The sequence below is a fragment of the Plecotus auritus genome (genome assembly GCF_963455305.1).
Source record: "Plecotus auritus genome assembly, chromosome: 2".
Classification (NCBI taxonomy): Eukaryota; Metazoa; Chordata; class Mammalia; order Chiroptera; family Vespertilionidae; genus Plecotus; species Plecotus auritus.
The window spans coordinates 193,714,689-194,788,172 of NC_137771.1; the positions used below are offsets into that span (position 1 = coordinate 193,714,689).

Sequence of the window (1,073,484 nt, forward strand, 5' to 3'; positions counted from 1 at the left end):
TATATCAACTTAAATATTGATCAAATGTAAAAATTCTCTATGTCCTACCAATAGTACTTAGCATAGACTTCACTAATCTCCATTTATTTTTTGGAGCATTTAGTTAGTATTTTAGCATGACCTCTAAGCAGTCACTTAGGAACAACTTTAATTGGGTTTGTTATATTTCTACTCAATTCTTTTATTACTAAATATTATTTTTCTTTAGTGAAGTGCATTTTTGCATTTATAAAGAACTAATGGTGCCATAATAATATCCTTAAAAACACTGAAATATAAGTGCCCAGATTTTCTACTCAGAAGTTTACTTTTCACACTGAAATCTGAGAAAAGAAAAGAAAGAGGTGAACTTAAATGCCGCAGACTTATATTTGTTCTAAGCTTTTGGAGAAGATATAAACTGCTAAGGAAGAACTATAAAGAACAAACCGAAAAACACTCTATTGTACTGTAGCATGCTTCATTTCATGCTTTTTAAAACTCAACCGAGGTGATATGTACTCACGGGGGCAGAGGCGTTTCAGGAGTGTTTGCACATTTCCACTCAGGCAAACTGGGTTAGCTAAGGCTCCATGAGTGAAATGACAAATTATTCCAGTTCTTCCTCCTCTCTATCTAGTTATCTCCACCCTGTCAACCAAGACCAACTCAAATCCTGTTTCCTTTATACAAATTGCCTTCTGCTTATTTCAAACCTGTTTGGTTTTACTGTTGGTGCCTACAATTAACACTTACATGGTGGGAAATTTTATCACTTTTTTTCTTATTGCACTAACACATTTTTTTCCTTTCGATATCACATCCTTTAAATTGGGAAAAAAAAATTTAGGAGAACAGGCATGTTTAAAAAAACTCAAATAACACCAAATAGTTATATAGTCATAATGGTAAGTCTTTCTATTATTCTTCCCCTGGGTCATTTCCCTCCCAGCTCAACACTTTTTCACATGTGCTCCTTCATGCTTTCGTGCCTTTGCCCATCATGTTTCTCAGAATATGTTCTCACATTCTCTGCCCATCTTTCAAAACTCTTACAAGGGACGTGCTCTGTAACTCTTTCTTGATACTCTCAGCCAGCATTCAGCATTTTGTTCTCTGTACTCTCTGATGTGCTACTTGTACTATTTGACACTCATTTCATTCTGTCCTATTTTGTAAAAAGCTCTTTACCTATCAATTTCACTAGAGCATGTTACACTTGCCTTGAGGGAAGGGACCTATCTTATTCACCTATGTATCTGTTACAAAATTCAACCTAGCCACTCTTACTACAAATTTAAGTGATTGAATTCAATGTATATAATATAGTATATTCATTATACATTTTTTAAAAATATATTTTTTATTGATTTCAGGGAGGAAGGGAGAGGGAGAGCGAGATAGAAACATTAATGATGAGAAAGAATCACTGATCGGCTGCCTTCTGCATGCCCCATACTGGGGATCAAGCCTGCAACCTGGGCATGTATCAAACCATGACCCCCTGGTTCATACGTTGACGCTCAACCATGGAGCCATGCCAACCAGGTTTATTATACCTTTTTTGAGGCTTTGTTACGACCAGTCTGTCAACCTCTTTAGGGTAAGGACTACGATATTTTGTTTTTGTAATGCAATAAAAATGGCAGTAAATTAAAATACTACACCCTGGACTGGAATCTAGGCTTTCTAAATCTATGTGTATGCACATGCCTGTGCCCTTGTGCCTAAACTCTAAGCTTATACTGAGCATTCCTGCAGGAAGCTGAAAATAACTCGCTTTTGCTATCATCCCACTATCATTCACACTCCACTGGGGACTCCTTTACCCTGGTGATAAGAGTAAACTGATACTTAGAGAAGTTAGATGACTTGGCCAAGGTCAAATAGCTATCTAGATGCCATATCGACCTTGTTGCCCTCACTCTTGCCCCATATGACTGAGACAGCTACATCAACAGGCCTGACTTCAGATATCATGGAGAAAGACAATGCATCATTTGGCAAGACAGCCTCAGAGCAATATGATAACACAAAGGAGGAGGGTTAAGACAAGGAATATGGTGAAAACTCAGGATGATGAGGACATGGAGGCCATGGATGAGATGAATGATTACAGTGAGGAGCCTGATGATGGGGCAGTCATTGAGGTGGACATGGAAGACAATGAGCAGGTTTGGAAACAGTGGATAATGTAGTGTAAGCCCTGACATTTGTCCTTTTTTTTCTTTATATAATGCAAGTGCCTGACTTAAGTTAGATTGCAAAGGCATCTATTTCAAAGAGGCATCCACTTCAAAGATAGCTATCTACAATAAACACATTGTCTAGATTAAGAGCCATAGCCACCACCTGAACTGATGCTTCTTTGTTTTAGAAATATTGGTTGAGTTTGATAACTGACCATTTGGGCTACTGGTTTGGTTTTTCTTCATTTTCTTTAAATTCCCACTTTTATGTTTTAAATTCACTAGAAAAAGTGAGCCCATGAAACCTTAGGCCTCCATGCTTGATTCCAATAAAAGCAGAACCCAGGCCCATAAGCATACCTACTCTTTCTCTACCGTCAATCAGGTGTGCTGTGTAATTTATAGTCTTGTAAGTAATAAATTTTTCAAAGTTTCCTGATGATTATTGCTTAAGGGTGTGTTGCAATCATAATAACCTCAAGGGGTGGTTCAGACACCACAGACTAAGACCAATACAAAACAGCTTGTGTAGGTAGATAGGGCAGGGTAGCCTCAGGAAGATTCCAGGCCAGCCCAACCTGCTTTATACCATCCACAGAACCAGCTTACAGTTATATAAGAAAATAAAAACAAAGCACAGCAAGAAAGACTTCTGCTCACTTGGTCTACTCTTAAGAAAATGTCACATCCAAGCCATCAAAGTAAGGAAATACATATAGTAAAAATGTCAGTAATTTATTAAACTGCAGAGGTTTATCTGTTTCCCATGAGAGAGTACCTAGTTAACATAAATTGGTTAAAATGATACATCCAGTAATTGAAATTATTATCCATGAAGTGGAACCAGGGAGAAATAGATACTGAGCTGTAATGCATCCCACTCACATTCCCAAAACATTCTCCCTACCAACTGTGCTCTCTTTTCTTCTCTATTAAGATTTATACAAATTAAGTTGGAAAAAGGGAAATGTGGCATATGAATAGTCAAGCAAAAAGTGTGTTTAATGAAAAGAATAAGTTCTCAAGTACATTGGACCACAGTGCTTCAGTATAAGGAGCTTGAAAACCCTTTAGCTGATTGATTATTTATGATGTCATGGAAATTGATCAGAAGAAGTAAAAGGGTTTGAGCTCCTGTGATGTCATATAAATGTTTGCTCGAAGGATTTTAGGAAATAAAATTAAAAGCAATTCCTAAAATTTTTGAGCTTTAGATCAGAGCTTCTCAAGTTTGTAATGTGTAAATGAATTACTTGTGAATCTTTTGAAAATGCAGATTCTGATTCAGTAGGTCCCTGGGAGGTATCAAGGTTTTTCTTCTCTAATAAGCTCCCATGTATACTGATGGGGCACACTTTTGTAAGGTCTCTTAGACCATGTTGAGCATTTCTGGGTTGCTGAAACACTGATATTTCCCTAAATAATTGTTAATATTACATTTTGAAGAAAAAAAATGCACTGGAGGCAGTAAATATGTCTCCCCAAATAGTGTCTTTATCTGGAGTAAAGATGTAGAAAACCAAATCATGGGTCAATGGCCAGCTTGAGTCAGTGAAATCAGCCTTAGAAAATGAATCTATTTGAAGATAGACCAGACCCATTGGTGTGGCTCAGTGGTTGAGTGTCGACCTATGAACCAGGAGGTCATGATTCAATTCCTGATCAGGGCATATGCTGGGTTGCGAGCTCCATCCCCAGTGTGGGGTGTGCAGGAGGCAGCAAATCAATGATTCTGTCTCATCATTGATGTTTCTATCTCTCTCTCCCTTTCTCTGAAATCAATAAAAATATATTTTTTTAAAAAAGATAGACCTACATTGTTTCTCATGTCTGTTAGTAGTGAATTACTCACATGAATGCTTCAGAGCAGCCTTCTATACATCAAAAGAAGAAAATTGGATTGGGAATTGTACTGGTGAGGAATTTTGCGCTCCTAACTGGATTTACCTGGGCTCTCTTTCAGTTATCTTTCTTTTGTTCTGACCAGATCATTCCTGATGATTTAATAGTACCTAAATATAGCCACAGAGACTCTTTCATTGCAGTATGTGATCTTTCAGCTCTGTGATTTTAAAGCCTTATCAGATGGATATGAGTGTCAATATTGAAATCTCAAAGTGCCGCATGAGAGATCTTCTAGAGAAATTTTGCAGTGGTTTATCCCAAAGCTTTTTCTTGATTAACAACCTTGGACTAATATGACTCCATTAATAGTTAATTGTGATAAAAGCACCTGATTCAACTCAGTTATAGGAATATTTTGTTATTCCATCTAATAATCATACAATGTTTTTGTCTGTGTCCTGCAGGATAATTTGGTTATTGTAAGAATTAAAATATTTTATACAGAAGAATGCCATTCATTTATGTCATTTATCTATTGATGATTAGTCCCTAAATTAGGGGCTGGTAATACACAGATTAGAGTAGTAGGAAATTGAGTATATTTCAAATTATATGTAAAGATTTTGAAAAAGATTGAAACAATTATCAATGTGATACAAGTGGCTTTATGGTATTGTTTTGTTTTGTTTTGTTTTAAGTTAGCCTTTAATAACACTTTGTCTTACCTGCTTTGAAAGATTGACTTGATCCAGGACCTGGCCCGGGGGAAGATAAGCAAAAGTTCCAAGGCACCCGAAACTGTGTCTGACATTGGCCTGCTCCAGAGTCTCAACCAAGAATCCCCAGAACCAACACACCCAGTGGCCAGCTTCAGACAACATCAGAGCAGGGTCCAATTAGCTTTACAAACCTCATATCTCAAGGGAGATCAGGGCAGGCACAGACGCAGCTGAGGCGAATTTTGCTTCTTGTAGTCAGCACCTGCGCAGCAGCTCATACACTGTGGCCGGGGTTGATCCTCACTGTTAGTCAGCCTGAGGGTCGGCCCCATGCATAAACAGGCCAATACCAATCAAGACTCAATTAGAACAAGAGGTCCCACATAAACCACACAAAGGACATTCCTGGAGCTCAAGGTGATCAAGGAGACTGAGCCACTGGGTCCCACAGTACACCTACTACAGAGGCCATCCTATCAGGAGCACAGTGAGGAACTTCTTAGGCTATATAGAAAGAGGACGAGGAAGCCTATCAATGTAAATAGCAACTGGGTCAGATAGGATTTTGGACACTAAATACAGATCAAAATGGTTAAAGCTCAAAACTTGGCGAGATGTTCTTTTTGCCAATATTGACAAAATTAGGTAGAAGGTAGCTTTTGTAATGAAATACCTTAGCCTGGTAAAGGGAACTTGATGGGACTTTTTATTTAATGTGCAGAAGAGTGGTTAGATGATTTGGCCAAGATATTTAAGATATTTAAGGCTGAATCTATCTATCTGTCTATCTATCTATCTATCTATCTATCTATCTATCTATCTATCTATCTAATTGATTTCAGAGAGGAAGGGAGAGGGAGAGAGAGATAGAAACATCAATGATGAGAGAGAATCATTGATTGGCTGCCCCTTGCATGCCTTCTACTGGGGATTGAGCCCACAACCCAGGCATGTGCCCTGACCAGGAATGGAACTATGACCTCCTGGTTCTCAAATCATCTCTCCACTTTACTGTGTATGGGTTGTTGTTTTTGTTTTTTTTTGTTGTTGTTGTTTGTATACATAGCTAAAAGGGGGCATAATATTTCCTGGTAGCTGAACATAGTTACTTTCATGACAATTGTATATAAATCTATAGTTTTACATTTTTTTTTCTTTTGTTTAAAAGAATCTTCTAATTTAGGACAGGAAAAGAAAATATTCAACACAGGATTTAGCCTGGAAAATTCAAGGGGAAATTGACAAAACTAATTCCTACTAATGAATATTATTTTGATAACTGCTTCTTTCCTTTTAAGATTTTTCTTTATAAATAATGATTCCTTCAACTTCAGCTCTAATTATTTGGGAACGTTAATCAATACCAATAATTTTGCAGCCCTTGAAACAAACATATGTGCTTGCTATTCAAAGAAACTTTTGCTTGCCAGAGAAAAATAGTTCTGTCTTTTAACACTTCTTTTTATGTCTGTTGAATAACCCAATTCTTTTTTCTTCCCTCTCTCACCTAACTCTCCAAAAATGTTTTATTTGAAACTGTGCACATATTGCTAAGCTCTTTTGTTTTATCTCCCAAACTTTGTGCACACATGTGTAGCATGACAACCTAATGTAGACATAAGATCCATTAATGGTAAGTGTACTAAGACTATCAACTAAAGGGTTTCTTTACAGTTTTGCTCACACACCACCAATTAACCGTTTTTTCCCCCTACAGCTTTTTAAAGCATATACAGCTTTATGGCATGAACTAATTTATCTTTGCTAAAAGCCTTCATGGGAATTAGAACACAAGTAGTTTTCATTAAATATTCTTCAAATCTAATGGAGATTTTTATTACTTCCTTTTCTTTCTTTTTTAATAGCTATTCTTAGAATCTTTAAGGTTTAGGGTAAAAAAAGTATAGAAATAAGTCATGTAGCAAAGTGTGGGCCTCAAGAATCAACCTCAAAAAATAATGTCTGGAGAGTCAGAGATGCAATAGTGCAACAGATGTCTTGGTCAGTGGAGGAAGTTAAGCAAACAGCTAATTAGATCTTTCTCAGCAGCAGGAGAAAAAGTAATCAGAAGACTGTACATCCTATTGAACAAACCCAAGATCACCAAGTAGAGTATTTTCCAGACATCAAGACAACTGCTGTTTCTTTAAAAATACTCTACTTGATCCCTGGAAATCCTCTGGCAGCATCTGTCAGGCATTTTGTTTAGATCTGTAAGTCCAGGGGCAGAGAAAGGAATACTTCTGTTTCTGATGCTCTTTCCTGTCTCTAACCGAGCTCCAAATACTTATCCATCATAGTTCTTGTTTTGCTATTGATTTTCTCCTGATTATAAGGCTGAGCAAACTTGTTATTCTTAAGCTATTTTAATATTGAGTGGCAATTACAATTAGAAATTATGGTTTGTAGATGTCAATACACTTCATAATCCAAAGCCCTGTGACAGCACCTATGTACAGACTGGGTTCATAAGCCAGGGGATTTTCCCTTCCCTGGATGGAACTCATTGGGGATTTCCTTTTTGAAAATCAGATGTCACACACTGAGGGACCAGGCAGGTTTCTGTCGTAGGCATGTAAGGAGTCAGAGGTAGTCACAATTCACATATGCTTTAACTAGAATCTTACTCTTCTACAGTCTTGTAGATTTCAGTGGCTGAAAATAAAAGTTCTCAGCTTTACAATAAAACACAATTCATTTTACTCAAATCTGAAAAGTATTCAATCTTGACTTATCTGGGGGGGAGGGGGGAATGAAAACTAAATTCCTCCTTACCTATTATGTCAACATAAATTTCAGATGGATCAAAAGTTTAACTATAAACAATGAGACTATAAATACAGAAGAAAATATGAGCAAATTTTTAAAAATCTTGGAATGGAGAGCACCTTTCTAAGCAAGACACAAATCCAGGAAACATAAAAGAAGCTGACACATTTAAATAATAAATTCAAGCATTTCTTCCCAGCACAAAATAACATAAAATTAAATAACAAATTGTGCAAAATTATTTACAACACACATGACAAAAAGTACTGATTTTATTTATCTAGAGAGCTCTTATAATTCATCAGAAGATATTAATAAACAAATAGAAAAATATACAAAGTAAAGGAAGGCATTTAATATAAAAAGAAATACAATAGCTTATAAGCATGAGAAAAGATGCTTTACCTCCATTTAAAAATGCAAATTAATACCATAATGACATTTCATTTACATTAAACTGAAAAATATTTAAAAAAATTGTTAGTTACATTTTTGGGCAGAGTGTAGGGAAACAGGTACTCTAATATACTGCTGGTGGGAGTGTAAATTTGTGTTAACATCTTTGAAAAGCAATCAGAAAATAGTCAAAAGAAGAGAAAATATCCTTTGATCCACCTTTCTATTTGTAAGAATTATCCCTTTAGTGTACTTTCTTTGATGTGCACAAATATATGTTCAAGGATTACATTCCATGTCTTATAGTACTTTTTGGGTTTTTTTTTTCTTCTATATTTACAATGATCATTTCATTTGTTACTTAATTTTCTACACCCTCCCCAAAGTCAGCAAAATAATTAGAAAATCTTACAAATAACACTTTATTTTTAACATAATGATACTTTATCAGTTTCAATTGTATTCTAGCAACATCTCTACCTGGGTCCCTAGTGTCACACTCTGAGTGAGACCAGTTGGTCTTTGGTCTCTTGAGCAGGCATCCTGGTTGTTCCCTCCATTTCTCTCGTGGATCCATGCCTTCTTGGGCTGATACACTGGACTAATATTTAGTTTACATATAAAATTCTAGGTTGATCATAATTTCCCCTAAAAATTTGAAGGCATTTACTCAATCTCTTGTAGCTTCAGGAGCTGATGTTAAGATGAGAACCCATTTCTTCCTTTTTGGAATCTTTAGGAACCATTTTTTCTTCAGATGTTCTGACAGTTCATGACCCTATATCTTGATGGGTGCTTTCCCCATCCATTATACTAGGCAACTGGTAGGTCCTTCCAATTAATAAACTCATGTCCTTTAAGTCTGAAAACTTTTTATGTACTAACTCTTTTTTTTTCCAATCGTTTTTATTCATTTTTGTGAACTATAACACAGGTACAGAAAAACCTCATGAAATAAATGTTTGGTTTAATACATCATTGTTAGAGATATACTCTGGGAACAAAAACACACAAGCAGATTAAGAAATGCAACTTTGCAAACCACCACCAAAGTCTTCCATATTGCATATGCCTCCTCTCAATACAACTTTTCTCTCCTATAAATAATCATCATTTTGGGGGTTCTTTTTTTTAACTTTTGCAAGTTTTATTTATTGGTAAGTTTCATGTAATCTACATGTTATCTTGCCATATTTTTTCTTGCATTTGTTCATTGAAGAAACCAGGAAACAATTGATAAATTTTTCTGTGGTATGAATTTTGCTGATTTCATCCCCATCGTGTATTTTAACCTGCTCCTTTGTCCTATATATTTCCTGATAATTGGACTTAGAGACTTTGTAAGATGCAGGTTCATTTTTAGGTGCAATTCCTCTTCAGAGGTGGTGTTGTATAAAAACAAGCCTACATGGCTAGGAGGTATGCAAAGACTGCTTGTCTTTATTTTTATGATGTTACCAGCCATTGATACTCAATAGTTATATCCATTAATTCATTTGGAGTGAAAAAAGGGTGAAATTCTAATACAATGGTTCCTTCTTTTATTAGCTGAAATATTTCTATAAAGAATAAATTCCCTTCATCTACTATTTGTCTATCTATATAATTCATAGAGGAATGGTAGGGCAAATTACTCAATGCTTCATTATATTAATTAATTTTCAAAACAATGAGTTGAATTCCAGTTACCTTCCGTGACAGAAGTGTTTTTTTAACCATTAATAACTTATGGATTTCCACTTGATTTGTTTCAATAAATTGAAGTTACCCTTATTGATTTTCAAATTGTCTCATCTTCAAATAGTGAAATATTTCTCAAGTTGGTTCCTTTTGATATAATGTAGAAGTCTCTCTGACAAGATATTCTAGGTTTATCTTGTACATCTGGGCCTTGGAGATGCTCATTGCTACTGGCTTGATTATTATTTGCATAACTATTTTAGTGTTTATTCTGATACTTAGACATTAATATACAAACCACAGGATTTTTCCTTAACCTCTTCTATCTTGCATCAGAATGTCTTTTCTTCCACATTTAAACTGCTGGTTTTCAAAGACAGAAGACAGTGAAGATGATAGATCTAGCATATTTCAACATCCTCATTTGTTGTATCTCTCATTAGATTAACAGACTCAGGATAGCAATGGCAATGCTTTCAACAATATCATTACTGAATGCAATTAACATTTTTGCATGATTTTCCTACTCTCCTCACATTGTAAATGTTTGTACTATATCTACATTGTCAAAGTATATAGCCATTATATAATGTACTGTCCACCTTATAACCCTCATTTAGTCATACATCTTTGAATAAATATGTATTGAGTGACCATCATTAGCTCTTACATCAATGTCACCTTTCTGTTTGAAGGTCATTTTCTGGTAAATTTATCAGGAAGTGTTCAGGAGAACAGTAGTCTCTGAGCTCTTGCATATGGATAGCACTTTGTCTGTAGCCTCATAGTTGTGTCCTAAGTAAAGATAGTTTATCATTGAGTATAAAAATTGAGTATACATATGCTACTCAATTTTTTTCTGGTATAAAGCATCACTTTTAAAAAAATCTGATGATAATCTAATTATGAGAGTCTCCATTATAAGACACTTGGTCTTTTTATTTGGATATAAATGCCTAAAGACATTTTTTCTTTGATATTTAATAACCTTACTGGAATATGTCTTAATGTTGGTCATTTTTAAATCAGTTTTCTTAAATACTCAGTCCATCCTTTCAAAATATAATTTCAATATCTTTTTTTATTACACTGAGAAAGTTTTATTGAATTATAGTTTTTTTTCAAAAGATATTTTTATTCATTTCATATAGGAAGGAAAAGGGAGCAAAAAATAGAAACATCAATGATGAGAGAGAATCATTGATCGGCTACCTCCCGCATGCCCCCTAATGGAGATCGAGCCTGAAACCTGGGCAGGATCCCTTGACGGAATTGGACCTGGGACCTTTCAGTCTGCAGGTTGACATTCTATACACTGAGCCAAAACAGCGAGGGCTTGAATTATTGTTTTTATTTTATTTATCCTGTTTCCTGTTTTGGTATTTTATTTCATTTTATCTTTTTGAGGATTCAATATAAACATATGTTAAGTCTTTATCTTCTTAGTCATTTACACTTGAATCATTTTTCTTCTTCCTTCATTTTTATTTTTGGACTTTTCTTCCTTTTTAACTTCTTTTTATCTTTAGGCACTTATTTTTTTAACATTTCTTAAAGCATTCTTTGTTCCTGTGTTTCTTTGATTATAATATTCACTTTCAAATCATTCTCTCTTTTATGTGTATTCTTTCTTGAATTCCAGTAAAGTATCTCTTAATTTTTTAAATTAAGATTTATGTTATTAGTTTTAGGTTATATTATTTCCTAAATATCATTTAGTTTTTCTAATTTTTATCTTCCAAAAACTTTTTAGAACTCCTCACCTATTATTATTATTATTATTTAATTTTCTTCTATTCTTCTTGTTCTGATGACTTATGTATTTTTTATCCCCTTTATATTTTTGTATTATGGAGAGGGAAGAAACAGATGTTTTCAGTCCACAGTATTTAATTAGCCCCATTTTTCTTGTGGGTTGTCTTTTCCCTATTGACTTATGGGAGTTTCTATTTGACTCCTTAATTAATCTTTCATTGCTTATGTGTTTTTTAAATATTTACTTTCAGTATGTGATTGTCATTATTTTAAAAATCTCATTATCTATGCATTAAGATTTAATTTTAATCTCATATCCTTTTCTTTCTGGTTAATATTATTAATGTTTTAATTAATAAATTCTTCCCAACTTCAAGTACATTATAATATTTTCCTATCTGTTCTTCTAAAACATTTAAAATTTGCTTTTCACATTTATATCTTTAATTTATGGATTAATTTTTATGTGTAGTGTAATACAGAGGTGATTTTCTCCCATGTAGACAACTATTTTTACCTGAAAACTTTATCCTTTCCTCTAATGTTACTCTAACATACACCAAATCCCTTCTTTTTAATAAATCTGTTTATGAGTTCACTGTTATTCTCCATTTCTCTCTCTGAATTAATACTACATTGTTTTAATCACTATCTTAATACTAACTCTTGAAATATATTAGGTGAAATAATTGCTCCTTACTGTTTTGCTTCAAAATAATCTTGGATATTCTTGATGTTCACCCATGTAAGGTCTGGAAACAAACAAATAAACATACTCTGTTGCAATTTTGATTGGAACAGCTTTAGAGTATAATTCATTTTGGGACTCATTTTTATTTACTTTGATTTTCTCTAAAGCAGACATAGAGTATATTCCCATGGATCATTTCCAGATGACTTAAAGAAAGAATATATACATATAATGTGCTCCCACATACATATATCAACAATAAATATTTGCACATATTTGTACATGAATGGAATATTTATAGAAATATATATATACATATATATATACAAGTTAGTAATTGTAAAATATTTTTTTTATTTTTCTTTTACCTTGAACATGCATCACTGTTTCTATTAAGCAATCCCCTTTGAAGACTACATTTGACTGGCCTAAATCAACATCTTAATTGTAACAGGTGTTAGCTGTGAGAGTTGGGGATAATATCATAGTGGCAGAATGAAACTATTTTTCTATGATTTATTTTATCTTTTGACATAGAGCACCAGTAATTTAGAAATCACCACATAGAAAGCTTAGAGTAATTATCCACTCCTACTCTACACCCCTGCCCCCCCCTTTTTTTTTTTTACTGTGGATGACTATGCCGCCATTCAAATATTTTAAATGGAAGAAAATAGATTCTTCAAATATATATAATAATTTACCGTGCTATCTGTATAGACAAAATGAAGAATTAATCAGTTGGTTGCTAGTAATGGGAGAACAAAAGCTACATTTTATTCACTTTTCTATCACTAGTAGCTCAGTGACTCATATATAGAGTAGGTCATTAATATGTATCTGTAAAAGAATGAATAAGTACATCTAAAAGTATTGGTATTTTGAGAGTTGTATGTGGTGTTATATTTTAAGATGTGATATAGAACTTAGAATATAGTAAGTGCTCAGTAAATGGCAGCTATTGCTTTTTTTCAGTATTGTAATACTATCTCTATTAATATTCCACAGCTTTGTTTCTACCTGATTCTGAACAGTATCCCATATAATAAAGAGGTAATATGTAAATTGACCATCACTCTAACACACAAGATGGCCACCACAAGATGGCCAGCCAGGGAGGGCAGTTGTGGGCAATCAGGCCAGCAGGGGAGGGCAGTTGGGAGGAACGAGGCCTGCAGTGAAGGGCAGTTGGGAGGAATAAGGCCTGCAGGGGAGGGCAGTTGGGGGGGGACCAGGCCAGCAGGGGAGAGCAGTTAGGGGTGACCAGGCATGCTGGGGAGGGCAGTTGGGGGGGACCAGGCCTGCAGGGGAGGGCAGTTAGGGGTGACCAGGCTGGCAAGGGAGGGCAGTTAGGGGCAATCAGGCCGTCAAGGGAGCAGTTAGGTGTCGATCAGGCTGGCAGAGGAGTGGTTAGGGGGTGATCAGGCTGGCAGGCAGGCGAGTAGTTGGGAGCCAGCAGACCTGGATTGTTCCCAGATTGGAGAGGGTACAGGCTGGGCTGAGGGACAACCCCAACCCCGTGCACGAATTTCATGTACTGGGCCTCTAGTTTTTTTTTTTTTAAGTAACCCAAGTGAAGATAGAGGATATGTTTACCACTTTATGGAATTTCATGGCTGTGGGATGGATAAAAAGATATTCATAGGCTAAAACAATGTGCTGAATCGAATGAAGTGGAATTTAATAGTGTTTAATATCCTGAAGAAGAAGTAAAACTCAAATGATCAAGAACTGCATGAAGGCAGAATTTGCTTAATGTAACAGCAGTACATGTAGAAATTTTAAGGCATTTTAATAGGGAATAGATTTCAATCTGAACTGCCAATTTGATGTAGCCACTAAAGAAGGTAATACTACCATAAGTTATATTAAAAGAAGATATTCTATGAGGGAGTGAATAGTAGTCTCTATTAACTAAGGATCTAGTCTTTATTAAGTAAATATACCTATGCTTGAAGCAATTATATATTTAATCCTAGACTTCACACTTCCTAAGAAATTTAGGCTTGTGAAAATATTTTAAAAAGCAATGATTAGAATGGTAAAAAGACTAAATTATTTTGTAATGAAAATTTTTGTTCTGAGAAGAAAAATGACTCATGCAAGATATAATAATTGTTTTCAATTTTTGAAAAAAAAGTCAGGTGATGGAGACTTTAGGACCTTTAGAAGAAAAAAAATAGAACAATTGATCAATATAATGAAAACATTTCAAATGGTCTCAACTGCAGCCACCTGCTTTAGAATTCCAGAACCATGGTGTTGTGCAATGCTAGAGTTCATAACCACATATTTGGGTAGAGGACTAAGCTGAATATTTCATATTCTGTGGCATAGCCCAGTGTTGCTTCAGACATGGCCATAATTATTATTGGGAATGATGGATACACACCTGCCTTTGTTTATGGACTTGCTCAATAAGATTCAAATAATATTTTGTGTTTACCATTTAAGACATACAAAGTATTTTAAAATATCTCAACTGTGAACTTACTTATACCCACCCCTATAGATAAAGCACGGTATTGTGTAACAATCTGGTACAGTGGAGAGCACAAAAGATGGTCTGAATAGTTTGTATTTACAGTTATTCCATGCTTGGCCATACTTGTATGTTAATAGGTAAGGCAGAGATTTGTCCTGTTGTCTAACAACATGCTGTTTGGCAATGGCCAGCACCATTTGTTGAGTGAATGACTAATTCCTCTCAGTGCTTGATTGATGTTCACTAGCTTCTAAACAGCCTGAAGTGCCATTTATTTACATCATCTTGAGCCTTTCCCCACACATGCCACACCCTTGGAGAAGAAGGCATAAATAATAATGGGAGAGGGCATGAAAATTGAAGCCGCCATAATTGGTGGGAAGATTTCCTCTAGTGCAGAAGAAGTCAGCTCTGAGAGTGAAATTTATTATTTTCAAGAGACAGATAGAAAGCTTCTAAGGGGATGTTCAAAGTCAATTCTCCATGTCTGGGGCTGTAAGAAGTGCATCAAATTATAGCACTCCATTGGAAATGCTGCTTTCATATGAACATTTACAGACTAGGTTGGGATTTCTTTTTCTTTTCTGAACTCAGGAATAATATTATGTAATCTGTAAGGAAATATAAAAATGTAGTGAAAATGAAATCATATGAAATGTTAATCATCAAATTCTACAAAACATCAAAACCTTTTATGGGAAGAGACATCCTTGTAATGTGTTTTTGAATTATTTATTTGATATTGATGGCCATATGCAGCCACAGAGACCTGCAAAGCAATGCCAATTATTTTATTTAGTGATTTGGAAATATTGATCCTTAGGCCATGTGTGGGAAAATTCTCTCATGTCTTATTTGTTTGCTATATTCCTATCTTTGGGCTATATTCAGGTAAGAGATGCCAATACTTCATTTAATCTTCTCTACCAAGATTAGTATTAAGTAGATAGTACAAGGCTGGAAATATATCACTCTAGATTTTTGTTCTTTTGTTTGTTTCCAGTGACACAATTTAACCAAGACTCGGATCATGGATTAAATTTCTTGTTTCTTTCTAAATGTTATTAATTTTGCTCTTTAAGGACAATAGATTATAGTTTAAAGGGGTTTATTTAAATCTCTTTGCTCTCTTTTTTAATATCCTGTCATATATATCTATTACAAAACTATGTGAAGGCAGAAAGTCATTAAATTAAAACAGAATTTTTTCTTTTTTTTTCTCATTTCCTTAATCCATTTTTTTCTTTTTTACCTTACATTTTTCTCTTGCTTTTCTGACAAGCTGTGTAACAATTGTATCATAGATACCAAACTTTATTCTTCAACTTCTCTCCCTGCATTCATCAAGAGGTGAACAGACCATAAAATATTGTTCCCATCAAATCAGAACTGTCAGCACATGTGTGGACAGTTCAAAGAAGTTGCAAGAGAACATTTATCTTGGAAATGTTTTTCTGTGTGTCAAACAGAGAAGAAATTATTTCTGAGTTTAAAAATAGTCAATACAAATTGGAAAACACAGTAATATTTATTTATGATAATAAATGTGTTTTTAGTAAAAGCCATGGATGTCCAAACACAAATGGAATCATGACAACCCAAGGGCCTCTTTTACAAAAAACATGACATATGTCCCATTAATTTGTTAAATAATATGAGTGCAAAGGACAAATTAAAAATACTAAATCCTTTTAAATACACCATCTAATAAAGGTATCACCCTGGACATGGCATTCAAAAATAGTCCCTTTGCTTTAACTTTATCTGCTGAATTTTTGTTACTGTGACTTGACAATTTTCTTTAAAGCTTTAATTATCATTCACTTAAACACAAAACTACTTGCATTTTGGTTTGACTTTTCATAGAGGACTAAATTCTATGACATTAGTACATGTGTAAGAAGGTATACAAAGTAAAAAAACAAAAACAAGAAGGTATACAAAGTCATTTGTAAATATATGAATTTGAAAGGTTCATAAGTATCCTGTAAGCATTTAGTATGGACTGCATTATGGTTGGCTAGACAAAAAATTATGTGTCTATCTAATTTATGTTTGTCCCTGACAACTTTAAACTTCTTTTAAATTAAACTTACCTAGTATTTGGGAGAAGTTTGTTAGAGATTTAAGTTTCCACACTTATGAATCATTAAATCAGGTGCATAAATAACTTGCTTTCCAAAAATGCACTTTGCTCTTTTCCAGAAATCATTTGGCAACATTCGATATCATACAAAAATATAATTAAATTCAAGAAAAGACCCTCTTAAATAAAATTTTCTTTTTGAAAACTTATAACATGGTCATTCTGTTGTACCTTTTAAATAGATTTATCAAGCTCTGTAAATTAAAAACAAAGGAAGACAGTAAGGTTTATAAATACCAGGAAAAAAGGCACTTATGCCCTGCACATGGTGATTTCAATTTGTACAATCCACAACCCTATCAAATGGAATTGATTTCTGGCCTGAAAACAAATACAGAAAAGTGCTAGAATAGAATCAAATCAGAATGCTTATGAAAAAGAATCAAGTTGTCTACCAAATATTTCACGTCAGTAGTAAATTTCTTTAGAAACTTCTGATGGAAATTTGCAGTGTGTGTTGTTGTATCAAGTGCAGGAGAGGTATAAGGCTACTGGAGGAATTCCCTTACTTTATAGACTAAAGAGCCAAAACAATTGTTGTTAACAGTAAAGCTTGACAAGATAATTAAATGAATGATAACAAAATCTCAGTGGGGAAGTGCCCACTAATTGGATTTATTTGGGATCATGTTTTCACAAGTATAACCAAATTATCTAATTTTCACTCACATTAAAAAGTGATAGTATATAACAACTAATTACTAGACTTGAAGGAAAAGGCCAGTCTTTTGAACCAATCAAACGGAAGAAAATAAACACCAAAGAACTGCCTATGATGTTTGACAGCTTCCTGAAAATCCCATTCATCATTCTGTCCTGTGAAATATTTCTGTGAAACTCGCCAAATAAAGGAATCCCAGTAATTTCTATGTAGTAGTGTCTTTAAAGCTGGAACACATTTAACCACATTCTTTGTATCCTTTCAAGATATTAATATGTGTTTTAGTAAAAGAACGCCAATAGGTGAAATGACTGAAAAGGAAGAATTTGTTACAGATACAGCAAATGAGTTTTGGCATTTTTAGAAAAGAAAATAAGCACCATTCTGGTTTCCTGTTTAATATTACATATGTTTTTTTAATTGTTGCTGTTTTCATGCTGTACAGATAAAAAAATCTAAATTATAGCATCATTATAATCAACGTTTAAATTTGACATGAATGAAATACTCCATACATTACTGAGATTTTTTTTGCTTTGAGCTGCTAGCATGATCTCTCCAAATTAAAATGGGATACATTTAATGCTTTAGCAAATGACTTTCTAATTTCCATGAAGTTAATGATGAACCTCATGATACATTTGTAGTACTCAACTAGATCTTTTTCAGTCAATATATTAAATAGAAATTTAAACTATGAAATGTGTCACTTTTATTTCCACTCTCATCCTATGAAACAACATTAATCTGTTGATAATGTTTGTATAAATTCTAGCAGCCTTGGCTTTGCAATTTAATCTGAAGCAGGGAAATCTAAATTAATAGATAATGCTAAATATATTCTTTTAATTTTGTGACTTACATTTTTTTCCTAAAGAAAATTATCACCTAAATAAACACATTTTTTACATATTGGTTAAAAATTAATAACAATATCCAAAATACTTCTTGCATTTAAAATTATGTTTCACCTTTAAAAACAGTGCTTAATGTTCTGTTTATTCTGGGACATCATTTTGCACTCGGAAAACTAGCTGCTGTAACTATAAAACTAGGAGCTAACACTCATTCACAATGACTTTATCACGACTTGGGAACAGTTATACAACCTAGAACTGCTTTATCTTCCACAAAGTTGTTACTACATTAATTTAGAAAAAGGAATAGGGCTATGCTTTGTTTCCTTAACCATTTTGGTAAATACAAAATAGATGTCAGTTATGGTATAGATAGGTAGATTGATTGACAGATAAATTTAGAGCAACAGATAGGTAGGTGGATATAAATATGGCCATCATTAAAGTAGAATGTTTTGTTTTGCCGGGTGAAATACTGCATATGAAAGATTCCATTCATACCTTATTTTGTTATCATTTCTATTTCTGTTTTTATCTTTTGTTTAATCAATATAGTAAAAGTTAGTTTTCTGATTAAACAATATTGCAAATGCTAAACAATTGTTTTTATTGGTTTACATTGGCATTTCACAATCTAAAAGTATAACCACCCCAGGCAAAAACTGCATGTGGATTATTCTGGATTTTGCAGAATTTTTGTTTTTAAGATAGATTTTTATTTCAAGTTATGGATCAATATTTACATTTTACTGACAGTTAACAATTAAAAGGAATTATAAGCAAAGAAATTCCTTGAAATAGAAGATTTTATCTATTAGTGTCAGCTTAATGTCTTGCTCAGCACTTTTAAATTCTCTTAGAAGGATAACTTTCTGTCCATTATGTTTTGATAATTCAATCACCCTTAAAAGTGAGCCTATCTATTCTTATTCTATGAAATGTCACCCATTTATTTCCAATAGACCTTTTCCTCAATGATCAGAATTGGAACCTGGGATTTTAACTAAAAACAACTGGCACATTTTATTTCCCATAAGAGGTATTTAAAAATACAAAGCTGATTTGTCCACAAACTCCTGGGCTTATAAATTCATAATGTTAAAGTTTCATCAGTTTCATCTGAGATGAGACTTGCCTGGAAATCCATGGTGCGTTTTCTGAAGAAGTTACCTAAATGTCTTCAAAAATTCGATTGGTCTAGAAAAATGACTCTGAGACAGTCATGTTTCTTTTCATTTTTTTTAAAAAAAGACAAAACAGCAATAAACATTTTAGCTCTTTAATGAGCAAAGATCATGTCTCTTATCATTGGACTAATAGTCATTATCCAGTTTATCTTTATTTCACACAATGACCAATGACATGGCCAAGATGTACAAAGTTGTTTCCATCAAGTAGTATACAATTTTTTTTTTGTAATAAGCTTTCATTCTTGAAAAAGAGTAACTGAAAAGAAAGGTTTCTGTTACTGCAGTTAGTTTGTCAGAGAAAGTTCTTTGCATTATCTTACAAACTATCAAAATTGCTAGTCATCTGAAAAAATGTAAAAAAAAATCACATAACTTTAGTCTAATAGAAATATAGTACAGGTAAGAGAGAAAGTATTTATCAGGATGTGCTCTTTAAGTCCATCTCATTTTTTAATATAAATGTACATCTGATTACATATACAAACATTTGGATAGGTCTGTGATATACTGTTACCGGTAAACAACAGTGGATGAAGAGTTTCCTGTGGTCTTAGAATATTCATTTAAAATCACATGTATGTGTAAGACTAAAATCCCCCAGATGTTGTCTCTCTTAAGTTCTGCATCTACGTTGTACTCTACTGAGATTGCAAGAGTAAATTCCAGTGACAGGACCTCAGTAAGAAAGATAAGTGGTGTGAGGAGGGACATAACTTTATATTGAATTATTATTAGTAAACATTTTGTCATGCAACATGAGTAAATCAATTAACTGAGAGCTATAACCAGAGTGGTATTTTGGGCATCCTCATTTCATAAAAGACTGTTGCAAGTAACTCTTTGGACACACTTCACCTTACCAAGAGGAACAAAATACAGAGTAACAAAAACCACAGCAAATTATGGATCCTGTAACACATGTTCAATTAGGATTACATTTTTGTAAATAATTTAGATGGGAATGAAAAGAACATTAAGAACACAGGAAATTGTTTGTTCTGGGATTCATATCAGCGAGTATTCACCACTATACCTACAGTTTCTTCAAATACCTTTAAGAACTAATTCCTTCTATTATCAAAACTACTGTGAATTATTTTATTGTAATTACTTTTGCCCCTTAAAATCTTCTTTCGGTTCGGCCAATTGATGGAGGAAGCTTCTATTAAAGACTCCAATGGGATGAGAAGAATTTTAATTACAGCTTAATCAGCAGCACAGCCACCAAGCATATAGATTATCATGCACATCGTGCTAAAAATATCCAGTTTCCTGTATTCCCACAACTTTATACTGACAGCACTTATGTGATAATGTACCTGCCAGTCTTTAAACTTCTCTGTTTTACTGGCAAATTTCAGCATGAGCCTCCGCTAAGGCCATTAACAGCATTGGTGTTTTGTGTACTTATCCAAATATGTAAATATGATCTACACAATAAAACGGCTCCAAATAAAAACTGGTGAAAATTATCTGACATTCCATTGGTGTGTCCCTTGTGCATATTCATGGTTGTTTTTTATTTTTATTTTTTTATATTTCAGACATAGTTCTTTCCTGTTTGGTGTTCCACATGCCTAATTCCATTATGTAACATAAATCTTCAAAAAATTAATTCTTGAATGTGAATGAAAAAGTATCATTCAGAACAATTGCTTCAAGCAATTGAAATTCATTTTTAGAGTTGATTTGTGTATATATATATACAATTCATTTTTTCAAAACCCCCAAAGTCCTTGATATGTATATTCACATAATATTCCTCCTTATTTAAATAGTAAGAGTTTTGTAGGTTGAAAGCCAAGGAATCTTCAGTAATCTTTTACTGCAATCCATCAAAAAAAATAGAGTTTGTTTCTGTTATCTGGCTATACCCTGGTTGTTGAATGTGAATGGGGGTGTGGATGGGGATGGGGCAGCGTATTGTTCTGTCCTCCGGTAAATGTATTGAATGTGTGTAAGGGTTGAATTCCTGGTATAGTGTTGGGAATCATTGTAATAGTGTTGGGTGTCATTAAGGGAACATCATCAGGTGACCTCCTCATAGCTAATGTGTAATCTGGGGGGCAGGCGGTCCGAAGAACCACCTCATGTGGATGGATGGACTCACATTCATGATCCAGATCAGTGTGCTTCATTTGGAGGGACATGATCTCCTCTTCTTGTGCATGTGTCAGATCGTTGGTGGTAGTACGCTGAGGGCTGCATCTCCTGTGAACATCATGTCTCCTCTTATCCTTTTTGTAGTACAGGGCTGCAAATGCCAAGATGTTCAGAAATAGCAGTGATGCTCCAACTGCTATAGTAACGCTCAGCTCTGTTGAGTAGTCCCTCTGATCCACTGAAAATGGACTTGGTTGTTGTTTGGGATCATCCTGCTTGGCAGTGGGAAAGGCTGATGTGACAGGTACAGAATTTTTTCTCGTAGGTCTGAAAGTGATGTCCGTTGATGGCACTTTAGTTGTTGTAGAGGTATACTGAGAAATGTCATTGAGATTATGCAGATGAGGTACCAGCTCCAACCAGAGGTTCACCTTATTGGCTCTATAATGTTCTTTAACTCTTGGTTTTAATCCAATATGGAGATAAAGTTGATCTTTCTGGGAATACCTGGTCCATGCTACTTCTTCAAAGCGGTTGGGTTTGGTATGGATGAATTTTGTGTCTTGAGGAACTGGTTGATTTGGGTCACTAAGAAAGAAAAAAGCAATTATGAGAACAAAATTATTTTATTCATTTTCTTAATAGAAATAGTACTAGGTTGACATCAAATTGAAGAGGTAATTCAGCCAGGCTTTAGAGTGTTTTAACAACAATTTGGGTCAATTTAGAAGTATAAATCCCATTGCAGGCAGATTGCTTGATGGATGATAATGCAATTCGAGTAAGCCTCACATTCTTTTACAAATGGGCTACTATCTACTCAAAGATTTTAAAATTTATGTACCTATTCATTGCCTCATAGGCAAACTAGCAGAGACAGCATGGAGTAGCAGAAAAGATAAGAATCAGCAGGTGAGGATTTGAGTCCTAGTACTGCTACATATTAGACATAATTAATATCTAGAAGAGGCTCTGATAGCCTCATGTCCCTTCTCTGTAAAATGGGATTAATCTTACTTGTCATGCCAACCTAACAATGTAGTTGGCAGAACCAAAGTCATATAGTATTGCATATTGGAGAGCACTTTAAAAGAATATTTGTCACTATTGAATAACAATAATAATGTCTTACTCAAGTAAAACACCAAAATAAATTTAATTATTGAGGAGTGCAATATATATGTAAGCCTATTTAATAAACTTCTAAAAGGTAAGAACTAATAAAGCACTAATTTTTGAAGCACCACAGTAAGAATTTTGAAAAAAAGGAACAATAGCCTGCTGTTTAATCTATTAAATAAAAATGTATATTATTTTTACTAGTAAATGCTTAAAGGGGTTTTTGTATTAAATTATAGAAAATTTGATTCCTTAGGTACATACCCAGTTTTAGCAAAATTTGTCCAGTATGTCATTACAACTGCACTCAGCATCACGTCATTTTTTGAGAAATTGCAAGGAAATAACTCTGTAGGTCCAATCATGGGGATTCCTAGTACATAGGGAACCTCATCTCCATGAGCTGCATCAGCCCAAGCAGGAACCTGATCTGTTTGGCAATGATGGTAAAAGGCATAGAAATATGTAGGTGAACCAAAGTTTGAGTGAAGATCTGCTGTAGCAACAGCTGGTGCCACCCACTGATGGTCCGTAAACAAGGCCAATAATGTCTTCCTTCTGGTTTCAGGGTTATGACGGTCAGCCCAGTCAGTATACATGAATTTAATGGTTTCTCTCAAAACATCTTTGCCTTCCGGATATCCATATAAATTATCAACAAAATTGGAAACAGCAAAGTCAAAATCACTAGCTGATATACCATCATCACTATCTACTATATTTTCAACAAATTTTAATCCTTCTCCTTGGTTAACTCCTAACATTATATCATAGTTGAGAAACTCTCCTTGCTCCATCAATATCTGAGGGTCATCTGGTATTACATCACCATCAATCACAGGTCCAAAGGCTATGTGGTATCGTGCTGGTTGAATATCTTGGTCAACAAGTTCTTTGTAAGGCTTCTTCTGTAGGCATTCCACCAATTCTACTGTATCTGAAACATTGCAGCCAACTTTTGTGGCCAACATTCTAGCATATTTTGCAGGTTGGAAACTAACAGCCCAGCTGGAAAGGGCTGTTCCACTTTGAGCTATTGCTCGTTGAAAAAGTCCTATGGGAAAAACAACAAAGAATTTCAGATGACCTTTGAATAATGTTGTGGTAAAACAATAACATTAGATATTTCAGACGTGTATATAAAAACCCAGATACAACTCAAGAACAAAAGATAAAGACATTTTTGTTTAAGAGAAGTTACATAAGGGCATCCCCAGGGTATAATGAATTAGAGAGGAGGACTAAGTCTTCTGCTCTGAGTTACAACCACTTTAGGGATCAAAAAGTATAAATTGTATCTGTCTCAAAGAGGCAGTAAGCAAGGAGAGGAGAAGATGTAACTACTAATGGTAAAAAGGCCCACATTTGTCTGTGCTCATCATGTAAACACCTATGTTGTTATCAAAGCCAACCAGATGGGACCAAGTCTCTCCCCACTATCTTTTCATCAGACTTTCTGTTGTCTTTTGAGGCTATTTCCTCCAATTTGGCTTCCTTCAAAATGGCTTTGTATGCTTGTTTTAATCAGATTTTATTTGAAAAAGAATTGTTCAGAGCTCACATTGGGGCTGGGGATTTGCTAATACCCTGGGGATAGCCCTGAGGCACACAAAACAGAATATCACTTTAGACATACTCTTTCCAGCTCTTCCTGTCAGACATAGTATGCTGAATATTCATCTTTCAAACATAACATTTTCACTAGGTTAAAGAAAAAAACATCAGCAGAGGATTTTGTGGGGTGTGATTTAACTTCTTTCAGTTTTGAATGTGCACTGCTATGTTTTATCATAAAAAAAATGCAAAGTACATGGTCCGCTGCTTTTCACTTAATTGCATTGAAAAATTACAAATCACAGTCCCATATGCAGTTTGATTAGAACTGCATGCCATTCAAATTTGCAAATGCACTTTATCTAATCATTATGATATTTTCAAATAAAATCCTTGTGTTAAATGTATCTATTTTCTTTTTAAAAAGTACATTTGTTACCATTTTCCAAATGCAGCTTTGTAGACTGGTTATTTAAACACATGCTCAGTTATTCATATGTGTTAACGAGATAAGAACAGTTTTCACAAAGGTGCTAAAACAGTGTCTGAATTAGAAACAGAATTTTAGATTTTTCTCCAAATGCATATATGTATTCAAAATGCAGTCTATAATATGTTCCTAGATAATTCTAAAACAATACTAATTTAAATTTGTTTTGGTTTCTGACATCTTTAAGAACATATTTTTAGTTTGCTAGAGCAAAGTATGCTACAGTAAATGATATGAATACAGATAATTTCAAAAAATTGTATAGGCTATGTGTCAATATTAGCTCAGAGAAATATTTTACTAATTAAAAACTTGACAACTAATATAAATCTTGTGATTTCTATAATATCTTTTCCCCTTTAAGGGACTTAATGACATTAACTATATATACCAAAAATGATGTGGTGGAAAATACCTATCATTAAATATAATCTGAAAGATACCACCTAGATGGTACTGGGAAAACCGTATTGTTTATCATTAGTGAGAGTGCTTGTTGTGTGTACACAAGCTGTGGTTGACTTCTGGTTGATATAGGCCTGAGCATTGCTACAGCTCTGGAGAGTTTACAGACTTTAAAGTCTGTCTGCACTGGAGACAGAATTAGCCCGATGATTTCCAGACATATCCCAAACATCCCCTGGTCCAATCAGGCAGCTTTGTGGAGATAGGCTTAGGACTGGACCAAACATAAGTCCACTTGTGTGGCCAGATATGAACAGATTCCCTTGAAGAGGCTGATGGAATGCTGTATTGTTGACTGTTTGCATGGCCATTTGCCACTGTTTACCACATCATCCATTGATAAATAGCGACGCTAGCCAATGAGCTAACTGCTTCATCTCTTTATATGGGATGATAGTTTTATACTGGCTGGAACTGGTTTGGGTGCCCATGTTTGCTTTACATTTACAAAACGTTTTAGAAAACCTAGGAGGAAAGAACATTTGCAATCAAATGACCCTCAGAAGTCTAAACAGAATTATCTAATGTTAACCTAGATAAATATTGGCTTACTGTAGTCCCTAGCTAGAACTATATAACCTGTTCTATTAAAGAAAACAACTCTGTTATTTCATAATAAGCCATTTCATTACCAACCAAATCTCTATACAATTGGCAATGTTCTCATATGTGCCATTTTGTCATCTTGAGTCAGAACTCTACTACTACATATGAGATGTTACAGAAATTGTGTCTATAAGTTAGGTCCATATTAATATCTGATATAATAATAACAATATGTAATATATGATTCTCCAAATACATATACTCATTTAATTACTCACTGATTTTTTTGAAATTCCACATAAATGTATCTTTGATACCAAAAACAAATATCCTATATTTGGTGCTTATATCATAAAACTCAGTCTTACAAAATAAGATGTTTTATGAACACTTGACAATGTATATTTTATACATATAAAATGACAAAAAGTACAAAATATAAGATGGCCTATGCTGATGTCTATTTTTCATCTTTCCATCTCTTATGTGTGTGAAATGGAAAGAAACTATTTGTTTTTGCAAACTTCTCCAATAAAACACTTTCTGTTCTTGAGGATACAAGTTAATGATGTAAGGTGAATGAATGACTAAACTCACAGTGAGATGGGAGTCAATAAAAAAAACAAACACCCAACAACATAAGGAGCTTTGGGCAGGCACTTAAAAACAGTGTCAAGGCCAGAAAATGGAAACAAGAAAAACGTTTTGTGGGTTTAAGCAGCCTTAGTGCTCCATGCTGCTTTGCCAAGCTTTTGGAGGGAAAAACATTTTTGGAGTTGAAAATAGAAAAAAATCATAAATTCAGACCTATTTTTTTTTTAATCAAAAGCTCTACTAGTGACCTCGATGCTTTGACAATTTTGGATCATGCATGCAAAATAATCAGACATCTATTCTCCATTCAGACAACAAGTAAAAATCTCATTTCTAGACAAACTAGCTTATAGCTCCTTCTTTCTTACTAGCAAAGGGTTTTAAATGTCTATTGTCTTAAAAGTAGATTATACACAATCCTTAAATAAAAACACACCTTGTCTTTTATTTTGATTACTGAATAAACAGAGATGATAGAACTGTGAACATCCTTGATATTCCCTAAAAATCACCCTTTGGAGAAAGGAAAAGTAACTGTGATGTGAACCATTCTGAAGTGTCCTTGAAAGGGCTTCCTTACCAAGCTCCACAGGAGACAGAAAGTTTGACAAAAATCTGAACATGCATAAAAGCTGAAGAAACAAAATTTTAAACAGTTATTGAATTCAACCTGACACTCAGTTTGAACAGAGAAATATATACAGAGCATCACATACTACTGATGGTGGTGGCATGCAAACACCAAAATTGTCAAAATTTGCAACCTGCATAATACCTTTGGTTGAATTGCTCCAACGGTTACCTTCAGAATAATGGGATAAAGTCAGCAGATTGACACACGAACCCCCAGCACCAGATCCAAAAACAGTGATTCTTAAGGGGTCACCACCAAAGAATCCAATGTTCTCACTAGTCCATCTTAAAGCCTGTATGAGGTCAAGGAGTCCATAGTTTCCTTTTGCAGCCTGATCTCCTGTGCTCAAGAAACCTGGAAAATAAAAATAAAAAGACACCTTAGAAACATCCTTTTGATTCGACATAAATCAAATAAGTGTTAAATTTAAATATAACTGAACCCTATGTTCATCAAGGTGAGTACATGTTCTTTAGTAAAAAAAAGAAAGAAAGAAAAAATAATTTCCCACCAGAATAAAAAAAAAATTACTTTAGGAAGAACAATAGAGACTAAAATTTGAAAATTGACATTTATCTTCCCCAAGTCATCCAGGTAATAGGCAAAAAGGGGCAGATAAAGGGAATGAAAACATTCTGAGAGACCTCAGGGAGAGATTCTAGAGGCCAAGTTACTTGGTGGGGATATTTGTGATAGTATCATGGGGCACATGAGAATGTGTTTTCACATAAAACACTGTGTCAGTACTCAGGTTGCTCATGGTCTAACATGGTTGGAATTTAAAGTATGTGTAGCAGAGTGGCAGGATGTGAGGGTGGAGAACATGTGTTTTCTAAAACTTGTTCATAAAATCATATGCAACTCTTTGCATATAAGTGTATGTACATTTTCATCAATTATGGTCCATGGTTATGAAATAATCACTGTTAGAGGTAATTTGAGACCACCTTTTGGAATACTTTAAATGCCAAACTGAGGAGATTTGCACAATTAGAAAACAGTGTAGAAAGAAGGAGAAGGGATTAGTTAAAGAACATGTATGCATAACCTATAGACACAGACAACAGTGGTGATGGCCAGAGGAAAGGGGGGCAAAGGCTGAGTGGAGGTGGGAAAAGGAGGGAAAAATGGGGGCATCTATAATAGTGTCAACAATAAAAAAAAGTTTAAAAAAAGTGTAGAATAATTGAAGATTTTTGAAAAGTTCTGATTCATATTTCTGGAACGTTTAAAGGTTTGCTTTATAGTGAATCCGATAATGAGAAGAAGTGTATGTTGCACAACAAAAAGAATGGTGTAAGGGAGAGGTTGTAGGGGTCTGAATTGACAAGGTGGAAAAGGCAATTGAAAAAAAGGATATAGGGTCCCACTTGTTTTTTCTTTCATTTGTTTCCCTTGCCCAAGGTGATATATCAGAAAAAATATTGCTACAAGAAATGTCCAAGATTTTACTGCCTGTGTTTTCCTCTAAGATTTTTACGGTTTCAAGTCTAACATTTAACTAAAAATTTTTGCACAGCAAAGAAAAATATCAACCAAGTGAAAAAACAACCCACTGAATGGGAGAACATATTTGCCAATGATACATTTCAGCTATAAAAAAGAAGGAAATCTTATCCTTTTAGGACAGCATGGATGGAGCTGGAGAGCATTATGCTAAGTGAAATAAGCCAATCTGAGAAACACAAGTACCACTCATATGTAGAATTTAATGAACAAAATAAACTAATAAACAAAACAGAAACAGACTTATAGATAGAGAACAGACTGACAGCTATCAGAGGAGAGGTGGAGGTTGGGGGAAGCTGGGTGAGAAAGGTGAAGGGATTAAAAACACACACAATATATTCATAGACACAGACAACTGTATGGTTATTACCAGAGGGAAAAGGAGGTAGGGGGAGATAGGAGAAGGTAAAAGGAGGATAAATAGTGATGGAAGATTTAATCCGGAGTGGTGGGACACACAATACAATGAATAGATGATGTACTATAGAATTATACAGCTGAAATCTATATCATTTTATGAACCAACTAGAGGCCTGGTGCACAAAATTTGTGCACTTGGGGGGTCCCTCAGCCTGGCCTGTGCCCTCTCACAGTCCAGGAGCCCTCAGGGGATGTCTGACTGATGGATTAGGCCTGCTACCCACAGGGAGCAGGCCTAAGCCGGCGGTTAGACATCCTTAGCGCTGCTGCAGAGGTAGGAGAGGCTCCCGCCACTGCTGCTGCATTCGCCAGCCATGAGCCCAGCTCAGGGGTTCTGGCTGAGCAGCGCTCCTCCTATAGGAGTGCACTGAACACCAGGGGATAGCTTCTGCGTTGAGTGTCTGCCCCCTGGTGGTAAGTGCAATTCATAGCGACCAGTCGGTCTGCCTTTAGGTCAATTTGCATATTAGCCTTTTATTATATAGGATGTCACCCCAATAAATTCAATAAAAAGTAAATAAATAAATAAAAAGTTTTAAAAGAAACAAAAGGAGATAGAGAAAATATGGTGGCAGTAAACAGCTGAATGACTTTTTTTTTAAATATATATTATTGATTTTTTACAGAGAGGAAGGGAGAGGGGTAGAGAGTTGGAAACATCAATGAGAGAGAAACATCGATCAGTTGCCTCCTGCCCACCTCCTACTGGGGATGTGCCCACAACCAAGATACATGCCCTTGACTGGAATCGAACCTGGGACCTTTCAGTCTGCAGGCTGATGCCCTATCCACTGAGCCAAACCGGTTAGGGCTGAATGACTTTCTTATGTAGTAGGTCCTAGAATAACATTATTTCATGCTATGTCATGATAATAGTGACATGCCATAATAGGAACTTAACTCTTGTTTATATCAGTTAGCCTGTGGTAAAATTGGTTTTGTTATAGGTCATTTCCCTTAAAGTCACAGAACCTATGGATGACATTAAGTGAGGACTTATCATATATTAAAGTTATAGAGAAAAGAATAAAAAATATTACTTTTATAACACTTTAAGCATATTCATTCATTTTTCTGACAATAGTTTTTATACTATATTTGTTATAACTTTTAAAATAAACATCTACTCTAATATACTTCTGCATTTGGTATAAATTTGGTAGGAAATATAAAAAGTATTTCATAAAATATTCAATTTTATAGACTATTTGTATATTATGTAGAAAATATTTAGAGATAATTACATGTAAATTGGTTAATTATATTCATTTAATTAATTTCCAAACTCAACAAATTTATAGAATTAATTTTTAAAAATTGAATTTATTCATTTATTACAGAGCCATTATAGAAACTCAACATAATGGGTCAATTTAATGGTAAAAATTATTTTATACAAATTGTAAAAATGTACTTCACAATTACATTTGTGAAAACTAGGCTGTGATAAAAATACCTATTAAATGAGTAAAATCCATCTATACCCACAATGAATCTATGGACAAGAAGTGCTTTAGGATCATTATAGCAAGGAACAGATTTTGATAAATATGAAGAAATGCAGACAATTAGTTCTTCTTTTCTTACAAGAATTAAAATTCTAAGGAAAAAAACCCACCATAATCTCTACTCTATAGTGTACATACAGTATACATGTGCATGTATGTATGTGTGTGTGTGTGTGTGTGTGTAATACTGAAATATTAAATCATCCTTGAGATGGAGATTGACTTTTAAAAAATAGGTTCCAAGTAAAGATAGCTTTCTGGTTATACTCATTATTTTTTATTGAATTTGCATAACAATGTAAGGAAATTTTCATGGGATCTTTTTATATAAAAGCACTTTCAAATACTCAATGGTCATATAAATGAGCATATTAAAATGCAATACAAAAACATGACAGGGAACTCTTTTAACTTTATTTGCTATTAACTGAATTTTGGTGTAAAACCTGTTAGCTTAAGGTCCTGAAGGAACTTATGGCATGACTGATAGAACAAACCCTGAAAACAACATTATGAAAAGAATATGAATAACTATGTTTATGGTATTTAACATAAGGCTTTTGAAGGATAAAGGAGGCATGAGTGAGTGAGTGTGTGTGTGTTACAGAGAGCAGTTAGGGCGATCAGCCTGGCAGGGGAGAACAGTTAGGAGGACCAGGCAGGCAGGGGAGAGTAGTTAGGGGGATCAGGCTAGCAGAGGAGAGCAGTTAGGTGATCTTGCAGGTAGGGGAAAGCAGTTAGGGGGATCAGGCCAGCAGGGGAGAACAGTTAGGGCAATCAGGTCGTCAGGGGAGAGCAGTTAGGGGGATCAGGCTGGCAGGGAGAGCAGTTAGGGCGATGAGGCAGGCAGGTAGAGTGGTTAGGGGCAATCAGGCAGGCAGGCAGGTGAGCGGTTAGGAGCCAGCAGTCCCGGATTGTGAGAGGGATTTCGACTGCCGGTGTAGGCCCGATCCCAAAGGTGGTCCCCTGAGTGGTCCCCGATTGGAGAGGGTGCACCTAATGATGTGCATTGGCAGCATTCTTTATACCTTGTCATCCAATGAAGTACTTTACTCATTTAAAGTTCTGCTTTAAAATTGTTAGCTTTGGTTTCCTTAACAGCAGAAAAATTTCAGATCATTCTAGTCGGAACTTTACATTGCACTGCTCAACTATAGTCCAACCATGGCAAAGTTCAACTTTGCAAAAGATCTGAAAGTGTTGCTTATTTTCATAATGACTTTGGAAAAGGTTGTTTCTTTAGTGTCACTGAAATTATTCTTAACAGATCGTCATTCACATTCTCTGTCCTTTCCTGACCTTCAATTGTAAGCTCCTAGAGTGTGTGACTAATTGATATCCTAACATACCAGCACATTATTTTTTTTAAGATAGAACAATTATGATTATAAAACAAACACCAAGCTCTTCTCCGTTTTTAGGGTATATGTGTGTGTATGTCGGAGGAAAGCAGCAGAATTTTTCAGAAAAAAAAATCAACTATTTAATTTACTTAAATATAAAACCTTGACAAATATTACTTTAGAAATTAAAACAAACTTTAAAAATTCATAATTACTATAATGCCAAGAGTTATTTTACCAGCTCATTGTATCCACTACAATTGTCATTCAACTATGCGTTCAACCAGAATTTCTTTAATACAATTGTTTTCACTTAAGAATTCATTCTATTAAAAAACATCCTCAGTTATTGTTCTGCATGGAACTCCTAGTTCTACTGACCTAATTAAATTTACTGAGCAGGTTTAGCCTCAATTTGATATTTACTAGACCTAGAAACTAGGATTACTTCAAGGTGTTAGAAAAAACATTAGGAAGGAATTGAGTAAGGGGAAAATAAATAAAGACATAAATATTGTGATCAAAGTACTGGCTTGAACTACCGATGTCCACAGACAGAACCCAGATGGCTCTCTGATAGGAAGACTTGAAGGCATATGGGGGGAGCTACGTTATCAGGCAGCAGCCCTGCAGTTTATTGGTTGATCCAATTTATATTTAAGTCTCTTACTCACAAACTTATAGGCAATGTCTTTGAATGTAAAACAAAAAGAAAGCAGAGTGCGTCTCCGTAGAAAAATGATCTGAATGTATTCAGTGAAGAAACTGAGAGTAGGAACAACACAGACAATTTACATTTGAAGTGACATCTAGAGTGTCAGAAACTTAAAACATCATTGATTCTATTCTCTAGTTGTGCTTTCTTTTTGGTGGGAAGGGGAAATATGAATAACTATGTTTATGGTGTTTAACTTCTGGAAGTTTTAAATAGAATATAAAGGGTGTCCCTAAAAATGTATACACACCTTTTTTTCTGATAACTCAATTGATATTCCTTTCTTTTCAGATTTAACCTGTTATAATTAATAATTACTCAAAGTGTGTATACATTTTTGGGACACACTATATATACACATACACACACACACACACACATATATATACATATTAGTATATGTATATATATACATATTAGTATATGTATATATATACATATTAGTATATGTATATATATGTGAGTGTGTGTGTGTATACATCTATCTATCTATACACATATATACATACAGATCTATATATTATATTATTATATTATATATATATGTTGTGTGTGTATGTGGGGGAAAGCAGCAGAATATCTATATATTCCACACCATGTAGTTCATTCTATACATAAAGAAGTAGGAAAGAAGTCTTCTGTGTTCATCAATGCCATCATATGAATACAGATAAGTGTAGTCAAATTGATAAAAAGTTTAACATAGAGACCATACTAAGCATTAAAAAGCCAGCCTTATAGACATGACATTTCAAATAAATGGTAATGAGGCATCCTTCTGGGAACTTGGGAATACAGATCAGAAAATAACTCATGAAGGATTTTGCATCTTAAACATAAAAGGATTTAAAACTGTGTGATTAATACTTAAATTCCTCCCGACTGAAAATGCAACTGGAAATCCCATGTGCTAACTCTGTCTTCTTAGTTGCTATGTCCAATTGTTTTTTCCTTGTATTCTGTCTCTGTCTCTTGCTTTCCACTCATGTCACTGACTCATTCTAGATCCTTCTCTTTTATACTCATGAAATCCTTCTACTAGTCACTCAACCTCCAATCTTCCAGCAAACAAGTACTACCTTCTAGTCTGTTACCAGACTTGCTTTTGAAAAATATTCTGTTCTAATGGGGAGACTTTGCTGTATCAAAGTAAAATCCTCATGTAAGACATACTTGGATACTTTCCCCGTTTTTTCCCTTTAAGTCAAGATTATTTAAAATATAATGTTTTAAGATTCCCCAAATTGGAAATTTGGATTCTACATAAGGAAAACTCACACACACACACACACACACACACACACACACACACACAATACTGTTTAATTATCTATCACCTCTAGCTAGTTTCCTTGCTGTTATGTTCTCTTGAAAGTTAGTGTCTACTTCTTTATGTGCATCGTCTGGCAGAAACTTTCTCTGAAATGAGGCTGATATCTTAATATCATATAATTTCGTGATATTTTAAAAATTTTATATTTTGGTACAGTTATTTATTTATTACTTATTTATTTGGAGATAATTTGCTTTTTAATGGCTCATCTTTGGAAAGATCAAACTTGAGTTACTGGCCAAGGCTTCTGGCTTCTGACAGCTGGACATGAAGGCATATAAGAAAGATGCCTGGAAATAATATACCTGTAGCGTTTTCCTACAGTAATTAGTTATAGAGTATGTGGCAGTAGCTTTAAAGGGAGAAAAATAGGACAGTACTGGGTAGGGCCTACCTGAAGAAGAGGACTATGGACCAGCAAGCAAGCTCAGATTATTGGCCAAAGAACATAAAGTTTAAGAGGCATTTGAGATTCTCTCACTTGTGTTGTGAAAAGAGCACCAGATTTAGTAAGACAGCTTGGGTGTGTAAGCAAGTTACCATGTGTGAACCAGTTAATTAGCACCTCTGAGTCTCAGATTCCTAATAGACAAGATTAATAGTAGTACGTACCCTACCAAGTTGTCATTATTAAAAGACTAGAGGCCCAGTGCGTGGAATTCATGCACAGGGGTGGGGTGGAGGTGTCCCTCAGCCCAGCCTGCAACCTCTCGCAATCCAGGACCCCTCAGGGGATGTCTGCCTATTTTTAAATTGGGTTGTTTGTATGTTTTTTGTTTGTTTGTTTTTAGTGTTGAGTTGTATAAGTTCTTTATAGATATTAACCCTTATCAGATGTATCATTGGCAAATATGTTCTCTCATTCAGTGGGTTGTTTTTCATTTTGTTGGTGGTTCCCTTTGCTATGTAAAAATTTTTAGTTTGTTTATTTATTTTGTTTCCCTTGCCAAAGGAGATATAGCAGAAAAACTATTACTAAGAAAAATGTCATAGATTTTACTCATAGTAGGGGACTTTAATACCCCATTGACAACACTGGATAAATCTTCTAGAGAAAAAATCAACAAAGAAATAGCAATCCTAAATGACTCACTAGATCAGATGGAACTAATTGACATCTTCAGAACATTTCACCTGAAAGTATTCTTCTAGAGTGCACATGGGACATTTTCAAAGATAGACCACATATTAGGACACAGGCTAAATCTCTTCAAATTCAAGAAGACAAAATCATATCAAGTATCTTCTCAGATAACAATGGCATAAAATTAGAAATCAACTACAATAAAAAAAAAAATCAAACACTTGGAGGCTAAATAGCATGCTATTAAACAATGATTGGTTTACCAAAGAGATCAAAGAAGAAATAAAAAGCAACCTGGAAACAAATGACAATGAAAACATAACAATCCAAAATCTATGGGACACAGTGAAAGCAGTCCTGAAAGGGAAGTTCATAGCTCTACAGGCCTACCTCAAAAAACAAGAAAAACTGGTAATAAATTATCTAACCCTACAATTGCCTATGTTTCCCTTGGGAGCTTTATGGTTTGGAGTCTTATATTTAAGTACTTAATTTAGTTTGAGTTATTCATGCGTATAGTGTAAGCAGTGATCTAGTTTCTTTTTATGCATGTATCAGTCCAATTTTCCCTACACCATTTATGGCATAAATTATATTTACACCATTGTGTGTTCTTGTCTCCTTTGTCAAATATGAATTGAAAAGGAAACTAATAAAACAATCATAATTTACAATTGCATAAACAATACAAAACAAAATAAAAGCCTAGGAATGAATTTCACTAAGGAGGTAAAAGACCTGTACTTGGAATATTATAAGATACTGAAGAAAGAAATTGAATAAGATGTTAACAAATGGAAACAGATACCATAGTCATGGATAGGAAAGATTAACATTGTTAAAATATCTACTATACAAAGCAATCTATATGTTCAACACAATTCCTATCAAAATACCAATGACTTACTTCACAGAACTAGAACAAATAATTCAAAAATTTATATGGAACCACAAAAGACCATGAATAACCACAGTAATCTTGAGAAAGAAGAACAAAGTTGGAAGAATCACACTACATGATATCAAACTGTACTACAAGGTCATAGTAATTAAAACAGCCTGGTACTGGCATAAAAACAAACATATAGGTCAGTGGAACAGAATAGCAAGGCCTGAAATAAAATGTTTTATTTTTGAATACTTTCAGTACTACAGAAACGTTCCAAGGATGGTCTAGAAATTACCATATGCCCTTCACCCAGATTTCCCACATTTCAACATTTACCCTTCCTTGCTCCCTTCCTCTCTCCTTCCTTCTTTCCCTCCCTCCCTTATTTCATCCTTTCTTCCTTTCTCTCTCTCTCTCCCCTTCTCTTTCTCTCACCTCCCTATCAATTTTGGAATTACATGTTAAATTTACTTTTCTATTTAATCTCCTAAATATTGAACAGTTTGCTGATCTTTCTTTGTTTTTCTTCATCTTCACTTTTTTTTGAGGAATATAAGTCAGTTATTGTGTAGAATGTCCCTCAATTGGGGTTTGTTTAATATTTCTCATAATTATATTTCCTCAGGTTATGAGTTTTGGGCAGAAAGGTCATAGAAATAATGTTGTGTTCAACTCAATGCAATATAATAGGAGGCACCCCATGTTGATTTGTCCCATTTAGTTAAGATGATAATTTCCAGGTTTCTCCAATATTAAGTTACTATGTTTCATTTTTACATTTAATAAATATAGACAGATTATGTTAAGACTATGTAAATGTCCTGCTTCTCATCACACTTTCTTCCACTAATTTAAGCATCTGTTCATGCTTCTTATGTGAAGCAAATATTAATTTTATCATTTATTTTATTATTAGTTGAAATTGGTAGTAAGTAAAAGATTTCCATTACCCCCAGTTTGCATTCATTATTCATTCATTCATTCATTCATTTATTCATTTATATTGTTATGAATTCATGCATTCTTATTTATTCTAGAGGTTATAATCTTTTACTATCCTTTAATTTGATACTCAAATTGTACCTTATTTGGCCAGTGGGATTCTCTCCAAGTTGCCTTTTATGTCATTTTGACATGTTCTCATCTTTCAACACATCCTTACTTCTCTTTGGTAAAATAAAAAAACATCATTTTTGCAAGAAACAGCTAATTAGTATTGGGGTCTTGGTCTTTGCTCTGGTTAAAATATTTGACTAGTTAAAATTTTTGAATTGTTTTTCATGTATAAAGCAATTTGATGTTTAATTAAATTTATAAATTAATTTAATAAAATAAATTAATTAAGCTGATAAGAAGTAATTACAAAAATTACCAAAAAAATAATAATTTCAGAAAGCAGAAAAGAAGCTTATTTCTGAATTTTGGAATATAAGGATATACTTTTTCATTTGTGAAAAAGTAGCATACAATGAGGTAAAAACACTCATCTGGAACAACACTAAATAATCTCACAAACACCACATATACAAGTACCAACACACGAATATACACACACAAACACATGCACACAAACAAATACCTACAATAATAACAAAACTGTAACCCAGCCTAGCTAAACATTTTTTAATGGCTTCAAGTTTTTGAATTACGGAAAGAACATGCCAATGTGAGTAGCCTAGATGATGCCACTAGAATAAAATAAAGTCAATGGTTAGGGCAGGGGAAAGGATTCTCCCTCTAACACTTCAAATCCATTTTGGAAACTGTAACAGACAGGAAAGATGTACAAAGGTGATTCAGCACCCAATCCTTCGGTTACCTCCATCTGAGCTCTGCCGCATTGAATTGTCACTTGAGTATTGGTCTATCTTCCTACATAGAGAACATCTTTGTGTTCTTCACACTTAATTACCATTGAATAATATTCCATATAATATTTAATAAATATATAACAAATGAATAAACTTCCTAGTAGGGTTTCTATCCCTATGCTCTCTTGCTTGATGATACATGTAACTAAATAAACTGGCCTTTCACTTAATTGTCAAAATATCCTGGGAATAGGAGAATATTAATATACACAATTCTCAATATATTTAGAACCTCTTCTGTAATTTAAGAATAAAATATATATAAAGATAATTAGTAACTGATTTCTTTTTATGCACAGCCTAAATACAGATATAGTTGGACTACTCTATGTTTACAAATACCAGAAAAATCTGGCACCTTTCATGACATTATGTAGACACAATTACTCAGGAGAAACTACCCAGAAGATGGACCTACTAAAAATAATATGTTTATTTTTGTTTAATGTAATTATCCACAATTATGGGCATAATAAATACAAAAGTATAAACAAGAGTGGTGTAAGTATTCTACAACAAATGGTCTAGAAACATATGTAGATTGAGAAAAGTCTCAGATTAGAAGTAGTGAAATCTAAATTACACTAAGCTATTTCCCAATAATCTGATCTCAAATAAAACTGGAATGATAATCCTAACTTCTCAGGCTCTCAAAATTTTAAATTCGAAATATCTTTTTTAAAAACCCAACTTTTCCTGGGGAGTTTCAATTAGTGGTTCTTAAGAGACAAGCTTGTGAACCCTAGATTAGGGCCATATGGTATGCATTATGGAGCAGCTGCTGGGTACTGAAAGGCATTAGGACAGGGAGGTGGAATATCCTGAGGCAAGCCACTTACACCAGCTACCAACATAGCAGCACCAGCAGTTAGCCTCGGGTCATCTTATTTACTAATGCAAAAGGGATATATGATAGGTCTTAATTGGATGTGAACAATAAATCCACCTAATAATGAAAATTCGAATTTTTGTTTTTTGCTTTTGTGCTCTGCTCAAGCCTATGTAACATGGCATGATTGCCCCTGCAATCCATAAGAAGTATTGCCTGAAGCCCCAGTCTATTGCTGTGTTTGTTAACCAGTGGAGGTAATTATTCATGTAACTTGGCCTTCAGTTAGAGGAATTGTCCAAAAGTTTTCCTAGCCTAGCAATTCCTGCAAGTAGCTAATATGGATCTTCAGCTCAGAGGGTCATAGAATGCTGTTCAATAGCGAGGAAATATTGAAACACGTACAAGGTCAATTTAGAAGAAGCAGTGATCTGAATCTCTCCCCCTCCCCCCAGGGTGCCCTCACATTAAGCTTGGAATTGTAATTGAAAATAAATCTTTCATGTCTGGGTGACAAGTCTGAGGTCCTGTCCCGGGTGCAGTTTTCACTAAGCATTCTATTTTCCAGCTTGAAGTCACTGTCCTTTTCAGCAGATTTGACCTGCAATGCCACAGTAGGATGTTGGCTGCCAAATGATTAGCTATTCAAGAAAAAAGTGAAACAAATCTCTGTATTAATAGACATGAAGGGAAATGAGAGAGAATCTGAGACTGGAAGGCACAGAGACTGATGTTACAAGCTGTGCAGTAAGGCATACTCCCCCAGATCCAGTAGCGGGATCAAACCCCAGAGAGGAAGGGTGACATTTGGCAGAGGTGGGGCAAGAGACAGCTGCCATGGGTTGAAGTGACAGCTTGATTTTGTAGTACTTAATGTAAAGAGTTAGTCTTTTTTTTTCAGAATGAAAAGAACACCTTGTTATTATGCCACTGAGCAAAAGGCATATGCGTGCAGAATTCAATCTTTTTTTTTTTTTCTTTCACTTTGAGGATTGGAGTGAAGCTAAGGAAGGCATGATTTTTTATTTTAATTTGCTAACTTACAAAGCACTTTACAGCAATTAGTAGCTAGTGAGGAACCTGTATATAGCCTATCTTCCTTCTGTTAGAAATCTCCCTTCTTTCTCTTAGAGAATCAGATAATCAGGAAGATCAATTAATATTACAAATATAAATCCTTTAAAGATAATAGTTCTTTGAATCAGCATTTGTTGGGCACCTACTCTTTGCCTGGAACTCTGCTAGTTACTCAATATACAAAGTTTAATAAGGCTTGTTCCCTGTTCTTCAGAAAGTTAGGTTTCACTTGAATGTTTCCTTGAATGTATTCCTTGACCTTCCTGCTATCTCACCATGAAAAAAGTGTGTGAAAGAGTTTTTGGATTCTACCTTCTGAGTCAGAATATCTAGGGGAAGAGCCTAGAGTGGTGGTGGAATCTGCACTTTTTGCAAGTTCCCAGGTGCTTTTGCTGTACACTAAAATTTGAGAACTCTGATGTCTTAAAGGTAAAGAATTCTTACCAAAAAATTAAGACTGGAAAGAACTTTAATAGCTAGTGCAATCAAATTATTTTACAGATGAGAAACTGAGGATCAGAGTATGTATAAATTGCCTGATGTCACTTGGCTGGTCAGCAACCCAGTTTTCAGTGCTTTTATAGGGTAAAAACTAGATTGTGGGTTTCTTTTTAAAAAAACTAATTAATTAATTAACTAATTAATTTTAGAGAAAGAGGAAGAGAGAGAGAAAAACATCGATGTGAGAGAAAAATATCTATTGGATGCCTCCTGCCCACCCCCTACCTGGCTGGGACTGAGTAGCAATTAGGGCATGTGCCCTGACCAGGAATGGAACTGGCAATCCTTCCGTGCATGGGAGATGCCCAACCAACAGAGCCACAGTGGCTAGGGAGGCTGTGGATTTCTATACTCAAACAATTCACTATATTATATATGTTCCTGCCTTTTTTTTTTGCTTTACTAATTAACTATTTCTATGTAATAGTGTTTTGTGTTATAGGACTAAAATGGTAAAAGTTTGGGATATGAAAATATCTAATCTGTTGACCTCTTATCCACCATTAACTATTCTAGACAAGCAGGGGTGTTTTCCCATGGGGAAAAAAATCAATTCTCCCACAACAACAAAAAAATGAATGTGTGAGGCCTATTCTATATACTTTTATTAATTTTTCTTACAGTTAACAATGCTAATTTTATCTACAAATTATCCTATTTTCCGATGGAAAGGAGAACTGAATTTTAAAATGTAGGACAAGAAAATCTTTAATCTTACTTTTAAGATTCTGTCTACCTTGGGGAAAAGAGTTCACTTATAAACTAATTTTATTATTCTCTTTGCAAGGACATTATTTTCAGAGCTGAAATATCTATGTGGTGTAAATCAGTTGGTTTGTTTTTTGTGTTCTGTGCTCAGAGAAGATGGAAAACATCTGACAGTTTTCTCTGGCAATATATTCAACGCAAATCTTTACTCCTCAGGCAAAATTATCTGATTTCTTTCTGTCTACATTGTACGGAGTTATTCTCCAACTCTTATATAAATGGATAAACTCTTATATAAATGGATAAGTATACAATGTAGATGGATATTTGTTGAACAGAGCCAAGTTGTAGTAGTTTAATTTGCAATTTGTTTGAATAATGTTAATTATAATAAAAGCAATGGTATAAATTCTACAGAAAATAATTTGCTCTTTAGGTTTTTCACCTGTTGCCAATGCCAAAAAAAAAAAATAATAATAAATGCAGCATGCTAAGAATTTTTTGAGCTTATCTAAGAGGAAGACCTACGGGTATATTGCACTTGATCAGGTGCCATAATATTGCCCACAAACAGGGCCACCTCATGAAGAAATCGTCATGGCACAAGGGAATGAGCCTTCAGGGAACACTTTTTTTCTAACTCACACAAAGGTGCCTATGAGTTAGTGGCAGCTGGCCCAAGAGGTCCACAAGCTTCCACCAATTGTTCAGCATTGTTGTGTGTAAATAGGCTTAGACGCTTCCTAGATGTTGAGAGAAGGATATCCCACCATTCTTACAAAGAAAAAAAATACTAATAATAAATACTACACTGCAAATTAGTCCAATTTTAAGTAAACTTTATTTGAAAAGTTTTCATTTCTTAGTGACCATTTCTTTGAATATTTTAGTTATAAAACTATCAGTTTCCTATTTTGTAAGTAGTTTCCTTCTCTTTTTATTTTTATTACATTTGGTTGATATTGTTATCATTGAGGATGAAGAATTAATTATACCAAAGCACACACGGTGGGCTGACTCATCAGAATGGGCAGCACCAGGTAAAGGTACAAGTTTGGCAAGAAAGCAAACTGTAATTTCCCACTAATCTGAGCTGATAGTCATACTGTGCTAAATGGTAAAACAAAACAAAAGAAGAACACTTTTCCTTATTAAAAGCAGTGTGTCATGCCCTAACCGGTTTGGCTCAGTGGATAGAGCATCGGCCTGCAGACTGAAGGGTCCCAGGTTCGATTCAGGTCAAGGGCATGTACGTTGGTTGTGGGCACTTCCCCAGTAGGGGGTGTGCAGGAGGCAGCTGATAGATGTTTCTAACTCTCTATCCCTCTACTTTCCTCTCTGTAAAAAATAGATAAAAATATAAGCAGCATGTCAGATTCTGCCCAGAGAAACCTAGCTCTTAGGAACAAGTGTAGCTCTGAGGGTAGAGGGGTGATCAATATTTAATTATCTATATATCCTAGGTCAGAGCTGCTGTTTTTCCCGACCTGGGCCATAGATTCTCTTAAATTATTTATGATCAGAAGCAAAGAATGTTAACTTCTCAAACTCAGCTTTGAGGTCCAGCACCATCTGCTCCGTGTGTATGACCTCCCTCTCCCTCTCTTTTCCTGGGCCTCTTTGATTCAGCCACGGCTGACTTTCATTCCTTCCCTCTCGGGAGTCTCCCTCCAGGCGTTAGCTAGGCTAGTGTCCTTCGACTTGTGTTTCCTTTGTCATCTTAAAGTTTCTCTGTATCCAATTACCATTCCTCAAGCAATCTTTTTTTAATTTTTTTTTTATTTTACAGCCTTTTCTCTGAAACAAATAAAAACCTTAATTTAAACCAAATAAATAAAATTCAAATAAAAGCACATCTTTAAAGGCAGGGGAGGGTGGGCTAAAGAACTTGTATGCATATATGCATGACCTGTGGACACAGACAATGGGGTGGTGAGGGCCTGGGGAGGGGATGGGAGCAGACTGGAAGAGGTTAATGGGGGGGGAACAGGGGGCCTTATTTAATATTTTCAACAATAAAGATAAAAAAAACACAAAAACGCATTTTTAATATATATCTTTGGTCTTTCCAGAATATGAGCTAGTTGCATGATATAGCAGTTAATAATGGTGATTAGTCCCATGTAATATAGCTAGAATTTTTTAAGAACCTTACACTATGCTAGGTTAAGTATTTTGCATACCATGTTTCATTCAGTCTATATAATAACCTTCAAGAGTAGATAAGACTTTGAGGTTACCTAATGAGTTAATGGCAGTCAGATGTAAACCCTTTGTCCTGAAAAAAAGTATGCTTTTAATATTTTGATAATAAAGTGTGCCTTTTCACATGTTCTTTTAAGCAAAATGTCCGTCTGCTGTCACAACCTAAAAGATGACTTTTCCTGGGCTTCTAAGCATCTCTCTTCTAAACACTTAACTTTTTTCTCCCTTAACAAATCATCCAGCCTACATAACCTCTTTCTCTTCCTTGATAATATAATCTTCTCCTTTCCATAGGTCACACACTGGAACAAATGTATGATCCATTTGTGACAATGAAACACAGCAGCCTCCGTCTTATAATACAAAGGCGCAATCAGAGAGGAGAAAAATAACTAAGCGAAAAAGGAAAGTGAGAGAAAACTCCTCTGGTTTTAAACATAACTCAAGAGAAAATGTGTCTTTCATCAAAAGTATTTCGAGGCTAATGACTTGTGGTTTCTTCAGCCTTCATTTAAGTAGAATAGGACTCACTTTTCATAAAGTGGGTAAGTGGATAAAGTACTCATTCAATTCCACATTAGTTTTAAAAGGAATGTGAACTACTTTCACTTGATGTGATCACTCCTCTCCAAGAAAGCTGGCTGTCAGGTAAAGCTCCTGGGGACCGAACTGTCGTTTAATTTCAAGAAAGAACCTTGTTCCCAGTCATGAAACTTAAAGAGAACAGCAGTGGACCTTTGCCCTGATTGCTCTATTCTTTATATCTTCTGTCTAGATGACATGGTTCTAAGAAGTGGGTAAAAACTCTCTTAATTGTATTGAGAGCATATCTTACAGTTAAGCTCAAAGGCATATTTATTGGACCATGTGACAGAAACTGAGTTTAGAGAAGCGAGGATATAAGCAGTACATGAATTGGAACTATCACATTATAAAAGAAAGGCAGTTCTCAACTTATTGCTGAATGTACATGGAACAGTGACATAAAGGTGGGGAAAGGCAATATCTACAATAGGTATGGTTTCACCTCTAAAAATAGGACTTCGGGTCTGTATCATTTTATTTAGAGTCTAACGCTGTACCGTGAAGAGACAAATATATGGGCACTAATGTGATTATCATATTCTCTTTAGAGTTCCTTGCAACTCTCATTTGAAGCTGTTCATTGTATGAAGGGCCAGCACAAGTTTCCTGGACATGGAGAAGCCACAGAGTAGGGTGAGAAGGAGCAAGATTGGGAAAATGATTGTCTGCTCTAATGATAAAGAGCTCTAATATAAAGATTTCAAATTGCTTATAGTGTGCATTTTTATTTTAATCTCCCTCCTATAATCTGACACACAAATGTTATAGTAGAGTTCTTTATTATGCAATACATCCCTAGAATACTTCCTAACCGATAGTAAGTACTCAATAAGTGTTTGCTAAAACGGTGACTATGCATTTTTATCTTGGATAATCTTTATAAATAGTTTTATGTGCACGAATGACTCTTTTCCATATTGGAAGAGCTTAAGGGAAGAGAAAAAGAATTCTCCTTTGTATCCCCTGCCAGCCTTCAGCACATAGTAAGCCAGATGTACAAATTTATAGAATAGAAGAATGTATAAACAAATGTAAGTATAATTTTCCTAAACCAAAATGGGGTCTTGGCTCTGCTGTCCCTTTTGCATATCCCTCACTTGCTAATGATCAAGCTGAGCTCCACTGGCAAATCTGAAGGTGTAGCTAGAAGTCTGGCGCCCACGATTCCAAGCTGAACTGATTGTGCAGCGATCCACATCACTCGCTAACACAGCCAGTAGGAGTGAACGAGTCAGGCCTGGTCGGCTTGTTACAGTCACATGTGAAAAACATGACCTGTGGATTAGTTTTCTGTTGTTTTTTAAGAATCTGCAATTTACATACATCACACATCTGCAAATTTTCAGGCAGATTTACAGACACTCAGTCTTTATTCAGATGGCCTCAGATATCAGAGCAAAGCAGAGCAGCAGCCATCACAATGAAGCTGAAAACGTCTAGTCTTTCACAGCCAGGGAGGTTTCCAGCTGAGAAGGCTGCGAGTGGCTTCCTGAGATAGCTGTAATGGACCGTTGGCTCAGGTTCTCTATCTCGCCTCCGAGCTGGGCTGCTTGATCGGTGAATGATGAATACAAGTTGGTTTAGCTGACAGCTGTCCACTACCGAGGGGGTATAGATAACTGCAAGTAAAGTTAAAGATTGGACAGACTTCTTGGCTGCACTGATAAAATCATTCAGATGAGAAGTCTGAATAAGAGGTAGAGTTATAAGAGAGCCAGGACAAGAAGCACCTGTCACAAGGCCCTCCCTGAGGGTTTTGAGAGGCAGACGCTTAAAAGAAAAATGGAGGTGGCTTTTCTTTCAAAGACGAGAAACATACCTTGTGCCAGTTACGGATAGAGAACCAATGTTAAGAAGCAGCTCATTGAATAGTGAGCCTGTAGAGCTAAAGGATTATTTTAACAGTTTCTAAGTGATGTGTAATCCTACGGCTTGACACATATTACACACTCAATAAATGTGCATGGTCTTGAACTGAAAATGGACACAGTTCCGTCAAGACTAGAAAATCACATTTGATGTTGGCCTCTAATTTCCAAAAAACAATGATGACTCATGAATTTCATTGACATTATAAAGAGGCATATGCAACCTTCCTTAATATATGATTGATTTACAGTAATTTAGAGAATGCTTAAGACGTATCAGTCTTCATATTTGGAAATACCACAATTAAACAGGCTTTTGTGCTATTGGCTCTTAAGAATTAGTCTATTCTGAATGCCTAGATGGCCCATAACACGACAAAGTTAAGGATTAATGGGCATTTCAGTTGGAATAGCTCAATATATGAGTCACTGTCCTATAGTAGACTAACTGTGCTTGCCTTTGGTTCCTACTGATCTCATTCATCAAAATGTGACCATCTGTTGATTATCAAGAGGTAATTTCTCCCTCACTGCAAAGGACTTCTCCACCCATTCATTCATAGCCTCTACAATCCAGAAAATGGCCTTATTAAAAATGGAACTAGGCTTATCCCAGTGAGTTTTGTTCTAAAGAACAGCCTTGCCTATTCTTCCCACAAACTCTTGTCTATGTGTGGAAAGCCAGCTTTGCAATAATAACCAGTTGGATTTTGAGATAATATCATATACAGAATAGCCAATAAACTTGACTTGCAAAATAGGTAAGAGTATGGTAGGAATCTTACCATTTTTGCATTTCTTTTAGATCTGTTTGTGGTTTTTTTTTTTCTAGCCTCAGTGAGAATGCAGTTCTATCCAGGGCCAGCAGAGCCATTCTCATTCTTAAGATACTTGTTTGGGGACTACCTAAATAATCTGATGGATGACTATTAAAGTATTAGAGTCACTTAGTATGTATTCCTAGGGCTTGATACATAATAAGCACTCAATAAATACACACTGATTTGAACTTAACAATGGGTATAATTCTGTCAAGGACAGAGAATCACCTTTGATGTTAGTCTCCAAGTAATGCCAGTCAGGATCTACATTAGGTAACATTTTAACATATTCATGTAATAGGAGACTTTTGGAGACAACATTCAGAGCTGGTTATAAGTCTTAAGAATGTGAAAAGTAATTGGACAGAATATTTGAATCAAAACATAAATTGATCAACTTGTTCATGGCAGGGGTGGGGAAGCTTTTTCCTGCCAAGGGCCATTTGGATATTTATAATATCATTCTCGGGCCATAAAAATTATCAACTTAAAAATTAGACTGTTATAGTTAGTCAAACATTTAATTAACTCACCCCTAATGCCTTGGCAGGGCAGACCAAATGATTCCGTGGGCTTTATACAGCCCACAGGCCAGATGTTCCTCATCCCTGATATAGAGGAATTATAAAACTTACTTTTAGAAGATACCTCGAGGTATAATCCTTGATATTAATATTTACTCATTATCAAGAATTGGCAAACAATTTCATCATCACTTTTAGTCTTTGTAGAGATAATTGTATCTATATCTATTTAGTCAGTATGGTTAGAGATCAGATTTATTTTCCTCATAGTTTTTAATTCCAGGTAAAAACTAATAAACCAAGAATATTTTTTCCAAGTGATAACTAATTAGGAAAAAAACAAAGCCTATATTTTAAAATCAGTTACTTATTATTCATTATCAGCTATTGGCAATGTGTTCTTTCAACAGTTTTTAGAATTGGTAGACTGAAAGGCTTAGAATTAAGTACATTCATGTTGACCTTCCCCACATTCTAGACAGAAAGCTCAAGTCATGTTTTATATATTAAACAACAGAAGCTTTGTAAGAGAATTAGTTTACAAAATAATAGAGTTAGTTGCCTTTTGAATTAAAAATCACAGAGACTCTAAATGCCACTTTGAAAAAAATGAGTGCTATTAATCTATTCTTCCCAAATGGAATCTGGGGAGATTAAGCTACTGCTGGCTGCACAACTGTTACACAAAACAGCTGCATCAGAGAGTATAGATTAAAATAGAAATAGGTTGTTCAGATGCCTTTTGGCTCCAGAATATCCTTATAAAACACCTAGTCACACACAGTCTCCCTCTAATTTTCTAGAAACAATTTAAATAAATATAAGATGTCAGACAATAGTCCTAGTTCAGGGAAAAAAAGGACTTCAATTCTACCCAAGTTAATTGAGGCTAGAATCATTCCTGCAACATCTATGGCAATTTCACATTGGTGCACTTCAATTAAGGAATAATAAGAGTGCAAAGTAATTTATACTCATAGATTAGATGTCGTCTGTGAAAAATTACCGATTAACTCAAAGGCAGCCTCTTGAGTGCTCACCAAGCATTTTAATGGGGGTCCCTCTGTCACCTCTTGTACTAATATCTGGTCAGAAATGAGCAACACTCTACATTTTCCTTTTAAAAGATTCAATATACCTGTTTTAACACATCTATGACTTCCCTTTTTAAAATTCTCTAAGCTACAATTGTTTTGCAGTATTAATAAATGTTAATCATCTCCTATTTTTCTATTACTTTACCTATACTTTTTAAAATTTCAATTCTTGTAGTTTAGTTAGCATTAAACTACATTTTCTTCAATATGTAACAATAAAAAGACATTGTTTCTGATAACATTGTTATTTAAATGTTCTGCATTGTATTTCCACCTCAATGAGAGTATATAACTACTCTTAACAATGAGAAAATATAGTGTTTGTAGTAGAGAGAGACCAGACTCTTAATTACTGTTTTCCCCAAACTAAAAATTTGTCTTAGTAGATGATCACTAGGGAGAAAATTTTGTGGATGATATTTGACCTTCTAAAACTCTTCACAAATTAAGCAGGAAGATTAACACTTGGTTATCTGTTCTCAAATCAACACTTTCTTCAAGTGTCTAAAAACATGGCAAAGAAATATTAAATTAATATAAAAATACTAAAAATAGCTCTATTGAAACCATTACTCCCCCTCTCTTCTTTGATTATTATTTGAAGAAAACCAAACTGAAATTTAAAGAAAACCAAGTTATTTTATTAGTGAAGAAAACAGTCTGCTTTCGGTTATTAGTAATTTATTCTTAGAGGTAAAAGGCCAAAATTAAACACAAGTCTAGCGAGTTGGCTGTTTCCCTTTTCTTGTGATGATGGAAGTGTCAGAGACCTGGATGCAATAAAGTCTGAAAATCTGGGTCCTAAGGTGAGTTCTGCCACTTACCATTGGTATGAATTTTGAATGACTATTTTGACTTCCGTGAAAGTGTTCTCTGAAAAATGAGACTATATACCTCAATAACTTGAGATAGAAATATGTTTACATGTGTTTGCTATCTGTACTAAGGGCAATTGTCATTTTTATAGGCTACCTTTTGAAAAGGACACCAGAAGAACTTCTGAAATGTTGATCTCCATCTGTAATGATCATTCTGTGGTCCTTTTTCTAAGAGTAAGGGATTACATAAACTGATATTAGTGACAAACTGCAATATCACCAACTAAATATGACTGCCGGAGAATATATTAGGAAAATTTAAAAAAGAACTTGGCATAGAAAATGGGTTACAGAGCCCTAGCTGGTTTGGCTCAGTAGAAAGAGCATCATCCTGTGAACTGAAGGGTCCCAGGTTTGATTCCAGGCAAGGGCACATGCTTGGGTGCAGGCTCACTTCCCCAGTAAGGGGCATGCAGAAGGTAGCCAATCAATGATTCTCTCTCATCATTTATGTTTCTATCTCTCTCTCTCCCTCTTCCTTCCTCTCTGAAATCAATAAAAATATATTAAAAAGAAAAGAAAAAGGGTTACAGAGGGAGATTTTAAAGAGATTTCAAGAAAAAAAAAGGCCCGCAATAGGGAACTAGCTAACAAAATATCAGGTAAAATTTTCTGAGTCATTAAAATGTATTTCTGTGTTTGTTTTTGAAGTCTTGCTTTGTGGCATCAGCTTATTTATATTTCTGACACTGTTTATTTAAACCTGTGATTGCCATAGTGACTAAGTCTCTAGGCTGCCCACCCACAAACCTGAAAAGCTACATTAAGTAATTCAGTGAGCTCTAGATCTGGGAAGACAGACATATTTGAAAGGAGGAATTTAAATATGATCTTATTCTGTGAAGCAAAGGGTTATTAAAGCAAGAGGCAAAGGGCATACATTTTATTTTGGATATGAGAAATGTCTATAAATTAACATTTAAATACACTACTGACTTGGGCCTGTTTAGATATTCTATTCAGCTTTGCAAGATTTGGTATTAAAAATGGTATGTGATTGAACAACCCCAATATACCCTTTCTCAATTTCCCCTTAGATAATGAAAGACATCGAGAAATAAAAGTCTTGAAATGACAGTCAAAATGAAAGCTGGAAGTTTAAACTATGGTAAGCATCTTGGATGACTGGAACTGGTCATGAAGTTGATCAAGGTAGATTTTATTTAATTAACACCCAAGTTCATGTACGGTATACTAAACAGTTTAAGCAATTTACAATGTTTACTCATTCCATCTTGATAAACCAGTGTTATTACCATCAGCTCAAAATTTGAACTTAGATGCTCTCTCTGACTCCAAAGTCCACACTCAAAACCAGTATTCTCGGCTGCCATGAGAAACTAGGTTAAGGACTACTTTATAGAACAGAGCTGCTGTGCTGTTAGCACACATCCAAATTGATAGTGGGTGGGTTGATTGATTTACTACCTGTCTCCCCAAAAGACTGTACACTCCTCAAGGACAAGGACTATACTGATTTTGCTCTTTTATGTATGTTGAGTACCAGGAACATGTTAAATTCCCCCCCTACCCCCATAACTGTAAATAACTGTATGATTGAACAATGACAAGAAAACTGTATTTAAGAGTTATGGCTCAGAAGTCCAAGGTCAACACTTGGTTGGGCATCCATATCTGTACTGTGTGAAAACTGCTTTTAAAATTTAAATCCTCTATTTCTTTTTTTTTTTTTAATATATTTTTATTGATTTTTTTTTTTACAGAGAGGAAGAGAGTGGAATAGAGAGTTAAAAACATTGATGAGAGAGAAACATTGATCAGCTGCTTCCTGCACACATCCTACTGGGGATGTGCCCACAACCAAGGTGCATGCCCTTGACTAGAATCAAACCTGGGACCTTTCAGTCCACAGGCCAACGCTCTATCCACTGAGCCAAAATGGTTAGGACTCCTCTATTTCTTTTATGATAAAAGCAATATACTAAAGAAAACTTGAAAACTGAAAAAAAAAAGAAAAATTAAAATATGAAACAGAGAAAAAAATAAATACCTAGTTCACATTAGAGAGAGAGAAAAATAGTGATTTAGGTTATGAAATAAGACTTTTTAAAGATATAGAGAATTGTGTTCAAATTTCCTAGTAATTGAAGTGATTATAGTAGAATTTCACCTCTGCTTTTCTAGGAGTGAAATAATAAAGATGAAAATTATTAGTGTTCAAAGTAGTATACAACTCTTGAAACCATGTGTTGTCATTGTTAGCAAATGTTAGCCTAGGACAGCACCTGTATTTTAAGTGGTTATCTTAGTTGCAAAATGGAAGATGTAGCACAAAGAACACATTTGGAAACTGGTGGAAATGGATGTGTGGAAGCAAAAGAGAAACACTGAGGGGAAAAGGTAGAGCCAGGGCCTTCCCTGGACTGCAGAATTCCCACGACAAGCACGATGGAAAGAACTGTAAATCCTCCTACATGTACCTTGTGCTTGAATCCTTGCTTTTGTTTCAAGATAAATACAGGCGTGGTATTCATCACAAGCCCTTGAATATCTGAGAATAGGGATTCTGTTGCCTGTAATATTCTTGGGTCACAATGTTTTTGTCTAAAACTCTATGGATGCTGCTGTGTCCCCTTCTGGAATGAGGTTGGGGAGAAGACAAGGGCCAGGGTGGTCTTCGTTCCTTTTGTTCCTTTCTAAAGTATCCAACTGTTTGTTGGTCTTGTTGTTTTCTTTAGGGACTTTTATAGGGGGGGGGGGGGGTAGAAGGGAGGAGAGGGAGCCAGATAATGAGAGCATGCATCTTTCATTCTTGTAATTCAAAACAATGTTTCGGGATTTACCTAAATGTGGGTGTCTCTTTTTTGTCTTTGCTAATAAGAAAAGCTCTTTTAATTTGGATACTGTGAACATTTTCTTTTAGATGCCAGAAAATCCATCCATAATATATTTTATTATGCTTTTATTCCAATTTTTATATCTTTTAAAAGAAAACTATATTATTCTAAAGTTAGTTTTACATATTTTAATACCATACATCTATTATTTTCTCTCTTATCATTTCAATTCTATTTTTCTTTTTTTCAAATATTGTAAGTAAGCATTTAAAGAATGTCCTCCATATCAATGACAGTTTTCTACTGTATTTTCTACTCTTTACTAACATCAATCATTGTGGATTTCAAATCTGCTTTACTATTTAATTTTCTTGATATCCTGCCTTATCTCACCACCTATTTTTTAATATCAGCCTGATGTCTTTTGTTTCAATCTACTTTTTCCAAGCTGATTTATACCTCTGTTTCAGAGGTAATATATTATACATTCTAGAAAAAGTGTCAAATTTTTAACTTATATGTTGGTTTCTGTATAATTTCCAGAGGTTGGCTTTTCTTTGAGTATGCTGATACTTCTCCCTTGCTTGATAATATTTTGAATTAGAAAAAATAATTATTTTTATTTTTGATGTTTTCTTTTTCTTGAGCATAATATCCGGACCCGGAGTTTGTGAAATTATGAGTTTTGACTTGTTCTTAGTCCTTTCCACTGGCAAAATTCCCTCCTTGGATCTAAGAATGGATAACATGTAGATGTACATTCTCCTTGACCTAGTTTTTAGCATCTACAATTTCATGAACTACCCAAAATGCTAAAGCACATAACAAAATAATAACAATTGTATTAGTAAAGATCCTTTTAATTTATAAAAGGAGAAAAATTCAAGAGGAATCAAGCAAAAAGAACAACAATAAAATGAATGTATTGGGTCATATATTATAATAACTAAAAAGTAACTGGTATCAGTCATGGCTGAATCCAACAGTTTAACCCTCTCTTGAATAGATTCTAGATACAAGGGGCCAAGAGAACATCAGTACAGTACAAATGTGCTAGATGCAAATATGCAAGTTCTCCATATGTATGTGGCACACCCATTCTGCCTTTTAGCTCTAGGTATGAAATAGGTATCTAACCAGCTTCCAGACAGGTTTTCAATAATCAAAGCCAAAAAATTCCAACCCCTCTACTGAGTAGTCAATGACATTTCATTTGAAGATAAGAAAATTAAAGCTAGATAAGAGAAATCATCTGCATGAATGAGAGTGAGTACTTGGTTCTAAAAATTACTTATTAGAGAAATATAAAGATACATACAGATAATAGCATTTTTTATTTTTCCTGTAAAGTACAAAAATATATTGTATATGAAATTGGATTAGAAAGTCATAAGGATAAAAGCTTGAATTAAAAATAGCATCTGTAAGAAGAAAGAAAATCTTAATAAGCTCCCCTATAATAAAGAATAAAAAGACAGAGATAAAAAAAAAACACACACACACACAAAGAATAGAAATTAAAGACCAAGAAAATGGTTATGTGAATTCAGAGTTACAGATGCATATTCCAGAGGAGGACATCATCAGGGCAGCTGCAAAGTAGGCAATTATCAAGTACAAATTAGCAAAGCAAAAATCAAGTATAGGGATGATACTTTCCTGAATTTAAAAACAAAATGAAATAAAATAACTGAGTATTCCAATTGAAAATATTAAAAAAGATGCAAATATATAGACACCTACTATATCAAAATTTTTGAACAACAATGGTAATTAATACATCCTACTGTCAACTACACAATTTAAAAAAATAAAGTTGGTCACAAAGAAATTAGAATCTGACTATCAACTGATTCCTCTGAGTTATGAAATACCTGGAAATAATAGAAAAGCTGCTACAGGGTTTTCAGGAAAAGATAGCAAATTATGACTTTAAAATTTAATTCTAAGTAAATATGTATTCAAACATGAAAACAATTGAATAACAGTTCTGATAAGCTTGGCTCAAAAAGTTATGTCCATTTTGCCAATATTACTTCAAACTGCATTCCAGCTGACTCAATGATGAATGAAAACTCAGAATTTAAAAATAGAAAAGTTGTATCATTAAAACTGGTGTGATGTAAAATTGTTAAAAACAGTTAATAACATAAGTAATTAAAGCTTTTGATAGACAAACATAAGTGAATAAACAGACAAATAAACATAAACAAAATGTAAAACAACACTTTAATAGAAGTTGTATAAATTATAAATAAAAATGAATGTATATTTGCAGGTGTAAACATGTAGATTATATTAACAAGGCCTTTATTTGGGAGAGCAGCAGATAAAAGCAAAATATTTAAAACTTGGGGGAATCCAAGATGGCTGCCGACAGGACAGCAGGCTGCAAGATAGTGTGTGAGTGAGAGAATGAAAGGAGAGTGTGTGGATGTGCAGGGAGTGTTTGTATTTGTGCATGAAGGACAGCTATTTTCCAAGGGACTATTGGGGACTGGTGGACCGGGATCCCATGGCCAGGCAGCCTCTAATGCTGCTGAAATCTCTCCCAGAGCAGCCGGTTTTGTCACGGAGACCACATTATCTTGAAGGGGAGAATGGCTGTGATCAGGAGACTGGCTGTGATCAGAAGCCCAGCCTTACCTTCAACCTGGGAGACATTGGACAACTCCTGGAACCCTACAACCAGAATCCCCAGGGACCAGCTGCCTCAGCTGCGAACCCACAAATACCAGGACACTAGCCTCTCCAACCACGGGCACCTAAAATGTCTCCTGGGGGAGACAAAGCAGCACCGGATACGCGGATGGGCCCTGCGCCTTCTCACAGAGAAGATAGAAGGAACAGCTGAACTGAACAACACCCACCCAGAATTGGCAAATTAAACACAGCTGGTGAGGCAATCTGCAGATGGAAAGGTCAGATATCACCTAGAGAAAGTCAATGCAGAAGAGAGAGAGCTACATAACCAGACACCCTGAGAGGAGCGATCATGAGGAGACAAAGAAACAGCCTGTATACAAAAGAAAAGGAGGAATCACCAGAAAAGGAAGTATATGAAAGAGAGGCGAGCAATATGACAGAGAAAGAATTCAGAGCAATAGTCATAAGGTCACTGGAAAGGATGGAAGAAAAATTCAACAATATGGGTAAGAACCAAGAAGAAAAGAAGAAGAACCAAGAAGAAATGAAAAATGACATCGCTGCAATAAAGAACACAATAGAAAGCATCAACAGTAGACTAGAAGAAGCAGGGGACTGCATCAGTGAGCTAGAAGACAAGGTAGGAAAAAATACCCAAGCAGAGCAGCATCTAGAAAAAAAACTTAAAAAAAAACAGGAGGAGAGCCTAAGAGAACTTTGAGACAACACAAAACAAAACAACATTTGCATAATAAGGGAGCCAGAAGGGCAGGAAACAGAGCAAGGAATAGAAAACCTGTTTGAAGAAATAATGACAGAAAACTTCCTTGATATCAGGAAGAAAAAATTCACACAAATCCAAAAAGCTCACAGAGTCCCAGACAAGATGAACCCCAAAAGACCAACACCAAGACACGTTATAATTAAAATGGCAAACACCAACGACAAAGTAAGAATCATAAAGGCTGCCAGAGAGAGACAGAAAGTTACCTACAAAGAATCTCCCACCAGACTAGCAACTAATTTCTCAAAAGAAAAACATCAGGTCAGAAGGGAATGGAATGAAATATACAAAGTCATGCAAAGCAAGGGTCTGAATCCAAGAATACTGTACGCAGCAAGGTTATCAATCAAAGTTGAGGGTGAAATCTGGAGCTTCACAGACAAAAAAAGGACTAAGGGAGTTTATTATCACCAAACCAGCAATGCAAGAAATGCTAAAGGGTCTGAAGTAAAAAGAAGAAATAGGAAGGGAAGAAGGAACAGAGGCATAAAGAATGAAAATGGCTGACAAACAAGTACCTAACAATAATGACATTAAATGTAAATGAATTAAATGCCCCAATCAAAAGACATAGGGTAGCTGAATGGATAAGAAACATGACCCATATATCTGCTGTCTATAGGAAACCCAACTCAAAACAAGGGACTCACACACACTGATGGTGAAGGGATGGAAAAAGGTTTTTCAGGTGAATGGAAATGAAAAAAAGGCTGGGGTAGCAATACTTATATCTGACAAATTAGACCTCACAGTGAAGGCCATAACAAGAGATAAGGAAGGCCACTTCATAATACTAAAGGGAGCAATTCAACAAGAAGATATAACTCTGGTAAACATATATGCACCCAATACAGAATACCCAAATACAGAAAAAAAACTTCTGGAGCATATCAAGGGAGATATTGACAGCAATACAGTCATAGTAGGGGACTTTAACAGCCCACTAACACCACTGGACAAGTCCTCTAAATAAAAAATCAGCAAAGAAACATCAATCCTAAATGACTCAATAGATTAGATGGAATTAATTGACATCTTCAAAACATTTTACCCCAAAGCCACAGAATATACATTCTTCTCAAGTGCACATGGATCATTTTCAAAGACAGACCACATATTGGGACACAGGCAAAGTCTCCTCAAATTCAGGAAGATAGAAATCATAACAAGCATCTTCTCAGATCACAATGGCAGAGAACTGGAAGTCAACTACAATAAAAACAATAAAAAAATCAAACACCTGGAGGCTAAATAGCATGTTATTAAACAATGATTGGGTTACCAAATAGATCAAAGAAGAAATAAAAAAGCATCATGGTAACAAATGACAATGAAAACACAACAATACAAAATTTATGGGACACAGTGAAAGCAGTCTTGATACGGAAGGTCATAGCTCTACAGGCCTATCTCAAAAAAACAAGAAAAAATGGCAATAAGTTATCTAACCCTACGACTCAAAGAGTTACAAAGAGAGCAACAAGCAAAGCACAGTGTAAGCAGAAAAAAAGGAAATAATAAAAGATCAGAGTGGAGATAAACGACATAGAGGCAAAAAAAAAAAAAAAAAAAACACAAAAAAACACACACACACACACACACAAAAAAAAAACGAAAAGCAAAAAAAACCCGAAAGATCAACAAAACCAAGAGTTGGTTCTTTGAAAGGATAAACAACATTGATGAACCTCTAGCCAGGCTCACCAAGTAGCAAAGAGAGAGGACCCAAATAAACAAAATATGAAATGAAGAGGTGAAGTAACAACTGATGCCACAGAAATAGAAATGATTATGAAAAAATACTATGAACAATTCTATTTCAACAAAATGGACACCCTAGATGAAATGGACATATTTTTAGAAAAATACAAGCTCCCAAAACTCAATCAAGAAGAATCAAAAAACCTGAATAGGCCGAAAACTACCAAAGGAATTGAAGCAGCGATAAAAAAATCTTCCAGCAAACAAAAGCCCTGGTCTGGATGGCTTTACAGGAGAGTTCTACCAAGCATTCAAAGAAGAACTAAAACCTATCCTCCCCAGACTATTCCAAAAAATTCAAGAGGAGGGCACACTCCCAAGCTCTTTCTATGAAGCCAGAATTACCCTAACCCCAAAACCAGATAAAGACACCACAGAAAAAGGGAACTATAGGCCAATATCCTTGATGAACATAAATGCTAAAATCCTCAACAGAATTCTAGCAAATCTAATTCAGCATTACATTAGAAAGATGATACACCATGACCAAGTGGGATTTATTCTGGGGATGCAAGGATGGTACAATACCCGTAAATCAATAAATGTGATACATCACATAAAGAAACTGAGAGACAAAAATCACATAATCATATCAATCGATGCAGAAAAGGCATTTGACAAAATCCAACACCCTTTCTTGATAAAAACTCTCAGCAAAGTGGGAATAGAGGGATCATACCTCAACATAATAAAAGCCTTATATGACAAACCTACAACCAACATCATACTCAATAGGCAAAAACTAAACTCATTTCCCCTAAGAACAGGAACAAGACAGGGATGCCCACTTTCAATACTCAAGTTCAATATAGTACTGGAAGTGCTAGCCATAGCAATCAGATAAGAAGAAGAAATAAAAAGCATCCAAATTGGAAAGAAGAAATAAAACTGTCTTTATTCACAGATGACATGATACTACACATAGAAAACCCCAAAGACTTCATCAAAAAACTACTAGACCTAATAAATTAATTTGGCAATGTATCAGGATACAAAATTAACACCCAGAAATCTATGGCCTTTTTATACACCAATAATGAACTCACAGAAAGAGAAGCTAAAAAACAATCCCATTTACCATTGCACCAATAAATTAAGATACCTAGGAATAAACTTAACTAAGGATGTAAAAGACCTGTACTCAGAAAACTTTAGGGCATTGAAAAAAGAGATACAGGAAGAAATAAATGGAAGAACATGCCATGTTCATGGATTGGTAGAATCAACATCATTAAAATGTCCATACTACCCAAAGCAATCTACAGATTTAATGCAATCCCCATTAAAATACCAATAGTATATTTCAAAGATCTAAAACAAACTCTCCAAAAATTCATCTGGAATAAAAAAGGACCCTGAATAGCCACAGCAATTCTGAGAAAGAAGAACAAAGTTGGAGGGATCACAATACCAGATATCAAGCAATATTCCCAAGCCACGGTTTTCAAAACTGCCTTGTACTGGCACAAGAACAGACATATAGAACAATGGAACAGAACAGACAACCCAGAGTTCAACCCAAGCCATTACGCTCAATTAATATTTGACAAAGGAGGCAAGAGCATACAATGGAGTCAAGACAGTCTTTTCAATAAATGGTGCTGGGAAATTTGGTCAGATACATGAAAAAAAATGAAACTAGATCACCAACTTACACCATACACAAAAACAAACTCAAAATGGATAAAGGACTTGAATGTAAGATGGGAAACCATAAAAATCATACAAGACTCCATAGGCAGCAAAATAGCAGACATATGTCACAGCAACATCTTTACAGACACAACTCCTAGGGCAATGGAGACTAAGGAGAAAACAAATAAATGAGACTTCATCAAAATAAAAAGCTTTTGCACAGCAAAAGAAACCATCAACAAAACAATAAGAAAGTCTACTGAATGGGAGCACATATTTGCCAATGATATTTTCGATAAGGGTTTAATCTCCAAAATTTACAGAGAACTCATACAACTTAACAAAAGGAAAATAAGTGATCCAATCAAAAAAGGCGCAAAGGATCTAAATAGACACTTTTTGAAAGAGGACATACAGAAGGCCCAGAAACATTTGAAAACATGCTCAAAGTCACTAATCATCCGAGAGATGCAAATAAAAACAACAATGAGATACCATCTCACACCTGTCAGAATGGTTATCATCAACAAATCAACAAACGACAAGTGCTGGTGAGGATGCAGAGAAAAAGGAACCCTCTTGTACTGCTGGTGGGAATGCAGAGTGGTGGAGCCACTGTGGAAGACAGTATGGAGTTTCCTCAAAAAGTTAAAAATGGAACTCCCATTTGACCCAGTAATCCCACTTCTAGGACTATATCCAAGAAACCAGAATTGCCAATCAGAAAGGACATATGCACCCCTATGTTCATAGCATCACAATTTACAATAGCTAAGATTTGGAAACAGCCTAAGGGCCCATCAGCAGATGACTGGAATAAAAAAATTGTGGTACATCTACACAATGGAATACTATGCTGCTATAAAAAAGAGTGAACTTTTACCATTTGCAACAGCATGGATGGAAATGGAGAGCATTATGCTAAGTGAAATAAGCCAGTCAGAGAAAGATAAATATCACATGATCTCACTCATATGTGGGATATCATGATCAACATAATTTGATGAACAAGAATAGATTCAAAGACAAATGGCAGGGGAGGCGGGGGCTAGAGTAACCAAAGGACTTGTATTCATGCATATTAGCATAATCAATGGACACAGACACTGGGGCGGTGTGTGCTTTCTGGGGGTGGGAATGCCTGGGGGTGGTGCGGGTGAGTGTCAATTGGCAAAAAAGAAGACATATGTAAAACTTTACACAATAATAAAAAGAATATTTAAAACTCTTCACATTTAATTTGAAAAGGATGAAGTAATTTAATTTTTTGACTTTACCAATAAATTAACAATTGTTTTTAATTTCTTAAAATTAAAATTGTCTAGAACATTCCCTTGCACATAGTAATGCTCAATAAATATTGACTAAATTAATGAATTTACTCTTAGAGTTAGAAATACAGTGTGAATATATACTAGTATGTGTATTTATTTTTATAGATTTGGTAATAGCTGTGTACACTGGGAAATTAAAAGTAAACTCACAGAGTCCATATAATAAAAACTAGAAAATAAAGTCAACTGCCAGGAATTGCAACCAAAATAAAAATAAACAAAAAACTAAAGCAAAATTAAGTAAGACAATGCAAAATAGTGATGAGAATAAATATAAATGATACAAATTCTACATTTAAAAGACGAGGAATTTCTGATAGTTTAAGAAACAAAATTCAAATATGTGTTGATTGTAAGCAACACATAAAAATAGAAAAATTTAATGGATGGACAAGCTTTACAAGGTAAATGCAAACTAAAAGCAAGCATTGAGGGGAGTATTAAATTTAGACAGAGTAAAAGTCACAAAAAAATATTAAGCAACTTACTATTTTTTAAAATTTGGATTAGAGTTACAATAAAAATAGTTATTATGAATTTTACACGACAAAGAGAATGGCATTAAAATATATAAAACAAATCTTTTAGATATATAACAATTTAAAAAGTATTAAAAAAGTTGGTAGAAGCACAATTATTCTAGAAGACTTCTATGTAACTCTTTGAGCATTTGAGAGATTACTCAGAAAACATATATGGGAACATAGGATTTGAATGACATGATTTTAATTCCATGTTGCTTGGGTTATATAGGTTGAATTAATATGCCTGTTTTGGAACCACAAGCTTCCTGTAGAGAACACAACTTCTTTTCAAGCATCTATGTAGTATTTTTTTTCCAAAATTCATTATATATCAGTCCTCAAATCTTTATAGATTATGAAAAAAATTAGTCACATTCATTTAATCATTTACTTATTACTATTTATTAAGGAACCATTATAAGCCAGCACTCTTTTTGAGCATTGGAGATACATCAATGAGTAACACAAACTCTCTGTCTCCTTGGAGTTTAGGGACACAGGAATAAACAAATGATCCAGTAAATATATTGTATATCAGAAGGTGAAAAGTGCTATCCTATCTAATAAAGAGGGAATATGCTAATTGACCATCACTCTGTCACAAAGATGGCTGCACCCACAGCTGAGGCCAAGTTCCCATAAGGAGCCTTAACGAGCAATCAGCAGGGACCTGAGGCTATGCCCTCACCTGCACCCATGGGGCTTGACAGGGGACTTCAGGCAGCGCCCCCCACCCAGCGGGGCTTGATGGGGGACCTCAAGGTGTGCTTTCCATCCCGATGCTGGGCTAGGGCCTCAGGCTGCTCCCCCTGCCCCAGCGCCAGGCTGGGGGACCTCAGGCCACGCCCCTCACCCAGCAGGGCTTGATAGGGGACCTCAGGCCACACCCCCCCACCAGGTGGGGCTTGACAGGGGACCTCAAGGCATGCTTCCCATCCTGGTCTGGGCTGGGGGACCTCAGGCCACGCCCCCTGTCCTGGCACCAGGCCAGGGGACCTGAGGCTACCCTCCCTCCCTGGCAGGGCTTGATAAGGATGGGACTGGCTGGGTCTGGATCTAGCCCAATGGTGTGTGTGGGGGGGGGGGGCGCGGCTGGGTCTGAGTCTCACATGATTTTGAGGTGCATGTGGGTGGGCGGGGACTTGACTCTGGGTCCCGTGGTGAGCCCCAGACTCTGACAGGAGGAAGGTTTTCATATACATTTTACTAATTTTCTTTCATCTCTGACACTTCTATTATAGAAAAAGGGCAAATAGCAATATTAAATTATTTCCTCTAATTAATCCCCTTTTAATGTACATGAATTTCATGCACTGGGTCACTAGTCTATAATAATAAAAGGGCAATATGCTAATTAGACCTGACGAAGCTGGGGCTGTGAGGGAACCCCGGGCTGGAGGGAAGCCTACATCCCAGGTGCCTGCTGGTGGGGCTGTGAGAGAACCCCGGGCTGAAGGGAAGCCTACATCCCAGGTGCCTGCTGGTGGGGCTATGAGAGAACCCCGGGCTGAAGGGAAGCCTACATCCCAGGTCCTGGGTGTCTGTTGGCAGCCAGAGGGAACCCCAGGTCCCGGGGGCCAGAGGGAAGCCAGTGCCAGCAGCTGGGGGGAAGAAAGGCCTACTCTTGCAAGAATTTCATGCATCAGGCCTCTAGTCTCTATATATAAAAGCCTAAGCGACCATCTGACTGGTAGCTATGATGCGCACTGACTACCAGGGGTTGCCGAGCTGTGGTGACTTGGCAGCTGCAGTTCTCAGGTGATGCACATGGAACCAGAGAGAAGGGAGCCCGATTCTGGGGTGCGTCACCTGAGAACTGCCCTCTCACAATCTGGGACCCCTCGGGGGATGTTGGAGAGCTGGTTTTGGCCTGATCCTTGCAGGCCAGGCTGAGGAACCCCACCGGTGCATGAATCCGTGCACCGAGCCTCTTGTAGATAAATAATGAAGCATAAAGGGGAACTGGGGACGATGACTTTGGAAGAGTTCACTTTATTTCTTGCTTTTTCCGGGTCATTTTCTCAAATCTACTGGGAATTTGGGCTATTCTTAGTTCTGGTCTTTAAGAAAACACTGCTAAATTTAGAATTAAGCCTTTTATAATTTCATATAAGACATTTGACCATAACACAGAGAGTCAGTTAACAAATCCATGCTTTAATGTGAAAGTAACCACTATAAATCCTATTTGTAACCACAAAGAGCATAAATTGATAAAATATCAAGCTTATTAAGGAGGATTTTCCATTTTTAATTAAACTAGATACCCTAGTTTCACTTTTTCTGGTTCTCTAGAATCTGAACTTATAGTGCACCTGACTAGAATATTATAAGAAAATAATTGGGTAACATGTACTAAAAAGCTTTGTTCAACCACTGAGCAAGAAGCACATTATCTCACACGGGTACAGAAAAGTACTGGAGTGTGAACAAGTAACTGTTTCCTCATGCTAGCCTTGCTGAAGTTAATTATCATCACTCCCTAGGACTGAGGTCTCAGCCCAGAGAAAAGTTCAGGGGAAGAGAGATGAAAAGAGTCAGATACTTTGTCTATAACAAAGAGGGGTAAGCAGGTGGACAATTCTTATTTAATTCCCTGTTTCACTGGGTTAAATGTTCTGAAGAGTAGATTGCTAAATGGATTTGGGAGAGACATCCTTAAACTTCGGGACATATGAAATCTGAGTTCTCAAGCCCAAATCAGTGACAAGGTTGAGAAAATTCAGGTCAAATGCTCTACATGTTGGTTTGATGTATTACTACTAAAAAAAAAAAAAAAAAAAAAAAAAAAAAAAAAAAAAATCTAGCCATTATTAGAACAGTGAAAGCAATGGTTTCCTTTTTGTACAAAGCCCAAAGGATGGAAATAGAAATATTCATCAAAGGGAAGAAATGTGAAGAGAAATTATTAAAAAAATTCAAGACATAAAAGATTTTCTTATATATCTTTTAAATTGATGTTAGAAGCTGCACACTTTTATTTTACATTAATTTGGTGCTAAAAGCATAGCTGAGTGATTAAGTGTAAAATGACTAAGTTTAATATTCTTTTATTCACATGGAAGTAAAAGTAGGTTACAGAAAAGAACTACAGACTATTAAAGCTTAACTTCCCACATAAAGAAGAAAAAGAAACTATATGTCAACATGTAATAGCCACAATAAAAATTATCTAGGAATCAGCATATAATATTGAATGTAATAAACACTGAATTTATTTGCATTATTACTGAAGAATTAAATGGCTAAGGAGGTAATGGTGACCACTCTTCAGAGGTTTGATATTCACTAAATACCATTTTTGGTGTGCAACTATCTCTGTTGAAATTTTCACATTTGCAAATTATTCCTTTGGCTCAAGAGGGTAGTCATCTAATTAGTCTACACATCTATCACTATCCCATAAAGCCAAAAAATGTGCAACTTCATGATTTTATAGAGGATTAACCCAGATTTAGAAGGGCAAAGGCATTTCCCCACATGACCACCTGGTAGAGGAATCTTTTTTTTTTTTTTTTAGAAATTATTATTATTTTTCATTGTTTAAACTATTACATATAGTAGTACATATATCTCCTTTTTTTTCCCCATTGACCTTCCCCCAGCCTCCCCTACCCGCTGTCACATGCCCTCATTCCCCGCCCCCCCCCCCCCCCAGTGTCTTGTGTCCATTGATTGTGCTTATATGCATGCATACAAGTCCTTCGTAGAGGAATCTTGATGGGTGGAGCCAAGAAGATAAAAGAGCATGGGTGAGCATATCAGCAGTGGCCAGGCCCACTTGACTTAGAAGTGGCATCCACATTTGGGGTTCTGGAATGACAGGAAGGCATGAGAGCCCTGGAAATCAGGAATCATGAGTCTGGAGACATCTGGATTGGGGAGAATGCTCCTGGGCAGAGAAATGAGAACTCCAAAAGACAGAGCTCACCAATTTTACTACTCCTCCACCAGGCCACTGGCAGCCTGCAATCTTGAATACTGCAGACACACTACTTTGGAAAATTGCACCGTGGAAATGCAGAGACAAATAAGATCCACTCTTTGCAGGTCAATAAGAAACCCAGACCTATAATATATAGCATGGAACCTATAATAATAGGGTGTGTAGAAACAGAAGCAGCACAGAGAAAACCTAGGGAAGGTTTGCGGGAGGAAATGATAGAGCTGGTTTTTCAGGATAATAACAACAAAAGCTAGCATTTACTGAGTATTTATCATGTTGTTGGTAGGAGTCATATGATGAAGGATCATATTTGCCATGATAAAAAGCTTACCTTCTAAATTTACACCATGGGATTTAACATGTGGGGGAAATAGGAGATTATAAGGATCTTCCATCAATTTGGCAGCAATCATGGAAGGTATACTGGAAATGTGTGAGTTGGGAAGGAGAAAGGGAATTTATTTTAAAAGCCATGGGATTATTCTCAGTATGGAATGATGTCACCTAAAATTAAAGCCTTAATAATGAGAAGGGGAAATAGATAGCTTGCTGCAAATAACCGTTTAATTTGCTACTTTTTGAGGTATATTTATTTGCATAGTGCCAGGGCTTACACCTTCACCAAACCATGCCATCTTTGAGAGTTAAAGGGGAACCCTTAACAATATCTAGAAAGGATGTGTAAACCAGGACTATTCAAGATAACCTGTTTAAATTACTTTTAAGAAACGAATGGTAGACTGACAGACAGGACATCTGTAGGTGGAAAGGAGAGAGACATTTCAGAAGGGCACAGTGATCAACTCTTAAGAACTGCCCTGGTGAATCCTAACTCAACTTATTGCTTGGAAAGCACAGGGCAGATGTCATTCCAGCCACGACTGTAAGATATAAAGCAATGCAGCCTTTAGAAGCTTCCAGACTTATCATGACAACTAATTTTTCACGGAGGAGAATTCTCAATACCATGAGCCTCTCATGGCCGTAGTTTGCTCTTTCTTTGGACATCTCCCAGTTTTATCTGAGTTCTTCCAAGGGAAAGAACTAACGGGGCAGGATATTCCATTAACCCATCCGTGCTGATTGAGATGGCGGAGGGTTTCACAATCCTCCTTAGAGTCTGAGCATATAAACTTAACAACCGGTCCGATGTGTTTTGGGCTGTGACAGCAAGTTTTCACTTAGCTAGAAGAGAATATCAGGAGCCATGCTATATCAAGGGATAACATTTATTCCCTGGAGAAATCATTAGCAAACTTCCTGATGTGTGGACTACGGGTTAAGTTAATGTCTATAAACCAATCATATGCTAACGTTTTAGAATACTTTCGTTATTTCAAGTCATTTGTAATCATATTTCCATAGTTTTCAAAGGTAATTAAGGGTCTGTAATAACAGTACATGCTATTGTTGAATAGGTAGAAAAAATAAAACTATACAAAGGAAAATTATTATCACCCATATATTCTTCACCTGTTAAATAATAAGAGAATTTCTTACATTTCTTACACAACATGTACAACTTTGATTTGGCTTTTTCACATAACAGAAATAATTCCCTATACCACTAAAGTCACTCTAAAATATAATCTATACTAATAAAAGGGTAATATGCTAATTAGACCGGACGTCTTCCAGATGTCCTTCTGGACAAAGCCGCAGCAGCTGTGAGGGCCAAGGGCTGGGGGTGCAAGAGAGGCGGGGTGGTGCCAGTGGGCCTGGGCCAATCCCACCCAAGCTGTGTGGCCCCTCCGTCCACAGAGGTGGTGCTAGGAGAGGCAGGGTGGCCTGCAGTCCCGGAGCCTCTGCAGAGGCTGGATGGGGTGCAACGGCGGTGCCTCAATCTCCCCCAGCCCCTCCCCCAGCCGGCCTGGCCCCAGATTGCCCACTCCCACACCAGTGGGCAGGAGGCGGGTCCAGCGCTAAGAAGCGAGGGCTGAGGGTTGGCAGCCCTGGCAGCTGGCTTTGGCAGCAGCAGCAGGGTGATGGGGGTGGCACCTTCCCCTGATCCTTCTGTTTGCCTCCTCCCATGGGGAGCGGGCCTAAGCCATCAGTAGGACATCCCTTGAGGGCTCTCAGACTGTGAGAGGGGGCAGGTTGGCCTGAGGGAAACCCCCCAGTGCACGAATTTTCTTGCACTTGGCCTCTAATATGTAATAAGAGGATAATGTTTCACTTATAAATAAACTATGATTTATTAATCACCTCTATATTTGAACATTTAGAAAAATGGGACTATTTTACTAAACAAATAATCCTGAAGTAAACACCTTTGTGCACAAATCATTTTTTTCTATTTCCTTATCAAATTTAGAATTTTAGTAATGAAAACACTGGGGAAAACTCTATTCATATTTTAAGGTAGATATATAGGATGAAATATCTTTTAAGAAAGTTACATCACTTTACCCACCAATAATAGTGAATGTTGGATCCATGTCATGTATTATTTTTAGCACTGGGTATTATAAGTTTTGTAATCATCTATGATAATTTCATGAGGGAAATGGCATCTCATTTTATTTTAATTTGTATTTATTTGATTTATTATTATTTTATTATTATTATTTTATTTTATTATTATTTTTTTTTTGGTGAGGCTGCAAATGTTCTCATATATATTTAAGCTTTCTTGATTGAAATTCGCCCAGGAAAATACTCATCTCAATACTCAGTCATTTTTTTTAAGTTGAATGTAGTCCCCTTTCAGTTTTATACTTCCTCTCCAACGACAGGGTCTCATAAAGCCCCTACTAAGGCACTGTGCATATAGTAGGTATTCAATATGTATGAAGGTGGAACCTTCCTTGCTGGAGGAAATGATGCAGTTGGTTTGGACATTTGAGGCCTTCCCTTGTTGGAAAATTTTCTAGAAAAGTGTATCTGAAGACTGTAGTGAAATGGAGAAAAAATATTTTCATAAAAAGGCTTTTAAGGACTTTTCTAAAATTCTTTTAATTTCTCACTTTGAGATGAGTGTGTTCCTTGTCTAATTAATATCACAAGAATTGGAGGCTCAAGTAAGTGTATGTTGCGCAGAAAGGACTGGATAGATAGGTTCCCAACGAAGGCAAAAAATAATGACAATAATAGGCGTTTGTAAAGGAGGCCTCAGAAATTGTATTGACCTTCCTACCAAAAGAAATCCTATGAAAGTGATATCACATAATTACAATTATAATAAAATGGAACTTTTTAATATTCTTTTGCTCTCTCCTTATTGAAAACTTCCTTAAATCAATTTACCAAAATTCCAATCATATTTTAAAGGTATACAGCAAATTCCTGCATATATATAGATATATGTATATGAATATATATTCATTAAGCAGGAGACCTTTTCCTAAGACAAAGACTTCACAACTTTAAAAGCTACTGAAATAAGCTAAGCATTTCAATTTCATTTCTTTTGAGACTAGAGGCCCGGTGCACAAAATTCGTGCATGGGGGTGTGTGTCTCTCAGCCCAACCTGCACCCTCTCCAATCTGGGACCCTCGAGGGATGTCCGACTGCCCATTTAGGCCCGATCCCAGTTGAATCGGGCCTAAATGGGCAGTCGGACATCCCTCTCACAATCCAGCACTGCTGACTCCCAACTGCTCGCCTGCCTGCCTTCTTGATTGCCCCTAACTGCTTCTGCCTGCCAGCCTGATCACCCCTAACCACTCCCCTGCCAGCCTGATTGATGCCTAACTGCTCCCCTGCAGACCTGGTCACCCCTAACTGCCCTTCCCTGCAGGCCCGGTCACCCCCAACTTCCCTCCTCTGCTGGCCTGATCCCCCCCAACTGCCCTCCCCTGAAGGCTTGATTGCTCCCAACTGCCCTCCCCTGCTGGGCTGATCACCCCTAACTGCCTTCCCTTGCAGACCTGGTCCCTCCCAACTGCCCTCCCTTGCTGGCCATCTTGTGGTGGCCATCTTGTGTCCACATGGGGGCAGCCATCTTTGACCACATGGGGTTAGCCATCTTGTGCATTGGAGTGATGGTCAATCTGCATATTACTCTTTTATTAGATAGGATAGAGGCCTGGTGCATGGGTGGGAGACAGCTAGTTTGCCCTGAAGGGTGTCCCAGATCAGGGTGGGGTTCCCTTGGGGCATGGGGTGGCCTGGGCAAGGGTCCTATGGTGACTTGCAGGCTGGCCATGCCCCCCGGTGACCCAAGCAGAGGCCCTGGTATCTGCGATTTATATATCTTCTATAATTGAAACTTTGTAGCCTAGAGCGGAGCCAAGCCTCCTGCTTGCTCTGTGGCTGCAGCCATTTTTGTTGGGATATGTTTACCTTCTATAATTGAAACTTTGTAGCCTTGGGTGGAGACCAAGGCAGGCCAGGGCTGCAGAAGCTTGGCTTTCTCCATAGCCAGGGGTAACTCAAGCCTCCTGCTCTCTCCAGCTTCGTGGCTGCCGCCATTTTTGTTGGGATTTATTTATCTTCTATAATTGAAACTTTGTAGCCTTAAGTGGAGGCCTGGGCCAGCCAGGGTGTGCAGAAAGCTTGGCTTCCTCCATTGCCAGGGAAACCCAAGCCTCCTGCTGGCTCCGTGGCTGCAGCCATCTTGGTATATGCATACTCACTCCTGATTGGCTGGTAGGCGTGGCTTGTGGGTGTAGTGGAGTGATAGTTAATTCGCATATTACTATTTTCTTAGATAGGATGATCTTATTTGATTTTGTTACAAGATTGTAAACTGAGAGTTAGAGAAGAAAGGGAAAGAGAATAGGTGGGTCTGTATTATTAACTGTGCTTGATGTATAATCTCTGTCCTCTTTTAGATGAGGAAATTGAGACTCACATATTTTCAAAAACTTTTCCTAGATCTCACAGTTAATAAATGACAGACTCATAATTATTATCCACTTCTGCCTGGCACTTTCTGTCTCCAAGGTCCTGTTATAGGTGCTATAGAAATAGTAGCTCATTTAATTTTATTAATAATTTTACATGATGGGGACTATAATTAACCTCTTTTACTGTGGGAAAATTTAAACACAGAGAGCTAACGAATTTGCCTGAGGTCCACAACTAGTAAGCAGCAGAGCTAGAAGTCAAATCCAGGCACTCTGAGACTAGAGTCTGTTCATTGAACCACACACCACAGTTCCTCTTGACATGCTATAGAAACAGATGGAATCACTGATCTCCAGTGACAATGTGACACTACAGCCAAATGTCTACAAGGTAACACCCTCCAGGAAATTATCAATGTCTGCTTTATAATCCACATAATACAATAGTCAACTTACATGATGAATATTTGTACTATTTCTTTGTTCCTACAGAAACTTGCTAGACTAGAAACACCATGTTATTATCTCATCACTAAGATTTGTATAAAAATGCTTATTAGTGGGGTAGGCATACTCTGAAGAAGAGCTGTGGAAAGGAAGGAAACATTTCATGCTGTAGTTTGAAATAGGATGTTTTTTCACCTGATGTAGGTTGAGGACAAATGAAATTTTATTTGCAGGAACATACTATTGTGGGGTTAAAATGGCAAATATAGACCTGGCCAGTGTGGCTCAGTTAGTTGAGCATCATCCCATGCACTGAGAGGTCATGGGTTCAGTTCCCTGTCAGGGCACACACCCAGGTTTCATGCTCAATCCCCAGTAGGAGGCATGCAGGAGATAGCTAATCGATGATGTTTTTCTCATGTTCCCTCACCCCTTGTATGTATGGTGAAGAAAATGCATTGATATCTCTAGTGTTATTTCCTTAGCCCCTACCACATAGTAGGTATCCTAAAAATATGTGCTTTGGGGATGAAAGTAAATGATTTATGCTAACAGAACCAGGATGAGACTCATAATTGTGCCAAATTTCTGTTATGTAGAACTACATGCCATTTGATTTGCAAAAGTTGTTCCATCTGACTTTACAGGAAGGTACACTGATGATGTATCATTTTAATTTCTTTCATGAGCACTCACTGGAAAAAAATAGCAAATGACAAACTTGTTTATTTGTTACAGTAGTGCTCCTTCAAAATCTAATGAACAAAGGTAATCTTGATATCATGAATCAATTATCTTAATAAATACCTATATAATTAACCGAGGAATTCCCTTTGGAAAAACCAATTGAGAAATGATTTCAATATAAGGAAGAAGTAGCAAGATAAAACTAATAATTCTGAGCTAATAACAAACTTTCTCACCACCATCAAATATGGTATAGAAGCTTAATTAAGGACATGTAAATATTCAGGGTGTCCCCCCAAACATATATACACACTTTAACAGCTGATAGCTCAATTTTGAAAATTAAAAAATGTATTTTAATAAGTATTGCCTTTATAATTATTAAAAATCTGTGTGTATATTTTTGGGACATCCTATATATAAAAGACCACTTAAGTATTTATAATGTGGAAATTATGTCAGTCAGATCTGTTTCTGTTATTTGTGCTCATACAATGGCCAAAGTTAAAGGCAACTAGCCAAATTATATCCATTTCTGCACTTCATATACAATTCCACTTGAATTAATGTTATTTAATAAATATTTTTGAGATCCTGTTGGAGATTTAGGTCCTAACAACTGACACATTTGCCAGAGACATCGATTGGTCTTTAGAAAATTTTCTTTGCCTTTTTTCATCATAATTTTCTCATCTGTAAAAGAAACAGTTTGAACTAGATAAATTCTGAGACATTTTTGGTATAAGAATTATACTCTCTTGCCTGGCCAGAGTAGTTCAGTGGTTGAGAGTTGACCTATGAACCAGAAGGTTACAGTTCCATTCCTGGTCAGAGCACATGCCCGGGTTGAGGGTTTGATCCCCAGTGTGGGGAGTGCGGGAGGCAGCCTATCAATGATTCTCTCTCATCATTGATATTTCTATCTCTCACTCCCTCTCCCTTCCTCTCTGAAATAAATAAAACTGTATAAAAATTATACTCTCAAAAATATGACTGCACTGATAATTATGAAATAATTGCAAGTAAAAACAAAATAATTTTATTAAGGACATGACTACATTGTACTATAGGAAAATGAAGAAGATATTAAGGAATTGAAGAGAATTGTGTTTGAATATCTGCTGTAACTCTGATGAGCTTTTTAATTTTCTATTCTTTTTGAGCTTTAGATTCTGCATCTGTAAAATGAAGTTGGTAATAAAAATCTTAATTTTTTTCTTAATAAGTAGAAAGAGTAGGTATTCCCTTAGGTGGCTATGTTTTAGTCATACTATTTCACAGGAATTTTTTTAATGTAATAAATCCATAGTTTTAAAAATTACCTAAGTATTCAATTAGCTAATTGCACAGGTAATAAATATGGCTTTATGATTTTCACATGAAGTCTACGTGTACCTGGCAGGTAAGTACAATGATTGCTTGTTCCAATTTATAAATTCAAGTAAAGACTATAAAATCAATCATCATTACTCTTATCAACTTGCCTATTATTTTTATATTTTAATCACTAAAAGTCAAGAATTCACCCTAGCTGGTTTTGCTCAGTGGATAGAGTGCTGGCCTACGGACTGAAGGGTCCTGGGTTTGATTCCAGTCAAGGGAACATGCCTGGGTTTCAGGCTTGATTACCAGTAGGGGGCATGCAGGAGGCAGCCAATCAATGTTTCTCTCTCATCATTGATGTTTCTATCTCTCTCTCCCTCTCCCTTCCTCTCTGAAATCAATATGTATGTACCGAGTGGCCAGATTATTATGATCTCTGAACACATAATAATCTGGCTACTCAGTGTGTGTGTGTGTATATATATATATATATATATATATATATATACACACACACACACACACACACACACACACATATATATATATAGATAGATCTATCTATCTATCTATATATATATATATATATATATTTTTTTTAGAGGCCCAGTGCATGAATTCGTGCATGGGTGGGGTTCAGCCAGCCTGGCCAGGGGGAGGGAACATGGGCGGTTGGCCGGCCTGCCTGCTGGTCGAACTCCTGGTCGAGGGGACAATTTGCATATTAGCCTTTTATTGTATAGGATATACACTGAGTGACCAGATTATTATGCGTTCAGAGATCATAATAATTTGGCCACTCAGTGTGTGTGTGTGTGTGTGTATGTGTATATATATATATATATATATACACATACACACACACACACGCATATTTTAAGTCAAGGATTGTATCTTTTTTGTTGTCGTTGTTGTTAATTCCCATCCAAGGACATCTTTCCTATTTATTCCCAGAGAAAGTGGAAGGAAGGGAGGGAGGGAGGGAGGGAGGGAGGGAGGAAGGGAGAGAGGGAGGGAGGGAGGGAGGGAGTGAGGGAGGGAGGGAGGGAGGGAGGAGAGACAGAGAGAGAAACATGGATTAGAGAGAGAAACATTAATTGGTTGCCTCCCACAGGCACCCCAACCGGGAACAAGGATGGAACCTACAACCTAGGTACATTCCCTTTGGCCAGGGGCCAACATTCTAACCATTGAGCGACACTGGCCAGGGCAAGGATTGTATCTTTAATTGCTTCCATTTCTTGTATACCCATAATAAATAACCAGGTCTTTAAGATACAACTTTATTAAAATACATATGCTCCAATGCAGCTGGGACAAATGGAAATAACCATCACCTCTAGAAGTGAATAATTCCCTGAAACTGCCTATTTGAATAGAATGATCATAATCAGGCAGTCTGAGAAATGGGGGAATACTCACAAAGGAACATTTTAGCAAATCACTTCTTCCTTTTAGTGTTGTTTTAAATTTTAGTAGATGATATATCTATTTTTTATTGAGAAATACACATATAGCACCAGGTTCTTAAGTTGTAAGATACTTAAAAAGTAGAGGAAGTAATAATAAATTTTCATTCATCATGAGTCTAGAAAGTGTCTTATATAAGGTCTTTAATAGCACCCTAATGTTACAGCAATATATAAAGTCACATACAAACTAGAACTTAAAGTGACTATTTCTGTGCCATGCTAATTAACAAGAAAAAAATATCTTGCTAAACCCTGACCTGTTTAGTTCTTAACACTGAGCTAGGCCAGGCTCTTACATTGTATGAGGGATGGATGGTCACAGATACAATCTAGATAACCAGGGCAGGGAGGGGGAAACAGATAATAGCCCATTTCTTTCCTCTATGCAGTATGTGCCTTTAATTAGAAACAATATACTTTCTTGGTATCCATAATTATTTCCTAGCTGCACTCATAAAGAACGTTCAGGTTTTCTTCATAGCTAAGACAATTCCCATCATCTGCCTCTTGATCATCAATCATCTGATGATCCAGGGATAAAAGTATTGGTGGTCATTAATGAGTTTCAATTTGGTTTCATATAAGAAAGATTCAGTAAAAAGAAAAAAATATACGGAAATTTGTGATCATGTCTACACAACTTCAATAAAACAAATTCTTCTGCTCTTTGCAATACTTCTTATAGGTATTTTTGTTCTAGAAATCTATTGCTTGACTTGATTAATATGACTTACTTAACTCTAGAGTTTTAATTTTAATGATACAAAATAAAACAATCCAAAATATCCCCAAAGTGAAAATATTTCACAGCCCTAATTATAAACCTTGTTTTTCTCCACCCTTACATTTCTGACTTGCAAGAACAATTGAAAAGTACAGCGATAAACCAACAGGACAAGGTATATTGTGTCGGATCAGATGCTGGGTGTTGAACTTTCTCCTCTTTTGCTTACCATGTAAAATGGATGCTCTAGGGCATGGATTTTTTATATGGAATCCCTGGACATGTTTAGTGAGATCCAAAAACCCTTAAAAGCCCAGGTGTATCTTAATCTGGTAGAAAAGAGCGTATTTTTCACAAAAAAATTTAAACAAGATTCAAAACTCCTGTCTGGGTATTCTTTGAGGATACCATATTGTAACTAACATCTCAGATGACACAGACAGCCCTTCCCAACCCAGGCATGGAATCGAGATACTTAGGACAGTTGTCTTTTTGTGTTTGGGAGAGGGGAAAAGAGCAGGAGATACATGGGAAGAGCTCATATCAAACCCCAAATAAAAACATGGGCTAAAACTTGGAAGCTTTGGGTTTTCCTTTTGAGATAACCCATGAGAGGCTCTCTGAATTTGGATTTATCAAATTTCTCCTCTTGGCCTCAGATTTCTTCTTTCTACTAATCTCTAAACAGAGAGTGGTAAGCTACATCAGAGATGTTCAAAGCATGTGCCTTGATGTCCTAGGGATTATGGAAAGGGATTTTAATGATCATCCTAAGATGGAAGAAGTTCAGTTAGCTTTATGCACCTCCTAAAGGGAAAAATAGAGGCTGTAGATGCCAGGTAAGGCATTGAATGACTTCTTTAAGATAGCAACTTTCAGTTATGTTAGGTTGTTCCTTTGGATTCCCATATCATTCATTTTTTGAGATGTTGAAATTGCTCAAACTTGGAGAAGAACATTTTACATATGGTATGGCCATTATTAGTTTATAATTTTATTTCCTACATTGGGTTGTAAGTAACTCAGGAGAGGCATTATTTCTTGTCCGTCTTTAGAACCTCAAAAGTAGTTGCTATATGGAAGGAGAAAGATAAGCAAATAGGAGGTGAAGAGAAACAATTTATGGAGCCAAATGGAAGATGGATTAACTATTCATGAGACAGTAGGAGATAAGCAGTATTATCAGGATTGCTACACAATTATAGTCTATGTAGTGGGGTTGGGACTTGGGGTTAAATAAGAGGTATTTAAGAAGTGGAATGCTTATTTCATGGGCCAACTTGGTAAGGCATATGGGGGAGAAGGGTCCAAAATAACTTTCAGATTTCTTTGTATTGGGGTCTCATTAACCAGGAGAGAAAATACAGAAGGGGGAGCAATTTGGGAGGTAACAATGATTTTAAAAAAAATTATGGTCATGTCTCTTGGGGCACCAAGTCATGTGGCCTTTTTGTGTCTTTGGGTCTACTTGGTGATGTAAATGCAAACTGCATTTATTTCTGTGGGCTGCAGTCAACAAAGTTTATAAAATTTATAAATAAGTATACATGAGATATTCATTATCAACAAAGTACTTGTTCTGGATCTAGGATACATATTTAGAAGCCAGCAAAGAGCCAACTGCACACAATGATTTGAGAGTTGCCAGTGGGCAGCTTAGTTGAAGGCGGGTGAGTGGGTGAGATTAGGTAAAGGAAAAGTGAGAAGGAATAAATCCCGGAGAAGACCAATATTCAGGGATATTAGAGGAAAAGGAGACAGGAAAAGAGATGAAGAAAAGTGTCCTGAAATATAAGGGAGAAGACGACACTTGTTAGAAATTTAATTGTGTGTGATTCTTTGTTTGGTTTCGTGCCAAGAAAATAACACAGATTTGAACTCTTCCTATAGGAACATATCCTCAAGGACCAAAATGACTTTGACCAGACTAACAATGAATATAAAGAGCAGAACTGAAACACTGATTTGGCACAAAGGAAGCGTAAGTTAGATCAAGCACATATTTAGTTAAGAAGGCAAGGGTAGGAGGAGAGGTGGGAGGTGCCACCAGGGATAAGAACAATGGGAAGTTGTCAGCTCTCCTATGATCGATTTGAGAACCCTGTTAGGAGAAGGCGAACTACTCTCAGTGATTTACAGAAGAGATATATAAAGTCCCTGAAGTAATCAAGATGGGCTACTCCCTCTCTGGTGGCACAAAACATGTAAGAATCTGGGCATATATATTAGATGAAATATGAGAATTGATTTTGAAAAATTGAAAAAAAAATTCATGGTACACTTTAAAAAGCATAGTAGAACCTTAGAATAGTCAAGTATGAGAGAGAAAGTTACATTTTCAAATAAACACTTCCATTTACATCAATGCAACAACTCTGTTTGTTAAAATAGGTACATACAGCAACTGGGATGATCTAATCAACACCCGGGAAGAAATGGATGAAAGGAATGAACCAGTGGTGTGTGGAAGGGAGATTACATTTACATGTGCCTTGTGAACCCGAAAAATGAAAGAAAATTGCAAGCTCAGAGAAAAGAAAACTTTGCTTGCCCAAACAGGAATCTTATTTGGCCAGATATATTTTCTGAGCTGAATCTAATGAGTTCTTGTGCCCATGCAAAATGGACCTGAACCTAACCTAGGAACCTTTTATTATAAAATGATTAAGTGAGGGAGAACCATATTGATGGTAAAATAATAAATTATTTGCTTTGCAAGCCACATATTACATCTGTTTACTGTGGGAAATAATGTGTACATTGAATCCGGGCAGGGAGAAGGCTCGGATTGAACAGTTTTCTAAACTTTAAATCAGATTTTCTTTTGTCTACCATGCCTCCATATAGAGTAAAAGAATGAACTCTTAACCTCTGAAGTCTTTTATTAGTTGAAGTATTTGCAAAATAAAATACAAGAATTATACAATCTGCTTCTATTATAGCTAACTATCTAAGAAGTTTCAAATAAAATAAATGTTTGCTGCATAAACTAACACACCATAAAATCAAGCAGACTGTGTCTGTATATTATACAAATATGCAATAACCCATTAATGAAAAGACTTCTGATTTAAATTATTTGAATACTCATATCAACTCATCTCAAAATATTAAAGGATGCAGGGCTATATATTCAATACTTCTACTGAATAGTGTCTTCCCTAAATTTATGTTCACTCAGAACCTCAGAAAATGAACTTATTTAGAAATATGATCTTTGCAGATATGATTAGTTAGGTTAAAATAAGGTCATACAGGATTTAGATGGGTCCTAAATTCAATGGCTGGTGCCTTTATAAAAGAAAAGAGAGGGTCAGGCACACACAGGCACACAGGGGTGAAGGCCCTGTGACAATGGAGGCAGAGACTGAAATGATGCCACTACAAGCCCAGGAACCCCAAATATTGTTGGGAACCACAGAAGAGGCGAGGAAGGTTCTTCCCTGGCTTTTTTGTTTGTTTGTTTAATCCTCACCCAAGGATATTTTCCCCATTCATTGTTTTAGAGAGAGTGGAAGGGAGGGGGAGAGACAGAGAGAGAGAAACATAGATGTGAAATAGACACATCAATTGATTGCCTCCTGCATGCACCCCGATTTGGCCGGGGATCGAGCCTGCAACTGAGGTACGTGCCCTTGACTGGGAATGGAACCTATGATCCTTCCATACACGGACCAAAGCTCTAACTACTGAGCAAGACCAGCAAGAAAGTGCATGGCCCTGCGGAAAACCTGAATTTGGATTTCTAGCCTCCAGGACTTAGAGAGAATGCATTTCTCTTATTTTAAGTCAACCAGTTTGAGGTCATTTGTTGCGGCAGCCTGAGGAAACGAATACACCATCTTTTCAGAAATGAAACTGTTCATGTATGCTTATGTCAGTACTGCTTATCCGGGAAGCTGGCTTTTGATGACCTTCCAGGATTGTTCATGACACCAAGAAGTTGAGTGACTTGCCCAAGGTCATTTGGTAAATCTGTGTCTTCGTTGTAATTGGAACCCAAGACTGCCACCTATTTGGAGTCTTTGCTGTAATCACCATCTGTTGCTGCCTCTGACTTTATGTGGATAATTCCATGGAAAAATGACTCCTGTAAATTCTGTTGTCAGTCAGTGGGAGCTGGCAAAGTGCTGGTGCTGATGGCTTTCGTGATTAGAATGCAAGGCTAACAGCCCCACACTCTGGCTTATAAAACAAGCTTAAGTGTCACCTGCTTCCTCACCTCATAGTTCCTAGAATGGTACTTATCTTTCAAGCCACAAAACAGTGCTGACGCCAAGGCCATAAAAAGTATTATATGGTTCTGCCTGCCATCTTTTCAAGGTGGGCTGGCAAAGCAGAGGACCACAGACAGAAAAATGGACTAATAAAGTTTAAATAGTAGGCAATAATATTAATCTGCTGTGCTGCAGTGCCGATTAAGAGATTGAACCAACTCCCCACAGTTCTAATTGGATTTTCTTGTGTTTTCTACAACCCTTAGGGCTCTGCACTGATAAATCCTATTTTTGCTTGCCATTTATTCCCCACGAATGACTCTATGTAATGGACTTCTCTCTAAAAGCACACAAATGCTTATGTGGCCATAGTCTTTCTTTTGTGGTTTTCTTTGAAGATCGCTGGCATGCTACTCTCTAAAAAGCAAGCAATTCATACACTAAATCACTGGGCTAATTGCTATCTAAATATTTCATTTGCATAATAAGATATCAGGCTATAACTCTGGTAGTGGGAAAGCACACTCAGGTGTAACATGATGCCCTAGAAAAATGTGTTATGCTAAGACTAGGAAGAAAGATCCATACATTGTTATGAATAATATCTGAGGTATTCAAACGTAAAATGAAAGAGGAATAAAGCTTTATGTACACATATGTCAGGTGTATTTTTCAAATCTGTAAGGTCATTTTCACACGGTCAATTCACTATTAATTTTTAAATATACTCTTTGTCTAAATGCATCTTCTAGTGCAGGGGTCCTCAAACTACGGCCCGCGGGCCACATGCGGCCCGCCGAGGACATTTATCCGGCCCGCTGGGTGCTGCTGCCTGTCCTGCTTAGCAGCCGACTTGTCCCGGGCCTGCAGTGCGCATAGGAATTTGTTCATAGTTTGTTTTTTTTTAACTATAGTTCAGCCCTCCAACGGTCTGAGGGACAATGAACTGGCCCCCTGTTTAAAAAGTTTGAGGACCCCTGTTAGTGTGTGTGTGTGTGTGTAACCAAAGAGCTCCTTTGTCAAGATATTTTGTACATAAGGATCTAATCACTGCTTGGTTATGATTCAAATAACAACCAGGTTAGCTCCAAGTATAAAACATTAATTATATATTTCTAGATCAGAGATGGAGAGTGTCCCATAAGTGTTCCAATAGGTGTACCTCTGCAGGAGATGTCTTTAGCGATCTAGAACCAACATTTTGATTGAGTAGATCTGCTCTATTTGTCTGATTTGATCATAGAACTAGCGATGCTGCTATTTGCCCTCAGTATGGTTTTAGCTTTGGTTTCATTTGGTATAACCCCTGAAACTATCTACCTCTTTGTGATTTGTTTATTAGAATCCTGCCCCCCCTGCAAATTGCCAGACTCAGCTAGGTTCCCAAATTGTTTGCTTTAGATTCTCAGGGCAAAATCTCTGTCTTCCAGCTTCTGGTATCTTGCCCTTCAGACTTGGTGGACTCCTTAGTCCCAATTGCCAATAAGTTTGCATCATCTTTCTGCTTGGTCCTTTTCTGCTGTAGTATCCATTGTATTTCTTTTTCTTTTTAATTAAATTTTACTGGGGTGATATTGTGTTTCTAATTCCTCCCTTCCACTACCTTCCTGATGCCTTCTACCTGTCTGAAACCCGGTGGCTCCCTTCTGTCCTAATGCTGACATTTGGAAAAAAATTGAACTGCAGTTGGCAACCCTGCTTATTTTCTGGTGGTATGTCTTGCTTCCATGCTGTTTCACCTGAACCAAAAATTCCCTGATTCTGCTGGTCTTTGTTTTGAACTCTGACAAGTGATTTATAACCATCCACATCAATAAAAGTTTACTGAACAGCTGCCATGTGCCAAAATATTGGAATATTGGGGGATACGAGGGTGAAAAGACAGCATTCCTGTTTTGGAGGAGCTGATGGTTTGTCTGGGGGATAGTTCTGTTTTGTTGTACGCCTACTACATACCAGGTGGTTTACATTTAAACCTTACAGCTGTGGTTCTCTAGGCTTGGCAGGGTTGATAGTCATCTGGGAGGTTTGCTAAAATGTCAGAGATCTGGACTGAATTCCAGATTTATTGAATCAGAATCTTCAGGGATGGGGTCTAATTATCTGCCTAAACAAGCAACTCCTCTGATTATGTGATTATGTCATGGATGATCTGAGGACCCTGCCTTGAAATATGCTCCCATATCAACCCTATGGAATATGTTTAATAATCCCCTTTTCCAGGTAAAGATACTGAGTGGAAAGTTATATAACTTTCCCAAAGAAAAGTGGAAGAGGCAGGATGCAAACCCAATCCATATGACTTGAGAATTCCTGGCATTTATTCTACTTTTTTTTTTTTTTTTACCTTAGAGAGAGAGAAAAGGAGAGGGCAAGAGAGAAACATCAATGATGAGAGAGAATCATTGATTGGTTGCCTCCTGCTCACACCCTCGTGGGGGATGAAGCCCACAACCCAGGCATGTGCCCAGACTGGGAATTGAACCATGACCTCCTGGTTCATAGGTCAATGCTCAACTACTGAGCCACACCAGCCAGCCTACCTTTACATTTCACAAAGCCGCTTACCTATGTTTTTCATGAGTCTCTGGTTTGCATTCCAGAGTGGTTCCCCAGACAATCTTTATAATTATGACACTAGCTGATACTAATGACAGCTGTGATGGTTAATTTAATGTGTCAAATTGACTGGGCTATGGCATGCACAAATATTTGGCCAAACATTATTTTGTATGTGTATGTGAGGGTGTTTCTGATGAGACTAACACCTGAATTGTTAGACTGAGTAAAGCAGATTGTCCTCCTCAGTGTGCATGGGCCTCATCCAATGAACTGAGGTCTGAATAGAACAAAAAGGCCAAGGAAGAAGGCCTAACTGTTGAGCTAGAATGTTGATCTTTTCTGATCTTTGGACTTGGACTGAAATGTCAGTTCTTCTTGGGTCTTGAGCCTGCAGGCATTTGGACTGGAATTATATGTCAGCTTTCCTGTGTCTCCAATTTGTGACTAAAGATCTTGGAACTGCTCAGCCTCCATTACTGCATGAGCTAATTCCTTATCTATATATATAAAAGCCTAAGCGACCATTATAAAAGTGTTCGGTTGACCAGTCGCTATGATGCACACTGACCACCAGGAGGCAGATGCTCAACACAGGAGTTGTCCCTTGGTGGTCAGTGTGCTCCCACAGCCAATCTCCTGTGGCCGGCCAACCTCCCGCAGTTCCTTCCCCTGGACTGGGCTAGACAACCCTGATGGGCCCCCATTGCCGGCCATGTCAAGGGAACCCACCCAAGCATAAATTCGTGCACTGGGCCTCTAGTATATACATATCCATCCTAATAGTTCTGTTTCTCTGGAGAACCCTGACTAATACAATAGCACTTGCTAGAATTTTAGAAAATATCTTGACAAGTTGCCTGAAATAAACTTGGATATTTTATACTTCTTTTAAAAAAGGAAGATTGCAAATGAACAAATATGGCAGAAAATGATCTAGGTCAGAATGAATCATCAGCTGAACACAAACCAGAATTGTCTGTCAGAACTAGAGCATCATCCCAATTTTGATAAATGGCAATAACACCCCAGAGGCAATCCTTCCACTTTTAGGGAGTTGATGAAATGCTTCCAAACAATAGAAAATGGGCTACTGTCAGCTAGATCCATGTACAGAGCGGGAAACTTAGAGAATGTCAAGAATCAAGAAACTACAATTACAATGATGCCTATGAAGGAAAATAAAGGTTACATATCTGATACAAAGCTCAACAAGAAAAACCTCAATTATGCTGTTTTGATGTACTTCTCTTCAGAGTGGTCTTATTTTTGAAGGGTCATGCTAGCCACCATTAAAGAGTTTTCCAAAGATGAGGTTGCTCATTTTGAAGGCAGTCCATGGTATGGGCCTTGGCTGCAATACTATTATGAGGTGAGGTTCTTAAGCACATAAGCATTGTTTATTGAAAAAAGCAATTGTCTCTTTGTGCTGAGAGGCAAAGAAAAAGAGTATTTGTGTTAAGAAAAATTTTGGTTAAACCAAAAAAAATGTATAAGACTGAGTGAAGTAAGGCAGCATTGTACTTAAACCATTTCTGATCATCTCTGTCTTATTCCATAATCTCATTCAAGGAATGATGATGCAGCAATATTGCAAAAAACTACGGGGAGCATTTTTATTATCTGTCTTAAATCCTCCCTACTGAAGTTTTACCTTATTACTCTTGGGAAGGTAAGTGTTGGTCAATGAATGGCATTAGTCTTAGTTTTCTTGGTAAGTTGCATTCCTCTGGTGGCAGGTTCTATTACCATTCTCATTTTAACCTCACTTGATTAATTAAATAAACGTAAGTGGTATGGATTCCACTTGTCTAAAGCATTAATTTTTTTCCCAGAAAAAAAAAATGGTTGTAAGCCATAAAAGAGCTGTGAGAGGGCCAAATACAATTTTCTGAGGAAATTATTCATTGACTTAATTTACTTTAAGTTGCAAAACTCTGCTTCTAAAGTTTATTTATCTTTTAGCTCAGGAAAACTTAGGAAGTCAGTAAAGTTTGCCTTCCTCATCCCTCTTATTTCTTTAGTTGGCATAGCCTTGTGGTGTCCTCATTTGATACCTGATATATAATCTCCTGGTTGGCCAAGGACTGTCCACCATTACACCTCATTTGGGATGCCATACTGGCTTCATTCTGTGCTCCTTTTTATTTCTTCCATGCTCTCTCCCCTTCTCCCTTCACTTCGTACAAACTATCCATCTTTTTTTTATCATGTTTCCAAAGTTCTCGCTTCCTGCTAGGTGAAGCCTAACTAACCTGGTAAACAACTCTGTGTGTTAATGAAAACTGTTATAATTTGAATTGTGTCTCCACCAAACTATATGTTAAGGTCTTAACCCCCATCATCTCATAATATGAAAATAAGGTCATTGGCCATGTAATTAGTTAACATGAGGTCACACTGGATTAGGGCGGGACCTAAATTCAATATGAATGAGTCCTTACAAGAAGCAGACACGGGAGAAGACACCATGAGATGTCAGAGGCAGAGAGAGATTGGAGTAATGCTGCCACAAGCTGAGGAATACCTAAGGCTACCAGAAGCTGGAAAACGCAAGGAAGTCCTCATTTGGAGGCTCTGGAAGGAGCTTGACCTTAAGAACACCTTGAATTCAGATTTCTAATCTCCAAAACTGTGATAAAACCAATTTTATTTTTGAATAACTTACCTATGTCTATTATAATAAGGCCATCAGCAGACAATGACACAGCAGAAGCGATACTACTAATGATGTGACTCAGGTACCTGACAGGTCAATGAGAAAGGGATTTTGAAATGGAAAGGGATGGCTGGCATCCACCAACTACATATGACAGATCCTCATTTCAGGGTTCTCTGAGCTGACTCAGCATCATAACCTGACATCTAAAGTATCCTGTGAAGTTTTAGTTCTTAAATAATGTAAATGCAGAGAGGGACATGGTAAGGGAGACAATTATCATTGGTTGAGAGCTTACAGTAGCAGGCTCTTTGGTACATCCTTGTTCTTCTCCTGCAATTTTGCTCCTCATACAGTTTTCTCCCTATTAGGAAGGGATACTTCCATCTACCTAGTTGCTCAAGGCCAACATAACTGAAAGATAGAACAGAGGCATTTTCCCCCTTGAGTCCCCAGCATCTTGCATAGTGCATGGTGCATAGCATGTGGTCAAAAACTATATGAAAGAATGAATGCAATAATGATCAGTCTAGAAAGCCTAAAATGGCGTATCTTCATGACGGGGAGTCACTATTTGTTGTTGTGGTTTTGTGGGTGCTTTGCTGGGTGAGCCCTATGCCCCTCTGTTTATCTGTCACTGGTTCCATGAAACCTTGTCTAATCTATGAATGCAAATCTATTTACTGATGATGACAAGGTGAACAGAAGGAAATTTTAGGGTATCAGTGGAAGGAGTACAGGTTCTGGCCTCAGCTCAGTTACTAACCATATACCCAAACCTGGACAGGGCACAATTTAACAGGAATTATTAAGGAACAGAGTAGTGCAATTGAAACTGGATTGGAAATCCAGTAAAATTGGGTTTCTAATCTCTGTACTGCCAAGAACTCACTTGTGGGGTTGTCAGGAATCTCCTCTGGGTCATATTTTTCTCCTCTGAATATTAAAGAGGTTTGGTTATTTAAAAGGAAGTATGCATGAAACTGTTTGACTTTGTGGGGTGAGGGAGTTTGGAAGAGTGAAAGGAATGGAAGGAGGAAGGTTTTTACACTGGGAGGCTGCAGCGGAAAAGATAAAATATACCATTTTATTTGAAGCAAGTGATTAGCGTTTTCTTTTACCATCCTTAAGTATATTCATTGGCAACAAACTGACCTTCTGTAAAATTTTCATGGTTTTCTGTGACCTACATTTGCTGTGATGTTTTACTGACTCCTTCATTTGAATTAGTTGCTTTTTTTTTCACATGCCTCCAAATACCATTATGAATCACTGAAGCTCAAGACCATCTATCACAGTTATAAGGCATATAAAAGATGACAATCATCAGTCAAACATTTTCACTCCGCCTGAAACAAAATGTTCTCAGTCCAAAATAAATACTTTCCCTCCTGCTGGATTAACTAAGATTTATACTCCTAATATGCAAATAGTCCTCAAAGTTTTAGATAAAGGAAAGCACTCAGTGTCTTGGCTCAACCATAGGCAGGAGATATAATTTTAAATAGGTATTTCAGCTTTGAGGCTTAGCCACAGGCTTCTGCAAAGAGTCACGTTTTTATTAGTGGGACAGCAAATGGCACTCTGTATGCTTAAAAGAAGTTCTGAGTGTATGTCTTGAGCATACATGATAATAGTTAAATCCAAGCATAATTCACTTCTTGGGCCATGAAAGACATGTTATTTAAAAATATATATGTGAGTTGGAATAGGTTATTAAATCTTTGAAATGTTGAACTAGAAGAAACCCAGAATATGCTCACTGTTAAGTCAGATGATGATTTGAGATTCATAGTTCAAGTAATTTAATAATAGTTGGACCTGAAATTCAGAAGTCTTGACTTCAATTTGAGCTCTCTGTCAATTCCATCAGATTCTGATGGCTTAAATAATAAATTAAGAAACTAATTCATTACCATTGAATTTTCATTTGCCCCTTCTTTGACTGATTTTATTGTGGGCATCAATGCACCCAACCAAAAAACTACATTTCCCAAGTAAGTTTTAAATAAGTTAAATGTAAGGATTTGATGCAGTTTCTAAGAAGCTGCCACATTGGACTGTAAGATGACCTTCAAGAGGGAACCTAGGTGAGGATTATAGTATCCTGAGTCCCTGATTGCCATAGATTCACCCTATTGATCATCTGGTAACTTCTTTTATTCGAGAAACAAGTAATCACCTATATCATAAGCCGCTATTTTTTTTTCTCTACTATATGTAGCCAAGATTGATTCTAACTAGACACTAGGTTATTGCTATACTTAAAAAAGTATAAGTTAAAAAAAAACTTTCTAAAAACTCAGTAACTATAGGCTTTGGAATCTGCCATCTTATATAATCAAACAGTGCATGTGAGTATGGGTCCATTCTTGAAGATATAATAATTATTATCTCAGAAGATAACACTAAAAAGTGTATCCATAAATATGTTAAATACTTAACATTTTAAATAGTAACCACTGTTGTTGCATAGCAAAAAGAGGCTAAGAATTCACTAAATGCTATCTTTTTTCTTTAAGCTAGTTTTACAGTAATTTACTAAATATTTCAGAATAGCTCATGCAAATCCAGGTTGTGAGAAGCTGACATAAGTAGAACCATTTTAAATTACAGTTTAGACAATCATTCCAGCCGGTCTTACTTCATAAACCTTTGGAATGTTTGAACTGGGCAAAATGACATTAGGATTGGGCCAAACCAACATTGCCTTCCAAACAACTGAATAGCAGGAAAGCAACCATCCTAACTACAAAGACTAAAAGTTAAGGACATTCTTTAGAATGAGTCAACAGCCTTATAAAGCTAAAGAATAACTTAGCTTATTAGTACCAATAGAAATTCATTCCTTCTATTCATGTAATTGTTTCCCTTCCCTGTCTCATAAAAATCCCTTGCATCCATTCCATAACTGGGACATAAATTGAGTTTTTACCTGAATATATGTTCCTAGATAATACAGGGGTGGGCAAAAGTAGATTTACAGTTGTGAACACTTGAAATACACAGTTTATTCTTGAATTATTATTTATTAATTACTGTATTATTTTCCATAAGAACAATTGCAAACCACTTTGCTTACCCCTATATACTAGTAGATATATTTTATCTCAAATAAATGCTTGTTGCTTCTCATAAATGCTTGTTTGGCTTTTTATTTTTAGGTTAACAATATAAATAATTACATAATTCAGAAACTCAATATATGGTAAACAATTATTCTGAAGAAACAATAAAACTAGTGAAAATATTTAGGAAATAACAAGAATTACTTAATTTTACTTCTGATATTCTGGATTTTGGTTTGTTTTTATTAAAACAAATTGCAAATATTCTAAAAAGCACAAAATTATAGCTACCAAACTTAGAGTAACATCAATAACAATATTATTAAAATAGTGTTTAACATATATTATCTTGTTAATCCTTAAAAAAAGCTCTTTAAGGCAAATAATTATAAATTATGTATGGTAAAATAGCATTGTAAAGTCAGCATTTCATGCTTAATATTACATACAAGGGAGACAAACTTTATTACTCTACACCTACAAATGTAATAATTTTCAAAAGTAAATAGTAATCTTAAAATTATGTATAATTTTTAATTCAATAACTTTTTAAGAATTTGATTCTAAACTATTAAAGAAAAATTTATCCCCAAAACTTAGAAGTTATGAAGGAGAATAACTGCAGTTCTTTTCAGGGTCATTATTTTGTCAGGGGCATACAAGGATTGAAAAATTACCTGTAAAATACCCTATATAATAAAGAGGTAATATGCAAATTGACCATCACTCCAACACACAAGATGGCTGCCCCCATGTGGTCAAAGATGGCTGCCATCATGTGGACACAATATGGCCACCACAAGATGGCCAGCAGGGGAGGGCAGTTGCGGGGGACCAGGCTGGCAGGGGAGGGCAGTTAGGGACAATCGGGCCAGCAGGGGAGCAGTTAGGCATTGATCAGGCTGGCAGGGGAGTGGTTAGGGACAATCAGGCAGGCAGGCAGGCAAGCAGTTGGGAACAAGCAGTCCTGGATTGTGAGAGAGATGTCCGACTGCCAGTTTAGGCCCAATCCCAGTGGGTCCTTGAGGGGTCCCATATTGGAGAGGGTACAGGCTGGGCTGTAAACACCCCCTCCCCCAGTGCATGATTTTCATGCACCGGGCCTCTAGTATGTAGACATTTGAAGACCATGTTGACATTATGAAGTTACATCTTGACTAGTAGATTTCTGTCTAATCAAAAAGAATAACCCCAAAGGTTATAATCTTGTGGTCATATAGGACATTGAACAGTTTTGTTTCTTAAAATTAATAAAGTCATTCAGAATTTCATTAATTATATCTGTGTCCTCATATATGGTATCTTTGAACCAGTTTTACAATCATGGTTTCTTTATTAGTTAACAAATTCATGCACCAGTGGGGTCCCTTGGCCTGGCCTGCGGGATGAAGCTGAAACCAGTTCTCTGACATCCCCGAGGGGTCCTGGATTGCAAGAGGGCACAGGCCAGGCTGAGGGACCCCACCGGTGCATGATCAGGGCTGGGGAAGGATACAGGAGGTTGGCCAGCCGAGGGCTGCAGGTGGGCTCCAGGGTGTGTCCAGCCTGTTTAGTTCAGTCCCAATTGGCCAGACCCCAGCAGCAAGCTAACCTACCAGTCAGAGCATCTGCCTCCTTGTAGTCAGTGCACATCATAGCGACTGGTTGACCAATCAACTGTCTGCCCCCTGGTGGTGGGTGCACATCATAGTGAGCAGCTGAGTGGCCTTAGCATATCATTAACATATTATGCTTTGCCGAAACCGGTTTGGCTCCGTGGATAGAGCGTTGGCCTGGGGACTCAAGGGTCCCAGGTTCGATTCCGGTCAAGGGCATGTACCTTGGTTGCAGGCACATCCCCAGTAGGGGGTGTGCAGGAGGCAGCTGATCGATGTTTCTCTCTCATCGATGTTTCTAGGTCTCTATCCCTCTCCCTTCCTCTCTGTGAAATATCAATAAAATATATTTAAAAAAAAAACATATTATGCTTTGATTGGTTGAATGGCCAACCAGATGACCAGACACTTAGCATATTAGGCTTTTATTATGTAGGATAAGGTAAATAAAATATTTGACATGTTTTTATTTTAAACTTATGTGAGAGTCCTACTTGAAACTTTTGGAAAATTATACTTTAACAGAAAAATGAAATATGAATGTGAGCCACTGTATCAGCAGAATTTATTAACACCAAAAGTTGTCTACAACTCAAATGGTTCTACATATTCCAAAATGTAAACCATAATTATTTTGGAAGAGGAAGGCATCATTTTTTTTCATATTTCTTTTTTAAAGAATGAATAATGCCCCTCATAGATGTCTACAACCTATTCTCCAGAATTTGTAAATATGCTACCTCAGGAATGAGCTGACCTTAAAATAAGGACATTGTCCTGGATAATACAAGGTGGCTCAAAGTAAACTCGAGGGTTCTTAAATGTGGAGGAGGAAGGAAGAAGAGAAAGTCAGTGCGACACAATGTAAGGCCCAGCCATTGGTGCCTTGAAAGATGGTGCAAACACACACACACACACACACACACACACACACACACACACACACACACACAAATTGACTCCTCACTAGAGCCTCCAGAAAGAGCTTCTAGAAAGGAATGCTGTCCAACTACTACTTTAATTTTAGCCCAGGAGACCTGTGTCAGACTTCTGACATTCACAGCTGTAAGATAATTACTTTGTGTTGCTCTAACACACTGCATTTGAGGTAACTTGTTATAGCAGCCATGCAAAACTAATAAACTTTTCTATATTGAAAAATGCCATTTGTAATAAAGCTAGTAGGACAGGACTGTTTAGAGCCTCATGGTGTGAAGATGGGGGTTGGCAGGGAGAGGGAAAGCAGCATAAAGATAATGGACTTGGTGTCAGTTCTGGCAGTTATTAGCTGAGGGACTGAGCACCTTGTTTTTTTGGGGGGGCCTCAAGCTCTTTCCAGCTTCTAAATGTTATGGCACTTCAGGGCATCAATCAGTTTAGTCATTAGGAAAAATAAACAATGGTTCCCCCCTACTTTTGCATACCAGTCACCTTTATCAATCCTGTCTACAGTACTCTTTGAAGAGCACAATGATTTGTCTAACAAATATTTATTGTATACCTACTGTGTGTTAAGCATTCCTCAAAGTGGTTGGGGATAAAGCAGTGGATAATATAAGCAAGGCCCTTAATTTCATGGATCTTTCAAGGGGGAGAAGAAAGACATTCATAGGGAACAAATAAGAAAATAAATCTGGTAAATTTAGATAGTGGTAAGTGAAAAGAAAAATACGGAACAAGGGAATGTGACAGATAAAAATTGCTGCTAGTGTGTGAGGAAGGAATTGGGGAATATACATGATATGAATTTTACGGAAGTGATATATGAGCTGAGATATAAATGTTAAGGAGGAGCTGGCCATGTGACAATCTGGGGAAAGAACATTCCAGCAAGAGGCAACAGAAAGTCCCTAAATCAGGAATGACCTTGTTGAGTGTAAAAAAAGAGATAATGTGAGGGTGCCCACAGCATGGTGATCTGGGTGAAGGTAGTAAGAGGTAAAGGTAGAAAGGTAGACAGATACCAGAGTAGCCAGTGGGGAGTCCCGTACCAGTGTGGTGAGCACGCCCCTTCCTCCAGAGTAACAATATGATTTCTCAAATAAACTCATACTCACTCTCATCTGATCTAACCGCTTAATTAAGCATTTACCTGCAGGAGTATGTCTGCCACTGTGTGGTGGAGACACCCACGGGAAAATACAGGATCAATACTATTTTTATGGTGACAAGTATTGAGAAACAGCAAACTTCGTGATTTCTTCAATACCCTGATCTGAACTATGTATAACGCACAATACTAAAGATAGTAATAAGAAAGAAGTAGAAGAATGGTGCAGTCACAGAGGAGGATGGAGAAAGGATTTAACAAACCATTAAAACAAAAATAGCATAAAGTAACATAAAATTACTAGCTGCCTACATCACTAGGCTAAGACACATGCATAGCTCCCTGCCACGAGATATACTAAAGACCCTCACAAACATAGCAACTGAAAAAAAAAAAAAGCTCAGTATTCAGTTCTTTTAGGTCTGCTGCTGATTTCCTTTGGGCCTTTGCTGATTGAATTGAAGTTCTAGGCACTGCCTATTTTCTTGGCTCTCATCATTGATAAAGTATTCTTTCTTTCCCCTGTAACAGCATTATCTTGCAGTAATGGTACACCTTTGAAGACAACATACGAATAGGCTGTCAGATTTATAAATGCAAGCTACTTAAGGCCAACTGTGTGCCAGCAATATTAGAGAAGGTTGGGGAGCTTTCAGGGAGGGCTCGGACTATACCTGATCCTGGACTGAGCGCTCAGAAGTAATACTAATCAGGTTTAAATTAGGTTTTGGAAATGGGGGTCATATCAGCTACAATAACAGTGGATCATCTGCCTCGACCTGCCATTTGTTTCCTCTTCTTGTCTGAATAAACTTACTGTTAACGCTGTGGTAGCAAATCAGATCACCCCCACCCAGCTCTTTGCCTCCCAGATTCAATACAAGCTTTGCTAAGGAAAATAAAGCCTGACCTGATGGAATTCAACCATGTCCCCACTCCCACGAACTCCTCTCCCTCCGAAATGAGGATGCAACCTCAGACTGCAGCTTTCCTTTGATTGGTCAGGCAGACATCATAGAATCAGAAATGACTGATATTTCCATGATGTGGAAGTATTGGGGAAAGGACACCCTTTTATGCCATTCATTCATGTCCCCAAAAGACATCTTAAGGAATGTCTGTTGGAATAAATTGATTTGCCTTTTGCTAAAGCTTTGCTTTATAAGGTGTCAAGGAGTTTGAAAAATATAGGCAGTTTTCAAAGAAAGCAGAGCAAACACAAGCAGTGTTTGCTTTATTTACCTATTAGAATTTGGCAAGCAGTTCTGGTTTGCATATATTTGAATTAAGAGACATTCATTTGTATGTCTCTGACAAGAATATTAATTCAATTTTTACTGAAATCCTAGGATGTGCAAATTTCTATGTTTGGCATGAGGGGTTCATAAAGAAAAATGAGATTATAGTTTTGTGAGGCAGCAAGACACACAAAAAATATTGATAGTTATAAAAATGTACAAGCAAATGTCTGGGGACAGTTATTTCTGACTTTCTTACTTAAAGAATGGGATAAGAAAAGTATCATAGAATACAAAATATCCTTATAATGGAAATTTCTCATAGTCCGTGGCATCCACGTATCAGAGCCACATACGTTTGAACTAGAATAAAATCCATTCAGTTCACACACTTAGCTGGGCAAGAGAACATGCATCAGTTTCTTTGTAATAGAAAAAATATTAATTTTATTTCTAATTGAGCTGAGAACAGAGATGCATGATGGCTGTATCCTTGTACTGGTCTTACTGTGAGACAGATATGTCCTATGCCTACGCCTTGCCAGGCCCTGTGCCTAGGTTAAATAACCTTTTTGGGTCTCACTCTTTGTGGGGTCAGGGCAGGTCCATTACACCACGAGATATAATAGTGGTGGGTAAGTAGCCAAGTAGGTTTCTTCATTTATTATTAGCAATTTTTTTTGTTTCCAAATCTTGCCTTCTTCATTGTGAACTAAACAAAAGAATGCAGAGTCCTCATGTTCTCCCTTTATCTCTCAAGTCTAAACACCAACCTACTAGCCCCAAGCATCCAAATATTTTTTTTATTAACTATTCTTTCAACCCTTTCTAGATACCACTTAGCCCTCCAGAGGTATAAACCCTCAAAGCAAAGCACCTTTCAGTTTCAAAATCTCATCATTCTGGAGGAAAAGAAAAGAGAACACATTTTTGAGATACTTTTACTTTTCCACAAAAGGCTATACTGGCAGCTCTTGGGACTGAGCAGGATTATTTTACCCATTGTGAATCTTTGGTGTGTGTGTTTCCATTGTGACACTGAGAGTAGTCAGGGTCTGGGGAAAGGGAGGATAAGGCAAGTATGCAGGAGATCACACTTCACACTCCCAAGAGAAAAAAGTTTTCTTGGATAATCTCAGATGCTCATGTCAATTGATCAACATATATACTAGGTCTTCCTGGGTAAATAAAGATAATACACTGTATTCTGAAGCCTATCAGTTCTACAAGGACAGGAACCTATGGTGCTGCCTGGCTTCTAATGCTCTTTCCCCATTCCACACAGGTCTTCAAAACACCAATTAAGATGAGAAGTACAGCAAGCAGTTCTCAGCAAAGATTATAGCATGCATTATTTCACCAGGAGCTATAAAGAAAGCCTGGGAAACCCCAGGAGATAACTTCTGTAGAGTACCAACAGGTTTCCAACACAGTTTGGAATGAAGAGCAGAGAGAAGGTGAGTCTAGAACACAACCCACTCCTTCCTTGTCTGGGAGTGGGGGACGTTGGAGAAAAACAGTGAGTAGAGGTCTTGAGCAAATAAAGGGTTTGAGGGGGAAGTCAATGAGTTAAGGAAAATGGTATGACCTAAAAGATGGTGTTGTAGCTAAAACACAATTCATAATTTTGCCAAAAATTTGCTCTGCTCCCGTGATGCCTGATACTGCCTTCCTGACCTGGACGTTACTGCTTGACCTTGATAACTGAAAGCTGATATGAGTCCTGGGCACACTCTCTGATTCTCTCTTCTCACCAAAACCACAGAGGAAACCAAATGAAGAAAGGAACACAATGCCGCCTCAAGACCTTTGGAGGTCCCTACTCAAGAGATGATCTTTGATTATTTTGAGAGAACATATGCTGCATTTTCTTGATTTGAAATCAAATAATATGTCCTTACTTTTGGTTTAAAACAAGTATGCTCATCATATCTGAAGAGGTTTGGTAACTCATTTGGGTTTTAGCTGTTGAGGAGTTTGTTCAGTTGCTCCATTTGGTTTGGGTTCTAGAATGACCAAATTAACTACATCACTTCCATGTCTACTTTATCTATGTTGATTAAAATATTTAATAAAATAATCATGGCCACTGACTATTGGACACTGGATGCCAGGTAGTGCAGTGAAGCAGTTTAGATGTAGGAACCTCAGTAACCCTTACAAGAACCCTCTAAGGTTGAACTTGGAAGTTCTGGGACACAGTGTTTAAAACAGTCCTCTGGAATATATTGTGTAAACATATTAAAATTAAAAGAGCACACATTTTCTCATCAGAATTTAAGTGCTACCCTATTTCTTATTTAAATAAATATAATCATCCATAGTGTTATTCTTTTAAAAATGCAATATCATAGAAATTAGCAAGATAGACATTTCTTCAGGTGATTTAGTTCATTATTTTGTTATTATAAAACTTAATTTCAAAATGCCTGTTCATACAATTTAAAAAGAAATACAAAAGAACTGCATATAGACAGATATAATTACTGTAAAAAATATATAAAAGTCCTGAAAAGTTGAAAGGTTAAAAAATGACAACCATAATTATCATTAAAATATTATTTTCAGTAACAAAAGTGCAGTTACTTTGATTTTTCAATATTAACTAAAGACAAAATTTTCATTTATATTAAATTTGGAGAGTTGTACAGACTAATCACAAAATAAGTACTAAAGTAATAGTGAGCACTGGAATTCTAAACATTCCCATTTTCTTTTTAAAAATTGTAATAAGGCAAGTATGGATAATCTCAGATGCTCAAGTCAATTGATCAATCTGCATTCTTATATAATATTTAGCTTTAACCTCAGGCTAATTATAGTTTGAAAAAGGAACATGACAGAATCAATGTTAAGTCTTTAAGTGCTTTGTTTTGAATATCTTATTTTCTTAAGAGGGAAATTCAGTGGATTCCTAAGGGTAAAATTACCATAATGATATTTTCATGTCATTTAAGATACTTATTAAACCTATAAAATGTTTTTATTTTATTTTGAATTATATTGAAATTGATAAAAGTGCCACAATAACTTGCTAAATATTTGTGTTAAGCACAATTATGTAATTTTGGATCAAGAGACTTGGCAACCACATGATCACATGAGTAGTTATCTAAGTTCCCTTACTACCAACTCATTACTGCCTGTCACATTTAAATCCTTCTTTAATAAACCCCTGAAGACTAAGATATGATATCTAGAGGTGGCTAATCCAGAAGGATTTTCAGGTGGCATTATATTTTTTAAAAAAACCTGTTTGAAGTTTAGTGAATAGTCATTTTAAGATTCTACCTGCCTAGAAATACAAAAGTTGGAAAGTTGTGGTGGATGATATACCAAGCTGTCTTAGAAATGAAACATTACCCACGTAACAACTAACTTCTTCATCTCTGAAGCTTTTCTAAGGTGTTAGTCATGTAAACACCATAATCTTCTGTAATTTACCATGCATAGATACAAATCCTATTAATCAGATTACATTTTTGCTTCTTCAGGAGCTTATGTTGTCTCAGAATTTTCACCACAAATTTCATTTTTTTTAGGGAAAAAAACACACACAAAACCAATGTTTAGTGGAGCATATGCCAACAGAATCTGACACACTCCACTAACACCACAGGAGTTCAGCTACCATTCATGGATGAGTTTATCTTATGAACTAATCCAATGTCTGATCAGCTGGAATGTTCAATAAAGATTGTTTTACATCAGTGGACACATAATTAATCCAAGTGTCTAGTTAATTAAGTTTTAAGTTTAAAAGTATTATATTTCCCTCTGGAAACAAGTCTAGAGCAGCGATCTTCAGCCAGTTTGCTGCAGCAGGTACCCCGGTGTGCCACAAGAATTTTTAAAACACGCAGTACCTGACGATTTAGTCAGAGGCACTGACCTCTTTTCCCTTAGATTGTCAAATAAATAAATGACAACAGCCAACACAATAGCCGTCCAGTGTGAAAGAACAGCAAAAAAATAAGTTTTGTGTCACAGAATTTTATTTAGTAATTAGTGGCCCAGTGCATGAAATTCATGCATTTGGGAGTTGGGGTCTCCTCAGCCTAGCATGCACCCTCTCCAATCCAGGACCCCTTGGGAGATGTTCGACATCCCTCTCATAATCCTAGACTGCTGGCTCCTAATCACTCACCTGCCTGCCTGCCTGTTCACTCCTAAATGCCCCACCCTGCTGGCTTGATTGGCCCTCACTGCCCCCCTTGCCAGCCTGGTTGCCCCTAATTGCCCCCCTGCCAAGCTGGTTGCCTCTTACTGCCCCCCTGCCAGCCTGGTTGCCCCACGCAGCCTGCTATTCAGTCCTTTGGTCATCCCTCACTAACACCCCTGCCAGCCTGGTCGTAGGCAGCCATCTTGTGAGGGTGTAAGGGTCAATTTGCATATTACCTCTTTATTATATAGGATTAGCTTATGTGTGCCATGAGAGGAAAACAATTGAAAATTGCTGGTCCATTGTGTTGTGGAATGATAAAATATAGACTGATTCATTATCCTTAAAGAAAAACAAACCTACTCTGGCATTTGGGGTTATTAAAGACTTGATCTAATGATATGCTAATTTTATAAATTTCAAAAGGCAAACTAAAAACCACTGCTGTACAAAAAATTAGAGATTTGGAAAAATAACCCATATTTAATTAATAATAAAAATTACCATCTGATTTCATTTTACTTATGTAGATACAAGTCTGTTGTCTCATATTTAATAGAAACATATAAGAAATGTACTTTTGGCATCAGTTCTTTTTTCTAAAAATGTTAATGCATTGAGAAAAATATCTGCACAACCATTATAATTTTAAAATAACACTCCAATGGAAGTTCTATATTATCTCAATCAAATTATGATATCTACCCAGGATATGTGTTCTGTGTCTGTGTTGCTATGGAAATGTTTGGTTCTTAATAAAGCATGATTGGATTAAGCCTCTAATAGCAACAGAATAGCCACAGCTTTATCATTCACATCTAGAAATTCTGTAGAAATATACTTAATAAAAAATCTGCCTCTTTCAAGATCGAGCTTCATGAGCTACAACTTCACAACTAGTTTATATTCATGTAGATAGCATCCTGTGTTGGTGATGCTGGAGGAGAGACGATGGAAGGCTGTTCTCTGTCTTTCATCCATTTCCTTCAGGTATCTGGGTACCCTGGATAAACCAGATTTATATCTGCCTTCTGCAGCTGAAATGACATGGTTGCTGATGGGATAGCTCTTCCCAGGGCAAGAGAAGAAAGTCCTGAGACTAAACACCAGAGGAAAGCATATTCATGATGCTTTCCCTTTCTCCTAAGCTCCATCCGCCTCCAGCTGCACAGGAACAAAAGTGCAACCAACTAATCTATAGGCATGAATGCCTGCATACTCCTTTCACCCCCTGTCCACCCAGGACCTTCCAAAAATAATTCTAAACATCGCTCAATGTAGGAAATCCTTAGTAGCAAGTGGAATAGTAACCTTTGGCAGACTGCACAGGGACTGAAAATTACTCCTCTTGTCTAGGTCACTGCAGCATCAGAGAATTGCTGCTAGTCAGGGATGTGAGATGGTGGGTAAACATGGCTAAGGACTCTAATAAGCATAGAAAAGATCTTAAGTGTGTGCTTCAGTAAACAAGCACTTCATACACACATAGCTGTTCAGTGACACGTTCAAATCTGTAAAAAAAAAAACAAAACACAACCTTGTAAAGGAAGTGTTTTCTTTTTTTTTAAGATAAAGAAAAAAGAATCCAGAACTTCTAACAAAAAAATAAGGGCAATTTACTTGACTGACATGTCTCAGCACTCACTGAGGGCTAAAATCCACTCGTGTGCACCTCACTGGCTTCGTGAGTGCTGACCTCTATTATTACTGCTGCAGCTATTTATTCCTGAATAACAGATTTTTGGATGAGTCACACTCAGGTTCTCCTCTGCTTCCCCACAGTAATGACAGAAATCTTCATTTGCATCTCTGTTGCCATGGAAAACTGAACATTCTGAAAAGTAGGCAGGATTATGAGTTTCAGGCAAAGTCTAGTAGTAGGGAACAGAGAGAACCCAGGTTGAAACCATACATGCACCATAGCTGATATTACAGGAAAAAAAATGGCAACTTAAATAGTAAGGAAAAGAAAATAGAATTTCATGGAATCTCTGATCTTTTAGATAAAATACTTTGAGTTTCAAAATATATTTGTTTGTTTTTTTTTGTCTTTTTTTTTTTTTTTTTTTGGTCGAAAAACACCCTGAAGCTTAGGAATAAAGGAGTAATGCAATTTTCACCACCTGGTGCAGGCTGGCTGACACAAAGGCTTTTGTGCACCAAAACAGCAGATCATTGAATTCCATTTACACTGTGAGCCTGCTGGATCATGATCATTAGCAGTCTTTTCATTTGGAAATAGATGTGACAATTTAAGAGGAACAGGGGGACAGGAGCAAAACATCACACCCTGCCCTCTGTGTTTAGTTTAATAGGGCAACAGGGTTTGTGTTTGTATCCCGGTCATTTTATCCCAAATTCTTCAAGTACCATAAGTATCCTGCACAGAAGACATGTTTCAAGGGACAGAGATAAGAAAAAAGGAAGAAAGACATGGAGAGACAGGGACATATCAAAATAGTAGAATAAGAAAGTAGATTGAGGCTATAAGAAGAGAAACGAAGAAAGGGAGAATGCAAAGAGAAGCATAAGAAAAAGGATGATCAAAGATTAAGAAGCCGAGAGAGAAAATGAATAGAAAGAAATCTGAATGAAAAAGAGAACTCAAAGAGGAAAAAAAAAAATGCCTGCAATCAGAAACTTCACCTAAAAGGTCTGGGCAAAGTAGGTAAAAGAGAACCTTGGGAAGAAGTTAAGAGCAATGGAACAGCACCAACCTCCTTATCTTGTTCATCTAAGTGAAGTTTCTTCCACTCACACTCTAGGCATAAGCTTTAGTTGGCAGCCCTGGTGGGAGACATTTATATATGAGAAATCTCTTTCAATGTTGCCCTCTCCTTTCATTTTAGCTCTAAGAAGAATTTGAGGATTTTTTGACATTTTGATTCCTACTTTTGTTTGGACCTAATCCATTCAAACTTGCAATCCCTGACTCTCCAGGTTGCAATTGTTAATTCCCCCATCCATTGGGTAAGCAAGGTGCCAGTGACCTGCCTTTACTGAGGGGAGGCGATGTGGTGCGGTACCGAGAAGACAGAACTGAGCAGCAGGAGACCCGGAAAAAGAGACTTTAGCAGAGGCAAGAACAAACTGGAGACAATTTCTACTCTCAGGACATACACATTTGTAGTTATTGAGAAGACTATTTCTCTGGGATGAGAGAAAAAAGTTATCAGTGCTTTATACCCTGTACGATTGGAATATGCATGCCTACTGGAGAAGGAGAATAACTAGTGAGAGGAGACCTAACTGGTCTGTTTAGGGTCCAGTAAGATAAAGGTGCTCAATTTAATGGCTGAGAGGGAGCTTGGAATGAGATTTTAGTTCCAGATAAAAGCCCATTTAAAAGGAAAGGGTGGTTAATATTACTACCTTGGGACCTTATTAGTTGAAAGCAATCTTTCTTCAACATGTATAGCACTTTCTCTGAACTCTGTCCTATGGAAGCATTTGCCACTTTCTACTCTGTGTACTGATTATTGATGTTCATGCCTCACCTTCCCTGCTAGACTGTAAGGACTCCCTGGGCAGAATCTGGGTCTGAATAATCCTAACGCCTTCCACAGCACCTCAATGGAGCCTGAGCACAGTGAGTACTTGGTTTACATTTGGTGCTTAAGTGACAGAAGCAGTGACGGAGGTCTCTTTCTGGGTCAGGATGTGAAGAGTTAAGATTTGATGTTAATTTTGAAGCAGTTGACTTGAGAACACAGTATTCAAGCCTTAGAAGTTGAGTGGCCAGTGTCTGAGTTATTATTAGAAATAATTATAAATTATTATTATGTGCTAGGAGATTTAAAGCAGTCACCTTTCTCCTTGCATTACCACGGCAAGGTGGCTGTTATTATCTTCATTTTACAGTTGAGGAAAAAGGGAATTGAGTTATTTGTCCAAGGAGATACAATGAGTAAAGGGCGGAGGTAGAGCAGGGGGGGGGGTGGGGGGGGCGGTGGGCGCTGAATTCAAATTCAGGGCTACTGATGCATTCATGTTAGACCAGAGGCCTCTCTGCTGGGCAGACTAGAACTCTACAATTTCACCTGTTAAATCTGGTCTCCTGAGAGAGCTCTCCATATGCCTAGATGTCCAGAAAAGGCCACTAGCAAGGGAAAAATGCCAGGTTTAACATATTGATAACTGTAGGCTTTGGGCAAACATCAAATTCCTATGGCATTTGCTTCCTCCTGTTTAAATAATGCTACTCTATAAATAATAGTACCTCCTTCACAGCTGTTGAGTACATTTTTATGTAACATTGAAACGGGAAGTTCAAAAAACTAGAACAAGTGCTTTAACATACGGTGGGCACCTCAATAAATGTTTGAATCTAAATTTCTGCAGAAGAGGTAAACTGGTGAAATTTGTGGTGCCATAATGATAATGTGGACAGTTTCTTTCCATGAGCCTTTCATAGCACATTTTTGAGAGTTGTGCGTGGCAAATCTCATCTAACTGTTGTATGCATACATTGATGAGGCATTTGCCCAGTGAAAGGATCAGACTGAAAGGAAGTCTCCTAGATTTTGAACTCTAGGACAACCTTTCTACACTACCCAGGCTTGCTTCCTTCTGTATGTTAGTTTAGATCTCCCAGAATTAGAATATTGTGCTTTTAAGAAAAGATGGCCTTGACCACACATCCACCCTCACTCTTTATACTATTACCACTACTACTACTGAGAATTCCTATTGTTTATAAATACTTAGAATGAGTCACACATTGTCTTAAGCCCTTTATGTCTTCCTTTACTTAATCCTCACAATTAGTGGAAATATAGGCCGTCTCATTATTAATAAAAAATACAAAGGAGAATAAGATCCCATTTGTTTACATTTGAAAGTTTAAATAATAATGCCCAATGTTGGGAATAGTGTTAATGAAATGATCATTTTAATATTCTGCCAGGAGGATAAAATTAGTATATTTGTAGAGGCAAAACATATCAAGGGTTTTGCAAATTTTCACATTCTTTGATTCAGGGATTCCCCAGCTAGGAATTTATCTCAAATAAGCTTTACAAAATATTTATATGTAAGGATGTACATCATAATATACTTAAAATAATACAAAGTTATAGCTAACAACTAAGAACACAAGCTCAAAATTTCAACTCTAGTCACCAAAGGTCAAAGAACTAGTCACTAGAGTTGGGACTTAGCAGAATCTCTGACATGCTGTGCGTGCTTAACTATTAGCTATTTTAAAAATTTTCTCTATTATCATTATTAGTTATTAACCTAAATATACAATTGCTGATAAATAATAAATGCTTAGTAAATGTTTTTCAAAAACATGGAACGATGACTATGTGTGTCTCACCAATCATTTTTTTAATACCCCTTAAGCATTAGGCATTCTACTGGGCACTACAGATACAAAGATGGGGAAAAAATGATACCAAACTTTTAGTAGCTTAGTGAGAGTAAAGATAATTATATACCAATGAGATAGTACCTTTCATTGGCAAACACTTTTTTTAAAGTTTATTACCTGTGTTCTTTGTGGGAAGCATTTTGGGGAACACATAAAGCTATATAGCTTTCCCTAAGAACTTACAGCCAGTGAAGAAGACAAGATAAAACACATAAAACAATGTAGTCTTATGGCAGAAACTACATTGTCTACATTATATATGTACCTCTGTGGAAGTTTAGTTCAAAACTAAGCCCAAAGCATGAACTTGATGAACAGATATCCCGTGCATACACAAATAAACATATCTGTAACTTTTTGAGAACAAAATTCATGAGTTATAATATCCACACAGTATCACTGATTTCAATAAAAATTTAATCTTACCTCAAATTGCATCTTAGATAGAACACCAAAGCAACTAGTTGAAAAGGTAGTATTCCCTGAAGAAATTATTAGGCATCAATCATGTAAGAAACTCTGGTTTACTTGATTGAACTCAATAATTTTTCAAAAAACTAAAAATAGAGTAAACAGGTTTTCTGTTTAAGATTTTGAATATTTTAAGATAAAATTCCTCAAATGTTTTTTAAAAACCCTATTACAGTAATTGTTTTATGATCTTTTCAAATAAAACAGCATTTTATTTTCACTCTCTGCACTGTCAAACATACATCTGCTCTGAGTATCTTGCTATAATGGTCAACACATGGGATTATAGGGTTTAGGCTCAACAGACTGAAGTCTATGTATTATTGGCTTTAAATAAGCCACAGTCATGTTTGTCTGTTTTAATAAACTTCTGTCAAAAGGCATAAACAAGCCCAGCCAGCATGACTCAGTGGTTGAGTGTCCACCTTTGAACTAGGAGATCACAGTTCAATTCCCTGTCAGGGCACATGCCTGGGGTTGCGGGCTCAATCTCCAGTGAGGGGCCTGCAAGAGGCAGCTGATCAATGAATCTCTCTCATCATTGATGTTTCTGTCTTTTCCTATCTGAAATCAATAAAAATTTATTTTTAAAAAGGCATAAACAAGAAGTTATAATAAACCTCATTGCAGAATTGAATTGAAAATGTACTTGAGGTAAATTTCATAGATAGGTACGATGCTCAAACACTCATATTATTTTATTTGAAAATTGACCTTTGAAACTGAAAAAACACCCACCAAAAAACAAAAAAAAGAAACAAAATCTGAAATAGTATGCTTAAGCTCCAAAGTCTGGGATACAGCATCTAAGTACTCTTAATGACTCCAGTTCTTGTGCTTCATTGCAATTTTAGTTTTTCTAAGTAGACAACACCTGTCAGCACTTTCTTCATTGCTTGGTCGAGGCGGCCTGTTCAAACAAGTATATGAACACTATCAAACAAAATGTGATTTGTAGTTTCATTTTTGGCAAGTGACACCGTTTTCATATAATGAGAGGTCACAGAGTTGCAAGCCAGCCTCACTCTTTGATCTCTGTCAAGAGCAAACTGTGGAGCAAAAATAGCTTTGTTTCTTTGTCTTTTGCTTTCTAGCTGTATAATTTGACTCAGGACTTGAAAAGAAGCATAGCTGTTCACTTCACTATTTACTAATAAATATATACTTTACTTTGATTACTTCTTTTCACATGCATAACACAGCAGTGGTTGTGACACCAAATACTATTTCCTAAAAGCTGATGGAATTTTGATAAAGCAAAAATGTGTTAGGGAGATCACTATACAGGTCTGCTTACTTGGATTAAAAAATATCCTTACAGCCAGGTTTGCATGGCTCAGTGGTTGAGCGTTGATCTATAAACCAGGAGGTCACGGTTCAATTCCTGGTCAGGGCTCATGCCCAGGTTGCAGGCTTGATCCCCAGTAGGGGACATGCAAGAGGCAGCCAATCAATGATTCTCACTCATCATTGATATTTGTATCTCTCCCTTTCTCTCCCTTCCTCTCTGAAATCAATAAAAATATATTTTTGAAAATATCCTTACAATAAACTTGTAGAGACCAGGAAGTGGATTTCTAAAGTAGACTTGAACCATGAATGGGCAAAACAAGCCTGATAACTTTGGTTTCCTTTCACAATGCATGCAGTCTTTACCACATGCAAAGGCTTCTGTTAGCTGGGGGAACAATGTAATATAGTGGGTATAGACATTCTCTATTCTACCACTGACTAGCTTTGTAAATATGGGCAAGGAGCTAAGATTCTTTAAGGGCCAGTTTACTCTTCTGGAAAACAAGATAACCAACCCTACAGGATAAATGATACAATGAAGACCCAATATGTAGAACATATGATGGGTGAATAAATAGTATTAGCTGTTGTGGTTCTTATTGTTGTTATTTAGGACGAAGGAGGCAGTTTAGTGGGGTACTTAGCATGGACTTTGGGGGCAGACAGACTTGGGTTCCAAGCCTAGTCTTGGTTTTCCCTGCTCTATGATCTTCGACATTCTTTCTAAGATTTCTAACTTCATGTTTCCTCCACTGTAGCATTGTGCAGATAAAATACGATGGCATGTGAAAATACTATTTGTACTGGCTGGCATTTAGCAACTACTCAATAAATGTAGCTCATGTTTTTGTCATTATTGTTATTATTATACTAGAGGCCTGGTGGCATAAAATTCATGCATGGGGGGGGTCCCTCAGCCGGGCCTGCACCCTCTCTGATCTGGGACCCCTTGGTGGATGTTCAACTGCTTGTTTGAGCCTGATCCCTAAACCAGCAGTCGGACATCCCTCTCGCAATCTGGGACTGCTGGCTTCTAATCACTTGCCTGCCTGCCTGTCTGCTGGATCTCCCCTAACCCCTCTGCCTGCCTACCTGATCACCCATACCTTGCCCCCCTGCTAGCCTGATCAACCCTAACTTGCCCCCTCGCCGGCCTGATTGAGCCTAACTTGCTCCCCTGCCGGCCTGATCGCCCTTAACTTGTCCCCCTGCTGGCCTGATTGCCACTAAATGCCTCTGCCTTGGTCCCCGGCCTAAGCCGCAGTCTGGCTTCCCTCTGCAGGAAGCAACCTGGCAGATCAGGGGAAGGCGCTGCCCCCATTACCCCACTGCTCCTGCCACTGCTGGCCTGAGCCTGGGCCCTTCACAGCCCCCCGCAGCTGCCTGAGCCTCGGCCCTTCACAGCTGCTGCGGCTTTGTCCAGAAGGACATCAGGAAGACATCCACTCTAATTAGCATATTACCCTTTTATTAGTATAGATTAGCTATTATTGGATACTAGAGGCCCTGTGCACGAGTTCATGCACCAGTGGGGTCCCTCAGCCTGGCCTGTAGGATCGGATGGAAACCAGCTCTCCGACAACCCCCAGGGGTCCTGGATTGTAAGAGGGCACAGGCCAGGCTGAGGGACCCCATTGGTGCATGATTGGGGCCAGGGAGAGATGTGGGAGAGCTACAGGGCATGTCCAGCCTATCTTGCTCAGTCCTGACCAGCTGGACCCCAGCAGAAGCTAACCTACCAGTCAGAGTGTCTGCCCCCTGGTGGTCAGTGCACGTCATAGTGACTGGTTGACCAGTTGACTGTCTGCCCCCTGGTGGTTAGTGCACATCATAGTGAGCAGTTGAGCAGCCTTAGTATTCATTAGCATATTACACTTGGATTGGTTGAACGGACTACCGGATGACTGGACACTTAGCACATTAGGCTTTTATTATATAGGATTACTTTATACTGTTCCATTTCTCCAAACATTCTGGGTGAACATACACTTATTTTACAAAAAATTAAACATACCATATTTTATAACTACAAAATACCAAACTAAAAACCAGAACAAAATATCCAAAAAGCATGAAGTGCTACACAAACATATAGTGATGTCATGAACATGATTTTAATGATCAAAATCATTCAGCAGCTATTAGTTCTGCCTTCAAAACTTTATTCTTTTGATAAATGTCATTTAGATATTAACATGATACCAATCAAATAACTTATTAATTTAATTTAATTTATTTGTTTTACATTGATTAATAAATTATATATGTTTTAGGGGTATAATTGTATAATACATCAGCTGCATATTGTATTGTATGCTCCTCCTCCTCCAAGTCACATCTCCTTCCATCCCCATTTATCCCTCTCCTACCTCCCCCCACCTCCCTTTCCTCTGGTAATCACCATACTGTTGTCTGTCTATGAGTTATTTTATTTATTTTTGCTTAATCCCTTCACCTTTTCTACCCAGCTCCTGTCCCTCCTCCCATCTATCAGTTGTCAGTCTATTCTTTGAATCATTGAGTCTGTTTCTATTTTGTTTGTTAGTTTATTTTATTATATTCCACATATAAGTTAAATTATATATTATTTGTCTTTCTCTAACTGGCTTATTTCACTTATCATAACACTCTCCAGGTTTTAAAAATATTATTTTACAAGTCTTTTTTTATTCATTCAATAACATGTTGACTGGTTCATTCATTCAATAAATATGTAATGAGCATCTACTGTGTGCTGAGAGCTGTGCTTACTGTGGAGGACACAAAGGTTACTGAAGCACAGGCCCTGGCATCTAGGAGCCCATCCTCCCAGCAAACCCACAATATTACTTCTACCAAGGAGAAAATCATGGTGGGGGTTACAGATAGATAGTGATTTTTCCATGGGCCCATCAAGTCAAGGTGGATCTACAATAGTTATAATGTCATCATTCCTAACTTCTAAGAAGCTCTCATGTTAGGCCCTACCTTAAAGTCTGAAGGCTTTTTTGAGATTCTTATTGGATTTGATTCACTTCCTATTATGGTTGCCAAATTTTCTAAACAACTTTGTGCTTACAAATCCCCATTGTTTTGATCTGAGGTAGTAAGCATGTTACTGGAATGAGATGAAAAGTTCTCTCTGGCTCTTATGACTACTAGCTGAGGAGAAAATAATCAACTATTAACCACACTGCAGTGTTTAAGAGGGGACACATCATGAAGAAACGGACCCAATCTGGGATGTCAAGGAGGGCTGCTTCTGCACTGAGCTCTCACTGAGCCCTTGTCCTATAGCCTGCTTTCTCTTTACCCTATACCATGATCTGTTTGTCCATATTTTCCTCTACTAGTTCAGTTACTCCTGTGAGGGTAGAGACCATTCATTTGTGTCATCCCTTCCCAAGACACCTAGCATGGTGCTTCATACACTGTAGGCACTCAATATTTAGACAAATGTAATTATTAGGAAAATTAATAGTCTGCAACAAATCTCCTGGCCTTTTGAGTTATTGTGTATAGTCTGTGCCCTTTTCTTCACATCTTGACTTTACATTTTCTACATCTAAATCCTACCAATCTTTTAGTCTCAGATAAAATTCAAGTCATCATAGAGCCAAAATCATTATTTCTCTAAAGTCTGCAAACATTTTGCTTTGTGCCAGCTACTGGCTAAGTGTCATATATGTATGTCAGGCACAGGACAATGCAAAGGTATGTGCATCTTGGCTTCTGTCATCCACCCCTAGAGAAGAGACCTTGGTTTTATTCAGATTATAGCTCAATAATTCAGAGACAAAAAAATCAGTATTTCTTATTTTTCAGATGAGGAAAGTAAAGCTCAGAGAGGTTATGTACCTTGTCTAATGTCACACAGCTCATAATATGGGAGCTAAGATGCAAACCTAAGGCTGTTTTCCCAGGTCTGTGCTCTAAACAATTGTGCTGAACTTATCAGCTTCTACTTTGTAACTATTCTACACATACCTTATATGCCAGGAGACACTGTATTGTTTGAGGTCAGGTTTATGCATGATTTATCTCTATATCTCTCAAAACACTTACAACAGAGTTTATATAATAAGTGATTAACAAATATCTTTGGGCCCTAACCGGTTTGGCTCAGTGGATAGCGCGTTGGCCTGCGGACTGAAGGGTCCCAGGTTCGATTCCGGTCAAAGGCATGTACCTTGGTTGTGGGCACATCCCCAGTAGGGGGCGTGCAGGAGGCAGCTGATCGATGTTTCTCTCTCATGGATGTTTCTAACTCTCTATTCCTCTCCCTTCCTCCTGTAAAAAATCAATAAAATATATTTAAAAAAACAAAACAAACAAAAAAACAAATATCTTTGGAATTACCATGTCTGATTTATTCATCAGCATAAAGATCTGCTTTCTTAATGATTTTTAAGCTACCTGGAGAAAGAAAAAAAAAAAAAAAAGGAAAGACGGGAGCCAAACTTGGCATTTACCAAGGGTGAAGTGAAAACAATCCCTTCTGACTTTACAGGGTAATTATGCTCTGAGGAACAGCCCTGGCTGGCAAATATAATCGGATTTCAATCTATCAGGAATGATGAATTGGATATGCTAGTCAACATGTTAGGTTAGAAGCAGAAGCATTAGGCAAAACTTCTGCAATTAAGTTCTGATTAGTCATTGGTGACATTTTTATCCTTGCATACTCTTAACCACCTACTATGAGAAAGTAAAAGGAACTTAATTCGTTTTGTCATTCATTTTACATATTCAATACACAGTATTGAGTGCCTACTATGCACTGCCCTTATGTTAGGAACTGGAGTTACAATAAGATCAAAAGTCTGTGTTTTCAAACAGTTTAGTGTTTGAAGACTTAGATATAATGAACACAGTACAATTATAAGGGGACAAGTTCCGTATAAAACATAAACGTACAGCCGAAACCGGTTTGGCTCAGTGGATAGAGCGTCAGCCTGTGGACTGAAGGGTCCCAGGTTCGATTCCGGTCAGGGGCATGTACCTTGGTTGCGGGCACAACCCCAGTGGGGGGTGTGCAGGAGGCAGCTGATCGATGTTTCTCTCTCATCGATGTTTCTAGCTCTCTATCCCTCTTCCTTCCTCTCTGTAAAATATCAATAAAATATATTTTAAAAAAAAAAACACAAAAACATAAATGTACAAATAATTTAGAGCATCAGTGTCTTAGCAGGTTTTTGGAGTTTATTTCTATTCTATGCCAACAGTACCAATAATTTTTAAAAAGTAAACTTCACTCATGCCACATTATTTTCTCTACTAATCTTTCAATATTTATCTTCAAGCGCCATTAAAATTTGTAACATTTTCATGGTTCTAATATTTATATTCATCAATTTGTCATATATACACTAGGATCCACTCAGATTTGACCATTAATTAATTAATTAATTAAACATAGCTTTATTGAATACCTACCACAATTAAATATGCTGATGTCTATGGGTGATAATATACCATTGTTTCCCTAAGATGCTCAGTCTAGAATTGCACTTTATGATGCAGCAGTCACTAGCCACATGTGGTTAATTAAATTTTAATTTAAATCTATTAAAATTCAAGAAAATAAAAAATTCAGTTCCTCTGTAACAGTAGCCATATTTCAAATGCTCAGTAGCCAATGTGGATCATGTACTGGACAGTGCAGATGTATTTTTGTCATCACAGAAAATTCTACTGGATAGCAGAAAGGGAAGTAGTAGAAGCTGGTAGGATGATTATATGTAATTATGGCCAATGTAGAGAATTATTACTGGATATATACAGAATGTGATGGAAGAGTGAGGATCTAGGAAGGCTTGAAAGAGGCAGTAATATTTGTGTCTGAAAGTATGGACTCAAGTTAGTTCAAGGAGGCTTAAAACAGCATAACATCATCAGAGAGCTGTACAGCAGGGCTTTTGAAAACAATTGGGCAGGTTGTGCATATTGTAAATCTAAAGGGTCCCCTTCATATCTTAATTGTTTGTGTGATATCCTCACTCCTGCCTCTGGATCTATGATCATATCCTTTCCTGAGTCTGGAGACCTTTACATCTTCTCACATCTCTTCACTCTGAATTTCTCTTCTTTTAGTGCCTCCTGAGGTTTTTTTGATCTTTCCACCCCTGAATCCATAAGACATCCCTGAAGTGTAAAGTTACTCAACACTGAAACCCAACAGCAATTTCATCCTGAGCTACCTGATAGAACTTACATACTGGCACCCACAGTTCCTCACTGTTCCCATTGGTAGTACTGTCTTCTGAATGCACTTCAAGGTTCTCTGTTTCTTCTGTTTCCCTCAGTGCAGTGCTCAGCATATAGGTAGGCGTTCTGATTGATTGACATGATAGCTAGTTATAACTCAGTTTTATTCAACTTCAGTACATATTGAACTTACAACCTGGTGGGCACTCTAAAGTTCTAGGGCTAAAACGATGAAAATGAAGGGTGATATAGGAAAGTACTATTTTATAATTTGGGGGTGTGTAATTAAAATACATATATTTAATTACTATAGAAAAGTATTTGAAGTAACCCTGAGATTAATCCTCATGGAATGTGGCACTATTCTTTATAATATGAATAACTGCCCATTGATATTTCTACTTACATTATTTTTTGGCTTAGTGTCTTTTGTTTGGAGTGAGTTATACTGAATACTTTTAAATTATTTTGCTCATTGCCAAGTTCCTTTTATATTAATGATCTAAGATTTCTGGGTAACAATAATTCTGGGAATATAATCTATTCAGTGTAAATGACAGGTAATCTTTTAAACTATTCATCTGTTTGACTGCTTATCACTTTGTCTAACGTTTTTGACTTTTATACTTTTCTATTGAGCAATGGTCTAGAAAAGATGCTAAAGATATCCTTCCCTTTTACCAATATAATCATTTATGTAGCTTTCTCATGAGTTACTATGGGGCATGATTTATTTTTATTCAGGATCATCTTTGAATTGCTCTTTGACATTCGAGGTTGAGCTTTGCTTTCAACTGAAAAATAATAATTCACCTATGTTGTCTATAAGCACAGCCATGCCGTCTATAAATAGGAGGAACATCGACTGCTCTCACCATGAGACCTTTCATTTCTGTTCAAGCCAGTATCTGAGACACAACTTCCAGGACCTAGACAAATAATGAAGTCACTTGAAAAGAAGTATTCACACACTTTTTGCCTTTCTGTTGCTATCTGGAGATGGGCTAAATTTGGTAGAATTTTAGTGCAGCTTACATTATGAATTTATGTGTGTATGTGTGTGTGTGTGTGGGGGGGAGGGCATGCAGGGGAACAGAGACCTAACATGTAATAAATGTCCATTTCCCACCTCTTCATTGCAGTGTTTCTTAGCATTTTCCTTCTCTATCTTCTCTTTCTCCTGTGCTTTCATGCCAACATTTACTTCCTCGGTATATTGAAATCTCATCACAACATGCACCGGTTTTGTTTTAGTGCCATCTTAAATTACTTTCTAGTTAATAGAAATATTAGAGGAAGTAACCAGTTAGGATTCATTCATTCATTCTTTTAACTGATAGTTATTGAAATATCTTCTCTATTTTTTAAACATAGCCTTATAGGTAGAAAATGCAAAGACAGATGAAATTCAGATCTTTCCAAAGAGAAGCTCATATAGGAATGGTGGCATTAATAAAAATAAATAGAAGAATGCAATGATGTGTTATGTGTTATGGAACTTAAAAGGGCACTGAAATACCTAACTCTTCCTGGCTGGTTAAGACTAGCGTTGGGAGAAGGGGAGTTTCCTCTGAATGAGGGGTACACTGTGCCTCATAAACAATGGGGCCAGGGCTTTCCAGGCAAAGGCAGCAGTCTGTGAAAAGCAGGAGTAAGAAAGAATGTGGTGGAGGCCAGGAAAATTAGATTATATATGGTGAGAATAGTAGAAATTGAGACTGGAGATCTGGGAAGGCCGGGTGGGATGGCCCTCCAAATCCGGAATCTCTGTAGCAGTTGAGGGAAAGACACTAATGGTTTTCAAGCCCAGAGATGAAACAGTAGGATTTGTATTTCAGAAAGATCTTTCTGAGTGTACTTTAGAAGGTGGATAAGTGGTTGAGAGAAAGAGCAGTAGTGTGATTGTGCCAGAAAGATTCAGGAAGGCTTTAGAGAGGATATGAGAAGCGCGCCATAGAGAGTTTTTCTTTATATCTCCTACTGCCTCCTTGAAGCCTGACTACCCCTAGAATCTTCAGTATGAGGTGCCTCTAAGGCACTTAATGGGTTTTAATATCTCTATTCAAAGGATGGTTTATAGTCTAGCAGAATCTCCATCACCCGGGAACTTCTTAGAAATGCAAAATCTCAGGCATCACCCAAGACCTACTGAATCTGTATTTTAGCAAAATCTCCAGTGATTTCTATGCATTTTGAGGAGCACTTTCTCACAGTTCTGCATGTCCACATTATAGTGTTTGGAGGGGAGAGTGGTCATATTTATGCTCTGCTTCTTCTGACTCCCCCAAAGCACATAATGGTGCATATTGTAGGTGGGCAGCAGGTACTTGCAAGTTGATTTATTTTAAAAATAAGAGTGTTACTTCAAACAAGTCAACCATTTCAATTTAATAGACATTTATTGCAACTGGGAGACCAGTTAGGGGATTATTGCAATATTGTCTCCGTGAAAAATGAGGTACTGCATTAAGGCGATGATAGTAGAGATAAAAAAAAAGTGGCAATGGAAAAGAAATATTTAGAAGGCAAGATTGGTAGATTCTGCTAATTACAGGTATAAAAAGTGAAGGTGAGAGAAAGCACAGGATATATAAGTGGGATAAGTATAATCACCTACTGATTTTACTGGCCAACTAAAGGTTGGATGAGATTCCAAGTTTATTCAGAGACATTCTTTCCATATTTTTCTGTTTTTGTTTTTCCCAGTCAACAGTATTTATTGAGTCAGTGCCTTCGATAGGTCAGGCTTTGTTCCACGAGCTGTAGATAAAAAGGCTCATCTGATATTATTTGGTCTTTGCCCTTAAGGAATTTACGGTCTAACGGAGAAGATACAAAAGCAAAAGGGCAACTGAAATAGGGTGAAATGTTGTGGGAAAGGTAGCAGCATGGCCCCGAAAAGGAGTACTTCGTCTAGATTTGGCAAGGGTGGCTTCAGGGAATGCTTCTCAGGAGAGGGCATTCCCCCACAAAGAGCCCTCAAGGCCCAATAAGGAGCCAGATATATGTATATATAAGCAGTAGATAAGAAAGGGAGGACAGGGGTGGATTTCCAGGCACCAAGGAAACCATATAGAGAAGGTCTGGGAGGATGAGCCTAAATGGTTTATTTTTTATAAATTTTTTTAAATTCATGTTGTGCCATGTGGCAGCAGTATGCTGTACCAAGACGTGATTTGCTATATTGAAAAATACAGGTTAATAATGTTATAAAGTACCACCTATCTGGTTATTGAAGACAAGGTATACAGTAATTGCAAACCATGTCTCTCACGTGGAAAATACGGCAACTTAGTGTTATCCTTGCTACTTGTTTGTAATGAAAGAATCAAATTTAAATCTTTTTTTTTCTCTGGACTCCAATAATCTCTTAAAATCCTGATGATCTTTCAGAACCCATTTAAATACCTCTTTTATTTTTTAAAGAAGCTAAGCCATGTCTTTTTATTTTCTGTAATTCCAAAGTTTTTGTGCCTCATTATTCATGGGCTGTTCTTTATTAAAGTATTTTAGTCTTATACTTGCTTGTGATTTCCAGGAAGTAAAGAATATTATCTTATTTATTTTTCTATACATCTCAGCCATCGAGATCATCCTTGGTATAGAATAGTCATTCACAGAAAAAAATTTTTTTTCAAACAAATTAACTGACTTATTAATTATTGAAGTAGGTAGATAATTAATGATGCAGCTGAGAATTACCATCGTTATAAGAATAAAATCAAAAGTGGGCTTTTCCCCAAACTTGCCTCATATGTATCAATCATTAGGCTTAAATACTAGGCTTTAAAGGAGAAAGTTTTAGCAACCTTTATCCCCTCCTTAAAGCCATTTGTACCCTGTAAAATATTTCTGGACTCCACATCTGCTTTTGCTCTAATTGCATAACATTTCTCTCTAAACAATTCAGAAATAAATTTGCATTTGTTAATTTTTTTTGCTAAATTCAGTTGTTCATCTAGGTCATTTTCACACTAAAATTGGACAACACCTTGATTCCTACAGGAAAGAGAAAGTAATAAAGCTACAAACTTTCCCTCAGTCACTGGCAGTTTCTTTTAGTGAGAGACCACTTGTCAATAATATTGGTGTAACATGTTTTTATTGATTTTAGAGAGAGAGAAGGGGACAGTGAGAGAGAGAGAGAGAGAGATAGAAACATCGATGAGAGTGACACATAGATCTGATACCTTCTGCATGCCCTATACTGGAGATCGAGACTGCAACTCAGGAATGTGCCCTGACCAGGAACTGATCCAGTGACCTCTTGATGCACTAAGATGACACTCAATCCACTGAGCCATACCAGCTGGGCAAGGCATTCTTTTGCATTGTATTTTTTTTCTTTTATCTTTAACTCCTCTGCCTCCTCACTAAATTGAAAGAAGGGGCTGAATTCTTTTCATATAGAAATGGCAGCAGGGGTCATAAATTGTGTTTGAGAGCTCTTTTATTTTATTTTATTTTATTAAAGAAAAACTGATGGTCTCACTGAATCAGCTTGCGATTATATTGCTATAATTCTGTCATTGTTTTGAAAGTCCAACCCAGGCCACCATAAGTGATTAACTATGAGCACAGATCAAAGACTGTGGATTATGGGAGGAGGTCACAAGTTAAAAAATTGTATCACAGAGTGACCTGTGCATATGACTCCTTAGAAATGGATTTCAAGTTAAAACTCTGTTCTTAAACTGCCAAGGACCTTGTTAGAAAGCTGAAATCACATTTGGAGAGCAGACTTCAGGGTAAACTGCTCCCTCCCCTAGAAATATTCAATTTATCTAGAATTCAAATGTACCCATTTGTCTAAAGCAGTGTATCCTACTCTGGTTTTACAATGGATTGTGCATTGACCTTTTCCTCAAAAGGGTTGACATATATTCTTTAAAAGTCTACAAAATAAATGTTTTAAGCTAAAAATACATTTATGCAATACTAAACTCTTTTCTTACCAACATCTAACAAATACTGTTAAGGTGGTATGGTGTCAGCCTAAGAGACTAAAATACTCTGTTTAATATTTGACCCTGGCTATGTACACATCAGAAACAGTCTGAATACTGATGTTTTTCATTATTCTATTACAAAACTCCAATATATTTCTTCTCCCAGTGCACCCATCACTTTCTAAAATACACATATTCAATTTTACCTAAAAAAAGTCTCTCTCTTTTGCAGCTTCTCATGTTTCTAAATATTCTTGCACGTATACGTGGATCTTGGAATCTTATTTTTTTTCCATATAATCAAGGCAACAAAGTAACCTGCTATGTAGCCAAGAACTCAATTTAATTCTATTTAAACTTAACTTCAATAGTTTAAAATGCTGTTCTCTTGTGAGGTAAGTGATTTGTTTTAAAATACAAAATTTCTAGTGTCTTTAATCTTGGCCCTTCAATTGTTGGATTTTTGAGGAATCTAATGACAACCTTTGGTTTATCTCTATGATCATCATAATATCCACTGGTAATAATAACCTACTGACTGAAAAAATAATCTGAAAAATTATGATGTGGTAGTTAAAATGAGTTTGAATCACGTATTCTTTATCCTCCACCCCAATCTATCACAGAATGGTTTTATAACCTTGAGAAAGTCACGGAACATCTCTATACTTTCATTCTCATTTATTTAAAATAAAGATAATAACTTCACCATATTATCTACTTCAGTGATGAAAGTGTGAAGACTAATAACCATAAAAATCACATCAGGCTTTCTGGAAGCCAGACTCAGTATAAGTATAAACTATTTATGAAAAACTGCACACGAACAATTTGTAAATACAGAGTTTTCATAAAGTGTCTTGGAAAAAGAAAATACATAGAACAAATATTCTTGAAGTTATACATAGATCTTGGAATCTTATTTTTTATTTTACTTTGATATTAATTTTCTGAGGTACTCTTGTGTCCACCATATCCTCTGCATTGCTAGTCCAAATGAAAGGCGTGAGGGAATTTTTATGTCATTGTGTGTAACATTCAGCTATGGCTTCCCATTGTTAGACCATGAAATACTTATCTTCTGCTTTACATATCAGATTTACTGCTCCTAATGGGAGATTTGCATTTGTTCTAAGATTACAAATAACAATTATGCCAAAGCAATTACTCTTAACCTCAATTTGTACTTCTTGCTTGCAATAGGGAACTTTCATCTGTTCCATTTATTTTCCTTCTCATTTTGGCCTGGAGGTATTTCTGAATAAATCAATCACAGTAGATGTTGGAACAGGTCTAATGAATAACACCTAGGCTGACTACACACACTATGTGGAGAACGGAGAAAATTATAACTATAATTCAAGTTAAAAAAAGAAAACATACTTCTGGGGTTACTTATCTAAGTAAATCAAGGGAAAAAGCTTTTTCCCTAGATTAGCTAGACCCTTTGCTCTCCTTTCCATGTATTCTTGTGAGTACATAGACAGCATTTTGTTTGGCAAATAGAAAGCAAATTATTCACTGCATGCTTTCTAAATAATTTGTCAGTATCCCATACAGTATGCATGACTTCCCTTTATTAACAACCATAATTGGTAGAAATCACTAATTATCCTACCTAATAAGGAGGGAATATGCAAATTGACCATCACGTCATGACCAAGATGGCGGTGCCCACAGCCACAAGATGATGGTGCCCAGTCTCCTCAGCCCCACCGGAGTCCCACAGTCCTTTCAGCTCAGCCGGCGGTGGCAGAAGCATGGTGCGGCCAGGCCTGCCCTCAGCCCCCCAGATTCCCAGGACCTCGGATGTCGGCTGCCCAGCCACCTGGGGCCGGCCCGAGGCTCAGGTAACCAGGGCTGGCTGAGGCTTGCGCTGCCGGCAGTGGCAGCAGCAGAGGTGTGATGGGGGCGTCGCCTTCTCCTTTTCACCTGGTGGCCTCCTGCCCCTGAGGGCTCCCGGACGGTGAGAGGGGGCAGGCCAGGCTGAGGGATGCCCCCTCCAGTGCATGAATTTTCATGCACTGGGCCTCTAGTCACTATCAAAATTGTTAATTCTTATCATAAATTTTCTACCACGTCAGACACTATTAAGCACCTTACCATATTTTGCCCCTATTTTATAGATGATAAAACAGGTACAGATAAAAGAATTTGTCCAAATTCACAAAGCTAATGAGTGGCAGAGCTAAGAATCCATCTTGGGCCTGACTCTGGTGACTTTGCTCTCATCACTTCGCTCTTCTACTTTCCCACAATGAGCCAAATGCATCACAGAGCAGTATTGTTATCCAAATGGTCATTACATCGTGGCTGAAGACTGATTCCACCATGAAGAACACATTGAATGTTTTTTAATTGTGACTATACTTTTACTCCCATTATCAAGACTAGTCATATTTCTTGAGAATATAACACAATGAAAGATCACGAGTAAATGATTATATTTTCATTGTACACGAGTATAATTGAATAGAAAAGTCTTGCATTTTCCTTCTTATTGAGACTTGGCTAATCAAGAAACAATGTATTATTTGGTGTCCTTACCTGGTGTCAAATAATTATTACTCTTAACTATAAAACTGAAATGAATCTTGTTCCATAAAATCCATTATATTCTGCCTCGTTGAAGATACTGACTTATAATTTGTTATCTCCTTATATTTATCATACACAATATATATGTAAAACCAATAATGCAGTTTATACACAAAAGATTCAAAAATAATTTATCACCAATCTCTATTGTAATTGTTTCTAATCAGTTTGCTAATTAATGTTTTTTCTATATAATCAGTACTCTACTTACTGATTTTCTGAAGTAGCTTTTTAAAACCAAATACTATAAACTATGCACTTATATTGAGTTTCCTATATTGGAAATTGGGGAGAAAAAATGTGAAAAGAAGGAAAAATATTTTTAGAGAAAATAATGGATTGGTATCTTTTCTTCCAAAAATTTCCCATGAATATTTTAATTAAAAAATTGTGTTTGAAATAGAAATTCTATACATCCAAAAGTTGAAATAATTTCCAAAATTTCAGTATAATGCATAGATAGGAGCACAGTTAAATTGTAAAAGTATTCTTTTAAAATGAACTTCATGTTTTATAGTAGCATCATTTTAAATTAAATATTTATAGCTTGTGAGATTATTCACATATTCTATTCTAGGCCTGACCAGATAACTCTTTATTTGATGTGTCCCATAAAATTTAGGAACACAGTAAGGAGCCTGCATGGATTAGACTTGATAACTCACAGAGGCAGATTTCAGTTGAGACAAGTTATACACATCAACATATATTTTCTGTCCATATATGATGTGAATGCATTGTGGCCAAATGATATTAACTGTGAGTGTGTGTGAGTACATGCACACACCTGCATCTAAAAATGTGTTTTTTTACATAGGTCCAAATAAAGTGATGTTACGGGCCTCTGTTTGCTTTCCTTTGGACAGCAATCTACATCATAAAGTTATTATTCACTGTTCTGGACTTGAACACACAAAATAATTTACAATTCTTTGCAATTTTTTTTAAATCAGAGTACTGAGCTGTAATGGCTGTCCTTCCCAAGGAATCAGTCTGCTGAGGAGGGAAAGGGAATCTTACATCTGATGGTCTGCAGAAAAGCTGTTCACTGTAAATGTGAAGTCTTTTTGTTCCATATATCATGGCTGGAAGTTTTAAAATGCCACTGGCAATTTATTTTACTTAGATCTATATACAACTAGAGTAAAGTGAAGACAGTAAAGTCTTAGACATTGTTAAAAGACTTTTATTGTAAAAATTTTGAATGTTTGGTGTTGATAATAGAAGTAGGTAACAGAATTAGAGAGATTCTTAACTGACTGATTCCTATATTTAATTGACTCAAATATATTTAATGAAGCTCCAATTGTATATTCTAAAGTAAAAACTGAACAGTATTTTGCACTAAAAATAAGAACAATCTTATCAATTTTATGTTCCCATTTCCCAACATGACTTGTAAACTATATAGAAAAATATAATATTCAACAAACCTAATTTCAAAGTAAGAAATCTGACCTGAAAACAAAACTCATGGGTATGTGTTAAGTACAAAATGCCCTTAATAATATATGCCTTGACCTTTTTGTAGATGTGGATTTAATATTTAAAAAACACATGCTCAGTGTGGTTAATGGGAAGGATAAATCTAATATTTTCACCATAGGTGGGAAAAGAGAAACATCCCCAAAACATTCTTAACAGCAATCAAACCAGAGGCAAGTGTGGCAGTTGTAAGAAGGCATTCTGGTATCTCTAGCATGGAGCTACCAGGATTAGTGTGGCTTCTACCTATGCCAGAATTACATTATGTTGGGAAAGTCTATTAGCCTCCACTAAGTCAAATTTTCCTCACTCTGAAAATGCTGAAAGAGATCTGGTATATCACAAATATTTTATTATTTTACTAGAGGCCCGATGCATGAAATTCGTGCAAGAGTAGGCCTTCCTTTTCCTGGCTGCCAGCACTGGCACTGGGGACCCAGGCTTCCCTCACAGCCCCAGCTTTGTTCAGAAGGTTGTCCAGAAGGACATCCAGAAGGACGTCCAGTCTAATTAGCATATTACACTTTTATTATTATAGATTATTTTTTAAATATATTTTTATTGATTTTAGAGAGGAAGGGAGAGGGCTAGAGAGATAGAAATATCAATGATGAGAGAGAATCATTGATTGCCTGCCTCCTGCACACCTCACACTGGGGATCAAGCCCACAATCGGGCATGTGCCCCCAACCAGAATAGAACTGTGACCTCCTGGCTCATAGGTTGACATTTAACCACTGAGCCATGGCAGCTGGGCCATCACAAATATTTTAAAATAATTAAATATTGAGACAAAAATGCTCATGTGTGGTGTAGGGGTCAATAGATGCCATAAGGTTCTTGGAGTGGCATTTTAATGATGACTTTTCATGCAATATCCATGCCACTAAAGTAGTAGGTGGATATTTTAAAGGTCAGGAGAACTTCATAAAAGATATCTGGCATGCTAAAAAAAAGTCTTAGAAAAAACTCTTGGCATCCAAAGATCTAAGTTCAATTTCTATCTGAGGATTACATTAAAATTTGGGGCTTAGCAAATAAATTGGGAAAAAGGTATTATATTAACCAAAATGATGAATAATTTGGTAGAGATAGAAAAATTGGGGAGAATAATGAAAAAAACTGAGTCACTATCATCCAAGCTGGTGACCTTGACATGTGGAATGGGAGCTTCTCAAGGGCACAAAACTTGGAATGAAAGGTTAAAAAAAAATGGTGACAAGGAGAAAGTCCTAGGACTGTTAAAGAAGTCAGTTGATATAGCTAAATCTTTCACAGTTTGGGAGTGATGCAATACCTAAAAATTAAAAATCCCTAAGTATCATATGATTTGCTCCGCTGGTATTGTATGAGTTCTGTAAAAATGCTAATAAACTCATTTTACCCACTTTTATTAGTGGCCTCAGAAGAAAATTAAAGATTTCTACATTTAATTTTTTTAACAGAAACTATCTGAAAAATTTCAGACACTAAATATATTATCAGAAAAGGGTAGGAACTGGTTCACAAGAGTATATTATGGATCAGGTTGTTTCTCTTCTCCCATTGCATGGTATGCTAATATTTGTGTTTAACAAGCAAATTCTACCATTAGAAAATGATGCAGAGGAGGCATATTCAGGATAAAAAATACAACAGGCTTTGTTTTAAAATTCATTTTGTCCATAGTGTTATGTAATTTAGGAAGAAAGAAGAACAATGTAGGCAAATTCAAATCCATATTGTCTGACAAAGCCCATGTGTTTCATACAACTTTAATACCAACCAATGAATACACCTGCTTTTAAATTATTTTTCATAGGGTTGTATTAATATATTTATTTAATTTGTTTGCAAAAATATTTGACTTTTTTTAATTTAATAAATCTTTATTGTTCAGATTATTACAATTGTTTCTCTTTTTTCCCCCCATAGCTCCCCTCCACCCGGTTCCCACCCCACCCTTTGCCCTTACCTCCCCCAACACTGTCCTCATCCATAAGTGTACGATTTTTGTCCAGTCTCTTCCTGCACCCCCCCTTTCCTCTTTCCCCCCGAGAATTATCAGTCCACTCCCTTTCTATGCCCCTGATTCTATTATATTCACCAGTTTATTCTGTTCCTCAGATTTTTAATTCACTTGATTTTTAGGTTCACTTGTTGATAGATATGTATTTGTTGTTCTAAATTTTTCTCTTTATTTTTTTCTTCTTCCTCTTCTTAAAGAATACCTTTCAGCATTTCATATAATACTGGTTTGGTGGTGATGAACTTCTGTAGGTTTTTCTTACCTGTGAAGCTCTTTATCTGACCTTCCATTCTGAATAATAGCTTTGCTGGGTAGAGTAGTCTTGGTTGTAGGTTCTTGCTATTCATCACTTTGAATATTCCTTGCCACTCCCATCTGGCCTGCATAGTTTCTGTTGAGAAATCAGCTGACAATCGTATGGGTGCTCCCTTGTAGGTAATTAACTGTTTTTCTCTTGCTGCTTTTAATATTCTCTCTTTGTCTTTTGCTCTTGGCATTTTAATTATGATGTGTCTTGGTGTAGTCCTCTTTGGATTCCTTTTGTTTGGGGTTCTGTGCAGTTCCTGGACTTGTAAGTCTATTTCTTTCACCAGGTCAAGGAAGTTTTCTGTCATTATTTCTTCCAATAGGTTTTCAGTATCTTTCTCTCTCTCTTCTTCTGGCACCCCCATAATTCTGATGTTGGTGTGCTTGAAGTTGTCCCAGAGGCTTCTTACACTATCTTCAACTTTTTGGATTCTTTTTTCTTTTTTTTGCTTTTCCGGTTGAGTGTTTTTTTTTTTTGCTTCTTTGTATTTCAAATCTTTGACTTGATTCTTGCGTTCCTCTGGTCTGCTCTTGGGTCTCTGTATAATATTTTTTATTTCAGTCAGTGTACATTTAATTTCTAGTTGGTCCTTTTTCATATCTTCGAGGATCTTGTTATATTTATCGGCCTTTTCTAGGATATTCTTGAAAAGTCTTATAACCATGGTTTTGAATTCTATATCCAGTCGTTTGTTTTCCTCCATTTCTTTCGTTTGTGATCTGTTTCTTTGTCTCCCCATTTTTCACTGCTTCCCTGAGTTGGTAGGGTAACTTTGTGTGCTAGGTTTCCTATATGGCCCAGTGGGTCGGCCTCCCCAGTTAACCTGAGGTGGACACTCTTGGTGCACCCCTCTGTGGACTGTGTGTACAGCCTTGTTGTAGTTAAGTCTTGATTGTTGTTGGTATCACTGGGAGGAATTGACCTGCAAGCCAGTTGGCTGTGAGGATCAGCTGTGTCTACACTGGGAGATTTTCGGTGCTGGAGATAGCCTTATAGGATTAGCCTTGCCAGCTTGCAAAAGCCTCTGTGCTCAGCTTGGAAGGGGTGGAGACTCAGGGCATAGCAGACAGTCTTGGCTTCCCTTCAGCCCTGCCCTTGCGCGCGAGTCTCCAGATCTCTGCCTTCCGTGGTTCCTGAGTTTCCACCTTACAGTCCAGATTTCCCCCATAAGAGCGTGGGTCCCCAGGGGCTCGCCCGGAACTGCGGTTCAGTGTAGTCGGAACTGGGGTTCAGTGCAGTCAGGACCTTCCGACTCCCTTCCGCTAGGGAAAGCCTGTGGTAACCTCCGCAGTCAGTCTTTGTGTGCACTCGTGCCTCCAGACCCCTGCCGCCGCGGCTCTCCTGAGTTTCCAAGTCTCCGTGTGCCTTTCTCTCTACCTGACAGTCCAAACTCCCCCTATATGAGCCTGGGTCCACAGGGTTTCACCCAGAACTGAGGTTCAGTGCAGTCGGAATTGGCGTTCAGTGTAGTCGGGGGCTTCCTTCCCCCTCCTGCCAGAGAAAGCCAGCCAGGCACTCAGCTGCCCTTCCTCTCTGCATGCGCGTGTCTCCGTACCTCAGCTCTGTGATGCTCCTCTGTGAGATTTCCTCTTTCCTTCTAGTTGTAGAATTTCCACTCAGCCAGCTTTCCTGTGGTTCTGGATGGTGTCCGTTCTGTATTTTAGCTGTAGTTTTGAAACTGTTGTGCGGGGCAGCAGTTTGGGTGCTTACTTATGCCGCCATCTTGGTTTCTCTTTGACTTGTTTTATTACTCTCAAAAACATGATATTATTGCATATCTCAAATTGATTATTTTTAAGAAAATATTAACTTAAAGATCTAATCATATATTTGTCTATCATTTCAACAAACCTATTAATACCAAACTAAAAGCCATGTGTTAAGTAAATGAATTATAAGTTCATGATTAGTTTTCTTTAATAAGAATACAAAATTTTGCTTCACATTTTTCATGTATAAATATGTAAACAGGTACATTCAGTTTCAGTGATAATGCTGTTTCCAACTAGGATACAAAATGTAGCAAGCAGTTAATTAAGCACTTGGGTTAATAAAGCAATGTGTAATACTTATTAAATAATCAAAGTGCACATATTAGAAAACCTATACTGATACAACTAAAATCTTTCCTTTAATTCAGGTGTTCCCAAGTCCCTTTAGGATGTTGCTGAATACTGCAGTCACCATTAAGGACAATAAGTAGAATCATACTTTTAAAATTAAAAAAAAAATAATCTATCTTGTGAACCAAGAAAATTTGGTGGTTGCTCTTACATGTATCTAATTGAACACAGAGCTGAAAGGTATAATGAGTTTTCCTACTCATCCATACCCTTTCAAACCATTTTTTTCCCTTTCATTAGGACTAAAACAATTTATGAAAGAGGCCTGTTTGAAGCACTTTCTCTCCTGTCAGCCTTTGGAATGATGATGTAATACAAGAATCCATCACAGAGTCAGGGAGCCCTGCTGATGGATTACGGCAATGGATCATCTGTGTGCCACTGTGCTCTGTAATACACCATTGTCAGGGCACAAAAACAACATAGCCTTGGAAGAACTAAAAATTCCAGGAAATCTGGATTTTTTTTTTTCAAATTTTAAAGATGTTGTCAAAGGTTAGGAGAAGAGAAATGATTGATTAATTGAACAAAATGTAAAGGTATCACCAAAGAGAAAACAAAAAGTTTTCTAGGTTCTGATTCATATGGAAATTTACATTGTATATTAAAGAAACAACATAAATTGATTAGGGGAATTAGGCTTAGAAATGTCCATAGGTAGTGTGTGATGATCTCACGAAAGGAGGAAAGAAAAAATGTAACTTCCTATCATACAGAGGAAGGTTGATGCTTTTCCTCTCCATCTTACCTAGAAAATATTCTGGTCTAGCAGATAGCAGTGTCCTGTAGTTAGCGACAACCTTAATATAGACAGCACTTATTAATGAACATTTATTTTGTAAAGTTTAATTTCATCTGTGCTCCATTTTATGATGAAGATTCAAAGAACATGCATGCTTAGTAAACAGTGGATAAAAGGTGTGAGCCTAAGTCTCTGGACTTTAAATTCAATATGGTAACATACAAAGAGGACAGATCTGTGTGTATCTTCTGCTTAGGATTGGGTGTCAATAAAAAGTGGTAATTCATATACCTAATCCTGTGCCTGACAAGAGAACAGCCACAGAATTAAAGTGATTTTTTACTTTCTCTCACCCTCATTTAACCAGATGCCTTTTTCTGGAATTATAGGCTATCCTAACATTCTAGATATGAACCCATAGAGGGTTCACAAATTTACAAGATGGCTGAATAGCCAGAAGAATACTTTCAATTTGCCCCATTTCTTGGTGCAAATCCATAGTTAGGATCCATAGTCACTCTCTTATTGAAGTCAATACAATAGATTTTTTAGAAAATAACAAAGTAAAATTTACAAGAATGAATACAAAATCTTGAATAAATTCAAGAAGTCAATTATACCATACAGAAATGGACATAATTCAGTTCATAGCAGTTTGTATTAAAAGTAGAACAAAAATAATGGTTTTATTGATCATTTTCTTAACAAATGAAAAACTATGAAGCAACAGCTCTAGAAGTTAAGCAAATAGCAAAAAAGTTTTGATGAGTGTTTATAATCCCATCAAGTTCAATCTATACATGGATTACTTTATGTGTTTCTATAAGTTTCATTTTGACAAACTAAAGAATGATGTTAGAGTCTGGAAACTATTTCATGTTTGTAAGGCACACAAAAAATTGACTAAATAGAGCCCGGGAAAGGGGAAAAAATAACAACCCAGGAGGAACAAAATTGTTCTTATTTCTATTCGTGCATGAAGGGTATAATGTTTTTATTGTCATGCCTATGTTGCTAAAAAAAAAAAAAAGTCCTAACTAGGACATCTGGGTACAAGATGCTCAGGGGCCAGACTGTTCTTCAGTATGGACATTAAATTATCCAGAAGTAGGTTGGATACTTTTTTCTATGACTACTGAGGGGACAACTGTGATTTATGCTAGAAGATTCCTGTTTTAGATGCAGATTCGGACCAGCCATTTAAGATCCTTTCAAACCTAGAATTCTTGCTTTTGTGGGAGCAGATGGAAGTTAAGGCTCACAATATTGAAAATCTTGAGTCACACTGAAATGATTTGTTTTAATACAAGCACGTAAAAACACACATATTTATTGAGCACATAGTAGGTACCCAGGAAATGTCTTCCTTCCTTGATTTCCCTCAGAAGTTTCATGTAGATACTACATAATTCCAAATGAAATAATATCTTCCTTCCTAAATAAATATTGCACCTCTGCATGTGAATGAATCTCTGACAGTGAGTAATGTTTTTCAGGTCAGTTTTTTGGTTGTTATTTTAATTCTAAGCTGTGATCCATTAACCTGAATATTATTCATATAATTTTTCATCAAAGATTTAGAGTTGATTTCACAATGCTTTACTCAATTTAGTAGATTAAAAAAAAGGTTAAGAAAATACAAATCTGCATTATCATGTTGTTTTAAAAATTGGTCATTATTTTTTCATGAAAATGAAAGTGAGTATAATATTCATATATATATATATATATATATATATATATATAGTGTATTTAGTATATTATAATTTAAATTTAGTTATCTCCTAAGCACACTAATTTTCCGTGTCATCACATTGATTTAAGAATTAATTACAGGTAACATTAAATAGAATTTCCCCCTACCAACTGATTAAAAACCAGAAATGTTACAGTTAAAATATAACAATAACATGCCACATAGGACTTTATCCTCTACAGAGAACATTCACAAATATTCTCATTAATGAATAGATAAAAAGAGAAATACATCACAGTCAGAAGGAGTACTGTGGTGTGAAAAGACTAAGACCACATGCTGTGTTTTCATACAGTGTTTAGAGAGAGCAATCTGGTGATAACTGAATGGAAGGAGGAGCTGGAACTGGGGTACTATTGCTACAGTAGAGACATGATGTGGTGAGTCCTGGCCCTGGCTGGTGGGAGTAACAGTGGGAACAAATACAATTACAAAGGGACAAATAATCAGATATATTTGCCTACAGATAGAAATAGGAATAAGGTAGTAGGGGACAGAAGGGGAAGTTGATAGTCACTCTAACAAATTGAACCCATGCAGCTAACAATAGGCTATAACCATGGAGAGCAGTAGGAAAATAACAGGAAGGAAAGATGGTTTTGAATAAAAAAATTAGCAGCTCTCATACAACATTTATTACCTGCCAAACATTCTTCTTAAGTGCTTTCCATTTACTGACATGTAGAATACTCACAAAAACCTCATGTGGTAGACATCCAAGTTGGTATGACTTCAATGACACTAAAAATTCAAAGTTGTTGTTCTAGAATTTGACATTGGCTGACAAAAATAAACTGCTTTCAGTTCTTCAGATGCCATTGTTAAAGATGCATATTACTAGAATATTGGTCTGTTTGAAAGTAAGGTAGCATCACACTATTTGTAGGGTCAATGTGGAGTGTAGAGAGGAGATGGGAATACATACTTAGAGGAAAAAGGAAGTGTTCACTCAAAGTTTTACACTTTGCAGTTGTCTCCTCCAAAATACTTCAAAAAATGTAAGAATAAATATGAAGAAAGATGCCAGCAACTAAAAAATGCTGTTTCTGAATGAGCAGTACTAAATAAAAAAGGTGTTCTTGAACCTCTGATTTTATTGTAAATAAGATATTCAGTGGTAGAGGATGCAAAACAATTTCAATAGCAGAAAAATGTTTAAATAACTGATTACTATGGTTAAATGTAAAACAATGTCCTATAATTTTTTTGTTTTGGAGGGAAATACTTCAGGTATTTAGGAGAAAGGGACCATTAGGATCTACAGGCCTACAACTTCCCCACAGATGGCTTAGCAAAAAAATAAGAGCAAGAAAATTTAAATGTGGTAAAATATTAACATTTGCAACATCTTGGTCAATTTGTGGTATAATTTTTTAAACTCCTCTGCATGTTTGAAATTATTTTAAAGTACAAGTTAAAGAGAAAAAAACACACAACATGATGGGTACTCTTTGTAGAGTGTGTGTGTGTGTGTGTGTGTGTGTGTGTATTTTGGGTTCTGCGCTGGGTGAAACAAACAAACAAAAATCATGCTGAAAATCAGGAAACAAGCTGAGTATGTGTTTTGCATGAAAAAGAGAATCCCATAATAAATTCATTTCATCTGGCCCATCCTATGTACTTATAAAATGGTATTGTTGTGGCTCTAACCCTGCTTCTAAGAGAATAAAATCATTCCCCATTGAGGCCTTCATGACATCTTGTTAAATGCTTATCAAAGGTTAAGCATAATAAGAATAGTTGAAGAGCAGTGGCTAGTGGGTAATTGCCCAGAAGCCCATTGGAATTTCAAAGGATAGGGATAAGAGGTGATAACTTACTTTGATGACTATAGTACAAATAAATTGTGGAATTGGACCAGCTGCCCAACTTGATTGACACATCAACCTCATTGGCTAAGGAATTTGTCTCTTACTGCCTCTCTCAATTTTTTTTATCTTCTGTGCAATCTCCTTTTTATAGGTTATTTCTTACCTCCTCACCTCTTTTAGAAAATTTTTTTTTTTATTGGGATTTTTTCTCTTTTCTCCCTTCCCACTTTTTACTAGATCCTGTTTCTCTTACTTATCCATTCCAGTCTTATATAATCAGAACAAGCTGGACTTTATGAGATCGAGTTATTGCATTTAGTGAATAAATGGGAGCTTAGCTATATTATATTTAGAGATAAATTTTAAAAATGTTTCTGTCAATTAAAAACTGACCTCAAATTGCTATTTCCTTGAATTTGGTCCTTTATTGATTTTTTTTTTGTTGTTTTGCTGTTTGTTTTTTTGTTTGGTGGTGGTTAAGTGACACCACTTTTAAAATGGATCACAATTTAACTGTAGTGAAAAGCTCTCAAATATGTTATTTCATACTTAGCTTTCAGAGTGCATGGATTTAGAGAACTGTGGATAAAGAATAAGAAGTCTTACTTCTATAGTAGCAGAATTCCTTAGGAATATTTTATAACAGATACAATGGTATCCAGTGCATACTAGGTAAATATTGGCCTGGTTATTCCTGAGTTGACTCAGTAGTTAGTAAAGAATTCTTCTCTACCCAGTGAAAAGGAAATTTTTATATCTTTCATATGCAACATAAAGATTTCCAAAACAAGATTTTAGAAAGGGAAACTGAAAAAAAGGTGAAGATCCCCAGTAGTTGTGAGCAATTGGTGCCATGGCCTGGACTGGCATAGAAGGTGATGGGAGAGGCCTGAAGGAGGAAGGTTAGTTTATAAGGTGAAGTTCAGGAGCCTGGTGACTGTATGAAGTGAGCACTGACAGTTGGATTAATGGGGTTTGCAAACCATAGAATGTATATCCTGCCCTGGCTTCTCTCATTCCCATTGCTGACTTTACAAAATACATATACACCCACATAAAACACACTGTTCTACACTGTGTTGCTCAAACATTAATGAGCACACAAATCACTTGGGAATTTTACAGAAATTCAAATTCTGACTCAGTAGATGTGACAGAATCTGAGATTTTACATTATAGGAAGCATGTAAGTATGCCTTGGGCTTATGATCCATAGACCAGAATTTAACTAACAAGGCTTCATAGCACAGTGACTTTCTGGTGACTGTCAATGACATTCCATCTTAAATTATCTTAGTGGTTATACAGTTATAAATGTTATATTCCCTCCTCCTCAGATTTACAAACTATTTGGAATTTTGTTTCCACTTATATTTTGTCCCCACATAATATACAAAAGCTCCAGATACACAGAGGACATTCAAGGAAGACATGCTCAAATAAATTCTACTTTATATCCTGCCACTGTACATAATCTTTGGATAAAAATTTCATATTCACACAAGAGAAACTTACCTGTGAAATTATGTTGGTTAGCACCTCAAAATAGAAGCAGAATAATGATTTGATTTGAGGAGAGAAAACACACTTAACAAGATAAGTAAACACAAACCAAGCTGCTGTTCTTTTGTCCAATCTTAATGTCATTTACACGTAATATTTTATTTATCACAGATATTCTCCCCCACTTATGACCTTCCGGAAGCCCCACAATAGATGGACCAATGGACTGGAAAATGTGATTTCTACTTACGGCAATGGCAAAGAAACACTTCTAGTGAGTGGTCTTACAATCTTAGATTGTGGTTTAAGGCTAAAAAGTATTGAAGAAAAATTATGTAGAAGTAAGAGTGATCCAAAGGGAAGAAAAGAAAAAATGAACTGGATTTGATCTAGGAAAATATCTTGCTAACATTTGTTACGTTTCTTCTAAAACATTTATTTCTTCCCTGTCCCTGTTCTGTTTTTAATCTCACAGGACTTTTTCCTCGTTTCCGCCCTGTGCTTGGAGAAGAAAGACTGGAAATCACAATCAGGACACTCCATTTCCAGAAAGTAGAGTGGTTTGCATAGCAAGTAAGGGTTCTCAGGATTACTTAGAGGTAAAAGAGATTTGCAATGATCTCACCCAAACGTGCAAGCAAAAATGTGTATAAACATTCAAATAGAAATGTCATGTTACTTTTAAAGAGTTTATTCTACTTTCACAATAAATATATAATATATATTGAGCACCACCAATATAGCAGGCATTTTCTGTCTTTTTATTTATTTCTTTTGGAGGAAATGGGGTTATGTTAACTAATGTAGGGGAAAAATCCAAAGCACGTATTTTTAAAAGAATATAGGATGAGGCAAGTGTAAGTTTATACTTGTTTGTATGGAAAATAATACAGTAATTAATAAATAATAATAAATGAATAAACTGTTCCTTGTATTCACAACTGTAAACCTAAGTTTGCATCACCCTGTATGTAAATTATCTAAATCTATTAAGGATAGGGAAAAAAATTGGTGTTCATCAGTCATATTTAGTAATATGTCTTACAATGCTTTTTAATAAGCAAAAGTGTGTACATTACATAAAAATATACTCAAGTACTTATTTTACTTAATATGCAAATGCACAATAACCTGACAGGGAGAAAGTGCTTTAAAGTTACCAATTCCACTGATCCCTTTTGACTTAAATAAGCATCTTGTTAGGCACCCCTGAATACAAATGATCTAAAAATCCTGTTCACAGGAAAAAAACACACCAAGATGGCGGCATAGGTAAGCACCTAAACTGATGCCCCGCACAACAATTTCAAAACTACAACTAAAAGACAGAATGGACACCATCCAGAACCACAAGAAGGCTGGCTGAGTGGAAATTCTAGAACTAGAAGGAAAGAGGAAAGCTGACAGAGAAGGAGCGGCAAAGAGCTGAGGTACGGAGACACATGCACGCAGAGAGGAAGGGCAGCTGAGTGCCTGGCTGGCTTTCTCTGGCAGGAGGGGAAAGGAAGCCCCTGACTGCACTGAACCCCAGTTTCGACTGCACTGAACCTCAGTTCCGGGCTAAACCCTGTGGACCCAGGCTCATACAGGGGGAGTTTGGACTGTCAGGTAGAGAGAAAGGCACACGAAGACTCGGGAACTCTGGGGAGCCGTGGCGGCAGGGGTCTGGAGGCACGAGTGTGCACAAAGACTGACTGCGGAGGTTACCACAAGCTATCCCTAGTGGAAGAGAGTCGGAAGCTCCTGACTGCACTGAGCTGCAGTTCCAGGTGAGCCCCTGGGGACCCACGCTCTTATGGGGGAAATCTGGACAGTAAGGCGGAAACTCAGAAACTGCGGAAGGCAGAGGTCTAGAGACTCGTGTGCAAGGGCAGGGCTGAAGGGAAGCCAAGACTGTCTGCTCTGCCCCGAGACCCCACCCCTTCCAAGCTGAGCACAGAGGCTTTTGCAATCTGGCAAGGCTAATCCTATAAGGCTATCTCCAGCACCGAAAATCTCCCAGTGTAGACACAGCTGACCTTCACAGCCAACTGGCCTACAGGTCAATTCCTCCCAGTGATACCAACAACAATCAAGACTTAACTATAACAAGGCTGTACACACAGTCCACAGAGGGGTGCACCAAGAGTGTCCACCTCAGGTTAACTGGGGAGGCCGACCCACTGGGCCATATAGGAAACCTAGCACACAAAGCTACCCTACCAACTCAGGGAAGCAGTGAAAAATGGGGAGACAAAGAAACAGATCACAAACGAAAGAAATGGAGGAAAACAAACGACTGGATATAGAATTCAAAACCATGGTTATAAGGCTTTTCAAGAATATCCTAGAAAAGGCCGATAAATATAACAAGATTCTCAAAGATATGAAAAAGGACCAACTAGAAATTAAATGTACACTGACTGAAATAAAAAATATTATACAGAGACCCAACAACAGACTAAAGGAATGCAAGAATCAAGTCAAAGATTTGAAATACAAAGAAGCAAAAAAACACTCAACCAGAAAAGCAAAAAAAAGAAAAAAGAATCCAAAAAGTTGAAGATAGTGTAAGAAGCCTCTGGGACAACTTCAAGCGCACCAACATCAGAATTATGGGGGTGTCAGAAGAAGAGAGAGAGAAAGATACTGAAAACCTATTGGAAGAAATAATGACAGAAAACTTACCCCACCTGGTGAAAGAAATAGACGTACAAGTCCAGGAACTGCACAGAACCCCAAACAAAAGGAATCCAAAGAGGACCACACCAAGACACATCATAATTAAAATGCTAAGAGCAAAAGACAAAGAGAGAATATTAAAAGCAGCAAGAGAAAAACAGTTAATTACCTACAAGGGAGCACCCATATGATTGTCAGCTGATTTCTCAACAGAAACTATGCAGGCCAGACGGGAGTGGCAAGAAATATTCAAAGTGATGAATAGCAAGAACCTACAACCAGGGCTACTCTATCCAGCAAAGCTATTATTCAGAATGGAGGGTCAGATAAAGAGCTTCACAGATAAGAAAAAACTAAAGGAGTTCATCACCACCAAACCAGTATTATATGAAATGCTGAAAGGTATTCTTTAAGAAGAGGAAGAAGAAAAAAGTAAAGAGAAAAATTATGAACAACAAATACATATCTATCAACAAGTGAACCTAAAAATCAAGTGAATTAAAAATCTGAGGAACAGAATAAACTGGTGAATATAATAGAATCAGGGGCATAGAAAGGGAGTGGACTGATAATTCTCAGGGGGAAAGAGGTATGGGGGGTGCAGGAAGAGACTGGACAAAAATCGTACACCTATGGATGAGGACAGTGTTGGGGGAGGTAAGGGCAAAGGGTGGGGTGGGAACCGGGTGGAGGGGAACTATGGGGGGGAAAAGGAGAAACAATTGTAATAATCTGAACAATAAAGATTTATTAAATTAAAAAAAAATCCTATTCACAGCATGTTGATCAAGTTGGCTTTGGAATAAAACATCCATTTTATCTCCAACACATCTCCAGCTCTATCTCCCACCAATTGCTTTTTAAGTTCTTGTGTTAATGTAATGCATAATGAAAATGTAGGACATTTCTACCTTGGCTGGATAGCTCAGTTGTTTAGAGCATCATCCAGATATGCCAAGATTTCAGGCTTTATCCCTGGTTAGGGCACATACAAGAATCCACCAATGAATGCATAAATTATTCTCTCTCTCTCTCTCTCTCTCTCTCTCTCTCTCTCTCTCTCTCTCTCTCTCTCTCTCCCCTCCTCTCTCTCCCTCCCTCCCTCCCATTCTACTCCACTCTCCACCCCAAAATCGTGTGAGCATATGAGGAAACAGTGAGAAGGTGTTCAGCTGCAAATCAGCAAGAGGGCCTTCACCGGAAAAATAAATTATTCTGAGAATAGCTGCTAATTAAAAAGATCTACTATAATATTAAGGCAGTTGCTTGGCTTAAATGATATTCCTAAAGTCACTATCCAATAGATAATGAGTTTCAGATACCTTTTCCCCATATAGACCTTAGCAGAAAAGAATCAGAGCATGAAATGATTTATTAAAGAAAAACAACTTGTTTCACCAAAGCTTCTATCACTGCTGTTTATACCTTGACTAGTAAAAGCCGGTACGTTTTCTTCCCACAGCCTAAGTACCATGCTACTTAAAACAATCAATGTGTGACTTAAATTTGGCTTCCTGCTGTTTATGTCATCATGGAAATGTATTTCAAAATATTGTAGCTAGCTTTCAAATGAAGATAAAAACACTTATAAGAAAAAAATAGTGAAAGGAATAACTTTTTCCCCCCTATAAGAGCATTATGCTAAGCAAAATAAAGCAGTCAGAGAAAGAAATATCACATGATCTCACTCATTTGTGGAATATAATGAACAATATAAACTGATGAACAAAAACAGATCCAGAGACAGAGAGGCATCAATCAGACAGTCAAACCTCAGAGGGAAGGTAGGGGAGGGTGGGGGTAAGGGGGGGAAGATCAACCAAAGGACTTGTATGCATGCATATAAGCCAAACCAATGGACACAGACACCAGGGGTGTGAGGGCATGAACGGAGAGGTGGGGGGGGGGGAGCAAAAGGGGGATAAGGACACATATGTAATACCTTAATCAATAAAGAAAATAAAAATAACAAAAAAGGCTTATAAAAGGGATTTCATTAAGATTTGCTTTGCTCTCTGTAAACACTGTAAGCCTTCCTCTATATTATAAAAAATATTTGAACACACACACACACACCCTCCATTTCTTGTCACCCTTAAATTATTTTTAAAGATATGTACACATATAATACCTTAATAAAAATTTGAAAAAAAAATAAAATAAAAAATAGACTTTTATTGATTTCAGAGAGTCAGGGAGAGTGAGAGAGAGATCGAAACATCAATGATGACAGGGAATCATTGATTGGCTGCCTCTGCACACCCACCACTGGAGATCAAGCCTGCAACATGGGCACGTGCCCTGACCAGAAATTGAACCATGACCTCCTGGTTCATAGGTTGACACACAACCACTGAGCTACACTGACCAGGCACTATTTATTCCTTTTGACACTTCTTTATTTACTTTGCATACTCTTGCTTATTTTCATAGCAATCTATGCTATATACTACTGTAATATGCAGCAACTCTAGCTAGGGAGACATTTCTTTTGTCTGAAAATGAGAACTAAAAAAAAAATCCATTACACCCTTAGTAACTGTGTTATTTGACATCATTGAAACTCGAACAACACACCAGTCAGATTTCCCTATATTGTGTAATGAAAAGTTTGCAAGCATATTTTTACTATATATTCTTCGCAAATGCTTCATTGTCTCCTGACAAATGGTCTGTAGCAAATCTCTAAAATCTTCTCTCCCAGTACTACAGCTTAAAAGATTCATACCATCAAACAGCGTACCTCAAAGGCTAATGTCTACTCTCCAAATTTCAAATACCATAGCCTAATAAAAATTTAAAGTCTGAGCTCCTCTCCAGGGAGCAGCTGTCAAGCATCTCTTGAAAGAAAGAAACATAAACAGCCTCCACCTAGAGTACCAATATCTTGTCTCTGAGAAAAGACATAGTAAGGGCAAGTTTTTTAAAAATAAAAAATATCCAAGTTATGCTATTTGATGTTAAAATGATGGGCTTTTGATTTCTCAATAACTGAGGAACAAAATTGTTCCAAATATATCAGATCTATTTAGGAAGGGAAAATAGAAATCTCTCTCTATATATGAAGATTTATACACACATACACTTATACACAGACATATACATATATGTTCTATTTGGGGGACATTGTGTTTTTTTTAAACTGCTTTCATCATCAATTTTCTGTGCAAAATCAGATTTATTCTGCTCCAAGCTGTATTTCATTAAATCATGGCTGCCCTGGAGACAAAACAGAGCTCATTTTGTTCAGGAGAGCTCCACATTTTGCTCTCTTCTCAACACGTTTCCTCAATAGTCCTTCATTTACACTTTCTGGTTCAGTAAAATTCCTTGCAGTAATACTTCTTCATAAAAACTTGATCTGAAAAACCCTGTGTAGAAAGAACCAAACTACTTTATGTTATCTATAGAACAATTTGTTTGAGTACAGAGAGCTCTAATTAAATTGGAAGATTGCCACTTGCCTCCACAGAAATGCCACCTCATTTTTCAATTAGAGCATCTTAAATGAATGTGTACTATCATCCTAATAAAGAAACTTATTTAAAGTCAGTTTAATAGTAAATTTCTTTATAAGATGAAGCATAAACTATGTCTTTTGTGATTCATTTTCTACCCAGAATGCTTTCTGCTGACTTTGGGATTGAGGAGAAAAATATGCCCATCTTAAAGAATCATGATCCTTATAAACTCCTCCCTGATACTCTAATAACCTATATAATTCAGGGAAGATAGGTTGCCATGGACATTAACCACATTTGGAAATGAATCAGTTATATTTTATTTTGGTTACATTGTGGTTTACTCTTTTGTAAATACCAAAGAAAATAGAGAACACAAATAGGGAAAACCATAAAGAGCCATTTTGAATTGGCAATTGGCAAGTTTTTGGAAAAATACTTGCTGCTTTAAAGGGAAAAATTCACTTAAATCATCTGCATTTATAAATTCAGTAGTTAAATACATATTCATGGATAATTTGTTATCCAAATTGATAGTTTTATTATATCCAAACATTATAATCTTGCTATAATTTATTTTAAGGCAAATCTTGTTACTATTTAAGGCAAAACTTTCAAATTAACCATTTGGTAATTAAAATTTGGTAATTAGGAAGAGATCAACCAAAAAACTTATATGCATAACTCATGGACACAGACAATAGAGTGGTGAAGACCTGGGGTAGGGGGGCAGAGCACTAGAAGAGGTCAATGGGGGGAAAAGGGACATATGTAATACTTTCAACAATAAAATTTTTAAAATTTTGATAATTAAATATGACAATAGAATATAAAACAATATTTAATTTATAATTTTAAAACCTTGGGATTCAAAATGCTGTTGATTATTTAAAAAAAATATATATATATAGCATGTTGTGGTTTTATTCTGTGATGATGAGCCAAATCTAACCCAATTTAAATTTAATAGAATCATAAGCATATCACATATATTTGCTATTTAAAGATCATGAAAAATTAAGTATAAGCATGTACATTATTAAGTATTAGAATTGGCATTGGATCAAGAAAAAAGTTAAGATTTCTAGCCATACTATATGCTATTTTCAGTACTGTTTACTCTGTAAGAAAAATGCTATATATATATATATGTGTGTATATATGTGTATATATATATATATATATATATATCCTATTGTAGTTTTAAATGTGTGTAGGAATGAGAATATCATCCTGTTATCTTCACATTTTTTTTCAAAACTGAGGGAAATTCAGGTTAAAATTATTCTTAACATGTAACCTTGATTACATTAAGTATACTCATCACACTGACCATTATCTTATAAAAGACAACTATCACAATGTGTCAAAATTATGAATTGTGTTAAGTTTATGCAGTCCTGAGAAAGAGACTAGTAAGGAAATAAGTGGCACGTTATAGGTAGATTTCTTTAAGGAGTGCTATTTAAGACTTGAAGATGAACAAGTCAGCTAACAGAAAACCCTAGTTGCCCAAGTAGAGGACCTGTGCTGGTGTTGTAAGGCTGCCTGAGAGAGGGGAATGAGAGAAATGGGGTAAAGTTGGAAAGGTGGTAAGGGCTAGATCATACAAAAGTTAGTAGAGACTGGCAAGGAATTTTCATTTTATTCTAAATGCTCGAAAAGCTATTAGACACATAAGCAAAAAAGCAAAATGATTTGATAAACGTTTAAAAATGATTGTACTGGCTGGTGCATGGATAATAGAGGGCAGTGGTTGTAGGTGGTACTCGGAAGTAGAAGGTTTAAGGTCTTTATGTTATGTTAATTATCTGGATTTCTTAGTTGAGTATGAAATAAAAAAGTTTTCCTGTAACATGACAGAACTCACTGGACGCTCAATAAATTTTATGTGCAAGCCTAATGGTATGCACTTTAAAACTAATATATCTGATAAGCAAAGCACCATTCATCTTTAAATTATTTTATTGTTCATTGAAATTGAGAACATCTGTTCTCTCCTTTAGCTGAATAATCTTAAATTTACTAAATATGGCTCAGATGGTACATTTATGCATATAGATGGGCAGACAGAGACAGATATGTAGGTTGATAGATATAAACATATATACATATTATATATAATTTTTGCTATATGAGTAGTATATAATGCATTTGGGACAATCCTAGATGAAAAGTTTATTCTACTTTTCATTAAATATATTAGAGTTTTAGTTCATAGTTTTTATTTCCCACCATTGTAGTTTGCAATTCAGAAGAATACAAAATCACACCTGTTCCAGTCGGCTGCTTTACCATGTGATTTGTGCTTAAAGCCTTTTTATAATGTTTGATGTAAGAACTGATATACAGAGGTGTTTTTGTACTTGCATTTTTTCCCTCAAAGCCATTTTCTTTTCTATTCACTTTTGAGGTCCCCAAAATGCTAATATATGTTCACAAGATATTTTTTCTCAGCTAACTTTTAACTTGGAAATGGGTTTTTTAAATCATCTTTTGTCCATCTGTAGTGTGGGACTCAATTAAAGAACAGAAGAGAAACTCTAACAGCTCCAAAGACTTTAAGGATATCTGAATCTCATGTAATACACAAATGGTCCAGGCAGCATATTTAGTCTAAATCAGTCCTTAATGCAAAAACCTTTATAGAACTGGGTTGCACCAAGAAAATCCATCAGCATAACACAATGATTGGAACAAATCTGTACCAAGCTGTGCTTGTTTTCGGAAGGCTATGCAAAGGTTTACAAAGTACAACTATTCTGGAGATTCCTAGGAACTTAATCTGTCTGTGATAAGTTCTTATGAGAAATTGATTTGGGAACATAAATATGTCCTAACTTAGAAGCCTGAGGACATTTGAACATTCCAGAGAAATCAAACAAACACATAGTAGTGCAAAGATGTCAGAAGAATGTTTTAAAGATTGTGTGCATGACCAACATGTTCAATGTGACAGCAACTATTTCAAATACCTGGGGAGGGTCTCAGAAGGTAATGTAGGTAACACGTAGAATTTTAAAATAGTAACAAGCATAGGTGGATTGATCAATCAATTGATAGCAACCTATCCGCTAATACACAGCATTTTGTAAGTTATGCAAAACACATTTTTCAAACTTGGATAAGTCAAAGTAAGTGAGGAATTAACTTTTAAAAAAAATATAACTCAATGTTTCCAAATGAAAATTGTTTCTGTTGCTTTTTTATGTGTAAAGACCACCACTTGTCAATATATGATGTTGCAGCCCTGCTCTGTTAGATAGGAAAGAAAGAGGGAATTATGGGAGCATTAGATATATTTACAGGCTTGAGGGAAAAATAACGATGGCCCAGGGAATTCAAAGGCAGAAGATGCCATATAATACACAAATGGTTCCCTGCATTAGGGAAAACGCTGTTAGAGATCAATGACCTGCTGGATCAGTGTGGGAGGACTAGATATGTTGGCATAAGTAATGTGATACAATAGCCAGCATTGTACAGAATTAAGTTTTCTTCTGGAATTTTTATTAACAAGAATTTGCTCCTTGATTATTTAATCTTTTTTTCTCTCATTATGTTCTCCAATATTAGAACTTTCTACTCTTTCCATTCCTATACCTTCCACTCCAAATTAAGTTCGTGACTTACCATCTTTTCTAATATATACCTCCTGAATCTCTCCTAGATTCTGGCCATGTCCCTTATAGTTTCAACAGCAATTATATAAAAGGATTCACTATTCAAATAGTGTCACATTAGGTTATGTTGTGTGACTTTCCTACTTCTGGTTTACCCGCAGCCTCTGCTCCTAATATAACCCTGGGAACCCAGGATGGGCTTTAGGAGAGTGATTTTTAATCAGGAGTATTTTTACCCTAGGGGGGACACTTGGCAATGTCTGGAGACATTTTTGGTTGTCACAACTGAGGATGCAGAGGTCATAAATGCTATTAAACCATGTACAACATGCAATGTACAACACAGCCCTCACAACAAATACTTTAAGATGTCAATAGTGCTGAGACTGAGGAGAAACTCAGCTCTGAAGCCATTTGTTTTATAATTGATTCTGCCAAACACAATCCTGATATAAAATACAGAAGGGGGATGAATTTAGTTTTTAGGTGTTAGTAAATAGTTATGCTTAAAATATTAACAATATCTACTGTATGGTCTCATTTCTGATATTTTAGAGAAATAATTAAGTTTCTGTGAGATGGATTTTTCTGTCTCCATATAGTTTATAGAACACCAATTGTGTTCTACAATGTTAACTGCATTGTGACTATTTTTCTAATCTTTAATTACAGAGTATAAGAAGAGAGGGAAAAATAATGCTTTCAAGTTTTTCTGGACAAAATGGGTAAAGGAGTAGAGATTATCTATCAATAAGTGTTGGAAGTTACCCACGTATTGAATAGCCATGTCTTGAGTTTATTTATAGGAAAACATGAGTTTGTAAATCACACTTGACAGAATAAAACATCTGTGAATTCCCTAGATCTTGGGTAACAAATTTATTACCTAACTTTAGTGATCTGCTTATCTAGGTTTCTTATAATACCCTGTTTTGTGTTTTGTTGTTGTTGTTTTGTGTTTATTTTTATCTTAGTCTCTATTCTGTTTTACTATTATCTACCTTATGGTATTCTAGTTTTGACTTGTAAATCACTTGAAATAATTTTAGAGATCTTTGGGTTAAAATTTTTTAATGGTATTCAGTTTACCAAATATTTGTTCAGTGTCTATGTCATTTTAAAAAAGTAACGAAAATTTATATATGGATATATATATATATATATATGTATCTATATATCTATCTATATATATATATATATCCATATATAAACTTTCATTACTTTCAATAAGATATATAGATACATATATATATAGATACATATATATGTATATATGTATATATACATATATATATCTATATATCCATATATAAACTTTCATTACTTTCAATAAGATATATAGATACATATATATGTATACATATATATGTATCTATATATCTTATTGATTTCAGAGAAAAAGGGAGAGAGAGATAGAAACATCAATGATAAGAGAGAATTATTGATTGGCTGCCTCCTGCATGCCCCAAACTGGGTATTGAGCCCACAACCCAGGCATGTGCCCTTGACTGGCATCAAACCTAGGTCCCTTCAGTCCACAGGCCAATGCTTTATCCACTGAGCCAAACTAGCTAGGGTAATTTTGAAGGCCATAAAAATTAGAAGCTCAAGGATGTTTATAATTTGATATGAAAATAAAGAGAAGCATGTTAATAACTATTATACAAAGAAAAATTAGAGAAGTAGATCAGACTGACTAAATGTTCAAAATACAGAATTCACTCCTTTTTATGAAGGAGAGAAGTATGAAGTCTTCAGGATAAAGTTAGCTACTGAAATCTAAGCTCTTAATAGGTGGAGATGTCAGAGAAAGAAAATATTTCAAAGGACTAGTATAAAGAAAAATAAAGCTTTTTAAAAGAATTGTTATGTTTAGGGTACAGTAAGGGACACAATTGGTGTATAGTCAGTAAGGGACACAATTGGTGTATAGTCAGTAAGGGACACAATTGGTGTATAGTCAGTAGTTCTTGTTAAGGCAAGACTGTGATCCAATTCTAGCCAGTGGAACAAAGGGGGACATCAATGGTGGGCTTAATGCTACTGAAAGTTTTTCCTCCTTATTAATGTATGAGAACTAGATGAGGTCATGACTCCTAGATGAAGTCACACCTTCAGAACTTCCTTGTTCACCAGTTCCTTCCAAATAAAAATATTCTGATTGATAATATGACCAGATGTTACTGGAACATTAGTACCCATAGAAGAGTAGGGACTAATGTCAGGAAAAGATTGTGCACTAGTGTTACAGGTTTTGAATGGCATACTGTGACAACTTACACTTCATTTTGTAGATCTGTGGAAAGTCTTTCATAGCAGAATAATATAATTGTGAAAATGTGAAGTAATAAATGCTTTACTGTTGTATCACTCACACTTATACTATGCTCAGGCACGTAGTAGGTGCTAAGTAAATATTTGAGGAACAAATCAAGGAATGAAACCATATAGTTACTATAGAGGCTTTAATAATTCATAATAGCTTAATATTTAATTCTATTTAATAAAACTATTTGGATTTATAACAAGTAAAATTTCTCATAATATGTATATAAATGTGTTATCTGTATCAAACATATCTATATATTTAAGTGGGAGGACACAAGTGCTAGTAAATTTAGTTATGCTGCTGAGTAATAATTATATGTTACTGAATATGGATTTAAAGAAAAATAGGCAAGTGAGTAGGGAAAGAGCTGTGGTCGGCAAACTGCGGCTTGCGAGCCACAAGCGGCTCTTTGGCCCCTTGAGTGTGGCTCTTCCACAAAATACCACGGCCTGGGCGAGTCTATTTTGCAGAAGTGGCATTAGAAGAAGTTTAAGTTTAAAAAAATTTGGCTCTCAAAAGAAATTTCAATCGTCGTATTGTTGATATTTGGCTCTGTTGACTAAAGAGTTTGCCGACCACTGGGAGAAAAAAAATGAAGTGTAGCTTAGAGATTTGGCATATTATTTTCAAATTAGTAAGGGGGAAATGTTGCATATTTGTATTTATATATAAACCTGTAAACAGAAAACTGGTACATTCATAAACGATATATGTTTCTAAGGCCTTCCTTTTTTTTTTTTAACCAGAAAAAGTTTTCAACATCTACAAGTGAAAAAACACCCATGCTTCTTAATCAAATAGGAGAATAGCTGATGTTTGTAACTGACAAAATTAAAAATTCATTGTTCAGTTTAGTAGCTTGAAACACTGTTATGTCACGTTCCTCTCTGAATGACACACATTCTTTTGTAGAGGGTTCTTCTGCTAAATGCACACCAGAATGTTGGTAATTGGGGCATGCAAATTTGTTCTGCAACTAAGAACAAGAGGAGGATTTAGAAGCTATTTTAATGTGGTGGTACAGTTATGTTTAAAGTACAATAATATTCATGTCATTATCATGTATTATTCATATGCAGTGTTTGAAGTTGAGGTCTTTCCAAATATATTAAGAAACTCTTACTCACAATCATCTAATTAATTCCCAGACCCTCCCTTTCTCTGATTTCAGCAAATGTGAATCTTCAGGATGAATTCTGTCAGGTGCTATAAACTGGCACCTCATGGGCCAGATCCAACTGGTAAAGTGTTTTGTTTGCTCCATGAAGTGTTTAATTTTTTTTAAGTATTTGCCAGAATCTAAAAATAGGAAACTATTACATAAAAATCCTAATTTTCAGTTTCTTTTATAAAAAAACAAAAATAAAAAGAGCTGGCAACAGGAAGCCTACATTTCTTCATGGCAGCAATTTGCTGTCTGGTTAGACCTGTAGGTGGGGCCTTACGCTCTGATTCCACGCAGGTCCCACCAAGCTTGACTAGTCTTTCTGTGGTCTATGGAGGACTTCTGCAGGCTCTGAGAACATTTATGACACTTCCCCTGACATTCTTACACCCAGCCCAGTTCAATTTGATAGTCTATGGCCCTAGCTGTGGTTTGGCTTGAATAAGAAATATTGGTTACAGCTAGAATGCGGTTTCTATAACTGGGGATGCATGACAAAGCCAATCTCAACTATTGGGGGATTCGCTGGGTGTCTACAGTTATAAACCATCTGGAAGAAAAAGTTTTTGATTTTGCTTAAAAAGGTGTTTTCACCCTTGTTAAAGCACTTTCCATGAACTGAATTTTCTTTTCCACACAAACCTGTTTAATGTAAACCTACTAAGAAAAGGGGTATACTGTAGATTAGGGATTACTTTTTAATTTAATTTAATTTAATTTTAGCAATTTTTTTAATTGACAGTATGTCTAGGTATAAATATGGTCTATAAGTATTACAATTATATTTTTTATTTTTTATTTTCATTGATTTTTTTTACAGAGAGGAAGGGAGAGAGATAGAGAGTTAGAAACATTGATTAGAGAGAAACATCGATCAACCGCCTCCTGCACACCTCCCACTGGGGATGTGCCTGCAACCAAGGTACATGCCCTTGACTGGAATCAAACTTGAGACCTTTCAGTCCGCAGGCCAACTCTCTATCCACTGAGCCAAACCGGTTAAGGCACAATTATTTTTCTAAAACCTCTATGCAACTCTTTCCCCCCAGAATCAGGCTGGTATTTATACATGAAACTTTAAATCTTGACAGTATGTGGATCTTTAATCATTGTTTTGATATAACTTTCCTTGGTGGTTTATCTTTAAAATTGTAGCTCAAGGGGAATAAAGAATATATGAGGGATTACTTTTTTAAAGGTCAACTTTTTAATTCTGTTTCACATCAGCTATTTTATAATGAATTTTATTTGAATCATCTATAAATATTCAAAAGTATTTGATTTAAAATTAAAACTACTAACATTTTTACTAATACCTCACAATTATTGAACAATTACTATTGGTTATAAAATCATGTTGATTACTTTATATGCATGATTTCATTTAATCTAAAAAAATCCATATAAAATATGTTATTGTTATCCCAACTGATTTTACCATTAGAGATTAAGTAACTCCCCTAAGGTGCTATCTATATATTATAAAATATTGTGTTGTATATTAGAGAGTATATAACATTATATATTAACTAGAGGCCTGGTGCATGAGATTCGTGCACTTGGGGGCGGTCCCTCAGCCTGGCCTGTGCCCTCTTGCAGTCCGGGAGCCCTTGGGGGATGTCTGACTGATGGCTTAGGCCCGGGCCTAAGCCATGGGGAGTGGGCCTAAGCCATTAGCCAGACATCCTTAGCACTGCCGCAGAGGTGGGAGAGGCTCCTATCACTGCCACTGTGCTTGCCAGCCGTCAGCCCAGCTTCTGGCTGAGCAGTGCTCCCCCTGTGGGAGTGCACTGACCACCAGGGGGAAGCTCCTGCATTCAGCATCTGCCCCCAGGTGGTCAGTGCGCATCATAGCAACTGGTCATTCCGCCATTCAGTCGATTTTCATATTAGCCTTTTATTATATAGGCTATATCATACTCATATATTATTAATATAAAATAAATATATTTGAAGGGTATCAAAAATCTGATATAGTGCATATAATCATGTGCTCCTCATTCTGATCACTATTTAAAATGTTCTACAATGCTCTTTCCTAACTTTTAGACTTTTGCTATATTTTAGCTTCTCAGCCCTTCTTTCTCTTCTTAGAACAAACAAACTCATCCCATCTTAGGGCCTTTGCTTGTATTTCTCTTTGTGTAGAACATTCCATGTCCAAATAGTTACATTTATAATGTTTATAGGCATCACTACTAGAAAAAAAAAAAAAACAGAAAATTTGCACATTGACATACCCCATGACTCAAAAATTCACCTAGGCACATATCCATAGAGAAACACATATGCATTGGATTAAAAGTATGATTAAAAATGATTAGATTTATGTTAGCTATAACAGCAAACAAATAGAAAATAAACAACCCGGAAATAATCCAACTGTCAATAGAGAGTAGGATGGATAAATGCACTGTGATGAATATTATACATAGCACTGAAAATGCATGAATATGTATCAACATGGATGAATATCAGAAACATAATGTATACCCAAAAAAAGCCAGTTACAAGAAATAAAAGCCATGATTTCATTTTTTACAATGTTTTAAACATGCAAAACTAAATAATATATTTTCAGGTATCTATGTGTGTGATAAAATCATTAGGTAAGCTAAGCAAATGATAAACACAAAATTAAAAATGGTGGCAAATTCTGGAGGAGGGGATAAGGAAGAAGTTGAGATCAGAAGGGTACATAAAAGCTTCGAATGTCTTATTTCTTAAGCTAGATTTGGAGAACCTGTATATTTTGGTTCATATATGTGGCATACCCATGGAATAATATTATAAATAATAGTATTAATAATAACATTTTGTGTTTTTAATATTTTAAAATTAAAACAATAAGACATCGGTCCCTCTAAGTTCATCCTGTTACATTTTTTTATGACATCACTATCTACAATTACCGTATTCATTTATTGCTGATCTGTTTATGGTTCATCTCTTTCCCTCTCCCCCAATGACTACAAGCTTCACAAAAGCTGTTACCTGGTCTCTCTGATTCAATGCTCAAAATAGGAGAGTATCTTGTACTTACTAGGCACTAAATATACATATCTATTGATTTACTAAATATGTGTTATCCTATACTAAGTGCAGCGTATTGTGAGGAGGACATTTTTAGGTATATGTGTTGTTTCCATAAAGCCCCTTTATTTTAGTTGCATTTGTACAACATTATATATATTCAGGGAGGCAAACCATGTTCTTATCAAACTGAGTTTCCTCTTTATGTACCCATTGTTCTTCCTTGTATAGCTGACCTTCAACACAAATGATTTTATTTTCTTTAGAGGAGGCATTTCACATTTTGGCATTTAATGAATCCTCATGTGACAAGATGAGAGATTAGGGAACACTTCAGCAACCCTTTTCTCATCTATCCTCTCACTGGATAAGAAAATTACTTGTACATTTCCTGATGGAAGTAATCCTATTCCTATTAACTGCCTGAAACGTAATTTGCTTATATTAAAGAAATGCCTTTTTCTTGCTAATTTCTTAAAGAAAAACTGTGTAGAAACTATTACTTAAATAGCATGGAAAAGCTCAAAGTACTTAATTATAAAGAAAAACCAGAGAAATGCTAAGTGAAGTGTAACAACAACTATAAGATGAGCTAAGAAGCCATTAAACAACATTTAACATATGTATTTTAAAATTTTGCTTTTACTCAAAATGTACTATTTGGCTGTTTAATTATTTTAGAAATAATAAATGACAATACTTTAATGTAGAGATTAAAAATAGATTCCTAACATCATTCCCAAGAATTGAGTCATTAGCTAATATAATTTTTTCTCAATCACAGAGTTATAAAAAAATCATTCAACTTTTGGCTATATGCTTCTGGTTATTATCATTTATAGTAAAAACAATCTAAATGAAGTGATCCCTTCCTTCTCAGCAATTTCCTCAAATATATAGACTGAAAAAAAAACACACGCTGATTTTCTCTTAATAGAAAACTTAAGGATATACTACCAATCAAGAGATAGCATGAATTTTAATGTTCCAGAGAAGAGGGACATGACCCACAGTAGCAGGATATAATAAATAATCCCAGGCTACTGATATATATTGCTTGGGTTTGAACACTATTTCAGCACTCATGCAAGAGTTGTATGATCTTTAGAAAGTTACTTTCTCTTTGCCTCATTTCCTCATCCATAAAATGGGGATAATATAATAATAGTTCCTCTCTCATAGAGTTTTGAAGGGTGAAGAAGGTAATACATACAAAAAACTTGGAATACTCCCAGCATATAGTATATTTTACCACTGCTGATCTGAAATATGAAACTTTAAAGTTTCTTAAAGTTTAAGAGGAAAGATTAATTTACTTGACTCTTAAATTCTATGTTAAAGAAATAATAGGTATTTTATAAAATATCTATTAAAACCTAGCTCTAGTCAATGAACATGTCTAAAATAAACTTAGAAAACATATTAGAAATAGTTGTTAGCATATAAATTAATTTATTTGGCAAAAAATAACAACAACAATTGTATGTTTAAAGACATATAGTAAAGTTTTGCTCACCTAAAATCATAAATCTCTTTAAAGTTGAGGTAAAATAAATAATGTATGACAAATCATCATAAAGGTAGAGCTAATATTTTTACAGAAAAAAGTATCTGGTCAACAGAAGAAGACAAGCCATAGACTTGCAAAATCACATTTGATAAAGGACTACTATCCAAAATCTAAAATTACTCTTAAAACTCAACAATAAGAAACACAATTAAAAATGAGCAAAAGTACTGAATAGCCACTTCACTAGAGAAGATATACAGATAAAAAGTAATCATATGAAAAGACTAGAGAATTGCAAATTGAACAACGAGATGCCACTACACAACTATTAGAATGGCCCAAATCTCAGACATTGACAGTACCTAATGCTGGCAATGATGTTGAGAAACAGGACCTCTCATTCATTGCTGAAACAAAATTGTTCAGCCACTTTTATAGTTTGACAGTTTCTTGCAAAACTAAAATACTCTCATCATATAATCCAGCAATTGTGCTCCTTGATATTTATCAAAATGAATTGAAAACTTTATGTCCACACAAAAAAACCTGCACATGGATGTTTACAGCAGCTTCTTTTAAAATTGCCAAAATCTGTAAACAAACGAGATGTCCTTCTGGAGTTAGATGAATAAATAAACTATGGTACATAGAAACAACGAAATATTATTAAATGCTAAAAAGAAATGAGCTATCAAGCCATGAAAAGACATGGGGGAAACAAATGCATATTACTAAGCTGAAAAAATCAAATTCTGTAGGATTCTGTCAGGGCTCAGGGCAGGCTGCCCCAAATATCCCACAATGGCATATTGATTACTCTGAATTAAAGTTACTTGACAAGCAGCCAATGCAAGAAGGGCACATTGACCCTCCCTGGTCTCCTTCAATGCAAGAAATAAATCTCCCCTGTGACAGGTGGCCTCCTTGCCTCAGACTGTAAGAAACACACCCTGATTGCTAGAGTTAATAAATCCAGAGCTGGAAAACTTGCATAAACAAACCTTGTTACTCTTTTATTAATTACTACCCAAGACCAAACCTTGTTTAGAGTCCTCACTAATGACCCCAGCCTAAAGTGCTTTGTTCTGACATTTCTTCATAGATTTATCATTCCTTTGTCTAAAAAGTATATATAAAAAAAACTGGCTGGTTCATCATTTCTGGGACCATCATCATTTATGATCCCTTGTGCATGTAATTGATTGATTTTGTTCCTGTTAATCTGGTTTTGTGTCAATTTTATTATTAGTCTAGTCATAAGAACTCAAGAAAGGTACAAAGGGTGAATTTCTCCCCCTCCCTAACAGTTTCAACTATGTGACTATGAAAATGCCAAAATAACGGGCATGGTGAAAAGATTAGTGATTGCCAAGAGGTAGGGGGGCAGAACACAAAGTATATTTTTGGGCAGTGAAAATCTGTATGATACTTCAATGGTGGATACATGTCATTATACGTTTATCAAAACCCATAGACTATACAGCACCAGCAGTGAACCCTAGACTTTGAGTGATAATGATGTCAATGTAGGTTCATCAATTGTAACAAATTTACCACTCTGGTACAGGATGTCAATAGTAGAGGAGGTTGTACATGTGTAAGGAGAAGGTTAATAGGAACTCTGAACTTTCCCTTTAATTTTGATGTAATTTAAAACTTGTCTAAACAATAAAGTTTATTAATTAAAATGTTTCTGGTATACAGATATTGACTAATCAACATACAGCAATGTTAGTAGAATATGAAAATCTAATTTTTCTTCAAAAGTATTTGAAATTAGGTATTAAAATGTACTTGGCCTATATACTTTTTAGCCATGATAAAGCAACTAGATAAAGTAGAATTACACACACTCTCTGATGTAACCACAGACACACACACACATTTTTTTAAGATAAACTCAAAGGATAACAGTGTGGAGGCAATGCATTGATTGAAGAATACTTTCATGGTAGAAAGTGAGTGGACCTTCAAACATTGAGTATAATGCTCTTAACATCTTTAGCAGGATTCTGTGACTGAACTCTAACCCTATGAATGTGGGGACTGTATTTCCTTCACTACGCAGTACCTGAAACATAGCTGAGAGTGGACATATGGTAGGCATTTGCTGAATGAATGGATAAATGAATACGTGTACAACTGATCCTGCCCTTTTCAGTATAATTTCGTTAGTTTTCTCATTGGGCCAGACAGCTAAGAGCATCTTCAGCTGAAAACTCCTATTATTTCCTTACCATAGTTTATTTTTACTGAATAAATTTGCAGGAAAAATAGCCTCCAACCAAGATTTGAAAAGCAGTGACTTAATACACAAAGAACATGAATACAATTAAATCCTCAGGCATGAAGTTGCACAGAAAGATAATTGCAAAATTAGATCACTACCTGCTATGCTAGTGGTGAGTCTGGGCTAGGGCCCAGATGGCCTTTAGGTGCTATTACAATTATGAACAATCACCCTTCTGGTAATATCGGGCTCTAGAGATAGCTTAGAAGCCTAGAGGGCTTAGCCTAATACAGGAGCCCAACACCCTGTCCTAAAGTCGCATGCAAAGCTGCTATGGACAGACCTGCAGGGGGCAGACATATTTTAAATGGAAGGGAGCTAGTTTATTTATGGAAAACTGAGTTGTTTCCTTGGAACCTAATGAAAAATGTCAAGAAAACAGTATTTCTCCAATGCCTCTGGCAGAACCCTCTCCCCACCTTCTTCTTACTAATCAGATGGTCCATACAAGGTATGTTTTTCCCTAAAAAATTATAGTTAGGTGATTCTCACTGTCAGAGCAATGTTGCTTGTCCACCCCAATAAGTATAAGCCTTTTCCCGTATCCAGTCTGGCTTTGTGGCCTCACAATTCAATGACCTAAGTCCAAATTTGATAATACCAAGACACATATGTTTAAAGTTAGGGTTCATGAAAACAGGCTTGAGTATAACATTTGACTTGGTACTTTTTTACAGTTTGTATCTGAGAAGTAGAGGCAACAAACACCAATAATATGATATGTATTACTATGTGCCTTTTACATCACTATTCTGAATATTAATGTGAACATCTCACCAATACATCAGATATATATTTTTGGAACTTGCAGACATCTGCTGTATCCTGTCAATTACAAAATATTCAGCAACTGAGAACTGTTCCAATGTTGCACTTTTGGGAGCAAAGATCAAAGCCTTCTACTATTGTGTGTGTAGCTTTGAACATATTAGAATAGAAACTAAGCCATGTTTGGCAAGAAACAGAAGAATCAAGATCTATAAACAACTAGAGGCCCAGTGCACGAAAATTCACGCACTTGGGGGGGTCCCTCAGCCAGGCCTGCGCCCTCTCACAGCCAGGGACCCCTAAGGGGATGTCCACCTGCCAGCTTAGGCCTGCTCACTGGGGGATTGGGCCTAAGCTGGCAGTCAGACATCCCTCTGGCAGCCTGGGAGCCCTCAGGGGATGTCCACCTGATGGCTTAGGCCTGCTCCCCGTGGAGAGCAGGCCTAAGCTGCAGTTGGACATCCTTAGTGCTACGGAGGAGGCGGGAGAGGCTCCCGCCACTGCCACTGTGCTCACAGCTGTCAGCCTGGCTTGAGGCTGAGTGGAGCTCCCCCTGTGGGAATGCACTGACCACCAGGGGGCAGCTCCTAGGTTGAGCGTCTGCCCCCTGGTGGTCCGTGCGTGTCATAGCTACCTAGCTACCTGTCGTCCCTGGTAGTTCCACCTTTAGGGTCAATTTGGATAGTACCCTTTTATTAGATAGGATGGTTTGTAAATAATAGTCACTTTTCACATGTTGAATTTTATTTCTTTATTTCAGCAGATTTGATCTAGGTCTGAAGCTTAGTGATGGCTTTTTCAGAAACTACAAGTTTGAAATAATTAAGAATTACTTAGTCAAGGTAGCTTTTGATCTGTAAATTTGATGCTACTTACCTAGCAATAGATACACTTCAATTTTTATTTTAAATGAAGCTAAAGGGTCAAATGACCACAATAATGGTTGCAACACTGAATCCTGTATTCTCTGGTACCCATCAGCCACATTTTGAACCCTGTAGGTGTATATATTCTATTCTGTGGAAGATCTGTAAATGACAGAATGAACAGATGCTTAAAAGTCAAACCTGTAAGGACTTTCAACTCACTTTACCTAGAACAAGAGTGAATGATCCAGCTTGCTATTTTAAAAATATCTTTGGATTATTAATAAGAATCATTAAAACCTTCTGAGGGTTAGAAACATCACCCTCTCTGAAGATATTTAACATTGTTTACCTTGAAACATATTATGCCTTTCATGTCATCTGCCTGTCACTAGAATGTGAGCAAAAACTGTTCTACTACACATTCTAGCTAACTACTCACAACTTTATTTGTCAAAAAATAAAAATTTACCACATTCATTTACTCAGTATTTTCAGACAATAATCTAATACATGATTTGAAATGAAGAATCTGGGAAACCTCATCTTCATGAAGCTGCCTCCAAAATGGTTAACTTAGGAAACCAAATGTCTGATTAAGATGCATTAGACATCTTAAGAAACAATAATATTACATGTGGGGTAATCAGAATGGTGGGGTAATCAGAATGATAGCTATTGTAATAAAGACATTAGGGAAAGTGTTTTAATAATCTCAGAACTTTGGCAGAACATTAAATTGCCTTTTTCTATATGAGAAGTAGCTACAATTATTTCTGAAAAGAAAGCAGAAATAGCAGGCTCTCACAGGGGGTGCTTAGCCCTTCCAGGAACACAGGAGAAAGGTGTAGACCTGGATTTCTCTGGCACACCCTTCTGAGAATTTGCCTGGTGTCTGCGAAGGCAGGATTAGACTCTGGCCTCTGAATTCAGGGGAGCACCCAGCTGTACCTCCACTGGTCAGGTAGCATTTCATTGATAAATTGACCCAGTCTTCACTCCCCTGGTGACTTAAGAAAGCTTCCTCAGATTTGCTGGGGCACACACCATCCAGCTTCAAGTCATTTACTTAGAAGCTGCAGGCTCCTTTGAGGCCATGAGACATATCAAAGATAAATCAGGCTTCTCTGACTGCTTCACACGCCTCCGTCTCTTTAGGTAATACGATATGCGGCACCCACCACAAGGCTGCTTTCTTAACCTCTCACTCAAGTCAGGAAGGGAACCTGTCATTCCGTTTCACAGACATAGATTGTCTATCCTCAAAGCTTTAAATGACGGTATAATTTAAATTATAAAGCTTTCCAAAATGATTTATTTAATTTTCTGGCTAAGTAAATTGTTTTAAGTACATGAAAGTGTTTAATTAAGAACAAACAAGATAAGCCACATCATTTTCCCATTTCTTTCCGTTTTACCCTTAGACTTTATAAAAGTGTTGTTGGTTTTCACCTCACCAATTCCTCAATTCCTTCGCAATGTTTTGCAAACTGGCTTTGCCCTCCACCATTTTCTAAAATGGTCCTTTTGATTTTTCTTCTTAGTTGTTGACTGCTTAGCCTGTCACCATCCTATTTCTGTTCTTTAATCACAACCATTCCTTAATGACTTATGGCTGCAATAAAATATAATTTGCCCTCTCCCTTTACCTTCAAGATCAAAACTGAGGAGGAGCAAGGCCTTGTCCAAGAAGCTATTAATTTTCCACGATCTTATTAGTAATGGCTTTAAAGCTTGTTCTGGGTATTGAAAAAATCATGAAAGTTACCCAGGTCTGTTTCCAATTTTTAAAAAGTCTCAAATAAAATGTGTGTGTCTAACAAATGACATTTTCTCAGAGAGGCTCAACCTGAGGCTAAAGAAACAGGTTAAGATCCAGAATCTTTTGTTCTAACTTCTTGGCTGCTTTTTCTTTGGTTTTAAATCTCTCTCCTTCCTAAATATAACTAATGTTATGACCACATGAGTGCTCAGAATAGTCTAATAAATACCAAAAAGTATGTTTTTCATATGAAAATCAAGGAGTCCAGCTGAGCTGACCTGGATGGAGCAATAACTGAATCAACTCACTGGAAGTAGAGAGTGGAGTGTGAGGTGACCACCAGAACCTAGGGCACCAGGAATTCACAGCAGCTTTGGGAAAGGAAATGCTGCACTTTCCATAAATCACAGATTCAGAGTTGAGCTTAATTTATCTGTGGGCAAAGCACAGAACGATCCTAGCAGATTCTTGGATTCTGTACTTGGTAAACATTCCCTATGAATGTTAAGTCCATTCCCTTTAAGAAAGCTCATCCACTCCTTTGGCAGAGAGCACTCTTATACCTGGGACACATTCAATCCTTTGTTATACTGAATTTCCTTGTTGAGATCATTTAAAATAATCTCATTACTGGGTAAGGAACATAATTATTTTTGCTGACACTTAAGGGAGTGACTGAGTCTACTCTGAACACTGTTAAGGCCACAGTGACTAGTATAGAGCCTTGAACTCTGGGAAGTGCTTAGTAAATGTTTATTTGATATTAATCCAAAAGGTTCCAGAAGCTTTTCAGGAGGTTATAAACAGGCTGGAAGAAAAAAAAAATCCATAAATTCCTCCAGACAGGGCCAGCCTTTCAAGTATATTGAAGCTGTTTCCTCTGAAGCAGTTTTAAAGAAAAGATTCATGAAAGAAAAAGTCTAAATAGTCCATCTTTATGACACAGATGTTCAATTGAAATCAGAAGGCCCAATCCTATATAATAAAAGAGTAATATGTAAATTAACCCTCACTCTGCTACACCCACAAGCCATGCCCACCAGCCAATCAGGAGTGAATATGCAAATAAACCCAACCAAGATGGCTACAGCCACAGAGAGCAGGAGGGAGGCTTGGGTTTCCCCAGCGATGGAGGAAGCCAAGCTTTCCACATACCCTGGCCGGCCCAGACCTCCGCTTAAGGCTACAAAGTTTCAATTATAGAAGATAAATAAACCCCAGATACCAGGGCCTCCGCTTGGGTCACCAGGGGGCGTGGCCGGCCTGAAAACCACCACAGGCCCCTCGCCCAGGCCACCTCACGCCCCAAGGGAACCCCCACTCTGATCTGGGACACCCTTCAGGGCAAACCAGCTGGCCCCCACCCATGCACCAGGCCTCTATCCTATCTAATAAAAGAGTAATATGCAGATTGACCATCACTCCAACACACAAGATGGCTGCCCCCATGTGGTCAAAGATCCTGCCCCCATGTGGACACAAGATGGCCACCACAAGATGGCCAGCAAGGGAGGGCAGTTTGGAGGGACCAGGCCTGCAAGGGAGGGCAGTTGGGGGCGATCAAGCCTGCAGGGGAGGGCAGTTAGGGGTGACCAAGCCGGCAGAGGAGGGAAGTTGGGGGCGACCAGGCCTGCAGGGAAAGGCAGTTGGGGGGGACCAGGCCTGCAGGGGAGGGCAGTTGGGGGGGACCCAGGCCTACAGGGAAGAGCAGTTGGGGGGGACCAGGCCTGCAGGGGAGGGCAGTTAGGGGTGACCAGGCCTGCAGGGGAGGGCAGTTGGGGGGGACCCAGGCCTACAGGGAAGAGCAGTTGGGGGGGACCAGGCCTGCAGGGGAGGGCAGTTAGGGGTGACCAGGCCTGCAGGGGAGGGCAGTTAGGGGCAAACAGGCTGTCAGGGGAGCAGTTAGGCATCAATCAGGCTGGCAGGGGAATGGTTAGGGGGTGATCAGGCTGGCAGGCAGAAGTGGTTAGGGGCAATCAGGAAGGCAGGCAGGTGAGCGGTTGGGAGCCAGCAGTCCTGGATTGTGAGAGGGATGTCCGACTGCCCATTTAGGCCCGATCCCAACCAGGATCAGGCCTAAATGGGCAGTCAGACATCCCTTGAGGGGTCCCAGATTGGAGAGGGTGCAGGCTGGGCTGAGGGACACCCCCCTCCCCCGTGCACGAATTTCGTGCACCAGGCCTCTAGTATTCATATAAAGGGCGTGGCTTTTTCCAGGTAATTTTCCTTCCTCCAGATCCCTCAAAGCACAGGTACTACTCTGCAGAGATCACAAATCCCCTCATTGTTATTGAGTTAATTGTTGAGTTAACTCTCCTGCATCCACCTAAGAAAGAGAAGTATGTATCTGGTGAAGGCCTGGGGTGGGGGGGCAGGGACAGGCTAGAATAGGAGGAAAAAAGTGACATATATAATACTTTCAACAATAAAATTTCTTTTTTAAAGTATGAGTCTAACATTTTACTTTTAATCCAATCCCAGAGGTTTTTCTGCTTTGCTTTCCCCTGCTTCCCTAATCTATCACCGATGGATTTCATGTAACCCACTTATGTCTCCTCTTTTGATTGTAATGTATAAAACGAGGTGCAAAATTGCCATTCTCTGGAGCATTATCTCAATCCTTTGAGATTTTGCTTCCTGGCAATTTTCGACAGTTTGACTCAAACTCACAAAAATTCTTCAGTTTTGAATGTTTCTTACATTGAGATTACAGATATACTTCAATTTATTAAACAATAGTCTGTTGTGAGAGAGAAGGCATTACCAGTTTCACTGTTGTGAACAATATAGCCGTGGCTTTTTCTATATTCCAATTTTTGTGCATTGTCTTATGATTTCCTCATACAGAATTCCTAGAAGTAAAATTGCTAAGTCAAAAGATACATATTGAAAAACAACTACTTGTAATACATTTTAATCTGCTTACTGCTGCATGTTTAGTTGCTTGTTTAATTTAGTTTTACCTAAATTGGACTATTTTATTATGCCTAAATCTAGTTTTAGAAACCTTCTTACATATATTTATAAGAAAAATAGAGGCCCTGTGCACAAAATTCATGCATGGAGGTGGGGGGTGGTCCCTCAGCCCGGCCTGCACCCTTTCACAATCTGGAACCCCTCGGGGGATGTCTGATTGCTGGTTTAGGCCCGATCCCACAGGGATCTCTATGAGATCGGGCCTAAACCGGCAGTCAGATATCCCTTTCGCAATCTGGGACTGCTGGCTCCTAACCGCTCATCTGCCTGCCTGCCTGATCACCCCTAACCACTATGCCTGCCTGCCTGCCTGATCACCCCTAACCGCCTCTGCCTGTCTGCCTGATCACCTCTAACCACTCGCATGCCTGCCTGATCACCCCTAACCACTCTGCCTGCCTGCCTGATCACCCCTAACCGCCTCTCCCTGCTTGCCTGATCGTCCCTAACTACTCGTCTGCCTGCCTGATCACCCCTTCCTGCTTCTGCCTGCCTGCCTGATCATCCCTAACTGCTCGCCTGCTTGCCTGATAACCCCTAACCACCTCTGCCTCAGCCCCCGCCACTGTGGCTTCATCAGGAAGGATGTCCGGAATGACATCCAGAAGGTCATTCAGCTGTCCGGTCTAATTAGCACATTACTATTTTATTGTTATAGATAATATATATATTTAAGATTCTACAAACTTACCAGAAAGGTATATATAACATGACCGTTAATGGTCTGCTTGTCTTGTGTCTTTAGCTTCTAGAATCAGAGTTGTGTGGAGTCCTAGATCTCTGGGCTGCCAGGTGGTATGTGGCAATGAAAGCAAGTCTTACACCATTCCTTAGCAAAGGTTGATTGACAAGCAAACATCATCATACATCCTTTCCTTATAAGTTCAAGGGAGGCCACACTCTGTACTGAAGAACTCTGGAAAAAAGCTATGAATGACAAGTTCTTTTCTTTTGCATCCATCCTAGGCAGATGCAACACAGGCCAGGGCCTGCCGAATTTTGATCAGGGTCAGGCAACAAAGTACTCCACAGTACCAAATGGAAGTCCAGACCTGGATCACATTTCTGAAGGCATAGAGCTATTGAGCTTTTTATATCCTAATACCTTGTTTAGGAGACGGCACAGATGTCCTTACCACCTTTCCAGGCAATGACACATTTTAAACATCTATCATTTCACTATATAGCTTTCTAAAATCCCTTGTTCTAATTGGCAAACTCTCCCATATAGTTTTATTAATAATATTTAAAGTATTTACATAGCCACCTTGGAATGTGGATTCCAGATTAATGTCCTTCAAATGCTTAGGAATAGATTATAATTTATTTAAACAGACACACATGCACACAGATTATACTATTTATACCAGAGTTTTTAAAAAAATTAAGTATCCTCAGATAACATAGCAGGTATTATTATTTAATATTATTGCTATTAATATTATCGCTATTATTTCCATTTTCCAAATGAGAGAACTGAAGCTCAGAGAGTTTAAGTAATTTGCTCCAAATTATACAACTAATATGAAGAAAATGTTATGGCTATGTAAATCAGAAACTCTGGGCTTTCATCATCTATACTAATAAAAGGGTAATATGCTAATTAGAAAAGACTTTTCCAGATGACCATCCAGATGTCCTTCCAGACAAAGCCACTGTGAGGGCCAGGCCAAGGCTCAGGCAAGCCATGGCAGCTGCTGTGAGGGCCAGGCCCAGGCTCACGCAGCCGTGGGAGGCTGCGAAGGGCCAGGCTCAGGCCAGCAATGGCAACAGCAGCGGGGTAATGGGGGCGGTGCCTTCCCCTGATCTACCAGGTAGCCTCCTGCAGAGGGAGGCCACACTGCGGCTTAGGCCAGGGGGCCAAGGCAGAGGTGGTTAGGGTTGATCAGGCCAGCAGGGGAGGAAGTTAGGGGTGATCAGGCTGGCAGGGGGGGTAAGGTAGGGGTGATCAGGCTGGCATGGGGGCAAGGTAGGGGCGATCAAGCCAGCAGGGGGGCAAGATAGGGGAAATCAGGCAGGCAGGCGAGCAGTTAGGAGCCAGCAGTCCCGGATTGATAGAGGGATGTCCGGCTGCCAGGCTGAGGGACACATATACACACACACACACACACACACACACACACACACACACACAAATTTCGTGTACCAGGCCTCTAGTCTACTATAAAGAGGTTAGTAACTTACATATCTTTCTCAAAGCTAACAGGAATATGTTTGGGATATTTATGAAAAAATTTTTGGACAATGTAATGGACAATATGTTTGTTATTAATAGTTTGATCAATGTAGACATATGTCCATGTTTGATTATTTCCTACATTATCTTTGGAGAAAGGCAAAGATATCATGTTATCTACATGATGAGTTAAAGTTATGATGTTGAAAAGCTTCCTGTATACCTGATTTAATCCACAGATAAAGCTTAACAAGTTAATGATGAAAACATCCCTTATACTATTTTTTTCTCTTCTTATGAAGGAGGTATGATGAATAAGCATCACATGATGACCTTTCACAATATATACCTACATCTTCATGATGATTTCTTAAAAATCTTGCATCTCAGTGAGCATTTGCCAGGGATGAATGCCAAACACTACAGAAACACAATTTCTAGCAAGTAGTTTCTGAATAGGTATTCTCTGCTATTGACTGAAGGACATTCTGCATGCTTTTAATATTCAGTATAACAGTCAAATTTCTAAACCCAGTTTTTATCATATTTTCTCATTTCTCTTCCACTACTTTTCTGCCTTCATGAATAACAGCAGCTCTGCTAATGTACTGTCCTGTCCTTTGCCCATGTTCTTTTTTTAAAATGTATTTTTTATTTATTTCAGAGAGGAAGGAGAGGGAGAAACATCAATGATGAGAGAGAAACATTGACTGGCTGCCTCCTGCAGACCCCTATGGGGGATCGAGGAATCAAACTGTGACTTCCTGGTTCATAGATGGATGCTCAACCACTGACCACCATCTCCCAACATTTCTTTTCTCTTTGTTTTTTCTCCTGCATACCATACCACCTAACATATCACAGATCCTCAAGACTGTGTGGAGTAAATATAGACATTATTATATTATATTATATTATATTATATTATATTATATTATATTATATTTATTATATTTATTATATTTATTATATTTATTATATTTATTATATTTATTATATTTATTATATTATATTATATTATATTATATTATATTATATTATATTTATTATATTATATTATACTATACTATACTAGGGGCTGAGTGAACGAATTCGTGCACCTTGAAAGAGACTGTGGGCTGTGAGGCTGCAGTGGACACAGGGGCGGGTCTTGGCCCATCCTCTGCGCCACCACCCAGCCCCTCCCACTGCGGCCCCCGGTCCCCTGTCTGCCAGCAGGCCTGCTCCCGCTGCCGCCACTCCTACACGCTGACCGCGCTGGTCCAGCTCGCACCCGCTGACAACATGGAGCGATTGGGGCCGGTGCAAGCAAGGCCAGTGCCATCAGCAGGTGCGAGTGGCAGCTGCTGCCCCTACCAACCCTCAGGAGCAGGGGGAGGTGGAGAAGCCATCAGGGGCAATCAGGGCTGGCAGCTGCTGCTCGCACCCACTGATGGCACTGAGTGATTGGGACTGGCACAGGGCACTGGAGGTGGGTGACTCTAGCGCCGGCTGTGGGTGCGAGCGGGTCCGGCATCGACAGCAGGTGCAAGTGCTGGGCGGGACCGTGGCACAAGGGAGCAAAGAATTTTCAGTAACCACCAGAGACTCACCCTGATGACAGCAACCAGTGCCCCGCCTTAGTCTGGTGCCCCCGCTCACCTGCTCCAGCATCCCACCACGGCCAAGGCCCACTATGTTCTGCATATGCCCCCTGGTGGTCAATGCACGTCACAGCAACCGGTTGTTCGGTTGTTCCAGTTGTTCCACCATTTGGCCTATTTGCATATTAGCCTTTTATTATATAGGATTATATTATACTAGAGGCCCGGTGCACGAAATTTGTGCACGGGGTGTGTCCCTCAGCCCGGCTTGCACCCTCTTCAATCTGGGACTCCTTAGGGCCATAGGGATCCCATAGGGATCGGGCCTAAACCAGCAGTCATACATCCCTCTCATAATCCAGGACTACTGCTTCCTAACCACTCACCTGCCTGCTTGCCTAATGCCGCCAACTGCACTCCCCTGACAGCCTGGTTGCCCCCAATGGCCCTCCCCTGCCAGCCTGGTCTTCCCCAACTGCCCTCCCCTGCTAGGCTGATTGCCCCCAAGTGCCCTCCCCCGCTGGCCTGATTGCCTCTAACCCCCTGCCAGCCTTATCTTGCCCCTAACTACTCTCCCCTGCTGGCTTGATCGCCCCTAACTGCCTCTGCCTTGGCCCCCACCACCATGGCTTTGTCTGGAAGGAAGTCGGACATCCAGAAGATGGCTGGTCGACCTGGCCTAACTAGCATATTACCCTTTTATTAGTATAGATAGATTATATAGGATAGGATTGCTTAAATGGGGGGGGGGGGGAAGCCTTTTTCAGCAGGAGGAGATGCTCTTGGCAGACAAAAATTCATAACCCCTATACCTGGACTGATAGCCAGCCATATGCACTATACTGTCAAACCAGTTATTAAAAAATTGAACCACTTTCTTACATCTTACACCAAACAGCTGTTGCCCTTAAAACCCCTTCTCAGCCCGCACCTTAGGTTCTGCCTTCGCAGTTCACCCAGATTAAGTTCAGATTGGTCGGTCTCTATACCAGTCAGCGTCACAAGCTCTGCCTCCTAGGCAGCCAATGGCCCCTCTGGGAAATCCAGAATGGCCCTGCCTTCACGTTGGTGCCAGCCCTTCAGTCACGCCCCCAGTCCACTACCGGGTTTATCTCTGGCTGCTCTGAGAAACGGCATCTCAGGTCTGTGCTGGTGGCAATTTTGAATTCTCATCCCTGATCTAACCTTCTTACAGTGTGAGCTCCATGAAGACAAGCATTTGTCTTGTTCATTCTTAGTTCACTCATAGACTTTACCTGTGTCTATGCATCTATGCTAGCACCACCTGGTGACCGATCAAACGCTCGTTTCGGTCATCATGGACACTGACTTTTTATATATATAGATTATATTATATTATATTATATTATATTATATTATATTATATTATATTATTATTATATTATATTATCTACTTTGATTCCCCAGCATTTAGAGCTGCCAGACAAGGAACAGATTTTGGCCTGGAAACTGGGAAAAGATTTAGGGGAATATGGGGGGGTCTGCAACACAGTGGTCTGATCTCAGGGTAGTATTATTTGCTGGCTGCTCTGATGTTGTTTCTCTTTTCTTGTGTGCACTGAAGCTATATTCTGTAGGCTAGCAACAGGCAGGCCCCCTAAAGATGCTGATGGTAACCAGAGAAATGTGGGTTCAATGACCAACATAGTGTGATCAGTACTATATCTAAAGATGCCGTTTATTTGAAAATTACACATGAACTTTGAATGGCAAATGTGTTGAAGCAGAGAGTAAAAAGTGACACTTAGGACCATTTAACTTATATTTTGGTATCTTATTCTATAAAGCACATTAGCCATTTTATCTTTGCATGCTTTTCAAAAATTATTAATTACAAATATTTCTTCACATACATAGTGGTATGGACTGAGGTAGTTCCCAGCACTAGGCTTAAAGAGAGAGCCTATTTCATTGGCTAGGAGACCTGCCCAACCGGCAGAATAGCTGAAGTCTGACCAGCACAAATTTTAAAAATTGCAAAGTACTCAAAGAAGCTGTCAAGCCCATCTTAGCCCAAGTATTATATGCACCTTGACCGCTAAACCTTTGAGAACTTAGGAAAAATGCTCATTTCCTAAAAGTATACACAAGTTGAGGTCTGTGGATATTTTCATCCCCACTTCACATTTTTTAGTAGATACAGGGGAATGACTGTGCATTTGTAGGTGTATGTTGTGTAACAGGTGGGGGGAGCAGGAGGAATGGGGAGCTGGGATGGTGAGGAAGCACATTTATTCATCTGTTTCACACCAGCTGTCCGAGATTCTCACCTCTTCAAATTCTGAGCCAAAAAAAAGTAATTGTTTGAGCCCTAACATTTCTAAGTCTTGAAGGTACAGGTCAGAAAAATTCTCTGAAAGTCTGAGACTTCTGAAACCAAAGGAGGGACTTCAAAAAATACTTATCTGCTGGTATTAGGTTTCTCATCTCCAGATTTGACAACAGGATAACCATACTTGTTTTGACAAGTTTGAATTGATGACTGTTACCTATTCTCTAGGTAATAACCTCAAACAGATGCAGACTTCTTTTGCTATTCAGAATACAAGGACACACTCTGAAAATAAATATGTTTTTAATTTCCTTTGTTTCCCATTTCTATTTTGATTTTCTGAGCCTGCTGTATTTGGCAGGCAGACACATTTTCCAGATGAAGCCGTGAGGAAAGCAACAATCAGGACATGCTTTATGATGCTCTTTTCAGGTTGCTTTATGTGGCACCATATCTAAAGAAGCCAGCCTTTCTGAATGTCCAGGCAGGTGGCTCCTTTATGAAGCCCACGGAAATAGCTCATCCCAAAATGGACAAGTTGCAAGCTACCAACTGAGCAAGTAAAAGCACTGTACTCTGGGTTCTCTAAGGTCAGTCAGTTTGACTAAATGTACAAAGACAAGAACTACACGGACTATGGGGCTGCTTTTAAAATGGGTCAATAAATAATCACCATTCAATCAGAACAGCAGTGAAGAGACCAGATGTATTCAGGGGCAGTAAAATGGAGGAGAAAGCTACTTTCTTTCCATTTAACCAAGCTGTTGTACGGATCAAGAGAGAAGCCAAAGGAAATGCTTCAGAAAATGTTAAATGTAATTCCAATCTCTCCTTTTCTCTTATTAGTTCACAAATTTTCATGACTCCAGCTACAGAGAAACTAAAAGTAACATTTGAATTATTAACTTTTATAAAATTAGTAAGAATTGATTCCCTCTAAAAAATAAATAAAGACTGGGTAGCATATTTCTGTGTCTCAGTTCTAGCTTGGTCTATACATGTATTTGGTCAGAACCAACTTTTCATTTAGTGGATCAGTCATCAAATTTAAAAATTCAGGATGTTTCCAGCAAAAAATTTGTGGATTTCTCTTTATTCTTGAGAAATTAAGAGATTTATAAGCAATGGTGTCTCATTTAGCATTCATTTATTCAGTTACTCATTCAATAATATTTATTGAGGTTCTATGTGCCAGGCACACTTCTAGGCATTGAGAAAATGACTGAACAAAATCCGGCAAAAATCAGGTAAAAATCGTAGGAGCTGCTTCTATACACAAGCATGTGCTTTCTGGTTTTATCACAGCCATCGCCATTTCAATGGCCCGGTCCTTGTAAACATTTGTGTTTTTGTTGCTTGCAATACACTCGCAGTTTACACATATTCACTCAAGTTCTAGAAAGAGACATTTAATGGACCCTCATTCTCCAGGCATCACCTGTAAAAGGATGATTGGAGTTATATATCCCTGACACCTTTTCTGGATTTACTAGTCTATGAATTTAGAGCTGAATTTGAGGTTTAAAAAGTCTATATTTTAGGTTTAGGTTTTACATGTAAAAAAAAATCAGAATAAGGTGACCATCTGCTCATGCCCAGCTTTCCATCCTGCATCTCTGGGACCTCCTCTCTGCTTGCAAGGACATCTCAGATGTACAGAGTAGGAAAGGCTGCATGAGTGTGAGGGTCTTTCAGCCCACAAAGAAGTTCAAGAACATCGGGGATAGACTTCCTGATGGCCACCAACTTGTTTGGTGGAGACACTGCAAGCAGTGGGGAGGACCTTCTCAGAGCAGGTCTGCCGAGGTATGTACGTGCATGGATTTGAGCGTGTGCACATACCTGTGCATGAGTATCTTCCACACACAGACACCACCAGGGAGGTGACTGAGGACCAGGTCCAGCCCTGGTCATTTGGCCACTGAGGACACACTCTGGCTCCTGGCTGGGAAGGTGGTGCCTAGAGAAGCCTACCCAGGTCACAGGTTGTCATAGCTTAGGGATTCTGGGGAAGCCATGGGGCCCAAATGAGACAGATTGAAGTCCCTTCCACCAGGCACCGGCCCCTTCATGTCCCTGGGCCCAGGCATGGGGGACAGGAGGTCCTGAGCAGAGTAGCTACTGTCTCTGGAGACAGAGTAGGTTCTTCCCACCAAACACACTCAGGTGTGCCAAGTTTCTTTAGCCTCAGAAGGCTGCGGCTCACTGCTGACTGATGTTCTTCCTCCCCAGAAGAGGAGGGACACCTGTGGTATAGCATCAGGTCAACAGAAGGAGCTGACAAAGCAGCTTTTCCTTCCAAACAGGACATGTGGCTGAGAGGAACCCGTGGGTTGGAATCTGTAACAATCCCCAGCTCCATCTGACAAGCAGGAAGGTTCCTGTGCCAGCGGTCAGGCTGTGGGGAGGCAAGACCCGGTCAGTGGGAGCCGAGAAGGGAACTAACCCTTAGCCGCCTCCAGAAAGGACAAATGGTTCTTCACCTAGTGTCCTGCATGGGCTCTCCTTAGAGTCAGCCACCTCGGCCAGGCCCAGGAAGGAAGGCTATGCAGGGACAGCCAGAGGCACCAGCTCTCCAAAGTGGCTGACAAATCCCACGTTTACCAAAGGGGTCACTCTGCAGTGAGCCGGGTGGTTGGTGGTGGACCACTGGTCACCCACTGTAGAGTGGGTAAGGACACCACCAGCGCTGACCCACCTTTAATATTACCACTGCTGACACTTCGGTGCATTTCCTGGCAAACTGTTTGCTATGCATTTATACAGTATCTTATATAATAAAAGTCTAATACACAAATTGACTGAACGGATGAACGACCGGTCACTATGATGTGCACTGACCACCAGGGGACAGATGCTCAACTTAGGAGCTCCCACAGGGGGAGCGCTGCTCAGCCAGAAGCCAGGCTCACGGCTGGCGAGCACAGCGGCAGTGATGGGAGCCTCTCCCACCTCTGCGGCAGCACTAAGGATGTCTGACTGACGGCTACCAGACTGTGAGAGGGCACAGGCTGAGGGACCCCCCCAAGTGCATGGTTTTCATGCACTGGGCATCTAAAATATAACATAAATACATATTGGGTTAAAAACCAATCAGGCTCATTAGGACATGGCCATGGAGCTGCGTGTTGTGATATGGCCATGTCCATAGCTGCCTGTCCCAACACTGATGGTCCCATAACTGCCTGTAGCAATATTGGGCCACACCTAATTGCCTCTTGCAATATTGGGAGGCCTATAGCAGACATTGCCCAGCTTTTCCCGGTAGTGGCCATCCCTAGTTGCCTGTGGCAACATTGTCAGTCCCCATAGCTGTTTGTTGCTATATTTCTAAGTTTTACTTCTTGGTTCATGAATAGACAAGACCAAGTCTAAATATATTGTTAGGTACAGATTATATGAGAAGGGACTGTCAAAATTGAATTTCATGTATAGCTTGTTCAACATCTCACTGCTTTACATTTTGAACTTTGCACACAATCACATGCACACATGCTCACTTTTGCCAATAAAGACCACTTTCAACTGAACCTTGGGGTGGCTTTTCCAAAAGTAGTTTGAAGTTTACACTCTCATTCCTTCTCATGTGGTTGCCTTTGTGACCCGGTGCACATTTCCAAAATTTCTGGCTGAGGTTATATTTTGTAGCTGAGTAACTGTTTTTCTCAGTGAAAAGCTTACTGGTTTGGTAATAACAATTATAAATTTTATTGAACACTCACTATATAAACTATTATTTCAATGGGCTCATTTAATCTTGATAACCCTGTTATATAGACCCTATTATTGATGTCATTATTATTATCCTAACATATGGACAGCACTGAGACAGAGAGGTTGAACAACTCACCCAGGAGCGCACAGCAAGTAAAAAGAGCCAAATTAACTGGCCAGTAAGCTCAGTGGTTGAGCATCCACCTATGAACCCAGGAGGTTATGGTTCGATTCCTGGTCAGGGTACATGCCCGGGTTGCAGGCTCGATCTCTAGTGTGGGGCCTGCAGGAGGCAGCTGATCAATGATTCTCTCTAATCACTGATGTTTATATCTCTGTCTCCCTCTTCCTTCCTCTCTAAGATCAATAAAAATATATTTTTTTAAAATAAAATGAGCCAAAATACAAACTCAGGAAGTCTGGTTCTAAGGCCTGTGCTCTTATTCACTAAATTGTTATCATTGTGTTGTTTTCTACATTTTTTAAAAGGAAAACCTTTAACAACTTATATTTTAAAACATTGAAGAAAAGGTAGCTGTCTAACAAAAAGACTAGCTAGACCCAAAAGAAATTAGGGTATAATGAACAGAATCTCAATTTTATAGCCAGAAGAATCTGGGATTATCTTTGTAGTAATGACAATTGCTGCTCACTTGATATCCAAGTGCTTTCCTACATTTTCTAGGCTCTTGGTAATCCTATATAATAAAAGGCTAATATGCAAATTGTCCCCTCAGGAGTTTGACTGACCGGGAGTTCGACCTCTCACTATGACGTGTGCTGACCACCAGGAAGTGGCACGGAATGAAGGAAGGCCCTGGCTGGCAGCCGGCAGCTGGGGAAAGGAAGGCCCTGGCCGACAGCTAGAAGGCCCCAATCAGCCCCAATCGCCAGCCAGGTCTAGGAACCCTACCCATGCACAAATTTCGTGCACCAGGCCTCTAGTAGTTAATAGTTTAGACCTTGTAACTAGTTCTGACCATGGGCTGTGAGTGGAAGTAATGCGGGCCATTTCAGGACTGACTCTCCAGGTCCCTGTTCATCTTCCATGGTGCTGAAGAAGGCCACTTGGCCCAGGTGCTGCATCTATATAATGCTAAAGCCTCAGTCAGCCTGGATCCTGAGTAATGGTATGAAACAGAGTACCTCATAAGCCCATTTGGATGTCAACAATGAGTAACAAATAACTTTAACTCTCAGAGGCTTTTTTGTGTTAAGCCACTGAGAGTTAAAGACTTCTTTGCTTCTGATATTTTATGGCTAATATAGCCCCAGATTTTTACCAGGTGTTTGACCTTCCTGAGCCTCATTTTCTTATTTTTAAAGTATGAACACTAATGCTTTCTTGGTTGACAAGAGGGTGAAATGAGCATTCTTGGGGTGCTTGGCAAATAGGAGGTGCTCAATAAATGGTAACTATTATAATTATTCAGTATTATACTACATGAAAATAACATGAAAGCTCTAATGACATAGTGTATAGAGAACATGAAGGACAATTTTATTAACGAAGCTTATTATTGGATTTTTGTGCATGGCTTTTAGAATGAAACAGCTAGAGAATGTTCCAATACAATGCATAAAAAGGGTAATAATTTGTACCCATTTTATAAATATCTCTTATTTTGTCACCCAGCATCTATATGCCTATCTCTTGTTAACTGTAACTCAGTTTTCCATGGGAATCTTTCTCTACTCTCATTCTCAACTAACATGCTTCAGGTGGGGCTCCAGAATCAAGTTCCAGAATGGAACATGTGACTTAAGGATTTGTCAATTATCACAGTTCTGGAAAAAACTTGATGGTATGTATTAAATAGTCTAAAATTTTTCGTGGTTTTAAACCAATAATCCACTTACAGAAATGTATCCATAGAAAATACTTATGGATGTATGAAAGGATGTATCCTCTCCCCAAAATCCTTAAACTACAATAATAGGGAATTAAATACATTATGATGTAGAAATAGTTTACATACAGTGAAATACCATACATACAGCAATTTTAAAGGCTATTTAGTAGGGAATGACTTTGTTGACATTGTGTTGAATGGAAAAAAAAAGTACAAGGTGTTCAAGATTTTATTAAAAGTTTGTACTGAAAAATGACATTCATAATTACCATAATTCCAATTATGTGTGAAAGTGTTCATGATGTATCATGTGATTAAGAAAAATGGATTACAATTGTAATTTTATATAAAATTATACTTCTAGGTGATATTGGAACTCTACACATTACATGTGAATAATGATTATTTCTGGAAGCTTGGATTATGAATGATTTTAATTTACCACTTATATTTTCCTATATTTACTGATTTTTTCCCTTAAAATTTAAAATTGAATTTTAAATACACAAGTAATAACACATATTCATTGCAATAAAATATTCAAACAACATGGAAGTATAGAAATTAAAAAATGAAAGTCTGCTTTTTATAGCATTTTCCTTAAGCACCCAAATGTTGATGCTCGCTAGTTATAGTTAATTTTGAGGTATCTTTCCAGAACTCTTTCCGCTGATTCAGGAACCTTACCCTGCATTCTCTGCACTATCCTACATTTTGCAGCCCACAGAGGGGCTATGATGTGTGTTGACCCTGGCGCGGGGGGGAGGGGGGCTGCTTTCAGACATTTCTCTTGGGCTCCCTGGATGCCGTGCTCTGGTGAATGTGGGCCTGCTGAAGGGCTTTCAATGTCCCCTGACTATGACTATGCCAAGGGAACATCCCTCCTGGGAGATCCTCTGACCCTCTCCTTCAATTTACTGACCCTAATACTGTGTCCTTTGCTTCTTTCCTCCTATTCCTCTTTCAGTCAGAAATGTTTCCACCTCCACCTTGGTGAGGGTGGTACCTCCTAAATTTTTATACCTTTGGATTTTGAAAAATTTAGGCTCAGTTGGCCAAGACTTGGTTTATAAAGGAATTCTTAGAATAATGGAATTCATTCTCAGTAAATCTTGGCTTTCAAGACTTTATTTCTCTTCTCCCTTACAGTGGAGTGTATACCAGAGAGCCCATGTTGAGTGACTTGAATTAAGCATCTTTTGTTCCACTTGCTGACCACTTAAATGTGTAATTGGTAGCATTGGCATCTTCATCCTTGCTGGTTCCAAGATGTGCTTAAATATCAGAGGATGTCTAAATGTATGCTTAGTATCTTAAAAAGTTTTCTCCTTATCTCAGTTGAAGGATGGGGTCTTTATTTGTTTATTTATTTATCTATTCTCTTTATTATACTTTTATTTTCTTTTTTTAAAATAATATGCTGCTGAAACACATTTTCTATGGATGTCTCTGAATACAAGGCTACCAAGTTATGTATATATGGCAGTTCCAGCTATTAAAAAAAAAAAAGGAAAGAAATCACTTCTCTCAGTTATTTAAAAACCATAAAATAAGCAAGGATAGGAATGATTTTCTATGTGTGGAAGAAGCCAGAACAGGCAATCTTTGCTTTAGGAAATATAGCTCTAGGTTTTGACATAAAAACAATGCCCTTGTAAATCTCAAGGGCAAATTCGCCACACGATAGTCATGGGGATATCGTAATTTGCATTCGTTCCTTCTCCCTGAAGAGGTTATTATAGAACAAGAATTATTTTGCAAATGTCATCAGAAAGGTGTAAAAAAAATAATCTCCCCCTCTGGGTAGAAGATAATAAAAGACTAAGGGATCCTGGTGGATTTTCAGCTAACAAAGGGTACAACCCTTCTCTCAGAGCAAGAAAGAGTACAGCAAGGTTATGCTTCCTTTGTATGAACATGCTGTTTTTATTTTATAGTTATTAAGCCTTTCTTTCATTCTCAAGCTCTTGTAGAACATGCAAAAGAAGCAATTTTCAAAATGGGTTAAATTTTAGGTGAAAAAAATTTGCTTTCAAGTAGCTTACCCCTTAAAAGAGAAAAACATAACTAGATGCAGGTGGCATAGAACAACTTACAATGTGTTTGTGGAGACTGGAAATGGGCGGTATGACTGGCCTTAGGAAATATGTTTACTCACTTTTTCTTTCATTTATTTCCTTAATCCCACAGGACATTTCAAGGCAGCATGACTAAGAACCAGTCTAGAGGTAAAGAGATTTCCAAGAGGGGAAAGAGAAGTCTTTACTTTTGAGAGATGGGAAGTTTTTTTTTTTTTTTTTTTTTCACATATATGAAATAGGGTAGAAGAATAGATAGAGGAGAACGTGGGTGTAAATTAGAAGCAGAAATGTCTGCTTGATTTAAAGAAGCAAATGACAAGTGCAAGAATAGTGAGTGCGGTTTCTCATATTTATATACTCATGTAGGTTCAGCTCTACAAAGTAAAGAAATTAGAAACATATGCTCTGGTAGTACATTTTAGTTTATGATTTTGTCCCCATAAAATCCCTTATACCTTAAATGATGTGTGCTTTATTATAGGGTCATATAGTTTTCATTGTGTAAGATCCTGGAGGCATAGGAGTTTGAAAGTGAAAACTAGCTGTTTATATTTGATGAAAAATTCAGTGGTGAGAAATGGAGATTTAAACATCCAGAAATGAATCTGTTCAGAACTAAATTTTATTCTCATATCTATGAAGCAATGATTTTTTTCTTCTTCCCTGTGCTGAAAGCCTACCTTAGAACTAATTTCTAGGGACACTTGAAGCTCAAGCCCCAATCCCTGATTGCATTGGTGAATTTCATACACTTGCCCACTTGTCTAGAATACAAATGCAGACTCATGTGGCAGTGTTGCCCTATGCTTTATACATAGCTTTTTCACACAAAGCACAGGTCACCCTACTGGTTGGAAATGTGTGTGGTCAGTGATCTCAAAATAAACTGCTGTTGTACACAATAGCCCTCTCAAGCACACTCATTCTAGTTAGGACCTCTGGACAGAGTGGAGGTCAAGTAGAGTTGAAAGGTCAAGGGGCTCCTAGTCAGAATTCACTGCTTTTGTTCTTTCACATGCTGTCACTAGTCCCTGCTCCAAAACAGCAGAAATAATGAGCATATGTGCTTGCTCTGAACCCTTGATGTTTTACTGACTGTAGGGCACATGCAAGGCTACTCAGTTGACTCTAAAGGTATCATTAAAGTGAACTTGAATTTCCATGGCTCTAAGGTACTTCCTAGTACACAAGTTACAGGAATTTGAAAGTCAAAGACAGTTAGGATACTGAAATGAATGGCTAACATAACAAGGCCCATTGCTCTACAGATTCAGATATATTACAGGTCACACAATGACTGCTGGGCCTTATTTTACCAAGAATCAAGAACATAGCCAGCATAGTGATGTTGACAGAAGGCTAGATTCAGAGTTAAGTAGATCTTATTTCTAGTCTTGGTTCTAGCACTTTTAAGTTATGATGCCTGAGCCAAGAAACTTTGTATTTTTGATACTTAAAACTTTACCTTTGGGGGAGGGGTAACTTTTTTTTTCTGTCAATTTAACCACTTTTCAGAGAGAGTGTGTGTGAGAGAGAGAGAAATATTTTTCTAAAATTCAAATATGACCATGTCATATACTGCTTTTAGCATATTGAGATGTTATTTAATGGTGAACGATGACATTTAAATTCCTAAGAAAGGCAAAGTGAGGCACTGGTAAATATTTATTGAAGAGTCAAGTTAATAAATGATTCAATGAGATGACCAGATAAGTGGAACCAATAATGATAGGACATTATTTTTGAACATTTGACATGTGCTTGATGTTCTGCTGTTCATATCACCATCTCAATGAAGCCTCACAATAACATCACACTTATTTCTAATGATATTCTTAGCTCTACTATTTTGTGATGCCTGGCATTTAGTTCACCAATGTTTCTTATTATTAATATTAAAGAGTGGGAGCTGACACCATCTTGTAGAGAGGAGCAGTGGAGACCAGAAGCACAGCCACACCACTACATTGACTGATCTCGGACACCTCTCTCAGACCTGTACAAGAAGCCACTTGCCAGCCACAACTGAGTGGAACCACCATCATGCCCCAGCAATGAGAAGCATGGATCTGGTGGGCTCCCACCAGAGAGCACACACCAGAGAGACCTTGCCAGTGTGCCGTGCCTCCTTGCCAGTGACAAGACCCAGTATTCCTGGAGCCCATGCTTCAGGACCCTGTGTTGTGAGTGTAAGCTAGGAATACCCCACTCCCTGCTCTCATCCCCAACCCCAGAACAGAGTCACCACCCAGTGCGGTGTGCACTCCATCCACAGCCCCAGGACAGAGCTGCCGTCAGGAGCACGCTCCATCCTTGACACCAGTACAGAGCTTCCCCCCAGTGCATGTTCCATCCCCGGCCCCAGAATAGATCTGTTACCTGACAAGCTCCATGCCCAGCGAGGACAGAGCTGCTGGTGCAACCTGGTGCTCCCAGCCACAGGTCACAAGACTATGCTGCAAGTGCACTGCCAGAGGGAACTAGGTTGCCATCCTACCTTGGGTGCCAGGGCCACACAGTGAATTGCATGCCAGAGGGCTCTGGGCCCCCATAGGGAGTCACACACCAGAGAAACTGCCTCTGCCTCCCAGTATCTTAAATGGACAACTGAGTGACAAGAGCCATGAGAAAAGGGGGTAAAACTCAGAGAAGAGACAATAAAGGGGTGAAACTCAAGGCAGACCCAGCCTCTGGACTAACGAGTCCTGGACCATTGGACCGCTAGGGACTTCAACCTCTCTGACCACAAGCAGGGTTCCCAGGGCCAGAAAGAGACACAAAAAAATGGGGAGACAAAGAATCAATCCCCAAAGGAAAGAAAAAGAGGAATTGCCAGAAAGGGAACTAAATGAAATGGAGGTAAGAAGTACATCAGAGAAAGAATTCAGAATAATGGTTATAAAGATGCTCAACCATCTGGATGTAAAATTCACCAACATAGGTAAGAATCAAGTGGAAATGAAGAATGATATAGCTGCAATAAAGAACATAATGGAAGGTTTCAACAGTAGACAAGAAGAAGCTGAACCGAATCAGCGAGTTAGAACACAGGGTAGAAAAAACCCAATCTGAACAGCAATTGGAGAAAAAATTAAAAAGCAGAAGGAGAGTTTAAGGGAGCTTTGGGACAACATGAAACAAAGCAACATCTGCAAAATATGGGTTCCAGAAGACAAGAAAAGGAGCAAAAATTAGAAAATCTATTTGAAGAAATAATGACAGAAACTTCTCTGACTTGGGGAATAAAAAAAAAAAATCACACAGTCACCAATAGTCCCAAACAAGATGAATCCAAAAAGACCCACACCAAAGCATGTCATAATTACAATGGAAAACATTAACAACAAAGAAAGAATTTTAAGGGCTGCAAGACAGAGACATAAATTTGCCTACAAGGGATCGCCCATTAGACTATTAAATGATTTCTCAACAGAAACACATAGGCCAGTAGGGAATGAAAGGAAGTATACAAAGTGATGCAAAGCAAGGGACTGAATCCAAGAATACTATACCCAGCAAGGCTCTCATTCAAAATTGAAGGGGAAATCAGAAGCTTTGTAAAAAAAAAAAAAGGCTAAAGGAGTTTATTACCACCAAGCCAGGAATGCAATAAATGCTAAAGAGACTGTTGTAAAAAGAAGAAATAGGAAGGGAAGAAGGAACACAGGCATAAAGAAAAAAAATGGCAACAAACAAGTACTTAACCTTAAAGGTAATAACCTTAAACATAAATGGATTAAATGCTACAATCAAAAGAAAAAGGGTGGCTGAGTGGAAAAGAAAACATGACCCATATATATGCTGTCTACAAGAGACCCATTTCAGAACAAGGACTCAATACAGACTGAAAGTGAAGGGATGGAAAATTTTTTTTTCAAGCAAAAGGAAATGAAAAAAAAAAAAAAAAAGAAGAAGAAGCTGGGGTAGCAATATTTATATCTGACAAAATAGACCTCAAAGTTAAGGCCATAGCAAGAGATAAGGAAGGCCACTTCATAATACTAAAGGGATTAATACAACAAAAAGATATAATTTTGGTAAACTTATATGCACCCAAATACATAAAAAAAATTCTGGAAGATATCAAGGGTGAGATTGATAACAATACAATCATATTAGAGGACTTTAATACCCCATTGACATCACTGGATAAATCTTCTAGACAAAAAATAAACAAAGGAAAAAAATCCCAAGCAACTCATCAGATTAGATTGAACTAATTGACATCTTCATAACATTTCACCCCAAAGTTATGGAATATATATTTTTCTCAAGTGTATACAGGACATTTTCAAATATAGACCACATATTAGAACATAGGCTAAGTCTCTTCAAATTCAATAATATTGAAATCATATCAAGCATCTTCTCAAATCACAATGGCATAAAATTAGAAATCAACTACAATAAAAACAGTAAAAAAATCAAACACTTGGAGGCTAAATAGCATATTATTAAACTATGATTGGGTTATTAAAGAGATGAAAGAAGAAATAAAAAACATCCTGGAAACAAATGAAAATAAAACTCAACAATCCAAAATCTATAAGACACAGTAAAAACAGTCCTGAGAGGGAAGTTCATAGCCCTACAGGCCTGCCTACCTTATAAAAACAAGAAAAAATGGTAATAAATTATCTAACCCTACATCTCAAAGAATTAGAAAGAGAGCAACAAGAAAAGCCCAGAGTAAGTTGAAGGAAGGAAATAATAAAGACCAGAGCAGAAATAAATGACATGGAAACAAAATAAATAAATAAATAAATAAATAAATAAATAAATAAATAGATACATAGATCGATAAATAAATAAATAAATAAATAAATAAATAAACAAACAAACAAACAAAAAAGATCAATAGAACCAAGAGCTGGTTCTTTGAAAGGATAAACTAGACTGATGAACCTCTAGCCAGGCTCACCAAGAAGCAAAGAGAGAGGATCCAAATAAACAAAATCAGAAATGAAAGAGGTGAAATAACAGACCCCACAGAAATACAAAGGATTGTTTAAAAAAATACTATAAACAACTCTATTCCAAAAAAACAGGACAACCTAGAAGAAATGGACATATTCCTAGAAAAATACGACCTTCCAAAACTCAATCAGGAAGAATCAAAAAATCTGAATAGGCTGATAACTATAGAGGAAATTGAAACAGTAATCAAAAAACTTCTAGCAAACAAAAGCCCTGGGCCAGATGGCTTCACCGAAGAGTTTTACCAAACATTCAAAGAAGAACTAAAACCTGCTTTCCTCAGACTAGTCCAAAAAATTAAAGAGGAAGGAGCACTGCCAAGCTCTTTCTATGAGGCCAGTATTACCCTAATCCAAAAACCAGATAAAAACAATACCAAGAACAAGAATTACAGGCCAATATCCCTGATGTACATAGATGCTAAAATCCTCAACAAAATATTAACAAATCACATCCAACAATACATTAAAAAGATCATACTCCATGACTAAGTGGGATTTATTTTGGGGATGCAAGGCTGATACAATATCTGCAAATCAATAAAAATGATACATCACATAAAGTAAGAAATAAAAATCACATGATACAGACAAAACATTGGTCAAAATACAACACCCCTTTTTTTTTATAAAAGCTTTCAGCAAAGTGGGAATAGAGGGATCATACCTCAACATAATAAAAGCTTTATATGACAAACTACAACCAACATCATACTCAATAGGCAAATAATAAAACCATTTCCCCTAAGAACAAGAAGAAGAGAGGGATGCCCACTTTCACCACTCCTGTTCGACATAGTATTGAAAGTGCTAGCCATAAAGATCAGACAAGAAGAAATAAAAGGCATCCAAATTGGAAAAGAAGAAGTAAAACTGTAATTATTTGCAGATGACATGATATTATACAAAAAAAACAACAAACAAAAAACTTAAACACTCCATCAAAAAACTACTAGATTTAATAAATGAATTTGGCAATGTAGCAGAATACATAATTAACACCCAGAAATATATGTCATTTTTATATACCAATAATGACCTCACAGAAAGAGAAACTAAAAGAATAATCCCATTTACCATTGCAACAAAAAAATTAAGATACTTAGGAATAAACTTAACTAAGGAGGTAAAAGACCCATACTGGGAAAACTACAAGATGTTGAAAAAAGAGATAGAGGAAGATATAAACAGTGAAAGAATACACCATTTTCATGGATTGGTAGAATCAACATCATTAAAATGTCCATACTACCCAAAGCAATCTATAGATTCAATGCACTCCCCATTAAAACACCAACGGCATATTTCACAGACCTAGAACAAACTCTCCAAAAATTTATATGGAATAAAAAAAGACCTTGAATAGTCACATCAATCATGAGAAAAAAGAACAAAGTTGGAGGGATCACAATATCAGACATCGAGTTATATTACAAATCCACTCTTCTCAAAACTGCCTGGTACTAGCACAAGAACAGAATACAGACTGATGGAACAGAACAGAGAACGCAGAAATTGACCCAAGCCATTATACTCAATTAATATTTGACAAAGGAGGCAGGAGCATGCAATGAATTCAAGACAGTCTCTTCAATAAATGGTGTTGGGAAAATTGAAAAAAAAAAAAAGAAACTTGACCACCAACTTAAACCCTACACAAAAGTAAACAAAATGGATAAAAGAATTATATGTAAGACTAGAGGCTCGGTTCATGAATTTTTGCACCAGTGGGGTCCCTTGGCCTGGCCTGCGGAATTGGGCTGAAACCAGCTCTCTGACATCTCCCGAGGCATCCCAGATTGTGAGAGAGTTCAGGCCAGGACGAGGGACCACACTGGTGCATGATCGGGCCAGGGAGGGACGCTGAAGGTTGGCCAGCCAGGGATAGACCACGGAAGGGCCCTAGGGCGTGTCCAGCCTGTCTTGCTCAGTACCCCAGCAGCAAACTAACATACTTGTCAGAGTGTCTGGCCCCTGGTGGTCAGTGCACGTCATAGTGAGTGGTTGAGCGGCCTTAGCATGTCATTAGCATATTATGCTTTGATTGGTTGATCAGCCAACTGGCCGATCAGACACTTAGCATATTAGGCTTTTATTATATAGGATGGGAAAACATAAAAATCTTAGAAGAATCCATAGGCAGCAAAATATTAGATATATCTCATAGTAAATGTTTACAGACACATCTCCTAGAACAATATAAACTAAGGAGAAAATAAACAAATGGGATTACAACAAAATAAAAAGCTTCTACACAGCAAAAGAAACCATCAACAAAATAAATAACAAGAAAGCCCACTGCAAGGGAGAACATATTTGCCAATGTGACATCTAATGTTATAATCTCATATAACAAAAGGAAGATAAACAATCCAATCTAAAAATGGGCAAAGGACCTAAATAGACACTTCTCAAAAGCAGACATACGGTAGGCCAAGAGGGATATGAAAAAAATGCTTGAAAACACTAATCAATGGAGAGATGCAAATCAAAACAACAATGAGGTACCACCTTACACAGTGAGAAAGGCTATCATCACCAAATCAACAAATGACAAGTGTTGGCAAGGATTTGGAGAAAAGGGAACCCTAGTACACTGCTGGTGGGAATGCAGATTGGTACAGCCTCTATGGAAAACAGTATTCAGTTTCCTCAAAAAATTAAAAATAGACCTGCCATTTGACCCAGTAATTCTACTTCTAGGAATATACCCCAAGAAATCAGAAACATCAATCAGAAATAACATTATATATACACATATATACTAGTAAATCCAAGCTATGGAGTACTTTGAAGGTAAACTTATGTGTACCACAGGGAAATTTGTCTATGGCCTTTATATTAAGTGAAAAAAAAAAGAAGAAAGCACATTATGTAATGACTAGAGGCCCGGTGCACAAAATTCGTGCACGGGTGTGTCCCCTAGGCCTGGCCGGCTATCGAAACGCGAGCATCTGGTGTTGAAGGGAAGGTCCCAGCTGACTTTTGGGCACTGGACAGAACCTGGGCATCTACAGGGCAATCAGTGGGGCAATCGGGCCCCGCTCGCATCTGCCTTGCCTGGTGCCGCTCGCTTACTTGCTCGACCATCCTACCACAGTTCTGCTCTTGTTGGGGCCCATTGGGGCTGGCAGCACCTCCACTGCCGCCCACTACCAGTGAGGCGTTGCCGACACCTGCCATGTTCCACGCTGCCCCTGGTGGTCAGTGCATGTCATAGCAAGTGGTCAAACTCCCAGTCAAACTCTGGATCCAGGGGACAATTTTCATATTAGGCTTTTATTATATAGGATTGCATTTATATTGTTAAGAAACATGTACATTTAGAAATGCATAGAATTGAGTCTGGAAATACACATACAAAACTCAACGGTGTTTTCTGAAAAGAACAATCGAGTGGTAATAAGTTGTGAGTGAGAAAGGTATTTAATTTTTACTTTAATAACCTTAGCATTATATGACATTTCAATAACAAATATGTATTTTGAAAAACATTTATTTTCATTGAATCATACATATTCTAAGCATGAGGGAAAAGACATACTACAGTGATTATTTTATTACCAGAGGCTCAGTATACAAAATTCGTGCACTCGGGGAGGTGGGCATCCCTCAGCCTGGCCTGCACTCTCTTGCAGTCTGGGAGCCCTTGAGGGCTGTCCGATTGATGGCTTAGACCAGTGGTCAGCAAACTCATTAGTCAACAGAGCCAAATATCAACAGTACGATTGAAATTTCTTTTGAGCCAAATTTTTTAAACTTAAACTTCTTCTAACGCCACTTCTTCAAAATAGACTTGCCCAGGCCATGGTATTTTGTGGAAGAGCCACACTCAAGGGGCCAAAGAGCCGCATGTGGCTCATGAGCCGCAGTTTACCGACCATGGGCTTAGACCAGCCTAAGCCATCAGAGGGACATCCTTAGTGCTACCACGAAGGTGGAAGAGGCTCCCACCCACCACTGCGCTTGCCAGCCATGAGCCTGGCTTCTGGCTGAGTGGTGCTCCCCCTATGGGAGCACACTGACCACCAGGGGGCAGCTCCTGAGTTGAGCGTCTGCCCCCTGGTGGTCAGTGTGTGTCATAGCGACCAGTCGTTCTGCTGTTCAGTCAATTTGCATATTAGCCTTTTATTATATAGGACTAGAGGCCTGGTGCACAAAATTCATGCATGTGAGGGTGTCCCTCAGCCCAGCCTGCATCCTCTCCAATCTGGGACATCCCTTTCATAATTGGGAATGCTGGTTCCTAACCGCTTGCCTGCCTGCCTGCCTGCCTGATTGCCCCTAATTGCTTCTGCCTGCCAGCCTGATCACCCCCTAACTGCTCCCCTGCTGGCCTGATTGCTCCCAACTGCCCTCCCCTGCTGGCCTGATCACCGCCCACAACTGCCCTCCCCTGCTGGCCTGATCGCCCCCAACTGCCTTCCCCTGCCGTGACCCACCTCCTCCTCCAGGACCCACCTCCTCCATGCCACACAGAGCCACGGGATCCCCAGGCCTCACCATGCGGAGTGGCCGTCAGGCCCTGCCTCCACTGTATGCGTGGCCATCTTGTGATGACGTGAGGGCGTGCCACCACCTAGGCTATTATTAGTATAGTTGTCCTCTGCCTTAGCTAGAGATGAGATGTGAATATTTCCTTGAAAAAAGATTATAGAGAAAAATATTGAAAATACATAGGCTTCATTTATTATAGTCTAGAAAACATCAGGTATTGCTCACATTTTGGTATGTAACCTATGAAAGCCAGGTGTGTAAACAGGGAAAACCATATGATTGTCTTCACTATGGAATACAAAGCCACCGGCACCTTACTTGGCACTCCATGTGTACATAAATTATTTCCAGATTCCTCTAAATGCTTAGACTTTCTTATGTTTCTTTTAAATCATGTAGAAAGGCAAATGCTAGAAACAACTATCTTTCTACTCTCCATCTCAGCCCCATGTTTTTGTTGAACATGTACTAGTAAGAGTCCTTCTGCAATAACTTCAAGATTTTACTCTGCCATGAATTATCTTCTGACTCAGCTTCTTCTCCACTACAAATTAATAAATGATATTTCTAAAAATATGGACCTTAGCACTTACTACAATGTATTAAATCTTTTGTATAACTTGAGCTTTTATCACTAAGTTATGTGCACTTTAAAACACATCTGTATTTACTTATTTTCTAATTCCCAGAACCTGCATACAACAGGGCTTAGTCAGTACCCAATTAGGTGTTTAGAAAATATAGATAGCTTTGGTTATGGAGTTAGCATGCCACATGCAAGATGTTACAGTATGCTCTCTGAGGGCTCTGATGCTGAAGCAGGCATGGATGCTCCCGCTAGGAAAATATGTGAAACACATACAAATAAGAATAATGCTAAGAAGAAAGTGTTTAAGATCATGAGAGGAATTTAGAGAAAATGCTAGCTGTTCCCTCCCCCTAAAAGATTAAACAAAACAAAAAACAAAACAAAACTGAGCAGTGGTAAATGATGTAGGCTCAATTTATGAAGTTTAAAAATAAGAATAAATTAAAACAAAGAAAAATTAAAATTAGCAGTTTTAAAAATAGATAAAAATCAACAAAAAATAAGTATTAATGAAATGACCTTAGTTAGCAGAGAAAATACATAACTCCTTGTGAAGCAAATTATTTTCTGTATATAGGATTTCTTTGTTTCTCTTTGAAGCCAGATTAGACTCAGATCCTGAAATAGAGTACTGAATTTGAGTGTCTATATGTTAAATAAAGAACACTTATAATGGGTAATAACAACAACAAAAAAAGAGCTATGTAAATGAAAGTAATAGAGTTTCCTTCTAATCTTTGGTTAAATCAATCATATGTATCCTGGGTTTCAGAGCTTCCCAGCTGGTGGGCAGAGCACATTGGTGAGTTGCAGAGAGACTACAGGTGTATGGAAATTGACCTCGGGCAACCCTCAGGGCCCATTCCTTACAAGCTATAACCAGGTTAGCTAATTCATCCCAGAGATTTTCTTAGTGCGCTATGATATAAAAAACATTGATCTACTGTTATTTAAAATCTTCATTCTTTCACATAAGCCAACTTTTTGATAAATGCCTCCTACAGATGGTATCGTAATTGAAGGGAATGGCAGCAAAACAAAATAGGATATAATGTTTATAAATTAATAATTTTAACAATTTAAAATTATCTGTACCCTTAAAGAAGTGACTTAATCTCTTTTATCCTTGGTTTGCTTGTCCATAAAATAGATAAAATAATATCTGCCAAGACTACTTTCACATGATTGTTACAAATATAAAACAAAATAAGGATCTAAAAGTGCTTGAACACTATGTTAATAAATTATATGATTGTCAATGCAAGTTTATACTTTCCCCCCTCTCTGGAATAGAAATCACTTTACATCCTGTTAATTCTGAGAAATGAGAAAATATTATAAGTGAAAGTTATGCAGGACTAAAATGAAATTTAACTGGAATATGGCTCATATGCCTTCTATTTCAATTGACATTATCTGACACTATTTGAATTATATACTTGCACCAATATTCAAGTTCAACATTAATATCCAATTTTTTGGGTATGTGACCATATAGTTTCCAAATACTATTTTTGCCTGTGTGTTACAATATTACATGTTTCAGTTTTTGGTGCAGTATATAGAACTGGTGTTCATAAATGTAAGATGATATTAATGTTGATGTTGATGATGATGATGGTGGTGCTGGTGGTGATGATGGTGAGTGGGATGGTGACAATAAAAGTCTTTTACATTTGACTAAAATTGTATAGCTTTAAAACTCTTATATTTTCTAGTGCAACATTTATAAAAGTGATTATACAACTTCCATGTAGCCTATGAAGTTTGGGAACTGAGGAGTTAATAATTTTTCATTTGTACTGGACTTTCTAGTGATTTAATATCCCTAGAGGTTTTTATTGTACATTTTCAGAAGGTAGATGTCATATACAGAATTTCCTATAGGAACATTTCATCTCTTACCCCAAAACATCAAATGGACTATTAAGTATTCAGTGGAATATATTTTCTGATACTCTCATCTACTGTATAGATACATAGAACCTAATCCTGGAGGTGACCTTGATCACATGTCATCTAATTCAATGAGCAGATAGGAATTTGAAGATCAGAGAAGTTAAATAACATCTTTAAGGCTGTATAGTAAATTAGTTGTAGAGAAAAAATTATAGTCTACACTTCTCAACCTAAGGTTTTATGTTTTTCATTACATCATCTAAGATGTAAGAATAGCCCCAGGCTTCCTTTATCTCTGCTCAGTCTCTAAGTGAACCAGGCCATACTTTTCCCTTATCACATGCTCATAGACTCACACCTTTCATTTGTTGTGTCAGGGATTCAAAAGTTATCTCTATGACCTCCAGGCTCTCTGGCTTCAAGGACCTCTCCAAGAATCATTTATCTTTATATGCATCCTGTAATATGGTTTTATATATCTGTTTAACAAATGAGGAAACCAATATTCAGACAGATTTTCTCAAGGTCACACAGCAGTTTGTGACGTGGAGAAGCAGGGTTAGAGCCTAAACAATGCCTGATATCCAATTCTATTTTCCCACATTTTTGTAGTTACCAAAGTGTAGCTATTATTTATTGAACGTCGGTGTCAGGAGTTGTGCTTAACCAAATACTTCAGTTATCTCATTTAATCTTTGCATTGGCAAATGAGTAAACTCTGTGTGATTAAAACACTTTCCAAGAAAGATTTCAGAACTAGCAAGCAACCTTATAGGATTTGAATGCAAGTCTAAATTCAATATACTGCTCCACTGACCGTCCTCTGCCAACTGTGATTTTTAATTAGCAAATAGGAAAAAAAATCGTAATTTGTAATTTTGAGCAAGTCACTCTGAACCTCAGTTTCCTTGCCTTTAATATATGACTATTGATGCCTACTATTTTGTAGGCCACTTCTGAGACTTAGGAATCTGGAGAGTCAGACATGACTGAGACTTGGGAGAATCTACTCTCTGAGAGAGGTGATCTATAAGCATTGCTAGGAACCTAAGAGCTGGGGTAAAAATGAGCATTAGGTAGAGAGATTTGTTTGCTCAGTACATCTGTGAGGTAGACAGTGCTAACCAATAATGCAGAAGTGCATATAAACTACGCAGCATGATATAAATATGACAAACATAACTAGAAGCAATGTGAGCAAAATCACGTTCACCAAATTTGCAATTTAAGAGGAAACATATTTTTTAGAAAACATGTTTATTTATTTTTTGTTGTTGTTGACAGATTAATTATTTTTGTGACTTGGTCTAGTTGAAACTGAAAGCCTCATTGAGTTAGGCATCAGATAAACTGGTATGAAGCATCCACTTTACAATATTTAGAGCACTCCTGGGAGTTTTTAAATTGTTTATATGCCATTTTTAAATGGAGGATTATGCAAAATGAGAGAAGAGATCATTTTTACAACTTCAGTCCTATTACTGGGGGCTTTATGTTGATATTCATAGATTGGTATTTTAATGAGTTATATAAAACTCTCCCTGTTAATGTTTATGACATATGTTTGTTACTGCAAGCTGTGTTTCTAGGAACTTAAATGCCTAAATGCTTCTAATACCCTAAAAGCCACGTGGGTGAAAACAGCCTGGAATACAAACAGGTAGGATCATGGGGCATAAAAACCAAAACTTGTTCATGCACAGCACTGAAGAAGGAAAACCAGTACCCCAGCCTCAATAAATGAGATGCAGAAATATATTTCTGTTACACAAGAGTAGTTTCCATTTAAAATATGTTGAATATTTCTAGCTAATCTTTGTACCACTTAATCTAAAAATAGAGAAGTTGGGGGAGATAACGTTAGAGAAGAAAGCTTCTGGCAAAATAAAAAATTATCTTTATTATAAGTCACACCTACTGTTTCTGTGTTGTAGTTAAGTTCTGTTTGAGCTGATGTTATAAATCCTGATCTCCAAGGATTTATAATCCTATCTAATAAAAGGGTAATATGCAAATTAACCTTCACTCCGCGACAAAATGGTGGCGCCCATAGCCACAAATATGGCAGCGCCCATAGCCACAAAGATGGCAGCATCCGCCGGAGCCACGGAGCTCCACACAAGGGATATGGAATGTTCAGGACCAGCCTCCCACCCTGAGGTCCAGGAGGCAGGTCATTCCCGGCTGGCTGCCCTAATCCCTCCACGCGGCCCCGCCCCCCAAGCTCTCTTCAGTGATGACAAGTACTTATTGGAAACAAGCAAATGGTTTTAGTTTTGGTACAAAAAAACAACAAAACAGAATGTACAGTATTATGGAAAGCAAACGTTGAAAACTAGGAAAATGAAGCTCCCTTTTGGACATGCAGATCAGCTGTGCCCGGAACCGGGTCACGGGTGACACAAAAGGTCTCAGGGTCCAATGCAAAGGGCTTCCCCAGGTGGTCTGACTCCAATCCCCGACTCCAGTTTCTAGGACAGAGAGGATCCTGCACCATAGAACAGAATGGCGGATACCAGCCCCAAGTCCCGTGACCTAAGGCAATGCTTGCAGTGCTTCCATAGAAAGAAACACTCCTGAAACACTGGGACAGGGCAATCAGCATCCAGATCAATGCCTCTAACTCCCACCCTGGATCTGCAGTGCTCCCAGCTTTGTCCCTCCCTCCCCTCCCACGCCCCTCCCAGGTGAACCAGAGATGGCCCTTCCCATCCCTCACCCTCTTCAGCTCTGATGGGAGGTAGGGAGGGTGGGGGGTCATGCGAGAAATCTGAGGGCCTCAAAGAAGTGCTGCTTAAAGAGCCAGAAACAGTGTCTCATGAGTGTGTGTTTAGAACTGGTCCTCCTCCCTCCCTCCGACTCTGTCACTGCAAAACTTGGCTGTTTTGGGCAAGTCGACCTCTGGAATGTTCATTCTCTCTCCTTTAAAATAAGAACAAGAGCCCAGTGGGCGTGGCTAAGTAGTTGAAAATAGACCTATGACTCAGGAGGTCAAGGTTTGACTCCCTGTCAGGGCATATGCCCAGGTTGTGGTCTTGATCCCCAGTGTGGGGCGTGTAGGAGGCAGCCAATCCATGATTCTCTCTCATCATTGATGTTTCTCTCTCTCTCTCTCTCTCCCTCTCCTTTCCTCTCTGAAATCAATAGAAGATATCCTATATAATAAAAGACTAATATGCATATTGTCCCCTCGACCAGGAGTTCGACCGCTTGCTATGACGTGCACTGACCACCAGGGGGTGGCACAGAACATGGTGGGTGTTGGCGATGAGGCATTGGCAGCGGATGGCAGTGGAGGTGCCGCTGGCCCTAATGGGCTTCTGAGACCGCAGGGGTTGGTTGGGCTCACCATGGGTTCGCGCAGCAGCTGGTCTGCCAAGGCTGGCTGGGAGAGAGCATGCTGTCTGCCTGGCTTCCGTGCAGTGCAGCTGGGCAACCCAGAGGCCCATGCTGCACCCCCGCCCACGGTGTCTAGCCGCACTTACCACATCTCAGCGTAGGGACTTGGGCACTGTGACTGAGGCAGAGGGGGAAAAGAGGGTGGGGAGGGCCCAGGTACTGCCCAGGGCCCAGAGGTCAGCTGGGACCTGCCCCTCCATGCCATACACTCAGGATTCAATAGCCAGCCAGGCCTAGGGACCGTACCTGTGCACGAATTTTGTGCACCGGGCCTCTAGTCCTATATAATAAAAGGCTAATATGCAAATCGGCCAAACGGTGGAATGACTGGTCGCTATGATGCGCACTCACCACCAGGGGGTAGATGTTCAATACAGGAGCTGCCCCCTGGTGGTCAGTGTGCTTCCACAGGGGGAGCAGCGCTCAGCCAGAAGCTGGGTTCATGGCTGGCAAGCGCATGGTGGTGGCGGGAGCCTCTCCTGCCTCCAAGGATGTCTGATTGCTGGCTTAGGCACACTCCCTGTGGGGAGTGGGCCTAAACAGTCAGTCAGACATCCCCCGAGGGCTCCCAGACTGCAAGAGGGAGCAGGCTGGGCTGAGGGACCCCCCCCAAGTGCATGATTTTCGTGCACTGGGCCTCTGGTTGGACTATAAAGGGGGCTGATAGAAACCCTTCAAATTTTCAGCCCTTGTGATTTAAGTTGAATCATTCAAGTACAGTTACGGGTATATAAGAAATTAACAGTAAGTTTATTGAAATATCAGACATATTTTAAAGTGTTATTATATTTCTAAATATTAGGTACATAAGACCTATAAGAATCATTTCACTAAATCTGTACAAGAGCTTTATGACGTGTTATTTGTATCCACATTTTAAATAATTAAATTGAGGCTCAGAGTAGTTAAGTGATTATTCCAATGTCATGCAGCTAATAATTGACAAAGCCAGAATATAAACCTAGGGATGTTGACTCTTAGCTGCAATATTTAACTATGTAGACGTTAAGCTCATTAGTTCCTATTACCAGATCTCAAACAAGACAGAGCATCTCCAGTTGTTGTCCTTCTGAGAATGATTGTTCCAAAGTCATCAGGACAAAAGAGGATTTAAATTCATTTTAGCTAGAGGATGCAGGGATGATGAGAAAGTTATAGTACCACAAAGTTTACATTACTTCTTACTGACACTCTCCCCTAATAAATACTAGAGTAAAACATACTTAAATTGAATAGTAAAAGATGGGTCTCATAAACCCTGATCTCATTTCACTTGATCATTTTTGTTTAGAAATATTTGGAGCTCAACAATTACTCTAGTTATTGTTTGATTCTTTGAAGATTATTTTAAAAATTTATTTATTTTATTTTATATTTTTCTTTACTTTTACTGTTGACACTATTACAGATGTCCCCATTTCCTCCCCACCCCCTCTCCCCTTTCCTCTGGCTATCACCATACTGTTATCTGTATGTCCTTTGGCTAATCCCCCCTTCTTTCGTCCTGTTTGTCCCACCCACCTTCCCTCTGACATCTGTCACTCTGTTCCATGTATCCATGTCTCTGTTTCTGTTTTGTTTGTCAGTTTATTTTGTTCATTAGACTCCACATATAAGTGAGATTATATGGTGTTTGTTTTTTTCTGACTGGCTTACTTTACTTAGCATAATAATCTCCAGGCCTATTCATGCTATTGAAAAAGGTAAGATTTTTGTTCTTTTTGATGGTTTCATAGTGTTCCAAAGGGTGAATGTACCATAGCTTTTTTATTCACTCATCTACTGGTGGGCATTTGGGCTGTTTCCAAATCTTGCCTAATACAAATAATATGGCTATGAACACAGGGGTGCATATATTCTTTCTGATTGGTGATTTTGATTTCTTGGGATATATTCCAAGAAATGGGATCACTGGGTCAAAAGGTAGTTCCATTTTTAATGTCTTGAGGAACCTCCATACTTTTTTCCACAGTGGCTACAGCAATCTGCATTCCCACCAACAATACACAGGGTTCCTTTTTCTCTACATCCTCACCAGCACCGTTGTTTGTTGATTTATCGATGGTAACCATTCTAGCAGGTGTAAGATATCTCATTGTGGTTTTAATATGTATCTCTCTGATGATTAGTGACATTGAGCATTTTTTCATGTTTATTGGCCATCTGTATGTCCTCTTTCAAGAATATTCTTTGCCCATTTTTAAATTGGATTGTCTTCCTGGTGTTGAATTGTATATGTTCTTTATATATTTTGGAAATTAACCCCTTATCCAATTTATTATTGATAAATATGTTCTCCCATACAATGGGTTCCCTTTTAATTTTGTTGAAGGCTTCTCTTGCTCTGCAAAAGCTTTTTGGTTTGATGTAGTCCTATTTCTTTTTTTCCTTTAATTCCCTTGCTCTAGAAGACACGTTTGCAAATATAGTTATGAGAGATGTCTGAGATTTTACTGCTGATGTTTTCTCCTAAGATTTTTTATGGTTTTGTGACTTACATTTAAGCTTTTAATCCATTTTGAATTTATTCTTGTGTATGGTGTATGTTGGTGGTCTAGTTTCATTTTTTGCATGTACATGTCCAATTTTGCTGACACCATTTATTGAATACACTGTCTTTACTCCATTGTATTCTCTTGCTTCCTTTGTCAAATACTAATTGACCATATAGGCGTGGTTTGAAATCTGGACTCCCTGTTCTGTTCCATTGGTCTATATGCTTGTTCTTATGCTAGTACCAGCTGTTTTTATTACAATGGCTTCATAGTATAGTTTGATATCAAGTATTATGATACCTCCAACTGTGTTCTTCTTTCTCAAGATTTCTGAGGCTATTCAGGGTATGCTTTGGTTTTATATAAAGTTTTGGAACATTTATTCTAGATCTGTGAAAGATGCCAGTGGTATTTTAATAAGAATTTCATTTAATCTATAAATTGCTTTGGGTAGTATGGACATTTTAATTATATTAATTTTTCCCATCTATGAACATGTATATACTTTCACTGATTTGTATGTTCCTCAATTTCTTTCTTCAATGTCTTATAGTTTTATGAGTACAGGTCTTTTACCTCCTTGGTTAAATGTATTCCTAGGTACCTTATTTTTTGTTGTTGCAGTAGTAAATGGCATTTTCTTCTTAATTTCTCTAATAGTTCATTATTGGCATGTAGAAATGTCATTGATTTCTGAATATTACTTTTGTATCCTACTGTTTTGTCAGTTTTACTTATTAGATATGGTAGCCTTTTGGTGGAATCTTTAGGGTTTTCTATGTACAATATCATCTCATCTGCAATTAATGACAGTTTTACTTCCTCCTTTTTAATTTGGATGTCTTTTATTTTTTCTTGTCTAATTGCTGTGGCTAGGACTTCCAGTATTGTGTTGAATAAGAGTGGTGAAAGTGGACAGCCTATCTTTTTCCTGATCTTAAGGGAAGCACTTTTAGGTTTTGCCCATCTTACCTAATAATAGACAAACATGTAAATTGACCGTACCTCTGCTATGCCCACAGCCAATCAGAGTGAGTATGCAAATTAGAAGGCCAAAGATGGCGGCCACCCAGCTGCTCCAGGCACACAGTGGCCAGGCGGGGCAGGATGCCTGCTATGAGAGGGAGGGCGGGAGGCGAAGGAATCTACAGTAGCGGAGTGCTGCAAGGAAGACAAGATTGCAGACTCTGGAGTCTGCAGCGAAGACGAAGATGGCAGACTACAGCCAGAGTCTGCAGCGAAGACGAAGAAGGCAGACTCTGGCCGGAATGAAGGCCTGGGTCCCGGGTGCTGGAGGAAAACCGGTGCTGGAAGTCAAGGGAAGGAAGGCCTATTGCACGAATCTCTTCGTGCAACGGGCCTCTAGTTGAGTATAATATTGGCTGTGGATTTGTCATATTTGGCCTTTATTACACTGAGGTATATTCCTTAAATTCCCACTTTGCTAAGAGATTTTATCATAAATTAGTGCTGGATTTTATCAAATGCTTTTTCTGCATCTACTGATATGGTCATGCAGTTTTTATCCTTCATTTTGTTTATGTAGTGTACCATGTTATTAATTTGCAGATATTGTACCAACCTTGCTTCCCCAGAATAAATCCCATTTGATTTGTATGATCTATTTAATTATTGCTGGATCCCATATGCTAATACTTTGTTGAGGATTTTAGCATGCAGATTATTTTTTGAAAGTACAAAAAATTAATATCAGAATCTACTAGCAACTAAAAATGTGTCTTTTGGAGTTTATATACTATTGATAAGCAAATTCTCTTGGGAATGATTCATTCCAGTGAAGAAAAATGTTAAAGCACTTACTTATGGTATAGAATATAAAAAGTAAACATTAGAAATCTAGTGTGAGTGGTGGGATTATCTTCCTTTCCTTTCTAATTCTTCTATCCTGTGATAACATTAATATTTCATGAAAATGTGAATGCATAAATTATAGAGGATACTATGTGCATGTAGACCTATTTGTTTATATACATATTCTATAAAAATAATAGGTATATGCATGCTTATATTTTAGCCATAAATAATTATAGTTTGTATCAAGTTGTTTTGAGGATCAATTAAAGGAGTAAAAGGCCAAGCTGTTAATTCATTAGTTCACTATTTAATGAGTGCCTATTGTATACTAATCACTGTGCCAGATTCAAGATTAATCAATAACAGCCCCCCCAAAAAATAACATTTGTATTTTAATTTAATGTATCATTTAAAAATATGTTATGATTGGCTTAAATCAATTTACTTTGTTTTTTACTGTTGAATTCATCATTTTAATAGAGATGCAGGAGTAATGAGTGACATTTGAGAATGTCTTTTAATACAACTGAAGATATAAAGTACATCTTGCATCCAACCTAGGCAGTTAATCTATGTCATTGATCTATGGTACAGTGAGCCAAACAGAGTGGTATTAACAAATATCACCAAAACAAGATTGAATGAAGAAAAGAAAAGTAGGAATTGTAATGATCAATTCAGAATAATAATAATAATACTGACTTTTCCCACATCTCACATTTATTTTAATGACTGTATTTATGAAGTTCAAATTTATTTTGTGAATTAGTTCTTATATGCACAGCAACCTTCTAAAGCATAGGGAAGCTTTTTTAAAAAAATTACAAATGTGGTAATGAAGTAAGAGAAAGTTTAAATATATATCTATCCATCTATTTCAATATCCAGGTGACTATTTTTCAACTGGATACTGTGACCTTGTAATGTTTCTATGTATAAACAACCTGAACAGCAAGACTTGGTTCTTATATGTCTTATAGAGTCTTTCTAAGCCATTTGAGAATTCCCTAATTTATGATATAGTGCCAATAGCTTTTATAATAATTTGGCAATTATTCAGATATTACTTTGTGACATTTCTTCAATCATTTTATTAAACTGTTATTTGTCTTATGTGTGAACCTCTCACCTACATAATAATCTTGCTAGCTATGCCCTTCTCTTAGAACTGAGGTTGAAAATTGGTGGTTCCAGGCTCTAACCTGGATCTAACAATACATGTGTTTAGTTTGGTCTAATATATTTTCTAATTAGACTTAATACGCACAGAATTTGACCTTTGTTTTGTGACATACTTCCCTTGTAATTTTACGTGTGGCTCTCATGTATTTAGTTCTCATTTAAAAATGTAATAGCATTCAGACCTTCACTCAAACCATAAGAGAGGGCCTTAATAATAACCTGGATCTAATAATTCATTCCTTTTCTTCCTCCACCAAATGTGATTCCCATTCTGAATCCTTTGTGTTCATCATTCCATTGCTTTTCTTTGTCTAAAGTGTTATTGCATATGCACATATTCATTAAAGGTAGATTTTATAAGTTTAAACTTTACAGAAAGGTAAAAGGTGAAGTAAAATATGTGGTAACATATCTTCCATTTGACACATTGTTAAGCTTCATTTGTATGTTGCATATTCCTGTAATTCATTTGTTGTGATCACAGTGGACTTAAAAGCACTTGAAATAATTGCCACCATTTAAAGGTTGGGAGAGTAGAGCTCACATAAAAGCCAAAGTCTCAGGTTCTCTTAAATAATTGTAAGATCTGGAGACATTTGGTCTGCATTCTGACATATGATCAACCAGGGGTAAGAAGCAGCTACTGTTTTCCCTGGGGACTGTGCTTGTTGTTCCACATCACTTCCTACAGCCCCAGCCCCTGCCAACTCCACTACCACACCTGGCATGATATGGAATATTAGTGGGTACCCCTTCTCTTAGACTGGTTGACTAGAGATTAACAAAAGGAATACTTAGTAATTAAAAAAACCACGCAATCTCAACTCTTTAAAATGCCTTTAAAGATTTAAAAATTATCTGCTTTGGCTAATCCATCAGGACAAAGTTCCAGCTGTTCAGTGCCAAGTGGTACCTAAGTGTGATAAGAAAGACTGACAAATCTTTCCCAAAACTTGCCTTGGGTGTTTCTGAATGTGACCTTTAAAAAGCAGCAGTAACTATTTACCAAAAGCCAAAAAGGATTGTCCTCTGGGATAACAGATTTCTTTTTCAGTGCTTTAAATTTGTTTAATCCATCTACATTTTACCCTGAGTCTCCTTGGATTAAAGGAAACTACTCTAAGGCCCTATGTTTACCTAGTCAAAATAGATTGAAAAATTGAGGCATTTATATAGATAATTTAAGCAAAGAACCATGATATCAAGAAAATAATTTATTGGTCAAAATAACTTATTTTGACTGCCTACATCAAGCAACCATTCTTTTTATCCCTTATAATTATTCATTGGTTTATACACTGGAATGTTTTTGAGTACTTGGGGGTTGTGTTGTAATAGTTAACTCTCAAAAATATTCATTCATTTTTACAATATACATAAACCCAACAAAAATACTCAATTAATAAGGGATAAACACATTTGTTTTCCGTTGGTTTCAGGTTTCTATGCTCTTTCCCTGGATGTCTGATCCAGGCAATAAGATTAGTATGTAACCTCACCTGAAACACAATACAAGGAAATAAACATCCCTTTAAAAACAACTAGATAAAAATACAACCCAGATATAATACAACAGAAATAATGCAAGGAACCAAGTTGAATGCTGTGATTAGTTCATTTAGAAGGTAGAGATGTGGAAAGAAAGTACAAATCTACAGGGAAATGGAACACAGTACCTGGTGGATAGAGAAATAAATCAAGGAAATGCTCACTATGAAGAAGCCACCCAAGTGAACATCTGTAGTTTCAAGCTTTAACAAGTCTGGGAAAGTCTGTACTGGCAGAATGTTCACATCTAAAAATGACAATTCAAATGTATACCACTCTGAAAACAAAAAAATGAGGAACATTCGAGATAATTAAACGAAGGCAGTGTTAAAGTTTTGGTGGTTCTTTGTCATATCTTTAATTCACAAAAGGCTTTTGCATTGGCCCTCTTTTCACTTGACCAAGAGAGAAATGGTTTAGGAGCGTGGTCGGCAAACTGCAGCTCACGAGCCACATGTGGCTCTTTGGCCCCTTGAGTGTGGCTCTTCCACAAAATACCATGGCCTGGGCGAGTCTATTTTGAATAAGTGGCGTTAGAAGAAGTTTAAGTTTAAAAAATTTGGCTCTCAAAAGAAATTTCAATCGTTGTACTTTTGATATTTGGCTCTGTTGACTAATGAGTTTGCCGACCACTGGTTTAGGAAATTATGGACTGTTTCTGTTTTTACTTCAGACGTGAATGCTACATCATCATAAGACATACATCCACATTGAAGTATCAAGGTATTTGTTTCTAGATAGTAACATCAAATGTAACCCTGGAAGAAATATTTAGATGCTTAAAATATCTCACATCTTTGCTTATCATAAATAGTCTATTCAGGTACAACACATTAATGGCTAATATTTTTTTCCGCTTTGGATAAAAATTCAATTGATCCAAAGTAAAGAAAGATAAAGAAATATTTTAATACCTTAGTTTCTTTATGGAGTCATATGGCCAGCAATGGAAAAAATGCTATCAATAGAAAAAAGAGAGAACCTTTTGACAGTACAGAAGAGTCTCTTTTTAGATAATATCATACTATTAGTTGTTTTTCATTTATTTTTTCCCAAATAAGCCTGTTAATTTTAAAAGCTTAGCAAAATAAAAAAATACAGTAAGACTGTCCAATATAAAGGTTATTGAAATATTCAGTATGCAACAGTACAAACGGTTTTATTAAAACTTACAGAGCATTGTTTTGCTGTAAATATATTGAATATTCACATTTATAAAATATATAAATTCACTCAATATCAATGATGCATACATTTTATTATGCAAAATCATAGATACATGTAGATATAGATATAGACATAGACATAGACATAGACATAGATATAGATATAGATATAGTAGATATAGATAGATATAGATAGATATAGATGTAGCTATAGGTATAGATATAGATACAGATACAGATGCAATCAATTGCATGAATCTCCAGAGAATTAGGCTGAGTGAAAAATGCCAATCCCAAATTTTTCTTACTACATGATTTCATTTATATACCATTCTTAAAGTGACAAAATTATAGAAATGAAGAACAAATTAGTGGTTGCCAAAGTGTTAAGGAGGGAGTAGAGATGGGGAGAAATGGGTGTGACTATAGTGGGTGTAGCTATAAAAGAGAACCTAATGATTGAATTGTTCTTCACATCAACGGTATCAACGTCCATATCCAGATTGTGATATTGTATTATAATTTTGCAATAATTACCAATGTGAGAAACTGTGTAAAGGTAACAAGGGATCACTCTGTATTATTTCTTATCTATATATATATATATATAAAACCCTAATATGCAAATAGACCGAATGGCGGAACAACCAAACAATCGATCGCTATGACATGCGCTGACCACCAGGGGGCGGACACAGAACATGGCACATGTCGCCAGCCACAGCAGCATGGTGGAGCAGGTGAGCAGGGGCGCTAGACCAAGGCAGGGCACCAGTTGTTGTCATTGGGGTGAGCCTCTTGTGGTTACTGAAAAGTCTTTGCTCCTGCACGCAACGGTCCCACCCAGTGCTCACACCTGCTGCCAGCGTTGGAGCTGCTGCTAGCTGCACCTGCTGCCAGTGCCCAGAACTGGCCCCAATCACTCGGCACTGTCAGTGAGTGCAAGCGTTGGCTGCCAGCCCTGATTGCCCCTCAGGGCTTCTCTACCTCCCACTGCTCCTGAGGGTCAATCAGGGCTGGCAGCTGCTTCTTGCACCTGCTGATGGCACCAGCCCAAATTGTTCCGTGCCGTCAGTGGGTGCAAGCGGGGCCAGTGCCATTAGCATGTGGGATCAGCGGCAGTGGGAGTGGGGCTGCCTGCAGACAGGGGAATGGGGGCCATGGTGGGAGGGGCCAAGCAGGTGCACGGAGGATGGGCTGAGACCTACCCCTGTGCCCACCGCAGCCTCATGACACACAGTTCCTTTCAAGGTGCACAAATTCATGCACTGGGCCCCTAGTAACTACATATTTACATCTACAAATACTCAAAACATATTTAATTAAAAAATATGGTATTATTGAAATTAATGGCTATTAGATGCTTTATAAAAGTAAAATGCAATGAAATAATTATCAAAATCATTATGAAAGAAAAGAGAAAATATTTTGTTGAGGAAGCCGGAAGGAATATGGATGACTGTGAGAATAAACAAGTATTCTTTTCTGTCAAAGAAGGGGGTTTAGGCAACCACCATTTTGGCCTGCATGACTTGCATCTCCCCTTTCCAGCCTAGAAGATTTGTGTACATTTGCTTCTAGATCAAGGAATATTGAGAGAAATTATCAGATAGAAAAGTTCTTGCTTCAGCTTATAATGGAAAAATGTAACCAATCTTGAATTTTTGAGACAGTATTACAAATAATGATGGTAAATTCTTGGAGATAAAAGCATATATGAGAGAGCTCCTTAATCTCAAAAGTTAACAATGTCATTTATGAACTTTAAACTTGGACTAGATTCTAACATCAGTTAAAATTGTTCCTTCATGACTCTAGTTGTGATATTTTGGTCAAATCTTTTAAAATGTGTTTTTATATGAACCTTTAATATGTCTAGATTGTATTATGTATTATATTACATGTTAAATTCTTAAAAGAAATATTATAAAGTACTCATAGGCAGAATCTATGACTAGTAAGATTAATTTTGAATTCCCAGTTTGTTCAGTGGTGTTAGGTGCACACAGAACACTCAGTTCTAAACATCCAATAGATATTTTTTATTAAATGAACAAAACTGCACACCTCTGTATTCTGTACGAATATACAACAGTGCATTATCTATAATAATAAAAGAATAATAAAAGCGTAATATGCTAATTATACTAGACATCCTTCAGGATGAAGCCGAGGTGGTGGGGGGCCAACAAGGCGGAGGAGGCAGAGGCCCCCAGCCACCGTGGCGTGGGGGGCCCTGAGGCCGAGGCAGAGGCAGCCAAGGCAGACATGATGGCGGCGGGGGCCAAGCCCCTTACATAAATTTCATGCATCAGGCCTCTAGTATCTAATAAATGCTTAGTAAAAGCTATTTGAGTAAAATAGCTTTAGTAAAATATTATTATAATATTTCTAAAGCTCATATGGTCAATTTGAGTGAAGCATGACTATAATGTTTTTGAAGCTCAAATAGCCAAGCCATAACACATGGATAGAAGGACAATAAACTAAACAACTGCAGAAGAAAGAAAGAAATAACAGAGACTAAAAGAAGAAGAATTTGTAATACTGAAAAAATAAATGAAAAGCCATTGTGAAAGACTAGGAAATGAAATATTGTATTTAATATATGAGTAAACAAAGATAAAGTGAAATATTATTTGATGAGATAGAAGAAACAGACAGATTTTTTTCTGCCTTGTAGAAAATATAAACTAGAAAATGTTACAAATAACCTATATCAATAGGAAAAGAAAAATAATAAATATCAGTTGTGTGAAATACATAATGTTAGGTGTCATGGAGAAGTGAAGAAAAGTAAGAAAAGATATCATGCTCTAGCCATATCCCCTCAAAATCTTAAAATAGATTCATATAAATTCAACAGGCAAATGTACTGCTATGTCATAACATACAAACTATATTCAAGAATATTGATAGTGAGAGATCTAGGTGTGATTCTAATATGTAATAACTAGAGGCCTGGTGCGCAAAATTCATGCATGGGGAGGGGGGCCCTCAGCCCGGCCTGCACCTTCTCCAATTCAGGACTCCTCGGAGGATGTCCAACTGCCGTTTTAGGCCTGATCCCACAGGAATCAGGCCTAAACCAGCAGTCGGATATCCCTCTCACAATCCAGGACCACTGGTTCCTAACTGCTCACATGCCTGCCTGTCTGATCGTCCCTAACCACTCTGCCTGCCTGCCTGATCACCCCTAACCCCTCTGCCTGCCTGCCTGATCGACCCTAATTGCCTCTGCCTGCCTGCCTGATTGCCCCTAATTGCTCTCCCCTGCTGGCCTGATCATCCCTAACCACTCTGCCTGCCTGCCTGATTGCCTCTAACCACCTCTGCCGCAGCCCCAACCACCATGACTTTGTCTGGAAAGACATCCAGAAAATGTCTGTTCTATTTGGTCTAATTAGCATATTACCCTTTTATTAGTATAGATATTTTTAAGTTATGTTATGTACAACAGTTCACTATACTGCTAATACACTGCAACATAGAAATAAAGTTTTGTTTCAAAGGCCTATTTTCTTATAAAATACAGATGGGTTATGTTATTTTACTGTATGGTAAGAGCATATTTAATAATTGTCCATTTATCAGAAAATTTAACTGCCAATAAAAACCCATTCTCCCACCACTGTGTTTAAAGTAAAATCTGAAAATTCAGATGAGACTATTCTCTGGCTATTTGTTAGGGTCTTTCCCAACAGAAAATTTTTAACTTGAGGGAAAGGTGATATTTGTGGAAGCAAGAATTAGCCTTTATCTAGAAAATTAACTTTACTGAAGTACTTTTCATAGGATTTTTGAAATGTGAACAGCAATGATTACTCTTTAGAATATTCCCTCTTTCCAGTCCAAAATTTTTTGAGGAAATTGCTTTTTATCTCTAACCAGTTTTATGCTTAATCAAAACCTTTCATGAAAGATTTCAACAAATGTGACACACCAGAAACTTCTATGTAGGAAAATGAAATGCTATTCACTATGACTAACTTCCAATGCAAATAAACCCAAATGTCAAAACAATGCGGAAGTTATAAGTACAACCGCAAGCTGAGAAAAAGATTTATAGTTCCTCGCAGTCCCCTGTGTATTTTATAGCAGCCATGTGAGATTTTATTTCTGGATGAAAGCTGCATTGATAAAGAGGTTTAATTGTCTTTCAGTGTGCCTTATGGTAAAGTTGCTTCATTTACTTCAAGCCTGAATCTCATTACCAGTTCAATTCTCCAGGCTCCTTTCCATCTTAAGGAGGTGCTTAATTAGTGTAACCCTGGCGATGAAGGCAAACACAACATACTTTCCCCTCCCATCTTCTGACAAATCTAATAGACTACTGATTTTCCATCCTCAAGCAGATTGAGCACCATTCAATCATGATATTAGCTGTCCATTAACAGAGTGAATCCCCCACTCTGACGGGCTGTCAATACCACCAAGGCCATCCAACCAACCAACACCTAGTAGCACTTACAAGGGGCAATTTCTTTGAAAATCAAGCCTAAAATTCTGTTCTTTGTTATTTTTTTCTCCAGAGGAGTTTCTGTTCCCATCCTCATTTTTCGTGTTTAGCATTTGAATAAGGCTTTCATTTCCTAACAACTATACTTGGAAAGAGGTGTTTGCTTTTGAAAGGTTGATTGTGTTATCTGCAGACAAGCCATAATTTTACTCAAAATTAATTCTACCCCTTTTCCACATCTGTAATATTTTGAAAATAATCTGACATTATAAACAGTTAGAACTTGTCAAATGCAATAGATCCTTCTAATTTTAGAAAAAAAAATCTCTTTATTAATTTTAACTGTAGTTTTAGAGATGATTATCATATTAAAAATCAAAGGAGAAAACATGAACATCTCACTTCCCCCACCACACATTCACATAAACTTTCAACAGTTAAACCAAGAGGAAATGGAGTGCCTGACTGTAATTACTTTTAAAATTCTGTATCAGCATAAGAGGGATCACATTTAGCAATACCTCATAAAAAAAATAGCAGTGACAAAGGCCTCTTAAGAGGATAGAACATAGGAACTTTTACACTCAATTTTAGAAATACTCTTTGTAATATTTTAAAGTTATAGTACATATCATTTACTAAGATAATCATTGTACAATGATAATATAGTGATCATGGTCTTTCTCTGGAATGGCATTTCTTTTTACATCTTTCTACATCTTGAAGTTCAAGTGCCACTTACTCTCTGAATACTTCCTAATCTCCCCAGTGGAAGCAAGTGCAATTTTGTCACTACTCCCACTGTCTTTTATGTATTAGGACACTTTGACATATAGGATAGCTTATATTAAAAGCTGTTTTCTTAACCTTGAGGCCAGGTAATATGTCTTCATTCATTCATTCACTCAATCATTCATTCCGTCAATCATTCCAGTTATTTATCCATTGGATAAACACTTATTACACATCTACAATGTGGCAACTACTGTCCTAGGTCTCAAGGAAAAATAGATAAAAGACACACACAAATCTGTCTTTAAGAGGCTAAAGGTCCAGTGAAGGAGGTAATATGGAATTACAATACAGTGTCATTAAGTTAAAACAAAACAAAACACTATTTTATTTACAGCCTGCAATGTACCAGGCAGTAAGCTATGTGCTTTGCATGCACCATTTAATTTAAAATCACAAACCACCAGAAGTTATATATCATTTATGGATGAGGAAATTGAGGCCAAAAAAAGTTAGTAACTGCCCATGTTATTAAATAGGCATAAATTGAGACTGACTTTAGCAAACCAGGAAAAATGGTCACTCTACTCAGAAGAGGCATACAACCTTTACAGGCATTTTAGAAAGCTTCTAGCTGGAGGTGACTTCTGAAGTGCAATTGAGAAATTTCAAAGAAAGAACACACAGTGGCATTTTAGATACAAACCATAGCATGTGTAAAGTGGCTTGAGAGAGGATGACCAGTTGGGGGAACCGCTCTCAGAAGTCATCATGGCTGGAAGTTAGGATGTGTGAGTGAAGAAATTGGATTGTAAGTCGGGGTAGCCAAGGCCAGATCATAAGGAAAAGAGTTTTGACTTTATTAAAAACTTTGGGCAGCAAAGCCATTGCAGGACTCCAAGCCCAGAGATAAGGTTAGACATGTCCTTTTGGAAGATGATGCCCACAATGGGGCAGAGCTTAATAAAAGAATGTTCAATTAAATTGATGAAAATAGTATAGTTTATGGTAAATAATATAGAACTGCCGTTAAAACAAACTCTTTTAATATAAGAATTTGTTGATTCATGGGAAATGTGAAACCACATTGAAAGCTTCCCAAGTTGTCTAGACTCTGGCATGACAAACAGAAACAATAAGAGCACGAGATTACATTGTGGGTTTTCATTTCAAGTAAAACCCTAAAAAACTCATGGAAGAATTTACCTCAGATTTTTTTTTTTCTCAATAAGGAACACAAACCCCCATACTCAATGCAAACGCTGAATAAACTAAATTATATACACCTCCTATAGCTCACAGAAAGGTCCAAGATTCGCCTTGGGTCATAGCACAGTTATAAGACACATCTTTAAAGATGATACATCAACCTTGACAGTTGCCTTGAGGAATCCCTGACTCAGCAAAACACATCAGAACTGCATCCCATCCTTAGGTGAACATCTAGAAACACTGAAACTTTTGGAACAAAAGTTCATTGCCTGAGAGAATTGCCTCCTCCGACGTCCTCACAGCTTATCTCTCTTTGATATATGTGTTGATTAACAGTGGATTTTCTTTTCATAAGTGTGCCTATTTTATGCTAGTAAATTCTCTTGAACTTTTTACTTGAGAGATTAATTAAGCCCTCCTTTTTAATTTCTTTGTCATGTTGCAGCAAATGGTTAAAATAATAACACACATATTACAAGTTAAAATAATCACTGACACCTATCACTAAATAAATTTTAATCACTTTCTGTAATTGCTTATCCACATATGGAACTAAATTCTCTCCTTTAATCCCAGAACTCCAGGGGCAGCCTTCAATAAGAATGATTATGTTGCTACAGATTTAAATGGAATTTGTGCCAAAAGAATCTGTAAGCACATTTTCAGGTAAAACCAGGGCATTTAAAAAAGTGCACTACCAAGTAAAATTGACCACTCCCTCTCTCTCACATATATTAAAACCTAGAGATCACAGACAAACTTAAACACTACACATTAGCATATGTACCAACATGGACTATATAGCATCATAGCCTGTTATCTACAGAAGAAAATAGTATTTAAAATTTTAAAATATTTTAGATATAAGTTATACATAATTTAAAAATACATACATGTGGATTATCATAATCAGATCTCACTACATATATTATGAGATTTGGGCAGGTGTTTATGATCTTCAATTTTAGATAAAGAAAGCTGGTTCCATGGCAGGGCTGGGACTAAAATGTCTGCTTTGTAACTCCTACTGTTTTCCCCTGCACTTTTGCCTTTTGATTTATATAGTTGTTTCTAAGGAATGTTTTTGGTTTTAATAGAAATGTCCAGTTTTAATAAAGCTATTTATCTTTAATATGACTATCAGAATTTCATAGCAGAGACCATGACTTAGTTGATATCTTCATTATGTGGCATTTTTATTCATTTAATGAGATCTTATTTAACAAATCTAAAATTTCTGATAAATGTATGACAGGCTCCTATGTAATACATTTTCTAATGGCTTATATATCTTAAAAACACTATTTATTTGGTTTTTGTTTGTAACACTCATTTGCTTTATATTTGGTTCTTTAAACTAGAATTGATTCTGTTAGTAGTTTATCAAACTAACTTCTTGCCAATCAAAGTGTGATTGACTTGTTGACCAGTAGCCTTTGTTGGATTTTGTTTGAAATGCAGGGACAGTAAACTGATTGATCAAAATCAGAATTTTAACAAGATATGCAGGGAATTAAGATGCACATTCAAAGTCCAAGAAATAATATCTGATATCCTATTTTGTGTATCATTCCTGAATAAGACTGTAGAAAGCTGAGACTACCAGATCTCCAACCTTTATTTATTTTTATTCTCTTCCACATTTAAAAAAGCATTTGGGAAAGCAGATTCCCTGAATTTGGTAAAAATGTTCTCCAGCACCCCTCTTTTGACCTTCACCAAGTAATTTGCTAAGTAGGTAGTGAGGCAAATGGACATACAGAGATGTATATCATACAAAGAAAACTTTTATCATGCACATAATTACTCTGAATTTTCACCTTTTGTTGTAAGAAAAATTTTTACAAATTTGCAAAAAAATGTGAATTACCAGATATGAAATATAATCAAATATACTAAGTGCATAGGCATAAATGAAGGAAACATGTTTGGGAGTTTAATGAAACTCTCAAGGGAAACTGGCCCAATCCCAGATAATCTCATTAAGAGCTTTACTGCAAGCAGTAACAAATTAGCAACATTATGAAGGTGATTTGTATTTAGTTTTCCTTTTGATTTTTCTTGTGATGTGTTTGCTTTGGTCCAACATTTACAGAAAAATGCTTTTATTTTATCATATGAATGTTAATAGAACCTCAGTGATATGATGCAGAGAAAGTGCTTAGAAGAAAAACAGATAAAACAGCTAATCCGAACACATACTTAGATCTACACTAGTTAAAGGGTGGCACTTTCACTGGCAACTCTGCACCACTCACCCACTGACAATAAATCAACGCCTTATTAGGGGAACTGGTGTGGAGTGATAATGAGCGCGTTTTCTTGTAATTAGAGGTTGTACCATACCTCTGACCACTTGTGGCAGGACTTGATCTCTCTATTAAACTCCACAAGCCATTTCAGCTACTCTCTCCAACTGCTTTCTTTGTAAATTCAAAGCAGAGATTTTTTTTCACTAGACACTGTGCTTTTATTCACAACTGGATACACTTTAAAACACTACGTAATTGTGCCATATATTCATATCAATTGAAATAATTATTTATTTGATGATTGACTATTCAAAAAGTTGAGTGAGTGACTGGCAGAATTGTCTAGTGCAGTGGTCGGCAAACTACGGCTCCCGAGGCACATGCGGCTCTTTGGCCCCTTGAGTGTAGCTCTTCCACAAAATACCACGTACAGTGCAATTGAAACTTCGTGGCCAATGCGCAGAAGTCGGTTTTCGGCTCTCAAAAAGAAATTTCAATCGTTGTACTGTTGATATTTGGCTCTGTTGACTAATGAGTTTGCTGATCACTGGTCTAGAGCCAAACAATTTTAAAGGTTCTGCTTCGGGTTTGAATAATTCCATTTGACAATCTACTCTGATCAAATAAATTGAACAACTGCCAAGTTTTCGCTGCTATTTGGTGTGTAGATTATCCAAAGTTATTCACACCCATTCACTAATTTTTCCCCCCTGAGAGATAAATATGAATGATTTCTAGAAGTGATTTGAGTTTTAAGCAGAGCTATGCTTGAAATTTTGAATAGTGACAAAAATGAAATGTTTAAGCCTTTGAAATTCCTTGCCATGAATGGAAATTTCCCATCTGCTTATTAAGAAAACATTCAGAAAATTGGATAATTATACTCATTTATATGAAGCTACCATCTTTCTACAGTAGCACTCACAGATCCATTGTCTCATTAACCCTCAAATCATTCCCAGAATAGAGAAATGGAAGGCCTTCAAAAAGTATTCATTGGTAGCTGAAGCCACAAGTCAGTGGTTAAAAAAATCACACACACATTTGTTTGTTAGTTTGTTTTTATTTACTTAACTCACTCCAGGATGTTACTTCCAAAAAGATGTTGTTTTATCTTTAGAGGTCACTTATGAAAGTCTCAGAAAGTTTCTAAATACCACTATCATTGTTTCTCAAAATTCAATGACATTAAAAAAAATTTGAATATTTTTGATTCAGAAGAACAATATTGAGAGTGCCCACTAAAATAATATATTTCATAAGGTTTCTAAAAAATTTTCAATTCTAACAAAAATTTAAATAATATAAAAGAAGGTTTTCCATTACTATAAGTTTATTCCAAAAAAAAAATCACAAAATATTACTAGAAACCACATCTTTGTCAAATGTTCATTTTTAATTATCTAAGTATTTATTTGGGGGTTTCCACATCTAAAACTTATCCATTTTATTTTGGTAAAATTTCCAAAAAACTGAACATTTGGGTATTTACAAAGTACTTTAATATACCTAAATATATTGAGTACCTTGAGAAAAATAGCGTTCGTTCCCTGGTATGATTGGGACTTTTCTGGTCTCCTAATTCCAGACTATTCTGATCTAAGGTCCTTGTGAATGTACTAAACTCTGTCACAACACCTGTGATATTTGTTTTGACTCTCATGATGAGAAGCACAGAGATAAGTATGTTCACCATTCAAACTCCTGGAAATGGAATTCTAATGCCAAATACTCCTAGGAAAATTTATGTGAATAAAGTCACAATGAACCTCATTTTTTTTTCCAAATTCATTTACCAAATTTTCCTCAAAGCCTTTCTGAATTCAATAACTCTTGTGAGAACATTTATTCATTTTCTGATTCGTTCCTGCAAAAATAAGGTAAGAAATACAACTTCATACAGGTAATAAGTGCTCTGTTAAATATTTATATGATTATATTTTAACTGTGTTTTAGAAATTTTTACACTATTAAATGATAAAGGTTTTATTTGTCTTTGATTAAATCAACCCAAGTTGTGTGGAGGACTTTTGAGGGCCACAATGGGAGACATGGGAAAGGCCAAGTGTGGGGTTTCTGATTCTTTCCCATAAGTGTTTTAATCACAGTACATTTTTATCTGTTTTTATGGATTCAGTGTCACTAAAATGATCTTATGAAAAAATATTCTATTGCTAAAAATGCTTGAAAATTTACTCCTTTTATGAAGTGCTTACAATCCTATATAATAAAAGCCTAATATGCAAATTATCCCCTTGACCGGGAGTTTGATTGCTTGCTATGATGTGCACTGACCACCAGGGGGCAGTGCGGAACATGGTGGGGGTTGGCGATGCAGCGCTGGCAGTGGGTGGCAGTGTAGGCGCTGCTGGCCCCAATAGGCCCCAACAACAGCGGGACTGCGGAGGGATGGTGGAGCAGGTGAGCAGGCGACACCAGGCGAAGGCAGGTGCAAGCGGAGCCCAATAACCCCACCAATTGCCCCACAGACTGCGACCAGCAGCTGCGGCGGGGGGGCGGAGCCACTGCCCAGCTCCAGGCACTGAGGGAGCTGGGTGGGAGCCCAATTACTCAGGCGGAGGGACCCCCCTGGGGGTCTGGGGGCCCAAGTGCTGCCCGGGGCCCAGAGGTCAGCCCTTCCATGCCAGATGCTCACACTTTGATCACCAGCCAGGCCTAAGGACCGCACCCGTTCATAAATTTCATGCACTGGGCCTCTAGTAGTATCTATAAAATGTTATACATACAATATATATGTATATAGGCTCTTGCACAAAAAGTGACTCCTTTATCACATTGATACAATCAGATGCAGCATATGTCATTGCGATTGCTAGTACCTTTCCAGGAAGGTAATCTACAAGATGTGTGAGGACCATCCTTAATTTGATTGTCATTGGCTTCCCATTTGTTACTAAAATTAGATTTTCCTTCTTGAACTAAATCCAGCTCCATACCCAGGTAATTTATTTTTGACCAAGCACCTATATGACTTACTTTTGAAATTTCTTCAGAAGGTTTGAGGTCTATTTTTCAGACCCAGTCAAGTGACCCTTATACATTATCTTAGTCATGGTGACTGTATAAAAAACAAACAAACAAACAAAAAAAACAACACATGACAACAATGCTGAGAAAGGAAAAGGCTTGTCCAGTTATAAATTCCCTTCTCCCCCACCACAAATGGCCCAAAGAAGGTGCCCAGACCATTTGTTATAATGGCTTCATGCCTGATTCACTATTTTTGCCCCTTCCTGAGGCAGAGAGGAAGGTAGGTATTACAGGCAAGTCTTCTCTGATCAACTTGACCACTCTGCCTCTTCTCATTCTGATATACCTGTTACTTTTCCAAAGGAGGGACCACTGCTCACCACGTCCAAAAGCTGCTGATATGCAAAAAGTTACAATCTTCGTAACTGGCTCACCGTGTTTCCCTCTTCTAGCAGAAAGTATAGGCTCAACACTTTTTATGTATGTATGTATGTATGTATGTATGTATGTATGTATGAATGTATGTATGTATGTATTGTGTGGGGCCAAGGCATGTTGAGCAGAAAGGCAATTTATTATCCTTAGAAACACACAGAGAGAATAATTATCAAGATTTAATAGGGTATATCAAGGGAATCCTAATGAATAAATAATAGATACTATTGTTTATACTTGTAGGGCACACTACTTGAAAGATGGGGAAGAATGAGGCTTTGGAAGCTTTATAGTGATAATGTTTGCATGATTACCAAATTAGAGAGCTAAGTTATGAGGAAAGGGATTTGAAGATATTTTGAAAAGCATCTTTACAAATATGTCATTATTATTACAAATTATAAGTTGGCTCTACAAAGATATATACACTACTGAATCTTAAGTCAATAAGGACTAGGCAGGAATTGACCATGTGTACATGTAACTATGATGACTAAGAGAATCCCTGCCCTTAAGATTTTTATAATTTTTTAAGAGATATAAGCATATAAGGAAGAATGGAGAAACTGGAGACATGGAGACTAGTCAGGAGTTAATGCAGATTTTCAGATAAGACACAAATGAACACAAAATAATAATGAATAAAGAGTCTTTTAGATGAGGAAATCTATTTGGATACATAGAGTGAAGAAGATAAAGGACCTAAATATATATGGTCCCCAAGTTTACTCTTAGACTGGGAAGTGGATGGAGCCATTATAAGAGCTAGGATGTATATAAGGATAAGCAGGCTTAAAAAGGAGTACAAGAATGAGAAAAATAATAATGAGTTGAGCTTAAGGCATGTTGAGCTGGAATGTTAGCAAGAGAGCCATAAGGTGATATTCAGCAACAACTAAAACCAACCAATCCAATCTTCTAAGATAGTGTCTCTAGACAAATTCCACTTTCACAAAGACACTCAAATTCTATTTTCTCTGTTCCTTGTATCAATTTATTAGTTTAGTCAGTAACTATTCATTGGGTGCCTTCTATGTATTGGTCATTGAGATTCATGGAGAGGAATGAAACAGGCATAGTAACCCTCCGTCGTGGAGTTCACAGTAAACTGGAGGAGGCAAACAACAAATAAGTTGAGGAACAGAGATATAATTACACAACGAGACCAGTGCTGCAAATGAAAATAAGGGTAAATTAGATGGGACGTATTTTTGATTCAGTAGTGAAAGACATCTTCTTGAATGAGGTGACATCTAACCTGAGACCCAAAAGATCAGAAGGAACTGGACATCTAAAGATTTTTTTTTTAGGTTAAAAGAAAAGCATGTACATAGTATATAGATCCTGAGGCTCCTAAGAACTTGCCAATTTTAGAAATTTGAGAACAATATAATGTAAGATGAAATTGGTGGACATGTTAAGTTAGCAATGACAGAGACCTCTAAAATGGAGAGAGATGCAAAGTAGGCATCAGATAAAAAGAGCGGTTTTGTCCAGTGACCAGAAAGGGGAGGTTTGTTTAATAAGAACAAAGGACTCCTTTAAAATATAAATATTTTTTTCTGATTTCCATGTAACCGGCATCACTCCTTCCATTTAGAAGCATCTCAGTGAAATAAAGCAGATCAGGAGTTCACTGAAGAACATGCAGGAGTGATCCTTCATCAAAGTAGGTCTGAGCTATGAGACAGGAACATGAAATCCACATGAGTTTTTGCAGTGCTTGAAAAGAGGGAAGTCCAGGTGTTTAAAACACTATCTAACAAGGAATGCACATTTTTAAGAAGGACTATTTCAAATGTGAATGCAAAATTATGTTTTCTATTTATAAAACAAACCAAAACTGGAAATAGCATTTTTGAAGTGATATTATTGATTAACATTGCACAACTTTGCAATTTACAAAGAGCTCTTTATTCCTCCCTTTACTTCTTACAACAATCTAGAGAGATAGATATTATTATTATTATTATTATTATTAATTTTATTGTATCAAAGAAACTGAGATGCAGAGAGAAGAAAAAGTTTAGGACATTTACTAGCAAATGGGTAAAGCCCAGATATCCCTAAAATCTCACATTTATTCAATGAGACTAGTATATTCACAATGAAAGTTTCAAATAGAATTTCTCTGAGATTTATTGTGGATTAATAGAAACTGTAACCTTCAAATGTGAGTCCAACCAAGATGAAAACCAATGAACACTTAGTAAATCTTAATAGCCAATGGTATAAATGATAAGCTTCATTTTGCACATGGGGAAACTAAGGTAAAGTGATATGAAAGGACTTAAGCTACAATCTATGTAAGCTTTGATGGAACCTTGTAACTACAGGTTCCCATAAAAAAATTATACCTTTTGTGGAAAACAAAAGGTAGAAATAATCTTTTTAAAAAATATATGTTTTTGTTTATTATTTTTTTGAGAGAGAGAAGGGATAGGGCATGATAGAAACATTGGTAAGCTGCTGCCTCCTGCATAAGGGCTGCTGCTTCCTGCAGGTCCCCAACAGGGGATTGAGCTGCAATAAGACCAGTGCCCTTACCAGGAATTAGACTGGTGATCTCTTGGGGCATAGGATGATGCCAACCAACTGAGCCACATGGGACAGGCTAGAAATGATCTTTGTATTTATGTTTACACACTATGCTATTTGAGGATATCCTATCAAATAAAAGAGTAATATGCAAATTAACCATCACTCCACTACACCCTCAAGCCATGCCCACCAGCCAATCAGGAGCAAGTATGCAAATTAACCCAACCAAGGTGGCTGCGGACACAGAGAGAGCAGGAGGCTTGGGTTTCCCCTGCAATGGAGGAAGCCAAGCTTTCCGCACACCCTGGCCCGCCCAGGCCTCCACTCAAGGCTACAAAGTTTCAATTATAGAAGAAAAATAAATCCTAGATACCAGAACCTCCACTTGGGTTGCTGGGGGGCGTGGCAGGCCTGCAAACCACCACAGGCCCCTCGCCCAGGCCACCCCATGCCCAAGGGCACCCCCACCCTGATCCAGGACACCCTTCAGAGCAAACCAGCTGGCCCCCACCCATGCACCAGGCGTCTATACTATCTAATAAAAGAGTAATATGCAAATTGACCATCACTCCAACATACAAGATGGCTGCCCCATGTGGTCAAAGATGGCTACCCCCATGTGGACACAAGATGGCCACCACAAGATGGCCAGCAGGGGAGGGCTGTTGGGAGGGACCAGGCCTGCAAGGGAGGGCAGTTGGGGGTGACTGGGCCTGCAGGGAAGGGCAGTTGGGGGGGACCCAGGCCTGCAGGGGAGAGCAGCTGGGGGGACCAGGCCTGCAGGGGAGGGCAGTTAGGGGCAAACAGGCTGGCAGGGGAGCAGTTAGGCATCAATCAGGCTGGCAGGTGAGTGGTTAGTGGGTGATCAGGCTGGCAGACAGAAGCAGTTATGGGCAATCAGAAAGGCAGGCAGGCAAGTAGTTGGGAGTCAACAGTCCTGGATTGTGAGAGGGATGTCCGACTGCCTATTTAGGCCTGATCCTGGTAGGATCGGGCCTAAACGGGCAGTCGGACATCCCTCAAGGGTTCCCAGATTGGAGACAGTGCAGGCTGGGCTGAGGGACACCCCCCATGCATGAATTTCGTGCACTGGGCCTCTAGTAATTTATAAATTGCTTATTAGTAATCAAATTGTGTATCAATGAAATAAAAGTAATAAAACAGTTTAAGAAAATATATAAAATCACCTTGTTACCTAGTTTTGAATTGGGGGCCCTAATTCTTTGAATCTAGTATATACTATACAGAAAACTAGGGTATAGATTTTTTACATTTTTTGTTAATGTTCAGATTTGTATATTCATATAATAAGGAAAATTTTCTCACTTAATTTCAAAGGAAAACAGAATTTGCTTATTTAAATTCCAAAACCATAATACTAAATTTATTATATTTTTCTCCTTAGATATATGAGAATTTAGAGAAGAAAGTCCATTAGAGAGAAAGGACATGTATGAAAAACTTTAGAATGGGTATTTGTTGGGGGTAAGAAAAAGCAAAGAGGCTCAATCATTATATTTATAACTAGAGGCCCATTTCATGAAATTCGTACACTGGGGAGGGTGTCCCTCAGCCCAGCCTGCACCCTCTCCAACCTGGGACCCCTCGGGGGATGTCTGACTTCAGTTGGACATCCCTCTCACAATCTGGGACAGCTGGCTCCTAACCGCTCACCTGCCTGCCTGATTGCCCCCTAACTGCTCCTCTGCCAGCCTGATTGCCTGCAACTACCCTCCCCTGCTGGCCTGATCACCCCCAAGGCTTTTATTAGTATAGATATGACCCTTCACAGAAAATTTTACTAACCCTGCTTTACAATAAGGGCTTAATGATTGAATCATTGGGTCCAGACACCAAGATTTCCTTTCTTTGAATAGTGGAGGGAATAATTATCTTGTCTTTAAGTTGCCCTGAAATTAAAATGAGATAATGACTTAGAAAAGTATAAAAGCACCATATAAAGACAACTGTCTTTTTCATGTACTGAAAAGACAATAAAGTGGTAAAATGAAAAACACTATTTTTATTCTCCTCCTTCCTTCCTTTACAGCCTTTATTTAAACTTTGAAATTTATAAAAATTTCACTCCAATTTTCATTTCTTTACATTCAATATTATTTTGTATTGGTTTTAGGTTTTATATTAGTTACAGAATAGTGGTTAGACAATCATATACTTTACAAAGTGTTCCCCGATATTTCCAGTACCCACCTGGCATCATACCATCATTACAACACTATAGACTATATTCCCTATTTAAGTGACAATGGGTTTACAGGTTCCTTCCAGTCTTTCTTCTGTGTTGTTCGCCTTTCCTTTTCTTTCTGACTTCTTCCCTCATTTTCCTTATATCGTATCTCAACTGGCCATCAAAGCTCAGTGAAGGCACTGGGACATTCCGGTTAGCACTGGGAGCTTCTCTGAATCACGTCAGTCAGTCCGGTACCCTGCAGTGCGGCTCCCCTCCACTGAGGTGGCACCGCCCCTCAACCCCTGCCTCAGGGCTGCGGGTCCTTGCCCCTCTGCCCCGGTGTCCTTCCATGCCCCTTGATCCCTGGCCGGGCCCACCTGCATCTTGGGACCACTGCAGAACCTCTCTCTCTTCAGGCGAGGCAGATCCCTGCCCGCGGGTCCCCTGTCCCAGCCCGAGCCCCCTCTGGTGCACCCCACCTCGTCAGGTTTTTGCCTTTGATCTATGGCATTGGTGACAGCACACTCCTAGCAAGCCTGGTACCCAGAGGGGCACAGGGTCAGTTCTTTGCCCAGAATGCTAGAGGTTGCAGTAGCATTTGCAGATGTCGCCCAGAGCCTGCTGGCAAAGGCAGCGCCTGTGTGGGGTGTCCTCATAGAGGGATGGTGAGGCACTGCTCGGCGCCCCTTGGAACACCCGCCCCCTGGCCAGCTGCTTTGCCAAAGCTGTGGCACTCGCCCTGGAGCCGCCCCTCAGGCAGCCCCCCCATCGGGCCTTGTGCTCCTTCTTCCACATTCGGCCTTCATCCATCCTTCTCTCCTGCAGTGCTGGGGCTCCAGGCCCGAAAGAAAAGAACCAAGACCAAGAAGGACAAAGCCCAAAGGAAGTGAGTCTTGAACCCCCACATCCCATTCTCTGGATTTCCTCCTGCACCTCCTCTCTGTGTCACATCTTGAATGGGCACCCTGTGGCCCAGCCACATGGCCACCGGGCGGCCTGGTAGAGTCCGTCTCCATGAAGCTGTGAATCTGTGGCCAGAGGTCCTGTCTGGGTCTCAGCAACCCCATGCCTGCGATGTTCCCGGCATCCCACGGGAGTGGCTAAGCAGGCCCAGCCCCTCTTCCCCGGGGCAACGATGTTCCCAGAGCCCCACGGGAGTGGCTAGGCAGGCTGCTGCCCCTCCCAGGGCCTGCGATGGACCCAGACCCATGGTGGCATCTGGCGCTGCCCACCCGGCCTCCCAGGGCCCCGATGGACTGGTACCTTGCCAGCAATGTCTGGCGCTGCCCACCAGGCCTCCCCCAGCCCTGATGGACCTGGACCCCCAGGGGCGGGCCATGGTGCTGCCCGCCCCGCCTGCGTATGCAAATTTACTCACCATCTTTGATGGGTTAATTTGCATACTCACTCTGATTGGCTGGTAGGCGTGGCTTGGCATAGTGGAGTGATGGTTAATTTGCATGTTTCTCTTTTATTAGTGTAGATAGGTAGTGGAGATTAACTAAATTATTCTGACATTGGGCTAAACAGATTGCCTATATATTAAAGGTATACCAACTAGTAGAAAAAACTATATTTGAGAAATAATTACATTTATTATAATAAAATAGATTATATGATCTGAAAAATATATTATTATTTATAATTAAAATTATATATGGCCGAAACCGGTTTGGCTCAGTGGATAGAGCGTCGGCCTGCGGACTGAAGGGTCCCGGGTTCGATTCCGGTCAAGGCATGTACCTTGGTTGCGGGCACGTCCCCAGTGGGGGGTGTGCAGGAGGCAGCTGATCGATGTTTCTCTCTCATCGATGTTTCTAGCTCTCTATCCCTCTCCCTTCCTCTCTGTAAAATATCAATAAAATATATTTTAAAAAAATTCTATAAAATTACATATGTATATATTACATATATTAAATTATAAGATCAAACTTGGAAAAGAGGCAATTACAATCAAATCCACACCTTAAATAAATGTTTCCCATGGTTTCATTTATATTAAACAGGCTAATGTGCAGCATTAACCTATTGCTCTGCATTAGCATTATTGATGAGTTTGTGTGTAACTATTAATCACTTTGCTTCAGAGAGACAAACTACTGTTTTAATTTGTTTTCTTAACTCTACTGAGATCTCCCTTTATTTCCTTCCTCAAACCAATATCTCATGCATTAGCTGGGTATGTACTGTAGCTGCTTAGCTCGAAGCTGTGCCTCTAAAATACCATCACCTTCTAACTGGCTGTGTGGGATCATACTTATTAAAGAAAGCAGTATTCTTAAAACATGTATCTTTATTGCTTGCACTTATTTAGCCATAACTGGATCCTTGTATCTGGTTAAATTTACCTCAGATAGATATCTCAGTTCTTCCTTTCTCTCTCTCCCACAAAATTATTTGCTGAAAATAAGGCTCCATGTTGGCACAGTGCCTTTCTGGTTAATGCATACAAATGGGAGACTGCAATCCTTTACATTCCCGAGATGCTAGGCAAGGTTAAAGCTTCATTCTCATAAGAAAACTAAGCTTTTTAAAGCCATCCTAGAGTTTGATATATTTTTTGCACTCCCTGCTGTAAGGTATGGCCCGTGGGACTGCCTAGCTCGGGGGGATAATGGTGAGCTAGGGAGCTGCTCCCTTCTAGAATCCTGGTACAGATCCAGTTTGTTCAGATAATGGCTAGACAATTTACAGACCTGATGAATTAAAGATTGGGGGAGGGAGACAGATTTGATGTTAGAATCCATGGGCCACATTTGAATTGGCAAATGTCCATAACTTTTGAATAATCATAAAGCTGAACATTCATATTCTTAGTCTTTAGGGACACTGTAACTGGGCTAACTATATATTTCCATGAAATGACCAGCATTGTGCTTATGTGGCAATGGACCTGGGCTCCAGAGAACCACTTTCCCCTCTAATGGAGAGAGAGAGAGAGAGAGAGAGAGAGAGAGAGAGAGAGAGAGAGAGAGAGAGAATGATTAATGTCACTCTTTTGGTTTGTTTCCAAGATGTGAAACACAGGATCCTGTCATTGGAATCACTTTCATTTAGTTTCTCTAAATTACTAAATGTCAACTTATTTTTTAAATATATTTTTACTGATTTCAGAGAGGAAGGGGCAGGGAGAGAGAGATGGAAACATCAATGATGGGAGAGAATCATTGATCGGCTGCCTCCTGCACACCGCACACTGGGGACTGAGCCCTAACTGGGGCATGTGCCCTGACCAGGAATCAAATGGTGACTTCCTGGTTCATAGATCAACACTCAACCACTGAGCTGCCCTGGCTGAGCTAAATGGCAACTTATTTTGAGAAGAGGTTTAAATAAGAAATAAACACAGCAATTAGAGTACATATGTATGAATAAAATCTTTTGATGTACCCAAATCCTCATTTTACCTTCCACAAAAGATTTATCTTATAATTGCTGAAAAGACAATAAATCTCATATGTTGTACCGTGGTACTTGTCCTCCGTATTATGTGTGTGTGAAATTACTGTCTCTCTCTTTTTCCTATCATACTTGTATGTTTTTCTTGAATGCTCTGCTCCCTTTGGTTTTCTATGTATGTTTCCCATCTCATGATTTTCTCCTTTCATTTGCCAGTCCACTACTGTCTTATGAGCTCGAATGAGTCACCTGTTTTTGGTCTGTTCTTAGAACAACTCCACTTTATAATACATGTTCATGTGGCTATTGGTATCTGAGGAATGCTTTGCAAAAACATATTAGTTTTGTTAGTCTCCCCATATTTATATTGAATGTACTTATAATGATAATCTAGATATAGTTGTCTGTCCACTATATGTTGAGAGATTTAAAAGCTCAGAGATAGTCAGTCAGAGGTGTATCTTTCAACTCATTTACTTCAGGACTTCCTCAGTACAGTATTCTTAGAATAGATTCAATTAATTTGTGTGCTCTTCACTTTGGCACTTGGCCGTACTTGAGGAGGCTTATAAGAGTAGTGTTATTATCAAAGTCTAGATGGCAGAAAGAGGAAGAAGAATGACTGGTTAGTAATTAATAAATTAGAAAGTGGCTTTTAAACAGGCATAAATTTAACTGGAATTAGGCAAACTTCGTAAGGTTTTATAATATTTTAACTGCAAAAGAAAAATCCCCCAAACAAAATAAATGTATTACATTTAGAAAACCAAATTTTAACACTGTCATAAATATGTATTTTAGTTCCCAAGGGGAAAAAAAATGACTCATCGAGCTATGTTAAAGAATGATATTTATGGATTAAAAATGATAATAATCACAGCAATAATCTTAGTTATTTCTAAAGAAGAAAGCACTTGAAAGATCAAATAATAATTTTGTATCAGTAACAAGCATGATCTCTGGCTAAATACTATACCATACTAACTAAAGAAAATGCTTCTGCAGCAGGCAACATTTGAAGACAAACTAATTATTAATTAGTTCTTTTTTAAAAGTAATTGAAAAGTATTTTCTATCATCAGATATAGTTTGGCATAAATAACCTAAAGAAATTTTTAAAAATTACAGGGGAAATAACATTTCACAATTGTTGAATAAATATAGAGACCACATGAAATAATGGTGATCAAAATAGAGAGTTATAAAAACAAAGAGCTGTTTTAAAAGGTTTCACTAGAGATGGCTAGCATCAAAGCCCTTGACTTTTGCATTTACCAGAATGATTAGAGATCACCACAAATTTCATCTGGGCTTCCCAAGTCCAGGTTAATTTCCTTCAAGCACCAGGTCATCAAAGATCCATTACTGCTCTGGGCAGGTCAGAGCTGTCTGGGAAGGAGAAATTCTACCACATAGCTTCAGCACTGTACTTCCTCAGGCTACACCAACTTACGGTCTAGCAGTTTCCATGTTATTTACAATTGCGACAATCTGGAGGGGTGACAAATCTTCTTAAAGGCTACACGTTAGTACTCTAAAGTGATTAAGAATCCCCTGGATGGGTGAGAATAGGGCCTGAGATTGGCATTTCTAACCATCTCCCCAAGATGTCTATGCTGCTAGTCTAGCACCATACTTTGAAAAGAGTTAAAGATCTCTGGCTTTCTAAGATACTGTTAGGATAGTCTGGGGGAAAAATCCTCCTTTCCTTAAATATCACTGTGGATCATGTCCACATATCACCAGTCCTCTACAGGTTTGGTTACAGAGAATTCCTTTAGTTTGGTTCTGAAAAGACCAACTACCACACTCTGTATGAACTGGTCCAAGTGCTCTTTCCCCCTGGAACATCTTTGTGAGTCTATTTAGAGCATTAAACAATTCCTTTCTTAACTCATTCTCTATTTTCTTTCTATTTAAAATTCTAACAGAAAATAATTTGCATTATGTATAGAGAACATGTTGATTGTGACACAGAAACCACATGATTACACATAGGAAGGCATGTTCGTTATAACAGGCAGGTTCATTTCTCTCTACTCGTACAGCTCTGGTCTGTATTGTATGCATGAAATCTTTTGTTCTTTGCTACTTTAGAAATTCATGCACTGAGTAGATATCTATGTTCTGAGAAAAATAGTGGCAGATCCTTAATGAAGAGCAAATCTTTACTTATTAAACTGCTTTTGGGCTGATAGAGTTAATGGTTTAAAGAAAAATAATGATAAATCTAGATATAATGAATCTACCACCACAAAAAAACCTGGGTCCTCTAAATATTATCTTGAAACAAAAAATAAAAAAGGTCAGTGTATACTGTCTCTAAGGCAAATATTGCAAAGTAAGTTTTACCTTCTTGATGCATTTGTGAATTTGCTGTAGAAGTTCCGGATGCCTATCAGTGAGAGAATTACATCTTGAGCTTAATTGGATTAAGTGGGTCTGCTGCACACTCCACATAAATACTGCATAACTCTTTTGAATGATTTATTGGTGGCCTCACCCTTTATAATAAGAATAAAAGTGCTGCTGAAAGATTTTTAGATTAATATATATTAATTACTTTTTAAAAAAAAAAAATAGAGGTCGCTTTTACCCTGAGGACGCATAAACACAAAGGGTAAGAAATATTTTCAGGTACTTGGGAAAAATTATGTGCTTATAAAACTATGCATTCCTTTAAGCTTTCAAAATTATGAATGTAAATTTTCTTTATATCCTCTCTTATTTTTTAACAAGGCTGCTATTTTTGTAGACTTGGGACTATATCCACTCAAACCTGAGGCAGAAACCACAATTTCATGATATTCTGTTCAAGTACTAGCAAAAAGAAAAAACAAACAAAAAACCCCAAAACCCAGTAATAAAGAGCAGGCTAGAGGAAGAACCACATATTGAGAATGGCTAGATAAGTTTCCAGGGAAAATATTTTAAGAAAATGGTACCCAAGACAGGTTATATGTTTATTTATGGGACAAACTTCTACATCTTCCATTATGCTCTGAAGCAAATAAATGATGATCATGCTCCAGTCCCTGGAACTATATGCATTTAAATTAAAAATATAGAAAGCACAGCATACACTGAGGTGGGATCTATCGACTGTGTCAGTAATAGCAGCATTTTCATTTTTCCTTTTGTAATAGAAGTCATTGTGTGTGTTCAGGATGGATTCCTGGTCTTTATTAATCTCAGCAGTGAGAGCATTGGGGATTTTAAAAGCTATTGATTTTAAAAAAGAGATCGTAGTCTATCCTATTCTACGGTATTCTTAACTTCTATCTCAAACCTGTCATAAAATGGGTGATCGGTACCGAGGGTCCAGCACTTGGTGCTGCCTTTTAGATACCTGCTGTAATGTGTCTTGAAAGATTTGGATCCTTTTTAATTTTGAGGCATAAAAAGTAATCTTGTTTTGATTGATTTTTCTTTGTTCTTTTCTTCCACCCCCTTCCTTTTTGCAATTTGATAAACAAGGCCCTCCATTGTGACAACCAGGCTGCAAAATGGGCACTTTTAATGTGTCTTTCATTTGCCTGTTATATGCAGGCCTCCTAAGTAATCTATTTCCTTCTAGTCACCTTTACATTTTCACTTGCCTCTGAATCTTACTGCTGTCTTTCCTGAAGTATCTGAACCTTTGTTGGCCCCCCAAATGAGTTACTTTTCTTCAAGTTAACCATTAACTCACGTTATTGATGTCAATAAAAATGAAACTTGAAACATAATGGATTTTTTTCTGTTACTCAATATTACTTTATTTAACATCCTGACATATAGGGAAAAACACAAAAATGAATTAATGCTAACTAGACATCATGTAGTAAAACCTATTAAAACTTTGCTTGTATTCATAATGATTTAAATGTCTCTGCCCCCCACACTGCAGGAATACAAAGTAAAAGATGACAATAAAAAATCTTTCCTGAGATGGAAAACCCATTTGTTTTCTTCCTCTGTTAAGTAGTTTGGGATGAAGAGAATTCCATACCTCACCACAATTCTCACTCAAGTATTCAAATGAGAAAAGAATGGGGCAACCGATCCTTACACTCAGTCATGAAGAAATTTCTAAGAACATGAGCAAATATGACACGTTAACATTAATTTTATAGTAGCCATCAGAGCTGTGGCATAGAGCTTCATATTCCATTTAAAGGCCAGGATGTACAGTCATGAAAAATCCCAGAGAATGAGTGTATGCAAAGGTCTGAAACTCCTATTTGGGTTTGGAATTTGAGAATGGGAGAATGGGGGCATCTTTGGTAGTTACAGCACTTAAAACTTGGCAACAGTATACGTGTTTTTGTTTTTTATGCTGTCTTTGTGATTCAAGAAAATTAAGGCATTTTATACCTTTAGCATTATATTCAGCATTTAGCATTAAATATTCATTGGCAGCTTTGAAATTTTACATTTAACTACTTTAGAAAGGTCGATCAGCTTGTTTTTACTATGCTAGATATAAAACAAAGTGGCTATAAGGAGGTAGTGCTTCAAACAAACTCCTGCTTGCTTGTTTAAAAACAACTAATGCATTGCCTACAAGAAGATAACAGCATCCTTCAGAAAATTTTCACATCAGACTCCAGATTAATTACATTTTGGATGCTAACAGATTTTGAATGTTGTCTTTGGGAATGTATAACTAGAAAAATAAAAAAACAACATTACAAAATACAAACTTAATTTCATAGAGATTCTGCTATAATCTTTTTATTTATAAAAAGAAAAAAAATGGATTTCTAAATATATAATATTTAAGGTTGGATTTTTCAAATATTTATTTCAAATAAAATAATACTTTAAATATTTTAGAAAGTGTTGAGATTGTTTTGGGAGATTAAGAATGAAAAAAACTCACTCCATGAATTTTACCACAAAAGTACAAAGACTATTAAAATTTTTGAGTTTTTCTTTCTACTCATTTTAAGTAGGTATATGATTTATGTAGTTGTTTATATCGAGTTATAAAATTTGTATTGTTTTCTGATACTATATTCACTTCTTTATATTTCTACTGAGGCTTTTATCCTATAACTTTAAAAGCTTTCATGAATACTTTTACATACATGACTTTGTCATTTTAAGAGTACATAATAAAGTTATTAATTGTTGAATTAATATTCTGAGATCAGAAAAAAATAAAAATTACTTGTTTAACAATAACATACATCCAAAATTGTATGTATACATAACATAGGTATACATATTTCACCACATATTTATAAAAGAAAAAATGTAATTGTGGTGAAGTAGAAAGTTGGTGAGGTATTTGGAACATTTAGTCAGAAAAGAATAATTTCCCACTGTATGTATATTTTAGTATTATTTGCTATTTAAATGAATACCAATGATTTTATCCCCAATTACATTCATTTCATTAACAATCTATTGATACTCATTATTGTAATGGAAATAAGAACAGTGTTAGGCAAAATAGTCGCTAGTGTTTGATGAGACCAATGCCTTCTTTAAGAAGCAAGTTGTTCTAGGTAATCCCTAGTTCACTTCTGGAAGGTGAGCCTGAAAGGAGTGTTCTTACATCGATAGGTAAGCTCAGTAAATTGTTTACTGCCCTGGAATATACAACTCTTAATAAACACTGTGCCACTAGGCTACAGGCCACCTATGCTCCTGGAGGCTATATATATATCAAGATCCCCACCCCTGTCAAGTTCCACCCTTTTGCTACTGACCAAGATTCTGCTTCTGTGCATAAATGTCCTTAGTAAACTCTTTGCTTAATTCTGGAGTTATCAGCCTCTTTTTTGGTCTCTTGGACCCGTCTGCCTTTAGAGGTTGGTGCCAGTACACCTCGGCAAAATTTCCCAACATTGTCCTATCTGAGGACATTTCTATAGGAACTCAAATAATGTATGTTAAAAATTATAGAATAAACAATTTTATTTTAAAAGTTGAACTTATATCCAGATATATTTTCAAATCTATTTGCTGCCAACAAATTGGGTATATGTGTTATTTTACTTTTCAATAAGTTGTTTAGCAATAAATAAAAAATTTAAATTTTCCCTTATAAATCTCTGGTGTGGAGGAAATACAAATGTTAAAAACCAGACACAATGACTACAATACAATTAGAATGCAGGTGATACCTTACAGGGAAAGAGCTATGTGTTATGAAAATTATTCAGCATAATGTTTTGAGTACTGGTTTAGAAGGAAATTTGAACAAGACCCAATGCCTAAGACTGAAATCACTTATAGGGACTATAATGCCCAAGAAATGACTGATTCACAATCAATTTATGAGGATACAACTTCATGGAAATAGAGTTATCAATAAATGATTATAGAAAATAATTTAATGAAGCAAGTGAAAGGCCAATATATGCTATCTTTCTTAATTTGAATCAGGAGTTTTTAATTGTTCCATTCTAAGAAACATATTTTCCCCAACATTTTATTTGAAAGTTATTCAAATATACAGTCAAAAGAATATAGTAAGCATTCATATACCAACTATACCTAATATTTTATTTTGTTTGCTCTATTACACATATATCCATCTGTCCATTCCTATGATGCAAATTTTAGGAAATAATTTTTATATTTTTGTAATTGTAACTTTTATTAAATTGAATTGCATTTCACAACCAATGTATTTGCAAATATGAGTGTGTGTTTTGTTTTTTTTCTTTCAAGGATTTCTCTAACTTGGTTATAATTCTTACAAAAAAAGATATTTTGTAATTGGGAAATATAGTCTTAGTTTTGACAAAAAAAAGATAAATTCCTACTAAGTTTTAAATAAAGATATATGTCACATTGTTTAAATATTTGGAGTTAACTTTAGCAAGCTATCAAGACTGGAGCTCATCATTCCAGTATAAAAACATGAATTATGCTTGAATTACAGAGGAATAGACTTTTATAGCATATAAAAGAATGAAACAAAGATTACAGGAAGAATTTAGAGCATTAAATGTCAGGAACAGTATTTTCTCAGGGAAGTTATTAACAAGTTGAAATCTCTGCCTCTTACTTAGACCAGATAATCTTTTACATCTTTTTATTTTTTATTTTTACTTGAATACTGATAAATGCAACCATAATCTCTCCCTTATTTTGTTTATCTGGGTTATTTTGCATTCTGTATTCTTACAGAGTAAAGGATATAGGAACATAATTTATATGTTAAATCTTTGTTGAATATTTTCTTCCCATTTTTCATTTTGCACAATCTTTTCAAGGAGTAGAAAGGAACATGTTCTTTATTTTCTTTTCTTGTTTGTTTTAAGTAAAATCTGGAGAAAGGGCTAAGAGAAGATATTTGGATTTTTATTGTAATATACTCATTAAATATTTTTTAATTACTGTTAAATTAATTGACTAGATTTAATGTAAAAGCTGTACAATCTTAGAAAAATATATGAGAAACAGAAAAGAAAAACTACAACTGTGGTTTGCAATTTCTGAAATTGTTAAGAAATCAGCTATTTCATTTAATTACTTCTTCTCACATCCCACACAAAAGTACTAAATTAAAAACATAACCCTTCTAAGTGTAAGAAAAAAAGTTCCCGCTTTATGAAATAGTGAATTCTAATTGTAACTTAATGATAACAATTTAGCAGAAACATCACCTTTTTGTATTCTTTGTACTGCAAAATACAAAACTGTATTTCTCTGCCAGAGCTGTTTGTTCCTTCACAGAATGAATGGTTCTTGGGCTTTTTGTTGTTGTCTTGCTATTTTTTTTTTATAACACACAGCTATTATGTCTCTGTTTTCACTACCTGTCCACCTCTTTTTCTCCTCATTCCTGTCAGAGAGCCTGTTATTAATGCCATCATCTTTGTATCTGTGCCTTATTTATTACAGTTATAGGGGGAAAATTGTGACCAGAGTATTAACATTGAGTGCAAGATCAGAACAATTTCTCTGAGAGCTGGAGAGTTTAAAAAATGGATAATGTGAACATCAATATTGAACTTTCTGACATTCATATTTTAAATATTCAAAGACTTAAAAACCCATATTTTAATATGGTTCAAGTAGTTAAAGATTTTAAGTAAGTACCTTAGAATATAAGGTGTTACTAAAGGTGTTGTAAATCAAATTTTAAATTGTCACTATGAGTTTTTTAGAAACATCGAATGCCAGTCTGTTCTCAATTTGTAAAGTGTTTTTAATTATAAATTTAATCATAATAACCAAAACATATGAACTGTCTTCTATGTATGAGGCATATTTTAAATTGCTCTATATGCATTACACATCTGTTACTCACAACAGACCTATGAGTTCAAACCTATGAGTGTGTACAATTTATAGATGTAGAAATGGAGGAAGAGAGATTTGAGTCAAATTGCTGACAGGAAGTCACCATTTAAGCTCAACAAGTCTGGGTCAAGAATCAACATGCTTAACCACTTTGAGTAGTTTGTAACTTTATATTAATATATGTTCATCTAATATATCATATGTTCTTTTAAGGACATAATCTAGGTCCATTAAAGTAAACTATAAATAGCAAAGAAATGTTAAAAAATGACAAGAAATTCTGCCACACACATAAAAACAAACTTAATATTTTGGTATATTTCTTATTTTTAAAAAGTTTCACAGATTTTTAAAACAAAGCTCCAATCATATTCGTGTATATAATGCAATATATAATATCTATATAATATCTATATTATATATATTATATATAATATATATACATATACATAATATGCTTTATTCAATTTATTTTCTATTTTAAATTCTTCTTCAAGCTGCTATGTGGTTCTTTTGATCATTCTTTTTAATGAATGAAGAACATGCCATCACTGCTTACTAACTTATTTTAAGCCAAAAATCATTGGAAAATGATTGCTAAATCTAAAATCAATAAGCCTGATAAACTATCTACCCCCCCCCTTTAAAATGTTATTTGTTGTCTTTTTTAAATTAATTTTTCACTGGCCCAGTGACCTAAATAAAGTCTTAAATTAATAAAATATTAGAATGTATATAAAAGGGAGGGATGGGTAGTCATATCAAGAAAGTATTGATGCCCCGGCTGGTGTTTTTAAGTGGTTAGAGCATCAGTCCACGCCCAAAGGGTTGTGGGTTTGATTCCCAGTCAAGGGCACATACCTGGGTTGCTGATCTGATCCCTGGCCCTGATCAGCAAGAAATTGATGTGCCTCTTTCACATTGATGTTTTTGTCTCTCTCTCCCCTCCCTCCCTTCCACTCTTTTTAGGAAATCAGTGGGAAAAAAATATCCTCTGGTGAGGATTAATAACAAAAAAGGAAGAAAAGGGGGGAAAAAAGTATTGCAAATATATGCATACATCATATATAAATTATGGTTTGCTTCATCAGAAAATCTCTAAATTAAAGACTATAAAGCTGCTTGATATTTTCACTTTAAATAGAAAGGCAGGTACAAAAGTATAATTTGAATAATGAAATCCATTTCTTAGACTTCATTTTAACTTACATCACCATTCAAGTAATAATAAGAAGAATATAGTAGCCATTATACGTTCAATATTAGTCTTGCAGCCTAAGTAGCTCATATTAGAACCTCCAATTGCTCTCTGATAGGAGCTAAGCTGCATAATAGAAATATCCTTATATTTGATTGAATAATTCAAGGTAAGCTTCTACAATTTAGCTAACCTCCTATCCCCAAGTCATAAATGTGATGCGGGCCTTTCTTCCTCTGGTGTAAATTAGCATGGAGCAATACAGATTTTTTTCTTGTCCAGTTTGCAACTCACAGCTAAGTACACAGCAAAGTAGGGGGTAGGCAGTACAAATGCAGCCTATCTACTGATGAATGTGGTCTTCAGGTTCAACAGTCCAAACAACGTAGCAATCAGATTTCTGACATTTAATTTCTACCAGAACTATAGGAAAAGGTTAATTTATTCTGTCTATTAGGATTGAGCAACTCTGTCCCACCAGTTATACATTTGGGATGTAGGCACTAGACAATGGTTTGTTTGGAAAGAAATTAACACAGCAGAGTAGAAGAATCAGATGTATGTAATATATAAAGACTATGGACGTTCTTTAGCCAAATGCACTAACCTTGCAATCTGACATTTAGAAAGTAGGAGAAAAATATATTTACATTTACACACACACATGCATACACCTAAGTTATATTATGGTACTAGAGGCCCAGTGCATGGATTTGTGCATGGGTGGGGTCCCTTGGGGAGGCTGTGGAGGAGATTGGGCCCCAGCTCACACCCCCAGCCTCGCAGCCCCAGCTCGCGCCTCAGCTCGCAGCCCCGCAGCCCTACCTGGTATGCTGCCTTGGCCTGGCACCGCCCCCACACCTACCACCATCCCGCCTGCAGAGTGATGTGTCAGGGCCAGGCCGCCCCACCCGGCTCCCTCAGTTGCTGCTGCTGGTCGCCATCTGCAGGGTGATTAGTGGGGCAATTGGCCCCCTGCTCGTACCCACCTTGACCTGGCGCCGCCCGCTCACCTGCTCCACCATCCCGCCACAGTCCCTCTCTCATCAGGGCCCATCAAGGCTGGCAGCACCTCCACTACTACCTACTGCCAGCACTGCGTCACCGATACCGGCTATGTTCTGCACTGCCCCCTGGTGGTCAGCGCATGTCATAGAGAGCGGTTGAACTCCTGGTGGAACTCCTGGTTGAACAACTGCCCAAAGGGACAATTTGCATATTAGGCTTTTATTATATATAGGATTTCTTTTCACTGAGATAAAATATAATCTGAGTTTATAGCAATCCAGCTAATATGAAAAGAAATGTTCTTTAGATTTGTAGGTGGGGAACGGTTGTTGTGCAATATAGCCGCAAAGTAGGAAATGCAAAGCATAACTGAAATACACTTCCTCTTAAAATAACACATCCGATGTTACTTCTAATGTAAAACAGCAATAAACAAATTGCCAGCCCTTTTATTTTTTTCAGAGATTATGACGAAAGATAGGGAAAGTAATTCCCATCCTTAAGATCATTTTATAAAAAAAGAACCAAAGTCTCAAAGATTGAATAATACCCCTAAAATTACATAGATTGGAAATATCTAAGGATTTAAGCTTTGGTCTTTCTTCAAAGCCCAAAGAGTAAGCTATTACCACTTTTGTTAGTTTCTTTTTTAATATTCATACACTTTCTTATGAGAAAATCCTGTATGTACATAAATAGGGAAGCAAAATTAAGAATTTTAGAGTTATTAAAACCTTCAGAACCATGTAGTCTAAATTTCTGCCCAGAGCCCTTAGATGGATAATTGATCACTATTAATACTTTTAATAATGCTATTGAACTCTTCTATGTTTTCCTCAACAAAAAACTGCCAATTCAAGACATAGTGAAAATAGAGTGTTTTCAAACTTTTCTCTAAAAGGGATAAATCTAACACATATGCTGGTTATCTCCATGCAAGATTACATGCTATAAATCAATTAGCAAAATGACCTGTATTACATATATTGCTCTCCTTGAAAACCTCACTATAAATAGTAGCTCTTTTCTAAAAATAAAGTCAACAGCCAAAACCGGTTTGGCTCAGTGGATAGAGCGTCGGCCTGCGGACTGAAGGGTCCCAGGTTCGATTCTGGTCAAGGGCACGTGACTTGGTTGTGGGCACATCCCCAGTGGGAGGTGTGCAGGAGGCAGCTGATCGATGTTTCTCTCTCATCGATGTTTCTAAATCTCTATCCCTCTTCCTTCCTCTCTGTAAAAAATCAATAAAATATAAAAAAAAAGATTGTTTTAAAAATAAAGTCAACATATATAAATTAGATTTCTGAAATATTCCATTTCCAGAAGATCTTTTACCAATATTAAGTATTTATTTTTCTTCTGTTGGCAAAAAGCTATATAGTATATACAGATAAATGTTTACCTATTTGGTTTTGGTCCCCCATTCCCTTCCCCAGTGAAACAGCCTTACACTTCATTACAGAGTAACTGCACATCTGTGAGATTTATTTCTTTCTGGCTTTCATTCTCTCTAAAGCCCAAATTTTGGATATTTGGAGCTGTACAAAAATGTGCCTTCCTTGTCTGATTATCATTAACAAAGAAATTGAGCTATAAAGATTAAGTTCTAAACATACCAACTTCCTTCATGTTATCTGAATATTTTCTGAGCATTTGCTACTGTCTATACAATTAGTCTCACATTACCTACTTTATTATTGCAACTTACAAAATAAACTGCTTCCCTTGAATAAGACAAGTTTCACTTAAAAACCAACTTAGTGAAGTTATTTTACAGATTTCAATGTTGTAGCAGTGCATTAAACCCCTCTAAAATTAGAGTATCTCCGTTGACACATTCTCATCTTAATGGAGCAACACATTAAAAGTAGTGTAATGCTTCATTTCCTCCCACAATATATTCTGCATAGTCTCATTTTAAAAGTGGAAATAGATGCCTTTTTCTTGGAGAAAAATCTAGTTTTCTCTGAAACTTGCCACTTGATGTACCTTTTGTGATTTATCAGCAAAATATTCATACAACATACATGAAGTAAATCATCTCTTGGGAATCAGTTTAAAATGTCCAGTGTTTTGAACAAATAAGCTTTTACAAATTGCTGCAGAAAATTATGTAAGCTAATTGTTCATAAGGTGGCATGCCTCGACTTCTTTTAAATAGGAGACATTTGAATTAGCTCAGTCCCTTGTCAGTGAATTCTATGAGCTCCAAACCACCTCACGATCTCCTTACTCAAGTGGCAGTGCTCTGTGGAAGCAACAGACGGTACAGATAGAAAACATTAGCTTTCTTCTGTATCCAAAATATACAGTCATCCAGACAGAGGGAATGTTACCAAACAAGAAATCTTCTTGACTCGCATGTTTGATAGTTTTGGTTTAAACTATTCTGTACCCTCTGCCAGCCTTCGCCCTGGTATTTTCTCAGTGGCTTAAGTTTCTTAAGCTAAGAAAGGCCATGCCTTTCTTATCAAAATGGAACTTAGTGGTCCTTTGTTGTTGGAAAAGATCAGAAGCTATTCACTATTAAAAAGAGCTGTTAAATTCATGGTATGTTAGCACTAAATTGAGACATTTTTAATTGTTACTAGAGGCCCCGTGCACGAAATTCGTGCATGGGGCGTGGGGGTGTCCCTCAGCCCAGCCTGCACTCTCTCCAATCTGGGACTCCTTGAGGGATGTCCGACTGCCCGTTTAGGCCCGATCCTACTAGGATCGGGCCTAAACGGGCAGTCGGACATCCCTCTCACAATCCAGGACTACTGGCTCCCAACTACTCACCTGCCTGCCTTCCTGATTGCCCCTAACTGTTTCTGCCTGCCAGCCTGATCACCTCCTAACCACTCCCCTGCCAGTCTGATTGATGCCTAACTGCTCCCCTGCCAGCCTGTTTGCCCCTAACTTCCCTCCCCTGCAGGCCTGGTCACCCCTAACTGCCCTCCCCTGCAGGCCTGGTCACCCCTAACTGCCCTCCCCTGCAGGCCTGTCCCTGCCAACTGCTCTCCCCTGCAGGCCTGGGTCCCTCCCATCTGCCCTTCCCTGCAGGCCCAGTCGCCCCCAACTTCCCTCTTCTGCCGGCCTGATCACCCCTAACTGCTCTCCCTGCAGGCCTGGTCACACCTAACTTCCCTCCCTTGCAGGCCTGGTCCCTCCCAACAGCCCTCCCCTGCTGGCCATCTTGTGGCGGCCATCTTGTGTCCACATGGGGGCAGCCATCTTTGACCACGTAGGGGCAGCCATCTTTTGTTGGAGTGATGGTCAATTTGCATATTACTCTTTTATTAGATAGGATAGAGGCCTGGTGCACGGTTGGGGCTGGCTGGTTTGCCCTGAAGGGTGTACCGGATCAGGGTGGGGGTTCCCTTGGGGCATGGGGTGGCCTGGGGAAGGGGCCTGTGGTGGTTTGCATGCCAGCCACGCCCCCCGGTGACCCAAGTGGAGGCCCTGGTATCTGGGATTTATTTGTCTTCTATAATTGAAACTTTGTAGCCTTGAGCAGAGCCAAGCCTCCTGCTTGCTCCATGGCTGCAGCCATTTTTGTTGGGATTTATTTATCTTCTATAATTGAAACTTTGTAGCCTTGAGCAGTGTCCAGGAAGCTTGGCTTCCTCCATTACTGGGGGCAACTCAAGCCTCCTGCTCTCTCCAGCTCCATGGCTGCCGCCATTTTTGTTGGGATTTATTTATCTTCTATCATTGAAACTTTGTAGTCTTGAGTGGAGGCCTGGGCTGGCCAGGATCTGTGGAAAGCTTGGCTTCCTCCATTGCCAGGGAAACCCAAGCCTCCTGCTCACTCCTTGGCCACAGCCATCTTGGTTGGGTTAATTTGCATACTCGCTCCTGATTGGCTGGTGGGTGTGGCTTGTGGGTGTAGTGGAGTGATGGTTAATTTGCATATTACTCTTTTATTAGATAGGATATGTAGAATTATAAAAGAGAAATGGGCAGAAGCCATTTACCAAAATATACTTTGCTGAGAAGGTAAATAATCCTAATGACAGTTACATATCTGTGACATAGAAAATATTTTTTTGGAGATCTCTTTACCAGAAATACTTAGAAGCAAATGGCTTATGAACCCGACTATCCCTCTTACCAGGAACATTATAGCTGCCAGTACTCACAAGGGCCTATGCAAATAAAAGGTCCAAAATATTGAGCTTCTTTGGCATCATGCAAATCGTTTTGAGTGTAGATGACTCAGATGATCTTCAATAATATTATGGTAATGAATATTTGGGTTGTGCACCTTAAATCCATAATCACCAATAGTACTATTTTATTTTTTAAATATACTTTTATTGATTTCAGAGAGGAAGGGAGAGGGATAGAAAGTCAATGATGAGGAAGATTCATTGATTGGGTGCCTTGTGCATGCCCCTTACTGAGGATTGAGCCCACAACCTGGGCATATGCCCTGACCAGGAACTGAACTGTCACCACCTAATTCATAGGTTGATGCTCAACCATTGAGCCACACTGGCTGGGTAACCACCAATAGTTTTAGAACACACACACGTATACACACACTGACATATCTTATGGTCCAAGAGGAGAGTGAAACCAACACTTACCTCTCCCTGGCAGCTTCAAGAAAGGTTTCATAGAAGATATGATCATTTAATTGTATTGGAAAAGATGTATAAGAATCCGGTAGGCAAAGAGAACATACAGAAGCATTTCCAGTTGAGATGGAAGTTTTGGCTGAACACAGTGGAACACTGTCTGGTCTTCTCTGACAATCCCCAATCCCTGTAATCTGGTGCAGAGGCAAACCCACTGTGAATACTCAGGAAATCTCACTGAAGTTTCAATAGAGTAATCAGAAGAAAACTAAGGCTTTAATCTCTGTGTGCCCACAAAGCAGCTAAACTCATAAAGGAAAATTGGGTCTAATTATTAAAGATCAGGTCTTAATATATTCTAAAATATTTAGAATTATAACATTGCCTATATCACTTAAAAAGGACACAATTCACTTGTAAATAGATTATTTTTAAAATTACAAAACATCTTAATTTAAAATCATTGGTCAAATTTTAGATACAAAATACAATATATTGGACAAGTTATATATTATATTATGTTATATAAACTGTAATATAAATTATAATTTGTTTTGCATTTACGAGTTAATTGAATGATATGGTGTGGGCAGAGAGATATGTAAAATAAAGTGCTGTTGCTTAGCCTAATTACCATCTCAGATGTTATTACACCCACAGTGATTCTTCATACAACAATATAAAGTGTATATTTTTAATATTAAATTAGCTATTTCCATGCATGATTTGATATTGATAAAGTTAATTAAAGCAATAAAATTATGATATTAATAGCTTATATTAATAAGCTATTATTAAATCTTTCAGTGGCATGCGGATTTGTATCTAAATACTGATATCCACAAGAATCAGTATCCACATATGGATTATTTCTATGTCTTCTTTATTTTTCTTTTTAGCTCTAATGATAAAAAATAAATATCTTCAATACATTTTATTCTCCCTAAATATTTTAATACATAAATTATTGCAAGGCTTAGTGCTAAAAACTGAAGGAAGAGCCATATTAATTTTCAGAAATGTCCACTCCTAAGTGACTAAATTCTGCCCTCAATTAGAATGTGTAATTCCTGGGCACGTTACACTGCCAACAGGAGTATCAGAAATAAATCTTGATTTATTTTGTGACATTTTCAATCATGTCTGGCATTTATTTTAAAGGACCACTTAATCAAAATTCTAATTTACAGGCTCTGATTATCATTTAAATTGATTTGTTATTTATTGATTGATTAAAAACCACAATCAACCAATATTATTTGGTTTAAATTTTTCATACAATAATTTGCCTTGACAATTTGCTTCTTTAAAATAAATTACTGATTATATCCTAAAATTCCCCTAATCCTAGAAAAATGGAAATTTATCTATTTCTCAAATATTAATGGAATTGTGGTTTGTTTCTTTTTCAGATGAGTTAAAAATGAAGTTAGAGTGTTATAATAACCTTTAAATGGCACTCAAATTCGGGATGAAAATTTATGGTAGAGTCTATACTTATTTGTCACATAGTTCTGATAACTCATCTAAGTGTGTGTTAGCATACTCCAAGAGATATCTGAGTAACTAAACCTTTCTGTGGTTTCATAACACTAAATTCAGGAATGTACTTGATTCAAGTGGGATAGTCATAGATGGACAAAAGTAGAAAAAGGAAGTTTGTTCAGAATTAAGTGAACATGAAACCTACTATGCACTAGCAATCATATGTGCATTGTACAACCCTAAGGTTGCTTAGAAGCTCCTGGCTCAGGTGTGGGGGTCACCAACATACATCTGGGCAAGCCTATGCCCCAGCCTGCATAACCTTCATGTTCTCAAGGCTGGACTAATGGAGGCAGCAGAGCTTTCAGAATGTAAGATGTGACCCTTACTCATTGAGGATCATCCCCAACTGTTCTCACAGTGAGGCCTCATGGAGGAAGCCCAGAAGCTTACGTCAAAGTTTGTCAGAAGGTAATATTGCTCATTTCTCGGCTGTCAACCATGTGCTGACTTCACATTCTATCCTTTAGAAAAGTAAACTTTGTACAATTTGCTAAAGTTAAATCCATAACTGATCCTAAATATTATCACTTGCAATTTGTCCAGATTTTCAATAAGTTTTGACAAGTAAATAATACCCCCAAAATTAAACTCTTTTCATCTTTTAATTGGTTATAACTATAAAAAATTAAATATTTCATTTTTCATGTCAGTATTTCTACTAAAATAAACATCATTTAAATTAGTGTAAAATTATGTTCACGAGCAACACCTGAATTACACAGTGTTAACCACAAATATTAGAACATAGCTTTGCCAATAGGAAATGGGCAATCATTGTGACTTATAAGGTCTGTTGGGTAGTCTTTATTTTCCTAGGTATTTAAACAGAGCCAGTCTTAGGCAAAAACATATGAGAGTTATCATTTATACCCCAATCCTCCATTTGGAAACAAGCCTCTCATTCTGAGATGTTCCTTTCTACACTGGACTCCAAATAAGCTTACACTACAACCATTCCCATTAGAGACCTCTTCCTGACTTTTTCACTGATTTCAATTTGATTGAGATTGACACCTTTCCTGCACTGGTTTCCATTTTCCTCTATGTATTTGAAAAGCTGACATGTGCTTTCATATTAAGTGGGAGCTAAGATTTTATTTATTACCCTGTTTCAGGTAATTAATTACATTTTAAGTCAGGATATTTTTAGTACTTTAAAAATAGTGGTTTAAAAATAATGGTTCTCATTTTTTTTTGATCTACAAAACACCACTTTAATCTTTCCCCTCTAGATCTTACGTTTAGCAATATTTTGACTATCATCTTGTATTTTTGTGGAAATAAGTGATCAAAATGGACACTGTGATGACAAGACATGGGATTCAGATGTTTCTGCTCCATCAATCACATTCCAGAAGTTTCGTAGTGTCACTAACAGTTATACTGAGATTCTGATTAGCGTTAAATTAGGATTGCTATACTTTCAACCAAATTAAGGTTTTCATGAGGATTTCCAAGATAATCTTTTAGGCTTCACTACTATCCATGTGGACTTCTACAAGGAGGAGAACTGAAGCAGAGAATCAGTGTCTTAATCCAAAAAATTGATTTCATGTTTAGTTTTCTACCAGCAGAGGAAATGATTTTAGGTAAATCTCACCAGCTCTATGCTCAAAAGATACTCTCTTAAATATTCTTCCTGAAACTACTCAGATATTCTAAGGTGGCCTCTCCCTGTTAAGAATTCTGAAATTTCTAACTTTTTTTTATTGCTTAAAGTCTTACATATGTCTCCTTTTTCCCTGATTGACCCCCCAACTCCACTCCCACCCCCCCAGGACAAGACCATACTGACCCAGTATGAAATTCTAACTTTTAATAGTTATTGATTAACTGAGTAATATTTTAATATTACTCATTTATCATAAAATAAAATATTAAAATATATAAAAGTTGTGTATAAACTTTATAATTAATTAAAATGTCATTTTATATTAAAGGAATGACCTCTGTATCCCTAATCCTATATAATAAAGATGTAATATGCAAATGTCATTATGCTGTGAAGTGTAACAACCAGATCACGGATCAGCAGGAGGGTGGGGCAGCAGGCGGTGCAGAGCTACAGGAGGGCTCAGGGCAGCAAACTATGAGGGGGGACAGGGGGTGGAAGGAGGTACAGGAGGGCGGGACAGCAGGCAGAGAGCTACTGGAGGGTGGCAGCGAGCTACTGGTGAGCTACTGGCGCACAGATTCATGCGCAGGGCTACTAGTATAACTCTATTATGCTTCTTCATTTGAAAAAAAAAAACAAAGCGTTGCATTAAATATTTTTTAGCTCCAGCTCTGAAAGTCTAGGCTCTTTAACTTGTTAAATGTAAATTTTTCTTTTTTATTGATTCATTATTCTCTTGAGAATCTGATTAAATAATTGAGTTATATATTCTATATTAATACCATACAAACATAACTTAAGGTATATTTAGGTAATGAAGTCATTTGATACTTAGAGAAAATTTCACATGAGAAGGAATGTTTTATTCAGTCATTCATTTTATTAATAAAGGAATATGATACCCTTTATATTGGTAGCAGCAATGTATCATAATGTCTTCAATTTGAGTCATTTATGTTTCAAATATACTTCATGGGTATGAACACTTAATACCGGTAATGATTCACTCATTTATTCCCCAGTCACTCACTTATCATTCGCTTCCTCATAGCTACTCTGACCATGAAATCATTTTGGACTCAATGGTCAATTCCTTCTGTGGGGCTCCCAAACCAACCTTGGCCTTTGCTTATGCTAAAACAGCCACCCCAATACCCTTCTTCTGTCACCCGCAGTGGCTGTTTTGTCTGTTCCTTCCCTGGACTGCAAACAGTGTGGCAGATCCAGTTTTACAGATCCAGCCGACCTCACATTCATGTTGCCCAGTTTCAACTCTGACCTCACCATTGTACCACAATCCTTGGTTTTGCCATCAGTGCCCTTGATGTGCCCACCACTGTCATAGTTTTATTATTTTAAGTTGTCAACTTATAACTCCTGCGTCTACATTTTCTCATCTTGATATGGTATTCTACTGGCATCAATTACATAACAATCGCGGAAAAAATTCTTCATCATCAGGCTGGATTTAGTTTTCTGCTGCCTTTCTCTGGTCCCTATGTGACAATACCATCTTCCAGTTCACTAAAGATCAAAACTACTTTCTCCTCCTTTGCTCCTTCCTCTAAGGTCATAAAGTCTCTCAGTGGGTTGAAAAGTCCTCATGTCACACTTCATTCCAATATTATCACTTGTCCAACTTGTCTGCCTTATCTGGTCTATTGCCCTCAAATCTGGCCTGTGCACAACTATCAGAGTTCCATTTCTAAAACACCACTGTGATCCTAGTGCACCCATGCTTACTAACTGTAAGACACATTTCAATGATGTAGCCTAGATCCTGGCATGCTGTAGGTGCAAATATATGTCTAGTATTACATTTTCATATGTGCATATACCTTAATGTGTAATATACTCGCTATTTAACAAAATTATTTCAGTTTGATTTATTACATTAACAAGTATTAAATGTATCTTACTACATCTATTATCTTAGAAATATGCCATGTTAAGAATTTAAAATGAAGCAGAACTAAAGTCAATTAAAGGGGACTTGTGGCTCAGATCATTTCTATATCAAATATAACTTTAGTAGTATCAATATTTTCTAAATAGATTATAAATACTTTTTAAATCGATTATATTTTAAAAGTAACGAAAAGGCTAGCAAATAAAATCAGTCTAAGGTGAACATTTCTGTTAAGCAAGTGATGTTTTGCTAATTCTAAGTGCAAAATGGACTTATTAGGTTTAAATCCAGTATGCACATGGTTTAGGAGAAACATGGAGGTCAAAATATCTACCACACCTGGTTCATGATAGCAGGTTGGGCCAGATTTGAAGCATTCCAATAGCTGCCTCTGTATTTATACAATATTTGCATTTTATGCAACATTTTTGCTGTGCTACCTAACTTATCCTCAAATAGGGCCCTAGATGCTTAGACAGAGCAGGTATCTGCTGCACAGTGATTTTAGAGAAGCTGTAAAAGGCCACCCTGCACAGAAACTCTTTCCCTTTCAGCTATTTTCACAGTGCCTGAAAAGCCAATTTCCAGTAGTTAAAGTAAGTAAGGCCAGTTAAAATGCAAATGCACATACATTTCTAGCAGGAATGACACAAGGAGGGGAAAAAGTACTCAAACCTCACCCACTTCGCAGTTCTGCCTCAGGCCAGCCTGCTGAGAGGAAACCCTATATTACTTCAGAGTAGAGAACTTGGGTGTGCTATTCAGGACGTTTGTGTCCTGATTCTCAAGACAATTCTCTGTACTTGAACATTCCACATTGACTTTCTTTAATATTTATGTCCTTTTGAATTTTTTTTTCCAAATGCCTCAAATTACTTTCTTCAAATAGACAAATTTGATTATCCCATTTCTTAAAGGGTGTTTAAGTTTAGACATCTGGGGATCCCTGGCACAGGGTGAGACAGATAAGTAGGCAACAGAGCTGGTCTGCACAGATTTATAACAACTTTGCCAAATGAAATTCCTCTGGTAGAACATTGTGCCCTCATTAGAATAGAGGAAATCTGAGAACAATTATTTTCAGAGAAATCTATTCAGATCTGCCTGCCTTAACCCAATGAAAACTTCATCTAACTTAAGAATAGCACTGAGAAGAGAAGTAACACTGACCCTCCATGTGGACCTTTAAGACCCATTTTCTAATCAAATGTTATTATAAATCTCTTCCCTAATTTAAAACAGAAGAAAATCAATTCTATGTATTTAATTTTCAATTATTGATCCACAATTTCTAAATACTCAGTAGAAGTATTAGACTTTACACAGCCTCTATAGTCAGTAATAAGACACCCAAATATATCCTAGCTTTACTAAATTCCTAGTTGTATTATGATTAACTTAAGGGGGTTTGGGAGTAAAAAGGTAAATTCATCAAGTTTTTTTCAGTCTGTTAACAGAAAAACAAAAATAAGAGGAAGATTTGCCAACGCCACAACTTTAAGCATAGTATTATTATTTACTTATTTTATTTTGTGACAGTGCTTTTGATTTTTTTTTCTTTATCTGAGGGAGTTAAGACAACTTGTTTCAGTGAAACAGTGAAATAGCTATAATTTTTATTAAGCAAATAAATCAGAAATACCAGGAAGGAAAGAGATTTTTGATTACCTGTGTCAAATAAGTTCCTTTGTGTTATTATTCTTATCATCAAGAGCATCACAGTCTGAGAAAAACACATTAGTTTCAGTGAGAATATGTGAAAAACTTACTTTCCATCCATTCTCCCTTCTATCAAATACCAGGCCAGTTATTTGAACAGACTGTGATTCTAATCCTTTGTGTATAGGTCATGATTACCAACACAACAGGTCATTCAGATATGAAGTCCTGCGAAAGCACACCTTGCCCTAAGCAAGGACCAGTGTGAATTTAGCACTTAAAGGAAAAGAATGTCACAGAGACATGATTTTACCTCCAGATCACATACTAAATCCTTGTTGACTAGTCATACTGCTACAGTAGAACCTTCCATAACCTAAAAACAACCAAAAGTATGAGATACATATGCATATACACAGATTTGTTCCATAATCCATCTAAAAACTGTATTTAGATGGAATTCACATCTAGGCCAACAGCAAATTTTAAGAAAATAAACTTTTTATTTTCTTAGTATCTTTTTATTGATTTCAGAGAAAGAGGGAGAGGGAGAGAGAGAAACATAAATGATGAGAGAGAATCATTGATAGGCTGCCTCCTGCACACCCCATACTGGGATGGAGCCTGCAACCTGGGCATGTGCCTTGACCAGGAATCTAACAGTGACTTTCTGGTTCATAGATCAATGCTCAAACACTGAGCCACATGAGCTGGGCTAAACTTTTTATTTTTAAAGCATACTCAAATTTGAAATAAGTTGACAGGTTACTTAGCCATATTTGAAATAAATTAACTGAATATCAATACCCTATCTTGATATAACTTTAATTTTTTCTTTGAGCCATATAATTCTGGAATCTGTAAAAACACCTCTATTTATTTCCAAATTACATTAGTTATTTAATTATCTGTTCCAAATGAGAGGAACAGAAGATAGAAAGATAGAGAATAAACTACCTCTGTAAATTTGTATTAGTGAGACCATAAATAATTACTCTAAGAATTATTTACATAGCAGTGAAGTTGGAATTAAGTCTGTTTTAACAGGCCTTTTATGATTTCAGACAACTTTGATGGATCTTGAGAATAACATACTAAGTGACATAAGTCAGACAGAAAAAGTCAAGAACCATATGATTTCACTCACGTGTGGGAAATAAACAAGCAAAACAAACAAACAAAAAAAAATTCTTAGTCACAGACAACAGTATGGTGATTACCAGAAGAAAGGGACATGGATAGGCAGTAAAGGGTAAAGGAATCAAATACATGGTGATGGAATGTGATTTGACTTTGGGTGGTGAGCACACAGTGCTATATACAGATGATATATCATAGAATTGTATACTTAAAACCTAATGTCACCCCAATAAATTTAAAAAAAGTCATTTGCTATCTTGCTATTCAAATTTGCTTTAAAAATATACTTTTGCAAACCCAAGTGTATTAATTATCTAATGCTGTGCAACAAATTAGCCCAAAGCTTCATGGCTTAAAACAATAATATTTATCATCTCACAGTTTCTATGTGTCCAAATTTAGGTACCGCTTAGCAGAGTCCTCTGGCTCAGGGTGCCTAACCAGACTGCAGTCAATCTGTGGGCCAGGGCTGCAGTAATCTGAAGGCTCAAATAGGGGGTGGGTATGTTTCCAAGCTCATTCATGTGGTTGTTGGCAGGATTCAGTTCCTCCAGCTGTGTTGAACCTGAGGTCCTCATTTCTCTCTGGCCTTAGGTCAGATGCTGCCTTCAGTTCCTTGCCTCACAGTCCTCTCCATAGGGAAGGTCACAGCATGGCAGCTGGATCCTCAGAGCAAGGATGTGAGAAGAGCCACAGACACAGAAGTCCCATTGTTTTATGACCTAATCACATTACACATAGTCCATTGACCTAAAGCAAGTCAGTAGGGACCTTGGCCACCCTCGAGGAGAGGGGATTACCCAAGGAAGTATAAATGCCAGGGAGCAAGATCACTGTGAGCCATTTTAGAGGTAGCCTACCACCCTCCACAAGGCGTTCAAATTAATGTCTCGACAAGTTTAAATCATCTGTGAATTATTCTTCTACCCCAAGGAAATCTCTTTCAGAAGTTGTTAGGTTATGTATTTTAAGAATATTTTTCAAACATATTTCAGAAATGATTACATAAATGGCAAAGCATGAAGAATTTATCATAAAATATAAAAATATTTTTGTTTCAGGGGTATATATAATGTACTTATTTATAATTTAATTAGATATCATTAAAACACAGATGTTTTTGGAAAATATTTTAAAATATTTTATTACATAATATAATAAGAGCTAACATTTCTATAGTACTTAAAATGTGCTCATTACTGTTTTAAGTATTATATATATATATGTGTGTATATATATAACCTCACAACAACTATACAGATAGGTATTATAATTAAACTAGTTCAAAACCAAAACCCAAAGAGTTAAGTAATATGTCTGAGACTATATAGCTAGTAAGTACTGGAATCAAGATTCAAATTCAAATTATAAATCTGACTCCAAAATTTATCTTCTTAATTACTATACTATATGTTCAGTGAACTAATACTCAAAATTATTTTCCTTTTCTTCTTTCTACTCTCCCATCTCTCAAGTTCCTATTCATTAACTAATTCATCCAACAATTATTTTATACCTACCAAATTCCAGCACTCTGTTAGAAATGAAATGTTGTCTTTATGCAGTTTCCAATATGTTTTTCTCAGTATATTGTCTTGTTTATCCTTAAAATTTATCCAGTTATTGGTACTTCAGCATCTGCTGTGTCTTTTACTCTCTTTTTATTATTAAAATTTTTCTGTCTGAATTTATAACACTAGAGGCCCGGTGCACGAAATTCATGCATTTGGAGGAGGGGGGCATCCCTCAGCCTGGATTGTGAGAGAGCGCAGGCCAGGCTGAGGGAACCCACCGGTGCATGATCGGGGCCAGGGAGGGATGCAGGGGGTTGACCAGCCAGGGAGGAACCAAGGGAAGGCTCCAGGACGTGTCTAGCCCATCTCGCTCAGTCCTGATGGGCCGGACCCCAGCAGCATGCTTAACCTATCAGTTGGAGCATCTGTCCCCTGGTTGTCAGTGCACATCATAGCAACTGGTCAACCCGTCGACTGTCTGCCCCCTGGTGGTCAGTGCACGTCATAGCGACTGGTTGACAGGTCGACTGTCTGCCTCCTGGTGGTCAGTGCATGTCATAGCATAGCGAGTGGTTGAGTGGCCTTAGCATATCATTAGCATATTACATTTTGATTGGTTAAATGGCTCACCAGACAACTGGACACTTAGCATATTAGGCTTTTATTACATAGGATATATATTTTTTCTCCCCTTTTTTCTTTTTTTTTCTTTTTTTTTAAATATATTTTATTGATTTTTCACAGAGATGAAGGAAGAAGGATAGATAGTCAGAAACATCGATGAGAGAGGAACATCGATCAGCTGCCTCTTGCACACCTCCCACTGGGGATGTGCCCGCAACCAAGTTACATGCCCTTGACCGGAATCGAACCCGGGACCCTTCAGTCCGCAGGCCGACGCTCCATCCACTGAGCCAAACCGGTTTTGGCCCCTTTTTTCTTAATCAAAACAGATAGTAATTTATCTAATTTATTAATGTTTCACAATGTCAACCTTTTACTTTGTTTATGATTTTTACTGTTTCTCCCTTTTCTACTTAACTACAATTTCTTTCTTCATTATTTACTTTTTGTGGTGTGTGTGTGCACACACTAATATTTACCTTTCTTTAGGTGAGAAAGAAATTCATTTATATCATCCTTTCATAATATTGATGTAAATATTTAAGGTTATGATTTTCTCTGATAACTGATTTATTTTTACTACAAAAGTTTGAATATGTTGTGCTTTCGTATTAATTTTTTAAAATTCTGAAATTAGGGCTTATATTTTCTTTTTTTCTCCAGGGTTGTTTGATATAGGATTATAGTATTTCCAGGTAGGAAAGTCTTTTAATTAATTTCTAGTTTTGTTGTGTTTTAATAAGAAAATTTTGGTAATACTGAAACTTTATATAAGATTTTTTTTGTAACCTCACAATTGTTCAATTTCTATTAATGTTCCAAGTGTACCTGAGAAGAATGTATATGCTTTATTTTCATGATGCAAATGTCAATATATATTTATAATATGTATCTTATTATGTTATTTAGTTCTTCTATATCTATTACATTTTGTCCTATCTCAGAGAGAGACTGTTATATTAAATTCTTATTTTACTTTGCCATGCCATTTTACATCTGCAACATTATAAACTAAAGTGGAAGATATGTGTCCTTCAGAGGAGTTTGCATGCTCAGAGGTTAATAAATTTCATGGCATTATCCACCTTTCCTATCTCTTATCTCGAGATATCTCCCTGAAATTCATCCCAAACATCAGACTCCCTTTCCATGCTTTCCAGGCCATAAACTGGTATATTTATTTTGCTCTCATTCCTTGGATTGACTTTGTTTGCCCAGCAAGTGTCAATTCACATGCTTAGGCTACTGTTTCTTCTTCCTCCACTTTCTCCCTTTAGTAAAGTCTTCCCAATCCACTTAGGAAGCTAATTAGTTCCTCCTCTCCAGGTTGCCACAAGCATCATGCATCGTTTTGTTGAAGCCTTTATCATACTGGATGATAATGATTTTATTTCCTCTACTCTGCCACTGCCTCCTTCTCTTGGCAGTCATTTCTTTGAAGGCAAGAAGCTTCCTTTTTTATTTTTACACTTGAACAGTCTCATACAGTGGGGGACACATAAGAATCTCAATAAATACTTGGTAGATTGTGAACAATTAACTCTAATAGCACTGAGTTATCTACCCTTAAGTTATCTCACTTATTCCCGACAATCACCCTGTTTTCTTATATATACCAAAGTATCATTTTGATAACTACTCTACTTGCTATATATACTTATAGATTTCCATTATATATATATTGCCATGTTGAATAGCAATTATTTTCCTATATACTAGTATCTGGTTCTCTGCTAGACAATAGGCACTTGTCTCAGAGGACATTTTTTTAAAAAATATATTTTATTAATTTTTTATAGAGAGAAAGGGAGAGGGATAGAGAGTTAGAAACATCGACGAGAGAGAAACATCGATCAGCTGCCTCCTGCACACTCCCCACTGGGTATGTGGCCGCAACCAAGGTACATGCCCTTGACCGGAATCAAACCTGGGACCCTTGAGTCTGCAGGCCAATGCTCTATCCCCTGAGCCAAACCGGTCAGGGCATAGAGGAAATTTTTTATAGCCTGGTATAGAGCAGTCGCTAAGGAACTGCTGGGTGAATGAGTGAATGAATGAATGAAATAGATACCATTGCCAAGTCAAAGATTGGTTGCTATTATCAGTTTTAATATAATGTCATACTTAATAGAGAACATAATAAATGTAGTATTTATTATACATAATTATAAAATGTAAATCATCATTGAATTAAGTAAGTCAGAGGGTTTTTAAAATATATTCCTACTGATTCCAGAGAGTAATGGAGAGAGAGAGAGACATAGAAACATCAATGATGAGAGAAAATCATTGATCTGCTGCCTCCTTTACTGCCCCACATTTGGGATCAAGGCCATAACCCTGGGCAACCCTGGCATATGCTCTGACCTGGAATCGAACAGTGACCTCCTGGTTCATAGGTCGATGCTCAACCACTGAGCCATTCTGGCCTGGGCTGTCAGAGTGTTTTGAATATTGTATACATCATTTTAATAGAAAAGTAGTTTCTGCCTGGCTGGCGTGGCTCAGTGGTTGAGCATCGACCTAAGAACCAGGAGGTCACAGTTCGATTCCAGGTCAGGGCATATGCCTGGGTTGTGGGCTCAATCCTCAGTGTGGGGTGTGCAGGAGGCAGCCGATCAATGATTCTCTCTCATCATTGATGTTTCTATCTCCCTGTCCCTCTCCCTTCCTCTCAGAAATCAATAAAAATATATTAAAAAAAAGAAAGGTGGTTTCTAAAATGATAAAAATCAACATATTAATAAGTGATTAGTTTCAGTTATCAAAAAGGGAGTGATTACAATGATACTTATATTTTAGAGAAAAAAATTCAGATAGAAAAATAGTTTTCTCCTCTGAACAATGAGACTATATGAGTAAGTGATATATATGATATATAGAGATCAATCTAGTTTTAAAGGACCATGATATAACATTTAAGCTCATATAATTATTGTTTTCCTTTCAAGAAATACTTAAGCCATTAAACTATATTGTCTTCTTTTTTTTTATTTCTTTATTGATTAAGGTATCACATATTTGTCCTCATCCCCCCATTCCCATCCCAAACCCCTCCCCACATATGCCCCCAACCCCCTGTTGTCTGTGACTACTGGTTAGGCTTATATGCATGCATACAAATCCTTTGGTTGATCTTCTTCCCTTACCCCCACCCTCCCCTACCTTCCCTCTGAGGTTTGACAGTCTGATCGATGCTTCCCTGTCTCTGGGTCTGTTTTTGTTCATCAGTTTATGTTGCTCATTATTTCCCCTAGATGAGTGAGATCATGTGATACTAAAAATACACTTATAAGAACCGAAAATGAGACAAGCAATAATGGTTATGCTGAGAGGCAAATGAATCAGTATATTGTCTTCTTTATTGATATTTAGTCAATTAGAATTCTTAAAAACAAAGCTTTAAGAAATGTTGGGGTTGTTATATGTGAACAACAGTAAGAGATACTCAAACTCCACTTGGCCTAAGGAGGTCCTTTAACAGGCATTAATAAGGAAAAAAAATCAATTTCTATATAAAATAAAGTGCCACATATGAAAATAGAACTATAGGAAGTTCTTCTTAGAGTATAAGCCTTGATACCTTGACACTTGATAATTACTAAGCAAGCTTTTGAATAAAATTTCCAGTAATTTTCCATTGTCCCTCACTCCCAAATTTCAAAAGCTTTCTAAAAAGTCATTTTTACTTTTCTAAAAAATTTATTACTCAATTTAGATCAGTGGGCCTGAATGAAGTTCAAACTCCTAACATTAGTCTTAATATTATAAAACATATCTTATTATTCCTTATTTCTCTTAGAAAAAAGCTTTCTTACTCCATCCCTCTCTCACTTACACACCTAAAGAAACACATCGATTAAGTCTATTGAAAATCTAGGCTTCAATTACTTCCAACTACAACTCAGAGAGTTGTCTTAAGTCAACAGATGACTTGGGAATTGTTTAAATAAGACATTCTTTCACCCCAAATGTAAGCTGGTAAGATGTGCAATCAACTGCTGCACTTCTGCACATAATTTCTAAAATTCCATTTTAGGAAAATGCATCCAAAGAATATTCAATGAAGAACTAGTAACTTTTGAGTTTCATCCCCTTTTGGAGTATCCCAAACCTCATTTGCTTACCTTGGTGGTCCTTACTAAGTAAATTGATTTGAAGCTATTTGGATGTTATTTTTATCTCATGTCCTTTTAATTAATACTGTGATAGCTATTTTAAAGATTTTAATTAGCTATCCTTGTACCTCTAAACTATTAAAGTTAAAGACAATTATGTATGTCCTTTTAAGAATTAAAGGAATCATTTATGCAAAGTTCTAAGACTATTATCTCATACTAGAGGCCCGATGCACGAAATTCATGCAAGAGTAGGTCTTCCTTCCCCTGGCTGCCGGCACCGGCTTCCCTCTGGCACCCGGGACCCAGGCTTCCCTCGCAGCCCCAGCTTCGTCTGAAAGGATGTCCAGAAGGACATCCGGTCTAATTAGTATATTATGCTTTTATTATTATAGATTATTATAGATGGATTGACAACACTGCTGATACTCTTTATTCCTCTAGTTCTGCTCTTCTTTTTGGCTGGCCCATCCACAGTGCATTTACCAGTTCCACTGGCTTTCCTCTGAGTGTAATGACTTTCCTTGTACTCTGTTAAAAATATATCCCCACAAATCAAGAAGAAGCAGATTCAGACTAAGTGGCTGAGAAGATTTACATTCTATTGCTAACCCAGTTATTACTCTGCTGAAAACCCCATAGCATCAATATAATGAATCCCTCAACTTCTGCAGCAAGCGCAATTTTTCTTCCCAACCTTATTGGCTCCCAACTTTCTGCTTGACCTTTTATAATCTGCGTGCAGCAGAACTTCATTACAACCTTTTAAAGATGCACAAATGGCGCACAACACCAAGGTCACAGAAGATCCCAAGTGAAAACTTTTAAAACACCATTAGAATAGATATTGAGATCTCATTTAAGAGGCAGAATAACCTTATGGAGAAATCAAACCTCAGGCTTCAGTATGTCTCCCAAGGGCTGATAATACAAAATATTGACAATATGGTAAGTTGAATACACACAACAAACATTTTTTTAAGTGAAAAAGAATCTGATTTCTCAAGCTAAAAATGGCTGAGGGATCCTAAATGGCCCCTTTGGTGTTCTAGCTCAGTGCTGGAAGGATAATAGCATTAGAATTGCAACGCAAACAGGTTTCATTACATAATTCACAACATTGATGTGACCTCAAGAAGTCAACACTCGTATAGTTTTTCTTATCAGCTTGAGCCAGCTAAAAACACCTTAAAATCCCATTGTAAAATAAGTTAAGAATGTGAAATGCACAAAATTACAGCTTGGCTCTTCACATGATTGACCATACGTGGAAGAATCTTGAAGGTATAAGAGTAAGTAAGTTGAACTGTAGGACAGGTTAGTTTGTGGCTAGAAAGAGGAAGGAAGAGTTTAATTCTGATCGGCAATCTCCTTCAAGAAAAATGAATATTTGCTTGGAGAGGGAGAGAGTAGCAGGAAAGAGCTCCAAGGAAAAGTTTTGTTCCACTCGCTTTAAAGCTTATTGCTCAAGGAGAATAAAAGAGAACCCATGTCTGGCTCCTTCTGCAGTTTTGATAGGTCCCATTTTCTCTTTTCCTGCCCTACCTCTGCTTCCTCTTCCTCTGTTTTTCACAACTCATAAAGTCCAAGATATGCATGGTTGAGGCTGTATGATCTGCTAACATATGAGATGGAGCAGCCTGTTCAGGTTTATTTGGAATAGGGGAAACATTCTAATTCACTGCTCTCCCTATCATCTTCAACCCCAACCCAAATTTTTATTATAGAATGTATACTGAGTAGCATGTGAAAACACAGATGAAATATAAAAATGTCTCTGAATCGAAGACCTCCAGTCCAACAGTTGTGGCTCCATGATGACCACTCTCAATGCCCTCTGAAAATCTAATTAATTTTTATAGATGCCTCCACTCCAATTCACCAGCAGTTTTAAGGATGACAAAAGTCAGAATTCAGAAGCTACAGATATTAGTTATGAATCCATGAGGGCCTTTGGCCCTTGGATGCAGTGTGTACAGTGGAATAAGAATGTGAGTTATGTTACCATAGCACAGCCAGGTTCCAGTGTCCAGCTCAGACGCTTGCTATGTTTATTCAGCAAAGTTACTTAACTTCTCCGTGCCTCAGTTCTTTCCCATCAATTTGTAATAGCATCAACTTATGGAGTTATTTTTTTAAAATTAGAAATAATGTCTTGGCTGGCGTGGCTTAATTTGTTGGGCATCACCCTGTGCACTGAAGAGTTGCCAGTTCAATTCCTGGTCAGGGCACATGCCCAGGTTGTGGGATCCATCCCTGGTAGGGGGAGTGCAGGAGGCAGCCAATCGATGTTTCGCTCTCACATCAATGTTTTTCTCTCTCCTCTCCCTTTGTCTCTTTAAACAGCAATTTGTTTTTAAAATTAAAAATAATAGAGGGGAGGATCCAAGATGGAGGCGTAGGTAAACACCTAAACTGTTGCCTCACACAACAATTTCAAAACTACAACTGAAAGACAAAACGTCTATCACCCAGAACCATGGGAAAGCTGGCTGAGTGGAAGTTCTACAACTAGAAGGAAAGAGAAAAGAGCATTGAGACGTGTACAAGCGCTGAAAAGCTGAGGTATGGAGGCACGCGTATCGGACTGGCAGCGGGCGACTGGGAGCACTGCTTTTTTCAACCCAAAGGGAGATAAGCTCCCAATTACTCCGAACTCCAGTTTCTGGGGAGACGCGGGGGACCCAAATTCCTACAGGGAGAAGCTGGACTGTCTGCCATCGGGTTGGAAAGTGAGGGTGGCTTGCTTGCAGGGCTGAGCGCAGGAATAATTGTTTACTGCACTGGGGCGCAGGACACGGGGACATGGTCGGAGACACAGAGCTGGCTTACTGACAGCCATCGCTGTTTGCCACGCCCTAGCCTAGTGACGCCCTGAGATCCCGCCCCGCACAACCTACAAACCCACCCAAGCTCCAAGCAGCAGCTTTAGCATATGAATGGCCTGCCCTATTGCAGCTTAACAGCAAACTTGCAGCCCGGGTCAGACAGCTCCAAAACCTCCAAACCCCAAGCAAAGAGGAGAAAAACTGTAGTTCTTGCTGTAGTGCCTGCTGGGTAGCCTCAGACAGTAGCTGACCTGCACCCTATTGGAGATCCAGAAGCCAGTGTACCTAGTGGCCAGTGTGAGACACCAGATTTCAACTCCTCCCATCCATAAGTGACACATTCAAGAGGCAGACTCAGTGAGCACCCCCCACTGAAACAAGTCCTGCACCATAAGCGTGTCTCCAGCGCAGCAATTCTTCCATTATAGACACAGCGGGTCCTCACAGCCAATTGGCCTGGAGGTCAATTCCTCCCAGTGTACCAACAGCAATCAAGGCTTAACTACACCAAGACTTTGCATTCAGCCCACAAAGGGGTGTACCAAGAGCGTCCACCTCAGGTGATTGGGGAGGCTGATCTACTGGCCCCTATAGGTCACCTACCACACAAAGCCACTCCATCAACACAGGGAAGCAGCCAAAATGCGGAGACAAAGAAACATGTCACGAATGAAAGAAATGGAGGAAAGCAAACTACTGCACGGCATAAAGTTCAGAACCACATTTATAAGGTTACTCAAGAATCTTCTAAAAACTGCCAAGAAACTTGATGAGACCTCTGAGGAGCTTAGCGAGACCTTCAAGGACCTTAATGAGAATGCCAAAAAAATGGAAAAGGACCAGTCAGAAATTAAGCATACACTGTCTGAAATAAAGAATATACAGAAACTCAACTGTAGATCAACATACCCCAAGAATCAAACCAAAGATCTGAAATATGAGGAAACAAAAAACACCCAACCAGAAAAACAAAAAGAAAAAAGAATCCAAAAATATGAAGATAGTGTAAGGAGCCTCTGGGACAACTTTAAGCGTACCAACATCCGAATTATGGGGGTACCAGAAGAAGAGAGAGAGCAAAATATTGAAAACTTATTAGAAGAAATAATGACAGAAAACTTTCCCTACCTGGTGAAAGAAATAGACTTACAAGTCCAGGAAGTGCACAGAACCCCATACAAGAGGAATCCAAAGAGGACCACACCAAGACACATCATAATTAAAATGCCAAGGGCAAAAGACAAAGAGAGAATCTTGAAAGCAACAAGAGAAAAATGGTTAGTTACCTACAAGGGAGTACCCATATGACTGTCAGCTGATTTCTCAACAGAAACTATGCAGGCCAGAAGGGAGTGGCAAGAAATATTCAAAGTGATGAACAGCAAGAACCTACAACCAAGATTACTCTACCCAGCAAAGCTATCATTCAGAGTTGAAGGTCAGATAAAGAGCTTCACAGACAAGAAAAAGCTAAAGGAGTTCATCACCACCAAACCAGGATTACATGAAATGCTGAAGGGTATTCTTTAAGAAGAGGAAGAAGAAGAAAAAGGTAAAGATAAAAATTATGAACAACAAAATGACATCAAATACATACCTACCAACAAGTGAATCTAAAAATCAAGTGAATAAAAAATCTGAAGAACAGAATGGACTGGTGAATATAATAGAATCAGGGACATAAAAAGGGAGTGGACTGACAATTCTCAGGGGGAAGGGGGTGTGAGGGGTGCAGGAAGAGATTGGACAAAAATCTTACACCTATGGATGAAGACAGGGGGTGTGAGGGGTGCAGGAAGAGATTGGACAAAAATCTTACACCTATGGATGAAGACAGTGGCGGAGGGTAAGGGCATGGGGTGGGGAATCAGGTGGAGGGGAGCTATGGAGGAAAAAAAAGAGGAACACCTGTAATAATCTGAACAATAAAGATTTATTTAAAAAAATAAAAAAATAAAATTAAAAATAATAATCCATATAGAGCTTCTTGCACAGAGCTTGCACTTAAGGATTCTCATTAGGTGGTGATGCTACATGCCTTAATTCTAATATTTAAAGAAGTCATGGATGTTCATTTTCACCAAGAAGAGTATTAATAACTGTAATAAATGCCTATCAGCTTAAAGAGGAGGTATGGTTTTCTCAAGATTTTTTCAGAAAGGTTTATTTCATTTAGTTTAATACACTATTTAACAAAGAGTAAATATTTTATATCATGCCCACAAATTTGATTATGTAATCCCCCCAATCCCTTTATTTATAGTAGTTCCACTCTTAAACAATTCCATCTCATTGACACTGAGAATACTGTTATATGGAATTCTAATATACCATCTATTCCATGCAAATTTGCCTTTGGGCCGTGATAACCCATGGCTCTATTTCATAGCCTAAATCAATGCTGGGGACAGTGATCCCTTTACTATAGTTAAGTTGCCCAGGAAGAAATACTGGATTGAACCATTTAAAACCCTGTCAGGCTCTCAGCCATAGGCTCCGGGGCCCAAGCAGTACAATGGCTGGCAGCTTTGACAGTGGGCACAGATGGAGAATAATGGAGGTGCCCAATTAGCAGCAGGCACATCATGGAAGCTCAGGAAAGTATTAAACAGCAACAGGAAGCCGTTCATACTCTCTGTACATACAGATGTTATACACATTTGTGAATATATTTGTAGATCAGATTACTCACATTTCATGCCCAAACCCACAGGGTTGAAGGTGAAAGACCTGGCATTTGCTTTAGAAGTTCTCAATATCTTGCATAAGGACATGTGTAACCTTTGGCAATATAAGTTATCTTTAGATAAGGAGGTATCAGAAAAATTATTACTTTATATATTTCTGCTTTAAAATTTCCTGCTTTAAAAATATTAGAAAAATGGTACAGATTACTGTAAGAAATAAAGTATTTTCAAAGTAACCATATAAAGCACATGACTAATTCTAAACCATCCTTTCATGTGTTGGCAGAGATAAGGCAGGTGAAATTAAAGGATATATTAATATTTTTATTAGTATTTAAAATATATGCAAGTGATTTATAATGCAAATTCCTCCAGTAATATATATATATATATATATATATATATATATATATATATATTTTTTTTTTTTTTTTTTTTTTTTTAAATTTCAGAGAGGAAGGGAGAGTGAGAGACAGAAACATCAATCATGAGAGAGAATCATTGATCGGCTGCCTCCTGCATGCCCCCTACTGGGGATCGAGCCCACAATCCAGGCATGTGCCCTGACTGGGAATCAAACTGTGATCTCCTGGTTCATAGTTGACGCTCAACCACTGAGTCACACTGACTGGGCCCTCAAGTAGTTTTTGATTCATTTTCATTTATTTATTTATGAATTCTTCAACAAATATATACCTACCAATTGTGTTTCAGGCATTTTGATGATCCCTGGGAAATGGCAAGAAAGAAGCAAGATGAAATACATAAAATCTCTCTATTTAGTGCTGCAACATGGCACTCCGAATGCTCTTTTCCCAAATCTGTAAAAGTGAGATTCATTTGCAATGGGATGGGAACTGTGTCCAATTCATGCACTTTTATCTAATTTAACTGAAACAGGTACTCTCCAGTAAAAATGCTTTACTTTGCCATAAAATTTCATTACAGAATGTGTCAAAACGATGTACAAGCATATGGAGTTAAAGAAGTTAAGTTTTCATAATTCTAAAAAGTCAAATGTGAAAATAAAAACTGCCTCTCTGGCTTATTCCCCATGTACAGATTGCTTATTCATGAATAATGATATAAAAAGCTCTGAACTCATTCCCTTGATAAAGGAAGCATAAAAAATACTGGTACATATATTCTTACCTGCCTTGTTACCACTTGCCATCTGTATTGTTACTGCGTTCTACAGTCACTTAAATGAAAATGCAAAGAAATCATCTTAGCTGTAACTCTCTCTTCCCTCAAAATCACCACCAATGCCCAGGGATAATGCCAATCTGAACCTTTTACTCTTCCTTCTATATCTGACTTCACAATATCTAGGACATCTCTTCAATATCTAAGACTATTTCATTTTATTGAGAGAAAAGTAGAAGGATGGATATAGCAAATTAAAGGAAATCATTTACCCTTCCGCCTGCCAGCAAGCAGAACTAGTTTTGTAATTATAACCAGGGAATGTAGCAGCTTCAGTTCCCTGGATTGCAGATGACTTCTCCATAAGGGAAAGTCATCCTTTTTGACTGAGCTTCGGGGGAGATGCTAATGGAGAACCGAGGGGGTAAAAAGGATCCCACCTAGCAAGTCAGATGAGCAGAATGAACTCTGGAAAGCAATAGTTGATAGATGTGGAAGCCAAATCCACACCATGACCATTGTAGGATCAATGCTACTTTCAGCCAGAGATGGCTTCTGGTGGCAACAATAATGTATATTGATTAGACAACTTTATGGAGGGTGATTCTTCAAATCCACTTGCCAAGCAACTCATTTCTATGCCCTGTGTCTTGGTGGAAGGCTATCTATATAATAAAAGCCTAAGCGACCATTACAGTGGAACGACCAGAACCACCAGTCGCTGATGTGCATTGACCACTAGGGGGCAGATGCTCAATGCAGGAGCTGCCCCCTGGTGGTCAGTGCACTCCCACAGGGGGAGCACCACTTAGCCAGAAGCCGGGCTCTTGGCTGGCGAGCACAGCAGTAGAGGTGGGAGCTTCTCCCGCCTCCACGGCAGTGCTACGGAGCAGCAAGCTGAGTGGTAAGGAGCAGTGAGCCGGCGGGCAGTAAGGAGCGAGGGGTCCTGGACTGCGAGAAGGATGTCCAACTGCCGGCTTAGGCCTGCTCCCTGCCTAAGCCAGGAATCGGACATCCCCTGAGGGCTCCTGAACTGTGAGAGGGCACAGGTTGGGCTGAGGGCCCCCCCCCCCCGTCCAGTGCACGAATTTCGTGCACTGAACCTTAAGTATTTAGTATTTGTGATATATATATATATATATATCTGTGTATATATATATATATATATATATATATGTCTGTATATATATATATATATATATATATATATATATATATATATCTTTTATCTATCTATCTAAAAGCCTAAGTGACCGAACAACCTGTTGACCGGTCACTATGATGTGCACTGACCACCAGGGGGCAGATACTCAATGCAGGAGCTGCACCCTGGTGGTCAGTGAGCTCCCACAGCCAACTTCCCATGGCCGGCCAACCTCCCGCAGTCCATCCACCTGGTTGGCCAGTCCTGATCAGCCCTGATCATTGGGCCTGCTGAAGGATCCGACCTGTGCACAAATTCATGCACCTGGCCTCTAGATGTATATCCAATATAATAAAAGCCTAATATGCAAACTGTCCCCTCGACTAGGAGTTCGACCAGGAGTTCAACCACTCACTATGACGTGTGCTGACCACCAGGAGGTGGCGGGGAACATGGTGGACATTGGCGACACAGCACTGGCAGCAGGAGGCAGTGGTAGTGCTGCTGGCCCCAATGGGCCCCAATGAGAGCGGGACTGCAGAGGGATGGTGGAGCAGGTGAGCGGGCAGCACCAGGCCAAGACAGATGCGAGCGGGGGCCCAATCACCCCGCCAATCGCCCCGCAGACAGCGATAAGCTGAGGCGGTGGAGGGCGGGGCTGCCATCCGACTCTCAGGCGCTGAGGGAGAAAGGGCAAATAGCAATATTAAAATATTTCTTCAAATTACTTTCCTTTCAATGTGCACAAATCTGTGCACCAGGCCACTAGTGTGTGTGTGTGTATATCTATATCTATATCTATCTATCTATCTATCTATCTATCTATTAGCGGCCCAGTGCATAAAATTTATGCACTTGAAGGGTCCCTCAGCTCGCATTGCGAAAGGGCTCAGGCCAGGCCAAGGGACCCCACAAGTGCACGATCGGGGCTGGGGAGGGACACGAGAGGTTGGCCAGCCAGGGAAGGATGTGGGAAGGCTCCAGGGTGTGTCCAGCCCATCATGCTCAGTTCCAATCGGCTGGACCCCAGCAGCAAGCTAACCTACCGGTCAGAGCATCTGCCCCCTGGTGGTCAGTGCACATCATAGCGAGCAGTTGAGTGGCCTTAGCATATCATTAGCATATTATACTTTGATTGGTTGAATGGCCAACTGGATGACCGGACACTTAGCATATTAAGCTTATATATATCTGACCAGTAGGTTAGCTTGCTGCTGGGGTCCGGCTGATCAGGACTGAGCAAGATGGGCCAGACACATCCTGGAGCCCTCCTGTGGTCCCTATCCAGATGACCAACCTCCCACATTCCTCCCTGGCCCCAATCCTGCACCAGTGGGGTCCCTCGGCCTAGCCTGCACCCTCTCGCAATCCAGGCTGAGGGACCGTCCCCCCCCACGAGTGCACGAATTTAGTGCACCGGGCCCTTCACACTAGAGGGGCCCAGTGCACTAAATTCATGCACTCGGGGGGAGGGGAGGCGGTCCCTCAGCCTGGATTATACTAAGTATATATAATTAGACTTTCAAACCCCCAGACCTAGGGCTCTGGGATGCCAAAGAGTCCTGCTGCCAAATTAAAGCTCATCAGCAAGTCCACAGGTGCTGACTTCTGTTTCTGCTAAGCATTGCAGCATAATATCTAATTACCAGGAATTGTCCCCTTCCCCCACAAAAAACAGTGCTCTGACAGATCAATGCCTCTAAATTTTGTTGTGATACAAAACACCTAAATTATGACTTATTTCTCTTCTCCTCTAATTACAATTTATAGCCAATTTGAAACCAATTAAGTTTTTGGTTGTTTTTTTTTCCCCCAGTCTGCCACTAATAGGCCCTAAATTACAAGAATATACGAAGCTGTGGCACATCAAACTACAGTCACAATACTTGTAGTAGAGTTGTCATAAAATTACAGAAGGATAACGAAATGATTGGATGTAATTAGGTGAGAGGAAAATAGGACCCAACTCAAAACGTCAGTCAGCAAGTAATTAATCCTAATATAGAAAAATGTAAAAAAATATATATATGTGACTTAAAAGTTTTTTAATATTTAAAAAACTGTATTCCCCAAGGCAATGAAAGCATCAAAAAATAAATTAGAAGTCCTTTATTATTAATTTTATCAAGTTGATGTTTATCATAATAAATGACAAATCTTCTCAATTTATTAAAATTGCCTGAAAGGAGAATGGTTTTCTTAAGTCTGAAATACAACATTTGAGCTTTTTTGCAAATGACATACAGAAATGTAATATTTAATTAAATGCTTTATTACTGGAAAATAAAAACAAATGACCATTCTTTCTGTGATGAGTGACTATAAAAAAGGTTTTCAAGCCCTAGCCGGTTTGGCTCAGTGGATAGCGTGTCAGCCTGTGGACTGAAGGGTCTGGGGTTTGATTCCAGTCAAGGGCACATGCCCGGGTTGTGGGCTCGATCCGCAGTGGGGGCCATGCAGTAAGCAGCCAATCAATGATTCTCTCCCATCATTGATGTTTCTCTCTCTCTCTCCCTTTCCCTTCCTCTCTAAAATCAATAAAAAACATATTTAAAAAATAAAAATGGTCTTCAAGAATTATGTGGTGAGAACTTTGAATTCTTCTCTGTGCTGATAGTAAAACCTGGTCCAATAAAAGATGTTACATTTATTACTTTTAAGAAAATTATAACACTGAGTTAGTAAAAAGAAAGAAATCATACTGTTTATTCAAACAACAGGTGAATGATAATTTTATATTACATATAATTCAATAAAAAGAAAAAAGTAATTATTTTCCAAGATGAAAAATATTAAAACCATTCTTCCAGTCTATCTTTGTTTTCAGTATAAACTACTTTCAGAACCCCAAGAACCTGATTTCAAAAAAGAAAAAGAAAAGAAAAATAAATTAACTGCCATTATTAAGAAAACACATTTGAAAGAATGAAGCATAAAGTATGGGAGAAATAGAGACATGCGGAATCACCCAATACAGTTACTACAACACTGCAAAATATCTAAAATGTATTTCTGGTTAGATAGGCTGTAAAATATGGTTAAAAGCTTGATTTCTGGGGATAGAGCTGTGCTCAAATTTCCTTAGGTAAATTACTTAATCCCTTTAAGCCTTAGCTTTCTCATCTTTAAAAAAGGATAATAATAGTATCTGCCTCATAGAGTTGTGAGGATTAAATACTAGAGGTAATGCATGTAAAACTGGAGCACACTGCTTGATATAATCTGCTCTCAATACATGTTAGCACTTATTGAAAACACAATTTATACTTAGATCCTGTTCAGACAGATAGATGGGCTGCAAACTACTGCTAAAAGACACAAACAAAACAAATTCAATGTCCTGTTTTATTGGATACACATACGTGACATTAAGAATGTTCTGACTTTATTGATAAGATTAAGGGGAAAAATCAAGTATGGCAGGGATTATTGCTAACATTTACAGGGTGCTCCCAATGTGCCAACCATTGTTTTACCTGTTTTATATATGTTAAACCATTTTATTCTTCAAATCTGAAGACAGGTTCCATTGTTGCTTGCCCGGCCTCTCCACTAGCTGTTTGAGGGTGAGGATTATGTTTTAGGGGCAAGACAGAAGGTAGCACATGGCTTTCAGTTGTTGCTTAGGAGTGCTGAACTTTCCAAAATGCCCCAAATCTTTCATGATTTCACAAATGCCCTGCTTTCCAGATTTCTCTCCACCTTTGTCTGCCAGATGCCTAGCCACAAAAGACAAGTCAGTTTCTTTCTTAAAAAAAAAAAAAAAAAAAAATATATATATATATATATATATATATATATATATATATATATATATATATATTGATTTCAGAGAGGAAGGGAGAGGGAGAGAGAGAAACATCAATGATGAGAGAGAATCTATGATCGTCCACCTCCTACACGCCCTCTACAGGGGAATTGCTCTGTTTGCAGCTGTAAATTCAATGTGTTCACCGGAAGAGGTGAGTTCAGGATTTTTGTCCACTGCCATCTCAAACCGGGAGCCTGTGTTGCTCCTTCCTAAGCCAGCCAACATCCTCTTCTTCCCAAGCCTAGTTCAAATGCTGCTTCTTCAGTGAAATATTCTCCAGGTCCTTCAACCAGAATGAATACAGTACCACCCTACTTAATGCATTGAAATATATGCTATTATAAGAAATACGGCTATTTGCTAAAACATGTTTAAGCTAATATGTTAACAGGTCCCAATAAACTTTGCCTCCTGGCTTTTTTAAGTGTTGGTGCTTATTTATGATAAGTTATGCATTTCAAGTACATCCCTTGCTAAATTAAAAAAAAAAAAAATAATCAATTCTCTTAACTCTTTAATAAAGCCTCCAGAGGAAAAAAATTAATATACTTATGAGGAAAGCAGAAAAGTAGAACATGCTATCAACCCAGAATCATGTCAGAGTATGTCTTAAACACATATATCTTTACAGATTGATGCACTGAGTAATTTGGTCCCTCCCTAAGACATGCCCTACCTTTGCCCCAGATTGCAATGACAAATCTCATTTGTCACTTCCCACCTGGCACCTTCATAAACTAGTTCATACAGGAGAAAGGCCAGGGACACCTCAAAATGAGTGTGAGGCTGCAAGTAAAAGGAGAAATTAACATCTTACTGAAGAATTGCTTGGAGTGTGTGAGCCTTGAGCTAAGTGGGAAAACAGATTATGTTACATGAATAACTAAATTTCTCCACAGAGAGGTAGGGGGCCTTTATGGGCACTGGAAAATCAGGCACCACACATGTCCAGAGCTATCACTAGAGCATAAATCTACATTTCTTTTTAATAGTATTGCACTGCATCCTTCCTCAGACAAACAGAAATCAGATAGAGCAAAAGCATATGAGGCTTGTCTATGTGCCAGTGACATACTTGTCACTCCTGGTTGGGTGGGATAAATATATTAATGACACAAAGTCTAATTCCACAGTCTTTTTCGGGCTTTCACACAAGCTAATGTCACTTGCTCTCAAGAAACACCTCCTTTTATTCGTTTGATCCCATTCGTTTTCCCCACACCCCTGAGTCCCATAATTACCCCTTTCCCTTAGTTTTCCTGAGATGCCCTGGGTTATAAGCTTTTCAATCTCATTCACATCCGGAAAGCATCCTCCAGGCATCCATGTAGAGTTGATTATCATACATGGGGTAAGAGAAAGTCAGAGCCATTCCACATTGGTTCTAAGAAGTCTGCCTCACAGCAGATTGCAAGAAACCTGCTACAGCAAACGCCAATTCACAAAACACACACACACACACACACACACACACACACACACAGAAAACAAACAAACAAACAAATAAAACGCAATGGGAGGCCTCCTGGGTGTGTGGCAGCTGCCAGCACACAGAGGTGAAATTGGAACGGCCCCATCAGTGAAACGTGGGGCGTGGCAACATATCAGGGGTGATGCACCAAATCTTCACGGAGCCTGTCTCTTAAACTTGGGCTAAGAGAGCCCACCTGGGACTCCTCACAAATGAGCATGACGGCATTGCGGGCGACACCCTGGAACGGGAGACCCATGGGAACTTAGGTGACCCACTCTGACTCCCTGAATCTCACGTTTAGCATTTTTTTAAAGTAAAATCTTATCTCTTAATGTGATAATTCCTGCAACTCTGGTACATAAAGCAAGTAAAAGCAGATTGGGTGTGGTAGAACCGGAGTAGGGGACTAGACCTCCTGCTTGGTCTCTTACCTCCTGCATTTGGCCAAGAGGGAAGTCTAAAGAACATCAGAATCTCAGAAAATTCTTCGCAAACCATGGACGTGGTGATTTCACACACTCACCAAGTCCTAATCTCCAGTAAAATGCCCTTGCACTTTCAAATATTTATACTGACATCCTTAGGAGCACTGTTGATGGCATCCCTTGACAATTCTTCGCTGATTGTGGCCAAAACTTTTTTTCCCATTATCTCACCTCGCAACCTAGTGCACTCTTCTCTCTGTTGCTGGAGTCATCAGACTCAACTGGCTAAAGAGACCGAAGTGACACTTCTTGCCCACAGAGCAAAAGCTCTAGGACCCATTGCAGCACGATAGCTTCCCTCCTGTGATTTTCAAATGTTCTTCAACATTCATGAGTTCAACCTAAAGATATTATCAGCTGAGAAAAGAAAAAGCTTTAAAGAAACCCTTGGTGAGAACAAGTCCAAGTGGTTGGTGCAGCATAGTTCCGAGAGAGGGAAGGCCTAAAGCACAATGTAATTAATTTCTGTAGACAGCGCCTGGGAAGGCACATGGGCATTTCTTTAATTATTGTCAGCTGAACTCAGGGCGATAGGCAGAGCCACGCCCTGGGAACATGCTTCCCCAAAAAGGCTGGACATGTTATCAGCTTGGCCTTCATTTCAGCCCAGGTGTCCGCCTAGCGGGCTTTGATATGTAAATCCAGGCAAGCACCAGGAATGCTTGGGCCTACTCAAGAATGCAAATAAGCTCCTTTGATCCTAAGTTTTGGTGTTACTTCCTGGTATTTGGGGGTATAAAATAAATGCGCTGCTTGGGCTCCGGGTCCCTGCCTCTCCATCAGAGGTGGCAGCGGTTCTACCCAGCTCCCAGCTTTTTAAATCTATCTCTGCATCTTCTTTCTTTCAGTCTTTCTTTTATTTCTCAATCCCTGGCCACCTCCACTTAGAACCGGTTCGTTCATCTCTCTTTCCGTGCTGGATGTGCTGGACGTGGAAAAGGGAGATCCCTGCCATATCTGGCCCCCACCTCATCTGGCCCCCGCAAATTTCATTTTTTAATCCAAAGCCTAGCTTACCTTTTAAGATAAATAATGCACTATTTTCTATCAGTTTATCATAGACTTTTTATCTGTAAAAAATACTTGTTCAATCTGGACCACCATGATGCTAGGAATAAGAAAAATAAAAAAGTAGAAGTTTCAGTGTACAAATTTTGCTGAATCGAATCTCTTTATTTCCATGGTTATCACTAGAAGCATCAGCTAAAAACATAACCCCAAAATGTTTTTTCTGGGCACTCCAAGTGTTTAACTCCCTAATACTAGCACCCGAGCAGTCTATAAAAATGCCCATTCTTTTGCACTCTAGTCAGTTGAATTCTAGAATTCCAGTGATGGTCTTTGAAATAAAATGCTATTCTGTCATGCAGCAGCACATGGAAGTATTGGTCATATTTAGTATAAAATTCAGAACGTACACGTATCTGCATAACTCTTCCTGTCCCTTTTCATAGATACTACAAATGACCTATAGTTTTTATTTTAAACTTATTTCTTCTTATTTCTTCATATTGAACAGTAAACCTAAAATGCTCACTTTTTCTCTTGCAAATATTTAACAGAGCACAGCTTTCTTTCATCCGTCTTAACTCCCAAACGTTGTATCCTCCTCTATTTCCCTTTATTCAGGATTCTTCTATCGGTATCTTTAGCCCTCAACATTAAACACCATATTGATTATCTGGCTTCTTTCTCTCAGTATTCTTAAACAGTTCTCTTGTGTTGGCCCGGCACATCCATCATTCTGTATTCCTCTTTTATACATAATGAATAATTTTATTTACATAGTGTCCAGTTCCAAAGAATTAAAGCATTTAGATTACTTTGGGGAAATGTGTGTAATCAATTCTGACAGCATCTCTGAGACAGGTGGAAGCAAAACACCATAATCCATTTTTACTTAAGTAAGAAAGATGGCACTGGAGATAAGGGATTAGCCTTAGGCCGAACTGTCATTTTCCAATAGTTACAAATGACATTTGATCGCTGGCCAAGTTTGCTAGCCCTCTTTATATTCTTTCTTCTATTCCCATTGCTACCTCCCTAGTTCAGGCCACCTATACTCTTGTCATAACACTGAGACCTCCCATCCCAGAATTCTGCTCTACTTTGTTCTATCGTTACTGCCAGATGTGTCTTCCTGAAGAACTTCCCTGATCATCCCACATATTAGCACATAAACCTTCAATAGCTTCCTATCATCCAACAAATTAAATATAACTTTTCACATACCAGCATTTCGGGTCTCAATCTCACTTTCAAATACAATAACAACTGTCTATGTATACTTCAGTACTCGACATGACTAACATAGTTATTAACTGTTCCCAAAATCTCACTTTCTCTCTTCCAAATCTTTGCCCATACTGTTTCAGATACTCTGAAGTACTTGTCTCCTCTCTGCTTTAATCCTGAGTGATTATTTTGAATTTTTCTACTTCCATGAATCTCACCATGGATCTGCTTCTAGTGAGATGTAACTTCTCTTTTGCAAAGGAGCAGAATGCTGTGCTTGTCTTTTAACATTTGTGATAATCTAACCTATTGTTTGACTTTTTACTTATTTCACCACGTTTTATAGAATACCAAAAATTTTTAGAACAATAACTGTTTTTCTAGCATTAAAAACAAATCTTGTAACCTAGCATCTGTAATCCTATATAATAAAAAGCTAATATGCAAATAGACTGAATGGCGGAACGACCAGTTGCTATGATGTGCACTGACCATCGAGGGGGGGGAGACGCTCAATGCAGGAGCTGCCCCCTGGTGGTGAGGGCTCTCCTAAGGGGGCAGGCCTAAGTCGTCAGTCAAACATCCCCCAAGGGCTCCCAGACTGCAAGAGGACGCAGGCTGGGCTGAGGGACTCCCCCGACCCAAGTGCACGAATTGTGTGCACTAGGCCTCTAGTTACTTATATTATAAAAATTCATATGTATTTAATTTATATCCATTAATTATATTTTATCATATTTATTAATGTCTCTTATTCTCAAGTACTTTTTATTATGATTCATAAATAATCATTTATCATTATCCTCTTTAAATTCTTGAACTCTGTTTTTTCTATCACTTCTGTTGGTTCCTATTTAATCTCTTATTTTTGGCATTACTTATAGATTGGCACATCCATCTTTATGAATTGGTTCTTGCCTCTTCTACAGTCCCTCCAGAAGAAATGTTTTTCCTCATAACTCTAATTGGTGACACATGACACTAATCTGCAAATTTTATTTCAGCCCTGATTGGTTGCCTTTCCAACTATCTCCTTGAGTTTGTACCAGGATGTCAATTTACATATGACCAAACTCAGTATTTCCACCTGCTTTGCCAGCATTCACACCAGTGATTTTACCTCTCCTCTCTTCCACACTAAGCTAAAATGTCTTTTCTAAACAATCCATTCTATCTAATCCTCTCAGTGTACAGATAAGGAAACTAAAGCTTTGAAAGCAGGGAGTGGGGAAAGGGAATCAACCAAAGACCTTGTATGCCTATATGTATAACCCATGGACAAAGACAATAGGGTGTTGAAGGCCTCGGGGAGGGGGGGGGGCAGAAGGGGGGTCAATGGGAGAAAAAGGGGGACATATGTAGTACTTTCAACAATAAAGAATTATTAAAAAAACTAGAGGCCCAGTGCACAAATTCATGCATGGGGTGGGGGGAGAGGGGGCTGCAAGAGGTTGGCTTCAGGCCCCAATCTAGTTGTGTAGATGTGTTGAAGTAGTGGCAAGCAAAGACAACAGACAGAGCACCCCAAAACAGCCTGAACACCAGTATGCTCGGAGGTGGAAATACAGCTCTACTTCACTGCCCATGCTCGGGCCACCTCACTCTCCCTGGGGCAGAGTTGCTGACAGACAGACAGGTCATCTCTCCTACCTCAGCCACACATTTTCTTGGGGCTCCACCCCCAAGCATGATAGGTAGCTGACTTTGACCAATGGTGGCACACCGCTGTAGGAGGGCTAGCCAATCAGTGGTTGGGAGCCCAAAAAGGTGCAGGGCTGAGCTAGAAGTGGCTGATGGGGGCAGAAAGGCAAGCAACATAGCACGGTGCAGTGGCAGAGGTAAGATGGCAGTGGTGCTTACTTTACAACTTTGCAGTTAGGCTGATGCCTTGCCCCTTCTGTCTCCTCTGAGCTGCTACTCTCTCTCTCGATCAGTGTTGGGGCTGCTTTCCTCCTACAGGCTTCCTGGACCCAGATTCTCCAGTGCCTGGAGCCTTACCTGCATGGGAGGTTGACTGGCTGCTGGAGGTTGGCTGTGGGAGCACACTGACCACCAGGGGAAAGCTCCTGCATTGAGCGTCTTCTCCCTGGTGGTCAGTGCATGTCATAGAGACTGGTCGACCAGTCATTCTGTTGTAACGGTTGCTTAGGCTTTTATATATATAGATATTGAAAGAACTGGTCTGAAATTATACAACACAACTGAACTCGAAATCAAATTAGTATTAAACCAGCAGTCCATCTGAAGGGATTACTTTAAGATATAATCCTCTGATGTCTGTTGTGTTTATAGAAATGTCCCTGAGAATGTTGACTCTCTCTCATGTTCTCTTCTTGAGAATATATTTAAAACTCTAGAAATCTCACCTATTAATCATTAATAACTTCTCTTAACAATTTCAAGATATATTTGTTTGTAATTCATCAAAACAAAACAAATTAAATATACTGTACAATTTTCATAGATATTTACTATTGGCTCCTGTACAACTTGCTGGGTGGATGATACACCACTCAATAAAATTAAGGAATGAGAGAGCAATTCCTTGCTTAGCAGTGGAATCCACCCTCTGATACTTCACAAACATGTAATTATACAACAGCTGTTTGATATTCACCTCAATTTTATAAAATAGGCAGCATGGGCATGGAGAGTTCCCTCATGGAATAGAGGTATAAAACTGTATTTCCTAAGGTTTAATCCATAGAAAACAGATACTTACAAAATTGCATTAAGATTATTTTTATTCTGCCCTGCCTGTGTTGCTCAGTGGTTGAGCACCAAACTATGAACCAGGAGTTCAATTCCAGGTCAGGGCAGTTGCGGACTGGATCCCCAGTGCGAGGTGGGCATGCAGGAGGCAGCCAATCAATGATTCTCTCTCATCATTGATCTCTCTCTCTCTCTCTCTCTCTCTCTCTCTCTCTCTCTCTCTCTCTCTCTCCTTCCTCTCTGAAATCAATAAAAGAATATTATTTTTATTCCATGTAAGCACAGAAAAAAGTATGTGTTGGTTTGAACATAGTAATGTGGCCTCAAACACGGAAACAAGAGGTAACTGGAGTCCAGTCAATGTCACATTGAGGGGATTGCGCCTGAAAAATCATGAGGAGATCCCCCCAGAAATTCTGCACAACCCCATTTACCATGCACTGATATAGAGCTGCAAGAGGCATAAACACACAAAGGAAAGCAATGAATAAAGTCCGTTTGCTTCTATTAGAGGCAGTAGCGCTGCTCTTAATAAAGTAGAGATGAATGTTATTCCGTCAATGTTCAATTTTCCATTATTATTTAAAGAACAAAACTCTTGTATTAGAGTCCATTTGAGGAAATACTATTGTCATCTTTTTATATATAAAAGCAATTTCAAGTCACTGCTAAATTATATATAAGAAAATATACTACGGAGTTTCAATTTTTCACATGCTCTTGCAAAGGAATAGGAACAGTTCTTACCAATATGCTTGCAATAAATCTCTGTATATTGAGATAGCACCTTTTTCTTTAGGTCATTGTTAAAACACTAAGAGTATAATGACCTAAGCAAATAGTTTTACCCTAATATCCTCTTATCAAGTTTCCTGAAACTAAGCAAATCTGATTAACTCTTTTGTTGTTGTTGTTGTTGTTAATCCTCACCTGAGGTTATTTTTCCATTTGCTTTATAAAGAGTGGAAGGGAGAGGGAGAGACGGAAAGAGAAACAGGGACTTGAGAGCTGCCTCCCTCACACGCCCTGGCCCTAGCGCAGATGGAGCCTGCAACTGAGACACACTGAGGTAAGTGCCCTTGACCAGAATGGAACCCAGGACCCTTCAGTTCAGGGGAAGACGCTCTATCCACTAAGCCAAACTGGCTGAGTGGAATTATTATAGAAATTATTATAGAAATTATTTCAAAAGATGGAAAAGACTTGTTTCAGCTGACAAGAAAAAATAATTTTAAAACCTGGCTTTCCAGGGATAGTTCGGGTAATATGTCCATAAATCCAGAGATGATTCTTGATCTGTATTTTGTTTTGTTTTTTCCCCTGGAAATTTAGATCCCGGAACCCTGCTAGAAAACAAAAGAGGGAGATGTCTCTATGCTGTGGGGTAGTCGTCCGCACCATGAGACCCCAAGTATTTGGAACATATTTATGCAGTCGAGTCAGAGCGGTAAATTCCTTGCCAGATTAAAAAAAAAAGGAATTTTTACAGACTGGACCAGACCTTTGAGATTTTATATCTGGTGATCTTGCAGACAAGAGCACCTGGGATGAATATAAAGGAAACTTAAAACGCCAGAAAGGAGAAAGGTTAAGACAACCTCCATGGCTAAAGACAAAGATTCCCATGGGGAAAAATTACAATAAATTGAAAAATACTTTGCGGAATTTAAGTCTCTATACAGTGTGTGAGGAAGCTCGATGCCCCAATATTGGAGAGTGCTGGGGAGGTGGAAAATACGCCACTGCCACAGCCACGATCATGTTGATGGGCGACACGTGTACAAGAGGTCGCAGATTTTGTTCCGTTAAGACTGCAAGAAACCCGCCTCCAATAGACGCCAACGAGCCCTGCAATATTGCCAAGGCAATTGCAGAGTGGGGTCTGGATTATGTTGTCCTGAGATCTGTGGATAGAGATGATATGCCTGATGGAGGAGCTGAGCACTTTGCAAAGACTGTATCATACCTAAAGGAAAGGAATCCACAAATTCTTGTGGAATGTCTCACTCCTGATTTCCAAAGGGATCTTAAAGCAATAGAAAAAGTCACTCTGTCGGGATAAGATGTATTTGCACATAACATAGAAACAGTTCAAGAATTACAGAGTAAAGTTTGTGATCCCAGGGCCAATTTCAACCAGTCTCTGCGTGTCCTGAAACATGCCAAGGAGATTCAGCCTGATGTTATTTCTAAAATGTCTATAATGTTGGGTTTAGGTGAGGATGATAAGCAAGTATATGCCACAATGAAATTACTCCGTGAGGCCTATGTGGATTGTTTGACTTTAGGACAGTATATGCAGCCGACAAAGCAGAGTCTCAAGGTTGAAGAATACATTACTCCTGAAAAGTTCAAATACTGGGAAAAGGTAGGAAACGAACTTGGATTTCATTATACTGCAAGTGGCCCTCTGGTGCGTTCTTCATATAAAGCAGGTGAATTTTTCCTGAAAAATTTAGTGGCTAAAAGAAAATCAAAAGCCTTCTAACACTTAACAAGACATTCAAGATCACAGGAATTTTTAGACCTTGATACCATTTGCTAACAGAGGTGGAGGCAGAATGCCTATGCTTCACTGGGTGAACCCTCATTTTTTTGTTTTGAGAAAAATGTCAGTAAGCTGTGTATATTTAATTATAGAAATATATTTGCCTTTTAGCATACCTTTTTTTTTTTTTTTTTTTGGTCCCAATAGACAATTGCTTGTTGTGATGTAATCATAAAACATCTTTGTAAGAGTTTACTGTTTTACAGAATAATTAAAAATACATTGAAAAGTTCTAGAAAACCTTAAGCCTCTATTACTTGTGCATCATTGACAAGTTGCATTCTAATAAATGACATACTATGATGAAACAGTCAATATAGCTTGAGACTCTGAACAGATTACTTATAATTAGATATGTTCTTTACATAACAGTATAACATCATTGGAATGATTTAGAAAGGCTTAAGAGTTTGAGTGTTGATTTTTACATTGGTTATATTGTAAAATCTGTAATGTAGATAGCCAATTCTGTTTGAATTTTAAAATATGTGAACTATTATTTTTCACAAAAATAATGCATAACTTTGAAAAAAAAACTTGGCTTTCCATACTTACTCTCTGCTACACTATTTCTAATCACATTACTAAGTAGACTTATTCAAATACTGCCAGTACAATGGAAAGGCTAAAAACATAGTCATTAAAGACATCAAGATACCATTTAAAGAAATATTGTTTTGAAATTTATATTTTTTATTGGTTAGAGAGAGAAACATTGATTTGTTGGTCCACTTATTTATATATTTATTGGTTGATTCTGACTTGTGGGATCAAACTCACAACTGTAGCATATTGGGAGGGTGCTCTAACCAACTGAGCTACCTGGCCAAGGCAGAAATGTATATTTTTCTCAGGTATCTTGTAGGTTCTAAGCTATGCCTACTTTTAAGCTAATGTTAAATCACTTTTTACCAGGTAAAATGTAAGATCTCCATTATGGAGCAATATATCACACTGGTTAAGAGAACAGTTTGAAGACTCAGACCTGTGGTCAAGTTTTAATTTGTCACTTACAAGCTGTGTGACTTAGGCAAATTATTTCAATCACTGGAAGTTTGTTTCCTTATCTCTAAGTGGGCATAATAAGATGTTTATTTAATAGAGTTGATTTGAAAGTTAAATGCAATAATCAATGCTAAAAAAACTTAGTACAGTGACTATTAATTTTTGGCTCTTTTTATTAGTACTATTTTTAATTAGCCATAGATTTTGGGGGAACGAACATGAATGGCCTTTTTTAGTCAAGTGTGAGTTTGGAATTTTGTTCCATGGCCTACTAGATCTGAAATCTTGGGTAAATTGTTTAAAAGTTGCTGAGAAGAACCAAAGCAACCAATAAAGAAGAGTCTTTCAGCGAAGTGTTCTAAAAAATTGGACATCCATATTAAAAAATAAACACCTACCTTACATCATGCACGATAATTAATTTAAACATTGACCCATCTGTAAAGTCTAAAACACTAAAGATTTTAGATAAAAATACAAAATATCTATGTGACTTGGAACTAGACAAAGGTTTCTTAGATCATATAAAAATAATTAAAAAAGAAATTGATAAATTATAATTAAAATATTAACTCGTCAAAAGATACCAGTAAGAAAATACATGGAGCCCTGGCCAGTGTGACTCATGGTTAGATCATTGGTTTGCTCACTGAAGGGTTCCAGGTTCCATTCCCAGCCAAGGGCATAGATCTGGGTTGCAGATTTAATCCCTGGCCCCGGTCAGGGTGCATGCAGGAGGCAACCAATTGATGTGTCTCTCTTACATCTATGTTTCACTCTCTCCTCCCTCACTCCTTTCCACTCTTTCTGAAAATCAATGGAGGATTAAAAATGTTGGTGGAGTAAGTGGATGCTATACTGACACACTCCCAGGACAAAACTGTAATTACAACTAAAATACAAAAAACAACAACATCCCCACCCTGAATAATCAGCTAAAGACTGGCTAGAGAGAACCCTGATAACCAAAGACAGAAAGTGGAGACCACATAGAGACCGGTAGGAAGGGCAGAGGTGCAAAAGGGATGGCTGGGGTCCCACAGCAGCTAAAGTTCCCTTGAGATATCTCAGCTGTGGAGGATTACCACTGAGAACCCTGGGGTCTAATCCCCAAGCTGGCCACCACCCAGCAGAGAGCACCAGAACTGAGAAAGTTACCCCACATAACATCTGGCTGTGAAAAGCAGCAGGGTTGCTCTCTGTCAGGGAGAGATGGCTGGAAATGCAGGCTACTTCTTAAGAGGTCAATGCACAAAATTTCATGTGCAGCCACTCACCTTGGGTTCAGGAAGAAGGAGGGCAGAGTGGACTGGAGCTGAGTGAGCAAAAGCCAGGGTTGGGGGCTCTGGAGTTAGAGCTTGGAAGGCAGTCACCCCAGTTTTCCTGTGCTGAGTCATTCCCTTAAGATTTGGAGGTAAGACTTTTGCTATCCAGGTGGTTTTTGCCTAGGGGAAGACAGTTGACCCACCCTATTGAAAAATCTTTTGCCCCAGGCAGTGGAGTTTCTGAGGCAGACTGAGAACAATTAGCCTCCAGGCAGAAGCCATGGCACCACCCTGTTAGAAAACCTCTTGCCACACCTGTGGACAATTGCCTGAATCCAAACAGTCTGCAAACAGAGGCAGGTCTCTAGTGGCTTTAAATCTTTGCCTGATCTAATTAGTCAGAAACAACATTTGACACTGTCGTGCACTAGAGTTTGGGAAGCATAACAGATCTTACCTAATACATAGTCAAAGACCTAAACAGGCAGCCAAAATGAGGAGACAAAAAAAGGCTAATGAAGTTTATCACCACCAAGCCAGCATTGCAAGAAATTCTAAAGGGACTGCTATAATGAGAAGAAAACAGAGAGAGAGAGAAACTTAGGCATACAGAATTATAAATAAGCACCTACAATAATAACCTTAAATGTTATCTCTGATAAAGGTTTAATCTCCAAAATTTATAGAGAACTCATACAACTGAACAAAAGGAAGATACACACCCCAATCAAAAAATGGGCAAAGGACCTAAATAGACACTTTCAAAAGAAGACATACAGAAAGCTGAGAGACATATGAAAACATGCTCAAAGTCATTAATCATCCGAGAGATGCAAATCAAAACAACAATGAGGTACCACCTCACACCTGTCAGAATGGCTATCATCAACAAATCAACAAACGACAAGTGCTGGAGAGGATTTGGAGAAAAAGGAACCCTCTTGCACTGCTGGTGGGAATACAGACTGGTGCAGCCACTATGGAAAACAGTATGGCATTTCCTCAAAAAATTAAAAATGAACTTCCATTTGGCCCAGTAATCCCACTTCTAGGAACATGTCGCAAGAAAACAGAAACACCAATCAGAAAGGATATATGCACCCCCATGTTCATAGCAGCACAATTTACCATAGCTAAGATTTGGAAACAGCCTACGTGCCCATCAGCAGATGAGTGGATTAGAAAACTGTAGTACATCTACACAATGGAATACTATGCTGCTGTAAAAAAGAAGAAATTCTTACCATTTGCAACAGCATGGATGGAACTGAGGAGCATGGGAAGGCAGGGGGTGAGGGGGTAAGAGATCAACCAAATGACTTGTATATATGCATATGAGCAAAACCAATGGACAAAGATGGGGCGGGGGGGGAGAGGGGGCAGCCTGGCAGAGGTCAATGAGCAGGGGGAAGGAGACTTATGTAACACTTTAAATAATAAAGAATTTAAATTAAAAAGATCCTAAGAGAAACTTTAGGCAGCAAAATATCAGATATCTCTCATAGCAATATGTTTATAGATACATCTCCTAGGGCAAAGGAAACTAAGAAGGAAATAAATGGGACTACATGAAAATTAAAATCATCTGCACAGCAAAAGAAACCATCAACAAAACAGAGAGCCCACTGTATGGGAGAACATGTTTGGCAATGATACATCTGATAAAGGGTTACTATCCAAAATATATAAGGAACTCAACAACTTAACCAAAAGAAGAGAAACAATCCAATTAAAAAATGAGCAAAGGACTTAAATTGACACTTCTCCAAAGTGGATATATATGGACAAGAGATATATGAAAAAAATGATCAAAGTTACTGATCATCAGAGAGATGCAGATTAAAACTACCATGAGGTATCACATCATACCTGTCAGAATGGCTACCATCAACAAATCAACAAATGATCAGTGCTGGTAAGGATGTAGAGAAAAGGGAACCCTAGTATGCTGTTGGTGGGAATGCAGACTGGTGAAGCCATTATGGAAAACAGTATGGAGTTTCTTCAAGAATTAAATATGGAAATTCCATTTGACCTAGTTATCCCACTTCTAGGAATATAGCCTAAGAAACCAGAAATACCAATCAGAAAGAAAGTATGCACCCCTATTTTCATAGCAGCACAATTTACAATAGCTAAGATCTGGGAACCGTCCAAGTGCCCATCAGCAGATGAGTGGATAAAAAAAGCTATGGTACATTTATATCATGGAATACTATGCAGCAGTAAAAAAGAAAGATCTCTTACCCTTTGAGATAGCATGAAGGACCTGGAGAGTATTATGTTAAGTGAAATAAGCCAGTTAAAGAAAGACAAGTATCACATGATCTCACTCAGATGTGGAATCTAATGAACAAAATAAACTGATTATCAGAGTGGATCCAGAGATATGGAAGCATGGAACAGACTGAGTAATCTCAGAGGGAAGGCATGGAGGATGGGTGGGTGGGAATTGATCAAACAAAGATCTTGTGTGGATATATGCATAATTCATGGACACACACAATAGGGTGGTGAAGGACTGGGGTGGGAGGTGGGGTGTGCTAGAAGAGGTTAATGGGGGAAAAAGGGGGACATATGTAAAACTTTCATCAATAATGATTAAAAAATAAATAATAAAATAAAATCGAGTCTCCCCAAACAATTAAAAAATTCGATGGAATAAATATTCTTGAGTGAGGATTACAACAACAAAAAAGATAAAGAAAATACATAGAAAAGTCGCAGAATGGGAGAAAGTATCTGTGAAACAAATATCTGATAATGAACAGGTATCAAGAATATACATGATTCTATAATTTAATAATAAGATATTTAATAACCTGATTTCAAAATGACCCCAAATAGTTGCACATACCTTTCATAAAAGAAAATATATGAATGGCCAATTAAGGACATAAAAATTGCTCAAACTCATCAGTCACCAGGAAATGAAAATTAAAACCAAAATGAGATACAACTATAAATCCTACAAGAGTGACTAATATTAAAAGACCAACAACAGCTATTTTGGTAAGTATGTGGAGCAATTGCAACTCACAAATATTTTTTGTAGGCATACAAACTGATAAAAGTCACTTTGGAGAAATATAGCAATTTCATTCCTAGGTATTTAAACAAGAATATATTTTCGTAGAAAATATTTCTACAATGATGTTCATAGAAGTTTCATTCATAATAATCTGAAACTGCAAACAGTCTAGGTGTCCATTAACAGGCAGATGAATGGACTACTCAACAATGAAAAGAAAAAAAATACTAATATACTAACAAGATAGATAGATCTCAAAAAAAAACACAAAAAAACACACACAAAACATTGCTGAGTAGAAGAAGCCTTCAAGGAAAAACCCTGATTCTATTTATAAAAACATATAAACAAGCAAAATTAAACTAATCTGAAAAAATATCAGAACAGTGGCTGTTTTTGGAGGACAGGTGGGGAATAACTCTGATGGACATGATAGTGATGCCAGTGTTCTGGACCTCAATCACAGTTGGGTTACACAGAAGTGTTTGCATTTGTCAAAACTCAGTGAATAAACACTTAATATTTGTGCAATTCACTTCACTGTATGTGTGTATGTCTTATGTCAAAGGGAAAAGAAATGTAAGCACATATTGAATTCGAGTTATTAATATGCATGCTGAGGTATTTGGGGAGAAATATACTGACATATTTAGTTTGAACTACATAAAACGAAGATATATTAATGGGTAGATAGAGAAATGAATCGATGGGTAAATACATAGTAAAATAAGTGTAATAAAATGTTAATGATGAAATTCATATTGTTAAAAAATTAAAGCTTTCTGATGTTCTTTCTTCTTCTGGGAAAGGGGAAATTATAATTTCTACCTGAAGGAGTTTTCTAAAAATAAAAAGAGACAATGATGGCTCATGTATATGTTTTGAAAATATTTTTTTCCCACTCTGTGGATTGCCTCTTTATTTTCTCAATGGTGTCCTTTAATAAGTAGAAGTTTTATATTTTGATGTAGTTTATCAATTTTTCCATTTATAATGAATGAATGAGGTGGCCAGCACAAAGTTGATCTTCAATAGGTCTTTATCCTTTACTTCAACTGCAATACCCTAGGGGTCTGGAATCCACTCAGATTTCCCTGCCTAGCTTTTACTACCGTGTTTCCCCGAAAATAAGACATCTTCTGAAAATAAGACCTACTTACAGGTTTCCTTCTGAGTGAAACATAAGGCATCCCCCGAAAATAAGGCCCCCAGGCTCTGTCTCAGAATGAAAATTAATTTACCATAAACTGGTCGCTAGGGCTGCCCCGACTGGCGTCTAGCAACCAGTGACATTACGCGGAGTCCTGACGTCACTGCTGTGTGGAGGCAGAGCGGAGGTCGGAGTGAGCAGTGAGCACGGGGCGGGAGAGAGGAGGAGACTTTCGCAGATGCATGTAGAAGAACAGGAGGATTAGAGCGGACGGGACGCGGCGAAGGTGGTGAGTGCTGGTCTGTCTCTGGTGACACTACCTGATGCTTGCGGCCGCCTTCATGATGACTGAAGGTTCTCAGTCAGTGGCAGACCCTGCTCCAGCCCAGATCCAGGCCCCAGCAAGCCCAGTGACAGTCCCCAGGCAGGCCCCAGGGGGTAAATGTCTGATAAAGGGGTAGGGGGGATGTCTGGTGAAGGTGTTCAGTGGCACAGGGGTGGGGGGAGGGGGATCACTTAAAATGACACAGGAGGATCAGAGGGGGAAATCAAAATGACACACAGGAGGATCAGAGGGGACAATCAAAATGACACAGGAGGGTCAGAGGGGACAATCAAAATGACACAGGAGGATCAAAAGGGGTTACTAAAATGGTAATCCCCCCTCTGATTCTCCTGTGCCATTTTGATCCCCCCCTCTGATCCCCCCTGTGTCATTTTGAGTGATCCCCCTCTCCCCACCTTGATACCCCAATTCCTTTTTTTTTACCCCTAGAAATGAGTGCAAAAAGAAAAAGCTACTCTGTGGAGTACAAGAAAGGAATCGTGGAAGACTCTTGGGGCCAAAATCTTACTGCTTTCTGAAAAGAGAAGATGTTGAGTATACGATTGGTCCGAAAATGGCGAGCAGAGTATGGTAACCTCATTGAACAAGTGGACAAGGGAAATGCTAAAAAGCACAAGTGTGGATCAGGTTGGCAACCATTATTTTCCGAGCTGGAAGACCTGATCTGTGAATGGGTTGTTGACAGGAGAGCAAAGGCTTTGGTTGTGAATAGGGCTCAGATTCAAGAATTTGCCCTTGCAATGGCACCACAGTTTGACATAGCCCCTGAAGACTTCAAAGCATCACAACACTGGCTGGATAATTTCCTTCAGCGAAGTGAACTGTCTTTAAGAAGATCTACAACATTGTTTAGGTTGGAAGATACTCAAGTTATTAAGCGAGCACTTGCATTCAAGTCCTTTATTGATGATGCTGACTTCTCTAAATACAATCTTTCCAACATGATTGCTATGGATGAAACTGCAGTGTTTATGGGCCAATCATCTCAAACAACAATTGAACAGCGGGGTGCCTCCTTGGCGTACATTCCCTCCACTGCTTATGAAAGTGCACGTGTTGCCTGTATTTTGGCAATTTGTCTGGATGGCACTAAAATCCCACATTTAATCATTTCTAAGGGCAAGAAGGAAAAGATTGAACGTGTTTTGGGCGTTTTATTCTTGAAACTGAAAAAACCTGGGCCACACAAGCAGTTATAAGGAAGTGGGTCGATTTAATGCTGCCGCTTGTTATGCGAGGGAGCCAAAGAGGTCTGCTAGTCTGGGATGCAGCCAGCACTCACCGTGCTAAAGACATGAAGACATTTCTTCACGAAAGAAAAATAGATCAGATAATGATTCCCGCAGGAATGATGGCCTATCTCCAGACTCTTGATATTGCAATAAACAAGCCATTCAAAGACAATTTGCACATGGAAATTAATGACTACATTGAAAATAGAATGGAGAGAAATCAGCATGGAAACTTTGTGAAACCTAAACTGCAAGAAGTTGTGACTTGGGTGAAGAATTCATGGGAGAAAATCACTGACAGTTGCATTGCAAATGCACTGCGAGCAGGCTACCTTGACAAGAAGTACTCATTTAAAGACAGTGCTATTGCTAAACATGAGAGATTTGGTCCACTGATTCTGAAAGAAATGGAGTCACAAGAAATTCACCAGGAAATTCAGGAATTGGATTGTTATGATGATGTTCCAGAAGATGATGACATGATTGTCATTGAATAAATGAGTAAATTCTTGATACTGTAGGATTCACAGTTTGTCTGGTTTGTGTTGACAACTACCGTACTACCGTACTGTATACAGGTAATAAATTTCCTTTATTTTCATTTAACAATAAATGTGTACCGTATTCTTCTTCATGGAAAAATAAGACATCCCCTGAAAATAAGGCCTAGCGTGTCTTTGGGGGCAAAAATTAATATAAGACACTGTCTTATTTTCGGGGAAACACGGTACTCATCTCTCCTGTGCAAAGATGGCAATCACTTGCTCAGAGTTTCTTCTAAAAGGTGTTCTTGACCTCTCCTAGTAACAGACTTATTTTTCCCTCACTCCCCTCACAACACACAGAGCTAATCAGAAGTAGATTCATGGTGGACATTTAGCCTTCCTCATCCCTGGCCCCTTTTCCCTGAAAAGGAGAAGGAGTAAGCAAAAAGAAAGAGAACAGAAGAATCGCATCAGCCTGAGTGTCATGTATAGTATGTCAAATGCTATGAAAAGTCAGAGAGAAGAAACCGCCTTTGAATTGTGAGAGTTAACCAAAATTGATCTCAGAGAGATCATTTTTCAGGAAAGTGGTTGGTACATCAGAGGATTGGCCTTATTTCTATTCTGGGCTCATCAGCAGCTCGACTTCTACAAACTTTCCAGCTACCGTTGATGCAACATGAAGGTCCTACCTTTATTACTTTAGTTTCTCACATTCTTAAGCAGAAAATTGTTACCTCTCAATGTTTCTTATCTTCCTAAGCACAGGCAGTCACAGGCCTACGAAGGCACAGTGAACACAAACGATTCCAAACACACTATCCTTTGTACCCTCACTGCCAGAAACCCCGACTGCCTTTGTTGGCCTTGGGAATCACTCTATGCTGTTTTCATTTTTCAGGTGTATATATTTTGTCCTTTGCAAGGAGTGAGCTCCAATAGCTTCAATAACTTACTGCGTCTTATCTTTCTTGCCTGATGCCTTTGAATGCTTCATCCTCAAGACAAGGTGGGGGTGGGGGAGTCACTTGGAGCCAAAGAAAAGGCTTTGGAAATACAAAAATTAACCTAGGGATATTGAACAGCCCTTCCATAAAATCACCTTTTTTTTTGAGGTAAAAATGATGTTCTGGATCTGAAGGTAAAAGTATGATGTGCCAGGGACTGGATGCTTGCTTCCTAAATGACTAGCTTCTAAGACAGCTTCTCTTGTTTTGAATGCCCTAGGGCAGTGGTCAGCAAACTCATTAGTCAACAGAGCCAAACATCAACAGTACAACGATTGAAATTTCTTTTGAGAGCCAAATTTTTTAAACTTAAACTTCCTCTAACGCCACTTCTTCAAAATAGACTTGCCCAGGCCGTGGTATTTTGTGGAAGAGCCACACTCAAGGGGCCAAAGAGCCGCATGTGGCTCGTGAGCCATGGTTTGCCGACCACTGCCCTAGGGAGTCTCATATTCTGTGAAAGAACTTCAGTTGAAATTGGAGCTAGCTAAGTGAATAATGTGTATACGCAATGAGCAATTTTTGATGCTCAAGATTATGGTAGGTTGTGTGGAGCATATAAAAGGAAAATGTTGCGTGTTCTTTTCCTCAAGTGGTATGTACATGAAGCAATTTTGGAATATTTCAAAACACAAAATAAACAAGCATCACTGACTATTGTGGGTCTGGAAGGAAAGGGATTGAGGGGGCTGGAATATGTTTTCTTAGTTCCTCAAGCTTCCTAGAAAAGGGAAAGGACCACTTTAAGAATGGTTCATGGCCGAAACCGGTTTGGCTCAGCGGATAGAGCGTCGGGCTGTGGACTGAAGGGTCCCGGGTTCAATTCCGGTCAAGGGCATATACCTTGGTTGCGGGCACATCCCCAGTTGGGGGTGTGCAGGAGGCAGCTGATTGATGTTTCTAGCTCTCTATCCCTCTCACTTCCTCTCTGTAAAATATCAATAAAATATATTTTTTAAAAAATTGTTAAAAAAAAAAGAATTGTTAAAAAAAAAAAGAATGGTTTATGAAAGGTCACTTAGATAATCAGAAAATGAAACAAAAGAGATTTAGAACCCAGAACATAAGTTGTTTTTTTTTCTTTTGTTTTTTTTTTCCCCCAAATCAAAAGACTTTAACTCTTTGTAATTGCTGTTTTTAGTTTGTTGGTTTTTGTTGTTGTTTTTTTTTTTTGTTTTTTTTTTGGGGGGGGGGGGTAAAGGGGGCGGTGGTTGGGAGGTTTCCTTAACTTTACCAGTGATGAATTCAGTGGGTGATTTTAGAGGAAATATCCATAAGACAAAGCACATGCATAGACATTCTGAATAGTACTTGGAGATGGGAGATGAAAAAGGTGGCATTAAACTTTATTTTTGGTATTATTAGATTAAAACTTTACTACACTTTATCACTAATTGTTACATGATGCAAAGGCTATCCTTAGGATAAGCCACAGATGTGGCTTACTGCTGAGAATCTTTTTCCAAAAAAGTATTTCACATCACACAAAGGGCACAGGATACAGTTAAATTCCATGTTGATATTGTGAATGAGTTGAGAACCAAGCAAAAGATGAAATGGCTGGCATCTCAATGGACCAACTTAGCTCATTGAGTAAAAAGGGCTGTCCTCTAGCCACAGAACAATTAGACATTGCTGCAAAAATTTTTTATTTTTTACCAAAACCTAACAATTCAGTGGGGCAGTAAAATTCAATGGCTTGCTCATAGAGGCCAACTGAGATTTACAGAGTTAAACCTGTAAATGAGAATTGTATTATATTCAATTAAGTATATTATATTCACACTAACTGCCACATTCTCTCTTATTACCTTGTTTTGGTTGATATTCTGTAGGAGGTTCATGCCTCATAACATTCTTTGAACAAGAAACATAATTTTTCATATTTGAAATTGTATTTACATCATAAAATTCATTCAATATATTTTTATCATTACTGGAGGCATTAATATTAGCCATCATATCTGCCCTTATTTTTACATCAACACCTTCTCCTTCAAACTATAAAAACCATAGTCCTCGCAACAGCCTTCTTCAATAATATTTCACCACATTGTACTTCATTATTGTTTAAATTACCACTTAATTAATGTCTTCAAAACCACTCTCTTACTCTTCATCTATAGCTCTTAATTACTCTTTTCATGTGTTTACTTCAGAGGAAGCAAAATGTGCTAAAACCTACAAAATACCATGAGTAACATGTTTAACCTTTAAAAAAATACTTATCCTAAATTAACACACTACAAATTCAAGTTCATCCTTAACTGTCAATCTTATTTAATATCTGAATTGTTTGGCTTCCTATTTCCTCACCTTTGCTTATTAGTAGACAGTATTTTGTGCCATGGCACTGTCTAAATGTAACCTGCCCATGAAACTCAATGTCATTTAGCATTTGCCTTGAGGGACATTACATCACCAGTGCTTCCATCAACACTGTGGCCTCTAACACCAAGAGATGTTTTCAGGAGCTCAGTTACACTGGTAAGCATCAGCCCGCTTTGCAGGAAGGTGGAAGACCTGCTTCTGAATCTAGTGTATGAAGAAAATATCCCTAACAATACCCAATTTTGAAACATAAACAGAGGTGACTGAAAGGCTGCCTGTACAGTGTGACTTAGTGCTTAAAACCTCTTTCCATAAGCATGAAGTGTCACCAGAGAGAATTTGTTTTGGTTTTGCTCCCTAATTTTTCTTTGAGCCTTTAATAATCTTGACCCATCTGTACCTCAGCACACTTCAACATCTATCTTTCCCACTAAACCCAGCTTTTTGAAGTCAGGAACTTAGTTTCTGTATTCGCTTTGTGTTCCTAGAACATAGCCTCGTAGCTAGTTACAAAGCTAGTACCTTAGTATGCAGAATTTCATGGCTGCCAAGTTAGATAAATACACTTCTAAGTAAGGTCTGCTCTGTCTAGCTGGATGCTGTCAGTCAATAATAATAATAATAATAATAATAATAATAATAATAAGTGGAAAACATGTCTGCTTTGAAGGAAATAAGTAAGGAGCTATGCATGGACCCCCCAAAGATAAGACTCACAGGGAGGAAATGAATAACCCAGATTGGAGACTAAGTTTGTCTGACTACAGAAACTCTAAGATTATACTCTGACTCCCCCAAAATAAACAATTGTTCCAGGATATGAGAAAGATTAGAACTTTTCACTTGTGATCCCCAGCCTGCTGTCTTTTGCCTTCCTCAGGCTGCCTCATTCATTTGACACTTGTTGGTTTAAATTTATCTCAAGGGTCCATATTGGACCCTGGGTAATATAATTCTCATCAGATTTTTCCTGTTAATGATGTAAATCTCATTTGGCTTCTGTGAGCAAGTCACTAAACTTCGCTGTGCACTTAATTCTTAGTCTTGGGTAAAAACTGAACTCCTTTGTTCCTTGTCTAGTTCCTCTGCAATCAATGAGCATCTATTTCCTTATCATGATTTGTTAGAGCAGTGGTTCCCAACATGGGGCACACACCCCACAGGGGGGCAATTTGAGAATGAGTTTTAACAGTCTATTTTTTGCATTTCTTATGGTTCTAGGGGCCTCATATACAGCATATAAATATATATTGTGACATATTTATGCATTTCAGTTCTCTGTTATATGTTTTGAAACTTTATTTGCTATTTTTTCATATCACTTCATATTATTTTTTTTTTGGTAACAGTTTCTTAGTGATTTCTTCCTCAGTACTTCAACTGTCCTTTTGTTCTTTTATTTTTCTCTCTCATGTATGCCATGTTCTTTGGAAGCTTGTTTAGACCAAGTTAATGGTCTTTTAGGAATTCATGTGAATTATGTGAATAGGAGTTTACTTTTTAAATAAGAATTATATGTCACGGGGGTGGGGGGGGGGCAATGGGATTTTAGAGATACGTAAGTGGGGCATGGCCAAAAAAAAGGTTGGGAACCACTGTGTTAGAGGAATGACATGCTTCCATAAGAAGTGGAGATAGCTTGAGGTAATAGTGAAATTTTACAACACAGAAGTGGTTGTAGTCTCAGATTATGCAGCACCTCTGCCTGGTTGGACACTCAGCTCCACCACTTTCTAACTGTGATTTTTGGAATGTTACTCAAGCTTTTTGTACCTCAGTTTCTTAATAAAATGGGGATAATAACCTAATTCATACAGTTGTTAGAGCATTAAATGATTTCATATTTATAAAATGCTTAAAGGATTACCTGGCATATGATACTCACGATATATGAGTGTGTTATATAAAAGCAATAGTTATAAGATAAACCCCCAAAGCTAGGAAGTGTGAAGGAAGCCTGTGGCATTAATATCAAGGTTAAATTATTTGCTTGTTTGTTTTATTTTACTTTTTAAATTATAATCTGGGCTCTACTTGCTAATGTCCTCTAGTTGATTGACAATATTTTTAAAGAATAATATTTATATTATAGCATTAATATTTTGGTTTTTTGTATAAGGTCATGAATTGCTATGTACATTTCATAATAAGAAGACACTATCTCATTATTGTGAAGATATCCAAAACTATGTCATTTCCCAAATAATAAATATATTATCTATTTTGTAAGTGCAGTTTATAAGGTTAGTGGCCCAGAGGGTCATGTAACCATGAATGAGGTTAGTGGTCTGAAATACTGACGTACAGGGCATTGATAATTGGATGTAGACCTGTCAGCATGTGAATTTCTCAGGCAGTTTCACCAGCAACACCATCAGCCCTTTGCATTTTTAAGTGGAATTGCAGACCATTGGCAACAAGACCCTGGATCCCAGCCAGCCCAGCGACACTGAAGTCCCACTCCTTTCAGCCCTGCTCTGTAGGGTGAGATGCTTCTGGATGATAAATGGTAGCAGGACACCAAGGCAGAAGCTGCATTAAGTGGAGCAAACTCAAACTTGGCAGGGAGATGAATAGTACTAAGCACATACCTAACTCAATATTAAGCCACATTGGGGAACAGTGGAGATTGACACCAGGATTACATGTGACAGAGACTATATGACATCAGTAACCTATGAGACAAGATGGCCACACACCTCATATGACAAAATACTGGCATGAAAGGTTCTGCTGACCACATGCGTTCCTGGGTCTCTTGCCTACCTGGGCACAGTAACAGTGTGTACAGTTTAGAATAGGCTTATATGACAATAATCAATGTAATACAAGATTAACAAATATAATGGTGTGTTGAGTCTTTGTTTGCAGTTTCAAATGCCAATTTTCTGTTTGATGTTTCAATGGAACTTATTTAGCTAAAGGAAGCCAATGCAATGCCATTTTCCCACATTTTATCAATCTCTTTATATTCAAACATAGAGTAAATGCTACCCACCAACTGGATTTTCATGAGGAATGAATGAGATAATGAAAAGAATAACATCTGTTATGATGTTAGACACATGTAATCTACTCTTAATCCTTGAAGATCTCCCTTGTCCTGAAATTGGTTACCTCTAAAATTAACATTGCTCCTACAGCATTGTTTTGATTAGGGTTAGCATGGCATACATTTCTGCATCCCTTAATTTTTTACCTATCTGAGTCTTCATATTTAAAGTAGATTTTTCATAGACATATATATTAGACTTTTGGTTTTTTATCCACTCTCAGAATCTGTCTTTTAATTGGTCTATTTAGGCTATTCACAATTGAAGAAATTATTATAATCAGATTTATATCTACCTAGTTTGTAATTCTTTTCTGTTTGTTACATTTGCTCTTTTTATCTCTTTGATCCTCTCCCCCAACCCTCCGTTTTATGCCTTCTCTGATGTTGAGCAAGTATTTTATATGAGTCTATTTATCTCCACTTTTAGTGTATCGATTATAATTTTTTATAATTTTAGTGGTTGCATTACAGTTTATAATACACATTTTAAAAATATATTTTTATTGATTTCAGAGAGGAAGGAAGAGGGAGAGAGAGATAGAAACATCAATGATGAGAGAGAATCATTGATTGGGTGTCTCCTGCAAGCCCCTGACTGGGAATTGAACCAGTGACTTCCTGGTTCACAGGTTGACATTCAACCAGTGAACAACACTGGCCGGGCTATAATACACATTTTAAACTAACCTAAATCCACCTTCAAATAATATTTTACAGGTCCATCCATGCTGTTGCAGATGGTTAAGAGTTCTTTCTTTTTTTACAGCTGCATAGTATTTCATTGTGTAGATGTACCACTGGTTTTTAATCCAGTTATTTGCTGATGGGCAGGACCTGCAGAGCCTTATGTTAATCGAAATAAGCCAGTCAGAGAAAGATAAGTATCACACAATTTCACTCATATGTGGTATCTAATGAACAACATAAGCTGATGAACAAAAATAGATTTAGAGACATAGAGAAGTATTGAACAACTGTCAAACCTCAGAGGGAAGGCAGGGGCGAGTGGGTAGGTGGAAAGAGATGAACCTGTATGCATATATGTATACCCCATAGACACAGACCATAAGGTAGGGAAGGTGTGGGGTGGTGGGCAGGGGTGGGCTGGAAGAGGTCAGTGGGGGAAAAGTGGACATATGTAATACTTTCAGCAATAAAGATTAAAAAAACATTTTACACTTCACATGTGGTGCAGGTGATTTATAACAGAGGAATCGAAATTCTTCTTTTCATCTCTTGTAGCATTAATGTCACTCACTTTATTTATCTATAAGCTATAATCACCCAATCCATTGTCACTATCACTACTTTAAATGGTTACATTGTAGATCAATTAAGAATAGAAAAATGAAAAGATTCAATTTTGCCTTATCTATTCCTCCTCTAGTGCTTTAGTTCTATATGTAGATTCAAATTTCTCATGTACAACATTTTCCTCCTGCATGAAGAAATTTTTTAAATATCTATATATATTTTATCAATATATATATTATTGATTTCAGAGAGGAAGGGAGAGGGAGAGATAGAAATATCAATAATGAGAGAGAATCATTGATCAGCTGCCTCCTGCTCGACCCCTACTGGGCATTGAGCATGCAACCTGGGCATGTGCCCTTGTCCATAATTGAACCCAGGACCCTTCAGTCTGAAGGCCAACACTCTATCCACTGAGCCAAACTGACTAGGGCATGATGAACTTCTTTTAACATTTCTTGCAAATTAAATCTGTTGAAAATGAATTCCCTCAGGTTTTTTTTTTGGTTTTTTGTTTTTTGTTTTTTTGTTTTTTTTTTGTGTGTGTGTGTGTAAGAAATCTTTAATTCTTTCACTTTGAACAGTACTTTTACTGGCTATATAATTCTAGATGGATGGATTTCATTTCCCTTTTGAGCACTTTATAAATATTCCACTCCACTCTATTCCTGCTTGCATGGTTTTGATGAGAAGTCCTGTACAATGTTTACCCTTGTTCCTTTCTTTATAGGCAAGTTGTGTTCCTCCGGTTTCTCTCAGGACTGTCCTTTGTCTTTGATTTTCTGCAATTTAAATATGATATGCCTATTTGGTTGTAGTTTTTTGTTATTATTTTTTGTGTTTTTTGTTTGTTTGTTTGGTATTTATTGTGCTTGGTGTTCTCTGGATTTCCAGGATATTTAGTTTTGGTGCCTGTCACTAATTTTGTAAAGTTCCCTACCATTATTACTTAGAGACATTCTCCTGCTCCATTCTTTTTCTCTTCTGATAGTACTGCATATATGTTGCACCTTCTGAAATTGTTCCACAGCTCTTGGCTATTCCATTCTGCCTTTTTACTTCTTTTGTTCAAGAGAATATGCTTTTCAGTTTGGGAAGTTTCTATTGACCTGTCTTCAGGCTCATTGATTCTTTCTTTGGCTGTGTCAGGTCTATTAAGGAGACCATCAAAGGTATGCATTTATCTTCAGTGGTTGGGATTTCTAGCATTCCTTATTTTAAAATATGTTGTGTGTTTATTTTAATAGGGAGAACGATAGAGAGATAGAAACATTGATGAGAGTGAGACATCTATCGGCCACTTCCTGCACTCCCCTTACTGGGGATCAAGCCTGCAACCCAAGCATGTGCTGTGACCAGAAATTGAACTGGGGACCTCTTGGTTCATGAGTCAAAGCACAATGACTTAGCCACATCGTCCAGGCTTTGTGGGGTTTTTTTATTATTTTTTTTTATTTTAGATGTTCTGTTTCTCTGCTTCTAGAAGGTTTTAACCCTTTCTAATTCTAATTTTATCCTCATTTCCAGAGTTACTTAATTTGTTAACTTCCTGAACTTTCTGGGGATTCTGTATTATAGATTGAATTGCTTCTTGATTGAGAATTCAGTTTCTTTTTTTTAAAATTTCTTTATTGATTAAGGTATCACATATTTGTCCTCATGCCCCCATTCCCATCCCAAACCCCTCCCCATTCATGCCCTCACCCCCCTGTTGTCTGTCCATTGGTTAGGCTTATATGCATGCATACAAGTCCTTTGGTTGATCTCTCCCACTTACCCCCACCCTCCCCTACCTTCCCTCTGAGGTTTGACAGTCTGATCGATGCTTCCCCCGTCTCCGGGTCTGTTTTTGTTCATCAGTTTATGTTGTTCATTATTTCCCCTAGATGAGTGAGATCATGTGATACTAGAAATACACTTATAAGGACCAAAAATGAGACAAGCAATAATGGTTCTGCTGAGAGGCAAATGAATCAGTCTGTAATGAGTTTCTTTCTGGGCCAACAGGTCTTTTGAGTCCCAATGTCAATGTGAAACAGTTCCTTATGTGTACATGTCAGCAATGATATTTCAGTTCTGGATGGTAGACAAATGGTGGTAATGCAGGTCCGACCCTCTCTGGTTTGGTCCTGGGCAACCTGCAGCGATGCACAACTGCTGACTGCTAGTATGGCAAGGCGTCGTCAGCGTCTTCCATCTCTGGACTGTTTCTCTTCTGTCTTCATGGCTGGAGCAGTCCTGTCAATTCCTCTCTGTTGCAGGAATCCACATGGTCTTGTAGTTGTTTTCTGAAAATATACAAACATATTCTCGACCAAAAGTTAATAAAGGAATCCTTTCTATAAATTTGACTTGGGATCCTTTTTCATTTTTTGCCCAAACGATTTTCCTTTGGCTTGTTTTGACACCATGTGTGTTTTTCATGGGTATCTTGCTGTTAACATTTCAAATGAAAGTTAATTTTCTAAACTAAAAATTTTCTAGATGTAATTTACTTACAGGATATTTTTCCTTACATGATATTCTTCTACTATCCCCCCTTTTTTGATTTAAATATTAGGAGGCTTTTGGAAATTTTATAATGTAGTCTTGATAGCTTTTAAATTTTAATTTTTTGCACTAAAATATGACTGCTTTAGGTTCATTACATGTTACGCAATTTTACCATGAGATGAACTACCAATAAAAATTTTAGTTAATGCTTTAGGAACAGCTTTTTGTCCAGAACCATTAATTTTTCTAGAATATTTGCTTATTTCAAATAGCCAATTTAAATTAGTCTGAGAAGTTAACTACTATTTTACTGTCAAATTTAATACTATAACAGCAATCTTATTTTACCCTGTAAATATTAGTGGAAAGGATTATTTGCCTTCTTGAGTAGGCCCTGAGCATTCCTGGTGCTAGGCAGGATTTAGATATCGAAAACCCACTTCCCCACACCATGGGTTTCTTAATACTATTTATTTATTTAATAACTTATTTTTCTTAATTGATTAAGGTATTACATATGTGTCCTTATCCCCCATTGTCCCCTTACCCCCCCACTCATGCCCTCACCCCCTAGTGTCTGTGTCTATTGGTTAGGCTTATATGCATGCATACAAGTCCTTTGGTTGATCTCTCTCCCTTACCCCCATCCTCCCCTACCATCCCTCTGAGGTTTGATGGTCTGATTGATGCTTCTCTGTCTCTGGATCTGTTTTTGTTCATCAGTTTATGTTGTTCATTATATTCTACAAATGAGTGAGATCATGGGATATTTATCTTTCTCTGACTGGCTTATTTCACTTAGCATAATGCTCTTCAGTTCCATCCATGCTGCTGCAAATAGTAAGAATTCCTTCTTTTTTAGAGCAGCGTAGTATTCCATTGTGTGGATGTACCACAGTTTTTTAATCCACTCACCTGCTGATGGGCACTTAGGCTGTTTCCAAATCTTAGCTATGGTAAATTGAGCTGCTATGAACATGGGGGTGCATATATCCTTTCTGATTGGTGTTTCTAGTTTCTTGGGATATATTCCTAGAAGTGAGATTACTGGGTCAAATGGGAGTTCCCTTTTTAGTTTTTTGAGGAAACTCCATACTGTTCTCCACAGTGGCTGCACCAGTCTGCATTCCCACCAGCAGTGCACGAGGGTTCCTTTTTCTCTGCATCCTCGCCAGAACTTGTTATTTGTTGATTTGTTGATGATAGCCATTCTGACAGGTGTGAGATGGTACCGCATTGTCATTTTGATTTGTACCTCTCGGATGATTAGTGACTTTGAGCATGTTTTTACATGTCTCTTGGCCTTCCTTATGTCCTCTTTCAAAAAGTATCCATTTAGGTCTGTTGCCCATTTTTTTCATTGGGTTGTTTATCTTTCTTTTGTTAAGTTGTATGAGTTTTCTGTAAATGTTGGAGATTAAACCTTTATTGGTGATAACATTGGCAAATATGTTCTCCTATGCAGTGGGCTTTCTTGTTGTTTTGTTGATAGTTTCTTTTGGTGTACAAAAGCTTTTTATTTTGATGTAGTCCCATTTGTTTATTTTCTCTTTAGTTTCCATTGCCCTAGGATCTGTATCGGTGAAGAAATTGCTTCGGCATATGTTTGAGATTTTGCTGCCTGTGGATTCCTCTAATATTTTTATGGTTTCCCGCCTTATGTTTAAGTCCTTTATCCATTTTGAGTAATACTATTTAACCATTTAATATTTGTCCACTGTTTTTGAGATTCCAAAATTTTGTTTATCCATCTTCCCTCTCCTCCCCTCATCCATGCATTAAGTATGTCTAAATATGCCTTTACTATTATTTTAGTGAGGTTGCAGGAGGGAGAATAGGTAAATATATGTGTTCAATATGTCACCTTTGATCAGAGAAAAATTCTTTGAGGTTAGGAATCACAGTATGGTGTATAATTAAAAACACATGTCTCATAGTACTTTTAATCACATACCTTACATAGAAATTCAACTTGACATCAAACTATCCAGATGTTTCTGGGAAAGGTACTAAGTATCCCTGTCATCTAAACAATTGATGGAATAAAAACCTAACTAAAGAGTGGTTGTAAAGATTAAATGCAGTAATGCATGTGTCCTCCAAGGTCATATAAGTATATACTATTATTAAGAATGATCAGAGCCAACAACCACTATGTATTTATTATGTCATACAATGACCTATGAATTTTATGCAAATTATCTCATGATTGTGATCCTTTAGACCGATGTACAATATCACATTCCTCTATTTTTAACTTCATAATTCAAAAAGCAATAAAAATGGTTTTCTTCAAACTCATTTTACATCAAAACTTGACCTGATCTGAATTTATTTGGGGACAAAACTTGACCTGAAGTGACATGAATCTCTATGACATATAGTGTGACATGAGTCTCTATGCCATATAACTCTTGTGTCACAACAAATAATGTAATTTTTATTATATTAGTGCAGCCCAATCTCCTTAGTGGTGATTTTTATGCAACATATTTATTCCAAAATCCTGAAATGGAATTCTGAAATACATCTGGCTTCAAAGCAATGTGGCTCTGTGTGAGTATTTATTACTTTTCCCTCTGAACTTTATCCACTAGCTTTATGCTTTGCTGATTAAGGTATTGAGTAGATTTGCAGAGCTCAAAATGAGAAATAGATGTATCTATATTAGGAAATGACAAACTAAACAAATTCAAGAGTTGGAGAAGAGGGTTTGAGAGAAAAAGGTTGGAGTTGTTGAGAGAAGATTAATTTTGGAGGGAGCAGTTGTAGCATAAATAGGAGTTTGGTCAGACAGCCATGTAAATGACATTTTTGGAACTCCTTCTGGGTGTTACACTATGCAGAAACTTCAGTATTGGCTTATGCTGTTTGAAAGCTTTGGTGAAGATCAATTTCTGCTGTTAGTTCTTTTTCTTTCTTTCATTTTTTAAATGGAACTGCACCTAACTTAGCCAAGTTTTATTTGGCTTACTCTCCAGGATATAATCTTCTTGAACACCTAGGACAATCAATCTCACACACAACTGAAGCTTAATAAATGTCTTTGAATTGAATTATAATAATTCTTTTAGCATGAATGTTTTGTGGAAATATTTAGTAAAAAATCAGTACATGAAATACAAAGAGAGTAACATTAGGAGCAGAAAGTTTTGTAACTTTGTTTCAAGCTCTTCATTTGCTGTTAATAACTATATAATAGAAGGGAATTTTGTTTGCTTACTGGATCTCAAATGCAGAGAATTGGGTTAGCCATTCCTAACAGTTGATGGCACATAATCATGACAAATATTCTAAAATTATTTATTTCCCCCTTTTATTCCTGACCCCCTATTTCATCAAACTTCCCCCTGCCTCACACTCTATTATGCTTAAAATGTGTTTGGAGTTATGCTTGTAATATCTGTAGTAGTGTTGTGTATTTACCTGTGTGTTTTTTTAAATTTATATGAGTAGTATTGTGACAAAGGCTACATTTTAGCTGTGTTTTTTTTTTCTTTTCTTTATCATATTATTTTTAAGATTAACTATGTGGCTGTATGTAGGTGTTGGACATTAGGATTTTTAGAAAAGTCTACATTAGTTTTTATTCATTTATTCATCCAAAACTATGCATTAGTATCAAGGCAAAATAATGACATAGTTTTTGGCCTCTGGAAATAGAGGACTAAATAATTATATATGAGAAAATAATTTTTTAAAAATATATTTTATTGATTTCAGAGATGGAAGGGAGAGGGAGAGAGAGATAGAAACATCCATGATGAGAAACAGTCATTGATGTCTCCTATATGCCCCATACTGGGGATCGAGCCTACAACCTGGGCACGTACCCCGACCTGGAATTGAACTGTGACTTCCTGGTTCATAGGTTGACGCTCAACCACTGAGCCACGCCAACCTGGCATTTTTTAATTTTTTTTTACTAATTTCAATTTCACTAAAGAGTTAGAAGCTGTTGATAAAATGGCTTTTTTCCCCCCTCTTATGATATAAGAAAATATTCCTCACAAAATACAAGTTGCTGTTTCTTCATGACTTTTTAAATATAGGATTTTTTTATAGCTATGTTCTGTTGTATACCTAACGCCATATAGTAGTTATATAAATGCTTTTTCACAGTGATAACCTTTGCCTAATAAAGACTAATTCAGTTTATACTCCTGTCAACAGCGTACTAGTGTTCCCAGCTTCCCACATCCTCAACAATCTTGAAGGTTCCTAACCTGTTTAGTTTTTGCCAGTCCATCTATATATATAAAAGCCTAAGTGACTGTCCAACCATCCAACCAGTAGCTTTGATGCACACTGACCACCAGGGGGCAGATGCTTAATGCAGGAGCTGCCAAGCTGCCATGACTTGGCAGCTGCGGTTCTTGGGTGACGCACCTGGAACCAGAGGGGAGGGAGCCTGATTCTGGGGTGCATCACCCAAGTACTGACCTCTCACAATCCGGGACCCCTTGGGGGATGTCAGAGAGCCAGTTTTGGCCCGATCCCTGCAGGCCAGGCCGAGGGACCCCAACGGTGCACGAAGGGCCTCTAGTTTGATATAAAATGCTATCTTTTTTTTTAAATTTGCATTTTTTTCCTAGTTGTCAGTGAGTTTAAACATCTTTTTACAATAAGCTCATTATCAATTTGGGTTTCTCTTTCTGCATCTTTTCTTTCCTAAATACTTGGTCCATTTATTCTTGGAGTCCTTAACATTGTTGTGGATTTGAAGACATCCCTAGTATATTATAGATAACAATCTCCTTCATCAACTTCAGATGCTAATTATATCTTCTCTTGAGCTGTCATCTTTCTTTTTAGCTTTGTGTATTATGTTCTTCACTGAACACAATATATTAATTTCCTTGTTAATGCCTTGCATTTTTTGGTTTGTGTTTTTTAAGTCATGTTTAAATCATACTTTTGAAACCTCAAATCAAAAAGATTATTGGCTAGTTACTTAAGGATTCTAGTTGCTCTCTCGTTTGGAAAATCTAAATTCAGCCTATGTGTTTGGCTTTTTTCAAAGTTGGATTTCTAGAAAAAAATCTACATAATTTATAATTAATTAGAACTGAGAATGTAGTTAAATAAAATAATGTATGTAAAGTATTTCTAATCCTTGTCCCCCAGAAGGCAAAATAATAGTTGTTATTATTACTATGAGAAGATGTATTAGCAAGAAAGAGCTAAAAAAAAGAAGGGTCAATGTGGGCTCATAAAAATTTATGGGTATGATTTAGAGGTGGACATTTAATTTTTGTTTATCTTGTATAATTAAACATGGAGTGTAATTATTTTCTCTTTTAAAGACATCTAAGTAAAATACAAATGGCACAAAATACAAATGGCATCACTACAGAGCCAACTATTTAACAATAACTAGATTGACGGTGCAGTGGTGATTTTACATTCTCAATAAGCAGATAAAAATATTCAAGGAGTTTGGTGTTTATAAAAGAGTTGATTCACAGTGCCTCTTTGGTGGGCAATCTGACTTTTACCAGCCATTTCAATTTATTGGATAGAAGACTTTGGAATCTTCAAAGGCTTTGAATGATGATGATTTTTTAATATTTTATTTTATTTTTTGCCAGAAATGTCCTGGGGAAGTGTAAGGAGGGCCACATATAAATGAATGTCTTATGTATAAGAAGAACATTTTTCTCAATGGAATATAGAAAGTATAAGTCTTGAGTTGTTACACACAGGCCACAAACCTAAAGTATTCTCAATCCTAGCCTCTTCGTTATTCCTTAAAATATAATTGATTCTACCTAGCAGATAACCTACTTTCCTGAAGAGAGACACATACTCCTTTAGTCTGCTTTGCCTGTATTACTTATTTAACAAGCTAGTATTTACTGGCAGGGATCATGGGCTCTCACTTATTCTATTCGCCAAAATACCTAATATTTCACCTTATACCCAATAGGTATTCAAAAATATTTGCTGATTTTTGGATGATCTAAGCTCTACTGTGGTAGTCTAACTATGGTCAAGGTCATGTTATTACAGGGATGCTAGTAACACCAGGGTTCCCAGATCTAGGGGACAGAACCCTGGTGCCCTGTTTGGATTCTTGCAATGAAAACGAAGCCTTGTTTTATGTGTTTTTTTTCTTTTCTCTACACTACTATCCACAGGTACCTGCCTGCACCTTGTGATGCTGCAAGTGTGTTTTATCTCCTAAGCTTCTACATGTGATGGGTGGTTTACAAGGACTGGGGAGATGCACTGAACAAAACTCCCTGAAGTGTTATTGGCAGTCAGCTCTTCCCATTTCCCAGATCAGTCTGCCCTTCCCATAAAATCTGCAGCTGCTGACTGCAGGGCCTGTCACCAGTACCAGTTCTGCCTCTTCATCACACAGTCAGCGTGACTTTTCTGCTCAATCAAACTTACTCCGATTCGCAAATGTTCCATTGGAGTGGTCTGGCTGCCGCCGCTGCTATTTCCCAGCTATTAACATAGACATTACAGCGCTCCAACCACTCAAGGACTGTAGCAACACAGCCATCCTGGACAGCAGCCACTTCAGGGAGATCTCAGACAGATGGCTATTTGCAGAGGGCAGGGAATTTAACAGCAGTGCCTCTCCACACTGTGATGATGAATTTCCACCTCAAAGGAAGTAATGGGCATGAATCCCCTTGAGATTTCACTATACTCATGCTATGTCTTTCTACCCATATCCCATTTCTCACTCTTGCAAACAGCTGCAGATGCCAGCATTTTAGATGCCTGAGAAGAGGGAGCTCCTATGATTACCAAAAAAGTATTGTGTATATCTTGGGAGGACGTTTCCAAGGAGACCCCCAGCTCCTGCAGATAGCAGGTTTGTGAGTCTACAACTCTTAGTTTTGTCATCTGTAAAATGGAGATGATAATATTTAAGCTACCAAGTTTTTGGGAGGACTAAATGAGGTGTATCTGTGTAGAGTATCCCTGGCCCGCAATAGGTGCTTGATAAATGTGAGCTGCAGCAGGGAGCCACAATGTGACAAGGCATATTGCCTCTCTCTCCTTTCTTTCCTTCTTCCTTCCTTTCTTTCTTCCTGGTATAAGGAAATATCCAAATGTTTTTCCAATATAATTACTGAAAAAAAATCCAAATATTAAGTGGACCCACACAGTTCAAACCCAGGCTATACAATGGTCAACTGTATGTAAAAATAATCTGTTGAAAATAATAAAAGTCCCCAATGTCCTCATTTGGTTAACAGTGAAATGACACCAGATATTAGACGTTGGTCCTTGAGTTTGGCTAAGAAAATAATTCAGAGCCAAGGAACTCAAATACAGCAGAATTTTATTTAGAAAGTCACAGGAGTAGAAGAAATAAGCCATGGAAGAATTGAGCCAGCTAGGCTGCATGGACCCAGGAAATAAGTTATAGAGGTAAAAGAAGGGCCCCTGGGGCTTAGGAGAAAGAAAGGCAAAGAAAATGCCCCTGGAGGAAGGATAGGGGAATGGCATGGCCGGGGCATGCTGAAGAGAGAGACCAAGGGTGCCCGAGGGAAGAAGGAGCTGGGGAAAGGTCTGCTTGTGCTCTAGAGCTAGTGCACACTGGGTCCTTCATTTTAAGGGCTTTTATCGCGTTTCCAGAGGTGAGGATTTCATGGGAGGTCTTGGGGGATGGTCTCAATAGAATACTCATCAGCTTTCCAGGTTTGTCCTTGTAGTCTCCACTGAGGGGAGGAGGTCATTAATTATTGCATCTGGTCCTGATGTCAGCTGTGGCACTGCTTTGCCTTGTGTTGCTGCTTCCCTGGGCCAGGGGCTGAAACACAACTTAGTCTTAGATGTTATCTTTAGTTTGACCAAAACTCTGTCTCTGTGGTCAACTTTGTTCGTAAGATTATTTGATGCAGTCCAGAACCTCATTGTCCCGAGGGCTTAATGTTCAAGGGAGTGGTTGTGCAAGAGCTTGTATGGGAGTAATATGAGGCTATTCTCTGGCTCCCTGTAAGGGGTCTACCACATAACTAGCTATATGAAAGATCAGGAGGTCTAAATCTCATGATGAGATAGGTGAAGGAAGGTCAACCTGAGGGTGAAATCCCACCTTATAATACTCGTGTTTTCAATTTTGTAAGTTGCTAGACACCTAGGGCTTTCCACCCTGGTGACCCTGTGAGTCTATAATTCTCAGTTTTGTCATCTGTAAAATGGAGATGATAATATTTAAGCCACCAAGTTTTTGGGAGAACTAAATGGCCTATTGCTCCTATTCTGCTTATGTCTCTCTGACTGCCTACTATATTAGTTTCTGTACTTCAGCTTTTAAAATTTAAATGCACCTGTATTCCTTCTCATTTTGCAATTCTAGGATTTTTTGGATTTCTTTTATGTCACAATAACAAACATGTTAACTTTCAAATAAGTCCCAAAGCAAACTGAATATACAAAAGGAGCTAGCTGCTTTATTAGGGTTGAGAAGAGACCTCAGGGTTCCCCACCAGGGGAACCTGGCCACCAGGGAGTACTTGACTCGAAATGGAGAGGTACTCGAAATGGAAATCAATGAAGCATGCATCAAGAAACCTAGAGAGATAATGGAGCATCAGAAATTCCCCAAAGGTAGCAGAGATCCCCACCTGCTACTGGTCATGTGCGTAACACCATGCACCAGAGCCTAGAGCGGGGAGAGGGAGCAGCCTGAAAGCCTCCTCTCAGACTTGAACCACCAAACCCACGTCAAGATTCTCACTCTCACATCTGACGTCAGGCATTGCTCCTGAAACAAAATGTTCAAGGGCCTCTCACAGGAAGCTGGGCATTGCCCTTTCCAGAAACTCCTTCACCTGGACACATGTGTTTGCCAGTGACTGAAACACAACTCAAACTCTCTTCTGCAAAAAGGGTAATGCATTATTTCTTGTAACTAAAGTCAAGATCAGAGTTGGACTGTAAGGTAATGAGCCATACATGTGATGCCCTCTGAATCTCTCTCTTCCCCATACTTTTCTTTCTCTTTCTTTCCGTCTCCATTTCTCTTGATTCACTTTTCCCCCTGCATTCAGAGTTATTCTCTCAGATCTGCTTATCTGCTTTTTTTTTTTCCCCAAGGCGAGAACCATGGGGGCTGGCAGTTCCCAGGTGTGCATCTTCACCTGAATGCTGAGCAGACTGCCTTTCTTCTCTTAGTCTATTACACTGCCTTCAAGATTATTGTGTTTTGTAGAATAAAAATTTAAAATACAGATAAATATTTTGGAAATAAAACAATTTCCGTCTTATTGCTTTCTCAGAAGAGATATGAAAAACAAAATAAACAATCTTTTACTAATACCATCATTTCATTAAACAGAGGGATGTTTTAAATTGAAAAAGGGAGAGTTATATAATCTCAAAATAAAGGAAAATTCTTTAAATTGAAAGTATTTAGTTTTATGAAAACTTTATTACATTGCTCTTATGTTTTCTATTTCAGCCATGAATTCATTATCATTAACCAGGACCAAACTTTGGAAATTATTTTTCAAAGATACAGAGAGATACAAGACAACTGTTGCAGGGACCTGGAGTGTGAATATATTTCTCTCTCCACACAATCTTGTTTTTAGTTTCTCAGCTTTCCCACTGCCCACTCTTCTCAACTCAATTATTTTACCAGAGACCAAAGCAAAAAGGTTCATTGAATGTAAGAAATCAAGGGGAAAGGTGAGAAAGGAAAAACTATTGAGTAACTTTACTCTTTGGTAAAGTTATTTATGGGAAAGGTGTGAAGCTTGAAAGGGATCAAGATATGACACCTCAAAATAAGCCACATTGGCATCAGACTTATTTTGAGCTGAAAACATTTGAGTCCCCGAAACGCTTTATCTGTCTAAAAGCAGAGCCTCAAAAGTGCTCAATTGTCATAAGTCCCCTGTTCTAAAGCAGATCATAGAAATAGCAGGTGCTGGAAGGACTCTCTGTCCTCCCCTCTTCCCTGAAGCAGGTCAGAAGACCCTGATGGGAGAGATGATCTCCCAATACCCACAGGAAAGGAGTGTCCTTTCCCCAGAGGAATCAGAAAGAACAGGCCTTGCAGTTTACCCTTCACTTATACTCTTTGTCCTGTAATGGTTTTCCACTCTTCAATAAATCTAGAATAAAAATGCTCAGGCTTAACTGTTTCATTGGGTCTTAATTTCCATATGAAGGCTCCTGTGTCAGATAAAACTTGCATTTAATAAATTTGTATGCTTTTCTCCTGTTAATCTGTTTTTGTCATCCCCTCTGGACTATACCTTTAAATCTCTTCCTCTCTGAATCTGCTACAAACCATAAAAACACAGACTACACCACCAAATGTTTGCTTTTAGCACCCATTCAAGGATACAATATTACTTTTGAGTTTCAAATATTCATGTAAGAATGAGCATGCTAATTTGCTGGTATTGTTTTCTAATGGCATGTTACCCATCCCTTCCCAATATTCATAATAATGAAGTCTTGAAACTAAACATTTTTCTCTACCACTAAAGAGCAAACTGCTACACTGAAATAAATATTCAGTCATTCATCAACAAGCCAAACTTTCAAATTAGCATTGCATTAGTGAATGACTCCGATATAATATAAAATTAATCCTTTAAACATTTATACAGGCTACCTCAAACTCTTATTGTAATAGAGTTCTTTATGAAAATACACTTAATTACATCTTTGAGGGAGAGTGGCACATCATGACCTAGACATCAATTTTTTAAAAATTAGGTAAAATTGTATTTTCTAACAGGAAAAAGAAATTAAAATTAAAAAACCCACAAAACAACACTAAAATGATATATACATAATTTCAATCTTCAAAAATATCTGATACAAATTTCCATCAATCTCTTGAAGTCATTTTGGGCAGAAAAAAAAGTATTTTCCAAGGCAATGCAACCTTGACTCAAACGTGGAGTTAAAATTTTTCTCTTTAAAAAAAATCCCATCATATTCATTTGACTTCCTCAAGTATTTATTACAGAGAGACTCAATTAACAGTAAAGTTAATTACAAACTATAAAATTGCTAATTGAGACAAATTACACATGATGGCTTTGTAATTTGGGCAAATGACAGGTTGAAATGGATGTGTGACCTACAAACTTATGTTATCCACGGTATTTGTCTTTTTAACAAAAATTTCAAAAAGACGTGTGTTAAAATACATGAGCAGAAGCTACTATATTACAGCACAAAATTTAGTAACAAGTCTCCAATCTAGACTTTATTACTTTAAATTTTAGAAGTCATTGAACTTTGTTAAACTCATCATGCAATCTTGTGATATATAAAGAGAGTCAAGATATATTGTTCAAATGGTTTCTATCATGTTTGCTATTGACCACTTATTATTATAGTAACAGTCAGTCATTTGTTCTAGTGCAGGCCTATCTATGCGAGCAGTTTAAATTAAACGCTAAGAGAAGATAAAATTCTTTGGAGTCTTTTTCTTGGTGAAAACTAACTTCTCTCATTCTCCTAGTATGAAGTGACACAAATTTATTGCAGAAAGTCTAATGGATAATAATAAGAAAAACAAAAATCACTGGTAATTCTACCATCCAGAGATACTCACTTTGAAGAGATTGGTGCCTTTCTGTCTACCTTTTTTTTTAAGCTCTGATAACCCATTATCGTGGGAACAGCCACTATCTACCTTTTTTATTTGTATATTTGGCAAGGGGGGGTGTGTGAGAGAACATCTGCAATAATGTCAACATTGAAAATTTTTAATAAAGATAAATCTATACTAAGAAAAGAGCTGTGGCCGTGATGCCGTAACGCAGTCATGACCAAACGAGCAGTGGCTCTCGTGGCAGGCGGGGCGGGGCGCAAGCTACTAGCGGTGGAGAGCTATGAGCGGCAGAGGGCAGGGCTGAGCAGCAATGGGCGGGGTGGCCAGCTGAGGCTAGTGGAAAGGAGCTACTTGTGCACGATTTCGTGCATGCTGGGCCTTTAGTAAATAAGTAAAAATAAAGTGTTTACTTGCAACAAAATCCTATCATACCATACACAGAATTTAAAAATTACTTCCATAATATTTAGACATATTGGGAACACAATTCTTTGCCTAAATTCAACATTATATTTTTTTATTACTGCTCATATTTGGTGTTTTTGAATACATGTAAAACATTAAATTTGTATGCATTTCCTTTATTAATCATTTAAATATATGTGTGTGTGTGTATATATATATATATATATATATATATATATATATACACACACACACACACACACACACATATATATGTATATCTATATGTATAAAGAGGTAATATACAAATTAGGCCAGGACTCTGTAACGGGTCACAACCAGACAGGAGGAGGTTGCACACGCAGGTGAGGCCTGGAGCAGAGACAGAGACAGAGGCAGGGGGGGCCTGTCCGAGCCTGCGCAGCGGCTCGGGCGACCCTGGAGCAGACAAAGGCAGGGGAGCCAGGGGATGCTGTGAGTCAGGCGTGGGTCCCAGCCCCCTATGGGGTGCCCCCTCATGCAATTTCAATTGTGCGCTGGGCCTCTAGTATGTGTGTGTGTGTGTGTGTGTGTGTGTGTGTGTGTGTGTGTATTTCAGAGAGGAAGAAAGGGGAAGAGAGAGATAGAAACATCAGTGAAAGAGAATAATTGATCAGCTACCTCCTACATGCCCCCTACTAGGAATCAAGCCCACAACCTGGACATGTGCTCTGACTGGAAATTGAACTATGATCTCATGGTTCATAGGTTGAAGCTCAACTACTGAGCCATTCCAGCTGGGCTTTTAATTATATATTTTGCTACAGGAATCCCAGTCAAAAACTTAGATGGGTGGAGGAAGATGGTACTTTTCTTTTCTGTACAGTCTTCTAAGAGATAGTTGCTGATTGGATTTTGTTTCATGTACATAGTCTTCTTTCTCTACATGTTAGCACACTCTTGTCAAGAGCTCCATATTTTGTTCCCCAGATCATGACACCCATTTTCTGTGTCCCTCCTAATAACATAAGAAATGTAATAATATTTTTTTCTGGCGCTGTCCTCCCTTATCTTTCCATTTTCTGTTCCCTTCTGGACCCAATCCAATGTCCCTGGCAAAATAAGACTTCAGCGATATTCTTTCCTAGCAGTTTAGCAATTTCTACTGTTCTTTGTGGGGAAGTCTTCTTGGCTGCCATATGATTTCAGGTATTTCCTGCTCTCTTGCTGAAGCCTGCAATTCGGGATATTTTTGTAGTTTCCAATGCCAAAACCAGCAGCTCAATTATAGGTTTCCACAGAGAGTGCTGCCATTTCCTCTGGCATGTCTCCTGTCTGCTGGTGCCCAATACTGAGGGTGCTCTGTCTATGCCAAGAGAACCAGCTCTAGTCACGGATCCAGCCCCAGTCCTGCTACTGTCTTGTACCCTCAACGTCCCATGCCCAATTTAATGAAACTACTCTTTTTGGGACTTACTCTTTCAGTATAGTTCTCAAGTAAGACATGATTCCATAGCGAACCAGTCATAACACTATCTGAGATGTATTTGTACTTGTACCTTTGACGCTGTCCAGTAACTTCCCAGCTATATTCTAAAGCTCTATATTCTTAGAATAAGTTATAATCCAAAAGTCTCTCTGACTTTCACTCTAAAGGTTCTCTGGCAAACTTACATTTCTAGGTTAGTTTCCAACTGCATCTCAGTCTTAGGTAAACACAGTTCAGGCTCAGATTGGAGCATCTGCTAGCTATACAGCCATTAGTCATTATTCAAAACTCGTGGGGACATGCAATTATTGCAGTTCAATACTATACACTCAAATACCTGGAAGGTATGCTGCTGCTTTATATGAAATGCTATCTCACGGAAACATCTTCTATTCCTTCAAGCTGCTTTAGCCTTCCAGACACTATTCTCTCCTGTTTTTCAGTTCCCTGCCAGGCCTTTGATGATCATTCTCAGTCACGCTTTCTCTCTTCCTCTTCCCAACTTGTGTTCTCTTTTTTTTTTCTTTCTTTATTCTCATTTTGCATGTGCATTTGTAGTGGTTTGTGGACATGTGCTATTTATATGCTGAAAACCCTGGGTGAACACTCACAGAACCTGAATTCTACTTCCTCTTTTTCTGTTAATTGGTGTAATGACTTGGACAAGCCATCTACACTCTCCTGTCTTCTGTTTTCTCACTGATACAATGAGGGGCTTTGGAAAAATAAAAACTAAGTCCACTGTAAATATGTAGTTATATTGAATTTATGATGAAATAGTCAAATATTTTATATGCAACATATAATTTGATAATAGAGTCTGTAGTAATATAAAGTTCTGTTTTGTTTTTTTTAGCTGATGGCTATAAAATTAAAATAATGCCTTACATATTTTCATCTTAAAATCCATATATAGGAATAACCCTGGATGGTGTAACACAGTTGGTTGAGTGTCAATCCAAGCACCAAAAGGTCTCTGGTTAGATTCCTGGTGAGGGCACATATCCAGGTTGCAGGTTTGATCCCTGGTCAGGGTGCTGCAGGAGGCATCTGATTGATGTTTCTCTCTCACATTGATATTTCTCTCTCTCTCTCTCTCTCTCTCTCTCTCTCTAAAAATCAATAAAAAATAAATATATTTTAAAAAATCCATAGGAATAAATAGAGCCAAAATATAGTTTATAAACATAAAAATACTACTTTGAGACACAGATTAAACAAGGCTATGCTTTTATCCACATTAGAATCTTCAGCTACTCAGTTTGTTCACTAGCCTGCCTCTATTAGACCATTTCCACTTTCATGTGGCTCAGATAGACTTGGGAATGATCTTCCTTCTACTATCCTTCCTTCAAGAACAGTGATGCCTATTTATGGAACCTATACTCAGGGTTAGAAGCTTTCAAATTTTTTTTTTATTGCTTTCAGAGAGGAAGGAAGAAGAAGATAGAGAGAAACATCAATGATGAGAGAGAACCATTATTGGCTGCCTCCTGCACACCCCCTACTGGGGATCAAGCCTGCAACTCAGGAAATGTGCCCTTGACTGGAATCGAAAAGTCAACAAGATAGTTAACAGAGTTTCTCAAAGTTGAGAACAACCTAAGTCCCAGGAAAAATGTAAAGATAAAGAAGACAAAATAACCAAGAAGCTTCTGAATATCTTAGAATCGATATACCACATTATTCTATGCAAATGAGTTAACATTTGATTTATCTTTTTTTCCCCTACATAATTAACATCAAACTTGTTAGCATATCACTTTAAACTTTTTACTGTATTATACCAATCTATCTTTTCAGAATTACCTCATGTTTTGCTTAAATTTAAACCACATCTGGCAATCGCTTATCCTGGAACCCATCTTTTTTTTCTTTCCCTTTTTGCCATCGGTCAACAGTCTACATATTCTTCAAGGTCCTATTTAAATATTACTACTTCAGGAAGAAATGATCACCTCACTCTCACCTGGTACACCTGCTGCATACTTCTGTTAAATATTTACACCATTTCTTTGTTCGATTGCATTTTGCTGTTTACCTGTATCTCACTCATTAAATTGTTAGTTTTGAGAGGAAAGAGACCATACTTTATCCTTACTCTCTAATGGCATATCTTAAAAGGTAGAGGTTTTTGGAGCCAGAAAAAACAAGGTAGGATTTTGATCCTAGTTCACAAGTGTTACTCCTAGAGAAAGACATTCGATCTTTCTGACCTATAGTTGTTCTTCTGTAAAACAATGGTAACAACCATGTTCTAGTAAGATATTGCATAAAGTTTTAATTCATTTAAAACATGTAGCAGTATCAACTATACCTTTGTACAAATAGGATCTTTAGAAAACACCAGTTCAAGATAAGAAATTTTTTAAAAAATGGCACTTTCTCTCATGTTTTCTCTAGTGTAAGTAGTGTATTTGAGGCATCACACATGCTTGGATTCTCTTTTAGTCTGGAATTTTAAGTTCTACTCAATCACCAATAATTTAAATAATTACTAGATCACCTTGTAGATAATTTAAGGTTGATACCATTGTATTGAATTTGATCTTCCTGAAGATAAATTCTCTCTCACTACTGTAATTGGACTAAAATACTATTATTTTAGCATTTTAACTTTTTATTATTTCAGCCAATTGTGAGCATATTGGTCTTAAATTCAATTGTGTTGTTATTTTAAGGGAAAATAACAATTATATGCAAATAATACCACATTTGAAAGCTCTCCAGTTCTTTATAATAAAATATTAATAGTGTGAGGACAGTTAGAAATAAAGCCTTTATTCAAGAACACTCAAAATCCCAAGTATCTATTATCATTTCAAGAAAATACCCTTAACCAATAATTGGACTCATTCAAAATGCTCTTCTTTGTGAAAAAATATGGAGGAGCTAGCTATTTGAAAGACTTCATCTGTCATGTCATCATAATTTAAAGCTATTCTCATTTCTGAATTTGATATGCCCTCACATTTTTGTAGAAGCTGCTCTTTATATTTGAAGACAACAATTTTGATACATTTATTGCCTGTGTATAAATAGCAGTATAGCATCTGCTTTCCCTCTTCACTTTCTGCTCTAAGCTTGTCTCTGCTTTGGTAACTTAGCTTAGAAGGATAGCAGATTATGTCAGCCCAAATATGCCACTTTGGCACAAGAATTATTTTGAGTTGAAAGCACTTGAGAAGAAGCAGACAAAAGAAAACTTGTCTTCCCTTTCTCATTTGCCTGAAAGCAGGACAAAAATTTATAAAGGTGTCTCTCCTATGCTTTCTACCACTGAGGACAACAGTTAATTCCCAGACAACTTGAGACCCTTCTAACCTGTAGAAGGCACCAGAGGAGTGGACATAACAAGCTTTACTAACTAGCTTTATCGCTGCCATTGGAAGCCTAAAACTGCTTTCCTCTCTCTTGTCATTTTTCTTTAAATGTACAGCTCTTTGTTGACAATGCTATGTATACTGAATTTCTAAGCCACCTCAAGGAGTTACTCATTTTTCCCTGGGTATCTCCCATGTATACTTATTAACCAAGTTGTTTGTTTTTCTCTTGTTAATCTGCCTTTTATTATAGGAGTCTCACCTAAGAACTCAGAAGGGCGGAGGAAAAATTATTTTCCTCCTTTACATCAAAATATGCAACGAAATAAAAGAGAATTCTCGGTTAATTGTTATATCCTAATCTAGCATCTCTACTACTGGTATCTCTTAAAACTGATATCTATAATCTTAACCTTATTACACACACCCCTCCCCCCCTCAGTAAAGTGTTGTACTAGACAAAGAGAATGCTGTCCTCCCTGGAGCTCAATCTGTGAAAGAGTGGAACACCTGTGGCTGCCATCTAAGGGCTGAGCTATGACCACAATTTGACCCAAGTTGTGAAAGGATGATGGTAAAGACAAAATTGTGAATCTTCAAGCAGCTGGCTTCAATACCAGGTAGCTGAGGTGAGGACAGGAAGAATGTATAGAACTCTTGCCCTGGGGGAGAAATGGTAAAGAGGACGTGGACCGGACAATAGGTACCTGGCAGTGTTGGTCAAGAATGAGTGACAGAGGATGCACTGTTATGTTTTAATAATTGTTCTGTCAGAGGTTAAGGGTAAGGACATGCACCCTTTGTGTAATAAATGATATTTCCTTCCAAAATCAGTGATAGTTCCCAGTCATTCACACTGGAAAAAATCAAATTAAGGGATAGAAAATAAAAACTAGAGGAATAGGCCTAATCAAGAATGGAGTTAGGCTAAATTCTTATTCTGTCTACCAGGGCAATAGGGCAATGTGGACTTAGCATTCCCTCAGGCTGGGTGTAGGTATGAAGGGAGATGGTATGGGACACCTTGGAGGCACAGGCTATGTCAAGCACAAGTTCAGCAGCACAGACCAACCGTCACAGTGGCCTGAGGAGAGGGACATGGGGAGGAGTGGGGGGAACTTGAGCAAGTTCTCTGAGCTTACATTGGATGGCTTCTTGGGGTCTGAGGAACACTGAATGATGCTTTCTTGAGAAGTTCTGATCTTACAGCTATCAACATTTGGCATTTAAAAGAAATGTCTTCTCATCTTATAGACTGGAAAGGTCTGGAAAGAGTGAGCACCTGCTCTAAATGATAAAATTGCAATTTTTTTATGATAAAATATAAGTTCTAAGGGAGAACACATTTTTCTAGGTTTTGTTTACTGATATAATTTGTGTTTAGACCAATGTCTGGCACAATATGAGTCTCAGTGAATAGTGAAAAATATATGTTATTTTATTTCGCCCTTACAATAACTTTGAAAGGAGCTTTTCCAAGCTCCATTTCACAGATGACGAAAAAAGACTTGGAGAAGTTACTAGAACTGCCAGGCCCTACAGTTTCAGAGAGAGAAAAAAGCAAGTCTAGACTTGAACCTGGGTCTCTTCATTACTCTTACACAGCTACCACCATTTCAGCATAGTAAGGATTCATGAAACTTAAGCAAAAACTTTGACAATCCATAGAAGCTCTTAGCCCCAAAGCTAGTTTGGATTTTGTGTTTATAGCCACTGTTCTGAATTGAAACATTGAATGTATCTTTTTTTCTCTTAGAAGTACCAAGGAAGTTAAAACAAATGAGCAACATTCACTAATGTGAAATTAGAACCATTTTCCTTCTAGTAAGTAAAAACAAAACAAAACAAAAAAATACACAACAAAAACAAAGGCACAATATGCAATACAGCAAGACAGGATGGTTGACAGGAGGGGGAAAGCCAACAAATACTAAAGCCAATTTATTACTCCAATAAATGTCAGGGCAGTAATTGTGTGGGACATGGATTAATACTTAAAAGAATAGATTTGTGTAATTTTAAAAATATAAATATGACTGCTTTTGACCACAGAGTTAATAAGAGTATGTTGTCCACAGTGACTAGTAATTGATGTGAAACAGTTACCTTTATGTTACCCTGTAAATGGTAGAAACAAAACTTCCACTGAGGAGTCTATTCACACGTAAATTATGTTTAATGGTTTCCTGTTACTGTGTTCCATTTTTATAATAAAAATCTAGCCAAATTATAGAAAAGATGCTCTTAACTCCTTTACTGCTATCAAATTGAACAGTAATTGAATTGGGCAAGAAATCCTCTGACCTTGAATGTTGCGATTTAGTTTTTACCATCTTGTCCCATTATCAGATTTGAGAGAGACATGCTATTAATTTTTGTAGCCTTTTATGTTTCAGTGGTAACCTAATGGCACTAAATAAAATGTTTGGAATTGAAAACGCAACAAACCATCAACAAACTCATCAATTTTCATACAGAAACAAGAAATTTTGATGAAGCTCAACTTTAATTCCCCAATTCAAGTTTCTCATTCAACATTTCACCTGCTATAAAACATTGAACTAATAAGCAATTCAGATGTTATGTACAATCTGTCATAAGAAAAATTGTGACTACATGTAGAACAATCAAATCAGAAAGAAATGTAGTGTAAGGAATAGACAATATTCTGCTTAGATGCCTTAACAGAATTATTCCTAAAGCATTTAAATAATATTTAATTCAATTGGAAAGAGTTTTATGGCTTTATATTATTATGTTGTGGATTTTAAAAATCAAATAATATTTTGAAAAATCATATCAATATTTGGGTTCAACATGTTGAAAAGGCTGCCTCTTTATATAACTTCAGTGATTTTCAGGAGAACATGATTTACAAGCAATTGGCAAATTACAAGCTACATTAGATAGATCCATACTCATTTAAAGGGAGCAAATGGCTAATTGCATTCATGCTCATTTGAACTTCAGAGACTGAATTGGTCTTAAGCATTACAGAATGTGTGTTCAGAGATATTATGTTTTGATTAAAAATATTTTTGAATTCCTGTTTTTAAATCATCCTTAATGCTGTCATATCATATTCCCTAGAATATCAATAAAAAGTTGATACCGATTTAGAGGGGGAATAGCTCCCCATTGTCTTCCATAAAAGTGTCCAAATCCCACTAGTACAGCCACTAAGGTCCTCTGTAATCCCAACCTTCTCTAACCTTGCTAGGTATCTTCTTGTAGCAGCACACAGATCTGTGCCCTGTTCTCTCCCTGTAGCCACATCTCTCTGATATTGCTCAAGCCACAGATGCCCTCTACCTATGAAACTCCTACTCATCCTTTATGTTCAGCTGAGCCATTGCCCTCTTGAAAAATTCTCATGGACCCCTTCTGTTACCTGTTAGAATGAATCACTCCTATTTTTCTCTAGTCTCCTATGGAACTCAGCTAACTATATTTTCTTTTCTTTTTTATATAACCTAGATATTTTGTTTTCTTTTTTTTTTAAAATATATTTTATTGATTTTTTACAGAGAGGAAGGGAGAGGGATAGAGAGTTAGAAACATCGATGAGAGAGAAACATCGATCAGCTGCCTCCTGCACACCCCCTACTGGGGATGTGCCCGCAACCAAGGTACATGTCCTTGACTGGAATCGAACCTGGGAACCTTCAGTCCACAGGCCGACGCTCTATCCACTGAGCCAAACCAGCTAGGGCTGTTTTCTTTTTTATATAACCTAGATATTTACACATTACAACTTCCACTCATTAACAACCAGGTAATAAATTTCATGAGGAAAAACTATGTATACTCAATGGTTCAGAATGTGGGCTCAGAACTCAGAGACCATTATTCATGTTCCAATTCTACAAATTTCTGGCTGAGCAAATTTATGTAGCCTTTCTAAGTGTTTTTTCTTCTACTATAAAATTATACTATCTCATAAGGATTTGTAAAGATTTAAAGAAATAATGTCTCTTGTGATATACTTGTCATGGTGACTGACACATAATAAACACTCAATAGATGTTAGATATTTTAATTAATACCTATTTAGTATCTTTCATAGTGGAGTACATAGCATAACATAGGACAAAGACTCAATACTATTAAATAATGACTGAATAAATGAATGGAATGAAGTCAATAAAAAACAACAACAAGACTTTAACATGAAAAGGGGTTTTCAGTCTTTTCCAAGAAACACTGCACATCCAAGACCATGAAAGACCCTAAGTTCTCTGAAGAAATTTGCTTCTGCATTAAGTAGGTGACTATATAAGGAATTTATGTCCCTGGTCCTCTTGTCTACATTCATCTGTGTTTCTCCCTAACTCTATAAAGCATGATCTGTACTGTAGAATGAAGGTAAGTATTTTGAACACATTCAGAACATGCTCTCCTCCTCTAGTGATGGGCCTGTCTGTACAAGCAAACCTTAGCGGCTGCCTCAAGAGCCAAGAGTGAATCTCTTGTGCTATGAGGTTAGGGCAAGAGCACAGCTGAGGATAAAACTGAAGAGAACATGAGGAGGGAAAAGTTTAGATGGGAAACAATGGGAGCTTGGAGATTTTCTCCACCTGCCTTAGTTTTCTTCAAAATTAAGCAGTGATATAGCCCTATTGAGAAAGAGCTCCTCTCTATGGGAGACATCAGGCTTGGCCATGTGACATGCTTTGTCCAATGAATGTGAGCAGTCCACATATGCCACATCTAAGCAAAAGCTTTAAAACATGTTGTGTGATCCTTTTATGATCTTTCCCTCTACCTGACATTTGCCTGGAAGAAATAAAGAGAAAATGGAATTGAAATACAGCTAAAACCACAACATTTATGGTTGCAAGAATGGAAATTTGGGAAATAATCTCCACAGTGTAAAAGAAGAGTAAGTGATAACTTATTTTGGTTAAATTATGGGGACTGTCAAGAAAATAAGAGATGTGTATTAGGTTTTTAGGGCTGCCATAATAAAACATCGCAGACTATGTGGTTTAAATAACAGAAATGTATTTTCTCACAGTTCTGAGGTCTAGTCCAAAATCAAGGTGTTAGCAAGCTTGGTTTCTCCTAAGGCCTTTCTCCTTGGCTTGTCCATGGCCACCTTCTCGTGGTGTCCTCATATGGTCTTTCTTCGGTGCAAACATATCCATGGTATCTCTTTGTGTGTCCTAGTCTCCTTTTTGTAATATGACCACCACTTCTATCAAATTAGGCCCCCACCTTAATTACCTAATTTTGACTTCATTACCACTTTAACACAACCATATTCTGAGATACTGGGGATTAGGTCTTCCACATATAAATTCGAGAGAACAATTGTTTATTGTTCAACATATAAACAATTCAGTTCATAACAAGGTGAGCAGAGGCAAGAATGTAGGAGCTGATTGGCAACTGGAAAGAACTGAAATTTTGAGATCAACAGAGAAACACACATTTGGAATTGTGATTTAGATAGGTCATGTTTGTGTGTAAGATATGTAGAATTAGGGGAGAGATTGGACAAAACTTTTCAAATATAGGTAACTGATGACCTCATTAAAGAGAATATCAGTGGGGATGGAGGCAAGGGGATATATATGGGAGAAAATGTGAGACAGAATAAATAAGGAAAGTGAAAATATAACTGATTTTATTTTTGTGACTGGATGACTATATCGTGATGACCAGAAAAGGTAAAGCTCTTGATGAAAATTAAAATAGAAGTCTTGAAAATAGTCTAGAGAACTAGAAAGAGATCCTGGAGTGAACTATGAAGTTAGAGGAGGGAGCTTTTAATAAGTCAGTGGAGCCCTGACTGGTTTGGCTCAGTTGATAGAGTGTCAGCCTGCGGACTGAAGGGTCCCAGGTTCGATTCCGGTCAAGGGCATGTACCTTGGTTGCAGTTGCGGGCACATCCCCATTAGGGGGTGTGGGGGAGGCGGCTGATTAATGTTTCTCTCTCATCAATGTTTCTCACTCTCTATATTTCTCCCTTCCTCTCTGTAAAAAGTCAATAAAATATTAAAAAAAATAAGTCAGTGGAGTCTTTACAACTGTTTATGGGGAAAACAAGAACAAATCTTGAGAAAGGTCATTAGATTTGGAAATACTGATGATCTTATCTAATAGTCCAGAAGAGAACAGGTTATGGAGGAGATGAAGATGGAGGCTAAGGAAGGAAGCTTGATTCTATAATCTTGGGGATTATAAAAACAAGGTCTTAAATACAGTAATAAAATAAAGCTAACTTTGTTAACTACTTGGTCATTTGATTTAAAAAAAAAATATATTATATATATATATATATATATATATATATATATATATATATATGATGTAGAAACGATGGTAATCCTTATTATATAGATAAGGAAAATCAAACACAGGTAAGTGACATATTGTATTTAATGTTAAAAGCTAATACATCAAAGAACTAGATTTGATCTCTGGCATCTCACTCCAGAATACACATATTTTATTGTTATTCATTTGTTTCTCTATATAAATTTAGCTTTATTGTAAAATGAAATTTATTTAAGTTGGCAAGAAAAGCATGAGCAATTTCATATGGGCAAGGCATATGTTTGTGTGTGTAAGGGATTGGGGGGCTGAGTACAATGAGATCAGCACAAATACTGCAGAGGGCTTATGCTTAGTCATCATAAGAAATAATAAAACAGGTGCAATCTGATGGAATAAGTAAAGCTATGTGCAATTGGAGTTATTTCCTAAGTTCATTGATACTGTCATTCAACAAATATTTATTGAACACCTACTGCATTTTAGGCACTTATACTAGAATCTAAAGATACGATGGGACAAAATACAGACATGGTCTCAGAACTTATCGATTTTCGCAGCTAGTAACATTTAAAGGGGTTGTCAGCAATTTTATAAAGAATTGAATTAGCTATTTAATATCAGAGGTCATAGATTATAATAAAACTACCTTAATCATTAATGGAACATACAATTCAAGAAAAGTCATTACACCTTTGATATCCCAGTTTGTCCATCAATGAAATAGAGATCAAATTATAACAGACTATTATGTCCTTGAATAAAAGGTACATGGGAGATGTTAAGAATATTAATAAATGGGGATAACGTATAATACTATTTAATAAGAATAAATCTTCACTTTATTTTCATTAGGGAAATATTAATTATTGGAGTTGACCCAGAAAGACTTGTTATTTTAAATACATTGAATAATCTTTAGACGCTTTCATCATTTTTCTTAAGAAGTAATAAAGCTATAATTTGTAAAATCAGAAGTTAATTAAATAAAAATTCTTACAGTAAAATAATGTTATGATTGAGATTTAACATGAACATAATTTAAGACATTGTTATGACTCCCACAGTAACCATACCTGACCATACTTCACCCTCTTTCTATATAGCCTTTTACTCTGTTTAAATAATAGATGTTAATTCTTAGACTTCAATCGTGCTCTGACCAAATTGCTGTATATTGAAATCTTGATGACTATTATCCCATATTAAATATAAAGTATAATTTTTCCTATTGCTTATAAATTAGCATATTTGCATTCAGAAGGTAATGAATAGAACAGGAGCCAGCATAGATTCAGATAAAACCTTCTTCCAAGCTCAACTAATTTTATTCAATACAGTAACTATGTTTGTAAATCAGAAAGCAAGAATATCTTCATTTTAGCAGAGCAATCTCTCAGGTTTGAACATTTTGGTCAGTTACTTAAATAAAGTTATAAAAAAGGTATATAAATTTGCTGATAACACAAAACATGGAGGGATAGCTGATATAACAAGTGACAGAATCAAGATTCAAATTTATCTTGACAAACACTAATAAGCTAGTCCTAAACCCAAACAACTGATAATGCAACAGTTATATATTTACTTTCAAAAAATTCAACTGTACAAGCCTAGCACGGTCGAGAAACTTCGTGGTAAGAATTCATGGGAAAGTACTCTGATAGTTTTGGTTAAATATAATTTTAAACAAGTAGTTCTAAAAAATGTTGATGGAGATATAGTAAAAACAAAGCTTATCTTTAAGTTACACAAATCAAGCAGTGTTTCCAGATCATAGGAAGTGATCATTGCTTGTGGATCTGATACTTGATTTACTTCTGAGAAACATATTTAAAGTGACACTGATAATCAATCCTCATCCATAGATAGACACAGAGGAAGGAATTGCAGATTTAAATGTGAATTACTTTAGGTCATTTATAAGGTCTATTCCAACCTTAAAATTCTATAATTTCATGCAAAGTATGAATTATTACAGAGCATGCTTGTATCAAACAAATCCCATTAAATACTGAACATATACATAATATTGATTATATACTGCAAGTATTTCTAAATTCTGAATTTGCATCAAAATTATTATTATCTTGGTAAGTTCAACTGTGAAACAATCTCAGTTCTTATCATATTAACTCGTGAAAGGCATCTAATCCTTTAAGCTTTACAGGTAAAATAGACAAATATGGTTTTTTTTTTCTAGAACTTTATTTTCCATCCAGTTTTTTTTAACAAACCCTATTTTACATTGAAATCTACATAAAAAGATATGTTAGAGTTAAAAACATAATCTTTTTGCATTATTGTAGGAAAAGTATCTTTTATATAAAATTTTTTAAAAATTATTTTTAGATTAGCAGGTTTTAGAATATGAAAGAACGAGTTTCAAGTCATTTTGGTTTAATATAAACCTACTCATCTAAACACAATTCCATAATTTAGAGCAGTACTTCTCAAATTTTAATGTGCATACAATACACCTGCAGATCTGGGGTAGAATTTTAAATTATGCATTTCTAGCAAGCTCTTGGGTGATATTGATGCTGCTGGTCCTCGAACCACTCATTCACTTGCAAGGATTTAAAGAATTCTGCTTCACTGTGCTATCAGTTATTCTAAAGCAATTCCCACTAAATACATCATGTAAAAATAAAATAAGTTACTTCAAAAAAAAGGAAAATACCTTTGCAATTTTCTCTTCCTTGAAAGTTCTTAGGACTTCTGATGCTATTCTTCTGAATGAAGTCACTATTACTCCTTTGAAACATTAAGGGTGTTACACTTCCCCCACTTCAGATGGTAAGTCATTTTCTCTGCACATGGGCTCACAAACTTGTCTCTCATTCAGTCCTTCCTACTCCAGCCTCACTCCTACTCAATTCCTTGCTACTTCCTTTTGTCTTTATGTTATACTCTTTTTCATAGACTTTTGAAATTGTTAGGGACTGAATGTTAGTATGTTCCAAAAATTTATACATTGAAACTTTACCCCCCAATGTGATGATATTAGGAAGTGGGGCCTTTGGGAGGTCATAAAGATGAAGCCCTCATGAATGGGATTAGTGCCATTATAAAAGTCACCAGAAAGCTTGCTCCCTCTGTTCCACTTGCCACTACGTGGGTCTGCAACCAGGTAGAGGGTCTTCACCACGACTTCACCTTGCTGGCTCTCTGATTTTGGACTTTCAACTTCCAAAAAATAAATTTCTGTTGTTTATGTATTTTGTAATAACAAGCTGAACTATAACAGTGTTTGTTGAGATGTTTGTTCAGGCCTTTGGCCCATCTCTATTTTCTTAATGCTGAGTTTTAAGTGTTCTTTGTATATTTTGGATAATAGCCCTTTATCAGATATATGTTTTGCAAATACTTTCTTCCAATTTGTAGCTTGTCTTCTCACTCCATTGACATTGCATTTTGCAGTGCAGAAAATTTAATTTTAATGAAGTCTGGCTTATCAATTATTTCTTTATAACATGCCTTTGGTATTGTATCTAAAAAGTTATTGCCATACTCAAGTTTATCTAGGTTTACTTCCATGTTATATTGCAGTAGTTTCATAATTTTGTGTTTTATATTTATGTCTATGATACATTTGGATTAGTTTTTCAAAGGTGGGATGTTTGTCCAGATTATTTTTTATTTTTTATTTTTGCTTGTGGATGTCCAGTTGCTTTAGCACCATTTGTTGAAAGACATCTTTACTCCATTGTATTGCTTATCCTTCTTTGGTCAAGATTAGTTGATTATATTTATGTGGGTCTATTACTGGGCTTTCTATTCTAGTTCATTGACCAATTTGTCTATTGTTTCACCATAGCACACTGTCTTGACTATTAAAGTCTTATAATAATTCTTGAAGTTTGATATGTCAATCTCCAATTTTGTCCTCTTTCAAAATCAAGTTGACTATTTTGGGTCTTTTGCCCCTCCATATAAACTTAGAATCAATTAGTCAATATTTACAAAATAATTTTCTGGAGTTTTAATTTAGATTATATTGAATCTATAGATCTAGTTGGAAATAGATGACATCTGGACAATATTGAATCTTCCTATCCATGAACATGGAATATCTTTCCATTTATTTAATTCTTCTTTGAGATTTTTTTCATCAGAGTTTTGTAGTTGTCCTCATTTAGATCTTATGCATATCTTGTTAGATTTATACCTATTTTATTTTGGGAGTACTTCTGTAAATAATAATGTAATTTTAATTTCAAATTTGCTTGTTCATTGCTGCTTATATAGAAAAGTTACTGACTTTTGTATGTTAACTTTGTGTCCTGCAACCTTGCTATAATCGCTTACTAGTCCAGGGGGTTTTTGTCAGTTATTTCAGATTTTCTACATAGAGATCATGTCATCTGCAAATAAATAAATACAGTTTTATTTCTTTCTTCACAATTGTATGCCTTTCTTTTTCTTTTCCTTTTTCTTTTAGGTGTTATTTCATCACCTAGGAGTTCCAGTACTATGATGAATATCAGTAATGACAAAGAACATCCCTGCCTTGTTCTTGCTATAAGGGAAAGCTTCTAGCTTCTTCCCATTAAGTATGATGTTAGCTGTAGGTTTTTGTAGATGTTCTTTGTCAAGTTGAAGAAGTTCCCCTTTATGCATTGTTAGCTGAAATAAGTGGGTGTTGGATTTTGTCAGTTTTTACTGCATCTACTGATATGATCGTAAGTTTTTCCTTTTATTAGCTTATTGATGTGATGGATTACATTAATTGATTTTCAGATGTTGAACCAGCCTTGCATATGTGAGATACATGCCACTTGGTTGTGGTGCATAATTATTTTATACAATACTAGAAGCTCCATGCAGGGGATTTATGCACTGGTGGGGGGGCGTGGCCTGTGGGGATCAGCCCACTGTGGGAGCACCGCTCATCCTGATCAGCCAAATGGCTGTGGACTCGCCCTCTGAGCGGTTGCTCCCACTGTGGGAACACACTGACCACCAGGGGGCAGCTCCTGCATTGAGCGTCGGCCCCCTGGTGGTCAATGCACGTCATAGCTACTGGTAGACCGGTCATTCTGCCGTTAGGTCACTGAGCTTTTATTATATAGTATTTCATTTGATTTGCTTATATTTTGATGAAGACTTTTGCATGTATATTCATGAAAGATTGGTCTGTGGTTTTCTTGTAACGTTACTGTTTAGTTTTAGTATTAGTATTAGGGTAATGCTGGCCTCATAGAATGAGTTAGGAAGTCTTCTTTCAGGTTCTGGATTCTGAAAGAGATTACAGAAAATAGGAAAAATGTCTTCCGTAAGTGTTTTATAGAATTCACCAGTCAGCCCATCTGCATCTGGTGCTTTCTGCTTTGAGAGATTATTAATTACTGATTCAATTTCTTTAATATATATATAGAACTCTTCAGATGATCTGTTCTAATGTCCTTTTAACAGTTTTCTCTAGTTTCTGAATTTTCCCATTTAGACACACATTGCACTCTAAATTAAAAGAAATATTTTTAAAAACTGGATTTTTAATTCCTTAAATATCTAATTCAAATAATTCTATTGTGATCTTTAAGGATAAACATGAACATTTTAGGCTGGCAGGTTGAAAGCCTGATTTAATTTTGCCCCAACTGCTTTTCAAATGTATCTTCTATGGAAGATATTGGATTAGGTGTTTTACAAATGTGTTTTGCTGATGAATCCTTGGTACAATTAAATCTTACATTTAAGCCTGACAAAGTAGAATTGAACTTTGGGGGAGGGGTGGTTAAGGGTTAGTGTTCATTAAGCTGGAGTACCACAATGCAATCATTACAGAGGCAGTCCTTGACTGGGTTTCCTAGATACCTGGAGTTTAGAAGAACTCAAGGGAAGATTAACTACCACCCTAGACTTCCACTCAAAATACTTCAATTCTGGCCAACTACTGAACACACCTGACACATATCTGAAGTAGTACATGTTGCCACATTTCTCCTCTGAGGTCAATTTTACACCTTCCTTCCTTCCTTCACCTCAAGTATTTAAATCTACCTGTCATTTAACTTCCACTAACCTCATAAATTCTTCTCTCTCCATATCATCCAATGGGATCTCTGTCTTCTTTGCATTCCTGCCCTTATGGGTACCTACCACTATCACATTGGGAGTTTAACATAATTTACCTTAAAAAAGATGCACATGAAATTTCTTAATAAATATAGTCAAATTTTCTTAACTAACCTTAATTTATTCAACTCCGTTGATTAACCAAGGCTCTTTGTTGCCTTTTTAAACCAATTGACTGCTTTCCAACACATAAAGAATTTGGGAGACAGTAAAATTCTCTCTGATTCACCCACTTGCTTTTGTTTCCATGAGTGGAATTATATGCTTACCAAAATTGTTTCCCACATTGTTTCCCCTAGTTGAATTTGCTTATGTATATAAACTAGTTATTTCTTAAAATGATGAGAAGGAATGTGAATAGAAGTAGTCATTGCTATGAAAACTAACTTAAATGCTTTGAAAAACTCAAGTTGTAAATTAGGTATGGAGGCACAACCACCTAATGGGAAACTCAATAAAAATTTAGAAGTATTTTTTCTTATATTAATGAATAATTTTTTTAAGGTTTTACTCCACTTTAAATAAATAAAATCTGGAAATCTATAGTCAGGTATTACATCTGAGCAAGAATAAAAGGAATTCCCATCAGTGGACCAGTACACAAAGGAAAGTCTTTGATCCTACATCAAAAGATTGGCACAGTAATGTGTATTTACGTGTTTAGAAACAAGAAAGGTAAGGTATTCATGAAATTCTTTATTATGATTTTCTGATTTAATGGGCTTTTCAAACCTAGTCATATTAGAAAACTATGGTAGATGTTAAGGGAAAATGTTACTTAAAACTTTCTTCAAAACTCCTGAAAATCCCTTTTAGGGCAGAGTTGTTCTTCCTTGGGAAAATACCAGACATTCTATTGTGAGAATACCAAGCAGCCATCCTCTTCTGAAATGAATTGACTAGTAAACTGTATCTCTAAGGAGTTCAACTGTTCCACCAAGTAACAAAAGTTATTATATGGGGCATCTAAAGTTGCATTGAATCTCTGAAGATAAGGGTGCCTACAGGTACAGGTATTTAAGTACAGAGAAAGCATGTTCTAGGTCTGAGGACTCTTGCTGGCCCTTACAGAAGTAAGCATGTTTCCTTTTATCAGTGTTTACAACTACTAATGTGTAGGAGCTGAAGACCAGAGGCAGAAGGATTGATTACAAGGGGCCTGTCATAGATTATTATAGGTAATAATGTTTTCAGACCCAGGTGATAACATTCAGCGTGGAGTTGGAGGGCACATATGAGTGAATAGTGTTCCCTTCACCTTTGTCCAGAATCAGATTGACATCTCAGGTGTTGGAAGCTTTGAAAGAACTGGAGTCAGTACAACCATGGGTGATCTCACTCAAGGAGGCAATTGTAAGACAGACAGGGACTCCCTGATAAGAATAAAACAGTGTAAATTGATTTAATTTTGAACTCATGTCATTGTTCTGGGGACTCTGTGAAATAACTAGGCTGTAGGTGGCTAACTACTAGTGAGCTGGGAAAAGATGAAATTATCACAATTTGGGCTGTAAAAAAGTGATACTTTGTATTTGATACACATAATCAAGTGAAGTCTGACTTTGAGACTACACTTTATCATTTCTTTTTAATATATTTGAGCCACCGGCTAAATCAAGTAATATTATTGTCTACTTAAACACTCAAGGCACATCGAAGTTTTCTTCTAAAGATGCAATAGTGTTCCTTATGCTTGAATAAATTGCATATGAATGGAAAAGCTGCCTCTAAAGTGGGCATATTTCAAATTCAAAAGTAATATGACAATGGAGTACCTGGCAAGTGAAATATCAATGGGTGAGGTAAAAGGAATAAATGCATTAGAGGAAGGTTGTCCAGAGACTAAAGCAAGTCTGTGCTTCTTAACAAATAGGTAACACAGGACAAGCTTTATATTCTATTGGGACTTCACTTTCTTCCTCTGTAAAGTGCATATAATAAGAGTATCTCCTAGGAGGTTTTACAGAATGTGAAAGCTAGCCATAGCCAACCCCTCAGCTTAACTCAAGTGTGACTCAATTCATGGAGAAGTTTGTACTGATGGTATTATGTTGCCCATCAGGACATGAGTTGTCAAAGTGTACTGACAATGGGCAAGATCTTGTTTGAATCCCTATTTAATGGGAATGCATTGAATAAACCGAGGATCTCAATTCTAGCCCCAGATCTTCTGAAATCATAAAGCCTGATTCTAGTATTTCACTTTGCTGAGCTATAAAACTCTCCTTCTAAAATTAAGTGGTTGGATTAGATCAGGGTCTTATAAAATTAGGTTTATTCCTTTCTTTGTTTTGAAGTCTTGTGTAGTTGTACGGAGAGGTATAATAGCTAGGAACACAATTGGGGAACTTAAACTCACAGTGCCTTAGTTTTCTCAATTGAAAAATGTGGATGATAATAATATCACCATCTTCATAGTATAGTTATGAAGAAGTACAGTGCTAAGAATAGTGCTAGGAGCATAGTAAGAATTTAATAAACAATACTAACCTCAGAATCCATTTGATAAGGGCTTCACCTGAAGTTGGATTAGGGACCAAGAGCTCTACTCTCTTGGCCTCTATTTCAAAATTCTGAGCAACCACTGAAACCTTCATGCACTTTTAGGATTCTATAAGAATTGTTCAAAAGTCACTATAATAGATGATTCTGGATGCTTCATCCAGCTCAAAAGTGCTATGACTTTTGAAACATTTGAAAGATGCAGAATCCTAAACAATTAATATGGCCCTCCTGAGCCTCTGTTGGAAAACTATAAGATGGGAATATTGCTTCTTTACTGTCATCATTTTGCACAGAAGTGCCCTGAAGCCTAATTTAAAGATAAGTTTTCTTATCATTTATATCTCATCTATTTCTAAAATTGATTTAATTCAGTTTATTGTGAAATTGTATGACCATGACCTGTACTATGAAATAAAGTTTCACAGTGTAACAATTACCTTGAGTATAAGATGCCATCAGATATTTTCCATCCTGTTCCATAAAAAAAAAGATGGATATAATCCACTAAATTGATTTCATCCACCAATAACATGTCACAACCCACTATTTGAAAAATATTTTTTTCTTGTCCAGATTTAGGGATTATATTATAATTTGTTAGGGTGTTTTCCCTGCACAAATTCATAGAGGGAGTTTTTGGGGCTACTCTGGATTTAGTGAATCAGAAACTCTGGGTGTGAGGCTGAGGAATCTGTGTTTCAAAAAACCCTCAAGGTTATTCTAATGCACTGGAAAGTTTGAGAAACACACATTAAAGAAAATGGCATTTCTTTGCTGCTACATCCTATATAATAAAAGCCCAGGAACCAAATGGTGGAATGACCAGAACAACCGGTAGATGTGCACTGACCACCAGGGGGCAGACGCTCAATGAAGAGCTGCCCCCTGGTGGTCAATGGGCTACCATAATGGGAGTGCTGCTCAGCTGACCTAGATGAGCAGCTGCTCCTGCTGTGAACTCCAGGCCAACTGCCAGGAACCTGGGTTGTGATGGTCGTCTCCTCGCCCAAGGCTTCTCCTCCTCTCTCCCTGTCACCTCCTCTGGACACCTGTAGGCCACACAGTGCTGCCACCAGGTTCACAGAGCTGACCCTAGAGGCTGGGAGGCGGGTTCATGGCCGCCACAGGACTGAGGCCTACTCCACCACCTCTCAGTGCTATGGTCTCTAGGCCCAGCCCTGACTGGATCACCTGGAGAGGCGAGTGCTCCGGATCCACGGAAGATGCTGGACCAGGGAGCAGATACTCAGAGGGCGGGTCCACAGCTCCTTGGCTGACTGGGATGAGCAGTGCTCCCAAAGCAAGCCGATCCCTGCAGGCCACGACCCCCACCAGTGCATGAATCCTGTGCACCGGGCCTCTAGTATGCAATAAAGATCTTAAAGTAAAAATAATTTAAAATGCGTGGAAGGGAAAGAAAGTGCTATGTAACTTGTCAATGCTAAGACACAACCATTAGATAGAAGCAAGAATGAGAAGTCTTTTTGTTTTTTAAAAACATCACCCAAGGATATGTTTATTGATTTTAGAGAGAAAGGAAGGTGGGGAGAGAGAGACTGAGAGAGGGAGAGAGAGAAACATCAATCAGTTGCCTTCCATATACACCCAACCAGGGATTGAACCTGCAAGCTAGGCACGTGCCCTGACCTGGAATTGAACCTGGGACCTTTTTGGAATATAGGAGGATGGTCCAAATAACTGAGCCACTCAGCATGGCAAGAAGTTTTTTATTTGACACCATTTATAATTTTGAGCTTTGCTTTCAATTCTTAAAAAAAAATGATAACACAAATACAGGAGTGCTTAGACTGGTTCTCTATTTCTCTCGAGCATTTCATACATATTTGTTAATATTTTGGAACTAATTATAGTCATTGTTATGATTGAAAGGAACACACAAAACAGTCTACCATTAATTGGGTGTATTTTGGAGCATCTTATCAATTTACAGTAAGTTTTCCTTAATTTCCACTTCATTCATGGCAGAAGGTCTTCTGCAGCCATTTTGTACAAAGAGATGACATCGGGACACATTTGATCAGGCCAGAGTTAGCACCTGACCTCATCCATCTTAGAGTCTCCCTTTTAGGAATTTGGGGTTGGGATTCATAGACATCTATTCATTCTCCCTTTCTGTAGCTGGACTTGAAATGTATATTTAGGAGCATGAACCTTTGAAAGGAAAAAGGCTGGTCTACAGAAAGAATGGGATAGGTGCACAGATAGAAGAAGAAAGTTCCACCAGGCTTTAAGTCAGTGGCTGCAATTCCTTCCTTGGGAACAATGGCATTCTTGTCTTTGGGTTTGATGCCACCTGACTAATCTTCCAATAAAAAATTCCTTTTAGCTTAAGCCACCCACCTCTAGTTATTTTCTCTCATATGCAACCAAACATCGAAAACCATAAGCTGGTTGCTCGATCATTTTTAAGAAACTGGGAGTAGGAAAGATGAAATCTTTAGTCCAAGAAAGTCCTCAAAAGTGATATAAGCAAATAATGAATGGGAGAGAAAAGAGTAACTTTGTTTTCCAATTTTTTCTATCCAATATTGTTTGAAGTTTTAGTGCCCTACTCTTTTATCTTTCATCCCTCTTTCTGTTCCACTTTTGAAGGGTAAAGTTTCAGATAGTTCATCTGGAAAGCTGTTGTTGATGTTGTTCTAGCCTTCTGCTTTATTTTATTTTAATTATTTGACATTTGTAAAGTGCTCATGGTGTTCCAAAAACTTTTCAGAATTAAAAAAAAATAATAATAATCAGTCCCCTTCAGGCAAAGCACATGTCCCCACTTCTAACCTAAAGCCAAGGAATTAGATGCTGGTAGAGATAAATAAAGGATTAATGCTGTCACCTATTTTGCCTGGGTCTTTGCTAAACAAAATGTTTAACTATAAAGGAGGCATGAATCACACATGAGCTTAAAATTTTGCCACCAGAAGTAAGATAAAGAACTGGATTTTAATGGATTTTAAAATAGAGTTAATGCATTACTAAGTAGGCTTTTGTGCTTGTTCTCAAGGTTAAATACAGAATTTTCACACAAAAGAAAACCTCACTAAGTAAAATCTACAAATATATTGGCTATGTATTTCACAAGGTTTTAATTGAAATATGAAACTCATTTATTTTCTTCTAATTTATTTTTTCTATAAAATTTAAATGTAAAAAATCCTTTATAGCAACTCATTTATATTGATTGACATAAACTATCCTATATAATAAAAGCCCAATATGCTAAGTGTCCAGTCCTCCAGTCATCTGTTCAACCAATCAAAGTGTAATATGCTAATGATATGCTAAGGCCACTCAACTGCTCGCTATAAAGTGCACTGACCACCAGGGGGCAGGCATTCTGACCAGTAGGTTAGCTTGCTGTTGGGGTTTGGCTAATTGGGACTGAGCAAGAAGGGCTGGATATGCCTTGGAGCCCTCCCATAGCTCCTCCCCCTGGCCGGCCGCTGCACCTCCCGTGCACAAATTTGTGCACCAGGCCTCTAGTCCTATCTAATAAAAGAGTAATATGCAAATTAACCATCACTCCGCCACAAAATGGCGGTGCCCATAGCCACAAGATGGAAGCACCCAGTCCTCTTAGCCCTGCTGGAGTCCCCCAGTCCGCCCCAGCAGCGGCAGCCTGGGGTGTCCAGCTGGGAGGCACCAGCGCCCGGCACGATCCTCGGCCACAGCCTGGGCTGGGGTTTCAGGCCTGCAGGGCTGCACACCCCCACCACACAGTCTTTTGCCACAGCCTGGGCTGGGGTCTCAGGCCAGCAGGGCCGTGCACCCCTGCCACGCGATCTTCTGGCCAGCTCTGGCAGCCTGGGCTGGGGTCTCAGCCTGGCTGGGGTGCACCCCCTGTGGCACGATCCCTGCCCAGCAGCGGTAGCCCGGGTGTCCGGCTGGGAGGCGCCAGCGCCCAGCGTGATCACCAGCCACAGCCTGGGCTGGGGTCTCAGGCCGGCAAGGCCTTGCACCCAAACTGCACGATCCCCCGGCCGCAGCGGCAGCCTAGGCTGGGGTCTCAGGCTGGCAGGGCCTCGCACCCAAGCCACGCGATCTTCTGACCAGCACCGGCAGCCTGGGCTGGGGTCTCAGCCTGACCGGGGTGCACCCCCTGTGGCATGATCCCCACCCAGCAGCGGTAGCCCGGGGTGTCTGGCTGGGAGGCGCCAGTGCCCAGCGCAATCCCCGGCCACAGCCTGGGCTGGGGTCTCAGCCTGGTCGGGGTGCGCACCCCCACAGTGCCATCCCTGGCCAGGTGTGGCAGCCTGGGCTGGGGTCTCAGCCTGGCCGAGGTGCGATCCCCTTCCAGCGGTGGCAGCCTGGGGTCTCAACCACTGAGTCACACCAGCCAGGCAGATCTGGAGGAATCTTAAATGTTTCTTTTTTAAAAATATATATTTTATTGATTTTTTACAGAGAGGAAGGGAAAGGGATAGAGAGCTAGAAACATCAATGAGAGAGAAACATCGATCAGCTGCCTCCTGCACACTCCCCACTGGGTATGTGCCCCCAACCAAGGTACATGCCCTTGACCAGAATTGAACCTGGGACCCTAGAGTCTGCAGGCCGATGCTCCATCCACTGAGCCATACCAGTTAGGGTTGTCCAATATGCTAAAGAAAAACCCTATATAATAAAGAGGGAATATGCAGGGGAGGGCATTTAGGGGTGACCGGGTTGACAGGGGAGGGCAGTTTGGGGATGATCAGGCTGGTAGGGGAGCAGTTAAGAATCGATCAGCCTGTCAGGGGAGTGGTTAGGGGGTGATCAGGCAGGCAGGTAGAAGTGGTTAGGGGCAATCAGGCAGGCAGGCGAGCAGTTGGGAGCCAGCAGTCCTAGATTGTGAAAGGGATGTCCGACTGCCTGGATTGGGCCTAAACAGGCAGTCGGACATCCCCTGAGGGATCCCAGATTGGAGAGGGTGCAGGTTGGGCTGAGGGACACCCCCCCAGTGCACAAATTTTGTGCACCGGGCCTCTAGTCCTATCTAATATAAGGTTAATATGCAAATTGACCATCACTCCAACACACAAGATGGCCGCCCCCATGTGGTCAAAGATGGCCGCACCCATGTGATCACAAAATGGCTGCCACAAGATGGCTGGCAGGGGATGGCAGTTGTGGGTGATCAGGCCGATAGGGCTGGTTGGCCGGACACAGTGTCCGTCATAGTGGCCAGTCATTCCGGTTTTACAGTCGTTCTGGTCTCTAGGCTTTTATATATAGAGATGAGACAAAAATGTGTTTGCCTTAAATTGAGTGAATACATGTGTGTACGTACACACATACACATTTTTATTATTAAACTACTAAATGGAAAAGGTGAGTTATTTTTAGTTGGCTCCTATATACCATCTATATATATTGTTTTGAATAAATCTAAAGTACAAAAAAGAAAATAAACTCTCTGTGTTGTGCAACTCCATCTATTGACCCAAAGTTTCCATACTATTTTTAAGTACACACACACACACACACACACAATTTAACATTTGACCTAATGCATGTAGTGACATTCATTTCATTTTATGATAACTTGAGTCTGCTCTGCAACAAGGAGAGTGACTCAGATGTCCAAGTTTGATCTGACATTATGCTACAAATACAATTAGCATAACATGGACCATTTAGAGCACACATGGTATATTTTACAAACCACAAGTAGCAACATGAGTAACTAAATGGCTGAATTGCCTTGACCACATATAAGTGAGTCCATGAAGAAGAGATCTTTACAGTGGATTAGGTGCTCTCTTAACACATTTAAGACATTTCTATAAAATACTGTATCACTGAATAGGAAACCTAACTGCATAGACCACTCATTATGAGAGTAAACTGTGACATCAAATAATGAAAATACTTGTAAGGTGATCCTCTTCTATTTATTTACATATTTTAATAAGAAGCAGGAGGAATAATAAATGATAATGAAGGACCATTTTGCCCCAGGGATTGAATAGCCTCTTGTCCTATTATACCACACAAAATTTCATTTTAATTGCTTCAGATTTATAACCCACATGGATAAAATTAAGATCCATTTCAATAGGAGAAAAAATTAGACTAAGAATTCTGTAAACACAAATATCTTCCAGGTTAATTTTTAGCAAGTAAGCACAAATGTGACTGTGTTATCTGGCTTAAGGGTATATGATAAATATTATAATGAACAGAACTTTAAATTATGTGTGTGCTATTAATATATTCTTGTCTTTTCTGGGTCTGTAAAAATGAAAAAATACATTAAAAATAAGAGTATTAAAACTACTCCTTTACTCTTCAGCATAAAAAGTCATGACAATATCTATTTTGGGACATATTCATCATCATATTCAAAAAGATATAAGCCTATCTTACTTATAAAAATAATTCTTACATGGGACGTTTATGTTTGATTTTTATGGCAGTTAGACAACAAAAAATATGCAGTTTATTTCTTAATCAGTTAAAAGGGAAAATAAACCACTGCTGCATCTATCGAATGAGAAATGTCTTAGTCATGTGGAGGGTGTTCAGGGGTTAACACAGGTGGAACATAAAAGCTTTCTCTACTTGCCTTCTCTATGCCCCTGCCCTGAGGTTATATATGCAGCTTCAAGGTCTAAATCATGACTAACACAATTTTGTCATTTGGATTCTGACACATTGTTGAGTCATAAGTCATTTTTATGGGTCACCCACTAGATTTTTTAAAAAATTAAATAAAGGCAGAATATAATTTAAAGATCAGAGTTCATTTCACTAATAAAGGTATTTATGGTTTTTATAAGATGTGTGTATTTTGCATGTGTGTATATACATCCATTTATATGTATATTTCTATATGTTAATATATGTTTATTTATATGTAATTATTTAGGAGTTGTATATGAACATATACATGCATACATATACATACAAGCATATATGTATATTTTTAGTTTATATATGTGTGTATGTGTGTGTGTCCTGGGTAATAATAGATTAATTTCTTACTATGAATTGTGGTAAAGAAGATAGAAATATTTTAGTCATATTCAAGTGACAGCAGCAGCTAATGCTGCTTCTTCTGGACAAGCTGGGGGAAGGATACAGGCAGACTTTAGAACAGTGTCTTCCAACGTGTGGCTCTCTGACCACTTATATCTGTCACTTAATTCTAAGCTCCACTCAAAACCTGCTGATCAAGCATCTCCAGTGTTGAGGACATTCATGTAAAACTGATTCTCTTCTGTGTCCTGTTATTTGGGATTCATTGTGCTAGAGACCATCTCCATATCTAGAGCTTTCAAAAATGTACACAAGAAGTAATCTTCATCCACTTTTTACTTCCTTCTGAATCTGTGATGTCCAATACAGTCATCACTAGCCCCATGTGGCTATATAAATTAATTAAATTTAATAAGATTAAGAAGTCAATTCCCCAGTTATAGTAACCATGAATCAAGTGCTCATAGACATAGGTGCTAGTGACTTTTGGAGAGTGCAGATATAGAACAGCTGTATCTTCACAAAGGTTGTGATTGAGCAGTCCTGCTCTAGAGGTTTCCAGTGAATTAGAGGACTTGGCACTCTACGTTTTGACATTGAGTATATTCATATCAAATTTAGGATACTGAATCACATACGATTTCTAAAATGCATAGAAGTCATACAGATGATCTATTTTATTGATTTTAAAAGTATATTCTATTAGATTATGTCAATTATTGAGGTTTTTTAAAAATGTTAAAATCAATAGGAGAGGAGAAAAGGGATGAATAGGTAGAGCATAGATAATTTTTAGGGTAATTAAACCACTTTGTATGATACTATAATGTCATTATACATTTGTCCAAACTTATAGAATGAGTCAACCTTAATATAAACTATGGACTCTGGGTGATAATGATGTGCCAGTGTAGGCTCATCAATTATAAAAAATGTACCCCTTTGATGAGGGATGTAGATAATTGGGGAGGCTATATATGTGTGGGAGCTGGGAGTTTATGAAAAATCTCTGTACCTTCTGATCCATTTTTAAAAAATAGAGTTTTATTGATTTCAGAGAGGAAAGGAGAGAGAGGGAGAGATTGAAACATCTATGATGAGAGAGAATCATTGATTGGCTGCCTCCTGCACCCCCCAACACTAGGGATTGAGCCTGCAACCTGAACATGTGTCCTTGATTGGAATCGAACCAAGGACCTTTCAGTCCACAGGCCAACACTATCCACTGAGCCAAACGAGCTAGGGCGCCTTCTGATCCATTTTGTTGTGAAGCTAAAACTGCTCTAAAAAATAAGGTCTGATAAAAAAATCAACATATGCTTTTAAAAATCCTATATAATGAAGATGTAATGTGCAAATTAACTATCACACCGTCACAACATGGCTGCACCCACAGCGGAGGCAGGGTTCCCATAACACAAGAGAGCTGCGCCCACAGTGGAGGCAGGGTTCTCATAATGAGCGATTGGCAGGGACCTGAGGCTGCGTGAAGCTGGGCCGGGTCAGGGGACCTGAGGCTGTGTCCCCCCTGCCCAATGGGACTTGACTGGGGACCTCAGGCCATGCCCCTTGCCTGGCAGGGCTTGCTGGGGGACCTCAGGTGTGCCCCCTGCCCCAGTGCCAGAACAGGGTACCTGAGGCCGTGCCCCCTGCACCTGCATCCAGCCGGAGGACCTCAGGCCATGCCTCCTGCCTGGCGGGGCTTGACAGTTAACCTCAGGCCGCACCGCCCACCCAGCAGGGCTTGATGGGGGACTTCAGGCTGGGCCCCCCGCCCAGCGGGGCTTGGTGGGGTGGGGCCAGCCGGGTCTGGGTCTCGTGTGATTTTGAGGCACGTGCGTGTGGGTGGGGACTTGACTCTGGGTCCAGCGGCACACCCCAGACTCTGACAGGAGGAAGATTTTCATATACATTTTACTAATTTTCTTTCATCTCTGACACGTCTATTATAGAGAAAGGGCAAATAGCAATATCAAAATATTTCCTCTAATTAATTCCCTTTTAATATGCACAAATTTCGTGCACCAGGCCACTAGTATTTTAATAAAAAATAACATTCAAAAAACATTATTTAGATTCTAATATTCTGTACCATTTTTCTTAAAAATTAAATTAGTATATTTTCTTAGGATAAAATGTTTATGAATATTCATAGCTATACATGCACATTTCATACCAAACAGCTGTGAGTTGTTTACTAATTTTTTTAAAAATTATAATGACATTATCTCAAGAAGGCACATATTGCTTGAACTGCCATTATAATCAAGTTGCCAATAGTGCAAACAACTTCCACGAAGCTTCATCAAGTAATTCAAAATAGACTTTGACCCTCTGAAAAATAAAACTTTAATAAGATGGAACAATGTTAACTGAAATTTTTATGTGAATCATGTAAAAATGTGCATGCTCACTTGCCAAAAATTTTAAAATTAGTTGAAATCTTAAGTATGTTTGCATCAAACAAAATGTATCTTTCTTTTTCTTTAATTTTCTTTATTGATTAAGGTATTACATATGTGTCCTTTTCCCCCTTACCCCCCCACACTCTCCTGCTCATGTCCTTAACCCCCAGGTGTCTGTGTCCATTGGTTATGCTTATATGCATGCATACAAATCCTTTGGTTGATCTCTCCTCCTTACCCCCACCATCCCCTACCTCAGTGGTCGGCAAACCATGGCTCCCGAGCCACATGCGGCTCTTTGGCCCCTTGAGTGTGGCTCTTCCACAAAATACCACGGCCTGGGTGAGTCTATTTTGAAGAAGTGGCGTTAGAAGAAGTTTAAGTTTAAAAAACTTGTCTCTCAAAAGAAATTTCAATCATTGCACTGTTGATATTTGGCTCTGTTGACTAATGAGTTTGCCGATCACTGCCCTACTTTATTCCCTCTGAGGTTTGAGGGAGAGGGAGTGAAACATCAATGTGAGAGAGACACATCGATTGGTTGCCTTCAGCACCCACCTCGACAGGGGCCAAGGGCTCAATTTTGCAACCCAAGTAGGTGCCTTTGACTGGAATGTCTGGTACACAGGCCAATTCTCTAACCATTGAACATGCTGGCCAGGGTCCCCCACTCCCATCTTGAGCAAAATACCAAGCTTCCCAGGGTGGATCTTGATTATTTTAAACCAGTTATGCCAATACTATTCTTCTATGACAGTTTGTCTAGAGATGAGCTGGTAATCCAAGTCTGCTCAAAGAGAAGTAAAGTGAAAAGAGAGCTCGGATAAGCTGGGGCAGAGGAATAGTTCTGCTAAAAGTGTGCTCCAAAATGAGAGAGCCTTTTTGACCCTCCCCTCCCGTTTTTGTTTGTGTGCTGTTCTATGCGGAATTGAAGCTGTGAGAGTGATGAGATGCAAAACCAAAACAGTGAGCATGGTAAAAGTGTGGGAAACTCATTATGTTACCATAATTAAGAAAGGCATGGAAGTATAGGAAAAGAAACACCAGAGGAAAAAAAAATAACTCCTGACTTCCCATTCAAGTGCTGAAGAGGGGATTTTGGCAATAGACTTGAAATATTATGACCTTGTTGTCAGTTATCTTAGTAGTGAACAAGAGTTTTTCAAACTCTCTTAGCTGGGGATCATTTCTTAAGAAAAATGGACTCAGGTTGTTTTGGGTACAGCATTTGCCTAAAGGTAAGAAATGTCTAAGTCACAGGGACACTGTTATAGCAAATGAGGTGCCTGTTGGGTTTCTCATTCTAAGATAACAGAGGCTTACCCTGCAGGGCTTGGTTAAGAAGTGACAACCCGTGAAAGATGTGACAGAATCAAGTTAACTGAGCAAAGCCTGGTGAAGCCACCAATTTTAGTGCTGCCTCATGAAGACTTCTTGCAACTGGCTGGTCTCTTCTGCCTGATATTTCCTTCAGCATTCTAAGTGAGGAAAACAAAAATGGATTGGGCAACAGAGATGGAGAAAGAGAGAACAAAGTTGAGAGGTGACCAACCAAGATGTCAGGGATAGTAGGTTAAAATGGTAAGGAGATTAATAATATGCTTATGAGAGAGCAGTGGTACTAAATAAAGAATAAGAAAAAAAACAGGTGTGTTGTTAATAGGAGAATTAAAGTATGATTGAATGAGTTCAAATGAAGACAGAACTAGATAAAAATTATTTAACCATTAAAATTTTAAAACAGAACTATTGGCATATGGAATTTGGAAATGCTGATCAGGGAACAAAGAAGGTAGAAGAGAGCAGGTTAACTTCTGCCTGGACAGGTGTGCTTCAGGAATCAGTTTATATTTATTGCAACAAATATTATTCCTTTGAAGTTGTGATAGGTAGCCTGTGTTAACAAGGTCAAGCCCTTCCATCGAGGTACTTCCAGTTAACGTCACAGCAACTTGCTCTTTCGCTTCATTCATCCTAGAACTGGCTAAAAATAGTGGCTATGGGAAGCACTAAGGAAACTCAGCAGACTATTGTTAAGATGGACAAATATGGTAGAAGAGGGAATAAAAAAAGCTCTGCACCTTTTAGACTCTAAAATTTAGAGAATGAGCTTGTCCCTAACTCACACAGACCTTTATTCTACACAAATAAAGAACATTTAAACTAGCATCTGCCATTTGTTGTACCTTTTCCCACAGAGAAGCAAACTGGATAGCTCTGGGCTCAGCCCCATGACAGAGCTATCACACTAGACAGACTATAATTTATGAACTTGTTTCTGCTTACTCCAAAGTCCGTGTCCCCAAATCTCTTACATATTTGGAAACAAAATAAGAAATGTACTCATGAGTATAGGAAGCTTACTTCAAAAGTGGGCATATTCAGTAATTGGGTAGATTTTTTACTGTAGGTGGTAGAAAAAAAGTGAGCTTTTCCACAATGTAGCTGTATATCTTTATTATTGCTCTAGTCACATGAGCAGAGTAGAAACTACTAGCTTTAAGAGAATGAAAATACACTTTGAAATGTTGGCATTGATAATCAAAGACATTTGGAATATTTGACAATAAAGCCATGACTAATTAACAATCTCATTAATTCTCAAAGCATGTGAGAATTAGGAAGTAAGGCCTCCCTTGCTGATAAAACCAAAAGAACGATGAAGTCATTTGCTAAGTCCAACTGAATCACAGTATGGCATAGTCTCAGTGTAACAATGTAACTATAAATAACTACAGGGCAAAGCTGGGCCTGCGCAATGCTCTTTGCACAGCTTCAAGAGGATAAAGCACTGAATGATTGTTTTATTGGGGAAATGAAGTTAATGGTGATGATGGCAATATTGTAGATGATATTATTCTACTAATGCAAGCTGGATTAACAGATTTAGAAAGAAACTGTAAACAGATAAGCAAAAAAGATCATACTAATTTTCACAAACTTTTGGATTCAAACCTTATATTTTTCATATTATAATTATTTCCAGATTTATGTCAAGCCTCTTATATTGAGATTAGTGCTAAATCAAAGTTAAAAATGGGCACTAAGTTCCTTTCCTAATTGCAAAATATACACAGTGATCTGATTTTCCCAGCTGGTCGCATTCTCACAGTTGATTCTCTCAAATTTGAATTTCTTGATTCAATAACAAGGCGAAAGTCAATTTTAAGTAACATCTGAACTAATTAGCGACAAGAGCAATTTGACTCTTCCCTTTGTTACAAGTGCCATTTTAAAGCTCTGTCTGTATTACGCTGAAGAGGTAGGAACTACATTAGGCCAATCCTCAAAGGACAGTGGTGATGGTAGTAGTAATTTCAGGGAAGATTCACTTAAACTTTCTGTATCACCTGCTTTTAACATCCACTTAAAAAACCCAGGCAGTTTTTTGCCCTGGCCAGTGTAGCTCAGTGGTTGAACATCAATCTATGAACCAGGAGGTCACAGTACAATTCCCAGTCAGGACACATGCAGAGGTTGAAGGCTCAATTCCTGGTAGGGGGCATGCAAGAGGCAGCCAATCAAAGACTCTCTATTATCACTGATGTTACTATCTATCTCTCCTGCTCTCTTCCTCTCTGAAATCAATAAAAATATTTTAATAATAATAATAATTTTAAAAAGCAGAAAGTTTTTTCCCCAAATGATTTTTGGTCAACCTTATGGAGCTGTACAAAGGGGGTTTCAAAGTAATTTCATTGCCTTTTGTCTTTGCCACTATTTGTAATTGTTTTCCAATTTTTGTTTATTACAGCTGAAGCAAAATATGGAGTGGAGGAAGGTTCACCAAAATGTTATCAAGGGATCTACTCCAAGACTTGAGTTAAACCAGCCATTCTAGCACACAGAAACCAAAGAAGTGGTCTGAAGTTGATTGCTCACTGACCTGTTTGATTGTGCCCCAGGACTACTCAGACATTTGGTAATCTGGAGGAAGAAATTCACCCAGTGTTAAATATAGAGACTGGATTCCAACATTCTGACCCTGTATTAGTTTGCTCGGGCTGCTGAAACAACATACCACAGAAATAAAGGTGTAGCCCTGGCCTGTGAGGTTCACTTGGTCTGGCATTGTCTTAGGCACCGAAAGGTCATCGGTTCGATTTGCAGGCAGGCCATATGCCAGGGTTGCAGGCCCAATCCCCAGTAGAGGATATGCAGGAAACAGCTGATAGATGTTTCTCTGTCATCAATGTTTCTCTCTCTCTCTCTCCCTTTCCTTCCCTCTCATTCTAAAATCAATATATTTGTTTAAGAAATAAATAAAGGTGTAGGCAGGGTTGGTTACTTCTGAGGGCAGTGAGGGAAAGATCTACTGCAGGACTCTCTCCCTGACTTGTTGATGACTATCTTGTCCTTGTATGTCTTCACATCACCTTTCCTCGGTCAATGTTTGCCTTGGTGTCCAAATTTCTCCTTTTTATAAGGATGGCAGTCATATTGGATTAGAAGTTCATCTTATCCTAGTATGACCTTATCTTAACTTATTAACTTAACTTTCAACCAGTTACATCTGTGATGAACCTATTTCCAAATAAGGTCACATTCTGAGATACTGGAGGTTTGGAATTTAATATATACAATTTGGGGGGACATGATTCAACCCATAACACTCTAATAGTTTCTTTTAAAAATCACTTTATTGCCAAATGCATGACTTCAGAGCTACATAAATTTCCTTGAGCAGAATCATTAGCGTCATCTAAAGTATGCAATATGGTGTGAAAGACCATCAAAGGGAAACCTTTTAAGCTCCTTTTTTTCCCCCCAATGCATATTGCCTACAGAAAAAGACAAAAGGTTATCTGATAATCCATTATCTGATGCAAAAATGGGTTCCTGCTATCAAGATAAAGGTTCTCCTGGCCTGAACTCTTTAATCTTTGTACAGCTTCTGAGACGCAGATTTGCCAGGGTGGAGAAGGCTGCCTACACAAGCTCTAATAGAAGGGGCCTGCTTCTCTTCCAGGACTGCAGAAGCCTTCTAGAAGGTTTCAGCATGGAGAGAAGAAAGTTTTCAATCACCATAGATCTTTCTTTTTTCTTTAAAATGTATATTTTTATTGATTCAGAGAGGAAGGGAGACAGAGGGAGAAATAGAAACATCAATAATGAGAGAGAATCATTGATCGGCTGCCTCCTGCAGCCCCCCCACAGGGGATTGAGTCTGCAAAACAGGAATATGCCCTGATCAGAATCGAACCAGGGACCCTTCAGTCCATAGGCCAACACTCTATCCACTAAGCCAAACTGGCCAGGGCCACCAAAGTTCTTTCTTACTGTAGATGTGTAGCCAGTTGCAGGAGGATTGCAGAGCTTCTAGAGTGAATGGTGAGCATGCTCAAAATGTGGCACCAGACAATTTTGGACCATTTGAACCAGATCAGTTTGCTATCATCTAGTTCAGCATTTCTCATGCTGAATTTTTTGAAATGTTAGTTCTTAGTTGTTGCAGGAGAATATGAATGCTGTGGTAAGTTTGATGAATGCTGGGTTAAATCAATATAAACAGATTTATTTCCTGGAGGATTTTCAGTATTTTAAAACTGCAAATGTGTATTGTGAATCTCTAAAACAGAAAGATAGTATTTTAAATTTCCTATATTTTTTGACTATACAAGTTTTTTAAATTTCTTGCATAATTTTTAGTGAGTCAAGAACAATTTTTATTTAGGTCTTGTTCTAGCTGGTTTGGCTCAGTGGATAGAGCATCAACCTGTGGACCAAAGGGTCCTGGGTTTGATTCCAGTCAAGGGAATGTATCTTGGTTGCAGGTTCCTCCCCGCCCAGGCCTTGGTCAGGGCATGTGCAAGAGGCAACCAATCAATGTATTCCTCTCACATCGATGTTTCTCTCTGTCTTTCCTTCTCTCTTCTGCTCTCTCTCTAAAAGATCAATGGAAAAATATCCTCGAGTTAGGATTAACAACAACAACAAAAATATTTAGGTCTTAATGAATTTGCATTTTGTAGAATCTGGAAGGGGCTACTAATCTAGTCTCATTCCTTCATTTTGCATATGCAGTAATTTAAGCCCTGAGAAATAAAGCATCTCAAGGAAATTCCTGAAGTCAACACTCTTCAGTTGCTTGGTCTAATGAAAATAGTAGAGTTTAAATATTAGCAAAGACAGACACTAAATGTTAGAAATAAAAAAATAAACAATATTTGACATTATTAAATACTTTGACAAATCTAAAATATATTAATGATAAAGAAAACCTTGTGAAGATGGAGGCTTACTTTGGATAGTCAGTGCACTCTACTCTATGGGAGTGACAATCGATATGAGACCTGAATGAGTAAAAGAAACCATTCATGAGAAGGTTTGGAAATGAGAGATCCAGGCAGGGGGAAAGCTATACCTTGTCTTTATTGGAGACATACTTGGCATGAGTGAGAAATTAAACAATTCTGAGCATAGGAACCAAGAGATAGGTAGAGAGAGATGGGCACTGAGGTCAGATTCCTAGAATCTAGTCTCAGAGATTTTGATTCGATAGGTCTGGGGTAGAGTTAGGGATCTACCTTTCCAACAAAGATCAGGTGCTTCGAATTCAGGAGGTCCATGAAGAACATTTAAAGAAAGTCTGCACTAATCCTTTGGGCATACACTAGACTCAAACCAGAAACATTTCCTGAGTTGAGTGGGACCTATACTTTCCACTCAAAGTCTATATATCTGGGACAACTTGGAAATCACTCAACAATTGATTAGAGGAAATTTAAGAAAAGGGTACCTTGTAGTCAACCTATATAATAAAAGGGTAGTATGCAAAGTGTCCCCTCAACTAGGAGTCCATCCAGGAGTTTGACCAGGGGTTGGGGCTGGCCGGTGGAAAGGAGGGAGGCCCCAGCTGGCAGCCAGCAGCTGCTAGGGACCCTACCAGTGCACAAATTTCATGCACTGGGCCTCTAGTACTATACGTAAAGTAACTTACTAGTTAATTCTTTAGTACATGCCAATTGACAATGACTCCTGACATGTCCATGTAAGACCAAATGAAGGTGAAATTTTAAAAATTGACAATTTATGAAACACACGTTAAGGAGCTTATACAAAATAATAAAGAAAAGAAAAACCAGAAGAAATAGGTAGCTTGCCATTTTAGGTTAAATTATTCTGTATTTAGTTCCTTTTACTAATTTAGAGAGAAAGAATCCTATATAATAAAGAGGTAATATGCAAATTGACCCTCACACCCTCACAAGATGGCTGCCTACAACCAGGCTGGCAGGGGGGTTAGTGAGGGACAACCAAATGACTGAACAGCAGGCTGTGTGGGGCGACCAGGCTGGCAGGGAGGGGGAAGTTGGGGGCGACCTGGCCAGCAGCAGGGGGAAGTTAGGGGTGACCAGGCCGGCAGAGGGGGCTGTTAGGGCAATCAGGCTGGCACGCAGAGGCAGTGAGGGGCGATCAGGCTGGCAGGGGCGGGGCACTTAGGGACAACCAGGCAACCAGGCAGATGAATGATTAGGAGCCAGTGGTCTAGGATTGTGAGAGGGATGTCTGACTGCCGGTTTAGGCCCGATCCCGGGGATCGGGCCTAAACTGGCAGTCGGATATCCTCCAAGGGGTCCCAGATTGGAGTGGGTACAGTCTGGGCTGAGGGGACCCCCCCATGCACAAATTTCACTCACTGGGCCTCTAATAAGTGTAATAAGAAGCAAAAATATTTTTATGAGGAAAACTAGAACTCCAGTAGGTCTATCATTCTCTCTCTACCCAGTATCGTTAGATGACCATCTACATTTTGCTTATTTGTCTAGTGACAATGCCTCCTTTAAGATGAGTTCCTGGGTATGGAGTTGCATTATGTTGCCATGCAGCAAAGAAATGTTTGCTGGTGCCGAAACCGGTTTGGCTCAGTGGATAGAGCGTCGGCCTGCGGACTGAAGGGTCCCGGGTTCGATTCCGGTCAAGGGCATGTACCTTGGTTGCGGGCACATCCCCAGTGGGAGGTGTGCAGGAGGCAGCTGATCGATGTTTCTCTCTCATCGATGTTTCTAGCTCTCTATCCCTCTCCCTTCCTCTCTGTAAAATATCAATAAAATATATTTAAAAAAAAAATTGAAATGTTTGCTGGTGACAGGGAATGTAATGCATGCCCCACAATTTGGAATATATTTTAAAAAGCAAACTTCAATCAAAACTTAACTGCAAACAGAGTCTGATTATTTACAAGGTTCTTAAATGTTCCAGGTACATATCAGAGGTGCCTTCACTAAAACTCACAGCAGCAATAGAAATGAAAACTGGATCAAACTTACTGATATGACAGCTAGCAGTTTGACTCTGAAATTGATACAGGATATGTCTGGCAGAGACTATCCATCAATTCATTTATGGTTTATCATTTCTAAACTTTCTTATTTTCTAGATCATCAATAACCCTTCACTCATAGACTTAACTGCCCTTACTCTAAAGTTACTATCCATGACATCCTAGCTCCTTAGCTGTGGGCTCTGTAGTTCTAAGGACCAAGCATTGAGGATATGTGGTGGAGTTAGAATGAGATAATCTACTGGAGTTCTATTTTTATCCTAAAGCATTTTCTTTTTCCCCTCCAGCCTTATTCTTTCAAGGAAAAAAAAAAGTGTACATAGAATAATTAAATATTAAAAAAATATATTATTCAATTTCTTATTTTTTCCTTATAGTTTTAGATAAAGATCTTTGGAATGTTTCTCAGCGAAGTTATTGATTTTCCTTTAATCTTCAAAAAGAATGGCACGTTTTTATCGTTAGAATAGAGCAAGTAGGTCAAATTCAAAGGCTAACAGGGGCCAAATAAACGGTGTAAGTTTATGTGGGCCGCAAAAAATGAAAGCTTCAATTTTCATAGAAACGTAGATTTATTTCGATAGAGACACGCTGAATACAAAGGGCTAAAATAAATGACTAATATTTAACATAAAATAATAGAACATTTTAATAAAAATTAATGTTTTTTTCTTGAACATTAATTTATCAAACACTGAATAACTGCACAAATTAATAAGCATAACGCAAATAAACCTATTTTTCTTGTTCTCTGAAAGTGAAATATTTCCTGTTGTGCACACCAAACAAGTCAGTACAAGACTAATGATGTGGCAATTGGCTGCTAAAATATTCACTGCTAGTATTAGTGGAGAGAAATGGTACGCCTGTGCGTAAGGCGCGTAAGGGAAATGAATGCAACACAATTATAATAATCAGTCATTAGCAAACATTGTAGTTCCTTATTAATAATTATGTATAACAGGATATTGTAAAAATTAAGTAATGAAATTTTTATTAAAGTGTTTCTTACATACTGTTATATTGGCTGGGCTGCAAAAATATTCATTGTGGGCCACATGCGGCCTGTGGGCCACGAGTTTGACATGCTTGGAATAGAGCTATTGGTTAGAGACCTGGGTTCTAGTTCTGGCTATTTCACCTTATATTTATGTGACCATACAAAATGTCATTTAATCTTTAGAGTCTTCATTTTCTCATTAGTAAATCAAATGCACTCATATCTGTTCTCTATTCCTCACATGTTTGGGGTGAATATAAAAACCAATTTTTTAAAAACATGAGAGAGGCTGTTTTGGAAAGCATAAATATGGTACAAAAATGTCAGCTATTAAAATAATTTTACTTGAAGCAAAAAGGTAGCAGCATGGCATCTGATCTCTTTATTATGACACTCATGTGTCGGACTTAACTAAAGCGACATTTATTAATCAAAGAGAAAATTAATGCTTGTAAAATGCTTTGAAAATTATAAAGTGCTATAATAATATGTATGTTATTGTTAGAGTATTATATGTAGGAAGATATGCTTGGTACTTTTATGAATATGAAGAAGTATACAATGCAAAGGGTAGACACACTTACATAAATATAAGTTAATTTTAAATTAAACAAAAACAAACCTAATAACATTAAAATGAACAACACATCAAAACTTGACTTTACATAGCCATATAAGAAACAGAAGACATAACTACTCAATACCATTGAACAGTAGATGTACTCCATTGAATGAAATGAGGTCCCTGTTTTAATATAATATAGAAATAGTTGGAGTTATGTGGTGTATCAGTGATACCTATGAGCAATGACCTAGACTGTATAGATCTTTGATGTAGAAAAACTTCATATGGAAATATATTTGGTCAATATTCCCACCAAAGATTTTACCATTCTGTACATTTATTCCTACTATAAAACTACATAAATATTATCAACTCAAAGTCTTGGTGACTCTACAAGGGGGTGATAAATATAGAATAAAATAAAATTAGTTAACTTGCTTGGCCGATAATCTAAGTCAGCAAATAGCCAAACTTTGTTATCAGAATACTTAAGTACTTTATATTTTATCCTCACTCAACTGTTATTATTATCCCCAGATGAGGGAACATAGAGGCAAGGGTCACCAACAGGACAATGAGAGAGGCAGAGCTGGGCTTCAAATCAAGTTTCAAGTGACCACAGTGTCCAGAGCCTCGGCTGCTAATAGACACTGAAATATAGGCTGCAATAGAGGTTTGATATAACTTTATTTAATGAAATATGCTATATAAGATTTGAATATAATAAACATAACTATAACAATTGGAAAATTCTGGACTGGGAAGAATATATGGATCAAATTATAAAGAAATTTAATAAATACATTGATATGAAATAATTGATATTCCTCAAAATATAAATGGGCTGACCTTAGTGTTCACATATTGAAGAAATAGTCACATATATTTGAAGTAACTCCTACCCCTGCCCAAACAAATTAAAGCAAAGATACCACTTTATATATACAAAGCTAACAAACATCTATCTTTATACCTGATGCTGGCAAAGATGAGATGAGTCTGGAACTCAATGTGGCATTATAGAACCTTTTTCTGAAAGCATATCAACATTCACACGATTGTATTTATCTTTTGATCTAGTAATCATAATATACTGTATATCCTAAGTAAACAATCCAATAAGAAAGAAAACTATATTCCCAAAGATGTTCATTAAAGTATTATAATGAGGAAAAAATATAAATAAATGTCAAACAAAAGGGGAATGGCTGAGTAAATTATAAAGCATCAACTCAGTGGCATTTTGTGCAATCATTAAAATTATAAATATAAAGACTACATAGCAACATGGAATACTTTTATGAAATAATGAAATGTAAAATGAGCTATAATATTTTATGATACCATGATTAAATAATAGAAAATAATGATAAAATGTAAAAATAACATAAAGGAAACTTAAAAAGAATAATACATTTTTCGGGATAATGTTATCTTTGTTCATTCCTTAACATACTACTTGTTTAGTAGATAATATTTTAAATGAGGGGTTCATATGTTAATGTGATAGAATAATTTTTTAAATCCATTCTCCAATGATTTAAATTTGGCCAAGAGGCATAACCAACAGGTACAACCTACTGTATTTCTATTGAGTAGATGGGTTTGGATAGGGGGCTACTACTTCTAAATGGTTTTATCCTGAAGACATCATGTCTCAACCCAGAAGATGGGGTAGAAGTTTTTTTTTATTGCTATTACCTGGGAGCTAAAGAACAACCTCAAAGGTACAAATATAATGGTCATTAAGATGGTAAGTGGGAGATCTCATCTGACACATTTGTTGAATGTTCTCATATTAAAAAACCTTTGGTGTGCCTCAAGAGAGGATAGAAAGGAATACTTTAGGGGCTCATCTCTAGACTCATCTGGACAGATGCAGAAGCAATCAATAAAATATGGTGATAGGACTAGAATAGGAATATAACAAAGTACCATGATCATATCAGAATACAATGTGTCCCTCCATTGTGTACAAGGCTTAGCATAAACTGTGTTACAATATAACTCTCTTTAGATATCGATGCTCACTTATACTAACCCGGGGTCTTCATGTCATTGGCACTTCTTTTTACTTCTTACCCATTAATCCTATCTTACCCTCACACTTTCCCTATTTAACTTAGATAGTTTGAGCTATTAATTAAAGCACTCCTGTTTTTAATAATCTTCTGATCTTATAGCTTGTACCCACCTTGTAAACTCTATGTTCTGAATTTCAACCTTCCCCATTTACTGATATTTCTTTTATTTTATATATTTTTAATTTCTCCCTCTCTATTGGGTTACTCCTATCTACATTTAACATGGCCAAATAAAAGTACTTCTTTGTTTTACTTTTTCCTCCAGTTACTGCTTTGTCTCTTTGTCTTTACAATTAATTTGGAATAGTTATCTATATTCACAGTCTACCATACTTCTTCAGTTATTGCCTGTCCATTCACTCCTTAATTCACTGCAATTTGACTTAATCTAGTCCTAGTTTATCAGTAAAACAGCTGCGGATGATGTCATCAACGTCCTTAGTTACTAATTAAAAGTGATGTTTTGGGTGGTCATTTCACTCATTCTCATTTTACTTGAAAGTCCCTCTTCCATTTCCTTCAATGACAACATATTTAAAATAGTTTTCTTCTTCCTCTACTTTTTGCTTTTATTTATTGGCTATTCCAACTGCACCTATTCTTAAATGCTGGATTCTCTCAATATTAGGTGATCAGCCCTCTTCAGTTTCTTTATATGTCTTTTATGGGCAATTTCATGCATTTCTAAGCTTCACTTACCAATTTCTTCTAATGTTATTTGCCTAGCTAACAGCTGTACTTGGATGCCTCACTCTCTCTAACTCAACATGCCCATAACTAAACTAAACTAAACTAAAAACTTTGTTCCATGCTGCTTTTTATCTATGTTATACATCTCAGTGGATAACACAAATATATAAACAGTTGCACAGGCCAGAGTCTGGGATCCATGTTTAATATTTCCTTATCACTCATCCTTCCATCCAGTCAATCACAGAAGATAGGGCCAATGCCACAGAAGGCAGAAAGAGGAGACATATGGTTATCAGTAGTATTGCATGATCAAGATCTGCATGAAGCCACACCCATGCCAGACATTAATTACAATTAGTGTAGTCAATAAATATAATGTGTTGGTTACTTGTAAAACAATAGAATCATGACCTGTTATCCCCTATTATCCCATCACGGTTGATGCTTTCTCTTCCTTTTTCTCCTTGTTTTCCTCCTATTTCTTTGCCTCACCTTTCTATTCCATTGGCATTTTCATCTTCCTTCAAGCTACAAAATGTTAACATTCCTCTAATATTCTTAGCTCTCTCTCATTTTTTCACTTGATACTTTCTCCTTGTGTGATCTCATCCATGCTCACAGATTCAATTATCATCTAGTCACAACTGATTCATACAATTATATCTCTAGGCCATAATATTCCTATGAGTTTCAAATTTGTATAACCAACTGCCTATTTTACATCTCCTCCTGGGTATTTCAAGGACATCTCAAATTCAACATGGCCAAAATTGAATGCATAATTTTCCTTTTCTCACTTTCCCCGAATCTGCGCTCTGTCCTTTGTTCCCAATCTCAATAAATATCACCAAGAGATTTTCAGGAGCACAAACCAGATCATTAAAGTCATCCATGGCACCCTCATTTTCTAATCTAGAAAATGTAAATTATAGTTAAAAATCTTCAATGGCTGCCTATTTCTTTTAGGGTTAACCAGCTTCCTTTTTTATCCTTGCCTGAGGATATTTTTATTGACTTGAGAGAGAGAGCAAGGGAGAGAGATAGAAAGAAACATTGATGTGAGAGAGAAACATCGATCAATTGCCTCCCATATATTCCCTGACTGGATATTGAACCTGTGACCTAGATATGTATGGGACAACACTCCAACAAACTGAGCCACCCAGCCAGGGCAGGGTTAACCAACTTCTTAATATGCTGTATATGATCCTATATGATTCAAACTCTACCTACTTTGTCAACTCAGATAGAGTACCTCCCTCACTCTTTGCACTCTGGTTACACTATTGCACTGTTCTTTTGCCTATACTTTACCATATCCCTCCCATCACAGAATCTTTGCACATGCACCCCTTCCCCAGCATCCCTGTCTGAAACATGGTTGTTTTCCCCGATTTGCCTAATTACCATCTGGTCATGTTTCAGATTTCACCTTAAGTGTTATTTTATCAGAAAAACTTTCCCTAATCTCTTTGGCAACATATCTATTCACACTGTATGAATATCTTTCTACTACAGCATTTGTCACAGATATACAACATATATAGCTCTCTGTGTGCATGTGTGTCGCTCCTCCACCCTACTAGTCTGGAAACTCTAAAGGAGGAACTTTGACTATATCTGCTTACTATTTTTTAGATATATACTAGAGGCCTGTGGCACAAATTTGTGCACAGGTGGGATCCTTAGGGGTAGCCTGTGGGGATCAGGCCGAAACCCACAGCCAATGCCACCTACAGTTCCTACCTGCTGCTCCTGCTTATCCCAGCCCCACTGCTCCTTGCCCCAAGCTTGCGCCCAATCAGTCCATATTGGGAGAGGCTCACCAGCTGTGAGCCCTGTGTCTGGCACCCTCCCGAGGGGAGTGGCCTGTGGGATTGGGCCAAAACCAGCTCTCCGACATCTCCTGAGGGGTGCTGGATTGAGAGGGCACAGGCCAGGTTGAGGGACCTGGGAGGAACTGTGGAAGGGCTCCAGGGTGTGTCCAGCCCTGTCTTGCCCAGTCCAGATTGTGGCCAAGGAGGGACATGGAAGGTTGGCCAGCCAGGGAGGGACATGAGAGGGCTCCGGGGTGTGTCTGGCCCATCTTGTTCAGTCCCGATCAGCCGGACTCCAGCAACAAGCTAACCTACAGGTCATAGTGTCTTCCCCCTGGTGGTCAGTACATGTCATAGCGACTGGTCGAATGGTCAACTGCCTGCCCTGGGGTGATCAGTGCACGTCATAGTGAGCAGTTGAGTGGCCTTAGCATTTCATTAGCATATTACGATTTGATTGGTTGAACAGTCGACCAGTCACCAGACGACCGGACACTTAGCGTATTAGGCTTTTATTATATAGGATAGTACCTGGCTTTAGTGCTTGGCACATGGTAGATACTCAATATATATTTTTTAAATGAAGGGATGAATGAGTGAGTGAATTTCTTTGCTGTCATACTCAGAGACTGTTTCAAATACTGTTTGAACCTGGACACAATCAATTCAATAAAGTGACTATATTTATCTAATTTGACAAGTAGCTAATTTTTAAGAGGTTGAAGAAGTATTAATAAGGAAAATGAAAACAACTGCCAATATTTACTTGAGAAAAGAACAGTTAAGAAATATAAAAGGTTATAGATTCCTAAGGGCTTATTTTGGGGGAAAGTCATTGGCTGGTAAAATCATGCTTGTTAGTGCAGCCCAGAAAAATTAACTGGCGGGGGGGAAAAGAAAACTAGAGCAACTGGCTCACAGTAAGGCATATGCATATGCATCATATGAATCCATGGCAGAATAGCAGTACAAGAATAACTAGAGTTTATAGTCATTTATACTAGAAAATGTAATCAGAACCAGAAAATCTGTGCTCCCTTTCTAGCTGTACTATTATCTCATGGCTTGGCTGGTTCAGTTACTTTAATATGCTGAGCATGCCTTCATCAGTAAGCTGTCTGTATTAGTCCCACAATTCTGATTCTGTAATTCCAGAAGAGTTTTACATGCAATGAGACTATGAGTTACTCAAAGGAAGGGGCCACAATTATTCACTGGTACACTCCCCAGGATCCAGCATGCAACATAGTTACGAGTAGACTGTGTTGTTAATCCTGTTGAATCATTTATCCTATAGCAAACATTTAAGAACATCTTGAGTTGCCCTGGCCAGTGTGGTCCGTGGACAGAATGTAGCCTGTGGACTAAGGGTCCCAGATTCAATTCCAGTCGAAAGCACATACCTGCATTAGAGGCTCAATCCTGGACCCTGGTTGGGAAAGTGCTGGAGGCAACCAATCAATGAGTTTATCTCACATAGATGTTTCTCTTTCTGTGTCTCTCCCTCTTCCTTCTACTCTCTCTGAAAATCAATGGGAAAATATCCTCATGTGAGGATTAACAACCAAAAAGAATATCATGAATTAATAAGTCTCTCATAAAAGCATATGCAAAATTTTATGTGTATGCTGGATATGCATTTTTGGGGAAGCAATAGCTTTCATAGTATAGTCAAATAAAAATAATAAGGCCCCAAATGTGGAGTTCTTTGAATATTTAGGTTACCTCCATAACTCCTGTTGTATTCATTGTACACAACTCGGTTAGGAATACCTTGATTTATCACCACCTAACCCACTTTGTAAGTTGTTAAGAAGTGAGTCTTGTGGATTTACCAATAGTTTACTAGGTGCCGGGGGAGACTGCAGTGATAAACAGATTTAGAAACAGTAGTAAACAAGGAATATTATTGTCCTCAGGAGACATAGCTTCTAGGGAGGGAAACTAAATAAACACACAAACATGTGAAAATAAATCACAATGACATGAATACAAAATAAGTCATGAAAAAGAAGATAAAGGGTAATGTGATAGACAGTCACTGGGTGGGAATGAGTTGATAGGAGGTCAGGGAAGGCCCAGGCATTCAGGTTCAGAGGGAAAAGGTCACTCACTGGAAGAGGAGTCATAAGACACTAACTCCTGATAATAGCTCATACTGTCTATGCAACCTTGGGTATCGGGTACCCTGTCTAAATTTCCATTTTCTTATCTTTTCAAATATATCCTATACTTATTTTGCATACTTCAAAAAACTATTAAACTTCTAAATTTCAGTATTCGGGTGATTTACCTTCTTTGAAATTCAACAAGAAAGCCCACTGCATGGGAGAACATATTTGCCAATGATATTTCAGATAAGGGTTTAATCTCCAGAATTTACAGAGTACTCATACAACTTAATACAGGAAAGATAAACGATCCAATCAAAAAAATGGGCTAAGAACCTCAATAGACACTTTTTGAAAGAGAACATAAGGAAGGCCGAGAGACATATGAAAACATGCTCAAAATCACTAATCATCCGAGAGATGCAAATCAAAACTATAATGTGGTACCATCTCACACCTGTCAGAATGGCTATCATCAACAAATCAACAAACAAGTGCTGGCGAGGATGCGGAGAAAAAGGAACCCTCATGCACTGCTGGTGGGAATGCAGACTGGTGCAGCCACTGTGGAAAACAGTATGGAATGTCCTCAAAAAGTTAAAAATGGAACTTCCATTTGACCCAGTGATCCCACTTCTAGGAATATATCCTAAGAAACTAGAAATACCAATCAGAAAGGATAAATGCACCCCTATGTTCATAGCAGCACTATTTACTATAGCTAAGATATGGAAACAACCTAAGTGCCCATCAGTAGATGAGTGGATTAAAAAACTGTGGTACATCTACACAATGGAATACTACACCACTATAAAAAAGGAACTCTTACCATTTGCAACAGCATGGATGGAACTGGAAAGCATTATGCTAAGCAAAATAAGCCAGTTGGAGAAAGATAAATATCACATGATCTCACTCATATGTGGGATATAATGATCAACATAAATTGATAAACAAGAATAGATCCAGAGACAAATGGCAGGGGAGGGAAGGGGGCTTAGGGAGCAATCAAGGGACTCATATGCATGCATATTAGCATAACCAATGGACACAGACATGGGAGGTGGGGGCTTGCACGGGTGGGAATGGCTGGGGAGGAGGGGGTCAGTCGGGGAGAAAGGAGACATATGTAAAACTTTAGACAATAAGCAAATAAACGAAAGAAGCAAATATACTACTAACATTACTTTGTTTTTAAATGTTTTCATAATTTAGTTTATGAATTTCATGTATTTTGTATTTCAATTATTATTGTGTTTTGTGCATTAAAATGTTATCTGGGAGAAGATGTTCAAAGACTTCAACAGACTGACAAAGGGGTCCATGACACACACAAAAAAAGTGGAGAACCATTAGGGAGGAAGGAGGAAGGAAGAGGCAGAGCACAGAAAATTTCTAAGGCAATGAAACTACTCTGCATGATTCTGTCGTGGTGGATACATGTCATTACACCTTTGCCAAACCCATAGCATGCACACCACTGGGAATGACCCTGATGGACTTTGGATGATAATATGTTTCATCGATTGTAACAAATGTACCACTCTGGTGGGGGATGCTGGCAGTGGGGGAAGCTTTGCCTGTGTTGGGGTAGGAGGTTAATGAGACTCTCTGTACCTTCCCCCTTAATTTTGTTCTGAACCTAAAACTACCCTAAAAAATAAAGTCTATTTTTTTAAAGGTGAAAAAAAAGAAAAGAAATTCAATTGCATTTTTGTTCTGTAATCGGTATTATCCCATGACTTATATAGCACTAAACTGTTCCCTTCTTGTGATACAATAATTCTTGTGTTGTCATTTTCTTCCTCCCAGTCTCTTTCTCCAGTCAACTACTCCTCACTGATTGGAGAAGGAGGTGGCAGAAATGAGTGGAGGGGCACAGAGAAAGGGGTTTGGAAGAGATCCCCAATGTTGTGCCCCAAATGTCCATGTGAACTCACACTCTGCTTTCAATGAATGACCACATTTGTGAGTCAAAAACTAGATTATTTTTTAGCCCACAACACAGAGGAAGAAACTATGGATGTATCTAAAGATAGCTGAAGATGTAACATTCTCATCTTCTGAAGTGGGTACAGTCCATTTCCATGATGCTGGCACCACATTAAATCACAGTCCTGGAAATGTGATCCATTGGCCACTGGTTTTTAATTTTTCTGGAGAGGTGTCCCCTGAGTTACCAGTACATTTTGATCTCACTCAACCTGATATTAAATATTCAGGGTCCACGTGAGAAGAGTGTTACTGGTTCTTGAATCAAAATAAGAGTGGATAGCAGAATATTTATGATTTATGACCCATGGCTTTACTTCTAGTTTCACTCATTTAGGCAATAAGACAATGAGACTGTAAAGTCAAATATTTAGTTTTAATTAGCATAAAAAATATACACAAACTGACAAAACATAAAATAGGGCCCATCATATAGAGTATTGTGTAGCAGATCACTCAAACTTTTGAGACTTAGGAAGCAATCCTAAAGCTTTCTCTGAAGTCCCTGTAAAAGTAATCACTTCTTTTTAACTTTGCAAGTACTTTATTCGCACCTCTCTTAATTGGCTTTCTACTTCTCTCCATCTTGTATCATAGGTTTTTATAAATATATTTTACTTCTCCATCAAATTATAATCTCAAAGGTCAGGATTTGTGACTATTTTACTTCTTCTCAGGTAAGAGGTAGTGTTTCAACACAGTGTTTTATTTAGAGCCTGGCATTTAGTAAGTGCTTGATAATTATTTGTGAAATGAATGAATGAGTCAAAGTTTGAGGACTCATTTAAGTAAAAGTACATGTGTTTTATAAAAAATACCAATGCACTATGAAAAGTCTTAAATGTTTCTTACGCAATGTTAAAAAATGTATGTAATAATTCTCTATTTTTAAAAAAGTTTAATGGCTAAGAATACCAAAACCTTTTTAAAAATGAACTAAATCTCTCACAAAACACCCTCCTACAATTTTTTCTTTCAGCCTCTCTTAATCCTAATCGCACAATAAGACTTTTATTAACTCTAATTGCTCTTTGATCAGACATTTGATTATTTAGCCAGAGGCTACATTGTAGATTCTAAATTGTTCTGCACAGTTGTAATTACCATATGTTTTCATTTATCTAATTCTGTTAGCTGGCTGTTTACTGAGTGGTCTTAGTGTCAATCAATTATCCTGCTAGCCCATGCATCAAAAACAATTAGAATGGAGCTTTGTTCTCTAGGTGTAGTCATTAGGTTATTTTATTACACACTTCCAGCTTATTAGAGGGCAACCAGAAAAAGACAAATAGGAGATTTTCAAATGTAGTTTTATCACTGATACCAAGCACAGATCTTCTGCGGACTCATCTGTGTGTCTAACATTAAGATCCAAGGATATAGGTCTTTGAAAACATCATTAAACACTTAAAAAGTGAAGTTATGTAGATCTAAGTAAATAAAAAAATAATCAATGTGAATTGACATTTTCTTTCAAATGCCTGGAAACCAGGCTTCTCTAGTTAACACAAAAATTGTCCTTTGTCAGACCAATATATTTGATATGGTCTGCTAGTAATATTTTTTCAAAGAAATACTTAGTGTTTCCAAAAATTTCAAAACATAATTTTATTTCTCAAAAATTTATCACATATTTGTTAGAAATTCCTACAGAGTTTGAGTAATTCTATATGCATTACTCTGCACACATTATTTAGCTCCTTTCTCAATTTCTTTTTTTTACATAATAGTAAATTCTTATTGATTTCAGAGAGGAAGGGAGTGGGAGAGAGAGATAGAAACATCAATGATGAGAGAGAATCGTTGATTGGCTGCCTTCTGTATGCCCCACACTGGGGATCAAGCACGCAAAGGGGCATGCGCCCTTGACTGGAATCAAACCTGGGACCCTTCGGTCTGCAGGCTGAGGCTCTATCCACTGAGCCAAAACAGTGAGGGCTCCTTTCTCTATTTATTTAGTCAAACAGTCCCTGAGCCCATACCTCTTGCTGCTAAACGGAAAATACAACACAGCTCCAGGGCTCAGAGTCTTATGGCAAAGGATAAAACCAGTGAGTCTATGCCACTAAGGGTGCAAATGTCACAAAGTACAGCAAGCACATTAGACTAATCATAACTACCAAGTTTTACAGGGGTACTTGGCATTTTATTTCATTTTCCCACAATAAGAATAATTAGCTTTTTCTTTTTCTTTTTTTTTTTTGGATTCTAAGCTTTATCTTAGAATCCAGGGATCTCAATCAATGGCATGGAGGTTGAAGAGCCAGAAGTGAGCCAGAAGGATTGAAGAACATACCTGATCATGGTAATCTCTAAGTTTATATTTTATTTTATTTATTTTTTATTTCTTATATTTTTATTGTTTAAAGTATTACAAATAGTAGTACATATGTTTCCTTTTCCCCCCACTGACCTCCCCCAGACCTCCCCTATGCCCCAGCACATGGCCTCACACCCCCCTCCCCCCAGTGTCTGTGTCCATTGGTTATGCTTATATGCAGGCATACAAGTCCTTTGGTTGATCTCTTACCACCCCCCAAACCCTCCCCTGCCTTCCCGCTGTAGTTTGACAGTCTGTTCAATGCTTCTTTGTCTCTGTATCTATTTTTGTTCATCAGTTTATGATGTTCATTATATTCTACAAATGAGTGAGATCATATGGTATTTATTTTTCTCTGACTGGCTTATTTCGCTTAGCATAATGCTCTCCAGTTCCATCCATGGTGTTGCAAATGGCAGAGAAAAAGGAACCCTCTTGCACTGCTGGTGGGAATGCAGACTGGTGCAGCCGCTGTAGAAAACACTATGGCATTTCATCAAAATATTAAAAATGGAACTGCCATTTGACCCAGTAAAACCCCTTCTAGGAATATATCCCAAGAAAATAGAAACACCAATCAGAAAGGATATATGCAACCCTATGTTCATGGCAGCACAATTTACAATAGCTAAGATTTGGAAACAACCTAAATGCCCATCAGCCGATGAGTGGATTAGAAAATGGTGGTACATCTACACAATGGAATACTACACTGCTAAAAAAAGAATAATTAACATTTGTTGAGCACTTTAAATATACCAGAGACTGTTCTAAAGACTGAAGATGTGTTGAGTCATACAGATTTTACAAGAATACTATGAGTTGGCTGTGATTAGATATCTTTATATTACAGATGAAGAAAATGAGGCACAAGAGGCTGAATAATTTGCAAAAAGCACTCAGTAAGTGACAGTGCTATGGTGTAAACATAGAACCATTATGCTTTTAAACCATTCTACTCTAAGAGTGGTTCTCAAACTCTATAGTGTGCATGAGAATCACCAGGTAGGCTTGTTAAAACACAGATTGTTGGACTCCACTCATAGAGTTTCTGATTCAGTAGGTCTGGCTAGAGCCTGATAAATTGCACTTTTAACAAGTTCCTGGGAGATGTTGACATTCTTAGTCCAGAGATCACTCTTTGAGAACCATTGCTCTACTATATTCCCAGCCTCTAACAGTCTCTTCAGTATTCTGATTTACCAACAACCTCATCTTACTCTTAACTCTCACCAAAGAAGCTCATCACTTCCCAGAAAAAAAAGGACCCTGCAGGTCACATTTTTCCCAACCTATTTCTGTTCTCTCATATCTCTAGTCTCCAACTAAATCTTATTATTTCCCTCATCTTTTTCTCTTCAACATTTGTAAAAGTTTGCTATTCAAGGTCAGTTTCCCTAAATGTGGACTCTATCACTCACACCCTCTTGAGATCTTATTTAACAACATGGAATAGTATGCCGAATTAGCATGACTTGTTGTCTATTATTAAAATACAACTTTGTTTTTGTGTTCTCTTGTCCCTTTACATTTATTCAGTAGAGGAGTCCCTCCCCTCCACCACCACTAGTATAAAAATCCAAACAGTCCATGACTTTTCTGGTCATTTGTAGGTAGCAGAGAGCTAATCACTTTAATTCACAAATAGAGTATCTACCTAATCACAATCCAGTCCACAATAATCATCATAACTCTGAACTCTTATCAAACTGAAGATTCTCCTCCTGCAGGCAGGCCTCCTATCGTCAAGGAAAAGAATGTGGTCCTCTGTGTTTTTTATTCTCTCCTCTTCTGCTAAGAAAGGGAAGGTAGACTATTCTTATTTGATTAATGTCGTAAAATGGTTTATGCTCTCTAATCCTGTTATACATTTAAAGCTGACTGTTCATGGAGGTGTTTGTGGGTTCTTCAGAAGTTCCTCAGCTGACCACTTTTCACTGTAGCTGTTGTGATTGCCAATGGATTTAGGCCCCCCACCATTCCCCTAGTATCCTTTATGGTTCCATCTCTCTCATTTGCAGGCTTCATTTTTTTTCCATACTACTCCTCAAATATTAGAGAGTGTACCCAGGTTTTCACCGTTGACATCTTATCTATATCCTCTTTGTAGACAATTTCACCATTCAACACATCATTGCCAATTACAAACAGATTTTCACTAGATCTCCACTTTTTACCTCAAATTTAGAAGTTTAAAACACCAAACTCCAAAACCACTCCTCTTTGTATCTCCAGTAGCACTCAATTTCTCCATTTCCTCTAGTATTCAGTCTTCAATTTCACCTTTTAAGAAGTAGAAGTAGCAACTAGCATCAAAAGCAAACACATAGTAACTATGAAATAGGTAGGTATTTGTAGATAAAGACACTTAAGTTTAGAGATGAAATAACTTGCACAAGTCATAGAACTCATAGTTGGCTAGGATTTTATCTAGGCAGGTTCTTTTGATCACATATGCTATGCTGTGTTCTTCGAATAACTCTAAAGTCTATTAATCCCCAAGCTTTAATTCATGCCTTATAACTTTGGGTAAAATCCAATGTTCTTTCTGCTGCAAGCAAAGCCCTTCATTATCTGGCTCCTGCATCCCTTTCTACTTAATCTCTTTCTACCTACCCATGAAACATCTGAACTGCAGACACACTGAACTTCCTGCATTCAGATTCAACTCTCATTAAAATGCCATTCTTTCTAGCTAGAATGCCTGGCATCTAACAATCAAATGGCCTTCAGGGCTCCGGCTGGTGAGATGCCTTTCCTCTGTTTTCACAAAGCACCTTGGACATCTTCTCTCACAGTACTTACCACAGAACACTCACTACAGAATATTACAAGTCTTTACTTATATTTTCTCATTTCATCCTAAACTAAACACAACTATTCTGTAGGTCTTTAGCAGAAAGGATTGTGTTACAATAGACTAGAGTACAGTTTTACTGATCTGTATTTTAAAAAATACCAATCTTAATTACTCCTATTGCTTTATCAAAATCTATGAAAAGTGTTGAAAAAGAAACTCTACTTTCAGATGCAACACATAATATGGATCTATGTATTTCATCAAAGTAAGTGTATATAGTTCACTTAAAAATACTACTTTGGTATAATAAAAATAGACCATTAAACAGTTTTTTAAATATATATATTTTTATTGATTTCAGCAGGGAAGGGAGAGGGAGAGAGAGATAGAAACATCAATGCTGAGAATCATTGATCGGTTACCTCCTGCATACTACTTACTGGGGATCAAGCCCACAACCCAGGCATGTGCCCTGGCTGGGAATTGAACCATGACCTCCTGGTTCATAGGTTAACAATTAACCACTGAGCCACACCAATCAGGCTAACTAGGTTTATTTTATGGTTAAAATTTTTAAAGCACAAATATCCTCTTCATTTTTTGTGTGAAACAGAACTCAGATTTCAAATAAATTACTGGGCAATTACTTGGGATGAATCAAACTCATTTTTGATAACAATTTCAATTCTATCCATAGGCACCCTGCTGTACAAAAGTGGTGAAAACACAAATCAAGTGCTTAAATTTTCATAACAAATGTTAGTTCTCAACAGACTTATGTCATGGTTAAAGAATATGATTGCTATTGAATCAACTGCACAGAATATTGGCACTTGAGAAACTCATCACAGAATCCAGCCCTGAACTGACTATTGCTTAATCCTAAAAAAGCTCATTTAAACCAAAGATATTTGAGACAGGCTGCTCAAGGGACAGGCTACTTTTTGCATTAGTTTTCTATATGTTGTCCATGTATTAATTTAGAATTTAAATTATCTAAATTTCCAATGATCTCCAATATATTTATTAATGATATTTCATTCTTGACTTTTATAAACCTGTGATATAAGAATATATAAAGACATTTTCTGTTCTTTTGAAAAATATATTGCCCTTATGTTATTTTGAAAGCCTTTAAAAATGTCATGTAAAATTGAGTCTAGGAAATAATCTGTCTCTCCAAATGAACTGTTATATATTCATTTATCAAATAATTAAAATCATATCACATGGCAAATTGACCTTGTGGCTTTGACTTCAGGCAACACAAAATTTCTTCTAGTTTATATCTTGTTCCCTTGGTTGCATTTTGATGTTGAAATCGTCTAATATTTTTTGTTTAGACAATAGGATAATATAAAAATAAATAAAATGACAAATACATATCAACAAGTTGACAATAATAAGCAAATTTTCTTCCTTGCATATTCTTCTTTTTTCCAATCTGGTCATCTTAAAGATGATTTTTCAGTAACTATAGAGTATTAGAGAAAGTAAATGCATTAAAGTCTAATAACTTCCAAGAAGACTAGGATTCAATAAAACATTTATTGTGTATCTTCTGGCTATATAGTATTTTTGTTCTGGTTAACACATTACAATCCTTAGGCAGTATTGTGTCAAAGAAATAAAAATCATCATTGACTCATATTTCAGAACTAGTGGAATTGTCTATAGTTATACTTGTTTCATATGAATATCCATACATACAGATATAGGTATATACATACCACAAAATCAATTGTTAAAATATTAAATTTAATTATATTTGAAAAGCAAAAGTCCAATAACTGTATAGATCATGTGTCATGTAAAATAGCAATTCAAAATTTAGTCATTATTTAAAAGATTCATTTTCTATAGGAAGAAAATATAATTTTGAAAATAACTAAACCAGATTAGATATTGTGAACTTGGGCAATACATGCTATAAATTATATGACCTATTCTAAAATTATATAATTGGAAGACTAAGATTTTTTCAAGGATTGTGAAATTTTAAAAATGTAATTATATACTTTATTATATTTGGGGGGAAATAAACACAAGTGTGAAGCAATCCATTTTTAAGAGACTAAGGTAAGTTTAAAACCCCATCAAGTTTCATATTGTGATATTTGAACTGCATATTACACTGGCACAATTAACCTACCATCAAAGCTTTACAAGGTCCTGAGCCCAGGCTTCTTAAATGTAGAAACTTGAACCTGAATATGTTTCAACCAATGTTAGTTTGATAAGACTCCATGCTGAGGCTTAGACTTTATGTCAAATTTCTAAAGAAGAAAAATGAAGTGTTTCAAGAAATGGCAACAAGCATGAAATAAGATGATGTGTATTTACTGGAATTCTTTATTTTTTCTTAGCTCCTATGAAAGTAAGGGTTCATGGGAATAATAAATTCTAAGATAAGATGAGGCAGATGGAAGTGGGATGAAATGTTTTTCAAAAGGATTGAGAATAATTGTAGACCTCAAAAAACAAGAAGTAAAAGTCATACAGAGCATGCTGAAGGAAACAGACGTTAAATAAACATTTCTGAGAAACTGAACTATGTAGTAATATGAAAACCTAAACGAAGGTTACGAGGGACGTTTGGGGTGACTTAAGAGTGAAAAAGGCACCTGTGAGGGTGCCAAAGGATAGATTTTGACAAGAACTCTTTTTAAGTGAAAATATTAGGTGTGTTCATATCAACACAATAAAGATCTATCTGTATTTAAATTACAGTTATTTCAAAGAGAAACACATCATTATACATCTGTTTGGGGTCACCTTATTACAGTTCAGGAAAGAGTCCTAGAGTTTGCATTAACACCACTAGAAGGGAACCACACAGGTCTGATCGCTGTGCATCAGCATGGTCTGTTTGCTGCTATCACTGGCCAGCAGTTGGGAGTTATGCCACATTGCTTCAAGGCCTTAGAGTACTTTTCCTGCCTACTGTGCTTACAATCACTCCATTTCAGCTAGTCTATCAGCTGCTTCGACACCATGCTGTTATCCATCTCCCTCATATATCCGGACCAGTAAATCTGAATTTTAGTGAGCATGACTTTCTTGCTGATGTCCCAGGATCCTGCTGTTGTTGACCTTGTGCCATTAAATGTTAAATGTAACTTGTAGGCAAAGTTGAAGAAATTGTCCCAGAAACTATTTTTTTAATTTTTTAGATTTTATTCTTCAATTCATCTACTGAAAAAAGTTTGACATTGTAATCATGAAATCTTAGACTTTTCTCTTTGGATGAGCCTAAATGCTTGGTCCTTGCCATAGTTCTATATACTTACCTTGAAAAATGTATTCTAGTCCATTTAAATCACTTTCAATTTGGAGGTTTACCAAGGTCTACTACCAAGATTGCAATGCATGACTGTGACACAATTTTAGGATTATTTCATTTATTTTTGTGATTGTGTTCTGTTCAACTTTTGTCTTTTTAAATATATCAAAGTGGATTCTGCTGAGCAAGCATCACAATTCATAAATTCTGCTTATCACTAAGTCTGATATTGCATGGCAGATAGTCAGCATATAAATGTATATGTAATTTTAGCTATCAGCTGAACATTCTTAAATTAATATCTACAGCTACTATTATTATTATTATTATTAGAGAGAGAAGGAGAGAGAGAGAGAGAAACATCAATCAGTTGTCTCCTGGACGTGCCCCGACTAGGGACTGAACCCACAATTTGGTATGTGACTGAACCAGAAATCCAAACAGTCATCTTCTGCACCAACCAACTGAGCTACATCAGGTAGGACCAAATTTCCATATTATTTTATGTAGTGAAAAAATTGGTTGGTATAAGTAACTTACATATTTTTTTAGTTTATTATTTTATTATCTTTATGTACTTTTATAACATAATATCTGTTTCTGATGCTAGCTTCCTGGCATCTTCAAATTAACCACATGTCACATACTTTTGGATTTAGGAAAATATGTTATCATCTATAAGGGAAATGAACTAAAATGAGCTTTGAAAGGCAGAGCTGTGGGCTTTTTACTGGGTCAGATATTAAGTATAGGAAGGAGGAATTCTAGGCAAGCGGTTATTGGCCCTATGGTTACAGAAAGGGACAAGAAATCAAATTGTGATGGAAATGATATTTATCTTAAATATCAGTTGATGCTATCAAAAATTAAACTCTTTCTTTCTCATAAAGAAGACAAGATAAATACTACTGAACTATACAAAATTGAAACATTCCCAAGATAAGTATAAGCCTAGCTAAAGATAGATAATCCTCTCCCCACAAAATCTAATACATATATGCATGTACATAATATAAAAATATGTACTACTAGAGACCAGTGCATGAATTTGTGCATGGGTGGGGTCTGGCCAGCCTGCCCTGCTGGGGGCCGATCAGGAATGGGGTTGGCCAGCCAACTGCCTATGGCACCTCCACCCAGTTGGCCCCACTCCTGATCGGGGTGTTGGGGGCCGATCAGGGACCAGGCTGGCTAGGGAGTGGGGGCAGGCCAATCGGGGCCCAGGTTAGGCCAGTTGGCTACCACAGTGCACATCATAGCCAACGGTCGTTCTGGTAGTTCTGGTTGTTCCACTGTTCAGGTCGCTGGGCTTTTATATCCTATCTAATAAAAGAGTAATATTCAAATTAACCATCACTCCGCTACACCCACAAGCCATGCCCACCAGCCAATCAGGAGCGAATATGCAAATAAACCCAACCAAGATGGCTACAGCCACAGAGAGCAGGTGGGAGGCTTGGGTTTCCCCAGCAATGGAGGAAGCCAAGCTTTCCGCCTGCCCTTGCCAGCCTAGGCCTCCACTCAAGGCTACAAAGTTTCATGATAGAAGATACATAAACCCAAACAGAAATGGCGGCAGCCACAGAGCTGGAAAGAGCAGGAGGCTAGGGTTGCCCACGGTGATGGAGGAAGCCAAGCTTTCCACACACCCTGGCTGGCCCAGGCCTCACTTAAGGCTACAAAGTTTCAATTATAGAAGATACATAAATCCCAATAGAAATGGCTGCTGCCACGAAGCAAGCAGAAGGCTTGGCTCCGCTCCAGGCTACAAAGTTTCAATTGTAGAAGATAAATATACCCCTGATACCAGGGCCTCCGCTTGGGTCACCAGGGGGCGTGGCCGGCCTGCAAACCACCACAGGCCCCTCGCCCAGGCTGCCCCACGTCCCAAGGGAACCCCCACCCTGATCCGGGACACCCTTCAGGGCAAACCAACTGGCCCCCACCCATGCACCAGGCCTCTATCCTATCTAATAAAAGAGTAATATGCAGATTGACCATCACTCCAACACACAAGATGGCTGCCCCCATGTGGTCAAAGATCCTGCCCCCATGTGAACACAAGATGGCCAGCAGAGGAGGACAGTTGGGAGGTACCAGGCCTGCAGGGAGGGCAGTTGTGGGCAACCAGGCCTGCAGGGAAAGGTAGTTGGGAGGGACCCAGGCCAGCAGGGGAGAGCAGTTAGGGGAAAACAGGCTGGCAGGGGGGCAGTTAGGCATCAATCAGGCTGGCAGGGGAGTGGTTAGGGGGTGATCAGGCTGGCAGGCAGAAGCGGTTAGGGGCAATCAGGAAGGCAGGCAGGTGAGCAGTTGGGAGCCAGCAGTCCTGGATTGTGAGAGGGATGTCCGACTGCCCGTTTAGGCCCAATCCCACCAGGATCGGGCTTAAACGGGTAGTCGAACATCACTCGAGGGGTCCCAGGTTGGAGAGGGTGCAGGCTGGGCTGAGGGACACACACCCCCATGCATGAATTTCGTGCACAGGGCTTCTAGTATATATATAGATACTTATATATTTTAATTGTTTTACAACTTTAATAGTATTTAAATGTACTATTGCAATGTGTGTCATGTTTTCTCTTTAGCTGTTTAGCTTAGCAGCTCCTTTAGAGTAGCAAATGTACCTTTACTCAGGGAAAGAAAGGCATTTGTGCTAAAAAGATGTTTTTAAAAGTTGATTCCACAAATAAAAGATACTGAAGAAGAAAAACTCAAGAAAAATTTCTCCCAACTGTGGACCACTTTTATCTTTGAGATGGTAATAGGTATTCCAGAATACAAAATGAAACAAAAACCTGCTTTGTGTTCAAACAAATTTGGAAAACATGGACCAACAAAGCTGACGGGGTTCTTTACTGTAAGACTGTTTAGACTTTTAACTCTGCCTTCTACATTTTCACATAGAAAGGCTAGATATAGTAAAGTATGGCAATATTTGCCACAGACTTATTTATTCAAAGCATTCCTATGAATAACTCAAGAAATACAATTTGGGTAACAATGGGTAAAAATATAAACCAAGATACTAGTATACCACTCTTCAGAGTTTTCCTGCATAGCTCTTTTGTAATTGTGTATGTTACTAAGAAAGGCCACGCAGATTTCATATCTAAGCAGCTACCACCAAATCCAAAGTATTCTTTACATTTGATCCATGTGATTGCCAATCCCATCCTCATGTAGTACCTGAAAATGTTACCATAGCTCAAACAACATTCCTTTTTTTTTTTTTTTTTTAAAGAATGCTGGCATAAAATTCCAAAGTGGTTATTTGGATTCAAGGACATAAATGGGTTCAAGGATATAAATATCTATCATGAAAAACTATCATTAAAAATCACACTGCCATATTTTTATCATGCCATTTTTTTAAATCCATTTAAGAACCATCACTAAAAATAAAAGATAGAATTATAGCTGATTCACACAGCTTTTGTGAGTAGGTCAAGTCTAGAAAGCAAGAGGAATGTATTTCTAACCTCTCTACCTACATCCTGAATGCAATGCCCAGGCTGATATGAATAAGTTCTTTGTCTTTCTAACATCAAAAGCATAAGCTCCAGTCTTTGTTTCCTGGTGGCATAGTGGGAAGAACACTGAATTGGGAGTCAGAAGTGAACCCTGGACTTGGCTTTGTCCCTAGCCAGCTCTGTGACCCTAAGCAGGTCTCAGTTGCAGTCGAGAACCTGGGGTCCTTTCAATCGTGGACACTCTGTAAGGTCAGATGAACTGCAGGACATTGTGTTGTCAGTCACTATTCAGAAGTACATAAAACAATGCCTGCCTAATGCTAGAGTTCAGGCTGCTACTAGCAAATGCTTGTGCAAATTAGAAGAAAGCCATCACTTCTGGGAGGATGATTATAAAAGCTGTCCTTTCTGAGAAGACCAAAAAGAAAAAAAAAGAGCCCCAGCTGGTGGGACAACTAACAAAACAAAAAAAAGCACCTTCTTCAGCTGACATGGCTCAGCAAGCAGAGCTCAGGCTAGATTTCCACATCCAGTCTCCCCTCCACTCAGAGCCTCCCACTACCATCTGTGGCAGCTCTCTTAGGACATCCTGTTGAGATTTTATGTGCTGGACTTCCTACAATACTCATTTTGGTATCACCTACCTGTTCTATGTCTCAATTTTCTCCCTCCACAGACAAATGTGTTTAAGTCTTCCTAATAATGCTCTTCTCTTGTTTTCTAGCTACTGAGCTCTTAATCTTCTTCTCTGCACATCCTGGCTTGCATGAAGTTTCCATTCTCTTCCTCACCTAGGCACCTACAGTTCGTTCCTGAATACAGAGAGCACTGAGTTCGCAAGCCTGCCACCTCCTTTTGCTCACTTGCTAATTATTGGGCTAACCCACAAGACACCTTTCAAGCCTTTTACTTGATCCCATTTTTGTCTATTCTCTGTATCATAAAATCATCATCCCATTAACTTTGGTGATAACCCTTTTTGAATGAATAATTCTCTTAATAGCTCTAATTTTAACTGCTTTTTAAAATACCAATGCCCTCCCAAACCCCTATCTTTTGTCCTCTTTTCAGCCTAGAAAGCTCTTTTAAAATATCTTCTCCATACCTGAAACTTCAACTTCTATTATAAACTGATGATTTACAAAGCTATAACCCTGACCCCTTTCCTGAACTCCAGACACCTACAGCTAACTATTAGACAGTCCTTTCTGAAATCTTAGGAGCATATTAAATATGAAACATTGGTGACATCAAATAGGTCATTTTTGTTTTATTCTGTGATTTCCTTTATCTTCCCACATTACCTAAGCCACACCCACACTACTAAGGCAATTTATATAACTACAAAAATGCCACATAAGATTTTAAAAGTTCTTTAATAAACTGCCTTTTCTAAGTGCCCCTTTTACCCCACCACTCAATTCCCTGACTCCTTACCTCTGTCTTAGTTCAAACCATCCTTTTCTCTACCTTCAGCTGCTTTAACTATAGAACTGAAATGATAACTCACACAGCTGTGGCATGAGTCAGATGAGATAATGCATAAAAGGCCTGGGACACGGCAGCAGTGCAGTAAATGGTAGAATATTATTATTGTTGGAATTATTATTTTTATTACTAGTAGGATTATGAGGTTCCATAAATTGCAACTCGACCATTACTACCACTAACTTTATTTGCTGTAATAATAGTTTAGGGTTGAGCTTGATCTGATTTACTCAATTAGCATTTTTTAAACTACGGAGCACTGAAAGGAAAGATTATAGACTCACTCAACATGAGAGATCCCAGCTTAATTTAGAATTGCAGACAGATACGGTATACTGAGCATCCGTTTTCAAAATTTTAATTAGAAAGCGCCCTTCGGCTATTCTGTATCAGACGAATAACTTGGTACTTACTGAGTCAAATCCAAGAATGTGTTTGTTAGTTAATGAAACTATCATATGCCTTCATATTAATGGAGAATTTCCGAGTTTATTGAATAGTAAATACTTTATCCTTTCAGAGTTTAATCTCTGGGATTAAATTTATCATTGGAAATATGAAATGACTATTTTGAAATTATCTGAGCCATTTGAGCGTTTGTTTTAGAATTCTATACTACGTTTAAGTGAGTTTAGGTAAAGGGAGGAAATAAAATGTCCATGCTGAAAGCTTGGATTAAATGTGACCATCCATGGTAGAGATTTCACAAGCATGCATTTGGGGTGAGTAAGCTCAGACTGGAAAGAATTTTTGACTAGACACATTGTGTTATATAGGACAGGGTGAATACTCTCTTCACTGGGCTTTCAATTTAAGATGGCATTTGACTAAGAAACTTCAGTTTGATCCCTCCCTACAATGTCTTCCAAATGCCTGCAAACACACAGAAAATTAAACTCACCTAACAGTCAAACAAAGCCTGACCAGCCATTTGCCTGACTATGAAAGGAAATCTTACCAGCTTTTGATTGAGGCAAACAGAAAAAGAAAGAAACAACTATATCTTTATCTTTATCTGTATCTCTATCTCTTTCTCTGTCTGTCACCATCTCCACCTCCACCTTCACCTCCGTCTCTATCTCTACTCTGTCTCTATATACCACATACATTCTGATGTTTATCCTGTTGTAAACCTAGTATCTCATATTTGGTTTTCAAAGCACAACTTCATTTTTAAAAACATCCTTCCCAGTTAAAACTGTTTATAAACTGAATACAAGTGTTCAAGTCTTTTAAAAACAGTTTACTGCTTATCTGCCTCCCTGTACTCAGACCAGCAGGAGGCAGAAGCAGGAGACGGAAAAGACAGCTCGAGCAGATTTCCATGGGTCACAGAGAAGCTGAAAATCACTTTTGGGGATCAGGAGGGAAATCACATTGTAGTATACGGTAATTAGTAAAGTTGGGAGTAGCTTAAAGATGTCCTCAAAGATGAGGTCAGCTACGTATCTTTGGTGTATGTTTTGAATACTATAATTTTAAATTACCTTCAATTATTTCCCCCATATTATATTTACATCTTCATATGGAGCCAATGAATCTCAGAAAAAAAGGAAGAAGAAAGCAGAGAGCGATTTATAGGAAATTGGCTAGAAAAATATAGATAGATAGGTATAATGTATATTTTAGTTCATCCAGCTAAAACATTTAAGTACATGTAGAAAACAAAGAATTACAAAAATAAACTGTAGGTTATCAAATTGGTTTAAAAAACTAAAGCCAAATGCTTAAAGAATGTGCCATGCCTAAAGAACATGTCAAGGAAAATTAAAAATAAAAAAACAGCTAAGGATTAATATCCCAATTCAATGCTTAGATAAACACATAGTTTAAAGTCATATTTCAGACACCGATTTGCAACATTGATAATATGTACAGTATAAATTAAAGATACATCAGGCATAAATATTTATAATATGAGTAATATTGTATTTAAACATATAAAGAAAAATATTTTGTAACTTCAAGGGCAAATGGACAGAAATTTTAGAATAGAGAGAAAAAATAACTTGCCTCACTGTCTATTTTAACTTGAGTATACCAAACTTCTAAAACATAACATTAATACTTATATGTAAAGATAAATATATGTAAATATAAATATACTCCATATAAGGTATCATGTAAAAGTAGATTGGACCTAAACTGGCAGTCGAACATCCCTCTTGCAATCTGGGACCACTGGCTCCTAACCGCTCAACTGCCTGCCTGCCTGATCGCCCCTAACCCCTCTGCCTGATGGCCTGGTAGCCCCTCACTGCCCCCTCTGCCAACCTGGTCACCCCTTACTGCCCCTCTGCTTGCCTGGTCACCCCTCACTGCCCCCCCCCCCCCCGCCATCCTGGTCACTCCATGCAGCCTGCTGTTCAGTCATTTGGTTGTCCCTCACTAACCTCCCTGCCAGCCTTGTCGCCCCACGCAGCCTGCTGTTCAGTTGTTACTGTGAGAGCATCCAGACCAATTTGCATATTACCCTTTTATTAGTATAGTTAGTACATCTGAAACTTCTATAATATTATATACCAATTTCACCTCAGTTGAAGCAATTTTTCTCTGTAAACTCTTTATTAAGCAAAAATTTTAAATAAATTAACTAATAAACCAATTCAATAAAAGGAAAAATACAAGAAAAGCAGGAAGAGATATGTATTATAGTAAATAAATTGATGAATTGTCAAGCAGAAAAATATCTGAATATTTTATTTGACTAAAGCAATAAAGTACACATTTATGCCTTATATAATATTAAGAAACATTAAAAAAATATATGAATACCATTTAGGAATGAGAAAGAAGATCCAAAATCTGAAAAAATTTTGAGAATGCGATATACAAACCTGTGTAATCTAATATACAAATCTCAGTGAAATGATGATTTTGTAGATATATGTGTTTAACCAAAATTGATCGAGAGAGAGAGAGAGAAAGAGAGAGAGAGAAAGTGGGGAGAGAATGAAAGACTTGGAATATAAATAATTATAGAAGGAACTGGAAAAGATGGAAAAATGTTGAGGCTCAAAGTAGTTCAAAGCAACTTCTTTCAAGCTTTAAAGAAACCAGTATTCGTCTGACATGTAAACAACACAGGAGCACAGAAATCATGAGAGATTCTGAAAATCATTGTATGAACTTAGCACTACTGTGATATCAAAACATTAAGAAAAGAAAAAAAATTGTTGATCTCTTCCCCCCCTCCACTTATCAAGTAATATCACATTGGTTATGCTTATATGCATATGGTCATCTTAATAAATAACAAAACTTTACATGTTAGGTTATAAAAAGCAAAAGTTTATTTCTTTCTCACGTGTCAATGTAAGCATCACCAGTCCAGGCTTGCTCAATAGCACCAAGTTTGGGGAACTCAGATTCCTTTTCTCTGAGTGTTTCCTGCTTCTGACTGGACAAAGATGGCTCACTACTACATCTATATTTAGGTCCACAGGAAGGAGGAAAAAAGGAACTTCTCTTTATGTCCTAGTAAATAGAAAGTATCCACATGCCCCATTTAAATGAGATTATTGATTGTCTAGGAATCTGAATAAAACAGCCATTATTCAGGGGTTCTCCAAGAAGACAAGAATGGATGTTCTTGCCATCTATATTTGCTTTAGATCACGTTTCTTTTATTTGTTAGTATTTGATTCTGACCCATGAAAACAGAGGAACAATATTTCAAGAGTTCTCGATACATTACAGCCACCTAAAAGATAATGAGCTCTGATATTTATATATGTTTTATGACCTACAGGGTTTGAACATCTGTTTTGGAGGAGAAAAATTCTCATAATATTGCCTTTTTTGCCTTAATGTAGACAATGATTAATTAGTGCTGGTTTAACCTAAACAACTTATCCATACAAATAAATATCACATTTTTTTTTCTCTGAGAAAGGCATATACTTTAATGCTAAGATATTTAAAATTTATCTTATACAGTATTTGATTCTCATTAAATCACTTTACCCTCCAAATGGTTAATTCTTCTGTAATGTTATAACACATATCATAGTTCTGTAGCTATATCTCTATTATAATTTGGCTATTGATGGCCTTTCACAAAGATTCCTAAAATCACCATTTCATGATGCTCACCATATTATCACTCATTGAAAAAAATCCAGCTCCATAGGATACAAGTTCTCTGAAGAAGAAAAAATAATTCTCCATGAGCTGAAATCAGTGGGGAAAATGAATTTTCCAGTCCCATAGAATTCTGTAAAGTTTTTACTATGCAGTATTTTACTAATCTTCCATAGGATTCATGTCACTTAATATCTCTACAAGCTCTAGGAAAGCTTTTTCTATGTATTTTTATATTAAAAATAATTCACTTCACTAGTAAAAATATTAATCAATTATATTTTTGCTAATAATTGGCATCAGATTATAATTTATACTTTCATAAGATAAACTATATTTATTCTGGAGTATTCTGTATGATCTCTAATTGTATTAATACTACTGATATATGTAATAAAATGTTTTCAAAATGAATTATTTGACTAAACAAGAAATTAAATATTAAACATTGCCAAGGTTCTTTTTCTCATCATTAGATCATACATTGAGAGTTATAGAAGAAAAAAATTTTAGAAAAATTTCTAAACATTCATATGCTACTAATATTCTCCTTCAACTATTTTTACCTAAAGTTTTAGTCAAGCAATTACTGGTTTCCTGTTTATGTTCCATAATCCAACCTATCAGTCAAACTGTAATTATGCCCAGACATGATGTCACACCTATCTATAGCATTATTTGATTGGCAAGAAAGCTGGTTATACATGAAACTGACATCATATCTTTGCATAAGAAAGCATTCTTTTGACAGTATATTTGTCATAAACTCTTTATGTAAAAAACAATGAGAAGTGGTTATTTTTATAGAATTTCCCTAGTGCTATAATAGTCTGTATTTTCTAAGAGAATAAAAAATATATAAAACCTCTTTTTAGACATATTACATGCACCTTGAAGCACATGTGGGAAAGTTTGTTGAATGCCACACACAATTCTTTTTTTTGTTTTTTCCCCTTCTTGATAGGGCACAGCATAATGCTCTATGACAGAGGTCAGCAAACTATGCCTCATAGGCCAAGTTCAGCCCATCACCTGTTTTTCTGTGGACTATAAGTTAAAATCAGGTTTTGTATTTTAAACAGTTAAAACAATTAAAAAAATTCATTTCATTACTTATGACAATTTCACAAATATCAAATCTCAGTGTCCATGAATCAAGTTTTATTAGAACACAACCATACTCATTGTTAATGTTTTATCTATGGTTGTTTTTTGTTTGTTTGTTTTTACTACAATGTTAATTCAAATATTTGCAGCCAAGATCATATAGCCTTTAAAGCCCCAAACATTTACACATCTGGCCTTTTACTCAAAAGTTTGCCAATCTCTTCTTTATGATCTGTTGATACCTAAAGAAGTGTTCATAGATCCTGCAAACGCTCAGTATCATTATTTCCAGACTCCACTGGTAATTGCCATGTGTGTGAGCTAGCCTCCTTTTCCTGTATTGTGTGTATGTGCACATGTAGCTATGTAAGGTAATATACATAAAATTATGAAAATATACTTAAAAGAAGAGTCCAGAAATGGAAGCTTTAATTTTAACTGCTCCTCTGTGTCTAAACCCTAGTTTAGTATGGCTTAATATGAATAATAAGTTATGAGTGAGTTCTAAATAATCAGCTATTACTTCTCTTATTGTTTCAAAAGTAGATTTGTTTCTGCTCAAAGAATATACATGAAGACCACGGGACATAACAGAAGAAACAAATTAAGAATTGACATGTGGAATAGTTGGCAGATGGAGTGAAATGCTGATTCCAGTTTAACCTAATAGCTCATTTATCTTACAAAGCAAATTTCCTATACATTTTAAATGCACGTTTCCAAATGACAACAGATACACTTCTCTGCACTTCAATGATAATAAAAATAGTAATACTTTACATTTATCTCAATATTTAAAAATATATATATATATTTTATTGATTTTTTAAAAAATATATTTTATTGATTTTTTACAGAGAGGAAGGGAGCGGGATAGAGAGTCAGAAACATCAATGAAAGAGAAACATCGATCAGCTGCCTCCTGCACACCCCCTATTGGGGATGTGCCCGCAACCAAGGTACATGCCCTTGACTGGAATCGAACCTGGGACCCTTCAGTCCGCAGACAGATGCTCTATCCACTGAGCCAAACCGGTTAGGGCTATCTCAAGATTTACAATTTAAAAAGACCATCTTAGTGGTGACTACTGATGCGGATGATTAGTAAAGGATGCTTCATTTCACAGAGTCCTGTTATAGAATGCACAGATGAACCAGTTACTATCTGTGGGTCAGACTTGATTCTTGTTTCTTAAGAATAGTTTGTTGAAGGGTAGTGAGTAACGCAAAATTCAGCAATAAGCATATACTACATTCATTTCAGTCTTCTTTTTAATAAGCTATGGTAGTATAATGATGATAATATTTTAGATTTTATAAATTGTTTCCATATACACCCTTTGTAATTATAAAATGTCTCTCATACACCTCATTTATTGTCAAAGGGCTACAAGTCCATCACCAAGACTTTTATCCTTACTGTTTGGTTTTAGAACCTTTGGTGGCCATATAATTTCCCCCACATTGGTATACTTTTGATAGTTAAACAAGAGATTATTAATAATTAGATCAATAAAATAGATATAAATTAAAACAGACACAGCCAATCCAGGACTGTCCACCATTAACCAGGATATCACCCTAGTTCTGCATCCATTTGGAGAACAATAAATTCTAAAATTTAACAGAATGTATTTCAGAAAATGATAGTGTCTTTTTTATGAAGCTCTTTCTGCAAGATAATTAATAAGTGGTATTTTTTGTTTACAGAGAATTTTGTATTGTGGTAAAACAACCTAAATCATGATAATAAGATTTGGGTATATATTAGGTAAGAAAACCTAGTACAGTAACCTGATTTATAAATTGTTTTCTTTCACAGTCTATTATATGATTAAATACAATTAATTACCCTTTACTAATTTTTAAAAATAATTCTAAGCAACTCAGAATTCTAATAAATAGCAGAGTTGATAATCACTCACTGACAGAGAGGATTAAAAAGAATTTTAAGTACTTTAAAAAAATTAGTGTCAAACAAAAAAATAAAATAAAGAAAAGCAATAAATACTTATGGTTTATTTTGATGTAATAAACATATGTTCTCTCTATAATGAAGTCCATGTGGCTATGGTTATAAATATAGACTTTGACTTGTGAAGGGGATATTATTGAATATCCAATTCTGTCCCTTGCTTTATAGATGAAATAGCCACAGTACTGATCATTATATCTATCAGTTATTACTATATCTATCCTCTTGCAGTTGCAAGAAACATAAATATAACTCAGACAGGCTTAAGCAAAAATAAGGTCATTTTTTAGCTGATGTGATTGAAAAATGCAAGATGCAGATTAAAATTAGAACTCAGGAATAAAAGGGTGTCACATGGCATCTTCCTTGAGTGAGCTCTGCTCTCATGGGCTATATGGCTGCCAGCAGCTCCAGGCTTACATTTCCCTCCCCGGTGACTTGGTGGAAAGGGTGGCACCAAATCTGGGATTTGAGACTCATTGGCTCTGATTGGGGCTTGTGCCCATCCTTAAAGCTGTCTCTACGGGGTAGAATACACTGTCTAGGCCTCGGCCACATGCCCATCTATGGGTCTGTAGAAAGGAAGTTGCCATGCCTAAATGTATGGACTGATGAAGTGGGAGAGAGGAGTTTTTCCTAGAGTGGCTCTACCCAATGTCCCCCTGTCCCCAAATAGTGTCATTACAAAAAGAAAGAGAAATCTGGCCAGGTACAATATCAGGTGTGATATTAGATGTTCACTAAGTGTGCCTTTGATCACAGACACTGCACTATGCTTCAATTATCTTGTGAAAGAAATGCAGGAAATGGCTTAACATTAAACCATGGTGAAATAATGTGACTACATATAGACATACATTCAAATTTACAAAAATGTTATGGTATAGGTACAAAGTACAAAGGCAAGAATGAATGGTACTTGCTCTTAAAGAAGTTACATCTATCAGGAAGATGATGAGAAAGGATCAACTGTGTGTGGCTTTAGTATTATTAACATACTAATCTATTCGTACTGTTAAAAATAAAAAGTCTTAGCCAAAGTCTGATATTATCAGGTAATATATGCATTAAGTAGACTAATCTTAATAACTGAAAAACTAGCACTAATTTTCCAAAGAAAAAATTTTTAGTATTTTTTCCAGTTAGAGACACATTTTCTTGTAAAATCTAGTTACATAAATACAAACATTTTCATTTTCTATTAAGACCTTTTAATAATAAGTCTTAATGTAACTATATTTGCTTAAGCTCTCCTTTGCATAAAAGCATATCTATTTAATAATATTATATTTACAGCATATATTCTAATTTTGTAACCTGTGTAACTAAAACAATATTTTTAGCTCCTGGTAATTATGCTTTTTGTCAGTGAATGCTTACCTAATATTTATAAATGAGACAAAAAACTTGAATAAATAAAAGTACTACCTTCACAAAGCCAAATTTTCAAGGTATATCCCCAATTTTTTCTATTTGTTCAATACAATTTATTAAACAAATTCAATTGAATTACTGTATTAATTATTATTTGGAACATTTTAGAGATAAATAAAAACAAGAATTTTACCAAATTCCCTTCATTTTCAAAATTAAAAAAGGATACTAATTCTCAATATAAAATGGTAAGAGGGTACCAATGTTTGTCTACTAGTAAGTCATAGCAACCACACAACAACTATTTGTATCTTTCAATTGCTAACACTTAAGAAGCACTCGTCGAAGCAATTTCCAGGTCTATAAATGGAAATCTCTCCAGAAACAGATGGTTAAACATCCATCAAAATCAGAAGACACAATTTATTAGAAGCCACAAAGGTAATTGATCCGGCAATGCAAGACGTAATGATTTCCTCCTGACACCTCAGAGTCTAGCATCACTCTGGTTAATCTACCATAATAAATCCTTATGAATTCTAGTTTTATTTAATTTTCATTTTAGGATTATTGCAATGTCGTGCTTCACTTTCTGACATAATATTATATAGATATTCTTTAGTGTTTTTTAAGCTGAATGTTTATAGGATGCCTTCATATTTTAGGACTTGGTTTTACCAACTGAAGTATATTTAACAATTCATCATCTTTAGTGTCAAAGTAGTAAAGGCAAGGTTTTAAAAGCACAATTCAGATGCCTCTTTTATCTCAGTCTATAAATTGACATTTATAGCATTGGTTATTAGGGGAATTTTTTCTGAAAATATAAATAAGTAGAAGTAGAACTTACAAAATGCCCCAAGTCATATAGGAAGATAAATCTTTCTAATTATGTTTTGTTTACAATTTACTCTTTCCCATGTTGTAGATTAAGAAGTCTAGTATTTCTTAAATGCATCATTTCTACTAGAAGAGAAGAATGACTAAAGGCTGCATCATAGATATAGCTCCCTTTTGGGCAACTAATTATTGAAATAATTAAGAATATATTCAGAAAGGGTATTTATTTATACCTTGAGGATCTGCAACTATAAAAGACATCTAAAAACAGGTTATTCTTATAGAAGGGATATTCTATGTCTGGAGAGAATGTGCGAGGAGCTATTTTTCCAAATGTTAATTTATACTGATTACCTAATTGTTTAGCTGTTTCTCTTTATATGTATCATTTTTTTACACGGGTTGACTACAGTTATAAAACAGAGTAAAAAGAGGTGTCTACACATAGGGCAAATATTTTCTGGAGTATAAAATCATGATTTAAAAAAATCTAACAAGTTATCTTCCACTTAAAAAATATATTTTAAAATGCATAATTATGTTTCCTCAAATTCCTTTATTTCAGCTAGAGTCTTTCTGAATTGCCACTAAATTTGAGTTATTTGCAACAAATTAAAATTCCCAGACCTAGAATCACTTTAAAATAAAACTTCAGGAAGAATGAGGGTAGAAAGCATTAATTCATTAAATAGTTCATAAGCACAGCTACTGGAGTTTCAGAACAGTTTGACAAAATCAACATACTGGCTGCACCCATTTTTCGCCTTCCCTCCTGTTGCTATGGCAGAGACAACTTCCTTTCTATGAAAGATTTTCCCTTCTTAGGTCCTATTCCAATACCCCCACTTTTTCAGGGACCATCTTTCTCCTGAAACTTTTATAACTGTCCATTTCCTCACTCATATAAAATTGATTTTTCAAACTCAGATCTTTCTTCTGAGTTTCAGGCAAACACACCTGCTTGTCTTCTAGTCACCTTCCCATTTATGTTCTGCAGGCAACTCAAAGGCAACCTTGGGACATCCACTGAACACATGTCAAATAATCCAGCATGTGCATAATCCATATAGTAATTATAAAATCAGCAACCAACATTTAGTTAGGTGCCTTGGATTCCAGGCCTTATGCTACAGGCTTGAAATTCCATATTTCATTTAATTCTGACATTAACCCCTGAGGTAAATATCCTTGTTTTGTCAATGAAGAAATTAGAACGTGGAGACTTTAAGTTAAATGGGTAGTGCCAACTCTAAATGGCAGACCTGAGGTTGGAAGATAGGTTTTCCTGATGACATGTGTGCTCATAGCTGACCTTTGTGCTGACTTCCCGTTGTCTCACAGCTCTATGTCTGTTGATGGTAACTTTAAAACACTGTCACCCATCTCTATTTGAAGCCAAATGTCAGGCCATTGAGTAGCAAATGAACATAATTAACCATATGACCTTTCAGTGGCTTGATTTCTTATAGTAGTAGATATTATAATTGAGTAAAATGGAGAAATCACTGCCTTTTTTTTTTTTTTTTTTACTATCCAGATAGATTGCCTCCATTGTGCCAAGTCACTGGATATCTGCTTGATTCTACTTCATTAATCTGTATATGCCAATTGTAGCAATGAGTATGAACACTGAATGTTGGCACTTGGTTTGTCAATAATAATATTACTAACCTATTTTTGAACATTCATTATTTATGTAATTTTTATCATACATCAAGCTAAAAACAAATTTTAAATTGCCATTAACAATACTTAACATTTATGTTGGATATTTTAAAGCAATTCTATGTGAATGATTTGAAGATATTGTGATATTTTTCATCCATAACATTAGTCTGTCTATGTGTAACACATGCTGTGGATAAAGCATATAAAATAACAGGATATTTATTGAGGGTTTACTATGCAACAAGCATTGTATTCAATGCTTTATATATAGCTTCATAATATAGTAAAAGAATTAACATATTAAAATGCTATATAGATAGTGCTTGATACATAAAAAGTACTAATAATGTTCTTACTATTATCATATATTGGGAATATATTATATAACATATAAAATGGGAATATATTAATCCTAACAACTAATCTGTGAGATAGATACCACTATTGCCCACATTATATACATAAGTTAAGACAATGGCCCCAGGTCATATGACTTGGGTGAAACGTTTTGGAGGACCATGCCATCTGACTCTCAAACATGACACTACACTGCTACCTGAGTTGGGTTTTCATGACTAAATGAAATGACCATTAAACATATGATAACCAGTGAACCTCACCAATGTAAATTTTTAAAAATGATTCCATATTTCACCTGTATTATTGGTAATAATTAGAGATAATGAGAATCTCAGTGCACAGAGGCCACTGCAGAGGAAGTCTTTTTTTCCCCCACCAGTGGAAGTGTAAGAACAGTTCATCTTTCTGTAGGGAAATTTGTGATAAATATACAAGATCCAAAATATGCATAGCCTTTGATCCAGTAATTCCATGTCTAGGAATAGGTCCTAAAGACATGATCCAGGAAATGCACAAAAACAATTTTTGTGTAGCACAAACTGAGAAATGAGCTAAATGTCCATAAATAGGGAGAGAGGTTAAGTAAATTATTGCATTGCCATGTAAGAGGTTACTAAAAATCATACTGTAAACAACACTTACTGACATGGAAATGTTCATGAACTACCTATTGCTTAATAAAAATGCACACTACACAAATATGTAAAAGTTATTTTCTGTAAAGAAAACAATAAATATCTGTATGTAGATACACACATAAACACACACATAAGCACACACAAACCCTTACAGAATCCTCAAAAGGAATGCACTACAACATTAAATTGGTTATCTGTATGGTGAATTAACAGGTTATTTTGGTTTATTCACTATACTTTTAGGAATTGCTTATGTCTCTTCCAATTGAATGGATATTAATTCTATTAGGGAAAAAAACAGTTATTTTTAAAAATCTAATTTCACAAAGAAAAACACTGAGTGAGCTTTTTCGTATTATGTGAAAGTGGGTCTGTGTGGAAGAAGCTGACGACGACTCTAAGGAAGGACGGATGGCACAGACACAAATATGTACTCAGCATCGGTTTATAGCACCAGGCAAAAATCACATTGTATTTGACTCAATGTTGTGGTGCCAAACCTACCCTGACAGCCCAGATATGCTTCCCTTAAAAAGCAGTCTACATTCACAGGGAGACTGCAACACATCCTTGTCCTTCCCTTACAAATGCAACATATAGAGTGTAAGATTGACAGCTTGTTAAAAGCTAATTAGGAAGAGTAGGCAAGAAGCAAGCCTTGTGCAACCAAGTGGGTACATTTTTCTCCCTGGGTTATGCTGAAAACTAAACCTCTCATAAACGCAAGTGGGAAAAAGTACATTTATATGCCGAATGTATCATGTTAATATGTGTTAAGAGTAGAAATCCTGGATTCAAAAAATACTATATGTGTAAAATAAACAACTTCCGATTGGCATTAAAAATATGTGCATATTTCTTACAGGGGAAAATGGCATTCCAGCTCATTAAATTATGTCCAGAATCATAGCTAAAACTCAACACAGACTGTCACCTAGCATCACACAAATAATATGGCACGGGTTGGCAGCTGGATACTACAGACTGTGCAAATAATGATAAGGAAAGCTTTTTATTCCCAAACCACTTAGTGCAGATTTCAGCCAGCTCTGTAAACTTCAGAGGCACTAACATTATGCACAAGAAAATTAGGTTTACACCCACATAAAAAAAAAAGTATATGTTAGGATAGAGGTGTAGGATAAAACACTGATCACTGCACAGATGCAACTGCTGTCACCATAGAGCGATTTCTGGTTGCTTTTCCCACCACCCCCTCTAAGGAAAGCAGAGGCAGGATGGAAAACACCCTTCTTTTCAGAAGTTCCAAAAGACTCCTGAAATCAAGCAGATGAGGCATAGATTAGAGTCCTTCTATCAGATGATGCTATTGACTTTCAAATCAGGTCAAATGAAGCCCAGATTGGATGAAAGCAATCCAATCAAATTTCCATTTAAGTCCAGGTAAAGTGGCTTAAGGATCTAAATTATTCAAAAATTGGCCTCCATCTCATTTTCTCCTCACCATCAAAGTTTGTCAATTATTAAGTTACCCAGAAAACTCTCAGACAGAACAAATAGAAAACTTTGTTTAAAACTGTTCTCTTTATTTTATGTCCACGGATACAAGTAATAATTACTGAATTCCAACTCTGGACAATCAATATGACTCTGGACAACCAAAATGAATTTGGCATGGCTATTTCCTTCAATGAGCTAACAATCTAAGAAGGTGAATAAAGATAAAAACCAGATGGTTAACACACATCAAAATGTCAGGCTAGAAAGCCCTGGAAAGGAGCAAAGGTAGAGATAGTCAAAAGCCTGGGAATGCTAAAGCAAGATGAAAGCAGGGGAGTTTCACAACTTTTCAGCTGAATTTAAATTGATCATAGAACAGTCAATTAGATTGGATTCGGGCACCCTCCTTGCTAACTCTAATCTCATCCCCCTTCCCTCATAGTCTTGCCAGTCAAACTTCACCCTTGATAGTGAACACCCCGTGTGTAGGAGAGAGATAACTGACTGCTAAGGTTTCATCCCAATCAACCTCTGCAGGACCAGAGAAGGCTGCCCGCCCAGTTCCCCTCTTCAGTCCAGCATAGAGCCTCAGAGAGATACTGCTGGGAGGGTTTCCCCCAACTTCACGTTGCCTATGTAAACAACTACAGAGAGAAGTTCAGTTTTTGTCCTTTGTTAATATGATATTTTTATTCCATATGATCACTCATTATTTTTTCAATTCAGAATAAAAATAAAATATGAACATATATTATCTTATAAGGACTGATTTCTTCTGAGGAGTAGGTGTAATGATTTCTTCCTGGAATATTCATTTTAATTCTCCTTGTACAGGGACCAAACATTTTTTATAATATTAACAGGATATTGAAAATTTGATTTGATTATAAGAAATGATAAATATGTTTCAGGTCCTTATTTTTTATTTTGCTTTGTCTAATATTAACAGGTACATTTATATGTGTCTGTCAAATTGTTGCTCATTATCTGCGTTTCCTGTCACTCCTCTTGGAAAATATAAGCAATCATATTTATTACTAATGATGTGAAGAAGAGATTATTTCCCCCCTGTTTTACTATGTAGTGAGTAATTCTTTAGCAGCAGAAAAACATTAACTGTTAAGTGGAAATCGAGCATTGCTTCCTGAAAGTAGTTCTGGGATAACAGGATGCCACTGCTTCACACTTGGGAAGCCTTGTTTGGCTCCCTGACTGCTGTTCTCACTTTCACAGGCAATAATAGCAGGAGATGTGAAAAATCAGATGGCAGGGAAGGACATTTGCCTGTAAAACACAAAAGCTCAAACTTTCCAAAGTAAAGTATTTGAACTCCTCTGAAAGCTTCAATCATTGGTTCGTTTTCAATTATTAGAGTACCCAAAGCAGATGACACAAAAGGTTACTCAACTCAAGGAGGAGCAGATACTCCAAGGACCCCAGGAAGAGAAAAGAGCTTGAACGTAATTGATTGTGATGTCCTTTCACTGAAATTTACTTCCAGCCTTAGGTGCTCTCCTGAGCTGGGGTGTTTTCCTGGTGAGAGCTCCTGGGGGCTGCATTAAAAGCCTAAAGAACTGAAGTCTGGTTCTGAAAATCCAAGAAAGAATGCAATGGCCCACAAGGTTGCACTGTGGTTACAAGAGCAGAGGAATATGTAAGGTCCATTTAAAAAGGTGATTTATAGGAAGTCCTCCCAGAGAAAACCAGGTTTGAGTATTTTATGTTCTTTATTACTTTCAGGGACACCAATATGCTACACTGTCAGTCCAAAAAGAGAATTGAGTAAGGAAACCGGTAATCATAATTAAATCATATATGAAAATTTAGTTTTAACACTAACTCCAAGGTCTATATCTTTTAGGGTTGTCACGAATATTACTATTTCTATGGAAGATTAAGTGAATCATGCAAGGAAATATTGGGTGCTGTAATAAACTATTATATAAAAGGGAAACTAACACAACTTTGTTCTTATAGGCACGCGAGTTTCACATCTCTTTGGATTGCATTTTGCTCTTAATGGATGAAAACAATTTTTTCTCCAAATTAAAATAAAAACAAAAATCCTTGATATTGAACCTTAAACTATAAAGCCCATGCCACTTTCAATAATAGTTAGTGCTATTCTGAGACCAGTATATGCTGAAAATACAGTAAATCCAAACCGCATCATAATCGTACGAACTAACTTGAGGCAACTCACCCTCAGCTTATAATGGCTACTAGGCTAGTTCCAATCAGTCTTACACTTTGTGTTTACATTTTATTTTAAATATATTTTTTTATTGATTTTTTACAGAGAGGAAGGGAGAGGGATAGAGAGTCAGAAACATCGATGAGAGAGAAACATCAGTCAGCTGCCTCCTGCACACCTCCTACTGGGGATGTGCCTGCAACCAAGGTACGTGCCCTTGACTGGAATCGAACCTGGGACCTTTCAGTCCGCAGGCCGACACTCTATCCACTGAGCCAAACCAGTTAGGGCTGTGTTTACATTTTTAATACTTCCTCAAACCAACACTATTAGAGTGAGTTTCTCTTTCTGGCATTACTTTTATGAGTTAATTAAGCAGATGTGACTCTAAACTTGATTGACCATAACTCTTGGCTCTAAAATAGTAGAGCAGTCATTATAAGCTGCCAAAACTACAGAGTTAAAATTTAATATATATTTAAATATATATATATTCCCCCTAATATTATTAACCATGATGTTTCCCTGGAAAAATGTTCCCAAATCTAAGAACCCTCTTAGTAGTGGATAAAGAAGGAACATCAAAGTTTTGCTGGAGGAGGAGTGGGCAGCTCTCTTCATCCCTGTCAGTGTCGGACTGGGAACAAACAGCCAGGGTCCCATAACATCTGTGGGTATTTGTTGTTCATAAGTTAGGATGCTTTTAAGATGGATAACACACGTGCCTTGATGGTATGGTATCAATTAGAAGCTGATGATAGCATATAATGGAGAGTAAAATGCTCAAAATGGGAGAATCTAAGCCTAAATAATACATCAAATGCATAGCTAGCTCCTGAATAACCCAAAGGTTACTGCAGAAGGACAGTCAATTATAACTCCATGTTGTTTTCCCTTGAACACAAACTAAAGAAAACCCATTTGAGAGTCAAGGACACACAAGCCCATACTGATTTTTTAAAAATCTGTCTATCTCTATCCATCAATTTATCTTAAAAATAAGCCCTTAAGAGCCTTGGCTTTATTTATTTGAACATCCAGCATAATAGTACATTTTGATGTGCTTAATGTAGTGCATGAAGTGAAAGTCATATCCAGTCAACTTTTTAAGCCACTTGTTTTGTTTTAGGCTTCAAACCATGGGAGGGGTGTTTCAATAGGATAATCTGAGCTGTCACTCTAAAACATTTAAAGATGCCTGATTCTAATTAAGCATATCAATTCTGATGCCTGACTTCAGTAAGACAAAGGGTGCCATCAATTTGATAAGACTCTGCTAAGCAGGGTTTAAAATTAATTCATAATTTCTTTTATGTGTGTCATGTGTTGTGAAAATGAACTGCCATTCAATTTTTCATATGCCATGCACACACAGAAGATTTAATTTCAGGCAGTGTTCTGGAAGGCCTGGGTAGTTTGGGGAGCAAATTATGATTCCATACTGTGATCTTCCTATAATTGGAGCAGAAAGCAAAACTATCTGGCATGCAGATATTGACATTCACTCTCAAAGTCAATATGAATTTATACAATTAGAGAGCTCCCCCCATTTCTCCCTATAATTAACCCCTGATGGCTCCTTAAGAGATCCTTTATCAAACTGAACCAAGTATAAATTTAAAACTCCTAAAATTTTCTATAATTAAAAAAAATGGGATAAGAATTGTGAAGTTTCAGAATCAGTGAAAGTAGATGGTGACTATTAAAGCAATTTATAGTCAGTATTCATATATATATATATTTGTATACATATAAGTTGATTTTTTTATTATACATGTATAATGATAAATAGGTTTAAAGAATAATTGGTTGACAAATGCACATAGAGATACAATAACATTACACTGTTTATGGGAATTATGTCACTATAAAATGCTATCTTGGGAGAAATTACAAGGCTACTTATGAAATAAGAAAATAAAAGAATATGATTATTGGCCTATCTCAAGGAATTTTAGGTCAGATATTCTTTCGCCTCTGCACAAGTGTTCTCAGATGGCCAGTCTCCTTCCTTCTTCTTGTTGGGAGTTGGAGTAAAAGCTTTATTTTGGAATTTAGTTTCTTCATATTGACTTTTCAGAGTGGAGCAATATAAATGCTAAAAATTTTTAGGACAAAACACAGGAAAAATAAATTCATGCTGATCAAGTTAATGGGTTCCATTATTTCCTCCAAGGAGATCTAGGCATAACATATACTACAGACCAGAATCTACAAGATGTAACTACTGGAGTGTGAAATGTTTAAAGGTGAATTTTAATGTATTCATGACTATTTTCTGTTCCTAGACCAGTGGTTGAAAAATATGTTTAATATATTTTAGTTGATTATACAAAATGTGTTTTATGGTTAAGGCCAAATAATAAGTTGGTTTTTTTTAATTGAAGATGCACTGAACCACTTTTAAGAACTCTAAGATAAATGCCATCCAACTTCTTTTAGGTAATAAAAATAGGACTTGACTGATGTTTTAGGCATTCACAAGGCAAAAACAAAAGCAAAAACAACCCAATAATATTCTAACAGTGACAAAAGGCATGTTTTATGATTATTTGGGTGAAAATGCAAAGCAAGAATTAAATCCTCTATTAAAATAATTTTAATGTTTTATTTTTAATATCATTCTAGTGAGCGAAGAAAAGTAGATATGAAAGCCAAATGTTAAAAAACACTTTTCTGCCAGCTGGAAACCCTTCTGTCTGTTTTGACAAACCTATCACACATACACAGACTGTCACAAAGGGAAAATCTTGCAGTTTCCTCTCAGGAAGATCATTATGAGCCTTTTCTATTGATTGTTTCCTGTGGTATGCATAATCCTCTTTGTGGTTTTGTGCTATCCAGGGAACCTGTTGTGTGCAAACAACCACAGGTGATTAGCAATCAATGAATGATTTTAACCTACGAGATAAATGCAGTAGGACATGGACCTTCACGTTAAGGGCTGTTTAGTTTTCATTCCCTACAGATTGAACTTGATTCCTTTCAGCTGAAGGGAGAAGAACATGGAAAATCAATGTTGCCGGTTGAATCCAACATAGTTGAACTCTGCTCAAAAGAAATGTTGGATGAGCATTTCCAGCTGAAGTTTTAATCTGCATTGTAGGCAGTCATTTTTCTAGTGTATGCTTTTACAAAACAATTCATTTATATAAGCCCATTTGGTATAACCCACGCAACGCTTCTCTAATATAGAGAAAAGTAAAATAAGGCACAGAGAAGATCCAAGGTCAAAGTTATTTAATTGTCAAGATTAAACAGATGGTAGTTATGAAAAACCAATGACAATGTCACAATTTTATAATTTTGTGGCGATATCTTAGAATCTAAAACACATGTGCTGAAAGAAATCTCATTACCTATTGCAGGAATTTCCAATAAAACTGATCATTGAAATTACTTGAACAGTTTTCAAATATAAATATTCCTGAGGCTTTTTTCCAGATTTACTTGATCAGAGCCTGTATAGGTCTGGTAATATGGATTTATAGAGGTCCTCAGATAGAGGTATTTTAGAAAAAAACATACAGTATAACTATCATAAGTAAACCTATTTTAGTAAAAGTAAAAGATTAAAAACATATACTATATATATTTTTTTCTGTGTAGTACACAAATACATGTATATATTGACTATTTCTGAAAGCATACAAAAACTATTTACATTGGTCCTTTCTTATAGAATTATAGTCTAAGGGAGGGACGATATTTATGCTTTTTATCTTGTAACTTTTGTTTTTGCCTGCATTTTCTTTGTGTGTGATGTCACTTTTTAAAAATGAACTTTTAAAACAGGTTTCTTAGGTCATTGTGCTGACTACATTGTTTGGGGAAACACTGATTTATTTGTTTCACCCCTCCCCAAATTTTATCCCTGACTCAGTTGAGAGGTAGAAAATTGTGAGGGGTATAGATTGCCATCCCTAAACTTTGCTCTTGCCACTAAGGACATCTGTCATAAATCAATGAGCTGGAAGCATCTGCGGTGAAATGTTTTTCTCAGAACCTATTTCTGTAGTTGATAGGATGGGATGCAATACAGAGAAGGAGCGCTAGAAGGCTCCCCAATCTGGGAAGTGTTTGCTACAGTCCTTCTATGAAGTGATAGCATTGGAGCAACCAAGATAATGATTAATTATTCATTTGATCCTATTTATTACAAGCTGGAATAGTATGCTCAGAACTTCCTCCTCTGTGCCTCCTTGACATTTTATGCATAATCGCAGCATTATAGGTTATGCTATACTGCAGTAGCAAAGAATTCTAAAGTCTCAGTGACTTAAAACAACAAATAAGTATTTCTTGGCCATTTTGCATATTCAACACAAATCACCCAAAGGCCTGTTCATTCTGGTAAATGCTATAGTAAACTGCAGTGATAATGCCTATGAGTTGCCATCTGCCATTGTAATCGCAGTCATCCACATAGAGTCACAAGGGTTTCACCACGCTTAGATGTAATTACACTTCTAGTCCTAGAATAAATGAGAGAGATAATTTTTATAGTGTTTATTAACCTGAAATTTCTAAATTCATTGTGTAGGGACCTGAAATAATGCAAATTAAACACACTGCAATAAACATGAAATGCATGGTACTTAAGAGGACGAGTAGGAGGTAGATACCTCTAGGGTCATGCTTAGGATGAAAAACGGTGCCATCAAGGAGAAAGCAGATATAAAGACTGGATTTATGAACTACGAAACAAGAATAAGTGTTTGAAACATATAAAACTGATATAAAATCTGACCACTCATGCCTAGATTATTTTGTGACAGCTATTACAAAGGATTCTAAGTCTAATTTTTGCCTTAAAACTTCAGAGAGCCCACCCAGAATTTGAGTAGAGACAGAGAAGGAGGATGAGTATTTTCAAAACCTGATTCATTATTACATTTTTACTTCACAACAAACCCATGAAGTTGATAAAATTACCCCACTCACTGTACTGTATAAAGTGGATTAAATATTCTACACAGGAATTGAGTCAAAGTTCATATTTTTTATATTATAGTTTATAATCTGAGGAAGAACAGCTTTTTTTTTTCTTTAAAAATTAGATTTCCAGACCTTCCTTTCAACCGATGCCTCTGTTTAGAAAATTTACTCTTAAGAAAATATTTCTTGGGAAGTGGTGGGCACTAAAGGGCAAAGGGGATCAAATATGTGGTAACAGAGGACTGGACTTTGGGAAGTAGGCACGCAATACAATATATAGATGATGTATCATAGAATTGTACACTTGAAACCTACATAATTTTATTAACCAATGTCATCCCAAAATATTTTATTTTTTTAAAAAAGGAAGTAATTCTATTTATGCCTTAAATAATCTTGATTTATTGGTTGATGTTACCAACTTTACAGACAGTAAATATGCTAGACTTTGAGAGACACCCAATAAAAGTAAATCAAAGAAGAGTTCACATTGTGGAAAAAAGAGAAACAGATGCCTTCCACACTGGAAGTAGTTTCAGAAGACTTAAAAATCACTGTCTTAGGTCAGGGTTTGGTAAAATTTCACTATAATGGTCCAGATACTAAACATTACTGACTTTGAGGGCCACAGGGTCTCCTTTCAACTACTCAATGCTGCCATTATAGCACAAACGCAGCTGTAAGCAATAATTAAATAAATGAGCAGGGCTGCATTCCAATGAAAGTTTATTTACGGACACTGAAATTTGGAATTCATGCAATATTTATATATCTTGAACTATTCTCCTTTTTGTTGCCGGAGGAATTAACGGGCCAGATCTCCTGGACACGAGTGTACGTGAGGTTCTTGGGGTACCACTAAAATGAGCACTTTCAGAAGCCGCATGAGAGAATGAGATGTGGTAGAAGGCTTTATTGGTGTGGAGTTACATTCCTTAGTTTCCAAAGTCCCGTTTCCCTTAAGCCAGTCCTGAAAGAAGGGCAGCAGTAGTTCTAGTAGAGCCAAAAGCAAGGCTGGTGTCCAGAGCTTCATTCCATGTTGTAGCCAGGGGTGGTTCTACATCCAAGCTAATTAAAGACCATTAGTTCATTGTGTGAACAGGAGTCAGGAGCCCAGCTCATGAGAGAGTAAAAACCAAGAGAGGGTGCTTTAGAAGCTTAAATATTTTTTTTAATATATTTTATTGATTTTTTACAGAGAGGAAGGGAGAGGGAGAGAGAGTTAGAAACATTGATGAGAGAGAAACATTGATCAGCTGCCTCCTGCACACCCCCAACTGGGGATATGCCCGCAACCAAGGTACATGCCCTTGACCGGAATGGAACCCAGGACCCTTCAGTCCGCAGACAGATGCTCTATCCACTGAACCAAACCGGTCAGGGCTAGAAGCTTAAATATTCAGATTTTGAACCTTTGCAGTGGTCATGCCTCTTTTGGCCACTGACTTGCTCCCAAGTGTGATTGACAGACAGGTAAGCACTTTCCCATGTCTCTCAGACTTTTCCAGGCATGATTCTAAACTGCCTTAGTCCAGCCTGGCCAGCGTGGCTCTGTAGTTGAACATCAACCTATGAACCAGGAGTTCACAATTCAATTCCAAGTCAGGGCACATGCCTGGGCTTTGGGCTTGATCCCCAGAGGGGAGCATGCAGGAGGCAGCCAAACGAAGATTCTCTTTCATCACTGATGTTTCTATCTCTCTCTCTCTCCCTCTTACTTCCTCTCTTAAATCAATAAAATGTAATAAAATAAAATAAACTGCTGTTGTTCAGTCCCTTCCCACTTCGGTCAGTGGGGAACAGACTTGGAGAGTGTTAACTTACAGCTTTGTAGCCAAGTTGTTTAAATGGCATGCCTATATTATCTAGTCTCCTAACCAGATTATTATAATGGTATGATTTTTATTTTTTTTTCAAACAAATAAAAATCATTCTTAGCCATGTGGGCTGTACAAAAACAGGCAGCATGCTGTATTTAACCCGTGGGATGTAGTTTGCTGACCTCTGTCTTGGATAATTCTACTCTTAAAAAACATCTTGTGATAGTTGCAAGTAAAAATCATAAATGTTGAAAAAAAAATAAAATTAGCATAAAAAAAGAAAAACATTCATTTTAAAGGGTTAATATTAATGTGGAAATTCAGTAATCTTTATGAAGTAAATGATGATTTTTGTATAACAGAATCCATGTCTATGAAACACTTTGGCAACTGGTTCAATATTTTCCATGAGATATTGAAAACTGCTTAACACTTTTTAAGTGACTCAGAATAGCATTTGCTGAAGGCTTTATACTGTCAATGGGGATTGATATGTCTTGGGATTCTAAGAATTTCTACATATTAGTTATTATTTTTCCTCATGGTATAATTAAATATTTTATTTTATTTGTAAATTCTAATACTTTTTGTGTCCTGGTTACTAAAAAAAAACCTGGTATTTAAAAAAATACACAAAAAACAAACAAAAACATTTTTTTTTCTAATGCCAATAATTGATTTAAAAGATTCAAAAACACAACACTTGTACAAAAAATAAAACAAAATCTCAGACAAGCTAGTTAGCCTATCCAAAATCTTATTCCTGACTTTAGTGGATTTTTGTTGTTGTTGTTCAAATCAATTTAATAGAAAGTGTGTGTGTGTGTGTGTGTGTGTGTGTGTGTGTGTGTGTGTGTGTGCACGCACGTGCACGTGAGAGTGTATGTGCTATGTAGACTCTATATTCTCATAACATATGGAATTGGTCACTTTGAACTTCAGGGGACTAGAACTTGGCTGACTTTGTGGAGGAGTGGCATTGAATTTTTTGTTTGTTTGTTTCTCCTGGGTTCCAATAAAACTAGCATCTATTGACCTTCAGGGCAGATACAAAAAATCTATATTTTCATGCTGGTCTGCATGGAAGAAAAGTTTTAGTTTAGAGTTTTACTATTGATTCTTGTCCCAGATTTTAACTAAGAATTGTATCTCTTATTCACTAAACTGCAACTTAATCCCATCTCTAATATTTTGAAATTGTGTGCCCTTAGGCAAGTGTCTTAGCTTATATAAACCTCATATAGTTTTACTATAAACTGGCAGGCACGGGTAAGATCATGTGAAGCCTTGTCTGCTAGAGAACTGAGGCAGTGGTATTAAAAAGAAAGAGAACGACTCTAGAACTCTTAAAAGGAGGGCATTTAGTACAGCATTTCAGAGCAATGGCTAGTCTGAGAACCTAGCTTTGCTTGTGAATAGGGGCCAGGATATAAAAGATAAAGGGAAACTCTTGATTACTAGGAATAAAGATAAACTGAAAAGTGATCTCAATTGCAGGAAAGGGCCAGAAACCCCAGTAAGAAGTGGATAGTTACTCAAGTAATTCTTATTCCTCATTAAAAAAAAAAAAATAAAAATCTCCACTTGAGTTGTGTCATAATATTAATGCAACTGTGGTTGGAATGTAATCAATGAAAGTATATGCTTATAATTCAAATGCAAATCTTTACTATTCACATTGTTCTTGACTTTTACTTGCAATCTCTTCATGAAACAAGTAAATGTGAGGAACAATTTAGATAGTCATTGTTATAATTACCTGGCACAGAATGTAAACCATCCCAACTTTTTTCGTGATTCTGGTAAATTGTTAGATGTTATTTAAAAATTGTTCATTTATATAGAGTTGCTTTACTTGCACATATGGTTTTGCTCTAATGGTAAATTAAAGTCTTAGAAAGTGATTCAGTGTCTTTTGCACCTTGTTTAATACTGAGAATTACAGTTGTGCATCATTCAGGTATCAAACATTTGTCCTCTAATGAATGAAATCCTTGTTCATTACATTGTTATGTAGTAAAACAACCTTACTCAATTACAATATATATTGATAAAAAGCTCTGTGATATGACTAATATCTCAAGAAAAAGAAATCTATCAAAATCAAATTGAGCCTTTGAGATTTGCCAAAATATATGGGATTGATATTTATGGAGTGCTCTGAGTGTTGCCTTGATGTTCTTCAGGACACAGACATAATCTAGTCACTGTCTAATGGGGTTTGTGTCTCCATTAAGGAAAAGTAAATAAAATATCACTAGAAAGTTCAGTTGATTTATCTGATAGTCATTATCATTTCATCATATGTTTCTGAAAGAACAGAAAATGCCAGAAGGAGAAAGTGTTCAGGGTCCTCTTAAGTACCAGTGGATCTGAGTCACTTGTAATTGTGAGGCTGACTAAACAAACTGTCTCAAATGCCTGCTATCTTTAATTGCCAGCCAAAATAGTCATTTTCCACCTATTCTCATCACTTCCTTTCAATGCACTCTCTTTAGAATCTCCAGCTATAGTCACCAAACTACCTTAATCTAAAGGTCCTTTCAACTTCTGGCCTTTACCTGAAATGTGGTTTATTGTGAATTGTTCTCCCAGTGAAGGCTCAGCTTTATCTAACTTATGAGTCCAGTGGTGGGAAGCACGTCCCTTCTCTGTACAAGGAGGCTTCCAAACATTGCTTTGCTATGCTCCTTTCTCCTGCTATTGGCTAAACTTCTAGCATCTCACATACAGAAGCATTAGTTACTAATGAGTCTGCCGTCTGATTTATGGTCCTTTCTGATCCAAGTTCTATAATGGCCCTGGATGACTCCAGTGTCCCTCTGAATGTTAATTTGTTTATTTCCTCATCTCTTTGACCTTTGATCCTTACTTTTCCCATTCAATCATTCAATGACGCCCAAGATATATTTTTTTTGTTCATCACTGGTATATCTCCTACTTGTTCCTACCACCTCCTGAACTTCCTTGCTGCCTGTCCTTCTCAAAATTTGGTTGTTTAGGAATTCCTGTGATTCTCTGAACATCCTTCAAATAAATCCCATCATCACCTATCACTCCAGCTACCTTTGTGTTTAAGTTAATCTCCCTTGATCTCAGGTGGCTTCTACCAAAAGAACCTTAGCAGATACTCCCATACTTACACATGAGCTAAGCTGTAACACAGCAGCTCCCTGAGGCAGCCAGTGTCTGGGATGAGTCACATTTACCTGACTTGTCATGTCATTCATGTACATCAGTCATTCTCTGGTCCTCAGCCAGTCGCCCAGCCAGACAGCTTCAGGAGTGTTAAACTCATTCATTCTCGTTAGCCTATATGACATTGGATGAAATCATCACTCTAATCAAGATTAACAAAGAACAGCTGTTTTAGTAATTCCATCACTTTAGCAATTGGGTCCCTCAATCCCTGCCACCACATCCCCAAGATTGTGTTCACACATCCAAACCTCAGTCACCATTGGAATGTCACTGTTTCAACAGTTCTCCTGAGCAATAATATTGGAAATAGTATTTTTCTGTCTACTCTTCTCCCAGATTTAATTTGTAGAAAATCCTATCACATCCTTTTTAAAAGAATACGCACTTCTCTTTTCTCTCACAGACAAATTTCCTAGTTGAGGATGGGTTCATTTTTCTGACTGGATACAACACATTGCTCTTCAGAATACTGGAATTAATTACAATATGCTCATGTATTTCCCCTCTATATCTATTATTTAGCAATAAATAACAAAAAAAGATACAGAAGAAGGAGCTATAGCCCAATTTATTTTTATGCAGCATTTTTTAAAAATAAACTATTGCCAAAATAACAAAAATCAATTCAAAATAATAACACTTTTGGTTGACATAGGTAGGAATAGGAAAACTAAAAATATAACTTGATATATAAGTGAGTAAATTGTCTATTATTGACTCCATGTCCCCATAAGCCAACCCAGATCCATACACACTAAAACAAAACAGAAAACAAAACAAAAGAGAACTCTGCCCTCAGTTAACAGAAACTTAATCCTTTCACCTGCCCAGGCAAAAACCTTGGAGTTATCCTTACTAGGTTTTTTTCTGTCACATCTCTCATCCAAACTGTGAACAAATTATTTTGGCAGTACCTTAAAAGCCATCTAGAATCTTGGCACTTCTCACTACTACCCTTTCCCAATCTACCATCTCCTCTCACTTGAATTATTGTAATAAATCTCTTATCCGGTCACCTAACTTCTCCACAAAGAAGCCACAATGATCTAATTAAAATATATATTGGAACACATGTCATATCAAAACCTTAATGATTGTGTGTGTGTGTGTTACTCATGCACAATAGAAGGTACAATTCTTCAGTGACCTATAAGTCCCTTGATATCTGTCCTCCTATTCTCTGACCCTATTCTACCCACTCTTTCCCTCACTCACACATTTCCAATCCCTGAGGAGTTACTGATGTTTTTTGAACACTAGGAATACACTTCTACCACAGGGCCTTTGCATTTGCTGTTTCCTCTTGCTGGAATGCTCTTCCCTAGTTAACCACAGGACTTGCTTTCTTACTTTCAAAGTGTGTCTTTAAGTATTTCCATGTTGAAGGTTCCCATGACCAATCCATTTGAAAACACTGCATCTAGCCCCCATATCCCTGCCAGCCTCCATACTCCTTATCTCACTTTCATGTTTCATTTTCCTCCCAAGTACTTACCTATAACAAACTTAATTTTTATGTAGTTATGTTTGCTTTTTATTGACTTCCCCTATATAGAACATAAAGTTCCATGGAAGTGGTACATTTTATTTGTATTGTTTATTGATTTATTCAGAGCCCCTAGAATGGTGTTTGAAGTATAACAAATTCTCATGTAATATTTATTAATCTAATATCTGAATTCTTTTATTAATTTATTATAAGAGAAGAGAATAGAGGCAATAAATATGAAAATGTTAATATAACTAAGTAATCATAGTGGTTGGAACTAGGCTCCACAAGTATACTAAAATAAATATGAAGAAATAATAACAATGGATAGTTTCATGTTGTTTTATCATATATAAAACACGTTTACATCCACAGGCTCTCCCTCTCCTAAACAAGACCACGTGAGTGATGAGGTAATGTTACCTTTTTTACAGGTAGGAAACAGTATCTGGGATCTTAGTGACTAACCAGAGGCCCCACAGATTTTGAGAAGCAGGCCACCTTGAGTGCTTGAATAATGCTGTCTCCAGGAGACAGTCTCTTACTTCTTCTGAGAGAACTTTCTAGACCTTCCAACCACCTCCCAAATTTGGATAGTGATAGGATGTTAAAAAGCCCTGTGTTCTCTTTTGTTATGAAGATTGGGCACCAGAAGCATCAGGATAAATATGACAATTGAATTAACTCTCCGTTTTCTTAATGCATAGTTTAAGGTACAAAAGACATGCTTTAAACTCTATCCGACTCTCTTAGATTATCTCATTCTATCCTGTTTCCTTAGTGGAGGTGGAAAAGCTTTTCATCTACTTGTATTGCATTACCTTAAGTACTTAAATTTCATTTTCAATGAAGCCATGCTTAATGAATATTTATGAGTATGTCCCTGCAGTGTTCATTCCATGTGTAGACTTTACTTCACAGCAGGCTAGAGTTTTACATTTTGCTTTTTATTACTAAAATGTTCGCCACACAAATCGATGTCGCTTAGGAAATATGAAAATAACAGTTCCTCCTCTAACTGGAATATTTCCACCAAAGTCACCTGGAGCAACACTGATGGTGCTAAAAAATAATAAATAATAATAATTAGAATAATGGGCCCCAACCCATTGTAATATGTAATTTACATTTTTGACAGATGACATTATAAAGTATAATTCCCTAGTAGATGCAGAGTTCCCTAGCTAAAACATTCATCATTTCTACAAGCATCAAGTGCAGATGCTGGGATAGATACTCCCTTCTCCCCATGAATAGCATCTACTACTTCTTTTGCTATGAGCTGTCATCAGAGGGAGTTCTAAGGTGAAATTGTGTTGAATGTGCTTATGGATAGACATACACTTAACGAGATTTTCTCCTCACAGAAAAGATCTGAGGAACTTTAAGTTGCTCTTTTTTTTTCTTCCCTTTTTTGTGAATGACCGAAGTAGAAGTCACACTATTCCCAATTCAGCCAAAGGAAACTCCAATTAAAACTGTCATTGGGTGGTCTGACATCTGATATTGTGTGGGCAAATCAGACAGCCTGCCATATACTTTGTATTCTTTTAAGTTGAACATACAATTTAGCTGATAATTTGCAAGAAAAAAAAAAGGAATATGCAGGAATGCACAATAAATTACACCAACCGGATGGTGCTCAGATTGTAAACCCTTGATGACAAGAAGAAAGTTGATCACACTGCAATTGTTACATTTATTATTTTCCATCTATAGTCACTGTGAACCACTGAATTATGCAAGGAGCATTTTGCTCCTTTCAAACCAAGGAAAAGTAAGAACAACATGTAACCTTTGTGCATGAGACATGGATGAAATAAAATGTATCTAATTTGCCAAGTTGACATAAGAACTCAGGATTGGGTATATAGAACCTGATATTCACAAGATAATTTATAAGTTCTTTAATATAGAATTCTATAAGAATGGGATTTATCATAATAATCGACTCTTTCTTTTAAAACTTTATTCCTCTCAAAAGTTAACCATACATTGTCTATTTCAGAGCACGTTTAATTGCCACTGCATTGATGGTAAAGAAAGAGGAAAAAATGAAAATGAAAAAATTAAGGCAGAAGCCTGAAAGCGTTGTAATTATCAAGTGATTAATAACAGGAAAGGAGCAAAGGGGAGGCCAGATAGTGTAGGCATGTCACCTGGGCAGCTTCACCAGGCAGCTGCAAATTCTCTCACTCAGCCCATTCCCTGCAGATCGCTGGAGAAAGGAGTCCAACACAGGGGAGATGGACACCTGTGCAGTGGAGTCAGGGTGCCTAGGGAAGCGAAGTCACACCTGGGAACAGAGATCATTGGGCAGAACACTGCAAGCTCTCAGAAATTTGGGGATAATAATCCCCTCAACAAAGGAGTTCGCTCCCTTGGCTCTTGTTGCTCTTGATTCAGGGGCTCTCTCATTCCTGCTTCCTTGCATTTGCCGTGTTTTCTCCATAGCCATGTGGCCCTGTGAATCCCACACGCAATGCACTGCTGGACTGCAGCAGGAAACACAAATTAAGCCAGCCCGATGCTGTATTGGATTGTGCAGACATGGAATGGAAACTGCACACTGGCTCTGATTCTAGCCCGGTTAAAGCCACTGCTACCCTTCTATGACTGGAGTATGGGAAATGGGATCTTGGAAACTCAGGGATTTATATCCAAGCAAATAAAAATCACTTGTTCTCCAGTGTGAGTCTCATAAAATTATTTTTTCTCAGGCTATTGCAAGAATTCTACTCCCACTAGCAACAGGTGGGGGTAAGGACTTCTCCCCACCAGTAGCAAGCCTTCTTATCTGTGAGATTTAATTTGATTTAATTAAATATTAAGTGTCTTTTATGTGTCATGAACTATGTGACAGTTCCTGTCTTCAGGTATTATAGACTTTAATTATTACAATAAGTCTGTGAGATAAGTATTATGAAGATTATTTTAACAGATATGATTGAGATTCAGAACCTTCAAGTGGTTAGTAAAGTACCATTCAGTTGGGGTACATAAAACTTTTCACAAGGCAAAATAAAAAGTTACCAAAGTTTAACTGGCTTACTGAATGAGGCTACGTGGTGATACCTAAGACCAGAGGATCAGAAGTCTCTGTCACAGTGTGTGGCTCTGGGAAAACGTATTAACCTTTCTGAGTCTCAGTTTCCACTTATAAGAAAACAACAGCACTAAGCAATTCCTATGATTGCCAATAGGTAACTCAAAACTCAGGATGTAAAGTCTGAAGTTCTATCTTAAAGTCCTTAGTAACTTCTTCCTGGTCATGCTTAATAAAAATAAATAATGGAGAGGTCAATGGGGGAAAAGGGAAACTTATGTAATACTTTAAACAATAAAGAATTTACATTTAAAAAAAGAAATGTAATTCTAATAATAAGAAAATAAACATTAAATGTCTTCATTTATGTAATTCACCAATTACCATATATTCTCTGTTATTGTAAACTAGAGGCCCAGTGCACGAAATTTGTGCAAGAGTAGCCTTCCTTCCCCCGGCTGCTGCTACCAGCTTCCCTCTGGCACCCAGGACCTGGGCTTCCCTCACAGCCCTTGGCTTCTTCCAGAAGGTCATCCAGAAGGACATCTGGTCTAACTAGCATATTATGCTTTTATTATTATAGATTTGCACTTAAAATTTGATCCTATACAATCTGAAAAGCAAGTTGCCTCTTAAAATAAAAACAAAATTTAATAATAAATAAATAAATAAATACACACATACATAAATAATGGTACTCTATCTGCACTTACATTTCATGAAATCTGTGTGTGACCTTGAATGTTGGGGAATTTCAATGACTCAGGGGAGGGTTATTCAGTTCCTATATACAAGGCACAATGCTGGACATGAGAAGGTCCCCAGAAAAGTCCAAGACTCTTGGAGTGTCTCTATCATTTGTGATAGCATGGATGGACCTGGGGAGTGTAATGCTAAATGTGATGACATTTTGAAGGTGGTACTGCATTGCCTTAAGGTTTGTTAACACTGAGTTAAGGCTTATATTAAAATCAAAAATGATAATGCATCCTGTACTACCTCCACTCCCTCCCCCACCCCCAACATAGTTTCTTAAGATTTCTAACATGGATATGTTTCCTGCCTTCATTGCGTACATAGCCACATATACATATGGAATGTACTAGTAAAAGGACATTATAAAACATGGCAATAATAGGATCTAAAGATAATCCAAGTAATAAAAATGCCATGAGATCAAAAAAATGAAATTCACTGTACTATGCTAGAGAACGAACTGTTTTAATGTGGATAGAACCTGGAAGGGTCATGGAGAATGGCCAACGTGACTATGTAACACAGGTAGGTTTGTTTGAAGCAGATTATTCTTAGTATTTAGTGGGAGATAAAGTTGGAATCACACTATAGGTACCTTACCAAGCAGATTCAGGTGAACTTTACTCTCTAGGGGAAGCTATAAATTGCTATTGAGTTTTATGGTTAGAAAGGAAAAAATGATGAAATAAAACAGTATTATCTAAGCAAACTAGAGTTGGGGGACATTGATTTTGTTTTTGAGGTTTTGCAATATACTCAAATTATAATTGTAAAACTAAATTATCTTTTCCAGAATTCAAACAGGTAACTTTTGTAGTTATAATGGTGTCTTTTATGACACAGTTCTTTTTTTTTTTATAGATAACATGAAAACAATGCAAACAAATGAACAAAAACCACACCATAAAAAAATAAAGTTATACTTTAAGAAATACCTTTAGATTTGAAGATTTAGAAGTATATCATTGAATAGTTACTTTAAACATTTTTAAAATGGAATTATAGTAAGATCTTCGAATTTTTAGTATACCAAACGTTAGAGTTTTTAGCATGATTCCAATAAAAATGACAGTGAAAGAAATTATGAATGACACATAATTTTTGGATTCTAATTGGAGTGGGAGAAATTGGAACAATAACATAGATGTTATTTTTAAAAGATAAGCTTTTAAAAATTACTGCAATGTTCTAATTTTGGGTTTTGATTAATTACTATGTAAACTATGAACATATATTTTCACACTTTTATATCTATTATATATTTTAAAATAAAAATAATAAGATAGAAACATTTAAAATTAGTTTTTAAAGATTGTAACCCTAAATGTTTTTAAAAAATCCTGGGTAAGATTACAAGTAAAATTTTATTAAATATACCAAGTAAATATTAGTTTATTTCCAAAATACATAATCATGCAGTCTTAAAACCAAATGTTTCCTTAAAAGTTTTCACCAATATGCCCTGACTGGTTTGGCTCAGTGGATAGAGCGTTGGCCTGCGGACTGAAAGGTCCCAGGTTCAATTCCAGTCAAGGGCATGTACTTTGGTTGCGGGCACATCCCCAGTAGGGAGTGTGCAGGAGGCAGCTGATCGATGTTTCTAACTCTCTATCCCTCTCCCTTCCTCTCTGTAAAAAATCAATAAAATATAAAAAAAAGTTTTTTAAATTTTTAAAGTATTTTTACTCATATACCTTCTAAAGAAATATTTTAAAAACTATATACTTTCATACATTTAACATCTGAAAATGTTTCCTCAAAAACTTAACATTTGAAAATATGTAATTCCCAATATGCCATAAATATTGAGAGATTAAAATAATTGGTCCATACTCCTTTATTTGTATTTAGTTGATTCTAAATGTCACATCAACTTAATAACCCTCATACATTACAAAATAAAATACATCAACAAGCTTTACTTAAACAGTGAAAATATTTTGCATCATTTCTTTTTCTCTTTGAATTTTTATTTCACCTGTCCCACAATATTGTATTTTGATGTAATAAAGTTTGCATTTGAAAGCTCTCTATTGATCATTCTCTATTGATCATACTCATAATTTTCTGCCACAAAAATATGTATACAAATAGAAACAAACAAAAAAATCTTATGCTTAATGTTAATTTAATTGTTTATATTTTTCTTCCAGATTTACCTTTTATTATAATAAATTAGTATATACTTGAACAAAACAAATAATATATATATATATATGTATTTCAGAGAGGAAGGGAGAGGGAGAGATAAAAACATCGATGATGAGTGAGAATCACCCATCTGCTGCCACCTGCATGTTCCCATATGGGGATAGAGCCCACAAACTGGGCATATGACCGGACCAGGAATTGAACCAAGACCTCCTGGTTCATGGGTCGACACTCAACCACTGAGCCATGCCAGCTGGGCAATAATATAACTTAATAATTACTTAACATAAAAATAAAAAGGTTGGGAAATTAATTTCTCAGTGAGATAGATGGTCCTTGTGTCTCCCATCTGTTCATATATTAATGGCTGAATATTTTTATCGTTTTAATAAAATAGTATTCAACATACATTTTATGGTTAGTTTTTATTTTTATATGTCAGTCTGGAGAAAAATTAATTCACGTAAATAACAAAATGAGAATAGAAGGAGTTTTGTTATAGAAATGTCATTCAATTCTTTGAACTCCTTCCAAATTATGTGCCAGAAATCATACAGTAATCTATAATATAAAATTACTGTTAATGATCTCTCAGCTGACAGCTCAATTAACACTGCCTTCAATTTTGTTGAAAAGAAAGACTGAAAATTAACTGACTTGTAAAAGGATTTTTTACTCAGCCATTCTCTTTGTCAATACAATCACCAATATTTTCTCTGTTTAGTGCTTTGAAGATTTTTTTTAATTCATTCATCATAAAAAAATTCATTCATCAGATGTATAGTGAAGATTTAATGAGCTAAGAGAGTGAAATTGTATCATACATCACTCAGAAAACTTTAAAAATATTTCCTCAAGATTGCTTCATATTGGAAGATGTTTAACCCACCCCTGAGATTTTCAAACCATAGGATCAGTAAAGTTTAAGTGAAAGAGGGGTTCCATTCTTTATGAAATGCACCTCTGAAAGGAGAAGAAGAAAACGAACACAATATAATATCTCCATACTAGGCATGTTGTCAGGCCAGATTACAGTGGACTATGCATGATCATTTGGGATGCAGATGTACATTGCTTCCTTCAGAAGTACTGATTCAGAAAACTTTGAAAATGTTGACATTCCAGAGGTTTGCCAGTTTAGTTGGAAGAACACAGTTACCATCATGCAGGCCTCTCTACTAAAGAGTGCAACCTCTACCCTTGTTCTTTGCCCTCTCATAACCACAGATATTAATTGAAAATTTCCACCTTCCCACTCATTTTCTTACCTCTTCTAAGCTCTATATGGTTAAAACTTTAAAATGTAGTCAAATGAAGATTGCAAATATTGGATTAGAACATCTATCTCATCTTTTAGCTTTTTAGGCAAAACTCTGATTTTTAAAAATAACAAGGCAAGACTATGGTTTTTAAAAATAACGAGGTGTATCTGAAACAATAATAATGACAATGATGAAGATAGCAAAAAATTATATAACACTGATTATATGCTAGTCATTGCAATGAAAGCTTTTCACAAAGTTATTCAAATCTCAGAACAGCCTTATGAAATGGGCACTGTGACTCTTTCCAATTGGCAGATGGGGAAACTGAAGAATAAGAGGTTAAGGGACTTGCTTATGGTATCCAACCCCAAGTGTGCTGCGACTGTACACCTATAATTATCTCATTAAAATCTCATTATATTAGTCAAAGAAATTGCCTTCCAGAGAAGATACAGAGCATTAGAAAAAAAAGGCTATGCAGTTATTTTTCAATAAAAACCTCCCAGTTTCTTTTTTTCCAATTACTTTTTACCTAAAATCTGCCATCTGCCCTGTTCTGAGAAGAAAAAACTCTGCAGTACTTGAAGAAGTGTGCAAAATTAATTTAAATAAACTAGCTTGGAAAATTTCAGCCAATGCTCACTTGGAATAAAATTTTAATAATTCTATGAAAGTATAATAGGTTTTATAAAACATCATATTTAAGGTATTTATCTGTTTCCTTAGAATAACTTCTCAATTCAGAATGTGCACAAATATGTTTAGATGCATGAAGAGAAATAGTCTTTTTAAATTAAAAGTATATTTCCTAATGAAGTTAACATTATATATGAAAATTTGTTGAGACTCAATTAGTCATAGCCATTAAATTGTGAGTTGACTGGTTTTAAAGTAAATTATGTGGTATTTGTATGTAGAACATTTAATTTTCTTACATATTTTAATGGATTAGATTTTTACTTTTGATATTCATGTGGGAATTATAATTAGTCAATAATTATGAAAGGAAGGTATAATTTCATAGTTTTTAAATGATCAAAGAAATATATAGAAATCCTTATAACTTATACATCACTTTAATTTTGAAGTTACTATTAAAAATATGGAAAATATGTAGTGAATATAACTACTTATGCAATAATTATATGAAATCTTTGTAAATCTCTATTAGCATTAATATTATTTTATCATAGAAATATTAGCTTTCATAGACCCAAATCTTGGTTTCTTTAAATTATCTTACACATCACATAGCTCTGAAAATCTGTAAAATATGGTTTGTAATATGTTCATTGGTCAAAACTGTTTTTCTTGCTCATTTGCTCTTCCCCCCCCCCCCCACTAAGTTGTTTTGGACTAACAAGAGCAACCATAATTAAAATAATTAGATAATAATCTATGCCATCATGGTAAAATTTATTATGTGAAAGAAGCTATGAATGACCCCCTGTTAGAAAACACAAGCTTTGTAATTTATTTACATTTTGTCAAAGTAAATCATATTGTATTTTTACTGAATCAAATCCATAGTTATCTTACAAGGAAAACAGTGAAATCAAAGGGGGAACAACAGATGCATACCACCACATTTTAAAGTATATTAACATTTAGAATAGTACATATATAATTTATATTTACATCATTAAAAAAAATCACTTTTTCTCTAATAACCCAACAAAGGTTTCAAAGCCAAATGCCTGCAGTGTCCAGAAAGACAACATAAGTATGAAGTGGACCAGGTACAGATTGTGGGAAATGGAGCTTTCACACTGTGTCTAAAAGAGGTAGCCATTAGTCAGCTACAGGTAACTCTTGCCAGAGATTCCCATTGTTAAGGGAAGGCAGAAATGTGGTTCTTCTTAAATTAAACATTTCCAATTTTTAATATTAAACATTAACTCTGTTTCTTTTTTAAGATAGCTGGCCCTAAATATGACTTGTAATCTCAGCTTCCTGACTCTTGCTAAGAAGTGCAGGCTGCTCTGCTGCTAAGCAAGTCTTCATAGAGAAACACCAAGGCATCTGACCGGTGAGTGAAGAAGTAACTTTAAAAGTTAAGCCACTCAAGTCTTCAGATGACTAGAACCACAGGGGCCATGTAACTGAAAGACCCAAATGAAAACCATCCAGTTAAGTCCAGTCAATCACAGAACCATGAGACAGCTAAAAAAATATATTTTTTAATTATTTTCTTTTAAAAATATATTTTTATTGATTTCAGAAAGAAGAAGAAAGAGGGAGAGATAGACACATCAATGATGAGAATCATTGATCAGCTGCCTCCTGCACGCCCCCTACTGGGGACCGAGCCAGTAACCCAGGCATGTGCCCTGATCTCTTGGCTCCTGGATCAACACTCAACCACTGAGCGATACCAGCGGGACAAAAATATACTGTTTTTTAAACAACTGCATTTTGGGTTGATTTGTTATGCAGCAGTCAATAATTGGAGCAGGAACTGTGTTGTCTATACTAACATGTGCCTGTGAGCCTCAAGTTTGTGACCTCTGGTCCACTGGCCTATGGGATATATTAGCCCATTGACTACAGAGTTGATAGGCTATCTAGAAATTTTCATCAGATTATCATCTTATTTGGGTGTTTTAAATGGTTTTATGATCTTGATATTATTGTTTAAAGGAAGAGTTCAGATAACAGATTTTCTTTTTCTATTTTCTCATATTGAGCTGTTTTATCACTTGAGCTGCTGGAAAATTAAAATAGTGATGGAAAGATATATAACTTGGGGTGATGAATACACAATACAATATACAGATGAGGTATTATAGAATTAACCTATGTTACCACAATAAATTCAAATAAAAAGTAAAATATGTCTTAAATTATGTTAAAAGGTTGCTATAAGTTGCTAGTCACTTGATATATATTTGATTAGCATATGTTGCAATTCAATATTTTTGTTTTTGTGTGAAGACAACTTGAATTGAAATAATTGCCTCATTCCTGAGTCATTCCAGATACCTTTCACAAACATATGTTTAATAAGCCATCAAGTCCTCCCCAGAGTGCCCAGTTTCCTCCCACTCCATCCAAAATCTAAAATGATTGCCTTCTTCCATGACATGGTTCCCTTAGGGCATATACTTTAAAGCATTCATTTTAAGGTGCCATACAAACAAATGATTAAATAATTCTCTCTGAATTTATTTTAGTAAACATGCAGCTAGAGGCATATCGCCTAAACTATATTTATATTTTTCTTCTTTCATGTTTGGCAAATAACCTATGCTTGCCTGTTTCTTTCTATTTGAAGTCTAAGGATAGTTTATTCACTAAAATTTGTCAAACGTATAAAATTTTTTTTCTTTAAACTTGGTGGTTTTTACACCAAGTCAGGAAGAAAATCTATTCCTATATTCTTCTCTAAAGATTTTAGTGGCAATAGCCTGGATCAATGTGGCTGTTTCCTTAAAACCTTATTTTGTAAGTGATAAATTTAGCTAATAATCATTAGAAAGACTTAGGAAGTATGTAGCTGCTGTATATGTATTGCCAAAGTTTTTATATATAGAAGAAGGAACATCATGTTGAGAATACATATTAGTTTTTAAAAGTCTCCAGTTTCTTTTCTCATTTTGATTATAATTTACTGTATGATTTGAGACAGGTCATAGGATTCATACATACTTGTTTCCTTCAATGAGAAGAGTACAGTCCAATTGGGAATATACCTTAATAATCTCTTAAGTGAAATGGAAATTCATTAAATTCAAGTTGCTATAAAATCATTATTTTTCTAGAGTAAAATAAATGAAATTTTCTCATACTCAAAACATTAAAAAACAGTCATCAGACTGATGAAGAAAAAACACATGAATATTTCCAAATATATTCCAGTGACCTTGAACACAGAAAAAATAAATAATTACAACAAAAACAACAGATTACCAAAACCAACTGCATTATTTTCTACTCTATTAAATTAAGCATCACATTGGAATGAAATCTGTTGCTATGAGCTCCAGGTGAATTCCAAGTTGCTTTAGTGGATTTTTAAGGTTTACCTCATTTAGATTCTCAAAATTTGAAGAAAGCATCTTAGTTGAAAAATAAGTCAACAATAGAACTTGACATTGAACCACATAAGTGGGGTTCCAATCACTTTCATGTTATGTTACTTGAATTTATAATTCAATATGTGAAACTATCAACTTCTAATTTTAAACCTGTTATATACTTGTCAACCAGGTACGAAGTGCTCGAGCAATGATTTTCAAACATTCTCCCCCTTCATCTCTCTCTCTCTCTCTCTCTCTCTCTCTCTCTCTCTCTCTCTCTCTCTCTCTCTCTCATCATCATCATCATTTTCTCTCTTAACAGAACTGAAAAGCTGTTGGAGGCCTGGAGAACTTAAGTTCCTTTCCTCAATAGTCCTTCCTCTTTCATTGAGGTGCCTTCTAAATGACTTTGTGAAGCACAGTTTAAGACCCATAGATTAGCCTAGAGACTGGCAAATCTTTTTAAAAAGGGAGATGAACTAATGGTTCCTATTTCGAGGTTGGGAGAGCGTTACAGGAAATGAGATGGCACATACATCTTTTTACAAGTTTAAAGATGGCTGAGGATGAAAACGAATTAGGGGGTTGGTGGATGTTGCAGTAACTTTTCAACCAGGAACAATCCACACCTGTTATGTTGGTAGATTTCTTTAGACTGCGCCTTCTATTTTTCTTGTATAATAAGATATAATATTTAGTCCAAATCTGAATTGAACAAAAGGTTAGAGTTTTCAACTCTAACTTAAATTAATCATACTTTCCTTTATTATATGAGCACTCTCAATGGTGAAATAACATTTCCACTATCTTTCTAACACACCTGCTTTGAAAGAATGAATCGGTTTAATGAATCATTTAACCCAAAGGGTCATTCATCTGATTTTTTAAAAAAAATATCAATAGACTAGGTTATACACAGGTAGAGTACAACACCTGAAAACCATCCTATCTAGTAAGGAGGGAATATGCTAATTGACTGTCCTGCCCTCAAAGATGGTGGTGCCCACAGCCAATAAGGAGGGAATATGCTAATTGACTCCCTGCCCTCAAAGATGGTGGCACCAACAGCCACAAGATGGCGGTGCCCAGTCCCCTCAGCCCTGCCAAGGCAGCAAGCCTTGCTGCATGTCTGCCTCTGGAGTCCCCAGTCCCCTCAGTCCCCCAGCAGCCCAGGGCCAGCTCAAGGCGCAGGCAAGCCTTGGATGGCCACTGCCCACCCGCCCAGGGCTGCCCGAGAGTCATGTAACCAAGGCTGGCCGAAGCTTGCACTGCCAGTAGTGGCAGCAGCAGAGGTGTGATGGTGGCGTCACCTTTCCCTGATCGCCAGGTCGCCTCCCACTCCTGAGGGCTCCCAGACTGTGAGAGGGGGCAGGGAGGGCTGAGGGACACCCCCTCCAGTGCATGAATTTTCATGCACTGGGCCTCTAGTAAGTGATAAATCATATTTTATTTTACTTCCATTTCTCCTTAGTGTCTTGAAGTATTTGTGACTGGAAAAACAGTATTGGAACTAAAAATTGATATATTTCTCAATACCTCATCCTTACTCAGGACAGTTTGCAATCTACTAAAGTTTAAATATTAACTAATATCTCAATGTGCTTGTGTGATTAAATAAAGTTACAAAGCTCTTCAGCATACATATTAACATTTTTCATATTGATTGCATATCTTCTAAGATTTATACAAATCTTAAAACAGTATTATCTGTTAAAATATTACTCATCTTTTTAGCAAAACTGCTCATATTTAATAGCTGCACATGTAATAGAATAATATTTTCAGTTTGCAAATTTTCCAGTTTTAATTGAGAAGATAAACTCACTTAAAGTAATATAGGAATCTTTAAATATATTATTTATATTTGAGGAATCATTTTAAACTGTTTTAGTTAAGATACAATCCACAACCTTGCTAAGAGTGTGAAATTTGGCCCTGGCTGGGTAGCTCAATTGGTTAGAGCACCGTCCCAATACATCAAGGTCACAGGTTTGATCCCCAGTTAGGGCACATACAAGAATCAACCAGTGAATGCATAAATAAGTAGACAACAAATCCATTTCTCTATCTATCTATCTATCTATCTATCTATCTATCTATCTATCATCTATCTATCTGTCATCTATCTATCTATCTATCTATCTATCAAATCAATATTGAAAAAATAGAGTATGAAATTTGGAATTATTTAGCCTTGTTTCAAATTCTGGATTCTACCACTAGCTGGATGACTTTAAACAACAGTCCTAGGAGTCCTGTTTCTTCTTCTGTGAAATAGGGGAAAGCAATCTACCTAATAAGTAATAATTTAAAAAAGCTATGTAATTCGGCCTAGCCGGTTTGGCTCAGTGGATAAAGCAGCCTGCAGACTGAAAGGTCCCGGGTTTGATTCTGGTCAAGCGCATATACCCAGGTTGCGAGCTCAGTCTCCAGTAGGGGGCATGCAGGAAGGAACCGATCAATGATTCTCTCTCATCATTGATGTTTCTATCTCTCTCTCCCTCCCTTTACACTCTAAAATCAATAATAATTTAAAAAAATATGTAACTTACCTTGCACAGATTTTATTACACTATAAAAAACCAATAAAAACTTTTTCTGCTATATCGCCTTTGATCTTTATTTATAAAGTGAAATACGAACAACATTGAACTTGAATCTTTCCCTTAATATGATGTCTATGGCCTCAAGGGGAGAAATAGCTTTTCCTTAAATTTGCTGTGATAAACAAAATAATGACTTCCCAAAATTGACCATGCCTTAATCTACAGAACATTGAATATATAATCTTACCAGACTACTAGACAAAGGGGATCTGGCAGATGTGACTAAATTAAGGGTCTTGCAATGGGGAGATTGTCCTGGATTATCTGGGTGGACTCAGTAAATCACAGGAGTCCTTAATAAGGGAAAGAAGACAGCTGGAGGGTGAGAAGCAGAGAAGGATGTGTGATAATGGAAGTAAAGGTCAGAGAGAGATAATGAGATTTGAAGACGCTGGTTTGGAAGATGAAGGAAAAGGCCATGAGCCAAGGGATACAGCCAGCCTCTAGAACAGTGGTTCTCAACCTTTCTAATGCCGCGACCCTTTAATACAGTTCCTCATTTGTGGTGACACCCAACCATAAAATTGTTTTCGTTGCTACTTCATAACTGTAATTTTGTTACTGTTAATGAATCGTAATGTAAATATCTGTATTTTCCGATGCTCTTAGGCTCTACAGCGACCCACAGGTTGAGAACTGCTAGCAGGGTCGCCTAAGACCATCGGAAAACACAGATATTTACATTATGATTCATAACAGTAGCAAAATTACAGTTATGAAGTAGCAACAAAAATAATTTTATGGTTGGGGGTCACCACAACATGAGGAACTGTATTAAAGGGTCGCGGCATTAGAAAGGTTGAGAACCACTGCTAGAAGATAGAAAAGACAAGGAAATCTATTTCCTACTGGAGCCTCCAAAAGGAATTGCAACCCTGCTGACAACACGATTGGTTTTAGGACTTCTGACCTCTAGAACTTTAAGATAATAAACTTTCGTTGTTTTAAGGCTCTGCATTCCAGGTAATTAGTTACAGAAGCAATAGGAAATTAATACCATCAGTGGAGACAATGGATTAGAAGAGGCTACTACCCTATGCATTTTAAAATATTAGTGTCTAACACCCTTTGGAGATCTGTAGCAAGAAATAGAGAATAATGATGATACTTGATAACTAAGTCATTTCTTGTTGCAACATCAAAAGCATTAAATAAGCATACTTAAGATTCCATATAAGATGTATTACAAAGATTATGAATCCCATGCTTTGGAAGATATTAATACGTAATAATAAATAATCAAAGTTACTAGCATTATCTGAATATTTACTTTGTGCCACTGAGATAAGCATCTTATATATATATTATCTCATTTAACTTTGGAAACAAACTTAGAGATGAGTGTTCATACTCCAATTTTATAGATAAAACACTACATTTATATTTAATTTGCAAAAGGACAAACAAAAAGGAAGTAAAAGGATTTGAACCATAGTCTGTTGATTTAAAAAATCTCATGTCATTCACCAAAGATATATTGAGATGAAGGACCAAGGAAAAAAAAAATTTGAATAACAACAGGCTGCTCTGAAAGAATTTCAGAGTGCCTCGTTCCTAATTTCAGATGATGCTATCTCATCCTGTTATAGATATAAGGCTTCTCAAACAGAGTGGAGGACCAGTGGGTACCCCAGAACTTCTGCCTTACTTTTGGTCTGAACACCTTGCTTAATAGGGAGCAACTGATTTACCCATTATTCAGGACTCTGACTAGATGTTTTAGGTCAGGGATTGGAAAAATCTAGAGGTAAGAAAAGATATGTTTACCTTTTTTGATTTTATAAAATCTGCTTTTGTATTCAACTGATGTTCTCGGTTCTACTATTTTCTAGGGAGGTGAAGCACCAGTATCTTTATTAGAAATTGAAGCTAATTTAACTAATATTTAATGACTTGATTTAGTGCCTGCTCTTATGTCAGCCATCATCACATAGTTTATACGTATTAGTGTTCCCACTTTTACAAAAGAACCTAAGCCTCACATACTTTGTCTAAAATTAGTCAATTTAATTCCAGATGTGACTGACCCCAATAGCTATTATAATGTATATAACTCCAATAGTTATTGTAAAGTATCAATCCAGAGAAATAGAAAATAATCCAAAAGGTTATTATCTCCTAACCTTCCATTATAAAATCCATGAACTCCCTCTGCATACAGTTAAATAATATCAGATTCTATAAAACTGGTCTTTTATCTCCAAATTTGGCCCTAGTGTCTGTTATGTAGATTTTCAAATGTCCTTTGGATTGCACTTATTCAGATTTTCTTGTTAGAACCAGTTATTAAGCAATGCGCATCTCTTTCCCTTTGTCCCTTTCTAAGGCATTCTCACTCAGTTAAGTAGTGTGCTGGAAATCCACTTACTCTGCATTATAGTCTGAAGTTGGGAACAAAACAAAAACAAACACCCAACTCACACAAAACAAGTCTGCTTTCTGGCTCTCTGATTCCTTTGACAGTTTGGTCCAGTCATGGGAAACTATGCAGAACCTTTCCTTTCCTTTTACCTTCAAAACAGTGTACTGATGAAAGCACTTTAGATTTGTTCTCAGCATTCTGCAGGAGGTACTGAACCCTCAGACTCACAACACTAGGATATCCTATTAATAAACTAGAACATTCATCCAAATTTCCAGTCTGGTCCAATTCAAACCCTTTTATGAAAAGATTGGCTCATATCAATTCTCCATACATATTGTATAATCTTCACTAAAATATATATCTCTTTAGTCTTTGCAGTGATTAAAAATAGCATTAAATGAGCCATTCTGCTGAAGATGCTGTCTTAAAGGTCACCAGTGATGAACTGGTCACCATATCTAATGGTTTTCGTGCAATCCTTTAATGTCACTACTAGAGGCCCAGTGCACGAAATTTGTGCATGGGTGCAGTCCCCAGGCCTGGCCAGCCATCGAAGCATGAGCGTCTGGCGTGGAAGGGAAGGTCCCAGCTGACCTCAGGGCCCTGGACAGCACCTGTGCCTCTGGGTCCCCACACACCCCCCTTCACCTGAGTCAGGGGTCCTGAGTCCCCATGTGGAGATGCGGTGAGCGCAGCTGGACACCACAGGCCAGGGCACAGCGTGGACCTCTGGGCCACCCAGTGGCCCCGCATGGAAGCCGGGTGGGCATCGCGCTCTTTCCCGGCTGGCCTCGCAGACCAGCTCCTGCACAAACCCATGGCAAACCCGACCAGCTCCTGTGGTCCCAGTGGCTACAGTCCGGCCGGTTTGGAAGACGCTGTGTGGATACGGGGCAGGTTCCTGCCATGTGAGCCCTGGCGTCCTGGGGGAGGGTAGCAGGGGGAGTGAGAACGAGCTTGACAGCCCGCATTCTCACTGCACCTCTGCCCTTGTCACCCCTGCCTCCAGGTAGCTGGCGAGAGGTCGCGGTGCCTCACCGATGCCTGCCATATTCAGTGCCGCCCCCTGTGGTCAGCACATGTCATAGTGGGCAGTTGAACTCCTGGTTGAGGGGTCAGTTTGCATATTAGGCTTTTATTAAATAGGATTATGACAACATTTACAAAGAATTTTTACATGTATCCAATTACTTGATACTAAAGATTATAATTAGACTGTATTGTAATTATATGCTTTCTTATATAGCTTTTCCTTCAGTTCAAAGTTATTATTTCCTTGTTCCCAATGCCTCTCCACTTACGGTGATCAATAAACAAATGAGTCAATGATTGAATAAAATATTTCTAGCATGACACAGGGTGTTTTACCAATTGTGATTGGCGTTCTATACTACAATAGATATAATGTCTTCAATATAATATTCATATATTCCAAAGCATGGCATTTATATATTTTAATATATTTTACATGGAATCTTAAATGTATTTATTTAATGCTTCATGATGTGTTCCAACATGGAATGGCCTAGTTATCAGGTGTCATCACAGGTCTCTATTGCTTACTCATTAACCTCAGAAAGAGTGTAGCTGAAAGGAAATTAGACTCAGGTTTTCAATGTCTGATGATCATAAGCAATCATAATCACACTATATGCCACATGTTTACACTGTGCTAGTTTATTTAATGTGCTTATCTGATCTCATTTACACAAGAAACCTAAGATAGGGGGAATCAACACCTACATTTTACGGATATGAAAACAGGCTTAGAGGAGTCAAAATGTGCTCATGACATCCAGGTCCTAAACTCTGTTGCCTTTTTCACATGATCTGGATTCAGCCTAAAATAATATTATAACTCAGAAAGACATAGAAAATAATAAGAAATACTAGGATAAGCTTCAAATATGAGCATCAGTCTAAAAAAATGCTAGATGAATATTGTAAATAAAAGACAAAAATGTACCATTATGGTTCTTGAAAAAAAATAAAAGTTTAGCCAAGGCCTGAATAGGGGGCAGCAGATGACAAGTTACAGGACTTGAGCCTCTAACTGCAGTTCCCTATTACTATTTCTGACACATTTACTAGAATGGTTTTATTATTTTAATAGAGTGCATTATTAATGGTGAAAATAATTCAAGAAGTTTCCTGGTTAGTTCTAAGGTAAAGAATCATTAGTAGGAGAGTATAATTTTTTTTTCCTTCTTGAAAGATCTTAGAAAATGTTGAAAAGCTGATTTGGATATTATTCAAGAGCAATAAATTTCCAGCCCTCAGATACAGACGTACGTCTACTGATCTGTCAAGTGTAAACAATGTTTTTAATGTAAATTTGTTTTATCCTGACATCATGTAGACAGCTACACTTGAAAATAAATGAATTAATTATGTCTGCCATATGCAAAGATGCTAGTTACTCTTGAGATGTAGGTCATAAAATTTGAGTTTTTTTCCAATAGGAAATCGATTTTCATTGATTTGCTCACATGCTCTTACAGAATACCCCTTGAGACTGGAAGAATACATTTAAAACTGGCAGGCTGGGGTTAGAAGTATAATCTATAATTATGGAATGAAGTCAGGTTAGCCAGCCTCTAAGAAATACATGCCTGTATTTTTGACCCTATTAGTATGCTACTCAAACTAGCTAATCGAGAAGGCTAAAGTCAAACTGAAGGTACAAATGATTTTTTAAAAGTCACAAATAATGCTAATAATAATTTAATCTGTTATTTTAAATGCACAATAAAAATTATGTCATTCAAAATAAAATCTCATTCCACATTCAAATATAGACATATCATCTAATGAACATACCCACAAAGTATGACACTCTTTTAGCTTAAATCAAAGTCAAAACAATAAACTTGAAACAGTTATTGATTTGTGAAACTAACCTAGAGCTGACCTAGCATTAGTGTGAAAGTCCTATCTCAAGGAACTCAAATCCTTACACCTCTCAACTTGATCATCCTGCCATATCGATTCATGCTTGCCTTAGTCTCTCTGGCTCAATGTCCACACTCTGCTGCTTTCACCTTTGCATAACAACAAACAACAACAACAACAACAACAACAACAACAACACACACACACACACACACACACACACACACACACACACACACCTATACACCTTCTCTACCAGGTACTTTGTCCAGCACCATGAAGGTATACATTTTAATAGATAATTATTTTTTTCTCTCCCTCTATTTTCTCATTTCCTTTTCTGCAATCAAGTAGCCTCTACGCTTCTTCATTGACTCGGGAGATAAATTAGGCTGATCCCAAATCAGGCAGAGTCTGTACGTCTTGTTGGCTTTTGTCGAACAAAAGCCTAAACCTTCGGAAGAGGCCAACGGAATGAAAGGTACAGGGGGTTAAAGTGAAGCAGATATTGCCCTCTGATTAAAAAGTGATTTTTCCAGGGATATGGGGAAGGGGAGATGTCTATAGCTAACATATCAATGGGAACTTTGCCACATGCCAGAGAGTGATGAGATCTCAGAGAGAGATGGCTCTGGGAGTGATTAGGTATGACCCAGGCATCGTAAGCAAGGACAGGGCCACCAAATTTCAAGAGGCCACATTGGCTTGTCAATGAGAATGCTAGTACTTGATTGGAGTTTAATACCCTTTTCTGGTTGCGTATACCATGTATGCCTACTGTGTGATTCTGGTCTAAGGAGGGGACCCTAATGATGAATGAGACAGAACTTTCACTAAACCAGTAGGATGGAGTTTCAGAGTATATTTTTAATCTTTTTTAGTATATATTCTGTTTTAAAAGAGCAACCATAAAATTTAACGGAGACTTCTCAGGTAAATTAAGTATTACCTCCTGGTTAAAAGCAGCACAGTCTAGATAAGAACACTGTACAGAAACATCAAGGACTTTTTTTTTGTTGTTGTTCTTACTGAGTTCTTCTGCTTGACATACTTTTTGCATGAAGTAAAATGTGGCCCATCCTTGCCAGAGCAGATAATGGTACCTGGACACCAGCCAGTGTAGCTAGAATGTTGAGAGTGGAGAGCATGTCAGCAGCATTCACTGCGAGACTTACCCAGCTGCCTCTGTCAATGTCTTCTTATCTGGCTCCCTCACTCCTTCCTGAGCTGTCAGCACCGAACCTGGCACTCAATGAACTGCTCCACTGCCACTTAAAAAAACAGCTAGAAAATCACTTGTCTCTCAGTTCCTGTGATTATTAGTTTGAGGTTATAATGAACTTCTAGCCCTATGTCAAACACTAGAACGTGGCCTTACTGCCACTTCCTACGTGCCTGCGTATCTAAGATCTAAATGCTAAATTTGGAAGAAAATGCATTCCAAATGCAAACCACACCTTTTAATCAACCTTGCAAATTGCTTTCACTCTTTCTCTTCTCCTCCACTTATACTGTCTCTTTGGTGCATAAGCTGAAATGCTTTCACACTTGGAGTCTTCCTTGTAAATTCTTTTCTGGTTCTCACTTGAAGCAGCATTGCTCTGGGGACATACGGGAAATGTTCAAAAGTGTTGGCAGAACCACATTTCCGCGCCTGTCATTAATACCCTTGGATGAATGGGTGTTCTTAAGTGAAAGAGAAAGAGGGATGTACGACTGCTTTCTAGTTGCTGTAGGTCACCGAGATGCTCTCCTCTCCACTCCAACCCTCCACATTTTTGTTTCACAATATTTTTTTAATTGAAAGGTAATAAAGTGCCTTCAAGTAGCTGTCCTACATTAATACAGTAATCACTTATAACCATACTACCTGTGCTGTTTTCATGTGGCCACTTACCTTCTTCATATACATATAATTTATAGAATGACAGTGTAGTATAAAGCCCATAATACTATTTCTGGTTTTTGTAAGTACTATTATTTTATATTATATCATAAAAGTTTCTCCAAAGTCATATTTAACAGAAAGAATTATTTTAAATGATTACATCATATTTAATTATGTTAATATACCTAATTTAGTAATATAGAATTTACTAACTCATACTTCTAATGTGGGACACATGGATTGTTTCCAAGCTTTTGCTTTATAGATGCTGCTGCATCGAGAAGTATACATACTGAGAGCTCTGATAGGTACATGGGCATAGACCAGGCACTTACGTGTGATTTATAAGGCTCCCAATCCCCACTGCGGGGGGGGCGAGGAGGGGCAGTAATCTCAAGTCTATTTTGCAAATGAGGGAACTTGAAGCTCATGGGCACTCTGTGAACAAGTGGCAGCACCTGGATTTGAAATGCATCTCTATCTGACTCCCAATCTCATGCCTTCTCCCCTACGTCACAGAACTCTTTCTTTAGTGGAATTTCCCCAAGATAAATATCCCAAGAGTGGAATTGTTGAATCAAAGAGTGTGACTATCTCTACAGCTCGTGTTACTTACCCATCAATGAAAATAACAGTGAAAAGTAGACAAGCAAAACCATGTGCAAACCTATTATCTACCTTCCCTAAAGATCACTGGTTCTTTCAGGTCAGAAGAGAGCACCGTCAGCCTCCATTTTTTATGTATGAAAACAATAATAATATGCAGATAAATTTAGTTATTTTCTCCTATGTCACACAACTAGATTTCTTGTGCATTTATAAAAATATATTAGAAAAAAATGTTGTTCAAAATTTAGCACGTTAAAAACAAAATATTATTATCAAAAAGATTAAAATGCTTGTTTGCAACTCCATTGGCACAGACGGAACTCTTAGTAAACAGAGAAACACATATTTAATCTGTGAATAAATAAGGGGCCTTTGTGTAACAAAAATTAGAAGGGTCCCTTGAGCCAGAATAAAAATAACTGTCAAGGAGACAAAGGGAGGCTTTCATCAATTGAGATACACTATTATTATAAGGCCCTTTCAACAAGTATCAATGCTCTCTCTTCCCTTTCACTGGAAACAGTGGAACCTTTGCTGAACTGACAGTCAGTTAGAGCCAGTCAACAGAAACTGCTTTGGGTCACATGGCACCAAGAACTGTTGTTGCCATCGCAACTGCACTATGATAAATTAGCCTGTCTCCACTAAGGATTTGGTTTGCCTACATGCCCTGGAAGGTGCCGTTTTGATATTCTCCTGGACAGTTTGGAGCTAATCTCTGACTCAACCTTTTCAGCAGGCTTGCTAACATTTACATACATTGGGGGAGAGTAAAAGGAAGTTTGTATTTTTCACTTATTACATAGACTCATCAGTGTTTTTGAATGATAATCATATTTAAGGAGTATTTTTGCATTCTCTTGAAGTTTGATCATTGTTTTACAAGCCATTCTATTCAAGATTAATGTGGATTTATTTCACCTCGTAGATACTTACATATTAGTGTCACTTAATTGAGATGAAATACTAGATTTAGCAAAGCTAAAGAAAAAATATGTTAGCTATAAAAGCACTAGAGCTTGTAATTGCTTAAATAATGATTTCTCAAAAGTTAGCACATTTTTATTGCTTGGGATATTATTTTCCTAATAAATTCTGTATAGGTTTATAAAAAACTCTTTTCTTTAGGTAAAGTAAGTTCAGGAGATATTTTTCATTTTTTAAAATTCATCCTATCTCTTGTATTTTAATGAAATTCATAGATAGTGGTGATAAAACATATTGTGATTTCAGACAAGGTATATGAAAACAATTAATAATAGATATTTAGCAACCAGGTAAAATACTTCCTGTTTGCAGAATGTTTCACATAAAATTTCTCTTTTAATCTTAAACACTTCATACCCATGTTACAGATGAGGTTTTTAAAGTCTAGGATGCCAGGAACTAGACCTGGCATAGAAAACACACACACACACACACACACACACATTTACAAAACAATTGGAGAAGATAAGAAAATTGCCAAAGTTACAGTGAAGTTAAAGCAAGTATCTGACTCCAAGTATAAATTCTTAATGCTACAGCACCACCAAAATAATTGTTTCTCTTTTCCCCAAGGAAACACATAAGTATTTATTTACATAATATACACATTAGCTGAGAGCATAGTATTTTCACTTTTTCCCCTGTGTGGAATAAGGAAAGAAGAAAGGAAAAGGGCATCTCTATACAGCAGAATAAATTGGTAGCAAATTTCAAATTTTAGACTAAAAATGATAATTTGAATTACTGGCAAGGAGAATGAAGGCTGATATTCAGTTTGTTGTAGGAAAAGATTGTTCTTTTTCCTCAGGATTTGGCTCATTCCCAAGCCCCAGATACTCAAAGTACAGTCTACGGTCTTAAGCAACACAACCTGTACCCCTGTGGCGTGTTAGAACTGAAGAATCAGAAGTGCTCCCAGTTTTACTGAACCTGAATCAGCATTTTAGCAGAACCCAGGTGATTCATTGACACTGATGTTTGAGAAGTACTGCATCCACGGGAACTACTAATGATCAGGAAGGAGAAGAAAGAAACTGAACCTCAACCCCAGTGGTCTCGGTCTCAAGTGCCTGGATCAAGACTGCAATGACTTTAGGTTTTAGAACTAGGAAGCCCATGGGTTAATAAATCACCACTCACCCATTGACCTAACATGTCTTCACTACAAGATATTTTTTTTTTATAATGGGTGGGGGCATGGGTGTTCTACTAGAGGAGTCCAGTTTTAAATGTAAATACCAGTAAGTGAGACAAAAACATAAACCACCAGCAATAATTCAGGTGAATTGGTTGCTCAATAGTGCAGACTGAACAAATGAGTCTTGAGATGAGGTTTTTAAGGTTTAGGATGCCAGGGACTACACCTGGCAGAGAACGCACAGAACACACACACACACACACACACACACACACACACATCTTTTGAATTAAACTTTAGGAAAAGGCCCAAGGCATGCAATGCTTATGTTTGGGAAAGTCTTATAATAAAGGATGTTCTGAAATGTAGCCCCCTGTGAGCAATTTTTCCGTAAGGGCAGTCAAAAGGGAAAGAAGACCAACAGCTTTGGTGACTAGTGAAGCCCAGGGTTAATGTGAAGCTTGCATTGCTTTTCTTTTTCAGGTGCCATATAATAGGTCTGTGCTCTTAACTAAGTCTTCCCACTCCCTGCAATCAAATCTTCCTGGCCTGAAATAAACCTACAAGGACTCCCTGACTTAGTGACCAGCTTACACAATAAAATACATATGCAGGTCATTTCCTACAAATGAATAATATTAATATTGGGAGAAAATGTCCCAGTTCAAATGTGTGCCAGTAGTGAAATGTGTCCCATTGGTAGAAAAATATATTCTTTGAAAGTTGAGAAAACTGGTGACTCAAGGCACTGTGTTTAAGCTACTTGAATCTGGCCAGTTGAAGTTATTACATTTTAATCTTTAGATAAATTAATAAAGCTAAAAAGTACTTTTAGCTTGCCAATATTTCCCATTAAAATGTTTGTATAGACATTAAAATCCTGTTAATAGAATTCAAAATGAAAGAATAATAATTATTGTACAATTCCGCATTTCAACAAGCCAAATCATTTTCATTTTTCTCTATTTCCTTGTGGTCATTTACAAGCAGTGTATGTTCTTAAAAATATATAATTTCAGCAGTGTCATCGATATTAATTGCACCTGTCTCTGCCAGCCTTACTGAGTCCACAGATATCTGCCACCAGTAGGCTGCGTCCTCCCTGGTTCCTGAGCCAGCTCTGCACTAGAAAGGCTTCCAACTCAGCCCAGCAGGTGGCGTTGTGTTGTTTGGTGTGTGGTGACAAGAAGAAAAATCAGTATCTCCATTAAATATTAGTTTATTTAAATTTTATCTGTAATAAATAACTCTTTTTATGTGGCTTTTTTTCTTATTTTGAATTATTTCTTTAGGATAATTTATCACAAGTGAGATCATAAGGTTTGGAAATGTACACTATTTTTGTAGCTCTTTAAATATTATGAAAATTACTTTCAAAAAGCATTTGGAGAGTTGACCTTAATAAGTTGCAAAAGGTCCCTACAGGGTTCTAATGCACAGCCCTGAGTTGAAAAAAAAACACGAGATGAGTGCGGTATTTTCCTCGCACTCAAATCAGCTTAAGTATTTTCAATTAAGTACTTTTTTTCCCCCAATTTAGTAGATATAAATAGTTTCTTATTCCCTGATATTTATCTCTTTAACTGACATATATTTATCAATATTTCTATAGACGGTTGCCTTGTTTTCTCCCATTTGCTATACAGTAGGGTGAAAGATGAAATGCAAGGGAGGTAACTATAAATTACACCTTCTCTAGGATTCTCTTTGCTTTTAGAGTCATCTCAGTTCTTTTTATGGGATAAAAAGAGAAATGACTCAGCTTGAGGACAGAAATATAGGGACATGGGGAAGAAGAATGTTTGTCCTTGACTCTAAAGAAATCCTCTGTGGAATTCTGAACTCTGGAAATTTGGCGAATGGGCCATTCTCCACCAACAGGAAGGAACCATAAGCATTTTAAATAGTGCCTCACAGTCACAGGGTACCACCTGATATAATATTTTCATCTGAATAACAAGAACTTGCTGGGGAAAAAACTCGTACACTTAAATATCCTTTCAGAAAGGGCTATGAGAAATGCTGGTGGCGGCATTTTTTAAAATAATGAAGCAGAGCTAGAGGCCTGCCTGCTGATTCTGACTAGTTATAAGTAGATATTTCATGTCACCAATTCTACTTCTTTAGGTTTTAATGATGACTAGACCCAGATGATGCAAAGACCTTCAACTGTTCCTAGGGGAGAAAAATGTAAAAAACTATAGGAGAAAATAGTTTACAATTTGCTTAGTATTTGAAGTTTTCAAAGACCTTTTCAAGCTGTTATTAATTAATCAAAGATAGCCTTAGTAAGGAAGGCATTCTTAATATTTCATAAAAAGAAAGAGAAAAAAGGGAAAAATGTAGTGTTGCAGAAGAAACAGATTTGAAATGGTTCAAGAAATCAGCCACCATTTTGGTTCTGTGTTGGGAATGATGTAAAATCTATATATATAAAAGCCAAGCGACAGGAACAATGGAATGACTGGAACGACAGGAACGACTGGTCACTATGACGCACACTGCGGCAGCCAACCAGCCCGATCGGGGCCCCAATTGTCCCCCCACAATCTCTCATGGATGTACCCTCCCCCTTTCCGGCGCCACCCCCAATTGGCCCCCTGGCCCTGTTTGGGGGAGGAGTCGGCAGTCAACCTCCCATGTCCCCTCCTCCACGCTGGCCCGGCCCCAATCGGCCCCCATTGGGGCAGGCCAGCCGGACCCCACCCGTGCATGAATTTGTGCACTGGGCCTCTAGAGTTGTTATAATTTTATCACAAATTTGCTTACAAAAAGTGATAGGTTGCCTAGATAGATGGCATTATGGCAATACATTGGAATTTTTCAGGGCAGTGGTGGTATCACTTTTATATCCCTGGATACTCTCACATAGTAGGCATACCGTAAGTGTTAGAGGCATTGAAGTCTTATCATCTATTAACACAAGTCATAAATTTGTTTATCAAATGCTTACTAAGTGGAAAGCTCCAGAGATAGGACTTCAGTAGAGTAATATATACAGTAGGTAAACTGGATAGGGAGAAGAATAGTTGGTAAGTACAGTAATAAAATGGAGAGCAAGATGATCTCCTGCAAAGAGCATATAGGCTTAGTGGCCAAAGTTGGATTCAAATTCTTGCTATGCTACCAACTTACTTGTGTGATCTTAAACATGTTCATTACTTAAACTCTCTACTCTCAAGTACCCGAATCTATCACACAGTTGATAATAACTAGTGAGTAAATTCCAGTTTTCTTTCCCCCTCAAAATTAGAGATCTAATCAGTTAAGATACCTCCATTTCCTCAACTAGAAAACAATAGTAGGGGAATCATGACCCTATTGTCCCTTCTCACTCCAAGAGCTTTTTAATTCTACAATCTATTTACATAACCAAGTTCAATTTCCGTAGTCTTCCACATAGATAGAGTCCCTGTGATTAAATTCCAGGGGCCACCCACAAATTGATGATCCAGAGACTTTTATTTCTGTTAGGACAAGAGTTTTCAGAACCTCACAAATTCTATCAGGTCAGTGACATCCATTTTTGCCTCAAGGAAAGATTATGCACTGAGACTTCCCTGCAATCATAGAGGCAAATCTGCTAGAGAAAGTGTTGCTGGATCCATGTCCTCTGTTATGTTTAGCAAAGATTTCTGTGCTTGCTCCAAATGTCTCTGTGATGTATTTCTTATCACATCTTCACTGGCAGACCTGGTATATAACTCACAGATAGCACCCAACTGGTCTATCGATGCCCCCAGGAGAACCACACAGGAGGTCTGTCTTCCCCACTCCTAAAATATTTAGCATATTGCTAGACCATGAGTGAGAAATGTTAGGAATGCACACTGTTATCCCCCTCCCTGGCCTATGGAATATATTCCTGATGTTCTAGAATTCCCTCTCACTGAACCAGGGAATCGTCCTTAAAATAATGCTCTAAGCATGCAGTACACATTAGAGTTGGAAGTTAATATAAAATCTCCGGCTCTCGCAGTGGTTCTCAACCTTTCTAATGCCGTGACCCTTTAATACCGTTCCTCATGTTGTGGTGACCCCCAACCATAAAATTATTTTCGTTGCTACTTCATAACTGTAATTTTGCTACTGTTATGAAGTGTAATGTAGATATCTGTGTTTTCCAATGGTCTTAGGTGATTCTGCTAGCGGTTCTCAACCTGTGGGTTGCGACCCACAGGTTGAGAACCACTGCTGTAGAGCCTAAGAGCATCGGAAAACACAGATATTTACATTACAATTCATTAACAGTAGCAAAATAACAGTTATGAAGTAGCAACGAAAATAATTTTATGGTTGGGGGTCACCACAACATGAGGAATGGTATTAAAGGGTCGCAGCATTAAAAAGGTTGAGAACTACTGCTCTAGAGTCATCGTAAAAACTGAGCTGATATTGCAAATTCAAACTGAGTAAAGCAAGAATAAAGAAATGTGCCGTGTCATTCACCTGTAAAAAATGAAGAGAAAATCAAACTATAAGAATAGATCTCAGGAGACTGAGGTCTCATCCTGCTATGGAGATGCTCCTCTGGGGAAAGCAAGTTTGGGCAAGTGCAGAGGGAAGTTCTGGAATCGTTAGCAATTACTTGCATCAGGCAGGTTGCCACAATGTGCCTTTATTCTCAGAAGGAGTCTATGGGGCTCAAAATTCCAAGAGACTAATAAATGTTGCTTTCCCAGAATTCTTATAGAATCCTCATCTCAGGAAGATGCTGAAGCAGCTGTAGAGGGCCTTCACGGGGCCTGGAAGCCAGGGCAGCTTGGCCTTCCAGTGGGACCACCACAGTACCTCCAGCTTTGTGTACTTTTGTTAGGCAGCCTACCCTTCATCTACCTGTGATGAATACTCATGTTCTGCATCTGTTGGCATTTTTCTGTCAAATCTTATCACCATCACTTTGTTGACTGTCAAGCAGAGCCATTAACGCAAATATGCTGTATATGGTCATATCGAGTACAGTGCTTTCCCTCCCAGAAGCAGATGTGATCTGGAAGAAGACATGAAAACATGTGCCATGCACATCCTCTACCAGCCACCACGGTGAGGATGAAAACATTCAGTATGCCTATATGTCACATATTTGTGCTTGCCGACCTTGAAATTGAAATGGAAGAAATAAATGCTATATACTCACCTATATACAAAAGTATAATCCATTTATAAGAAAAAAAATAAGCAAGATACAAAAAGGGGGGTATAGGTTATCAAAACAGAAGCAGGTAAGAAAAAATTCTAACTACGTAACAGGAGAGATAGCCTCTTATTCTTTTTTGTGTTTCCAGGGCTAGCACAATGCCTTAAATATATTATTCCATGAATAAACATTTGCTGGATGAAAGAAAAATACAGGAAAGAGATAAGAGAAATAAGAAAAGGAAACAGAAGAAAAAGAGAGAGATTTTTACATCGTACCTCTTTTATTTAAAAAAAAAAAAAGGTCATGCAATAATGAAATAGCACGTGGTGCCTACAGGAACTCACAAGCACTTGTATGTGAACTAGAAACCTTTAGTTTGTTTGACTTTTCAAAAAAATAAAATAAATTTGAGAACCAAAAGTCACATAAGTTGAATATATTACAAAGTTCTTAAAATCCCAATTGTTCTGTCATATACAAGACCTTCAAAATTTCTTGTAAAAATATATCTCTACTTCAAAAGTAAACTTAGTAATGACTTGAAAATGGAAAGAAAAGAAAAAAGAAGAAAAAAAAAGAGCCTCAGTGCCTGTGCAGGAGAAAAAGACTACAAAGACTACAAGTATTTTAAAACCAACTTCTAGAGGGCACATCGGGGTTTGAAAGGATGTAATAAAAGATCCCCTTGCAGCTCCCTGAAATATGTGACAGCATTTCAAGGAATTTGGTTGAGACTGACACTGACTCGTACTTGAGACTTTAAAATAGAAGACAAACCGTCCCAGCTTTCAGCAACCGCTTAATTGTTTCTGAAGGTATATACCCTCCGGTACAGTTCCTACCTTCTCTTCTTTATCCTGTACCTCGCATACAACTGCCTTGATGATGTAGGCCTGGTCTCACCAATAGATAATTCTCACTTTTTAATCACCTTTTCCCAATCTGCAGCTGCCACCTGTCCCTTCTAGTAAGAAAGAATGAAAATACAGTAGTAGAGAGCTCTACTTGTTAAAGAATATAACAGAACTAGAGACCTGGTACACAAAATTCGTACACGGAAGGGGGGTCCCTCAGCCTGGCCTGCACTCTCCCACAATCCGGGACCCCTCAGGGGATGTCCAACTGCAGTTTTAGGCAGGATCAGGTCTAAACCTGCAGTCGAACATCCCTCTCTCAATCCGGGATTGCTGGCTCCTAACCACTCTCTTGCCTGCCTGCCTGCCTGATCGCCCCTAACTGCCTCTGCCTTGGCCCCCGCCACAGCAGCTTCATCTGGAGGACATCTTAAGGTCGTTCGGCTGTCTGGTCTAATTAGCATATTATGCTTTAATATTATAGATATGCTAACAGTTCATATAAATATCTTATATATTTCTATAAATAATCAAATCACAAAGATGAAATCATCTTTATCATGCAGACATTTTGTGTGTGTGTGTGTTTTTAACATAAGCATAGCCATGTCCTAAGATAAAAGATTCCTCATCACTCGAGGCCATGATTAACCTTTATTACTCCATTTCTCACTCTCGTTCTGTCAGAAGTCACATCTGATTCAGTCTCTTATCTCCCAAAACCATCCTCTCCTCCCCATTCAAATCTATTTTCCTTAGATCTAATCACTAGGCTCTATCTGGTTGGCTGCAGGTCTGATATGACAAGGGCATAGCCCATCAGTGGTGTCTCTTTGTCCCCGGAACACACTCTTTAATAGAACAGGTAACTCCCTTCCTAATCTGAGTGCTGGATACCCCACAAGTCTCTTGTCTGTGCTAAGGTTTGTGCTAAACTTTTCTAGACCTTTACAGTGTCATTTGAGATACAGAGAATGACCTGATTCACTAAAGCTAATTTAGGTACAAACCTAAGGGTTCTTATAGCATATTTATTACAGTACTAATTACATTGTACTTTATTTGTGTTTATCTATCTTTGTAGGGAAGCATAGGACTTGTTTGGAAAGTCTGTAAGGAGGGATCTGAAAGGTTGGAGGCCTCTAGGGCAGCGGTCGCCAACTGGTGATCCGCGGACCACTGGTGATCCAGAGGTCTGAAAGGTTGGTGACTGCTGCTCTAGGAGACCTTGCCAAGGTGGCAGCCCTTGCCTTGACTTTTCCAAACAAGTCTGACCCCTCCTCCCCCGGGTGTTTTACTAGAATCTTTATGTTTAGACTTCAAAGCCTCCTTGCTTAAAGGATGCATGTATTTTCTCAAGGATGCTTACCCTGCTGATAGTATCTAATAGTTAATTTTAGTTCAAGTTGTGGTTACAATAAAAGCCAAAGGAGGCAGGCGAACAAGGCTACTTGGTGGCAATAGCCAAGGAGTCCCTTAGCCCTCTCTTTCACAGAAACATGTGTCAGAGTAATCATTCGTCGTTCAGGGTCTGCTGGTCATCTTACCCTATGAAACCCTTTAATACAAGCTGAGTCTCACTTCCGTTTTGTTTCCAATACCCGAACAGTGTCTGGCACACAATAGTCACAAAATATCATTTTTAGACTTGATATTGTGAGTTTAAAATAGTTATGGACTAATACAATTACGATAGTGTTCTGAGGTGGCCCAGATACAAGTCAAAAGCTACTATTCCATCTCTACTCTATGCTTATATTAATGGAGAGAGGGGGGAGGGGGGAGACTAGCTAGTCTGTTGAAAGAACCAATGATCAGATATTAAAATATAGCTTCCAGAGGCTTGCCAGCTTAAAAACGTAGTTAAGTAGCCACTGGTCACTCAAAGGTCCTTGTAAGAATAAATACAGTCAAAGTATGTCATCTTGTGGAAAGCAAGTCTAGATAAGATTAACTAGTAGGAAACATTGCTATATGAAATCAAGTTGACCTGTAAGTTTCGGGATATCACATTTTTCTTTATTCTTACACAAACTCTCTTAAAGATAACATTTTTAGTGCCAAGAGCTAGATATTTCTATGTCAGTCCTAAAATCCTCACCAGTCAAGAAGAGAGGTGAAACCTGGCAGGTGTGACTCAGTTGGTTGAGCTTTGTCCTGTGTACAAGGAGGTCACCAGTTTTATTCCTGGTCACAGCACATGTTGAGGTTGTAGGCTCGATCCCCAGAAGGGGGCATGCAAGAGGCAGCAGATCGATGTTTCTCTCTCATCAATGTTTCTATCTTTCTCTCCCTCTCTCTTCCTCTCTCTTTAAAATCAATAAGAACCTATTTTTTAAAAAATAGGTGAAGACATGGGCCAGTTATGAATCCATCCCAGTGGAAAGGCCAACACCACAGACAGAAACTGAGATCCCTAAGTGGACTATTCATGAGTCCTATCCACAAGGAAAAGGAAAACTGTGAGGTTTGAAAAAATTATAGAAAACTTATTTAAGCTAAAAGAAGCTGGCACATGGGATATGGTAGAATGAGGGAAATCAGGAGGTTTCTTGAAAAAATATGAACACTGATTAGGATAATCCAAGCTATCTTTATGAGGAACCAAACTTTGGATGCCAAGCAAAATGCAAACCTGTCATAATAAAAATCTATGTGAGAAGATCTGACCATTAGATCTTATACAAGCTTGTCATTAAAATGACTTAAATATAAAAGTTTAGGCAAGTGGAATGTATCTGAAGTTTCCATACATACTGTGTAATGTTGTGAGACAGATGGCTCCATCTCTGACACAGCAACCGCAATGCGTCCTTTCAGTTCAGCTCAGATCTCTTGTACGGCAGTGTAGTGATTCACAAAGTAAATCAATAGCATTTCATGGCATTTTAGGGCCTCTTCTTAAAAAAGAAAGTGAGCCCCTCTTGTAAATTCACATCATTTCCCAATATAGTTTCCAAAATATTCTGAGTGCCATGAATAGGGATACCACTATCTCATACTGCAGTTTTGCAAAATAGAATCCTTTCTCAATTTGTAGGGAATCTTAGAAATGAAGATCTCATTTACCTAAGTTTTATATACCGAATGTGCAACTCTTGAATAAGCAAAATAAGGAATATTCTTTAGGGGGCAGCTAACAAATGGAATAAGCTCCAAATGAGATTGCAAACCAATTTAAGTGCAATTTTGATTATTCAAATCTAACAGGCAATAGAAATGCCAAGCTGCTGAAAGAAAACAAACAACAACAAAAAATCATACTATCTTCCACATATTCTGTTTCTATTTTTTTAGTTACTGGTTTCCAAAGCAAATCTACATCTTCCTTTCCCCTATCCTACACCATGGTGGGCCATTCATACTACATAAACATCTTAAAGAGAGTGTACACATGTGAATTCAGTCTCAGTCACAACTCCATGTTAAACACTGGAAAACATTTTCTTAGAAGATGAGAGAAAATAAATTTATATGCTAAATTTTAATTACTCAAATGACATTAACTGAACATTTTTTTAAAAATTAGATGGTCCAAAAACTCCTAACACGGCTTTTTTTTAGTGGCTTTTCTTGAACTGTACACTATTTTCCTTGAAGAATAGTTGCAAAAGATATGGGTTTGGAGTCAGAAGACTTAACTTCAAAATGGGGCTGTGTCAGTTATTGCTTTTGTGACCTTGAAATGGTCACTTCACAATTACTTAGTTTTCTCTGCTGCAATATGGGAAATATGTCACATGCTCCATTATCAGGGTAAAATGCTAAGCAAATGATAACTAAGCCTGAATTGTTTCATCAATATACTAGGATTACTTTATTGGTTAAAATGAATGTTGCCCTATCTAGATGTCAGTTTAATCTCTTGATCGTTGTACTTTGCATATTCGCCTACATCTAAAACTCTGAAGACCTCAGGATGGTTTGGGATTTGTCTAGATAATCCAAAGTACTAGTAAATCTTGCCTCCTAAAAATGGGAAGTGAGATTCTGTCTACTCCTCCCCCATAGGTATGAAAACCTACACAGGACAGGGAAGGAGACAGGGTTATTCAAAATCACAGTTAGTGATATAAAGAAAGTAATAAAAAGGGATTCATGGGGAGAAATCTATGATTTTACAAAATCTATTTTTGTCTATATTTGGCCACCCTTAATTTATAGATAATGTTTTTCCTGCTTTGCATATAAGAAAGATAAATGACATTAAAGTATATTTACATCTACAATGTCACATATGCATCCAAAGCTATGGTCAAACTCCGAGAAGGTTCAGATTATTCCCATCATTAGAGGCTCTTAGTATTGAAAGTTCAAGTAATGCCAGAAGAGTTTATAAAACTTGGGCACATTTAAAAAGAATGTTTGACAAATTAATGCTTTTAGCATTCAGTAAAATAAAATATAATTAAGAGATCACCTATTTTTTATCTTAAGCATTATTTTTACTGACTTCTTTTTAAGATTTTTAAAAAGCATTGCCCTTTTATCCTCTGTGTTTTGGTGAGGAGAGAACATGAGGAGTAGAAGATCCACCAACTGCTCAAGAGCTTTTGACTGGAGATGATTGATGGAAAAGGGAAAATACGAACACACATTCTGTTATGAACTTAGTTGATTGCATGTGAATTATTTTGTTGTTTACATGGTTCATAATTAACTTAATGTAGCTTTGATGTCCTTAAAAATGTTGATCTTGTTAATTTGATTCTAATCAAAGGGATGGACTAAAAATATGAAAAAAAGTCCATGCTAAAACATTTTTTTTTCGTAAAGGAACATATTATAAGATTTTTGGCTTTGCAGGCCACATAATCTTTGTTGCAGCTACTCAAATCTGTCATTATGGCCTGAAAGCATCTATAAGAACATATAAAAGAAGAGGCATGACTGTATCCCAATGAAAATTTATTTAGAGAAATTTGAATTTTCTTATTCTTTTTACATTAAAAATATTCTTCTTTTGATTTTTCTCAAGCATTTAAAAATATAAAAATCATATTTAGCTCAATGGTTATAAAAATCAGGTGGTAGGCCACAGTGGGCCTAACAGCCGTATTTGGCCAAGCCCTGGTTTAATCTAGCTAGTTTCCTTTAACCAGGAGTTGTAACGCAGTGGCCAAAGTTTACTTATATTCTTAACTAAAGAGTTTCACAGAGGTGACCACTTTTGGCATTCAAAATGTTTTTGGAAAAACAAACAAACATTAAATCAATGTAGTGTACTAAGGCAAGTCAATCTAATTTTTTTAGCAGTTAGTTTTAAAAAATTGTCAGTGTGTTAAGTTCAATGGCAAAACTCATTAGTACAGAGTCTATTCTGACTCTATTCAAGTTCAGGAAATTTTTGTTATCTGAGGCCATCCTTTAGGTTATTTAATCATATGTGTCCCTAAATCTCTAAGCTTTTTGCTTCTTCTAAACTAATCAAAACCCATGGTTTAATGGAGATTGAAATGGGGTCCTGGAGGTTAATAGAAGAAATAGAATTAGCTTTCTGTCTATATTATTTTGCTAAAAAATTCAGAGATGTATATTCTTTTTAAAAATATATTTTTTATTGATTTTATTTTTAAAAATACATTTTTATTGATTTCAGAGAGGAAGGGATAGGGAGAGAGAGATAGAAACATCAATGATGAGAGAGAATCATTAATTGGCTGCCTCCTGCATGCCCCACACTGGGGATGGAGCCCACAACCCAGGCATGTGCCCTGACTGGGAATAGAACTGTGACCTCTTGATTCATAGGTTGATGCTCAATCACTGAGCCATGACAGTCGGACTGTTTTTATTGATTTTAGAGAGAGAGGGAGGGGGATAGAGAGAGACAGAAACATTGATGAAATAAACATCCATCAGCTACCTCCTGCACGCCCCTTACTGGGGATGGAGCCTGAAACACAGGCCTGTGCCCTGACTAGGAATTGAATCAGGGACCATGTGGTTCATAGGTCAACCACTGAGCAGGGCAGAGATGTATATTCTCTATCATTCTCTCTGTAAACTGAATTATTCACACTTAATATTTCCAAATAATTATATTCTTTTTGGAAACAACTTACTCCTTACCCCACTAATCAAATGTGTTTTTTTATTACTACTATCATTTTAAAAGTTCTCTCCAAGCTCTATCTGAAAGGCCCACAGGACAATTTCATTTTTCCTTTAAATTTCAGTCTCTTAAAGTCCTTGGATCTCTAGGAAAGTGTGTTGATTCTGTGGCTGACACTAACACAGTGACTATTTGGGGTTGGTGTACAACCCGACTACTAAAAAAGAATTCACAGTTCATAGTAACAGTTTTATTGCAAAAAAGGATAAGTTGCTGGTTAACTGTAAAAAAAAACCCCAAACTAAACCAAAACCGACAACAATAACTATACACAGGACATTAACAACAACAAAACAACCAGTCCACTTGGTTCCCCAGATCTCACAACTAACTATATTGTTATAGAAGATGGATATACATATATATATATATATATATATATATATATATATATATATATATACACACTAGAGGCCCAGAGCACGAAATTCATGCACGGGTGTGGGGGGGTGTCCCTCAGCCCAGCCTGCAATTGGTCCCTCTCCAATCTGAGACCCCTCTCACAATCCAGGACTGCTGGCTCCCAACTGTTCGACTGCCTGCCTTCCTGATTGCCCCTAACTGCTTCTGCCTGCCAGCCTGATCACCTCCTAACTACTCCCCTGCCAGCCTGATTGATGCCTAACTGCTCCCCTGACAGCCTGTTTGCCCCTAACTGCCCTCCCCCGCAGGCCTGGTCCCCCGCAACTGCGCTTCCCTGCAGCCTGGGTCTCCCCCAACTGCCCTTCCCTGTAGGCCCTGTTGCCCCCAACTTCCCTCCTCTACTGGTCTGGTCACCCCTAACTGCCCTCCCCTGCAGGCTTGATTGCCCTCAACTGCCCTCCCTTGCAGGCATGGTCCCTCCCAACTGCCCTCCCCTGCTGGCCATCTTGAGGTGGCCATCTTATGTCCACATGGGGTCAGCCATATTTGACCACATGGGGACGGCCATCTTGTGTGTTGGAGTGACGGTCAATTTGCATATTACTTTTTAATTAGATAGGGTATCCTATCTAAAAGTTATATGCAAATTGACCGTCACTCCAACACACAAGATGGCCACCACAAGATGGCCTGCAGGGGAGGGTAGTTGTGGGTGACCAGGCCTGCAAGGGAGGGCAGTTGGGGGAGACCAGGCCGGCATAGGAGGGCAGTTGGGGGCGACCAGGCTGGCAGGGGGGGGCAGTTAGGGATGACCAGGCCAGCAGGGGAGGGCAGTTAGGGGCAATCAGGCTGGCAGTGGAGCAGTTAGGCATCAATCAGGCTGTCAGGGCAGTGGTTAGGGGGTGACCAGGCTGGCAGGCAGAAGCGGTTAGGGCAATCAGGAAGGCAAGCAGGCTAGCAGTTGGGAGCCAGCAATCCTGGATTGTGAGAGGGATGTCCAACTGCCCATTTAGGCCCGATCCCACCATGATCGGGCCTAAACGGGCAGTCGGACATCCATCAAGGTGTCCCAGATTGGAGAGGGTGCAGGCTGAGCTGAGGGACACACACACACACACACACACACACACACACACACACCTCCGTGCACGAATTTCGTGCACCGGGCCTCTAGTATATATATGTTAATATCAATGGTCTGCCTATTAATGCTTAAAACCAGCTTTCTGGGGGAGAAAAGCCCTGCTCTGTTGCATTTGCTGATTTTCATGGTGTGAATATTCCTACTGTGGCCCACTGTAAGTTTCCAATGTGACATCTCTGAATGTAGAATTGGGAAGAGATGGATGCTATTGGTTCTTAAAGCCAGTGTGAGCTAGCTTCAGCACATCACTGCCTGGTATTGTACTGAGAAATCATAGTCATTTTTCTTCTCATGACTGAAAGAAAAAATAAAAAGCAAAATTCTTCCTTATGTTTACTTAAGAAAAAATGTAAAGAAAAAATGCACAAGGACATATAATACAAAATGTACAATAAAAATAAAAATCCTCTAAGTGATGAAAATATGTCAAAATATTGAAGTTAAAACACATCTTCAGAAAAACTTACACATAAAGGCCTTAACACGTTACATCTCTTACACTTAACATATTTTACTACAGTTTAAAACTGGTATATATAATAAAGAAGAGATCTAGTGGGGGGGAAAAGATGATTTATAAATGTCAGTGGAAGATAATTTTAAGACATAACCTTTTATTAGATTTTTTCTTTCTTGAATTATAGCAATTCAAACATAATCTCAAAATGCATTCTTTTATATGTGGATTTTAAAGTCTTTTTCTTCCCTCACTATTAACATTTACAATACACCATGGCTTTTACAGATGCAAATCTGATTGATTGCAATGACTCATGGGGGCAAGAACACCATGCTATTCTATTATTATTGATTTGTAACATGAGTGGTAGATGTTCATGGCAAGGAGAGAAGAAATCTATGTATATTGAGTCCCTAAAGCTGATCCAGTTCAGTGAACAAGACTTCCCTCTTGTAAGATATCTATTGTTTAGCTTGCTTTCACTGGTTAGAACAAGAATGTTTTACTTGTTTGACATTCAAATGAGGGTATCAGTATGACATTATACCTAACCTAGACATGATGAGATAAAAATGTAAACAGTCACTGGATTTTGAGGGCACACTCTAAGTAAAATCTCTTCTATTAATATGAGCCATGCTTGTTGGTGACAAAGACTATAATTAGTAGCTCAAGAATTCATCCAATCTTAGCTGTTCATATTTGGGTCCAAATTTCTAGGTTCTAAAACTCTGCCATGGGCATCGGCCAGTGCATTTGTTTAACGATGGATTTGTAAGAACTAAAGAAAGCACGATGGAATATATTTAGAAGTAGGTTTGGGAATCAGAGCAGTTTGAGAGTACCAGCTGATGGTCCAGTTCAAGGAAGGGGAAGAAAGAGTGTAACAAGAAAGGAAATATTTGTTTGAGTGAAATAAGAATTGAGAGTAAAGGTTCTTGGTTGAGGAGGAAAAGGATTAAGTGAGAAGACAGGTTGGGAGTGATGCTATTTTAAAAGGCTCCATTGAGAGAGTTGGAGGCTCAAGGCTGGACAGCACATTATGATGAAGCAGGCCAATGAGGGGGAACTGTAATGAGAGGTTGGAATGAAAGGAGGATGAAAAAGCAGAGGTTATGTCAGAGAATTCCTAGGAAGGCATATCCTAACTTTGCTCCAGATGCCTATATTTTGTAAATCAAACCTAACACATACCAAATTAGATCCTAAATACTAGGGAAGTAGAAAACCTTGGCAAACTCACCCACACAGTCCCAATTCGTTGCCATGCTAGAGATGCAAGCCTCCTGCTAGTTCTTTCAGATACTTCACAACAGGGAATTTAAAAGACTAAATCTAACGGAGAAAAACAAAAACTTTATTTCCCAGAACCAAGGAGGCTTTAATTCTACATACATTTTATCTTCTAGCTCTCAGGAGGACCAGGCTGATAGTCACTATTGGTTTTAATGTATGGTAGGAAGAATGCTACTCCCCAAAGATGACCAGGCCCTAGTCCCAAGAACCTGTGAATATGTTCCCTTCCATGGCAAAAGGAACTTTGCAGATGTACTATCCAGATAGGCTTAACCTCATCACATTAGTTCTTAAAAGGGCTGCGGTCAGCGAGGTACAAGATGAAAGCATAGGCAGGGGTGATTCATGGTAAATTCAGTAGGCCTCTAGGAGCTGGGAATGGCTCTCTGATGACAGTTCACTGGAGAATTGGTCCCAAGACATTCAACTGCAAGAAATAACTGTCAACAATCAGAAAAAGAAAACACAAGAAAATAGATTTTACCCTGGAGCCTGCAATAAGAAATGCAGTCCTACCAAAACATAATTTCCGCCCTGTGAGACCAGTGTCAGACTTTCTAATCCTATATAATAAAAGCATAGTATGCAAATTGTCCCCTCAACCAGAGTTCTTCCAGGAGTTTGACCCAGAGGCAGGGGGAAGGGAGGGAGGCCCTGGCACTGGCAGGTGGCTAAGGGAAGGGAGGGAGTACCCAGCCAGCATCTAACAGGCAGCTGCTAGGGACCCTAACAGTGCACGAATTTTGTGCACTGGGCCTCTAGTATCTTAAATATAAGATAATAAATGTGTGCTATTTTAAGCCACTAAGGTTGTAGTAATTTGTACAGCAGTAGTAAAAAACTAATAGAGCATATCTCTGAAGTATCTATGAGAGTGTATCTTTAATGAACTTCAAAAAAGAATAAAAGTCAAATAATATAATTTTCCAGAATGAATGAATCACTTGGAGAATCCTTCTCCCAATTCAGGTGGTTAGAAAACTCGCCATCTACCAAAGACTATTCCATTCCTATAAACTTGAGTCTCTGGGGATGACTTACTTTGGCAACTAGCTTGAATGCCTTTCTTTTACTGCTTGGTTAGCCACTACTCACCACTGGTTTCCCAGGGCTTCCACTCAGGTTTCTGCTGGGTGGTGTGCTTGATCTTGAAATCCAGTAGGATTAGACTAGTTATTTAATTATCATAATCACCATCATCATCATAATGATTATTATTATTGCTACATTATTATTTTGTTATTATTACACCCTGTGATAGTGTTGTAATGGAAGTCTATATCAAAAACAGCATGTCATAAAGGAGAAAGCAACCAGCTTACTCCAAGGGATTGGAAGAGGTAGAAAAGAAGGTTTTAAACAGTTTGTAGAAAATATTTTAAATAGCTTATAATTTGAAAGTTGGATAAATTGGCAGGACATTTCAGGCAGAAGTAAGGGCACAGGTACAGGTATGGAGTGGTGAAATGACCTTGGCTTCTTCCCATTCCTGCATGGATGGGAATAAAGGGTGTAAGTGGCAGATGGCCAAGGATGTAGTTATATAAATAGTTAGGGTGCATATCATGCAAGATATAATATAAAAAGAATTTGGGATTTATAAACATTAGTTCAACTACTATAGCATTTTAAGCAGAGGAAAACAAAATTGTGTTTAAGCTTCTGGGTCAACATAAAGGACAAATAGAGGTGGGCACAGCAAGAAGTAAAGAAACAGGCTTTGAGCCCGTTCAATCATGATTATACAAGAAATAATTAGGGCCTAAGGCAAAGTGATAGACATAAGGTAACGATCTGGAAGTACTTGGAATATGCAGTTTGGTAACCTTTTGTGAAGGATGATTGAGGAAAAAGTGAAGGATCATCATGAATCATGATGGTCATCACCACAGTTAATTTTTGCTGGGTCCTAATAAATGCCTGTCACTATGGTAAGCACTTTATTTGGATTATATCATATAATCTGCACAATAATACTAAGAGAAAGATATGATTATTACATCCATTTTATTGATGGAAAAATTGAGACTTAAAGAGGTAAAATAAGTAACATTTTCAATGTCATACTATCAGTATCAGAGCCAGTTTCTAAATCCTGACAATTGGCTTCAGAATCCATTAACTACAAAAGATATGCTCTTAACCATATGGCTTATACCCAGGTGACCAGCTTGAGTGACTGGGTGGATGGGGTTCTTTAATCAAGAAAGTAAGAAGAGCCCAACAGGCGTGGCTCAGTGGTTGAGCGTTGACCTATGAACCAGGATGTCATGGTTTGGTTCCTGGTCAAGGGCACGTGCCTGGGTTGTGGGCTTGATGTTTCTCTCTCCCTCTCCCATCCTCTCTAAAATCAATAAAAGTATATTTAGGAAAAAAAAAAAGAAAGTTAGAAGGGAGACTGGCATGAGATTGGAAATATATTCACTTTAGGACATGGGTTTGAGATGCTAAGAGACATCTAGCTGAAGACCCACACACAGGGCTTTTGGACTTATGGGTCTAACTTTTCAGGGAGGTATGGACAGGAGATACATATTTGCTGTCTGTTTCTCAGGCTGCATCAAAATTTAATGTAACTATCAGGCATACCAGAGACAGGAACCCAGGGATTATATAACTGAGTACAGATTAATGTCAGAGATTTTAAAAAAGTAAGAAAAAAATGATTCCCCAAATTTCCAAGCTAGTACAACATCGCCACCTACTGCAATGGCTGTCAAGGACAATCTATCTAATACATCAGCTTAAACCATAACTGCTAGGTTGTGGCAGCACCTCTTGTTACTCCTCACTTCCTCCTCCCCTCTACCTGGTGGCCTCACCTTCCTCTCTTTCCTCATATGTTCCTGCTCTGTGGCTCCTGAACCATAATTAGGGTACAGATCTGGGAAGGAGCCCCACAAGTGTCTAGCAATTTGAAATCATAGCAAGTGTGCCAAGCTACAAATGTTACAATAGAACCTCTTCTTTCTCATTTCTTAGCTGTCATTTTCTTTGCTTGCTTTGTCTTTTCCTGGTGCTGACACTTTTCAGCCTGTGGGGAGTTTTATACCTTTTCATACTCAGTTTTCTCATCTGTAAACTAGGGCTACTACTATTTACCTAACAGTGCTATTCTACAGGTCAAAAGAAAAAATGATGTATAACAAACATGTATAGGAAAATCTTAATAATGTTCTGTTCCTCCCACCCTTCATCTTATCAACCTCCACTTAGAAAGGATGCAGCATAACTTTAAAAATCAGCTACATAAAATGAAAACAGAGAACAGAGATGGCAGGATCAGCATAGCCACAAACAGAAAAAGAGATCTAACATGACAATACATCTAACTAAGGAAATTGCATAAAATGCACTTTAACATTTGCAACAAACTCTGAATGCCTTAATGATGTAAAATATCCTTACATAAATATAGATACTTTCTCTCAAGTATCAAGCTTCTATTATAAACAAAACCATTTCATTACTGTGCTTAAGTAAAACAGTGACTCAGGTGACTATCCTTCCCCCATGAAGCCTGCTTCCAAAAAATGTAATTGCTCTGACCTTGGCTGTAGAATATGCCTTCTGCCATTTAGTGCACTTTGCTTTATATTCATTCATCAAGTATTTATTACTCACTGCAAGGTGTGAGGCAGTGTGCTAGAAGCAATTTTGTCTTTTCTGCATGATGGGCATTATTGTGACTTGATTAGGACAGAGCTGAAGGGTTTATTTAGAAACACTATAATTAGATATCATCTGAGCACTGGCTATTAGAAAGGCCCAAGCTTTCTAAATTTGAATACGTTGTATTTGAGAAGAGTCCCTAGGATCCCTCAGTGGGGGCCACTCAAACCCACTGTCCTGGCAAGTTTTGGAATTGTGATGGAAAGGTTGGCGAATGGCCCTGGACATTGGCCATAAGCAAACCATTCCCACTCTTCAAGGTCTATAGATGTTTCATGTAGAAAATACTAGATTTGAGCATTTTAGAGCCAAAAATAAAGGTCAAACTACATATTTAGGGGAAGAGAGATGTACTGGGCAAAGACCATAACACACATGAAAAAGAAAAACTACTTTAAGGTTGACCAAATGAAATGCTCATTTGAAAACTCTATGCTCTATAAATATTTTTAAAAAATATTTTTATTGATTTCAGAGAGGAAGGGAGAGGGGGAGAAAGATAGAAACATCAATGATGAGATAGAATTATTGATTGGCTGCTTCCTGCATGCCCCCTACTGGGGATCGAGCCCACAACCCGGGCATGTGTCCTTGACCAGAATCGAACCTGGGACCCTTCAGTCCGCAGGCCAACGCTTTATCCACTGAGCCAAACCAGCTAGGGTTTTGCTCTATAAATATCTTAAATGATTTTCTGATTATTCAAATAACTTGAGAATACAACAAAATACTACATCAAGTTAAAGAGAATCTGGGGAGATATTACTAGAGCACAATGATCCCAGCTGGGAACTGAGACATGGGGATGTGTATTTGCTATTTTCTATTATTTAGGACATTGCACCTGATCAACCATTCAAAGAATAAACTGTGTACACCATTAGCATTGTATCCAGAGAGTTCCTGATTCTTTGCTGGCATTACTTGTCAACCTTACTAACACCTCTGTGCTGTGTGGAACAAGTGGTCTTGTATCATCCTATTTCATCACAGAACTAAACAAGGAGAAATGTTTTGATTGGAAAACAGCTACTTATCACTAAAGAATAAACAGGGGAGAGGCCAGGTCTGCTGATCTCCACTCTTCCCCAGTCCATACATCATGCCTTCAAGATAAAGACTCAAAAATGAAGGATTCAATATTTAATATCTTTCTCATTGTCCCAAGATCATTTAATTGAACTCTCATTACAGGTGCAACCAATGCTTTCTCAATCTGTAGCTGAAAATTGCCATAGCACACAGATTCCGACCATATTTTAATGAAGTCTTTTTTTAGCGCAGTGGCTTCTGTTGCCATGTGTGAAGGACCTCTCAGATTTTCCATTAGAGGCCAAGCTTTGGATGAGTTTATCACTTGGAAGTAAACCTTTTCCACCGGGTTGAAGTAGGGCAAAAAAGGTTTTAGCCTTAAGAGTACTTTGTTATTTCATAATAATAAATCAATTTTCCTTCAAGATCAGAGTGCAATAACAATTTGGTTCCAATGCTATCTCCTTGTATTTCTCAAGCTTATATACATGACGGCCTATCACACATTTTTACAACCGGAAGGCATTAGCTTGGGGTCAGGGAAAAGAATTCAAGAGTAAAGCAGTTGAACAGTTTGGGCACGTTGCTAATGCAATATCCATAAAGGCCACTTAGGTATTGCACTAAAGAGAATCTCTGTACCAAAGGCACAGGCTGCATCGCCAATGTGGGCAGCCTTTTTACAAATGCATTCTGTTGATCACCCAGGAATCAGACAAGCAGGTGCAGGTAGTTCTGACCAAACCTCTCACCATTGTCTGAAAAACACCAAGGGCAGAGGTAGGTCTCAGGAATGAGGGTCATTATGATAGTCTGAATACATGACAGATGCCCCCTGTGTAAATGATAATACTATCACTATTATAAAGGGATTTCCTCTCCCAGTCCAGGTTAATACATATAGAATCTTAAGCAGAATGGCTTATAAGCAAAAAGAGATTTGCATGTAGGCAGCATGACAAGACAGTTACTGGAGGAAGGCGGACTGTGAATTCCTGGCAGGTGGATTATCCATTTTTGCAGCCATTTTGCCTCTCTGCCCTTCCTGCATAACTGTAGTCTTTAGCCAGCTACCTGCCACTGCTTTACTGGAGACTGTGACAAGGAGAGCAAAATAGAGGTCAGTGTAGGAATCCCAAGGGGTTAATGCCTTTTATTATAAGGCTCAGTGGCATAACCATTTAGCTTCCTACTCTGTTCCCTAGGGTATCTGAAAATAATCTTTGGGTCACCAGAAAATGCTCCAGAGCCCAAATGAACTCATGTAATTTTACTGAACCAAGCACATACATCACCCATACATGCATATGCATAACCAGTAAGCCCTTTATTTTTGGAAAAATCTCTACTGATTTTCACAATTTGACATATTCTTTTCTATGCCTATGAGCCTGAAGAATTTAAATGATTTTTAAGTCATTCAGGACTGGAGTTAGAGATGGTGCTACTCAAAATAAAAATTTATTCACCATATCTCTTTTGAAGGGTGTGCATTTTATTGGATGCATCTGAATTAAACAGCTTTCTCAACCAGCACAACTAGTCCTTATTACTGCTGTTGGCAGCCAAACAACTATCACAGTCGTTGCCAGACCTTATGTTTGCCATGTTCTTTTATTCCTTTTCATGTATCACTGTCTTTCACTCTCAACCATCCTAGCTACCTTCTTTAACATATATTGGACAGAATTTTAAAACATCATTTAACAACAACAAAAATCCTTTTTACTTCTTGACAACCCAGAGAAATGGATTCTTCTAAAAGGAAACAAATTGCTTTAAAAACGACATGTCACAACTAAATGGTTATGCCACTGAGCTTTATAATAAAAGGCATTAACCCCTTGGGATTCCTACACTGACCTCTATTTTGCTCTCTTTGTCACAGTCTCCAGTAAAGCAGTGGCAGGTAGCTGGCTAAAGACTACAGTTATGCAGGAAGGGCAGAGAGGCAAAATGGCTGCAAAAATGGATAATCCACCTGCCAGGAATTCACAGTCCGCCTTCCTCCAGTAACTGTCTTGTCATGCTGCCTACATGCAAATCTCTTTTTGCTTATATGCAACTCTGAAAATTATGCTTATTATTGCTATGATCTCAAAAAGGCAAATTATTATTATTATTATTCATTCCCCTGGCCTACTTTCACGCTGAACAATTATGACTTCAGATGAGAATTAACAGCTTCATATCAAAATGCTCATACATTTATGGAAATATGTAGCTGTCATTCTGTATAAAATTAGAAACCTTCAATTTTAGTTTCAAAATCAGTCTGCATGCAAATAGTGAATACACACACAAATTTTCTAGAGCTAGTTTGAAATGTGGTATTCTACCCTAACAACAGAAAGTTTCCTGCTAAAGCAGTTAATTGCCAACTAAATCATGAGAACCCTGTCTTTGTGCATGTCTTGTACATGGTGAGCTGTCCATATGTAAATGACAAAAAGGGTAACAGAATGAGGACCTCTCAGCTTTGGTTTTAATTGGGACACTGAAGAGTTGAAATACTCCTAAAATTCTAATACCTTCTGAACACCTAGAAACAACAATCATGTATGTACATAAGGTAGGAAGAAAACATACTTCACAATAAACTTTTCTCTGATCTATTATTTTAGGTAGGAATTCTGGGGGAATCAAAGATTTATATTAATACAATTTCATCATATAGTATGCATTCATTATATATTTAAAAGCTAGCATATATGAAATAAGCATAACACAAGATAAGTCCAGTGCTATTTAGTTTATCTACTATGTTTACAAATACTCCAGTAACTTATTTTGCTTTAGGATATCTGTTATTAAATCAATTATTGTTGTGATAGGAGACTCAGATATGATTATAATTAAGAGTTCTGGGAATAGAATAAAAAGTGTATTGCATGTACAAAGATTTTATTCCCTGACTCATATATATGGATGACATACAATACACCAACATGTTCACTGTCACTTGCAATAAGCATTTCCTACTGTTGCTAAATATCTGCATTATTTTAAGGAAATACAAAGTCCAGTTGGCATACCAGTTAAAGGTCACTTGGAAAGTTTTAATTAAAGCTCATAAATAATTTCCTTGAAAAGAACCCGTATTTTATTGATAGTGGTAGGGATGAAAGTAGTTTTTTAAATGTTGCTTTTGTTTTAAATCTGTGTGAAATTTTTTATAAAGACAGATTGGTAAATTTAAAAACCAGTTATTAAAATAATGACAAAGCTTGAAAAGATCCCTTTCATAGCTGCTTATTTTTAGAAAGCAAAAATATACATTTCACTAGCATATATATTTAGAAAAATGATTATGTTTTTAAAACAAACCATTGGAAATTAGAATTAAAATGATCCTAAGTAGCAACATAAGGTATTGGATAGAACAGTGAGCAGGAGTCGAGAGACTTGGGTTTTCTGTCAGCTGTCTCTGATTAGCTGCTGCCCTTCAGCAAGTCACTTAGTTTTCAAAAGAAACAGTGTTCCAAGATTATAAAGAAATGCATCTTGTCTCAGATGAGACAAGCGCACCATGCCTTAAAAATAATGGCAGCCCAGGTTGGGGTTTCGATCCTGGTCAGGGCACGTGTAAGAATCAACCAATGAATGTACATAAATGGAGCAACAAATCTGTCTCTCTCTTCCGCTTTCTCTCTAAAATCAATAAAATTTTGAAAAAAAATGTCAGTGATGAATTTTGACTTCCAATTTTGATTTACATGGTGGAAGCTGAACACCTCAAGACTGATTCTGGTGACAAAACTTTCCTAGTTAGCCTATTTTATGGTCTGAGGGGAACTGTGGTGTGGTGATTGAAAAGCATGTGGATTGATGACTATTTCTACTGGTTTTAGTGGTCTCTGGTTATGAACATATTATACTTCCAGTGGAGTTGTATGCCTACTCTTTTTCCAGGAATTTCCTATGTGGGTGATATTTATATAACTAAAGAATTTCATCAGTCATTTTGAGTTTTACACTCATCATATTTTCAACTTTATTGGTAAAAGCATTATTAAAATTATTTTTGCTTTTAACACATTTTGCCTAATATACAGAACTAGAGGGCCAGTGCATGAAATTTGTGCATGGTGAGGGGTCCTCTCAGCCCAGCCTGCTCCCTTTCCAATCCGGGACCCCTCGGGGGATGTCTGACTGCCGGATCACGCCACAGCTGCGTTCGCCAGCCTGGTCACCCATGCATCCTGCTGCTCAGTCATTTGGTCGTCCCTCACTAACCCCCCTGCCGGCCTAGTTTCCCACATAGCCTGTTTGGTTGTCCGTTTGGTTGCAATGGTCGCTTAGGCTTTTATATATAGATAAGGGCTCAGTTTATAATTTAAGAGCTATAAAAATTCTGAGAACCAGACAGATGCTTGGATGTGCCCCCTGTTGAATATTCTCTGTCTTCGTAAAAAAAGTAAAATAATAATTGGTAAAATTGACAAGACAATTAAAAATGTAGAATACACATTAGAGCATTTCTAGGCTTAAAGATGCAATTTTATTTGCATTTTTAATTTTTAACCTTAACATGTATATTTTCATTTAAAAGTAATATTTTTTCCAGCAGTACATTTGACAACTAGACAAAGGAGGACAAAAATTACTCATGGTTTCTCTTGCATAATGTATATAATCTTACGATTTTGAAGTATTTATTTTCATATTCTTTTCATAAATGTCCTTCTTTTACATAGCTATAATCATACTGTTTTTACCATTTTATATGATGATGTTTCACTTAGATGAATACAATAAACATGTTGCCATGACCTTACAAGGTCCAAGTGACCATTATTTATAATGGCTGCATAACAGTCTATGGATGTACCATGATCTTATATATATAAAAGCCTAAGTGACCGGACGACTGGATAACTGGACGACTGGATGACCGGCTGGTGGCTATGACATACACTGACCACCAGCGGCAAGACGCTCAGTGCAGGAGCTGACCCTTGGTGGTCAGTGCGCTCCCACAGCAGGAGCACTGCTCAGTGGACAGATGGGTGCCAGACGCCGGGCTCGCAGCTGGTGAGCGCAGCTGTGGTGTGAGCCTCTCCCATGGACACTCCCCCGCGGCAGGCGCAGTGGGGCCGGATGAGCGGGAGAGGCACAGCACCCAGGCTGGGCTCGGCTCCTTCCCTGTGCGGGATCAACACGGACAGCGGGCTGGAGCCCAACGAGCTGGCAGGTAAGGCTGGGCTGTGGCGGCATGGAGATCCACTGATACCCGCAGGCCAGGCCAAGGGACCCTACCAGTGCATGGACCCATGCACCGGGCCTCTAGTTTATAATAATTTGCTGGTTACTTCTTTACTGGTGGACATTTATGTGGTCTAGAATACTTATGTCTTGAATAACATTAAAGCAAATATCCCTATAATGTTTTACAATAATATGTCTTAACATGTTCCCCTTGCCTTTAAATTCTAATAGAGACAATAAATGACTTAGCCATTCTTTTCACTTCTCAGTCATCTACGGTATCTAGCATAAACACTTTCAATTTCATTTATTTAAAGTGTTTCAGATGAGATAGATATAATGTATTTGTGAAAAATAACAGAGTATTGTATCTGAGTAGTATTGTTCTAAATTGTATGGGGAATTGTTTACAAGAACATGATTAAATATTAAAATTGAGGGAAGTAGAAAATGTATAATGTGATTTCACAGTAAAACATTAATATCTGGTAGATCCTTCAGGAAAGATCTTCAAAACCCATAAACATTGTTATAGTTTAGCTGAAACTTATTGTATTGGTAAATTATATATATGTTCTTCTGTTTTAATTCATATATATATATATATATATATATGGCTAATATGCAAAGTGTCCCCTCTGGAGTTCTACCAGGAGACCAGGAGTTCAATTGCTCGCTATGATGTGTGCTGACCACCAGGGGGTGGTGTGTAATGAAGGAAGGCCAGCAGCGGCAAACAGCAGCCAGGGAAGGGAGGCCCTGGCCGGCAGCTGGAAGGCCCCAATAGGCCATGATTGCCGGCCAGGCCTAGGGACCGTACCCATGCAAGAATTTCATGCATTGGGCCTCTAGTTTGAGATAAAAATAAGTATATAAATAGAGTCTAGTTTCCTATGTATGCACATATGTAGGAGACTTCCTTTCAGTTTCCTCTCCATATTATGGGTATGTGTGGTGTAAAATTTTCAACTCATTCCAAAGTATGTATGTCCTTTGGAAAGTAACCTAAATCAGTACTTCTCATCACTCACTGTTAACAATGTATAAGAAAGTGTTATATTTATTCTTCTTACTTGAAGATCACTATGAACAGATGTAGGGCACGCCATAAATCTGAAACCATCTATATTCCACTGTGCCTCATTAAAATAGCATAGAAGGACAAAACTTTAAGGCTAAGACAGGTGGTTTGAGCCTGTCCAGAAATAGGAATTAGGCTCTAAAAAACAAAGTTGTAAATTGCAGGTGATCCCTCTTATCTGTTTTTTTTCTACCTTATTTTTTTTATTTTTTAAAGTATCTATTTATAGTTAGTCCCCTCTCTTCCTGAGAATGCTTGTCAAATACATAGAAGAGAATTCCTTGCAAAAGCAATGTAAATTTATAATTTTTTAAAATGTTGATCTAATTTCATGTGAAAGGAAACCATTTTGGATTATCAAACATATTCTTTGGCTTTAAAATAAGAAAGAAATAGTATATCTATATCTATATCTATATCTATATCTATATCTATCATATATATATATGTGTATATATATATATATATATATATATATATATGATCTAGTTACAAAGTAATTATTTTTAAACAAATTCCAAAGAATTTGTATGCACAGCAATGGTTTGTCTTCAAAATATACTCTGAAACTGAAAGCACTTCAAAAAAAAATACACTTGAGAAATCCTTTCAAGAATCAGTTTACAAAGAATTAGGTTTCTGATCATGGTCAGGTGGCTCCTATTTGAACAACTATTCCAAAATGACAACTATAAGTTCTGGAAAATATACTAAATATTTAAAGTCACTGGACAACAACCACAAACAGGCAGATTTTAGAGGGAGATATGTATACCTTTGGAAGAATATAACAGAATCCAGTCTTTACACTATCATTCATGATGTCCATTATCTAGTCCAAATAACATTAAAAATAGAAAAACATGATCCATAGTCAATAAAGAGATAACTAATGAAGACTGATTCTGAAGTGACCCAGGTGCTGGAATGAGTAGGCAAGGATTTTAAAAAGTTATTATAGCTACCAGTATGCTCAAGGATGTATGGAAACTATGATCAGCCTTACTACAACAATAGGCATGTCAGCTGAAAAATAGAAAATATAAAAAAATAAACTTTAAAACTGAAAAATACAATGTCTGAAATAAAATTTTTACTAGATATGGTTAATATTAGACTGGAACTAGCAGAAGGTTCAGTGAACTTAAAGATAGATAAATAAAAATTATCCAATCTAAAGATCAGAGAAAAAATTAAAAATCAGTTAACCAGGACTTTGTCAAACATCACTGATGGTCATGTAAACTGCCACAAATTGTTTAGGCAACAATATGGCCAGTCAGTCAAAACATATAAACATGCATATAATTACTGACTTAGCAATTCTACTTCCAAGAATTTATCCGAAAGATTATAAGAGCCTTAGGGGTGAGGGATAACTTGTTTTGTCTTCTGCTGTATTTCTAGCACCTTGAACAGTACGTGGTACCTGGTAGGCAAAAATAAATAAATATATTTGAATGAGTGAATGAATGAGAAAAAGGATGGGTGAATGCCTAAGTGAATAAATTAAAAACATGATGTAAAATGCATATACAAGGATCTTCATAAAAGAATTGTTTCTAAAAATGTAAAACCAAATATCTAAATACAGATAGCTGATTACATGAAGTCTAATATATTCATAGAATTAAATATTAAAAGTGATGCAGATGAGTAATTATAGCTAAGGAAAATATTCATGATAGAAATTTTAATAATCAAAACTGTGTACACATATCATGTATTTTAATAGAGTAAGGTAATGAAAACCTTTTCTTTGAAATTTAAAAATAAAATCCATCCTAAGACAAAAGATTGCAGGAGTCATTACTATATGACCACACCTATTTCTTTCCTTACACCTTATGTTTTATTTCAAACTACCTATCTTGCTTGGCCCTAAATAATTTTTAAAGACCAAGCACATTCTCAAAGGTCAAATGTTTGCTAACATTCAGGAGATTCAAAAGGATGTGCTACAAACTCTCAAGTAATTCCCAAGGTGTTTAAAGCAAAGGTAATATCATTATGGAAACAATATATCTCATAGGTAAGTCACTTATCTTGGAGACCATTGCACAGGGGTTAAGAGAACATATTTTAGAGTTAATATTCTGGGTTAAAGTCCTACCTTCACCATTAACAAGAAGTGTGACCTCAGGAAAAAACTTTCCTCTCTTTGCTTCAGTTTTCTCATCTTTAATATAGTGATGCTAATAGCATCTCTGTAATGCTGTAAACATTATATGAGTTAATATGTGTAAAGCATTGCAACAGTGCCTGGTATATACTGTTATATAAGTGTCTGACATTACCCTAATGTATATGTAAGTTTTATTATAATAGCTTTTTTTTAAAAAATTTACATTGAGATAATTTTAGACTTAATAGAAAAGTTGCAAGAATAGTACAGTTCCCACATATCCTTCACCCAGGTTCTCCTTATGTTAACATCTTACATAATAACCATAGACTATTTTTCAAAACTAAGAAATCAACCTCAGTGCCATACTATTACCTAAAGTACAAAACTTACAGTTCTCCATTTGTTTCTGTCTCAATATCCAGTCCAGAAACCTGTATTGAATTTAGCTGTCACAGAGCTTTGATCGCCTACAATCTCTGACTCTTCCTGTTTCTCCAAATCTTTTATGACTTGACAGTTTTGAAAAGGAATGCTTTACTGCATGCACTATCCAATGATATGGGTCTGTGTAATGTTTTCTCATGATCCATGAGTTTATATGTTATTGGGGAAGATGCCAGAGAGATGATGAGCCATTCTCTGTGCATCACACTGGGGTATATCAGATGGCTGGCTGGTGATGTTAACCTTGATCATTTGGTTAATGTAGTCTCTGTCAGGATTCTCCATTGTAATGTTATCATTTTTCTCTTTTTAATTACACATTTAGGGAGGTGGATACTGTGGAACTATGCAAATATCCAGTTTCTGTTTAAACTTTTACTCAACAATTTTAGCATCTACCAGTGGATGACTAAAGTAATTCTTACTTTGGTTTTCCAATGGTGCTTTTCTTATTTCCCTCATTCTTTCCACACTTATTCACTAGAATTCTTTTGTAATAAGAGTTGTCACTTCAATCACATTCATGTATATATCCACTTATGTATTTGTGTCAGTATAGATTCATAAATATTTAAATTTAGGGTATAACCTAAAATTTTATTTATTTTATGCATTTATTTATGCTATATATTTTGTTGCTTAAGTTTTTCTGATTGTGTTGTTTGGGAGCTCTTTCGGGTTAACTACTATGCCTCCTAGATATGCTATATTATTTTTTTTAGCACTTTTTATATTTCCTGGCAACACAAGTTGCCCCAGGCATATCTTCTGTTTTCCTATCTCAGCTCTGGAATCATATAATAGCTTTAAAAATTACACTATTTTTAGCAAAAATCACACTCCACATTTCCTTCACAGCAATGTAAACCAACAATATCCCTCTAAAAAAATCTCCAACTGTTGTTTAACATTAGTCTACTCGTTAATTATTCTAAATTAAAGGTGTTGCTTCCATTTGATACATGCAAACAAACAAACCCCTGAACATTATTTTAATTACTTAGAATCAACTAATTCATTTAAAAACAAAATGAAAGTCCCCAAATGTTTTAAATTATGGGATATAAATACCCAGTGGTTGAGATATGAAGAGGAAAAAGTATTTGGAAAAAGTGATTTAAGTTGTTTTGATGAACAGCCACCACAAATGCGCTGTCAAAATTATCTACTTCCATGGCCGTTATAACCTACTGTTCAAAAATTATACATCCTGCTTCCTTTAAGAACCCCTACCAACTTGACATTTCTGAATATGTTACTACCTTCCAGGGGAATCAATTTGATTTTTCAGCTCTTTATCACTGTTACTATACTTAGAGTGTTATCACCTTCATCAATCACTATCTTCAAAATTTTTCTCAGGGATATTTTTTGAGAGGTTTTAAGACATGTATTAGCTTTAAAGACTCTTATCTACCACAGCCTGGCTGCACTAAACGCTTTGTAAGCATCTTCTAAGTTCCTACTATATAGTTAGATTTTATTTACAACGTCATATCTGTGTGTCTGCTAATCATATGCAAATAAAAATTTGTCATTAGATTAGATAAGATGTTCAATTGAAATGCTGACATCTTGATACAATGTTAGAGTCAGAGGTTTTCTTACATCTAAGGACTCTATCCTTTTAATATAATAAAACATACTGAAAGCATAATTATATAAAACTGTATGACATTATTAGGAATATTCTTGGATGAAAGGTTTAAAATCAAAATGCTTTCTCATTTAAAAAAATACTGGTGCCTTTTAAAATTTTTGAATAAATAAAAATTCTCGCCACATTAATTTTTATTTGGTTGTACAACATTCAATAACATATTATTATCTACATATGCATTGCATTTCACAATTTCCAATAAATGGCTTTTGTGGGTATTATTTCATCTGATGCTTCAAACAAACCTTTTTAGAAGGCACAACAGGTATTTTTTGTTATACATATTTTATAAGTGATTAGACTAAGCAAGAAAGAAATTCATGCATAGAGTCCAGAGGCAGAACTTGAGTATAGATCTTATGAATTAAAGCTCCAGACACAGATTCTGCTGCCAAGTTTGGACGGAAGTGGGAGCTGAAAGTTCCTATCATGTATAGAACTAACAATTGCTGTGGGTTTGAGAATTTTCATACTGCCTGTCTTAGTCTGTTTGGGCTGCTATAACATAATACTATAGACTGGGTAGCTTATAAAATCACAGAAGTTTATTTCTCACAGTTCTGGAGGCTGGAAGTTTGAGGATGGCAGCATGTTCAGTTGATGGTCCTCTTCCAGGTCGGGGACCTTTTTATCCTCACATGGTTAGGGAGTTCTATGGCCTCTCTCTCTCTCTCTTTTGTTCTCTCTCTCTCTCTCTCTCTCTCTCTCTCTCTCTCTCTCTCTCTCTCTCTTTATTGATTTCAGAGAGGAAGAAACAGGGAGAGAGAGATAGAAAAATCAATAAATCAATGATGAGAGAGAATCATTGATTGATTGCCTCCTGCTGCACTCCCCACACTGGGGATCGAGCTCACAACCCAGGCATGCACCCTTGACCAGAATTGAACCTGGGCCCTATAGTCCACAGGCCAAGGCTCTATGCACTGAGCCAAATCAGCTAGGGTGGGGGTCTCTTTTATAAGAGCACCAATCCCACTCATGAGGGCCTCACCTCACCTAATAACTTCTCAAAAGCCCCACCTACTAATATCAACTTTGGGGATTAGGATTCCAACCTATAAGTTTTGAGGGCCATACAAACATTCAGACCAGAACACTGCCCCACCAAAGCACATATTTATGTCAGCAGTTACTGAGCGCCTTCTGTGCTACTCCTTACACTGGGCATATACTAGATGGCAGAGTCTAACAGGAAGTGAGGGAGCTTGTGGAGTAACCAATGGGACACAGTTTAGAACCCAAATACTGCATTGCCTTTGAAAAACAAAAGCTAAATGACCTGCTAAAATTACCTAACATGACTAGTTGCATTGCCTTAGTGTACATACCCTCTAAACACTTAAAAACCCATTAATTAAAAAGGGCAACTGTCTTAGGCCTCTGGCTAGGTTTTCTCTAGCTGTAATCAGATTGTCCCTCCTTTCCCTTATCTTTTGAAAACACACTACTACTCACAAAAAGGAATGAGCAAAAGATGGGACAGATCTGTGTAAATTTATTACTCAAAATGCACATTCTGTTAGTCTCAAATCTTTACCTTTTCTTACAGTAGAGGTGTTATTATTGCTGCTCTATGATAGCGGTTCATAACTTCAATCTTTGAACTTGGATAAGGAAAAATATTACATGCCTATCATCACTGTCCTTTAACTACAACTTTGCGTGTGTTCCACTTTGAATGCAGGCAATAAACCATAGTAGTATTAGCAATACTGTGACTTTGCCATGAATAGAAGCACAGATACTTTCACATCACATTCTAACTGTTACACATATGCCAAAATATTATTTATGCTCATTACCACTTGGAAATGGTGGTTGCTATCAGACCCATTTGCTATTGTTTTCACTGTGTCAATAAGGATGCTCATATGATCTTAAACCTTATATTTAAAATTATTTTGTATTTCCACATAATTAGTTTCTTTTACAATTTTACACATTTTATTTTATGCATTTAGAACATTATTCTGAGAAGGGGTCCACAGAGTTCATCAGCTTGCCAAAGGGGTCGATGGCACAAAAAAGTGTTAAGACTCGCTTCTAAAAGAGAAAGGCCGACAGTCATGGAATGATTAACAACTTTGTTGCAGAAACCAGAGTTGCCAGCCCTTTGAAGACCCCCAACCCTTTGCATGCTCACAGGCCTTTGCAGATCTCTAGCTTACATTACCTGTAAACTGCCCATTTGGCATACCCTTTTGCCTACTTCCCATGTAATCTTGGTCCTATCCAATATAGGCAGCTGGCTTATGGTGGGGTGCAGAGCAGATTTTTGTGGATGACCTACTGCTCTCCCATACTGCCGGCAGTATTGGAATAAACGCTCATATAGGATTCAACCCTGTCTCTGCTGAAATGGCTCAGGTAGTGACAGGCAGCCCGGACCCTTTGGTTGTCAGTTGTACTAATATGGTATGGGTGACATCATGTCATCAAACTCTGAGTTCTGGCTCACTTCCTCGTTCACCTACTTTTCCTGTATTCTCTCTGTCTCGTTGTGTAATAAAGAGCAAAAGACAAAGCTGCCAAAGAATAAGAGACATTATTCAAATAAAAGCCCTTGTGCAGAGAAATAAACTACAGATACTTAGCGAGATGAGAAGGTTTAAAACCAAGATCAAAACTTTACATTGAGAAACACCAAATAGAAACCACACACTAAAATGCTTGAAGCAAGCTGCAGGGCCTCAGTGGGAGAGAAAAGCAGTCATTCTGATGACCCTGAAGCCACTTGGGCTCACCCCAAACACTAATGAATCCTATGTGGTGGGGCCTCTGCTGAGCCTCAGGGCCCCAAGGAGCCTCAGGGCACGGGCACACACACACACACACACACACACACACACACACACACACACCCCAGCTGGAAAGACTTTTCTACAGTAATAGCAGCAGAAAAAAAAATATTCTCAAAATAAAAGAATCCTTTGTTTTGTCAAGACATCAGTGGACAAATCCAGTGGTCATTTAGTCATGTTCCCAGGCCCCTGTCTGCCCACAGAAATAAAGGGAAGATGGCAGAGACAGTACAGAAGCCATTGTAAGTCTAGCTTTTTTTTTTTTTTTTTTGATTTGTTTCAGTTCAGACTACATAGCATCCAAATCGCAGTTACTCAATCACTTGCACAGGCCCACACCAGTGGCACATTAAAGACTCTTCCATTGTCCACATGCTCAATTTAGACTAAATGGCTAGTCAGTCCATCAGTCAAACCAAATTGTCCTCCTGCCTATTTAGCATAGCCCAGGGGCTACCCCAGCCTCTCTCAGTCCATGAGAGGGAGGCAATTTCCAATGCCCTAGCCCATGCGATCACACACTCCAATCTCATTAACCAGTGGCTCTCACGGCAGCAAGCACTGCCTCACTGCCCCATGGTGGCTCATCCAACCAGTCCTAATTTATTTACTTTATAAACCAGAGAAGCCATTCAGTGGTTTATTTCTCACAAATTCCAGTTAACTACCATGAGTGTTTGAAAATGAAAGGTCCTGTGAATAACAAATATTTCACATTTTATTTGAATGTCACCCAAGTTTTAAAATGTTTATATCCTAAACAATGTCTCCAGTGTTCCTGGCTGAATAAAGACAATGATTGGGCATATCACTCATTACCTAAAGGCATACATGTTCCCAGGGCCTCTATCTAGACAGTTCTTCAACCAGATGAAAAATAACACAGGCTTGACCCACGGGGAGCTTGTCCTGATACACTATCAAGACTGTAGTCCAGACATCTACACTAATAAAAGAGAAACATGCAAATTGACCATCACTCCGCTATGCCCACTAGCCAATCAGAGCAAGTATGCAAATTAACCCAACTAAGATGGCAGCCGCCAGAGAGCTGGAGCAAGCAGAAGGCTTGGTTGCCCCTGGCAATGAAATAAGCCAAGCTTCCTGCCCGCCCTGGCCGGCCCTGGCCTCCACTCAAGGCTACAAATTTTCAATTATAGAAGATAAATAAATCCCAACAAATATGGCGGTGGCCATGGAGCTGGAGCCAGCCTGAGGCTTGGGTTGCCCCCAGCGATGGAGGAAGCCAAGCTTCCTGTCTGCCCTGGCCGGCCCTGGTCTGGCTCAAGGCTACAAAGTTTCTATTATAGAAGATAAATAAATCCCAGATACCCAGATACCTGCTTCCAGCTGGTCCTGGCCTATGTTTGGGTCGCCGGGGAGCATGGCCAGCCTGCAAACCACCACAGGCCCCTCACCCAGGCTGCCCCATGCCCCAAGGGAACCCCTACCCTAATCGGGGACACCCTTCAGGGCAAACCAGCTGGCCCCCACCAGTGCACCAGGCCTCTATCCTATCTAATCTTCCTAGCTAATAAAAGAGTAATATGCAAATTGACTGTCACTCCAACACACAAGATGGCTGCCCCCATGTGGTCAAAGATGGCTGTCCCCATGTGGACACAAGATGGCTGCCACAAGATGGCCAGCAGGGGAGGGCAGTTGGGAGGGACCAGGCCTGCAAGGGAGGGCAGTTGTGGGTGATCAGGCCAGCAGGGGAGGGACCAGGCCTGCAAGGGAGGGCAGTTGGAGGGGATCAAGCTGGCAGGGGAGGGCAGTTAGGGGTGACCAGGCCTACAGGGAAGGGCAGTTGAGGGGGACCAGGCCTGCAGGAGAGAGAAGTTGGGGGTGACCAGGCATGCAGGGGAGGGAAGTTGGGGGCGACTGGGCCTGCAGGGGAGGGCAGTTGGGGAGGGACCAGGCCTGCAGGGGAGAGCCATTGTGGGGGACCAGGCCTGCAGGGGAGGGCAGTTGGGCACAATCAAACCTGCAGGGGAGGGCAGTTAGGGGTGAGCAGGCTGGCAGAGGAGGGAAGTTGGGGGCAACTGGGCCTACAGGGAAGGGCAGTTGAGGGGGACCCAGGCCTGCAGGGGAGAGCAGTTGGGGGAAACCAGGCCTGCAGGGGCAGGCAGTTGGGGGGACCATGCCTGCAGGGGAGGGCATTTGGGGGAGACCCAGGCCTGCAGAAGAGAGCTGTTGGGGCAACCAGGCCTGCAGGGGAGGGCAGTTGGGGGGACCAGGCCTGCAGGGGAAGGTAGTTGGGGGGGGACCAGACCAGCAGGGGAGAGCAGTTAAGGGCAATGAGGCTAGCAGTGGTGGGAAGTTAGAGGTGACCGGGTCGGCAGGGAAGGGTAGTTGAGGGCAACCAGGCTGGCAGGGGAGGGCAGTTAGGGGTGACCAGGCTGTCAGGGGAGCAGTTAGGCATCAATCAGGCTGGCAGGGTAGTGATTAGGGGGTGATCAGGCTGGCAGGCAGAAGCAGTTAGGGGTAATCAGGAAGGCAGGCATGTGAGCAGTTGGGAGCCAGCAGTCCTGGATTGTGTGGGGGATGTCTGACTGCCCGTTTAGGCCCGATCCTACCGGGATCCGGCCTAAACGGGCAGTCGGACATCCTTCGAGGAGTCCCAGATTGGAGAGGGTGCAGGCTGGGCTGAGGGACACACCCCTCTCATGCATGAATTTCATGCACTGGGCCTCTAGTATGTATATATATATATATATATATATATATATATACACACACACACTCATACATATATATATATATACTAGTAGTGGGGCTACACAATCTTTTGGAGAAATAAAACCAGTGCTCTATCTCTAACTTGCCTTTTAACTGGAATTGAGATCTTTCAATGAGATCTTTTTGCTATATTCTAGGGAAACAAAGATGGAGATCTTTTTGCAGCTGATGGTCCCTCAATGCCAAGTCCTCACTGAGTAAACCTTTAATTCCACACTCTCCCTTTTAATTGGTTGCTTATAGAAGAAAGATAAAGAATACAAAAATCCCTTACAAAAAAACTATACATATTATTAATTACATTCCAGCTTGATACATTTTTAAAATTCAAAACCTGGTAAGTCTCTCATCCCAAGCACTGCTTTTATTGGATAATCAGAGCAAAAACAAACCAGTTCTCATTTTTTGTAGTTGTTGGGACTATCAGAAACCTCCGAGCTAAGACAAAGACAAATACCTATGACATCACTTATATGTGGAGTCTAAACACAAACAAACAAACAACAAGAAAAAACTCAAGCTCATAGATAGAATAGATTGGTAGCTGCCAGAGGCGGGGAGTTGGAGGTGGTCCAGCAGTGCGAAGGGAGTCAAAAGGTACAAACTTCTAGTTAACCATACATTAGCCTTGCAATACACACAAATATCGGACATAATGGTATACACCTGAAACTAATATACCTCAACAAAAAATGTACATCTGTAATACTATCAATAATATATGTATATTAAAAAATAGAAACTTATAAAATGTCAATTATACCTTAATAAAAATATAAACTTAAAAAAATGAAAACCTTGAGCTAAAGTAAGCACCAAATTTTATCTCAAACCAGCTTCCAGATCTCCTTTGTTTTTCTAGTTGTCTTTAACTTCCCAAGCTGCTTCAAACTAAGCAAGTATTCAGTCCTCCCATAAATAGTCACTAACTAGGTAAGATGTACTTTATTAGGTTTTTGTAAAGATGTGATTCCTAGTTTCATGGTATGTATAGTTTGGGGTTTTGAAATCAGGAGCAGATATGCATAAGTATGTATGTTTAAAAGCTTGGATTTTAAAGAAGATAAAAATAGTGGCAGGATATAATTATGCCACTTCATAATATCCCTGAAGAGGCACCTACTAATGGGTATATTAGTTTATGAAATACTACAGTTTCTGTATTTGATACAAAAGTAAGGATCTCCACTAAAATTAGGCAGTCTTGTTCTAGACAGACTTTCTCATCATCTTCATGCTGCACACCCTCAAATGCATTTGCACTGGTCAGCACTTCCTCTCTCCCAGCCTCCGGATCTATTGCTGAACATCACAGCTCGCAGGGAAGTCAGCCGTGTCTAGAAAGAAAGACTTTCTTTCAAACGTGTGCTCAGTTTATCTGAATCAGGTGCCTCTGCCTGCTGGAATTCTCGATACAGACTCAAACTGCCATTTGTCCTCTGTCAAGCATCGGATGTAAAGAGCAACAAAAATACCAAAGACAATGAATAAAAGCCTAGTTTGCATTATATTTATATATATATATTTCCAGAGAGGCTAGTAAAAAATGGGAAGTGGGGGGAAGTGGAAGGAAATGCTCTTTTGTGCTAATGAGAGGGTTCCTTTTCCCACACCCAGAGTCTGTTTCCATTGGGGTCAGGTTAGGTCGCTGACCAGCAGCAGCAAAGGTGGCTTCCTACTGACAGATATTTTCATCCATTTCCTATTTAAAAAATAAAGAGAGTCTTCTTAAGTGAGATTCTGGATAAGATCTAAAGAGAACCTTCATTTTCCCCTACAATAGAAGATGGCATTAGTTAGTATATATATATATGCAATCTTAAATATGATCATCTCATAAAGTGAAAGATTATTTGTCATGTTTATTAAATTTACAGCTTTTCTTTAATAGCATTTTTATATGAAGAGCTAGTTTTAAAGGCATATATTCATTTCTATGTTAAGAAAATATCACATTTCTGTCACCTATGAGCATTTACTATTTGAAAGAAATTACTTTTTTTCTAACTCTGATAGCAATTACAATAGCAGTGTATGATTCTGCCATTTATACTATGAAGACTAGATTTAACTTTATTCACCATTTATCAGCACTTAAAAAAATAACGGTGTAACCAAATGATATCCTATGAAGTTGGAATTAACTTTTTCTGATCTATTGCTATGTTCTTTAAAAGTTTGGAATACACCCAGGAAAAATATTTGCAGAAATATAAAAAAAAATATCCTATATAATAAAAGGCTAATATGCAAATCGACCAAACTGCAGAACAACTGGTCGCTATGATGTGCACTGACCACCAGGGGGCAGACACTCAATGCAAGAGCTGCCCCCTGGTGGTCAATGCGCTCCCACAGGGGGAGCGTGGCTCAGTCAGAAGCCGGGCTCACAGCTAGTGAGTGCAGCGGCAGTGGTGGGAACCTCTTCCGCCTCCACAGCAGCAGGGGAGCGGGCCCAAGCCATCAGTTGGACATCCCCCAAGGGCTCCTGGACTGTGAGAGGGAGCAGGCTGGACTGAGGGACTACCCCACCTGAGTGCATGAATTTTGTGTACCGGGTCTCTAGTATTTAAATAAAAAAGAGACAGTATCTTGGCCTCTTTGAGAATCTAATAACTTTGCCTTTCCTTCCAATTAAGGATGTTTCCAATTTTTTTCTCTTTCTTTGCTTGCTTCATTCTCTCTCTCTCTCTCTCTCTCTCTCTCTCTCTGTCTCTCTCTCTCTCGTCTTTCTCTCTATATCTGTCTTTCTCCTTTCTCCTCACTCTTCTCTCTCTCTCTCCATTCATCCCTCCCTCTCTTCCCATTTTCCAAACACTTTATTCAAATAACGTGAGTTTAAGACCAACCTGGGACTAGGGAATTTCAAAATATGGTCAATGCCTTAGATCACTTGTGCTTGTTAAAATGCAAGAGTTGCATCCCACTAGAACTACTGAATCAGTTTCTTTGGTGATGGGACCCTGGTAAGTTTACCTTTTTAGCAATGTTTGATATGCTTGGAGAAGCTTGAGAGCCATTGCTCTAGACTTCTTTATGTAAAACTTCTAAGCTTTTGATCTGGTTGAATCCTTCCTTTAGCCGTAACTGGAGACATTTTGCTCTCTCTAAAAGATGTGGAAATCACTACTAAGAAGGATACAAAATGCCCAAGTCTGTTTTATTCACTAATAAGTAAATAGATTTCATTGTAACTTTACTTTGTGATTTGCTGTATTCTGATTATTTGCAAACAATAATTCAAGTAAACTCTATGATGCTCTATATACCAGAATCTCTGGGTAGCTAAACCAAGGTATTTTTCAGCCTCTGAATAATCTCAATAGACATAGTTGTTGGTTAAACATGTACAGATAAAACAATTTAAATATCACTGCCTTCAATATCTTCCCTTAACCTCTCCAGTATCCAATCCCCATACCATCTCATAGTCATTCACCTTCTCTGCTGCCCATAGTCACCCGCTTCACTCAGTTCTCCCTCCAGTCAGTAATGAGACCAGTAGGATCATGTAACTGCTGAAACATTCAGGACTCTCCCATGGTTGCACTTTTTTAAAAAAATACATATTTTATTGCTTTTTTTACAGAGAGGAAGGGAGAGGGATAGAGAGTTAGAAACATCGATGAGAGAGAAACATTGATCAGCTGCCTCCTGCACACCTCCTACTGGGGATGTGCCCACAATCAAGGTACATGCCCTTGACCGGAATCGAACCCGGGACCCTTCAGTCCGCAGGCTGATGCTCTATCCACTGATCCAAACCAGCTAGGGCCATGGTTGCACTTTTACTAACCATTTGCTAGGCACTGATGTGAATAGAAAGCCATAGATATGAATTGGATGGCATTTCCACATGTAATTGAGAAATATTAGAAAGTTATAGCTGTACAACCCACCTTAAAATGCTAAAATATACAGAAGATCTGGACTACTGTCCATGTGGGGGACTAAGGATTTGAACAGCAATAAGCCACATGAGAACAGTCTCCTGGGCTACAGTTGGTATGGCTAAGGAAGGTCCACTCCCAGTTCAAACAAGGAATCAGTGGCCCACCTCACTTCAAAAATATATACAGTATATACATTCATTAGTAAATGAATTTGAAATTTAACCTATCACATGTCCCATCACTCAGCCTCTTCAGATGATTTTTGTGTCAAATATGCCTACATTATTACAACTGAAAGATTAATTGAAGTATCCTCCCAACCATCATCACATAATAATGATAAACCACCTTTGTTCACAATGTTCATTACCAGTAGTTGTCTGATAATTAATATTAATGAATATTTTAATTCGTTAACAAGCCTGAGGCAAAATAATATACCTAGGTTGCATGCTTCTTTAAAAATTATTATAGTTTAGGTATTAGTTTCTGGAAACTAGATGTATATTATTTATATTTGAAAAAGAATCATTCATAAATTACAATAAAAATCAATTTGCCTATCAAAGATAGACAAAATAAAAAATATCCTATAAGTGACAAAAATTGATAGTGTCAGCAACCTTGTGCAAAGAATTCTAAATTAAAAAATACATGTTTCTTTCATCTAACACAGCCTGTTCACTAGATATATGAACTCGAGCTTTCAGACAAGATTACCTTTACTTTCTGGTTTAATACAGAAATCACATTTGTTCCTAGGTTGAAACAAAATTTAGGAGAGACAACTAACTGATTGATGTTCTGGAGATTTGATATCATCTCTGTAGATTTGCATCAGGAGAAAATTGCATTTTAAATTTTACTTGACAGTTTGTGTATAAGCCAGTTTTAAGGGTGCTTAATTGTTCACAAAATGATTTTTAATGTGCTGCTCAGATCTTCCTGGTAGTACAAATTGACTGTACTGTTGGAAGATAGTGCTGTGCCTAAAATGGCCATAAACATTCAAAACTTACAGTTGGAAACTTAGTTATGAGTAGTATAATTTTCCAAGTTTTCTTCATTTTTACCACGCTCTCCCCATAGAGACATTTATAATGTTGCATATATTCCTGGAATAATTTAAGCCTTATTACTTTTAAGTGCAGGAGAATGACTATTCCCAAATGTTGCTATATAACATATAAATCTCTACTGCCAACCTATTAATTCTTAACTCAGAAAACATGGCTTTATTTAAAAAGTGGTCTATTCAATGTCTATGTGTTATCAAAGGCAGAGCGTCTTCATTGAGATTTCTTTCTATCTAAACCAACAAATCAATTGCATGCTGCTGAGATTTCAAATTTGATATTGATTAAAACTTAATTGAGAATATAAAATCAACTCTATGTAAGTCAATTGTCAAAAATTCAATTTCTAAAATAGTTTCACTCATAATAGATAATAGTAAACACATGACCAATTCCTAGGCAAAACATCATTATTCTCTCCCTCTCTCAATCTATTCATTCATTCATTCATTTACAGAGAAACATACACTAGCTCCTGTCAGTAATACGATGTAGAAAAAGAATTGCTATCTAATAACTATTATTACTGTTTTCAAATTCCTTCCCCCATCCATTAGAAAATTTTTTTTATTGAATTCATTGGGGGTGACATTGGTTAATAAAATTATATAGGTTTAAGCTATACAACTCCACAATATGATCTGTCTTACGACTTGCATGCAGAGCATTCCACAAAACTATTCTGCAACCATATTCTGCCAAACTACAAATTTACCCTGAGGAAGTCACAGATGTCAGGCCCAAGGGAAAGAAGCAGATGTGGTCAAAGGCATCTGGTTCCTTTAGGGGTCTCTTTCAACTGTGCAAGCCTAATGCTGTTGAACTAGGCAGGTGAAGAGAGAGCCTACCACACCTTACTTCTCAGACTTCAGATCCACATGGCTAATAGCACAGGACAGTCTCACATATTTTTCTAATCAAAATTGTGATGTAAGGATCTTGTGTTTCTAAGATTCTAGCATCTTAGTTCCCTCCTCCCCAAAGAGCCATCTCTCTTCTAATGTCAAATGTATGCCCATCAGTTTCTTTTGTGTCATTCATTTTGAAGAAGAAATAATGTCTAATAACCACATTTAGGATCATCCTTTCAAGAAACATCTGCATTTCAAAATACCAAATCATCATGTTTAAGATTCAAGGCAAAGTCTCCGGAGTCAAACTAACTAAATTTAAACATCACCTTTCCACTTCCCAGTTGGGTTACCTTGATCAAGTTTCTTCCTCTTTCTGTGACTCAGGTTTTTATCTGTAAGCTTGCAAATGTAACAGGACCTTTCTCATAGAGATGTACTCAGGAGTAAATGACTTAGTACGTGTGAATAACTTTGGCTCTGGCACATAACATGTCCAATAAATGTTTGTTATTATGATGTAGCACAAGAACTAAGCAGTCATGTAGATTAAAGCATTTTGTAGATGAGGAGCTGTCTTTCTTAAAGACACTGAAATAATAGTCTATATGTGATTTTAAGATCTCAGGAGATTAAAGGTATAATGGTGAGTTCAAAATTGAGATTGTAAAAAAGTAACCCAACTGAGGTTATATTTACTTCATGCTAAGTTTCTAAAATAAAGCTGAAGGTGTCACTTAATATGGAGTGGCATTTACTTTGGACAAATACTGTATTATGCTAAACTCAAAATCTTACTCTGGAGTTAATAGCAGCTAATTATACCATCCACTTGACAGTCCAGTCCAAATATTTAAAACTAAATTTCATTAGTAAACATTATCTATATGTTTATACTTCTAATAGAAGCTGATAGAAAAGTATCACATATCCAGTCAAAACCATGTGATTTTCTCCCCAAAAGACAGTCAGAATCTCTTACTCTACTTTTTCCATCCTCCTCCTCCACAACCCACATTTGCAGAATTCTTCTACAAATAACCTCTTCTTATCAGTAGGACTGTTTACTTTAACAGTCCCTTTATGAGTTAGAGATGTATGTGCCAGTGTTAAAACCATGGAGGTGATTCCTACATTCAGAGCTGACTAGAAATATTTACCATTCTTTGTACTTAAGTTTTATTTATATATATGACATATATGTCTTAAGTCTACTCAAATTTTCATGGCACAGTTACAAAATTAATGGTAAAATAATTACATGTTTAAGTAAACAGACAAAATATAAATGTTTTGGGGAAGGCAAATTTGCAAATATTAGTGAAAATAAAATATTTTCATTATTTTGTTCAAGATGTCAAGTAGTCTGAAAATTCAAAAGTTAAATAATTCCTAGTTTGTCTTCTTCTTTCATATAACAGTTTTGGTAAAATTGCCTTATGATAAATAAAGATTTTGCTTAAGCCTTAAGGGAAATAAATTTGTTATCTATTATGTAAATAGATTAAAGACAAAGGACTATCACATTCTAATTAAAAATATGACAGTAAGTGATAATCTACTAAGCAAATTGCCAATATGTACATCTATTAGCTGTCACTTTCACAAACTAGGACAAATTTATAATATGTTTCTTATATCTCATTTCTACAATGGAGACAAGGAGTTATTTTTCCTAGCATATTATATGTGTGAAACTAAGACATATAATATCGTATTTCATGAACATTATATTAAATTCTTGCATTTAAACAAGTCATTCAACAATCTATTAGTGGATTGATAACTTTATTTATACCAAAACAAAATGGTTGAATTTTTCCTTCTGATCTTAATGTTTCCATTTGAGACTGATCGTTACTCTTCTAACTTTCCTCTCACTTTGATCATCCATTTCATAATCGTATCAGATTTGAAGGAAGAATTAACTCTGTGTGTTGCAATGGACTGATCACTTTCCCTTTATTCATATAAAATAGATGCTCAATGACAGCTGACCAAGTTCCCTTCTGCCTGAAGACTTCCAGACCTCGTCTTCTAAGTTTCTGCATTATGATCACCGTCATTCTGTGGAGTGCCAATCTTACCAGCAGCACACTGATTTATACAGAGCAAGGCAGAGCAGGGAAATACCTCCAGCATCTTAAATTTTACTTTTCTTTTCAACTTTAGTTCAAAGCCTAAAGGGAAATGGATACTCATCAGAAGTCATAGCCACCAAATTAGTCATATTCATATGCTTCCTTTTTCTCACTTTGGTCATGACTGAAGCTTATTGCCTATGGAAGATATTCAGAGCGACTTCATTGACATGAGTTCTAGCACATTCACAATGAAATTAACTGAGGAAGTACATGTCATAATATACTCTTGTACTCAATATAATTTTATTGTAGATAGGACCTACAACAAAAACCATCGCTCTGTTTAATAGAATTCTAAAACCTAAAAGTAAGATAAGATTTCTGCTGTTGGTTTGCTGATGTGAAGGATGATAATAAAGAAACTTTAGAAAATATGTTATTCATTTTAGAGAAATCTAGATTAAACATAAACCACAAAAAATGCATGTATATGCCACTGAAAAAAATATAAAGGCACAAATGAAAATATTCTGCTGTTAATCTTGAACCAAAGTAATCTGAAGTTAACTGTTAGTGTTTTTTTAATTTAAATTTGGGATTTGTGTACAAATAGATAATTTTGAAACTACATATAGGAAAATAGTAGAAAAATAAGTTTTCCATCAGCCATCACTCACATTGCTATTGAAGTAATTTTTAATTTTAATTACCAAAAGCTATTAATTCTTAATGGTTTATATAGATTATTTTATAAAAGAAAAGCTTTCACCAATTGTGTAAGTACTATATGTTACATATTATATTAAATATTCTGCTTACATTTAGTGATTCATTTCAGAAATATTTAAAGCATTTTATTATGGGTTTAGGGATCATCCAGGATTAGAATAGTGGGCAAGGACAGAGTATTCCTGTACCCACAGAGTTGAAAACCTGAACATTGGAGGCTCAAAGTAAATTAGTTGGTTATCTATCTTGCCAACTCAGTTATGTAGGATCTCATTTTTTTTCTATAAAAACTTGTATTGTATAATCTGCATTGTACTAGTAAAAATTTTATATAAACAATAAAATAAAATATGAAATAAAATACTGCCCAAATAGTCACTATTAGTTTGGTGTGTTTCTTTCTGGATATTTTTCACAAATAGATTAATACATACATATATACACCTTGACCATTTTTAAATACTCAGAATATATAATATGTATTATGTTTTTATTTTAATTTAATTATTGACAAAATGTTTCATATCAATATATACACATGTAGGTAATTATCTGAACAGGGTTTCTTTGCCTAAATACAGAATATTAAATAAATCATTATAATTCATGCCTCTGATTAAATATTTTAATTATACAGAGGGGTATAAAATTAAAAGTTCAGAAACACACACATATATACCACAGTACCTCATCTGCACTATTCAGAAGTTTTTACTTTCAATTGTTCTATTGGTAATCATTTTTATTTTTATTACTAATAGCTAAATATTATCATTATTAAAGTTGTCTTGTTAAACTATTAAAATTCGTGCATGGGGGGGTCCCCTCAGCCTGGCCTGCACCCTCTCACAATCTGAGAACCCTCAGGGAATGTCTGACTGCCTTTATGGGATCGAGCCTAAACCAGCAGTCAGACATCCCTCTCGCAATCCAGGACCACTGGGTCCTAACTGCTTGCCTGCCTGCCTGCCTGATCACCCCTAACCATTCTGCCTGCCTGATTGCCCCTAACCACTTGCCTGCCTGCCTGATAACCAACTAACCACTCCAACTGCCTGCCTGATTGCCCCTAAGCACTTGCCTACCTGCCCAGTCACTCCTAACCACCTCTGCCTCGGCCCCTGCTTTGGTAGCTTTGTCCAGAAGGACGTCCAGAATGATGTCCAGAAGGTCATTTGGCTGTCCAGTCTAATAAGCATATTACACTTTTATTATTATAGATATGTACATCTACAAACACACATACATGCCAATTACTGGAATTACCAACTTTTAATAATATTTATTAAGTTACTAGTATACAAAATAAGAAATTTAGGAGAGTCAACACACTGTCTTTTCTCCTTACATTTCCCAACTTTATTCAAAATTATGTTAATTTTTTTTGTTTTATCATTAAAAAAAATGTCTAGTGGTTGCAATAAGAATTTTAAGGTCTTTATTTTTCTTGATTCACTAAAATACTATATTACTGATTGACTTTACAGTATGAAAAATAAGAGGAAAATACTCACTTTTCCTTTAAACTCTCATATTTTTTCACCATGTACTTTATGCTACTTTATAATATTATAATTTTATGTTGTCAAGGTTTATGGCATTTAAATTATGAGATAGAATGAAGCCTTATCTAACTTTACAATGGGCTAATTAAGAAAAACTAAAAGGAGATAAATGGCATTGAATATTAATCGTGTACTGTGATTGAACTATAGAAAAGGAAATATAAACCTAGATTATGAAAACCTTGCCCACTCAAAGGAGATGTCTAATACTCTTTGGCTACCCTTTTATGTTTATACTGACTAGTACAGGCTACAGGCCTGGAGTTCTTTGACAGCCTTTTAAGCCTTTACTCCACAGGCCTATCCATTGAATGTGCCTCCTTTCTGAAGTATGTGTACATTCAGATCATGTCAACAGGTAACCTGTCCCTAATTATTTAACACAGAGCATCTTCTTGTGGAATATTTTTCTTTAAGCACAAGGTTATAATAAATTTTAATTACATATATTTCATCTCTCTAAAGAGAAGAGAATGGATGCAAATTTCCTGGGCAATTTTGTTATTCTTTTTACTGTATTTGAATTAATCTACTGATGACACTCATTTTTCCTCCTGCTAAAATTTTTATATCTATATCTTAATCTATTAACTTTGAAAGTATTTTTGATGCTCTAGAATAAAATAGACAACCTTTATACAACTAAAATGGGCTTAAAAAGAAATTTGAATAAATTAAAAATAACTAGTAGCCTACAAACTGCAATCACACAATTAAATTAATATAATTAAAAATTTAAAAGAAGCCAAAAATTCACAGAAATTCAGAAACTCAAAAAAAAAACCACACAAAAAAACCACCCACACATCTAAATAATGCATGTGTCAAAGAATATACTGTAATAGAGATTTTTAAATATTTAGAGTGAACAACAATAAATATTACCTCTAGAATATTTAGGATACATTTAAATGTTAATGTTAAAAATCAATAAAATATTTATTAATGTTACATACTTAATAAAAAGTAAAACTAAAATTAATGAATTAACTGTTCTAATAAAAAATTACAAAACATAACAAAGTAAACCTCAAACAACAAAAAAGAAGAAAAAAAAGCATAAAATATAATTAATAATAAGGAAATCAAAGAAACAAAGAGTGTGGATTAACAATACCAAACATTGACTCTTTGAAAGATTTATCAAGTAAACATACCTCTGGCAGGATTGATTAGGAAAATAAGCAAGAAGCAAGGTGTAGGAGTGATATAACTATTGATGCAATTGAGATTTAGACATATCAGGAGAATAGTGTGAACAACGTGACAAAATATTTTCACATTTGGATCATAGACAATGTTTAGTGTATGTGCTCTATATAACATCTTGAACAAAATTTTCAAATATGTAAAATAAGAGACCATATCTATACATTATTGGGCTCAAGTCTCTAAATATACAAATGAGAAAACAGGCTGAGAGAAGAAAATTCAACTTTTCAATGGGGGATAAATCTGTTTTAGTTCAGTGATTTTATTTATCATATTAATGGATTCAAAGAATATTATCAAATGCCTTTTTCATTGTTGACTCCTTCCTTCATATCTCATAAATGTGTAACATGCTGAAGAGTAAAATAAGAACCCTTTCTAAGACTCCTGCATGGGGGTCTCTCTGAACAGGTGTGGCTTGCTATTGGCCCAAAGATACAGATGAACAAACTTCGATGGGTCACAGTTATAGAGAGGCAGAAAAATGAAACAGGCAAACTTTTAGAATATAAACAGTACTTTTGAAAAGTACAACTCTTTATAAGCTCTTTGAGAGTATGGTATAGTTTTCATAGTATTTGTTATTGGGAAGTGGCTCAAAATACTTTCTTTACTGTCAAACTAGATAAAATACCAAAAATCCCTTGAATTAGGAAAATGTCCTTTCTTTCCCTTCTTTCTTTTCTATAAGATTAATTTCTGTGCAAAGCAAGGCTACAATAAAAAAACAAAGTGAAATTAAACCATACTGAAATAGAATATTAAATATACATCTTTGTAATAAACAGAAACAACTTTAGTTTAATTATTTTCTCCAATCCAGAAGCGTAGGTTTCATTATAGACAAAAGACCTTTTCAAATTAAGACATAGTCCATGAGTTCAAATAACCACTGACATTAAGAGTTGGTTTCTAAGGTTGTGAATATATTAATAAATAATTTGAAGATCATTTTTAGACCATTCTGCATTTTGCAGAAATATTGTAGTAATGAAAAATCCAGCACTACCTGCATGAACTATACTTGCAATTTAGTTCTAATGATGAATAAGAAGTCTCATATAAAATTTTCATTTGAGCTCAGTACTAAAAGGTTTAAAACCGACATTCCAAATGACATCAATAATGTATGAGTTAGGAATTATCGTGGAAACCATGGTGTCGATTCCTTTTTGATATTAAAGTTGTGTGTTTACAATGGGATAACCAATGATAAAAACCATGGCCCATTTCAATCAACAACAGTGATGAATAGGAGAATTCATAACTTGAAAACCTAGCCAAATGGCAATGCTCCTTGAAATAAAACAAGCCATTGCATTTTACTCAGGCCCTACAAAGGCTTGATTACTACATTATAATTTTAAAACAAAAGGCAATTGTTTCTTCAGACAGTAAAAAGGTGTCTGAAATTAAACATACCATAACAGAAAATGACAAATCATTCTATCCTTCTGTTTTACCTGGTGTATGGCTACAGGGAAAATATATGACTCAGTTCAAAGCAGAGAAATCTGACAGAGTTCATTTTTCTTCACTGGTGCATCTTCTATAATCCAGCACAATATTGTCCTCTGAGAATTCAGAATGGAAGAGAAGAGGCTGGAAATCTCTTTACAGGCTCACTGTGCATGTGAAGATGGTAACAAACTGGTATTTGCAAAATGATGCCAGTGATATAGCAAAGTAAAAACACAAACAAAACAAAAAAAAATAACTATTTTTTACAAAGGGAAATGTTTTTACCCATAGTGCAATACTAAGATTTAAACATTCCTTTTTTAAATACAGTATTCTTTCTATTATTAGCTCTTGGTCATTTTGAATCAAAATTTTGTTAATATGCTGGATAAAGGGAATAAATAGATACTTGTTTTCAGATAGTAAAATAAGAAAATAGTAACATCCTGAAGATGCCCAATATAGTCCAACAAATGTAGAACTTTAATATTTTACCCCTTTTTTACTTCCAAAGTGGCAACATAATTTTCAGTCTTTCTTTCTTTCTTTCTTTCTTTCTTTCTTTCTTTCTTTCTTTTTTTTTTTTTTTTTTTTTTTTTTTTTTTTTTTTTTTTTTTTTTTTTTTTTTTTTACTTCTGGGTTGATTTTTAAAGCTAGTACAACAGTGTCATTGCTAAATCCAAAAGTATTTATTTTGTGTCACTTCGTAACATGAAGAGGTGAAAGAGACAGCAAATCAGTTGGATCAGTCAGGTTTAAAATTATAAGTTGACTTGGGTTTTGAAAAATAGATTCTAGATCTTGGCCAGGTAGCTCAGTTGGTTAGAGCATCATCCTGATATGCCAAGTTTCCTGGTTCAATCCCAGGTCAGAGCACATATAGGAATCAACGAATGAATGCATAAAGAAGTCAAACAACAAATCTCTCTCTCTCTCTCTTTCTCTCTGTCTCTCTTTCATTTTCTCTCTCTCCTTCCATCATTTCCTCTCTCAAATCAGTAAATAAAAATAGAAAACAAAAATAGATTCTCAAATTTGAAAGACTGTCATGAGAGGGAGTTTCAGGTGTAAAGATGTGTACAAATCATAAAACTGTTAGAGCAAACAGGGGCATCTAGTCTTTTAGGATTTTGATCACAAACAGTGCAGGAGTTCCAATATGCCAGGCATCAGCAGTCCTTGGGTTCAAAATGGCTCAACAGTAAAATATGTGCCCAAATTACCAGGGCTCTCAGCTTTCAGCTTCTTGACTTAAGGACCCGCCAACCAAGGCCCACACCCTTCAAAGCTGTTGACAGTTATTCTTACATGTTTCTAAAATGTTTGCCAGTAATTCCCTTTTTTATATATATTTTTATTGATTTTTTTTTTACAGAGAGGAAGGGAGAGGGAGAGTTAGAACATTGATGAGACGGAAACATTGATCAGCTGCCTCCTGCAAGACCCCCTACTGCGGATGTGCCCACAACTAAGGTACATGCCCTTGACTGGAATTGAACCTGGGACCCTTCAGTCCGCAGGCCGACGCTCTATCCACTGAGCCAAACCGGTTAGGGCTAATTCTCATATGAATTTCCTCCTATACTTAAAAATGACTTCTAAATCAGACCCTGGGCCAATGAGGAATCTTATTTCTCAAGATGTTTTCCCCTAAATGCCCAAAGAACCTTTCTAGGTTCCCAAGTCTGCCATGGTCCAGGACTCAGGACACTGTTGGGTTCTGTGTAGAATGGTGACTCAACCCTAGAAATTGGTACTTCCCTGTGACCCTGGGCCCTGATGTGCATCCTATTGCGAGTCTCACAAAGCCTATCATGAAACTGCGTCTGTCAACTTGTGGCTTTCAGGTGATATGTTGGACCTCATGCTATTCTCTCCACCCTGCAATCTTCTATTATTTCCTGGACCTCCATGTACAAAAAAACTCTTATTTTCTTCAGACTCCTCATGAAACAGTCTCTATGTATATGAATTTATGCAAATGGACTCCAGGAAAGATCACCAACCACTCCACTTTTGCAGAGCTGATTTCGAGTCCCAGCTTGGGTCCAGCTGTCATGCCTGCAGTACATAATATCCATTTTGCTTTTGTTGGACAATACCTCCTATGAGGAGGGAAGTTCTTGCTGGCAAACAAGGTTATTAACCTAAAGCAGTCATATCTTAGTGCAAAAAATTAAAATTTAAAAGCTACCGTGTTTCCCCGAAAATAAGACATCCTCCGAAAATAAGACCTACTCACAGGTTTCCTTCTGAGTGAAATATAAGGCATCCCCCGAAAATAAGGGCCCCCAGGCTCTGTCTCAGAATGAAATTTAATTTACCGTAAACTGGTCGCTAGGGCCGCCCCGACTGGCGTCTAGCAACCAGTGACGTTATGTGGAGTCCTGACGTCACTGCTGTGTGGAGGTGGAGCGGAGGTCAGAGTGAGCGGTGAGCGCGGGGTGGGAGAGAGGAGGAGTCTTTCGCAGATGCGTGTAGAAGAACAGGAGGATTAGAGCGGACGGGACGCGGCGAAGGTAGTGAGTGCTGGTCTGTCTCTGGTGACACTACCTGATGCTCGCGGCCGCCTTCATGATGACTGAAGGTTCTCAGTCAGTGGCAGACCCTGCTCCAGCCCAGATCCAGGCCCCAGCAAGCCCAGTGACAGTGCCCAGGCAGGCCCCAGGGGGTAAATGTCTGATAAAGGGGTAGGGGGGATGTCTGGTGAAGGTGTTCAGTGGCACAGGGGTGGGGGGAGGGGAATCACTTAAAATGACACAGGAGGATCAGAGGGGGCAATCAAAATGACACAGGAGGATCAGAGGGGACAATCAAAATGACACAGGAGGATCAGAGGGGACAATCAAAATGACACAGGAGGATCAAAAGGGGTTACTAAAATGGTAATCCCCCCTCTCATTCTCCTGTGCCATTTTGATCCCCCCCTCTGAACCCCCGTGTCATTTTGAGTGATCCCCCTCCCCCCACCTTGATACCCCAATTCCTTTTTTTTTACCCCTAGAAATGAGTGCAAATGAAAAAGCTACTCCGTGGAGTACAAGAAAGGAATCATGGAAGACTCTTGGGGCCAAAATCTTACTGCTTTTCTGCAAAGAGAAGATGTTGAGCATACAATTGGTCCAAAAATGGCGAGCTGAGTATGGTAACCTCATTGAACAAGTGGACAAGCGAAATGCTAAAAAGCGCAAGTGTGGATCAGGTTGGCAACCATTATTTTCCGAGCTGGAAGACCTGATCTGTGAATGGGTTGTTGACAGGAGAGCAAAGGCTTTGGTTGTGACTAGGGCTCAGATTCAAGAATTTGCCCTTGCAATGGCACCACAGTTTGACATAGCCCCCGAAGACTTCAAAGCATCACAACACTGGCTGGATAATTTCCTTCAGCGAAGTGAACTGTCTTTAAGAAGATCTACAACATTGTTTAGGTTGGAAGTTACTCAAGTTATTAAGCAAGCACTTGCATTCAAGTCCTTTATTGATGATGCTGACTTCTCTAAATACAATCTTTCCAACATGATTGCTATGGATGAAACTGCAGTGTTTATGGGCCAATCATCTCAAACAACAATTGAACAGCGGGGTGCCTCCTTGGCATACATTCCCTCCACTGCTTACGAAAGTGCACGTGTTTCCTGTATTTTGGCAATTCGTCTGGATGGCACTAAAATCCCACCTTTAATCATTTCTAAGAGCAAGAAGGAAAAGATTGAACATGTTTTGGGCGTTTTTATTCCTGAAACTGAAAAAGCCTGGGCCACACAAGCAGTTATAAGGAAGTGGGTCGATTTAATGCTGCCGCTTGTTATGCGAGGGAGCCAAAGAGGTCTGCTAGTCTGGGATGCAGCCAGCACTCACCACGCTAAAGACATGAAGACATTTCTTCACGAAAGAAAAATAGATCAGATAGTGATTCCCGCAGGAATGATGGCCTATCTCCAGAATCTTGATATTGCAATAAACAAGCTATTCAAAGACAATTTGCGCATGTAAATTAATGACTACATTGAAAATAGAATGGAGAGAAATCAGCGTGGAAACTTTGTGAAACCTAAACTGCAAGAAGTTGTGACTTGGGTGAAGAATTCATGGGAGAAAATCACTGACAGTTGCATTGCAAATGCACTGCGAGCAGGCTACCTTGACAAGAAGTACTCATTTAAAGACAGTGCTATTGCTAAACATGAGAGATTTGGTCCACTGATTCTGAAAGAAATGGAGTCACAAGAAATTCACCAGAAAATTCAGGAATTGGATTGTTATGATGATGTTCCAGAAGATGATGACATGATTGTCATTGAATAAATGAGTAAATTTTTGATACTGTAGGATTCACAGTTTGTCTGGTTTGTGTTGACAACTACTGTACTACCGTACCATATACAGGTAATAAATTTCCTTTATTTTCATTTAACAATAAATGTGTACCGTATTCTTCTTCATGGAAAAATAAGACATCCCCTGAAAATAAGACCTAGCACGTCTTTGGGAGCAAAAATTAATATAAGACACTGTCTTATTTTCGGGGAAACAGGGTATCAAAACTACATTATAAAATTTCCAAAAGCCTCCTAATATTTAAATCAAAAAAGGGGGAATAGCAGAAAAATATCATGTAAGGAAAAGTATCCTGTAAGTAAATTACATCTAGAAAATTTTTACTTTAGAAAATTAACTTTCATTAGTAATGCTAACAGCAAGACACCCATGAAAAACACACATGGTGTCAAAACAAACCAAAGGAAAATCATTTAGGCAAAAAATGAAAAAGTCAAATTTATAAAAAAGATTCCTTTATTAACTTTTGGTTGAGAATATGTTTGTATATTTTCAGAAAACACCTCCAAGTCCATGTAGATTCCTGCAACAGAGAGGAATTGACAGGACTGCTCCAGCCATGAAGACAGAAGAGAAACAGTCCAGAGATGGACGACGCTGATGACGCCTTGCCATACTAGCAGTCAGCAGCTGTGCATCGCTGCAGGTTGCCCAGGACCAAACCAGAGAGGGTTGGACCTACATTACCACCATTTGTCCACCATCCAGAACTGAAATATCATTGCTGACATGTACACATAAGGAACTGTTTGACCTTGAAATTGGGACTCAAAAGAACTGTTGGCCCAGAAAGAAACTTACTACAGACTGATTCATTTGCCTCTCAGCATAACCATTATTGCTTGTCTCATTTTTGGTTCTTATAAGTGTATTTCTAGTATCACATGATCTCACTCATCTAGGGGAAATAATGAACAACATAAACTGATGAACAAAAACAGACCCGGAGACAGGGAAGCATCGATCAGACTGTCAAACCTCAGTGGGAAGGTAGGGGAGGGTGGGGGTCAGGGGGAGAGATCAACCAAAGGACTTGTATGCATGCATATAAGCCTAACCAGTGGTCACGGACAACAGGGGGGGTGGGGGCATGCATGGGGAGGGGTTTGGGATGGGAATGGGGGGATGAGGACATATATGTGATAACTTAATCAATAAAAAAAATAATAAAAATTAAAAAAAGATACCATCACTAAAAAAAAAAAAAAAGAAAGAAAGAAAAGGCCTAGATACAGTTCATCTACTGGAAGGTTTTAACTCTAAATACCAAACAAATAAAGCAAAATAAATATAGCAGGACTCCCCCCAAAAAAAGTATCAAGCTTCTGATCTTTATATAGTCCGGTAGTTTCTACCTGAGAGAGATCTGCTTTATATTCCTATTTTTGACTATGCGATTTACAGAAAGTTTTTTTTAAAATATATTTTTATTGATTTGAGAGAGGGAGAGAGAGATAGAAACATCAATGATGAGAGAGCATCATTGATTGGCAGCCTCCTGCACTCTCCACATTGGGAATCAAGCCCACAACCCAGGCATTGAACTGTGGCCTCCTGATTCATAGGTCGATGCTCAACCAGTGAGCCACATGGGCCAGAAAGATTTAAGTTCAGTTAAGCTCAGCTGCAAAATAGGAATAACACCACCTATATTACAGATTTTTTTTAAGGATCAAGTGAAATTGCCTCAGCAAAGTGGACAGCACAGTAGATAATGTGATTTTAGAATGCTACTAATTCCTTATTAGTAATGTTACTATAACTACTACTACAGCAGCCTGAACATGTGGTAATGACACTCTAAGAGAGGAAATCTCTGTAACATTCAGAGAGCAGCTTTTGTATTCTATGTACACTCAAATAAAAGGTGTACACTTGACTTCATACCACAACCGGAGTGCCTCAAGATCCTGATACTAGATACAACTGAGGAAAAAGAACGGAAATAACATGTTTGCTTTTTGTTCTTGGAGGGAAAATAAGTCTTGGTAATGAGCATTCAGGAAGAGAAAGTATTCTGAATACTATTATTCTTTCATCACAAGTACCTAATGTGATGGAGACATCTGAAATTAAGTAATTTTTAAAAAGATGACAGTGATGTAGCAGTGTATAGTCACAAATAGCCAGGGCACCATAATGATATAAATTATTAAAGGTTTGGTACATTTATTTACAGAGCTGAATGGGAATGTTGTCATGCCTCTACTGGCATTGATTGGCAATATTTAGAATTATTTAGAAAATCAGGTTAAAATTGGTTACAGTATTGCTTGACTTTCAAATCATGTATGTTGAATAATAGAAATTTGTTAGAAGTGTTAATATTGGCAATTCTCTTCAAATAGTCATAGTGATCCATTACTTTATGACATGTCTCTTAGTTTGTAACTCTTAGGGAAGATTCCAGATGTGGCACATCTTGGAAGACTATAAAAATATATCATGCTGCCATAGAGACAATCCAACTGGAATGGGCGTTTCTATCTCTTTTTTATTTTGTACTAAATTCAGATAGCACAAAAAATTACATATTATCAAAGGCAGGGAGAAAACACAAATGAAGTACTAGAAGAAGCTAAATGTAAACATGTTTCTAATTGTATAGTGAAGATTAAGCATAGCCCAGAAATCACAACATGGTGATTATTAAAAAGGGTGAGAACTTGCCACACTGGACCTGTCAGAATCACCTTGAGTAGTTATTATATGTTTTTGCAGGGCATCAATAATAAGTATAGTCATTATCAAGGAGAGATGTTCTGGAAAAAAGTATATGTATATACACACATATATACATATACACATATACATTTATATCTAGGTGCATATAGATCTACGTGTATATATATATTCACCTTAGTATGTATTAATGCAGTGCTTGATGTTTGAAAAAATGTGCACCAAACTGTTTTTAGTGTGTTTATGAGTGGTGAGACTTCAGTACTTTTTATACTATCCATTGTATTATTTTCTGTATAATTTGAGTTTCTATAGTATTACATAAAAAAGTATGTAAACATGTAACTAAAGCAAATTCTAATATAGGAAAAATATTAACCTCAGATAAATATATTTCATTTTAGTATAATGACTTACTTTGAGCTCAAATATACCTGGATATATGGATAAAGTATGAGTCACTTACACTTCTGAAAAAAACACATCTATTTATTAAGTGGAGATTTTTCATAGTCACCTAATCTAAGAATTGTCTGATAGTAAAAGAACATAGCAACTAGTCATAATTTTATGTATGAAGAAAGAGCCTCAGACAGGTGTTATGATTTACCCCAATCCATATGAGAGGCCAAAACCACAACAGGGATAATTTCCAGATCAGTGCCCTTTACTACATCGTGGTGTTTTCTTCCCATGTTCCCATCATTGCCCTAGAGTAGTTGTCTAGGGAAAAGTCAGTATTTTAAGACAGCATAGAACTCAGAACTAAATGATGCTGAATTTCTAATCCAAAAAACTACTTAACATTTGCATGCCACAGAGATGGTATTACTAAAATAGTATGAATTTTCAAACAAACTTCTAGTAATATGTGAAATTTATGTTTGTAGGTTGTTCAAACTTATTTAGTGAAGATCCAATGTTACTCTGCGGTCTCTTGCTTTGTGTAATTTTTCTTATGATCTTTCAATGACTGAACAGCACATAGAAGCCTTGGTTTCCTGGTGAATCCATTAAGAATTGAATTTGTTGAAAAGTGGATGTTATCAGAAGCCTGAAAATCTACAACTACGGCACCCACCGAACAGCTGCGAACCTGAGAACATCGGTCTCCAATAGGCGCAAACATGCGGATTCAGAGGAACTCTACACTCCACCACGGAAAGGTCAGATTTTGCCTAAGATAAGGAGAGAGTAAACTACATAACCAGACACCCAGAGAAGAGAGACCATGGGGAGACAAAGAAACAGCCCGCATATGAAAGAAAAGGAGGCATCACCAGAAAAGGAAGTAAACGAAGTGGAGGCAAGCAACCTGTCAGAGAAAGAATTCAGAGAAATGGTCATAAGGTAGCTGAAAAGAATGGAAGACATATTCGACAATAGGTGTAAGAACCAAGAGGAAATGAAGAAGAACCAAGTAGAAATGAAAAATGACATCACTGTTGTAAAGAACACAATAGAAATCATCAAGAGTAGACTAGAAGAAGCAGAGGACCACATCAGTGAGCTAGAAGACAAGGTAGGAAAAAATACCCAAGTAGAGCAGCTTCTAGAAAAAAAAAATTAAAAAGCAGGAGGAGAGCCTAAGGGAACTTTGGGACAACACACAACAAAAATAATCCTCATAATAGGGGTTCCAGAAGAAGAGGAAACTGAGCAAGGAATAGAAAACCTGTTTTAAGAAATAATGACAGAAAACTTCCCTGATATAGGGAAAAAAAAAACCCACACAAATCTAAGAAGCTCACAGAGTCCCAAGCAAAATGAACCCCAAAAGACTGATGCCAAGGCACATTATAATTAAAATGGCAAACACCAACGACAAAGTAAGAATCTTAAAAGCGGCCAGAGAGAGACAGAAAGTTACCTACAAAGGAACCCCCATAAGACTAGCGACTGATTTCTCAACAGAAACTCATCAGGCCAGAAGGGAATGGAATGAAATATACAAAGTCATGCAAAGGAAGGGTCTGAATCCAAGAATACTGCACCCAGCAAGGCTATCAATCAAAATTGAAGGTGAAATCAGGAGCCTCACAGACAAAAAAGGACTAAGGGAGTTTATTACCACCAAACCAGCAATGCAAGAAATGCTAAAGAGTCTGCTGTAAGAAAAAAAAAAAGAAGCGAAGAAGGAACACAGGGGTAAAGAATAAAAATGGAGACAAATAAGTACCTATCAATAATAACTTTAAATGTAAATGTATTAAATGCCCCAATCAAAAGACATAAGTAACAGATTTAATAAGAAAACACTACCCATATATCTGCTGTCTACAAGAAACCCACCTCAGGAAAAAAATGCACACAGACTGAGGGTGAAGGGATGGAAAAATGTTTTTCAGGCGAATGGAAATGAAAAGAAAGCTGGGGTAGCAATACTTACACCTGACAAATTAGATCTCAAAGTGAAGGACATAACAAGAGATAAGGAAGGCCACTTCATAACACTAAAGGGAGCAATCCAACAAGAAGAAATAACTTTGGTAAACATATACGCACCCAATACAGGAGCACCCAAATACATAAAAAAAAAAAAAAAAAAAAAAAAAAAAAACTCCTGGAGGATATCAAGGGAGAGATTGACAGCAATACAATCATAGTAGGAGATTTTAATATCCCACTAACACCATTGGACAAATGCTCTAAACAAAAAATCAGCAAAGAAACATCAATCCTAAATGACTCATTAGACCAGATGGAATTAATTGACATCTTCAGAACATTGCACCCCAAAGCCACAGAATATACATTCTTCTCAAGTGCACATGGGTCATTTTCAAAGATAGAACATATATTGGGTCATAGGCAAAGTCTCTTAAAATTCAAGAAGATAAAAATCATATCAAGCATCTTCTCTGATTACACTGGCATAAAACTGGAAATCAACTACAATTGTAACAATCCAAAAAAATCAAACACATGGAGACTAAACAGCATGCTATTGAACAATAAATGTGTTACCAGAGAGATCAAAGAAGAAATAAAAAACATCATGGCAACAAACGACAATGAAAACACAACAATCCAAAATCTATGGGACACAGCAAAAGCAGTCTTGAGAGGGAAGTTCATAGCTCTACAAGCCTACTGCAAAAAAATAAGAAATAATGGTAATAAATTACCTAACCCTACAACTCAAAAAGTTAGAAAGAGAGCAACAAGAAAAGCCCAGTGTAAGCAGAAGGAAGGAAATAATAGAGATCAGAGTGGAGATAAACGACATAGAGACCAAAAAAAAACAATACAAAAGATCAACAAAACCAAGAGCTGGTTCTTTGAAAGGATAAACAAGATTGATGAACCTCTAGCCAGGCTCACCAAGAAGCAAAGAGAGAGGCCCCAAATAAGCAAAATCAGAAATAAAAGAGAAGAAATATCAACAGACCCAACAGAAATACAAAGCATTGTTAAAAAATACTATGAACAACTCTATTCCAACAAACTGGACAACCTGGAGGAAATGAACATATTCCTAGAAAAATACAACTTTCCAAAACTCAATCAGGAAGAATCTAAACATCTCAATAGGCCAATAACTATGGAAGAAATTGAAACAGTCATCAAAAAGTTTCCAGCAAACAAAAGCCCAGGGCCAGGCGGCTTCACAGGGGTGTTTTACCAAACATTCAAGGAAGAACTAAAAGCTATCCTCCTCAGACTATTCCAAATAATTCAAGAGCAAGGACCACTTCCAAGCTCCTTCTATGAAGCCAGCATCACCCTAATACCAAAACCAGATAAAGACAACACAATGAAAGAGAATTACAGGCCAATATCCCTCATGAACATAGATGCCAAAATCCTCAACAAAATTCTAGCAAATCGGATCCAGCAGTACATCAGAAAGATCATACACCATGATCAAGTAGGATTTAACCCAGGAATGCAAGGATGGTACAAGATCCGCAAATCAATAAACATGATACATCACATAAACAAAATGAGAGATAAAAATCATATAGTCATATCAATTGATGCAGAAAAAGCATTTGACAAAATCCAACCCTTTCTTGATAAAAACTCTCAACAAGGTGGGAATAGAAGGAAGATACCTCAACATAATAAAAGCCATATATGATAAACCCACAGGCAACATCATACTCAATGGGCAAAAACTAAAACCATTTCCCCTAAAAACAGGAACAAGACAGGGATGCCCACTCTCACCACTCCTGTTCAACATAGTACTGGAAGTATTAGCCATTGCAATTAGACAAGAAGAAGAAATAAAAGGCACCCAAATTGGAAAAGAAGAAGTAAAGCTGCCCTTATTTGCAGATGACATGATATTGTACATAAAAAACCCAAAAGACTCCATCAAAAAACTAATAGACTTAATAAATGAATTCGGCAATGTAGCAGGATACAAAATTAACACCAAGAAATCTATGGCATTTCTGTACACCAATACTGAACTTACAGAAAAAGAGACTAAAAAAGCAATCCAATTTACCATCACACCAAAAAAATTAAAATACCTAGGAATAAACTTAACTAAGGAGGCAAAAGACCTATACATGGAAAACAACAGGACACTGAAAAAAGAGATAGAGGAAGACATAAACAGATGGAAGAACATACCATGTTCATGGATTGGTAGAATCAACATCATTAATATGTCCATACTACCCAAAGCAATCTATAGATTCAATGCAATCCCCATTAAAATACCAATGGCATATTTCACAGACCTAGAAAGAACTCTCCAAAAATTCATCTGGAATAAAAAAAGACCCCGAATAGCCACAGCAATCCTGAGAAAGAAGAACAAAGTAGGTGGGATCTCAATACCAGATTTCAAGCTGTATTACAAAGCCACTGTTCTCAAAACAGCCAAGTACTGGCACAAGAACAAACATATAGACCAATGGAATAGAATAGAGAACCCAGATATCGACCCAAACCACTATGCTCAATTAATATTTGACAAAGGAGACATGAACATACAATGGAATCAAGACAGTTTCTTCAATAAATGATGTTGGGAAAATTGGACAGATACATGCAAAAAAATGAAAGTAGACCACCAACTTATACCATACACAAAAATTAACTCAAAATGGATACAGGACTTAAACATAAGACGGGAAACCATAAAAATACTAGAGAATCCACAGGCAGAGAAATCTCAGACATATGCCGAAGCAATTTCTTCACCGATACTGCTCCTAGGGCAATGGAAGCTAAAGAGAAAATAAACAAATGGGACTACATCAACATAAAAAGCTTTTGTACAGCAAAAGAAACCATCAACAAAACAAGAAAGCCCACTGTTGGGAGAACATATTTGCAAATGTTATCACTGATAAAGGTTTAATCTCCAACATCTACAGGGAACTTATACAACTTAATAAAAGGAAGATAAATGATCCAATAAAAAAGTGGGCAATGGACCTAAATAGAATCTTTTTGAAAGAAGACAGAAGGAAGGCCAAGAGATTTATGAAAACATGCTCAAAGTCACTAATTATCCAAGAGATGAAAATCAAAACGACAATGCGATACCATCTCACACCTGTCAGAATGGCAATCATCAACAAATCAACAAATGACAAGTGCTGGCGAGGATGCGGAGAAAAAAACCCTTGTGCACTGATGGTGGGAATGTAGACTGGTGCAGCCACTGTGGAGAACAGTATTGGGTTTCCTCAAAAAACTGAAAATGGAACTCCCATTTGACCCAGTAATCCCACTTCTGGGAATATATCCCAAGAAACTAGAAACACCAATCAGAAAGGATATATGCACCCCTATGTTCATAGCAGCACAATTCACCATAGCTAAGATTTGGAAACAGCCCAAATGCTCATAAGCAGATGAGTGGATTAGAAAACTATGGTACATCTACACAATGGAATACTACGCTGCTATAAAAAAGAAGGACTTCTTACCATTTGCAGCAGCGTGGATGGACCTGGAGAGCATTATATATAAAAATATTGGTTGCGAAGATCAACAAAGTATTCTGAATTGTAAGGTCTATGCTTCAATAAAGGCAGGCCAATATTCTAGAAAACCCATTGCTTATTTTAAACCTCTCTTTTTTTAGCAATCCAGAGGAAAATGGAATTATATGGTTGTTGTTTAAATGTTAGAATCAAAGAGTAAGACATGTTAACATCAAAGATGGCATTTGCAGTAAAAAAAAATCATTACAGTTTCATATTGTTATACCTTGTAAGATAAAGAACTTGAAGATTTCTAAACGTTAAAATTAATTTGAAAACCAGTGTGAAGGCCAGTGGAACTGGGTGTCCGGTGAGCTGTTGTGGGGACTGCATTACACCTGTGCCCTCTCTAGGTTACAACCTTGGGAGAGTGACTTGACTTCCCTGATTCTCTGTCTGTTGGAGATTATGATATATACTTCATCGCTGTGGAATGAGAACTTGAGTTATTAATAGTCAATACTGACCTCATGTTTACTGTGTGCCAAACACACTTCTAGAATATTTACCTTTATCAACTTATTAAATTATCATAACTACATTAGATACCACAATTATTATTTTACAGAAAAAGATAGAGGCATTACATAACATGCTCAAGATCTTACAGCTGGTCAATGAAGAATCTATAATCTAAATCCAGGTAATATTGCCCGAGAAATCACGCGCTGCCACCACTGAGCTGAAGCTGGCACAGAACAAAGGCTCAGAGTCGGGAAACACTTGTGCTTGCTTCTTACTAACTCCCTTCATTAGACTGCAACCTTCTTGTTAGCAGAAAACTTGTTTATAGAATGACTTTTATTCATTGCTTTGAGATTATATTCACCTATCCGGTTTTAAATCCTCAATAAATGTTTGAATTATACAAGTAAATAGCATTAACTGTAACTTTTTCTCCTATTGACCTATTGGTTGAATAAAAATAACATTTATTCTTAAGCGTAGTAATTGATATGGTTAACTATTGTTATTTTAAAAAAATGTGTCCATGTAGCCAAGGTTGAATTATAGAGAGATATAAGTAGAAAAAAGTGAACTGTAAGTGAATTTTATAATATAATAAAGTTTTATATTTTCTCCACATACTTATAATACAATTTTTAATAAAAACATACATTTTGAGTGCCTAAAATAATACAATAATATAATAATACAACTTTTTAAAAATTCTCATTGAAATAAACCAATCTCTTTAAAAGCAAACATTTCTGATACAACTGATAAGCGGTCATTGTGAGAAACATTTATTTGAAAAATTGAGGACTTGATCAAAATGTCTATTTCCCTTTTGTGTTTAATTTGCATTTGATAAGTAATTTAAAGAAATTTTAAATCCTTAAGATGTAAGAAAAATGCATTTAGAGATCTAAGTAATGTCTAAACAGTCTTTCTGGCCAAAAAAAGAGAGAGAGAGTGAGAGAGAGAGAGCAAAAACAAAGCTATTCATCAATTGTCATCTCAGAATGCAAACCCAAGATATCTTTTAAACAACCTCTCATAGCAGTGTTTTTTAAAACAAGAACACATTTAAATGTCATTTGCAAGTTCATCATAGGAAGCAGTTGTTCTTTAAACATTTAATCAAATAAAGAATGTAAGATAGATGCCCTTTCTATACTTTCAAAGACAACTACTTTGCAATATTATTAAGCACAATAGGCAATTTAACATTTTACTTTCTTATGCACTCACGGAACAGTAGAAAAATATTAACTATGGAAGGCTTTAAATTTTTTTAAACTATTGATACTTCACGGAGATATTTACTAGAGTGGGTCCTTGATTCATTTAGACATAAGGAAAATGTCCACTATTCACGTGGCTATTAAAGGAAAAGCTTCCATTTAATTTAGTAACTCAGAGTAGATAGATGTGAGTTCAGTGATACTGATATGTGGAAGGCAGTGTTTCAGATTGGTGTAGTACTGTGATCGCACAATTCGTTTCACTCTTGACCAAATGATTTCATCTTCCTATTTCCAATGTTCTCCTCAGCAAACTAAAATATCATCTCTGGATGCTCTATGGTTCAATTCAAGACATTTACGGAAATAGGAGGGGATGGCACAGTGAAGTCTGATCTCTCCAGGCCAGAGTCCTGGTTGCAGCACTGAGAGAATTTAAAACTTGCCATTTGGGTGGGATCTTAAGGAGTATTCCTAAGCTCAGGCCCACCTTGTCTTTCTTTCATCTTCCCTGACCCCAAGCACTCCAGGTAATCTTCAGGTATATTAATAACTTCCATTCTAAATACTTGGGAATGTGCCCCCTCAGTAATGTCCCTGAAATACCAGGACCAATTCACCTTACACTAAAGCACTGAGCACTGGGTGACCTGGTGTCTGCTGAGAGAGCACCCAGAGAATCTAACAGAGAGTGGGGAGAGGTTTTTCAGTTCAAGGAGGCTTCATTTGGCCACAGTGAGTCGAGCTTTAATGGAAGAATTTAGGAAAGATGGCTCATTCATTCATTCATGTTATTTTTTTCAAACTATTATGTTCTAGGAGTTGTACTAGGGACACAAACAAACAAAACATAGCCCACCAAGAAAATTATCATCCTATAAGTGACAAATAGACGACTGAGATGGTTACAGGACCAAATGTTGAGTACTATGACACCAAGAAATTTTAAATTAAAATGTAAAATATAAAGCTCCTTTTTAAAAACTAAGGACAAAATATTAATGAAAAAAATAGAGAACAAATAGAACTGAAGTTTAGTCCTATTTTTTCTTTGCAATGTTCCTCAATTTTTCACCCGTAAAGAAGGAACTGGACTAGATCATTTATATTTAAGTCCCTACCAACTCTAATAATCTATGGTTCCTATTATGTTGCTGCTGGAATAATTCATCTGTCTATCATTTATCTCTATTTTATCTCAGAAATTTTTAACCTTTTTCAGCTCATGGTGCACCTAAACTAATTACTAAAATTCTGCAGCACACCAAAAATTATATTTTTGAAGACCTGACAAAAATAATAGGTATAATTTTGATTCATCCACTGGATGGCTATTGTTGTTTTGGCTGTTGTCACTTTTTGACAATCTAAGGAGAAAGAGGTCAGTGCCCCTGAGTAAATAGTGAGTTACTGCATGTTTTAAAAAGTCCTGTGGCTACAAGAACAGTTGAAACTTGCTTATCTATCTGCCTTACAGTACACAGCAGTCAGACATAGAAGTTCCAATTAAGCATTCTGTATTATTTATTGATGCTGTAATAATATTGTAGCGTTAGATCATTGAGGCACAGACTCATTTTATACATTATGAGATGACCTCAGAAATGTATTTGTTTCAACATAAAGAGCTATATAAGCCTGCTGCTGTATTAGAGTTTGTTCCACTAATATCAGTAGGAATGGTGGAAACATGGAACTAGTAAAATGAAGAGTGAGATACCATTTTATGGAAATCACTGTTTTTTACAATCACTGAGAAACTCCTTTTCACATAATCAAAACACTTTTCCTCCCTAGAAATACCATCTTAAATGCATGGTTTGCCAGTACAAAGAATTTCCAAAGATTATAAAATAAAATCTTCATTACTATGTCAGAATCTTCTCTGCCATTGGTCATTTTAAACTACTAGACCGTGAATTACTCAATTCAGCAATTGTGTACCTCTTTTTTTTTTTTTTTTTTTTTGAAAAGTGGGTCAATCATACTAGAGCAGCGGTGGGCAAACTACGGCCAGCAGGCCGGATCCGGCCCGATCGGCTGTTCTATCCAGCCCGCGGAGCCGAAAGAGCAGAGGGTTCTCTTGCTCTCCCCTCCGCTCCTTCACCAGCAGCAGTGTTAACATGGCAACGTCAGGAAACACGGCCACAGCTCCTTCTTCTGAGTGGGCGGATATAAATCCGCCCATTCAGTAGAAGGAACAACCTCTCAGTCTTCCAGAGGCTACTTGTAATGCCCGCGGACGTGTCTCCCGACATCACCCTGGGAATGCGTAGACACGTTATCGTGGTGATATAGGGAGACACGCCCCTGGAGAGCACAGTATCAGAGCATTAGCTAAAAAGGAGACCAACAACACTGCGCCCACTGAAGTTGATGTTTTAAAGACCAAAAACCTTTCAACCCAGTCTACATTGCCATCTACATCTACGTCCCGGGCATAATTTGGAAGTTGCACTAAAGAAAATGTTTAATTTACTGTTTACACATTTTGTTCTTTTCTATTTGTTTTAGTTTTAAATTATTTTATTATATTTAAGTTTAATTTGAAAGGCTTTTGTACCTTTCCTTTGTTAGGCAATTTTATTTTGCCTTTGCCGTCTTCAATATAAGGTATGTTATTGTGCTATGATTCCTCCATTTTTTGAAGTTTCAAATTATAATAATTATTGTTTACATTCTTCTTGTTAAAATGTTTGAAATGAATAAAACTATTGAAATAAAAAAAAGACCGTACCCTTTTATGTAATGATGTTTATTTTGAATTTATATTAGTTCACACAAACACTCCATCCATGCTTTTGTTCCGGCCCTCCAGTCCAGTTTAAGAACCCATTGTGGCCCTTGAGTCAAAAAGTTTGCCCACCCCTGTACTAGAGGATTAATAAAATTTGTCAAGTGAATGAGAATATTAATGGGTAATCATGTAAAATAACTCTAGAATTATACTTACCCTGCTAAGGAAAAGTCTATAATGAAACAATGAAAAGCATTATTATTCATTGTTCTTTCCTTCTAATACTTACAGTCTAATTCACAAAATCTAAATGTAAAGGCAGATTTTTTTCAAGCAAAATGAAAATTTTTCTAACTCTGCTGTTAAGTTTAAAGAAAGAAAAGGTATTCTGAATCCAGGCTTGAGTATCTCAGTTTCTCATGTTTCAGGACTTGTTACATCAATTCTGAATTCCCTTATTAAACTCTCATTCTTTACTGTTTTGTTTTTTTTTAATTTATCTTAAAGGTGTACAGGATCACCCTTCCAAATATACACACCCATATGCAAACTCAGTCACCCTCACACTCCACCAGTATAAAAATATAAATCAATACAGCACTTTTCCTCCACTCTGCTTTTTTCCTCACCTCTGTCTTATTCCCCTTCACTACCAAACTTCTTGATAAAGCAACCTATGAGGGCTGTTCCCCCTGCCTCTAAAAATAATGGTCCTTAATCTTTTGAATTCTGGCTTTATAATTCTATAAAAACTATGTCCCAAATGTCATCCATGACCTCCAAAGTCACCAGCATTGTTCCATTGCCTCCTTGGAGGACTGACCACTCCTTTTCATCATATTCCATCCTTTGGCTCTCCATTCATTCCTCTGTTTCTTCTTACTTATGCTGATCCACCTTCTATGCCGTGGTTTTTTTTCCTACTCTTATACAGGATTTTCCAAAGTTTCTCCCTTCAATGCATTTTGATCTCCAGAATTTCACCTTTAGTAATTTTATTTGCACCCATGACTTCAGCTATGCCCTGTAAAGGTTCCATCTGAATGTACCTCTCCAACTAACAGTGCCCTCCTGAACTGTAGATCAGCACTTGTCATTGCTCATTGGGCCTGTCTTCCTCACTATCTCATAAACATAAATCAACAAATAGGTAAATGACTGAACTCATGCTCCAATACCCCTGAACAACCCGCTCCTATCCTTTATAGTTTGTGAATGTCAAGTCATCTACTTCTGGTGTTAGATTCAACATTTTCCAAAGCTGCCTTAATGGACAAATACACTCCCATTCAAGCGGGATGGGACAAAGTCATATCAGGTGATATATATTTGGGGGAAATGTATAAACTAGAAATAATGATCTACTTACAATATTATAATAGCAATTTTATGGACTACCATGAAAGTGTCACATTTGGCTGATATTTGGTGTGGGATATATAGATGTAGAAATAAATGTAGATATAGATGTGGATGTAGATATAAAGATAATCAATTGGTATAATTTTAAAATATTTCCAAAACCTTTAGAATTTCCTCAACACTGTAAAAATGTGGGGAATTATCACTATAAAGCTAGTAGCTTCTATTTTCACCATGTAAACTCATGTGTTTATAATTCTTCAAATGGGGTAACATCTACATTTTCACAGGCTGCTAGACGAAATGAGGTACAGGTAAAGTGAAGTCAGGTTATGCAAGTATTAATACCTGGGTTGAGAATGTAAAAAACTTAGTTTTGTCTTTGATTCCTCCTTCTTTCAACCATTTATAAGGTGTCCTATAATGGCTCTCACAAACAACAACACCCCAACCCCTCCTTTTCATGCTCACATGCTCAGTGCAACCCTCCTTCCTTCCTTCCTGTGTACATAATGTGCATCCTTTTTATAGTATCCCACCAATATGTACCTAATTATTCTCTGCCATATTTTCTTAATCACAATCCAGGCCTACCTTTAGCCTCAAAAATTGTCACTAGATTTGTGATCTTAAATTGTCTATAAGACATATCCTAACCCAAGTTTTAATTTGTAAAACAGCACAGAAGATAAACTGAAATCTCTGCCTCATGTTGTCTCTGGGTTCAAATGTCACATCTGCCATTTGTAGTAGTGTGTGCTATTTCAAGTAGCGTATTTTTTTTTCTGTGCCTCAGTTGCTTTTCCAGTAGAGTGGGGAAAATAATGGTAGGGTTATTAGCTATAGCCATAATAACACATTTCCAGCAGTGGTTTTAGTCAGTTCACATGAATTTTCTCCTCCCTGATTGTTGCTAATTTTGGAGTGATTTTAGCATTATCCACAGACCTTAAACACTTGTAAAGAGAATTGACCTCGTGTTCTTAAAACAAAAAAAAAAAAGCACACACTAATTTTTAAAGCATCTCAGAGGGGTCTCATCATGCTGATAACTTGACCTAGCTCATAACTGGTGAAAACTCATTGTTTAAGAACATGACAAATTTATCTACATGTAAACATTCTAAATTAACTTGAAACTAAAAAAAAAAAAAGTAACAAAATGACAGACAAGGCAACAGTTATTGACTTACATGATTTAAGTTTAATGAATTAAGAAAATATTGATGGATATTTTTTTCTATTCACATTAACTAGAGGTGACATACTTACTTACTGGTTTGTATCCTAAAATGTATTTTTTAAAAATCATTCAATTCAAGGAGGTAAAAAAAGAATTTTGTGATGGTTCTATTTTTCTCTTCAAAGTTTAGTTTAATGTAAAATTAAACTAATAAAGGTAGTTTGCTTAATAAAAAATAATTCATACACTCTAACATCTTGAACTGGATGAATATATACAGAAGAAAAAATATAGTTCAATAACAGCAAGACTTTTCGTGTTAAGCATCAGTCAAACTAGACTGCTTGCACATCATATTTTTATTCACACACTCTCAGGATTCCAAACTTAGAGACAATTTCACACTATGAGTATAGAATTCATTGCATCAGCAATCATAAGTTCCATTTTTTTTCGCTCTCTCTAAGCAATTCAGAAGTTCTTGGAAATATTCTGAAACTCTATCAACATCATTATCCACTTTTTTTCTTACAAATTTTATACAAAAGCAGCAGTGAGTCATTCATTCATTCAACAAATATTTCTTGAAAGTTTCATCTATGACAGGCAGGAAATTAGGGCTAGAAATCTAGCATTAAATCAGGCAAACAAATCCCAGTTCATATTAAACATTCATTGTAGTGCAATTGACTTTAAGACTAGGGTTGGTCAAAGTTATTTATTGTACTAAACAAGGAATTTACATTTTCAAGGGTATAAAAATTACTAGGCCAACTTTCACTTGATAAATGTGATAACTCAAATCAGTAAGTGAATAAAATACTACAAAAAGGCTAAAAGTTAACTTTCAAGAAAAAAAATAATTCTTGAATCTGCAGTTGATCAAATAAAAATGATAAATTACCCAAAATATGATAAATGTGAACTACCCCAAATTTCTTAGGTCATTCATCTTTTACAGGGTTGTATCCTTGGCCAAATCTGTGTTAAACAGATAAAAAATAAAATTTTGTTTTCATACAATTGATTATCAGAGATGTCTTTCCATTTTTGCTGGTCAAAATATGAAGGTAACCAGGTAGTATGCAATTTCACCTGTTCACACTAAGAAAAATGCTCAGGTTAACCAGGCACTGTGTGAAGGAACAAGCCTTGATTTGGAAATCCAAGAAATCTGGTTCCAGACTCAATTCTGTCATTGTTCTCTATCATTTACCTGAGTAGCCCTGTTTTCCATTCTGCAAATCAAAATCAGACTAGTTAGTTTTTCCCAGCTGTGTATGTGCCATTTGTAAAATTTCAAATATATGCGTTTTTGTTAAAGCACTATTCACCATAGCCAAGTTAATGGAAACAACTTAAATGTCAATCAAGAGACAAATTGACATGAAAAATACATATCATGGAATACATATAATGAAATACCTATAGTGGATTATTGTTGAGCTTTAAAATAGAAGAAAATCTGACCATTTGTGACAACAAGTATGAACTTGGAGGACATTATGCTCAGTGAAATAAGCCAAGCACAGAAAAACAAATACTGTATGATTCCACTTCTACGCAGTACCTAAAATAGTCAAATTCATAGAAGCAGAAAATAGAATAGTGGTTACCAGAGGCTAGTGGAAGAGGGGAATGGGTAGTTTTCAACTGCTATAAAGTTTCAGTTATGTAAGATGAATTAGTTCTAGAAATTTATGGTACAACATAAAACCTAATTTCAATAATGTTGTTATTATATGCACTTATACATTTGTTAAGAAGTTAGATCTCATATTAAATGTTCTTACCACAAACAAAACAAAGCAAAACAAAACAAAAGAAAAACAAAGATACTAATACAGAAAGAAACTTTTGGAGCTGATGAATATGTCTTTTAAATTGTGTTGATAATTTCATGGGTATATGCATATTTCCTAACTCATCAAATTGTATACATCAAATATGTATATATTTTAGTATAACTATTATACCTCAAAAATAATATTTTAAAAATACAAGTTGACTTAAAATTTTGAAATAATATAAAAAAACTCAGATTAGGACTACTATGTATTGGCCAGAATTGTATATAATCAATCTTCAGCCCCTTTCCCACCTCCCTCCTCTATACAGAAACTCACCATAGTCACAGTTTTGGTTAGTTATTATTTCATTTTTCTGATTTGCCACAGTCAAAAAATAAATGTATACAAAAATATGCTGGGAAAAGTCTCTGCAGTAGAAAAATTTATTAGCACTTTAATATATGGATACAAATGCCGAACATCTTATACAATGAAATTTGAATTAATGTTCAAAAAGTCACTGAGCTTCTTTTTCCACGCTAAAACTCTGACAGTCTACCTAAGCTGATAGCCATTTCTCTTACTCACCGTTCAGACTGCTTCATCAAGAATACAGACTTGCCTATGTTTACTGTCCTAAACATTATTCTATAATTTCTATGATGAATATATTTAGGCATAAGCACTTTCTAAATTAATAGAAATGTTTTTCTAAGGTATATGTATAATTTTACTTAATCTTATATGCATTTAGAACTTTTAAAAACCTCTTTTTTGTCTTTAAAATAAAATAGCTATAATATGAGGCAGCAAGGAAGTGAATTAAGAATGAAAATGGAGTACTCTTAATTTCCTATTTCTTATTTTTATGTATAGTTTGGGGAAAACAGAAGAAAATTATTTCCTCAACATGCAATTTTAAATTTATTTAGCCCATTATGTTAATACATGGAGAGGATTCAAAAGTTCCAAAGGAGATACTAACATCTATTATGTAAATATATTTTAGATGATTTTCATAACATAAATTATACTGTTTTTTTTAAAAAATGAAAAACATGTTACCCAGTAGATCAATACAGGGCTTTTAGATCAATTCAGCAAGCAATTATATATTCAAAATCCCTTTACACATGTGAACATTATCAATTTGTTGACAGCCTTGGAAAAAATCCAAACCAGAAGTACTCATTTTAACTTGAAGTTATATGAAATGCTATAGTGTTCTAACTTTTGATGACACCAATGAGATTGCACCACACTGTCTGAATGTAGAAAAATTATGATATAGAGATAGTGATAGGAGTCTAAATTTTTCTTTTTCAGTAATGGAGGGGATGGAAGTTGAGTCTCAAAAGTCCAGGAAATTCTTTAATAAATAATAATTCCACTTTAAAGTATAAAATTAACAAGGTCAATTGAATTTAAATTGTCTGGAAGAAGTTGCCAAAAAAAATCCATCCACCATAGTTTTTCCCAAGTTTATATTGTTTTACTTCTAAGAACACAGGGTCAGGACATTATGCATTTTTCTTTAAAATTAAATTTATAAACTCCTCCAACTTGCATGTACAGTCTATAAATCAATAAACCATTATTATCATTGTCATTAGTTTTATGATTTTTACTACCATACTATTAGTTGTAGTAATAATAGAAATAGAAATAGTAATGTGCTGCTAACCACAAAAAATAATCAACTTCACAGTATGAATAACACTTTCAAATGACAATATAAGTTTTACTTATAATAAGACTCTTAAGTCATTATAGAATTGCAATGGTTGAGATGATATATCAGGCATCATAAAGTTAGGGCTCTGCTTCAAATCATTATAGTGTCCTCAATATCCCCTATAGTTATAATGCATAGATTTGTGTTGTACATTTTTCTTAACCATTTTTATTGTTGACACTATTACAGATGTCCCCATTCTCCCCCCACCATTTGCCCACTTCCACCCAGCCTTCACTCCCTTCTCCCTCTGACCCCTCCCCACACTGTTGTTGTGTCATGGGCTATGCATATATGTTCTTTGGCTAATCTCTTCAGCTTCTCTTATCCAATCCCTCCTATACCCCTCTCCTCTGACCCCTATCAGTCTGTTCCATGTATCCATACACCTTTGCTAATGTGAAACTCACAGGATTTTTCCTTTGTTAACTTCCCTTCTCAGTTTGTAGATACACTTTATTTACCTTTTTCTCCTTGATAAGTGAGAATGACTAAATAGAGAAAAATATAGTTTACCAAGGTAAGAGAGAGCATGAGCTTTAAATTCATGTATAGCTGGGTTTGATAATCAGTACTGCCTCTGAATAACTGTGAACAAATGTAAGCTGCTTAACTTCTCTGATGCTCAATATCCTCCCTTACTTAATCCCATGGTGTAAGAATTAAATGAGATAACATGTGTGAAGTTTGTAACATAGTGTTTGGAAAAGACAGTGCTCCCTAAATGGAAGTGGCATTATTATTATTATTATTATTATTATTATAGAATTTATAAATTTTAGATCATTTGTAAATATGAAATTTAAATAAACAAACTTTTCTTGAATAAATATAAGATGGCATGATTTCTATAGACTAACTCAACAATGTGTTCTTCCTTAAGGATTATTTAACAAAATTCCAATAAAAATATAATAAAACTTCATATTATATGGGTTGATTAAAAAATGCATGTAATAAAAATGATACATGAAGAAGGTCAGAAGTTTTCTAAAAGTAAAGAGTAATAGGGGCAGAAATTAGCCAGCCCCAACTACAAAATATATTATAAAGCTACATTAAGTAAGTTTGATAGGGGCATATGAATACAGGCAGCTAACCTAAAAGACAGAACAGAAAGTCCATAATATGAATGTATGTGTATGTAAGTATAATACAGATCTGGAATATGAAAAGTTAGCATTTTAAATTGATTGAAAATATATATATATATTAATAAAAAATGACATTGGGTCCCCCATTTAAAGAAAACATGGTTTTGAGGATAAAAGTTTGATCTTTATTTTCCATATACAAAAGCAAAATTTTTTTCTACATACCAAAATAAATACTAGAACAATTATGTTTAATTGAAAATAAGCCATAAAAGTAATAAAATTATTTTTAAAAATCTTAGACTGACTTGAAAAGCCCATATAATCATGGTTTATGAAGCAATACATATAAATTAAAGCCATGAAGGAAAAAATATGTAAATTTGACTATGTAAAAGTACATAAACTTGACTATATAAAAACGTTTAAAGTCTTATATGAGATTTTAAAGACTCTGAGGGTTATGAATCTGGGATAAAAGAAAACACTTTGCTTTCTTTTTCTAATCTTTATTTATTTACTTTTATATGCACATGTATTATTTTTAAAGTAAAAACTAGTTATAATATGTTTTAATGTGGTTTTTTAATACCTGCCCAACTTAAAATTTAATAACTAAAGAAAATATTAGCTTTGATAGCTTAACAACAGTCTTTATAAATTAATAATCTTTCTGTTCTTTAAATGGAGCTATTTTATACATCTTTAATGTTTATATAAACTTTTATAGCAAACAGAGATTTCTTTTTGCAGGGATAAAAATATAAGACTTGGCATAACTAAAGAATAGTATATAATAAAAAATAATAACCCTATTATGTGGTAGAAAATTGAGGAGTAATGATGTAGTGAAATGTGAAAGAAACAAAATAGGCAATGTGAGAAAGCTTTCTAATGTTAATAGAATACTATGTGTTGGAAGAAACATGTGAACTTTAATTTCAGGGGTCAGCAGAAATCACTTTCTTTTAATAGTAAGATAAAATATAGACCAAGCTATATGAAAATATTAATAGCCAATGATGGTTTGATCATTCGACTTCTGAGGTAAATGAGAAAAACAAAGAGAAAAGAGAATACAAATATTTCTGTCTAGATCACGTATGCATCACTCTTTCATTACAATACATAACATATGGCTGTGACATCCAGAAAGTACTCTCCCATGAGTCCCCAATAGTTCTAGAGTAAGAGATCTCAATGAAAAGGTTTAACAAATTTGCAGGTATATTTTTAACGGATATAAAATGGTATTCACTATACTGACAAATGTTTGTAGCCAATACATGCATATGGTAATTAATTCATCATCAGTATTATATCCATGTATGATGTAAATAATATATGAGTAATACTGGCATAGATAATTTTGTATTCTGGAGAATAATGCTTTTTCCTAAATAATAAAAAATGCAAAATATCACACAGATTTAAAAGAATTAGTTATCTGTTCCATTTGTGGCATGAATTAGATTTTTTCAATATTTACTAGCTATGTGGTGTCATCACATTTAAAAAAAATAATAAAGCAACCATATGTTCTGAATAGACAGATAACAACATTTTTTTTTGTTGGAAAGGACATAGAAATGAGATTCATATTATTAGAACTATACATTTTCAAGAGGTTCATTTCATAAATAACTTGCCTGTTGTATATGGCAACCGATATTGTAGGCACATCAAGCACTAACCTGTTGTTTATTATTGACCCCTTTTGTTATATTGATGGCATAGATTCAAGTATGGCGATCTTCTTTCCTTTCTCTGCTTCCCTGGCATCATGGCTTCCTTTGGCTAAAACCATACTGAAACATACACTTGAATGTCATAAATTATGACAGCCTGGGAGCTGAATGGAATCCTATTAACTGAACTATGAAATTGGAGAATTAGAAACTCAGTGAGTTAGCCCAGGTTGAGCTGTATGCATTCATTACTGTATTAAATAGATATCTCTTTAACATACCCATACTAGTAAGTCCAAGTAACAATTTAAATACATGAAAACCTTGATACATTGATTGAAAATAAAGACTTTTTTTAGCATGTATATATACAGGGATAGGCAAAAGTAGGTTTTCAGTTCTTATATTATTATTTATTAATTATTGTATTATTTTCTATATGAACGACTGTAAACCCCACCCTTGAATACTCCATCTCCAGTAATTCTATAATGTGCTAAAACTCATCTGGAAAGCATTACATCTACTCTGTGGAGCATCTTGGGATCAATTAGCTATCTAATGTAGGTAAGAATAAAACATCACAAATAATTTTTTAATTTATTTTTTAAAATACATTTTTTATTGATTTCAGAGAGGTAGGAATAGGGAGAGAGGGATAGAAACAGCAATGATGGGAGAGAATCATTGGTTGACTGCCTCCTGCATGCCCCACACTGGGGATCGAGCCCACAACCCAGGCATGTGCCCCTACCAGGAATCAAACTGTGACCTCCAGTTCATAGGTTGATGCTCAACCACCAAGCCATGCCGGCCGGGCAGTTTTTAAAACCATTAGGTATATGACTATGCTCAAGGCCAAAAATTAAATAAGATAGGGTGAATGTTGACTTTTATAATACAAGAGGGCAAAAGTAAACGGGAAATCTAAATGCAAGGGATTTGAGAAAACAAATCAACTCTACCAAGGAATCTTAACCCTGAAAGTCATTCTTACCTGGATTAGAGAAACCCCATAATTTCCCAAAAAGTTATCTGTAGCCTGGACTTCTTCCCTGAACTTTAGACATGGATATCCAATGACGAAGTAGAAACCTCCATTTTGATACCTAATAGGCATTTCAAACTCAATATGCAAAATTGAACCGCCTTGCTACCACAAAGCTGTCCCTTCTGCCACCCTCTTCTCGGGATATGGAAGCTCCCCCTTGGAGTGGCTAAGGACAAAAACCTTGTAACCATCCTTGATTCTTCTAATTCATCCCTCTAGTCCTATCAGCTCTACCTCCAAAACACAGAATCCAGCAACTTCTCACCACCTCTACACTTACAACGCTGGTCTAAGCCACCATCGTATTTTGCCTGGATTATTGAAGTTGCCTCCCAGCTGGTCTTTCTGCTTACTCTTCCCCCACCCCTCCATTCTACACTCATCACAAATGCCAAAGAATAGCTTTATTATTAAAAAATTATTCAATGCTTTTCCAAATTACTCAGAAATTTTAAAAAAATCCTATTTCCTTCCGATGGCAGAATTATTGACCCTATCCCACTCTCCAGAAGATACCTGACTCATTTGCAGGCCGCCAAGTTGCAGTTTCTTGAACACATGAGTCCCTCTCTCAGCTAAATTCTTTTGCTTTTGCTTTTCCCTCTGCCCAGAACACCATTCTCCCTGATATCTATTGGTGTGGTCTCAATCAGGTCTTTATCCAAAGGCTTCTCTGGCCACTGTATCAAAATTCACTGCTTCTTCAAATGTCCCATCCACCTTCTACAATGTATAGGGTGTTCCAGAGAAATGTATACAGACTTTGAATACCATTATTAATTCCAATGGGTTAAATCTGGACAGAAAGAAGCATCAGTGGAGCTATTAGCTGTTAAAGTGTATATACCTTTTTTGGGGACACCTTATATTTTCTCCTCAGCGCCTATCACTATTTACCATACTCTATATCTTACCTATTTATCTTGTTTATTGTTTTTCTCTTCTTATTAGAATATGAGGCGAAATAGGGAAGAGAATTGTATCTCTTTTGTTGGCTGCTGTGTCCCCAGTACCTTAAACAGTATCTAGCATGGTATTCCGTGAATATTGGGTAGATGAATGTTGAGAACGGTTCTTACTACTTGGGAATCCCCTGCCTTGATCATGCAGAAGGGGATTCCCTGTCACCCTATCTGGATATATACTCTCAGTCTAGTTTTTTTTTATTAAAAAAATTAATATATTTTTATTGATTTCAGAGAGGAAGGGAGAAGGAGAGAGAGATAGGAGCATCAATGATGAGAGAGAATCATTGACCAGCTGCCTCCTGCACACTCCACACTGGGGACTGAGCTAGCAACCTGGGCATGTGCCCTGACAGGGAATCGAACAATGACCTCCTGCTTCATAGGTCGATACTCAACCACTGAGCTACACAGGCCAGGCTTGGCCTAGTTTTTTAAATTTCATAAGCTTTTAAAGGGCCTACAAAACTCTTTAACTTCTAAAATAAAAATGACAGGATTCACACTATAAAGAGAAATCTGCAATGTCAAATTAATGTATTTAAGTGTGTCTATATGATATGACAGTAACTCAAAAGTTACGGCACTGTATATACATATAATGAAGTTTAAATCAGAAGAATAAAGTATATAATTTTACCAAACTCAAGATTATGAAAACATCTTTTAATTTCTTTAGGCAAGCCCGATATTAATGAGGAGATTGGCACAATTGTGTTTATTTTTTGTGGGGCTCCTAAAAGTTAAGACTGGGGATCTTTTAAGATGCTGTCCCTTTGCTATTTATGCCTCCAAATTCTTGGCCCGGTGAGATATTAGTTTACTAGTCCCTTCCTCACGTTTTCAGCTCTAATAATAATGCACATCTTAATGTTCCCTGCACGTGCTGACCCTCAGTGCTGCTGGGCCAGCTGACTCGTATCCATTCTTTAGCATGTCGCTCAGGCACCCTTTCTCCCAAGTTGTTTTCCTCACTGACTCTCTGCCCAGTTCTAAGATAATAGAACCAATTTGGTGCTCATAAATAGCATATGCTCATTTACATCACTGTACTAATTCTTATTTCAGCCTAGAAACCCTATATAACCTGGAAAAACAATATATATATATATATAATTGACTTCAGAAAGGAAGGAAGAGAGAGAAAGAGAGAGAAATGTCTATGATGAGAATCATTGATCTGCTGCCTCCTTTACGGCCCCTACTGGGGATCAGGCCCACCACCTGGGCATGTGTCCTGACCGAGAATAGAACCGTGGCCTCCGATTTATAGGTCCATGCTCAACCACTGAGCCACCAGGCTATAACCTGGATTTTTACTCCATCCCCAAATTTATCCCTGATCATGCTCACCTAATGTGCTCCATTGTCCCTGGTCTGCCTTCTGCAGTCTACCTAATTATAATTTAAGAAACTTGGTCCTTTCTGCTCTTTTCCCCCTAGGATGCTGCATCCCTGGATCTTTGAATGTTAACATGAAAGGCCCCATTTAGAACAGTCTTTTCTGATCCCCTAATCTAAAGTCACTTTCCACTTATAATTGCTGAGCCTCATAATGTTTTATTTTCCCCAAAGTACTTATTACTCTCTGGTGTGACTTTGTTTGATTTGTTTATTTTCTGTACACTTTTTCTTACTTCAGGCTATAATCACTATGAACCAGAAACTTTGTCCTGCTTTCTAGTCCAGGGCCTGGCACCTAATCGGTGATGAAATTTGTTGAATTGATGATATAATTCATATACCAGCATAATTTATAAGTTTACATAGCTTTTACATAAATCAGTCAGCGTCTGGAAAATAGAAAGACCATGTTTCACTCCTCTTCGTATCCTCAATATCTAATATAGGATAAATTAACTGGTAACTGTTTTTCAAATGAATGAATCATCATTAACACCTCACTAGAAGCCCTTATTTTAAAAATACTGCAACTGCCGAAATTGGTGTGGCTCAGTGGATAGAGCGTCAGCCTGCGGACTGAAGGGTCCTGGGTTCGATTCCAGTCAAGGACATGTACCTTGGTTGCGGGCACATCCCCAGTAGGAGGTGTGCAAGAGGCAGCTGAATAATGTTTCTCTCTCATCGATGTTTCTAGCTCTCTATCCCTCTCCCTTCCTCTCTGTAAAATATCAATAAAATATGTTTAAAAAAAATACTGCAACTAAAAATTTCAAGAAAAAAAAATGTAGATGGAACCTCAGAATGAATCTCTGAGGAATCAGACACAGGAAGTTTAAGTGTTGTCTTAAATGACTAAGGCATCATGGCTGGAGCAGTAATGCTCATGACATATTCTCATGCCTCTTACATTGACCAGCCTTGACCCATTTCCGTGGAGACGTATCACTAGTGCTGGCCAATGCCATCACTTACTTTGAACTGAAACAATGGAAGGGCTGTGTGCAAGCCTGTGATCTTTCTATGTCTCAGGCATACTCACTCCAGCAATACTATTACTATCAGAGCCCTAGCTCAAATGCATTGTACTTTGCTCTACTGTAAGACCTATTTAAAATCCAAAATTTCAATTTAGGATAGGTTCTATTAGCTATTAGAGAGAACATAGAGTAGATTTCTAATCTTTCATCTGAGAAAACTTAAGCATTTTAGAATCTGAAATAAAAGCTCAAAATGAGGAGGTCGGTGATTTCAATTTTACCATGCTTTAGATCTAATGTTCTTAGTTCTACTTCTCATTAGTGGAATAGTGCACATCAAGCAATGTGTAAATAAAGTTTGCAGTAAGCAGAGGTGAGCATCCAACTAATTAGGCTGGGAAGTTCTTGAGCTTCAGAGAGCAGGGTATCAGCATCAATTATTATTTTTTACTAATAAATGTCTTATATTTTAGGGGAAAATAGAACAAAAAGAAAAACTTTAAATAACAAAATGTATTTTACTGATATTAACTACTACATATAACAAGGCTGAGCAAAGGATATAAGAACTACAATCAAGTTGAAATAGGAAAAAAATGACATGTTTTTTTTTACACCATAAAATATGAAAACATCTTTTCAATTGCTCATTATCATCATGGTATTGACAAGTACATGGTTAGAGATCCAATGTATTTTTAAAAATAAATAATAATTAATCATACTGTCAGCATTTAAAAAATGCTTTTGTGAAAGAAAAAGTTCTCAATCCCTTTCAATAGAGTACATTAGTCTGAAATGTAATAAAGCATAATGTGAATTCTTATGAAGTGAATGAAAATGAGGAATATTTTTAAAATAGAGATATTTATTCCTCTCCTCATTTGCATTGGCTGTTTGGCTGGCACCATTTTCTGTGTTCCTCTCTTGGGCATAGTTTGAGGAGGTCTAAGTAGCGATTTGGCCCACTTTAAGGCTGCCAGATTGTTGGATGGAGTTTTTATATACTCACAAAGATTATAGAACCCATATCAAGTCTCTAGTCTACTTTACGAGTATCATGGTGCTCTGTGTTAGTTAATGAAAGATATTTCTAGTTACTTATATTTGATATATTGAAACTGCTATGAATGGTCAATACACCAACAATTCTCAAGACACAATGTCAATATATAATGTCTGCAAATCATACTCTTGATGATAATAAACATTTTAATTCGAATCAGTAGTCTTCATAATAGCACATGCTCAACCAAGGAAATCATAATATGAGTGAAAAGAGTATGGGAAGAAAATAGCAAAACATATATTTATCATTATAAAAGAAAAAAAATAAATCTAACTTTTGCAATATACAGAATGACACTGAAGCTCTCCCTGGATATGTAAATTAATCATGCCATTTAAATACACATGTCATATTCACATGTCATATGCAGTGCATGAGGACTCCCGAGGGCAGGGAGGACGTTGCCTAGAAACCTGTCATGCCCTTGTTAATCTCATTGTTGTAAGGCATACTGCAGATTACATGATCCCAGTTAGGTGGATTTATCATTTATGTCATCTAATTTTAGTAAAACTGACATTCATACGGAACAAGTGGCTCAAAGGATTCCTGCATGCAAATCACAGATTGAAGATGTTACCAGTACCAATAATGGCAAAGCTGATACTTCACATTGCTCTTAAAAGAAAGCTTGTAGCCAACTAGATTCCAAGAAACCACAACAATTTAACCTATCTGACAAAAATCCAGCCATCAGAATTATCATAAAGACTAGTATATGAATTTAAATATACTATGATTAACAATGAATTGCTTCTTAAATGTGGCTTTTGTGTCTTTGCGAATCATCTTTTTCATCTCTAATAGCCATTAAAACTAAACATTACACTGATCTTAGAAATAGTCATCCAAATCTCTGGCTGATAAAATGTAACACTAATATCTTAATAATGAAGCTTTTCTAAACATATGGCTTTAAAAAAAGAGAGAGAGATGTGCTTAAAAATGACTAAGATAAAATATTATTTTAAAATACTATTTCAACTTCAAAATTTGTCTCCTATGTATTTTTATAAAATAGATTAGTACCATGGTGTATATATATATAATTACAAAAACATCCATGAGTTGAAGATTCTTGCTTTAAAATTTTCTCCTAACAGATGAGCGTAATAAAATAAAAAAATAAAAAGTAAAGTAACAAGAGTTTAGAGCTTCACTGCCCAATATGGTGGCCCCTATCCACCTGGGACTATTGAGCACTTAAAATGTGGCACTTTTATGTTTTAAGCACTTAAAACTTGTATTACCTAAGAACTACATTTTTTATCTTATATAATTTTAGTTAACAAATTTTAAACATGCAGCAGTGTCAAATACTGTTTTCTTTAAAACATAACTGCCTTTTTGTGGGGTAAGGCTATATTTTACTTTAGCTGTTAAAAATATAGCATCTGAATTGAGATGCTCTAAGAGTATAAAATATAACACCATGTTTCAATATGTAAAAGATTCAAGATTTCCCAATAATTAGTTAATGATGATTTTGTCTAGAGATGATAATATTTTGGTTAAATAAAATATTAGGTTGAATAAAATAAAAATTTTAGAATAATTGTGGCTATTTCTTTTTACTTTAATGTGGCTGCAATAAAATTTAAAATTATATATGTGGATTTCATTATCATTCTATTGGACATCTGGTCCAGAAGGAGTACGTGGTGGATAGGGAGATCTCTAAAAGGAACATTTAAGAGAATAGATCCATAACTTTTTCAAGATTCAAGACTAGAATATTAGATCAATTTTTCCAACATATGAAATGTGTACTTGAGCATACAATTTTAAAATAATGTGAATATATTTTTATTGGGATTTACTGAACTTAATGCCCCTGAGAATTTCCACTGAAATCTGTATATCACTTGAGTTATAAGAAAGCATATAGAGGGAGGTAAGAGATCAACCAAAGGACTTGTATGCATGCATATAAGCATAACCAATGGAAGCAAGACACTGGGGGGTAAGGGCATGTAGGGGAGGTGGGTGGGGGGCAATAGGGGGATATGGACACATGTAATACCTTAATCAATAAAAAAATTGAAAAGAAAAGTCATATAACATGACATTAAATTGAAATAAGTTTAATTCTATTTCAGAGAAAATAGCAGCCTTTTTTTTTTAACTTTATGTAAAGACTGGACCAAAAGCAAAGTACAAGAAAATAAAAAAGGATAATATCACATTGATCTTTTTAAGAGAATAATGGAAAACAACAAATTTGGGTTCTTTATCATAGGATACCATTGTTAAAAAGAAAACTTAAGTAAATCTCCCCTTCCTCTTAAGGACAGCAGATGAACTGTGCCAGCCAAAGAGAAGCTCTTTATTCAAATCCACTGACTCAGTCTACCTGTACTAGTGGGTCAGCAAAGTAAAATAATTGGTAGTTTTCTCATACAAAACTAATCCAATTAGAAAATTTAAATATAGAATACTTACACAGTATAAAAATCTCTCTCTCCATTGATTTATTTTCAATCTCCTCTGCCCACCTGCTCTGTGTCAGGAAGATCCCTCTGACTGGATTCCAGTAACACAGAAAAGGTCACCCACGGGCTAGAGGACTGCAGGTAAACAGGGCACAGCAAAGTGCTATACATGAGTAAGTTTGAACAACAGGGCTTAACCGGTTTCTGTTTTTCAGCATTTCAACTTAGAATACTATTTTTATAACTGTCCCCAGAACATGCAATCCCACAGGAAACTTCTTTTGAAAAAATTAGTGCCTACAATACCTTTGATTTCTCTGAAAAACTGACATGTTTCACAGCCCTTCTGATATTAAAAATAAACAAAAGTTGGTTGAGTTTCCAGCTCAGAGCCCGTCAGCAACTCTGGAAATGTTTTAAAACTGTGTGTGTGGCCTTTCCAGGGGTGGGCAAACTTTTTGACTCGAGGGCCACAATGGGTTCTTAAACTGGACCAGAGGGCCGGAACAAAAGCATGGATGGAGTGTTTGTGTGAACTAATATAAATTCAAAGTAAAGGAGCGGAGGGGAGAGCAAGAGAACCGGATATAACAGCCGGATCCGGCCCGCGGGCCGTAGTTTGCCCACGGCTGCTTTGGCTCAGTGGATAGAGTGTCAGCCTGTGGACCAAAGGGTCCTGGGTTCGATTCTGGTCAAGATCATGTACCTTGGGTGTAGGCTTTTCCCTGGCCCAGGCCCTGGTTCTGGGCTTGTGCAGAAAGCAACCAATCGATGTGTTTCTCTCAGATCAATATTTCTCTCCGTCTTTCCCTCTCTCTTCCACTCTCCCTAAAAATCAATGGAAAAATATCCTTGGGAGAGATTAACAACAACAACAAAAAAAGGTGTGTGTGTGCGTGTGTGTGTGTGTGTAAGTTTGTTTTTGCCTTTCTAGGTCTTCTATTTTCTCTAGACCTCATTCTTTCTCATTCTTTATTTGTATGTTAATATAATTATATTGTAAATACATAAGCTGTCAGAAATACTTTCTAGAAAATGGGAGGGTAAAAAGATGTAAGTTTTTAAAAAATGTAGCTAATAACTTTTTAAATATAAAGATTTTATAAATCATGAAAAAATAGTATTAAAATAATATGTAGCTAGTACTCATTTGCATACAGAGTAAGCTAGAATTAGGGAAAAGTTACATGCCTACTGTGGTCTCTCTTAAACACATTCTCCTAGAAAATAAAACAAAGTATTAACAATAGATATAAATTATCTCCTTTAATATAGTGTACAGTTGGCTCTAAAACAAAATATCAAATATACACTCTGAAAAACAAATTTCTTGTTGACTTTAAACAGATAAAATTGAGTACACTTCAAGGAAAAACATCATCTAGTAAAGCAATCTTTCTATTTAGGTTACAAAGGAGGAATGGATACTTCCTATTGTTTATTTTCATACAAAGTCAAGAAAACTTAATCAAATTACATTAAAATCATTACATGTTCTTTCCTTTTTCCAGAGAGTTGGTGCTAATTCTAATGCTATTACCACAAGAATCCTTTTTAACAATTTATTTCTGTTTGAGTATGTTACAAGTGTCTAAGTCTCTAAGAGAACTGACTTTTCTACTTTTCAGAGCTCAAATGCAAGCAAGCAACTAGCAAATACCAGAACAGAGGTTAATATTTCTCTTGGGTGTGTTGCATCACAGGGATTTGTCTCAGCTCTTTAGAAAGGTTTCTAAATGGGGACTTTATCAATATATAAACCAGTTGAGAAATGCAACTTGTCTCATATTTGGAAAATGTTTGTAAGAATAATAGTTATATCTATGGTCCTATCTGTACTGTTAGAGAAAATAGATAGGCATGTGAATAATCAATAATCAATTTAAGATCTCTCACTTCAACCTATTTGTGGCAATAGTTAAGCATCTGTAATTGAATCCAAGATAGATAAAGCATAAAAAGGCAAAGTTAAAGAAGTTATAAATATTTTTTTTCTTTTTCCCCTTGTCTTTACAAAAAAACCCCACAAACACAGTTTTAAGCTAAGCTCGAAAAACTTACAGATTTCATAGTCTGTTACATATATAAAAGCATTGTTATCCATTCTTCAAAACTGTATATATTTCAATTCAAAGAGTGGTATTTCACGCATATTTTCATGTTTACCTTATGCTCATGAGCACCAATATTTTCACTCACCACATGCTAAGCAGGAAACAGAATAAAGCAAAATATTAAATGCATGGTAAATGCAGAAATCCCTAATGAGTTTAAAATAAATTACAGCTTTCATGCTTGACAGTTTCAGTAAATGGGGCAGTTCTCCAGAGGATCCAGGGGCTTGTCTTGACTGCTACTGGGGACAGAGTGTTGCTATCATCCAAAAGACCTAAAGTCATGCTTGTGGGTGTAGACATGAGACCTGGCATGCACATGGGTACTACTCTTTAGTAAGCACATCCTTCACTACCAGCCACTCTTTCTATTTGCTCTGTATCCTAAAACACGTATATTATATCCTGAGAAGGAGAAAAATTTGCAAGCTTAGTGATGACTTTTGAATTTTGTATGTAGAGCATTCAGCCTGTCTTGAGGAAATTGAAAAACCAGATAAGACAGTGTTTATTTTCTGGTTTGGGTAGCAAGGCATCAACTAAATTGTGCAGTCAATGCATTCAACAATAAGAAATGGAGTTGGCTTTATGCCAAAGTGAAGGCTAGGCTGCCTCAGCTATGGAAGCCTAGGGAAGAGATAGACTGAGCTGGCTTGAGGGAATTTTATAGACAAGTTGGGTGGCAGCTGGGTAATGTAGACTGGGCAAGATGGTTATATGTGGCAAGTAAGCAGTTAGAAATGATCCTAGCAGGAAGTGAGGAGGTTAGCCTGGCTTGAGTGGAAAGGGCTTTCCAAAAACTAACAGAAGACAGCTTTTGCTAAGAGAAGCAGCATACTTCAGCAGACCTGAAATGGCAGGAAACATGTGGAATGGACCCCAGTGATGCTTAAGAACATTTAGGGTGTAGAGAAAAAAAAAACTAAAGAAAAAGGCATTCTGTTGTATTTTTAAGGTATGTTTAAGGTAATCTAGGCTGTAAATTTGGGTCTAGAAGGTCAGGGGTCAAAAAATCTGGCAACCCAAAGTGAGTAGGTAGGGGCCATAGGAATAGAAAGGAGACACATATAAGGTAATTTTAAGAAAATTGAACTGTGCCAATTAACAATAGAAAGGCAAAGGGAAAGGAACAATATTCAAATATTTATGGGGTAAGTAGTTTGAGGAAGGACATTAGAAAGAGAAAGATAATACAAGATGTTCTAGTAGGCGAAATTGCAATACATTTCTAAGGTGAAGCAGTGAGAGTGGGTGGAACATGGCATGAGGTCATGGGAAGGTGTGGGAGTACTGCCTTGTTTTCTTATTGAGGAATCAGCAGAAGGAGCAAGGATCATTGAAAGTAAACCAACCTAAAAAGCAAAATCCAAGCCTCCGTTGTTTGTTTAGAACTAAAAGGAAAACTGGTCGAGGTGAAAAAGAGATCCATATCTCCATTTAAAAAAAATCAGTAATGTGACTACCTGACTATGCAGCATGGCTATTCTCAGAGATACAGGGCAGGTGAGGGAGAAAACCTTCAATTGTCTCTGAAAAGCCCTAAGGTAATACCCTCACCCCATAGATCCAATAGCTAAAGGCTAGGCACTCCCTTGGGATCCTTTCCCTGTGTATTTGTATTTCATAAACCAGTTTTAATCATTTTAATTCAAATAGAGAACACTGCCTGGTTGTTTGTGGGTGGTCTGTTTGTTTGTTTAGATTTTTGCATTTTTACCACAGCTGCTCCTTTAAATGACTTATTTTGTGTCTAATTACTTGACATATTCTACAATTATTTCAAAATATTTTGATCATCATTTAACTTTGTAAATTACATAGGGGAAAAAACTAACCCCTCCCCCCCCCCCCAGATGACAGCTATGCTAGCATGATAGGCACCAGGAGGCCTGTCCTGAAACCCTCAATTTAGGTATCACTTCCACAGATATTCTTTTTCTTAACAGCCTGGTTTCTTTGAAAACACGTTTAGCAAAAATTGTGCTATAGTTTTGTTTCTTTGTTTAATGGCAATCATCCTCACTCACTGTGAGGTCCAGAGAGAAAGGAATGAGGTTGATTTTTGCAACAGTGTGAACACAGACTCCGAACTACCAGGAGCCTCTAGTGGGCAATTAGCAAATGCTTGTGCAATTAATAAATGAATAAATGAATTCCTAAGTTAAGATGCTAACTTCTGCTCTGAAAAGAAAACTAAATATCTTCTTTAGGGTTTATTTAGTTGTGATCCTTCGAGTACCTGGAAATAACTGGTCAGTTCGGGAACCAGAAGAAGACCTGGATTAAGCATTGAGTGAAATGTAGGCTCTATGTTCTGAGGTATTATTCCAAATCATTGATCTTAATGTCTCAAGAAAATAAACCACATACTCCCAACTTCCTCCCAGAACTAATACAAAATAACAATATCTCCTTTTTAGAAAAACTAAGAGATTAAGTGAAGCCAAATTAATAACCTAGCAAGACAAGTAAGGTAGTGACATAATACAGTAATTTATTATAATCTCTTGTATTGGACAAACTAGAGTAATACTGACTTACACTCCTTAAAGACAGAAATTCAAAAGATCTCTTTATAATTCTAGTTTTATCCTTTTCATTATAAAAATTAAAAAGAAGGACAATTTGGCAAAATCTCTGGTGCTCTTTATTTACAAGGGAGATAGATATTTATACTCATCTGAGTCAGCCAGGGCTTAGCTAGCCCCACAGTCCTCTATGAGCAAAATATCAGTCTCATTCACAAACTTACCAAGCATTTCACTTTAATGAGGCACAAGTCATGCTTTGTTTTGTTTTGTTTTTAATTTTTGTGTTTTTTTTTTATTCATAGCAGAATATCCGCATTTTTTGTTTAAAAAAATTTAATGTTGACATTATTGTAGGAATCACCCCCCCACCCCGACCAAGGTCTACTCAACAAACCTTTCAAAATGCAAATCTAATCATGTCACTTGTCTGCTTAATGTCCTATCATTGTTCTTAGAAGTCCCAAATCTTAAACAAGATGCTACATGACCCACTGCCTGTTTTCATCCTAATTTGACACTGCTCACTCTTATTCAAAGCGTCCAGCTGGGTTTGCTCAGTTCCTGTAACATGTCAAGCTTTGCTCTTCCACTTGGTTTCACCCAGACTTTCAAATTTAGCCTTGCTTTCCTCTCAATGACCACATCTGATCATAAGCTATTGACTCTTCGCTTTCACTTTAAATTCATTTAACATATATTTTCTAAGCAAATAGCTCTGGAGATGCTAGACAACAATAAACCAAATTAACCAAATATAAATAGGAAATATTCAATGTAATACAAATAATTTTTAAAAGTAGATGACTTATGATGTGGTGCCTCTTTTTAGATTTGATAAACATCCATGGTCTCTCTAGTAAGAGAACATTTAAGCCAAGATAAGAAAAATAAGAACTAGCCCCACAAAGATTTGGGGTAGAGGTAACAGAAAATATAAAGTATCTAAAGTAGGAATGAGTTTGGTATCAATGGAGAACCAAAGATGGCTGGAACAGAGAACATTTTAAGATGAACTAAGAGACACAGATATAAGAGGTATAGGTACAGATTGATGCAGGGTTTTGTCAAACGGGGCAGGGAAGGAGTTTGGATTTTGCTCTAAGTGAGTAATGGGAAGCAACTGGAGGGCATTAGGCAGAAAAGTGAGCTGTTATAATTCATCTTTAAAAGGATAATCTGATTTTTCTGTGTGGAGAATGGATCATGTATATGTAGGGAGCAAACATAAAACGGAAAAATAACACAAGAGGCTCAAGGAGACTTGGCATAGGTTGGTAAAGGGGAGAGTGGAAAGAAGGAGACAGAGCCAGGATATTTCTTGGGTGTGGGTGGAGCTGATGAATTGGATGTTGAGCATAAAAGAGAGACAAGTCAGTGAGAATCTGTAGTTTTTGCTTGATCACCAGATGAATGGCAGGGCCAATGCCCTGAGTACAGTGTTCTGTTGAAGAGCAGACCACCTAGGTTTGATCCTGGTTCTACCACTTAATGTTGCTTGGCCTGTGTGACTAATATGTTACTTAGCTTCTCTACTCATTTGTCTCTGCATTTATGAAATAACAACCCTACCTCAAAGGTTTATGGTGAGAATTTAATAATGTAATTATTATAAATTGCTTAAAATAGCTTTTGGCATCTAAGTCCTCAATGTACATGGCTGTTACTATTGCTATTGTTGCAATTATTATTATAATCTAGATGTGGAAGACAATGAAACATGCAGACCAAGAAAATCTATGTATTTTAGCAATGAAGTTTGAGATATTCATTAGACAACTACATGGAGATGTCAGTAGGTAGGCCCATGAGTCTGGAGGTCTGAGGAATAGTCAGTTCTGATGATACAGTTGTGGAAGTCACTTCCATAGAGCTGGTATATAGAGCCATGCATGAAGACCCCTAAGGAGACATTGTAGAGAAAGAAGGGAAGTGAGGCAAAAATTGTGAGGATGTGCACTTCAGTGCTCAGAGATCAGGGTGAGACAGGGAGCCAGCAAAGGAGGCTGAGAAGGAGCAGACAGTGAGGTAAGAGAAAATGCTGGGGCGATGCCAAGAAACAAACATTATACGACAAGACCAGTTATCTGTGTCCTGTGCTATGGAGAGATCATGTAAGATAAGAACAAAGAAGTACCATGCTTCTATGTCTTTGGATCTATTTTGTTGATCAGTTTATTTAGTTCATTAGATTCCACATATGCTTGAGATCACATGATACTTATCTTTCTTGGACTGGCTTATTTCACTTCTTATGATACTTTCCAGGTCCACCCATGCTGTTGCAAATGGTAAGAGTTCCAGAGACACAGAAGCATAGAACAGCCTATTGAACCTCAGAGGGAAGGTGGGGGAGTGTGGGTGGGTAGGAAAAGATCAACCAAAGAACTTGTATGCATATATGCAAAACCCGTGGACACAGACAATAGGGTAGTGAGGCCTGGGTGGGGGGCAGGGACAGGCTAGAAGAGGTCAAAGTGGGAAAAGGGGACATATGTAATACTTTCAACAATCAAGATTTTTTTTTAATTTAAAATAGTTTTAAAAAAATAACAGAGAAGTAACCAAAGGAATCTACAATCTGGAGGTCCTTGGGAATCTTGATTAGGGCTTTCTCGGTAAAGTATAAGAAATGGAAATTTGAATGTCATTCCTGGGGGAAGCTTTCTCTCAGTTTCTAGAATAGATTAGTTCTTTTCTCATTGCACTTGCCATTTCTCTAGCACTTATCATACAGATGACTCTAAAGAAAGCCAACTTTGAACTAAATCGTTATCTATGTAAAAGATCTAATTTGTGTAATCATTCATTTATTTTCTGTCTCCTAATTGCCAGTAATTACTGAATAGTAGAAACCACATTTATCTTATTTTTCACAATATCCTCAGTAACTAGCAGAATGCCTGATACATAATACTGCTCAATTTATATTGAATGAATGGCTGTATAAATAAATCAATGAATGACCCAATATGACCGTATTTAAAACACATTAAAAAAACTGACTTCTTTTAACTAACACTCACAGTAATTGACATGCTTACTTTCAAGTTATTTTTAAGTTTTTGGCATGAATAATAATTACTTTTATTGTAGGCCACCTAAAATCATTTTGGAAGAAGTAGGTAGAATAAAATTAGTAAACAGTTTATTTTTCAAAAGAATAAACAATATCTCTACTCCAGAAGGTCATTTTAGCACTCAATATAAATTTGATTGCCATCCAGCCCTTATTAAAACCCAGTAGATACAACTGATATTTGAGAAAAGAAATCCATGAATCAAGTTAAATGTCCATTGCTCTAAATTGATTTTTAACTTTATCCTATTATAAGTGAAATGACCAAATATCTTATTTGAATTGCATTTGCTGAAATTACATTATAGAAGTAGTGGGCATCTATTATTATGTCTTTGGCCTTTATAGAGGGTTAATAAAAAATCATATACTGAGAATATTTCTGAATCTTCTAATGAAGAAAATCAGACATTTCTTATTTAGCATTCAAAATAAAAACAACTTACATGGTAAATTTCTTTGTAGTGCAATACAGTGTGAGAAAAAACTTCATTTGTATATTCTTTCTGATTAATATATATTTTTACTTTATCTGAGAATAACAATTATGAAAATCAAACCATTGTCCTTTTGACCTTGCTTCTAGGAAATTGGGTTGTACATTTCTGTTTAATTCAGTAAATATCCATTGCCTGCTTCTGTATCTTTTCTCTACAATATATTATTCTATTTCAATATGATTTTAGCAACCTATATGCATGTAGTTGTCACTAATTATCTTCACTTTTTTGAAATACAAAGAACATGAATAAATAAATGGAAAAAAATGTCCTTCTTTCTTCCCTTTTGTTAATAGCAGGGATAATCCACTCTCTTGGTCTTGCTCCAATAAAACCATTTCTATGAAGATATTTTTGACTTTTCAAACACAAACTGACTCCCTCTCCTGTATTCCAAGAACACAGTTGAATCATCTTATAGAATTTAAGTATATATTACTCTCAAATATAAGATAACATTGGGAGTTTTTTAATGTGTTTATTTGTTTTAGGATTTAGAGACAGACAGAAATAAAAATCATGCCAAGAAAGACCTAAAACCAAGAATAATAATGACAAAATGTTGCTCCACTTCAGGAATTAATATTCTTTTCCTTTTAAGTCATGAACATTCCGAGACTTTACTGAATCTCCATGCTGCTAGGTTGCTGGGATTCAAATATGGATCACAATCCCTCCTCCATATTGATCCATTTGATATTCCATACCTCTACTTTCATTTTTTGGTTTTTCTTTTAATATGTCAAGTGACTATATATGTACAAATCAATTAATAAATTCATATTACCATATGAAGAAGAATAGCAATTATTATTCTTTACTGGGTGTTTATTTCTCCCTCAATTAGATTAAAATCTCTCTAAAGAGAAGGATTATATTGTTCTTACTTTTTATCCCTCATAAGAGATATTGCTGGAAACAAGTGTTATATATACTATGATTTACCACACCAAAGTTACATTTTTTCTCATCTGATAATACTGGAAGCATTTTTATTGCATAGACAATACCATTATAAGAATTAACAAGTCTCATTAACTATTTCTAATAAACTAAAAATAAATTTAGGTGTTCATTGAAACTGATATGCGGTAAAGTTAACAGAAGCTTGTTTTAAATGATTTTACATACATGGCATTATATAGTAAATTTAGTCTTATTCTTCAAATACAAATAGATGGGCTAGCACTTAAAATGACATGACTTTTTCATAGATGGATGATACAGACAGATATTAGAAGACTAAGTCAAACATTTAATTAGACTCCAAAAATTTGCCAAATTTTCAAATAGTTATCAGTAGTACTTCTAAAATCTTTAAAACATTTTTTTCCTAAAATAAATCATAGGCTTGAATTATGAACACATAATTGCATCTAAGATTTATATATCAAGATAAAAGTAACAGTAAATTTCCATCTGACAAAAATCTTATGTTTTCCTAAATTAGATCCCAGCAGTGGTATACAACTTTCATTTTTTCTCTAAAAATAACTTATCAGTTTATTCTAACTTAAGAGACGTGTTTGAAACACATTTTAACATTCAATTAGTTCATGTATTCTTTTCATTTTTGAGATTTGAAAATATATCATTTGGATTGTTTCTCTTTTCAAAGATTTTTATTGCACAATATCTCATCCTAAAGTGAAAAAACTTATCACACATTCTCTCCCAATTCTTATCTATAAGTACACATGCTTTTCCTATTTACAATCCTAACATTTATTATTATGCTTCTCTTTTAAGAACACATAATGAAACCATTTTTCCCTAACTTTCCAATATGATACTTTTCATTAATTATGTATTATAATAGTAAAAATAACTATTAATAATTATTCTGAGTATGTTTTAAAGACTATGCAACAATATATAATATGACAAAGGATGAAGAGTTAATACTGGCAAAGAATGTATGTAATCAAATGTGAAAAGAAGACTAAATGTTCTCTAGAACTGTGAGACTGAATGAAAGAAGGTTACAGAAGGAGCTCTAAGATAAACCTGAGACAGTGAAGTTAGCAGGCAGAGCCCTGTAGCCCCTTAACTTTTTACTCAGTTTTATGAGTAGTTTTTCTAATCACTACCAACAGCATTTCCCATGCATTAATAGTGATAGTCCATGTTTCCACTCCAAAGGAAAGCCCAAAATGCTTTTAGTTGAGGAACTGATTCCACACTATTCCCAGCTTCTTCAGAGCAATGATGTCATAGGAGCTATTTTTATTTGCAAACTATTTCTACTTTGTAATAAACAAAATATTTTCTTAACACAACATGTTTTAAACTGGAACCATGCTGTTGGATAGCTGTCTGAATTTTATGACGTAAAGCATTATCACATTTTTACTTATTGCTAACACAAACAAAAAAAACCTGTAAATGCATCTCCTCTTGGAAGAAAGATTCAAATCACTAATTACATTGCCTTTTTCAGACAGCCTGAGTTTTTTCTGTCAATCATCTGAGAGCAATAGTACCATAATTAGCCAATTTGTACATTGGACCCCAAAACTCATTTCCTTCACACCAAAACATTCAAATCAAAACAGAGCTCAGGATCTTCTCTGATGTGAGATCAATTCTTATTTTTTACTTGATTTCTAGGACTCTCCCAAGTGCAAACAAAGAGCAACATTTTTGGGTCCTAGAACCCTTGGCTTACCTTGTACTGTTAGACACATTGTGAAGGACAACAACAAAAACCCTACAGTCTTTATTGTACTCTGCCAGCTGAGCTGTTGATCTGGCTGTGGTATACCACCCAGGCAAATTGTGCTTACATAAATGTTCTGAAAATTTATTTCTCATGAATCAATTCACTTAAATACATTTTCATAAAGCCAAACACATATTTTAGGAAGAAAGTGACCAGAATATATCAATTCTAGAACAAATGTTTCCAGATGCATCTAAACGTGTTGACTAAGAGTTTTGCATGCTTTCATGTTGAGAGGAAGTCTATAAAGGACAACTGATCTATAGTGGTGATTATTAGGAGCCAACTGATATTAAATCCTAAACAAATACTCAACTCTGGGAAAATTATCCATCATCAACACCAATACCGCTTGCCATTTTACAGACCAAACAAGTGATTAAGTGCTTCATGGTTTAGCTGGATAATCTGTTGTCCTTCCACACAATCATTCTAAGTGTGGCATTTAGAGACAGGATATGGGCATGAATATAGGATTCAAATCCAGTCAAAATCAGGCCCTCATCAGTTCTAATATATAAAACACTGGCAAAATGTACATTAACACGATAACATAGTTCATTTGATGAAATCTTACTTTATGTTTATGTGATATCATAATAAGGCAACATAAGGTTTGGTCAAAAGATTTTTTAAACATCATTACACACACACACACAAACACAGCTAAGTGGATGTTTAAGTCCTTAAGAACACTCTTTGTAACTTCAAATTTCCAATTAGCAAACTGATCACTGCATCAAAATTTAGAAATTGAGAAATTCTGAAAAAATATGAGAATAATAATAAAAACTGAAATATAAACAGCACTATAATTAAAATTAAATATATTCAAATTATTGATGATTCTCACATTGAAATGTTCCATAAGAAATAAATGACAACACCAAACTATTTAAGAATTATTATGACCATCTCTATAAATCTTCTAATATACAGAGTTTTCACAGATAGGAAGACATTTAACCCTATGCACTGAAATTATAAGAACATCTGAAGCAACACATAATTAGATACTATGGAGGAAGTAATGCATACTGAACAAAGCTACAGAAATAATTTATGTCTACATTGATACAATGCATCTATTATATCATCCATGATGCTCCAAATTTAAAATAGAAAACTAGAAAAGGATCAAGATTTCAACTTTGCATTGCTAAAATATCTTGTTCCCCCAAACATACAAAAATGATTTACAAAAATTATTCTCTTTTTTATATTTTGAGAGTAGCATAAATACAGGATTATGATTACATAGGAGTTAGAATAATAATAACTAATACTAATGAGGAAAACAATTGGTTTCTCAATGGCTTAAATATATAATATTAATTATTATAAGAGGCAATATAATTGAAATTCCTTTTTCAAAATATTTTAGAATAAAAAATGAAAAAGGAAGGTGCCTCTTTGTGTCAAATAACATTATAAATTATACCTACTTAAGTGTACAGTATGGAATAAGACTTTGAGAACAACAAAAATTTAAAAAATAAAATCATTTTTGATAAATTGTACCATTTCAGCAAATACTAAAATACTACAGATAAAGGGGTTTTATTAAATTATATAGTAATTTTACTCCTCAGATTATGATAATACTAAAATATATTAAATTTATACAAGTAGAATAGCATAGAAAGTTTATGTTTGGTAAGTTGGCTTGCTTCAGAGTACTTAATGTTATTTTGCAAATAATATTTCTCTACAGATAACTTCAAACCAATAATGTCCACTCTGATTTTGCTCTATATATACACAATTATTTAATTGAACACTTTGTCACTTGATAAACTCAATGCATGTTTTTCAAATAAAATAATTTAAACAAATACATTTAGACAAAATATTTCTAATTATTATGACAAATTATAAACAAAACAAATCTACACCACATTGGCAAATAATTCTGTCACAAAGCCAGTCTATACATACATTCTTGAAGATGATATAAACATGTTTCTAAGCTCATAGAAAACTTCTGGGAATTTTTTAGCATTGTAAAAGAGAAGAGGAAAGGAAAGAAAAAATTTGCCCAGGCACTAATTCTTCTCCAGAAAAGTCCCGCCATTGTTACCTTACACAGTTCTACAATGCCAAACCTACAAGGCCAAGAACATCCTCACCAAGGGAAAGACTTCCATTGCCTTTTACTTTTAAATCTTAGAATCGACCCTACCTGTCTTTCACCTAGTAACTTATGGACATGTATAGACTGTATTAAAAATATCAGAAATTTTGGTTCAAACAAGTCAATAAGCATAGAATAATGAAGGAAACAAAGCGAAGCATAACAAAAGCCAAAACAAAACTATCACATATTTCATGGATTAATGGTATAAAAAAAAAAGAGATTTCTTACCAAGTACCCCAAGTCGGTAGTTGACTGTGATGACGATCACATTGCCATAACTTGCCAAGACACTCCCATCATATAAATTTCCAGTACCTTCCATATATGAGCCACCATGGATATACACCATCACTGGTTTAGGACCCCCACTGTCCCGAATATCTGAAAGAACAAATGTTTGGCAATTGTTCTTATCCTCACAAAAACAAATATACGAAGCAGAGAATACATTTTCCATTTTAGGGACAAGAGGTCATGATTTTTATTTAGTTATTTAAATTGCTGTTTTTGTTAAAGTGTTTCTTAAGCAACTCTTATTTAGAGCTGTTGCAGAAAAGAGCAATATCCATTTTTTTCTATCTAAAATTTTGTTTAAAGCTATAAACTGAATTACAAAACTTAAACAAAAGGAAAGTAGGTGTGAATTTTAGTGTTGTTTGATGAATTCCTAATGTGAAAATAGAACCAAAAAAGATATAAGAACTACTTTTTAAAAATGATATAGACCTCATATGAAATGTGTGAACCATAAACTAAGGCCAAAAGTATCACTTCTATTGTGAATAAAACACTGTTTCCATTTTTGATAACTGTAAATATTTATATTGAATGCATCATAATTACACTGAATAACTTATGCTCCATTTGTGAAGATAATTACAACACTATATTATATGTTGTAAAAAGCTTCATTTCGCTACTCAAGGACTAACTGTCAGATGCATGTGTAGGCAGCAAAGGCATGTACTTCTGTACTTCTGTTGTTGTTGCATTTATGGGACTGTCATTTAAATAATATATTTCAGTTAACTCCAGGTTATCTGCTCATTATACCTATCCTTACTCTTTGGAAAAAGAAAACAGATTAAAATATATTTTTCATCTTGTTAACTATTGTATTATTCTTATCTCTACTTTGGCTCTATGATTTTGTCATGCATACATGAGGAGGATACAGCTTAGTCTAAGTGTACAATGCCAATATTTAAGGTGATGAAGTGATTTCTGCATCTCTGAACTTTAATCAAATGTATTTTATTTTCTAAGATACTTTCCCAATTATGTAATTTTCAACAAAGACCAAGAAATAATAAACAGGGTGGGGCAAAAGTAGGTTCACTGTAGCAAATATACAAAACACAGAGTTTATTCTTGTGTTCTTATTATTTATTAATTATTGTAATATTTTCCATACAACCAACTGTAAACCTACTTTTGCCATACCCTACAAAAGAAAAACCTAAGAAAATTTAACTAGTATGAAAAATAGACTAATTTCTATAGAAAACATGCTAAATTGTATATTGGCCTACATGGTTTTAACTATTGTATAGATTGAAACATTACATATGTATATATGAATATGAACATATACAGACATAAAATATTAATATTACATAATAGCTCATGATCTCTTTTACCCACAATGGAAACAAAATTATACTAAATGTGCTATTTTTTTAAATTTCAATATTAAAAGTGTCATTTAAAAGTATGGTTTTATTCCTTTATTTTTGACACTGTTTATCAAACTTAAATCTCCTACATATTTATAATTGAGGTTTCAGCTTTCGTAGTGGGATATGATACAAGCTCATTGAAAAACTAGTGATTATTTAGAAGCTGCTTTATATTTCCTGTAAAAATATTTAAAATATATATAAAGCCTGATTTGTCTATTGTGACAATATTTTTATCCTAGGATCAGGAATTGCAGCTCAACTTGTTTGTTCACAATCTCAAGTGAAGGAACTAGCTCATTGCAGAATTTAGAAACTTTTTAAAAGGACTATTTTCAATTTGACTGAATACCAGTGTGTAAACTTGCACCAAGGGTGCACTTGTGAAGAATGTCTTATTTTTAAGTGGTGAGAGGAGGATACTTTGACATAAAAACTGTCCACTAGACACAGCTGCATTTAGGAAGAAAAACTAATTTACTTTCTTCTTAAGTCCTTGGGAAGGAAATTAATATTCACTCATTTGCAAAGATTTGGGGGCTTATGGAGATGTTAAGTTTACACAGAGAAAATAACCCTTTTGAAAATTTTAAACTACCCTCCTTAAATGCCCAATTGCTGCATATCGTTTTAGCTTATTTTCCTACTATGGCTGGTGCTGAAGAAGCAATAATAAATTATTAAACTGAAATCATTAACTGACTGCTCACAGCAGACACTGTACTATGCTAATTGTGTGCTGGGAGGTAGCACAGAAGGTGGCTGTTTCAGAATTCTTCTTTAATTAAAATTACATAGACTTACAAAACACCAACTGTGAACAGTAATGAGACCTTGGTAGATCCATTCTGTTCACCTGGAAAACAATACAGGCACACATTGAAATACCTGCCACATTTTATACCTAATAACAGGATGGAATGGACATTGCCAAGGAAGACTGAAAATATGACTATAGATTCCAGGAGCTATTTTGAGTGGTATTTCTCTCTCACTTTTTAATTAGATCTGAAAATGTTACTGCAAGTTTGGACTGATTCTAAGTGTTTTCAAATTTCTCAAAGATTTCAGCCTTGCCTAAGAATATATTGAACAATTCTTTTCCAGAAAGTGCCATAACATTTGAATGCAGTATTCTGAACAATATTTCTTTTTGCTTAAAGTAACCCTGAAATTAATGCTGTATAGGGTATTAATGACCAAAGTAGGTAAAATTCTTGTGCATAAAAAACCCTTAATATTGCCAATAAATTTTGGGGAAATGCTGACAATTAGAATTCTTTGATAGTATTTAATCAGAGCGGTCTTAGATTTGCATCAATAGCATTTTATCACAGAGACCTATCTTAGATTTTACTTTTCTCTATAGTTTACATGTTTTTTATTGTAAAAATAAATATAAATAGTTTAAATGACATCTGTATTTAATTTTGAAAAGAATCAGAATCTTTATAAATGAAACTGATATATCAGATAGCCTACTATTAAGTATCATCTGCTAATGCCATCATTTTATTTATTTATTTTAAAAAATATATTTTTATTGATTTCAGAGAGAAAGGGAGAGGGAGAGATAGAAAGATCAAAGATGGAGAATCATTGATTGGCTGCCTCCTGCACACCCCACACTGGGGATGGAGTCCACAACCAGGGCATGTGCCCTGACAGGGAATCGAACTGTGACCTCCTTGTTCATAGATCGATGCTCAAACACTGAGCCATGCAGCAGGCAATGCCATCATTCTAATAATGAAATTTTGACATTTTACTATGTCATAGCAAATATACTAGATATACTTTAGTTATTTATACTTTATTAAAGTCAATTTGTCCTTCCAAACCTTGTTTCATATTTTTCCCTAGAAATAAGGTAGATTTCACCTAAGATTTCTAAATGTGCCTAAAAAGCTGCTCCTGACTTTATTAAAATCAAATGAGCACACTTAGGCATGAAAACACTAATTCAGGTCCACTAAAGCTACAAATGTTCTTAAAGCATGTTCATATTTAATCTCTAATTTTTTACAGCTTTGCTAGGCATCTAGGTCCCTGAAAATAGTTAGATATTAAGAGGAAAATACTACCCTGATAATTATTTTGGAATTTCAGTAACACTTTGGCTGTAAATTTTAGTATTTTACCTTTCCGATTAATCAAAATTTTAAAGACAATTTAATAAGTTATCAATAGATCTAGAAGACAATGAGGATATATTTGTGCCTGATAACCAGTGTTTGGAATCACAATTCCTTTTAATGATCCTAGTGAATAATTATTAGTCACACAACTTCTTCAATATGCTTACTGGTTGCCTTCTGCTTAATGAACTCATGAAGTTTTTAATTGCCCATGTTTTAGAATTTTTGGCATTTACTAGTTTTAAATATTGGGGTATCACTTCAATTAAATCTTTCTCTGGCCCTGGCCAGTGCTGCTAGGTGGTTAGAGCATCAGCCTTTAGCACCAAAGGGTTTGAGTCCTGGTCAAGGGCATGTACCTGGGTTGCAGGTTTGATCCCTGGCAACCAATTGATGTCTCTCTCTCACATTGATGTTTCTCTCTCACATTGATGTTTCCCTCTCCCTCCCTCTCTCTCCCTCAAAAACAATTCTTCCTCTGATATATTTAAAGATACTTCAAGATATTTTTGTGTCTCCTACTTATTTTGTGTATCTCAGTTATCACTTAGAACTAGCAAAATAATATAGAAATGTTGGCAGAATGTGTGCTTGTATAATTGTACTTAATCAAAGATATAATTTTTCATTTAAAAATACTGAAAAAATGACAATAGCAACTTTTAAAAAGCTCCATGTAGTATATAAAAGTATCTTTGAATATTAAAATATTAATATTAAGGTATTAGCACAATTTAAAAAGACTATTAAATTCCAAAAATAAATTGATAGACATATAGAGTGTTGCTTTGACCCATTTTTATCATTTCAGATTTGTCTTTTTGAAACCATAGAAATAGACTATAAATTATGCAGTTCTCTTGGTTATTATAAAACACAAATGAAAAATGACACAATTGTTTGGCCTAGCAATGGCAAAATAATAATGGCAAATATGCAAAGGAGAATTGGAAATAAAGAATAGTGCTCCACGGAAGGCCTTGGGTTATTTTAAATGAATGAGGGGCAGGCCCACTCAGTATGTCATAGATAGCCTCTGAATGCAGTGGCTGAGATAGGGACCTGGAAATCAGGTAAAGGAGTCAAGTTGTTATGAAATAATTGAGAATTCCATATAAACGACCAGGTAAACAAACTTCTCACTAAAGTGAAAGAAGTAGATTATCAAACAATTTATATTTATTGCTTTATGTCCAGTAATGTTGATTCAATAATTAGAACAAAATAAAGGTAAAAATTGGCCTTGGTTTTCGTTAACACTCATGTCTACAAAATAATTATAAAAGAACCTAAATAGAAGATGCTCATATTTTCAACAAAGGTCTGTACCCTAAAGGACATTATAATTTGTTTTCTTGTCTTCTAAACAATTATCCAAAACAACAACTGAGAAGAATAGACTGAACTTGAATTGATTACTTCCACATTCTACACTTCTGAGCATTTAAAATATTTATTGATTTGATAACTCTTGTGACTGACTGGTTTAGTGCTCAACATGAATACTGACAGCCAAATTAAATGGGGCTTAAGATATTTTTAATGATTATTTTAAAATGTTAAATGTGCTTCAGAATAAGTCTATAAAATAGACTCACATTTAGAGGGCTTAGCTCAATTATAGCCACTTAGAGTATCTTTTATAAACATGTGAATGTCCTACTTGATGCTGATTTTTATCAAAAGAAAAAAACCCACACATTAAATCAGCAGTCAAAAATATTTTTAATAGGAAAATAATGTATATTAACTTTGTGAGTACTTTGGGAAAATTTGGTACAAAGCTACACACTAAAAGTCCCTTATACAGAGGTATTATTTAGATAACAAATGTCTAGGAGTTAAGGATTTTTAGAGGGTCCAACAAGGTCCAAAGCCCCCAACTGAAAGTCATCTTTAGAGTACTGGCAACAACAATACATATCCTGAAAGTCAATAAAATTCCTGAGTGTTTGAATACTTCTAATTTCCAACGGCATGTTAAAAAAAATCACAATTTGAATTTTGATAAGTTTATTTTTAGCTATTTAACATTCAAAATGATAATGCTTGGTCAGCCACAATTATTTATTTTAAATATTAATGATTGCTTTGTATTTAATGTTTGATTCAATGTTGGGGTTTGTACCAAATCAATTTTTTTAAAAATGCCATAAATTCCATGACAAAATAAGTATTAAATATTATAAAAATATTAATACCCAATTTAATTTTTATGCTTCCAATACTTCACCTCTATAATTTAATTTACTACTGTGAGTAGCTTATCAAATACATATCTCAGTGAAAATAATTCAAATTGTTTAGTAAGGATTCATTTAATCATAGTTGTAATTCATGGAACTAGCACTTCTGCTGGCCTGCTTGTGGGTTTTTATTTTGGAAAAACTTTCTTATCATATTATTAATTTCTCTATGAGATTTAATTGCTAGCATTCTGGGAATTTTTTTAAATCCTAGCATTATTCTAGTTACTTCTATATAAGTCACAGCTAGGGCTGCATTAAAAAAACAAACAAAAACACATAAGCCCTAATTAGAACCAAGATGAACTGAAAGAATCAATGGGCCTTTCTAGATGCTCCACTTAATACCATGTAAAAGTCCACAATGGGATGAGAAATGTCAAGTCAACATGGTATATAGTTAGACTTATGGAGTAAATCAGAATTCTATGTCATAAGAAAATTGGAAAGAGGGAAAAAAGATATTAATAAAATTAGAAGTGTTTTATTGCTTATAGGTGGCAATACTTTGAAAAGCAGAATATTTTCATTTATCCTTTGAAAATAAAGAATACCCATATAATCTTGTTTAAGTAAACTCTATATCCTCGACCAGTGTGGGTCAGTGGTTGAGCACTGACCTAAGAACCAGGAGATCATGGTTTGATTCCCAGTCAGGGTACATAACCGGCTTACAGGCTCAATATCCAATAGGGGGCCTGCAGGAGATAGCCAATCAATGATTCTCTCTCATCATTGATGTTTCTCTCCTTCACCCTCTACCTTGCTCTTTGAAATCAGTAAAAATACATTTTAAACAAAAACCTCTATAATTTCTACCAAAAAAATATTCACTCTGATGAGACCAGAGTACTTCAGTTGTTCTACAATGTTTACTACAGTTATCTGAATAGGTGTAATTCCTTATCTATAAAATTTCAATTATTTATGTGATATTTAAGCAAATCAACAGAAAATATTATTTTATAAATCTAAACTATATTGCTCAAGAAACACTTTATATCAGCTTTTAGTTTTGTCCTTCCTTTTACTGGGTGTGGGGTTCTTTTTAAACAAATATCAAATGTAAAAATGAAACACATTTTGAAATTGGGTAAGATATTGACATATATTAGAAAACATGCAAAATGGGCACAGAGAGACTACAGGGGGAAAGATTGTTAGTTCAAAGAATATGAACAAATTTGCCAAAACGCGGAATGAAACATATCAAAAGTCAGTTCAAGAAAACAAAAATAAAAAGCTTCTCTTTTAAAACATTGTAATGGTTGATATCAAAATGTAAAACAACATCCATCTTTTAAAAAAAAATTAAAAATGTATATTTATATGCAACAACAAGCAAGAAGACAAAACACATCAAAAACGAGAATTAAAAACAACTCTTCAAAAAAAGACAAGAAGTAAAAAAATAGGAAGGGGTGGAAAAAGTGATTGAGGCCCTTGTCATGCAAGTAAATTTGGTGGGAAAAAATACCTTCATCTTCAGCACCGTCATTATCACCTAAATCATCTGTCTGTTTCTTTGTAAGGGGACCTAGGATTGAGAATGGAGAAATGGAAGGAAAAAAAAAGACAATTCAAGAATAAACAAGATTGAGGGGGGAAAAAAATAAATGTAAATACTAAAATTCTCAAGGATATTTCCAAAAATAGTGGGGAAGTGGTTACATTAAAGTTATCTATTTTGTTTAAGAAAAAAACCCAAAAAACCCTTTCCCCAAAATATCTTGTAGAAGATTTGATTTGTGAATATATCCAGTTTTAAAAAATACAGTATGGTTTGAAACTCAAATCATAAGCAAAGAAGATGATTTTTTAATACCCATTGCATATAAAAAAGTAAACAGTTTTATTAGCTGAAAGAACTTAATTTATTCAGTGTCTTTTCTAAATAAAATTGGTGACAACAATAAAAAAAGTAGGCTAAAATCATTCTTTAATTTAGGAATATATAATAACATTAGGAAAAACAGAGATATGAACATTTTTAGTGTTTTTTCCTTTTTCTTCTGTTTTTTTTTTTTTTTTTTTTTGTAAGAGCATTAACACTTGGGTTTTACAAATTTTTATATCAAACATTATTCAAAACTGTGACTTTATAAAATTACTTTTCATTAAACAAATATTTCCCCATGTGTTTTAATTAAATATTAGATATGGATTTAAGACATTTGCAAACTGCACAAATGTAGAAAAGATAATCTCATCACTCAGTAGGGCAAAGGTGCCATCAATGGAAGTCAGTGGTTAGCTACTAAGGTAACTTTCAGAGTCAGGACTTACATTTCATAATCAATTCAGGAATATAATGGAATTATGCCCTAGTGCAGTTTCATGCCCAGCATAGTCATTTATAATGAGATCATATCTTAGGACAATAATTGTATTAAAACACTGTTAATGTTCAATAAACGTTTTATTGTACTTAACAATACTAATTTGCTAGAATGAAGGAGCACACCAAAGGGGAAGTTGAAGGCCATATAAAAGTAATTTTAAATGTCACATAATTGACATATTCAGCACACAAAAAGCAAGTGAAGCCCCACATTTCTTTTTGTTTCTGCAACCATTTAATTTGTATGACATTTCATAATCCTCATGCAAAAAGCAATCATTACAAACACAAGACAATCAAGTTAAAGACAGCCAACCACATAGCAGTAAGCAAGAGAATTTTGTCATGCATAAAATAAGTCATAGAAAAGGGAGGGAAAAGATTGATAGGCATATGTTGATTTCAATAATGTAAACAGTAAAGAAGCAGGCATTAATTCTAAGCACACTTCATAGGAAAGGATTATTAAACATTTTGAGAAAGATTTCTAGTCTATACAGCGATTACTACACATTATGCTTATAATTTAAAACTACATCTAATATCACAACCTTCAAAAAATGAAAAACACCATCACAGAAAACAGAGGAAAAATATGAGATCTAATTCAGTTATTTTCCATCAGCTCAGCCAAACAGTCTTGAAAAATATTAATAATTGACAAAGATCAAAAGATTGGAAATGGAGAGATTGATAATGTAATTGAAATGACCTCAGTTGTAAGGTCATGGTTTCAAGGTCATTCCAACTACACTAAGAGTAGCTGTACACAATAATTTATGTGATATACTTTTATAGTCACTCCTGCAAGCAATCGTTCCATTAAGAGAAAACCAAGATGAAAGCAAAAGTTTGTTAACAGACAGTTGCAAATTCACAGAAATCTACATTTTAATCTGATCCTGTTTAAATGCAAAAAGAGCCCTCAGTATTATTTGATGTTCATGTAACACTGTTGCTACATTTCTGAAAAACAGAAATATTTTAAATTTAAAATTGGCCGTTATCAGAACTATATTTGAAATTTTCCAATTTTAGAACATGCAAAATATCAGACTTAATGAATTATATTCTCAAGTGTTTTTTTTTTTTTACTTTTTTATCATTACATAAAGCAGTGAATGAATAGACTTCAACAAATAATTTTATTGCATTTCTAATTTCAAGCATTCTAAGAGTTATGATGTTATTCATTGATTAACAACACAGATTAAGTATAGTGGTAATTATTTATTGCTTTCAAAACCACTATCTATTTTATTCATTTAAATTACTTCATTTTCTTAGTTCTTGGCTATATTAAGAAACTACTAATGTGAGTTGAATTTTTTTTTTTTTTCTGAATCTCGTGTAAATACTATCACAATTAAATTAAGTTGCTTTCTTCATTTTGCGTGGGGTTTTATAAGATATATCTTTTGGACAGTTTGGAAGGATCTTTCTTTCCTTTTCTAGGGTACCCAATATAATTTACATGACTTCTTTGCTAAATCCTTTAGGTTTATAACCATGAACCAGTAACCCACATATAGAATTACTAGTTCATTGTCTAAATAAGAAGTGATAGTAAGATAATTTTTATTAAACCACTGGAGGCCCGGAGCATGAAATTCATGCACTGGAGGAGGGGAAAGGAGGTTCCTTAGCCTGGCCTGACCCTCTCGCAGTCCAGGACCCTTGCTCCTTACTGCCCGCCTGCTCACTGTTCCTTACCACTCAGCTCGCTGTTCCTTAGCTCCCGCCACCACCGATGCGCTCGCCAGCTGTGAGCCTGGCTTCTGGCTGAGCGGCACTCCCCCTGTGGGAGCGCACTGACCAGGAGGGGACAGCTCATGCGTTGAGCATCTGGCCCTGGTGGTCAGTGTGCATCATAGCGACTGGTCGTTCTGGTCATTCCACCGTTAAGGTCGCTTAGGCTTGTATTTTATAGATGATCTCCCACTTGTCTGAATACGGAATAGTTCTCAGTTGCTTTCTGTCTTGGTCTGCCTAAGCAGAGAAGCCACGGAAATGATACTGTATATACAAAGAGGACTTTTCCATGGCTAGAATGGTCGAAGCAGCTTTTTGCTACATACTTATCACCACCTTCCCTACTCAGGAAGCTGCATGCCTCTTAACTATTCTGGGATAATCATCACAGGGGCAAGCTGCATAGGACACCTTTTACTGTAAGAAACCTGAAAAGCTAGAAACAGATGCCGATGTTGCTTCAGCATCACAAAGAGATGGGACATGATTGTCTTAGAAACGAATTAAGTTCTCTCAACTAAAGAATTTCATTTACTGAGTACTAAATAAAGCCTTATTATTAGGTGATGTTAAATCGTTCCCATAGTACGGGTCCTAGCAATCTTTGTGATTTCAGCATAACTGGCTTTTCTTAATATCAATAATTTTTTACATATTTGAATTGTTAAGGTTCCCTAAAAAAAACAACAGGGCTAATTATAAAAAAAGAAAACATTTCTTTTATCTTCTATACTTAAAGGCACTGAGCATCAATATCTTAGAGGGTCCATGTTGCAAGTTGAAAAACGACATTGGATTCTCTGAAGAAGCCTCAATAGAGGCGACACCTGCCAGTGAATTACAGAAACAGATCCCGACATGGTCTCGATTTTCCTCATTCCCAGGGTGGAAAGAAAACAACCCATTGCTTTGAATGCCCTTCTCTCTAGCTCATTTTTCCTTTATTCTAAATGGTTACAAGTTACATAATTACTGATGTTAAAATGTTTAAATAGAAAGAAAATATTGAAAGAGGTAACTGTCATTAATTTTCTTAAGAATACTAGGCAACCACGTTTTAAGGACCACTCTTTCCTGCAAGTCGATCAGCCTGATTTTCCCAAAGGGTAAAACATTTATCCTCCCACAGAAATAACAATCGTTAACAACACTCCAACCCCAGCACATGTTTCCTTTAAACTACAAATAGTGCATTTTCAATACCAGCGGAGTAAATGAGTAACTTAAAGCACCAAGGTACAAAGCAAGCAAGTCCTCTAAAGCCCTCGTGTAGAAGTGATTTATTCTACCTTGAAACTCTGCAGGGTCTGTGCTCCTTGAGGAATGCACACATAACTCTCATTAGAGGTAATGGGAAAGTAGACCTCACGTCAGTTTAAACAGGAGTGAGAGTAATTACTATATTTTATCTCTTCGCCAGGCAATAAATAGAATCAGTGGTGAAACAACAGGGCCAAGGAAAGGAAAGGGAACTCCTGTGAACTTTGAACTCATTTAAATAAAAAAAGTTATTTTTCCATTAACATAAGCATGATTCAAAGTATCGGCCATTCTAAAGGACATTCTTATATTTCAGAATCTGACCATGCACCTTTTATTTTTTTTAAAAAAGAATAAAAATATCTGCATTTCTCTATAGTTAACTGCAAAATAATTATGAGCTCCAAAATAATTACTATCGACCCATATTAATGCTGCTTTTTATCATTCCCTTTGATGAAGGGCTAATATACTTTAGATCTCAAATACATTAGAACTGATTATAAATCCCTTCATTATGGGTTCAATTCAGAAGAAATCATCTGTACTTTGTGCCACACATATCTGCAAAAGGCAAGTAGGTTGGGGATATTATTAGATCTTGACTTAGAAAACTGGCCATGAGAAATGTGTCCTTCTTAAGAGAACAAGTCTTTGAAATTTGGGGGATTATTTAGAGCTCCGGGCTCCAGTGAGCCCCATCTTGATAGATGGAGAGCCCTGGTTAATGACCTTGCTTTCCTCTTTCTCCACTCTCTTTACCCAGCAGCAACCTTTGAGATCAACTGACACTAAAGAATTCCTAAGGCCATTTCCACAGAATGGAAGAATTTAAGGATGTTGCCATTGTTATTCTGGAACAATTGAAAGCAGGCAAAATCTTCTTTTTTTTAATTTTATCTTTTATTTTTTTCTTTATATTGAGTAAGGTATTACATTATGTATCCTTATTCCCCCATTGCCCCTCCCATCCCCCACTCATGCCCTCACACCCCTGATGTCTGTGGCCATTGGTTAGGCTTATATGCATGCATACAAGTCCTTTGGTTGATCTCTCCCCCTTACTCCCACCCTCCCCTACCAGGCGAAATTTTTTCATGAATGTTCTTAGTACAAAATTTAGTTTATAAAATTAAGATCATGGATACAAAAAAAAAACAACAACACAAAAACACCTAATTATGTTTGCTCTATATGGTGGACAATGCCACAATTCAATACATTTTTTAATTAAAATTGCAGTATATTATCATGTTTTATTTTTTTTCAAATTGACAAATATTTAAAAATGACTTTAAAAAATTAGATATCACAGCAGTTGGTATCATTGCAAAACTATTGAATTTTACCCATTGAAATTTAGTCAATTTTATATAACACACCTCTGAGAAAACAGAAATAAGTGAATAAACTGATTTGGAATAAAACTCATTACTTTTTATATTACTATATTGAATTAACTAAAAGTAATCATAATTCTTACATTATGAATTTTATAAACAGATAGAAAGTAAATCAAAGCTGAAAAATATTTTTTCTTAAAATGTTTTCAATTAAAAAGAAAACATTTTTGAGTAATGTCATAAATCTGCATTAGAATAGAATAAAGATACTCTGTCTCAAACTGCTGTGGATGAGATATTGAAAATAAACTTTGGAACAGTTAATAGTTTTCAGAAGAACCCATATCTGTGCAATTATTACTGCACTGCTGTGTGGTTCATGATATTTGAGTATCTTTTGGTGAGCTGCCTGTTTAAGCTCATGCTTCAGATGTATACATGCTGTGAAGAAACCAGGTACCAAGACTATGAACGTAGCAGGCATGGTCTATGTTTTTTTGTGTTGGAAGAAACTGCCTGCATAAACACAAACCATATTCCCTCAGAAGCAGAGCACAGCTTAAAACATGACTTTTGTGAAAAAGAGAATCTGATATTAAAATAGAAAAAAGATAGAACAAGAAATCCTTTTGGGCAAAGTACATGGAAAAGAGCTCATTTATACTTATGAGAAAGGCACTTTTTTTTCTTCATTAACTTACCTTGATTAACAAAACTTTGAATTCAAAAGCAATCCTGCTATAATAAAGTGATAACATCTAGAGAGAAAAAAATTAGGTAGATGAAAAGTAAGTCTAAAAAGCTAACCCCTAATCTGAGCATCACCAAATTTGCACAAGCTTATTACTTTTTTAACACTATGTTTGATTTTTAATGCAGATGAAGTTAATGCTGATGCAGTATTTTTTTTAGCATGAAGATTGTCAGAATATCATCCCTTTTCATCTGGAGCAATGTGCTGTGCGTTGTACAAACCCTTTAGTACTTTGTGAAGGCATATCATCCACTGCTCTCCACACATTACCCAGAGATGCACCTGCAATGTGGTGAGGACACAAGTGCCACCAGATTCTCAGAGATACCTCAGCAAGATTGAATAGTCCAACCTCTTTGTCATGGCTGCAATATTCAGTCATCCAGCCATTATATATACTAGAGGCCCAGTGCATGAAATTTGTGCACTAGGGTGGGGTGTCCCTCAGCCCAGCCTGTACCCTCTCCAATCTGGGATCCCTCAGGGGATGTCCGACTGCCAGTAGTCAGACCTCCCTCTCACAATCTAGGACTGCAGGCTCCCAACTGCTCGCCTGCCTGCTAGCCTGATCACCCCCTAACCACTCCCCTGCCAGCCTGATCGATACCTAACTACTCCCCTGCTGGCAAGATTGCCCCCAACTCGCTCCCCTGCCAGCCTGGTAACCCCCAACTGTCTTCCCCTGCTGGCCCGATCACCACTAACTGCCCTCCCTCCCCTGCAGGCCTGGTCGCCCCCAACTGCCCTCCCCTGGTGGCCTGATCGCCCACAACTACCCTTCCCTGCTGGCCATCTTGTGGTGGTCATCTTTGACCACATGGGGGCAACCATCTTTGACCACATGGGGTGGCCATCTTGTGCGAAGGCGTGAGGGTCAATTTGCATATTACCTCTTTATTATATAGGAGACATATATATATATGTGTGCATGTGTGCGTGTGTGTGTGTATGTATATGTGTGTGTGTGTGTGAGTGTGTGTATATATATGTATATATATATATATATATATGTATAATGCAAGGTGCTCAGGATATATGATGAGCAAAACAGGTAAGACCCTTGTCCACATGTAAATTAATGTTGTCAGAGAAAGTGGCATCCTATCTAATAAAAGAGTAATATGAAAATTGACCATTTCACCAAGACAGAAGATGGCCTCCCCGATGTGGTCAAAGATGGATGCCCCCATGTGAACACAAGATGACCACCACAAGATGGCCTGCAGAGGAGGGCAGTTGTGGGAAGTTAGGGGTGACCAGGTCAGCAGAGAAAGGCAGTTGGGGGAGACCAGGCCAGCAAGGGAAGGCAGTTGGGAGGGACCAGGCCTGCAGGAGAGGGCAGTTGGGGGGGATCAGGCCAGCAGGGGAGGGCAATTGGGGGGGACCTGACATGCAGGGGAGGGTAGTTGCGGGGGGGACAAGGCCTGCAGCAGAGGACAGTTGGGGGGACCCAGGCCTGCAGAGGAGTGCAGTTGGAGGAGATCAGGCCAGTAGGGGAGGGCAATTGGAGGGGACCAGGCCTGCAGGGGAGGGCAGTTGGGAGCCAGCAGTCCTGGATTGTGAGAGGGATGTCCGACCACCTGTTTAGACCCAATCCCACTGGGATCGGGTCTAAACAGGTGTTCGGACATCCCTCAAGGGGTCTCAGATTGGAGAGGATGCAGGCTGGGGTGAGGGACACCCCCCCTCCCCCGTGCATGAATTTCATGCACCGGGCCTCTAGTTAAATAAATAATCACACACATAAACACAGACTTACAAATTCCGTTAAGGAAAAGAGTCTTGATTTTCTGAGAGGCTATACAAGGAGACCTTGCTAAGCTTAGGAAGTCCTCATGGAGTAAGTACAATGTGGCCTGAAGACTGAAGAGTAAGTCAGTTCTAAGCAGGCAAAGAGGCTGAGGGTGGTAGGTTGAGTGAGAAGATTCTACCCTGAAAAGAATAGCATGTGGAAGGTTCTAAAATGAGAATGAGCTGGAAGTGAGTGTGCTGCCTCACAGGGAGCACAATAGAGACCAGTGGGAAATGCAGATAGAGAACTAGACAGGTATCCATCAGAACCTGAAGATCCTCTAGCCTGGAGATTTTGTTTTAATCCTAAAGCAATCAGAAGCCATTTAGAGGGTTTAAGCACACATTGGCAAACTGCCCTATCTGAATCTTAAACAGAAAATCAGAAATAGGCAAAGTCATTAACAAGTATAGCTGAGAATATTTTGTACAGAGGCCTGCATTATATTCTCATCAGAGGAAAATAGCCTTCTTCGAATAAATTAAATGATGTAAAAGAAGTCTATAATGTTTCATTCTATTTGTTTACAAATAAATTTAATATCACCATAAAGTAAAATCTAAGACTTCAGTACAACAAAATTTGCTAAATATTTAAAAAGTTTTCTATTAATTTTGTATTTAATGTTAAATTAACTTTGCCTAAGAATTAACATACTTATATTTAACATATCCTAACTATTCTTATCCTATCTAATAAAAGAATAATATGCAAATTAACCATCACTCTGCTATACCCACAGCCATGCCCACCAGCCAATCAGGAGCAAGTATGCAAATTAACCCAACCAAGATGGCTGCGGCCACAGAGCATGCAGGAGGCTTGGGTTTCCCAGGCAATGGAGGAAGCCAAGCTTTCCGCACACCCTGGCGGGCCCAGGTCTCCACTCAAGGCTACAAATTTTCAATTATAGAAGATAAATAAACCCCAACAAAAATGGTGGCAGCCATGGAGCTGGAAAGAGCAGGAGGCTTGACTTGCCCCCAGAAATGGAGCAAGCCAACCTTTCTGCACACCCTGGCGGGCCCAGGCCTCCACTCCAGGCTACAAAGTTTCAATTGTAGAAGATAAATAAATCTCAGATATCAGGGCCTCTGCTTGGGTTGCCTGGGGACGTGGCCAGCCTGCAAACCACCACCGGCCCCTCGCCCAGGCCACCCCACGCCCCAAGGGAACCCCCACCCTGATCCAGGACACCCTTCAGGGCAAACCGGCTGGCCCCCACCGGTGCACCAGGCCTCTATCCTATATAATAAAAGGGCAATATGCAAATTGACTGTCACTCCAACACACAAGATGGCTGCCCCATGTGGTCAAAGATCCTGCCCCCATGTGGACACAAGAAGGCCACAACACAATGGCCAGCAGGGGAGGGCATTTGGGAGGGACCAGGCCTGCAAGGGAGGGCAGTTGGGGGCGATCAAGCCTGCAGGGTAGGGCAGTTAGGGGTGACCAGGCTGGCAGAGGAGGGAAGTTGGGGGCGACCAAGGCCTGCAGGGGAGGGCAGTTGGGGGGGCCAGGCCTGCAGGGGAGGGCAGTAAGGGGCAAACAGTCTGGCAGGGGAGCAGTTAGGCATCAATCAGGCTGCAGGGGAGTAGTTAGGGGGTGATCAAACTGGCAGGCAGAAGCTGTTAGGGGCAATCAGGAAGGCAGGTAGGTGAGCAGTTGGGAGCCAGCAGTCCTGGATTGGAGAGAGTGCAGGCTGGGCTGAGGGACACCCCCCACCCCGTGCACAAATTTCATGCACCGGGCCTCTAGTATTCATACAAAGATAGAAATTCTGCAAGCTATTTATAGTTGAACTAGAGGCCCAGTGTACGAAATTCATGCATTTGGGGGAGAGGTCCCATCAGCCCAGCCTGCACCCTCTAACCAGGACCTCTTGGGGGATGTCAGACTGCCGGGCGGCAGTCTGACATCCTTCTCATAATCCTGGACTGCTGGCTCCTAATCGCTCACTTGCTTGCCTGCCTAGTCACCCCTCACTTCCTCTGCATGCCAGCCTAATCACCCTTAACTTCCCCCCACTCCAGCCAGGTGGCCCCCAACTGCCTCCCCTGCTGGCCTGGTCACCCCCAACTGACACCCTGCCAGCCTAGTTGCCCCTAACTGCCCCCCTGCCAACCTGGTTGCTCCCAACTGCCCCTCCCCTGCCAGCCTTGTTGCCTCAAGCATCCTGCTGTTCAGTTGTTTGGTCGTCCCTCACTAACCCCCCTGCCAGCCTGGTCAGCCCACACTGCCTGCTTGTTCAGTCATTTGGTCATCGCTCACTAACCTTCTGCCAGTATGGTTGCCCCACACAGCCTGCTTGTTCAGTCATTTGGTCCTTCCTCACTAACCACCCTGCTGGCCTGGTCATAGGCAGCCATCTTGGGAGGGTGTGAGAGTCAATTTGCATATTACCTCTTTATTATATAGGATATCTTACCCCCATTTTATTACAACAAGAATGCCTGTCATGTCTACCTCAAAGCCAATTTTACTTTCCAAACAGGCTTTGCTCTCAGAGGTATAATCCCTCCCTCTGTTTCCAAACTCCAAATCTGGAAATAATCTTTAACCATTCCCTCTTCCTCCCTCCGGCCTCAGAATATTTCATCAATTTGTAAGAAAAGTGTGTTGCTGTCACACTCTTCAATTCTTATTAGCCTGTTATTAGTCTAGTCTGTGGCCACCATCACCACATACCTGCATTATTACAGTAGCTTCATGGTTGCTTCTAAGAGAGTAGAGTGTAAATGTTCTAACCAAAAACAACAAAAATGTGTGAGGGAAAAAAACACCTAATAAACTAAATACTTTTTGCATGTGAGCCTTGTCACTGTTGCACAAAAAAAGTGACCTTACAGTCATACCTTGTATGTTTTATCCCATAGAATTTATTACTTAAGCGTCTGCTTATAATCGGCTCACCTTGGAGGGGAGGAAAGAAGGTGAATGAGCATAGGGAATCTCCTCTACAATAATGTGTAAATTTTTTCACAGTGAAAGAAAGCAGAACCAGTGTGTGTTTTGGCATAAACTGGTGTCTTAAGTATATGAACGAGAGGTAGTTCTATATTGTTCAGAAAAAAGCTGACAGTGAAAATATCTTAAATCTTAGCTATTACTATATTTTACCTCCATGAGATAAATGAATTGAACCAATAATTATTAAGATCTTATTTTTTGAGTGTGTCTCACTGGGAAATAAGCCAGTGAAGGACCCTCTGATGCTAAAGTCGTAGAGCTGCTAGACCAGTGATGAGTGTGTGTTCCTCAGAGGTGATTTTTTGACAGTTCCCAGTCTCACATGTGCCCTTCCTTGCTAAATGGCGCTGGTCCTCAGTGAAGCAGTTTCACTTCTCTTTCTGCTGCATGAGCTACTCCACCTGGGCTGATGCTCTCTTACCACAAACGCAGGAGTCTGTTGGAGACACCATTCTGTATTCTCTCTCACCTGATACAATATTAAGGTTACACTAGACACTAAAGAAACACTTGTGAAGTCAGTTATTTTGTGACCTGATTCATAGGGAACAAGAGTTGGAAGGAACCCCAAGGAATAACTGCCAAACCCTGCCATTGCATAGGTCCTCAAAACAAAAGTAGAGTGTTAACTAATTTTGCCCAGGCCCCAAAACTAGTTAAATGCAGACCTAGGTCTAGATCTCAGGTTTTTTATCACTCAGTCTAGTTAGTTCCCTTTTAATAAGTCACATGACAATAAAAGACAAGCAGAGAAAAAAATTAAATAAACCACAAACTAATAAGTCTACCATAAGTATATTATAACTATAAAGCCTTTCATACTCCCTTAACCAACATTTCACTTAGATGTCATGGAGGTTAAAATTTAAATTAAAAAAAATATATATTTATAGAAATATCTTTAAAAAGAAAAACAAAACAATTTTACAAACAAGCCAACAGATCCGGGAGAACTAAACTCTGAGAGTTTAAACTAAATAAGTAATATCAGATAAGAGAAACACTTTGTCAGTAGTGCATAGCCTCAAACTGAGTGGTATGTGAAATATTTAGGTGGAGAAAAATGAAATAATCAACCTGATTTAAAAGAAGAACAAGAATAGGTAGGGCTAATGTATGAGCATATATGGAATAGTGAAATGCTCTGTACAGGTTAGTAAGTAACTCTTGCCCAGAACCCTTGGAATCCCTTTATTCTAGCACCTAAGATACTTTGGCCCTTCCCCAGGATGCCCTTAACTACGGCATAATCAAGAAATGAAAGGGTTAATGTTTGGCTTAGTAGGGGGTTCCCAACATCCAGCAACAGCGTATGGGCAAGTATCCTTTCTAACTAGACAATTTATATTTTTAATATTACCTCTGGATTAATCTCAAAGACATTTCAAAACCTTAAAGTCTATGGCTCTAAAATGTATTTTCAAAAACATATATTCATACTACTTAATATTGTGATTGTTTTGTAATGAGTTTGAAAATAGAACATATAGGTTTGGATATTGGCTCTTTCATGTGCTAGTTGTATGATCTTCAACACACTTTTTAACTCCATAGAATCTCAGGAGCACAATGCCACCCCCCAAAAAATAAATATTGCTATAATAATTAAAAGTGTCTAGTAAAGGGCTTGCTTAACATATAGAGAAGCTGAGTTAATTTTTTGTTTATGTTTAACCTCTCCTCTAAGCATTGTTTCCAATCAAATCTCAATGCCCTCCTACCTAGCATAATCTCTCTGTATATAAAAGCCTAAGCGACCGAACGACCAAAGGACCGAATGAACAGTCGAATGGTTGCTATGACATTCACTGACCACCAGGGGGAAGACGCTCAATGCAGGAGCTACCCCCTGGTGGTCAGTGCGCTCCCACAGCAGGAGCACCACTCAGCTGACCACTGAGTGCCACACGCAGGGCTCACGGCTGGCTGGAGACCGCAGTGGAGACCGCAGTGGAGCAGCAGCAGCAAGCCTACCGAGCGGTGGCAGCAGGCACAGTGGGGCCAGGATGAGCAGGAGTGGCAGGCAGGAGTGGCAGGCGGCATTGGACTGCCAGTTTCTGCTCAGTTCCCACAGGCTATGCCGAGGGACCCAACCTGTGCACGAATCCGTGCACTGGGCCTCTAGTATATAATAAAAGAAAAAGAACTTTAGAATTAGGTCATCCCCACTCAGCCATCTACTAGCTATGTGACCCTCAGAATTACTCAATTGTTTGAAATGTACATTTGGACAATGCTCACTTAACAGAAGGATTCAAGATCATGGATGTAAAATGTCTAGTACAGTGCCCATTACATAAAGAGAGTAAAATAATAATGATGATCATTATCATTGAATTTGAGTCCCTTAATATATACTAATGTCTAACACATAGATATTATCATTGTGTCCACTGAGTTTATATATTTGATCTAGGCCCCATTGCTTAATTAGTAGAACCATTTAATTAGACACTAATATGTCCACATTCTTGCCAAATAGTCTATCACCAACATGTACTGGCAAAAGGTAATTATGGTATCTCGCACTCACCTTGAAAAGTGTTAAGGTGGATTTACCAGAGCATTGTCAGAAGGAAAGAGTATGCAAGCTTTATGACTTCTACCAAGAACCAAGCAACCTAGAAGGCATGCAGCAGTAGTTCACTAGGTAAACATTATTTTCCACCAATGATTTTTCAGGAAGATTATGTTAAAATACTTCATCACCCAACAAAAACTTTCCTGCTAGCTACACATAGCTTCATATTTTGACAATCTGGCAGAAAGAGCTTTTCTATTTTTTTTAAATATAATTTTTATTGATTTCAGAGAGGGAAGGAAAGGGAAAGAGAGAGAGAAACATCAATGATGAGAATCATTGATTGGCTACCTCCTTCATGCCCCACACTGGAGATCGAGCCCACAACCCAGGCATATGCCCTAACCGGGAATCGAACCGTGACCTCCTGGTTTATAGGTCGATGCTCAACCACTGAGCCATGCCGGCCAGGCAGAAAGAGCTTTTTTAAATGCATCATTAATTGAGCTTCTGTTTTATGTGTCTAACACAGTGGTTCTCAACCTTTCTAATGCCACAACCCTTTAATACAGTTCTTCATGTTGTGGTGACCCCCAACCATAAAATTATTTTCGTTGCTACTTCATAACTGTAATTTTGCTACTGTTATGAATTGTAATGTAAATATCTGTGTTTTCCGATGGTCTTAGGTGACCATGCTAGCGGTCATGGTGACCCACAGGTTGAGAACCGCTAGCAGGGTCACCTAAGACCATCGGAAAACACAGATATTTACATTATGATTCATAACAGTAGCAAAATTACAGTTATGAAGTAGCAACAAAAATAATTTTATGGTCGGGGGTCACCACAACATGAGGAACTGTATTAAAGGGTCGTGGCATTAGAAAGGTTGAGAACCACTGGTAACACATAATAGATTTTCATATATTTTTAACTGTTAAGCTAAGCCAAGCAATACAGCATAGTGATTAAAAGTATAGGTTCTAAAACTATGCTACCTGCTTTCAAATCCTGCCCTGCTACTTAGAAGCTCTATGATCTTAATTTCTCTTAGCTTCCATTTTCTTGTTTGTAAAATAAAGATATTAATAATGGCACCTACTTACAAAGTCATTGTTAGAACTAAACTAGTCAGTTTATCATATAGTATATTTGATACAATGTAAATGTTCAAGCAAAGTATTGTAATGATGTAGGTTGTATTATTTTCATTTAATAGTTTGGGAATAGAGGTAAATAAACTTGTTAAAAAAAAAACAACCTGATGCTATGCTAACCACTCCACATGGATTACCTCATTGACTCCTCACAACTGTTCCAAATCCAAGGATTATTATTATTGCACACAAGGTGAGTTGGGAGGAGAGTCTGGGCCTTAGAAAACTGATAAATTTTTCCAATATCTTCTTTCTAATAAGAAGGGAGGCCAGGGAGTGGACCCAGTACTGTATTATTCTAAAATTCATACCATCGAGACTATTCTGGCCCTGGCCAGTTTGGCTCAGCAGATAGAACACTGATCTGTGGACTAAAGGGTCCCAGGTTCGATTCCAGCCAAGGGCACATGCCTGGGTTGAGGGCTCGATCCTCCTCAGTAGGGGGCGTGCAGGAGGCAGCCAATCAATGATTCTCTGTCATCATTGATGTTTCTATCTCTCTACCTCTCTCCCTTCCTCTCTGAAATCAATAAAATAAAGATATTTTTTTAAAAATACTATTCTGTGTGCCCACAGGAAATAAAAAATATATATCACAAAATTGCTTTCATGAAGATCAATAGAATAGCAGTAACGACCCAAGAGGATCTCAATGGGATATATACAAATATATATTTTGGGTTCCATAACTACTCAGAGCAAACTGCTGCTCATTTATTATATGACCTTAGGTGCATTAAAATTATAAAAAAATAAATGTAACAATTACTAATGTAGGGAATTAGAGACAAGATGTGCTGGTAACTTCTGTGGTATGAGGAAAGAGAAACAGTTTTGTGTACAGAAGATGTAAAAAAAGAGTGTGGGGGTGTGAGCGTTGTGAGTATTGTGCTCTGTGAAAGGAAAGACTCATAGACTCTTATAGAGTCCTGTCTACTCAGAAACGCTGAGTAAGCGGGACAGGATTAGCTTCTGGGGATGAGGCAGTCTGGAAGAAGGCAGAAAACATGATCTATTCAAATGGAGATAGCCAGATTTGAACCTGAGATTGTTACTTATCCTCAGGGGCATAAGCCATGGTAGGGCCCAGATGGTGAAGGTGTGCTGCAGTTGCTCCCACAAGAAGCTTCAGAGGAGTGAGATGGCTCATCTCCAAATGACAGCTGTCAAGTTCTCTGGTGAAAGAGACCCAAGTAGCAACCGAAGGCCTGGGCTCTAGCTTGAACTTTGCCATTTAACTAGGTGATGATCTGCATGGCATTGCTCAAGCCACTTCCTTCTCTGCCTCTTTCTTCTCTCTCTCTCTCTGTCTCTGTCTCTCTCTCTCTCTCTCTCTCTCTCTCTCTCTCTCTCTCTCGACAGATCCTGCTGCAGGTTTATTTGTACAAACAGCACAAAAGGACACCAGCGCCCTGCAGACAGCAGTCCAGGGGTCCCACCAGTCCTTCCATCCTCACGTTGGCAGACAGAGGCCTCTACAGTGGAGCCTTCATGGGGGCATGGGCACCTTTGGGAGCAGGAGCCTGAGCTCCAAAGGGAAGAGACAATGTCTTCTAGTTACCTTGGAAGATTGTTGTAGAATCAAATAATTGAGTGTGAGCACACTGAAAAAGGTTTTTCACATGGAATGTGGAAGCTTTATCTTATTAAAGCATTAATAAGTGAGGTAAAGAAAGTGAGGACTACTAATTGCAAAGGTCATGGCTATGACATAAAGAAGAGTATTTGTATTATCTTAAAGAGAAAAATCCACATAATAAATTAAAATCCTCTTACTTCCACATGTGCCAATCAAGAATACAGATTCTGGAATCAGATATCTGATGTTTCAGCCTGGGTCTACTATCCTACCTGCTGTCAGCTTTTTGTCAAATTACTTAACAATCCTGACCCTCAATTTATCCATCTGTAAATTGGGGAGAGAATTAATATCAAGCTCATAGCATTATTTATGAGATTAAAGGTGATAGCTAATATATGCAGAGCTCTTAAAACAGTGTCTGGCATATTTTAAGAAAACGATACAGATCATTGTTCATAGAAATATATTTTGAAACCTATATGATCCTGTTAACTAATGCTACCCCAACTAACTTAATAAAAAAGAAAGAACACAATAAATATTAAGTATTACTGAAACAGTAAATGACATATTAAAAAACTATATTAATTGATATTAGAACAAGTGCAGGAGAAAAAAGGTATTTTATAGTATCTTTTACAGAGTGCAGGTTTTGAATGTATTTAATAAAACCTTTGCTTATTTAATATTTAGTCATTATAGATTTTAAATGGATTACAAGCAAATGAGATTAAAATCACTTTTTATTCTTTGGCAAAATGTCAAGTCTGAGTTTTTTGCATTAGAAAAAAATGCAGAAAATTCAAAAGCAAAATGTCACAGCAATTCTTTGCTTCCATTACAATAATACTCATTAAAGAGAGAGTTGACAGGTTTGGGACAAGCTAGCATTCATTTCTAATACTTTATCCAGTTAAAATAACAAACTTTTTAATGGAAAGGTAAAAATGATACTCTGGATTAAAATTATACTTTTTGAGGAAGGGAGAGGGAGAGAGAGATAGAAATATCACTGATGAGAGAGAATCATTGATCAGCTGCCTCCTGCACACACCCCACTGGGGATCATGCATGCCACCCAGGCATGTGCCAGGCACATGCCCTTGACCAAAATCTAACCCTGGACCTTTCAGTCTTCAGGCCAACGCTCTAGCCATTGAGCCAAACTGGCTAGGGCTAAAGTTATACTTTTAAATTATTTGAATATTAAAGAATTTTCGCTATTTCCATGGCTACCAACTTTGATGTTCTAGCTTTATTTTCACAAATTTGGTGCTGTTTAACAAGTGTCTATGTTCACCAGCACTGCAAGAAGCAACCCTACTCATAATGTGCTTTTCAGATGCTCAGTTTAAAAACATCTGCAATGGAAACAGGGCCATGGAAAGCTTACATTCTATATTGTGCATGAATGTGTTTTGGGAAACCCATGAGCAAAATTAAGGGATTTGATCTTCAAAATATAAACATGGCATCGTAAAGAGGCTTATCTCTCAAGTATTTAATGGTTGCTGGATTACAAGAATCAATATGGGATAAAAGTCCCCATGCTTTATTGATTTTCTCCTTCCCTGCATTTTCATTCTTCCCTTTAAGCTATTAAAATGCCCCGAATCAAGCTACTTTTTGTAACGTAGTCCAGAATAATAATATTTATCAAAGATAACATATTCAATGCTAACATTTTGCTGTTGGCTTTGAGGAAAAAAAATCTTTATCAATATAAACCAAAATGCTTTAACTTTTAGTCTCCTGTATTTTTTACAAAAGCAGTTTGTTTTCAGAATAGATGGTAATCACAGTTGATTTTGTGAAATATTTCACATTTAGATAAACAGACGTGTCCTGAATATTACAGAATTTTTATTACAATATAGCAAGCTAGAAACAGCTATATTAAAATGTAAGGCAATAAAAATATGCAATTGACTTTAGGCAAAATATGTGTTCAAAAATTTGCTCATGAATCAATGTTTGTACATTTTAAATACACTAAAAGAGGCTGCAATGTTGGCATCCTGTGATGAGTTACTTGGATAAATTCCTCTTGTAAGAGACTAAATACCCCAATATGTGTGTTCTAAGTTACTATTCCTATGTATTTTTTCTTTGAATATGAATGCATTTGTATTTATTCAGTATTAAAATTAACCTTTTCTGATACATGTCTTAAAATAGAATCTAATGTTTTAATTGCATTAAATTAGGATGCTTTTATCTTTTGTGATTCACCTAAAGATAACTTTTCACTGAGAATGAATGATTTTCAACATTTTTTATTTAAGTAGAGTATAAATTTGTTTCTGCATGCAGCTTAATTATTCTAGATATTGCTTATTAAGAAGGGCAGCAAGAAAATTCACACTAGAACAGGAACATAAAGACTAAAATGGTTCAGCATTTAAAAAAATAAGGAAGAAAGAAAACTGAATAGATAGGAATATTCAGGACAATTTCAATGTACAAAATCCATAGCTAGAATAATTTCTTGACATCTCCCTGCCTCTGTGTTTGAACATATTTTCAGAATTAATCCCTGTGAGAAAATCAATAAAATTTTGTTCTCTAGACAGGGCTTCTTCAACATGACTGTGCATATAAAAATACCTAAAGAGCCTATTTAAAATGGCAATTTCTACCTCCTTTTCTTCTAAGATTGCTCAAGGTCAGCCCAGAATTTAGTAATTTAATGATGAATAAGGTCTTTTGAGCACACTTGTGGGAAAACTTGGAATCTAGACTATTTTCCTACTTGGGGGCTCTTGACTCTTTTCCTACTTTAACTCTCACTGGGCAGTAAAATGCAAAGTTGTACATAAATACATAAAATTGACCACGTTGAGTACAGGCTTGGCTATGACACACATCAGCTAGAAATGTTTGTGTGGCTGCATGTTCAACTTGAATGGTTCTTTCTTCCTGAAAGACAATGCTGAGCACCTTATTCTCAAATAATGCTTATTTTGTGAGAGTACTTTAAATAGATGATAGATAAATAAGTAAATAGATAAGTACATATGTATACATATATACACATATGTACAAACATGTATCATATATAAAACCCATGCATACTCATATAACAAACATATATGTGCCATTAAAAGTATTAATTGGCTGGAGTTTTTTGCTTTCATATTCAGAAATATAGTCAATAAATCATTTCTATCTCAAAATACTTCACACCATATTGGTTTAATATGTATTTAATACTTAAAATATATTTTAGATTCTTCGAGGTTCATATATTACCAAGAATATTTACCTTACTAGCTTTATATATTTGTCATACCAGGCTTTAGTCAAACTAAGGCTGGCAGGAATAAATCATGTTTAGATAAAGCAATGAGCCCAACCTGATACATTTCAGGCCATATTTCTAAGAAAATTAAGAAATACAATGTAAGAAAGATGCACAATTTATCAAAATATATCCAAGGGGGATAAAAGTCCAAGAATGAGAGAAATATTTTCCCTAGAACACAAATATAAGTATAAAACTGCAATAAGAACATAGAACATTGATCCAAGGTTAGTGGCACCATCGGTGGCTTGGGAAACAGGAATTCTTGGTCCCCTGCCTAGTGCAAGAGCCAGGAAAGCAAGGAAGCTTTGAACTTTCAGTAAGGACTGAAGTCTTATTCTTTTTGTCTTGAGGCTATGGGGAATCTATGTCTCTCTCCTTGTTTGTGTGTGTGGCTGTCAAATCTGCCTCGGAGTGTGTAGTTCTTTGTGTGTGAATTTTTCTGTCTAGTTAAGCATAGGTTTTATTCTTGTGGAGTTACATGACATTCATTTTGTTTTGTGTATAAGTGGCTCTAAATGTACAAGACTCTACCCAATTATGTCTCGCTGCTTGCTTGCATGCTTCTGTCTTGTGCATCTCTCTGACCAGGCGTGTATATATTTCTGTGTCTCCATTCACGAGTCTCTCTTTTTCTGCCTCTGAGTGTCTCTGACACCATGTCCGTTCTATCTGTATCTGTGTGTATTTCCCTGTATGTGCCTCTCTGGTCATCGCTGTAGCAGAATCTTCACAATGGACGTCTCTGGGTTTGTGTTTCTGACGGCATGTGTTTCTGTTTCAGCATATACCCCTGTGTGTATCTCCCTCCTTCACTCTTGTTTTCTGCCTCTGGGTACGGCCTGTGTCTGTGCCTTTCTTTCTTGCTTGCTCCCATTTATGTGGGTATCACTAAGTGTGCATGTCTCAGTGTGTCTACTTTTCTCTTTATGTCTCTCTGTTGAGCATGCCTGTGGGAGAGTAGGCAGACAAGAGAAGCTCCCATGATATACACTCTCTCTCAGACACAGTATGTCAGTGAAAAGACTCAAGGAAATGATCTAGTCCTTTATTGCCTCCAAACAGGGCTACAGCTAACATATCCCATGGAGAGACATTAATATACATTTTCCCAACCTTTCCTAATGCAGTCTGTTGACACTCAAGTTTTACACTTAGAATATATCTTCCATGATCTAAATGTCTCTAAGTGAAAATGAGGATAAAGTCACCTTTTGTTGGGTTGATGAGAAAATTATAGACATAATATTCCTAGCACATTTCCAAAGCATATAATTGGTGCTCCATAAATTATATAGATTACTCTTACCAGGGCCTATTTCTAGGCTTAAAATTTTGCTGCAAAGTTAAAGTCTTGCTAAATAGTCAAACGTTTTTTAAGAGAGATTATTTCACACAATGTCCCTACCTTTAAAAAAATAATGCTAGAGGAACATTATAAAACAGACCTCTTCAAAGAAGTATTATGACAACTTCTTGGATGGAAAATATATTAGAACATATGTTCCCATATTTTCAGTGGCCTGTGGAACTAATGCAATAGCTCCATATTAAATGCAACCTTAGATCAATGAAATATAGTTCAAAATGACATGTGGGGAATGATCAGATCTACTGCAACCTCTTCATCTGGAAGTAAATAGTAAAACAACTGTAGGTTAAATAACTGTTTACCCACAGGTGAAGACACTGAGGCCAGGGAGGCTGAATCTGATCACTTGTCCTAAATTACAGGCAATGGTGGCAAATGTACAACAGAAACCCACATCCCTCAAGCTTATGGTTTATGCTGTTTCCAATGCATTTTGCTACCTCAATTATGAATTTAAACCATTATTAATTTAACCATATGTTTTGAATTTATCCACAAAGTTGAAAATCAGATCAATAAATATTCAGATTCACTGAAAAGTCACAGTTCTCTCCCATTCACCCTTGGCTCCCTGGTTCCTGCCTCTTCCCCACAATCCCATACAGGTAACAACCCTTTGGGTTTGTATATGTCCTTTGCATATTATCTATTAAATTCATGAAAATTATTTATATGGACACAATCCATTGTAAATTATATGTATTTCTATTTCTTCTATTTTTTTCACATAAAATATAGCATTCTAAATTCACTGTTTTCCCCCTTGTTTTTTCTGCCTATCTGGGAGATCGTTCTTTATAAATATATGAAAATGTTCCTTATTTTTTATAGCTGCACAGTAATATCAAATTTAAAAAAGTAGAAATGTAGTTAATTTTGAATACTTAAAAAGAGGGTGGAAAACTGAAGTAACAAAATAAAAGGCTATTTTTAAAAATTCACATAGCAATTTTAATTCATGGGTGTGAGGAACAGTGCAAAGGAAAGGATTAGGAAAGCTTGGAGTACACAATAAAAACTGCCTGGCCACACCTATTCCCTCTCCACTTCCCTCAGGGGCTGACTGAGGGATGAAACAAATAGATAAAGTACCTACAATTAATTTATTATTTATACCAAGGAACAAAAGTCCATAAAATTGAAATGTTCATAAAATTGGAACTTTTAAGAAAAAGTGAACTTTTTGAAAATATGAAGTGTTCAGATCTACCATCTTATCAGTTTACCAACACAAACGCATGCACACACATACATAAGTGCACATGCATAAACTCATTTTTTTCTTTCAATAAATATTTGTGGTTTTATAGTAAAACAAAGTACCATGCTGGCAACTTGTTTTTACCATAATTACTTTACCTGGTGCCTTTACTATATTGTAATTAATTTACTTATATATATGATTCTAGGTAAATAACATAGGAGTGCCTATGAGGAATGTTGTTGCTGTATACACTTGATCCTATTTAGGTCTTTCACACCCTGTCTTCCCTAATTGCCCCATGACAACACAACTTGATTCTGTGTCTCATTTGCCTTACTCCTCCGTATGCACAAGACACATTAGAGTAGACAAAGGTAACTTAAAACCTCAGAAGCCTCTCTGACAGTAGGACTGGTTCTGTGGGGCTCACAAGGCCAGTTGTAATAACAGTAACTAAAGGAGCAAGAAGGCAGATTTATCTACTCTGTCTTGCCAGGTGCCCAGTGAGATCTCAAACTTTCCTTAAATCTCAGATTAAGTAAAGTCTGATAAAATAAAGTTACCAAGATCTTTTTCCATTTAACATTGCCCAGGTTTAAGCTAATGGTTTATGATTCTACCAAGAGCATGGGTGCTGAAACTATTTTACATCCTATATAATAAAAGGGTAATATGCAAATAGACTGAGTGGCAGAATGACCAGAATGCCCACCCACGGCCCCACCCCCTGGCCTGCCCCACCCCCGAGCGGGCTCCCTCACCACAATCAGGAGCAGGGCTGGCCAGCAAACCACCTGAGACCCCTCGCCCCAGCCAGCCCCGCCCACAGCCCCTAGCCCCAGTCGGCCCACCCCACGATGGCCCCCACCAGGGAGGGCTGGTTGGACCCCACCAGTGCACAAATCCATGCACTGGGCCTCTAGTTTAAAATAATATTTCAAAAGACTTCAACCTATACTGCTTCACTATATTCTCCCAACCACCAGTTAAGTCAAGGCCTGATATTTCTATTTTATGAATATAATCTATGTTGTAAATATAATCACAGAAACATTGGAAGGTAACCCCTCCTATCCAAAGTACATCTCTAACTAGTTGTGGCAACTCTATTGCTCATGTTTGATCCAATATTCTTCATGGAGAACAACATAATCTACCCTCAGACCCAGAAATGAACCAGTGGCTTTGATAAAAAAGTAGTCATTAAGTCAATCCCAAAACTGGGAATGATAAAAAACCAAAATGGCAACCAAAATATCCATTAAAGTTTATCCCCATCCATAACATTGAACCAATTTAGCCTCATGCATTTTTTAACATGAATTAGATAGATCCCTATGTTCTGATATTAAAGTTATCTAATACTGTATATTATTAAATAAAAAAGGCAAATTTCAGAACAATATAAAAAGCATCATCCCATCCTATATAATAAAAGGCTAATATGCAAATTGACCGAATGTCAGAACAACTGGTCGCTATGACACGCACTGATAACCAGGGGGCAGATGCTCAATGCAGGAGCTGACCCCTGGTGGTCAGTGCACTCCCACAATGCACTCCCAGAAGCCAGGCTCATGGCTGGCGAGTGCAGTGGTGGTGGCGGGAGCCTCTCCTGCCTCCAAGGCAGCACTAAGGAGCAGTGAGCCTAGCTTCTGACTGAGCGGCACTCCCCCTGTGGGAGCACCGCTCAGCCAGAAGCCGGGCTCATGGCTGGCAAGAGCAGCGGCGGTGGTGGGAGCCTCTCTCACCTCTGCAGCAGTGCTAAGGACCCCTCAGGGGGTGTCCGACTGCGGGCTTAGGCCCACTGGGGAGTGAGCCTAAGCTGGCAGTCAGACATCCCCAGAGGGGTCCCGGACTGCGAGAAGGCACAGGCTGGGCTGAGGGACACCCACTCCCAGTGCACGAATATCATGTACCAGGCCTTTAGTATGTACATAAAAGGATTAAACACACATGTTTAAATATAATAGTACATAGACATTTCCTAAATAGATATCTAATAAGCTATTTTAAATTGTTTTCTCTAGGAAGTATAGTATGTGATATGGAGAAACAGGCTGAATTTTTACTTTTTCACTTATACTCTACTCAATGTTTTAATTTTTTAAATCATGAAAACATATTATTTTTATCACTTAAAATATAATATGGTCAGAAATTTTAACTTGCTGCTACACCTGGGACAAATCAAGTAAATACTCTAGATACATCTTTATATATCTGCTTCTTTTAGGTGGCTTCTTGCTCTATGGTGCTTTGAGCTTACATGTGCCAAAACCTCTACTGACCTTTTGAATAAATGTTTGATTTTTCCAATCAACTATAATGCTATTGGGGAGCTTAAATTGTACAAGGATAAATGTATTAAATGTTACCTCATTAATAAAATGGCCATTTAGAATGACATTCTGGTTGGATTAGAAAGACACAGGCTATTGTCTTGATTACCAGTGCACTTGACATTGAAGATGCTGATGGGTAATTCCAAAGTGTGTATAGTTCATGAAATGTTCTCTGAACCATTGAAATCTTCTAACTATTTGAATTTACCATAGTAATTATTTCAGTTGGTAAAAGATTGAGCCTGTTTTTAAATTCTTATTTTGGACATACGTATGACATTTTAACCCATTTATGATTCCAATAACTATATGCATACACGTGTAAGAGTCATCCTTGAATATATGAACCAAGTGACAGCAATAGCAAGTGTAGATTAATACATTCTTTAACTCACATTATGATGTAGGAAAGTTAGAAGCATTGTAGCATGAATTAAGGACAAAGTGTCAACTTTAAGTTTAAATATGGACTTTTCAAAGAACAAATGATATATTCCATGAACAGCTGTCTAGAAAATGTGTAGCATTTTTATACACGCGATTTTGAAATTCTATTCATGTATTTTAATTCCCTGACTCACAGACCTTGTAGGTCAATGAGTAGAAATTTTTGGCAAAAAATAAATAAAAATAAAGAGCTGAAAGAAATTAAAAAAAAGTGGTTAAAGGAAGTTGTAAAATCAAGTCAATTTATGAACATTTTATATAACCTTACAAAAATAGAAGCTGATGAAGGAAAACTAGTAAAATATTTTTCGTTATTTTGTTATTTCAGTCCACATTGTGCTACTCATCTTTAACTTTTGTTACCCACTACATCGGATCTATATAGCTGACAACTCTTTTCAAAATCTACTTAATGGAAATGCAATCAGCTTAATTTGATCATTTTTGTAATATGCAGATTTATCTTATGCTCCATAACAGTTAGTTCAAACCACATTAATCATATCTGTCACACGGCTTTCAGTTGTCTTGGTGCTCCTCTACTTTCTCCAATAGATTTTGAGCATCCGCAGGAGAAATACCATGCACAATTAATCTTTATACCTGTAGTTACTGTCCAGGGTTTGGCACATTTTGGAACTCAGTAAAGGTTTGTTAAATAAATGAGAATGGAGTAACAAATATTAAGAGAATTTACTTGAATCAAAAAATTATATTTTACCTAAACTGGTTGCCTTCTAAAGATTCACCTAAATCTTCTACCTATATAGTTATAGGTACCATATGGCATATTAGTAATTGATATTCAGAATGTTAATCCTAAGGCTTTTTAGAAATCATATATAAAGTAAAAATATAAAACCAAAAATATATAGTCTGTGTTAAATACAGTATATTCACTATAATAGAAAAAAATCAAGTAATATATTCTAGGAGACTATAAAAATGCTTAAAATGAATTTTTGAACTAATATCTATTTAACTGGAAAAGCTACACTCAAAGTTTTTCAGTTTATCAAAATCCTGTTTCTACAATCCTACTACTTATTTCCACAGAATATTGATGTAGAATTCATCAAGTATGATTAACTCTTATTTAAGAAATATTCTTATTATCAAAAATATTTGATATTATAATGAATAAAACATTAAATATGATGCTAACCCACTCATCTTAATTGTTTATTATACCAGAGGTATATTAGGAATGCAAATTAAATTGCATAATCTCATGTTTACTTCTAGTCCTTAAGAATAATTGTTACCATTGTAAGTTATTAAATTATATCATAATCTTTGATCACATCAATTACTTACTCATATTATTCTTTGTAATGTATAATCCTAAATTCTACTGTTGCTTCTATACTGAACAGGCATGAAGTGATTTAAGTTGCTTATTGATAAAAACATCAAATGCTAGTTAAAATTGATTTCTGTCATCCATTTTTGGAACATTCACTTTATTGTTAAGAAAAGAAAGACAGAAACAAAATCCACTCAATAGCAATGTATTATTTTTTCTACAAGAAATACAGAGGTCAAATATTGTCTTTATATAACAACCCCAAGGCATATAAACAAAAGGAAACATATTAGTGGAGAATGATAGCAAAAGTTTATTTGCAAGAGCAATATGCTATACTATTCACATACTTTTAGGGGAAAGATAGCAAGTTTATTGGCTTCCTTCTACCCTTATCTTCTGCCGGCAAGAGCCATCTATACTTAGATAGATACACTGGCACACACAAAAATTTACTTCTGTTTCCTAAAACCATGCCTAATAAAGTCTACTGCATATTTTCCAAGACTGCATCTTTTCCATTTTTCTTATTTTTCAATAATAATAGGGATATTTGTGGTGTGTGTGTGTGTGGGGGGGTGCAATTTAGTTTAATTTCAACTAAATAAGAGATTCCTAAAACTAGAAGAGATAAAGGACCCAAATGGGCAAGAGATTAATAAGTGTAAATATAAATGTATAATCACAGATCAAAAAAAGATAAATAATGGACACTAAACAAATGTCATGCTATTTTAAAATACATGTTAACAACCCCAGCCTCTATATCAAGAATGCCCTTTCAGAAACCAAGGATAACATTTAACCCCTCGATAAAAAAGTAAATTTTACTAATACTTCATAGGATTATACTCCTTAGGAATATTATACCCACCGGAGCATTGGTTGTTTATAAAATAATTATTCTCATTATCAGTCACAAATGTGCTAGATTTTTATGTATGATAGATACCTGGAATAGTTGGATTAACCATTTCAGACCAGCATGGAATTTGGAAAAGAGTAGTAAATGCTCTTCCAAAGCTGTCATTTCAGTATTTAGGCGGGGAGCCTACCACTTATTTATGAAGATTCACTCACAGAATCCACAAGACAACTACTTTAGATATTCAAAGTCCTGTCTTCCAGCTGTAATGAAATCTAATAAAGACAAAATTTATTATCTACTATATTCTGGGTACTGGGAAAACACCCTTGGGTGAATAGACACACTTATTATATTCAATAAATCTATGAGGTAGGTATTATTATCACCTCTATTTCATTGATGAGTAAACTGTTACCCATAGAAAGATTAAGTAATTTGCCCCAGCCAATGAATGGAGAACTTAAAGCTGTGTTACAAAGCTTATTGTTTTAATTACTTCTATTGTTTTCCAAGTTATATAAATATTCTATTTTGACCAAGTTTAATTTTTTTAAATTAGATTAATCAGCACCTACATAGTCTACACAATATTGTTGCTTGGAAGGTAAAAATGGCAGTAATAAAGTTAGGGCCAAAAATTTGCTTAGTGTTCACTTGATGTTGTCCTATAAATATCTATTCCACTGCTATCAATATCCATCTACCCATCCTCTGTACAAGAGTTATTTTTCAATGAATCATAAAAACAAAAGAGGATCACAGAGGTGTCTGCATCTAACTTGGCAAAATCAGTCACTCTTATTTAGGAATCACTCTAGAGCCACCCTTATTATTTTTGCACATAGAGGAAAATAAACACATAACAATGGCTTCCATAGGAATGTGACTTCCCATCAGGAGTGATAAAATATGAGGAAATGCCTTTTAATCATTTAATTGTTTTCCATATCTCACATTTAAAATACTGAAAATGTGATACTCAAAGAATATTGATGAGGGACAGTCAACTAAGTAGATTCCTTCCCATTGCTGGAGTAATCACAGCTGTATTAGGTTGTCAACACTAGAGAAGACTGAACATCAATTTCAATTGACTATATTTATTAACAGTAAGAAGACTAAATCTTTTCAAATAACTAATAATGTTAAATATTAAAAATAAGAGAGGAACAAAGCCACAGTTATCATTTAAACAAGCTATGGTGACTGTATCCTATCACTCTTCATATAATCCATATTAATTAAATTCTGTTTATTGTGATATTGTTTATATTTAGCTTAGGGGTTCCCTAAAACCAGTTGATATAGTTTGCAAACCACAGATTGCAGTAAAACATGACAATTTCTAAGCAAGTATTCTTGTTTGCTATCTAAATATTGCAAGAATTTGTAATTATTTAGAACTGTACTCATTTGGGACATATGGTCAAAGAAGAACTTAAAGAAAAATACAAATGAGACCTTTTCATGTGGGCATTTTTGTAAGGAAGCGAAGAAGAGAGAACCCATGGAAACAATATTGGTTGAAGAGACAAGTTGATGCTGCTAGAAAGTGACTATAATGCACAAGAAAAAACTCCAGCAAAAAAATCTGAAGTAGATAGACAAGGGTTGATATTTTCATATCTGGATAGTGTCTATAATTATTGTCCACTTTTGTGCTCAGTGCTGTGTAGTCTTGCTTCATTATTGCTGCCTCTCTCTTTTATCTTTCCCTTTGTTCTGTAACTATGGCATTGTGGTGTATTTTTTGAAGTCCTAATTAATAAAAAGTGTCATTCCAGTTCTGTTTTTCACACTTTGCAGTTATAAAATGCTTTATTGTTTGCATGGTACTTCAGTGTGCACTCTCATAGGTAATTAACACCAAAATTCTATGCTGTCAGAAATATTAAGTTGCTCATCCAACATTACACTACTAATAAGTGCTGATGCCTAAATGGAAACCCAACATAGAATCAGTGGGGGAACAATGGTAATGGGTGTTTATTGAAAACAGGAACTCTGAAAGAAGCTTTGAATATGTTCCATTGTAAATTTATACAACTCCATGTTGAAGGCATAATCGCAATTACATGATGGAAAAAAATAAATATCAGAGAGATTAGTACTTTACTCCACATCACAGAGTGGCGGAGCTAGGATTTAAATCCAGTTCTGTTTAAATCCAAAGACCAAAATTTTAAGGAATAGCAGGACATCCCATTGACAGATTAAAAGCACACAAGAAGAAACATATATATTTTAAAACTGGTAATATCAGAGTAATGAAGAATGTCATCATAAAATAATCTAAATATTTAATTTGAATATATATAATAGTGAATCATATTTTAAAGAGTTATGTCCTTGCAATTTTACTTTTTATGTGTTGCAAGTTCAATACAGATATAGTAAACACATTATTTCTTATAATAGGAAATACAAGCATATTAAGTTATATTAATTTTAATTTTGATGAAAGAAAATGGGAAATTTAGGAAGGAAAAAACTATTTTACTGACTTAAGAATGTCTACATTAAATTGATACACTGATGAAAGTTTAAACAACATGTTCCATACCTGAGGAAGACTCAACTAAATGTTGAGCACCAAATGTTATCAGAAGTATGAAAAGTATGTTAATATCTGAAAAATATTCAAAATTAACAGATAATACATTAAAAGAACAGATAAAAGATTTGAATGTGTTTAAATATTGTAGCAATAAGGACAAGCACTATAGGACAAGCACTATATATTAAATTAAAATAAGATAAGCCATTTTCAGTGTGTGTGTGTGGGTGTGGGTGTGTGTGTGTGTATTGGGAGTTAGTGTCAGAGGAGTCCATGATATAGAGTTGATCTGAAAAAAACTAGTCTCTCTCACTCACCACATATCTAAAAATTCCAGTTAAAAATATAAATAAGACTCCTGAAGTACTCAGTAACATCAAGGAATCCCAGAAAGCTGGAGAACAAATGAGATTGAATTGAACAGATAAACCACCATCAAAATGCTCACAAAAAACTACCACCATAGGTGGATTCAGGAGAGGGCCAGAAGTCAAAGAGTAGAAAGAAGACCAGAGAGGTCCAAGAGAGGATCAGAAGCAGAAAGGAGTCCAGAGAATCCACGGTATAGATACGTGAGGTATCAAAGTTGGAGCAGTTATGTAAACCTATACATATCCTCCTACCTTCCTCTTGTGTCATACCAGAAACATGGGTCACTATCTCTTAAGAAATTTTTGAATAACAAGTTTGTATTGAAAAATAGAATGAGTAGGTAGTCAAAATTCAGAGAAAGGCTAGGGAATGCCCACATGTAAAAGATTTGCTATTGAAGCATCCTATTTGGCAGGATATCTTCTCCCCATCCCCCAAATTACATATTAATTTTCTCCATCTCCACTACCAGTAGCTCTGTTTGAGCCACTAACACATCTTGCTTTAACTATTTCAATAGTTGTATTTTTTTTTGTATTTTTTGTATTTTTTAAAATATGTTTTTATTGCCCAGTGTGGCTCAGTGGTTGAGCATCATCCTGTGAACCAGGAGGTCATGGTTTGATTCCAGGTCAGGGTACATACCTGGGTTGTGGGCTCAATCCCCAGCAGGAAGCAGCCGGTCAATGATTCTCTGTCACCATTGATGTTTCTATCTCTCTCTCCCTCTCCCTTCCTCTCTGAAATCAATAAGAATATATTGAAATTAATAAATAAATGTTTTCATTGATTTAGAGAGAGAGAGAGTGTAAGGGAGAGGGAGAGGGAGAGAGAGATAGAGATATTGATGACTGCCTAGCTGTTTTATAATCCACCTTAAATACCATTTCTATAGAGAAGCCTTTTCTACCCCAACTCATATAATTTCAAATCCTAGTCACCATGTGTTATTATTGCATAGAACTTTTCAACTTTTGAAATCATAAAACTTATCAACTGTATTTATTTTAAAATTATGACCACCTGCAACTGCAATGTCAGAGACCTTTACTTTTTATCATTATATCTCCAGCATCAAAAAGAGTGCATAGCACAGATAGGTACTAGTACTTAATTTAATTCAACAAATTTTAATTAATTATTAAAGTTATCTATCTAAAATACATAACTAACATCACATTTGGTAACATACTACAAACAAATCAGTTAAAATGAAAAAAAAAATGGTACAGGATTTTTTTTAAATAAGATATTTATATGGATTTGTCTTTTGTACATAAGACCAAGAACAAAACAATTCCAAGAGGAGCTTGTAAAACTTGCCAAGAAAACAACCAAAAAGTTGGTTTGTGATTCCTATCTATATACTGACCACATAGAAAAAGAAATTGATTTGTGTAAAATGTACTTTGAGAAGAATTTCTATGAAAAATGCTATTAGTTGATGCATTTTTCCTCCTGTCCCCATGGAGGAGAGAAGTTGGATGCTTTGCCTCACTGCCAGTCCATCCGAGGAGCTTCAAAGAGTGAACTTGAAGAGCTTGATATGCCTACTTTGGAGCTCCCTCTGAACTGCAGGAAAAAGGCACAGGCAACCACCAACCGATGCCAGCAGAGCGGCATGATGTTGTCTTGGACAGTAACTGAACTTCTACTGATAGAGGAACATAGGTGAGGAGTCCCAGGAGAGTGGATATGGAATTTATGGTAGGGATGTTGATCTGGGTCAGTTGAAAAGAAAGTTTACCCAAGCAGGCTTGTGCCAGAGTACGATAACTTTTTCAAAAGGAGGCCAAAGTGAAACCCCTGTATGCAAAAATGAGAAGTATAACCTGCTGGCTGAAGAAGCTGAAGCTGCAGTTAGAGGAGTCAGGCAGCCCACAAAGAACAGAAGAACACACTTAGCAAGTGGGGAAGGAGGATCAGAGTCATCAAGAAGCAGGAATAGAGAGGAAGACACACCCCATTCTCTGCTTCAGGCTTCTGACCTAAAGCAGTAGCAAGTGGAGGCAACAGAGACTCTTAACTCAGAATAAAATGTGGGGTTTTCATACATACCATGGCTTAGGCATATCTTTTTTATTTTTATTTTACATACTTATTTGTAAACTCAGTGTAACCTGCCATAGATTTTATCCAAGGAGCAGAAAATACTCCACTAAATAGGTTAAAAGGCACAGGTAGAAAAAAAAAGTGGCTTTATGATTGTAATGTGATAGCCATTTCTCCATCACTGGTTCAATTCAAAGTACAGTGAAATTTTATGTTCCAGCCCCCAAGAATATAGGCCTCATAACCACCCCCACTAAAAAAGAAGCATAGATGGTATATATACACTGAGTGGTCAGATTATTATGATCTCTGAACGCATAATAATCTTGCCACTCAGTGTATATCCTATATAATAAAAGGCTAATATGCAAATTGTTCCCTCCACCAGGAGTATGACCAGTAGGCAGGCCGGCCAACCACTCATGTCTCCTCCCCCTGGCCAGGCTGGCCAGACCCCACCCATGCATGAATTCAAGCACCGGGCCTCTAATATATGTATACTGAGTGGCCAGATTATTATGCGTTCAGAGATCATAATAATCTGGCCACTCAGTGTATAGGAATATAAGAAACAACAATTTCAAAATCTGCAGAAAATATGCACATTTCCACAGAAGACTTAGTAGAATTAAAATGTTTCTTTAATAAGTATCAAAATTTATTTTTAATTAAAATCAAGATTAAACATTCTAATCAATAAGCCTAATGTGTTTACCATATTTTAACAATTTTGAGACATTGGAGGGTATAGTATTAATCATCTTTCAAATTCTAGAGTCTTGCTAAAGGTTCAATAAATATTTGAAAATAATGGACGAATGAATGAAGCTCCAATTTTCTGTACTTACTACTAGCTATTATTTTTTTTAAATATAGAGTCACATACAAATGTTGTATAATTCAAGTTCTTCGTTTCCCCCTTGAGTACTTACTCATTCAAGTATTTCTTTAGCCCTACCAATTAAATCTGAGTGAATTTATCATTGCTCTCCAGTCAAGAAAATTACTTCCTCTACAGTTTTCTCGAATTATGATATTCCTCAATGTGCTCAAATACCTTAATCACCACATCTGCTGATTTCAGTTTATAGATTTTACTTTACTTGATGGCATATGATTTCAAAATTAAGATGAGTCACAATGATAGTGAAGCTCCTCATTTTTCTATTCAGCTTAGTTCAACAGACTTCTTGTTAAGAACCTACTATGTACAAAATTGTGCTAACCATTCCCCATATGATCTCATCATATTATGGGAAGACAGACAAGTATTCACTTGAAAATCAGGATGATTAAATAAGTGATCCAAACATGATAAGAACAAACTACTATGGAAAGAAAGGGGAGATTAGATATGTCAATGAAGTCTCAGTGAATGCTTCTTAATGAAAGTGAATTTGAGAAGAAAACTGAAAAATCATAAGGATTCTGAGAGGGAAAAGACAGATGAAAGACGACTGCAAGTTGAGGAAACAACTTGAACATAGAGTGAAGGATTTTTATTTTATAAGCTGAATGAACTCCAGGGTCATTTGTGAGGGGCTAAGTCATTGGCAATGCTCTCTGGATCACAAGCTATACTACAAAGGTAGAAGGGCTTTTCATAAGAAAATGACAAAAATAGACATTTTAAAAATTGTATTATGTTAGTTGCATCACATTCAGTATCTTATTTAATCCCTTCAAAAGCCTTACACAGGAGAACCCTGCCATGCCCATCTCACAGATAAGGAAACAGAGCCTTAGAAAAGTCAGTTACTTTATTTGAAATTGTATTTCTTGTAAGTGGTGGGCTGCAGTTGTGATTCAAGTTGTCTTTCTCTTGAAAACCTGTTTTCTTTATCATTGTACCATCCTTTCTGCCAAAGGAATTATGAGTGTATGAAAAATAAACTGAACTAAAATTTTAGATATAGTGTAGTAAATATTGATTTAATATTCTACCAACTAAAAAGCAAAAATCAGAGGGTAACAATGATATAATTAAAATATTCATGTATCATTCTAAAGTTTATAAGACTTTTAAACTATTAATTTTAGAAAGAGCAAAGGACAGAAGTTAGGATAGCTCATTTCTACCCTAAATTGTAGGTCAACCACAAATTATCTGTGCATGCAACTTTAACTTAACTCACCTCTTTGGGCCCAAATTTCATTTTACTTGTGTAATTATCATATTAACATTATTATTTCTAACTGGACTGTCCACCCCACAATGAAGAGCATGTTTACTGAGTTTTGTCATAGCACCAGGCATTTTCCTGGCATATTCAACCATGAAATGGATGGTAGATAAATAAGCATTTCTTTATCTGTAAAATAAAGAGTTGCTCTAGACCAGCTTGAGAATTCTCTGGTTTAGGGTATCCATATTCTAGTACTCCAGGAAGAGAGCATAACTTCCAAACATCACTGCATGTTTGGAACACAGTAAAAACCAGGGGCCTCCATTAATTGCCTTGAGCTTTGAAACTTGTAAATTTTGTATGTGGAAAATACAAACAACAAGGATACTGGATATTTTTCTGGTATTCTGTAGGAAAAAATGCCACCTTTCCCAGTGGATGAGGTGAGGTAAGAGTGTATGCCAGTTGACTTTGAACTCTTCTTTTATGTAGCTCAAATCATAACCAGTATTCACTGGCATATGAATAAAGAAAGCTAAGTAGATGAACTCTACTTTCTATTCTTTTATCTTTCCCAACAGTGCCTTTCCGGCTAGCCTAGAGTTCATCTCCAATCCTGCCCTTTACTATCTGTGCATAGCACTGGATGGATCTCAATAGATGCAAGATTCTTTGAACATAGACCCACTACTCAAAGAGTTAAATACCTAGAGAGGCAGACATGCATGGAATATATTAACACAGACATGTGAGTTGCCAAAGACTTGTTGAAAAGTTCAAAAGAGGTTTCTAAGCTGAATGTTGGGTTATAAGAAAGAATTTGACTGACTGGCAGGAAACACACATACATCAATGGTATGTATGTTTGTGGAGAATGTTGGAAAGTGAAGTATGGATTGGGAAACCAAATATTTAGATTCACTGGAACATCCTAATGAAGAGGGAATATGCAAATTGATCATCACACAGTCACAAAGATGGCAGTGCCCATAGCCACAAGATAGCAGCGCCCAGTCCTTTCAGCCCCGCGGGGCGTGGGGGGGTGGCAGGCGCGTGGTGTGGTCGGACTCGCCCTCAGCCCCCCAGCCTCCCAGGGCTGGCCTGAGGTACAGGCAAGCCTCGGATGATGGCTGCCCAGCTGCCCAGGGCCGCCCGAGGCTCAGGTAACCAGGGCCGGCCGAGGTTTGCACTGCTGGCAGTGGCAGCAGCAGAGGTGTGATGGGGGCATCGTCTTCCCCTGATTGCTGGGTTGCCTCCCACTCCTGAGGGCTCCCAAACTGTGAGAGGGGGCAGGCCGGGCTGAGGGACCCCCCTCCAGTGCATGAATTTTCATGCACTGGGTCTCTAATATATTATAACTCAAGCGATGGTGAAAGATGAGGTATGGGCCAGGATATGGGTGCTCTTAAAATCATGTTAATTAGTGTGGTCTTTCTCCTGGAAGAAATAGAGACCCACTGAAGGATTTTTGCAGAGAAATTTCATGGTAAATATGATATTCTGGCAGTTATGGAGAAGGTAGATCAAAGGGAAGAAAAGTTCACTATACTAATTATACTAATTAGTATGTTCTATGTCTTAAAGAGTCTCAAATACTCTAATGGAGACCTACCTAAGTCAATTAAAATGTTGGTTTTGGCTTCTTGGGTTGTTTTTTTGCTTTTGACTGGAATAATAATTTACTATTTTTTTTGATTGGCCATATGTGTTTGATAAGTAAAAGGAAGGAAATTAATTAAAACACAAATGTAGCTTGATGGAATACCTTTTTTAAAATGCAAGGTCCTAGAGGGAGATAATTAAAAGGTGACCTTGAGAAAATATTTGCATCTGTAATATGTAACATGTAAGCTGATGAATGATTATCATTCATGGTTTGATCGTTTTTTAAAGGAATATACTTCAGATGAAAATGTCTTTTAAGATCCTAAAAAGCAAATATGCACAAGGGTTATTTATTGGGATTGGCGAGGGGGGGCGGGAGGATACTCATTCATTAATAAACTACTTAGTGTATACATTGTCTCAGCAATTTTTACCTCACTTCCTTTTAAATTATGTAAAGGAATTGACCACTAGTGAGCAAATTAATTCTGGATCAGAGAAGAGCTTCACAATGAGTGTCTCTGCTCTCATAAAGCAGGAATTGAATATTTTCTAAAAACTCAGTGAAGTACAGTTCTTTGAACAATAATCCTAACCTTTTTTTTTTTTTTTTGCCAAACTCAGGAATTGAAAATATCAAATTATTTTATGATATATTCAGCTACCTAATTTCCAATTCCTAATGCAAACAAATTTTATAAGTATTTCATGAATAGGTATGAATTTGAGAAAGAATTTCAGGTAAGAAAAAAGATACAAGTCAATGTCAGGAACTTATTTCTGTATTTAGCTAATATTGAAGCAAGAAATTTAAATAAAATTATTTTTAAATATTTAAACAAACTGTTAAAAATGTCAACTCAAGTTACAAAAATTTATTTATTCAAAGGCAGAAAGTAAAATGATTATGAATGCAATTGCAGCAAATAAGCTTTTGGATTGTTGAATTTTGACAAATGACTAGGTTTGTCTAGACAAGTTCCCAAATCTTGAAACTCACTTAATTAAAAAATAAATAAATAAACTTTAAAGTATATAAAATTAGAATATCACGTAATGTGTACCTTACTAAGACTCCTTCAATTTGAATGGATCACCATTATTTATTCTGGGTTCATTCTTCCAATTTAGTAAACAATGTAGCTATATGTACAAAACAAATTGCATGATTTAATAAATTAGCTGGATATTTTAAAGCAAATAATGTATTTCTCATAGAGAGATCTTAGAGTCAATTATCTCAAACTGTCTATATAATTCTCTAGTACTATTATTTTTCTTTTAGAAAGTGAAAATACCTGTCACTTGTAAATGTCTTTGTATCCTTCAAGATTTTGGGCATTATTCCCTACATACAAGAAAATGCTTTGTATGTTAAGTACAAGCCAACCAGTAGTCTATGTTGTTCATCACTAATTCACCAATATATGTTGAATATCAATTACATCAATTATGTATCAAGTATGTGCTATATTCTCCTTATTGGAAGAAGCTATAAATATAATTTGGTCATCAAGTACAAGAAATCCCTTTAGGCTCAATGCATTGCTTTGAGTACCAATTTCACATTTCTGGTTCAGTGTCTATTAGAAGACAAATAATAAATATTGAAGGAAAACATGCCAGTCAGCACTTTTATTTTTCTGGGTTATTAATTTATTCTCACATTATAATTACACATTAAACATTTACAATCACTTACACTTGAAGTTTTAAAGTACACTGTCAAGATAGACTGTAATTACTAATTATCATTTTTGATCTAGAGAATAGAACACCAATGAAGAAGATAATTTGAGGAAGAGATGCAGCAGATAACTTCTAATAAAAATTTTAAAATCATTATTTATCAAGGCAAAAATTTGGTAATAATAATTTTTAAATTAACTCATGAATTAATGATATTGTCTATATAAGATGATAGCCATAAACTCTTGGCTCATACTCTGACTTGATTTAATGTAATTATCCCTAAGTTACACAAATGGGAAATGTTTATTATTATTTGCATATGGAAAATATTCTGGGTTCATTCTTCCAATTTAGTATACAACAAACAAAAGTTTCTTTTGTTTCTCTTCATATCCATTGAGGCCAGTTCTCCTAACTTTACAAATTGCAAATTTTAGCTTTGATTCTACGCTGACTCCTGGAATAACTCAATGCAGGGAGGCCTCTGATTTTAATTTTGTGACAACCATTCTTTGCTCTGTTCACACCATATAATAGGAAGAATAACATTGTAGAGACCATTTTTAGGATCATACATAATGTATGGACTGTGGTAAGTACACACCACCTAACATGTAGTCATCATTTCAATAAGTAGAATGCACCACTGTTGCTACTGCTATGGTACCATTTCTAATACTACTGTTACTAATGAAAACAGAAGAAAAATAAGGCAAATGAGAAAAAGTATGACAAAAGAGGAAGTAAAGATAGTGTGAATACAATGTGTTGTGATAAAATATTACATGCAATACATGATATGCATATAGTGCTTTAGACAATAGGAAATTTTCTCCTCCACCATACCACAAAAACTGCCAAAGAGCAAAAGGGATGAAGCACACAGATGGCAGAAGAAGGCCTCTAATCAAATAAGTTTATACTGAAATAAAGTGTGCTGGAAGTAAATGGAAATAATTTCATTTTTCTTTTCTCATTGAAGCAAATATTGAACGTGTGTTCAACAACTTCTCTTGGTATTCTTACTGCATAATAATGTAAGCTTATGGCTCTGCATGGTATCAGTGGTCATTCTAAAACCCCAGACATTAAAGGAAACTGTACAAAGATATACATATAGATTGGACCAGTGGAATACATGGTTTGAAAATAGCATTCAAAATTCTCTGAAAAAAGGATGCCATTCCTCCCAAGATGCTTGCTGACTCTTTTGGGTTCTAGAAAAAAAGGAGAGAGTTGTAGGAAAAAAGATTCCAATTTCAAAACAGGAAGAAAATATATTTCATGTCCTTTTTTCCTCTGGTCCTACTGGTAGAATTTCTCTCTGTGTCCCTGTGTATCACTTCGCCAGCTCTCCAGAGATAGTATTACTGGTTCCGTGCCATCTGCCAACGCCACGATGCAGGAACAGCTCTTGTCTCTCTGATCAATTACCTTTTATTTTCAAGCCCGTGGAGCTTCTCCTTCACATTGGGTAAGATTTTAACACTGTTCTGTGTATCTCCCTTCACTAAATTAAACTTTCTCTGCTGCCCCAGATTTTTTGGTGTGTTTTTTTTTTCTTTTTGGTTCCCATAAACTAGAAGGGATTCTGTGAGCCAGAAGGAATTCTATCCCTAAATAAACAACCTCTCCCATACAAATGTATGAGTATACCCACATCTACACGTGCAGTTTCTGGCACATGTCTTCACTTCAATTATTCATCTTCAAGCCCTAATTGATGAACATAAAGTATTTTTTTAATGAATAAGGAAAAAATTATTCAACAAAAATTTTTAGATGACATCACATTATTTTATAAAAACAATACAAATGAGTGATGGATTCATTAACATAGGTAATAAAAATGATTTATTTATTCCAGGAAAACTGTGCAAAGATATTTATTAATAAAAATATATTTTATAGACAAAAGAACTCTATATTTTTGTGTTCTATTCCTATTCAGATAATTGTGTTTTCAGTATAAAGAGACAAAGAAATCCTTTCATTCAACTATCCACCTAATGACTGAATCCTTTCAACAACATTCTTACCAAGTTATCTAGATTATACTAATTATGACTAATGGTAATTTGGAGTAGCACAATCTATTTCTGGCATCTGTAAGTGTAATAATAAGTTCTGAAAGGTGATATAGAATATACTTCTTACAGTCTTCCCACCTAACTCCTTGGATCCACAGGAACAAACATACCTTCAGATAAGTGAAGGCAGTCAAGGCCTCCCCTCTGGTTCTGCTCTCATCTTGCTTAATCAGCAGTCATATCTCATAGAAGGCAGTTACTCTCCTGGCCAACCCCCCTAAAGATAGTACAGTTTGTCCACAGCCCTCTGTGGTGAATGTAGAACCTATGGTAGCTCTGATCAGGTAGAATGTAGTTATCACCTCCTTGCTGCACATTATACTTTCATAATGATGCTTCAGATCCTAATACCTTTTTTCATAGCCACATGCCACCTTGAATCCATTTTTAAGACCCCTCTCTACTGCAGTCCCAAGTGCTTTCCATCATGAGCCCTTGTTAAACTCCCTCCATCCTAAACTGTAAAGGGTTTTATTGTTGTTTGTTTGTTTTGTGTTATTTGTTTGAAACTCACCTGTGAGAACACAAAAAATTTCACAGGCAATTTCAAAGGTGACCATGTCCAATAAAAAAAGGTTTAAAAACAATAGATGAATAGTGTTTTGTAATTTCTTAAATGAGATTGCTCAGATATTTGTTAGATTATTGAACACCATAAAAATTTTTTGATAGATGTTTGTATATAAATGGTGATTTACTTCACAGGAAAGAGTGAGTTGCTGTGCTTGAGGTATGAAAGGATGAATGAGTGTGAGTTTGCCTTTGTCTTTAACATAATTTATTGCTTCCTCACTTCTGAACGTCTTTGTCTTCCTATTACATACTCTTCTTCTCTCTATCTCACTTCCATTTTTGTGTTCCCTATTTAATTGTTTTTTTTCTCATATCTCTTCTTTTTTTTTGAGTCTGAAGGATACAACTCATGAGAGTCCACCAGGAAGAAGGTTAGGAAGAACAGAGTTGAAGGCCTGAGGTTGTTCTAGTCTCTATAGCCAGTTTTAAACACTGTTAGCTGTTACCATTTATGCAAATTAAGTGATGAACGTCATCATATAAAAAAAAAGATTCACTGGTCTAAGGGAAAATTCATAATGAATGAGAAAAAGAATAAGGTAAACTAAAAATCTGTAAAAGTTCTATCAAACAACAATTATATTTCTAATACAAAAAATAAACCAAAACCATGAATTTTACTTGTGTTTTCCATTTTTGTGAAAAGAATATGGATGTTTATTTTATTTTTCCCTACAGTTTGCCTATTTTCTGGCACATAGTAGGTACATGAATAAATATCTGTTGAGTAAAAAAATAAATTCAATCAGACAATGAAATAGGTATTCATACATTCATAGATTCTAGTGGAATTTGGAACAAAAATGGGAGGAGCTTCCCATACATATGTATTGGTATAACTTACCTTAAATAATTAACAGTTAATTATTTCTGTCCTTAGCATTATATGAGGTATACAGATAACTTTTCTGACTAAGTAAGATTAAGAGGTTGGGGGAGGAGAAAGAAGTAAGTTCTTCAAACCTTGTCCATTTCTTTATTTACTTATTAGCAAAAGGCAGCAGTCTGGAAAAACCTGAAACCTTATGCTGCATGCCTGTCAAAGGTGTGAAAGGTGTGTGTGTGTGTGTGTGTGTGTGTGTGTGTGTGTGTGTGTGTGTGTGTGAGATATCAGAGACATACCCTATTGTTTGGACAACTTCAGGATAATTATTGAAATGTATAACCTCGTTGCCCTAGAGCAGTGGTCGGCAAACTCATTAGTCAACAAAGCGGCAAACCGTGGCTAGCGAGCCGCATGTGGCTCGCAAGCCGCAGTTTGCTGACCACTGCCCTAGAGTATCATAAAAATCGGTATTTACACTTTATGTTTCAATGAATTTAACCCTTTCTCATCTTTATTTTTTTAAAGGTATTTTTATTGATTTTTTTTTTCTTTTTTTAGGGAGTGAGGAAGGGAAAGGAAGAGAGAGATAGAAACATCAATAAGAGAGAATATCGACTGGCTGCCTCTTCATCTCCCTGGGGATGGAGCCCACATCCCAGGCATGTGCCCCAATCAGGAACCAGACAACCTCTGGATGCATAGGATCACACTCAACCACTGAGCCACACTGGCAGGCTCATCTTCTTTCTTTCATATTTCCTGACACGCTCCAACCCTACCCCAAACTCCATCCTAATCTTGGCAGAATCAAAGTCAATGAACAAGCAGTCACTTACCAATGTCTAAGTTACTCTCTTTAGTGAACTAGGCACTTAAAGAGATACATTAACTTTCCGGCCACTTGGGTACTATTCAGAGTAATGGTTTATAGCAGTTAATAATGTATAACATAACCAGAGCATGCCTTAGGCAGGCTCATTGTGTAGTAAACATAATAAAACAGCTTCTTTTTAGAATCAATTGGAAGTACATTAATTCCCCCACCATTAAGACATAGTGAATGAAGAAAAATATCCCATCATTTGCATATTTTATGTAGCTCTCGTATAATTTATCTCATTTAGGTTTTAATCACTCAAATACTTTCTCATTCACTTTTGTTGTCTTATCATTTTTAAAAGGTACAAATATTTGTTTGCATTATGATTTTTATGATGGATCCCATGTTTAGCCACCCACTGTTACAATAAACTGCTTTTGTTTTTATTAAAAAACAGAATAGTGCTTCATTACCAGAGATGGCAAGTTAGATCCAGCATGTATGTGTGCCAATCAGAGAATGTGATTCCTGGGGTCTACTTGAACACTGTCCTATGGTTTTTCCCTTCTTAACTCTCTGCTCTAAGCTCAGGACCATATAAGCCATGCTTGCTTTATTTCTTGTCCTGGAGAAGTAAATAAAATAATCAGGATTGAATCAGAATAATGCCTCAATATAGTTGGACCTTTGTATCCACAAGTTCCACATCCAGTAGTCAACCAACCTCAGATCAAAAATATTTTTAAAATATGTTACACTGTTGCTGATGTGTACTATGCAGTCATTATTTCTTAAATAATACAGTGTAACAACTATTTACACAGCACTTAATGGTGTTAGGTATTATAAATAATCTAAAGTAATCAGGTGTTATAAGTAATTTAAAGTATATGGGGAGACATGCATAGGTTATATGGAAATACACCATTTTATACAAGGAACTTGAGCATCTATAGATTTTGGAATCTGGGGGAAGAGGGGTTCCTGGAACCAATCTCTCATGGATACTGAGGGAAGACTGCATTACTAAATAGTGCTACAATCATTAGCAGGTCCATGCTAAGATTCTTACCCATGTAACCTCTTCTAACCCTTTATAACTGTTTTCTTAAAGTGTTGTTTTTTTTTTGCTTTGAACTCTGAGAAGTAGGTGTCTCTCTTGGCCTATTCTAAGAATTTAATTGAAGTCTTTGATATTAGACTGGTAAGTCTTGGCTCATTTTTATTAGGTTGCCCTGATTTGTTCCTGGTAAAAAGTCTACATATTCCATCTCAATTGAAAAGCTTAAATCAGAGACAAAAAATAACAGGGACAAAATAGCATCCAATACATACAGTGGTGGCCAAGGATGCATTGCTTGCTCATTTTGCTGATTTTGGAGGCACAGGAATAGAAGAAATATTTCTGTAGGACATGAAGGCCATAACTAAAACCAAGTCTATTAAACATTAATGAAGGGCCCCTGATCTCATATACGTTATGATCCATATAATAAGTAATTTCAGAAAGAGCTGCCTAAAATGAACTAAATAACCATATTTAAAAGGTGGCCATATTCCACAAAATGTACCAATTAACCTTTTGCCCCAATGCTACTGCTCTTTTGATTCACATTTGATTGTTGACACTGGCTCCCAGACAACTCACCTAATACCCCCTATCTCTCTGTTAGGGCCCCTAAGTGCAACTTATCTGACCAACCTCCTTCCTTGTTTGGAACCTCTCCCAGCCTCTAGGGGCCAGCTTTTTTTCTCTTCAATAGAAGAGAAAACAATGGGTAACCCCAGTGAGCTTTGAGCACCCCAGAAGAAAAAGCAAATTAGATTGTTTTTTTACACAAGGACTGTTATTGCACACTGGCTTATATTCATTTAAAATGCTGAATATAAAGAGAAAAAAACAGTATGTTAAAAGGGCAAGACTGAGTCAATTTTCAGCATTTCTTAGTACACAGCAGCTGGGATTGAAGCAGAATTTCCTATTTTATTTTACCCAGAGGCCACCACAAACAGTTTCTCTAAAATTGTTATAGACCCAGAGTTAAAGCTGCATGATTTTAGGTAGCTCTAGGTAAATGCCTGTTAGTTGCTCTGTTTTGCTGACTTGAATATCATGATCTGTATTATGCCAACACATTGAGTTCACAATCTTGGTTGCTGTGATTTTTCTAACTGTTATAAAGCAAATTTGGTATCTCAAAAGCTATGGTTAAGAAAAAAAAGTGATGCCCGGCCACTGTGGCTCAGTGTTTGAGCATCAACCTGACCTATGAACCAGGAGGTCACAGTTCAATTCCTGGTCAGGACCCATGCCTGGGTTTTAGCTCCATCCCCAGTAGGGGGTGTGCAGGAGGCAGCCAATCAATGATTATCTCTCATCATTGATGTTTCTGTCTCTCTCTCCCTCTCTGAAATAATACATATATATCCCATCTAATCCTATCTAATAAAAGAGAAACATGCAAATTGACTGTACCTCTGCTACACCCACAAGCCACGCCCACCAGCCAATCAGGAGTGAGTATGCAAATTTACCCAACAAAGATGGCGGTTAATTTGTATACGCAGGCACCGAGCGACCCAGGCCACTCCTAGCCTGTAGGCTAGCACTTAGGCCCTGAGTGGCAGGGGTCCCAGAACACCCCCTGGCCATGCTGGGTCTATGGGTGCAGCCGCCAAGCGGCTGGAGATGGAGCAGGAACTCATGCTCCATGCCAAGCGCAGTCTGGGTCCACGCCCCCAGCCTAGAGCCCAGGACAGGGCTGGCTTCTGGCCTGGGGGTATTCAGAGATGGGGATGTTCCCGCCCTGCCCCCAGCCACTTGCGCATGCTCCAGCCCCAATCTGTGGTTCAGGTCCACGCCCCAGCCCAGAGCCCAGGACAGAGCTGGCTCCTGGCCTAGGGGGCATTTGGAGATGGGGATGTTCCCGCCCCACCCCCAGCTGCGTGCACATGCTCCCGTGCCAAGTGGCGGTTCAGGTCCAAGCCCCCAGCTTGGCGCCCATGATGGGGAGGATGGCTGCCGGTCTCTGGGGTGTGCGGAGACCCCGGCAGCCACCACTGGGTGGCAGGGGCACCCCCCTAGTCCAGTGGATACAACGCAGGGCCGCATGAGCTGCAGAGGAAACACCATTTTTAAAAATATATATATTTTATTGATTTTTTTACAGAGAAGAGGGGAGAGGGATAGACAGTTGGAAACGTCAATGAGAGAGAAACATCGATCAGCTGCCTCCTGCACACTCCCCACTGGGGATGTGCCTCCAACCAAGGTACATGCCCTTAACAGGAATCAAACCTGGGACCCTTCAGTCTGCAGGCCCAGGGTCTATCCACTGAGCCAAACCAGTTCCAGCGTAAACACCTTTTCTGACCATTCATTTGCTAAGCTCCTGTATGCCGGCACTTGCAGTGTTCTTGGTAACTTAGGTTATAAGAATCCAAGAAGGTGATCTAGGGTTTTTCCACCACACTCCTGGAGGAAAAAATTAAGGTCTGCTGCTGGAGGGGCTAAGAAATGTCATATCCTGCCCTAGCCAGTTTGGCTCAGTGGATAGAGCCTTGGCCTGCTGACTACAGGGTCCAGGTTCAATTCTGATCAAGGGCATGTACCTAGGTTACAGGCTCCTCCCTGGCCGGGGCCCAGGTCAGGGCTCATGCAGGAGGCAACGAATCAAAATGTCCCTCTCACATTGATGTTTCTCTCTGTCTCTCCCTCTCTCTTCCACACTCTCTAAAAATCAATGGAAACATATCCTCAGGTGAGGATAAAAAAAAAAGAAAGAAATGTCATATCCTATGAAAGACACATCTTGAAAATGCCTAAAGAAAGTTGTCATTTTTTCACAGTGAAGGGACTAGGGTCCGTGTTGATGAAAAGACCTTGGTGGCTGCAGTGGCTGGCAGTGGCTGCAGCAGCAGGGTAACGGGGCTGGCGCCTTCCCTTGATCAGCCCGGTCATCTCCCACAGAGGGTGGCCAGACTGTGGCTGAGGCCTGCTCCCCATGGGGAGCAGGCCTAAGCTATCAGTAGGACATATCCTGAGGGCTCCCAGTGAGAGGGGGCAGGCTGGGCTGAGGGAACCCCCCACCATGCACAAATTTTGTGCACCGGGTCACTAGTCTCTATATATAAAACCCTAAAATGCAAATAGACCGAATGGCAGACAACCAAACAACCAAACAACAGAACAACTGGTCGCTCTGACACGCGCTGACCACCAGGGGGTGCACGAAACATGGCGGGTATTAGCAGCAGGTGGCAGAGCGCGGAACATGGTGGGCATCGGCCACAGCGGGGTGGTGGAGCAGCTGAGCTGGGGTGCCAGGCCAAGGTGGGGAGCTGGTTGCTATCATCGGGGGAGCCTCTGGTGGTTAGTGAACATTCTTTGCTCCCACGTGCCGTGGTCTGGCCGGGCGCTTGCACCTGCTGCTGGCGCCCAGCGCTGGCCCTGATCGCTCAGTGCCATCAGCAGGTGTAAGTGGCACCTGCCAGCCCCAATCGCCCCTCAGGGCTTCTCCACCCCACCCTGCTCCTGAGGGGTGATATGGGCAACAGCTGCCACTCACACCTGCTGCTGGCACCAGCCGCAATCGCTCGGCGCCAGCCCCAATCACTCCGTGCTGTCAGTGGATGCAAGTGGGGCCGGTGCCATCAGCGCGTGGGAGCAGCGATGACAGGAGTGGGGCTGCCAGCAGACAGGACCAGGGGCTGTGGCAGGATGGGCTGGGCAGGGGCGCAGAGGATGGGCTGAGACCCACCCCTGTGCCTACTGCAGTCTCACGGCCCACAGTTCCTTTCAAGGTGCATGAATTCGTGCACTGGGCCCCTAGTGTGTGTGTGTGTGTGTGTATGTATGTGTATATATATATATATATATATATATATATATATATATATATATTAAGGGAATAAATCACTTTTCTCTGGTTTGGTTTATATTAACAAAGTTTCTTGAGTTTTGTGGACCTATGAACTCAGATATGTCATTCATGGCTTTAATAAGGTGAAAAAAGTACTAAATGAAACTAAATTAAATTGAAACACCTAATAAATGTTACTAGGCTGCAGTGAACTTTGCATGAAGGGGAGGTCTGGAGTTATGTACCAATGAATAAAACACTGAAAGATTACATAAGTAAAATTTATTGGTTTAACTCTTTACTGTAGCAAGAACTTTGGAAGGAAAATAAGAACAAAAATCTGCCTTATCTTGACTAGGATCACCACCATCACATTAAGTTTCTAAAACTGTATGATACTATTATGATTTTCACAATTTATGTTTAATCCATATTATACCCATTCAATACTAAATGAGAAGTTTCTAAATTGCTCAAGAAACTGTGGAGTGTGCAAAAATAAATTACATGGGGGATTTTTCCCTTCAAAGATTATACAGTGAGATCAAGGAAAGATGTATATAAACAAGGATAACTTGAGGTAGGAAGTGGTAATTGCCTTAAGTAAAAATAAAGTCCTATGAGAACCCAGAGCAAGAAGCAGAACTTGCAACTAGTGGGAAAGAAGATTTTATATGAATGTAGAATTTTAAATCCACCAGCAGAGAAGCACACATGCTCAAAAAGAGATCACAATATATTGTGGCATATAATGGATCACTAAGGAGGTATTTCAATTCATTTAAAAAGGATGGTCTAATTTAGCAAACGGATGTTATAACTGCCTATCCATTAGAAGAACATACATTGGATACCTGTTTCACCCAATGCCTGTTGATTAAAGATGTAATTATAAAACAATAAAAAAATCTTAGAAGACAATTTAGGAGGTTATATATACAAGCTAGATATTTGAGAGTTCATTAAAAGCAAAACAGAAAGCTTAAAAGCTATGAAACAAAATATGAAAGTATTTACTATATAAACATTTAAAATGTGTATATGAAAAAATATATTTTAAGCAGTAGATAAGTAATAGATTGGCAAACAAACACTTTTAATACAATTAGTAAAAAAGGGTTGTTATATTTAATATAGTAAAAGCTTTAGTAACTGATAATACAAATATTGACATTTCAGTAGAAAAATGAGCCAAAGAATAAGAATAGACAACTTACAGAGCAATTTGACCAATAGATGTGTGAAAGTGTGAGGAACTATGCCATTGAGAAAGAGATGTGTAAATGAAAATAATCCTGAGATCTGACTACTTCCCCTGTTGATGGCTTATAGTCAAAAGTGTCATAATGCCTAACGTCCCTATATGCAATAGGGCACTTTCATATATTTCTTAAGGAAATGTAACTTCTCACATACTTTTTGGCAAGCAATGTGAAACCATGTGTTGGAATAAAGCACACCAGTGATTCCACTCCCATAGAAGTAAAACTACAACTATTATATACAAGTCTATTCATTGATGTTGGTGGCGAAACCAGAAAATAAAAATTAAATACTTATCTGTAGGGAATGGTTAAATAAATTTATCTCTGCTGTGAAATATTATGTAATTATTATTTTTTTAATGAGCTAAATCTTTCTCAGCTGTTATGGAGGCATTTCTGTTAGAAAAAAAAATAAGAGCAAGATACTGAGAAGCATAGATAAAATATTATTATTTTATAAACCAAAGACTTGAAACTTATGTATATGTACCTGTGCATAGTTATATGAGTTGAAAGAATATGGAAGAATGCATAGAAGCAAGTTACAATTGAAATTCTGGGATGCACATGAAAATGGTAGGGAAGGGGAGAAAATGTAGAAAGTTAAAGAAAAATAACACTTAATATGTATGGGTTGAACATTCTGAAAGTACTTAAGTGCAAAACTAAGAATGCATCAATAAAGGTATTGAAGATAGGAGACATCCCTGCACCAACGGGGCTCCCTGAATGGGAAAAGTAGGAGAGGATCTACAATTCTATTAGAAGTAATCCTATAGGCAAGCTAATTAACGTTTATTACCAGTTCCCTGGGAAGAAAAAATGGAGGGCTGACATCAGAAACTACACAACCTTCATTTATTAGTGGCATATAACTGGGTATAGTAACTGCTTAGTTATCTTTTTTATTCTAATGTAGAAATTGAGCTGAACTTGAAGAATCATTACAAATATAAATGGAAAGAGGGTATTTTTGATGATGTAAAGTTAGTTTCTTTTAGTTGAAGGATATGTTATAGAGAGCAGAGGGAGACATTTCTGGAAAGATTCATTTAGACCATAATTAGGGGGGGGGGGAACACAGCAGACTAAGAGCTTAGACTTTCTCTCCTAGGCTGCAAAGTACTGTAAATAATATCTTAGCAGGAAAACTACAAGGTCAGATGAATTGGGGTTAGGAAGCTAAGTAGCAAAGTGAAAATTTTAATTTCAAATAACATTTTATCTCTATTAACATGGGTCAAAACTTTCAAAGAACAATTTTTTTTCTTTTCAAAATACATAAAATTAGAGAGCCTAATATCATACATTTCCATATATCCATTGTGTTAGTCAGCTTGGGCTGTTATAACAAAATACCATAGACTGGATATCTTCAAAAACAGAAATGTATTTCTCCTAGTCCTGGAGGCTAGTAATCTAAGATCAAGGTGTCAGCTGAATTAGTTCCTGGTGAAGACTATTCCTGGCTTGTAGACAGCCTCCTTCTTGCTGTGTCCTTGTATGGCCTTTCCTTGGTGCCTGCCTGCATGTGGAGAAAGACCCGGAGATCTCTCTCCTCCTCTTTTTGTAAGGCCACCAGTCATATCAGATTGTGATCTCACCCTTAGGAACTCATGCAACCTTCCTTACTTCCTAAAAGCCCCATTTCCAAATGTAATCTTAAGCGGGGGGGGGGGGGGGGGGGGGGGGGGGTTAGGGCTTTAAATATAGATTTGAGGGAGACACAAAGCACCCATCATTCAAATTTGATAAATATCTAGATTTTGCCACTCTTATATGATATATCCTACTTATTTTGCTATAAAATCTTTTATTTTTTAAATATTTTATTTTTAATCTTTATTGTTGAAAGTATTTTAAAGCAAGTTTCAGATTTCATTTCATACCTATAAACTTTAGTACAGAATTTTGAAATATATGAACTTTTATTTACACAAATATTTGGTTATTCCATACTGAATAAAATTAACTATAATTCCTTGGTATAATCTAACAACCATACCATTTTTAAATTATGAGGATTGTCTCCATGATATTCACACAATGTCATTGGGTGTTATAAATCTTAAATATATTTTAATATAACTATCTTCTCTCACCTACTTTTCCCAATCACTAGCTTAATTAAGAAACCGAGTCAGAATTTTTTTGGTAGAATGTCCTATATTTTAAATGTATGTTTTCTTATGATGTCTTTTAATTATTTCCCACAATCATCTGTATTTCTTATAAACTATCAGTTAACTCTAAAGACTTCATTAGATTTAGGGATAACTTTTTTTCCCAAGAATATTTCATAAGTGAGTCTATGTATCTAATTTCCCAAAATATCATGATGAAAATGTCACATAATATTGATTTGTCATGCCTTTAGTGATTTTAAGATTGAAAGTGGGTCAAGATGGTGACATCTGATTTCCCACTGACCTTTTATTCAATTGTTTACTCAGTTGTTATTTTTACCTGAATCAGTCAGTGAGCATTGCAAAAATGTTGGTTTTTATTAGTTATATTGTGTTCCACAATTTATATACAGAATTCTTTGTAAAAAAACTTTTTTTCCTAAACTCTTAAATGTTTTAAGAAAATTCAGTAGTGTCTTGGGTTGAGTTGAACAATGTGTTTGAATATTTATTTTCCTGCATTAATGACAGAACTATTATTCATTTTCCTACAGATTTGTTCATTCATTCATCAACTATTTTTTGCATGCCTGCTATATGCTAGGCATTGTACTGAGTCAAAGGGATACATGAGTGAACAAATAGTAAAAAATTCCTACACTAATGAAATCATTAATGAGGACACTAGTAATAAACCATGTATGTAAGTAAATTATATAATATTTTAGATGGTGATGAGTTCTCTTGAGAAAAGAACATGACATAAAAATGACAATAGAAAGTGTTAGAAGAAAGGGTCATTGCAATTTCATATTTCATAGTTAGAAAAAGCCTTAAAATATGCTGGCATTTTAGTGAAGACTTAAAATTCTTGAGGACCACCTGATGCAAATATTGGAGGGGAAGCATTCTTTGCAGAGAGCACTTAAGGTCTTGGAATCAGAACACGCAGCATGCCTGCCTTTGAGGAAGAACATGGACGCTAGTGTGGCTGGAGCACAGTGAGAGAATAGAAAGTAGTTGACTCAGAAAAGTAACAGGAGCTAGACTTTGTAAAGTCTGCTAGGCCCCTTAGTAGACTGTGGTTTCTATTCTGGATAGAAAAGGAGCCACTGAAGGATTTTGAGGCAAAGAATAATATGCTACTCTTTATGTCAGAATATAAACACTGTGGCTGTTGTGTTGAGAATAGACTTAGAGGGGTGAGGATAGTAGAAAGGAAACTATAATACAGATTGGTCCAGGGTGAACACAGTAAGAAAAGATTAGGTTTCAGATATATAGGGTGTGTCAAAAGTAGGCTTACAGTTGGCCATATGAAAAATAATATAATGATTAATAAATAATATAAGAATAAACTCTGGCTTACCCACAACTGTAATCCTACTTTTGCCCCACCTGTATTTTGAAAGTAGATATGCCCCATCTCTAATCTTCCAACACAATTTGCTGGCAAATTAGATATGGGGCATGAGAGAAAATTGAAAGTCAAAGATAACCTGAAGATTTTTAACCTGAGCCACTGGAAGTTTAAAGTTGTTTTTCACTAAAATAGGGAAGACCATTAAGCAAGTAAGGAAAGAAAAATATTTGGACAAGTTCAAGATGAATATTGGATACCCAAATAGAGATGAAGAATAGACAGTGAAATATTCAATGCTGAATTGAGAGAGAGTCCTGGAACAGAAATTTAAATTTGAGCATATAAGATTATAGATAGTATTTAACACCAGGAGTCTAGATGAAATGAATAAGGGAGTAAGTATAACTTCAAAGAGAAGACATTCAAGAACTGAGCCCTGCAGTATGTACACATGCTGATGGAAATGATGTGATAGAGAAAAGTAATTGGTACTACAAAGGGGTGAGATTTTCTGGAACAATGCTTAGGGGTTGGCAAATGTGAAGGTGTGTAGTATACAAGTTGAGGGTTTGGCCTTTTTTGGAGTATAAGACTAGAGATGGGGATAGGCAGTGGGTAGATGAAGCATTAGACATTCTTTACTCATTGTTTCTATGTTTTCACTGAAATAGAAAGCAAGGTAATCAGCTGAGAGTGAAGATGAGAGGAAGTGTTAAAAATTTCAAGGGAGAAACCAACTAGGGAAGGAAGAAGGAGAATGAACAGGAGAACTGTAATGTAGTTACTGGGCAGCTGGAGAGCCACTTGATGTTGACCATGCATTTAAAGTGGAGGGCCACTTAATATGGTTGTGGCTTTTTCCCTGTCATGCTTAGCAGAATGAGTGGAGAAGTAAACAATCAAGGTTTAGGAAGACAGAGGTGTAAGGGAATTAAGTATAGTGGTAGATAAGAGATGATAAAGATGGGCTGCAAGCTGTCTAAACAGAAAGAAGATATCAATGGGGTGAGAAACAAAGAAGAGCTGGTTGAATCAAGTGCATTGCTGGTAGATTGAAAAATGTATAATCTTTGGCATATTGAGAAGAAAATGTAGTTGGTGGTTGGAGAGTGGAATGCTGGGAAGTAAGATTGTGGAGACTTCTGCTTATGACAAGGTATAGAGTGTGCCTGTGGAAATGAATGGTTTAGAAGGGTGGAGGGCAAGAAGAAAGGAGAAGAATTCGGAAGGTCAACAGTATACATATTAAATATTGGGTAAGTGTTCCATGTTAAAATAAGCCCAAGTCAAGAATACAAATCTAGCCCTGGCCAGTTTTGCTCAATGGGTGGAGCATCAGCCTGTGGACCAAAGGGTTGCAGGTTTGATTCCAAGTCAAGGGTATGTACCTAGGTTGCAGGTTTGATCCCTGCTCAAGGTACGTAGGGAAGGCAATCAATTGATGTTTCTCCCTCACACTGAGGTTTTTCTCTCTTTCCATTCCTTACTCTCTCAAAATCAATTTAAAAAAACATATCTTTGGGTGAGGATTTACAAAAAAAGAATACAAATCTTTAAGACATTAGGATCATTAGTTAATTTGTTCCCCAGGAGAGATATTTGATAACACCATAATCCTAGAAATAATGTACATTCATGAATGAAATTTTGAGTATCAGAAAAATACAAATATAGTGTTTATCATCACCAATGCCTTCACCAGCCTGGAAGAGATTGTGATTCTGCAACTTTTCCCAGAACCCTTTTCTCCAGCTGTGCCAAACCACTCACACTAAAACACAGTGTTCTAAAAGCACAGGAGTTAGAGTCAGAATAGGACTCACATCTCAGCTCCATGATTTACTAGATGTGTCAATTTGGTCAAGTTATTTAACACCTGAATCTACAGCTTCTTATCTGCAAAATAGAAAGAGTAAAACTGACTTGAAGTATGGTTGTGAGACTCATCCTATCTAATAAGAGTAATATGCAAATTGACTGTACCTCCACTACACCCACAAGCCACACCCACCAGCCAATCAGGAGCAAGTATGCAAATTAACCCAACCAAGATGGCTGCAGCCACGGAGAGACCAGGAGGTTTGGGTTTCCCCGGCAATGGAGGAAGCTAAGCTTTCCGCCAGCCCAGGCCTGCCTTGGCCTCCAATTAAGGCTACAAAGTTTCAATTATAGAAGATAAATAAATCCCAACAAAAATGGCTGCGGCCACAGAGCAAGCAGGAGGCTTGGCTCCGCTCCAGGCTACAAAGTTTCAATTATAGAAGATAAATAAATCCCAGATACCAGGGCCTCCGCTTGGGTCACCAGGAGGCATGGCCGGCCTGCAAACCACCACAGGCCCCTCGCCTAGGTCGCCCCACACCCCAAGGGAACCCCCACCCTGATCTGGGACACCCTTAAGGGCAAACCAGATGGCCCCCACCCATGCACTAGGCCTCTATCCTATCTAATAAAAGAGTAATATGCAGATTGACCATCACTCCAACACACAAGATGGCTGCCCCCATGTGGTCAAAGATGACTGCCCCCATGTGGACACAAGATGGCCAGCAGGGGAGGGCAGTTTGGAGGGGCCAGACCTGCAGGGGAGGGTAGTTGTGGGTGATCAGTCCAGCAGAGGAGGGAAGTTGGGACGACCAGGCCTGCAAGGAAGGGCAGTTTGGGGTGACCAGGCCTGCAGGGGAGGGTAGCTAGGGGCAAAGAGGCTGGCAGGGGAGCAGTTAGGCATCAATCAGGCTGGAAAGGGAGTGGTTAGCGGGTGATCAGGCTGGCAGCCAGAAGCACTTAGGGGCAATCAGGAAGACAGGCAGGTGAGCAGTTGGGAGCCAGCAGTTCTGGATTGTGAGAGGGATGTCCGAATGCCCGTTGAGGCCTGATCCAGGAAGGATCAGGCATTCGGACATTCCTCAAGAGGTCCCAGATTGGAGAGGGTGCAGGCTGGGCTGAGGGACACAACCCCTTGTGCATGAATATCGTGCACCGGGCCTCTAGTATTATATAATACTAGTATTATTATATAATACTAGAGGCCCAGTGTACGATTAACTCATGAGCATGTAGGATCCCCTAGGCCTAGCCTGCCATCAGGGCCATGTCTGCCGCCCCCATGTGGCCTCGTATGCTCCACTGACACTGCTGATGCTGCTGCCTGCACCCTGCCCCACGACACCTCGTACGCTGCATGGATGCTGCCAGCACCTCACCCTGCCTGCCAGGAGAGCTGCTGCTCGTTTGGTCATTACACTGTTACGGCGTCACGACCACAAGCCTTTTATGATATAGATACGTAATGCTCTTACACAGTGTCTGGAATGGTGCTTAGTAACTGTTCTATTTTATTCCCAAATCTCATTCAACGTTTACACCCCCATGACTTTCCTTCTGTTGTTCCCTTTAAATGATATGCTCTTCCTTTCCTGAATACAACAGAACTTCTAGACTGTCTATGCTTTGGCAGAAGGCTTTGTCTTATCAGTGTCTAATTCTTACTACATCAGACTCTCACTCACAGAGGCAACTTAAGGCCTATTCAACTGAATCTGATAAATGAATACAACATGGCTGAATTTGTGGAAAAGTGGTAGCTATGCTTACATGCGTTTACTTTTACAAAAACATGTAGCAAATAAAGGATTAAAGTGAAGCTACCTTGTTAAGAACTAGAAAAATTAATAAATGTTAGATTAAATCAAATCATGACCACCATGTCTTAAATTATGTATATTGAATAAGTGGTAAACAGACTCTCTGCTTTTATGATCCTCCTTAGCAAGCAGCAAAGGGAAATGCAGCATATTAAGGCCATTTGAAACTGGATCATGGAAGTTTTCTTCTTTTTCAAAAAGCAAATGGTCTCTCCTCACACAAAACATCATTATAGCTAGTGTTGTCCTAATACAGTTATGGTCCTAATCTGCTCACCCTGGAATCATATTTTGAAATTCAAATCTATACCTGCTATAGTTTGTAACCAGAATTCACAGTTTCAAGAAACATATTTGTCACATGGTCAAACACCTGGCCTCCTCGTTGTTTTTTGAAACAGTTCTTCTGAAACTATTACGTTTAATGTGATATTTGCTCCAAAGACAATAGCTAAAATACTTCTAAAGCACTGTTCTTTCTCCAGTCAGCCAACTTGTTCTCATTCTAGTGATCCTAGGGTCAAGTACATTACAAAGAACTTTTTTGTCTTTGAATTTTCTCCCTGGCATCATGACTCTGTTGGAGTTTAGACCTTAATGTAAATTGCAGGAAGACCTGCATTTGCATAAAGGATTATGCACAATCTAAAGAATTAACTACAGGGAAGTTGATTTATCTTCCCTTCTACCTAAAGACACCTCTACTAACTGCTATTTCTGCAGTGTACAACAATAATTAGTGTGTCTAATGATTCCTTTGAGGTACAAAAGTGCATTTTGAATTCTCAATAGACAGAAAATTAATTTGGTACATATCCACCGCTACTTGTACCAAAATGTGTTCTAGTTCTTAGAAAATTGATAAATCCCACTCAATCTGTAAGCTAATGTTTTGTTAAGTTTTGTCAAGTACAAAATATAATACTCTGACTATGCCAAAGAAATGAGTTTTCTATCTTAGTTCAGTATCCTCCAATTTGCAGAGGCAACACAATCCAGTGACACACTCACCAGAAACATCATTACCTGAATTTAAAACAAATACAGGAAGCATAGGGGCATGGTCTAAGGTATGAAAAAAAGTGATGTTGTGGTGATAAAAAAAAAAAAAATAATTCAATATGGAGTGAAATAAAGTCGCAAGGCCTGGACACTGTGAAATAGACTTGATCAGATAATTCAAAATAATGAGCAGGGTTACAAGGGGTGGAGGGTGAGGAGAGGTATGCTTAGGTGAAGGACAATGGGTAAGGAGGGCTGCTTTGGAACTGGGCAAATAAGGGCAGGGCAGGTTCCACATTCTGGAAGAAGCCTCTGACGGAATGACAGAACCCACTCCAGAGTTCCAGCTGGACAAATTTCTGACCAGAGTTAAAGGAAAAGCATAGGGCAGTAGACTGGGGACAGACTTCATTAAATTTACTTAGTCCAAGCACTGCTATCTGCAACAAAGATACACCAAATTTACCAGAAACACTTCTTTGTAGATAATCATATAGGATATGGAAATTTTGTTGTAATATAGTTACCCTGTTACAAGGGGAGTTATTTCCAGAAAATCAGATAACGAAGGAACACTTCATTCTGTTGCTAGTTAATATGCACTGGTCATCATGGCACAATGGTATAATGCATAATGGTTTATATAATATTTTATTGGAAGATAAATGTTTTCAATGTACATGTTACTATCAATTAAGTTTTAGAGTAGAAGTACTACTTAAGGGAGGGGTGTCTTACTTGTGGAATAAGGATCACTGGTATTGTTTCAAACTGGGAAGTTGAGCTTCTATTTTGGAGACAAGGTCTGTCTAACTAATTAAATCAGAAGTTATGGTTTGATTATTGACATTCAAGTTATGTCTACATTAATTAAATTTGTCCACAACATGCCAAATTCTCAAGTAATGTAACTCAATATAAACTGTATGTTACAATTAGAAGGGATCCTTAGAGATCACCACCTGGTTCAATCTTCTTACTTTACAGATGAAGAAACTGAGGGCAAACTGACCTATCCAGGGCCAACAGGGCTCCTAACACTTAGATTTTTAATAATATTTTAAATAAACTATTAGATCATGAGGAAAAATTACTTTGTAAGTCGAACAGGCCATAAACCACCTTATTTTGCACTGTGACTTTATGGCAAATTTGTTTTCTAAATTATAGCAAAAAACAAAAGTGTAGGTTAAAAAAAAGTGAAAGAACCATTTTTTAAGATAATTGGCGTATTTAAGTCAATAGAGGGTTCTTCACCTCATATTTTCAGTTTTTAGTCGTTGATTAACTAGAGCAAAGTAGGCATAAAATAAAAATAGTCTCCCTAAGGGATTTCTTTCTGTGGTATAGCATTTTTAGTTCCCTAGAGAAAGAAATCAAAAAGAAAAGAAATAGATAAATAAATAAATAAGAAAAAAGTGAAGAAAGCATTCCCTAGAGTATGACCAAGAAAAGATAACCATACATCCAATTAGGTGTTAAAACAGGGAATGCAGCCAGAGGAAATAAATCTGCATACCAGAACTTTTGAGTGTGCCAGAGAGATGACCAAGTATTCTAACTGCATATATACGATGGCATCAAGCACACAGAAGATGCCACAGATATGCAAACAAGAGATATGCATGCATTTGAACATATCTGCTTTTTTTTTGTTTTTCATTCACAACAACCGATCGTGCTAGATGCATATCATGACTTCACAAGTTTTGCAAACACAGGCCATAAACAACCTAGATTCTCTATACTCAGGGACAGCACCAAGGAATAGCCCCTGTATTGTCTCAAGTAACCTTTCTTTGATCCTATCCATACTTCTCCAAATACATAAGCAATATTACTCAACAGTAGCCTTGATCTACAAATGTAGTGTTCAGAGGTAAACACAAATCTACCACTTTTCCAACTGTATTGCTACCAAAGCCTTTCCTGTATAGAAACATTAGAGTTTCTTCTGACCCTTTATTTATGAGAACTGTAGTTAGGTTGTATCACATTCATAGAGAGTAATATTTAGAGAAAGGATCTAGGCCTTTGGGCTAATTTGTAATAGACTAAATTTAACTTAGTCTTTGTGAGAAGTCAGGCCCAATAAACCATTTAGCAATTCATCCTATTTAATAAAAGTGTAATATGCAAATCGATCAAACGGCAGAACAACCAGTCGCTATGACACACACTGACCACCAGGGGGCAGACGCTCAATGCAGGAGCTGCCCCCTGGTGGTCAGTGCACTCTCACACGGGGAGCGCTGCTCAGCCAGAAGCTGGGCTCACAGCTGGCGAGCACAGTGGTGGTGGCAGAAGCCTCTCCCGCCTCCACTGTAGGTGGGCGGTAAGGATCGAGAGGTCCTGGACTTTGAGGGCTCCCAGACTGGGAGAGGGTGCAGACCGGGCTGAGGGACCCCTCCGAGTGCATGAATCTCATGCACTAGGCTTCTAGTGTATCATAATAAAATGCAGACTGTTTTAAAGAATGGAATTATCACATATGTGTACTAAAGAACATGACCACACTTCAGGAGGGGTCTGGTCTTTGCCCTGGCTCCTTTAAACCTTTGGAATTCCCTGAGTAATAGAAATGTATTTGTATTTATATTCCCTCTTCCCTCAGACCTTAGAGTTTTTCCTAACTAGGTGACTGATAGTTCATGTTAACAAGGAGATTTAGCATTGGGGACTGACCATACTAGAAAGACCAAACCCAAGTTTTTGAGCCACATATCTCTACCTATCTGCAAGGAGAAGAGGGAAGTTGAAGAATGAGTTCAATGTTGTTGGTGAGAATTAAATCAATAATGACCAGGTGATAAAGCCCAATAAAATGCTGGACACAAAAGGCTCATCTGAGTTTTCTGGTTGAGTAGCTCATCTACTCAACTGATGATGAAAGTTTGAGAATGATGGAAGTTTCTCATTTAGAACTCTCCCAGACTTCACCCTATGTGTCTCTTCTCTCAGCTGGTATATGTAATATAGTATAGTATAATGAGATGAGGTACTACTGTGGCTGCTGTGGTAGCTTTGCCAAAATTCCCTTATCAGGTGAGAAAGCTCCTCTAATTTGCAATGAGTGTTGGCTTCTAATGGTCACAACTTCACCTTTCTTTGGAGAATTGCCTTTGGGCAGTCAGATGCCACCTTACCCAGGAGATTATATATTACACCACTGGCATGCCCCTCCCCCATGAAGAACATGTTGGACAAAAGGACAACCACCCCCACCTCAAGGTGGGACCAGCTCTTTGGGGTAATTTGTGTTCCAGGGCTATCTATGGGATCTAGTTGAAGCTCCCACTAGGACCACTTTGCTTATGAGCTTTATCTCCTCGCCTATCCTGCTTCCCTAGTGCCATTTCTTGCATGAGCAATTTCTCAGTACTCAGCTGCTCAAGAATTTTACACCTTAGGCTCTGCTCTCCTGGGTAACTTGAATTATAATAGATAAATTAGCCAATATGAGAAGGATTGTATTATAAATAATTTTTATATCTTCAAGTTTTATAGTTCATATCTTATAATGTGAAGAGATCCTCCAATTTGCTACTGCTACAAGAATGCTAGCTTCTTCCTTGCCTTTTATCTAAACACAAATGACTGCATTTTTATACATTTTAAGTACCGGGTATGGGACATATACTTTGCTGGGCACCACAGACAGTGTGTGAGCATATGCAAAAAATAATGTCATCTCCTCCATTATTCCAGGAAACCAATTAGACTTATTTTACAGAATGGGTGAAAAGCTCCTTAAAATCTCACAGATAATGAACGAGGAGCTAGGGATCAGAGACAGGTCTGAGGCCAGTTTGTCATTTTTCAGTGGCTGTGTCACTCCCTCAGAAGATGCTTAAATGTACTACAAGTGTATCTACAGTACTTTGTGAAAAAATATCAAAGCATGTGAAAAGCTGGAATTCTGACATTTTTGCACTGCCACTACTACTTTGCATGCATTGGTATCTATCTATCATTATCTATCTATTTACTTGCTATTTACTAACTGTACCTTGTTCCACAAACTTTTTGCCCCCTATATATAGGTAAATTAACATATTTCTCTTCATCTATGTGAAAGGAGTATGTTTCAGCTAAGTTAACTCTCCACTCTTAGACATCCTATCTAATAAAAGAATTATATGCAAATTAACCCTCACTCCACTACACCCACCAGCCACGCCCACCAGCCACGCCCACCAGCCAATCAGGAGCAAATATGCAAATAAACCCAACCAAGATGGCTACGGCCACCGAGAGCAGGTGGGAGGCTTGGGTTTCCCCGGCAATGAAGGAAGCCAAGCTTTCCGCCTGCCCTTGCGGGCCGAGGCCTCCACTCAAGGCTACAAAGTTTCAATGATAGAAGATACATAAACCCAAACAGAAATGGCAGCAGCCACGGAGCTGGAAAGAGCAGGAGGCTAGGGTTGCCCCCGGCGATGGAGGAAGCCAAGCTTTCCGCACACCCTGGTCGGTCCAGGCCTCGCTTAAGGCTACAAAGTTTCAATTATAGAAGATACATAAATCCCCCCAAAAATGGCTGCCAGCATGGAGCAAGCAGAGGCTTGGCTCTGCTCCAGGCTACAAAGTTTCAATTGTAGAAGATACATAAATCCCCCCAAAAATGGCTGCAAGCATGGAGCAAGCAGAGGCTTGGCTCTGCTCCAGGCTACAAAGTTTCAATTGTAGAAGATAAATAAGCCCCAGATACCAGGGCCTCTGCTTGGGTCACCAGGGGGCGTGGCCGGCCTGCAAACCACCACAGGCCCCTCGCCCAGGCCGCCTCACGCCCCAAGGGAACCCCCACCTTGATCCGGGACACCCTTCAGGGCAAACCAGCTGGCCCCTACCCATGCACCAGGCCTCTATCCTATCTAATAAAAGAGTAATATGCAGATTGACCACCACTCCAACACACAAGATGGCTGCCCCCATGTGGTCAAAGATCCTGCCCCCATGTGGACACAAGATGGCCACCACAAGATGGCCAGCAGGGGAAGGCAGTTGGGAGGGACCAGGCCTGCAAGGAAGGGCAGTTGGGGGTGATCAATCCTGCAGGGAAGGGCAGTTGGGGGGGACCAGGCCTTCATGGGAGGGCAGTTGGGGGGGACCAGACCTGCAGGGGAGGGCAGTTGGGGGGGACCAGGCCTGCAGGGGAGGGCAGTTAGGAAAAATCAGGCCGGCAATGGAGCAGTTTGGTGTCGATCAGGCTGACAGGGGAGTGGTTAGGCGGTGATCAGGCTGGCAGGCAGAAGTGGTTAGGGGCAATCAGGCAGGCAGGCAAGTGAGAGGTTGGGAGCCAGCAGTCATGGATTGTGAGAAGGTTTTCCGACTGTGGTTTAGTTGGACATCCCTCAAGGGGTCCCAGATTGGAGAGGGTACAGGCTGGGATGAAGGATAACCCCCCCCCTCGCCCCCTGTGCATGAATTCCATGCAATGGGCCTCTAGTTCACATATAATAATGTAGAAATAGGTAACCCATGTATAGTCATGTAAAATTCATTTTATGAGTAGGTTTCAACTTATAAGTAATTAAAAGCTGAGCATGAAATGCTAATAAAATTATTTTAAATTAAGTGAACAAAAATATTATTACCTACATAGAAAAACACTAGATTATCACGTCACCTGTAACTTTCAAAGTATTTTTAAAGACCAGCAGATACTAATTGATACCAATAATGTCAATTACTAGTGGGCACGGCATACTTATATTTATGTTTATACTAGAGGCCCGATGCACGAAATTCTGCAAGGGGCTCGGCCCTTGCAGCCTCAGTCGGCCCACACAGCCCCTCACAGCCTTGGCCAGCCCTCGCAGCCCCGGCTTCATCCAGAAGGTCATCCGGTCATTCTGCTGTTCGGTCTAGTTAGCATATTAGCTCTTTATTGTATAGGATGGATGGATGGATGGATAGATAGATGATAGATAGATGATAGATAGATAGATAGATAGATAGATAGATAGATAGATGATAGAGTACCTTGAATACCAAGAAGAATGGCACCAAATTAAATTTATACACAAAATAAATATTTATTATCCATGTTCTGAAGCCTTCATTGCTAGTACATTATTTCCAGCTGGACAGATACTAGTGTGAATTAGGGGCAATGTTAGCAACAGCAGAATTTGAATGCAAGTATACCATAAGAGTTTATATACTATGTTTCTGAAACTAACCTCTATTTGAATATATAGTTAATGGACGTGACTAAATTTATTATACTCAGGGAATAAGACTTTGAATCTGCAAATATGAATGTGAGTTCCTACTTTAATGTGTATTAATTTTTGTCACATCAATCAAGATAGCATTTTGAAATTTCGTTTTATATCCTTTGGAGAATTCACTGAGAAAACATCTTTTAAAACTTATTTAAATACATATTTAGTAAACTTTCAAAGGTAATTCAAATATTGGATAATATTGCTATTAGTAAATAATAGAAATTGATCTAGCTATGATACATTCAAACAGAAAAAGTCTTTAAGACATGCACTGAGAAGAATTTGGATTACTTCTCAGAGTCTATGTTGATATTCCAACGTCGTGTTACTACTGTTTTAAACACGCTTTCTAGAGTTATGATATTATGGCCGCAATTATAAATAAGTAGATGTTTACATAGCCAAACACTCCAAATTAAAAGTAAAAAGCATTAAGGCCATGGTTAAACTGTTTTCAGTTAATGGGTGATTTTATGGAAAAAGGTGGGTTTTTTTAAATATTACATCTGGATATTTTGCTAATATGTAGACAGTCACCATGAGACCAATTCCTCGCATTTATCCTTTTCTCATTCTCCTCCCTCATTTAGATAATGAGAAGACAAATAGCCAATGTTTATATAGAGATGATATATCCAACCCATTTCTTCTCACATGAGGATAACTTGCATTTTTGTCCCAGAAACAGTCATCAAGAGTCAAAAATTGATCTGTACATACTAGCTAGATACCATTTTCTCCATTAGAATTTCTACTTTTCCTATGTGACCAGATAGAATACTTGCCTATGAAAATAGAAAAGTCAGCAGCAACGGTAAATCTAAGGCATAAACAGTTTTCTTCTGTGCTTGAAATTTCCTATTATTTGCTTCCTTCTAGGTGGAATGTTTCCTGATTCTTAAAGGAAAACAATGCAGTTATTTCCAGATCAGTGATATATCAACAAATAATTTGTTTTTAGGCTCTTAAATATATGTTTTCAAGAAAGATTTTGTTTTGTTTTATAGACTTCACATCATACCCTAATACTTGCTCATATCCTAAGAATATTCCTTAAATAACGAGACTGAATTGTTTTGGAACAAATGGTGCATTATTTGTTTTTTGGATACACAGCCTTATGCAGCAGGTAACAAGTACATGTGTGTCAATGAATGAGTGCATGAAAAAATACCTCTGAAAGGATTTGGAAGGGGTTATAAGAAAACCTTCTTTGGGATTAGGTTGGTACTCTCCCTTGCCAACCAAGCAGAGCAGGGACAAGTCATTCTTAGAAAAATTCATTCACTTATTCAGACATTTACCAACTAATTGTTGAGGGTCTACTATGTACACCAGGCTTTGTTCTATGTACTCAGGTGATATATTGAATAAAAAGAAATGGTCCCTGCTTCATGGAAATTAATTATCTTCCAGAGATGAAGACAGATCTTGAGTAAATGTTTATATATATAAATATATTATTGTATCTGTGACTATAAATAACTCATTAAAAGATGCTATAAAAGCATGTGATAAATCAGACTTACTGTAGAGTATTTACATTAAGTACATTAGTGTAGAGGCAACAGCGTGTGAGATCTGACAGGAGCTAGAGAGAAAGGTAAGATTTGCCAGGAAGGGAGCACCAGCTGTAGAAGTCTAGGTAGAATCTAGATTGAGGATTTTAAAGTTGATCTTGAGAAAAATGAGAAAAAAAATTGAAGGAATTTAAGAGGGTCCCCTTAATCTGAGATCAGCTTGTAATGAATGGATGGGTATAAAACTTCCTTCATTCCTTCTGCTGGCTGGGAATTAGAAAAACAAGACGTCAATCACCAGAAAGCAAATCCTTATAATTATCTTCATAACCTACTGCCTAACACAATGCCTCTCTTAGATGGGCATTTGGTAAATACCTGGTGAGCTTTGATTAAAGTCAATGCCCTGGTTGCAGATCAAGTACACACTCTTGGGTCTCAATTTCCCCATCTATGAAGTGAATGTGTCTACGATTGCTCTGTCAAAAGTTCCTTTGGCAAAAGTAAATGAAGAAACAGAAATCTGACCTGTTGGGGTTTTTTGTTGTTGTTTGTTTGTTTGTTTTCTTTTCTGCAGTAGCTGTTTCCTGGAACTACGTAATAGGCCACCAATACCCATGTCACATTACATCCAAACATCTAACCTGATGCTTGGATATTTCCATAAATGCCTGCCATGTGATCTGTGGCAAGTCATATACTCTTATCTGTAAGACAAGAGATGTAGACTTGATGGTCTTTAAAATTCTTTTTGTCCTAAACACATTCTATTCTCATCACTGATGCAACTTAGAGGCAATTCTAGGTTCCTTTGAACTTATATCAGTGTAAAATATATAATCAATTTTCTGGTGAAAAAGCATTAGATATAATTACATAGAAAATAAGATCGTCAATTAATGTAACTAAATCAGCAAATCACTAAATGCTAATCCAATTAAGCATAAACTAGGTAGGATCTCAAAGGATCTACTACTTAAAGAAGAATGTTTGGGAACATATTTAGATGATTACAAGGAGAAAAAAAAAGGAGAAAGAATATTATTTCAGTGCATGGAAAAAGCTGTCATCTGCTCCCAGGTTCCCTTTTTTTCTTCATTCAAACTGTAATGAGGACATTCGTCACAAGCAAAGTATCTCTGAGCATAGAAAACATGGTAAGGGCTGAATTATCAAGTCACTAAGTTCTACAGACATTTCACGGTAGATGAACAACTGCCATTGTACGTGCTTGTCACAGTCTGCCCATATGCAGGGCTCATCCGCCCTGGTTAGAAGGAGCCATTAAGAATACACACCGCTGATCCAACCATGCCTCCCACTTTCAGTTTAGTGCAAGGAAAGACAGGTGGCCTGATAACAATGATAGGAACATCTGGAGTTGGTGATGTGGACAAAGAGTGATTGATGTGGCTCTGCTGAAGGATAGGGAGACTTTTAATTGGTTGGACAGTGTGTGCAATAGTGAATGAACATCTATCAACCTCATTCCAACAGAGTAATGCAGAAGCCAAAGATGAGTAACAGCCTCATCAGTACCACTGCTGATCAATGGCTTCAGAAGTGACCAAAGGCAGGACTGTGCAATGGGAAAGGCAGAAGGAGCCAAGGATGTGATGCACAGCAACATTCAATTAATTACAGTTTTGGGGGTGGCTTTTACTTCTCTAGACAAATAATTAAAAGAGATTAATGTTTTATAATGGTAATGGTAGTGATGCTGCTGCTGCTGCTGATAATGGCTCTTCACTCCCCACTTTGCCTAGTTAACTCCCACTTATCTTTCAGATCTTAGTTCAATTTTTACCTTTTCACAGTAGTATTCCCAGACCTTTGTGACAGGTTCAGTCCTCCTAAAATATGCTCTCACCTGCCTCTTCCTCCTGCAGCACCTGTTACAGTGAGATTGTGCCTCTATTTGTGTAACTGTTTCTTTGCTGTGTTCTCTCCAGTCAGTAATCTTTTCCCTGTGAGCAGATAGCACATCTGCTTTTGCTTATCAGTATCTTCTTGGACCTAAGCATAGTGTCTGGGGGTTCAATACATATCTGCTTAAAGGAAGAAGAAAAAGGAAGGATGGGAAAAACCACTTTTGTACCTCTATTATATAGCATCCATTGTCCTGATGTGCTACATATGTCTCATGACAACCCTTCAAGGCAAGTCCTATTATTTCCATTTCACTGATCTCAGAGAATGAAGTCAATGGTATTAGCTTCCACATCTAAAATTGATAACCTCAGCTATAAAGCTTGATCAGTTTGACCCCAAATCCATGCATTTTCACCTGCCTTACTATATCATGCTGTCTTTTTATGTTATAGAAATTTGACTTCCTAACTAGCTTATTTATTTTTTAATGGTGATGTTCCAGTATTCAGAAATTGGAAATAGTTGGCAAATGTCTCTTCTGACAGGTTTTACTATGTTAAATATTAAACTTACAACAAATGAAATCTGAGTGTCTATCTCTGAACATTGGATTCTGCAGGCAAAGAAACTATAGAGCTGTAGTTAACCCTGAAGGGCACACAGAGAACCTGTCCAGATAATGAGTCAGCTCCTGTACAATTCCCACTATCTCCCCACCAAACTGCCCAATGAGTGGCCAGCAGCTTTCTGCTTCTGTTATTTCATTCTTGTAGCCCCAGAAAGGATAAAACATTCCCCGCTAAGACAGAAAAGAGAATGTTGGCAGTACTGTTTCAGAGCTGAAAAATAAGTGAAGAAATACTGAAGAAAAAATAAATCCTGTTATTCTCCTCGAATTCTATGTGAAGGAGGCAAAGATGGGAATACCTGCTCTGATATATTTGATAGTACAAAGCACTGACATGAAGCAATATGAATAATAAGTAGCAGCTGTTCGAAAAAGGAAATATAACATGATAGAATAAATGGTGTATTAGTCCCTCGAGCTGTTGAATCCTTAGTCACTATGAAATTATTCGCACAGAGAACATAATTTAGACTACACTCCAGGACAAGCTAGTTAAGATTCTATAGATGTCACCACTCCTTGTTAGATATTTGCGTGACTTTAAATATTAAAGCCATTATCAAATATTAATGATAAAAATAAATTAAATTTACACTGCAGAACTCCACTGTTCCCGTATATTGCTGAAGTATGAGTTTATTATGAGTCTTTACGGGTTAACTCGAGAACATTTCTATCTAGAGAGATGTCACAATGATCCTTCCAAATAAGTTTTGGTAAACATAGTATATTAATAAAATCAAAGGATGCCCTGAATTAATCTACTGTAGCAAAGCTGTATTATTAACACATAGGCCTAAAGAGGCAATATTTTCATTGAAGTTTTTTTGGAAAATGTTTTTAAACAAATAATTTTATTGGTATAATCAAACAACCCAACCCAAAATCTACATTTTTTTTCTACATCAGGGAGGACCAGTGGAAACAGGTTCCTAAAACCTCAACTAAAATGAGGAAGCCAGAAGCCAATTTCACAAGAACAAAGTCTCAGCTTCTTCACTCTTACAGAAGAATATACCACAAATTAAACATGAAGAAGAAATATATGCCTGAACTCAGAAAGAGTTAATGTTATATAAAAAAAATGAAGTTTTGATTTCTCACATGGTTAATCTATAATAATAAAAGCATAATATGCTATTTAGACCAGACAGCCAAACGACCTTCTGGACCTTCTTCCAGACGACCTTCTGGACCAGCGGTTCTCAACCTGTGGATCGCGACCCCTTTGGGGGTCCAATGACCCTTTCACAGGGGTCGCCTAAGACCATCGGAAAACACATATTTCCGATGGTCTTAGGAACCGAGACACCGCTCCTCTATTTGTCTCCAGATGGGTCCACCCACATGCAGATACACCCACATACGATTACCTGGCGTGATGACATCATCGCTCCAACCCCATCGCATACACCCTGTACAAATACAGGTGTATGTGACAGGGTTGGCGCCATAATGTACTTATGCGGACCAGCCACACATGTGTAGAGAGCAGCTACTGTGTAGAGAGCAGCTACTGTGTTGAAAGCAGCTGCTGTGTTGAAAGCAGCTACTCTGATAAAAGCAGCTACTGTGTTGAAAGCAGCAGTATTGGAGGTAAAATGACACTTCGTGAATTATAATTCTGGTTAAATGTAAAATCATGTACTGTAAAATCATCAACTACTGCAAAAAAAATATCTGTACCATGGAACTTAATCTGGATGCTGATCGGTCTTTTTATATTCAGCTGTGGTTGATGTGAATACTGCCCCCTTGCGATAGTAACAGGTATGCAAAAAAACAACACAGAGAATGGTAAATCATAGGAAACTTTAATGAACTGTATTGACTGAACTATGTCATGTATCATCTTTTGTATTATTAAAGCTATTGTTATATATTATTTTCATTAGCAAACCATCCCATGACAATGGATCGTGTAGAGAACTTTAAGAAAAGAAAATATAGTGAGGATTTTTTACAGTATGGTTTTACCTCAATAATTACAGCAGGAATTGAGAAACCGCAATGTGTTATTTGTTGTGAAGTTCTATCAGTTGAATCAATAAAGCCGAACAAACTAAAATGCCATTTTGATAGCAAGCATCCGAGCTTTGCCAGCAAGGAAACCAACTATTTTAGAAGCAAAGCTGATGGACTCAAGAAAGCCAGACTTGACACTGGTGGCAAGTACCACAAACAAAACGTAGCAGCCGTTGAAGCTTCATATTTGGTGGCACTCAGAATCGCCTGAGCTATGAAACCTCACACCATTGCTGAGGATTTACTGTTGCCAGCAGCCAAAGACATTGTTCGAGTTATGATCGGAGACGAATTTGTGACGAAATTGAGTCCAATTTCCTTATCTAATGACACTGTCCACAGAAGAATAGATGACATGTCTGCTGATATTCTTGATCAGGTAATCCAGGAAATTAAATCTGCTCCACTTCCAATATTTAGTATCCAGCTTGATGAATCTACAGACGTTGCAAACTGTTCACAGTTACTGGTTTACGTGAGGTATATTAATGATGGCGACTTTAAAGATGAGTTTCGTTTTTGCAAACCTCTTGAAACGACAACTACTGCACGTGATGTATTTGACACAGTTGGTTCATTTCTGAAAGAGCATAAGATCTCTTGGGAAAAGGTTTGTGGTGTTTGCACAGATGGTGCTCTAGCTATGCTAAGATGTCGATCTGGATTTCAATGTTTGGTACTGAGTGAGTCACCAAAAGTCATCGGAACTCACTGTATGATTCATCGGCAAATGTTAGCAACGAAGACGCTGCCACAAGAATTACAAGAAGCAATGAAAAGCTTTATAAGTTCTGTCAATTTTGTAAAGGTGAGCACTTTAAACAGTCGACTGTTTTCACAACTGTGCAACGAGTTGGATGCACTGAACAGTGCTCTGCTATTTCACACTGAAGTGAGATGGTTGTCGAGAGGAAAAGTTTTAAAACGTGTTTTTGAGCTTCGTGATGAACTCAAAAAGTTTTTTAATCAGAAAGCAAGACCGCAGTTTGAAGCACTTTTCAGCGATAAAAGTGAACTGCAGAAAATAGTTTACTTGGTTGCCATCTTTGCCATCTTGAATGAGTTAAATTTATCAGTGCAAGGACCAAATGCAACATGCCTCGATTTGTCTGAAAAGATCTGATCATTGCAAATGAAACTTCAGCTTTGGCAAAAAAAAATTGGATGAAAATAAAATTTACATGTTGCATACCTTATCTGCTTTCTTTGAGGAACATGACATTGAACTAGACAAAAGGATTACGATGATAATTTCTGTGAAAGAACACTTGCACATGCTTGCAGATGAAATTTCATCATACTTTCCAAATCTACCTGACACCCCATTTACACTTGCCAGAAGCCCATTCACAGTCAAAGTTGAAGATGTTCCTGAGACAGCACGAGGATTTCATTGAACTTATTAACAGCAATGCAGCGAGAACTGATTTCTCAACAATGCCAGTTACAAAATTCTGGATCAAGTGTTTGCAGTCATATCCTGTTCTGTCTGAGACTGTGTTGCGCCTTCTTCTTCCATTTCCAACAACATATCTTTGTGAAACAGGGTTTTCCAGCTTGTTGGTTATCAAGTCTAAATACAGAAGTAGACTTGTTGTGGAAGATGATCTTCATTGTGCTCTTGCAAAGACTGCCCTGAGAATTTCTGATCTGGTGAGAAAGAAGCAATCTCAACCTTCACACTGACGTTGGCTTTTTACGCATACTGTCGCAAAATGTAGCAATGTAGTTTACTGTTGTCATATTAAAACTGTTACCCATGCTACACCATGCTTCAAGACAAAATTTCATTTATTTGTAATTAGAAATAAATATTTCACAATATATAATTACATATTGTTTTGTGATTGTTTTTATGCTTTAATTATGTTCAATTTGTAACAATGAAAATACATCCTGCATATCAGGCATTTACATTACAATTCATAACAGTAGCAAAATTACAGTTATGAAGTAGCAACGAAAATAATTTTATGGTTGGGGTCACCACAACATGAGGAACTGTATTAAAGGGTTGCAGGTTGTTCTGGACGAAGCTGGGGCTGCGAAGGCCAAGTCCTTGCACAAATTTCATGCATTGGGCCTCTAGTGTTTTAATAAAAGAAAATATAAAGGTTTAGAGCTATATCCATAATAAATCTAGTTTTCTCACCTGTAAAATAGTAATGCAATAGCTCCTTAAAAGCATCATTGTAAAGGTTAAAACCACATTGCAGATACCACCCCATACCTATTAGAATGGCTATTATCAATAAGACAAGTAATAACAAGTGTTGGAGAAGTTCTGGAGAAAAGGAACCCTCATTCACTGCTGGTGTAAATGTAAACTGGTACAGACACTACTGAAAATGGTATGGAGGTTTTTATAAAATGAAGAATAGAACAGTCATATGACCCAGCAACCCCTCTTCTGGGTAGCTCCCAAAACTTTTTTTAAAATATTATTTGTGACAATGCATGTCCCCAGTGTTCGTTGCAGCATTACCACAGTGGCCAAGACATGAAAAGAACCAAAGTGCCCTTGAATGTATAATTGAAGAAAGGAGATGTGGTACATATATACAATGGAATATTACTTAGCCATAAAAAAGATGAGATACTGCCAGTTGTCACTGGCAGTGGATAAACCTTGAGAGTATCATGTTAAGCCAAATAATCAAAAGGAAAAAGTAAATAACCTTATGATTTCACTTCATATGTGGTATATAAAAATAAAAGTAATAAATGAACAAATATGACAAACAAAAACTCATAGACACAGACAACAGTATGGTGGTTACCAGAAGTAAAAGAGGATGGGAGGGAAGATGTAAAGGGTAAAGGGTGTCAAATATATGGTGATGAAAGGAGATTTGACTTTGGGTAATGAACACACAATGTAACATCCAGATGATGTATTATAGAATCATACATTTGAGACCTATATCATTTTATTAAGCAACCAGAGGCTTGGTGCATGAAATTTGTGCACGCGGGGTCCCCTCAGCTCATCCTGCACCCTCTCCAATCCAGGACCCGTCGGGGGATGTCTGATTGACGGGTTAGGCCTGATCCCAGGGATCAAGTCCAAATTGGAAGTCGGACATCCCTCTCACAATCCTGGACCGCTGGCTCCTAATCGCTCACCTGCCTGCCTGCCTGGTTGCCCCTAACTGCCTCCTCTGCTGACCTGATCACCCCTCACTGCCTCTGCATGCTGGCCTGATCACCCCTAACTGCCCCCCCTGCCATTTGGTTGCCCCTAACTGCCCCCCACTGCTGGCCAGGCCACCCCCAACTGCCCCCTTCCTGCCGGCCTGGTCACCCTTTACTGCCACTCCTGCCAGCCTGGTCGCTCCCAACTGCCCCCCTCTGCCGGCCTGGTCTCCCCTAACTGGCCCCCCTGCCTGCCTGGTTGCCTCCACCTGCCCTCCCCCCCCCCACTGGCCTGGTCACCTCAACTGCCCCCCCCCCCCACTGTCATGGTTACCTGCTGTTCAGTCATTTAGTCATCCCTCACTAACCACCCTGCCGGCCTGGTCACCCTACGCAGACTGTTTGTTCAGTCATTTGGTCGTCCCTCACTAACCCCTCTGCCAGCCTGGTCGCCCCACACAGCCTGCTTGTTCAATCATTTGGTCGTCCCTCACTAAACCCCCCTGCCAGCCTGGTCGCCCCACACAGCCTGCTTGTTCAGTCATTTGATTGTCCCTCACTAACCCTCCTGCCAGTCCAGTCATAAGCAGCCATCCTGTGAGGATGTGAGGGTTAATTTGCATATTACTTCTTTATTATATAGGATGTGACCCAATAAACTTAATTAAAATAAAGGTATATAGCATGTATTAGTACATATATAGCATGTAGTAAAAGCTTAAAAAATATCTTTCTTACTCTTTCATGAAGGAAAACAAAGTACTTTGGAAAAGACACTAATTAGATCTAATCAATTGGGACAAATAGAAAACTTCTACACTTATTACTTGGCACAGTGATAACAATCCTAATATGAAAAAAAAAAAAAAGAATATCAGTTCTTCTATTCCCTCCCTGGTCTTCCCCAGTCCATGTTTATGACTGCTTGAGTGTTTAGTTTCAGTAAAACTGTCTGCATTCTTTAAATGGAAAATAGATATACTGTGTATCCCTAGGAACAGATAACATAGTTATTCTTGGAGAGAAGGAAGTGGAATTGAGTTTTGGAAAAGAAGGAAGAAGTATGAAACAAATATAACAGAAAGGATGCAAAGCATCACAGAAGGAATTAAGACATCTCTGTGACTTGGTTGATGTAAGAAGTGAAGTGAGACCTGCTCTACTTGCCTGCTTGCTCACCGGAGGGCTTAGAAGGAGTGAGAAAGCTGGCTTCCATGAGAGAGTATGAATTAGAGGGATGCAGTATATGCATACATACCCAACTTCCTCAGGGATAGAAGCTTTCTTACTTTTCTCAGTCTTGCTATCTTGATTGTGACTATGTGTCCAAGCGTTGGATGTTATTATAAAAGACCACAGTAAAAAGAGTAGCTACTAATGAGTCCATTTATGCCATTTCAAACACTACCAACCCCTGGGAACATCAGGGTAGCCATGTAAGAAATATTTGCTGGATGAAGGCCAATAATATCATCTACTCTATGAAGGCATAAGCTAGAACTTATTTATATGTTAACTTAAGAAATAGCTACTGATTGTATGCTATGTGCCAGACATTGTACTGGGAACAAGAATGCAATTGGTACCACTTAATGAAACTGAAGCAGAAAGTTAATGAATTATCACTGTATTGATTCATATGACATTTAAGATTGTAATATGTGCTCTAATAACAATCTTAATTAGACTCTATTCATTTGTAAAATATTGACTCAATCAAATTTCTGTGCATTGAGTCTTTCTTGTAACTAACTTCATATCTATATGCAAAGAGTTTTCATAAATCGACTAGCTTGCTTTCGGATGCTAATAATAACACTGTATAGTTTGTAAGGTCAAACTGTTTTTCTGCATGCCTTGGAAATGCCACAGAAGATAATGTGACTCCTTGCTTTCACATCTCATCTACTTTAATTTAGTTCTTCTTTGTCAGTACTGAACCTTAGCCCTTACCTCTTCCACCTTATGCACAGCTTTTCTAGTTTTTGAGAACAATTTATTCTTTCCTTTTCTACTTCAATTCTAAAATCTGTCATTATTCAAGAATTTAACATATGGGTGCTTCCTCACCTATGAACTGTGATATAAAGAAAGACAAGCACACTTTCATTTTAGACGTCATTGCCTATCAGATAACTTTTGTTTTCCATAGTCTCAATTTCATAAACCTCACTATATTTTTTCCCCTTACTTCTAACCCTGAGATTTTTCTTTCTTTTTGTCTATAACCCACTTTCTTCTCTTTCCAATCAGCACTTCCTGGATGTTAGGGAGAAGCTGCGGACAAGAGACTCTCGACCAGGATGCTGGTTTTATATTGGCAGGTCCTGACTTTATCAACAAAAGCTTATTCATTTTTGTGCAATGTGCAAAAGATAGTCCATTGTTTAACTGTTAAACTCACAAGAAGGTGGTGAGGTGGTAAAAGTGGGAATCCAGTGTAAAATAACAGTCATAATTTTTCAATTACCTCTGCTGTATGATTAAACCATTACAATACAAAAGCACTGAACTCTTTCCTACTACCTACTTCAGTGGATGCCTAGCACTTTCAATTGTTTGGCTTCTGTGGCAGCCCCAGGGGTAGTACTGAATGTTAATTTACCTACCTACATATTTTATGTTTATCACAGTGAGCTGGACCCAGCTAGAGGAAGTTACTGCTTTTGAGTCACAAATCTCTCTCACCAGACTACACAACCAAAAGCCAAACTAGGGTATGTTTTTCTTTCTTTTTTTCATGAAAGGTATTGGGGTGACATTGATTACTAAAATTATATAGGTTTCAAGTGTACAAGCAGCTACAATCATTTCATCCCCAGTATAATTTAAACTGCCTGTTAGGAAACAAATTGCTGTTGCATCACTCTGTTCAATTTTCTCCTGACCATCAATCCAGAATGCAAGGAACACACCCAGAATTCAGGAATTTCCACCACCATTATCAGGACAAGCAGTGCTGAAGAGTATTTGCTACCTTTGCTCTGTGAACAAATAGTTTATTCACTGAGGCTGCTTGATTGGAAGTCCTGAGCTACAATTTAGAGAGTCAGCCTTTTTTATAAGGTATAAAAATATTTTGACCAGGCAGTCATATTTTACCATTTTCCAAGTAGAGTCATTTTTTCTCTCTGCCCTTGCCATGATGTGACATTTAATTATGGATTCCCCAGAAACCTTTCCCTGAGGTCTTTTACATCAGAAGTACCTTTTCTGGGAGGACTCCAGGGGTGTTTTTCATCATGACAGCAGCTCCCTGTGGCTTAGCTTGCTATTAAATCCTGAGTTAATATAAGCAAACTCCTTCCATTGACAAGATAAACAATGTTTCCCTTTGTTTTCCAGAAGATCTACTAGGCTGGTTGTCAGAGCGGGGACCTTTAGTAGGTAGCCTTTTGTGGAGGGTAAAATCTTCACAGATACATGTGCTTTCCATCTGACCAGATTTTACAGCCTCAATCACAGCACATCCTCAAAGTTTGCAGTGTCTCTTCATTGCCTACCAAGTACAGGCTAAACCCTAGAAAATGGCCTTGTTCATCAAATGTGATTTCATTTTGTGGGAAGAAGATTTAAGACTAGATAGACAGATGATGATACATAGATAGATATAGATAGATAGATAAATAGATAGATAATAGGTAGAGAGATGATAGATAAATAGATAATAGATAGATGATAGATGATAAATGATAGATGATAAATAGATAGATGATAGATAACAGTAGATGATAGGTACAACTAACTCTATAAAAATGTTTTCTTGCCGAAACCGGTTTGGCTCAGTGGTAGAGCGTCAGCCTGCGGACTGAAAGGTCCTGGGTTCGATTCCGGTCAAGGGCATGTACCTTGGTTGCGGGCATGTCCCCAGTAGGGGGTGTGCAGGAGGCAGCTGATCGATGTTTCTCTCTCATCGATGTTTCTAACTCTCTATCCCTCTCCTTTCCTCTCTGTAAAAAATCAATAAAAAAATATTTAAAAAAAAATGTTTTCTTACCTCAAAATGGGGGCAGAGAGACCTTCTTTCTGGGACACCTAGACCCAGACTAAAAATGTTTTCTTCTAATTATAACCTGGTAGGATTGGCATGATTTTTGGTGTTTTATGTATTTCTTTAGCCATGCCACTACTGCACAGGCATGTTAAAAACACCAAATACTTTTAATTTGTAACTCCTCATTTTTCCTCATGTTTTTGTCATTCAGCCTGGTTTTATCAATGTTTTGCACTGTAAAAGTGAGGATACTCCTAAACAAAACATCAGAAAACTATATCTAGGAACATATAAAGAGGATCATTCACCATGGCCAAGTAGGATTTATCTCAAGAATTTGAGGTTGGTTTTATAGTCAATTAATGAAATACACCACACCAATAGCATAACGGACAAAAATCACATGATTACTTTAATATATGTAGGACAAATATTTGAAAAATCCTTCTATGCCTCTTCATGATAAAAAAACAAACAAACAACAACAACAATAAAAACTAAATAAACTAGAAACAGAAAGGAGCTTCCTTAACCTGACACAGGGCATCTACAAAACACCCAGAGCTCATGTCACCATTTTAATTGTTAAATATTGAATGCTTTCCTCATAAGACCAAGCGTGTCTACTCTTGATACTTCTATCCAACCCTGGAATGGAGGTTTTTGCCATGGTAATTAGGCAAGATATTAAAATAAAATATACCATTTTAGAAAAGAAATAAAACTATATCTAAATTCAGATGCTATCAATTTATCTGAAATTCTAAGGAATATATTAAAAAACTATTAGTACTAATAATGAGTTTTGAAATATTGAGGTTTAAAACATAAATATAAAAAATAAATTGTATTTCTGTATACTAACTGAATAATCACAAAATGATTAAGAAAACAATTCCTTAGTAATAGCATCAAAATAATTATAAAATATTTAAAATAAATTTAAACAAAATAAGTATAAAATGAATAATCTGAAAAATATAAAGCAGTGTTGAAATAACTTAAAGAAGACTTAAGTAAAGAAAAGGCCTTCCACATTCATGGGTCAAAATACTTAATATTGGTAGGTTGGCAGTAATCTCCAAATTTATCTATAGATTCAATATAGTTCCTCTCAAAATTCCAGGTGAATGTTTAGTATAAATTGACAAACTGGTTTTAAAATTCATATGGGAATTAAACTGATCCAAAAAGACCAAAATAATATTGAAAAAAACAAAACAAACAAAGTTGGAGGACTCACAAATCACAGTTTCAAACTAACTGCCAAGCAAGATTGTATGATACTGGCATAAAAATAGAAATATAGTTCAATCCAAAGTATATGTACAAATGGCCAAAGGTTGTTCAACATCATTAGTCATCAATGAATGGCAGATCAAAACCACAATGACATACTATTTCACATATATTAAAATTGCTATAATCAAAATGACAGATTAAATAATAAAGGTGGTGAGGATGAAGAGTAATTGCAACCCTCACACACTCCTGATGGGAATGTAAAAATGGTACATCCACATTGGAAAACAATTTGACAGTATCTGAAAAGGTTATAATGAAGAGTTTTCATATAACTGAGCAAGTTCACTCTTAGGTATATACCTAAGGGAAATGAAAACATATATTTATGCAAAGTGTAATATTTTCTGTCAATAAAAAAATAATTAAACACTAATACACACTACAATATGGATGAATTCTGAAAAGATTATGCTAAATGAAAGCCAGGTGATTACATATTCTTTCTTCTCATTTAAGTGAAATGTTCAGAATAGGCAAATCGATAGACAAAAAGGAGATTAGTGATTGCCTAGGGCTGGGAAGATTGGGAAAAAAATGGGTTAGGTTTCTTTCTGTGGCAATAAAAGAGTTCTAAATTATGATAGCGATGATTATACAACTCTGTGAACATATTAAAAATCACTGATTTATACACTTTAAGTAGATAAATTGTGTGCTATGTGAATTATCCTATCTAATAAAAGAGTAATGTGCAAATTGACCGTACCTCCACTACACCCACAAGCCACACCCACCAGCCAATTAGGAGCAAGTATGCAAATTAAACCAACCAAGATGGCTGCAGCCACAGAGAGACCAGGAGGCTTGGGTTTCCCTGGCAATGGAGGAAGCCAAGCTTTCTGCCTGCCCAGGCCTGCCTTGGCCTCCACTTAAGGCTACAAATTTTCAATTATAGAAGATAAATAAATCCCAACAAAAATGGCTGCGGCCACAGAACAAGCAGGAGGCTTGGCTCTGCTGAAGGCTACAAAGTTTCAATTATAGAAGATAAATAAATCCCAGATACCAGGGCCTCTGCTTGGGTCGCTGGGGGCGTGGCCAGCCTGCAAACCACCATAGGCCCCTCGCCCAGGTCGCCCCACACCCCAAGGGAACCCCCACCCTGATCTGGAACACCCTTCAGGGCAAACCAGCCAGCCCCCACCCATGCACCAGGCCTCTATCCTATCTAATCCTCCTATCTAATAAAATAATAATATGCAAATTGACCTTCACTCCAACACACAAGATGGCTGCCCCACGTGGGCAAAGATGACTGCCCCCATGTGGACACAAGATGGCCACCACAAGATGGCCAGCAGGGGAGGGCAGTTGGGAGGGACAAGGCCTGCAAGGGAGGGCAGTTGTGGACGATCAGGCCTGCAGGGGAGGGCAGTTAGGGGTGACCAGGCCGGCAGAGGAGGGAAGTTGAGGGAAACCGGGCCTGCAGGGAAGGGCAGTTGGGGAGACGCAGGCTTGCAGGGGAGAGCAGTTGGGGGGAACCAGGCCTGCAGGGGAGGGCAGTTGGGGGGTACCAGGCCTGCAGGGGAGGACAGTTAGGGGTGACCAGGACTGCAGGGGAGAGCAGTTAAGGGTGACCAGGCCGGCAGGGGAGGGCAGTTAGGGGCCATCAGACTGGCAGGGGAGCAGTTAGGCATCAATCAGACTGTAAGGGGAGTGGTTAGGGGGTGATCAGGCTGGCAGGCAGAAGCGGTTAGGGGCAATCAGGAAGGCAGGCACGCAAGCAGTTGGGAGCCAGCAGTCCTGGATTGTGAGAGGGATCCCAGATTGGAGATGGTGCAGGCTGGGCTGAGGGACATACACCCCACACCCCGCGTGCACGAATTTCATGCACCAGGCCTCTAGTTTACCAATAATTAGCATTTCCAGACATGTACATAAAACATGTCAAACTCGTGGCCCACAGGCCACATGCAGCCTACAATGAATATTTTTGCTGCCCAGCCAATATAATGGCATGTAAGAAACATTTTAATAAAAATTTTGTAACTTAATTTTTACAATATCCTGTTATACGTAATCTATAATAATAAAAGTGTAATATGCTAATTAGACTAGACATATTCCAGACATCCTTCCTGACAAAGCTGGGTCCCGGGTGCCTGCCAGTGGCTGGAGGACAGAAGCATGGGTCCCGGGTGCCATAGGGAAGCCAGCACTGGCAGCTGGGGGAAGGAAGGCCTACTCTTGCAAGAATTTTTGTGCATCAGGCCTCCAGTCTATATATTTAAAAGACTAAGTGACCATTTGAACATTTGTTCAACCATTCGACCGTTCGACCATATTGGTCAAACAGTCGAATGGTTGAACAAATGGTCAAATGGTGCACTAACCACCAGGGGGCAGAAGCTCAATGCACAGGCATGCAAACATGGAACAGACTGATGAATCTCAGAAGGAAGTGGGGAGAGGGGTGGGCGGGAAGAGATTAATCAAAGATTTTATATGCATACTAGAGGCCCAGTGCACAGATTCATGGGTTCTCTTGTCCTGGCCTGCGGGGATCAGGCTGAAACCAGCCTGGTGCACAGATTCGTGCACCGGTGGGGTCCCTCAGCCTGGCCTGTGGGGATCAGGCTAAATCTGTGCACTGGGCCTCCAACATCCCCTGAGGGGTCCCAGATTACGAGAGGGCACAGGTCAGGTTGAGGGTCCCCACTGGTGCACGAATCCATGCACCGGGCCTCTAGTTAATAATAACAAACTACAACATTTGCTAATGACTGATTACTATAATCATGCAGCATTCATTTTCCTTACACACCTTACATGCAGGTGTACCATTTCTCTCCACTAATACTAGCAGCGAACATTTTAGCAGCCGATTGCCACATCATTAGTCTTGGACTGACTTGTTTGGTGTGCGCAACAGGAAATATTTTGCTTTTGGAGAACAAGAAAAATAGGTTTATTTGCTTTATGCTTATTAATTTGTACAGTTATTCAGTGTCTGATAAGTTAATATTCAAGAAAAAATAATAATTTTTATTAAAGTGTTCTATTATTTCATGTTAATGATTACTCATTTATTTCAGCCCTTTGTATTCAGCATATCTCTATCAAAATAAGCCTACGTTTCTATGAAAATTGAAGCTTTTGCTTTTTTGTGTGGCCCACAACAACTTAAACCTTGTGTATTTGGCCTGTGTTAGCCTTTACGTTTGACATGCTTGATGAATATGGAATATACACAAGTGTATTTCTACTTTGAATTCACAATTTTATTGATGAATTAGGTTGAGATTGTAAAGTTATTTTATAGTTTACTAGCCTCTTTAAATATTTTATAGGTATGTGGATTTCCATGTGAAGATTCATTTTGGTAACTCTATTAGTTTCTTTCTCACATTGTAATCCTCCTCAAGCTCCCAAGCCTCTTTCCTCCAAAGGAGAAGTCTCCATGAGATGTGACCAAGAAAACATTTTTGTTAGGAAATAAAAACAAAAGTGAGAAGGCTTCATCACATCTTGTAATCATGTTCTGGTCCCTATCTGTGTTTGTATTTCTCCTCCATTCCTTTGATATTGGATCTGCATACTTATATGTAAATCATGTTCCCTGTACATTACACTTCCCAGCACATCATATATAAATATATGCTTTGTCCAAGCTCAGAGATCCCAGTTGCAGGGCTTTGCAGGGAAGGAGGGTGGGGTACAGGACAAATTTCCTCCTTCAACCATAGATATCAATGAGCAATTTCACCTCCTCAGATGAGAAGGAGGAAAAAAAGAAGACAAAAACAAAAAGAATTGAACATAGGTAGAAAGCATTCCCATTTTCATGTATTATGTTAAGTAGCCAATATAAAGCCTACAAATGAACTAAGCTGAATTCGTTTTTATTTCATTCCCACAATTCCATTGTCTCTAATGTAGAGCATCCACTTCCTTCAGCCTGTGTTTATCTTCCAAACATGAAATCTTCTATCTTTTCTGTGCTACCATCTGCTTGTGTTTGCCTGGGGAAGAAGTTTCTAAGAGCTACTCCAAAGACCAAAATCACCCTAAGGGAGATATGGGTCTAGAAAAATAAAGAATATTTTTATAATGTGTTTGAATGACACACAATATGGGAAAGAATTTTGAAATGCCACCTGTAATTGGAAAAAAATATTTATATGTAAAAGGTATTTTTAAAAAATCATGTGGACGTCACCAATCCCATGCGCAGTATGAGTCAACTTTGGCCCCAAGAGTGACAAGCCTAACTGAATTGTCAATCTTTAATGTTATTTCAAGACCCTAGAGCAGAAAATTATTATACAGCCTCCTGTGTAAAAGGAATAACAAAAATAGCAAAAGCAAATTTCAACCCCAAAGGGACTCTACTCCTCTCAAAACTGATCTCTATGCAGATTGGAGACAAAAAGAGTTGGCCTGGTGTGCAAGGAATCAGCTAGCTGACAAGCTTTCTATGCTGCTGAAGAATGAAAAGTGAAATGTAATTTATGAACTGGTAAAAAAAAAAACCTTTAGTCCTTCTTATAAACTGATATAAGTGGCCTTTTTCCTAATCCTTTCAGCTTGATTTGCTGCCATCTAGGGCGTAAGATGGATTGGCTTCCTTAGCATTTTACCTCCCTTGTCTGCAGTTCTGCAATAAGTTCAAGTAGCCATTGAGGAACTGGAAAAGGAGAAATTTGTTTCACCACTTCTGATGTGCAAGAGCCATAGAGAGAAAGGACATGAAAATAAGCCCCCATGTATAAAAACAATAATAAAATATTCACTCCCTGGACTCAAGAGTGTTAGAGTGTTGGCTTTCATTTATTTAATTTTTTCAAAGCAGTTGGAGTTCAAATGAATCATCTTTATATTTTTAATGTTATGTTCCCTTATAATCATTAAAAACATAAAAACTGAAATAGTAATATGCGATGCAAACCAATGGAGCTCACACAGGCAAAGTGAAATCCATTCCCTTCATCAGAGACCTTTCAGACTCTTATCTGTCTGGTCTGATTTATAACTGATAAATATTGTCAGAAAAGGATGTGATGGCATGTTAATTGTACATAAGAAGGTCTGTACATAATCTAAGGAAAGTTCCACTGTTTTTGTGTTTTTTTTTTCACTTCCCTCCACCATTGCTGATATCAATTGTCCTCACCATTTTAAATCAGAGTTCAGCAGGAAACCATTACAATAATTGGTTGAAGATAATAACTCTGGCAGGAAAAATTCCTTCTGATGAAAAAAGGGAGAAAAGGGGCTTTCTTTTTTCTTTCTTTCTTTCTTTTTTTTTTTTTTTTTTTTTTTTACAGGGGAGGGAGGTGATTTATTCAGATTGCTTACTAAAATGAACTAGCTATTCTCATAATTTAATTATCAATGTGTTTCACAATGATTGGAGAATCAGCACATCTATTATTTTATAAATATAGGGTAATTATCATCCTGAACTAAAACATCTGAAAATTTGTTAGTTCAAATAAATTAGATACAAAGATCTTAAAATTATCAATACTACTAAACAAAATATTGTTTAATAAAAATAATCATTAACATTCTCTGACATTAAGAAATACAATATGAACTGTTCTCTGATTATTTCTGGAGAAAGAGTAGACATCTAAAATATCTTTTAGATTTACAATTTAATATTTTAAATGTAATAGTAAAATACACATGATATACTCATGGAAAGAAGTAACACTAGGCAACCAGCCATATAGGACTCTTTGTTACTTGGGTTCTATGTTCATTCACTAGTTAGTACACCTAAATAAATACACAATCTATCCAAACCCAATGATTTTTTTTTATTTCTGTCAAATTTGGCTGAGTGGCAACTCTTTTCTGGGGAATTCAGTACATAAACACCATCCCTCAGTGTGACAAATGCCAAAAGACATAACTTTGTTATCTTTCAGACTGCATGTATTTTAAGAACTTAAGAAGTGAAGTCATTGAGAAGAGCTCCACATGCTAACAACCACAGGCAAAAAGAGAGATCAAGCACAGAAGGGTGAACTTGAAAAGTGGAGGCATAAACAAACACCAAGATTTCAAGGTGAAGTTAGGATCTTTCTTGAATCTCTCCCGGGTGATACCACGTCCCTGTACGCCTGACTTAGACACAATGTATTACCATTCCTACCACCCAGGTGTTCTGCTTTGGAGAAAAGATTTCATCCGTCCTCCCTGACAGTACACCTGCTGAAAGCCACAGTGAACAGGAAACAATGATTAGAGGAAGGGGGCAGGGAAGGAGAGAATGGAGAGGAGCTAAGACCATCAGTTCCAGTGAAGAGTCAAAACCCTAATTAAGAATTTCCTCTCTAATGACTCCTTCAAAATAAAAACAAGAGCAACCATTCCTAAAGATTGTGCAAGATTTTTTTTTAAAATCTCTGTTCTAAATGCACTTATAACTCAAGCACCACCTACTGGTTCAGCACTGGATCTTCCTATTCACTCAACAACTATTCTGATTTGATTTGCTTTCAAATCAGCCAAGAAGACAATTCAATATTTCCGAGGCAAAGACAGGCTATCTATTCATTTAAAAATAACAGACAACCTAAAATTGTGCTAATATTTAAAACAAGGTGCTGAACAACCAACTTTTGGTGAAATATTAAAGTGTACTATTACAGGAATTGAAAGATAACTTGTTAATATGATGGATATAACCTAGACACATGATGTTGAAAATTGGTGTATATTTTTGTGTTACTCTCATTAGTCACTAGGTTACAAACATTACTTTGCTAATTATTTTTATCATAAAACTACTTTTATGATAATATATGGACCTTTCAGCATCTTAATACAAATAAACTGTGATATGTTTTTACTACACAGACAAAATGAAAATCTAACAACAAAAGACACTATTAAATGAAGAAACTTATAAAAATGACTCCCTCTGATTTAGCTGGTTGCCTTTTCCAGTACATCAAGAATCAGAATATTATATTCTTGGAAAATGTGTCTTAGAATTAGGTCACTGGAATCAATTTTGCATTTGTTTTTAAAAACGGTAACTTTTAGCCTCTTTCATTTCACAGAAAACTAAAGTAAAATAAAAATAATTGTTTTCACATAACTACTCAAAAAATACAGTTGGTTACTTCATCAATCAAAATGCACCTCCCCAGAGTGTCTCTGTTAAATTTTTTCTAATTTGTTAAAAAGCAGCACTTCCAGGCATGGCCTCAAAGCCTAACTGGTAGCAGCATCTTAGGGCTACATTAACTGTGTATCCTAGGCAACCAAGTAATGGCTAAAGCACCACAGTGTTTGTTTAAAACGTGATGTGGAAAGCAATCAGAGGAGCTTCAATTCCGGGCAAATTCCTTCTCAATGTAAGCCTCACACTGTATTAGAGTGGTACTATTGGCACCGTTATAATTAAGATTGTGTCACCATATTTATTATTCTCAAGGATTTGTGACTGAGCTGTAAAAAATTAGTCATAGTAATTAAAAGATGGAAAACATCTAGTTAAGCTAAGATGTCCTACTGGGGCTTTTAGGGTCCTAGAGAAGTGGATTAAGCAATTTAAATTATAGAAAATATGCTACCTTAACTAGCGTAAAATACTATCCCAAGCACTGATAAATTGAAGGTGTCTATAAGAATAAATGTAAACATAAATTTAGTCTATACTTCTTTTAATAAAAATATATACCAGCTATTCTAAAACTATAATGATTATTCTTTATGATTTTTATTAAGCTAATTGCTCCGTGATTTTATCTTTTGATGAGTCTTGGCAAAGAGCAGCATGTTCATTTTAAAAAATTATTTTTCACTTTTTGATTACTTCAAGTAATGTCATGAGGCCAAAATCTAAATACATGTAATGTTCATATTGATATGCTCACATAAATTATAGAAGCAATATTTTGTTCTTGATGTATTTTTTAAAACAAGTTTATGTTGTTCTTCTATTAATTTCCTTAAGTAGGAAATTTTTTTTCATCTGCTGTTTTTCAGATTGAAGAACTTGATTTTTTTTAACAGAAAAATAAGCCATAATAAAAGTAAGAGAGAAAGGGTAGCTAACTTTTACTAAGAGCCTGCTATAATACTTACACAATGCTATATATAACATATTTACTTCTTTTAATCTTCTCAAAATAAGTGGAGATATTATTGCTCACATCTCACAGTGAAAAATGCATAATTCTAATAGGATCCAGAATACAAAGTCCATGAATTCTTTTATTCCTCTTGTGCATCTTAGAAGTAAAAATGTTATATCAAACATAGTCCAGCCTACATTTAAATGATTTTAAAGTATTAGAAACAAACTTAGAAAGTAACTCTATTTTTCTTTTGATTCTCCATCATTCATTGCCAACTTTCATTGTCATAATTAATTAACAAATGTATAAAACTCATCAGAACTATAAACTCATCCTATCTAATAAAAGAGTAATATGCAAATTGACCATCACTACAACACACAAGATGGCTGCCCCATGTGGTCAAAGATGGCTGCCCCCATGTGGACACAAGATGGTTGCCACAAGATGGCCAGCAGGGGAGGGCAGTTGGGAGGGACCAGGCCTGCAAGGGAGGGCAGTTGTGAGCGATCAGGCCAGCAGGAGAGGGCAGTTGGGAGGGACCAGGCCAGCAGGGAAGGGCAGTTTGGGGGGACCCAGGCCTACAAGGGAGGGCAGTTGTGGGTGATCAGGCCAGCAAGGGAGGGCAGTTGGGAGGGACCAGGCCTGCAGGGGAGGGCAGTTGTGGGTGATCAAGCCTGCAGGGGAGGGCAGTTAGGGGCAAACAGGCTGGCAGGGGAGCAGTTAGGCATCAATCAGGCTGGCAGGGAGTGGTTAGGGGGTGATCTGGCTGGCAGGCAGAAGTAGTTAGGGGCAACCAGGATGGCAGGCAGGCGAGCAGTTGGGAGCCAGCAGTCGGACATCCCTCGAAGGGTCCCAGATTGGAGAGGGTGCAGGCTGGGCTGAGGGATACTCCCCCACCCTGTGCACAAATTTCATGCACCGGGCTTCTACTCAAGAATAAAATGAAACTAAGAATTGAAAAAATAAACCCATTTCTCCTTAAAGCTGTCTAATATTAACACAATTGAAATAATGCATAAAACATCACTGAATCCTTACAGAGAAAAAGAGAAATCATCATTGTCTTCTTTTTTTTGTGTCCTATTTTTTTTCTTTATTAAGGTATTACATGTGTCCTTATCCTCCTATTGCCCCTCCACCCCACTTCCATTCATGCCCTCAACCACCTGTGTTTGCGTCCATTGGTTATGCTTATATGCATGCATACAAGTCCTTTAGTTGATCTCTCCCCCATACCCCCACCCTCCTCTACCTTCCCTCTGAGGTTTGAGCATCTGAATAATGTCTCTCTGTCTCAGGATCTGTTTTGGTTCATCAGTTTATGTTGTTCATTATAATCCACAAATGAGTGAGATCATGTGATATTTATCTTACTCTGACTGACTTATTTCGCTTAGCATAATGCTCTCCATGTCTATCCATGCTGTAGCAAATGGTAGAAGTGCCTTCCTTTTCACAGCAGCATAGTATTTCATTGTGTAGATGTACCACAGTTTTTTAATCCACTCATCTGCTAATGGGCACTTGGGCTGTTTCCAAATCTTAGCTATTGTAAATTGTCTTCTGAAACTCAATGTGGTAAATACTGAAATGGAAACAGTCACAGGTTATATGGTAAAATTACTCTGCAGAGTTGCTCCAAAAGAAAGAACTTACTGGCCAAGGATCTCTCAAGGTAGCTATCACAGCTTCTTAGAAGGCTTTTCCAAATGTATACATGTTTGGAAAAGGCTTCTAAGAAGCTATGATATGTTAAAATTCTTAAATTTAAAACACAATTGTTTGGTTATTTTCAAAGATAATATATTACAGATTTTATTATCTACTCTTCATACCCAAATTTGATATTAGTGTAAAGTAAGCTATAAACATATATATATATATATATATATATATATATATATATATATATATATATACCGTGTTTCCCCACAAATAATACATCCTTCGAAAATAAGACCTATTACAGGTTTCCTTCTGAGTGAAATATAAGGCATCCCCCGAAAATAAGGCCCCCAGGCTCTGTCTCAGAATGAAAATTAATTTACCATAAACTGGTCGCTAGGGCCGCCCCGAATAGCGTCTAGCAACCAGTGACGTTATGCGGAGTCCTGAAGTCACTGCTGTATGGAGGCGGAGCGGAGGTCAGAGTGAGCGGTGAGCACGGGGCGGGAGAGAGGAGGAGATTATCGCAGATGCGTGTAGAAGAACAGGAGGATTAGAGCGGACGGGACGCGGCGAAGGTGGTGAGTGCTGGTCTGTCTCTGGTGACACTACCTGATGCTCGCGGCCGCCTTCATGATGACTGAAGGTTCTCAGTCAGTGGCAGACCCTGCTCCAGCCCAGATCCAGGCCCCAGCAAGCCCAGTGACAGTCCCCAGGCAGGCCCCAGGGGGTAAATGTCTGATAAAGGGGTAAGGGGGGATGTCTGGTGAAGGTGTTCAGTGGCACAGGGGTGGGGGGAGGGGGATCACTTAAAATGACACAGGAGGATCAGAGGAGGCAATCAAAATGACATAGGAGGATCAAAAGGGGTTACTAAAATGGTAATCCCCCCTCTGATTCTCCTGTGCCATTTTGATTCCCCCCTCTGATCCCCCCTGTGTCATTTTGAGTGTTCCCCCTCCCCCCACCTTGATACCCCAATTCCTTTTTTTTTTACCCCTAGAAATGAGCACAAAAACAAAAAGCTACTCCGTGGAGTACAAGAAAGGAATCATGGAAGACTCTTGGGGCCAAAATCTTACTGCTTTCTGCAAAGAGAAGATGTTGAGTATCCGAAAATGACGAGCAGAGTATGGTAACCTCATTGAACAAGTGGACAAGGGAAATGCTAAAAAGCGCAAGTGTGGATCAGGTCGGCAACCATTATTTTCCGAGCTGGAAGACCTGATCTGTGAATGGGTTGTTGACAGGAGAGCAAAGGCTTTGGTTGTGAATAGGGCTCAGATTCAAGAATTTGCCCTTGCAATGGCACCACAGTTTGACATAGCCCCCGAAGACTTCAAACCATCACAACACTGGCTGGATAATTTCCTTCAGCGAAGTGAACTGTCTTTAAGAAGATCTACAACATTGTTTAGGTTGGAAGATACTCAAGTTATTAAGCGAGCACTTGCATTCAAGTCCTTTATTGATGATGCTGACTTCTCTAAATACAATCTTTCCAACATGATTGCTATGGATGAAACTGCAGTGTTTATGGGCCAATCATCTCAAACAACAATTGAACAGCGGGGTGCCTCCTTGGCATACATTCCCTCCACTGCTTACAAAAGTGCACGTGTTTCCTGTATTTTGGCAATTCGTCTGGATGGCACTAAAATCACACCTTTAATCATTTCTAAGGGTAAGAAGGAAAAGATTGAACGTGTTTTGGGCGTTTTATTCTTGAAACTGAAAAAGCCTGGGCCACACAAGCAGTTATAAGGAAGTGGGTCAATTTAATGCTGCCGCTTGTTATGCGAGGGAGCCAAAGAGGTCTGCTAGTCTGGGATGCAGCCAGCACTCACCGCGCTAAAGACATGAAGACATTTCTTCACGAAAGAAAAATAGATCAGATAATGATTCCCGCAGGAATGACGGCCTATCTCCAGACTCTTGATATTGCAATAAACAAGCCATTCAAAGACAATTTGCACATGGAAATTAATGACTACATTGAAAATAGAATGGAGAGAAATCAGTGTGGAAACTTTGTGAAACCTAAACTGCAAGAAGTTGTGACTTGGGTGAAGAATTCATGGGAGAAAATCACTGACAGTTGCATTGCAAATGCACTGCGAGCAGGCTACCTTGACAAGAAGTACTCATTTAAAGACAGTGCTATTGCTAAACATGAGAGATTTGGTCCACTGATTCTGAAAGAAATGGAGTCACAAGAAATTCACCAGGAAATTCAGGAATTGGATTGTTATGATGATGTTCCAGAAGATGATGACATGATTGTCATTGAATAAATGAGTACATTCTTGATACTGTAGGATTCACAGTTTGTCTGGTTTGTGTTGACAACTACCGTACTACCATACCGTATACAGGTAATAAATTTCCTTTATTTTCATTTAACAATAAATGTGTACTGTATTCTTCTTCATGGAAAAATAAGACATCTTCTGAAAATAAGACCTAGCATGTCTTTGGGGGCAAACATTAATATAAGACACTGTCTTATTTTCAGGGAAACACGATGTGTGTGTGTGTGTGTGTGTGTGTGTATTTTTTAATTTATTTCAGTGAAGAAGGGATTGGGAGAGAGAGATAGAAACATCAATGATGAGAGAGTGTCATTGATTGGCTGCCTCCTGCATACCCCCTACTGGGGATAGAGCCTGCAACCTGGGCATATTCCCTGACCATGAATGGAACATGATCTCTGTTCATAGGTCTATGCTCAACCATTGAGCAACACTGGCTAGGCTACCTTTATATTTTTAAAAATCCATCAAATAAATCATGTATTTTGTTTTTATATTGAAATATTTGAGAAACAATTGAGTATAAATATTTGAGAAACAATTGAGTATAAATATTTGGTTTCTCCCATCTTTTCCACTTGCAGAATGTTGAGCAAAGAAAAAGTAAGAAAGATATGAGTAAGCCAATGCCTCCATTTTAAAAGGAGAAGGCAAGGGAAAAAATCAAGGTATTAGACAGGTGCTGTCTGATAAATGGCCATTAGTCACATGTGGCTATTGAATACATGATATGTAGTTAGTCCAAATGAGATATATTGTATGTGTAAAATACCCATCGAATTTCAATGCTTAATACACACACACCATACAAATTTAAAAATGTCATTAATAATTTTGATGTTACTTAGTGTAATAATAATATTTGGAAATACTGGGTTAAATAAAATTTACTTTTAACATTTACTTCACCTATTTTTTTATTTTACAATGTTTTCACATGGTTGCTAGAAAATTTTAAATTACATATGTGGCTTAAATTTCTAGCTCACATTTTATTTTTTTTGGAACAGTGAGTGCTGTGTTAGACAATCAAAGTATGTCACATTACAGTTTAAATCTGAAGTCATTGATATTATCTACCAAGTGCTTTATAAAACAAATTTCTTGTCCTGTTTTATTTATATCCTATCTAGTGGCCTAGTGCATGGATTTGTGCACATTGAAAGGAATTTAATTAGCAGAAATATTGTAATATTGCTATTTGCCCTTTCTCTGTAATGGAAGTGTCAACCAAATTCATGATCAATAATGACAGATTGAAACACATGCATGCGATTAGCGCCAGTGAGAGCTTTATGTGTAACGTGCATGCGCGAGTCAATGTTTATTTTTAAATTGCCAGTGCGTGCCATATGTACCACCCAGTCGTTCAGAGGGTCATATGTACGTATGGTTGGTCACTTAGCCTTTTATATATATAGACTAGAGGCCCGGTGCACAAAATTCATGCATGGGAGGGGGTGGGTCCCTCAGACCAGCCTGAACTCTCTTGCAATCTGGGACCCTTCGGGGGATGTCCGACTGCCAGTTTAGGCCCGATCCCACAGACATCCCTCTCGCAATCTGGGACTGCTGGCTCCTAACCACTTGCCTGCCTGCCTGATTTTGCCCGTAAAACTCAAGCTTCTTCTTTTTTAATTTTTTATTTTTATATCTCTTCTTTATTTTTTATGTTAAAATTCAAGCTTCTTGAGAACATGAGGCATTTAATATTATTTCATATTCCTTACAGAGAGCTAAGCATGGTAAACACAGCAAATACTTAATACTTACGGGCTTCTATACAAACACTTTCCAACCAGTAATGTTTTAATAGGCAGTCTCCAAAAACTTGAACTGGAAAACCTATAAGTAGAGTGCTCAGATTTCAGGCATCAGGTGCTATTAGCAGGATTTCTATCCCAATTAAACTCTAATTCTGAGCTCTCAACAGTCTGGACAAACTGCCCTTCACTATCTCCAAAGGTGGTTTTTTGTTTTGTTTTGTTTTGTTTTTTGTTTGTTTGGGTTTTTTTGTGTGATTCCAAATAGAGATTTATTTATTAAGAATTATTTAATGTTCGCATAAAAATCACCAATTGTTCCTCATTGGGTTTTTAACACACATGAACTCTTTGGGGGTCCCTCTATTCACCCCAACATTTTCAAAATACAGCTCTTGTCAGTGCCAGTTAACGCAACGAGGTGTTTCCTTGGGTCTCAGCATTGGGAGGGCTTGTGGTCTCCCCTCTGAGAGAACACACATGTTACGTAGTTTCTTAGGTGGGGTTGGCTATCCCTGGAGAAAATACTTATGCAGAAGAATGCAAATTCAGTCATCTGTGGTCAGTTACTCATACCTAATAGCTTTAAAATAAAGTCCCCTTGGTCAAGGTCATGAAAGGCTTGCTGGTTGTTTTCAACTATAAAAAATCTGTCTGGAAAAAGACAGTAGGAAAGAGCGGGGTCTATACTGACGTACTGTGACACTGGGCTGTGCAACCACAGGAGAGCACACAGCAGTCTGCTTAAAAAAAAAAAAAATCCTGTATAATTTCAAATCAGACTCCTCGTCGTCCTTACACAACCCGAAACATCACTGCACCAGATCCTCATTTTTAAAATGAGGTGTATGACAGAGCTCCCCCAGGGACATGCACCACATGGAGGGATGGGGCCAGAAAACCCTAGGACTTGACTTATTAGCAACATTAAGTTATTTTTATCACACTGAAATGAAGGCAGTCGGTCTGTGCCGCCATGAAAGTAAAGGTGATTCAGAAGTAGGTTGGTCATTTATTGCTCTGTTAGGATAGACTCCAAAAATGATTTTTCAGAAACCATCACTGTCCCCTGCAACCCAGCCAGACTCTGGGCCACTCTGGGGGACACAGGCCAAGGCAGCCTGCCAGCTTGCCTCACAGTGATCCTGGCTTGTCTGTTCCTGGGAGTGCCAGCCACTGGGCATGCCTACACCTTCTAGGTGAGCTCTGCGTTCATTTTGGTGTACATCTCGTAGATTATGTCAGTGGTGGTCGTTGGTGAACAAGAACAGGCGGACCTTCTCCAGGCACTCCTCCTCCATCATGTTTTGGCCCTTGGAAAGCGCTTTCAGGAAGTTGGACTTGTAGGGCATGGCATACAGCGCTGCCTGGAAGATCTTCTGTATGATCCAGCCATGGTACTTCTTGAGTGCCATCTTGTAGACCTTGGTGGCATTGACACCAATGAGGTTGGGGTGGCTCTTGTCCAGTTCCCTGGAACAGATTCTCTGCAAGAAGACCTAGGTGAAGCAGAGGCCCCTTTTCAGCCACATCAGCACCAGCGTGGCCCCCACTTTGGGTCACTCTACTCCATACATTTCCTTCTCCACCTCCAGGATGTTCTGCAGGGTCTTGAACTTGGCCAGGTCAGTGTTGTACATAGCTTTGATTTTCGTGATGTTACCACTTATGTCTGCCTTGATGGGCATAAACACTGGGGACCCAAGGCAATCAAAGAAGGTGGCAGGTGGGACCCTGCCTCCAGGAAGGGCCCGGTCTTGATCTGCTTATCTGTGGGCAGCACCTTCAGCAGGTGCTTGGCCAGCAGAGCCATTCGGATGAGTGGTGATGCCGTTTTCTAATTGGATCTTTCTCTTCCTTTCCCAGCACACTCCAAACCTACTCTGGACTGACCACCTAGCCTGCCATCAGGACCATGTTCTGCCCATTCGCCAGTCCCCATTTCCGCCCTACCGCCGCTACCAATCATTGGAGCCTGAGGGCCGGGAGGAGGGACCAAGAGGTCTGCCTTCCACCTGCCCACTAGTCTCTGCTGAGCCACTCACCGCAGTTCCTCTGTTAGCCATCCCCTAATCAATCAGAGCCTGAGGTCTGGGGGGGTGGGGGGAATGGACCAAGAGGTGCTCAATGCACCTCTTGGTGATTGGTCGTTTGGTCGTCACAGTTGTCACAGACACTGGCTTTTGATATATATAGATAGTTCACATAGAACTGATAAAGTTATCTCCTATGCATACATAAGCATATATACATATTTTACCCTCCTATTCAATGTTATATTATTAATATCCAGAATAGCATCTTGCTAATAACAGGTGCTCAGTCTATAACTGTTGACTGTATTTTGAAGCAATGTGTTTTTCCAGCACTAAACACAATTCCGAGTAGGAGAATCTGCTTCCCAGCCCTTTCAGAAATTCTAAGTCCCATAAATGAAATATTTGAAACAAAGTGGCATGTAAATGAAAAATAGAAGTTATGAAGCTTTTATAATAATATGAAAATTGGCAAATTTATGAATTCAACAGTGTATTAACTTATAATGTGAGCAACTTTGAAAATTTAAAATGCATTCAACCTTTAATATAAACAAGCATGGCTATAAAAATATTTTTGGAGCTTTCTATTCACTGTTGGTGATACCTCTCCTTCAAAAAAAAAAGTTCACTTGCCAGTGAGCATCTTCTATAAACAACAATAACTCAGATTTGCATTCCATCAAAAGCATTACGATAAATTAAGAAAATCATTAGAAAAGCTTAAATATTTTACATATTGCTTCACGGTGACTTCAAGTTTATGGGGTGTGTATATTTAAAACCACCCGCACAGTTTATGTCATGGGCAAAATAAAATTTTAAAGGTTATAAAAATCTTTAGATGCAAAGCTTAAAGAATTAAAAGAGGTGGAAATAAAATGAAGTTCTTGCAAGCCCCACCAGCTCAGAGGTCCACAGAAGGCCCAAGAAGTCTAAATGCAGGAGTCAGAGGTCTTGTCTGAGGCAGGAACTCTTGACTCACTGATGAATCTAATTGTCAACAACAACAAAAAATGTTTTTCAGAGGCCCTTAAAGCTTAAGATGCATTTGCTAGGAGTTTCTGAGAAATAGATAGAGGAAAAGACTTAATTTGCTCGGTGGGTCTGGAACCCCACTCCTTTTTTTTTATATGTATATATAAATATATTTTTACTGATTTCAGAGAGGAAGGGAGAGAGAGAGAGAAACATCTATATATAAAAACCCTTAATATGCAAAAAGACCAAATGGCAGAACAACTGAACAGAACAACTGGTTGCTATGATGTGTGCTGACCACCAGGGGGCATGCGCGGAACATGGCAGGCATCTGCTGCAGCAGGATGGTGGAGCAAGTGAGTGGGGGCACCAGACCAAGGTGGGTTGCCTGTCGCTGTCATTGGGGCGAGCCTCTTTTTTGCTCCTGCATGCCATGGTCCCACCCGGCACTCGCACCTGTTGCCGGTGCTGGCCCCACTCACACCCACTGCTGGAGCCTGGCCCAAGCCCCAATCACTCAGCACCCTCAGTGGGTGCAAGTGGCAGCTGCTGGCCCCAAACACCCCTCAGGGCTTCTTCCACCTCCCCCTGCTCCTGAGAGGCAATCAGGGCTGGTAGCTGCCTCTCACACCCACTGCCGGCAACAGCACCACTCACACCCACTGCCAGCGCCTGACATTGGTCCCAATTTCTCAGCGCCATCAGCGGGTACGAGCAGCAGCTGCTGGCCCTGATTGCCCCTGAGGATTTCTCCACCTCACCCTGCTCCTGAGGGGTGAGCGGGGCAGCAGCTGATGGTGCCGGCCCTGCTTGCACCCGCTGCTGGCGCCAGCCCCGATTGCTCTGCACCGCCAGTGGGTGTGAGCAGGACCAGCACTGTCAGCATGTGGGAATGGCCACAGCAGGAACAGGGCTGCCAGCAGACAGGGGATCAGGGGCCATGGAGGGAGGGGGCGAGCGGGGGCATGGAGGATGGGCCAAGACCTGCCCCTGTGCCCACCGCAGCTTCGCGGCCCACAGTTCCTTTCAAGGTGCACAAATTTGTGCACTGGGCCCCTAAGCATAATATGCAAATTGTCCCCTCGACCGGGAGTTTGACCACTCACTATGATGTGCGCTGACCATCAGGGGGCAGTGCAGAACATGGTGGGCGTTGGCAATGCTCTGCAACCTCTCTCCGGCTACCTGGGGTGGGAGTGACAGGGATGGAGGTGTGGTGAGAATGCGGGGTGCCCGCCAAGCTCACTATCACTCCCCCTGCTACCCTCCCCCGGGACGCCACGACTCACCATGGGCTCACGCCGGAGCTGGTCTGCCAAGCTTGTCAGGAGAGAGCGCGCTGCCCACCTAGCTTCCATGTGGTGCTGCTGGGCATCCCAGAGGCCATGCTGTGCCCTGGCCCACGGCATTCGGCTGCGCTCACCGCATCTCCCCGTGAGGACTCAGGCGCTGTGACTCAGGCAGAGACAGGGTGTGTGGAGGCCCAGGAGCCCAGGTGCTGCCCAGGGCCCAGATGTCAGCTGGGACCTGCCCTTCCACACCAGACACTCACACTTCGATCTCCGGCCAGACCTAGGGACCACACTCGTGCACAATTTCGTGCACCGGGCCTCTAGTCAATGATAAGAGTGAATCATTGATCGACCACCTCCTGCACGCCTCCTACTGGGGATGGAGCCTGCAACCTGCACTTGTGCCCTGACCTGGAATCAAACTGTGATCTCCTGGTTCATAGGTTGATGAACCTGCTCCATAATTACTACCAGGGTGTACTCAGGCAAACATCCTTCAAAGCCTGGGTTTCCTTATCTAAAAAGTATATTATAATTTTCCCTCTAACATAGATTTCTGTGAGCTCATTTGAATGAAGCTCTAAATACAGTGTCTGTAACAAATACCACAGACTTGATGTCTTGACTCAAGAGCATTTAGTGCTGGAGACCTAAGGTCTGAAATTCAGCTGCTGCAGGGCCATGCTCAATTTGAAGGGTCTAGCAAAGAATCCTCCCTTGCCTCTCCCTGGCTTCTGGTGGCTCTCTCAACACATAGTGTTGCTTCACTTGTAGCTGCCTCACTGCAAAGTCTGTCTTCACATGGCATTCTTTCCCACATGTTATCTCTGTCCTTCAAGGACACCAGTCACTGGATATAGGGCCCACTCTAATGCAGCCTAACTCATCTTTTCTAAATACATCTACAAAGACCCTATTTTCAAATAAGACCATATTTTGATGTTTTTGGTGGACATAAATTTTGGATGGGCACTATTTAACCCACTACATATATTTAACTAATTCTAAGGTTCACGTAGCTTTAAGTAAAATAAGAAAAAGGTCAAAAAACAATAGAGTATAAAAGAGATAGCCACTCTTATATACTGTCTTCTTGTACATTCATGCAATGTCTAATTTGAACTGTAGCGCAAAAATATTCCTTTTTAATTTCCCAAATTAGACTTTAAGAGATTTTTCTACTAAAGATTTCTGTTGGTTTGTGTGTTTTTTAGGTTTTACATAGACTAGCCATATCTCATCAATCTGTCACTTACCTCCTGTCACTAAGTCTTAGCCTTTTTTCTCTACATCTCTCATATCCATTTTTCTTTCTTCTAATTCTACCAAAACTTAACACCTCACACAAACATGAATATAATCACTGTCAAAGCAATACCTGCCTCAAGACTTCTGAATCATGGTATAAACCACTAGAGATTAATTTCTCAACTTTTTATTCACCTTTTCACATATTCACTAAACCATCAGTGATGGTTCCCCATTTCTTTGAGGTAGAATCTAAGCTCCACAAACCAGATGCAAACACTTTTATGATCTGACCTGACTCACCCAAATATACTTTCTTTTACAACTAAATGGAAAAATATCATCTCCAGGAAGTCTGAGTTTATTGTGTCTGATGTCCGCCTTCACTTCTTGATTGCAAGGGAAAGTAATTACAGAAATACCTTCTCGGCCACATCAAAAAATGTCCAGAAATATTCTGCCTTCATCTCCAAAGGAACTTTTAACCAATATTCTAAAGTTGAAAGGATTTGTAAATGTACCAGAATGCATTATCTGAGTGAAAGATAAAGATGTTGAATACATATTTGTTGTGGATTGGGCCCCACAGCACATGCACAGTATTGATGCTCTTGTGGAGACAAAGAAGTGAAAGTGAGTCAGGCAAAATCTCTCAGATGAAAGGTTAGAAATTAGCTTTTGCCAAAGTGAATTTCAATTAAAAGAAGAATATTCATTTGGAAATATCCTGCAGATGGTGAAAGGAAAGCCCGGACTGTGTCAATATCATTTCTAGGAAATCGGTTAGGATGCTAAAGGGGAAAAATACTCTAGCATTTAAATAGATCAGTCACAAGCATACATGGAAGATATAGGTGGGATTTAATTATTTTAATGAGTAGTATTACAAGATGTGTTTGATGAAAGTTCTTCTATTTTTTTTTTTTTAATATTTGGGGAAAAGGTATTGGTCTGCAAAGAAAAATATGTCTGTCCTGGGAGGTCAGCTCTGTGCAATACATAAGATTTCTGGGGATGGGCATTTAAGCTTGCCATTTGACCACTGACATGATCCCATGATACACTTATGGTACTCAGATTTTTCTATGCCCTAATCAGCACTCCTGCTGTTTTCACTGTTGCTTTCTCTTTTCAGACATAGATATGTGTTTCCTGGGAGTTAAGGAACCATAAAAAATCAAACAGCCCTGACCATTGCAGCTTGGTTGTTTGGAGCATCATACTATACACCAGGAGGTAGCAGATTCAATTCCTGATCAGGGTGCATAACCCGGTTCTGGATTTGATCCCCCGTAGGCTGTGTGCAGGAGGCAACAAATTGATGTTCTCTCTCACATTGCTGTTTCTCTTTCTCTCTCTCTGTTTCCCTTTCTCTCTCTCTGTTTCCCTTTCTCTCTCTAAAAATCAATATGAAATATTAAAAATCAAACAAATCCTAATTCTGTTTTCAACTAAGAGATACTGAGTAGAAAAGTTATGCTTAAAGTTTCTTTGTCTTTCTCTCCCTCTCTTTCTCACCTTCTTTTTCTCCCCTGATAAACCACCAGTAACTTCTGATCTTCTTATTTTTTTTTAATAAGAAAATATAAAGTGAGCTGCTTCTGAAGCAAAGAACATAACTTTTATTATCCCTATTCCCTGTTACTTACTGTTATTAATTTTAAACTTTTGTTGCATTTTTCAGGTAATAAAAAAAGCAATAAAGTAGTCCTTTAGTACAAACTGTACAACACTTGTGGTTTGCTTTAAAAATCAAACATACTTTGTAAAGGAAGGTAAAACTATCTATAGCTCCCAAGGTAAACTAAATTAGTTATGAACCAAAATGGAGAAAAACATTCTTTATTTATTGAACAAATATTTGAGAGCTTGCTATGAACAAGGTATAGAGCAAGATGAAAGCCACAAGCCATTTATACCATTGCTGTATCCTCCCAAACTGCAAATGAAGCTCAGAATCTACATATATATATATATATATATGCATATATATATATGGCTAATATGCAAAGTGTCCCCTTGGGAGTTCGACTAGGAGACCAGGAGTTCGATCACTTGCTATGATGTGGGCTGGCCACCAGGGGGCAGACACTCAACGCAGGAGCTGCCCCCTGGAGGTCAGTGCGCTCCTACAGACAACCTCCTATGGCCAACCAACCTCCCATGGTCCCTACCCCAGGCCAGCCGCAATAACCCTCATTGGGACTGGGCGAGATGGCCCCTATCAGCCCTGATCACCAGCCAGGCCAAGGGACAAATTCGTGCACCGGGCCTCTAGTATTATATAAGACTCCATCTTAGCAGACTGGAGGATAAAAGATTCTCCTGCTGTACTTGAAGAAATTAAAGGGCATACTCTAAACTGTCTGTGGATAAGGTCACATGGCAAGGAATGGGAGGCAGCTTCTAGGAAATGAAAATGATCCTTATCCAAAAGCCAGCAAATAAGTGGGGACCTCAGTCTCACAACTGAATGCTGCCCATAATCAGAGGAGCTCCAAGTTGGATCTTTCCCCAGTGGAACCTACATTTCCATCTAACACCTGGACTGTAACCCAATGGAATCCTGAAAAAGAGAGCTTAGCTCATCTGAACCCAGACTTCTACAGCATTGAACCTGACATCGGGAATGCCTGTTGTTTTATGTTGCTGAATTTCACAGGATTAACTATGAGCCATAGGAAACTAACACAGTACCTATTTATTGTCTGTATATTGAGGCCTTTAACCCTTAAACTGATCAAATAAATTAAGGAGTATTTGGGGGAGGGAGTCTACTTTTAATAATAGAAACTAACATTTTTTAGCTATGCATTGTTGAAGACCTTTGTATGTATTACAGTAATTAGACTTCTAAACTTTGGAGAACTTCAAGCTTCAGTCCTTGGCACTTTCTTTCCTATTCTAGACCAGTATTTTTCAATCTGAGGAACGTGTAGAAACTTCGGGTTTTTGAACAACAACAAAAAGAAAAGCAGAGACAAAAAAAAATGTAGTAAGATAAAATTACATGAAGTAGTACATCCTTTCCAGTGTGTAGGTTGTGTATATTTGTGATGTAAAATATTATTTTAAGTGTGGATAGTGGCCAAAAACATTGAGAAAAACAGCCCTAGGTGATGTTATCTTGTTTCATAGTATTAAAAAGTATCTATACTAGGATGGAGTCATTTTAGGTCAATTCTCTATCTCTAGACTGTACCATTTCTCAGAACCACATGTATATGGGCAAATTTAACAAAAGAGCCAAAAACACACATTCGAGAAAAGAAAGCCTCCTTAATAAATGGTGCTGGGGAAATTGGAAAGCTACATGCAAAAGGATGAATATAGATTACAGTTTTCCCCATGTACAAAAATTAATTAAAAGTGGATCAAAGACCTAAATATAAGATCTGAAGTGATAAATTACATAGAAGAAAACATAAGTACAAGACTTATGGATCTTTGCCGAACAGGACATTTTATGAATTTGACTCCAAAGGCAAGGGAAGCAAAGGTAACAATAAATGAATGGGACTATATCAAACTAAAACGCTTCTGCAGAGCAAAAGAAGCAATCAACAAAACAGAAAGGCAACCAAACCAATGGGGGATGATATTTGCATACAGCTCCGACAAGGAGTTCATATCCAAAATATATAGAGTTCATACAACTCAAGACCAAATAAATCAATTAAAAAATAGGTAGAGGATCTGAACAAACACGTCTCCCAAGAATACATACAAATGATACATGAAAAGATGCTCAACTCCACTAGCTATTAGGAAAATACAAATTAAAACTGCAATGAGATACCACCTCACACCTGTTATAATGGCTATTATTAATAAGACAGGTAATAACAAGTGTTGGAGAGGATGTCAAGAAAAGGAACCCTCATTCACTACTGGTGGGAATATAAACTGGTACAGACACTATGGAAAACTACATAATGGTTCCTCAACAAATTAAGAATAGAGTTACCATGTAACCCTCTATTGGGTACCTACCCAAAAAACTTGAAAACGTTTATTTGCAAAGATATATATACCCCTATGTTCATTATTCATGGTGGCCAAGACATGGAGATAATCAGTGTCCTTCAATAGAGAATGATGGATAAAGCAGATGAAGTACATACATACTATGGAATACTGCTCAGCCATAAGAAAATATGAAATACTGCTATTTGCCACAACATAAATGGACCTTAAGAATATTATGCTAAGCAAAACAACTTAGAATCATATGATTTCACCCATATGTGGGATATAACAGCTAATAGCTTTATGATTTCACTCATATGTGGGATATAAAACTGAGACTCCTAGACACAGACAATAGTATAGTGGTTACCAGAGAAAAAGAAGGGGTAGTAAGGGTAAAGGGGGTCAAATATAAGATGAAGATGATTTGACTTTGGGTGATAGGCACAGAATGCAATATGCAGATGATTTATCATAGAAATATACACTTAAAACCTATATGATCTGATTAAGTATTGCTATTGCAACTAATTTAATTTTAAAAGTTTCAAGTATACTTCTCAGCGTATTTTGGTGCTTATTAAAATTTTTACTTAATTATTTTACATCTTACCTCCTATTTTAGAAACAATTTTGCATTATGGAATTATAACTGAGTGGGATCATATAAGCAGGCAATGAATCTATTACTCAGGATCGTCATTGACTTAAATCTGGCATGCAAGGATCATATCTACATGCAACTTCTAGCCAGAGTCATTGATTTCTACAGTTGAGAACTTTTTTTTAAAAAATATATATTTTATTGATTTTTTACAGAGAGGAAGGGAGAGGGATAGAGAGCTAGAAACATCGATGAGAGAGAAACATCGATCAGCTGCCTCCTGCACACTCCCTACTGGGGATGTGCCCGCAACCAAGGTACATGCCCTTGACCAGAATCGAACCTGGGACCCTTCAGTCCGCAGGCCGACGCTCAATCCCCTGAGCCAAACCGGTCAGGGCTGTTTGTTTCTTTTTAATGTACTAAATAATTATATAGGTTGAGAACTTTTAGGAATTTATGTATCATGCAGTCTAAAGCAGTGTTTTACAAACTGAGACCCATTCATGGATTGTGAAATCAACTTAATTATTTATGACCAGCATATCTTTTTCATGAAATAGTAAAGAATGGAAAATAGAGTCCATTGTTTGTATGAAGAGCATTATTCTGTAAAACATTTTTTCCCTGTTTTTAACATACATTGTGTATACTGTGTCACCATGTAAAATAGGTTACATACTATGGATCATAGTCTAAAGAGTTAGGAAGCCACTGGTCAAAAGCTGTTACAGCAAGCTGCAACCAAGACCTCTGGTTTCCTACCTCTCATGTCCTACCCATACAGTCTGGCTTTATATACATTTTTTGTTGTTGTTGTTGTTGTTGTAAAAATGGAAATGAGAAACTATTAAGTCAATGAACTTCCTTTAAAATACCATACTATCTCAAAAAATAAAAACTATTGATCTTTATTCTTTTTCATAACATTTTCAAGTCCGGCAGAAGGCAAAATAATAATTACAATTTTACTGTAGACCAGATTATATAAAATTCTATTAAAGAGCAAAGTTCACTCTCCAAGGCCACTAAATCTAAGGATTGCATCATCATACCGAATTGTGTGACTGAAATTTCTCTTTTTAGATGTTTCTTTAATGAACTTCTTATGAAACTGCAGTAAAAGGATGAACTTAGAAGCAGTTAAAAGCCATATACTAAAGCTGGAGTCACTTAAATGTAACTTGTAATGATTGCTGTAGGCAAAATCAAATAGTAGAAATGAATTCAGGTGCTGGGATAAAGGCATAGTTTCATTGATTAATGTGTCAGAATAGACAGTCCGAGGCAGTCCCCTACTTTCCGTGCATTCAATGTGTTGCTATGATATCTTCATAAAGCTACATGAAAATCATTCACCTTGGACAGTAGGCAATAAATGAGTACAGAAGAATGGAAAAATCCTAATTAAAAGGGCAACTTATCAAATAATAATCTAAGCTACATTGTACTTCAATTCACCCTGATTGCAGCGTTCTCACTTGGATTTAAGGATACATTTGGCTCCCAGCAACAGTAAAGCTCATTACAATCATCATTAAAATAGCACTTTTCTCAAGCCAGCAGCAGTTGGGTGTCTTGTTGAAGCTGTGCATTCAGCTGCCCTAGGAGTATCAGGCAGGGAGTCAAGTGATCCCTTGGGATAAACCTGAATGGGCTCTGATGAGCTCCAAAGGGGTATGATCCTAGGGCATTCTGGAGGCAAAGGCACTGCTGCCTCTTACTTGCTATATATTAACAGCACTAAGGCTGCTATAAGAGAGGAATTGAAGTTTTAATAGCCATTTTCTTCCAGATAATATATATATATTAGAGGCCTGGTGCACAAATTCGTACACCAGTGGAGGCCCTTGGCCTGGCCTGTGGGATTGGGCTGAAACTGGCTCTTCAACATCCCCTGAGGGGTCCTGGATTGCGAGAAAGCATAGGCCAGGCTGAGGGACCCCACCGGTGTACGATTAAGGTCAGGGAGGGGCCATGGGAGGGCTCCAGTGCATGTCCGGCCTGTCTAGCTCAGACCAGATCGGCTGAACCCCAGCAGCAAGCTAACCCTACTGGTCAGAATGCCTGCCCCCTAGTGGTCAGTGCACGTCACAGCGAACGGTTGAGCGGCCTTAGCATATCATTAACATAATACGCTTTGATTGGTTGAACAGATGACTGGACGACCAGACACTTAGCATATTATGTTTTTATTATATAGGATGGTGCTTCAAATTGAAATGCTGACATTATGTATATATGGTATATATAACACATAAATAAAAAAATCAACCTATTGACAAGCACTCATGTATGTAGGTAAAATGAATTTGTGACCAATATTTCCAGAAAATGAAAAATGTTCTAGTTAAATTCAGAAATTAGAAATGTCTATAAAGATTAATTTCTTTAAATCCCTTATTGTCTCGACCAGCTCTTATTTATAGCCAATTTTGACAGAAAACCAATAAAGTTGTCAGCTCACTCAATTTGTTTTGTGAAATAACTCAAAGCTTTTTATATTAATGATAGAATTGTTTTATAAATATCTTTGGCTATTGCAAATATGCCTATTAGACACTATTAAAATCATCCAAATACTTTTTAAAAACAACTTACTACTCTTTTATTTAAATGTGTTATTTGTTTTTTTTTGTTCAGCAAAAGTTGAAAAATATTCATCAAAATCTAAATAAATGACTAAATTTTTAAAAATAAATCTGAAACCTTGTTTTTCAAATATGTGACATAAAATTGTAAACAGAACAAGAAATTTGTTTTTCATTTAAACTACCAACCAAAGCAATATGTTGAATAATTTATATATTCTTAACTAATAAAGTTTCTATGTAAGCAATTTAATTTTTTCTCAGCAATGTAATACCAGGAAGTATAATTGAATTTCTCTTTCTGTTCAATGGGCAGAAAATGCAGAGAAAACTGAAGTCAAATTTGTATTAAAAGAAAAACTTTTTTCCTGACACAGAGGAATAGCTCACCTAGTCCCTTTCTGCTGCCTTTATTCTGAAATAGGGCTAAACAAGACCCTTACATGATAAAGCTCTTTAATAAGTGAGATGAGTCACTAAGAAAACAATTCATTGCATATATTATTCCACTTAAGGAACAAGGAAAAAAAGAAGAGGCATGTTTTTGTTTATTCTCTTAATTTTGGAACCATGGACTTAACAACAAATTTCAAGTAGAAATATTCTTTTTGATAATTCTGGAACTGGATAGGAACAATGCTTACATCAAGATTATCAAACATGAGTAGCATAAGTTCTTATTAGGGAAAAATACGTCACAGTGTCCAGGTTTATACTCAGGAAGTCAAGTTAAAATGGGTATGAAATAATCATTTTAAGATGTGAGGCAACATCAAGTCCTCTTGATTCCTCCTGAATAGAATCCATCCACTTCTTTCTACCTCTGTTGCCATGGCCTTTGAGAGTGATGGGACTACTGTGAACTCCTGGCTGAATTTTAGGCAGGGCCTCCAAAGTGGTTGCCTTTCCAGAAAATGGCTTTCTTTCATCTGTTCACTCTGTTATACCAAAAGGAAGAAAAGAGTAATTTTTTAAAGCTTTAAGTCTCATCATGTGAATACTCTAAGTAATCTCTAGCAGTCTAACCTTCCTAACACTCAGGACAAAAATCCTTCTATCTTACCCCTACTCACCTTCCTCCTCATTTTCTACCAAATTGTTCCACTCCCCTCAGCCTACTCCCACATTTTTCTCCATCAATACTAGACTATTTGAACTTTCCCAAAAGTATTCTGAGTACATGCAGTTCCCTCAACTTTTGATAATCTTCCGTTTCTTCTCAGCTTAAATATCATTTTTCTCAGGATCCAGTTCACAGATCTTTTTCTCCAGAAGGACATCCATCATTCCCGGAAATGAATGGGTTCATTACTCTTTGTCTAACAGGGACCTATCACTACTACTACCCACTGCAAAACAAGTATCATACTGTACTGTAAGAACCTGTTTACTCTTTAGTCTCCTCCAATTGACTTGCCATCTGCTGGAGACCAAGAACAGCATCTTTCTTACCACCTCTATGAGCCTAAGTATGAACATAATATAATCTATATATGTAAAAGGCCAATATGCAGTGTATCCTCAGGAGTTCAACCAGGAGACCAGGAGTTCAACTGCTCACTATGACATGCGCTGACGACCAGGTGGGCAGTGCAGAATGAAGGAAGGACCCAGCTGGCAGCCAGAAGGCCCCAATTGGTGCTGATCACCGGCCAGGCCTACAGACCCTACCCATTCATGAATTTCGTGCACTGGGCCTCTAGTAAGAGTTATAATTATGACATGCAAACATGATGTCAAGCACAATTCTAAGCCCTTTACCTGTATTAGTCCAAATAATCTCATGACTATTTTATAGACACTATCATTGGCCTTTTTTTTTTTCAGACCAGAAAAATCAAGAAATGATAAACCTGAAGGGGCTCTGATGAGCTCCAAAGGGGTGCAATCCTATGGTGTTCTAGGGTTGTAGCTCTCAGAGATGGAAATAAATCCTGAATACTAAGTAATATGACCCCAGAGCCCATTTTCTTTCTTTGTTTTTTTTTAATTTTATTTTTCAATTCTAGTTTACATTTAATATTATTTGATATTAGTTTCAGATGTACAGTATACAGAGCCCATTTTCTTAAATGCCACTCTTTCAAAGTTCTTAACAAAGATTTTATAAATGAGTGAATGAAAGTTTATATACTTAGAGTTATCAACTCTTGCATTTCCACTTCTAAGACAGTCTCAGCTGAGCTGTCAATATAACATGAAAAACACAAATGTTTTCAAAAGATATCGTTATAACCAATCATTATAACCAATGTAATGCTGTAATCTGAATCTTAATGTTAATAGCTCCAAAGACATTATTATCTAATAATGTTGAATAGCAACTATATTTCCATTATCTTTGTATTCAAACATTCAACCCTCCTTTCCTTAGTTTAGCTGTCGCTTCATTTTTCTCCTTTAACTTTGTATTCTTGACCATTTTGAACTTGGTAGAAGAGAGCAAACAATAAAAAGCATAACTCTTTAGGAATAAAGCCATATATAAAGTATCACTTATTCATTTTTATAATAGCTAACAGGTCCATATGCTTTATGGAAAATAAGCTAAATAATAAAATAATTTACATAATAGCTACTGCTGGTAGTTAACATCTATTGAGTACAGATAGGTACAAAGCACTAATCTAAATACTTTGCATATATTATCCCACTTAATTCCCAGTAGAATCCTGTTTCATCAATAATCCCAACTTAAAGATGTCAAGTACAGAAAGGTCAAGTAACTGTTCAAAGTCAGCCATATAGCAGCAGGTGGTGAAGTTGAGATTCAATGCTAGAAAATCTGACTGCAGTCTACAGGATTATTATAACTTTAAAAATGAAAGTAAGTCACAATATTTTTTCAAAATTAAAGGAGGGCAAGCCCCAAACCTGCAGATATAAAGCTAACATTCATGCCGTCCTTTTCCTTAACTGTTCTCCTCTTCAATTGCAGGAACTCATTAGCACTTTGCTCCCCTCGGATAAAATATAAACTTGGTTTTAAAACAAATAAAAACTAAGTTATAAAGTCATTTGTCTCTGTTATTTGTAAACCCAACCAGAGGGAACATTTTATTGAGTTAAGAGAACACTAATAATGTATCTATTTTCTTATTTTTTGCTTCTTGGGGACCTATCCCTATTCTCTATTCTGATTCCACATTATCACAGAGTGCTCAATGATGTTGGGACAGCTATTTTTTGGAAAGCTTCATTTCAGCCTCTGAGTAATACAAAGAAAGATATTTTGGTGTCAGCCTAGAATTATAAAAGTGCAACCTTGTTTAAAGTAATAGTTCATTTGAAATCAAAAACTAATTGTATTACATGATGAATGGTCTCTTGGAATTCTATTTGCCTCTTTGTCTTTAAGTTTATTTGTCTCGAACCTGGCTGTTACCAGGTATCTTGCTGTCTCTTCCTCCAAGTCAGACTTTCTCTTTCCATATGACTTTTTTCTTGCTATTTTATATGTCTCTCCACCCTTGCCAGCCTATTCTAAATTGTTAAAATTAATTATTTAACATACAGTATATTCCTCATCTTAACTTTAAAAATTTGAATTTTAATACCTCATGTTTAAAAAAATACACAATTCATTCATTTATTTAAAAAGATATTGCTTCATCCTTACTTGTAGGATTGGTGGTATTCAATAATTAGTAATAGTAGTAATAATAACAGCGCTAATGGCTACTATTCTAAGAGTAGCCATTAGCGCTGTTATGGGCTAGGCACAATTTGATGTGAGTACTTTCCATGTATTAACTTATTTAATATTAGTGTTACATACTCCTAGGAATTAAATTCAATTATTATCCTTATTTTACAGTGAGAACCTAAGGTTCAAAAGAGTAAAACAACTTGTTCAAGGTCACATAAGTAGTAGAGTGTCTAGCTTAGGCTTTGAAATTCAACAGACATGGGTTTGAATATCTCTTTCTCCGTACTGGCAAGCATATCACCTTCTCTAAATGTCAGTTTCTTCATCTGGAAATCCAAATATAATACCTACATCACTGTTAGAAGTGAAATAACAAACAAAAATCACTCAACACAGTGGCTACCATGCCTTATGTATTATTATTAAGACAGCTATAGAAGTATACACTTCCTGATCTGTATTCAATTTGCTTTTCAAAGCTTCCTGAAAGCAGGAACCAAAAAACACACTGTGGTTCTGACCAGATACCAGATTTGAAAATAGTGTGATGTGTATTTCTCTGTGCCTTCAGTTTTCTATTGCTCACTCTCTGGCCCGTTCAGAGATTAGCCTTGGTCTCGGTGACACTCTAAACCTGGAATAAGTACTGTCCCTCCTTCAGGGAAATGTAAAGGACTATTGCTCAGTATGTTGGGTAGCATCCAGACAGCCTCGTTGCCAGTCAGATTCTAGGCTCTAGCCTTACCTCCTTGGGTAGCTAGGCTGCCATTGCATGGAATTCAATGTCACCCTGCTAGATCATTTCTATTAACAATAACAAGTATACATAGCCACCATACTAGTGGGTGCCCCTAAGAGCAGGTAAAGGTTAAAAGAGATTGGGAGAACCCCTCTCCCCTGCAGCCAAAAGACAAGTCCTTAAGCCTTCGTTTTTCTTTTAGCCTTTTGGCGGACCTGAACCTAGAAATATTAAAAGAACGAGCTTTGCTGCCTTCATGGATTAGCAAAGGAAATAGAGATAACCTGCAGTGAGGGGTAGCTTTAGCAGCTTGTGTTTCACTGGGGGACTTCTTTTCTTCATGCTCCATGTTTCAACTTGGGAGATTGCCCTTTGCATCCCTGACCTGAAAAGGAAGTTACACTCTGATTTTTCTCACCGGAAACAAACTAGCTAGCCTACTGTTGGCTCTTAGCCAGAAAGCATCTACATTATTATATTTGTGACATATGATCCCAAATCATTTAAATCCAAAAACATGGCCATAATGAAGTCAAGAAAGCTAGGTAGGTACCTATCATAAAATTAGTACTATTATCCCTCCTAAGAATGTTTGTATCTCTTGATTTTATGTTTTTCTTGTTTCCCCAATTTAAAATATGGCAATCAATGGAACTCTTTGTCTGTTTGGATAAATAGTGAAATATAAATTATAATATGGGTTCTAGAGGCTCAAACTCATACCAGATACTCAAATCTTGCCCATGAAAGTGTTTCATTTCACTGGCACAGAACTTAAAAAATAGTTCTGACTTGAAGCACTTTAAGAGATGCATGCAATGCATTCCCAGGCCTCTGCATGAACCACAGTCTTTGTTTTCTTACAGAACAAACAATTTACTCTCTCATGGTACTTAGCTGGTTCTTGTTATGCTTTTGAGTTTGCTAAGCCTCTATTAGAAGATTCCAAGAGTCTGACTCCAAAGTATGTCAGGTAAAACCTGATTGTTAAAATATCCTAAGCTAACAAAAAAATTTATAGATGCAATTAAAATTTTAATTATTAATGTTTCTTTAATTTAACACAAACATTGCATTTGTGTGCAGTAGGGCATGCTAAATCATTGCAGGCAGACTTAGACAATCTTCATAAACCAAGTTATAGAAAATGAAATTATTTTCGAGCAATATGACATTTTATTATGTAAAATTTGTAAAAAACTCAGAAACACTGCATTTAAAACTTAGTTTAGTTATTTAAATGCTGAAAAATTAGACTTCCTAGACAATTAAGTAAGAAACAAATGCATGAATCTTGGGAAATCCATGCAAGGTTTTGTTTGTTTGTTTGTTTTTAATAGTAGAAATACAGCTAACACTAGATTGTTAAATGAAATATTAAGCTTGGTAGTGAGAGATTCTAGAATCTACAGTTTCAAAGACATCAAGAAAGGAAAGCTGGGAATCTTGTTTGTTCTTTCCTATTTTATGTAAGGCTAATATTTTCTACTATATCTTTTGGTATGTTTATTTTAATTTTCTTACAGTATCAGTTTAAATATATATTCATTCATTAAATATTTAAAAAATGTATAGTTGCGTCTATGAACTTCATATTTAGAGATATGTCCATCACGAGTTTGGCATGGCATGAAAGCAAAATTAATGTAAGATGGACAAATATTTTAAAATTAACACCTAAGTATGGCATTTAGTATTTATACCTTTAGAGTCTACCATATGGTCTGAGATTTAAAAATATTACAAAAGTAGTGAAAACACACAAAGTTTCTACCCCAGAGAAACCAATTTAGTGCATATGCTTCTAATGTTTCTTATAATTTTCTACATATGCACATGTGCACATTATACAGGATTAGTATTGGTTTTTTTAGAAAAATACCTAGACTTGTGCATACACTATGGCTGTAGTTTGTTTTTTTTTTAATTTCTTTATTGATTAAGGTATTACATATGTGTCCCTATCTCCCCATTACCCTCCCAACCTCCCGACTCATGCCCTCACCCCCCTGTTGTATGTGTCCATTGGTTAGGCTTATATGCATGCATACAAGTCCTTTGGTGGATCTCCCCCCCTTACCCCCACCCTCCCCTACTTTCCCTCTGAGGTTTGACATTCTGATAGCTGTAGATTTGCTTGTGCTTAAATTATATCTGATACATGGAAACTAGATTTCTCAGGAACCACATGCTCTATAAATACATTAAAAAGAAACAATACCACAACACAACAGGACTCACATTATTGAGAACCTTATTTTAAAAACAAAATTAATACACTGAATAATGCATTGGTTTAAATATAAAATTTTATTTTTTTTCTTAAAGTGTATATAATTTAAAGTCAGTGTATTAGACATTATTATCATTGAGATATTTATGCTCTTACCTAATTGACATCTCTGAAATATCTTCAATGCTCATATATGATAATTAACAGCCCTGGACCCAGGTGAGGAGGACCCTTGGGTCCTGTACTGTACATGGTTTTACTATATGGCTTGCTGCCTTCCTGCACTCCATGGGGGTGGGGGGGAGGGGCAAGGAATCTGCAGAGCCAAATGGATGGGTCCACGTGCAGTTCACAGTAACTTTCCTAGACCATTCTCCAGGTACATAAGACTCTGACTTCCTGCCCTATGGTTCTGAGCCCAATCCAGGGTCTGTGCAGGCCTCCTTCCTAGTCCATCCCCCTGAAAGAAGAATACTGTTTATCCCTAAACCTAGACCAAAAAGTTGGCAAGATATAGTTTTTTGGGGGATGGGAAGTGGTATTGAGGGACTCAGTAGTATGACTCACTAGAGGCAGAGTACAAAATCCTTTGTGCTGCAGGTCTGAGCAGGAAAAGAAAGGCAATGGATCAGGTAATAAATGAAGCCAAACTTGGATGTGAAAGTCCAAGAGTTGAAGAATTCTCTACTCAAACCTTGGCTTCTAGGCCATTATAAAAGTCTATTTATCAAGGTATGAGAAAAGAACATATTGAAGAGTTTAACTTTCACATTTTATAATTTTTACTAGAATCCTGATGCATGAAATTTGTTCAAGAGTAGGCCTTCCTTCCCCTCTCTGCAGGCACCAGCTTCCCTTTGGCACATGGGACCCGGGCTTCCCCCTGGCTGCTAGCAGGCACCCGGGACCCAGGCTTCCCTCGCAGCCCCAGCTTCGTCCCAAAGGTCATCCAGAAGGACGTCCAATCTAATTAGCATATTACGCTTTTATTATTATAGGTTATATATTTGCCAACACCCCACAAAGCCTCAGGGGCAGGACTGTATGTATATGATCAGTACTCTTAACCTCAGTGTAAAACTGTGACAATCAAAATATAATTTCTTATATAATTGCTAATATAAATTCAATCTGACTGTAAGGAGCTTCACCTGTCACTGTTAATTAAAACTGCGCTTTGTCACCTGTGATGATCCATTTATTGCAGTAAAAGGAGTTAATTTTTGGACCAGAAACAAATTACAAGTAATTGCCAGGGCTGTTTTATTTCTAAGGATAGGTAGCAAAATCGCCTTAATACTCAACAACAGTGAGGTGATTTCTCAGTGTCACCACATCCCGATCTCACAGTCCACTGGGTTTAGCATTGGCAGCAGGCATGCTCTAATTTTTCAGTTTCTTAATTAGATTTAGCCATTAATTTAACTATTCTATCATACAGGAAAGTGAGTATAACCCTATTTGTGAGTTTATTTTTCTTCCTGCTTTTACTAAACAACCTCTGATGGATGCATATGGTCATAACATTTACATCTGGAATTCTATTATCCCTTCATGTACTTAACATTCAGACCATTGGTTACACATTAGGAGAGGGAGAGTAGGTCTTTTAATTTACTTTCTACTCACATAAAAATTCACATCTTCACTGTAATAATATTTATGTTTACAGAAAAACATGTAAAAGACACTTGTCAAATTCTCTTGCTTATTTTTCGTTACTGCTTTGTGATGTATACTGTTATAACCTTCATTTCACAGATGAATTCAACTGAGGATCATCCTATCTAATAAAAGAGTAATATGCAAATTGACCATCACTCCAACACACAAGATGGCTGTCCCCATGTGGTCAAAGATCCTGCCCCCATGTGGACACAAGATGGCTGCGACAAGACGGCCAGCAGGGGAGGGCAGTTGGGGGTGATCAAGCCTGCAGAGGAGGGCAGTTAGGGGTGACCAGGCCAGCAGAGGAGGGAAGTTGGGGATGACCAGGTCTGCAGGAAAGGGTAGTTGGGGGGGGAGCCAGGACTGCAGGGGAGAGCAGTTGGGGGGCACCAGGCCTGCAGAGGGAAGTTGAGGGTGACCAGGCCTGTAGGGGAGGAAAGTTGTGGGGGACCCAGGCATGCAGGGGAGATCCATTTGGGGGGACCAGGTCTGCAGGGGAGGGCAGTTAGGGGTGACCAGGCTGGCAGAGGAGGGAAGTTGGGGGCAACCAGGCTTGCAGGGAAGGGCATTTGGGGAGGACGCAGGTCTGCAGGGGAGGGCAGTTGGGGGGCACTAGGCCTGAAGGAGAGGGAAGTTGGGGGCGACCAGGCCTGCAGGGGAGGGCAGTTGGGGGGGACCCAGGCCTGCAAGGGAGGGCAGTTGGGGGGAACCAGGCCAGCAGGGGAGGGCAGTTAGGGGTGACCAGGCTGGCAGGGGAGCAGTTAGGCATCAATCAGCCTGGCAGGGGAGTGGTTAGGGGTGATCAGGCTGGCATGCAGAAGTGGTTAGGGGCAATAAGGAAGGCAGACAGGCAAGCAGTTGGTAGCCAACAGTCCTGGATTGTGAGAGGGATGTCCGACTGTCCGTTTAGGCCCAATACTATCAGGATTAGCAGCTGGACATCCCTTGAGGGGTCCCAGATTGGAGAGGGTTTGGGCTGGGCTGAGGGACACACACCCCCTTGCACGAATTTCATGCACTGGGCCTCTAGTCTATATATATATATATATATAAAAGCCTTAGCCAGGGGTCCTCAAACTTTTTAAACAGGGGGCCAGTTCACTGTCCCTCAGACGGTTGGAGGGCCGCACTATAATTTAAAAAAAAAAAACTATGAACAAATTCCTATGCGCACTGCGGGCCCGGGACGAGTCAGCCGCTAAACAGGACAGGCAGCAGCACCCACCGGGCCGGATAAATGTCCTCGGCGGGCTGCATGTGGCCCACGGGCCGTAGTTTGAGGACGCCTGGCCTAAGCGACCAAACGAGCGAATGACCGGTTGCTATGATGCACAGTGACCACCAGGGGGCAGACATTCAAAGCAGGAGCTGCCCCCTGGTGGTCAGTGCACTCCCACAGCCAACCTCCCGTGGCCCCTCCCCCCAGCCAGCCAACCTCCCATGGCCCCTCCTCCCGGTCAGCCAGCCAACCTTCCAAAACCCCTCCCCCTGGCTGGCCAACGTCCTGTGGCCCCTCCCCCTGGCTAACCACCCAGGGCCCCAATCAGCCACGATCGCTGGCCAGGCTGAGGGATCCCATGTGTGCACGAATTCATGCACCGGGCCTCCAGTAGAAGATAAGGAACATCCCAAATTCATACAGCAATTAAGTGGCAAATTCTCTGACTGACTCCAAATCCCATGTTCTTTTCCAGAACACTATACTTCCCAAAAATCTTGTCTTCTGTGGCAGACAATGGAAATTCAGAAGTACACAACATTGCTTATTACCTTCTCCGAATCAAGAAATATTGCCAGATCATAAGATATCTGTGAAGGATAAAAGATGAGTAAGACATAGTCCCTGCAACCAGGGAGCTTACCTACTAATTCAGAAGTTGAGATATGCATAAGTTAAATTAAAGAGAATAGGATAAGTATCCCAGAGGAGTATAGTCACCATAGATGTTCTAGGGAGGAAAATAAAATTTCTGACAGAAACAATAAAAAACAACTATGGTGCAGTAGGGATAGCGGAATAGGAGCTCAGCTTCCCAGGATGAATCAAGGTAAATAGAGAGATATCAGAGTTTCCATATAGATGAAACCGCATAAAAAAAGCTTGCAGTGGCAGGGTAGCGGGGGGAGTGTATATGTATATATGGTGTGTGCATGTGCACACACATGCTTTGTATATGTGTACATCTATGTTTATAACTATATGTGTACTTATATCTATAAGTGTGTCTGCATCTACATCTATAGCTATATGATCAATAATTGTATCTATAGGTAGATATCTATATTTACAGATTTGGTAATAACCTGCGAAATCTGACAGCTGAAAAGCAGGCCAACCTCCTAGTAACAAAGGGCAGCAGATTTAAAAACCAATCAGATATAGTTTAATCTATCACAGTAACACAGGTCAAACAAAGATAGTTAAGAACAATGTTTCTAAGGAATGTGAAAACCCAAATGTGTATGCACTGATGCTGGAAGTGTACACAGTATCAGCTGATTGAATACCTTTGAGCCAGCAAATATAATAAGCAAGTATGCAAAGATATATGACTAAGAACATTTATGGTGGTAGTGTTTCTGATAAAGAAAATTTGAAAAACAGTCCAAATCTTAACCATATGGAATTGTTTAAATAAATTAGAGTAGATCTATTTCTAAAATGTGGTAGATTTATATGTAATAACAAATCCTCATTACATTGTTAAATGAATACAGCAAAGGATGGACAGTAAATACAGTATGCCTGCATCTAAATTGATAAAATATATGCATAAAGAGTATGGATATTAAGTAAATCATAAACCAAATCATAAACATAGAGTAATGATAATATTTACTTCTGAAAATTGGATTCAAAGGAACTTTCATGTTCTATTTAACACTAAAACTGTTTGAATGTTTGCTATGTATATGCAAATTACTTCAAGTTTAATTATTTTAAGTTTAATTACCATAAGTTATCATAACGCATAACACAAAATTCAGCTCAAACCCTATTGCATAGAAGGGGTAAATTACTCAAGTAATCCCAATCTTATTTAGAATGTTTCCTTGGTTAGTTTATCTTCAGGATAACACAAAAGAGCACTACAACTGATTTTTATAAGGCCTAATACCTTGAATTCAAAGGACATATTTTTCTGGCCAAAATGTTGAAACAGCATGAACAGGTTTAAAGGATCACGCTCTCAATGGAAAATACTCTCACCTAAAAGGGGGGAAAGGACATGCAGGCTAGGTTTTCTACATGACAGAATAATCATTCCATTCATTTTTATCACTAAAAAAAAAAGGGGGGGCAGATTATTTCAATTAAAACTTTCTATGTGGTAAGGTTATTCTAGGATTTTCTATTTTCTTCATGCCATTTCAATAAAAAGAAATACTCCCTCAAATAATCTTTCAACAATATTTTAATTAGCCAATTTCTTATACAACTGTAAGGCCCTGTTAGGGTTTAAAAAATCTCAGGTACACTACAAAGCAACAATATGCATTTTGCCTATCTAAAATCCATTACCCAAAATGGAATCTACCAGGTACTATAAAGGTATTTTTCTGTTACTTCCTTTATCCAATGGAAGAATTTTAAAAAGAGAGAGATTTAAAAAGTAAACATCTTTCCCAGATAGTGTGGCTCAGTGGTTGAGCATCGACCCAGGAATCAAGTGTCACTGGTTCGATTCCAGGTCAGGGAACATTCCTGGGTTGCTTGCTCAATCCCCACTAGGGGCTGTGCAGCAGGCAGTCAATCAATGATGTTTCTCTCGTATCCTCTCTATCCCTCTCGCTTCTTCTCTCTTTAAAAATCAATAAAAACATATTTTTTAAAAAAAGAAAAGAAAAATCTTAGTACCACTTGTTCCTATGAAAACACTTTCTCAATGACCTATTTCTTCATATCAAAAAATGGCAGGCCCACCCCACTTCCCACCAATATATTTCACTGTGGATCCTGCAACTTCATATAACACTTTTCAAATTTAGATTCAGGTTTGTCACTAGATTTAGGTCACACATTCATTTGCTTTATTATTTCAGTAAAAAAAAAAATGTTTTCAAACGATATTAGTTGAAAAATAATATTGATTTATGCACACACAAGTCTAAGGCCTTTTGGGGGTTGATAATTCCTGACATTGTAGATTTGAGTGAAGATGGCTTGTCAAATGGAATGGTAAAAAGCCTAAGCAAAGTAATTTTTCACTAAAGATGATCAAGATTGAAAGTCCCCAGGCTGTTATTGATTATATGGTAGTAGAAGTAGAGTAGCCTGAGAAAATGGTAACTGCCTAACCTGTTGAAGATACAGAGAAGACAAACAGTGTTAAGTTCAAGTCAAATGCAACAGTATATACACAGAGTTTATTGCTACTTGATAAAAGAGTTTTGGAAAAGTGAACACCAACCCATCAATACTATTGAACAAATAATTCCACAGTATTCTGCACTTTATAGGGGCCTTTTAATATACAAATAAAAGTTATTCCCACCTTCATTAAATCATTAGTAGTAATCTCATTGAGTCCTTCTGTGTCATGAGAAGTAGGCAAAATGACCAAAGTAATTGAGCAACATTTTTCACCATACTATGAACTTCTCTTGAAAACTATTAAAACTTGCATTATATTATATAATACTATCAGATCTCACCAGTGGAGTCTCTGACTCATCATATAAACTGAAGTCTCCCACAAAGAAAATGATTGTTACAACTGTTATAAGCACTTTGGGTGAAAAATGTCCCTATTATTTACCTCACTGACAAAAATAATTTCCAATGGACTATACACAGCAAATAATTATTCTGGTTTACCAAATCCATATGTACTAAAAGACTACAGCTTGGCCAGTTCTGACCACCCTTTTAAACAATTAAATCACTGTGTCATTTTAGAGAATGAATAAAGACTTGTTCCCCTACACTTGAGAACATAATTATTTTGGGGACAATGTCAGACATCAGGACACACTGCCATGTGTCAGACTTATATAACATGTTTCTCTCCCCAGCTTATGACTCCCATACCAAGTCTTGCATTGGCTAACAGTTACTCTGTGTACTCATAAGTAACTGAAGCTTCTACATCTGCTACTGCAGGTAAAAAATAAAAGCAGGCCATAGCACAATATGCGTGTGATTTAAGGAACAGTTCCGCCACAGCCTCTAATTGCTCTCAGGATCTGAATTGGCAAAACCATAACACATCCAACAAAAGGCTCTACGCAGGTAGGCCTATAAAACCTAATTATTTCTCACAAAGCAGACCATTCCATTTAAAATAAAAGAAAGCTATGAGCAATAAAGTGCATGCCATTAACAATTAGTCTTCTGCACACATGATTAGACTCAGAGAGATAAAGGGGCCTCTAAACTTAATGACGAATCCCATATTTCTGGTGGGATTCAATATTCTGTGCTAATTATGTTGAAAGGGCCGGTGCTTCTTAAAAGTACTTAGACTGCAAAGTATAACACAAGGTCCATGGATTCAATGTTAGCACAACATTTAACTTTGATGAACTACACTTAAACATTTGAATTTAGGAGTGATTTTTTTTGCCTTCTTACAACCATTTTTAGAAATGGTTTTAAGTTTTGCAAAGTGTAATATTTCCTGGTTTGTATGTAATTCAGCATTTTATAGAACTTAAAAAACAGCAACAACCTTAGTGTGAGGTAAAGAATCCTATTTGAATGAGGAATTAAAAATGAATTAAAAGGTCCAACTGGTAAATCAATCCAGAGTAAAAAGGGATTCATACCAGGGAGTCCTATCTGCTGTTTACCAAATATTAAAAAATATATTTAACGTCAATGATGCAAAAGAAGGCAGAATGGAACCACCAGAATGCAGGAAGCAACCACTAATGTAGCATTTCTCTATTAAACAGAATTGCCATGCCTCTTCTAAGTAGAAAAGATTTGTTCTTTCATATAGCTTTGTACTAATTTGGTTCTAAAAAGGGTACTTTCCTACGAGCATGCAAATGTGACTCCAGTTAATAAAAATGGAAGTTATCTACGCACCACAGCTGTGCAAAAGACCAAAGTTGAAGTCATTGGTAGTGTTTCATGTATAAGTTATTTTAAAAACTTAAGTAATATAATGCCAAAAATTTTTTTAATATAATTTATAAACCACACAGAGGAAATGCTATCATTGTCATTAGAATGGGATGGTTAGGGGAGATCTCATTTTCTGTTGGACTGTATTTAATTTCTTTTATAGTCTTTGTGAAATAAAAAAGAATCCTATTGGCATTCAAATGATATTGCTTGAAAAGAAAACCATTTTAATTTTATTTCTGAATGTGTGGAATAGGAAAACAAGTAAAAACAGTTTTAAAGCTGCAGGGAAGCGGAGGAGTCTTTTTCCCCTTAACTGCACAATAGTTAGTGTCTCCATAGAAACCGATGGCATCGCAGTGAAGTGTCATCAACAAACCTGGGCTTCAAAACATATGCAAGTATGTTTCCAAAGACATAGAAAAACACATGTATGCATCCTTGCCAAAGAGTGATCATTAAATGTTTGCAGAACAAGGATAACAGCTCAAAATCATATGACGGTCTCTTGATAAAACTAAATTCTTTTTTGGTGTTCAAAGGCCATGCCATAAGGCCATCTGATTCAAAGGCCATAAGATGGCCAAAGGCCAACAGGAAATTTCCTTGCATGTTGGAATTGAAAACTTTTTTTGTAGAATCTTGCTCCTAACAAGTTTTTAAATAGTTACATTTATATTTGTTTATGTTTGCCTTCCTAACTAACAGATACCAAGAAGGCAGTGGCCTTGGCTAATCAGTTTCTGACTATTTGCCTCCTCTGGAACTTAGCAGGACATATACGAATTCTTACTCTGAAGTGACCTCTTCCCAGCCTTCTCTCCTCCCTCCCACTTATCACAACATTGGAAAATACTTCTTAAACTCTGACCTTTTGTAAGAAATGTTTTCATACCATGAAACAGAAGCAGTGTGGTAAAAATTATGTACCAGGGGACTAAGAGCTGTATGCAGCCCCAAATTTAGTCTCATCTCTGTCACTAACTAGCTGTGTTACCTTGAGCAGGTCACTTATCTCCTCCGGCTTTCATTACTCGTGTGCAATAGGCTTAACTCACTAAAGATATTTTATTCTAGTTCTATGATTTGAAAAGGATGAAATGGCTCAGGGTTGTGTCTGAATCGCTGTGCTCTTATTTAAAGCTCAGAATTCTGTATTCTAAAGTTAAAAAGACAGGTTAACAACTGTATATTAGTTTCCTGTTAAGAAATGACTACACATTTTAGTGGTTAAAAATGCCAGAAACGTATTAACTGACAGTGGTGGAGGTCAGAAGTCTAAAATCAGTTTCCCTGGGCTGAATTAAGTATCGGCAGGGCTACGTTTTTTTCTGGAGACTCTAGGAAAATAAAGCTTCCTTGTCCTTCCCAACTCTGAGAGGCTACCTTGTCCCCCGGCTCAAGGCTGCATCCTGCCATCTGCTTCCTTGTCACATTGCCTCCAGACTCTAGCTCTCCTGTCTCCCTTTTAGAGAACCCTGTGATTTCACAGGTCCACCAGATGATCCAGCATCATCTCCCCACCTCAAGACACTTACCTCACATCTGCAAAGGATTTTTTGCCATATAAAGTAACATATTCACATATTTCAGGGGGACCATTATTCTGTCTATATACTTCAGAAAAAAAAAATGTTAGATAAACTTTAATGATATTTTCTGGCACCTTTTTGAGGTCTGGATTTTAAGACTTCTATTAGCCATTCCCAAGTACAAATGTTAGCATTCTACTCTGGCTTCTCCATAATTGGCTTGCCTTGCCATATGTCAGTTATAGCTTTTATAGAAAAACCTTTTGCATGCAAAATATAAATGTGAGAGAAATCTTTGGAGACTAGGTTAGATTCAGGTAATATCTAGACACCAAATACACAAATGCAGGTTGCTGTCTATAGATTATGCATTAGAGAGGAGAAAACAGTCATTTCATTACATACAGATGCTATGAAAACTCCATGAAAATAGGACAGAAGTTCTGCCTTCAGCACAAGAAACTCATTATGAAAATAGAAATTACTACTGTTCAACTTTCCTCAAACAGTCTTAATGATGGTGGAATTTATTTGTACCTACCTGTAGAGTACAAAGTAAATTACAGTAATACAGAGGTCTGGGTATGTCTTTCCTCACCTTGGAAAGTCACTAACCAGGGTTCACATCTATAACAAGGCAATTTTCTGTAACATTTAATTAAAATGAACTAATCCGGCTCTTTTGATTGCTTTTAAAATTATCTTGTATTTTTCCAAGAAATGGGACATTATAAAAAGTAAGGAAATACAGCACTCCTGCAGTAGTGATTAGCATGAGTACATTTACAAGAATTTTTGTAGATATACAATTAACAATAATATTTTAGTATATTTCCCAGGAGCCTGTGGTTTTTGGCAGTTAGGGAATACATTCCATTTTGCTGATTTACTCCATTGCCCATATCTTACCCAGTTATTTCCCAAAAGATGAATAAATAGCTATGCAGAATTTCATCCTTTGGATGGGAAAAATGTAAATTTGCTGAGTTTGGTAGGCGAATTAGCTCTTTTTACCAAAAAAGCCCACTTAATAAATTATGCTCCAGTGCACTAAATAGTACCTCTGTGACCTGCAAAATTCCTTTTTCTTTTTCTTTCCTTATCGTCCTCTAACCTTCCGATGGTGGGCAATTTTCTCCCCACTGCTGGAGAGGAGAACTCATTATTATTGGTGAGGCACTTTGCAGTGTCTCTATTAACCAGTCCTCAAAAAATCACCTGCTGCTACTCTGATATCTTTCTACATTACTCTTCTCCCAAAACCTTAGGACATAAAACACAATCTATCATATTATAAATTCTCATTTTTCGAGAATGAAGACCAGTAAGTCGAGGCCACGGAGGCTGCATGGTAACTCAGTCCTAGAGATAAGGAGTTGGATCTTTGACTTTAAACCTCCCATTCTGTTGCTTAGCTCACGGAGATAGGAAGTTATATTTACATTCACTGCAAGAGCAACATATTTCAAATAATCCATGAGAAAACAGAACAGTTTTTACTGCTGCTCTGAAAAAATAATCAGGCCATCTGGCTGCCCTCATGACACATTTGAATAAGAATATCAGGTTAGAAATTTAGGTCAAAGCAAACCAAGAGAAAAGAGCTTGACAAGAGTAAGCTAATATATTTAATGTCAGGATGATTTTGGATTTGCTCTAAAATTTATGGATGTACATTTTTCCACTGAATCGGTGACATTTAGTTTGGATTCGTTTATCTTATGTTCATGCTTGGTAAATCACCATGAAATTTGGGTTTTGAAATGGAAAAATAGGTAAGGTAGATAGAATACAGAATAAAATGAAGATGGAAGTGATACCTACTTTTAAAGCACTCCTTTCTCTTAGATAAATATTTGTTTATTTTTAGAAAAATTAAAAATAATAATCAAGTTACTGCAAATATAGCTGTACATGCAAATAGCTATACATGTAAACCTATATCATGCATGAATTACCATTAAGTTTCAAATTACAGTTATAAAAATGTCTGCTGAGGTAAGGCTTTGTAGGTTTTTTTGTTTGTTTGTTTGCTTGTTTCTTTGTGTTTTAAAAAAAATAGCACATACTATTAAGACGAATTCTGTTTGGGGGAGAAAAATGTATTTTAGTATCCAAATCATTATAAGTTTTGATTACAACTACAAATATAAGTAGAATTTCTAGAAGGGTGCATATAAAACAAAAAATAAAAACAGATATATTACAGGTTATAAAATCGAGGTTGCAAGTGTTTTACAAATTACCTGATGTTGTCAATACAAATACAAGAGCATTTAGATTAATTTCAGATTAATCCCTTTCCACTGATTATAAGAAGCATTGTGACTTGATATCATTTCCACTATTATTAAGCTAAGTATACATAGGACAGCTGCAATAATTCTACCATCCAAGTCAAACATATAGTTGTTGGACTCACTGTATAATTAATTCATCAAAAATTATTATTTAGAACTAGATTAAAGAGACAATTGCCTTAATTTTGTCATTTTTACCCAATAGGATGATGAATTGATGGTCCTATGATTGGCTATTCCAAGGATTTGATTATGATTTAAGGATATGGCTGAATACATTAGCAATCTATTAATTGGTTTTGCCATGATTTAGGGGGTAAAGGGTCCTGGTTTTTGTTTTTAACAATGCATTGTTTTCTAATTACACAATGTCCAATACTTATCCCCATTTCATCACTGGCATTGACCTAATTACATAGAGGCAAATAATACCAAGCGAGAAGAAAGTGAAGTCTTTTTTAAACTAATCATTTATTTGGGAAAACTTACTTTGTGTATGTGTAGACAATAGAGCCAGAATTTCAGATTTTCCCCCATAATACAGAAAAATATATATCTGGCATAAAGCTTGTTTTTTTGAGGACATATTTCTTTTCTATGTTCCACAGGTCATGACATAGAGCACTGTATATACGGAAAACTGAATAAATTTGGTGGCCAATTGAATCTGAGAAGCAATGACCAGTTTTAAGCATTTTGCCATCTGTGGCTGAAATCTTAAACATTAACAAGGAATATGGTTGTTCTTCCATAAGACAGTGCGTGAATCTGTTAGGTGAGCAATATCTATTTAACTGCAAAGTTTGGGAGGTCTCTTATTTCTCATCAGCGGAAGAATAAGCATTTGAAAGAACACCAGAGCCCTGATTTTGTTTTTACTTGCAAACAGGAAAAATAATCTTCCTTTTGATAATTCAGTAATGCAATGTGATGATTTCCTCTCCTGGATTTCCTTTTCTTAGAAAAAAATAAAACATCATTATCATCAAGCAGCATTTATTCAGTGCCTAGTAGTTCAGAATAGACTACAAAGCTCCACAAATCAGCAATCTTCTGCAACAAAGCAATGATTCTCCTAAGGACTTATGGGCCTGATAAACTAAAACTTGAGAATGCAGATAGTTTTTATCTTGAAAATACTGTAAAGTATATAGAAAAAAATTTCCTCACTTTTAAAGCCTTATCTTAATGCTTTTAGGCCACTGGTTACCATTCAATGCACTATAACACTATTTACAAAATGGCCCCAGTATTCTGAAAATAAAAAATTAATGTAGCTCCAAAAGGTAAGTAATTTACTCTCTAATCACAGAGAGGGTCCAACCTACAAAAGAGAATGGCCATGAAAATTTGATTGAACATCATTCTTCCTCTCCATATCTCTCTAACAAACAATATAAATATGTGCATGTTGCTCTAATTCTTATTTAAAATTTTTTAAAAACCAGACAACAGAAGATAAAAAGGCCATTAATTCATTTATAATTGTCTCTTTCATCATCAACCTATATCAAAACATTGTATTTTAAATATTTTGCATGCTTTATTTCTCACAAAGGATCTTATAAGGTAAGCAGTATTTATCATCTCCATTTCCCTTTTAAACAGATGCAGAAATTAAGGCTTAGAAAGGTAAAATAATTTGCTTGAAGGCATACAGACCTGAAAAAACGAAAAGCGCTTCCCCCAAAATCCCAAATACTGAGCCCTGCTTTGGCCCACTCCCAAACCTGTGCTTCTAACACAGTGCCATGTTAACTCTCATCAGGTTTTTCTATGGATATCTATGAAAAGTTACTGTAATTAAAATATGTGACTATATGTTAGTAAATAGAATAAAGCAAACAAACAAACAAAAAAACTGGAGAGAAACATTTAACTTTCTCCAGGATCAAAACTAATATGGTAATATTTCTGATCATATTTTTAAATTATATGAAAAGAGTAGCATTGGTCATTATAGTCAGGTACTCATTTAGGCTAATTCTACAGCTTTAGCACACTATCCATTTTCATGAGAGACTAATCTTTTCTCTTCACAAAATAACTATTCTTATCTGAAAAAAAAAAAAATTCTATCAAATTCACAACTCTGTTCAGATGTTTACCCCATAATATCTACAGAACTCCTTTTAGGTGAATAACGATTGTAACATAATCATGGAATTATTTTTAATTTACAGAAATAATTTTTTTGTAGGTAGAGCAACATTTCTTTGTGGCTAAAAGTCATAGCGAACAAGGAAACAAGTCTACCTGGGGTTCTTTCAATTGTCAATGGGCCATATTCTTCTTAGGTAAAGGAAAGGAAAGAGAAGTGAAGGAAAGAAAAGAACTAACAAGTGGAATAAACAGGGTTTTTTCCCCTCCTTCTCTTCCAAATTCCAGAAATGTCAGTGTGTTTCCTCCTCTCAGATAGATGTCATATGAATGTTCAACTTAGTTCAGAATAACTCCTTTCTTGGGTCACAGATGACTGGTTCTGCAGGGGGCGGCCCACCTGAATTAACAGGGTCACTCAAAATCCCTTCCTCAGGTTTCAAAACCAGAAGGTGGGAAAGTCTTGTGAGATAAAATATCCATTTTTCTCACTATGTCATGGAAAAAGTCAGAATTCAAGATGCAAAGAGAAGCAGAAACAAAAGATTAGGAGGATGTTGTCAGCATTTAAACCTTTGGTCGTGGTCATTTCTGAGGGCCGGGTGCCACTGGTCTATGATTCAACCTTTTTTTGAAATATCTAATATATTTCCATTTTTTGGTCAAGTTATCTGAAGCTAGTTTCTCAAAAACAGCATAAAGAAGCACTTCTTATTGAGTATCTCAATATGTGTTGGGCACTGTGCCAGGCACTTCACAAAATTTCTAATAGTCATAGATATGCTAAGATCAAGGTATTGCTCTTTGCATTTTACACATAGAGAAACTGAGTGAGAGAGATTAAATTGCAAGAAGTGATGAAGACAAGGTTGAATTATGTTTGTAGATATGCTTCCTATAATACTGGTTTGGAAAAAACCTATGGACTATTAACAAGTATCAGATTTAAAAAAACACACAAAATCAAACCTTTTAGAGGTAGCATAGTAGCAGAAATGGAGCTGGAAAATAATAGGATCAAAAGCTTCAAATATGAGGCTCCATTTTGCAACTAAAACTTTCATCAGTAACTCAAGAACAATAAATAGGTGGTAATAAAATCCCAAGTATGAATGTATCCCTGTGGGTGGCACTGTATTGAGGAGGATTTTGTGGGTCTGGGAACCTAACCACCATTTCTACATAAAAATGTATTTTTTATTTCCAGGCTATTGACTAGCAAGTGAATGTCAGAACACAATGCCTTTGAAACTTGGGGACTGACCATATTAATAAAGTTCAGCTTGATAGAATATTAAAAATTACAGCAACATATTTTCAAAATGCCTTTAGGTAATGAAGGTAGATATTCGCTTTTTCTCCTGAACAAGTAATTTTCCTTGAAATACCTTTCTTTGGCAACTTTATTTAATCTGTACAGTGTATGACTTTTAAAAAATTGACTAATTAAAAACTCAGAAGTATTTGACTATATGAAGGCTTGACATATAAGCAAAAAGTCTCTCAGAAGTCTCAAATAGCAAAGCCAAAAGTCTCAATATCCTTACTAAAAAATCAAAGACAAATAAAAGTAAATGTAGAATTTGTAGGTACATTCTGATTAATCTGGAAGTTTCAATATCTCAATTATCTGGCAACACTTCAGTGGAGTGCTGGCGGTGAGACATGTTTTGAATCTTCAACTTTGGAATTAATTTATGGTTAATATTCTTTGGAGCAATTGGTTGCATGGATACTGCATGGGTGTTGTGTCATAGTCAAAAAAGTCAACACAAATTTCACATGTGAATAATCTTCTAATCAGGAGCATTCCATAGATATGCTGTGGGCCTCAGGTTAATAAACTTACTTTCAACTTACAGCAAAGAATGGAATCTATTAGACAAGTAAGATTTTCAATGGTGTCTATACAACAATGGCAGGTTTTGACTCTGGATACCAGAAACTATGCACAAAAGCATGTCTTATTTACCCAACCATTCACTCTAACAGATAAACAGAAAGAAACTTGTGCAATTTTTATGCTTCTTTCTGTAACATAAGACAATATAATAGCAAAATGTGTCCTGTTGAATTCATACCTTGATTTAATTGAAGCCCTCTGTGATGTACCCATCAATGTGTTCAATAAATCCTACACACTTTAAGTGGGACCTTATCATTATTGTTCACAAGCTCTCAGCACTTCACTTAGTCCTGAAGTGTCAAAACCATTTTCACTAAGTAATGTTTTATTTAGTGGTTCATCTTGTCATATTTTATCATACCCTGTCCACAATGGATCACCGACTTAAATATAGAGAAGAGTAAATATCTATACTAATAAAAGGGTAATATGCTAATTAGACTGGACATCTTCTGGACAAAACCATGGTGGTGGGGTGCGAGGCAGAGGAAGTTAGGAGCGATTAGGCTGGCAGGGGAGAGCAGTCAGGGGCGATCAGGCTGGCAGGGCAGAGAGGTCAGGGGCAATCAGGTGGCAGGGGAGAGCGGTCAGTTCCTCCTTGAATTTCACCATTAAAACCTATCCCCAGTCCTGGATAGACTGACCCACAGGTGGTCCACTGGCCATTCAAAAAACTGCCTCCCTTAGTGCAAGATCTACAGCCTTTCATCTCATTCTGCTTCAAGATATGGAAATGACTGCCTCTGTTAATTTATTATAAAGTCACCTTACAAAGATTCCTTAGCCAACTTCTCATAACCCAAGTTCCTACTTTCACTTGCAGTGCATTTCAAGGAAATCATTTAACAAAACTCTCTAGGCCACAAACTGGTACCACACGAAACAACAAGTATACTTGATTCATTGAACTGTAGAACTAGTGGAAAGACACTTGTGTAAGTGGCTCTTTCTGAAATCAGGTACATACAATTTTACTATACTGTAGCTGTTAACAGGGAAGTGACCTCTCCTTATTTCTATCAGCATTATTTCCAGTCTATCTAACCCTGTTCACAGAGACCTTCTTCACTGGTTAGAGGTAATGCAGCTGAAGATTTCTGAGTTCTTGCAAAAAAAAAGTTAGTTTTTAAGTATAAGGTATTATCATTTTAGTTCATATTAAATTCAAGCAGCTCATCTATGCCTTCAGGGCACTGTAACTTTCTGTGCATTTCCAAATCTCAGCTATCAAACACATTTCTAAGATATTCAATATAAACATTAAACTAGTATGTTACCAAGGGTTTTTGACACCAACTGTAGATATTTGAAAAATCCAATCTTACTGCTCTACTACAAAGCAACGTGGTTGGGAAAAGCCATAATTTGCATTTGTATCCCATTTGACATTTTCAAAGATATAATTGATCACTTGTTTTATTATAAAGCAGTCACATGGTATTTGAGGGTGATCAAGATATTCATCCTATCTAACAAAAGAGTAATATGCAAATTAACCATCACTCCACTATACCACAAGCTACGCCAACCAGCCAATCAGAAGAGAGTATGCAAATTAACCCAACCAAGATAGCCGCAGCCACGGAGCGAGCAGGAGGCTTGGGTTGCCCCCGGCAATGGAGGAAGCCAAGCTTTCTGCACACCCTGGCAGGCCCAGGCCTCCACTCAAGGCTACAAAGTTTCAATTATAGAAGATAAATAAATCCCAGATACCAGGGCCTCCGCTTGGGTTGCCAGGGGGCATGGCTGGCCTGAAAACCACCAAGGGCCCCTCGCTTAGGCTGCCCCATGCCCCAAGGGAACCCCCACCCTGATCTGGGACACCCTTCAGGGCAAACCAGCTGGCCCCCACCCATGTACCAGGCCTCTATCCTATCTAATAAAAGAGTAATATGCAAATTGACCATCACTCTAACACACAAGATGGCTGCACCCATGTGGTCAAAGATGGCTGCCCCCATGTGGACAGAAGATGGCCACCACAAGATGACCAGCAGGGGAGGGCAGTTGGGAGGTACCAGGCCTGCAAGGGAGGGCAGTTGGAGGTGATCAAGCCTTCAGAGGAGAGCAGTTGGGGGTGACCAGGCTGGCAGAGGAGGGAAGTTGGGGGCGACCGGGCCTACAGGGAAGGGCAGTTGGGGGGGACCCAGGCCTGCAGGGGAGAGCAGTTGGATTGGACCAGGCCTGCAAGGGAGGGCAGTTAGGAGTGACCAGGCCTACAGGAGAGGGCAGTTAGGGGCAAACAGGCTGGCAGGGGAGCAGTTAGGCATCAATCAGGCTGGCAGGGGAGTGATTAGGGGGTGATGAGATTGGCAGGCAGAAGTGGTTAGGGGCAATCAGGAAGGCAGGCAGAAGAGCAGTTGGGAGCCAGCAGTCCTGGATTGTAAGAGGGATGTCCAACTGCCCGTTTAGGCCGGATCCTAATGGGATCGGGCCTAAACAGGCAGTTGGACATCCCTTGAGGAGTCCCATATTTCATGCACCGGGCCCCTAGTTAGTTTATATTTATGTCACAAATGTGAGTATATCATTGCTTTTAAAAAACAATTTAAGTAAAAATGTATTTCTACCATGTTCAGAGAAGTGGTAGCTGCTAAACAAGATGTATAACTTACTTCTGTGTACCTGAAAAGACAGTGACTATTTAAAGTAAATGATGTAATGATGTCTACCATGTTAATATCAAAACAATCTCTTTCTTTAAATACTAATGGTATTAACAAAATATTGATTTCAAATGAAAATTTCCTCTCCCTAGCAATTAATATAAGGTAAATCCTATGCTGCCACACTGCTACATCATAAGTGATACATTGAATTTTATTTATTATTGCTACCAGAAAACTAAATGTTCTACTAATTTCTGATATAGTAAATACACAGTTTGCAATAAAATTAATTTTTATTCAGTTAAGAAATATCACATTGTGCTTCACAATCTTGGCTTTCAGATGACTAAAGTCCATCGACAAATGGGAATTTAACTCATATTTCAATTACCAACTAGAAAACAGTAACTCTCGTTCAAAAATGTTCAATAGTGCAAACATTTTGCCTAGAGGAAATGATTGTTGTTACTTCATTTTGTTTCAATTTTGGCGGGAGAACAATACCCTCAGAACCAGGTACAGTGAAGCTAGCATCTGATCAAGCTAGAGAGCACCACTGAGGGTCAACAATCACTACAAACATGGGCACTGATTTCATATTTCATTCCAACGCAAGCTCTTGAGAGGACTCGAAGGTCTCTTCTAACCCTAAACTTTATTTCTAAGTTGATACTTGAGTAATAGGTTCTCCCACTTCAAGTTAAAGATATGAATTAAACACCCACAAACCCAAATCAATGCTAAGGGGAATATCCAAGAACATAATATGCAATCCCTGGCTGTAGAGATCTTCTTTTCTATTGATGGACACAAGAACTTCTGAACTACTGAATAAGGCCATATAATAAGACAAAACTATTTTAAGGAGTCAATTAGGAATTAAAAATGAAGAATTAAGAATGATGCTAATTTTGTAGTGAATGCAATAAATGTAAAGGGTGTAGAAAGAGGGAGGGAGGGGGAAGAAGGGAGAAAGAGAGGGAGAGAGAGAGATCACTGACTAGAATAATCAGAAAAGCTTCAGAGATGAAGGAACTTGAACTAATCCTTGGAGGAAAATGGGCTAAAAAGAGGTGGGAAGAAAGGAAAAGAAATCTTCCAGATGGGAAAACAGCATGAGCAAAGGACAGGAGTAGGAGTATTCCCTAAATGTTATTTCAAGTTCCCCTTCTCAGAAGCCAACAATGGCTCCCAATTATCCCTTGAATATAATCAAGATTTCTAATCGCATGCTTCAAAGCTTCCACACACCCATTCCCTACATCCCCCAGCTAATACTTCAGTCAGGCATATCAACTTAATATACTCCACACAGAACTTATGTCCTCCCTTCTACAACTTCTGTAATTTCTACAGCTTCTCCTAAGGCACTTTCCCTAAGGCACCAAATCTGTTCAGCCCATACTTCAAAATGGTTTAAACTCAAGCCTTTCTGCCTTTGGCTCTCTTCACTAACTACACTTGGCTCTGATCTGCTTATATACAAAATTAGTCACATACCTATGTTTGTGCTTCACTGTGCTTTTATTCTTTCATGCATTCAATGTTGCTGTAAACAAGCAGAAATTATGCCCTCCATTAATTAAATTAGATTATAAAGTCATTGAGCCATTTATGTACTAGGAATTACTATGGAATAAAGGATCATGGGCCTCATTACATCATGTATTCATTCACCAAATATTTACTGATAATTGTGAGCAAAGCACTACATAAATTTACAGTATGTAATTTTCAGACCACAATTAGGTTTCAATTCAAGGGGAAACCAAACAATAATTCAGGCAATATGTGAACAATGCCACATAAGGTAATATCAAGAGCTGAGAGCTTATTTCTAGGTGTGGTAATCAGAGCTGCACTTATGAATTAGGACATATCTGAGTTGGAAAAAATATTATAAAGCCTGAAAGTGAGAGCAGATGAAATTTCAGGAATGACAAACCAAAATCACAAAGGTATGGCATATGTAAGTCATGATGAAGGTTGTGAGAAGCCCAGTTTAATTGGAGCAGAAGACTTGTGAATATTTTATACCATAATATTTCATAAAAGCCAGTCTTATGCCAGAACTGTTATTCCATTTTTGAAGTGTCACCTGTAAAATGGGTTTGCTCAGTGAGGATTCTGGAGTCTTGCCTCCATTCTTGACTCTGCCAGTAACTCAATGATTGCTACTTGAGGTGTTCAAAGTCTCCGTTTTTTAAAATATAAACAACAACAACAACAAAAAAGACAAAAAGACCACCCAATTTCAATTTCTTTAAACCTCACACTATTCTCTTGTTTAACATTTTGTTTACTTATTTTTTAATACAAATTCCACTTTATTTGTACATATTTATTTACTAGAGGCCCAGTGCACGAATTCATGCACGGGTGAGGTCCCTCAGCCTGGCAAGGGATTGGGGCCACACAGCCAATGGGGGAGAAGGGGGAGAGAGAAGGGGCCAAGGGTGGTTGGCTGTGGGAGCACACTAACCACCAGGGGGCACCTCCTGCATTGAGCATCTGCCCCCTGTGGTCAGTGAGCATCATAGTGACCGGTCGACCGGTCGACCAGTCGTTTGGTCATTCAGTCACTTAGGCTTTTATATATATAGATTTTGTGCCCATTCTCTATAAACAGAATGAGAGTGGAAATCATGTCTATCCTCTCGCCACTGTATTAAAAATGCCTGGTTTACTAAGAATTTAATTTTAAAATTATTGAAGTTCTTTTCTAGTGTACAGATTTAAGAACAAGTTTTTTTGTTTGTTTGTTCGTTTGTTTTATTATAGATCTCCTGAGGTTCCCAATTGAATGGGGCAAGTTAGAATGGGAGGATTACATAACAGATGGACTGAAAAAAGAAAAAGAAAACAAGATAAAATTAAGCTTTTGAAATTCAAACTAGGGAGAAACCACGATGGCGGCATAGGTAAACACTTAAACTGCTAACTCGCACAACAATATCAAAACTACAACTAAAAGACAAAACAGACATCATCCAGAACCTGACTGAGTGGAAATTCTACAACTAGAAGAAAAGAGGAAAGCACATTGAGACTCAGAGGAGCTGCAAAAGGCTGAGGTACGGAGACTCGCACACGGAGAGGACCGGCGGCTGTGTGCACATGCGGCTGGGTGTGCGGCTGGCTTTCTAAAGCAGAAGGGAGAAGGAAGATCCCGGGAGAGACCCTGGGAAACCAGACTCATTCAGGGAGAATCTGGACTATCAGGAAAAGAGAAAGCACACTGAGACTTGGGAGCTGCGGAAAGCAGAAGTCCTGAGGTGCGCGCAGGCAGAGAGGACTGACTGCTAAATGCACGGGTGGCTGAGTGTGCGGCTGGCTTTCTAAAGCGGGAGGGAGACAGAAGCTCCCGACTGCGCTGAACTCCAGTTCCGGACAAGTTTCTGGGAACCCCGACTCATTCGGGGAGAAACTGGAATGTCTGGCAGTGGGCAAAACTCGAGGGTGGCTTTCTCTCAGAGGTGCTTGCAGTGATTACTGAGGGACACTGAGACCCAGGGGCCTCATAGGGAAGGGCTGACTGGAAACCAAGGTTGTCTGCTCTGCCCTGAAACTCTGGCCCATCCAAGCTGAGCACAGAGGCTTTTGCAATTTTGCAAGTCTTGTCTCATAAGAGTGTCTCCAGCACAGAAGTCCTCCCAGTGTAGAAACAGCTGATCCTCACAGCCCATTGGCCTGGAGGTCAATTCCTCCCAGTGATACCAACAACAATCAAGACTTAACTATAACAAGGCTGAGCACACAGTCCACAAAGGGGTGCACCAAGAGTGTCCACCTCAGGTAACTGGGGAGGCTTAGCCACTGTGCCCTAGAGGACACCTACCACACAAAGCTACTCTACCAACTCAGGGAAGCACTGAAAATGCGGAGACAAAGAAACAGATCACAAATGAAAGAAATGGAGGAAAGGAAATGACTGGATACAGAGTTCAAAACCACAGTTATAAGGTTTTTCAAGAATTTCCTAGAAAAGGCCGATAAATTTAGCAAGACCCTCGAGAATATGAAAAAGGACCAACAAGAAACTAAACATACACTGACTGAAATAAAAAAATATTATACAGAGTCCTAACAGCAGACTAGAGGACCGCAAGAATCAGGTCAAAGAGTTGAAATACAAAGAAGCAAAAACACTCAGCCGGAAAAGCAAAAAGAAGAAAGAATCCAAAAATTTGAAGATAGTTTAAGGAGCCTCTGGGACAATTTCAAGTGTACCAACATCCGAATTATGGGGGTGCCAGAAGAAGAGAGAGAGAGAAAGATACTGAAAACCTATTTGAAGAAATAATGACAGAAAACTTCCCCCACATGGTGAAAGAAATAGACTTACAACTCCAGGAAGCGCACAGAACCCCAAACAAAAGGAATCCAAAGAGGACCACACCAAGACACATCATAATTAAAATGCCAAGAGCAAAAGACAAAGAGAGAATATTAAAAGCAGCAAGAGAAAAACAGTTAATTACCTACAAGGGAGCACCCATACGATTGTCAGCTGATTTCTCAACAGAAACTATGCAGGCCAGATGGGAGTGGCAAGAAATTTTCAAAGTGATGAATAGCAAGAACCTACAACCAAGATTACTCTACCCAGCAAAGCTATCATTCAGAATTGAAGGGCAGATAAAGAGCTTCACAGATAAGAAAAAACTAAAGGAGTTCATCACCACCAAACCAGTATTATATGAAATGCTAAAAGGTATTCATTCTTTAAGAAGAGGAAGAAGAAGAAAAAGGTAAAGATAAAAATTATGAACAACAAATACATGTCTATCAACAAGTGAATCTAAAAATCAAGTGAATAAAAAATCTGATGAACAGAATAAACTGGTGAATATAATAGAATCAGGCACATAGAAAGGGAGTGGACTGACAATTCTCGGGGGGAAAGGGGTGTGGGAGGTGTGGGAAGAGACTGGACAAAAAGTGTACACCTATGGATGAGGACAGTGGGGGGAGGTAAAGGCAGAGGGTGGGTGGGAACTGGGTGGAGGGGAGCTATGGGGGGAAAAGAGGAACAATTGTAATAATCTGAACAATAAAGATTTATTAAATTAAAAAAAAAAGAAATTCAAACTAGGATTTTTCTGCACACTCTGGCCTCGCAAACCAGGCCATTGTCTTGAGAAATAATTGTCAAAATTATGTTGATTCGTCCTTTAGCCCAAGGAAGGTTAGACTTGGCAGGGCCAATGGAAAAAGGTATAGGACCAAATCCTGCTCTCTTTTTTCTGCCTCAGAGACTATTGGGAAAATGAAGGAAAGTAGAAGAATCATTCCAGCAGATGTATTTCTCAACTTTCTCAGATTTTTATTCGACAGATAGGATGGAGCAGGGGTCCTCAAACTTTTTAAACAGGGGGCCGGTTCACTGTCCCTCAGACGGTTTGAGGGCCAGACTATGGTTTAACAAAAAAAACTATGAACAAATTCCTATGCGCACTGCGGGCCCGGGACGAGTCGGCTGTTAAGCAGGACAGGCAGGGGCACCCGGCGGGCCGGATAAATGTCCTTGGCGGGCCGCATGTGGCCCGTGGGCCCTAGTTTGAGGACCCCTGGGGTGGAGTATCAGGTAAGTCAGAGTAACATTATGAGCAGATTGGGGTGTGTACAACTGCCAGCTCCACCAATACTCTAGTAGCTATAAGGAAGCCACCTTGTGGGCTATCCCATACTGTTCCAGAACACAGCTAAATCTCATAACCTTGGAGACAGAAATAGTCAGAGAGGTTCTTTCTTGGCTTTGCTTTTTCTATGTTGCAAGCACAATCCCACAAGACCAAGGTAGTGAGGAGAAAACCAGCAGGCCTGCTACCTGGTCCACCAGAATAATATAGAAAAACCCAAAGTTGAAAGTGAATCAGGGCAGAAACCAGGATCTGGCTTTCTTGGAGCCAAATGGGGCCAAGGCAGTCAGTCAGAGCAGGATATAAATTGCACCAGCTACAGATGTCAATCATAAATAATTGGCATACCCAAGTAGAAGGTACAGAGATTGAATGAGACAACAGGATGCTGAAATGGAGAATTTCAACTTTTGCCAATCTCATTCATGACATCTTCCCAAATACTCTCTCTGACATCATTTTAGGGAGAGAAAGGGCAGCAACAAAAGTTTACTTCAGAAATTAGTGATTTTTTTTCATGAGATTTTTGAAGACTAATTTTGAGCACTGACAGTAAGGAATGTTTAAAACAGACTGGATGCTTAATTTTTAAGTAGTAGAGAAAGGCAATTAGTCTTCCTACATATCCAGTTAGAGTAAGAAACAGACCATGTGACTTGCCTAAATACCTTTAATAACATAGTATCTGGCATATGTTTAGTGTTCAATCAATTGTATTATTTTAATGACTGAAATAATTAAAATGCTCTCTAAATAACTATAATTTTTTGATTCCAGTGCATTGTTAAGATAAAAAAAATGTAAATAACCTTTAAGTCACTATCTTCTGTCCAGGCAGATAGCACTCAGAGGAATACCAAGTCCTCCGAAACTAGTATTGTTTTCAGAGGGCAAAATTCAAAGCCTAATGAATCATTAACTTTGTCTAAGCTTACTTAAACTTACTACCCCTGGAGAACAAATGGATTAAGAGGATTCCACTGCCTTCTCAGGAGCCATTAACAAATGATTGTGTCAGTATTTAAGAAAATCTCCATAATAAAATTGTTAACATTTGTAGTTGCCTTACAGTTTCTGAAGCATGTGCACATGTGCTATGTCATATAGCATCATTAAATATTTGAAGAAAAGGGCTTTGAAAAGTCAAGATACATGGCCACCAGTATCTCACTCAGACTTGGTCTAGGTCTACAACTCAAACACATACATTTTTACATATAAACTTCAGAACACCCATAATACCAGGCATTTTAGACACCAGCATGTCTTATTATTACTTTCCCTACCATTATATTTGATTGTAGACCTTTCTTACAGAACTAATTGATTTACTGAAATTTAATTGCTAGATGTTTTGCATTCAAGAACAATCCTGCCGAGTGAAGAATTATCTTACATCTCACACACATTTCAAAATACCTTCCTGAACATATGCAAGTGAAAAAAGTATGCACGTACAGTTATATGAGCCCATGATTTAACTCCCTTCTTACATATTAATATTTAAGTATTTTACTTTTGTTACAGTTTAATGTAAATATGAATTCTCCCAAAATAAAATAATTTTATAAATAGATGGAAGTTTGCATTTTATTCTCTAGAACTTATCAAGAGTCAGTTATCGTTTAGGAAAATCAGGTGACTGACACCAGAGCTGCTTGTGGTACTTGTGTCCACTCCCCACCCCCTCCACACAAATACACCGCAAAAGTTTAAGTTCTGATCCTCTCAATCAAGTGAGAAGAGTAGTAATTTGATTTTAATATATAATGACATCTAAGGTGAAGAAAATTAAACAATGAGTCCATGCTTACATTAAACACTCCCATCATGCTAATCTTTTGACATAGTATCTACAGAAAGTCCTAGTCCCTGCTTCTAAGTTACCCAAAACTACCCAATCTTTATTATACTTTTAGGTTGATTTACTAAGTTTTCTGGATTTGGGTTTTATCAGACATAGCTGTTTCCTGTCTTATCTCTGATAGTGAGTCCTAATATGCCCTTTTCTTTAGATTTGATATCTACCCAGCAGTCCTAGGTTCTATGCAGGGGTTGAGGGATGACAATGATCCTATTAATATAAAGCCTCAAAAACCACCCAGAAATATTATTTGGGTAGGAACCATGGGAATATTTTTACTATAGTGTTTAAGACACTTCAAATTGTTGATGCATTTAAAACATGTTTAGCACTTAATTTTCCTAAGTTATTAGTAACCTCAACCCACATAGCTCATAAAACTTGGGAATATGTCTTAAACATACATAAAAAATGATTCAAATCTGTTCTCCTCTTGTTCTCAGAATTTTTAATGATTTTTGCCTCATAATTAGTAATTACCAATAAGCCTCATTTTGTGTCTATTGTAATATTGGGAGCAACTTATGTAAATTGATTTTCAACCGGAGCTACTATTAGGTATCCTGTAATTATCTTTTATGTAATGCAAACTATGCAGTATTAAATAAGTTTCCATTATTAAAGAGAAGGGCCCTTAGATGGTCTAATAATGAAGGCTAACATCATGGTATGACTCAGCAGGCACCATCCTTGGGCATAGAGGATTAAAATGGCAATGCAAGTTAAGTTCCGTCAATATGAAATAATATATTTTCTGCAATGCAAAAGAACTTTATTAAAAACAATATCTTCTGAATCATCAAATGTGAGACAAGAATTATTTACTTCTAAAGGCTTTTGGAATAACATTCCATTGTTCATTTGATTAAGTTTTACAATAACTTAGTTATGACCTTAACTAAGATCATACTAAAATACTAAATTGAAATGAATATATACAATTAAACTACATACAAATCTCAAATTTCAAATATCTTCCCCATGAATACTTACTTCATATAAGTTCTCAAAATATAGTTTTAAAACAAAGAAACAAAATTAACCTTATTCAGTGACCATTACTTCCAATATGCTCTAAACTGGGTATCACATGAGCTCAAGTATCTAAAGGGATCTCTTTAGCACATTTTTAAAATTTAGTTTTTGGACATCATAAACATCTTTTAGTTTGGTCTAAGTTCTTCAAAGCTCAGACATGTGGAAATCTAATGGCCTGTAGGTAAATTACAGCATTAAACATCTTTTCTATTATATTAACCAGGTACATTTCAGATTTACTCTATCATGAAGACATGGAAAGTACACTAAATAAATTCTGACTTTTAACCTTCACATTCATTTTTGTCAAATGTGCTTCATCTATTACCTGAGCTCAAAGTGAAAAGGCTCTATAGGGACACATTAGTCTGACTAAAACACATTTCTGGAAATTTGTATATAAATTAAGTCTCTGAAAATCAAATTATATTTTAATGGCACTAGAAAAATGCTCTATTTAAAATGACACTATTGTGTCTTGAAAAGCAATCTTTTTTTAAAATTAATAATTACTCTGAATTATTTTCTCATTTAGTAGGTTTGAATTTTAACACACTGACTAAAATGAAGTACTCTTAGTATATATAATTAAGTAATAATAATAATATCTTATATTTGCGCATTGTGATAAATTATAAAAACACTACTGGCTTTGGAATCAGCTGGAGCTTGGTAGAAATCAAACACTACAGCCACTTATTAGCATGTATTCTTAGCCTCTGTTTCTTCATCTGCAAAATGATGACAATATGCATCTCATAGAGTTGAAAAAGATTATTAAGTTAGAAAACATTTGCAAAGTACAAAGCATACTCCTCGACATACCCTTCTCAACTTTCCAGTTTACCATATGCCTTCATACACATTATTATATTTGATCCTATTAATTGTGTCAAGGGAATTACTTGTGTATTAATTGTATGAGTAAAATCTGAGGTTGAATAGGCATAAATTATTTGCTCAAAGGAAGTGATTAACTTGAAATTGTCAGTAATATTTCTATTACCATGAAAATGGGGAGAAAAATCATATTTTGAGTTACTACCTCTACGTTATCAAATCTAGTCTTTTCTCTAATTCTTTACCTGTTAAATGTCTCAGCAATGGTTACTGCCTGCCACTGGGAGGTCTCCCCACTTAAAGTCAAGTCCACATCCTCAGGGTGAGGATGGTGACAGGCTAAGGAAAGCTCAGTGGGATCTGGGGAAATTTCAGCTCTATTTTCTGAAAGATAACACCAGCACTCACTAAACGTGGTGTTTTCAAATACAGAGTGCATTAATCAGTATTAAATTCATGCAGAGGGGAAATAGAGAGGGGAGTGTGCTTGGAATGTGTAAGAAAGATCATTTCTCCTACTGAGAGAATACAAAGTGATAAATGAAAAACTAGGAAATAAAATGAAATCTCTGTATTTTTAAAGGAGAAAAAATAGCTACTTATGCATCATCTATAAATACATGCCAGCTACATATTAATACCAAATGGAAGGAATATTTAAATTTATTTTTGTAAAAGTAACCATAAAAATGCACGCTGTATACAGAATGTCCTACAATGAAACGCACAGCTTTAATCTCTGTCAACGGTTGCAAAGGTAGCAGCTTATACAAGATGACAATTTAATAAACGTCTCTAAATATTCTCTCATGCTGGAGAAAACTACTTAAATCACAATAGTTTTGGTGAATTTCTTCAACTAGAGAGCTATCTAAATTTGATATGAACCTCAGGTTTCAACATATATGACGTTCTAGTATATATTTCATTGATACCTCGGGCAGCAATTAAAAGACTTGAGTTCTTAGGTACGGAAAATCATGGCATATATAGTAGTAGGTATTGTTTTACAGGTTGGCAGAGATGACTTCAAAAATTGAATTATTTAATTAAATATTTCAAAATAACATTAATAATGACAACAGTTACCATTTCTTGTATTAACTGTGTAAATGGTATATATACACTCTCCCATCTAACCCTGTCAAAACCCAACCCTGTGAGGTGAATATTACTATTGTTATCACCATTTTGAAAATGAAAAACAGAGCAAAGAGAGGTTAACTGCCCACAGACAAACCCAAGTACATGGCACAATCAGGTTCAAATCAGTTCTCAAACTTTACAGTTCATGTCCTTACTTAATAGGGTTTATACCATCTTTCAGTTCTTAGTAAATTCATTTCGCAGATCTCAGAATACTTTGCAAATAGTTTTTTGGGGTTTTTTGTTTGTTTTTTAGAAATAAGGAGGTTGATTAGAGTAGTTAAATGAATTCCCAAACATCATAGTAAGTACAATATTAAGCATTGGTAGAGCACTTATTAGCTTTATACTGAGGTCATTACATGCCTGCTCATTCAAGTTGACAATGTCCCTGGGAGGTTAGTTCTTGTCTGTTAATATTTCCATTTTCAATTTAGGAAACTGGTGCAGAGAGCTTAAATAACTTGCCCTGATCATTCATCAAGTAGGTCGTTACTGGCAGTCTGAGTCCAGAGCCCAAGCACTTAATCAGAGTATTCAAATGCTTCTTATCCAGGGAGTTTCTCATAAAAACAGTTCCAGAAAGATTGTGCCCTAAGAGGCAGGGAAAGCAGAGATGCAAACCTCAAGTACATCAGCCAGAGAGGCCTGGAGAGGCCAAGGACAGATTCATCATGAGGGCTCCAGAGGACTGACTGTCACAAAAATACCTATTTACCATTACTGATAACAGCTTGAGCCACAGAAATATATTATTTAGAATGACAGCAAGGAAGCATCAGTGCAAATTCATCCATGCCTTTAGAAGAGTGAGAACAGCTAAGAGTCAATTATTACCCATCAAAATAGCAATCTTTGTCTATTCTTCTCTCAGATCCAAACACTGACCATAGAGTCATTTTGTTACCTTGGCTTGAAGCAAACATTTCATGCTTCTATTTCCTTATGATATTAGAAATATAGTCCTCAGCATGTAAACCAACCTCTGCTTATCTCATCTCAAAGAAGAGAAAATGCTACATATATTCTGAAGACAGGGTAGTCTGAACATACACAAAGTTAACAGTCAATTCTGTCATCACATAGTTGAAAGCCTAGCAAATTTCAAATAAAAATATGTAGCTAAAATCCCTACTGGTAAACATTATTTCCTTGAAAAATACTGCTTTAACATGAAGCAAATGGGCAATATTTAAGATGAATTGTTCTAGGGGTTGTTTTTTTAAAGCAGCCTGCAGCAGGAAGAAAATGTGACCCAGTTTCCCAAGTCTCAAATTCTAATTCCAAACCTTGAAACTGCTTAAGCTGGAACCAGAAATGTGCATTTGTTTCAGTTTTTGGTCCAAAACATTGTTTGACCTTCTCTTATGCGTGTGTGTGTGTGTTTGTGTGTGTATGAGTGTGTGTGTGTGTGTGTGTGTGTATATATATATATATATCAGATCTATAAAATATATATTTAATATGTATATATTAGATAGTATATTTAATATGTATTATATATGGTTTACACACATTTATAAATACATATAAATATGTTTACATATAAGTACATATAAATATGTTTATATAAATACATATATACATACATTTGATACATTTTCATAAATATATATGCATATATATCAGGTCAAAGAACATTCCAAACCAAGAATTGAAACAAATAATGTCATATTTTTCAATCCTCAAAGTTACTTCAGTTTCTTTTCATAGACCAAATGACAGAGGTCTGGCTGGATTGTCAACAAACTCTCTCTCCTTCAATTAATTGCCATTAACACATCCCAAATGTAGTCTGGAATTTCATCATTATCATAAAATGCTATTATTGAGAAAACACAAGAATGATGACCTTGATCCATCTTGACATTCTGAGAATTAGAATTTAAAATGAATTTAGTAATTTATACTTTTTAAAATTGACCACCTTCAAAATACAGAGAACATTATTTTTAAAACTGATGATTGCAATTAGAATTAATCCAAAGATTACTAATACCTTTTCTCCTTTGCTTTTACTTTTAGGATTTTCTAGAACTATGACAGTGACGATTTATACTAAAAGTATTTTTCTGATCATCCTTAAAATGGCATCTTCTTTTTCAAATAACACTAAGTTACCGTTATACAAATTACTTTACCAATAAACAATATATTACTAAGAAACCTAAATAAATTAGCACAAACATCATTCCCTAAGGAAAAAAAAGAAAAAGGAAACATGATTTCCCAAGCAAAAAGTATTTTCATGCTCATCTTTTCACTCGAGCCTCAAAATATTTGCTATTCCAAAATATTTCTGACTCCTTCCTTTTTCCTCCAGCCAAAACCCAATACTCCTTTTAAGCACTAATCCAATATTTTCTCCTTTGCAGAACATGCCCTCACTTCTCCCAATCATAATTAATTGTTCCCACACCATGAACTTTCCAAAGAACATCCATCATAAAACACGCTATAATGTTTAGGACCTAGAGCAGGGTTCCATATATCATTCATCCATGGTCAGTGTCTAGTGATGGTACTCATAAAGTTGCTTTCTTATGTTGTAGCAATTACAAAATCAGACACTGGTACTAGCTCAGGATTTTCCTGGCTTCTGGCTTCAATTTGAAGAATGTACTAAATCCATTCTTGAAAAACTTTTTCACCTCAGGCCAACATATTGTATTATACTATCCTTTACTGTTCCCCCTAACCATTTCTTTTACTAATCTTCATATCATTCCTCTATATTCAAGAAAAAAAATAACTCATCTTGCAGACTCCCTCTCCAACTTAACTCCTGTGATAATTTTGATAGAATTCAATACATGGAGATAACCTATCCAATATCCTAGTTTCTCATTTGTTGTTTTTTCTCTCTTTTCTCCTGTAGTAACATTTATCCCCAAATCATTTCAGCAACCCAGTCTATAACCCTAACCTATAGAGTACCATATGACTCAGCATTTTTCTACCGGTAATGTCTTTAAACTATTGTCTGCTTTTTTCATTCCCTTTTTCTTTCTGGAAACTCTAATTCGTTGATCTGTGTATTTTCTGCTGATCAGTTTCTTCTTGTTCTCCTTTTTTACTACACCAGGTGAATCACATTTTTCTCTCACCAAAAATCTCAATCAACCCATCTACTTGTTTTTCATCAACCCTGGATAGCTTCTAAAATCTAATTGCACTCTTTTTGCATTTAGGCTGCATAACACAGCAGAATGGAAATCTTTGTGCTGACAGAATGAGTTTCCAGAGTATTCTCAAACTCAACAACATACTTAAACCAAACTTACTCAATTCCCAAATGAATCCTGCTCCACTTAGTATAGTCTGTATCTTAGTTAATGGGACCACCCAGTTATTATAGACTCTTCAACTTCAACATGTTACAAAGCAACACATCCTCCTAAATTTCTCTAATATCTTATCCTCTCTTAATTCCCACTGTCAATGCCTTAACTGAAGGCCCCAATATTTCTCACCTAGAGTAGCTTTATGGCATCCCAACTAGCACTCTGTTTTCAGGTTTTCCAAACTTTTCTAAAAATGTTGCTAAAGCAATCATTTTGAAATCCATATCTGACCACATTACTCTCCTGGCAAGAAAAAAAAATTAGCCATCAGGAGAATGAAGACTAAACCCCTTGACTAGTATACAAGTTCATTTAATATCTGTCCCCAACACACCTTTCTAAGCCTCATCTTTCAACACTTTCTAAACTTCTTTATTCTATAGTCTCTACAGCAACAATGAACTGCTGTAATCCCCATGGCATGGATCTTTCTGTTTGGAAGGAACCCCAGCCTTTGTCCACCTGATGATTCCTACTACTCCTTCAATTCACAGGTCAAGCCTTCGTCACCTCCTTTGTGAAGTCTGCCCTAGTTTTTCCATGACTTCATAATAACTAGGCAAATATAATCTCTCCCTTCTTCGTACAACCAATGGCCTTTTCTATTACCTCGACTGCTAACTTCTCTGTGTAGTTATTATTTCTCAGATATGCCTCCTACTAATCTGTGAGTACCTTAAGAACAGGAACCATATCATATATATCTTAGTTCCCCAGCATATAGAACAAGTACTGATAAGCAGTAGGCATTTAGCATATGTTTGTTGGATAATTATATCAGAGATCTTGTGAGAATTAACTATTCTTGTCACATTAGAGGCATGTGGCTCTCATGGTTACTAGATGTATGATTTTCAATGCAGAACTGTTTCAACAGCTGGTATCATAATTGTTCCACATATCACAAGATGTGGGACACATTAAGGACATTACATATATAATCCCACTTACAAAACTGAACAAACTTTTTAAATGCACCAGGAACTATTGATAACTGAAAATAAAATTATATCACACTAGATCTTTATTCTTTCTCTGTATGTGTGTGTGTGTATCTGAAAATAGCAATGTGATGTCACAGAATCAGTAAGCCATCAGATATAACCCCATCTTAAGCAAGTATTTTTGTGTGACTTTCAATCAACTACTTAATTTTTCCAAAGTTTGATTTCTATACTTACCAAATGTGGACATTAATATATAATGAAGAGATAATTGTTAGGCACTTATGTGAATGGTTACCATACACTGTCTCTCTTATTAATAACTAGAGGCCTAGTGCACGAATTTGTGCACTCAGGGGAGGGGGGGTCCCTCAGCCCAGCCTGCGCTCTCTTGCAGTCCGGGATCCCTTGAGGGATGTCCAACTGATGGCTTAGGCCCGCTCCCCTAAGCCAGTAGTCGGACATCCTTAGCCCTGCCACGGAGGCGGGAGAGGCTCCCACCACCGCTTCTGTGCTCACCAGCTGTGAGCCTGGCTTCTGGCTGAGCGGCACTCCCACTGTGGGAGTGCACTGACCACCAGGGGGCAGCTCCTGCACTGAGCATCTGCCCCCTGGTGGTCAGTATGTATCATAGTGACCAGTCGTTCCACTGTTCGGTTGATTTGCATGTTAGCCTTTTATTATATAGGATGAGATAGTCTATTATAGTAGCCCTTTTTGCCATGGATCTAAATATTTATATACCTACATTTTTATCTATATTAAAAGATGTTTTTGAAGTGAGGATGTTCAGAATATATAAGATACATATGTTGGTTATATAGTTTTCAAATGTATATGGTGGTCTCTGGGCAATATTTCTGTCCATCTGTGAAGAACTGTCCTGGTTAAAAAAAAATATATTGCTAAGGAAGTCAAAATAACTCTCCTCAATAATGTAATAAAAATGATAAATTTATTAATAAATCAAGGCAAATAAAAATGAAGCAATAACAGCATACAAAAGAAATATGAGATGCATGGAATTACATGCAAAAAAGGCTTAAATTTTGTGTGTTTCTGGACGAGGCTGGATTTCAGAAATATATTCCAGCATCTAGCACCAAGGAACTATAATTTCTATGAGTAACAGGTCCTTTAGTCCTGATTCTGTAGCCTTCACTTTCCCTGAAAATGTAATACTACTCAGTAGAGTTATATATGCTATGTCACCAGACTTTTTCTCCCTACCATTCACTTTTAAATTATTTCAACCCACATAGATTAAGCAACACTATTTGCATAGTATCATGTTAGACATTGGGGTCCAGGGTAAAAAGAAGAAGAGACATACAGACAAACAAAGAAGAATTATTCCACAACCCTAGGACTCAATGTTGAGACAGGTGATAAACATGAAAATGAATAATTATTAGAAAGCATGACAATTGGTTTGTTTGGAGTATGTTGAGCTATGCAGTGAACATTTAGGCATTCTGGAGTCTAAGAATGGACATTTACTTAATATTTCCAGTATTCAGTGACTACAACTTCCCAACAAAAATCTTACTTGAAGTAAATACATTTTCCAGTATGTAACTTTGTAAGAAGTTCACTAAACGTATATACTTAAAATCAGTTGTATGTTTAACATACTACCTTTATTATTAAAAAGATATAAATTTTATATTCTTTAAAAAAGACAGCAGGTGTATTCTCTATATTTTAGTAATTATTGGGGCTGAATGGCCACTGTCAGGGCCCAAGAAAGGTGACTGGCTGAAGTTCTTCACATGGAAGCTGTACTGATTTAGAACAGATATGATTCTGTCCCCATTGCCAGGCCTTGTTGTTTGTTCCAGTTTCCATCTGGACCTGGTTAACATCCAGTCCTGTTGATGTGCCTGTTAGCCTCCTCAGATTCTACAATCTGTCAAAGGCATCCCTACCCCAGCTCTCTGGCTGAGCAGAAAGCAAGAAAGATCAGCAGGCCTCAAAGCTCATTGAAGGTTTCCCTTTCAATTTTCCCTTTGTTACAATTTAAAAAATTAAACTTCTTTTAGATAATTGCAGATTCACAGGCAGTTGAAAGAACTATTGCAGAGATTCCCTGTGCTCTTTACCTACTTTCCCCCAATGGTAACATCTTGAAAAACTATACTATGATAGATATTTGCAGTGATACAATTCACTGACCTTATGCAGATTTTCTCAATTTACTCATATGTCTGCATGTGCATGCATGCATGTGTGTGTATGTATGTATGTATGTGTGTGTGTGCATGTGCATATGTGGATGGGGCTAGTGTGTACGTATAGTTCTATACACTTTTATCACATGTGCAGGTTCATATATTCACCACCAAATTCAAGAAACAGAACAATCCCATCACCACAAAAAGCCCTTGTGTTGCTCTTTTGTAACCACATCCATTTCCCTCTTGTCCCCTCCCACATACACTCCTTCCCTAACCCTAGAAACCATTAACTTGTTCCCCATTTCTATAATTTTTAATTTCATGGATGTTATAAAAATGAAATCATATAGTGTGTAATCATTTAGAATGGGTTTTTTTCCTCACTCAATATAATACTCTTAAATTTCATTCAACTTGAGTGTATCATTAATGAGTTACTTTTTTGTTGCTAAGTAGTATGCCATGGTACCATTGCTACATATTTTAGTATAGTCCATTTAAAAACAGCATAACAGAAGGGACCAGCAGGCAAGCTTGGGTTCAGTTCCAAGCAATGTAACCTTGCACAAGTCACATAAAATTATTTTTAATTTTTATTTTTTATATATTTTTATTGATTTCATAGAGGGAGATAGAAACATCAATGATGACAGAGAATCATTGATTGGCTGCCTCCTGCCCTATTGGGGGTCAAGCCCACAACTCGGGCATGTGCCCTTGACCAGAATCGAACCTGGGACCTTTCAGTTCACAGGCCGATGCTCTATCCATTAAGCCACACCAGCTAGGGCAAAATATTTTTGTATTGACTTCAGAGAGGAAGGGAGAGGGAGAGAGAAATAGAAACATCAATGATGAGAGAGAACCATTGATTGGCTGCCTCCTGCACACCCCACACTGGGGACCGAACCTGCAACCCTGGCATGTGCCCTGACTGGGAATCGAACAGTGACCTTGGTTCATAGGTTGACCTGCAACCACTGAGCCACAGCAGCTGGGCTACATAACATATTTAATGCGTATACAAACCTCAAATGTCCTATAGAACAATAAACTAGATATTTATAAGATATCTAGCTTGGTTCCTGCCATCAGTAAATGGTAGCTAATAAAGTGTAAGCAGTCATCAAGAATAAAAAGTTGGCTGAAAGTACAGGGTATAAACTGATAAACAAAAACAGATCCAGAGACTGAGAAGCATTGATCAGATGCTCAAACCTCAGAGGGAAGGTAGGGGAGGGTGGGGGTAAGGGGGAGAGATCAAACAAAGGACTTGTATGCATGCATATAAGCATAACCAATGGACACAGACACCAGGGGGTGGGGGCATGAACAGGGAGGAGGGCAATGTGGGGATAAGGACACATATGTAATACCTTAATCAATAAAAAAAAAAAAGTACAGGGTAACATGATACATTCCCTACTTATAACCACTTTTTTCTTATTTACCTACAGTTTCATTTTCAGATGAGTTCTTCTACTGAGGGACTTCTCAGAGCTATTTTTGTTTATTTGTTCTAGTGAATTCCTCGGTTTACATCTGCAACGCAAAGCTCCTAGATGTACTAAAATTATCAGTTCTGGAGATTGATCGGGCTGGTCAATTGAGAGATGTATGTGCAATGTAATGAGCCTGGGATTCTGGCATCTTAAAAATCTACTACTTTGAAGATCAAAAAGGAAAAAAAAGAATATTATACTTACATTCATCCATGTTTGGATAAAAATATTTTTTTAAGAAGAGCCCACATGGACATCAGTGCAATTATTTTCTAACATTTAATCAACAAGGATTTCTTCCCTTTTATTGCTTCTCACTTCCTATATATTAAATCCAAAACTTTATGCCCTTATGACTAACAAACTCATTATTAATAATAAATGTATTTCATAAATTAAAGGCATATAGCTGCCAATCAATGCTTCCCTGCATGGGGAAAATAATACTACCATCTGGCTGATGGAATTAAGGGGAAAAAAAGAAATTTAGTTAACCTGAATAAATTCATCATGCAAAAACCTGGGAAAAATTGGTTTTTTTTTTGTAACAATGAAAATAGATCTCAAATCTCTATTATTACCATTCATTACAGATTCATAGGAGACAGAAAACCCAGCTTAGTCTGAATCACTGTTTCCAAATTTATGAACATATGCTTTATCCCAACTACAACTCTAAATTCTCTCAACATGTATTATTTACCACATATTATGGGGGAGGGGGTTAGGAAAGTTGTTTATGCTACACATTTTTTTGTTTTGTTTTGTTTATGCTATACATTTTAAAAGCTACTCTAATAGTTATTGGGCATCAATCTTTAATATACTCTTGTCCTGATTCACTCCTCAGTGTGTTTTTTTTGTTTGTTTTTGTTTTCTTTTTTATTATGTTTTTAATAGAGGCCCAGTGCACAAATTCATGCACAGGTATGGTCTGGCCAGGTTGGCCAGGGGGAGGAGACGTGGGAGGTTGGCTGGCCAGCCCCACCCCACTGGTCAAACTCTGGTCAAACTCCCAGTCGAGGGGACAATTTGAATGTTACCCTTTTATTATATAGGATTGATTTCAGAGAGGAAGGGAGAGAAAGAGAGAAACAGAAACATCAATGATGAGAGAGAATCATCAATCTGTTACTTCCTGCAGGCCCCTTACTGTGGATCCAGCAACTCAGGCATATGCCCTGATCAGGAATTGAACCTTTACCTCCTAATACATGGGTCAAAGCTCAACCACTGAGCCACACCAGCCAGACTCAGTAATGTTTTTTGTTTGTTTGTTTGTTTGTTTGTTTGTTTGTTTTTTAGTGTAGATACAGAGTCATCCATTCAATTGTGAAAGGAAGTTTTTTATTTCTTTATATTTTCCTATAGCTTTAAATAAATATGTTCAAAATTTAACACTAATTTTTTAACCTGCAGGGCTTCATCTTCAACCCAAGAGATAACATATCAATTAAGTGCACAGACTTTAAAGTCATCCAGACATTGGCTCATACCTTATCTTTACCAGTTAAGCCTTTGTAACCTTGGGTAAATTATTTAAACTCCCTAAGCCTCAGTTTCCTCATCTGTAAAATTGGGAGAATAAGGTGAACGCATTATGTTTGGTAAACAATAAGTGCTCAATAAATATCCTTGATACAATGACCGCTAAATCATATGCAAAATACCATTTCAGGTAAGACCATTCTACTATTGATTGTTCTTATATTTTCTTTCATCATTTACTGAAACCTTCCAAAGAATTTTTTTTATTTTATTGTGTACATTTTTTATTCACTTCTTATTACTCCAGAAAAATTAAAGAAATGTTAGTTGCATAAACATAACAAGACCTTTATTCTCTCCAAGCCCCAGTTTCATAGTGTATAAAATAAGGTAATACAACTGAGCTTACAGAATTATTCTAAGTAATAAATCCAATAACGTAGGTAAAATATTTGGCATCATGCTTAACCCTACCTCTCTTTTATGAAAAATTTTGTATTTTAGTATTACTGCAAAAATCATGATCAATAGGTAGGCCACCTTGACATACAAGACCAGTACTTCAAATGGAGTAAACAGGCTCTATTTTAATGCCTCTTTTCTTCACATTTGCCCTAAGACTCTGCTACTGCTTTCAGAATAAATACACAAGGACTCTATCATAGCCAATGGGATGATGTTATATTACTCCATGTGGATGACATGAACACTCACCATATATTAAGGATTGCAACAGAAGTTAACTAGTACTGGTACCTAGTTATTGCCAGAGTAATGACTAAGAATGAGTTGTGCTCAAACTGAAATCACTGTCTTTGGAGATATGCTTCACTGTTTTAACTTTCAGAAACAAAGTTTGCTTAATTACTCAGGGATACATTTCACAGTATCAAGACAATGCATTCTAATGATGAGTAATTATTCTACACTAGAGGCCCGGTGCATGATATTCCTGCAAGAATAGGCAGGCCCCTGGCTTCATTCCCAGCAGCCCAGGAGCCGGCAAGTCCCCGCTCCCCACCCCAGCCACCTGGGAGCCGGCAAGTCCCCACTCCCTGGCTGCCTGGGAGCCGGCACATCCCCGCTCCCCGGCCACCCGGGAGCCAGCACTTCCCTGCTCCCAGACCGCCCGGAGCCAGCAAGTCCTCGCTCCCAGACCGCCCAGAGCCGGCAAATCCTCGCTTCTGTCTGGAGCACCACTCCAGTAGCTCCCTCCGCTGCCCTACTTCCCTCATAGCAGGCTTCACACTGCTCTGTGCCTGCATATGCAAATTAACCTCCATCTTTGTTGGGTTAATTTGCATACTCACTCTGATTCGCTATGGGCATAGCAGAGTGATGGTTAATTTGCATGTTTCTCTTTTATTAGGTAAGATTATTCATGAGAGAGAAAAATTGATATTGATCATGTAAATCTATGAATTGCCCATAAAATTTACTAAAATTTCCATTTGGTCCTTTAAAAAGCCAACCTTTATAGGTCACAAACCAGCTCCCTTGTCATGGTCCTTAAAATTACAACTGAGTCATTCGAAGTTCCTTTACTCTGAGAGATCAATTGTTTATTGACAAAACTTAAACCAGCAACACCTACAGTGAGTCTCTAAAGGTCCGTCTCCTTCTAAAAAGTCTCCCAAATAGTGAGGATTGCATGATCATTTGTGCAGTTATGAAGTGACATTGATCAATATTTTTCAGCAAGGGGAATAAAACAATATGGTTAAAAGAGGTACAGACAAATAGGTACTTAAACTTGAGGATAAAACTATAAAATACTAAACTATGGTAATGAGGTAAATAATAACTAGGCCTCATGGAAGTAACCCAGGCTAAAATAATAAAGAAGTTTGTGAGAGGAGAGAGAGGGAAGAACTACATCATAAGTGTATCAGGCCTCTCTTAGGCAATTTACATGTGCTTCCTTCATTTAATCCCTCTACCCAAGAGGTATTACCAGTATCCCAATAGGACTGATGAAGCACAGAGACTATTAGACATTGAAAATTCAGCCAGGACTCAGTCTTCACCTTTCAAAGGACTTCTGTACCATCAGGTAGAGTCCCGTATGCATTTAGGCCAGTCTTCATCTACTATAATAGCTTCCACCAACTATCTAACAGGTATAGATTAACAATATTTGAAAATTTCTCTAATCTCTCTGGCAGCATAGAAAATCCAAGTGTTATTCTGCTATAACCTTAAAGACCAGTATAGCTTCATGACTACAACTAAATGATTTCTTTATTTTTTGAACTCCACTAAGCTCTAAGTCCTTATTTTCATTTAAAACATTTTGTCTACAATGCTTTTTAGTTTAGGACTGACCTTTAGAAGACCCAAATACAGGTTTTTCAAGCATTAGCCTGTATTTGCCGTTGGTCAGGAACTAAAAATACCAGAGACTCAGTTTCCTCATGTCTCAAATGAGATTTCTTACCTACTTCATCTGCATCATGGAGAGGAGTGAATGAGTAAACTATATGTGAAAGTGTTGGGAAACTGAACAAAGAGCCAAATGCAAGACGGCAGGAGAAATATCGTTACATGTATAGTGAAGCATGGAGTCATTTTGTTTCTAGGTCTCTCTCTTCCAATGTAGTTAGCCATGTTAAGGTTAATGATCTAATCCTATATCATTTCATGAGATATTTTATGTTACTTCTTCCACTTACTCAGAATTTTGTCAGGGGAGGAAAATTATAATGACCCAAACATATTAATAGCCATATATATATTTAAGAATGAATGGTAAAGGTGTGAAGTGTGGACTAAAAATACACCATCCTTCAGAACTCTATAGTAATTAAAAGCCAAGGAAAATTGTCTTTTTTTTTAATTTAATAAGTCTTATTGTTCAGATTATTACAATTGTTCCTCTTTTTCCCCCCATAGCTCCCCTCCAGCCCGTTTCTACCCCACCCTCTGCCTTTACCTCCCCACCACGGTCCTCATCCATAGGTGTATGCTTTTTGTCCAGTCTCTTCCCACACCCCCCACACCCCTTTCCCCCCTAGAATTGTCAGTCCACTCCCTTTCTATGCCCCTGATTCTATTATATTCACCAGTTTATTCTGTTCATCAGATTTTTTATTCACTTGATTTTTAGATTCACTTGTTGATAGACATGTATTTGTTGTTCATAATTTTTATCTTTACCTTTTTCTTCTTCTTCCTCTTCTTAAAGAATAATTTCAGCATTTCATATAATACTGGTTTGGTGGTGATGAACTCCTTTAGCTTTTTCTTATCTGTGAAGCTCTTTATCTGCCCTTCAATTCTGAATGATAGCTTTGCAGGGTAGAGTAATCTTGGTTATAGGTTCTTGCTATTCATCACTTTGAATATTTCTTGCCACTCCCGTCTGGCCTGCATAGTTTCTGTTGAGAAATCAGCTGACAATTGTATGGGTGCTCCCTTGTAGGTAATTAACTGTTTTTCTCTTGCTGCTTTTAATATTCTCTCTTTGTCTTTTGCTCTTGGCATTTTAATTATGATGTGTCTTGGTGTGGTCCTTTTTGGATTCCTTTTGTTTGGGGTTCTGTGCGCTTCCTGGAGTTGTAAGCCTATTTCTTTCACCAGATGGGGAAGTTTTCTGTCATTATTTCTTCAAATAGGTTTTCAGTATCTTGCTCTCTCTCTTCTTCTGGCACCCCCATAATTCAGATGTTGGTGCACTTGAGGTTGTCCCAGAGGCTCCTTACACTATCTTCAAATTTTTGGATTCTTTCTTCTTTTTGCTTTTCCGGCTGAGTGTTTTTGCTTCTTTGTATTTGAACTCTTTGACTTGATTCTTGCGGTCCTCTAGTCTGCTGTTAGGTCTCTGTATAATATTTTTTATTTCAGTCAGTGTATGTTTAATTTCTAGTTGGTCCTTTTTCATACCGTCAAGGGTCTCGCTAAATTTATCGGCCTTTTCTAGGAAATTCTTGAAAAAACTTATAACCGTGGTTTTGAACTCTATATCCAGTCGTTTGTTTTCCTCCATTTCTTTCATTTGTGATCTGTTTCTTTGTCTCCACATTTTCAGTGCTTCCCTGAGTTGGTAGAGTAGCTTTGTGTGGTAGGTGTCCTCTAGGGCACAGTGGCTAAGCCTCCCCAGTTACCTGAGGTGAACACTCTTGGTGCACCCCTTTGTGGACTGTGTGTACAGCCTTGTTGTAGTTAAGTCTTGATTGTTGTTGGTATCACTGGGAGGAAATGACCTCCAGGCCAACTGGCTGTGAGGATCAGCTGTGTCTATGCTGGGAGAACTTCTGGGCTGGAGACACTCTTAAGAGACAAGACTTGCAAAATTGCAAAAGCCTCTGTGCTCAGCTTGGATGGGGTGGAGTTTCAGGGCGGAGCAGACAGCCTTGGTTTCCCGTCAGTCCTGCCCTTTGAGGCCCCTGGGTCTCAGTGTCCCTCAGTAATCACTGCAAGCACCTCTGAGAGAAAGCTGCCCTCAAGTTTCACCCGCTGCCAGACATTCCAGTTTCTCCCCGAATGAGTCGGGGTTCCCAGAAACTTGCCAGAACTGGAGTTCAGCGCAGTCGGGAGCTTCCGTCTCCCTCCGGTTTAGAAAGCCAGCCGCGCACTCAGCCTCCCGTGCATTCAGCTGTCAGTCCTCTCTGCGCTCACGCCTCTAGACCTCTGCTTTCTGTAGCTCCCGAGTCTCAGTGTGCTTTCTCTTTTCCTGACAGTCCAGATTCCCTCCAAATGAGTCTGGTTTCCCAGCATCTCACCCGGGACTGGAATTCAATGCAGTCAGGAGCTTCCTTCTCCCTCCCGCTTTAGAAAGCCAGCCACGCACTCAGCCACCCGTTCACACAGCCGCCCATCCTCTCTGTGTGCGAATCTCTATACCTCAGCCTTTTGCAGCTCCTCTGAGTCTCAATGTGCTTTTCTCTTTTCTTCTAGTTGTAGAATTTCCACTCAGCCAGCTTTCCTGTGGTTCTGGATGGTGTCTGTTTTGTCTTTTAGTTGTAGTTTTGATATTGCTGTGTGAGGCAGCAGTTTAGGTGTTTACCTATGCTGCCATCGTGTTTCTTCTCAAGGCAAATTGTCTTATAAGCATAAAATTAAATCAGCCATGCCGAAACCGGTTTGGCTCATTGGTAGAGCGTCAGCCTGTGGACTGAAAGGTCCCAGGTTCGATTCTGGTCAAGGGTATGTACCTTCGTTGCGGGCATGTCCCCAGTAGGGGGTGTGCAGGAGGCAGCTGATCGATGTTTCTCTCTCATTGATGTTTCTAACTCTCTACCCCTCTCTCTTCCTCTCTGTAAAAAATCAATAAAATATATTTTTAAAAAAAATTAAGTCAGTCATTATCCTATCTAATAAAAAGGTAATATGCAAATTAACCATGACTCCGTCACAACGATGGTGGCACCCATAGCCACAAGATGGCAGTGCCCAGTCCCCTCAGCCTCACCGGAGTCCCCCAGTCCTGGGGTTGCTGCTGCTGAGAGCGGGCATCGTGAGCAGCCTGGCGGAATGCTTGCTTCATTGCCATCGCGACGGAGGGCCTCTGGGCAGTGGGCACAGAGCAGCCAGGGTGGGATGCTTGCTTCATTACCATGGCAACACCCCGGCCACGGAGGACCTCTGAGGAACATGGGGGCTGGCCCATAGCTTCCACGGCCGAGCGCAGGCCTGGAGAGGAGACTGCGGGCCCGCCTCCCACAGAAGCAGCGCAGCTCCCTCCAGGCGCCCACGCTCGCTTCTGCCTCCCGTGGAAGCTGCACGGCTCCCATTGAAGTAACCCGGCTCCTGCGGAAGTGTCGGGCAGCCTACTGCGTGCGATATCGCGTGATGGGCTACCAGTATACTATAAAGCTGTTTGCTGTCTATGTCAGTTTTCACTATTGTAATTTATTTGAGTACTTTTGGAGTACTGTGTTTTCTCTTTGTATATTGGAGTTCACAGTACAACTTTTAGCCTTTATTTGTATGCTAAAAACTTCTGACATTTTCTATCTCAACACTAATGATTAACATCTTTGCTTTAGGCCAGAAGTTAAAAACTGATAGGCCCCTGCACATAGTGACACCTTTCAACAGTCACACACTCCAGCAGTTACTAATTTTCCAAACCAGTACCTGAAGATGACATTTTGATAAATTTGCAAAGGACTTTCCAAACTATTTATGAGTTCAGTATATGAAAAAGTATACCTTCAGTAATGACATTTTGTTCCCCAAAATAAATTCACATACTTTGTCCATTTATTTATTTTTTTAAATGGAGCTACTTACAGAATTTCTAAAATATATCATCAGTAATTTATAATTAATAAATGGCACATCTGTATTTCTTATCTTAGTATGCTCAAAAGCACTGCATTTTTATTCAAATTCCAAAAGTATTTTTCCAGAAAGAAAAAACTGCCATGACACTTTATAATCCTCCTGTGAATAATTGAGATGAATATCACTTTTCATTCTTACTCTAAGGTAAAAGGAGACCAAATGAGTTTAAAGTTATTTCCCTTAGCATTAACAAATAGGCCAATAGTTAAACTAAAAATGGAATAGATATAGTAAAGCAATCCAGTGGTCTAGTCATGTTACATCTGCAATGTGGGATTAATAATCACATTAAGACACTGAGCATTTGCTAAGCTTAGCTTTGTGCTGAGAATATAATGATCATTTTCAAACTGCCTAGAAAGCAAGATGTAAGAGTAAGAGTGATCAGTTTTGAATTTATCTGCTTTCTCTTTATGTATAGGAGAAATCAAGTTAAAGACAATTTCAGGGGGAAAATCATATTCTTACCATCATAATAAAACTAATACTTAACTTTAGTCTGTTAAATTCCACACATGAATATACCTTTCCTAGTTCCTTTCATAGTTCTAATTACGTTGTTGTAAACAAAATTATAGACACCACTCAACACTTGTCCAGTAGGTCTTACTGGAGTAGGATGGGCTCCTAAACCAAGATGACGGGTGTCCTTATAAAAACAAAGTTATACAAAGAGATACACATTCACACAGGAACAAAACATTAGAAAACTGGAGTTATGCTGCCACAAACCAAAGACCTACCAGAAGCTAGATCCATTCTTAGCACTGTCAGAAGGAGCATGGCCTTGATGACACCTTGATTTCAGACTTCTGACCTCCAGAACTACAAGAACCCATTTTAAATTATGTGCTGGTGTTACTCTGCTCATTACTTCTGCTAACACCTTCCTCCCCTTTCACCTTTGAAAGCCCAACCAAAATGAGAACTCTTGTATTTAACACCTGACAATTACCAATTTTTTTACAAAGTCTAGTTATGGTCCCCTTTTAAAAAAATCTGATGATCACTGTCTATTTTCTGAATTGATGATAATTGGAAGATGCCAGTTACAGCATTTAGACAATGATATTACTATTCACAGGTCTATATCTTCCTTCTACTGTAAGCTCCTTAAGAAAAGCACATTGTCTCCATTCCATAGTACCTATAAGAGATGATATACATCATTTGATTATTTTCTGAAATTTCACTTTTTTAAATATTCCATAATTAAAAATAAAAACAAATCATTTAAAATGTGCATACTTTCAACAATAAGATAAATTTTAAAAAATGTGTAATGTCAATATAGAGGGAAATGAAATAAAAATACTACCATCAGGCTAATGCCACAGTAATAATTGCTGCAGACAAGATTCATTCATGGATACTAAAATTAGTGGGCAAAAGTGAGGACAAACAGGACATTTGTATAGTCTCAAAGTATCTCTCCCAAGGTACTTATTAATTACAAAGGGAAATACAGCAACTTTACAGTGGAGAAACCCAGCAGACACCACCTTATCCACGTATTCAAGGTAGAAATGTGACCATCCAAGAGACATATAACATCGCCAAACCCTCGGTGCTGTGCACTGTAAAGGATGTGATGTGACTTCCCTCACATTCTCCACAAAAATGCATAACTTCATTTGAATCATAGGAAACATCATACAAACCTAAATTGAGGATAATTCTAGAAAACAACTGTCTGATATTCTTCAAAAGTGTCAAAAATCATGAAAGACAAGAAAAGACTGTAGGTCTGTTACAGATTGAAAGAGACTAAGAAGAATAACAACTAAATGCAATATGGGAAACTGATACAGAAAAAAAAGATATTGCAGAGAAAACTGGTGAGATTCACTTAAGGTCTATGTCACACCAATGTAGTTTTCTGGTTTTGATCATTGTACTATGGTTACGCTTGATGTCATCATTAAAGGAAAGAAGAGACGTGAGGAAATCTCCGTATTATTTTAGACATATCTCTGTATGTCTAAAATTACATATTTTTAAAAATGTAGAAAAAGTGTGTATGATTCTGAACCCCATCAATTTACCTATAGAAATTTATATCAAGGATATAAGCCCACAAGGCTTTATGTAGGCATACATGCTTTTGTGTGTGTGTGTGTGTGTGTGTGTGTGTGTGTATGTGCGCACACGTGCGTGTGCATGCACATATATATGTGTGTATTATCATATGGCATGGTTTAAAAATTAAAATGGAAATAACATAAATGTCCAAAAAATAATTGTTACATTACTATAGGCAGCCTTGAAATTTACAATAGTTTCTTAGATTTATTGCCATATAGAGATGTTTGCAATCTATTATCACGTAAAAAATACATAATAAATACAATCTAACTTATTTTATGTGCATGCTTTTTTAAAAGTTCCTATTTATGAATATGTGCAAAGGAATTGATCTTAAGTAATATAGAGTAAATATAAACATTTTCTTTTTATGTGAATTAGGATAATGAGTGCTTTGTTCATAGATGTGTATTTTCAATAGTTCTAATATCCTAATAGTGCTATTAAAAACTATGTTGTTTGTAGAATTCAAGATGTTTTGGTGATGGATAGCATGAAAAAAAACTAATATTATAAATAAAGCTGCTCATCTTTATTATCATTTTAGTAGTTCTCATGCAAATGTAGGCTTTTAAAAAAAATTGTCACTGGAGCAGAGTTTTCACCCTGAAGATAGCAATGAATCTATGACACATCCAACAAGAACTGGGATCATTTTCAAAGAAAGACAGCATCATCAAGAGAGTGCCTGATACAGAATGATTGATCTGTTAATCACATCTCTGTACAGAAGAAAAAATCCTTAATCTCTGACATCTTTTAATTAAAATGGAACTGTGTTGTTTCTAACTTAACAGAATTTTCCTTCAAAAACAATAAATTGTTTTAACATGAATATATCAGACATGCTTTCAACTCTCAATATATCAGACATGCTCTCAACTCCCATTAATAATGGAATTAACTCTTACTACATATAGCTCATTTAAAATTATACACATTTTGTTCAGAGATTATGGTTTGGTCCAGAATTGTATCAATGTATCCTATTAATGGGGAACTTAGTTTTTTTAAAGGATCCTTAGCTTGTTTTTATATCAGTAGAATATGATTGTCAAAGGAGAGAAAGGACTTTATGATTTTACCTATCAGAAACTCAAAGACAAGACACATTAACAGAAGAGTTGAGGCTAAAGTTTCCAGTTCATGAGGATGCTTTTTCCAATTATACCACAATTTGCATCCTCAGTCACATGCAACGCTATGGGAAATTTACCCATTAACCACCTGCAGGGACAGGAAGATGAATAGCCAGTCTCTGCCCTCCAGGTGTTAGTGAGAAGAGGTCAGGCATCCAAACAAAATGTTTGAGCATAATATCAATGGGGGCTAGAAACAAATAGCAATTACAACTCTAAAAAAAATGAATGATGATAATAAGCCCAATATTATGGAAAAAAATTAACCAAAGGATTTGATCACAACTATGTTAGATCTAATTACAGTGTATTTTTCCCCATTGCACATTAAGAAATGCACCCATCACTTGGGTAAATATAAATGGCTTCCTTTTAAATACATATATTTTTATTTTTCTCATGTTATTCTAGACAAATACTTTTTTTCTGAACACATACCCAAAGGATTCTTTTTCCTTTCTGGTAAGGTGATTCAAGTAGACAGAAGTTAAGCACTGTGTACACATGTTGGGAGTCTTCAGTGTCAATTATGTAAACCTTGTCACTTCAGTAAAAATATAACCACACATTTACTTAACATTGATCTTCAGAATATCTAAATGCTTTGACAGGTGTGCCATTCTACCACCTTTGTTTGACAAATGAAGGTAGATGTACTTCATGAATATTTTCCATCTTGGCATCTAAGTAACAAATATTTACAGGAGTCAACCATATGCCAGTAATTATACAGAATACTTGATGAGCCGCTCAGATGCACAAGGCGTGGCTCCTGACATTGAGGAACTCATCTGGAAGTGGAAATTTAAAGTGGTCTAAAGTGTTCAAATAGAAATATACACACATACAAACAAAACCACAATAAATAATGCAAGCAGTGCGATGTAGAGGGAAGGGCATTAAACTTTAGAGACCTTCAAATTTAGACTCCGATTCAGAACAACTCACTAATTGAATGAGCTTAACCACTCAGTGACTCAGTATCTTCAATTATGAAACAGACACAATCCAGTTCCACTCACCCTACATGGTGGCTCTGAGCATTCCATGAAACATGTGAACGTCTCAGCAGAGTACTTTAACTATAGTGCATGCTCAATGACTAGAATCTTCCTTATCCTAGCCTTAGGATCACAGAAGAGGGGGCTGCTGCTAATTGTGTCTAGTGCTCAATTTTCAGACTTCTATCTTTTTCATAAAGGAGATGATCTGGCCATACTTATACTACAGAGGGGTTCTATGTACAAAGTGTTTATTTATAAAAATTAGACACTGATTCCATTTAAGTGTTCATTTTCAGAAAAAAACATATTAGTAAAAAGATAAGAGATGGTGGTATAATCTAATCTAAATTAAAGATGTGGTGAGCTTTCAGGGAATTATTGAAATTTTATAACAGTTCCTTTTTGGTCCACCTGGGAGAGTAGCCCTTAAAATGTACTGATAAAGATTTTAAGTATTTTGCTTCTGCAAAAAAATAAAATGTGATTGTTTTTTAATTCAAAAAATGGCATTTTCTTAGCTAATATATGTGCATAATTCAATAGGGACCCAGTTCAATTGTTTCATTTTACGGAGAAGTACATTTTTTAACAATTCATATTGTTTTGGCACAGAAATAAATTACAGGGCTAAAAAGACCCAGAATAAATATAATGACAGCATACCTCAAGCTGAATACTCCTCCATCTTCCCAACAGTTTGCTAAAGGGGAAAAACACCTAAGAAGTACTTCTGCAGTTCTTTCAAACAATGCACTCCTACTCATTAGACAGAGCTCCTTTGGGAAAAAGACTGCTCATAATGGAAAAAAAAGTAGCACTGATATAAGATTTTAAACTGAGGATATTCAGGGAGCTTGGCTATCAGGTGCCTGTGAATTCACTGCTCTACAGGTGACCATTTTCTGGTCAAGGTTACTGACCCTTATAGGACATGTCAGTGCAGTAAGATATAATGTTTTGAAATGAAACATGTTGAACATGTTTCCCAGCTCAACTCCCAATAAATACATTGCTAGTCATCCTTCAGCAGCTGCTTTTTTTTTCTGATTCATTTGTGGGTGGTTTTAATATCTTTAGGAGCTTCTCTTGTTTAGCATAATTCTTTACAGTGTCTTTCCAATGCTATTTATTATGTTGGCATCAGTTTCTATATATCAAGTACTTTCTTTTTTACAGCATATGAAATCATTTTCCCACATATATATATTATATACATACATACACACACACACACACACACACACACACACACACATATATATATATTCATTATATCTTTATTGTTGAAAGTATTACAGATGCCCCATTTTTCCCCATTGACCCCCCTCTACTCCAACACCCCCCTTCCCGCTGCCCATGCCTTCACCACACTACTGTCTCTGTCTATGGGTTATGCATATATGCATGTAAATTCTTCAGTTAATCTCTCCCCAACCACCCAACCACCCCTTGCCTTCCCTCTGAGATTTGTCTATATATTTTTAAATGGGGAAAAAACTTGTTCAACGTGTTTTTTTTGTCTTATTTTGTCTTCTGGTTTCAATAAGCAATGAGTATAATTCAATATTCATTTTCTGCTGCAAACCCTTAGTAAAGAAGTCAAACAACTGGTGCAAAGATAAATTAGATTCATTTTTTTAGTAAATCAATGAATAAAACCATACTATTCACTAAAACCATTGTTAATATAATCATGGCATGTGTCAGTTTTAAACAGCTTTTAGTTATAAGCACTTAATGCTCTATTTTAAGTCTTATAACAATGAAAGGAAGACATAATTAACACCTTTTCAGATAAGAGAATAGAGGCTTAAAAAAGAAAAATAAGTTTTCAAAGGTCATATAACTATCAAATGATAAAGTCAAGATATAAACTTCTGTCTGCCTACTCTAGAATCTATCTCTTAACATCTAGATCACTGTGTTTCAAATATTTTTTTATAAAAATTTAAAATAATAATTATGACTAGATGTTGCTTGGTGCTTTTAATATACTTAATAAATTGATATATATTTTTTCTCTGTAATGTGCTTATAATATTTGGTACAAAAATAAGACTTGCAGACTAATTCCTCTTCACTCTAAAATACATATTTAGTTTAGGATTTCTCAACCTTGGCACTGTTGACATTTTGAGCAGGATAATTCTTTATTGGGGGTAGGGGTCTCTATGTGCATTGTAGGATGTAAAAGAGCATCCTTTTCTTCTATTAGACACCAGTGGCATTCCCCAATTTATGACAATAAAAAATGTCTCTAGACATTGCCAAACATCTCCAGTTAAGAGATTAAGATAAAAGAAGTTAATGAAATTATATTCTAACTAGGGGTCCAGTGTACGAATTCATGCACCTTGAAAGGAACTGTGGGCCGCGAAGCTGCGGTAGGCACAGGGGAAGGTCTCGGACCATCCTCCATGCTCCCGCCCAGCCACCCCCCTTGCGAACCCCGGTCCCTTGTCTGCCGAGCACCCCACTCACTCTACAACTGCTCCCACACACTGATGGTGCTGACCCCACTCACACCTGCTGACGGCGCAGAGCGATTGGGGCTGGCGCCAGCAGCAGGTGTGAGCTGCGGCTGCTGCCCCAATCGTCCCTCAGGAGCAGGGGGAGGTGGAGAAGCCCTCAGGGGTGATCAGGGCTGGCAGCTGCTGCTTGCACCTGATGATGGCACTGAGTGATCGGGACCGGCAGCGCTGGGCACCGGCAGTGGGTGCGAGTGTCAGCTCCAGCGCTGGCTGCCGGTGTGAGCAGGGCTAGCACTGGCAGTGGGTGCAAGCGGTGGCTCCAGCGGCGGCAGCAGGTGCAAGTGCCGGGCAGGACCACGGAGGGTGGGAGCAAAGAATTTTCAATAAGCACCAGAGGCTTGCCCCAACGACAGTGACCGGCGCCCGGCCTTGGTCTGGCACCCCCGCTCACCTGCTCCACCATCCTGCCACAGCCAACACCCGCCATGTTCTGCACACGCCCCCTGGTGGTCAGCGCACATCATAGTGACCAGTTGTTCAGTTTGTTAATAATAATTGTTTGGTTTGTTCCACCGTTCAGTCTATTTGCATATTAGCCTTTTATTATATAAGATGGCTAAAAGAGATTCCTATTTTCTGTAGAGAATTAAATATGTAATATTTTATAAAATGTAAGTCAGGCATGCAACCATCTTGAAATAGATACCTCAAATGGATAAATTTGGAATTCACTTTAAACTTCACAGATTATTCCAATAAATTTAAATAGACTTTCTGAGATGAAACATAGGATATCAGAGATGAAAGACACCTTAAATTGTACAACCTCCTCAATTCATGTGAGGAAACTGAGAGTAAGTGACTTGGTCAAGGATAACATTTTTTTTAAAAAAAAGTAGTTAAATTAAATTATCAGGGTCTCAGTTCATATTCCTTTCTCATGTATTATGTTTAGGACCTGCAAGGGCCTGACAATGGAATTGGACAGCCTTAATATTTTTCTTCTTAATATCCCATAATGTCCTCTGTTATGAGCTGAAAGAAGTCTTTAGCAACCAGAGAAAGATAGCTTGTCTTTCATTGAAAGGGTAACAGAACTATAATCCATAGAATGAAGAAAGGATAAAATAATTAAGGATAGTACTATGGACACACATGTATGTGTATGAGTCTTGCCATTTGACTTCTGACAGAGCAAAGCCTTCAGCAGTCAACCCACAGGAACTTAATTAGTAAAAAGCTGCTGTCCTCTGATCAGCCAGGATCCCAAATGCTACTGCACTATTTGCATTAACTATACTGGTAAGCATTTTAATTAATAAAATGGTTATTCTAATGACCTTCACTAAATGGCCAAAATGCTGGATTATGCAATTTACTTAATGATTTTAAGTAATTTATAATCTTGAATGGCAGCCACATTAAAAGATAGTTAAAGACAAGGAATGGTATACATTTCTCCAACCACAACAAAGACATGTCTGATGAAACAGTTCTAAGAATATGCATACAAGATATCTAATTAATGATGAAATTCTTTTTTTCTAATGTAGAAGGTAAAATCAGCATTCTATAGGACATCATTAGTGCTCTACACTGCCACTATCACCATGTGATATAATAATGACCATGTACTCTTATGACATAGTTTGGTATGGTACCTAATAATGGAACTTGGACTTTGAAATTAGATATAGAGGCAAATCCAGATGTTCCCACTTATCAGCCATGTAATTCTAGGTAAAGTGCTTAACTTCTCTGATTTTAATTTTCCAATCTAAACAATGTGAATAGTACCACTCATCTTTTATTAAGACACATAGCAAGCCTTTAATAAATATTAAGTATCATTATAATAATTATAGAGTTATCAACCAAATTTATTCTCCTGCAATCCTATAGAAACTCCACATAATTTTTCAATTCACTACCCTACTTTTAATTCTTTTGATCCTATTCATCTAAATACTTCTTTAATCAGTTCATTTTTCTCCATTTCTGCTGCTACAACACCTGTGAAAGGCATAGTAATTCTCAAGTGAACTATTATAACAGACCTTTAACTGGACACTACTCACTCATGTATGCTCTCCATCTTTTGAAACATTTCATGAGCACTCTCATACTCTCTTGGTTTACAGTTGAGGAAACTCAAGCCCTAAGAAGTTCATGAATTTGAGACCACACAAAGAGTAAATGGTTAAGTCTGAAGTTGAGCCAAAGTTCCTTCTAGCACTAATGATATCACCAAGTGTAATGTGAGGAGAGGCTATATTGGGAAGACTCAGATAAAATATAAACCAATATTTTTCTCACCAAAGACTTTAGGGTAGAGAATATCATATATTTTGGTCCTGATTCCTCATTATAAACTAGTAGTAAGGTTTCAGCATCTTAATAGTGTCTTAGACAAGAAATAATACATTAAAGCAATTTTTGTCCCATGTAAATTGTTTGGTTTTACCTAAGTTGTAAAGCTGAATTAGTATATAAAGCATCATGTCCTAAATATCTTTACTCAAATGGAATTCTCATATTAATTGCCTATAGTGGTTTTGATCCTCAATCTTTCGGACAATTTAATAGTTTCCATAACTTTCCAGAAATTAAAATAGGGAAAATATGTTCAGAAACTTGTAGCAGAACATTCAAAAGTTGTGGGAGATAAATTTCAATGCACACATGCAGAAAATTTTTTCAATGGACTATTTTCTTTCCATTTGAAAAGAAACCAAAGGGATGATAGGGCCAGTGTGGTATTCTGCCTTTCTTTGGTAACCAGCTTTTGTCCCAATAGCTGTGAGATCTGAAACAAGTGTTCCATGGATGTCAGTTGACTGTAATAAGTGCTTAATTGTACAATGGAAACGACTTTGCATTCCCTCTAGATGCTTTCACTGTGTGGGAAAAGGTAAAGCTCCACTTAGGTTGGGGCTGTCATGGTGGAACACTTCAACTGCCTCTCCTGCCTCTGTGTCACAGAGATTTCTATAGAATGGCAGGGATAAACATTCATTTTACTAGAGCATGTGCCCCATCTTCTCTTGCTATGTACTTAGAACATGAGAACTACAATAACAGAGGAGTAAACATACTTATCTGTCGATTAAACACAAGAAGTAGGTAAATTCTGAACAAAACACATAAGACTTTCAGGCATCACACAGCCTTCAATATCAATATTAGAGGTGGAGGAAAGCTTGGATAAAGACTTTGACAAAATATAGAACCACACACATATAACTTCTACTTAAAAACAAACACAGAGACCAGCCAGTGTTGCTCAGTGGTTGAGTGTGGACTGTGAACCGGGAGGTCAAAATTCAATTCCTGGTCAGGGCATATGCCTGGGTTTCAGGCTGGATCCCCAGTAGGGAGCACGCAAGAGGCAGCCAACCAATGATTCTTTCTCATCACTGATGTTTCTACCTCTCTCTCCCTCTCCCTTCCTCTCTGAAATCAGTAAACATATATTGTTTTAAAAACAACAAACAGACAATAGTGTGGTGAAGGCCTGGGGCTTGCTAAAAGGGGTCAATGGGGAAAAGGGGGGACATCTATAATACTTTCAATAATAAAGATAAATTAAAGAAAAACACACAGGCATGCAAATGATAAAAACAACCCCCCCCCCTCAAAAATTAAAAATAAAACAGGCACACAAATAAGAGTCACAAATAAGAAACAACAATACTTATATCAAGATTTGAAGCCAGCAATGCTATAGATTTTCTGAATCAGGGATCAAGGCATCACAATGTCCCTTTTATGTAATAAACCCAATATGTTAGCTGGCAAGGAAGACCCTCTGGCCCAAGGCTATTTTTTAAACTGCTTCTCTGGAAGGTTCTAAGTGCTAAATGATTCTGGTCATACTTACTTGCTTTTTAAATGACTCCCACATGGTTAATATTTCTGACATACCCTCTATACACCAGGTAGATGGTTATGTCATGCAGTGACTGTCATTTCAGCTCTCACAGTTGACAATTCAGCAAAAAGAGGAGTCAGCAAACAGAACAGACTTAGAAATCACCACTTGCTTATTTGAAAAAATTACTAATGACTTTTCTTTAATCCACTTCTTTAATACCTTATACAGTATATAGCACCATTAAATATAATATGAGAATGCATGTATCTTAATTTGTCACCATTATAAATTCTAAAATTCTTCTATATTTGTGTTTTATTATCACTGGATATTTTATGACTACATGCACTTATTCACTGCTCAACATGACACTACTAGTTAGCGCAGATTCTTTAGTTAAAATATAAAAATAGAGGTAATAGAAATTAAGAGGCTCATCAGCCTAATGAAACAGCCTTAGGCTGCTAGTTCCTGGTGTTACATTTGTCTATAGAAGAGAGGACTACAATAAGTGTGTGCCTGTCTTCAAAGAAACATCAAATGAGACTACTAGGGAGATTTATCCTCTTCGAATAATTTCCCTTTTGTTATAGGACAGTTTTACAAATGTTTTGATAATACACTTCCACCCTATGCATGTGCATAAATCACATATATGTAGCTCTTTAAGAATAGTGTACATTATGCACCACACACACAGGTATTATGGCTCAATGGATCATTTGGAGCCTCCACTGAGAGACCACTGTTCAGTGGCACTGGAATCAACATAATGTCTTCATACCCTTGAAACAGGGCCCTGGGGAAGGACTAGCAAGATTAAACCACAAGAAAATCTTAGTTTAATAGCACCTTTAGCTTTGAACCAAAGTAAATTAATAAGATGGCTTTGATACCTTCTTCACCTTGATGGCTTTTCGCAAGAGCATGCACAACTGAGACTGGACACATCAGAAGTCATCTGATGGAACAGGATGGTTCTTTGCTATTTCCAAATTAAGGTTAGTCAAAATGCTTCAATATAGAGAGTAGAAGTAGTATTATCCTAGCATGTAAAAAATTCAGATTATTATTCATATAGGTCACTATCTTAGATTCCACCTTAAAAATCCAGATTGCTTTTCTTATTTCTCAACAAAACTTGTCTTTCCGAAGCTACTTCTCTTTTATATAAAGTAATTAATGGAATTACACCCAATTGAGAGTCAATAGAAGAGTAATTTAGGATATTATTGCTTGTTATCACACAACTGATAGCAACAGACCTAACAAAAATGAGATGCTGTGCGACCTGTGTTTGTAAAGACCCAAGATCTTCCTAACTGCTAACAGGTGTATGATGTGGTATCTTGAACTTATGGTATAAATACATGCAGCCACAGACATCTGCTTAGATGTATACTGTCACTGTGTTCACTAAGTTACTTTAACTTAGATATACAAATTATACCATTTTTCTTTCCTTAATTATCTGTTAAATTGGTAGATTTAATAAAACCTAATTTATTTCAATCCTCTTTACTGTATTTTGGTGAAAATATCTATGTACTTTTAACTTAGTTTTATCACCCCCACAGTAGATACAAGCATACATCTGCTGTCAGATTTATCAGCTCTTACGAGAAAAAAATGAAGTAGTAAGAAACTTTGGGAAAGCACATTTCCAACAAGGATCTCCATCCAGCACTTTTCAAAAGTAACATTCATTATTCATGGCTCCCTCTCTCAGGATGCCTTGGTGTGTGTATGTATGTATGTATCTATGTATTTAATGTTACTGAGAATGAAGTAAATGGATCTGGAACTTTGCACTGTGTGGAATAATTCTAAATGTTTTAGCTGAAGGAAGAATACATATACCATATTTTCCATATTTTACAACATTCTAAAACAAGAGTGGGAATCAGGTTTCAGACTAATGATTTTGAAATGAAAGCATTTACACTTTAAAAGAATAAATTCAAAGGAAACACTTTGTATAAGATCTTGTTACTCCTCAGCTCACCTTAAAATGGCAGCTCAAAGCCTTTGAAAGAGGCAAAATTTCACTAACAAAAGAAGAGAGAGCAGACAATAGTACTATTTTAGAAGCCAGGATGCAGAAAACAAGTACTTAGCTAAGAAAGTTGATTCCTAAACTGGCAGGAGAGAAAGTCAAAAACCAACCCAATTTGCACTGCAGAACTAATGTCCCAGGACTTGGCAGCACAAGCAGTTACAAGGGTAGTGAATCCAAGGTTAAAAATGGCAGGATTGTTTGGGAATCTATTTAAGAGGCAGGATTTCTAGATTATCGCATCCCCAGAATAATAAGGCTCTCACCTGAGACACCATAGTAAGTAGCATGCAGGAGTCAAGTACACCATGAGATCCCAAACCTCCCATGCTATGCAATTTCCTTGGTACAGTAATATTATTTACCACATGTTTTCCATTATACTATTTAAAACTGACACATATTTTTGTTAAATTTCATGGTTTCCAGAACATTTTACATTTACTGTCTAAAGCAGTGGTCGGCAAACTGCAGCTTGTGAGCCACATGCGGCTCTTTGGCCCCTTGAGTGTGGCTCTTCTACAAAATACCACGGCCTGGGTGAGTCTATTTTGAAGAAGTGGTGTTAGAAGAAGTTTAAGTTTAAAAAATTTGGCTCTCAAAAGAAATTTCAATCGTTGTACTGTTGATATTTGGCTCTGTTGACTAATGAATTTGCCGACCACTGGTCTAAGTAATCAGTACTACCATCTCCAGTAGGTAAGACAAAGTAATTTATTCTCTTTTTAGATTAGTAAAAACTCAGGTAAATTAATCAACTTACTAGTTGTGAAACCTTGGATATTGGCATAGAAAATCTTCAAATCTCAAATTTGTTGTAGCTTAGATTGCCTTTGATCTCTTTCTGTAGGTTACTTCTCCAAAAAAGTGATTTGCTGTCATTACCATTTATAACATCCCTTGAGGAACCTGATTAAAATAACCCAGTCCCAAAGATTTTTATTTAGTAAGACTGTGGTGACATCCTGAATAATTAACAACTCATTTCAGGTGATTCTAATAGAGATGGTGGGGAAAATACTTTATTAAATACTAGGGGACAAGTGCATGAATTCATGCACCTTGAAAGGAACTGTGGGCCGTGAAGCTGTGGTGGGCACAGGGGCAGGTCTCGGCTCATCCTCCGCACCCTGGCTTGGCCCCTCTCACCATGGCCCCCATCCCCTGTCTGCCTGCAGCCTCGCTCCCACCACGACCACTCCCATGCGCTGATGGCACTGGGCCCACGCGCACCCACTGACAGCATGGAGCAATTGGGGCCAGCAGCAGGTGTGAGTGGGCCAGCGCCATCAGTAAGTGAGAGCAGTGACTGCTGCCCTGATTGCCCCTCAGAAGCAGGGAGAGGTGGAGAAGCGCTGAGGGGTGATCAGGGCCGGCAGCTGCGGCTTGCACCTGCTCACGACACCAAGATATCAGGACTGGCCCCGGGTGCCAACAGCAGGTGCAAGCAGCAGCTCCGGTGCTGGCAGTCAGTGTGAGAGGCAGATGCCGGCCCCAATTGCCCCTCAGGAGTAGGGGGAGGTGGAGAAGTCCTGAGGGGCAATTGGGGCCAGCAGCTGCTGCTTGCATCTGCTCACAGCACCAAGCGATTGGGGCCAGCACTGGGTGCCAGCAGCAGGTGTAAGCGCCAGGTGGGACCACAGCATGTGGGAGCAGAGAATTTTCAGTAACCACCAGAGGCTCAACCTGATGACAGCAACCAGCGCCCCACCTTGGTCTGGCGCCTCCACTCACCTGCTCCACCATCCTGCCATGGCTGATGCCTGCCATGTTCTGCACTCTGCTGTCTGCTGCCGACGCCCACCATGTTCTGCACGCACCCCCTGGTGGTCAGCGCACGTCATAGCAAATGGTTATTCCGTTGTTCAGTTATTCAGCTGTTTGGTCTATTTGCATATTAGCCTTTTATTATATAAGATTATATAGGATTCTAATTGTCACCAAAGTAGACACAATAAATCTGAACCGCATTAGCTAAGTTTCACCAAAAACAAACAAAATAAAACCAATTTTAAACCCCAATTCAAAACCAATAACACTTTCTCTGAATGACTATTAAAGTATACCTCTTACTATTATCAAGAGCGATTGGGATATGGAGAACATCTCTGAAGCTTTTGCAGAATCTCTGTAGAGATATTTTTCCTGGTTAGATAGAAACCATGTAAGAAATAATTTTCCAAATTCAGGACAAGAAAAAGTAAATAGTTATCAATTGTAATCAACTTGGGATAGTCTCTGTTTTCCTCTTTATCTCCCTACTAGGAAGTGCAAACCTAAATTTAATATAAATTACCAAGATTTTTTACATATGTACTTTTTTCACTGAGAACCTTACCTTCACATGCATTCATATGAGTCGGAGCTATTTTTATTTTTTTAATATATTTTTATTGATCTCAGAGAGGAAGGGAGAGGAAGAGAGAAATAGAAACATCAATGATGAGAGAGAATCATTGATTGGCTGACTCTTTTATGCCCCACACTGGGGATTGAGCCTACAACCTGGTCATGGTCCCTAACCAGGAATCAAACTGTGACCTTCTGCTTCATAGGTCCACTGAGCTATTTTTATTTTAATTGCCATATTATTCATGAATTTTAAAGTTTTCTTGAAATTATTGGTAAGTAGACAGGGTTTAAATCATTAATAAATATACCTAAGAAAATAAGTAAACAAATTCATGTAGAAATAATTTTCACCTGAAGAAAGAATAGGGAGCTAGAGATATGCAGTGGTAGATTTTTTTTTTAAACAAAATTCTTTCAGGCGCAGTTGGTAAGTACACCTGTCATATATGCTTCCAAAAATGTAGCTCAAAATGATAACATACTGAGAGAAACACAAATCTTGGGAATACAAAATTCATTTGTTACAACCAGTTTTGCTTACACTCTCTCAAAATAGCCATCTATACTAAAATGTGTACATAAGAGAATGACTTGCTGCAATACAGAAAGGTTTGTATACAGTTAGACCTTGGAACTTTCTAAGGTCTTGAAAACTTTTCAAAAGCACCTTTCTTATTTGCTATAGGGATGCTAAATATAAGAGAACAGGAGTTGATGTAAATGAACAGCAGCTGCTTAAATAAAACCTGTTACAATGATATCAGGCTATTTCTCTTTTCGTTTATTTTCCCCCATATAACACTTAACTATTTTCCTCCCTTACATGGTCCTTCATGCCTTTTATTTAACAAACATGTGCATGATGCTAACTATATGCAAATAATCCCCTGTGTGCTTTATAAATATTAGCACATTTAATCTTCACAGAAAACTATAATATAGACAAAACTTCCCCATATTCACATAGCTACTGTGTAAGAGTTGAGATCTGAATGAACCCAAGAAATCTGATTTCAGCACCTATGACCATTGCATGCTCTACTGACTCTATATAACATATTTTGCTCAAAAGGCAATGCCTTAAGAGAGAAAAAACAGCCTGGCTAGTGTGGCTCAGTCATTGAGCATCGACCTATGTGGACCAGGAGGTCACATAAAGTTCCATTCCGGGAAAAGGTACATGCCTGGGTTCCAGGCTCAGTCCCAGTAGGGGGTGCGCAGGAGGCCATGGATCAATGATTCTCTCATCATTGATGTTTCTACCACTCTCTCACTCTCCCTTTTTCTCTGAAATCAATTAAAAATATATTGATAAAAGAGAGAAAAAATAAATTATGCATTAATTCCTCACCTTCTTTGCAAATTAGAATATAAGTCTATCTGCACTTGATATTTCAAACGAAATGCCTGAAGAATTTTCTGACAGATATTTGCATCTATCCATAGATGCTTATTTTATTTTGGAAAAATTTAAAGATTCATGATGTATTCAGAGTTCCTCAATTGTGAGATACTTCTTAAATTTAATAATAGATATGGGGGGAAGAAATACTATATTAAACATATATGCCAATCATAACATAAAATCTAATTGATAAATACTAAGATATTAAAAATATGAAACTTAGAACCAAGAAAATAATGTAATAATTTAATCCCTATTTTTATAGGTTTCTCCTTCTATTTTGTTATAACAAGAACCTGATATAGATATATATTTTTAACTGCCTTGAATACTTATTTAAAATAGATGGAATAAAAGTAATAAACAAATTGTTTTCAATTTTTTGATATTTTATTTCTTTTAAAATAAATTTTATGCTATTCAGGGTCATTTTTACTTAAATACAGTATACTACACTCATCCCACCATTCATAGAATAGAGTAGGAAAATAAAAGTATTAGTGTTAGCAATAAAAATAAAGTGTTTTTAAAAAAGAGTTTACAATGGCATCTTAGTTCACAAGGAAATTTAAAATATTATCCCTCTAGTTTTAATTCTCCCTAAAGTAACTTCTCTGACAATATATTGCTAGCTAATAAACTACACCAAATATCAGTGGCTTAAAACAGCAATCACCTTTAGTAATTATTTACTTTCTTTAAAAATCTGAAATTTGAGTAGAACTTGGTAGGGATTATTATTCATCTGTGCTCCATACAGCATCAGCTGGAGTAACACAGTTAGGCTGGAGAATCCACACCTAAGAAGACTCACTCACATGGTTTGCCAGAATCTTTGGTTCCTGTCCATGTGCTCTCCATGGAGCAGCTTGGATTTTCTTACAGCATGGTGCCTGTGTCCCAAGAGTCCCAAGGGACCTGGCAAGTATTTGTGACACTTTCTCTGCCCTAGACATTAAATCCCAGAATATCATTTCTGCTACATTCTGTTAGACTAGACAAGCTAGTCACTATGGTCAGCCGAAATTCAAGGGAAAAGGTATTAGACTACGTCTTCATGTATGAGTAGTAAAGAGTATGTGAGCAGCAAAGAATTTGCAGCTATCTTCAACCAATCATATCAACATATAACTTGAACATGATGTCTATGAAATGCTAGGTTTTCATTTTCGTAAGCTAAATAAGTTGATGCTAAAGTTAACATGAGAAATTCAACATGCAAGAATAGCTAAGAAATCCTAGATTAGTATAATAATTGGGTACCAGCACTGCCAAATATAAAAACATGCTCTACAGCCTCTACAATTAAAACAGTATGATACTTCCCTAATGGAACAAAATAGAAGACCAGAAATACACTAAAAAAAATCTATGAAAATTTAATGTATGGCACAAATAGTGTTCTAAATCACTGTGAAAAATGTATTTTATATAAAGTATGTTGAGATAAGTGGATAGTCATTTTTAAAACAATCAGATTGGCTCTGCACCTAACATTACTCACCAAAATACCCCTTCCAAATAAAACAGACATTTAAGTAAAAACAAAAAAAAGTAAGCCATATAGACACTAGCAGGAAATGTAAGTGGTTAAGGTGCTTTATAAACTGGTTGTGTAAACTGAGTGTGGAAACAGCTTTCTTAATTATAATTAAATATCCATAAACAATAAAAGTTTGATAAGTTCAATAACACTTTTTAAAAACTCATATTCTAAAGCACCATAAGCAAAATTGCTCATTGGAATAAAATGTTTGCAATTTATGTCACAAAAAAGGCTATCTCCCTAATAGATAAAGAGATCCTAAAAATTAAGATCAGAGACAGAAACAGAGAGATGAAAGGACAATATAGAGAAAAAGAAATAGCTATTGTTTTTAAAAATATTAAAGGGTATTCAACATTATTACCAGAAATATACAAGTTTAACCTAAAATGTAATACTATTTCTACACTGTCAAATTGACAAAACTTTAAAAGTTTGGCAACAGACACAGAGGTGAGGCTGTGGGGAAACCAATAGTCTATAAATTGCTGGTAGGAGTATAAAATGTACAACCACATGGAGTGGAAATTGGCAGTACCTTCCACAACAAAAGCAATCCCTTTTCTAGAAATCCATCCTGAAGATAATCCTCCAAAAATTAAAACTACATGTGCAACAGGTTACTCATTGTGTCATTGTTTGCCAAAGCAAAATAGTGGAAACCATGTAAATGCCATCCATAGGAAGCTGATCTGAGTAAAGAATAATGAAAGAGAAGTGTGTAGCTGAAAAATGAAAGATGGCAATGAACTGAGTGTTTTATATCCGAGGTGTGTTATTAAGTCAAAAAAGCAAACTGTAAAAGAGTGATAAATACATATTGTGCAGTATGTCACATTTTGAATCAGAAATAAGAAGAAATGTGTATACACACATACACATATGTATATACGAAAAAACATAAATTTGTTTCTTTTGGCAAAAAATATAAGAAAATGATTTTCTGTGCAGGAAAGCGATATAGAGAGTGAATGGGAGAAAAAATCGACTATATGCTTTATATACTTCTATCTTTTGGATCATATAAATGTTGTACATATTCAAAAATTAAATTAATCAGGATGAAAAAGGCAAATCATGAAATTCAACTCAGGCATAAACAAATATTTACTGACTGACACTTGATTATCAGACACCAGAAATATAAGGACTGGACTTTACTTCTTTGGTTTTCTTTTGATCATAGTGGTACAGATGTGATCCTAAAACACTCTCCTATTCATATACTCTGTCTCTATCACACTCTTCCTGGATGTTGTAAGATAGAACAATGAGTGCATACTTTGATCTTGTTAGGAACCAGTTTTCACTGTGAGAGAAGGAAAATCTATATAATAAAAGCCTAAGTGACCATTACGGTGGAATGACCAGAACGACTGGTTGCTATGATGTGCACTGACCACCAGGGGGTAGATGCTCAATGCAGGAGCTGCCCCATGGTGGTCAGTGCGCTCCCAAAGGGAGAGCACCACTCAGCCAGAAGCCGGGCTCACAGCTGGCGAGCACAGTGGCGGTAACGGGAGCCTCTTCTGCCTCTGCAGCAGTGCTAAGGAGCAGAGAGCAGGCAGGCATTAAGAAGCAAGGGGTCCTGGACTGTGAGACCACTATCTGACTGCCGGCTTAGGCCTGATCCCTGCAGGGAGTGGGCCTAAGCCAGCAGGCGAACATCCCCTGAGGGGTCCTGGACTGCTAGAGGGTGTAGGCTGGGCTGAGGGACACCCCTTCCCTAGCGCACAAATTTCATGCACTGGGCTTCTAGTATAAATATAGAATGGGGGAAGTCGAAAAGGAATCCTATGGCATTGCATTTGAACTTGGAATAGTGATGTGAATTCAACATTTTTAAAATTGCTTTCTTGAGGTATAATTGGCATACAATAAACTGCACATAATTAAAATGTATAATTTGATAAGTTTTGACATTATGTATATACCTGTTAACTATTGTTACAATAAAGATTGCATTCAGATGTATCACTTCCCACAGTTTTCTCATATTCCTTTGTAAACCCTCTGTTTTGTCCTTCCTCTCTAGTTTCCCCTCTCTGTATCCACTTTCTTTCTGTAACTATCGATCAGTTTGCATTTTCTAAAGTCTTACATAAATGGAATTATTCAATACAAACTTGTTTGGTCAAGAAGAGAGCCTGGCTTCCATTTAGCATAATTATTTTGAGATTCACTTATGTTGTTGCTAGTATCAAGTTTATTCATTTTTGATACTGAGTAGTATTCCACAATTTGTTTATCTGTTAACCTATTGATGGATATTGGGCTGTTTCAGATTTTTTGCTAATACAAATAAAGATTCTATGAGCATTCACACACAAATCTTTTCATGGACACATGTTTTCTTTTCTTTTGTTTAATGACTTAGGTGTGGGATGAATTAATCATATAGTGGGTGTCTTTTAAGATTTTTGAGTCTGCCAAACTGTTTTCCAAAGTGGTTGTACCATTTTACATTTCTACCAGCAATGCACAAAAGTTTCCATTTCTCAACCTCCTTGAAGAGTTGGCCTGGGCATTCTTTTAAACTTATCTAATACATATGTAGTTATATCTCATTGTTTTAATTGGTAATTCTCCAGAGAGTAATTATGTTGAACATCATCTCATGTACTTGCTTCCTATTCCTAAATCTTCTTTTGTGAAGTATTGTTCAAACTTTGTGACCAGTTTTTATTTTGTGTTTTGTTTCTTATTATTAATTCTTGACATTTTTGTTATATATCCTGTATAAAAGTTCTTTACAGAGATATGATTTGCAAATATGTTCTCCCAATATGTGCCCTGTCTGTTTATGGTCCTAATAGTGTCCTTTTGATGAGAAGTTTTAAATTTTGGTGAAGCCCAATTTATTAATTTTTTATTGAAATCACATAGTATTAATTATCCTACTATGTTTTCCTTTTATAAAGTTGTTTTGGCTATTCTAGATTCTTTGCATATCCCTATAAACTTGAGAATCAGGCATCAATTTCTTTTTTTTTTTAAGTCTGCTGCTATTTTTATTGCCATTATATTGAATCCATAGATCATTAGAGAGAGAACTGATCTCTTAACAATAGCAACACTTTTGATCAAAGATCAAGGTATATCTCCACTTATTTCAGTCTTCTTTATCTCAAAAAAATTTTTTTCCGGTTTCAGAATACAGGTCTTGAACATCTTCCAGCAGATTTATCCCTATGTATTTCATACATTTTGATGTTAAATTTGCTTCTATTTTTCCAGTTTCATAAAGTGGAAGATGATGCCATGAATTTAAAATTTTTCTTTTTTTCTAATACTGTAGTTTAATGTTACAAATGTTGCCCTCCTTATATTTGGCTTTAGGGAGAGCTCATAAATTCTGATATATTGTATTTTCATTTTCATTCAGTTTAAAACACTTTCTAAAACTCACTTTGAATTGTCTTGACTCATATGTTACTTAACATTATACTATTTAGTTTCTAAATACTTGGGAATTTTCCAGAGACTTTCTCTTACTGATTTCCGATTTAATTCCCATAAGGTTAGAAAATGTTATTTGCATGATTTATATTCTTTTAAATTCACTGAGACCTGTTTTGTGGCCCAGAATATGGTTTATCTTGGAAAGTGTTGTGTGTGCACATTATGCTTCCTGAAGCTGTAATACTGGTCACTGATATTCTGTTCATTCTTTTTCTGACATCTGTTCCCCATGCTTCATTTTGAATAGTGTCTATTTTCATGTCTTCAAGTTCACAGCTTTTTTCTGCAATGCTAATTTTGCCATTACCTCATGGATGTATGTTTTATCTTACACACTGTAATTTCCATGCATATCTATTTAACTTTGCTTAAACATCTGCAATTCAATTGTAATAATAACTGTTTTAATTCCCTTATCTGCTAATTCTAACATCTTTGTCATTCTAGGTCATTGTCAGTTGACTAATTTTCCTCATTAAGGTTATATGTTCCTTCTTTCCATGCCTGGTTTCCATGGATTGGATGCCAAACATTTTGACTTTTAGTTGGTTGGATACTGGATATGTTTTGTAGTATTATAAATATTCTTGAGTTTTGTTCTAGTCCTCTGTTAGGTTACATGAAAACAGTTTGGTCTTTCAAGTCTTGCTTTAATAAGTGTTAAGTAGGTACAGAGCAGTACTTAATCTAGAGTTAATTATTTCCCAAATCTCCTGAGGAAAGACTTTTCTAAGTCCTCTAGCCTGTGCCTCATGAATTACAAGTTTTCCCATTCTGGCTCGTAGGAACATGCATTGATTCCAGTTCTCTGTGTGCATCGTGCACAGTTCACTTTAATACTTTCAGATGATCCTTCCCCTGACCTCTGATCTTTTACTCACATGCATGCTCTAATCACTGTGGTGAATACCTGAGGAAGGTCTTCTGAAGACCTCTGAGCTTCTCTCTGTGTACAGCTCTCGTACCTCTGTACACCATGGCCATCTTGATTTGGATTATATATGTCCAACTCTGAGAGTCGGTTGGATTCCACCTGGATTTTCCTTCCCTTTGCTGTGGTCCAGAAATGCTGATGAGGCGATAAGCTGGGACAGTTTCAGGACTCACTTTGTTGGTTTCCTGTTCCTCAGGGATTGCTCTCCTTCATTTTCTTAGCCTGACATCCATTGTTTAAAATGCCTTGCTTCACAAACTTTGTCTAGTTTTAATTTAGGGTTTGTTGTTGTTCTTGTTTCAGACAAGAGGTAAATTCAGTCTTTATTACTCCATCTGGACAGAAGATAAATGAACTCATGACATTTAAAGAAATGTATTTCTATCAGGCTACTACTGAAAGTATCTAAATCAGAGGTTGACACACATTGTTCTTCTATAAAGGGGTCATATAATACATATTTTAGGTTTTGCAGGTCATATGTTCTCTGTGGCAACTGCTCAACTCTGCCATTGTAGTGTGAAAATAACAAAGAGAATATGTAAATAGCTAAGAATAAGAGTTTCCATAAAATGTTATTATAGAAACAGGAAAAAAAAACTGGATATGGCCCACAGGCCCTAGTTTATCCATTTCTGAGCTAAATCAAGCTACCCCAGTATTTCATTGGTGAAATATGATAGGCATTGTCTTAATCAATATATAGCATTAAATATATGCATTATCAATAACAGGATACCCTGACACTATTTCCCTCACTATAAAAGTAAGCAGCGTCACCTAGATAATATTCCTGCCATAATTTTTAAACTGATGTAACTCTGAGAAAATAATCAAATACTGAATATGGGTTATTATGAACAACACTTGAAGTAAGCCATTGAAAAACATCACTGTCCTGAAAAAGATCAGAATGTGAGGAAACTAGATTAAGATATTAAAAACACTTTTCATGAATTTCATCTAAATCCTTGATGAAAATTAAAACACTGAAATTATAAAAAATGTTATTTGGGTAAATGAGTAAATTTAAACATAGACTGACTTTAGAGTTTATCTGATCACTAGATTATTTAATTCATTAATTTTATTGAGAAATGGTTTTATAAATAATTTGCAATAAACCCTTTATATGTAATACTAGAGGCCCAGTGCACAAAATTCATGCACAGGGGTGTGTGTCCCACAGCCCAGCCTGCACCCTCTCCAATCTGGGACCCCTTGAGGGATGTCCGACTTCCCTGGATCGGGCCTCAACGGGCAGTCGGACATCCATCTCACAATCCAGGACTGCTGGCTCCCAACTGCTAGCCTGCCTGCCTTCCTGATTGCCCTAACTGCTTCTGCCTGCCAGCCTGATCACCCCCTAACCACTCCCCTGCCAGCCTGATTGATGCCTAACTGCTCCCTTGCCAGTCTGTTTGCCCCCAACTTCCCTCCTCTGCTGGCCTGGTAACCCCTAACTGCCCTCCCTGCAGGCTTGATCACCCCCAACTGCCCTCCCTTGCAGGCCTGGTCCCTCCCAACTGCTCTTCCCTGCTGGCTATCTTGTGGTGGCCTTAAGTGGAGGCCAAGGCAGGCCAGGGCAGGCAGAAAGCTTGGCTTCCTCCATTGCCAGGGGAACCCAAGCCTCCTGATCTCTCTGTGGCCACAGCAATCTTGGTTGGGTTAATTTGCATATTTGCTCCTAATTGGCTATTGGGCGTGGCTTATTGGTGTAGCGGAGTGATGGTCAATTTGCATATTACTCTTTTATTAGATAGGACACTTGGTACATTATCCATATTATGCACTCTGCTGTTCTTGAAAGATGAGGCATCAAACAACATGCAGATAGGCGATTACAAAAGTTTTCCTTTCAACATTCTATTAGAATATTGGGAGTTTAAACCATTGCTAAAAAACACCCATGAAAAGAGGAAGGGTAGGACAAAAGAGGTGAAGAGAAAGAGAGAAGAAAAGGGGATGAAGAAATGGAGGAAAAGAAAATAGGAGGAAAATGAAAGAAAGGAAGAACATCTATAATAATAAAAGCATAATATACTAATTAGACCGGACAGCCGAATGAACTTCCGGATGTTTTTCCAGACAATCTTCTGGATGAAGCCAGGGCTGCAAGGGCCGAGTCCCTTGCACAAATTTCATGCATCGAGCCTCTAGTGATACAAATGAGAGAAGGAGGAAGCAGGCAGATAGTTGCAGAGTGAACATTATAAAATGTGCATTGCTCCCTGAGGCAAACCTCTTTCCTAGCCAGGGACTAAACTTCCAATTGTGCATTCAACCAGTCCCTTATTCAAGCATTGGTCTGGACCTTTCTCTCAATGATTTTCAGAACTCAAATGTAGTAGCTCAAGAGACTCATTGTTAGATCAAAGCAATTGCTACTTCTGCTCTGATCACCTTAAAAATAGCCTATTTAACTACATTTCTGCACTTCATTTCTATTTTCATTAACTAGCTCCCTACTTAAATTGTCTATGTCTAACCATACCTTGAGAAGTTGCCTAGAACCATTTGCATGACTGGGCAACCACCTTGGCCCCCATCAATTTTCACAACACCATAGGGCTGAAAGGCATCCAGGTGTACCAGCTCTCAGAGATGCCTCAAGAGCCTGCCTGTCTGCCATGTTGCTTGCTCCCAGACCAAGTTCTATAACCTTTATTCTACTTCTTGACTCAAGTTAGCTACCTGCCTGGTTGAACTTGCAGGACTCCAAGACCTTAAATAACTACTTCAGTCCATTGGGTGGATAGGTATGAGAAGATTGCTGCTTGGCAGCATTTCCCTAGGGCCATGGTCAGCAAACTGTGGCTCGCAAGCCACATGCAGCTCTTTGGCCCCTTGAGTGTGGCTCTTCTACAAAATACCATGGCCTGGGCGAGTCTATTTTGAAGAAGTGGCGTTAGAAGAAGTTTAAGTTTAAAAAAATTTGGCTCTCAAAAGAAATTTCAATTATTGTACTGTTGATATTTGGCTCTGTTGACTAATGAGTTTGCCGACCACTGCTCTAGGGAGTCGTCCTAAGGGAGCCAGAAAAAAACATGCTGGCCAAGAAAACAATATATTAATTAGATAGTCTATTCTTAGTGACCAGTCCCATTCATATTTAGAGCTAGAAAGCAAACAGTGAAATAAAATTTTAAGTGGGTGAAGTATCTTAAATCAAAGATTCAAGTTCAATAATATTGTTTCCCTCATCCCTACATCACTGCTGATCACTTTAATATTCCTGTTTAGCATATGAAAGGCCTAGAAATAATACAAAGACATTACAATCATGCATTTTAAAGTTTGAATTATTATTTTTCCTTTTGTATAAGCACCTCTTCTTTCTTCATTCAAAACAATTTAAAAATCCCATAACTCATATTTTACATAAATGATTCACCAGTGTTAACAATAAATACGAATGAGCTAGAATTTGAAAATATGGGGAGCTATATTTGAACTTTTCCTTAAGTTTCACTTCATTGGGTTTTTAATATTATTAATATACTTCTACAATTTATGCAACATTTTGTTCAGTATGTGGCAATACATCCTGCACTACATGTGTATATCCTATCAACTCAGAAAGCAATTAATGCCTATAATTAGTAATGCAAATTAATACCTGAAAAGAATTCTTCCCTCCAAAGTTACTCTGGATACTTTTCACAATGTTTTACAGGAAAAATTCTAATATATAAAAAGGCAAGGGCTGTCACAACTGAAACAACCAGATGGACGACTGAACAGCAGGCAGCGTGGGGCAACCGGGCTGGCAGGGGGGCAGCATGGGGCAACCAGGATGGAGGGGTGCAGTTAGGGGTGACCAAGCTGGTGGGGGAGGGCAACTGGGGGCGACCAGGCCAGTGGGGGGGGGGCAGTTGCAGGCAGCCAGGCTGGCAGGAGGGCAGTTAGGGGTAATCAGGCTGGCGGGGGGGGGGGGGGGCAGTTAGGGGTGATCAGTTAGGGGTGATCAGGAAGGCAGGCAGGTGAGCAGTTAGGAGCCAGTGGTCCTGGATTGTGAGAGGGATAGCCTGCCGGTTTAGGCCCGATCCCCAGGATCGGGCCTAAACGGCAGTCAGACATCCCCCAAGGGGTCCCGGATTGGAGAGGGTGCAGGCTGGGCTGAGGGCCGCCCCACTGTGCACAAATTTCGTGCACCGGACCTCTAGTTATTATATAACCATCATCTTATTTAAATCACACTTTAAAAATATTTGCATAAAGAGGAATTCATGAAGATTCCATCTTTGACAAAAGTATTCATTATTTTTCTCAGCTAATTGCTTATGAATTCTTTTATAATAGGCATAATCTTCATTTTACTAAAGAACAGCGAAAATATCAGAGATTAAGAATGACCTAACATCACATATTCAGGGTGATAGGAGGGAACTGTTAAAAAATAAAAGCAGCATGTTTATAAGAATATGATCTCACATTTTATTTTAAAATCCCACATCTATATTTTCTTTAATAATGCTCTCAAACTGGCAACTTATTGTCCTTTCAATTTTATAACAATTTTTGTATAACCTTGCCTATTAAAATATAAAATCAGCATCTATCTACTGAAGTTGACTGAACCATCAAACTCATTTTACTCTCACTTCATTTCACAGCTACAATTACACTTTCTCACCCTGAAACATCAAAACAGAGGCACAGCCAGGCTTTTTCACCTCTGTGACTACATAAAAGAAATACTCTAACAAATGCATTTACCCATCTATTCATTAGTGTGTGTTTTTAAAAGAACTCTACTGATGAATGTGAAGCAGCATAAATCCAGAGTTTTATCCAGGTGGGGGGAAAATATCTCAAGTTTTAGCACTCTGGAGGATGCAAGGAAGGCAAACATCTCTACTAAAATCTACCTAATAGTATATATCTTAAACTGCCTTGAGTGGTTTAATATCAAAGTTTCACAACTTTTCACTTCCAAATGTTGAAAGGTAAGGAATAAAACAGCATCTCTGGTGAATTTTATCTGAGTCCAGAGGGCTAAATCCAAAACACAGGTATAGAGAAGCATAAGCACTCATCAAAAGTCTATATCCTATGTGCATACTATAGTGACTTAGTGCCCCCCCTCCCCACAAAAGGAAAAAAAAAAACACATTTTAATGACTCGTCAATGTAATTTCCCCATGGTCTTCTCACCCATTACTTAACTTCTATACTTTAAAGAATCATAGAAGCTTCCCTGAGCTCAGTTCCAAAGAACAAACACCTTTGCAATGTAGACATGCCTCATAACATCATAGCATCTCAGCATCTTAACCATAAAATAATGCCTATGAAAGCAATATGGGTCATAAAAATCAAATTCTGATTATATTGGGAGCCTTAAATAAATATACTGTAATATGGCTAGTTTTTAAATGTACTTTCACTATTTAAAGTAACTAAAATAAAAGCATATAAAAAACTTATATATGAAGGACTAGTGGTAAAAATAATTTCCTATGGCTGATACCAAGTGTAGGTCATTCAATTTGAATATTATTCAGAGGCCAGTTATGGACCATTCTAACCAGTCTTGCCTTGATGCACTAGGATAGCAGAACAATTATAAAATACAGAAGGAAACAAAATGTTTCTCAATATTTTAAATGGAATATTTCCAAAGATATCTATAATAATAATAGTGTAACATGCTAATTAGACCAGACGTCCTTCCGGACGACCTTCTGGAAGAAGCCAGCGCTGCAAGGTAAGCCCGGGTCCCGGGTGCCAGAGGGAAGCCGGTGCCGGCAGCCGGGTGAAGGAAGGCTATTCTTGCACCAATTTTGTGCACCGAGCCTCTAGTTTTATAATAAAAGGTCACTGAGATATAGTTACCTAATAACTCCACATATAATACACTAAAATGTCTCATAGGCCTCTTAAGGTTTTTGTTTTTGTTTTTGTTTTTGTTTTTTTGTTTTGTTTTTTTTTACTTTCAGATTTTGGAGATAGGTGAGTCCCTACACAGCCAAGTCCTTTTCTTGGGAATAAAGACTATTTCATATCACCCTGTGTGTGCTCTTCAGCAAAGGTAACTTTTTTTTTTTTTCAGAATTTATCACAAAGTAACCTGGATTAGACTAACTCAAGAAAGCAAAAAGTTTCCCCCAAATTTATCTTATTTCTAATTGCACTTTGAATCATAAAGTTAACAACTGAGAATGTATTTATTTTTTATTCTGATTTAGGCACAGCATTGTCAAGAGATATTCAAATGTCCTCTATTGACCTCTTTTCACTAGAAGTCATTTTCATTCTAATTCTGTTTTAGATTTTTAATTTTTTTTGTTGTTATAATTTTTTACAATTACTATTGGCCTCAATAGTGTATGAATGAAAAAGAAAAAAGTCATTGTGTTATCTAGAAGAAAATTATCCTTTTCCTCTTAAAGTTGTATCAAATTAACATTAAATCCCCCACTGAACTGTTTTTCAGTTAGTCCCAAGAATTAACAAAAGTTGAAAATAATCATATTCTAAAACATGAACCCAATTATTTTGGCTTACACATTTTTAGTTATACCAAAGAATGTCCTAGTCTAAAGAGTTAAAAATTAAAACACCCCAAAAAAAGCAAATAATCTAAGGATGAAGAATGAAGGGTAGTCAGGCTAGTATGGCCCAGTGGTTGAGTATGGAGCAATGAACCAGGAGGTCATGGTTCCATTCCAGATCAGGGCACAAGCACGGGTTGTGGGTTCTATCCCCCATAGGGTCATGCAGGAAGTAGCCAATGATTGTCCCTCATCATTGATATTTCTATGGCTATTTCCCTCTCCCTTCCTCTCTCTAAAATCAATGAAAATATATTATAAAGAAAGAATGAGACCCTGGCTAGTTTGGCTCAATGGATAGAGCATCAACCTGTGGACCAAAGCATCCCGGGTTCAATTCCATTCTGGTCAAGGGCATGTACCTTGCTTGCAGGCTCCTCCCTGGCCTGGGCCCTGATTGGGGGGCATGCAGGAGGCAACCAATAAATGTGTTTCTCTCACATCAATGTTTCTCTCTGTCTTTCCCTCTCTCTTCCAATCTCTCTGAAAGATCAATGCAAAAATAAATATCCCCAGGTGAGGATTAGCAACAAAAAAATAAAGAATGAGGGGTGTTCAGGTTAACAATATAAAAGAGAACTAATTAATATAATCCTATCTAATAAAAGAGTAGTATGCAAATTAACCATCACTTCTCTACACCCACAAGCCACACCCACAAACCATGCCCACAAGCCAATCAGGAGCAAATATGCAAATAAACCCAACCAAGATGGCTACAGCCATAGAGAGCAGGAAGGAGGCTTGGATTTCCCTGGCAATGGAGGAAGCCAAGCTTTCCACCTGCCCTCACCGGCCTAGGCCTTCACTGAAGGCTACAAAGTTTCAGTGATAGAAGATACATAAACCCAAACAGAAATGGCAGCAGCCACGGAGCTGGAGAGAGCAGGAGGCTAGGGTTGCCCCCGGCGATGGAGGAAGCCAAGCTTTCCACACACCCTGGCCGGTCTAGGCCTCGCTTAAGGCTACAAAGTTACAATTATAGAAGATACATAAATCCCAACAGAAATGGCTGCCACCATGGAGCAAGCAGAAGGCTTGGCTCCGCTCCAGGCTACGAAGTTTCAATTGCAGAAGATAAATAAACCCCAGATACCAGGGCCTCCACTTGGGTCACCAGGGGGCGTGGCTGGCCTGCAAACCACCACAGGCCACTCGCCCAGGCCGCCCCACACCCCAAGGGAACCCCCACCCTGATCCGGGACACCCTTCAGGGCAAACCAGCTGGCCCCCACCCGTGCACCAGGCCTCTATCCTATCTAATAAAAGAGTAATATGCAGATTGACCATCACTCCAACACACAAGATGGCTGCCCCCATGTGGTCAAAGATCCTGCCCCCATGTGGACACAAGATGGCCACCACAAGATGGCCAGCAGGGGAGGGCAGTTGGGAGGGACCAGGCCTGCAAGGGAGGGCAGTTGGGGGTGATCAAGCCTGCAGGGGAGGGCAGTTAGGGGTGACCAGGCCTGCAGGGGAGGGCAGTTAGGGGAAAACAGGCTGGCAGGGGAGCAGCTAGGCATCAATCAGGCTGGCAGGGGAGTGGTTAGGGGGTGATCAAGCTGGCAGGCAGAATCAGTTAGGGGCAATCAGGAAGGCAGGCAGGCGAGCAGTTGGAAGCCAGCAGTCCTGGATTGTGAGAGGGATGTCTGATATCCCTCGAGGGGTCACAGATTGAAGAGGGTGCAGGCTGGGCTGAGCGACACCCCCCCTTTCACGAATTTCATGCACCGGGCCTCTAGTATTTAATATAATATAATATAATATAATAATATAATTAATATAATATAATATAATATAATATAATATAATATAATTAATATAATTAATATAATACAATACAATAATTTGAAGGAAGGGAGGGAGGGAAGAAAGGTGGGAAGGAGGAAAGAAAGAAGGAGAAAGAAGGAAATGTCATGGACAAACTGTGACCATAGGGAAGACACTCAACATCTGAATCTCAGTTTTACATACAATGGTTATAATTTTCTTGAGGGATTTATCCAACCCCTCCAACTACTGCACCTGAGATTTTTATATTTAAATGGCTCTATTTCTATAAGAGAGAAACATCATGTATAGATAATATAATGGCTCTGTATTATCCCTAAAAGTAACAGAACCACTTCACTGTCCTGTTAGGTATGCAATAGAAAAGGTGGTTGATACAAAGCATTTTGTTTTTCCTTTTCTTCTCTCTTTTGGCACCACAAGGAAGCACCAAAAGGAAATGACCAAACCTGTCCTTGTGCAGGAATGTAGCAGTGAGTTAGGGGGTATCAGATATAATTTACCTATGGCATTTTCCCCTTTTACTGACTAATTACATTTTACTAAACAAATTGATTAAAAAAAAACATTGTTAAGTTATTTTCTTACTTTTTAGTAGAAATATAGAAAACTAGGGTGGGTTAGCAAATAACAAGCTGAAGTAATTTAGGAGCTGGGAATAAAACACTGCTACCCTTGATGTCTTTTCATGGCTAATAAATAAACTAAAGGTCTCTGCTTGGAATTGCACATCAGGATCCTGCTTTGTGTTCTTGATCATGATCTTCTTCCATAGCTACTTGTTAACAGATAGGAAAAGAGTTCAGTAGAAATGTGGGTTTCATTTACTGAACATAAATCTCTGTCCTTTCAAAAATATTTTACCCAATTAACTTAACCCCCCATAGATAGAGTCTCTCATAATTTTGAAGAATGAATGTCATTTCAAGCTTTTGTTGATATAAAATATCTTCTAATTAATAACATTAATGAGAAAATTAAAATAATAAAATAAGATCATTTTGGATATAGAAAGCACCCAAACAAAGAAAAAGAATTTAAATTTTAGTCAGTTCCTCAAATAGCCTAGTGAGTATTCATTTCCAGAAGAGTGTCTTCTGAAATCATTTTCTTCAAAAAAATGTTTTCTTGTATATTCCTATGTGAAATACAGTGAAGATACTATGGATATTTGTGATTGTTTTTCTCTTCTCACAAATAGAAAAATATGAACCCAAATGTTCCATTGAAAACAGAATAGTGGAATGACATTATTTCAGAAATAGAGAGGGCTCTACTACTATTACCATTATGCCTTTAACAGAGAAATAATGAGAATTAATATAGCAAACAGGAGCTCCCTTGTCCTTATCTGCAGAAGCAGAGTATCTCTAAAGGTAATAACTCCCTGTAAACTTAAATTACTGAATATCTCTGAACCACATAATTTAAATAAAATGGGGATGACAACGTCTCTCTCACAGGGGTTGTGGATAGTGGATGGTATATGTATAAGAAGCAAGTGACAAATGAAAACATACAATAACCAGTAGACATTTGTCTGATTCATGGTATTATGTAACTATTAGTGTTTTTAGGCAAAATAAATGTTTATAGACTCTGTAAAAGGTGATTTAAAGCAGCATTCTACTATTGACAACCTTATTTTTTAAAGTGCACTGTATTTTAGAAAAGATCCAAACTTAAATTTACCTATTCATGTGTCACAGTGGAAACATTTCTGCATTGTATAGCAAAGCACTTTTTCCTTGTGTTCTCTACATTCAACTACATGTCCTATTGTCATCTCAAGGGCTCCTCCCTGACTGTGCTTCCTCCATCTGTCAGTGTTAGCCCACTCCTCTGCCCCATTCTGGTCTACCTCTCCCAATTTACAGGACGGATCATCACAGAGAGAAACAATATTTTTAATATGTTTTTATTGATCTGTAGAAAAAAAAAGAAGTGCGAGAGATAGAGAAATAGAAATATCTATGAGAGAGAAACATCATGTATAGACTGCCTCTTGCATGTCCCATACTGGGGATCAGGGATGCAATCCCAGCATATGCTCTAGCTGGGAATCAAATCAGTGACCTCTTGGTTATAGGTTGATGCTCTACCATGGAGCCACACCAGCTGAGTGAGAAACAATATCTTTTTTTTTTTAATTTAATAAATCTTTATTACTTAGATGATTACAATTGTTCCTCTTTTTTCCCCCCATAGCTCCCCTCCACCTGGTTCCCACCCCACCCTCTGCCCTTACCACCCCCCCACTGTGCTCATCCATAGGTGTACGCTTTTTGTCCAGTCTCTTCCCGCACCCCCCACACCCCTTTCCCCTGGAGAATTGTCAGTCCACTCCCTTTCTATGCCCCTGATTCTATTATATTCACCAGTTTATTCTGTTCATCAGATTTTTTATTCACTTGATTTTTAGATTCACTTGTTGATAGACATGTATTTGTTGTTCATAATTTTTATCTTTACCTTCTTCTTCTTCTTCTTCTTCTTCTTCTTCTTCTTCTTAAAGAATACCTTTCAGCATTTCATATAATACTGGTTTGGTGGTGATGAACTCCTTTAGCTTTTTCTTATCTGTGAAGCTCTTTATCTGCCCTTCAATTCTGAATGATAGCTTTGCTGGGTAGAGTAATCTTGGTTGTAGGTTCTTGCTAGTCACCATTTAGAATATTTCTTGCCACTCCCGTCTGGCCTGCATAGTTTCTGTTGAGAAATCAGCTGACAATCGTATGGGTGCTCCCTTGTAGGTAATTAACTGTTTTTCTCTTGCTGCTTTTAATATTCTCTCTTTGTCTTTTGCTCTTGGCATTTTAATTATGGTGTGGTCCTCTTTGGATTCCTTTTGTTTGGGGTTCTGTGTGCTTCCTGGAGTTGTAAGTCTATTTCTTTCACCAGGTGGGGTAAGTTTTCTGTCATTATTTCTTCAAATAGGTTTTCAGTATCTCTCTCTCTCTTCTTCTGGCACCCCCATAATTCGGATGTTGGTGCACTTGAGGTTGTCCCAGAGGCTCCTTACACTATCTTCAAATTTTTGGATTCTTTCTTCTTTTTGCTTTTCCGGCTGAGTGTTTTTTGCTTCTTTGTATTTGAACTCTTTGACTTGATTCTTGCGGTCCTCTAGTCTACTGTTAGGTCTCTGTATAATATTTTTTATTTCAGTCAGTGTATGTTTAATTTCTAGTTGGTCCTTTTTCATATCCTTTAGGGTCTTTCTAAATTTATCGGCCTTTTCTAGGAAATTCTTGAAAAACCTTATAACCATGGTTTTGAACTCTATATCCAGTCATTTGCTTTCCTCCATTTCTTTCATTTGTGATCTGTTTCTTTGTCTCCGCATTTTCAGTGCTTCCCTGAGTTGGTAGAGTAGCTTTGTGTGCTAGGTGTCCTCTAGGGCACAGTGGCTCAGCCTCCCTAGTTATCTGAGGTGGACACTCTTGGTGCACCCCTTTGTGGACTGCGTGCTCAGCCTTGTTGTAGTTAAGTGTTGATTGTTGTTGGTATCACTGGGAGGAAATGACCTCCAGGCCAACTGGCTGTGAGGATCAGCTGTGTCTATGCTGGGAGAACTTCTGTGCTGGAGACACTCTTATGAGACAAGACTTGCAAAATTGCAAAAGCCTTTGTGCTCAGCTTGGATGGGGCAGAGTCTCAGGGCAGAGCAAACAACAATGGCTTCCTGACAGCCCTGCCATAAGAGGCTCCCAGGTCTCAGTGTCCCTCGGTAATCGCTGTAAGCACCTCTGAGAGAAAACCGCCCTCGAGTTTCGCCCACTGCCAGACAGTCCAGTTTTTCCCCGAATGAGTCAGGGTTCCCAGAAACTTGCCCGGAACTGGAGTTCAGCACTTTCAGGAGCTTCCGTCTCCCTCCCGCTTTAGAAAGCCAGCTGCACACTCAGCCGCCCGTGCACACAGCCACCCTTCCTCTCTGCGTGCAAGTTTCCGTACCTCAGCCTTTTGCAGCTCCTCTGAGTCTCAATGTGCTTTCCTCTTTTCTTCTAGTTGTAGAATTTCCACTCAGCCAGCTCTCCTGTGGTTCTGGATGGTGTCAGTTTTGTCTTTTAGTTGTAGTTTTGATATTGTTGTGCGAGGCAGCAGTTTAGGTGTTTACCTATGCTGCCATCTTGGTTTCTCTGAGAAACAATATCTTACAGCTCTGTGTGCACCTTCTTTCCCAGTTCCAACTCAATGCACACTGATGACAGAATGATCTTTCTACAGCATAGTAGTCATTAACAATAGTAAATTAGCCGAATGATAAACACACAAAATAAAATAATGCTTAGTATGCACTTGCAAATATATTCAAGACAGTAATTGTTAAATGAATCATGCTATATTCCTCTTACTACATATGCATTAAAGAATTAGTAAAAAAGATGCATTATTTATGTGGTAAGAGGTATATAAGTTATTGTTAATTGAGAAAAAAAAGCAAATTGTTGAGTAAGATATATTATGTCACTCCATTTTGTAAAAGTGTAAAACATATACATATTGATATTTGAAATACATATGAAGAAACACATTATATGAAACAGTAATACACATAAATACAGAAGATTATGAATTTCTACATAGTGATCATATCTATGGAATGGTGTTGGGAAGCATGGAAAAGGAGATTTTACTTACTTATTCATTTCTTTTATAGGGGATATGGACATTTTGTTTAATTTTTTAAACCATATCTTTGATATATGTTATCAACAAATTACCTAGTGAGATTGAAGAAGTCAACGAGGAGTTTCACTTGCTGTTTTATCCAGTACTATATTGTCTACTTTTTTGAAAAACATAGAACATATATTTCTTAAGTAATTTGAAAATTTTAAATCCCATAAGGTTTTAATTAATTTAGGCAAGATTACCTTTATTGGCAGATGCAGTCTTGAGTAGACTGTCTTTACTGTAGTAGGGAATTACTTAGGCAGGTTGTTATTTATTACATCATCTCAGAATTCTATTAAAATAAGCAATAGAACAATGCCCTGCAGTGTTGTTGTGAGTATAAGCTAATATAAGTGGATTATATGTAAGAAGTTGAACAAGCTATGGGAAATCAGCAAGGGTTAGGTAAAAAAAAAAAATTCAGCCCAATATATTCTCTTTTCCTATAAACACTGTACTGATAAATGAGCATTTCTAGGGAAAATGAGGAGTTTCTTTTTGTTGTGGGACCTAGAAGTCTCATTTTCTCCACCTGAAACACTTCACTAGAAATCCTTTACTCAGAAGTACTGTTCCTAAACACCCAAAAGACTGGGCTTCCTTCACAGTTGGCAATTTCCTTGCCTGTCCCTGGAGATGTCTACATAGAACTTTTGGGACCATGTGTGAGCCTCTGAATTACAAAACTTCTCTTTCCAGGAATTTACAAATTTCCCCATTCCTATCAGATCAATTGTAAATACCCAACTTGTCATTTAATAATATGAAGGTCATGTATATGTGGCTAAGAACACACCATTAGGAAAACTATGCTAGTGAGTACATTAGAAATGCTAAAGAAGGACAAAGTGACTGCAGGTAAGTATAGAACAAGATAAAGCTAGAAAAGTTGGCAGAGGTCAAACCATGGAGGATATAATATGAAGAGCAATGAACACCATAGAAGAGTTTTTAATTGGAGTCTACAGAAGAATGATAAAATAATCTGAGTCAGTTAGAAAGATGTCCTTTCTGGCTGTAGAATTATGAACAGATTGAAAGGGGCCAACAAATCGGCTCATGCCAATCCTTGCTTCAGAGCCCTTCAAAGGCTGCTCATCTTAAACAGTAAATGCTAAAGTCTTTAAAGTATATCCTACAAGCTTTCTATGATCTGGCCCCTATTTCTCAGATTCTAGCTCGCAGGAATCTCTTTTACATAACAATTTTTTTAAATATATTTTATTGATTTTTTACAGAGAGGAAAGGAGAGGGATAGAGTGTTAGAAACATCAATGAGAGAGAAACACTGATCAGCTGCCTCCTGCACACTCCCTACTGGGGATGTGCCCGCAACCAAGGTACATGCCCTTGACTGGAATCGAACCTGGGACCCTTCAGTCAGCAGGCCGACGCTCTATCCACCAAGCCAAACAGGTCAGGGCATCAATTTTTTAAAAAATATATATTTTTATTGATTTAAGAGAGGAAGGAAGATGGAGGGAGTGAGAGAGAGAAACATCCATGATGAGAGAGAATCATGGGTTGGCTGCCTCCTACACACCCCCTACTGAGGATGGAGCCCACAACCCAGGCATGTGCCCTTAACCAGGATCGAACCCGGGACCCTTAGGTCCGCAGGCCGACGCTCTATTCACTGAGCCAAACTGGCTAGGGCTACAGATCAATTTTTTTTCTGCATAAAAGTACAACATATTTTAAAAGCAGCATACAAACTTTAGGTCACTGAAAAATATTTCTTGAAGCAATTAGAGCAGGTACTAAAAGTAATCTGAGAGCAAGTATTAAAAGTAATCTTATCCCATCTCTTCTTTAGACGGCAGCTACAAAAACCACCCCTGTAGGGGAACCCTGTGTACTTATGAAAAATCCTATCTGTGTACCTAGTGAACCACAATGCTACAGAAGCACAAATGTCTGAGCCTGTTTTTCTTGGCTTTTAATCTCAAGAGAGAAAGACTAGACAGTAGGAGCCTAGTCAGCTGTAGAAAAATCCTGCCCCATTGAGCTTCTTAGGGCGTGTAAATATTCACAGACCCAACAGTTATTCAAATATGTAATGGTTGATGGATTGAATTCTCTGACCTTCACCTGAACATCCTATATAATAAGAGAGGATTATGCTAATTATCCATTACACCATGAAGCATAACGACCAACCGTGTAAAGACCGGATCACAGATCAGCAGGAGGGTGGGGCAGTGAGCTACAAGCAGGTGGCGGAGAGCTACAGGAGGAGGCAGGGCAGCATTTCTATTATAAACAACATTTTCCAAGGGGGCAGGGGGAGCTACAGGAGGGTGGGGCAGTGGGCAGAGAGCTACGGGAGGGGGCAGGGCCGAAAGCAAGTGGGAGGTGGAAAGCTATAGGAGGGGGCAGGGGAGCAAGCTATGAGGAAGGAGGAGGGAGGGGGCAGGGGGAGCTACAGGAGGGTGGCAGCAAGCTACTGGCGCATGGATTTGTGCGCAAGGCTACTAGTAAAGCATAAAATGACAGAACTAAAAGTAAACTGAGGCCATTTTGTTCGGATAATCTTACTTTATGTTCATTCTTTGAATGTGTATATATCTACCATCAACAAAAGCACCCCTTCAGATAAAATAAACTCATAGTGACTTCAGTCATTTTCCATAAAACTAGGATGCACCAGAATTTTTTAAAGAGAAGCAAGACAAAATTATTTACCCTATTCCTAGAAATTTCATAGTTACCATATTTTTCCATGTATAAGACGACCCATATAAAGATGCCCCCCGCTTTTCCAACACCAAAATAACAAATCAATATTTTAAACATTTTGCTGGTTTTCCTCTTAAGGCCTTCTTTTTTGAGATCTTAAGGCAGTGGTTCTCAACCTTTCTAATGCCGCGACCCTTTAATACAGTTCCTCATGTTGTGGTGACCCCCAACCATAAAATTATTTTCATTGCTACTTCATAACTGTAATTTTGCTACTGTTAATGAACCGTAATGTAAATATCTGTGTTTTCCGATGGTCTTAGGCTCTACAGCAGCGGTTCTCAACCTGTGGGTCGTGACCCACAGGTTGAGAACCGCTAGCAGGGTCACTTAAGACCATTGGAAAACACAGATATTTATATTATGATTCATAACAGTAGCAAAATTACAGTTATGAAGTAGCAATGAAAATAATTTTATGGTTGGGGGTCACCACAACATGAGGAACTGTATTAAAGGGTCGCGGCATTAGAAAGGTTGAGAACCACTGTCTTAAGGAGTTATTTGTCCTGTTTTCTCCACTGTCTGACCATACACTCAGTGGGAGGAGGTCCAAATTTTCTCTCTGCAGCTCTATTTCCATGCATTTTGCATAGCGGATTACATGCAGTTTGAATTCTGCAGAGTAAGACAATCGCTTACCAGTATTTATCTTTTTATTTTTTTACATCTTTATTGGCTCAGAATGCTCAGGTCCCTGTTGCATCTGCACACTCTCCACCTCTACCTCATGTACAGCATCAGCTGATGTCAGTAACAATAAGGCTCCTGATTGGAGGAAGCCTGTTTGCCAAGGTATGGGCAGCTATACACCCGGGGCTCCCTCTTCAGTGGACTTCCATGTAAAAGATGCCCCTCAATTTTCAGTCTAACACTTTTAGAAAAAATAGCATCTTATACATGAAAAAATATGGTATGTTTCTCACACATTCCAGGGAGGGGGGAGGAAATGAAGCAGAACAACCACCATTTGGGAAGTCCCATATTGAGCAAAATTCAAGAAGTACTAAGTGTTATATACAGAATACTAAACCCATTTCCACTGATGCTGCCCTCAGCAAAATGATGAGTTTTTTTCCTCTAAGAGAAAGAAACTTCATTTCCTACAATCTGGAACGCTCAAGATAGACATTGCAGATGCATCTGAAAACAAACTTCTATGTTGTCAGCATATCATGAAGATTGAAGGCTGCCTCTTAGCACTGGTAGATTTAAAGTTTATGGCAGCATTTCTATTATAAACAACATTTTCCAAGGGTTTATAACCCAGCTGTAAAGAATCTGCTCCCAGATCATATTTGTAGGCTTAAGGAAGTAGAAAAATATTAAAGTTCATTATGAAATTAAAAATAAAACACATTTTAAACCACATCTTGAAATTGCAAATTATAAAAGCATAATTTTCAAGAGTTTTGTGCCACAACTTAATCTTAAAATATAATGCAAGAAAAATAATGATGAGAAATTTATGGGATGGAAACCCATTTTCATGTATTCAGAATGCATATTGAAAAATAACTTCAAGTAAATAGCTGTCATTCCAGAGTAGATTTTACTCCTACTTAGATTGGATTTACTCTTGTAACCATGGCTATATGTAACTACAAATATCTATACTTACTGAGTTGTCAAAAGAAATTATACTTGAAAAACAACTCTGGGATAAAAACCAACATTTGTGAAGTACAAAGATATAAGTGAAATCCTTGCTTCTGGTAGCATTTCTTTCTTACTCACATAAATACATAAATTCACACAAATGCTCTCCCCCCACACCTGCAACACACATACACACACACAAATGGATACGTAAGGGCCAAGCACAAAGCCTTTTTTTGTTGTTGTTGTTCTGGGTTTTTCAGAAATAAATGGAAAGTTAAGTCTCAAAATAAATAAGAGGAAAAAATGAAAGTTAAGCCCTAATGATTAAAAAAGTATACACTTAGAAAAGATGAACAAATAACATCATAAACAATCTTCCTCAAAACAAGGATTCTGTCTTCTCTACATGTGCAAATCCACTGAACATGATATTCCTTACTTGGTGATCACTTAATAGATAGTTGCTAATAATAATAATTTGAACAACACATTTGTTTAAAATCACCACTTTCTGAATGGACTTGTCTCTCCCAAAGTATTTAAATCTAAAACAACCAATACAGTTATCCATTGGAATCATGGAGAAGGACAAGTTGTCAGGCCACACCTTCAAGTCCTGAGAAGGCAACTTACCTTCTGGTTCTCACCTTGGATTTCCTCTCAAGCCCCCCATCTGGACAACTTCCACCAAACTACCCCTCTTCTCTCCTTCATTTCCTTACTATACCACTCAAGTCTCATCTCTCCCAAGGGTCTCTTTCCCCAACCTCCAGTAACTCTAATATTTGCATACAATGGTAAGTGAAATAACAAAGTCAAGAGTTTTATGGCCCTTGAAAGAAAATTTAAGCAAGGGGAATGTTGCTCTACAATAGGGAAACCTGTGTGAAAAGAACTTTTAAAGAACAGAGATGCCTAATAAGACATGTCCTTGAAGAGATGATAAATAGATTTCCCAAAGGAATGAAATTCTCTATGGAAGAGAAGAAATTCTGAAGGATGATATTAAAAAAGGATGATGTTAAAATGAATTACTGCATCCAAAAAGAGGGTGGGGGATGAGAATCTACTTATACTAGTAAAAGGCCTGTAGTATCCACCTGAAAGAACTCTATTGGACTACTTGATTCTGGAGGAAATGCAGGACACTACTATCCACACATAATATAGTTTTAATTTGTTTCTTTCTTTCTTTTAGATTATTCTGAGCTTTATTTTGAAATGGTCTTTGGTTTTATTTCCTTAAATATAGCAGACTTACTCCCAAATTAAAAAAAAAAAAAGTAGTTAAGTATGAATAATTACAGTTAGGGATTCTAAAACTTCAAATTTATTTCTTTAAAAGATTATTATTCACTGTTCATGATGCCAACATGGGACAACATTAGCTATATTCCTTGAAAATCTTCCTCATAGTTTGGAGAGAATATCAGCCATTTAAGTGCTTCCCTGAGAATACTTCCTTACTTGTCTTGGAGACTTGGTAATACCTTCCAAAATAGCTTAGCCTCCCAATTACATTGACTTGGCCTGCCTTTGTTCACTTTCCTAGGCATGGCTCTTACATAGTAACTGAGAAGTAGAATTTATTCTAAAGACATGCATTTTTTTTCTTTTCCTTTATCTTTAAGACAGAAAATCCTCTCGAACAGAACAACTTTTGCCTTCTTTGACCTTCAGCATTTTTCAACTTCTCCTGAATCTTTGGTATACAATATTAAAGAAAAAAACTGTTCTAGAAAATAAAAGAAAAAGAACATTGAATTTTGAAGCCTTTTTCAACTATAATTATACAAGTCTGATTAAGTCTGAAATGGAGATTGATTCTTCAGTGTTTTAACAGAATCAAACCTTTTTAGAAGCAATGAAGTTACAGATATTTAAGCCAGCAATATTAAACAAGATGTGATGGAGTTGGAGATAAATGGATTTGTTATGCATATATGATTAAAAAAAGAATTGTATGGTAGAAACTTAATATACAACTTTGCTGAAAGTCCTTTATCTAAGGGTTCCCAATCTTCAATAACCTTTCACTGGACATTTTAAAACTGATGTTAAAGGCTCTTCCTTTAAATCTAAGTTATTATTTTCTTCATGTAATGATAACTAAACCTAAGTCTCTGAATAAAGAATATTTGTTTAAATTTGAGAAGTATTTGTTAATTAAAAAGATAATTTTCCATTGGTCATTTTGCTGTTCTTGAAATCTAATTTTTAGGAACATAGAGATGGTGTTTGCCAACTAATTACATTAGATCAACTCCAGTGTGGGAACATAGCCATGAATAAGGAAATAATTAGATTCTTCTATTTAGAAGACGTATCAAACAAAACAAGTAAAGAGCAACAAGATATTCAACAACTCAGCTATGTTTTTCACCATTGTGGAAAAGCCAAAAGTAAAGAAAAAGAATTATAGGAATCCCAAAATTGCTTATACAGCAATAATAGTTATATATGCTCTGCAAAGTGCTTTGACCTCTTTAAGTCATTAAATAATTACATTCAGTTTTGTAGATAAAATTTCAGTCACATCATGCCCCAAACAAGTTAACTTCTTGAAAAGATAAAGATGTAGACTAAAGTATCTCTAAGATTCTTCCCAATTTATTAGACCATAACTATACATATTAATTGAGTATATATTTAAAACTTTTATTTGCAGTATCCTATCATTCATTTTTTAAATATATTTTATTGATTTCAGAGAGGAAGGGAGAGGGAGAGAAAGATAGAAACATCAGTGATGAGAAGGAATCATTGATCGGCTGCCTCCTGCACGCCCCGTACTGGGGATCAAGCCTGCATCCTGGGCATGTGCCCTTGACTGGAATTGAACCTGGGCCCCTTCAGTCTGCAGGGTGACGTTCCATCTACTGAGCCAAAACGGCTAGAGCCTGTCATTCATTGTTTATGGGCATATTTACACAGATTTCTTTCATATCTAAGATCACAATCACAAGCCAATAAGTTGTTCTGCACAGCATGGATGCTCAGTAACTATTGTTAAAAGGCAAAATCTAAGGCATTTTCTCATGAATTTCTAGCATAAAAACATATTAATCATAAAACAGTAACAGAGATGTTTTGTGAGTCTTTCCCCCAACTAGGTGGTTCACTCTAAGGTTAATGCCACGAGACACTCCCACATCTGTAAACAGGAACAGAAAACATTCTCCACTAAGAAGAGCTTATTATGGAGCAAGGTTATCTAGGAAGTGAGGAATCCAAGCCCTTTCCAAAAACCATGGGCTCTAGAAAGCTTGTCTACCAGGCAGGCCAGCCTCAAGTTAGTAAGAACTATTTTCACTGTCTAAAGCTCCAACTATGCAAATGATAGAAGATGAGAGCAATACCTGACAAAGAGAAGTGAGCATTCACATAAGGGAGAAAGATACAGAGATATAAAAGAGACACATTAATAGAACAAATACTGGAATCAGGTTCAACATCAACCAAAGCCTCATGGAAGACAGCAGAAGAATTCAGACAATGCTGAATAATTTCTGATGGAATGGTTTCTTTTTCTGAACAGGCAACACATTGAAAAGAAAAAAGTCTTACCTGGATGAAATGTACAGCCAGCTGCTTGAATAATTTAAAGCATGAGTCCTTGTGAGGGGGAAATAAAAGTATGCAAAATAAATAGCATGTATCTTCCTAAAATTAGAAAAAACTCAAGCTGCTATTACAAAAACCATGAATAGCCTGGCCAATGCTGCTCAATGGTTGAGCATGGACCCATAAACCAGGAGGTCACAGTTCGATTCCAGATCAGGGCACATGCCCAGGTTGCAGGCTCAATCCCCAGTAGGGAGCGTGCAGGAGGCAGCCCAATCAATGATTTTCTCTCATTATTGTTGCTTCTCTTCCTCTTTCCCTCTCCCTTCCTCACTCTGAAAAAAATAATTTAAAAAAAAAGAAATCCATACATTAAAAAAATAACAATTTTAAACATGAGAGGTTTATGCCAAGGTCTGGAAGAAGTTAATTTGCTACAAAGAAACCAATACTCATTGAGATGATGCCGGGATGCAAATAATAAGTATTTTGGTGCTAGGTTAATATGCTAGAAAATCACAAATTTCAAATGTTGCCATATAATGTGTTCAACTTAAAGTCATGGCAGATGAGAATAAAGTGAGAAAAATAAGAAAGAAGATACCAGTATTGATGACATTTGTTTCCTCATGAGCCAGTCTTATGAAAATGTTTTTGTTTTCCAGTCAATGACTTTCAAGAGATCTCAAGGGAAATCTACCTTTCTCTCCCACTGGGATAGTTTTGCCATTTTTGCCAACAGCTATTTTTTGAAAACGCAGAATAGATTATGAATCATCAGCACAGTCTTAGAAAATTATTTGAAATGTCAACAGTTATAATGGTCAATTTAAAACCTCTAAAAGCAAACCTTGTGACAAGTTTGTAAGTTGAGAGTCATAAAAACAACTAATAAAAATATTTCCAAATGACTAAGTCATTTTTCAGGGACCAATTCTAGAACAGTTGGCGGGATATGGCCAATCTAGTATATATTCTTGGGAGAAAATATGGTAAACATTAGTTCCAGAAACAAAACAAGTTCTTAACTATATATCTCTTGAAAAAATATAACAGCAAGAGCACCCTAAATAAAAGAGCATTTTATGTAACACATTGTTTTGAATGCCTTTTGTTTTACTTTTAAAGCATTGATGATATATTTTCTGCAAAAAAAAAAAAAAATCTGTAGTTAGCTAAGATAAATTCTATAGTGTGTTATTCTAAAAACATCTGAAATTAAAAATAATCATACTTGATATTTTCTATTTGAATAAGTACATTTCTTATAATAATTCTGGTTATTTTCTTCTAAATTCAAATGTTTTCAATATACATACAGACACTGAGTTTTTGCTCAAATTTGAAAATGCTGGATGATTTTTATCTTTCTTCTGTTGATACTTATATTCATCCTCCAGCTGCTCTGCCCAAAATGGTAGCTATTAATCATTGATAGCTATTTAAATTTTAATTTACATTAATAAAAATTAAATAGTTTCTCAGTCCCATTAGCCATGTCTTGAGTGCCTGACAGCCATGTGTAGTTAGTAGCTGCCATACTCATCAGCACAGATACAGAACATTTCTATGAGTACATAAAGTTCTCTGAGCTCTGATCTTCAGGCTGTAAAATGAGAAGGAACCTGGTACATTTGAATATATTGTGATATAGATGCTAAATTCAATTCAATTACCAAAGTTGTATTTCTAGCTGCCAGAAAAAATCACAATAAATTTCAAATATGCTTCTGTCATCCTTTATATTATAACAAAGCCCACAGTTCCTCCAGTGAGTTTATTTCCATTTTGTACTGAGTTTTTCAAACTGGTAACTCTGTTAAAAGTCCATTAATTTGTGTTTTAGACTTCTTAAAGACTTCTTGTATTTCATTAAACAGTCTGAGATTTCCTAGGCAGATTCAAGTGAATAGTTCAGGCAAGCTGAGTGAATACTCCTTAGCTACCTTATTATTTTATTAATTAACATACCCTCTTAATATTGTATCACTAACTAAAATAAGGATTAATGAGTTAAGCCATAAATATTTCATAACAAGTTACTTACTAAATAGTTCATGATTTGTAGCTGAAACAGCCGTCTTTTCTGTCTTCTCCAAGACAGAGACCCACACCATCATAACACACCCTCATTGACATATTAACTGGGAGAAGATGAGTAAATGGACATATTTATCCATTTAAACAAATACACTAAAACTAATAAGCCAATCCAAATTTTGTTTTATTCAACTGCAATCTGAGCAAAAGTTCCAGGGTGGTGGTTATGCTGTTATGTGTGTCTCTGGAGTGTGGGCACCTGCCTTGTTTATTGCTATCCTCTTGAACAGAACATGCCTGGGACTTGGTAGGGGATTAACAAAATCTGTAAGTGAGTGTCTGAGTCATTAATTCTCTAACTTAAGAAAAGCTCCTTGTCCTAGGCTTCTAGGAACCCCAAGTCTCTGCTGAATTCAGCAGCGTAGGCAAGCAGGGTGTCTTAGGGTCTTGGAGGGGCAGATCTGTTATAGATGGAATATACATATAGGGGAGAGGCATAATCTTTCCAAAATCTGCAATCACAAAATTGCTGTTCATGTCTCGAACCAGTTCATATTAGCTTATTTCTAAAACCCATATCAAGGATATTTTTTCTAATTTATGTAATGTCATTCCTTTACGCAAATTCTTCACCATTTTAATTCACCTGTCCATTTTTTCTTCTGTAAAATGAGAAAGGGGGGAATGAAAGGGGAATGACACTTCTAACAGTGATAGTCCCAGCCCCCTGACAACTCAAAGTCAATCTGCTAAATACTGTTTAAACATAAGAGAGTAAATCCCAAAACAGTTGATGACTCTCTCATTAGAATCAAGGAAATGACAAGTGGGTGGAGTTGAGAATATTTGACTCAACTATTCTCTACACCCGTCTGACCAAATTGATATGAATGTAATCTCTGATAATTACTGTAGAGTTCAAGAAGATATTCACTGTAATGCATATTTTTTAAATATATTTTATTGACTTTTTACAGAGAGGAAGGGAGAGGGATAGAGAGTTAGAAACATCAATGAGAGAGAAACATCAATCAGCTGCATCCTACACACTCCCCACTGGGGATGTGCCCGCAACCAAGGTACATGCCCTTGACTGGAATCGAACCTGGGACCCTTCAGTCCGCAGGCTGACGCTCTGTCCACTGAGCCAAAGTGGTTAGGGCTGTAATGCATATTAATCATGTTATCCACAAGCCTTTTTACAAAACTATGTGGATGCCCCCAAGGGAAAAATATAAATAAATATAAAAGATTGTTATTAGCCATAACATCTTCCTAGTTAAGAAAAATTAGATAACTTGTGATCTATAAGTGATTCCATGGCAGTTACAGCTAAAATACACAATATTATACCACAGCTAATTTATTTAAATTAGTATCCTAAATCTACTTAAATATAAAAAAGAAAATGTACTCTTAATGTAGCCTTAATTCATTGTAGGACATGGGAGCAGACATGTGCAACAGTTTAGTTTCTTGGAAACAGGGGGAAAAAGCAATAGTAGTAGCATGACAAGAAAACATTAAAGATGGTATTAAAACTGTTGCAAGAAATGAAACAAGCTCTTGCTCCATTAAATCCACGCATGAATTGAACTCATCCTTCTCTCTAGAGTTCTTGGTGAGTCAGTGAAATAGGCAGAAGAAAATGCAGACAGGTAGTAACCCTTTTATCCACTGCAATTGCCTTTCTCACAAAAACCTGAAAATGTGAAATACGGAAATGACTCTAGTGGTCATGGAGCCAAAATCCTCATGTCACACAAGTGAAAACTGAAGCCCAAAGAGGTGACATGACTTTTTCAAAGTCACACAGCAACACAATGACAGAGCCAGGACAGGAAACCATGAATTTAGCCATAATTCTTCCCACCACTAATACGTTGGCAAGAGGCCAGAGGGCCCAGCCCCTTCCCCAGAATATGACCTTTCAACTTTGTAAACTGGTTCTTCCAAAATACCTTCCTTTGAAAAAAAAGAACGGAGGAAAATATATAGGCTAATAATGCTCTTTATTGCCAACCCTTTGGAGCCTTTTAAACATATATCAATGGGACTGCAGAAAAATTTCAACTTGTAATTGTTAAAAATTACTGATCAACTACTTTTCAGAGACACAATAAAACTATTGACTATTTTCCAAGTCCCAGCCTCTTGTAACATCAATCTAACCAAAGACAACTACCTAATTAATAGTCCTAAACCAATTTTAATCATGTCACTCTCTTATATACAAACATCTGGTGGCTCCCCTTTGCCTCCCAAATTAAATGTAAAATCCTCACACTGGCATTCAAAGTCCTTCACAAAAGTCCCAATAAATCTTTCCTTCCTATTCCGGCTTACCTGTTTCCAAGCCCAACTCCCGCTGCCCTACAGTCACAATCCCTGTTCTTTCCCACCCTCACGTCTCCCTGTGCTCATGCTACTCTCTTTTCTTGGCACACATTCTCTCCTTCCATACCTACTCGTCTAAAGTCTGTATTATTTTAGGTCACCTAAAATTCTATCAGTTTCTGATTGTCCACTCTCTAACCACATCCAAAACACATTCCCAATTGCATATCCTTCCTCCTTCCTTTTAAGCCTCCAAAGACTAGCTTTTTCTTCTTTAGCAAACATTATCATTTACAAAACAGATGTACCTGTCCTCACTTCCTTTCCCATCAGACTGAGCTCCTTGACAACATAGTCAATAGGCTCCCCTGCTGTCAACATTCAATCAGTATTGTGGACTTTCATGCCCAAGCATTTTAAGGACACAACTCATTTAACTTTCACTAAGGTTAACTTTCACTGAAGCTTATGTGGAAGCCATGTTAGAGGCAGGTTACCAACATGGTCATAGCAAGAAAAAAGGTGAACCAAGAGAAATACACTGAGTGGCCAGATTATTATGATCTCTGAATGCATAATAATCTGGCCACTCAGTGTACTTCTCTTGAGTACCTCATTTATTTGATATCAAAGATACTATAAATAGTGCACCTGATCAGTTTTCCCCTTTGCACTGGCTGATAGAAAGCTCAGGGCAAATAGGTGGTTGATCTCCAGCAAAAGTCTAGAATACTTTTGGTACCCATGTGAGATATAAATACACTGAGTGGCCAGGTTACTATGTGTTCAGAGATCATCATAATCTGGCCACTCAGTGTAAATATATGTTGCTGTAGAATGGGACAGGCTGCCTGCATTTGGGGTTTCAGGAATAGCCATACTCTGGTTCTTCATTCTGCTGAGCTTCTCCGGGATTCAACACACCCTTGGGTGTAGAACACATTCAGAAGCACCTTTAACTCTCTCAGCATAATGAGTGCACTGAAGAAGTCATTTGCTCAATGATTTGGAAGGTGGTGTGCAGCTCCCCTAAAACCTGCATCTGTTATTGGGTAGGAAAGATGGCCAACTGGCTGTGTTTACTAATTAGGTCAGCCAATAACTTTGCTGTTTTATTTTTCAGAGATCTCAAGTAAGTAATTTTCCCAATTGAATCATATTATGTGAAGTGATCAGTCTGATCGCTTGACAAATGTGAACTTCCATTTTCCTAAAATCTTAAAAGGAGTTTGATTTCCCCCCCCACTTGCTTTTTCCTGGGACTTTTTCTCTTCTTCTTCCAGCAAAGTCAGTATCAAAAAGAAATCTGGGCATTCTCTCATGCTCTGATCTTGCCAGCTGTTCCTGCCATTGCTTTAGATAATTTTCTACTTCATGTCCCCCATTCGGTATTCCCAGGCTTTCTCTGAGGTTGATGTGGTTTTAATGATCTAGGTGTATAAGTATCAGGAAAAAAAAACCTTACCAGTCCCATCTGTATTTCTGACACTAAGACATGCAAGTTATTTCAAGTTCTTGGGGTCCATTTCACTTTCATGCAAATAAACACAGCACTTGATATGAACAGTTAAATAGCTGCAGAACAGACTGAGTCTGTGCAATTGGTCTTGTATACATTCTTCAATCTTGGCTTGTCAGCGAGAATTATACTCACACAGCCTATGGCAGTGGGTGGCCTTTTTTTCTGAGAGAAGTATTATGTACCCTATTCATTTCTCTTTGGGAAACCTAGCACAATACACAGCTCAGAAATGACAGTAATAGAGAAATTTTAGTGCAAAAGATGCATCATCTTTTTTATCCCCTGTTTGGTAAAATAATAAATGTAGGATGTTTTTTCAGAACATTGTTTTGTGTTGATAAGGTTAATATTTTATATGAACACACTAGAAAGGTATAAATGGTTTTTCTTATGCTTTTGTATTAATAAGAATAAATAAAAGAATGGTAAATTCATCCACATGATCAATTTTGCTGAAAATTTCACAAGTTCATCTATTCCTGCAGTAGATCTGGAAATACGATTTGTTAATAGTGTCACCTTCCTCTGGGCCATACAGTCTCCAATCTGCTGTCAACCTTGCCAGTGTCTCCTGGCTCACTGTCCACCTCCATATTTTTGTAATCAATTTCCAATTCTGTTATGAACTGTCTCTCAGATCCATCATTGTTTTATTTATATTACAGTCACTTTTTATATAAACAATAGAGTTATTGCCTCTTATCTAGTTTCCTATCCTATAATCTAATTTATTGTCTACCCTTCCTGTTCCTTTCGGGACTTCCTCTGAAACCACACTCCTTTTTATCACAATTCCTTGCCCAAAATATCATTAACACATGATAATTGATAGTAAAACCACTCATCTTGGCCTTCTAAGTCTTCTGATATTTCATTACAACCAATATTTCACCACAATTCAGTATCTTCTGTGATATAAGTAATCAAATATTAATTTCTCTGACATTGCTAACTGCTATGTATTTTTGTTGTCGTTTTTGTTATTTACTGGGAAAAAGTCATAGGCCTCTATATCTTTGCCTTCTGAGAGCCTCCTCATTCTTCGAAGCTAATCCAAGTATTACCTCCTTTAAGAAACTTTTCTGATTCACCCAGCTTAATGAGTTCTTGAATTCATATGAAGATCTATAACATTTCATCCCCCCAATGACCTCGCTATTCTTGTAGTACCAGAGTCCCAGCGCGTAAAATCGCACGAGACCCAGAGTCCAGCCCACTGCCGCTGCAGGACCCATCAATGCACCACCTGGTCATTTGGTCATTCCGGTGTTACGGCGTTACAGCCACTGGCTTTTTATAATATAGATATGTAACTGATTACTTATAAAATGCCTTCATTACTAGATTCAAGTACCTGAGTGCAGCACATGTATATATGTCTGTGTGTGTTACTAATTTGTACAGGCTAGATTTGTATTCTAGTACCTAGCATAGCGCATGCCACACAGTACTCCAAAAATACATGTTGAATTCAATAAACATGTATTTTCTGAGTTACTAGTGTTCTGAAAAATTATGTTCTGTTGTTGTGTCATTAATACAAATCTACATAAATTATGTACCTGTCTGTTATTCTTAGCAATTTACATTTAACTGAATAATTTTGCTTTCTTTCCAGTTGACAGCTTGTGATTTGCTGCCTTTGCACGTCTTTCTTCTCATTTTCCAGCTTTCCCTGACCAAGGCTTGGTTATAGAGTTATGACTCTTTCCTCTCCTCATTGCCAAACTTCCCTGTCATCTGTCTCTGTCTTGTCTGGCACACTTATCTCCCCTTCAAGTTCTATTTTTAAAAGATGGCTCAGTAAAATAAATATACATGTGTGGCATTATTTTCAAGAGTTTACCTTACATTTGACAGGTAGGAGCCATTATTTTAAAGAGTTAACCTTACATGTAGCAGATAAGAGATAAAAATTGGTTCAGTATTCCATTCTGTCCTTCTGTTTGTTTTTTGGCACCCATTTTTCCCCCTTTTATCTTTCTCCTCTGCCACTGGCTCTTCCAATTTTCTCAAACTTCATTTCGTCATTGTACCTGACTCTCTATCCTGTACCTCCTCCTTTAGTCCTGGTGAAGATGCCCTGGTAAAGAGAGCTGGTCAAGGCTAGTAAGGACAGCGGGTCAAGAAGAAAGGCTCTGGCCAGTGAGATAATAGGCTCCATCCCTTTCTCTGACCTCTCAACAGCCAGTCAACCTCCCAATCTTATGGAACTGCCAATATCACCTCTTACCCTTCATTTCCTCCATTTCCTCCTTTCTACCAGCAGCCATTGCCTTTGGTACGGCCCTCATGGTCATTGACATGTCATTGCAATACTCTTCTACTTGTCTCTGGTTTTTCATCCTTGGGTTTTGTGGGGTTTTTTATCCTTGGATTCTGTCGTTTACACTGTGGTCAGAGAGAGTATTCTAAAGTGCTCACCTGATCAAGTCAAGCTTTTGCTTGAAATTTTTAACAAGTTGCCATCACCTGGAGAAAACCTCCAAGCTCCTCAGACACAAAGCTCTGGGAGCTGCCTGGCCCAGGTTTATCGCTCAGGGCACTCTCTGCTCACATGCTGCTCTCTGCCTAGCCCAGTCTCCCACCCCATCTCAGGAAACTTTCTTCCTCCTTGGTGGGGCCACTTCCTCATTCTTCACAGTCCATTTCAAGCAAGATTAAAACCTTTTATCACCATGTCCCACCCAAGATAGAACAGTCCCTCCTTTGGGCAGCATCCTATCCTATATAAACTTTAATTAGTTCCCTCAGAGCACCTCTAACACTTCTTTCACTTTGTAGATAAGGGCACAGTCAATGGAGTTAGGTACTTGGGTTTGAATCCCGACTCTGCCACTTTCTAGCTGTGGAACCTTATACAGTATATGCAACCAATCTGTTTCTCATGTTCCTAATCAGTAAAGTGAGAATACTAATAATAACAATTTCATGGGGGTTTTGTGAGAGTTAAGTAACTTAATACATCCATGAGCCACATAATGATATTTTAGTCAATCGTGGACCACACCTATGAAGGTGGTCCCATCTATAATAACAAAAGCATAATATGCTTATTAGACCAGGTGTCCTTCTGGTTGACCTTCTGGACGAAGCCAGGGCTGGGAGGGAAGCCCAGGTCCCAGGTGCCAGAGGGAAGCCGGTGCCAGCAGCCAGGGGAAGGAAGGCCTACCCTTGCACGAATTTCATGCATCAGGCCTCTAGTACGATTATAATGGAGCTGAAAACATCTTACTGCCTAGTGACATCGCAGCTATCATAAAGTTGCAGCACAGTTCACTGTGCACCTGTTTGTGGTGATGCCGGTGTAAACAACCTGCTGCGATGCCAGTCATGTGAAAGTGCAGTACATACAATTATGTACAGGGCATAATACTTGATAATGATAATAAATGAACATGTTACTGATTGATGTATTTACTATATACTATACTACACTTTTTATCATTACTTTAGCATGTACTCTGCCTACTTATAAAAAAGTTTGTTATATAACAGTATGCAGTGCTATACTGGCAGCAGCCTCATACATCTTGTGTTTACCACAGCTCTTGATTGCATCAATTTCTCTTGTACTTGATTTAATCACGTTTTGTTCATCATGACCCCTACAAGTTTGCACAATGTCAAAATCACCTAGCAATGCATTTCTCAGAATGTATCCCCCTCACTAAGTGACACATGGCTGTTCTATGATAGGCACTGTACAAGTGGTGGCTATTATAATAATTACTAGAGGCCCGGTGCACGAATTCCTGCACCAGTGGGGTTCCTCAGACAGGCCTGCCGGATAGAGCTGAAACCGGCTCTCCAACATTCCCTGAGGGATCCCAGATTGCAAGAGGGTGCAGGCCAAGCCAAGGGACCACACCGATACACGATTGTGGATGGAGAGGGATGCGGGAGGTTGGCCAGCGGGGAGGGACCGCAGGAGGGCTCCAGGACATGTCCGGCCTGGCTCGCTGGACCCCAGAAGCAAGCTAACCTACCAGTCAAAGCATCTGCTCCCTGGTGGTCGGTGCATGTCATAGCAACTGGTCAACTGTCTGCCCCTGGTGGTCAGTGCACATCACAGTGAGTGGTTGAGCGGCCTTAGCATATCATTAGCATATTACACTTTGATTGGTTGAACGGCTGAACGGCCAACCAGTCGACTGGACACTTAGCATATTAGGCTTTTATTATATAGGATTTTTTCATCCTTTGCTTGATTGCCCCTTAAGGGCAAATACCATATTTAGATGTTTTTATCTTGTCTATCATAATCCCTAGGAAATATGAGACACTTAATAACTCTTTCACGAGACAATGAACAAATGCATAATAACAGGCATACAAAACAGACCTTTAATTTCCCCAAGTTACAACATGTCCTTATTCCATTGTTCCCCTTAGATCTGAAGGGAACTGTAAGGTTACCAACACAAATGTTCATAGGGTTTTAGTTGAGAACTTTAACTGAACCTGAATTTATTTTTTTTTTAATTGATTTCAGAGAGGAAGGAAGAGGGAAAGAGAGATAGAAACATTCATGATGAGAGAGAATCATGGATCGGCTGCCTCCTCCAAGTCCCCCACTGGGGAATCGAGCCAACAACCCGGGCATGTGCCCTTGACCAGAATCGAACCTGGGACCTTTCAGTTTACAGGCCAACGCTCCATCCACTGAGCCAAACCGGCCAGGGCTTTAACTGAACTTTTGAACATGCACAGAGGGTTTATATTCTACTACCTTTTTTTAATTATATGAGCATCTATGGGTATGCAGCATTGGGGAAAATTCATATTTTGGGGGGATAGATGCCAAACAGAAATGTAGGATCCCATGTAAAAATATTATTATACATTTCAAGATAGTGAGAGTAGAGCATTTAACTAAGTTTGGAGCTGTTCTGAGCACAGGATTGGTCTGACAGCACAGATCACCTTTTTATGAAGCCCACTCTGCCAGGAATCTAACACCCTCTTCTCCCTCAGCTCCAACATGTGTTCTAAGACACTGAGCTAGTTTCTCCTCCTGCCATATTTGTCTCTCCAACAAGACAGAGAGACTCTAGGTCTGTAATGCTCTTACTATGCCTCTCCACCCTGAACTGTCCAGATCCAGCCTTCACCATCCACTAGAAAAGCCACTGGCCTCTCCATTTATCGCAATAACCTAAGCTGTGTGGTAGCTGTCATTCTGCAAATGTTCCTGAAATTGCCAACTACTTACTGGGCATCCACTATGTTCCAGAACCCTGCCTATGGTACTGTCCATACAGTAAGGTCTCTGGTTTTCCCCATTTTATAAAGTGATTTCTGGCTTTTTCTGGAAAAGCTGATAATTGCTAATGTTAAATAAAAGAATAAAAAAATAACCATCTGGGTTATGTACATATTAATAATGATATGAACCAACTGAAAGCTAAACCATAAGGAAGGAGATCCCCAGCACAGACCACTGGAGGGCTCTTTGATGGTATGTAGAAAATCCCTTAAGTCCAGTTAGACCTCTTCTTAGATCACCTTGTACTCAGGCTGTACCTCTTCATGAACCCCAACTGACATGTCTTAGCAGAAACAGTGGCAAGGAGTCCTGTCACAGAGGTAGATGATAGAACAAGGACAGAGAAATCAAAATAATTACAAGAGAAGATATATTTGTCAAGGGAGGGAAATTGGAGTTGGGTAAGAGGAAAAGGAAATTCAATTAGAAGGTGGGGAGGATAAATGAAGCTTTTGGTCTGGAAAAGAAAAATCATTCTCTGTGCTCCTATTACACAAATGCACTGTTGGCGTCCTGTATTAAAATATAAATTCAGTGCAGAGGCAATAAGGCTGGAAGTAACGTGCACAGGCAGAGAGCCAAGAGCCTCGGCTGTTGGCAGCCACTGGCCCCGAGGGCCCTGCAACAGAGTCCAGGTGATATCTGTCAGACACTGAGCCACTGAACACTGTTATTTCTTAGTTAAGGACTCTGATGTTGGCTTTGAAATTTTCTTCATTTGGGGAGCCATCCACAAATAGTGATTGCAGAGCAGCAAGGAAGAGAATATATTCCTACTTGCTCTGTCTGGTGAGGAATGATTCCAGGTGCAGTATTACTCAAACAAATGCAGACGGTGGGAGATGAAGGCTCTCTCCAACAAAGTGCATTGTTTCTTAAGGATGTTTATGTTTTCAATGAATATGTATTAAGTCCCTGTGAGTACTGTGGGTATAGCAGTGAAGGGGAGAAATGTTCTTCTGGGGCAGACAGAGAGTAAATATGTAAGCACATAAATGAACAAGATAGCTTCATATAAAGATTAAAGCACAGCGCAGGAAATAACCAAGGGGACATCAAAGAATAACTGGAGGAAGACAGTGAGGGGAGGTTAGCTTCCCAGACAGCTCAGCAAAGGTTGCTTCCACAAGGTGGCATGCTGCCAAGACTGGAATTATAGGACTTAGGAAAAGAGGTAGACTCTGTACATTCAAGGTAGAAAGAACAGCAAGTGCCAAGGTCCTGAGGTAGGACCAGATACTGGCTATTCCAATAACCAAAGGGAGATCAGCAAGACTAGATTGAGGAGAGAAAAGGGGGGGGGGGGTGCATTTTATGGAAGGAGATTTCAGAAGTGGGCAGGAGCCACTCTATGGGATCTGGAGTCCATGGTCTGGAGTCCTATTTTTATTCTAAAAGCAACAGGAAATTCCTGAGGGGATTAAAAAGAAGTGATATAATCTGATTTCAGACTTTAAAGATCACCCTGGCTGCTATGTATAGAATGAATTGGAGCAGGAGCAGAAATAGGAAGACCTGTTATGAGGCTATTGTAGTGGTTCAGGCAAGAAATTATGGAGGTTCTAAATTAAGGTGAGAAAATAGAGGACAGGAAAAGTGTGCACCGAGGTGGTGGGATGATGCTTGCAACGTCTGAGTTCAGGCTTCAGCGCTGCCGGCACACTTCCCTGGGCGGCCACCCCAGGGGGAGAGGGTTGGCTCCAACAGCTTCACATTTAAACACCTCACTTATCTGGAAGTTACTTCTTCCAAAGCCTCGGTTATTTAGTAAATAAAATGGAGTAATTGTCTTTGAACAAAGCATACATATTTAAATTGCTACGGATTACTCCTAGTGAAGACGCTCATAGCAAGCCTGTTTGTTTGTATTTCAGGAACAAGTTTGTTTCTTTGTATTTTGTTTCAGGCGTGGTTGCTCCCTTTTCTCACCTAAGAGAGATCGGCTTGAGCACCTCAGAAGTGACAGGTAGTGTCTCCAAAGTCTGGTAAAATGAGAGCAATAAAAGGAGACGACTGGTATCCAGGCAACGGAGAAGGAGACATACAGCTATACATACATACATACCTACCCACACACACACAAATAAGCAAACAAGCTTTTAAAATAAGCACTCAGAGAGATTTCAGTCTGAGGATGCTCAGTAAAATGGTCCCAGAGACCACACTAGCAAGGGACTTCTACATTCATTCCTGAGTGCTCCATCGGGGGCAGCTTTCTGTAGCAAAGCATCTGTGCGCCATAGACACCTCTCCTTACGTGTTCCCATACTGCCCCTTTGCTTCCCTTCCTCGGGGCGCTTACTGCCTTGATATTTTCTCTTTCAGTAGCTGCCACCCCCCCGAGGTAGTGAGAACTTGGAGGGGAGCTCGTTAATCCCTTTTTATCTCCGTGTCTCTGGGGCCAAACACAGGGCGCTACACAGAGGAGACGCTCAACAAAAGCGTGGGAAGAACCTCCGATGGTAGCTCTTCGTTTACCTCTAGAAGAGACAGCCTGTGCGGCCCAGTAATTCAGCAGCTGCTGTATCAGTGACTAAAACATTCCCAAGCTTTACAGAGATCGTACAGGTACAGCATACGCTGTTTTTGTTTTTGTTTTAAGCAGATGGATAAAAAGTTTTAAACCACTGCTTCCTGTTAGAGCACCTGAGGTGGGCCCATGCAACAGGGCTGATCTAATTACAGTTTTGGTTATGCCTGATGTGTTTTATTCTGATGAGCATATTTTGTGCTCCATACACACTTAAAGATTTAATTAAATGTTTTTTATAGGGAACGCAGTGCCAAATATCAGCATCATTACCTTTTTTTTTTTTTCCATAGAAACAGCCATTCCCTCATTTTGTTTCGAAAGTTGAATACAAACCAGGCTTATATTTACTTGGTGATATTGACATGGCCACCAGTAAAAATGTCCTGTTTTGTGTTACGAGCAGGATGTCATTGCAATGTAAGTTGCGTGAGGGCAAAGAATACCAGTATACCTGCCCAACTGAACGTCTTTGGTGCTGGACGTGGGTACTTTGTCCACAGCAGACTCCAGCTGAGAGAGAAGGAACAGCCATGGGGGAAATCTGAGGCTGTGCTTTTGCACACAGAACATAAAACAGAGCAAAGCAACATCAACAGAACACAAGCAGAGCAAAGTCACACACACACACACACACACACACACACACACAAATAGGGCCCTAGCTGGTTTGGCCCAGTGGATAGAGCATCGGCCTGTGCACTGAAAGGTCCCAGGTTCAATACTGATCAAGGGCACATGCCTGGGTTGTGGGCTCGATCCCCAGTGGGGGATTTGCAGGAGGCAGCCGATCCATGATTCTCTCTCATCATGGATGTTTCTATTTCTCTTCCTTCTTCCTTCCTCTCTGAAATCAATAAAAATATATTTTAAAAAAATAAGAAGGAAGAGAGGAAGGGAAGGAGGGAGGGGGGGAGGAGGGAGGGAGAGAGGGAGGGAGTGAAGCATTATTGTGATGTTCAAAGATTCCATTAATGACAATCTGAGGCCCTGGTAAATATTCTATAAGGATTTATGGTGTTGTTTGTGGTTTGTTTGTTTTTTCCTTCCTCAAAATGTCCTTTGTTAAACTGCCAATTTTTTTCATAACATAAAAACAAAAAATCTCATTGTTGGCCTTTCAGAGTGAGTTGGAATACAAAATATTTTAAATGGTCATCATAGAAAAATTTTCTCTTCAGAATCCAGATTTATAGAAATTTCAGTGTTCATTGAAATGCGGTTAATCCCCTAATAAATGACTTCCAAAGTTTTTTTAAAATAACAGAATCTCCTTGCTCCCTCATTGTCTCTTTTGTTGCAAACAAACCTTTGCAGTATTCTCTCTATATGTGTAAGAAATGCAAGCCCAGCTGCCCCGGTGGACCAGGTGTGTGGGAGCATGGAGGTGTGTGAAGTGGGGGTTGGGGTAGGTCAAGAGGAGCACTGGCTGGCTACGCGGCTGCCTGGTTCAGAAACATCAGGATCTGTCTGGCTTGTGAATTCCTGTGCTGAAAGGATATATTACATCTTTCTGATGAAGCTCAGAGCTGCAAACTGAGGCCACCTGCTCACTATCTGGAAAGATGGAGAGCTGAGGAAGATGGGGAGTGGGAACATAGCAGAAATGAAGATTTAGCCCTAGCTATGGGCATTCCTCTTTCAAAAGACCCCTTCATAAGGACATATAGAATCCTAAGAGGCCTAGGAACCCAAATCAGAAGGGGCATACACGTTCTGAATAGTTCTACCCTTGGTAAAATTTTCTGGGAGCAGCTATATTTACAAATCCATCTTATCTACTTGGCAGGGTCACATTTGTCCTCCTGTCATATCTGTTCTGTACACTTATCCTTCTATCCCCTTCCACTTGAGGAACTTTGAAAGAAGCTTCTAGAAGAGGAGCCCAAGCTTTTTGAGGAAACAGAACAGGAACTCTTTTGTGAGAGGAAGAGATGAGAGCTAAGGAGTTCTTGTATTAACCTCCTAAGACTAGGAGACAATATGTCATTTATTTTTGGAAAACTGCTTCAAAGATACTGCCTCAAAGGAAAGGGATGGAGGGGAGAATGGAGACTTCTTCCTTCACACCTAAAAGGAGGAGCAAGAAATTAAGACCATTGTTGATTAATCAGATTTTCTACTTTTGAAAATGATCATATGGTTACAATGATCATTATGGTTACAGCTTCTTTTATTATGATTTCCTTTTGGCATTGTTTAAAACTGAATTTTGCAACATTTTGCCTGCTTTAATGAAAATCATGGGCTATAATTAAATTGCTCTAAATGCTATCATTACCTAGATACTACATGAAAGGGATTACAGTAAACAAAGAAAGAGGTCTTAAGTTAAAAATCATTTTAAAAAGAAATTCATCTAATTGCCTAAATATGATGAATGAAACAAAACTGAAAATCAATGCTACTATAGTTTTAAACTGATAGGATCTTAATTTTAACTAAAACTATGTTTTCAAGGAAGTAACCAGCTGAATAAAACACTTAAAATTCAGGGAAAGATGAAAAAAATCTAAATCATTTTGTCTACACAGTTAAACACTTAAATATTTCAAAGTAGCTAGACTAATGCATATTACTCTATCTTCACAGAAAAAAATATTTAAAAATAAATTAAAGAAACTTCTCAAGAGAGCAGAGAGAATCTATATCTGTGGGAGGGACTGAATATAACATGAAATTTTACTTTTGATTTGGAAAGAAGCCCCAGCACTCCTAGCTAGCAGTCACCTGTTCTTGGGTAAGTTATTTAAGCCCAATAAGCAATGAATTTTCAACCTTTAAAATGGGCATAATGATAACACCATTTTGAGATATTTGGGGGCATTCAGTTTGCAAAAAGTGGAAGTGTGTATGGTGTCCCTCAATAATTCATGTCCAACTAGAACCTCCGAATTTGACTAAATTGTGTTAATCCCGAGTCATATGTTTACTTCCTAATCTTGAGTACCTCAGAATGTGACCTTATTTAGAATTAGGGACTTTATAGATATCATTAGTTAAACGAGGTCATTAGAGTGGACCTAATCCAATATGATTGGTGTCCTTATGAAAAGGGATAATTTGAACCCAGCACACATGCAGGGAGAATGCCGTGTGAAGAGCCACAGGGAGAAGATAGCCAAGGAGAGAGAGCTGGCACAGATTCCTCCACACAGCCCTCAGAAGGAACCAGCCCTGCTGACACTGATCTCACACTTCCAAGCCACCAAACCTATGAGACAAAAATTTTCTGCTGTTTAAGCCATGCAGTTCCTGGTACTTTGCCAGAGCATCCCTAGCAATATAATGCGATGACCTTATTTAGAAATAGGGGCTTTGCAAATGTATTTAAGATGACATCATCCTGGATTAGGGTGGGCTATAAATCCTATGACTGGTGTCCTTATAAGAAAGTCATGTGAAGACACAGAGACACGGGGAGACACACAGGGAAGAAAGCCCTATGACAACAGAGGCAGAGACTGAAGCAGTGTAACTACAAGGCAAGGGCAGCCAAGGACTGTTGGCAACTACCAGAAGCTCAGAGAGGCAGGGACATTCTCCTCCTTCAGAGTCTCCAGAAAGAACCAGGCCTGCCAACTCCTTGATTTTGGACATCTCCACCCCAGAACTGTGAGAGAATAAATCGCTGTCTTTTTAAGCCACACATTTTGTGTCAATTCGTTACAGCAGCCCTAAAAAAGCAATATAGGAAGCATTTTCTAAAGTTCTCTGTCTACTGATAAAGAGCTAGGTAAAGACTTATGATTAAAAATTATGCTTCCCCATCTAGTCCAGAGTTTAAGATTATCAAATCCTGGGGTGATTTTTTAGTTACAGTTGACATTCAAATTCTATTCGTTTTAGGTGTACAGCATAGTTGTTAGACATTATATAACTTACAAAGTGGTCTCCCTGGTAAGTCTAGTACTCATCTGGCACTATACATAGTTATTACAATATTATTGACTGTATTCCCTATGCTGTACTTTACATCCGGTGACTATTTTTAACTGCTAATTTGTACTTCTTAATCCCCTCACCTTTTGCACCCAGCCCCCCAATCCTTCTCCCACACTAAGAGTGGTCATTTTCTAAACTACTTTAGCATGTACCATGATGGAGGGAGGAGTATTTATAGGAGAAATGTTAAAGGAAAAAAGATTATCAACAAAATCTGTAATGGTAAATAATATAGAAGTGAATTAGACCAAAAACTGCGTCAGAATAATTAAGCTAATAGTATGTTCTATATGTGAAAATAATACATTTAAAAAATGTGTCATTACACTGGATAGGAGAAAGGAAAACCGTTTCTAAAAAGGATTCATTTTGTGGCATAATTCTTTTTGCTGATGGCTTATGTCTTAAATGTTTTCAACTTTAACCCCAATTTCTGTAAGTTTCTAAAAGTATTTATTCTCCAGAAAAATTGAGTTGGACAACTACAATAGTCTTTTAATCATCTGCTTCAGGAGACTCCCTCTGCTTGTCAGTAAACAATGGAACGATTGATGTTGCTCTTTCAAAACTTACAGCCCTTTAGAACTATTTCATTTCAGAATTACAACTAAAACTGTTCAGCTTTTAGATGACTTAACCACATGTGACCAGGGCTACTAATACAGATCTAAAGCAAAATCTCTGGTTTATCTGGTTTCCCATTTATCTTCAAACCCCAAATAAACCAGATGTGATTTTTCTATTAGCCAGTGGGCCACCATTTTCTATGTGATCAAAAATCCCATATACACAGTTGCCATTTTGTTATTTTTGTTTTGTCCCCTCTGTTCTAAAATAATCTCCTCAAAGGAAATGTAGTTGGTCATCAACAAATTATGTATCTTTGAGCAAGATACTTACTAGTAACTTCTTTAGTCCTCTATTTCTGCATTTGTCAAGTGGGAATAAGAACGTCACAGGATTGTTGTGATATTAAATAAATTAATAAGGCCTAGAATGCATTAAGAGCTCACCAGTTCTAATTCTATCTCCATGTCCCTTAATATTACACATCAAGCAAATAAAATAGAAGCAATAGAAGAGAATAGAACCCCACTAGCATTTCTACCTACGTACTTATGGACTTTGCCTAACTATGTGTTAATTGAAATTGTCTACCGAGCCCTGACCGGTTTGGCTCAGTGGATAGAGTGTCAGCCTGCAGACTCAAGGGTCCCAGGTTCGATTCTGATCAAGGGCATGTACCTTGGTTGTGGGCACATACCCAGTAGAGAGTGTGCAGGAGGCAGCTGATCAATGTTTCTCTCTCATCAATGTTTCTAACTCTCTATCCCTCTCCCTTCCTCTCTGTAAAAAATCAATAAAATATATTTAGGGTTAGGGGTTAGGGGTTAGGTTAGGGTTTAATCCCAAACCTCCAATTGTTTATCACATCCCATCTGTATCTAGGGATATTATTCTGCAGTCTACCATCTTTCTCCTATATTTTTAATTGCTCCCTTCTTATTATATACAAACATTTATTTATTTTTTTCTGTCTTGAACTCCATCAACAAAAACAATCTCTATTGTTTTGTGTTCCCATTTTTTTCTGCTCCTTTTTATATCAAAACTCCTTAAAATCATTATATTTATGCTCAGTAACTATAAATCTTCTCCCATTCTTTCTTAGACCCACTCCAGTGTGTCAGATCCATAGTATCCCACAAAAGTTCATTTGTCAGAATTGATCACTCTTTATTTTGATGCATTTTCTTTACTTAGCTTCCAGAACAACAATAAAAAATATTGGTTTACCTCCCATCTCAATGTAGAATGCTTTCTGACTCTCCATTGCCTTTTTTTTCTGCTCCCTGACCTCTTCATGTTGGAATGTCTCAGAGCTTAGTCTTTGGTGTCTTTTTCTCTCTATATTTTTATTGAATTCCTTTTGTTCTCACTTAGCCTCAAGACTTTAAATCTTTACCTTCTAAATCACAGGGACTCCCAAATTGTTATCTCAACCTAGAACTCACTCCTGAACTTCAAACTTGTTCTTTGATGTCTACAATTGGATGTCTAAGAGTTACCTGAATTTTAACATGTACAAAACTAAACATCATCTCTCTACTATGTCTCCCCCTAAGCCATTCTACCACCCATTTATTCTATCTTAATTGATGGCAAATCGGTTCTAGGCAAATTTGTTCAATCTACTTTTAAAACATCAGCCAGAATTATCTCTTTAATATAAAGTCAGATCCTTTTAATCTTATTACTTCTCTTTTTCCAGATATGTTATACTACTAGATGTTCCTTAAATACATAAAACACTCATCTTAATGCCTTTGCACTAGCTTTTCCCCACTTTATCTCCTTCCTAGTGAGGACTACTCTTGAATCTCCATAGTTTATTTCTTATCTTCTTACACCTTTTAAATTTAGTTATTTATTGTCTACATGTGCCCCTACACAGAGATGTAAGCTCTAGAAGGGCACATTTTTTGTTTTGTTTTTCATTTGTTTGTTTGTTTGTGTGATGTATCTTTGGGATCTAGCACAGCAATCTAATTGGCACAGAGAAAGAACTTAATAAATATTTGTTAAATGAATAAATAAATTAGTTTAAATATATAAGCAAGAAGGAAGAACATTCTGGAATATAATCTCCTTTTAAAATCCTAGACACATGGACAGAGTGAGGAGTCATACATATTTAATTATGGGAAAATCAGTCTCTGTTCAACAAACAACCAAAAACCCCTAAATCTGTGGAAAGGCTTTTGAATGAATTCAAGATTATCTTAGGTAAAGACTACTAAACATAGCATATAAAAGTAAAATACTACGAAAATCAGGAATAAAATGCTCAATGAGTTAAGAAAGGTACCAGAGCCATCTATTGAGATTATTATTTTCTGTACAATAAAAATTGGGGAAAATGAAAAACAAAAACAATTTATTGCTACTGCAGAAATAAAAATTATTTTGTATTCAACTTAAAAGAATTATGAAGCCCAGCTGTGTGGCTCAGTGCTTGAGTATCGACCTATGAACCAGGAGGACAAGGGTCAGGGCATATGCCCAGGCTGTAAGCTCAATCCCCAATGGACACTTGCAGGAGGCAGCCAACCAATGATTCTCTCTCATCATTGATGCTTCTCTCTCTCTCTCTCTCTCTCTCTCTCTCTCTCTCTCCTTTCCTTTCTGCAATCAATAGAAATCTTTTTTTTAATGAACTATGAAAATAATAAAGTTTAGAGAAATTCAAAGTTACACAGTTCTAGGGTATCCATGAGCCAATCAATTTGTCTGTGGATTCTCTGGGTCTCTTGTTCTTCCTTCTCATGTTTACTGCTGATAATTTGACCATTGTACCGTCTATTGGCGACTCTCACAAGAGATCAAACCGGAGTAACAAAATGAAACATAAATTAAAGCAGCCAGGCGACTATGTTGGGATCTTGGTCTGGACATTAAAAAAATATGCCTAGCATTTAAAAGTATTCACTAAACGGAGTACTGGAAACCAGTTGCTAACATTGGTTGACCCAATGTAATTGAGTTGAGAATTAAAACTGTCTTAGAGTCAACTCATAGAATAAAAAGAATTCACAATATATCTAAATATGCAAAAGAAGAAGAAAAAATGGGAGAGTAGGAGGGTGGAGAGATACAAGTCTCTGCTACAGAAATTATCTGCTGGAAGAAATTTAACATTATGGAAGTGTATGTAATATAAGCAAGAACTAGGGCCAAATCAGATTCTACCACTTACTAGCAGTAGAAACTGGGTCAAAACATGTAACTCATAACCTACTTTCTTATTTGTATAATAATAATAGAAATCAACTTTCTAATAAAGTTTTTGTAATAAATTATGTCTGTCCTTCAAATTTCAGTTTCTATCACATGTTATCAGCCAATCTGGCCAAGGGTTGACAGTCATCTCATTTTAAGCCTCATCTTTTCTTTCAATTTTACAAAGATAAAACTCTCAAAAAATATCTAGAGTAATTAACATATGGCTAAAACTATCATGGGAAATATAAAAAGATAGATTAAAAAATTCAACTGGGGTTTGTTTTAAACCAAAGTCAGCTTATTGGTAAAAATATGTTTGCACAGAAAAATATTATAAAAACCCTAATTAAAAACCATGGCAAGGCTTCTCTTGGAGAAGAAAGATTTTCTTCCTTCTGTACAAACTAAAGGGCAAAAACAATGCTTTATCCTTTGTAAACATAGTTGAATGTAAGTACTATGGGAAGGCGGATTTTGTTCCATTCATTACTAACTCGCTTAAATAGCACATGACTTTCAATAGGCAATTAAGAAATAGTTTTTAATGAGTACAGTATGCACAGATTGTGGGGCACTTGGCACAAGGGTGGGTCCATCTGCCTCTGCAGGTGACCATATACAATTAAAAAATAATAAAGCCTGAATTTCACTAGCATCTAGATAAAATGCACTATAGCTATTCCTATAGTTTCTAAACCATCATTTATAAACTCCTAGACTTTTGTGGAAGAACTGCGTAGTCCATATGTAATATGTATTAGTATATGTACAAAGACAAAATGTCTAATATTTTCTTGAACCAGGATAATATAAGTTCTTGAAATGAGCAGAGTATATACCCTTCAGTGTTTTAAAGCCCTAGTTTTATTTACTTTAAAAAGACTTTGTAAAAAAAATTTAAATTCTTTTTATTTAGATGTTGATAGGACATGCAGACAGCTATGAGCAGAATTTATTTAATATTAATAGGCTATAATAAATACCAAAGTAAAATAATTTTTAGAATGCTTACTACATAAACACAAAAGATGTGGACTATAAACCACACAGACTAAAGTAGGGATCTATAGATTTTTGCCCTGAGGCTAATCATCAATTAGTTCAAAATTTGCCAAAGTAATTAGCACAACTTCTTTGCCAACTCTCTCATGAAGTAGATAGATCGAGCAATCCAAAGAACAATAAAAAAAGAATTTTCTAATGAATCCATTCCCCTCTGAAATTGTATGAGAAGAAAGGTCACTTTCTCATTTACTAGCTTATCTTTTGGTACACCTTATCATTTTTTATTGTTAATATTTTGTATTATGCTCTATTTATGCAATCGTCAATAACATCTTTATTTATGACTTTGTGAATCAACATCTATGTGATAAGAGGTGAAAGTCACTTAGCTAATTACACATACTTAATAAGCAGCATAATGATAACCACTGCAGTATTGTACATTAGTTGAAGAGATGTAAATTATTGCACTGTTTATCATTTGAGAAAAAAAAACAAGAGACTTTGTTTCAATTGTTTTAAAACACCCTTCTTTGTTGCCCCCATATCCACCTTCTTAAGTATTCTACAATTGTAACCCAAACCATCGTACCCATAATAAAATAAAGGTTGAGTCCCATTCTACTAGTATGACCAAAGATATAAGAACAAAAATAAAACCAAACCAAATGCAATTCAATGCAAATACTTCTGATCTGAAGTCAAGAATTTTGTTACATAAAGCTTCTTCCATATAATGTAATCCCAGTAAAATAGAACCTGTAGTCATTCCCCACCCCACAGGGGTTTTGTAATAAAATCTGACTTGGCCCAGCCAGGAGACTAGAAGTGCATAGACAGATAGAATGTATAGCACTTGAATATTAATATGACTTGTGTATGAAGATTGAAATTCTACAAAGTTATGAATAGGGTAAAAAATAACACTTAGATGATTTACTGCCATAGCAAATCATACTCTCCTATGAGTGATTTACTGGATGTTATATAAAAATAAAGTGTGGACAAGATACATTCAGATGCAAGCTTGCAGCTGTCAGTGTCTACATTTGCTCAATCTGGCTAGAGGATGATTTGAAGGTTGATTTAATTGTAGCTTCTGAATCATGTTCTTCCCTATGTTTTAAAATGTTTAACATAAATATAAAAATGTTAAAGTAATTTTAAGACTGTAAATATTTAGTATAAAAATCTGCAAAATCTCATTCTCTTTTGGAAGAGTAACTGAAAATGAAAAGACTGTCTTGGGGAAAAATACATTACCTAATAATAGTAATTGCCCAGTAGTTATATCAAATTTACCCTTACATGAGAAAGTTCATAGGGTATTCAGAAGGAGCTAAGAATAAATAAACACAACACTACGTCTGTGACTGAATTTATCAATGTTACGAGGAACAGAAATCTCTATCTGTAGAACAGGGTTCAGAGATCAAAAGTTGACCAGTTAGGAAGGAAGCATTGCTCAGGTTCCTTGCAGGCAATGTAATAGCCTAGGTATCCTTTCCTCAATACACCAACTCAAAGCAGAGATTCAACTCCTCTACATGCTACCAGCACCTGTGGATGCTACCAGCACCAGAACACAAGGCACCACCAGTGAGCTTTGTAACTGTTATCCACTCAGCTAGAACTCTCCGTAACCATCTTTCTATTCTTTGGCAGGCTTCATTAAATTCCACATATCACCTAACCATTCACTTTCCAACATCAGCAAATCATCCTCAGGGAGAATGTCTTGTTCTTCCTCTGCAAGCTTTTTCCCCCGTTTTATTTCCACTTTTATACATACCTCCTTTTCTACATATTTTCTTGCCGGGTTTTCTGGCACATTCCTTGGATATTCTTTTTACTGAAAAATGAATAGAAGACTAGAAAATAACATGGCGCTCCATCACAGACCGCCGTAACATGCAACACCACTATCTAACTTGATATAATCCTGTTTTTACTGAGTGCGAAAAATCCCCAATTCGTTGAGCCTGCACATGCAATGGAGAAAGGTTGATGCATCTTCTCAGAAGTCATTCGGTAGGAAATGGAAATTAGAAACCCATTTCTACCTAAAGATACGTGCTGTGGAGGAAAGAAAATGAATAGGCATAGGAAAAAAATAACAGGTACACTGACACACATAAACAAAAAGAGCGGCATGCACGCATGTAAAATATGTCTACATGCCCACAGGAAAAGCCATGCATGCTACCAGTACACGTGAATTCACATTGTTAAAACTTAGAATAGAAAAGAAAAAATATAAATATATCTCCCTGTTTTTCCTGCAGTAAACTCACCATCCTCAGTTGGGACATATATGTTTAAATACAGGCAGTCTTCACTCTGGTCTTGTACATATGATGAAACCACATCCAAGTTATTAGTAAACCATACAGGAAGCATGACTTCCGGCAATCTGCCATCGATGATATTCTGGGGACACACAGGAGCAAATTGAGTGGCATTCCTGATATCTGACCAGGGAGATGGTGGCTCTGGAGGCTGAAAACGATGTTCCCCTGTTGGCGGTGCTGCATATGGAACCCCAAGAAACTGAATAACAGGCCCCAAAATTTCATTATTGAGTTCTTTCTTAATCCCTCTTATCTTGCCGAAGTTGGTAGTCACCAGTGGATCTGCATCATCCAGTTTTTGGGAGAGTACATGGGCAGCCTGAAGCAAACATGCCAACACACAGAGAGTCAACGAGGCACCCAGCCCCCTGTGTAACAAGCATGCCATTACTGCTCTCCAAACATAACTTGGCCACGTGCATCTGGGCAGTGCCATGGTCCCACATCAGTTGTCTAGTTGTCCGGTTACAGTGAGGCAAAAGTATCTGTATCCACTTGAGAAAGACCTTATAATGGTAGAATACACCTCCTATTTCTTAAAGGTGAACTTGCCGAGAAAAGCTCAGAAAGCTCTTCCTGCAGCCAGCATCTCCCATTGACTTCACATGCATTGAAGTAGCATCTTCAGTCATCACTATTTTTCAGACCAAATCCTATTGACCACTCTGTTTTCCATAGTAACTATGTGGGGAGAGAGGCCATTGACTGTAGATTCCCTCTTATAAATCAAATCCACTTAGCTGCAGGTCTCTATCCTAGAGAAAATGAAAATAAATCATTAGCACAAACAAGCTAAAATGGTCAGAGTGACAACTAGATGTTTTACAAGCTCCAGGAAACATTAATAGTGGCTAGAGCCAAGTAAGTCAAATATTACTATAGGAAAATTTCGGTTTGACATGACATGACAAGTGAAATACCTATTAGATTGAGAGACTTGCCTGCCAACTTTAGACACTTTCAAGTGGAAGCAGGCCTTGTCAAAACATACAGTTTCAAGAGCATTTCACAGTGTAGTATTTTTCAAATAAAAGTGATGAGTGAAATTCCCCCTTTTTTGATAGTCTTCAATCACTTCAACAAACAACACAATTAATCAGCAAACATGCTCAAAATTAGAACTCAATAACAGAAAACCTTATTGAAAAAATAAATATTGGTAGAGAATTAGTAGAACATAAACAAAATCTGCTAGAATAATTGTATATATTAAAGAACAAACAAAAAGTGGTCCCCAATCTATGCTATGGAGGAAAAAAAAAAAACAAAGCTAATGTTATAACAAGAAAACTACTATTAGTTGAAGTATAATCATTTAAGTACAACTACCTAATAACGTAAACCTCTTGGCTGTTTAGCAAAAGTCTACATAAAGTCATTAACTACAAAGAGAAACAGAAGTTGGCATCATTTTTTTTTACAGACAGTTTTCTTACCATCTAGTTATACCGTGTAAATATCAGTCAATTTGCAAGGTGAAAATTAATTTCTGAGTCAAAGTCAATCTATTTTAAATTACAAATTTTGTTATCACTATCTGTTAGAAATCAAAGAAAGAATTAAAAAGAAAAGACTGTTTCGGAGTTTAAAAGAACAATCATACCTAATCATTGCATCTTGCATATGAACACTAATCAAACATCTAACACTGTTTACCCAGTTCAACTTAAAATGCATCAGAATAAAATGTAACATTCCATGCAGTGCCATTCACCGTGCAATCTTACATTCGCTGCAAAATAGCATACAACTTGGCAAATCTGTCTTTTCTTATTCAAGCCACCTTTTAAAGAGCTTACTTTGAAAATAATAGTGTTGATATGTATGACAGATGCTTCTGTCACATTATGAGAGGATTCTTGAAGAAGTGCTGCTCTGGCAGGGAGGCTGCCCTGACTGCTATGGAAAAGGAGATTGCAAAAACCATAGAGGTCAGCAAGAGATTTGGTTCAGGCCTAGTGTTCCTTTAGCGCATCACAGAAGGCAATAAGGAGATAAATGTCTTTCTTCAAAAATACTCCAGTCCGTGTTAATTCACATACCTTTGCTGTGAAAGCACATTAACATACAAAAGACGGGTTTAGACCCATCCCATTCCTGTCCCAGAACTTTAGCATGTATTGAAGATTTAGCTACACAAACTCATTTCTGTTTGGAGTATATTATGCTTATTCTTGTGCAGAATCCGGGTGGGCCACAGCATGGCTGTCTTTCCTAGTAACATTTCAGTGTTAAAAAGCACCCTTTTATCCCTAAAATAAAGAACCTGTGGTTAGGCTTTAAAAGTCACTATCACTATTTTCTGTTCAGTCTAATTTTCAAGTACAACCATTTCCAAGAGTTCTTCTTTACACACTTGGTATTTCATTAACGATACAAAGTATTTGTTTGGTTATTAACAAAATAACAGGCCCAGCTGGCGTAGCTCAGTGGTTTAGCATCAACCTATGAACCAGGAGGTCACAGTTCCATTCCCAGTTAGGGAACATGCCACCCAGGTTTCAGGCTCAGTCCCCAGCTGGGGGCGTGCAGGAGGCAGCCGATCATCATTGATGTTTCTATCTCTCCCTTTCCCTTTCTCTCTGAAATCAATAAAAATATATTTTGAAATATTATTAAAAAATAAATAAATAACACTTCTTTTTGTATTTGCGAATCCTTACCTGTGTTCAAATAAAGGGGCTCCTGTTTCCCACTGATGTTCTATTTAACCCAAACTGTGAAGGATTCGAATTCTAAACATGATGGTAAATTTTCAAATTCTAATAATGCTTAGCTTCCGAGGTTACAAAATTATCCCATTTCTCATGGGTTCAATGTATGGAGAACTACAGTGTTGACCCCAAAGATTTTTTAGAAGTTGCTATTATATTAGCAGTCACCCAAGTCTAATGTGAAAATATGGCTGGTTTGAATAACTGAAATTAAAATATAGATAGATAGATATAGATATAGATATTTTTCCTATTTATTGGTTCTCCTTTAGTATATGCCAACCCCTTAGCTTTTATGTGTTTACATCTCATTTACAACAACCCTATAATATGGGTTCAACAATCATCCCCTTTTTACTCATGATAAACTGAGAGTTAAAGAGGTTAAATACCTTGGCCAAGGTCTCTCAGCTGATTAAATGATCAATAGCAGATCCAGGAGCCAGTCTGATTGAAAGGCCATTCTCTTGATCATTGTACATGATATAGTCTTTTTCATTCCACAATTAGCACTTTAAAAAACTGATCCTAGTACATTTAAAATTGAATTGTAAGAGTATTTATGTTCCTTCAGAAGATAGTCTAGGTAAAAACCCTGACAATGTCATAGAAACAGAGAAATGTAAATGATATGCTCTGTTCTTATTGAAAGTTTATATTTTATTGTTACATTTTTTACCTTTTTACCTTTACATTGAAAACCACGATAGGTTGTTTATGTTAAAATAATGGGTAACCAAAAAAAAATCCCAAATTCAAATAGCCTAAATGTCCACTAATAGATATTGATAAATGAATTATGATAGATTCATAAATTGAAATTCTGTACTTCAGTGAAAATAAAGGACTTCAACTAAATATATCAACATAAATAAATATCAAAAATTTTAATAAAGCAAGTTGCAGAAGATTAGGAGAGTAAAATGCTATTAAATAAATAAAGCTTAAAATAAGTAAAATAATGCCATATAGTATTTACAGATACATAAGTATGTATTAACAAAACATGCGTTATCCCTGAGTAAGAAGGAAAGAGAATGAAATTAGTTCTAGTTATTAATTAATTCACGTAATTAATTAATTGGCACCTAAGATGGATAACCTGTGGTGAAGCCTTAAGAAAACAGCAATTAATTAAGTTTTACATATCTTAGCATTTGATAGTGGTGGGTGATAATACACACACACACACACACATTTGTTATGGAATTTTCTGTATTTTCCTGTATGTTTGAAATATTTTGTAATAAATATATTAAAATAATGAGATCAGGAAAGCTTTACTCAGCAGAGCAGGCAAGTAGTTGAGCTTATCAATCCATTCAGGACTCACTTCATCTGGCTTTGAAGTTAGTGGAGATACTAGCTCACAAATTCCTTGATTGTTTCTCCCCTTAGGTTAAAGCATGTGTTATTGTACTGAGAGAAATAATATTAAAAGTGAATAAAACTTAAAGAGACATACATGGGAATATATTATGTCACTTTCATTGATTTATCAAAATAACTGGTTTATCTACTAGTTTGTGCCTGAGTGACCCAGACCAAAGGGATGATTATAGATAGAGAGAGCAGAGAGAAGTACAATCTGGTCATTGCTCCCAAAGAGCTACAATATTATAAAGGAACTAGGAGCCCAGCCCGCGATTCAAAATCGCACAGTGCCACCCACCCTCAAGTTGCCAGTCCGGCCCTGTCTCACTCTCCGGCCTTGAAGCAGCTGTGGCCGCTGCTGATCAGGCCCTCCCCCAGCACAGGTGCGCAGAGGCCCCTGCTGCCCTGCCCCTGACGCTGCATGTGCAACCTCCTCCTGTCCAGTCGACCCGTTATGACATCCCAGTTAATTAGCATATTTCTCTGTTTTTTTAGATAGATAGCTACATAGATGACAGATAAATAGATAGATAGATAGATAGATAGATAGATAGATAGATAGATAAGCCACATAAAAATAAGTCACATAAATAAGTCACATAAAAAATGGCTCTAATGCAGGTTGGAAGGTGACATGTTCAATCAATACATGATGAGTGGGAGGTAGGATTCAGCAGGAAGTCTCTGACTGCTAACTTTACATAACTTTTTGTGTGTTATCTTTTTTATGTCACCTGTTTTCTCTTACCTTGCTTTGTTTTTGTTTTATTGTTGAACTTATCCCCCATCCCCACCCCACTGAATTTCTTATTCAAGGGTAAGGACTTGTGTTGTTGTGTTTTTTTTAATAATATATTTATATTCATCATAAAATCTATATGAAAATCCTTTACATAGTGTAGGCCTCAGTATATTTCAGCTGATCTGGGTTGAATGCATGCTTATCACTGAGCAATGTAGAGTCTGGCCAATTCGGTTGACGCATTATTCACTGTAGTAATATTCTATTGAGTCATTGCAAACACTGAATTAGGGAACATAGATCCATTTCCCCTAGGTAAATACACACACACACACACACACACACACACACACAGAATTACAACTTATAATCTTAAATCCTAAAAACAATTTACCTTAGATTTTATTTTCTTTATTTTACAAAAGAGAAAATAAAGTTCTGATGTGTTAAGTGACTTGTCTGAGGCCACTAATAGGTCAGAGTTGGAACTCAAACCCCCTCCAACTTGTCAAGAGCTAGAGTTTGTAGGACTATACTACACTATCTCACTACCATCCCTGTCCTCTGCTCAGCTCTGTCTGAGAGCTGAAAAAAGCAGGCAGAGTATCACCTTATTCAACCTCAGCTGGAAATGTGCTCATAGGGTAACTCAAATTATGTACTGTTTTGCTCATGTCCATGAATAACTGTGAAAGCACCATGAGTATTGATTTAGGAGTTACAAATACATTTTAGTGAACAGCAAAATTTGAAAATACAGATCTAGGAATAATAAAGACTGACCATATTAACTAAAGCTAAATAATGTTTTATACCTATGAGTTTATGAGTTGTTTTGAGTTCAGAATACATCAGCCTGTCAATGGTGCTTAGTAATAATATTTGATTTAAGAATTGGATTTAGTAATAATAATTTAATAATACTTGCATTTAATCATAGCTGGCTTCAGTGGAGTGTGGTGATTTTCAATGGCCCAATCTAGCTATGTAACTAAAATGAGCCTGTGTGACCAGCCCCCACTGTAAGAAAACATGACCACCAACAGATTTTGGGCTTTCTCTACCAATATGTTTCACATGCACACTGGTTGTGGTTCTTGACCTGGAGACAAGGAGTATCCTGTGAGACCCAGCAATGGGAGAACAAAGCCCGAGTCTGAGATTTCCAGACCACATTCAATACCTACCCTTCTCCTGCTATTGTATTATAGCCTTTGCCTGTAATAAAGCTGTCCAGTGAGTATAAACTATTTTAAGTCCTGTGAGTCCTTTCAGTGACTGAACACGTAACTAATGTGTAATTAATTCACCTAGTAAGTACTTTAAAATGGGATGAATAAGCAAACGAACGCAATTACACAAAATGTTGTTAGTCTTTAAAAGAAGAGACAGGTCTACCTTGAGTTAAAAGAATAGGAAAGAGTTCATGAATCAGGGGGAATTTGAGCGGAGCCTCAAAGAATGAATAAGATTGGAAGAAACATTGAAGGTCATGGAAGAGACCTCAGGCACATTCCAGAAACAGTAGAAAGGATGTGTAGTGTATACTGTGGTGTTCAACCTGCTTGGACCTAGCTCACATGCCAATGACTGGTCCACACCAGTGTAGAAAGACCTGTCCTTCTTGCCTCAATGCATTTCAACTCCACAGGGCCATCCCTGCCCCAAGGCTCCCTGAGGAAAGGAGCAGAGGGAGGAGTTGCCTGTGAGTCTCTCCCTACTTCCCAGGTATTTTGTCCCAGGGCATGCCCCAATAAACTTCCTGCTGGCACACTTCCACCCCAGAGCCTTCATATTTTCCCTGGGAAATCTAACCTATGACAGAAAGGACAGGAGCAGCAACATTTGAGGAGGGTTTAGTTTAGTTTGGCCAGAATACAGAATAAATGAGCTTCAGCATTGAATGAGACAGGAAAGTCAGGTTACAGCCAAATCAAGCAAGCACTTCATTAAAAGGCTAAATAATTTGGATTTTATTCACTGGATGATGAAAAGCCATTACATATTCCTAGCAAGGGAAGAGTATCATTAAATCAATTCACAAAAAAGTTAAACTGGCAATACTGTAGTGTAGGGATCTCCAAAGCAGTGTGCTCACATGCCACCAGAAGATGACCAAAAGGAAGTAAATTGTTGAACTTCTATGTATCATAATATTTTACATAAAGCATAAAGCGAAAAGAGTAAGATATTGCGCTTTGCTAATATGAATATATATGGTGCAATGCCAGTACCTTCACATGGTTTGTTGTGTGATGCATAAGGCACTAGAGATATACTTGGGAAGGTGTGAAGTTCTATAAAGCGGTAGGCTTGCCAACAGTGGCATTTTATCGTTGTTATGGTTCTTTTACAATGTTTAGTGATGTATTTGGAGTTTACATAGTTGGACAGGTGGATTTATACATTTCATCATGTTTTAATTGAAGTAACCTTCACAGAACAGACTACTGGATTGTTTTTCCCACAAGATAAATGTGGATTAAGGGAAATACTAGCAATACAATCATAAGAAAAAGAAACAAGGAAAAATGAAACTCCTACTTTTAGTACAAGCTCTTCTTCAGCTACATTGCAAGACTCAAAACAAGGTCTATTTAATCATATATCATAACTTCAGACAAAAATATTGAAAAGCATGAGGAGAGACGGGGATGTGTGGCTCTGGAGAGAGCTGAAGGAACAGCCTCCAGGATCCCTGAGCTAAGTTCCTCTCCCACACTACAGATGCCATCTTTCATGTGTGGTGCACTCGCCTAAAATGGCATCAGGCTGGGGAAAAGTAATCACCCCACCCTCTGGATACCCTGTCACCCCATCCTGCGGAGCTTGTGCTCTGCTGAGGAGTCAGCTGCCTGGCCCAGGGTGTAAAGATCTGGGAAGACTCAGGGAGTATCAGTGACTGAGTTGTATTACTTTGGGGTGGGGACCAATCACCTTACTTCCCCATGAACTTGACTGGTCTCTCCCCTCACCAGAGACTCCCTAGCCCCATTGTCCACACTCCTGGTGGCCCCACCCTCCCAATTTTTGGTGGCTCTGCCTTGCTGAGGTCTGGCCAGAATATGAGACAGACTGTCTTGTGTGGCTCAGTGGCAAGGGCAACTCTCTCAACCTTCCCTCAAGACTGACCTATACCTCCCCCTCAAGGGAGGTATGCTGCCCATCCACCCAACTTCTGGTGGCCCCATCCTATTGTGATCAAGCTCAGGCAAAATCTAGACAGACTGAGTTGTGTGGCTCCAGGACAGGGGACATTTTTCCCTCACATGCCAGACAGGTGCAGAGCCTTCCCTTCACACAGTCAAATATTGCTCTGCTTGGGTATGATAAACTCTGCTGGCCTCACCCTGCTGATTGCCTGAGACCCTGCCCAACCACAAAGGTGTGTGAGCACCCAGAGGGTGGCAGCTAACCTTTGTATGCACTGGGACATATGCTGAGTGACCTCAAACCCAGCACTGGCACCAAGTTTGAATCTATAGATCTGGAGAACACTAGACAACAAACTCACAACAAACAAAAGTTCTAGACCAGATGGATTCAGAGGTGATTTTACCAAACATTCAAAGAAGAATATCTGTCCTTCTGAAACCGTTCAAAAAAATTCACGAGGAGGAAATTCAAGTTCATTCTATATGGCCAGCATTAGCCTAATTACGAAACTAGATAAAGACACCACAAAGCAATAAAGAAATTATAGGCCTATATCCATGATAAACCTATATGCTAAAATTCTCAACAATTCATGCTAAAATTATCAGTAATACATTAGAAAGATCATATACCATGATCAAGTGGGATTTATTTAAGGGATGCAAGGGTAGTAAAATAACCACAAATCAATAAATGTGATACACCAAATAAGAAAATATGAAGAATACAAATCATATGATCATATAACCAGTTGTAGAAAAGGCATTTGATAAAATGGAACACCCATTTATTTAAAAAAAAACAAAAAACTCTCAGCAAGGTGGGAATGGAGGGAACATACCACAATGTAATAAAGGCCACACCCACATGACAAACCCACAGCCAACATCATACTCAATGGGCAAAGCATTTTCCTTAAGATTAGGAACAAAGCAAGGCAGTCTGGTTTCACCACTCTTATTCAATATAGTACTGGAAGTCCTAGCTACAGCAACAAGCCAAGGAAAAAAATAAATAAAAGGCATCCAAATTGTAAAGGAAGAAGTAAAATGTCATTATTTGTAGATAACATGATACTATATAGATAGAATCAATAGATGCCACCAAAAAAATGACTAGAAATGATAAATGAATTTAATAAAGTAGTAGGATACAAAATAGATATCCAGAAATCAGTCGCTTTTTATACAGTAACTAGAGGCCCAGTGCACGAAATTCGTGCACGGGGAGGTGTGTCCCTCAGCCCAGCCTACACCTTCTCCAAACTGGGACTCCTCGAGGGATGTCTGACTGCCCGCTTAGGCCCGATCCAGGTAGGATCAGGCCTAAATGGGCAGTTGGACATCCCTCTCACAATCCAGGACTGCTGGCTCCCAACTGCTCTCCTGCCTGCCTTCCTGATTGTCCCTAACCACTTCAGCCTGCCAGCCTGATCACCCTCTAAGCATTCCCCTGACAGCCTGATTGATGCCTAACTCCTCCCCTGCCAGCCTGTTTGCCCCTAACTGCCCTCCCCTGCAGGCCTGGGTCCCCCCCAACTGCCCTTCCCTGCAGGCCCAGTTGCCCCCAACTTCCCTCCTCTGCCAGCCTGGTAACCCCTAACTGTCCTCCCCTGCTGGCCTGATCACCCACAGCTGCCCTCCCTTGCAGACCTGGTCCCTCCCAACTGCCCTCCCCTGCTGGCCATCTTGTGGCAGCCATCTTGTGTCCACATGGGGGCAGGATCTTTGACCACATGGGGGCAGCCATCTTGTGTGTTTGAGTGATGGTCAATTTGCATATTACTCTTTTATTAGATAGGATAGAGGCTTGGTGCACGGGTGGGGGCCAGCTGGTTTGCCCTGAAGGGTGTCCTGGATCAGGGTGGGGGTTCCCTTGGGGCATGGAGCAGCCTGGGTGAGGGGCCTGTGGTGGTTTGCAGGCCGGCCACGCCCCCCCAGCAACCCAAGCAGAGGCCCTGGTATCTGGGATTTATTTATCTTCTATAATTGAAACTTTGTAGCCTTGAGCGGAGGTCAAGGCAGGCCAGGGCTGCGGAAACTTGGCTTCCTCCATCGCCAGGGGCAACGCAAGCCTCCTGCTCACTCTAGCTCCATGGCTGCCGCCATTTTTGTTGGGATTTATTTATCTTCTATAATTGAAACTTTGTAGTCTTGAGTGAAGGCCTGGGCCAGCCAGGGTGTGCGGAAAGCTTGGCTTCCTCCATTGCCGGGGAAACCCAAGCCTCCTGCTGTCTCTGTGGCTGCAGCCATCTTGGTTGGGTTAATTTGCATACTCGCTCCTGATTAGCTGGTGGGTGTGCCTTATGGGTGAAGCAGAGGCACAGTCAATTTGCATATTACTCTTTTATTAGATAGGATAATGAACTATCAAAAAGGGAAACTAAGGAAACAATGCCATTTTCAATTGCTTTAAAAAAAGTATCTGGTAATAAATTTAACCAAGGATGTAAAATACCTGTAGTAGGAAATTTATAAGACACTGAACAAAGAAATTGAAGAAGATACAAATAAGTAGAAGCATATACCATATTCATGGATAGGAAGAATTAACATAATTAAAATGCCAATACTCCCCAAAGCAATCTATAGATTTAATGTAATTCTTACCAAGATGCCAATGGTGTGATTCACAGAACTAGAGTAAATATTCTAAAAATGTATATGGAACCACAAAAGGCCCAAAATTGCCACAGCAATCTTGAGAAAAAAGGAATAAAGTTGGAGGAATTGCTATCTAATATCAAACTATATTACAAGGCCACAATAATAAAAATATCATGACACTGGCATAAAAACCTATAGCTCAATTCAACAGAATAGGGAGCCCAGAAATAAACCCACATCCTTAGAACCAAGGATTATAAAGGACCTACTCTGAGATGGGAATATCCAAGTTATAGACCTTGATTACATAGTTCAAGGGGTACCATGGCCCATGTTGTGGCCACATCAATATGTAGCTATTGAGAACTAATGTAGTGACAAATATATCCTGCCATGACCATTATTAACTGATAACTTGATTAATGGCTAGCACCAACTAAGCATGAAGTAGATCCAGTGAGCTAACTGCATAATCTCATTTAATGTCTCTAAATACCATAAAGTAGAGATCATTATCATCTCAGTGTAATTGATCATTACATTGAAGATCTGAAATACAAAGCCACTGAAACACTTTTCAATAAAACAACACAGTTTTGTGAATGTATTGAATTCCAACAAATAGAAAGAGATAAGGCAGAAGAATCAATAGACTCTACAGATAACCCTGCTTCCTTCTCAATTTTGTCCATAGCCTCCTTCTAGGATAAAAGGTAGGCAAGCTTCAGTAGTTTTCCAGTTACATCCCATTCCCTCTTCTTTTGCAAAAAAAAAATATAAACAATTCTACTTGTTCTCTTTCTTCTTGGGTTACTTCTACTCTAAATGAACCTCTCAAAAGATGTGAGAAAATACAATGCTAAGGAGAAACAGCACACTAAAATTGGACAGTAATAGGAGAAAAAAAATTACCAACTAAATATTTTAAAGAATATCCAGGGGGGGAAATCCATGTATATGCAGAGGTTCTAGCTGGTGGCAATCTATCTTCGTGGGGAAAAACAAACAAACAAACAAACAAACAAACAATACTAATGGAAGGCAGCACACAGCACTGGGAGCAGTGGTCTGTGAATTGGGCCCAACTTGTTTACCAAGATCTTCCTTCCTGGAAAACACTCTTCCCAGGCTCAGTTTTTGACAGCTAGTATTCCTCAAGGCCTGGCTCAAAGATCAGTACATGCTTTCCAGATTCTCCCAGCCCCCAAAACATGTGTTACTGTTCTTGTAACTGAACCTATATTAGTTTTTAATCACAGCAACTTATACACTCAGCTTCCCTCTTCATCCTTACACTATTTAGTGGGAAGCAACCTATGAATAACAAAGGAATAGTGCTAATTTGCATGGAGACTGCAGTTCAATGGGGAAGACAAACTTTGTATAAGTCAATTACACAAATAACTATCTAGTCATAAATGTTTTGCCAAAAAAGGATAATTCAGGGTGTTCTGAGGGAAGATTTAATGAGTCTGTAGTGAGAATGTGATCTTGAAGAAGTGATCTATAAACTGGGTTCTGAAAGTTGAATAGGAATTGGCAGGTAAGGACCAGAGGATGGAGTGTGCCAGACAGAGGCAAGGGAAGACCCAAATGCTGTGAAACCAGAGGCTTTCCAACAACAAAGAGACCAGTGTGACTTGAAAGAAGAGTTGGGCAACAGGCTGGAGAGGAGAAGACAAGTCAATAATTTCTATGCCATTTTAGGAAAAATATGAGATCACATCCCAAGTCTGAGAAGAATTATAATCATAAAAATAACATGATCAAATTAGCCTCACTCTTCAAAAAAAGAGGCTATCACTTTTGAACTGTTGATTTTTAGTAACTTTCCCCAGAACAAATCATTACATTGTAGGTCATCAGAAAATATTTCTTGATACAAATAAGTGGAAACATCTCACTTATTCATTATTATTTTTCATCAAGTAACCCTATCCTCAGATTTTTAAAAATATACTTGTGATGACTGACCTCTGTGACAATGGCATTATCTTCATTAGAGTTGGAGCAAGAAGGGATGAAACGGGAAACAAATTAAAGTACACTGAAAACTCATCACACAGGGTGTGTGTGTGGGTGACCATATAGACTGGCAGCCAATTCCATTACTGTTTGGCAAAAAAAAAGTAAGATTCTAAGATACCATGACAGCTTTTTACACAATGCAAGGAAAAAAATACCAAAGTGATAGCCTTTCCTTTTACATTCCACAACTGAATTTCTACTATGACCATCATTACAACGAATGGCTTGATGAGGAAAATAAGACATTTTTGGCGGGGGAGACCAGCAGCCTGACTCTGTACCTAGTTAATCAGTATCCCTAATGCACATTCCTGTTAGCCTATAGTCTAGTCCAACCGTGGGCAAACTACAGCCCGCGGGCCGGATCCGGCCCATTCGGCTGTTCTAACCAGCCCGCGGAGCCAAAAGAGCAGAGGGTTCTCTTGCTCTCCCCTCCGCTCCTTCACCAGCAGCAGTGTTAACATGGAAACGTCGGGAAACACGGCCGCAGCTCCTTCTTCTGAGTGGGTGGATTTATATCCGCCCACTCAGTAGAAGGAACAACCTCTCAATCTTCCAGAGGCTCCTTGTAATGCCCGCGGACGCATCCCCCGACATCACCCTGGGAATGCCTAGACACATTATCGTGGTGATGTAGGGAGACACGCCCCTGGAGAGCACAGTATCAGAGCATTAGCTAAAAAGGAGACCAACAACACTGTGCCCACTGAAGTTGATGTTTTAAAGACCAAAAACCTTTCAACCCAGTCTACATTGCCATCTACATCTACGTCCCGGGCATAATTTGGAAGTTGCACTAAAGAAAATGTTTAATTTACTGTTTACACATTTTGTTCTTTTCTATTTGTTTTAGTTTTAAATTATTTTATTATATTTAAGTTTAATTTGAAAGGCTTTTGTACCTTTCCTTTGTTAGGCAATTTTATTTTGCCTTTGCCATCTTCAGTATAAGGTATGTTATTGTGCTATGATTCCTCCATTTTTTGAAGTTTCAAATTATAATAATTAGTGTTTACATTCTTCTTGTTAAAATGTTTGAAATGAATAAAACTATTGAAATAAAAAAAAGACCGTACCCTTTTATGTAATGATGTTTACTTTGAATTTATATTAGTTCACACAAACACTCCATCCATGCTTTTGTTCCGGCCCTCAGGTCCAGTTTAAGAACCCATTGTGGCCCTCGAGTCAAAAAGTTTGCCCACCCCTGGTCTAGTCACTGCCCCTTCCTTAATTATCTGGTCTTGCAAGACCTATTTACCTAAATACTCACATTTTATAGAGGCCATAAACCATGAACAATACGCAACCCATGGAGGGGGTTATCGGCGCTGGTGCCAGGCCAGGCCTTTAGGTGTGGTCTCACATTTCCCATCCCAACACACAGGGCTTTTTGCAAAGCCCGCGAAAGGTCCGGAAGTCTGATCCATAAATGGGGGACAAAGAAACCAAAGGGTGTAAAGAGAAAGCTTCCTCCATATTGGTTTACTCAGGATTTGGAAACAGGCTGCCCTGAGTCACGGTACTAGTACATCTGGAAATAAATGGGTTTTTCCTGTATCTCCAGGTACTCCTGCGTATTTTTAAGTCACCTGGTAAATCCTGTAACAGGCTATATATTAGAGTGTCTTATTTGTTTTGTTTTCAGGGAGCAGCTGAAACAAGTCATTTAACATTTAACTATATACAATAAGTTTTTTTTTTTTTCTTAAATATATTTTATTGATATTTTACAGAGAGGAAGGAAGAGGGATAGAGAGCTAGAAACATCGATGAGAGAGAAACATCGATCAGCTGCCTCCTGCATACCTCCCACTGGGGATGTGCCCGCAACTAATGTACATGCCCTTGACCGGAATCGAACCCGGGACCCTTCAGTCCGCAGGCCGACGCTCTATCCACTGAGCCAAACCGGTTTTGGCGATATACGATAAGTTTTACTTTTCATTTACTATGAACCTACTCTTAGATAGAATCTCCAAATATGAATTGTTTAATCTAGACTGTACTTAGAAGTCTTGACTGCCAAGGATTAAGAAGGTGAAACTGGGTGAGAGGCAGGAATCAAGAAGACAGAATGTTGAATTTGTATTTTATTTTTTAAAAAGCCTGGGCAACTATTTTACTATATGTGTAAACTACTGCAAGGAGGCATTTTGAAAACCAATTGACAGCCTTGTGATCCCTCAGAAGAAAATGAAGAATCACTCAAGACCTTAGGAGAGACAGTCAGGTAGAATTGATTATTTCCCTTGATGTTAAATTGATGCTTTGGTCTGAAAGGGGCAACCTTTGGGTCACAAGTCATTGCTTCCAGAAGCAACTTAAGTATGTCTGCCAGTGTCTTTATAGAGAAGATAGCACAACCTAACAGCAGTTCTACATTCTCAATTTACTATTTAAGCTCCTTTTTGTTTCTAGTGAGTTGCTGTGCCTGGGAATAGTGGAGAATCGCTGATCCTGGTGCCCTGCTTAATTAAAGTCCTCTTTTTCAAAAATCCCTTATTGCCAGAGAATAGCTACAACTTTGGCAGAAGCAGTGCTAAGTTTCTCAGTATGGCCCTATGCCAGGGTGTGTCAATCTTGACCCCTTGGAGGATGATTAGCAGAGACACGGTAGTTAAACTTTTGTGTCCATTCACTCCCAGGCTTCTGCTGGAATTGGCAAATACTATAGTGACTATTGTTTAAGAAGTAAGTGTCTACTAGGAATTGTACTAAAACCACCAACTCCTTTCACGTAAGGCACCAAACAATAATAATGGCTTCCTGTCATTCCTGGCATGGCTTAGAGCTCAACCAGTGCCCCAAAGGCTACAGAACATTACACTGTAATCTTCCTCATATATCCACATTCTTATTGCCCTTCATATTACAGTTCTACCAGTGCTAATACTAGCAAGATTGAAAACAATGTTCTATTCATGGGCCATTTGTGTAACAGAACACCAATGAATAGATATTCACAAGGATTTAATATACACATGGAATATTAATTACTAGATGAATTCACCATTAAATAAAATTGACTAGCCCTAACTGGTTTGGCTCAGTGGATAGAGCGTAGGCCTGCGGACTGAAGGGTCCCAGGTTCGATTCCAGTCAGGGACATGTACCTTGGTTGCGGGCACATCCCCAGTGGGAGGTGTGCAGGAGGCAGTTGATCGATGTTTCTCTCTCATCGATGTTTCCAACTCTCTATCTCTCTCCCTTCCTCTCTGAAAAAAATCAATAATATATATATATTTTTTAAAAATTGACTAATAGAGAGTTGGGAATCAAAAAGTGTTTCAAAAAATTTTCTAAGTCATAAATAATGACCAAAATAGCAACCTTCATTATATTTTAGATCTAACTGTCCAAGTTCTAAGTGTTTGAAATAATTTTTAGTGTTTCCAAATTCCTTGAAATATCACATTTTTTTTTCATGGCAGAAAATAATTCTAATGTACATCTTGGTAAATTATAACCAGAAATAATTATATTACACTTGTAAGTCTTGATAAAATAATCTATCTAAATAAGGTAAATAAACTTAGTACAAAACTCACTAAAAAATGTCAATTATTATTTGTCTGATTAAAATGCAATATTTTAAATATATTCCTTTCTACTTTGGGGGTTTTGCACAAATCTTCAAAATGCCTATCAATTCAAATAAGAAATCATTTATTTAAGAAAAAAGTTAAAAGCAGAAATGAAGAAACCAATTATTAAGCAAAAAGGTAACAAGCAAGGCTAAAGCCAGGTCTCTTCATTCATTTAACAAGTATTTATTGGTCACCAGTAATGTGCCAATCACTGTTCTAGGTGCTGGTGAGAAACACACAGCTCTGAGAAACCAGACAGAAATCCCTGCCATCACTGCTACTACAATATCGTTTCATTACATACAATATTTTACCTTTGTATATTCATTTAATATTCAGATGTTATTTAAAGACCACAGCTTTAAATAATAGGCAGTTTCGGTATCAGTCTCATAGTAGCATATACATTAGAACACTTGCCACAATTAAAGAGGTAATGAAACTGGTGACTTTCTTTACCCAAGAAAAAGGATAGATAACATTGTCACTTGTATGTAAAGTTTTGGACAGCTAAGTAATATAGATGTAAATTAAAAATGACAGATGCAGTTATGTGAAACATAATGGTTACTGAAGTGAATCTTTATTCCTTCTAGTGTTATGGTTAACTATTAAATGACTAAAGTATCACTTTTAGGTACAAATTTTGTGACAACTGTTGGTCAATGTCATATATACTAATCACTGTTGGTTCTGTCATAAGAGAAGTGATTGTCCTATGGGGGAAATTATACTAGTTACAAGCCCAAGTTAATTTTTATCAAATCAATGTCCATTGATTTCATACATGACCTTGAATTTCTAAGCATAGTAAATATTCCATATGACAATAAAAAGGTATTCATCAAAACTTTTTTTAAGGCAATAAGAATTGAAAATTCTTATTGCCTTAAAAAAAGGCAAATTAACATGGTGTTTTGTTTTTTTCTGAAGACTCAACATTCACTGGGTGTGTCAAGGGAATTAAAACTGCTAGTACACATAAGTGATGACAAACATCTGCATCAGGAATAAATTGTACATCAGTTGGATGCTTCCAAAAAGGCAGAGGTTGAGAAACATATACTAAAGACCTCCATATTATTACCTGACTTTTTCACTCTTTTTGGAATTTACTATGTTATTTAGATACAGAAAAAATGTAAAAAAAGAAACAAAACAAAACAAAACAAAAACAAAACAAACAAACAAACAAAAAAACAACAACACATTCTAGGAAAATATTTTCTTGATATTCTATCTCCTCCCTAACTTTGCCACCGAAACACATTGCCACTACCAAATAAATAAGCAAACAAATGAATAAATAAACTGATTTATTTTCTAGATTATGCCAAAAATTAAACAGAATTATAGATACAGGTAAAAGATAGATAAATCCGTTTCTTATTGAAACACCCCTTATAGCACAACCAAAGCAAGGACATGGGCTTCAGCAGGTAGCTCTAACTGCAGACACAGGTGGTATTAGAAAGGCAGACAATAGAAAAAGAAGAGGTTCCTGTCTGGCTTGTCTCAAGGGAACAAGTTTATGTACAAAAAGTGTGACTGGATATATAGTTAAAATACTAAACAAAAATTGCTACAGAAGCAGATAAAAGTGAAAACACTATAAAAAAATATATCCTTCTATTTCATAAGTCAAACCCAAGCTCCTCAAGTTAAAGTCGGGTTCTAATATGTCAACTGTGTTGGGTAAATCTGAGTCTCAGCCTGGAACTTTATTTCCTGTGATGCATCACTGTGGTTTTTGACTTTACATCTGTAGCGGTAACTTAGATTCTATTTGTTCCAAAATGAGTTTCATGCTCAACTTGTTTTTCTTAATTAAACCTCCTTTAGTGGTTCCTAATATGTGTATTATTGAAACTCGTTAGTCCCATTCACGCTCGCCTGTCAATTTTTGGCTACACATTCGTATACTGAAGTGCTCTGTTGCTATCTATAGGAAGAAAATTAAATAATAAATACGGGGACTTGAGCGTTTTATGAGTGTCAGAATGAGAGAGTGCCTGCAAGGCCCATAAGGTTTCACACAAAAGAGGCATTACTGAGAAAGCTAACATGCTGACACATCTCTGATCCATAAAGTCTGCAGTAATGGCAGCAGTAAAGCGTTTTGCCATTGACTAGAATTTCTCTTACATGCAATGGAAATAGGCACAGAAGAGATTATAATGACTGTCATAAAAAGAATTCATATAACCCCCCCCCCCAAAGTTTAATGTTTAATCATTTCAAATGTCTGGAGTAATTTACTAGTTTTCTCTGACTTCAGTGCAGCTTAGAGTTGGCAATCTCCCTTTCACATAGATTTGCTACCAAATTGGTATAGTTTTTGGGGCAGTGGGCAAGGGGAATCTTAAAGGCACGGATAATTCATAGCATCATAGCAATATTTGATATTGGCAATGTGATTTCATTAATAACAAAGCAAAAGTAATCAAACCTGTTACTGTTAAGGAATCATTCTTAGACATAGTGGAGAATGTTGCTATCCCATAAGATTAAGCGGTTAGTTCCCTCAAAATATTTCAAATTATCTTTAAAAATGTATTAAAAATACACTCTAGATTCATCATGAGTGCTATTTTGTTTGTTGTTGTTTTCAGTTTGTATGGGCTTTGCAAATTTGAGATACTCAAAATTAAAATTTTAAATGAACTGAAAGTTGAACTTTTTTTGCATTTTCAATAAAGCAAAAGAGATGAGAGATTTGCATTGAGGATGCCATTTGTTAAACATCTACAAATCATTAAAAAAGGATTGCCCTTTTCATTTTGCTTTCAGTTGATTGTGCAGTAATTTAATTTTTAAAAAATTAGTTAATGTAGAATAACATTTAACTGTATTTAAGCATCTCAAAATCAAAGGAAGCTACAGCAAATGTGTTATCTCCCCCTTAATGTTAGGCCACTTGGAACACATGGGAGGCTTTCGAGGGACAGGTGCAGCTGTCAAGTGAAGCTCCAGTAAATGAAACACTCATTTTTCAAGTTTTGGGGAATCCAATGCCATTTCTTGCCACATACATTAGAAACTGTGCTTGCAGTTTTTAGGGCTCATTGAGAGGTTCCATTCTTTTACTCCAAACTACCACATTCTGTGTTATTTGTAGCAAAATTGGATCAGCTAAAAGCCACCATGTTCTTTTTAATAATCATGAACAAAAATATGCATTTGGATGTAGTAGAGCAAAACATAATTTTCTAAGTGAACTCTTCAGGTTTTTCAGTAGTTCTCCACACTGAAAATTGCAAGATTTTCAATGCAAATGTTCTCTATTCACGGAGAACATTTATGTAACGGGGTACCTTGCTCTTCTCTTAATGACTGCAGTTTTAAAAACTTTTATGGTGTGTAGTTTTTCCATCGTTATTGACCTTCCAAAGTGAATTTACCACCTACAAAATTCACCAAAGTTTTGCATAGAAACTGTTCGTAGAAATCAAAGTGTAGGCCAAAGTTTCCCCCTTTTCATTCCCTCTGCCAAAAGAGAATACAATGAGGGAGTAGGAAGTACTGACTACTCTTGATAGAGAAAAATATTGTTCAAACAAGAAAAGGCCCATGAAGCTGAATTTTCTTCTTTAGCACTATGGGACATGCCATGACCCCTGGCTCAAAGATTGCAAAGTATGCAAATTAACTTTGAAAAGGACCTCCTTTTTCATGTTCCCTATTCTTCATCTACTTTCATATCAACATTATATTATCTTTTGGCCTAAAAAGAGAAATCCCAGACTACCTCCTATTCACCTTCACTATTTATTTAACATTATCATTCAATATGTTATTTACTAGCTGCCTTGTTTTATTGATTTAATTTTTCTAAAAGGTGTTAAATTTTAATGGACTGTGTAGCTAGAATCAGCAGCTAGAAATGTACCAATACACAGAACATCCATTCTTCTGGTTCACACTGCACAAGAAACCATGTGACTCAGCTGTGCAAAATAAAAGGCAAACCTAGCCACTCAGATACCTCCTTAAAACTAACCATTGGGCTTGTAGAAACGATTTCTTGCTATTTCTATCATTTTGAGACAAGCTTACACAAAGTCTGCAGAAATAAAAACTAACTTCCCCTGTAGAATTCTTGGGAGACAAGTTATATATTTTGCTATTTCATCTTAAAAAGAAAAGAAAAAGAAATAACATCTTCTTGTCTCAAGATTGAGATTTAAGAAACACACACACACACACACACACACACACACACAAAACCAGGAAGAAAGTTTGGCGAGGCTCCCCTTTTAATGCCAGAATGCCTGTGCACCTGGAATGCCTGAGGTAAGTACTGGCAGGATGAGTGCTTCAGATGACATTGAGGAGTTGCCTTCTAATGAGTTCACAAATAATGAAGAGGCTTCCATGCTAAAACCATAAATGTATCTACGTACATTTCATAATTTGTAAACAGAAACCCCTGAAAAAAATATTTGATGCTTTTCTTCAAAAGATTAAAATGTACACAGCACATTATTTTATAGTTTAAGGAGTATCTATCTCCATTTTATTCTAATGCATGTGAATGTCTGAAGGTTTAAAATTTAAAGAATTGCCCTTACATTTAAAAAGCCAACTAAAATTATATTGTTGCCCTGTCCAAAGGATGGGGGTGTTCATTAATCTATTAACATATCCATTAACCTATTTGCATATCTATATAGCCAGGTACATATTTTAAATGAATCGTTTTTTTATGTTATTGTTCCAAACCTATGTGGATTCCAAAACTGGTTTAGAATAATATGCTCTCCTTGATTCCAAAGCAACTTTTAGTTTCCTAACTCAATTAATATTCATTCCTTTGAGTGATTAATTTTAATGATATCTGCTAAAATGCATTTTCCTTCTGCAAATAAAAATGAGCTTTTTCTCGAGGTACAAAATATTCTTTAAAAAAAAAAGAAATTGCCCTGAATTCTGCTGCAAGAAAATGGGAACGCGCGCGCTGCGCTCAGTCAGAAAGAAAAGCCAGGAAGTGGCGAGGCAGACAGGGCAGGGATGCATCAGAAATGCAGCTGAGTCCTGGCGCACTCGCCAGCCTGGGCCCTGGGAAGAAAGGCTGCAGCGCCTTCCAGGACTCCTCCGACTCAAGAAAGTTACCTCGGAAAGTCGTGCCAGTGAATTACAAGACAACATGTGTGGCCAGTCACTCACTTCTGTCATATCCCATGCAGTGACCCTGGAACCCTTCAGTGGTAGGCTGAGTGAGGGGGAGGCGGAAAGGGGAAGGGAGAAAGAGACAATGCGAAAACGACCAATTCCCTCTGCAAAATTCCCTGAGAAGCCCCAACAGCCGCCGAAACCGCGAGCCGCGATTTTCACTGGGGCTTTCCCCCTCCACATGCAGGTTTTCCAAGGCATCCCAGCTTCTTCTCCTTAAAGTATCACTAGGAGAACGCACTGCATCCAAAAGGGATCTCCCAGCGGAAAGGTTTTCAATGAAAAGTTGAGAGCTTGGCGGGTTGCTTGGCTTCCCCACCAACGCCACAAAACAGGGCTTTTAAGCTCGATCCATCCGGAGATGCGCGAGGCGGTTTTGCATCCCACCACCCACCCTTCCCCCCCCATTCTTTCCCATTTCACAGGCACCGCGTCCGCAGCACCTTCCGCGCAGAGGCACACAAACCCCGGCAGCCCCCTCCTAATAAAAGAGCCCCAGACTTACCCTCAGTAAGATAAATCCACAGAGGGAGACCCCTCATCTTCCCCAGTCCCCTTCTGATAATTCAAGGAGACAGTTTCTACAACACTTCGCCTTCGAATTCAAGCTGAATTGGTCAAAGTATTTACCAGTTTCTAGTCCCCCTTTTTGTTTTGGAATCTTGAAACAACCCCCGCCCCCCGAAATATTGTTTCACAATTCAAGATGCTTCCTTTATTTTTTTCTTCTTTAAGCAGCCGCAACCCCAGTGTTGCGCCCCCCCCTCCTTTTTTTCTTTTTCTTTTTCCTTTTTTTTTTTTTTTTATTCACCCACGGACACTTCCAAAACGTGCTGATTGATCCTTTTTTCTCTCCAGCTGCAACCGGGATCCAGAATCCTGGGGACCCAAAGCCACCTCCATGTAAATCCGACCATCAGGCAAGAAATACAAATGATCAAACAACGTTACTTCTTTCAGCTGCAATCAGATAATCCTACTAATCCAATAGATTTATCTCGATTGGAAATTGACCTCAAAAATGAATCCCCGGGTCTGATGTCCAACAGAGAGAGAAATTCGTAGCCCTGTTCGGGTGACCGAAAGAACTGTGGTTTCTTTCTTTCGTTCTTTCTTCTTTTTAAAAATCTTTTTTGGATTCTGGGTGCACTGCTCGCAAAAATGCAGAGGACCCTGGTTTTCCCCTAATATAGGTTTCTACTTCAAATCAGTGCCGGATGAAAAATGGTACAAAGATACCCCTAGTGGCTCGATGTGATATTGCAGGGATCTCACTTTCCCAATCCCCTCTCCTCACCTTTTTTTTTTTCATCCTCCCTGCCTTGTATATAACTGACTGCTATAGTAGTTAAACAAGAAGGCTGAATGAAGATTAACATGAATAGTATACGATTACTTGAAAAAAAAATCGTCTGATCTTTTTTGTTTTCCTTTAAAGACTGAATTTCCTGTGCTTGTCTCCCCAGTATCTTTTTTCTACATAATTTTCCCCAATGAGACAGCTACTGATTTCAAAGCAAGTGTATTTGTTTCTTGAATAACTAGATATCAAAAGAAGCTTCAGTTTTCCTGAATATGCTACTTCTAGAAAAACTCAACATTTTGTTTCCTTTAAAGAAATATGTATCTTTCTTTAAAGGAAACAAAGAAGTGTGTGTGTGTGTGTGTGTGTGTGTGTGTGTGTGTGTGTGTGTGTTACACTATCTCTTCTCATTTTGGACTTTTGATGTTCATTCAGCAAAGCGGATTATGGCTGCTGTGAGCCTGTGGTGGAAGAGCATGGCCTAAGGGTCATTATATGGGCCTCAATGTTTCTTGCCTGAATCCTTTGCAATTCAAGGACCTCAAGCTCACTACTACCATTTTGACAGGTTTTAGATAAAATGAGCCAATGCAATACATTTTAGGCCTCCTTTTTGGTAAGTTATACTTCCCAGACTTACGGTACCTACCGATAACCCATGAATCTTTTAATAAAGAGGATTATGGTTGTGTAGGACCAAGGAAGGAATGAGATTCTGCATTTCTAACAAGTCCTCTGACCACACTCTGATCATCAAGGGCCTAGTAAACTCGGCAAGTTGGATCCTTTTTATTGCTGGTGGGTGCAGAAACTGCAAGGATTCCAAGATCTTTTCCTTAACTGACTAAATAATTAAGCCTTTTGAGTGTGGGAGCTGTTAAGGAGTCAAAAGACCTTCCTTTTACTACTAGTTTTGTTATTAACTAGCTATGTGATTGCAGTTTTGAGCCCATACTTAATCATTAAAATCAAAGAGTAAACCCAAATAAATGAACAGATATACCTGTTTCTAGATGGGAGACTCAATACTGTAATCTATAAAATGAATGTAATATTATAAAAATACCACCATAATTTTTTATAGAACTTGGAAGTTAATTCTAAAACGTGTTTGCAAACGTAAAGGGTCAAAATTTGTCAACACAATTTTAAAGAACATGTTATAGGGAATTTCCATATGAACTATTAAGGCTTAATATAAAATGACAGCAATTGAAGCAATGTAGCCTTGCTTCAGAAATACAAAATGGTTTATTACAATAGTGGGCTCAGAAATATATTGGTGAATTTATAGAAACTTGATAAATAGGTGGCATTAGGGTACAGTGCAAATAAAATAATTATTCACACAATAAATTATATATATAAAAATATTATAATACTAGCTCTCCACTTCACACCTAATATGTATTTGAGGTAGAATAAAGACTTAAAGATGCAGAGAAAAGTTTACAAACATTTAGAAGAAGATAACTAATGATTGGGGGCAGATTGGAAGAGAAGGGTCTATTAAACATTAAGACATAAAAAGTGAAGTCCATAAAGAAAAAATATTAAATTTGATATATTAAGATGAAAAGTGGTACTCCACTTTGATAGTCTCCGTAAAGCAAATATCCCAATTTCAGACTATTCCAATGAGGAGAGTGAGTATAACTTCAGGGCTAAATAACATTAATATAATAAAATTAAGTAATTAAAGCAGGACCCCAAATTATATATATATTTTGATTTGTGATTGTGATTTTTTCTTAAGCACTACTGTCTTTCATAAAATCTGACACTATTAATATTAAGGTGCAGCCGAACCGGTTTGGCTCAGTGGATAGAGCGTCGGCCTGCGGACTGAAGGGTCCCGGGTTCGATTCCAGTCAAGGGCATGTACATTGGTTGTGGTCACATCCCCAGGAGGAGGTGTGCAGGAGGCAGCTGATCGATGTTTCTCTCTCATCGATGTTTCTAGCTCTCTATCCCTCTCCCTTCCTCTCTGTAAAATATCAATAAAATATATTTTGAAAAAAATATTAAGGTGCATCCCAATTTTAGTGGTGTTAAAATGTAAAAAAATAATCATCTTAGAATTTACCTAATGTGATAATTCCTTTCTAAATCAATAATCTACATCTCTTTTCTCTCACTGGAACCTGAGGGAAGTAATATATTCACCAGTTATAGCAAATCCCTATAGCAAAATCTCTGATGTGGAGATATACTGAAATCTTTTGAAATAGGTGCTATACTGTTGGTATAAATTTTTTTAAAAGATAAAAAATTCATTTACATCAAAGAAGTCAATGCATAGATTGAGAGAGGATATTTGTTATACATGTGACCAAAGAAGGATTAGTACATAAAGCTTTCTTATAAATCTATAAAGACAAATGATAGGGGGAAAAATTGAGCCGAAAAGAAGAAGAGTCAATTGATAGAAGAAAATTCGCAATGTCCAGTAGATATACGAAAAAAGTATTTAAATTCCCTAGTTATTAGAAAAATGCAAGTTAAAATGATGGGATATCATGTCACAACTATGAAATTGGAAAAAGTTTGGTAAGTCCAATAATACAAAATATTGATGAGGATGTGGAGTATTCATGGAGAGTATATAACAGGGAAACAACCTCAGAAAACAATTTAGTGGTATTTGAAGATTTGCATATCCTAAAGTCCAGGCTCTCCACTCTTGTGTACTTCTCCAGTCATGTATAGAAAATACCCATTACAGCCCTAACCGGTTTGGCTCAGTGGATAAATCATTGGCCTGCAGACTGAAAGGTCCCAGGTTCGATTCCGGTCAAGGGCATGTACCTTGATTTCGGGCACATCCCGAGTAGGAGGTGTGCAGGAGGCAGCTGATCGATGTTTCTCTCTCATCGATGTTTCTAACTCTCTATCCCTCTCCCTTCCTCTCTGTAAAAAATCAATAAAATATATTTTAAAAAGAAGAAAAGAAAATACCCATTACAGAATTATTCAAAAACAAACAAACAAACAAAAAGGGAAATAATCGAAATGCCTTTGGTTAAAAAAGTGAGTAATTTATAGACTATTCACACACTGCAACACTGCAGTAAATGCAGTAAAAAGAAAAAGGAACACACAAAAGCTACTGGAGTGAAAGCGGATTCATCTCGAAAATGTAATGTGAAGCACCAACAACAAAAGCAGGTTGCAGAAAAGGTAAATTGAGTTTATAAATGCAAAATAATTATATGTATTATTTTGAGCATTTGTACATGTGGCTAAAGTGTATGCACATGCATCATAATAATAACATGAAATTGAGGGTAGAAGTTATGTCTTGGAAGAATAGAGTTTAATGAAATTGGGAAGGCATCACAGTGATTTTTCAGCCAAATTTTCAGTGCTTTATTTTTCAGGCTGATTCTTGAGTACATAGAGGTTTATAATATTACATATAAATTGTTTGTATGCCTGAATTATTTCATTGAAATGAACTATTTAAGCCAGATGATTTCTGTGAGCCCTTATCCTATTAGAAATTTTTCTAATTAGAATAAGTATATGTAGAAGTGAAGAAAACAGTAAGGGATTTGGGAATATCATGATGTGACTTCAATAGAGAGATTTTAAAAATCTGAAGTAGAAATTGGTAGATGCTTTTTTATTTCTAAAATGGATATAAAAATTTTCAGCTAGCAAGCAAAAATCACCACCAAAATGAGAAAAATGTGATTGAAATAGGGGGTAAAATGTAACCCTCAATTTGCTCCATCTTGTATTTATCCTTTGATCTCACATATAATAACTCATGTATAATGACAGCAGGGCCTCTGAATTTGTAAAATAGGCAATCAATCGATTATGTTCAGTTCTGACCATGTTCAGAGACTTCCCTGCCAGAATAGAGGCCACCAAAAGCCAGAATAGCCCTAATCCAAACTACAACAGAAAAAAATAATTCTTCCAGAATATTTAAAATGCAAATGAGGAGGCTTTGTTTATATAAAATATGAAAACTGGGAATCTCTAAATTCACTAAATAGTATTTTTTTATAATTCAAGAAAAATAGGAACACATACCAAATATTTAAGTATAATTCTGTTTTAGAGTCCCATCTCAGAAATAAAATAGATTAGTAGGTAATAACACCCAATTCATGCTGAACTCAGGCAAGATGCCTGGACAAATCGTCAGCCCATTTTCAATCATTTAGAACAGTGTTCCCGAACAATAACCAAAGCAGCTTTGTGATAAAGAGTCAGAGGATAATTTAATTTCCTTTGATGATAAAGTAGACAAAGGGGAAGAAATAGATGTAATATTTCTGAAATTTTGGAGAAGTTGACATTCTTTCAACAACTACTATTGAAAACTACCACCTGGGCAAAGCACAAAGTAATTCATAGGAGAGCTGACTTTAAAACAAACAACCACCACAAACCCTTACTTTGCTATTAATAAGTTAATTTGTTGATTGTAAATGGTTAGTAGTTACTTTGAAATGGCACTTTACTATCCATACTAAAGATTGGATATTAGATGCTAATACAGAACTGAAGGTTCATTTACAGTGTATTTAAGTACAAATTGGTTTGAAGGTTAAAGTAGTCAGTGAAGGAAGAAGAGTAAAAGAAGGAGAAGGAGGAGAATAAATATGAAATATGAATCAAACTCATGTATTCCCTTGGTGATTTACTTTACAGAGAGGATAGTAAGTTTCTTAATCTTTGTGTCCCTCAAAGTACAAATGATTAATAAATGAATGACAATCAAAGAGTGAAAATAGTTGGCACATGAAAAAAAAATTCTTTTATTGATGGCCTTGCTAATCTCTTTTTGGAGAATGAAATTAATAGAGAATGTAAGTTAAAAAAAATGCTATGACTAACAATAATGAGAAATTAAAGACCAAGATTGGCAAACTTGAGTGTCATTGAGATATGAGATTCCAATTTGATTATTTCACAAAAATCTGAGCTGTGTGAAACCTGAAAGCAGGATTACACATCCCATTTTGTTTGATATATATATATATATATATAACAAACAAAAAGAAAGATTAACAAATACCAATGGATCATGTAAAGAAATGGCATGGATTTACTGAAACCTAGATGAGAAAAGTATTTAATTGTTGTCTTTAGTGCAAGAAGAGTCTTATGAAAAGAGAGTCATGATTTTTTTGGGGGTGGGATAATTGATACAAAGCACATCTTTAATGACCAGTTCAAATCAATTAACTACTACCTGGTAGTAAATATTTTTACGATGTTATGAAATACTGGTGTTCTATGTCTGAAAAAAAAATTAATAGCAAATATTGTAAAACAGATTTCTAAAACAAGTCTTGGAGAAATATATTCCTCTACCATCTTCAGAACTCCCCTGATATAACCTCAGTTTAAGTGCTCAGACTTGAATCTAAATGAATGTCAATTGGGAATTATGAAAGGCATGAAAATAAAAAGTGTAGCAAGGCCTAACTTCTGCAAAGGTGTCTGTTTACAAAGAGGTTCTTTCTACAGGGAAGAATCTGCTCACACAATCCTCCTTAATTAGAAAAGACTACTTAAAACCCTGACTGATACTGAATATTTCAGGTATGTGTTGGGAGAAAACACCTGCCTGAATGCTAAATTTACCAGATATATCTTTATATTTCATGTTTTGAAGACTTGTAATGGAAACCAAGGGAGTAATGATTAAGACTAGATATTTTAGGATGAAACTGTCAGAGAGAAATGGGGCTTTTGCATTAAGGTTGGTTTGAGATACTGAAATATTTTTTTGTAAGTTAGGGGGCTTAAGTCAGAAATAAATCCAGATTTTAAAAATAAACTCAAATCATTTTGAACTGTTAAAAAATTTTCAAATATTGGTGCCATTGTGCTAATAATTCTTTTGTTTCTGTTTGAATAGTTTGTTTCTTTTTTTACATCTATAATTTACAATTATACTTAATTGCTATAATACTTATTTACTTAAAATATATAAATACTAGAGGCCTGGTGCACGAAATTCGTGCATGGGGGAGGGGGGTGTTGCTCAGCCCAGCCTGCACCCTCTCCAATCTGGGACCCCTCGAGGGATGTCTGACTGCCCGTTTAAGCCCAATCCCCATGGGATCGGGCCTAAACGGGCTGTTGGACATCCCTCTCACAATCCAGGACTGCTGGCTCCCAACTGCTCACCTGCCTGCCTTCCTGATTGCCCCTAACAGCTTCTGCCTGCCAGCCTGATCACCCCCTAACCACTCCCCTGCCAGCCTGATCACCCCCTAACTGGTCCCCTACCAGCATGTTTGCCCCTAACTGCCCTCCCCTGCAGGCCTGGTCCCCCCAACTGCCCTCCCCTGCAGGCCTGGTCCCCCCAACTGCTCTTCCCTGAAGGCCTGGATCCCTCCCAACTGCCTTTTCCTGCAGGCCTGGTCCCTCCCAACTTCCCTCACCTGCTGGCCATCTTGTAGCAGCCATCTTGTGTCCACATGGGGGCAGCCATCTTGTGTGTTGGAGTGATGGTCAATCTGCATATTACTCTTTTATTAGATAGGATAGAGGCCTGGTGCATGGGTGGGGGCCGGCTGGTTTGCCCTAAAGGGTGTCCCGGATCAGGGTGGGGGTTCCCTTGGGGTGTGGGGCGGCCTGGGCGAGGGGCCTGTGGTGGTTTGCAGGCCGGCCACGCCCCCTGGTGACCCAAGCGGAGGCCCTGGTATCTGGGATTTATTTATCTTCTACAATTGAAACTTTGTAGCCTGGAGCGGAGCCCAGCCTTCTGCTTGCTCCATGGTGGCAGCCGTTTTTTGGGGGATTTATGTATCTTCTATAATTGAAACTTTGTAGCCTTAAGCAAGGTCTGGGCTGGCCAGGGTGTGCGGAAAGCTTGGCTTCTTCCATCACCAGGGGCAACCCTAGCCTCCTGCTCTTTCCAGCTCTGTGGCTGCCGCCATCTCTGTTTGGGTTTATGTATCTTCTATAATTGAAACTTTGTAGCCTTGAGTGGAGGCCTAGGCCAGCAAGGGCAGGCGGAAAGCTTGGCTTCCTCCATTGCCAGGGAAACCCAAGCCTCCCTCCTGCTCTCTGTGGCTGTAGCCATCTTGGTTGGGTTTATTTGCATATTCACTCCTGATTGGCTGGTGGGCGTGGCTTGTGGGCATGGCTTGTAGGTGTAGTAGAGTGATGGTTAATTTGCATATTACTCTTTTATTATATAGGATTCAACCCCAAATATTTTAGCTATTAATAGCTTACCACATTATTATTTTATGGAATATTTTGCTTATTTTGAAATATAAGTTTTTATATATTTGTGAGATTTAACAGTATTTTACTGAAATTCTAAGGCTGTAATTTCATAGAATATTCTGTTGATATGTTAGTTACTTTTGACTCCATCATACCATGATTGATTTTAGTTCATTTCACTGTAGTCTAGAATGAGGTAAATTATGAAAAACAATCTTAAGTATTCCTTTAATACTGAATAAATACAAACAGAAAACCATCCTACTGTATATCATCCATTAAAATTCATTGTATATTCATTTTAGTCTGTTTCTAGTATTAGCAAAATATATTGTAAAATTTCACCCAATTATGGTAAAAGCACATGAAAATTAATGTTCCGTAGTTCAATCTGGAAAAAGAAATTTTTAGTGCTATCCCAATGTCATTGCCGTCTTATTGAGTTCAGACACAGGTTTGGTACTCTTTTCTAGATAAGATTCCATGCTGACAGTACAACTAAAAATAAACACTAGTCTGAATTTTCATTATTGTTCAACTAATGACTTAATAAACATTTACCTGTCCCAAAATATTTACTTCCATAATTTCCTAAACATAAAATAAAGGAAATCTTTAAATGACATATCTAAAAGGAATGGATCTGTGTGTATATGTGGGTGTATCTGTGTGTGTCTGTGTGTATGAATGTTGTGGTGTGTCTGTCTTTTCTTTTTCTCTCAGGATCTCTGATCACACAAATCCACCTCTTTAAATTTTGATTATTTGCATCAAATTGGGAACTATGTCACAAATGTTTCAATAAAATGAATTTCCCTAAAATCACTTGTATTTGGTTTTAGAGCTTGCTTTTTTATTGTGTAAATAAAACTATTTCTGATTATCTAAACATAAACTATAGAATGATAAGACTATGTTATACTCAATGCATAGGAAGATGTTCAACCTCCCAACCGTCCATTATAAAAATCATAAGCCTCAGCCTAAGTATTGTGGCTTTTTCTCTAAATGTTTCTAAAATCTCCCTAGCGATAAACAAGCTAATAAATAGTGTTTTGTTATTTTTTAAAAAAGTGAAATTGTGACCCTTTATTTCTAAGTTATATTAGGAGAGAAAAAAATAGTAATTTTTAAAAGCAGTTGCTTAGTAGATTACACAGAAAATGTAATATCACAAAAGTTCAAAGCAAGATTTATTATGTCACAACATTGATAACAGAACGTTTACCTATTATATGATGGAAAGAGAGTATAATTTTTTGCTATATCCAATGAATTAAATCACTTCACAAGTCACACCTTCACCATTAACAGGTTTGATAAAAAATATGAGAAATACCTTAGAGCTGAAATTAGTTTTTACTAGGTCTCAAACTAATAGTTAAAACAAATAGAGTATATTTGAACAAAGGCTCAAAGAATTGCACTTTTATAGTTCTTGTATGAATTCCAAAGATTTCCTTTTGCTAAACAGAAACAATAAAAAAAAAGAAGGCAAATGACTGATTTAATAAGATCACACAGAGTTCAGTCCATCACTACATGAGAAGGTATTGCACCATTCCACTTCAAACTTGATGCTTTTATGTTCGGTTGTTGGTATAAAAGTGTCATTGTTCTTAAAGTATTTGACCAAAACCAAAATTTTAAAATTAAAATTAACATATTAAGAAATGACAACACTAAATATCCTTAATCCAGTAAGCAGAATAATAAATGTCCCTGGAATCTGTAAAAATGTTATCTTTACATGACTCGGAGACTTTGCTGATGTGCTTACATTAAAAATCTTGAGATGGGACTAATCACAAGGATCCTTATAAGAGTCAGAATCAGAGTAAGAGATGTGATAACAGAAGCAGAGATAGAGGAAGAGAGAGATTTGAAGATGCTAACCAGTTGGCTTAAAAGATGGAAGACATGGCTATAAGCCAGGGACTGCAGGTAGCCTCTAGGATATGGCAAGAAAATGGGTTCTGCCATACAGCCTCCAAAAAGAATGCAGCCCTCACTAACCCGTTTTAGACTTCTGATTCCCAGAACTGCAAATTTGTAAATTTGTATTTTTTAAGCCACTAAATTTGTGGTTATTACAGCAATAGGCTAATGTACTTAATTAAAAATATTAAAAGTATTCTGGGAATCATCAATGATTCCCAATAGAAACATAATGTATGCTATATAAGCAATTTAAAATTTTCTAGCATATACTTTAAGAAGAGTCAGGTGAAATTAAATTTAATACTATATTTTATTTAGTTCAATGTATAAAAATATTATCATTTTGACATATAATTGTTATCAAAAATTAATAACAAGATCTTTTATAATTTTTTCATACAAATGTTTCAAAAATCTAGAGTGCATATTGGATATCTGGTGTCTAGAGCACATCTCAATTTAGACTAATTCCTTTTCAACAGCTCAACAGCCACAGATGGCTATTGATTGCCACATTGTATAATACAGCTGGAAAGTGTAAGAAACAAATTAAAAAGAAAAATTCATATGTTTTGTATAAATGATTCTAATATTCTTTTATCTGTAACAATTTAGATTTAAAAACCACAAAAGCACCTAAAACAAAAACAAAAACAAAAAAAAAAACACAGCAGGATGATTGTATTTTCTGATAACTTCATTTAAAAGGATCCGAAAAGGAACAAAAAAGAAATAACATGAAAGGACAGTGTGATTACCTAATGAGACAGAATGGTGAAAAAATGCTAACAATAATAGAAAAAAAAATGTTTTTTTCTGGTATTTTCAGAGCAAAAAACAGCCAAGGATAGGAAAAGAATGTCATTGCTTGTGGCCAACTATGTAATATGACCAAAAGAAAAGCAAAACTATTAAAACCCTGGCTTCCAATTTCTTCAGAGAGAAGAATGGTATTTCAACTGGAAAAGAATATGATGGTGAGGAAATGGTAAGAAACCCTGAAAGTGATTTAAATTTGCTTTAGGATCCCAGGTCCAAGTCCATTACCTAAAGGGTAATAAAAATACTTGAAGATGTGTTCTTGGAACTAGTACCTACTGTCTTTGAGTTATCATGGAGAAGTGCCATAAAAATTGTCAACAGTACAGTTTTTCAAACAGGATTCCAGAAGTTTACTATTCTTGACAACAGAAATTCTAAAACTCATGCCCACTCCCATATGTTCATTAAGTATATGTCAAATCAGAATAAAATCTTTTTTATTAGAGTTACTAGAGTGGAAGATCAAACATGTGGTTTGAAATGTTTATGTTTCCTTCATCCAAAGCCTTTTATAGAAATCACTCATAATTTTCTCCTGGACAAAATTATGAAGTATGGGGCTGAATGATGCTGTAGTTGAGCAGATCCTTTGAAAGTTGAACAATCATTCTTCTATATCATTCAATGAATGTTCTTTGATGTGCTCTTCTCTTTTCCATTTCTTGAGGATTAAATATCTAAAAGAATTTGTTTTGTAACTAGGTCTGTCATTAAGCAAATTAATCTAATGGTGGGTATGAATGAGAAGCTTAAGTAGGAGGTTGCCTTAGATCATAGACTTTTAAATAGATTATTTAAAAACATAAACTGTTTTGGGAATTATGTTTTTCAATCATGCTTTTTAAAACCGTTAAGGAGTTTTATAATAAATTATTTTTAGATTAGATTTTAAATTGAATTTTAATTAAATTTAACCAAAATTTAAATCTACTTTATTTCTGTGTCCTCTATGGCAAAATGGAAATCAAGATCCTATTTTTGGTTTATTCACTGATATAATGTGATTATTACTATTTAATTAATCAAGCATATTTTATTGAAAGATATTTCTTATTTACAGTACTTAATTGAATTAGAAAGAACTTTGGGCTGTAAGTAGAGTGATTTTCATAACAGCTTTAAAAATAATCCAAATTTAAAACAAATCAATTCAAATAAAACTCAGTATTAATCTTAAGTTTGGCTACATATATTTTAAATGAACTTTTTTAATGTAATGGTTATGTTTTTTCATCTTTTTTACTTCTAATCTGGGCCCAATCTTTCTCTATCCTATCTCTTCCCAAACATATCAAAAGGTAGATTAGGAAGCAATATAATAGGAAAAATAATAATAACAACAATAATAAGAGAAAAGAAAAGAAAATCTCACTACAGACTGCCTCTCTCCTTTTCTCATGCTCTCTCTTCTCATTTCCTCTTCCACCTCTCTTTTTTAAATATGTATACAAGATATATAATGTATAATTATATATACTATTTAACTATATTAATATATTTAATATATGTATAACTCAATATACCTAAAGTATGAATCCATATATACATATTCCCATGTGGCTGTTCCAAAGAATGTTAGTCTAACATTTTTACCTACTCCTTTGCTCTCTCAGCTTTCTTGGAGTTTTGAATATTTAATAGTCATAATAACAAAAATAATGTCAACTCTCATTTGTTGAGTGCATCCTCTGTACTCAGTTCTTATATGTATTTTTCCAATTTGAAGAGTACATTTAATTTTTCCTATTTTTACAGATCAGTCAACTGAAACCCCAAATAACTTGCTGCCACTACCCATTTAAACAGAGATTGTAATCTAATTTAAATCCAAGCCTCTTGTCCTTCCTGTTCTCTGTGAAGGGTGGTGAACTCAGAGCTGTAGAGTATGGATACTGAAGGAATGACATGGTGCTCAGGAGTTAATAAAAATTAAATAATAAGTTGGGATATCTCCCCCCAAAACAAAGGAATGTCCCATGCATTTCTCAAGAGACAGGGATAATGCCAGGATTTGGTTAGCCCAGGGGTGGGCAAACTTTTTGACTCGAGGGCCGCATTGGGTTCTTAAACTGGACCGGAGGGCCGGAACAAAAGCATGGATGGAGTGTTTGTGTGAACTAACATAAATTCAAAGTAAACATCATTACATAAAAGGGTACGGTCTTTTTTTTATTTCAATAGTTTTATTCATTTCAAACATTTTAACAAGAAGAATGTAAACACTAATTATTATAATTTGAAACTTCAAAAAATGGAGGAATCATAGCACAATAACATACCTTATATTGAAGATGGCAAAGGCAAAATAAAATTGCCTAACAAAGGAAAGGTACAAAAGCCTTTCAAATTAAACTTAAATATAATAAAATAATTTAAAACTAAAACAAATAGAAAAGAACAAAATGTGTAAACAGTAAATTAAACATTTTCTTTAGTGCAACTTCCAAATTATGCCCGGGACGTAGATGTAGATGGCAATGTAGACTGGGTTGAAAGGTTTTTGGTCTTTAAAACATCAACTTCAGTGGGCACAGTGTTGTTGGTCTCCTTTTTAGCTAATGCTCTGATACTGTGCTCTCCAGGGGCGTGTCTCCCTACATCACCAGGATAATGTGTCTACGCATTCCCAGGGTGATGTCGGGGGACGCGTCCGTGGGCATTACAAGGAGCCTCTGGAAGATTGAGAGGTTGTTCCTTCTACTGAATGGGCGGATATAAATCCGCCCACTCAGAAGAAGGAGCTGCGGCTGTGTTTCCCGAAGTTTCCATGTTAACACTGCTGCTGGTGAAGGAGCGGAGGGGAGAGCAAGAGAACCCTCTGCTCTTTAGGCTCCGCGGGCTGGATAGAACAGCCGAATGGGCCGGATCCGGCCCGCGGGCCGTAGTTTGCCCACGGCTGGGTTAGCCTCTATCAACCTATCTCAGGTAGGACCAATGATGCTGTTTTGAAGATCAATAGAGGTTGAGGGTGCCCCTGGCTTGAGGTATGCTGATTTCATCCTTTAGGAAATGTAAACTATGTACTGAAGTGAGGGACTACATCCAGAGGGTATTGCCAAACATTCAACTTGCAAGCAGTTAGCAAAATCCTCTTTGCCACTCAGATGAGAGAAAACACTCAGCAGACACTCTGGGTTGCTAGTAAAAGAGTTGGTTTCCCTGATTATCTGGGAAATAGTACTGGCTAGAAACCATAGAACCAACATCGAAAGCTGTAGCCTGATGTACAGGGAAGTATGATCAGAGCAAACATGACAGCAGAAGAGTCAACTACTGTTAGAGATTGAGATTACAGAGGACCTGGTAGCAATAAGAGTCTTTATCCAGGAATTGCAGGAGGTACAGAAAGTCCTGAATTCCTGACAGTGACCCACATCAGTTCTTGGCTGCTGCCTGGCTGTGCCAGCCAGCCTCTTTACTCCCCTCTCCTCAACTAATTGTCCTTCTCCATTCCTCACACTGACATCAAAATAATATTTTTATGAAATAAATCTTTTTTAAATCACATTTCTGGTTATTACCAGAATTGGTGATTTTCACCATGGTTGCCCACTACAATCCCTTCAGAGGGTAGATTAAAAATGCCAGTGCTTGGGCCTGCCTTTCTGTCCCCACAAACTAATTAAATCAGAATCTCTGGAGCCTAAGCTAGGAAACCCACATTTTTAAAACACAAAGACAGAAAACCTAGAAAGATGCTCCTTGCAATGTAATTTACTGGTATAATAGCAGAATTAGGAACAATAAAAGCCTCCAAAATTAGTTCTATGTAAGTATATTTAACTAATTCTTAGGTAAATATTTAAGTAAAACATGGTAATATGCTTGATAAACATTTATAAGGAGTTGTGTAACAACATGGAAATATGCTCAAGAACAAAATTAGTAAAAGAAAACATTTTCAAAATTAAAATTGTGCTCTGATTTTAATTATATTAAAATGTAAATATTTGAATTTGAAGAATTTTGAAGTAGAATATTAAAAAATTGATTTATTTGAATGAGTATGTACCTCCCTTATTTCTATTTATTTAAATGAAGTTAGGGTAATTGATTTTTAGGAAAAAAGCAATAGAAAGGAAAACAGCAGTATTTTCCATCTTGACCATCAATATCTCAAACTTATTGAGACTTAGGTACTCCTAATTAAAAAAAAAATTCAGTTTCAAATTGTTAGAAAAATATATGTATGATTCATATACTCAAACCTGGCATCGAATGGGGAACAGGCCTTGAAACTGATGAATATGTCTTCTATAATTTACCTTACTTTTTAGAGGGTGACCATATTAATGTAGCAATAGAAATTTACATGTATATCACTTTACAGTTTCTAGAGTATACACATGCACACACATGCACACATACACACAATTATTCAGTTATCTTAACCATAAAGCAAGGTTACAGTAGATAAGATAAATAGGTAGTATAGGTATTATCAACCTTTCTAAATAGATAAGAATAAAGGAGTTAAATGAATTTCCTAATGTCCCACAGGGGCATAGAATGAAAATCATTTCCAACCCTTTCTTCTACATTAGTGACAATTTATGATGCCATTTGATATTAGAATAATTCATTATACATTTAACTTACAAGGGGGAAATTTTAGTTTTCAAAATGCAGGAAAGTTTTAATTTTTTACATTTCATTTATTCATTCCTTTTTTCAACACAATAAAAATTTGAAGACATATTATATATCTGGCAGTCTACCAAGTATTGGGAATGCCTAAAATACAGTCCATCCTTAAAAGATCTGCGGTCTGTAAAAAAAAGACACACAAATAAATGAAGAGATATGAGTCATTGTGATAATAAGCAGAGATATCAATAGCACACAGATAAGAAAGTATTTAATCATCCCTGGGATGGGGATAAACTGGAAGTTGGAGAAAGTTGATAAAGTCTAAGTATGGAAAATGAGCAGTTAATGAGATATAAGATTGGGCAGAGAGTGATAATATTTCAGAAAGTAAATTATTTTTCCAAATTTAAGGATTTCATAGAACTTTATTAGTGGATGTCACAGAATAATCCAATTTTGAAAGCATCATTTAATTCCCAAATAATTTAGCCTTGATTCGCATATAGTTTGTTCAGTTATGCATATTTTGTTGACCTACTAACCCATATAATTAACTGATTTGTTTAAATGCTGTTGAAGTTGAGGTTAGGAAAAGTCAAGAACAATGCCTAACAATTAAAAGCTGAGGGGAGAAGCTAAAATCTGTAGCTTCAATTTCCATCCTGAAGCTATTTCCCATTGGAATCATGAGGCGTGAAATTTGAGGATCAATTAATCCATTTACCAACCAGAAATGCTGGTTGGTATTTTTAAGCTCTCTTTAGGTTAATTTGAAATAATAAACTATTATTGTGTAATAACTCCCAGACATCAGCCATTCTAAGTGCCATTAATTATAGGCTTCATACCTCACACCTTATAGGTCATTCTTTACATAATCCCACTACTCACAGCAATTATTCTTTCTCTATGAATCAGTCTCCGTTTGCTTTGAGTATGAAGAGGATGAACATAGTGAGGGATTAATAAGTTTAATGGAAAAATAAATTTAATTCACTGAACTCTTATATGCCTAAAACAGCTTTAACTGATATTTTCTTTCATTCAAAGAAAATGCTGCTCAATACATACAGCTATAATCTTAATAAAATTTTCATTGTAACATCTGCTTCATCTTCACTCCAATTAAATTCTGCTGAATTTGAAATTGTCAGGTTTGTCAGACTATTTCTGTCAAAGCACCTTGGTGGTAGTATAAATCAGTTTATCTTTATGTGGTAATTCATATCACCAAAAAACTGAAGGGCCATTTCTCAAAATCATGTTGCTGGAACTGCTTCTTCTTTCTCTGTGGTGGCAGGTACTATCTTACAACTTCCTTATTTTTCCCTATGCAAAGGGGAAAATTCCTATCTCTTTGGAGAAGTGTCTTTCTTCCACCCTCTTTTAGTACTTACCCTTCCCTAGACATGTCATGATTGTTAGAAGTAGGCGCTAGCTTTCAAAATGCACTCTAGCAAGGTGGAACAGATGGAAATTCAGCAGCCTGAGTCCTGAGATTTAGTAGAGTTCACAAAGTATTATTTTGCTACTCTGCTGCCAAAGAGATTCTAGTCACTTGCAGGCAATCTCCCTTTTCCCGTTTCCATGTTTCCCCCTGAAAAACACTTGCTTTCACCTCCACAACCACTTCAGCATCCATCTGTCCATCTTACTCTATTCAGTCTACCCAAGAGACCTGGAGGTGGCTGCCCTCTGTATTCTTCACTGGCTGTCTGCCCTCTATCTCGTTCTCAGGGCCACTTTCCAAGTCTGAGTTCTGCTGGTTCTCCACTGCCTTCCCAACCTTACATTGGTTGTCACCCAGCTTGACATTCCCTCCAGCTTTGCCCTGCACTCTTTGTGGCCCTCATCCCCATCATCCTGGGATGGGTTCCCCTTTGGACAGGTTGGTGGTCCCATAACCCCCTCTGCCCAACACTTGTCTCCAACTTCTCCTAGACTGTAAGCTCCATGAAGACAGGAAAATTTTGCTTATCACTACAGTCCTAAAATCCAGAAAATAGAGGTGGTTAATACATATTAATTGAATGAAAAAACTGATTTTCCTTACGAATTCCTGTTAGCTTTCTAACTTCTTCATGAGAGATTAGACTGGTAAACATGATGATAGATGTGAAACAATAGTATTTCATACAAAAAAGGTTAAGCTGAGCTATAATAACATGTTTAAAATCCTGTTGTTGATAAAAATAAAGATTGATTTCTTATGCATGCACATGTCCAACAGCAACTGAGTCAAATGTTATTACAAAGCTAAATATAAATTTCCAAGAGTCAAACAAATTGCAACTATCATGAATCATCCTAACCAACTAATACCTGCTCTTTCTCACTACCTCTTCTTCATGTAAAAATACTAACATTCTGCTCAGGTGTGGGGATGTTTAGTCTCCTTCCATAGCTAAAAACTATTTCTGTCCTGCTTATCAGCCAGCAGAGGGCTTAATGAGAGTATTTCTAAGTCCTCACAAAATAGCTAAGAGCACCTCCGTTAGTAGACTTTGTTAAAACATGTAATTTGCCTCTTAAATCTGCACAGGCAGTGTAGCTGATTATTCTTATTAGTTGTTAAACCTAACCACTACTTATGTTCATTCAAACAGTTCTCTTTTCACTTGTCACATACATCCAGTTATTCACAGGCATTTTTAGTACTTGAGTGGACAAATCCTAGAATTTTAGAGTTGAAAGTCACTTCCAAGGCCATTCCTCTGAGGTCTTTCAATTTAAACCTTTTGCCTAAGGGACTCTTTTAACAGTGATCTTGACGGATAATCAGGTAACTCCTGCTTATGCAAGAGAGATAAATAGGTATCCCTTATGAGGAAATGCACTGCACATATGCACAATTCAATTATCTGTCACACAAAAAATCACTTTCCCATAAATTCTATTCATTGCTCCCAGTAATTCTCTTTGCACCTACGTGGAGTAATTTCAATTCCTATTCCAGAGGTCAACCATTTATATAGTTAGAGCCTTTTGTCATTTCTTTGGACTTTGATGGTCGTGGTAAACAATATAAGTTTCTTTTCACACATATTTACATGCAATTATTTCTCTTTTTATTTAGATTTATTTCTCAATGAACTAGTTAGCTGTGGTGATCCCCATCACTTTGGAAATTTGAATTTGTAAGGCTAATCCTCCAAGTATTTAGAATTTGGATGTATAAGGACCTCCAAAATCAGGAATAGCTTTGTCAGCTAACCCAATGCCTCTCAGATTTTAATGTGCATTGAATTACTTGCAATCTTATTAAAACACAACATCTGATTCAGTAGTTCTGAGGCAGAGCCTGAGAGTATGCATTTTTAACAATCTTTCTTGCTGCTGGTCCACAGATCACATTGAGGATCCAGGTCTTAATAGAGTCTCTTAGATTTCATTAAATTTCAAACATATGGCATGCTTTTCTACACCATTGTATTTTATATAAACAAATAGTTAAGGCAAAACATTAACACTAGCACATATATATATAAACAAGTAATGCTGTTTTATTCAATAACCTCAAATTTGTAGAAAAATTAAAGACTAATTACACTGGTTACCACTGATAACAATTATTATCTGATACGTGGATGCTTTGATCTAGGGAAAAAATATAATCTCAAATTATCTCAGATTATTTAGGGGCTAATAATTACTCTAAAATTGTGCTATAATTAAAACCAGCATAACTTCTCTGACCCTGTACCAGTTAATTAAGAGTATGTTTCCATAGGCTGACTTTTTTCCTCCCTGGTGACCAGTTCTCACTTTTGCCATCAAAAAGACTTTCCCACATTTTCAGAAAGGTGAAAATGAATTTATTATCCAGGGGATTAGGTACAGAAATTTTCTCATGTGTTACAGCATGAATTCTCCACAGTGAATCTTTTTCAACATGGAATAGGTTATTTTCTCTTCTCTAAAGAAAGAATCACCCATTGCTGAACAGTGTATCATCTCAGGGCTGCCTTACAAAGAGGATTCTCTATCATTTTGGATATATTTGTTTTACTTAGTTTTGTACTAATTTACTAATAGGGATTACTACAATTTATGACTATATAAATTATAATTATCGCTAACTTCCTATAATGTCTGAAAACTACATAATAGCTTTTATTAATAACAACAAAACAGCTATTACTATCATTTATTGAGTGCCTATCTTATGCACAGTGCTGTCATTGTTCACACTTCCAGAATTATGAATAAGTAAGTATAATTGGTACCATTATATTGATGAAGAAACGGAAGTTCAAGGATGTGAAATAGCTTGGTTGGGGTCACTTGAGTAGTAAATGGCTAAGCTGCTTTTGGAGCCAGGTGACTTTGGAACCATGATCACAGTGCAACCCTGCCTGCCTTTGGAAGGGGTTTCATATTAATGCATAAAAGGTTTTCTGTTTAAGAAGGTAATTAAAATAATCTTTAAAATGAGAGATTACATCAAACTGGATCCAAAGAACATGTAAAATACAAAAAGATCTTTTTAAATGTGGAGTATCCTCAGGGCATAAATATAAGTCTTCTTAGGATCAAAGATCATTAAAAAGAACTTATGTCAAAAGCAATGCTTTTAAAAATGCAAAACAATTACTACAGCATTTAAGCTATTTAAATCTCACATATTAGCTAAGTGGCAAGGAATATCCAACCAATTTAATGAATTGATAATATTGACATGAGCAGAACCAACCGCTCATGTTTAGTTTAAGTTAGCCCTGAGTTGGCTGAGCTTTGTGCTTTGTTTTCCAAATATGAGGATCCTTCATTTCAATTCCTTCCATTTTTACTTCTTTTTTTTGGTAAGAACCTGAAAATTGAACTGCCTGTCACTGGCATTCTTTTATTTTCTGTAGTTATCACCTCACCTCAAGTCCACAATTCCAGCCCAACTCAACCTGTGACTTCTCTGCTGTAAACATCATAGAAGAGGGTGAGATAGAGTGGAGGTGATTAGAAGAACCAGAATAACTTTTTTCAGATAAAGTAAGCTGCTTATATCTATAGAAATGTTTGAGATGAGAAAAAACAAGATGTCATATGTGTAGAGTAAAGAAATCTGTAAGACTGTCAGGGAATTTAAATAAAAAAATGTAGCTGTAAGTGTCTAAATAGAGTGGTATGTTTTAGTGAACTCAATGTATAAGATGTTTCATGGTAGGATCCTAGTGTTTGTTCTATTGTTAAAGTCACTGTTCTGTCATAACATAACATAAAGTTTATGTTAGTAAAATTAACTTCACTAAGTAATAGCATAATTATCTCACAAAGATATTGCAGGTTACAAATGTGGCTTGTAGACTTTGAGTATTTAGCAAATACTTTCAATATCTTCTCCAATAGTTTTAGAGAATATATGTAATAACATGTGGCCATATGATGACTCTCAGGTCATTTGCAAATTTTGTGTGATAAGTGTGTTGAAAATGTAAGGTAATTACCTATCATAATTCTTATTGATGAACTCATTTAGGTCCTTTTCTTTATTTTCCTGCTCTCCCTGAACTTTAGCCCTTTGTGAAGACTTGCGGAGGACACCTTGAAACCATGCATGTGTGCTTAAACATGTTATCAAAACAACACATGCATTGGATCCCATACCCAATCAAGGGCAGAAGAAGACATTATGGCTATTTGCTCTAAACCTCTCTATATATTTATTAAAAACAAAAATTTCTTAATTGTCTAAATATAATTCTCACTCACTTGGAAAAAATCTGCAAGATTGCTAAAATAATTTACAACAAACTTCAACACTGCACAAGACAGGCAAAATGGATAATAAGTTCAATTGAGAGATTAAAAGACAAATCTTGCCTGAGCCAACAACAGGATTCATGATTCCTTCCCAGCTTTCAGTGTCTAACTCAAGTGCCACATCCTCATCATTCCTTCATCACCTTCTGCATTTGAAAACCATCATCTTCCAAGTGACCTGTGTAATTCGCCATTGAGGTAGAAGATAAGGTTATGTCATCAAAAACAGCCCATTGGGAAGCTTTTAGGAGAAACTATATGGTTGACTTTTAGAATAGAATTAACAGAGTTGGATTAATTGGAAGCACTGGAAATATGAACATAATTTACAAAGGTTTGGTTTGTCCTCTAAGTCCTAAGGGTTAACATTGTCTGCTGGCTAAATTTGTTCCAGAAAGATGCACAGTCATCTTCCACCAATAATCCAGCATCATAAAGAACTGGTTCAAACAATTTTTATAACAAGCATTGCATGATTTAGCATACCTCCTGTAAATAATTTAATCTAATAAAAAAAAGAGGAAGCGTTGTTTTCATTCAGGGAGAAAGTAAATTTTAGTATAAAATGAGAGGCAACATTTTTATTGACACAAGAGTATGTACCAGCAAACAAGGGGGAAAAAAACTGTTAGGCTCACTGAAACCTTATAACTATATTAAAATAGATAAACAATGTAAAAGATATTATATATAATCACTTTGTTTGCTTAACCAAATTTTGAAATGTTTTCTTGTCTTAAGCTAAAGAATATTTAGAGCTTATAAATAGGATGGAGTAATACTCTAGGAAGCAGTCTTTCATTTACTCAGGAAAAAGATAAGCATGAGTTAAAAGAAAAATATTGATACTCCTTTTAAACACATAGTTTAACTGGATTTACTATCTAGTTAGGTGAAAGGGGGACAGTCACAGGTTATTTTGATCCATAATGATGGTGAATACCTATATTTATTGTCTTTACTCATAAAGTATGGTACCTTTAATCTAACAAAAATTCAGAGTTAGTAGTTTACAAAAATTCCCAGTGCATAAACAAGTCTTATCACAAATCTTTTTCTGAGGTAAAAGCAATTGTGCCAGGAAGGAAATAATATAGGAATATATATTCACAATTTTCAAGGAGTCACAATAGATCAGTGTTTTTCAAAATGCAATTTACGACCCTTTAATTGGGCATGAAATAACTCTAATAACATATGACCAGGTATTATTAATGGTACACAGTAGAAGAGAATAGAATATACTGCAGGTGATTATACAGCCTATATAATAAAGAGATAATATGCAAATTGACTGTCACGCCTTCACATAAGATGGCCACCCCCACGTGGTTACAAGATGGCCACCACAAGATGGCTGGCAGGGGAGGGCAGTTGTTGGTGGTCAGGCCAGCAGGGGAGGGCAGTTAGGGGCAATCAGGCCAGCAAAGGAGGGCAGTTGGGGCAACCAGGATGGCAGGGGAGGGCAGTTAGGGGTGACCAGGCCTGCAGGGGAGGATAGTTGGGGGAACCATGCCTGCAGGGGAGGGCAGTTGGGGGGGACCAGGCCTGTAAGGGAGGGCAGTTTGGGGGTACCAGGCCTGCAGGGGAGGGCAATTGGGGGCAATCAGGCCAGCTGGGGAGGGCAGTTGGGGGCGACCAGGCCTGCAGGGGAGGGCAATTGGGGGTGACCAGGCCAGCAGGGGAGGGCAGTTAGGAGGACCAGGCCTGCAGGGGAGGGTAGTTGGGGGTGACAGGGCCAGCAGTGGAGGACAGTTGGGGGTGATCAGGCTGGCAGGCAGAAGCGGTTAGGGGCAATCAGGCAGGCAGGCAGGCGAGCAGTTGGGAGCCAGCAGTCCTGGATTCTGAGAGGGATGTCCACACGGATACCCACAGGGATCGGGCCTAAACCAGCAGTCAGACCCAGCAATTGATTTTAGAGAAGCAAGAGTGATTTACAGCCCCCATCTGACAAGATGATAAGCTCTGATGTCCCAAAAAATATCAGTAACAAGGTGGCTGCTGATGTTAAGTGAGGGGCCAAAGATGTTTTTGGTAGGTATCAGTTTGGATCAAGCGAAATAGAAATTTTATTTTAAAATCACAAAATTTTTTGAGTGTTTGTGTCTTGGAGAAAACAGTAAATGAGTAAATAAATAAATTTATTAATTACTAAGGGTGAGGAAATGATTGGTAGGAGGGAATGAAATTTTTTATCAGGGAAAGAGCTTTGGAGGAAAAATTAAAACATGTACAGGTTTTATCTTATAAGCCATTCAAAGAATCATCTGGCCTCCTTACAAAGACTTCTATTCTGCTCTCTGTAATAGACATCATGCTCCTCTGTGCTGGCCTGGAATTGTAATCAGACCACCTTCATTTTATATACCCCCCAAGAGAGTATTAAAAACTTTTGATTACTCATAGTATGGGAAGAATTCAAACCACTAATCCATTGTCTGTACTTTATTCTCATACCAATTCCATAAACAACCCAATTCTGTAAAAGCTGACACATAATACCTACTATGAAGAGAAGAACTTATGTTTAGTAGCAACCCGAGGAAAAATAAGTACATAAAATCAACAAGGAAGCACCAGTGTGGTTCATTGGAGATCTGGGACTGCATATCTGGATATAATATTGGATAAATTGCCAAAATTAGGGCAATCATGGATCAAAAGTTATAACGCAGCATTTTTGTGCATCACAGAGACCCTTCAGGAAAACTTCGGCTCAGCAATGAGTTCATTTATCACAAGGATAATGACCCAAAAATATTCTTCTGGAGACAGTGTGGAAACTATTTCCTTTATGAAAGAAAGGCACCTGTGGAACTAATTAGAATGAAGTACTTCTTTCAAAGTATGGGCTATAATTCTGTTGAGTGAATAAAAGATTTACAAGACTGTAGTTCAGAATGAAAGAGAGAAATCAAATGACAGCTAATGGTGGGCCTCTGGTATGAAAATAAGGAGAGATTTGGAGAAATTCAGACTGACATTCACTGAGACAGTTGCAAGAGAAACTAGTAATTGTGCCCTAGAACAATTTAAATAATGCAAGTCACTCTTGCCCCAAATTCATTTAGCAGTTGCCCCCAAATGGATAAGCCTCCCCTGAAATGCATCTTACCTATAGGTTCTAGAAAATAATCTGAAAAGATCGTTCTCTCCAGAGAGTAAGCCAGGGGATTATGGTAAGAGATTACATTTTTACTTTATACCTTTTAATTTTGCACTGTTTTATTTTTTAAGCATATGTATGAATTAATTTAAAAATAGTATTGAAAAAGAGAGTATTGTTCATTATGTTAACAGAGGTAAGATATTTAATTATTTTCTTCTTTATTCAAGATGCAGAACAAGTTTTTGTTTGCAGATTTGTGTATACTGCTCAATGTACATGTGTAACTAAAAGCATATGCAAATGAATGATATTGGTCATTTGCTATCATTTCGTTGTCAGCTGAACAATAATGCAGAGATTTGAAAGCACAACCCAACTGCCAAGGCTTATCAAACACATACATAATGACAGAGAAGAAAGATAATGGAATCAAAGAATCAGGGACCTTAGAGATGCAGGGAAATCTAATTCATGTGCATTTCTCTTTTATTCTTACTCAAGTGAGAAAGTCTCAAATTTTACTTAGAACAAATCTATTTATCAACCTAGCTTAATCTAGCTCTTCTTCCCTGACAGGGCTTCAAAGAACGCCAATTTTCACACACTTTCTTAGAGTTTAAGTCTTCTAGAATGTACATCTGTTTCCATCTCTGCCTTTACACTGCTGCTGAGGCTTTTCCGTTCATTTTTGACAAAAAACTTTGTGGAGTCATCAGTGGCCTTCTTGTAGTTAAATCTAAGAGATCACGCACACTTTCAATTTCACATCTCACATGACATACAGTATCATTTCACGTTCTTGATTATTCCTTCCCTCCCTCTTGTTTCACTTTCTTTCCTCTGTTCTGTGATATTACTCTTTCCTGTTCTTTCTAGAAATTCTAGGGTCTTCATGGTCTTTGATCTCTTCAATGTTGAGGTTTCTCAATTTTATCTTATGGACCCTTTCCCTGTTCGTGCTACTCTCTTTCTGAATTGTGTGATGAACTCTATGGCTTCATTTGCCATCTATGTCATGAAAATTTCCAAATGTATATACTAGATAAAATATTTTAAACCTGTTTTTTGGACTACTTACTGCATACCTCTATTTGGATATTCCCCAGGAACTTCATACTCAATATATCTTGTCTCAAGAATTTTCTTCAAACCCATTCCTTCCTATGTATTTTTTTATTTTTCAGAGAATGATACTAATAACCACTTAGCTACCAAGCAAAAGTTATAATGCTTCCTGTGCCTTTTTTTCTCATTCATTACATCCAATACATTACTGCAACATACAAATTCTGTAGCATATGCTTCTTTCTGTTCTGATTGCCACTTCTTTCTCTCATATACAAATAAGTGCATAGCCCTGCGACTGCCTGCCTTCCCGTGCTGCCTCTCTCTGAACTGTTCTTCATAAAGCAGCCAGAGTAACGACCACCTTATCCCATTCTCACATCCAATTCAAAATAATAGTTCAGTCACTCACAACGTCACTCTGTTACTCAGTCACACCATGTTTCAGATTCACCCACATGTATTTTCTCTAAAACACCTACCTTGGGCCTCTTCTTTGCATGGTTAACTTCTATACATCATTTATATTTCAGCTAAGCTATTATTTCCACTGGGAAGATTTCCATGACCACTATTCAAGTCTTTGTTTACTGTCACTCAGCTATGTCCTCATGACAAATAATATTTTATTGCACTTACCACATTGTATCACAATTCTCTCTTTACTTATCTCTGAGCTTCATAAAGGCAAGGACTGCATCTGTTTTGTATGTTGTTGTTTTTTACCATTTTATTTCTAGCTTCTAACATAGCGACTGACACAAACTTTGAGCTCAGTAAACATATTTAATTGCATATGTAATTGAATGAATCATAATAACCAGTCTTATCAATACCTTATTCTCAGAAATCCAAGGGTCTTTGGCTACTCTTACAAGAATTTCACTTATGATATCTTACTTTCTATAATCTATTTTAGTGATGTTTCAGAACACAAAATAATATTTGCTATCTCCTGATAAACTTTCCATTCAATGGATATTGCCAAAGTCATCAAAAATCTTCAACACAATTATTCAAGAACTGGTTTTATCCTAATGGATATGCTCATAAATATATATCAGGAGTTTATGTACTGCTTTGAAAAGGCAGAATAGTGCTGGGAATGAACCATTATCTTGAAGAGGCTCAAAGTTCTTTACTAAGTTGCGCCAGGGAAGCCCTACATCCAAGTGACAGATTTCATTTGTAGTACATCATTTTTGCTGTCTTATAGAACATTGTTAGGTGTTATGCTAATAGACAGACGTAGAAAATCAGAATATATGCTGTGAAATTAGCTGGAAGCTATATAAACAACAATATTTTTTGTTCTAAATGAAAAGTTCTGATTCAAAGACATCATTCCTGACATTTTAATGTGCAAAAAAACACAATCAGTAATGGATGTCTCAAGCATAACTTAAAAATTGAACAAAATTAAATGAGGTATATGCTTATCTGAGTTGGGTAAAGCCAGGGAAGCAAGAGGACTAGATAGAATGCTATAAATAAACACTGAGTTTTTCTCATACATTCTACTAAATCACCTCTACAAATTAAAAGTTGAAGACAGGTCATCTGAACATGGTAGTGTAGTAAAGTTAAAGGAAATGTTCAGAACACTAGAGACAAATAACACCAACTATATCTATTTAGACAAAAGGATGTAATCCATAGTTATTGAAATAGAACAAACAATAAAGATGTGGCATATGTTCTAATAACTAAGTAATAACTGGCACCTGTAACAACAGCATCTTTAAATATGAAGGAGAACTGTACCCAATAACACTAGAGTTAAGGGATAAGACATGAAACTGAAAAAAAAAAGAGGGAAATAAATAGCAGTCTCTAAATAGAAGCAAAATATCTAGTAGTCCATCACTTATCCCAGGTCAACAAACAAACAAACAAAATATCGAAATAACTAAAACAAAAACAAATGGTTCTTCTCTAAAGAAAATGTAAAAAGAAAACTCAGCATCTGATATTTACAATCCCCATATAAAGGCTGGCTTATTGCCAATTCACCATAAAAAAAAAAAAAGCTAACGATCAATCTTTTTTTTAAAATATATTTTATTGATTTTTCACAGAGAGGAAGGGAGAGGGATAGAGAGTTAGAAATATTGATGAGAGAGAAACATCTATCAGCTGCCTCCTGCACACTCCCCACTGGGTATGTGCCCGCAACCAAGGTACACACCCTTGACCTGAGTCGAACCTGGGACCCTTGAGTCCGCAGGCTGACGCTCTAGCCACTGAGCCAAACTGGTTAGGGCAATCTTTTCACAGCTAAAAAGCTTATAGGAAACATTTACTTACCTAATTTCTAATCATTAAAAGTAAACAGTGATTAAAAGGACAAACTAAGTGGACATAAAAATCAACTCCAAAAGAGACAGTAAAAAAAAAAAGTGAACAAAATAAAACTTTTTAAAATGCTTTCATTACTAAATAAGAAGATATATGAAAACATGGCATGCATAGAAAAGAAAAAGTGAATTAAACACAAGTGGAATAATAAAAGAACAAAAAAAGAGCTCTTAGAAATGGAAAATAAAAATTTCAAAATAGAAGTCTATAAAAGAAATCAAGTCACATATAAAAAATATTCTAAAAAGAGTAAAAATATATTTAAAAGATGAAATAAATAAGAGAAAAAATATAATGCCAGAGGTCAAGAAAGGAAGTCCATTACCTAATTAACCAGAGTAGAACAATGAGAAAATAGGGTGGGGTGGGAATATAGGAAAAAATTATCAGAGAAATATTAGGAGACTTTCCCAGGGCAGCAGGATATGACTTTTCTGAAAGGGCCCATCAAGTGCCCTATGAAAAGACTAAAAATGACAAAAAAAAACAAAAACACAAAAATGACCAAAAAAAAAACCCACAAAAAGATACATGTTTAGAAAAATGAACAATATCAAGTTCAAGAATGAGATCACAGATTCTTTTAAAGAGAAAAAAAAATAGGTCACAGATGAAGGGCTCACCTGATGGATGTCTCAAGCATAATTTAAAAATTATGGATTATAGTAATAGAGGAAGTAGGGAAACAAATAAAAGCAAAACCTTCAATGTAATGGAATATAAACAAAGATTCCTATGTAAAGTGAAACTACCAGCTGAGTATGAGAACATCATAAAAACATTTTTAGGTATGCAAAGAATCAGAATGTTTACTTTCCTCCTTCCTTTCTCAGAAAGTTAATCTTCCAATGCACATCTAATTAAATCACTGCCACCAGTTCCCCCATTGACACCTTTGCAGTTCCAGCAGTATAGCTAAACCTCCTCATCAAAAGTCACAAATCAGACAGTATGGACTGACTCCCCATTCTGTGGGATCAAGAAGGATATTAATGATCCCACCCTCTCCTTGCCCTCTTTTATTCTTCTACCCAAGCTCTGACAAACCTTAAACTTATTTTTATATTTATATAGTAAGATTAGTTCCAAAATTTCAAGCCTAATAAGAATTATTACTATGATAATGATGCTCTAAATGTAGTCTATACAACCTTCAGTCATATACTAGGATTATATTTCATCCCCTATAAGTCTAATGTCCCTTATTTTTCCATAAGGAAAACACCTTTCTAAGTCATTTAGAGTGAATTTTTCTTTTTAAGTCCTACACCAATTGTCGTTACCATATTCTCAATTTTGTACAGATTGTTAATCATTCTTTATATTTTACAGAGTCCTATTTCCCATAGTCTTCCATCCAAAGTCTTTTGTTGTTTCACTGCTCTCTAAGCCAGAAGTACAGTTGTCATAATGAGACAACATGCCACTAACTTCTCAGCTAGACCCACCCTTTCCTGATATCAAGTATTCATTTATCTTGGTATACCCTCTTCTTACTATAACACATCTTCAGTTGACTTCCTAAGAAGGCAAGATAGTGAGGAGAAGGGGCATGGGTAGGAGGCAGAGAGAAGGTTGATGGGGTAAATGAACTAACCCCTTCTTTCATAGTAGAAAGTCAATAAATAATGTATAAATATATTTTAATAAGAAATATCCACATATCATTTTAAAATATGCACCAGAAGAGCTAAACACAGAAACAGAAGTGATTGTCATTTGGGCACAGGGCCTGGGAGAGGGAGTTTAACAATAAGCACTTACTTTTCAATATAACTGGTAATCATTAGTGCAATTCACCAAATATTCCCAGTCCTTTGCCCTCTGAGAACATGGCAGGACTGCACTTCTTGATCTGGTAGGACTGCATGGAGCTATATTACTAGTCACAGCCCATGACATGTGTCACTTCCAGGTGGAGACTTTAAGAGACAGTGTACAATTCACCACCCTCCCTCTTTTTCTCTGTAACATTAATCAGAAACTTTGGTGGCTGATCATCAGCCTGAGACCCAGAATAAATATATATGCTTTGGAGCTGGCTTCCAGACAATTTGGAGTAGACATGCAGGGGGAGCTAGCAATAAGCCTTCACTATTATGAGCCACTGCAATTTTAGAGTGGCTTTTCACAGCAGCAGAAGTTAGTTGAAGAATGATATTTTATTTTTTTCCAGCACGTGCAAGATTTCTTTGATAATAATACATTTTACCAAGCATCCAAAGACATAGCAAACCTCTAATTTGTCTTAAGTAATATAAACATCATGTCTTTGTTAATGGACGAGAATGCCAAATTGATAAGCTCAATGAAATGATTCTAATTCTTCTTAATGAGGTTCTTCCTCTGAAGCTCAGAAGAGAGAAAATTGAGTGATTATTTTCTCCATTATCCCGATGTTGGTACATAACTAGTTTCATAGGAGTGACATAAGAGGAAAGATAATTCATTAATGTAATAGATGTACTAAGTCATTAGGGATTAATTATTTGCAGATCCCCAGTTAGAAAGGATGCTTGGACCATAGTCCCCATAAGGAGTTACAATTGTGACTCAAGGAGAGATAGTTAGCCATTCTTCAACTTTGTTACACCAGAGTAAAGCATTAAATATATACAACCATAAACAATGAGTAAGAATTACATTTTTGCAAGCTACCTCACAGCATAGCCAGGCTAAAAAATTTTAAGTAATAAGTAGGTAATGAATTAAGTGAGAAAGAGAGATAACACTGCTCTATAGATGAGCAGTACACTGTGAAAGCAGCTCAAAACTGTGGCACTGATGCTGGGAAGTTAGCTCCAGCCCCCTTGAAACAGACCCTCTCAGCATGGTCTGTGATTAGTCTTCTTTCACTAAAATAATAGAAGATAGGGCCCTAGCTAGTTTTGCTCAGTGGATAGAGCGTTGACCTATGGATTGAGGGTCCCCGGTTCTATTTCAATCAATGGCACATACCTTGATTGCAGGCTCCATCCCGGCCCTGGTTGGGGTGCGTGTGAGAGGCAACCAATTGATGTGTCTCTCTCACATCGATGTTTCTCTCTCTGTGTCCCTTCCTCTCCCTTCCACTCTCTAAAAAAAAATCAATGGAAAAATATCCTCCGGGTGAGGATTAACAAATAAATGAATGAATGAATGAATGAATGAATAAATAAACAAACAAATAAATAAAATCATGAAAGATACAGGTATTAGTTTCAGTGGTTATTAAGTTATTAATGCTTTAGATACCTTCCATTTTTGTGAATATGAATTGTGCACTAATAAAAGTAATGATGCTTAAAAAATTGAATTTATTTATTAATCAAGTGAAAGCATAAATCAAGGCACTATGTTGACAGGGGATGGAGAGTTCCACAGGAGTTGAACAGAAGTGTGGGCAGGGAATATGGGCAGTGATTCGGAACTCCAGTTTCAGATAGAGGCCAACTTGGATTTGAAAGCTTCCAATTGGCATCACCTTGGGTACTTAACGTTAATTTCCTTTCATCTATAAAATAGGAATAACATAGCATCTACCAGTTTGTGTCCTTTAGAGATTTAAACAGAGATAAAGGCATTAGAGAATTGAGTACAGAATGTTTTCCATTCACTTTTAGTTGATACTTACTATTGTAGCTCCTTCCCTAACAAGCCTAAGATTTATAGAGCAATAAGTCATATATGCAAGACTATAGTTGAAAGATGAATGCAGTAAATGCCCTGCAAGTGGCATAAGTAAAGTGGTATGAGAGAGGACAGCAGAGAAAGAAATGATCAAAGTCAGAGACCCCACAGTGGGGCTACTTGAAGAACAAAGAGCTGCCTGAGGTATTTGAGGACACAGAGTCAAGGTACAGCAAGTCTCAGGGTTGAAGGACAAATTGGAACAGACTGCATGATTTGGAAGTAAAATGGGGGAAAAGGCTATCAAGAAGAAACTAATCACAAGAACACTTCTTTTGCAAGAGGAATCCACCTATGAAAAGTAATATGTTCTTTATGTTGCCACCAATTAGGATATAAAGCATTTACTGTAGAATTAATGCCAGGAGTCTGTTATGCACATAATAATTCTGTAAGGTAAAAACTATCCCTATTTTCTAGAGCAAATGAGGCTTAATAAGCTTAAATACTTTGATTAAAGTCACTTAGTAAATGGTGGAATGGAGCTGCTTCCTGGCTACAAAGTCCAAGATCCATAGCCTGTGATCTTCACCATCAGCCTTCACCTCTCTGCATAATTACATCTCATAGGATCTGTTTGATGACTGTGCCAAAAACGTGGTTGTGTTATTTTCACTTGGGGCTCCCCATGTAGAAATTTACATGAACTCTCTGAGAGAGGCATTAGGTAAACTTGAATAAATAAGATTTATTTAGGTTTTAAATAGGTTTTATTTTCCAGAAGAACCAGGTGACACCAACACCAGCAGTGTCTCAAAGAAAGATTAGTCGCCCCCCCATACTCATGAGATAACAAGTAGCTCATTATTTTCTGTACTTCTGGTGGTTACAACTCATGACAGGTGTTAACTGCTCTAAAGTCTCTGCTACACTGGAAACACATCTCTGTATCATTCTGAAGAATACATGCAAAAAGTCCTTCAATTGGGGGAAAATATAAAGAAAAGATTGTATAAGCAAAAAATAATAATAAAGTGATAACCTTCCAATGTTTGCTTTTCCAATTTTTCTAATACCTATTTAATTTGAACTACAACAGGTATATGTGACTTGCCCAACAATGACTGAGCTCTAATCATTAAACTATTAAAAAATGGTATGATTGACAAATAGCATTTTCAAATAGTCAACTAGAGGAAAACTGACAATTGAAGCCATTTTGCATTAAAGGGGCTATAATCAATGGACAGAAAAATAATAGAAAGAACTTTCCAAAAGATCTTATAGTATTTCTGTCATTTGTCATGTGCTTTTGACTCTCCATCCTCTAGACACCTTGTAGTGCTATACTTTCTTAACTCCTATTGCTTGTTGGACCATGTGACTTATGCTGGTCAATGAATCAAGAACAGAGTTATTCTGATCAAGAACAGAAGTAAGTCACTTCAGGCCAGAGCATCTCATTATTTGTTCAAGTTCCCTAGAGCTCTCTTTCTCTCTATGCCACTGACTAGCAGACTTGACATAGTGGCTATTACGTCAACTTGGGATATGAACTGATGGAATAGAAAGTTTTAGTCAACATGCAACAGACATGTAGCATGAAGGGGAATTAAACCATTGTAGTTATAGATCACTAAGATTTTGTGGTTATAACTGTAGCATAACCTAGCCCAGCACTGTCCAATAAAATAAAATGTAAGTCACATTTGTAATTTTAAGTTTTCTAGTAGCCACATTTAAAAATGCAAAAAGATACAGGTGAAATTAGTTTTACTAATCTTTTATTTAACCTAATAGATAGAAAGTATGCCAACTTACTCCATACACAAAAATAAACTCATTTGCATTTGAAAATGAAAAAGAAACATGTGAAATTAATCACCAGTCACATTTCAAGTGCTTAATAGCCACATGTAGCTAAGCAACTACTGTACTGAACACAGCAAACTGCTTATTATAGTGATAGGAACAATATATAATATCTAATTAATTGCTAAGGTTTTCTCAAGGAACACACAGTGGGACAACTGGCTTAGAAATAGGAGAGAGTTGGTAAATTCTGATTTGGTTTAAGAAGTCAATGGATTATCACAGTAGATATATCCTCTGGGCAGTGTGAAAACACAGAACAAAAGAAGCACAGAATATTAAGAATATAAATGTAGTTCCAATTATCCTTCCCTTTGCCAGTTTCTGAAAATAGAAGAGTAGAAGGCTTAGCTACCTTGAAATATTCACAGTTGGTCCTCAAGAGACCAAATATATAAATGATTTTTTTTTAAGTTTGAAAGATACATTTGAAAGAGATGACATCAAACATCTACTACTCATAGGATCTTGGAGTGAGAAAAAATGTAACAAAGAGAGTTTTAAATATGTCTAAAGTAATCAAGAGTAAAAGAAATGCAAGAACAGAGTGAAAGCTCTGGGTTTTTAACAAGAAATGATTATTAGTGACATTTGAAAGTATAGCTTTGGTGAATTCATGAGTTAAGGGACCAAATTAATAGAGCTCCATTTTAGCTCAAAAGCCCAGGGAAGCTTAGAAGAGAAAAACAGCCATTTGTGGTTCTGTGCGAAGCTAATAATGAAATGCAGGATTTTACAAGGAGATGAGTGACATGAGGGCAAAAAAGAGCAGAGGATTTAGATAAGGATCAAATGCCCTATCTGGAGGCTTAAAGGAATAAAATGTAAGGTAGAGCTTTAAACTGGCTACCAATCAAAGGTGAGATATTTGATCTATTGAGAATTATAAGTTTAAATAATTGGTTACCTTGAGTTTGAATGAAAGGAAGATGGGATTTATAGGTAGTTGTCAGTTTAGCTGGAATAAAGAAAATGAGAACTTGACTGACTAATAAAATGATTTCTATAGAATGTGTATGCATTTTTTTCATACAGCTAAAAATGAATAAAATTTTTAGAAACAATCAAAATCAAGTCCATCACATGAATTGAAAGAAAATTTTTAAAACTTTGAATTTTTTCTTAAAATTGAGCACCATAAAGACTTGTGGCCCTGGCCAGTATTGCTCAGTGATCAGAGCATCATCCCATACACTAAGGGTTGTGGGTTCGATTCCCTAGCCCTGGTTGTGGCACATGCGGGAGGCAACCAACCCATGTTTCTCTCACACATTTATGTTTCTCTCTCTCTCTCTCTCTTTGCCCCTCTCCCTTCCACTCTCTAAAAATCACTGGAAAAAATATCCTCAGGTGAGGGTTAAAAAAAAAAAAAGACTTGTACATTTATTTTATTTTTTAATATATTTTATTGATTTTTTTACAGAGAGGACGAGGGAGGGGTAGAGAGTTAGAAACATCAATGAGAGAGAAACATCGATCAGCTGCTTCCTGCACACCCCCTACTGGGGATGTGCCCGCAACCAAGGTACATGCCCTTGACCGGAATCGAACCTGGGATCTTTCTGTCCGCAGGCTGACACTCTATCCATGGAGCCAAACCGGTTAGGGCAAGACTTGTACGTTTAAACATCCTAGAGAATAAGCAATAATATAAAATTCCAGAAAAGTTTTTGCAATAAATTACCATCATGCCATGTTATTTTGCTTATAAGGTATTTTCCTAAGTTTATACCAAACTTCAACATTTTTTTTAAAAATCAAGGTCTCCAAGAACTATATATTCTCACCTGTTTTTCCACATATATCTTGACATCAAGATATCTGGAAAAATAACAATAGCACTATAAAAGTAATAAAGGCAAAAAAATCTAATAATTCTCTAGATTTATATGCTTAAATATAAATTAATGGAATGTATATTAGTTTTTAAGAAAATTAAGAGTCACAATAGATTAGCATGTCTTTTCTCACAGAGCAATTGTGTATGTTAAAAGCGAGAAGAAGTATAGGCCACAGAATACCAAAAATAAGCAAGGATTTGGGAAGGAAAAAAATTTGAAAGGTTCAAAAAAAAACTGGAGAACTGGAAAGCTATGTCAATTAGAGCAAAGCCCAAGACAATAAAAATACTTAAGAAACTGATTATTTTCAAAGAGCATCAAGCAATGAACATAATTTCAACTAAAACTAAAGAATGGTTTAAATATAATTCTACACTAAGCAACCGACAAAACTAATGTGGTGACATAAAAAGAAATAGTCTATGAAATAATTGTTTAGACTCTATCATCAGAATTAATACAAAAGAGCAGGCATTTGCTTAGCATCAAATCAAATTTATGAGTAGAAAGGTAAGAAAATAAAGACCCAGCAGATTAACACGTTAAGTGACAATTAATTCAATAAAGTTTTCTTTGCTGATAAAAGTGACCAACACCAGCAAAAGTGCTATATTAAGCAAAGATGATGGAAATTCTTAATTAAGTCAGGTTGCTAAATGTCTGGAAGTAATCCAACTAAGCTCACCTTTGGAATACTCTCACGAATGGCTTTCGTGTGTGAGGGTAATAGCTGCTACTGCCCAGCAGAGAATATTTCTTCCTTAGGTGAGTTTAGCTTCTGTTCCATTCATCTCCCCACTGTCTCTTTTTATTATCCAGTATGACAGCACATTGAACCCATCAGTATCCTTTATCCCTTCCCCTCTCTCATGACACACAGTGGATGAGCAGGGCTAATTCGGAATAAGGGGTAGGCTGCAGGCAGACATGGGGTGAGATAGTCTGGACTTTGAAGTCAAAGAGCCGGGGCTTAAATGATCTCAGATCCACCACCTATCAGCAAGCCATTTAACTTGTAGAATGCTGACTTCCCTCATTTACCAAATGGGGATAATAATACCTGCCTCACAGAGTTATTGGGAGAATTAGAGCGAGTAGTGCAGTTAAAGCAACTACTGCATCTGGACACATAGAAAGTGCTCAATACGTTAATTTTATTGTTAAGATCTGAGTCCAAATCCTGCTCTGCCATTAGAAGCTCTGTGACTCAATTTCTGATGATACAGTCAGTACCTACTGCATAGCAATGTTGTGATGATTAAATCAGTTAAAATAGGTAAAGTGATTCGAATACTATCAAGTAAAAAATAAATGTTATGCAAATATTATTATCATTATTGTCATCATTATTCTTATTACTAGGCTCAGAATTCCTAAGTGAGCTAGGGGGTTCTGGAAATAACAAAGACCTAATGTGTAGGACTTCGCATATAATGTTATAAGTCAAATTTTCTATGAGAGCCGATACAACCAGGAGGATCAAAAAGGGAGCCAAGAATGCATAACCTTAAACTTCAGTGAAGAACAAGAGACCAGCCCAGAAGAACAGTGCTGACTCTAGGAATTTCCACCCTTTTTTAGAGTCATTGTCACATGTGGGTGTTCAATACTTGTAGGCACCGGGTGGCCACAAGAAGGAGATCTGGGATTTTTCAGATATAATGTATAAGGATGGAAAGTGAGTCCCAAGAAGATCTCACCGCTTCTCCATGCTGCTCTCTGGCCTGGTCATACGCAGGACTGTGACATCACATCATCACTCAGGTCTGTGGTGTTGTGCTGGATGCTTCTGTTTTCTCACTTACTCCAGAAACAGACAGATATGGGTTCTGATCTTGGCTCTGTCATTTACCACCCTCATGACTTGAATACATGCTATAGTGTATCTGACTTTTTACTTATGAAATTCCTAACTCTCAGGATTGCTTTGAGCTTTGGGGATAGTATATATACAGTGTCTGGCACACATTCAGCATGTGGTGGCTAAATACTAGCTATATAGTCACCTTAACTAATTTTTTTCTATGTCTCACACTATCAGAATGTGCTTATTCTCAATACCTCTCTCTTTACATGAGTAAATCTTACCCATCTCCTGGATAAATGCCCACGATGGCCTAGGACCTCCTTAGGCTCTTGCACACATTGATTTTTATCATGCCTGTTACACCTGGTTGATTCTAGTACCATCTCTCTATTCCTCCTCTGAGGCCAGAGACAGGTGTTATCAACCAACGTGGCTATATAAATAAAATGAGTTCTAAGTTTTCTTTCAGCTTTTATATCTAATAGTTTAGGTGCAAATTTCACTTCATGAAAGCATATGTTCTAAACTCAAGTTGGCACTTCTTTCTATATATGTATTACCTGAAACCATCTCTGTTTTATATCCTAGCAGCAAACCATGCCCAGTTGCTGCTCCTGCTGTTTGTCGCATCAAGCTTTCAGTCTCCAGCACATCGTGGGGACTCCTGGACATCCCATGTGCCACGTGCTGCTTTACATTTCTTCCCCTCTACCTCCCGTGGCAAACTTAAACTTGGCTTTCCAAACCAGATCATATGTCACCATCTATGATGCCCTCCCCAGCTCCACCAACATCCCAGATTGTCTGGCCCTGAATGTCCATGGTTGTTATCACTGTATCAGAATTGGCAACACTACATTACAATTTGTTGAATGTTTTTCTGACCCACCTGGCTACATGTTGGTCTGTGATGGTAGAAATAATGTCCTATCCATCTTCTTAACCCCAGGATTAAGCACAGTGCTTTGCTTCTGGCATGGGCTTAAAAAATACCTAGTAAATAAGATTATTATTTTTCTTCAGTGAAATGACCACTGCTATTAATAATAAACTTCCACATTTGCTCTTACCATGTTAACATAATTTTGCATTTTTTTCTATCTTATTGGTCTGAGTACAAAGATAAATCAGTACATATTAAAAGACCAAGTAAGAATTTTTCCAGATATGTGAGGAAACCTAAACATTAAGAAATATATTAGTATAATTCACCATAATAACGAAGTGAAAAATCATATGATTATTATGTCTAAAAATTGTTTACAGTATACTAAATTTTATGTAAATCAAAATCCATTCTGAATAATTGCAATTCTTAATAATAAGGTATCATATTATTAATATAATAAAATATAGTTACCTGAAATTATAAGCCCACAATATGAGATTAATAAGTTTATACCAGGAACACCCCAATTAATGTCAGAAAGAAAATATCAATATCCTCTGTGACAGATTTTTTTCATAGGTAGGAAAGTAACACAATTAGATAAGGAAAAGAAACACATATTGGAAGGGTATGTGAACATATCATTAGATATTGATATAATTATTTTATCTGGAAACCAAAGAAATCAATGACTGAAAAATTAATAGACAAAAATCAATAACTTACATACATGCACACAAAAACCAGTTATGCTAATTAATGAGAGAAAATACTCTACTTAAACAGCAATAAAATTCTAAAGATCTAGGAATAAGTTAATCCTTACAAGTAATATGCTTTAATAAAAAAATATTCAACAGATGTTTTAAAACTAAAGACTATTCTAAATACCACATAGAATAAAAAAAGTAATAAAAGCTATAGCTAGAAAAAAATAAAGAGTAATGAGAAAGAACTATTTTTATTAGATATAAAATTATGTTACCTGTATAAGACTATAATAATTAAGACTTTTCCTGGTGGACAAGTAGAAAGGGAGAGAAATCAAACTAAATAGAAATGAAAACCTATAAATAAATCATATATGAAAACTTAGCAAATGATCAGTGGCCTATATTAAACAAATGACATTTCATGTCAAGGAAGAAAAGATGTATTGTACAGGGAGCAGCATTTTGTGACAATCTGAGAAAGTATCTGAAAAAAGGTAAGAAATAACCTCATATGTTACAATAAAATAAGTTCTGATGAATTAAAGATTTAGATGTATTAAAAAAATAAATAAATAACTCAGATAAAATTTAAAACGTAATTTAGAATAAGAAATGACTTTCTGATTTACACAATACTCAGAAGCAACAACAACAAAAAACTGATAAATCTGACTTCATAAAGTTGAAAGTCTCCAAAGGGAGAAAAAAACTCCATGACCAAAGTCAGAGATAACATTTATACGGGGATAATATTTTCAACTCATATCACACACATGTACACACACATATATATCCACACTTTTGTGCTATGTAACTATAAATATATATATACATATATATATATTAGTTACAGATACCATTGAAAATACTTATTAAATAAAATTAATTATATGTTATATATAAATATTTATAATAGTACAAATTTGAAATAAATCATCAAAAGATCCACAGTCCGCTTAGAAAATAATGAGCAAAGCTATTTAACTAAAAAGAAAAAATCAACTACAGAGGACTCTTAAACATATAAAAAGACGTTGTATCTCAGTCACATTTGCCAAAAATTAATTAAAACTAAAATGAGATTTTTTTAACCCATTAGTTTGGCAAAAATAAGCTTGCCTGGCAACATTGAGGGCAGTGCCTGTAACGACAGGTAAAGGTGCAGCAGGTGAGAGTATAATTAGTGCAGCTCCCAATGAAGACAGTTTAATAAGATCTTTCAACATAAAAAGATATATGTGCTCTTTGATTGATAACATTTCTAATTTTAACTATTTACTCCCATATGAGCAAAGTAATGCTTATATAGAGGTCGATTGTTATATGTAGAAGACAAAGCACAGTCTAATAATCCATCACTGTGGATCAGATTAAATAAAATATGGCCGATCCATATAATGTGACTCCAAGAGGTTTTAGAAAAAAAGATAATGCTTTATTACTGATGAGAACATATATCGATGATAGATATATGATAGATAGATAGATAGATGATAGATAGATGATAGATAACTGCAGAAGAAAAGTGCAGAAGAGAAAAGCGTGTGTTAAGCTGCTGACTCTATGAACTACATTTTAAAATCATGTACATATAATCATAGAGATGCTTAGAAACATATATACTGTGTATGGAAGGATAAAAAGAAAGCTGATCACGCCAAAACCGGTTTGGCTCAGTGGATAGAGCGTCAGCCTGCGGACTGAAAGGTCCCGGGTTCGATTCCGGTCAAGGGCATGTAACTTGGTTGCGGGCACATCCCCAGTAGGAGGTGTGCAAGAGGCAGCTGATCGATGTTTCTCTCTCATCGATGTTTCTGACTATCTATCCCTCTTCCTTCCTCTCTGTAAAAAATCAATAAAATATATTTAAAAAAAAAAAAAGAAAGAAAGCTGATCACAATGATTGTCCCCAGGATGGAAAAAAGGATGTCTGGGTGTCAGAAGACACAGGACATTAAATTTTCACTGTAGTTCCTAGTGTACATTTGAATTTTGTACCGTAGATATATTTTGGCTAATGCAAATAAACAAAAACAATATTTTAAATATTTTTAAAGACATCCCTTCTCTCTACTTCTTTCTAAGAAGCATTCTCTTGCTGCTTCCCTTCCTTCCTTTTCTTCCAAGAATCTTCAAATGTCACTTCTCTTTTTCTCTATTTAAGTATCACGAATCATTTTGGGAAAGAACTGCAAAAATGCAAAAAAAATCCCTGTAATTATTTATATTGTTTCTGTCTGCTGTCTTAGTTTTTATTCCTCCATTAGGAAAATGTTTTTTAACAACCTATTCCATGTCGAACACTGTGTTAGATTCCAGAGACACAACAGTGAGAAGCACCATGGTCTGTGCTTTCCTGGAGCTGACAGTCTAATGGAGGAGACAGTTAATCAGGTGGTAATGGATCAGTGTGATAAGTCTTATGCTACGTAATACATGGGAAGAAATGAGAGCTTATAGAAGATGGGCCTCACACACACTTTGGATGTCCATATAGTAATTTCCAGAGGAAGTAGCATTCAAGCTACACAAGAAAGATGAGTAGGAGGGAATTGGTCATGAGAATGAGTTCCATTCAAGAAAAACAATCTGAGTGATAGATGGAAGAGTGAACCCAAAGCCCTGTTTGAGAGAAGTCTAGAGGTTGAAACTTCATCAAGGGCTTACACAGAGCTTGATAAAGGATAAATATCTGAAAGTAGAAAAACTGAGGAGAGAAAGGCCGTTTAGGAGATAATGGCCCTAACACATTCTCTGAATTGAAAAAGGTAGGGGAATTTGAGTATACTGGAGATTTTTAAGAGTTCAAATATACAAGATTTGATGATTCACTGGGCACTTGAGATGAAAGACAGTTAAAAATTATTCCAGCCGAAACCGGTTTGGCTCAGTGGATAGAGCGTCGGCCTGCGGACTCAAGGGTCCCGGGTTCGATTCCGGTCAAGGGCATGTACCTTGGTTGCGGGCACATCCCCAGTGGGGGGTGTGCAGGAGGCAGCTGATCGATGTTTCTCTCTCATCGATGTTTCTGACTCTCTATTCTTCTCCCTTCCTCTCTGTAAAATATCAATAAAATATATTAAAAAATAAATAAATAAATAAATAAATAAAACTTCTCACTATTTCTTTTAAAAAAAAAATTATTCCAAAATTTTTTCTGCTAGAGCAACATGGTACAGCGATTAATATCATTCATTAGGATAAGAAAAACAGAAAAAAGACTAGAGTTATGGAGAAAATCTTTGAATCCAGTATTTTATACATAAACTGCAGGATATCTGAAAGATTTCCCAGTGGAGCTGTCCAGTAAGCACTTGAATATGCTGGTCTGCAGCTTATGGAGATTGACCTAAACTGGAGGTATGGATGTGGGAGTCATAACAACAAAAGTTGAAATTTAAGCCATGGAAGTAGACGTGACTGCTCCAGGAAAGTGCCCAAAGAGAGAAGAGAAGAGACTTTAAAGTAATGTCATAAAGAGAACCATGGTTTATGGGGTAAGAGAGAAATATCAGAAGAAACAGAGTAAAGTAGAAAGACAAGTTAGAGAATAAGGAAACTGTAGTATCAAGAGGCCAAGGAAGAGAATATTTTAAAAGGGCGAGGGGAGAATTACCCTGTATGTGTTAAATATAGTTGAAGAAACAAATAAGATAAAGACAAATTTAGTTCACTGGATTTGAAACAAGCAATTTCATCACTGAGATATGTGTGCAGAATTTATAATTGCATTTGATTAAAGAATAAATGAGAGTAGTGTGAAGAGTTTGTCCCGTATTTCTCCAACTAAAGCCTCCATAACTCTCCTACTCTAACTCCTACATTCCTTCCTCGGTATTTCATTTAAGCATCATGAGTTCACAGTTGAAGAGCAATGAAAATTGTAAGGGATAGGAAGGTCTCAATATAATAAAGAGGTCAATACTTCAAGAAGACATACAATTTTAGTGTGTGTGTATATATATGCCTAACAACACAGCTTCAAAATATGCAAAGCACACATGGATAAAACTGCAACCAGAAATACATGAATCAACTATTTATAGTTGGAGACTCAAACACCCCTCTATCAGAAATGGACAGATCCAGCAGGCAGATAATCAGTAAGAATAGTATAGTTGTACTCAACAACACCATCAATCAATTGGCATATATAGACTAGTTCACCCAATAAGAGCAGATTACACATTTTCTTAAGATCACATGGAACATTCATGAAGACAGACCACACTCTGTGCCATAAAACACACATTAAAATATTTTAAAAAATTAGAAATCATACAATGTTTGCTGCCAGGCCACAATGGAATTAAATTAAAACTCAATAAGAGAATGATAGCTGGAAAACCCTACATAGTTGGAGATTAAGCAATACATTTCTAGATAACACATTACCCAAAGAAATAAAACTCAAGAAAATATTTTAAAATTTTGAACTAAATGAAAATGATAATATAATTTATCAAAGTTTGTCGAATGCAACAAAAGCAGTGCTTACAGGGAAATTTATAGCAGTGAATACATATATTTAAAAGAAGAAAGATCTAAAATCTAAAATTCCTCTTAAGAACTAGAAAAAGAAGAACAACTTAAGTCCAATAAACAGGAAAAAATTAATAAAAACTAGATCAATTTTTAACTATAAAGAGAAAATCAAGAAAACCACAAATTGGTTCTTTGACAAGATAAAAATTAATAAGCTTCTAAAAAGGCTAAAAGGAGAACAATGACAACAAATGTTAAGAAGAATGTGGACTAAGGAACTCTCATTCATTGCTGGTGAAAATACAAAATGGTATAGGCACTTTTCAAGACAGCTGACAATTTATTATAAAATTAAACAAACTCTTACCATATGATCCACAATTGTGCCCCTTGGTTTTTACCCAAAGGAACTGAAAATTTATGTCCACACAAAAACTTGCACCTGGATATTTATAGCAGCTTTATTCATACTTGCTAAAATTTGGAAGCAACCAAAATGTCCTTCAGTACGTGAATGGGAGAGTAAATTGTGGTACACCCAGACGGTGAGAAATGAGCTGCCAAGGCTTAAAAAGACATGGAGGAAATGTAAATTCATATTACTAAGTGAAAGAAGCAAAATTGGAAAGGCTGCATACTGTAGGATTCCAACTACATGACACTGAAAAAGGAGAAACCATGAAGACAATAAAAAGATTAGTGGTTGCCAGTGGTTGGGGATAAGGAGGGAGGGATGAAAAGGCAGAGCACAGAGGGTTTAGAGCAATGAAACTATTTTATATGATATTATAATGATGCATCCATGTCATTATACATTTGTTCAAACACATAGAATGCACAATGCAGAGTGAATCCTAATGTAAAATGTGGACTTGGGGCAATAATAGTGTGTTAGTGTAGGTGCATTGATTATAACAAAGGCACCACTGTGGTGTAGGATACCAACAGTGGGTGAAGCTATGCATTTGCAGGAACAGGAGTTAAATTGGACCTCTCTGTATTGTGTGGTCAACTTAACTGCAAATCTAAAACTGCTCTAAGAACATAAAGTCTTACTCATTAATTAAAAAAAAAAAGAAAATAGCAAGACCATTTATCCAATCCCAAGTCTGATACCTTTTATTTAGTAGAAACATAGTCGTTTTAAGGAATAACTTAACTTTCCTCTTAGATATACCATCATATGCTTTGCTTTCAAAAGTTTCCATAAATCTGACATAAACTAATAGAATAATCATAAAAGTATTGATATTATCTTAGCTTCATTTAAAACTATAATCTTTCCCTTTATTTCCATAGAATACACAAAAGTATATTTGCCCATCCTAGATTTAAAATAATTCAGTATGGGTAAAAGCAAAAATCCTATAAAATTGTAATAATCTATCATATATCAAGTGGTGGTGACAATGAAACTTTTATGCTTTGTCCTGGGTTCTTTACACATTCATTTCCAGAGAAGACCCACAGCATCCATCATGCATGTGATTTGTGGAAGGAAAACTCTCTGTGCTCTCTCTAGGGCCTTCTCATCTCCTGCCAGGCCAGTGAACAAGATGAGTTTCTTTTTATAACGACAAGGCACAGAGATAATTCATCAACTGGAGAGTACAAACAATCCTTTATTCAGAAGAATGACAAAAGGTTATTTAGCTTCTGGCATCTACTATAGTTCTTGCAAGAACCAGGCCCAAGAGCCAATATAATAATTAATAAATTTCCAACAATAAAACAATATTTCATGAATGTTAAACAATGTCAGAGCCAAATTAAAACCTCCCCTTCTTGTATTTACCTATCTGAAACCTTCACTGTAGAGCCAAATTTGCCAGTGTTCTGGCTATAAAATAGGGATAGTGAGGACATAGTAGGAAGATATTACACAATTTGGCAAATCCATATTATTAAGTGTCATTTAATCATATGGACAGTGGTGATATCACCCACTGAACCTGAGGGAGAATAAGCTCTTGCCAAGAGTAGTGTATCAACTTAAATGACATGTGAGTGATACCGATCATCACGTTATTCAATGAATAAAGGAGCTAAAATTAATGAAAAATACATCAACACAATCAATTCATGAGCTCAGAAAGAACGGAATTATACAATAGTATAATTGAAAACAAAAAATGTGTTATGTGAACCTTATATTTTCATGTGAAGTATAATTTCTAATTTCTATAAATTTACCTAACATTTTTAGAACCGGATACACAGCTGTGATGTTTAGTTAGACATTCTGATGTTGATTGCTAGTGAAAAGAAAAATCTGAAAAATCCATGAATATAGAAATACTACTTATAATTTAAATAGTTTTGATAGCAAAATTTGGACTAAAAAATAAAAGCAAATAAATAAAGACAGGGTAATAGGAATAGTGTGTAGCAATAGTTTCAAATGGAATAAAAATAATTTTTTAAATCTCTTTTTAAATATGTAAATATTGAGAACTTACTTTTATAACAGCATGTTTTGGCTCAGTTATATTAATATTTTACTTTGTGCCTTGTTTGGTGTAGAGGGCAGGAGAAGGAAGGACACCTTCTAACTAGCAGAGAATATTTAATTGACTTTCTGTCGCCAAATAGTCTTAAATATGAGCCCTGTGGGAAAGAACTTGAAAGAAAGAATCACCATCTTTCTGCAATTTGAGAATGTCAGGAAGACAGCGAGGCTCCCAAGGAAGAAAATGAGTGATAAGACATCTGGTGGTGACGGGCTGGTTGAGCTGGAGCAGCAATGTCAGGGTGTCAGAATGTGCAGTCATCCAAACCTGGAGCTTAGGCTGGGCTCAACCCCACCAGGACCCAACCTGCCTCTGTCAACCTTGCCTGGGGTTTTCTGCCCTGGAGAGGAGAGCTTGGTATGACTGGAGAACTGTATTCCTGGGGGAGCAAACTGAAGAGCTGGGACTTCTCTCTTAATGAGCAGGACAAGAGCAGTGGGCTGTATAACTCAAAACTGACAAATGTCCCATGTTCCAACTCATAGAGGAGCAGAGGGAAAGCAGGAGAGTAGTGTTTTCCACAGGAGAAGAACTGTACAGTTAAAGGCATCTCTACAGGAAAAATTCATATACCTCTGTCCAATCTCTGGCATTTCTAAAGGTAAGTGATGTCCGCTTCAATGTATGACCTGGAAAACCCAGGGGACATTGAAGATCACATAGGAAACAGCCCTGGGTTGCATTTGCTTGTTCACGTTAATTCCCATAATCTCAAAAGTGACCAAATAGAAAATAAAAAGAAAAGCCTCTGAACAACATAAAATCACCCAAGAGACAATAAGATCTGTGAGGAAAAAAATAATCACATGCATCATAATATGACTCATTGGTTTATTGATCAAATAGAGTTAGCATGCATTGATTAACCCTGTGTTTATATAAAAGGAAATAACTTCTAATCATGACACTAAAAATTATTAACCAAAATTACAGAGAGGAAGAAAAAGCCAAAGCAAAAAAAAAAGAAAAAAAAAGAAAAAAGAAAGAACGCCAAGGTACAAATAATCTTTCAGCAGTGATAGGCTAACCACTAAAAATAGACCAAAGAACACTAGAGTAGATCTTTCATATAGGAAAAAAACACAACATATTCCATTGTCCTGAAGGCAGAATTTTACAGCAGACTAATTATGTGACTGCCATTTATTAGGTAGCACATATGTACCTCTCAATGAGCATCCACTATTTCATTCAATTAATGAGGTAGTATTTATACCCTCTTTTTACAGTTGAGTAAACTGAGCTGTGACTAAATCAATTGCACGTGGTAACAAAACTGCAGGTTGAACAGAAAAGCCAGAAGTCAAGCACACATGTCTTGCTTCTAAGCCGATACCCTTCATTATAACAACACTTGCTCTCATTATTAGTAATATGAAAATGTCAGGAAAAGTGGATCATAATGAAAAGAATGCTATATTTATGGTAACATTTAAATCATTTTAGAATTCATAGAAGAAAAAAAATATATATACACTGAGTGGCCAGATTATTATGATCTCTGAACACATAATAATCTGGCCACTCTGTATATCCTATATAATAAAAGGCTAATATGCAAATTGTCCCCTTGACCAAGAGTTTGGCCAGCCAACTGCCCATGTCCCCTCCCCCTAGCCAGGCTGGCCAGACCACACCCATGCACGAATTCATGCACCAGGCCTCTAATATATATATATATTATGATTCATGCACCGGGCCTCTAATATATATATATATTATTATGACATATATTATGATTCATGCACCGGGCCTCTAATATATATATATATATATATATATATATATATATATATATATATATTAATATAAAATATATAATATATATATTATGACTTCTGAAAGCATAATAATCTGGCCACTCAGTGTGTGTGTGTGTGTGTGTGTATATATATATACACACACACACACGTGTGTGTGTGTGTGTGTGTGTGTGTGTATATATATATATATATATATATATATATATATATATACACACACACACACACTGAGTGGCCAGATTATTATGCTTTCAGATCATAATAATCTGGCCACTCAGTGTATGTACTCATGTGTGTATGCACACACACTGTTTATAAAAACAAGAAAAGGTGTAATACATTTAGAAATAATTTCATTAATAAAACATGCAATAAAATTTCTACATTTGTAAAAATAATCAATTACGTGGGAAATTCATTAAAATAAATGGTTAATTGCTAGTTTGCTTAAGGGCATTATCCCCTGGTGGAAATACTGAGTAGAACTATATTTTCAGGACAATCATAGAATTCAAATACATTACCTCTTATTGGAGAATAGTAATGACCATCTGAAATAAAAAATACAGTTCAAACAACAGCAAAGACTAGTTTTTAAAAAAGAAAGCCTATGTGCTTTCATTTTTTCCATCTTAATTGGATGAATTTTATTGTTCCTTGCCAACCCTGAAAGGGTTTCTCAACCAACTCCTCCAATCGCAGTGTGACAAAATGATAAGGATGCTCTTGTAATCTCCTTTCATTCAGAAGCACATATTTGGGTGGCCCAGAAATAGAGCCTGAGGTTAATTCTTTTTCATCAGCAGAAAACATGTATTCACTCCCTACAGTGGGAGTAAAAATGTTAAGTAAAAGGAATTACTTCCCTGCAGAGAAGTGTGAAGCAGCAAGTGTTCAAGGACCCAACTCTAATTCAAAACCTCACTTTCAGCCTGAGGTGAAGGTAGAGTTTGGGTACAAAGCAGGATAGGGATAGGAAAGAATACTACATGTTAAAGCAAGGAACTTACAAAACAGTTTGAAAAACCAAAGACTCAACAACTGAGTAGAAAGTAAGACCTGCGGCATTCTTTTTCAATTTGACTCTTCTTTACAAGATTAGAATCTTCTCCCTAAAGAGTTTTTTAATGAACACTAAACACAATGCATGACACAACTAATAAATAGCATAATTCAGGAGTTCTTTACATTTTTGTAATATGGAATCCTTGGCAATCTGGCAAAATCTGAAGTCCTTTTCCCAGAAGGAAGAAATTTCCAAGCAAGAAAATAACTATCCCCTTTAATAGGTTGATGTCCAAGCATTCCAAGTTCTCTTCTCTTTCAAGAGCATCAAAAAAATCCCTTTGTCAAATCAAAAGATAATAAATATAATTTTGATAATAAAAGGTATAGTTCATCTGGTTAGGATTCAGTGTTTACCAGGAGCAACTTTATTTAAGCAAAAAGTGTGTTTCTATTATATTCATGGATTTATTTATAAACATTTATAAATTATATATATGTGTGTGTGTGTGTGTGTGTGTGTGTGTGTGTCAGTGGTTTTAGAAATACGTAATATTACCTATTTAAATTACTTCTTTGTTTGATCACTCATTAAATACATAGACATAAAACTGCCTTTATGAGCAAGCTATTTGTTGAGTGTAGTGCAGCAGTGAGCAATATAAATAAAGTTGTTTATCCCATGAAGCCTATATTATAGCAGGCCAAAAAGACTTCAAACAAGTAGTTATTTACACCATTATTTAATAATTTCAAACAGCAGAGAGGAAGAGACTGCCAATGAGACTCTATGGTATAACAAGAGGATCGAGAATGGTCAGGAAAGGCTTTTGAGGAACTGACGTTTTCACTGAACTTTGAAGAATAAATATGTAGTTATTCACTGAGGGTAGGTGGGTTAGATAGGGTTCAATGGTGCAGAGCTTTCAAGATGGAGAGAATGGAATGTGCCAAAGTCCTGAGACAGAAAGGAGCTTGGTATATTGAAAGACACCAAGGAAGAGAATGGCATAGAGTATAGCTGAAGAGGTAGCAGAGATTAAATTCTGTAGGTCATTATGGACTATATTAAACACTTGATCATTATCCCAAAATTTATAGGAAGCCAATGCAGCATTTTAAGTAATGCAGTGACATGATAGATCTACATTCTTTTTTTTTTTCTTTATTGATTAAGGTATTACATATGTGTCCTTATCCTCCCATTGCCCCCCCTGCACCCCACTCCTGTTCATGCCCTCACCCCCCTGGTGTCTGCGTCCATTGGTTATGCTTATATGCATGCATACAAGTCTTTTGGTTGATCTCTTCCCCTTACCCCCACCCTCCCCTGCCTTCCCTCTGAGGTTTGAGCATCTGATCTATGCTTCTCTGTCTCTGGATCAATTTTTGTTCATCAGTTTATGTTGTTCATTATAATCCACAAATGAGTGATATCAGATCTACATTCTTAAAGCTTCACTTTGATTGCAATGTGGTGACTAGATGAGATGTCCAGAACTCCATGAGGATCTGCCAGTACAGATCCTAACCCAGGCAAGAGATGAAAGAGACTCAACTCAGGCTATGGCAGTGGTAACTGGAAACACAGTTAAGGAGGACTCAGAAATTAAAAGTGATAACTAGGTAAAGGGGATGAAAAAAAGACAAATGCCCATCATGATTCCCTGTTTTCTGAGGTGAGCAATGTTTGAAGAGGGATACCACTTACTGAGACACATAACAAGAGAAAGTCTGGATATGGAGGAATATGGGGAGGGGGTACAATTTGTTTAGTTGAAGACTTGTTGAACTTGAGATATCTAAGAGATATCCAACTGGAGATGTAAAGCAGGCTCTGGAGTCTCTGGGCGGGCTGCTCAGAATTGGGGTCTTGCCCATATATCTACGTAGGAGTCATTGATCTTGAGGAACTCTGACACTAAATAGTCATATTTAAGAGGATATGCCTGACAGGATTTCTGAAAGAAGAAATGAAAATTATAGAAAGAAATAACAAGAAAAAGAGGAAGTGTGGCCAATGAGGTCCAATGCTGCTGAGAAATCAACAATGAGGAAAACTGAGAGATGGTGTTTGGTGACCTTAAGTCTGGTCATATCTGTTTTGGTAGAGTTGATGTGAAGCCAATGGTTTGAAGTGTGAAGGGGAGTTGGGAACATGGAAATCTTGGGTGTAAACAGGTCTTTGCTAACCTCGTGCTGTGAATGGCAATAGACTAGTGTGGAAATCAAATGTGAAATAGAGATTTCAAGGGTCATCATACTATCAGAACATTTGAACCATAAGATATGTACTTTGCAAACTCTCTTTTTCCTCATTTCCAGCTATATTCTGAATTATTGATGTTGATGAAAAGTAAATTTAAAATAAATTGGATGTAAAGAAAATAAAAACATTACCTATTTCTGGAAATGCTAAAGCACATATGAGCTATCAGAGTAAGAATCTCCAAGTGTATTCCAGCTGTCTGTTTTTGCTTCTTTTTTTTCATAAATTCACCAAATGCTTTGTACATATGTTCTGTATAATGTATAAATAAGCAAATCAATAAGTTGAACAACACTCCCTATAGTCCACAGATTTAAACTCTGAAGTAAAAAGATGTGTTCATAGTGGTCTAATGAAACAGAAACAAAGTTAGAACCTGCACAGATCATTCATGATTGGCAAGATCTTCTGGGAGAAGGAATTATTGGTAACTAAAGCTGACTACCTTTCATATCATCAAGATTAATTGGCAGTTTATGACACATATGTGCCATTATAGACCTCCTAATTACCACATTTCTGATGTTGCTGTTTTCCTATTTTGTTGCTAATAACTCGTGTGTTATTTCTTCTCTTCAGTGAGCAAAGGAAACAAAGTGCCTTCAGTGGGGAATAATAAGTGAAGGAGAAAGAACCCAGTCAGGGCTCTCTTCAGATACGCATTCAGAATTTCGCATGAAAGGTATCATAAAGTGAAAATTACCAAGTATCAGATTTACAGTGCTGCTCTCTGTAGCACCTTTGGAAATGACATTAAGTCTTTCAGGATAATTAGAGACTGGTAAACCAACAAATTAATAAACTATCCCCAGGTGGCCTCAAAAAGATAATGGGGCTCCTACAAAGTGACAGCATTCTCAGGGAGAACAGCAGGCACCAGGAATGGTTGGTTCTGTAACAACTTAGTTGGCCGAATTGATCAACAATCTTAAAATGTAAGTGAAAACAAATAATTTAATTCAAAAACTAGAATTTTTTGTAAATGATTTTGTATAAAACAGATTTATAGAAATCTTTCTTGTGGGCAATTTTGCTTTTACAAATTATCAGATGACAAGAATACAGCTTTGCACATTATCTCATGCTGTTCAGTATTTGGCTTGAAGCCCAGAAGAGGGTCATGCCTTTATAATGATGGAAGCTGCAACTATACAACAGCCAAGGGGTGCAGAAAGTACCACTGAGGAATAAGAAAATTAGGTGTCTGTGATGGCTTTGCACACAGTAGGAACTCAGAAAATATCTGCTAATGCATTTGTTCTATATTTGTTGCCATATTGCTTAATTTTTATATATTTACTTAGTAGGAGTTAACCAATAATCTAAGTACCCAAGTTGTTGTGTATAGAATTTAATATCTGTGAGGCCTCAGCATAGTCATTTGATGTCTTTAAGTTTCAATTTCCTCATTTGTAAAATAGGGTTAATTATGTACAGGGTGTCCCCCCAAAACGTATATAACCTTTAACAGCTGATAGCTTAATTTTGAAAATGAAATGCATTTTAATAAATACAGCCTTTATAATTATTCAAAGTGTGTATATACATTATGGGGACACCTTATATACACATACATATGCATATCCTATATTATAAAAGCCTAATATGCTAAGTGACCAATTGTTCATTTGACAGTTCGACCAGTTACTATGATGCACACTGACCACCAGGGGGTGGACACTCCAACCAGTAGGTTAGCTTGCTGCTGGGGTCCGGCCAATTGGGACTGGATGAGGTGGGCCAGACACACCCTGGAGCCCTCCTACAATCCCTCCCATTGTCCCTCCCCGGCCCCGATCGTGCACCGGCAGGGTCCCTCAGCCTGGCCTGTGCCCTCTCGCAATCTGGAACCCCTCACTGGATATCAGAGAGCTGGTTTCAGCCCGATCCCTGCAGGCCAGGCCGAGGGCCCCCACCAGTGCACTAATCCGTGCACTGAGCCTCTAGTATTGTGTGTGTGTGTGTGTGTGTGTATACACACATCATATATGTAATTAAATATATATATATATATATATATATATATATATATATATACATACACACACACACATATCTTCTTACGTGTTAATTGTAGAGGAAAAGGTGAGCTCTCCATGATAAATCTTCAAAAGTTGTAAAAGATCTATAAAGTTGTATATAATTCATAAATGTAATGTAATTCATATATAATTTAGCTTTAGTTTATATAATTACAACAAAGAGCAATTCAAGTATAAGTAGGCTCCAAGACTTAAAAATGCCTTTTGGCTTGCTGCTAGCTTGATCATTGCTTCATCTAAATGTTTTAACATGAAACCCCTTTGTGAAGGTCACACAGAATGTTATAAGTACTGCCAGGGAGAAGGTGTCAATTAAAATTCAGTGATGTGTGCCATTTGCTATTTCTCTTCCCAGTTGTTGTACACTTAGTATTGATATGCTGCACCAAATTATTAATACCCTTTCTGCAGGAAACTGATTTCATATGTTAAAAAACCATACATATGCCCTAACCGGTTTGCTCAGTGGCTAGAGTGTCAGCCTGCGGACTCAAGGGTCCCAGGTTCGATTCCAGTCAAGGGCATGTACCTTGGTTGCAGGCACATACCCAGTGGGGAGTGTGCAGGAGGCAGCTGATCAATGTTTCTCATTGATGTTTCTAAGTCTCTATCCCTCTCCCTTCCTCTCTGCAAAAAATCAATAAAATATATATTTTTTAAAAAAACATACATATATGAAAAATATACTGAAATATTGAGCAAAATACACAAGTACACACATACAAATGAACTGGAAACATATGTGTGCACATGAAGAAAACATTAGCTAGAAAAGCAGAGTCCTCTTGTGAGAAACTGGGAATTGTAGCAACATCAGATCAGGAGTTCACATTCTCAGGAAGCACTTGTTAAAGACATGACTTGACATGGCACAAATCTCAAATCAACTTAATTTGTGTCATCTAAGAGTTCACACATGAATAAAGGTATCTCATTTCATTGAAATGGCTCCTTTAGATCAGGAGATTTATTTATATACTTTAGAGATTTTGAGACATAAGATCCTCATTTCCCAAGTCTCCAGGAAAACTGCCAAGAACTAAAGTTTAATGTTTATGTCCAAAAAAATTAATAATCACTTCTAACCCTGAGGAAAAGAAATCCACTCTTGATAATAGAGTTTGATTGCTTTAGAAAATGAACTACTTACCACTTAAAACGTTTAAACTTGCAAAAATATTTGTAGGAAAAATTACTACAATATGAGTTAAGATATAAAATTGTGTCTGGCCACCTGAAAGTCTAGGTCATGGCAGGTACTACTAAATCAGGAACAAGTGAGAGGATAGAATGTTAGGATCTGCCATTGGCTTGCAATCTGTGTGTACTCAGACACTATCTATTACCACAGGGCCATGACTGCACTAAGGTATGTGGATGCCCTGGATGTACATCCAACATTAAATAATTGTTCATCATTTATTTAACAAGCCATGAAGAAACCCATTTTCTTTTGATGAAATGTTTTATCTATATTTATTCTTTACAGTATGAAGTATTTTGTGAGATGTACTGAATATAAAAATAAAATCCTCTATACTAATAAAAGGGTAACATGCTAATTAGACCAGGAGACCTTCTGTACATCCTTCCAGACAAAGCCATGGTGGCAGGGCCAAGGCAGAGGCGGTTAGACGCCATCAGGCCAGTAGGGGAGGGCAGTTGGGGGTGATCAGGCCAGCGGGGGGGGGGCAGTTGGGGGCAAGCAGGCCAGCAGGCAGAATGGTTAGGGGTGATCAGACAAGTAGGCAGGTGAGTGGTTAAGAGCCAACGGTCCTGGATTGCGAGAGGGATGTCCAAGGGGTCCCAGATTGGAGAGGGTGCAGGCTGGGCTGAGAGACATCCCTACCCCCGTGCACGAATTTCGTGCACCAGGCCACAGGTCCTATATAATAAGACCTAATATGCTAAGTATCTGGTTGTCTGGTTGTCCATTCAACCAATCAAAGCATAACATGCTAATGATATGCTAAGGCTGCTCAACTGCTCACTATGATGTGCACTGACCACCAGGGGGCAGATTCTCTGACTGGTAGGTTAGCTTGCTGTTGGGGTCCGGCTGATTGGAACTGAGCAAGACAGGCCAGACACACCCTGGAGTCCTCCCACGGTCCCTCCCCAGCTGGCCAACCTCCTGCGTTCCTCCCTAGTCCTGACTGTGCAACAGTGGGGTCCCTTGGCTGGCCTGTGCCCTCTTGCAATCTAAGACCCCTCCAGGGATGTAAGAGAGCTGATTTTGTCCCCATCCCACAGGCCAGGCTGAGGGATCCCACTGGTGCACGAATTCATGCACCAGGCCTCTAGTTTTAGTATATTTGGAATTATCTTCCATTTCATATATTCCTGTTTCTCAAAATTGGACAAAATCTGTCACTCAAAATCACTAGTAACAGTGATAACATAAATGGTACATAGTTAACTGGACTATTGTAGTATGAATATGATCGAGGAGAATTTCTAAGTGAGAACTAGGTAAGGAAAGTCTCCTCCAATTCTTGACTTTAGGTTTTGTTTTGTTTATCTTTTGCCTCTTTTAAAAATATTTTCTAGGTTTTTACAAAAGAATTACTACTTGAACCTGTGAAAGTTTGAGGGCTGAGCCTTCAGAGGTCACCTGACTTTGTTTACAACCCTAAATACCTTATTGGCAGAGATAAACAACCATGGTGGCTGTCAGCTTGGAACATACAAATGCACAGTCATTACATTTTCTTTGAAAACCAGCAGCATTTCCTTTAGTGTTGACCATGCACTAGGCTCTAGGTTTGATGTGGAGATACACAAGAAGCACCTGATTCAGGCTTTGTCAAGACTCAAAATACAGCAAGAAATAGAGACAATTGGTCAAGTGATACTCTTCCATGTGCTGGATGCTATGATTAGGAAAGTAAAAGCCAAGCATGTCCTGGGAGCTAGTAGCAAGGGGAGTGACACCACAGGCTGGGGAGTTAGAAAAGGGCTCTCCTTGAAAATGAAGCTTTTTAAAGGAATAGTAGCAGAGTAGATTAAAAAAAAAATCTGTAGTACATTTACAAAATGGAATACTATGCACCTATAAGGAAAGAAGGATCTCTTACGCTTTGAGATAACATGGAGGGACTTGGAGAACATTGTGTTAAGTGACATAAACCAGTCAGAGAAAGACATATATCACATGATCTTACTTATATGTAGAATCTAATGAACAAAAGAAATTTATAAACAAAATAGACCCAGAGACATGGAAGCATGCAACAGACTGACTAATCTCAAAGGGAAGGGGTGGCCCTAACCGTTTGGCTCAGTGGATAGAGTGTTGGCCTGTGGACTGAAGGGTCCCAGGTTCGATTCCGGTCAAGGGCATGTACCTAGGTTGTGGGCACATACCCAGTAGGGGGTGTATAGGAGACAGCTGATCTATGTTTCTCATTGATGTTTCTAACTCTATCCCTCTCCCTTCTTCTCTGTAAAAATCAATAAAATATTTTTTAAAAAAAAGGGAAGTGGTGGATGGGAGAGAAGAGATTAACCAAAGAACTTTTACGCATATATGCATAACCCATGGACACAGACAATAATGGGGTGAAGGCCTGGGGTGGGGGCAGGAGTGGATAGGATGAGTTCAGTGAGGAGGGAAAGGGACATCTATAATACTTTTAACAATAAAGAAAAATTAAAAAAAAAAAGAATGACCCTACTCAGTTTTGGGATAGGATACAGGAGAAGTGGCATTTATCAATAATAAGGTAGGAATGTAAATGAGTGCAAATTTGAAGTAAGGAAGTTGTTAATCATAGCTCAAGTTTTATCTTCTGATCAACAAAGAGGTTTTCATTATTAAAATGACCAAATATATTATGATTATGTATAAAGATATTTATTACAGAACTGTTTATGTAGGTTACTTTTTTAGACATCATAAAATAAAACGAGTGCCATAATCAATACAAATCATTATTTTAAGGCAAAAATTAAAAAGAGCCTAGGCTTACTTGGGCTTTATGAATACACATTTATTTTTTCTAATATAAATGTTCACTTTATGATTGAGTTTTAAGAGAATATCAATTTATAAATTGTCAAAATTTTTGACCAGGTTTTCATCTGGTTTTCAAGGTCAGGAAGAACTTGAAGGCAGTTTCTGTAGCTTACAAAGCCCTTTATGACTCTTTAACTGTTTAATAACTTTTTGTTTTGTTTAACTATGTGTATAACTTTAATCTCAAGATTTTCATAAATTATCTTGTGAGTTGATACTACTGGATACCTATACAAGTTTAGAAGAGGACATGAATATGGCTTTCTGAAGAAAAAACAACAAAGTCAGAAAACAAAAATCTTTTGTCTAGAGAAAATGTATTCATGATGATTCATTAAAAATGATGCCCTCACGCTGTTGCATAAATTTATTTTCTTGCCATTTTAGAGGTAATTGATGCTCATTACTAAAAGGATTAAAGAATAGAGTGAGAAAGGCTGAAAAAAACTGCTGGTAAAGTAGCAGAAGCCCCACAGCTTCCAAACCTCAGAGATGGATTAAGAAGGGATTAAGTAATTAATAAAGACTTAGTAAGAAATCTAGTTAAAATAATAAGTCATATTTCTTTAAATCTTACTCTAATTTAGTGTTCTGTTTAAATATAAGCAATATGAATCAGCCATAACCACCTAAAGTATAAAAAGTCTCTGTAAGAAAAATCCTCTATTTCTCTCCATCAGCTACATGTGTTAATATTCCATACTCACAACCAAGCATCTATCAGTTGTGGTGAGTTAACATCAGAAAGACTGGATATGAATGTTCCCTGATTGCAGAATACATAGTCTCTGCACTGCTCATAAATTCAATGTATCTTAGATTTTCCCATGTTTGAGTAAAAAGATTTATCTATTTAATAACCATATGGAAGTTTATTATAGTTTTCTTTCAACTTTTATAAATGTTTATAAATTTTCAAAAATCTTTAAAAATAAGAATGTAAGCCCTGAGAAAATATTTTTATATATTTGAATTAAATCATTCACTATGTGTACATTAAAACTTTTTCTATGTGTACTTATTTTACAGAGTATGGTTGAGTATCTAAATACTTGTGCTTCACTGCCTGAGTACTAATTTTAGTTTTTCAGTTACTAGTTGTGTGGACCTGGACAAGATAATTAACTTCAGGGTGCCTCAGTTTCCTAATCTGTAAAATACGAGTAATAATTGTGCCATTTTGGTATAATTGTTGTAAGGATTGAATGAATGTATGCCTGTAAAGCACTTGTAACTTTGCCTAGCACAAAGTAAATACTTAAAAATGTTAGTCATTATATTATTATTACATACATGCATTAACTCATGTGCATGATCCACTCCATATACATTTGCAACAGAAAAGAGTATACACTGAAGTTGTTGAGTAACTGATCCCATTTTTTATTAGCAAGTTCAACTGATTATCACAAATTATAGATTGCTACTAGATGCTGAAATGATGCCATTATATATTCTTTGGAACAGGAGCAGGTAAAAATAAATCCCTTGACTATTTAGGCAAAATATGGTACATACCCAGAAAGCAGATACTGTGGTTCATGCCTCATACACATGCCCGGATTGAATTCTTAGACAAGTGACTCAATAGCTGTGTGACCTGGGGAATGATATTTAAGGTTGCTGACCTTCAATTTTTTCATTTGTAAAATTAAGTTAATAATACCCCATAGGCATATATTGGGGAATAAATAAAATTTACCATATGTAAAACTTTTGGTACAGAGTATGGCATATAATATAAACTCAGTAAATGGAGCTCTCATGTTTTTTACTACTTGAAAAATATTTATGAAAATCTAATAATTATATGTCTCAGGGACTTGTCACTGGAGGATAGGCTAAAAGATCCAGAAAATTCCTTCTACCATTACTCTTAGGAAGATATTCATATTTGCCATGTTAGAACATCAGTATTCCAAATTTTAAGCCCAAAGCAGAGGATTGCACTATCACAATTTAGTTTCCAGATATGGAGAATATTATTTGCATTTTTACTATGTTATTTTTATAAAACAAATCAAAAGGCTATAAGTAACTTAATTTTTGTGTTACAATGGTAAATGGGATTGTTTTTTTAGTTTCTCTTTCTGTGAGTTCATTATTGTTGTATAAAAAAACCCATAGATTTCTGGATGTTAATATTGTATCCTGCTACAATGGAGCATACAATTGAGTCAAGACAGTCTCTTCAATAAATGGTGTTGGAAAAATTGGATGGATACATGCAAAAAATGAAACTAGACCACCAACGTACACCATACACAAAAATAAACTCAAAATGGTTAAAGGATTTAAATGTAAGGCGGGAAACCATGAAAATCTTAGAAGAAGACATCGGCAGCAAAATAGCAGACATTTGTGGTAGCAATATCTTTACTGATATAGCTCCTATGGCAATGGAATCTAAGGGGAGAATAAACAAATGGGACTACATCAAAATAAAAAGCTTCTGCACAGCAAAAGAAACCATCAACAAAACAACAAGAAAGCCCACAGCATGGGAGTACACATTTGCCAATGTTATCTCCGATAAGGGTTGAATCTTCAAGATTTACAGGGAACTCATACAACTTAACAAAAGGAAGATAAACAATCCAATCAAAAAATGGGCAAAGGACCTAAATAGACACCTTTCGAAAGAGGACATACAGAAGGCCAAGAGACATATGAAACATGCTCAAAGTCACTAAACATTCGAGAGATGCAAATCAAAAGGACAATGAGGTACCATCTCACACCTGTCAGAATGTCTGTCATCAACAAACAACAACTGCTGGCAAGGATGCGGAGAAAAAGGAACCCTCATGCACTCCCAGTGGGAATGCAGACTGGTGCAGCCACTGTGGAGAACAGTATGGAGTTTCCTCAAAAAATTAAAAATGGCACTTCCATTTGGCCCAGTAATCCCACTCCTAAGAATATATCCCAAGAACTCAGAAACACCGATCAGAAAGGATATATGTACCCCTATGTTCATAGCAGCACAATTTACAATAGCTAAGATTTGGAAACAGCTTAGGTGCCCATCAGCAGATGAGTGGGTTAAAAGACAGTAGTACATCTACACAATGGAATACTACGCTGGTTTAAAAAAGACAGAACTCTTATCATTCGCAACAGCATGGATGGGCCTGGAGAGCATTATGCTAAGTGAAATAAGCCAGTTGGAGAAAGATAAATGTCATATGATCTCACTCATTTGTGGAATATAATGAACAACATAAACTTATGAACAAAAATTGATCCAGAGACATAGAAGCATTGAACAGACTGACAATCCTCAGAGGGAAGGCAGGGAGGATGAGGGGTTGGGGGATGAGAGATCAACCAAAGGACTTGTATGCATGCATATAAGTATAACCAATGGACACAGATTGGGGTGGGGGAGTGGATAGAGGGCATGTGCTGGGGGTTGGGGGCGGCCGAAGAGAGGTCAATGGGGGAAAAAGGAGACTTATGTAATACATTAAACAATAAAGAATTTAATTTTTTTTAAAAGGCTATAAGTAATCCAGAGAGAAATATGGAATGATTGGAAAAAATCCTGAGAATATGAAAGAATTATGGTTACAATTCTATAGTTTATATGTATATATTATTTGAATATTTTATTACTTTGAATGACATCATCTTCTTAGGTAATTTATTTTCCTCTCTGGAATTTAAAAATGAAGTACATATATCTTGAGAGTCATGAGCATATTTTTTAAAGGTTCACGTATTTTACTACTAACAGCAAATTCCAAAAAATGCCATTTTTGTTGTCTAGTTACTTATTAGCTGAAAACCAACATATTCACTTTATCATGTTCTTTAATAATTCAATGCAAATAATTTAATCAAAGATCACTGGTACCTTTATTCTTCTTTGATGTTCTACCAACCTTTTCTGTTGGTCCTCTGATGCAGTGAATTATTGTATTTGCAATGGATTCTAATTTAATATTTTAAACTATCATCTATTGCCAATTATATTATGTAATTTTTACTTATTCATTACTATAGTCTAAACTCTTTATAATTTCACTAGAGGCCCGGGGTTGTGTGTCCCTCAGCCCAGCCTGCACCCTCTCCAATCTGGGACCCCTCGAGGGATGTCCGACTGCCCGTTTAAGCCCGATCCCACCGGACATCCCTCTCACAATTCAGGACTGCTGGCTCCCAACTGCTCACCTGCCTGCCTTCCTGATTGCCCCTAACTGCTTCTGCCTGCCAGCCTGATCACCCCCTAACCACTCCCCAGACAGCCTGATTGATGCCTAACTGCTCCCCTACCAGCCTGATTGCCCCTAACTGCCCTCCCCTGCAGGCCTGGTCACCCCTAACTGCCCTCGTCTGCAGGCCTGGTCCCTCCCAACTGCCCTTCCCTGCAGGCCTGGTTGCCCCCAACTTTCCTCCTCTGGCGGCTTGGTCACCTCTAACTGCCTTCCCCTGCAGGCTTGATTGCCCCCTTGCAGGCCTGGTCCCTCCCAAATGCCCTCCCCTGCTGGCCATCTTGTGGTGGCCATCTTGTGTCCACATGGGGGCAGGATCTTTGACCACATGGGGGCAGCCATCTTGTGTGTTGGAGTGATGGTCAATCTGCACATTACTCTTTTATTAGATAGGATAGAGGCCTGGTGCATGGGTGGGGGACAGCTGGTTTGCCCTGAAGGGTGTCCCAGATCAGGGTGGGGGTTCCCTTGGGGCATGGGGCGGCCTGGGCAAGGGGCCTGTGGTGGTTTGCAGGCTGGCCATGCCCCCTGGCGACCCAAGCGGAGGCCCTGGGATCTGGGGTTTATTTATCTTCTATAATTGAAACTTTGTAGCCTGGAGCGGAGCCAAACCTTCCGCTTGCTCCGTGGCGGCAATCATTTCTATTGGGATTTATGTATCTTCTATAATTGAAACTTTGTAGCCTTAAGCGAGGCCTGGGCCCAGCAGGGTGTGCGGAAAGCTTGGCTTCCTCCATCGCCGGGGGCAACCCTAGCCTCCTGCTCTTTCCAGCTCTGTGGCTGTTGCCATTTCTGTTTGGGTTTATGTATCTTCTATCATTGAAACTTTGTAGCCTTGAGTGGAGGCCTAGGCCAGCAAGGGCAGGCGGAAAGCTTGGCTTCCTCTATTGCCGGGGAAACCCAAAGCCTCCCTCCTGCTCTCTGTGGCCATAGCCATCTTGGTTGGGTTTATTTGCATATTCACTCCTGATTCACTGGTGGGCGTGGCTTGTGGGCATGGCTTGTGGGTGTAGTGGAGTGATGGTTAATTTGCATATTACTCTTTTATTAGATAGGATACTTTTAATAAACACATGAACAACATATATGTACACTAATTTTAACCCTGTCTAGAAAACATCCACATCTACAAGAAATCCTAAGGTTAAATATGCTATTCTATATAATAAAACTCTAATATGCAAATTGTCCCTTTGACCAGGAGTTCGACCATGAGTTCGATCAGGGGGCTGGATTGGCTGGCCAACCACTCATGGGCCCTCCCCCTGGCTGGCCCTGCCCCTGATCAACCTCTTCACCCCGATCAGGTGTGGGGCCGGCCCACCAATCGCCTTTGGCCCCTTCCCCCAGATGGCCTGGCCTGATCGACCCTGATCAGTGCAGGCCAGCCAGACCCCACCCATGTATGAATTCGTGCACTGGGCCTCTAGTCATTTATAACTGCATTCAAATATTGCTTCATTGACTCATAAGATGTATACATGTAGCAAAACAAGTTGAAATTCTAAGATAAATTGAAATAATAATCATCCTATCTAATAAAGAGGGAATATGCTAATTGACCATCACTCCATCACAAAGATGGCTGCACCCATAGCTGAGGCCAAGTTCCCATAAGGAGCCTTAACGAGCAACCAACAGGGACCTGAGGCTATGTCCTCCCCCACCCCCACCCCCATGGGGCTTGACAGGGGACCTCAGGCCACACCCCCACCTGGCAGGGTTTGACAGGGGACCTCAAGGTGCGCTTCCCATCCTGGTGCTGGGCTAGGGGACCTCAGGCATCTCCCCCCACCCCAGAGCCAGGCCGGGAGACCTCAGGCCGCATCCCCCGCCCAGCGGGGCTTGACAGGGGACCTCAGGCCATGTCCCCCACCCAGCACCGGGCCAGGGGACCTGAGGTTGTGCCCCCCTGCCTGTCTGGGCTTGACAGGGGATGTCAGGCCGTACTCCCCACCCAGTGGGGCTTGACAGGGGACCTCAAGGTGCACCCCCAGTGCTGGGTCGGGAGAACTCAGGCAGCGCCCCACACCAGGTGGAGCTTGACAGGGGACTTCAGGCCGCGCCCCCAACCTGGCACCAGGCCGGGGGACCTCAGACCACACCCCCTGCCCAGCGGGGCTTGACGGGGTCCTCAGGGTGTACCTCCCACCCAGCAGGGCTTGACGGAGACCTGAGGTTGCTCCCCCCTGCCAGTGGGGCTTGATGGGGACCTGAGGCTGCGCCCCCCTCCTGGTGCTGGTCTGGGGGACCTGAGGCTGCAACCCCTGCCAGGCAGGGCTTGATGGGGGACCTCAGCCCATGCCCCCCACCCAGCGGGGCTTGACGGGGGACCTCAAGGCATGCCCCCTGCCCCCGTCTGGGCTGGGGAACCTCAGGCCACACCCCCTGCCTGGCGGGGGGGTTGACAAGGGTGGGACTGGCCAGGTCTGGATCTAGCCCAATGGGGGCGCCAGCCGGGTCTGGGTCTCACACGATTTTGAGGCGCATGTGCGTGGGTGGGTACTTGACTCTGGGTCCCGTGGTGCGCCCCCGACTCTGACAGGAGGAAGATTTTCATATAAATTTTAGTAATTTTCTTTCATCTCTGACACTTCTATTATAGAGAAAGGGCAAATAGCAATATTAAATTATTTCCTCTAATTAATCCCCTTTTGATGTGCATGAATTTCGTGCACTGGGCCACTAGTAGAATGCATAAAATAATAATGTATAAAATTAGTAAAATTAAATAGTACTCAATTCCAATATTGTAGAAAGGAAATAAATAATTACTGTTTAACATAAGATTTTTTTTTGGCAAGTAAGAATGTATAAATATTTAAATATGATCCTAAAATAATAGAAATAGAAAAACAGAACAGCAAAAAAATTAAAATAAAGTCTCACAAAAACAGGAACAAAATAAAACAAACACTAGTAATTATATGATGCACATAATAAGATAAAAATGAAATTCAAGTTGATCAGTAAACACAATGAATACACACTAAACTCAGTTCAGAGATAGGAACTCTCAGAATACATTAAAAATGACATCTGTATGTTGTTTAAAAAAGAAAACTGAAACATAATAATAGAGGAAGTATAAAATAAAGATATGAAAATGGAGAAATTAGGCAAATAGAGAGAAAAACTGGTATAGTTTTACTGATTTCAGAGAAAATGTACTACATGACAAAAAGTTGTATTGCAGGTAAAACCAGTAATTACATAGTGATAATAAAAGAACAATTCACTGGGAAGACATAATAATATTTCAGCTATATGTTCCCAATAGCACTGTTACAAAACATATTTAAAAAACCTTGAGGAATTTTAGGAGAAATTGACAAAAACAAACATTGAATTTGACAATTTTAAAATTATTAAAATGTAACGTAGTAACAAATTAGTTACAAAAGAAAGAATAAGTCATGGAAAAGCTGATTATTTCAAAAGAAACAGAAATCAGAAAGTCTAAAACTGAAGATGACTGTTTTGCTTAGGTATTCACCTTGAACAAGAGAAGGTCAGCCATGAGTGTGGGAGGGAAATATTATAGCAATTAGTAAAGAACAATTAGAATTAGACTATTGCTTCTCTTCTGCCATTACCTTGAGCTAAATAATGCCTGTTTTAAGAGCTGTGGTGACTCAGAGTTCTCATTCATGTACCCAAGGAATACATAAGGGTGGTACAGAGCCACATGCATGGGGAGGGATTAAAAAGTAGAAGGGAAACTAACAAGTTTCTATCTTTCTATCCCTCTCCATTCCTCTCTCTCTGAAAAATCAATAAAGTCTTATTTTTAAAAAATGAAAGCATAAAAGCACTAAAAATTTATACAGAGTAATTATCTAAGAGTGAGAAAGATATTTCCAAATATGCGATCAAAATTAAAAATAACACACAGAGGGCAATTACCAAATGTCACCATAAACAAAATCGCCCAATGGGAGACAGCAAGACCTATGTAAGGTATTAGGAAACAGGTGACCTCATAGGACTCAGCCAATGAGGAACCGGAGAAGGGACTAAGTAAATAGGCTATGTTCCCTGCCCCATGTGTGTTCCTGTACAATGGGCACCCTCTCTGAGAATGTTATTAAAAATTGGAAGACCATTAACGATTTAGGGACAGTGGAAAAAGATTGGAAAAGCAATCTCATGATATAGCCTATGTATGCATTTATTTTTTAAAATATATTTTTATTGATTTTAAGAGAGAGAGAGGAAAGGAGAGTGATAGATACAAACATCAATGAGAGAGAGCAGCATTGATTGGCTGTCTCCTGCATGCCTCACACTGGGGATCCAACCCACAATCCGGGCATGTTCTGTGACTGGGAATCTGACTGGTGACCTCTTCATTCCTGAGTCGAAGCTCAACCACTGAGCTTCACCAGCTGGGCTAAAAAAAACTTTAAACATAATAGCTAGACTAGTACTTATTGTAATTTCAAAATAATAATAAGCAGAAATAATATTTGAGATATCTCCATAAGTGGTGTTGAAACATCTATTGATAGCTATCACTGAAAACATCTGTGGTGTATATTGTGATAATGTTTGTAAGAAACATGCCTCTGATGAGATTTATAGGTGTCATCAGACTGTCTAAGAGGTTCATGGCACACACAAAATAGCTGAGAACCTTAGATTGTACTTATCGGTTTAGGGACTTGGAGCAAAAGTTGTGGATAAAAGACTTGATGAGGGGGAGATAGGAAGAGGTTATGAGAACTGTGCACATGGTCAATAGCATATTTTCCAGAAAGATTCCCCTAAATAAAGGGAGGTGGAGACAGCTAGTAAGGTCTCAGCCCAATATTTTAAGAATGTTGGAAAAGCAAAGTCACTACATATAAATTAATAAGAAAGAGATAAATAACAAAAGAACTCAGCAATTTATAAGAGAAATAAAAATAACTAACAAACATAAGAAGTGTTTTGTCTATTACTATAAAATAAATAAAAACTCATGTGCCAATGAAATGTAACTTTGTCACTTATCAAAGTGCCAAATATTTTTAAAAGTGAAACTATTCATACTAATTAGGGTGTGATTACATGAGTACTTTCACACTCTGCTGTTGATAGTATAAACTGGAATAATACATTTCCTGGAGAGCAATTTGGGAATGTCTCAAAAAAAACCTTAAAAATCCTCATATGTTTTAATTGAGCAATTCAACATCTAATAACTACAATTAACTTTTTCTAAATATAACAATGCTCATAAAGATAGTAAAATAATGTATTCACAATGTATCCTGCCATACACGACTTATCCTATACAATAAAAGGCCAATATGCAAATCGACCAAACAGGAATGAGTGGTCACTATGATGTGCACTGACCACCAGGGGGCAGATGCTCAATGCAGGAGCTGCCCCCTGGTGGTCAGTGTGCTCCCACAGGGGGAGCACTGCTCAGCCAGAAGCTGGGCTCACTGCTGGTGAGCACAGCGATGGTGGTGGGAGCCTCTCCCACCTCCATGGCAGTCAGACATCCTGAGGGCTCCTGTACTGTGAAAGGATGCAGGCCAGGCTGAGGGAATCCCCCCACCAAGTGCATGAATTTTGTGCACCAGGCCTCTAGTGAAACATATCATGATACACCCATATGAAAATGTTATATCCAAAAATATATTTGATTTAAAGAATATGTAGGAACATAAGGTTCTCATCAAATGTAAATGAAAGAAGCAAAATAAAAACATTCAAAATTGATCCAAATTTTATAAAATAAAAAATTAATATTCTAAGAAGGTCAGAACAAACTAGACCAAATTGATAACAGTTACTAGCTTTGCATGACTGTTTACATGTAATAGTTTCTTTTTGTATCTTTTCCACTCTGATTCATATTACTCTACTAGTGGCCCAGTGCATGGATTCGTGCATATTGAAAGGAAATTAACTAGAAGAAAGATTCGTGCAGTAATTACATTACTGCAAAAAATTACATGTCAAATTACATGTCAAAAAAATACATGTCAATATATAATACTAGAGGCCTGGTGCATGGATTCGTGCACCAGTGGGGTCCCTCAGCCTGGCCTGCACCCTCTCACAATCCAGGACCCCTCGGGGGATATTGGAGAGCCAGTTTCAGCCCGATCCCTGCAGGCCAGGACACGGGACCCCACCGGTGCATGAATCTGTGCATCGGGCCTATAGTATACATATAAGATCTTCGGTTAATGTCTTCCTGCCCTCCCCTCTCCCACTTCCCTCTGAGATTCATCAGTCTGTTCCATGTTCCCATGCCTGTGCATTAAGCGTCTGCCCCCTGGTGGTCAGTGCACATCATAGCTACCGGTCGTACAGTTGAACAGCCAGCCAGTCACTTAGGCTTTTATATATATATATATAGATAGATAGATAGATAGATAGATAGATAGATAGATAGTATTATAAAATTAAAATACAAAATATTTTAAAATCACTATTTGACCTTTCTCTGTAATATAAGTTTCAAAGATGAAAGAAAATTAGTAAAATGTATATGAAAATAATATATAAATTGATTAATAAATAAATAATATTCTGTCAATGATGCTGCTTTCTTTCAGCTTCAGAGGTGCATTGTGCCAATAGTTGGTCTTCAGATACATTCTGGCATTGCATGTGATTGGCGCTGAGAGCTTTATATGTAGCACGCATGCGCGAGTCAATGTTTATTTTTAAATTGCCAGTGTGCGTCATATGTACCGGCTGGTCGGTTGGTTGGATGGATGTACAAGCAGTCACTTAGCCTTTTATATATATAGATAATAATGATAAACATAATTTTAAAATTGGAGGACCTGCCACTAAAAATATTTCTTTAGTTGTTATAAATCACTACCAAATCTTATCAAGTTCTAGAAAAAATAAAATTTCTTAAAGTAAAACCTCTAAAAAAATGGCATATATTGAGGGCATAATTATTCTGGAGCCAGGGTGACTTGGTTTGAATGTGAGCTATCTATGCCTCATTTCCTCATCTGAAAAATTGAAATATTATTATTAGGCTAATAATAATAACAATAATAGATCCATCTCAAGGTATGTTTGTGAATATTCAAATGAGTTAATATATGTGAAGCATTTAGAAGAGTGCCTGGCATGTAATAGATACAGTATAAGGATTTGGGTACACACATAGGAGCTCATTGTGTTCATGCAACACTAATTACTTAATACTCAATTAATCTTATTTTACTTCTCTTGTGATAAACAAATGAACTCAACAGTTTGGAATCTGGCTACAGTCTAGGTAATTCCAAAGACTCTACTGTTACTAAACTCAAGTAACATTTATTGAAAGAGCTTAGATAAGTGGGTATCTACTTAAATAGAATAATTAAAAAGCAAGAACTATCACCTAGCCAAATTATCTAGATTTTCTATTGATAAATTTAAAATTTACTACCAATTTAATCAAGCTAAATCTTGTTGGTGTCCTTGACTGGGAAATTAAGTAATGAGATACAGAAAGTAACTGCTATAAATCTGTCTTAGTATCTATCCATACCCATTAGTTAACATCTTGGATTGATTCCTCTTCTTATATTCTTCATCGGTTTATTCAAATCTGCATTGCATGTGTGCAGAATATCAGCAATATGGCAGGGTCATCTTTAAAATATTTCAAAACTGGAGAGAGGAAAGTGGGCTTTGGTTTATTTTACATTTTCTGTTCAGTAAACGTTAGATATTAATTTCAAATGAAAACCCATTCTTCGTTTCTTTTCCTAGAAGTCATGTATTTGTTTCCTATATCAGTTTAATGTCATTCATCAGATTCTGAGTCTGCAAATTCATAATGCAATGCCTAGTTTGTGGCCAGCTCTGATGTTCACATGTTTTGCATATTTCATTTGTACAAATAACAAAAGAAAATAATGGAGGGTCAGAGAAGAGGAATTGCCTAAACTCACACAAACAAGATGTGGCTGCCCTGGAATATGCTCCAGTCCCTCTGAACCAAATCTAGTACCTAGCTCTATGGAAGGCAGTTCCAGCCCAGAACAACACAAGTATGAGGGCTAAGAAATACTCCTTTTTCTTGTAAAACTGTGGGTTGTGATTTTATAGTACGTATCAGTTCCATCTCCTCCTCTTTCCCTCCTCCTCTTCCTCCTTCCTTTATTTTCTTACTTCCTTCATCTTCACTCTTACCCAAGGGCAAATACACCACCATCTGTGTTATGGATCCTTTCATATACTCAGAAACTCACATCCACCAAATCATTTCATCTTAGCCTTTATTTTCTCTATCTTCAAATGATGCCTTCCTACTTAATATTTTTTTCTATTGCATGTCATCGCAGTCTTTTTCACATAACAAACAGACATCTTTTTGAAAGGATAGTCTATACTTGTTTCCTTCACTTCATCAGCTGGTTTCGGTCCTGTTTACTGTGCTGACATACTATTTCCAAATTCAATTTGCACTTTTCTGTCCATGTTTTACTTGGCCTATCTTCAACACATGACATTGTTGATTACTAACTCCTTGAAATTTACAACACCTTTGACTTCCATGCTTCTCTCTCTGCTTTTCCTCTTTCATTATTCAAGCACAGGTCCCTTGTGGAGATCCTTTTCCATGCTCATCCCTCAAATTGTTATCATTCTTGGCCTCATCTCACTTTCCTTGCTTTCACCGACCACCATGTAAGTAATATCCATGTCCACATTTCTAGTCCAGATCTCTCTCCTGAATTCTGAGCAATAAATCCAACTGGCTGTCAATGCTCATTCCACTAGATGTTACACTGACACCTCAATATTAACAAATCAAAACATGAATATGTCACAACCAGTTAGTTCTCCCTACCCCCTTCCTTATCTTGGTCAAAGTCACCACCATTTATAGCTCCCATGATGACTCAGGTAACACCTTAGATTCCTCCCTCTTTCTCCAATTCAAAATCAATCCATAATTAATACTTATTTATTCTACCTTCTACATGTAAATGAATATCCTCCTCTTCTACCGTACTTAAATATTTTATTACTTTCCCTATTGCTGGTAAAGCCCATTCCACTTATCCTCCATAGAAATGTCAGAGTGACTCTTCAAAACACAACTTTAATCTTTTACTCCACTAAAATGGTTGACAAGGCACAGATTCTTTACCTTAGCACCTAAGGACCTTGCCTTATCTGGCCCTTCTTACTCCTTCAGTTTTACTTCTATCACCTATGACGTCTTACAACAGTTTCCTAAATGCTCCATATTCTCTTGTGCCTCTAAGCCTCTACATGTCCTGTTTATTCTTCCGTGAACTCCCACTCCAATATCAAGCAGGCTTGTATACAGAAAAAAAATCCCAGAAATTTTTAGAGCAATTTTTAAAACAGATAATAGATTTATAATTATAAATGTAGTTATTTTGTCTAATTGTTTTAACTATTACAAGCTACAATATTAAGCTTATCCAAACCCTTCTTCCACATACAGATTAAACGAAGAAAAATCACTGTTATACATCTTATTATAAAGTTTTTATTTTTTCTAATACCTCCATAAAATCTATCTTCAACTTATACCATGACTTCCATCACCAGAGGACAAAGTTCCTGTTCAGGCCGTACTCTGCTGTAAAAGGAAGAGATCAGCTTGCTTCTACGTTGACTTACGTCTTCTGGCCACATAGGGTTTTTGTTCTCTTCTTGGCCTTCTCCTTAGCAAATTCTCCAGCTTATCTCACTCTACTCTCAAGTAATAAATATTTATGAGATACTGGAGGCAGAGAACTATAGTCATAAAATATCATAACACCATGTTGGCTTCACTAATTTCTCAGTGGAGAAAATGACTCCCTTCCTTCCTTTCGTCCCATTAGCTGCACTGAACACCAATTCTTTTAAAGCACAATGCTTGTTCAGTTAATAAATGGACTCAAATTAACTAATTTCTAAAAGCATTCTGCTGTTGGTCTCTTTCAGAAACTGCTTCAGATGCAAAGATTAAAGTATTTACATCATTTCCAAATTTTATAAATCTTGCTAATAGTGAAGTGCTTATTCAAAATAGATGAAACATACACTTCAAGAATGATTAGTAATAATTGCTGTTCATTAAGGAAATCAATCATTCATTAATGAATACTACAAATATTTGTCAAATTCCCACCATATATCTATCAGTCATCTTATAAGAATCTGAGGATTCAATGGTAGATAAGATGTAGTATTTGTTCCCAAAAAAGTTGGTTCCAATATGCAGTAAAACTTGTAAGCATAAATTAGCATACCATATGAAATGTTTTGGTTCACTGATTCTAATTCTTACATTTTGTTGGAGATTAGAAAATCCTATCTAATAAAGAGGGAATATGCAAATTGACCATCACACTGTAACAAGATGCTGCGCCCACAGCGGAGGCAGGGATTCCATAACACAAGATGGTTGCACCCACAGCAGAGGCAGGGGTCTCGTAACAGAAGATGGCTGCAGCCACAGCAGAGGCCAAGTTCCCATAACAAGCCTTAATGAGCAATCAGCAGGGACCTGAGGCTGCGTGGCACTGGGCCGGGGCAGAGGACCTGAAGCTGTGCCCCCCGCCTGGTGGGACTTGACAGGAGACCTCAGGCCATGCCCCCCGCCCAGGTGCCAGGCTGGGGGACCTCAGGCCATGCCCCCGCCCAGCACAAGGCTGGGAGACCTCAGGCCACGCCCCCCACCCGGTGGAGCTTGATGGGGGTGGGGCTGGCCGGGTCGGGATCTCGCGCGATTTCGAGGCACAAGTGGGTGGGTGGGGACTTGACTCTGATACCCATGGCACACCCAGACTCTGACAGGAAGAAGATTTTCATATACATTTTACTAATTTTCTTTCATCTCTGACACTTCTATTATAGAGAAAGGGCAAATAGCAATATTAAAATATTTTCTCTAATTCCCTTTTAATGTGCACGAATTTTTTGCACTGGGCCACTAGTATAAATAATAAATAACTCTACACATTTAACTGTCATGTAAGAGAGCTGAATAATCAGATACTAAGTAACAAATATATGTAACCACATATATATATATATATATATATATATATATATATATATATATATATGTAAGCATGTATACATGTATATGTGCAGAGATTATAGTTACCTAATATAAGGCATTATATTAATTAATCAGAAAACAATAGAATGACTAATTTAGGAAAAAGTTTAAAGCATTATATACATGTCACTTATAGTATATACTAGAGGCCCAGTGCATGAAATTCAGGCACGGGGGGTTGTCCCTCAGCCCGGGACCCCCCAACGCCTGTAAGATGGGGCCTAAACCAGCAGTCAGACATCCCTCTCGCAATCTGGGACCACTGGCTCCTAACCACTTGCCTGCCTACCAGCTTGATCACCACCTAACCGCTCCCCTGCCAACCTGATGGCCCCCAACTGCCCTCCCTGGCTGGCCTCATGGCCCCCAACTGTCCTCCCTGGCCAGCCTGATGGCCTCCAACTGCCCTCCCCTGCTGAACTGATGGCCCCTAACCGCCTCTGCCTTGGCCCCCACCACCGTGGCTTTGTCCGGAAGGAAGTCGGACAGTGGGAAGATGTCTGGTCTCCTGGTCTAATTAGCATATTACCCTTTTATTAGTATAGATAGTATTGTCTACACTAAGACATTATGTGTTGTTTTTACAATTACTTTTGTAACTACATCCCATTTTTCACAAATTTCAGTATTTATAGGGATGGTGACTTAAAAGTCTAAATTAGTAAAAAAATAAAGTGTCACTTTCCATTCATTTTTAGAAACTCATTCAACATTAAGTTTGTAAGATTAATTCATGCTGCTCCATGTACTATAGTTTGTTCTTTTTCATTGCTGTGGAATATTCCATCATATAAATGTACAACTGTTTATCCATTTTATTGTGGAAGGATATTGAGTTATTTTCAATTTTGACTTTTAAGAATAAATCTATGTACATTCTAGAACAAAACATCTACATATTAGCCAGTGTCTAAGTTGATTCCAGTAAATTTTATTTTGCATTTAAAATACTTAAAACTATAATTAGATTATGTAAATCAGAGTATAAGACACCATATTAATTTTCTATGCATACTATTTGCAATTTCATGAGGACTTATAATAAATAACATGTATATTTTATATTTAAAGCAACAAAAGAAAACTGTGAGAATAAATATGCCTATATCAATCAAATTATGTCAGAATAACTTCCACATATTACATTAGGCTAGTGGTTCTTAATTTTTTTTTCTGGTATGTTCTTACAAATAATTTTGAACATTTCAGTTAAATGCTGCATACTTATATGTGTAGGTATTTACTTTATATACATATGTATATGTATTTTCTATATTTATTCCTACTTGGATGTATCCATATCTATAGATATAGATTTAGATATTTTTAAGAAAATAAATTTGAGTTAATTTGTGGGGGGTGGTAAGACAGCATTCCACAGAATATGTGGCACTTTTCCAATGTATGAATTCCAGAAGAGTTTGTTAAATCAGGTATTGATTCACATTGATTTTGTTTGTTTTCAAGTAAAAGAAGCATAATCCTATATAATAAAAGGCTAATATGCAAATAGACTGAACAGCAGAATGACCGGTGGCTATGATGCGCACTGACCAACAGGGGGCAGACGCTCAATGAAGGAGCTGCCCCCTGGTGGTCAATGCGCTCCCACAGGGGGAGCGCCACTCAGCCAGAAGCCAGGCTCACCGCTGGAGAGTGCAGTGGCAGTGGCGGGATGTCCAGGGGCTTCCGGATGCCAGGCTGAGGGACCCACCCCCAAGTTCACAAATTTCGTGCACCAGGCCTCTAGTTCTTTTATAAAGTACTAAATATCCTACCTCATGATAGATGAGGGTGGTTTTCAGATTCCCAAAGACAGACTAAACTTCAAAGGAAGAAGACGAAGCAGGAGAAGTAGGGAAGAAAGAAAAGAAGATAAATTACACACAGGACTATAAACTTCACTAGAAACCTGGCCTAGGTTAACAGCACATTTTACCTCCAGTTTGTTCTAAATTTGAGGCTAACAGTGACACTTCTGCTGTTGCTACCAAAAGAAATTTTTCAAGGGAAAGGCAATCCTGTGCCAAATGACCAGAGACCAACACTCCTAATTTTCACAGGTAGGAAACCGGCCACCTCCTTAAAGGGGGCATTGTGTTATTAGTCCACTGGCATTTAGGCAGCTGTAGAGTACAGAGCAGTCCTGTCCTCCTGTCCAGTTTAACGATGCTGAGAAGCTGACTTCAGAATGTTTCTTTGGGAACTGAATAGGGAACACACATGTTAAAGTAGGAATTACTGCCCAATGCAGAAAGAAAACCATTGTTTTATTATATAACATTTCTACTTACAAACAGACAATTGGAAGTGGGGGAAACTGAAGAGGAGGAGTGACAGTTTTCAGGAAGAGAACATGTTGCATCATTATCTGAGAGAAATAATACTCTAGGCTCAAATTTCCTAAGTGGCAATTATTTCACTAAAGTTCCATGTTTATAACTTTTTTCTCTCTAGAATACAAGTCCCCATTGGAAGGTTAAAGCAGAGAAAGTTGAATTCATTCTGAACATATTTTCTGCAAATCAGCATTTTCCAATGCTCATTTTCCACAAAGGGGAATTAATTCCACTTTAAACTCAATCGCCAACATTCAAAATGAACAGACAAAACAATGTCTTCTTTGAAGTTTGTTTCATTATTCTTGAAAGGAAAGGTACTCTTACTGGGACAGTACTGATTCTCAATTTGCAATATTATCAAAACAACTTTTAATATTTCTTTTATTTTATAATAGCTTAAATTTGCAAACTTAGAGAAAACATTTAAATTGTTCATAGAAAATCTTAATATGAGAGAAGACAATAGACCTCCCAGAGATTTCTGTTGTATGCTTATTAACTCCACGGCTATCAACAATTTTGATTTATCATTACATGGGAAATTTCTCACACTACACATTTGAAAGTAAGCTTTATATAGAATTGGCAGATTTGCTTCCTCAGTATATCTGTCTTTTGTGAAATAAATATGTAACTCTGAGATACTGTGTTTTCAACGGAATTTATAATCCAACATTGTTTAATTATTCACGATGAGAGATCCATCAAGACAAAAGCTTCCCGAGACAACAGGTAAAATCAACATGCTATGCTATTTGGGTCAAATACTCAGAGTTGAACAAAAATGCCTTAACACTATATAAACAATAGGTTTTAAGTAAACAACTAAAAAATGCTAAAAACAAGATACTGTAGCTACAGGAATGAAATTCTCCAAGAACCTGTATCCTTCTGACATTTTTTATGTGTTCACATTCCAGGTAAGACTATTTCTTTATTAGTAACTAGAGGCCTGATGCACAAAGATTCTTGCAAGAGCGGGCCTTCCTTCCCCTGGCTGCCAGCACCACCTTCGCTCCAGCCAGAGCCACCTTTCTGCCTTCCCACACTGCCCAGAGGCCTGGAGCTGCTAGGGCAGTGCAGAATGCCTGCATCGTCGCCATGGAGACAACGCAAGCGACCCGCCCCAACCCCAGCCTCTCGGCACCTGTGTATGCAAATTAACCTTCCATCTTTGTTGGGTTAATTTGCATAATCATTCTTGATTGGCTGGTGGGCATCACGAAGGTACAGTCAATTTGCATCTTACTCTTTTATTAGTGTAGACTAGAGACCCAGTGCACGAAATTCGTGCATGGGGAGGTGTGTCCCTCAGCGCAGCTTACACCCTCTCCAGTCTGGGACATCCCTCTCACAATTCAGAACTACTGGCTCCCATCTGCTCGCCTGCCTGGTGTCCTGATTGCCCCTAACTCCTTCTGCCTGCCAGCCTGATCAACCCCTAACCACTCCCCTGACAGCCTGATTGATGCCTAAATGCTCCCCTGACAGCCTGATTGCCCCTAACTGCCCTCCCCTGCAGGCCTGGTCACCCCTAACTGCCCTCCCCTGCAGGCCTGGTTCCCCCAAACTGCTCTCCCCTGCAGGCCTGGGTCCCCCCAAACTGCCCTTCCCTGAAAGCCCCGTCGCCCCCAACTTCCCTCCTCTGCCAGCCTGGTCACCCCTAACTGCCCTCCCCTGCAGGCTTGATTGCCCCCAACTGCCCTCCCTTGCAGGCCTGGTCCCTCCCAACTGCCCTCCCCTGCTGGTCTGATTGCCCACCACTGCCCTCCCTTGCAGATCTGGCCCCTCCCAACTGCCCTCCCCTGCTGGCCATCTTGTGGCAGCCATCTTGTGTCCACATGGGGACAGCATCTTTGACCACATGGGGGCAGCCATCTTGGTGTGTTGGAGTGATGGTCAATCTGCATATTACTCTTTTATTAGATAAGATAGGATAGAGGCCTGGTGCACAGGTGGGGGCCAGTTGGTTTGCCCTGAAGGGTGTTCCGGATCAGGGTGGGGGTTCCCTTGGGGTGTGGGGCGGCCTGGGTGAGGGGCCTGTGGTGGTTTGCAGGCCAGCCACGCCCCCTGGTGACCCAAGCTGAGGCTCTGGTATCTGGGATTTATTTATCTTCTATAATTGAAACTTTGTAGCCTTGAGCGGAGCCAAGCCTCCTGCTTTCTCCGTGGCCACAACCATTTTTGCTGAGATTTATTTATCTTCTATAATTGAAACTTTATAGCCTTGAGCGGAGGCCAAGGCAGGCCAGGGTGTGTGGAAAGCTTGGCTTCCTCCATCACTGGGGGCAACTCAAAAGCCTCCTGCTCTCTCTGTGGCTGCAGCCATCTTGGTTGGGTTAATTTGCATACTCGCTTCTGATTGGCTGGTGGGTATGTCCTGTGGGTGTAGCAGAGGTGTGGTCAATTTGCATATTACTCTTTTATTAGACAGGATAATAAAAGAGCAAAACATTAATTTTTAACCAAAATTATTGACTAGAATATAATTTTAATAAGTCCAAGGGGATTGGCGATACTAATAAATTCCTTCTACTCAAGGCACAATGCTACATACTGGGAATGCCTCAAGGTTAACTCAAAGACAATTTGCTAAATGAAGCTCTTCTCCATTTTAACTATCCTATATAATAAAAGCCTACTATGCAAATTGTCCCCTTGACCTGGAGTTCAACCAGGGGGTGGGGCCAGTGGCAGCCACGGCAGTAGGTTGCTGCGGGGAGGGAAGTGGCCCAGCGCTAACTGGAAGCTGCTAGGGACCCTACCCATGCATGAATTTTGTGCACTGGGCCTCTTCTTTAATATAATTCTTGTCTGTAAATTTTACTCTTGAAATATCCTTTTGGGCAAGGAATATCATTTCCTGTATGGCTCACATAAACTTTCTATATAAGGCAAGATTTAAGGGGGCAAAACAATGAAATTATCCATAACCACATGAATAAGTATGAAATATAGAAATGATACATGAGATTTTTCTGTAGGAAAAAAGAATAAGAAAGACAATTTTAACTTTATGGTCAAATTTTAAGAGATATTACCACTGGGTGCAGTAAAAAGCTAAGTATTTTCAATTTTATCTTATACTGTAAAGTAACCAGCATCTTGTTTCTCTGTTTAGGGAATGAGAATACTGTATTCTTGATTTTGAATATAATTATCTTTTCTTAAGAGAAAAATGGCCTGTTCCCCAAGTCCCAAAATTCTGTGATATCTCCAGTCTCTCTAAATATTTTACATCTGGTGAGGTTTATATTAACCCAAAACAATTCTAAAGTAATCATCAGATTTGAATTTCTGGAAGCTGGAATTCATTACCATATTTCTTGGAATGTCAACACTGCTAAAATTTGAAAATCTGCCTGCTTCAGCAAAGTATGGTTTCATAATCTCTAAGTAATCATAAACCTATCTATTTGGATAGGAAATTTCTCTGTTGCACAAGAATACCAGGTATCATAGACATGGTTTTAGAAACATTAAGTCTGTTTACTCTTACCACTTAAATTCTGAAAAGTAAACTGAAAAACGGTGTATCCTGAGAACCAGTAGAAGAACAAGATCACATACATTGAAATCCTGCTTTTAATAAACTTTTAACATCTGTTGTTATGAGTTGATGATGTCCCTCCAAAATTGTATGTTGAAGTCCTAATCTCCAGTATCCCAGAATGTGAGCTTATTAGAAAAAGGGGCTTTGCAGATGTAATTAAGTAGAAGTCATACTAGAGTAGATTGGGTGCCTAATCCAGTATGATTTGTGCCCTTATAAACGGGAATTTTAGGCACAGACATGCATACAGGAAGAATATCATGTGAACATAAAGGCAGAGATCGAGGTGGAGCAACTCAAAAGTAAGGAACACTGAAGACTGCCAGCAAACTACTGGAAGCTAGAAGAAATGGGAGAGATTTTTTCTCGCAGTCTTCAGAAGGAATCAACCCTGCTGACACACTGGTCCCAGACTCCCAGCCTCCAGAACTGGGACAATACTAGTAAATGTCTGTTGTTTAAGCCACCTCGTTCATAGTGCCTGTGATAGCAGCCCAAGAAAAAACTAGATACATCTATAATAAATTTTGACCCTGGCAATGATCTGATTCTGAAATACTCTTGGCTTATTGTGAGTTTGTATTCTAATGGATGTGTTTCTTGTAGTCTGTCTCATTCACATTTCTGAACCTACAGAAGCATACCAAAGTGCAATGTCTTCTTTCAATAAATTTCTGAAATGACAAAGGCTTTTATTGTATTTTATTTTGGAGATCAACATATTCTTTCATTTTTTCTTATGAAAAAAAATAGAATTCTTGTTTGTTCATTGCAGATTACATAAGCAGTTATGAGCTGAAGACTCTTTAGTACAGATTTCACCTTTGGTTAAGGTTGTATCATTTTGAGATACCTCTTATAATCTATTCCATCTAAAAAAAAGCCATTACCTGTAGAATTAACATCATTATTATTTAAGAGTAAACTCTACTGAAGGCTATGCTATAGATATGAAGATGGATGATAAAAAAGGGTTTTAACCACAAAGAAGGTCATAATCTGCCATGGGAAACTGATAAACAACTAATTGCAATAAACTGAGCTGTTCTATAAAAACTGTAGTTAACATGTTATTGAGAGCATACTATTTTTCCATAGACTGTATTAGGCACTTAGAACTGTTATCTCATTTGATCCTAAAACAGCTTCAGGAGGTGAGTACCATTGTTCTTCTTACCTTACAGGTGAGCAGCAGTTGAATAGAAAGAAACTAATCAAATGTGTACACTAAAAAGTGACAGAGCCAGGATCCAACCAGACAAATCCATGCTCTTAGTCTCTGTGTCACAAATGCTATCATGTTAGGGATAGGGGATGAGGTCAGAGAAGCCAAAACAAAAAATACGTATTTAAGCTGAGCCATGGATGAATTTGACAAGGAGATTAAGAGTTGGATATTTCTGGAGAAAGAATTCCCCAGAAAAATGATGCAAGGCACAGGCAATCGGAAGCAGTCTGGTATGGATGGAGCTGATGACAGATTAGGGAACAGTGGTGGCTGAAGTGGGTCAGGAGATTGAAGACAAAGTGTGAGCTCACTAAATGCCCTGCAAAGCAGTTTGTAGATTACTGTGTAGAAAAAAAAAGGAGTCCTCATTGGATCTTGACATATAAGAGTGTGAACCATAAGAGGAAAAAATAGGGTCCTAGTGGCTAACTGCAGGAGGCCTGGGGGAGAACCTAGCAGTCAGTTCTGCACAAGGGCCTCTCACGCAAAGTGCACTTTGCACACTGCGCTAGACTGCCTGCCTCTCTACCTCTGTGCCACTAAACGGACTGCCTCTGCACTAAACTTCCTGCCTGCATTGTGTTTCTGCCATCCTGAGTGAACTAACTGACATTACACTAAGCAATGCTACAGCCTTTAGACGGAAGAAGCCTGGATCTCTGAATGACCTCATGGAGCATATGCCTCATTGACCCATACTAAAATGTGAATGAAAAATAAACATTGTGCTAACCCACAACTGAGAGCTATGTAGCTATTTACTAAATAGTAACTATATGCCAGGAGGTGTTTTAGGTGCTTTCCTTACATTATCTCATTTATATACATGATGAAGACTCTGAGTCATCATGATGTAGAGAACATGGTTTAAAAACAATGGCAAATATATTAATACTTGTTAATGGCAAGAATACAGAGAGATGGGTATTCTCATATATTTATTGTAAAAGTATTAACTCTGATAATCTTTCTGAAGTCAAAGTTTGACCAAATTGTGCTAAATTTTTACTAATTCTACTAAAAGTCTGAAGCCATAACCCACTTATCTTTTGACCCACTAATTCTACTTCCAAAAATATATTATTAGAAATTGTCATAGATGTACACAGAGTTATATAAGATTATAATTGTGAAAAAATTGAAACAATCTAAGTGACTAACAGTATGTACATATTTAAAATAGTTCTAATATCCATTTGATGAAATATTATACAACCATTATACAAAAATCACATGTTCCAAGAATAGTTAATGTGGGAAAATGTTCACAAGTAAATTCATGACATATACTAAATACAGAATATTTCAGCTTTTAAAAGTATGAATGCAAATAAGATGAAAATGAAATAAAGCAACATGTTAATATTAATTATCTATAGATAATCTAATTAGGACTTTTCTCCTTTATATATAATCTCTATTTTAAAATGCTATATAATGATCTTGCATTATTATTTTTTAATTTTTAAATATATTTTAATGATTTTTTACAGAGAGGAAGGGAGAGGGAGAGTTAGAAACATTGATGAGAGAAAAACATCAATCAGCTGCCTCCTGCACACCCACTACTGGGAATGTGCCCGCAACCAAGGTACATGCCCTTGACCGGAATCGAACGTGGGACCCTTGAGTCTGCAGGCTGACGCTCTATCCACTGAGCCAAACCAGTTAGGGCATCTTGCATTATTTTTAAAATCAAAATATATGTTATAAAAATAAAGAAGACAGGAAGTTGTCTAACCCATTTTTGAAAAGTTTCCACATAAAGTTGATTAAAATTGAAAACTGCTGGTGCTTAAATCTGTAAGTTCTATTTAATTGAAAAATTCACTTATGTGAAACAGCTCATTCCCTGATGATGTTAGATAAGTGAGGTGTTATTACAGTATTTCTAAAAGTTGTCTACCATCTGTGAGTTTATTTTTCAATTATCTGTTGTTTTTCACATCTAAATTTAATATTATTTTCAAATATAAATATCTGTGACTTATGGTGATTTTTTTTTGATAGCTTGAATTTCTACTGCTTTTAGTTCCATCAAAACTTTTCAACAATAAACTCCCTCCTCATAATAACTGAAAAATATTTTCCCCAACTTACAGATAAATCAAGTAAAGGCAGATATATGGTAATACACCTAGAACACAAAGCAAGTCAAGCCAGGCCAGTGGTGTGATGGAGCTGGCTCATACCGGCTCCTGGGAGCCATTCTGCACTTCTTCCCCACCTCTGTATCAATGGTATCATTCCTTAGCTAGAAATTGGCCATCGTGTAAATATTTTCACCTAGCAAGTCCTCAAATACTACATCAGGGCTTTTTATTTTTTATCTTTTTTTTTTTTTTCAGTTACTAGTACACCACTGCATGTATACAACATGATTCTTCTCATGATGCTTAATTAACCCAAGGTCAGGGGCTTGTTGAAAAATCAAAAAATATTTTGGCCAGAGAGTAGAGATGTTGAGTTCAAGTGTTCAATGGTATATTCTAAGCAGCTAGAACCTTTTATATCATAGGTGCTCAATGAATATATCTTTTACATATTTACTAGACAAGCTAACGATGATGAAACTTTTCTCTCAAGTCATCTAGGCATCACCCTAACTTCATCTATCCATCTTCTCTCAAACCTTGTATGTTTATATTTGTCTGTTTACTTATAATTGTTGTCTTTTCATTAGTCCCTTAAGCAATCATCTTACTTCCATTCTCATGTTTACTGGCAGGTCTAGCTCCTACACCAACAATTCACGAGTCACCAATGACCTCCTTATTCACAAACACAATATCCTTTTCCTCTCTTTATTCCCCTTTCTCTAGAACATTTTATACTATTGACAAAATTTTATTTCCTAAAACTTCTTTATCACTAGACCTTGGCGGCACTTTCATATTCTACCACATTTTTTGTTGTTGTTGCCATTTTTACCTTCTTCATTTCTTTACTTTCAGTCTTACCTGGAATCTATATAAGGTTTAGCAATCATCTCTTTAACCTTATGCCTTTGTGATTTCCACTCAAAAAAAAAAAGGATGGCTTCACCTCTCATCTCTAATCCAAAACATTTACGTCTATAAATTTCATCCTGCACATAACCAATGGACACAGACACTGGGGCGGTGGGGGCTTGCCAGGGGTGGGAATGGTTGGGGAGGTCACATGGGGAAAAAGGAGACATATGTAAAACTTAAGATAATAAAAAAAAATTTTTTCATCCTGCTCTGTTCCTAACTTCAGTCAGAGATTTATAACTGCCTACTTGACATTTCCATTGAAAGTCTAGGCTTTACGTCAAATTTGCTAAAACAAACTCCTTTCCTCAGATAACTCCTGTGTGTTTTCATGCTAGGTTGGGGTATTCCTCTTCTCCCTGCTGTCCTGGTAGGGTCACCTACCAGGATCTCTCCAAGCACAAATTTGGTTAAGGTTGCTACAAGATGATTCAGTTGTCCTGTACAGCTCCTTCCTCCAAGTTCTCAGGAACAAATAAAATCAATTATTCATTGGTGGGGGGAAGAAAGAATTCTTTGGTCATTGCTGGAGCCAGCATCTTCTGTGATGCTGTGTTCTGAGTTACAGGACACAGCACCCTGTAAGCATGCCAGCAGGTCTGTAAACTGAACAAAGCTTAATCATGGCCTGATAACTTTGAAAACTCTTAATTTCTCTGCAAAGAAATGACTAAGCATATTATCAAGAAATGGAATTATGAAATATTTTCAGATCAAGTGAAGCATCTAGAGGTGAGTTAATATAAAATTAAGCTTTGAAAGCTTACCTTAAGTAGAAGCTGAACGAACTGTTCAGCTTCTACTTAAGGTAAAAAAAGGAGTGTTCATTCTTTGAAACCTAATGATTTCAAAACCAGTATCTCACTGCCAATAGGAGGCTATCTGGAACTGAAAATAATTTAGAAAAAAAATAGTTCTAAATCCAAATAGGTCATTTGAAGATTAACTTTTGCCATTAAGGGCTTCTGAAAAATGTCCATATCTATTCAGTAATCAGTTTGTTCATTAATTACTTGTGTATAGAATTGTAATGATACCATAGGAACTTGTTTTAGGGATAATATGCATCTATGGTAAATAGTGTTAAATAGAAAAAGACATTGGAGATTTGGAATCAAGCATTGTCTGACTCTACCACTTAGTTCAGGGGTGGGCAAACTTTTTGACTCGAGGGCCACAATGGGTTCTTAAACTGGACCGGAGGGCCGGAACAAAAGCATGGATGGAGTGTTTGTGTGAACTAATATAAATTCAAAGTAAAGGAGCGGAGGGGAGAGCAAGAGAACGGGATAGAACAGCCAGATCTGGCCCACGGGCCGTAGTTTGCCCACGGCTGACTTAGTTTCTTGGAAAATTTGGGGGCCTTGATTTTTCTAAAACCCAGTTTCCATAGTTATAAAATTAGAATAAGAAAGCTAATTTATAGGGTTCCTGTGTGGATTAGATATAATGTACAGTATACAACATGCCTCTTTATAGTAGAATCTCAATAGATGATATTATTGATTATGAAGCCTGAGAGTCTGAGCAGACATATAGTAACAAAATGCCCCCTAGATTAATGCCTAAAGCAATAGTTTTCAAAATTTTTGGTCTCTGAACTTTTTAGACTCTTAAAAACCATGGAGTATTCCAAAGATTTTTTCCTATATTTAAGACATATCTACAAATATTTATCATAAAGGTATATTTAAAATATTCATTGTTTAATCTGCAAATAACAATAATGGATCCATTACATAGTAATATTAGCAATATATTTTATGTAAAGTAATGATATTTTCAAAAACAAAATAAATCAGTGAGAAGAGTAGTGCTGGTTTACACTTTTGCAAATGTCTTTAATGCTGGGCTCAATTAAGACATCCGGATTGCTATATCTGTTTCTGCATTCAATCTGTTGTGATATGTTGTTTTGCTTGATATATTAGAAGAAATCCTGGGCCCACACAGATACATAGGTGAAAGGGTATCAAGCACTGATATCCTTTGTCTGAAGTTAGTCAAGATAGTTTTTCAAAGGAAGTGAGTCATGTCAATTCAATGATGGTGAAGATGTGTAGGGTAACAATAATAAATTAATTCTAAACTGGCAGAAAAGCTACAAGACAACATCCTAAGCAATGTTAACATCTCTGATTAAGGTTGGAATATGGAAATGAATGTACCCAATGTAAAATACCATGAGAAGACTAGGTGAGCAAAAGTAATAGATTTAGTGCTGAAGAGAACTGAGGAAAAAAATGGAGATAAATTGAGTGTTTCAAAGGAAGAGAACATATGGGATGTAAAAACTTCTGAATGCAATCGGGAATAAGCACACTTTGATTTATATTTTGTATTGATTTGTTTTCAAATTGTTTAGAATGAATGATGTTCTACTGATGCTTTTTAAGCAAGATGATCCTTACTAATGAAAGTGGAGTTTTAATTATTCAGAATAGTCAATAATACTGATGTTTGGGGGTAATTATAGAGTCATAGATCACATGCAAAAATTCTATCATTCTCCAAGGATCTTCAGACCATGGTTAGGGAACAGCAGGTTTCTTCACAGAGCTAGATTTGAGCAAAGTGTGTCTCAGAGGGATTAGGACAAGATGGAGGTCATGCCTTTCTGAATTATAAAAAAATCTTCACAGAAGATGTGAGGGATGAATGATGGATATATGGATAGAGGAAGCAAAGAAAGGACTAAGTTTGAATTCTGAATAGATAGGAAAAAGACTTATCACTGGAGTTAAAAATAAAAACATCAAGAGAAAATAAACATCTGTTTTTGAGTTTGCTTGGAAATACTAAGTTAGCAACTCTTGGTGAAAATTTAAAAAGAAAACAAATGAATGGCAATCATTTGAAGTAGAAAGGGGATATTAAAATGGTGAATACTAATCACTGGATATAAAATAATTTAAAATAGAAAAAAAATCTTATGGTAGAGAGAGCAGTAGAAGGCTTCTGTCTTAATCTGGGAGTGCAATAGCAAGATTAAAGTCACCTTGGAGGCAGAATTATCTGAACTAGAGAGTGACTCTGGGAAGACATAAAACCATGGGAGGATGTGATAGTAGCAGAGAGAAGGGGCTTGATGACTTAGATTTAGAAGTGATCTTCTAATGAAATGCACGAGAGAGAGAGAGAGAGAGAGAGAGAGAGAGAGAGAGAGAGAGAGAGCGCGCATGCGCCTGGAGTCCAAGGGTTAAACTTTAAAGAACATTTAATACAAATTAGAAAGAGCAATAAAGGTGTTGAGGAAAACAGGAAGTGACAAAACCCTAAGGGAAAAAATTAAGCAAAAAAAGAGTAGCTTGAAGGGCAGTTAAAAGGGCAAAAACGGTTCTAGTTGTGTCGCAGGTACCTTGCTTGTTTTCACTGGAAAAGAAAATAATTATTAAGCATTTAATATAAATGGGATACTACTCTTTTAGGGGCTTGAAATCAGGGTCACTCAAAACAGGGCCAGTGGACTACTGCCATTTGGTGAACTATTCCCTATCAGTTTGCAATGAGACAAGTAGAGAAATATGAATAGCCTTGAGAAATATTTATAATAATTTGACATAGTTACATCATCTTTGGAATCTAATCATCAAAACTTCATTTGATTTTTCATTTAACTTTTCCTTAAAGAAAATGATCTTTCTATAAATGTCCTGTCACCACTGACAGTCTGAGAGCATAACATTGTGTGCTTTATCTGCTCTATTTCTGAAAACTATTCCTACACTGATTTTAGAGGTGAAGAATTGAGGCACTGAGCAAACGCACACAACTAGTAAGTGGTAAGAAAGTCAACCTATAACAATGGGTGAAGAGAAGGAAGGAACAGCAAACAAAGGAGACTTTTCATAGGACATTACAGTATATTCTCAAGGTGTAAAGAAAGTATCACATAAGAAGATAATCTTTCTAGTTTCTTTTCTGGACTAAATCACAAATTTTTATAAAACGACACTAAAACCAATTTGAAAATTTAAAAATGATCTCAATGTTGACTTTTGAGATATTGTTCTCTTCCTCAAATATGTAATGTAGGCCTGCCACATACATAACATAGTGCTATGCTGAAAGGTGAGCACTTTTCTAAGCCTCAGTTTCCACATCACTATATAATGGTCATGATAACAGAATCTTCCCCATTTGAGAATTAATGATGTGGTCTTCGTAAAACTCAGCACAATGTCTGACTAATGCAAGGACTAAAAAAATGAAAATAGAAATAAATGAGGTGGGAGGAACAAGTGTACTCAGGAGTCTATATATTCCCAAGAGGACTGTATAACCATATGGTTAGCTACAGTGTAAAATTCCCCAAGTGCTCGCTAAAAGCTCTAACTGAATTTGGTACTTTACCACCCTTTTAATTCAGAATCATGGATTTCAGCCATGCATAGACAGTTCAATCTGTTTGATTGATTTCCTTACATCAAAGCTCATATAGGTGCTAATTGCTTGGAGTTGACTGAGAGATGTATCTAACTTTCTTGTAATGGACCTCCCTGGCACTCAATAATTTCCAGAGTAAACTGCTGTCTCTCCATACTCCTGTCTTTCTCTCTGATTTATTCTTCTGTGAGATGCTGTCTAGATGTCTCTGAGGAAACAGCCTAAGTTCCTGTCAAACCTAACTCTAAGAAGGTTGCAAAATGGACAGAACTGGGCTTTAAGGCTGGAGAGAGAGAATTCCCAGTCAGTTCTCGACACTGTGGGTATATCAGAGTCACCTGGGACCAATGTCTAACCCTAAAGATAGATTTATTTCTAAAAACCTCTTTTTATTGTCATGTAGCTACCAAGAAACGATTACAGCCAAATTAAAATTTCTTTACTCTTTGTAGATCCAACCTTTGTCCGTGCCAGGGAAATAGAAATTCTGCACATAGACCACATATACCTTTTGGCAAACAATATAAATAATTCAAATAATCAATGGCTGACCCTACTGAATGGCACTTCTAACCCTGCTGGTTCCCAGGAAAAGCCAATAAAACATGCCTTGAGTTCTTTTGCTCTGAGGTAATATTTGGGTCACAACATCCAACACTTTAATAGTTCAATCATAGCTGGTTGAACTATTACAGGAAGAAGGGATGTCAGTGTTTGAAAAACAATAGAGACAGAAAATGGCTTCATTTTACTATTCCAGTTATTTATCATTTTATATATTTCTGCTCTCCCCAACTAAACACTAAGCCCCCTCGAGGCTTATAATTTTCTGGAGGCCATGTTGGTTGTCTTAATTACAGAAATGTTGCCTCATTTAATTTAATAGTTTCTTTTGTTCTTCTGGGCTGCTTTTAGCTAGCTTAAGAGGATTTCACAAATAACTAAGAAAACCTATAATACATTGTCCAAAGAGCAATTACAGCACATAAAAGTTCCTACATGGATTTTTAAAAAACATATATTCCAACTCTGAAATTTGTAATCAACTCTCATTACCACAGTGCCTAACCTACATTAGTAGCTCTCTAAATATGTGTTAACATGTTAGTTAATAAATATTGATCTTAAAAATTATTGTTTAGGATATGTACTAAGAATTCTCATTGCAACAAAAATAATTCTGCATTGCCCACTTTCATTCACATTTCCTAGAAAAATAATTGCTTCTCATTAATATTTTAATTTTAAATTAAAGCTCAAAAATCCCCAATAACCCTGAATAACAGCTTTATAAATAAAGTCCATGATTATAATTTCTTTTTAATTAAACTAAAAATATGTATGTGACATGCTTACAAAAAGTGCTATTATAGTGTTTAAATCCAAATTATTTAGGACTTGCCTCTCAGTCAAACCTATTGCAAGGACTCTCTTGAGAAGGGTCTGTTTATGGCTTATACTTAGAGCATGAAATTATCATAAGTACAGTTACAGTAATAGTTTTATTTTTCTTCTTTAAGTGCAATCAGACATTAATTTCTTCAGATTATTTGTTATTAGAAAAAAAGTGAGCACAGAAAAGTCTGCCATAATTTCCCATGATCTTGTTTTCAAAGATAAATTATTGACCCATTCATCTAGAAGCCACCTATTTGTCAATCTCTACTTACCATAACGAATTAAATAATCAGAAAATTAGTATGTGAGGCCTCTGATTAAGCAAATAATGTAACAGAATTTGTGTATTAGTTTTAAGAGGGTTTTCAGAGATTCTTTCCAAGATTATTTGCTATGACTTCCACACATGCACATGTGTGTATGCACACACACAAACACACACATCTGAAGGATTTGGGGATTTGCTTAATCCCCAGCAAAGCAGAAATATAAAATTATAATTTTGGGTGTGACTAATTGAAGACATTGAAATTCATTCACTCATTAAACAACTACATTTTAATTAAATGAATTAAGCAATGAGCTGAGTATTAAGATACTACTATAAGATCAAGTAGTTTATTGAAGGAGACAGGCATTCATTGGTAATCTAATAAATATACAAATTAATGAATGCGTCCAGCTGGTGTGGCTCAGTGGTTGAGCATCAATCCATGAACCAGGAGGTCACAGTTCAATTCCTGGTCAGAGCACATGCCTGAGTTTCAGGCTCAATCCCCAGTAGGGGACATGCAAGAAGCAGCCAATCAATGATTATCATCATTGATGTTTTAGTTTCTCTCTCTCTCTCCCTACCTCTCTCTGAAATCAATAGTTTTGTGTTTTGTTTTGTTTTAATTAATGAATGCAATAAAGGAAAAGTAGAGGGAAACTATAAGATTGAAAGAGAGGGGCAAATCAGGTGGAGGAAACTATAAAATACTTCCCTAATGTAATGACTTTTGAATTAAAATTGGAAGATAGACAGGCATAATCTAGGCAAAGGGATGGGAAGAACTTCAAGGGGGAAAATGCTGAACAACATGTAGGAAGTCACTAAGGCACAGGGCACAGTTCAGCTGTCTGAAAGCACATACTTGTGGCTGGAGGGCAGAGATCATAGGATAATGTGGTGTTTGGCAGAGTTGGAATGGCAGGGGATCTAGCCATGAAACATGCATAGGTTAGTAGGATAGGATAGGGATTTGGATCTATCCTAAAAACAATGGGAAGCCATTAGAAGAAATAGATATATAAAGAAGGACTCCAGAAGAGTATAGTGTCCCTGAATCCAAGCAAAAAGCCTTTTTTCAAAAAGAAAGAAAGTCAAGTGAAATAAAACTAAAAACCACAATATAACTATTATTCACAAAATTGTAAGAGAGCTATTTGGTGGCAGGATCTGGTAGAAGCAATAACAAAGTAGTGTGGCAGGCAGCATTCTATAGACTATCCAACAGCCATTGTCTTTTTTGTTTTTGCTTCTTTTTTTTAAATTTCTTTATTGATTAAGGTATTACATATTCTCCTTATCACCCCATTGCCCCCCACCCCCCCCACACTCATGCCCTCACCCACCTCCTGTTGTCTGTGTCCATTGGTTAGGCCATATGCATGCATACAAGTCCTTTGGTTGATCTCTCCCCATTACCCCCACCCTCCCCTACCTTCCCTCTGAGGTTTAATGGTCTGATCGATGTTTCTCTGTCTCTGGATTTATTTTTGTTCATCAGTTTATGTTGTTCATTATATTCCATAAATGAGTGAGATCATGTGATATTTATCTTTCTCTGCCTGGCTTATTTCACTTAGCATAATGCTCTCCAGTTCCATCCATGCTGTTTTTGCTTCTTGACAGAGCCAATCTCTCACAACTGAGGCTAAAGATGCTAGAGCTTTGCCTTACTAGCCTCTCTTGCAGCTACAGAATGTTTCTGTGTTGGCCAGTGAAACCTGAGTGATCTCTGCTGTTGGTTTCTTGAAATATTTTTCTTCCTCAATAAATGTAAAAGAGTGAGAGATAAAAACATGTTCTGTGTGAGGAAGTATCCTTAGAACTGCTGCAGGTACTTTTTAACCATGAGGGAAAGTCAGAAAATCACAAAGCATTAACATCTCTGAATTGTTAAACATGCAGCACTTTTCTTACATAGAAAAATAAATACTCATTTTAATGTTACTTTTAGCTGGGCATTTAGCAACTTGCTATCACAACTCAATAAGTAGATTAAAAAGTGCTTGGGTGGCCTGGCTGGCATGGCTCAGTGATTCATGGTCAAGGTACATGGCCAGGTTGTGGGCTCAATCTCCAGTAGGAGGCATGCAGGAGGCAGCCAATCAATGATTCTCATCATTGATGTTTCTATCTTTCTCTCCCTCTCCCTTCTTCTCTGAAATCAAAAATATGTATTCATACATATATATTTTTAATTGCTTGGGTGATTTAAAGACTGCTCTTCAAAGTGAGTGGAACATTGTGGGATGGGAAAATTGCTGGAACTGGAGTCTAGGGAGAGATTTGTGTGTTTTTTTCTTTTGGTTTTTATTTTTTGAGAGAAAATATTTGAGTGTATTCAGGTGACTATTGGAAGGATATAATACAGAGAAGGAAATAAATGATATAAAAGAGAAAAAAATCATCTTTAGGTTAAGTTTCCTGAGACTGAAAGGAGGTAGGATGACTAACTTCAGGGACACAGGATATCACTCCCTCCTTCTTAGTACATATTCTTTTTATTTACATTCATGTCATAAAAACTCCTGGTTTCCCTCATACCTCACTGTTAGTTTCTTCTTATTCTCCTGTTCTACTGAAGCATCCATCTTATATAAAAACTGCTGTTTGAAATTTTAACCCTGCTATTTTGGCTTCTGTAAATGCTTGCTTGCTTAAATAATAAGGAAAATAAGACCACTCCAGAGAGGTCATAAACCTTCCCCAGACGAAGTTATCAGTGCTGGCACCAGGCCAAGCCTTTAGTTGAGGTCTCAAAGCCCCAACACATAGGGGCTCTTTAAGAACTTGCAAAGGGGACTGGAAACACCCCATATTTGGGAGACAAAGAAGGTAAAAACATATAAATAGGGAAAATTCCTCCACGTTGGGGCCGGAATTTGAAATACAGTTTCTCTCGCACATAATAATAAAGTGTAACTCCATCTCTCTAAGCGTCGCTTGGTTCTTCTCCAGTCTTCTGTAACACTATATATGCCTTTGTTGGATCTCTCAATATTGAGAATGACCCAGGAGCTCAGTCCTTAATCCTCTTTTTTAGATATACTTTCCATAGCTCTAAATACCATCAATATGCTGATGACTCCTAAATGTATATTTTAAGCCATAATTTACCACTGACTGCTGGAGTATGTCCTTAATATATCTACTGGTTTGCCTCATATACGTCAGAATTCTTGATTATGCAATTACTACTTGCCACCCACTGCCCTCCACCCCCAACACACATGTAAAATACTTTATTTCTTCTATTTGTAGGCTTTAACTCTTGGTAAATGCCAATCTCAATCAATTAGTTGCTTACACCAAAGACCTAGAATCATCCTTGATTCCTCTTTTTACATCATCCCTAACTACCCTCCTATTCGACCAACCAAAAAGCATTATTGGCTATACTTCCCATATATCCAGATTAAGTCCACTTCTGTCTCCATCGCCTCCACTCTAGACTAAGCCACCATCAGCTCTGAAACTAGTTTTCAATCTCCAAATAGCACCCAAAGTTGTCTTTTATAAATAGAGATCTGATCAAGCCTCATTTAAACCCTCAAGGGCCTTTCTATTGTGTAAAATACAATTCAAACTCCTTAGCTTGACCTATAAGAACCTTGAGGACCTGGCCCTGCCTGCCTATCTCTCCAGTTGCACCTCTCCCTCGATGTTCCTTATTTATTTTATTCAGACCACTCTCATCCATCTGCTTTGGGAACAGAGCCTCCATGAATACTAGCCCCTAGAGTTGTGTACTACAAAATCTGCACAATCACAGGCAGCAGCCCTGCTTCAGGGCACTGACACTTGTTCTTCCCTTTCTAGTACTGTTCCCCTGATCCCTGAATGGCGATTTCTCAACTCAAATATCAATAATAATGACAAGGATGATGGTGGTGGTGATAATGATGATAGTTGATTGCCTACTGTCTTCCTCAATTTATTTTCCACCTTTGCTTTCTTGCTCTGTGCCTAGGAAGGATGACCTCCACTGACTGCCCCGCCCTAAACTCTCTTATCCCTGAATTCTGGCTGTGGCCTGATAATAAGCAGAAACAGAAGACTGAATGGTGACTTGACAGTAGCCACGTTTCTCCATGACCCCAGCTCTTGGCTACTGCTCCCTCCCACCTGGTTCTGGTAAGTAACACCATTCATTATCTTTGTCCTTTTAGTCTTAAAGGTTGTTTTGTCGTCCCAGTGTTGTTATTACCTGGGTGGTTCTCCATCTCCTGCTGGTTTCCTTAGCTAAGCCTACAGCTCTGTAAATGGCCCCTTACTTAAACTCTCTTCAGATGAACTCTTTTAAGTATGACAATTGATCTTTGATAGATTCAATAGTTACTCTGAACATTTCCTATAATCCAGGCACTATTCTAAAACATTACATATATTTAATTTTCACATTAACCCTATTAGAAAACTCCTGGTAAGGCTCTGACTTTACAAATGAGGAAACTCAGAAACAGAGAATTTAAGCACCTTGCTTAAGGTTACCCGGCCAATAAGTGGTGTAGCTGGATCTCAGTCTGTGCCATATTGCTTCTCAAAGAGCATCTTTCCTTGCCACCCTTGTAAATGCTGCCTTCTCCCACTCCAGTCACTATTTCATACCACCTGCTTTATTCTCTTCCTGGAACTTATTTTTTAATTATCATTTATATAAAGTTTTATAAAACTTTACTGTCTGTCTCTACCATAGAATGATAACTCCATGAGACCAGGAAACAAGTTTCCCTGGTACATATCTTTACATACAATGTGCAGAATAAAATTTACATATCTTAAGTACTTAACGCAATTGACTTGCATTTTAATGCAGCAATAAGTAGAATGAATACTGCCAAGAAAGTTGACAGAATTTCTGATAGCTTTTCTTTCCTCTGAAAAGCAGAATGAGGAGTCATCTGCTCACAGTCAGGGGCCAGGTGGGTAATCAAATGTCTGCTGAAGGTAGAGAAGTTCTGAAATCCGCATTACACAAAAGGAGACAAGATAAGGCAAATAGAATTGCTAGGCTATGCTGAGGGCTCAGCTGTAGTTGGTCAGTGGGAATTTAAAGTGTTCCCAAACTTTCCTGTTTTCTGTTTTCCTCCAACAGTGCTCAGTTGTGCTGGTGCAAGCACAAAGAAAATAAACCCTAGTAGAGTCAACCGAGAATGGGGAAGAAGGCCGTTGATCTATAAAAAGGACAATGGCTCCAAAGGTTTAGCAACCTGAAGCCATTTAGTGTGGAAGAAAACTGTCCAACATACCTCAACAGGTACTGAAAGCTTTAGTGTATTGGTGTGGAGGGCAACAACTGAGCTCACCACATGGGGAGGGCAACAAGCTCACAATTGGTGTCAGTTCAGCCCTTTACTAGCTGTATGATCATTGGCCAATTACCTAATCTCTCCATGTCTCAGGTTTTGCTTCTGTTATATGAAACATGTATGCCTTCCTTGAAGAGTTGTTTTGAGACTGGGAATTAAGCCTTAATTAACCTGGGAATGTCATACCTATGGAATGACTTCATTCTATCATAATATCAGCTAAAGAAAAGCACTGATAGACAGGAAAACATGATAGTCCTTCACATGAGTCAGTTTGTTATGTGTTTCTTTGTAGTTTTATTTTCTGAAGCAGGGCAAAACAACAAAGAAAATCCGATATAATAAAAGCATAATATGCAAAACGACTGAAAGGCGGAACGACCAGTTGGCGGGGTGAGGGGCCCACCAGCAGGCTGCGCCAGGCCAGCCAAGGCATGTGCCAGCAGGCAGAGGGAGGGAACAGCGATTGGAGGGGGGGCAGCGACCAGCAGCAGCAGAGGGGCGATGGGGAGGGGGAGGGCTGGCACCGTTCCCTGATCAGCCTGTCCAGTTGCCTCCCGCAGAGGGAGGCTGGGTGGCTGTAGTGGCGGGGTGATCGGGGCGGCACCATCCCCTGATCGATCACCCTTCTGGTAACCTCCTACAGGAAGGCTAGACTGCAGCTTAGGCACACTCTCCGCGGGGATCAGCTCCCCGCCATCAGTAGGACATCCCCTGAGGACTCCCAGACTGTAAGAGGGCACAGGCCTTGCTGGGGGACTTCCCCCACCCCCAAGTGCACGAATTTTCATGCACTGGGCCTCTAGTATTTTTATAATTTTAAAGAGCCATAAAATATAATGTAGGGTGTTCAAAAAGTGTAAACACACACTGAATAATTATAAAGGCGGTGTTTATTAAAACACATTTTCAAAATTGAGCTACCAGCTATTAAAGTCTACATACATTTTTGGGACACCCTGTATATATGTATACACATGAAAAATGGATTAATTATCCAGGATGATCCTGCTGCACATAGTTGTGAGCATCTAGCCTCTGAAACCAGGAAGTATAGAAATAAACTAATATGATAAAAACATTATCAAATTTTAACCTTTTTGATTATTACCCATTTTCTTCAGGGCAGCTAAATTGAAGAAAGTAAAATATAAAATAGATATTTGGGGCTTTTGATTTTACTTTTACAAAATGATAAGAATCAGGGCAGGCAGTTTTTAAAGGCCAAATTCTACACACTTGTACTTAAAAGTAACAGTGGTAATACCTAGGTAATCAATCAACTATGCAAAAGTTACCTTGTCAACTTGAAAGAAGAGAATGGCAGAAGTAAATGTGGAATAAATGTATACCAAACTTGCATGAAATTACAGGAGTGGCTCATTTAATCCAGGCAGAAGCCTAAGTTTTATCTTCCACTTTATGGATATTAGAGCCTATCCATTATGATGAGCAGCATTACCTGCTCTCCTGCTATACAGACAGGTAGCCACAGAGATCTATCAATCACTTTATCTCGGCATACAGCATAGTATCAAATATGATTTTATTATAACCTTAAAAAAGCAGACATTGAACTTTTGGAAAAGATGTTGGAAATCAGAGTTTTATGAACAAGGCTATAATTCTGAATTTCCATAACCTTAGAATTTACTTAGTAACATTGCCAAAGTTTTTAAAAAGTGCTCAGAATGTGCTATACTTTTTTTTAAAAAAAATGTTTTTATTTATTACAGAGAGGAAGGGAGAAGGAGAGAGGGATAGAAATATCCATGATGAGAAAGAATCATTGATCAACTGCCTCCTGCACACCCGCCTCCAGCCCCCTACACCCCACTGAGCCTATAACCCGGGTTGTGCCCTGACTGGTAATTGAACCCTGACCTCCTAGTTCATGGGTCAATGCTCAACCACTCAGCCACACTGGTTGTGCTGTGCTATACTTTTAAACTGTATTTTTTGCAGATTTTTTTCATGCTAAAATTATATCTAGATATCAGCAAAAATAGAGTGGAACATAAATTATGAGCAAATAAATCCATAGTGTCAATATGATCATATATAGCTTATTAAACCCCCCCAAAAAAAGTGTGTTCACTGGTCAGTTAAGTAAGTGATGATTTACAGAGTGGGTTGCTGTCAATAAATAACTGTAAGTGGGTATAAATGATCTATTTCAAAATTGCATTACCTTGAAAGAACTTGATCCCTTCTAGTTCTTTATAGCATTACAATATTCAGTGCTTAATGTTTATGGATTTAACTTGCATAATAGTCTTTGTACTGAGAAAATACAATGAAATCATTCTCCAGAAAAAAATTCCAGCTTCACAATATTATTTACACTTTTTTTCCTCCTAAAGCAGTGGTTCTCAACCTTTCTAAGGCCGCGACCCTTTAATACAGTTCCTCTTGTTGTGGTGACCCCCAACCATAAAATTATTTTCGTTGCTACTTCATAACTATAATTTTGCTACTGTTATGAATCGTAATGTAAATATCTGTGTTTTCCCACAGGTTGAGAACTGATAGCAGGGTCGCCTAAGACCATCGGAAAACACAGATATTTACATTACAATTCATAACAGTAGCAAAATTATAGTTATGAAGTAGCAACGAAAATAATTTTATGGTTGGGGGTCACCACAACAAGAGGAACTGTATTAAAGGGTCGCGGCCTTAGAAAGGTTGAGAACCACTGTCCTAATGGGATGAAAATTCATAAGTTGCCAGAAAAATAGTATTACTGGAAGTTGGGAATTAAATATCCAAATATGAAGTCTGAAAGGAAATTTAACAGACCTGCTGTGGGCCAGCAAATATATAGTGGTTCTACATAGACAACCATGTGATCTATAGAGATCTGCGGCCAAATCTTATCCATAATGCAAATACAACTATATGTTTACTCCTTTCTTCCTTCCCATTAAATTTTTTCATATTTAGGAAACAATTTTTTTAGAAGATCTCAAGTCAACAGAAAAAATAATTGAAGACATTGTGTAAAATAGTATCAGGAGTAAAGTACATTTCCAAAAAAATAATAATTTAGTCACAAAGTCTTTAAGTTATTCTTTTACGAATATATATGTTACCAAAGGAAAAAATAAAAATTTGGCATTCAATTTTAAGTCGTGTGTTTCCACTTTAAAATATACAGTTAATTGCCTCCCTGAGAAAGATTAGTAGTAGTACAAATGCTTTATTATACCAGTTGGCTTCAAACCTCTCTGCCATTCCTTCTACAGTGGTTATATAGAGTAATAAAGTTGTATTATATTTTGTTAATAGTTAAGGAAAATACATATGTATAGTTGTTAGACAAAGTCATACTATATTAATCAGGCAAAGTATAAGTTTTAAAAGATTTATAGCTAACTACTATTAGTAGTAGTCAGGTTATTAATGTCTTTTAATTCAGAAACCATAGGAAATATTGTCTCCCAGTGTTTATCATGAAATCTTACAAAACTTTAATAGAATGAGTTAAGCACCTTTAAAAAAGAATGTAATTTTTTTCAGGTTCTTTTTTATTAAATCTTTATTGTTGAGAGTATTACAGATGGTCCCATTTTTCCCCTATTGGTCTCCTCTATCCTGCACCCGTCCCCCCATCCCAGAGTCTACGTCCATGGGTTATGCATATATGCATACAGGTTCTTTGGTTAATCTCTTCCCCCTCACCCACCCACCCACGCCTTCCCTCTGAGATTTGGCAGCCTGTTCCATGCTTCTATGTCTCTGGATCTATTTTGTTCATCAGTTTATTTTGTTCTTTAGAATCCACATATGAGTGAGATCATATGATATTTGCCTTTCTCTAACTGGTTTATTTTTGCTTAGCATATTACTCTTCATGTCCCTCCATGCTGTCTCAAAGGGTAAGAGATCATTTTTTTTAACTCCTGCATAGTATTCCATGGTATAAATGTACCACAACTTTTTTATCCACTCATCTACTTAAGGGCATTTGGGCTGTTTCCAGATCATAGCTATTGTAAATTGTGCTGCTGTGAACATAGGGGTGCATATATTCTTTATGATTAGTGTTTTGGGTTCTTATAATATATTCCTAGAAGTGCAATCACTGGGTCAAATGGCAGTTCCATATTTAATTTTTTGAGGGAACTCCATACTGTTTGTACTTTTTAAAAGTTTTAATATAGTCATGAAAATAATATTTTATAGTTGTTCCTAGTTTAATGTTAAGATTCATTAATTACTGAAAATATAAGAAAATAAGTAAAATATAAACCCTTTAACAAAGATATCTGTACAGTCATTTATGTGGTAACAAAGTAAAGTTACAAAAATTAGTCTCTCCTTCCTTTGGGGAATATATTAGATACTTTGAATGTTATACAGTATCTTCATTGAATACAAGAAAAATATTATCTACTTTTTTTTTTCAAAAGGGGGACTAAACCAAATTAACACTAGAATGAAAAGAATTAGAAAGAATTAGGTGGGAAATATGATTAGTATTTCAAAGGGAAAAAATAACCATTCAACACCTTCTAAATACACCTCAATACTCTTCATTCACTCACTCATTCATTCATTCATTCATTCAAAATCCTTGCTAGTTCTTTATAGCATTACAATTTTCAATATTTAATGATTTTAAAATCAAGAGTAAATTGATAATATATTCAACATAAATCATTGTATGGAGGAAATTGGGTAACAGAATTAAGCTCCCAAATATTGTTGGCATTTTCCAACCTACCAGGACACATCCATTCCTCTAAATTTAATTGCTGTTTTCACATATTTTTACATAATTTGAATGCAAGTGTCATGGTTTTGAAGTTAAAAGGGCTTATATGCACCTCAACTTTTTAGAATAAATACTTCTTGAGGTTTATTTCAAAATACTGAAATTAGCCCTAGCTAGTTTGGCTCACTGGAAAGAGCATCAGCCTGTGGACCAAAGGATCCTGGGTTCGATTTTGGTCAAGGGCATGTACTTTGATTGCAGGCTCCTCCCCAGCCTGGGTCCTGGTCAGGGCTCGTGCAGGAGGCAACAATTGATATGTTTCTCTCACATTAGTATTCCTCTCTGTCTTTCCTTTTCTCTTCTACTCTCCCTAAAAATCAATGGAAAAAATATCCTCATGTGAGGATTAACAACAACAACAAAAAACAAAATACTGAAATTAGAATATGTAATGCAAAAGATATCCAGACATTTACATCATGGCCTGGTGGTTAATAGATTTAGCATGGACTTCATACACATTATTTTGGAGGTGCATCGAAAATGCTCTTAACAGCATAAAATAAACATCGTCTTCTCTAAATATGTGAAGCTAACATATTTTCCCCTTGTGTTCTCCATGCTGGTACACAAAGTTCATGTGGATAGAAGCATAAAGCATTTTATTCAATCTCAAGGTAACGCCTTTGTATAGTTTTCTACATATTTCTTATTTAACTCCCATTCATCCTTTGGATTAAATTCCACAAATTCACAACTATTTCTTAATGTAATCTTAGAAGTCAGCAGTGAACCTCAACAGGTGTAGGAATTCATTCTCCAGGCTTTAAACCAGTGTTTCCTAAACAGTTGTCAAGAGGAAACTAAAGAATGTGATGTGTGCTATGAGAGAAATAATTCTCCCCTTGTGCAAATAAGCTTTGTTGGCTAAGCATTAAACCTACTTCAGCACGTTCTTTTCTGTCCAGTTCTTAGAGCCTGCAACATGCTAATGTATATTGCTAGTACCTAAGAAGGGAACATAATATGCAACATTTTCCCAAGCATCTTTGACCAAGGAAATTTTAGAAAAATAATATCTCTGTTTCTACTAAATATAATTTGTAAAAGCTGAAAAATTTTTCCAAGTCTATTTTTGAAGAACCTCAGAAGAGAGAATTCTAAAAATATTCACATAAAATTTATGTTTTATACATTCCTTACTAACATGTATAACTGATCCCGCTTCTTACATTCAAGGAAGAAAAGGGAACATTCAAGACCTATTAACTGCCCCCCAATCCGGGAGACAAAAGCACCTTCATTTTTTTTCTCTCCACTGAATAATTCTAATTCCTTTTAAGCTTTCTTCAGAGGTCTTATTTTAAAAATGTTGAGTCATTTTTAATGCTCTCTAAATCTTCTATAGTTTGTCTATGACTTTCTTAAATATTATAATCTTAAAATTTGAAAATAAAACAATAAATACAAGTAAAAGCTTTTCTCAATGATGCCTACTTATTAAGAGATATCAGGAGTATGTTAATTTAAAAAAATAAGAGGTTTATATAATACAGTTTTAGGAAAGACTGCATCGTAGATCTGTGATCCTAGCACCTGTATTATAGCCCAGAATTTGAAATTTTTCTGAAAAAAGTTGGCAGGTCTACTTAATTTTTTTCTCCTTCATTTCTGCCATTTTTTAATATAGTTTTAATAATAAGGACCATATAAGATTCAGTTTATATCTTATTTAAACTTTATTGCTATCTTAACCAGGGAATTGGATTTCTGCTATAGAAACTTTACTGCATAGAATATGTATGCATCCAAAATATATGATTTTCTCTATTGACAAATGAATAGGGTTTTGGTTCGGAAATAGAGTCCAGAAGAAGAAGGAGGAGGAGGAGGAGGGGGAGGAGGAGGGGGAGGAGGAGAGGAAGAAAAGGAAGAAGAAGAAGAAGAAGAAGAAGAAGAAGAAGAAGAAGAAGAAGAAGAAGAAGAAGAAGAAGAAGAAGAAGCCATTAAAATGAAATTATCTCAAAGTAACCAAGTGACCAAAGGTATAATACTATTTCCTCAAGGTAAAAATATATTCCAGCCAGCACCCTCGGTGGTCTCGGATCTGTCTCTTGCTTCAACAGTGTATGGACGAAACAGACCCAGGGACGCCCCTTCTTCCAGCCTCCGGCCACTCTCCTGCGTCTCATCCTGTCACCACCTCCAGAACCATCTCTAGGACCAGCCAACACACGGGGATTTTTCTACTTTAACTCCTTATTGCCGACCAACCACAAGCTCCCAAATTCATTAGAATTATTCCTCCAGGGTGGAGGCTGCGGTCAACCACCTGGCCAGCCTGCATCTGCGGGCCCCCTACACCTACCTCTCTCTGGGCTTCTATTTTGACCATGCCGATGTGGCTCTCGAGGGCGGGGGTCACTTCTTCCAGGAGTTGACGAAGAAGAAGCACAAGGGCACTGAGCATCTCTTAAAGTTGCAGAACCCGCACTGTGGCCGCATTCCCTCCAGGACGCGCTGAAGCCTCCCAAGATGAGTGGGCAAAACTCAGGCCACCATGGGAGCCGCCCTGGCCTTGGAGAGGAACCTGGCCCAGGCCCTTGGGGAGCTGCAGGCCCAGGGCTCTCCCCGCTCAGACCCTCAGCTCCGTGACTTCCGGGAGAACCACTTCCTGGGTGAGCAGGTGAAACTCATCAAGGAGATGGGCGACACCTGACTCACCTCCCCAGGCTGGGCCACCCCCAAGGCTGGGCTGGCGAGTATGTCTTCGAAAGGCTCACCCTCAAGCACGACTAGGAGCCTGTGGAGCCCAGAAGCCTTCGAGGGGCCCCTCTGCATCCCCCCGTGTCTCTGGCTTTTACCTGAGCTTCTCCCCAAAACTACTAGCTATTCTTTTAACCACCCTGAATCCCTCTCCCATGCACTGGACCAAATGAAACAATAAAGCTTTTTGAAGCCATATATATATATATATATATATATATATATATATATATATACACACACACACACACACACACACACACACACACACTAGAGGCCTGGTGCACAAAATTCGTGCACTTGGGGGGAGGGTCCCTCAGCCTGACCTATGCCCTCTCAAAATCTGGGAGCCCTGGGAGGATGTCCGACGGATAGCTTAGTGGGCCTAAGCTGTCAGTTGGACATCCTTAGCACTGCCATGGAGGCGGGAGAGGCTCCCACCATTGCCGCTGTGCTCGCCAGCCATGAGCCTGGCTTCTGGCTGAGTGGCGCTCCCCCTGTGGGAGCACACTGACCACCAGGGGGCAGCTCCTGCATTGAGTGTCTACCCCCTGGTGGTCAGCATGCATCATAGTGACCAGTCATTCCACCATTTGGTCATTTGCATATTAGCCTTTTATTAGATAGAAGATATATGTATCTAATAAAAGGCTAATATGCAAATTGACCATCACTCCAACACACAAGATGGCTGCCCCCATGTGGTCAAAGATCCTGCCCCCATGTGGACACAAGATGGCCGCCACAGGACGGCCAGCAGGGGAGGGCAGTTGGGAGGGACCAGGCCTGCAAGGGAGGGCAGTTGGGGGCGATCAAGCCTGCAGGGAAGGGCAGTTGGGGGGGACCCAGGCCTGCAGGGGAGAGCAGTTGGGTGGAACCAGGCCTCCAAGGAGGGCAGCTGTGGGCTATCAGGCCAGCAGGGGAGGGCAGTTAGGAGGAACCAGGCCTGCAAGGGAGGGCAGTTGGGGGCAATCAAGTCTGGAGGGGAGGGCAGTTGGGGGGGACCCAGGCCTGCAGGGAAGGGCAATTGCGGGGGACCAGGCCTGAAGGACAGGGCAGTTAGGGGTGACCAGGCTGGCAGGGGAATGGTTAGGGGGTGATCAGGATGTCAGGCAGAAGTGGTTAGGGGCAATCAGGAAGGCAGGCAAGCAGTGGGAGCCAGCAGTCCTGGATTGTGAGAGGGATGTCCGACTGCCTGTTTAGGCCCGATCCTAAAAATGGGGAGATGGATAAATATATATATATGGTATATATTCTAGTGCATCTGCTATCAACCCCAAACTAAGGAATTATTGAGGACTAACCTCTCTTTATATTAAGTCTGCAGTGTTAAAAACAAAATCCAAAATACCAAAGTTGATAATCTGTAGGGACTGGATACTTGAAATTTCAGTTTCAGGGCTGAAATAAAGAAATTGGCAATTGGTGGAAAACAGAGTGAGTGATGGAGATGATGGTGGCCGTAGTGAAGGGTGATTGACATTAGGGAAGGAAGATTCAAGAAAGGCACAGATGGAGGGCCAAGAAGCAGTGGGAGGGCTGTCCAAGTGTGTGTGGAGCTGGGTGTGAAGGGGAGCGGGTGGTGGCGATCCAAGTACAGGCATTAGCAGAGGCCAAGCCAAGAGTGATGGTGGCAGGAACAGCACTGGAGGCGCTGAAGATGGTAGCTCCTGCATGATACTTGGCATGTTATAGCCTTGGGGGGGGGGATTGCTATTTAAAGACATTGTGACCAAATGAGAGGAAAGTCCAAGTAAGTAAGCTAAATAAGGAGTCAAGTCAGAGCAGGGAAAGCCAGCTACCAACTAAGTACCAGGGAGCACACCTGGGATTAGAAGCATCATATCTATCAAAGTTCTATAGTAGGAAGAATGCTGGATACCTTCCAATGCATGTTTTATTTCAGCTTTAACTGTCTTTTACTAAAGTTCCTGTAAAGCCTCATCTTCCCTCATCCCATCTGAAATGGCTCTGATCAATGTAAGGGATGGGTCTGGGCAGTAGAAGTGAAGGTGAAAGCAGTAGCTATTGGCACAGTAGGCACAGAGGCATTGGGATGGGAGGTAAGGCTAGTAGCTGAGGAGCTGATTGCAGTAACAGAGAAAGCAGAGAAGCAGAAGGAGCAATAGTCAAGCTATTTTAAATGTAAATACTTTCCAAGCAGATCATGTCTTCAATATCTACATTAGCTTTCCTATCTTATTTCTATATCCAAGAATGGAATTTTGTCAATCAAATACGTTATGTAGTGTATCTTACTATGTCCCAATCATGCAAGAATCAGAGTGCAACTCGGGGGGTTTTAATAAAAGATAATTAACAGAGATGTGAGCAGGGTGAAGGGAACCAATAAGGAATATTGCATCACATAGAGAATACCAGCTGAAGGAAGGTATTTTTGGCCTGGGATAAGAAAAAACAAAGCTACCAGTGTTAATGGCATACATTAGAGCTGGGGCATGGACAAGGGAACACACAGCAAGGGTGATGGTCATGGAAGGATGCAGTTACTGCTAGAAACCATGACCTATGGAGGGAAAAAAATGGGGAGATGGATAATAACCCAAACTCTCCTACTAAACCCCATTCTCCTGCCATTGACTGGCATCTATGGGATTTAAACAGAAGCAGCTATTAAAGAAACCTAGGTAAATGCAATTCATAGAGGTCAAGATCAACCTCCTAGGGCATAGAACAAGGCAGAGAAGAACAGAACATGGATCTGGGTGAGGTGGGGTCACAAAGAGATATCAATGGGGTGCATAATTAAACCATACCTAGAAATCAACTCTCCTGGACACAAGTATAGAATCATCACCATTTGGCTTGCGTATAGCAAAGGGTGCCCAAATTATGGGTCATTAGTGATAAAACATTCAGAGTTATTAAAATATATTCCAGAACATCTATGTGTTCCATGCATTATCTGACAAAGAATGGGAGCCACTAACTGGAGCAAACAGAAAATTCTATATAATAAAAGCCTAATATGCTGAGTGTCCAGTCAGCCGGTCAACCAATCAAAGCATAATGTGCTAATGATATGCTAAGGCCGCTCAACCGCTATGACATGCACTAACCACCAGGGGGCAGATGCTCTGACTAGTAGTTTAGCTTGCTTCTGGGGTCTGGCTGATTGGGACTTAGCGAGATGGGCCAGACACGCCCTGAAGCCCTTCCGCAGTTCATCCCTAGCTGGCCAACTTCCCGCATCGCTCCCCAACCCTGATTGTGCCTGGTGGGGTTCCTCAGCATGGCCTTCACCCTCTCGCAATCTGGGGAATGTCGGAGAGCCGGTATAGGCCAGATCCCGCTCAATGCCGGAGCTGCCCCCTGGTGGTCAGTGAGCTCCCACAGCAGGAGCGCCACTCAGCCAGAATCCCGGCTCACAGCTGACAAGCACAGCCGCAGTGGCAGGGGCCTCTCCCGCCTCCGCAGCAGCGCTAAGGATATCCTACTGACGGCTTAGGCCCACTTCCCATGGGGAGCGGGCCTAAGCCATCAGTTGTACATCCCCCGAGGGCTCCCAGACTGCGAGAGGGCGCAGGCTGGGCTGAGGGATCCCCCACCCCTGAGTGCACAAATTTCATGCACCGGGCCTCTAGTGTGCGATAAACAGCAATATTTTTATTTCTCAATACTCTTAAATAATTTGGTTATTAGAAAAACTATCTATAAATATTTCTTATGAACATATTTGAATAGTAGAACTTAAAATATTTTTCTTTTAATGTAGGTCATTTAAAACTGATTTCTTAATATCTTAGCAAAGCTGTAGAGCAATCGTTTCTGTCGTGTTTTTATTTTTATTTTTCAGCAAGTGCTGGGTTCATTTAGTGTTTGTTGAATTAATTTAAAAGAGAGTTTCAGACACGCTGGAAAGTCAGAACAAACCTGCTAGTCATGTGGATCATGTGTTTGTTTGATTTCATCCTGACTTTAAAGGTGAGTGAGTTAGTTTCTGGATATAGGTACAAAAAGCAGACACAGTTTGGTATGGGTACTTCTGTCAGAATCAAAAGCCATTATTTCCTCCTCATAATATCCCTTCTTGAATAAAAATGTTAGTCTTCTTTCTTGACTAAATGCATGGCATAAACTATACCACATTTTCCCCTTAAAATTAATTTCTGTTATTGAACTGATGCCAAATATCACAAAATAATGTTTTAGTGAACATGAGGTGTTTATAGATATCTATACTATTAAAAGAGATCTAACTTTATAACATTAAAAACAGCATATATTTAAAGTGAAAATAACAACTTAAAAGGCTAAAGAAATTTTTAAAAATAAAATCAACTGTTGTATGGCAAATGATGGGAATAGAGTGAGGATGAAAGTGAGATATAGTGGCTACACTCAAAACATGGTTAAGGATTATGCCAATTTGTGAAAACCATACCATATATTCTATGGAGAAAAGCATTAAAATTATTCAACAACAAAAAATCAGTGGAACAAAAGAGGTAAGTCATTACTATGGAGGATAGTCAGAGTTGCTGTTTTCCCTGGGAGCCTTTGTTGAGACTTTTCTAACACTTAAATGGTTGAAAGGAAATCAAACTGTGAGAACTTACTGCCACTCCAGTGAGCCTGGGGGATTTGTCACAAAATTGGAACCGGAGTGGCCTCAAGCTTCACAGCTCTGATCCTCAGAAGTGACAAAAAGCAAAGGGACCAACAGAGAAGGTAGAGCATTAGTTACACAGAACCGAACATCATAGTTTGAATTGTTGGGCGAACTTCAGGCCACCTTTTCTGTTTTGACATTAGGCCAAATGACCAAATAATTTCCTTCCAAACATGTGCTATACTTACGAGTTTTCAAGCAACAACCATTATTTTGTAGCTATTCACAGAGAATGCTGAACTTACTCTTATGTGGAAGAAAGCTTCTTAAACACTGAAAATGGGGTAAATAATGAAAAACTATAGTGTATTTGCAGCTCCTTTTAGACTATATTTATGTTGTCATTTTACTAAAAACCTAAGAAAGTATAAGAACAGTCAAGAAACTTAACTCTTGGTCCCAGAGAGATGGTGAACGTCAACAGCCTGTTCTGGTGTTAATAGAAAGCAGTTGACTCCAGCTACACGATGCCCTCTGTTCCCCGAACTCTGATATCCTCACTAGAAAAAATGCTTGTTTGTCTCCACTTGAAACATAAGTGTACTAGTTGAAATAGTGTCTAACCATTGTCTCACTCTAACTCAGTGTTTCTCAGGTGAGCCCATGGATCTGCAATCACCTGGAGCAAGCATGTCAAACGCAAAGGCTAACACGGGCCAAATAAATGAGACACGTGGCCTGTGGGGTATGAGTTTGACGTGCTTGACCTGAAGTGTCTGTTTAAAATGCAAATTCCCAACCCCCTTACATAGGTAATTCACATGCATGTTACACTTGAAAACCACTGCTATGAAGAGCTCCTATATTATATCAGGAGCAAGAATATTAAAACTAGGTACCTTTAGAAGATTTTAGGAAATGTGGACACCTGAGGGAAGAATATTTTGAGGAATTCAAGAAGAACTAAAAGTGTCTAAGATAAATCAACCATAATAAATTGTTTTAATTTCATAATTCCCCATCCCACCTGACCCCCACTTTCTGGTTAAAGAGGATTCTAGAATTCTGTGTAATCATGTATATTCTACTACTATAGTCTGGAAAGGAAAAAAAAAAGTAATCTAAAAGATCAACCAGTATGTTACCTGATTCTTAAATATATTTAAAAGTCTCTCAATCTTTTAAGTTTCATAATTTTGTATATCTGAATATTATATAACAGAATATAAATCAGAGGTAAATGTTAATGCTAAGCAATAAATTTTACATTTTTATTTCTATAACTTTTTCCTACAAATACAAATTATACAACCTAAGCTAAGAGCTTCTCAACCACTAAGAACTTCTATTTAAGAAAACATTCATTATGTACACAATGATATGAAAACTAATATTATAGGAAAAGTCTGATTAAATACATATGAAAATGAAGCAAAATGAACACTTTTTGGAGATAAAATTATAATTCCTAATAGCTCAAGAACTTGGCTAGTTATAAATTTAACACTCAACATATAAATACAACTTTTCAATATACCAAAAATATGGTGAAAATATTTTTAAATGTTCATAACACAGATAAAAATATAAGATAGCTAGAAATTGCTCAAAGTCACTAATCATCTGAGAGATGCAAATCAAAACAACAATGAGGTACCATCTCACACCTGTCAGAATGGCTATCATCAACAAATCAACAAATGACAAGTGCTGGCGAGGATGAGGAGAAAAAGGAATCCTCGTGCACTGTTAGTGGGAATGCAGACTGGTGCAGCCACTGTGGAGAACAGTATGGAGTTTCCTCAAAAAACTAAAAATGGAACTCCCATTTGACCCAGTAATCCCACTTCTAGGAATATATCCCAAGAAACTAGAAACACCAATCAGAAAGGATATAATGCACCCCTATGTTCATAGCAGCACAATTCACCATAGCTAAGATTTGGAAACAGCCTAAGTGCCCATCAGCAGATAAGTGGATTAAAACACTGTGGTACATCTACACAATGGAATACTATGCTGCTGTTAAAAAGAAGGAATTCTTACCATTTGCAACAGCATGGATGGAACTGGAGAGCATTATGCTAAGCAATATAAGCCAGCTGGAGAAAGATAAATATCACACGATCTCACTCATATGTGGAATATAATGATCAACATAAACTGATTAACAAAAATGGATCCAGAGACAAGGTGGCTCTGAGCAGACTGTCCAACCTCAGGGAGAAGGCGTGGGGCGGGGGGGTTAGAGACCAACCAAAGGATTTGTATGCATGTATATTAATTAGCATGACCAATGGACACAGACACTGGGGCAGTGGGGGCTTGCCCTTGGGGGTAGGAGTGGTGGGGGGATTAATCGGGAAAAAAAGGAGATATGTAATACTTTAAACAATAAAAAAAAGATAGCTAGGAATCTAACAAGAAATCTAAATTTTACTGGGGGACATACTAGAAAGAGATCAGGCTTCCTTTCCTCCCCCTTATTTTTCTTTACTAGGTAATTAAGACAAAGTAATTGAGTAAGGCAGAGTGTAGACAGCAACCTCATAGAGTAGAGCATAATGGTCCAGAGCAAGACCCTGGCGGGGACAGGGGGTTCACAGAGGGAAGCACCCAGTGTGGGGAGTCAGAGCACTAGCAAGGTGAGGAGGGCCTCAATAGAAGGGCAAGCACAGACATAGGTTGTTGGAGCCCAAATGGGATGAGGAAGGTGCTCCTGCAAGGGACCAGACCCATGAGGACTGTCAGGGCCCAGGTGAGCTGAGGAGGGCATCTTTGCAGAGGACATGGCACTAGCAGCAATGGGTTTCATTCCAGGGAATTGATGAAATCTTAGCAACACTGGAAGCCATGTTCCTCACTAACAGATAAGCAATTTGCAAATCTGAAAAGGGAGAAACCCAAAATGAATTCTGTGGTGTTTGATTCGACCTTGAAGCATTAATGTAAACTCATTGTTTTAAATAGATGGGTAGGAAGTTACAGAAATATTGGTGTGAATTTATATTCCCAGCTCTGCTCACTGAGAGCCTAGAAAGAGTGACACTCCACTAGTAGCACCCAGCACCTACATCTCAGCTTTTAAATATCATTTTCCTCTAAAAGGAAACAGTCTGCCGAAACCGGTTTGGCTCAGTGGATAGAGCGTCGGCCTGCGGACTGAAGGGTCCCGGGTTCGATTCCGGTCAAGGGCATGTACCTTGGTTGCGGGCACATCCCCAGTGGGGAGTGTGCAGGAGGCAGCTGATCGATGTTTCTCTCTCATCGATGTTTCTAACTCTCTATCCCTCTCCCTTCCTCTCTGTAAAAAATCAATAAAATATATTAAAAAAAAATAAAAAAAAATAAAAGGAAACAGTCACTCCTATAAGATAATGTAAGAGAAAAATCTAGATGACCTTAAATATGGCAATGACTTTTTAGATACAATACCGAAGGCACGATCCACAAAAGAAATAATTGATAAGTTGGACTTCATTAAAATTAAAAACTTCTGCTCTGCAAAAGACCCTGTCAAGAGACTGAGAAGACAAGCTACAGACTGGGAGAAAATGGTTACAAAAGACACATCTGATAAAGGGCTGTTCTCTCAAATATACAAAGAACTCTTAAAACTCAACAATAAGAAAACAACCAACCAGATTCAAAAAAAATGGGCCAAAAGACCTTGACAGGCACTCTACCAAAGATACACACGTGGAAAATAAACACGTGAAAAGATGCTCCTATGTCATCAGGAAAACACAAACTAAAGCAATGAGGTACCACTAAACACTTATGACAACGGCCAAAAGCACACACGGACGGCACCAAATGCAGCACCAGGAACTCTCCTTCATCGCTGGTTAGAATGCAAAATGGTACAGCCATTTTGGAAGACAGTTTAGCAGTTTCTTGCCAAACTAACCATACTCCTATTATACGATCCAGCAATCGCGCCCCTTCATATTTACCCAAAGGAGTTGAAAACTTATGTCTACACGTAAACCTGCACATGGATGTTTACAGCAGCTTTAGTCATACTAAGACTTGGTAGCAAGCAACAACCAGTAGAAGAATGGATAAATAAACTGTGCTACATTCAGACAATTAAATATTATTCAGCACTAAAAAGAAATGAGCTATCAAAACATGGAGGAAACTTAAATGCATATTACTAAGTGAAAATCTGAAAATGCTGCATATTGTATGATTCCAAAAATATGACATTCTGGAAAGGACAAAACTATAGAAATCGCAAAAGATTAGTGGTTGTCAGAGTTTGGCAGGCGAGGGAGGGATAAATAGAGCACAGAGAATTTTTAGGGCAGTAAAACTATATTCTGTATGATACTACAATGGTGAATAGAAAACATTATACATTTGTCAAAGTCCATAGAATGTACAACACCCAGCATTAACCGTAATGTAAACTATAGATTTGGGGGGATAATGTGTTCACGAAGGTTCATTCATTTTTAACAAATGTACCACTCTATTGAGGGAATGTTTATAATGGGAGAGGCTACATATGTGGGGCAGGGGGGCGAGGGGGGGGGGGCGGGGGAGTGCATATGAGAAATCTCTGTACCTTCTTTTTAATTTTGTGTTGAATCTAAAACCGCTCTCAAAATTAAAGTCTGTTTCATATCCAAAAATATATCATACAAAAAACATTAATTACCAAAATAGAAAAATACTTAAAGATATTGACTTAATTAGATTTGTCACTAAATATACGATACAAATAAAAACATTTCTATGCATATATAGGAAATAAATATTTTGTATATTATATTGATAAGATAATTAGCATGACTGAAAACAGGAATTGACTTCCTACTTGTTCAAAACTACTCTTCTCCCGAGAGGAACAAGATGGAGAGTAAATGACAAAAAAAAATAAAGAAAGAAAGAAAGAAAGAAAGAAAGAAAGAAAGAAAGAAAGAAAGAAAGAAAGAAAGAAAGAAAGAAACATGGCACCTTGGAGAAATGCCTGGTTCCAGGCCTGGTGAAGGGAAAGCACAAGATGAGCTTGAAGCATCTTACTGTGCCAGAAGCAAGGCACTGCTCCAACATGACAGGGACATGTCAAAAGGGCACAAGATCCGCCCTGCATTGCTCTGACTGGTCAAACATGGGAAATAGGAGCATAAAAAAGTGGAGCAACTTGTTATAACCCATTAAATAAAATTAAATATAAGGAGTACATCCTGATTAAAAATAGTTAATTAAGTTAGCTGGAAATGGGATATTTACACAGTGATCAGGTATCTCCTTCAAAATAATTATTAATTAAAAGGGGGAAAAGAATGACTTTACAGGGAAGAGGACCGGCAAGCATCACTTTAAATCCCACCTGAGGGGATGCAATGAGAAGTACATAGCATCACTTCGGTAATATTCCTCCCAAAGATACAAGCTCTAGAGCTAATCATGAAAAAAAAACAAAAACAAAAAAAAACATCGAAACCAAACTAATTGATTGTAGAACCACTGCCCTATAACCCTTAAAATGTCAAGGTTGTGAAGTCAAAGAAAGATTGAGAAACTGTATCAGATTGAATGAGAAAGGCTAAAGAGACGTGGCAACTAAATACAAAACATGACTGTAAACTGGATTATTGTGTTACAAAGAATATTATTGAAACACTTGACAAAACTAAGGATGTGAGAACTAGATGGAGTAATAATTATATGTTTAGGGCATGCACACTAAAGTATTTGAAGGGGAGATGGACAAGTTACTTTCATATTGCTTAGGAGAAAAATAGGTATTTGTACTCTGCTTGAAATTTGGTTCAGTGGATAGAGCATTGGCCTGTGGACTGAAGGATCGCAGGTTCAATTCCAGTCAAGGGCATATGCCTGATTTGCGGGCTCGGTCCCCAGTGGGGGGCATGCAGAAGGCAGCCGGTCAATGGTTCTCTCTCATTATTGATGTTTCTATCAATCTCTCCCTCTCCCTTCTTTCTGAAATCAATAAAAATATATATTTTAAAAAATTTTTTAAATGCCTTGAAAAATTGATAGACTGGGATCCTGCTTCTGAAACTTCAATAGTATAAAGATAATTTAAAGTGTACTTGGTTAAGTTAATAAAATTCTAATAATATTTTTAACTTAACAAATATCTCACAATCCACCTGGAAGAGTGGACAAGATAGTAAAAATATTTGAAAAAGAACAGTAATACAAACAACTTATATTACTTAATACTATAAAATTATTAGAAATCCTAAATAATAAAAGCCTAATATGCAAATTTTCTTCATGACCAGGAGTTTGACCTGGAGTTCAAATGCTCGCTATGACATGAGCTGACCACCAGGAGGCGACATGGAACATGGTGGGCATCAGCGACACAGCTCTGGCAGTGGGTGACAGTGGAGGTGTTGCAGGCTCCACTGGGCCCCAAGGAGAGCGGGACCACAACAGGATGGTGGAGCAGGTGAGCAGGCGTGCCAAGCCAAGGCACACAGACAGCAAGTACTGGCCGGCAGACCGTGATCGCCCACCCGATCGGGACTGACCCTGCGCTGGGACAGGGAACTGAGGGTGGGTGGCGGCGACCAAATTCCCGCGGCACCTGGGCGGGGGTGGGAGGGGGGGCTGCAAACTCTCACTGGCTACCTGGGAGCGGGGGTGATGGGAATGGAGATGCAGTGACAATGCGGGGTGTCCACTGAGCTCGCTCTCACTCCCCCTGCTACCCTCCTCCAGGACTCCAGGGCTCACTCACCAGGGAAGCCCCTGTGCTCAGGTGCCGGGCGCCCACAAGGAGCCCACCCCGCACCCACGCGACCTCTTCTGGGTGAGCCGGGCTACAGCCGCCAGGACCACAGGGGCCGGTAGGGCTCCCTGTGGGTTCCCGCAGTAACCGGTCTGCAAGGCCAGCCGGGAGAGTGCGCTGCTCACCCAGCTTCCGTGCAGCACAGCTGAGTGGCCCAGAGGCCCAAGCTGTGCCCCGGCCCATGGCACCCGGCCATGCTCACCGCATCTCCAGGTGGGGACTCCGGCATGTGACTGGGGCGGAGGGGGGCGCATGGGGGCCGGGAGGCCCAGGTGCTGCCCAGGGCCCAGAGGTCAGCTGGGACCTGCCCTTCCACACCAGACACTCGTGCTTCAATTGCCGGCCAGGCCTAGGGACCGCACCGGTGCACTGATTTTGTGCACCAGGCCTCTAGTATATAATAAATAAAAACAATTTATCATTTTTCCTAATAAACAGATTTTAAAAATTAAGAAAAACTCTAAAGGATGCAGGCACATGTAAATATTTTGTGCATGATAATGAACACATTTAAAATTAGTATGGAAAGATGGGCTCTTCAGTACTGCTATTTAGATCCTTATCTTGTATTTCACAACAAAACAACTTCTGAATAAAACAAAAATGTAATTGTAAAAAACTCAAAACATAAAGGTACCTAAAAATATAGATTAATATGTATATAATTTGGTGTCACTGAATCTAAACTTGATGTCAAAGAAACCATAAAGGAGATCTACATTCCCATAAACAGAATAAAGAGACAATATGTTAGGAAATTGGGTAAATCTCACAGATGGAATTAAATTAGCATTAAGTATATTTTAAAATGTTAAAATTATTAGTAACCAAAGTTTTGAAAATTTAGGCAATGAGAAAGATCACACCTGCTGGATTGTCAAGTATTAAAAGGAATGCAATGTGCAGACTTGAAGACAGACAGTGAACTTTTGAAAGAGTGATTAAATATGGCCACCCCATTAGAAAGGGCACATTGAGAATACACATTAAGAGGATCAAAAATGTACATATTCCTCATCCAAAAAATTTCCTATCAAGAATTTACCCTAAGGAAATAATCAAATAACTCTGCAATGTATATGCAATGCCTGTTGTTGATAACAGGAAAAAAAAGAAATTATTTTTTTAAAATCCATAATAGGTTTTTAATTATATCATTGAAAAAATGAACTAATAACTTCACCTATAAATATAATAAATAAATGCATGACAGCTTTAACAGAGCATTTTTGTACTTATTTATTTTATTTCTTCCTTTTAGCTTTAGATAGCTAGATACATAGATAACAGATGACAGATAGGTGATGATAGATACATAGATTTTTAGAGAAAGAGAAAGGGAGAAGGAGAGTGAGAGAAACATTGATGTGAGAGTGAAGCATAGATCTGCTGCCTCTTGCACCGCACGCGCCATCATCTACTGGGGAACCAGCCTGCACCCTGGACATGTGCCCTGTCCAGGAATGGAATCAGCAACCCTTCTGTGCATAGGATGACACCCAACCAACTGAGTCATATGGCCAGGGAGCATTTTTGTATTTAAAGGTATGTGAGTATGTATATACACACACACACACTTTCAAAAATAATGTGCACAGTGTATCAGAGGGAGAAAAATAAAGACTAAAAGAGTCAAAGAAAAAAGTAGATGGAAAGTTATCCTATCTAATAAAAGAGTAATATGCAAATTAACCATCACCCTGCTACACCCACAAGCCACGCCAACCAGCCAGTCAGGAGCGAGTATGCAAATTAACCCAACCAAGATGGCTGCAGCCACGGAGAGAGCAAGAGGCTTGGGTTTCCCCAGCAATGGAGGAAGCCAAGCTTTCCGCACACCCTGGCTGGCCCAGGCCTCTGCTCAAGGCTACAAAGTTTCAATTTTAGAAGATAAATAAATCCCAGATACCAGGGCCTCCACTTGGGTCACCGGGGGGCGTGGCCGGCCTGCAAACCACCACAGGCCCCTCACCCAGGTCACCCCATGCCCCAAGGGAACCCCCTCCCTGATCCGGGACACCCTTCAGGGCAAACCAGCTGGCCCCCACCCGTGCACCAGGCCTCTATCCTATCTAATAAAAGAGTAATATGCAGATTGACCATCACTCCAACACACAAGATGGCTGCCCCCATGTGGACACAAGATGGCTGCCACAAGATGGCCAGCAAAGGAGGGCAGTTGGGAGGGACCAGGCCAGCAGGGGAGGGCAGTTAGGGGTGAACAGGCAGGCAGAAGAAGAAAGTTGGAGGCAACCGGGCCTGCAGGGGAGGGCAGTTAGGGGCAATCAGGCTGGTAGGGGAGCAGTTAGGCATCAATCAGGATGGCAGGGGAGTGGTTAGGGGGTGATCAGGCTGGCAGGCAGAAGCAGTTAGGGGCAATCAGGAAGGCAGGCAGGCAAGCAGTTGGGAGCCAGCAGTCCTGGATTGTGAGAGGGATCCCAGATTGGAGAAAGTTCAGGCTGGGCTGAGGGACACCTCCACCCCCCCCACCCCCCGTGCATGAATTTCATGCACCGGGCCTCTAGTCATAGGATACGATTTTAGTATTTGTCTATCTGCACAACTATTCCTTTTCTAATTATTACAAAATAAACATATATTTAATATTTAAAGCAATAAAAGCTATAAAAAGTTGTGAGAAAAACAATCTGAAAAATGATAAAGATAAAGAAAATGTACAGAAAAGTTTAGTTATAGAAGAAATAAAACATTTAAAGAATGCTATTAATTTAATTTTTATATTGTGCATTCCCTTTATTCTGTATTATAGTATTTGCTATCTGATTTACATGTAGCAGAAGTATTAAGTTACAGAATAGTTGTATAACTCATAGCCAACATCTCATCTTTAAAATTGCAAGTCATTTTTGCAAGGAATCTGTTACCAATTTTCACATTTCTTTGTGGTGTGTGATATAAAACTAAGCAACCCAAAAGAATTAACATTTGTATTTGATACCTATTTTCTGAGAGAATGTAAAGTCACATAATGATAAAATATGAATTACTAATTTTATAAAGGAAATTATTGTTTCCATGAAATTAGAAATGCTTATATGATTCCAATAATTAAGCAAGATAGGAAAACATTCTTTTTAAATGAAAATAGATTACTTAGAGAATTGAAGTAGCAATTCAAGAACTACTTTAAATAATTTTAATTAGTGAACTTTTAAATGATTATCTGATTTCGTAGTCTTAAAATTGGAAAAGACAATTTTTTTAAGTCATCAGAAAAAAAATTTTAAGTTATTTTTGCTGCCATAAACTCTCGTGGACATTTAAATTCAACTAGAGGCCTGGTGCACGGATTCGTGCACTGGTGGGGTCCCTTGGCCTGGCCTGTACCCTCTGGCAATCTGGGACCCCGCAGGGGATGTCAGATAGCTGGTTTCAGCCCGATCCTCACAGGCCTGATCCAGACAGGAGGGAGCCCAATCCTGTGTGTTGAGCATCTGTCCCCTGGTGGTCAGTGTGCATCATAGCAACCGGTTGACCGGTCGTTCGGTCATTCAGTCATTTGGTGGTTAGGCTTTTATATATATAGATGACATGAATAACTAAAACAAATATAATTTGTGTAGACACAGGAAATACCTTGTAACATGGAAGAATACGCCCAAATGTAATACCTAATACAAAAAGGTAGATCACTCTTTATATACAAGCAAACACAAATTACTAATTCCAAATAATGGATTCCCAAGGTCATCAGCTTATACTCATAAGAAGTTTTGATTTTACAATTATGAGCATATACTGATATTATTGAACATTAATGTTGAATTAAAATAGATAGGTAAAATGTTACAATTCATTCCATGGTAACAAAAGGACTTATTCTATAACAAATTTCAAAAACACTATAGACTTCAAAATAAACACTTGGGTTTTCTTATATCTCTATTACCGTGCATTAGACTCACTTCAACTATGTATTTTAAAGTGATATAATTGTTGTGCTTGAACTATGCCAGCCTCCATTTGGTCATATTAAATTCTAGAGAATACAATGTTATTTGCAACCATGTATCTCACCACCCCTCATTTCCAAGCTTAATTCCTACATGTTTTGGGTTAATATCCAAGTGAGGAATGAACACAGTTTGCATGTTACTTTTTACATTGCTTTTACTAGGCAAAGTCTCAGGAGTAAACTTGACATGGGTTTACTTTATGCTCAAAAGCATTATTTTCTGAATTAAAGCAGTTCCTTAGAAGTTGGAAAAGCCGAAGAAATGTGAGTTAAGAAAAAGAGTTCATGCAGAGGAAGAAGCTGTTCCTTTATGCCCTGTTTTTCCTTGGCCTTTCAGTACCATCTCTGGAGGTGGCGTAATCACTGAAAGAACAGGATGGAATCAATCCAATGAGGTGTCCTGTAATATATACACACTATCTCACTTAATCTGAAGAAAATATTATTTCCCTTTTACAAATGCAAAAATAAGACTCAGAGGGATAAGGTTATGTAATTCATAAGTTTGGAGAACAGAATGCATATCTCGGGCATTTACCTTTGCTTACTCCTTTGGTGATGTAATGCAGTCTTGTGGCTTAAATACCATTTGTATGTCAACACTCCAAAATCTATATCTATATCTATATCTATATCTATATCTATATCTATATCTATATCTATATCTATCTATATCTATCTATATCTATCAAGCTTGGACCTTTCCCTGACTCTGGATTTGTTTTTCCATAAGATATCTCTACTTAGATTCCTAAAAAACTACTCAAACTCAACATGTCCAAAATTGAATGATTGATATTCATCTCTCAAAGCCTGCTCCACCCTCGGCCTTTTCCATGACAGTTGATGGCAACTTCATATTCCTATTTTCTCGTGCCAAAAACCTTGGAGTTCATCCTGGACTCAAGTCTCATGATTTACTTCAAATCTGTAAGAAATCCTGTAGGCTCTATTGTCAAAATATTTCCAAACTGCAACCACATTTTTCTCACCTCTGTATCATCACCCTGGTAAAAGACATTATCAGTGTTCATCTAAATTATTGCGATAGTGTTTTAACTAGCTTCTTCACTTAAAAAGTCGATCCAAAATCCAGAATTATCTTTTTAAAATCCATGGGGAGCGGGCCTAAGCTGACAGTTGAACATCCTTAGTGCTGCTGCAGAGGCGGGAGAGGCTCCCACCACCACTGCTGCACTCGCCAGCCGTGAGCCCAGCTTCTGGCTGAGCAGCGCTCCCACTGTGGGAGCATACTGACCACCAGGGGGCAGGTCCTGCATTGAGTGTCTGCCCCTGGTGGTCAGTGCATGTCATAGTGACTACTCATTCTGCCATTCGGTCAATTTGCATATTAGCCTTTTATTATATAGGATATCTTTGATGAAATGAATGACTCAATATAACATTATATTCTAGTCAACTTTGACTATTAATCCTATCTCACCAAACTTTCCCTACCTCTTTTTTTTTTCTCATTAAGGAGCATTTTACCCTTAGATTAAATACCTCTGGATTCATTAGAAATCCTATAAACATCTGATTGTTCAGTTGCAATGGAATCTCCATAAAACCATGCTGTCTTAACTAATCTGGAATCATAACATGAAAATATGTTCATCCTCCACTGAATTTTCATCAGCAGTCTTTCCAGACAGAAACATCTTTATATCTAAATTCCTTATGACTCTTAGGAAATAAGAATACATGACCAGAGGAACCAAATCAGCAAAAACAACATGATAAAGTATGAAAAACAAATCTGGTGAAACAATAGTGGAGTGAAGGATAAATGCAAAGATAGACCAGAAAAAAAAAATATTTACAAATGCTCAACAAAGATCTATCTCCATGAAATTAATGTTTCAATATTTGGGTCATGAAAAAAATCTCTACAAAAGTATAGAACATAAGAATAAAAGGTAGAAAGTACAAGTCACCTGAAATATTTAACCTATCAAGCTGCTAGTGAAAGGATCACAAACCCTCTGAGAAAGCAAATCAATATTTGTCCAGGAAAAGCTGAGTTGAGAATGAAAAGCAATGAACCTTTATTGAGCTCATCCTACATCAACATATTGGGCACTTAGCACCATATTGATGCTCACAGAGGTTAGTTAACTTAATTGAGTTCATGAAATGGCCAGAAACAGAGAATGGATTAGAATATTTCTACTTGATTCTAAGGCTCACTCATAAGTTCAGAAAGCAATAGCTTTTCTCTGCTATAGGTCAAAGCAGAAGTTTTTGGAGCCAAATAACAAAGATAACTGGGGGATGGGGGGGTGAGGGTTGTCATACCATACTACCTACAGGTCAGCAAAAGCTATGCCTTTATTTGAATACCCCATTCCAAGACCCCAGTAAGTGGTATAATCCTACTCCTCTTTAGAATTTAGAACTGTCACAGTATCACTGATCATCATCGGATAGCATTAACTACCCTGTCTATGTAAATCTACCAACAGAGGCTGGGAGGAAGTCTTCCAGAAACATGGCAACAAACCACTGAGGGAGGCCATCAGCATGGTCACCAGTCCTCCCAACATTCACTGAGAACCTAGTAGGGTTAAACTCTCAATCTGCTTGATATTAGTAATACTGAGATAAAATCCACAAGTCCTCCTGTCTCAGTCCATGCAGACTGCTGTAACAAAATACAGGCTGGGTGGTTTATAAACAATTAAAATTTCTCACAGTCTGAAGGCTGGAAGTCTGAGATCAGGGTGCCAAGACTGATTAGGTGAGGGCCCTCTTCTGGGTCTATTTGAAAGGAACCCAGCAGATACCCATTTACCAAATGGAGAACAACAGAATAAGAATGGGCAGGGCCTCAGAAGCCAAACAGAAGTCAAATTATCACCAACTTGTTGCATCTCCAAATTCCATACTCTGCAAGAACCTATTTTATATCCTGGTGCTCTCAGGAAGTAAGTTGGGATCTTACCCTAGCTATAGCTGACACTATTGCCCCATTGATATTAGCTTTGAGAAAGAACTGCAGAGGCTGGAAATTAGGAGGGGCCAACAAAGATAAGGGTAAATAAAGTGTTTACATTAATTATACTTCTAAGTATTTGTTTGCAAACCTGACAAGTCATAAGTGTAAGGGGGAAAAACTAACTAATCAGTAAAAGATTGTAAGTATTCAAAATATATGTATATATGACTGTCATAGTGGGTCTCAAAAAAAAATATATATATATATACACTGAGTGGCCAGATTATTATGATCTCTGAACGCATAATAATCTGGCCACTCAGTGTGTGTGTGTGTGTGTGTGTGTGTGTGTGTGAGGCCCGGTGCATGAATTCCTGCATGGGTGGAGTCTGGCCAGCCTGGCCAGGGGGAGGGGACATGGGTGATTGGCTGGCCTGCCTGCTGGTCTAACTTCTGGTCGAGGGGACAATTTGCATATTAGCCTTTTATTGTATAAGATATACACTGAGTGGCCAGGTTATTATGCATTCAGAAATCATAATAATCTGGCCACTCAGCATATATGTTAATGATAAAGAAAAAATGAGAGAGACTGGGAAAAATGTGAACAGGTCCAATCAAAGGGTAGGGGAACAAAAAAAATAAGAGAACAATAAACAGGATAAAAGCACAGAGTAAAAAAAGAGAGACAAAGAGAGAAAAGAAACACCTCTGCCCCTTTCTTTTATAACTATCTGTGAACCACTGGATTTTGCTACCTCTTTAGCAAACATAGGTGAGGCCATAGGATAGGGATTCTCAGGATTCCTTCACTGTGGCCAAACAGGTCTGTCCATTCAGCATGATGTTCAATCACTCTATGGACAATGTGACACAACAGATGACTGTTGAAGGATGGAACAATCCACAGAAATAGATGATATATGATGGATGGATGGATAGATAGATAGATAGATAGATAGATAGATAGATAGATAGGATAGAGAGAGAGATTACAATAATACAATGCCAAATTTTGAGTCACCAAGTTCCCCAAGTGAAAAAAAAAAAAACCTAACTTACTTTTTATAGATTGTTAGCAGTAAAATATAAAGATTTCAGTCCTTCAATACAAACTACATACTTAAGTTATGTGTTACATAGTAATGCAGTGCTTGGGCTTTGAGATCCCTTTCTGTGAATGCCATGGGTTTGTTGTTTCTAAGATAAAGTCAGTTGAGTCAACTATAATAATCACACCTAGTAATAGTGAATATTTATTTTATTTACACACCTTCCGTATTAGGCTCTGAGCCAAGCACTTCATATACATTTTTCTTTACTCCTTGAAATGCTCCAAAAGTAAAGTAATGCTTATACTCCTTTATGAATGAAGAAATCGAGGCAGTGATGCCAAATAGCCTGATGTAGAGCTGGAATTCACATATAGACCCCTCTGACCATAAGGCCTGTGCTCTGAATGACTCCACTCCCTGACTCCACTATAGGATGCTGCTTCTGCTCTGATATACTCAGTAGTATCCTGTATTCATGTAGTGCTTAATAATATATAAATTGCCTTTTTAGACTGTGGCTCATTTCATCCTTGCAACTACTCTATGAAACAGGCAAAGGTATGTTCTTTCCCACTTTATAGGTAAAATGATTGAGAGTCAGCCAGATTAAGTAGCTTCCACCAATCTAATTAATACATGACAAAGTTAGAACCTATATGCACATCGTCCAACTTCAAGTCCAGTGCACTATCTATTGCATCAAACTCTTTGCCATCCTACTTTCTCCTCAGAACAAGCAAGATTTGTCTTCATACTGCTAAATGACTTTTGAGGAATAAAAGTAATAAGTATCAGAGAAAGATATATAATGCTTGTCAATTGCCTTAAATTATCGCCCCCTCCTACCCCCTGCCATCTCATTAGATTTAAACAGCAATCCTTGTATAATAGGGAGCTGTAAATTTGCCTATTTTGCACTTGGCAAAGGAGATTTTTGCTTAAAGCATTGCTTGAAGTTCTAGAATTTAACCCATACCATTGAGCTACTATAATTAGTTGGAGGAATGTTAAATCTAAGTATAAGAAATCACCCTTTAATCACAATTAGCTTGAAAAACAAATGTGGTTTTCAAGATACTCCAAATGTTCTGATTTTGCTTAATAAACACTGAACCAAAAACCAGAAAGACCAGTTTCCTCCTTCAGCACCCAGTTTCCTTCTATATGTCATTGTGAGTTTTTATTTCAATTTATTTGCTTAGGGTTTCAGGTGGACTTCTTTGATGGAGCTTTTCATATCTGCCTCTCCACTGCTAGTCACAAGACCCCTACCCATGTCAGACTTCCTGTTTCCTGTTGATTATTTTTTTAGGTCCTACATCCTCAGCCTTCTCCACACCACTCACTCCATCCCCTTGTGGTCCTGCTCCAACAAACCTGACTTCAAAGTGTGATGTTGCTCCCTAAATCCTCCTTCCTTGCCCCCTCCAAAGGCATCATTGTGCAGGTCCTTTTCCTTTCAAGGGTTTTACTGCTAATCACAAGAGGGAAATCAGAAGGGGGAGGACAGCACTCACCTTGGAGCAGTTACACAAGCCAGAGTGTCCTTCTCATTTCATATCTAAAGCTCCTGATTTCCATCTGAGGTAGCAAATTGAAGCTTCCATATGTCTCTCCTAAATAATATACAGTCATTTAATCATTCCTGGGCAGGGAATTGGGTATCCCACTCAGCTGCTCCCTGCCCTTGCCCAGCATTTTGTGTACTACCACTAAGAATACTGTTATAAACTGAATGCTTGTGTCCCCCCCCCCCCCCAAATCCATATGTTGAAACTTAATCCTCAGTGTGATGATACTTGGAAGTGAAACTCTTGGGATTTGAGTAGGTCATGAGGATGGAGCCCTCATATATGAGATTAGTGCCTTTATAAAAGAGACCCCCATGGAGGTTCCCTCCCCATTCTGCCGTGTCCTTACATGGTGAGAAGACAGCTATCTAAGAAGCAGGAAGTTGGGCCTCATCAGACACCAAATTTGCCTTGAACTTGGGCTTTCCGGCCTCTAAAATATGAGAAAAAAATTCTCTTGTTTAAGTTGATTTTTATGTCATATAAAAATATATGCTATTTTGGTTATAATAGCCTGAATGAACTGACAAGTACTATATATAAATATCTCCTTTCTCATATTCAGATCAATGTTTGGGCATTCCCTTCTCTTTCTCTTCAGCCAGTGATACAGCTCCCACGATACAATTCAGTCTAAGCATGAAGATGCCACTCAAGCAACCTGTCTGTGCAAAACTCATGCCAACCCCTCTGCCATCACTGCTGCTTCTCCCTCATCCTCTCCCAGGAAGAAAAGGTTCCTTTCTATCTTCTTGCCCATGGGCTGGGGAGATCACCTATCTTTAGATCCAGGGCTTCCCACTTGACCCACCACCTCAACCCAGAACTTCCCTAGACATCTTGAGGCCTAAGGCTCCCTGAGGAAGTACTAATTCATTGATGTCTGCCAGACTCCTGAAGTTGGCAAAATTACTGTGGATCTTTTCCTCAGTAATGGTCTCTTTCACTAGATTAAGAAGTACTATTTGAAAAATTTAAATGAAATAGATGCATGGGTGGATAATTGAATAGATAGATGATAGATGGATAGATGATATATGGATAGATAGATAGATGATAGATGGATGGATAGATAGATAGATAACTATAAACCAAAAAATAAATACTTTGTGCTTCTTTGTCTCAGAGGCAAATTTGTATTTCCTAAAGTCCCATGGACAGAAAGACATTTGATGAGAGTCCCATTGCATTTCCCCCTAGATTAGATATGGGCAGTTTGTCAAGGAAGCAGCTTGGCTGGGGTGGCAATGCAAGAAAAGAATGAAAGACTATTTATAAAGAAAGAAGATAAATACTGCCAAGAAGTCAAGTGCAACTAGTCTTCACTCTCATTTTCTCCTTTCCATCTGTAGCCCAGACAATGAATAAAAAAGTACTTTCTTGAAGAGAATGACTGTTACATGGAAAGAAACCTAAGAAACCACTTGTCACCAACATCATGCACTGCAAACTTTATTGTTTTATTTTATTTATTATAATCAGGTCAACAAAGTGTTACTATATGAGCCAGCAGATATTATTTTATTTTATTTTATAGAATCATTCTTTCTTGTGATTGTGTGTAATGAGATTTGCCTGATGTTGTCAAACCTGTACTGCTTGGGTGGTCCAGTTGGTTGGAATGTTGTCCTGTACACCAATAGGTTGCAAGTTTGGTCCGAGGTTGGGGAGCATACGGGAGGCAACCAATTGATGTTTCTCTCTCACATTGGTGTCTCTCTCTTAAAACAAAAATCAATAAAAACATATCCTCATGTGAGGATTTCTAAAAAGAAAGAATGATGTGATGTCCTTTTGTTTCAAGAGGATCTATAGCAATTCTGCCTTTCCAATGTCCTTATGATTTGGGTTAGAATATGTGAAGATAAAACAACAGAAAACCTACTCATGTTCACTAAATCTTGGCCAGTGAAACTTCCCTTCCACCACCAGACAGTTGGAATCAATACATTTTCTTGAAATATTTTGTCAGTGTGGTATTGAGAGTACCCTAGAAACTGTAGGCATTTGGCTGTTTCTTCATGAAAAAGGTCACTGTACTAATAAAGATACACGACTTCTATTTCTCCTTTGGTGTACTGATTTTCTCTTCCCACCATGGGACTCAAAGACTAGCTTTCCTGATGTCCTCACAGCAACCCTGGTTCTACTGTTTTACAACAAAATCACGAGTGCAAAGATGTGTGTGCATGTGTGTGTGTATTATAGAGAAACAAGGAGGGAGGGAGGGAGGGAGGGAGGGAGGGAGGGAGAGAGAGAGAGAGAGAGAGTGAGAGAGAGCACACTGGCATGGTTCATCTAAATAGTTTTATTATTTCTTGTAGCATCACATTACAAAAAACAGTACACTGGGATAAGTTTCAAACATAAAAACTTACTAATAGTGTTCTAAAAAGGGACAATAGCAGGATCAGAGGGAATACCCCTTGCTACAAATATAATTTTACATTTTGAAATATGATTTACTTTTTGGATTTCAGGCAGGAAACTACCATTCACAAATATTTCAAGTGGGAGAAATGAAGTGGTTGCTATTAGTTCCATAATTTAGAATTGCTGCTGGCAGATTTTCCATATCAACTTTTCTGCCATTCTTTTTTTTTTTTTTTTTTTTAGAAAATACAATAAAATCTTAATAGTTCTGCATTTCAGACCTTATTGTCAGCTCTGCTGATGCGGGAGACAAAACTGTGTAAGTGGCTCCCTCTGGTGCTGCTACTAGTATTAGTTTTTTATTCACAAACATAGATGTGAACCAGATTGTCTTGGAAAGGTAAGTAGAAGCCCTCAGGGCCTGTATTACTAGAAGTGTCTCCTGGGATAGAATTCCACCTGGAATAAAAATAGATGAGGGTAACATCTGTTATGATATGAGAACAGACGTAAGTTCTTCCTTGGCTTTTTTCCTTCATTTCATATACACCAATGGGAAGGAACTACAGAAGGTAACAGAAAGGTCATGTTCACTGAACCTTGGTCAGAGTTCCACATTCTTGTAGCTGAAAAGGCTGATGCCCCAAAAAACTATTTAAGTACTTCTAATGGATCTCCACATGGCCATCAGTCACCAGCCCAGGACTCCACTTTGACCTGTGGCTTACATAGCAGTGATGAGAACAAAAGTAGGTGCATAAAAAGTCTGTTGCAAGAGGCAACTGAAGCATCCAGAACAGCATCTCTGAATGACAGTGGGGAGGAAGCTGGCCAAAATCTCCTGCATGGCGGTGATCCATAATTGACACTGATGACCACTTTTTTCAGTATCAGTACCACCCACCGACAGCCAAGGTTTGAAATGTAGGCTTCTGGGTAGGTCACTACAGTGATTAGTCTAAGGCATTCTCCAGGATCTCCCTTGTTGATGTTGTCCTCCTTCCCCCCAAGAGGCAGCACATCCTCCCTGATACATTTCTTTAAAGCACAGCATAGCCTCCACCAGCAGCCAGAATGTTAATGCATTATCACTCTGTACACTGAGAAAACAAGTGACCATATGTAGCCTATGCCAGTGGAGCTGTAACTGTGAAGAACAATGGCTCTGAGTCAACAACAGAATTAAACTACTCCCTCTTGTGAAGCTCTTCTGAATATTTTAAGTGTTGCCTTGAAAGTGTGGGATTATGTGCAAGCATAAACATTAACTTAATGCAATTTTTTTTTGGTTCGAAATATGCCAGAGTTTAAAAATCAGAATTGAAATGCAGAAAATAACTTTGGGATAAATTTAATTTTTTTCAAGTGTGATTAAAACATGATTGAAGAGGCATACTTTAGGTATAATTAAAGTTGTTTTGTAATTAAGAGATTTAAGCATGTATAGAAAATGATACAGCTTAGTTTGGAGATTTTACAAAGGCACCTATTAAACACTCCCTCCCCAGCAAGCCCATGACTCAAATGTTTTCACATCCTAATGCTGATTGAGCCCTTCAATTTCTTAAAGCTGTCAATTTCACCATTTCTAAATGCTTTATACTTCCTTCATGTGTGAGTAAAATAAAACAGCCTATCTTTTTGTATTACCCAGAACAGGGATGCAGAATACTCTAATTTCAAAGGCTCCAAAGAATTCCCAGAATCTCAGACATGGTTTGATTTATCCCTTTCTTCTCCACTGTATCTAACACCATCTCTGACCTAGTACATAAAGGGGGTGTGATAAATGGCTGTGATTGAATGAGCAGAGTGTGTTTGTGTATCCACGTGAAGGATTATCATAGTAATAAGAACACTTTTGGACATTCTTTATGTGCCAGGCCAAGGTGCTATAATACATTATTTAATTTAATCCCACAACAGCCCTATGAGGTTGACATTATCAACCCTATTAGACATATACATAAGCTAAATCAAAGAAAGGATGAGGACTACACAGAATCACACATTTTAATACTAACATAGCAAGAGGATCACCTTTTGGGCTAAAGAATGAGGCAGAAGAAGTTTGTTTTCTTGGTCTTGTCAATTTTTGTTAGCCCCTTTCCCGCATCCCAGTTTCTCAATCGTCTAACCTCCCCAGGGGTTGGCTCTTGGCCTGCCTGTAGGGCCGGCCCTAAAGCATCCTTCTGGTGGGAAACAAGGCTTCCTCTCACTAGTAATAGACCTGGTTTAAACTGATCTTACTGGCCTGTCATTCATTTTAGCTGAGTATCACATGGAATGAGGCAAAATTCATACAAATGTATGCATACTAGAGTGTTGGCTCCTGACATTCAGAGTTAGGAGGCTTTTACAATAGTCCCACAGTGCAATGGAAATTTTTTATACAGAAAGGGAGCCATGGAAGAGACTGCAGGGATCAGGAGGCATGGGTATGGAGGAAAATAAATCATATTCATGAGAGTAAGAAAAATTTATGCTGGATTGATTTTCCTGGTGACCAAGAACACATTTCCTAGCGTCTTTCCCGTTTCTCATCTAAACAGTCTCTGAGATATGAATAACCTTTCAAAGAAAAGTAGTTGTTTCTTCTCATGCTTTCTCATATGTGCCTTTTACCCACAACTTTCAATTAAACCACACAGATAGATGGACAGATGGATAGAGTAGATACACACACACACACACACACACACACACACACACACACACACACTATAGCTTTGCAAGCTTGAGTATAGCAGGAGATTTAAGGGATATTGCATACTTAAAGTTACTCTTTATGTTCTCTGTATCTCCCCGATAGATTATTCCACTCCAGTGACTGTGCCTTCTTTCTGTCCTAAAGCATCATCACCTCACTCTCTTTTACTTTCAGGGTCGCATCTAGATAGAGGGCCCCATACGGAGAGTTGGTTCTGTGAAGTCTCATGATTCTTTGGTGAGGTAATGGCATTCTAAACTGAATACCAGGACTATTCCCAGTGTATTTCTGACTGGCAAAGCCATCATGAACTGATTCGTGAGAAATTATGACCATGTTTATGGAGTTCCATAGAAAACATGCTCGGATTCCTTCCCTGTTCCCAGGTTGCTGGTTATTCTAGCCACTGACTCCCAAAATGAGCTGCTGTTTTTTACAGAGAGTGGATTCAAGGAGAGTCAGGAGGGACATATTGATTTCATGTGCAATTTAGTAGAAACAGAGGGATATATCTCACTTGAAACTGCACCTCTTAGACCTTAGAAAAATGTTACACGGTTGTTGTTTTTTAAGTGATGAGGATGGTCGCTGGATGTTAAAAGACAGATTAGCACCAACCAGAGCCTGTCTCCCTTAAGCAAACGAGACATTTTGATCACAAATGTCCTGTGAAAGGGAGGATGGGCAAGAAGATACGTTTGGAGTGGCAGTGTTTCTGGTACTTCCTGGGGAGAAGGTGCCCAAGTTAGAAAGCAGTATCTGCCCAGGCTATGATAAGAAGAATCTCCTCATTGGATGACAAACAACCAAGCAATCTCAAATTGATTTGGTACCAGCCAGTGACATTAATAGACATATGCTCAGAAAGTTCTATTTTTCATTCAGAATAAATTAATTTGTTTTCTGTTAGAAATGAGTTTTTCCTGATATGAGTGATATAAACCAGTTTTTCCAAGGACTTGTTTATCTCAGAGTGAATATACAATTAATATTTATGATCTGCAGAGGTCCTAAGCCAAACTATTCAACACAGAAAGAAAGATATTTATCTTTTCAATAAGCACCATTTTTTTCTACAGTAGTATTTCTCAATATGAGTTTTTTTATTTATTTTTACTTTCGAAAAAGTCTAGAATGACCAATTGCCTCCGCTACATGCCCTATTCTTAAATTTTATTGCTTTATTTCAAGCAATGTTTTGCTTTCACTTCTCCATTTAGACATAACCAATCTTCTTCAAGGGAGGGTAAAGGGGGGGGAGGGGTAAGAGATGAACCAAAGGACTTGTATGCATGCATATAAACATAACCAATGGGCAGTAGGGGTGTGAGGGCATGTGCTGAGGGGGGAGGCGGTGGCCAGGGAGAGGTCAATGTGCGGGGGAGGAAGGAGACATATGTAATACTTTAACAATAAAGAATTTAAATTTTTTTTAAAAAGAAACACTTTTTTCACTAAATCTGCCTAAAAATAAAACTTCATTCTCTATAAGTTCTGGCAATTCTTGCCTGCACTTCTAAACTAATAATTCTATAGTCACAGGTATATATCACATAGGGTGCTGATATATGTATTACTGCCCTGTATGTAAAATTAAGGCATTACGTGAAGGCATTACATGAAGATCAGGATAGTCTGGTCCAAGTCCTATCATTGTATACCAAGCAAGTGATGTTTTATCTCAGCCTCAGTTCTGTCCCCTGCAAACTGAGAAGGTCGACCTATTATTGTCTAAAAAGCCATTATGACCCTTTCAACTTCTCAGCTGGAAACGCCATTGGATATATTTTGGAAAAAAAATTAAGTGAATTATTTCTTTTTGTAACATGTTTTACAGATCACCTGGAATCAAAAATTGTGATTTTCATCTTTAGTCATAAAAAATGTGATTGCAATGTGAATATAACCTCAACACCCTAATTAATGGTCTAAGACTCTAAGCCATTAAATTATCTTTTCTATCTTAAATTCTAATATCTTGAATAGTTTTCTATTTATGGAGAAAGTGACCTAAGTATAGGATTAAAATAATTTAATTAATCATTCAATGAAACTCTACTTACTTGCAGCAATATTACATGTGCATTTCTACACTTTAGTTGTATTAAAAGAGAGCTTCACGAATATATAGTCGAAAGAGGAAAGGTATTTTTCATGCTCTATAAATCACCTTGCTTTTTGGGAAAATAGGTAGGTGAGAGGGAACACAGTGTTTTCTTTGTGGCGACTGCAGCTACAATAAGGGGAAGGAGAGTGGCATACCTCTGGAGAGCTTGTTATTCATCAGAAAGTAAGTACCCAGCTTTCTGGCCACTTAAGAGCAGTGGCAATTTTCAAATACAATACAGGGAAGAAACACTGTTGTCTGTGGAACTGCACAGTAAGAATTGTCAAGATATATCCACAAATACTAGCCTCTGACTGGACCAACCCCAGACTCTTCTTCCTTTTATTCATATTTTTTAAATCAGTGGTATGTGGTTGGGTAATGTTAAAACACACAACAAAACCTTCATTTGTATCTGCCAATTGTCTCTTGCTGAAGATTCTCTTTTTAGGCAGAATATTTATATATGGTGATAGTTAATTCCTTGTGGGAGATTTCTTTGTTCTTAATGGAAAAATGCATTATTTCCTTGCCTCTTCTCACTTTTGCATCCTTTGTTGGCCTTTGATTTGTTCAGTGCTCTTTCTCATCCAGGAGAAGGATCCTTAATCCTAACAGTTCTGTTGAACTTTCTGCATTGCTTACAGAGCAAATACAATATTTATGTGGTGAGGCTAGCACAGTTTTTGGAATCCTTAAAGTAATGTATTTGTTGATATTATACTTTTTATACCTATAAAAGATTGATATTTTATAAAAATCTACATCTATTTAAGTCTAAGCAGCTTTTTATTAAATTAAAAAATACAAATTCTAAATGATTTAGTTGGGGTGTGTCTTCTTTCTAAAGTGTATATAAAATAATGATCATCCTGTAATCCAGTGGTTCCTTAGTTTGTGGGTAAATAGGATATGTTAAATATATAATTAAACCTTCTATTCCCTGAGAGGGCTTTGGGAACTTGCAACTCCTAGGGTTAATGCTGTGAACCTTAATCATTTCACAGTGCATTGTTGAATACAAGCTACTGCACAGGTCCAGAAGAAAGGAATTCAGAAAGGTGCTTAGTAAACATACCCCCCTGGTGGTCTTCACTTGATACAAGAGTGCCCCCTAAACTGTGAATCTATTTCAAACCCAACTTCCCTGTTTCCACTTACAAATACACCCATTAAAACAAAAAGGGGAGGCATCTGTTTCTGACCCTAAACACAGATAGAGTTACTAATTATAATTTTAAGATTTTAAGTTTGGTTCAGAAATCAGTCACACACACACACACACACACACACACACACACACACACACACACAAACACACACACACACACACACCCTGGAGGCAAGGAGTTCAGGTCAAAGATGGTTTCTGAGATGCAAACAGCTTCAGGCGTGGAGCCAGAAAAAAATAACACAGGATAGATGGAAAGATGAGACACTCTGAAAATGCATTCTACGGAAAACAGTGTGGAGTTTCCTCAAAATATTAAGTATGGAGCTGCCATTTGATCCAGTCATCCCACTTGTAGGAGTATATTCTAAGAAGCACCAATCAGAAAGAAAAGATGCACCCTTTTGCTCATAGCAGCACTATTTACAATAGCTAAGATCTGGAAACAGCCCAAGTGCCCATTAGTAGATGAGTGGCTAAAAACACTGTGGTACATTTACACCGTGGAATACTATGCAGCAGTAAAAAAGAAGGATCTCTTACCCTTTGACACAGCATGGAGGGACCTGGAGAGTATCGTGCTAAGTGAAATAAGGCAGTCAGAGAAAGACAAGTATCACATTATCTCACTCATATATGGAATCAAATAAACAAATGAAACTGAAAAACAAAATAGATCCAGAGACATGGAAGTATGCAACAGAATGACGAATCTCAGAGGGAAGGATGGGGTTGGGGTGGGTCAGGAAAAGATTAACCAAAGAATGTACATTCATATATGCATAACCCATGGACACAGACAATAGTGTGGTGAAGATCTGGGCGGGGCGGGGAGGGGGTAGGGAGTGGGGAGGAGGGGATCAATGGAAGGGAAAAAAGGGGACATCTGTAATACTTTCAACAATAAGATAAATTTTTTAAAAAAATAAATAAAATGCTGATAGTAAGCATTTGTTTTGAGACAAAAAATTTGCATTGAGACAATAAGATATCAAATCCATTCTTTCTAGTCATGGGTCTTTCACAATATGCTTTGTTGTTAAAGCTTATTTGCCGCTTTATACAGGGTAGAAAGTTGTTGAGTAGAAATGAGGTTACTACCCAGGCCAGGTAGCTTGATTCATTCTCTCTTCTCTCTCTCTCTCTCTCTCTCTCTCTCTCTCTCTCTCTCTCTCTCTCTCTCTCTCTCTCTCTCCTTTACTCATTCTCTAAAATCAATACATTAAAAATAATAATAATAAAAGTAAAAAAATGAAGTTACTGAAATGCTAGAGAGGAAAAGGGTTAAAAAACAATTGCTCTCTGATCATAGCAAAATATGTATAATGAATTCATCTTATTTAAACTTTTTCTACACCTTCCTTCCCTTAGATTCCATCTGCCTGCAAATTACAATGTGTATCTCCATCAAAATGATTCAAGAACCACTGGTACCTTTTCCCCCTGAAATCCCATTGTACATGCTGATGAGAACATAATTTGGCAGTTTATTGCACACAACATTGTCTAATTTCTGAACATATATTCATTCAGGAAAATGACATTTACTGAGTGATATATGACAGCCTTCATTTGTTTGCACATGCATATATACATGTACGTATGTATTCTTCCTCCTTCCAAAAATAATTTGAAGCTGCTTATGATAAAAGTCCCAAATTTAATCAAACCTTGAAGCAAAGTTTAAGTTAAAAATTGATGAAGCAGGGTAAAAGGAGATGGTTAAGGACTCCTTTTTCAATTGAATACAAAACTTGAAGCAAAGTTTAAGTTAAAAATAATGAAGCAGGGTAAAAGGAGATGGTTAAGGACTCCTTTTTCAATTGAATACAAAACTGGCTGTGCTTCCCTTCCATAAAGTCAGACAAAATAATGAAAATAAAGACTTATACTTTTCTATGAGAGATAGCCACTGTCATGTGAGCTGAAAACTAGATCTGTCCCTTAGATCCTCCAAGTAAGCAGTTGGAGGATCTAAGGGACAAAAGCAGGTGATCATCTTAATTTGGGCATTAAGGAGATTAAGTCTTTCTTCATGACAAAGACTTGGCAAAATGGTTCAGTTATTTCTCACATTATTCCTCAATTATTATTGTAAGAGCACATGACAAACACAGATGATCTACTAAGTTAGTAAGGAGGACATATTCTGGTTTATCTAAGGTTGTTCCATGATGTAGTTATACGTTGAAAATGTAGGACTTTGGATTTAGACATGCAATGTAACATAATTGTGTTAGTAATGATTCTTTCTAAGGATGATTTATAGATTTTATGATTCTCTAGATATTATTTTTTTTAAATATCTATGGGACACCATGAAAGCAATCATTCTACATCAGAAGCAGCCTGACATGTATACAGTTTATGTCCATGGATTCAAAGACCATTCAATGTGTGTGTATGTGTGTGCATGAGTGCACATGCTCAAACATCTATATATATAAAAGCCTAAGCAACCATTTGACCATTTGACCAGTCGCTATGATGTGCACTGACCACCAGGGGGAAGACGCTCAATGCAGGAGCTGCCCCCTGATGGTCAGTGTGCTCCCACGGCGGGAGCGCTGCTCAGCCAGACACAGGGCTCACAGTTGGCCACTGCATCCCAGATACCACAGTGGAGCAGCAGCGAGCCTACCAAGAGGAGGCAGCAGGCATAGTGGGGGCCGGATGAGCAGGAGCAGCAGGCAAGAGTGACAGGCAGGAGCAGCAGGCGACGTTGGACTGCCAGTTTTGGCCTGATCCCCACAGGCCACGCCAAGGGACCCCGCCCTCTAGTTTAATTATAATATAGGCATTCCATATTCTAAGAAATTTGATGAGGACATAATATTTATGGCACACCATATAGACACCCTAGGTTACAGCTATTGCCTCCTTTCTCCAGTAAGCAAGAGTTCTGATTTTGTTTGTGTGACATCACTATGTCCAGAGAAAGCAGACCTGTCCTCCAGCCCAGGGGAAGAACCATCACTGGCCAAAACCAGTCATGGGAGGCATTTTCTCTTTGCCTGTGATTAGAAGTGGGAAGGGTCATGGCTTAGTCAAGCAGGCATAAAGGAAATCTGCTGATAGCTTTGGAACATTTTCCTCCCATTGCCATGAGAAAAAGTCTGCCTCTCATATTTTTGCTTTGAGTGGGACTATTTGAAGAGGTGACGTTTGGCTCTGTGGTAAACATATTATCTTCTTCCCAAGATGGGGAACCCACAGAATTCCAGTAAGGTTGTCTCAGAGTCCTGCATCCTGGAACTGCTGAGGTAGCTAACCCTGGACCAGCTACCTCCAGAATCCTTGTTCTGCAAGATAATGTAAGTGTTTGCGGTATAGGCCTGTAATTGGGCATTCTGTTACCTGCAAGCCAAAGTTTCTTAATAGATAGCATATCTTATATTTCTATATTCTACACAGAAATGAGCACAATTGGCATTCAACAAATTCATAAAGAATGAAAGACAGGGTAAGAAATTAAAAAAACAAAAACAACTTTGTAGTCAAACAAACAAGATCATTTACCATCACAGTCATGCTAATCTTTGTAAAGTAGAATTCTTTTCTATAATGATATCTAATAGCACTTTTTTTTACCACACTGAGATAAATAATTGAGCAACCTAATTTAAAGTTACTATAGCCCATGATAACACATCTGTACAAGAAACCACTATTTAACCTAATGCCATCACTAGGGAGTGTTATCTTTCTAAATACAAGCTTTAGAAAGGAGTATAAAAACAATAGATCTGCATTTTTATCTCCTTTGACAACATTTCTCGTGATTGGCCACTATTTAATTCATAGACATAAATAGCAAACCACTGCTTTATTCACTGGACTACAAGAAATGAGGTGCCATCTGACATATATAGGAGCAAGATGCCGCCATTCTGCCCAGTTATTTTCCAAGTAAAATATCATCAGGGAAAAAAAACCTCAGTATCATCATAGTTTTTTATAAATATTTAGCATGTGAAAAAGTTTATCTACTCCCTCTTTACTTTTTCTCTTTTTAAAAGTATTTAGTCAATTTTACATATTCATTTATCCTGTAATAGTGGCAAACACTTCTAGTTTTCAAACACAAATTCATTTCTCATTATTTTTTCAGATTCTGATTTTCTCCAAGGTAGTGGCATACCACACTAAAAATATATTTCCCAATTTCTCCTGTAGCTGGAAGTGGCCCACTGACACAGCTCTGGAAGTGATATGAGAATGGAAGTCTATGGGGAGAATGTCCACGTCACAAAAAAAAAAGAAAAAGGACCAAATGCTCAAGGAAAAAGTTTGTTTGGTCCTTTTTTTTTTTTTTTTACAATTTCATATAGTTCTTTTCCATTTGTTAAACAAACAACAATAACAAAGAAAAAGATCCCACCATCACTGCAATAAAAAAAAAAATGGAGAGCAGGAAACAGGGAATTGCCTTACTTTGATGGAAGAGTAGTTGTCACCCCAGGATGATTTACCTCTAAAGGACATTTGGCAATGTCTAGAATATTACCTGTTGTCATAACCAGAGGGGTGAATGGAACATGCTACTGTATCTAGTCAGTAGAGACCACAAGTATTACTAAACATCCTACAATGTACAGGATACTCCCTCTTGGCACAAACTTATCTGGCCCCAAATGACAATAGTGCCAAGGTTGAGAAATCTTGTCCCAGAGTAGTCTTTGTTATCTTTTGGGGGACCTAGAAAGCAGACATGATGCTAGAGGCACAACAGCAATTTTATGACCATGAGAAGAAAAGTTCCAAAATGATAAAAACAAGCTGATTCCTAAATGATTAAGCAACTGTCTTATGAGTTTTTATGATATAAGGTAAACTCTTATTTGCTTAACCCACTGTTAGTCGTGTTCTATTGCCTCATAACCAAATGTATTTTTAAATGATGCATTTAATATTCACTTGTGGTCTCCTTTATGTTCAGACATGGGGCTAAGCATTCTGAGTGAAATGATAAATCAGGTTTGGTTTTTGACCTCTGGGAACTTGCTATCCAGGGAGGGTGCCAACCATCAAGAAGTGTGAAAAGTAGGCTACTCCTGGTATGAATCAGGTCTTTTGAAAGCTCAGAGTAAGCATACAGGAAGGAAGCAGGGTGATGGAGGGAAGACTATTCTAAGAAAACAAAATGTTCTAGAGTCCTACAGTTGCTGAGTGTTTATGTGGGGGGAAGAAAGGGGCAGTGGGAAATAATTCATAAAAAGTGTTAGCATAAGCAAAGCATGTACTATTGAGGAAAGTAGTAAATAAGAGTCTTGTGAAGGGAATAATGAATATACTGGGGAGGAGTTCCAAGTGCAACGTGTTTAAATCTAAAAAGTAAAATTGGGGAGTAAATACTGAAAGGAGTTGAATGCCATTAGTGTTCTGGACTTTAGCATTCTAGCTATAAGGAACCACTGGCCATCATTAATAAGAGATCTGCAAGGCCAGACCTATGTTTTAAGAAAACAAAAAATAAGTTTGCTGAACTGGACTCAAGTGATTCCCTTTACAAAATAATTGAAATATAACTGAGGAATCATAGGAATTCAAATAGGAATCTTCCCACTTACAATCTAATAAGATGAAAATAAACATCAACCTTCACTTCAAAAGACTTTAAAATGTGCAAAAGTGTACTGTTGAATTGTTGTGGTTTCAGATCTCACTGTCCATTCCAATTATGTTTTGCTTACAAAAACTACAAATTAGTATTTGTTAGGTAAATCATAAAATAATTCCTTTGTATAAAAATTTTTAAAAGAATTCTGAAAATAAGCTTTGCTTAAAAAATGTTATTTTTCATCTCAGAGAGCTCAGATTTATATATGTATTCTCTAGTTATAGTTACTTAATTATCCTGTAAAAAAATCCTAAAGAACTAATTTAAGGACATAACCATGTGGAAGTAATAGAAGGGGAATAAAATATGAGAAGTTCCAGGTGGGAAGAGACTTTAGAAAGGGAAGTCACCCAGGCGTGCAAAGTCATCAAGCCTCTAACACTCTACCTGCAGCAGATGAAGTTCTTAGCCTGCCTTCTGTGAGTCTATATTCCATCTTCAACTTCAAATCAATCCAGACATTTATATTTGAAAATACATTATACCTAAGTATTAAAGGAAATTTTCACAAAATAAAACACTGCTGAGGGAATAAAGGTAAGATTGACAGGAAGTACCTTGGGGGTGGAAGGAGGGAGGCTGAGAAAAGGAGGGGGAGCTAAAGAGGACTTTCTCTGCCCCTCACTGCAGGAACTGGAGTGTGTAGTCTGCTGAAAGACTGACTCCCTCAATTTCTGCTTATGTTAAGAGGATTGGAAAGGCTAACTGTAGAATAGCAGGCTTACAGAAAACAGTTACTTCTTTTAATCAAACCATGTAATCAGAGGGCCTGCGTAATGATTAACTTCCACTTTCTCTGTGAATCACTCAATCACTCAGCAGTGTGTATAGACTTAGATTCATTCTCTGCCAAGGGCACAGTAAACAATGTTTTTGTACTTAACATTTAATATTTAGAATCCGTGCTTGGCCCTTGCTTCTGAGCTCATTTCAGAAAGCTAGTGTTCTGCTGGTTGTAATGGCTGATTGAAATGCCAAGACATTCTATAGGTTTCACACTCAAACACAAGTACCCCTACCTTTCCCTAGTGATATTTATATACATGTGATCCTATTTATAATCAAGCACAATAGATTTTTGAGAAATATATTATGACCCAGTATTTTTTATGTACGGTATGAGAACTTATATAGAGAAAATAGACTACTGTAGTTTCAGTATAGAAAGAACAAAAATTAGTATATTAAGTACCTGTAAAAATGCAGAGAATAAACACCAGGTTAGCTAGCTTTCTAAATTTACATTTCCTAAGTCCTATGTGGTCCTGGAAATGAAAAAAGAATAGTATAAATACCTTTGTGGAGGCCAACTGCTCCTGACTTAGAATAATCACAAATGAATCAAATTTTAGACACATAACTTCCCTCATCTCTATAGGCACTAACAACCTCCTCTGGAATAAATTATTCCCAATTTTAAATTCCCTGCAGGTGGTTTTTCATGTCTGCTCACAAAGCACTGGGCTGGACAGTCAGAAGCCAGTGGAAAGCGTTTTAAATGTTTAGACTACCTTCTCTCCCCCAAGGGGTTTATCGCCCAATAATGTGTCATCTAGTCGCTGCTCATGGAGGGGGATCTTGGGGAGTGACATCTTGGCTCGAACCATGCAGATCTGAAAACCACTTGGCAGAAAATGTGGGGAAGAACAACTTTCTTATCCCAGCCAAACTGAGAATCAGAGCCACCCCAGGAACCACCCCAAGGGCCGTGGGAGAGCAGGCGGCTGGAGGCGGCTCGCCTGCGCTCCGCCCGGGCTTCAGGTTCTCTTCTGGAGGCGGCATTGTTCCTCCATCTGCTCAGCCTCCGCATTTCCCGGGAAACCCTCCCGCTCTCTCTTTTCCTCATTTCTTTGGTACCTCTCGGCCGAAGATCGGCTCTCGGTCTCGGCGGTCCCTGGGCACCTCTAGGGTGACAAGCTGCAGTGACTGGGGCGCCGCTCTAAGGCGTTGGAGGCGACTGCACTCGTCCGCCGTGCGCGCCTCCCACTCGCTCTCTCCCTTTTCTCCGGTCTCTCGGCTAGACGGGCTCTCCCGGCCTCCTGGCCCGGACTCCCGATCGCCTTCCCGGCGATCCCTCCTCTCACCAGCTCTGCCGGCTAGGCGTCGGCCGCCCGGACAGCGGCCCCAGGACAGACGCCCCGCGCCCGGAGACCGATACCGGGGACTGAAGGGTCAGGGCGCCGCGGGGAGGCGGGAGGAGGGGCGAGGAGAGCCGGGGGCAGGTGGGGGGCGCGAGGTGGGGGGGCGCGGTGGGGAGAGGAAGCCCCAGAAGAGAAGATGCATCTGCTCTGAAAGCGCCAAGGGAGCGAGGACAGAAGGGGCAGGACTGGGAAGAGCGGAGAGCACCCACCAGGAGGGGTGGGCAAAACCGGCAATTTGCAAACTTCCGGGGCGAGAGGTGGTGATCGGAGGAGGAGAAAGGAGGGTGGAGAGAGAGAAGAGAAAATAAGGCAAGTTGCCCCCTCTCCCCGAAAGGTCGAGTCTGAAAACGCGTCCCCTGAACTGGGAGTTACACGGGAACTGGTCACGCTGTGTAAACCGTAAAGGGTGGTTTTAAACAGAAATTCAGTGGCAGCCGTTGTCCCTACGCTAGGCTCACTCCATCGCGCTGAACTCTGGTAAATGACCCTCCAAGTGAAAGGAATCGGCTTCCTGCAGACACCGAAGCTGAATGTCCTCCACAGTGGGCTCCTCCCGAGGTATCGGCTTGGTGTCACATGAAAATAAGCGTTTGGGGGAGTTCCATGAACCCCAGTGCTAAAGAAACCACCCAGTTCATTAAAGTTCTTTTTTTTTTTTAAGTGATTTTTATTTTTGTCAGAGGATAGAGGTGAGGGGTTGGCACCAAGAGATGTGTAAAACAGCTATTTAGGTAGCATCGCTTTTCAAAAGAGACAAATGGGTTTCCTAAAACAGCTAAAAGGGGATTGGGAAACTCAGCTCCTGGGCTTGGGGGAGGGGGGGAGGAGAGAGAGAGAGAAGTATTTAAACTCTTCCAGACGATTAAGCCTCCAGCACCCCACCCCGCTCCCGTTGGACCTGGAAAAGGGTAAGCGAACGCAGGAGACCGAGCCGGGCAGGGTTGGTGGAAGGCGGGGAAGGAGAGGGAGAGGCAGGGAGTAGGAAGTTCTAGCGATTCGGGAATGAAGATAAACGCTGGAGCTCGGCGGACGCAGGAAGCTCCTTACCTTTCTCGCTAAGTCCCGTTTGCACCTGATCTGCAACCATAAATACTTCGAGATGCTTAGTGTGCAGCCAAGCGATGGCCGAATGTTAAACAATTCTTCACGCTCCCTCCTTTTCTGAGAAAACAGGCTCCAAAAAATGTTCAGACTGTTCTCGTTATCCATCGGCTCCAAAACATTCCGCTTTGTCGGGAAGAGAGACGAAAACCAAGTGCCTGGGCACGCGTATATGTATTTATATGTGATGCGGTCGGTATATAAACATATATACGTTTTCTGCATAGAAATCCAAAAAGAAGAAGCACCACAGATGCCTCTGAAAGACGGCGGGGACACGGGAAGAGAAAAACTTGGCAAACCAAATGTATCCAAAGATTTCTTTTCAGGAGCCACCTGCTTCAATGTGCAGAATTCCCGAGATTTAGAGGGAGAAGGGGAAAAAAATTAAAAATAAAATACCCAAAACACACACTTGAAACTGGAAGAAGGCTAAGACGCGTGGGTACGGAGAGGATGAGATGGTCTCCCTCCCGAGGGTACAGATCCGTCAGCCAAGTGAGCAATCGCCTCGGAAAATCACAGGCGGGGAGGTGGCTGCAGATGCGTCCCCGGCTCCGGTCCCCGCCGCCGCCGCTGCTACCTGTAGACACGCGCACACACGCACACACGCGCGCACACACACAGCACAACCTCCTCTCCCTCCTCCGCCCCCCTCCGTGGCGTTGCCGGGTGCAGGAGTCTGAATCAAGCTAGACCCATACTTCAGACCTCGTCCTGCCCGCTCCGAGCCACGATTTCCTCCCCTGCCGCCCCTCCCGGCGGGGTTTATCGCACAGCATCCTCTCCCCTGCCCGCCTTCTCCCCCACCTCCCTCCCCCCCCCCCCCCGCCCCGGGCAGGAGCCGCGATCAGTGGGGGTGGGCTTTCAGGGACGCGGGTCCGGGGTGGCCGACTTGATGCAGGTGGTGGTCCCTGCTTTGACAAGTTTGGCCCTCCTCCCTCCCACCTCCCACAGAGATCCTGCAACCTCCGCCTGCAGCACCCGCAGCACCCGAGGCGGCTGGAGGGGTTAAGGCCCCCGGGCGTCACTTGTGACGTTCACCGAGCCACTCCGAGTAGCTTGTGAGTGAACCCGCACCGCCACCGAGCTGCGAGGCCTCGGACGCGATGAGTTTCCCGGTTCTCGGCGTCACTGTGCTCTCTTTCCAGGCGTCTTCGTCTGGGAGGCTGATAAGTAGAGTTGGAGGCAGCAGCCTTCAACTGAGCCTCTACGGGATTTTTTTTTTTTTTTTCCGCCGCTTGGTAGATCTCTTGCCACCAAACTCCCACCACCACCACCACCACCCCCGCATTCTTGGTTTCCACCAGCTAGAGGCAGAAGAAGCTCCGAATTGTAACGCCTGTTTTAGTCCCCTTGGTAGGAGTAGTATAAATGCAACGCCACTGCCTTTGGCCTCTTCCCTCTGGCTGCGCCCACATCTTCTGCCGCTGGATGGGTGATTGTTAAAAATTCATCATAGCTAATCGGTGCTGGCTTTTATGACGGGTGTGACTCACTATACCACATTGTTTCACCTATCCACTTCCTACAAGGTTTTCTGTGTGAATTTTTAAATAAGTGAGTTGGGGGACGGGGCCATTAAATTAATTGATTGCAATGTGTAATAATCAAAACAACAACAACAAATATCCACCAGAAGGAAATTGTTAGGGTATTTCAGTGTCACTTGGTCTAGAAAAGTGTTCCTTTTTTTTCTTAACACACTCTTTAATTCAGGGAAAAGAAGGAATTTTGAAATAATCAACACTTAGATTGCAGTTAACAATAAATAAGAAGCCCAGGTTCCAATATATGTGTTCTGATTTTTCAAACAATCTTAAATATGAGATATCATTCCTTCTTCTTAGAAAGAATTCAGTACCACATTTCCCCAGGACCTTTGCACTCACCATTCCCTCTGCCTACGCATCTCTACCTCTAGGACTCCCTTCTGTTTTCACATAAGTTTCTGATTAGATGTCTCCTTCAAAAGATGTCTTCACTGACTACTCTCGGAAATAGCATTCTCCTCCCCTTCACTCTCTGTCTCCTTAACTCTTATATTTGCCCAGAGTACTTATTATAACCTGATTATATTAATTTTTTATTATATGCTTCTCACCAGAAGGTAAGTGCCAGGAAATGAGAGACTTAGTCTGTTGTGTGTACTGCTGTATGCCAAGCACCTTGACTCCTAGAAGTATGCCTGATTCATTGTGGTTCTCTATACATAGTTGAATGAATGAATGAATGAATGAATGAAGTAAATTTGACTCACTAATAGCAATCTTGGGGGCATGATTATAGACTCCCTCTAACTTCAGCCAACGATGGAACATAAAGGCCTAGGAATTTGCTGAGATGTTCTTGAAGACATTTCTTAAAAATGTATGTCTTACTTAAAATACATTAAAGCCATAATTATAGGACATAGGTCCCACTTTTTTGAGATAATGTTTGGAATGGACATAAATTAGCCCTAAATGTGTTCATAAAGCAATGATACCATACTTTCTAAGACATTTTATTCATTTAAGAGCCAATGGCACTTTATTACATATGACTTAGATTCTGCATTTGCTCATTTCCCAGAGTTTTACTATTTTAAGTAGTGTATCTAAGTAATGTTCTTTTCTTAAGTTCTGAAATTATTTTTTTCATTACTATTTTAAAATATGAAATTTATAGAAGCAGTTATAAAAGCCTGAAATCACATTTATAAGATACTATGAATTTAGTTCTTGAGTCAAGATTGCTTTATATTATTCAATAAATGACCTCTCACTCACCAATCCTTTGAGTGCCTATCTTTTCCTGTTACCTCATTGTTGAAGGATCAAAACAACTATGAGGCATGGTCCTTTTGCCATGTGTACAATATCTTTCGGGTAAGATCATACCTAGACAATGAGATGCCTTCGTGCACAATAAAAAAAGAATTTCCAAGGAAGGACATTCCAAGCAAAGAAGCAACATATGTAAAGGAATGAGCTCGCTAGCATGCAAAATGTTATTAAAAGCAAGTAGCTCAGTTCAGCTGGATCATGGGAGGCATGTAGGGGACTAGTAAGAAATGAGTAAAATGGGTTAGATAATGAGGGGACTTGTGTGTCAGGCAATGAAATTTGGACTTGGCTCCTTGGCAGGACCAGTGAAGGGCTTTCAGCAGGGAGTGGTGCAATATTCTTGCCTTTTAGGAAAGACTGTCCATGGCAGCATGGGAAGTGCATTAGGAGGAGAGGTAAATCCAAAGGCAGGAAGCCAGTTATGAAATTATTGCTATAGAATACAAAAGAGATGCAAATGTTTGAACTACATAGTGACAACAAGAAAAAGAAATTAAGAAGAGTGAATTAACACAACACTTGGTAATTGATTGGCTATGGAATAGGAGAGGCAATTTTAAAAGATTTTTATCTTATTTTTGAGCTGGAGCAACTGGATTAATGGTATTGTCAATCACATCTTCTTTATGAAGTAGGGATTTTTAGGATACCTATTTTACATATGGAGAAATTGAGACTCAGGGGTAAAATTACTAGATCCAAGCATAACAGTGTAAACTTCAAACGATGCCCTGTGACTCCAAATTCAATTAACTTACCACTATTACACATTATCCTCTTGAACTAAAAGAATGAGCAGATATGAGAATATGGCTTTCAAATATTAGTTGTTATAAGTTTTTACTTAATAGGAGTTTAAGAGAAAACTATTTGAGTTGAAGATTACTAGTAAATGTCTGAAGTTTAATTATTCTACATTGCTAAAAAAAAAAAGTCAAACTGTCTATAACTTCAATAAGTATACAAAAGAGAGATCAGGAGAGGGAGAGAGAGAGAGAGAGAGAGAGAGAGAGAGAGAGAGAGAGAGAACCAACCCAAGGCAGCTGGAAAAAACTCAATGGAAGATTGAATTTTTAGTTAGACTTATAGGATTAATTAGACTTAAATATGTGGAGGAAAGATAAAGAGCTCATGGTCTGAATAAACTTGTCTTCTAGATAAACATTTTTTTTAAGAAATTTGAAGAACTGGCTTCTGATAATGGCTGAATAAGATCCTATTAGACTGACCTTCATAAAGACTACAACTATAAGCTCTGGACATAACACAAAAAAACAGCTACATAAAGAGCCTTTATAGTAAACAGAGACATGCAGGTTCTCACAGGGAATCCACACACAGATATATTATATATATCAACATATATAATACTTTAAACAATAAAAAATTAATTAATCTAAAAAGAAAACAGATCTCAGTTAGCATTGGAATTATTGTTCAAATAGTTTGCACCTGAAATGCAACCAAGATAAGTTTTTGCAAAAATAAAAGAAATAATACTCTTTAGAGGAAAAACAGTATAATTCATAGTCTCCGTAACCTAATAGTCATAATGTCCAAGATATAATCCAAAATTACCTGAGATGCAAAAATTCAGGAAAATAGAGTATGTTCTCAAGAAAAAGGAAAATCAACTGAGACCAAAACCTACACTCTCTGTATGTTGGAATGAGCCAACCAGGATTTTAAAACAGCCATTATAACTACCCTCACTGAAGTCAAAGAATGTGAATTAAAAATAATTAAACAGATCAATATAAATAATAAAAAGAACCAAAGGACATTCTAGAACTGAAAAATAATATGTATGAAATAAGAAAAATTCACTTGCTGAGCTTAAAATTGAAACAATGGAAATGACTGAGAAGTGAGTCATGAACTTGTAGATAGAACAATAGATATTATCCAATGTAAAGAACAAAGAAAAATCTAAAGAAAATAAAGAGACAATATAAAGTATTTCCAAAAGGAGAACAACAAAATGGCCAAGAATCTTTGAAGGATAAATGATAGCTTGAACTATCATATATTGCTGGTGATATGCAAAATGATGCATCCTGTTTGGAAAATTGTTCAGGGGTGTCTTATCACAATAAACATATTTGTCAGAGAACCTAGCAATTCCACTCATAAGTATTTATCACAAGAAATGAATGTATAGGGTCTGCACAAAGATTTTTGTGCAAACTGTTTCTCATAATGACCCCAAACTGAAGCACACTAAATGTTCATTGATTGGTGAATGCATGAACAAATTGTATCACATCTATACTTTGGGATACTAATCAGCAACAAAAAAAGAACATTTAATATTGAAAGCCACACTATAAACACAAATCTCAAAAATATATGCTAAGTGAAAGAAGTCCAACATAAAACTTCTTGCTTCATGATTCCATTGATATAAAATTCTAGAAAATGCAAAATTAAAAAATAGAATGAAGATCAGTGGTTGCCGAGGGCCTGGGTTGTGTAGCCTATAATGGCCAAAGGTCAGGAGAGAGCTTTTGAGACTAGTAGAAATTTCTATGTCTTAGTTATAGTGGTGGTTCTAAGCCTACAATTGCCAAAATTCATCAAAATCTACAATTAAAATGGTTGAAATTCATTATATGAAAAGTATATCTTAATAGAGCTAAGTAAAAATAAAGAGATGGTATATAGCTGAAAAGCTAGTGTTGTGAAATCTTTTGGAAGATTTTGCAAATGAGGCAAATGAACTTGTACTTGCTAGTAGTGTGACTCATAGTGGAAAAAAATATGTAAGTTTTTATTTATGGGGAAACAAAGCGATGCCTTACCTTTCAGAATGGCTATCATCAACAAATCAACAAATGGTAAGTGCTGGCGAGGATGCGGCCCTCTTGCACTGCTGGTGGGAATGCAGACTGGTGCAAACTCTGTGGAAAGCAGTATGGCGTTTCCTCAAAAAATTAAAAATGGAATTTCCATTTGACCCAGTGATCCCACTTCTAGGAATATATTTAAAGAAACTAGAAACACCAATTAGAAAGGATATATGCACCCCTATGTTCATAGCAGCACAATTTACAATAGCTAAGATTTGGAAACAGCCTAAGTGCCCATCAGCAGATGAGTGGATTAGAAAACTGTGGTACATCTACACAATGGAATACTACGCTACTGTAAAAAAGAAAGAACTCTTACCATTTGCAACAGCATGGATGGAACTGGAGAGCATTATGCTAAGTGAAATAAGGCAGTCAGAGAAAGATAAATATCACATGATCTCACTCATTTGTGGAATATAATGAACAACATAAACTGATGAACAAAAATAGAAACAGAGACATAAAGGCATAGAACAGACTGTCCAACCTTTGAGGGAAGGCGGAGGGTGAGGGGGATGAGAGATCAACCAAAGGACTTGTATGCACGCATATGAGCATAACCAATGGACACAGACAGTAGTGGGGTGAGGGCATGTGCTGGGGGTTGAGGGTGGCTGGAGAGAGGTCAATGGGGGAAAAAAGAGACTCATGTAATACTTTATATAATAAAGAATTTAAATTAAAAAATTAAAAATAAATAAATAAAGCAATGCCTTAGAAAGACTAGGAAAGGAAACACATGCACTATGAAATCTGTTCAGGTCATAAGGTCAAACCTTATGTTACCAACTGGAATGGAAAGAGATTTCATCTGAAAGATTTCAAAGGAAGAAACTATTTTTTATAATATTATTCACTAATAAAAGAAAAAATTAAAAGTACTACACATGAATGTAAACTTATGATAGGAAAACATTCACCCAAAATATTTTATCAGTGTTAATGCTATCAGTGGAAGTGGAGTTCTTGGGGTGTCATGGGGAAAATAATTTCCTGAGGCCCCCATGGGAGGAGAGTTTTACTGATGATGTAAAATTAAGGGGTCTCCTCTCTAAGGTCCTATCTCTGCTCATTATGGAAGAAGTACAATCTTGTCTTCAGTAGGGCCAGAATTAAGGCCATTGCCCAGAATTTCTGTTCCATATTAAAGTCCAGTGTAGTTCAGCATCTGGCTAGCTTACCTTGTGTTCCCAGCTGCAGCCCATTGGGTGTGGGGTCTGCATGGCCATGGGCCCTGTGGCTGCTTAAGGTCACATGGAAGGGGAGGGTGTTGTGGAGTAGGATGGTGTAAGGGGGAACCAAAAGGAAAGAGAGAGAGAATTTTTTGTCTGGGGATTTTACCCTTCCAAGATTTCATGAGTTTCTGATGGGATCCACCCATCAGAAATTATCTTTTTTCAAGGCAGCTACCTTCCCTAAGTCACCCTGACTTCACTGCACATGCGCCCATCTACCCCTTTGTCTGCTTCCTTCCCCCAGTGACCTGCAGAAAATGAACCAGTGGTTCCCAGGGGAGCATGAAGCTATACTTCCTGGTGAAGCTGCCCAGTTGACCATGCTTGCAATGTCTGGCCTCCCCTTTGTTCTCTTTCTATTATTGATATAAATAATTAGCTAATTATGATGATAACTTTAACACACTAGGAGAGAGTGAGAAAGTACACTTTTTACTTTTTATACCATATACCTACCCCACACTGAGCAATTTATTTCAATCACTCCCTATTTATTATCTTTCTTAATTTTTACAACTAGAGTAGGAGTTAGATTTACTAACCCCATTTTATAGATAAGGAAACTGAAGTCCCATATTTAAGTGAATTAAGATCACACAAACATAGTAAAGCTGGATTCAAACTAAAATATGCTACAAAGTTAATTTTAGTCCTAGACGATCTTGAAAGAAATAAATTATTAATATTATCACACACTGTAATGAAGTTAAGGAAAATACAAACGAGAAAGAGCCATTGAATCTAGCAAAACTTTGGCGAGAAAATGTTTGAGTAGAAAAAAGGGGGAATACCATTTGGTTAAGAAGATTAAATGAAAGGTTGATACGAAATTTTTGGACTGGAACCCAGATTCTTTGTCTGCTGGAGTCGAAGAATGAATTCACAGACAGAGGGTAGTATAGCAAAGGTGGAGATTTATTGAAGAACAAGTACAATCTCCCATGTTGGGAGGGGAAAGGGTCCCACCGATTTCCTATTTTCATAGTTTATAAAGGCTGTAGTTCCTGTGTCTTGATATCCCCTCTGATTGGTCAATATTTCCTTTCGAGTTGGTTACTATTAGTGACTCCTGAACTCAAAGGTCAAACACCACATGGGACATGTGCTGCCCTCCTCCCTCATTGTTCTTTTCTTTCTGGGCTTTCTTCCTTCTTCTATATTTTATAAACTAGAGGCCCACTGCACGGAATTCGTACATGGGTAGGGTCCCTAGGCCTGGCCAGTGATCAGGGCCCATCAGGGCCTTCCTTCCCCCTGCTGCCAGCTGCTGACCAGGGCTTTCCTTCATTCTGCACCACCCCCTCGTGGTCAGTGCACGTCATAGCGAACAGTTGAACTCTTGGTCCATCGTCGAACTCCCAAGGGGACAATTTGCATATTAGCCTTTTATTATATAGGATAGAGACGTTTTTGGCTACTTCCAGCTCCCTTGTCTTATGTAAATGCAACTGTTGCTGCTCCCTGCACCTGGCTTCCTTGTGTTATGGAGATGTACCTTCTCCCAATCTGTAGCCCTGTTTCAGAATTTACCAGGTGACCAAAAAATACGCAGGAGTACCTGGAGATACAGGAAAACCCATTTATTTCCAGATGTACTAGTACCGTGACTCAGGGGAGCCTGTTTCCAAATCCTGAGTAAACCAATATGGAGGAAGCTTTCTCTTTACACCCTTTGGTTTCTTTGTCCCCATATATGGATCAGACTTCTGGACCTTTCCCTGGTTTTGCAAAAAACCCCAATGTCTTGAGATGGGGGCCAAGAGACCACACCTAAAGGCCTGCCCTGGCGACAGCGCTGATATTGTTCATGGTTTATAGCCTCTGTAAAATGTGAGTATTTAGGTAAACAGGTCTTGCAAGACCAGATAATTAAGGAAGTGGCAGTGACTAGACTATAGGCTAACAGGAATGTGCATTAGGGATACTAATTAACTAGGTACAGAGTTAGGCTGCTGGTCTCCTCCCCACCCCCCAAAAAATGTATTATTTTCCTCATCAGCCCTATGTTTTTTTACCATGGACCCCAATTCTAAAAATTCCCTAAACCTGCCTATATCCCCCTAAAATTCCTGTTTCAAGGTGATATAATTTTTATAACATAATGCTTTTTTCAAAATCATCAATAGTCTTCCATCTTTACAGTAAAAACAAAGACTACCTTTCAACATCATCACTCTCTTTATAATGTAACTGACTAAAACAAACTCAAGCCCAATAAAATGAAACAAGCAAACTCTTAAAAAGCAAAAATATAATGTAGGAAGAAACCAAGATGGCAGCATAGGTAAACACCTAAACTGCTGCCTCACACAACAATATCAAAACTACAACTAAAAGACAAAATGGACACCATCCAGAACCACAGGAAACCTGGCTGAGTAGAAATTCTACAACTAGAATAAAAGAGGAAAGCACATTGAGACTCAGAGGTGCTGCAAAAGGCTGAGGTACGGAGACTCGCACGCGGAGAGGACGGGCAGCTGTGTGCACAGGCGGCTGAGTGCGCGGCTGGCCTTCTAAAGCAGGAGGGAGAAGGAAGCTCCCAACTGCACTGAACTCCAGTCCCGCGGGAGACCCTGGGAAACCAGACTCATTTGGAGGGAATCTGGACTGTCAGGAAAAGAGAAAGCACACTGATACTCCGGAGCTGCAGAAGGCAGAGGTCCGGAGGTGCACGCGAGCAGAGAGAACTGACTGCTAAATGCACAGGCAGCTGAGTGCGCGGCTGGCTTTCTAAAGCAGGAGGGAGACGGAAGCTCCCGACTGCGCTGAACTCCAGTTCCGGGCAAGTTTCTGGGATTCCCGACTCATTCGGGGAGAAACTGGACTGTCTGGCAGTGGGAGAAACTTGAGGGCAGCTTTCTCTCAGAGGTGCTTGCAGCGATTACCGATGGACACTGAGACCCTGGGGCCTCATAGGGCAGGGCTGATGGGAAACCAAGGCTGTCTGCTCCACCCTGAAACTCCTCCCCATCCAAGCTGAGCACAGAGGCTTTTGCATTTTTGCAAGTCTTGTGTCATAAGAGTGTCTCCAGCACAGAAGTTCTCTCCAGTGTAGACATAGCTGATCCTCACAGCCTGGAGGTCAATTCTTCCCAGTGATACCAACAACAATCAAGACTTAACTACAACAAGGCTGAGCACACAGTCCACAAAGGGGTGCACCAAGAGTGTCCACCTCAGGTAACTGGGGAGGCTGAGCCACTGTGCCCTAGAGGACACCTACCACACAAAGCTACTCTACGAACTCAGGGAAGCAGCCAAATGCAGAGACAAAAAAACAGATCACAAATGAAAGAAATGGAGGAAAAGAAATGACTGGATATAGAGTTCAAAACCACGGTTATAAGGTTTTTCAAGAATTTCCTAGAAAAGGCCGATAAATTTAGCGAGACCCTCGAGGATATGAAAAAGGACCAACTAGAAACTAAACATACACTGACTCAAATAAAAAATATTATACAGAGACCTAACAGCAGACTAGAGGACCACAAGAATCAAGTCAAAGATTTGAAATACAAAGAAGTAAAAAACACTCAGCCGGAAAAGCAAAAAGAAAAAAGAATCCAAAAAATTTTAAGGAGCCTCTGGGACAACCTCAAGCGTACCAACATTCAAATTATGGGGGTGCCAGAAGAAGAGAGAGAGCAAGATACTGAAAACCTATTTGGAGAAATAATGACCAAAAACTTCCCCCACCTGGTGAAAGAAATAGATTTACAAGTCCAGGGAGTGCACAGAACCCCAAACAAAAGGAATCCAAAGAGGACCACACCAAGACACATCATAATTAAAATGCCAAGAGCAAAAGACAAAGAGAGAATATTAAAAGCAACAAGAGAAAAACAGTTAATTACCTACAAGGGAGCACCCATACGATTGTCAGCTGATTTCTCAACAGAAACTATGCAGGCCAGACAAGAGTGGCAAGAAATATTCTAAGTGATGAACAGCAAGAACCTACAACCAAGATTACTCTACCCAGCAAAGCTATCATTCAGAATTGAAGGGCAGATAAAGTGCTTCACAGACAAGAAAAAGCTAAAGGAGTTCATCACCACCAAACTGGTATTATATGAAATGCTGAAAGGTATTCTTTAAGAATAGGAAGAAGAAAAAGGTAAAAATAAAAATTATGAACAACAAATACATGTCTATCAACAAGTGAAACTAAAAATAAAGTGAATAAAAAATCTGATGAACATAATAAACTGGTGAATATAATAGAATCAGGGGCATAGAAAGGGAGTGGACTGACAATTCTCCGGGGGGAAGGGTTTGGGGGGTGCAGGAAGAGACTGGACAAAAAGCTTACACCTATGGATGAGGACAGTGGGGTGGAGGTAAGGGCAGAGGGTGGGGTGGGAACTGGGTGGACGGGAGCTATGGGGGGGGGTAGGAAGAGTAACAATTGTAATAATCTAAACAATAAAGATTTATTAAATTAAAAAATATTTATAGTGTAGCGGGTTGTGTAACTGAGAAGTTTAGGGGGCATTGAGCACTCGTCATGACTATATTCAGAGGCCTAACGGAGGTCATTTTTTCTCTTTCCTTGTCTTCCTTCTTCAGCTTGTCTCAGCTTTATTTTCAGGCAGTCTCTCTTCAGGTCTGGAGCATGATGACTGTCAGCAACTCCAACAGCCCTTCAAACAGCATCCCCAGGGAAAATTACTTTGTGAACTCCAGAAAAGAAATCCTATGGAGGACTTTAAATGATTTCGCTTGAATCACTGTGACTAGAGATGGAGTTATTATGGTTTACCAGGCCCGGGGCACATGATATACCTCTACACTAGATAAGGGGGCCCATCAAGATTTACACAAACAGTGGAGGCTGATGTAGTAAAAGCCTAGGATAATGACCAGTAAAAGAGAGGTGAAAAAACTTCCTGGGCAGACTTAACCTACAGCCATAAGTATGGTTTGCCACATGCTGCTCCCAGTGTTTCTCCCATTCACTCCTTCCCAGCTCCTTCTATCTAGCAAATGTAAATTATATGTTGCAAAACCACATCTTGTGCTTTTTCATCTCTGAGTCTTTATTCAATTTGTTTATGCTATTTTGAGTTCCTTCTCTATACCTGCCTGATGAAATATAAATTCTAGAAATTCTAGCATTGCACATATTAGATGCTTAATGAATGGTCATCAGAAGGGGTTGCTTAAGTAATTCATTACACATTCAGGAGACAGGAAGATGCACAGACAGAGTCACTACCCTCACAGAGCTTTTACTTAGAAAGTTAAAGGGAACAATACACAAATGACCAAAGTATGAAACAAAAGAGTGAATAAAAAGAGTAATGGGAATTCAGAGAAGGAAAGGATCAAGGGCTGAGGAGAGGGGGAAATTGACTTCAGCAAAGTCTTTGATAAGAAGGAAGTAGCTTTTAAGTAATTGAAATTCAGTGCTTATTTGTTTTGAATGAATAGATGAACAACTGAGTAAATTGATGTAAGTGAACAAACCAATAAAGCACATAAAATTTAAATCACCCATAAAGGAAAGAAGGTTAGGTTTTTAATTCAATAAGACAGTGGAATAAAAAAAATATGTTTTTTTATTTATTTGTTTTGTTTTGTATTTATTTAGAGGAGAACTGTGCATGTTTGAAGAAGAGAAACATGAAATGGGATATATTAAATTCATTAAGAAAAATCCTACTAGAGCTAATATTTAGGTTCAGAAAAGGTGAGGAGAATGAGATCCAGAAAATAAATGCAGTCTTAATGCCAAATCTTTTAAGAAAAAAATCTTAAATAGATTTAAAAATAATAATAATAATAATAATAATAATAAATGTTATAGGAAAATCTCCTTTTTAAAATGAATGGCTTAAATTTAAAATGGCAAAGCTTAGTAGTTCAGAGTGGATTTTGCTATTTATAATGAATAATTTTGTTTTGTTTTAAATATGCTCAATTATAATTTATGGACTACATTAAGGTAGCAAAATACTTCCTTATATAATATACAGTGCCTATTTCTTAATAATCTACTTTAGTTGAAAGTATAAAAGTGTTCTTCCAGTCATTTATGGAAAAATAGAGGTGTCATATGTCTGTTACAGTATTAGGAAATCAATATAAATATTTTTTTGTAAAGGAAACAAGAAATGACTTAAGTATCTTAATAATCAAGTTGGAGATAATTGCCCTCTCACATTGCTTTCTCATTTTCTCTGTTTCAGAGAAATAAAAGGACTTATTTGAAACCTAAAATAGTAATTATAATTTTTAAATTCATGAACCAGATTGCAAGCCTAAAATAGCAGGTTCACATTTATTCTATAGTCCTCACAATGGAAAATATATCAGAACTCTAAATTTGTGATGTAAATATGAAAAGGAATCTTTTAGACTTTACCTTAAATCTATATTCATCTATGCTGAGATCTCTGTTTATTTATGTAACAACCACTTAGAGCAAACTATAGCATTTTGATCACTAGAAGTATTAAATATTTGTTCCTCCAGGTACAGGGAGGTAATGTGGAGCTTAGAAGGCTTCCCTAAGAGAAATTTTCTCTTGTAAACATTGCATGGGGAGGGAGGAACCAGGTAAACTGTAACTCTAAAGTTGCTACACTTGATGGGTAATGTGCACTGAAGGGCCATTTCATCATTCTGAGTCAAAGCTAATTTTTGCAGAGTCCAGAGAGATCTCCTTTTTTTTTCAATTTGGTAAGAATTTCAAATATGGCCCTACCTCTGTATGTTCCTAATAAACTGCAATGTACAGAGGGGAAGGGGATGTGGAAACTATGCACTCCCATGAATTTTGCTAAGCATTTATTTCTCAGCTTATCTTCTCCTGAACACTTCCTAGCACCCTGCCTGAGGAGCAGGTTGAGTGATTTGCATACCCGCACCCTACAGGTCTTACTTCATTATGTTTTATCTTCCCAGAGCATTCCCTTTCCATGCACTTCCTCCCCTTTATATTTCCCAACCCGGCATTCTCAAACACATGTAGAGTTCAGCTCAAACATCCCCTCTCCCATGAAACTTCCTCCCTCCCCCGCCCCCTTCGCCCCCTCTAAGATGGAAGTAATATTTTTTTCTACTGAACTGCTCTGGCATTTCATCTGTAATACCCTTGTAGCAGACATTACTATTTGATTCCTAATGATTTTATGCATTACTCATCTACCCATTTGTAAAGTGATATATAGTTTTCTTTTCTTTTTTTATTTTTTTTATTATTTTTTTTAAATATATTTTATTGATATTTTTACAGAGAGGAAGGGAGAGGGATAGAAAGCTAGAAACATCGATGAGAGAGAAACATCGATCAGCTGCCTCCTGCATACCCCCCACTGGGGATGTGCCTGCAGCCAAGGTACATGCCCTTGACCGGAATCGAACCCGGGACCCTTCAGTCCGCAGGCTGACGCTCTATCCACTGAGCCAAACCGGTTTCGGCTTCTTTTTTTTTAAATTGTTAGTCCCTGGCACCTTGGTTATCTTGCACATGCAAATTCTTCATAAACATTTTTTAGTAGATGAATAAATAAAAAATAAAGACAGGCATACCTCAGAGATATTGCAGGTTCAGTTCCAGACCATTGCAATAAAGTGAGTTAATCTTTTTGCTGATGGGGGGTCTTGACTTCCATTTGTAACAAACGCAACATCTGTGGAGCACAATAAAGTCCAATAAAACAAGGTCTGCCTGTACGTTAGAAAGAAGAGTAGTTAAGAAGTTATTGCAGTCATTCAGTGCTGCTCACACCCTCATACCAGGATGACGGTAGTACAGACTAGGGTTGTGACAGTGGAAATGGATGTAAGTGGAAAATTGTGAAAGCTATTCAGGTAATAGAGTTGATAGGGCATGGTGAGAAAGGTGAGGAAGAGGGAGCATTCAAGATCATCTCCAGATTTCTCACTTGAGAAAATGAGTAGCTGATTGTACCTACCATTGAATTCTAAAGATAGAGCAGTTTAGGGAAAAAAATAATTCATTTTATTTGGATATGTTCAATTTTAAGTACCTGTGAAGTTCAAGTGGATAAAACCAACTAGGCAGGTGATTATGGGTCGGAAGTCCAGGAAAGCAGTGTGGATATATATTTTGGAATTGTCAGCACATGCATAGTAACTGAAGTTGTACAAGTGACTGGGAGAGATCATTAGGGACAGTTTGTAAACAAGGAAGAGAACAGGCCTAGAACCAGAGAATAACAGCATTTTTGAGTTTAGATTAAAAACAACATTTTTGAGTTCAGAATCTGTAGAGAATGATAGTGGCTGGGGGAAGGACTGGTGAAAAACATCAAACACTGGTGAGAGGGAGCAGAATGAGAACTGGACAGTGTCCAAGAAGGACATTGGTGGCCTCCTTCTGTGAAAACATTCACTAAAGCATAGTCAAAGCAACACCACACTGAAGTGTGTTTAATGGTCAGAAGAGAGAAAATAAAAACAGCAACCACGGAAAATTCATTCAAGAAATTTTATTGTGAAGAGAAGGATAAAGATAGATTTGTAGCTGAAGAGTGAAACTGGGTCAAAGGAGGTGTTTTTGTTTTACTTTTTTGTTTTTATTATTGGAGAGATTGATCTTGAAATGTTCATAGGAAAACAACAAGTAGAGAAGGTCAGGTTAATGGTAACAGAGAGAAGGCTGATAAGGTTCTTGAGGAGGTAGATTGGCCATGAAACTAAAGCGAAGAGGGGGGAGATAAGCACAGATCCAGGTAAACTTGTAAATTTGATGGGAAGTTAAAGGAGCTTCTGCCTGATGGCTTCTATTTGTTTAGTGACAAGATTCAATGTAGAGGGATGCTGAAAATTAGAAGTGGCGAAACAATATTTTAAACAGCATAAATACATATGTTTAATAGTCAATAAAACTAAAAACTAAATACAATGTCAATAACAGCCACATTTAAAGTTCCCTTTGTGTGTGTGAGAACAGACTTGACCATTTTATGGATTTAAGATGGTAAGGCTAGTGGGGAGAGCCTAATGCACAATGTATAAAGAAGTAAAGGTACAGAACAAAAAAAAATACAAGGCTATGACTACTTAGGTCCTATTCCATGCTTTGTCCCAGGAATAAATAACTGAATGCAAGCAAAGACACACATGCCATTTAATTTTGTATATACACATAAATACAAATAATAGTAACAACAATAGACAACACCTATTAAGAGCTTTCTATGAGTCAGACACCATTCTCTTTATATGATCTTTACAATCCTATGTAATAAGTGCTATTTACTATCTCCATAATATAGCCAAGGAGATTTAGACACTGAGCTTAAAGATCTTGAAAGAATTTGAAGAATTATGAATTCCCACAGAGGGAGAATTGTTGGGACTGGGATCTATATCTATATCCATATCTAGCTATCATCTATCTATCTGTCTATCTATCTATCATCTATCTATCTATCTATCATCTATCTATTCTTATTACCTCTGTGGTACAATTTCATGCACTATTTACTATGTATAATTATCCAAGTTGTAGTACTAGCTAAAGTATTTATTTGTGTTGTTAACCATACACTGTTTACTATGCACATTTGTCCAAGTTTTGTTACTAAATGGAAGTGTAAAATTGATCTCATCTAGATTTCTGGTCAAGAAACATAGGCTTATGTTTAAGTGCTCTTCCCACACCAAACTTAGATCAGCAGCAAAATACATATTTTAAATAAAATGAAGCAGAGCAATTAATTTTTTGTCAACTTGACTAGGCCATGGGATGCTTAACTATTTGTTTAAACATAATTCTGGATATGTCTATGTAGATGTTTCCATATACAATAAACATTTGTATCAGTAGACTGAGTAAAGCAGATAACCCTCCCAAATGTAGATGGGTTTCAATCTATTGAAGGCCTGGATAGAACAAAAAGGAAGAATAAGAGAGAATTATCTCTCTTTGCCTGACACTCTTTGAGCTGAAACATTAGTCTTCTCCTTTTTTTCAGACTCTGACTTGGACTAGAACTTACACCATCAGCTTTTCTGCTTCGCAGGCCTTCAAACTCAGATTGAAACTCTTCCACCAAGCCTCCTCAGTCTCCCATTGACAAACTACAGATTTTAGGGCTTGTTGGTTTTCATAATCATGAGTCAATTTCTTATAATAACTCTATATACATATATACTGCAAGTATATATACAGAAACAGCCAACAGAATATATATTTATATGCATATAAAATACACACACACACACACACACATACAAACACATACACACACGTTCTATTGGTTATGTTTCTCTGGAGAATCCCAAAACAAAGACTGTAACACATCTCCACTGGCCCAAAAGGAAAAAGAAAAATACAGCGGTAAGGAGAGTAAAGGTCACAGGCCTGTTGGCTTCTAGATCTGGAAGAACTTAAGCAGCCATAAGGAAGTCAGCTCCTGCAAATAAAAGGGACTAAAACATTACTATACAGCCAAGGACAAGAGACTGGTTCTTTTGTACCATCAGGGATTAGAACTAATAAAAACAGTGACCCCTACCTACCTGCGTCTTCTCCTATGAGCAGGGCAAGGGGCAGCTATGCAACCTGAACATGGACAAAGCCATCACTGGGTTGGAGATGAGTTGTGCAATTTTGCTATATGTGTATTAAGAGCTCCAAGTTACAAAAATAAGATCTTGTTCTGAACTTGGGACCCAGGATAGAGGGACCAATAAAATTACTAGAGAAAGGTGATGGGCACACACACACAGAAATCAACTTCTAAAAAAAAAAAAAAAGGTTGCAAGTTAGCATCCTAAAGTATAATCAATAAATATTGTTGAATTGTTGCAAAAATCAATTAACAAAAATTACAATCCAAAGACAAATTCACTCCCAATGAATTAAAAATAACAGAGCAATCTAAAAATCATCTTACCATAAGTATACTTAACATCATCAAAGAGATAGAGTAAGAAATGATACCCTTAAAAATAAAAAATAGGAATCAAAATTCATCAGCTATAAATCAAGAATAGAAAAATAGGAAAATAAGTAGTCCTGGAAACAATTATAAATACTAAAAAATAACAAAAAAAATTTTTAAATCTCCAGACTGTAAATTGAGAGATCATATTGAGGATCTCACCCCAAACATAGCAGGAAAAGAGCAAGATAATAAATATTTTAAAAAGTTACAGCACCAGGTGCTTCTGCCTGCGCTTCAACATATGGAGTGTTGCGCCTACCCTGAGAACAAGAAAAAGCCTGGGAAACTGCAAAATTAGAACCTCTCTTTAATCCATCAGAGAGCTAAGTTCAGAGGGTAATTAGTAGGATGAATTCTGTGGAAAAGGGTCCCTCCAAGCAGAAACAGGGCATGAACACACTCCACCCATGTTTGATAGTGTGAGGAGAGGGAGAGATGGATGCCAGATGCACACAGGCAGAAAGAATTCAGCTAAAATGTTCAGGCAAATTCTGAGAGCAAAGACTCCCTGAGAGCCACGTACACAACGGGAATCCTCACCCACTTACAGTCCCTTCTCTACAGGCTTCCAGAGGATGCTAATGAGAAAGATTGCTGGCAGGGCTGGTGGCTAGAGGAAGCTTCTCTCAGTGGTGCGGGCCTGGAGGAGGAAAATGTCCTTTCTGAGGGGAAAGCAGGAAGCCCCCATCACCTGAGGAAGGGCAGCAAACTATCACCCCCAGAGCACAGTTGAAGATCCACTGCAGCTGGGAGATGGATAGAAAAAAATTAGCCCTCTACTTCACACTATATATGCTGCCAGAGATAAGTCTGCCAGCTTACTGGCAATTTCCCCCTGTAACAACATGGTTTATATCTTTTGCTCTGTTTTTTTTAAATATATTTTTATTGATTTCAGAGAGGAAAGGAGTGGGAGAGAGAAAGAGAGAAACATCAATGATAACACAGAATCATTGATCAGCTGCCTCCTACACGCCTCTTACTGGCGGTCCAGCCTGCAACCTGGGCATGTGCCCTGACCAGGAATTGAACCGACCTCCTGGTTCATAGGTCGATGTTCAACCACTGAGCCATGCTAGCTGGGCTCTGTTTGGTTTTTGTTTTTGTTTTTTAAATAAAGACATAATAATACATAAAGCTGGATGACTTCCTGGGCAGTATAACTTAAATTTATCTATCAAATCAAAAGCCATGCAAGTTTCGCCGAATAATGTTCTCACTCTCCAGGCAATCACCTTCTTCACAGTTGTTTTATAATAACCCTTTAGGCTTTTACTATCATTATTTTTTTAAATGATCAATAATTTTAACATCAACGATGCAATGATCATCTACCTTCTTATCAGCCTGCAGACTTATCCAAGTTTATGTGTTCTATGATGAACGTGCAAATAAAATTATCCCTCATCATTTCAAAAATGTATTAGAGCGTTTTGAGAAAAGTGTGTTCTTGGATCATCGAAGCCTGATCACTGTCCGAAGAGGATGCTGTGCTACTGCTGACACGACCACAGGCCACACATTTCTCCAGACTGTCCCCTCAACCTGACCCTGAACAGAGCTCCAGGCACAGTGACTCCTCCCCAGCGCCTTCCTCCTGATAACAAGAGGTTAGGCATACTGCACTTCTCTTCTGCTGAAACTGTTACTGTAGCCTCATCATTCAAATGCGTTATTATCTCTAAATTGCTGCATTGTTTAGGAATTAAGTTAAATAATGAGATAAGAATTCAGGAGCAAACGAATGCGTACAACCACCTCTAATGAACTGTAATTAAAGACTATTTTTATCCAAGTTCAATGCCCTCAATAGCTTGTGCAGAGTATTGAGTAACTAGAATTACACCTGGAGGCTAAAATCTCAAGAGCCAAATATTTTCCTGCTATCGCCTATAAAGAATTCACCATAAAAAACACCCCCCCCCAAAAAAAAAAATCTTAAGCCAACCACACCAAATAAAAACAGCAGACAAGTTGAGGAACATACTATCTGTATGCTGAATCTAATAGCCTCATCTCTTTCTGAGATGACATCCTCAAACACTACTGTTATAACTATGTCACTTACCACTTTTATCCTTGGTCATGGGCAAATGCAAGCCTCTGTTGGGAACTACTGTGTCAATCCCTCCATCCACACACAACTTTGTGATTTCTTCCTTTTGACTTTTTTTTAAAAATTGATTTTCCTGTCAATCTATCCCAATGTTCTCAAGAACCCTAGTTCTGTGGCAAACATATTTATCTTTTTCACCGAATGCTTCCTTAAACTTCCTACACTAACAAAACCAAGTAGGGGCATAACTTCCCCTAAAGACCTGTCAAGTACAGCCTGTTTATACTCATATGCCCTGGTTCTGTGACCTAAGAGAGCAACAGGCACTTCGGCAATCTCTTGGCCTAACATTGCTAACTCCAGATATATTACTTTTTCTCTTGAGTGCAAACTCTTTCCTGATTTGATGGGTAATATTTGGTACCACTCTTCTTTGCTGCTGTCACCCATGGACCTCTGGTCATTTCCCTCTGTTGAACATTTGATAAAATAACTCATGATTTTTCTTTTCATCACAACCCTGCCCTCATCATAGGGACCTTCAACTTCTGCTTGAACAACCACCAAGATTCTCAAAAGTGCTTCCAGGATTGAAAGTTCTCTAGAACAATACTGTCTTATAACAATTATCCATGAGCTTATGGTATTTTAAAGCAATTATTACATACCAAGAGGGTCTATTTCATTTCAAAAAGCGATGGATGTATGAATGTTTATAAAAACTACAAATAGTTACATTGTACATGTGCCATCCTCTTGAAACCCTTTGCTAAGTGGAGGGGGAGGCCGGTTAAAGGAAATAGTTCTGTCTCAGGTCTTTTGCATTTGCTTCCTCGTCGTCCAGTGCTGCCATCTGCTGACCTCTTCTGCATCCCACACTCTTTATGTCCTGCATTAAATCAGAGCCAAGGTTATTAATTTTAATAGAAGCTCTCAAACTCCCTGGATGGAGCTGCCTTACATTCGGACACTTTGGAGGTTTTATCTGTGGTCTTTCTATAACCTGTAGCTACTCCATTGTCTGCATAATTCTGGGATTTAAAATGTACTCTTCTTCCAAAAGCTCTGAAATATGCCCATCTCAGCCACTTAGTGCCTGGGAATGGTCTTTCTGTGTGACATGCTCTCTGCGTTCTGTGCCTTCCGACTCCTTCTAGCCCCTTGTATACCGTGCCGCATCTGTAAGAAGCCAGCTTATTAGCTCTCTGGCAGGAAGATGGCAGTTTGGTCCATCTCTGTTCAACAAAAGCTTCTCCTTTGAGTCCCACCCCACAAAGGCTCCCTGTCTGAACAGAAAACCGGAATCCAAATTACTTGCCCACAATACCTGATACTTCTTCTGGCCTCAGTTACCAGGGTGGTATTGCTCAGCTTTCTGTGCTCACTTTCTGCAGACAATAGGCAGAAATTCCTGTGAGAAAAAGAATTTCACAGTCTTAGTGTCATACTTTCCTGGGTGATTAGGAAGAACAAAATCTGACTTCTGAGCTATGGGTCTGAATCATTCAAGTATTATTTTGACATTCACATAGTTAACAGAAATCAACTATGCATCAATTCAAGTATCACAGAGTTCAACATGTGTCCATAAAAATATTTCACCTTTCCAGTGAGTTTGGGCCAGACCTTAAAATTGCTCACAGAGAACCATTAATATGCAGTATGGCTGGTGCCAGAGTATTTCAAAGTATGGTCTGGATCCCTCTTCAGACCCACTGTTCACAAGCTCTGTGGAGTTGGGCCTGAGGATCTGCATTTTCAATGTGCTAAACAGGTAGTCCTTATGCACAAAGTTGAAAATCATCGTGCACATGAAGGCTCCATCAATAGCTCTACTGTGGCTATGCATTAGCATCCTCTGCAGAGCTTTTAAAAAAATACAAATGCCTGTTCTCCACCCCAGACCTACACTGACTCAGAGCTCATGCTTATCAAGTGCTTCTGATAGAGAACTACAGTCCTAAACATCTACAAGAGATTAAAAATAATAGACACCACTTATTAAACACTTGATAAGCAAAGTACATGTCAGCATATCATTTAATTCTCACAGTGATCATATGAGACTGGAAATATTATTAAGCATTTGCTATTGTTTCCATTTTTCAACAGGTAATTTAGAGATCCAAAAGAAGTCACACACTGAGGAAGTTGTAGGACTGGGATTAGAACCGATTCCGTCTGACTCTCTGAGATGACCTGCTCTTCCTCACTGTCGCACATGGACATTGCCTCCCTGCCATCGGGTGTTTACAGCCACCATTTTAAATATGTGCACAAATTTTCTTCCCTTATTTTGCTTTTCTCCTGTTTGGTTTCAAAATTAGCACAATCTTCTTACGTTTCAGTTCTTTATTTTTTTCTTTGAGATTGTTGAGGTAGAATTAATTCTCTGAGACACCTAACTGATATGCCACTTGTGCACAGAGCATTTCATGAGAGGAAGAGGTTTACTATAATAGATGATGGCTTAGCTTGTCACCAGAGAGAGTCTTCACCCACAAGGGGATTCCTTCCATGGTTATTCATTACTCCTCGTCCAGTGAATCAGGCAGGGTGCTCCGCAGGTGTGTTCCTTCAGCAGGCTTTCTCTAACTGTGTCTTCCCTGTGATCCCGTGTTATTGTAATGATACAGTTGGACTGTTCTACCAGATTATGAGCTTCTGAAGACAGGAGGTGGTGTTGCTTAGTTCCCCGGGCCCAAGGCTGACAGACTGAAGGCTTTCAGGACAGTGTGTTGAGAAGCAGATGGCTCAGTGCACCACCTCCACTACACGTCTGCCATAGTTATATATACACCTGACCCTAAACTTCTCAGTCTTTACTCCTCTGTCTATAACACAGGAACAATAATATGTATCTGTTAGTCTTGCAGGGAAGTAATGCACACAAATCATGTGATGCTGTTAAAACACATAGAGTGGCTATTATTGCAACATAGTATGCAATAAAATGGTCATTCATCCACTCTTCACTGAATGCCTACCGTTTATGCCAAATACTGTAATAGATTATATTGATATAGCAACAATGAGCAATATAAAGCTCATAAGACAGTATGGGACATTGAGATAAGAAAAACTACACAATTTTTAATAAATTATATGAATAAAAAAATAGGAACAGAAGAAAGGGTGATTTGAAAACATATAATAACAGTAGATAACTTCATCTGAGGCAGAGCAGAGAGTCACAGAAGCCCTCCTGAGAAAGCCAAACTTGATCTTCTCTTTCTCTTGGCAAATTAGGAGGCAGCATTAAGCCCCAGGTAGAGAGGAGAGAAGAAAGAGAGAATTGAAATAACTGTGGCAGGTAATGGAAAGAGATCTGACTGTAAATGATAATAGAACTCCCAGACAGTACTGAGGAATCAGTTCATGATGGACATGAATTCACAGTGAGAGAAAAAAATCTTAATTGCATGGTTTTCTCAAGGATTCAAGAAACTGGAAAAAATGAAGTTGTTTAGTTGTGTTCATTCAGGTTTGCAGATTGACCAAGAAAGTGGTAAAGGGGTTCAGAATATTGAGAAAAGGGTGATTAAAATTATGGACCATGTAATCTTGATTAGATACAGATGAAATTAACAACAATAGATGACTGACAGGAATGCTGAGAGAGGCATTGAGTGGAAGTCCTGATGAGACCAGAAAGCTTATAATGGAAGTAGATGAGCAGATAATTTGAATTTAGAAGTTGTCATTCGAAAGTGTAATGCTTGAATTAGGTAATTCACAGATGGACCAGTCTGGGGGAATACCAATCAAGATTGTGACCATGGAAATTGGGTGCCTGAGGTGGAGAGATGGAGAACATCACTGAGTTCCTAGAGGCTTGGAGAGTGGAGTGCTGAAGTCTGTCTGGACTTGCACAATGATCCTGGCCATTACCACTACATAGTGAGAAGGAATAATCAGGAGGTTAATAACAACTATGCAGGGGAGAGAAAATGAGACTGCATAGGAACAAGGAGTTCGGCAGAATGGCCTGGAGGCAGCTAATGGGAGCAAAGAAGACACCAGCACCACCTGAGTTTAGTAGGTTATGAAAGTATAAACTTCTCCCGAGTGAGAGTTCTGTGGAGCATGTGTTGTCCTCGGGGGGTAGCCAATTTTAAGTTAGGAAAAGAAAGTTGAGATAATATTCTAAAAAGGTGCAGAACATAAAGGAATATTTTGATCATGGAGTCCTAGGGGCTCAGGAAAGAGAGGGAATTAAAGAAAAATTAGGTCAGGAAGAATTACACACTTTTTTACATAGTGTATGTGTGAAAAAAGTAGGTGAAAGATACTTGTACTAGACAAAAACAGCAAAGTTGGGAATGGAGATTTCACCCTATTCGTGCCTTGGACAATGGAGGATACTTTAACGTACAAGTAAGCAAATTCAACTGCAGCCCAATCGAAAGCCTCAAGTTTGGGGCTTAGGTCCAGACATTTCCTTTTCATTTCGTCCCTTACTTATTTGACAAATATTTTTGAATGCCTGCTATAATCCTGGGCTTGTTCCAAGTGATTGAAATACATCACTGAACTAAACCAACAAAGAGCACGGCTCCTAGGGCGTTTATGTTTAAGAGAGGTAAGGCAGAAAATAGACAAGCAGCTATACATGAATAAGAGCATCGCATAGTATGTTACAAAGTGATGGGTGCAATGGAAATGAAAAACACAGAGCATGAAAGGGGTGACAAGAAGAATGAGCTGGAATGGCACAGGGTCAGGTTAGGACTCAGTGAGATAGTGATATCTGAACAAAGCTTAAAGGAAATGATGGAATTAGCCATGTGGATACTTGAGAGAGGAGCATTCCAGGCAGAGGGAACAGCCATTGCAGTCACTAAACAGGCATGTGCCTGGTTCTATTTTAGGAAGAGCCAGAAGCCATGTGGTTAAGCAGAATGAGGAAATGAGACATCGGAAAATCAGAACTTCTCTAACTTTAATGTGCATACAGATTACCTGGAGATCTTATTAAAATGCAATATCAGTCCTAGGCAGTTTGGTTCAGTGGATAGAGTGTCGGACTATGGACTGAAGGGTCCTGGGTTTGATTCCAGTCAAGGGTATATACCTAGGTTGCAGGCTCAATCCCTGGTCCTGGTCAGGGCACATGTGGGAGGCAACCAATCGCTGTACCTCTCTCACATTGATCTTTCTATTTCTCTGTCTCTCCCCCTTCCTTCCATTCTCTCTAAAAAGAAAAATGAAAAAATGCAGTGTCAGCTTTAGTAAATGTGGCATGACAGCTGAAATTCTGTATTTCTAGCCAGGTAACAAAGATGCTGCAGGCCCGTGGCCATGCTTTGAATAACAAGAATTTAAATGACTCTCACTTTGGAAGAGTGAGAAAGTAATTAAATTATGAAAGCATAATATTGTTGTGGCATGGTATTAAGGACTCACCTGAGATTTCTGGTCATGAGCTTAACACAATGTGGCTATGTGTTTTCTTTAACCACATTCAGCTGTATAGAGACAGGCACAGAACTGGTAAGCATTGGATTTAATCAGGGTGGTAGTTTTGCCATGATGAGGAGAGAGAATCTAATGGAATCAAACATGTACATAGGAATAGTATAATGATTGACCATGGGATGAATATGGGTAATGACGTGGCTGACAAATCAAAGAGGCCTTGTGGCTCTTCACAGCTAACAGGGCAGTGGACTTAAGTCATAGTTATTAAACATGCGATCTCATCCCTCTTTGGGTCAGTGGTAGCTTCAATAGTATAATGGAGAGAGAGTAATTTCAAGGCAACTTGCATTGATGTGTCAATGATGTCAGGAAGTTTGTGTTATTGATGTATGGATGCTGTTCTCTCTCTCTCTCTCTCTCACACACACACACACATACACACACATACACACACACACAGTAATATGCTATATTGTTAGGAAATGGAAATTTGAGATTTAGGAACTATCCCATCATATTGTCTTTTTATTGTAGTTCTGCTCACCACTGTTTGAGTATCTGCTGTTCACAGCCTTTAATTACTTCATTAATGTGTAATCACTACCGTGGCTACAAGCAAACCCATCACTGACTCTTTAAAATTTATTTACCCACCACTACAAAAACTTCCTGAAGACTCAAGAGAAAACCCCAAAAGCCCAACTTATAGACTATCACACAGAACTCTTCCCTCCTTTTCCTTAGGTCTCAGTTTGTACGCCACCTTGCTCTCTGGTTCCATTACTGGTATTCATACGGATTTTGATCTTGGTCTCCGATTCTTGGAAACTGAGCATTTTTCCTACTTCACCACTCATCTCCCAGCATCTAGATTTTTGTACTGAAGATTTTCTGGGTTAGCTTGCCCCTCTGGCCTTATTATAGTTTTAATTAGAATTTCAGGAATCAATTACTGACCACTCCTCTCCTCAACCTCATTTTTCCCAAAATCACAGAGAGAAAAGATGCTCTGTTTCTATTGCTCTCTTTCCTCCCTTCTTGTCCATTTGTTTCCCTTAATATAACACATGTTACTCTTTCTCACACAAAATAATTCCATTTCTCTATACTTTATTCTTCCTTGTTTCCTCTTGAAGAAGTAATCAGTTATATCATGGGGCTGTAACTTTGGGGTCTTCATTTTATTCAGGCTTGTTCATTTGTTTATTTTAAATGTCTATAGGGAAGAATTCCCCATGATAAATGGAAGGAAATGGACAGAGCTGATACTGTGTGTGCATGTTTTCTCCAGTTGTCTTCAGATTTGGACCAAAGCCTGAGGTTTAAGGATGCCTGGTCTCCAGAAAGCCAGCTTTACTGCAATAAGCAAATTGTACATAGAGATTAACACTAATAGCTACAATGGGAAATAACATTAACTCTGCAATTAAGACAAAAACTTTATATACATAAGGAAATGGGAAGGTTCTTTATGACATCATAATCTTTTTTTTTTTTGTAAGCTGGATAGCACTGAGAGATCTTTCAGATAAATCCTGAGATGAGAAAAATTAAATATGTTCTTATCAATATATGTTATCACCTCCATCCCTTGGAGGCATTTACTACAAGCTATACTGGAATGATAGAGATGAGATATTCATTATTTCACATATCTATTTATATGACTTTAAAACAATGTTTACATTTCTCTGTCTCTAAAACACCTGGTTCACAGCTTTATTATTCTGCTTTCTACTCAAGGCATATCTGGAGGTACAAGAAAGAAGACCCAGAGAAATAAAGTTTCCCTCTGAACATTTAGGCTATTTAAAAAACACATATTTTGAGGAGTCATGTCTCCCTGAAATAGTTAGTTGCAGTTTAATCAGTAAAAATAACTTGTACAAAGGGAGAATTTTAAAAATCTGTTGTTTTCTGAAGACTCTTTAATCAGTGTAGCATAGAAATTACAAATGTGTCAACTTTAGAATCAAACTGGGTTCAAATCCTGGTTCTTCCATTTCCTGACCATAAAGTAAGCAAATGACTTAACCTTTCATTGTTTCATTTTCCCTAACTATAAACTGAGAATATTGCCTGCCTCACAAATTGTGTTAAGGATTAAATATATAACCCACACTAAGCTCAATATAAGTCTTCAATATTATTATTGATTAGAGGCACGATGCATGAAATTCGTGCAAGAGTAGGCCTTCCTTCCCCCAACTGCTGGCACCAGCTTCTCTCCGGCACCCAGGACCCGGGCTTCCCTCACAGCCACGGCTTCGTCTGGAAGGTCGTCCGGAAAGACGTCTGGGAGGATGTCTGATCTAATTAGCATATTACTCTATTATTATTATAGATAATTCCAAAGGGGAGTGACTTGGAAAGGTAATGTGAATATTCTGATCATAGCAAAAGAACATCTTCAGTGATTTATTCATCAGTATCCAGGACTTGGTCATTATTTCCTTGATTGAGAGGTTGATCATCTCCCTTGACTGCACTGATAGTGTCCAGTTTCTAGACCTACAAGGGTGACCAATACACTCTGGACTAGAGTAAGTGGGCTCATACCATCAACCCTGACGACCCCGTGCATGCAGAAGTTCTTCTATTTAACACACACTCCTCCACACTATGCTGCATTCCTTATTCACCTGACTGCACTGATAGTGTCCAGTTTCTAGACCTACAAGGGTGACCAATACACTCTGGACTAGAGTAAGTGGGCTCATACCATCAACCCTGTAGTCCCCTCACCTGTCGACCCCGTGCATGCAGAAGTTCTTCTATTTAACACACACTCCTCCACACTATGCTGCATTCCTTATTCACCTGTCTGCCTTCCACATCAGATTCTGGGCTCCCCAGGACAGGGACCAAACTTATTTATGTTGGTGTCACCATTGGGCAAGAGTGCTATTCTTATATTTGAATAGAATTTGAATGCTGCTCTGGAATATAAACATCTTACAGGCAGTGCCTATAACTTATTTATATTTGAAGTGCTAGATTATAATGCAATGCCTAGTGCACAGTAGGCACTGAGTGTCTATTGGGCAAACCTGACTAAATAAACGTTGAGGGTTTTTTAAATGATAAATCTAGACAATTCAACGCATAAGTATCAGGGTTTCATAGTGTTCAGTTGATAAGGGCTCATTGGCACAACAGCTCACAGAAAAAAAAGAAAGTAGATTAACTTTTTCCTTTTTAAATGAAATGAATAACATTATTCACAGATGTCAATCATTTCATTTTAAAAATTAAAAAATATGGAAGTAAAATATGTTTTTGTAATTTTTTTATGTTTTTGTGGTATTTTTAAGAATAAAAAGTTCCTCACTATTTCCCATGTTTATAATAAAATGGCTTTTACATGTCAATGATTCCTTATGAAAATAAAAATAGGAATTTATGAGGTGACATTTCACAAACTTACAGTGAAGCAAATATTAAACCACCAAGCAACCTGAAACAAGCTTTCCTTGTTTCATGTTTTCTGTGCAGAAATAGGTGTTTGCAGAGGGGACAGGTCATTTCTTAAGTTTCACACTGTTCCAAGCCATAGATTTTATTATGCTGATAACTCCCACCTCAAAATCTTCCAGCTCAAGATCTGTTTCAGAATCAGAATTTAGGAACGTCATCGAGAGTATAAATCCATTCATCTGCTTTTATGCCCTGTCTATTAAAGGACCGAAGTTATCTCTGGTCAAGCACTGAACAGATCTTAAAATCTCAGTGAACACCAGCTTTAATACAAACAACTGGGAGGGATGCTTGGGAAGACCAAAAGGACCATTCAAGGGCTACCCTCAAGAACAGAGGGATTTCTTTCTTCAGAATTGATTAGAGTTTTGAAAGGTAGATCGAAAGCAAGACCTAACTTGCTGGATGCCATTCTCTGGACCGCGATGTCTGAGTAATTCCTGAGACACATGTAATATAGACATATAATTAGTATCCATGCCACAGTACATCCTCTTTTAGTCTATGATGGCTCTGAAGCAGTTTTCATTGGTGAATAAAAAAGCACTTAAACAGAAAGAAGAAAAAAAAAACACAAAATTTTACTGTGTAAAGTTACTTGGCTTGTATTCTCATGTTCAATTATTTTATTCCAAACATTTGAAACAAGGAAAGAAGAGAATAGAAAGAATCACAGGAGTTGAATGATTACTTTGAGTCAATTATAACTGAAAAAGAATGTTGCTCATATTTTTCAAACTGCAGACTTTACTTTTCTTGTAAGTTTTTCCACATAGTTCTTAGGGACACGTGATCCCAAATAAAAGATACTGTGATCGAGTAATGGTCCCTCAAAGGATGTCCACATCTTCACCCCTGAAAACTGTTATCTTACATGGAAAAGAGACTTTGCAGATGTGATTAAGTTAAAGATCTTGAGATAGTTTCTCCTGTAATAGCCAGGTGGGTCCAGCGTAATTACAATGGTCCTTACATAGGACAAAGAGAGGCAGGAGAGTCGGAGTCAGGAAGCAGGTGTGACAAAGAAACTTGGGGTCTGAGTGATGTCACCATGAGCCAAGGAATACAGGTGGCCCATAGAAGCTGGAAAAGGCAATAACACATACTCCTCTAGTGCAGCCAGAAGGAGTACAACTCTTCTGACACCTTGATTTTAGCCATATTTTAGATGTGTGACCTCCAGAAGTGTAAAATAATACATTTGTGTTATTTTAATCAAACAAATGTGTGGCAATTGTCATGGCAGCAATAGAAAACTAACACAGATACTATAATTAAAATTTAGATTTTGATGAAAATGTAAAACTAGGTTTCTGAGTCCTGAGTGGTTGTCCAGGCAAAACAGGATTACTGAAGTGATCACACTGATACAATGGGTCACATGGGGCAGTGGTACAAGCAAAGTTCATGGTAGAACTAGGGAGGGTGCTAAGAACACAAGGTCCCCTAAAAGTAGTTCAAGGGGCATGTATGAGAAAAAGGAAAGTTAAAGTTCCAAATTCACCCAAGTTTGTGACACTACAATAATTCATATGCAAATTTTTCTGAGAAACTGAGAAAAAATGACTATTATCTAGTATCTTTGACTTTATATTGTACCATCTAACCAACAAATAAATATTTTATATCTACCATTTAATTATTGTTCATCAATCTTCATCTTGGTTTGTCTCATACAATACATTCCCACTTTATCCTGAAATCACTATTTCCTGGTTTGACACAAGTTCAAAATGAGTACATAAAGAGAGTAAAATTGTACAACTGGGATTCAGCAGGTCAAACATCTCAGGGAAAACACAAATGATCTTGAATTTTTTTATCAGAAACATACATGAATGACTATCCCAAATTATAGTACTGGCTGTACTGGTTAATAATGACGGATTTTGTAATCAAAGAAAACACGATATTTTCAAGGGAAACATCAAAAGTGCTTTATCCAAAGTAATGTCCATCGCTAGCTATACATTTTCCCATCTTCCAAGTAATTTGTGGATACCGTCCCAATAGAACTTTTCTTGTTTTGAGGCAAACCATTCAGAGACCCAATTTTCCACTTCTTTGCACGTTTTGAAGTGCTGCTCAGAAAGTGCATGTGCCATCCATCAGAACAAGTGGTAATCTGAAGGAGCAAGGTCTGGTGAATGCAGCGGGTGGGTTAATACTTCCCAGGCAAGATCTTTTAAAGTGTCTTTAACTGGTTTTGAAGTGTGTGATGGTGTGTCATCATGAAGCAAAATTACTTTGCCGTGTCTTCTGGAATATTCTGGTCATTTCACGATCAAAGCATGATTCAAATTGATTATTTGTTATTGGTAGCAATCAGTATTAACGGTTTCACCTGGTTTTAGAAGCTCATAACACACCACACCTTCCTGATCCCACCAAACACAGAGCATTGTCTTCTTTCCGAAGCAATTAGGCCTTTCAGTCGATGTTGATGGTTGACCTGGATCAACCCATGATTCTGTGCATTTGGGATTCTCAAAATAAATCCACTTTTCATCGCCAGTCACAATTTGATGCAAAAAAGACTTTCTTTCATGCCATTGAAGCAACATTTTACTGATGACTTTTCAGTTTTCCATTTGTCTTTTGTTCAGTTGATGTGGCACCCATTTTCCTTCCTTTAAAATCTTTCCCATTGCTTGTAAATGATTGGAAATTGTTTGCTGAGCAATGTTTGATCTTTCTGAAAGTTGTTTTTGAATTTGACATGCATCTTCATCCAATAATGCTTGTTGTAATTGTTGGTCGTCAAACTTTTTCAGTTGACCTGGAGGTTCTTTGTCTTTCACATTGAAATCATCACTTTTAAAGCATTTAAACCAGCATTCACAAGTATCTTGAAATGGAGCATGTTCACCATAAGCTTCCCAAAGTATCATCAGCACTTCAAAATAAAGTAATAAATGATAACTTCCCACAAATGCTCTTTTTTTGGTATGAAATTTGACATTTTTAAGTGTAAAAATATGTATGATGTTAACAACTTCAGCAAATTTGACATATGAAGTTTTGAAACTTGTTCTCAATACAACAAAATAGCATACGTATCAAATCACATATATATCAACATATGTGTAATTCCATCTATTGAAAAAAAAAAACACGCATTATTAACCAGTACACCTAGTATACTAGAGGCCCAGTGCACAAATCTGTGCATGGGTGAGGTCCCTTGGCCTGGCTGGCGGTTCTAGCTAGGGTGGAGGGGCCATGGGAGGTTGGCCAGCTGCAGGAGGTTGGCTGTGGGAGCGCACTGACCACTAGGGGGACAGCTCCTGTATTGAGCGTCTGCCTCCGGGTGGTCAGTGAGTATCATAGTGAGGAGTCGACCAGTCATTCATTCATTTGGTCGTTTGGTCACTGAGGCTTTTATATATATACTAGAGGCCCGGTACATAAAATTCGTGCATGGGGGTGGGGGTGTCTCTCAGCCCAGCCTGCACCCTCTTCAATCTGGGACCCCTCACAATCCAGGACTGCTGGCTCCCAACTGCCTTCTTGATTGCCCCTAACTGCTTCTACCTGCCAGCCTGATCACCCCCTAACCACTCCCCTGCCAGCCTGATTGATGCCTAACTGCTCCCCTGCCAGCCTGTTTGCCCCTAACTGCCCTCTCCTGCAGGCCTGGTCACCCTTAACTGCCCTCCCCTGCAGGCCTGGGTCCCTCCTAACTGCCCTTCCCTGCAGGCCCAGTCATCCCCAACTTCACTCCTCTGCTGGCCTGGTCACCCCTAACTGCCCTCCCCTGCAGGCTTGATCACCCCCAACTGCCCTTTCCTGAAGGCCTGGTCCCTCCCAACTGCTCTCCCCTGCTGGCCATCTTGTGGCTGCCATCTTATGTCCACATGAGGGCAGCCATCTTTGACCACATGGGGGAGGCCATCTTATGTGTTGGAGTGATGGTCAATTTGCATATTACTCTTTTATTAGATAAGATAAATTAACCTGGGCCTATGCCCTTTGTTATTAACTTTTCAGATATAAGCATGCTGAGCTTTATTTTTCCTTTCCCTATGTAAAATACAGTGGTTAAAATACACCTTTGAGTCAGCTGACCTTGGGTTTACATCCCAGCTCTCCCATCTACCGAACCCTTGCTTATCTGCCCCTGAAGCTACTTAACATCTGTACGCTTTAGTGTCATCATCAATAAAGTAGTGATAACAATATCTTGCTCATCATATTGTTCAGGGATTTAATGAAAAAAATATATAAAACAGCAGAGTTCAACATAAAGTTCAATTAAAAGTAGATAATATAACATTATTATTATTAGTTATTTCATTCACATCAAGAGAGCTAAATCATTAATGACTATTCACTGTATTCTAGTAATAAATTACTAAAAAACATGTCTATAATACATTTTGTCAAAGGAACTTAAGTTATAAATTGAATTTTATCATATCAAGGTCTGCTAGTTCTTTCTTGCCATTAATCTAATTACCTGGCCAGGCACAAAACAAAACAACAAAAGAAGAATGGAGAGTCTCAATGTTCTTATCTTTGGAAAATTGTGTGGGGGGTTTTGTGTGCAAGTTTAAACATGTTTTCTTCCTATCCTTTTATCAGTTATTTGGTGATTTGCCAATATGAACTTTATGAAAAACCCACTATATATACTTATTTCCTGCCTGGTCTGCATTTTTATGGCCCAGTTTTTATACATCTATTTTAACACTTTATAATGATAATATTTGTAGGTTGCTACCCCCAATTAAACTTCTCCTTTAGAGAAGACATTAGTCTTATTTATATCGAAATATTCTATGTGTATTAAGTGTTCCAAAATGCTATATGCTTAAGTAAAGGAGTGAGAATCATTAAAAAAGAATACTGTGTTTGAGCCCTATCTGTACCTAATACCTGAATGGTGAATCTATAATTTGTGTTCTCAGAACTAAACCATATTCTGTTACTTTCCTAGTAAAGGACCTGTCAAGGGACTGACCAGGGCATGGGGCTAGACTAACATACCACTTATTGCAAGTAATATTCATAAATTAAATGGCAATTTAAACAAATAAATCAAATTTAAACAAGTAAATATTTCTCTTATTAGCTGAATCTATATGTTAAGACTATGGGCAGCCAATATTTTAATTATCCCCACTGTAGGTTTTCAACACAGTCTACTTCATCCTTGTTTTCAAAGAACTTACCCCCAACCCCACTGCCCCCACTAATCTTGACAGCACAAATTTGACTGGGTTACTGTCCATCAGTTTAAACAGTCATACTCTTGCTTGACAGAGAATAAATTCTACCTGAAAACTAATAGATTTTCAATAAGCAACCTAGTGATCAAAAGGATACATATGTAATAATTGCACTCTAAAACTGCCAAACCATAGTTTTTCAATGACATTAATTATGTAAGTAAACTTATAAATATCATAAAAAGAAAACTTACATAGTTTATTAACCAATCCTATTAAAACACTTTGTCATGAAAAGGCTATGTACACTAATTTATCTTTATGGGATTTTATGAAAAGCACTGGGCCAGTATCTTTCAAAGTAGATCAACAGCTGTCAAAAGGGAGGGAACTAGGGGCTGGGTGAGAAGAGTGAAGGGATTAAGCAAAGAAAGAAAAAAAAAAGACTCATGGACACAGCAGTATGATGATTGCCAGAAGGAAGGGGGGTAAGGGAGGTAGAAGAAGGGAAAGAGGGGATTAATGATGAGGAAAGGAGATTTTACTTTGGGTAGTAAAAACATAATACAATATATAGATGATATATTGTAAAATTGTAAACCTAAAGCCTGTATAATTTTATTAACCAATGTCACCCCGATAAATTCAATTTAAAAATGGGTCATCAATTACCAATAAGAGTCTATTTTATTTAATCAACATACCTGTCAATTGATATTTTGAGCATTAGCAAGCGTGCAGCAAACTTGTTAAGTGGAGAGAAAAATGGAAAAGTGAAAATCTTTACTTAAATATCTTTATTTTGATGCAGACAAGAATGAAACTATGGTTGTCAAGGAAAAAATGCGTAAAATTGCATGTGGTTGAATGCAAAATAGACCTTAACAATGTGAGCTATTTAAGCAACAACTTTGAAAACATATTAAAAAGCAGCAGAAATAAAAAAATAAAAAACCTGCTTTCCTCCTTTGAAAACTACCTAGATCACACTTTTCTTGTGAAAACAGTAGATGATGTGCTACCAACTAAAATGAAAGCTTTGTTTCTTCTCTTTCACATATGGGTTCTCAATTGATGGATAAAATATTTTGGGAAGCAAAGCATATGAAAATTACCAGGTTGATTTTGTTCTTGAAAACAATTTTTTCTACTTTTTTTGTGTAGAAAAGCTGATCATACTTTAGCAGATATAAGGCACCTTGTGTGAAGTTGGTTCATGTCACTAGCAGCTACTGTTACCTGGCAATACACATCAGAGGCTTTTATTATTGTACTAGAGGCCTGGTACATGAATTCATGCACAAGTGGGGTCCGGCCGGCCCACCCTATTCAGAGCAATCAGGGCTGATTAGGTGGGGTTGGCCAGGGAGAGTGGCCATGGGCAGTTGGTGGGCTGGCCCCACCCACTGGCTGAACTCCTAGTTGAATTCCCCATCGAGGGGACAATTTGCATATTAGCCTTTTATTGTATAGGATTAATCAATGAGGTGAACTGACATTTAGAATGTGTATATAACAGACCTGGTGACTTTCTCCTTATAATCAAAATATTCTAAAGGTATTTGAAATAAACATCTCTTCTTTGTTTCATTTTTTAATTCAGAGGTCAAAAAAACTTTTCCTGTAAAGGGACATAACAATTGTGTTGTGTGTGTTTTTTTAACCACTGAGGTCCATGAATGTCCTCCTCCTCTTACTCCTTCCCCTCCTCCTCCTCCTCCTTGTTTTTCCTTCTCTTTCTCACCTTTAAAATTTAAAAACCTCTTAGCTAGTGGACTGGATCTGGCCCATAGGTATCACTTGCTGACACCTGAATTAATTAGTTCAACAAGTAATTTTAGGCAATATGGCCACTGCTCTCGTACACCTTACAATCTACTAGCAGAAACAGACAAATAAAAAAGCAGTTAGTGTGTCTAGTGCTATGATGTAATACAGTTTGCTATACTTAAACCTCAAAAGTGAGCCAATTCGTGACAAAATTATTAATAGAAGGAGGTGGGGGTTAGAGGTGAAGACTTTCTAGGGAGAGAGAACAACCTGTATAAAGGCACTAGAGTAAGATTTTGGTATAACTGAGGAATCAGAAAATTTTTACACATGCAAGACCTTATATGCCATGTTAAAATGTTTAATCTTACAAGCAATGAGGAGCCACTAAGCAATTTAATAAAGGATACGAAGTGAGCAAATTTGGATTCTTAAAATATCCCTTTGGTTGCAAAGGGAGATTGAATTAGAGAAATTCAAGGTAGGAGGGAGGTCACCATTTAGGAAGTAGTGGCAGTTAATATACAGAAATTAGCTCAGTTTGAGTAGCTAAATATGGAAGGATTAAAGTTGAAATCCCATTTCTAAAAATCACTTACTCTCTTGGCATCTACAAAACCTAACAAATGATATTTCCTCACTGACTTGTCTGTGAAGCTCAAGTGGAATAATGTATATAAAATAATTTAGCAACTATGAAATGCTACACACTTATGAGAATATCAATGTTCATTATTATAATCATTTAAGTTGAAATTATTAAACACAATACCCTCAATAAAATTGTACTTTGAATACCATTCAAGGAGAGAACTGGACATTTGCTCATCCTACTTTATCTTTTCTTTCCTAGATCAGGAGGCTCATAATTTGCTCCAATATAGCCTCCTAGTAATTTGTTGTGTTGTTGTTTTTTATAAACTGTTTCTAGATATCTAGCCCCCTTGTTGCCTCTCTATATTTACTTTAGAACTGGAGAAGTGGCAAATAAATGATCATCTTAAAATTTAGCCCAGAATTTTTAGGAATTTAGGTCACACAAAAAATTACCTTTGTTTAGGTAATTTTTGCCCTTGTTTAGGTTACAAAAAATTACCATAAATGTTTGGTCTACATAATATCAAAGGTATTTCAAACACTTCAAAGAAAATGATGGAACTTCTTTGTTTGGGAACAGGAAAGACTGTAATTTTTTTCCCTTCAAGGAGGTAAGGGAAAAAGAAGGCAAGGAAGAAATGGGGGGCAGTGAAGAGAGGAACCTGAGAAGGAAGTAATGATGGGGAAGGAGCCAGGGGAAGAACCCACAGGAGTACAGAAAGGAGACATCTAGTTTCAACCTTAAAAGTGTCGCTATATGATAGGTAGAGACCACTTCCCATTTTCCATTCCTTGGGGGGTTCTTCAGCACTTCAGAAAATTACTATCTTAGTCATGCCATAGTCATGGATATTTTGTGAAGACTAGATGTTGCAGGTAATTGTAATGGTTGTGAGTGAAAATTGGCAAGTGAGTTGCATTTTGAGAGAGCTTGTTTAGAGGTTTTAGCAGGGAAGCGCAGCTACTCATATACCCTTGAATGAAGACTGGTCCTCTCCTCTGGGGGAAGGTACTCCACAGCTTCAAGAGGGACATACCTGGATTGGTGAAGGAGGGGGGACACCCACCTAGCCAGCCAGATCAGTCAAATCAACCTTGGTAATCAATGGGGTGACAGATGTGCAATCATGGGAGACAGATGTCACAGCCAGATCGCCCTCACGTCCGTGCGTTGCATTTTGTAAGACAGTACCAGGTGGAAGCAGGAGATTGACTGATAAAGGAGGTCATGAGGATGTGAAACTTTGAGGTCCTCTTTATTTTTAATATATATCTTAATTTTAAAATATATTTTTATTGATTTCAGAGAGGAAGGGAGACGCAGAGAGAGATAGAAACATCATTGAAGAGAGAGAATCATTGATGGGCTGCCCCCTGCATGCCCCCTACTGAGGATACAGCCCACAACCCAGGCATGTGCCCTTGACTGGAATTGAACCTAGGACCCTTCAGTCCACAGGCCAATGCTCTATCCACTGAGCAAAACCAGCTTGGGCCCTTTGAGGTCTTTTGGATTCTACATAGAACTCCAAGGAGCAGAAGGCCTGCCTCTCAGCTGACATGTCAGTTTCAGGATCATCATGCATTATCAGGATGGCTCAGAAAGCAAGCCTTGCTTCAGGTAACCAAGTCTATAGCTAGGAAGGTTTGAAACCTATCAATGCAGGGTGTTTAGAGATAACCAGCTAATGTATATTCTTCATACTTTATTCATTACTAGAGGCCCGGTGCACGAAATTCATGCATGGGGGGGGTGGTGTCCCTCAGCCCAGCCTTCATACTCTCTAATCTGGGACCCCTCGAGGGATGTCCGACTGCCCGTTTAGGCCCGATCCCATTAGGATCCGGCCTAAATGGGCAGTCGGACATCCCTCCCACAATCCAGGACTGCTGCCTCCCAACTGCTTGCCTGCCTGCCTTCCTGATTCCCCCAAACCACTTCTGCCTGCCAGCCTGATCACCCCCTAACCACTCCCCTGCCAGCCTGATTGCCCCTAACTGTCCTCCCCTGCAGGCCTAACTGCCCTCCCCTGAAATCCTGGTCACCCCTAACTGCCCTCCCCTGCAGGCCTTGTCACCCCTAAATGCCCTCCCCTGCAGGCCTGGTTCCTCCCAACTGCCCTTCCCTGCAGGCCCGGTCGCCCCCAACTTTCCTCCTCTGCTGGCCTGGTCACCCCTAACTGCCCTCCCCTGCAGGCTTGATCACCCCCAACTGCCCTCCCTTGCAGGCCTGGTTCCTCCCAACTGCCCTCCCCTCCTGGCCATCTTGTGGTGGCCATCTTGTGTCCACATAGGGGCAGCCATCTTTGACCACATGGGGGCAGCCATCTTGTGTGTTGGAGTGAAGGTCAATTTGCATATTACTCTTTTATTATATAGGATTAGTAGTATAACCTATCAGATGTTCAGGTAAACAAAGTTTTCTGTGAGCCCATGCCTTGTTTTTGAAAATTATCTGATTTCTCTTTTCTTGATATATGAAAATGTAAAATATTAGAAATATATGCAGTACATTTCACATGAACATTTAAAAATTACAAATATGGAACAACATTTATATTCCTTCTGGGAAAAAGATATTAGTTTAGCCACTATATGGATGGAGCAATGAAATGTGTAAAATATTAATAGCTGATATATCACAGAGATGTTCTAAGAGTAGTAAACTTCAGCCCTTTCTTGCGTACTATATCTTTTAGAATGTAGAAGATAGAGCACTGGATTAAATCCCCATGGTTGAATACCAGGTCTAACACTAGATAGCTCTAGGAACTTTAATGTATCAATTCACAGCTCTGTGTCTCTTGTTTTCTCATTTGTAAGATGAATTGTTGAATATATTTTTTACTTGAATATCACAATTCTAATGAATTGCAATGGAAAGGCTAGAAATATACCATGTACTCACACTGTTTTCTTAGTGACAGTTAAATTTCTCTCAGCATCACAAATTCATGGTAATGTAGATGGAATTACTTATTAATCCATGTAACTAGTAGGATCATAAAATATCAGAGTTGTAAGGGATCTGTAACTACCAGCAAGCCTCTACTTTGGTACAATATAATCAATACATCTCCAAAGTGATCTTTCTCTAGAACATCTCCCAATACAAAGAATTCATTAATACATGACATCTATGTGCTTGTTTGCTGGCATGAGGTCCTATGATTTATTCAAGACATTTATTTTGATGTCAGTTGCAGATAATGATAACTGTTAAGTACTTTTCTGAAAGACAATGGAAGGCCCCTCTTCTTCTCCTTGCCCTGTAATTATAGATCCCATATAAACGAGTGTTATTGTTTTTTTCTCTAATTCATCATCTACACTGTTATTTCCCTTTTATTTCTTATTTTCAAACACACACAGAGATTCTTTGCAGCAGATAGATAGAAACTGTTGTGCACCAGTGAATAGGTCAGTAAGGTCATATAATGCTAATATGGAAACCACTGGCTTCTATCCAACAGTGCATAACAATGCATGACCAGACAGAGCTGGATTCACACTTATTTTATTTTTTGTCACTCCTAATGGAGTAGTACAGCAATTTTCAACTTTTTCCCTTTCATGGCATCCATAAACTAATTACTTAAATTCTGTGGCACACCAAAAAAATATCTTATATATTTTTTTGCCAATCTGACAAAAAAAAATAGGTATACTTTTGATTCATTCACATTGGATGGCCACTGTTGTATTGGCTGTTGTCATTATTTTTTTATTTTTTATTTTTTTACAATCTAAGGGAAAAGTGCTCAGGGCCCCTGACTAAATAGTCAGGTATTGCATATCTTTTTAAATTCTTGTGGCACACCAGTTGAAAACCACTACAGCTGATATATCACGGAGATGTTATATTAACAGATGTTAACCAGCTGTTAATGAAGAGAGAGAATCATTGATGGGTTTCCCCCTGCACGTCCCCTACTGAGGATAGAGCCCACAACCCAGGCATGTAGACAGATAACACGTATAACCATTTCTATTTTAGAGATGAAAAAGAATCCTTGAAATATCATATGCATTTATCTTAAGGAAGATTTGTAAATAGCATGTTCTTATCTTTAGATAGATGGTACCATTTTTGAAATGTTTAGCAACCCTTTTTTGAGTACACTTTTGCAGCCTTTATTCCTTAAAATATTTCAATAATTGTAACTAAATAAAAGGCTTAAAGCTCAATATTCTCTCTTTCATTAGAAGAGAAATGTTGAAAGTGGACTCATCATTCAATATGAGAGCGGTGCCAAACGAATGAAAGAACCAGTTACAGGGAGAAACAGTAGAGGCTGCGTAAGTTGCCTCGGGACACTTGGGTTAACCTTCCTTCATATTGGAATTAAAAACGTGAATAATGTTTCATCATTTTTTTTCCTGAATTCTAACAATGAAGACAGTCTTTGAACTTGTTTTACTTGTTTCTTGTTCTTTTATCGAGGCAGAAAGAGGCAACAACAAAGCAGGCTTTCAAGTCAGAAAGCCCAGAGCTTCAGTCCAAGCGCCCTACTTCACTGACTTTTCATATGATCCTTATGAATATTCTTAACCAGTGTAATTTCATTTTTCTCATCTAGAAATTAGTTACTGAAACAATGACTATAAATAATAACATTACAAGGATTAAACAAGAAAATTACCTGTAAGTGGTTTACCATGTATCTATACAAACACATTCCTCAATAAATCATACCTATTATTATTATTTGGATATATTGAATACATACATTGAACCTGATTGTATATATTGAGGAACCACTAAATAAAAATAAATGACTAAACTCTTAACTTCTGGATTTATAAAATTTTTTCCTCTATTAAAAAATATAGATGAACAAATAGTCAAAATGACTATATACTCAAAAATATATACTGGAATAAAAACATGTGTAAATCAAGACACTTCTGTATTTTCAGAAGTATGGAGCTATAGGATGGTTTAGTCTATCCTATGTTGCAGATGGTTGAATTTACCTTATGTTGCAGAGTCTTTAGATGTTTAGAGAGGAGAATGAAGCCAAAGGACTGAGTCCATTTTACTCATAAGAATAACTTTTCTTAAGTTGCTAAAATAAAAATCATATTGGTAATTTATGTTGGACATTCTCTATTTTCCCTCTCAGATACTCTCTCTCATCTTCCGCACCGTGCCCTATATCCCATAAGACCAACCTCAGTTGTCTACATCAGCCATTTCTCCTATCCGATACCTTCTGCTTGAGTTCAGCCAATGGGAAGCACCAGCAGGACATAGAAACGAAGCAGCAAAAATTCCTCTCTTCTGGCCAAGATGAAGTAACATAAATCATACTTAATTCCCTCCCAAAAACACTAATGAATTATACAAATATAAAACAGTAAATATCAGCTCTCGGGAAGCAGGCAGTGCAGCACTGTAATCACTGAGAGAGGGAACAGTTTCGCAGGCTGCTGCCAGGAGAAAGTTCCCAGGTTGCAGTGTAGGAAGTGGAGATCTCTGTGTGAGAAGAGGGAAGTGGGGAACAAAGAAGACCAAGGCCGCTAGAGCAGAGAGCTGCACCGAGAGAGAGCTCTAGATAACTACAGAGGGGCCCCCTGGAGTCTTCAGCTGAGTACTAATGAGCATGTGTGCTATGAGAAAATGATCTAAGGCCTGAGGGAAAAAACAAAATCAAGGAATAGGCAGAACAATCTTTGGCACTAACACAAGTCAGGAATAGTTTATGTTCCCATCAGACAGTAAAAAGCCTCAGAATTAATGGGGCATTAAGTAAAGTACTCAAAATGGTGTTTATTCAGTTGTGGGACAAAATGAACTCTAACTAAAGGTTCTTTTGGTCCTATCTAACAAAGCTTAAAAGCAAGGATCAAACCACATCCTAATAATTTAACTGTTCTCCAAAGGAAAAACAAGACAAAACTCAGGAATATTTATGGGAATACAAAATATCAAATAAACAAAAAAATAAAATCTGCAATGTCTTCCAAGCAGGAAAATACAACCCACAATGAAAACAGTAATCACCCAATAGAAACAGACTATGAAACAATCCTGATAATAAAATTCATAGATAAGGATATTAAAGTAATATAGTTAAATATTTTTAAGAAGGTAGAAAAGAGTGAGCATGCTAGGTATAGATGTAGAGATATAGAATGCAATATGTATGTGAAGATATAGAATATAATATGTATATGAAGCCTATGTGTACAGCATTTATTAAGGCTACATTATCCGCGGCCTTCGTATTCACTCCCACTCACTTACTGACCCCCCCACAGCAACTTCCTGTCCTGCAAACTCCATTCATGGTACGTGCCCTATACAGGTGTACTATTTCTAAACATTTATATCATATTTTTATTGTACCTTCTTATGTTTAGATATACAAAAAGCAACATTATGTTATAATTGCCTAGAGCATTCAGTACAGTATCATATGCTACAGGTTTGTAGCATAGGAGCAATAGGCTATACCATAGAGCTTACGTCTGTATTAGGCTATACCATTTAGGCTTGTATAAGTGCACTCTATACATAATGTCCGTGCAAAACAAAATTGCCTAATGATTCATTTCTCCAAACACGTACCTGTCATTAAGCAGCACATGACTGTTTTGGAAGACTTGGTATTATTAAGATGACAATTCTCTCCAATTGGTCCACAAATCCAATGCTATCCCAGTCAAAATTTCAGCATGAATTTTTGCATAAGTTGACAAGCAAACTCAAAGTCATACAGAAACACAAAAGATTATATAAAGAATTAAACAATGGGAAGGTCTGCAAATCATGAAATTAAAACAGTTTATAGAGGTATTAGTATAAAGATAAAGATCACCTTAGTAGAATAGAGAGATCAGAAAATATGTGTAAAATTCACACACATATGGTAACTTAAATTTTGTGAAAATATAACATTACTTCAGTCAGAAAAAAAAGTTTTGTTTTAACTAGGGGTGCTTGAACAATTGGATATTTATATGAAATTCAACATGAACTTCAATCTCTATTTTAGTCTGCAAGCATAAATTATTTTGAGGTGAATCATAGATCTAATGAAAAGCTAGGATCATAAAACTCCTAGTAGAAATTATAGGAAAATAACATCATGAACTTTGGGTAGGCAAAGATTTTCTTTTCTAAAAGTATAAATTGGTATATTTATTTAGAATGAAAATAGAAATAAAAATAAATTATAATTTTTAAAATGCCAACAATTACTGCAAGTTGTCATGAAATTCAAGAAAATAATATTAAATTGACTCATCATTAATTAATTATCTGCTTGGCATATTTCTGTATGAATATTTTCTAGCTTAAAACACTTTGATTGCCTTCTTAAATGATAATTATGCAATATTTTCTATAGAGAAACTTCAAAGAGAATTCAATCTTTCCTTTAAAATGATTGATGAAAAAGTTTCACTTATTGACCTTTAACAAAATCTTTTTCGGTTTCACAATTTGTTATGAGTAATGTCATATAAATTTTTAGGACTGCTTTTAAATTGGGAAAAGTCTACTCAATTTTTTTTTTATTTATTTAAGAGCTATAAGAGTTGAGAACATTTAAAATTTTCTTGTGCAACAACTAATCTTAAATATTCTTTGAAATGATATGCATTAACCATTTTGTTGTCAAAGATCCATTATGGGCACATATAAGAATTTTATGTGATCTTCATTCATGTCATATTTTTGGAGATGCATAAAATGCATGACTTGAGTCAATATTTTTGTGAAAAGGTATAAAACACACAACTTGTCACACTGAAGTACCCATTATTTGTAGTACTGCTTAAAGTTTGTGCTCATAAATACTAGGATTCTTACATATTCTTTTTTCTCCAGCTTTACTGAGGTATAACTGACAAGCAAAAATGGTATGCCATTGTGTACAATATGTTGATGTGGTGATTTTATATACATATACATTGTGACATAATTACCACAATCAAGCTAATTAATATATCTATCAGCTCATATAGGTACATTATTTGTGTGGTAAGAGCAGTTAGGATTTACCCTTTTAGGATATTTCAAATATATTATACAGCATTATTAGTTACAGTCACCATGCTGTATATCAGATTCCCAGAATTTATATTGAAAGTCTGTACCCTTTGACCAATATCTCCCCAATTCCTATATCCCGACCTCCAGCTTCTGGAAACTATTATACTACTCTCTTATTCTATGAGTTTGATTTGTTTAGATTCCACATATAAGTGAGTGCATCCAGTATTTGTCTTTCTGTATATAATTTATTTTACTTAACATAATGTATTCTAGGTTCAGTCCATATGATTACAAGTGACAGAATTTCCTTTTTTGATATGGCTGAGAAATATATATATATATATATATATGTATATATGTATATATATACATATATATATATATATATATACACACACACAACTTAAGTTGTTTCCAAATATTGACTATTGTGGATACTGCTGCAATGAACATTAGAGTACAACTATCTGTTTGCAATAGTGCTTTTGTTTTTCTTAGATATATGTATATAATATTTCGCATACAGCATGCCTTAAAAATAATAACTTGCTCAAGACTTAGGTAAATTTCAGAAAAGTAAGATGATGCTAGAAATGATGAAGATAGAAGAGATTTGAGAGCATGGAACCATGGACAAAGTCAAATATTTGTGTAAGAGGGAAGGAAAGCACATGGAGAAAGAAAGGACAGTGAACATGAGTTAACTCATCAACACCACCTTAAACCTATATATTTTTATTAACCAACTAGAGGCCTGGTGCATGAAAATTCGTGCACTGGAGGGGGGCCCTCAGCCCAGCCTGCCACCTCTCATAGTCCAGGAGTGCTCAGAGGATGTCCTGCTGACTAAGCCATAGTCTGGCCTCTCTCTGGGGGAGGCAATTGGGCTGATCAGGGGAAAGCGCCACCCCATCACCCCACTGCTGCTGCCACTGGTGCTGGACCAGCCCACACCGAGGCCTCTCCCACGCCTCCTCTGCAAAAGGGGCCATGGCCTCGGCCTCTCATGCCATGTGGAACCGGCTCTCCCAGGGCCTTGTCCACTCGCACAGCGCCGGCTCTTTGTGGCCTCAGCCTCTCGCAGCCGCCGCCTCTCCCGCGCCACCAGCCCTTGGCCCTCGCAGCCACTGTGGTTTTGTCCGGAAGGACATCGGAAGACGTCCAGTCTAATTAGCATATTACCCTTTTATTAGTATAGATGTAACCCCAATAAATTTTGCTTTAAAAGCTCAAAAAAATTCCCACCAGATTAAAAAAACAACAACACAAAACTTGAAAGACAATAATATTTTGTTATTATGTACAATAAATAAGAAAAATAGTTAAAGGCAGATAATGAATAGTATCAAACCTGAAAATTTAGAAATGTGAAACAGGGATATTGTGAGAAAGTTTATGGCAAACAGAGGCAAAATAAATTTCCCAATAGTCCCTTCCCTGACCAATTCTAGCTCCAATTTTAACATTGCCCTTGCTTTGAAATTCCATACTGGTTGAGAGAAGAATAGTTCGATTCTGACACAAAGAAAAGAAAAAGATAGTGAGAGAAAAAGACTGTCTTACTTTTACCTTTTTTCATGTTGTGACTCCTCAAATATATTTTTAGTGTTCATAATTATCTTAAGGAAAATATATTCTTCCTTTTTTTTATCAACACAATAAGTCACTATATGGTTATTATGTTAGAATGGATATGTTAATTTACTCAGTTGAATCAGTTAGGATAATCTCCCAAAAGAAAAAAAACATTTTTACATTTAAGTAAACACATCTTGTGTGACTTACGAGCAATTGTTAAGCTTATTTCTCATCTTGGTATTATTTTCTAGCAGGTCTATTGACTCTGACCTCTTGTAGAGCAGAGAAGACCTTTGCAGATGGTAAGGAGGACAGTTTTATGTTATTGTCATAATGTATGCAAGGGTCAACCAACAGGTATAACAAATCCATCTGAAAAAGCGTTTTCTACACTTCAACTGTATTTACTCTTTCAGTTTGGTTTTTCTTTTAATTATTTAGACTTCACCTTGCCAGTCACCATGTCACTGAGAAAAAGAACACATTATGTATAGAGGAACAAAGGTAAGTAGGCAGTGATTTCTCGTTTGAAACAACTCAAGCAAGAAAACAAAAGAGGAATATATTTAAACTAGAGGCCCGGTGCACAAAATTCATGCATGGGGGTGTGTGTCCATGAGCCCAGCCTGCACCCTCTCCAATCTGGGAACCCTCGAGGGATGTCCGACTGCCCGTTTATGCCCGTTCCTACCACGATAGGCCTAAACAGGCAGTCGGACATCCCTCTCACAATCCAGGACTGCTGGCTCCCAACTACTCCCCTGCCTGCCTTCCTGATTGCCCCAAACCACTTCTGCCTGCCAGCCTGATCACCCCCTAACCACTCCCCTGACAGCCTGATTGATGCCTAACTGCTCCCCTGCCAGCCTGTTTGCCCCTAACTACCCTCCCCTACAGGCCTAGTCACCCCTAACTGCCCTCCCCTTCAGGCCTGGTCACCCCCAACTTCCCTCCCCTGCCGGCCTGGTCACCCCTAACTATCCTCCCCTGCAGGCTTGATCAACCTCAACTGCCCTCCCCAGCTGGACATCTTGTGGTGGCCATCTTGTGTCCACATGGGAGCAGTCATCTTTGACCACATGGGGGCAGCCATCTTATGTGTTGGAGTGATGGTCAATTTGCATATTATTCTTTTATTAGATAGGAGGATTAGATAGGATAGAGGCCTGGTGCACAGGTGGGGGCTGGCTGGTTTTCCCTGAAGGGAGTCCTGGATCAGGGTGGGGGTTCCCTTAGGGCATGGGTGTCCTGGGTGAGGGGTCTGTGGTGGTTTGCAGGCTGGCCACACACCCCAGTGACCCAAGTGGAGGCCCTGGTATCTGGGATTTATTTATCTTCTATAATTAAAACTTCATAAGCCTTCAGCATAGCCAAGCCTCCTGCTCACTCCCTGGCTGAAGCCATTTTTGTTGGGATTTATTTATCTTCTATAATTGAAACTTTGTAGCCTTGAATAGAGGAGGCCAAGGCAGGCCAGGGCTGTGGAAACTTGGCTTCCTCCATTGCCGGGGAAACCCAAGCCTCCTGCTCTCTCTGTGGCTGCAGCCATCTTGGTTGGGTTAATTTGCATACTCACTCCTGATTGGCTGGTGGGCGTGGCTTGTTGGTGTGTTGGAGTTATGATCTATTTGCATATTACTCTTTTATTAGATAGGATTACTGAAAGAAATAAACCATTAACCTAGATTTCTATAACCAATGAAAATACTTTTTAAAAATGAAGGAGGCTGACCTGGCCAGTGTGGCTCAGTGGATAGAGCATCAGCCTGTGGACTGAAGGGTCCCAGGTTCGATTCCGGTCAAAGGCACATGCCTGGGTTGCACGTTCAATCCCCAGTGTGGGGCATGCAGAAGGCAGCCAATCAATGATTCTATCTCATCATTGATGTTTCTCTCTCTCTCTCTCTCTCTCCCCCCCCTTCCCTTCTGAAATCAATAAAAATATTTTTTTTTAAAATTAATATATAAATAAAAGTGAAGGAAGAATAATAACTTTTTCTGATGTACAAAAACTGAAGGTTTTCATCATCTGCAAACTCATACTACAAGAAATGCTAAGGGCAGTCTTTCTATAAAAGGAAAATGATACTGTATGGTAATCTGGATCTATACACAGGAATGCGAAGCACTAAAAGTGATAACCACATGGATAAATCTATAAATTTTTTTTGTTTTGTGTAAATCTCTTTAAAATAAAATTGTTTAAACAAAGATAATGTAGTGAGTGGTTTACAACAGACAGGGTGGAGCAAAAGTAGGTTTACAGTTGTTCATATGGAAAATCCTATATAATAAAGAGGTAATTTGCAAATTGACCCCCACGCCCTCACATCACAAGATGGCCACCCCCACATTGTCACAAGATGGCCAGCAGGTGAGGGCAGTTGGGGGCAACCAGGCCTGCAGGGGAGAGCAGTTGGGGGGGACCAGGCCTGCGGGGGAGGGCAGTTGGGGGCAACCAGGCTGGCACAGGAGGGCAGTTGGGGGCGACCAGGTCTGCAGGGGAGGACAGTTGCGGGGGACTCAGGCAGGGTGCCGGTCACTGTCATCGGGGTGAGCCTCTAGTGCAGTGGTTCTCAACCTTCCCAATGCCGCAACCCTTTAATATAGTTCCTCATGTTGTGGTGACACCCAACCATAAAATTATTTTCATTGCTACTTCATAACTGTAATTTTGCTAGTGTTATGAATCGTAATGTAAATATCTGTGTTTTCCGATGGTCTTAGGCGACCCCTGTGAAAGGGGTCATGACCCACAGGTTGATAACTGCTGTCAGGGGTCGCCTAAGACCATCGGAAAACACAGATATTTACATTACGATTCATAGCAGTAGCAAAATTACAGTTATGAAGTAGCAACAAAAATAATTTTATGGTTGGGGGTCACCACAACATGAGGAACTGTATTAAAGGGTCACGGCATTAGGAAGGTTGAGAACCACTGCTCTAGCAGTTAGTGAAAATTCTTTGCTCCCATGCACCACGGTCCTGCCAGCCCTCACACCTGCTGCCAGCGCCGGCCCTACTCACACCCATTTGTACCCACTGCCAGTGCCGGCCCCACTCACACCCGCCGCCTGCTCCAGAGCCACTGCTCGCACCCACTTCTGGCACCCAGTGCTGGCCCCAATCACCCCTTAGGGCTTCTCCACCTCCCCGTGCTCTTGAGGGTAATTGGGGAAGCAGCTGCCACGCACACCTGCTGCTGGCGCTGGCCCCAATCGCTGTCGGTGGGTGTGAGCCGGAATGGTACTGTCAGTGGTGGGAACGGGAATGGGGCTGCGGGCAGACAGGGGACCAGGGGCCATGGTGGGAGGGGCTGGGCAGGGACCAGAGGATGAGCCGAGACCCAGCCCTGTGCCCACCACAGCCTCGCGGCTCACAGTTCCTTTCAAGGTGCACAAATTTGTGCACTGTGCCCCTGGTAATCTATAAAAGGAGAAAATGATTACAAAGAGGACAAAGGACATATGAGATAAATAAAAAACAATTGCAAAAGATAGATTTAAACCTAACAGTATGAATCAAATTTAATGACATTTAAGGCCAGTTATCTAAATACTCCATATAAAAAAGAGAGATTGTCAGATTCGATATAAAGCAACTCCACTTATAAGGAAACACACTTTAAATATAAGAAAAAATTGGTTAAAATTTAAAAGGTGGGAAAAATGATACTATGCTAACACTAAAAAAAGAAAAGGCCTGGAGTGGTTATAACATGAAAGAATATTTAAAGCAAAGAATAGCAGGTACAAAAAGGTCATTTCATAATAATAAAGCTTTCAGTTTATTGAGAGAATTTAACAGTCCTGAATACATACACACTTAGTCACAGAGCTTCAAAATATATAAGGCAAAAATGAATAGAATTACAGAAAAAAAATACATCTACAATTATAGTCAGATATTTTAATAACTCTATCACTATAATTAAGGGAATAATTACAGAAAAGCAATACTATCAACCATCTTGACCTACTTGGCATTTATAGAAAATTTCACAAAAATACAGCAGAGTACACATTCTTTTAAAATGCATATGGAAGTTTTATAAAAATATACCATATCCTGAGCAATAAAAGAGGTATTAAAGCATTTGAAGGACTCAAGTCATACAAAACATGTTCTCTGACTAAAATCAAACTATTTTTGTAATTACACTTAAGTATTATTTGCTTTTCTTCACTCTCATTCTCTCATGTGTTTGTGGTGGAGTTTTTCCAAATCTACATGATGTGTGATATCACAACAGATTGAATGCAGAAGCAGTTATGAAAATCCAACTGCTTTTTTTCTTGTCATACATTAAATGTATTTTCAAAATTTAAAACTATACTACTCTGCTCACTAATATTTTTTGAAATATGGTTATTTTTTCACAAAATATATTGATATATAAGACTTAAATTATTTTTAATTGTTTAATACTGATTCTAAAATTTCTCAGTGTTAATTTCTAACATTGTAAATATTGATAGATATAACTCACATAAGATAAAAAGGCCCTTCGGATTCCCGGTCAGGGCACATGTTCGGGTTGTAGGCTCCGTCCCCAGTGTGGGGTGTGTAGGAAGCCCATCAATGATTCTCTCTCATCATTGCTGTTTCTATCTCTCTCTCTCCCTCTCCCTTCCTCTCTGAAGCCAATAAAAATATATTAAAAACAAAACAAACAAACAAAAAATCATAGGCACTGACAATAGTATGGTGGTTACCAAAAGGAAGGGGGGTGGGAGTAGTAAAGGGGGCCAAATATATGGTAACAGTAGATGATTTTGACTTGGAGTGCTGGGCACACAGTGCAATATAATCATGTATCACAGAATTGTACACTTGAGACCTATAAATTTTATTAACCAAAGTCATCCCAATAAATTTAATTTTTAAAAAGAAAGAAAGGTCCTCTTTGGAGACTTCAATAATCTTAAAGCATGAAAGGAGTACTGAGACCAAAAAACTTGATAACCATTCCTTCAGAACAATTCAAACATTGCCACTCTTTGACTCATGAAAACATTGCTGATTTTTCAACTGGATATCTCCATCTTGATGTGTCACTCACACTCGAAGTTTAACATACTCAATACCAAACTCATCCTCTTCTCCTCTCCCACCAAATCAGTTCCTTCTATTGACATGTCTGTTTTTGTTAATGCTTCATTTTTTGAGACACTGACACTTGAAACCTTGAAACAGGTATAATTTCTTCTCTTTCCCATTTTTGGTCTCTCCATTAAGTGCTTGTATTTTGTTAGTTTATTTTATCCATCTACCCATTAGATTGTAAATTCCTTGAGGATAGAGTCCATATATTAATCATCTTTTTTATTTCCCATAATAGTGATCCCTTACTCAAAAATAAGACATATTAGTGGAATGATTCACAAATTACTGATTGATACAAATGACAGAAAATTGGTACTAATGAATTAATTCATTATTTAATGCAAAATAATAAGTCTGTTCATAAGCCTCTGGTCATAATTAAACACAACAATGTGATTTTAATTATCTTAGAATTAGCACCATCATAAAATACCAATATGTTAGGTAATGAAAAAATATTAATACATTAGTATATGGAGAGCTCAAGATCAGTTTAGAGCCGTGCAGAGAGTGCACTAGGTAACAGGAGCTTCCACATTGCCAGGTAGTTTAGATTTTGCGTTAAGGTTTTTGCACCTAAATTTATGCCTCTAATTAAAATAGCCAGGAGTGATGAAAGCTGGGTAAAGCATTAACAAAGGCACCTGTGCCAGGCTCTGGCTTTGTTCAAAGTAGAGATATTTCCAACCTTATGATAATGATATTTGAAGAGGGTGAATTGTAATAGGGTCCTGACAAGAAACTGGGCAAAAGTTTGACAATCTGGCTACTGAATGATGCTTACTCTTATGCATGCTGTGGGAAAGTTCTTGCCCAGGGGTAAAAAGCCAACAAATATAGGTATTTGAGAGTGGGATAATATTTGAGGCCAATGTAAGAACACTGTTTGGTGGTGAAGAAGTGGTAGGACCTTCATTGCAGATTGTCTTCTGTGGTTGGAGCTGACTGATATGCGAAATTGCCACTTTGAAGTTGGCCAGACTGAAGACACTGTCTTGCTTACTAGTGCCTTGTTTAGGTTTACCTTTATGAAACACAATTTTATTGACATTCTGCAATGATTATGTAAACTTATTACACTGACCCTAGACCACAGAAAACTATATTTACTTGAACACTAACACAATGAGAGAATCAGTACTTCCTAATGGTCTAAACTAATAGGTGAATCAACATTTGAGAAATTGCATTACTTTTAAAGCATAACTACTTTCTTTTCCACTTTTGTTCAAAACCATTTGCAAATTCGAGTTTAGACCTTAAACTCTGCAGCTATCAGCTATGCCTACAGTTACAATCAATTGTGCTATTTTGACTACATTTATTTTTTAATCAAGGATATCATGTTAACTTAGGCCAGACATCATTTTGTTTTTGGCTAGTCAATTCAATTAAAATAAATATTGGAATCTTAAAAGCAGCAAGAAAAAAACAGGTAGTTACCTACAAGGGAGTACCCATACGACTGTCAGCTGATTTCTCAGCAGAAACTATGCAGGCCAGAAGGGAGTGGCAAGAAATATTCAAAGTGATGAATAGCAAGAACCTACAACCAAGAATATTCTACCCAGCAAAACTATCATTTAGAATTGCAGGTCAGATAAAGAGCTTCACAGACAAGAAAAAGCTAAAGGAGTTCATCACCACCAAACCAATATTATATGAACTGCTGAAGGGTATTCTTTAAGAAGAAGAAGAAGGAGAAAAGGTAAAGATAAAAAAAATTATGAACAACAAAATGACAACAAATACATATTTATCAACAAGTGAATCTAAAAATCAAATGAATAAAAAATCTGATGAACAGAATAAACTGGTGAATGGAATAGAATCAGGGGCATGGAAATGGAACAGACTGATGATTCTCAGAGGGAAGGGGGCATGGGAGGTGCAGGAAGAGATTAGACAAAGATCTTATATGCATTTATGCATTACCTATGGACGCGGACTGTGGGGTGGCGAGGGCCTCAGGCAGGGTGGAAACTGGGTGGAGGGGAGCTATGGGGGGAAAGAGGGACCTCTGTAATAATCTCAACAATAAAAATAAAAAAGGAAGAACAGTAAAAAAATAAAATAAATATTAGAAATAGTTTAAAATTATAAAAATGCAGGAAGAATTTTTTTTTAGCTTATTTAATTCACACAAAAGTGAACCAGTTCAGTTTCTAGACTAGAAAACCATCTCAGGAAGAAAAAGAAAAGCACTATATTTATTTAATTTTAGTAATCTTTTGATGATACCTTAAGTATCAATTTTTAATTTATAGTATGGAAAAGTTGAAGGTGGTTAAGAAATGAATCACTTTCATTCAATCACCAAACATCTATTGAGTGTCCAGTAGATGCCAGGAACCAATAAAGAAAATCAGTACAGAGAAAAACCAAGATGGCAGCATAAGGTATACACCTGTATGTGCTGCCTCTCACAACCACACCAAAACTACAACTAAAAGACAAAACATCTATCACCCAGAACCACAGGAAAGCTGGCTGAGTAAAAGTTATACAATTAGAAGGAAAGAGAAAAGAGCATTGAGACCAGGTAGGACGTGCACAAGCACGGAAAAACACAGGTATGGAGGCGCGCTAATCGGGCTGGCGGCTGGCGACTGGGTGCACTGTTTTTTTCAACCTGAAGGGAGACACAAGATCCCTACTGCTATGAACTCCAGTTTCCAGCGAGACTCTGGTGACCCAGACTTCTATGGGGAGAAGCTGGACTGTCTGCCATTGGGTTGGAAAGTGAGGGTGGCTTTCTTGCAGAGATGTGCACAGGAATCATTGTTTACTGTGCTGGGGCGTGGGAAGAGGGGACGTGGAAACGTGGGGACGTGGAAATGTGGGGACGTGGAAACGTGGGGACGTGGAAACGTGGGGACGTGGAAACACGGGGACACGGAAACGTGGGGACGTGGAAACGCAGGGATGTAGAAACGCGGAGACGCAGAGACGGCTGACTGGCAGCCATCGATGTTTGCCACACCCTAGTGATTCCCTGAGACCCCACCCCGTCCAATTTACAAACCCACCCAAACTGTGCACAGCGGCTTTTGCATATAAATGGCCTGTCCTATCACAGCTTAACCTAACAAACTGCAGCTCTGGTCAGACAGCTCTAAAACTTCCAAACCCCAAGCAAAAAGGAGAAATCTGCAGATATTGCTGTAGCTCCTGCTGGGTGGCCTCAGACAGTAGTTGACCTGCACCCCAATGGAGATCCAGGAGCCAGTGTACCTAGTGGTCAGTGTGAGACAACACTGGATTTCAACTCCTCACATCCATAAGTGACACATTCAAGAGGCAGACTCAATGAGCACCAAAGCCCCACTGAAACAAGTCCTGCCCCATAAGGGTGTCTCCAGCACAGCAGTTCTTCCATTATAGACACAGCAGGTCCTCACAGCCAATTGGCCTGGAGGTCAATTCCTCCCAGTGTACCAACAGCAATCAAGGCTTAACTACAACAAGACTGTGCACTCATCCCACAAAGGAGTGCACCAAGAGTGTCCACCTCAGGTGATTGGGGAGGCTGAACCACTGGGCCCTATAGGTCACCTACCACAGAAAACCACCCCATCAACACAGGGAAGCAGCCAAAATGTGGAGACAAAGAAACATGTCATGAATGAAAAAAATGGAGGAAAGCAAACTACTGGACATAGAGTTCAAAACCACAGTCACAAGGTTACTCAAGAATCTTCTAAAAACCTTTGAGGAACTTAGTGATACCTTTAAGGATCTTAATGAGAATGAAAAAAAAAATGGAAAAGGACCAGTCAGAAATTAAGCATACACTGTCTGAAATAAAGAATATACAGAAATTCAACTGTAGATCAAAGGACCCCAAGAATCAAACCAAAGATTTGAAATATGAGAAAACAAAAAACACCCAACCAGAAAAACAAAAAGAAAAAAGAATCCAAAAATATGAAGATAGTGTAAGGAGCCTCTGGGACAACTTCAAGTGTACCAACATCCAAATTATTGGGGTGCCAGAAGAAGAGAGAGGGCAAAATATTGAAAACCTATTAGAAGAAATAATGACAGCAAACTTTCCCTACCTGGTGAAAGAAATAGACTTACAAGTCCAGGAAGCACAGAGAACCCCAAACAAGAGGAATCCAAAGAGGACCACACCAAGACACATCATAATTAAAATGCCAAGGGCAAAAGACAAAGAGAGAATCTTGAAAGCAGCAAGAGAAAAATGGTTAGTTACCTACAAGTACCCATACGACTGTCAGCTGATTTCTCAACAGAAACTATGCAGGCCAGAAGGGAGTGGCAAGAAACATTCAAAGTGATGAACAGCAAGAACCTACAACCAAGATTACTCTACCCAGCAAAGCTATCGTTCAGAATTGAAGGTCAGATAAAGAGCTTCACAGACAAGAAAAAGCTAAAGGAGTTCATCACCACCAAACCAGGATTATATGAAATGCTGAAGGGTATTCTTTAAGAAGAGGAAGAAGAAGAAAAAGGTAAAGATAAAAATTATGAACAACAAAATGACAACAAATACATACCTACCAACAAGTGAATCTAAAAATCAAATGTATGAAAAATCTGATGAACAGAATAAACTGGTGAATATAATAGAATCAGGGGCATAGAAAGGGAGTGGACTGAGAATTCTCGAGGGGAAGGGGGTGTGAGGGGTGCGGGAAGAGACTGGACAAAAATCTTACACCTATGGATGAAGACAGTGGTTGGGGGTAAGGGCATGGGGTGGGGTGGGGAATCAGGTGGAGGGAAGCTATGGGGGGGAAAAGAGGAACATCTCTAATAATCTGAACAATAAAGATTTATTTAAAAAGGAAAGAAAATCACTACATAAAATATCCTAATTTTTTTGATAGACTGAGGCAAAAGTCACTTCTATAGAAAGTCAATACTCTAGAAAAAAACTTGGGCCCAACTTTATCCATTCATTTCTATTATAAACAGAAATGTTATTAATAGCAGCATAGTAACATCCTTAAAAACAAATATCTATTTTAGTATTCTTCAATATGGTTTAGATAAAAGTGAATGATTTAAGAACTCTTCAGTCACTGAATTATTAATAAATTATAATGAAATGAAGCAGTTAAATCAAATGTACCCAATCTCATTACAAATATAGATAAGATAATTGCACAATTTTAAGACCATTTTAACCATCCTTCCTTCTACCCTAGAGATATGGAAAAAGTTTTCTGTTCTGAAGACCAGGTCTTTGTCTCAGTCTATCCTTCACTTTTTGGGCCAACACTCTCACCTTAAGGCTAACATTGACACTGAACTTGCTAACTAAATAGACCATCTCTTATTACAGTATTTCTGTGCTGTTAGACTGTTCCACTCTTGTCTAATTTCCCTGAACTTTCTGTTCACTGTTGTTTCCTTTAATGTCATTGTTTGCCCATATTGCTATTGGCCTGTCTCTATGCATAGGTCCTAAAACTTTCATCTGAGACTTTTTCTCTATGATTTGCTTTTGCATTGATTATTTGAAAGTTAGGAAGGGTTCTTTGTCTGCCACTTAGAAAATCTTATTATTCTGATTTGAAGCTTCCAGGCTGTATTATCAGAAAGGTACTTGGATACAAGGGAGAAAATACACAGCTTCTGCAACATGCCCATTAGCCTTCATTGATAAAGCACTTGCCACTCACAAGGCCTCCAGCAGAAATCAGACCCTGTAAAATCACCATGTCTATAAATCCATCTTTAATTATTCCTTCTTCCTGGGTAAGTAAGCAAGTGATGTCACAAGAAGATTTTTGAGTAACACAAAATGAATTCTAAATCATTTCTAAGACCCCTTTTCTTCTAATTTTAAGTCACCATGAATAGAGGAGTATAATCTAAAAGTTCTGAGCATTTTTTAATGTAAACTGGGCCAGCATTTCCTGGAATTGATCTTGATTGAAGGCATCTGGTTTTTAATCTCAGCATTACAAAAAGGTTCTGAGACTCCAACTTGAGCTGGAAAATGAGTTTCAGTGGTTTGTGTCTGGAAAAAAAAGCTTCTCCTTTTGGGACATCAAATTCTCCAGGTTATTTTAAAATTGAGTTACTTTGTGAAATCGGCACTGACATACTTTAAAGTTCCTTGAACTTCAAAATTCTAAGAACATGAGATGTGATCTGACAGTAATTTTTGTCTATAGACTCAGAAAGTTGATGAGTCACTATAAAATTCAGAGGTTTCCCACAATAATTAATACATCTTGGGTCACCATGGCATCCTCTTTTTAAAAAAGGGTCTCATTGCTTATTCCCATAAAATTGACAAGTAGTATTTATTCTAAGAAAAGTCTCTTCTGCTCATTGCACATACATTTATCTTTGTTCAAATGAATCATCTTCATAGGCCTGATAGTTTTGAAATATGTTCTAATTGATCCATTACAGTTGTTTTAAAGTTTTTTTCTCAAAAGTCTACTACATAAAACTTATAAAAATGATGTTTCCCAAATTGAGGAAAAGGAGGAGTGTCTTGGACCTGAACTACTTAGCCTACCTTCCTTTCCTGTTCCAATTCCAGAGGCACCTCAGCAGAAACCCAATACTCTATAACCCTCAGATAGAATAATTTGAAGCTTTTCTAATAAGCATTTCTCAAAAGGGTAAAATAGAGAAAATGTGGCTTCATGTTTGGTATAGGGAATCATAAAAGGCATGGGCTGGGAATGATAAGGCAAAAATCCTAGAGTCTCACAGTTGGACAATCTTGGACAAGATGCTTAACCTCTCTGAACCTTTATTTTATTCATCTGCAAAAGGAACAAATAGTATCTAACATATGGTTTTGATTCATATTTTTTGAAATTATTACAAGGAACAATTTAGTACAGTACTTGTATATAATTGTTACATTATTAATTAAAATAAAAACTCCTGTAAATTAAAGTTATTAACAAAAATTAAAACAAAATTAAATCTTCACATGTGGTCAAACATTTTTAATATGATTCCAAAAGTAACCAGAAAGATACATACATAGTTTTAGTTTTTAAAAATTCTGTTCTTGGGAAATCATTCATTTTTTCCTTCCATGCAATCATGCATTTTTTATTGATAAATGTTTATCTAACACGTGCTCTATGCCAGCACTTCCTGAGTGCTGGGATACATAGTGAATTAGGGTTCTGAAGCCCTTCAATCCTTCTGATGTTTTTTGACTTGGCACTGAGTTTATCTCCACATGACTCTTAAAGGTTCACATGCAGAGAACAAGTAATCAACCAGCTTCAGCTCAGCTCTGGCCTTCTTTAGGGAACCATCTTGGTTATTTTGAGAACAAATAACTGCTTACTCACAGTGACTTTTCTGCATGGCATCTTTTCCTCTATAATAGAATCTGCCATTTCCCTGATATTTCTTTAAAATTAAGCCCTTCCTTCTGATTCTCTATGGCCCTCCCTATGATGGACATATGATACATCCCCAAAACAAGTTGATTGTAGATAACAACATATCTGAGCTGTCTCAGCTTGTTGTCCATAGAAATACCTACACCAAGTAATGCTTCAGTATTATGAACTGAGCTGTTATCAAAGGCTGATACAAGAAATGGCCACTTAAAAAACGTTACTGTATTTTCTGTAAAACATGGGTTGAAAACATTATCCATCATTCTTACTCAATATCCACACGATAAATTTCTTCTAGAATTTAGGGACAGGAAAGTATTTGTGTCACTAATAAGCTTTTATGTTTTCTATTATCTTAAAAAAGTAGTATAGCATGGTACTTAAGATGATGGCTTTGGAGTCAGACTTGGATTTGAAGCCTAGTCTAAACTTTTTTCTAACTGGAAAAATTTGAAAAATTTAACTCTTTAAGCTTTGTTTTCTCATTTGTAAAAAGAGACCCTGGTTTTGTTTTTTGTTTTTTTTTTGTTTGTTTTTTTTTTTTGTTTATTTGTTTTTTAAAAATTCAATAAGATAATACATGTCTCATTGTATATAGTAAACACTCAATTAATATTATCTTTTATGTTTACTATGATAAATATAAAACCCTTGCCGAAACCGGTTTGGCTCAGTGGATAGAGCGTCGGCCTGCGGACTGAAAGGTCCCAGGTTCGATTCCGGTCAAGGGCACGTACCTTGGTTGCGGGCACATCCCCAGTAGGAGGTGTGCAGGAGGCAGCTGATCGATGTTTCTCTCTCATTGATGTTTCTAGCTCTCTATCTCTCTCCTCTCTCTTACTCTCTGTAAAAAATTAATAAAATATATTTAAAAAAAAACACACAAAAAAAAAACGCTGTAACTTTTTCTACCTGCCCTGTCCACCCCTTCCATACAATCTAACCAAAATTCTGACTTTCATGGCCATCAGTTCTTGATCTTTTGTATAGAATCATTAACTCTATGTCTCCCAAAAATGTCTCCCACTTGGATTTTTAATTTTTTAAATTTAATTTTTGAATATGTTATTGAATACATTATGAATTTGCTTTGGTCCATTATTATCTTGGAAATTGTTTTCAATTATACATCTTCAGGAATTATATTGCTTCAGATATTTTTATTTATTCCTTTATTCATTAATTTATTTATTTTAAATAAATTTATGGCCATGTGGTTTACAGTCAATAAAATGAACCTATTTTAAGTGTACATGTGGGAAGTTTATGCACTCATGTAAACACCGCCAAAATCAAGATATAGAATATTACATCACCTTATAAAAGCTTCCTGTCACTTTTCCAATTAAATCCCTCACCACCCTCATCCCTAGACCCAGCTAACCATGAATTATGTAAATAGTATGATGTTGAAGTCCAAACCTGCATGAAAGTTGGCCTTCAGTTAACATTTGTCAAGATAAACATTTTTTTTCACTTCGATTCCAAACCAAGATAGAAGTTTCCTTGTCTTCTTACCTTGTTGACTAGTCTATTCTTTTACTAAAGTTAAAACTCATTAAAAATTCCACTTCAAATGAAGAACTCACTTCCAATTCTCACATTACATGGAACCAAGGACTTGTCTTGTGTTGTATTGTTAATACAATGCAACTTTCTTATTTTAGAAGTTACAAAATTCCCTCAAGAGTTTTGCAGTTCTAGAATTAATTTATCCCTCTAGATTTTAGCCATTTTTATTATTTACTAGAGGCCTGGTACACAAAATTCATGCAATCGGGGCGGGGGGGGGAGGTCCCCCAGCCTGGATTGCGAGAGGGTGCAGGCCAGACCAAGGGACACCACAGGTGCACAATTGGGGCTGGGGAGGGACGTGGGAGGTTGGCCAGCTGGGGAGGGACTGTGGGAGGGCTCCAGGGCGTGTCGGCCTGTCTCGCTCAGACTGGATCGGCAGGACCCCAATAGCAAGCTAACCTACTGGTTGGAATGTCTGCCCCCTGGTGGTCAGGGCGTGTCATAGCGACTAGTCAACCAGTCAACTGTCCGCCCTATGGTGGTCAGTGCACGTCATAGCAAGCGGTTGAGTGGCCTTAGCATATCATTGGCATATTGCTCTTTGATTGGTTGAACGAATGAATAGGCGAACGGACACTTAGCATATTAGGCTTTTATTATATAGGATGTTGTTAACGTAAAAAACATTCAAACCTGTAAAGAATTTTTGTGAGTTTACTTGAGCCAAACTGTTGACAATTGCCAGGAAGCAGAATCTCAATGTATTGCGATAGTGCTCTGGAAATGGCATTTTTCCACCTTTTTTTATATATTATAATCAAAGGAGGAAATGTAAGTGAAATTCATTGGTGCTAGATCAGGGAGGCGGGAGAAAGCAAAATGGGGGAACCTCTGGTATTGGATAAAAAGCAAAATGATAGACACATGCTTCCTACCTTACACAGGTAGGTATAGGATAGTTAACAGTCAACAAGTAACAGGATAACCATAACAATGAGGGAATTTGTGGTCTCTGCCAGGGCACCAGTGCTGTGCCTTGAGGGGTCTGGAAAAAGAGAAGTTACAAGTTATCCTGACATTTCAGGGGTATATTATTTTAGATGCAAAAAGAATAGGCTCAGTAAAGATTGAAGTTAATCTTTGTCAGGGAAGATACTGGCCTAGGACACGACTACTCACTATAAACTTCCTTTTAAAAAAAAAAAATTATTGATTTTTTACAGAGAGGAAGAGAGAGGGATAGAGAGTTAGAAACATCGATGAGACAGAAACATTGATCAGCTGCCTCCTGCACACCTTCTACTGGGGATGTGCCTGCAACCAAGGTACATGCCCTTGACCAGAATCAAACCTGGGACCCTTCAGTCTGCAGGCCGATGCTCTATCCACTGAGCCAAACAGGTTAGGGCTATAAACTTCTTTTTAATTAAAAGTTTTAATTTCAGACCATCCTTTATGGTTACTTTAGGTCTCTTGAGTTTACAAGGCCACCATGCAGGCCTTTCCTGAGTTAGTCAGGTTAGGATGTGGTCCCTTTTTGTCCACAATGTCTGGGTTGTGTTTTTGTTTATTTTATTTGATCTTTAATTTCTTGAGGTCTTTTATTTTTTATGGTATTTATTTTATTTGTTTTAAATTGGGGAATTTTCAGAATAATTAATGACTAAATATAGCTAAAAATTGGTTTCTATGTCACTTTCACATTCATAAAACAACAACAACAATAAAAGTTATTTGTTTATCATTGATGCTCAGGGTACCATGCATGGCTGTGCCATTACCAGCTTGCCTAATGTTTATTTGTTTTGGTTTGTTTTTTTAAATAAACAGTCCATGGAAACTTGCAGACATGTGTGGGAAACGCATATCTTACTGCAGTACCAGAATAAAATGACAATTTGGAATCATGGCTAATCAACTGAGAGGCAATACAAGCTCACATCAAATGTGAGTAGTGCTTGTCTTAAGGATTGGTTTGTTGGTTATTAAAAGCAACAAAACAAAAGTGGAGAATAACAACAACAACAAAAAGTTCTCACCCAAATAATATGGTAAAGAGTTTAGGAAAAACTGTAAAAGATTTCTGAAACTTCATGACACTATTTCGGTCTAGAAATGCCCACTGGAACCTAACAACTCTCATGAATCTGACCTTTCTCTACCTCTTCATTTCTCTGAAATATACACTTGTTTTCTATCTCATGTCATTTCCTTGGGGTTCTGCTGTGTGTTAATGACTTTTAATAAGATGGAAAAATGCATGCTATTGTGTTTGGGTAGCAAATGATTTACCCAGGAAATATAATGCCTAAACCTAATTAAATTGCTTGTCTCCACAAAGCCCTCAAGGGGCAATGTTAACGGTGAGATTTTCAGACATTGTGTCAGCCTCATGGGGATCTATTTTTCATTGTGAGGGAATTTGGCATTCTTCAAATTTTACTACCACTGAATGGAAGATCACATTGTGCTTTTATACTGTAGTGTAAGCACCCAGTTGATTTATAATATAATATCCTGTGGAAGTTAAGAAAGGTTTACCCTGCACAAAGAAATTTAAAAGTTTTTAATTTGGGAATATACTGATGGCAGTTTGAATTATAGGACAGTGAGGATGAAATAGTTAAAAATAAAACTCTGAGTGGACAGGGTTTTGTTGATAATGTATTTAATACTTATATTTTATTAAAATTGCCTTGCCATTAAAACAAAGCCCTTAATTTAGGAAATACATTTTCATTTCTTTTTGTATTTTTAAATTATTGATTACATATGTTTGAATATATGATATATTTGCATGGTTCAAAATCAAAACAAAATTACCCTGTTCTGTATTCTGGCATTCTAACTAAGGAGGAAAAAAGACTATCCCAATACTTTAGGGAGTATATTAGGGGACATGGAACCTTCTCAAATATAGAAATATCCAGAAAAACAGAAACAAAATTAATAAAATTTCTGCCTTAAATGTTTAACATTGAACAATGTCATACTGAATGCCTGAAAAGTTTTTGTAGTATTTAGAAAATGTCTTGCTTTGCAAGTACCAAGATACTCAGCTTATACATGCACAAGAGGAAACAATACAAAATTATTACTAAAACCAGGACTTCCCACAAAGAGAAGTCTCCAACAGATTGAGACACTTGGGCTATTTCAGAAGAGAGAGAGAGTTCTGTCTTCCTCCCCTGGTTAAAGATTTTCACCAGTTTCTCATTGAGGAGGAACTAGAAATTTCTATCAACACATCATTGAACAGTGTATATGTATATGTGTATGTATATAAAATACATACATAAAAAGTTGGAGGGAAAGAATCCATTTGTCACAGAAACATGTGCAGACTTATGGATCCTATCTGACTACTGCAAGCCCAAAAGAGGATTTTCAGTTAAGCAATATCCTTTCCAGAAGGTTCTCTATTAAGACAAATTTCTTACTGCATGTACCACATATTACAAATTACAAGCGAACATTATTTGCATCATGATGTCAATGCTTATAAAAATGCATTAAAACAGAAAGTATCAAAAAAGAGACATATGTAATACTTTAAACATAAAGAATTTTTAAAAAGTATCTATAAATAGAGATCACAGAATCATAAAACATTAGAGTTGGAAAGAACCTAAGAACGACAGCTACTTCAACACTAATTATTGGACAGATGCTGCAATATAGACTTTCAATATATTGATTTCTTTGATACTGACAACACAATAGGATAGGTACTATTATCATTCCTATTAATTATATAAGAGATGGAAATTAAGGCACAGGAAGTTTAAGTGAGTTATTCAAGGTCACATAGCTGAATAATTTTTGAATTGGGGTTTAAAACCAACTCCAGAGTCTGGTTCTTAACCACTGGAAGTCTATGGGTCATTCCCAAGTAAGTTGGCATAGACAGAATTACAATGGGGATAAAAATTTTGGGTTGGAATCACATGCAAAACTTATGACCATTGAAAGAAATTCTTCATCAATATTTTTAGTTTTCAATTATTGACATGTGACTGCACTTAAGAAAAATAGATTTGGCTGGCCCTCTTGATTATTCTAAGCAATTATATACTTTTCTTTATCTAAAAATAACCCACAAAGGTCCATTAACAACATAGAATAATGGGGCTCATATTATTTATAAGAGGATAAAAGCTAGAGCTTGCCATTCTTAATCCTAAAAAAATGTTTAAAACTTAAGTCTATTTTCACTTAATACAAAATGACTTTATTAGAAATAATTGAAGTAATTATTCCCAAATTGATCTATGCTTCCCACTGCTTCAGATTTCTATTTTCTTTCTTTTGAGATTTCAATGTTTCAAATGTAATGTGCTTTGAGACTTTTGTAAAAAGATGCTTTAAAAATACATACTGTCAAAGTGTTACCAATTTCTGTAAAACTCAGTATTAAAATTTTGAAGTGACTCATCTTAGATTTTCTATGTTGCCTATGTGACCTACACCACAGATATAAATGGTTTTAAACTAGAGAACAAGAGAGTGTCATTCTTTTAGTAAGATGACCTTAGATGAATACATGAATTAAATTATCTGGTTTTTATTTTTTACTAACTTGAAAATCTCTCTCTCTCTCTCTCTCTCTCTCTCTCTCTCTCTCTCTCTCTCTCCCTCCCCACTTGACATTCATAACATGCATGGTGCACTGGGAGACTAAATGATGTTAAAATATCAAAAAATGGTTTTAACCACTGCCATACAAATGCTACCTTGAATTCTTGAAACATTAAAAAAAAAAACCGTGATATTGAAAACCATTTTCTTAAGTGGAAGAGTTTGTTTCTAAATATGATTGTTATTTTTTCAAGTGTTACGTTAAAATACTTAGTGAATTTCAACTAGTCTCTTTTTTAAATATGAGATGCTTTGCAATATTCAAGAAAAATTATTCTTTTGTCATTTATAATGTGTGTATAAACATATAATTTTCTTACATTCAACCTTATGTATAAATCACAGGAGCCATATGTGCCTCCCAATTTCTTATTTGCCCACATATATCTACTTCATTCCTTCATCCATATTAATAGAATTTTTAGCAGAGCATTTGGTCACTCTGAATAAAGACTACAATTCCCAGTCTATTTTACAAATTAGTTATGGCACGGTGACTGTGTTCGGTTAATGTCATGAGATAAGAATGTAAAGAGAGTTAGCTTGTGAGAGCTTTTGGACTAAATTGCACCACCACCACCACCACACCCCCCCTACACCACCCTCCCCACCCCCACCCACCCCCACACACACAATTCATAAGGTGAGACTCTAACTCCCAATTTGATTATGTTTGGAGATAGGACATCTAAAGAGTTAATGGAGGTTAAATGATGTCTTAAGAGTGAAACTCTAATTCCATAGGAGTATAAGAAGAGGTCCTTATAAGAAGAAGAAACACAAAGTGTGTGTGCACAGAGGCCATGTTAAGGACACAGTGAGAAGGTGGAGAGAGAAGAAATCGAAGGAGAGAGATCTCCAGAGAAAGCAAACCTGCCAATGCCCACCTTAATCTTGGACATCTAGCTTCCTGTATTGTGAGAAAGCTAACTTCTGATGTCAAAGCCACCAAATATGTGGTATTTTGTTATGGCAACCCTAACTAACTAATAGAATTTTACAATATGGTCAAGAAAGCAATAAAATGAATATGATTAATGCTGGCTATTATGATTAGTTTTAGACAAGCAGTCTAAACTTGAGTACAAAATATGCAAAGCCCTACTATAGAAGTTTTGAAGATACAAGGTCAAAAACATGGTCCATGACCTCAAAGTTTGTAATCTACCATTGCTATGGTTGAAAGTGTGTTCCATCAAAATTCTTGTGCTGAAGCCTCTTTGGGAAATAATTACATTTATATAAGGTCATAAGGGTGGGGCCTTCATAATTGGATTAGTATTCTTATAAGAAGAGAAAGCACAGAAACCTTCCCGACTATCCAGCTCCAGAGCAGCTATGAACTCGGAGTGGGTGTCCAACAGTAGAAGTTGAACCTATGCCAAAAGTACTCCCTGGATGGGTTTGCTTTCCCGCCTTTTCCCTGGCTTGTCAAGATCTTCTGGTTTTCCCAAGAAGCCTTCCTTGTCTCAGCACACAGAGCAGAGCCAAACCAAACACGATATCTGGCACTTAGCTGTGAACAGTCTCTTCTGGGTGACTGTACTCCACACCTGGATCATCATCTTCCAGGTCGACCAGTCCCATTGGAGCATCTTTGGGGACTACCTCTCCCTCACCATACCTCTGTGTACCCCTGACAACTCTTCTACACAGGCCTGAGACCTTCTCGTTCTCCCAGGATAAGGATAGGATATAGTGAATGGTAAAGGGGGCCAAATACATGGCAACAAAAGATGATTTGACTTTGGATAGTGTGCATACAATGCAATATACAGGTTATGTATCATAGAATATGCACTTGAAACCTATATAAACTTATTAAACAATGTCACCCAATTTTTAAGAAGTCTTCCCTTCTTTTAAGTTACTATAGTTGATTTTGTCTAAATTTAATATATATGTGATGTAATATTTTTACCTGTGTTGTCAAAACAAAGCAATATTTTGTTTTGTCCAATGATAAATGCTGTTATTGGTTGCTACTAGTTTACTAGAATAATATTATTACTTATGTGTGGCTCTGAGGAATGCTATGTGTATGTTACATGTAATAGAAAACACCTCTTGCATTTGGCTATCATTTGTAACTAGAAGCCTGGTGCATGGATTCGTGCACCGGTGGGGTCCTTCTGCCTGGCCTGCAGGGATCAGGCTGAAATCGGCTCTCCAACATCCCCTGAGGGGTCCTGGATTGCGAGATGGTGGTTCTAGGGTGATGCACCCTGGAATTGGGCTCCCTCCTCTCTGGTTCCAGGTGCATCACCTGAGAACTGCAGCTGCCAAGTTACTGCAGCTCGGCAGCTCCTGCATTGAGCGCCTGCCCCCTGATGGTTAGTGCATGTCATAGCTACCGGTCAGAGCGTCTGGCCCCTGGTGGTCATTGCACATCATGGCTACCAGTCAGATGGTTAAACAGTCGGACGGTCGCTTAGGCTTTTATATATATATAGATGCTTAATATTTTATTCATGAATACATATTCTTAACACCAAGTTTTTCCTCATATCTGGCTTTCACACTGATGACTGATATGTACTATATTTTTGCCAGCTGCTATTGATTCCAGTGGGCCAGAGCAAGAACATGATATGAACTGAGTTTCATGTTTAATAGTTCTTATATTTATTTCTGAGCCAAAATGGGAAATTTTTTAGATAATTTAAGTTGCTAAACTACCTGACAAATCTTGGAAAGATCACAATCACCAAAAGTGATTCCTTTCACTTGATTATTCCATTGGCTTTAAAACTATTAATTTTATTTTTATTGTATGTATAGACTGAATTTGCATACATGAATATGGTAGAATTATCCTTGGGCTGGGGCTTATAAAATTAATACCCCAAATAAAAGAGAAAGCATATAGGATTCAAATAAGAGCTCTTTAATTATGAAAAGAGCATAACCAAATAAAATATATCACATATTTTTATCCAGTTAGGAGCCAGGATAAGAGAGAGCTAGTACTCAAACTTTCAAGTTACATTTACCCTATAATAGTCACTATTTTTAGGCCTGTCTTTATATGAGTCGTAAAGGAAAGCTCAAAAAGTAAAAGATTTGAAGGTTCTTCAAAATTTGAACTTCATAGAAATGCCAAAAAAGCTATAATTTTAGTTCAAATTAGACATATATATCTACCTAAAGGTACTTTTTCAAATGCATAGCACATTTTATTTGTATTTCAGTGACCTCATTTTAGCTTTTGTTTAAAATTTTCTAACTCATCATATAAATCAAAATCTAAGAGATAAAATTTCAAAAAATAACAAATGAAGTGAATTATTTTTTCTGTGCCTCCAACCTTCAATATGGACATAATAACTTGTAAGAGTAACTGTATGAAAGGAGGAAAGATTATTTAATAGTCACAAATTGCCTGCTGAATAGCAATTTGTGGCAGATTTTTGCTTGAGCATCAAAGTAGAGGATAAGAGCTGTGCCTTAGGAACTGGAAGTCATATAAAAGTTGAGGGATTTTAGTAAACAACACAATTAAAGGGAGCAGTAAATATGGCCACTAAAGAGTCTAATGGTATTTTAGGCTATTCTAATAGAATCAATGAATTGGCAGTTCCTTTCTATTTTATTTTGGACAATTGTAATAAGGTATAGCTGCCACATTTAAAAAACATAATATACATAAACAAGAGTGACCAGAGGAGAGTAATGAAAATAGTGAAAGAAATCAAAATAATATTCAGTTGAAAAATCTATAGATGCCAGAAAGACATGAAGAAGAAAGGACTTAACAGGTCAGAGGTAGAGATCATGTTGGCAACATGTAAATACATGAAGAGAAAAGAAGAGACTACACTTGTCTTATAATAAGCCCCCAATTTTGTTAGAGAGATTTTGTTTAATAACAAAAATTTTCTAATAGATCAGGCTCTCCAAAGAAAGATAGACCACCTCAAAAAGTTTTATATTCCCACTCACTAAAGTATTGATTCAGACCACACTGATAGTTGGCAGAAATACTGTAGATTCAGTAATATAAGAGTAAATGAGCTATATAATGTTTAATGTTCCTTCCAAGCCTAAGGGCCCTTGATTCTAGGATGCTGGAATATATAATTAGCTAAGAAAAAGTAAAAACTATTTATTTTTATAACGAGTGTGACAACACAAGAAAAAGAATCTATTCAACACATAACTTCAAATATTTCTATATCATAAATTTTGTAGACAATATTTTTTCCAAAGTGAAAGAGATCTAAAGGAAGGTATAAATTTATCTGACAAAAAATGTCATTGTTTTCTTTTCTGAAATTTATTTACAACAGAACTCAAAGTTTTAAATCTAAAGTAAGAAAAAATAATAGCAAACAAAATTTAAAGTGGACATGAGATGGTATTTCCAAGAAATATAAAAAAAAATGTTTTTAATGAGAAACTCATATTGGAGGGGAAAAAAGAAATGTATGGCTGTTTTGTAAGGGAAAGCAGAATGCCCATAGAAAAATTCTCTGCTCTCAGTCTTTCAAAACACTGATACCTTATATATTTTGGATATTAACCCGTTATCAGGTGTATCATTGGCAAATATGTTCGCCTATTCAGTGGACTCCCTTTTCATTTTGTTGATGGTTTCTTTTGCTGTACATAAGCTTTTTATTTTTATGTAGTCACACTTGTTTATTTTCTCTTTTTTTTCCCTTGCCCTCGGGGATATATCAGCAAACATATTGCTATGAGAGATATCTGAGATTTTGCTGTCTCTGTTTTCTTCTAGAATTTTTATGGTTTCATGACTTACAATCTAAGTCTCTTATCCATTTTGAGTCTATTCTTGTGTACAGGTAAGTTGGTGGTCTAGTTTCATTTTTTTTGCATGCACCTGTCCAATTTTCCCAACACCATTTATTTAAAGAGACTTTCTTGACTCCATTGTATGCTCTTGCCTCCTTTGTCAAATATTAGTAGAGCATAATGGTGTGGTTCAATTTCTGGGATCTCCGTTCTGTTCCATTGATCTATATTCCTGTTCTTGTGTGAGTAGCAGCTGTTTTGATTACAGTGGCTTTGCAATATAACTTGATATCTGGTATTGTGATCCCTCCTAGTTTATCAAGGTTTCTGAGGCTATTTTGGGGCCTTTAAGGAAGATAAGCAATCCAATTAAAATATGGGCAAAAGACCTAAATAGACACTTCTCCAAAGTAGACATACAGATGTCCAAAAGACATATGAAAAAAAATGCTCAAAGTCAATAATCATCAGAGAGGTGCAAAGGAAAACTACAATGAGGTATCACCTCATACCTGTAAGAATGGCTGTCATCAAAAAATCAACAAATGACCAATGCTGACGAGGATGTGGAGGTAAGGGGACTCCAGTACACTGCTGGTGGGAATGCAGACTGGTGCAGCCACTATGGAAAACAGTATGGAGTTTCCTGGAAAAAATTAAAAATGGAACTGCCATTTGACCCAGTGATCCCACTTCTAGGAATATATCCTAAGAAACCCAAAACACTAATCAGAAAGACTATATGCACCCCTGTGTTCATAGCAGCACAATTTACAATAGCTAAGATCTGGAAACAGCCCAAGTGCCCATCAGTAGATGAGTAGATAAAAAAGCTGTGGGACATTCACATCATGGTTAGTAAAAAAGAAGGATCTCTTACCCTTTGAGATAGCATGTAGGGACCTGGAGATTATTGTGCTAAGCAAAATAAGCCAATGAAAGACAAGTATCACATGATCTCACTCATATGTAGAATCTAAAGAATAAAACAAACTGATGAACAAAACAGATCCAGAGACATAGAAACAAGAAACAGACTGATGAATCTCAGAGGGAAGTTGGGAGTGGATGGGTGCATGGAAAGAAATTAACCAAAGAACTTGTATGCATATATGAATAACCCATGGACACAGACAATAGTGTGGTAAAGCCTGGGGCAGGAGGAGGGGACCTTCTAGAAGGGGTCAATGGGGGAATAAAACTACATCTGTATTACTTTCAACAATAAAGATATATTTAAAAAAATACTGATACCTGTATGTGGCTACAAACTCTTAAACTGCTTCTGTTCTCATGGGTCCTCAACTCAAAAGGTATTGCCTCAGTGTGTTTTCACATGCAGCACCTTCAGTATCTGACCATTGTTTGCCCTGGTCTCCTGAACTAAAGGTGGATTTAATCTCTCACCTGCAGCCTCTCAAGGTACATGGTCTCTAACTTTCACTCAATATTCCTTTATGGAAACACATTTTAGATTCCAAAGAGATGAGAATTGTGACCCTTCTTATCTATATATTCCAGAAGAAGGATACAGTTGCTACATGAAATTTAAAAAATATTCAAGAGGGCTATAATTCAATAAAAATTTATTCCCAGCCTCACTCTTCATAAATGTCCATGTAACACTGCAGAAAATCAATTTTGAATAATTTTGGTGGCTTTGTGAATCCACCTTAGAAATTGTCCAAAGATCATTTGAATTTACTCAACCCTAAGGGCCAACCTCAGACAGTTTGTAAGATGTATACAAAAATCCCATTTCCTTGGATAAGAGAACAAGACATGCCTTAGAATATTTCTTGAACATGAAGTTTCTCATTCTAAGAATTCATTCTTTTTCACATTTGCCAATCATCAAAACACAATTTCACTGAAGTGCTCAAATATGCTACTGGTTCTAGTAATAAACTCAATTTATGTTTTGTTGGATCAACATGTGTGCATAGAAATCAGCATATTATTAAGCTATCCTTATGTGGAGCTTAAGTGATTAACATTTCATCATGTTTTGTAGTGGCTCAGAAACATTGAATATTGTCCTTTCTGAGACTGAAGACCTCACTATGTATAATCTGGGATCCAAGATAAGAGTCACTTCCATAGCATTCCTGATCAAGGGTGGTCCCAGCTACAGTTGAGAGTCTCTCCAATGTGCCATGGATAACTTTATTCACCTACCTTGGAGGTATATTTTCAAGGAAACTCATACTGACATGCTCACCAGGTGCACTTCTATTCATACTTTAAAGTTTGACAGAGACAACAAACTTCTTTTACAGATGGGGGAGCAGATGAGTAATAGCTATTAACAACATATCCAAATTAGAATCATGTATTTTATTATTTTGGGTTCATAACCCCAGAGTTTCCAACAAACATTGACAAAGAACTTATGTGCTTAAACAAAAGTAAAACTCTTTTTGCAGGAAAAAAAATTCCCTGAATATATCTGTAGCAACATATAGAAATGTTTCTTTAATAAATACAGTTGAAATTAGGAATGTTTCTTTAAAAATATAAGTCATTGGCATATCAGATGTGTCAGAAAATGCTAAAATAAACTAAGACTGCTAAAACCATGACTGGAACAAATGGAATCTAAGAGGGCATAGTTAAAGAAATAATTAATGAATACTCATAGTTCTGTATTCTATTCCTATATTTATTCAATGTCCAGAAAAATATATCTCTAAAATACATTGGTTTAACTCCCTAAAGAAATGCCTTCAATTAATTACTTCTATGTGGTATGCTCTTAATTTTAAGCAAGATGTAAGGTGCTTTTATTTGTCTTCAGGAGCTAACATGTAAAATTGCATAGTAAAATGCCAGATACAGGCTAATACTTAACTCCAGATTTTCATACTTAAATCCTCCAAGTTTTTATAGAAATTTCCTTCAGGCAGGAATCCACGTCTTCTACATATACAGTTAATTCTTTATGTTTAAAATCATAGCTGTCCCTATTTCTATTTTAAATTTTATTCCACTTGTTTTGGTGAAGTATTCTAGCCTTCTGGAATAAGTTTAAGTATAAATCCTGAATTACTGATTTTACTATACTTTCTAGTGTCATGAAAATTTAATAAGCATTCATCCCATTCTTTCATCCAACCTTGCAGACAGTACTGATAGCACAGGGCTAAGGACAAAATGCTATGATGGATACCTTTTCAAGCAAAGATTTGTTCTTTGGGGAGAATGACAGCGCAGTGATTTAATTCTATTCATTCTTAAAGCAAATGTAGCCATTCAGCATATTTTCTTAATTATTATAAAATTAGAGGAAATTATTTCAGACCAAAGTAAAGGCATATGGAATGAAGATACTGTATAATCTACTTTGTGTTCATGAGAGCTTTGGATCTTTCATATTATATTAATCACATCTAATTATTTGACCATCTCACCAGCATCACTTAAAGTCATAATTAGCACTAAATAGCAAGAGAGGATCACCAACTCAGAGGTCATGGAATGAAACCAGAGTATTGACATTGGATTCTACTAATGTTATTTACTTCAACAAATCTAGAAGTTTTATGGGGCAAAGGATGGGTGATCAGGCCATAGCTGTACGGTGAAATGAAGAGCTGGCATACAGTAGAAACGGTTAAAACACATAGGCAACTTGGCATATGGCAAGTACAAGGGAAATGGTAATTTTGAGCAAAATGGTAAAATTATGGGGAGAAATAGAATGGCCATTTGTAAAGGTGTCTGTGACTAGTGACTCCAGTTGTAAAACAATATGCAGCTTCAATGCTTTAGAGAAGAAAAAACAGCCTTTTGTGTCATATAGCAAGGGTCTTTTGCTTATATCCTCGAAGAAGAGGAAGAGATCTTGAAGACACAGAATTAGCATTTCTACTTGTGATACTTGAAAATATGAAACTATTTTCATTACTAGAAAGACAAAGATCAAAACAGCATTGTTTTTGTGTCTGTTTCTAGACTATCACATCACTATATATGTATTAATATGGAGAAAAGATTCTGAAACATTTCAAATTATTTTTTATATTTCATATGGTTTAATTATGGAAGTCAATAGGAAACAATTTATCAGAAAGCAATACTCTGAATTAATTAATGTAGCAGAATCAATCCACAATAAGTTTCACATTTAACTCCCTCTATGTGCAGGAGGGGCTGGTATTGGGCTCAGGCAGCATGAAAAGGCATCACCAGGTAGAAGAGTTGTGAGAAGCACTTCACAGAGTGGGAGATCTGGATTTTGGAATCAGAAAAGAATTGGGTTGGATCCCAGCACCACCCTTCACTATATTTCCATTGCACATTTATATTCAATATCGTGCAATATTCAACTCATTTCTAGACATAAAAAAATATGTTGCCACCTACTGGTGAATCCAACTGCAGGACATTGTGAAATTTCAAGAAGACAAATACTGTAACATGCATTATTTTACAACTCATATACCTTGGAATATAAAATGATCCTCACATTTAATATTAGTCCTTTGAATTTTTTCTTTAAATAAAACACTACTTTACATATTTTACGTCTACTGTACACATTTGAAATAAGGATTTATATGTCTTAATATTTACTGAGATGACTTAGTCCTCAGTTGGGAAGTACACTCTTCTGTTATCCATGTCTGGTGTGTTAAAAATGACACCTTTTTAAAATACTGGTAGAACTAGGGTGTATGCGATCACTTTTTGATGGGATCAAACTGACCTTATTCAAACATTTTGTTTCTATTTTTTTAAATAAATCTTTATTGTTCATATTATTACAGGTGTTCCTCTTTTTTTCCCCCATAGCTCCCCACCTGATTCCCCACCCCACCCCATGCCCTTACCCCACCGCCACTGTCTTCACCCATAGGTGTAAGATTTTTTGTCCAATTTCTTCCCGCACCACTCACACTCTCTTCCCCCTGAGAATTGTCAGTCCACTCCCTTTCTATGTCCCTGATTCTATTATATTCATCGTCCATTCTGTTCATCAGATTTGTCATTCATTTGATTTTTAGATTCACTTGTTGGTAGGTATGTATTTGTTGTCATTTTGTTGTTCATAATTTTTATCTTTACCTTTTTCTTCTTCTTCCTCTTCTTAAAGAATACCCTTCAGCATTTCATATAATCCTGGTTTGGTGGTGATGAACTCCTTTAGCTTTTTCTTGTTTGTGAAGCTCTTTATCTGACCTTCAATTCTGAACGATAGCTTTGCTGGGTAGAGTAATCTTGGTTGTAGGTTCTTGCTGTTCATCACTTTGAATGTTTCTTGCCACTCCCTTCTGGCCTGCATAGTTTCTGTTGAGAAGTACTTGTAGGTAACTAACCATTTTTCTCTTGCTGCTTTCAAGATTCTCTCTTTGTCTTTTGCCCTTGGCATTTTAATTATGATGTGTCTTGGTGTGGTCCTCTTTGGATTCCTCTTGTTTGGGGTTCTCTGTGCTTCCTGGACTTGTAAGTCTATTTCTTTCACCAGGTAGGGAAAGTTTTCTGTCATTATTTCTTCTAATAGGTTTTCAATATTTTGCCCTCTCTCTTCTTCTGGCACCCCAATAATTCAGATGTTGGTACACTTGAAGTTGTCCCAGAGGCTCCTTACACTATCTTCATATTTTTGGATTCTTTTTTCTTTTTGTTTTTCTGGTTGGGTGATTTTTGTTTCCTCATATTTCAGATCTTTGGTTTGATTCTTGGGGTCCTTTGATCTACAGTTGCATTTCTGTATATTCTTTATTTCAGACAGTGTATGCTTAATTTCTGACTGGTCTTTTTCCATTTTTTTTTTTTTTTTTTTTTGGCATTCCCATTAAGGTCCTTGAAGGTCTCACTAAGCTCCTTGGAGGTCTCATCAAGTTTCTCGGCGGTTTTTAGAAGATTCTTGAGTAACCTTATAAATGCGGTTTTGAACTCTATGTCCAGTAGTTTGCTTTCCTCCATTTCTTTCATTCGTGACATGATTCTTTGTCTTCGCATTTTGCTGCTTCCCTGTGTTGATGGAGTGGTTTTCTGTGGTAGGTGACCAGTGGTTCAGCCTGTCACCTGAGGTGGACACTCTTGGTGTACCCCTTTGTGGGCTGAGTGCAAAGTCTTGGTGTAGTTAAGTCTTGATTGCTGCTATTTATTTTTAAATATTTATTTTTACTTAAAATAAAAATACTTTTAAAATATTTCTTTTTGTTAGATCAAATGTACTCAATTTTATTTGCAAAAAGGCAGCCTCTCAATTCTCCCTGAAACCATTTATCAATAAAACTTCCTTCAGTTGGTATTAAGACTTTAGCTTGCAAGAGTACAGTAACTCCAGGATTAATTTCCTTGAGTAATTAACGTGTTAAATGTACTTTTAGTTCTATCAATTTTTCCCAAAGCTGGGAGTGCAAAATGATAAAAACAGCATGCATAAACCTAGCATCAGGTTTAAGTCTCCCTAGGGCTTCTCCTTCCATTGTCTGCTGCTCTCCTGTGCCTTGTGGAGAAAACATCCTGTCTGTGACAAAGCCTCCTTCCTGAAGAATACCTGGACACAGTCTCTCAAAGGAAGAAAACCTCCGTTTTAAAATTTCACTATATTGTTTCATGTTATAACATATTTTTATGGGCCACTTATTTTTGGTGTTCTCTGATTGCTTTGTCTACCCATTTCCTACTCATGGGACATATCTTCATGATAGTGACATATTTATCAGCCTCCCTTTCTTCTTCTCACTATGCAAGTCCTTGTTAGCTGCTAGTGACAAAGGTGATTTAGAGGCAGTTTCTACCCTCAAAAAGCTTACAATGTAATGACCAGTACTGGTTTTTTAGAGATTTAGAGAATCAATAGCAAGAGGCTGTAAAAATTGATCAAATGGCTATATTTTGCTATAATTGACAAAGGTTAATTATGTTATGAGAACTAACAATTTCCTCCAAAAACAATACTCAAATGTACGGTTGTTCTATTTTCCAAATTTCAGATTTGCTTGTGATTTAAAAATTAAGTTGCTATGCCCTCTATAATGGGTATTGGGATTGCAATCCTTAATCTAATAACCATCTCACAGGATAAGGAAGTCAGAAGAGTCAGAGAGCAGATGAGGACTATATACGAGGGAGCAGAGGGCTCTTAAGTTCTTCTGAAATCACCCCTGGAGGCACTTCATGTCAGCCAGACAGTCTATAGCTAGAAATAATATTCACAATGTACAGTGATTTTCCTGAATATTAGACCTGGATTCGCATTAATGCAAAATACATATGTAGAAATGCAATTACCTCCAACTACAAATTAATTTATAAGAGTGGTGCAGCATGTTAAATAACTTGACAGAAGGAAAGTATTTTTTTCCTATTCTCTGCTCTGTATTTTACATCTGTAGTCAAGTCGTTGTTGCTGAGATACCTTGGCTTCCTGTAGATTTATAAAAGCAGGAAAAAATCTGTGAGCATTATTATTATTGTGTGCATGCTGTCTCAAGTTATTTGCCCCTACTGTTTGGGGCCAATGTTCCTAAAATTCAACCATGGTAGGCTAATGTTTCTCTGGCTACAATTATGTAGGAGTAATAATTACTGTTAATAAAAGTGCTACGCAAATATGGATAACTTCACTAAGTTATAATCATGGATATCCACCAAATACATAGGGAAATAAGTTGTATAACATCATCAAAATATAAGGAAAACATATGTATCCACTGAGGCAAAATTTATTTATCATCTACTATTTGCCCTATTTTAGATTTTTGGAATATAACATGAAATGGTTCCACTTATAAAAGGACTTTGTCCTGAAAGGATAGCACATACACAAATACACACAATAAGAGTGGAGTAGGATATGCTACCTCAGCAATCACTACTCTCTCTTTTGTTGGCTTCTCATCTTCTGATTTCTCCCTAAAATTGGTGTTCTGCAGCACTTTCCTCCTCTTCTCACTATGCATTATCTCAGAGCAATTTTCCCCCGATATTGGTTTCAATTACCCCTCAATGCTGGTGAGTCCTATGTATTTCTTTTCAGTCTAGGATGGTTCCCTCACTTCTCTCTATAGAGCCTACTCAACATCTCTATCCAATTATCACATGCTCACTTCAAAAACTAGTTATTTAAAACAAAATGTATCACCTTTCCTTCTCTACTTACCTATCTAGAGAGAGAGAAAAAAAGAGAGAGAAGAGAAGAGAAGAGAAGAGAAGAGAAGAGAAGAGAAGAGAAGAGAAGAGAAGAGAAGAGAAGAGAAGAGAAGAGAAGAAGGAAAGGACGGAAGGAAGGAAGGAAGGAAGGAAGGAAGGAAGGAAGGAAGGAAGGAAGGAAGGAAGGAAGGAAGGAAGGAAGGAAGGAGAGAGAGAAAGAAGATATCATTTTGATGCTCTGTGACCCTGGCCAGAGACCTAGGCATTACCCAGATGCTCTCCTTTGTTTTTCTTTCACCATCCAGGCTGTGCACCCCTGTTGCCTGCCCCTTTGATATGCCTCAGCCTTGCATCTGAATATGCTCATTCCCGTTCCCTCAGTCCAGGCTCTCATTCATCCAACAATTCATTCATTCACTTAGCAAATATTTCTGGAGTGATTTCTCCATTTCATGCCCCCATCTTCTTGTTGCAATAATCTCCTGTTTTGTACCCCCAATATTATTTCTGTAAAACATAGAGGCTTTCTCATTTCTGCCAGAGTAATGATTCTAAACTGCCGATCTGGCCCTGATACTTCTCCACTGAAATGTTTCCCTCAGCTTTTCATGGTCCTAAGATATGGTTTACACATGTTGTGGTTTGGGGAAAGAAATGTCAAGAAATTGTCAAAATACTCATAATCTTTTCAGCATCTAATCCTCAAGTAGGATAGATAGAAAGCAGAAAATGTCAAAGCTGCTTCCCTTCTTCCACACCCTACTAGAGCCCTATACCAAGAATAGCTTTCCCTTTCCTCCCCAACTATTTGAGGGAAGATAAAGGACATGTTTTCTTATATTTGGTATATATATTTATTTTTTTAATTTATCTTTATTGTTGAAAGTATTACAGATGTCTCCCTCCCCCCACCACCCTATTGGTCTCCTCTATCTCATCCCTTTCCTTTCCCCTCCCCAGGCCTTCACCTCAACATCGTCTGTCCATGGGCTATGCATATATGCATATAAATTCAGTGGTTAATCTCTTTCCACTCCCCTCACCCCGCCCCTTTCCTCTGAAATACATCAGTCTGTTGCATGCTTCAGTGTCTCTGGATCTTTTTTGTTCATCAATTTCTTTTGTTCATTAAATTCCACATATGAGTGGGATCATGTGAGACTTGTCTTCCTATGACTGGCTTATTTCACTTAGCATACTTTCCAGGTCCCTCCACGCTTCCTCAAAGGGTAAGAGATCCTTCTCTTACACAACTGCATAGTATTCTATTGTGTAAATGTACCACAGTATTTTGTTTTAATTTCTTTTTTTCTTTTTCTTTTTTTTTTTCTTATTTTTTATTTTATTTCTTTTGTGGTTTTTTTTGTACCACAGTTTTTTAATCCATTAATCTACTGATGTTCAACAAATGGAAGAGAAATAACCCAATTAAAAAATGGGCAGAAGACCTGATTAGACACTTCTCCAAAGAAGACATACAATGACCAAGAGACATGAAAAAAATGCTCAATACCACCAATCATCAGAAAAAATGCAAATTAAAACCACATTGAGGTAACTCCCCACATCTGCCAGAATGGCTGTCAACAATAAATCAAAAAACAAGTGCTGGTAAGGATGTGGAGAAAAAGGACCTGTAGTACACTGTTGGTGGAAATGCAAATTGGTACAACCACTGGGAGCGAGAAACAGTGGTCACACTGATTGCTGCTTTCCTCACATACGCTGACCAGGGATTTAACTGGCAATCTGGGTATGTGCCCTGACTGGGAATGGAACCCGCCACCTTCTGATGCACAGGACAATGCTCCAACCAACTGAGTCACACAGGCCATGGCTACCTTTCTATTTTTAATTACATTATTAATTTTATAATGTTATGATTTTAATATTTACTTTTTAAAAAATTTATTTTAATGTAATTTTCAATCTATAGAAAAATAACAAAAGCAGTACAAGGAATTTCCATTTACTTTATACCTAGACTCCTCAAATATTATTTTATCTTACACTTCCTCAATCACTTTATCTATTTAGTTGTTTGTTTTTTCTGAAACTTTTCAGGGAGTATTGCAGACATAATCCCGCTTGACCTCTAAATTCTTCAGTGTGCATTTCCTAAAAGCAAGGATATTCTTTTATGTAAACATTGCAATTATCAAAATCAGGAAATTAATGTGGATGCAGTATCTCCAGACTTCATTCAGATATTACCAATTGTCCTACTACTGTCTTTTTTCTGACTCAGGAATAATTCAAGATCATTCATTTCATTTGGTTATTATGCCATCTTATTCTCCTTTATTCCCTTAGGGGGAGCGTACTGACCACCAGGGGCCAGCTCCTGCATTGAGCATCTGCCCCCTGGTGGTCAGTGCACATCATAGCGACCGGTTTTTCTGCTGTTTGGTCAATTTGCATATTAGTCTTTTATTATATAGGATATGTCTGTCTTTTTCTAATGGATTATAAACTCCAGAAAGGCAGGTCTTTGTTTTAGTTGACAGGATTTGCAGAGTGCCCTACACATAAGTAAATTACATCTAGAAAATTTTTACTTTACAAAATTAATTTTCATTTCTAATGCTAACAGCAAGACACCCATGAAAAACACATATGGTGTCTAAATAAGACAAAGGAAAATTGTTTGGGCAGAAATAAAAAGGATCCCAAATCAATTATATAGAAAAGATTCCTTTATTAACTTTTGGTTGAGAATATGTTTGTATATTTTCAGAAAACAACTCAAGACCATGTGGATTCCTGCAACAGAGAGAAATTGACAGGTCTGCTCCAACCACGAAGACAAGAGGAGAAACAGTCCAGAGATGGAAGACGCTAACGAGGCCTTGCCACGCAAGCAGTCAGCAGCTGTGCAACACAGAAGGTTGCCTAGGACCAAACCAGAGAGGGTCGGACCTGCATTGCCACCATGTGCCCACCATCCAGATTATCATTGCTGACATGTACACATAAGGAACTGTTTGATATTGAAACGGGGACTCAGAACTGTTGGACATTGAAATTGGGACTCAAACACTTTTTGTTATTATATGTTTATTTCTAGTCTGCAGAGGCAAGATTTTTTAAAGGAAAGAAATGGGGGGAAAATAGATACAGAGGCAAAGAAGCATTGAACAGACTGTCAAACTACAGAGGGAAGGCAGGGGAGGTTGAGGGGGGGGTGCTGTAAGAGATCAACCGAAGCATAACCAATGGATACAAGACACTGGGGGGGGGGAGGGGCAGGTAAAGGCATGTACTGGGGGGAAGGGGAGGCCAGGGGGAATTCAATGGGGGGGGGGGGAAGGAGACATATGTACTACTATTTGTAATACTTCAAACAATTAAAAAAATAAAAATAAAAAATAAATAAAAAATAAAAATAAAATAAAAATAATTTTTGAGTGAATTTAAGTATATATATATATATATATGAAAGAACCAAAATGTTATTTATTTGATCCAAACTTGAACTCTTCATTCAAATTGTCAATTAGTTTTTGTTTGAACATCAAGTAAACAATACCTAATTGTATGAATTAATTTAATTATTTCTGACCCCTTCTCAACATTTACTCATTATCCTCCCTTCCTAACTGCTTATTTTTAAGGCCCATGGATAGAAAGTAGGACTCAATGGAATCACTAATTCACCAAGCACCTTTTTTCTCCTACTTTGTTGGTAATTATAGGCACATTCTTTTATAATTCCCAGAAAGATCCCTTAGAGTTCACAACACTATCGCCACCTCCCAAAACAAATAAAAAAACCTTTGGTACCTGAAGATTATGTAACAACAGCCAACCCATTTATTTTTGTCAAGATTTTTTCCAGAAAAAAAAAAACAACTATTCTGCCCCCTCTGTACAAGTGTTCCTTTGTAGAGCATTACTCATTGTCATAGGTTGTTCCATTGTGAATAAACAAAATTACTCATTCTTTTCCTCTGTAATATAGTGGCAAAAAAAAAAAAAGAAGTTGATTTTAGTTTTTATTAATGGGCATGCAGATCCCTGACACATCAGCTCATAATGCCTCTGCCAGCTGTTCTTCCTTGACCAGCTCACCAGGGTGGTAATTATTCCATGGTCCCCCCCGACTATTTTGTCATTTGGACAATATATTAGCTGAATTGTGTGTGTTTTTTTTCTTATTTTCTTTCTATTTAGTTCTGAAACTCCTTCATGCTTTTGCTCTGGCAACTTTTAAAGTTATTACTTTCTTATATGCATTCAAAATCTATTAACTAGGGATTCTTGTTAAAGTTAAATAAATGTATAAATATGCAGCCTCTAGAAATGGAGAGATGGATGCCAGATAATTACAGATTAGTATTTTATACTATTTTTTAAACTTAAAAATAAGTCTGTTCATCCAATTCTTGGCTGTAGAAAATAATTGCAAGGAGGACAATGCAATAAAGTGGAAGAAGCTTATTAACTTCATGGGCCACACTAATTATGTACAAGTGGATGAACTGATTTAACTGATTAATTAATTTAAATTTTAAAAATATTTTTATATTGCTTACAATAAAATGATTCAATTGGTGAAATGAAGGATTTAAAAAAATAGGATGGAGTGAAATAAAATACAAATAACAGGTTAGGAATTGTGGTAGGCTGAATAATGACCTGAAAATGACATCAACATTCCAATCCCTGAATCTGTGAATAGGTTATCTTATACTAGAGACCCAGTGCATGAATTTGTGCATAGGTGGGATCTGGCCAACCTGGACCCATTGGTGAATCAGGGTCGGTTCTGTCAGGAGGAGGAGATGGCAGGAGGTTGGCCAGCTGGCATGCTCCAATCAGGGCTCGATCAGGGCTGGGCCAGCTGGGGGGAGGGGCTGTGGGTAATTGGCTGGTGGGCCCTGGCCCCGATTGGGGTAGGGGGGCCGACTGGGGGTGAGACAGGCTGTGGGGAGGGGCCACAGGCAGTTGGCTGGCTGGCCCTGCCTCTGATTGGGGTGGTGAGGCCCATCTGGGGTGGAGCCGGCTGGGGGGAGGGGCTGCAGGAGGTTGGCTGGCCAGCCCTGCCCCCCTATTGGGGTGGGGGACAATCATGGGTGGGGCCACCTGGGGGGAGGGGCTGCAGGCCAATTGGGGTGGGGCCAGCCAGGTGGAAGGGCTGTGGGGGGAGTTGGTCATTCACCCCGCCCTCCATTGGGTTGGGAGTGGCCGATCAGGGGTGGGGTGGCTAGGGGGAGGGGGTGCAGGAGGTTGGCTGACCATCCCCACCCCAGGATCAGGCCAGTTCACTGGCCACAGTGTGTGTCATAGTGACTGTTGTTCCGGTCGTTACGGCATTCTGGTCACTGGCTTTTTATATATAGAGATGGCAGAACCGATTTTGCAGATGTGATTAAACTAAAGACTTTGAGATGAGGATTTCATCTGAATTATTCTCATCTGTCCAATATCATCACAGGGCTCTTTTAGAGGAAGGCAAAAGTTTCAAAGTGAAAGATGGCAACATGGTCAAAGCAGAAAATGGGATGATGCAGTCATGAGATAATGAATGCCAGTAGCTTCTAGATGCTGGAAGAAGCAAAGAATGGATTCCCTCCAGGACCTCTATTAGAACCAGCCCTGCTGACATCTTGACTTTAGTTTAGTGAGACAGATTTTGGACTTTAACCTCCAAAACTGTAAGATAACAAATTTGCATTGTTGCCACTAAATTTGTGGTAATTTATTACAGCAGCAATAGGGTACCAATGCAGGATTTTTAATGCATTCTATAAGGGCCTATGCTGTATCTAGAAATTAACTACAATGGCTGCAAGATAAAGCCAAAGGTGGAATGCTTTCTTTGTTGATTTCTTAAAATATGTGATGAAACTATTACTCATCATCATACCATAAGGTTTTATGGTATCCAACTTTTGGGATTGTGTCACATTTCTGCTTAAAGTCCTGTGTATTGATACTCCAGTGTAAAATTCTCCACAGGGGCAACATAAATTAATTTTTTTAATAACACCTCTAATGTAATTATATCTTATTGGATTTATAAAATAAAGCCCCCTAATTGTGAAAGTAGAGATGCTATTTGAAATCTTTGGCTTTGTGATCAAGATATTTTCTACATCAAGGGAAAGCTACCAATTCCCAGAGAGTTTTCACACCTGAAAATGAAACCAATTTGTTTTGCAAATCTGTGTTACCCAAATTACAAAAATCAATCACTAAATAGACATCTTAACAAAGGATTTGCCAAAAGGATTAAAGATTCCCTACAGAGGTCAGTTCCTCAAATGTCCTCAATACAAATACATACATTTAATTATTTAACAAATGCCACACTGTAGCATATAACTTGGAATACCTAACTAACATAGGAGAATGCTCTGGACAATCATATTATAACAGAATGGTTTTCTTTCTGAAAAGGGTATAGATTTTATGTTCCTTGGGCACATGTCATGGCTAAGTATATGGGCTCTGGAGCCAGTCTGCCTGGATTGATTTCCAGCTCTGCCAATTGTGACCTGAGGTTAATAACATAATCTCTCTGCATCATCAGGGAAATGGGGAAAATGATAACACCTACATCATTTGATTGTTTTGAAGGTTAAATAAGTTAAAGCATGTAAAATACTTATTGGTAGAATGAGGCCTTATACCAGTAAGCCTCTGTTAGCTATTATTATTAAAGTCAAGAATCCTATATAATAAAAGCCCAGCAACCATAATGGCAGAATGACCAGAATGACCACTCAAACAGTCACTATGAGCTGCACTGACCACCTCTTGATCCCTTTCCCTGGCCGGCAGGCTCTGATCACTGATGGCAAACGAGGACCAGGGTGGGTGGCAGAGGATGCAGGCGGCCCCAGGCCAAGGCCCCCACCCCGCCAGCCACCCCAAGCACAGAAGGTGAACATCAGTGGGGGTGGGGCCGGCGAATGGGCGGGAACGGCCGACATCTTGGTCACTCTCTCAGCCATCAGGCTCCCATTGCCAGATGGGGAAGAGGAACCGGGGTGGGTGGTGAGAGGGGGGATGAGGCCGGCTGCCAGCAGCCAGGGAAGATGGCCCTGATCACAGGCTAGGCCTACGGACAGTACCCGTGCACGATTTCATGTGCCGGACCTCTAGTATAAAATAACTGTCAATCAATTTTATATATACCTATGTAGCTCCCATTGTGTAGTCAGCAAATATTTGTTAGAATCTACTATATTCTAGGCAGTAAAATATTAGCAGCATTTATTATAAAATGAATCTCCTCTTAGCCCTGGTTGGTAAAATATAGGGAACTCTCTAACACCTCCCCAGACCTCCCTAGGCCTCCCTGACTGTGAGCTCACAATTCTTAGGACTAGAAAATATTTTTCAGAGAATAATATAAGAGGGATTTTTTTTTTTTTTTAAAGAGAGAGAGATAGTGAAAATCTTGGTAAAATAAGTGAAGCAGGATATCTCTATATATAAAAGCCTGACTGTTCAACCGCATTTAGCTTGTGTGCATATTAGAATTAGGGTGCAATTGTGTTACGTTTTGTCCATTGAGAAGTCACAATTTATTTTTGCAACTTTTAGGCATTATCCTTAAAATAGGAGTTTGTTTATCCTTTACCCTTACATTCCCTGTTGCAGTGCATGGATGTGATGATGGTGATCCACCTTTAATAATGCAAAAGCAACACACCACGGAATTAAAGGAACAGTGAGCAAGAAGAAACCTGAGTTCCTAAATGATCTCATAAGCAGATAGCCATCTTCTCCAGACTACTGGTCTTCCTCTGGACTTAGGAAAATAACTTTTATATTGTATATTCATTCGACTCTTCTAGCAGCTTAGCCTGCAGACTAACAAATATGGAAATCAGTGACTACAAACAGGTTGCTATTATAATTAAACCTTAACATACACAGCATTGGCTTACTAGAGACAATATATTCCAAAATCTTACAGAATCATAGAACAACAAGAAAGAGAGAATCTGGGTCCAAGAATGACATGGATGGAGACAAAATACTTACATGGCTTGCTGAGAAATAAAAGAAATAAATTTCTAACTTGAGTGTGAATCACTGTATTTATCTCTGTGAAATTTTTAAAATGTTTTCATTGATTTGAGAGAGAGAGAGAGGAAAGGAGAGAGATAGAAGCAGCAATGAGAGAGAGAGAGAGATTATCGCTGCCTCCTACATGTCCCCTACTGGGGATCGAGCCTGCAACCTGGGCATGTGTCCTGACCAGGAGTCAAACAGGGGACCTCTTGGTTCATGTGTTGACACTCAACCACTGAGCCACACTTGCTGGGCTTCTGTGAATTTTAATAGATCTATAGCTTTAAGAATTTTAACACATGTATAGATTTGTGAAACTACCATTACAATCCAGACACAAATAGAATTAATCATCAAAGCCACCTGGGCCTGAATATTTCTTTTTTGGAAGGTTTTAAACTATTAATACAATTGTTTTAACAGTCATAGGACATTTTGTGTTCTCTACTTGATCTTTGGTAATATTAGTAGTTTTAGTTTATGAGGAATTGGTCCATTTTACCTAAGTGATAAAACTTATGTGCATCAAATTATTTGTAATAGCACCTCACTATCAACGTGTTGGGGGCAAGTAGTGATAGCCCCCTTTTCTTCCTGATATTGATCATTTATATCTTCTCTTTTTATATCCTTTGGCAGTCTTAATGAAGCTTTATCAATTTTATTGACCTTTAAAAGGACTGCCATTTAACTGATTTTCTATATGTTTTCTGATTTAAATGTCATTGACTTCTATTTTTTATTATTTAAAACATATTTTTAGTTTTATAATGTGGAAATGTACATTATTGATTTGAGAGTGTGTGTTTTTATCTTTTTTTCCCATTATAGTTCACATTCAATATTATTCTGCATCAGTTCCAGGTGCACAACATAGTGGTTAGACAATCATATACTTTACAGAGTGGGCCTCCTGATATTTTAAGTACCCCCTCCTGGCTTGTACATAGCTATTACAATATTATTTTTTTCCTCCATTGACCGCTTTAATATAAGTACTTAATGCTATACATTTCCTTCTAAACAGTAATTTACATTAACAAATATTTATACTATGTTGTACTTTCATTTTCACTTAATTTAAAATTAAGTGAAACTCCTGAGACTTTTTCTTTAATTCATTAATTATTTAGATATTTGGAGAATTTTTACTTATGTGCCTGAAATTCACTGACTCCTCTTATCTCCATTCTGCTATTGAGCTTTTCATTTTAGTTATTGTATTTCTTTGATCTAAAGTTTTCATTAAGTTCTTCTTTGCTCTTTCTATTTATTAGTGAGATTGACTACCTTATTTCAAGGGTGTTCACAATTGTTTGCTGCAGCATTTTGATAGTAGGCACTTTAACATATTAACTACTTTTAACATTTGTGTCATGTTATTAGTTGGCACCTGTTAATTGTCTTTTATAATGTGAGCCAAGCTATTCCTTATTCTTTAAAGTCTAAAAATATTTTATTCTAATCTGGACATTTTGAAAATTTAGTTCAACTCTGTGTCTGGTTTAAATCTTGTTAAATATGGCTAAGGTTGATATATGTGTTTCAATAGGCAGCTAACAGGTTATGTTCAGGCCCTTCTGTGGGCTGCATTTTTGGTATCAGTTTCGTTTTAAAACCATTCCAGGACTATTCAGATTTATAACATGTGCACACCACCCAGTAACCAGTCTGAGACCTGGGCAATATTCTATCCGGTAGATCATTTCTTAAAGTTTTCAGTATGCTTATTAGGACCAGGTTCACCCATGTACACTCCAGAAATGGACCCAGGAGATCATTAACAAATTCATGGAGTCACTTTCTCAAGCATCTCCCACAGCATGATCTCTGCTCTACTTTCCAGACGTTCCTCTTTTCTGTACTCTGTCCTGAGAGCTGGATGTTTAGTTACCGTGGTATACAGCACACTTCCACCCCTGTGCCCATAGCTGGGGCCAGGTAGCAAAAGAACAAAGGGAGAAAAAAAGAGCAACCAAATTTTGCCCAACCATTTGTAACCATAGCGTCACCAAGCATAGGGAAAGGTTCTTTCTCAAAGTTTTTACTTCCCCAGGCTCCATTCTCACCACAAGATTATAGGTTGCTTTTATTGTTTTCTTTTTATCTAAATTTAAGTTTTCTATAATAAATATACAGCATTTTAACAATGATAAAGGAATTATTACTAAGAAGATAATCCTCGCGACAATCAAATTAGAAAAACAAGTTAAATACATCAAAAATCCAACTTTTAAAAAGTACAGCCTTAAACAGAGAGGAAGCCTATGTAAAAGCAAAGAGAATGTAAAAATCCATTGGAGTTGTAAAGATCAAGGAGGTTCTGCAGTGAAGGGTAGGTTTGGGCTATGGTGAAAAGGGAGAGAAACAGGAAAGGATTTTTTAGAGAAATCTTGAGCCAGGATACAAAGACATATGAAAGATTGGGGCTACAAAAAAAAAAATATCCTATGAAATTAATATATTTTTAGAATGTAAACATTTTTATGATAAGAAAATCAATTTCTCTTTGTAGATGCTAGAACTGACTTTTTGCTATTTGCTTGAATAACAAATGGTTCATAATCAGAATATCATGTTTTAGACCTACGCAATTATGTATTAGCCTTTATAGTTTGTAATTTACATATATTTGAAAAATCTAAAACTATTAAAACAAGATGGTTGGCTTTAAATAAAATTTGGATGTATTATTTAGTTCTTTGTGCCCCCCTAACCTCCATTTTCCTTAACTATTTTTCTCCCCTTCTGCACCTAAAGTCTATCCTGTGTCTCATTTCTTATCTTATAGTCAACTAATTGCTAAGAAAATACTAGCATATGACATTTTAAGATGTTATTTCTTCCAGGAATATTTGCATTTTGATGTTTCTCTTGTAGGTTAAATCTTCAAGGCCCAAAAGAATAAATCTCCACTGATGTAAATAACAGGTCAAGGAGTGAAGCATTTGGGGACTCAATTTAGCCTGTAAGCTCTCCATGCTCATCTTTTCATTCATCTCACATGAGAATGAGGTAAAGAAAACACAAATAAGAAAAACACAAACTAAATACTAGTTATATAAGGTGTTTCTTGGTATCTTTACTAAAAGTTATACTCAAGCAATTTTACTTCCCTTTAAGTAGAGTAAAAGGTGAAACAATTTGCATATAGTTTTTATTACTTCATTAACAACAACCACAACAGTTTGAATTGTAAACTAAGTGCAAACATTCTGAAAAAGTAAATTATAAAAGAATGCATCTACATGTTTCTATCTAAATTTATCATATAACACTAATATAATCAACTAATTCTGTTTAATGTGAAAATATTATGTATAATTTTCCTATACAGTGATTGGAAGACTAAATTTAATTAAGGGCTTTTATTGACTAAATTACAGTACCTTGTAAAGCTAAGACCAAAATCAGAAATATACATGTCCTAGAATGTATTACATTTTTAAAAATTGCACATTTGTACTACTTTAAATCCTGTACTAGTATAATAAATGAGTCTGTATATATATATATATAATATATAATATATAATATGTAATATGTAATATGTAATATGTAATATATATATTCCCTATGAAAAAAAACTATACAAATTCACTGCAATAACTCTAATTACAATTAAGTTTTTTATCATAATTTTAGCTTTTGGAGTTCATAAAAACATACAAATTCACAAAGTAAAACATAGGAAAAAATTTAACCTCAGTTTAAATTTTGGGCTTTACTGTATCAAAACAAGGGCATGAGTCTATTTAACTCAACCTACTTACCTACAATGACATGAACTAACCTCTCCAGCATTTAATCATTATCAATAATCCTCACTCCTGTGTAATTAGATTTCATTTCATTATTCTCATTCCCATCTTCATGTCCTACCCCCACAGGACTACTTTTATGGAGTTACTAGAGGCCCGGTGCATGAAATTTGTGCACGGAGAGGGTGTGTCCCTCAGCCCAGCCTGCACCCTCTCCTATCGGGGACTGCTGGCTCCCAACTGCTCACCTGCCTGCCTTCCTGATTGCCCCTAACCGCTTCTGCCTGCCAGCCTGATTACCCCCTAACCACTCCCCTGCCAGCCTGATTGATGCCTTACTGCTCCCCTGCCAGACTGTTTGCCCCTAACTGCCCTCCCCTGCATGCCTGGCCCCCCAAAACTGCTCTCCCCTGCAGGCCTGGGTCCCCCTCCAACTGCCCTTCCCTGCAGGCCCGGTCACCCCCAACTTCCCTCCTCTGCCGGCTTGGTCATCCCTAACTGCCCTCCCTTGCAAACCTGGTCCCTCCCAACTGCCCTCCCTTGCTGGCCTGATCGCCCACAACTGCCCTCCCTTGCTGGCCTGATCACCCACAACTGCCCTCCCTTGCAGCCTGGTCCCTTCCAACTACCCTCCTCTACTGGCCATCTTGTGGTGGCCATCTTGTGTCCACATGGGGGCAGCCATCTTTGACCACATGGGGGCAGCCATCTTGTGTGTTGGAGTGATGGTCAATTTGCATATCACTCTTTTATTAGATAGGATATTTGGAATTGTGACTTTGACCTTTTTAAAAATCATATCTTAAAAAGAAGAGGGCATTAAATGCTTACTTTATATACAATCACACTTCTGATTTTTTATTTCTTTGTATGAGCACACTCATTTAAAGGAAGAAGAATTTGCTTCTGTGTCCATGTCTGTAATGGGAACCAAAGTCCTTAATCAGGCTAAGCTATTTCACACACTGAGCTGGGCACACTGAGTTATGTGAACTTCTATGCAGGGAATGCTGTGGTACCCCAATAGACTGGATTCTTTAAGTATTCATTCAACAGTTATTTAAAGACTGGAGGCCCGGTGCATGAATTCGTGCACCAGTGGGGGTCCCTCAGCCTAGCCTGTGGGATCAGGCCAAAACTGGCTCTCTGACATCCCCCGAGGGGTCCCGGATTGTGAGAGGGCACAGGCCAGGCTGAGGGACCCCCACCAGTGCACTATTGGGGCCAGGGAGGGATGCAGGAGGTTGGCCAGCCAGGGAGGGACAGTGGGAGGGTCCCAGGATGTGTCCGGCCTGTCTCACTCAGTCCTGATGGGTCAGACCCCAGCAGCAAGCTAACATACCAGTTGCAGTGTCTGCCCCCTGGTGGTAAGTGCATGTCATAGCGAGCAGTTGAGTGGCCTTAGCATATCATTAGCATATTACGCTTTGATTGGTTGAACGGACAACTGGATGACCAGACACTTAGCATATTAGGTTTTTATTATCCTATATAATAAAAGCATAATATGCAAATTGTCCCCTTGACTGGGAGTTCTTCCAGGAGTTCGACCAGGGGGCGGGGCCAGCCAGGGGAAGGGAGGGAGTACCCAGCTGGTCGCTGCCAGCTGCTAGGGACCCTACCAGTGCATGAATTTTGTGCACTGGGCCTCTAGTATAGGATAAGACAGCACAATGAGAGAAAAGGATAAAGAAGAAAGAGTGCTTTTTTAGTGTTTAGCCTCCCCTCTATTTTTTCTGAAAAATTCAGCTTTGGTGAAAAATTATCATACCATCATTCAGCAAAATGAAAGCTTTTTGGTTAACCAGATCTATCTTCCTCAGAGTGAGTTTGTTGATTACCTATTGTCACTCAAGCACACTCCTTGGGATCTCAGCTTCAGCTGCAAGTGGATAATCAAAATACTTTTGTATGTTTGTATTCTCCTTGTACCAGACCATTTCCAGTAAATAGAATTTTCTCAATTTCATAAGACTTCCATCAGCAATGTTTCCATACTTGTAACAATTCTGGAAGTTGCCCAGGAACATTTTTTGTAATGTTCATTCCTATCAATACTTCCTCTGTCTTCTCTGTTAACTTCTCTATGTTGTATTGTTTAGGGCAATGCAACCTCAAAATTTTGCATTACATATGTTCCATGTGAAACATACATAGTATTAAAAAGAAAACCACAGGTCCAAAATGACCTCACTTGTGCTAAAGTCCAGAATACCAAACCAAGATTTAATATTTGACTCAATTGCTCTTTCAACCTCTTCTAGAAACATAATCTTAATCAACCAGTCAGTCTGGAATTCTCTTGTTAGCACCAATGAGACAATGTGTCCTGTGGGCCCCCATAAATAAAAAAGGCAATTTGCATGATAAAAATCCTTGCAGTTCCCTTCCCCTCATAAAAAAGATAATCCTTTTGTTAATAGCTCCCTTGCTCTACCTTTCTTCCTGTAAAAACCTTCCACTTTGTACAATCTCTGGATCACTGGGCACCCTTCTAGTTGCTAGATGGGAGGCTGCCCATTCATGAATGGATTAATAAAGCCAATTAGATCTTTAAACTTGGTTGAATTTGATTTTTTAACAATAGTGATCCACAAAATACCAATTTAATCTACAAAACATAATTTACTGTTTAGCATCTCTCATTCAGGTCTGTAATTTAAGAAACACACACACACACACACAAATAACACCTGCTTATTGTCTTCAATATACAGTTAATCATATGTGCTGTTCCAAAAATAAATTATATCAGGGAGATTTATTCTTTTAAAGTAACAGTGAACATGCTTTAAAACTACATGTTCCAGAATACATTATTTTGGACATTTGACTTTTAGAGGAACTATGAGTTTTATTCATTGCTATACATATGAGAGAGAAGAGATTGGGGGCAATGAAATGGCCTGAATAGATGAAAAAAAATTATGTAACCAACATTTTGATTAGTCCCTCTTCAACTTACTTACATAAGGGGGGACAAACAACAAAAAAAAAGCAAAAACGTTTGAAATATCACAAAGGTCCTTGGCTTATTAGTGTTTTAGAAGCTTGTTTTTGTAGATGCCATGGTGTTCTGTTTGGAATACAGCCCCAAACCACCACATTCTATTATAATTAACTGGGTGGCATGTGACTAGTCTACTGAGGGGCTGATTTTGAGATGGAAGTTTTGGAGGAATCACATCCAATGCTAGAGAATGCAAACACATTTGGTATAAAAGAGTTGTAATTAAACTTCAGTCATCCTCTCCTACAGAGAACACTGAATTACAGTCAAAATTGGTTTCCATTATGTTTAAGTCTATCACAGGCACTGGGGAAGATCATTAAGACTCTAGAGCAAAGTGAAATCTGTGTGCAAATGTTCTATTTATCATAAAGTATGGATGAATTCAAAGCTCTCTCTAGGGTGGGTGCTGAGGGCAGTCTCCCAGAGAGATGCAAATGTAGACTACAGTGATTTTGCCAACATAACCCTTACACAAGTGTAGGGACTAATTATATAGGCAAGAAACCCCTCCATGGAGCACACAGTTCTCTCTGTAGATTGGCCTATGGAGAATCAAGAAAATAAAAAGCCTCTTTTGATTTGAATTTCAACTTGTTCTACCTTTTCCCTTTCTTCCCACTTGAAGATTGAGATTACATTATCAAAGTTGCCCGTATTCTTACAGGCACCAAATGGCATCACTTGTGCTAAAGGCGAGAACACTAAATTAAGATTTAATACATGCCCTAACTATTGTTCCAAACTCTCCCAGAAACACAAACTTAATCAACCAGCCTAGAATTTTCTGGTCAATACTAATGAGGTAATCTGTCATGTGGGCCTTCTCTGCTGCCTTCTCCAAAAAGAGGCAATCTTTATGATAAAAATAAAAATCCTTGCAGTTCTCCTCTCCCCCACAAAGGAAGATGTCCTGGCCTAAAAATAATCATTTATTTATTTATTGTTTGTTTGTTTGTTATTAGCACTCTTGCCCCATCCTTCTTCCTATAAAAGCTTCCATTTTGTACAACCCCTGGGAGCGCCCTTCTGGTTGCTGGACAGGATACTGCTGGATTCATGAACCACTTAATAAAGCCGATTAGATCTTCAAGTTTACTCAGTGGAATTTTATTTCTATAACACTTACAAAAGCTCCTTCCTTCTTATTCTCTCTGAAGCAGAGTTTCTTGGAGAAGAGGAAAAAAGCTACTCATCTGGTGCTACAGTAATTTTTGTCAACATAACCCTTATACAAGTACAGAATCAATCTTTTTATTATTATAATTCACCCTTTTTTTAAAATTATCTTTATTGTTGAGAGTATTACAGAAGTCCCCTCCTTTTTCCCCCTAGTGTCCCTCTCCACCTGGCTCCTGCCTTGCCACAGTCCTTCACCAACCTATTGTGTCTGCCTGTGGGCAACATATATATGCATGTAAGTTCTTCGGTTAATCTCTTCCCCCATCTCACTTCTTTTCCCTCCCCCTCTCCCCCTCTCCTTCCCTTTGAGACTTATCAGTCTGTTCCATGTTTCCATGCCTTTGGTTCTATTTTATTCATGAGTTTACTTTGTTCATAAGACTTCACATATAAGTGAATCAAACAACATCAGCAGAGAAAAGGCATGAGTTTGACACTTTCCCCTTTCAAACATAACTTTCACTTCTCCAAGGCTCACAACGTCGCTTTCAGCATGATGTATTCTGTATGTATTGGGTATAATAGCCTTGTGATACAATCAATCAATCAGTAAATAAGCAAACAAATAAATAATCAAATCAACCTAAGGGGCAAAATAAAAAAAAAATTGATATAGTCCCTGGCATCAATTATAAAACAGTAGTCCTTTTATCTTATTTTTTATTGAATTTATTGGGGCACAGGTTTTAAGTGTACAACTCAATAAAACATCATCTGCACACTGCATCATGAGTCCATCACCCCAAGCAAAATTAGTCTTTTTCTTTATCCTCCTTTCCCCACAAACAAAAAACAGTAGATCCTGGTTCTTTTCATCTAATTTAAGTATTCCCTAGATTTTCTTACATATGTTCCTGAAAAATCTTCCCAATTTCCTAGTGTCTATTAACTTTTGCTCTTTTATTCAATAGAAAATTTTTAGCATATTACATGAAAAAAGTGTGCAATGTCACCATGAATAAGTAATGTACTTTGTCCTCAAGGAGTATATAGTGTAGTGGAGGACAAATCTATATAATAAAAGCCTAAGCGACCGATATGGCAGAATGACCAGAACAACTGGTTGCTATGATGCTCACTGACCACCAGGGGGCAGACGCTCAACGCAGGAACTGCCCCCTGGTGGTCAGTGCGGTCCCACAGGGGGAGTGCCTCTCAGCCAGAAGCTGGGCTCACAGCTGGTGAACACAGCGGCGGTGGCAGGAGCCTTGCCCACCTCCGCGGCAGTGCTAAGGAGCAGCAAGCTGAGAGGCAAGGAGCTGCGAGCATGTGGGTGGTAAGGAGTGAGGGCTCCCAGACTGCGAGAGGGATGTCCACCAGCCAGCTTAGGCCCACTTGACTGCGAGAGGGCACAGGCCGGGCTGAGGGACAACCCTCCCCCCCCCCAGTGCATGAATTTCGTGCACCAGGCTTCTAGTATACAGATAATTGTAAATGCGGTAAGAGCTATGAAAGAGATTTAAAGGAAGCAATGGGAGCACAGAAGAGGGACACTTTTCCCAGGCTGGCAGTGGTGGAGGTGACAGGAAATGAGAGGAAAATGAAATGTAATTGAGTTTGAAGGACAAATAGGTGTTAGTCAGAGAGAAAAGGGTATCAAAGAGGTGATACATGTATAATTGTAAATGCGATAGGAGCTATGAAAGAGATTTAAAGGGACCAATGGGAGCACAGAAGAGGGACACTTTTCCCAGGCTGGCAGTGGTGGAGGTGACAGGAAAGGAGAGGAAAATGAAATGTAATTGAGTTTGAAGGACAAATAGGTGTTAGTCAGAGAGAAAAGGGTATTTCTAGTCTCTTTATTAATTGACATGCAGCCCTTCTCCAGATTCCTGAACCCAGCATCTAGAAGGGTTCAGGAATCTGGAGAAGGCGCTGCATGTCAATTAATAAAGAGACTAGAAATATAATATAAATTTGTAATCCATGGGGGAGCCAGAGGAAGCTTAGCTGTAGTAGCTAAATTCTCCCTATCTCCGGACCCAGGGCTCTTTTTATTCCCACATTTTGCCCTATAGCAAAGTAGATATACATATCAAAGGTAAGTTTGGTATACAGTAGGCATTGTCAGGTTGGAGGAAATGCCTTCGGCTGTTCAGCTGTTTGCCAGCAGGAGGCAATAACATGTAGATTGAAATGCCCCCAGCTGTCTGGCAGTAGGCAATAATATATACAGATCTTCAGGTTTGGGGAAATGCTTTTGGCTATTCCAGTAGGAAATAATATGTATCTTCAGCCCTTGCTGAAGGCTCAAGGTCCACCAACCTTTTGATGAACTTCTTGCATTTATGACCTGCTGGAATTAGCCTCCAGCACATGTACCTTTAATAAATAATTAGAATCTTTGGAATCCTATTTCTTTATCCATAAAAGTTGGATAATATTCAGCCAGAGTATACCAATATGTGTAAACCTGTGTGTGTGTGTGTGTGCGCACACACACATGCACATGCATGCACACACATGTGTATTTGTATAAAGTGTTTAGTTTGATTGGTATCACCTCCACCTCCTCAGTTATGTTATAGGAAAATTAATTAAGACATTGTTTGGGAACATACAAAGCTATCTACAAAGTATAAATTTAATATTTAAAATCTACCAGGATGACATTTTTGCTTGAACCACATATTGACTGAGAAGGATGCTGAAGGCAAAAAGTGAAAAAAAACAAAGAGAAGAAAATTAACTTTTGCTGAATTTTTACCAAGCATGGCATGAATCTAGGTATTTAGATATATATTCCTATTTTGCAGTTTCAAAAAACCAGTAGGTTGGAATATGCTATAACTATTTTACAAATGACAAAACTGAAACCAGTAAAGTAAAATATTTTTCCCATGGTAAACAGAGAGTAAGTGAAAAAAACAGGACTTGAAGCCAGTTCCTTCTGCATGCAAGTTTATTTGAAGCCAGTCTTTCTGTGTTGAGTTCTAATTCTTTCTATATCTCTATATGGCAGAGACCAAACACTATGAGAGTACTTCATCTTCTATAGATAATTATACCTGAATTTGTTTGACTTCCTCCAACAACCATACCAAACTTGTTTTGGTACCAAAACAATGAATGGGACCAAGGACAGGAACAGAAGTAATTGGACTCTATAAGAATCAGGGGATGGTGTGGGGATTCCTCTAGGCAGTGCCCTTTTTTCTTAAGAAAGTTTATTACTAAGGTCACATTCTCATCCCCACTCCTAACCAAGAAAAGAAAAGGAGGACAAAGTCAAATTATTAGACTCACAGAGAATTCTGTATGAGACAATGTCTAAGATTACTTTACCTGTTACCATCAACACTATACACTGAGAGATTACTATATATTTGGCAATAGATACCATTTAGGAAAGTTTAAAGAGTAGGGAGAAATTTCAAAAAGTGTCTAGCATCTGAACTGGACCTCAAAGGATGAATAAGATTCTAAGCTGAGAGAAAGAACAATTGCCAAGCACAGAGGTAAGAATACCTAGGTTATGTCTGGGAAATATCAATAAGTTCAAATTGATTGGAGAATAGGTAGGTCATGGAGAAGCAAATAGATATATTAGTCTATCTCTTAATATCTCTCAATTTTGTCTCTTCTCTCCAACCCCACTACTACAGCCTTTATGAAATATCAGAACTCTTTATCAAACTATTACAATAGCTTTTCTACAGAGCTAGAGGTTCCCTGCCTCCCATCTCTCATCCATACCTATGTAAACATTTTATAACATGTTTTTCATTTCATCCTTCCACTTATAAATATTTCATTTTTTCTAAATCTTTTCAACTCTTTAAAGAAAAACAATATCCAAACACCCAATAACCTAACATTCATAACATCCAGTATTCAATACAAAATTACTAGACATGTGATCCAGCATCAGGAGAAAAAATAAACCAATAGACATAAACCCAGAAATGAACAAAGACAATACAATTAATAGATGAGGACTTTAAAAGCAGTTATTATAAATATGGTCAAGGATTAAAAGGAAGCAGGCATCATTATTAGGGAAACAGACAACAAAAGCGAAACAAATAACATGGTTAGGGATGAAAATGCAATACCTCAAGTAAAAATGTATTGGATGGATATAACAACATATTGGACAATGTGGAAGCAAATATCAGTTAATTTGATGGTAGGGGAATAAAATTATTCAAATTTAAGTAAAAAGAGAATGGGGGAAAAGCCTTAAAAAATTAGAGCCTCAGTAGCCTGTGGGATCAAATCAAGTGATTTAACATACATGCAACAGAGTAAAGAGGACAAGGCAGAAACTATGTTTAAAGAAATAATGAATGAAACATTTCTATATTTGATGAGAAATGCCAAATTGAATGAAGCACAAGCAGGATAAATACAAAGAAAATCATACCAAGGTACATCATAATCAAATTATTCACATTTTTCCTCTTCTATTTCCTATATATTTCTGGTGCTGTAGGACACATTCAGGTCCTGATACACCTTCTAGCTCTGTATCTCATTGTTACAATGTGGTAGCGCCACCCAAAGCAATTTCTATACCAGGATGGCTAGAAATAACTTAAAAATACCCCAAATGACAGCAAACACATAAATTAAACCAACTAAACCCATCCCCAATCCAACTCCCCCTTAACTAATTCTAACATGCCAGTGGCTACTCCAAACACTGGGATGATGTGACAGAGGAAAAGTCAGTATGAAAAGAAGCAGTAACCTTACATGATTGCAATTAAACTGTCTAATTCTTCTAAATTTTATGAACAGATTTGACCACTCACTATATTATTAGGACTCCTCTAGAACCTTAGATGGGCCCTGAGACTTGAGAGGCTTGGTTGCTTAAATTTTATTAGCCTCATGCTAAACTGCCTCATATTGGGACAGGGGGACAAGGTTGGTAAGGAAAGATCAAGAAAACAAACCATAAGTTAATCATCAACCCACGTCAACACAGGGCAAACATTCTTCCCCAAAGGACAAGAAGTAAATCTGACTGAATATTTATATTAAAAGCTAAGTTTTATTTTAGAAATGACCATATTACCCTAAAGCAGCAAAATTAGTTTTCAGAAAAACTGCTTGCTCAAATGTTGTTATAATAAAGTTTAAAGTTATATACTTGCTTTAAAAAAGGTAAATATGAGAATGGCCTTGAAAAACTGAAGGAACAATCATCCCCATGAAACAGGAAGGATACATTAGCAAATACATATGTAAAAGAGAGGAGGCGAGCCTTAACAGACAGCAAAAGCAAGGATATCTGAAAAAAAATAGAGAATTTTTGTATTAATGCAAAAAGTTCTTTGATTTTATTTACCATGTATTCCACCAAACTGTATTATTGAAGGAAATGCAAGTATGCATCAAGGGCAAGGGCATTATTTAACCAGCGTTGGACTTTTTGTATTTTTTTTTAAATGATGAATTTAGTACTTAGAAACATGATACAGATTAGCTGAATCCAGAAATAAAAACAAAATATGTTATTTTACTGTCATCACATAACATTATAAAGATCTCAAAAATTGCCCTCTTGTGTCACTATTCACATGTGGATTTTTAAATGATAACATAAAATTTGTTTACTTTCTACTATCTGAAAAAACTACTCACATTATATGCATGAGCTTATTAAATGAAATAAGCTTAGTGTGACTGCTTCACTTTAATTGCAAAAGTCATCAACTGGCCAACATTTAAAACTAGTTGTCAGAACTAAAATAAAAAATTGAGTAAAGAATGATTTAATGTCAATATTATATATTACATAGCACATCATTTTAGTGTCCTTGATGGACCTAAAAAAATAGTTTGAAAATAAAGTAGAAAAAAATGGTATTGCAGAAGCAACTAGCTTTACAATTGTGAGCTTTTGTCTTGATGTACATGTGGCTCTAAATTTTCTTACTTATATCAAAACTAATAAAACAGAGTGACTTCCTCACTTATGCCATAAGTTATGCCACAGAGCTGAATTCACAGATGAAACTACCTATTAAAGGACTTTGTTATCTTAGTTGTCATTATGTCACTAAATAAATCTAACTTGAATGGCATCCAGTCTTAGCCACTCTGTAAACCAAACTTTTCAATATGAAAGCCAAATGTACAGGCAATCTCTACTTCGTCATTGAGTGGTATTCTAAAACACATTTGGTAGGTGGCCGTTGGGATGCATTTTGTCAGACTCGCAATGATTTCCATGGTAATATATTCTCAGGTCAACTAGATAAATAAATATAGCCAATAATATACTACAATTATAAAACAAATTATATTATAACAACTCTCTGGACACTACAGTTACTAATTTTTCAAGAAATGTCCAGAGCACACCTTATGTTTACTGTAGTGGAATAGGAAGTTTTCCTTACAACTTTGTCCCTATTTACCTGGCAGTTAGAATAGAGTGTCTATCAGTTTCCAGCTGATGCGGAAATTAGGAGAGTAGAAGCTGAGGAAGAAAAGTTGGAAGAGACAATTGCTAAGAACAGAGCCTCAGGCCTATTGGTGTCTGACATTTCAGTAGCCATTTTCCACACATCTTTTTTGTGTGTTGTGTTTTCCGTATGTTTTTTATATTTGTTTGTTTGTCAATCCCCAAAATGGACTGAAAGATTTCTTAAAGGTAATTATACTATTACCTTTGAATTCTGACTTGGATTTTTTTGTTTCCTCTCAAGTCTACTTCGAAAGCACGGTTTTGCACCTTTCCTCCTATTTGACTTTTTCTAAAATAACCTCAAATGTCTTTCAAAGGTGTTTTTGTTTTCATTGAGTTTTGTTAACTTAAATCAATTTCTACTGCAACTTAACGCAGAAACTAATAGAATTTCCTATTATGAACCTCTTGGGTTTTTCCTTTTGCATGTAAATGCAGTTGTCTCATCATGGTGTTCTAGCTAGTCTGTTTGTTAGAATCGGTTATGAGTAATAAGCAAATATTTTTATTAATGACAGTTTAATTATCAATGTTTCTATAAAATTTTAAAAATAAATTATAGTAAATTTAAGCTTAAACATAAAATAAAGGCCCTTTTTGTTCATTCTGATGTATATTTGTAAAGTGGGGAAAAAAGTGATGGGATTACGTATATACAACCTGAGAACTGAACAGGTTGTATATACGTAACAATCCACCTTATCAATGCAAACATGGGCTACATGTCCCAAGTGATAATGTGTAAAAATGTTGAGAAACATCTCTGTAGAGAAATATAAAATCTTTGTAGACAGGTTCAAGTCTTTGGGCTAAAGCCATAGATTCAAAGTGTTCTGTTGTGTGTATGTGTTTTTATGAACTTACATGTATAATGAATTCAAATATCCACAAGCAGCTGGTACACCTACGAATATATAACAATAACTGTTTTCTCTCAAAGTCCAAATGCAATCTAGTTAGGCAAAGAAAGTTTCAGAGCTGGAAATGAGCCAAAGCAAAAGAATTAAGCACAGATAAGCAGATTTTTAAACATAGAAAGTGGTTGAATTTCTTCTGAGGGATTCATAATTATAAGGAGATCATTAGAAGATTTAAAACAGTATTGCTGCCTTGCCTTTGATGCTGTAAACCCAAGTATCTGTGATGCTTATGCTGCCCCTTATGCTCAGTCACCACAATTAGTTTTAAGTGCTGTTACAAACAAAGGAAAGCTGTTTATTTAACTGCTTATTCTTTCCCAATACTGAACACGGCCCACACAGCTTTCTTAACAAAGAGATTATTTAAAAGTGAGATTATCATCAGGGCAGCTTCCAAACAATTACTTGAAGAGGATGAATTCACTCAATATATATTTAGTGCTTCTACATACCAAGTATGGTATTGGGACAGTGCAGGCCATGGCAACTGAAACCAATAACCATAAGCCCTCACAGAGCTTAGAGTTTAGTAAGGAAGTAGGAAATAAACAAGTAAAGATGCCCTGCTAGTGTGGATCAGTGTTTGAGTGTCGACCTATGAACCAGGTCAGTGGTCGGCAAACTCATTAGTCAACAGAGCCGCAGTTTGCTGACCACTGAACCAGGTAATCACTATTTGATTCCCAGTCAGGGCACATGCCCAGGTTGCAGGCTCGATCCCCAGTGTGGGGTGGGCAGGAGACAGCTGATCAATGATTCTCTCTCATCATTGATTTTTCTATCTCTCTCCTCTCCCTTCCTCTCTGAAATCAATAAATAAAATAAAATAAAAATAAGTAAAGAGACAAATATATGTATCCAAAGTAGACAACATAAGAAAGAAACAGGTAAATGCTCACCTCCTTCCAAGGAGCACAGCCATGCCATTCCCTTCTTCCTCTCCTGTCTCCTGCCCCCACAGGCAGTATCTCCTAAACTCCAAGGGACCCCACAAGACTTACAACCAGGGGAGCCATGGGCAGCTGCAGCTGGTCCTGGGCTACACCCATGAACCTGACTCCAAGGTCCCTTTTCTCTGACTTACCAGGGAGCCAAAGCAGCCCAGCCTAGACTCTCCTGTTGCTTTTTCTATGTCCTTCCTGGTCCCACTGTTAAATTTTGCTTGCTCTTCTAAAAACAAACAAACAAACAGACAAACAAACAAACAAAAAAAACAGAAAGAAATAGGTCGGGAATACTACGTGAAGGGATGATCCACTTATAAAATGTATACAAGGACAGTCTGAAAGACATTTAACTAGAGACTTAAGGGGGGAATGAATCAGCCAAGTGGAATCCAGGGAAAGAGAATTTCAGGAAAACAAACAAACAAACAAAATTTAAACAGATAACAATAATAACAAACAACAAAACAACAAGGGAAAGGTATCTACAGCAGGAAAAACCTGGCATGTAGGAAAACAGGAAGAAAGCCAGAGTGGCTCCTCTTGGTGAGCGAAGGAATTGAGGCACTGCAGGAGATGAACAGGGGCTGGATCACAGAAGGTCTTCAGGCTGAGGCACACACAAGGGATTTTACTTTAAACTGCAATGGAAAGTCATGGACCATTTTAAAACAGAACCGACATTTTTATCTGATTTCATGAAAAATCATTCTTCCTGTTGAGTAGACAACATATTAGTGTCTGGGTTGATGGGAGGGTGGGGTGGGGCGGTCAGCAAAAAGACAGGCCCCAAAGAAGAAACTGATAAAGCAAAAATCAGAATTAACTGTAATATTTTTCCCTAATGAAAATGAGGAAATCTTAATTTTTCCTGATATGCAACTATATAGCTATTTAAATGAAAACCAGTAATTTAACTCAGAAAGTTAGAGAAAATGTTTATACAAATTACTTGAGGTTGATGTTGGTCTAGATCTGAAGGATATTTTTACACTTATATCTAAGCTATAAGTTTCTGATATCTTATATCTCTCTAGCACACACACATATCACACACATACATGTATAACTACACTACTTTTAAAAGTATATAATATATCTGAATATATTCCTTTAGAATGCTATTTCCCAAAATGGGAGGACAGGAACTATACTGATGGTAGAGATATGGCTTTAGGTAACATTGAATATGACATTTGATAACAGGAAATAATAAAAATAATGTTAATTCAGATAGCAAGAAAATAATCTCATTTTCTTTCAAACTAGCAATGTCAAAGAGGAACTCTCAATTTTAAGGCTAAAATTTATTTAACATCTCTCTATCATGAGCTAACCTTTATTTTTTAATAATAAAAAATCAGATCTCAAGTTCCCACAGTTAGTAGGCATTGTTACCTAGCTAGAATTTAATGATTTTTGCTTACTCCTATTGAATTTGTTGTTACAGTAAGCTATTTATAAAAGGAGATATTGCTTTTACATTTTAGTAATAGGATAAACATTCCTAAAATATATTGTTTATGTAAAAATATAAATTGCTTTTAAGAAAAAATACTAAAAATATAGTGGTTTCTAAGATTTTGCAAAAATCGCAAAGGAAGTTCATAAATGACTAAAATTTGGGAAACACTACTTAAAATAATATTTGTTTGAAAGATAAGGAATAACTCAAAAATTAATAACAATTATGAAATTATCCATATAGGAGACTAGGAAACATTTCCAGAACATTGCTGACATCTTAGCAGGTTTTATAATTGTTAACAAGCCTGGTGAGGATCAGATCAAAGTGGCAATTGTTCAAAGGCCATTTAAGCCAACATCCAGCTTCCTCTCTCAGACAAGGAGTTATTAAAATAATGAAGAAGATGACAATCTTATTCAATTTTCTATGACCTTTGTGAAAAGAATAAAAATTAAGCAATATATACAAAATTTATAAATGGGCAGTTGCTTTGCAGATCTTTCTTTATAATCAGGGGAAAAGAAAGCAATTTCAAAAACACCAACTAAATCTAATAGTCCTATGGAGGTGTAAATGATTAAATCTTTTTATGACATCAGATATTTGATTGACTTAGAAATAAAAAGTAAAGGTATTTCCTCAAGGTAGTTTAAAATCTTCAAGATTGATACATAAGACAAATCTAATTTGACCTCTTCTGCAATATCTCGCTATTAAACATAGTTATCCTAGAGGAAAATTTAATTTTATATGAAACAAAACATGTCAAACTTTGTACAGCAGAGGATACATTTCAACACCCCCAGTGGATTTCTGAAATCATGGGTAGCTTCAAACCCTATATATAATGTTTTCTTTTCCTATGCACGCATACCTATGTTAAAGTTTAATTTATAAATAAGGCACGGTAAGAAATTAACAATGTTAATTAATAATCAGATAGAACAATTATAACAATACACTGTAATAAAAGTTATGTGAATGTAGTCTGTTTGTGTGTCTTCAGCAATTTTTATATTTTGCAGCCCAAAACTATTCTTGAATCTATGCAACTAGCCCTTAATACAGTTACATGTGTCATTACTTTCAGGGAATCCCTTGCTGAAGTCTTTGTACGGGCTCAATGCTTTCTGGTGCAATCAATTTCTGACATTTTTCTGTTCATGTTCTCCACCCACAAATTTAATATTTCTTCCATCATAACTAAGCATTCATCATGCACTGTGTTCATAACTTTTGTAGTTCTAGAAGCTACAGCAAAAGCTGCATGGATTTGTTTTTCCTTTTTCACCATTTTCAGGGTAGAAAATTGGTTCTTACTGTAGATCTTAGCAACCTCAGCATACGATTTTTTTTCTTTCCTCATTATGTCGAGAACTTTCACCTTTTCACTTAAAAGAAGCATTTCATGGCTTCTATTTGGCATATCTGGATTACCAGCATCACTACTCTTGCACTTTGGGGCCATTGTTCAGTAAAATAAGGGTTACCTGAACACAAGCACTGCGAGACCTCAACATCTATTACTGACTAATGGGTGGGGAGTGTGCATAGTGTGAATATGCTGGACAAAGCAATGATTCATTTCCTGGTGGGACAGATGGAGCAGGATAGCAGGATAGTTGCAGATTTCATCATGGCAACTCAGAATAGCACACAACTTAATTTTTTTATTTCTGACCGCAGTTGACTGCGAGTAACTGAAACCACAGAAAACAAGACCACGATGAAGTAAGGACAATTATATTGCATAAATAGATCAAACCAGCTGACCCAGAAGTTTAATCTGTTGTTGGAAGAAATAGAATTCTTTCATGGTATTTCAGGAAATGCATGCAGAGGAGGATTTGAGGGATAGTGGCAAGATTTACTGAAGTGAAAACAACGGACTGCCCCCAGGTACACAATGCCCGATGTCTCATCCAGACCAGGTGGCTCAGCTCCATCTTGCTGCAGAAGTTGCCCAGCCTCTGGGGCCACAGGCCCACACTTGTCCCCACCAAGCCAAGGAGGAGAGCCAGAAAGCCGTGCCATCAGCCCAACCTCCAAGGTTCCAGTCCCTGGTCGTGTCTGGCCTATAATTTGTGCTGTGCTTAACCCCATGCAGTCTTTGAAGAGAGAGAGTGCTCCTCAGGCCTTTGTTAAGCTTTGATTATATTTCTTTGAGTTTGGAAAGGGGTAAGCTTTCTTTCAAACTATGCAATCTCTTTCCTGGATCTTCCCTGGCTAGGCTGGTGCTTCCCTTTATCCAAAACTTTTCCTGGATCTTCTGGGTTTTCCTGCCCTTATCCTAGCTGGTCTTTTTCCCAGATTTGCTGCTGCCAGACTCCTCCCCTTTTATGGTCATTATTTTGTTTGTGTTTTGTTTTTTGGGGGGATGTTCAAAAACATCTGTTTTTATTGAAGTACTAGAGGCCCGATGCACAAAATTCATGCAAGAGTAGGCCTTCCTTTCCCCAGCTGCTGGCACCGGCTTCCCTCCAGCACTCGGGACCCAGGCTTCCCTTGCAGCTCCGGCTTTGTCCAGAAGATCGTCCAAAAGGACGTCCAGTCTAATTAGCATACTACGCTTTTATTATTATAGATGCACATCAAAACAAAGGAATGGTAAGATAAAATAATTTATCCAAGGTCATGCAACTGTCCAGGAACTAAAATGAGAATTCTAAAACATTCTTACTTTGCATTTGTACCAAAAATGTTTTTACCATGTGATCCAATGAGCAGTAGAATTGTAGTCACCGGTGCTTAGAATATCTCCAAATTTAGACCACCCTCCAAGCCGCCACTACCTACCATGACAGATGCTAAGGATTTGGATAATACTTATTCCACATGTAATTTCTCAAAATCAGTCCTTTCAAAAAGGTAAGAAAAATATGTATGGTCAAGTGTAGGATCTTTTTAAGTAATCCTTGTGTAGGGTCCTTATTTTGGGTCCTACTGCACATTCCTCATAGCTTTGCTTTGCCACCTGGCTTCTACTTGGAATGCCTCAGGAGAGGACTTTCTCCCTTGTTCTTTATCCCTCCACCTAATAATCTGCAGAAACATGGTTATTCCCAGGGGAGATGGAAAACCAGTGTTTTCTGCCTACCTGGGGATTAGCATCTCTTTGGTGGAGGATGCGGCTGTTCCCTGTAGTGTCTGTAAAGCTGCCCCTTCCTAGTTAGTCAGGTTTAATGTCTGATTCATTGTTTCCCTTTCTTTGTTAATAACTAACTACCATAACAAATCTTTTCCAAAGCAGTGATTCCTCGTTATTCCTTCCTAGAAGGATGTTATTTATTTTATAGATCTAAGATGCCCCCACCTTCTGTGTTTTGTTTCCCTCTCTCGCTATTATTGCTGTAATCACATTTACTTTTTAAAATTTTATATCAAGTATTTGTAGACTAGATACATTTTTTCAATTACCCAGATGTAGAAAATAATGAGGAGCTAAAATTAGAATTAGTTTGGGAGACTTACATACTATCCAGATGTTTTTAAATTTACCATTAGATGAGATTTTAGCTGTCTCCTTTTTTGATAGGGTGAGGACATGAAATATAGACATAAACATTTTGATAGCATAGATTAAGATAGGTGAATATATATGGTAAATATGGAATAGTCAATAGGTCAAGTAGTAATAGAAATACAGTCGTGTATCACTTAATAACACATATATGTTCTGAGAAACACATTATTAGGTGATTTCATCCTTGTGCTAATATCTTAGTTTGCACTTATACAAACATAGTGTAGTCTACTATGCAACTAGGCTATGTAGTATAGCTTATTGCTTTTAGGCTACATACCTATAAGGCAAGTTACTGTACTGAATACTGTAGATAATTGTAACATAATGATAAGTATTTGTGTATCTAAACATAACTACACATCAAAAAGGTATAGTAAAAATATGGTATAGCCCAGCCGTGGGCAAACTACGGCCTGTGGGCCGGATCCGGCCCGTTTGGCTGTTCTATCCGGCCCGCAGAGCCGAAAGAGTGGAGGGTTCTCTTGCTCTCCCCTCCGCTCCTTTACTTTGAATTTATATTAGTTCACACAAACACTCCATCCATGCTTTTGTTCCGGCCCTCCGGTCCAGTTTAAGAACCCATTGTGGCCCTCAAGTCAAAAAGTTTGCCCACCCCTGGATAGCCACTGTGTAGGGCATTTACCATGAATGAAGCTTGCAGGACTGGAAGTTGCTTTGGATGAGTACATGAATGAGTGGTGAGTGAATGTGAAGACCTAGGACATCACTGAACACTAAACACTGGCCCACAAGCCTCCACCTGCTTCCATTCAACAAAGCTGAAAACAGAAAATGGAAGCTGTTGATTCAGCTCCATGAACTGGGATGTCCTTGATTGAATATCAAGGACAACTGGCTGGGTTAGGGGTAGTACACCATAATGTGACTGTCAGGAAGGAGTGAAAAGTGGCCTGAGGTTCAGTCAGAATAAGACATCAAGATAGAGAGATAAAGGGACATAGCGGAGCAGTGGTCCGATTAAGGATCTTTATGGTAATCATAAAACAGGAAGCTTTTAATAAAGTGGCAGAATTAATGAAGACTTGTTAAAGTACCCCTATGGATCTTAGGTCCTCAACAAAGAATGTACAGCAGTGTACTCTGAAGACCATTGAGCTAGATCTGGGAGGGCTGTATCAGCCCTAAATATATAGCCAAGACTGGACAGGCTCCTCTGTGCTGAAAGAGGTGAGGGGCCAACTGTTTGGGATGTAATCTGTGCACCCAAAATTGAGGTGCTATGAGGAACAGTAATATATTGTCAAACTCCCCACATATTATTTCTCTTTTTTGGGATCAGTTATATGTGGAGTATGTAACTGACTAAAACATCATTATGCTACACATGACTATATTTTAGAAAGAAGAAAACTGAATCATGGGCTGCAATTACAAAAGGAAAGGTAAGCAAAAAATTGTAAGGGTAAATAAACACAATAATTGAATGAAACGATATAATGATAATTACTTTAAAAGTTATGAACAAAGATGGAACTGAAAAATGACAGTAGCACAAGAGCAAAGTCAGAAATGAAGTGTTCTAAAATCTTTGTGTGGTTTTACAGGTAGAGATGCTAATTAACTTTGGATTTTACATTTCATATTTATGTATGTTAAAATTTTATGACAGTTATTAAAAGACTATAACAAGAGTATATAAATTCAAAAACTGCAGAGGGAGGAAAGAGTAATGAAAATAAAACAAACTTTAAATATCAAAAAATAGGAAAGAGAAACAACTCACAGAAAAAGAATAAATGAAAACCCACAGTATATCAGGATTGACAGGATATGCAGAAACTGCAAGAATAGATTTTTTAAAATTGCCTACAGGATGTACATGTAAAACTTAATGGCAAATAGGCTGTAATTAAAATGTTAAAAATTACATGCAAGGAAATTACTAGTTAAAGGTAAGCTATTGTAGCTTTATAGATGTTAGACAAAGCAGATTCTGAGGTCAAAATAATTTTTATGAATACAGAGATTTACTTCATCATTTTAAAATATGTGTTTCACCAGGAATCTCTTACAATTCTAAATTTGTATGCATTTAATAGTATTCTTCAAAACTATTCAAACAAAACGCAGAATTTTACAGGAGAAAAAAATCCACAATCCTATGAAAGTTTGATGCACTTATTTTGGTTGCTAAAAGCTGAAGAAGAGAGATAGAGGAGAGAGAGAGAGAGAGAGAGAGAGAGAGAGAGAGAGAGAGAGAGAGAGAGAGAATGGAACAATTAATAAACTTGATGTGTTAGCCTGCTCAGGCTGCCATACAAAATATGACAGACAAAGAGAGAGAGAACGAAAGAAATCTCTCACTTCTTCTCTTCTTATAAGGTCACTAGTCCTTAGCATAGGGCCTCACCCTTATGACCTCACTTAGCTCTAATTACCTCCTAAGGACCCTGTCTCCAAATATAGTCACATTGTTGATTAGGGCTTCAACATATGTTTTGAAGGAACAAAATGTGGTCCATATCCATTGAAATATATAACCTTGGAACCAGTTATTATAGAATAACAAAGGTACAGAAAACAACTATAAAAATTATCTAATGCATTAGGCCTTTAGGCAATACTTAATACATTTTAAGAACTACATTATTTATAGCACATTCTTTAACCAAAGTGTAATTTATAAAAATAAAATTTTCATACTTTTGATATCAAATAACATGTTTTTAAATTATTCTGGGTAAGTGCAACTGTTACAGAAGACCAGGGAAAAACCAAGCAATGCTTACAGAAATGGAATTATACTGTTTTATTATGCCAGCGGTCTCAGTGGAGTCACCTCCAAAAATCTGAGCAAAAACATGGAGGAAGTTTTCCCTTTTTATATCTTTCTAGCCCTTTGTCTTCCAAATAAGGGTTTTCCAGTCCCCTTTGCAAATTCTTATAGAGCTCCATGTGCTGGGGCCTTGAGACCACAACTAAAGGCCTGGCCTGGTGCCAGCACTGATAACTCCATCTGGGGATGGTTTATGGCCTCTCTAAAATGGGAGTAGTATTTTGGGTAAACAAATCTTGCAGGACCAGATAATTAAAGGAGCAGTGGCTAGACCAGCCATGGGCAAACTACGGCCCGCGGGCCGGATCCGGCCAGTTCGGCTGTTCTATCCGGCCCGTGGAGCTGAAAGAGTGGAGGGTTCTCTTGCTCTCCCCTCTGCTCCTTTACTTTGAATTTATATTAGTTCACACAAACACTCCATCCATGCTTTTGTTCCAGCCCTCCGGTCCAGTTTAAGAACCCATTGTGGCCCTCGAGTCAAAAAGTTTGCCCACCCCTGGGCTAGACTATAGATTAACAAGAATGTGCATTAGGTTAATGGCACAAATTCAGATTGCTAACCCCCCCAAAAATGTCTCATTTCCCCATCACAACAAGTAAGAAAATGCTCATAGTGTATTGTTTGTAATAACAAACACTTGAAAAAAAAATCCAGGTCTATTTGCATAGACAAATTGTGGTGAAGTCATGCAATTGAATATTATACAGCAATGGAAACAAATGAATGAGTCACATATGGTAAAAAGAATCAAAGCATGATGTTGAGTAAAAGAAGTTGCCATAATATTATACCAAAATATGCAAAATAATACCATGTATTATTTTACAATACATATTTAATTAGTAAAAGTATGAAAACATTTAGAAGGTGTCAACTGATGGTCATTGATGCCAATTCAGCACCAGCAGGAACACCCAATTTGAGGTGAGGTAACTTTTTTCATTGTAAAACAGCTCACTTGTGATATGGCATAGCTGTGAAGCAGCCCTGGGGCCAGGCCCTTCTCGGGCTACACAGCTCTGCTCTGCTCCTCGCCAGTCTGTTTTGCACTGCACTGTTCTGCTCTGCTGTGTTTTGGTCTGCTCCTTTTCTGGGCCAGTCTGCTCTGGGCCTCCACTGGTCTGAAGCACTCTCCTCCCTCAAGGTGTGTCATCTCAGCCAGGGAGACACAACACTGACTATTCTGTGGAAAGGGAAAGTGTGTTCCCAGAGCCAGAGGGGAGCTGGCTTATACAGACAGATGTCCCAGCAACAGACCAATCCCTGACTGGTCTGTTCTCATGCCAAAAGGCACTGTCCTGATTGACCAGTATAGAACCACTCTGATTGGACAGAACTGCACAGCTCCCATTGGATGGGAAAAGTCTCAGTCCTATTGGTTGAAATAAGGTTCTAGAATCTCCTTTATAAGGGCTGGCTCAGGTGGCTGAAACAGTGCAGGGCAGGCGGTTTACTGCTGGCTTCTCCCTGAAGTGAAGTTTGGGTGAGAGGCTCCTGTGTTTAAATGGCTGCTCTGTTTTGTTGTTGTTTTAATCTGAGCCCAGTTAGCCACCAGGAGCTCTTCTTAGTAGGTGTATTCTTTCTCAGGGTTCCCAAAAGTTAAACAACACATTTAGAATATTGGTTACCTGAGGCCTGAGCTCACCAAATGAGTTCATGAAGCCATACACAAAAGGGCTTCATCCTTATTTGTAATGATTTCTTTTTTAAACAGCATAATAGATACAAGGGAAACTAGTGTATTATATTTATACTAGAGGCCCAGTGCATGAAATTTCATGCACTGGAGGGGGGTAGCTCAGCCTGGTCTGCCCCTTCTCAGAGTCCGGGATCCCTCAGGGGTGGGAGGTGACCCGGCAATTAGGGAAAGGCGATGCCCCATCACGCCTCTGCTGCTGCCACTGCCATCAGTGCAAGCCTCGGCCAGCCCTGGTTACCTAAGCCTCGGGCCAGCCCTGGGAGGCTGAGTAGCCACCATCCGAGGCTTGCCTGCACCTTGGGCTGGCCCTGGGTGGCTGGGGGACTGAGGGGACTGGGGGACTCCAGAGGCAGGTGTGCAGAGTGGCCGGGCCAGCCTGGGGGCTGGCCCAGACTTGCCTCATACCTGCCGCCCCTGTGGTGCTGAGGGGACTGGGCACCGCCATCTTGTGGCTGTGGGTGCTGCCATCTTTAAGGGCAGTTAATTAGCATATTCTCTCCTTATTGGCTTTTGGCGCCGCCATATTTGTGATTATGTGAGGGTCAATTAGCATATTCCCTCTTTATTAGATAGGATAGGACTAGAGGCCCAGTACATGAAATTTGTGCACAGGGGGTGGGGGGAGTAGGGAGGTTCCTCAGCCTGGCCTCCACCCTCTCCAATCCAGGACCCCACGGGGGATTTCTGACTGCCGATTTAGGCCCGATCCCACAGGGATCGGGCCTAAATCGGCAGTCAGACATCCCCCTCGCTATCCAGGACTGCTGGCTTCTAACTGCTCACCTGCCTGCCTTCCTGATTGCCTCTAACCCCTCTGCCTGCCAGCCTGATTGCCCCTAACCACCCTGCCCTGCCAGCCTGATTGCCCCTAACCGCCTCTGCCTCAGCCCCCGCCATCATGGCTTTGTTTGGAAGGAGGACGGGATGACTGGAAGATGTCCAGTTGACCCGGTCTAATTAGCATATTACCCTTTTATTAGTATAGATTTTTTGTAAGTGTGAAGTATATCATAATATAAATGAGTAAACAAGACAAAACACCATGAAACTATCAAGCCAGAAAAGGAATAAAAGTGTATTGAACATTATGGCCTAAAGTGATTGTTGGCCTTGTTATAGCTTAGAAAGGTAGCTCTTAGAAGAACTAATAAAAACATCTTTCAAGAGTAAATAAGGGGAAATGTTATTCTCTATTCACAAATCTTTGTCTGTTCTTACTAACCTGGCAGAGCCCCTTCTCTGAAGAAGACAATCAAACAGCTTATCAAAGGGGTATTTTCTCTGACTTTCTGTATTGTATTGATTAAAATCTCCTCTTAAGATACTTTCTTTTGTCCATGACAAAATTGAATTCATAGCCAAAGCAACACCTGTTCCATGTAAAACCAACTTGGTTTCTAGCAATGTGCATATTTACAAAATGTGTATCTCATTATCAGACAAAAGGATGTGTGCTAGGCTATCAATTATCCTCTCTCCAAAATTGCGGAATGGAATGAAAAGAGTTGAAGCTGGAATATGAGATTATTCCTCCCCTAGAAGGAACTCCTTGGGGCAAGCATGCATTCATTCCTTTAATTTCATTTTGGGGACTTTTGAAATAAAAAAGAATCTTCCATAGTATATAATGTATTTAAAAGGAATGCAGACCAAAGCCAATAGAATTGCCTGTTTCTGTGTCATGTTTTAAGAACATGAGTTCTTTGTTTTTAAAGAAAAAGTCAGTGTGAGGAGAAAGATGCGATTTTGCTTTAGAAGGTAAATTTAGCTACATTAAAGTGATGATCTAATATATAATTCCTACCATCTATTCTCACACATGCGTATACATCATATAATTCTAACTATAAAGCAATATATTTCATGGGAAAGTCATGCATTTTAAAAAAGTGTGCATGAATCTATGTAAAAAAGGCAAAAAAGGGAAGATATATGAACTGTCATCTTTGATCCAACCTACAGAATTGTGCTTGACAAGATAATTTCAGAAACTCTATTTCCTAAAAGTGCTCAGATGATACAGGATAGAAAACAATCTAAACAATTAACTCCTACTCATTCTTCAAAATGAAGCTCAAGTAAAATCTCCTTTGAAAACCGTAACACCTTCTTTCCAGAGGGCAAATTGGCACCTCTTTCAGCACCTCCCAGGCTCTCTCTCCTCCATTGTGCTGGGAACACGGGTGCTCCATCACAGTCCTGTGTGTGTCTGTCTCCCCATCAGAGCATGAGCACCTGCAGTCTGATCTATTACAGGGTCCACAACCAAGCCTCATGCTTGGCACTTAGTATTTTGTTTGTTTTTTCCTTTTTTATTAAATTTACTAGAAGCCCCGTGCACGAGATTCATGCACTCGGGGGCAGGGGGTGTCCCTCAGCCCTGCCTGTGCCCTCTTGCAGTCTGGGAGCCCTTGGGGGGTGTCCAACTGGTGGCTTAGGCCTGTTCCCTGCCTATGCCATCAGTCGGACATCCTTAGCGCTGCCTCAGATGTGGGAGAGGCTCTTACCACCGCCACTGGGCTCCAGTGTGAGCCCGACTTCTGGCTGAGCAGAGCCCCTGCTGTGGGAGTGCACTGACCATCATGGGGCAGCTCCTGCACTGAACACCTGCCTCCTGGTGGTCAGTGCATGTCATAGCAACTGGTAGTTCCGCTGTTGGGTTGATTTGTATATTACCCTTTTATTATATAGGATTGGGATGACATTGGTTAATATGATCATACTAGTGACCCAGTGCACGGAATTTGTGCACATTAAAAGGGGGTTAATTAGAGGAAATAATTTAATATTTCTATTTGCCCTTTCTCTATAATAGAAGTGTCAGAGATGAAAGAAAATTAGTAAAAGGTATATGAAAACCTTCTTCCTGTCAGAGTCTGGGGCTCACCATGGGACCCAAAGTCAAGTCCCCGCCCACCCACATGCACCTCAAAATTGCATGAGACCAGACCCGGCCACCCTCCCCCCCCTGATTGGGCTAGATCCAGACCTGGCCAGTCCCACCGTTGTCAAGCCCTGCCGGGCAGGGGCCATAGCTTCAGTTCCCCTGGCCTGGTGCCAGGACGGGAGGGGGATGGCCTGAGGTCCCCCAGCCCAGACAGGGGTGGGGGGCATGCCTTGAGGTCCTCCATCAAGCCCCACCAGGTGGGGGACATGGCCTGAGATCCCCTGTCAAGCCCTGCTGGGTGAGGGGCATGGCCTGAGGTCCCCTGTCAAGCCCCACCAGGCAGTGGGGGGGCAGAGCCAGCACCAGCAGGGGGGCATAGCCTCAGGTCCCCCGTCAAGCCCCACTGGGCGGGCGGTGTGGCCTGAGTTCCTCCGACCCAGGACTGGGGGTGCACCTTGAGGTCCCCCGTCAAGCCCTGCTGGGTGGGGGGGCATGGCCTGAGGTCCCCTGTCAAGCCCAGCCAGCCAGGGGGCGCAGCCTCAGGTCTCCTGGCCTGGTGCTGGGGCAGGGGTTTCAGCCTGAAGTCCCCCGGCCTGGCGCTGGGGTGGGGGGAGCAGCCTGAGGCCCCCTAGCTCAGCACCAGGACAGTAAGCGCACCTTGAGGTTCCCCCATCAAGCCCCGCTGTGTGGGGGGCATGGCCTCAGGTCCCCTGGCCTGGCACTGTGGTGGGGGGTGCGGCCTGAGGTCCCCCAGCCTGACTTCAGGGCAGGGGGTGCGGCCTGAGGTCCCCTGTCAAGCCCTGCTCTGTGGGGGGCATGGCCTGAGGTCCCCTGTCAAGCCCTGCTGGGTTGGGGGCACGGCCTGAAGTCCCCTGTCAAGCCCCACCTGGTGGGGGTGCAGCCTGAGGTCCCCCGGCCTGGCGCTGGGGCAGGGGAGCAGCCTGAGGCCTCCTAGCCCAGCACCAGGACAGGAAGCGCACCTTGAGGTCCCCCATCAAGCCCCGCCGGGTGGGGGGTGCGGCCTGAGGTCCCCCAGCCTGATGCCAGGGCAGGGGGCACAGCCTGAGGTCCCCTGTCAAGCCCCACAGGGGCGGGGGAGGGCGAAGCCTCAGGTCCTGCTGATTGCTCGTTAACGCTCCTTATGGGAACTTGGCCTCAGCTGTGGGTGCAGCCATCTTTGTGATGGAGTGATGGTCAATTAGCATATTCCCTCTTTATTAGATAGGATAGGTTTCAGGTATAGATTTCTATGTTACAAGGTCTGTATATTGTGCCCTAGCTGGTTTGGCTGAGTGGATAGAGCATTGACTTGTGGACTGAAGGGTCCTGGTTTCGATTCCAGTCAAGGGCACATGCCCAGGTTGCAGGCTCAATCTCCAGTAGGGGGCATGCAAGAGGCAGCCAATCAATGATTCTCTCTCATCATTGATGTTTCTCTCTCTCCCTCTCCCTTCCTCTCTGAAATCAATAAAAATACATATTTTAAAAAATGATCTGTATATTGCATTGTGTGCCCACCACCCAAAGTCAAATCTTCTCCTGTCACCATGTATTAGAACTCCCCTTTTCCCCCTACCCCTTTCCTGTGACAACCACCACACTGTTGTTTGTGTTCACCAGTTTTAGTTTTATATCCCACATATGAGTGAAATCATATGGTTCTTAGCTTCTTCTAATGGACTTATTTCACTTAGCATAGTGTTCTCAAGGTCCATCCATGATATCACAAATGGTACGATTTCATCTTTTCTTGTGGCTGAGTAGTATTCCATTGTGTATATATACCACATCTTCTTTATCCAGTCCTCTATCACAGGACACTTTGTTTCCATGTCTTGGCCACCATAGCACTTAGTATTTACTCAACAAATGATTGTATATCTAACCTTTTTGTGATATATGCTCTGAATCTACATTCCTATGGGTATAAATCTAATTTGGATCTTATTCTTATCTGGGGGAAAATGTTTCAAGCAAGGTATGAAAAAAAAATGCCCATTTCCCTACAATCTGCTACCACTTTACATTTTCATTATCCTCTCTTCTGCTTCTCATGCAGAGCAGCCCTCTCTGGCATAACCAGCGACAAACTGACATTCCTCTAATAGAAACAGCAGTTACTTTTCTACTTTCTAGAACATTGTGTTTAAAATATACTTTAAAAGTAGTTAGTGAAATATACCAATGATATAAGCAACAGAGAAAGGACTTAATTCAACATGCATTAAAATTTTATCTCAGATAATATTTGATATAATTTCCATAATACACCTGGGTTCTTGTCACAGTATGTAGAGATGCATGCAAGAACTCTGCATGTCTAAAGAAATGGAATAAAGGATACATTGAATTATGTATTATATGAAAAGAAGTGACAGATGGTATTATAGAGCATGCTGGAACACTGGTATTTATACAATAGCATTAAATGCATTTCTCTAGATAAATGAGGTTATTTGCAGGTATGACGCACCTAACCCCCAAATAATGGCTTATTTTGGGTTTGAGTGCATCACACAGCTTATTTTAGAGGCTACATCTGTCAGAATGAAACTGATGGGATGCAGAAATTTAAAAGATACCAAAAAGAACTCCAAGTACACCTAGGAATGTGGGGATACATAGAGAGCATATAAATAAAGGATAAATTTTCTTGGTAGAGGAAAGAAAATAAAATAAATAATTGAACTTCAAAGAGAACTGAGAAAAAAGGATTTAAAGTCATGGCTGTAAGTCGCTTAAAAAGCATTCCCATGGATAAAGAACTCTACCCAAGTACAAGAAGCCAAAATGACAGTTGAGAATTTACAGCAATATATTAATCAATATAATTTCCTTTGAAATATTAGAGACAAAAATCAATCTTTGGAGGATGCAACTGACTGATTCTACATACAATATGCAAAATCACTCTGCTTTTTGCTTTGTATTTTGAAAATCTATCTTTTAAAAAAGCCAAGGAACATAAATGGAATCTTTTCTATGTAACTTGTGTTATCCAATTTATTTCTCACTTCTGTGTTCAATTTTTCTCTTCATGGAGAAAATGAATTCTTATTTCTTCAAAAATAGTTTTTTTAGCACCTAGCAGTGAAAAAAAATCACCTCCAATTTAGACTAATGTTCAACTTTTTTCTTGAAACTTCAAAATTTTATTTGGGAATTTTTGGCTTGTTTACAATAAGAAAAAGATTTTATATATATGACCCTAATATGCAAATAGACTGAATGGTGGAACAACCGGTCACTATGATGTGCACCGACCACCAGGGGGCACACACGGAACATGGCTGGCGTCAGGTGCGGCGGGATGGTGGAGCAGGTGAGGGGGGGCACCAGACCAAGTTGGGGTGCCCGTCACTGTCATTGGGGCAAGCCTCCGGGGGTTATTGAAAATTCTTTGCTCCTGTGCACTGCAGTCCCGCCCGGCACTCGCACTTGTTGCCGGCACCGGCCCAGCTCACACCTGCTGCCAGCACCAGAGCAGCGGCTCACACCTGCAGCTGGCACCCAGCACTGGCCCGGATTTCTTGGTGTCATCAGCAGGTGTGAGCGGCGGCTGCCAGTCCTGATTGCCCCTCAGGGCTTCTCTACTTCCTCCTGCTCCTGAGGGACAATTGGGGCCAGCAGCCACCTCTCACACCTGCTGCCAGTGATGGCCCCACTAGCACCCATGGGCCACGGCAGGAGTGGCTGGGTGGAGACACGGAGGATGGGCTGAGACCCACCCCTGTGCCCACTGCAGCCTCGTGGCCCCACAGTTCCTTTCAAGGTGCACAAATTCGTGCACTGGGCCCCTAGTATATCATAAAGAAATATAACATTTTTATCACATTCTTTACAATTTTTGCATTTCAGGAACTGTTTTCATCAACATAAAGCCCAGTTTGGAGCTAGTTCATTGCTTCCCTGAGTCTTTTGTGCAACTATGAACTTGACCTCATTCCCAGGATGAGGTATGAATGGGACATTCTGCCATTCATCAATCACTTGCCCACTCCTTTTGTGGCAGGATAGTAAGAAGCTAGAGATATGCATTGACAAGTGGAATAAAGGAAACTGAGACAAAATAATTAAATACAGTCAAACAATTTGAGTAATTTGCAGCCAGCTAATGAATCACAAGGTTTTACCTTTCCTAACCAAGGACACCTAGGAGCAAATGTTTTACACATTTCAGACTGTCCTGGATCAGAACCACCTTGGTCCCGGCCCCTCTTCAATGATGTTCCTTGAAAATAAAACTAACCAGAAAATAACCCCTGATGCACATTTTGATGAATCATCATATTGAAGGACACACCTAAAAGCTAATGAACATTGTGTTAAGACCCTCCCTTCACCCTACCTAGGATCCCCGCCAGCCATAGAAAGATAAAGATCCTCAAGACAAAGGACTTACAGTGTTATCTCACTAGGGCACACCTGCACCTTGTATCTCTGCTCTCTTTCTTCTAAACTCTAAGGGACCCCAGGAGGCTTGCAACCAGGGAAGCAGCAGGCAGCAGCAGCTCATCCAGGGCTTACCCCCTGAGCCTGCCTCCAAGGCCCTCTTTTTCTCTGACTTCCCAGGGAGCTCATTTTTTTTACTATGACTTCTGTGTCTCAGTGAGCGAGAGCAGCCCTGCCTAGGCCACTTTTTTCCCCATAATGTTTCTAGAGAGCCAAAGCAGCCCCACTTAGGCTCTCCCCTGTTGCTTCCTATGTGAAAACAGTACATGTTCTTCTAATTTATGTGCTGGAAACCTACTGGAATCATTGATACGAGACCTACTACACATGTATCAAATTGATGATCATTAAGCAGCAGATAATTAAGTATGAAGATCAGAATAATTCTGCACGTCTTTTTCAATAGCAATATAAACTGAGGCAGACATAAGTGGGCAGGAAAATAACAAAACACAAAATACCTATCTTTATATTTTTAAGGATATATAGACACATGTCAGATATGTCCTAAAGCAATGTAATTAATTTGGGCTGTTTAGCATTTTAAAAAAATTGAATATTTCATATACAAGTCCATATTTCTGATTGTTCTTAGAAAATCGGAATACAGTAAAGATAATACTTGGCCTACATTGCCTATGGCAATGATTTTCAAAGTGTTTTCTAGAGCAGCAGTGCCAGCATCCCCTGGAGATTTGTTAGAGATGAAGATTCTCTGAACCCATACCAGATCAAACAGATAAGAAATGCTAGGGTTGGATGAGAGCAAACGGTATTTCAGCTAGCCCTATACAAAATTTGGATGCATTCTGAAGTTTAAGAACCATAGATCTTGGGCAATAAAAGTCAGGTTCTGCTCTGCTTTGCTTTGTTTTTTAATAACAACTACAACAAAAACAGTATTGAGTTTTATGCAATTCTTTTATTTCTAATTTATTGAGATGATTATAGAGTTCTCTTTTAATCTGTTAACAATGTGAACTATTTTATTGTTTCCTACTATTAAACTATTCTTTCATAGCTACTTGGTTATTTGAATAGATTCCTAATTTAATTTGCTAATAATATTTACTTAAATTTTCCCTCTATGCCATTAACTGAATTATCTGATAATTTTCCTTCCTTATCTAGGTTTGTTATCAAGCATATAAGGTAGGAAGCTTTTTTCATTTTTTTTCTCTTTTCTAGAATAGTTTGTATAAGACAGGGATTAACAGTTTCTTGAAAGTTTTATGAAACTTTTGTATGAAGAAATATTGGGCTTTGTAATTGTTTGCATATAGAGTAAATCTTAATTGTTGAGGATTCTATTTCTTTGAATTCACTTAATCACTAAAACTTATTTGTTACCCCCAAATGGATATTCACAGTGCTTTGGCAGTAATTCACAGACAAGCACAGAGTTTAAAAGAATCTCAGTCACCCAATGTGAATGCTCCCACCTGAAATCAAACAAGGTGACACTGCCTTCTTGTTCCAGATCTCATATTGTAAACAACTGTCCTTTTATGGTGTAGTTATTACACATTTTTTACATTTTGATACTTTTTGTTGGTGATTTTACTGTTTAAAATGGCCCCCAAGTGTAGTGCTGAAGTGCTGTCTAGGGACCCTAAGGGTAAGAAGGCTGTGATGTGCCTTACAGAGAAAATACCTGTGCTAGCTAAGCTTTGTTCAAGCATGTTATAATGTTGTTGGCCATGAGTTCAATGTTAATCATCAATAACATACATATATTATATACGGTATCTTTAAAAGAAACACATAAAATAAGACTGTGTATTTTTCAGTGGATAAAAATGTTGTGACCAGAGGCTCTCAGAAATCTAACTTTGTATTTTCCCCAAGAAATAATGTTCCTGTTCCCTAAGTCAGTGTTCACAGTGACTTTATGAAATATATTTAATGTGAATATTGAGAATGACTGTGTTTTAAACTACCAGTTCTTTAATGGCTATAGATCTGGTAGGTTTTCTCTTACTTTTTGAATCAGTTTTGTTCATTTCAATTTATTTTCAAAATTGTCCATTTCATAAATTTGTTTTGCTACTATAGAGATTTTTTTATATCTGTGATTGTGTCTTTTCCTCCTCCCATTCTTATTATTGTTCAGTTTTGCTCTTTGTTTTTCCCTTAATCAATTTTATCAGTTTATTTGCCTATTTTATTTTAAATCTTTTTGGTTTGGCCTTATAAAATCTCTCCATTGTTTCTTTGTCTTATATTTTATTAACTGTTTTCTTTTAACTCTTTCCTTCTATCTATTTGGACCCTACTGATTTTTCATATTTTAAGCTTTTAAGTTGAGTATTGCATTTCTTTATTTGTTCTTTTTAGCAAAGATGTTTATTCATATTTTATCATATTGTGCAAGTTTGCATTGATTCCTATTTTAGATATTAAATGTCATCTAATACATTTCAGAATTTATGGAGATGATCACATTATTTTCTCTTTTAATATGTTAATTTTAAAGATTGGGTAGAATATCCTTTAATACTACCTCATCTTAAGAACTGGGTGTTGTGGAGGGCAGGTGGATTATATTACTTGTCTCTGAATCCCTTTGTTTTTACATGGCAACTAGTCTGTTTGAGGTAGGGAACTTTATTTGGATTAGTTTTGTAAATTTTATAAATAATCTAATACATAGGAAAAGGGTACAGATTTTTACATGTACTTTATCATTATGTTACTTAGCTTATACATGGACAGTAACATTAAATCAATCCTTTCATAACTAATGTGTTTCTATTTCTCTGTATTTCTAGCAGGTTTTTAAAAAGTTATTTTTTGCAATTTATTTATTTATTTTTTATTAAATATTTTTTATTTTGCAATTATAGTTGATATACAATATTATATTAGTTTCAGGTATATAACCCAGTGATTGGACATTTTTTAACTTACTAACTGATCATCCCAGTAAATCTAGTACCCATTTGACATCATACATAGTTATTACAATATTATTGACTATATTCTCTATGCTGTACTTTACATCTCCATGACTCTTTCGTAACTACCCATTTGTACTTCTTAATCCCTCCACCTTTTTCACCCATCCCCCCATACTTCATCTGAAATTCTAGTCCCCCAAACCCCTGTATCTGTGACTCTGTTTCAATTGTGTTTATTCATTTATTTTGTTCTATAGCTTCCACATATCAGTGAAATCATATGATATTAGTCTTTCTCTGACTGACTTATTTCACTGAGCAAAATACCATCTAGGTCCATCCATGCTGTCTCAAATGGTAAGATTTCACTCTTTTTTATGGTTGGGTAATACGCCACTGTATGTATATACCACAGCTTTTTTACCACGTGTCTATTAATGGACACTTGGGTTGCTTCCATAGTTTAGCTATTATAAGTAATGCTGCAATGAATATAAGGGATGCATATATTTTTTTTTGAATTGGTGTTTTGGGTTTCTTTGGATAAATCCCCAGAAGTGGAATCCACACGTCATAAGGTAGTATTTTTATTTTTATTTTTTTTGAGAAAACTCCATGCTGTTTTCCATAGTGGCTACACCAATCTGCATTCCCACCAACAAGGCACAAGGGTTCCCTTTTCTCCACATCCTCACCAACACTTATCATTAGTACGTTTATTGATGATAGCCATTCTGACAGGTATGAAGTGATACCTCATTGTAGTTTTAGTTTGCATTCCTCTGACAACTAGTCATGTTGAGTATCTTTTCATGTCTATTGACCTTCTGCATGTCTTTTTTGGAGAAGTGTTTATTCAGGTCCTCTGCCCTTTTTTAAATTGGATTATTTGTTTTTTGGATATTGAGTAGTATGTGTTCTTTATAAATTTTGAATATCAACCCCTTATCAGATATGTCATTGGCAATATGTCCCCCATTTAGTAGATTGTCTCTTCAAAATTTTTATGGTTCCCTTTGCTGTGTAAAGCTCTTTAGTTTGATGTAGTCCTATTTGTTTATTTTTTCTTTTGTTTCCCTTGCTGGAGGAGCTATATCAGGAAACATATTGCTAAGAGAAATGTCAGAGATTTTACTACCTATGTTTTCTTCTAAGATTTTTATGGCCTCGAGTCTTACATTTAAGTCTTTAATCCATTTTTAGTTTATTCTTATTTATGGTGTAAGGAGGTGGTCTAGTTTCATTTTTTCAAGTATTTGTCCAGTTTTCCCAGCACTATTTATTGAACAGACTATCTTTATCCCATAGTATGTTCTTGTCTCTTTTGTCAAATATTAATTGACCATATAGACCTGGATTTATTTCTGGGCTCTCTATTCTGTTCCATTGATCTGTGTGCCTGTTTTTATGCCAGTACAATCCAACAGGGTTTTAAAAACTGTTGTTATTTTCTCCTTAAAATATTTTAAAATTATTTTTCCCAGACACTGTTTTTGTAACATGGAATTAATGTGATTACTGCACTTGTAGTATTCATGGAAATAAGACAATTTTCCTTTCAAAATCTGACAAATTCCTGACAAATGCAACTATGGTTTTATAATTGTTCAATAACTGACTTCTAAAGGCCTATCATGAATGTATTAAATTATTCCAAAGGGAAAGGGAGTTCCAAAGGCCAAGAAATAAAGAAGTCATTATTTTTCTGGCCTTATTTCCTAGAAATACAGTTAACTCCTTTGACAAGTAGCTCATTCTTTATATTCACCTTAGTTCTCTTCACTGACCCATACCTTCAACAGTAGTAGAGTCAGTCAACAATAGTGTTCAATTGTGCAAAAGGACAGTAGTTGATTAGTAGTTAAATGGAATACGTAGCCAACTAATTATGTGTCAATCTTAACTAGTAGAATTAGACAGGAAGGCAAGGAATTGTTTGTTGATAATAATCCATACTCAATGTGGAACATAAATAGATTTGATTAATTTCCTAGACTGCTACATATAGTTATACTCAGTTGGGCCCAGAAATTCCATCAATTAGCATCCTCACTAGGCGTCTTATAATCACACCATCCTTGTTCTGTGCTCTTATTTCTCCATGTGAGCCTCCGTGTTTGATGTTAAACCCTCCTTGACTTTTGAGAATGAGAAGTTATCATCCTCTATCAGTTTCCTGCCACCTCCCTACAATTGCCACATTATATGGGATCTTCTTCATCCTAGGCAGATAGTCGTTACCCTCTTTTTTGTAAATGTCATTGTCTCCCCCATAAATCAGCAAGCAGAAGAAACATGAGTGACCAAAGACAAAAGTTTTGTTTTCCCTAAAGCCCAACTGTACCAAATTGTCATTTCATTTAATTGTCACTGTATCAAAAAGTAAATCCCAGCCCTGGTCGGGTAGCTCAATTGGCTAGAGTGCCATCCCAATGTGCCAAGGTTGCAGTTTTGATCCCCAGTTAGGGCCCCATACAAGAATCCACCAGTGAATGCAATAAATAAGTGGAACAACAAATCTCTCTCTCTCTCTCTAAATCTCTCTCTCTCTAAATTTCTCTCTCTTTCTCTCTTCCTCTTCCTCTCTCCTTCTCTCTCTAAAATCAATAAATAAAACAATCTCTTGTCTATCTCCCTCAGCTATGCTGTCAAACTGCCTGTCAATCTATTTTCAGTATTTCTTGTGAAAATTCCTCTAAGTAAATATTTTCTTCTCTTATTTTGTGCCACATTTTTCTTCTTCTTTTTTAAATCCTTTTTCTCAAACTGAAAGGCCATTCTAGCTTGGTACATTCCAAACAATTCAACAGATGTTACATCCATCATGTATGTTTTCTGTTTCTACACAAGAATAGAAAATTGGCTGAGAAAGTGAATCTCTGTTGATCTTCATTTAATGCAAGTACCATCAATGCCTTCCTCAGAGTGCACCTTCTGGTTTAGGGCCTCACTGGTAGCTAGTTGTCATGAAGACACTAAATTATTTCATTTCATGTCACTTTTATACATATCACATACCTGGTCAAATTGTACAATGGCTGTTCTGTTTCTTTCAGTGTTATTGTATAAAAAATACTGTACCTGGATTTTTTAAACATTGTTTTGGGGATTTGTTTGTTTGCTTGTTTGTCTTTTATATTTTACTAGAGGCCCAGTGCATGAATTCATGCACGGTTGGGGTCCCTCTGCCTGGCTGGCAATCAAGGCCTATCAGGGGGCCGGCCAGCCAGGAGGAGGGACTGAGGGAGGTTGGCTGGACTGAGGGAGGGGCCGTGGGAGGTTGGCTGTGGGAGCACACTGACCACCAGGGGGCAGCTCCTGCATTAAACATCTGCCCCCTGGTGGTGAGTGCACATCATAGTGATTGGTCCACTGGTTGTTCTCATCATTCCGGTTGTTTGGTTGTAACAGTCACTTGGGCTTTTATATATATAGATGGTGCTTTCTCCTAGTGCCTTTCCTGGGCATCTGACTTTTCTGGAAGATAAACAATGAAATCTGAAGAGAAATAATCCCTGGTTGAGATTTCCTCACATTGAATATTTACAAAAACTTGGTAAAAGTATTTATAATTCACTCTATCCTTAGTATTTATATGACTATGATAAAGACTTGTTTCGATTTAAGATAATGTATAAACAGTAACAAAAATCTACATAAGCATAAATTTAGTTTTGCAGATGTTTCATCAGGTCAAGTCACTAAACATCCACATGAATTATTTTATATAATTTCACACATATTTATTCAGTTTCCACTCTTTGCCTTATACCTCAGTTAGATCCTTGAGGAATACAAAAAAAACAAAAACAAAAACAAAAAAAACAACAACAACACACAAAAACGTTAAAATTCCTGCTCTTCAAGTGTCTGGCTTCTAGTCAACAAGACATAAATGAATATAGTGTAAACAACTGGAGAATAACTATCTGGTAACATTTTCTATATAAGGAAGATTTTCATTACAAAGGAAGCAAAAATTTAGTTGCCCAAAGAGTCTTTAATTTACCAATTTTAAGGCTGATGTAAAAACACGAAACAGTATAAATGCAGCTCTCCTTTGCTATTTTAGTACAATATTTGTACATAATCAATGTTTTAAAACCATTAAGTGAATGAAAGAATATTGCTATGATTTAAAAATAATTATTCCACTAATGTTCTTTAAGAATTTAATAACTGCTATTCACAAAAACCGTTTTAAATATATGAATTAAAGTTTTACTTTCATCTTTGTTTTCAACCATTAAATTAAGAACAGTGAAATAGTTCCCTAATTTAAATATTTCATATAATTAGATGCATCATAATCAAATGGTAGCCTGCTCTTATAGGTCACTCAGTGACTTCAGTTTAATAAAATTAGTCTTAAACAATTCCTGAAAGTTCAATAAAAATTATTCTCAGCTAGAAAGATGAGGAAATAGATCCCTTGGTTTTCTTATGTGTAAACATATGGAAACTCCAAACCTGGAAAAATCATCTATCCTAACTAAAAAGAAGAGGTCAATGGTGCGGGGGGGAGGGAGGGGAAGGAACATATGTAATACTTTCAACAATAAAGATTTTTTTTTTTAAAAAGAAAGAATGTTGGAAGGAAAAAAGGCACATTCTTTAAATTTTTAAACTGTGAAATGTACTGTTTTTGTATTGTTAGAAGAGGTTTTCTTATTTGTCTGCCTTAAATAATTTAAGAGCTTATGATGTTGGTGATGGTTATAAGAATGTAAAATGAAACGTTTTCCAGCAAAATATAAATTAACCATGAAGAGTGGACAAGATTCTAGCTGTATTTTAGCAAAGCTGGATGAGGCTTTAGGCTGAGGGAAAACTGTTGGGTTTCAGAATTTTTTGGAATTGAACCTTAAATAGAAAAGGAGGTCTTGATTTTAATGAAACAAATTGTGGTACCTTATTGCCATAGTGCTTGGCTGGAGCTATTTGGCAGGAAGACACACATTTTTCACTCAAAAATTATTTATAATTGAATTCTAATAAAATATAAAACAAAACATGAAATATTTCCAGGCCATGACCAGATGACCAGCTTCAGGAATTATAAGATTCCTACCTGGGTCAGACATTGAACTTCTTGGATGATAGCCTGGTAGTCTGGTAGCCTCCCTTTTTATTGGAATTGTATTTGCATAATTTGAAACATTTCCATTTGAACAATATCACTAAGCTTTTCAAGTGGATGAATGAATTGTCTGATCCAGTCAAAAAAGTCAAGTGCCTTCATGCTTAGAAAATTTGTTCCCTATTACAAATTGTACTCCTAATCCAGAAAAAAAAAAAAGCTTTCAAATGTTTTCAGTTAAGATGCCTCCACAAACACCTGCCTACATTATTGAAAAGCCCTCCTGGTATGTGCCAGGACCATAATTTGGCCAACATCTCTGAAACAAACCAGGCAAAATAGAGAATTGATAATGGAGGGTAATGGATTCAGCGATATGACAGGAAACCAGGCCATGCAGGGTCTTGTAAGCCACGGAAAGGACAATTGCTCTTGCTCTAGGAGTAAAGGGAAGTCATGGTGAGGATAAGAGAAAAGGAGTGGCTTGATCTAACTTACTTTTTGAAGTGGACACCAGCAAAAATGAAACCTAACGTCCTCCACCAAGCCCTCATTTCCCTTTACCTCTTCACATCACTAATTACATTTGAACATTGTCCAGGACTGGAAGGACACATGGTAAATTCAAACAACATCGGTAACTGATGGGTGTGCAGTAGAGCGACTGTTTACAAAGGTGTGGGCAAGGTTAAGTGAAACTCACAGGCAATGGTGAAATCTCACAGTGTTGGTAACAGCAGGGAGCTGTCGCCACCCGCCAGATCTGAAGGGGAAAGGTGAATGGTGTTTACCAGGACCCAGAAATAATTTGTAGCTTTAGGAGGGGACGCCTATAAGAGCCACATCTCTAAACACAGAAATGCAGACAATCTGCAGCAACCTGCAGCAAAACTCTTATTTTGAAGATGCAAATTTGTTCCAATGCGATTGATACATTAGGAAGCAATTTAAGCGTAAGTGAATTTGATGTTGGCTTATGCACAATTTCACCCATGAGAAATAGAGTGAACAGAAAAAAACTGCATAGCAGAGTAGGAATACACAAAACGTATGCATGCACGCACCTCCAATATCTAACAGCTACCTCAGTTCATGGTGTGTGAGATGAGCCACGTCTATTCACATCTGGTGTTACAAGTTTCCTTCCAATTCCAGATAATCCTCTTCCACCACTTCATGATAACTCACATTCTGCAACTTTTTCAATGCCCACTTCTACAAGCAACTTCAAGTCCTTTTCAAGGTAAAGTGCCATAGTAATTATAATATGTAACTGTGCTACAGTCTTTATTAGACTCCCATCTTTGTGTGTGCATGAGTGAACAGATTTTGAGTGCTCTGTTCCTAATCACATTTCCCCCACAGCCCTGTGGTTTTGATCGGATAATTTTTCACAGTGTGATAATTTTTGGCACATCAAATGTCTGGGTATAGCAAAGCTGATTGTACATACTCAGATCTCATCACATCCCTCTTTCTGGGTTCAGCCAGTTCTTCTTACTGACCCAAACCAACATGATACTAGAGCAAAGAAACCCACTGATGTACTCCATGAGGGTCAGCCTCCTGGGGCACAGGGCCAGGTGGAGAAGAGCAGACCGTGAATCTGAAAAGACAAACTGCAAAGTGTGCAGTACAGAAACCTCCTTGGTTTGTTTGTGTTGATTTTTAGTGCCTTGCTATTTGAAATGTGGTTCAGGGATGAGCAGCTTCGGCAGCTTCTGGGAGCCTGTTAAAAATGCAGAGTATTGGGCCTCTCCACAGAACTACTGAATCTAAGTCTGCATTTTTAAAAAGTCCCTCAAGTGATTTGTATGCGCATTAAATTTTCAGAAACACTGTTCTCAAATCTTATTATATCGGTTCTTCTCCTGTCTCTCACTCATTGGCCACTGCCTTACTATGTCCTTTCCTAGCAGCTCTTCCTCTTACAATTCAATAAAATGTTGAAAGTTGTGTTGAACCACAACTGGCCTATAACCTGAAAAAATTTCAATGTGGAGTGAACTTTGACTTCAATAATATCATTTCCATCCTAGTAGCTAGTTCTAAGAATACTTGTAAAAAGTAAAATAACATCTGTTCCTAAGAAACTAGACCAAGACCATTAGAGTCAAGCTTAATTTATACTGACTCAGATACTGGATATTGGCTACCAGCTTGCAAGGAAAATAACATGAGACCCCGCCCCTAGACAAATCAAATCAAAATTATAAAACTACAGTTATTAATAGATATATGTACATTTTAACTTTTTAATATAGCAAAGCCTAAGAAATTTAGTTGGCTATGAATTCCCCATTGATTAAATTCAGTGCAATACTATCTTTTAACTTTATTGTCAATACCTGCCAACTGAAAGCAATGTAATCTTCACCTTCTGTTTCCTCCATCTGCTCTCCCCAAGATTCTCCCAGTCACCTATTCTCAAGTCCTTAGAATTATGTTTGACTCATTTTTTTTTCTTGATCTCATTCTTTCTTAGAAGCCACATAATCACTGAATCTGAATCCTTTTTTTCAATGCCTCAGATCTGTTTCATCCTTTCCATTCCCATTTCTCATTTTTTGGTTCATATCATATGACCCCTTATCTTGTGATACACAAATAACCTCCCAAGTGGTCTCACTACATTTATTATTTCCTTACATCAGTAATTGTACCCAAACCCCCAGGAGATCATTATTGTCTACGGAATAAAATTCATGCCTGCCCTAATTCATAATTTCTGATAATTTGGTACCCAAGTAGCATGCCAACTTTCAGTTGGAACCAGCATGGTGTCCTTCACAGCTCCATCACCAACCATAGGTGAGGCCACAGGTCTCTGTAAGTGCATTCCTGAGTCTATATAGGAAAATTTTGGAGAATTCTTCAACATCAGTTGATTGTGTGCTCTCTAAACTTGTTCCTATTATCCTGCTCTACTTAAAAGTCATCCATTTATTTTAGACATGGTTTACTAGGCTGGCCACTTTGATTTTTATTTATTTTTGCCCTTGGTTTCAATTTTTCAGATACCCTTGATTCCATGCTTCAAAGTAACAGCTCATACCTACACCTCCTTCAGGACTCAACCCTGAGAAACCTCAGCTCAACTCAGTGCACCTAGACCCTTTTTATTTCTTTCTTTCCCAGATATACTGGTTCTCAACATAACTAGGTGATCATGCTGCTTTCATCATTGGCGATGGTATATATATATATATATATATCCTATCTAATAAAAGGGTAATATGCAAATTAACCATCACTCCATCACAAAGATGGTGGCACCCATAGCCACAAGATGGTGGCACCCAGTCCTCTCAGCCCCCCCAGAGTCCCCCAGTCCCAAAGGGGCGGCCACTGAGAGTGGGCAGCGTGAGTGGCCTGACGGAATGCTTGCTTCATCACTGTGGCGACAAGACAAGCATTCCACCCCTGCTGCGGAGGGCCTCTGGGCCATGGAGAACCTCTAGGCAGCAGGCGTGGAGCAGCCAGGCCCTGCAGAGAGCTACTGGCTCACAGATTCATGTGCAGGGCTATTAGTATATATATATATATATATATATATATATATATATATATATATATATATATTCTGCAGTAGACTGTGTTGGTAAAGGTAGAAGAAGAAGGCTCAAGAGGAATTAAGTTGGGAGAGGAAGTCTGTATTTATGGGTGGGAAAGAAGAGAAATGGTAGGATGAGAAAGTCATGAATTAGGGAAAGAATCCTGTAAGCTAATATTGAAAATAGCTAATGCTTGTGTGCTTTTTAGGTGCTTACAATGATCTGGTTTAATAAATCTCACTTAATTCTCATAATAGACCTATGAGGTAACTTTGAGATACAGGGTTTTAGAGAATAGGAGATAACCTGGAATTTTCATAAGCTTTCTGTGAAACATGGCTCCATCCTTATATTCTTCCACAGAAATGAAATTCTTGTTTAGACCCAGATGGTCGCAATTTCAGAAGATGAACAATCTATTTTGTATAGAATTCTTATTCTGTAGTATTTTCTATGAATACAACATACCTCCTCTTTGCTATCCAATATTAGACATTTCTTTACTTTATCGGAGTGAAAGCCTAATTTTAAAAACTCTAAAGACAAAATATATCCAGAAGATTGTCTCAAGTAAATTCTGAGTTATGCCATGCTCATTCTCCATGGTGGGTACAAAGATTAAAGCAAAAGAAAACAGAAAAAATGTTTGTTTGTTTCAATAATTTGGGAATATAATGATTAAACCTACGGGAACCCTGGCCAGTTTGCTCAGCGTTTAGAGCTTTAGCCTGCAGACCAAAAGATCTCAGGTTTGATTTCCAGTCAAGGACACATAACTGGATTGCAGGTTCCATCCCCAGCCCCTGTCCGGGAGGGTGTAGAAGGCAACCAATCAATGAGTCTCTCTCACATCAATCTTTCTATTTCTCTCTCTCTCTCCCCACTCCCTTCCACTCTCTCTAAAAATCAATGGAAAAAAATATCCTTAGGTGAGGATAATAAAAAGAAAAAAACTAGGGGAAAGACACCATATTTTAAAAGGAAGAGAAACTATAAATTGAAATTCAAATCTTACTTCAAACTATATATATATATTTATACTAGTATATGTATACACACACACACACACACACACACACACACACACACATATATACATATATATATATATATATATATATATATATAGTCTGCTACTAGAATTACATTTGTTTTCAATTAACTAATCTTTTATTTTACTTTATTTGATTCTGAGGTAATGCCAGATGTTGGGTGTCATTTAACACCAGTGGTCTTGATCCAGCATCTAGAAGGGTTCTGGAATCTGGAGAGGGGGCTGTGTATAAAATAAGAGTCCAGAGACGAAACATAATTTTGAAAGGCATATGGGTGGGAGGGGCAGAGGAGCTTGGCTGAAGAAACCAAGTTCTCCTTGTCTCAGGACCTCTTGCTTTTTATTAACACAATTTGTCCTAAGGCAAGGTGGACATATACACTTCAAAGGGTAGGGTTTCTGTACAGAATCCATTGTCAGAATGGGGAATTGCCTTAAGCTGTTCAGGTGTTTGGCCAACAGGAGGCAATAACATATAGATTAAGATGCCCTGAGCTGTCTGGCAGCAAACAATGATCCTTTTCAGGTATGGGAAAATGCCTTTAGCCATTACAGCAGGTGATAACATATGTGACTCAGCCCTTATTGAATTCCCAAGTTCCATCACCCTTTCGATGAAACTCTTGCAGTTATGAAATGCTGGATCTGGCTTCCGGCACTGAGGAAAACAAAACTTTATTGATTATAATTATTTTTCTCTTAGGAATACTATGCATGCAATATATAGTATTGATATGTTGATAGTCAATTCCATAAATAACTAAATTTATACTCACCCCAGAGAGTCAAAAGAATCTACTCTAAAGTATATACTAGTGTACTTGTCTAGTTTCTTTGTATTTTGGCTACCCACAGGTTGTCTTGTTTGCATGTTTTGTATTCTTTTTTTTCTTTAATTGAATGAGTAAAAAGCCCTAGTGATTTTAAGGAGATAGGTATATGTCAGGATTTTATGTTATCTTATTAGGTTTGGCTTTTAAACTGTGCTTAATTTTCATTTTCATTACAAAGGCAAACATCTCTCTCCTTGGATCTCTAAAATTATGTGTCTGGATTATTTTAATTCATATAGGCATAAAAATAACCCTTTTATTGCACCATTTTCATATTATTATTTTTCTACCAATTGCCTCTTCCAAATAATAACAAAAACAAAAGCATAGATTTGCATAACACTCATAGTTTCAAATCAGTTTCACAAACCTTGTCTCCTTTTCTCCTTCCAAAGCTTTATGAGGTATGGAAGCTGGTATTATTTTCCACACTTTTATAGATAATGAAACTGAGGTACAGGGAGTTTAACATACTTTCCCAAGGGCATATAGCTAATAAATGATAAAATAGAGCTACAACACAGGTCTCCTCTTTTCTGATCCACAAAATAATAAATCATGTGTGTTTTTTCAAGCTTTAATTCCTATTCTAACCAAGCCTTTGCTATTACATTAGACCAAATGTTTATACGGACGACTAACACTATATTGTAGTGGTGAACCAAGCTCTGAAGCTTGGTCAATCTTCTTGTTGTAAAAGGGAGCTAATGACGGAATCTAACTTCTTGGGTTGTTATGAGAATGAAATGAGTTAACACAAGTAAAAGGCCCTCTATGTGGATGAACCTAGGTTAAAATTTTGGCTCTTTTGTACTACCTGTGCAAACCTGGGCAAGTTACCTCCCCTTCTTAAATCTGCAAAATAAAAATAACAACCTAGCTTACAAATTCTTCAAGTAATTAACTGATAATATATGCAAAGCTCCAGTACAGTTCAACTATCAGATAAATGGTAGCTGCTGCTGCTATGTCCCAAGTATTAGTCCTTGTCAGTGTCACCACTTGTCTTATTTGTCTGCTTGTTATTAAGTGCTGTGATTCAAGATTTCACTCCATCATTCACTTCATTGATCAACATCGGGACTAGCTGTCCAACTACATAAAAAAGTACTTAACTCTTTTTCATCCACTTTCCCCCCATTTTGCCCACTAGGTGAGTGGTGTATTTTTCAGAGGCTTTAAAAATGAACCTAGACGTCTATTCCACCTACTATGTTCCCACAGCACTTAGTTTGTACCTCTGTCGTAGCACTTACTTATGGTAAGTTTCTGTTTGTACTTCTATCATCTCAAAATCAGGTAGCAGCAAGCTGAACTATGGATCCAGCCAGCAGTGACCCAGGGAACAGGGCTCTGCCCAGAATTTCACACTGGCAGTTAGAGAACCACAGAGCAGTGACCAGGAGCGGCCCTTTACATGGGGCCACAGTCCACTGTCTGAAGCAGGGTACCCTAATGCAAACAAAAGGAAGTGAAATGGCTGGAGATCTAGATCTTAATGGAAGAAGGTCAGGAACTGATGACTCAAAAAAATGATGATACACGATCGGATTGATCGGAAATTTAAAGTTTATGAAAGGAAGGTGAAACTGGAAACATTTTCTGTGCTAGAATTCAGGAAGTATCTGATTAGACTTATATACTGACTGGGGGACAGAGCACTGTTGCAAAGGAGTCAGTAATTATGTTTCTGTCATTCTAGCTATGAAATGAAAAGCCACCTTCGCAGCCATGTCAAGCCCACCTGCAGCTGTCACTGAACTTATTACAGGAGGGTGGCATGTGAAGTCTTTTCCTTCCAGGATATTAATAAGATTCTTTGCATTTGGTGGAGCCTGTGATTCCCTGCACATCCATGAGAAGAGGACATAGTTTCTTCAAGCAGCCCCACGCACTCCAATGAGAAAGTCCTGTTAACTGGACTGGTTTTCTAGATGTGCATTTTATTGCTATTACTGTCTTCTCCATTTTTACTTTGAGTTACAAACTTCCATTCACAAACCTCTTGTCACTGATTTTCTCTGCTCCCATGCCTATCTGGCTTACTTCTTCCTACCTGTCCAGGAACAATTCACCCTTTTAATAAGAGAGCATGTCCCGAAGGTTTCCTTTCAGCTTCTCCTACAGCACGGAGATGAACTTGCATTTGCAGCACAGAGAACTGTGATTATCCAAAGTAAAAATACAGGCATAGCACATAAGCGATAGATCACCAGAACAGATGCCGTCATGCTCAAATGTAATGGGTCTCAGGAGTAATTCTTTAGCTCCCCTGATATATTTCTCCTTATAAATTGTGTGGGAATTGCATCTTCGTCGCTCCTGCTCCCAGAGGGAAGAACTACTTATTGCTACTTATCACTTACTTAAGACTCATCCCCTTCTACTTGTTAACTTGCAAACCTGCTGTAGAATGTGAGCTTTAAACAAGATTTCAACCCTGAATCTAGTACCCTCATCCTCAGAGCACATACAATAGAATCTTGCAACAGAATTCACCTCTCTCACGGGCGGCTGGTCTGTATAGTAACACATCACTGCTTTGCTTTCTTGTCTTTGTAGCATTTCCTGCTTCTCCAATGATATATGGAATTTGGAACTAGAAAAGACTGTCAGCATGAGAATACATTGGTTTCTGTGTTCTTGGTTACCTGCAGAGGAGAAATGGGTATGATGCAAGGATCGTATATGCATTAGAATGTGAGTTTGAGAGAATGGTGCTGAAAGTGATTCCAAGGTTTTAAGTCAGAAAGTCCAAGAGGACACAGCCCACATCATATTAAGATTTTTAGTCTATCCTGAAGCTTTCTGAATAACATTCTAGTCATCCCAGAGCTCTGAAGCCCCTAACACTAGCTGAGGAGGACAGGCTTGCCAAATGGGCATCTAAACTAAGCAGCTTAACCCAGTGTAATGTTTCTGAGAGTATTTGGAGTGCTTTTTTGTTCAGTTAATACTATGTCATACTACAGAAGAATCACTTATCAATTGGTGTGTTGTTTAACTGGCCTATTGAATGTGGATATAAATGTCTACAATCTCTGGTTCTAAGTGATACCATAGGGGAATTTCCCAGCCGCCTTGATTCCAGATGATGGGCAGCAAAATCATCATGGTTCATTTTTTACACCTGTGTTCTAATTTTCTTTGACTTCCCGCTTCCATATAGATATGGATATATGAATATGTATTTCCTTCTTACATATTCCTATGTCTAATACTAAAATTAGCTTACATTATATAGTTTGAGGACTTCTATTATTTTAAAAACTAGAACACTTTCTCCTGTTGTCTGCCATTTTTATGTGACAGATACCAGTATTTTTCTTTATATCTTTCTCTTATTCTTCTCTCTTCCTCTTTTCTTTCTCTTCCTCACCCTTATTCTACTAACAACCATCCCATTTCCACAAGACAGTGATGTCTTCTCAGCCACAAACATTCAATGAGAGAATCCCAGCATTTCTGAGCTTCACCATCTCCAAACCAGGAACGTTCACTTTCCTTTCAGGAACATATGTTAGAAGAAAGAAAAGGTGCATTTTAACTAGGGCTACAATTAACTGAATGCCAAGAAAAAATAAATGCTTTATTAACATTACCAATCATTTATTTCCATAAACTAAAGGAAACAATAATGTTCATACCTAAATAATCTTCTTATAATCCGAAACTAATGTTGGCTGACACTGTTAAGTAGTTATCATCTCACTGAGTGCTTGTTCTGTGTCAAGCAAAATACATTGCTTTGTTTAATCCTCACTATGATGCTATGAAATCAGTGTTAATAGTATTACTGTCATTTCTAAAATGAGGAAATTGAGATTTAGGATGGCTAAATAATTTACGCACAGTCAAAAAGCTAGTAAAGATGTAGAATTAAAACCTAGGTCAGACTTATTTTAAAATACATGGTTTAAATCCACATACTTTAATATCTTCAGGACTTTTTAAAAATGTATTTATTTTCTTTATTGATTAAGTATTACATATGTGTCCTTATCCCCCCACCATAGCTCCCCATGTCCCCGCTTGTGCCCTCACCCCTCCTGGTGCCTGTGTCCACTGGTTATGCTTATATGCATGCTTACAAGTCTGTTGGTTGATCTCTCCCTCTTCCCCCCACCCTCCCCTGCCTTCCCTCTGAGGTTTGACGGTCTGATTGATGCTTCTCTGTCTCTGGATCTGTTTGTTGTTTTCCTTTTCTTTATTGATTAAGGTATTACGTATGTGTCCTTATGCCCCCCAGGGCCCCCACCCCACTCCGGTTCATGCCCTCACCCTCCTCCCTCGTGTCTATGTCCATTGGTTATGCTTGGATCTGTTTTTGTTCATCAGTTTATGTTGTTTATTATATTCCACAAATGAGTGAGATCATGTGATATTTATCTTTCTCCAACTGCTTATTTCACTTAGCATAATGTTCTCCAGGTCCATCCATGCTGCTGCAAATGGTAGGAGTTCCTTCCTTTTTACAGCAGCATAGTATTCCATTGTGTAGATGTACCACATTCAGGACTTTTTAAAAAGACTTTAAACATGAGGTAAAGATGAAAATAAAATTCTTGATCAATTGAAATAATGGACTTTTTGTTTCTTTTTTGCCAAACTCCATTTTCAAATGAAGCATATACCTACTTTTTTTTTCTTTTGAAAGAGTTCCATAGAGATCATAAAAACAAGAAAAATTACAATTATTTGGTTGGTCATATTTTAAAGCAAACTTCTGACATTGTATCACCTCAATTGTTAAATAATTCTGTAAGTATATCAATAAAAATATAGATCTTTAATTATATAATACTATTACTATGTCTAAGAAAATTAATGATAGCTTTTAATATATAATAAGTGGTCCACTTTTAATTGTTTTAAAGTTAGGAGCAGTTCTATCCCAAACATTAGCACACCAGAGGCCAAATGAAACTCATATACCATAATTGAATATTTAAAATTTTATGATAAATATTTTACCACTAAATAATTAATCATTTCAAATTAGATATCAAGCTAATAAATTATTAGAAATATTATATTTACCCTTTTACCTCAACAAAGTATATTTTTATATAACACAAAACTTGGAAAATATGTGTAGAGCTCTGGATTTTATATGACTGAAAAATTTTAAAAAATATAAAAGGATGACTAGATGTAACTATTACTGCATATGTCTGAGTGTTCCTTGGTTAGCTAGTAATGTCTGAATGTATAATAAAGTACAGATATATATAATTTATGTTAGATATCTATTACTTAAAATTTATTTTTCTTGGTTTTACTTCAACAGAAACATTGATTTTTATCATTTTGATTGAGTTAATGTAGTTTGTTTTATATTGATGAAAATTATTTAAATAAAATGATGTCATTTTTAAGTATACAAAATTTGAATATACTTTATCAAATGCTGTCAGATTTTAAAATTAAAACTGTTTTTGTTTTCCAAAAAAGATACTTTTTGTAAAATATTCTATCACCTATTAAAATTATAACATATCTAGTAAAATTAACAAATATTAAAATTTAAATTCATTACTTAAAGTCTGACATTTGTGGTTAATTTCTTGAAAATTTAATTGTCATTACTTTTTGATAAAACCATAACTATTCTCAATTCTTGCATTCAATGTCTATCATGTTGCCAGTGTAAAATATTGGTGTTACACTTCACTCAAATTACCTCTAGATCTACCTATATCAAGCTTCAGAGTAGCTATCAATGGTTTCTTATTATAAAAATGCCTGTCATCATATGCAACTGTTGTAAATTTCACACTATTTCATTAGTACCTTCAGAACCATGAATTAGAACAGAAAAATAAGCAAAATAAAGGACTCTCATCACTGCTGAGAAACAGTTCTTCATTATGTTGTAAAATCTATTGCAGTCATGCTATCTGGAAGGAAGCATTTGACAAGTTAATTAATGTGTCTTTTCTGCCCATGAAGCACTTCTGCCTCTCAAATCCTTCCTGTACTATAAAGCAGTGTCAATTTCCGATGTTCATGCAGGCATAATCCTCAAAGCTCTACTACATTTGGAGGCTGTCTTCTATGATTTTAGGATACAAGACTAAACATGTGGAGAAGCTTTCTGATGGGGTGTGAATAGAGTTGGCCACGAGAACAGATATTTAGCACGGTGGGCCCTGTGGTACCAGAGCTGAGTGCCAGATCTCAGGTCTCAAGCCAGATCTTTGATTTTGTTTTTGTTTGCGTTTTGTATATGCTTGGTTTTACAGGACCATCTAAGTGCTGCCTTAATGAAGGGAACCCCTTTGTCCAGGTTGAGGGTCTGGGGTCACAGTTTATTTTCAATGTCAGAGGAGCATCTGTTGAAAAAGCACCCAATTCCTGAAGTTTGGAGAAGTCCCTCCATGCTGTTTCAAGTTTAATCTAATCAAGACTTCCATATATATGATTTATTTTTGTCCAATTTGTTTGGCAACGGTATGTAATATTTCCAGCCCCATCTGTACTTTGCTTACCCAGAAGAGTAAATCAGCTGTGGAGCAATGTCCATTGGGTCCCATCCAACACTGGACAATCAGACTAAGATATACTTATAATATGAAAAAAAGGAAGAAAGCTGTTCATCACCGCTTCTAGGCAACTTTATTTTCCATTACACCAAGAAAACTCATCAATACAAAAGCAATAAAAGAGATTTTAGGAATGGAAATTACTCTGAAGATTTTGCAAGCAAATGCTTTAAAAATAAATTTTAAAAGACTCCCATTTCCATTCCAAGAATGGGAGATTTATATTCACTAAAGGAAAACAAATGTGTGTCAAATTGCTACTTAATCCTTGTCCGGGCAGAATGCAATCAGGGCAAGGTGCCTGATCAAATTGCCATGATGATCTATCGAAGTTATAAATATGACAATTCCTACCACAGAAAGAAAAATGGGCTATCAATATATATGAGTATATGGATATTGAATGGGAGAAACAAGTCACAAAATGTCTAGTCTATTTCAGTGTCTACACTGTATTAATGTAACATGAAAAGCTTTATGTTAATACAGAAATTCTGTTAAAATGTGTGCATGTAAAATATGCATGTAATATATAAATATATATGACTATCTTTGGATAACTGCACCAGAAATCTTATACAAACAATCTGAGTTATACTCAAGTAACAGTGAAAATAATTAAACAGATAAAGGCACTGATTGTAAGAAATGACTTAAATATGTACATATATGAAATTTAGAAATAAAAATCTTAACAGCATAATTACATGAGTAATATCTGAAAATTTTGTAGCCATAAATATGGAGGCTTAATTTGTAAAGTAAAATAAGAGCAATACATAAAATTGCAGGCCTTCCTTAATTATCAAAACTATTTCTTGGTACTCAGAGAAGTAGGAAATAGAAGGCAGAGAGAAAAATCTCCTGTGAAATGCATTAGTAACAATTAGGGCTTTACAAACACCATCACCAGTTCAGAACACCAAAATATTGTCTCTACAGGTTTCCAAATTTGATGTTCAGGAAGCCAAGAGAATATGGGTAGTGAGATGCCCTACTTCAGAATTCCCTTATGTTTTAAGTACAGCAAGTGTTCATTGAATGCCATGATCGGTTCTTGGAAACTGAGTCTTTAAGTGAAATGACATATAACATAACCAATTTTACCAGAGGCTAATTGATACAAACTCGAATTAAGTTCCTCAGGCATATTTCTGGTCACAAATTATCACCAAACTCCTAAATAAAGATCCATAACACTAAACACTGCAATAAATATGAGTTATACGTACATTCAAGAAAGATTAATAACAACTAAGATAATTACTTTTCAACTGCTTATTCTAGTTCAGGGTCACTGATGGCTGGAGCCTCTTCCCTCAGCTCAGGGCCCAAGGCAGAACCCACCCTGGACAAGGCACCCTTTCACAGCAGGGCACACTGACACACACACCCACACTCACTCAGACTGAGACGACGTAGACAGGATAACTCACCTCATATGCACATCTTTAGGATGTGTGAAGGAAACCGGATCACCCCGAGAAAACCTACACAGGCATAGGGAGAACGTGCAAATTTCACACAGACAGTAGCCCCAACTAGGAAACATCTTTTCCCTCATCAACATTATCGTGAAACAAGATTGAATGAAACATTATTTGAGTACCTGCTGTACTACAAAATCCAGTTTGCTAAATTCAGAGAACAAAAACATCTAATTTACTATGAGCATTTTCTAGTGAGACTAGGGAGTTGTAGTTGTCTGACTCCTCTGTTATATGTCTCATTTGCACTTACTCCAGAGATTCCCATGCATACTGATAGCATTTCAAATTAAAAAATAATAATAAAACAATTGAATAAATGGAGTTTCTTTTCCAATCAGATAAGAAAGTGGCAAGAGACTGTTATCCCACTCTCACAATAACAACCAGAAAAGCAAGATAAGCTACAAAAATCATACTTTTGAAAACTTATTGAAAAATTGAGGACAGAAACTTAAACTAATTTCCAAAAAGGCCAAGTCCTTCATACAAGAGAAGACACCCATGGCTGCTCAGAGAGAAATTATGCCATGGAGGTGAGATGTGGGTGAAGGGTAAGTAGGTGGAAGTAAGTAGAAATTAGATACAGATTTAAAGAATTGTTAACAGCAATTGTGTAGGCTGGAATAGCAGATTAGAATTTGGAAGAACCCAACCCACAGAATAAATCTGCATCCACCTGCCAATTCTCACTCATGAGGATTCACCAAGTGTATTCTCCTCAGTGATCACTAAAAGCAGGGAAGTGGTGTAAAGAATGAGAGCTAAGGCAGTTCCATTGAGGTGTGCAGGGCCTGTTTGGAATCCAAAGAGGAAGGGTGTTAGAGGAAGGAATCAGAGAGAGATTTATTATCTAAGGAAGATAGGAGAAATCAAGGAGCTAACGAGAGAAACGCATGCACGGGTGCACACGGACACACACACACACACACACACACACACACACACACACATACGCTCATGGGAGACATTTGTATTAATCACCACATTCCATCCTGCAAGCCAGGTCTGGCTTCAGAATCTTTTTCATCATAGCATCTGAGACAGACACTACCATCATGGTGAGAAACTATTTGCCATCTTGTTCTGAATTTCCATTAGTGTGACCTTGCTTGATCAAGATTCTATAGCTATAAAGTGAGGAGCATAATATTTATGATTTGAATCAAGGAGTCAGGAGTACAGTACTAAAACCATCTTGGCATCTTCTAGCTTCAAATGACACAGAGACCCTGTGAGTTAAAATGAATTACGATTTGCTAGGCTTTTTGAACGCAATTGGTGACATAGGCTGAATGTGAACAGTGATGCTTTATTATTTTCAAAAGTGTTTATTTCTCCACCTCTATAAAACTGGAAAAAAAACAGGCAGGTTTTCTCAAATGATACTCAGTTATATGATTCTTTCAAATATCTGGAATTAAATTAAAAGGAATATCCTTATTTGTTATATTAAAAAATTCTATTTTTTAATAATCACTTTTTAAAGCACTATTTCTTCTTGGAAATAGACTTTCTAATATGCCCACCCCAGATTCACAATGTTAACATGTATTGCTAATGTAGGAAACTCAGCATTTAGAACAAAAAGATTATTGGTATGGTTCATTAGTCATCTCAGTCTAATTCCTTGCCATTTTGAAACTTAAGTTCTTTTTCTCCAAGATGACCAATTTAGTAGATAGTAATTGCCCTCTGGTCTTCTCAACTAGAAGCAATCCCTTGTTGCAGATCAGTACCTCATGTCAATAATTGTTAAATAAAAATGCAATGGTTGTCTGTGTAAAGTGGAAGAGTCGAATGAAGGGAATAGAGTCAGAGAAAGCAGTAGTCAGAGAAAGGAAGAGTATATCTGCCATCTGTATACTCTTAAAACTTGTTGCAATGAACATGCAACAAGAGAGAATAAATTCTCCTTCTTAGGTTCTCTAACAAATATTAACAGAAGCCTTTTTGTTAGCTGAAAGTAAACAACCAATGAAATTTTAGCTATAGAATCCAAAATTTAAGATATGAAATGTATTAAGATTAGAGAAGTTAATATTTTCAGATTTATCTTGCCCTGTTCACTACAACTTGAATCTAAACACAATCAATTCAACTCAAATGGAAACCTTTATTTATTTTTGATATTCCAGTATTTACTGCAAGATTACTAAAAATACATTAAAAATCTGTCAAATTTCTTTAAAATGCAGGAGATATTAAACTCTGCTGGTTTTGGCACACAAAATCATATATTTAGAAGCTGGCTTATAGAAACTACCCATAGCGATTTGGTACATTTTAATAGGGATTTGCCAACTGACTTTGGATGTCCTCAACCTCTCCCTTTAATTTGGGTTTTGTGGCTCATCAGCATCAGTATTCTCCTCTGAGCAAACAAACTATATTCTCTAGCCTGCTCGTACTAAGTTTGGAACAAGATGTCTATCTCTGACCTGCTTGCTCCCAGACCCTTCCCCTTTCTCTGATCAGCTCTGCATTGCTGGGCATTGATCCCTGCAGGTCTTGCCATGGCTTGCAGAAGTAGTAGCTTCACGCTGGATTTGCAAATGAGTGCTACTGGAGGAATATAAGGGGAGGGAGGGAGGGAAAGACCAGGATGGCATTTACACCAGTGCCTGCATCCCCTGCGGAGCTCTAGACCCCAACAGACAACCCCACCATGATTTCAGCGTCCAATATGTAACATAACCTCGATTCTGGTAGCACTGCCTATTCTAACTAGAGGATGTAGGAGTTTACCACCATGACTAATCCCTGAGGTGCCTTATTGCCTTTTGTTTGGTTTCTCAGCTTTTTTTTTTTTTTATCACCTGTGTAAATCCCTGTATTAAATTTCTTATAACCAATTCTTTGTTTTGGGTCCTTAAAATAGTTTCTTTCTTTCTGATTGTACTCTAATGGATAACACCATAATTTCATGCTCTGACCAAGGTAATATGCTCAGAAGTGATGAGAGCCATTTTCATTAGAACTTCCATGTATGATCCTCACTCCTTTCCCCCTTCTTCTGCTGAATAGAAAGGGCTGGGTGGACTTATAAGGGAATAGTCCTTATCCAACTGGCACACATTATATTTTGACATAAGTGAAAAATTAACATGTAAATATGTATTACGTTTCTGAGCTTTCAGGGTGTATCTGTTACTGTATATAGCATTTACCGTAAATACTGTAGGTGCCTTCCTGCTTCTATAATTACTGGGTCTCTACATTCACATGCGGAATAATTATTTTTGTACCAATATTCCTAATACCCAAAATTAGAATTTAATAACATTTACCAAGAATGTAATTTGGGGATTAATCCTCAATAACTATCTCTAGAAAAAATTATTTAAATGGTAAAGTTGGACATTGGTATATCTCATCTGTTCTTTAGGGTTAATCCTCCAAACTTTTGTTACTCTACCTCATGCTAACATAGCAATCTTATTGACTCTTAAAACACATTGAATTAAACAAAATAATTATTTTTTCCTCATATATCAGTAAGTGTAGATGATCCAATGCTAGTTAGGTGTGTCAGTGGTGTTAGGGCTTTTTTTGTTGTTGTCTGTTTGTTTGTTTTTATCTTATTTTGCAAGCCTTGTTTTTTTGGTCCTTTGGGTTCTTTGTCAGAGATGGCATCATATCTACACTCCAACCTGAAAGAAGAGGGAAAGCAAGAGAAGGTAAGGAGAGAAAGAGATGGAGGAAGTTTCTTTTATTCTAGATGCACCAGCCAGAAATTGCATAAATCATTTCAATTCACATCTCCTGGGCAAAACCTAGTCATGTTGTCAAGCTGCAAGGGAGATTGGAAATATGTCCAGCCAAAGCTTCTGTTACTCTAAAAGGGATAATCGATATGGGAAGGGATGAGAGGGCTGGAACAGAGGTTGCTGCTGTCATGGAGGTTTGCAAAGCAAAGTTGATCAGGCTATTAAAGAGGTCTGCAAAACAAAAACAAAAACAAAACAAAAAAACAGGAGAGCAAGGCCAGCGTGGCTCATGGTTGAGCGTCAACCTATGAACCAGGAGGTCATGGTTCAATACCCAGTCAAGGCACATGCCTGGGTTGAGGGCTCGGCCCAGGTGTGGGGCGTGCAGGAGGCAGCCAATCAATGATTCTCTCTCATCATTGATGTTTCTATCTCTCTCTCCATCTCCCTTCCTCTCTGAAATCAATAAAAATATATTTTTTTAAAATCAAGAAGAAAGCGCTTCTCTATAATAAATACTAAAATATAGAAGCTGAAAGATCTTACTGCAAAGGTAAAGCCATACTATAACATACACATTTTATTTTTTTTAATTTCTTTATTGATTTCAGAGAGGAAGGGAGAGGGAGAGAGAGATAGAAACATCAATGATGAGAGAGAATCATTGATCTGCTGCCCCCGAAATACACATTTTAAATTCATGTTTTGTTGACTTTAAAAAGCTATCAATTATCTTTTTTATTTCTTCTTACTTTTAACTTTGTGCTTTTTACTTTTAACTTTTTAATTAAGCTAAATGTTTTGCATTATGGAAAAACTAGGCAGTATCAATTAATTCCCTTTTCAATTAGTTTCTCCTCTTATCTCTAAAAATCATAGATATTGCCTTATTTCCTATAATTTTTACCTCACCTTCTTTCATCACTGTCAGCATCGCATAAACCAAAATATACATACAACATCCAATTTATAAGTACTTATGTATTTTAAGGTGGAAAATCATAGCAGTTTTTTTCAAGTTTTACCAGTATTTGTTTTACAAATTAATTTATTAACAACAAATCAAATGTTAAAAAAATAAAAAATAATAAAGAAAGAAAAAGCTATCAATTACATGATGTAATACTATCTTATAATCATAAGAGGAAAACTTTTCCTAATTAAACTACAGCACAATGCTTTCTTTTTTTAGAATTTTTATTTTGTACTCATTGCAATAACTCTTCTAGATTTATGAATATAGACATTTTAGTACATGTGTGCAGCTCTATTTTCCATCTCTCTATATATATAATAATTCTTTGTATTAAGGCTGACTCATAGTGTATTCTTCCTGATGATGCTTTAAAAGCCAATTAAATTCAATGTACGTAGTATCAATGCTGTGAGTCATTCAATTGAAATGATGATATTATGAGCAGCTGTGGTCAAGTTTTCACATGAATAGTCAATAACTACTAGATAAGCACCACTATCTCGCCAACAGTGATTATAAGGTACATCCCAAACTTAGAGGTGTTCAAATGTTAGAAACAGAAAGTTCATCTTCAAATGAATGAAGTGCAGTAATTATAAAATACCACATGTGCCCTCCCACCATCCCTCTCCTCACATCCACTCATTCCTGTTAGTCATGCTTCTTTTTGAGCAGCACAGGTTTTTAAAGGAGGAGCACACCATTTCCTTTTAAAAAATTCAAATTCACTTTTGTTTTGTGGTGGATATTTTCATAATATTTAATAGATATTGGCCATTGTTTCTATTTTTAGATGCCACCTATAAGCATATAGAGGAAGACTGATATACAGCAATAGAACAGAAGGTAAATAATAATACTTTTGACAGCAAAAATAGAAAGATGTGGTGATTGGCAACTGAGATTTGGAGGGGATGAGGAAAGATGGAGGAATATTTAAGGTCACTAGTAGTAGAAGAATATTTAATTCTGTGATGATTTATTAGTTATCTGTTACTGTGTTAGCAACTAATCCCCAAACTCAGTGGCTTGAAACTATTAATTAGTTCATAGTTTCTATTGATCAAGAATCCCAGCATAGATTCCGGGTACCTCTAGCTCTGGGTCTCTCACAAGGCTGCAAATCAAGGTGTTGGCTAGAGCTTTAGTCATTTCAGGGCTGGACTGGAGAAAGATATTATTCCACGATCACTTACTGATTGAGGTCTTCATTGACTGTTGTCCCAAATCATCAGTTCCTGGCCACAGGAACATTTACACAATATAACAGCTGGCTTCCCTCACAGAAAACCAGACAGAGAACAAGGGAGGATGGAAGCCATAATCTCTTTGTAACCTAATCTTGGAAATGGCATCCCATCACTTTGGTCATGGTCTACTCAGAAGAGAGCCATTAAATGTAGCCCATACTCAAGGTATACACAGGCTCAGGAGGCAGAAGTCACTGAGCACCATCTTATAAACTGCCTACTGCAATGACAAAAATAAATAATTTTAAAAGAGTAAATTTTGTATTTTTATAAATCACTTGCCACTATTATAGACATATCTTTCCTTGAGTCATTATGATTATACTAGAGGCCCAGTGCACAAAATTTGTGTACTCGGGGGGCTCCCTCAGCCTGGCCTGTGCCTCTTGCAGTCCAGTAGCCCTCCTTAGAGCTGCTGCAGAGGTGAGAGAGGCTCCCGCCACCACCGCTGCTCTCATCAGCCATGAACCCGTTTTCTGGCTAACTGGAGCTCCCCCTGTGGGAGCGTACTGACCACCAGGGAGCAGCTCCTAGATTGAACACCTGCCCCCTGGTGATCAGTGCATTTCATAGTGACCCGTTGACCAATTGACTGTCTGCCCCCTGGTGGTCAGTGCATATCATAGTGAACAATTGAGTGGCGTTAGCATATCATTAGCATATTATGCTTTGATTGGTTCAACAGCCAACTGGATGACAGACACTTAGCATATTCAGCTTTTATTATATAGGATAAGTTAACTGAATTTTCCTCCGTGAATCTCTTCTATTTTATTCTGTGTGCCTTTAAAATTATTTTCCTTCTGTAAGTTATATTTTCATCATGCAACTCCTCTCCCATAAAGCCTTTTTTTTGGGAGGAGGGGGGCTCTTGATTTCTAATCTCTCCTCTGTTTTCCTGATCTATTCTACTTAATCAATCTTATTTTGTCTTCTTCCTGGGAAGCATTTTCTCCTTAAACTAATCTATTCCTTGCTACTTCCCTGCCTTTATTTAGGTTATTTAACATGTCTTCTTGGCTTTTCCTGTTTCTAGCTTCTTAACAAATATTCTCATAATCCTTCTACCCATCCCATTTCTTCTATCTAGGCCTCTCTGCTTCCCAGCTCAGAGTGATGTTTTATTACTTATATCACTTATTTGACAGTTAATCACATACTATTTTGCAATAGTCCTTTTATGAATATTGCTTTTACCTCCCACTGATATTTCATGTAAATGTAATATTTCATCAGCAAGATCATTAGTATCTCAAAAGCAGTAATTGGTTTTCTAAAATATTTATATCAATCAAAGTATACATAGCATAGAGATGTCACTCAAAAAAATCTGAAACATTGACTTATAGAAAAATGAAATCAAACTTTCACCATTAAATCTACTTTAACCTACTAGCCATCTGATGTATAACCTACCCAACATATTAATGAGCCTTTTTTTATTTCAACATAATAAATTGTTGATTGAATACTCAAATATAAGGAAAATTTGTATCAAAACCAAAACACCAATTACAACCAATAATGAATAAAAAAATCAATGATGACTATGCTGCAAAGTTCACATGGAATTTAAAAAAAAAAAAGCTTTAGGAAAATCAAGCTTAATGAACAATCTTTGTGATCTTAGTTTACACGACTGTAAATGCCTAATTTTCTAAGTGTAGACATCCCTAAAGATAGGAGATGGAAAATGAAGGGGCTAGTCATAAAACACATGGAACATGAGTAGAAAATAGCCATAGAGGATTCTAATTTATTCATCTTAAAAAGACAAAAATAATAATCCTATTCTCACTTATGAAGCAAAGATCAGGTTAAAATGTCGGTAGTCAAGTTCCCTTTGTTGCAAAGTAAGCCAGTATTACAGCCTCACCGGGACATGGGCAAGGAGAGTTTGCATGTCAGCTTGTTGTAGGATGACCCCAAGCAAGGCAATAGGAAAGAAAATGATAAGTTAGCCATATTCCAACCTCAATTTAAAGACTCCTTTTGAAGAGATCTTCACAAAGTCTAGAAACCTTTCCATCTTTCTTCTGTTATAAATTGTGTTTGAGGAAGTCATAGTAAGATGCTCAGAATCTCAAATACTTTAAGAAAACAGAGGAAAAGCACAATGAGGAAAAGTAAAGTTTTCTCTTTCCAAACACAATCTAGTTTTTTTTGTGTGTGTGTGTGTGTGTGTGTGTTTTTTTTAAGGGAAATCTTACTAGGTTACAATGTGTTAAGTGAGTTGTCTAAGGACAGAGAATGACTCATGGCAAGGCTAAGAATAAAACATGGATTTTACACCCTAGAAAATTTTTATTTAGAATAAAAATTTTAAATCCATGTGTAATTTAAAAAGTGTTCTTTTAAATTTCTAAGTGTTTCACTGAAAAGTTTCTTTACTTTCTCTCTCTTTAAATCAAAGGTAAGCATTTGCAAAAATTTTGTGCTAAATAAGATGGCATTGATCTCAGGATATAGAAGTCTTAAATATAGAGAGCTGAAAGGAAAGGAAAAATAATGAATGTTTGGAGGGAGAATTAAGTAAAGTTAACATTTATAATTTTGATACAGTTAGGTATTCGAAAGGCCACTTACTTTAAAGGACATTATCAAGTAATGCAAAGAGTTCTAAGATCAGAAAATTAGTTCAAATGATTGCATTGTTCTATGAAAGCTGGATAAGTCACTTAGTTTGAGGTTTAAGGTCTTCTTTTTAGGTGTAATTAATATAGCATTATATTAGTTTCAGGTATATAACATAATGATTCAATAATAGTATAAATACTGAAATGATCACAATAAGTCCAGTTACCAAATATAGTTACAAATTTTTTTCTTATGATGAAAACTTTCAAGATTCACTCTGCTGCCACTTTCAAATATGTGATACAGTATTATTAACTATAGTCACCATGTATCCCATGACCTATGCATTTTATAACTTGAAATTTGTACCTTTTGACCCCCTTCACCCATTTCACCCACCCACCTACCACAGACTTCAGGCATTCATCAATCTCTTTTCTACATTTATGAGCTGTTTTGTTGTTGTTGTTTGTTTAGGTTTTTGTTTTATTTTGTTAGATTCCACATATGTGAAGTCATAGAGTATTTGTCTTTCTCTGTTTGACTTATTTCACTTAGCATAATACCTTCAAAGTACATCCATATTCTTGCAATAGCAAGATTTTATTCTTTTTTTATTCTTTTTTATGGCTGAATCATATTCCATTGTATACATATACCACATTTTCATTGTTCATTCATCCATTGATGGAAATTTAGGTTGTTTCAATGTCTTGGCTATTGTAAATGAGTTTCAAGGTCTTCATCTATAATTTAGGTTACAATACAGCCCAATAGAGTTATTGTATGTAAATATCCTTTGTAAATTCTAAAGCCTACATACATATTAAGCAATCTTTGGTCTCAAGGTTTTATATTGCTTTCTCTAATGCACAAAAGAATAAGCGCTAGCTCTAAGCAAAACTATAAGTCAGACCAAACTAGATTTCATATCTTACTTTTTTCATTATTTCTCATCCATATCTGCTATTACTGTGAATATTCAAATGCCTTCTCTCATTCTATCACCTCCTCCCTTTTCTAGACTCAACTAAAATGTGAAGGTATCCATATCTATGTATACATACTCCTCTATTGCCATATAGGGACAAAGGCTTATGGAAGAACATAAGATCTTCCTTTCTTCTTTTAGCCATTTATCGGTGGGCTCCAAAAGATAGTGTCCCCTTTGCATATCCCAGGAATTTGCTAATATGAACAGATTATGGGCAGTGTAAAACAGAAGACACATCACAGAAGAACAGGAGAATTGGAGGAAGTTAAAAGGTTTTGCAGCACTACTCACAGAATAAGGCAGCAACCACTGGCATATGCCCAACATCTACATTCAATTTTATTTTGCTAAACTGCTTAAAGATAATTTCTGGGCTCTTGGATATATTTGTAGGGCTCTCATTAATGTTAATGGAGTTCAACACTAGAATCACTAAGGTATTTATGAAACAAAGTTGCCTAGTATAAACAGTACTCATTTTTAAACATGGAACTCCAAGTGGTATTAAACAGCAATTTGAATTAAAATATAGTTCAGCCAGATTTATATTCATATGGTGAATGATTGCCCAGATATATTTTCACTTTTTGTCTTGGAGACAGTCTAAATGTATGAAAAGCAACTTTTTTGCAATATTCAGAAAAATTAAGTGAAACAGTAAAAAAGCAGCCCACTATAATCTGGGTGAATTATTCTGGTGATGCTATTATATTTAAGCAACTTTAGTCTCCAGTATTTTTCTGATTTAAAATCCATTTTAATGAGAATAACTACACACTCCAACTAAAATGTCTATACTGTTTTTGTACTGAGAAATCTAATAGTAGTATTTATATAGATTCTAGAGGGTCCAACAAATGTTCCCTACCTCATATGTGTTATTTCCAAAACCACTTGCTTCTAACCTGAAATATTAAAATGTTAACATTAGTGAAACTGCTTCATAGGTGGATTGTTATTAATATCACATACTTGAATATTGTCAATATGTCTATTTTTCATGTACCCTATATAACCCTATTTTTCTACAACTCCACTGGTCCTAATAAATATTTATGCTCATAATTTAAGTCGTTAAGTGATAATGGATTTTATATATTACATATGAACAATTATAATTTGTTTGCTAACTTTCAATAGTTATCTTGTAGCAATTTTAAAAATTCATTTCCTATTGCTTGTAATATGTGTCCCTTTATTGGGAAAGTGCTACACCTATCTCGAACTAAAATATGTTTATGTACCATAAATTCCCATTCACATTATAGCAATTTTCATTTTCATGTAACATCCCACTATTTTTTAAAGAAACATTTCCAATTTTTATTCGTAAAGTTAATCAAAAGAGCAAAAATAGATGTACAGAGCCCCATATCAACAACAAAACAGGAAGGAAACAAAGTATTCCAGAGAATCTTGAAAAGTTTCAAAGGAATACACATCAGGCTAAAAAATGTAGTTAAACAGTGGTCACCTAAGAGGTTATATTTATTCTTCCATTTTCTCAATAAGTTCTTCCCTATATTACCTTACTTTTTTCCAACTTGTTGAGATTTGGCTTTGTGGTCAAGAATTTTTTCCGATCTTTGTCCAGTTGACCCTGGTGCTAAATAACCACCTTGCTTGGGTGACTGCCCAGGTGGACAGTTGTGTGGTTAGGCTGCTCATGCTGCACCCGCCCAATGTAGATGACATATCTGTACACCTGGGCTACCTTGCTGATTTCCTGACCTTTGTAGTATCTCGAACCATCTGGACCTCGTCGCTCTTGCGGATGGACATGGAGTGGAAGTTATAGTACTTCTGCCGCAGCTCCCCAGAGAGGGGATGATGTGATCTTCCGCTGCACTGGCGAAGCGGCATCGAAATGGCATTTGCAGTTTTTGCTGCGCTATGAGGTCATGAAGGGGTTGAACTTCATTGTGACTGTCTACCTGGCCTTGGAAGTGCTCTATTCCACCATTTTTTGACAGTCATGTAGTGTTTCAAACATGACTGGCTAATTGTTACAATCTGTAATTAATTTATTTCTAGTTTTACAAATTTCATAAGAAAGTCTTGGCGAGCACCTGTCTTTGAAAACTAAATTCCTATGTGGACATTTTCTTTGAAGTTGTGAAGTTCTTCTCTGTGTCCTTCAATCCTCCATCCTCAATTGCTCATGTTATGTCCTTGAGTCTTCATTTCTTCATTTGAAGATGTGAAGCTCCTTGTCCTCATATCCCTCAGTTCTGCCTCTTCGTCCAGGAGCTTTGCCATTCGTCACACTGACTGGCACACCCCCACCTTGAATAAGTTTCACTGCCTGCTTCCTTAGCCTCTTTATCAGCACTTCTGAGTTCTAATGGAGAAAATCATACTACTATTCAGCTTGATTCCAATTCCAATTTATGGCTCTCACATCCACTGCTCAGCCCTACATCCTCCCCCTTGCCACTGCTACTCCATCCACTATCCCATCAAACTGAACTCCTTGAAATGCTCTACAGGTGTCATGTTCTCTTTCTCAAGTCTTAGCACATGTGGATACTGTTGTCTAGGATGCTTGTGTCTGTCTACTCAGCTTGCCCTCTTCCCCTTCCTCCAATTTCACCAATCTTAATTTGGAAGTTATCACCTGCAGAAAACCTTCCTGCTACACTCCCTGCCATGGGGCAGTTGACCTCCACAGCAGTTCCTCAATAGCCTGTGCTTTATCCATTTATTACTGCATCATGACTTTCTGTTCACTTGTTTTATTTCTCCTACTATAGGCCCAGCACACAAAATTCGTGCGTGGGTACAGTCCCTAGGCGTGGCCTGTGATTAGGACCATCTTCTCCTGCTGCTGGCAGCCAGCCCCGCCCCCTGCTGCCACCCACCCCTGGTTCCCTGTTTGCCATCGGGGCATTGGAGCATGCCAGCCAGGGGGAGGGACCAAGAGGTAGTCGTGCACCTCATAGCAACTGGTTGAGTGGTCATTCTGGTTGTTCTATTGTTCGGTCGATTTGCATATTACTCTTTTATATATATAGATTAGCGTCAACACAAGGCCAGAGTAAGTGCTAAGGAAACAGTTTTGAATGAATGCATAATGAAGCCATCCCACAGATAGGCATTTGTTGTACAAGTGTTTGTACTTTATACACAATTAATTTTCAAAGAAATATAAAAGAGAAGACAAAATTTTTATCCTCCTTAGACAAAAAATAAGTACTGTATCCATTTTAAAACAAAGAACCTGAAGTTGTGATCACCTGTCAGCATGTGGGGCAGACTGAGGGTATATGGAATCTGGATGTGGTTTAAGAATATTATACTCAGGCAGGTCAGGAACTGGGGCACCTCTCACTGCCATCAGTAATGAGGCCTCCCAACCAGTAGGGTTGACAAGAGAACTGCCAGTGGTCACAATCTACGGATGCGTGGCAGACCCTATCTACTAAATGTCCATGAGATTAATAAAAGAGAGCATTACCATAATCTTTTGCACAAATGCATGACCATCATCTTTTGCAGGCAGCTGAAGATTGAAAATACACTGGACAGCATCCTATGAAATGTTACACCTACTTAATAATTACTAAAACTTTTAAATTCTTCCATTATCCATTTTCTTTCTCCATTGTAAGATACAGACTACAAAATTACTCAACTCAATTTATAAGCTAGGCATAATTTAGTGTTTTCTGCTTGAAGTAAAAAGTATAATAGCCTTTAACAACCTTTTTTTTTCTTTTTTCATCTTTCTTTTCTGGTAATTGACCTTTCCTATCTACAACTCTCTGTAGAGTCTTTAGGTCTATTCAGAGATTAGCCTGGTGACTTCTTATGTCAGTATGAAAGTTGTCTCACAGTTTGTTAGTGTGTTTTTTTAAATCATGAAGTGTTATTACAACTTGAGCAAAAAAAGAAAAAATTACACCTTCCCCACCACATGCTGTAGAGATACCAAACAACTACCCAGCCTCTGTCTTCATAAGCTGATGCTCTATTTTTTGCTGAATTGCCCTACTTGTCCAGCCCAACTTGTTGAGACAGAAGACGTTATTACCCACCATTATGCAGAGTTGCCAGATGAAGTGCAAGAAACCAAGTTAAATTTGAATATCAGATAAACAATGAATACATTTTAGTGTAAGTATGTCCCATGCAATTTTTGGAATGTACTTATACTAAAAGTTACTTATTGATGATCTAAAATTCATATTCAACTGGGCATCCTCCATTTTTATTTGCTAACTGACAACGCTAGCTGTGAAGGTTGCAGCCAGGAAGAAACCACCTCAGAAATCACTTTCCATTTCCCAGGCAGCCACAACTCACCCACTCTCATCACTATCTCATCTCCTTACCTGAAAGCATCCATCATAAAATTACCACTCGGTGATGCAGCAGGAAAGACTTAGCTATCCAAGTCCAAGTCCAAGCCCAGCCTCCTCATTTTCTCTTGAGGGAACACAAGTGGCTTAAACAAGGACACACAGTAATGAGATAGCAGAGCTGGGGAAAGTCCCAGTTTGTCATTGTTGTTGTTAGCTGCAAGCCTTGTGTTGTAAAGGTTTTAGTTTATTTTTAAAAGTGCCATTCTTTGTAAGGATGCCACTAATGAAAGTTAGCTAAGCTTGGTTGGATGGGGTATGGCTACAGATCCTAAGAAAGATCATGTAAATACCTTCCAAATTGATTTGCATGCAATTTAATCCTAAGCAAACCACTGGGTAACCCAGGAATAAAGATATGGAAATGGAGGTGCAGCAAGAAGAAAAGGGAGTTGGCCGCTGGAGGTGTCTACATGTCCCTGGAGACAGGGAAGCCCCTGGAAACCCTGATGGATTCTCTCCTGAACTGCACAGGAGGCTTTATATTTCCAGTAATGGGTTCTGTGTGGCACAGCTGCTACCTACGGATGTACAGGCACATCGGAAAACCATCAACATGAAATGGTACATGTACATCGGAACACATTGAACTTATTTATGCTTGAAGACAACTGCCTCTATAAGGTCAAACCCTGGGCCAGGTCTCTCCACGAACTCTCATTCTATTCCACCACAGGTAAACCATCCATCTACATAACCCATGTCATGTTTTCCTAATGAGCAATGTAATTTTACTACCATAAATCTCAAGCAGATGATTCTCAAGATCACCCGTCCTTGTCCCCAAGGCTCCTGAATGATGCAGTCATCTAAGAAATCAATAGAAATAATACTCAGAAGCAGAGAAAGACATCATGCACAAAGCCCAGAACCTACCTGTACTACAAGTAGGCTGAAAACAGGCAGCTTTCCTTAGTCAGGAAGTGGGAATTTAGCAGGTAGCCATGTGCTTTGGAACAAGAAGAAACAGTAGGTTTGCACTGTGCCGGTGGCTGCAATGATGTGATAGAAACAGACACAAGAGAAAGGCAGTGTGCATAATCAGAGGGACCCAGTGACCATGTAGGCTGTGCAGAGAACCTAGCTTGGAATCAACCAGCCAAGCATAAAGAAGGTCCTGTCCACTAGTAAACATAATGGATCAAAATTAAAGAAGACAGGGAGAAGTGGGTTATGGCATAGAAACATCTAAGGTGGAAACTCAGAAGCTGTCTGTAAAGATGGGCACATATGATGTGCTGGAGCCAATTACACACCTCTCTTCCCAACACTGTGTGCAGTGACCATAGGAAAATTTATATGTGGAAATTGACAAGTGATTCTAATCACTGTTTGTTTGTTTCTCTGAGAGCCAGTTAACAAGCACAGCACTGCCTACTACCTAAAACCCAGCAGAGGAAACATGACAGGGGCAGTACGGGACCAACAAGCCCAGGATGCTTAAAAAGAAAATGACCGGATGCCAGAGAGACAAACCCAGAAGTAGAAATGGAAATAAGAGTCAGCATAATTTCCCCAGATCTAGAAGGCCTACCCATCCAAACCTAATTCAGAATAGAAATCTAAAAAAGATAATTTCAAATTATGTTGATGCAGAAAAAAGAGAGAATGTATGAACTTTAAATAATATTTAGAAATGAATGCTCTGTAAATGTGTGCATTTTTATTTTTTTTGCTTCCTGAATTTTCTTTGAAAATTCAAATCCTGTCTTTGCTGTTTTAAGAGTTTTGTGTCCAAATCCTAGTCTTGATCACCCCAAATGAGGTTGCTGGAACTGGGCTAGGGAATAGGAAAGAAATGCCAAAGGAGGAAAGGAGGATGTAAAGTTAAACTTTGCCCAATTTCAAACGGACACTAATAGCTATTGACCAAACAAAGCTGTACCTGGAATTTGCAAAACTGTCTTCAGAGGCTCCACAGGACACCCGCACCCAAGTGCAGGCCCCAAATGTAACAAGGAGGACTCAGACTGCACCCACAGGGATAGCGCCTGAATTTGCTCAAGGATATAAAAATTGCTCATTAATTTGCTTTTCCTACAACTTCAAGATAAGGACAAACTTTAAGCAATCAGTGTCTGCATGGGCAAGCAGATAATTGCTTTTGCACTTTAGCAAAAGGTAATTGCCAAGCCTGTTGCAAAGGACAGAAAAGAAATAAATTCCTTGTATTTTCTGTACCAAAAGTTTTGCCAGTTCCTGATAAAGGATTTTAAAGACAACTGATTATAAAATTGTTCTGCATGTGCAAGAGACCATTCATCTCTTTGGCCTCCATAAGAAATTATTTTATTTACTACTGCAAATATTATAGTCATTCTACAAAGGATATGTAAAAGAATGATGAGGATAATATTAGAAATAAGTATGTGGTGTGCCTGTGTGTGTGTATGTGCCTGTATGTGTGTGTGTGTGTGTGTGTGTGCGCGTGCACGCGAGCATGGTGCTGGTTATTTAACTTTGAGCTTATGTGAAAGCCTTCTGACATTTCTTTTAAAAACTTTACATTTAAATCATAATTAAAGAAAATATCCATTTTAAAGTAGGACATATATAAACAGTTTTAAAGCAAAAAAAAATTATCTTAGTAATCAATTAATTCAAAGTTTAAATCCTACAGATGAGAAAATTTAGCTGGTTGCTAAAGAAGCTCCAAAGTCCACTCTTCTGGCTCTGAATCCAGCATTCTTTCTAGGACTATGACACACTGCTTCCTTGAAAAGAAATAACCTAAACCTATTGACTGAGGTGCATAAAATATTAAAGTGTGTGATATGTTTACCGATTCAGGTGGAGTGAAGGCAAAAGTTAACCGAAAGCAAAACACGGTGATGCCTGGATTATGCCGGCTCCTATCTTCAGCAACCCAAGAGCGCCTCAGCAGTATCTGTTCTTTCCTCCTAACTTCATGCTGAGTGATTTTAACCAAGTAACCAGCATTGATAATTGCAAGACAAGATGGTCTTTAAAATGGCTTCTACAAAAAACACGCATTGCTCACTGCATGTCACTTCCTCACCCATGTGAATATTTTCCTATTCATTGACTCACCAGGTAACGGATGTTAGAGAATCTGTATTGCATTTGCCTGGTGCTTGTATGAAAATGTCCTACTCTCTTTTGGTGTATGAGAGGTCTTGTTTTAACTCTATTTCTACAGGGACGATCTTGCTTTACATTTCCTGACCTTGATATTATTTTATGTTTTCTGGAACAATGACCCTTGATGCATCCAATTTTTGTGTCAATTGTTTTGATAACTAAAAGCAAAATTCAGAAAGAGGCTTCAGATATAACATAAAAGCAAAATTCAGGAAGAGGCTTCCAACATAACATCACATATTTTATTTCTAGTTTACACGGACATGTGCTTGAAAACCACTTGTGACTATAAAAATTAAATAAATATTGAAAAGGTTGTGTACAACAATGCAGGTGTGGCTCTGCACTATTCCAAAGGATGCCACTCACTTCATAATGGGTGGGGATGGTGCCCCCTCTAGAATTGTATCACGTACAGTCTGCATGGCCATGCACGGTGGCATCATCTCCTTGGGGGACTCATTTGCCTGTATTTATGGAGTATAAGAGACAATCTCATGTGTTTTACACTTTCCAGCAACTACTTACTCTTTTGCCCCATTTTGCAAATTCTCCCCCTGAGTCTCAATTATACAGACTCCATGAATAACAAACCACAACTTCTTGACCTGTGATGACAGGGAAAACTTTCAGCTCAAGACTATGAAAAGTAGTGATCTAAGTAGGAAGATACAGGTTGAAATCCCCATCCAAGAACCTGAACAAATTATTTATGGATTCAATCTTATTTTCTTCAGCTGTAATGTGTAAGTAAGAGAATATGACTTATCTCACTTAGTTACTGCAGGGAGGTCATGAAATTGAAATTATCCAGCACAATCCTGCCATCTTCTAGAGGGGGTAGGGGCTTCTACATGTATGAAAGAACCCTGAAGATTTAGACCAGTTGTTGATTTATGGACCACTATTCATTCATTTGTGTTTATCTAAGGGACCCAGTCAGAGCAAACTGTCTACTCATGGAGAAACCAATGTTAAAACTTCAGGAGACTTGGGGAAATATGAATAAATAAATCATAATATAAGAAATATAAATTAATAATAGACACCTGTAATTAACCTCACTTGTAATCAAGGGAATGCAAATGTAAACATCAGTGGAAAAATATTTCCCACCTATCAAATTAACAAAGATGAAAAAAAGCATTTGATGTTGGGAAGTTGAAATGAGATTCCATCCCACACCACTAGCAGGACTATAAATTGGCATCATTTTTTAGTAAAGCAATGTGACAGCAAAGACATTGGACTATTAAAAAGTTAGTGATCTTTGACTTAGAAATTGCACTTATAAGAATAATCCTAAAGAAAAAAGTCAGAGATGTACAGAAAAAAAGATATGCATGGGAATATAAATACTTGGGGGGAAATTGGCACAAAAAAAAAAAGAATCTATATGTCAATAAAGTTATGGTACATCCACCCAATAGAATATGCAGAAATGAAATAATTTTTCAGAATTTTTTTTTTTTTTTTTTGCTTCAAACAACACAAATTTTTTATCTTTCAGTTCTAGAGGTCAGAAGTCTGACATGAGACTCTGAGCTAAAACCATGGAATCATCAGGGCTGCCTTCCTTCTGGAGGCTTTAGGGGAAATTTAGTTTTTTTGTTCTTTTCAGCTAGAGGCTGATTGCATTCCTTGATTCATAGACCCACCCCCAATATTCAAAGTCCGCAGCATAACACCTTCAAGTTTCTCTGACCTTGACTTCCTTTTCTATCATCCTCTTGCACTTTATTTACTTAAAAAATTTTTATTGTTGAAAGTATTAGATATGTCCCATTTTTATCCCCATTGACCTCTTTTAGCCTGTCCCCTCACCTTCCCTCCCCCCTCCTCCAGGCCTTCACCACCCTATTGTCTGTGTCCATGGGTGGGTTATGCATATATTCATACAAGTTCTTTGGTTGATCTCTTCCCTCCCACCTACCTAACCCTACCTTCACAATGGCAAGCAAAATACACCCTTTATAGTTTTAAGTGAGGTAGACTTACAATTTAAATAGTCACTATTGAGTGTACTTTGTAAAAGATAACTATAATTTTCAACAGTATAGAGCAGTAAAACCATAACTGGGCTATTTTTATTAAGTTCAAAAATAAATAAAATTAAACTATAGTCATTACCTTTGGGGTCTAGAAAAGGGGTAGTAATTAGAAGGGCCTTCTGGGATGTTTTATTTCTTTCATTTGGGTGGTGATTACCCTACTGGGTTCCCTTTATGATAATTCATTGAACACACTTGCAGCTTACTTCATTTTTCTGTTTGTGTGCTATATTTAAATAAAAATTAATACATAGATGATTTGTTAACTATAAAGAAAAGCAAGTGAATGTGTCATACAATTCATAATACTGGTTAGGAGATGCAATCCTTAGAGGTATGTAGAGTTCTTCAAGTGTATTCATAAAGTTCTACTTCTTAAATTGTGTGGAAGATACATGGCTATTCTCTTTAATAAACACAAACTGAATTTTAACTGCTACATTTGTATATTTTAGAGTAAAAAATAAATTTTTAAAAACTTTCCTTAAAAAAAAAGAAAAAGATATATAAAGCTTTATAAAGTCTATTTATGTAACTCAGACCTGTGCATTTGTGTGTGTGAAAGAGGCAGACAAGAGGGACGATCTATTTATTTTGTATCTATCTATTCATAGTAAAAAGGCTGCAAATATATACACTAAATGTTTAGTCTTTCTCTTTAGAATACAAGCAAACATCAATTTGTTGTTTCACTTATTTATACATCCATTAGTTGATTCTTGTATGTGCCCTGACCCTGGATAGAACAGCAACCTTCGCTTATTGGGAGGATGCTCTAACCAACTGAGCTAATCGGCCAGGGCCAACAATAATATTACTTTTAGAATCTGAAAGGAAAAATAAAAATTTGTTTTTCAATTAAAAAAAAAAAATCAGGCTCCACGACAGAGAATAGTCAGAGGACTGCTGGTGACAGAGCGACTAGTGGGTGGGGCCTCACTCTAAGGGGCGGAGCTTGGAATATGACCTTTGGAACCTGGGCGCCCCCCCACCCCTTCCGAGCACGCGGACCACGGGATTGAGACGTTTGGACCCGCGAGTGGGCAGATGCTCAGCTGGGAAGAGTCCCGAGCTTCCGGGGTCCCCGCCGGCTGAGCCACAGCTGTGGAGGTAGGAGATGCAGTTGAAACTTTTCATCGTCACTGAGTGGGTAGTGGCCTGAGCTTCAGGGGAAAGCTCTGAAAGCTCAATAAACGGGTGAACAGAGGCTCCTTTCTTCCCTCCCACTTGAGGAACCAGGAACGTTGCTTACAGATAAGCCTAATAAGCAGTCAGGATATCGTTTCCTGCAGGCAGTTCCAAGTGGTCACCTTTCCCCAAAGGGGCCCACTTTACCCCATTTCCACTTTAAGGAGACAGGGAAGGTCAAGGTTCTATTTGGTTTCCAAGTAACAGATTTTTTGTTTTTGTTTTGTTTTTGTTTAACCTAACGTTTATTCCTTAATAACATGTATAATTGGAGGACATCTACCTCTGGTCAAGAGAAAGATGATGACGATTTCAGAGTCCAGATTTTTGTTTAATCTTTGTGAAATGGGCTGTTGTGTCCGTGATCCGTGTGGCTGTGGACTGTAGATATTGAATGATCACCAAGTAGGGTAGAGAGACAATCTGAACTCTCCTCTAATACACAGACCTATCTTCAACTGTGTGTGTTCAAACACCACGCTTGGCAGAAAATGTGTTCCCTGAGATGTTTGATGTAAGAGTGAGTGAGTGAGTGAGTGAGTGAGCGAGCGAGTGAACGAATGAATGAATGTCTTTCACGATGAGCCTGCCATTCAAAGGTGGTTCAGCATGAGCTCTGAAAATGGCTGTCAGGCTTGTTTAAAATTTCACATTCCTTGTCCATAAAATATTTATAGGTAGCAGTAAAAGTCCCAGTTTTTGGAACACCAGCAAAGTGTTTAAATTTCAGTAGGCCACTAGTTTGAAATAAATCAATGAAAACTTGTTTTGTATTGATAAATATTTTTTAACACCTTACAGTTAAATGTAACACACTAATAATGTTATACACACCAAAGCTCTTTGGATCTCTCAAATTTCACCAATAAGACTTTGAAAGCCATATAGGTGCTTTCTTTTTTTTTTTTTTTCAAAAAAATACATTTTTATTGATTTCAGAGAGGAAGGGAGAGGGAGAAAGAGGTAGAATGAGGAACCAGTGATGAGAGAAAGAATCATTTAGAAACATCAATGATGAGAGAACCATTGATCGACTGCCTCTTGCACATCCCCTTCTGGGAATCGAGCCTGCAACCCAGCAAGTGCCCTGACTGGGAATTGAACCCTGACCTCCTGGTTCATAGGTCAAGCTCAACCACTGAGAATACTGGCCAGGTTATAGGTGCTTACTTTTAAATATTGCAGGCTGGATGGACTGTTTTCCTCCAAATGGAAAAATAATTTCAATTAGGACCCAATAATAATATTTCGCAGGGTTCTTTTTCTTCATGTACAACCTAGAGCTCAATGATATTTGTAGAAGGAAAGGTAAATAAAGGAAGAAGATAAAAGGAACACACTGGAAGCAAGAGATGGGCTGGAATCCTTCCAACTGCCTAACTGCAGACAGCCTGTAGTTTCTTCATTGTCTTAAGGTGAGCAAGGAATGAAATATTGATTCTGATATGGAAGAAGGAGAATCAACTGGAGGCAACACTGTGATGTAAAATATTTCAGAGAAGCTTAAAATAATTTTAAGCCTCTTTTTTAATCTAAACTGGTGAGTCATCATGATGTGCAACACAAGTACATAATCAAGATAGAACTGAGATTTCTTTGTTTCCAATGTGGACTTTTCATTGAAGCACCTATTCAATCTGTTACTCATCAGTGTTATTATAACCAAATGAGAAATAGTTTTAAAAGCCATTCAGGAATATACCTTTTTTAAAAAAATTTTTTGCCACTGTGCAGAATGGAAAATAACTACTTAGAAACAGCCCTAAATTCAAACAGTTATTTATCTCCTCAGTAGTGAAACTAGCACATTGGAAATTGATTACAACTTAAAAGAAAACAACAAATGAACATGAATCATAATCATGAGCTACAGAACCTTAAAATGATCACCAGGCATCAGCACACCAGTTTATTCCTTACTACAAGAGAAAATTTTCTAATTAAGACACATAATGACTAGAAGCCACATTTCTCTATTTGACTGCTATTTCTTCCTTTTTTTTCTTTTATGTGACACATCAGTTGAAAATAGATTAGCAGGTACCCCAATAGTGGTAGGCTATGATAACAAAAGCCATAACAAACACCATATGATCAAGGGTTTTTAAATCTTTTTACAACAGGGAGCCCAAAATATTGTCTCTCAACTAGTGTAAAATATATTGAGTCATCTTTCTGGAAAGTAACATTCAAGTTGTAACATTTTGCACCCATGAAGAGCCTTGTTGAATTTTTCTTAGGAAGGTTAATAAAATAAAATATTGTAGCAGTCTAGCTTAAAGATCACTGAAGAGGAAGCTATAACTTATCACAGCTCTGGCTAAATTTCAAAATATACATGATGAATGAGCATGAGCCAGGTGTCCAATAGAAAGGCGTTTTTCTAATTGTCTAATTTTTAAAAATTGCTGAGCACTAACAGCCTTAATAAAAATGACGATAACAATAGTATAATAATTAACATTTATCGAGCACTTACTGTTATTAAGCAACCTTCTATTACTCTTCTCAATGACATGAGGCAGATATTATCATTAACCACATTTTGTAAATGAGGAAACTGAGAAACCAGTGGCCATGAGTGTTATCCATATAATTCCACATTCCCCGTATGATGGGAAAACTTGTAAAATAAGTGTGATGGCAAAGATTCAGCTTTACCTCTGTACAGTATTTTAGAAAGCCTTAAGGGGTAAATGTGTTTCTACATTAAATGATATAATACACATCTGTGTACACCTATGTATCTCTATTATGAACTGTTCAGGATTCAGGTATTTGAACCACTAACATTTCATACATTATAGGCAACTTTGAAGGTAGATGAACTGAATTGACACAGGGTAAGTGTTAGAATGTGTCCCTGTAACCTAAATGGGTTCAATCTGAAGCTGATGTCATTGCAATCTAGACTTGCATGACAAATGGAAAACTGATGTGGTTTTAAGTAGATAATTTAAAAGGAAATGTTTTGGGAAGACTAATATTATAATCACTGAATAGAAATAAAAATAACTCATAGAAATCAAAGCTCTGGATCCGAACCAAGATGGCGGCATAGGTAAACACCTAAACTGCTGCCTCGCACAACAATTTCAAAACTACAACTAAAAGACAAAACGTCTATCACCCAGAACCATGGGAAAGCTGGCTGAGTGGAAGTTCTACAACTAGAAGGAAAGAGAAAAGAGCACTGAGACGTGCACAAGCGCTGAAAAGCTGAGGAACAAAGGCGCGTGAATCGGGCTGGTGGCAGGCGACTGGGTGCGCTGCTTTTTTCAACCTGAAGGGAGACAAGCTCCAGATTACTCTGAACTCCAGTTTCTGGGGAGATGCTGGGCACCCAAACTCCTACTGGGAGAAGCTGGACTGTCTGCCATCGGGTCGGAAAGTGAGGGTGGCTTTCTTGCAGAGGTGTGCACAGCAATCATTGTTTACTGTGCTGGGGCGCGGGACACGGGGACTTGGAAATGTGGAGATGCAGAGACGGCTGACTGGCAGCCATCGCTGTTTGCCATGCCCTAGCCTAGTGACTCCCTGAGACCCCGCCCCGCACAATCTACAAACCCACCCAAGCTCCAGGCAGCGGCTTTTGCATATAAATGGTCTGCCCTATCACAGCTTAACCTAACAAACTGCAGCTCTGGTCAGACAGTTCCAAAACCTCCAAACCCCAAGCAAAGAGGAGAAAACTGTAGTTCTTGCTGTACCTCCTGCTGGGTGGCCTCAGATAGTAGCTGACCTGCACTCCATTGGAGATCCAGAAGCTAGTATATCTAGTGGTCAGTGTGAGACGACACCAGATTTCAACTACTCACATCCATAAGTGACACATTCAAGAGGCAGACTCAGTGAGCACCAAAGCCCCACTGAAGCAAGTCCTGCCCCATAAGCATGTCTCCAGCACAGCAGTTCTTCCATTATAGACACAGCGGGTCCTCACAGCCAATTGGCCTGGAGGTCAATTCCTCCCAGTGTACCAACAGCAATCAAGGCTTAACTACACCAAGACTTTGCACTCAGCCCACAAAGGGGTGCACCAAGAGTGTCCACCTCAGGTGATAGGCTGAACCACTGGTCACCTACCATAGAAAACCACTCCATCAACACAGGGAAGCAGCAAAATGCGGAGACAAAGAAACATGTCACAAATGAAAGAAATGGAGGAAAGCAAACTACTGGACATAGAGTTCAAAACCACATTTATAAGGTTACTCAAGAATCTTCTAAAAACCACCGAGAAACTTGATGAGACCTCCGAGGAGCTTAGTGAGACCTTCAAGGACCTTAATGAGTATGCCAAAAAAATGGAAAAGGACCAGTCAGAAATTAAGCATACACTGTCTGAAATAAAGAATATACAGAAATGCAACTGTAGGTCACAGGACCCCAAGAATCAAACCAAAGATCTGAAATATGAGGAAAAGAAAAAACACCCAACCAGAAAAACAAAAAGAAAAAAGAATCTAAAAATATGAAGATAGTGTAAGGAGCCTCTGGGACAACTTCAAGCATACCAACATCCGAATTATTGGGGTGCCAGAAGAAGAGAGAGAGCAAAATATTGAAAACCTATTAGAAGAAATAATGACAGAAAACTTTCCCTACCTGGTGAAAGAAATAGACTTACAAGTCCAGGAAATGCAGAGAACCCCAAACAAGAGGAAACCAAAGAGGACCACACCAAGACACATTATAATTAAAATGCCAAGGGCAAAAGACAAAGAGAGAATCTTGAAAGCAGCAAGAGAAAAACAGGTAGTTACCTACAAGGGAGTACCCATACGACTGTCAGCTGATTTCTCAACTGAAACTATGCAGGCCAGAAGGGAGTGGCAAGAAATAGTCAAAGTGATGAACAGCATGAACCTACAACCAAGATTACTCTACCCAGCAAAGCTATCATTCAGGATTGAAGGTCAGATAAAGAGCTTCACAAACAAGAAAAAGCTAAAGGAGTTCATCACCACCAAACCAGAATTATATGAAATGCTGAAAGGTATTCTTTAAGAAGAGGAAGAAGAAGAAAAAGGTAAAGATAAAAATTATGAACAACAAAGTGACAACAAATACATACTTATCAACAAGTGAATCTAAAAATCAAGTGAATAAAAAATCTGATGAACAGAATAAACTGGTGAATATAATAGAATCAGGGACATAGGAAGGGAGTGGACTGATAATTCTCAGGGGGAAGGGGGTGTGAGGGGTGCAGGAAGAGATTGGACAAAATCTTACACCTATGGACGAAGACAGTGGCAGGGGGCTAAGGGTATGGAGTAGGGTGGGGAATCAGGTGGAGGGGAGCTATGGGGGGAAAAAAAGAGGAACACCTGTAATAATCTGAACAATAAAGATTTATTTAAAAAAATAGAAATCAAAGCTCTTAATTTTGGTTCTTTTTCATGGATGAATTAGTTGTCCTATCTGGCTATTTATTTATACAAATTAGCTAAATTAAGTCATAATAAATAAATGATAAAACTAATAATTTAATTACCAATAAGTTAAATCTTAATAAATAACATATATTAAAGTTAAGATTTATTTATTAATATTTACTTAAATAAGTTGCATATGTGTCTTTCAAGAGTGAAAGAGAATCAAAATTTAAAAGTAAGATTAAATGCCCTTCAACAAAGGATGGGAATTGTATATAACTCTGTTTGAGCTGGGTTTTTTAAATGTGTTTGAAAATATAGACTTGAAAACATTGGTCTTGCTTTTCTTCAGGCACCGTTAGTTCTTCCTAATAAGATGATAGCTCCGTATGTTAGTTTAGCTTAAAAACTATTGGCACTCAACTTGGGCCTGTATTTCTCCAGGTTGTGGGTGTTCAACTGATTGCACATGCATGAATGCTTCAGTGCTCTCGCACCAGTTATCACTTACACTCCTGCTAGCCAGCATAATTCAAGCTGAAGAATTGAATGCTGTCTTTAAAGATCGCCTAAGTTATAACTTGAGAAGACATTGTATTGTCACCCCCTTCAAAAAAAAAAGTGTGCTTTTAACTTCTTAGAATTCAGATCAATTTTGTTAACTTGAAGGTGTAAGAAGCAAAACTATGACTTAATAACTACTTCACATCCCTCTTGGCAAACATTTGGAAACCTAAGTTTAAGTTACAAAAAGAAAGCATTCTCACCATTCTGTTGTTTATATTTATGAGATTCAGGGACGGGTGGGGGATGTGGAGACATGTTGGTCAATGGGTACAAACCTCCAGTTACAAGATTAATAAGTTCTGGGGATGATGTCCAGCAAGGTGATTATAGTTAACAATACTGTGTTATGTATTAGGAAGTTGCTAAGAGTAGATCTTTAAATGTTCTTATCACCAAAAAAGAAATGGTAATTATGTGAGGCAATGGAGATGTTAACTAACTCTACTGTGGTAATCATTTTGCAATACATGTGTATCAATAAAGCTGGGAAACAGAAAGGATTGCGATAGTACCATGGCATCCACAGTCACCTCTCAGCCTAACATATCTAGTCTCTAGTGTGGGGCATTATCTCCTCATGCAGTTGCCATTTCTTCTCATTTTCCTACCTCCTATGGGCCTTCATGTTACTCTATTTATGTAGAATCTGTTCAACTAGTACCCACACTATATCGATCACATGGCCTTGTTCTTATCTACCAGTGGCAGGTGACCACCTCTGTTTTCCACTCATGTCTCCATCTCCCTAATTCTCAATAGCTTTTTGCTCTTCCAGATCTTTCATATCTGCAATAAGCTCTCAAAAACAATGGAATGCGGTTGGGGTTTTAGGAAAGGGAGGTGTCACCCTTAAATTAAATGATAATTTATGTATTTGTCTATTTTTTGGACTGTTTATTCTGTTCAAGTGGTTTAATGGCTTATTCTTGCATTAAAACCACACTGACTTAATTATTATAGCTTTATAATAATTCTCACAATCTGGCTGTTTAAGCCCTCCAGCTTTGTTGTTCTTCAGGTTTAACATGGCTATTCTTAGCACTCTGTATTTCTATATAAGATGAGAAATTTGTTGTTCGTTGACTTATGATGTAGCCATGGTCAATTTTTGTAAAGGTTTCAGGTATAGTTGAAAAAGGACATATATTCTGATGTTGTTTGGTGCAGGATTCTATGTATATCAATTAGGTCAATTTTATTATCTGTGTTGCTCAGAGCTTCTGTCTTTAAAAGGTTTTTATTTATTCCTTTTCTTTTTTAAAAATCCATTATTGAGCCCGGCTGGTATGGCTAAGTGGTTGAGCATCGACATATGAACCAGGAGGTCACTGTTCGATTCCCGGTCAGGGCACATGCCCAGGTTGGGGGCTCAATCCCCAGTGTGAGGGATTGAGGGAGCCAATCAATGATTCTCTCTCATCATTGATATTTATCTCTCTCTCTTCCTCTCCCTCTCCCTTCCTCTCTGAAATCAATAAAAAGTATCGTTTAAAAAATCAGTTATTGAGAGAGATTACTTAAAATTAAAATTTTCAAAGAGGATTAGAAATTTGTCATTTTTTTTTGAGAAATGTAATTTTTGTTTTATGCATTTTAAAGCCATCTTATTGATGGAATTGTGCTATCATTTCCTTGTATAGCTCCTTTTTGTTATAAAATATCCTTTTGTATCAGTTCAGTCAGAAAACAGATTAAACAGATTAGTACAAAGAATAGTTAATTGGATTAAAAAGTGGCTAACTACTAAAATGAATAGAAAGAAAACTCCAAGGATTATAGACATAGAACATGCAGCAAGAAAATTACTCCTATTGGGACTGAGAGAAAGTGAATGAAGGAACCAGAACCTTAGAGAAGGTCTTGCAAAGCTAAAATTCACACCTGGCTGTCCCTGGAAATCGTGACTAAGATGGTATTCAGTTGTTGCAGAACTGGGAGAGTAGCGAAGCTGTATTGATAAAGAAACTTGCCAATGGACACCTCCATTGAACATGAGGCCGCCACCCCAGAGCTCAGTGCTGCTTGGACTCCTGCAAACCCATCCACTTGCTACTGGCCCAAACAGAACACCAGAATGAAAAGTCCCTTCTTGCCCTCTCAGCCTAGCAGTTTTTCTCCAGTGCCCTCTACTGGCAGGGCACTGAAGACATGTGGTCTGCAGGATTCGGTTCCAGTGAATACAGGATGACGGTTTCTTTCCGAGCTGAGAGACAATACATAACTAGCACACATTCTTTGTATCTAGTAACTCTTCTTGCCATAAACTCTACTTTGATAAGAGCAGAGCCCTCTGATTCTGCTGGTTGATGTTTGCATGCTGTTTCTTTCTGCATGGTTTTATTTTCAACCTTTCTGTGTCCTTATATTTAAGGTGTATCTCTCGTAAACAGAATATAGTTGGGGTTTATATTTTATTTTTAGTGCCATGATTTTATATTCTTAATTGGAATATTCGTACTTTTAAATCTAAAGTAATTACTGATCATTTTGGTTTATATCTACCATAAAGCTACCTGTTGTTTTTTTTTTTATTTGATCCTTTTTCATTTCTTGCTTTTCCTTGGATTATTCAAACTACTTCATTTTCCCCTATATTAATTTGTTAGTTATACATTCTTTTATTCTCCTTCAATTTTTACCCTAGAAATTACAACATGAATTCTTAATTTATTACAATCCAATACAAATGATTATTTTTACCAAATTACTAATCATTTTAGATTAGAATACTTTAACTCCATTTATCCTCTCTCATCTTTTATATTGCTGTTGCCATTCTTTTTAATTCTACATACATTTTAAGCTTGGTAGAGACACTTCTGTTATTGTTTATGCAGTCAAATGACAGTCAGTCAGTATTTATTTTTATATGTGTAGTCTCACATCTTTACTTTTACTATTACTTTTCATTCCTAACTGCAGTTCTTTCTTGCTTCTGCTTCATTTTCACACTGTGCTTCCTCTGAGGCTCCAACTATACTTTTGTTAAACTCTTCCATTGTGTTCCTCAGTCTCTAAAGTTCTTTTTTTCTGAATATATTCTATTATTTTACTTCTCTACTTAAATTCAGATACTTTCTACTAACTTCCTTACGTTTACTAATCCTATTTTATGCTGCATCTATGTCTGTTGCTAAATCCATCTAATGAGTTAATTTCAGATACCATGTACCTCAGTTCTAGAATCCTCATTTGATTCTTTTTTACAAACTCCAATACTCTGGTAAAATTCTTTATCTTTATCATCTCTCCCTCTTTTTGTCTTGATTATATCAGAGTTATTTTAAATATAGGAGTTAATCACCTATGATTGTGTTTCTATCGCCTACTTTTCTTTTGATTTTTAATTATATTATCTTGGGAGTACTTGGGGGCATCCTATACAATAAAAGCTTAATATGCTAAGTGTCCAGTCATCCAGTTGGCTGTTCAACCAATCAAAGCATAATATGCTAATGATATGCTAAGGCCACTCAAAGGCTCGCTATGATGCGCACTGACCACCAGGGGGAAGATGCTCAATGCAGGAGCTGCCCCCTGGTGGTCAGTGCACTCCCACAGGGGGAGCGCTGCTCAGCCAGAAGCCAGGCTCATGGCTGGTGAGCGCAGCAACGGTGGCAGGAGCCTCTCCCACCTCCGCAGCAGCACTAAGGTTGTCTGACTGACGGCTTAGGCCTGCAGTTGGATATCCCCTGAGGGCTCCTGGACTGTGAGAGGGCACAGGCCAGGCTGAGGGACCACCCCCCACCCACAGTGCACAAATTTCGTGCCCCAGGTCTCTAGCATTTAATAATTCTAATTAAGTGCTGAATATTGTATACTGTAGATGATAGAGGATCCAGATGATGTGTCTTCCTCTATAAAGGATTCATTCTTCCCTTCACTGGGCAGATAACATGCTAGATCATCTTAATCAGGGGCTTTTTCATGTGGAGGCTTGGTGGCAGCTCTGAAAGGAGTCTACCTGTAGTTCATTCTGGTTTTCAAGAGTTTTCCTCCGAAAGTCGGATGTTTCTTTAGAGGCCCTTCTTCTTCCTGTGGATCCTTGTCTTATGATACTGCCAAAACTTTGCATTGCTTTTTCAGAGGCCTTCCAATCAGGTCTTTCGTATTTTGTCACACCTGGCCCCAGAAATTATCTCTTTTTTTGATGATAAACATCTCTGTGTTGAGACTCCCCAAATATCTACCCAAAGCTGCACTAGTTTTACCAACATGCAGAGGTGAAAAGCTGAGATTCCCAGCCTTCTCCCCACGGAATTGGCAAATGCCCCCAGGATAAAAATAGCTGTAAAGGACAGCTCATTTTAATTAAGGAGGCATAGCCTCCGCATTTCTCATTGCCTCCCCAGCAAGCCATCCAGCATACTCCTTCTCAGCTTGTTCCTAAGGGTAGTTCTGATCTGATACAAACTACTACACTCCACCCACAAGCAGAAGCTAACATGTAATCAAATAGTTCAAGTAATATATTTTGGCAGGTTGAAAATGCCAATATAATAATTTTAAAAGTATGGCTTTGTTTTTAAAAGTTTGATACATATCAAAAGTTGTTTTTTTGTTTTTGTGTTTTGTTTTTTTTTTCCAAGCAGCTGCTTGACTTCACAGTTCTCTTTTTCTGAGATCGGTTGGGAAGTATTTGTGAATGATTGATATACAATCAGTTTTCAAATATTTCTCATCTTCAAAAACCTGTAAATCTTCATTAAATGTCATTGAAACCTGATTGAAAAAGGAAAAAAGTTTCTGAACTATTTTGATATCTCCTCTATCTTAATTCCAAAATTAATACTTCCCACAGACAAATGCATTTCTGCAAAATAAATAAGGGCACTTATGCTAGAAAAAGATTCAGAAGAAATCATCAAATAATAGTACTTAAAAAAGTATACAAGTAAGAAATTAAATTATTTTTCTTCACCTATATTGTTTGTGATGCTGGGAGAGGAAGCAGTGTAGTGTGGATAAGAGGAGAGGCCCTGGGACTCCCTTTGCCCCTGACGCCTCAATTTTTATGTTATGGTTGGTGGTCTTTTTACCAGTATATTTAATTTCAAGTGGTATGGGGTTAGAGTGGGAGAGTCAAGAGGTAGTACATATATACCATGACCACATTAATGCTTTAGATTGCTCATATTTCTAGTACAGCCCTCCTCTGCTTACCTAATGTGCAAATTCCTATGTATGACTCCAGTGAATCAAAATCTGTGGGGCCTGGAACCTAAGAGGCCTCAGAAGACTCTGATGCATACTGACATAGGACTTCCCAGTAAACCATACATCAGGCACTTTAGTGGTAGCCAACCCTCTGTCTAAGCATTCTAATAGTACCATGAATTGGAAGGGGAAGTCACCATTTGCAATCATCATAGTTAAGATTGGTTCAGACAGAATCATCCTGTGGATGACAAATCGAGACAGGGATAGAGGGATGTTGGATGAGGAGCATAATAATTGCACAGTCTTAAAGTGCCTTCCCAAAGACTGCTTATAAATTGCAATGGGGAAATCTTTAACCATACTCTGAAGAAACTAGATAACATCTTGACCAGGTGCTTAAAAGTGGCATCACCAAAAAAAAAAAAATGCAAGTGGGTAGATGTGCCTCTGAATGAGATACTGTGAGAAAGACAGAACAATATTCTGTAGTGTTCTGACTGGGGATGTTTAACCTGAATCTAATCATGTGCAAATATCAGACAAACTCAAAATGAAGTAGATCCTATAAAAGAGCTGGCCTATACTGTTCAAAAAAATGCCGATGTATGGGAGACAAGGAAAGGCTGAGAAACTGTTTCAGAATAAGAGACTAAAGAGATATGACAATATATTATCCTAGACTGAATCTTATACTGGAGGGGAAAATACTAAGAGGACATTATCAAGACAGCTGACAAAACTGGAATAGCGACTATAGATTAGGCAATAGTATATCAATGTCAACATCAGTGGATTGTGTTACATAAGAGGAGTATCTTTGATTTTAAGAAATATGCTTTGAAATAGTAAGGGATAATAAGGCATGATGTGTGAAAACTACTCAAGACTTCAGAAAATAATATATTACAAATGCATATGTATGTGTGTATAACCTGCTACACACACTCACACACACACACACACACACACACACACACACACACATACACTTACATATTGGGGAGAGAACTATAACTGTGGCCAAAATATTTAAAATTAGTGAATATGGGTAAAAGGCAAATGAGAGTTTTAGACACTATTCTTAAACAACTTCTCTGTAAATTTAATTTTTTTTCCAATAAAAAGTTGTGTTCTTTTCAAAAAGATACATTTCCCACCTCTGGGTAGATTTAACTTTTAAACATGCTTGAGAACAATTAGTTAAGTAATTTTGTTTAATATATTTTTATTGATTTCAGAGAGGAAGGGAGAGGGAGCGAGAGATAGAAACATCAATGATGAGAGAGGATCATTGATCAGCTGCATCCTGCATGCCCCCAACTGGGGATCAGGCCTGCAACCCAGGCATGTGCCCTGCCTGAAAATCCAACCCTGACCTCCTGGTTCGTAGGCACCACACGTGCAGGCTAGTTAAGTAATTTAAAGAGTTGTACAAAAGATAAGGACTCTTTATGGTTACTGTTCATTAATTTTGTGACTCTGAAAACAAAGTGCTGAGTCGTTCAGTATGTGTTTCTCCATTTGGATATGACAATTTTGATAACCATTTACCTTGTGTATTATGGTGGTAGGCAGTGGAGTGAGGTAGAAAGAATTCTGTGAGCTGCAAAATGTGGTTAATAGCACTGATCTGCTGTGTGACATGAGCAGGTCATTTCACCTGCCCAAGACTCCCTTTCTTCATCAGCAAATTAAGGAGAATAAATTAGAGTATGTTGAAAGCCTCTTCATATCTACCTTCCTACAATTCTGAGTTATAGTTTAAGAAATAAAATAAATTCTAAGAATTAAGACCTATATCAACAGAATTAAAGAGTGGACCAAAGTTAAAGAAATTTTTTTTCCTTATACATCTGTACAGTCTTGTACAGTCTTGGCCTCTTAAGCAAATAGAAACTTGGATCACTTTTATAGAAAGACAAATTAATGTTTGCAGTTTGCAAAGAAACAGAACAACTTTAAAATTCTCTCTTAGGATACCCATGAATTTGGCGGCCCAATTGCATTTATGTTTCAAGAAGAAATGTATCCAAAGGTCTCTGACCTTTACACTGAAACATTACTCTCCTACCCTCGTATTCCTGCTACAGCCAATGAGTTATTGTTTTTACAATCAAATTAGATGACGGATTTTAGAGAAGTACAGTTGTGTCCTCATGGACAACATTCATAAAGATAGCAAGTTGTACCATTATCGCTTCCCCAAAAAGATTTGATTTTTCTGATTTTGCTTTTGGTCCTGAATGAGCCATACTTTATGTCAAGAAAGAATTGGGGAAATTATTTACTTCCTAACACAGACTAAAATAAAAGAGATCAGGGTAACTGTATTATAAATATTCTCAATTTAGAGTGGTAAATAATAAAAATAGAAGAAATAAAAGAAGAGAGGGAGAGACTGAGAGGGAAAGGGGAGTAAGAGAGGGAGGGAGGGAGGGAGGGAGGGAGGAAGGAAGGACCAGCAATTACAAGAAACTTTCTATGATGAAGCCAATTTGTAAAATGCTACCTTATGTGTAGTTGACTCCCACTAGACTTCCTAATAAGCTTTTGTAATATGGTACAGCAAGAAATAAAACAGATAATTTTGATTTTTTACTAGATATACAATGAGATAAGATGCAATAATCTCATTTATCCAGTAAACAGGTATTTATTGTGTATCTACTCTGTGTCGAGCACATTCTGAATATATAGCAGTGAACTGGGCATACAAGGCACATTCTCTCATGGAGCTTAAATTATGGTGGAGGAAGATATATATGAATGAAATATACATAAGTAAATAGTGACTAGTGCTGTGATAAGGAGTATGGAGAGATTTAAAATCAATATATGACTGAGGGGTGATTACTTTTGAATTCAGAGAAGGCTTCCTGGGGAACATACATTTAAGCTATAATCTGAATAATCATGAAAAATAGTGGAGAGACTATTCCAGCCCAACTATTGCAAAAAGCAGAACAGAATGAAAGCCAGGTGGCTGGAACATAGTAGATAAGGGACGAAAAACAAGTGATGAGATTTTAGAGGAAGCAGAGGCATAAGGGATTTGTATTCTATTCTAGGTGTTAGGGGCAGCCATTTGAAGATTTAAAGGAGAACTTGGTGGGATCTGACTTTCATTTGAAAGGATGACTGAGACTGCTGTGTTGGAGGAAGTAACTGCAATTATCTAGACATGAGATCATAGGGTCTGGAGGAGGGTGTTGTCATAGATATGCAAAGAGGTGGGCCTTTGAAAGAAAGAGTCTACAGGTCTGATGATGGAATGGAAGATGAGGGTTAAGTGAAAGAAAGAAGGAAATGAAAATAGCCTATAAATTTCTGTCCTGGCCAATGGCATAGATGTGGGGGCATGTACTAGAATGGAGAAGAATGGAAGAGGGGCAATTTGAGGTGATGGGCATTAAGAGATCTATTTGGGGCTTGTTCATTTTAAGATGCATACTAGGGTATTCCAAATAGATATGTCACAGACAATTGGGTATACAATTTTGAAGTTCTGGGGCTAGAGTTTATAACCCTGGGAGTTAAGAGCATATGACAATATTTGAAGCTATAAGACTGGGCAAATTACCTAAGGAGAGAATGTAGTTGGAGAAAAGAAGTGACTCCAGCTCTTGGGTAGAACAGAAGAGGAAGAGCCAACCCAGAAGTCTGAAAGTGGGCGTCCAGTGAAATGATAGAAAAATCAGATGACCGTGGTATCAGAGAAGGTGGGCGAGGGTTCCACGAAAGAGAGTGTCCTCTGGAAAGATTGTTCATGGTGGTTTTCATGTTGCCATCTAGAGGTTGTCATCTGCCAGACCTCTAGAGCAGTCTAAATAGAATGAATGGAAGGGACTGAAGCCTCAAGAGAGTGGATTGGGAAGAGAATATGTGATGAAAAAAAGTGGAGACAGAATGTTAAAAAATGTTTCAGTCATTGTGCAGCATAGGCAACAGTGGCAGGAGAGCAGCAGGAAGGAGGGGTGGAGGCAAGGGAGTTTAGTTGTTTGTTTTTCTTAAAAGAAAAGTGCTGCTAGATCAGTGTGTGCAATAGCAAGATTAAGCAGAACAGGAGAGGTGATGTGGAAAGATGGCTATTGCAAGAGCCCAGTCATTGAGAGATGGAGGGATGGGATCCAGATAAAAGAATTTAGCCCTGGAAAGAGTAGAGGGTTGTTCAAGGAAGTTGCTTGTGTAATTACCTCATTTCTTCTCTTAATTTATGTGCCATTACATAAATTCTCTCATTTGATTTTCACATGGTTCTCTTGTATTTGATCATTCCCATTTCCAAGAGAGGGAAATGAAGTTTAGAGAGGTTGGACAATTTCTCCTACAACGTACAGTTAATAAATAGTAAATCTAGAATTCTAACCTTCTTTGCAACTCCAAATGAATGCTCTTTCCACTACATAATCCCATGATGGAGCCTCTTTCTAATGCTCTCTCTGATGCAACGTGGCAAATGTTCACATGTACCAGGTACAAACAAGTATAGTTGCTTTGATACCATTATTTCCATTTGGTGACTCAGTGATCAGCAAATGGTTTGGCAATTTCAAGTTTGAAATCCCTGGAACCCACTCATGTGGAAGTTTAATGTCCACATCAATTTTTTTTCTGAATTTAATGACTGCTGGAATATAACAGGGCCATAGTTATACTTGCAACTAAATATCTTATGAAAAACACAAAACACCTAAAAACTAATGTTTTTCTCATATAATTGCTAAACATAAATTACCAATTTATTTTGATGCCATTTTAAAAGGAGTCCCACCCAATCAAACAGCAGGTGAAGTACAAATCCCAATCAGTGGTGGTACAGCACATGAATTTATTACCCTACAGTCCAAAATGTCCTGAGTTCTAGTCCTAAGCCTGGTAAACTCTCTTGGTGGTCACCTTCAAGTTGTCTAATCTTTTGGTTTCCTCAGTAAAATGAGGGTAATGATATTTATGAAGTGTTCTGAAAAACAAATGGGATAACCCAGTGAGATAACTTTGTAAACTTGGAGTACCTGCTTGGTATGTTTCATTTTGTGTTTCTTAATGAGCATTGTGAGCCAATTTCACTCTTCCTTCTGGAAAGAGTGCCTTATGGGTACTTGGAAGAAAGAAAAGAAAAATTGCCTATGTAGGGACACCTCCCAGTTGGGCTCTCGCAACAAGTAAATCTCTTGAAACTGCATCAGCCCCTGTTTCCACCGAAGCATGTCCATTATTGCTACCACAGTGTTCACCTCAGCTATGCACTTATCCCATAACAAATGTGCACTGAGGGCCTCTTACATTCCAGGCCCTGAAAGAACTTGACATCAGTGTAGAAAAAGGATTGTGAGACATTTCCACCTCAGCAGTTCACAGTCTGAGAGTGTCTCCTCTGTATGAAGTTATTTATCTGTACATCTTCCCTCCTCATCCTCCACCCATCTCCAACTATGAACTCTAGAGTGCCAAGACCCTTCTAATTCATTTTTAGTCTCCTTTATAATATGTAGCACAATACATTGCTCAGAGTGGGTGTTCAATAAGTAATTATTGGATTGAAGAAATATTTTGTAGTGTGTTTTTTAAATATCAAGGTGTACTAGTGGACTAACAAGCAAGATGTTTTTCCTTATAATGTCTCTCTGGTTACATTTAACAGCAAGTTAAAATTAGATCCTTTTAAAAAAAAAGAAAACCATGGCAACTGTGATGTTGAATGTTTCAGAGAGCACATTTTTAAAGAATTCTCTTTTTCTGAATTTCCCATGTTGGAGCTGCCTATTTCAATTGAAATTCCAGTAAGTAATCTGTGGTACTAATAGCCACACAGACCACTGATTGTATCTATGAAGCAATAGAAACTCCCACATAGAACAGAGTGCTTGATGAAATGCTTGAAGAACAAAATAAATGTGTTGAAAATCCAGCAAATAGATTTTAAATGGTTACCCGCTGGAAATGATTGAACATTGACCTCTTTTTGTTTCTTGTACCTGTATTTATTATAAAACCCTGGAGATTGTTCTAATGTTTCATATCAATATTTGCTGGAGATCATTTTTTTTTCCTCTGGGAGGAAATCAATTTTACAGTGCTGTCTTCTTAATTAAAGAATGGGCATTTTCACAGAATGTTATCAGTGAGTACTGTCTAATAGTTTTCTCTAAAAGTATTTTTATTGAAGTCATGATTAAAGTGTAACACAGTGCCTCAGAACACTAATGTCATGTTAATCAACCTGACTACTAAAAGAAATGAAGAGGTTGATAGTTTAAATCTAGTTGGTACATTATTCATTTGAACTGTCAAAGAAGAAAATATATTTTATCCAGGACCCAATATAAAACAAACAAACAGAAATCTAGCAAAACACCTCAGAAACAACTTTTAAAAATTTACAGGCCATACCTTAAGAAAAATCCAATTTTGTTTCTCTTTTAAAAATTGTAAATTAGCCTTTGATTCACAGCATCCATATCGATCCACATCCATTGAATGCCTACTCTATGCAAACCACTGAACTAATGTCAGGATAGGTAAAGCATATTTTTGCTTTTAGAGAGTTTATTAGAAGAAATAAGTCATTCATACATAACTGCAATGAATAAAATAAGTGTTTTAAATGCCATTGGTGTTCTGAGGAAGGATAAATGGATAACTTCTGGCTAGGTTTGGACAGGTGGAATGAGGTGGGAATAGGAAGATGGAGAATTCTTAGCAGACAGACTGAAAATGAGTATCTTTTTCAAGTAACAAGAATTTCAAATTGACTTCAGAGTATTTTACAGAAGGAGGGCTAAATAAGTCTAGAAACACACATTGGGTTAGATCAGTGGTCGGCAAACTCATTAGTCAACAGAGCCAAATATCAACAGTACAACGATTGAAATTTCTTTTGAGAGCCAAATTTTTTTAACTTAAACTTCTTCTAATGCCACTTCTTCAAAACAGACTCGCCCAGGCCATGGTATTTTGTGGAAGAGCCACACTTAAGGGTCCAAAGAGCTGCATGTGGCTCGCGAGCTGCAGTTTGCAGACCACTGGGCTAGGTGGTAAAAGGCCTTGAATTCCAGATTATTTAAATGGAGTTTTATAATTTTTTTAAGAGCTGTAGGTGAGCAGATCTAAAACTCTCCTGTGAAACAGTTTTTATAAAGAACAGGCTCTAAATCTGAAACTGAGGTTTGATTTGTAACAACATTAAAAATATTGGTTTGGTTTGGCCATGTTTTTTCAGCCTGCACATCTAGGCCACTTTTAGATAATAGGATATTTTTTCTAGGTTTTTACAGGGACAGGTTTTTACATGAATTATTGTCTCTTGGACAAATTTGTAGTAATTGACCTTCCAGATTTTGAAATAAAATATTTTCTTGTGAATTTATTCTTTCTGAGTGCTCTATGTACCATGTACACTTTGCCCTTCTTATTATTGTTTGGTATACAAATATGCACTGAAAACCAAAATTATCATTTCTGTATAGAGGTTTAAGGACTGATGCAGAAATATTCAGAAGCCTGTTTCAGAAAAACAACAAAACCTTCCTCCTTGTAAAGAGAAAAGGTGTGGGGAAGTGTGAGGGACATCTGGAAGGAAGAATGGTGTGGAGAAGTTTGAAGGAAAAATAGGCAGAAGATAGGAGGGAAGAAGGGAGTCAGGGAGAGAAAGAGATTCAGAGAGAGAGAATCTTCTAGAGGAAGTGATTGTAAAGATAAATTTATACATTTGTATGTATTTAAGGGATGTGAAAGAAAGGTAAAAGAGATAGGTAATGCTAAAAATGTTGCTAAGTATAACCAATTACAGATAATCTGACACATTTTAGCCACTGGTGCTTAAAGTAGAGAGAGTGAGTTCAGAAAACATACCTGGGACTTATCATGAAAATTTTGGAATAGCTCACCCACCAAAATTTCCTGTTTATATTTTTTGCAGTCTATTTTAAGAATGAATATGAATCAAAGATCCTTACAATCAGGTTATTTTTTGAGCTTTAAACAATTTTCAAGAGCTTCACATTTCTTTGGCTTCACAGATAGCATTGAATCAAGAAGGGGACATATACATAGATAATTTTTATAGTATTAATCAGAATCAAGCTTTATTTGGAACTTAGTCATACTGTGTGGCATATAAATTTTACTCAAAATTGCATATGACACTTTAAAAAAAACATACAAGGCACACATGGGGTGTTGGAGTTGTGCTACTTTCTTTTCTGCATGTCTGCTATTGAAAGAAACTTCTTGGTATACTAGTAGATGCATATCCCAAGTGTCCATCCATGAGACATCTTAATTCAAGGACTGAAGCTAACTTTCACTCAACTCAAAGCATATATGGCACAAGAGCAAACATAAGATAGAGTGATGGCCAAGATAGAGTCTTCCTCACCACTCCAACTAGCCACATTAATGGTACAAAAGGTATGTTGGATGCCAGCAATGATTACAAGAGAAGAAAGAAAACAGGGCCTTGATCAAAGTAAAGCTGTGTGGATGGGGCCTATGATTTCCAGCCATGGCGATCTCCTTAATTAAGCATCACACAGACTGCCAAAAATTTTATTCTTTTAGACGTTTCACCCTGCAGAAACACAGCTCTATTAAATCAGTATCAATCTCTGGAGAAATATTATTCTACTATTAAACTTTTGCAAATTAATAGCCAAGATGGCTATTATTGAAATTATGGGAATTTGATCTCTCTAATACAATAATATTGACCTCACAGTAGATTTTTTGACATGTCTACATTTGAACTCAATCTCGTCTGGTGACACAAATGTTCAATTGTGGGGATGAGGAAAGTGCCTCCAAGGTTAGAGTCATATGTACTGTTTGGTTTCTTCCCTTACTCTTCTTAAGAATTACTGGGGAGAAGATCAAAGATGGCAGCAAAGTAGGTAGAAGTTACACTCACCTCCTTCCAGGACCATACCAGAATTACAACTAAATTATAGAACAATCAACCTGAATAATGAACTGACAACTAGCAGGATAGAAGTCTTATAACCAATGATTTATAGAAGAAGTCACAATGAGACTGGTAGGAAGATGGAGATGTGAAAAGTCTGACCCTGCACCCATGTGCAGTGGTTGAGAATCTGGAGAGATATCACAGCTACAGAGTTCCTCCTGAGGATCAAGGGGTCTCAATTCCATGCAGGCTCCCTAGTCCAGAGCGCCAGAGCTGGGAAAAGTAGCTCACATAACATCTGGCTGTGAAAATCACTGGGGATTCTGTCTGCCAGGGAAAGATGGGAGTTGCTAGAAATCCAGCCCCTTGTGTGTCAAGTGCAGACCCACCCCTGGGCCCCAACCTGAATGAAACTTTAGAGACTGAACTATTTTTCCTGGGGCACTTCTCCTGTCCCCTGCACGGAATTGGGGCTGTGCATCCTCAAAAAAAATGAATTGCTGGGTATGACTTGTTTTACTTAGCAGAGTACCCTCTAGGTCTGTTCATGTTGTCACAAATGGTAAGATTTCATTCTTTTTTATAACTCAGTAATATTCCAGTGTATATAGTACCACATCTTCTTTATCCAATCATCTATTGATGGACACTTAGGTTTCTTCTGTAGCTTAGCTATTATAAATAGTGCTGCAGTGAACATAAGGATGCATATATATTTTTGAATTAGTGTTTTGGATTTCTTCAGTAAATACCCTGAATTGGAATTGCTGGGTGGTAAGGTAATTCTGTTTCTAATTTTTTGAGGAACCTCCATACTGTTTTCCATAGTGTCTGCATCAGCTTACAATCCCACCAACAGTGCATGAGGGTTCACTTCACATTCTTGCCAAAACTTTGTTGACTTAATGATGATAGCAATTCTGACAGGTGTGAGGTGATTTCTGATTGCAGCTTTAACTTTTATTTTCTCTGATGATTAGTTATGTTGAGCACCTTTTCATATGTCTATTGGCCATCTGTATATCCTGTTTAGAGATATATCTATTTAGGTCCTCTCCTCATTTTTAACTGGATTGTTTGCTTTTTTGGTGTTAAGTTGTATGAATTCTAGATATTAACCCCTTATTTGATGTAACATTAGCAAATATCTTCTCCTATTAAGTAAGTTGTCTTTTCATTTTGTTGATGGTTTCCTTTGTTGTGCAAACATCTCTTAGTTTGATGCAGTCCCATTTGTTTATTTTATCACTTGTTTTCCTGGCAGAAAAGGACAAATACCATATCATTTTGCTTATATGTGGAATCTACAAACCAAAAAAACAAACAAAAAATAAACAGACTTATATATACAGAAAACAAAATGACTGTTTTTAGATGGAAGGAGGGTTGGGAGGCTGAGTGGAAGGTTAATGGATTAAGAAAAGCAAATTGTTAGTTATAAAATATTCATGGGAATGCAAAGTACAGCATAGGGAATATAGTCAATAATATTATAATATCTGTATAGGGCCAGAAGGGCCAAAACTCATTGGGGTAGATCACTTTGTAAGTTACATAAATGTTTAACCACTATCACCTGAAACATAGTACTGAATGTCAATTGTAATTGAAAAATAAAAAGAAACAAAAAAAATTACTGGGTCAAAATTCAATGCATTTTAAATGTTTTCTATAAGCAAACTGCTGTCTTTCAAGCAAACAAATAAAATTAATCAGCAATATTAACATAATCATCAATCTTGAAAAGCTACTTATAACTTTGATGTCAGGCACTGTCCTTGTGGTAGGTGAAAAGAAGCAAGAATATTAGCTCTTTTCTCATTATCTTATACTCAACCCTTCTTTCTTGCATTTTCCCTTCTGTTTGTGTTCTGATGTAAGTCTGCTATTAGCTCTCCAATTCTATAGAGGAAGGAAGTACTCCCAGGCTAGGAGGTAGTGAGGGCAAGTTCCAGGGAGGAAATAGCAATCCAGATTCTGCTAGTGATCAACAACATGACTTGAATAAGCAACTTAACCTCTCTATCCTTTAGTTTCTTCGAAAAATGTGTTCCTTCTTCCTGTTTCTCCTACAGAGTAGTTTCCAGGACAGAATATGATAGATGAAAAAGTCTTTAAAAATATGAACCAACCATACTATATAATCAGGTCTTAGGACTTTTATATTTTTAAACCAATCTAGAGATAGTGTACAGAAACCTTTGAATCAAAAGGCTGTTGGTTATTATATTTTTGAACATTAGTGATTTATGAAAATGCTTTGTCTTCATATAATAACAGTATTGAAGTCATTGCTACAAAATATTAATACAGCAGAATCAAGATGAATATGCGGCTCCACGTTAATGGGAGGTTGAAGGTCATATTCTTCTGCTTTCAAGTGAGGTCTGAATAATAGTTACCTTTAAAGTGGTTTAAACTTGAGATTTTCCTTACTAATAGAAG

At 37.5% G+C, this 1,073,484-nt stretch overlaps 1 protein-coding gene and 2 pseudogenes across 13 annotated transcripts; 1 reads left to right on the forward strand and 2 right to left on the reverse strand.

Annotated features, from left to right (window-relative positions):
* Positions 1-19,443: 19,443 nt before the first annotated feature.
* On the reverse strand, positions 19,444-891,492 carry NLGN1 (neuroligin 1). 11 transcript variants are annotated; one of them, XM_080658320.1, is made up of 8 exons: positions 890,816-891,484; positions 730,092-730,903; positions 729,590-729,649; positions 507,999-508,058; positions 500,687-500,839; positions 27,009-27,221; positions 22,849-23,638; positions 19,444-22,053 (listed from the first exon to the last, which is right to left on the reverse strand). In XM_080658320.1, exons 2-8 carry the CDS (start codon positions 730,582-730,584, stop codon positions 21,231-21,233), a joined length of 2,592 nt encoding a protein of 863 aa, XP_080514446.1. In that variant the 5' UTR covers positions 730,585-730,903; positions 890,816-891,484; the 3' UTR covers positions 19,444-21,230. The 11 variants fall into 11 exon arrangements, with proteins under 11 accessions (XP_080514446.1, XP_080514450.1, XP_080514449.1 ...); XM_080658324.1 differs by lacking the exon at positions 890,816-891,484 and adding an exon at positions 752,036-752,742; XM_080658323.1 differs by lacking the exon at positions 890,816-891,484 and adding an exon at positions 752,036-752,206 and having other exon boundaries at positions 27,036-27,221.
* LOC308242640 (lipoyl synthase, mitochondrial-like) lies at positions 260,614-261,735 on the forward strand (annotated as a pseudogene). The gene is made up of 2 exons: positions 260,614-261,222; positions 261,352-261,735. The product of its transcript is annotated as a lipoyl synthase, mitochondrial-like (transcript).
* Positions 599,504-600,121, reverse strand: LOC308242642 (glycolipid transfer protein-like; annotated as a pseudogene). The gene has a single exon. The product of its transcript is annotated as a glycolipid transfer protein-like (transcript).
* Positions 891,493-1,073,484: the final 181,992 nt, after the last annotated feature.

What these genes read in the sequence shown, in the direction of transcription:
- NLGN1 (XM_080658320.1), bottom strand. Translation starts at nt 730,584, where the DNA reads ATGGCACTGCCCAGATGCACGTGGCCAAGTTATGTTTGGAGAGCAGTA. An exon ending in CTACCGACTTGGGGTACTTG is followed by an intron (nt 27,222 to 500,686) that starts GTAAGAAATCTC and finishes TTTATTTTCCAG; the next exon opens with GTTTCTTGAGCACAGGAGAT. An exon ending in TTGGAGCAATTCAACCAAAG is followed by an intron (nt 23,639 to 27,008) that starts GTATTATGCAGG and finishes TTTTTCCCATAG; the next exon opens with GACTTTTTCAACGAGCAATA.